Source organism: Manis javanica, chromosome 11, assembly GCF_040802235.1.
Source record: "Manis javanica isolate MJ-LG chromosome 11, MJ_LKY, whole genome shotgun sequence".
NCBI classification, from domain to species: Eukaryota; Metazoa; Chordata; class Mammalia; order Pholidota; family Manidae; genus Manis; species Manis javanica.
The window spans coordinates 74,885,128-76,038,560 of NC_133166.1; the positions used below are offsets into that span (position 1 = coordinate 74,885,128).

Sequence of the window (1,153,433 nt, forward strand, 5' to 3'; positions counted from 1 at the left end):
AGGCCTCTAGAGATGGGCCCAGTAGCCTGCACCTTTCAAAGAATCTCATTTACCCATTCCTTCCTAGTCATGCCTTCCTGTCCTACCCCTCTGTTAGGATGGGATTTGCTCTGTAAGTTAAGAGCCTCTATTTCCCTCCCACCTTTTGAATGCTTACAGGATGCCAGAAGTTCCCTCATTGCTTTGGTCGGTGAAGGGTGGTTAGACGACAGGGACCTGAGTCTCCCAACTCCCTGGACTCCTGTCAATTCAGTCATATGAGACATCTCCACCCCTGTAGTAGCAACCCACCAACCCCAGTTTTAATATGCCTTAAGGACCCATCCTGCTTCCCTTCTCGGCCTCAATTTCCTATTTCACAGGCTCACCTAAGGAGACTACAGCCTATTGTTAACTGTCTGCTCTCGCAGGGTCTTTTAGTACCCACTAACTCTCCATGCAATACTCCCATCTTGCTGGTAAAAAAGCCTTCTGGAGCATATCGCCTCATTCAAGACCTCCGAATAATTAACAAGAATGTTATTCCCTTACACCCAGTGGTACCTAACCCATATACTCTTCTGTCTCAGGTCCCTTCCGGTACCTCTCATTTTACTGGGCTAGACCTTAAAGATACCTTTTTCACTATACCTCTCCACTCAGACTCACAGTCACTATTTGCCTTCACGTGCAAAGACCCTGACACCCATCGGTCTAGACAATTAACCTGGACAGTTCTACCTCAATGTTTTAGAGACATCTCCCATTTTTTTGAACAGGCCCTGGCGGAGGACCTCTCATGACACTCAATCGGCAAGAGTACTCTCCTCCAATATGTAGATGATCTTTTACTTTGCAGTCCCTCAAAAGAGACCTTGGTTCTAGACACCACATCCCTTCTTAATTTCCTGGCAGACATGGAATACAGGGTATCCCCTGCCAAAGCAGAGTTGTCTCTATCCCAAGTTACATACCTCTGGATAGCTCTAACTCCCACCACTAGAGCCCCAGTCTGCTGCAATTAAAGCTCTCTTGCCACCTACTTCAGGAGCTGAGATACTATCCTTTCTAGGATTAGTAGGATTTTTCAGACACTGAGTACCTAACTTTGCCCTTCTGGCCAGACCACTTTATGCGACTGCCACAGAGACTACTACTGGGCCACTAACTTCACCCACCAAAGTAGCTTCTGCTTTCAATCAGTTGCGGGATGTGTTACTCTCATCCCCCCATTGATGCTCCCTGACTTAACTAAGCCCTTTACCCTATATACAGCAGAGAAGGCAGGGGTGGCAACTGGGGTGCTAGTACAGCCAGTAGGGCCGGGGTACCATCCCACTGCCTTTCTCTCCAAACAGTTAGATACCACCACCTGGGGGTGGCAGCCTTGCTTCCAAGCCCTGGCAGCTGCAGGAAGTCTAGCCCAAGAAGCCCTGAAATTAACTCTCCAACAGCCCTTCACTGTACATTCCCCACACTGGATACAAGATCTTTTGAGTCATAAATCCCAGCCTCCTGAGTCCCTCAAGAGTACAGGAATTCATCTTCTGCTCATTGAATGTCCACAGGTAACCCTACAAGTTTCTCCACCCCTTAACCTAGCCTCCTTGCTTCCCATCAGTGATCAGGTGGATCAGCCCACTCATTCCTGTGTAGAGATTGTAGAGGCTCTTAGAAAACCTAGAGAGGGCCTACAAGACACGCCCCTTGAAGACCCTGACTTGACTTTTTTCTTGCATCTCATCTCAAGGTGCTCTGATAACCCAGATGGCCCTCTACCAGATGAGGGGAGCGATCCCTGGACAAGACTGGCAGGTCGATTTCACCCATATGCCTAGGCATAAAAAATCTGGTGTTTACTAGTTCTGGTTGATACCTTTCAGGGTGGATCAAGGCCTTCTTCACCTACCAAGAGACTGCATCAGTGGTGGCATAGGTGCTGGTGGAACACATCATTCCATGTTTTGGGCTCCCCACTTACCTCCAATCCAATAACAGACCTGCCTTCATCTCCTGGGTCACTCAGCTAACAGCTGAGGCTTTCAATATCACCTGGAAGCTCCATATACCTTATCATCCCCAATCGCCAGGTAAAGTTGAAAGGAATAACGGTCTCTAAAAAGACCAACTAACTAAGCTGTCTCTAGAGGGAAAGCTCTCGTGGCCTGATCTCCCTATCACTCTCGCTTAGCTGTGTGCTGCCCCCTGGGGACCGGCTGGACTAAGCGCATTTTAGCTTATGTATGGCAGGCCCTTCTTACTGAACACAGGCCTGCCTGCTACCTCTCCTCCTTTGGCCTCCTACCTTCCTTACTTTTCACTGTTGAGACATCTTCTCAGGGAACACACAGACCAGCTCCTACCCCAATCTACGTCGTCCAACAACCCAGAAGATGCAGCGATCCTTCAGCCAGGAGATGAGGTACTTTAAAGAAAACTCCAGCCTTGATTGCTCCAGCCTCACTGGACAGGACCATACACTGTAATCCTCACAAGCTCCCACTGCTGCCAAACTATCAGGACACCCTGTGTGGTACCATATTTCCCAACTAAAAAGAGCCCCACCCCTGATGATGTTTGGCAAGTGGAATGAGTTGGATCTCTATGGATCCAACTCCAATGGCCTCCTCATCCTACTCCTCCTCCTACATAGTGGAGTGGCCTCACCTCCTCCTGTCAAGTATCGATTTGAGGCGACCCAAAGATACATCATAAAAAATGGAAAGGTGGAGGAGACGATTGGGACAGCCTTCTGTGAGGTTAACAATTGTCAGTCCATAATTGCCCTCCCTCTCAACCAAGATTGGTGTCCTGATGCGGAGACACCTACCCACATGGCCCTCTGCTTCACCTTTCAACAAACAGGAAAGTGCAGAACACAGTGGGTCAAGGAAAATTTTGGGTGCCCCTGGGCCTCCTGTGTCATGAACTGGATGGTAGAGGGCCACCCGGGTGATAGCCACCATATGCTTAATTTTCAATGCTGCACACCCCAGGCAAAGAGGTATTTGAACACCAAAGACCCCTTACGTAATCGCTGGAATGAGGGCATTACAGGGGGTCTCTACTTAAATAATTTTCAAGCATACCCCTGCCAGACCATCACGATTCACCCATTCCTGGAGGTAAACACCCTGAACATCTTAAAGAAGTGCAACAGGCCATTAAAACCCAGGAATCCCACCTACAGTCTCACATACAACAAAATGCTAGGACCCTTCCCTTTTCTTGGTTAAGTCTCCTACAGGAGGGGCTGGATTTATTCCGGCACACCCTCCCCAATATTTCCTTGACTCAATGCTTCCTCTGCACTTCCCTTATAGATGCCCCTGTGGTAGCAGTTCAGGCACCACCAAGACAGAACCTACCTTGCCCTCCAGACCCTCCCTCAAAGCCCGAACTTATTGGGGAGATACCATTATTTGAGACACCTGAAGCAAATGTGGCCTTGAGACATCACTATAAGCAGCCTTCCCTTCTCTGCTCCCCACCAGGCACCTTTCTGTGGTGCAATGGGACCTTATACAAAACCAACTTTGCAAACACCTCCTGCCTGCTCATCAGCCTAGTCCCTAGGCTGACTCTATACGGGGGAGCTGAGTTCTCCAACTCCTGAGCCTTGGATTCCCATCACAAGAGAGCAGTCCTCCTGCCTTTGGTGGCAGGGATCTCCCTCACTTCCTCCATTCTGGCCATGGGAGTGAGTGCCAGTGCTCTGGGTTACAGTATTATGGCCCTAGAAAAACTGGAACGGCGGCTTGAGGCATATGTCCAGGCATCTGCAGCCTCACTGGCATCCCTCCAGAGGCAAGTCACCTCCTTGGTCCCAGTAACTCTCCAAAACTGCCAGTCTTTAGACCTCTTTACTGCAGAGAAGGGAGGGACCTGTCTATTCCTCTGGGAACAATGTTGTTACTATATCAGTGAGTCAGGAGTTGTGGAGCAAAATGTTCAAAAACTACAAAAACTAAAAAAGGAACTCCAGAGAACCAGCATATCAGATAGTAATCCATACAGCTGGTTTCAATCCCCTATTATGGCCTGGTTGGTGCCTCTCCTAGGCCCTGTTGCAGCAATCTGTTTTATACTCCTTCTTGGCCCATGTGTTTTCAGGTTCCTTCAACATCACATACAGGAAATATTACACATAAAGGTCAGTCAACTATTGCTGCACAATTACTCACCCCTCCCAACTGAGCCTCCTCCAGCCATCATCCAGCCTTAATCACCCCCTCTACAATGCCCTTTGTCAGCCAGAAGCAGCCAGATTGAGTCATCACCCATTATGACCAAAAGGCTGGAATGTAAGGTTGGAGGTACTGGAGGGAAGAAAGCGAGGACAGTGCAAGCAGAACAAAGACAGCACCAAATAGCTCTGTGCCATATAAGGAAAGAACGGACAGCTCTTCCTGGATTCCAGTCCCATGACCTGCCGACAAACCGCAGATGCAGACCCCCTCCATCCGGAAGGAGGAGACCTCTGGCTGTCCATCACCTGACCCTGAGCCAATAAAAATTCCCCACATACCCCTAGTGTGGTCCACTTCCCTCTCCCTTCCCTGTGCTTATAAAAACTCCCCACCTGTCTGGTTGGGCGTGACTTCTCTGGCCTGTGTCTGTGCAGACTGGTGAACCTCGCCCGAGACTGTGCTCAAATAAACTGCCTGGCCTTTTGTTGCCTCTTGCCACCTGCTCATTTCGGTTAGAATTTATCTTACAACAGTTACCAAAGGGAAAGGGACTGGGGAAGATGGGTGGGAAGGGAGTGATAAGGGTGGGGAAAAAGAAAGGGAGCATTATGATTAGCATGTATAATGTGTGTGAGGGTGGACACGGGGAGGGTTGTACAACACAAAGAAGACAAGTAGTGATTCTACAGCATCTCACTACACTGATGGACAGTGACTGTAATGGGGTTTGTGGCGGGGACTTGGTGAAGGGGGAACCTAGTAAACATAATGTTCTTTATGTAATTGTAGATTAATGATACCAAAATTAAAATTTAAATTAAATTAAATTTAAAAAGCTAAGAGAAGTTGACATGGAGTCAGAACTCTGACTTGAGTTATTTGCCCTCAAGCTCCATGGAGTTACCTTGGGGAAAGTTGAAAACAACATACCATTCACTGTGAAATTTTTATTTTTATTTTTAAATATTATAATTTTGTATATATCTTTAATTTACAGTGAATATTTTTCTAAATGTTTACCTAAATTTGTGGTCTGTGTTTGCTTTAAATGGGTTTGTGAAAGCCAGATACTTGAGAGCCACTACTGAAGGTGATTCTAAAAGTGACACAAAGGCAGCTACCTTACAAAGGGCCAACCCTGGCCAAGAATAAAAGCCATAACAACTCCATTCCCTTCCCACATGAGTTTGGTTACATAAAGTCCTAAGGATAGTGCTTGGCACATAGTAGGGGCTAAAAAGAAAATCTGTGTTTGCCACTTCCTCTCATTCCTGGCACCAACTATTTATCTGATTTCATTATAAGTGAGATAGAGAACATTTTGTTCCTTATTCTAAGGAGATACTTTGCATGGAGCCAGAAACGCATGGATCCATAAAATTCAGCAAACACATCACATCAATAGGAAGATTACAGACTGTAGGTACTAAAATATCCAGTTTTAATTTCCTGCTTGGATATATGGAGACTATACTCCCCAGCCCTGAAGTTAGACAGAGCTGGACAATAAGAGGTGAACAAATGTGTTGTGATCAGAGGCCTTGCCTTCATCAGTCTCTAGCCTTTTCTGTCCTCTTTTGTTTGCTCTTCTCATACTTACTAAGGCCATTTGTTGAGGTTTCAATGGATCCATTAGCCTGGATCCCTGAACCGCGAAAAGTAAATTACCTTTTGCTCTCTTCAGAAACTGAGATTCCTATGACAATACCGGATGGACATAGAGGAGACTATACTAAGTGAAATACCATATGATCTCACTTATATGTACAGTCAGAGAAAAACTGAATTCATGGAAACAGAAAATGGATTGGTGGTTTCTGGAAGTGGAGGTTGGGTGGTGGGTGAAATGGGTGAAGGAGGTCAAAAGGTACAAACTTTCAGTTGTAAGAGACGTAATTCCTAGGGATGTAATGTACAGCATGGTGACCATAGTTAACAATATTGTATTCCATATTTGAAAGTTGCTAAGAAAGTAGATCCTAAAAGTTCTCATAAGAAATAAATATATGTAAGTATGTGCTGTGATGGATATTAACTAAACTTACTATAGTAGTTGATTTCAGCATATATATATATATATCTATATCAACTTTTTATGCTGCACACCTAAAACTAATACAATGTTATATGTCAGTTACATCTCAGTTTTAAATAAATAAATAAAAGTTACCACTACCCAAAAAGAAAAGAAGCTGTGATTGGGAGTTCATTTTATTACTACAGCATATTCTAGCCTACCCTGATAATATGCAACTCATGGTTACCATTTCAAAAGATGCTTCATAAACATACTGGATCAAAACAAACACTAACTAGTAATAGTCCTCCAACTTCCTCTAGATCCCAAAATTAAAATCAGCCTCTAAAACCAAGGGTCAACATTTTATTTCTTTGAGGAAAAAAAAATTGTTGTTTTATACTTTTACTACATTATAAATCCTACAGGTATGGTGAGAGCCTATCATTCCCAAATTATCTCCTGTTTAATCTGCCAGGAAGTCACTTTTTCCCTTATCTAGGTTTGAAATTCCTTGAATTTCAATTTCCTCATCTATAATATAGAGATAGAAATATTACAGAAAGACTACCTGAAATGCCATGACAGAAAGGAAAGAATTTGAATCTTGGTATCAGACAGACTGGTCTTAAATACCAGTGGCCAGTCTGTGCCACATATACCCAGGAAGCAAATGAAAACTGGATTTGGGATGGTCCAGGCACTAGGCTAGATGGTGGTGTGGAGAACACAATGCTGAAGGGCATAGCCCCTGCTGCTCTTTAGATGTTCACAGACTGATATCTGAGGCTTTCTAACTTCAATCTTCTTACCCTACTCCTACTTCCTGTTGAAAGACCCATCCTTATTTATGTGTCAGGTCTCGGAGTAAACTCATTTCCAAAAGGAACCTTTACATGATCTCATAAGACAGAGTAGACACCCATCCTTTCTTCTCTCTCATAAGAGCAATGGAAAGTCCCATTATCTTACCACCTATACCTGCCCACTTCCCTGTACCTCTCATCAGCTTTTTAGTCCACATGATGTCCATCTCGTGCCTGGACTCTGCAGTAGTTTTCTGATTATTCTCCCCATATCTTCTCTTGCTCTTCAAATATACTTACTACCCTATAGCCAGAGAGACCTTTTCAAAAATCAAATCTGATCAAATTCCTGTTATTCAATATTGTACAGCCCTCATTCACCCATTAAACTTCTCACCATCTTCCAAGTGCTCCTGGGATGGAGACGAGACCAAAAGCCTTCACATGACCAAATGCATGGCTTCGTACACTTTCTCTCCCAATGCACACCAGCCACACTGAATTTTTTTTTCTTCTACAAGTGTTTCTCCCTCATGCAAGGGGCCTTTTTATGTAGTAGTCAGTCTGCCTAGAAGGCTCACATATCTTCTACCCCTTTACCTGGGTTAATTACCATCTTTCAATCATTACTTCCTGGAGGAAAACTTCCTTGATAGGATCAGTTCCCCTGATATAAATTTTCATAGCCCACGTACCTCTCCTTAGCAGGTTTCACTGTTGTGACTTATCCTTTATAAAAATTTACATAATTCTTTGATTAGTGGCTTTCCTCCTCCACCACCCCAGCTTCCCCTCCAAGCATAGCTCTAGGAGAGCAAGGACTATGTCTTTTGCTTTGTTCACTTCAACTCTTGACGGTGTAGGAGCTCAATAGATATTTGTTCACTAAATCAACAGAAGCAATTGAAGCAATTTAAGTGTCATTGGGGTCTGGAGGTAGGTAGAATGTAATCAAACATATCCAGACTAGGGCATATTGGAGGGTTTGGCTTGGTATAGAGCAAGAAGGGATGAAGGAACACCAGTTAGGATGTTATACAATCCTGCAGGTAAGAGGTTAAGACAACTTGTTTGGAGGATGGTGGTGGAAGTTAGAGGAAGGGTATGGAGTTTATAGCTATTAGGAATGACCAAAAATGGCATCACTTGGAATGGCTTGGCTATGAAAGCTTGAGAGGGAGATATCAAGGATGAACCATAGGAATCGGAGCAAATCAGTGGGTAAGATGTCAGTCATGAAGCAGAAAATCTCAAAAGAGGTCCAACGTGGAGACCTTTGGTTTGTGGGGAAGGGGACCCAGCAGATGATTCCTGGGTTTATTTATGAACTCACTGCAGTACTTTGAGAGTCAATAGTCTTTAAGCCCCAGCATTAGTGGGCTAAAAATTCTTTGCAAGGTGACTATCTGTTGTTTTTAAACTTCTGATGACTTGAAAAACTGCCAAGTCTTAGAAAACAATGCAAATAAGCCTCTAGCTGAGGGTACTAGCATTTTTTGCCTTAACTACTTTTGAATGGAAATTGGTAATTAGAAAGATATTAATCTTGCACCAAGTTATTTGAACTGTTTGTTTCAAGGTCGGTTTTCCCAACTTATTCCCCAATTTAAGGTCACCAATTTCAGATAATTAAGATGTTTCTAATCCTCCTATTCCTTTAATGTTTGGCAATAAATAGTAATACTTCTGAATAATAATAATTCTGAAAAGAAATATGCTTATCTGTATTAATATGACCTTATAGTATCAGTCCACTATAGCACACCTCTTTTTTCTAATAAGGTCTGAGAGTGTCTCACTTGACTTTTTCATTGGTTCTCTCAGTTCTGCATTTTAGAGACCAAAGAAACCTGCTATATAGTATTTTATTGGTAGAAGGAAGAATTTATGAGACCTGTGCCCCATACTCTTAAAATTATTTGGAATTAAGTCTGCCAACTTAGAGGGAGATTAATAAAAAGGCATTACTGCATAGTTGGGCATTTCCCATGGAGCTTTAATCCTGTGAGGAGTTTCATCTTGTCCACCAAATAGTAAATAATCCCTGAGAAGTGTTCAACGTTTTTACCTAGGAGCTTGCTTTTGTTTTTTAGACTCCATATATAAGTGAGACCATATGGTATTTGCCTTTCTCTGTATGACTTACTTCATTTAAGTATAATGGTTCATCCATATTGTTGCAAATAGCAAATTTCCATTTTTTATGGCTGAATATGGCAATTGTAAATAATGCTGAAATGAACATGGGAGTGCAGATATATGTTCAAATTAGTGTTTTCATTTTTATCATACAAATACCCAGAAGTGGAGTTGCTGGACATTTGTTAATTCTATTTTTAATTTTTTGAGGAACCTCTATACTGTTTTCTATAGTGGTTGTACAGGTTTAAATTCCCACCAACAGTGCATAAGGATTCTTTTTTCTCACCAACACGTTATTTCTTGTCTTTTTAATGATATTCATTCTGACTGGTGTGGTGACAGTGGTTTTGATTTGCACTTCCTTGATAATAAGTGATATTAAGCATCTTCTCATGTGCTTACTGGCCATATGTATGTCCTCCTCTTTGGAAACATGTCTCTTTAGATCCTCTACCCATGTTTTAATCGGATCAGTTTTTTTTGCTATTAAGTTGTATGAGTTTATGTATTTTAGATATTGACGTCCTATTAAATATATAATTTGAAAATATTTTGGCCCATTTAGTAGGTTGCCTTTTGTTGATGATTTCCTTGCTGTACAGAAGCTTTTCAGGTTGATATAGTCCAACTTGTTCATTTTTGCTTTTGTTTCCCTTGCCTGGGAGATATTTTCATGAAGAAGTTGCTCATGTTTATGTCCAAGAGATTACTGCCTACATTTTTTCCTAAGAGTTTTATGGTTTCATGACTTACATACATGTTTTTGATCCATTTCAAATTTACTTTTGTGTATAGGGTTAGACAATGACCCAGTTTCATTCTCTTACATGTAGCTGTCCAGTTTTGCCAACTCCAACTGTTGACGAGGCTGTCATTTCCCCATTGTATGTCCATGGCTCCTTTATCATATATTAATTGACCATATATGTTTGGGTTAATGTTTGGAGTCTCTATTCTGTTCCACTGATCTGTGGCTCTGTTCTTGTACCAGTACCAAATTGTCTTGATTACTTTGGCTTTGTAGTACAGCTTGAAGTTGAGGAGCGAAATTACCCCCAACTTTACTCTTCCTTCTCAGGATTGCTTTGGCTATTCGCAGTCTTTGGTGGTCCCATGTGAATTTTTGAACTATTTGTTCCAGTTTGTTGAAGAATGCTGTTGGTAATTTGATAGAGATTGCATTGAACCTGTAGATTGCTCTGGCAGGGTGGCCATTTTTACAATATTAATTCTTCCTAGCCAAGAGCATGGATGAGTTTCCATTTGTTAGTGTCCTCTTTAATTTATCTTGAGTGTCTTATAGTTTTTCAGGGTATAGGTCTTTCACTTCCTTGGTTAGGGTTATTCCTAGGTATTTTATTCTTTTTGATGCTGTTGTGAATGGAATTGTTTTCCTGATTTCTCTTTCTGCTAGTTCATCATAAGTGTATAGGAAAGCAACAGACTTCTGTGTATTAATTATGTATCCTGCAACTTTGCTGAATTCCAATATTAGTTCTAGTAGTTTCGCAGTGAAGTCTTTAGGGGTTTTTTTTGTACAATATCATGTCATCTGCAAATAGTGACAGTTTGACTTCTTCTTTACAAATCTGAATTCCTTATATTTCTTTATTTTGTCTAATTGCCATGCCTAGGACCTCCATTATTACATTGAATAACAGTGGGGAGAGTGGGCATCCCTGTCTTCTTCCTGATCTTGGAGGAAAAGCTTTCAACTTCTCGCTGTTAAATATGATGTTGCCTGTGGGTTTAGCATATATGGCCTTTATTATGTTGAGGTACTTGCCCTCTCTGCCCATTTTGTTGAGAGTTTTTATCATGAATGCATGTTGAATTTTGTTGAATGTTTTTCAGCATCTATGGAGATGTTCATGTGGTTTTTGTCCTTCTTTTTGTTTATTTGGTGGATGATGTTGATGGCTTTTCGAATGCTGTATCATCCTTGCATTCCTGGGATGAATCCCACTTGGTCATGGTGTATGATCCTCTTGATATATTTTTGAATTCAGTTTCCTAATATTTTATTGAGTATTTTTGCATCTACATTCATCAGGGATATTGGTCTGTAATTTTCTTTTTTGGTGGGGTCTTTGCCTGGTTTTGGTATTAGGGTGATGTTGGCTTCATAGAATGAGTTTGGGAGTATTCCCTCCTCTTCTTTTTTTTTTTGAAAACTTTAAGGGAATGGGTATTATGTCTTCTCTGTATGTCTGATAAAATTCCGAGGTAAATCCGTCCAGCCCCGGGGTTTTGTTCTTGGGTAGTTTTTTGATTACCATTTCCATTTCTTTGCTCGTAATTGGTTTGTTTAACTTTTGTGTTTCTTCCTTGGTCAGTCTTGGAAGGTTGTATTTTTCTAGGAAGTTATCCATTTCTTCTAGGTTTTCCAGCTTGTTAGCATATAGGTTTTCATAGTAGTCTTTAATAATTCTTTGTATTTCTGTGGAGTCTGTCGTGATATTTCCATTCTCATTTCTGATTCTGTTCATGTGTGTTAATTCTCTTTTTCTCTTAATAAGTCTGGCTAGAGGCTTATCTATTTTGTTTATTATCTCAGAGAAGAAGCTCTTTGTTTCATTTATTTTTTCTATTGTTTTATTCTTGTCAATTTTATTTATTTCTTCTCTGATCTTTTTATGTCCTTTCTTCTGTTGACTTTAGGCCTCATTTGTTCTTCTTTTTCCAATTTGAATAATTGTGACTTTAGACTATTCATTTGGGATTGTTCTTCCTTCTTTAAATAGGCCTGGACTGCTATATACTTTCCTCTTAAAACTGCTTTCACTGCATCCCAGAGAATTTGGGGCTTTGGGATGTTGTTGTCATTTGTCTCCATATATTGCTTGGTCTCTATTTTAATTTGGAGATTTATCCATTGATTACTTAGGAGCATGTTGTTAAGCCTCCATGTGTTTGTGAGCCTTTTTGCTTTCTTTGTACAATTTATTTCTAATTTTATACCTTTGTGCTCTGAAAAGTTCTTTGGTAGAATTTTAATCTTTTGGAATTTACTGAGGCTCTTTTTGTGGCTTAGTACATGGTCTATTCTGAAAAATGTTCCATGTGCACTTGAGAAGAATGTATATCCTGCTGCTTTTGTGTGTAGGGTTCTATAGATGTCTATTAGGTCCATCTGTTCTAGTGTGTTGTTCAGTGCCTCTGTCCTTACTTATTTTCTGTCTGTTGGATCTACCCTTTGGAGTGAGTAGTATGTTGAAGTCTCCTAAAATGAATGCATTGCATTCTATTTCCTCCTTTAATTCTGTTAGTATTTGTTTCACATATGTTGGTGCTCCTGTATTGGGTGCATATATATTTATAATGGTTATATCTTCTTGTTGGACTGACTCCTTTATCATTATGTAGTATCCTTCTTTATCTCTTGTTACTTTCTTTGTTTTGAAGTCTATTGTGTCTGATACTAGTACTACAACAACTGCTTTTTTCTCCTTGTTGTTTGCATGAAATATCTTTTTCCATCCCTTGACTTTTAGTCTGTGCATATCTTTGGGTGTGAGGTGAGTCTCTTGTAAGCAGCATATAGATGGGTCTTGCTTCTTTATCCATTCTCTTACTCTGTGTCTTTTGATTGGTGCATTCAGTCCATTTACATTTTGGGTGATTATTGAAAGATATGTACTTACTGCCATTGCAGGCTTTAGATTTGTGGTTACCAAAGGTTCAAGGTTAGCTTCTTTAGTATCTTACTGTCTAACTTAACTCACTTATTGAGCTACTATAAACACAGTCTAATGATTCTTTATCTCCTTTCTTTTCCTCCTCCTCCATTCTTTATATGTTAGGTTTTTTATTTTGTGCTCTTTTGTGTTTCCTTTGACTGCTTTTGTGGGTAGTTGATTTTATTTTTTGCCTTTTGTTAGTTTTTGGTTGGTATGCTTTCTTTGGTGTGATTTTATTTTCTCTGGTGACATCTATTTAGCCTTAGGAGTGCTCCCATCTAGAGCAGTCCCTCTCAAATACCCTGTAGAGGTGGTTTGTGGGAGGCAAATTCCCTCAACTTTTGCTTGTCTGGGAATTGTTTAATCCCTCCTTCATATTTAAATGATAATAGTACTAGATACAGTATTCTTGGTTCAAGGCCCTTCTGTTTCATTGCATTAAATGTATCATTCCATTCTCTTCTGGCTTGTAAAGTTTTTGTTGAGAAGTCTGATGATAACCTGATGGGTTTTCCTTTGTAGGTGAGCTTTTTTCTCTCTCTGGCTGCCTTTAATACTCTGTCCTTGTCCTTGATCTTTGCCATTTTAATTATTTTGTGTCTTGGTGTTGTCCTCCTTCGGTCTCTTCTGTTGGAAGTTCTGTGTGCTTCCATGGTTTGAGTGACTATTTCCTCCCCCAGTTTGGGGAAGTTTTCAGCCATTATTTTCAAATACACTTTCTATCCCTTTTTCTCTCTCTTCTTCTTCTGGTACCCCTATAATGGGGATATTGTTCCATTTCAATTGGTCACACAGCTCTCTTAATATTCTAAATTCCTGGAGATCCTTTTATCTCTCTCTGCATCAGCTTCTCTGCATTCCTGTTCTCTGATTTCTATTTCATTAATGGCCTCTTGAACCTCATCCATTCTGCTTTTAAGTCCTTCCAGAGATTGTTTTATTTCTGTATTCTCCTTCCCAACTTTATCCGTTAGGTCTTGCATTTTTCTCTGCAACTCCATCACCATGGTTATAACCTTTATTTTGAACTCTTTTTCCGGAAGATTGGCTAAATCTATCTCCCCAGGTTCCCTCTCAGGGGATGTCTGTGTGATTCTGGTCTGGATCAAATTCTTCTGCCTTTTCATGGTGATAGAGGTAGTCGTGGGCAGTTGGCACATGGATTAGCTGGGAGAACAAAGTCCTTTCCTGCTTCTTTGTCGCCTTCCTCTCCTGCGAGAAGGGTGACCCCTAGCGACTTGTGCTGGGCAGTTGCGTGCTGACAGGGCCTCTGAGTCTAGCCTGGAAGGCTGCAGGGGTCTGGGGGGAGGCTCTGAGCAGCTGCCATGGGTGACGCTTGTCTCAGGCTGCTGCTCCCCTATGGCAGGTCTGCGCCGGCAGGGGAATGGGCAGGAGGCTGTTTATCGCCATGAGGGACTTCAAAGCTGCACTGCTGTCCAGGGAGTTAGGGCACCCGGAGTTCCCTGGGATTCCCAGCTGCTGGACTGAGTGTGCCAGGATGCTTTTGTCCAGCTGTGAGGCCCCTGTCCCTTTAGGACTTTCAAAAAGCACTCGCTTTTCTTTTTACCCTTGGGCACCAGCCTTGGGAACCCACTTGCAGGTTTTACTCTTCTGTTTCCCTAGGATCCCGCACACCACACACTGTGTCTGTGCTCCTGGTGCGGATGGCTAGGGCTGGCTATTTAGCAGTCCTGGGCTCCCTCTCCCTTCCTGCTTTGGTTCCTCTCTTCCCACTGGGGAGCTGGGGTGGAGGGCGTGCTCGGGTCCCGCTGGGCCGCAGCTTGTATCTTACCCCTTTTGTGAGGTACTGGGTTCTCACAGGTGTAGATGCCACCTGGCTGTTGTACTGTATCTTCTGGTCTCTCTTTTAGGAATAGTTGTATTTGTTGTATTTTCAAAAATATATGTGATTTTGGGAGGAGATTTCCACTGCCCTACTCATGCCTCCATCTTAGCTCCTCCTCTCCCAGAATATCTTTTTATTTATGTGTGTCTTTTATTTATGTGTGTCTTACAGTTTTCAATGTAGAGATCTTTCACCTCTCTGCTTCAATTTATTTCTATGTATTTTATTCTTTTTGATGTGATTATAAATGGGTTTGTCTTAACTATTCTTTCTGATAGCTCATTGTTAGGGCAACAGATTTTTGTGTATTGATTGTATATTCTATAGCTTCACCAAATTCGTTTATTAGTTCTAACAGTTTTTTGGTGGAGTCTTTAGGATTTTCTATATATAAAATCATATCATCCACAAATAATGACAGTTTTACCTCTTCCTTTCCAATTTGGATGCCTTTTATTTCTTTTTACTGACAAATTGCACTGGTGAAGACTTCCAATACTATGTTGAATAAAAGTTTCAGGAGTGGGCACCCTTGCCTTGTTCCTGATCTTAGCTTTCAGCTTTTCACCATTAAGTATGATGTTACCTATGGGCTTGCTGTACATAGCCTTTAATATGTTGAGGAACATCCTATATATGCCCTATATATGATTTGTTGAGAGTTTCTATCATAAATGGATGTTCAGTTTTGTCAAATGCTTTTTCTACTTCTATGGAGATGATATATGATTTTTCTCTTTCATTTTGTTAATGTGGTGTATCATGTTGACTGATTTGCTAGTGCTGAGCCATCCTTGCATCCATGGAATAAATCTCACTTGATCATGGCAAATGATCCTTTCTATGCATTGTTGAATTTGGTTTCCTGCTATTTTGTTGAGGATTTCTGCACCTATGTTCTTCAGGGATATTGGCCTGAAATTTTCTTTTTGTGGTGTCCTTGTCTTTCTTGTTTTGGTATCAGGCTCATAAAATGAAAGGAGTAGCAGCAATAACAATGAAAGTGCCCCCTCTTCTTCAGTTTTTTGGAAAAGCTTGAGAAGGACTGGTATTAATTCTCCTTGGCATGTCTGGTGGAATTCACCAGTGAATCTGTTTGGTCCTGAACTTTTGTTTGTTGGAAAGTTCTTGATCACTGATTCAGTAATTGGTCTATTAGAAACTATTGCCTGTTAAAAAGTACCCTTCTATACATGGAGCTTGTAGACTCCATGTCTACATGGAGGTGTAGACTTTCCAAAGGAAGTTACTTCTGAACTGGGTTTTGAAGTATGAAAAGGAGTTTTCCAGGCAGTCAATATAGAAGAAGGGACTACAAGTAAAAAGAAGAGCTAGTATAAAATATGAGGACCTGAATTTTAATTACTTATGAAGACAATTAGATGACTTCTGCTAAATTCAAACAAATTAGTAAATTATCTTTTTTCAAAATGGAATTAATAAACTGGTTCTTCTAAAACTGTAGGTCCCATCAGCCCCACATTTTTTCTACACAAAACAGGAAAGGAGATTACAAATGAAAGGCACTATTGAGGCAGTGGCTGTAAGCACCAACTCATCTCCACAGATGAGAGTTGTAATATTATTGCTGCTATTTCTTGGTACTTTTTTAATAGCTTTATTAAGGAACATTTTTAATAGCTTTATTAAAACTAAGTATTCTTCCCTAATCTAACTAGCCTTCCTGCTTATTAGAAGTATGTTATGATCCTAGTACAGTATAAAGAAACATCATTACCATTTGTAATAAAAATCTTAGCAGTAAATGAGTTTTACTCTACATTTTCAATAAGATAGAAAAAATGGCTGTTTTATGCAGTAATGTACGCTTGGGAAGATGGCAATCAAAATGGGACTCCACATACTGACTACAACAAGGACTATATTGTAGTATATATAGTATAGCTGGTAATACTGCACATGAGCCGTCCTATCATACGTTTTCTGCAAACAACTGGTGCTTCTCAGGACTCCAGCTCCAGAGCGCACACTGGAAACAATAAAGTAAAAATCTCAGAAGTTGGTGTGGTAACTCAGTGCTTGCTTATCCTTCACTGCTAATGGCCCTTTGCTGCCAAACATCCACAAAGCAGGATTCGACTCCATGGACTTAATACCAGTTCAGAGAGCTAGGATTAAATACCTTCTTTGAGCTGGTCTACTGTGAGTCTGTATGAGTGGGGCCCTTTTTAACCTTCAGGATGGAGAAGCATAGGCAGCACAGATGTCTAAGAACCAAACAGCTGTCATGAAATTTATTTTTTGTTGCCATATTACATATAAGCAAGAAGGGTGAGAGACTGAAGGACACATTTATTTAAGCAACCAGGGCTTTTAAGCACATCATGGCTTGTGAACTTCATACATACACTCCTAAATTTCCTGGCTCAACTTTTCTGGGAACGAAGAGAACCCAAATGCCACAGTTGTGTGCTCAAAAGGATTAGTTTCTTTAACTCTATGTCTAAGCTTAATAGTAACACACTCTGTCAGCTCCATGTCTATCATAAAATAACTAATGTCTAATTTAGCTAAAATTAAAGAAAAACCATAATACTCATTTTTGGTATTATTTAGTGAAAACCTTAAAAGAAAAATGTTGACCCAATGTTGATACAACAATGAAGCAGTCATAACTTTTTCTCATGCACATTAAGGGAGAAGGTTGGAGAGTTCCTCCCAGTCTGAACAACGGTGTGTGTGGGAGCTCTGCATCAGTCTGAGGGAGGAACCCGGCCCCCGTTTCCACATAGGATTCGGAGTGCCATGTATGCTGAGGCACACGCTGTGTTACATCTACCCAGCACCAACACACCAATTAATTTAGACAACATATTGAAAATAAAAGTCAAATAGATTGTTTCATTCCTTGCAGACAAAAAAAAAAAAAACTAGCTCACAGAATTTTTCCTATTAGCTAGTGGCAGGGACAGTGTTCTCTGCTTGGATCTTCAACAGATTTGCTGATAATCATGATGTCACCTAGTGTACCTTCTTTTGTCCCCTTTGGGTTCTTCTCCAATGATAAAGACTTCTCTGACATTCAGCACCTGACAAATTGCTTTCCAGTTCCAAATTCAGGACACAACACATCCTGCTTTGAATCCCACTGTGCATCCAAATGGCCCATTCAGTGAATGTGCATCTCACTTCTACTAAAAATTTAATTAATCCAGATGCTCAGACTATTTGGGCCAATTTAACATTCTGATTAACTCTAAATTAAATAGAGAATCCCTTTTGTTTCAGTTTGTATTGTTAAAAATATTGCTAAACAATGTTAGTTCCCATTCTTACTTAAATACCAATACTTACAAAAGCTCTGGAAATAATCTTTGTGTTTGGTATCCCAGAAAGAGAAAGTTCGGATTTAGGCTTCAGCAGAGTAACTCATTTTCTGAAGTGCTATTTTTGAGTAGGGGTGCAGTCTGGTACTAAAATTTTGAAAGCTGTCACCCAAAACATTATCCACTTTAAAATATGAATCTAAAGTTTATTAATTCAACTTCCCCACCCCTATCCCAGCATTATACTCTTGTCCACCTTCTTGTTCCTGTCTTTCCTGGATCTATTTATGCAGTGGCCTGGCCTGAAATAATATCTATAAAGAAAGATCAAGTCAGACAAATTTGGCCTTCAGAGGTATTTTGTCCTATCCATAAACCTAGGTTTAGATTTATCAGACTACTTATTAGGCTTGGGATTCTGGACAGGTTATTTATCCTCAGTCTCTAAGTTTCCTGATTTATAAAAAGGAAGTGGTTTATGATTATCTTTAAGGTGCTTTCTTGCAATACCCTTTCACGAGCCCATGGCCTTCCTCAGCGGCATTCAATCGAGGGGAAAATATTGATTGCTGACTAAGACAGATTTCGATTCATTTAAACCAGTGTCTGATCTGACACACAGAGCACATTATGACTTTTATTCTTCTCTTAAAATCTTACATCAACCAGTGGTAACTTGTCAACTAAGCTTTATGGGGGACAACTCTGCAAATCCTAGTGAGCAGAGAGAATTTTTCTATTAAGTAAAAGTTGATCATTTCATCCTTCATCCTTCATGTATGAAACATTCTATAAATTTGACCAAAACATAATTGCATTTGAAAGAAGCCTATTTGGCAGACTTCATTGGGTGCTAAACTGAGAATCTGAAATTATTTATACCCCTATCTGCTGTCAGAATTTGGAAGAATCAATAGACAATGGAAGATCCATTTGCTACTGATAAGCAAAGACCATTGGGAATTATTCTGGAACAAAGATAAGAAGTTGTTATTTTTCAGTCCAACCCACAAGTTTAGAAAAACCCTAAATCAGAAGAAAATAAGAAATAGCATTATTACATACTTGAGGCATGTAATAATTTGGTGTCATGACCATTTCATTCCCTGGAAAATTTTTACATTTGCTTTCATCTTCTATATTCTTGGATCTCAATCCAAATTGGTGGATTTGTTCCTAGTTAATTACAATAATAAAGATAGCAACAGACTAGCTATACTATATAGTAAAAGTTTATAATACATATATAAAAAGAGTATAATACATAAGGCTAGACAGTCCCAAGTCTTCGCAATTGATCATGATTTTTCTGGTTAGTATTTTGGGTCTTTCTGATCTCAGTACTCAAATTTAATAATGTTTTTGGGTGTGGTTATGTTCACGATGTTACAAAATGATCTGTTGGCAAGAATTCAATATCATACTCCTCCTAAGGGTATTAACACTTTTTTCAAAGATAGCTAAAAATAAAATCTCACCCCAATTCTCAGTCTCACACTCGCACACACACACACACACACACACACACACACACACAATTAATCACTCTTATATCCAGCCTTCCATATCTTAGTAAAGATGACATTTACCTCAAGGAAAATGTTACTAGACCATGAATTCAAGTCAATCCAGCATGCCCGAGCAAGGACAGGAAAAGCATGAAATGCCCTTCAGGTGACTTTGTGTTCAGCTTTCTTTAGAATTCTACACAACCTCTTGTTTTGTTTTGCAATTCCCTCAGTACACCTTAAAATGAGGAAGCTCAAATCTCCTTTTTCCATTAGTAGCTATTTCTTCATTTAGATACCTGTTTCTTTTTTCACCTTCAAACATGATCGTTTATATAAAAGTGGGTCACAGAAAAGTGTTAATGTCAAGCCATTCAAGATCTATTAATCTGCCTTCCAGGATTTAAGAGCAGTATCTGACAATATCAGGAAGCAATTTCAGGTAGACTACACTAGTACTTCCAGCATAATTCCCCAGGAAATGTCTTTGTCAGAAGAAAATGGGTAGTTTTCAATGTCACACTTGTTTTCCATGTCTTAAAAATCTGAAATTTTAGGCTCTTGAAATTAAATAGAAATAAAACATTTTCATATTACATTTTATCTGATTAACAATTTTGCAAACTATTTTTAAAACAAAATTTTCAGTCCCAAATCAGTGTGAAGAAAACCCATTGTTGTGATCTTGGAGTCAGAAAAATCTAGGTTTGCAATCTGATCTGCCACCGACAAGCTGTTGGTGGATCACATTCTCTCTATTAGCTACACTCTGTTCTCTGCAAATATGGATTTAAACCGGATGATCTTTTAGGTCCCATCTGACTCTATGACATTTCTACAATTCTTACCAGTTTATTCAGTCTGTGCACATTTACTGAATTCTGAGCCTGTAACTGGAGGCTGGAGAAATAACAGATGACAAGATACACCCGGCCACTCAAAAGCCAATGGGCAGAGCAGCAGGTGAGTGAACAGGAGTGCCCCCGAAGTACACCTGCACCTGCCAGGGATCCATCACACCCGGCGACCGACTCCTCACCTTCTTGCCACACACATATGCACCTCCATCCACACACACATATACCTACTCATTCAAGTTGCCTCCCCACCACAAAAAGATAGGTATTTTCCCAGTTCAGTGATCCCGTATCCACTGTATTCTAATTTACATGCTAAAACCCATCTTTTTGGATGGCTGACAATCAGTAGATTGGTTGTTAGAAATAGGAGTGGGAAGCTGGAAACTCTCCATCACGACATACAAAAGAAAGCAAGGTTAAAATTATATCCAGCTGTATAAGAAAAAGGAAAGACATTTCATTTCAGTTGTGACCAGCACTCGAAGAATGTAACTGCACTAAAATATCCCCTCATTAGTTACTCATATTTTATGAAATCTAACCATCCTATATATATTGTGTTGGTTTAAAGCACTAGCCCCTGTTAAAAGTTGTGTCTTCATGAAAGAGATTATATGTGGTGTCTTCCTAATCCTTAACTGGTTGGTGTGAATTAATTTATCTGCTTCAATTTTCTAGTGAATTGAGAGTCAAGTGTAGCTGGCATTGTATAGGTGGGGCTCTGGTATAGGTGGGGCTTTGGGGGCTGACCTAGGCAGGGGTTCTGAGGGGGCTGGGCTTGGGCCCAGACTAGGCTGAGGGCTATGGTAAATGCAGCCAAGAGCAGCCCACAGATGAGATCTAGAGGCAAAGTCACAGCCAAGATCAAGAAAACAGCCCCAGTGAAACATTAATCTGGACTGTCTGGTGAAACAGAACTGTAAGGCCAGCAAAAGGGCCCATGACACTCTGACTCAGGGGGAGCAGGTTCAGATGGAGGCTGAATGCAGCATTCTATGAACTTCTGAAGACTTTGGAATATAAAGTCACAGGAAATTTTTATAGAAAGCAATAAAGAAAGCCAAGTCCACAAAGAAATGTGGCACAGGAGAAGAAAGTTAAAATAGGGGGAGGAAGGAGACACTGGCCTAAAACTTAAGAGAATGTCTTGAGGATGAGTTAGAATAAACTGTAATGTGTTCTTTTGAAGGTGATGAAAAGGAAGAAATGTATCAGCAGTCTTGTTTTTAGCCGTCAGCTGGTTTAGTGCCAAAAGCGTATCACCTGCTATTGAGAGGTGCAAAGGACACCTGGCATCTCCATTTCCACTGGTCTCATTTCTCACCAGTGCTAGGTCCCCACCTTCCACGTGTGTCCCCAGAGGAAACAGCCAGGATGGGGACATGGAGTTTAGAGATGAGCAGAGCAACTTAAATTCATAAAATGGCATTTTCTTACCACTAGTTTACCCCCAAACATGTGGGAAGCAGCTGAGTCATGCCTTCCCATGCTTGACCCCCACTTTGCTCTGCCAGATTGCCCCTTAAACACAGGCACCACATTCATCACATGTCATCTCTGGGGCTGTTTGTCTGTCTTCACCTCCAGAAAAACGTTCCATAATGGCAAGGCTCTTTCTCTGTGATCCAGTGAGTCCCTTGTGCCTTTTAGAATCTGGGATATAGTAGATCCTCAATACACATTTGTTGAATAAATTAATGGAAGAATCAATTAATCCAGCTCGTCACATAGATCAACCACCCAGATTTGAAAATATTCCTTTTTTGCTCTATAATAAATAATCACCCCAGTCTCTCCAAATGGCAGCCTGGCCCTGAAGTTGCTTTGCCCTGATTATATCCAAGTTCAAGAATAAGGCATCTGCTTAATAACAGCTCTTTGGGAGTAGAGATACGCATGCAGTTTGGGGGCCCTGCAGCATGAGCCAGGGGTTTTCTTTGCCAGAGGGGGGTTCCATTTTGCCTTAGAGTCACTTTCTGTTCATGCCCCTTTTTACCTTCCAGTGGGGTTTTATAAAGGTGGGAAAGATAAGGAGACAGATATCTGAAGAGATATGAGAAAGCCGTTTTGTCTTGATTTTAACCGCTCAGATGGAAATCGACACATGGATGAATGCTGCTTGGAAAGCAGCTCATTAGTGTCCCAGAAGCCGCAGAACCAACAAGGAGATGATGAAAAACAGGGCTGGTAAAAATGGGTCACAGAGGAAAGAGAATACTACTTTGTTTTCTCTGAAGAACTTGGGGTCAGATGTAGATATGTTCTAATACGATCCAGCAAGAGTCCAATAAAAACGTTTTTAAATTGTTTTAAGGTTTGGAAGTATATGGCTTTCATTTTTCAGCCATCTTGGATAACTCACCATTCCGAAAAATCTAACCTCCAGGGGCTACAGACAGGGAGCTCTCCAATTAATTCTGCTGGTTTCTCCTCTTTCTTTCAGATGAACACTGGCATCAGCCACACCAAGCAGACATGTGCATGGAGGGAAGGAAATACAGCCCTTGTTAGGTAGAAATTGTGTAGCCCTAGTGAGCTAGAACCAGAATTTCCAGTACTTGGTTCTGTGCATACTGTGGCCAAGGAGTGAGTAGGTAGGTTCCAGTCATCTGGGAGAGGAACAGGTGTGGAAGGCTAACCTGCAATGCTCTTCATGCAAGAGTGGTTCCTCCAGGGCTTGAGTCTCCCCACAAAGGACCTCTCCTGTTGGATACAGCATCTTCTCTGACCCCCACTAGGAAACCCCAAGAGCCATCCAGGTCCCCAGGTTGCTGTGGATGTCTGTAGAGGGCAGATGATGAGTGGGGTCCTGGCTCAGGGCCATCCACAACAGTAATGTCCCCAGTTTCCACATGCACAGCAATGCAAAGGATGGACACACTTTGCATAAGGCAGAACCCTCACATCAGTTCCTTGACCTGTGAAATAAGAGCTACAATTGGAAAAGCTGAGAAGCATCCCCTGAAACTGTTCCTCCGCCTCCCTGACCAAGACTGTGGATATTAAGCAGTGCTCTCTCCTGGGGAGCATGGCAGAGATCAGTGCCACCCTCCAACACTGACCACTCGCCATGCTGAGGGACCACATCTTATTCCTCACCTACCTCCATAGTTTGGCCACTTAGGTAAACATGTAGATCACAGTGGGCGGTGCTGAGCTACCACAAAGCAAACCTAGCAGTGGCCTAACAGTAGCCACTGGGCAGTGTTGTCTTTACTCGGACAGGTCAGCACAGCATCGTGCATAGAACGTGGCTGCGGATCTGATAATTTCATTCTTTTGAATACCCTTGAGGAAGGAAGGCTAGAAACAGTCACATTCTTCTGGAATGGACAACAACATACATTCTGTTTTGTCTCAGGACTGCTAGTGCTCCTGTCCTCTTTACAATATTGTCTAAAGGGAAGTTTCTTATTCAGACATTCCAAAAAGCTGCATACTGGCCCATGATGTTGATGACAGTGTTAACTGGACCTGATAGGCAGGAAGTGGTGGGTACTCTGAATGTCCTGACAAAAACACATGCAATCCAGAGAGTGGTAGAAAACCCTACAAGATTCAGGGAACTACCACACTGGTGAAGTTTGGAGAGTCGAGTGGTCTGTGGCATGCCAGGATATCTCTCTATCAGATAAAGAGTAAGTGCTACATCTTGCACCTTCCCTCACTAAGAAAGAAGCACTGCTCAAAGCAGGCCTTCAGATTTTGAGGTAGTAACTACCAAACTTAAAGATACCATCCTAACTCATTGACCTTAGACTCAGAAATCTGATAGCTTTGAATGGAGCCCAGAGCAACAGATTGCTCTGCAATAGGCCAGCAGATCCCATGGTGCCAGGGGATAAAGACACTGAATTGGGTATTTGGCAAGCTCCAATAGGAGAATTTCTGTGCAAGCTCCTAGGATTCTGGAGAAAGACCACTTAAAAAGCATCTCTGAAGACTACTGGGTCCTCACGGGGACTGAGCTCTGATGATTCATCAAATGACCATGTGACCAGAGCTTCCCATCATCATCTGTGTGCTGAGAGTGACTAAGTCATAAAATCACATGGGCACAGCAACACTCCATCGTCCAGTGGAAGAGGCGCCTCCTGGATAGGGCACAGGCAGGATCGCCAAGCCCAGATAAACTGCGTGACCAGGCAGCCAGGCTCCAGCACGACTCACCCTCTCGCACCAAGGCCTTTCCCTCAGCTCACATCTGTGGCCTACTGCTGGAATTCTGTATGACCAGAGGTAGAAACACCCTGGGGCTGGTTTACAGAAGGGTCAACTTGATATGTTCATGTTAGCTGATTAAAGGATTGTCACAGTACTATGGTTTCATTCAAGCATGGGCCTGAAACGTGGTGGGAAGAGCAAGCCCTTCCAGTGAGCAGAGCTTTAGGGAAGGCATCTGGGCATCCATTTCATTGAGAAAAAGAAAGGATACATACACAGAGACTATTGCCTATTGGTGAAATGCTTATCTGGTTTGTCATAGGTTTATAATGAGCACAATTGCAAGATTAGAGAGATGTGGGGGTCTGGAGAAGAGGCTATGTGGATAGAATTATGGGAGTGAGCACAGGTAAGGGACTCTTTGTCCTCACATTAGGTGCACATTAACACCCTCCAGGAGGGGCACTAAACTTCCAGGGGACAGGCTGACTCGCCCAGCAAACCTCAAGCCTCAGTCTTTGGAAACCCCAATGCTTGCAAAATGGACAATGTAGAGTGTGGCCACAGTGCACAGACAGAGGCTGTGCATGGGCCTGACACCAGGAACCCCCTCACCAAAACTGATCTGTCCACCACAACTGCTACATATCCAACCTGGAGCAGTTCAAGTCAATATTCATCTGGTACCACAATGTCCACCTACCAGAATGGCTCTCACATAACATCAGACCAAGGGATGGGATGGCCAGCAAAGAACACAGCAGCGGCCACTGCGTATGGCAGTCAGTGGCCCTACACCATATGGAACTGACCACACGGAAGCCAATGGCATGGCAGAGCAATGACACAGCCCCTAGAAGTGAGCTAAGCCACTAGCCCAGAGATAGCATCCTGCAACATGGATGCACTGCCCTGCAGAAGGTGACACATACCTTGAGCCAGTGGTCCTTATATGGTTCCATGTCCTCAAGAAGAAGAATATAAAAGTCTAGCAACAAAGGGGTGGAAACAGAAGTGGCCCCACTCATCATCACTGCTAAAGTCCCACTAGAGACACATTTAGGTTCTGAAGAGTTAGCCTACCTTGTTTCCAGAAAGGAACACCTCTATCAGGGGGCACAGGAAGAGTCCCGCTATACCTGAAGTTATGGCTGCTACCTGGTCATTGCAGTTTTTTTTACACTGGCAGACCAGCCACAAAGAAGTTATATCAGCAGGCTGTTGTGACATAATGGGGCAGAGAGAAATATGCAGGGAACACAGGTATTCACTAGAAAATATCTTGGGGTTTTCAAGCCCAGTTTTAACTCTGAAGAGGCATTTAAAGCAACTGTGGCCTGACAAGACTGTGATAACCAGGGGCTCAGATCTCCCAGGGATGAAACTCTGGGTCAGCCAACCAGGCCAGCAGTCTAGGTTAACTCCAAGTGTCAGCCATGGTGAGAGGAACCTGGGGTTATAGACAGGGGAAATGGCTCATATCACTTATGGTACTGTGAACGCCTGTGTGCACTGGGAGAGCAACTGCAGTAGCTTGTTGCACAGTTATAGGCTGGACTGTGTCCCCCTCAAATTCATCTGTTGAAATCCCGACCACCAGTATCGTGAAATGTGACTGTATTAGGGGACAGAGTCTTTAAGAGGTAAGGAAGTTAAAATGAGGCCTTTGTGGTGGGCCCTCAGTCAATATGACTGGTGGTGTTATAAGAAAAAGAGATGAGGACACACAGAGGGGCCCCAGGGGCATGTGCACAAAAGACCACATGGGCGACTGTCTGCAAGCCAAGGAGGGAGGCCTCAGAACCAAGTAAGCCAACACTCTGATCTCAGGCTTCCAGCCTCCAGACTGTGAGAAAATACATTTCTGTTGGTGAAGCCACCCAGTCTGGTACTTTGTTATGGCTGCCCAGTGACACCCACTAGCCTTTCACTTGCAAAATCTTCCCCCAGAAGTTGTATCCAAATGCCACCTTAGAGAATCTGTGGCAGCATGGAGTGATTTACTGCTGTGTGAGTAGCTCTGACAGTCAGAGGGGTAGGCATCAGTGGAGGGGGGTCCCCTTGGGTCCCTGTCACTTGGTCCCCTTGGCACCCTGCCCACTCTGGCTTCAGAGAACCTCTGCTTTAGACAACACACACCTTCAGTCATCTTTGGAGGACTGGCCTCAGGCTCAAATCTCCCAGGGATGTCTCCCTGCTCACACAGGAGGAAAACTGGGAATTTCCTCCGCACTCTCCATCCCCTGTCATTTACAGGATGGTGACTTGGGACTAGAAGTGAGCTCCATGACCATGGAACAGAACAGGGAGACCCTGGTTCAGAAGCTTCCATCCCACATGTGGAAACAAGCTGAACTGATGGCCCCCTTAGCCCTGGTTTTCACCGAAATACGTATCACAAGCCAAGGAAGGGAAATGCACATTTTCACATCCTTTGAAAATTAAATGCCTAAAAAAGAGAAGCTTTCACCAGGGAAAATGTATATATTCATATAACTCCAATTTCTGACAAATGGTATCATTGGCCAAAAAATATTTCTTTTTCAGAGATTTAACTGTCAGAGACAATGAGGTGAATGCTAAGTATACACTGACAGACCTTTTGCTCAACAGATTTAAAAAAGATGAGGGAGAGACATTGATACCCCTTTATGTCAGGTGGAGGTGGCAGCTCCTATATGTCCCAGGGGCAGCTCTGGTGAAGGCTGTGTGTCTGGAACCCCTCTGAGGTGCTGGGAGCCTACACACAACCTGTAAGCACTGATCTCGTCCTGTGGAGGCCAAGCAATTACCTTCAATGTGGTCACTTCTCTCTCATCTGAACCTTTCAGTTTCCTTATCTCTAAAATAAACCACTGTGGCTATTTTCAGTTTTGGAGGTAGCAGGAGGAAAGAAGGCTTATCGTTATTTATTTAATGGTTTATATAACTGTGTGCCTCCAGAAGGACCAGGGCCAGCTCAGTTTTGACAGGTAGCAGAAAGACACCACAGGACATTTAAACACAGAGCAAAGAGGAGCCCGTGGGAGGGAAAGGAGAGTGCTGGCATCAGCAGATATTACAGCTCAACAAATTTTCTACACGTGAGAGATCATTATGGATCTCACTTTTGTAGTCACTAAAGGCAAAAAGAGAAATACGTCTTGGTTACCTGGCTTTGGTTTCATGACATCACACAGCTCATAAATTTATCTTCAGAAACACAGTTATTTTTAAAACAACAGAGAGCCCTCTGGAAATGATACTTTGCTCCCTCTAAGTTACCTGGATACAGAGGGCCCGAGGTTCTCAGAATCATCTCTGCAGTGAGAGCTAAGGTGGGGTGACAGTGGCCATAGCCACCCTCCATGTAGGGACCCAGAACACCCTGGCTTCTCAGAGACAGAGGAAGAAAAGCCCAGCCCTCCACAATGTGTGACCACTAGGTCACTGGGAAGGATACTGTCTCTAGGCATCAAAGAGCCAGAGAACTGTAGCCCCACTCACTAAAACCAAGAAAGAAGAGAGTGACTGGCACTTTGAGCTATGGTAGAGAAGAGAAGCCAAAACACAGGTTCAGGCTGCCTGTATTTTTCCAACTCTGCAAACAAAGTTTCAGATAACCTAGTATATTGTTTAAACTCATCTCCTCTACACACTGGTTTATTTACCCAAAGCAATAAATGCCACTTGGAATGGCTGGCACAGAGATTTCCATGTGCAGGGAGCAGCTCCTTTCCAGCTACAGGAATCTAATGAGCCCTCTGCATTCCCTACACTGAAGCAGACCCACAGGCTGCTCAGTCACATTTCCTCCTTCATGAACATGAAAGTTGGAATGGAAAATCATAGCGGTGGAAACGGTACTGATGGCAGCTCTTGGGGTAAAAGAGGCCTGTGAACTCTTGTTCCTAAACACTGGGAGTTCTCACAGGCTCACTCCTCCCCTGGATCCAGATGGATCACCTTTTTCTTGGATTCTGTGGCCTGCACCACAGTCTTTGGAATGTTCATCTCCTTTTATCTTTTTCCTTTAGTTGGCCAAAATTGATTTCTATTTCTTAACTTATAATACACATATGAATCTTGAACAGGATTCTTGCAAGTGACACTGAGAGACACAGGAGCAAAAAATATAGCCAATGATTATTATGAGTAAGAAACACAAGCATGCACAATAAAATTAGAAAGGATAGCACAAAACTGTAGGGCAGGTCAGGTACAGCATTAACCAGTGTCAAGGCTCCATATTGAAACAGGTGCTGTCCCAGGTTGAGTTATATAAAAGCAAATGCTGTAAAGTTTGGGCACAAGATGCTTACAAAGGATTAACATCTGTAACTGGAAGAGAGAGGAACCAAGACAGTGCAAAACAAGAAATCAAAATGTGATGCCCAGTCAAAATATCTTGTCGGTTAGCACTGGAGCAATAGTGTGCTGAGGCAGACCTCAGAATGAGCAGATATCTGGAGGCTACCTTCTGGTCATCCCCACAGTTGGGTAGCAAGTCCTCCCTGGAAGGGAAATGTAGACAGCTCATCTCTATGTCCATCAGAGTCCACTCTTGGTGCCACTTAAATCCTCTTCTCCATCTTTGTTCAGGGAGCATCTCCTCCTGATTTCCAGTAGGCTTCTATTCCTCAGGAGAGAAATTAAAGGGAGGTTGTCTGGTCGGGAGAATTACTCCCCCTCCACTACAGATCATGCCAGGGGCTGTGGCTGATACCATTGTCTCCCCCACCAACTATCCATTCCCAATTACCACTCTGTTAGCTCCCAGCTCTGCTGGTCTCTTCTGCTTACCTGGAGCCATGAGGCAGACCATCACCTCTGACACGTGTCCTTCTCAGGCTAGGGGAGCCATCTCTGTCCATTTACACTCACAATTGTGAAAGTCCGTAGCAAGAAGCACCCACATGGATCATCTGGGTTCTATGCATATTCCTCCATACCCCAAATGTATATAGCAGCCATACCTTCTCCAGATGCTTAGGGCCAAGACCATGACCTCTTCTTGCCTGTTCTCATCACAAGTTGCCTAAACTGCTCAGGTGGCAGCCATTCCTTATAAGTCAAAGGGAATCTTACTGTGGCCCTTGGCAAAAACATTTCCCCTTTGGGACAAGGATCTCTTACCCCTATAATCCAGAGTGGCAGGGATAGAAAAACCAAGCCATTCTGTTGATTTCTGGGAGTGATGTAAATCTCATTTCAAACAACTGCTAGAATTATTGCAACATATACAGAATCAGCAGCACCATTCATTGGGCACCTGTTATGAACCAGGTCAAATTTCATTTGACCCTCCTGTCACATGATGAAGTAAGTACCCTGCTTATCTCAGGCTATACCTGAGGAGAGCAAGGCTTATAAAAGGGAAATTTCTGCCTCCAGGTCACACAGCTAATAAAGATAGAGCCAGGACAGCCTTGTTCTTGCTATTTTGTAGCATCATATAAAATAATTAAAATTTAGCCACAAAGCCAAAAATAAAAAGAGCAAATGCATGTTGATGTAAGAAATGACTTCATAGTACTTTGTATTTGCTTGCAGATTGGTAAGTGAAGAACTAGTTTGGCTTTATCATGTTCATTATCAGTTAATTATTCTTCATACTTTCATGTTTCAGAATGGCCCTGAATCTTTTCTTATTATCATTCAATTAGAAACTATGCCCAGTTTATCTTTTCTTATTATCATTCAATTAGAAACTATGCCCCAGTTTCCATCCTTCAATAAAATTTGGAGTGGTGTTGCTGAGTATGTGTATATGTAAAAGAATGATAAGACAGCCTCTTATTCTAAAAATACATTGAAGCAGGAGAAATAGGCTGTACATTATTTTTTCTAAAGAAGCTCAAAATGGCATCTCTCTCAGCTCATTAATTCCAGAAATATCTCTATGAAGATGGCCACCAAGGAGCTTTCCTATGTTTCAGAATGAAGGGGAAGTAAGTGGATGGAAAGAAGATGTCTCAAGACTCCAGGAGAAGCCATCATATTAGAGCCTAAGAGGAGCTAAAATCAGCTCTTAATTCAAAGCCATGGTCAGGAGAAGATTTCTCTCTTGGGAGCAGGTGGAAAAGGGCATGAAAAAGTATTTTTAGAAATAACTTGTTTTTAATGTAGAAAATAGAATTTGTAGATGCATGGGTTATTGCATTATTATTCCTACTTTCCTGTATGTTTTCAAACTTCTAAATATTAGAAACCTTTTTAGAGAATTCTAGAAAGAAAGATAAAAAGAGAGAGAAAGGAAGGAATAGACAATATTTTTCTACACACAGATATCTCTTATTCCAAAAAGAAAAAATAATCTTCAGAATCAATTAATAAAAACCATCCCCAGCTTTTCTTGTTCTACTACCTTCCAAATATAAAAACAAATATGAGAAGCAATGTCTATGGGCTCCAAAATGACCTGTATGGAATGTGGGGCTCTATCATTTACTAGGGATGTGGCTTGGGGTCAGTGAATCTCTCAGTGCCTTGCTTTTCTTATCTGCATTATGGGGATAAGAAAACCTATCTCCCAGAGTTTTTGTAAGACTAAATGAGATGATTTACATATAATGCCTAGCATAAAGTTACAGCCATTAGTGAGCCCTCCCCGCTTCTCACTCCTTTAGCTTAAAAACCAAGATCTGTCTACCCAAGTAGCTGAGCACTTCAGGTCATTTTCTGAGACAGCACTGCACATGAGCCCTCTCTGCAAGTGAGCCAGAAGGGTGCACTCCTGGAGTCTTACAACGGGTCCTGTGCTCATAACCAGGTGTCTCTCTTCAGGGTAGTGTTGGGAGAAGCAAGTACACATGGTGACCTGACTCTCTCCTAAGCCTCTATTTGCCTGGCTCTGGATCCAGTATTTTCTGTGATCTAACGGTCCCTGAACCTGCTCTGAGGCTTCCTCACCCTCCAGATTCCCAGGGTTTGCAGTGCTACTGCAGGTAAACAAGGGCTGGGGCAGGGAGGGGCAGGCAGAGAGAGGAAGGTGGGGAGGTGGAAGGCCTATTTAGAGAGAGAGAAAGAAGAGGAAGCAATCTGCCAATGTGATCAACAACACCTTCCCCAGGGACTGACTCAGCACAGAGTGGGGTTTCCTCCATTTTGCATAAGGCTTGCCAAGAAAGAGCAGAATCGGAGAGAATAAGCCCCACCCAAAAGGAGGGTAGAAAGACGAATTTTACATATGGTTCAGAGGCTCAGAAGTACTCCTGGAAAAGAAGATAAAAGCTTTGTAAAGTGCTGCCTTGGTAGACCTCCTGGGCTCCTCCATGGAAAGGAGAAAAGCAACTTCATCTAAAGCCAATTCCTATCAAATGGCGCTAGTGTGCCTCACTGGCCAAGCAGAGCACAGATGGCTCAAACTGGTGGCTAAATCCTTGTCTGCTATGAGCCATTTCAACTTGGTCTACAATCAAGATGCTCTTCCCAAGACTAGAGTGCCAACATTATGTACCTCTAAGGCACCTGTGTTTTTTTTCATAGAAATTATGCAATTCCTTATGCACCTACTTCTTTAAAGTGTGTCTAGCCAAAATGCTGATCAGGCAGACTTATTTTTATTTCCCACTCATGGTCATTTTCTTCTACACCTCTGAATGAAAATTCAGGCAGCACCATTTCTTAACTGACTACTTTAGGAAACAAAAGTTCCTCTGGAAAGCAACTAAAATGCTCTACCTGGAAGGTCAGTCTTAAAGCTGAGGTCCTGCCCCCTCCCGCTTCCCCTTCCTCATCTATGTCCACTGCCAGCAGGAAGGCTGCCTTGGGGGAGGGAGCTGTGGTGGGTGCTGCCCTTTGCCCTTCCTCTGTCCCTCCTCCACACTGATTCGCTGTTTCCAACCCTCCCATGGTTGGAGCTTAAGCAGAGAGAAGAGGTAATTCTTGGGTTTGAGTTTGTTCTCCTCAGTCCTTGTCTCCATTGCAACAAAGAATTGAAGGGCAGAGACACCGTAGTGAAGCAGAGTTAAGGTTTTATTGAATACACTCCAAGAGAGGAGTGGGTCAGAGTCAAGGTAAACAAAGGCAGGCTTACTTGAATAAAGCAGAGAGGAGGGAAAAACAGAGGGAAGAAAGGGAAGCTCATTGATCTCCTGCTCAGCATAGAGCACAATCTCTTGCTAACTCCTAAAGCCAGTGTCACCTGGTGTCCAGTGTCTGCTAGAACCTGCACAGCATGGGAACTGAGTCCCTACCACCCCAGGAGTTGAGGGAGCCACAGAGGATGGACGGAGTGAGATTATGTTCTGAGAACTTCCCAAAGGCAAAGAAAGGAGATTTTCAGGCAGGCTACTGATGAACATTACTTCACAGCTGCAGTTCCATCCAGGTCACCCAGGTGACGGAACTTGCCCAACAGTAAGGACAACAGAAAAGTCAGAAGGTGTTTTCTGGACTTGGTCTGTGTCTTCACAGATGCCCATTATCATCACCCAGAGCCTCTCCGTGGAGAGCAAATACACCTCTTCTCCGGCCGAGTGGTCCTTCCTTCCACGAGCTCACCTCTTCTTAATCAGGGTCCTGGGATTCCTGAGGATTCTTGAGACTCTTGCAGGGAGTCCACAGATCAAAACCATTTTCATCATAATACTAAGAGGAGCTTTTCCTTTTTCTCTTGCTTACTCTTACAGTGCACAGTGGAGGTTTAAAGAAGCCATACACTGTACTCATAGTTGCCTGAAAAGGCCATTCAAATGCTCCTCCCTTTTGCAAGTACATACCTGAAGAGACTGACTTTCTTTCCATACTTCAGCCAAACAGTATACACAGTGATTGGATGCAGGCACAGGGTCCATTGGGCTTCTATTAAGCCAGACATAAAAGAGATTTGCAAAAATATGAAACAATGCCACTCTTCTCTACGAGTCATCTTTTTCATTTGGGAAAATTAGTTATTTTCATTTAAAAATGTCACTTATGTTAAATTAATATATAATAAGACTATTGCTGCTTTTTAAAATGAAATCATAAATGAATATTTACATTTTTTCAGATTTAATTTCTAATATATTAAAAATTGATAGCTATAACCCATATAAACAAAAACTCCTCAAGGCCTACATTATTTTCAAAGTGTAAAAGATCCTGGGATCATAAAAATTGAGAACTATTTCTATAGCCCTGAATATCCAGAAACAATTTTTTTTCTGCTGAAATAGACCTGCAGCCCTTTTTTACAGGACATAAAATGTCATGCTGACTCCTTGCATAACCATGTCTGACCCATTAATAAAACTTCCTCAACCAACTGGTAATACAGATCACATTCACACAATTCCTTCTCTGCAGACACAAAGGAGCTGGCCTGCCTCGGTTTCTGCTCCTTTAAACTTCTCAGGGTGAGTCAGCACAGGTTCACTGGCCCTCAGACTGCCTGGGACATACATCAAATGCACAGCTCAAAGGAGAAAGCACCATCGCAACTGTCCTTGTACATGAGGGGTGGAACTTAATCCAAAGCCTCTCTCTAAAACTTCTCACCCCCTCCTCAACTCTAGTCTTTCATCTAAGGAGTATTATTTAAGAACACTGAACTCTCAACCCTAACATTTCCCTCTTCTGAGCCCTGTAATACACTGCTTATATTCCTTTTATAGGCTTTTAAGGTCTGATTTGCTTACAGCTGGTTTCAGTAAGCAATGTAAGTTGCTTGAGGGTCTGGCTTCCTCAATTTTCAATCCTTGTACTTAAAAGAGTAGTGCTGACTACCTGTCAGTGGACATGAGAAAGGCTAATTCTAATCTCTGGAAAGCAGATTGTCTGAAGGAGGCTTGCTCTTAGGCTGAATTCTCACTCATTTTTCAGGCATCTGTTCTTTCAGATTCCTTCCATATTATTGGTAAGGAAGGTGATGCAATAGCACAGGAAGGATACCGTGGGGACTACCTGAGATGAAAGCCAATCTTTATAGCCTCATATGGCTCTCAAATGAGGCTGTGGTTATCATCAGGAGCTTTCGAGGGAAGGCAAACACAAGTGCAAGACAAACTATTGGCTGTAGCCATTTCTGTCACCCTTCAAAGTACCCCAAACAGTGACACCATTATCTCCCATTTTGCACACAGATGTGGGAAGTTGATAGAATCATAGAGATTTCATGCAAATAGGAACTTCAGACATTTTCTGGTCTAACCCCTCATTTGCAAATGAGTTATGTACATTGCTCAAGTCTGTTGGGCTAACTAATGGGGGCTCTCTATCTCTCCTCTGTGATTCTGTTGACCCCACTAATTCTAAAAGTATATGGCTATAATACCATAATGTATCATGGCAGAAGCAGGGATATAGTTTGGCTAGGAAGAGAAGCTTCTGAGGAAGACTCATAAAGGGAGAGAAAGAAGAGGAATAAAGGGAAAGGAGGAGAGTAAAAGGGGGCAGAGGAAATAGAATGTAGCTCTGGACACAAAACGTAAAAACTCTGTGTGCTGTTTTACAAGAAATAAAACAGGACAAAGCAAATCAAAATTCCCACTGTTTCCACTCTTCTTCCATCATAAGGCCATGTATTTCGTTTACTATTGCTGCAGAGCAATTTACTGCAACAGCAGCTTAAAACAATTCTCATCCATTATTTCTCAGTGCTGTAGGTTACAAGTCCCAACACGACTCAGCCAGCCCCTCAGCTCAGGTGCCACGAAGCTATAATCTGGGTGAAGGTATTAGCTGGGCTTTGCTGTCTGGAGTTGAGTCCTTTCTCAAGTTTATTCACATTGCTGGTAAAATCCAGTTCATTATGGTTGTAGGCTTGTAACTCTGGGGGGAAAATCCTGGGGCAAAATATCTCTAAAACTGAAATCAGTCAAAGGGAGAAGTAAAGTTAAAACACCTGTTTATTTCTTACAAGCAGTTATCTGGTCTCTCTCTCTTGAACAGGCTGCAGCAGAAGAGAGCTCCACCCAACCTCTCTGGTCCAGACAAATCCTCACATGCCCTTGTAATTACCTATTGATATGCAGGTGAACTAAAACTCTCCACCCCTTGGAAACACCTATTTATATGCAGATGCACTGAAGTCAGATGAGAGATTCTGGCAATACTGCAATTTTACCCACAAGGACTCATAGCAACTTGTCTTTCTAAGGCCAGTAAGAGAATGTCTCTACTGCTTTGACTGTCACTGCATTTTGGAGGTGCCCAGTTCCACCTCTTTAAGAATTCACCTGATTAGGTCAGGCCAACCCAGGATGATCTTCTTTTGTTAATTCCTTCAACTGACTAGAACCAAATCATGGGAATGATATCACATCATAGTCACTGGCTCCACCCACACTAAAGGAGAGGGACAATGCAAGGTGTGCACATCAGGAGCAGGAGTTTAAGGGGCCATAATAAAATTCTGCCTACTGTAGTCCATCCTTTGCCAGGGATTCTCCCTGGGATACAGGCATCTTGGTCTAGGAGCATATCAAAGGGTTGCCTGCCCAGCCCCCAAGGTGGGCTGAGGTATTGTCTGTTTGTTAAAGAGTAAGTTAAGAATCTTACTTCTTAAACGTCCTGGGTATTAAAATGCAATCTTATCTTTAAGGTGGAATCCTTCCTGTCTTTTACTATGTTGTTTACAGCTGGGTCTGCATGTAAATTAGTTGCCCAGTTTGCAAAATAACCTCATCAGATCTGAAGGAGGAAAGACTGCATGCACATAGGCCTGGGCCTTTAGCATGCTTAAGTGAATCTTACACATGATTATAAATGATTAGCATAATAAAAACATGTGCTACTTTTCTTTATCTGGAGAATATTAATTGATCTCACTGAAGAATGACCCTAGAGTTTAATGTTTAACACAGAGTTTTGGTAGGGGGTTTCCTTGCATGTAGTTACATTGCTCTTATGGCAAATATCCTGCCTTGCTTTTTCCAGAGGCCCTCACCCTACTTTGACTACACCCACAGTCCCTGTCTCACTCTCTTAGCAACTTGCAAATATGTAATACAGTATTGTTAACTATAGTTCCCATGCTGTACATCATATTCCCAGGACTTACTTATTTGTAACTGGAAGTTTGTACCTTTGGACCCATTTGTACCCATGGGTCCTGTCCCCCTTCCCCTACTCTGGCAATCACCAATCTGTTCTCTGTATCTATGAGCTTGGTGCTTTGATTTGTTTTGATTCATTTGTTTTTAGTTTCCAATATAAGTGAAATCATATTATTTGGCTTTCTCTGTCTGACTTACTTCACTTAGCGTATTGCCCTCTAGGTCCACCCATATCATCACAAATGGCAAGATTTCCATCTTTTCTGTGGCTGAGTAGTATATCACTGTATAGATGTACCACATCTTTTATCTATCCATCCATCCATCAATGGACACTTAGGTTGTTTCCACATCTTGGCTATTATAAATAATGCTATAGTGAACAAGGAGATGCAGATAGCTTTTCAAATTGAAGTTTTCATTTTCTTAAGATAAATACCCAGAAATTGAACTACTGGATCACATAATAGTTCTATTTTTAATTTTTTGAGGAACCTCCATACTTTTTTCCATAGTGACTACACCAAGTCACATTCCCACCAACAGTGTCCGAAGGCTCTCTGTTCTCCACATCCTCACCAACATTCGTTGTTCCTTGTCTTGTTGATACTAGTCATTCTAGCATCTTTACAACCATTACTTTGAGCTCTTTTTCAGCTAAATTAGTCTTCTTTGTGTCATTAAGGGTTTTTCCTGAGGTTTTTATCTTGTTCTTTCATTTGCAGTATTTCTCTACTTTTCTCCTTTTGCTTGATTTCTGTGTTGTATCTACGAATCGGTGAAAACAGGCTCCTCTCCCAGTCTTGATGGAGTGGCCTCACACAGGAGATGAACCTTCTCATTCAAGCCTGCCCTTGCTCATAGATGCATCCCCACTCTTTGTGACTGTCTAAGCTGCCTGATCTATTTTAACTAGCTCCAGTTCCTGAGGGTGTGCCAAGAGGGAGGATCTTCGTCACCACCTAGTTTCAGGCTGATTGGAAGCCACAGCCTTGGGCAGCAACCTTTAAAATCTGCAGATGTACACAGTTCCATGGGACAACAGGCATAAATCCTGTTGGCCTCCAGATCAGCAGCACTATCACCTGTACCAGGGAGACTATACAAGCTCCTTTCTGGAAGGTACCCCAGCCTCTTAGATAAATGGCTTTAGCAGATTACAAAAGCTTAAAATTGTTAGCAAACTTGCACTTAAGAAAGTAATGCTAGGAGCAGATTAAAGATGGTGGTGTGAGAGGTGAGACAGGCTTCCTCCTAAAACCACATATAATATGAAAATATAATTAATACAACTAATCCTGAAAAAGCAACAGGAAAGAGGACTGCGCCAGACAGCATACACCTGGAGAAAAGAGCAACCTCACAGAACAGGGTAACATACCAAAGCCAAGCCCTTCCCCCACCCCAGCTCACCAGTGGGAGGAAGAGAAACAGAATGGGAAGGGAGTAGAGGCCTGGGACTGCTGAATACCTAACTCCAAAGATCTGCTCTGGGAGCTCAAACCTACATTTCATGTTGCTTACATGGTACTCTCATGATTTGGGGGTTGGAAAGCTAAGAGAGGCAGAATTCCTGGAGAGACTGAGATTACAGCTGCTTGTGGAAAGCAGGGATCCATATCCAGCTGATCTGGACAAAAGAAAGGTGGGCAGTCTAAGATAATTCCTAACAAGGAAGCCCTTAGCAAGAGGGTTGCTAAACGGGCAAGGATTGCAAAGAGCTTACTGCTCAGGAGAAAGGGCAGGTAGACAAAAATTGTCTGGGTGCACTCTGCCCAGCAGATTGGGAGATTTCATGATCTTAGAGTGCTCTAGCTCCCTGGCTGGCTGCACAGCTCCAAGGAACCCCTCTGTGATAGGCAGTCTACTGTGCCTTTCTCCCAGCCAACCCCACCCGGCTTGCAGACTGGCAAACCCTACCCTGGTGTTAGGCCATCCAGAGGGAAGATCTGTCTACAACTACAAACGCAAAGCATAGAGGCTTATACATGTGTGCTCAACCCATTGGATCAGGCAGTGGAGACAGGCTTAGCAGCTGGGAAGCAGGAACCACCTGTTTCTTCCCCCCAGACACCAATATCACTCCCCTGTGACCCCCCGACATTGCTTCAGGGGCTGAGCAGCTCCAGAGAGAAGCGCTTCTGGGCACTAGAGGGCGCCATATATAAATATGAAATGCTAAGGGAACCTCATTCAAAATAAAATTATTAATACAACTCCTGAGAAAGATTTAAATGACATTAACTTCATGAGTCATCCTGAAAGGGAGTTCAAAATAAAAATCATTAACATACTCATGGAGGTACGGAAAGATATTCAAGAACTCAGGAATGAATTCTGGTCAGAGATCCAATCATTGAAGAGCATGATGGAGGGTATTAAAAGCAGATTAGATACGGTGGAGGTGATGATAAATGAAATAGAAACTAGAGAAGAGGAATACAAAGAAGCTGAGGAACAGAGAGAATGAAAGAATATTGAGAGAATTGTGTGACCAATACAAACAGAACAATATTTGCATAATAGGGCTACCAAAAGAAGAGAGAGAAAAATTGATAGAAAGCATCATTGAGGAGGTAATTGCTGAAAACTTCCCAAATCTGGGGAAGGAGATAGTCTCTCAGGCTATGGAGGTGCACAGATCGCCCAACAAAAGGGACCCAAGGAAGACAACCCCAAGACATATAGTAATTAAAATGGCAAAGATCAAGGATAAGGAAAAACTATTCAAAGCAGCCAGGGAGAGAAATAAGACCACATACAAAGGAAAACCCATCAGGCTATCATCAGACTTGTCAGCAGAAGCAGTACAAGCCAGAGGGAGTGGCATGATATATTTAATGCAATGAAGCAGAAGGGCCTCGAACCAAGATTACTTTATCCAGCAAGACTATAATTTAATTTGAAGGAGGGATTAAAGAATTTCCAGATAAGCAAAAGCTGAGAGAATTTACCTCCCACAAACCATTTCTATACTGTATTCTGGAGGGACTGCAATAGATGGAAGTGTTCCTAAGGTTTAATAGCTGTCACCACAGGTAATAAAACCACAGTAAAGAAAGTAGGACAGCTAATTACCAAGCAAATGCAAAATTAAATTAACAATCCCCAAAGTCAATCAAGGGATAAACAAAGAGTACAGCATATGATATCAAATATACAAAGAATGGAGGAGGAATAAAAGGGGGGAAAAAAAGAACCTTTAGACTATGCTTGTAATAGCATATTAAGTGAGTCAAGTTAGACTCTTAGATAGTAAGGAAGTTAACCTTGAATCTTTGGTAACCACAAATCTAAAGCCTGCAATGGCAATAAGTACATACTATTGATAATCATCCTAAATGTAAATGGTCTCACTGCACCAATCAAAAGACATAGTGTCACTGAATGGATTAAAAAACAAGACCCATCTATATGCTGCCTACAAGAGACTCACTTTAAACCCAAAGACATACACAGACTAAAAGTAAAGGAACGGAAAAAGATATTTCATGCAACTAATAGTGAGGAAAAAAGCAGGCATTGCAGTACTTTTATCAGACAAAATGGACTTCAAAACAAAGAAAGTCACAAGAGACAAAGAAGGACATTACATAATGATAAAGGGGTCAATCCAACAAGAAGATATAAGATTATAAATATCTATGCACCCACCACAGGAGCACCTGCATATGTGAAACAAATACTAACAGAATTAAAGGGGGAAATAGAATGCAATGCATTCATTCTAGGAGACTTCAACACTCCACTCACTCTGAAGGACAGATCAACTAGACAGAAAATAAGAAGACAGACGCACTGAAGAACACATTAGAACAGATGGACCTACAGATGGACCTAACAGACATCTACAGAACTCTATACCCAAAAGCATTCTTCTCAATTTTACCTGTAACATTCTTCTCAAGTGCACCTGTAACATTTCAAGAATAGATCATATACTAGGCAACAAAAAGAGCCTCAGTAAATTCAGAAAGATTGAAATTATATCAACCAGCTTTACAGACCACAAAGGTATGAAACTAGAAATAAATTATGCAAAGAAAATAAAAAGGCCTACACACACATGGAGGTTCCACAACATGCTCCTAAATAACCAGTGGATCAATGACCAAATAAAAACGGAGATCAACAATATATGGAAACAAATGACAACAATAATTCAACACTGCAAAATCTGTGGGATGCAGTGAAGGCTGTGCTAAGAGGGAAGTATACTGCAATACAGGCCTACCTCAGGAAAGAAGAACAATCCAATATGAGCAGTCTAAACTCACAATTAATGAAACTAGAAAAAGAAGAACAATAGAGGTCCAAAGTCATTAGAAGGAAAGACGTAATAAAGATTAGAGCAGAACTAAATAAACTCGAGAAAAGTAAAACAACAGGAAGAATCAATGAAAGCAAGAGCTGGTTCTTTGAGAAAATAAACAAAATAGATAAACCCCTAGCCTGACTTATCAAGAAAAAAAGAGTCTACGCACATAAAAAGAATCAGAAATGAGAAAGGAAAAATCACTACGGACACCACAGAAATACAAAGAATTATTAGAGAATACTACCAAAGATCATATGCTAACAAACTGGATAACCTAGAAGAAATGGACAACTTTCTAGAAAAATACAACCTTCCAAGGCTGACCCAGAAATAAACAGAAAATCTGAACAGACCAATTACTAGCAATGAAATTGAACTGGTAATCAAAAACCTACCTAAGAACAAAACTCCTGGACCAGATGGTTTCACCACTGAATTTTATCAAACACCTAATGAAGACCTAATATCCATCCTCCTTAAAGTTTTCCAAAAAGTAGAAGAAAAGGGAATACTTCCAAACTCATTATATGTAGCTAGCATCACCCTAATACCAAAACCAGGCAAAGACACCACAAAAATAGAAAAGTACAGAACAATATCCCAGATGAACATAGATGCAAAAATACTCAACAAAATATAAGCAAACCAAATTAAAAAATACATCAAAAAGATCATCCATTATGATCAAGTAGAATTTATTCCAGGAATGCAAGGATGGTACAATATTTGAAAATCCATCAACATCATCCACCACATCAACAAAAAGAAGGACAAAAACCACATGATCATCTCCATAGATGCTGGAAAAGCATCTGACAAAATTCAACATCCATTCATGATAAAAACTCTGAACAAAATGGGTATAGAGGGCAAGTACCTCAATATAATAAAGGCCATATATGACAAACCCAGAGCCAACATAATACTTAACAGTGAGAAGCTGAAAGCTTTTCCTTTAAGATTGGGAAGAAGACAAGGATGCCCACTCTCCCCACTTTTATTCAACATAGTATTGGAGGTCCTAGCCATGGCAATCAAACAGCACAAAGAAATAAAAGGCATCCAGATTGGCAAGAAAGAAGTTAAACTGTCCCTGTTTGCAGATGACATGATATTGTACATAAAAAAATCCTAAAGAATCCACTCCAAAACTACTAGATCTAATATCTGAATTCAGCAAAGTTGCAGGATACAAAATTATTACACAGAAATCTGTGGCATTCCTATACACTAACAATGAATCAGGAAAACAATTCCATTCACAATTGCATCAAAAGAATAAAATACCTAGGAATAAACCTAACCAAGGAAGTGAAAGACCTATACTATGAAAACTACAAGACACTCATGAGAGAAATTAAAGAAGATACCAATAAATGGAAACACATCCCATGCTCATGGATAGGAAGAATTAATATTGTCAAAATGGCCATCCTGCCTAAAACAATCTACAGATTCAATGCAATTCCTATCAAAATACCAACAGCATTTTTCAACAAACTAGAGAAAATTGTTCTAAAATTCATATGGAACAACAAAAGACCTCAAATAGCCAAAGCAATTCTGAGAAGGAAGAATGAAGCTGAGGGCATTATGCTTACTAACATTAAGCTCTACTACAAAGCCTCAGTAATCAAGACAACTTGGTACTGGCACAAGAACAGAACCATAGACCAATGGAACAAACTAGAGAGCCCTGATATAAACCCAAGCATGTATGGTCAATTAATATACAATAAAGGAGCCATGGATATACAATAGGGAAATGACAGCCCCTTCAACAGCTGGTGTTGGCAAAACTGAACAGCTACCTGCAAGAGAATGAAACTGGATTATTGTTTAACCACATACACAAAAGCAAACTCAAAATGAATTAAAGACTTGAATGTAAGTCATGAAACCATAAAACTCTTAGAAGACAACATAGGCAAACATCTCCTGAATATTAGCATGAGCGGCTTCTTTCTGAACACATCTCCTCAAGCAAGGGAAACAAAAGCAGAAATGAACTCATGGGACTACATCAGACTAAAAAGTTCTGTATGGCAAAGGACACCATCAACAGAACAAAAAGGCAACCTACAGTATGGGAGAATGTATTTGTAAATGACATATCCGACAAGAGGTTAACATCCAAAATATATAAAGAACTCACATGCCTCAACACCCAAAAAGCAACTAATCCAATTAACAAATGGGCAGAGGATATGAAGAGACAGTTCTCCAAAGAAGAAATTCAGATGGCCAACAGACACATGAAAAGAGGCTCCACATCACTAATCATCAGGGAAATGCAAATTAAAACCACAATGAGATATCACCTCTCCCCAGAAAAGACAGCCAGCATCGAAAAGACTAAGAACAACAAATGCTGGCGAGGATGCAGAGAAAGGGGAACCTTCCTACACTGCTGGTGGGAATGCAAGGTAGTTCAACGATTGTGGAAAGCACAAAAAACTAAAAATAGAAATACCATTTGACCCGGGAATCTCACTCCTTGGAATTTACCCAAATAATTTAATTTCTCAGATTCAAAAAGACACTCCTATGTTTATCACAGCACTTTTTACTATAGCCAAGATATGGAAGCAACCTAAGTGTTCATCAGTAGATGAATGGATAAAGAAGAGGTACATATACACAATGCAATACTATTTGACTATAAGAAAGAAACAAATCCTACTATTTACAACAACATGGATGAAGCTGGAGGACATTATGGTCAGTGAAATAAGCCAGGCAGAGAAAGACAAATGCCAAATGATTTCCCTCCTTTGTGGAGTATAGCAATGAAGCAAAACTGAAAGAACAAAATAGTAGCAGACCCAGAGACTCCAAGAATGAACTAGTGATTATCAAAGGGGAGAGGTGTAGGAGGGCAGGTTGGGAGTGGGAGAGAAGGGGATTGAGGGGTATTATGTTTAGTACACATGGTGTGGGGTATCACGGGGAGAACAGTGTAGCACAGAGAAGGCACCTGGTAGATCTTTGGCATCTTGCTGCACTGATGGACAGTGACTGCATTGGGGTATGGGTGGGGACTTGATAATATGGGTAAATGTAGTAACCACATTGTTTTTTCTTGTGAAACCTTCATAGGAGTGTCTATCAATGAGACCTTAATAAAAAATTTAAGAAATGAAATAAAGGAAAGTAATGCTAATCAGTTATTGAAACGTATGGAAGACAGTGAAGTGTGGGAAAGGAACAGAGAATTCAGGGCTGTCTGCATAGTAACACCACCTCGGAACACAGACTCCCTCAGGGCGGGGCAATTAGCGCTCCCTTATCTCTGCACAGAACAAAAGCAGAAAATACTCTGAGGTCTTTGTCCCCATAGTATGGAAAACCCCATGTTCAAAAGAGCTTATCTAGCAAAGAAATTTCCTTTTTTAAATTAGCTCATGGTTTACCAATCCACTTAAAATTACCATAAACTTATCCCTATCTAGATGGATCTAATTCCAGTCTACAGTAAAAAACTCCTGACATTTTAATTAGCCTGAGCAGCCTGTCTTGGGTAAACACATAAGTTCCTTTAGGATTTTTGAGACAAGAGAAACTGCCCTAGACCCCAGAGTGCAAGGTTGGAACCAGAGCTGAAGGTGGACTTTGCACATCAAACTTCCATCAGTCACAGCAAATATTACACAGACCTTCACACCCTGGGGAAAGCTGAGGGCATACAGCTGGCAATATGTTACCTGAACCCTCCTCACTGGTGGGAGCCATGCTACTCAAGCTGTGTTGCAAAGCTCAGGCTGGAGGAAGACCCCCACAAAGCAGGGGCCTTCACAGCTGGCTCCCCCTATTACCTACCTTGGTTTTGTTTTTCTCCATTATACTATTGGCTTTGCTTTTGCTTGCATTTTTGCCAAAGACTAAGCTAACCTTTGACAAGCAGCACGGGAAGAAGGAGAACATAAACTTCCCAGAAACTTTTCAGGACAGTGCTCCTGAAGAATAGAACACGCAGGAGCCAGATGGCGATCTTGGCATAGAATACCAAAACCTAGAGTCAGTTAGCCAAACATTGACTACCCCATCTCCACCTAAGTGGGAATGCCCCCCTTGTTTGCAATGCTAGTGAGATTAGTGATGAAGAGTTTTATAGAAAAATTAGAGAAATAGAGTTATGGGAGATTACTGAATGGAATAACCCTGTCTGACACTTAATCAATCTTCTCATGTTTTCTTTCCTCTGCTACTTCTATAGTTTTTCTTTTTCCTTCCTAATTACAGCCGTTTACTAGAATTTGTGCCTCATACGTGAAATTACCAAGTGATAAAAAAATACCTCAAGATAAGTGCTGGGCATAGAAGCCACAGGGCATAAATCTGCAAAGAAGTGAAAAGCTAACATTTTCCAAGAACATTACTTCTCTCTCATTTACCAGCTTTACATCTCCCTGTATGGCCCCGGAAGATGGCTGGTTAGCCAGAGATGGGTAAAATTCCTCAAGGGAGGAACAACCTAAGACAGGCACAGTCGCACGGGGGCCATCAGGTGAGAAAATGGGGGCCAACAGAGGTAAGGCTTAGAACCTCACCCCCGCCCCAGTTTTGAGAGAAATCTTCTACACCCATGGATGTTTTGTTGCCCTTGTCTAACTTGGATTAATACCTAGTCTATAGGCACAGACCTGATCATCTACACTTGCCTTCTTACAGCACTAAATAATGCTTTCTATCTTTATCTTGCATCTACCTACGATATAATAAATATTATGAGGAGATAAAATGTACCCATTGCATTAGAAATATAGATAATGATACCTGCCTAGCTAACTGTAGTAGTGAGTGACCTATATTTCACCCTGAGCTGATTCACTCCATAGTCACTATTACATGCTGTGGTCACATGCATTACTTAGAAACTGCTTTACATAGAAATGGGAGACACGATAGAGTACATGCTGCTAGGAAAAGTTTCGGTTAAGGAACAGAAAAAGATCACCTGTCTAACACTTGACTAACCATGTATAGATTAGAAGGAAACAAAAAGAAAAAAGCTTGCCTGTGTTTGTTAATCAAAAGAACAAATAAAAAATAATCATATCCTTGTGCAAAATGGTATAAATAAAGCTGTCATCTGCACTTTGTCGAGAGACCACCTCCATCTGACTCTGTGTCCTGTCTCTCCGTGCACCGACTCCGTTTCATCCTTTTGGGTTTCACAACCCCCCGCTGGAGCTGGACTCCAGCACCTCTCCAAATACCATTGACTCTCTGGGGGATGCCCAGATAACTTCAATGCTTTGTTTACAAAGAGCTAAGGTTGTTCTCATCGAAGTGTTCAATGAAAGATGTAGACCTCTCCATCCTGCTGGCTTTCTCTTGAGACTCAGGGTCTCATTTCTTCTCTTCCCCAATTAACTGCATTCCAGAACAGGGTAGAATGGAGCCGGACGTCAGGACCTCTATGGCTCTCCTTCTGACATCTTCTTCTCCCTCCTAAAGGGCAGGAGTGTGCCAAAGCCCTAAAGTTTCTAGTGTGGCTGTTGACTCAGCACCTTTTCTTCCATGCCTGAGTGTCCTGCTCCATCTGTGCTGCACCGAGTGTCCCAGGGGGCCTCCCCAGCACCAGAACCCACGCATATTTAAGCATTCTCTCAAATATGGCACCTGCTGGACACAGCCCCTGTGTGAGGCACAGCCAGGGGATGTGAGGGGCATGATGTACAAAACGGAAATAATCTCCATGGAAGTAGATAATCAGGAGAGGGTTGAAGGAAGTGCTCTAAGCTTACAGAAGTAGGAAGAGATCACTTCATAGGAAACCAGGGAAGCTCCATGAAGGAAACTTTATTTTAGAGCCAGAAGGACTCAGAGAAATAGAATATGAATGCACATTTTCTAAGGAGAGGCAACCATATGGGTTTAAAAACACAGAAATGAGAATGCTCAGGAGATGACTGGGAAAGGAATAGCCCCACTTAGCTACAGTGTAGGGAACTCACTGGGAAAAATGAAAAGGGGTGTAAGACCAATAATGCAATGACCAGTGTTTTCTACACCTTCCAAAGAATACATTGGTCGCATGGAAACTGAAAGCAACTTTTCCCCTTTATCTCAACAGTGCCCCTCTGCGAGGGTCTGATTTTATTGTCCTCTCTGAAAGAAATGACAGCAGTGGAAATGATTGGCCACCTCGTAGAGGCACTGCATGGCTTTCTCTTTCTTTCAAAAGAGGCCTAATTTGGTTCAGAACTCTTTTCTTTGGTCATTCGTCAGCCTGATGGATTCAATTGACCCTTTATAGGAGGTAATGCAATGTGCAGGCTATGCTCCAGTTTGATTGTATTATTAACTGCCGTAACAACCAAAATCAAAGACTGCCCAGTCAGTAGGAAGAGCAATGGTGCATGGTGACCTGGGGAAACAGCCAACAGGCAGGTGAATAGAACAGCATTCAGCGTGGTAGCATTCATGTGCACAGAGCTCCCCTGGTCTGGATCAACAGTGAGGCCTCCTGCAGGAAAGGCAAGCTATCCTGCTGCTTTGGAGTCTGCGCTGCATAACAGGGGCTCCAGAGGTAACGTGAAAATGCAAAACTATAAAAGTGGTTGCTTGAGAAATGATAGGAACTAAAAGGATCATTTAATATGAGTTGTGTGAATGAGCCACAGATCTACAAGCATCTAATTGACTAAGAGAAAAATACAGTTTGTTTTTATTAGCTTATAGAAATCAAAGAATAGAATTTTTACAACATAAAAAAGTGTCCTCAAAGAATCTACTTCTAGTACTTTAATTCCATTTCTTTCTCCTGAAAGATATTATTGAGACTAGCCAAACTCTACCCAAGTATTCATCTATTGGATATTTATAAGGTATTAATAATTTTACAACTTACTTTTCATTTTCTCTAAAGAGAGATAAGAGAAATCCTGATCATTTTTAAAAAATGCCTTCCTATAATAAGGATGGTGGTTACTCATTTATATATTCATTCTGCAAGGATTTTAATGCCACATTTTGCTGGGCATTAAAAACATAAAACTATATAAGAATGCCCTTTCCCTACTGTATAGTGGGAAAAGACTTTCATAAACAAAAGATCATGGTAGGACTACAAACAAAATGCCCTGGGAGCATGGAAATATTTAAGCTGGGGTGGAGAGAAAAATGGTGTGATAAGGCCTCCAAATGGAGTATGTCCTAGGCCAGGTGTTCAGTGGTGCATAGAAATTATCCTAGGAAAGGTCTAAAGAGCCCTTTTCAGGCAAGCAGTTACAGAAGATACCGCAACACTATCATGAAACTGTCAGTAGTTGAGCAACCAGAGAAAAGTGGGCAAAGAGAGAGGGAAGAGGGGTGGCTGGCCCCTGTGCTAACAGACCTAATAGGTCACAGCCAGGAGTCTGGACTTTGCAAAGGCAATGAGGACCCAATGAGCACCTTTGAAAAGGTGAACATTATGTTCGTAACTGCTTCAGATCTGTCCAACTCACGGGCCACGGAGAATGTGTTAGAGGAAGTCAAAAGCACAAAGAAAGCAAATAGTACCCCGAACAAGACAATGAACTGAGTCTGTGGGCAGTGAGGACAGCGAGAAAAGGAAACATTCCAGAAATAAGGGGGTGGATCAGAAGCACTTGGTTTGAATGTGGAGAGTAGAAGGAAGGGTTTGGGATTAGGGCAATGGTGGAGGTTGGGGCACCTCATCATGTACAAGGATTCTCAATAAGATTAGCAGGCGTTTTCCCAGCAGAAGTCAAGCAGGCAGGGGGGTGGATATACTTAAGTGTTGCAAGAAGAAAACTGTCAAACAAGAATTCTCTATCTGTTAAACTGAATGAAGACCTTCCCAGTGGAGCAAAAGCTGAGGGAGTTACCTGTGGACCCACCCTACAAGGGAGGCATGAGGCCTTCAGGTCAGCATGGATGGTAAGTTACAGTGGGCAGTTCCAGAGCTTCTCTTTCATATAATGAATGAGACCTGCAAGTGGATGGTGGTAGTAGCTGCACAGCAGTGTGAACATGCCACTAAACTATACATTGAAAGATGGTTAAAATGGCATGTTTTATGTTACATCTATTTTTCCACAATAAAAAATAAGAATAATAACCTGAAGTGGTGTTTATCATCTGAACCCAAACCATGATTGGCATATAAATCAACCAGTTGATTTCCTTAATTCAATCAAATAAACCATTATTCATTTCATTTTTTAAAAACCTATCAGTGGCCTGAATAATGAGACTTTTCAAAGTACTTAACCCAGGATTTCTGTGTGTGCAAAATCTGAGTGTGGCAATAAGATGCCACCAATATCGAGGAACAAAAGTCTTCAAATAAGACTATTTTCAATACACTATAGCCCTGTAGGACTTAAATCTCCAAACAGGCCACATCCTATTTTTTAGCAGTTTCTACAGACCATTGACAAAGTACAGCCCAGCTGTAAGAGCTACAAATGCCAATTCTTTATGACATGATTTTTAGGAGTCTCCCATAGAGCCAACCCCTCCTGACTGCCTCAGGGTCTGCACTTTGTATCCCTGAGGTAATCTGAGGGCCTCATGCTCCCTTGGTGTACATAAACTGTTTTATTAAGGCATGAATATACATTATCACATGGTATCACTCAGGTACCTAAGAACTTAGACAAATACCCTGTTTCCTAGAGGTAGGAATATGGAAGACCCAAGAAGCCCCACTGGAGGGCCCCAGAGGGGAGGTCACCAGTTGGAAAGGACATGAGAAAGTACCTATGATAAATTTGGCCAGAGACACTGAATAAAGAACTGGGTGCAAATGTGGGTTCTGCTGCTTAGTGCTGTGAACATGAGAGCAATGTCTCCAACTCTGGAGACAAAAATAACCTCAGAGTCTCACTTGGTTCAGCCCCAGGTTCATGTGAATATGTCCACGCAGCATTCCTAGCAGGAGCAAATCCATTCTCAAACAAACATTGGAACCTCCTGAAGCACACCCTGCTTCAGGGCCTGAGGATTCAGCCATGAACAAGAGAGAGGCCCTCCTCCTGTGGGGCACAGAGCAGTACAGCAGCAACAGAAACTCGCAGGTAAGTACAAAACGGGTCAGGTGGTGATGAGCACAGGGAGGAAGGACATAAAGTGACAGAGAACAATAGGAAGTGATAAACTGAGCAAAGACTGGAAAAGCACTGAGCCACATGGGTGCACTGAGACAGTTCTTAAGGAGTCTGGTGGAAGCAGGCACAATCCTAAATTCTTTACAGGGACTGACTCTTTAAACCCCATATACCATATGGTACAGAAGGTTAGCCTTGTTTTGCAGAGGAGAAACTATAGAGCAGGTAGGAGCTAAGTGACTTGCAATGCTGCCTATCTATTCAAGCAAACATCAGGTGCGGGTGGGGTTTGAACCCAGGCAAGCTGGCCCAAGCCCATGGCTTCCCCACCATCTCACAATGACTCAAAGGGTCAGGGATTTCAGATAGAGGAAGCTGAGTCAAGGCAAAGGTCCTGTGGTGAGGAGAGGGCTTGCCATACCTCAGGAACAGCCACAGATCAAGAGAGGATTTCTAGAGCGAGGACCAGGGAGGTGCAGGGCCAGATCCTGCAGGGTGCTGGGAACAACTGTTGGACTTGAGTGCTCAGAGTGAGACCGACCCACAGGAGGGATTTGAGCAGAAAACTAACATGATCTGTCCAAGGTTTTCAGAACTTCCCTCTGGCTATCAGGTGGAGAATAATACAGTGAGGTATGAGTTTCCTATTGCTGCTATAACAAAAACTTAGTGCCTTAAGACAACATGAATTATCTTATTACAGTTGTGTAGGTTAAAATTTCAACATGGATCTCAGAGAGCTTCAATCAGGGTGTAGGCAGTGCTGTCTTCCTTAATGAAAGGGGGTGGGAACAATCCATGTTCTTGCCTTTTCTGGCTTCTACAGGCTGAAATCCTTAGCTGCCAGCACCTTCCCACCACCCTCAGAGATGGCAGGGCAGGTGGAGCCTCACCTCTCCACTTCCACCCTTCCTCTGCTCTCCTTTTCACTGTGAAGGACACATAAGATTCCATTGGGTACAACCTAACAATCCAGGGAAACGTCCCAACTCAAGTCCTCACCTGCAAGATCTCTGCTGCCATGTAAGGCACCATAGTCACAAGTTCTAGGATTCTAAGAGCTCAGGTGACTGACGCTTGCTTGAATAATGAGCATGGAAACTTATTGTTGAATAATGCACATTCCGCATGTCACATGTATTACTTCATTTAAATCTTCTAACAACAGTTCTATGTACTACCATCATCTCAGCTGGAGAAACTAAGAGTTACAGCTTGCCCAAGATCACATAGTTAATAGTCAAGAAAGCTGGACTTTCTTACAGCCTGCTTGATGCCATGTCCCTGTGTCTTTTCTACTGCACTTTAGCACTATATTAAGAGGCACAACAACCAAAGGTAAAAATAACTTTAAAAGGTTTTTTTAAAGCCGTTACCATATGGGAGGTATGTGTGCATGGTGAGAGACCAGAAAGCCTAGAAGTCTACACAGGGGAGTAATTTTTTAGCAAGGAATTGAAGTGTAATGTAAGGTTTCCTGTGAAGAAATCAGCCTGATTTCAAGCACACTACACTTCCAGTCAATCCCTTCACATTGAAAGTTATTATCTACCAACATCATTGTTATTTGCACTAATTCTCCAATGGTGAAGCAGCAAGCCGGACACAAAGGATAGAGGAGAGTGACTATATAAATAGATATTTTCCCTTGTCCTTTTTCTAACAAGCCATTTACTGGTTATTTCAATGGAAAACTCATAAAGGATTTTCTTCCCCATTAGACTTTTTGCTTTTCTTTCTGCTTAGCCTGCCCTGTTATTCTAATTCATGGCTGTTTAACGTGTTCAGGCTTTAGGCTGTAATGATACCCAAATCAGGTCAAATAATGCCTCAATCAACTATTTTCGGAGGCTTCCTAATTAAGACACTTATCTCCTCTCCAGAGAAATGCAAGATTAGTGGGCTTGCTTCTTTCCCATCAAGGAAGCCACACAGGTGTTTGTGGGCTAGAGCTCCTGGAGGCAGCAGGCAGAGCAGTGGCCTGTGTGTTTTTGTAGAGGACTGGGGGGCAGGGGCATTTAATTGTTTTGTTTTTGCTTTGTTGTATGGCACTGCTTAAGCTGTGGGCCCAGAGCAAAGTGCATATGAAGCTCCACCTGATATTTCTTCCATTTAAGAATTTCCACCCTGAAAAAAGAGAACAAGGGCCTGCCTGAATGTTGGGCAGGGTTCTGTGGTCTGATGAACTAGGAGAACCCTCCATCCACGCCAGAGTGATCACCGTTCTTGAGTGGGAAGCTGACATGACTGAATTCCTGAGGACAGGCTCTGTGAGGGTTTCTTTGGATCAGGGAGGGTCATAACTCAATGCCCTCACTTGTGTTTTCTCAGGACTACCTGCCCAGCTTCCCAGTCTCAGCCAGCAAGGTAAACAAAGGGGTCCCAGGGCTGGCACGGAGAAGCCAAGCAGAATGGGCTGCTCTATGCCCTGGCAGCCTTCTTCCTTGGCCATAGAAGACATTGAAGCTCCAGTGGGCTGGGCATGTTGCCCCACTATCTTCTCCCTACAGTAAACTCAATGTCAGGAGAGAGTTCAGTCTTCCAAGTTTGCCTCAAACCAAACTACACACAAACCTTCCCCAAGATGTCGGCTTTCAGTCCTAAGAGAATCTAGAACTACAGCCTAACAGAGAGCCAGCAGACAGGGGCCCTGAGCTCCCACTCAGGAGTACAAGGCAGAGGTTCCACTTTTATCTTGTTCACTGGACTGAAAGAGCGATAACGAAAGGTAATTGCTTCATGGAAACCTGTGCTCAAAAGGACAGAACTCTGTCACCTTAGGTCAGGCAGGAGCCAGTATTTATTACCATATTTTAGCCAAAAGAGATTCCTGCCTGGAGGGAGAGCCAGCGGAAAGACGTTGTAACTTTTCATTTCTAATACAGGACCAGTTTCCATGGAGACCAGTGTGAAGCTGCTGCACAGATTCTTCTTGTAGAAGCCAGAGTGGCATCATAGGAGGGACTGGTGCCTCTGTCTTCCTGCCTTTTCATCCCACTGCCCTTCACTGTGCTCCTGCCAGGGAACCAGTGGGCACTGCATTGGAAGCTTGTAATTCCTGACTCCCCATGGGAGTGGGAGTCAGGTCAGGGCCAGCTATGAATTCGCAGGACCGGTGCAAAATAAAAATGCAGGCTCCTTGTTCAAGAAAAAATAGTTGAAGTTGCTAAAATAGAAAGCTTAATCCCTCCTTCCATGGTCCCTCTCAACTTGTCATAGTGCTTTTCATTTGCAATTTAATGTTTCCAAGTCAAGCAAAATTAAGATCCTAAATCAATAGGACAAATTTCACTGTTCACCTTTGTACTGCTTATTTTTAGAACGCCCATTTCAAAGGCAAACATGACAGCATTTAACTAATGCAGAATCACAGAAATGATGCAATTCCTACTTCATAGCTCATGGATGCCTGTGTATTTTGTCTTACCCAAATTACAGAAATGATGCACAAAACTATTCAGCTGTCTTTTTTTTTTTCACCTCTTGGTATGTACTTTCTACCAACACACCCCACCTTCAGCTTTCTGATAAGGGAGAAAACTGAGAGGAAGGGGTGCTATGCATCACCTCTCTTTGCTTTCTCTTCTGTCATTATTGTCAGTGCAAATGGTCGGCCACCCTAGGGAAGTAACACAAGTAAGGCAGAACATGGTAGAATCTCTACCTTGTATGAGTACTTAAATGCTAATTCTTTTCTATGTTGGGGACAAATTATGGTTCAAATGGAGAGCATGGCTTTGGGGCTCTCAGGGCCCTGTCCATGACCTGAATACCTACTTGTGTACTCATTTGGAGACTCCTGTGCATTGTGTGTCCACCAGCATGCTGTACTCATGCTAACATGACATGCAAATAGTGTGGCATAGAACAATGGACATGCATGGTGTACATCTCTTCTCTGGACATTCCCTTGCTCCATCAGCCTGTCAGGTGTTGCTTACAAAGCATATATTCAGTTATGAAGTTATTCAGATAAAGCTATTAAGAATTTCAAAATGGTGCCAGTAGAGCACTGAACCCCACATGCAGAACCCATTAGAGAGGGCCTCACGTGACTACACAAGCCCATGAAGCTGGCCCTGAGCTGGTGATCTGGGCTCCTCCTCTGATGCTTTATATGGTAAGTAAAGTGCCTACTGAAGCTTCAGTTTATTCCCTGTGAATTGAAGGCAGAACATTAGCTCCAAGATGGCTTCCAGTATAAAAATTGTTATGCTTCTCGGAATTTACATGAACAAAATCAAATCACTAATTCAAAAAGATATATGCCCTCCTGTGTTTATTGCAGCATTACTTACAATAGCCAAGACATGGAAGCAACCTAAGTGTCCATCAATAGATGAATGGATGAAAAGATGTGGTACATATACACAATGGAATGTTACTTGTTCATAAAAAAAGAATGAAATCTTGCTGTTTGGGACAACAGGGATGGCCCTATAGGGTGTTATGTGAAGTAAAATAAGACAGAGAAAGACATATCTTATGATTTCACTTATATGTGGAATCTAAAAAACAAAACAAATGGACAAACAGAAATAGACTCATAAGCACAGAGAAAAATTGGTGGTTGTCATACAGGGTAGGGTTGGGGAGATCAATGAAATAGGTGAAGGGGATCACAAGGTAGTACAAAATTCCCATTATAAAATAAATAAGTCATGGGATGAAAAGTACAGCCTAGGGAATATAGTCAGTAATATCCTAACAACTTTGGTGACAGATGTAGCTACACTTAGCATGGTGAGCATTTCATAAGGTATGTAATTGTGGAATCACTATGTTGCACACCTGAAACCAATATAACACTGTATATCAACTATATTTCAATAAAAAAATGTTTAAACTTTGTGCTTCTGGACTTAGGACTGACCTGAGTCCTCAATGTGGGTTTGGAAGACCCAGCACAGGAGATCCGGGGCCACTACCCAGAACAGCCTTGAGCAGTTTTACCAGCTAGACCTCAAAGCACTTCACTGGCCACTGTGCTTTCCTCCCCACCATCCAACACCCACCAAAGGTCCCTCTGACAGATTTGCCTGGCAAAGGAACCCTATAGGATACCGGTTTAAAATAGGATCTTGAGTCCCCACTCCCATCCCATCCAGTCCCCTGGAACCTTCAAGTAAATTTGAGAAACCTGGTATCTCCCCTGAGGGCTTCAGCCCCCAGGCAAGTTCACTCTGTATTTGGTGAAAACAAAAAAAGACAATGGAATGTTGTGGGTAAAGAGGGGTTCATACCAAGCTTTATTCGCAGGGTGGTTGGTCAAGTGTTAGAACCCCGTCTGCACCTCACAGTCTATAGTAGCAAGCCCGGCTCAGCCTCTGCCCCTGCTCCCAGCTTCTGCTCTCTTGCTGCCCAGTCTCTTGCTCACTTCTCTAGGATCTCTTGGTCTCCCTGCCTCTGCTCTGCTCTCCTCTCCTCCATTCAGCTCCACTCTAGCACTGGGCGGAGCTCTTTATATAGCAATACTGGCAGTAATGGCTTATTGCCAACAGGTATGCAAACATATACCTAGAGGTAGGCTAAGTATTATCTCATCACTGGTGTCAGGTGAGCATCCTGGCCATGGAATTTCCATTTTCCCTACACCTGGTCCTCTAATGAAAATAACTTGTGCAGTAAGTAATAGAAAATTCTGTAAAAGATGCCCATCTTAAACAAAGGTGACCTCTCATCTAACCGAAAGACTGATGATTCCGTTTAACGTTCACAAGGCCCCCATAATCTGGCCGCACACAGTACAAAGGGAGGCAAGCTCTGGGCAGGCAAAGGCACAGTGGCAGAAGTGGGGGTAGCTTATCAGCAGGACAGCAAGAGGACTGGCTGCCCAACGGGGAGGTCAGGGCAAAGGATGGCCTCACTGTGGATCACGAAAAAAAAATCAAACCAGCTATCGCCCAAACTAGCCTATGGCATTAGCGGTATCAGAGCCTGAAAGGTGTTTTACTTCCCATCAAAACAAAACTCAAGCGAAGCTTCCTACAAGTGAATGTAATTGCTCAATTTCTTTTCCTTCTGATTCACTGTGTAGGCAAATCTGCTCTGTCTTAAACCGACCAGTCAATTCTGGCAAAATTTTAAGTTCTTCAGTGGATCAAAGTCTATTGGATGAGTTGTTTGGTTCCCCCGTCTAAAGATGAAGGCTTATTTACTAAATGTTTCACTTTGAATCCAACTGTAGAGACCTCATACAGACACAGCTTAAGTTGTTATTTGCTTATGTCCCTTCTTAGCTGGTAATGCCTCCAGAATACAGAAACCTGTTGCCAAGAAATCAATATTGGAAAATGAGAAGAACAGTGATAAGAGTAGAATGTATTCCCCTTGCACGCTCCCCATGGATGTACAAGTAGACTTGAAACTTGATCAGTACCTTAAACAGGATCTTTGGCCACCCAGCTTTCCCAGTTAATGATTCTTTCTGAAGTCATAGGGCAGAAATCACTATAAGAATATTTCTTAGCAATTTGGCCAGAGAGATTGTGTTTGCCCCTTAAATCAAACAGAGCTCTGCTGTCTGCCTAAGTGTATGTTATAGGAGTTAAGGAAGGGGTGGGTGGGTCACAGGAAATTTTGTAGATGGGAGAAAAAGCAACCTCCTCCAAGGTAGATTTTTTTGTGTGCATATTGATGATAAAGCTTCTGTAGTAAACTGAAGGTAAATTTTATCCACAAAACCCTATTATGTTATTATTAGCACAGCTTTACTTTTTATGTGGAATGGTAACTACCTATGCAGCTCTGTGCTTTTTTTGGGGGGAAGAAAAAAATCAGTAGTTAGCTGTCAAACTTAAAGCCATAATTTTACTCATTCATGCTTTAAGGTTTGACCTTCATTCACCTGTTTACTGACTTAGAGTTGAAATTGATGGGAAGCAGAAACTTCCAATAAAAAGAGAAGCTTATTTACAGCTTGATTTTACTATATTCCCCAAAAAATGAAAGTTATTATCTCAGTAAATTTTCTGCAGTTTGGTTTTAGTATTAAATATTAAATAAATATTGTGAATTTACAAATACTGATTTTGGCAGAAACCTCTACAGCCTCCTATTTAGCTTATGTTCAAATCTGCTGATTTTGCTGTGAGTTTGTTCTTTTGGTGAATAATGTTACATAATTGCATTTATTCTATTTCTGGGCTTATGGTAGCAGCTTCAATCTCCAAAATAATTAAGGTTTAAGGTACCATGTCAACAGCTATTTCACCTCAAATCCTAACCCAGTTTCCTATCTTTGTCACTGCCTTCCAGACAATAAAGAGGGCTCATTCTTTAAACAAATAAATAGTGAGCACCTATTTTGTGGCAGGTGCTGTTTTAAACATTGCAGGATGTACAAGGATGAGCAAATACAGATTAAAGCCTATTACACTGCAGTGAAGGGAGGTGAAATGAGCAAGTAAACAAAGTTGTTAATTTCAGATAGTCATAAATACTCTGAAAAAAACATGCAGGGCGCTGCCAGCAGTAATTCCCAAATGTGTTCACTTTATAATATGTATAAAGCTGGATGGCATCACTGAGCAGAGGTGTGAGGCTGTGAGTAGCAAAGGCAACCAGCCCTGGACTTCAGCCACCCCAGATCTTCCCTAGAGCTGAGCCTGCTTTTCAACCGCTAGCAACACACCAATGTACTGAGGTACACAGGCAAGGAGGCTCTGCTACAGCAGATGACTAAGATGGGCAGGGGGTGCCTTGTTAGGATCATCAAGGAAGGTCTTTCTGAGCAGGTGACATTTGAGTTGAGGGGATCCCAAGGTAGCCAGAGTCAGCCCACCCAGAGGCCTGTAAGCCACTGAAAGAGCTAACCCTTCCATTTATCAGCTAGCTGTCTCACTAAGCATTCTGCAGGGACCTTCCATGTGACAGACACTGGATAGCCCCTCAGCTATGCAGACAAATCAATCCTCCCCCAGAAGCCCAGAGTCTCAATGGGGAGACAGACATGAAACTGATAAATAACACACTATCGAGTGAGAGAGGGAGGTGCCACGGGCATGTGCCGAAGGAGAAATCAAGTTGGCCTGCATAAGTCAAGAAAGGACCCTCAGAGAAGATGGAAAGAGATGGTATTTATAATGCGACTGAGGAAAGCACAGATATGTCCCAGGTGAAAATTGGAAGCAGGGGAGGAACCAGTGTTGACTGTAGGTGTCAAGAATAGGCCATTCTTGCTGCCTCGGTTCCAGCATCACCAGACTCCAGGTGGTCCCCACCCATTGTCTGCACTTGGCTTGGTGTCTGCATGTGGAGAACCACAGACCTGCCCTTCCAGGAATCCCTCATTTATGCAGGAAAGGACTGCTTTGCCTGTAAGGCCACCAGCACACTGGGGTGTGATTCTCCCCCATTCTACCTCAAAACAAAACAAGCCCTTCTGAGAGAATCCTGATTCCTCACTTCAAAGTTTCCCTTGCTGAAAAGACAAGCACCTAAACATCAAAGATTTATAGGAAACAGTGGAAACATCATGTCAGCCAGGAACGTGTGAGAGCTATTATTAATCCTCATAGCAACGCTCATACCAGCATGAGCAGAAACAAGTGAACATTAAATGTAATACATACAATGGCTCAGGGTATTTTCCAAATCACTAGTCCACGTTCAGTAGACAACTGATATCATTTAAGAACCCCAACATAGAATCTCCACCCATGGGCAGAGTCAAGTTCAAGGGCACAAGTTCTCAACACTGAGTCTACATTAAAACCCCCTGAGGGCTTTATATAAAAGAACCAATGCTGCCAAGCATGAAACCAGGACCTGCAGGTTGGGCCAATGATCCCCAGGGAAGGCTGGCCCCAGGCAAGTGGCCTCTGGTCTCAGAGAATGTGAGCCCAGGAGGGGAGAGAGTGACATGCTACCTATGGCCTTATATGAGTAAACTGCCCCTGTCTTCTGGACACTGGTTTCCAGATCTGTAAAATAGGAAAAAACCTGGTGGTTTACAGAATTATTTCTAAGTCATGGGAGGTAATTTGGGTAGAAATGCTTCATAACTGTCAAGAATCCTTCATAGAAATGGGAACGCAATTAATCAGTAGCAATATGAAAAGTACCCTTTTCATTTATGCATTGGGTTTGGGGGATGTGAATTGTCAAGGGCTATTTCTAGCAGTTGTTTGCCCCAAATATCTTGAAAGGAAATGGTTCATTCATAAAATGACTAATGCAGAGGGGCATGTTTGTGGGGCAGAGTTGCTAACCTCGCTTCATCTGTTCATTTTGAGGTACAGGTAGAGAAGCTAACCAGGCAGTTAGGCAGGCAGACTGCAGTTTGAGCAAGATGAGGGCTAAAAATATAGATTGGGTCAATAGCTGTGGGGACCTTGGATAAGACTGATACTTACAACCCACAGGTTTGCTGTCTATATGTCTTCTAGGCCTGCCTTTAATCATTCAGAAAAATGGCTCAAGTGTCCACCTCATATGCTGTGGGAACCCCTGGCTGCTCACCAAGATTTCTCTGGCTCCGAAAGGATGAGGGTGGCAGGTGCACATTACATCTGTGTTACACCTTTCCCTTCTGGTTAATTTTCAATGACACTCATAATTGGTTCATTTTCAGTCCCCAAAGGACTCAAATGAAGGTGGAAAATAAAGCCAACACCAGGAACAACTTCTTCACCTTGAAAGTTGGGCATCCCACTCCACCCCCATCACAGAGCATTTCTCCCTGGATGGACTGTTCTTCAGGCACTGTGTGGTTCCCTACTGCCAGTCTGCTTTCTGTCTCCAACTGCAGACTCAGACCTAAAAATTCTTTGCACATCCTATGGTCAATTCACTCCTCCTTTCCAGATTGCCCACTGAATCTCAGAATTCTTCTGCCTTTACAATGAGACGAATTTCATTCTCTCTTGTACTTAATGTTTCCCAAACAGGCTGTGACAAAAGGGGATTTGTTTTTGCACCCATAAAAGGTCCCTTAGAGGTGGAGTGAAAATGGCAGCATGAGTAGGGCAATGGAAATCTCCTCCCAAAACCATATATACTTTTGAAAATACAATGAATGCAACTATCCTAAAAGAGAGACCAGAGGATATAGTACAATAGTCAGGCTACATCTACATCTGTGAGAACTCAGCACCTCGCGAAGACGGTAAGATAGAAGCCGTGACCCGGTGGGATCTGAGTGCTCCCCTCACTCCAGCCCACTGGCTGGAGGAGAGGAGTCAGAGTGGGGAGGGAGAGGGAGCCCAGGACTGCTAAATACCCAGCCCTAGTCATTTGCACCAGGAGCACAGACACACGTTGTATGGTGTGCTGGATATTAGGGAAAGGGAACAGTAAAATCTGCAGCGCCCCTGAAACAAAAGAAAAGCATGTGCTTTTTGAAAGTCTTAAAGGGGCAGAGGCCTCACAGCTGGACAGAAGCATCCCGACACACTCACCCCAGCAGCTGGGAATCCCAGGGAAATTCAGATGCTCCAGCCCCCTGGGAGGCAGTGCAGCTCTGAAGCCCCTCACAGCAATAAACAGCTTCCCATCTATTCCCCCTCCCACTCCCACATGGCCCCGCCATAGCAGGGGAGCAGCCGGAGAGCAGCTGTGCCAACAGCAACCACCCAGAGCCTCCTCTACAGCCACCTGGGCCAGACTCAGAGGCCCTGCCAGTGGGCACAGACAGAGGAAGCCAGGACAAGGCGCTAAGGATCGCCGTTCTCACAGGAGAGCACGCCAGGCACACCTGCCCCTCCCCATGGGGCTCTGGGTGCCCCAATGGCTGCACCACTTGTGGCGGCTCAGAAAATAAAACTGGAAGCTGCTCCCTATGTGCAGGTAACCAGCAGAGGCAGCCCACCTAACACACGCACAAACTGCCCACCAACTTTGTTCTAGGAGGGCAAGGTGAACAGCAAGCACGACCTCTATAGCAATGAAAAGGCAGAAGAATCTGATACAGTCCAGAATCACCCAGACAACCCCAAGAGGGAGCCTGGGGAGATACATTTAACCAATCTTCCTGAAAAGGTATTCAAAATAAAGGTCATAACCATGCTGATGGACCTGCAGAGAAATACGTAAGAGCTAAAGGATCAAGTTATGAGGGAGCATACAGAAATAAAACAATCTCTGGAAGGACTTAAGAGAAGACTGGATGAGGTGCAAGAGGCTGTTAATGGAATAGAAAAAAGAGAAAAGGAGCACAGAGAAGCTGATGCAGAGAGAGATAAAAGGAACTCCAGGAAAGAAAGAATATTAAGAGAACTGTGTGACCAATCCAAATGGAACAATATCCACATTATAGGGGTACCAGAAGAAGAAGAGAGAGAAAAGGGGATACAAAGTGTCTGTGAAGAAATAATTGCTGAAAACTTACCCAAACTGGGGTAAGAAATAGTCTCTCAGATCATGGAAGCCCACAGAACTCCCAACACAAGGGACCCAAGGAAGACAACACCAAGACACCTAATAATTAAATACCAATGATCAAGGACAAGGACAGAGTATAAAAGGCAGACAGAGAGAGAAAATGGTCACCTACAAAGGAAAACCCATTAGGCTATCATCAGATTTCTCAACAGAAACCTACGGGCCAGAAGAGAATGGCATGATATATTTAATGCAATGAAACAGAAGGGCCTTGAACCAAGAATACTGTATCCAGCACAATTATCATTTAAATATGAAGTAGGGATTAAACAATTCCCAGACAAGGAAAACTTGAGGGAATTTGCCTCCCACACACCACCTCTACAGGATATTTTAAAGGGACTGCTCTAGATGGAAGTACTCCTAAGGCTAAATAGATGTCACCAGAGAAAACAAAATCACAGCAAAGAAAGCAGACCAACCAAATATTAACTAAAGGCAAAAATAAAATCAACTACTCACAAAAAAGTCAAAGGAAACACAAAAGAGTACAGAATAAAACACCTAACATAAAAGAATGGAGGAGGAATAATAAGAAGGGAGATAAATAAAGAGTCATCAGACTGTGTTTATAATAGCTTAATAAGCAAGTTAAGTTAGACAGTTACATCATAAATAAGGTACCCTTAAACCTTGGTAACCCCGAATCTAAAGCCTTCAATGGCAATAAGTACATATCTTTCAATAATCACCCTAAATGTAAATGGACTGAATGCACCAATCAAAAGACACAGAGTAATAGAATGGATAAAAAAGCAACACCCATCTATATGCTGCTTACAGGAGACTCACTTTAAACCCAAAGACATACACAGACTAAAAGTCAAGGGATGGAAAAAGATATTTCATGAAAACAATAGAGAGAAAAAAGCAGGTGTTGAAGACTTGTATCAGACCAAATAGACTTCAAAACAAAGAAAGTAACAAGAGATAAAGAAAGACATTACATAATGATAAAGGGCTCAATCCAACAAGAGGATATAGCCATTATAAATATATATACACCCAACATAAGAGCACCAACATATGTGAAACAAATACTAACAGAATTAAAGAAGAAAATAGAATGCAATGCATTCATTTTAGGAGACTCCAAAACATCACTCACTCCAAACGACTGATCCACCAGACAGAAAATAAGTAAGGACACAGAGGCACTGAACAACACACTAGAAAGGATGGGCCTAATAGACATCTACAGAACTCTACACCCAAAAGTACCACGATACATATTGTTCTCAAGTGCACATGGAACATTTTCCAGAATAGACCACATACTAGGCCACAAAAAGAGCCTCAGTAAATTCCAAAAGATTAAAATTCTACCAACCAACTTCCCAGAGCACAAAAAACTAAAAACTAGAAATTAATTCTACAAAGAAAGCAAAAAGGCTCACAAATACATGGAGGCTTAACAACATGCTCCTAAATAATCAATGACCAAATTAAAATAGAGATTAAGCAATACATGGAGACAAATGACAACAACACAAAGCCTCAACTAATGTGGGACGCAGCAAAAGTAGTCTTAAGAGGAAAGTATATAGCAATCCAGGCATATTTAAAGAAGGAAGAACAATCCCAAATGAATAGTCTAATGGCACAATTATCAAAATTGAAAAAAGAAGAACAAATGAGGCCTAAGGTCAGCAGATGGGGGGACATAATAAAGATCAGAGGAGAAATAAATAAAATTGAGAAGAATAAAACAATAGAAAAAATAAATGAAACCAAGAGCTGGTTCATTGAGAAAATAAACAAAATAATAAGCCTCTAGCCAGACTTATTAAGAGAAAAAGAGAGTCAATACACATCAACAGAATCAGAAATGAGCAAGGAAAAATCACAACGGACCTCACAGAAATACAAAGAATTATTAGAGAATACTATGAAAATCTATATGCTAACAGGCTGGAAAACCTAGTAGAAATGGACAACTTCCTGGAAAAATACAACCTTCCAAGACTGACCCAGAAAGAAACAGAAAATCTAAACAGAACAATTACCAGCAAAGAAATTGAATCGGTAATCAAAAAACTATCCAAGAACAAAACCCCTGGGCCAGACGGATTTACCTCGGAATTGTATCAGACATACAGAGAAGACATAACACCCATTCTCCTTAAAGTTTTCCAAAAAATAGAAGAGAAGGGAATACTCCCAAACTCATTCTATGAAGCCAATATCACCCTAATACCAAAACCAGGCAAAGACCCCACCAAAAAGAAAATTACAGACCAGTATCCCTGATGAATATAGATGCAAAAATTCTCCACAAAATATTACCAAACCGAATTCAAAAATACATCAAGAGGATCACACACCATGACCAAGTGGGATTCATCCCAGGGATGAAAGAATGTTACAACATTCAAAAGTCCATCAACACCATCCACCACATAAACAAAAAGAAGGACAAAACCCACATGATCATCTCCATAGACTCTGAAAATGCATCCGACAAAATTCAACATCTATTCATGATAAAAACTCTCAACAAAATGGGTATATAGGGCAAGTACCTCAACATAATAAAGGCCATGTATGATAAACCCACGGCCAACATCATACTGAACAGCAAGAGGCTGAAACCTTTTCCTCTGAGATCAGGAACAAGACACAGATGCCCACTCTCCCCAGTGTTATTCAACATGGTACTGGAGGTCCTAGCCATGGCTATTAGACAAAACAAAGAAATACAAGAAATCCAGATTGGTAAAGAAGAGGTCAAACTGTCAGTATTTGCAGATGACATGATATTGTACATAAAAAACCCTAAAGACTCCACTCCAAAACTACTAGAACTAATATCGGAATTCAGCAAAGTTGCAGGATACAAAATTAACACATAGAAATCTGTAGCTTTCCTATACACTAACAATGAACAAATAGAAAGAGAAATCAGGAAAACAATTCCATTCACAATAGCATCAAAAAGAATAAAATACCTCGGAATAAACGTAACCAAGGAAGGGAAAGACCTATACCCTGAAAACTACAAGACACTCTTAAGAGAAATTAAAGCGGTCACTAACAAATGGAAACTCATCCCATGCTCCTGGCTAGGAAGAGTTAATATCGTCAAAATGGCCATCCTGCCCAAAGCAATATACAGATTCAGTGCAATCCCTATCAAATTACCAACAGCATTCTTCAATGAACTGGAACAAATAGTTCAAAAATTCATATGGAACCGTCACAGACCCTGAATAGCCAAAGCAATCCTGAGAAGCAAGAATAAAGTGGGGGGGGATCTAGCTCCCCAACTTCAATCTCTACTACAAAGCCATAGTAATCAAGACAATTTGGTACTGGCACAAGAACAGAGCCACAGACCAGTGAAACAGAATAGAGACTCCAGACATCAACCCAAACATATATGGTCAATTGATATACGATAAAGGATCCACGGACATACAATGGGGAAATGACAGTCTCTTCAACAGATGGTGCTGGCCAAACTGGACTGCTACATGTAAGAGAATGAAACTGGATCACTTTCTAACCCCATACACAAAAGTAAACTCCAAATGGATCAAAGACCTGAATGAAAGTCATGAAACCATAAAACTCTTAGAAAAAAACATAGGTAAAAATCTCATGGACATAAACATGAGTGACTTCTTCATGAACATATCTCCCCAGGCAAGGGAAACAAAAGCAAAAATGAAAAAGTGGGACTATATCAAGCTAAAAAGCTTCTGTACAGCAAAGGACACCATCAATAGAACAAAAAGGTATACTACAGTAAGGGAGAACATATTCATAAATGGCAGATCCAATAAAGGATTGACATCCAAAATAGATAAAGAGCTCACACACCTTAACAAACAAAAAGCAAATAACCCAATTAAACAATGGGCAGTGGAGCTGAATAGACAGTTCTCTAAAGAAGAAATCCACATGACCAACAGGCACATGAAAAGATGCTCCACATCGCTAATCATCAGAGAAATGCAAATTAAAACCACAATGAGATGTCACCTCACATCGGTAAGGATCGCCATCATTGAAAAGAGAAACAACAACAAATGTTGGCGAGGTTGTGGAGAAAGGGGAACCCTCCTACACTGCTGGTGGGAATGTAAATTAGTTCAACCATTGTGGAAAGCAGTATGGAGGTTCCTCAACAAGCTCAAAATAGAAATACCATTTGACCCAGGAATTCCACTTCTAGGAAATTACCCTAAGAATGCAGCACTCCAGTTTGAAAAAGACAGATGCACCCCTATGTTTATCGCTGCACTATTTACAATAGCCAAGAAATGGAAGCAACCTAAATGTCCATCAGTAGATGAATGGATAAAGAAGATGTGGTACATATACACAATGGAATATTACTCAGCCATAAGAAAAAAACAGATCCTACCATTCACAACAACATGGATGGAGCTAGAGGGTATTACGCTCAGTGAAATAAGCCAGGCGGAGAAAGACAAGTACCAAATGATTTCACTCATATGTGGAGTATAAGAACAAAGGAAAACTGAAGGAACAAAACAGCAGCAGAATCACAGAACTCAAGAATGGACTAATAGTTACCAAAGGGAGAGAGACTGTGGAGTATGGGAGGGAAGGGAGGGATAAAGGTGGGGAAAAAGAAAGGGGGCATTATTACAATTAGCGTGTATAGTGCATGGGGGTATGGGGAGGGCTGTGCAACACAGAGAAGACAAGTAGTGATTTTACATCATCTTACTACGCAGATGGACAGTGACTGTGAAGGGGTATGTGGGGGGGACTTGGTGAAGGGGGGAGCCTAGTAAACATAATGTTCTTCATGTAATTGTAGATTAATGATACCAAAATAAAAAAAATACCAAGAACATTCTTCAAAGAACCAAATCAAATAATTCTAGAACTCATATGGACCACCAAAGACCACGAATAGCCAAAGCAATCCTGAGAAGGAAGAATAAAGCAGGGGGGATGTTGCTTCCCAACTTGAAGCTCTACTACAAAGCAACAGTAATCAAGACAACTTGGTACTCGCACAAGAACAGAACCAGAGACTAGTGGAAGAGGATAGAGAGTCCAGATATTAACACAAACATATATAGTCAATTAATATTCTATAAAGGAGCCATGGACATACAATGGAGAAATGACAGCCTCTTCAACAGCTGGTGTTGGCAAAACTGGAGAGCTACATATAAGAGAATGAAACTGGATCATTATCTAACCCCATACACAAAAGTAAATTCAAAATGGATTAAAGACCTGAATGTAAGTCATGAAACCATAAAACTTTTAGAAAAAACATAAGAAAAAATCTCTTGGACATAAAAATGAGTGACTTCTTCATGAACATATCTCTTCAGGCAAGGGAAACAAAAGCAAAAATGAACAAGTGGAACTATATCAAGCTGAAAAGCTTCTGTACAGCGAAGGACACCATCAATAGAACAAAAAGACATCCTACAGTATGGGAGAATATATTCATAAATGACAGATCTGATAAAGGTTTGACATCCAAAATATATAAAGAGCTCAGGCACGTCAATAAACAAAAAGCAAATAAGCCAATTAAAAAATGGGCAGAGGAGCCAAGCAGACAGTTCTCCAAAGAAGAAATTCAGATGGCCAACAGACACATGAGAAGATGCTCTACACCACTAACCATCAGAGAAATGCAAATTAAAACTACAATGAGGTATCACCTCACACCAGTTATGGTGGCCACCCTCCAAAAGACAAGAAATATGGAGGTTCCTCAAAAAACTAAAAATAGAAATACCATTTGACCCAGAAATCCCACTCATTGGAATTTACCCAAATAATTTAATTTCTCAGATTCAAAAAGACATATGCACCCCTATGTTTATTGCAGCACTTTTTACAATAGCCAAGATATGGAAGCAACCTAAGTGTCCATCAGTAGATGAATGGATAAAGAAGATGTGGCACATATACACAATGGAATACGACCCGGCCATAAGAAAGAAACAAATCCTACCATTTGCAACAACATGGATGGAGCTGGAGGACATTGTGCTCCATGAAATAAGCCAGGTGGAGAAAGACAAACCCCACGACTTTCCTCCTTTGTGGAGTATAACAATGAAGCAAAACTGAAAGAACAAAATAGCAACAGACTCAGAGACTCCAAGAATGAACTAGTGGTTACCAAAGGGGAGGGGTGTGGGAGGGCAGGTTGGGATGGAGGAAGAAGGGGATTGAGAGGTATTATGTTTAGTACACATGGGGTTGGGGATCACGGGAGAACAGTGTAGCACAGAGAAGGCAAATAGTGGATCTTTGGCATCTTGCTGTACTGATGGACAGTGACTGCATTGGGGTATGGGTGGGGACTTGATAATATGGGTAAATGTAGTAACCACATTGTTTTTTCATGTGAAATCTTCATAAGAGTGTATATCAATCATACCTTAATAAAAAAAATTTTTAAATAAAGAAAGAAAGGGACAGAGTGACACTGAAATAGTGATTTTTGTAATAAAAAGATCCACTATTAGTACCAGGTCCAAAGCCAAGACAACTTTTCTTCTTGACAGTTTTTTTTTAATTTTAAGAAACTAGATGGTTTCATTACAAATAGGAAGCATAGAAAAGATAATTATGTGTTGAGAAAAACTCAAGATAAATGCCTGAAAGCCTTTTCCATCCTCTCCTGCATGACTGAGGTTAGCAACAAGGTTAGCTTACGTTGGACTTGTGGCATTTAACCTTGAATGTCTGATTTTCATTTGTCTAACAGTAAATTCTGGCCTTGTACACTCTGTCCAAATATCTAAAAATCTATTATTACTTGGCTTAATGGCCTGTGTAACCTAATTTAAAAATGGGAAAGTGAACTTCAAGTTTTCTCTCTCCAGTTTACTATGAAGTCAGGATGAGCATATTACTGTCTGCTTGCTATCATTTATCATTTATGACTTCTTCCAGCAAGAAGACCCTGCCATATCATGGTGCTTTGTGCAAATGTAGCTGGTTGTTCCTGTCCAGAAGGACACTGGCTGGGCACAGGAGACTACAGATGGAGAAGTTGTGGGCTTTAAAAGGCACAGAAATTTACATTCCAATCTAAGCTCTACATCTCACTGATGATTAAGTGTGACCTTGAACCTGACATATCTTTCAGTTACCTCATCTATAAAATGGGTACAGCGCCTACAGTGGACAGCTACTGAGGGGGCTGCCTTCTCTGCAGACACAGTGATATGGGTCCCACGGGCTGTGTCTACACCAAGTAATCTTTCCACCTCTGCCACAGGAACTCATCCCAAGGCGACAACTGGCTCGATATAAGGCAACCAGTTCTCTTTCTTGGAGATTCATGTTTGCACAGAGACAGAAACTTCAAAGTCTCTGGTGATAATAATAATAATAAACACAGATAGCATTTAATGTGTACTGACACTGTTCTAAGCTCTGTTTATTGGATACATCCTCAGAACCAATATATGTACATATACTATTACCACTACCACTTCCATTTAACAGATGAGGTAATTGAGACCCAGAGAAGTGACCCTACAGGAGGAAAATGAACAAAGTCCTACCTCTCAAACCCCTGGGGCTGCCCAGGCCCTGACCTTTTCCAAGTCTTCGAGGTCCAATAATTTGGATCCCACTGAGACCTCAATGCTCCTTTAAAAAATTCCCATTTTTGCTACAACTGCACATTCTGGTTGTTTGCAAACAGAAAGGATTGTTTGCAAACAAAAAAAATCTTAATGAATGAGAAGCTTACCATCAGGACTGCTGGTTACAAATCAGACTCTACAAGAATTTAATCACTGAAGCATCTCAACTATTCAAGGCCCTCTCACTCCCAGGATAGAGCTACAACACTGGTACTACTACATGTATTGACAGCTTATTCTGTGCCTGGCACCATGCTATAGACTTTGCTTGCTTTATTTCCCTTTGAATTTGGGGACTTGCCTGTGAGGCAGGTACTTCCACTGTCTCTCTTTAACTTGCAAAAGAACACAGCCAGCTTCCTTTCGGCCCTCCCCTTTCCTGCTCTCCCTCCTCCCTGAATGGAAGGGAGGTCTGACTAAGACAGTGTAAATAGCCAGAGATTCTGTGCATGTTAATGTCTCTGAGGACCTGACCAACATCAGCAAGAGAAGGTAGCTTTTATTGCAGACACTACAATTTACAGAATGTGAAAGCCCAAAGGTCACTCATACACCTCGAGTATCTGAAGTTTAAACCACCACTCATGGAGACTGGAGGCACCCAATAAAGGAGACAGAGTGGACTGAGGAGGAGAGGAGATCAGAGGTGGGGCCAGAGAGAGAAGGGGCTCCCCAACACTGCCTAAGTCCACCCAGGACTTGATGAGGAGAAGGGACCTCATCAGGGTGCTGGAGGACCACCATGGGCCACAGCTGGATGGTTTCCTAGCTGGTCATGAGTGGCAGGACCTCTGAGACACTGGGCAGCACTGAGGGTCGCCATACAGATGAGGACCCTTGGGCTAAGAGAGGAGAAATGCTTTTCTCAGCATCATAGGGCTGGAGTGGGAGAGGCATAAGTAGGACCCTGCTGTTTGATGCTGGGGTCTATGCTCTTAACCCACCACCATATTGTGTCCTCTTTGGCTGTAGAAGACTACTGATTGTTCCAGGTCTAATACCCTGGAGCTTTTCTTGGCCTGCATTTTTCACATCAATTCCCAAAACTCTTCCAAATCTGGCTCAGCCCTCAAGCTAGGCCCAAATGCCCCTTTGTCCATGCTCAGCCTTCCTGAGTCCCTTGAGCCTCAGCACGCCCTCTCTTGCTGCCCACGTGGCATTTTACCTCTGCAGCATGCAAAGGGATTCTGCTTGGCATGCAGCTGGGTGGGCATGTCCAGTCTCCTGTACCAGCTGACGTCCTCAAGGACAGAGCCATTGTACATGTCTTCTGATCTCCCTCACCCCAATACACACCACCACCAAGACATTACCTTGCAGTTGACCCTCAAGAAATATGAATTTTGAGTAAGTCCTGGTGATCTAAGGTACAGCATGGTGATTAGAGGTAATAATACCACATTGCATACTTGAAATCTGCTGAGTAAATGTTTAGTGTGTTCACCCACACGCCCCCCCACACACACAGTTTAACTGCGTGATGGATATGTTAGTTAACTTCACTGTGGTAGTCTTTTCACAATGTAAAATGTATCTTAAATCATCACATTGTACACCTGAAATATATACAATTTTTATTTGTCAGTTATGCCTCAGTGAAGGGGGGTTGGGGAGGGAGGAAATAAGTATTGAAGCAGGTAGACATCCAGAGGCTTCAAACAACCACAAACACACCCAACCTCAGAAAACATCAGAATTAAGTACCCGCTGCAGCCCCATCCCTCACGCAGAAGGCCAGCAGGTGTCCTTCGGGCCAACCCGTTTGAGAAAGTGTCTCCACATCAGGGATGTGGCAGTCGAGGAGTAAGCCATCTGTTGACTCGCTTTAGAGAATGGTGATTTGTTGTCTAACTTAAATAAACAGAAAAGAAATCGGAAGACAGGATCTGTGTTCCCCTGGTGGAACCGACAGGATTTACCCGGTTCAGTTTGCGGTAACGTCCCCGGTGCCGGTTTGCTGCCCGACCTTGCCCCGCTGGCAGCGCCCAGCGCCCCCTCGTGGCCGCCCCTCATACTGCTGCAGGATTCACCACAGATTTGCTACCTGTGCCACCGTCTACCTAGTTTGGGAGGCAAAATATTTTTAAAGACGAGCGTGGGAGAAGAGAAGACATCATGAGTACAGGACACATTATAACTGTTAACTCAAAACACCCCAGATTGTATCCCTGGGCTGTGCAGATGGTGCCTCTGGTGGGATCTGCCCCCACAGAGCCCAAGTGCAAACAGTCTGGAGAAGCTAACTCAGCTGCAGGCGAGGTTAGCTGTGCCGCTGTTAAATGCATGTACCCATTTGTGTGGGGGGGGTGGGGGGGATTGCAAACTTACACAATGATAGAGAAGGGAAGAAATGGTGTGCGCTGCCTCCCTGGTGGACAGATCTGTCTTTGCACAAGGGTAGAGGTGTCCAGGGGAAGTCAGCATTTGGTCTGACAAAGGGTAAGTTCATTGTTCTTGCTCTGCCAACCTCCCTGGCCCACAGACTAAATTTGAACCATCTGCTGCTGTGGCGTTGTTTCCTGAGAGCTTAATAAACCCTTTCTGTGCCCAAAATTATTCATATGGGCTGTTATCTCACTTTCCTCCCACTTACTCTACATCTGGCAGATGCAAGCTTACTGCAGGCAGAGAGAAGATTCCTCCTTTTAGGTGCTCTGAGATTTCAGGATGCAAGCTGCTCTCTTGAGCTCACACAGTTGCTAGTCTTTGGCTACACACAGTTGCCAAATAAACCAGCTCTTGATGTCACATCACTTTTGAGCTCTATCCAAAATATCACCTCAAAGCCCAGTAGACGGATTTCTGTTTCTTTGAAAGAGCATTTTTTTTGTAGTCCACTCTCAGCAACATTCAGAAATAAACCAAGGATTAGCTCTTTGCAGTGGTTCTGAGTAATCACTCTAAAATACACACTGTAGGGAAAAGAGACTTTCCTATGGCCAAAATCCTCACCTGACCCTGATGTACTTGCCCACTGTGCATGTGCAGTGCTCACAGGCACAGGCTTGCACACATGTTGGCAGTCAGCTATTACTGACTCTATATGAAGAGCTCCACCCAGGCAGGGAGAGGCCCAGAGGGCCAAGATCAAGTTGCTATATGCAGACTGCCCCCAGGCAGATGGGATTCTAGCACTTGACCTGCCACCATGAGAATAAAGCTGGGTATAAACCTTTTTTACCCCCAAAACATTTCATTGTCATTTTTCAGTCTCACCGAATTCAGAGTGAACTTACCCAGGTCTGAAACCCTCAGGCAAGACACACATGTAACTTTATTGCATCTCTGCCTGTGTCTAGTCCTCTGCTAAAGAGAAGATGGAACCCAGATGCAATTATGGTATAGGGTTCAAGTCAGGCACCTGGACAGAGGAGAAAGGGAAGTAAATGATGGTGAGGGGTGAGGGACGACATGTGGAGGGCATTCTGGACTTGAGCAGGAGCTAGAATAGGTGGTTATAGAGCACAGGGGGGGAGCATTCTAGACGAGGGGAAACATCAAGACGGGAACAAGCCCAGGGAGCTCATGGGCCATGAGAACAGTGCAGTGAGAGCTGAGTGTTACCCCATCATGGGAACAAGATTTGGAAAAGAGGCAAGATTGTGGAGGATCTTGGTAGAATCTGGGCTATTTAAAGTTGGCATAAAGATGTTTCAAACACTCCTCACCTCTCTGTCCCAGTGGACCAGCCACCTTTTACATTTCAAATATATTTTTTACTTGAATACCAGAGGCCTAACTACTGAGTATCAGCTGTGCCAGGTGAGCTGCCTGGGGCTGGAGATTCAAGATCAGAGTCTCAATGGCACTGTCACACTGACTTTCACTTGCCACGCTGGACATGCACCCTGCTTTTGCTTTGTGTCATCTGTTCTCTCAGACCAGCCTGCTATTTCCTCCCCTCTTTGCCTGGCTAACTCCTATCTAACCTTCAGATCTCAACTCAAGTGTCCCTTTCTGAAGAAAAAGCTTACTTGACTTCTCCGAAATGATCAAATCCCCATATGGTATAACATCACTCTATCTTTTGCTAAGTAATTGTCCCCATTGCAGTTTTACATTTGTTTGTGTTTGATTAATGTTTCTGTCTCCCATTAGCATGTGGCCTACCTAAGGACAGAGTTTATCTAATGTGCTTATTTGGCTCACTGTTTAATCCCAAGGCCCAATGTGATGCCCGGAGCAGAGTTTCCATTCAACAATAAAGGCTGAATGAATAAATGATAACTTCAAGCTCCAAGCAGTGGTTCTCTTTAGGCAATGGAATTATGGGTGGCTTTTTTTTCTTATTTGTAATGTTCTCATTGTTTTCTGATTTTTTGCAAGGAGAAAAGATTGTATTGTGATTATATAAGCAACAACATCTGTGTAAAATATCTGATGCAATAAATGATATGACAGAAGTGAGAAACAGAGTTTGGGAAAAAGGGATGAGATTTCCCTTGTGCCAAGAAAATATGAAAAGCTGAAAAACCTTAACTGACTTTGGGGACTTATTTTCAAAGGCATGTAGAAATACTACACAGGAAGGATCTGCAGTTACCCAAGAGGAAATGCCTGGTGGGTATTCTCAGTACACAGGCTGCTGCGAGTTGAGACAGCACCCCAGGAATCAGCCACCTGGCATGAGCAGCTGGAGCCAGGGACTCAGTCCTGGCCCCCTTTCTCCTCGTGATAGCGCTGGGCATGGCTCGGTCCCTTCGCCTACCCTCCTGTGTAGTCCGGGAACAGCTCCTTAGATCACATGGCCACCATGTCCCCTGGGACGTGCCTTCAGAGGACATCCCACCAGCTACAGCCTGCTGCCCATTCCCTCTGCTCTTTGTTCTCACTTGCTCTTCTAGAAGCAGCAGGAAAGAGTAAGGAGCTTGGCTTTTACAGTCAGACTGCCTTTGTCCCTCTGCTGGCCCTGTGACCTGGGGCTACTTACTAACCAATCTGAGCTTCCTAAGCCTCACTTTTTCACCTACTGTAAAATGGGTATATGGATAGATGGAGAGACAGAAAGACAGACATATTCCAAACTTATTCCTAACTAGTCTCTGTGTTTCCACCACTACCCTTAATTTCATTTTATATTTAATCAAAATTCTGATCAACAAATTTAGTCAATTTTCTGGGAGCTCAATGGTGTCCCAACCTGTAATTTAAGCCCTCTCTTTCATTCTGATATCTGTACCACAACTGTACTGAGTAACTCTAGTCCAGAAACCATCTGTTCTACCTTCTCCAAAGTGTGGACTGCCAGTGTTGGTAGGAGGCAGGAGCAGCAATCACGAGTATCATGGAATAAGATAACTAATATAAAGGTCTGTTTGCTTCTAAAATTGACCTTCAGCCAATGATGTTTTTACATTTACTCTGACCCCACTTCCAGGGGTTCCTGATCCTGGGGCTTCCTACACCTTTGATGGGAATTTGGGTGGGAGACTGCATTGTAAATCAGGGGGTTCTCTGCTTCCCCCATCACCACCTTATCCCTGACAAATCGGATGCTTTCTTGTACCTGACCAATTCAAGACCACTCATCTGTTTTTTGGCTCCCAAATTAGTGTTGCTGTCACATCCTCTTCCATTCTCATCATACTTGTGAGTTTTTGCCTTTTTTATTTAAATTTCTTTAGAGTCATTTTAGTGGGGCACCTGGGAGAAAGCAGAAATTAATGGGTAAATGAACCCACTATCATTTTGGAAGTCCTATGAATCATTTGTTACACAGGAGCCAGAGAGATTTTTTAAAAATCCAAATCAGATCCTATTACTACTAGGAACCCAAACTTTCAATGGCTTTTCATGATTATTACAATAAAATTCAAACAGTCTCCAAGTCACACTTTCAAAACCCTACATTACCTGGACTGTGATAAATCCTTGACCTCATTTCTACCCCCTTGCCTCTTATTTACTAGGTCCAAGTCATGTCGGCCTTTTTGCCACACATGCCACCCTTGTTTCCACCTCAGGGCCTTTGCACTTACTGTTCTCTGTTGGGAAGGCTTTTCTCCCAGGTCTGTCAAGCTGCTAATTGACATTCAAATGTGTTTAAATTTCACCACCTATGAAAGACCTTCCATGATCCAATCTAAAAGAGCCATCCAATCACTTTCACACCACCTTGTCTGACGGCTTCTGTAGGGTTCACAGCCTTAGTATTATTTGGTATCTTCCATGTTGACTTGTTTGTTTCCTTTATTATCTGTCTCACCCAACAAGAATGTAAGATCAGTGAGACCAGGGGCCTTCTTTTCTTGTTTCCACCGTATATCTGGGCACTGAGAACCATAGCTGCAGTGGGGTTCTCCAGAGAAACAGACCCAGTAGGAAATTCTAATCATGAGGAATCAGCTCACACTATCACAGAGGTTAAAAAGTCTCCTCCCAAGTAACAGAGTGGAAATGTCTCTTTCTCCTTTGCTGCCTTATCTTTGGGTCAGAAAGCTTCTGCTCAGCCCTCCAGCCCTGCACATAGGCTTGTTAATCATCAAAAGGAATTTTGCTCATGACTTAAGTTGGATGCAACCAGCCCCTAACCTGAAACTCTCCTACCCCAAGGATATAAAGCAGTATGTATAGAAATGACGACTGGATTGTCACAGACTTACAGGAACATCAGGGCCAGACCTATGTCAATGCAAAGACTGGAGTCAATTAAGCAAGGATGAGGAATTTCACAACCTTCCTCATATCCTTGCTGACGTCCAGATGTCTGAGGTCAACCATCACCTCCTGATCTCAGCCCCCTCTTGCTCCTCCTTCCCTGATATAAAAGAAGCTTGAACTCACCCCTGAATTAAGATGGGGCTTTAGGACCTGAGTCTGCCATCCTCTTGGTCTGCTGGCTTTCTGAATAAAGTCACTTTCCTTGCCCCAACACCTTTTCTCTCACTTACTGGCATGTTGTGTGGCGAGTGACCCAAGCTGGGCTGAGGTCCAGTCCAAATCATCCACTGCAGAAGCAAGATAACATACGGGGTAACTTCCACTTTAAGTCTGAGTCCAAAAGTGAAGGAGACCAAATTACCAACTCACCATCAAGTAGAGGGAGAATTCTTTTCTACTCAGCCTTTTATTCTGCCAGGCTCTTAATGGATTGGATGAGGCCCATCCCCCGCGGGGAGGACACCCTGCTTTACTCAGTCTACCTATCCAAGTGTTAATCTCATCCAGACACACTCAGAAATAAAGTTTAACCAACCCATGGCCCGGTCAGGTTGACACACAAAACTAACCCTCACAAGGCATGACATTGTTCAAATATCTATTGAAAGTAGACCCTGTCAGATTCACCTGAAAGTGGGCAGAGACTTTCTCTTTGTGCTCTCAGACCTACCCACTGACACAACACCAGCACCAAGTAGCCCAGTTGCTTGCAAAGGCAGCTCCAGGCCTCTGATTGGTGTCAGAGCTGAGCTTACTCTTCTCCCAGGCTCATAGCCTCTGCCTGGCACTGCTACCCTGGTAAGATCTTGTGAACCTGCACCAGAGCCTGGCTTAGTTAGGGGCCCCAATTTCAGCTCAGCAGTCCCCTGCCCATGCTTGGCATAGCCCAGAGCACTGGAGAAGAGCATGAGGAAGGAGAGCCTGGTGCCCCTAGCCCGGCACCTCTGAGTTTCAGAAGGAGCCTTCTGCAGGGGTGGAAGGAAAGCCTCTGTGCACAGCAGATTTAGTGTGGTTGAAAGGCTGCCTCCATACTCCTATGGGCCAGAGTATGGCCTTGGACAGCCCACCCCCACAGCCCTTCCCCAGCAGACCACTTCCATTACTGATGAGCGAGGGTGCCTCAAGGGGAGCCCCTGATTGACAGGGCAACTCTATCATAATGCTTCCAACTCATGAACCACATACAGGCTCCTTTCTCCAGCACCTGTTTGTGGAACTCCAGCTCCAAGGCTGTGTCGCCACCAATCAAAGCAGCTCCAGTTATAGTGACACATGGAAGAAATAAAACATCCTCTCCAGTTGTGAGATCTTAACTCTTCCATTTGTCAGGATCCAATCCATCGCTAAGGCAGTGGTAGGTTATGCGCCTAGTATTTAACTTGTTAGCCCACAGTTGCTGGGGGTGGGAGGAATGGAGGATTCTGGACTAGGGAGAGAACTTCATGCATGTGGTTAGTACACCTAACAGACATGTATCTAAATAACTGGTAGTTTCAAAATCCTCCAGGATCTCAAGGCTGATCATTAAGGTAGTTCTTTGCGAGGAAGCTAGCATGCTAGCATTATATTCCCTGATATGGAAACCATCTTCCCTGATGACCGGTGTTCCCGTGACTGATTTTTATGGAGGGTACCAGTCCTTCTGGTCTCCTAGGAAAAAGATCACAGGAGAGCGGCTGCTCTGTGCCTTTTCCCTTCAATCGTCTTTCTCCACCCCCAGCGTCCAGCATTTACGCTGGTGCTTTATGGTTAGCTGTCTGTTTATTTGCCTCCCCCACTAGACTGTGAGCTCCTGAGAATACAGGCTGTGCCTTATTCACTGTAATATCCCAAATAAATGTTTAAGAATTCATTAATAAGTGATTGCTACCATGAATCCAGGCAATGACCATAATGAAACTGTGAATAATAAAATTTTTGGTGGTCTAGAAATAAATGGTAGTATACAGAGCCCGTTATCTTATTCATTCTTTGCAGTAACTATTACGCAACTTTAGCAGTTGCATGCTAAGCACAGAATGGAAAACTGAAAAAGAATTTGTCAGAAACAGTTCTTCTGCTTTAGAACATTAGGGAACTACAGTGATTGTGGGAAGCGGAAATACCTTGGGGCAGTCATGAGTACAGTGGGCTTTGCTCTGCTAGATCCACCTCCCAAAGGCCACTGCACACACATGGAAACCACAGTCAGCAGCTACTCCCTGGGAAGGCCTGCAGTCATTTCATTATCTCTTCCTCCCTCCCCACCGCCCCCAATGCGCAGATGAATGAGAAGGGACAGTCCTCACCCTGGCAACATCAGATATTGTGCCACGAATGCCGTGAACTTCCTGGTTTCTGTGTTGCTCAGTTCCCAGCAGGTGTAGAACGAATTAGTGTGCAACCTCTCCCTGATAATTCCTAATTTGGAGCATACTTTGTTCAGTTGCCGGAAATAAACGTGCTTTTCATTTTAAACATTTAAGAAGTGTCTTCTTTTAGAATCATCACGTTGCTGATGCCATTCAAATAGAATGGCCTATTTCCCCAGCTATTTCTTAGGGCATCTACTTTTTAGGATGTGAAGACTCCATGCCATTCATTATTAGATGCATATCCAATCAAGCTCACAACTGAAGAAGACTTCTCAGTCCATTGCTTGTTACTGCTCTTCGTTATCCACACATAGAAGACAAGGATACTTTTTGAAAGCTCTGGCATTTGTTTTAAATCATACCTTCCCAGATCCTTTCACCTGAGTACGACTAAGCAAGAGTTGCTGTTCTTCTCCTCTCCCTTAACCTTTATTCATTGGTGCCAACAAATTCAAAAATAGCCAAAAGGTGGGCTGGGAGAAGAAAATAGAGGGAAAAGAAAGTTCAAATGAGAGTAGCTGATTCCTTGCCCCTCTACAAAGCTGTTCACTCAATGAGATATCACATTTGGTAAATGCCAAATGACGTTAGACTCATTCACTCACTGCCTGGCATCTTCCCTTCGAGAACTCAATTGACATTTCCAATGGGGAAGTGCACGGGGCTGTACAGAACTCCTGTGACTGCCCTTGCTCAGAGAAAGATACCAAGATGAAGAGTTCAATAGGAGAGAGACAGCAGATTAGAACATTATCTTCAAGCAAGTGAACCTTCTCAAGTCAGCCTGGGATTCCCCAGTGTGAATTTCAACTTTGAAATTTCCTTATACACACAGAGAATAAGCTGGGGAGCCAGGCAGAGAGTCTGCCTCCTCTGTTCATGTGAAATTAGAGCACAAACCTCTAACTCTTGTGCAGAGGCACCCAGAATACCAGGGACTCCCAGGAGTTCGTTTGTAGAGAATGATATACTTACGTTGGCGGAGGGGTGAGAGAGCATTCTCTTTGCAGAACTTGCAATTTAAAGGCTAACTTGACACTTGATACACAGAGGACAATCACTCAATAAATGATATTGACTGGCAAATAGCTTGAAAAGCAGCCCGGATGACCCTGGAATTGATGATTTCTTACCCTGTCTTCAGATTGGCATTTGAAACATCATCCTTAGGGTCTCTGCTTTAAAGAATAGAGTCATTGTGGATTCTTTTAGATCCTTACAATGGCTTGTCATTTCATTGACCTTAAAAGTTGGGGTCTGTACACATAAGATGACAAATGTGAAGTTATAAATTCAAGCAGGAGTCATGCCTGCTAAGATTCCAGACAATTCTCTTTTGATTGGGTTTGTAGCCACTGAGCCACCACAGAAGACTAAACCCTCTTTCTAATTTCAGCTAATGCTCCAGCTGCCCTGGTAAATAGAAGGTTCCAGAAAGCACTGAGGGGCACCCCCTTTCTCTTCCCACAGGTCTTAACCTGTCACATCTAATTTTTAGATGTCTTGGGTGATGTGAGCAGAAAATTAACATTCCAGTCTCTTCCCCATGTTTGCCTGTTAAAGTGAATTCTGTCTTTGTGACCTTTCCTGCCCAGAAATGGGGTAATGAGTGACAAAGGGAAATAAAAGGCACCAAAAAGGGCTGAATTGAATTAATTCTCTGGATACACCAGAGAATTATCAACCAATGAATACAGACCACACACAGAAGATGAGATGGAAGGGGAGAAAAGAAAGCCATGAGGGCAGTATTGGCGGGAGACAAGAGCGATGGGTTCAGATAAGGAAGGAAAGGTATTAAAGTCATTGCCACGTTCAGGAGCTGCTGAGAAAGAGGGTCAGGCAGGAAACGATTTCAGTAAGCTTGCTTTGTATGATAATTTGGAATTACTCATAATATTGAAGCATGTAGATACATGAAACATGTATCTACATAAAAACACATACATGAATGTTTGTAGCGGCATTATTCATAAGAGCTCAAACAGCCAAAAGTGAAGACAACCTAAATGTCCACCAGGTGATGAATGAATAGACACAATGTGGTGTATTCATAAGGTGGCATATTGGCCAAAAGAGGTACATAAAACCTACTGGAATATAGTTTTCAAATGTTGTTGTTGGATGTCTGCTTGCTGTTCCTGTGAATACCACACCGAGCTAAGCTTGAACCACTAGGGAGCCCAGCTTTATGGGACGAGGAGGTTTTGTCCAACTCTACTCTGCAGCTGGAAATGTCTTTAAATGCATTATACTGTTTTATTTGTCTCAACATTGGCTAATAAGAGGCTTCTCCTTAAAAATTATTTTTGTAGAATTTGAGTATTGGGCAGGACTTTAGAGTAAATCTAATCCAATCCTAATAGACTTTATATTTTTTAATAGAAGAGAAATCTGTGATTTCCAAAGGTTTTATTGATTAATTTTAAAACTTGGCTATGTACTTTGTATATTTATTTATTTATATACTAGGCTCTATGCAAATCTAAAACCCTCACATTATTAATTCGTTTTCTTGTATTAGCTTTATTAAGATATAATTCACTTAGCACACAACTCACCCATTTAGAGTACACAATTAAGTGGTTTGGGGTACAGAGTTGTGCAACCATCACCACAATTTTTGAACATTTCATCACTCCAAAAAGAAACCCATACCCTTAAGATATCATTCCACCCCCCTCCATTGCACTTACCCTATGCAACCACTATCTGATTTCCATCTTCTAGATTTACCTATTCAAGACATTTCACATAAACTGAATCAGAGTAAGTGGTCCTTTGCAACTGATGTGTTTCATTTAACATACTGTTTTCAATGTTCATTCATGTTGTAGCATACATCAGTAGTTTTTATGTACCTCTTTTGGCCAATATGCCACCTTATGAATATACCACATTGTGTCTATTCATTCATCACCTGGTGGACATTTAGGTTGTCTTCACTCTTGGCTGTTTGAGCTCTTTTGAATAATGCCGCCACAAACATTAATGTATGTGTTTTTGTGTAGATACATGTTTCATTTCTCTTGGGCATATACCCAGAACTGGAATTGCAGGAATCGTATGGTAATTATGATAACTTCTTAGCAACTGTCAGAATGCTTTCCAAAGTGCCTGCATTGTTTCACACTCCCACCAGCAGCAGATGAGGGTTTCAATTTCTCCCCATCTTCACCAACACTTGTTTTTATCTGACTTTTTGATTATAGTCATCCTTGCTCATTGGTGATTGTGATTTACAGTTCCAGGACGATGGTGTCAAGCATCTTTTCATATGCTATCGGCCATTTGTATATCTTCTTCGGAGAAATGTCTACATGGATTTTTGGCCATTTTTAATTTGGGTTATTTTTTTTTTATTCTTGAGTTGCAAGAGCTTTTTTAAATATATTCTAGATACAACCCCCTTAGTAAATAAATGATTTGCAAAAAGATTTTCTCATTCTATGGGTTGTCTTCACTTTCTTGATAGCATTCTCTGGAACACTAAAGTTTTTAATTTTGATAAAGCCCAATTTATCTATTTTTTCTTTGGTTGCTTGTGCTTTTTGTCTAATTATTGCCAAAGCCCGGGTCAGGAAGATTTACCTCTGTATCTAAGAGTTTTGTAGGATTAGCTCTTCAATTTAAGGTTTTGATCCATTTTGATCATTAATGCTATATATGGTGTAAGGCAGGGTGGGAGTGGGGATCCAACTTCATTCTGTAGCATGTGGATATCCAATTGTCCCAGCACCATTTGTTGAAGACTGTTTATCCTCATAGAATGGTCTTGATATCCCTGTTGAAAATCCGCTCACCATACATACATGGGTTCATTTCTGGACTTTCACTTCTACTCTATTGATCTATTTGCCTATATTATACCAGTACTCTCTTGGTTAGCATTGGTTTATAGTAAGTTTTGAAATCAGAAAGTGTAAATTCTCCTACTTTGTTCTTCTTTTCAAGACTGTTTTGGTAGTTCTGAGTCCCTTGAAATTCCACATGAAGTTTTACAAAGAAGCCAAATGAATTCTAATGGGAACTGTGTTGAATCTGTACATCAGTTTGGAGAGGTTTGCCATCTTAATAATATTCCAATCCATGAAATGAAATATCTTTCAGTGTATTGAGATCTTCTTTGATTTTTTTTATTTTACTTTTTTATTGAAGTATCACTGGTAAACAATCTTACTCTCATTTCAAGTATACAATACAATGGTTCAACAGTTACCCATATTATTAAACCCTCAACCCAACTAGTGCAGTTACTGTCAACACAGGGAAATGTTACAGAATCGAGATCTTCTTTTTTTTTAACAATGCTTTAGTTTCCAGAATATAAGCTTTGTACTTCTTCTGTTAAATTTATTCCTAGACATTTTATATATTTTAAATGTAATTGTTTTCAATTCATTTCATTTTCAAATCATTGCAAATATTTAAGACTATGATGAGTATTTACATATTGATCTTGTATTCCCAAACATTGCTGAACTCCTTTATTAGTTCTGATAGATTTTTAGTAAATTCCTTAGAATTTTCCTTATACAAAATCAGATCGTCTCTGACTAGAAACAGTTTTACTTTTTTTCCAGTCTAGATGCTTTTTATGTCACTTTCTTATCAAGTTATCCTGGGTGGAACCTGAAGTACAATGTTGAATACAAATGGTGAGAGCAGACCAGACATCCTTGGGTTTTTTCCTGATAGGAGGGGAAGGCGTCCAGTCTTTCACCAATTAAGTATGATTCTAGCTATGGGGTTTTTCACACATGCCCTATATCAGTTTGAAAAAGTTTCCTTCTATTCCTTGTTTGTTAAGTGTTTTTATCATGAAAGGTGTTATATTTTGTCAAATGCTTTCTCTATTGAGATGATCGTGTGCATTTTGTTTTTTATTATATTGATAAGGTATATTACAGCAATTGATTTAAAGTTTAAACCAACCTTATATTTCTAGGGTAAATCCCATGTCTTCCTGGCATATCATCCTTTGTACATATCACTGGATTTTTTTGTACATATTGCTGGATTCAGTTTGCTGGTATTTTGTTGGGAATTTTTGCACCTATATTCATAAGACATGCTGGTTTGTAGTTTTCTTTTGATGTCTTTGGTTTGGGTATCAGGATGATACTGGCCTCATTAAAAGAATTGGGAAGTATTTCCCCCTATTTCTTAGAAGAGTTTGTAAAAACTTGGTGACCATTCATCTGTAAATATTTGGTAGTGTTTAATTCATTTTTTTATTCATCAATATTTGTCCAAGGCCTACTAAGTATAAGGCTCTGTCCTGGGCACAGGAGTTAGAGTGGGAAATTAGTTTTTGCCCTCAAAATGTTATCATTTCTGCCAATTTTTTGTTTAGCTAACTGAAATGTGAATATTCATATTTTTTGTGCTCTGCCTTACTAAATTAACTTTAGATTTATCAACAAAAGAGGAGAGGTAAGGGCACAATTAAGTTTAGTATTCTAACTCCATTTAGCAATTAGCATAAAATGAAGTTTCCCTCTTCCCCCTCCCCAACACACACACTCATTTTCTTCTTCCCTCTCTTTCCTTTTTTCTCTTCCTCCCTCCTCCTTAATTCTAAGCTCGTCCCCTGACCCCTACCCTACCTCCCTAATGACACCCATTTTCTCAGTCTAATACAGGATTCTAAGAAATGTGGTACATTACCTACAACAACCCTTGCTACTGTGTCAATGAGAAAATGTGTCATCTTCCTTAGACTTCTCGGTCTTTGAGAAATGGGCTCTGTGGCCCAGGGAAGGTGTTCTTGGCTGTGTGGAGAAAGTCAAGGGCCTTCTTTACCACTCTAATCACAGCATTTTGACAGCTCCTGCTACAAACATGACTTGTTCTGGCCTTGCCTATAAAGATTTCCCCTGGGGTTGTCAGAACTTATTTGCATTCAAAGTCAGACAGTTGGTTCTCTGCCCCAGATTCTGGGGGTGGCCAAGGCTACCTGAGGTCACCGAGGCAGTTAGGAACCTTTCAAGCTGCATCCCCCAGCAAAGGAACATGGTTTCTCCCCTTCTAAGAAGGAGAAGAGAGTTCTACCCTGGACAGCCACATGTTCCCCTTTGACAGACTGATACAATGTTTTAAGTTGAGATTCTTCCAGACAATTTATCATCAGTATCTATCAACAGTACCGATAACTGAATCTTTAGAAGCTGACTCTGAGCAAGAAGCCAATCTCTACAGAGCTGACCACTCACTGGTCTAGTGATCGGTCATGGAAGCTCCATGGATGGTACAATTCTTTCCCTGGTAATGCATCCATTCACTGCCATCAACAAACGTATGTTGACCATTTACCATGTACAGGGACTGTGCCAAATAATTACTACAGTAAGTAGGGAGAGATTCTCTTCTTCAAGAGTCCAGATTTAGTGAAGAATTCCCAATCCAGTGGAGTGTGCAGAACAGAATTATCTACTCGCAGGTCAAACTCCACATGCCCCCAGTGGATCTAAAGACCTTGTGATGGCCTGAAGTAAGAACATGTATTTAAAGCTTTGATACAATGTAGCCAACATAAGAGTATAAATAGAAACATTTCTAGGAAGCCTCTACATGCCCTAGAACTCCATAAAAATCTGAATAAATTTCTGTGAGTATCTCTGTGTGCAGACTCTGTGCCAAGCATTTGAATACAATGCTGAGTAAGACACCATCCCTTTCTTCAGCATGGACTAAATGTAATTCAGTAATATAGTTAAGACTGCAATTCTGTAGAAAGGTATACATTTCTAAAAGAGCCAAAGAAAACCATAAACCAAAACAATCACTGTTATAAAGCACACTAAACCCAGTGCAATATACACCCTACTAACTAACAATGTTCTATAAAGATTCATGGTCTGCAGCATACCCCAGACCAAGTGTCAGCTTCCTCCTTGAATGATCTGTTTCTTTTTGAACCAAAAGCATGACTAGAAAGGTACCTTCTCCAGATCCCTGTAGCACAAGCCATTCATTAGTTTATAATAAAGCAGAAAATAATGTAGAACGAAATCTCTCGAGGCCAAAACACATACTTAACATAGCTGGGAATTTTTCTGATGCAGACCAAAATTGTACAGCCACACTGGGAGCTTGGGAAGAGCAAGAGAACAGCTAAGTGTTCTCAGCTTGAGATCATAGTCATGGAACCAGTATATATGTATCAGTTTGGATTAATAACAAGGGTTGAGCAAAATTACTAGGTAAATTTATTTATTTTTAATCCAAGTGTTCCTTCCAGTACCAGACTTTGGGCTCAGGAGAATAAAGAGGTCAAAGAGGTAAAGGGAATATATGTGGCTGAGTTATATAATGCCATTTTAATAAGGTAATAAAACAGTGTGATAAACTCCCTGGCATTTAATATTCAGAAGGGCAACCAGCAATCTCAAGGATTAAACAAACAGCTTAGAAATTACCATTGGAGATGATGAGCATGTCTGTGGACTCAAGCACTTATTTGCATTTTATTATGACATAGGAAGATTTGTTTATAAATTGAAAAATAAAGTGAATCCATATGTGCTGGCTGCAAGGTAAAACTAGAAAAATTAATCTACTTGTATTTGCCTTTTTGAGTGAAATGGAAGCTTTCAGTAGAGTTGCTGATTGGTTTGGGGATTTTGTTTTGTTTCTGCTTCTTTGTTTTAATCACAAAGAAAAGAGAGAGGGAAAGAAAATAAGAAAAGCAAAGCCCACTTCTCTTTGAGAGACAGACCACAAGACCCTGGGTACCATCTGTCTCTTGGATACATTCATTTTTATGCAACTGAGCCCTCCCAGGCTTGGGCTTTAGGAGAAAATGTGTCCAGCAACCTGGTCACTAACCAGAAAGCCGAGAATGAAAGGTGTAAGAAACCCATATACTATAAAGATACCTGTGAAGAAATCTCTTTAAAGATACCCAGTTCTCACTGTAATTCACCTAAGGGGGCAGTGGTCCAATTTAGCTGTCTAATCTCTTTTTCCATGAACCATCTCTCAGCAGCTGTCAGAGGACAGCATTCAGCAATGTTAGAGGAGGAATCTTCTGAGGACTTCCACTCTGGCTTAGTATGGGAAAAGTTGCAAGACCACGCCACTCTCACCCCAATAAACACAACAAGCCATACAGTCCACAAAAGAAAAACATTTCTCAGGGAGCAGAGCTTGCAAAGTAGCCTAGTGAACTAACGTCATGCTGCTCTGTGAACAGAGGGACATACAACTGTTCCACTGGGCCTGGCAGGCTGGAAGGAGATAGTGTCAGAAGAACACAGAAGATGAAAACCAGTCCCATCTAGCTAAGTCACTTTTTAAAAATTCTCTTAGTCATTTGGCAATTGTTCATTGATGATAATAATGGCTGATGGTTAGCACATGTACCAACCTTTGCACACTTTGCACCCTTCAGGCCTTGAATCAACCCCTGCAGTAGGTACAACTATTTTATAGGTAAGGAAATCAAAGCCTAGCAAAACTGAAATAATTTTCTCAGTGGAATCCAGGTCTCTTTTCTACAGAACCTTTGGTCTTTGGATCATACCACTCTTCTCCTGCTGCTTATGATCAGAATGAAAATCAGGGGGTGCTTATATTGCTAAAATTTTCTGACTGTGTGGAGCATATTTTAAACCTTAAGAAATTACTGTGACAATCTCAGGGGAGTGCAAAAGCATGACTCTTTTTACTGTATGTATGCTTCAACTGTCTAAAATCACCTGAGCTGATTATTTAAATTCTTGAAGGAATTGTGAGGGAAATTAAAGATCTATGAAAACTAAATGTTCCTTGAAAAGAAAATTGGGTGCCTGAGCTCCTCATTGCATAATGATTTTGACTTTTTTCCTGAGGTGATATATTTCTTAAACTATAATAAAAGTTATTATTAAAGTTAGTAGTTTTCAAAATGTAACTGTTCACTCTACACATGCCTTTTTCAGGAATGTAACAAACATTTAAAACAAGAATAATCTATGTTCCCTATGGTATGTAACACATCACCAAGCAAGTCTTAATATTTTAGAACTTAATCCAACTTCTATTTCAATGAGCTAGATCAGGGTGGCACTGCCTGCCCTCCTCACTGAAATGCATTGTAATAAAGACTGTGCAAAAAAGAAAATGTATTTCCTAATGTAGATACGAAAGTAAGAATTTTGTGCCTCTTTTAAACCACTGGGATTTTCTGGCAGCTGCACATTTCTATTCATTTCATAACTGCTGCCTGTTCTTCGGACATGAGGGATCCGAGGTCCCAGGTAATCTATCCCAGCCACTGACTAGCGAGAAAGATGGTGTTGATGGTGATGATAATGATAACAGATCATCACTGTATATTCACTAAGTGCTTCATGTTAGGTTATCTAACTTAACAGTCACAATGGCTATAGGAAAGAAGATATTGTTATTCCAATTTTACAGGTGAAGAAACAAAGCAAAAGAACCTGTGCAGGTGGCCCTTAAGATCTCACAGCTGGAGAGGAATGCTCTGGAGAGCAGCCCTGGTGCCCCAGGGCAGTGTGTTTCCTCCACTGCACCACTGAGCCACTGGATCTCACCATGATGAACAGAGTCTCTGGAACTCTTGGTCACAGCTTGTTAAGCAAGAGCTGTGGGCTACCAACTTAAGATTCTGGGACCCCAGCAAGTCCCAAGTGTGTGGATAAGTGAAATGCATTGAAATGAGGATACCACCGACTCCCCCACCAAGTCAATCCACTGGTCACCAAGTGCTTATTGCACAGTGGCGTGCCTGAGTGAGGTGCTGGGGAATGCCTAGAAGGCTCCTTGGCATCTGCCATTTCACGACTGTTCTTAGAAGTTACTGGACATGCTTTCTAAAGCAGCTTATGCCATCAAAACAACAATCAGGCACTCAGATATGTTAGAATAGAATTTTTAAGAACATGACCATGTTGTTTTAAAAAAACAAAGCTTGAACAGTTTCAACTGATATGGATTTGTGGAAACACCTAGCCGAGCTCCTGGATCATTTTGAAGCAAAACTCAGATACAAAATCATTTCATTTGTAAATATTTTAACATGTGATTAGGAGTCAAGAAAAAACAGAGCTTATAACACTTGTTAATAGCTCATTAATGTCATTAAGTATTCAATCAGCCCTCAAACTTCTCTAATTATCTAATTATTTTTATAGTTTGAATACTATGCTCTTTATCATAAATATAAGTCATTCTTTTCCAAAGTGTCTTCCCTGAGATATGAACTGACATTATGCAATTTTTAAACAACATCTTGTGGGTCAATAAATTTAGCAAACACTTGAGTTAAACAAAGTTAAGCTGATTGCTCGACTGCAAGTCTCTCCTAAGCCTTCAATATGTTAATGTGCATTAAAACCCTCCAAATCCTTGGGAACATGGATTTCTTCCTCTGATATGCACCTAAGGAAATACTAATGGAGCAAGTCACCTAATTTTTGTGTCGGTTTTCTTTCCCCTGTGTAAAATATAATGTGGTTGATTTAGGCCTCCCAGGAGTCTTAATGAGAACCATTACGGTCTCTACAAAGCCTGAATTCAGTTAGCTGAATTCCAGAACTACAGTGACTAATAAAGGTTACATGTGAGCAGAACAACACATGATGGTAAGCAAAAGCTTAATATGTGTTGGACTGATACAGGGTCTGAATACATGGTTAGCAAAGGTGCAGAGTATTTAAACCAGCACAGCTCTTGGAGCTCCGAGCACAAGGTCAGACTCTCTAATGAAACGAAGCTGTTCTCTATGAGGAAAACAGTCCATTTCCCCACAAAACATTCACGGTAACACCACTTCCCAAAAACTGATACAACCCAGTGTATTAAAAAGTAGTTTTGTATCACAAGGGATTGGAGATAAGCCATCCGAGAAATATAGATTCAATTCTGAAACAAAGGAACAGCCAAGACATTTTATCAGTTTACAGGAGTAATAAGGCAGACATTCGAAGCGAGGAGACTCCAAGAGATTTGAGATGTGCTATCTCTGAATGAGGAAAGGCCATAGAGACGTATATCACATTCAAATACTTCCTTTTCCTTTCCGGTCTCTCGCGAGGTACATGCTGTAAGTCCAGCACTCACCCATAATCCTAAAACCTGTACTGCAGGGGAAAATGGACTCAGCTTGTGCTCTCACAATGAAGAAAACTGCTTCAGCAGAGAGAATTTTTTTCCATCCCTTGACATTGGGAACAGGGAGAGAATATAAGCCTGAAAATAGTATTAGATTAAGATTCTCTTAGTTGGCCCAGGTGACCGTGATGCTTTGTGAAATCCCCAGGTACACCGTTTCCAGCAGGGCTAGCTTCGGAAATGCCCCCTATGTAATGGAATAGTGCGTATCTGCCAAGAACCTTTCCAAAGGTCTCCATCGTTCAGCACAGTAAGAGTTCAGAACCTCAGAGATCACATTTGGTTTCAGGGTTCTGCTTAGCTGATTTGCTTCAGCTTGGACAGAAGCAGCTATCAACTGAGGGATGCGAACTGGGGTGCTGGCTGTTTTCTGTTTTCTTCTGTATTAATGGCTCTGGGAGCAAAGTTAGAAGTTTGTTCTCGCTGGCAAGCATCGGGAACATGACTGCAATTACCACCCACTCACTTTCCAAGCTAGGGCTATAAAGAGTGAAGGATGTCCGCGTCACCTTCCACTCCAGTGACACTTTCAGAATTGCTTATCTGTGCAACTTTCTCTATTGCCTCCTGGTTAATGACTAGCCATTGTATTGAGGCATTATCACCAGAAACCTTTGTGGTGCTGGGCGCTGGGCTTGGTACAGGAGCTGGGTGGGTGCAGAAGGGATCCAAGACCCTCAGGGTTTGCAATGTCATTGGGAAGACAGAGCTAAAGTTATATATCACAGCACTGGTTAGCTTATTTCTTTCCAACTTTTTATTATGAGAAATGTCAACCATCACAAAAGCTAAAGGAATAATATACACTGAGCACTCACATGTTCCATAACCTCTATTAAAAAGTTAACCCATTACTTGCTTTGTCATTATGTGTGGGTCAGAGAGATTGCTCTACATGAAAATCAACTGCAAATCCTAGGACACCTAAAGCCCCCTAAATAATTCAGCTGCATCTCTTAAAAATAAGAACATTCTCTTCCCATTTAACCACAATATTAATATATCTAAGAAATTTTATTATAATTCCATAAACCATCTAAACCTAATGTAAATTCAAATATCCCAACCTGTCCCAAAAATGTTTTTTTGGAGCTGTTTTTTTTTGCTCTAACCAGGATCCTACTAGGGTTTACACATTAGATTTAGTTGTAATTTCCTTTTTTAGCATCTTTTAATCACCACCTCTCTTTTTTTCAGCATATTGGCTCATTGACTGTTTTAAGAGATCTGGTCAGTTATAGAATAGCCCACCTTATGATTTTCTGACTTTTTTGATTGCTTCCTTATGGTGTCCATTAACTTTTTCTCTGTCAATATTTCCTATAAACTTAAAGTTAGGCTTAAAGGCCTGATTAAACATGTGTGACAAGACAATGAGGTAATCACCTCACACCAGTCACGATGGCTAGTATCAAGAAGACAAAAAAAAGCAAGTGTTGGTGAAGGATGTGCAAAAAAGGAACCCTCGTGAACTGTTGGTGGAAATGTAAACTGGTGCAACCACTATAGAAAACAGAATGGAGGCACCTCAAAAAATTAAAAAAAGAAATAACATCTGACCCAGCAGTTTCACAGCTGGATATTTACCCAAGGAAAACAAAACCACTGATTCAAAAATATACATGTTCATTGCAGCATTATTTACAATAGCCAAATACAGAAGCAACACAAGGGCCCATCAAAAGATGAATACATTGCTGGTGAGAATGTAAGATGGTACAACCATTTTGGAAATTAGCAGTTCCTCAAAATACTAGACATATTAGGAACAAAGCAAGATGTCCTTTCTCACCACTTCTTTTCAACATCACACTGGAGGTACTAGCCAGTACAGTAAGACAAGAAATGCAAATAAAAAGTATGCATATTGGGAAGAAGATAGAGAACTGTCTTTGTTTGCAGAAGACATGACCAACACTACCAAATGTTGGTGAGGAGGTGGAGCAACAGGAATACCCATTCACTAGTGGTGGGAGTGTAAAATGGGACAGATACTTTGTAAGACAGTTTGACTGTTTCTTAAAAAAGTAAACATACTCTTAATATACAATCCAGCCATTCATGTTCTTTATATTCACCCAAAGGAATTGAAAACTTATGTCCACACAAAAACCTGTAAATGGATGTTGATAGCAGCTCTAATCACAATTTTCAAAACTTGGAAGTAACGAAGATGTCCTTCAGCTGAGGAATGGATAAATAAACTGTGGTATATCCAGACAATGAACTATTACTCAGCCCTAAAGAAAAATGATCTATCAAGCCATGAAAAGACACAAAAGAACTTTAAAAAACATCTTACAAAGTGAAAGCAGCCTATCTGAAAAGGCTCCATACTGCATGATTCTAAATATAAGACATTTTGGAAAAGACAAAACTATGGAGACAGTAAAATGATCAGTGGGTGCAGGGATTGGGGGGAAAAAGGGATGAAAACATGGAATACAGAGGATTTTTAGGGCAGTGAAATACTATGTATGATACCATAATAATGGACACACATCACTGTTGATTGTACAAAATCAAGGGTGGACCATAATATAACCTATGGATTTTAGGTAATTATGATATGTCAGTAGGTTCATCAGTTACAACAAATGACTGCTCTGGTGGGGGATGTTGATAATGTCCCCACTACACATGTGAGGGGGCAGAGGCTCTGTGGGAAATCTGTGTATTTCCCTCTCAATTTTGCTGTGAACTGCTCTTTTAAACAATCTTAGGAAAACATTATAATTTATGGAAAAAAGAAAAGGAATCTATCACAAAAGACCATATATTACATGATTCTATATACATGAAATGCCCAGAATAAGCAAATCTATAGGAGCATAAAGTAGATTAGTATATTAGGGTTGGGAGCAGGGGGATAGGATTGGAGTGACTGCTAATGAATACTGAACTTCTTTGTGGAGTGATGAAAACAAATTTAAATTAGATTCTCAAAATTATTGTACAATTCTCTGTTCACCATGTAAGAACTTATTCACTATGTAAGAATTCGTTCACCATGTAAGAACTTGTTCGTTATGCTTCAGAAGATTGGAGGCTGAAGAGAACTAGGCTTGAGATGGATTAATGACTGTGCATTGAGCATTGACCCCCCTATACAGAATTTTATTGTTGTTAACAACCATTTGATCAATAAATATGAGAGATGCCCTCTCAAAATAAAAAATTATTGTACAATTCTATGAATATAAAAAAAAACACTGAATAGTACACTTTAAGTGGGTAAATTATATGCCATGTGAATTATATCTCAGTAAAACTGTTAGGAAAAAAAGAGAACTTCATAGATGGTGTTCACCACATCAAGATGCCCATAATTTCAAGTTGTCCCATCTTTAACGATGCTCAATTTGACCTCTGGTTTAAATGGTGACCCCTGAATCTCTGTGGGGGAAAAGGTGCTTTCCCTTTGCAAACCCTAATTGGTAGGGTGACAGACTAAAGCCCACAAACACCTGCTCCCCAACACCTTCTCACCTGCTATTCAGTGACTCACACTGACAAGCTTTGTATGAGTCAATAATTTCACTGGGGATTGTGGAATAACCAGCATTGCTTTCCACCGATTTAGAAACTCAGGTGGCCTGACAGACCTTCCAGGGTCACTAGGCAAACTGGTAGTACAACAGGAACTAGAACCCAAGCCTTCCTTTTCTAGCCCACTGCTCATGCCACTGTCTTAGCCTATCATTCACCTGCATATAAAGAAAGCTTCTTCTGCAATGAAGGTTAAAAAAAGTGCCGCAAGGAACCAGGAGCAAAAATTATCAACTAACAACTAAGAAGGAATCCAGGAAGGCTTCTTGTAAGAGGTTGGACTTCTTGTGGGTCTTAAAGGAGCTCCTTAAGAGTAGGCAGGAGGATTCCAGTCTGGGGCATAGCACAAGCAAAGAAACCTACCCCAAACCAGGAACAACTTAAGCACCAAGAAAGAATATACTGATGAGCAGAATTACAATTAGTGACAGCCTAAACCTAAAGGGCATAATCTCTACAGCCAAACTGCTAGGATTTGAACACCAGCTCTGTCACTTACTGCCTATGCTACCTTGGGCAAGTTGCATAACCTCTCTGTGCCTGGATTCCTTGGCTGTGAAAAGAGTATCATGGTAATAACAACCTCCTCATTAGGTTTTTGTGAAAATTAAATGAGTCTTGGCAATAGTGAGTCCTCAAAAATATTGTCTGTTGTTACACTCCACAGAATGTTTGGATAGCAATTTACAAAGAACAGGAGTACTGCAGAGGCTAACAAGAACTACTGCTTTTCCCTCTGAAAACATGGTACTGCTCCTGCTCAGTAGGCGTACGTGGGGACTACTACACCAAGAAACGAAGTGGACTCCAGAGAAAGAAGTCAGGATTAGAATCAGGAAATCTGGATTGTAATTTCACATCTGCTACCAACTCCTGGATGATCAGGGGGAGTCCCCTCTCTTCTCTAAGCCTGTCTCTACAATGACAGTATGAAGAGGTTGGACTAGTTTGCATCCCAGGGCCCTTTCCACCTGTGTGTGATTCTAGGAGTATTTAGTAGCTGCCACCAACAGTCTGTTCTGCTCAGGATGATGTAGAATTGGCTCTTAAAATCACTAACGCGTTGCTTCCCTGAAGTGCGAGTTGGCACATGTCAGAGCACTCAAGGTGTCACCTTCATTTATCCATTTGTCAGAGGGAGAAGTTTAAAAGCATCCACCTGAATTTTAATCAGTCCCACAGTTAGTATGTTATTTTTTAGGTACTTACTACTATTTTGAGTATATGTGGCTTGCTGTGTTGATGTCACAAAAGTTACGCTAATTTTATTTAGCTTATTTTCTGCTTCTTATTCTATCTCAAACTTAGTAACAAGAATGTTTAACCAGAAAACATAATGTGTAGGGGAAAGCTGTAAATTTTTTATTCTATGAAAGTCCCTTTGATGCTCATCAGTACACAATATGAATCATATCTAAATATGTTATATTAATGATTAAGAACATCAGGCTAAGGTGGAGAAAGACAAGTACCAAATGATTTCCCTCATTTGTGGAGTATAACAAAGCAAAACTGAAGGAACAAAAGACCAGCACACTCACAGACTCCAAGAAAGGATTAGCGGTTACCAAAGGGGAGGGGTGAGGGAGGGTGAAGGGGATTCAGGGATACTATGATCGGCACACATGGTGTGTGGGGGTGGTCATGAGGAACACAGTGTAGCAAAGAGAAGACAAGTAGTGACTCTGTGGCATCTCACTACACTGATGGATGGTGACTACAATGGGATGTGGGGGGGACTTGATAATATGGGTGAATGTAGTAACCACAATGCTGCTCATGTGAAACCTTCATAAGAGTGTATACCAATGATAGCTTAATATAAACAAACAAACAAACAAATAAATAAATAAAGGAATTATTTTAAAATTCAGAAAAATAGTTCTCTAAAAAAAGGGACTTGGGATTAAGATAAGGTACACAGTACACAAATAAAAGGTACATAAAGTATGATTCCATTCATACAATGCTTGAGAACAGAAAAAAATCATCTATAGTGATAGAAACCCAAGCCCTGATTGCCTCTGGGCAGTGGGGAGGAGGGGCTGACTGCAAAGGGACTGAGGAAATTTTCTTGGGTGAGAAAATGTTCTACATTTTCATAGGTTTGTGGTTTAACAGGTATACACCTTTGCCAAAATTATAAATGTACACTTAAGATATGTGAATTTTATGATGTACAAATTATCCTCAATAAAAGATTTTACAATGTAAAAATCACTAACAAAATAAAAGAACACCAGAATAAATTTGGTCTGTACTCAAGTAGACATTCCATATAGAATATTTTCCTTCTTTGCTCTGTCCAAGACATAGTAGGCACCCAATAAACAAAGATAACTCTTTGACTGACTGATATTAAAGCCAATAGTGGGACAAAGAGACTAGAAAATGTCTTCAAGTTGATCCTTTTGCATTAGCTGCTAGTTTATGACAGATATTCTGTTGAAGTGTACATTATTTTTCCACTCCTGGATCTCCAATGCCTCAAACAGTGCTGGGTACCAAGAAGTCACTATATAAATATCACTTTAGACAAATAGATGCCATGATGGTTTTAAAATATATCCACAAATTCCTTGATGCTCTTCCTTACAAGAGATGGAACTTAATTCTTCACCCTCTGAGTGTGCACTGGATTTAGTGACTTATTGCTAATGAAAAGAATAAAGCAGAAGTGATGGTGTATGATTTCAGGGCCAAGGTCATATAAGACACTGTGACCTCATTCTCTCTTGAACTGTTCATGCTAGGTGAACTGAGATGACATGTCATGAGCAGTCCTATGGTAAGACTGACATAATGAGAAACTGAGACCTCCAACCATGTGTGGATAATATCTTGGAATCAGATCCTGCAGCCACAGTCAAGCCTTCAGATGATAGCAGCCCCAGCCAACATCTTGACTACAACCTCATGAAACACCCTGATCCAGAAGTATCCAGCTAAGCCACTCCCAGATTCCTGACCTTTGTAAACCTTGTGAGATAATGAAGGACCGATGTTGTCAGCCACCCAGTTTCAGAATAATTTGTTACTTAACAATAAGTAACTAATACAGATACATAAATGAATGAATAGAAAACATGTTGCATAAACCAGAGAAATGTTAATATCCTGACATCTTTAATTTTTTTCTTTTAAATTGAATTTATTCCTCATTCAATTGTGTCCTTATTTTATTGAAGTCCCTCAGTTATTTTATGGCAGAACTATCAAAAGGGACAATAAAATTATAAAGATACATGATGTGATCTGATTAAGATCAAGTTAGAGATGTGGAAAGCCTAGGTAACTGGAGGAAAAGCCCTGAGAAATCACACTGACAAGAGACAAAATTCTTTTCCTTCTTTGTTTTTTCCATACTTATACATAAGCTATTAGTCTTCTTTCCCATCTCTTTTTAGGGGATAAAGTTTCTTCCTGCTCTTTCCTTTTTTGCTTAGAAAAAAAAAGAGTAAGCTGTAGATTTTTAGCAGCAGTTGCAACCAGCTGTAGATTAGGCCATGTTATCTATGAAAAACAGGAACATTGCAATCACTGCCAAAATGATTTCCTCAAGAATAAGGGGCGAAATCCATCCCAAATGGAATTTTCCAGGAGGAGAACATATTGTGAGTCTGGCTCCCACGTTAGCTCAGTGTCTAGTAGACTAAGAAGCTAGGGTTACTAGTTGCATGTTTTTCCAATTGGCTTAGCTAGTTTGGTTGGTTGCAACATAGCATAAACATATTCCAACTTAAGAGTTTAGAAATTGCTGTAGTAGAGGGAATGCTGATTGCTTGAACATAAAAAAATGAACCCTAAAATATAATGGGCCAAATACAATACAAGTTTAGTTCTCACATCCATAAAACCCAAAGCACATGTTCCTGATCTGCAGGAGGCTCTCTTCTGAGCCAGGCACCCAGCCCCTTCCCTCCTGTGGCTCCACCATCTGCAATACGTGGCTTCCAGTTCAGTGCCTTGCCTGCATCTACCCAATAGATGGAGAAAGCACCTGGGGAACTGCATGTTAGAGAATCTGTGGGCCCAGGCTGGAAGTAGCAATCATCACTTCTGCTCATATCTTATTGGCTAAAACTCCGTTATGTGGCCCTCTGACCACAAGGCAGGCTGTTATGCCAAAGAGGAAGGGGAGAGAGATTCTTGAAGAACTAGCCAGTACCTGTCACAGGAATGGCACCACTTACCTCTGTATAGCCACAGACCAGTTCCTCAGCTGACTCTCTTCCTGGGTCCACCCACACTACTTGCACTCCCAACCCTCCTTCCTGTAGCTTCTACAGAACCATGCCCCTGTCTCCATTGTATTAATTATTGTCCAGTTACCATCATTTCTGCATCTGTCCTTCTACTTCTCCATTAACACTGCAGAGCAGAGAGCATGTCTTTTTATTTGTATATCCACAGTATCTGGTGAAGAGTAGAGAGTTTTGAGCAACAAATGGAGAGACTAAAGGATCAATAAACTGTTACTCATAAAACCAGATAAGAGAGTATGGATAGTTGTGTGTCAAGACTTCTCTTTAACAGGATGTAAAAAGGAAATATAAGTAAGGGCTCAGCCATGCCATGTGTATAAAGGGCAGCTTTTCTGGTTCTGTAACCTATCCATGGAGTACTTAGAAGTGCCAAAAAAAAGATAAGAATTCTAGTATTTTATAAAGTCCAATAATGGACCATGTGAAATCTCACTTCAATACTCATGTTTTAAAAGGATCCAGTATTTATTGCCAGGGGCCCAACAGGTAGAAAGTTGGGCTCATAGGAAAAAGGAATCACACAGAAACAGCTTTGACACAGTTTAAGAAAGGAAAGGACAGCAGAGAAGATACCAGGAGTTCAGAAGTTCTAGTGTTAATTCTGCCCTTGACTAGTCATGTGTCCTTGGATCACTTTTTAATCCTTCTGTGCCTCTGCTTCTTGCCTGTGGACTAATGACACTGAACTAATTGGTGTCTCATATTTTGAATTCTAAGATTCCTTGAACTAGAGCTTTCACAGGCTGCCTCATGAAGTAGTTAGCCCTCATCACTGAAAGAACTTGAGCAAAGTGCAATGACCTTAGTAACAGTACCAGGCACATTTGTTGAGCAGTTACTATGTTTCTGGCAGTGTCCTCAGCACTCCTTCACATATTTCCTCTTAAGACTACTAAGAGGTAGTTACTAATATTATCCCCCACTTTACAGTTTATTTATAAACTGATACTTAAAGAAGTGAATAACTTCCTAAAAGTCATCCTGCTGTTGAGCAGTAGAGCCAGAATCTGGGGCCAAGCAAGCACTCTAGTTCTGTGGGCTGGTTTCCATGCTCGAGTTAGAAACCTGACGGGATGGCCCTGTGGGCGTGCTTCCTACTTAAAGATTCTATACAGTAAGGACATGACAGCCCTGGGAAGGAGGGAGGAGAAACCCCTTACCAAACTCACCCTCGCATTTTTTTAGGATCTGAGTCTATAACTGTATCTCAGTTATCAGGAGGGCTGTTATGGGTCTAGCAAAGCTTTCGGAGCTGGAAGAGAGGTTGTCTTTCAACCAAAGTTAACCCCAAGTGCTTGGGAAAGTTCTCTGCTCAGCAGCAGTGCATGGAGCAACCAAGGTTTCAGTTTAACTGATGTGAAACAAATAGAGGGCTTCAGAAGGCTCTAGCTCAGGGGTTTACTTCTTGACTCTTTTTTCTGTGTGTGTTTGTTTGTTTTTGAATAAACGAAATTGCCTTTTGAGGGAGCAACAGAAAGGCATGTCACAGACTAACCTAACAAGCACCTTGGTCCTGTACCTATGAAGGTCCCAGCTCACAAAAGTAACTGTTCATAAGGGAGGCAGCAGCAGGGGCCTGTGAGGAACACAGGATCTGGGAAACTGCCTGCATTCTTGTCTTGCCCATGTGTTTTGGGCATATGACTGTCCCCTCAGTACCTCACCTTCCTCACATGCAGAGATGTAATAGTGACAGGCCCTACCTTAATGGGGTCGCTATGAGGATGACACGGTTGAAACATGTAACAACCGACAGCAGTGGCTGGTGCCTAATGAGTATTAAATACCACCATTCCCTTCAGGTTCCAGTTGGCATTGGGTCTTTTATATTTTTCTCAGTTTGGGAAAAAGATCACCTCAAAGTAATAAGTAAAAGAGTGACAATGCCAGGATTATTCCAGAGTCATGGGGACTTGGCCCTTCTAAACAGCCTCTACCGTGTGAAACAGTTCATGACTTAGCAGGAAGTGTCCTGTTTTTCAGAGATATGTCCAACTGGATATTCAGCACTGCTATTGAAACTATTCTTACTGCTTTATGGAACTTAAGAAAGCCTAGGGATGTATTAATAAACATAGGGTTGACAGGTACATCACTCTAAAGTAGCATCAGGCATTATCCATATATATTCATGGAAGCAGGATTCCACTGACAGACAATGTCCCCAGAGGGAGCTGGCCCACTTTATTATTTATACATAGGTTCAGAAGTTATTTATTTCTCAAGTACGGTATAAAATGACACTTTACTTCAACAACCATAACCCAGGCATACTGAGTTATCCCAATTCCCACAGCAAATAAAGCTGTAGGCCACAAATGGAAATGCATTCTCTCTTCTCTCCCGGCCTTCTTTTGTGAAACAGAATTAGCAGATTTTTCCTACGAGTAGGCTCTGCTCCTTCAGAACACATACTCACTCCCCAATGGGATCACCATAAGATCGAGTCCCCCAGATATCTCAATTATTTAACTAATAAAAGCAGTGCTGACATGATAGTAAACGGCTCAATTATTTGAAGTGTGGTGGAGATGGGTCTTTTGCATGATGTAAACCAAACGTCTTGATGGTTGAATTAATTACTCAAATGGTAACCTGTGTGCTTTTGATACTATAGGTACAAAGCCTAAAACAGTTACATTGAAGCCCAGGGGCTAGTTCATTTCTGAGTAATACTATTTGAGTAGGCAAGGGCCCCTGAGGATAGCCTGAACTAGTGGAGGGACAGAACACCAATGCCCTGACATTTATGGAAACCTCCCTGTGGACTGGCCTCAGGAAAGAAATGTTTTCAGTTTCTTTTATAAACTGCATTTGATTCTATTGATTGAAAACAAAGAAAGTCATATGATTGACTCAGGAAAAGAAATTATTTCCCAGATGGAAAGTGTAGGTCAGGACTGGAAGCAAGCATGGAATTTCAACCCCTTGCTCACCTCATTATCCAAACAAAAACAAAAACAAACCAAAAAATAACACTGATAACATTGTGGGCCCATGTCACGCACTGCACTCACGCAAGGTGCAAGAGGTTTAACATATGCTCCCTCATGAGCTCTTCTCCCTGGATCAGATGCTCAGATCTTGGAACCCGATAGGTATCCTCTGCTGTTGCACTTCAAATGACTGAATTAGTACTTTGATATTCTGCTTCCTGTAAGACTACAAGACACTCTTTGAAACACTATTAAAAAATTCGTATTTCTGCACACCAGATGTGGCCCTATTATTCACAACCAATATTGATTCTCTAGCAAGAGGACCAAAGACTCCCCATAAGACATTCGTCATTGGTATTCTTACATATTTCAGCAGCTAGAGAGATGGGAGTGAAGCAAATCTGTGACCCGGTGCCCAAGACCTGGTGCTGTCAAAGGCCACCACCAGTGGCTTCCTGGGCACCATCAGACCAACCCTATGTGGGATAGAGGCTGGTGAGCCAAAACCGTGGCCTCCATCTCCTCCTCTCTGCCCACGCTTCTGTCTGTGCTGAACTGGCCTCTCAGCTGGGGCTGGATGCTCAATCCTGGGGCGAAAGTCCCCTTCCCCACTGCTCATGCTGCTGTCACTCCACAAGTTGCTGGGCAAAACCTTCCAGGCCTTGAGGGGTTCCAATCCAGCTTCAGTCACCTCCCAACCTCCTGCATTCTGGAGTAAGGGTAGAAAAGCCGTCAACTGTTGGTGACAACTCCCTTTAGGTCTTAACACTTAATGTCCCTATTTTGTCTTCACTGTCATCCTGGCACATCAGTTCCTGAAACAATCCAGTTTCAAGCACCCACAAGCCTTCCTCCTTGGACACAACAAAAAATAAAAGCGAATTCCAGATTGGGGGTTCCACAGCCACTGAGCAGAAGGGGTAAACAGCCAGCCATGGGGTCAGGGGCATGGGACCCAGTCCCAGCACTAGCCCTGCCCAGACCTGGAGAGAAGATCCCGCCAGCCAACCTTAGCCCCATCAGCTGGCTGTTCAGATGCACAAAGCCTGATCACCAGCCAGGGGTTTGTACCTGATTAGGGTTTCAGAGCTTTTTCTTTGGTCCATTAAAATTACATCTGTGCTGGGGGGCCTATCCTGGTCCAGTGGGTGCGCTCTCTGGAAATGTGTCTCGACCCACAAAGGTGAGAGAGGGTGAGCACCTGATCTCTCTCCCACTCAGTGAAGCGAACCCTGCTGGATCCCCCTCTGGAAGCAGAAGAGAACATAGCCTTCCTCTGCCCTATCTGCTCGACTCCAGCGTGGGGCCCAGAGAACAAGCCTCACCCTGGCCAGGCCTCCTTTGCTTGCTCCTTTCCATTGTCTATCTCTAGGGCCCGCCCTTGGGCTGCCCACTGCTTTGCGCCCCCAGCAGGGTGGGGAACAGACTCAGCCCCAGTTTTCTCCTGCTGGTGAGGCAGGCTGCTTCTCTTTGTATCAATCAGCTCCTGTGCCTCAGGCCCCTGGCCTTTCCCTTCCAGTGCAGCCTGGTGGGGGTGCCTTATCCTGAGTTTAAGAGCTTGAATGAAATCACCTCTGACAGAGGAAAGGGCTTTAATAAAAGAGATGCCCAAACCCTTCTGAGGTCGGAATTCAGCCAGTCACTTTCCACTCTGGGTTTCAAAAGAAATGTCTGTTTTGCTTCTGGGTTTGGAGATGAGTAAATCATGAAAGGTATGTAGGCCTGCTGAAGCAGCTGGACCCTCCGAGGGCAGGGTTAACATGACTAGAGCTGGGCAGGGCATGGGGGTGAGGCCCAGTGACAGGAGCCTACACAGAGGGTCAGAACAGGATACATGCTGCAGGCCTCAGTCACAGCACCTCTGGGAAGAGTCCAGACACAGCTCACAGAAGGGATAAATGAGCATGTGCACTCTATGGGCACTTAGCATCCATTTACCTGTTAAGGAACAAAAACTCAGCTGAGTAAATCTAAATTTCTAACTGGCTATATTCACAAAGTCATGGCTCAAGCAGCATCCCACCTACCAAACAGAAAGGAGCTCCTAGGAGCATACAAAATGGGAGGATTTTATTGGCAGAAGGATGTCTGGACAAAGTTAGAAGAGCAGATTATTTCAGGCAAGCTCACCTTCCCTAAGGAAGGGCAGGGGGTCTCACCAGGCAGATCACCTCACTAGCCAGCAGGAAATTCCAGACTGACTGACTTAAAATTCCTCTCCTGGGAGAGGCAAAAACTGTGATTAGGTTAGCAAAAGTGACCCCATTTGGGCCATTGTTTCTATTTCATCTGCCCTACTTCTGAGAAGAGCCCCCAGTTTTCATTTGGGAATGCATCAAAACCACCCCTTCCTCAGTCCGAATGTTGGTGAAAGCTAACCATCACCCCACCCTGGTCAGAGTCACATCCTCCTGAGCTCCTTGACTGGCTTGGGGATGCACAGGTGACCCTATCAGAGCCAAACACAGTCTATAAAACTTTGATGAGAACTCCAGACTTGATGATATGTGTATAAGATCTAGAGCCCCTGCAGCCTTTCAGTAATCACAGAGTCATTCAATTCTGAGAATGAAACCAACATGGAGGAAAGTACAACCAAGAGAGAAGGCAGAGAAAAACTGCCTCCCGGTAATAAAGTGTGTCCCTGGATCAAGCCATGCCTGAAAGCAGAAATGTTCTTGAACTTTTACGATGAACTGTCTTTTTGCTTACATCATTTTGGATTAGGTTTCTGTTCACTGGTAGGTGAAAGTGCACTATCGGTACAAGAAGTGCAAGATGAGTCTCTGCAACCCGGAAGCAAGCAGTGTCCAGAGCAGAGTCCAGGCCACCCAGGGAAGCATGGAGGCAGGCAGCACCTTAGAGGCCTCTGCTTGGGACCAGAGCTCTGGATCCGTGGTGGTCAGACTTTAATGTGCAGAAGAAACATGTGGAGAATTTAATAACAGCACAGATCCCAGCCATTACCACAGCCAACTCTCAGGTTTCCCATCCTGGGGTGGGGCCCAGGCAAGAGCCACATAGGAGAGAAGAGCTTAGAACAGGATAGTAGAGAGAGCATGGCAGCAGGAGCTCAGCTGGAGACCTGCGGCTCTCAGAGTGCCTGTGGGTCACAAGGGACCATTTTAGAGCTGGAATATCACACAGTAGCTTGGAGAAGCAGGACACAGCCTGGGTCAGAAGCACCATGTGCACACGTTCAAGTCTGCAGATGCTTCCACATCTAAGCTATTTCTATCAATCTGTCTGACAACTCAAGATTAGAAACCAAAACTCAGTTCATTTAGACCACAAGCACAAAGCCACACAGTTAACTAGTCCAGCAGCCTAGACGGGGTCCCAGCCACCTCATGCCAACCCCCAGACTTCTACATAATTCTGCACCCAGCTGAGAGAAGATCAGCTGCCAAACAGTGCCAAAGCGAAGGGCGAGAGAGTGGCCATCAGTGGGAAGACCCTGTTCCCAGCGGGGCCCCGCTGCAGAGGGGCGGCTCCCCCTGACTCTGCAGGAACACAGGACCGTTTCCATGTTGGAAGTTTCATCAACTTGTATTTCTCAGAATATCCTGGCCCAGCTTGGGGGTGAATGGTTGGGGAGGGCAGATGGCCAGCCCTGGGAAGAAATAGAGATAATTCCCCACTCTGAGTCAGTGTCTGGCATGGGATGAGCACCACTTGTGCTCCTGGCTATCCCCCTGGAATGGGAGAAATGGGTTCTGTTCTCCACAGGGTGGAAGTCACTCCAGGCCTCACTAAGACAATACTTCTCTTAGACTTACCTGATATTAAAAAGTTAATACAGATTCAACATAAGAAAAAATAATATTTCCCAAACTTTTATCACATGAAGTTAACATTGTCACTATTTTAGTGTATGACCTTCTAGGAGTTTTTTTTTTTTCAAGTATAAACACATTATAAATACCATTTTTATAAACTGCCTTTTATACCACTTACTGTAAATGTCTTCCCATGTCAAATATTTAACCTCAATACTTAATGCCATCTGACATCTCCTGAAACAATCTGTCATTGTTAAATATTTAGGTTGTTTCCTTAATTAAATCCTTAAGAGGAATACCTTGGACTCAAACAGCTTGGGTATTTTTTACTCTCCTTACATATATATTGGGAAATTGCCTTCCAGATAGTTTGTGATAATTTTACCTGGTCCCAGCCACATCAGAAGACTAGAAAGTGCACAGTCCCTAATATTTAACTCTGATCTACCTTTTCACTCAAAAGGACATGTCCCACCCACTTATAGTTTCTCTTCACGCTGGTAAGACAATCAGCAAATGCTGACACTTCACAGTTTGCAGAGCACTTTGACATACATTTAATACTCCAAACAGCTATGAGATAGGATTTACTAGTATTATCCCTCTTTGCAAGTGAGGCCCAGAGAAGCTGAGTGATTCCTCTAGGGTCTCAAGGCCAAGAGACACGGGTAATGAGATTAAGAACCATTATCACTTATATTTTAAGACCAGTGTTTCTTGCACATCAGCGGTTCTCCAGGTTCCCCATTGACTCTGATTTAACCCAACTGGTGTGGATGTCTGTGACGGGTGAACACTCTTGAGACCCTTTTGAGAATCTAATGAAAATGGTGGAATTCTTTCCAAAAAAAAAAAGACACACATATGCACTCACACAAAAATTGTAAATACAATTTCAAGAGGTAACAAAAAAGACCTGCACCCATAAACAGACCCAGAGTACAATGACCCAAAGATGAGATTCAGTTAATATATTACTAACACTTGGATGGTAGACAGTTCTGAGATGACCCACAGGACCCTCACCTTATACAGACCCTTCTGGAACCTATGTATCAATTCCAGGATCATTTGTGGCAAAAGAGAGATTATCAAGGGAGGGTCTGACTGGATCATGAGTCCTTTAAATCTGGGCCTAGGAATCAGAGACCAAGGAATTCAGCCACTCAAAGCATGGAAGAAATTACATGCAAAGGAAATTCTCTTGCTGGTTTTGAGGAAGGATGAGACCTGTGGCAAGAGCCGGAATGTGGTCTTCAGGAGCTGAGGATTGCTGCAGACAGCCAGTAAGAACATGGACCTCAGTTCTGCAGCCACAAGAAATGAATTCTGCGAACACCACAGGAAATGTGCTTGAAAAGAGGACTTGGAGCCCCAGATGCGATCACAAACCCTAGCTAACACCTGATTCTAGTCCTGGGAGATCCTCAGCAGAGAACCAGCCACATTGTGCCCAAGCTTCTGACACACAGAAACTATGAGATAATGGATCTTGTTTAAGCCACTACCTTGTGCAGATTTGTTATGCAGCAGCAGAAATTAATCCAACCTGATATAGCTAAGCACCTGCTAGGTTATATAAGATCCTATATAAGGGAAAAGGGAATTTTTTTAATACTTCTGTCCTGCCTTCCATGAGCATCTAGTGATGGATGGACACACATACACCCTCCAGAAGGCAGACTGCTACGTGGAGTTCCATAAGCAAGGCTCACCTCTCTGACTGTGGAGCCCTGGAGGGGAGACCTGCTGTGAGCCCACTGATGAGCAGCAGGAGAACTGTGAACCAGGTTTTGGGGGAAGTATGATTTGGCCAGTTATGAGATGGGGATGTTCTGGGATGCAGGATATGCACAGCCTCTTCCTAAAGGGAAATGGCCAGCAGCAGGGGCACCTCTGCAGGAAACAGCAATTAGACCCAACTTGTTGAAGCCCAGTGTAGGTAGTGGGTATGGGGGAAGTAACACCAGAAATGAAAGGGTCAAACTGAGGGGTACTGGACCTTTGAACAAGGGGTCTGGACATTGCTCTGTGCAGTGGGAAGGTGTAGCAGGTTCTCCCACTGGAGTGGCTCTTTCAGAGGTGAGATTGAGGAAGCCTGCAGCCATGAAGAGGGTAGGAAACACCATTCCAGAATCAGGGCACATAGCAGACCAACTGAATAGCCTCTTGATGGTTGTCCTGTGGTTTTCTTTACCTGAGGGAGTGGGGCGGTGTGCTGAGCGAGACAGCTCTGTGGGTCCGTTCTCCTTCCCTGCCTAATGCATCACCAGCACAGACCTGTCTGCCATCTGTGTTGCTGTCCCTGGAAGAAACACTGTCCCTACCACACGCCCCACCAGGGCGCATCCCTCCTCCCCCTCCCAGTGGAGCCATGTCTGAGCACAGCACTTGGTTACTGCACTTCGGTGCTAGTGGGTCAACGTTGTGAGTGCCACACTGTCCCACCACCACCACCAGCCTGAGGTACACATCCCCACCACTGGCACAGCCTGTGTGACACCCTCTTGTCTTTTTCCCCAGGGCCCCCAGCTTTGCCACATGAGAAGGACATCTTCTCGAGGCAGGACAGATCATTTAACCTTCACAACTGCATTTGCTGCGGGCTGCACTCAGCCAAAGACCCTTGACTTCTGGGCCAAATCACCCCTGGTGACTTCTTAAAAGGCCACTGCTGCCTTGAGTATCCATCTGTCTCCCCCAGACCCATGGGAGGTCAGATAAAAGAGGATACGTAAGAGGGAAAGATTCACTATCAACAGAGGCTGTATAACTAACATTCACCAGTTTCAGAGCTGTTAAAACCAATGTAATTGGATTTAAGTTGGCTTAAATTGTAATTGGAGTTGGCTCTTTGCAATGGAAATCTGATGGGAAACTCTAATTTCTTGACCCTAAGGGCTGGAGTCGGCAAGCGCCCCACTCACACAGTTGAAATGTGTGACTGCTCCCTGCTCCACTCTAATAGCAGAGTCCTCTGCAGGCACCAGACTCTGCACCCCTTCCAGCCCTCGGGGATTTTTCCAGTCCTCCCTGAACCTCAGCTTCCTCCTCTGTAAGATGGAAATAAGAGCAAGATTCAGAACCTGGCTGCCCTGTGTTCCCCAAGCATGCTGGAGGAAGAGTGCAGCCTGTGATCACACAGAAACACAGGCACATGTCTGCCACACGGCCCGCTTAGGTTGTCATCTGTATTCATGGATTTGTGAGACCAGCTCACTCTCATGACCCTCAAGACAGTGGGTCCAACTGGTCTGGGCACTGGAATCACCTGCAGAGATTTTTCAGGTTACTGACACCTGGTCCCACACAGCCCCCAGGATTGTTTCTTTGGTCTGGGGTGCAGCCCAGCTGTCGGGTGTTCCTGAATCTCTCCAGACAATGCTACTGTGCAGGCACATCTGGGAACACATAGAGCTGGGCTCAGCAGTGCTGTCAGGAGCTATCAGTCAGCCTGTGGGTAACTGGCTGCACAGAGTCCCTCACTTTGGCCTCCTCAGCACCTACTGTGTCCCCTCACACAGGAGGAGTGGATCAGGGGAGGCCACTGTGAGGAAGGAGGAAATTCATAGCCAGAGGCTGGGCCCTAGTGTCCCAGACACCAGCACACAGCCCACAGCATTGGCGATCCTGCCGAGGGGCCTGAGCCCGGGCTTTCAGGGTTGGGGGTGGAGGGGAGGGCCTGAGTGAGGCCTAGGGAGGCTCCCTGCCCCTCACTTCCTTTTCTCTTCCTGCCCCCTCTGAGGCAGCCTTTGACTGAAAACACCAGGCCTTTGGTTGACAAGCCCAGCCTTTTCCCTCCTTCACACTAAGAATCAGCGGGAGTCCCTGAAATAGTTAAAATACAAAGGTGCTATTTAGACATCTCATTAATAAAGCAATAAACAAACAAACAAACAAACAGAAAAAGTCCTGAACAACTTTTAAAAGAAAACAGCAGGTACTTTCCAGGCAAAGCCTCCCAAGAGCCAGGCTCCCCAAAGTCTCTGGAAACCTATCATCTCTTCTCTGAGATGTCAGGATCCTCAGGTCTTTTTGAACATTGAAAATTAAAGAGGACACTAACAAGTGGAAACTCATCTCATGCTCTTGGCTAGGAAGAATTAATATCATCAAAATGGCCATCCTGCCCAAAGCAATATACAGATTCGATGCAATCTCTATCAAATTAACAACAGCACTCTTCAATGAACTGGAACAAATAGTTCAAAAATTCATATGAAACCACCAAAGACCCCGAATAGCCAAAGCAATCCTGAGAAGGAAGAATAAAGTTGGAGGGAATCTCTCTCCCCAACTTAAAGCTCTACTACAAAGCCACAGTAATCAAGACAATTTGGTATTGGCACAAGAACAGAGCCACAGTTCTGTGGAACAGAATAGAGACTCCAAACATAAACCCAAACATATATTGCCAATTAATATACGATAAAGGAGCCATGGACATACAATGGGGAAATGACAGTCTCTTCAACAGATGGTGTTGGCAACACTGGACAGCTACATGTAGGAGAATGAAACTGGACCATTGTCTAACCCCATACACAAAAGTAAATTCAAAATGGATCAAAGACCTGAATGTAAGTCATGAAAGCATAAAACTCTTAGAAAAAAACATAGGAAAAAATCTCATGGACATAAACATGAGTGACTTCTTCATGAACATATCTCCCTGGGCAAGGGAAACAAAAGCAAAAATGAACAAGTGGGACTATATCAAGCTAAAAAACTTCTGTACAGCAAAGGACACCATCAACAGAACAAAAAGGTCCTACAGTATGGGACAATATTTCATAAATGACAGATCCAATAAAGGGCTGACATTCAAAATATATAAAGAGCTCACACACCTCAACAAACAAAAAGCAAATAATCCAATTAAAAAATGGGCAGAGGAACTGAACAGACAGTTCTCTAAAGAAGAAATTCAGATGGCCAACAGACACATGAAAAGATGCTCCACATCGCTAATCATCAGAGAAATGCAAATTAAAACCACAATGAGATATCACCTCACACCAGTAAGGATCACCATCATTGAAAAGACAAACAGCAACAAATGTTGGTGAGGTTGTGGAGAAAGGGGAACCCTCCTACACTGCTGGTGGGAATGTAAATTAGTTCAACCATTGTGGAAAGCAGTATGGAGGTTCCTCAAAATGCTCAAAATAGAAATACCATTTGAACTTCTAGGAATTTACCCTAAGAATGCAGCACTCCAGTTTGAAAAAGACAGATGCACCCCTATGTTTATCACTGCACTATTTACAATAGCTAAGATATGGAAGCAACCTAAATGTCCATCAGTAGATGAATGGATAAAGAAGATGTGGTACATATACACAATGGAATATTACTCAGCCATAAGAAAAAAACAGAGCCTACCATTTGCAACAACATAGATAGAGCTAGAGGGTATTGTGCTCAGTGAAATAAGCCAGGCAGAGAAAGACAAGTACCAAATGATTTTACTCATCTGTGGAGTATAAGAACAAAGAAAAAACTGAAGGAACAAAACAGCAGCAGACCCACAGAAACCAAGATGGACTAACAGTTAACAAAGGGAAAGGGACTGGGGAAGATGGGTGAGAAGGGAGGGATAAAGGGGAAAAAGGAGTGTTACGATTAGCACACATAATGTAGCAGTGGGGATACAGGGAAGGCAGTATAACACAGAGAAGACAAGTAGTGATTCTATAGCATCTTACTACACTGACAGACAGTGACTGTAAGGGGGTATGTGGTACGGACTTGATAATAGGGGAAGTCTAGTAACCATAATGTTATTCATGTAATTGTACATTAATGATAGCAAAATTTTTAAAAATTAAAAAAGAAAAGAATAGACAGAGGGGGCTTGGCCTTCCTCTGCCTCTCTGGTCTATTTGGGCCCTCAGTGGACTGGGCAATGCCCACCCACATAGAAAAGGCCTATCTGCTTTACTCAGTGTTGAGCTGATTCAAATGCTCATATCTTCCAGAAACATCCTCACAGACACACTCAGAAATAATGCTTTACCAGCGCTCTGGGCCTCCATGAGCCCAGTTAGGTTGTCACATAAAATGAATTTTCACTAAACATAAAAGTTTAGGGTCGGACAACTCTGAGCTCACATCCAAATTCTGCCATTTACTACGTGTGTGAGGAAATTTCTCAAATACTCTTAGTCTCCCCTTTCCTTATTTGTAAAAATTATCTGTGTTGGAGGAACCAAGATGGTGTTATGAGTAGGGAAGTGGAAATCTCCCAAAACCATATGTATTTTTGAAAATACAACAAATACACCTATTCCTAAAAGAGAGATGAGAAAATACAGGACAACAGCCAGACTACATCCACACGTGTGAGAGCCCAGTGCCTGGTGAAAGGGGTAAGATACAAGCCCCGGCCCAGTGGGACCTGAGCACACCTCACCCCAGCTCCCGGCAGGAGGAGAGGAGTCGGAGCGGGGAGGGAGAGGGAGCCCAGGACTGCTAAACACCCAGCCTTGGCCATTCTTACCAAGAGCACAGAGGTGCATGAGGTGCTGGATACTAGGGAATCAGAAATGTAAAACCTGTGAGTGGGTCCCCACAGCTGGCACCCCTTGGACAAAAGAAAAGCGAGTGCCCTTCAAAATACTTAAAGGGACAGGGACCCCACAGCTGGACGGAAGCGCCCCTGCACACTCAGCCCAGCAGCTAGGAAGCCAGGGAACTATGGGTGCCCTAACCCCCAGGGTGGCAGCACAGCTCAGAGGCCCTCACCGTGATAAACAGCCTCCCGCCCACTCCCCCTCCGGTTTGGCTTCACCATAGCCGGGCAACAGCATGAGGCTGGCCACGCCCACAGCAGCCAGGCAGAGCTTCTTTCACAGCAGCTGAAAAAGAATCAGAGACCCCATCTGCATGCAGCTCGTAGAACAAGCCACTAGGGGTTGCTGTTCTCCCAGGAGAGGAAGGCCACAAACTAGCAAGAAGCGTTCTCCCAGCCGACACACACGCACCAGCTCCCCACAACTAACTCTATTACCATGAAAAGGCAGAAGAATTTGATCCAGAACAAAATCAAAGAGACAACCTCTGAGAAGGAGCTTAGAGAGATAGACCTAACCAATCTTACTGAAAAAGAATTCAAAATAAAGGTCATAACCATGCTGATGGAGCTGCAGACAAAAATACAAGAGCTAACTGACAAAGTAGGGAGGGAGCTACAGAAATACAACCACCTCTAGAAGGAATTAAAAGCAGAATGGATGAAATGCAAGAGGCCATAGATGGAATAGAAACCAGAGCACAAGAACGCAGAGAGGCTGATGCAGAGAGATAGAAGGATCTCCAGGAATGAAACAATATTAAGTGAACTGTGTGACCAATCCAAAAGGAACAATATCTGCATTATAGGGGTACCAGAAGAAGAGGAGAAAGAAAAAGGGATAGAAAGTGTATTTGAAGAAATAATTGCTGAAAACTTCCCCAAACTGGGGGAGGAAATAATCGTTCAGACCATGGAAATACATAGAACTCCCAACAGATGGGACCCAAGGAGGACAACACCAAGACACATAATAATTAAAATGGCAAAGATCAAGGACAAGGACAGAGTTCTTAAGGCAGCTAGAAAGAGGAAAAAGGTCACCTAAAAAGGAAAACTCCTCAGGCTGTCATCAGACTTCTGAACAGAAACCTTAAAGACCAGAATAGAATGGCATGATATATTAATTGCAATGAAACAGAAGGGCCTTGAACCAAGAATACTGTATCCAGCACAATTATCATTTAAATATGAAGAAGGGATTAAACAATTCCCAGACAAGCAAAAGTTGAGGGAATTGCCTCCCACAAACCACCTCTACAGGGTATTTTGGAGGGACTGCTCTAGATGGAAGCACTACTGAGGCTAAACAGATGTCACCAGAGAAAATAAAACACAGCAAAGAAAGCAGACCAACCAAATACTAACTAAAGGCAAAAAATAACATCAACTACCCACAAAAGCAGTTAAAGGAAATACAAAAGAGCACAGAATAAAACACCCAACATATAAAGGACGGAGGAGGAGGAATAAGAAGGGAGAGAAATAAAGAATCACCAGACAGGGTCTATAATAGCTCAATATCAAGTAAAGTTAGACAGTAAGATACTAAAGAAGCTAACCTTGAACCTTTGGTAAACATGAATCTAAAACCTGCAATGGCAATAAGTAGATATCTTTCAATAATCACGCTAAATGTAAATGGATTGAATGCACAAATCAAAAGACACAGAGTAATAGAATGGATAAAAAAGCAACACCCATCCATATGCTGCTTACAAGAGACTTACCTCAAACCCAAAGACATGCACAGACTAAAAGTTAAGGGATGGAAAAGATATTCCATGCAAACAACAGGGAGAAAAAAGGAGGTGTTGCAGTACTAGTATCAGACAAAATAGACTTCAAAACAAAGAAAGTAACAAGAGATATAGAAGGACAGTACATACTGATAAAGGTATCAGTCCAACAAGAAGATATAACCATTATAAATTTATATGCACCTAACATAGGAGCACCAGCATATGTGAAACAAATAGTTACAAAACTGAAGGAGGAAACAGAATGCAGTGCATTCATTTTAGGAGACTTCAAGACACCACTCACTCCAAAGGACAGATCTACCAGACAGAAAATAAGTAAGGACACAGAGGCACTGAACAACACACTGGAACAGATGGACCTAATAGACATCTATAGAACTCTACATCAAAAGCACCGGGATAGACATTCTTCTCAAGTGCACATGGAACATTCTCCAGAATAGACCACATACTAGGCCACAAAAAGAGCCTCAGTAAATTCAAAAAGATTGAAATCCTACCAACCAACTTTTCAGACCACAAAGGTATAAAACTAGAAAAAAATTGTACAAAGAAATCAAAAGGCCCACAAACACATGGAGGCTTAACAACATGCTCCTTAATAATCAATGGATCAATGACCAAATTAAAATAGAGATCAAGCAATATATGGAAACAAATGACAACGACAACACAAAGCCCCAACTTCTGTGGGACACAGTGAAAGCAGTCTTAAGAGGAAAGTATATAGCAATCCAGGCATATTTAAAGAAGGAAGAACAATCCCAAATGAATAGTCTAACATCACAGTTATTGAAAGTGGAAAAAGAAGAATAAATGAGGCCTAAAGTTAGCAGAAGGATCAGAGAATAAATAAATAAATAAATAAATAAATAAATAAATAAATAAATAAATAAATAAATAAATATCAGAGAAGAAATAAATAAAATTGAGGAGAATAAAACAATAGAAAAAATCAATGAAACCAAGAGCTGGTTCTTTGAGAAAATAAAATAGATAAGCCTTTAGCCAGACTTATTAAGAGAAAAAGAGAATCATCACACATCAATTGAATCAGAAACGAGATACGAAAAATCACAACAGACCCTACAGAAATACAAAGAATTATTAGAGAACACTATGCTAACAAGCTGGAAAACCTAGAAGAAATGGACAACTTCCTAGAAAAATACAACCTTACAAGACTGACCAAGGAAGAAACACAAAATCAAAACAAACCAATTACCAGCAACAAAATTGAAGCGGTAATCAAAACACTACCCAGTAACAAAATAATTTTATCAGACGTACAGAGAAGACATAATACCCATTCTCCTTAAAGTTTTCCAAAAAATAGAAGAGGAGGGAATACTCCCAAACTCATTCTATGAAGCCAACATCACCCTAATACCAAAACCATGCAAAGACCCCACCAAAAAAGAAAATTACAAACCTGATGAACATAGATGCAAAAATACTCAACAAAATATTAGCAAAATGTATTCAAAAATACATCAAAAGGATCATACGCCATGACCAAGTGGGATTCATCCCAGGGATGCAAGGATGGTACAACATTCAAAAATCCATCAACATCATCCACCACATAAACAAAAAGAAAGGCAAAAACCATATGATCATCTCCATAGATGCTGAAAAACATTCGACAAAATTCAACATCCATTCATGATAAAAACTCTCAACAAAATGGGTATAGAGGGCAAGTACCTCATCATAATAAAGGCCATATATGATAAACCCACAGTTAACATCATACTGAACAGCAAAAAGCTGAAAGCTTTTCCTCTGAGATGGCGAACAAGACAGGGATGCCCACTCTCCCCACTGTTATTTAACATAGTACTGGAGGTCGTAGCCACAGCAATTATACAAAACAAAGAAATAGAAGGAATCCAAATTGATAAAGAGGAAGTTAAACTGTCACTATTTGCAGATGACATGATATTGTACATAGAAAACCCTAAAGACTTCACTCCAAAAGTACTAGAACTGATATTGGAATACATCAAAATTGCAGGATACAAAATTAATACACAGAAATCTGTGGCTTTCCTATACACTAACAATGAACCAAAAGAAAGAGAAATCAGGAAAACAATTCTATTCACAATAGCATCAAAAAGACAAAAATACCTAGGAATAAACCTAACCAAGGAAGTGAAAGACCTATATCCTGAAAAATATAAGACACACTTAAGAGAAATTAAGAAGACACTAACAAATGGAAACTCATCCCATGCTCTTGGGTAGGAAGAATTAATATCGTCAAAATGGTCATCCTGCCCAAAGCAATATACAGATTTGATGCAATCTCTTATCAAATTACCAACAACATTCTTCAACAAACTGGAACAAATAGTTCAAAAATTCATATGGATACACCAAAGACCCCAAATAGCCAAAGCAATCCTAAGAAGGAAGAATAAAGTGGAGTGGATCTCACTCCCCAACTTCAAGCTCTACTACAAAGCCACAGTAATCAAGACAATTTGGTACTGGCACAAGAACAGAGCCACAGACCGGTGGAACAGAATAGAGAATCCAGACATTAACCCAAACATATATGGTAATTTAATATACGATAAAGGAGCCATGGACATACAATGGGGAAATGAAAGTCTCTTCAACAGATGGTGCTGGCAAACTGGACAGCTACATGTAAGAGAGTGAAACTAGATCACTGTATAACCCCATATACAAAAGTAAATTCGAAATGGACCAAAGACCTGAATGTAAGTTATGAAACCATAAAACTCTTAGAAAAAACATAGGCAAATATCTCTTGGACATAAACATGAGTGACTTCTACATGAACATATCTCCCCGGGGAAGGGAAACAAAAGCAAAAATGAACAAGTGGGGCTATATCAAGCTGAAGTACAGCAAAGGACACCATCAATAGAACAAAAAGGTACCCTACAGTATGGGAGAATATATTTATAAATGGCAGATCTGATAACTCACACACCTCAACAAACAAAAAGCAAATAATCCAATTAAAAAATGGGTAGAGGAGCTGAACAGACAGTTCTCCAAAGAAGAAATTCAGATGGCCAACAGACACGTGAAAAGATGCTCCACATCGCTAGTCATCAGAAAAATGCAAATTAAAACCACAATGAGATATCACCTCACACCAGTAAGGATCACCACCATCCAAAAGACAAACAATGACAAATGTTGGCAAGGTTGTGGAGAAAGGGGAACCCTCCTACATTGCTGATGGGAATGTAAATTAGTTGAACCATTGTGGAAAGCAGTATGGAGGTTCCTCAAAAAGCTCAAAATAGACATACCATTTGACCCAGGAATTCCACTTCTAGGAATTTACCCTAAGAATGCAGGAGCCCAGTTTGAAAAAGACAGATGCACCCCTCTGTTTATCACAGCACTATTTACAATAGCCAAGAAATTGAAGTAACCTAAGTGTCTATCAGTAGATGAATGGATAAAGAAGATGTGGTACACATACACAATGGAATATTATTCAGCCATAACAAGGAAACAAATCCTACCATTTGCAGCAACATGGGTGGAGCTAGAGGGTATTATGCTCAGTGAAATAAGCCAGGCAGAGAAAGACAAGTACCAAATGATTTCACTCATATGTGGGATATAAGAACAAAGAAGAACTGAAGGAACAAAACAGCAGCAGAATCACAGAACCCAAGAATGGATTAACAGTTACCAAAGGGAAGGGGACTGGGGAGGATGGGTGGGAAGAGAGGGATAAGAATGGGAAAAAGAAAGGGGGCATTACGATTAGCATGTATAATGTGGGGGGGGGCATGGGGAGGGCTGTGCAACACAGAGAAGACAAGTAGTGATTCTACAGCATCTTACTCCACTGATGGACAGTGACTGTAATGGAGTGGGTGCGGGGGTCTTGATGGAGGGGGGAGCCTAGTAAACATAATGTTCTTCATGTAATTGTAGATTAATGATAACAAAAGCAATCAATCAATCAATCAATAATAAGTAAATAAATAAATAAGAAACAGCCTGGGACAGGAAAGACCATGAAAGAAAAGGCTGGAAAATTTGCCAACATAAAAATATTTATAATGTTGTTCATCAAAACACATCACAAGCAAAAGAAAAGGTTAATGATTAAAAAAATTATCTTTTTTGAAGGGTCACGACATTAAATGACATAATACACCTAAAGGACCGAGCAAGGGCCCAGTGGATTGAAGGCAGTTGCTAAAGAGTAGCTGTCACTATGATCAGCCCCCAACAGGAGAGCGAATGTTCATTCTCAAGGGGAGTCTTGCCAAAATTCCACTTGCAGTCTTCCCAAGTCCCTTGACAGTGACCTGAGAGAAGGGTCATACAGAGGACAAGAAAAAAAAAGACAGCAAGCATGAAATACTGTAGACCTGGTAACAGTAGAGCTCTGTGATTGCTCATGCCAATCATTCAACTTGGACCACTTGTCCTCTCTGCCATCACCTAGCACGTACCATTTGCCACATCCATGAGATGAGACTTTAGAGAGTAACCGGCTTAGTATCCAGATAACACTTACAACTGGATAATAAACACCTGTCGAATGAATGGATGACGAAAGGTAGGAAATGCATATAGGAGGAGATGTGGGTCTCAGACAGTAGGAATCGCAGTCATTGTGCCTGGGCACCATGCCATCTCCCTGCCATTAAGGCCCCTTGCTGTGTCCACTCAAACTTCTACCAAATGCCACAGTTCCCCTGGGCTCTCCAGGCTGGACACCACAGATGGCCAGACAGCTCTTCTGGGCCTGCATGAACTGGTCCTGGGCAAAGCAGAACAGAGCTCTGCAGGAACAGGCCGAGCAGCTGCTGGCCCAGCTGCCAGAATCTCCTTACTTCCAAGAGTGGTCAGCACCTGCCCCAAAACATCATTTGATTTTCAGACGTGAGTTGTGAGGACTGTGGTTCTCAAATACTGCTTCAAAGAGGTTTAAGTCCTGTGAGCGGCAGTGGAGGCTGGGATCTGAATTCTCCCCCAACTCCCAGTCCATCCCCCAATCTCCACTTCTTCGGCCACAGCAACTCCTACCTTATGCCTTATAAATTCCGGTCACCCCCAAAGATTTCATTAGGAAGAGTGCTGGTATTTTCCTTGTATATGAATCATTGCACTGAAAGAATGTCACCTCCTACTCTCTCTGGAGGACAAGCGGCCACAACAAGGATGATCAGAACAACAGGAGCTATTCACTGGCCGTTCGCTGCACTTTGTCGTCCAGCCTTACACCAGCCTCCAAGGCAGGCACAGCCTGCTTTTCAGGTGAGAAAACCCAGGTGGAAGAGGTTAAGGGCATTTCAAGCTCAAGTGTGCTTCCACTAGATGATGGCCTCTGGAACTGGTTTTTGAACCCACATCTGAAACAAACAGGAAGGAGGGGGAAAAAGCAGCACAACAGAAGTTCTGGTCTGAAGAGCTTCAGTGAAAACCAGGAGGTGATTTTTGACTAACCATGCATGTACTTCTAAGCCAAATAGATACGCAAATAAGAACATTAGAGAGACATGGCTTAAGGAAAGTTCAGACCTCACCAGCTATCTGATGATCTCTGTGAAATTTCAACAATGGTTTCCAATATTTCACTCAAAATCAGTGAGGCTTAAGTATGAAAATGGCCTTCCCGAAAGCTTCCCTGAGGCCTTAACAGTAGTTGTTACCATAACTGTGACAGAGAGATTCCTGAATTCAAAATACATTGACCATTCACAACATGCATTACAAACCCGTCTCAGGATTTCTCAGCAACAGAGGTGCACTAGATTACCACATGCTTCCACTCCCCATCTGCGAGACATGACTTGAAGCTGCCCTGAACGCTCAGTATGAATGATTCAGATCAGTCCTTTTTCATTTGACCTCCCTTTCTAACCTAGTCTATGAACAATGAGATTATTTTCTTGGATGGGGCTTGGTTGCTGAATATAATAGGACGACAGGTGTTTTTCTCATTGCAGAGCTTAGTCGTCTTCTCTTTGAAGCAATATTTCTAAAAATACTTTCCATGGAACACAAGTTCTATCAAGCACTCCACTAAAAAAAATTTTTTTAAATCTGTGATCCGATGAATTGGAGCAGTTGGGAACTACTCTTCTCAGATAGTTACAATAGCCACTCAGCTTATTACAGACTGCATGAACACTGCAATATGTGCCTGTCTTTGAGTGTATCTATTAACATCCCTGCAAGGAGTGTTCTATGGAATGTACTTTGGGAAACCTAATGTTAGAGGAAATTCTGGAGCATGAAAGCTATTTACAATAAACTCACACACTAAATCACAAAAAATATCTGATATCATACCAAAAAGCTCCTGGAAAAATGTTGAGTTGCCCACTTCAGAAATAAGGAGATTCTTTTGTAACAATGACTTACCAGTCGAGTGCATCATGTTATCTCCGTCCTTGTTTTCTCCAAGGAAAAATCCAATCAAGAGACAGACAGAGAACAGTCTTAAGCAGCAGGAGTTTATTAAGCAAAGTGAAGGTACACTCTCGAGAGGAGTGAGGAGCGGGCTATCTGGAAACCATAAACAGTCATGTTTGAGTATTAGGGCTGGTTTTGAAAATGGTGGAAAGTCCAACCCCCTGCCCCCCGCCCACCCCTGGAGTCTTAACATCATTCAGTTGACATGTTGATTGACAGCTCAGGCCACATAACCTTCTTCCTAGTGTGCAGGCTCTTACCCATAGGTACCTACGGGAAACTCAGGAGGCCAAAACCGCTATGTGAGTTTATTATAATTAGAGTATGATGAACTCCTGACATAGCTCTGGGTCACCTTCTGGGCTTTAATGTGCCTGTGGCCAACCTGTGTTGGGGTCTGAGAGCCCAGTTGGGCTTTTTGCCTCTTATTTGGCCCTGATAGGGCTGCAGACTTAGCCATAAACAGGAGGAGTTTGGACGTGTTCTGCCGTCTGGTGACAAGGGGGTAGGTGAGAGGGGGTGGTGGAGGGAAATGGAGCAGGATAAGAAGGTGGGGTGTACGGTGGTGCTCTGGGCAGAACTTTGGAAAAAGGCTTGCTATCTGGCAGAGACCAGCATAGAGGGTGCAGCGGCCAACCAGCGTCTGAAGGGGGAAGACCTTCCCAATCCTGGCCTGCTGCTGGCTTGTAGATGACTTGAGCTGCCCTCTGGGCGCTGGCCTGTGCAGGGCGCTGGGCTGGAGGTGCAGAGAGGAGATGGCCCCGGATTGCTTCCCAGTCTGCTCTTTGTTTGCTGGGAAGGAAATCTTATGGTGGAATTCAGATGCTGAGCCTCACTTGATCCCTCACTGCGGGTTGTCAGCATCTACCCTCTGCTGGATGGGTTGGTCGCAGGGCCAGATTGCCTCATTTGAGCTCCAGCCTGGCAAACTTGAGCAAGTTACCTACACTCTCTGTACCTCAGTCCCCTCCTCCATAAAATGGCAAGGATTAGTAACAGCATCTACTCTATGGGGTTTTGAGGATTAAACCAGCTAGTAGATGTGAAACATTTAGAAGTACCTGATGCATAAGAAATTCTCAACAAATACTAGCTTTTATTAAGATCCTTTGTGTCTGCATCTGAGTGTGTGAGTGTGCATGGCAGGGAGTGACAATGAGAGGGAAGGAAACAGGAGAACAATCTCTGAAGTCACTTCTGGCACTAAAGGTTTTTCTTACGTATTTTCTCTGACACTTCTCATTGGCAGTTGTCCCACAGGCTATCAGTAGGACCTATTAGCAGGTCTTATTCCCATTTTCTTTCCAATCATAGGAGAGAAACTGAGGCAAATTATGGACGTTCTATTCAGGAAATTAATAACTAGGTTGGTAATAGTTCTATTAGAATGGCAGCATCAGGATAAATTTGAAGTCACTTGAAGTACAAAAGAGTAATTTCCCAGAGTTAAAATGAAACTCTCTTTGTTTGCTTCTGCTAATTAAAAAATCAGAGCTGGAGATACTTAACACTACAGTTAAAATGGCATGGCTCTCTACTGGCTTAATGAATTCCCTTACGAAATCAAATCTAAGTGTTACTCTTCAGCCAGAAACCATGAAATCCAATCTTCCTTGTTCTCTTATGAGTTTTACAATTAATTTTTAAGATCAGTGTTTATATCCTGTTCTATAGATTGTGCAGTAATTTTGGCCTGAAAAATAAAATTCTGGCCTTCTGACATATATAGACTCCCTTCAGCCAGAAAAGAAAATACCACTTATTTAAAATTGACAATATTTGGCTTCAATTTTATTGTATGTTCCCTCTGACCTCTTTAGATGTAATTCTCTGTATAAAACTGCCCATCGTAATTCTCTTATCTGAATGCCTCCTCCACAAACTCTTAAAAAAACTGAATTCATACATCTTCTTGCCTTCCGCATTTACTCTTTTCTGCTCCCAGGTCTCTCCATCTCTGGGGCTGATACCTTCTCCACCCAGTTTCCTCACCCAATCAACAAGTCCCACCAATTTTGCATTTTTAATATCTCTCAAATCTTTAGACCCATTTTCTTTTCTCCAACACCTGCCCTGTTCCTCAGCCTACCATCAACTCTTAAATAGATTACTACAATAGCTTCTTGAATGGTCTTCCCATCTCCAGCCTTGATACCTTCAAATCCATACTCTCTATGGGTGGATTTGTAATACAGTAACTTTCTAATATAAAAATCTGACCATGTTACTCTCTTGCCTAAACTCTTCTATCACTGCTTTTAGGATTAAGTATAAAGGCTTGGTGCTTCTGTCATCCACCTCACTTGCAATCAACACTGTTGTGCCTGTAAGTTGCGAATCCCAGGAGACCACCAGGGAGCCAACAGGGATGCAAAAGCAAAGAGCCTTTATTCCAGCCAACTGGAACTCAATCTCACACCCATGCCAATGCAGTGGCCAGGTGCCAGAGAGAGAGAGAGTTTCCAAAGAACAAAGGTTTTATAGGTTTCTGGGGTGGTTTGTGGGGTGATGGCCATGGCCCTGGCTGATTGGCTGGGCCTAGGGGTAGTTGGTGGGGTGATAGGTCGTGGCTTTGGTCAATTGGGAGAGTCTAGGGGTGGTGGGTGCACTTTTTGCTGACTGGAGGAGGGAGAGAGAGACCAAGCTCTGATTGGCTGAAATAGGATCCGGATCCCGATTGGCTGAAATAGGATCCAGGTTCCGATTGGCTGAAGTAGAACCCAGTCCTGATTGGCTGAGGTAGAGTCCAGGAGCTGAAGTAGAACCTGGTCCTGATTGGCTGAGGTAGAGTCCAAGAGCTGAAGTAGAACCTGGTCCTGATTGGCTGAGGTAGAGTCCAGGAGCTTGCCCTTTCAAACACCACACTCACATCCCTACTGTGCTACCAAGTATCTACATGAACAGTAGTTAGCGGTTTCCATCTATTAAAGGCATTGGGCATTTCAATTATTTATTACTGAGTAATAATCACCCCCAAACTAACCACATGCTTTATTTTTTTCATGGGCTCCCTCGTTTGACTGGGTTTACTGGGCTGGCAGGTTCAAAATAGACTGACTCTCATGACGGTGGTTGACTGACTCTTGCATTGACCTGTCATCTTCCAGTAGGCTAGACCATCCTACTTACAGTGGTCTCAGGAGGGCATTTGAGGACCATAAAAGCAGAAGCTCCAAGGCCCCTTGCAGGCTGACCTTGAAAGTCACATAAGATTACTTCCTCCACATTTTATTGGCAAAACAAGTTGCAAATCCTGCCCAGATTCCATAAAATAGCCTCCTCTTCTTCATGGGAAGAGTGACAAAGTCACATATGCATGCCCACGCAAAGGGACATGCAGGCCAAATTAGAAGGAATACACTACTGTATTTTGCAATCTGTGACATTATGGGTAAATTGTAGTATTTCCAGAATATCTCGCATGGCTTTAGTGCATCTGTATATCAACAGTCATTCCTCACAGGTGGAGAGGAGAGAAGTTCATCTCCCTATCAATGGGCAATTACCTGGGCAACCAAGGGCTTATCTGAACCTGAGACGTTAGGGGAGTGCTGCTCTGATTCTGCCAGAGCAGGGAAGAGAGACGGCCCCAGACTGTAGTTTGTGAGCTATAAATGGATTTTAAATTTTATTTCTCCCTTTGACTGATTTCAGTTTTTAGAGGTATTTTGCCCCAGGATTTCCTTTCCCTGGACTAACAATACTCATCAAAGTCAACATCATTTATGTTGCTTACAGTGTCTGGCATAGATTTCTAGCCATCAAAAACAATGACAACCCCAATAGTAACTGCAACATGACAATGCAGCAATTTGTACATGAACAGCATCATGTATTTTATTGATGCTCACCCCATTGCAGAAAGTGCTCCACAAATAAGCCACCATCAAATCAGAAAGTTTAATAAACAATGGAAGATTTATAAGCCCCAGGAAAATGTAAACTTTCAGTGAGGTGATAAAACCTCACAATGGTCTTATCTTTCTGTGAATCCTTTGCTGCTTAGAAATTGGTATTTTCTTTGCAATAATATGATAGGTTTGACTAGGCAAAGGAGATGCAGCCCCTGAAGGTGGTCCTCTGCTCACCCTGACACAGGGAGGGCAAGGCAAGTGTCTGTGCTGGGAGGTAGGTGCTGGGCTTCAAAGTGTTTCCAGTTTGTCCTCATTAGGAAATAATGAATGAGTGATTTGCCAAGTCAGCATTAGCACAAGAAATCTACCAAAATAATTTCTCAACACCCTTTACAGGACAGCTGGAGAAACACACAAGGTACAACCACAGTGAGCTATACACAGTGGCTTTTCAAGATGAACAATAAGTTAGTTCAGGCAGCCATTCTGAAGGGAAAATAGGAGCTCCATACTTCAGAGGTGGCCAGCACTTCTGTACCACTGGGTGGAAAAAAACTCACCAACCCCTCTGGTGGTCACTGTAAGAATAGAAATAGGTTAGCATAAGAGTAGCCATCTTAAAGGCCTAGAAGCCATTTTCTGAGTGTGTGTGACTTAGAAAAAACTGGAACTGGGTAAGGCCTTGAAAAACAAGTTAATCAATCATGAACACCGGGTGGTGGGCAGCGGTGACCCTTGGTCAGCTAACCTTGGTCAGTTAATCATACATACCAAGCTTATCATGCGGAACCACCCTAACAATTGAAGAGTGGTCTTATCTTGCCCTTGCCTAACCCCAGGATGTATGTCTTGCAAGAATAATGTATAGCTGTGGAAAATTACTATAAGTTGAGTGCTTTGAAAATGCTATATAAACCCTTGGCTTTGAGTGCTCAGGGTCCTTTTTGAACCCAGCTGTGTGGGGCAGACACTTGGACCCCAGCTAGCTGGAACAATAAACCTCTTGCTTGTTGCATCGATCTGCCGTGGCCTTCGTCTCCTCACTGGGGGGAAGCACAGACCGGAATAAGGCCATTGGATCTTACAGTCACCACACTGGGCTCAAGGTATACTTTTCAAAATACTAACAGCAAACAACTTAGGGAGTCAATGAGCTTGTTTCAGTAAGTAAAATTACCTCTTTGATAATAATTTTTTAACATTACAGTAGCAGTTCCAGTGGGCTAAGTGGGTGGAAATGAGTTTGCTTTTATTTAGTCTCCCTAAAGAGAAAATGGGTTTGTAGACTAATCCTTCATAAAAGGAGAGTTGCCAACAGGAATGCAATTGCATGAGTAGGAGTGTGTGTGTGTGCCTGTGTGTTTCAGGTGGTAAAAAAAATGGGAAATAAAAAGTAAGAATGTTCAGTCCAAGGCCTCCCATTTGACATATGGTAAGGTTTAAGATTTTAGTGCCATCTTTATCCAAAACTGTTTCAGCCCAAGGTTATATTTTCTAAATGACACCCTGTGCTTGCTTTATGCTACCTTTTAGGTTCTTCCTAGATGGCCTGAGAACCCAGTAGAGTTATCTATATGCTCCAAATTTCAGTAATAATGCTTCAGGAAATTTTGTTTTCTGAAGGAACATTGGCCATGTTTATATAATACTTAACTGCTGCTTTATTTTGTCAGTTCAGCAAAAAATCAGACCAAATGCTGGTTTAGTGATGTATTGACTTGGCTATCAATTTGTCTTCACTTTTCTGCAAATTATTTAATACATAATTAAATTAAATTGCATTGATACCACAGTTGTTAATGTCTCAATAATCTTAAAAGGTCACTGAAATTTTTCCTTCAATCTGCATTACTCAGACTTTGACCTCTGTTCCTAATATTCTTTTTTTTTTTGAAGAGATTGAGCCCGTTAGTAAGAACTTCACATGCCCACCATGCCAGAGTTGCAAAGACCATCTTTTAAAAGAAACTTACAATTCTTTCTTTCCATTTAAGAGCTTCCTACTGTTGGATTCCCCTGAGGAAGGCGCCGCCCCAAATCACTCACCAAAGACGTTTCTTGATGCAACAAGCAAGAGGAATTTATTCAGAAGCCAACTAGCTGGGGTCCACGTCAGCCCGTCGCAGCGGGTCTCAACGAGGACCCAGAGCACACAAAGCCAGAAGGTTTTATAGCATTTTCAAAAGGGGTAAAATTTTCCATAATTACAATACAGGGTTTTTTCTATAGGCTCATAAATCTTTTGCTGGCGCCACATCCTGGGGTCTGGTTAGATGAGATCACCTTCGGAATGTCTAGGGTGGTTCTAGCAAGATAAGCTAGGCATGTATGATTAACTGATTTACGGTTGGCTAACTAAAGGTCACTACAATTGACACAGGCTAACTAACTTGTTTTTCAAGATTCTAATGATTTTCCTTCTTCTGGGTTAGGGGGTGGTATTTAGGCCTTAAGATGGCTGTACTTATGCTAACTTTTGATTCTTCAGATCCTACATTTCCCCACTTCTCTTTTTGGGGCATTCCAATCATGGAATGTTTGTATCTTCTTGTGAGGTGAGTGAGTGGTATTGTTGCTTCAACATTAGTACATGAACAGCACTCACTCTTTCTCTAACAAAAGTTATCAACCGGTTTAATATGCAGGGTCTCAAAGTTAGGAGCAACACAAGGATGAGTAGGGGCCTAGCCAGAGTGGATATCAGGGTTGTAAACCACGGGGACCTAGTGAACTAAGATTCAAACAGTCCTTGGCCTGCTTCTCGCTCTCTCTTCCTCTGATCTAGCCTTTCTCTAAGTTTTGACATTGAATCTCTTACTATCCCGGAATGATCTGCATAAAAGCAGCATTCTTCTCTTAAAGCTGCACACAGTCCTCCTCCTTTTAGGAACAGCAGATCTAGCCCTCGTCTATTCTGTAAGACTACCTCAGAGAGGGAAGTCAGAGATTCTTCAAGTTTTGTAATGGATTGCTCTATGGTTTTTAGGTCTTCATCAATAGCAGTCCTTAGTCTTTCATAATGCTGGTTCCCTTGAACAATAGCGGCTGCCCCCGTTCCCACTCCAGCTGCGACTCTTATCTCTAACAACAGGGCTAAGGTCAGCGAGACCGGCTCTCTCTTATATCTATGCTTAGGTTCAAATTCAGCTACGAATGAGAGATCATCATGATACATCAACCTGGGCACCAGCTGGACCATGATACAGAAATCACGGGAGGAGTTGAAGGCAGAAGTAGAGACACATGGGGTCACTCCAGTGTTACAAGCCCACTATCCCTCGGGAGGAGGGATTAAATACCTGTTTTTACCAGGGAAGGCTATGGGTATGGTCTCATTCTTTCTTCTACAGATAGAGACTCTAGCTGCTGCTAGGGAAGAGGGGGTGATGACCGCTCTGGCTGCTTCATGCTGAGAAGGGGGCGCAGTAAAGGGTGCAGCTAGGTCTCCATCACTGGTCAGTTGAGAGGGCTTCAGAAGGCTGGCGCTTTTATTCTGGGTTTCATTTTTATTACTATTTGCAGTTTTGTGGCTTCTAGGCAAGATAAAACAAATTGTGTTATTAGGTTATGTAGCAACATCTGGAGTTGGATTTTTTATTCTGGAAGGAGGCTGCATTATTGAAACGATACTTCTCTCTAAAATCACTCTCATTTTTACTAGAAGTAACTAGGTTAAGAAAATAATTAACAGCTGGCTTGATTATTTGCACAGGTGCAGCAAGAAGAGCAATTGATTACACAGGCTCTTTTAAATATGCTTTGCTGGAACTTTTTGTAAGGAATTTCAGATTGAACTTTTAAAGGCCTCTTGAGGCCAGACAGCCAAGCCAGACTTGCCATCAGGCTTTGCCTGCAGTACCTGTAGATTTGGATGAATTCTTCTCTTCTCGAGGTCTCTGCACCTGCCAGGAAGTGACCTTCTTTACTCACCTGGTAAGGCTGCTGGGAACTCTGTAGGCAAGGTACCAGGCCAGTTCTTCCAAGGGGCTTTGTTGGCTTTATAAAGTCAATCTTAGTTCTTTAAAGTTGTTCACATCTGAGTTTATACACATGTCTCTCAGGTACGACATTCCAGTCAAAGCCCTGGTAGTATAACCAGTGTTCTTAAGTAGTCTTCTCACAAGGAAAGCAGATTCTTATTGAACTCGTGCAAATAAACATACTGCCATGGAATACAAAAACAGTCACTGAAAGTTTTTAAACTCTGGAGGGATCAAGTAGAGAGAAGGATGTTTCAATTCTGCTCATAAAGATAGTCATTTACTAAACTGTTGTCAGTTTAAGAGAACAAGGTTAAAACACTTTACCAGCAACATTTGAAACAAAAAGACACAAAATCATTTTCTTTAGTTTATGTAATCTTATGCAACTAATACCTGTTCTGCTGAAATCTAGTTCTTTACCAGTTTAGGGATAATACTATAAATGACAAAAGACTTACAAATGACAATGGTTAAAGATATGATGAGAGCTTACTGTAAGACAGTTGACATAAGGAAATTCTGATATTTCTGTAATACAAAACATTCAGTAACAAAGTTTAGCATCATTCTCTTTGACAGTGCTTTCTTGGTAAATAAATATATATATATCAGATAAATAAGCTAAATTAGTCAAATACTTTGTCTAGTGAGAAAAAATTCTTCTGACATGTTCCAGGGGCCCTCTGGAAAATATCAGAGTTAACTAGAGGTAAAAGCACCTTTTTGCATTTAATTTTTTAGAACTATCATTACACATTTATTGTCTATATACTCAGCACAGTAAATGAGATATCTTAAAAAGTGGGGCAGCAGGGGAGACTGCTGCTGTCAATTTTTAAAGACAACATACAGAAAGTCAAACTAATTCTAGGTTACTAAGCATTCTTGAGAGAATGGTAGCAGATGGTAGATTCTTCTGCTTTCATCTTCAGGAGGGGAAAAAAGCTACAATAAGAATTCATATTTAGCTGAAAGAACTGTCTAAACTCAAGGCAGAGTATAATATTACCAGGCATACAAAAGACCTGTTAGAGATACATACAAAGAATGAATATGGCTATAGTCAAATTCAACTTAAAAGTTTAAGCAGAATCTCAAATTTAAATGTCTCTTTCTTTCACACAGATATTCAGATATGACCAGAAATATGCTTTGAGATGAAAGAGATCAGGCATTTTACTTTTTCATTTAGGGACTGAGAAATGATGACCTTTGGCTTACAATCAATAGCTTACAAACAGTGAAAATAATAAGAACATAACTCAGCATAAGTGTCTAAGACCAGATACAAAAAACAGAGAAAGTGCTTAAGTTTACAGGTCTTCCCTGAAAGCTTCAAGAATGTTTTACTCTTTAATAGTAGATTCCCCCATGTTTTTTTTTTTTTTAAAAACATACAGCATATAAATTAAACAAGAAGACCTGGTGGTTCTCAAAAAATCTATTACAACTTTTTTCAAAAGTGGTCACACGTTCGTCTATCTAAACCTTCACAGTGAAACCTGTTTTTCTGGGAGAAACATAATCTTGTCCAGATTCTACAGTTTAATAAATTTTGGTTTGTTAACTAAGTGCATTTAATCAGCTGAAAAAAGCTTTGTTACTATTCTGCTTAGGAATTCAATTTTTCAGGCCATGCAATCATTTTTAATAACAAAATATTTCAAAGGCAAATAAAGGTTATGCAGTTGTTAACAAACTTTAGCTTTTAGTCCCTTTAACATTACGATTTCATGGCAACTCACTGAGACTTTAAGCATGAGAAACTGCTGTGATCTTTCAACATTAAGAGCAGACTAACAGTTAAAGAAAACTGTTTAACTGGAAACGAGATTTTAATTTTGCTGTGCACTTGATATCAAGACTCACTTGCTTTAATTTCACTAGGCATGACTATATCTGTAAGAATATAGTAATTTATTCTTCATTTGCCCCATGGTCCCAAGCACATAAGCCGGTGAGAATTATGCCTGGGCTTGCCTGCAGCTTGACTTGGTTTATCTCACTTTATCTCCAAACATCCTAACCCTCCCCCCAAAGCAACAGGCTGAGCGGATCTTCTACAACAAAAGGCACCACGCTGTTTTCTCTCTTTGTCTCTCTTTAAATAAATAGCTGTACTTTAGAACAAAGTTACTTTCTTTTATCACAAAACACATTCTTTAGCATGCAGAAGAGTTTTCATTTTTTATACTTTTTCTTATTAAAACATACATCTTTTAGCATAGAGAAATGTTTTTCTTTATTACTTTAAGTGGTTTTAATTAGAACTTAAAACCATTAGAAACTTTAACTTCTAGTGAACACTGAGAAGCAGGACACTGCAAACTGTCAAACTAACATTTTCTAGACCAACAAACTCACGAACACATTCTACAATTTCTGCAACCATGAGCTTCACAGCACAATCTCCCATCAAACACAGAGCACATCTTCTCAACTTAACAAAACTCTAAGGCTTTAAGTTACTACAAAGATTCTCAGGCTGCAGGTAGGCATACACACTGCAACACACAATTTAAAAGGTGTTCACTTGCCACACTTATCCAGTTCACCTACCTGCAACAACTATGCTAGCCTACTCACAAGACCCCCACTGAACACTAGACAAAGCCAAGCTTCTAAGCATTCTATTCTTAAAAGATTTAGCAGATAACATGACTCAAATGACTCTAGGTAAACTCAGGCAGCCGACAACTACCAGGACATGCCCGCCTCAGGCAAACTCAAATTAGCATTAATGCTTAACACTTTTTTACCAGGTTTTCTGGAAGTTTTAGAACACTCAATTTTCACAAGCGCTTGTCTTTAAATCAATTTCATTAATACCATCCGGAGGTAGAAAGATATATTCATTTACACACTTAGGGGGTTGTCTGAGTCTGTCCCCTTGTCAGTATAACAATTATTAGGCACATGAAAGACACAAAAAACAGAGACACACACAGATTAGACACACAGCGGCCGCTTTTTGTTTTTTCTCAGATTTTCAAACAGAAACCGAAAGGAATCAGAGGGTTGATATTCCTGGCACCTGAAAATCAACCCTATCTCATCAGATTCACCTTGCCGGAAAAACAGACGGGAGGCTACCAGGCGTCCCTGGCCTCCCAACCTCCCCGAGGCGTCCCCCAGGGTTGCAGCCTGCGGTGCTCCTAGTACGTCTACCGACCGCAGTCTCGACCCCTTTACGGGATCGGGACAGCTGCCAGACAGTGGGTACCCCCTTTCAGAATTCTGACCGGTCTCACTGAAAAACAGAAAACAGAACACAGACAAACCAAGGCGCCACTAATCTTACCTCTTCCTCCAAGAGCGACTTCGGGAGTGAAGCGGGGTGAGCGCATGATCCCGGACGAGCCCCCAAATGTTGGATTCCCCTGAGGAAGGCGCCGCCCCAAATCACTCACCAAAGACGTTTCTTGATGCAACAAGCAAGAGGAATTTATTCAGAAGCCAACTAGCTGGGGTCCACGTCAGCCCGTCGCAGCGGGTCTCAACGAGGACCCAGAGCACACAAAGCCAGAAGGTTTTATAGCATTTTCAAAAGGGGTAAAATTTTCCATAATTACAATACAGGGTTTTTTCTATAGGCTCATAAATCTTTTGCTGGCGCCACATCCTGGGGTCTGGTTAGATGAGATCACCTTCAGAATGTCTAGGGTGGTTCTAGCAAGATAAGCTAGGCATGTATGATTAACTGATTTACGGTTGGCTAACTAAAGGTCACTACAATTGACACAGGCTAACTAACTTGTTTTTCAAGATTCTAATGATTTTCCTTCTTCTGGGTTAGGGGGTGGTATTTAGGCCTTAAGATGGCTGTACTTATGCTAACTTTTGATTCTTCAGATCCTAGTCTACCTGCTTGCACATAGAGGAAAATCACAGAAAGAGAACACAGTAAATTCAGTAAGATAAGCTATAAATGTGTACTGTGGCTGTGATTAGGACTGGTTCTCCTTCCAGAAACATGGCATGATTGCACTACCATGCCATCCTTGAAGTTAGGCAGGACTATGTGATTTTTTTTTAAGTCAATAAAATATGACAGAAGTGATGTGGTTTTTCTCCAGTAGAAGCCTTAAGAGCCAAGAACGATTTATGCATTTTCTACCTAGAGTAGCCTGGCACTCAGAAGCTGGTCCCAAGTGACTGTAATAAGCAGAGCTCCCTAGGGGATATCTATCAAATACAGCATAACCTAGGCATCCTGACTTACTCAGCACAAAAATGTGTGATAAAGAAGTCTATCAATGCTGAGAGAGGACACATTAGTCAAGGTCTTAGGTTGCAAGTATCAAAATTTAATCTGAGTATTCTGGATAGATTTTAAAACAAGGCATTTATTTGGAAGTATGGGTGGAGAAACTCACAGAAGTAATGGAGAGCTTGAGAACAAGGATAGTTGAGAACAAGGAGAGTCAAAACAAAGGGATCCCCATCTCCTCTTCAGGGCTGGACAGCAGAAAACATACACTGACACAAGAACATTCTAGTCTATGTGCATTTATATAGTAAGATTGCCCATTTCTCAGTCACTGTTCAGAATCCCATTAAGAATGTCCAAGCTGCCCAAACTAAGTCACGTGCCTTCACCCATGCCAACAAAACTGCCCATGGAAAAGATTTCTGATGAAGGGGGAGCTGTGCTTGTAGGAATTGTGTGGATGCTTCAGGGCCAAAAGGTGACAAATACCCTTTTGTGGGTAAAATTGTAATATCTCCAGAATCTCTTGCCTGTTTTTAGTGCATCTGCATATCAACAGGTGTTTCCAAGGGATGGAGAATGGTAGTGCATCTACATATCAATAGGTAATTACAATGGCTTGCAAGGGTTTATCTGGACCAGAGAGGTTGGGTGGAGGGCTCTTTCTCTTCTGCTGCTGCTGGGTCAAGAGAGAAATGCAGATGACTGCTTGTAAGAAATAAAAGGGTTTCTTAACTTTACTTCTCCCTTTGACTGATCTCAGTTTTAGAGGTATTTTGCCCTGAGATTTTCCTCCCAGAATTACACTTTACAGTGACATAGCATAAGTCCTTGAAGTACTGTTCATCATTTGATGATGAAGCAGAGATGAGGCAAGAAACTAGGTGACTAATTCCCAGGATTCCCAGTCTCCTGCCATCTCATGCTCATACAACAGAAGTAACTCCTGAGCTGCATCTTACACCAGGAGTCTCCCTCAGAATCCTTAGCTGCCAGATGGCTTCTTGGAGAGACCATATTCATTTTTTTCAGTCTGCTTTTCTGCTGCTGACTCATTCCAGCTTTTAAAAATTCCTCATTATCCAAGAGCCTCCCTTCTAGAAAGGTCATTCAAGTGCTCTCAGGAGATGACATGGGCATCTGTATTCCTCCAGCCACAATCAGACCAACCACCAGAGAGAGGAGAAGCCTTACAACTATTAGGACATGGCAGACAGGATACAGAGGTAAAGGTCTTTGCAGAATGTGATATTCTTTTGGTGTTCACTTCTGCTCCAGTGGTATTCAGTAAGTACCATCAACTGAAACTGACTAAATGTAGCTGTTTGACTTCATAAAGAAAGAATATCCATAGAAACTGAGGAATGCCCTTTTTTCTGGCATTTAATACCTAAAAAAATGCCTTAGAAGGAAAGGAGCGCTGCTTTTTTATAAGCCAAATATAAATGAACTTCAGTGTACTTACATGAATGGGATAAATTAGAACCAAGTTTATTGTACTGGATTCAGGCAAAAATGCTTGCAAGCCCCAGACAAAAGAGTTAAGTGCCACTGTGACAGCCTCAGTAGCCTCAGGATCACTTTTATAGCCGTCCTTCAGGCACTCATTGTAGGCATAATGTCAGTTAGTCCTTGGAAGCATTCTGTGCAAAATCTGGAAAATAATGATAAATATATAACACTGATGTTCTTGTTTGAGAAGATCAATTTCCAAATTCATAAATTAGTTTGCTTGCTTTTTGTTAGTCAAATAAAAGCATTTGTTAAAAAAGACTTGTCTTTTACTAAATGTTTTCTTCCAGGAAATACATAGATATTTGAATATCTGCTTGAACCTCACACCATTTCATTGTGCCAGGCACCTAGATTCAGTTACAGTTTCATGTGATAGTGAGTGTTTGTTAATAAGTCAATATGAACATAGCGGGGGGATTCAGTGATGTGGCAGAAGGCTCTCTCCTTGATCACACACAGTCCATGCTTTATTAGAAAGTGTACAGTGATGTGTAAGTGTCCCCAAGATGAGGCTAGTTGGCAGATTACCATCACAGGTAGTATCTTAGACAATTCATAAAGCTGTAAGTTCTGACTCTCAACCTTGCAGATGCCAAAGCTGATCTATCCACATCTGAGAAAGTATGAGTATTTCTCAAAGCAAAGTCATCATGCTAACTAAACGCACAGAGAATAATGTATAGAACCAAGGTGTCAAGTTATCAACTGATACTGAGATTTTTGCAGTGACAGACTGAAATGTTAGCATCATCGTGCCTAGTGCATTCTCTCCCTGTAGATGGAATTATATGGGATGCTGAATTATAAACAGAATAATGTTTTGTGCAAGGAACCACAGCTATGAAAATTAATTGGGCAAACTTCTAGAAAGATACCTCAGCCAAAACAACTTAAGGCAGTGTCACCCACAATAGGAATAATCTTGCCCAAGGGGATAGTAATACTGAAGACACTAGATATGACCCCTCAACTTTGGACAGTTTCTGGACTTGTGCAGCCCATTAGCCTTCTATTAAGTTTTATACAAGAAGAGAAGTCAGTTTGTCATTTTAAGGTGACTCTCCGTATCTCTTTAACAGTGTTTCACAATGTTCAAGATACTGAAGTAGGGTGAAGAGATGTTTCCTGGGGTGGGGAGCTGTCCGTGGTTCTGAATCACTTACTAGCAACCCAGAGATCCCGTGGACTCCTAATCAAATTTCTCCCTGGAAATTTAAACCTGTGCTGTTAAGACAAGGACTGGTCAGATTCAAGGGAAAGAGGGACAAAATTCCTTTATAAGGATAAAATCCAAATATTATACACAAAACTGCATGCATGATTTTTATGCTTAAAAATTTCTTGAAGATAAAAATTCAGGAAATGCAAAGAAATATAGAAAGAAAAATTATGGCAAGTGAGACTTTAGCCTACCCTCTAATCTCATGATAAAGATAGCAACAAAAAAAAATACAGAAACCAAAGTACACATACATAAAATTATACAGCAAAGCCTATAACCAGAAAATGAAAACATTGCATTTTTATATGTACCTGATATATTTACAAAATTGAGCACACTAGAGCTGAACAAGTTAGATTGGGGTAAACCCAAAAATCTGAGCAAAGGAGAGAATGTAGAAATGCTAGCAGATGACATTCTTTTATCATAATGTAATAAAGCTACAAATTACAGCATGGAAATTTAAAGCTCTTTCAAATAATTCTGTCAAAAAGAAATAAAAATAAAAATTTCAAAAAATCTAAAAAGCAGTGACAGTAAAAATGCTACCTATGAAAAGTAGTTATAGAAGACTGAAAATAAATATATTAAGCATTCAAAAAATTAGTAAAAGGTGAACAACTACTCCCAGGAAAGCAGAAATAATGAATCAATAAACATGAAAATAGAAACTAAAACATAGAACTAATTAATAAATAAAAGTACTATGTCTTAGCTGGAGGGAGGAAAATTTTTTAATTAGGGGATGGAGGAAATAGTTGGGGCAGAGAAGACAGAAGGCAGAGACAGCCCAGTGAACAAAGACAGCTGGAGGAGCAAAGCCAGAGGCCAGAAAGAAATGTTCAAACTGCCATCTTTTCAAATGACTGTGGTTCCTAGTGGAATAAGTTCCCATAGAGTTCTGCTCTATGGGAAGTTTGAGGGGCAGTTCTATTATCTACTCCCCTCCCCCACCAACAGAGAGAGAGAGAGGGAATGAGAGAGAGATTGTACCCTTTTTGTTCGATATTTGTATCTCAAATGGTATTCTTTTATTATTGAAAGTTAGTGGGCATACATGACAATATTGTTTCAGGCATATACGACAGTGATTCAACTTTTATGTACATTATGAAGTGATCACCATGATATATCTAGTTACCATCTGTGACCATACAAAGTGTTACATATTATTAACTGTATTCTCTAGACTATACATTGCATCCCCATGTCTTACTGATTTTATTTTATAACTGGTATAAATGGTATTATTTTCTTTATTTCTTTTTGGGATAGCTCACATTTCTCTCCTATGCACAAAGCTACCAATTACTGAGTGCCCATCATGACCAATTGGGATTTAGGGGCTTTACAAACATTTTTGCTAAACTCACACCAATTTTTTCAGGCACTATGCCGTATCTTACAGATGAAGTAATTGAAGTTCATTGGGTTTAGGTAATTTTTCCAAAGCCACACGGTTAATAATTCAAACCTAACTTTTCCAAAGCCGATTTTTCTTCATGAGGCTATACTGCCTCTCCATGGACAGAGACAGAGATCACATATCACGTATTAATTAAATTTGTGCAGTTGGCAAACTGTTAAGAAGGTAGGCTAAGATGGTTCATAAAATCAAGATCCATATGACCCCGATGGTATGAAATGATTGGCTAACACCCAACATAAAAACTCCCTGAGGGCTAAACTCAAAGTGCTATATTTGGGAGTTGGAAAAAAAAAAACAGTTCTACACATACAGAATTGTAAATCTCTGTTCTGGGGCAGTTCATTTGAAAAACTGCACAGCATTTTAGTGCCTGTATGCTTCTAATATGAGTCCATGTTCCAGTAGGAAATAGTGGCACTGTCAATGAATTTTAACTAAGAATAAAGTTGAATGAAGGGATTGCTTACAGGGTGAAGGCAACTAGTAATAGTGAATCACTCAGGAACTTCTCACTATGGCTTCCCAACAGGAGCTGATGCCATACATAGGATATGCCCATATTTTTAGTGGTTCAATAACTTTTTGCTCTTACCTTTAAAACTCTCACTGGGGCCTCCCATTGGCCAAACTCAATGGGAAGCTAGAGAGCAAGGCAAACTGAAAGGTGCATTCAATAGAGATCCCACCTCCAAGGGTATCTTTCAGGGAGTATAAAGGTGAAGCCCCTACCTGGCAGGGAAGCAAATAGCCCATAATCAGTACATTCTTTCTCATGCAATAGGGAGGCTCTGATGCTAAAAATAGACAAAGCTAATCCAGTCTCAGGTCTATTAATATATGTTCTACATCTTTATCATCAAAGATCTCAGTCCTAGTGGCCTCTGCACAGACCAGGATATACTGAATATCAGGCTCAATCTGAATACCTTGCAGAGAAGGAAATTACACAAGAAGTACACCCCAGAAAGCCAGCTGGTGTGTCAACCTGTTCAAAAACTAGGGAGTTTCCTCTAGGGTAGAAAAGACTTAGGAAAGACAAGTATGAAGGCTGATGCAGAAGTAGATTAATCTGTTATGGTCCAATGTGAAAAGCAGATTTAGAGATACTGCATGTTCAGTCCAGACCACTGCAATACAGTGAATATTGCAATAAAGTGAGTCAAATGAATTTTTTGTTTTCCCAGTGCATGTAAAATTATGTTTACATCATACTGCTATTAAGTGTGCAATAGCAATGTCTAAAAAAAGTACATACCTTAATATAAAATTCTTTATTGCTAAAAGTGCTAACCATCATCTGAGCTTTCAGTGAGTTGCCACTTTCAGCAAATCTTTTTGCTGATGGACGGTCTTGCCTCCATGTTGATGGCTGCTGATTGATTAGGGTGGTGGTTGCTGAAGGTTGGAGTGTGGCTGTGGCAATTTCTTAAAGTAAGATAACAATGAAGTTTGCCACATCAATGGTCTTTTCCTTTTACAAACTATATCTCTGTGCCATGCAACGCTGTTTGATAGCATTTTACCCATAGTAGAACTTCTTTACAAATTGGAGTTAGTCTTCTCAAACCCTGCCACTGTTTTATCAATTAAGTTTATAGAATATTCTAAATCCTTTGTCATTTCCACAAACTTCACAGCATCTTCACCAGGATTAGATTCCATCTCAAGAAATGACTGTCTTTGCCCACCCATAAGAAGCAACTCCCTATCCATTCAAGTTTGATCATGAGATGCAGCAATTCTGTCATAGCTTCACTTTGAATTCTAGTTCTCTTGCTGTTTCCCCCACATCTGCAGTTAGTTCTTCCACTGAAGTGTTGAACACCTCAAAGTCATCCATAAAGACTGAGTCAGCTTCTTCCAAACTCCTGTTAATGTTAATGTTTTGGCCTCTTCTCATGGATTAAAAGTGTTATTAATGACATCTAAGATGTACATCCTTTACAGAATTTTTTCACTTTACTTTGTCCACATACAGCAGAGAAATCACTATCTATGGCAGCTATAGCCTTACAAAATGTTTTTCTAAAATAACAAGACTTAAAAGTCAAAATGACTCCTTGATCCATGGGCTGCAAAATGTATATTGTGTTAGCAGGCAAGAAAACGGCATTAATCTCCTTGTCTATCTCTATTAGAGCTCATGGCTGACCAGGTGCTTTGTCAGTGAGCAGTAATATTTCGAAAGGAATCTTTGTTCAGAGAAGTAGGTCTGAACGGTGGATTTAAAATATTCAGTAAACCATGTTGTAAATAGAAGCGCTGTCATCCAGACTTTGTGATTCCATTTCTAGTGCACAGGCAGAGTAGTTTCAGCTTAATTCTTAAGAGCCTTAGAATTTTCAGAATGGTCAGTGAACATTGGCTTCAACTTAAAGTCCCCAGCTGCATTAGCCCCTGACAAAGGAGTCAGCTGGTCCTTGAAGCTTTGCTGCCACGCATTGAATTCTCTCTAGCTACAAAAGCCCAAGATGGCATCTTCTTCCAATAAAAGGCTGCTTCTTCTACATGGGGAATCTGTTGTTCAGTGTAGCCCCCTATATTAAACCTCTTAGCCAGATCTTCTGGGTAACTTGCCATAGCTTCTCCATCAGCACTTGCTGCTTCACCTGCACTTTATGTTACAGAGGCGGCTTCCTTCCCTAAACCTCTGCTAGCTTCCAGCACTGCTTCCACAGCTGCCTCACCTCTGTCAGCAGCCTTTATAGAATTAAAGAGGGTCAGGGCCTTGCTCTGGGTCAGGCTTTGGCTGAAGGGAATGTTGTGGCTGGTTTGACCTCTGTCCAGACCACTAAACCTTTCTCCATATCAGCAGTAAGGCTGCTTCCCTTTCTTAGCATGTGTGTGTTCGCTGGAGGAGCACTTTTAATTGCCTTTAAGAACTTTTCCTTTGTGTCCACTGCTTGGCTGACTGGCACAAGAGGCCCAGCTTTCAACCTGTCTTGGGTCTCAGCACACCCTCTTGCTAAGCTTGATCATTTCTAGATTTCAGTTTCAGGTGAGACGTGTGACTCTTCCTCCCACTTCGAGGCCATTGGAACGTTTTCAAGTGGCTCGATTTCAATATTGTTGTGTTTCAGGCAGTAGGGAGGCCTGAGAAGAGGGAGAGAGACAAGGGAACAACTGGTCTATAGAGCTGTCAGAACACTCACAGCATTCATCAACTAAATTCTCTGTCTTCTGTGGGTACAGTTTGAAGTGCCCAGGAACAATTCTACTAGTCATCAAAGACTACCAATCACAGATCACCCTAACAAATGAAGTAGTAATGAAAAAGTTTGGAATATTGTGAGAATTACCAAAACAAGACACAGATGCCCGAAGTGAGCAAATGCTGTTGCAGCAATAGACTTGCTCAATGCAGAGTTGCCACAGACCTTCAGTTTGTAAAAAATGCAGAAATACCTGAGATGTGCAATAAAGTGAAGTGTGACAAAAATGAGGTATGCCTGTATTAGATACATGCAAAAGAGTTACTGGGAAGCAGAAATTAGCTCAACATAAGCAGTCAGTTCCTGATCTCTAGAACCATCCATCACTGGCATGAGTCACATCAGTGACTTCTGGAGTTCCGTCAGAGGCTAGGCCACCACTGCTGCGGGGCTTCTGTGGAAGACAGTCCTGAACTTGGCAGGCTGTTCCCTCACAGCTCTAAGATCTACCCGGCAGCCTGGTGTGAGTGCTGACACACTTGCCCATCCTACTTAAGTAAATGACTGTCCTTCAGACAAAGCACCATATAGGCAAGACCCAAGGTTTCCAATTTGTTCTGATGTCTGCCCTGCTGCTGACACATAGGCATTAAACTATCAATCCCTCCATGAACAATCTTTGAGCTTTACCACTTCTGAGAGAAGCTAATGGGTGGTGACCAAAGAGCCTGAAGCTCAGAATGCTTCTAAATCCTTTCAAAACAACAAAATAGCCATCAAACCAGAGCACCCAGCACTTAACTGTGGGTCTCATCTTACACATCCTTTCCTGGCTGTAACTACAGTGAGAAAAGCTCTTTCCAACATAGTAAAGGCCTGTTGATAGTATGAGGCCTCCAGATACAGGGGCAAATGCTGATTCTACAAGGTCTTCAAGAAAAAATGCTATGGTAATAACACAGATAACTGTTCATAATCTATTCAGTGAGAAAAGGTTGTGAATTAGTTTACCTAAATGTGTGTAGATACACATATATAGACAATGTGTATGTTCAGTCTACATAGAGAAAAGAAAATATGCATATATACAAAGAGATATTAGTTATCTGTAAGTAGTGGAATTATAATTGTCTTGTTTTCTTCTTTTTGTTTACTCTATTTTCTATAGTAAATGTACTTTTAACTAGAGAAAAATCTCTTCTGTTCAAATTTTAAATTTTCTTTGTTTCACAGAGAAGAGGACTCCACAACTACATGCTAGGTAGAATTTTGGAAAGCTGGATGACTTTGGAAGGTTGGCATATCCTTATTTCTTCCATAGTTTGGATTCTGACCTAGAAGGGACATAAAAACTTGCTTTGACCCTGGCTTGGGTGTGCCAATTCACTGCTAAAGCAGTTTCATGGATCATGAATTGCAGGAGCCATTTCAGCGATATAGAACCAGAAAAACAGACAACACAAGTGATCCAAGACAGACAAGGAGAACAGAGCCAGGCAGAGAAGCAGTGGCCTTTAAAACACACAATTACCTCTGAGATTAAGCTGCTTTCCACTCTGCTCCCCAAACTCCCTTATGTGATTATAACTTAAAATGGCTTATTTTATAAAACCCAAAGGTCCTGCAGTAACATATCAAGGGTAGTGCAGAGGGAATGGGCAGCCCCCATGGAATTAAGGAGGCATAGTCTGTAGAGAATTTAAAGACAATAATAAAACTAAGGAATAATGTGTCTGCTTTTTAAAAATCACTACGCATCAGCAACACCATCCTGCCCATTGTGCACTGCCGAGGACTTTCTAAGTTCCCTCAGGAAAAATCCACTGATGGGAGGGGAGACTTTGCCCTCCCACCTTGAAGAAAATAACCTTTTGTTATCTTTAATATGCGTCTGCATTCCTTCTTTTTCCATTTCCCTCTCTCTTCTCCTCTCTTCTCTATTTGAGGGGTGGGGAGGAGATTTGCAGGCAGTGTTGCAAGGCTGGTATGTATTCCTTTAAGTAGAAAGGGTCCTGTGTCCCAAAACCCTGGCAAAGGACAGATTTCAGGGTAATTTTCATTTATTTATTTCATTAGAACAACCTTCTGCCTTAACTGGATTGTAGAGTCATATTGATCTTTCTTTATTTAGTGGCACATTTGGCCTCAAAATTCCCATTCCTTGAAGAACTATTTTTTTCTTTTATTTATTACTATAGTTATGTGCATCTTTTCTGCAAAAGTTAGGATTTGATCACCTAAGGACAAACACTTCTTAGATAAATGTTATTTCATATATGTTGTATATTCTTTCTCAGGTGTGTTGTGATATTTTTATGCCATTATGCTGTTAGAATTATCACCTGGTATTGCAATGCTCAGCACTTAGCAGTCGTGTAAGGTTAATATGTGTACAAACCTCACAGGGATTGAAATACTTTAAAAATCTGTGATTTTTTTTATCCATACGATATTTTTACATTCAAAATTCTTTTCAATTAAGGTTAAATCCCGGGTACTGAAGACACACCCAAAAGAGCCACTCTATTATTTTTATCTTACAATTCTAGTTCAACTGGATTTTTCTCATTTTAACCACAATGAAATCAAGACAGAAAAGAGAATTTTTTTTTATTTTTAGACTTTTACCAGCTCCAGAATCCCAACACTACACAAATAGCAGTGGGAAAGACTGAGGCATTGAAAATGCTAGAACATGAGTTCCACTTTAAGCCAGTTCTAACTCATTTTAAAAGCAAAGTTTTTTGGGACATTTTCTTCCAATATTCCTTGTGCATAATGAGCTGGAATCCCCCAGCACCAGTGCATTGGCATGAGGCAAAGGAAAGTGTTGCAGGTAGCACAGAGGCCTGGGCTCCTCAGCCTGGTCATGCCTCATTCCTTAGCTGATTTATGAAAGCTCAAAGTACAGTGGGACCACTTGTTTCAACAAAGTTAGTATAGTTTCATTTTTTTGAATTTCCATCAGAGTAGTGAATTACAACATAAATAGCCAAAGCCTCAAAATGATGGCACAGAATCTAAGAGATTTCCAAAATCAATCTCCCTTTTGATCCACTATATTCCTTTTTTATTTTCTGTCCCTAATTCTACAATCTTTCCATGAGTTCCATGAGCTACTTGGTGGTCTTCTAATTCTTTTCTTCTGATGCTCACAAACCTTGGTTTCTACCATTTATAAACCAGAAGTGACTATATCCAGCTTATGACACTAAACAAAACATACCATTTTTTAGAAGGAAGTATGTCTCAAAGGTGAATCAAATTCTCCCGTTTTTGTTCAGAACACGGGTAGAAACTTTTAAATGGTGGTCACCTGGATTAAAAAAAATTCTCAAGCAAGTGCCTGATTTCACAAACATAATGTTCTGAGAACTGCTGGTGGTTGCAGTCACTCAGCACACAGGGATGTCTGCATGAGACAGAATTGGTTTGCACTGTTATTGATTTCACATGTTGTATGTTGCTTGAGTGAGTCTTTACTAAAACAGAGATTTTTGCCTATGTTTTTTCTAAGAGTTTTATGGTTTCATGACTTACATTCAGGTCTTTGATCCATTTCAAATTTACTTTTGTGTATGGGGTTAGACAATGATCGAGTTTCATTCTCTTACATGTACCTGTCCAGTTTAGCAAACACCAGCTGTTGAAGAGCTGTCATTTCCCCATTGTATATACATGGATCCTTTATTGTATATTAATTGACCATATATGTTTGGATTAATATCTGGACTTTCTCTATTCTGTTCCACTGGTCTGTGGGTCTGTTCTTGTGCCAGGACCAAATTATCTTGATTACTATAGCTTTGTAGTAGAGCTTGAAGTTGGGAAGCAAGATACCGCCTGCTTTATTGTTCCTTCTCAGTATTGCTTGGCTATTCAGGGTCTTTTGTAGTTCCATATGAATTTTAGGACCATTTGTTCCAGTTCGTTAAAAAATGCTGTTGGTAATTTGATGGGGATTGCATTGAATCTGTAGATTGCTTTGGGCAGAATGGCCATTTTGAAAATAATAATTCTTCCTAGCCAAGGGCATGGGATGAGTTTCCACTTGTTGGTGTCTTCTTTAATTTCTCTTAAGAGTGTCTTGTAGTTTTCAGGGTACAGGTTTTTTACTCCCTTGGTTAGGTTTATTCCAAGGTATTTTATTCTTTTTGATGCAAATGTGAATGGAATTGTTTTCCTGATTTATTTTTCTGTTAGTTCATTGTTAGTGTATAGGAAAGCCACAGATTTCTGTGTGTTAATTTTTGTATCCTGCAACTTTGCTGATTCTGATGTTAGACCTAGTAGTTTTGGAGTGGAGTCTTTAGGGTTTTTTATGTACAGTATAATATCATCTGCAAATAGTGAGAGTTTAACTTCTTCTTTACCAATATGGATTTCTTCTATTTCTTTGTTTTGTATAATTGCTGTAGCTACAACCTCCATTACTATGTTGAATAACAGTGGGGAGAGTGGGCATCCCTGTCTTGTTCCCCATCTCAGAGGAAAAGCTTTCAGCTTCTCGCTGTTCAGTGTGATGTTAGTTGTGGGTTTATCATATATGGCCTTTATTATGTGGAGGTACTTGCCCTCTTTACCCATTTTGTTGAGAGTTTTTATCATGAATGGATGTTGAATTTTGTCAGATGCTTTTCCAGCGTCTATGGAGATGATCATGTGGTTTTTGTCCTTCTTTTTGTTGATGTGGTGGATGATGTTGATGGATTTTTTCATGTTGTACCATCCTTGCATCCCTGAGATGAATCCCACTTGATCATGGTGTATGATCCTCTAGATTTATTTTTTAATTCAGTTTGCTAATATTTTGTTGAGAATTTTTGCAACAATGTTCATCAGGGATATTGGTCTGTAGTTTTCTTTTTTGGTGGAGTCTTAGCCTGGTTTTGGTTTTAGGGTGATGTTGGCTTCATAGAATGAGTTTGGGGGTATTCACTCTTCTATTTTTTGGAAAACTTTAAGGAGAATGGGTATTATGTCTTCTCTGTATGTCTGATAAAATTCTGCGGTAAATCCATCTTGCCTGGGGGTTTTGCTATTAGGTAGTTTTTCGATTACCACTTCAGTTTTATTGCTGGTAATTAGTCTTAGGTTTTGTGTTTAGATTTTGTGTTTCTTCCTTGGTCAGTGTTGGAAGGTTGTATTTTTCTAGAAAGTTGTCCATTTCTTCTAGGTTTTTCATCTTGTTAGCATATAGGTTTTCATAGTATTCTCTAATAATCCTTTGTATTTCTGTGGGGTCTGTCGTGATATTTCCTTTCTCATTTCTGATTCTGTTTATGTGTGTTGATTCTCTTCTTCTCTTAGTGAGTCTGGCTATGGGTTTATCTATTCTGTTTATTTTCTCAAAGAACCAGATCTTGGTTTCATTCATTTTTTCTATTGTTTTAATCTTCTGAATTTTATTTACTTCTTCTCTGATCTTTATTATGTCCTTCCTTCTGCTAACTTTAGGCCTCATTTGTTCTTCTTTTTCCAATTTCAATAATTGTAACATTAGACTATTCATTTGGGATTGTTCTTCCTTCTTTGAATAGGCCTGGATTGCTATATACTTTCCTATTAGAACTGCCTTTGCTGCATCCCACAGAAGTTGGGGCTTTGTGTTGTTGTTGTCGTTTGTCTCCATATATTGCTTGATCTCTATTTTAATTTGGTCATTTATCCATTGATTATTTAGAAGCATGTTGTTAAGCCTCCATGTGTTTGTGAGCCTTTTTGCTTTCTTTGTACAATTTATTTCTAGTTTTATACCTTTGTGGTCTGAACAGTTGGTTGGTAGAATTTCAACCTTTTTGAATTTACTGAGGCTCTTTTTGTGGCCTAGTATGTGGTCTATTCTGGAGAATGTTCCTTGTGCACTTGAGAAGAATGTGTGTCCTGTTGCTTTTGGAGGTAGAGTTCTTAGATGTCCATTAGGTCCATCTGTTCTAGTGTGTTTTTCAGTGCCTTTGTGTCCTTACTTATTTTCTGTCTGGTGGATCTGTCCTTTAGAGTGATTGGTGTGTTCAAGTCTCCCAAAATGAATGCATTGCATTCTATTTCCTCCTTTAATTCTGTTAATATTTATTTCAGATATGTTAGTGCTCCTGTATTGGGTGCATATATATTTATAATGGTTATATCCTCTTGTTGGACTGAGCCATTTATCATTATGTAATGTCCTTCTTTGTCTCTTGTTACTTTCTTTGTTTTGAAGTCTATTTTGTCTGATACTAGTATTGCAACACCTGGTTTTTTCTCCCTGTTGTTTGCATGAAATATCTTTTTCCATCCCTTGACTTTTAATCTGTGTATGTCTTTGGGTTTGAGGTGAGTCTCTTGTAAGTAACATATAGATGGGTGTTGCTTTTTTATCCATTCTATTACTCTCTGTCTTTTGATTGGTGCATTCAGTCCATTTACATTTAGGGTAATTATTGAAAGATATGTACTCATTGCCATTGCAGGCTTTAGATTCGTGGTTACCAAAGATTCAAGGTTAGCTTCTTTACCATCTAACTGTCTAACTTAACTTGCTTATTGAGCTCTTATAAACACAGTCTGATGTTTGTTTATTTCTCTCCCTTCTTATTCAACCTCCTCTGTTCTTTATATGCTAGGTGTTTTATTCTGTGCTCTTTTTTGTTTCCTTTGAGTGCTTTTGTGAGTCGTTGATTTTATTTTTTGCCTTTAGTTAGTATTTGGTTGGTTTGCTTTCTTTGCTGTGATTTTATTTTCTCTGGTGACATCTATTTAGCCTTTGGAGTGCTTCCATCTAGAGCAGTCCCTTTAAGGTACCCTGTAGAGGTGGTTTATGGGAGACAAATTTCCTTAACTTTTGCTTGTCTGGGAATTGTTTAATCCCTCCTTCATATTTAAATGATAATTGTGCTAGATACAGTATCCTTGGCTCAAGGCCCTTCTGTTTCACTGCAATAAATATATCATGCCATTCTCTTCTGGCCTGTAAGGTTTCTGTTGAGAAGTCTGATGATAGCCTGAGAGGTTTTCCTTTGTAGGTGATCTTTTTTCTCTCTCTGGCTGCCTTTAATACTCTGTCCTTGTCCTTGATCTTTGCCATTTTAATTATTATGTGTGTTTGTGTTGTCCTCCTTGGGTACATTCTGTTGGGAGTTCTGTGAACTTCTCTGGGAGACTATTTCCTCCCCCAGCTTGGGGATGTTTTCAGTAATTATTTCTTCAAATATACTTTCTATCCCTTTTTTCTCTCTTCTTCTTCTGGTACCCCTGTAATGCAGATATTGTTCGATTTGGATTGGTCACACAATTCTCTTAATATTCTTTCATTCCTGGAGATCCTTTTATCTCTCTCTGCCTCAGCTTCTCTGTGTTCCTGTTCTCTGATTTCTATTCCATTAATGGCATCTTGCATCTCATCCATTCTGCTCTTAAGTCCTTCCAGAGATTGTTTTATTTCTGTATTCTACCTCCCAATTTTATCTGTTAGGTCTTGCATATTTCTCTGCAGCTCCATCAGCATGGTTATGACCTTTATTTTGAATTCTTTTTCATGAAGATTGGTTAAATCTATCTCCCTAGGCTCCTTCTCAGGGGTTGTCTGTGTTATATTTGTCTGAATCAAATTTTTCTGTCTTTTCATGGTGATAGAGGTAGTCGTGGGCAGTTGGCGTGTGTGTCAGCTGTGAGAACAAAGTCCCTTCTTGCTTTGTGGTCACCTTCCTCTCCTGCGAGTATGGCGACACCTAGTGTCTTGTGCTTGGCAGTTGCATTTGGATGTGGCCTCTGAGTCCAGTCCAGGCGGCTGTGGAGGGAATTCTGTGTGGCTGCTGTGAGTGTGGCTGCTCAGGCTGCTCCTCTGCATGATGAGGCCATACTGGAAGGGGAAGGACTTGGAGGCTGCTTATTGCTGTGAGGGGCTTCAGAGCTGCACTGCCCCCCAGGTGATTAGGGCTCCTGGAGTTCCCCGGGATTCCCAGCTGCTGAGCTGTGTGTGCCAGGATGCTTCCATCCAGCTGTGAGACCCCTGTCCATTTAAGACTTTCAAAAGGCACTCACTTTTCTTTTGTCCCAGGGGCACCAGCTGTGGGGACCTGCTCACAGGTTTTACTATTCTGTTTCCCTAATATCCAGCACACCACGCATTGTGTGTCTGTGCTCCCAGTGTGGATGACTAGGGATGGGTATTTAGCAGTCCTGGGCTCCCTCTCCCTCCCTGCTCTGACTCCTTTCTTCCTGCTGGGGAGCTGGAGTTGGGGGGTGCTTGGGGTCTTGCTGGGCCTTGGCTTGTATCTTACCCACTTTGTGAGGTGCTGAGTTCTTGCAGATGTAGATGTGGCCTGGCTGTTGTACTGTATCTTCTGGTCTCTCTTTTAGGAATAGTTGTATTTGTTGTATTTTCAAAAATATATATGGTTTTGGGAGGAGATTTCCGCTGCCCTACTCATGCCACCATCTTGGCTCCTCCCTCTCTCTTTGAATTTTTATATTCATTTACTTTGTCCTTTATTTTTCCTCCTTCCAATTCTGAAATAACCGGCTTTAAGACAAAATCACTTTCATTTAATTCAACAAAAAAATGCACCTCCATATGTCATACCTTTTCTAACTAAACAAAAACATCCTACTTTCCTTCCATACATAGTTGTTGCCCTTATTTTTCCTAGTAGCTTTTATTCTTAGCCCCTAGAAATGTTAATTCCTAATGAAAATTAACAAGTAAACAATTGTGAACTGTCACACTAGCATTCTTCAGGTTGGCAAATTATTAACATATTTCATAATTTCTAGAAGCATATGCTTCCTCATAATGCAGTTTTTCAATGTGGCACAGGTATATTTTCAAAGTCAGCCATCATCCCAACATATTTTTTCTTGCTGACAAATTTTTTAACAGAAATAACAAATTTGATTACTAAACCAGGTAGAATAGAAGTTGTTTATCAGCATTCTATTTAATGCTGGTAACTCTGAAGACATGTCTATTTTAATTAAACCAACAAACTTCAATGAGCTTTTATTTACTGAAGATTATCCTAGATCACATGAATTTGAAAAACATTTGGGTTATTTTCTATATTTCACAGAGTTTTAGAACAGCCAACCCTTAGAAGCAATTGCTCTTCAACACAAATAAATAGAACTCTTTTACATGGTATATTGGCAATACCTGGAAGTAGAAAAATATCACATATCTACAACATATAAACATACATGGATAAACATCTATATATAGGCAAACACAGAAATGTCTAACAGATATTGTTCAAAATTTTAACCCTAAGTCAGGTACAATAGTACAAAAGTCACTAGATTATTAAAGAACAGTTGGATCCAAATTTTGTTTTGACAGTTGGAATAGGCTTACCTGGTCAGGTGGCTAAAGCTTTTTACTAATACATGTGGGAAGGACATTTAAGATTTTCATTTGCCCAGTTTCCAAATTTTTCCTTTCTTATCCCTTTGATGAAAGTTCTCCCTAAAGTTTGTTTTTCAAAGAATGGCTCTTGGGGGGCAGAGCCAGGATGGTGGGGTGAGTAGAGCAGTGGAAATCTCCTCCCAAAAACACATAGAGCTATGAAAATATAACAAAGAAAAATCTTCCTAAAATAGAGACTACAGGACACAGGACAACATCCAGACCACATCCACACCTGCAAGAACCCAGCGCCGTGCGAATGGGGTAAGATACAAGCCTCGGCCTGGCAGGACCCGAGAGCCCCTCCCCCCAGCTCCCGGCAGGTGGAAAGAAACCGGAGCGGTTTTTTTTTGGCGAGTGCTTTTTGGAAGCTTTAAAGGGACAGGCCCCCGTTGCTAGGGAGGCAGGGTGGCGGGACCGGTGAGCAGGTGCCTGGGACCGGCACCTGAGGACAAAGAATATCCCGCGTTTCTCCCTGCAGGACCGGCGGGTGGGTGCCTGAGACCAGCACCTGAGGATGGAGGAAATCGTGCGTTTTTCCCCCTTTTTTTTTTTCTCTTTTTGGCGAGAGCTTTTTGGAAGCCAAAAAGGGACAGGGACCCCGGTGCTAGGGAGGCAGGGTGGCGGGACTGGTGAGCGGGTGCCTGGGACCGGCACCTGAGGACAAAGAATATCCCACGTTTTTCCCTGTGGGACCGGTGGGCGGGTGCCTGAGACCGGCACCTGAGAACAGAGGAAATCGCACGTTTTTCCCCTTTTTTCCCCTCTTTTTGGCCAGTGCTTTTTGGAAGACTTAAAGGGACAGGGACCCCGGTGCTAGGGAGGCAGGGCGGCGGGACTGCTGAGCGGGTGCCTGGGTACAGCACCTGAGGACAAAGAATATCGAGCGTTCTTTCCCTGCGGGACCGGTGGGTGGGTGCTTTTTGGAAGACTTGAAAGGACAGGGACCCTGGTGCTAGGGAGACAGGGCAGCAGGACCAGTGAGCGGGTGCCTGGGACCAGCACCTGAGGACAAAAAAAAAAAATCGCGTATTTTTTCCTTTTTTTTTCTTTCGGTTCCCTCTCTCATTGTTGCTGTTGTTGTTTTGGTTTGGAGAGTGCTTTTTGGAAGTCTTAAAGGGGCAGGACAGGTCACTTAGACCAAAGGCAGGGAATCTGGGGATCTCTGGGCACTCTAACCCCCTGGGCAGCAGGGAGCACAGAGGCCCCTTATGGAGATAAATAGCGACCCAGCCGCTCCCCTTCCAACGGGGCGCCACCATTTTGGAGGAAGAGCCCCATCCAGGCCAAGCCCAAAGCAACAGCGGAGATAAACCCCAAAGCAACTGGGCAGGAAGCAGAAGCCCTGTCTGCGCACAGCTGCCCAGCACAAGCCACTAGAGGTCGCTATTCTTCCAGGAGAAGGCCACAAACCAACAAGAAGGGAAGCTCTTCCAGCAGTCACTTGTACCACCTCTGCAAACTATCGCTATCACCATGAAAAGGCAAAACTACAGGGAGAAAAAGATCACAGAGACAACACCTGAGAGGGAGACAGACCTAACTAGTCCTCCTGAAAAAGAATTCAAAATAAAAATCATGAACATGCTGACAGGGATGCAGAGAAAAAAGCAAGAGCAATGGGATGAGATGCAGAGAAAAATGCAAGAGCAGTGGGATGAGATGCAGAGAAAAATGCAACAGCAGTGGGATGAAGTCCGGAAGGAGATCACAGATGTCAGGAAGGAGATCACAGAAGTGAAACAATCCCTGGAAGGATTAATAAGCAGAATGGATAAGATGCAAGAGGCCATTGAAGGAATAGAAGCCAGAGAACAGGAACGTATAGAAGCTGACATAGAGAGAGATAAAAGGATCTCCAGGAATGAAACAACACTAAGAGAACTATGTGACCAAGCCAAAAGGAATAATATTCCTATTATAGGTATACCAGAAGAAGAAGAAAGAGGAAAAGGGATAGAAAGTCTCTTTTAAGAAATAATTGCTGAAAACTTCCCCAAACTGGGGGAGGAAATAATCGAACAGACCATGGAATTACACAGAACTCCCAACAGAAAGGATCCAAGGAGGACAACACCAAGACACATAGTAAGTAAAATGGCAAGGATCAAGGACAAGGAAAGAGTTTTAAAGGCAGCTAGAGGGAAAAAGGTCACCTATAAAGGAAAACCCATCAGGCTAACATCAGACTTCTCGACAGAAACCCTACAGGCCAGAAGAGAATGGCATGATATACTTAATGCAATGAAACAGAAGGGCCTTGAACCAAGGGTACTGTATCCAGCACAACTATCATTTAAATATGATGGCGGGATTAAACAATTCCCAGAAAAGCAAAAGCTGAGGTAATTTACTTCCCACAAACCACCTCTACAGGGCATCCTACAAGGACTGCTCTAGATGGGAGCACCCCTAAAAAGAGCACAGAACAAAACAAACAACATATGAAGAATGGAGGAGGAGGAATAAGAAGGGAGAGAAGAAAAGAATCTCCAGACAGTGTATATAACAGCTCAATAAGCGAGCTAAGTTAGGCAGTAAGATACTAAAGAAGCTAACCTTGAACCTTTGGTAACCACGAATCTAAAGCCTGCAATGGCAATAGGTACATATCTCTCAACAGTCACCCTAAATGGAAACGGACTTAATGCACCAATCAAACGACATAGAGTAATAGAATGAATAAAAAAGCAAGACCCATCTGTATGCTGCTTACAAGAAACTCACCTTAAACCCAAAGATAAGCATAGACTAAAAGTCAAGAGATGGAAAAACATATTTCAGGCAAACAACAGTGAGAAGAAAGCAGGGGTTGCAGTACTAATATCAGACAAAATAGACTTCAAAACAAAGAAAGTAACAAGAGATAAAGAAAGATACTACATAATGATAAAGGGCTCAGTCCAACAGGAGGATATAACCATTCTAAATATATATGCACCCAATACAGGAGCACGAGCATATGTGAAGCAAATACTAACAGAACTAAAGAGGGAAATAGACTGCAATGCATTCATTGTAGGAGACTTCAACACACCACTCACCCCAAAGGATAGATCCACTGGGCAGAAAATAATTAAAGACACACAGGCACTAAACAACACACTAGAACAGATGGAACTAATAGACATCTATAGAACTCTACATCCAAAAGCAACAGGATATACATTCTTCTCAAGTGCACATGGAACATTCTCCAGAATAGACCACATACTAGCTCACAAAAAGAGCCTCAGTAAATTCCAAAATATTGAAATTCTACCAACCAATTTTTCAGACCACAAAGGTATGAAAGTAGAAATAAATTCTACAAAGAAAACAAAAAGGCTCACAAACACATGGAGGCTTAACAACATGCTACTAAATAATCAATGGATCAATGAACAAATCAAAATAGAGATCAAGGAATATATAGAAACAAATGACGACAACAACACTAAGCCCCAACTTCTGTGGGATGCAGCGAAAGCAGTCTTAAGAGGAAAATATATAGCAATCCAGGCACACTTGAAGAAGGAAGAACAATCCCAAATGAACAGTCTCACATCACAATTATCGAAAGTGGAAAAAGAAGAACAAATGAGGCCTAAAGTCAGCAGAAGGAGGGACATAATAAAGATCAGAGAAGAAATAAACAAAATTGAGAAGAATAAAACAATAGCAAAAATCAATGAAACCAAGAGCTGGTTCTTTGAGAAAATAAACAAAATAGATAAGCCTCTAGCCCAACTTATTAAGAAAAAAAGAGAGTCAACACAAATCAACATAATCAGAAATGAGAATGGAAAAATCATGACAGACTCCACAGAAATACAAAGAATTATTAAAGACTACTATGAAAACCTATATGCCAATAAGCTGGAAAACCTAGAAGAAATGGACAACTTCCTAGAAAAATACAACGTCCCAAGACTGACCAAGGAAGAAACACAAAAGTTAAACAAACCAATTACGAGCAAAGAAATTGAAACAGTAATCAAAAAACTACCCAAGAACAAAACCCCAGGGCCGGACGGATTTACCTCGGAATTTTATCAGACACACAGAGAAGACATAATACCCATTCTCCTTAAAGTGTTCCACAAAATAGAAGAAGAGGGAATACTCCCAAACTCATTCTATGAGGCCAACATCACCCTAATACAAAAACCAGGCAAAGACCCCACCAAAAAAGAAAATTACAGACCAATATCCCTGATGAATGTAGATGCAAAAACACTCAATAAAATATTAGCAAACAGAATTCAACAGTATATCAAAAGGATCATACACCATGACCAAGTGGGGTTCATCCCAGGGATGCAAGGATGGTACAACATTCGAAAATCCATCAACATCATCCACCACATCAACAAAAAGAGAGACAAAAACCACATGATCATCTCCATAGATGCTGAAAAAGCATTTGACAAAATTCAACATCCATTCATGATAAAAACTCTCAGCAAAATGGGAATAGAGGGCAAGTACCTCAACATAATAAAGGCCATATATGATAAACCCACAGCCAGCATTATACTGAACAGCGAGAAGCTGAAAGCATTTTCTCTGAGATCGGGAACCAGACAGGGATGCCCACTCTCCCCACTGTTATTTAACATGCTACTGGAGGTCCTAGCCACGGCAATCAGACAAAACAAAGAAATACAAGGAATCCAGATTGGTAAAGAAGAAGTTTCATTGGTAAAGAAGAATATCATCACTATTTGCAGATGATATGATACTGTACATAAAAAACCCTAAAGACTCCACTCCAAAACTACTAGAACTGATATCGGAATACAGCAAAGTTGCAGGATACAAAATTAACACACAGAAATTTGTAGCTTTCCTATACACTAACAATGAATCAATAGAAAGAGAAATCAGGAAAACAATTCCATTCACCATTGCATCAAAAAGAATAAAATACCTAGGAATAAACCTAACCAAAGAAGTGAAAGACTTATACTCTGAAAACTACAAGTCACTCTTAAGAGAAATTAAAGGGGACACTAATAAATGGAAACTCATCCCACGCTCATGGCTAGGAAGAATTAATATCATCAAAATGGCCATCCTGCCCAAAGCAATATACAGATTTGATGCAATCCCTCTCAAATTTCCAGCAACATTCTTCAATGAATTGGAACAAATAATTCAAAAATTCATATGGAAACACCAAAGACCCCAAATAGCCAAAGCAATCCTGAAAAAGAAGAATAAAGTAGGGGGGATCTCACTCCCCAACTTCAAGCTCTACTACAAAGCCATAGTAATCAAGACAATTTGGTACTGGCACAAGAACAGAGCCACAGACCAGTGGAACAGATTAGAGACTGCAGAAATTAACCCAAAAATATATGGTCAATTAATATTTGATAAAGGAGCCATGGACATACAATGGCAAAATGACAGTCTCTTCAACAGATGGTGCTGGCAAAACTGGACAGCTACATGTAGGAGAATGAAACTGGACCATTGTCTAACCCCATATACAAAGGTAAACTCAAAATGGATCAAAGACCTGAATGTAAGTCATGAAACCATTAAACTCTTGGAAAAAAACATAGGCAAAAACCTCTTAGACATAAACATGAGTGACCTCTTCTTGAACATATCTCCCCAGGCAAGGAAAACAACAGCAAAAATGAACAAGTGGGACTACATTAAGCTGAAAAGCTTCTGTACAGCGAAAGACACCATCAATAGGACAAAAAGGAACCCTACAGTATGGGAGAATATATTTTAAAATGACAGATCCGATAAAGGCTTGACGTCCAGAATATATAAAGAGCTCACAAGCCTCAACAAACAAAAAACAAATAACCCAATTAAAAAATGGGCAGAGGAACTGAACAGACAGTTCTCCGAAAAAGAAATACAGATGGCCAACAGACACATGAAAAGATGCTCCACATCGCTAATTATCAGAGAAATGCAAATTAAAACTACAATGAGGTATCACCTCACACCAGTAAGGATAGCTGCCATCCAAAAGACAAACAACAACAAATGTTGGCGAGGCTGTGGAGAAAGGGGAACCCTCCTACACTGCTGGTGGGAATGTAAATTAGTTCAGCCATTGTGGAAAGGAGCATGGAGGTTCATCAAAATGCTCAAAACAGACCTACCATTTGACCCAGCAATTCCACTCCTAGGAATTTACCCTAAGAATGCAGCAATCAAGTTTGAGAAACACAGATGCACCCCTATGTTTATCGCAGCACAATTTCAATAGCCAAGAATTGGAAGCAACCTTAATGTCCATCGGTAGATGAATGGATAAAGAAGATGTGGTACATATACACAATGGAATACTACTCAGCCATAAGAAGTGGAAAAATCCAACCATTTGCAGCAACATGGATGGAGCTGAAGAGTATTATGCTCAGTGAAATAAGCCAAGCGGAGAAAGAGAAATACCAAATGATTTCTCTCATCTGAGGAGTATAGGAACAAAGGAAAAACTGAAGGAACAAAACAGCAGCAGAATTACAGAACCCAAAAATGGACTAACAGGTACCAAGGGGAAAGGAACTGGGGAGGATGGGTGGGCAGGGAGGGATGGGGGGGAAGAAGAAGGGGGTATTAAGATTAGCATGCATGGAGGGGAGGGAGAAAGGGGAGCGTGGGCTGCACAACACAGAGAGGACAATTAGTGACTCTACAACATTTTGCTATGCTGATGGACAGTAACTGTAATGTGGTTGTTAGGGGGAACCTGATATAGGGGAGAGCATAGTAAACATATTACTCTTCATGTAAGTGTAAATTAAAAATTAAAAAAAAAAAAGAAAGAAAGAAAGAAAAGGGGGATTACTCCTTGACAGGATAAAACTATTGGTAAATCAAAGATCAACGCATGCTTTAAATATCCTTAACGTTGATCACTTAAAGGGTGTCAGATGATCAGCTATGGAGGTACTCTTTTCTGATAATATTCCTTTCTCTTAATTAAAAAAAAAAAAGCAGTTACTGTGTGCGGACCTCCAATGAGTTCTGCACAGTGGTATAGAGGGCATGTCAAAGTGTGGGCAAAGGGTCTGTTTGTTTCTATGCAGAAGATCAAGTCCTAGCTTGGATACCCAGAAAATGATCTAAGATATGATATGAGGAGAAGCTTCTGGCATCAGCACTCTCTGGAGGACTTGTGCCAGGGGATGATCATCAAAAAACCTCCACAGGTATCAGGACGATGCTGCGGTTGTGGCTGCATCCAGCCCACCGTCTCCTGGACTTACCATAGGAATGAGGAGGGAGATGTCTAGGCTGGCATGTGCATACAGTGAGACAACAAATTTGACCGGATCTGTACTGTTGGAACTCAACCAGGAGTTGGGAGGGGTGCAAGTTGTAGCACTCCAAAATCTCATGACTATAGACTATCTATCGTTAAAAGAACATATGGGATGTGAACAGATCCCAGAAATGGGCTGCTTTAGTTTGTCTGATGGTTCAAGTACAGTTGGACAATATCCATCATATCATAGATAAATTTTCACAAATGCCTAGGGTGCCTAAATGGTTTTCTTGGCTTCACTGGAGATGGATGGTAATTATAGATTTGCTTTGTTTATGTCACCGTATTCCTATTATGTTAATGTGTGTGCAAATTAGTTAGTAGTTTAAAACCTATACATACTTAAGGTACTATACAAGAAGATATGTCAAAGAAATAATCAATCCTCCCATATTTCCTTCATATGCTACATCTATAGCTTTTCTTCTTCCTTCCTAATTACAACCCTTAAATAGAATTCGTGCCTCATATCGAATTTACCGAGTATCATAATTCCTCCAGGTGGTAAAGATACCTCGAGATAAGTGCTGGGCATAGAAGCCACAGGGCATAAATCTGCAAAGAAGTAAAAAGCTAACCTTTGCAAACAATATGGCTTCTCTCTCACTTACCAACTTTACATTTCCCTGTATGGCCCCGGAAGATGACTGGTTAGCCAGAGACGGGTAAGATTCCTCAAGGGAGGAACAACCTAAGACAGGCACAGTCGCAGGGGGCCCATCAGGTGAGAACTTGGGGATCAACAGAGGTGAGGCTCAGAACCTCACCCTCCCTGCTTTGAGAGAAATCTTCTGCATCCGTGGATGTCTTGCTGCCCTTGTCTAGCCTAGATTAATACTTAGTCCATAGGTACACACCTGATCATCTGATCATCTACATTTGCCCTCTTACAGCACTAAACTATGTTTTCTACCTTTATCTTGCATCTACCTACCACTTCAGCATTTTATTAAAAATAAAAATAATAATAATAATAGGAGAAATGTGGGATCCACATATAAATCAAGTACAAAACTCAAACGAATATTCATATTTGACCTGATTGTTTATAGGTCATAATGTATGATCAAAACCGAAAGTTTCTGTGATGAATGCCCTTGTACTGTTCACCATGTAAGAATTTATTCACTATGTAAGAATTCGTTCACCATGTAAGAACTTGTTGGTTATGCTTCAGAAGATTGGAGACTGATGAGAATTAGGCTTGAGATGGATTAATGATTGTACATTGAGCATTGACCCCCCTATACTGAATTTTATTGTTGTTAACAACCATTTGATCAATAAATATGAGAGATGCCCTGTCAAAATAAATAAATAAATAAAATAAAAATAAAAAAATTAAAAAAAAAGTAATAATAATAAGGGAGAAATGTGGGATTCACATATAAATCAAGTATAAAAATCAAATGAATATTCATATTTGACCTGATTGTCTGTAGTTCATAATGCGTGATCAAAACCGAAAGTTTCTGTGATGACTGCCCTTGTACTGTTCACCATGTAAGAACTTATTCACTATGTAAGAATTTGTTCACCATGTAAGAACTTGTTTGTTATGTTTCAGAAAAAAAAAAAAAAAAAGATTACCCCTTACTTATTAAGCAATCTCCCATTCCTCTTTTCTCCCAGCCTCTGGAAACCACTATCTGTGTATGTTTTCTATCTGTATGGATTAATGTATTATGGGTATTTCAACTAGTGGGATCATAAGTGGAAAAAAAAAAAAAAGAATGGCTCTAAAGTCTCAGAGAAGATGGGGTTAGAAAATCTCTATCACTAAGACACAAAGAAAGTATCCAAGTTTTCTTCAAGGAATGTAATTGCTATTTAATTTTTTTACTTCATTTTTTTAGCATAGAACAATTCTATTTCCAATGTTTCATTATCTACAAGCATTTTGAAATGAATAAGGGAGGTTTGGGGCTTGATGAAAAGGATAGATAGACTATGAATTGCTTCTAGAGACACATTTGATTTTGTAGAGATTCTCCAGACAAAGACAGTTGTTTTAATTGCTCAAAGAGTTGGACTGTAGCCTTAATATCAAGATACTGACCCACTTATTAACGGGGGGATTTTTGAGAAGATGGAAATCAAAATATTTCTACATTCTAGAGCTTCAGGATTTAAGACAGTGTGCCTCTAAAAAGTGTAAAGTAGGGGGGTGGAGCCAGGATGGCAGCGTGAGTAAAGCAGTGGAAATCTCCTCCCAAAACCACACAGATCTATGAAAATATAACAAAGAAAACTCTTCCTAAAATAGAGACCAGAGGACACAGGACAACATCCAGACCACATCCACACCTGCAAGAGCCCAGCGCCTCACTAAGGGGGTAAGATACAAGCCCCGGCCCGGCAGGACCCAAGCGCCCCTCCCCCCAGCTCCCAGTGGGTGGAAAGAAACCGGAGTGGTTTTTTTTGTTTTTTTTTTTTTGGCGAGTGCTTTTTGGAAGCCTTAAAGGGACAGGGACCCCAATACCACTGAAACAGGGCAGCAAGACCGGAAGACCAGTGAGCAGGTGCCTGAGACCGGCGGCTGAGGACAAAGAAAATCGCGCGTTTTTCCCAGTACTGGGGAGGCAGGGCGGCAGGACCGGTGAGCGGGTGCCTGAGACCCGCACCAGGGGACAGGGAAAATTGCGTTTTTCCCTTTTTTTTCTTTTTGGCAAGTGCTTTTTGGAGGCCTTAGGGGGACAGGGACCCCAGTGCCAGAGAGGCAGGGCGGCAGGGCTGGTGGGCGGGTGCCTGGGACCGGCGCCTGGGGACAGAGAGGGTCGCGCATTTTTCCCTTTTTCTTTTGGCGAGTGTTTTTTAGAGGCCTTGGAGGGACTGGGGCCCCAGTGCTAGGGAGGCTGGGTGGCAGGACCGGAGGGCGGGTGCCTGGGACCGGCGCCTGAGGATAAAACAATATCGTGTGTATTCCCCCCTTTTTTTTTTTTGGCGGGTGCTTTTTGGAAGCCTTGAAGGGACAGGGACCCCAGTGCTAGGGAGGCAGGGCAGCAGGACCAGTGAGCTAGTGCCTGGGAATGGCACCTGAGTACAAAGAAAATCGTGCATTTTTTCCTTTTTTTTTCTTTTTTTTTTTTTCCTCTTTCATTGTTGCTGTTGTTGTTTTGGTTTGGAGACTGCTTTTTGGAAGTCTTAAAGGGGAAGGACAGGACACTTACACCAGAGGCAGGGAATCTGGGGATCTCTGGGCACTCTAACTCCCTGGGCAACAGGGAACCAGTGGCCCCTTACAGAGATAAATAGCCTCCTGGCCGCTCCCCCTCCAACAGGGCTCCACCATTTTGGAGGAGCAGCCCCAGCCAAGCCACGCCCACTTCAACAGCCGAGATAAACTCCATAGCAGGCATGCAGGTAGCAGAAGCCCTGTCTACACACAGCTGCCAAGCATAGGCCACTAGAGGTCGCTATTCTCCCAGGAGAGGAAGGCCACAAACCAACAAGAAGGGAAGCTCTTCCAGCCGTCACTCGTACCAGCTCTGCAAACTATCTCTATCACCATGAAAAGGCAAAAACTACAGGCAGACAAAGATCACACAGACAACACCTGAGAAGGAGACAGACCTAACCAGTCCTCCTAAAAAAGAATTCAAAATAAAAATCATGAACATGCTGACAGAGATGCAGAGAAAAATGCAAGAGCAATGGGATGAGATGCAGAGAAAAATGCAAGAACAATGGGATGAAGTCCGGAGGGAGATCACAGAAGTGAAACAATCCCTGGAAGGATTTATAAGCAGAATGGATAAGATGCAAGAGGCCATTGAAGGAACAGAAACCAGAGAACAGGAACGTATAGAGGCTGACATAGAAAGAGATAAAAGGATCTCCAGGAATGAAACAACACTAAGAGAAATATGTGACCAAGCCAAAAGGAATAATATACATATTATAGGGGTACCAGAAGAAGAAGAAAGAGGAAAAGGGATAGAAAATCTCTTTGAAGAAATAATTGCTGAAAACTTCCCCAAACTGGGGGAGGAAATAATCGAACAGACCATGGAAATACACAGAAACCCCAACAGAAAGGATCTAAGGAAGACAACACCAAGACACATAATAATTAAAATGGCAAGGATCAAGGACAAGGAAAGAGTTTTAAAGGCAACTAGAGAGAAAAAGGTCACCTATAAAGGAAAACCCATCAGGCTAACATCAGACTTCTCGACAGAAACCCTACAGGCCAGAAGAGAATGGCATGATATATTAAATGCAATGAAACAGAAGGGCCTGGAACCAAGGATACTGTATCCAGCACGACTATCATTTAAATATGATGGCAGGATTAAACAATTTTCAGACAAGCAAAAGCTGAGGTAATTTGCTTCCCACAAACCACCTCTACAGGGCATCCTACAGGGACTGCTCTAGATGGGAGCACTCCTAAAAAGAGCACAGAACAAAATACACAACATATGAAGCATGGAGGAGGAGGAATAAGAAGGGAGAGAAGAAAAGAATCTCCAGACAGTGTATATAACAGCTCAATAAGCGAGCTAAGTTAGGCAGAAAGATACTAAAGAAGCTAACCTTGAACCTTTGGTAACCACGAATCTAAAGCCTGCAATGGCAATAAGTACATATCTCTCAATAGTCACCCTAAATGTAAATGGACTTAATGCACCAATCAAAAGACATAGAGTAATAGAATGGATAAAAAAGCAAGACCCATCTATATGCTGCTTACAAGAAACTCACCTTAAACCCAAAGATAAGCATAGACTAAAAGTCAAGGGATGGAAAAACATATTTCAGGCAAACAACAGTGAGAAGAAAGCAGGGGTTGCAGTACTAATATCAGACAAAATAGACTTCAAAACAAAGAAAGTAACAAGAGATAAAGAAGGCCACTACATAATGATAAAGGGCTCAGTCCAACAAGAGGATATAACCATTCTAAATATATATGCACCCAATACAGGAGCACCAGCATATGTGAAGCAAATACTAACAGAACTAAAGAGGGAAATAGACTGCAATGCATTCATTGTAGGAGACTTCAACACACCACTCACCCCAAAGGATAGATCCACCGGGCAGAAAATAAGTAAAGACACACAGGTACTGAACAACACACTAGAACAGATGAACCTAATAGACATCTATAGAAGTCTACATCCAAAAGCAACAGGATATACATTCTTCTCAAGTGCACATGGAACATTCTCCAGAATAGACCACATACTAGCTCACAAAAAGAGCCTCAGTAAATTCCAAAATATTGAAATTCTACCAACCAATTTTTCAGACCACAATGGTATGAAAGTAGAAATAAATTCTACAAAGAAAACAAAAAGGCTCACAAACACATGGAGGCTTAACAACATGCTACTAAATAATCAATGGATCAATGAACAAATCAAAATAGAGATCAGGGAATATATAGAAACAAATGACGACAACAACACTAAGCCCCAACTTCTGTGGGATGCAGCGAAAGCAGTCTTAAGAGGAAAGTATATAGCAATCCAGGCACACTTGAAGAAGGAAGAACAATCCCAAATGAATAGTCTAACATCACAATTATCAAAACTGGAAAAAGAAGAACAAATGAGGCCTAAAGTCAGCAGAAGGAGGGACATAATAAAGATCAGAGAAGAAATAAACAAAATTGAGAAGAATAAAACAATAGCAAAAATCAACGAAACCAAGAGCTGGTTCTTTGAGAGAATAAACAAAATAGATAAGCCTCTAGCCAAACTTATTAAGAGAAAAAGAGAATCAACACAAATCAACATAATCAGAAATGAGAACGGAAAAATCACGACAGACTCCACAGAAATACAAAGAATTATTAAACTGACATCGGAATATAGCAAAGTTGCAGGATACAAAATTAACACACAGAAATCTGTGGTTTTCCTGTACACTAACAATGAACCACCAGAAAAAGAAATCAGGAAAACAACTCCACTCACAATTGCATCAAAAAGAATAAAATACCTAGGAATAAACCTAACCAAAGAAGTGAAAGACTTATACTCTGAAAACTACAAATCACTCTTAAGAGAAATTAAAGGGGACACTAATAAATGGAAACTCACCCCATGCTCATGGCTAGGAAGAATTAATATCGTCAAAATGGCTATCCTGCCCAAAGCAATATACAGATTTGATGCAATCCCTATCAAATTACCAGCAACATTCTTCAATGAATTGGAACAAATAATTCAAAAATTCATATGGAAACACCAAAGACCCCGAATAGCCAAAGCAATCCTGAAAAAGAAGAAAAAAGTAGGGGGGATCTAACTCCCCAACTTCAAGCTCTACTACAACGCCATAGTAATCAAGACAATTTGGTACTGGCACAAGAACAGAGCCACAGACCAGTGGAACAGATTAGAGACTCCAGAAATTAACCCAAACATATATGGTCAATTAATATTTGATAAAGGAGCCATGGACATACAATGGCAAAATGACAGTCTCTTCAACAGATGGTGCTGGCAAAACTGGACAGCTACATGTAGGAGAATGAAACTGGACCATTGTCTAACCCCATATACAAAGGTAAACTCAAAATGGATCAAAGACCTGAATGTAAGTCATGAAACCATTAAACTCTTGGAAAAAAACATAGGCAAAAACCTCTTAGACATAAACATGAGTGACCTCTTCTTGAACATATCTCCCCAGGCAAGGAAAACAACAGCAAAAATGAACAAGTGGGACTACATTAAGCTGAAAAGCTTCTGTACAGCGAAAGACACCATCAATAGGACAAAAAGGAACCCTACAGTATGGGAGAATATATTTTAAAATGACAGATCCGATAAAGGCTTGACGTCCAGAATATATAAAGAGCTCACAAGCCTCAACAAACAAAAAACAAATAACCCAATTAAAAAATGGGCAGAGGAACTGAACAGACAGTTCTCCGAAAAAGAAATACAGATGGCCAACAGACACATGAAAAGATGCTCCACATCGCTAATTATCAGAGAAATGCAAATTAAAACTACAATGAGGTATCACCTCACACCAGTAAGGATAGCTGCCATCCAAAAGACAAACAACAACAAATGTTGGCGAGGCTGTGGAGAAAGGGGAACCCTCCTACACTGCTGGTGGGAATGTAAATTAGTTCAGCCATTGTGGAAAGCAGTATGGAGGTTCATTAAAATGCTAAAAACAGACCTACCATTTGTCCCAGGAATTCCACTCCTAGGAATTTACCCTAAGAACGCAGCAATCAAGTTTGAGAAAGACAGATGCACCCCTATGTTTATCGCAGCACTATTTACAATAGCCAAGAATTGGAAGCAACCTTAATGTCCATCGGTAGATGAATGGATAAAGAAGATGTGGTACATATACACAATGGAATACTACTCAGCCATAAGAAGTGGAAAAATCCAACCATTTGCAGCAACATGGATGGAGCTGGAGAGTATTATGCTCAGTGAAATAAGCCAAGCGGAGAAAGAGAAATACCAAATATTTTCACTCATCTGAGGAGTATAAGAACAAAGGAAAAAGTGAAGGAACAAAACAGCAGTGGAATTACAGAACCCAAAAATGGACTTACAGGTACCAAAGGGAAAGGAACTGGGGAGGATGGGTGGGCAGGGAGGGATAAGGGGAGGGAAGAAGAAGGGGGATATTAAGATTAGCATGCACGGGGGGGAGGGAGAAAGGGGAGGGAGGGCTATACAACACAGAGAGGACAAGTAGTGATTCTACAACATTTTGCTATGCTGATGAACAGTAACCATAATGTGGTTTTTAGGGGGAACCTGATATAGGGGAGAGCATAGTAAACATAGTATTCTTCATGTAAGTGTAGATTAAATATTTAAAAAAAAAGAAAGAAAGAAAGAAAAGCGGGATTACTCCTTGATAGGATAAAACCATTGGTAAATCAAAGATTAACACATGCTTTAAATATCCTTAATGTTTATCACTTAAAGGGTGTCAGATGATCAACTATGGAGGTACTCTTTTCTGATAATATGCCTTTCTCTTAATAAAAAAAAAAAAAAAAGGCAGTTCCTGTGTGCTGACCTACAACGAGTTCTACACAGTGGTATAGAGGGCATGTCAAAGTGTGGGCAAAGGGTCTGTTTGTTTCTATGCAGAAGATCAAGGCCTACCTTGGCTACCCAGAAAATGAACTAAGATACGATATGAGGATGAGCTTCCGGCATCAGCACTCTCTGGAGGACTCGTGCCGGGGGATGAGCATCAAAAAGCCTCCACAGGGATCCGTGCGATGCTGCAGTTGTGGCTGCGTCCACCCCACCGTTTCCTGGACTTGCCATAGGAATGAGGAGGGAGATTTACAGGTTGGCATGTGCATACAGTGAGACAACGAATTTGACCGGATCTGTACTGTTGGAACTCAACCAGGAGTTGGGAGGTTTGCAAGTTGTAGCACTCCAAAATCTTACGACTATTGACTATCTACGGTTAAAAGAACATATGGGATGTGAACAGATCCCAGAAATGGGTTGCTTTAATTTGTCTGATTTCTCTCAGACTGTTCAAGTACAGTTGGACAATATCCATCATATCATAGATAAATTTTCACAAATTCCTAGTGTGCCTAAATGGTTTTCTTGGCTTCACTGGAGATGGCTGGTAATTACAGATTTGCTTTGTTTATGTCACCATGTTCCTATTATGTTAATATGTGTGCACAAGTTAGTTAGTAATTTAAAACCTATACATGCTTAAGGTACTCTACAAGAAGATATGTCAAAGAAATAATCAATCCTCCCATGTTTTCTTCCATATGCTACATCTATAGCTTTTCTTCTTCCTTCCTAATTACAAACCTTAAATAGAATTCGTGCCTCATATCGAATTTACCGAGTATCATAATTCCTCCAGGTGGTAAAGATACCTCGAGACAAGTGCTAGGCATAGAAGCCACAGGGCATAAATCTGCAAAGAAGTGTAAAGCTAACCTTTTCAAACAATATGGCTTCTCTCTCACTTACCAACTTTACATTTCCCTGTATGGCCCCAGAAGATGACTGGTTAGCCAGAGACAGGTAAGATTCCTCAAGGGAGGAACAACCTAAGACAGGCACAGTCGCAGGGGGGGCCATCAGGTGAGAAACTGGGGAACAACAGTGGTGAAGCTTAGAACCTCACCCCCCCATGTTTTGAGAGAAAGCTTCTGCATCCGTGGATGTTTTATTGCCCTTGTCTAGCTTGGATTAGCGCATAGTCTACAGGCACACACCTGATCATCTACAATTGCTCTCTTACAACACTAAACTGTTTTCTAACTTTATCTTGCATCTACCTACCACTTCAGCATTTTATTAAAAATAAAAATAATAATAATAATAAAGGGAGAAATGTGGGATCCACATATAAATCAAGTATAAAAATCAAACGAATATTCATATTTGACCTGATTGTTTATAGTTCATAATGCGTGATCAAAACCGAAAGTTTCTGTGATGACTGCCCTTGTACTGTTCACCATGTAAGAACTTATTCACTATGTAAGAATTCGTTCACCATGTAAGAACTTGTTCATTATGCTTCAGAAGATTGGAGACTGACGAGAATTAGGCTTGAGATGGATTAATGACTGTGCATTGAGCATTGACCCCCCTATACAGAATTTTAATGATGTTAACAACCATTTGATCAATAAATATGAGATGCCCTCTCAAAAAAAATAATAAAAAATAAAAAATAAATTAAAAAAAAAAAGTCTAAAGCACTTAACAAAGGCCTTCTTTCTGAGTGTACAATTCAACCTTTGACCAATTTGCTTTGTTTATATCAGCCCTTGAACATCAGCTTTCAGTTCATCATTTGTAGGAGGAGGACCTGGGAGAAATTCTGCTCACCCATTTCCTCCATGAGTGGGTTTTCCCCATGGGCCCATTAGCTTTTCTGATAACTACAGTATAATCATGGGTGGAAGGACCCCTCAGCAACCAATGGAGGCCCTGTGAGTGGAGTTGTGAATGTCCACTGAGCTTTCTAACTCTTCTTTAATTTGGTAGGATCTTCTCAAAGTGGAGGCAAAAAGGCTTTGTAATTTCATCTGTTAAAGAAGTCCTTAAGGCAGCACCCACCCAAAACTGTTTTTGAAATGAGCCTATATCCTAACACATCATTAGGGCTTGATGCTATTTATTATCTTAGGTGGATTCCCTTTTTCTAGACTTACCTGGTTCCTTATCTCTCAATTGCCCGACCCTGAATTCTTTCACAACTGCCTTTATGAAAGTTTCTATTCAAAGCCTAAAACAGTTGTTTTTTTAACTTTTTCTGAGCAGTGGAGCACACTTTAAAGATTAATTCTTACAGAAAATGCTACAATCTTTATAAATATCACAGAAAAAAATAAAATCTCATTACCATATATGTACATTGACATTGTCAGGATAATGATAGTAAAAGTAAAAACAGAAATTTCAAACTGGAGCTATGGATATTACATCATTCTTGACATGTAGTTTATTTTTGTGTCTTGTTTGGTTTACAAATGTATTAAAAATCATGACTCACACATATGAGTAATTGTATGTGGTAACAAAGCTTTGTGAATGTATTGTTTACTCATTTTTTAGTAGCTGATCTACAATTACAGGATACTCTTAGGTTACAGACTTAGCAGAAAAAACTTTATCTCATAATCAGTTTACATAAACTGAGATTTCCACTTCCAATCAAGATGTGGTAAAACAATCAGACTTTATCCTTCTTAAACAGCTAAAAAAAAACAGACAAAATACATGAAACAAGGGGTTTCAGACATTGGCCATCAGGCAGTACAGCAGAACGACTTAATCCCTCTGTACAGCATGCAACTTAAATCCTACAATTGCCTCAACCTGCTGCCTGGAGACTGATTTCAGGCTGCATCTCAGAGAAAGGGATCCCAGGTGGATTCTAGCAGTCTTCCAGACATGAGAAGACAGCCTTGGGAGTCTAGGTAAGTCAAGACAGCTAACGTTCACAGGGCAAAATACTAAAGAAGAGAGCTGAAGAAATTGTTTATGAATTTGCAGAGGGTTCCCCTTGGATTCTTTAGCTAAATACTGATCAGCATGATTGTGGGAGACAGCACTTTAGCAATTCATATAAGGCTGGAAATAGAGAAGAAAGACCTACTTCATGGGACATTGGGGGCATCAATAGAAGGGTTTACCTCTATAGAGCAGCAAAATTACCTTATACTGCTCTGACAAAAGCAAGCCTTAAAAGAGTCAATCTGTTTCCAAGTAACTAACTGCAACCCAGAACAAAGATCAAGAATATTTGTAGGAATAAAAAAAAATCCAGGACTCAAAAAGGTAAAATTTTAAATGTCTAGTATCTAGTCAAAAATTACAGGCATGCAAAGAAGCAGGCAATTATGACACATAATGAGAAAAATGAATCAACAGAATAGACCCCAAAATGGCAGAGGACTGCCTTATGTTTGAGAAGGTGGAGGAGAGTTGGAGCATGTTAACTAGTCATTAAAGATATAAAAATATGTTTTTCAAAAGACCCAGATCAACTTCTAAATTTCCAAAAATAAAAGCCAAGATGAAAAATACAATGGAAGGATTAATGGCAGCTTAGATACTGCAGAAGGAAAGATTAATCCACCTAAAGACAGCACTAGAAACTAAAATGAAGCAAAGGAAAAAATACATCAAAGAAGAATGAACAGAGTATCAGGACAACTTTAAGCAACCTAACGTCCATGTAGTTAGAATCCCTGAATAAGAAATGACAGAGCTAGAGTAACAGAATAAACATTTGAATAAATAATAACCAAAATTTTTTCAAATTTGATGAAAACTATAAACCCACAGATCTAAGAAGATCAAGACCCCCAAACACCAGAAAAAGGAAGAAAATAACACCAAGGCATATCCTAATCAAATAGTTTAAAAGCTGTTTAAAAGGGAAAACTCTTAAAAAGCCACCTAAGAGCCAGAAGTAGGAGAAGGTCCAGCCCAAACTCAGGAAAGTGCAGTTAGCATTACACCATTGCCAAGGCCCCTCACTCTTATCCAGACCTTATTACACACAGAATATGACCCTTTGCTTTTCCTCCTTCTCAATACTTCTCCTCAACGACTGTGGTTTGCTTGGGAGATATTTGACCGTAGCCGCTGTGTCAGTCAAGGTCAATCAGAGAAGCAAAGTCACTGGAGAGTTTATAGAAGATATAGATACATAAGGCAGGCAGTTGGGAAAGGAAGATGGATATAAAGTGGGGGAGAGCAGGAACAAGGTGAAATCCACAAACATGAGCTAGAGCCCACAAGAGTGGACAGGAGTCCTTGGCAGCTCTTGTTGCATCTGACCATGATGGTCTGGATGTCCTGAAGAAGCCAAGACCCTTCATCACCGAGCTAAACACACCCAGGAGTTGAAGGAGGATCCAGGGGGTGCTGGTACAATTTCAGGCCCAACCCCTGCCTCATGCTAACAAGGGGAGGCGGGAGAGAAGAAATAAGGTGTGCAACTTCACTTGCTCCCCAGAAATCTCCCATAAGAATCGGTCTAGTGATCCATCCTTACCAGAAACCAACAGGAAAGAGATTTCCAGGAAATGTAATTCAACCACACTGACACATTTAAAACTCCTGCAGCAAGTAAAATGGCATTTGTGGATAACAGAGAATTTCAAGTGTCCAGGCTCTTTCTCGTCCCAATTAGCACTGATACCTAAAAACGGGTCTGTGGGTGGTCTAAGTTTATTGCATAATGAATTGTTCTCGAACCATGTTTCTCTGTATTTAGAAATCCTGCCCGAATGCTCTGAATTCACCAGGTACAAGTGGCTCAAGCTGCCTTTTTAATGGAGAGTCCACACACTGGATAAAAAGATTTACAAGAACACAAGCCCACTAAATAATGCTAAAGAAAGATTCCACCTCTAGAGAACTTCCCCTTGATGCCTGAGGTCACAGGAAAAGAGGAGAGAGTATCTGCTCTCAGAAAGGAAGACGTTGGCAAATGCAGAAAGAGCCAGAAAGGAATTAAGTAGTTAATAAATCCTGGCTGCCTCCGAGGAATGATTTTCCAAGCATTAGCTCTTGAGGTTAATTAGTGGGATACAGAAAAGAGTTCAATAATAACAAAATAAGAGGCAACAAAATCTTTCCTGGGGGTGACCCAGAGGTCATTTGCCCTGGTGAGAGGAAGATCTAGAAATGGTTTAATTAGGACTCAAAGTGTTTCCTTGGTCCTAAAAACTGGTGAAAATGGCAGCCAGAGTTCTTCACAGACATAGAGGCAAAGATGGCTCCATTTTTGAAAGCCAGACAGGATTCAAATCATCCCCCAGGAATATGACTTTACAGTGATTCTTGGAGGTCTAAAGGAAGGAATATAGAACCCAGTAAGGAATACCTGATAGAAAGGCCCAGGGTAGAGAGCAACAGAAGCAAGTGGGGAACTTCTCTTTAGACGGAGTTTCTGGGAACCAAGTAGGAAACACACACACACACACAACACCACAACCACCATCACCAACATGATCACCATTATCACCACCACCTTCATCATCACCATCACCCATATCACCACCCATACCACTATATTTCTGTTCAAGGGGGAAGGGACAAGTAACAACAGAGACTTCAAGTTCTAAGTGTTGATAATACTTAGTGCTTCTCTTTCAATTTTGATTCCCCTCATTAAGAAGATTTTTAAAAGTCTTAAAGATAGAGCAAAACCTGTATTAGGTCATTCAAGGGCCATTTGAATCCACAAGAGATGCGAGGAATCTTGAGGAGTTTTTGTGCTACTGGGCTGAAGTGGAGTTATATCTTCTATACTGCAAACTCTAAATATATGTCCATCTTCAATTTCTTATCTCTGGGAGATCTGGGGACTCAGGTTTCTGCCCCAACCTCCTGTTTCCCTGTAGTAATGATAGACATACCCTCTTCATCCTTGTAACATTTCTCTGGAGCAATCAGGAAGTGGAATTTCCAGAATGCTCAAGCTGATGCAAGCAGCCATGGAGACATGCTAAGGGTCACTGCATGGTGGAATTGTCCCAGGTCATCAGCCAGCATCAATAAAGGAGCACGGGCACTCTGCCTCTTAAACACAACTATGGACTGGAGACCCACACTTAAGATGTGCAGTGAGTTTTGCTTCTTAACATAATTGCCTTTGTCCAGAAAGAACTGTTTCTCAGGATGAGGAAGCCGTAGTAAGAAGTGAGATGACTGTTTATGGCTAATAGAAGATTAATGAGGTTTTAGTGACTTCATCAAGTGTTAAATCAGAAATGGGTCATTTGTAGGCATAACTACATCTGTACCTGGATTTCACTTCAATTCTCCAGGGGTAAATTATGATTATAGGCAGCCATTGCTTTCACTGCTCAGACAAATCTCAGCGAGTTGCAAAATGTGTGGACTAAGAATATTTGTTTTTCCCTCTATACTTCAAACTATGATTGGCCCTTATATTCTTATATTTGTTAAAGAATGTCAAACATTATGAATTATCAGTAACAGTCTTCATCAAGCACAAGCACATAGAGTTTATAAATTAGGCTTCCTAATGAATCTATGATGCAAATAATTCATTGCCACACTGAAACTGTCTTGCTTCCCCGTGTCCCCAATTCTGTACTGCAGCAACTATAAAAAATTTGGTTTTCTCATGTTCATTAACTGTGGTAGCTTAAATTATTGGTCCCAATTGTTCATCCCTCCCTCAATGTACACTTTTTGCCATGTAAAATTGTAGGTCTTTCCACTAAAAATGTAAACTTCCCCAATCCAAACTTTGGGTTTGCCCAGGTAACTTCCTTTGCCTAATTGAATGGAAGCAAAGTTATAGTTTGGTATTTCTATGTAAAACTTCAAAAGGTTATATGTTTTTCTTTTTTTGCTCTTGGAATTCTGCCATTGCCGTGAGGAAAACAGGCCCCAGGTAGCCTGATGGTCCAAGGAAGAGGAGAGACATGTGAAGGAGTGCCAGACCCAGCCTGCAGCTTACAGCCAAACTCAGCTGAGCCAGGTGTAGGTTAACCCACCCCCAAGCCAGTCCCCAGATCCTGATGAAAACAGATGTTTTAAGCCACTGAATTTGGGGGTGCTTTATGAAGCAGAAAAAGCTAACTGATGAATAATTTATTGTGTCCCCACAGCGCTGGTGTGCAGAGTGACTGCCACATGCCAATAGAGATCTAGAGAGTCATGGAATTTGTATTAAAGAGCGAGCTTTAGTTCAAACTTTAGCAGGCACTTTTTCAAAGAACATCTTGATTTATATATCTTTTTTTCATTTACAAAAAACATTCGCCATAAGACCTCTTTAAATCTGTGGTTCTTGAAAAGCTGCATAAGATTCACGATTAATAAAAGGAGTGATTTCATTTTTCCTTAAATACAGAACCCTCAGGGATTCTGATTCAGTATGTCTGGGATGAGGCACCTAAATCTGCATTTTTCATGCCCCCTTTCTCGTTTTTACCCCTCAAAATTATGCTAAAAGTCTATAGACCACTATTTCAGAATCTCTGCCAAAGATGGCAAGGTTTGGGGGACATTTAAAACATACTTTAACATGAATTTACATGGATCCTGTCTTAGGTTTCTTATTAGCAGAGCTTTGGCCAGATTCTAAACTTCTGGCAGCCTCCCTGCTCCATTCTTCCTGTCATCGCACCTTGTTTCCTGATCCTTGCCTTTTGACCTGATCAACCTGGACTCTGCATGCTGCTTTGTACTTAATACATGCTCAACCAATACTTTCTGAATGAACCTAGCCTTGTCACCTGCCTGGCAGACCCCCGCCAGCTCCTCCTTGCCCATCTGACTGCAGATCTGAGCACCAGACCGATGTGATCGGTCCTGTCCCTCACCTCTTGGTTCTAATCCTTCTTAGTTCTTCACCCTCTACCTTCCGCCCATTTGTCCTTCTTGGTCCACTAGTTCTCAGGGCTGACAGTCTCTGAGCTTTATGTTAATTGGGACCTATCACAATTGAAGATCAGACTGCAGACAGATCTTTTGCTGTTATTATGAGTGTTCTGAACTCTCATAGCTTCCACACAGCTTAAGGAAGAAGAAAGGTGGAGGAAGCTGAAAACTGGTTTATATCTGTAAATAATGACTGGTTTTCTGTGAATAGGCCAAGGCAAAAGAGAAGCAATTGCCATTCCAGAAATGTCAACTGTCACAGTGAGGAAGGCATGTTTACAATGCAGATTAGTCATCAGAATTATTGATGTGCAGTTCAGAATATGGAGCTGCGGCTGTTTAATAAGGATCACTAATTTCAGCACACAGCAAAAATTAAAACTGTGCTGTTTTCTGGAACTTAGTGTTCATGAGCTGTTGAGAAACCAGCTACCTGATGTAATTATATTTCCCCTTGCCTATTTTAAAAGAATTTCACAATATTCCAGAGCATACAAGAAGTGAAAAAAACATGTAAGAAAAACTGAGGTTCAAGTTTGCTCTTCATGTTTAGGAGTTTCTCTTGGACATAAAACAGGCATTGGTTTGGTTTTGTGTAAATGGAATTCTTTAGTGACCTTCCAATCCTGGGATATTGTCTTTTCAACGGCTGCTTAACATTAATTATTAAACTTAATGCAACTTGAGGACAAAAGGAGGTTATTTGGTGACATCTTTTACCCAGTGACTACATGACCAAAGAGTTGCACATTAATTCAGTTGCCATAGATCAAAGGACAGTTTTAATTCAAGCAGGAGTGCTGCCCTTTAAATGAATCCTATGGCAAATTCTTTTGTAAAACCAAAAACCCTCTTAAAATATATAAATGGTAATTATCCTTATATATAAAATATACAAATGATTTTTTTTTGACAAATACAAATTTCCTATGAAGTCACAGAACACGTTCCTGTAATTCTGTATAGGCGCCTGTTTCTATTTGCTCTAGCACTTTCATGTAGCACTGCTATACTCTGGCTAGTTTATTCACTATTCTATTCATGGCTTCCTGGTATTTGAATTAACAGCACTTTATCTCATGTCATAAGCAAAGTAGGCACTTGCATTTGTTGAATGAGTATCTTGAGAATATAATGAATATTGTTTACTACAGCAGCCCCCACCCGCACACACACACGCGCGCGCGCGCACACACACACACACACACACACACACACACACACGCCTTGCTTTGCTACCAAGAAGCAACAACTGGAAACATGTATCAGTCTTGGAAAGGTTTTCCTGGGTTGGAGGATGACAGACCTAATGATGATATTATCAGAATGCCACTGCCCTGAATCTTTGAGGACTGCAAACATTTTTTCTCATGAAATGTCCCTCAGTGTCATTGAAAAAGCAATCTGATGCAATGCAGAGCAAAGGTTTAATCAAGTGTAGTATTCTTAATGTTATTGGATCCTCAAATCATTTTCTGTTTCATTAGCTGTAAGCACAAATATGCTGTAGTTACTTCCTGCAGTCTGGGAAGCCTGCTTTTCTTACTCACAAACCTTCATTGTCCTGTCACCTGATAGCATATCATGAAGTGTGAAACTCCTTTATGGAATTTCAATCTTTCTTTTTTTAACTCCTTGAAATCAGGAACTGTCTTTGTTTGGGAGTTTTGTTTTTTTATTACACAGTTTATCATGGTTCTGTGTGAAAAATAGGCACTCAAGGAATAATTTATGGGGTTTATATACAATATGAAAATAGACTATGAAGAAAATACTCCACAGAGATATTTTTAATTTAATTGTTCCAAGCCATCTAGATGACTTTTTCATCACCATAGACAGCAGACACACACTCTAGTTCTTGGTCATTTAACACACCCCTAAAATATATTTGCATAGTAAGAAGATACATTATGTAGCACCTCACAAGGAGCATCATCGTGAAGCTGATGTTTGAGTCAAGATACCAGTGATACAGTCATGAGGCAGTTAGTGATGGGAAACGACTGTCCATGGGTCCTGCACATTTTGCATGCTTTTTAAGTAACCCCACATACCATTCTTCTGGACTATCTTTTAAGTGTTTGTGTGGTAAACAGCCTTAGAAGAGACACAGTGTCTCCTTCTGGAACAAAGGATGGGTTTTCTCACAGCCTGGGAGGAGGATGGCGACAGGTGCCACCTCCAGAGCAGGGGGCGGCCATGGGCAGTACAGGGCTCCTCTCCCATCTCCCCCTCAGCTCACCTCCATGGTATACACAGGTGCCTTGTTCTGTGTGCGGAGCCCTGTGGGGATGGGGGCTTGGAGAGCCAGCTTAAGACACTGCTGGTACTCTGGTTACTCCTCTTAGTGAGAGTAATGTAGTCCTTTGTCTCTGCCCCAGTCTCTTATACTCCCTGCCAGCCTTCCTGAAACTGTGGCAGACTAACCTCTTAACTTACAAGTAGAGTAAAATCTCAGATTCTTCACAGTTCTTGATATGTAATGGTTCAAATCCTGGTTCTGTCACTTTATAATTGAGTGACATCAATGAAGTCAATTCAAGTCCCTGAGCCTCAGTTTTCTCATTCATGGAGATGGCAATCATAATAGCTGCCTTACAGGTAAATCTCATACAATCTCTTTGGTATGTGGGGTTACTTAAAAAGTAGTAACAATTCCTACCTGTCTGAGCCAACCTAGAGATGTAGAAAAATACAGAGAACAAGATAATATTTACATCAGTTGGTATTTGTCACAAACATTGAAAACCATGGCAGAATCCCAGAGATCCATCGGGCACATTCCTGGGGAACTCATGGATACCCTCTGTGGTTGTCACTTTTTCCTAGGTGGAAGGGCAGGTGAGAGGACAGGCAGTGCCCTGACCCAGCTGATGGGCTGGGCAGGTGGGAACTGATCATTCAGCATTCCTAAGTATGTCCAAAGCTAGACTGGAAGTCTGTGCGGTACCAGGTGTTGGTAGCACAGGGGTGAGAATTATAGACAACGAGTAAATGATAGTGATTCCGACTAGAGCTGTTACCTCTGTGAACTTATTACTCCTTTGAAAATAAAAGCATTGTGAGAATTTAAAAACAAAAGAATTAGGATGTATGTGCCCTTAATCTTGTATTTTAAGAACATTCATGAACATAATTCATGCCTTTGGTATACCTCTGAGCACCAACTGCAGACTAGACTTTATGAGCTAAACTGATGCATAAACAAAAGTCACTCACAATCTCTACCTTTGTGAAGCTCACAGCCTAGAAAGAAAATTAAACATTCTAAGTGAGATGCAAGGTAATACGTCTGTACTGTATGTGTAGCAGTGCAAGGGCGCCTAGGGGAATTAAGCATGCCTCGTGGGATCAGGGAGAAAGAGGAAGGAGGCAGTAGCCGATGCAGGCCTAGGTGAATGTGCCATGCTCCACCTCCTGCCTCAGACAGCTCTGCTGTGCCCCTTCCTGACTTCCATATTTCTGCCCTAACCTCACAACTCTGGCCCTTTTTCAGGGTCCTGCCCCTCAGTTCCTGGAGCCTCTCACTTGCACACACAGGAGCTGCTAGGGCCCAGAATTATAATCAGGCAGCCTTTGGCCAGTGGCTGCTAGAGCATGCAGGGGTAAGTCAGATCCTGCCCCAGTGTAGGGCAACTCCAAGCTGCTGCTTACACTATGGTCCCTGTAAGATCAGGCTGATGCTACCCACCATGGGCCTTCACCTGAAAGCCCTCTAGCTTGGCCCTTCCACCCGCCCTGACTCGTGCACACTATTAACTCCAGCACATGAATTCTCACCTGAACGTGTGCTCTGGGACACTAGCCTCAGGTCTGTTCTAGGGCTTTGTCAGGGTAACACAGAGGAAGTCAGGGTGCTCCAGCCAGAAGGAGCAGCAAGCGCAAGCTCAAAGGCAAGAAAGGAAAGGCTGGGAGGATGGCAGGCCACAACCCAGGCATGGGCTGAGCTGGGGCACTTGAGAACAAGAGCACAGAGCCTGGCTGTGAAGGACCCGAGCTCAGGAGTTTGCAGCCCAGCCCCCAGGAAGTGTGAAGTCCAGGAGGATGAAAGCAGGACACAGAGGTAAGAAGTGGTAAGTTCAGACCTCCGTGTTAGAAAGATGCCTTTGGTCTTTGTTTCGGACTGAATGCCTCCCACCCCCAAATTCCTATGTAGGAGCTCCAACTCCCAATGTAATGGTATTGAAAGGAGGGAGGTGATGAGGGTTAGATGTCCTTAGGGTGGGCCCCTGCAATGGGATGTGGGCCTCCTAAAGCTCTCTCTCTGTGTGTGAAGACATAGGGAGCAGACAGTTACCTATCTGCAAGCCAGGAAAAGCCCTTACTGGAACCTGACTGCGCTGGCGCCTGATCTTCGACTTCCAGCCTTCAGAACTGAGACACGAACATCTGTTGTGTAAGCCCCCAGGCTATGGCATTCTGTTATGCCAGCCCAAGCTGACTCATACAGGCTCCTTATCTAAATTTGTTTTAATGAGGTATTTTTTCACACCTACATTTTGAGCTTTAACTACAGTAACAATCATGAGAGTAAACCTCATATTTCTTCAAATCTAAGATATACTTCTCTTCAAAGTTAGTGTTTAATGTGTAATGTGATGTTCAATGTCATATCCAAGTATGCAATTTATGTTGTTTTTTTTTTTCAAAGAAACAATTATTATATTGATGATGACTTAGGAGTAGTCAGACATAAACCGCATACAATGTTTGTATGGCTCTGTTTGGATAGCATTTAGGCAGTCATTCCAAAGGCTAGTTCTGTGTGACGTGCAGTACTTTTCAGTCCTCAGAGTGGGTGGATAACATGCATATGTCTTTCTAGAGCCTGGTAACTAGAGAATCTTTTTTGTTGAGATTATTAAAATTCACATGTTGGACAACTAACCCAACTAAATTTTGAGTCTGTTGGGATATACATTTCCACCCTGGGTGAGGCAGGTCTCACTCTTCTGTTGCCCAGTGTCTTAGATGCCAATGGGCCAGAGTCAACAGACCCAGATGGAAATGTTGGCCTTCCCATGTAAAATCTCTTTGACCTTGAGTCAGTCACTAGACTATCGCGTCCCGCCACCTAGGGCGACGGCAGGAGAATGATCACCGAAGGCCTGGTTCATTAGGAATCTTTATTATGGGCGTCCGAGCATCCATCTAGCGAAAGGCAAAGGAAAAAAACAACAACAACCACTTCCTCCAGGGCAGCAGCTCATATAGCATATCCCAACCAATCAGCTGACTGATCACACGCCAGGTTCAGTCTTATTGGAAGCATGTGAAAAGGTCTATGAGCACGAGCATGGAAATGGGGACAAGCCAATCATGGAGACTTCCTTATGCGCTGAGCTGTAGGGCCAGGAAGGGTGGTATCTAGGAAGCAGGCACCATCTTTAGGGCATTGTCCAGCTAGAGTGGGGCTCAGCCTCGGCTGTAGGCCGGGACCCCACATCTCCCCCTTTATTGTTTTATAACCAAAGGGCTGTCGGGATCATGCCTGTTTTAGGTCGTCCGGAGTCTGCGGCATTCTTACCCGTCCTCAGGCAACAGACAACTTAGGTCTGCGCCCTGTCTTAGGTTGATATGTGCAGCTCCCGATCTTACTCGTCCTTGACTACTGATTCAGCATATTAAGCCATACTCTAGGGGAGATGCCTTCCTCTAGTGCTGCCATGGTCTGCAACAGGACCTTCCGTTTTCCCCATTGCTGTTTTTGTATGGAACAGACTTTCCTCCCAAGCAGGAGGAGGCCCACAATTAGCAATATTCCTATGACACCGACACCTGACCAGGCTTTGGTGGCGTTTAACACAGCTTCAGCTATTTGAGCTACGGAGAGCATCTCTACCTTCTTGGAGCTAACATTCAAAATTTCTAACCGTAGCTGAGTGGTGAGCTCGTCAAGCTCACTGGACCAATTTGTGGTTAACATCTTGCCTAACTGTCTGGACAAGTTGGCAGCTTTAGAATAATTATGAAAAGGAATACCAGTAATACACCCTTGTATAAGAATGGACGCAGCCCACAGACAAAACCTCCCTCAAGAGGTCCAATTGTTCTTGAAGAAGGTTCATGCATTGGTTGACCAAGGCCATCCCATTCTTAAAATGGCCGTTGATGATGTTCTGCGTTGTCATTGCCGAGGCAGTGGCCTGGGACAGACCATTCAGTGTCTCTGCCGTAGGAATGGTGATAGTCAGCGTGGCGGTGGCTGCAGCTGCAGCGGCCACCGAGGTGGCAATGGCCAAGGCAATGGCTGCAAAGATGCCGAAGTCTCTCTTGTACCGGGAGTGGCAGAGGCCATGCCTTCACCACTCCCCACAGCATTCTCGGCTCCGCCGTCATCTGCTGTAGGATCCACAGCAGGAGCAGAAGCAGTGCAATCATCTTGTACCTCCGCTCCGGGGTTTTCCACTCTGCATATCAGACATTCAGGCACCCAAACGGGGTTCTGCTGGTCCTGTGGAAAAACACAAACCGAGCCTTGGGTCCAGATTATCACTGGGTCCGGGCCTTTCCATGTTCCTTCCAACACATCCTTCCACAAAACTTTAGGCATGTGTTTTGGATTGGATTGTTGGCCGTGCCGCTCTGCTGCACTGCAGCCATTTTTGTCCAGTGTTAAAAAGTTTAAAATGAATAATATGATATTTAATTTGTCTCTGGGGGATCTAAAGTCTTCTCCTATTCCCCCTTTTTGTTTATATAAGGCATTCTTGAGGGTGAGGTGGGTGCGTTCCACCATACCCTGACCCTGAGGGTTGTAGGGAATGCCGGTAGTATGTTTGATGTCTAGAGTTTTGACAAAGGTAAGGAATGGTTTGGATGAATACGCTGGCCCATTGTCCATTTTCAGATGCTTGGGCTTTCCCCAGGCTGAAAATGCTTGCAAACAATGGGAAATGACATCCCAAGATTTCTCCCCCATGTGGCAGGATGCAAAGATAACACCTGAGCAGGTGTCCACAGACACATGAACATATTTCATCCTGCCAAATTCGGGGATGTGAGTGATATCCATTTGCCAAATGTGGTTGGGAAGCAATCCTTTTGGGTTAAACCCTATGGGGGTAGGGGGAAGAAGCGATACACACCACTTGCAGCTGACCACTATGGCTCTCGCCTGTTCTCTAGTGATCTGGAACTTCAGGCAGAGGGTGGTGGCATTAGCGTGAAATTTCTTGTGAAATAGATTTGCCTGTTCTGCAGGGTCTGTTACCACAAACATAGTAGATTCCCTAGTCAGGGAATCTGCGCGATGGTTTCCCTCGGCGAGGGGCCCCGGAAGGGAGGTATGAGCTCTTATATGTCCAATGAAAAAGGGGTCTGAACGGTCCCAAATTATCTGCTGTAGGCATCTAAGAATATTTAAGACAGATGAGGAGGGGTTAATGTGACCTGTGCACTCTATTACAGAGACGGCATTCACTACATACTGGCTGTCTGATAGAAGGTTAAAGGGTTCCTTTGGAAAGAGCTCAAATGCTCACATCACTGCCAATAGTTCTGTCTGTTGGGCCGAGGTAGTCGCGAACTTGAAGGTCCATGAGCCATCATCAGTGACTATGGCCCCAATGCCAGTTTTAGAACCATCAGTGAACAGTACTCTTACTTTAGGTATGGGTTTATGTCTGGTGTTTCTCGGGGAAACAACTGGGTTGGACAAGCAAAATTGTAGCCACGGATGCTTTGGGTAATGATTGTCAAAGGAGGCTTGAGAGAAGGTGTGTACAATGGCCCATGTGTCACAAGAGGCAAGGCACTCTAACTGTGTCGCTGAGTATGGAGTTACGATAATAGAGGGCACTATTCCAAAGGTTTTGACTGCCACCTTGATTCCCTTGAGGATTGTCCGCTATAGACTGTGGGTACCAAATCAACGTCTTTCCTGGTGAATGAGCTAAAACACCCACAGAAGGGGTCCCTCTTGCCAGAGCATGCCTGTGGGGCTATGATTGCTGGGAAGCATAATAAAGGAAAGAGGTTTCTGATAATTTATTCTATCCACTTGAGCAAGTTCTAAACGGGATTGGACGAGTTCCAATGCCCTTCTTCCCTGATCAGTGAGTGAGCGGGATGATGTTAGATCTGGGTCACCTCTCAGTATAGCATAGAGAGGTCGGAGCTCTTCATCAGTAAACTTTAGGTAGGGTCGCACCCAATTTATATCATCAAGCAGTTTCTGGAAATCATTAAGATTTTTTAGGTGATCTGTCCTTATAACTATTTTCAAGGGTCTGGCCAGGGTGCTTTCTAATCTCATTCCTAAATAACTCTTGGCACTAGTCTTCTGGATTTTTTCTGGGGCTATAGCCAGGCCCCATTTTTGGAAGTGCGACTGCAAGAAACAGAGACCTTGCTCTAGCTCCCTGCTGCTCTCATGACACAAAAGGATGTCATCCATATAATGATAGATGATCATGTTAGGAAACTTTCCTCTGACAACTGACAAAGCCTTACTCACATATAGTTGACACATAGTGGGGCTATTGGCCATTCCCTGCGGTAATACTCTCCATTCATAGCGCTCATCTGGGCGGTCATGGTTAATGGCAGGTATGGTAAAGGCAAATTTGGCACAATCTTCAGGGTGAAGGGGGATAGAAAAGAAACAGTCTTTGATATGCACAACTATCGTTTCCCAATCCTTAGTCAGGGCCATGGGCAGTGGCAAACCCAGCTGTATTGAGCCCATAAGCACCATCTGCTTATTTACAGCGCTAAGGTCATGTAAAAGCCTCCACTTCCCTGTTTTCTTTCTTATCACAAAAATAGGTGTGTTCCAGGGGGAGGTAGAGGCCTGAATATGCTTGGCAGCAAACTGCTCCTGTACTAAAGTGTGGGCTGCTTCCTTCTTCTCTTTAGTAAGGGGCCACTGAGGAACCCACACAGGATTCTCAGATCACCACTGAATCTTTATTTGCTGTTCTCCTTCAGTGCCCCCGAGGAAAAACCCAGCCCGGGCCCTCCAAATTGACTGGGCATAATGTTAGACAAAGGAATGGGCTTTTCTTGACCCGACAAGTTCTTCCCAAGTTCACCTGTCCCGGGGTAGCCCTGTCTTTTCATAATGCAGTTAGACTGTTTGCTGTAGAAAGTTTCCGTGGTCAATTTGAGATTCATTTGGGTTAGTACATCTCTTCCCAAGAGGGACACGGGTATGTTTAGCACGAAGGGTTGAATTATCCCCTCGTGCCCTTCTTGGTCCATTCAAGACAGTGAAGCAGCACTACATAGGGGCACTTGGGCTATCCCGAGTCCTCTTAAGGTTTGTGCAGCTCGATTTAAAGGCCATTCCTTCGGCCATTCATCTTCCTTTATGATACTACGGTCTGCTCCTGTGTCCAGCAATCCTGAGAAATGCCTACCTCTGATCTCTAAGGTGTGCATGGGCCTGGTTCCCAAATCCAATGTAAGACAAGCCAGCTGAGCCCCAGAAGACCCAAACCCTTGCTGTCCTCGAACAGCATTTTTATGAGCATACAAATCATGTTTGCTAGGAAGCATAAGAATTTGAGCAATGCGATCTCCTGGGCTAATAGCCATGATTCCTTGTGGGGAGGAGACCATAATTTTAACTATTCCTTCATAGTCTGGATCTATAACTCCTGGGTGTACTATTAACCCTGCTATAGTAGTGGAGCTCCAGCCCAATAAGAGACCCACTACTCCTTTTGCCAAAGGTCCCTTAAAATCTGACTCTACAACTTGAACTCCCATCTCGGGGGTCAATACGAGTCTGGTGGCAGCACAGATGTCCACTCCTGCGCTTCCTGCTGTTGCTCTCCGTGATCCCTCGGTGCTGGGTGAACTCCCTGATCTGTCAAAGGGTGGTGAGTTCTGGGTATCTGTTGAACCACCCCATACATTTGCGGGCCCTGAGGTGGAGGGCCCCTCCTCCCGTTTTTTGGCTCTTGAGGGGGCAGCGGTCGGCCTTCCACATCCACCACTGACCTATACTCACTGGCCCAGTGATTTCCTTTTCTACGTCTCGGGCATAATCTTGGTTTGGGCCTGCTAGCAGGTTCGTTGGCTTCCTTCAACTTGGGACAATCTTTTCAAATGACCCATTTGTTTGCAGTAGAAACAGGCCCCAGGAGGGGTTGACCTGCCACGAGCATCTCTCAATCCCTGAGTTATGGTTGCGGCCATAACCTGTCCTTGCACCACGCTGTCATTAATGTCCCTACAAACCTTAATATAAGTACTCAGATCTTTGTTCTTCCAGGGTTTTATGGCCTCCCTACACCATTTGTTGGTCTGCTCATAGGCCAGCTGCTTCACAAGGGGCATAGCAGTATCAACATCACCAAATATGCGACTGGCTGTTTGCATCAGTCTGGCTAGAAAGTCTGCATATGGCTCATTAGATCCTTGCAACACCTTTGACAGCTGACCCTGTAGGTCACCTGTGCCTTGCAGCGTCTTCCAGGCCCTCACTGCTGCCACAGCTATTTGCATATATACCACTGGGGGGAATCCTACCTGATTCTGTTGACCCAAATATGGACCCATGCCCATCAACATGTCTAAGTTCCATTGATGATTACCTGCTGCGGCATTACGCTGAGCCGTGTCCTGTGAAAATTCTTGCCAGGCTGTCTTAAATGTCAGGTACTGACCTCCAAAGAGGGCTGCTCTTGCTACATTGGCCCAATCATCCGGCGTCAGATTAAGAGAAGCTACTGACTCCACTAAAGAAACAGTGAAAGCTGCCTGGGGGCCATACGTTGTGGATGCTTCCTTCAGACTTTTAATGACCTTGAAATCTAGGGCTTGATGATTCCTCTGTTGTGTATTAGGGTCTTCAAATACAGGGAAAGCGGCACTTCCTTGTTCTCTCAGCCACTCCCTCCACCCCCCTCTTTCTAGTCCTTGATTGCAATCACATGTACGACGACAGGGCTGTACGTGATACGGGGGCGGTTCTGCAAATGAAGCCGGAGGAAGAGGGGGGGCTGATGGCACCATTTTCAAGGACGGTTTCAGGGTTGTTGAGAGGGTGGTGTCCTCCGACTCCTCTTCCTCTTTCTGTTGCCTCAGCTGCGTTAGGGAGGGATAACTGCAGGGGATAGGGCGTTCCTTCCTCTGGGCGATTCTAAGTCTCCTTATATGCTTTTCTAATTCCTCCCCTGATAGCTCCCCTTCCTCATCTCTGGATCCTCCTCGCTCAGACCCCCTCTCTGAGGTCCTAGCGGAGGATCTTTCCTCCCGGACATCTTCCAGGACTTCCTCCCCCTCTCTTATAGCCTCTCTGCAGCTTGGCTTATCCTCCTTAAGGCACCCCCTGACTAGACTCCATATAGGAATCGTCCCTACTGGGAGCGGTTCCACTTGATCTGCTTTGTGCAGATCGTTCCCTAGTCTTTCCCACAAGGGGGCAGTGATCCTTCCCTCATCCAAAAACCACTGCGCATGCTTCTCAACAGTATGTAAGAAAGCCCTTGTGGTTTTAGCCTTTAATGGAGTTCCAATAGCCCTTAGGAGTGCCCGGAGTGGTTCCTCCGCCCGCATCCTAGATACCTCTGAACCCATAGTGTGGAAGAAAGGAGGTTGACTCTATTCTAAGTTGAGGTTACGTGCGCCCGCGCTCATACCCCTGAATTGAGTCTCCTTACAGCCTGAGAGTCCTCGCTAACTGGTTTTCGTCACTTCCCGCAAACTTTAGTCTATGTCGCTTTACCTGTGAACTTTCCACAGCGCTCTTATTCTTTCGTGAGGAAACGCAGAAACATATACAGACTAAGACAGAACAAGACAAGGAACACAAAGGCTAAACACACACACCACAATTGCTTGCATTTGCACGACCTGATGTTGCTTTCACTTTGTCCCTGACCATACTCACCACTCTCCAAAATGTCAGTCGCTCGTGTAACTCTTCCAAAGGGTGTCCACTCGGATCGCCGCAGGGTGAGAAGTTCTACTCCGTCCTCAGATGCCAGGTTTTCATCCCGGGTTTCAGCACCAGCTATCGCGTCCCGCCACCTAGGGCGACGGCAGGAGAACGATCACCGAAGGCCTGGTTCATTAGGAATCTTTATTATGGGCATCCGAGCATCCATCTAGCAAAAGGCAAAAGCAAAAAACAACCACCACAACCACTTCCTCCAGGGCAGCAGCTTATATAGCATATCCCAACCAATCAGCTGACTGATCACGCGCCAGGTTCAGTCTTATTGGAAACATGTGAAAAGCATGCTATGAGCACGAGCACGGAAATGGGGACAAGCCAATCATGGAGACTTCCTTATGCGCTGAGCTGTAGGACCAGGAAGGGTGGTGTCTAGGAATCAGGCGCCATCTTTAGGGCGTTGTCCAGCTAGAGTGGGGCTCAGCCTCGGCCATAGGCCGGGCCCCCACACTAGACCATTCCTCTCTCCTCACCTTGCAGTAGAGCAATCAAACATGCCCCAGGACTTACTAGCTTTCAGCAACTCAGGACAATGGTGGGACTCACAAACCCAAACGTGGTGCAGAAAATGGCCTTGTCCCTGCTACTCTGAGGTGATTCAATGCAGGGGGTCCCAACAAAGGAGTTGGCTGGCTACTTTGGGATGAAACACACCAAATAAATTACAGCAGAGTCTCAAGATCCCAGTTATCTAAAACCACAATTTGGAAACACTGAAATTTTTGTTTTCTTCCTTTGACAGGCTAATTTTTTATTTCAACATACTCTAATCCCTATAGAATTCCTTGAGCAACATAAAATCTTTTGGTGACTCATCCAATCAGAAATTACATAGTAATTACCTAACACCCTGTGACTTGCCTGGAAGCTGTCCCACAGCGGCTGTCCGACCCTCAGGAGTAGGTCCCCCTGAGGTTGTCTACCACTGAGCTCCTTACTGCATGCCCTGGAAAGCAGCAGCCGAGCACAGGTGGGGAGCTGGCCCAGGTGTGGTCTGGGGGCAGTGGGGACACTTTGAGATGGACAGGCCTGGAGGTGAGAAACAACTCTCCGTGAAGCCATGTGACCAAGTGGGCTGCTCACCTTTGGGAAACTGAGCTCCTCTGTAAAATGGCAATGTTAGGCCATCTTACAAGTGTGGGGAGGATGAAAGGGACATTGTGTGAGCAAGTGCATGGCACACTGTGAGTGCTGCACAGATTTCAGTCTGCTCTCTTCTCCTGTCCCCGCCCCCTGGCTAGGGAGCATGGTCTGCTCAGTTCTGTCTCTGTCTTTGGGATCGTGAGCGCATACTGTGGGAGCAGCATATAATTATCTTCCAGGTGTCAACTCAACATGCCACATAGCATCTTCCTTTCTCCTGAAAACACATTATGATGTGGTCATCCATGGATTCTTTTTTAAGCTATAATCAGGTTTTATCTCCATTTCATATATCTGCTTGGTGGAATGAGTCCCCAACATTTCCTACTGAAGCATAAAAATTTCACCAGTTTTGTTTGAAAGCTACCTCATTGAAGGTTCCTGGAATTTCTCTCACTTAGTAACCTGGGGTTTGGCGAACTCACCCATGCTCCTTGCCTTCTGGAAGATGAACTTTGCAAAGTATCCTTCCTCGCTCTTTTCCAAAGAGTCAACAGTTATGCAAGTGTGCAGGTGCACACGCCCAGTGTATTGACACTTCCAGTAGGCTATCTCAGCTATTTGTAAGGCAGACTTAATTATAAATTCTTCGTTAGGATCTTGGAGTCTAGGGGAAAAAAATATATTTCCAGATATTTTTTTTTTCTCCAAACCCAATAAGGGTGAATCTTGGCTACTTAGAAAAGCTGAAGTTGAATATGGAGATAAATAATGCAGTCTAAGCCATATAATTCCCTAAGGAAGGCCTGTGTCATTATTGTCCTTATAACATACCCTTATAACCTAAAATGTGAAGGGGAAGAACACTTTTTTTTGTTATTACTTTAAGAATAACTGTAATGGCCTTTAATAAATGTCATCTTCTCCAAACACACTGTATCTATCTACACTCTCCTGAGGGATTCTGGAATGGATTTACCACTTTCTGTGAAAGCCAGAGCATGACCTATTGCATACAATATTCTTTCAATTCAAATGCATAGGGGTGAAAACTAGTAAGTTTCCAATGCTAAAAGTCACCAAACCCTGACATAGTTTTGCTGCCTGAGTGTTGAGATGGCAATCACACATGCATTTGACCAGTATTATCTCTTGTGATTGAAAAAGGGCAATCATAAAGCATGCTGTCAGTCCAATGCAGCATGCTTTTGCTTGGTCCCTGCTGTGTCAGGAATTCGCTCTTTTCTATTGATCAATAGAATCTCATGTTATCAATGTGTCAGTACTGTGTATTTATTCACCTACGAGTGAACATCAGTGTTTCGTTTCGGCTATTACAAATACAGCTTCTGTGGTCATTGGATACAAATGTTTTTGTGGACATCCAACTTTCTTTTGGGTAAACACCTTGAAGTAGGAATGCCTGAGACATATGGGAGGTGTGTACTTTACTTTTTAAGCTATTTCCACAGTTTTCCACAGTGGTGGTACCATTTTTTCTTTGCTTTTTCTATGCTGTTCTCAATATAATCTTCTGTGCTGATTTATAATTCAGGATAATTTTCTCTTGAAGGGAAGACTCTAGGATACAACCATGACACAAATTTGTAACAGACATGGCAAAGATCACATATTATACAGGTGATGGGCATTATCAGTCTGAAAAACTGACAGGAATCTTGGCTGTGAAAGGTCATCACTGCAGAGACACTATTAGAAAAATCAAGGGGGAAGTAGGCAGAGCCAGAGCTTCAGACTTGGGCACAAAAGGACAATATAATATTTAAATTATATAAACATATTTTAAAAATATAATTTATATAAATGTGTTCATATATATATATTAAATTTTTTTAACATCATTTCCAATTTGCAGAAACTACTCTCATTCAAGGACAGTCCAACTGCCCCACTCTCATTCATCATTGCACATTGGCATAGGAGGCCCTCTTGTATTTACTATTTTATACAGTGTCTGGTTAAGGCTGTGCTGTTAACCCCTAACACAGTAGCTTGTTGCACTCCATCCAGTTTGTCTTGAAAAAGCTCCAGCTTATTTTCTTTTCTCCAGTTTGCCTGACCTGATGCAAGTCATTGTGACAAATAGCTTGGAAGACAGCTATCTGGTCAGCTCTGATAGGGACTCACTAGTCGGACAGCCATTTTGTATTTGCAGCCCTGGGTTTTCATGTCTTTGAAACACAGGTAGCCAGCTCATGGTTCTTGATTGTATTTTTCCAATATCCAGATTCCCTGGAGAGAGTTCATGGTGTCTTTCAAGTGATGTGTTCTATGTAAAGGAAGATATCCTTGATGTTAATCATTGCTTGGTATCACTGGAGAAGCTTCTTAGGAGAAACGGGGAGAATCCAGGTGAAGAAGCTTTCTACAAAGGCAGAGAAAGGACCTGATAACTTTTTCAGGTCTGTGGTCATGGCCTCAAGACAGAGAATTGAAGAGACAGAGAATGGGCACTGGCTTGTCAGGCTGTACTGGAGGTCTGCTGGGAGACCCCCAAATGACAAAGGACTTGGACTTCCAAGTTAAATAGATCTTGAATAAAATGCTTGTTGGGCCAATGAACATGTTCCTTGTCCTCAGTAGTTGCATGAGCAACAGATTATCATGGTTCTTGTGAGCATTAAGATAATGCATATAACAAAAGACTGCCTGGCAAAAAATAATCCCTCACTCAGCAGAAGTCACTGTATTTATTTATGCCTCAAATACCTCAAATATGGATGAGGTGGTTGAACTACATGATTATTCTGAGATCTAATATGCCATACCTCAAAATTAAAAGAATTGTCACCCTTCAAAGGTTAGACCTCACAGAAGTAGTAGTAATAAATTTATAGTAGTATTAAGTCTAAAAGATTTTAACCAACATGTTGAACATTTCAGTATGTACAAAAATACTAAATGAGTACAAAATATCTAAAAAAGATTAGTTTCAGGTAGTGAAATGTACTAGACAAATTAAGTGGGGCCAGCACGAAGCCTGTCCTTATGGACAAGGTCCAAGGAAAGCAGCAACAAGTGGAAGTATGAGGCTGACAGACCATACTTGGAGAAGGAGGGAGTAGGAACTTTTTAGGCCAGGAGGATATTAGACAGGCTTTGAATTGAGAGCTGTAGTTCAGATACCCCTCAGCTGGACTCCTGTTGTACTGGTCAGTCCAACACCTGAATAAATCAAACATGGTTTTCTCCAAGCTTAGAAAGCTTCTCGGTGTAATTGGTTGGAGAACTTGCATGCAACTTGGGCTAGAACTTGGCAGTCCAGCTGGGCCCTCAGGGATCTGGCAGCAGCAGCACAGCTTGGGCAAAGGTCCTCATACTTTGTCTATACTCCAGTGTTTAATCATGTGATACAATGAAGGTGACTTTCAGGAGCATCAAGAGACCATGGTCCTAAACACAGCAAAGAGGGGAGCCAAGGAGACAGGGGAGGTCGGAAGTCAGACCACAGGAAGTTCTTTGAAACTGGAATAAAAATGTATCCGATTGAATCATTGAGTGCTATGTGCTTTTAGGAAACTATTGGGAGGTGGCTATGTAAACAATTCATGGAGGTGAGGCAGAATGTAATCTCTCCATCTGACTATCAATTTATTTATCCAATTTTTAGTTTCTATCATGTTTCCCTACTCTGGAATATGAGAGAGAACATGTCTGTGAGGGCAGTAGTTTGTTTCTATTCACTGCCAGGAATCTCAGTGCCTGGGTATGTGGTAGGCACTCTGCCAAGGACTTGTTGAATAGATAAAATCTGGCCTGTAACTGGGTACAGGGTGGCAGGAGAACACAATGAAAAGGTCTTTATATGACCAAAAATCAAAGGAGGCTTCCTGAAGGAAAAAAGAGAGGCTAACCGCTTCACAGTCCTGGACCATTTGGGTCAGAACGGACCTGGGTAAATAGGATGATGCTCTTATTTTGCAGATCAGAAGATGGAGAAACACATTTCACCTAGCAAGGACTGGGTCTGGATCCCAACTTCTAAGTATAGTTTCCTTTCAAAAGATAGGGTCCTGTCAGGCAGGGGTATGGCAAGCAAACCCTAGGACAGATGAAGGAAGCAAAATGGCACTGACCTTTGAAAGTACAGGGTCTAACCAGGAAATAAAAGATGATTTCAGTGATTGAGAAGGAAGAAACATGTGCATATGTTGTGGGGGAAGGGAAGAGTAAAATACAAGTACGTGGCACAGCCCTTTCTTGTGGCCCAGTCGAGGACATGGGTGGCACTCTGCAGAATGAAAGGGGCAGGGGAAGCAGGAAAGAAGTGGGAAGCAGCAAGTGTGCAGAGTGAAGATGACGCTCAAGGTGGTCAGAAATGTGTGGCCGACTCTGTATCAGGTGTACACAGACACATGAGAAAAGAGCCAGGTTTGGAAGGCCCCAAAAGGTCAAGCTGAGAACAGAAGTTGAGTGGCAACAGGGTGATACTCAGATTCTTAGGTATGAATGATATGAAACCAAGTGGGTCCAAACTGACAGCTTGCAAATTTAAGATGTGCAAGTTGTTATAAATTTCTTCTTTGTTCCCTACATATATCACTGTCATAAAGCTTTCTGATGATCCCAGGCCAGCTAAAAATAAAGGTTTTGTATGTGCATATCACATTAGAGTATTAAGCTAAGAGAATTACATTTACTCTAATTTGCTAAGAAAACATTTTCTTCTTTAGTTAAAATAGTTATGAAGTTTTACAATTATCACATATTACTTAGAATTGGAAGGATTCTTTCATTAAGCCTTGGAAAATGGTATGTATATATATATATATATATATATATATATATATATATATATATATATATATATATACACACATATAGTTACTTAGTATTTTAGCAATCCAGATGGCAGAACAAATAAAAAGTACAATCACTGTATAAAGTTCCAGAAACACTTTATTTAAAAATGGAGTTGTAAATGCATAACAAAATAACATAAGTAATAAATGTAACAAAAATAAATAAGGAGAATAATGTATTCATACAAAATAAAAATAACATAGTAAAAGGCCAAATGTTTATAATTGAACAAAACTGTGTAAACACTTAAACGATAATGTTAAGTAGAGTTGATGCTAATATTTTCCTAAACAACTCCTTACCTTCTACTTCCATGTGGATGTGATCAGTACCCAGAAGTTAAATTAAAAGAGGGAACAATGGTGATTATTTTGTTTGACTTTTTCTTCAAATGGATTGACCCTGTTTTAATGTTTATTTATTCCTTCAAAGCATTTGTATCTTTAAAATCTTTTCAATCTTCCTTTATTAGCTATAATGGGGAAGAGAAGAGCTCATGTCCCTTTTTTAAAAAAAGAAATATAATGTGATCCATTATACAACAGGCTTCTGTTTTTACATCTCTACAAGAAGGTTTTTTTGCATCTTTATTAACTGGCCAACAGTACAGGATTTTAAAAATTCCTGTACAGTTTTGAAGTACATAGAGTCTCTTAAAAGAACTGTAGCACAGGATTATTGCTGAACTATTAAAGACCATTTCATAAAAGTTGCAAAAGTTGTAATTTTAACTATTACAGACTGATGGGGTAAAGGGAAAACTCCAAGTCTACTAACAACATTCAACTGAATTAAGATTCACTCAAATTATAGTGTTCTGGAAACACAAAGATAATTACTTTCTTTTTAAACTTATCCAAATGTGAACTTAAAAGAAAGAGAAGAAACAAGTTTACAGAAGGTATTCTTCATAGGCTTTCTGTTTAGTTGCCATCTTGCAGGGTCCTTATAAGTGTGTCAGACTGAGACAGGATTTACTATTGGGTCCTACAGGGAAACACAGAAGCAAGTTATTGCTCGGGAGTGAAACTAGCAACTAATCTTACAACTACTGGTTCTCCAAGACACCTAATGAAGACAATTTTAACTTCATGATCATTTCAAGGGAAATTTTTTTCAACTTGCACATATAAACTTGGTAACACAGGACCAATATACATGTTCTTAGTTTTAAAAATATACTCCACCTAAACTATCTCTCTAGTTTAATCTTTCTAGTTATCATTTGCCCTAAAAATGAGACCGTCTTACTTTCAGTAAAAAAAAAAAAGAAATTGAAAAAAGTGCCAAATTGATCTTTTCCAAAGTGGAGTAGAACACTGTGGGATTAAAACAGAGTATTATCAATCTCCTACATACAAAAAAAGACAGGTAGTCCTTACTGATATATAGTTCTGTTCATCTACCACTCCCAGCAAATTTTAGTGCAAACATAATAGTTCATCTCTGTAAACCCCAAGATAAGTTACGTAGCAACAAAGTCATATAAATCACATAGATGTTGGAAAATTTGAAAACATAAGAACAACTGTTTTGAAAGGTCAGTTTGACTATGGAGAGTGATATGTTGTTATATCCAATAGTAGTGATGTTGATACAAATCCTATTATTAAGAAGCAAATATGTGTTTAACAAATCTGTACAGATGAAGAGGAAGTCCATTTCAGGAAGCAGCTTGGCACAGCAGACATGGAGTCAGAAATGCTGGGTATGTAGTTTGCTTGTAGGTCACAGCATGGCTTAAAGAAAAAAACAAAGATCTATGAAGGGAAAGGATGCAATTGTACAATTCCATTTGAAAATCATAAAGCCACAAAAGGTGAGACGGCCACAATCTGCTTTCTCCTATCTGTGCATCAAGTGGTTGGTTAAGTGGCTTAAAGGGGTTAATATGACACCACATTATCAATAGAAAATAAATAATACAATTAAGAAGAGAGAACAAGATTGCAGTTGACCAAGCTGTCTTGTTTGATGTCAACACTATGCTGTTTTCACTATCCCTAGTCATTACACAGGTAACTTATTTTTATGAAGAGAAAGTCATTCATGTACGGTAACATCCTCCTCTTCCCCATCAGGGTTGAACCTATTGAAATGTATACTGAAATCAGCCTCAGATTCGGCATTCTCAAACTCAGCTGAGACTGAGAGAGCAGCAGGATGAAGAACCCTAGCTCCTGGTTGGCAAAGTGTCGGTGTCTGACCCGGGCTGCTGTGGTTTTTCACAGGACTGGACTTCTGTTTTGGTGGAGATGGCAAGATAGCACTGGGAAATCCCATGTTGTTCAGGGCCTCCAAAGTTCCATCCGGGTCAATCATAGTATTGATGGCTGAAGGAAATAAAAGGATTGCACAGAAAAGATCATTGTGGATGCAGTTAAACTTGGATGTGAACATTGCTTATGATTTGTATTTCAACTATGGATGCTTATATGAGTTTAAGTTTGGCTAATTTCAATGCTGTATTTAAAACCCCACTTTCAATAGTCCTGGGGCTGATCTCTCTTGTACAGACCTAAACACTTTCTCTGGTGCCTTAAGTAAGCTCACTTAGGGGCAACCTGCTGCAAGACTGGATTTGGAAATGTGGATTCAGAAAGATCCTTTTGAAACCTGTTTTTGTCATCCTGAGAGGATAGTGAAAATGTTGGTTATGATTTTAACGAATACTCCTAGCTGTAAGTACCACTCAGATAATCGGGGATTAGTTGCTAACATGAGGTTCAGAGTAAACCTGGAAGGCTGTGGAGGCTAGAAAAACATCAAATATCAATACTCTGAGGGCTACCACAGCTTGTTGCGCATCCCGGTGAGATGCTTGCATATATGCTGTGTTCAAGGGTATATGTACCACTGAGCCATAGGGATCCACCAGTAGCCTAGATACTAATATCCCATGGCAGTCCCTGCAGGACAAATACACCTTGCTACCTCTATGGGAGGGGCCAGTTAAAGAGCAGTTTTCAATTCAAAATGTAGACTGAATCCTTGAGTAGAAGAGCCAAAATCTTAGGCAGTGACTCAACTTGGCACTGGTGGGGGTAGCTGAGAGACAGAAGCACCACTGGGGAAAGAATCATGTTACGTGGTCCAACTTTTAAAAGTATACCCCCATTCAACCAGCTACCAACCGTTCTGTGAGCATGCCCGTTTTACTCATGGGTAAGTCATAACCCGTAGATGTGCTGAGGCTGAATCAAGGTTAAGCCCATGATAATTCAAGCAATGAAGATTGAAGAGAATTAGCAGTTGACTCTGGAAGCTTCTTGTTATACCACTGGAGACTTCCAGGTCAAGATACACATAGACATTAATGTATGATTAAGATCTGACACACACTAAAACAATGTGCCTGCCAAAGTTTAGGAGGCAAAGAGTTCCTTTTTCTTCTCTCTCTCCTCTTCTGTTACATATAGCCAATATGTACTCATTTCTTGTGGGCTATTCAAACAACCATTATTTGTATTAGAATACAAGTTCATTTCAATTACAACACAAATTGAGGAATTGTTAAATGAGATAAATAATGCTAATTGTTAATAAGCATTTTCAGCTGTAGACATATTTAACACATTATTTTAGAGTGTGTGTGTGTGTGTGCATATATATATGTAGACAGATAGGTAATAGATAATATAAATTTGTGAATTAGTTTATATTTGGGGCTGTATGCCCGAGTTTTAACATTATTATCTTTTTAATTATTTACATTAGGTTTCACAACTTCCTTTTTATAAGTAATTTGGACATGCAGAACTCTTTATTTTTATCCATATATCATTACATTTAAATTAAATAACATTCTAATAATATTTTAAGAAATACCACTTGGAACACATTGTCCTAAATTGTTAGCTGTTTCTATACTTAACACAGTAGTAAATTTACCTTGAAGCTGTTTTTCTACTCTTTTCAGCTCCTGTAAGATAGAAGAAATCTCCTGTAGGGAAAGCAATGACAGAATTTAGCTTAAGAAAAATACTTTTGTTTGCTAAACAATGAATCTCACACTCATCTTTTTTGGAATACTTAACATTATCTAAATGGCACTACATCTGTAGCAACAATATATTAAATAATTATGATACCCAGTAAACAAAATTCAAACTTTAAAATCTTTCAATTAATGTTGAAACAGAATTATTTTTTTCAATGAGATAATGATAGAAGATGCAAAGTTCAAGATAATAGTATGTATAAACAAAGATTTTGAAAAACTTGTATTGATCAACCTTCTATGAACTTTGTAAAAGTGCCTAAAGATTTCTTTGGAAAATATATACATTGCAATCTCAGTTTTACAAATTTATGAGGAAGAGACAAGCAATATATTAAGTAAATGGAAATGACTGCTGTCAACTAATATTTGAGCATGGCTTTTATTTCAAAATTATCTATAATATATAATTATTATAAGAACAAGAATGTATAATAGAAACATAAAAGGTTCCTCCTTCATACCCTCTGCAACTTTGAAGCAATCAACATTTTAAACTCCTGTGAGAGAGCTGAAGGAATACAATTTCCCAAATTTGTGCATTTAGTTTCTTTTAGAAATGTAAATCAACAGTTCAAAAATAAGCATATCATTCCCTTAAAATAAGACCTATTAAAATGTTTTAATATTCAAGAAAAACTACCATACCATGCTTGAGGTTTTCACAATAGGGACTTCACTTTCAGCTCTTAACTGGCTTTCTATTTCATCCCAATTCCGATCTTTGTCTTTAAACAAGATTCTATAAATCAAAAAACATTAAGCATTTTACTTTTCATATTTAAAAAACCTATCACATTTTAAACAATAATACAACAACACTCTATCTTTCCAAAGCTACAAAGGATAAAGAAACCACTAACCATTACATGAAATGTAAATTAAACAGAGTCAGTATCATCATAAACTAATTTACTTGAGAGATCTATATGACAAAAGCAACTGAGTAAACCCTTTCATATTTATCTCATTCTTTATTGAAAACCAAGTACAAAACAAACGTTAAATGAAATAACCCTCCCAAATTTCATCTAATATTTATAAATTAACCATATAACCGCCACTTATAATGAAAACAGCCTGAATTGGGAATGAGCAATTGAGTGTTTTAAGACCTCTTACAAAAAAAGAAAAGGAATCTCATTGATTGAGCTAAATGTGAACATTATTTTAAAGGCTGAAAACTGGAGTACTTACTGTACTTTTCTTTAAAAATATTAATTCATATTAATATATTTGTATATAATAACCTAGTAGGAGTTAAGACTCTGATAAAAATAACTGCCAATAAAGGTAACTCTTATGTTAGAAACTAAAGTATCTTTTAACTCATAAAGTGCCACAAAATTTTTATTTGTCTTTCAAATGTGGTGGTCTTCTGTCCCTTATATTTTGGAATCTATGAGACTTGAGTCAGTGTAGTTTTACAAGAAGTAAATATCACATACTTTTTCTAAACTTCTTCATTGAGCCTGAAAATGTACTTTAACTGCCATATATAAGCATCAACGCTGTACAAATAAACTATTACTGTTGAAAACTGATCACTATTTAAGTGGTAAACTAACTCACATTCTTATTTGTATTTCTTTAGAGATCAATATGCAGGATTTAACTTATTTAAATACGTGGAATTCATCAACAAATCAAGTCTGGAATATCTCCAATTACACACCACCATGGTTAAAAAGGCAATAAGGGTGTTAAGTTTTCTAAACCCAAAAGACTGAACATCCTTGCTAGCCATCTAAGAGCTGTTATCCTAGTTACTACGGTATTAAAGCATTTAAGTAATTACTATGTGCTTTGTAAGATACCTTACAGCATTAGTATTGGTGGGAAGTAAAAACACAATGACTATTTTGAGGGCAACTTAAAACTACAATGGACTCTTACAATACAGGAAGTCTGTGCTTAGCCACAGAGTGCTGAAAACAGTGAATTCTGCCAGCCAATAGTTACTGGGTATAATGTTTGTGCTTCCCCAGCTGTTAAATTATGCACACTTCACCTCTGGTGAAAATGCTCAGAATGGTCAGCAGGGTTCCCGAACCTCCTGAATGTTTCTCTCTCTCTCTCTCTCTTTCTCAAGCACGCGTGCACACACAAACACACAGCCCCAGAAATTCTAAGCCACTAAAAAGACACAAAAAATCTTGTTTTAAGGATGATCTGTACATACTGTGGTACAGATTTAAAGTCAAACTTACCATTTTGGCTTTATGAAGTGAACCCTAATATAATACTTAAAACTAAGGGAGCAGAAAATTAGACCAAGAAACTTTAGACTAGGCCTTTGTGGTTTAGAAGTTACCTGTTTTTGTTCAAAAATCATACATCTTTCAGAAAAAGCCAAAGCTCTCAAGTGATCATGTGACATTATGGATTCAAAATAATGGTCAGATTAAATGCCAGCATGAAAACACATTAAATTCCAAAGCTAGTTTCATTCAATAATTTAACTATTAAGCTAAAAATTCTTTTTGATAAAGCAGTTGGTTTTATGGAAAAAGTCAGGCTCATATTCTGAGTTGTCCACAATCTATTCTCTAGCATGGTCCCCCAAAGAGGCAAATTTGGGGTTGCAAACTGGTGATCTACCAACTCAGGGTCATGTTGCACAACCGGAGAGGGTCACTTTCACATGGAATACAATGAGAAGGCTGCAACATAGTTCCCGTATAAATACTTTTCTGTGCCTAGAAAGTATTCCAACAATTCAAATAGGCTTATCTTTAGACAGGTCTGGGTAGGCATTTGCATTTATAGCTCCTGGCACAAAACCTAAAGACCAGTCATTCCTCAATCCACCCTGGCATCTTCCATACAAAAAGCTCAGGCCTCTACCCTGAGATTTGCTTACCAAGAATTATACCTATCTTTGACTACTACCTCTCCACCAAGCCTTCCCTGACTGTCCTAGGTATAAATGATTCTTCCTCTGCTTTTACCTCTCCCTGGGCATTCAACTATCACATGCTATTTGTATAACAGTTAATTATATATATGCTTCACCTTGCCAACCAGATTGTAAACTCAATAATAGGGATGATGTTTTATCTTCCTATTATCTTCCACAATAAGAGCCAACCACAGTGCTTTTCACAAGTAAAGCTCAATGCTCAGACTGAAGGAAACAAAATCACTTCAAACAAATTAATTCAGGCAACTTTACTTATCTACTTTTTTTTTACTTTTCTAAATTCTAATTTCTGAGACAGTAAAATCAATCAATCAGTCATGTTCTTTGTTTTTAATTTTAATGTCAAAACTGCAAAAAATTTTTTTATTTGGAGGAAACTAGGGATGAGTTTAGTGTGGACTGGAAGACACTTTGCAGGAACGAATAGTCAACAGGATGAGAGAATGGCACAAGGCAGACACTCTACAAAAATATGCTGAATGAATGAATGACTGGGTGTATGAGGCAGAGGACATGTATTCTGGTAGGAGCTTGAATTAACCAGGATGCCCATTCATAGGTGACAGGACCTTGAGGTTTTCTAGTTGGTAGGTCATACAAACACATGAGGCTTACATGGTATTTTTATGGATTAACACTGGTATATCAAAAGTACCCATATTTAATGTATTCATTTCTATGACTCTTTCAGGATAAAGGCCAAACTCCTTAACAAATTCATTCTAACTAGGTCTGTCCTCATCTCCCCAGCGCCATCTCTCATCATCCCATAAGCCCTCTCACCTCACCCAGTTTTTGACTAAACCATGTAAAAATGTAGCTATATGAGTCATCCTTCTAAATTTACTAGAAGATAAAAGCAACCCAATTTATAGTAACTTAAAACATATTATAAAAAATTTTTTTAAGAACACCTTAAACACAGTATTTTTAAAAGATACTTTTGAATAGTTTTTGAAATAAATTATCTCAATGACTTCTCTTAAACTAGACAGTTAACCTTATAATTAAATGAAAATGATGTTCAATATGTATTTACAGTGGTTGTTGATACTCATTAGACACTGAGGAAATGTATTATTTCAACATAATGTAAAATTATATTTGCATACAACATGGATGGAGCTAGAGGGTATTATACTCAGTGAAATAAGCCAGGCGGAGACAGACAAATACCAAATGATTTCACTCATATGTGGAGTATAAGAACAAAGGAAAACTGAAGGAACAAAACAGCAGCAGAATCACAGAACCCAAGAATGGACTAATAGTTACCAAAGGGAAAGGGACTGGGGAGGATGGGTGGGAAGGGAGGGAAAAGGGCAGGGAAAAAGAAAGGGGGCATTACGATTAGCCTGTATAATGGGGGGGGCATGGAGAGGGCTAGGCTACACAGAGAAGACAAGCAGTGATTCTACAACATTTTACTATGCTGATGGACAGTGACTGTAATGGGGTTTGTGGGGGGCACATAATGTTCTTCATTTAATTGTAGATTAATAACAAAAACAAAATTATATTTGCATGGAATATTACAATGGACAAACCATGTCTAGACATGGTTTCACTGTATTTTAAAATTCTAATTATAAAAATTAGGAATGTTATAGCATGAATGACCTTCTGAAGTATTTTTACATAAAGTTGCCTTGAGCCTTCTTTTATACTCTTGAGCCCATATTGATATTCCTTAAAATGTACTAGACTCTCTTCACTTTGTCTTCTAGAAAAATATTAAGTTTTCATTTAAAAATGAGTAATGTAATCTGTACTATCTTGTTCTTTTACTTTTAAATTTAATTTCTTAACAAAACACAGAACAAGGTTAAAAAATACAAATATTTCAGAAAATATACAATATCTATTATGTGTATATACATGCATGTATATATACATACATTTCTTCCTTCCAGGTTCATTTCTCAAAGATTTATACAAATGAGCTCATAATATAGTTCTTTTTCTACTCCTTGGTCTTTTCATTTAGTATCTTTACTTTTTCAAAAGATTATCAGTGAAGTTTATCAACAGGCCCTCTAAATTTGATTGGAATATGAGGCGTACTGCCTTAACACTTAAAAAGCAAATGAAACGTCTGGCTTTTTAAAGGAGCACTTTGTACATGTAACTACTCGTAAAAATTATGTTAACGACTACCATTATGTTGCCATCCCCTGTTTTTTCAAGATAATTTACTCTTATCAATTTTCACATATCCCTATTAATTTTAAATAAACTTAATTTTCTACCCAATAATGATTTAATATTCATTCATTAACAAATAGTTATATAGCATATTCTAGGCACTTATAATTAAAGACACCCCCACCCACCCTACTGCTCTCATAGAATTTACATTCTACCTCATTCATCTAAGTGTATTAAATTAGCTGTTTCTGCTACATATATGTGATTTGTCTTAATTTCATTATTTTGCTTTAATGTTATCTATAATTTACTGTTCACAACTTATATTTCATCTAAGCCCACTCATTCTTATCGAAATCTCTAGTTATATAAAATAAGGGGTCTAATAACAATATAATTTCCTTGGATTCTTTCTAAATTAAAAAATGTGCACATTTTAAGGTTCAAATTGCTTTCAAACAAATTAAATTTGTTGCATGCTATTTATAAATACACGTTTTATAATTTCTGATTGGGCTTATGAGTGTATTGTTTCATTTTAATCATACTCAGTGATTAACTGCCTAGAGCTCTACTACCAAATCAGGTGAGGTATATGTGTTCTACATGTGCTGATTTCTGTTGCTTTCACAAGAGAGCTTTCCTTCACCCGTTTCTTCTATGAACTGCTAATACAGCATGTAGCCAGAGATAAATGCAGTCCACTCTTCCCCTGTGGTAAAGCCCAAGTGAAAATTTATAGAAAAACACTTATGCTTAACCAATCAGTCTTACACATGAATTAACAAACCTGCAGGGCCCACTCACATGCTTAGTTATGAGCAGGAGTCATGTCTAAAGTTTGGCTCAAGTACTCATCCCTTTAAGGTGACATAGTTGCTACAATTTGGAATTTAATTACACTAAAATTATATTCTAAAATTAGGGCATACTGGGAGGATTATTAGCCCAAGGAATAAATAAATGAAATAAACACTGATTAAAAGAGTTTTACATGGAACAGAATGGATAAAAAAGCAAGACCCATCTATATGCTGCTTACAAGAGACTCACCTCAAACCCAAAGACATACACAGACTAAAAGTCAAGGGATGGAAAAAGATATTTCATGCAAACAGTAGGGAGAAAAAAGCAGGTGTAGCAGTACTGGTATCAGACAGATGTCAAAACAAAGAAAGTAACAAGAGATACAGAAGGACATGACATAATGATAAAGGGGTCAGCCCAACAAGAGGATATAACCATTATAAATATAAATGCACCCAATACAGGAGCACCAACATATGTGAAACAAATACTAAAAGAATTAAAGGAGGAAACAGAATGCAATGCATTTGTTCTAGGAGACTTCAACACACAACTCACTCCAAAGGACAGATCCACCAGACAGAAAATTAGTAAGGACACAGAGGCAACACACTAGTGAACAACAAACTAGAACAGATGGACCTAACAGACATCTACAGAACTCTACACCCAAAAGCAGCAGGATACACATTCTTCCCAAGTGCACATAGAACATTCTCCAGAATAGACTACATACTAGGCCACAAAAAGAGCCTCAGTAAATTCAAAAAGATTGAAATTCTACCAACCAACTTCTCAGACCACAAAGGCATAAAACTAGAAATAAATTGTACAAATAAAACAAAAAGGCTCCCAAGCACATGGAGGCTTAACAACATGCTTCTAAATAATCAACGGATCAGTGACCAAATTAAAACAGAGACCAAGCAATATATAGTGACAAATGACACTGACAGCATAAAGCCCCAACTTCGGTGGAACGCAGTGAAGGCAGTTCTAAGAGGAAAGTATATAGCAATTCAGGCCTATCTAAAGAAGGAAGAACATACCCAAATGAATAGTCTAAAGTCACAATTATTGAAACTGGAAAAAGAAGAAATGAGACCCAAAGTCAGCAGAAGGAGGGACATAATAAAGATCAGAGAATAAATAAATAAAATTGAGAACAATAAAATAATACAAAAAAATCAATGAAACAAAGAGCTGGTTCTTTGAAAAAATAAACAAAATAGATAAGGCCCTAGCCAAACTTACTAAGAGAAAAAGAGAAATCTACACACATCAACAGAATCAGAAATGAGAAAGAAAAAATCATGACGGACACCACAGAAATACAAAAAATTATTAGAGAATACTATGAAAATCTATATGCTAACAAGCTGCAAAACCTAGAAGAAATGGATAACTTCCTAGAAAAATACAACCTTCCAAGACTGATCAAGGAAGAAACAGAAAATCTAAACAGACTAATTACCAGCAAAGAAATTGACTCGGTAATCAAAAAACTACCCAAGAACAAAATCCTCCGGCCAGACGAATTTATCTCGGAATTTTATCAGACATACAGAGAAGACATAATACCCATTCTCCTTAAAGTTTTCCAAAAAATAGAAGAGGAGGGAATACTCCCCAACTCATTCTATGAAGCCAGCATCACTCCAATACCAAAACCAGGCAAAGACCCCATGAAAAAAGAAAATTACAGACCAAAATCACTGATGAACATAGATGCAGAAATACTCAACAAAATATTAGCAAACAGAATTCAAAAATAAATTAAGAGGATCATACACCATGAGCAAGTGGAATTCATCTCAGAGATGCAAGGATGGTACAACAATCGAAAGTCCATCAACATCACCCACCACACCAACAAAAAGGACAGAAACCACATGATCATTTCCATAGATGCTGAAAAAGCATTCAACAAAATTCAACATCCATTCATGATAAAAACTCTCAACAAAATGGGTATACAGGGGAAGTACCCCAACATAATAAAGGCCATATATGACAAACCCACAGGCAACATCATACTTAACAGTGAGAAGTTGAAAAATTTTCCTCTAAGATCAGGAACAAGACAGGTATGCCCACTCTCCCTACTCTTATTCAACATAGTACTGGAGGTCCTAGCCACAGCAATCAGACAAAACAAAGAAAAATACAAGGCATTCAGATTGGTAAAGAGGAAGTCAAACAGTCACTATTTGCAGATCACATGATATTGTACAAAAAAACCCTAAAGACTCCACTCCAAAACTACTAGAACCAAAACTACTAGAACAAAGTTGCAGGATACAAAATTAATACACAGAAATCTGCTTCTTTCCTACACACTGATGATGAATTAGCAGAAAGAGAAATCAGGAAAAAAATTCCATTCACAATTGCATCATAAATACAATACCTAGGAATAAACCTAACCAAGGAAGTCAAAGATCTATACCCTGAAAACTACAAGACACTCTTAAGAGAAATTAAAGAGGACACTAATAAATGGAAACTCATTCCATGCTCTTGGGTATGAAGAATTAATATTCTCAAAATGGCCATCCTGCCTGAAGCAATGTACAGATTCAGTGCAATGCCTATTAAAATACCAACAACATTCTTCAACGAACTGGAACAAATAGTTTTAAAATTCATATGGAACCAAAAAAGACCTCGAATAGCCAAAGCAATCCTGAGAAGGAAGAATAAAGCAGGGGAAATCTCACTTCCCAACTTCAAGCTGTACTACAAAGCCACAGTAATCAAGACAATGTGGTACTGGCACAAGAACAGAGACACAGACCAGTGGAACAGAATAGAGACTCCAAACATTAACACAAACATATATGGCCAATTAATATACAATAAAGGAGCCATGGACATACAATGGGGAAATGAGTCTCTTCAACAGATGGTGTTGGCAAAACTGGACAGCTACATGTAAGAGAATGAAACTAGATCACTGTCGAACCCCATACACAAAAGTGAATTTGAAATGGATCAAAGACCTGAATGTAAGTCATGAAACCATAAAACTCTTAGGAAAAAACATAGGTAAAAATCTCTTGGACATAAACATGAGTGACTTCTTCATGAACATATCTCCCCAGACAAGGGAAACAAAAGCAAAAATGAATAAGTGGGACTATACCAAGCTGAAAAGCTTCTGTACAGCGAAGGACACCACCAAGAGAACAAAAAGGCATCCTACAGTATGGGAGAATATATTCATCAATGACAGACTCGATAAAAGGCTGACATCCAAAATATATAAACAACCCACATGCCTCAACAAACAAAAAACAGAAAATCCAATTAAAAAATGGGCAGAGGAGCTGAATAGACAGTTCTCCAAAGAAGAAATTCAGGTGGCCAAAAGACACATGAAAAGATGTTCCACATCACTAGTCATCAGAGAAATGCAAATTAAACCCACAATGAGACATCACCTCACACCAGTAAGGATCGCCACCATCCAAAAGACAAACAACAACAAATGTTGGCGACATTGTGGAGAAAGGGGAACCCTCCTACACTGCTGGTGGGAATGTAAACTAGTTCAAGCACTGTGGAAAGCAGTATGGAGATTCCTCAAAATGTTTAAAATAGAAATACCATTTGACCCAGGAGTTCCACTCCTAGGAATTTACCCTAAGAATGCAGCAGCCCAGTTTGAAAAAGACATATGCACCCCTATGTTTATTGCAGCACTATTTACAATAGCCGAGAAATGAAAGCAACCTAAGTGTCCATCAGCAGATGAATGGATAAAGAGGATGTGGTACATACACACAATGGAATATTATTCAGCCATAAGAAGAAAACAAATCCTACCATTTGCAACAACATGGATGGAGCTAGAGGGTATTATGTTCAGTAAAATAAGCCAGGCAGATAAAGACAAGTACCAAATGATTTCACTCATCTGTGGAGTATAAGAACAAAGAAAAAACTGAAGGAACAAAACAAGAGCAGAAACACAGAACCCAAGAATGGACTAACAGTTACCAAGTGAAAAGGACTGGGGAGGATGGGTGGGAAGGGAGAGATATGGGGGTGAAAAAAAAGGGGGGATTACGAATAGCATGTAAAATGTGTGGGTGGGGCACGGGGAGGGCTGTGCAACACAGAGAAGAAAAGTAGTGATTCTACAGCATCTTACTACACTGATAGATAGTGAATGTAATGGGGTTTGTTGGGGGGACTTGGTGATGGGAGGAGTCTAGTAAACATAATGTTCCTCATGTAGATTACTTATACCAAAAAAAAAAAAAGAGGCACACACACACACACACACAAAAGGAGTCTAACATGGGAATAATGTCTCCAAATACAATCACTGAATTATTTTTAGCTGCATATTACTTGTGCAGCCCCTTTCTGATGCCTCACAACTGACCACACAAAGTAGCAGGTAAGCAGTCGTTGAGTGTTGTAGGAGTGTATAAGCTGTCTCCTCTACTGTAGAGGGATGAACTGAAGTTTGAGATCTTAGGAAAGAAGCCCCAATCATTTAAAACATTCACTATTGTTTTGTGAAAGGGTAAACTGTTTCTGATTATTGATGAAACCAATATAAGTGATTGTAATTGTTAACTCTCAGTTATAAGGGGGCTGATTATCCAGGACAATTGTTTCTCTTTTTGTTCCCTTCATGCTATCTGGTTTACAGTTATTGTTTATACCTACAAGGAAGGAACATGGAGTTGGCAGCAGTAAGACTGAGCACCACTGCCTTCACCAGCTCCTGCCAGCTGTGACAGCAGGTGTGCAAAAAGTGGAACAGGCAGCTGTTAACAGCAGCAGCAAGGATGTTAGAGTAATAGAGTAGTACCTGATCTTTCCTGCCGTTTTATCTATTGACTGTCTTATCTTCTTAGAGAACTGAAAGACAGACGACAGCAGCAGATTATCTCCCATGACCTGAAACAGGCAAAGAAAAAACTACATTAAAATATTACCACTGTATTGTGTAACCACCAAGAACACTAGTCATCGCTCGCCATATTTAGGGGCACGTAGTATTTATGCTAATTTTAGTAAAGATCAAGAAAGTATGTAATTAATGTATAACTAAATTAAGAAACAAATAAATATTAACAAAGGAGTTCCTTTTTATTAAATAGCTTGTCAAGTTTCCAGATTATTTTGGTCACATTGCTTTCCAAAATCAATCCATATTATCCTATCTTCAATTACTATCATAATCCTGCCCAACTCAAATGATCATAAAAGGAAAAATGAGAATTAATTTAGGATACTAAAATTTATCTGTTCTTTCATCAAATAATATGACTATAAAGACCAAGAATATAAGCCTTGCTTTACAGAGCAAAGTCTAGTGGGAGAGAGAATTTTTGAAAATTTACTCTAAATAGTAAGTTTTTATGATGGAGGTTGGTTCCACACAGTTGAAATTTAAGGGCAAAACTAGGGGTTAGCAAACTTTTGGAAGGGCAAGTCAGTGAAGGTTTTTGGCCATATGATCTCTGTCACAACTACTCAAGTTTCTCATTGTAGCAAAAGCAGCTGTAGACAATGTGCAAACAAGGAGGAACAGCTGTGTTGAAATAAAACTTTATTTATAAAAACAAGCAGTAGCCTGATTTTGCCTGCAAACTGTAGTTTGCCAAGGACTAAATTATAAAAGGCACAGTTAGCACAGAACATGAAAAAGGATTGAACTTGGGATGAGATGTGGGTTCCAAAAATCAGCTCCTTATATCCGAACTGTATCTAGACCCTGCAAGAAAAGCCAGGAAATGAAGAAATGGCCTTGGATATTAGGAAGTTTTAAAGACCAGTAGGGATGATAATACTCATATATAGGAAATACTATTAAGTATTTTATAAGAAATAATGTAAGTAAGTGCTCAATTTCATGATTTGGTGCTGTAATAATTCCAGTGTAAGGGCATTCAGTGAGTGTGACATCAAAAAAGCATCATGGAAAACTAGAACTTCAGAATGACAAGGATTTGAAGTTAGAAGGGGACAAAGGTTACTTTGGATATGAGAAGCAGCTAAAGGCAATGAAAGGCTAAATAAGCAAAATGGTATTTTGTGGCCTTGAGGGACAAGAGTGGAAGACACATATTAATTAGGAAGGAGTGAGAAACAGCACAGTAGTCTAAGGAAAAATGGAAAGATGGTAACATAGAACAGGATCTCTCTCTTTTCTACCCTATAAAGTGCAATTCAGAGTCACAATGTACTAAATTTTTTTTTCTTATGACAACCTTGAGATAGCTAACAATCTAGAAGTTTCCATTCTCTTTAAAAATGTAACTTTTCCCACATAGCTTTAATACATGTAGAAGAATTTATCTTCCTAGACATCTGAACAGAATGAATATGGAAAAGATAAGAGAGTAGACCCTGGCCAAGAACAACAAATCAACTATCAGGCCAGGAGAGAGAAAGTGTGTTTTAAAAATACCTAGTATACTGCAATTGCCAACTCTGGAGCTAGCTACATGCTTTTACATTAGGTGTATTTTTTTCTACCTGGTACTACTGCAAACAGACATATTCTTACATACTGAATTTCATCTCCTAGTCCTTAAATCCAGGGATCCACAGGTATATATATATATCCACAGGTAAACAGAATTAATCATAATTCTTGATTCGTGACATACATCATTGGTTCAACACAGACCACTGTTTTCTTTCTCTTTAATAATAAAACAAGGACTTAAGAATCTACCACCCAAAACAAAGACCAGGACCTAACAATAACCAATGTGATTGAATAAATATTGTTCAAAAATATTCACTTCCTCCACCGTCTCCATTACCAAGGGAGGAGGATGCTTGCCTTGACCTTGGCCATGAGACTCACTTTCACCAATGGGATGTTAGCAGAGACGACAGTAAAGACTTGATATGGGCTTGCATGGTGGGGATTTCTCTTATGTTTCTGATAAAACAATGGCAAGAACAAGCCCGAGCTAGTCCACTGGTCCAAACAATATGAGACACATGGATTTAACCTGGACCCAACCTACAACTTTTAACTGTCCAGCTGAGCAGTGCCAGTTACCCCACAAGTGTGTGATAAATAAATGCTTATTGCTCTATGACACTGAGATCTTTATGGTTTGTTATGAATAAATAGATGATTGATATAACCTATCTCTAGTCATACAGTTTCCTCCATTCCATCTCCCTGTTCCCTCCACCCAAGGTAAACAATATCCTGAGTCCTTTCGTCATTGCCTTGCTTTCCTTTTTGTATAACTTGTTTGATCTATTTCTGTCCTAAGTGTGTATTTTCATTTTTAAAAATTTATGACAAAGAATCACATTATATATAATCTTTTCAGAATTACCTATTTCATTTAATGTTATATTATTAAAATCATCCATACTGTGGTATATTGCTCTAGTTCATTTGTTTTCATTACTTTATAAGTGTTCAATTATGAACATACCAGTTTATACCTTCATTTTTCTGTTGACATAAAGTTAGATTGTTACTAAGTGTTTGTTACTGACCACAGTGCATTATAAATATCCTTTTGCATGACTTCCATTGTCAAAGGGAAAGGGTTTCTTTTGGGCATGTACTAGCAAGAAATGGCTAGATGATGTGATATGTTTATGATCAGCTTTGGGAAATAATGCATAACTGTTTTCCAAAGCGATTGCACCAATTAAACTTCCACCAGCAACTTATAAGAAAGCCTATTTATCCACATCTTCTCCAACACTAACATTTTAAGACCTTTTAATTTACTGCCAACTAAATGAATGAGTATAAAACTGTCTCTTTCTAGTCTTGAAATGTATTTCTCTAAATACTCATGAGGTTGAACATTTCTTTGTATTCTGTAGGCCTTAGGTATTTTCTTTTCAGTGAAAGGCTGCTTATGCCTTTTGCAGATTTTTCTGTTGTTTTTTTTTGCCTTTATTTAAATTGATTGGTAGGAGTTCTTTATGTATTCTGTATATTAATCTTTTGTTGGCTGCATATTTCACAAAAGCCCTTTAGTATATTCTAATTTATCAATCTTTTATTTTAAAGTCAAAGCTTTTTGTGCCTTTTAAGAAATTGTTACCTATTATAATGTTGGAAGATTTACTTATAGTTTTTACTAAAGAAAGGTTTTAAGGTTTTGCTTTCATTCTTTAAAAACTTAATTCATTTGATATCAGTTATTTGTATATAGTTCTTCCTTTTCCCTCCAATTGGACATGCCTCCTTTGCTGTTATGTTAAGGTTTATTGTTTACTTACCTCATCCCTACTCCAGGTTCTCCGCCTCGTAATTGTTAAGTGGTCAGGTGGCTCTGCTGGTTGAGGTCTTGGATCACTGGACTGACAGTTGTTTCCTTCTGGTGTTTTAGAATGAATTAATGGAGGGATCTTTCGGAAGTTGAGGCTTTCATCAAAAACACGATCAACCAACTAAGAAGACAAAAGTAAACCCTTATGAGAATAATTTGGAAAAGACAGACACTGGCATTATAATTTTTATGATTAGACAGAAGTTATCCCATTCTTTGGTAGTAATAGAAGCATGACATCTTCAATAAACCAATTACTTTGTTTTTTAAGTAAGTACTTCAAAGGTGCCTATATTTTATAAAATAGATGTTCATCCACATAGATTTTACTTTCAAAATCAAAAATATGTAACTATATTAAATTTGACTCTTTTTTAATATTTCTCCAAACTGGAAAACAGATGGTAAATAGAAAAAAAATCTGAGCCATGTAGATGGACAAGGAGTTACTCACATTGCCCTACCAGTGTAAAATAATGTATTTCTTTTAGTTTCCTATTTTCCCTTTTTTCCCCAAATCCAGATCCCAGATTTCTTCATAGATAATATAAATTGCCAATTCCAATTAAGTTTACAAAAGGAAAAAAATTTTAAATCCACAAAATGAGTATTTTGGTCTTAGATCACTTTTATTAGTGCTACAGGAATGAAATAATCTAGCAAAAATGATATACTGCCATCTACAGTGCAAATTTTACACATATAATATTAAGTAAGTCAGGTTTACTGAAGAAGGAATAAACTAGTACAATATTCAGAAATAAAAAGGAAAAATGAAAGTCTATTCAATGAAATGTCTAAATAATTTTACTGGGTCTGAGTGAATGTATAATCATATTAGATAAAATTTAGATAGCTGAGAAAATAATGTCTTTACCATTTTAAATGTACCAGAATTGTGTATGTCTTGCCACCAAGAAGATCCTTTTGTTTTTCACCAATAAGGATGATTTATATAGATTTACAATTGACCAATGTGGTAACAAAACTCTACACAGATTGATGAAACATTGTTTGCCAAAGTAGACAATACATGAAGGTGAAAAAACCAACTAAAAAATGACCACTAAAGAACTAGATCATAAAAGGAAGTGACAAAAAGCAAATGAAGAAAATATTATTAGTTTGCCAGAATCAAATCTGTCAAAAAGGCTAGTTATTTGTGGTTACTATTGAGAGCACTGCTTTATTTCAGGCTCTGCAGCCCATATAGTCTCTGTCCAACTACTTGATTCTGACATTACAGCACCACGCAGTCAAACAGTAATTAAAATGAATGTGGCTTTGTCCTAATAAAACTTTGATTCATTCTTTCAAATGTCAATCTTTTGCTTATATTTCTGTACCAGATCTAGAGAGCCAACATGGTAGAGCACCATTAATTTAATATCATATGTTAAAGGCATCTTTCAGAGTAATATTATGCAAACAGTGCTCCTGGACTAGAGAGCAGGAGGCCCTGGTTTTAGAAGGGCAACAGTCCACATGTAATAACGTACATTCCAGAATTTACAAGAATATTTTTAAAGTGAATATATGTGTACTGTGTGAGTATATACACATTTCAATTTCTAAATATCCTTGTGTATATGTGTGTGTGTGTGTAGTCATCAACAGAATTACTTCAAGTAGTGAAAACTGTAGGATTTTTTTCCTTTGCTATTAGAGATATCCTAGCTAACTAGCTATGAAAATACATTTTTAACTGGATTATTTTCATAGCCAAGCTCTGTGTAAACTTTACAAAATATATCTGCTTTTGAGATTTCATTTATACTCTTATTTTAAAGTGAAAATATGGACCAATAATTAGCAAAGTGCTTATTTTAAATTATTTTATAGCTTCATGTTAATAGTAGAACAAATGTTAGCCTTTACTAGTTTTATTACAAAAACATGAAGGAAATTGGGTAAAGCAAAGTTGGAAAATGCAGAGCTTCATGCAAACAGGAAGGGTAGACGTAACTAAAATAAACTAAGCAAAAAGCTAAAAGCAAAAGAAATAAAGAAAAGGAAGAACCTTATGCATTTCTCCATGAAGATCTCCTACCTCTTCTCTAGTGTCTATGGCAGAACCAGGGGTGGTGGCGGCAGTGCTTACTGTGGTACTAGGGGCAGTGCCTGACGAAGTCACTGAATCTATCTCTCCTGCTACATCGTTGATTTCCCGAGCAATGAGAGCAAGATCTTGGCTGATCCTGGTAATAATTTTAAAAAAGAAGTTTAATCCTTTTAAAGTAACATGACTAGAAACAATCATTAGGATAGAATCAGTTATGTAAGTTGTATATCTAATTAAAGACTTGTACCCCAAACTTAAGAGTCTTTGGAAATGCTATTAACTGTTTGGATATTGAAAATATTGAACTCCAAAAATTAATAGAACTAAATTTCACATAAACTGCAAGTTGTCAATACCCTGAGGTACTGGTATGCTTTTAAGATACATTGTTCATGTTGGTGACCAGCTTTAACCTATCACTGGAGTTCTTAAACTTGGGGCTGGTGGGCAGAGTGGGCAGATTTCTAGGAGTCTATACACTTGGATGAGAAAAAGCAATTACAACTTTATTTTAACTAATCTCTAGCAGAAACTTAGCACTTTTTTTTCCATTATAAATACAAGCAACAAACAATACTGGTAATAGCAATACTGGTGATTTTTGTCACCAACAGAATCACACTCTGCTGCTATAGGCATCTCTAAACATTTACAGTCATCACTACTTCAAAACCACAGCAGTCATTAAACCCACAGCAGTAATGTTCTATTTAGTATGTAACAAAGAGCCATATATTACCGTATCACTTTTAAAATATTTTGATAGCTGTATTGCAATATAACTGCATTTCTCTGAAACGTTAACTTTTTATATTTATGCCTTTAGAAACATTCTGAGAAGAGCTCAAGAAGCTTCCCCAGACGGCCAAAAGGGGTGTGTGGTACCAAGAGGTTAGGAACACCAACACAGCACTTCACAGCACACATTAAGCCACCTGAGAGTCAGTGTTCTTGGGAGGTGGTACTTCTCTGATATGAATAAGGACATTCAGAGGTGAGTGGTCTGCTCATGGCCACACTGGCTGCAGATCCAGGCGCAGAACTCACTGCCATAATGACATTCATTTGTGTTTCAGCCACATGGACTGAAGAACTAAATTACTGTTATTAGTGCTAATCAAAGGGGAAAACTGACTTTTTTCCTTTACTGTTATTTTTTTAAGAAGGAGAAATTTATAATATCTACCAATGATATTCCTGTTCTTCTCAACAGGATGTTCTTAAGAGTACATGTTGAGAGCTTTCTGCAACTCAGAATTCAAAGCAAGTGGCAAGCAGCTCTCTTACACAAAATGTGAGCCTGAAAGACTTCAGGGAATGTGTAAATTGCACAAAAGTTTAACTACAGATTTAAAAAGAGAAGCTAAATTGAAACTTATGGACCAATAGTAGCAATCTGTGGTCAATTCTTCTTTTATTTACCAATACAAAAAGGTAGAAAGAACACCAGTCAATATTTACTGATCTCTTGTTATGTGCCAAGCACTGTGATAGCCCCGTGAAGAAGTAGATAGTGAAGAAGTAGAGTCCCTTTCCTCATAAGCTTAAATGTAATAAGCATCATTATAATATAATAAGCATCATTATACAGAAGCTTTATATTCAACAAGTCACTTAATTCTCACAACCACCTGGGAGGAGAGAATGGTTAATCATGTCACACAGATGAGCAAAGTGAGGATTAGGAGAAATTCTATGACTGCGTATTGGCTGGGATCACAAAAAGTAAGTGCTATAACTAGGTCTTTTTATTATGTCATGCTTTATTTCACATTATCATTCCATATATAATTTTTAAAAACTTATTAACTGATGATACAATTCTTTTGAGAAGAGGTTTAAAGTGTTCCCCTACACAATATGTTAAATTCTTGCAGTCTTGAAATAAATGCACTAGGATAAGAAGCAGAATAACCAACTCAATGAGGTAAAACATAGACAAGCATTGGCTTATCCCAAAATCTATTTTTCCTTGTAAATACTTTTATGCAGACATTTGTATAAAATATGTTAAATTCTTGCAGTCTTGAAATAAATGCACTAGGATAAGAAGCAGAATAACCAACTCAATGAGGTAAAACATAGACAAGCATTGGCTTATCCCAAAATCTATTTTTCCTTGTAAATACTTTTATGCAGACATTTGTACAATGAAACTTCTAATATTTATAGAAAGCAGTGGGAATTAGAAAAAACATAGACAATAGCAATCTCAACATGTGGTAAAAATTGTGCTACTCTTAATTAAGGAACTCTTAATGTATAGATAACATACATTGTTAAGTCAGTAAATATCCAACAAGAAGTTTTTAAATTTTCAAGTATGTAATGTATATGCCAGCCGTTTCTCAGCATGGCAAGTCCACCTTAAAGCTGACTTAATAATATAGACCAATGAATTAATTTATATCGACAATGCTTAAAAAATCTTAGCTCCTACTAAAACCAGATTTAGGAATTTAAAAATGATAAATTATCAAGAAAGAAAGCACAAAGTTGTGAGTATCTTGAAGTAGAAATGGAAGATTTATTATTGATTCAATATATAGTATGGATCTATTCATACAGTTGTTAAATCTAAGCTTCCTAATTAAATTCCATCATGCTTCTAGATTACACTTCCTGGAATATTTTATGATAATGTTATTTCTTTATATCTTTATATCTCTTAAATTCCAAGTCTGTAATCCTCATTTTAGTCTTACTCTCCACTCCTATCAAATCTACTAGAGGAAGAACTTCAAAAATGATGCAATATTTTATCTGGAGTTTTGCAAGCCATCCTTCTTATGCAACACCAATAAAACCTCAAGTTTCCAATTTGAAAACTAGTAACTAATTTTCATATTTAATTTCATATTGATACAAAATATGGTGGGACAACAGACCCAAATGAAGAAAATACAGATTAAGGGTTAGGTTCTATGACATCAGTGTTAATTTTCTTTCTTTCTGAGTAGGAGAATCAATGATCCAATTTCAAAAATTTTGTAGAAATAAACATGCATTATTTGTAAGAAGACGGGACAGCACAGAGGACATACTTTATTTAGTTTTTGATTTTCTTATGTAAACTACCTCAGTGTTATCACTCTTAATTAAATCAACTAAAAGTTGTTTTTTGCTGAAGGGTAGAATATGGGGGAAAAATACATTAATGATAGGCTTTGGGTAAACCAGAAGTTTAAAAAATATTGAAAATTAGAGCTCTTATGAAATACATGTCCTTTTAAACATGCTGTATTTGCAAGTGTAATCTAACAGCCATAACTGAAACACATTACCAGACTAAATTATTTAGACTACCAACATAAACACTGTTTTAGGTTTTAAATTAATAAAACAATAAAGGATAAAATCTGCTTTATATTTTAAAAACATATTAAGTTTCAGAAGTTTTTATATGTAAGCTTCCAAAGGACATACATAGAAACCATTAGAATGAGTTTACCTTCAACATTACTGGAAAAAAGGAACTGCGGAGCTATGAATGAAGTGTACTAGCTTAGAATCCCAACACTGAAGCTAATGACACAAATCTACCTCCTGCTAACTTTGAATAAGAGCTTGTAACTATAATTCTAATTACTTAACTTTTAAGAAATAATTTAGTCTAATTTTTAAATGACAAAGAGTGCTAAAATAATTAGTGATAAAGTAACTAAAAAGATTGTTTAAGAAGGAGAGACACTTGGGAGTCAATTCCAAGAAAAGCTTACACTGAGTCTGACACTACATAAAGAATCAGAAAAAGTCCAGGTCTCAAGAGGCTTAAAGATTAACACATATATTTGATCTGTGTATAGACTATAGGGACAGTTCACAGAAAAGTTTTCTACTGATAAGGAAAGAACTTTCTCTTTTGTTTAAAACTGTCAGTTACATTTATTTTATGTTGGTGGTATTTTGATGTAATATTGCCAAACCTTAGGGAACATTCAGTGAAAGCATGGAGGATTGGGAGAAATAGTAATCTGAGCCACAAAAGAGTGGTTTAGGGTGTGAGAGCAATGAGTTGAAACTGGAGGCTTCTCGTGGGTAGCCAGAGAAATTTAATTAGTGGTCCACAGACAGGAATAAATAGAGTCTGTTCCCAGAAATCAAAAGAGGTACAGATTTAATAAAAAAAAAAAAAAGATATCTCCCATTATTGTCAGTGGCACCACGTTGAATGCTAGCTTAGCACCACAGACATGCTATATTTGGCAAAACTCAGAAAGTCTTAAAACTAGACTTATGAAATGCTTCAAATAAATTGAGCAATTCACAAATCAAGAGGTAAAGGTAAGAAGATAACTTTGAAGGTCTTATAGCATACTGTTGGTCATCAATAAACATTTCCTAAATGAATGAGAAAAACCAAAAACCGTGCCATTTCCACCAGACACAAAATCTGCAAGTTAAAAGAAGACGGCCTGAAGTCACCTAACAGGAGAGTACTGTCTTTATTCAATGAGCAAGATTTGAGACAGGCAAGTACATGCAGAGAGGTAGTATAGACCAGGCTGGAGGATATGATGAAGGCAGAGTAAAGTTCTAGGAAATGGTAAAAAACTATACAGAAATGGAAGAAGAATGGCCATTTGAACTTTGTGAGCAGATGTTTTATTCCAACTCCTGCTATACGGATCTGGCCTAACCCAAAAGAATAACAGAAACAGGTTGAACCTAGATGTTAGTTATTTTGAACCAGTAAATCAGGTCTTAAAAGTCACTCAGCAGATTTCCTGATAAAGTAATTTTTATCTCTCAGTTTTTTTCTCCAAAATGAAAAATACTTTAGTATTATCAAAGCTCACATCCACCCACTCCTGCAAATGCAGTATATCCTATAACAATAATGCATTTGGAAGACTTTTTTTTGCTGAAATAGATTACAGTGTATGTATAAATATGTTTTATTACATTACAGACTCTAAGGAAACGCACACCACTTCATTCTGGCCACTCAACTAAACTGGCTCTTACCAAAAACAAAAAAAACAAGCACAGGGCTTTTAGTAATGTATTAAAATTACAGTAATTTAGTTTTTTACTGTAATTTATCAAAGTAATAATTCTAATTGCAAATACTCTAGGCTTAAAAAATGTAAACAACAGTTATATTTTTAAATATGTTTGATTAGTGTTTTTTTCACTTGAAGTTCACTTATAATAGTCTTATGTGTAAAAGATTTAATAACAATAAAAGCCTTTTTCCTCTCATCTTGAAATGTCAGATGATTTTACCTTGGGGTCAATTAAATCATGGAATAACACTGGTGGGTGTTCTGTGACACATTTGTTTTAACAATCATTCCAATATTTGAAAAAGCAGAGACCACTTATTTATCACTATTATTATTGCAGAACAAAAGAACATTTCAAAATAATTGTGTTTGGACTGACAATTTGAACAAAACTTGGTTGAGATTCTTAGGTATGAATAGGATAAGCCTAAGAGATTATTTTACAAATTACAGGAATTTAATGTTAATTCTGAAACTCCACTTAAACCTGGGGTCTCATAAATTTAAATTATGAGATAGAAAACTGAAAGCTCACAACAAAGTTCTAAATATAATCATATATGCATCAATCTGTCAACTGCCTCTAGTTGGCACTACTGCTCTGTCCATTTTTCTTGAGATCACTAAAAGTTATTAACCTTGTGCAGGGTTACACAGACCTGGCAGCAGAACTGGGTTTGGATCTAGAAGGTCTGATTCCAGAGCCATGCTCTTGACCATGCAGCTCTGCTGCGTCCTTATAATTTAGGTGATGCCTCAGAGTTCAGCAGAATCCTCAGCTCATTTACCATTTCCTGGTAATACCATCTATTACCACCACTCTCTGTACTTCATTAACCTCAATCTGACTTTCAATAGCTTCCTCTGTTTCAGAGCCATAGTTCTGCCTGCCAGACTTTTCCACATGTCTGTCCCATAAGTACCTTAATGTCAGGACACCTAAAACAGAAGTCCCCCTTTTCCCCCCTGCCTTTTATGCTCCTCACTATTTCCAATATTCCATTTGAACAACACAGACTGAATCTAAATTCTGCTTACCTTTCTGGCTACCATCAAATACTGTTGATTGTTACATGTCCGTGTCTCTTGTTCCTTCCTTCTTGTGTCCCCTCACTAATACTGTCTTGTCTCAGCTCATCTACACCTGGCACATTAACTTTCCAAATTGATCCCCATCCTGTCTCTAGGCTCTTGTCTCAAACAATTCTATGCAATGCCTTCAGTTAGGTTCCTTTAATACAGATCAGAAGTGACCTTCCTGTTCAAAACTCTTCAAAGTTTCAAAGCACGTTAAGTAATATGCACACTCAGAGCTGACACCTGAAGTCCCCTGTTACTTAGCTGGTTTCGCACGACTTCAGTTTGGTCATCCATTAACAATACACCTTCACATCTCATACTTGAGTGAAACCTCACACTTTTTCAAACCTCCGTATCACTCTGCCTTCTATCAGTTACCACACCTTTGCTTTACTTCCTCCCTTCTATTCCAAACTCTAAGGACACCCACATCTAAGTCATTTTCACAGTCCACCCAACCTAAACACAATGTTATATGTGTGGGAGTTGCTTAAGAATTCTTTGAGTGGATGGGGACTATATATATATTCACAATATATGTGAAGAAGTTATATAAATATGATCCAAAACAGAACTGTTATAGGATATACCACCTTTGCAAATAATACCCTCAATCAACATTAGGGTGGAATATGACATTGCCTTTACCATTTCACCCTCTTGTGCAACACATCTTATAAGGAACTGGTTGTTAAGCCTTGAAATTAAATATTGTTAACTAGAACTTTCTCCTAAAAAACTTTTAATTTTACAGTGTTATGTGCAGTGATGAATCTAAAACATTCAACTATCTTTAAATACCTTCTGATTCAAATGGAAATTATATAATCTTCTGGCATAATTTTAGGCCAAATGTATTTTACTTAGTCACTTGGAAAGGTGGTTATCATAGCTTTGCTTATCCTAAAAGTCATAAAACCTATAATCTATCAAATTCCTACTGAAAAGAAATCTGTATCTGTATTGTTAATAGAGAAACTGAGGCAGGAACTACAATATGTACATGTATCAAAGACAACCATGGGAAAAAAGTTTCCTCATCATATTGAGAGACCAAACATACTATATTTTGCTTCTACTGTTTATATCCTGAATGCACCTTGGTTTTGTGCTTTAAGTTTAAATGCACATAATTACTATGGACAGATTTACAATGTGCTGGTTAAGTGACATAGTCCTAAACTTTAAACAAGAGTAGATCAAAGCAAAACCCTTTTGTAATAAATTAAAATCACTATCATGCTTTTCAAATAAAGGGTCTTTACTTATTACTATTCGGTAGGTTTTGCTCTTGGCCTGTGAGTTTTCAGACAGCAGGAACTCGTTTAAAGACATGAAACTATTTCTCACATTCTATTTAGCTCATGATTCATAGTTATTTGAAAATAAGTTTTCTTGTGGTAAACAAACTTATCAGTGTGCCATAGCAACACCAAATATCAACATTAACATTTTTTCCTTCCATCTGTCCTTTTTTAAAAAACAAAACCAAAAAATTTGAACTTTAAAATTAAAAAAAAAATTTTTAGAAATTTAAAAATTAAAAAAAACAAAACAAAAAAATTATCTGGCTTTTGAGGTATATAGCTGAGAAATATACCTTTAAAGATTAAAATCCCAAAGGCAAGTTTTATTAGCACAGTGCTCCTGACAAGCTAGGGGAAAAGACATAAAATCATCTGGCCTTAAGAGTCCTGGTGTTGACAATAATAAAATGCCCATAGACAGTATCAAATGCACATAATAAAATGGAGCCAAGTGAAAACAGAAAACACAGTTCCTATTTACTTTCTCCTTTGGATTTTAACTCCTTTTTGTTTGGGGGCAAGGAAGTGGGTTTGGTCCAAAAGGTGTCTACTCGTCCCAGTCTGGAGCAGAGAGCTTGAGAGGGAGTCCCCAAGAGGGAGCAGATATACAGACTAGCTCCAGCAGGCGGACACCTCCAAGAGAAGGGGGCAATGATGAGGCAAGAGCTGTGCCCGCAGAACAGAATGTATGGCAATTTGTGGGCACATAGTCACTCATGGATTCCAAAGCACACATAAACCCTTCCTCTAACAGGACCTGGCCTATAATGTTCTGACAATTATTCTCACCACAAACTATTCACATGGTGAAACAAAAATGTTTAAGCAGCACGAGATTAGAAGGGCATGTTCTCTAAAGAATTACAAGCAATTAAAAGCAATTACAAGTAGATAGTCATTAAAGACAAAAAAAAACCCCTAAACATTACCTTATAAACTAATGAGCTAGGAAAAAAAAGCAATTCACAGATGTCAACAACAACAAAAAAGTAAAACAACATTAAGCTATGATAAAAGTTCATAGTTTTTTTAAAAGCATTTATGGACTGCTATATGTAAGTTTTTTCATTATGTTGCCCAGTGTAAAACTTGAACGTTAGGGTATTAAAATGAAGGCAGAAATAATTTTAGCATGTATATGAAGAAAATGTTTAAGTAACATATGGTATACCACAATAAAAGTATCTTACAAACAAAACCTCGTATTTTAACTACAATAGCATGTTTGAGTATAGCCTTTCTTCAGTGTTCAACCACAGTATGTTATCAACTAAAAATCACATCTGCAGCATGTATTTTACTTATTATATAATCTAAAGGTTATATTTAATATTCAAAGTAATCATACTTTGATCTAATTATTAAAGGGTGAGCTAACTGTACTTAATGAACTCCCAAGTATGAGTAAAAGTCTGCCTACTCTAATTCTCCCCCAGACAACATTAGCAACCTACTCTAACAAGTACACTATCACCTCTTTGGAAAGTAAAAGTAATAGAACATTTAGCCACATGATTCTTAATTATGTAGAGCTGATACACCTTTCCAAAGTTATATTAACTTGCCAACTAGAAATAAGAAAGTGGGGTGTAACCAAAATAAATACTTCAATATAGGATTCAGTATACTTCAAGTTAGTATTACTAGCAGTAAAAACAGAACAAAACAGATAGAGAGTAACACTACCAACAAAACTAAGTTCATAATATGTGACTTTCATTTCTTGGACTTAAGTAAAAACTAAACTATGTGCATGTTACACTGTTAAGGAAAAACTTCAATTCTCAAAGACGATCCATTAAAACCAACCTGGCTATCTCTTCTCGATGAGCAGTCCAATCTCGGATATAGTCTTCCTGTTCTTTTATCCGGTGCTTGAATGAAGAACTAGTAGGCATTGCTGACCCAGAGCTCTGCAGCCGAGTTGTTTTCAGGGCTGGAGAAGTACGTAGACGAGTATGTTTAGGGGAATTACGGTTTGATCCAAATTCATCTTCTGAGGTGGAAGCATAATCAGTAGGAAAGCGCCTCCATCTTGAATTTACTAAATTAGTTTAATTATTGAAAAAAGAATTATTATGTTAACTTTTAAAGGCGGTAAAAAGTCATGATTTCAAAAACACCCATGAGACACACACAGCACAGTTTTCAGTAACTGACATACACATACCTCACAAAAAACATAAGTCTAACACTCCTTAAAGCTAGAAACACTACACTTTGGTGAATTAGAAACAATGAATAATTAAAAACAATCACAAGACTGTGTTTTCCATAGTATGGTGAATAAACATTCAAATGAAAAATTCACTAATGATAAACAACTGAGCAAGCTCTATTTGTAAATATTTAACTCAGGTACTTTTTAATGCAAGTATTTCTCATTTGAGTGAAGACATGGAATTTTTTAAAAATGACAGTAACAACAACAAAAATGAAAATAAGGGAAAAGATTTCCTCATGCCACATGGACTTTCAACACAGAGATGGTTAAAAACCCTCTTCCCAACAGACAGATGTGCATAATTCCTGCTGTGGAAATTATGCCTTTATGGCAGAAAAAAAACATTACCTCTGTCATTCAACATCCTGTTATGCTATGATTGGAAAAAGTCTTTTTACATGGTAAAGACACAACAAAGCATCTTCAGTACAACTCTCTGGTACTTTGACACTGAAAGCATATGATGAAAACAGACAATGGCAAACTCCACAAGCTGTTCTCACCACCACTGCCATTTAAGGCACAGGAGATAACTGAAGAGTCACATTAAAGAAAATGGCAATCACTTTACAATTTAGGGTTAGTGAAGACACTTAGAAAATGGTATTGCTGACACTTGAAAAATCAGAAGACCAATTAACTCCATTACTAACTACTGTTAAAATGAGAATCAATCATGCAAATAATATGAAGCACAGAGGTAAAAAACAGGGAGATAATGGCTAATTCATGGTAAATTTCACAAGGGCAGCAACCATGCCTGTTTAGTCCACTAATGTATATGTAGGCACTTGGCAGAGTGTCTGGCTAGCAAATGTTTTCGAGTAAGTGAATGAATTTCTAGATACTGACCATTTGCTCTTCTCAAATTAAGAAAAACCAAGCAAAAAGCATGAGATATTTTTGGTCACCAAAGTGACAAAACTTTAGCACCTGCTGTAAATTCCAAAATCACTGTTAATATTAGAATAGTTTTCTTTATCTTTCTCTTATCTTTTTTAAAACAGACACTGACCCTAGGCTGTGTAGGCTGGTAAAATCTAGAATTCCTTCATCCTATTCCACTAGAATTTTATACCTCTCCTGTCTTTTTCTCCCCAAACTACATTTTTGCCTGGGGCTCTATAAGGTTGAGTTGGCTCTAGGATAAAACTGCCCCGAGAGTTGGTTTAAGAAACAGAAAATTTATAATCAGGAATATGCCACACATCAGAGCCCACCTATCTGTCCTGATTCATAATCTTGTATGAAGCTCAGAGAGCTTGGAACTAGATTCATGTGTATGAAAAAATGAATATATGCAGAAACTTCATAGCTTTCTGTAAAAGTGTATGCAAACATATAGGCAGATTTCTAGGTAATTTACCATAGATTTTTTTGAAGGGTTAATACTTTTAATTTCTAATTTTATAATTCATTAACATAAATATGTTTACCATGGTGGAAATTTACTCATTTCTAGAAATTTGAAAACTCTTACGAACTGAACTGTCCCTGAGACTTGAAAATAATTTTAGGAAAAGTTTAGGAATAAGAACAAAGAGGTTTTAGAAAAAAAATTAGAAACATGGTAAACTGATTGGAAATACGGCAAACCAGTCTGTACTTTCCAATAAAGGCATTTCATTAAACACTGTCTTGTTTATTTTGCTGCTTTAGAATATTATTCATAAAAGTAAATTCATAAATAAGAAAAATACTGTTAACTTAAATTTCCTGAATTTTGATTTGGAAACTGTGGTAACCATACATATAACTGAAAATTGGAGAGAAAACAAAACCAATAACAAAGAGTTTTAATAAACTTCAGAAAATGTGAAAACATAAGCAAGTATAATAGAACTAAAGTAGTAAATTTAGAGGTAAGTTAGAAAGAATGGCATCAAGGCTAATGTATTATTCCATGAGTGGCAGAACCCGTGACAGCAGAGTGAGAAACTAAGAACCAAGTTCTAAATGCCAGGTGACAATGTATAAGCAGAATCACATTAGAATTAGCTCTTCTTAGTCTAAGTCTCAAGATCAGAAAATAATCACAGTTTGGAGAAAAAAGAAAAACCTTTCCAGACAAAATTCATAAACTTTCCACATATTTTTATAGGTCGATCTAGAAGCCAGTAAGAATAGTGAATTATCTAATATTACTTTTAAAAAGAAAAGCAACAGAACATATTTAAAAAACCTCAAGGTAACATTTTTAGGTCTGTTCTCTTAAAATTGAGGGTAAAATAAGAGATAAAATAAGTAGGGGACAACAGAGGCATGAAAATATTATTAATAAATCTTCAAGTAATTAAGGGTTACTTTTATTAGTGGAAAACACACACACAGTGTTCCTGTGGACACCACTTAGCTTGTGTTAACACCAGCGTGGACAAATGAGTGAATTGAGGGCCTTCGAAGGAGATGGGACTGGGTAAGGGAGTTTAATGCCAAGACCTTTGACTGGCTATTTCTCAAAGAAATTCTTTGAATACCTTTTGCTTTCTTGATTTTTGCTTCCAAACTATAGTGGTTATATATGTTAACCGAAGAAAATCCCTACAATCTGCTAGTTATTGCAGAGGATATGTTTTTAACTTCCCAATGCTAACTTATTTCACAGACTTTTATAATAGAATGGTCTTAGTCATTAGATAGTCTAAATTCCTCAATTCAGAGAGAGGAAACAAGCCCAGAAAGGTCCTGTCTTGCTTAAATCAAAGTTTAAGCCAGTTCTACTGATTGCCAGATCTCAAAACTCATTCCTTGCTATTCCAAGTATTTTACAATTACATGTCAGAAAATGTTTATTTTTGGTTTTTACATGTCCAGTGAGACTAAATTTTTTAAAAAGGCATTCTGAACTTCTGACAGAATGATTTATGATTTCTACCTGTGATGAAGAAAAATTTTACTTCTTTCTCTTGGTCTTTATTCTGCTTAACAGAATTAAGTTTACTTTTATATCATTAGGCTTATTTGATATACTGGTACTAGTAAGGAACTTCATGTAAGCCATTATATTGAAATTTTGTATTTAAGGTATTTGACATACCGATCTCTAAGAGGCATCTTGGCTTGTAAAGTGCTAGGTAGCACATATAATAAAATGAGACAAAGTTCTAAGATGGGCTTAATTTTGTAGCTAACCTGAAAATTAATTTAATTACATTAACTATAAAATTTATGTTATGAAATTATGCAACACTCCGTCTTTGTTAAATTATGTTCACTATAAAAATACACTATCCATGATGTCTAACAAATTAAAAAAGGAGAAAAGTTATCAGGACCATTTATCTGTGAATGCTCTGATTTCTTTTATCATTAAGCAAAATTTGTTGTCATTAAAACACATCCACATCTACAGATGTAACAAATACATCTCAGAAAACAAACACTGCAGCTGTGCACTTATATCAGGAGTATTTTTGTGGGAAATTAAACCACAAGCACAGTTTACATGTATACTTGTGAGCAAGTACCACATAAGATCATTTGGGGGAAAAAAAAATCCCTGACAACATTCTGTACTGGGGCTTGACCTGCAGGAAGAATTAAGTCAAGCCATGCACACCTAACATCCATGTATAAATTTTGAGGGTCAGATTAGATATGGGAAAAAAAACAATCAAATAGAAACTGTAAAGATATTAACATCATGCTTTTATTTTCTAGAATGTGTACTTAAAACATAATGAAAACCAACTGCTTTGATAATTCAGGATCCTTAGTTTTAATGTATCTTATCAAAATATATCTGGATATTTTAATATAACTTGATATTGAAGGATCACTGAAGGAAGTCTGGCAGGGGACTAAAGTCCTAAAGGCAAATTACATCAGAATTAAAGAAGCACAAAAGAACCCTAACTCTTAATTTTGCTAAATCAGAGATTTCTATTCTCCTATTTTTATCATATAAATTTCTTTAAAAAACTTTTTTTATATAGCCTAAAATAGAGAATTTGAAAGATTATAGAATTATATTTATATATGCCAATTGGGAAACATCAAGGCTTCAGGTTCAGACATTTCTAAGTACTTTATAGTATACAATGTACACAGCCAGTACGGTTTCATGTTCTTTTAAATCATTTCAAAAGCTAAGGAATTTTATTTTCTTTTTCCATTCAAGAGATTATAATTATCTTAACTAGAAATGTCATAATAGCAAAGATAGCTCAATTAGCAAAGCTGGAAAGGTATGTTTGTTTTTGTGTTTTCTTTTGTTACTACCTACCCCATGTAATTATTTTAGTATGTTACAAACACTGAGTAAAAAGATCCTGGCAATTGTTCTTCTAGATAAAGTACGGTACTGTAAATGGGCATCTTGAGAAAATCTGAGAGTACAATCCCAGATCACATATGACTTTATGCACATAAAGTGGAAAAGAGAACATGAACTTGGTAAAATAACAGAATTACAAAGATTGTAGTGAACAATACCAAAACCTTTGTATTGTACACTGGATTTGTATATACTACTGATAATAATCTAAAAGATTCTATCTGGCCTCTACAAGTTTTCAAACAAGTACACAGAGACTATTTCCCAAAGCTAGCCTAGATTGAGTAGAGACAACGACAGGCTAGGAATGAACAGCCTTGGGTTCTTATTGCACCCCTGCCATAGCCATGTGATTGGGGCAGGTTATTTCATCTCTTGGCCTTAGTTCCCTAAACTGAATATAACACTTCTAGCTTTTGAATTTCATGATTCTAATTATTTAATATAATACTATTAAGTTTGAAGAAGGCCAAAATCATGTACCTCAATTTACCCTAAGGAATTTTATTCAGCAATTCAAGGTACTTTTTGGACATAAAAAACTGCATGTTTATCAAGTTCTTGTTTATCAAGTATTCAAAGAGGCTGTAAACAAAATTAATTTTTAAAGGCATATATATGGCACCTTATAGTTGTTTCTTAGACTTGCTGAAGTAATCATACCTGGCTTCCACCTCAAATAAGCTCTTCATGTTAAACACTCAGGAATAAAACCAGATCATTCATGTGTTAAAAGCTAGGCAAGCAGTACAGGAGGAATTGTTCCATGCCACCTGGTATATATACCTGTTGTGCAGCTTCTAAGACAGGAAAATACTTAAGACATTTTTATGTACTTAATAGAGATGAGATGACAAAATAAGCAGAAGAAAATTTCTCAGGGTACACACCAGAGAAAGCAGCACAAAAGAAATGTGAGCTGAAGAGGTAGAGCCATAAGGTACAACAGAGTAACACTGGGTAGACATAAATCAAACACAGTAGTTAGTTTTAAATACTTGGCAATATATCCACAAACCACCAACCAATGCTGGAAGGGTAGAAATGAGGATGAGGGTTAGCAGGAAAATGCCACCTATTCTTTGTAATCATGATTATGTGTTACCTACATTCAGCCTACATCCATTCCTACCACAGATGTGACCATCATTACCACAGCCATTGACCAGGACAGAGAGGGAAATGCAAAAGGGGCAGGGGACGACTTGAAAGGGAAAGATAATGAATACAAAGTGCCACTCCTTTGGGGTCTTGTAGGCTGTACTGTGGTAGATGACAAACAAGGTAAGTTTGTACACCAACTTTCCCTTCACTCTTCACTCAACACTTAGGGCGTCCTTAGGTGCCTGACAAGGATAAACCTTCAAGTCCTTAATGCTGGTTTCCCACCAACTGGTCTTTTCAGTTAGACCCACACGTGGGGATGATTAGGAACTAATGAGACCAGGTTTTCAGGCTGCACACAGGCATCTTGTCTCAGTAAGCTTGGTCACATATGTATTCTCACTGGCTACAGCTCTGAATATGAAGTATATAAACTGATAAATACATCAGAAGTAGTTAATTTCTGGAGGGTAGTTAAGTCGCTTTTGAAATTATTACATTCAATGACAGCTAATTACTATGAAATGACATAACAGCACTTCATGAGACAATGCTCGTAAGTTAAATTTCTGTAACCCAGCTTGACCCATATGTACTTTGTGATTGTCTCATGAATCCATCTTCTTCCACTGAAATAAATTAAGAGTTAGTTTTCATGTGCCCCAACCATAGATTTAACTTTAAAAATTATATGAGACATTTAAAAATAGGAAAAAAGGGTAAAATATCAATTACTTCACTTAGTTCTGAAAGGGGTAATAAAGGCATTACTGCTTTTCTTCAGGTTCATGAGAGCTTTGAATTATGTGAGGATATTTAAAAATTAAACATACACTTTTAGAAGCACAATGCTCATTTCTACTATTTGCACCAGATAATTCCTAATCGAATTTTGACAAATCCAGATATCTTACCAACTACACAATTAAAATTCAGAAACTAGTTTACCATACTTCTAACTCTGAGATCACTATTTTGCTCCAGGACATTCACTGGAAGTGTGTCTAATTTCTGAATTTCCTTTTCTCTAAGCTAAGTAAAATAATTTTTATAGGGAAAAAACTCTCTATAGCATAACCTGTCTGTTGAATATTTTGGGAAGCAACATTAGACATTTAATTTAAAAAAAAAGAGGAGTCCAAAACCATAAAAGAAATGTTCTAACATTACAAAAAGTCTGGGTCCAATTTACCTGACGGAGAGCCGTGTGTTGAGGTCATACTTTTGACCTTGGAGTCTGATAGCCGAGAGATACTGTTGGCTCTAATTCTAGGAGAAAATTTATCTGTAGGTACTAATCTGGCTCCACTTCTAATGATGGCTTCTGCAGTCCGTGAAGAGGCACTACTTCTGGAGATTGTTGCTTCCGAGTCACTGCGAGCTGACAGCGAGCCAAGCCTTGTTCTCCGAGGCTGAGCCAGGAGGTCAATCCTAGAGATGCTGCGCCTTCCGGTGGGGGGTTTTGATGTTGAGCTTGTTGTGGACACTTCAGAAGCAACCGATGCTTTGTCTGCATCTGCTAGTTCACTGTCTGAAGCTTCCCCGAGTCGTGCTCTGCGGAGGAGGGAAGTCCTGGTAGGTCGTGGCCTTGGGAGAGTGGTCGATTTACTGGATGAACCTGGTGCTACAGGAGAAGTCTTAGATTTCATTACTTTACTTCCTTCCAGTTTGGAATGTGCATGCTCATCAGTAGAGGTAAGTGGAGTCCTTCCATGAGATTTACAAGAGTAAGTTTCCTGGTCAGATGACATTATATCAGAGATGGCAGAGTGAGGTACACTCGAGGTCTGGTCATCATCTGTTACATCTACTGAAGGCTGTCTTATTCTTCCACTGGACTGTACAAATTTACGACCATCTGCTCTCGAACCTGTATCTGCAGAACGACTTTTTGTTTTCTTTTCAATTTTCTCCCTAGGACCAGAAGATGACGACTTTGTAACATCTTTGGAAGGAGAACCTGAGGAACACCTATCTTTATAGAGACTGGTGAAACTCTTCCGCTTCTGGGTTGACTTTCTTTCAGTCTCTCCAGTGACCAGACTGACTGTACTCGCTGTGTCGACATCAGATTCTGGGGAAATAGAGTTGTCTCTGTTGTAACTGGGAGTGTCTGGGCCTTCATCAGTTTTATTATCTTCACGCAGTTTAGCTTCTAGAAAAGCCATTACTGCTTCTGTGTCTTTTAGAATGAGAGTTGTGTCCATACTAGAATCGGTCTCCACAGAGTCACTTCTGTCTCGTATTCTACTGGTAGCTGTCAGTGCCAAAGAAGGGGGCACAGAGGAAGTCTGTTTGTTGATATGGGGAATGAGCTCTATGGGTATGTTTGGGCTAGGCTTTTCTATAGTGAAGCTTCCTTGCCGCACTAGTGGCTTGGAGGACTCCTTCTTGTCAACCCCCTTTGAAGTTTGACATTTCAGAATTTCCTCGGCTTTCCTTCGCTTGCCCTCGTTTTGTATCAGCCTTTCTCCTTTGCTTGTATAATGTCCTGGAATTTTTTCTTGAGGTTGTGACTCTTGCTTAAAAGACTCCTCCCTACATCTATCTATCTGGCCTGAAACAGTCTTTGAAGACAACTTAGTAGGGGTCCATTGTGCTTGCTCCTTTTGTTCTTGTTGCTGAATTTTAGCTAATGTTTGCTTCACCAAAGAATCTTCCTTAACAGTTTCACTTTTCTCCCTTCCGGAAGAAGAGCTGCCTAAGTGAAGCAGGGCTTTATTCTCTCCAGCAGTTTTAAGGGTCTCACCATTTACTGCCCTGCTCATTTTATTCAGGGCTCTGTCCACATCTTGTTTATCTTTTTGATACACCTGTGCAGGTGCTTCTTTCTCCTGAAGTTCTGTGTCTTGTTTTTCTCCTATCTCTGACCTTGGCGTTATAGCCTTTGCTCGGGAGCTCTCCACAGACTTTTCTTCATTTGGAAGCTGGGGCAGAGTTCGTCTCCTTCTCTCTACCTGACCAACCATGGAAGTGGCTAGTCCAGTAGTTCTCACTGAAACACCAGACTCACCGGTATCTGTATCTATAAAGTAAAACCACAGGAAGGAGTTTATTAGGGCAAAAAAGGAAAAATAAAAGAGTATCATGTTATATGAGATTCTGAAGTGTAAGTTAAGAAATGGCTTAAGTATAAATCTTTGAGTGAATAAGCCAGCATTTTGATACAGTGGTTTAAAAGGCAAGGCAGATTACTAATAGGGGAGTTGAGAAGGCGAGTTGTATGAGATGAAAATTTGAGGCTTCTGATTTTAAGCCTACATCTCTTCCTCTTTTTATCTTTTAATGCATTCTATGGCAGGGAAGTTCACTGTGTTCATTCTTGCTTTTGTATCCAGCCACAAAGTTTAGCTCAAGAAAATGTATTACAGAATTGCATAGAGAATGTCTAATAAACACTTCCAGTTACATAGTATAGAAGAAAATACCTGGTTTTTAATAACTATTATCATCATGTATCTACCTGAAAGAATGACAAACTTGGATTTCCTAAGTAAAAAGAACTTTAACAAAGTTTTCTAAAAAAAGAAAAAAGAAACCCTCAAAGATGGTTTTCATCCAACCACACAATCAATGGATGAGTCTTTAACAAGAACATTTTAAGATTTATGTGGATCTATCAGCTTATCTAACTAAATTCATTTAGAATATGATAAAACAGGGATGAAAATGAAGGCCAAGTGGTCTATTCCTCTTTAAATAGCAAGAGTAGAATTTTGCCTTCTGCATCTAACACCTAATAATTATATAATGGATTTGTGGTAAGTCTCCTAGCCCCTGGCCCCTCTACTTGGTTTGTTTCCAAGTGACCAGTTTATGTTAACTGATCTGCAAATCACTCTGTCTTTCCAAAGATTTTTGGTAGTACTATCAATTACTTCTAATTTCTATGGTAAATAAATGATATACCTTTTCTAGTAAACTGCTATATGTATTGCTCAAATACTTGCTGACTAATGTTTATGAACTTCCTAAACCAGACTTCTGGGGTGCCTCAAGCCAGAAACAAAATAAATTCCCATTTCCATTTCCAATTACAACAAAATTAAGAATATAGATAAAAAGTTGCAAATAAATTTTCTTTGAGAGTCTTATTTTTAATTAAGAATGTAATTAACTGAATCTAACAAAATCATTAGCAGCATATAATTTCATTTGCGGTTTTTAAAAGAAACTATTTCAATTCATAAATATAATTAAAAGGTAATAAATGTATTAGATTTGCAAAAGATACATTAAGTAAACTGAGTATATATTAAGTTAATTCTTTTTCACTGAATATATGGAGCAAAGTGATGTTTAAGTAATATTTGTATTAATGAGTGGGATAATGTGGAGTATTTAAACATGTCATATAAATAAATTCATATATATATGTGCTCCATCTAAAAATTATCTTTTCACCTTCGTTAGGGCTATATTTTAACAGTAGGTACATTATTAGTGAAAATGAAATCATATATGTAGGTAAGTATGAGAATGTATGAATAGGTTTATTTAGGTTTAATGTACTTCTCACTATATAGATGCAGCTTGTTTTTTAAAAACTGATATTAGAATACTGATATACAAGAAAGAAAAGAAGAAAGGGAAGGGAGGGAGGAAGGGAATACCATTCTCTAAAGGAGCAGGTATAGACAATTCCATTATCCTTTCTCCTTGATCATGCCTTGTATGATTAGCAGCCAAACTAGCCCACTGTGAAACCCAGCGTTTGTTTCCAGATGAAGACGGGCTTTCCTAAGGGAGAAAAGTAGAGAAATCAGACAGTCTGGTCAAATCTGATTCTCATGAAGGTAAATTCCACTTAGGCACATTAGCCTGTCATATAAGGCAATATTTAAACTTCACAATGCTGTATTATCACTTATTAAACTTCCTCATATATAAAATGAAGATTCTAGAGGTAACCTCTTTAACTAAATTTTATTGTTACTGTGAATGTAGTATAATTTTCTCTACTTATTAAATATTAACAATGATACTAAAACTCTTGGAGCTTAAAATTTATTGCTGTTGGATAAACTTAGGTGTATTATCAAAGCTTTGCGGCTACAACAGCACAGTTAGTCCTACTCCATTCTATGGAACAGGGAGTCTAAAGGTCTATTTCTAAATTGTTCTCTGGTCCTCCATGTTGATTCTGGGAATCAGCTGGTTCCAGAGTCTCAAGGAGTATTAAATTTGCCAGGTCGTGTCTTCAGAGATTTCAAAGAAAAACCCAAAGCTTTACACTTCTTTTTATAACAATTTAAATTTTCCAGAAGGAGTTAGATATCACTCAACCTTTAAGAATTTTCTATAATCAGTCTGAACCTAGACCTGCCCATGTCCAGATCTGTCTTTAAGGTAAGTGCTCTTTGAGTCCTTACAATCAAGTGTGAAATGGAATTTAATTCATGATATGGCTCTACAGACTTATGGACACACTGGTAATTCTTAAGAGCAGGGCAATCTAGGCATTGAATACGGAAGATCCAGGTAGGATAGAACAAATTAGGTTCTCTCACTAAAAATCTAAGCCAAGGCTTAGTATGATAACTGGCATGACAAATAAGGAATGGAAAGCTATGACCAAAATTTTATTATGAATTATCCAAAACAGTGTTTTCTTAGAAGTGTCAAATTTACTGTATTAATGAAGACAGGCTAGAAACTGATGAGGTAAATAGTTCATACAGATCTGCTACATACCATATGACTTCAAAAATAATAGGTTAAAATAGTAAGTGTATATGATGACATACATACAATGAAGCCTAAGGATAGCAAAGTCTGCTGAATCCTTGGGTTCCCTTTCAAGGTTCTGTGATACCTGCCCACAGCTCTCAGTACTGAAGGAGCCATCTCAGTACTGAAGCATCAGAGCCATTCACACCATGTTAGCAACATCTACAACAGGACAGAAGAACCACTGGAGAAGACTGACCTAGCAGCCTCTTTCGGAGACTCTATCAAAGGCAGGTTCATAAGGGGCTAGAGATAAATCTCACTTGGCATGGGTTGAGGAACAGAAAAAAGAGGAAATAGTCTTATAAATTCACATTCACCAGAACCCTTCCTTGAGCAGTCAGTATACCAAAACATTGCCTCAAATGTTTACTTGCTTTCAGTAAGAAAATTAATAAGCATCTTAGAAAAAGAGACCAGAATCAATATTCTGTAAGATCATGGTGGAAAAAGAACACTTAAAATACAGTTGACCCTTGAACAACACAGGTTTGAAATATACAGGTCTATTTATACACAGATATTTTTCAATAAATAGATAGGAAATTTTTTTTGGAGATTAGGACAACTTAAAAGAACATTTTCTTTTCTCTAGCTAACTTAATTTTAATAATACAGTATATAATACATATAACATACAAAACCTGTGTTAACTGACTTTATGTTATCAGTAAAGCTTCTTCCAGTCAACAGAAGACTACTAGTAGTTAAGTTTTGGGGAGTCAAAAGTTTTATGCAGATTTTCAGCTGTGTGGGAGATGGATCCTCCAATCCCCATGTTGTTCAAGGGTCAGCTGTACAGTAACTGCTTTGACAGTTCTCAGGCCCAGAGCATAAAGGACAATTTTAACATTACTAAACAAACATGTAGGTGTATTTACCAGTCTGTAAAAGTAGTTTATTTACACTTTATACAAATGTAGTACTTTATTTATAATTTTGTTTTATATATATTTTAAGATTTTATTTTATTTATGTTTTATACTTATTTACCATCTGCATATTTTAAATTAACTTGGTTCCTGAGAGGCAGTAGAACATAACGAGGAAGAGAATGAGTTCAGAAATCAAGGCTGCTTAAGGTGTAAATTCTAGCTCTATAAGGTGCTAGTTTCAAGACTGTGGCCAAGGTAGTTTCAACATATTTCAGTTTCCTTATTTGTCAAATGGCACACACAAACCTGCCACTGAATGAGAGCTCTTAGTATCTGAGTAACTAGAATTAATCAACTCTTCTCAGTTTAATGCATTTTTTTACACTTCATCTTGATGTATCTGTGTGTAATGAAATTCTAACACTGTTTCCAATGAGGGAAAGAAACATTTGTTCACTGCATAAATCTTAGACAATTACCATGCTGGATGCTTTACATACTTGGTTAAACTCCTTGTAAATTGGTTTTATCAAAAACACCATCTGTATAGATAGGACAACTGAAGATACGAGAGGGGGAAGGACCTAACTCAAAGGCCCTCTAGATGAGGGTTACATGTGGCAGTTCGGGGGCTTGCCCTCAAGTCCTTCTAGCTCTCCTATCCCAGATTCCCTAAGTAGGTTAACCAGCCATCCTTAATCAATCTCACACCCTGTGTTATACTGCACTGACATTTATTTAGGTATGTGAGTTGCATCTAACAGGCACTACTTTGCCCAGGCTTCCTGGCACACCAGACACATCTTTCCATTCCAAATACACTGCCTCCTAGAAAGTTTAAGCAGTGCATATGTTTGTTTTATCTCATAATGCCATTAGAGCAGTGACCATGCAACTCAGTGACTCCTTATTGATACCCAACATTTTCCCTCACTGACAAAAGAATGTTAATTTAAAAGAACATAATAATAATAACTGAAATGGAATTATTGCAAAAGAGTTTTAGGCTTTTATTAGAAATAATTTAGGAGAACTTGTTTCAGAAATATTTTTCAAAGGGATATATCAACTACTTAAAATAATTGTAAATGATAAAAATTTCCATTTCATGAGTGTAGAAGTATGAGATGTGTGTACCTCTGAGCTGTGAAATCCAGGTATACTCAGTGGTTTTCTTTCTTCCATTACTACTGCAGCTGAATTGAGAGCCCAATCTTTTATCAGATCTTTATGTTTTTCATTGATAATAGGCCTATTATAATCCTGATTGTCATCTACTCCAAACACCTAGGAGGAGAAAATTATTTTATAAATGAAAAGTCTGAGCACCAGATTAGTATGTGACTATTGTCAATAACTTCAGAGGCAAGTCAAAATATTCTAAATTAATTTCAAAAGGTAATGTTCCAATGGGAGAGGAAAACAGGGCAGTGGCAGCTTATATAAATATCCTTTTTAATACTTAGCAAATGTACTGTTTGATAATAAGAAATATTCAGGATATCACATTTGATTTGTTAAAAGATACTGATAATGTTAAAATTATAATGCAAAGAGGAAACACTTCAGCTTGTCTCTTTGCTCTTTTATTTTTTGAGAAGCATGATGAAAACTGTAGCATATGGCTGATATTATCTGTTCCTACCCTAGTAAATGTTTAACATTTACATGTATGACATATTCATACATATAATTTTCTAAGGTCTGAAGTAACAGATTTTTTTGTGTGATCTTTGTATAGAATACAGTGTATTTCTTAAGCTTTGCCTAAATATCACTCAAAGGCCTTTGAAATGCAGATTCCTGGGTCTATTCACACAGATAGGCATTTTCAATAAGCAGGTTGTCCATAGTCAACACTTATGAAATTATTTCAAATACAGAGATCAATAATCATGTGCTTTGAAGGGCAGGACCTGAGTCTTAAAATTTCCTGGCACATAACAGGACCTGATGGTGTCGAATAGACTGGAGAAAGGTTTAACTCCATAAACTTATTAACACTGCATTATACCATTAAGTTTTTTGTTCCCAATGCTTATTATTTACAGGTAATATGTATTGTTCTATTTGTTACAATCAAGAAAAATATGCGTTTGAATTAGCTCTGTAGTAAGGATCTTTAGAACATAAGCAAAGAGCCTTATTTGCTGTAAAAAGAGAAAAATGCTTTAGGTTTAAACTATTCTCTTAATGATCATACATAGGTTTCTTAATGATCATACAGTACACCTATCTGATAAATTCTCAAGTTCACATTTAGTAAAGCAGGGATTAGATTTTCAAAGTCACTGAAACTTGGAAATTTTATCACTAGATGGCCCTATTACTTAATATTTAATTCAAATATAACAATAATTTTTAAGAATTATGATTTAATATTCTATTGAACCACTCAGTATTCAAATTTTCTTTACTTTTTTAAGAGCATACTGTATATCAGTAACTTTGAGTCAAATATGAATTAATACACAGAAACATGATGTACAAAGGAAAAAAGCCTGCTTCATTTTGCTAAACATAAGAGATTTTAATAAAACAAGCAGTAAAAAACACTGCATGTACTTTTCTGTGTGCTCTGTCTTTAGCCCTATTTGTAAAGAAACAAATGAGAGATACTTAAGCTACTTGTGACTGTTGTAAATGATTTCTAAATCATTCTAAATTAAGTCACTGAACTCTACATTTATTTAAATTTATGTCCTTATTTTCATAATAACTAGGGAAAAAACCTAATTCAAGTTTGGAGGTAAAAGATAAAAATAACCACATGTGATGCCAGCATGCTGTATCTTTTGGCATGTTAATTTACAAATGATCTTAATTGATTTTCCAATTTGGTGATACCTCATTCTAATCCATACTCAAAATGGAATTCAATTTCCTCAAACATCTAAGCACCAGCAGTTTCAAATAAAATACAATAAATCTCTCCAAATTACTCTGACACTATTTTGAAATGATAACAAAGACATACATACAAAGAAGCAATGCTTTTAGGAAGGGAGCTGCAGTTATACAGTAAAGAGTACTCAGCTGACTTCCTGCAGATTCCTTTTAGAGCATTAGAGACAGTAGACATGTTATCTGTCAGAGAAGTAACAATTACTTATTTTCCAAATAAGTGATAGGACCTGAAGTACTACTTATGGGAAAAGAAGCCTTCAAGTTCTGTTTTGAAAAATTTGTGATGGCAATGACTACCCCAACTTCAATTCCACATTGTCTCTTTCGTGTTGTAGGTACAAAAACATCTACTTGTGACAACTTTCATGTGAAAACAAAGAGGACATAAACCGCTTATACTGTCCATGTACTTCAAAGCTAATATACTTTTCACATTTTAAAAAGTACGTATAATCTGACTACAGTCTAAGAGTTGGGCGGAACTTGAGGTGAGAGCACCTCAGAGCAGAGATCAAGTTTGCCAGACTTTCTTTACATTACAAATTTTGTCCCTACGTGATTTCATCTACATCCCAAGCTTCACTTCAGTTTTCCAAGTATAGGTAGCCACTCACCCGACTGTCCTCTCTCCCCAGATGACTCAAAAGTATTTCAAATGCTGTATGTTTAACCCAGGCTCATGATTTCTTTTCTTCTCTACTTTGACCTGGGCTCAATCAATTCCCCAACTTCACACAGGACAAAATTGGGGTCTCTCATTCAGCTGGCAACTTCTTTAGGCTAGAAGTCTAAAGTGGAGTAAGGACAGAGGCCAGAGACTTGTCTAACCTTTACGCTCCCTCTCTAATAGAACCCTCCATCCCAGGTTTGCCAGTCGGTTTCTAATTCTTCCAGGAGAGAGCAAAAGGAAGGAGTGATACGGGACAGAACTTTTATTTTTGAATTTGTACTACCTGAACTCTCTGGGCCTGGCAGACTTTTAAAGATAACTCATTTATTTTAGGGATGGGGAGTGGCTTTCAAATGCTCTCTCCTATAGCTCCTTTCATTCAGGTGGCACATCTCTATTCTGGGGAGCGATAGGATTAGGATAAGAAGATAGCACCTCCCTCACCATCCCACTCCAAGAATTTTGGGACATCTTCTCAATCTTTCTTTTGAATATGTGCATGTGTTATCTGGTACCTCACTTTGGGATTTAATGTCTATACTCAGTGGCAATCTAAACAATTTTAACAATCAATCTGATCCTGAGGTATGGTACTTAATGTCTCTGGCTACTGTACTAACCACCACAGGCCTCAAAAATATACCTGACTTTAGTCCTTGCTGTCAGGGAGCTTAGGTCTAATACAGGAAGCTTACCAAAAAAAAAAAAACATCACCACCTGACCCATCCAGAGGGGTAGTTAAACTATCCATAAGAACCAGACTGTATTTTTAGATCTTAGTTTAAAATTGAAAGAAATGAAATTGTTCAGATGATAAAGGACTAGTATATATAATACAAAAAAATCTCTGAGACGTCTGACCTTGCTTTTTTCCACTAGCATATTGTTGTTATTATTTAAAAGCTCAGACTACACAAAAAATGTCCATAGTTCCTAATTCTGAAATTGGAGGGCTGGGGAAGGGAGAATCATCGTATATCAAACCAAAGAACACTGGGTCAATTTTCATGGGGGTAAATATCCCGCCTACTGAATATTTGTAAAAAGAGGTCCAATTCTATTTGGTAACGTCAGATACAGGTAGTTTGCAAATTGTGACAAAAGAGAGACCAGTGTGAAAAGGGGAAGGGGGCGGACTGAGGCATATAAATACAGTAATATAAAAGTAGAGCAAAATGGTAATTCAACAGCCAGCAGTCTGTAAGTAATTATTTAAAAAATTTTTCAATTCAGTTGAAATTCAGAATTCATCTTCCCACAGAATGAGAAACAAAATGGTAGGTTAAATAGCTTTTGTGGGCTTGCTTTAAAATAACAACTGAAGAATACTACTGCATTGGTTTATCAGTCATATCAAAGTGTCTCAGTAGAAACGCACTCAAGTTTCAATCTCAGAGGACCAGAACATGTCTTCCATCAGTGAGCAAGACCCTCCTGGGGAAGGAAAGCAGGATCTTTACCAGTTCAAATCAAAAGTAATGGTTCCCACTAGCCATTTCCTTTCTGTGAAAATCACTTGACACAAATACGTTAAGAACTACACAGAATTCTAGCCACTGACAGGGAACAAAATCAGGATGATTTAATATAGGAGAATTTTTAAAAACTTGTAGTAATTTCTATAAAAATGTAGTTTCATTTTTAAAAAGAAAACTCCTGTAAAATTCAGTGGAATAAATTGTTCTGAATGTTTAACATTGCGATCTTTATAATTGACTTTAAATTTAAAATTTAGACAAAATTGTTAGAAAAAGGAGCTCAGAATGGTAGTAGAAGAGACATAATTTATCATGGTATACCAATAAACAAAAATACATGCAGATTCATAGCAGCATTATATACAATAGCCAAAAGGTGGAAATAACGCAGATGTCCACCAACAGATGAATGGATAAGTAAAATGTGGCATATCCACACAGTGGTAAGTTATCCAGTCATAAAAAGCAATGAAGTACTGACACCTGTCCCATCATGGATGAACCCTGAAAACATACTAGTTGAAAGAAGTTAGTCATAAAAGGACACATAATATATAATTCCACTGATTATGTCTCCAAAGCAGCAAATCCATAGCCATAGGCAGTAGACTGATGGTTGCTGGGGGCTGGGGGAGAGAGGAAGGGGAAGTGACTACTTAATGGGTATGGAGTTTCTTTTGGGGTTGGGGGGATGAAAATTGTCTTGGGCTTTGATACTGTTAATGGCCACACAACTCTGTGAATATACTGAACTGTCTACTTTAAAGGGTTAAAATGGTGAATGTTTCGTGAATTTTACTTCAAAAAATTCTTAAAGGTACCATCTAGCTTTTATCTTTTTCCTTTTTATCTCTCTCTGGGTGAAAACACTGTCAACTCTTTGCCCTCTCCCTGAATCTTTTCCACGTCCTGGATTCCTTCCATTCCTTAGGAGAATTATGTCTACAATCCCTTCCTTTCCACCACTGGTCACCGTTCCTACTCTTTTAGCACCTTCTGTCATACCTTCACATTATACTCAGGTCTAATCTCATGCTTCTACAGTTAAAATGTCCAATTTATCTCCTCTTTGTGGCTCATTTCTTTGCCATGTATTCCTTCTTTTCATCCCTAAAATCTGCCTGCTCACTGACGCCCATCTTACCTGTTCCTGGCCGAGCAGGTGTTTCAGGAGCTCAGCTGTTAGCTAGGTACTGCTAAACACTCACAGATATCTCTAGGAATACAATGAATTTAGGCACAAAATAGAAAAGGCACTCAGTGCTTATCTTCCTTAACATCAGTGTATCATGTGATACTGTGGCTTATTCACTTCTTTTTAATTCTGTTTTTGGTTCCAAGATGATCTTTTATCTAGGTTTTTTCCTCCTTTGTTTAATCCCTTTCAGCCTCCTCTTTTCACTCATTCCTTTGTCCACCAATGTTAGTGCCACTAGGAATTTCATACTTTGTCTCCTCTCACTCTGTTCCTTCTTTCTAACAGATTTCATCTATTATTTTGCATTCAGCTACTCTCTAATAATTCCCAAATTAGTATTTTAGCTCAGACCTCTTACCTAAGATCCAGACATTTAACATCCAACAGACTACTGGACATGTGGTAGCTTTCTAACTGACTTCTCTGCTTCCAGCCTTTCCAAATGTCAAGTCATTCTTCACACTTATGACAGTGGATATTAGATTGCCACTGCTTTACTTAAAAGTTTTCAATTATTCTCCACTGCCTTCAGCATGTATTAAAAACCCCAGACTCCTTCATATATGATACACAAGGGCATTCAACATCAAGACCAATCTTTCTAAAGTAACTGGTCCTGTAACAAGTCCTCTACCTCCCATGCTTTTGAACAGGTTGCTCTGTATTTCAGGAAAATCCTACTTTACCATGCCTGTTGTGGAATTAATTTTACCTGTTTCAAAATGAACGCAGTTGGCAACTAAATTCAATTTTTATGGAGGACACCCAAAACACCACGGCATTATGTTTCCTGTTGTCATGGAGTTTACATTCATGTGTATGTGTCTGTGTATGTATGTGTGTGATGGGGGAGTAAGGTGGTGAAAAATAGAAAACTATCAAGTTGTGATAAAGCTTGTGATTAAAATGAAACAAGAAGTGACTGGGGAAGTTCTTTTAAGATCACACAGCCAAATACTTCTTTGAGGAAAGGATATTTAATCTAACATCTCCTCTTGGAAGCTACTAGTACCTTCTTCCAACAGTTTATGTCTATCAAAGCATTCATCAGACTACTTTTTATTCATTTGTTTTTACTTGTGTATTTCCATCCCTCTACCTACTCATTTCTTGAAAGGAAGATTGTCTTTGAATCTGAATTTCTCTCTCCTAAGACAAACCCTGGCACACACTAATGTTGTTGACTCAGTAAATCAGTGAAATAAGCCAGCTCTCAAATGGTGCAGTGCAAGAGAAACCATATGCAAGTTTTCAAGACTCAACAACAATAAATTCAGATAGTCAGCACCAATGACCCCAGGTGTATACCACACCCCTAACTTCAAAAGGGAGAACAAGATGACAGAACCATCCTAGCAGTTTTATGGGATGCCTGCATTACTCCAATCCTCCCAGAGTGCTTCTCCTGCCTTGAGTTGGGCTATTTTTGGTCTATTTTCTCCATGCCCTCAGGTTACTTCATTTTGACATTTGACTCCTGTCTCCGTGCTTGTTTCCCCAAAGCCTGACTACAGTTGGCCTGAATTTGGCTTCTAGCTTTAACCACAGCTTAATAGAATCTTAGAATCTCAGCTTTTTTTGGTATTCACAAGGTAATGAAGAGACCTTTGTTTTTCCCTGCAGTTATGGTCAGTTTTATTTTCTGGTTTATACAAACTAAGAATGACTCTGAATTATCTACTTAGTCACATGCTGTCATTATTCCCTTTAATGAATCCTGCTTTAAAATCTTGGTTTTTCTTTATCCACAGTGTGACCATAATTTGTCACTGAAACTGAGACTCTTTTGGATGTGAAAATAAGATGTTTATGGTAATTACAGACAGCAGGTGTACATCAGGTTTTGCAGTCGCCCTCTCTACCCAGCAGTTTCCTAAAGAATCTCATCTACAACAATGACTTCTTTCTTGGCTTCTGCTGCTCTGGCCAGGCTGTGCTCTAGGGCTGTAACTTCCACTTGGGCTTCAAACTGACCATTTCAGTGCTGAAAGAACGTTCCAGGATTTATTAGTACTCTGTCTAGAGACTCATATGTGGAAACTCCTTGCAAAGGCAATAACATAGCTAATATTTATAGACCTCTAATTATAATATAGGCATTGTAACAAGCACTTTATTTTACCAAATTCTTTTTATAATCTAATGAATTTCTAACCAAATTCTTCCACTTTAGAGAAGAAACAGAAGATTAAAGGGTTTAGTTTACTAAAGGGCACACATATAGCATATGCAGTTTTTACTTAATCCCAGATCTGTCTACCTGTAAGCATTCACATTCTTAAATACTATAAACTCTCACCGTAAAATACTGTTTTTACTAGAGAAAACACTGATAACTATAAGCATCCATAAACCAAACAAAAGATTAGGACAAAATTAATGTTAATCTGAATTTTAAAACTTTTTACCGTTTTTATCAAAACCTAATTTCTACTTGACAGTATTTTAAATAACAATATATTTGTTCTTAATAACCAGAAGGAAAACTACAGACTTTAAAATAATCTGAAAGAAATGTCATTATTAATTCCCAATAATGAAAATTATACAAAATTCCCAAGAGTCATTTTCTATGCTAACACTATATCCTTAGACTTCCTTTAATATAGTCAGATAACTTGCTTTATTCATTTGTTTCTTACGTGCTATATTTCTCTTCATAACTATCATAAAATTGCTCACATAATATTTCCTAGACTACTGGGTCTCCAAAAGTTTGGAGTTATACCCAACAACAGCACATACATTTGAACATGTGCTCCTCAATAAATGTATGTTTAGAAATTTTAAGTGTATACCAATAGAAGAACAGATTACATACACTATAGAGCTCACTTCAAAGTGGAAATAAAACCTATGAAATTAATAGTAAACAGAAGTCCAAGTCATTTTCCTGCATCCCAAAGGGCTACTTTGTCTACTCCCTGAAAGACTACTTCTAATTAACTCACCGTCTGTACCAGTGTATCTCCAGTGTTACTGTGCATATGAATCACGTGGAGACTGTGCTTTTAAAGCAGACTGATCCAGTGTTTAGGCCTGAAATTCTTCAGTATTTCTAATGAATTCCTAAGTGATGCTAATGCCTCAGATGCTAAATCAAAAGAAGTAAGCAAGAGATTTATGTTTATCCAAACTTATGCTGCTAGTTTCCACTGAGTAAACAAACAGCTGATTCTAAAGTCAACTTTCCATTTCCATGGGCAAAACTGAAAAATTACTTCCTCAACCATACAACAAGCATTATATACATGAACTAGTAACATCAAAGAACAAATCTGAAATGGAAAATATCAGCATGACTGGGCACACACTTGTCTGAATTCAAAGTATCATAAACTCATTTGGTTCTCATACACTTTTTCCTTCTTAAACTTTATACACCAAAGACAGCAGTAAATAGAAATCAAGAGAAGAACATAAGGACAAAGAACAAAATTGATTAAAACAGATGTACTTTGCATGGAGAAGACAATTAATGACTCTATAGCATCTTACTACGCTGATAGTGACTGCAATAGAGTGGGTGAGGACTTGATAATATGGGTCAATATTGAAACCACTGTGTTGTTTGTGTGAAACCATCATAAGATTGTACATCAATGATACCTTAATAAAAAAAACCATGCATTTTCATTTACTTCGAGCATGACATTAGTAGGCAGGAAACCTGTGGTTAACTATTAACAGCTAACATTTATGTTTCTATTAAGAGTCATAGCAATCTGGCTCTCTTTTAGTTTTTAGTTTTAAAAATAAGTGGAGTCAGAATGGCCAAAGTATTGTTTTACAATCCTAACTTAAATTTATACAACTTAAAAAAGGCCCAAATAGCTTAAATATACAGGACTGTACATATGAATACCAGGCCAACTCAGAATGTAAACAGAATAAACTCAGAAAGCATTTCAGTCTTATCATTAGTCTTGCAGTTCCGTAGTGAAATCCTAAAGTCCCAGCACTGACTGCATGAGAACATTACATGCTGACCCTCCAATAATTTCCAAAAGTCCAATACACCAAATGAAAACACTGTACCCCAATTTTTTATTATTTACCTTGTCAATCATTTTTCTTGCTTCCACCTCCTCACTGTTGGGATTCTCTAACTCAATAGTGTAAGTGCCCTTGTCACTTTGCTCATCATCATTATCCTTTTCAGAAGTAGCAGAAGTAGCTTGATTTTTTAACATTTTATCCATCTCCTGGCTTGGTCTGTGCCCAAGACTCCCTGAACTTCTTAATAATGCAGTTTGTAGGAAGGGAATTGACGCTGATGGCTCCTCTGATTTCTGTTTTAACAGTTTCCCATGTGGAACACCACGCCCCCCTCTGTGATGCGTAGAGCTAGTCTGTAAAGACAAAGAAACCACTTTGGCAGCTGCTGTTGGAGATTTTGTTTTTTCAAGTTTTGTATGGGGTGTTGAAAAAGTAGTTTCCTGACACATATTCCCCTACTCTGAGTAAAAGAACAAGACCTTCTTTTTCTGGGATTGTCTTCATTAAAGAATGCAATCATAAAAGCAGTTTGACTTACAACATCGTGGTCTTGATGCTTTTCAGCAGCCGGGGCCTTCTGTAGCTTCTTCTGCTCTGAATGCTGACGCCTTAAGTGTTCCTCTAGAGTGGCACGTTTGCTACAGCGCCTGTGAGCCCCAGCATTTTCTGAATCGCTTTGTGTACCATCATCATGTTTATTCCCTGGACACAAAAAAAGAATCCACATAATAGAGCAGGAATAAAATCCCATGTAGAAAATCAGAAGCATATACAAAAGTGCTATTTGTTTTGTACTTTCCCCCCTTACAATCCAAAGTCCTATGTTCTTGTCAGTAACAGGCTCGTGAACTTCCCTCAAATTTTAATTCAACCAACAATGAAGGCCTTTGTGAACAACTGAATGCATTTGCTTTTCCTTCTACAAATTTTAACTTTATAATGACTCATCAATGCCTTAATAGATAAGCAATGCTATATCATTTGTGATAGTGTGTATTTATAACATTAACAAACATTGATCCTTTGATTGCCTATTTAAGAATCAAAAACTTGTCTCTAGCGTTAGAGAGGAAAAGGGACAACAGAAAAAAGGGTAATTACACAGGAAAAGAGAATACAAATGCCATAAAAATCTGATGAATCTTAACTTTCAATGATGTTCAATACTTCCAAAAGTATTTTAATAAAAAGATGCATGTTTGTAGCTTCCACCAATGACTGTACAATTCCTTACAAATGCCTTTCTAACTGTAAGAAATTTTTTGAAAATTTGCATTTGTGCTCTAAATTTATGGCTTCAAAGAGTTAAATAAAGCATGCTAAAAGGTCTACCATGGAAAAGTATAGTCTCTGAAATCTTACATACATGTATGCATCTACTGGGCAAATGGTTTGGTGTTAAATATAAACAGATAAAAATTGTTTTCTCCATAAAGCATACAGTCATTTTAGAATATATTTAAATTCTGAAATATCAACTTCCTAACAGAGGTTTTTGTTACCCTACCTAGTTCTATAAGGATTAAATGAAACTTCATTGAAACTACTTGATTTTTCACTAATTCATAATTCTACTACCTAAATAGTAAGTATCAGAAGAAATAAATAATTATTATATTATAGCATAAATTCATCAGGAAGGCAAAAATTTATTCTATTCATGCTTTAGACTGAATAAAAAATGAGGGCTTAAATGATGGCATCTTCAGAGGAAAACTACAAATTTATCTAGTCAACCAGGTACACTCCAATGCATCCAGGACTAAACTCGAGTTTTACATTTTCAGAGGCTACAGACTTTAATCTAAATAGCTGCTGAATAACGTGGCATCACACAAGACAATGATCAGACCTGAAAGATGTGGGGACTGTGAGGCTCAAGGACACCTGTGCAAAGAAAAGATTGAGCTAACAGTCATAGGCTTGTTTCTAATGAATTTAGGATTTACACAACTGATGCTAATGATTTAATACAAGAGGACTGGCTGTAAAAATGTGGTATATAAAAGGCGTGAGAAGACTCAGAAGAGAGAAGCACTGAGTACGCAGAAAAGGGTGACAGTTGGAAAAGTAGCAGGTGAGTGGGGGAAGGAGACCAAATGAAGGGGTTTGGGGACCTCCCAGCAGAGTGACAGTGACTGCTATTATTGACATCAGACATGACAACAAAGCTTAAAATCTTTCTTCAAATTAGCAACTATTCAAAATGCAATCTGAAAAGAAAAAAAGAAGGTGTTTAATTCATGCCTACCCCAGGTAATTAAGCTAGGAATCAGGGATGACAGATGGAATGCCAAAACAGACAAAAACCATCAGTTCAAATACAAAACTTGTTAAAAACATGACATTTTCAAATCTATTTCACTGTTGCACTGGATATATTGAAAAGGAATCCAGCTTGTAAGAGATGGAAATAACTGAACTCAAATTATTTCCTGTATAATAAGACCAAATAAACCACATCCCAGTCATACACAAAATGAATACACCATCTTCACAGAATTTAGTTCTTGTCCCAACATACAAAATTGGGCACTTATGTGGTATCAGGTTTTTCAGTATCTTTTCTTTAAGCTGTAGTTTAAAACTTGCCCTTTTTAATTAGCTGTTTTCTTTTCTGTAAGAAAACTATTATTCCTTCTTGTATTTCTCAGTGTTATACAAGTGAGACATCTGGTCCAAACTGCAATTTCTGTTTTTACTGAACAAAAATATCACTAGGAAACTCTCCTCACCAAGTTCCTGTCTTCCTGTTTTGTCTATTATTAGCCATGCCTAAATATGCTGAAGTTCTTTTAGTGTTTTCAGGGTAGGGAGGGAAACCAAATGAAGGGGCTAGTGATACTATGTCAGTAGCTGTGGTCAAAAGAAGCTGCACCTCTCCTAAAGGGTAAAAGTGTATGGGCTTTGTGAACATTATTTTCTCCACTGTCCCAAAGCGCGTGCACTTTACTCTTGTAGAAGCCACATTTTTTGCTTTTGTTTTGTTTTGCCTACTTTCAAGTTTTTGATCTAAACACTTGCTGAAAGACCTATTATTGTAGAATTGCTACTATTTGCTATAATGACATTTATTTAGAGTATAGGTATATACCTTTGATGGCCTAAATTGTGGGAAATCTTTATCTAATGATGGCAGTTCTGACTTTGGGGAAAAGTTTGATGTCATCCACAAATATGTCTGGAGAAATAAAATGGATTCGTCTTGAACCAAAAATGAGTTATATTCACGAAGACATTTTCTTGGATGGTCTGTAAAATGGTCTGATGGCAAAACAAAAAACTAAAAGAAGGGTTCTGAACAATGGCAACATACTGGAATATTCTCTACCTATAAATCAACTTTGAGGGAAACAGTAATTTGATTGCATAATTTCTGGTAAAGTTTTCAAAATATCTAATCATTAATGCCTCTATTTGGAAAAAGGCTTACAAATGGGCCTTGTTCAAGAACAAAGAATGTCTAGAAATGATGGCTGAACAGAAATAGCTAATACAAAAAATAGTTATGAATACTAAAATAACAATAAAATGGTTTAATAAAGATATTTTTTAACTGGTAGCTTTAAAAAGAATCTTCTGGCTCATTTTTGGTACATTTATTAAAGAGTGGTTTAAAAAGTACTGTTTCTCTAAATTTTCAAGGATTATGCCACCTTTTATATTATATTAAGATATCAGTATCACTTATTGAGTTCATATAAATGGTCAATTTACAAATGGGTAGGTTTTATTTGTGCATTTTAACCTATAGGTACATAATAGGTCTCAAATGTGCTCTTAATATTATCTAATAGAAGTAAAAGATGATAATCACATGTCAAAAATACATATGCCAGATAACTGCTTATGATTATAATCAAATATAGTAATAGATCCCAATAAAGAATCAGGTAATCTCGCTATCTCACTATCCTGAAATGTCTTAGAAAACGTCTTAGCAAATCAGAAATAGGTTATTCCTTCATTACTTGATCAGAATCCCAGGGCAAAAGGTATGGGTTAAGCCAGGGTCAGTCTTGTCATCAGTAGTGAAGTCATTCATTCATTATTCAAATTACTGAGTAGCTCTCACATACTCAAGTTTCAGGTGAAGAATTAGAGATAAAAGGTAGTAGTCTCTGCCTCATGAGTATTTTTTTTTAAAGCTTATTAACTCCCTGTATAGTAACAGAATAATCAGTCATTTCCCTTATAGAGAACCTGTTAAATAAAAGATAAAATAACACAAATCTGCATTTAATAAATTCGAAAATAAATTTAATAAGCAAATCCAATGGAAAAAAACTGATTAGCTGTTCCCTCAATGCACAGGTATAGAGAACTACCAATTCTGACCAAGTGTTACACTAATAAAGCATATATACAATTATTTCACAAATAAACATTCAATTGTGATTTTCATTATAATCTCAATATTGAGAAAATGTTTAATTTGATTGATTACCAGTATTTCTAAACCAAAAATTTTTGCTGAGGACAGTTTGAAACACTTTATCAAAAATGTGACTATATTACCAAGGTAGACTTTTTGGCCCATTATCAAATGGCTTAGAATTTCTTTCAAAATCTAGACATTGCCATTTTACTGGAAGTATCACAATAAAAAACAGCATTGAATATAACTTTCTCTTAAGTCAAGAAAATGATGAAATTATCTTCCAAGGAATTTCACTGTGAAACTGAATGTATCTTTTATTTCCATAGGAAAAAGAAACATATTTAATGGATAAAAGGAAAATTCATGAGGCCAATTTGGTTCTGGCAAGAAAATGAAGGCAGACTATTTTGATGACTAAGTGAGACATGGGCAGTATGTTTTGCTACTGCATGTAGAATCAAATGTAAAGCTTTGAAAAAGCCCAAGTTTTCCTCCATATAATTAGTTATCTAATAATAGTTTGGTAATTGTGAAGACGGAATTTTCTTTATCACAAAATAGGAAGTTCTGAAATGATATTCACTTTACCTTTCAACCTTTTCAAGTAAACTGGAACATCACTTTTAATACTTTTGGAATCTTCTTCTGTTCTTTCCCATATTATCTGAGGAGGGTTGTTCTGTGCTAGCCAGTCAGCTACTTTGTTTTCTGGTGCCATCATTCCTGTTTGAATCCCAGGAAGGTCTTGAGTTCCAGGAGAAGACTTCTTCGACTTGTGGCGCTGATCAGAAGTAAATTTTGTCACATGGTCTCTAATAGTTACCTTCCCTGGGGTACTGTCATCAAATTCGATGGTAAATGAAGCATGCCCTGCACCTGCTGTGTGGGAACTTGGTGTGTCTTTTGTTGGGATTTCATGAATAGTGCTCTCTGTTATTTGTGAAGGTTGCTGAAATTCTTTTGTAGGGATTTCAAAATAACTCGGTTCCCTACAGAAAGGAAAAAGCACTTCTTCAGTTGCAGCTGCAGATTGTTCCTCAACTTGCTTGCCATCTATGCTGCACCCTAATGAGAGAAATGAGAGAAAATTCACAGTATTTGGGAGCTTTCAGCACTTGAGGAAGTGCAGTAATGGCCTTTTGTATTATGCCATGAGAACCAGAAGGCAGTTCACAGACTGGACAGAAAACAATGGCAAGTATCAGAGAAGAAATAATTTTGATTATAAACATGGCATTCAGTTACTAAGAGGAGATGCAAAGTAAGTAACAGCTATGGCAAAGGAGAGCAAAGAAGTCAAGAGAGATGAACCTTGGATGTTAGGTCCATTATTTTTTCCAATTGGACCTAGAATTCATAAAGGGGCAAAAGAACTGAGATCAAATGTAGCTAGAGATGGGTGCTCAACGTATATATATCTGGAGTGATAGAAAAAAACATGAATTTTCTCATCGTCATGAAGATGAAATACCTGAAATAGCTGTCAACACAACAGATCTCCAAAGGGGAAGAGGTGCTTAAGTGAGGAAATCAACATGAAGTCAGCATGTAAGTAATGTTCTAGAAGTAATGATTCCACTTACCACTCTTCACCATCATTACACTAGAGACAATACTTTTAGAATGAGAAAAATTACATTACTGATGTATGATCCTTGCAAGAAGATACATTTTTATAAATAAAAGAATGATTAAAGATAAAACATGTGGTTTGCTTGCAGCATTGCAATCCAAGCAGCAGTGTGACAGAAATAATGCAAAAATAGAAAATTCAGTTGCCAGCCAGTATCCACAAGAAAATTCAAGTATATTGCTATGTAGGAGAATAAGTGTCAAAAATCCCTGGGGGGAAAGCTGAATTATAAATATCAAATCATCAACGACAAGAGTTGGTAGAAACAAGCAACTCTGGAGCACTACCACTATTCTGTTGCCTCAGAAACAAATATACAGGTATTTTTTAAAATGTACTTATACATAAAATATGCAAATCAAATAAACAAAATACATAAATGAAAATGATAGTTGAAATGTTTTAAGTATGTGTTATGAGATAGTACAAATGCAAATAAATGAAGATGAAAATGCCCTGCTTTTCAGTAAGAAAACAACCATGTTATCAACATGGTGAAGAGTAGTTCAAATGAAAAATATTGCCCTAAAGCTCAAAAAAGCATTCTACTTTTAAAGAGTGTAGTAGTAAAGAACAGATAATTTATTAGGAAGGAAAGGCCAAACAAGGAGACTAGGTTGTGTCCAGTCATTTTCTAATTAAGTCAATTACTTGGTCTTTTGAAACCTTTTCAAATATTAAATCTTGATGGGATTCTTTAAGTGCTGTAATTGACTTCTTGGCAGAACTCTGACTATGGAACAAACACAGAACTGTTTGCTTGTAGGTTATAGAAGTGGGACAGCAACATCTCTGTGATCAAATGCATGGGACAGGATATAAAAGACATCAAGCTCCAGTTCCAAAAAGAGTAAAAACGTAAAAGATCTACACAGAAATTAAAAAACATATCTAATAAAATCAACTTTCAAAGTCAAAATTACGCTTTTTAAAATCCATTTTTCCTACCACTAAAAATAAGGAAAACTCTGTATTATTAAAATAAAACTTTCACATGCTAATTGAAGAAGAGGTTATACAATACTCAATAATCTGAAGTCACAGTTTAAAAATTTTATTAAAAAGTTAATTTATCTTTTTCTTGATAATTAAATATCCACTTGAACTTTGGATGTTTATTCTGAGGGCCTGTCACTTAAAATTGCCATGAAAATAAAATATATTTACCACTCTACATGTATTAGTAAAGTCATGAATAAATGTTATTTTAAATTTTGTCATATACTGACTTATTTATTATGGAAAATGTACTGTACTTAATTCCATGTAACACAACTGACTTATAAACCTATCCTATTAATATAGACATATACATACATACAGATATATTCACCGACCCACCCATCCATCCATCCATCCATCCATCCATCCATCCATCCATCCATCCATCCATCCATCCATTTTGCTTTTCTCATCTTCTGGTGAGAAGAGTGCTGGGCACAAGGGGCAGTGGTTCCTGCTGCCACCACCTAATACCCAAATAAAATGCTGCTGCTGAACTACAAAGCAAAAGCCACAAAAAGCTGGTCCAGGGGTGTAACATTTATCATCCACTTGTCACTCACAAGATTCCAAGGAATATTTTCCTGGTTTTCCTTCCTTGTGAAAGGAAAGTTCACAGTTAATATACTGGCATACTTTTTACACGTTTTCACATTATATAACACATTAAAACAGCAGAGTTCAACAACCACACACCACTGTTTCTAAGGTTATCTTTTCCTTAGTCCTACTTCAAAACTGCCTTTACTCCAAGGACAAAAGATCTGAGACTTACACAAATTAACACCTAATTTACCTAGAAACAAGTTGTCTAAGAATGTCAAATAGCACAACAGAGTGGAAAGGCAGCTTGTTATATGCAGATGATTACTACCAAGGTCAGTGGAAAATAGGGATGAGATCTGACCTCAGATAAATCCTGTCCCTGTCTTTAATTCTCATTCTCCCCATGGTAAAATGGGGAAATAATATTATCTATCCATAAGATTGCTGTGAATATTTAGCAAGGTAAGTATTAAGTGAGATCATATAAGTTATCCAGACCACCACCTGGCACAAAGTAAGCAGTCAAATAAATGTTTCTCTCTCTCCCCGGACTCTGCAACATACCTAAGGCTTAGGGAAACAAAAAACTAAAACCAAAAATCTTACTCTAAAAAACCAAAGACAGATACGACAACAACTGCACTTCCTTATTCATGAATGTTACTGCAGAAGTCCATCACTGAGAGCCTTTTGACTTTCACTCAGACACATATGGCAAATCTGGAGGGGGTGTAGAAGTGAGGATTACTCAGACTTATTACAGTATGGGGTCAAAGGGTAGAGATAACACAAAAAGCAATCAAGAGCAGACACCTGGCTCAAAAACACAGTAGCCCCAAACCATTCAGTCATACACAGTTCAGTCTCCCAAGGACATCACTGTATGTATCATAGCTCAATGACTGATAGTCATAATGGTGACTCTGAATCATAAACCAAAATTTTAAATTATATTCAGCCTTCTCTGTCTAAGAAGGCAGTGATAAGGGTAATTCATTTAAAAGAAATTTAGGAATTGGTCAAACTTTAAAAAAAATTGTCATTTGTAAAAGTTCAGTCATCTGGGAAACTCATTGTGTGGAGGAATTTATTTCTCTAAAGATGATCAAAACAGATCAAGTGTGGGTCTACTGCACTTGGGAAATGTAGGCCTACTAGAAAAATTCCTAGGGATCTTCCAAATTAATATAGTAAAATAAAACAGCTTTCCTCTTGGGACACAACAGAACATATCCTAGAATTGATGAATTTAACATTTATTTCTTCAAAAACTATTTTATTTATACTAAATTAAATAATATACTAAATATCCTAGTATTTTGTTTATACTAATATTTATACTGATACTTTATTTATACTAATATTTTGTGATTGCTAGATATTTAAAACTAATAATGGATTATACTAGAATTATGTTTATCTAAATCAGAAGAGCAATTGTTGATAATATTTCTTCAGTTTTTAAAGTATTTTGTGATTATATGGATCTTTCAGGGAAACTTATAATACACATAATCCAGAAAAAAATGTTCCTTTCACTCTTCTGTACTAAATTAAATGAAATGTTAAATTCACTTGAGATGACAAAGACTATTAATTAAGAAGGTTTAGCCTGCTTAAGATATCCAACCAACCTGGTGTATTCAAGTTCTTCAAGTAACAAAGACTAGAAAACACCTTATGCTAAAAGGGAGTCACAACTTTAGTTTCCAAATTGAGTCTGAGTAGATTAAAAGGCAATGTAAAGAAGCCAAAAATCTACTCCCCATAGTTGCAGAGACTTTTTCAAAATGTATGCAACTCTTGAAGGCCTTCACCTGCGATCTAAATAAATATTTAAACCAAGTTAGCAGGTAGGAGAACAAAGCTGATAGTAAAATGAGGACAAATTCTCCTTTTTAATAGGACTAAACATTCACACAGTTTCAGGAGAACTTGACTGCTTCAACGTACATATTTGCTTGTAGGGTTTTTTAGACTACACGGTAAGTCTCTAGGAGATTCTGGATGGACCCACAGAGAGGGACATAAAAAATTACTAGGTAGTAGATACGTTGCTATCTTTTCTGGAATGTTTACTTTTCATAGTAAGTACTAAGATTTTCGGTTCTAAAAACTGGTAACCAAGAAGCAAACCACTTTGTTTTTAGCAAAAGAGTCTAGTTAGTGCATAAATAATTAAATCCATCATCTATATTCCATCATTTGGGACATTAAAAAAACATTTTCAAAATGATCAAATAAAATAACATTTAGTATACATTTTCAAATTTGATTTTACAAACTCTGCTGGTATCATAAATTATTTCATGTCAGTAAACTGTTTCCTTCACCCTGTATTTTAAAAACCTACAAATGATAAATCTGAAACATAACACCTTCATATTAACATAAGAAAACAAATGAGACGCTCACAAGCTGTTAATCAGCTGAATCTGGTAAGATGCTGTAAGCTACTTAACATAAGACATAAATCAGTTAATTCCTTCTTAGTCAAAAATAACCCCAAGATTATGAGACAGCTTTTGTCATCTGGCAGAAATGACACTCAGTGAGACAGGCCACAAAGGCTGATAATCATTTAAGAACTCAATTTCATTCACATAGATGAAATTATTGCTGGATACACCACAGTTTTAAGTTTAGTTTACTGTGCTGAAGTATGAGGGATAAATTTTTTATGCCAATTTGTTTTTGGCGTATTTGTTCAAATCTTTGCATTCTACAAAATATGTCCTTTTGGAAAGACTGTGTATGCATATGTGTGTGTATCTGTCTGTATAATGATCACTGAAATGTTAACTGCTTGTGATAAAGAGCATGGACTCTGCTGTCAGGCTGCCTGGGTTCGAATCTCAGCTACACTTATTTGCTAGCTGGGTGACTGTAGTAATAAGTAAATTCACACTGCTGGACCCCAGTTTCCTTCCCGGTAAAGTGGAGAAAATAACAGTAGCTATCTTTAGGTATTGCTGTAAGGATGAAATAATTAAACATATGCAGAGCACTTTAGAAAATTATGTCTGGATAGGGTAAGCATCACTATCAATAAATCATTGTTCTGTCTCTAGTACAAAAATCACATTTATACTTCACTGTATTCTAGAAGTTATGTACTTCAGATTTTAAGTTGTTCTGTATGTGAGAAGGGAGGAACAGATTTTTAATGGCTAGATAAAATCATTAACAGTTATTTTTGGAATCTAGCAGTAGTGACATTCTGCTGTATTTTCTGTTAAATTAACCACTTATAATTAGTACATTTTCTTTCTCTCTGCTAGGTGACTCTAGTGCACAATAATAATGTGATCCTTGAAGTAAGGAACTTATAGTTTAGATGAGAAGGCATGAACACACAAGAGTGAAGGCAACTGTGTTACATATTAGCAATATATATATATATATATATATATACAGACATATCATTTAGAATTTTCTATCACCTGATGAGTGTGTGTATATGTCTGTGGGAGAAGAGCAGGATCAGCATCATTTGTGTGAGAATGCATTAGGAAAGAGTACTAAAAACAACTGGTAATAGCTTATAAGGCTCTAAGTGGGACAAAAGAACTCTGACATAAATCTATTTGGCTGATAAAAGGCAGCCACTGTACTTTCTTGGAAAAAAAGCAAAGGATAGCTGAGATTTATTATGCAAAATGAACTGCAGGAGGGTTGACAAGCTGCAAGCAGGAAGTTCAATTATGACTCAATGAAAAGAAAAGGCAACAGAGGCAGGTAAAACATTAGAGAGGAGAAGGGGAAGGAAGACACAAACATTTTCAAATACAGTAGACATTCTTGATCAACTCCAAATCCCATTTCCCATTCCTCCTTCCTAAAAGGACTCCAGCTCTTCCCTGACATGGCTCCTGTGCCATTAGGGAAAACTTTCCCACACTCAGCTTCAGGATGTGCAAGACTGGCTTAAGGATAACCTCATAACCCTTGCTGGAGACCTACTCCTGAACCTGTGAAAGGACAATGAGGTGAGAGATATGCTCCAACTTCTGGGGGCTTTCTGGAAACAGCCTTTGCTATTTGCTGTTAGATGTGATCTAAGTGGCAGGTACCCCCAACTACTGCTGGTAGGCAGCCTATGAGAATGAGGGGATGCTCCCTCAGTACATATCTACTGCGGACAGAGGGACTGAGAAACAGAGAAGCTAGCTAGTCGATGATGCCATTCTGATGGTGCATTAACCAACCCACAAGATGCTGCTATTTAAGCCTGTAAATTTCCTTCCTGTTTAGTCTCAGGTATCATTTCTGTTACTTGCATTCAAGGGAATCCTAAATCACATAGTTTCTGAGCTTGGGTGTGAAGAAAACTGTTAGTGGACAGAAGCAAGGAAGCTGCAATGGGAATTCACTTGCAAAGTTGACGGTTTCAGTTGGAACACTGTAAGATTGAGTTGGTAAGTCCAGCTTTCTTAGACTTGTATCCTGGTAAAATTAGAGCATTTTTAATGAACTATTTATTCTCCAGGTAAGAAAATTTATCTTGCAGAACTAGGGGTCAAAAGTAGAAAATTGAGAATAGTTCTAATGGAATCTATTCCTGACTCAGTCAGAGTTGGTTTTCCACACTGCTCCTGATGCCTGTATTCAATTCCTCCAGTCCTGGATCCTTATCTGCCATTATCAAAGAAACTGGCTACTCCATCCTTTGGTGCTGATGTCTTTGCCAAGTCCTTACATGACAGAAAATCGATACTTCATTTATTTCCTGGAAATCTTTATTTTCTGGCTTATGGACACCTAGTTTATTACTAAACCCCTCCAGCAACAAAATAATGTTTCTTGACTATTAATCTAAGAATGTGATCCAGAACATTTTTATTCTGACTACCAAATTCAGCTTATCTTGTTGCTATCATAGCCCAACAAATTAGGCACATGGAGGTTTTAAAGAAGTTTTCATTTCATATCACATTCTTGAACATAATAGAAACTGTGGATTTAAAAAGTATGATTACATGCTTGCAAATCTAATGAAAACAAAATTGGTTTTTACCTACTATTTTGGTCTAACAAGCATTTTAATAATTATTTTAAAATACTTAAAAGCCCAATCATATTTTCTAATCTATTTTCCAAGTTAAAACAATCTCATATGCTGGAAAAAAAATTTTAAGTCAAAGTAATATCAGAATTAACACTTTATGTTAATTGACATTAAATGACAATGTCATTAAAACATTCACCATTTTTAATCAAATACTTCTTTTCAGGGTAGATGGACTTTTGATTAAATTATAAATTCAACCCCCAAATATTCATATCATGTCATAATCTGAGATTATTTTTACCTGATGTTCCAGTTTCATGATTTTTTTCTTCAGGTTTGCCATTTGACTTGAAAGCTCTTTGTTCTTCCACCTCATCGTCCCCCCACCATGATGGCTGCCCATATAACGGAGTGCCACGGGGCATCGCAGAAATATCTGACAAGAGGTGGGAAAAATCTGTCTAAAGCACTTGAAACAGAAAAAAATATACTTTTGCAGAATGCTAGAATTGTCTGCTTGAGTCTTGACAGCTAAAGAGTACTCTGTTGAAAAACATAAAACATTCATATTTATGTAAGACCTTATTCAACACTGGAAATAATTAAATGAATGAAACCCTGCACTGGCTGGGATTCAAATGCAAACTGCTATAGCCCCATATCTTTGTGTTAAAATGTAATCAGTTCTCTGTATTTAGAAGTGGTTCACTAAGTCTAAATAAGAGACAAAACTAAACTTTAGTATAGAGGCAGGAGTGACTATTATAAAATTTTTTTAAAGCTATTGCACAATAACTAAATTTAAACTAATTAGTAACACAGCTAATAGACTGATATTAGGACAAATTTGGTAATTTCCATCAATTAAAAAAAATCACTTTTACATGAATGGAATTATTTATGTACAGCATATTTTTATAGATCCTGGAACATGAAAATATGGTAACAATTATGATGATACAACATTACTGGATATTGCCTTTTAATTCATTTCAGTTTTATTTTAGGGAGAGAAAAGCAGACAAACATGAAAAAATAAAATTAGTAAGGTGAACTATATTTATTCCCTTCAAATATTTAAACATACTAAACACACATACATATAAATGCCATATGTAATTACATGTTATATAATACTCTCTGAAACTGTCATTATTAATTATTTTTATATGGATCTTGCCAAGTTTTTAGAACAAAGCATGCAATTTTTTCATGATCAAGTAGAACTACGGTATTTCAAAGAGGCTTACTTACCCATAGCTTTTTCCTCAGATTTTAGTGCTTCTGTAGCTTTGTGCTGCACTTCTGCTGCAGTATCTGCTACCTTCGAATCTGTGCTTTTGGCACATTTCGTAGATTTTGGTGATTCTGCTTCTGAAGATTTTTGGGACAACTGAAGCTGAATAGTAAACTTCTCATGCTATAAAACATTTTAAAATAGAAGTAAAACATGAATGAAATCAACCCTAGTAAATGGTAGGTTTAAAAAAGAAGTAAAAAACTTTACCTTTAGAGCTTCTTCAGGGACCCTCATTTCTCCTCGTACTACAGTGAAAAGATTTGTATGTAAATGGGGCTAAGGAAGAATATAATTTCATTATTTTGATAATCTTAAAATGATCAAAAATAATTTAGAAATTATCCTATTTTCAATGGGTAATTACAGCAGGATTATATTCCTCTTCAATGCTAAAATATGATCACAAATATAAAATTTTTATTTTTAAATACTATACAAAATCTTAAAATTTAGCAGGTATTCTAAATTTAGGTAATAATGGTCTTCAAGAAGGAAATAACTGAGTAGTTGGAACACAAGAGACATTTTCAGTTTTCACCAACAATATGACTACAAAGAAGAAAAGCACCTGGATCAAATTATATTGATAGCTAATCACAAAATTGCAAAAGGAAGTATCTCATTAGTGATTATCCAACACCAAATCCTGAGGAATTCGATTACTCAGATTTCACAAGCATTGATAAAATTGATAAAAATGAAGTTCATTTTGAAAGTGCCAAAGAAATGCTATAATAATTAAGGTCCTTAGAGTAACCACAACCTCCCCTTTCCTCCACAAACTGCAATCAGGGTCACATTTCATTATCAAGCAACTGATTCTATACAGATTAGAACAAAGTGCTGGATATAATGAATGCTTTCATTATTATGCCAAAAAGAACAATGCCTCTGTATATTAAACAGCTTTTACCACTGAACAGCAGAGGTCACATTTCCCACCATTACTTAACCCTGCAATGAAAGGACTTTTATAACCCTGTACTAAATTCTATTCTTTACCAATTCAGAGCACCCTATAACTTCAAGGGTAGAAAGCTGTAACTACCACAGCCAGTTGGGGGTAAAAATAGACTTCCCATGCAAAAGGAGCAGTAAGCTTGTTAATGAGAATTTAGGGTCCTACATTTCTACTCAGTTAAGTAATAAAACTCAGAATTTTTAAGAATTTTAGAGGGCTTTTGAGAAACATCCTGTTCAATACCATTAACCCACCTTCCAATTCTGTAAACAAGAACCTGAGGACTGGAAGGGCAGAAGCCAAAGCAACAATATAGTCAACTGAAGCCCAATCCAGGGGTTCCCAATAATTTTACATTGATTCTTATAGCTGTGAAATACTAAAAATTTCCTTTTCTGTTATGTACATATGCTGGTACATATTTGCTGGCATACATGGAAATGTAAATTTCCTTTAAGTTAGCCAAAAACTTTCCTTTTTGGATCTTTTTTGTTAAAAATATGGAAATTTCCTTTATTTGGTTATATTTGATAAAGAAATATACTATTACACTAAATTAGATTCCAAACTATTAAAAAGGCAGGTCTTAGGAGATGTCAAAGTTTTAAAAGAAAGTTTATGACAGAAAACTTTCAAAAAGGAAAATTGTTTTTACAGCGATTTTCTATTAGCTTAATTTTGTCTGTACCTTGAGAAAGATATTTCAGCAGATGACTACATTGTCTAACTTGTAGAAGATCCTCTTCTACAGCAAGATAGTTTTTAAACAACTGCTTTTAACTTTTCTTCTGACTTAATTTTTTTAACTATTAACTCATCTCAATTTCTTAAATTTAGTTCTTTCAAGCTTTGAAAAATGTCCTTTATTTTTGAGATTTGGAAGGTGTGTTCATGTTTTGTTGTGGGTATTAACCACATTAATCATGAAAAATATTCTCTGAAAGAAGAGTCCTTCATTTTTAATTATGTTTATCCTCCTCTTAATCATTTTAGTAGTGATTATCTGGACTGCCAAACCAACAGTGCTACCAGTAGCATTCCAGATAAATCATGATTTTAGAAGCTATGAGAATGATTTCTACTTTGTTTTTAATATGATTAACCTAATTATTTTGTGGGCCATTATGACAGGAACAGAAACAGACAATTTCTTTGGGGAAAAAATAATAATTCATTCTAAAATATTAATGTGCTAAGTTGCTAAGTTCTTATAATGACTCCTGACTGGGATGGGGAGGAGGGGGGAAATACTGAGATTTAAGGTATTTAAGTAATGTTTAAATCACTTGCCACTAAACATGGAAACCTATCATACTCCTCCTCCCAGCATACTAGTAGTTCTACCTTAATCGATTTTACTGGTTCCTTTTTTCTCCCACCTCTTAATATTGGGCCCAGGTTTCAGATCTTGGGCCTCTTACTAATCTATACTCACTCCCTTGATGATCCCATTTAGTCTCAAGGTTTTAAATATTATTTATGCAATGAAAATTTCCAATTTTTTTGTCTTTAGCCTGTACTTTTTCCCTGGATTCAACTTATAAATCCAAGATGTCTGAAATCACCTTCTCAGACTTTTGCCTCTGGCCAAGATGGGAGTAAAAGGAGCCAGTCTTTTTTTTTTTTTTTAATTTATTTAAGATTTCTTTTTTTTTTTTTTTAATTTTTCACTAAGGTATGATCGATATACACTCTTATGAAGGTTTTCACATGAAAAAACAATATGGTTACTACATTTATCTATATTATCAAGTTCTTACTCATACCCAAATGCAAGTTGCCAGAGATTAAAAGGAGCCAGTTTTACTCTCTCATCTGAAACAACCAAAAAAAAAAGGTCAAAATACATGAAACAATGGTTTTCAAAAAAAATCAACATTAGGCAACAAACAAGAGCGACTCCTGAGTGAAAAGAAACTAATCGAGGTGAGTCCAATCACTATTCCAGCTCACTACCTTAAAAGAGCTTCCAGGCCACACTGTAAGGAGAGGTCATCCAGGCAGTGCCTGGCAGACCATCTATGCTAGGGAGAAAGCAGGACTGAGAGTGTGGGGACACCGAAGTGTATAGAGCTCATGGGACTGAGTACTGATGAGAAGAGATTAGAAGGTATTGCTCAAGTACTCAGCCGAGTAATGATCAGCACACAGATGTGAGAGCTACTACCTAGGCCTGGAGTAAGAACCACCTGCAAACATTAGAGGAACGGTGTCCAGTGCTCACACAGGGCCAGGAACAGCATGTACTCTCAATAGCTAGGCTGGAAAACATCATGAATGAGGCACTGGATAATGCAGAGGACAGCAAATTTTTCTGTAAATGGCCAGACAGTAAATATTTTAGATTTGAGGGGCCATGTAATTTCTGATGCAACAACTCAACTTTGCTGTGGAAGTGCAATAGCAGCCAGAAAAACATGCAAATGAGTGGTCATGGCTGTGTTTCAATAAAACTTTATTTACAAATACAGGCTGAGAGCCAGATTTGCCAATCGGTTTGCTGGTCCCTCTAGTAAGGTACACAGAAAGCTCTTCCCTCTGTGATGGGGAATAATTAGCCCCAGACCAATTTTAGAAGCCTACCAAATTTTAAATGCAAGACACAAAGTGATAAAACTGAAACAATTTCACCAAGTAACTTGTATCCTAGAACGAAGCTCAAAAATATTTGAACACAAAACTATGTATACAATATTCAATGAGTTGAACTTCACAATGTCTGCCATCCAATCAAAAATTACTATCCATGCAAAAATCAACTGAAACTGATGCAGCAATGATATAGATATTAACAAAGATGTTAAAATAGTTATAATCAATTTTTGTATGTTCAAAAGTTAAGTAGAATTTTGGAAAATATAAAAAATAAAATCCAAATTGAACTTTTAGAGATGAAAGCTATATGGGAAAGGTCAATGACAGATTAGACATTGCCAAAGAAAAGATTAGGAAACTTAAAGACACAGCAATAACAACAATCCAAACTGGAAAACAGAGAGAACAGATAATTAAAAATATTAAAAATTAACATAGCATCAGTGAGCTGGAAGACTTCAAGTAGCTTAATACACATTTAATTGCAGTCTCTGAAGGAAAAGTATGTAAGTATGTGACACACAAAAAAATGTGAAGAAATAATGGCTGAAAAATTTCTAAATTTGATTAAAATTATACACCCACAGATCCAAGAAGCTCAACCAACCCCAAACATAAGAAACAGGAGAAAAAGCTACACCAATATCATAATCAAACTGCTCAAAACCAGAAACAATGGGAAACAATGCAAGTGAGAATACACTGGAGCAACATCTTTAAAGTACTGAAAAAAAAAAAAAGACACCACTTAGAATTCTATACCCAGCTATGGTAACTTTCAATAACTAAGGTGAAATTTCAGACACATAAAAGGTGACAGAATTCATCACAAGTAAAGCCATACGAGATGAAATGTTGAAAGAAGGCTTTAGGCAGAAAGAAAATGATACTACATGAAAATACAGATCTAAAAAGGAATGAAGAGCATAAGGAATGAAGGGCATTAGAAATGGTATCTACATGGTTTGGTTTAAGATGTAAGAGTACAACAGACAAAAATATTTTTAAAAATTTAAATCTCTTTAAAAGATAATTGACCTTTTACTACGACAATAAATTACAAGGTTTGTAACATATCTAAAAATAAAATGTGTGACAACCACAGCATAAAAATCAGTACAGAAGAACACATATATCAAGATTATAAATCAAAACTTAATCACATTAAAGGTGAATGACCTAAATTCCCAAATGACTGAATAAAAAAGTAAGATTAACTATATGCTGCCTAATTTAAGTATAAAGACATACTTAGGTTAAAAGTAAAAGAATATAAAACAGTCTATGCTAACACTAATCAAAAAAAGCTGGAACAACTACCAATGTCAAGACAAACCATATTGTGGAGCAAACAATATTATCATGAATAAATCACATCATTTTATAATCATAAAAGGGCTTAATTCATCAAGAGGACCCAATGATCTAAATGTTTATATACCTAACAACAGAGTTTCAAATTACATGAAGCAAAAACTGCTGCAAAGAAAAAACAGACAAATCCACAGTTACAGCCTGAGATTTCAATGCCTGTGTCTCAGTAACTGGTAGAACAAGTAGACAATAAATCAGTAAAACACAGAAGATGTGAAGCAACTTGGCTTAACTGACATTAATAGAATACTCCACCCCAAAACAACAGAATGCACATTCTTTTCAAATATATCTGGAACAATTACCAAGATAGACCAGATGTATTTCAGTGCCACAAGAGAAGTCTCAATAGATTTAAAAGGATTTGAAACATACAAAGTTATGTTTTCTAACCACTATAGAATTAAATTAGAATTAAAAAAAAATCTCTGGTGGGATCTCCAAGTATTTGGAAACTAAATAACAAAATTATAAATAATCTGTAACTCAAAGGAAAATCAAGAGAAATTAGGAAGAAATGTGAATATTAAAGTAGTACTTGGGGAAAATTTATAGCACTAAATGTCTATATAAGAAAATAAAGGTCTCGAATGTCTTCAGCTTTCACCTAGAAGACAGAAATTAGTAAGACAGCAGAACTCAAGTAGAGAACTGTAACCATAGAGAAAATTTAATTAAACCAAAAGTTCATTTTTTTTTTGAGAATAGTATTCCCATTTTCTCCGTGAATTCTCTAACCACATAATTTTCTGCCAGTTCAGGGTGACTGTGTTTCTCCAGTTGCTTAAATGATTGCAAAATCTTGGATTCATCCTTTTCTTTTTCTCACTCTACATCCAATCTAATCAATAATATTACTGATTCCATCTTCAAAAGATATCCTGAATCCTATCATTTCTTACCACTCTACTTCCATCAGCCTGGTCCAATCTCCATTCTTGCTCACTTGGGACTATTGCAATAACCTCCTCACTGGTCTCCCTCTTTTTAACCCTGCCCACCTCAAACTTAAGTCTTCTTTGAACAAGAGTAGCCAGAGAATCTTTTTAAACATGAGTTATTGTCATGTCACTCTCCTGATCAAAACCCTCTAATGGCTCCCCATTTCACTTAGAATAATAGTCAAAGCCTCTTATGGCTGACATGTCCTGGCCCCCCATATCCTCCTACTCTTCACTGGCTTCAGCCACAGACTTTTCATGCTGTTCCTCAAACAAGCCAAACACAGTCCTGCTTTCAAGTCCTTTGCACTTAACTCTTCCATGTGCCTGACAAGCAATTTCTCAATATCCATACAGCCAGTTTCTTCACTTTCTCCATTTCCTTGCTCCAATGTTGGCTTCTCAGTAAGGTTTTAATGAATATCTTTTTCAAAGTTGTAACTTATCCTTCACCATCCTAGCATTCTGTGTCTCCCATGCACACCTCTTCTCCATAGAGCTTAATGCCCTCGTCTCCTTTTTGTGTGTGCTGTCAGCTCTCTCCAACACCATTAACATGTATGCATGTTCCAGAGGACAGGCTGTGGTCCATTTTCTTTTCTACTATATCCTCAGACCATGGGAGCTATGTGTGGCACACAGAAAACACTTATAACTGTTAAATGGATAAACTCAGGCTTGCTTAACTCCTACATTTGAAGACTTAGAGATTTATAAGCTCTTTCTGAGGTTTATTTTGATTACTCTAAGATTTTACTAGCCCTCATAAATTCAATCATTTCCTAGATATTTCTCTGCTTGCTTTTCCAAATCAACTTCTTTGGTTAGACAAAATGCTTTTAGAAGATGAATTGTTTCCTAGTTATAGTCTCAATTCATAGTAAAATGTTCTTTCTATTGCTGTGGCATTTTAATTAAATGAAATAGTTTTCCACTCCAAGGTACAGCAGTTGTAGACTGGCTAAATAGTCAGCTTAATTTAAATATGTATAATGCACAACAATTACTTTAAATCCAATATAGGTAAAATATAAAACAAGTTAAGTGTAATACATAAAATGTTCTTAAAATTTCATACCATATGATAAAATTTCTGCCACTGTTACAGCTCAATTTATGTAGAGTCCTAAAATATCATAAGCAATATAAGATGTTATTTTAAAATAATAAAATTGACTAAGGATTCAAATAGTTCTGGCTCAACGCTGACTTGCAACACTAAAAAAGTCCTTTGGGAGAAAACTTGACAGGTATATAATAACTGGCATATAAGAATGAAGTATTAGTTAATTACTAAGAAAACACTGTACAAACTAAGAAATCATTGTACAAATTGTAAAAGTATGAGTTATTTCTTAATGGTTTCTTCTTAATTTAAAATTTAAAGTAGGGAAATTGAGGACTCAAGATGGCGGCATGAGAGGTGAGACAGAGAACTCCTGCCAAAACCACAAATAGTTCAAAAATATAGTTAATACAACTAACCCTAAAACAGCAACAGGAAAGAAGGCTGAACCAGACTGCATACAGATCTCACGAACAGAGCAGACCTCACAAAAGAGGGTAATGTATGAAAGCCTTGAATGGCTGGGACCCGAGCCCTTCCTCGATCCCAGCTCACCAGCAGGGAGAAGAGAAACAGACCGGGGAGGGGGGTGGAAGCCTGGTACTGTTGAACACCTAGCCCTGGAGATCTGCTCTGTGTGCAGAAATCTACATTGTGTGGTGCTCTAGAGGTTCAGGAGCTGGGACAGGTGGAGTGGTTGAGAGACTGAGAGTCCGGCTGTTTGTGGAGGACAGGATCCACATATAGCCGCACTGGGAACAAAGCAAAGGCGAGTGGTCTGAGAGGCTTCCTAGCAGCAAGACGGCTGCTGAAGGGGTTGGGGGCGGGTGTTTGCAGAGAGCTTGCTGCACGGGAGAAGGGAGCAGTGGACAAGGTTGTCTGGCCATGCACTGCTCAACAGGTTGGGAACTTTCAGGAGCTTCAGACACTCCACCCCCCTGGCTAGCTACTCAGCTGTGACACGCAGCCTGCTGAGGGTTCCTCCTGGACTGACAGGGCACTGGCTCGCAAACTGCCAGTCACTGTGCTGGCGTCAGACCAGCTAGAGGGAGGCCCCACCTACAATAGTTAGAGACGCAACCATAGAGGTTTACATCTGTGTGCTCCACCCACTGGCTCTGATACTGGAGACAGGCACCGCCTATGGGAATCAGGAAACAGATCTTTCCTTCCCCCAGGCACCAGCTCTGTTCCCGTACAACCCCCAACATCACTCTAGGGGCTGAGCAGCTCCAGAAACAGGAACTTCTGGGCACTAGAGGGCACCACATAGAAATACGAAACATTAAAAGAACCTGGTTCAGAACAAAATCTCACAAACCCCAGAAAAAGGGCCAAATGAAAGTGAAATCACCCATCTTCCTGAAAGAGAGTTCAAAATAAAAATCATTAACATGGTTATGGAGGCACAGAAAAATATTCAAGAACTCAGGAATGAATTTAAGATGGAGATTCAATCATTAAGAAATTCCATATCTGAAATGAAACATACAATAGAGGGATTTAAAAGCAGATTAGATGTAGAAGAGATAGTAAATGGAATAGAAATTAGAGAACAGGAATACAAAGAAGCTGAGACACAGAGAGAAAAAGAATCTCTAAAAATGAAAGAATATTGAGAGAACTGTGTGACCAATCCAAATGAAACAGTATTCACATTACAGGGGTATCAGAAAAAGAGAGAGAAAAAGGGATAAAAAGTGTGATTGGGGGGTAATTGCTGAAAACTTCCCCAATCTGGGGGAGGAGATAGTCTCTCAAGCCATGGAGGTGCACAGATCTCCCAACACAGGGGACCCAAGGAAGACAACATCAAGACATATAATAATTAAAATGGCAAAAATCAAGGAAAAAGACAAACTTTTAAAAGCAGCTAGAGACAGAAAAAAGATCACATACAAAGGAAAACCCATCTGCTATCATCAGATTTCTCAACAGAAACTTTACAGGCCAGAAGGGAGTGGCATGATATATTTAATGCAATGAAGCAGAAGGGCCTTGAACCAAGAAATACTCTACTCGGCAAGGTTATCATTTAAATTTGAAGGAGGAATTAAAGAATTTCCAGATAAGCAAAAGCTGAGAGAAGTTACCTCCCACAAACCACCTCTACAGAGCATTTGGGAGGGACTCCTATAGACAGAAGTATTCCTAAGGCTAACAAATGTCACCCAAGGGATAGACAAAGATTACAGAATATGATTCAGAACATACAAAGAACGAAGAAGGAAAAAAAAAAAGAACCTTTAGGTTGTGTTTGTAATAGTACAGGAAATGAGTTAAATTAGACTCTTAGATAGTAAGGGAATTACCCTTGAACATTTGGTAACCACAAATCTAAAGCTGCAATGGCAATAAGTACATACCTATCGATAATCACCCTAAATGCAAATGATCTGAATGCACCAATCAAAAGACACAGTCACTAAATGGATAAAAACACAAGACTTGTCTATACGCTGCCTACAAGAGACTCACTTTAAACACAAAGACATATACAGACTGAAAGTAAAGGGATGAAAAAAGATATTTCATGCAATAGGGAGAAAAAAGTAGACAAAATAAACTCCAAAACAAAGAAAGTAACAAGAGACAAAGGACATTACATAATGATAAAGGGGTCAATCCAACAAGAGGATATAACTATTATATCTATGCACCCAACACAGGATCACCTACATATGTGAAACAAATACTAACAGAATTAAAGGGGGAAACAGAATGCAATGCATTCATTTTAGGAGACTTCAACACACAACTCACTCCAAAAGACAGATCAATCAGACAGAAAATAAATAAAGAGACAGAGGCACTGAACAACATATTAGAACAGACAGACCTAACAGTTAACTACAGAACACTCCATCCAAAAGCAACAGGATACACATTCCTCACAAGTGCACATGGAACATTTTCAAGAATAGATCATATACTAGGCCACAAAAAGAACCTCAGTAAATTCAAAAAGATGGAAATTGTACCAACCAGCTTCTCAGATCACAAAAGTATGAAACTAGAAATAAATTACACAAAGAAAATGAAAAAGCCTACAAACACATGGAGGCTTAATAACATGCTCCTAAATAATCAATGGATCAATGACCAAATAAAAACAGAGATCATGCAGTACATGGAGACAAATGACAACAATAACTCACTGGAAAATCTGTGGGACACAGCGAAGGCCGTGCTAAGAGGGAAATATATGGCAATACTGGCTTACCTCACGAAAGAAGAACAATCCCAAATGGACAGTCTAAACTCACAATTAATGAAACTAGAAAAGGAAGGACAAATGAGGCCCAAAGTCAGTAGAAGGAGGGACATAATAAAGATTAAAGCAGAAATAAATAAAATTGAGAAGACTAAAACAATAGAAAGAATCAATGAAACCAAGAGCTGGTTCTTCAAGAAAATGAAATAGATCAACCCCTAGCCAGACTTAGCAAGAAAAAAATAGAATCTACACACATAAACAGAATCAGAAATGAGAAAGGAAAAATCACTATGGACACCACATGACCATCTCCATAGATGCTGAAAAGCATTCGACAAAATTCAGCATCCATTCATGATAAAAACTCTCAACAAAATGGGTATAGAGGGCAAGCACCTCAACTTAATAAAGCCATATATGACAAACCCAGAGCCAACATTATACTTAATAGCGAGAAGCGGAAAGCCTTTCCTTTAAGATTCGAAACAAGACAAGGTTGCCCATTCTCTCCCCTAGCCACGGCAATCAGACAACACAAACAAAAGGCATCCAGATTGGCAAGGAAGAAGTCAAACTGTCCTTGTTTGCAGATGACATATTGTACATAAAAAAACCCTAAAGAATCCAGTCCAAAATTACTAGATCTAATATCTGAATTCAGCAAAGTTGCAGGAAACAAAATTAATACACAGAAACCTGTTGCATTTCTATACACTAAAGATGAATTAGCTGAAAGAGAAATCAGGAAAACAATTTCATTCACAACTGTATCAAAAAAAATAAAATACCTAGGAATAAACCTAATCAAGGAAGTGAAAGGCTTATACTCTCAAAACTACAAGACACTCATGAGAGAAATTAAAGATGAAACCAATAAATGCAAACACATCCCGTGCTCATGGATAGGAAGAATTAATTTGTCAGAATGGCCATCCTGCCTAAAGCAATGTACAGATTGAATGCAATCCCTATCAAAATACCAAAAGCATTCTTCAATGACTAGAGCAAATAGTTCTAAAATTCATATGGAACCACAAAACACCCCGAATAGCCAAAGCAATCCTGAGAAGGAAGAATAAAGCAGGGGGACTTACGCTCCCTGACTTCAAGCTCTACTACAAAGCCACAGTAATCAAGACAATTTGGTTCGGGCCTAAGAGACCCATAGACCAATGGAACAGACTGGAGAGCCTAGATATAATCCCAAGCATATATGGTCAATTAATATACGATAGAGGAGCCATGGATATGCAATGGGGAAATGACATCTTTTTCAAGAGCTGGTGTTGGCAAAACTGGACAGCTACATGTAAGGGAATGAAACTGGACCACTGTCTAACCCCATATACAAAAGTAAATTCAAAACTGATCAAAAGACCTGAATGTAAGTCATGAAACCATAAAACTCTTAGAAAAATATACAGGCAAAAATCTATTGGATATAAACATGAGCAACTTCTTCATGAACATATCTCCCTGGGGAAGGGAAAAAAAGCAGAAATGAAGAAATGGGACTATATATGGGAGAATGTATTCATAAATGACATATCTGATAAGGGGTTGACATCCAAATTATTTAAAGAGCTCACACACCTCAACAAACAAAAAGCAAATAAGCCAATTAAAAAATGGGCAGAGGAGTTAACAGACACTTCTCCAAAGAAGAAAATCAGATGGCCAACAGGGACATGTAAAGATGCTCCACATCGCTAATCATCAGAGAAATACAAATTAAAACCACAGTGAGATATCACCTCACACCAGTTAGAATGGCCATCATCCAAAAGACAAACAACAACAAATGTTGGCGAGGATCTGGAGAAAGGGGAACCCTCCTACACTGTTGGTGGGAATGTAAATTAGTTCAACCATTGTGGAAAGCAGTATGGAGGTTCCTCAAAAAAGCTCAAAATAGAAATACCATGACGCAGGAATTCCACTCCTAGGAATGTACCCTAAGAATTCAGGAGCCCAGTTTCAAAAAGACATATGCACCCCTATGTTTATCACAGCACTATTTACAATAGCCAAGATATGGAAGCAACCTATGCATCCATCAGTAGATGAATGGATAAATAAAATGTGGTACATATACACAATGGAATATTATTCAACCATAAGAAGAAAACCAATCCTACCATTTGCGACAACATGGATGGAGCTAGAGGGTATTATGCTCAGTGAAATAAGCCAGGCGGAGAAAGACAAATATCAAATGACCTCACTCATGTGTGGAGTATAAGAACAAAGAAAAAACTGAAGGAACAAAGCAGCAGCAGACTCACAGAACCCAAGAATGGACGAACAGTTACCAAAGGGAAAGGGACAGGGGAAGATGGGTGGGAAGGGAAGGAAAAGGGGGAAAAAAAGGGCATTACAATTAGCACACATAATGTAGCAGGGGGTCGGGGAGACACAGGAAAAAGCAGTATAACAAAGAGAAGTCAAGTAATGACTCTATAACATCTTACTACGCTGATGGACAGTGACTATAATGGCATATGTGGTGGGGACTTGATAATAGGAGGAGTCTAGTAACCAAAATATTGTTCAAGTAATTGTATATTAATGATAACAAAAAAAAATTGATAGTAAACTTCATAGTTACATTGAAACTCAAATTTCCTATCATGTTCTTATGTTTTAAAAGAGCTGGTATCAAATTGATTAAAAAGATACTTAAATCCAACATGTATTTGTATTTATTTTTTATGAAACTTACACTGGTGGAAAATGACCCACGAATCAAAGCACTGATGCTAATTCTTTATCATTTTATGTGATACGTATATATTAAAAAGTATTTAAAACATGTAACTCAAAATATTCATAAGTTTAGTGGTCTCACTTTCATGTTCCTTTGGCTCTCCAAGTATAATTTTTTTTCCAAGTATAATTTTTATAAATTCTAAAAAAGTTAAATCTAAAAGATTAGTTATAGTGTAAGATTAATTTTTCAATGTTAGTACACTTACTTTAAGCATCAACTCTTCTTAGCTCAGACCACATTTTTCCCACTAGAGTGAAAAAATTTCATCCAAGTTGCCAATTCATTTAACATCAATTCCTTCTTAATGAAGTCCAGATAAATGGAACTGAAAAAATTAAAACTCAAAGTAAGCATTCAGCATAATGTGGAATATCTGTATTTTAATTAAATAAAAGTCCATTTTACAAAGCTTTTGCCTTGTATGAGTAGAAGTGTTTTTCATCAACCGTGTCCCTTCTCTTCAACAGTGATTCTTTACCCACCCTACGTACTAGGACACAGTCATGTCCCTGTTTAGTCCTCAGAATTTTAAACAAAAGAATTTCAAATCCATATTAAATGCATAATACTTAAGGGAGTATCAGTCTCTGAGACATAGGACATTGAAAATTTTCAATTAAATAGGCAATAGCAATGAACTGCATTAAGAGGAGTAAAAGTAGGGATGGAAGAAAAAAATAGGAGGGAGGGAAGGAAACAAAGCGTTAAATTCTTCCTAGGAGTTTGATCTGTGCCATTATCATCCAACCCTAAAAAAAAAAAAGAAAAATCCCTGGGCTGGACTAATATTAAATACTTTCTGGTCCTCTCCCCAGTTACATTCTTTGATCACCAAATTACAGATGCAACAGCACTGCAGGGAGACTTCTGATGATACTGTATATGGGTGTGGGGGGCTTACAGGGGAAGCTGAGTCCATTAACTTTTCGAGGACTGCTTTTAGGAACAAGCACAATAACCAAATATATATATGTGTGCATATGTACATAGATATTTTTATATATATTATTTTTAAACATGTATTTTAATATAGGAGCACACAGACTACTATTACGCCTATATTGTGAATTCTTATGTCTCAATAAATGTTACTTTATACCAGAGAACAGATTTTTGAAAAAATTTAATAAATGCACAAAATCACAGAAGGATATCATATCCAAATCTCAGCTTATCTTCAAGTTTCAAGGTGATATAAGTCTGTTCTGGAATCCTTATGTCATTCACAAAAGTCTACAAGGGAAGGAAAAAGATGTTATGTTATTACGTGAAGTAATATCAACTATTACATTTCAGACAAATATATATAATACGTGGTAAATACAGCTTGTCTATTAAAAAATGTGCCAGGCATCTTATAGGCTGATAAGTTATTTCACGCAAAGCCCTTTACCACTATTAGCAGTACCACACAAAAACCCACTTGCAGTGCCTCTAAGTTCGCCATGCTGCCAAGACAAACTGAGGCACCTAAAGGTGATTCCAAGAAGAGCTCCTCATTTGATGATGGCAAACTGTAAAGGGTAAAAATACCTTACTCTCAACATATCATCAGGGTCCACTGGACTCAGTTTCAGCTTTTCTGGACAATTCTAACTATTTGTGAGGTTTGAAATTTCATTACTTTTATTCTTAGAATTCATCCAAAGAATAAAAAAAAACTTACTTTTTAAAATATGGAATAAAACTCGTTCTATTTTACAATTACGATATGAGTCTTTAGGACTTCATGACCTTTTATGACTCTGAGATACATCATAGGGTCTGAGTGATTTTATTTTTTCTGTATCTTGAAACATTCTGCTGTTTTAACATCCCATGATTATTTCTTCATTACTAATTATTTCTAAACTGCCAAAAATGACCAAAATAATAATAGAATAAAGAAATTACCTACTTAGAACATCACTATCCAACAGAAATACATTGCAAGCCACAAATCCAAGCTATACATACACTATTAAATTTCCTAGTAGGCAAATTAAAAAAGTAAAAAGAAAGCAGTGAAATTAATTCTAATAATATGCTTTTAATTTAATCCATATGTCCAAAATAGTACCATTTCAACAAATAATAAATATAAAATGCAACAGGATATTTCACATTCTTTTTCTGGATTCTTTTTAGACTAATCACATCTCAAGTACTCAAAAACCACACATGGCTAATGGCTACTGTAGTGAAATGCAGAGGTAGGAGGATGATGCAATCATGAAATAAATCACCACTATTGCATCAACCTTTAGTTTTCTTACTGCATTGCCCAAAATACTGCACCATCTTTCCAAGAAGATATAAAAGATACCTGGTGACATTATCTTGGTCCTTTTTTTTTTAGCTATCAAATAGTATGACTTAAGAATTCAGAATTTTTCACTTAACATCCATAAAGGCAAGGAGAAGAAAACAGGAGGACATTTCACCATTATGAGATGAATAGAAAAGACAGCAGCATTCTAGTCTCTAATAGTAATGATAAAACTGTAACAATGTAAGAAAATTCAACAAGAACTTGAACCATTCTGTATTTTAAAAGAAATTTTGACAGTATTCTTTCATTTTCTGATGTTTGTATTTCAATTCATAAGTTAACTTCTGTATCATCTTTCCATTTAGTTACCTTTGTATAGATAACATGTCTTGAGCTTTTGTCTACTTACAAAACTAAGTGGAAAGATGATAGAGAAGTTAACTTTTGAATTGATCTTCTGTTGCCCATAAATCTAAAAATAAGGAATGTTTTGCAATTATGAAAGAAAGATGGCTATCCTCTTAGTAAAATTTTAAGCTGCCAAAGTCCTAAAAATAATGCATTTTGACCATGGAAGAGCAAGAGGTAGAAACCATGATCAGCTAGAACCAGCTAGAGAATGTACTTGAAATCTGGAATCAACATTTATAAAATGGATATATTTTCCAGGTGAATGTATGACAACTGATGAGAAATACCCATTTTGTGTATTATATGTCTTTTGAAACCAGGAAAATATGGAATAAAAATTTGAGTATAGTGTATTTAATTTTATTAAAATTGCAAGCTTTTTTATTATCCTTTTATCCTTACTTCTGCAAATTATTTGTAAAAAGACTTAGGGGTCCATCGGACATAGATGGTCAATGTTGATAACGATTTTTCCTGGCATACTGTAATTTAAAGACCTAGAATTTGCTATATTTATAGAACATAGAACAGTAATATACTTAACTGCCCAGAATGCAGGCATCATATAAATACGCAATAAGTTTTTGTCTGAAATTTTCCATTTTTTCCTACTTGGAAAGCCTCCCTCCTTGGTGAGGATGTTTAGAAGGGTCCTGAATGACATACAGAAAAGTACATAAGAAGATTATGATGTAATAATGATATAATTTTCCCAAAAAATTTTCCGTTTTTTTTGTACTTGGAAAACTTCCCTCCATGGTGAGGCTGTTTAGAAGGGTCCTGAATGACATACAGAAAAGTACATAAGGTGATTATGATATAATGGTCATACTCTCAAATTCCTATGCAAAACTGGCACTTTATAGTATGTCACGGAATACCAGTTTTTAAGTCTACCAAAAAAATTAGAAGAAATTACAATCTTAATTACAAGCATGGATATATAGAGACACTTGAGAGCACACCATAGAATGACTTAATGAGTCATCCTAAATCACAAGCTTCCAACATGCTTCACAGAAAGGTTGAAACGTTAATGTAAAGAAAATTCGAAGGCTTCAGGCATTTATAAACTCCAATGTCAGGGTCATTTCTAAAATGAACATTTTAGAGTGTTTTAAAACTGGTATCTTATGTTCACCAAAATATTCTTTGTATGATTACAAAACAGAAAAGCTAAGGAAAATGATGGAAAAGAAAATATTAATTCACTCATGTGTGGTATGCAGAAGATAAAGTTAATACACCACATAACAGGAATACCACAGTTCTAAGTCAATTTTATTTAAATGTTTCTCAATCTAAAACACCACAATTCCTCAAAAGGCCTAAGATGACTTGTAAGATCCACTTAAAGCTTAAGATTGCTTAACTCTTTTAAAACATTAAGCACCTACTGTGTGTCTAACATGTGTACTAGATACTTTCAGAGATAAAGAAACATTATTTTAACATACTGGCATTTATGATAGAAATATCCCCTAAGATCTAAAAAGGCTTAGGAAATATGAGCCAGACACAAAGTTTCACCTCACATAAACTCAAGTGAAAATATCTGGGTGGATAAAGTCTCCGATAAGTCAAAAATTCGAAAAGGAGAGAAAATTTTCAAAAGTAACAGGAAAAAAATCATTTTAATAAATCAATTATGAAGCATTTTAATAAATTAAATGTGTAAAGAAAAAGTTTTGTTTCTTATGTTAACACATTTGATTTGCTCACACTTCTACCTGGTAGGTAGACATGTAGACAACGAGACAGAGAGTGACTAACAATCTCAGAGTTCAGAAATGGAACTGATGGGTTTCAAATTCAGGTCTCTGAATGATGTATCACATTTTCTTCCACATCAAGGAAGCTTGTGTGCTGAAACCGGGCCAGCTCGTCAAACTCCCCCATGCCAACCAGTAATCTCACTATCAGCAAACTGAACTAAATAAATACTTATTTTATTTATGTACAACTGAATTACATAGTTGATAGCATAATACCATATAGCCACCATGTATTATGTTAATGCTCTGGGCAATCTGAACTGACTGGCCAGGCACACAACCATCTTAATCCCACTGCCAGTGACAGAGGTCACCTCTTCCTTCCTAACCATTCATTTCATACCTTCTCCCTTCTATCCCACACTAGTCTGATGCTGGCAGGAACTCCTGTGTGAAAAGGGGACACAGCAGGAGCTGGAACACAGGAGGCCCAAGGGGCAGTCTAGTAACAAAAGGCAGAATTGGAATGGTATGGGGGTGACATGGAAGAGGCCATGGTGACTCCCAGAGGGACAAGTGTTCCAGTAGAGGGAGGAGACAGGACCAACTGAAAGTAAACAAAGGTTCTCACAAAAAGAGAGGCTTCTAGGGGCTTACAGGGAAATGGCCTATAGAGTATCAGCTACAAAACCAGTCCCAGCTTTCCCAGGCAGTACACAACCTCATTTCTGGCAGCAATAGCATCATGTGTAGATCTAGGTCCCTGGGGAGTGTATTTTAGGGTAGGATGAAAGGAAGTAGGAGTGGAAGTGGTCACAGGTAGAGTTACTTATAAGTTTAGCTGGTAAGTGCTTTTTAAAAAAACAGCACTGTACTCACTGAAAAGTATGCAGGCTATGGGATGCTAAACCTGTCTTCACAAATGCTTTTCTTACCACTTTGACAATGATAACTAATACTTACTGAATGCTTACAAGGCATGTTCTAAGCATTTACAATTATTAACTTCTTTACAGCTTTGTAACAACCTGAAAGGACTACCATTTTACTATTTTTCTTAAAAAAAAAAACCTGAGGAACAGAAAAATTAAGTAACCAGTTCAAGGTTACATCACAGTAAGAATTCCAAGCTGGGCTCATAACCAGTACATTGTGCTCCCTTACTTCTGAAATTACTACTTTTAACCTGATGCTCAAATTTCTGGAATGCTATAAATACTAAGGGTAAATAGGCTGTGAATAATAGTCCACAAGTTCTCTTATGAATGAAATGCATGACAGTTGGTAATTCATAGATTGGCTACCAAACCATTCCAGCAGATTTCCTAGGCTGTCATTTGGGTAACAGTATACTTATCATTTGTATAATGCTTGTTAAAGTTCTATTATTGGCACACACTCTCATGTATTGTCACATTTATTCCTTGAAACAATACTACAGAGGGTTACCATTTCACTATTTTAAAGCTAAAACAAGGTAGCCAGATTTTGCATTGAGTCTTCATACTCATAAACTCATTACATGTTCACACAACTTTGGGAATCAATATGAATAAAATTTAAGGAAACTGCGTTCCAGAGAGGTTAAGTAATTTGACCCAGGTGATTCCACTGGTAAATTAGACTGAAATTTAAATCCAGGTCCTGATTTGAAGTTCAAAATGCACACATTGCTGAGTTATTTCACAAAGTTATTGCATACAAACAAGTTATGAGAAAGGCTGGCCTGGAGAAATATAGAAGTTAATAATCGTTCACCTGAGTTTTTTTTTTTTTCAACCAACACCGAATAATTTTTATATTTGATTAGTCATTTAAAGGATGAAAGTATTGTGATGTAATTCTCACTTATTATCTTCCAAGTTAATAATATAAAGACAGCTATGAACAGCATATGGCCAAGATGAACTTTCGAGGCTTAAAACCAAATGTAACATTGTTAAAATATTTCACATATAGAGGTAATTAAAATTTTTCCTATAAAGTCCTTCATATAGAAAATTAATACAATTACATATAAAAATGATTTACCATGTCTATGCACTGTGCAGAGTCCTGAGCTAGGCCCTGCGGTATATTTATAGAAGCAAAAGGCTCCTGCAGGAGCTCAGAATCCAGTATAGTGACAGACATATAAAAGAAGTTTTAATATAAGGCTGATAAAGTACCCAAAATAAGAGATTAAAACAAAGGTTTTTAGGTATGGAGAAGGAAGAAAGAATTCTGTGAACAAGAAAAGAGTATGAAACCAGCTCATGTTCCCAAGAAACTGTATAGACAATAATACAGCAATTCAGAAGATTGTTGGTTGCTTTTACCTGTAATGGTTAAAAAAGTCTTCTTTAAGGAGATGAGATGAAAGCTTGACCTCACTGAATGGCTTGACTTTATATTTGAGAAGCATGGAAGGCCATGACCTAAAAATGTAGAAATACACTCTTGGGAGACAACAAAGTATGAGTTAACTTTAGAAAATATAGGTGGAAATGTGGTTTGATGCCAGGTGGAGGACTTTCTACACCAGAGTGAAACTAAGTGAAGCACAGCCATTGTGCCTTAACAAATACGGAATGTGACCTAAACGCCAGTGTTCACTGTCGCTTCTTCACACTGCCACTTTGAAGGTACTTTTGTGCTGCTGCAGTGAATTGTTTCCTAATCCTTCATCTGAGTTTCTACCTTGTCTGCCTATCTCCTACTGATTTAATCCAGACACTCAACATATTAACAACATCAGCCAGTAAATATTCCTAAATACCTTCTCTTTGCTCCCTTCAGGAAGAAGTAGAATTTGGGTTTGTTTTTAAAAGTAAATACAATGTTTATAAATGACAAGGCAGATGGGAGAACTACTAGACTAAGAAAATCTAACAAATTATTTATATAGTCAATATCGTAGGAAAACTAGTGTTTTGGAGGTACAACAAGGGAAAGTGGAGCATGAATCTGGGAAAGTGGGTGATGCCAAATGTGAGGTGTTTCAGTTCAAATTTGAAGAGTTTGGTCTTAATTCTATGTTTTATGAGAAACAAATACAGGCTTGAATAAAACCAACAGAAAAACATGCCCACAAAGAAAGTATCTCAACAAATAAACACAGAAGTCCTTCAATAGCAGGCCAATTCAGATAGGAAAAAAAATGTTTTACTGTATTCACCAAATTTCTACATGTTCTTTCATATAATGCTTAATGTATATTTGAAAAGTAGCAACAGACAGAAGCAGCTGGGATACATTTAGTTTCTATAAAATTCATTTTAAGAATTTCAACAAGCACAGACATAGAAAAATACTATATTTGTTTATGTTAGCTAAGCCATAAGAAAACTGAAAAAACTATGATAAATAATTCAGTACTTTAGCATTTTCTTATTCTGTAGGTACGTATATTCTGTCAGTGTGGAAAGATCAAATGAAGAATTAGGAAACAATTCACTGCAGCAGCACAAAAGTACCTTCAAAGTGGCAGTGTGAAGAAGCGACAGTGAACACTGGCGTTTAGGTCACATTCCGTATTTGTTAAGGTACAATGGCTGTGCTTCACTTAGTTTCACTCTGGTGTAGAAGGTCCTTCACCTGGCATCAAACCACATTTCCACCTACATTTTCTAAAGTTAACCCATACTTGGCTATCTCCCAAGTAACTCCCAAGAGTGCTTTCCTGCATTCTTAGGTCACAGCCTTCCATGCTTCTCACATATAGTCAAGCCATTCAGTGAGGTCAGGCTTTCATCTCATCTCCTTAAAGAAGACTTTTTTAACCATTACAGGTAATAACAACCAACAATCTTCTGAATTGCTATATTACTGCCTATACAGTTTCTTGGAACATGGGCTAGTTGCATATTCTATTGCACAGTCCCCAAAGTACTATGTACCTACTGAGCATTTAATGTAAAATGTGAACTAAAGAAAAGCAAATATAAGACAAACAGGAAGTGTAATCTGATTTGCCATCTTACAATATTGTCTGCCTATCTATCTCCTTCTGCTTTAATCCAGTCACTCGACATGTACATCAAAAACAAATATTCAAATAAGACAAAACATGTATTCTTAACTTACCCCATTCAGGCTGCCCAAATCCTTCACCAAATGTTCATCTGTAGAGGCATCGTAATTGATTACAGCATGCTGTTTATCCACACTACGAGACTGAAATGAATTTTTCTAAGTTAATGAAGTCAAGAAAATAGTAAATAGCATACACAAAGATTTTGGGCTATCTACTTATATTAATAGCATAGTAGGTGATTATAAGGCAACATCAAATAAAAGTGGAGTAAGTATTGTGTTTTTACACAACACAAATTTGGCACTACTCCCCAAAGAGGAAAGTAGCCAAAACTTAACGACATTCTTTCCTACCAAAGTCATACATTCTACTTTTGAGAGAATTTTAACCAGCTAACTTTGTTAAACGTATCAAGTGATAATTTTTATAATTCAAAACCATCAAGTGGAAATCATGTGAATTTTAATTTTACAATGTTTATTATGTCTTATTGTAAAAAAAAAGATTTTATAGGATTCTTCTTTCAATACAGAAAACTGTAACAAATTATATGAGAAGTCCAAAGACTTAGAGAGAAGGGACATAATGTGATACACTCCTGAATAAAACTATCCTCACTTAAAACACGGGTCCTAAAACTGGAATTAATGGGACAACTCTAAGAGGGAAAGGGAGACAAAGTCAAAGAAAAAAGGAATTAAAACTGCAAAAAGACTTTTGCAAACTGCTTTTCAGTCTCTTCTGAAGTAGACACACACACATACTCCACAGTTCAGTGAGTTGTCTGTAGATGGAAAACACCTGAAGGATGTACTTTTTACTGAAAGGAAATAGCAGTATATCCATTGGAAAAAATACTCAGAACCAGTGAACCTAACTCAATAACCATTTATTACAGGTTACCATGTGAACGTTGGATACTAAAAGCAAATGAAGCATCCATAAAAGGGAGATGTGACTTCCAGTTTCCAGTCGAACACGTTAAGACCTTGGAAGTCATCACTCCCATCCTTACACAAAGAAAAAAGTTGAACAAACTGAAAATAAAAAAGTTATCTTAGTTTCATCAGGGAATTGATAAAACATAACATCAACTGCCACCCTGCAAAATGGAGAGAGAGGCAAATGCAGGGAATCATAGCTTCCTGGGAGCAGAAACCTCTCCAAAAGCCAGCAACCAGTCGGAAAATGTGGAGGTAAAGTGACTAACTGCTGGGGACCTGAGTGTGAACTAGCTTGAAAGATGAAAACTAGGGCACAGCCTTGGGGGAACATAGCTCTTCCGTGAGTTTAACTCCAGAAGCCCCACGGGGACCTCAGGTGATGACTAGACAAAAAACTTCCTGTGCTTCCCACAGGGTGAGGGGAAAGTAGGTATTCTGAAATACACCCTAAGCGTTCAGTTCTCTTCACCTGCCTGCCCTCGGGGAAAACTATTTTAGCAGTGCCTAGATGACATGGGAAAAAGGAAACACCCATGCCAGCCTCCTCTAGCTTCCTGTCATCTAAAGAGGGGGCCAGGACAGAAAAATGATGCTGAGATGCACTCAGGAAAGTCATGGCCCCACTGAGAGACTGAGAACTCATCCTAGCATTACAGAATGCTTCTCTTCCCCTACCTTACCATCACATCAACAGGGATTTACATGTATTCTTAAGAACAACAAGGCATTAAAATGGAAATATATACAAAGCACAGATTATTTAAGAAAGGGGCTCTAGGGAAACAGGGAAGACAAAAACAAGGGCACTCGAGGACACATTAACCTCTGACATTTTCAGCTACTGCAAACGGTACTCAAGGTCTGACTCCCAGCCACATCAACAAAATGGCAAGGTTGGCAATTACTGATATAACAATACATTTGTAAATTCTAGTTGAATTGACCCTTTCCAAATAAACAGTACTGAAATTAAGTCTTCTTCCCAATTAACTTAAATTCCATGTTGAAAAAGTTTTGGCCTTTCCTTTCAGAATACAATATTAAAGGACCTGACATTAGAAAGAAATAGTAGGTGACTTAAAACAATCTTCCAAGAAAACCTAAAGATTCATCACTTCCATACTCCTGTTCTTCTTGAAGGTTTTAAGAGTTGTTTTTTGGCTTTGTTTTATTTTCTTTGAAATCCCAATTTTTCTAGGACAAACTGCAAATCTCAGAATTAAGTGTAACTTCATAAAAGCAGTATTACCACTGCTTCTTTACCGCTTACCTGAAAAACCAGTTGTTATGGCAAATTACAACTATAACCACTGCAAAACATCTGCATTAAATCTAAAACTTACTAAAACTTCATTTTAGTCTTTACAGTTGTGTTTTATTAAACTGTTGTTCTGTTTAAAATAATGAAGAACTAAGTTCAGTTATTAGGGTGATAGGAAACAAATGTAGCACCACTAGAAAATAATTTCTCCTTATTATCAAGTTGAATTAGTCTTAAGGGTAAAAAATCTTTCCATGTTGTAAGGGAAGTGAGATTTCAAGTATACGTAGGTTCTCAATAAATACTGGATGGAGCATCATAAATAATCTTTCTGTGAGGAAAAACAATATGGAGAAAAAGCAAAAAACCTGAGAACAGTGTACTGAAATTCAACAGGAAAAAAAAAATTCAAGGAGAAAAATCTAAAATGAGAGCTGAGAAAAGGAAAATCATAAAGGAAAGTTAAAAGTTACTATTAGATACAGGAAATAAGTTAGAGAGCTGCTCAAGGAGCCAGGAATGGCAACTTTTGAGGGAAGCGGTCAACATGGATCAGACGTAAGGAGAAAAAAGTGGTTTGAAGAGGAAATAATTAGGAGAGCCACTTAACTAAGTTTACAACTTGCTAGAAACCTAGAATATCTGAAGTCTGATATGCATCCTGCCCTCAAAATGTTTATGGAAGTAGATAAGTACAACACCTACTACAAAATGAGGAGCACACTTAAGGCATAAGAAGATGACAGAGTCCAGCGAATCGAGATGCTATTCCAACTCTGGGGATTTAGGAGTGAAGGAATGAGGATGTTGTGTCAGGTAGGAAAAGCATCTTTTTGTTTATTTTTTAATAAAGAGGGTAATAACTTTTTGAGAAGGCTAGTCTTATGAACTCAAGGCAACTTATTTACTATATCCTCAGTAAGTTTACAACTCAGAACAAGTCATTCCCAATTGGGTAACTCTTCAAAAAAAATAACAGTGGAAACAAATCAATGTTTTTGGTTATCAAACGTTTTCAAGGTGTCAATGTTTATTAAGCACCATAGAAATTAAGCAGAAAATCCAGATCATATAACATAACACATCACGAGTGGTCAAGAAAAACTGAGTAAATTAGGAAGATTCGTTACTTACATCTAACCAGATAAGCCTTAATTAATCCATCTTCATTTCCAGATAATCAAATGCACATTTCCTCCAGATCAAACTGAGCCAAGAGAAAATGCACTGCAACTGAATTTTCACAACCCATTTGGGTATTTCAATGAAAACTTAATAATCTCTTGAAACCTGTAATTTAACCCCGATGAAGACTCTTCACTTTATCAAAGTTTCTGATACTGATGGGAAAACCTTAGCTGACCCAGGCTTAACTGCAAAGATAGCAGGTGCCCTATCTTGTTACCTTAAGCTTCTGGCAAAAATACAAGACTCCAGAAGTCCTTACCACAAGAAAAAAGATATTCTTTTTTAACTACATATGGGAAGTAGATGTTAACTAGACTTACTGTGATCATCTGTCAATAGATATAAATAGCCAATCATTGTTTTGTACAGCTGAAACTAATATAATGCTAATTCTATCTCAGTAATAAAAAAATGTTAAGAGTTTAATCATTGTCTCTTTATTGTCTACTTCCCCATAAGAGTATACCTCCTCCCTTTATGTTCTTTCTTTCCATAAAGCCCTCTTTCCAGGGCTTTGCATTGCCCTCTTGAGAATCCACTTCACTTGAAACTCTTCTTCATTCTCAAGCTCTCTGGAGTGGCTACCTCTGACTTTTTACCTTTAACTGAAATAATGGCTTTTTCTGAGAACACTATTTCCACTGCATTCCTTTAACATGTATGCTGTCCTTCTAAAGCCAACATGCTGTTGAGTTCAGAGATGCAGTCTGAATTCTTCCAGTTTACTACTCTCACCACTCCACCTTGCTGAGGAATCCAGAAAATCTCTGTAATACTCTATTTCTCTCATTGAATTTGTTTGAGGTGTCCTTGTATATGCAAGTGACTCATGTAGCTGTACAGTGGCTTTACTTTTGTTGTCTCAAAACTATAAAGTAAGTTCTTTAATTTTACAGTAAGAGTATATCTATACATATGCAAATCTGATTTTTCTAGGGATAAAGCAGGGTTCTCAATCTCAATGCTATTGATATTTGGGGCCCGAGAATTCTTTGTTGTGTGTGTTGTGGGGGTGGGGAGAAGTATGCCATCTACTTGGGATGTTTAGCAGCTCCCCTGACCTCTTAGCCTCTACCTACTAGATATTGCTACCTACTACTGCCTCCTGCCCTTGTAATAATCCATGTTTCTCCAGATACTGCCAAATGTCCCTTGTTGGGGGAAAGAGAAGCAGGATGGCCCCTACTGAGAACCACTGAGCTAACAGAATAAACATTTCTTCTCTAAGTACTTGTTTACAGTTTTTAACAACAAAAAAAGGGAATGAGATTTTTTTATTAAATTAAAATTATTCTAGATTGCCAGAACCTACTAAAATAACTAAATCCTCAAAAATCTGGAAGTCTACTTGTTTGCTAATTACATCACTAAATGATAACTTAAAAGTATCTTTTAAAAGTAACTCCTTTCTACATAGTTCAATAAATACCAATAATCTTTAGTTATGCTCAAAATACTGGAAGGTGTCATAATGAATATCTCTAAAAGAAGCAAAAAAACTAATTTCAGTATCACTGAAGTATCCATGATTAAAATTCAGTTGTATTTCATGCTATGCTAATTTTATGAATTAGTTACAGGTCTTATTTTTAAAGTATGTAATGCGATGCTTCTTCCTTAAGAATAAACTTCTGTACTCTGTTATCATTTTTCAAAATATACTCAAGACTCAGAACTTATTTTTAGATGATTCAAGGAGAAAAAATTAATTAAACTGGTAGGTAGAGCTACCAAAGGGAGAGTCAGAAAAGTTCAAATCTAAGAGGTGGTGTTCTCCAAAAGAGTAGAGTAGTATTTTATACAATTTCAGGTTTTGAGTGACAGATAGAAGGCTGATCCAATTACCTGCAACATGAGCTCACAGTCATCTCTTCCAACAAAAATCATTTCCCGTGGCAGCCTGTGGCGAGTGCCTCCACTGCTCACCAAAAACCAGGATGTTAAGCTCATTTTCTGCTTAGCTGCTAAGTCTTTGGCAAAGCTACGTCATCCTGCAGAGAGATATTCAGAAAAAAACATACATTTAGATGTTTTATGTTTTGTTTCTATCCACTAAATCCTCTAAGTAAGCCTAAGAATGGAACTGCAGTTGACATCTACCTCTGACTAAATAAACAGTCCAAAGGTCCCAAGAAATGACATATCTACCAAATTCTCATCAGCACAGTAATCCACAGACTCCACTAAGAGCGCAATTAAAAAGAAAGACATCAGTCATTTAAGTAGGTAGTCAAGTAATAAATGTTTATCATATTCCTGAGAGGCTCTGAGCATAAGCTTAAAAGGTCTATAACCCTAAACAAATGGTCACATTAGCATCATGTTAACTTCAGTAAACACTAGCAATATTATACAAATAAATGTCTAACTTACAAATGACTTAAGACTAAATTCAAATGAATATATATGATGTCTGATTAAGAATGACACAAACCAAAGAAATTGCTTCTTTGTCTACCAAGTGTAAATCGCTGAATGTACTTCCAAAAATGTGCAATTTCAATTTCTCTGTCCCCACATGTACTTTACTTTCTTAATGCATTTTCCTATAGCAGTGAATCTACTGACTTTTTGTTTTGGGGACCATTTTACATTCCTTTAAAAAAAAAGCACCCCAAAGAACATTTTGTTTACATGGGTTATACATATTAATATTTATATTACGAATGAAAACTAAAAAACCAGTGTTTATAATGTTTAAAACAATAAATCACTTTCATGCAAAAAATAACATTTTAATGAAAAAGAACTATTTCCAGAACAGATTAATGAGAAGAGTAGCACTATTTAACATTTTAAAAACCTCCTTAATATAAGACTTTGTACCTGCTCTGTGTTCAATCTTTTGTCAGATACTGTTTAACTTGAAATATTTAAAGAAGACCTGGCTTCACTCAGATAAATAGTTGGAAAAAGGAAATTTACTTTAATTGTCTTTTCCAATAATTGTAGTTTTCTTTGATACTATCTCAAAACTTCACAAGTGGTAGTTTCTTGAAAGTTATTTGCAACACAGAATAAAACTTTTCATACTATGTTACATGAAAATCTATCTCTGAAGGGGTTTTACAGCATCATGCAGTGATCATTTGGAAAAGACTGGTTCCCTGAGTTACACAGATCTTCCAGATGATGGCACACTTCATTGTCATTAATATCATCAACCACCTCACCGGAAAAATCTTTAAGTACTGGGGGGGCTGTTAAGTTTACGGTGGTAGAATCAACTTTTCTAAAATTCAAATTTTCTCTTGAAAACTACATTTTTACTGGCAAAAAATACTGTCAATTTTTTTCCTTAAGGTGACTGGTTCACTTTGTTTGCCAAATAGTCAAGTCTACAAAACCATTTCTGTGTGTCAATCATTGTTTGAAGTAAACACAGTGCTTGTGAAACAAGTGCCTAGGTTCAGCTCACAGTCCAGATAATGAAAAATGCTCTTCCTTGTGCACGTGGGTATACAGCATAGTGCTTTATGTGTGCCTCTCATTACTTACACAGAATATTAGACGTGACTCAGAGGTCAAGATTTAATAAAATTAATCACTTTTACCACTTCATGAAGGACATTCTTATGTGAAACTGGCTTTTTTTCTTAGCTGTAAGTGCATGGCAGTGAGGAATACATTTACTGTTCACAGTCTGGTACCAATGCCTCAATCTATGCTGAGGAGCCAGCTGTTTTACCAACCACTGTTTCTTTACTATCAATTCAAACATCAATACAGTAAGAAGGGCAAATAATATTTTGATATTACTATGAAAAAAGTTTTGACCTTGCGACCACTGAAATGCTTTCAGGGACTCCCAGAGGCATATGGACTGCACTTTGAGAATTACTGTCCTGGAGGATACAACTGTGTCATTAAGAGCATAAACACTGGAGTAGAAAGACTGACAGAAGAGTCTGACTCCTGGTCCCACCACTTTTTATACTGCCTGATCTTGGCAACCTTAGTTTCCTCCTCTGTAAAATGAGGAAAACAACAGTGTTTACTTAATGGTTTTTCTTATGAATCAAAAGAAAACTTCTTGTAAATTTTTTTGCCATGAAATGGCATATTCTCAGACAGTTTAATTAGAAGCAACTCTATTACAATGAAATGAAATATTCTGCAGTAAGAAACGTACCTATACATTAAAGCAAAATCCCATAAAATGTAGAATTTAATGTTAAGGTAAAAATTCTATACATTATAAATTTATCTACACATACATAAAACAAGTCTCACTAAACAGGCAAATACTTGTCTGTAAAGCTAAAACAATTAAGCCTTACTTCCTTCAGCTTATCTAGTCAGGTCAATTTATATGGATTCTTAAGTTTTCCATCCACCTAACTCCTTGATGCAGATGTTGTTTTAGTCTTCCATCTGTCTATCTTCTGTCAAATTGGTTTTGAGCATTTCATGGGTATGTCCTGGCCAAGTCAAAAAAAAAAAAATCAAAAAAGAATTTTACCCAAGAAAAACCCTCCAATCTAAATATTGTGTATAATTTGCATACTGTCTTTTCAATGAAGGACATAACATTTTAAAACATGACATTATTTTTTTTTTTTTTTTTTGAGAGGGCATCTCTCATATTTATTGATCAAATGGTTGTTAACAACAATAAAATTCAGTATAGGGGGGTCAATGCTCAATGTACAATCATTAATCCATCTCAAGCCTAATTCTCGTCAGTCTCCAATCTTCTGAAGCATAACGAACAAGTTCTTACATGGTGAACGAATTCTTACAGAGTGAATAAATTCTTACATGGTGAACAGTACAAGGGCATTCATCACAGAAACTTTCGGTTTTGATCATGCAATATGACCTATAAACCATCAGGTCAAATATGAATATTCATTTGATTTTTGTACTTGATTTATATGTTGATCCCACATTTCTCCTATTATTATTATTATTTTTATTTTTAATAAAATGCTGAAGTGGTAGGTAGATGCAAGATAAAGGTAGAAAACATAGTTTAGTGCTGTAAGAAGGCAAATATAGATGATCAGATGATCAGGTGTGTGCCTATGGACTAAGTATTAATCCAGGCTAGACAAGGGCAGCAAGACATCCACGGATGCAGAAGATTTCTCTCAAAGCAGGGGGGGTGAGGTTCTGAGCCTCACCTCTGTTGATCCCCAAATTCTCACCTGATGGCCCCCCTGCGACTGTGCCTGTCTTAGGTTGTTCCTCCCTTGAGGAATCTTACCCGTCTCTGGCTAACCAGTCATCTTCCGGGGCCATACAGGGAAATGTAAAGTTGGTAAGTGAGAGAGAAGCCATATTGTTTGCAAAGGTTAGCTTTTTACTTCTTTGCAGATTTATGCCCTGTGGCTTCTATGCCCAGCACTTGTCTCGAGGTATCTTTACCACCTGGAGGAATTATGATACTCGGTAAATTCGATATGAGGCACGAATTCTATTTAAGGTTTGTAATTAGGAAGGAAGAAGAAAAGCTATAGATGTAGCATATGAAGGAAACTTGGGAGGATTGATTATTTCTTTGACATATCTTCTTGTATAGTACCTTAATTAAAAACATGACACTATTAAGTAGGTCAATAGTCATATACTTATTTAAGCTAACTTAAAAGACTACAGAAAGCCATGTTGAAAATAAATCAAATTTGTCTAAATCCAGTAAACTAAAATGCAGAGCCAAACTCAGGCAACAGGAAGTTTCTTAACATTTTCAAAATCAAAAAATTTTATGTTATTCATATGCTATAAAACTGTTGTTTTAAGTATTAAGACAATATCAAGCATAATTATATAATATTCAAATATAATTCCACAAAATAAACATTTAATAATATAAAGTAATATACAAATAATGGCTTTTGATTTTTTGTGTTGACTTTCAATGAGGTTAAAAAGATAACTAAAAGAAAACATTTTCTGAAAAACAAAAATGAAACATATACTCCTCAAGACGAGTATTTACTGATTTGTTGGGGTGGGACAATGACCTAAAGTCTTCTTGTAGCTTCTCGGCAATGGGAAGGAATAAGACATAACACGAAGCTAAGGCCTCTCTCCTATCTAAGCCAGCTTTCTCACTGGTCCTTCAGTTTCAGTGCTTTTCTTACTGAGTAATACTGACGCTCACACATGGAGCAAACGGAAAACTGGCTGGGGGCTTCACCAATAACCAAGACATAGGTTTCAGCTCAGGGCCCTTTAAAGGGAGGGAAAAAGGGCTTTTGGGTTTGCTAATTGTACAAATATGCCCAAAGTCTTTACTGGATATGACAGCAGTTACTTTTCTTTGCAGTTCCTGAATTAACTAAGATGACATGCTTTGGAGGAGACTTTCTTAGTTAAAGCTTTAGTCCCTCATGCTTTCTGAGTGACTTCCAAAAACACCCCCACATGTTCTTGAACTTCAGGTATCTTATCTGTAAAAATAAAGAAATAAAAAAAAGAGATGAGAGTATCTAAAGGCAAAATGAAATACAGATATAGTATCTTACAGGACCTGGCACACAGGAGACACTCAATTAAGGTTCCTTTTCTCCCTCTACTCCTCATCTTTTCTGCCGAATAATACCCTAAGGTCGTAATTTGAAACTGGGAAGGTATCAAGCCAATAATGAACATATACTAAATATATGTCAGTGCTCTAACAATATTCACTTAAAGGAATATTTTAGAGTAAAAATTATGACAATATAATATGGCTTACGGCTTACTAATAAAATTTAAAATGTTATAGTCTTTATTCCAAATGTATTTCAATTCTAAAGTGGTAAATTTAATGGATCACTGATTAAAATTCCTAAAACACCTTCTCAAAACATGAAGATTTTTCAGGTCATTTTATGGATCTAAAGTCTTAGTAGCATACAAGCATCATTAATCTTTGTGTGGATTAGAGCCCTGGGCCCTCATACTATGACCTTTGCCCTGTGACTTTGCAATTCCTTCCATAGAGGTGGGGTGGAGGCTAAAATATGTTCAAGTAATTGGGCCTGCCCTCTTACACCTCTGCCAACACCAAAACAAAAACAAGCTCTTGCTAGCCTATTGGTTCAAGGTAAATAACAGAATGTGGAACAGACATTAGACAATATCAAGCATAATTATATAATATACAAATACGTACTATGTAACTCTCCAATAAACATGATACAAACCAAATATGGAAAGCCACAGTTAACATCATATTCAATGATAAAAAACTGAAATCTTAGCCCCTAAAATCAAGAACAAGGTAAAAATGCCTGTTTTCATCATTTTTAATCAACATAGTAACCAGAAGTTCTAGCCAGAGTAATTAGGTAAGCCAGAGAAATTAAAGCCATCAAAATTGGAATGGAAGAAGTAGAATTATCTTTGCCCAAAGGTGACATGATTTTACATGCAGAAAGCTTAAGATTCCACAAAAAACAAAGCAAAAAGGGAAAACAACAGCAACTGTTAAAGCTAATAGAGGAATTCAAAAAAGTTGCAGTCAAAAATGAATTGCATTCCTATTTACCAGCAATGAACAATCTTAAAAGGAAATTAAGAAAAAAGTCCATTTATAACAGCATCAAAAATTGTAAAATACTTAGGAATAAATATAACCAAGATGGCCCAAGAGTTACACATTGAAAAATACAAAGCATTGCTGAAATAAATTAAAGGAGACCTAAGTAAGTGGAAAGAAACCATCTTCATGTATATTAAGACTCATTAAGATGATAAGACAATCCAAAGAAACTACAGATTCAGTACAATCCCTATCAAATCCCAACAGCAATGTTTGAAGAAATAGAAAAACCTATCCTAAAATTCATATGGAATCTCAGGAACCCCAGAAAACCAAAGCAATCCTGAAAAAGAAAAGCAAAGTCAAAGGACTCCTACTTCCTGATTTCACAACTTCTGCAAAGCTACAATAATTAAAAAGGTATGGTGATGGCATAAAGACAGATTTATATACCAAAGGAATATAATACAGAGGTCAGAAATAAACCTTCACATATAGGGACTATTGATTTTTGACAAGGATGCCAAGACCACTTGTGGGGAAGAAGACAAGTCTTTTCAACAAATAATGCTGGGGAAAGTGAATACCTACATGCAAAAGAATGAAGTGAGACTCCTATCAAACAGCATATACAAAAGTTAATTCAAAATGGATCAAAGACTTAAATTTAAGAGCTAAAATTATATAAAATTCCTAGGAAAAAAAATAGGGAAAATTTGCATGACTTGGGGAATGACCTTTATTTAGGTAAGCATTTCTTAAAGATGATACCAAAGCACTGGCAACAGAAGAAAAAACAGATAAAGTGGACTTCATCAAAATCAACAATTTTTGTGCATCAAAGGACACTATCATCAAAAGACTGAAAAGAACAGGAGAAAATATCTGCAAATCATTTATCTGATTTATCTGATAGAGGATTTAATATCTAGAATATTAATCATGAGGGAAATGCAAATCAGAACCATAATGACATGCTACTTAACACCCATCAGGGTGTCTACTATCAACATCTGAAAAGAACAAGTGTTGGAAAGGAAATGGAGAAACTGGAGCCCTTATGCACTGCTGGTGGGGATACAACAATGTATAGGCCACTGCAGTTTCTCAAAAAGCTAAAAGAGAATTTCCATATCATCCAGCAATTCCAATTCTAAGTACACACTCAAAAGAACTGAAAAGTATAGACTCAAACAGATCCTGTATGCCAAAGTTCATTTCAGCATTATTTACAATAGTCAAATGGTAGAGACTACTGAAGTGTTGTCCATCAACAGATGGGTAAACAAAATATAGTATGTATTCAATGGGATATTATAAATATAAGTAAATATAAATAAAAAATATAAATATATATATATATAGTAAATATATAAATATAAATAAATGAAATTCTGATACACGTTACAACATGGATGAACCTTGAATATATTTTGCTAAGTGAAATACGCCAGTCATAAAAGGGCAAATATATGATCCACTTATATGAGATACCTAAAATAGGCAAATTTATAGAGACAGAAAAGTAGAACAGAGGTTACAAGGGCCTGTCAGAAGAGGAGAATGGGGAGTTTCTGTTTAATAGTTACAGAGTTTCTGTTTAAGATAATGAAAAAGTTCTAGAAATAATGATGTCAGTTATACACTGTGAATGTAATTAATGTTACTGAACTGTATGCCTAAAAATGGTTAAGATACTAAATGATATGTTATATATATTTTACCACAGTTTTAAAAAAAAGGAATTGTGAACAAAAGTCACTCAAGCCCTCCTCCCCCTGCCTTGTCTCTCCTTTTAATTTGGATATATAGCAAAACCTTGCTTTGTTCAATTTTGTATTTGTTTTTGTCTGTCTTAAAACAAGATATTTTGGACATTCAAGATTTCCACAGAACTGAGTTTTCCCTTAAAGCAGGAATTGGCTAACTTTGGCCTTCTGCCTGTTTTTGTGAATAAAGTTTTATAGGAACACAGAATAGCTTTTGCATTAAAACCACCAAGTTGAGTAGACGTGACAGAGATCATATAGCCTACAAAGTGTAAAATATTTACTTTTTGGCCCTTTACAGAAGAGGTTTGCCACCCCTATCTTAAAGTATCAATACCAGTTTTTAGTTGTACCATTTTGGATGCAACTACTTTAAAGTAGATTTCACATCTACCTACCGTTTACAATCCAAAGTACTGGACATTGTATTAGTGGCTCATGATTATCACTATTATCAACAATTATTAAACTGTGCTGTAAAGTAATGATTTCCTCAGATTTTATTAAGGATTATGGATGTATCTGCCCTAATACTATATAGTTCTACTTTTCTGAGACTATGTACTCACATTATTTTCTTTTTCTGCCTTCTCCAGCTTGTCAGTAGTCATTTTTCATTGTAATAGTCCCACTCTTTCTCAGTTAAGAATTACAAATATGAAAGCATACTATTGAGAAATGATTAAAATTTTCTTTGCTTCATTTAAAATGATTAACAATAAAACCAAACACAACTCAAAACTCTTCCATTCCTCAAACTAGCAATCCTCACTGTCTTTTCTAACACTGTGGTACACTTAATCTTAAAAGCCAACAACCTTAGATATGCAGTCTAGGCAAAATACAAAATTACCACATTAGGCTCAACTTCTGTGCTTAACTTCAGCATTTACAAAATCCCAGAGTATGAGAAAGTACAAAACAGATGGTGGTTGTCTTTCTATTAAGTCTTTCCCCATGACAGAGTAAACTGTTCTCTTTTCTATAACACTACAATACTAACACCCATTATGCTATAATTTAAGCTATAATTACATTTGCATAATGATATCACACCACTTCTGTATGATTTTGTCTCTAGTTGGTGAGCTCTCTGAAAGCAAGAAAAGTCTATCTTCCTCCAACCCCACTTCTTTCAGTACCAAATCCAGGCACTCTGAGCATTTAGGGTGCATAAAGACAAAGCAAGCAAACCAAAATCCTTGCCTCAAGGAACTCAGTCCTCAGGGAAGGCTGGTCAGTAGATGCCATGACAAAGAAGCCTAAGGTAATCCCAAACAGGAAGTTTTCATTACATCAGACTGGGGTGGGGACACGGGGTAGTGGATGGGGACCCTGAAGGAAGTATCACTCTAAGTCAGTGGAGAGCTGAAATAGAGACATTTTATCTCTGCATCCCCGGAGCCCAGCCCCAGTGTTTCACTTCTAGTGAGCATTTGACAAGTTATTTTTAATGAATGAAGAGTGGCTCTGGAGACGGTACAAGTCTTCTTGAGGTGGATAATCTGTATAAATCTCCAGGGATAGTAGGTGAAAAATTAGTCATCTAACCTTTGCTACAATTAAATCTAGCCATTAAATCCTTTTCACCCTCCCTGGTTCAGTTGTCTGTCTCATATTCTTTATCTCCTTGTCACACTAGCTTCTTTTCTGACAGAACTTTAAAGCTCTGACATTTGGAGGTCAGATGGAGGTAAACACTGCCCCCAGAAGCTTCGTCCCCAAATCTGTGTTCCTAGTCTCTTTAATTAGCTTTAAAAACCGACTCTTCTGTTAGGTAAGAGCTCTTTTCAGGATCTTCTGGCCAAAAACTTAATATTTAAGCTTTAAATTCAACAAAAGCAAACCAAAAACTCATGTTCAGCAGAGCACAAGCTTCAACTGCAATTTTAAGTTTCAACATTATGTACATTTTACTGCTTTTGTTTATTTACATTTAAAAATGTTGATTCCAGTCACATAAAATTCATACTGAGGGCTGATGGCAAGAAGAGTCTGAGTTATCTTAATTACTCTAATGCTAGAACTGTGAGGGAGGTGACAAGAGTACAGTTGATATGTAACATCACAATAGAACTGTGAAATAATGCATCACATAACCTACAGCAAAGTACAGTTTACTCAGGTACTAAATGATAAGTTATATATATTTTACCACAATTAAAAAAAAAGGTTTGAGGAAGGAAAACTATGATATGAAGGACCATCAGTGTGTGCAATTACTTGAGCTAAAACACATGTTAAGGGCAGTCTATCCTTATGCTTCTGGCAATCGGCTGGCTGATTCATCACCAAATGGCTTTACAGAAAATGAACCTCCTCTTATCCCACAACTCCTGCTATTGCAGACAGAGTAAGAAGTAAGTGGCCTCACAGTGGGACTATCAATCTATACATCTGAAAATGCTTTCCTCTAAGCTGTGCAATTCTTATTCTAATAAAATGTTATCTATTTACGTATCCATGTGATAACTTTTATTCTGGTACCAAGAGGCATGAAAGGTGACAATGTTCTCCATGGGGCTGGCCCAATGCTTAGCTCTGTTTGCTGGATGAATAAATAGTAGGAGAAAGATGTGATTTTCATAACAATTAAAACAACTTATAAGGAGAAAAATGATAAACTTTACCTCCTGAAATTGTCATTTGAATCAGGAATAAAGCGTATAAATTAAAATGAACTAAGCTGCTATATCAACTGACATATAGGGCTTATAACTTATGTCTTTAAAACATTTTAAGATTTTGCTTTTTTAATAGCAGCTTAAGGTTCACAACAAAGTTGAGGAGAAAGTTACAAAGATTTCACAATATCCTCTGTCTGTACACATGTACAGCCTCCCCCATTATCAGCATCCCCCCAAGAGTGATTCACTTTTTACAGTTGATGAACCTACACTGACACATCATTACCATCCAAAGTTCACAGCCAACATTAGGGTTGTCTCTTGTGGATGTACATTCAATGAGTCTGGAAAATGTATGGTGACATGTATCCATTCTTATTGTATCATGGAGTATTTTCACCTCCCTAAAAATCCTCTGTGCTCTGCCTATACATCTATCCCAAAACCAACCCCTCATCATTTTTTTGCCTCCATTGTTTTGCCTTTCCCAGAATGTCATACTTGGAATCTTACAGTACGTAGCCTTTTCAGATTGGTTTCTTTCATTTAGTGATAAGCATTTAATGTTCCTCCATGTCTTTTCATGGCTTGATAGCTTATTTCCTTTTAGTACTGAATAATAATATTCCATAGTCTGTTGCCTGCTGAAGCACATCTTGGTTGCTCCCAAGTTTTGGCGGTTATGAATACCAGGTCTTTTAATCCCATTATACCAAGTACCCAAAAGAGAAGTGAACACATTTTAAAAGAAATATATAAATTAAGGATTCATATTTCATATATTTTCCCTGTACTAACTCCTTAATAGCAAATACCCTCAACACCAAAGTCTCTGCCTTCTAACACCATATATTTCTGAAAATGAAGAGAAGAATTAGGGTTGCATTTCATCTAAGGACTCAGAATCAAATAAGATGCAGGTATGATTGATCCTGTTATAAAAGCAAATAGACATAATTTTCTGTGATATTTATAATAGGTAGCATTTATTGATCATGTACTATGTGCTAGATACTGTCAAGAAGTTCACACAAACCCACACACAATACAACTGTTTTTAACTGTAAAAAGTATGTTTTAGAAAATAGAAACACACACACCAATTACATAAAAGGATTCCATCTTATAGAGTACTATAAAATGAATCTATTTCTTCACTGACAAGTACTTAAGTACTAAGCATTACAGATAACAGGGAGAGAGAGTAAGGACCAAAACTGAAAAGGTTCCTGATCTTATAAGCAAAAACAGACAAAAAAAAGAGCTAAACAAATGAGTAAGACTTCAATAACAATGGGAAGACAGAAACATGAAAAAACAAAGAGAACAGCATGATGTAACAGTTTTAGGGCCGTGTTTAGACTAAGTGGTCCCCGGAAAAGAGCTCTCTGATAAAGTGACATACATTTAAAACACATTAAAAAATTTAGTACTGCTGTATAAGTAACTTGACCCAGGACAGATAAGGAAATACACTTTTGGAAAAAATTTATTTATTTTAAATTCCCACCCCCCACTTGGAACTGTACAGTCAATCCAAAACAATAACTCCACAGCTGTGCTTTTCTTGGATACTTACCAAGATACTTGTTCAAATATAACATGTGAACAAACTCTGTACTGAAAATTTCTGCTTTCACATACTCATGGTCATTTTGGAATGAGTTCTCCAAATTATACCTCTATCATCTGCCACATACATAATTAATAAAATCTTTTAAAAAATAATTAAAGCATATATGTATTGAAAAAAATTTAACTGAATGAAACTTTCACTTTAAAAAGTTCATAAAAAATGATATTCCAAATATTGAGTCATATATTCCATATCTGCATGTATTATATCTTTTCAAAGGAAGACTTAGATTTGATGGAAAAAGCCAGTGATTTAATAAAACATAATTTCTTCAAAAATGAAGACATTTCTTAAAAAAAATGCTTGAGAAAACAAGTTAAACTTTTCCATATATTATCTAGGAATTAGAAGTTCTTGCCAAGTTTCCTCTGCCAGTTTATGAAAAATGTAAACTCTGACTTATCTTTGGTAGAACTGTACAACTTTGTTAAAACATACTTTTGTTTTATACCAACAAATCATTAAGACTGAGATTCAAACATTTATCAAGTACCTCCTCTATGCCTGTAACTGTATTAATTGCTTATACCTTCATGCTTTCATTTAACTCCCAAAACAAGCATGAAAAAAAAACATTTTTCCTTTCAGAAAAGCTCAAGTTAAATGACTTACCTGAGATCACAAATCTACTAGTATTAAGTGACAGCTATCTGATTTCAAACCTGGGCTTTAAAATTACCAAATTCTGGGCTTTTTACACAACCACCACTGTCTCCTTTGTATTTTTTTCAAGAACACTTTAAGATGGTAGTGATACCAATTCCTACAGACTTGGATTTGGCTAAAGAGTTTGAACATGACTGAAATGAAATATGTTTTTACCTAGGGACATATTCAATGATACTATCTTTTTGAACAAATAAACACTGAAATTTCATGAAAAATACAGTCTAATTTCCATCTACGTCTTACTCTCCCACTTGGCCACCAATCAGCTGCAAGATCCTCTCTCTGATTTTAAGCCCACAGACAAGTAAGAGTCAGTTTATATTAAAACTAGAGGCCAAAAATCAGCTGACCCATCTAGAGGAATGACTTAAATTTAGAAAATCAGGGTACAGCATGGATCAGAAATCTAGAATTTGAAAGAAGAGTAAACTACCTCTAAGCTCACTGAACAACTATGAATCTGACAGGTCATATATTACTAGGAGAGGAAAAAGTACACAAAGCTGTCTCAAAGAACCAAAAATAGCATCTATAGGATGAAGTGACAGTGAGAAGAAAGCAATCTGAGGTAAGGATCTATAGGACCCTCCAAGCCAAATGTTTCTGATTCGTTCTATGACAGTTTCTCATTTCCGTCATTTGTCGGTAATGAATTTTAGTGTATCACACTGCCTAATGTGCCCTGTAAAACTACCTTCCTCCTTTAATTCACTATATATTAATTATTTGGGAGGTGAGCATATATATCATTTGAACCAGTATGAGCACAACACATGAAAACTGACATAAAAAAACTTCCAAGTACAGAAAAACTCAAAAGTCTCAGAATGTTTAAACAAGGATATATTTTATAAATAAATCACACATGTAGTTTTCATTGCCTAATAACAAGTTGTTAATCATTAGCCTAAATTATGAAGTATTTCTTCTTACCTTCATGTTAAATTATATAATTAAGGATGGCTTTAGTTTAATACTTCAACTACACACACACAGAAAATAAATTCACAGAAAATGCTGACAGGAAAATAATTTATGTTGGAAAGCAAAAAAAGCATAAAAGAGCTTTATATTTTCACTCATGAAGTCATACAGCATTCACACAAGTCAGTAAATTACATAAGTAATCAAGCCTTTCTTTTGACCAGAATTTTTCAGTAATCATTTCAACTGTTACTATATCTGTAAGTCTACCTTTCACATATTATAACTTATTACAGTACTGATGCTTAAAGTGATTAAGTTCATCATTACCATAATACCATGAGGTATGTAAGAGTTTGCTGGAAATAATTATGGGGTAAATTCCACTGTAAAACAAATTTTCAAAATGCAAAAACTTACATTTAAAGCAGAAATCATCTAATCAGAAAGTCATTTTGTAACAGAACTCAGTATCCATTATTAGTAAATTTGAATTTTCGAAGCCAAAGCAGCTTTTGGGTTTGAACATGATACCCATAGATACCAACTAATTTTGAAAAGCTGCTTTACTATTTTTAAGAAATGTTATTTCCTGCTTTTAACCCAGCTCTTGTTACTAGCTCCTTATACATGCAGCAAAGCTGGAATCTTTAAGAATGTCCTAAAACTAATGAACTTTCAGAAAAAGGGATTAATGTATTGTCATAATGTTTAAGACATAATGTCATAATTGTCATAATGTCATAAACGTTCTGCATTTTGAAAATGTTTCACAATACAACAGTTTAAAATGTGTTTTAAAATAATTAGAAAGCGTGAAAAAAACATTAAAAACTTTGAAAAAGAAAATGAAATACAAACAGCACATAGTTTGCTGATGGGGGCTTTCCCTCCTCTCCAATAGAGGCAGGCTTTCAAGAGTGGACTGTGTTGCTAATTCTAATTCTTTACCTTTCAACTATTCTTGAATTAATTTTATGTACTTAAGATTTACTGAGTTTCTGTCCTCTTCCTTCCTCACCTACCTTTAGTGAACTATAGTAAAAAATGTCCTCCTAATTGCTAACTCCAATGATTTTTAACATCCTTATCTTACATCATCACCTCTCAGTATCTTTGACCATTCTTGCCTTCTAGAGACATAACTTTGGTTCCTCTCCCTTCTGTGGACACTTCTCAATCTCTCTGAAAGTCTTTCTCTTTAAACCCTTTTTTTTAAGGGATTACTTCCCAGTACATGATTGCTTTAAGATTTCTTTGAAATGACTGGAGTTCAAATACTGCTTATTACATTAAGTCACATTTCTAAACTTCCAGTCAAAGCCCCTTTTGAGATACAAACCTCAGCTTTAATTGCTCTCAAATTATTTTCAGTTCAATGTCCTCACTAACCCTTCAGAAAGAATTAAAAAAGAAAACTGAATTTTTCCATCTCCTGAACAAAATCTGCCTTTTCTCCTGTTTTCCCTATCGTGGTGAATGGCATTACCAACCACCCAAGTACTCTCCCAGTTTCCCTTTATTTAGATAAGTCACTGATATTTATCATGAAAATGTGTATTTTCTAATTCTTCAAAAAGACCCTTTTGGATTGGACTGACTGGGTTGACAACATGGGGGAACATGGATGGGGGAATAGCTGTTAATTTTGAAGAGTTACAAGTAAGAAAGAAAAGAAGATACTAGGGCACAGGAAATATATAATTCCTGATATAGAATCCTGAGACTAGAGGAGGAAACTACAAATTGGAACCAAGAAAAAGAGAGAAAGGAAAGAACAAGTCAGACATTAGAAACCCTAGTGCAAAAATAAACACCTGAGTAGATGAAAGAAATGGTTGTCCAAACAGCTTTCTTTGATGAAATACTCATCTTATTATCTTTGGGGGCAGGGGTATTAACTTAAAAAAAAATACATTAGCAAAAAGGTGCCAGATTCTATTAACAAATTAGGTTTTGAATGTTATTTTCAGTAATTATTAGACATGCTTCTGCTGGACACCAGACAGACGCACCTTTTCCCCAGGAGAGCCTCCCCAAATTTCTAAATTTTACTTCATTTACCCTTCATTTAACTGCATTCTATTTATTCCCACCTCTCCAATTTATAAATTTAAAATTCCTGTTTCCATACAGTAAGTGGATCTTTAGCGTTTTTGAACTTGTTGCCTTCTACTTATAATCACAGAGTCAAACTGTGCCATGCTCTCTCACCTCAAGCAAAGGCTCTGGTTTTTACTGAATAGCTCAATAGAGAATTCCTCACAAAGCTGACAGGTAGGGGAACAGTAAAGTGGATGTAATGAGAACATCTCTTTCACTCCTCGATTTGCTACTGAAGGAAATGGTAAAATCACTAGATTAAAGACACAGAGTATGTTTCCTTCAACAGTTCTTCAGGTGCAACAAAAACCAAAAACCGAATTCTATTTACCATTCCTCTTTAAAAGTACACACACACACACTCTCTCAATGCCTCTGCCCCTCAAAAGACAGATAGCTCAGTGTCATCAATGTCAATTTTGTAAGCTAGCTATTTACAGAAAAATTGAGTTCAATAACACTACTGGAATAGAAAACTGTGATTTCATTTTTCAACTGTTTAATATGACAGTGACTGTTAGAAAATGTTTCAATAGCACATTTAGAAAACTTAAAACTGAAACATTTAATTTCAAATGTTTTAAGAGTCCTTTTATTACAAGTACACAAACTCAACGTCTGCAGTTCGCTTTGAAATGTATCAAAATATAAGATGAAATGATGAACAGACAATGGATGCATGGCCAGATACGTGACAAAACATATTATACAATGTTAAAGGTAGAATCAAGATGGTGGGTGTATGAGTGGTCACTAGGAAATCCTTTCAACTGCCCTCTGTGTTTGACTTTTCATTAGAAATATTAAAAAGAATCTAGAAGAATAATAAAGTACATACACAAAGCTCTGTGTTTAAAAAAAAAAAGCTTATCTCATTAATTAACTCTAGAGAAAAGAGGGAATAAAAAGTAAAAACTCTTTGAATGCTATATAAAATGTAAGGAATGCACCCAAAGCTGTATTGAGAAAACCTGTTCAAACCTCAGTAGCACAGCCACCCAAGAAAAGCAGGGGCCTGTTATGTTAATGAGTAAAACTTCATCCAGGGCTTTCGATTTAGAAGATTCTAGGGGAGAATAACTGAACATCCCCATCTATAAAGTAGATATTACCTGATTTCTTGTGAAGTGTTAGGGTGATTAAAGGTTTTGTAGTTGACTGATTATTCTTTATCTCTTAATAATACATTCTTGGCTTCCGGGATAATATATTCTTGGCTTCCGGGACACCCACTCATTAACCTCACTGACCACTTCTTTTCAATCCTTCTTGATAGCTCTTTCTCTCTTGCTAAGCTTTTAATATTGGACTTAGACCTCTTCTCAAGCTAATTAATGATCTCTCAACCTCAGCAGTATCTTCCAGTCCTACAATGTTAAATATGGTCTACTGGTGATACTTAAAATTTGAATATTTCATCCAAATGTCTCCTCTGGATTCCAGATGTATATCCGACTGCCTAACTGTTATCTCCACTTCTTAATAGTTTGGTAGGTATTTCATACTTAACATGCCCAAAATTCATTTTTTAAAAACCAGAAACTGGTAACTTCCACTGTCTCCACTATTATCACTCTAGTCTAAACCACCAGTTTGTTAATCTGGAGATTACTGCCATTTGTTTCTTATTGCAGCTCAGTTCCCATTCTTTTCTCTATTATCCACAAATCAGGCAAAGCCATACCAATTCTTCTGTTATTCTAAAACCCTCCAATGTAACTCCTAAGGTACTTTAAATAAAACCAACCAATACAATCTCTAATCAACCTCATTGGTTCTTCCTTCTTCTTGCTCACTTCACCTCCAGCCACTGGCCTCCTTGTTCTCTGAATTCACTCATTCCATTCCTGTCTCAGGCCCACTGTACTCTCCCAACCAGATACCTACAGGGCTTACTTACTTCCTTAACTAACACAAGTCTCTGCTAAGTGTCATCTTCTCAGAGAGCAGTATTCCCTAATCACTCTAAAGTAGAGGCTATCTTTTGTGTAAAAGGGGGAAGCAGGTTAAGAATATACACTGTATTTCCTAAAATTGAAAAAATCAATGGACGGATATAGAAAGGATAATAAAGTTACCAACTGGGTTTGGGAATGTGGTAACTCTGCAGGTAAGGTAGAAAAGTGGTAAGATTCTTCACATTGTTTTTAAAATAGTGCTTCATTTTTTAAAATCATTTGAATATTCTGCTATTTGAATGACTAATTAAATTTAAAAAAGAAGTTCTCCATTAATCTCTATCCTTTGATTTATTTTTCTTAGGAGCACCTATGCTTATTTGACTTTGTATCAAGGAATTATTTAATTATCCATAGCCCCCACCAGACTGGAAGCTTCAGCCAACTCCTTAATAGTAGAGGACACAATGGTTTTCTCCTTAATTAAAAACAAAGCAAACAAATAATACTCAAAATGTTTTTCATTATCTTTGTGTCATCTTTTTCCTTCAACATATTTTATTTATATATAAATTTATTCTATTTATAAATATGCATGGCTTTGTCCCTGGCTATATCCAGTACATACATGGCCAGGATGAAGATATAAGAGGACTGGCTTGTTGCATTTATAAATGTTCAAAAGCCAGGAAGAGAAGCTAATCTCTTGGATGAAAGAACCACGACTTAAGAAGATCTCAAGTTATAACTATTGCTGCATTCAAGGAAATGATATATTTAAAAGGGTTAAAGATAAATACTGCTTCAAAAACACTATAGTATATACAGGACAGGAGTGGTCTTAACTTAAAAAAGATGCTGGTTTATACTGACTACATTAGTGGTTTCCAGACAAATTTTTCAAAAAACCCAATGAAGAACAATAGAAAGCTGCAACTTCTTTATTGTTCATTTAAGAACACTGGGAAACAAAAAACAAAACCCATAACCAATATCAAAAGAAGCTTATCACATACTAACACTGTAATTTCATAAAGAAAGGTCATTTTAAGATTAAACAAATAGAATAATCTCAAAAAATCATCTCTTAAACTGCAATAAATCTAACTTGGAAGGCCATATAACATTTTTTTTTCTTTGAACTGGCAAAGATGTACTGTTACTAAAGAGTTTACACAATTTTAGATGCAAACTCAAGTGTATGGCTTGAATTAAGGAAAGGTATCACTTCACTACACTGCATTTGAACTGCAGAAATACGGAAACCAGTTCAGAAGAAAAAAGAACAGCACTTACTTACAAAACTGAATCTAGCTGACAGAGATGTGAAAGGTAAAGGAAACCATGTATGAAATTGTAGGGGTTGTAGTATTTAATTTGGAAAAGAGAAAACCTAGTATACTGAGAAAAACCTTACTGTATCTTACTCTTAAATAGAGAACTGCAACCAGTGGGAGGAAGTTACACAGTAAAGCAGACACAAGTTCAATTTAAGGAGTATCTATCCCACTTTCCCAAAGCTAGCTGAGCCATTCTATGCCCATTTGTTCATGGAAGTGTCATTCATGGATAAGCTGGACAAAATCTTAGAGATGTTAGGAGTGGATGGCAGATCGTATGAGATGACTTCTAGAGTCTACTCTAAAATTTTGTGAATCAGAAGGAATAAATGTAGCTTTTCATAAAGAAGATGAGTGGAAAGAATTCTGGGCCACTTAATAATGTTTGACAGGTAAAATTATTCACTAACTCTGGGTCAAATATTTACAACTTTAAATGTGTAAAATAATAACTTGTAAGACTGTGGCATGAATTACACAAACACACACAACTTGTACTTAGTAGGTGCTTAATACATGTTGGATATTTATTCACTTAATAAAAATTATGTTCAATTTTCTGTATTATGTAGTAATTATTGATATTTTTAACAACTTATCCTCTGCCACATTTCATTTTCTCAAGGCATGCTCAGGATCCTTCCTCACTTCTATGTTTTCTACAATTTCTCTTTTAAGTAATTTTCAGAAGCTTTTCTTTAATTTTGTTGGTTTCCTTTCTACTTTGTTTGACAGAAAAGTGGGCCTTACTTTCAGAACATACTGGCTATGTCTTTTTTTTTGGACCAAAAAAAAAGGAACTATATATATGTCAAATATACTGTTGCACCATCAATTCAACTAAACTGGACTATATATCCAGTCTAATCAACCCTACTACCAGACAGATGTTTTCCTATTCTTCTGTATTGTCCATACTGGCTAACTCATTACTGAGCACTGCTCTCAAGAAATGTTTGGGTAAATAAACTAAGTCCCATCTCATCAAGGTTAGCTGATTATTAGAAATCTTGGTTATTAACAATGGTTTATGAAATAAAGATGGTCTGAGGTTTCTTGCCCTAAGAAATGCATTTCTTACTGAAACACATCAATATTTATTGCTCAAGCCAATATTATCTATATACCAAGGATTTTTTCAGACAGTATATCTAATTGCTCTTTTGTTATACTTTCAGAATAATTTGCAACTGTACAGATATTTTCATTGACACTTAATATCATGCTGTCTGTTAGATATTCATTAGACTAGCACACTGCTTAACACCCCAATGCTCATGCTAGATAACACAAAAATCATTACACACATTTTTTTTTTTTTTAGAGAGAGAATTTTGTTAAAAAAACAAGTTTAAACACATTTAGTATTGGGTGAGTAATACCTCATTACTAAGAGGACAATAAAACCAGTCTTTTTCCTTCAGTGATGAAAGGAACAAGGAACTGACACTTGGAACAAATAAATCACCAAGCATAAAATTTTTTGCAGCACTTTGATATCTGCATGAGATGACATAATGTAGGATAATTTTACAGTGTCAGTTTCACTATTCCAATGCTAAGATAGAAAATATGCAGATGGGTATTTCCATACAAAGTAATTTTAGAAGACTATGAAATTTACCAGTAAAATTCATTTAAAGTATGATTTAAAATAATTCTACATGCTGAATTTAATTAGATTATTTTAAGTTGAAATTTGAGTATTAACAAATTCTTTTTTTAAAGTCTATTAAAATGCAATGTAGAATTAAAGGATAAAGAGTTATAGACCTGATCATACTATAAAATGCTACTGAATATCAGGAAATAGTAAATATGGTTGTAGTAAGCAGTAGGGAAAAAATTCCAACAGTCTCTGATTTTATGAAAAGCCCGTTAGGGCATCATTCCCTTTATCAGCAAGTTAATCTGCAAAACTGAAGTTCTACTTGGTAGAATTATTATTTTTACAACACAAAGAAAAGGCCAAGATCAATGGAACTGGGGTATCAATGAACTCAATTGTTAAACAACTCAAAGCGTGTATGGAGAAGCCTTCCATAATTTTCACAGAGTAGAACAACTGGGGTGCACAGCTGGAGAGCACTCTGCAGAACAGACCTCAGCTTTATTTGGCTCTGCCTTTCACAAGCAATTTGACTGAGACAGTTAACTTTGGAAAGTCAATCAACTTTCCAAGTTTTTGTGTCTTCCTCTGTCTCTGTCAAGTGCATTTGACTCTTCAGTTTTAAAACACCAAAATGCTACAGTATCTACAAAGTTAGAACTAAAAGCAGACCTGGTTTCATTTTTTTTTTTTTTTTTTTTAATTAATGGACTTTATTTTTTGGACAGTTTTAGGTTTGTGGAAACATTGAGCAGTCGGTACAGAGTTCCCATAAACTCCTCCTACCACCCTGAACGCGCCCGATCTCGCCTGGTTTCATTTTTAAAAAAATAATGACAGAGGGCGGAGCCAAGATGGCGTGAGTAGTTCAGTGGAAATCCCCTCCCAAAAACATATATATTTATGAAAATACAATAAATACAACTATTCCTAAAAGAGACACCAGTGGATACAGTATAACAGCCAGGCTACATCTACATCTGCGAGAACTCAACATCACACGAAGGGGGTAAGATACAAGCGGCGGCTTGGTGGGACCCAAACGCCTCCCCACCCCAGAATCTGGTGGGAAGAAAGGAGTCAGAATGGGGAGGGAGTGAAAGCCTAGGACTGCTAAACAACTAGCTCTAGAAATCTGTACCTGGAGCGCAGACACAAGGGGCATGGGGTGCTGGATATTAGAGAAATGGAAAAGCAAAACCTGAGGGAAGGTCCCTGCATCCAGTGCCCCTGAGACAAAAGAAAAGCGAGTGCTTTCTGCAAGTCTTCAAGAGACAGGGACCCCACAGCTAGATGAAGTCGTCCCAGCACACAAAGCAAGCAGCTGGGAATCCTGGGGAACATTATGTGTCCTAAACCCCTGGATGGTAGCGCAGCTCTGAAGCCCCTCATGGCACTAAGCAGCCTGCCAGTCGTTCCCACAACTGGCGCAGACCCTGACACACCGGCCCAGAAGTGTGAGCGCGGCAGCACACTCCAGGGGCGGCAGCGCCAGAGGGGACCAGAAGCGGCCCATGTGCACCGCTGGCTGAGGTGCCAGAGGGGCCTGGGAGAAGCCGGTGTGAGCCCGTGGCAGTGGTGACTGAGCGGCCCAGGAGCGTTTCACACGCGCAGGCAGCCGCAGCGCCAAAGGGGCCCAGGAGAGAGCAGTGCGAACCCAAGGCAGCGGCGACCAAGCGGCCCGGAAGCAGCCCGCGTGTACCAGTGGCAGTGGCGCCAGGAACATAGGAGAGGCCCACGCGCACCTGCAGTGGTGCCAGAGGGGCCCGAGTGCGGCCCGTGCACACCATCCGAGGCGGCGCAAAAGGGGCCTAGGATCGGCCTGCGGGAGCTGATGGCGGCAGCGGAGGAGAAGCCCTGGAGCAGCTGCGCTCCCAGCAGCCGAATGGAATCCCAGCCCGACGCACAGACGCCAAGGCCAGACCCAAAGGCCACTGCTGGCACACAGCTGACAGGCTGGTGCGCAGCTATCGCGGAGGAGCACACCCTGCGCGCCTGCCACTCCCCGCAGGGCTCTGCACTGCTCTGATGGAGACCCCACCAATAGCAGCTTAGGAGATTAACCCGGTGGCTGCTCCAGGACTGCGGGTAACCGACACAGACAGCGGAGAAGGGCAAGGCGTCCAGCAAGCAGAAAAGGACTTTCTTCCCCCAGCTGACACACCTGCAACCCAACTACAGCCACTGCTATCACCATGAAAAGGCAGAAAAATTCAGTCCAGTCCAAAATAGTCCAGACAACCCCTGAGAAAGGATCTGCAGAGACAGACCTAACCAGTCTCCCTGAAAAAGAATTCAAAATAAAAATCATAAACATGCTGATGGATCTGCAGAGAAATATGCAAGAGCTAAAGGATCAAGTACAGATGGAGACTACAGAAATAAAACAATCTTTGGAAAGACTTAAAAGCAGAATGGACAGGATGCAAGAGGCCATTAATGGACTAGAAAAAAGAGAACAGGAATGCATAGAAGCTGATGCAAAGAGAGATAAAAGGATGTCTAGAAATGAAACAATATTAAGAGAACTGTGTGACCAATCCAAAAGGAACAATATCTGCATTATAGGGGTACCGGAAGAAGAAGAGAGAGAAAAAGGGATAGAAAGTATCTCTGAAGAAATAATTGCTGAGAACTTCCCCAAACTTGGGGAGGAAATAGTTGCTCAGACCACGGAAGCACACAGAACTCCCAACAAAAGGGACCCAAGAAGGACAACAGCAAGACACATAATAATTAAAATGGCAAAGACCAAGGACAAGAACAGAGTATTAAAGGCAGCCAGAGAGAGAAAAAAGGTCACCTACAAAGGAAAACCCATGAGGCTATCATCAGACTTCTCAACAGAAACTTTACAGGCCAGAAGATAATGGCATGATATATTTAATGCAATGAAACAGAAGGGCCTTGAACCAAGGATACTGTATCCAGCATGATTATCATTTAAATAGGAAAGAGGGATTAAACAATTCCCAGACAGCAAAAGTTGAGGGAATTTGCCTCCCAAAAACCACCTCTACAGGGTATTTTAGAGGGACTGCTCTAGATGGGAGCACTCCTAAAAAGAGCACAGAACAAAACACCCAATATATGAAGAATGGAGGAGAAGTAATAAGAAGGGAGAGAAATAAAGAATCATAAGACAGTGTTTATAATAGCTCAATAAGTGAGTTAAGTTAGACAATAAGGTAGAAGAAGCTAACCTTGAACCTTTGATAATCACAAACTTAAAGCCTGCAATGGCAGTAAGTACATATCTTTCAATAAAAACCCTAAATGTAAATGGACTGAATGCACCAATCAAAAGACACAGAGTAATAGAACGGATAAAAAAGCAACACCCATCTATATGCTGCTTACAGGAGACTCACCTCAAACCCAAAGACATACACAGATTAAAAGTCAAGGGATGGAAAAAGATATTTCATGCAAACAAAAGGGAGAAAAAAGCAGGTGTTGCAATACTAGTATCAGACAAAATAGACTTCAAAACAAAGAAAGTCACAAGAGACAAAGAAGGACATTACATAATGATAAAGGGCTCAGTCCAACAAGAGGATATAACCATTATAAATAAATACGCACCCAATACAGGAGCACCAGTATATGTGAAACAAATACTAACAGAATTAAAGGAGGAAATAGAATGCAATGCATTCATTTTGGAGGACTTTAACACACCACTCACTCCAAAGGACAGATCCACCAGACAGAAAATAATAAGTAAGGACACAAAGGCACTGAAAAACACACTAGAACAGATGGACCTAATGGACATCTACAGAACACTACATCCAAAAGCAACAGGATACACATTCTTCTCAAGTGCACATGAACATTCTCCAGAATAGACCACATACTAGGCCACAAAAAGAGCCTCAGTAAGTTCAAAAAGATTGAAATCCTACCAACCAACTTTTCAGACCACAAAGGTATAAAACAAGAAATGAATTGTACAAAGAAAGCAAAAAGGCTCACACACACATGGAGGCTTAACAACATGCTCCTAAATAATCAATGAATCAACGACCAAATCAAAATGGAGATCCAGCAATATATGGAAACAAATGACAACAACAACACAAAGCCACAACTTCTGTGGGACGCAGCAAAAGCAATTTTAAGAGGAAAGTATATAGCAGTCCAGGCATATTTAAAGAAGGAAGAACAATCCCAAATGAATAGTCTAATGTCACAATTATCGAAATTGGAAAAAGAAGAACAAATAAGGCCTAACGTCAGCAGAAGGAGGGATATAATAAAGATCAGAGAAGAAATAAATAAAATTGAGAAAATAAAACAATAGAAAAAAATCAATGAAACCAAGAGCTGGTTCTTTGAGAAAATAAACAAAATAGATAAGCCCCTAGCCAGACTTATTAAGAGAAAAAGAGGATCAACACACGTCAACAGAATCAGAAACGAGAAAAGAAAAATCACGAAGGACCCCACAGAAATACAAAGAATTATTAAAAAATACTATGAAAACCTACATGCTAACAAGCTGGAAATCCTAGGACAAATGGACAACTTTCTAGAAACATACAACCTTCCAAGACTGACCCAGAAAGAAACAGAAAATCTAAACAGACCAATTACCAGCAATGAAATTGAAGCGGTATTTAAAAAATATACCCAAGAACAAAACCCCCATGCCAGATGGATTTACCTTGGAATTTTATCAGACATACAGAGAAGACATAATACCCATTCTCCTAAAAGTTTTCCACAAAAACAGAAGAGGAGGGAATACTCCCAAACTCATTCTATGAAGCCAACATCACCCTAATACCAAAACCAGGCAAACACTCGACCAAAAAAGATAACTATGTACCAATATCCCTGATGAACGTAGATGCAAAAATACTCAACAAAATATTAGCAAACAGAATTCAAAAATACATCAAAAGGATCATACACCATGACCAAGTGCAATTGATCCCAGGGATGCAAGGATGGAATAACATAAAAAAAACTCATCAATATCATCCACCACAGCAACAAAGGACAAAAACCACATGATTATCTCCAAAGATGCTGAAAAAGCATTCGACAAAATTCAACATCTATTCATTATAAAAACTCTCCACAAAATGGGTATAGAAGGCAAGTACCTCAAGATAATAAAGGCCATGTATGATAAACCCACAGCCAACATCATACTGAACAGCAAGAAGCTGAAAGCTTTTCCTCTGAGATCAGGAACAAGACAGGGATGCCCACTCTCCCCACTGTTATTCAACATAGTATGGGAGGTCCTAGCCAGGGCAATCAGACAAAACAAAGAAATACAAGGAATCCAGACTGGTGAAGAAGAAGTGAAACTGTCACTATTTGCAGATGACATGATATTGTACATAGAAAAACCCTAAAGACTCCACTCCAAAACTACTAGAACTAATACTGGAATTCAGCAAAGTTGCAGGATACAATATTAACACACAGAAATCTGTGGCTTTCCTATACACTAACAATGAACTAATAGAAAGAGAAATCAGGAAAACAATTCCATTCACAATAGCATCAAAAATAACAAAATACCTAGGAATAAACCTAACCAAAGAAGGGAAAGACCTATACCCTGAAAACTACAAGACACTCTTAAGAGAAATTAAAGAGGACACTAACAAATGAAAACTCATCCCATGCTCCTGGCTAGGAAGAATTAATATCGTCAAAATGGCCATTCTGCCCAAAGCAATATACAGATTCAATGCAATCCCTATCAAATTACTAACAGCATTTTTCAATGAACTGGAACAAATAGTTCAAAAATTCATATGGAAACACCAAAGACCCCGAATAGCCAAAGCAATCCTCAGAAGGAAGAATAAACTGGGAGGGATCTCACTCCCCAACTTCAAGCTCTACTACAAAGCCACAGTAATCAAGACAATTTGGTACTGGCACAAGAACAGATCCACAGACCAGTGGAACAGAATAGAGACTCCAAACATTAACCCAAAGTTATATGGTCAATTAATATTCGATAAAGTAGCCATGGACATACAATGGGGAAATGACAGTCCCTTCAACAGATGGTGATGGCAAAACTGGACAGCTACATGTAAGAGAATGAAACTGGATCACTGTCTAACCCCATACACGAAAGTAAATTCGAAATGGACCAATGACCTGAATGTAAGTCATGAAACCATAAAACTCTTAGAAAAAAACACAGGCAAAAATTTCTTAGACATATACATGAGTGAATTCTTCATGAACATCTCTCTCCAGGCAAGGGAAACAAAAGCAAAAATGAACAGGTGGGACTATATCAAGCTGAAAAGCTTCTGTATAGCAAAGGACACCATCAATAGAACAAAAAGGTACCCTATGCTATGGGAGAATATATTCATAAATGAGAGATCTGATAAAGGGCTGACATCCAAAATATATAAAAAGCTCCCACACCTCAACAAACAAAAAGCAAATAATCCAATTAAAAAATGGGCAGAGGAGGTGAATAGACAGTTCTCTAAAGAAGAAATCCAGATGGCTAACAGGCACATGAAAAGATGCTCCACATTGCTAGTTATCAGAGAAATGCAAATTAAAACCACAATGAGATATCACCTCACACCAGTAAGGATTGCCATCATCAAAAAGACAAACAACAACAAATGTTGGCGAGGTTGTGGAGGAAGGGGAACCCTCCTACACTGCTGGTGGGAATGTAAATTAGTTCAACCATTGTGGAAAGCAGTATGGAGGTTCCTCAAAATGCTTAAAATAGAAATACCATGACCCAGGAATTCCACTTCTAGGAATTTAACCTAAGAATGCAGCAGACCAGTTTGAAAAAGACAGATGAACCCCTATGTTTATCGCAACACTATTTACAATAGGCAAGAAATGGAAGCAACCTAAATGTCTATCAGTAGATGAACAGATAAAGAAGATGTGGTACATATACACAATGGAATATTACTCAGCCATAAGAAAACAAATCCTACCATTCGCAACAACGTGGATGGAGCTAGAGGGTATTATGCTCATGAGATAAGCCAGGCAGAGAAAGACAAGTACCAAATGATTTCACTCACATGTGGAGTATTAAGAACAAAGAAAACTGAAGGAACAAAACAGCAGCAGAATCACAGAACCCACGAATGGACCAACAGTTACCAAAGGGAAAGGGACTGGGGAGGATGGGTGGGAAGGGAGGGATAAGGATGGGGAAAAAGAAAGGGGGCATTACAATTATCTTGTATAATTTGGGGGGGGGTTTACGGGGCAGGCTCTACAACACAGAGAAGACAAGTAGTGATTTTACAGCATCTTACTACACTGATGGACAGTGACTGTGAAGGGGGGAGCCTAGTCAACATAATGTTCTTCATGTAATTGTACATTAATGATTCCCAAAAAATAAAAAAAGACATCACCAAAAAAAAAATAATAATGACATAAAAATACAAAATGGCTTGTAACTTGCAATGCAGCATTTCCAGAGCTGAATTCCTAAATCGCTGCAGCATACCCAGCTCAGTTTTATCAATGAAGACCCAGATACAGTATTAAGAATGTAAATCTCTCCTCCCCATCATTCTTCCACCTGCTCCTCCTCATTCGGCTTTATTCTCTCTCCTGCTTGTTTTAATACCAACAAGCGGTTGTAAGCATTGGAAACTTAAGGATCAAATCATTTAAAAAATACTTTCAATCAAATGTATCATCTGCTTCTACACGTTTCTCTCAAATGGGTGAATTTTCATTAAGATAAAGAAGTATAAACAAATTCAGAAACATAAATGTACCCGGCCTATTTTTTGTTTGTTCTTACTGTTTAAAAAACAAAACGGAAAGATGTATCCTAATCTGTCCCCTTAGGAACATGAAATGCGTTACCCACCCAGTGAAAATACATTCTGCTGGTTCATATCCGTGGTGCATAACAGCTTAGTCGTCGGCCTTCCTAGGCCAATCTTCACGGTCATCTAATTTTATATCGATCATCTTGGCAATGCTTTGGCAGGCACTGCCCCTGCTTACATTCTTCAAATAAATAAGCTGCAGTGATCATCAAAAACGCGGAGATATATGGCTGAGACTACAAATCTCACATCTTCCCGCCCTGTGTCAAACAGCTGCCAGTATTTTTTTTCCCCTTGCATAAAATGAAGGGAATCACAACGGAAGGACAATGAAGCCGAGAGGAAGCCGCTCTCCTCCCCAGGGCTCATTACAGAGCGGGAGCCGAGACTCAGTAGGGTGCAGTCGCCCGGCAGAGTGCGCGCTCCACGACGTCCACGCCCTCCAGCCGCGACCCTCAGGCGCCTCGCCTGACCTCCCCGCATCCGCCCCACAGCCCAAAACCCACAGCTGGGAAGGGCTCGGCGCTGCCAGGAGCTGCGACCCGGGTAGACCCTCCACAGAGGCCGCACCTCCGCACCCTAGCCAACAGCCACGGCGGAGGCGGGGGTGGGCAGGGGGTGGCGCTGCACAAAGCCCGCAGAGCTAGAAACGACTCGACGCATTTAGAGGAAGAGGCGTCGGCTGCCGGACGAGCCCGGGCCGCAGGAGTGGGACCAGCAGTGGGGGTGGGGCGTGGGGCGAGAGACGCCCCCCGGCCCGGTTGGCAGCATAGGGGCGGTGGCTCCGCGCGGGGCCTGCATGGAGCGCCCTTAGGTCGCTGGCCCAGCCCCGTGCTCCCCGCGGGCGGCGCCCCGCCGGACGCCCGGAGGCCATGTGGAAGGGCAGCGGCGGCCAAACGGGCAGCGCCCACCGCGAACGCCTAGCGCATCACTTACCCCTCACCGCGGAGAGGGACCGGACGGGGGAGGCGGGGCGCGTTGCGTCCCGTGAGTCTCTCGTACGCCGTCCTCCCCCCACCCCGTCGTCGTCGCCGCCGCTGCGGTCGAGCTTCGGCCCCTCCGCTCCGTTGGGCAGTAACGTTATTCCACACACGCCCCACACATAGCGGTAATGGCAAAGAGCGGTACCAGTGCGCAGGCGCTCGGGGCAAGGGTGACGAGCCTGGCCCGCTCCCCTCCTACTGCCCAGGCCCAGCGATCTCGCATTGCGCAGGCGCCAAACACAGACAATGAAAGGGGGTTGTGCGGAGGGTCTCACCCACAAGCTTTTTTCAGTTGTCACTGCGCAGGCGTGCCCCAAAGACCGGCCTGAACAATGGAGGAGGATTCTGGGCGTTAGCGGACCGCCACCAACAGGGACTACAGTTCCCAGCGGGCAGTGCGCCAGCTCCCAGGGCCGTTCGGGCTACTGGGCATACTAGGATTTGTAGTGCCAGCCGCCTTCGCTAGCTAAGCTGCTTGTAAGATGTAGAGCTTCATTTTCTTGAGAATTGGTCTGGCCGTTTTGGCAATGGCGCGGCTGAAGGGTGGAGAGATTGTTATTTGCGTTCTTGAGAAGCCTGGAGGGTAAACCGCATAGTCGCAAATTTAGACAGGTCAAAGCCTTTAGGGAGCCCTTGCTGTCAGTTGGGTGGTCCGAACAGCAGGACGGGATAAAGGCAGGACTCAACCGAGCTAGGCTACAGTTTTTAAAAAGGGCGGAACCTCCAGGCTGTCTCTTGGCAACCAGATAGGGCAGCCAAACAGCTCAAGCTGGCGCTGGCACCGCGGGATACTCTGGAACTTGTAGTGTAGAGGAAGTGCTTCGCTAGCCTCCAGGCCTCGGTCCTGGAGTTTGTGGACTACAACTCCCGACGTGCACCGTGAGGGCAAGTAGATGGAAGGAGCCCCCGCGAACTCCGTCTTGGGTTCCGTGCTCCCCAATGACAGCAGCAGCAGGAAACAGGCGGGCGCGTTTCGGGCTCTGCTATAAGGCCTCGTGTTCTCGGAGGAGAGAACACAGGACACTTCCCTTCGTAACTCCCACCTCTAGGCCCCGACTGTATGCATGGCGAAGTCCCCGGAGAACTCTACCCTGGAGGACATTCTGGGGCAATATCAACGGAGTCTCCGGGGTGAGTGACTCCTAACCTCTGTGCCCTAACTCCTTGGTACCAGGGCCTCGTTGGCGGGAGCTAACCAGGTGCGTTTCCTAACACCCTGGTTTGGCCCCAGCCAGGATGTGGAGGAAGAAAATGGATGTTAACTGTGAGGAAGGCTGAAGTTGTTTGTTTTAATGGTGAAGTAGTGTGGTTTCCCTGGATTCCCATAGTTAATCTACACCAACTCCCTGATCTTGACTAGGGCATCTTTCTTACCCAACAGCAGCGTTTGCTTTTTAATCCAGTAAATTCCTGATTCACACTTTTACACATTCAAATCATGGTGCAGTGGATTGAATGTGTTTTATTGGGCCAGGAAAAAAAGACAATAATAGTATTTTAATCACAGTAACTTTTACTAGCCCACTAGGTCTACGCTGTTTACATACATTAAATAATTTAAAACTGACAACTGCTTTATGAATTTCCTTTCACATAATTTAAAGAAATTATTTTTTTGAATTTATTATTTATGACTATCCCTCTTTTATCCATCAATGGGGAAATCGAGGTGCAAAGAGGGTAAGTTAGGCCAAAGTCCACACAGCTGGCTAGTGGCAGAGCCAGGTATTAAATTCAAACAAGCCTGTGTGCCTTAGATGTCTATTTTTTTTTCCTTATTAATCATGTCACAGTCACTATCACTGAAACCTTATTTAGTTAATTCAGATTTTCTTAATATAGTACCATGCTAGTGAGCATCTATAGAAGTGATGTCTGTATTTGTAGATAACTGTCATCTTGGACATCATATATAACATCCAGAAATCTCAGTTCTGTTATTTTAAAGTAGAACTTACGGTATTGTCTTTAGCATTATTTGTGAGGAGCAGTGATTTTCACACTTTCTTCTTAGTATTACCTATAAGTAAGAAATATATTTTATATAGGATATATACATACAAACTAAAAGTTTCACTAAAGAATATTCTATTAGATGTAATTTATTACATCTATTAGATGTAAACAGTCTATTTTCTTTTCTTTTTCATTTTCTTAGCCCCCCAGATCATGCCCAAAAGTTAAAAAAAATTATTTAAAACTTTTAGAACACTGACTCATTTATTTAGTGCCTACTCCTATGTGTTAGGCATATTGTATGCTAAGCAACAATATGGAATTAGATAAAGTCCCTTTCTCCGTGGAGCCTCTAGATTAGTGGAGGAGAAAGACAAAAAAATAATTTAGGAAATAAGGTTACAATGATAGGAAATAAGGTTAAAGATCAGTGCTTGGCACATAAGAAGCACTCATTAAATGTTAGCAGCTAGCTATAAGTGGTACTTGGAACAAAGTGAAGATTTTTCAAGGAGATTAGAAAGTTAATCTTCTAGTGACTAGACTTTGTAAGGGTTATTATTTATTTCCATCTGTCTTCAGTGTTAAAAACTGTCGACATTCTCAGTATTCAAACTAAAAGAGTACAATAATTGGTCTTGATGAGCACCTTCATCAGCCTGCTGATGTTTCAAGAGCTGTTAGATAACAGAAATAACCAATTGATAACTTTTAAAAGCAAGAAAACTCCTGTGCACAATGGTAATATATTAGAATGATTTTGTTCAAGTTTTGAGGTTGGTAAAAAAAATTTTGTTGTCCATTATAAGTTTCTCCTAAATGCTTCTCCTCTTTTGACCTTATTTTGAACCTTCATGTAAGCATTAGAGGCTTTTTAATATTAGATATGTTATTCAGTAGAGTGGTTCATTTCAAACTAATGTTATGGTACTATGTTTAATATCCATGATACTGCTTTTAGTAATTGTAGTGAAGAGTTTTCACTGAAAGATAGTACATGTTAAGATAAATTTTAAATTTAGTGTGATAACAATTTAAGAAAGTAAAAAAATTTATAATCAAGAGCACCCATAAAGCAGAGAAAAATAAAGTTTTTTTATTTTTATTTTTTTCAGTTCTTAGGGATTGTTTTAACAGTGAATCAAGAAATGGAACCTGAAATTTTTCATGGGTTTTCAGGACATATTGTTTGTTTAGTAGCATTTTAATTTTTATATTTGTTTAGTTTATGTAACAGCTTATGGAGTGAAATGAAACAGAACTAATTCTGAAGTAAAGCATGATCAGTTCTTCACTTCATACAAATTACTACTTTTAAGTAGGATAATTCCCTTTAAAGTCAAAATTTGCATTTCTGAATAAACAAAGTAGAGTAGCACCATTTTACCTGTGGAACTTCATTATTTTAAGTGTTTGTGCCTATTAACTTGAGAATTATGTTACTATGCAATCAGATACAATGCAATTTAAAGTTATTTGTCCTGGTTTAGTTGGTTTTGTCTATCTGCCATTTCTTCCCCAAAAGTTTTACCTTGTACATGCTTAAAGAGTCTTAATGAGCATTCTTAGTGCTTCCTCACAAGTTTTTCCTCTGGTTTTGAAACAACTGTACATGTAATCATTACTAATATCCCTTCATTTATATTCAGGCAGAAAGTCACTGTATAAAAATGCAAAATGCTTTCACAGTTTTTCACAATAATCCCTCATTTGGTATAGCTTGACCTCATTAATTTAAAGATACTTTTTGGTACTAGTAGAGTACATTAAGAATTTTTAGTTCTGATGTGAAAGGCAGAATCAAAGTTGTTTTCTTGCTTTTGAAACTTGATGGAATTTCTGCCTCTCCTTGACTCCAATGGTCCTACAATAGCCACGGAAATAGGTAGCCCATTTGCAGACCCCACACTCACCTCTCATCCTTTCCCTTATGTTTTCAGATGTACTCAGTGTTTGTCCCCTAAGGATATCTTCTGCTTTGGGTTGTCTGTGCCCCTACTGCAAGAAATTGAAGAGCTTTAGTGACTCTCCTTCAAAGTAAGAGTTCTAAGAGAAAAAACTAAAAGCTTCATTGCCCCACAGACCTGTACTGTTATTCATCTCTATAGATGATTTGAAGTTTTCCAGTTTGGTAAAAAGGGGCATAATCAAGGGATCCTGGAAGGCATGGAGTTTAATCTAGAACTAGAAGTGACTTAGGAGTACGGTTAGGTGTTCATTCACTTTATAGGCAGCTAGAATCCAGACCCACAGAATGGTTAAGAACTATACTGGTAAGTGGGAAGAATAGCAAATACCCCTCCTCTAATTTAAATTCAACACATCATTGTACAAGGCTATGCAGTGTAAAATAAACTAGTTTACAGCTAAGAAAGGGTCAGAAAAAAACAGAACACCAGGAGATATCCAGGTTGTGTCAAGTTCTGCACACTTGAATGTAGGGATATGGTATTAGGAGAGAACTTGTTAGAAATGCAGTGTCTTGGCCTTAATACCAGTGCAGTGTTAACTATGGATATGTTGTTTCATCAACAACTCCTGTACCCATGACTCACCTATTCATGTAGTTCCTAGCCACCTTTGGTTGGGTTGGCATAAATATGGAAAAAACCTGTACTGTGACAAAAACACATAATTATTTTCTGTATACATTTTGTATGCTGGTTCCCCCTTTTTCTTTCAACATGTTGGTGTTTCAGGCTCTGGACTGAATTTGTGGAAGAGTATGATAGAGTCAGAGGGGAGATGTAGAACTAGGTCACTGTACTCTTACTGAGGCTTTACTGATAACCCACCCTCTATGTTATTTATTAAGACAAATTAATTGTTCTTGAATTCTTGTTTCCTTATCTGTAAAATAAGGAAGCAAGGAGAAGAAGAAAATTCTTTCAGACTAGATGGGGGAGTTAATAGCCTTTAGGAGGAAAGCAGATGAAAAAATGTGTGGTGGAGTCAGTGGAAGGCACTAGGAGATGATGAGGCTCTTCTTCTCTTTCCTCCTACACTGTGTTGAACAAGTAAAACACACCTGAGAGCCTGGTTCCCCTCCAGGCACCACTCTCAGACCCTGGATTTCTAATTTCCCTTCTGTCAATACTGGGTGGGAGCACATAAATGGTAACAGTTAAGTTTCTGTTTTATAAAAATGAGAGTAAGAAGTGGAACTAGGTTCGTGGTTATACAAAGTAAGAATATGGGAAGAAGAGAGATAACTTTGGGGGTGATCCTTATCTTTGTAAATTGAACTAGTTTGAGAAAACTGAATATAAAGCTGATGTTCTGTGTTTTACTTATATACTATTGGCACATCCCTCCAGATCGTACAAAGTGTTTTTCTTCATTTCAAGGAAGGGCTCACATCTGAAGAAGGCCTGTGTTAATCTTTCTAGCCAATAATCTGGTCCCTGAATTAGCCAGCAGTGATATCATCTGGACTTTTGGCAAACTTAATAAAACATATGTGTAACAAGTAAAATAAAAGTTCTTTTTCTCAGTTTTATTCATCAAACTTGTATTTCTTCTTCTTTTTGTTTTTGTTTTTCTTAGATGTTTTCTGAATATTTTTTATATTCTTTGCCATATGCTACACATATATATGTAGTATGTGTGTGTGTATGTATAGTTATTGAGGCAAGACAGGCAACAATGTAATAAAGTCTCTGGAAGCATTCCTTATGAAATGAGGAAATTATTTTGGTATTTCAGTGCAGACCGAAACATCTCTCTTTTCTAAAAATTAAAGAAGTGGAATGGTTTGGCTATTATTAAATAAGGATTGGTAATGAAATAATATTTGTAAACATTTGAGTTTATTTTTTGCTGATAAAATTTAAATTACATATACTCATTTTTTGTTTTATATACTCATATGGCTTTTCTTAGTAATTTTAACTTTTGTGACCATTTCTTTTACAAGAATAACAAAAAGCTAGTAGAATTCCATTTTTCCTTCCCTACCATTGAGGAGGTAAAATAGGCAAAGGACAAGATTTAGTAGCCAGAAAGTCGTGCCAAATAAGCAAAGAGTCATCCTTAGAATAATCTAATACAAAACATTGGTTTGGTATTATGAAATTGGAGGGGCATTTTCACATGTTCCTGGACAGAAAAAGAACTAAATTAAGTTCTCCTTAAACTATTGAGATACTGAGAATAGTTATATTCTCTCTTGGGATGTTTACAAGACTTGTCCTCTGATCACTTCCTAATGTTTTCTACCTTTTCACATAGTGATCCTCTTCTCTGGGTCAAAAGATAGAGAATGTAGCTTGGAATGCACTTGTGCACTTGGCAAAGCCTGCTCGATCATGGGGGAGCATCAGCAAAGCCTGCTGGAATACTTAAAGGAATGGCCCTGGAGGGTAGCTCTGAGAAATGGCCTTAGAGTCTAACTATTGCTTCATGTGTTAGGCCTTGAAACAAAATGGAGCTTGATATGAATTCCAAGTTCCTGAGTACAGTAGATACAACACCTTCTCCTGCTGCTTGAATCAGAAGTGCCCCATCACTGAAGTGATGATCATGGGTTGGGTACTGCCAAGCACCACTGCTTCAGCAGAATAGCTCCCTGTCCCGCTCATTTTCACTAAAGAGGCAATTGCTGTTACAGTGTAGCAATGTGGAAACTCTCTCCTCAAGACTGAACACAAGCTGTCAATGTTTTATTGATCTAAACTGATGGTTTTCAAGCGCAGGTGATTTTTCTACCCAGGGACATTTTTGGTAGTCAAACTGGAGGCCGGGGAGGGAGATATTTAACTGGCATCTATTGGGTGGAGGCCAGGGATGTTGCTAGACGCACACAACAACTCCCCTTTCAACAAAAATTATCAGATCCAAGTGTCAATAGTGCTGAGGTTGAGAAACCATGATCTCGAAGTAACAAGGCTCTACTCAGCCCCAGCTCTGCAAGAATCATACTTAGGAGTAATCAAAAGTAAAGATACAGATTGTAGTGGCTGGTGAGTTTACCTTTGTTCTGCCAGTCTGGCTGGGATTACTTCTTGATCAATGAAAAGTGACAGGTGCATAAGTCCTCTCAGTTGGTGCCAAAGAAATACCAGGTGTATCCCTCATAGTGCATATAGCCAATCTCCTTGATTTGTCAACATCCATGCATCATTAATGGTCTTCTAGAAGTTGCTGTCTTAGGCTGTTTATATTCTTGTTCATAGTATCTTTCACTCCTGGTGCCAGGAGTCTTTTGGCTGAGTCTTATGGTAGTATTTTCAATGAGACTTTTTAGTTTTGGCACTTTTAATCTCTGTCAGTGTAGTAATTGCTTTTACAAAGCTAGTTTTGTCTGATTTTTGGCTGTTTTTATCTTGGTCATACTACCTGTCAGTCCCCTAGTAAACTATCTCAGCAGTCTTCTGAACTAGCTGAGGCTCAGTCAAGTGTGGACAGACACATGTATCTCTTATCTCTCTGTGGTTTCCTTTTTCTACTTGCCTGCTCTGGGCTAAGCTTGTTTTGAGAATCACAGTGCATCTGGCGTCTTGGCCTAGGGAAGTATGGTTCACTGCGTATTTTCTCAGAGACAGCTGGGTGCTTCACAGGGCATGGTTCCCCCTCCCTGTCACCGAGAGAATTCTTGTTCACATCTTCCAGTACAGAGGAGAATGTAGACATTAATAATTCACTGTACATATATAAGTAATGAGCCTTCTAGGCTGAAAAAAACAATATTTCCCTTTTGTTCAAAAACACCTTGATGAAGAGAGGACCGGTGGTGAGCCAGGACTTAGAAAGTAGGGAAACTGGATTACGAAAATGAGTAAGACAGACAGCAGCTCAGTAACCTTCCCAGTGCTTATTGGTTAGTGATTGATATTTGGATGGTGGACTGCCAGAAATATCATTTACTTGCATTTATGTTATGTGATCTGTAGGACTCAGAGGTCCTGTTTGTGTTTGTATTCATAATTAGGTTTATTTTCAGCCCATAGTTGGTACTGGGGAGAGGAAATAAGGATGCATTCATTGTTAAATGCCCTTACTATCCTCTCAGGAGAGAAGAGGAAATGAGTATTCTGTCTCTTGGGTAGAGACAGAAAGATGTGTCCATTAGCAGGGCGATAGGAAACCATAACTCCAGTCTAATCTGGTTTCCTTACATGTAAGCAGCAGATAACTGCATCTGGGTAATAGTATTCTTAATAAGAATTGTGGGGCCTTGAGTTGCAGTGGCTCCAGTTGAAGAGCAATGGGGCTTCATCTGTCTTGAATCATCAAAGCACTATTATTCCTCAGGATTAACCTTCGTTACAGTGTATAATTACGTTGCTATGTATATATTTGAAAAGCATTTATCATGCTTTTGCAATGTCATAATGAAATGACTTAAAAGTATCACTTGCCTCTTTAGTTTCAGTTTTAGGACACAGTTTTTGCAAATTCCTTCTCTTCCTCTCTGATCCTAGTAACTAAAGTCAGTAATTGCAAAAAATCCCCAAGCCTTGTGTTCCACTTTTCTTTTGGATAGTTGTTGAGTGCAATATCTCAGTAGTTCACATAATGCTATTTTCATAGAGTCTTAAAATGCTATTTTATGTTGAGTTCAGTATCTCAGTAGTTCACATAATGCTATTTTCATACCTGGTCTTAAAATGTTTCAAATTCTAAAAGATTAAACAAGAATATCGGGAAAAGGATTAAGTGGATTCATGAAACTGCCATCATTGTAATCTGATGAGAAATTCCTATAGATATTATGCAATTTTTTTTCCAGATTTTCTTTCTTTTTCCTAATAGCTTTATTAGCTTTTAGATTAGGTATAAATAATTATTCTCTGTCTTAGAGGTGAAGTCATTTGGTAACTACACAGAGCACACTCTCAATGTTAGCCAAACCTCTATTTTCTCTCTAATAGATGCAGTAAAGATAAGTGCTGTATTCATAGATGTAAGTGCATAAACCTGAAGCTCTATGAACTAAATTGCTTATCATGTAAGCTTTGATTTTCCTTTTCCATTAACAAGTCTCTTTAGAAAATACAAAGTTATTGGAAAACTATTGCTGGGTCTTTGCTAAAACCAAGAATGCATCTTATCTGACTTTTCTTAAACTCATGATCAGTGAGAGGAGGTCAGGCTTAGTTAGTAGTCAGCACCAAATTCCTGTCAGAAAAAGGCCTTTGTGGAAATAGGGTTGGTGTGCATAAAAGTGTAGGGATAAATTTACTGGGTCTGTTATGTAGTTAGTAATAATAGAATTTCACAGTTGAACCCTGACCTGAAAGACCTGTTCTCTTTAGTTTAATCAATATAGAAAATGAGTTGCTGTAGGTAAAAAACCTATAATAGACATTTTATAACATCGAGTATATTTTTTTTCTGTTTCAAACATTGAAATTAAGTTTGGAGAAAATGTAACCTGTTTTTCAAGGTTGTGTAGAATATATGTGTATAAATATATTTCCATCCATGACTGGTATTGAAAAGGTAGTTGACTTGTAGCTTTCTTAGGGTTCCCATGTCAGGAGCAAGGAATAGGAGCTGTTTCTCCTGAGAACACAAGAAGAAAGATCTAAATTGTCAAAAAAGGGAATTCAAAGAACTTTATTGACCATCATTGTTATGAGTTTCTCTTACCTGGTGTCTTGCCAATGGTTCAGCCCTGGGCAAGTTCACTCTGGATTCAGTGAGACTGAGGAATGGCAATGGAAGGTTCTTGGGGTAAAAGGGTTTATTAGCCAGCTTTGTTCTCCTGGGGATAAGCAGAGCACTAGATTTATGTCTAAATCCAACAGTCTACGGGTCTGTAGTCCTCCTTTGTCCTGTAAAGAGCACTGAGCAGAGCTTTTTATACAGTGACTCAGTCAATAATAGCTTGCCTACGGGTGTGGAAGCAGTAGCCTAGCAGTAGGCCAGTTCCATCATCAGGTAGTTTGGGGTCAGCTGAGGATCCTGACAGAGGAACTTAAATTTTCCTCACACCTGGGTAAAGTATCATCCTCTCTGAAGATCTCAAGAATTGTTTAGATGGAATAGATTTGAAGTGGATGATAGCTGTACATGAACTTATATGGGAATTAGGCTTTTTCTAACATAAATTTCTATTAGATATATGTAAATGTTTGGCAATTAATTAATTTAAAAATTACTTTCAAATATAGATGTCAAAATATGAAAATAGTCTGAAATCTGGGTCCCAGTTCTAAAGTGCAAGGAGCATTTTTTGATACAGTTCATGTTTTCTTGATTGGAACTAGTGAATTTAATCATAAGAGATCAGCAATAACAATAAGTTTAAACCTGAAAAAGTAGTTGGACCTTGATTAATGAAATTACCAATTGAGTGCCTAGTCCTCCAGTTGTTATACATGTTAAAATATCCTTAAAGTAGTGGAGAATTATTACTAATGTCATCACAAGTGTCACTAGTATAGTTCTGTTGTTAATGTTGTAAGACCTGGATCCTCTGATGAAAATGTGTTTGGGTGAGTGTTTCACTGAATAATGAGTCCAATTATCTATTGCTGCATAATAAACCACTTTTAAGCTTGGTGGCTGCCAGTGACAACTGAAAGCATTTTAGTGTCTCCTAGACCTGTGGGTTGATTGGGGTCAGCAGAGCAGCACTTCAGATCTCTTCATGCCATTGAAGTCAGATGGCCTTGGCATCATCTGGCGGCTACACTGGGCTGTTAGCAGGACGGGGCTTCTCCTCCATGTAGTCTCAAGGCCTCTACTTTCCAGAGGACCCTTCACAATCTCTCGGACAGGACAGCCAGACTTTCTACTTAGGGACTTAGGCCTCACAAAAATAAGTATTCCAAAAGGGAGGAAGCAGAAGGTATCAGACGTTTTAAGGATGAGGCCTGGTCTGATTTGATGTAACTTTCACTGCATTCTGTTGGCTTGTGCAAGTTACAGGCCTGCTCAGCTTCAGCCTGGGAGGGGAAAAGGGCATGAGGCTGGGTTCCTTATGGGCTATTTTAGATGTTTATGTTAAGTATGTGCTAGTGACTTTAAACTTCAATTCTAGGGGTAGTTAGGTACACTAGCAAGAATGACATGAGTTGTAGTCAGCCAGCAGTACAGAAGAAGCAATTTACTAAGGAGGCTGCCATTATAAGCATTAAAACTATTCAGTGCTTATAATCAGTGCTTGATCACTACACCAGGCAGTTAGCTGTCTCTTGGTTCGGGAGAGACATCTAGCCCACAGAGACAGGGAGGCTTTCCTGGGTGGGAACTTGGTGTGCTGGAGTCCCTCTTGATAGTTCTGCCCACCCACCCCAGCATCTCCCAGGGAGGGGCAGGGGACTTTTAGGCACTGAGGAGAAGGAAAGAGCATCCCTGGGCCATGTTACTGCTGTGGGGGCAGAGAAGGAGCTCTTCCATTCAGCCCTCCTTGGTGGTAGAGTTATTACAGATAGTGAATAGCAACCACTGAGGTGTCAGGGACCTGAGACATCATTAGGTTTAACCCCTACCCAAGGAACTTGATTGCTGGCTCCCTTTATCAGCATGTTCCTCAGCAAGCTAGAAACAAAACTGCTTTTTTCAATATCTTATCAGAATAACTTGCTTTCCCTGTAGAAACTGTCTTCTTTAATAAGTGTGCATGTGGTCGCCCAGGTCTCACTGGCCTGAATTTTCATCATGTTGTTGTTCCAGAACGTGCGAATAGAAGCATTCATCAACTGAAATGTGTCCTGAGAGAAGGCGAGGCCACTGTTGAGGAAGATGTGCTGGATCCTTCTTTTAGTGCCAGTGTAGGAAATGAGGACACTGGGACTGCCTGGCATGAACTGCAGCACAGCCATGCCGGTGAGTGTGAATGTTGGTCCTGCCCCGAATCACCCAGGGAATTCTTTAAACTCCATACAGTAATAACTCCCGGCCATCCTCCATTCTACTACTAGGATTTTATTCCTGAAATATGGGTCAGCTCATAGATTTCCCTTGCTGATTATCCTTTCTTTGACTTTCCAATGCCAATAGGCTGATCCGAAATTCTTTGTATGTCACAGCAATGTTTTTTAAGATGGCTCCAAGCTATCTCTCCAGCCTCATTTTTCTGTCCCCTTCCCCATCCTCCCTCTCACAAGCCATTCTCCAGCCACACCAACCCACTGCCATGCTTCTGTGCTTTTGCATGTATCATACCTTCTCCCTGGACATTTCCTCACCCTTTTCTGCTTGGTGATCTCCTGCTTGGCCCTCACAGTGCTCCATCTTCTCTGAACACAGGCACAATTAGGTTCTTCTTCTCACAGTACTACAGATAGCTCTAGGTCTGTATGTGAACTTGTATTCTTTTATTCTGTTAGTTTATCTCTGTTGCTAGATGAATTCTTAGCTTCTTAGTGGTAGAGGTTTCCTCATCTTTGTCTTTGAACCCCCAGTCAATAGCATGGTTTCCAATGCCTAGTATATGTTTGAACAGTGTTTGTTGGATGAGTGGAAGGATGGATGGGTGTTGATAAGCCATGGTCTCAAAAAGGTTAATAAAACCCATTGCTTTTGCTCTGTAGTCAATCAACTCAAAGCTTTGTTGCGCCAACAAGCAGCTAACGAAGGTGAGGTATCTCCCTCCAGAAGACAAAAAATGTCCCCTTTGGTAAGTATCAACTTTTGTACCCTGACAAAAGCATTAGTTTTGTATGTATTCATTTTATGGGGTCATTTTGGTAGTGCACATTGTAGACAAATTCTGAGCAGGGCATTGTTAGTGTCAAGCATTAAAAGAAACGATCTTTCCACTGTTTTTTTCTGGTTGAAGAAGAGACTTCCATGGCAGAGGGGATCTGTTGTTTCTAAGTAATTATTCACTTGAACAATGTGAGTGAGGAAATAGTTTGGTGAATTTACTTTGTCACTGTTAGAAAATATAGAAAAGGAACAATATTTGGAAAAGATTAGCCATTCCTTTTTTAGAGGACCATAGCTATATTTTACCATTTTTAGAATTTAATTATAATTCTAGCTGTCCTTTATAATACTTTTCTATTTTTAATGCCAAAACCAAAATATGTTATCTTATTCTATATTTAAAGATACATGGTTATAAAATCATGTTCTCTAAGAAGCTATACTCTGTTTCTTCTGAAATTGTTTTTAACTGCTTTGGCAGAGTGAATGTGATATTGTAAAGCCTGAGAGGAGTGTGAAGGAAAGAGAGGTGTGAGTGAAGAGGAGGGAAGGATCTGGTCAGGTGCAAATGACCAAAATAATAGTCTAGGCCTTTGGTCTATCTAGGGTCTACCACGTACTCTCAAGAAGGATATTATGCCTCTCACAGGGCTTTGGTATTAATAAAATTATGTATTTAAAATTCTTCAGAAACCTATGTTGTATGACACAAATATAACATGTCATAACAGCTGTAACCACCTTGCATTTTCAATGTGTGTGATGGTTGGATACCTGGGCTGCATGCTGGAAACCATGGAGACGTGTCAGTTTCCTTTACTCAAGGCTGTAATGTCATAACAGTGTCTTCATATTAATACTTCATTCCAGCCTGACACATACTTTCATGCTTAAGTCCCACTTGAAAGAAATGTACTGCATACTCCTATTCAATATTTATAGGTATAAATTATAATTTTGATAACATTTCATAATTCAGTGAATTTATTACTGTTGACACCTAGTTTCTAGAACACTTTTAAGCACACACAGTGGGTAGAGTAATTTTAAGTCAAATAGGTGAAGTTGCTGTTGAATGTTCAAACATGCTTATTAGCGTTTTAAAGGTAAAATGGAGCAGTGATGTTACAGCTGATTGAATCTGTATAAGTAGGAGGAGTCTCATGAAGGACATGATTTACATATGCATAGTATATGTTTTGCAAATACACCAGTCTGCTTATATGAAGCTTGTGAAAGTGTGGAACTTAGACTCTGAATGTGTACAGAATACATGTAATAATTACAAGCCATAACAATGATAAGTAGCTTTTGAAAATTGTACCTTTTAGAATTCACTTTCATAGCCAGTATGACCTATCAGAAATATGTGGCTCAATTGAGAGTGAAACTGAGGCACTGTTGAGATGGAAAATACACCTAGGTATTATTACTTACATTTTTAACATGTAGACATCCAAACTATAATAAACCCTTCAAAGTACATACATATGACTTCATTGTCCACATCGTATTAGCTTGAGTTTTAACTTTATACATAGGCTGTTGCCTATATATACATAGTAATGCCTAATTCATATGTGCATATGTTCTGGACCCACTTCTATTAATATAAAATTATTATAGTTAGTTGCTTTCTACTTAGCATATAATTCATTTAATTAAAGTTTCTGTTTTTTACATGTCCTAAATATGACAAAAAGCAAAGCTCTACTTAATTATTTTGCCGTGAGAGCTACCACTTCATCACTCTTAGGAATTTCTGGGGGATTGAGAAACAAAATCCTTGTGTTTCTCATCTCAGGCTTTCTTTGGGTTCCACTCACTGATTGATGCTCATTTTCCCTTTTTCTTGATTTTGTTTTTTCTTTAAAAAAATAATCATGTTCAGATCATCTTAGGATAAGATATACATTAAAAGTCAATTCCAGGAATGCTGCAGAAGGAAACAGAATTAACCCTTCTGAAGGCTCATCACTGGCCTCCTTAATGCAGTGTACCTCTCAGCTTTGTGGGAATCTGCTTTAGTGCTCTAGTCAGGGGCTCTGTGCTCCAGAACAACATAGTCGCAAATTGCCTTGAGTGCTAGGGTCAAAAATCAAAAACCATGTTTTGCTAGTGTATTCCTTTGTAGGTAAAATTTTACCTCATTGACACACCCTTGCCATAAAACATTTGTCTGAAGAATCCCTCTTCAGGCAGCTGTCCCACTGTTCTAGCTAGCAGTGCTTTTCTGTGGTGAGGAGAGCTGCCCCTTTATCCCAGCATTACTGGATGGGACACACGTTCTCAGATGGCTGAAATAGGCTGTTCATCTGCTGTCCAAACTACCCCGGCATTTTCCCATTTGCCATATGCTTTTTACAACCACTTTAAATTTCCATATTTAAAAAAAAGATACTCATATCCCTGAATCTTACCTATCTGTGGAGTTTATAGCATAGATAAATAAGTATTATTAGCCACTAGTCTATGTTTATATGACATCAGTGCTAAATTGAATATGGACATGGTATTAGCTCATTCTTTGGTAAGTCCAATCATGCTTTATTTGTTTTGTTGCTTTTTCCTTAGAGGTCATCAGATCATGAGGAAATCAGTGTGCCTGCTGTACACAATCTTGTTCCTATCATCAATGACCAGTCTCAATACATTCATCATTTAGAGGCAGAAGTCAAGTTCTGCAAAGTAAGTTCTCATTAAAAATTTGATCATTTAAATTAAAGTTTATATTAATGATACCTTGTATGAAAATGTGCCATTACTCACCTTCATGTTTATAGCAATACATTGACCATTGCTATCCTTATATGGTTGGAAAGACTGATGTGTTACAGGAGCTTCTTGGGCTTGGGAATGATCCTCCTGACCATGACATTTCTGAGTGTTGAATTCCCAGTGGCCCATATCTGTGGCTACTATTTTGATATTATGCTCTCAGAATTTTTCCTTTCTACCCCATTTACTTTAGCCCAGTGGATGGAAAATGCTTTGGAACAGTAATTCCAGTCATTTTCCCACACTTGTCAACCTGTTGAAACTGTGGTTCAGCTAGCAGGGGTTCTAAGCTGGGAGACTAAATCTACTCCGTTGTCAGGTTCTTACCTTGACTGTGAATAGAATGGCTTGTGGGGGTCCTGATAATAATAGTCAGAAACCGAATGTGCCACCTGTTGTCTATTATGCTAGATGGTTATGTGGCTTGACTATATACAGTTCAGTAATGTCATTAATGCCATTGGAGCCTTCCTGCCTTCTCAAATGTTACTGGTTTATTTTTCTTTCCTTTTTTGCATTATCAATGCATCAGATCATGTGATATTTTTTAAAAGAATTACTGATACTTTTTGTTTAATGTACATATTGTGTTTTTAACATTTTGGCCCCTCTTCCAAGGTACAGGTCTGTGTGTCTTGACTTTTCAAGGGAGTTTCTGATATTAGCATGTTGTTTTCTCTTTGTTCTTGGAGGATATAATCATTATTATACAAGTATTCTTGGATTACCACAGAAACTGAATTACTATCCTAGGACTCATTCCATTAACAAGCTTCTATTAATCCCTAAGATGCTGTGGGTAAGACCTGAAAGATATTGTAGGAGAGACAAAACTACCTCTACCTCTACCTTCTTAGGATCTTTGGCTGGGCCTGAGGATTAAATTGATACAAGACAGATTAATAGTGGAAAAGCATACACATTTATTCAATATAAGCTTTATGTGACACAAGAGCCTTCATAAGGAAGATAGGACCAAAGAGCTGGCAAAACCTAAATGCTTTTATAGTAGGTTGGACAAAAGGAGGCAGTTGTGGAAACCAACTAAAATAATGGGAAGTCTAAAAGAAGATGAGTTATTTTAACAAGTCTGTGCTTATGGATTCCTCTCAGCCTCCACTCCCTGTTTCTCATAATAAGAATGTCTTTCCTTCTGATATAGGGAGGACATCCTTCACATGGAGTTTTATCTTCTGCAAGAAACTGGGGGAGGTCAGAGCACTCTCCTTGTATCTGCTGTTGTTTAAGTGCATTTAGCTCAAATAATTCTAATTCCAAAGTCACACATTTTGGAGTGGCAGATTCTACCACTCTTCGATATGAATGATAATAAACTTACCATTTAGTTGAGAAGAGAATACTATTACCTATGAACACCAGAGTAGCTCAATATAGCATAAGCCTTTATTCCATAGTATAAACTGTAATCATAATGAGAAGAAGGTTACTAAAAGTTAGCATCTTTGGGAATGTTTTACAGGAAAATCTTAAAGGAGTAGGATCATTTACATCAACAGAAGGGAGATGAGGGAGTTTCATAGAGAAAATGGCAACAATGAAAGGATATATTCAGTATGAATATGGTTTATTTGTAGAAGCCATGAAGCATCTATTCTAAATTTCTACAATCAAGGATATGTCTTAGGAATAATTAAAATAATGTTGAACTGATAAAATGGAAGATTTCAAAAGCCTTGGAAGTTAGTATGAGTTCAATATATTTTTTTTTTTTTTTTTTTTTTTTTTGAGAGGGCATCTCTCATATTTATTGATCAAATGGTTGTTAACAACAATAAAATTCAGTATAGGGGGGTCAATGCTCAATGTACAATCATTAATCCATCTCAAGCCTAATTCTCGTCAGTCTCCAATCTTCTGAAGCATAACGAACAAGTTCTTACATGGTGAACGAATTCTTACAGAGTGAATAAATTCTTACATGGTGAACAGTACAAGGGCAGTCATCACAGAAACTTTCGGTTTTGATCATGCAATATGACCTATAAACCATCAGGTCAAATATGAATATTCATTTGATTTTTGTACTTGATTTATATGTTGATCCCACATTTCTCCTATTATTATTATTATTTTTATTTTTAATAAAATGCTGAAGTGGTAGGTAGATGCAAGATAAAGGTAGAAAACATAGTTTAGTGCTGTAAGAAGGCAAATGTAGATGATCAGATGATCAGGTGTGTGCCTATGGACTAAGTATTAATCCAGGCTAGACAAGGGCAGCAAGACATCCACGGATGCAGAAGATTTCTCTCAAAGCAGGGGGGGTGAGGTTCTGAGCCTCACCTCTGTTGACCCCCAAATTCTCACCTGATGGCCCCCCTGCGACTGTGCCTGTCTTAGGTTGTTCCTCCCTTGAGGAATCTTACCCGTCTCTGGCTAACCAGTCATCTTCCGGGGCCATACAGGGAAATGTAAAGTTGGTAAGTGAGAGAGAAGCCATATTGTTTGCAAAGGTTAGCTTTTTACTTCTTTGCAGATTTATGCCCTGTGGCTTCTATGCCCAGCACTTGTCTCGAGGTATCTTTACCACCTGGAGGAATTATGATACTCGGTAAATTCGATATGAGGCACGAATTCTATTTAAAGTTTGTAATTAGGAAGGAAGAAGAAAAGCTATAGATGTAGCATATGAAGGAAACTTGGGAGGATTGATTATTTCTTTGACATATCTTCTTGTATAGTACCTTAAGTATGTATAGGTTTTAAACTACTAACTAATTTGCACACACATATTGACATAATAGGAATACGGTGACATAAACAAAGCAAATCTATAATTACCAGCCATCTCCAGTGAAGCCAAGAAAACCATTTAGGCACCCTAGGCATTTGTGAAAATTTATCTATGATATGATGGATATTTTCCAACTGTACTTGAACCATCAGACAAATTAAAGCAGCCCATTTCTGGGATCTGTTCACATCCCATATGTTCTTTTAACCATAGATAGTCTATAGTCATGAGATTTTGGGGTGCTACAACTTGCACCCCTCCCAACTCCTGGTTGAGTTCCAACAGTACAGATCCAGTCAAATTCGTTGTCTCACTGTATGCACATGCCAGCCTAGACATCTCCCTCCTCCTTCTTATGGCAAGTCCAGGAGACGGTGGGCTGGATGCAGCCACAACCGCAGCATCGTCCGGATCCCTGTGGAGGCTTTTTGATGATCATCCCCCGGCACGAGTCCTCCAGAGAGTGCTGATGCCGGAAGCTCCTCCTCATATCGTATCTTAGTTCATTTTCTGGGTATCCAAGCTAGGCCTTGATCTTCTGCGTAGAGACAAACAGACCCTTTGCCCACACTTTGACATGCCCTCTATACCACTGTGCAGAACTCATTGGAGGTCAGCACACAGTAACTGCTTTTTTTTTTTTTTTTTTAATTAAGAGAAAGGAATATTATCAGAAAAGAGTACCTCCATAGCTGATCATCTGACACCCTTTAAGTGATCAACATTAAGGATATTTAAAGCATGCGTTGATCTTTGATTTACCAATAGTTTTATCCTGTTAAGGAGTAATCCCCCTTTTCTTTCTTTCTTTCTTTTTTTTTTTTTTTTTTTTTAAATTTTTAATCTACACTTACCTGAAGAATACTATGTTTACTATGCTCTCCCCTATATCAGGTCCCCCCTAACAACCACATTACGGTTACTGTCCCTCAGCTTAGCAAAATGTTGTAGAGTCACTACTTGTCCTCTCTGTGTTGTGCAGCCCACCCTCCCCTTTCTCCCTCCCCCCCATGCATGCTAATCTTAATACCCCCCTTCTTCTTCCCCCCCCTTATCCCTCCCTGCCCACCCATCCTCCCCAGTTCCTTTCCCTTTGGTACCTGTTAGTCCATTTTTGGGTTCTGTAATTCTGCTGCTGTTTTGTTCCTTCAGTTTTTCCTTTGTTCCTATACTCCTCAGATGAGTGAAATCATTTGGTATTTCTCTTTCTCCGCTTGGCTTATTTCACTGAGCATAATACTCTCCAGCTCCATCCATGTTGCTGCAAATGGTTGGATTTTTCCACTTCTTATGGCTGAGTAGTATTCCATTGTGTATATGTACCACATCTTCTTTATCCATTCATCTACAGATGGACATTTAGGTTGCTTCCAATTCTTGGCTATTGTAAATAGTGCTGCGATAAACATAGGAGTGCATCTGTCTTTCTCAAACTTGATTGCTGCGTTCTTAGGGTAAATTCCTAGGAGTGGAATTCCTGGGTCAAATGGTAGGTCTGTTTTGAGCATTTTGATGCACCTCCATACTGCTTTCCACAATGGTTGAACTAATTTACATTCCCACCAGCAGTGTAGGAGGGTTCCCCTTTCTCCACAGCCTCGCCAACATTTGTTGTTGTTTGTCTTTTGGATGGCAGCTATCCTTACTGGTGTGAGGTGATACCTCATTGTAGTTTTAATTTGCATTTCTCTGATAATTAGCGATGTGGAGCATCTTTTCATGTGTCTCTTGGCCATCTGTATTTCTTTTTTGGAGAACTTTCTGTTCAGTTCCTCTGCCCATTTTTTAATTGGGTTATTTGTTTTTTGTTTGTTGAGGCGTGTGAGCTCTTTATATATTCTGGACGTCAAGCCTTTATCAGATCTGTCATTTTCAAATATATTCTCCCATACTGTAGGGTTCCTTTTTGTTCTATTGATGGTGTCTTTCGCTGTACAGAAGCTTTTCAGCTTAATGTAGTCCCACTTGCTCATTTTTGCTGTTGTTTTCCTTGCCCGGGGAGATATGTTCAAGAAGAGATCACTCATGTTTATGTCTAAGAGGTTTTTGCCTATGTTTTTTTCCAAGAGTTTAATGGTTTCGTGACTTACATTCAGGTCTTTGATCCATTTTGAGTTTACCTTTGTATATGGGGTTAGACAATGGTCCAGTTTCATTCTCCTACATGTAGCTGTCCAGTTTTGCCAGCACCATCTGTTGAAGAGACTGTCATTTTGCCATTGTATGTCCATGGCTCCTTTATCAAATATTAATTGACCATATATGTTTGGGTTAATTTCTGGGGTCTCTAATCTGTTCCACTGGTCTGTGGCTCTGTTCTTGTGCCAGTACCAAATTGTCTTGATTACTATGGCTTTGTAGTAGAGCTTGAAGTTGGGGAGTGAGATCCCCCCTACTTTATTCTTCTTTTTCAGGATTGCTTTGGCTATTCGGGGTCTTTGGTGTTTCCATATGAATTTTTGAATTATTTGTTCCAATTCATTGAAGAATGTTGCTGGTAATTTGAGAGGGATTGCATCAAATTTGTATATTGCTTTCGGCAGGATGGCCATTTTGACGATATTAATTCTTCCTAGCCATGAGCATGGGATGAGTTTCCATTTATTAGTGTCCCCTTTAATTTCTCTTAAGAGTGACTTGTAGTTTTCAGAGTATAAGTCTTTCACTTCCTTGGTTAGGTTTATTCCTAGGTATTTTATTCTTTTTGATGCAATGGTGAATGGAATTGTTTTCCTGATTTCTCTTTCTATTGATTCGTTGTTAGTGTATAGGAAAGCTACAGATTTCTGTGTGTTGATTTTGTATCCTGCAACTTTGCTGTATTCCGATATCAGTTCTAGTAGTTTTGGAGTGGAGTCTTTAGGGTTTTTTATGTACAGTATCATATCATCTGCAAATAGTGACAGTTTAACTTCTTCTTTGCCAATCTGGATTCCTTGTATTTCTTTGTTTTGTCTGATTGCCGTGGCTAGGACCTCCAGTACTATGTTAAATAACAGTGGGGAGAGTGGGCATCCCTGTCTGGTTCCCGATCTCAGTGGAAATGCTTTCAGCTTCTCGCTGTTCAGTATAATGCTGGCTGTGGGTTTATCATATATGGCCTTTATTATGTTGAGGTACTTGCCCTCTATTCCCATTTTGCTGAGAGTTTTTATCATGAATGGATGTTGAATTTTGTCAAATGCTTTTTCAGCATCTATGGAGATGATCATGTGGTTTTTGTCTTTCTTTTTGTTGATGTGGTGGATGATGTTGATGGATTTTCGAATGTTGTACCATCCTTGCATCCCTGGGATGAACCCCACTTGGTCATGGTGTATGATCCTTTTGATATACTGTTGAATTCTGTTTGCTAATATTTTATTGAGTATTTTTGCATCTACGTTCATCAGGGATATTGGTCTGTAATTTTCTTTTTTGGTGGGGTCTTTTCCTGGTTTTGGTATTAGGGTGATGTTGGCTTCATAGAATGAGTTTGGGAGTATTCCCTCTTCTTCTATTTTGTGGAACACTTTAAGGAGAATGGGTATTATGTCTTCTCTGTGTGTCTGATAAAATTCCAAGGTAAATCCGTCCGGCCCCGGGGTTTTGTTCTTGGGTAGTTTTTTGATTACTGTTTCAATTTCTTTGCTTGTAATTGGTTTGTTTAACTTTTGTGTTTCTTCCTTGGTCAGTCTTGGGAGGTTGTATTTTTCTAGGAAGTTGTCCATTTCTTCTAGGTTTTCCAGCTTGTTGGCATATAGGTTTTCATAGTAGTCTTTAATAATTCTTTGTATTTCTGTGGAGTCTGTCGTGATTTTTCCATTCTCATTTCTGATTATGTTGATTTGTGTTGACTCTCTTTTTCTCTTAATAAGTTGGGCTAGAGGCTTATCTATTTTGTTTATTTTCTCAAAGAACCAGCTCTTGGTTTCGTTGATTTTTGCTATTGTTTTATTCTTCTCAATTTTGTTTATTTCTTCTCTGATCTTTATTATGTCCCTCCTTCTGCTGACTTTAGGCCTCATTTGTTCTTCTTTTTCCAGTTTTAATAATTGTGATGTTAGACTATTCATTTGGGATTGTTCTTCCTTCTTCAAGTGTGCCTGGATTGCTATATACTTTCCTCTTAAGACTGCTTTCGCTGCATCCCACAGAAGTTGGGGCTTAGTGTTGTTGTTGTCATTTGTTTCTATATATTCCTTGATCTCTATTTTGATTTGTTCATTGATCCATTGATTATTTAGTAGCATGTTGTTAAGCCTCCATGTGTTTGTGAGCCTTTTTGTTTTCTTTGTAGAATTTATTTCTACTTTCATACCTTTGTGGTCTGAAAAATTGGTTGGTAGAATTTCAATATTGTGGAATTTACTGAGGCTCTTTTTGTGAGCTAGTATGTGGTCTATTCTGGAGAATGTTCCATGTGCACTTGAGAAGAATGTATATCCTGTTGCTTTTGGATGTAAAGTTCTATAGATGTCTATTAGGTCCATCTGTTCTAGTGTGTTGTTCAGTGCCTGTGTGTCTTTACTTATTTTCTGCCCGGTGGATCTATCCTTTGGGGTGAGTGGTGTGTTGAAGTCTCCTACAATGAATGCATTGCAGTCTATTTCCCTCTTTAGTTCTGTTAGTATTTGCTTCACATATGCTGGTGCTCCTGTATTGGGTGCATATATATTTAGAATGGTTATATCCTCTTGTTGGACTAAGCCCTTTATCATTATGTAGTGGCCTTCTTTATCTCTTGTTACTTTCTTTGTTTTGAAGTCTATTTTGTCTGATATTAGTACTGCAACCCCTGCTTTCTTCTCACTGTTGTTTGCCTGAAATATGTTTTTCCATCCCTTGACTTTTAGTCTATGCTTATCTTTGGGTTTAAGGTGAGTTTCTTGTAAGCAGCATATAGATGGGTCTTGCTTTTTTATCCATTCTATTACTCTATGTCTTTTGATTGGTGCATTAAGTCCATTTACATTTAGGGTGACTATTGAAAGATATGTACTTATTGCCATTGCAGGCTTTAGATTCGTGGTTACCAAAGGTTCAAGGTTAGCTTCTTTAGTATCTTACTGCCTAACTTAGCTCGCTTATTGAGCTGTTGTATACACTGTCTGGAGAGTCTTTTCTTCTCTCCCTTCTTATTCCTCCTCCTCCCTTCTTCATATGTTGTGTGTTTTGTTCTGTGCTCTTTTTAGGGGTGCTCCCATCTAGAGCAGTCCCTGTAGGATGCCCTGTAGAGGTGGTTTGTGGGAAGCAAATTCCCTCAGCTTTTGCTTATCTGGGAATTGTTTGATCCCACCATCATATTTAAATGATAGTCGTGCTGGATACAGTATCCTTGGTTCAAGGCCCTTCTGTTTCATTGCATTAAGTATATCATGCCATTCTCTTCTGGCCTGTAGGGTTTCTGTTGAGAAGTCTGATGTTAGCCTGATTGGTTTTCCTTTATAGGTGACCTTTTTCTCTCTAGCTGCCTTTAAAACTCTTTCCTTGTCCTTGATCCTTGCCATTTTAATTATTATGTGTCTTGGTGTTGTCCTCCTTGGATCCTTTCTGTTGGGGGTTCTGTATAATTCCATGGTCTGTTCGATTATTTCCTCCCCCAGTTTGGGGAAGTTTTCAGCAATTATTTCTTCAAAGACACTTTCTATCCCTTTTCCTCTTTCTTCCTCTTCTGGTATCCCTATAATACGAATGTTTTTCCTTTTGTATTGGTCACATATTTCTCTTAGTGTTGTTTCATTCCTGGAGATCCTTTTATCTCTCTCTATGTCAGCTTCTATACGTTCCTGTTCTCTGGCTTCTATTCCTTCAATGGCCTCTTGCATCTTATCCATTCTGCTTATAAATCCTTCCAGGGATTGTTTCACTTCTGTGATCTCTTTCCTGACATCTGTGATCTCCTTCCGGACTTCATCCCACTGCTCTTGCATTTTTCTCTGCATCTCATCCCACTGCTCTTGCATTTTTCTCTGCATCTCATCCCATTGCTCTTGCATTTTTTTCTGCATCTCTGTCAGCATGTTCATGATTTTTATTTTGAATTCTTTTTCAGGAGGACTAGTTAGGTCTGTCTCCTTCTCAGGTGTTGTCTCTGTGATCTTTGTCTGCCTGTAGTTTTGCCTTTTCATGGTGATAGAGATAGTCTGCAGAGCTGTTACAAGTGACCGCTGGAAGAGCTTCCCTTCTTGTTGGTTTGTAGCCTTTTCCTGGGAGAATAGCGACCTCTAGTGGCTTGTGCTGGGCAGCTGTGCGCAGACAGGGCTTCTGCTTCCTGCCCAGTTGCTTTGGGGTTTATCTCCACTGTTGCTGTGGGCTTGGCCTGGCTGGGGCTGTTCCTCCAAAATGGTGGAGCCCCGTTAGAGGGGGAGCAGCCAGGAGACTATTTATCTCCGTAAGGGGCCTCTGTGCTCCCTGCTGCCCAGGGGGTTAGAGTGCCCAGAGATCCCCAGATTCCCTGCTTCTGGTTTAAGTGACCTGTCCTGCCCCTTTAAGATTTCCAAAAAGCACTCTCCAAACCAAAACAACAACAGCAACAATGAGAGAGGGAACAGAAAGGAAAAAAAAAAGAAAAAACACGCGATTTTTTTTTTTTTTTTCCTCAGGTGCCGGTCCCAGGCACCCGCGCACTGGTCCTGCTGCCCTGTCTCCCTAGCACCAGGGTCCCTGTCCTTTCAAGGCTTCCAAAAAGCACCCACCCACCGGTCCCGCAGGGAAGGAACGCTCAATATTCTTGGTCCTCAGGCACTGGTCCCACGCACCCGCTCACCAGTCCTGCCGCCCTGCCTCCCTAGCACCGGGGTCCCTGTCCCTTCAAGGCTTCCAAAAAGCACTTGGCAAAAAGAGAGAAAAAAAAAAGGGGAAAAACGCGCGATTTCTTCCGTCCTCAGGTGCTGGTCTCAGGCACCCACCCACCGGTCCCACAGGGAAAAATGCGGGATATTCTTTGTCCTCAGGTGCCGGTCCCAGGCACCCGCTCACCAGTCCCGCCGCCCTGCCTCCCTAGCACCGGGGTCCCTGTCCCTTTTAGGCTTCCAAAAAGCACTCGCAGAAAAGAGAAAAAAAAAAGGGGAAAAACGCGCGATTTCCTCTGTCCTCAAGTGCCGGTCTCAGGCACCCGCCCACCGGTCCCGCAGGGAAAAACGGGGGATATTCTTTGTCCTCAGGCGCCGGTCCCAGCCACCCGATCACCAGTCCCGCCACCGTGCCTCCCTAGCACTGGGGTCCCCGTCCCTTCAAGGCTTCCAAAAAGCGCTTGCCAAAAAGAGAAAAAAAAAAAAAAAGGGGAAAAACGCGCGACCTCCTCCGTCCTCAGGCACTGGTCTCAGGCACCCGCCCCCAGGTCTCGCAGGGAGAAACGCGGGATATTCTTTGTCCTCCGGCGCCGTTCCCAGGCACCTCCTCACCGGTCCCGCCACCCTGCCTCCCCAGCAACGGGGGCCCGTCCCTCTAAGGCTTCCAAAAAGCGCTCTCCAAAAAAAAAAAAACTGCTCCAGTTTCTCTCCACCCGCCGGGAGCCGGGGGGAGGGGCGCTCGGGTCCCGCCGGGCTGGGGCTTGTATCTTACCCCCTTCACAAGGCACTGGGTTCTTGCAGGTGTGGATGTGGTCTGGATGTTGTCCCGTGTCCTGTGGTCTCTATTTTAGGAAGATTTTTCTTTGTTATATTTTCATAGCTCTATGTGTTTTTGGGAGGAGATTTCCACTGCTCTACTCACGCCGCCATCTTGGCTCCCTCCCCGAGTTCAATATATTTTAACAAGGAATAACAGAATGGATGTATGTTAAGTGCTTAGAAATACTTTGTTAGTTTGTTTAATTTATAGACTTTGTTTTTTAGATCATTTTTAGGTTTAGAGAAAAATCAGATGGAAAGTACATAAAGGTCCCACATACTCCCCTTAATCCCTTCCGAACAGATTCTCCTGTTATTAACATCATCTGCCAGTGTGGTGCATTTGTATAATTGATGAACCAATATTATTACACTATTATTTACTAAATTCCATAGTTTATATTGGTGTTTACTCTGTCATACATTCTGTAGGTTTTGAAAAATATATAATGAATGGCATGTGTCCACTATTACAGTAGCATACAGGAATAGTTTCACTTCCCTAAAAATCATCTGTGCTCCATTTATTCATGCCCTCTCCTTACCTGCCAACCCCAGGCAACTGCTGATGTTTTACTGTCTCCAGTTTTGCCTTCTCCAGAATGTCATATAGTTGGAATCATACAATTGGTAGCCTTTTCATGTTGGCTTCATTGACTTAGTAGTATGCATGTAAGGTTCCTCCATGTCTTTTCATGGCTTGATGGTTCATTTCCTATTATCACTGAATAATATTCCATTGTGTAGATATAACATAGTTTATTTATCTATTCATCCATTGAAGGATATCTTGCTTGATACCAAGTTTTAGCAAGTATGAATAAAGCTGCTGTAAACATTCACATGTAGGCTTTTGTATGGACATAAATTTTTAACTTGGATAAATAAAAGTGCAATTGCTAACACATGGTAGGGTAGGAGTATGTTTAGTTTTGTAAGAAACTGCCAAACTGTCTTCCAAAGTGACTATACCATTTTAACTTTCCCATCAGCAATGAATAAGAGTTCCTGATGCTCCACATCCTTGCCAGCATTTGGTGGTGTCAGTGTATTGTATTTTAGTATATTAGAAGTGTATATGGTATCTCATGGTTGTTTTAATTTTAATTCATTGATGACTTATAATATTGAACACTATTTTCATATGCTTATTTTACATGTATATACTTTCTTTGATAAAGTATCTGTTCAGGTCTTTTGACCATTTTATAATCAGGTTGTTCATTTTCTTATTGTTAGGATTCTTGGATACCCGTCATTTATCAGCTATGTCTTTTGCAATTCTTTTTTCCCAGTCTGTGGCTTGTCTTTTGATTATCTTAACAGTGTCTTTCACAAAGCAGAAGGTTTTAATTTTAATGAAGTTCAATTTATCATTTTTTCTTTCACTAATTATGCTTTTGATGTTGTATCTATAAAATCATTACTAAATCCAAGGTTACCAATATTTTTTCCTTTCTTCTTTTAGGTAGTTTATAATTTTGTTTTACATTTAGATCTGTGCTCCATTTTGAGTTAATTTTTGTATAAGATGTAAGATCTGTGTCTGGATTCTTTTTTTTTTCTTCGCATGTGGGTATCCAGTTGTTTCAGCACCATTTGTTCAAAAGATTATTTCCATTGAATTGCCTTTACCCCTTTGTCAAGAGTTGACTATGATTGTGTGAGTCTCCTTCTGTGCTAACTATTCTGCTCTATTGACCTATTGGTTTATTCTTTGACAAGTACCATGCTGTCTTGATTATTGGAACTTTAGAGTAAGTCTTGAAGTCTGGTAGTATTAATCCTCCAACTTTGTTCTTCTCATTTGATATTGTGTTACTATTCTAGGACTTTTGCCTCTCTGTAAATCATATGTAAATATTCACAAAATAACATGCTGCGATTTTGATTGGGATTATGTTGAATCCATAGGTCTAGTTTGGAAAAACTGACATTTTGACAATATTACTTTTCCTGTTCATGTACCTGGAATTTCTCTCTCTTTATTTAGGTATTCCTTGATTCATTCTTCATAGTTTTTTGGTTTTCCTCACACAGGTCTTGAATATATTTTGTGAGATTTATACCTACATATTTCATTATTTTGGTGTTAATGTAATGACTGATAATATTGAACACTATTTTCATATGCTTATTTTACATGTATATACTTTCTTTGATAAAGTATCTGTTCAGGTCTTTTGACCATTTTATAATCAGGTTGTTCATTTTCTTATTGTTAGGATAAGATAACGGTTTTCCTCATACAGGTCTTGAATATATTTTGTGAGATTTATACCTACATATTTCATTATTTTGGTGTTAATGTAAATGGCATTGTGTTTTTAGTTTCAAATACCAATTATTCATTATAATATATAAGAAAACAATTGACTTGTTTATTAGCTTGGTAATCTGCTTGTAACTCATTCTAGCAGCGTTTTTGATTCTTTGAGATTTTATTCATAGACAGTCATGTCATCTGTGAATAAAGACAGATGTCTTTTTAAAACATTTCTTCCTTCCCAATATGTATAGCTTTTATTTCCTTTTCTTGTCTTGTTTCATTAACTAGGACTTGTAGTAGGATGTTGAATAGGAGTGATGAAAGGGAAAATCCATTTCTTATTCTTATTCTTAGTGGAAAGCCATCTATTGTTTCACCATTAAGTATGATGTTAGTTGTATATTATTTGAGGATGTTTCCCACTATTCCTAGTTTTTTCAGAGTTTTTATCTACTGGATTTTATCACTTGCTTTTTCTGTATCTATGATCTGCATATGACCGTATGATTTTTCCTTTCTGACTTGTTGATGTGGTGGATTACATTAATTGATTTTTAATTATTAAACAAACCTTGTATACCTAGAATAAATCCCGTTTGGTCCTATTGTATTATTCTTTTTACACCTTATTGTGTTTGATTTGCTAATATTTTGATGAGGAATTTTATATCTGTGTTCATGAGGTATATTGGTCTGTTGTTTTCTCCTCCTGTAGTATCTTCACCTGGTTTGGATATTAGGGTAATGGTGGCCTCATAGAATGAGTTACAAGGTATTACCTCTGGTATTTATGGAAGATATTATAGAGAGTTAGTATAATTGTTTCTTAAATGCTTGGTAGAATTCACCAGTGAACCAATGGTGGGCCTGGTGCTTTGTGTTTTAAAAAATTATTGATTATTCATTCAATTTATTTAATAGATGTAGGCCTGATTATATGTTTCTCCTGTGCGTTTTCGTATATTGGTTTTCAAGGAATTGGTCCATTTTATCTAGGTTATCAAATTTATAGGCATAGAGTTATTGATAGTATTGCTTTATTATCCTTTTAATGTCCATAGGATCTGTAGTGGTGACCCCTTTTTCATTTCTAATTTTAGTAATTTGTGTCTTTTCTTTTTTTTTCTTAAGTTAGCCTGGCTAGCGTCATATAAATAACCCCAGTTATTTAGGCTCTGGTAAAATAGTTTCGCTTGAGGCAGTTCTTGTTAAGAACAGAATGCTTTGGGCCTATTTTAGAATGGCTTCTTGCCCTCTCCCATTAGAAGCTGCATGAGCGGATTCTTCTCCATTTTCCCTGTGACCTCAGTTCTCTTTGATGGATCTTAGGAGAGTGGTTGATTTTTCAGTTTGTTTGGCCTTTTTTCTGTTGTGAAGATGGGAGTGATGTCTTCCAAGCTCATAGTATGCCATGCGCCAAATTGAAAGTTTGCAGTATTCTTTTAAATTACAGCTTGTTTTTTTTTCTGAATAAAGTAACTGAAAGGAATTTGCATATACTGATAATAGTTTTTTATTACACTGGTAATGAAGTTGAAATATTATACCATTTGTATATGGATATTTCTTACATTGTTTCAGAGAGTGAGATGCCACTCACGAGCTAGTCTACTTATTGTATATTTGTAATTCTTTATACTATATCCTGCAAGGCTGAGGAAACACTCCAGTAAACTATTTCACTCATAATTTCCCTCCATCTGCCAACCAGTTCATTGATAATTGTTGTTAACTTTCCATGCCTTCTATCTCAGAGTGTTCTATTAATTAATCCTCTGTCAGTTTACAACAAGTTATTGGCATTTGAGAATGAGTACAATATATCTTACCTTATTTTCCAGCAGTTGAGATTTTATCATAGACAATAGTCACCTGTGATTAGTCTTTTTTTATTTATTTAATTTATTTTCTAATTTTTATTTTTTATTTTGGTATCATTAATCTACAATTACATGAGGAACATTATGTTTACTAGACTCCCCTCATCACCAAGCACCACCCCCAAAAACCCCATAGCAGTCACTATCCATCAGCACAGTAAGATGCTGTAGAACCACTACTTGTCTTCTCTGTGTTGTACAGCCCTCCCTGTGCCCCCCACCTACATTATACATGCTAATCATAATATACCATTTCTTTTTTTCCCCCCCTTATCCATTCCTTCCCACCCATCCTCCACAGTACCTTTCCCTTTAGTAACTCTTAGTCCTTTCTTGGGTGCTGTGAGTCTGCTGCTGTTTGGTTCCTTTGTTGTTACACTCCACATATGAGTGAAATAATTTGATACTTGTCTTTCTCTGCCTGGCTTATTTCACTGAGCATAATACCCTCTAGCTCCATCCATGTTGTTGCAAATGGTAGGATTGGTTTTCTTCTTATGGCTGAATAATATTCCATTGTGTATATGTACCACATCTTCTTTATCTGTTCATCTACTGATGAACACTTAGGTTGCTTCCATTTCTTGGCTTTGTAAATAGTACTGTGATAAACATAGGGGTGCATATGTCTTCTTGAAACTGGGCTCCTTCATTCTTAGGGTAAATTCCTAGGAGTGGAATTCCTGGGTCAAATGGTAAGTCTATTTTGAGCATTTTGAGGAAACTCCATACTGCTTTCCACAATGGTTGAATTAGTTTACATTCCCACCAGCCGTGTAGGAGGGTTCCCCTTTCTCCACATCCTTGCCAACATTTGTTGTTGTTTGTCTTCTGGATGATGGCCATCCTAACTGGTGTGAGGAGATATCTCATTGTGGTTTTAATATGCATGTCTCTGATGAGTAGCAATGTGGAGCACCTTTTCATGTCTCTTTTGGCCATCTGAATTTCTTCTTTGGTGAACTATCTGTTCAGCTGCTCTGCCCATTTTTTAATTGGATTATTTGCTTTTTGTTTGTTGAGGTGTGTGAGCTCTTTATATATTCTGGATGTGAACCCTTTATCAGATCTGACATTTATGAATATATTCTCCCATACTGTAGGATGCCTTTTTGTTCTATTGGTGATGTCCTTTGCTGTACAGAAGCTTTTCAGCTTGATATTGTCCCACTTGTTCATTTTTTACTTTTGTTTCCCTTGCCCAGGGAGATATGTTCATGAAGAGGTCGCTCATGTTTATGTCCAAGAGAATTTTTTGCCTATGCTTTTTTCTAAGAGATTTATGGTTTCATGACTTACATTCAGATCTTTGATCCATTTTGAATTTACTTTTGTGTATGGGGTTAGACAGTGATCCTGTTTCATTCTCTTACATGTAGCTGTCCAGGTTTGCCAGCACCATCTGTTGAAGAGACTGTCTTTTCCCCATTGTATGTCCATGACTCCTTTAACATATATTAGTTGACCATATATGTCTGGGTTAATATTTGGACTCTTTATTCAGTTCCACTGGTCTGTGGCTCTGTTCTTTTTCCAGTACCAAATTGTCTTGATTACTGTGGCTTTGTAGTAGAGCATGAAGTTGGGGAGCAAGATCCCCCCCCAGTTTATTCTTCCTTCTGAGGATTGCTTTGGCTATTCGGGGTCTTTGGTGTTTCCATATGAATTTTTGAACTATTTGTTCCAGTTCATTGAAGAATGCTGTTAGTAATTTGATAGGGATTGCATTGAATCTGTATATTGCTTTGGGCAGAGTGGCCATTTTGACAATATTAATTCTTCCTAGCCAGGAGCATGGGATGAGTTTCCATTTGTTAGTGTCTTCTTTAATTTCTCTTAAAGTGTCTTGTAGTTTTCAGGGTATAGGCCTTTCACTTCCTTGGTTAGGTTTATTCCTAGGTATTTTATTCTTTTTCATGCTATTGTGAATGGAATTGTTTTCCTGATTTCTCTTTCTATTAGTTCATTGTTAGTGTATAGGAAAGCCACAGATTTCTGTGTGTTAATTTTGTATCCTGTAACTTTGCTGAATTCCGATATTAGTTCTAGTAGTTTTGGAGTGGAGTCTTTAGGGTTTTTTATGTACAATATCATGTCATCTGCAAATAGTGAAAGTTTGACTTCTTCTTTACCAATTTGGATTCCTTGTATTTCTTTATTTTGTCTGATTGTTGTGGCTAAGACCTCCAGTACTGTAAGTTGTTGAATAACAGTGGGGAGAGTGGGCATCCCTGTCTTGTTCCCGATCTTAGAGGAAAAGGTTTCAGCTTCTCACATGTTAAGTGTGATGTTAGCTGTGGGTTTGTCATATATGGCCTTTATTATGTTGAGGTACTTCCCCTCTATATGCATTTTGTTGAGAGTTTTTACCATGAATCATTGTTGAATTTTGTCCAATTCTTTTTCAGCATCTATAGAAACGATCATGTGGTTTTTGTCCTTCTTTTTGTTGATGTGGTAGATGATGTTGATGGATTTTTTAATGTTGTACCATCCTTGCATCCCTGAGATGAATTCCACTTGGTCATGGTGTATGATCCTCCTGATGTATTTTTGAATTCAGTTTGCTAATATTTTGTTGAGTATTTTTGCATCTATTTTCATCACGCATATTGGTCTGTAATTTTCTGTTTTTGTTGTGTCTTTTACTGGTTTTGGTATTAGAGTGATACTGGCTTCATACAATGAGTTTGGAAGTATTCCCTCCTCTAAGTTTTTTGGAAAACGTTAAGGAGAATGGATATTATGTCTCTTCTATATGTCTGATAAAATTCAGCGGTGAATCCATCTGGACCAGGGGTTTTGTTCTTGGGTAGATTTTTTTATTACCGAGTCAATTTCTTTGCTGGTAATTGGTCTGTTTAGATTCTCTGTTTCTTCCTTGGTCAGTCTTGGAAGGTTGTATTTTTCAAAGAAGTTGTCCATTTCTTCTAGGTTTTCCAGCTTGTTAGCATGTAATTTTTTGTAGTATTCTCTAATGATTCTTTGTATTTCTGTGGTGTCCGTCGTGATTTTTCCTTTCTCATTTCTGATTGTTGATGTATGTAGATTCTCTTTTCCTCTTAATATGTCTGGCTAGGGGCTTATGTATTTTGTTTATTTTCTCAAAGAACTAGCTCCTGGTTTCATTGATTTTTTTTCTATTGTTTTATTCTTCTCAATTTTATTTATTTCTTCTCTGATCTTTATTATGTCCCTCCTTCTGCTGACATTGGTCCTCATTTGTTCTTCTTTTTCAATCTCAATAACTGTGACTTTAGACTATTCATTTGGTATTGTTCTTCCTTCTTTAAATGTGCCTGAATTGGTATATACTTTCCTCTTAGAACTCCCTTCACTGCGTCCCATAGAAGGTGGGGCTTTGTGTTGTTGTTGTCATTTGTCTCATATATTGCTTCATCTCTATTTTAATTTGGTCATTGATCCATTGATTATGTAGGAGCATGTTGCTGAGCCTCCATGTGTTTGTGAGCCTTTTTGTTTTCTTTGTAAAATTTATTTTTAGTTTTATACCTTTGTAGTCTGAGAGGTTGGTTGGTAGAATTTCAATCTTTTTGAATTTACTGAGGCTCTTTTTGTGGCCTAGTATGTTGTCTATTCTGGAAAATATTCCATGTGCACTTGAGAAGCATGTGTATCCTGCTCTTTTGGGCGTAGAGTTCTTAGATGTCTATTAGGTCCATCTGTTCTAGTGTGTTTTTCAGTGCCTCTGTGTCCTTACTTATTTTCTGTCTGGTGGATCTGTCCTTTGGAGTGAGTGGTGTTTTGAAGTCTCCTAAAATGAATGCATTGCATTCTATTTCCTCCTTTAATTGTGTTAGTATCTGTTTCACATATGTTGGTGCTCCTGTATTGGGTGCATATATATTTATAATGGTTATATCCTCTTTTTGGACTGACTCCTTTATCATTATGTAATGTCCTTTATCTCTTGTTACTTTCTTTATTTTGAAGTCTATTTTGTCTGATACTAGTACTGCAACAGCTGCTTTTTTCTTCCTGTTGTTTGCATGAAATATCTTTTTCCATCCCTTAACTGTCTGTGTGTGTCTTTGGGTTTGAGATGAGTCTCTTGTAAGCAGCCCATAGATGGGTCTTGCTTTTTTATCCATTCTATTACTCTGTGTCTTTTGATTGGTGCATTCAGGCCATTTACATTTAGGGTGATTATTGAAAGATATGTACTCATTGCCATTGCAGGCTTTATATTTGTGGTTACCAAAGGTTCAAGGTTAGCTTCTTTAGTATCTTACTGCCTAACTTAACTCACTTATTGAGCTATTATAGACAGTGTCTTGTGGTTCTTTATTTCTCTCATTTCTTATTCCTCCTCCTCCATTCTTTATATGTTAGGTGTTTTATTCTGTACTCTTTTGTGTTTCTTTTGACTGCTTTTGTGAGTAGTTGATTTTATCTTTTGCCTTTAGTTAGTATTTTGTTGGTCTTCTTTCTTTGCTGTGATTTTATTTTCTCTGGTGACAGCTATTTAGCCTTAGGAGTGCTTCTGTTTACAGCAGTCCCTTTAAAATACCCTGTAGAGGTGGTTTGTGAGAGGCAAATTCCCTCAACTTTTGCTTGTCTGGGAATTATTTAATCCCTTCTTCATATTTAAATGATAATCATGCTGGATACAGTATTCTTAGTTCAAGGCTGTTCTGTTTCATTGCATTAAATATATCATGCCATTCTCTTCTGGGCTATAAGGTTTCTGTTGAGAAGTCTGATAGCCTGATGGGTTTTCCTTTGTAGGTGACCTTTTTTCTCTCTCTGGCTGCCTTTAATACTCTGTTCTTGTCCTTGCTCTTTGCCATTTTAATTATTATGTGTCTTGGTGTTGTCCTCCTTTGGTCCCTTCTGTTGGGAGATCTGTGGGCTTCTGTGATCTGAGAGACTTTTTCCTCCCCCAGTTTGGGGAAGTTTTCAGCTATTATTTCTTCAAAGAGACTTTCTATCCCTTTTTCTCTCTCTTCTTCTTCCGGTACCCCTATAATGCAGATATTGTTCCATTTGGATGGTCACACACTTCTGTTAATATTCTTTCATTCCTGTGCATCATTTTATCTCTGTGTGCCTCAGCTTCTCAGTGTCCCTGTTCTCTGATTTTTATTCCATTAACGGCCTCTTGCACCTCATCCAGTCTGCTCTTAAGTCCCTCCAGAGATTGTTTTATTTCTGTATTCTCCTTCCTAACTTGATCCTTTAGCTCTTGCATATTTCTCTGCAGGTCCATCAGCATGGTTATGACCTTTATTTTGAATTGTTTTTCAGGAAGATTGGTTAAATCTATCTCCCCAGGCTCCCTCTTGGGGGTTGTCTGGGTAATTCTGTACTGGATCCAATTCTTCCGCCTTTTCATGGTGAAAGAAGTATTTGTAGGCAGTTGGCGTGTGTGTCAGCTGGGAGAACAACGTCCTTTCCTGTGCCTTGCCCTTCTCCACTGCCTGTGCTGGTTACCGCACATGGGGAGCAGCTTCCAGTTTTATTTCCTGAGCCACCACGGGCAGTGCTGCTGTCAGGGCAGCCCAGTGCCCTATGGGGAGTGTCAGGCGCTCCAGGTGTGCTCTCATGCAAGAATGGTGACCCTTTGTGCCCTGTCCCAGCTTCCTCTGTGTGTGCTGTGTTTCTGCACGCCACTGGGGCCTCTGAGTCTGGCCCAGGTGGGTGTGGAGGAGGCTCTGGGTGGCCGCTGTGGGCGCGGCTGCTCTCAGGCCACTCCCCTGCTGTGACAGGGCTGCGCGGGAGGGGGAATGGACAGGAGGCTGTGTATCACCATGAGGGCCTTCAGAGCTGCGTTTCCTCCCAGGGGGCTGGGGCGCCTGAAATTCCCTGGGATTCTCAGCTGCTGGACTGACTGTGCCGGGACAGTTCCATCCAGCTGTGGAGTCCCTGTCTCTTTAAGACTTGCAAAAAGCACTCGTTTTTTTTTTCCTTGGGGGTGCCGGCTGCGGGTACCCACTTGCAGGTTTTACTGTCTGTTTCCCTGATACCAGCACACCACGCACTGTGTGTCTGTGCTCCCGGTGTGGATGGCTAGGGCTGGGTGTTTAGAATTCCTGGGTTTCCTCTCCCTCCCCACTCCAACTCCTCTCCTCCCGCTGGGGATCTAGGGTAGGGGTAATGCTTGGATCCTGCTGGGCTGGGGCTTGTATCTTACCCCCTTCATGAGGTGCTGAGTTCTCGCAGATGTACATGTAGCTTGACTGTTGTACTGTATCTTCTAGCCTCTCTTTTAGGAATAGTTGTACTTTTATTTTCAAAAATATATATGGTTTTGGGAGGAGATTTCCACTGCCCTACTCGTGCCACCATCTTGGCTCCTCCTCTCTGTGATCAGTCTTTTTTAAATATTCTTTTAGATAACCTCTTTAATAAGGCTTTTCTTTAAGCCTACAAAAAAATTGTCATAAACCACACACTTCTGTGATAAGGCCCTCTCCTACATTCTCCCATCCTTCTCTTTGTTAGCTAATGTTTCAATTACTTTGTCTAAATATAACTATAATATTTCAGAAGATATAGACATAAGTCTTCCACACTTTATGTCATGTTGTTCGTCTAGTAATCAACAAATAAAAGCATTACTTAAAAATGTTTAATTTATTTGGTATTTGTTTCTGCTTTTTAAAGGAGGAACTCTCTGGAATGAAAAACCGGGTACAAGTTGTCGTGCTTGAAAATGAAAGGCTCCAACAAGAGCTGAAATCTCAAGGACAAGAGGGAGCAATGAGGGAGCAAACACTTCTGGATGCATCTGTGAGCATTTTTTAAAACTATATATTTTAGTTTGAATGTTCCCTTCTTACATCCCCCTACTCCCCACCCTCAAACCTTTTCTAAACAACTGAGATTCTCTCTCTGAAGTTTGGCAAAAGTATTTTTCTGGTACTTGTGTGGGGCCTCAAAAATTAAAATTCACAGTGGTGCAAGGAATCTTCAAATGAAATGCTATAGTCATGTCTAATATTTACTCCAGTTTCCTCTCTGAGAATACTGTTGCAACATAATGAGTTACAAGAAATAGATATTTGATCATTCAGGTGGCCAAAATACATCACTCAGATACATCTGGTCTTCATCCACCGTCCCTGAAAAATGGCTTCAGGATCATAAAGGTGAAATGGGTGTCTTGTGAAGTTAATGAGAGACTTTTTTATCCCACTTGAGGGTGTGGGCTGGAGGTTGAATCAGCCAGTGGCCAGTGATTTAGTCATTAATGACTATGTAATGAAACCTTCATAAAAAACCAGGAGAAGAGCATTTTGCTCCCTCTCTCTTTTACATCCTGCTTCTCTGTTAAAGAGAGCTCCAATGCTTGGGGAATCAGAATGTTTCTGCATGTGCCACCCAGCCAAGCCCCAAGTTCCATGATAGAAGAATAGGAGTCCTTTATTTGGGACCTTCTCCTATGTATATCTTCATCTAGCTGTTAAATTGTATCCTTTATTAAACTGGTATTCCTAAGTGTTTTCCTGAGTTCTGTGAGCTGCTCTAGCAAATTAATTGAACCTAAGTGAAAGGACATGGAACCTCCATTCTGTAGTGAGTAGGTCAGAAGTACAGGCAATAGTCTGGGGCTTGGCATGGGTGTCTGGATGGGGAGGTTGGGATTGGGGAGGGCAGTCTTGAAGGTCAGAGCCCTTAACCTGGAGAACTTTATCTGCTGTCTCCAGACAGACAGCATCAGAACTGAGTTGAGTTCTCAGACACCATTCTGAGTTCTCAGACACCATGCTGGTGTTTGAGAATTGCTTGGTGTTGTGAGTGGGGACACCTTCTCTCTTCTCTGTTCCCCTCCACACACCCAGCACAACACAGACACATTGAATCTGTCCAGAAACCGTAAAGGAACCATTTGTGTTTTTCTGTATGTAAAGAGCAGGTTTAAGAGCAGGAAGTATGTTAGAGGAAGGACTATATTAAATCCAGAAATTATTCAGAACTTTAGCTTAGATTTCAGTTATATTTCTATAAATTTTCCTTGAGTTTTGAGTTCCTAAGCCAAACTAGCAACACTGTGTAGCAGAAAGAACACTGGGCTGAGGATCCAAGAATCAAAACGTCAGTCTTCCCATTGTTCCTAACAAGCTGGGTGTTTAGCGTGGATTATAGAGCTTTCAAACAAGGCTTAACATTATGGGTCCTCTGTTTGCTTATTGGCTATTTGGGAAGATTCACCCAGTTCTCAGTCTTTAACGTGAATAACAGTCACTTTGGATACTTGTCAATGCAGATTTCTGAGCTCTATATCCTCCTAGTCTAACTGATTTGGTCTGCGTTGACTTCTTGAGTCAATAGTGTGAATTTTTAACCAGTTGCATACATAATTTCAATATCAGTGGACCACATATTGAAGAACAGTGGATTAGCTGATCCCTATAATTCTGACACAAAATTCTTGTGATCATATTTAAATAGTGTTTGAACTTAACATCTCCTTTTGACTTGTCAGAGATGCTTCTGCCTTCAAAATGTTTGTCATTCCTTTGCTACAGGACACAGTTAATTGCCACTTGTTCTGCTTTTTGAGATAAACTCAACATTCCATGGGGAAGTTTTCATATTTGTCTGTTGCAGCTTTACTTTGCAATGGATTTTAGTGATTTTTCTGTTAAGAAAAAATATGAGTGTCTTCATGCTTTGTTCCTGAAGTGCTTTTATTTCTCCTACCTGATGTTTCATTTGTAATCCTTGAGTTCTGTGTTATAATTAGAAGTAGCTCATTGTGTTAACTCTGAATAATAAAGTGGGCTGATTAGTATTGCAGTTTATTTTTCTGCAGTTACATTTCAGTTTGTGATCAGCTATTTTCCCTTCACAATATGACTTTTTCTGAATACTTCTGTTATTATATTATGAATATTAGTTGTTAAAATTCCATCTTAGTGGTTTATTAGTTATTCTTTTGATGTCAACTCAAAGATGATATGGCCATATGAAAAGTACTTACAAGTAGCTCATTTTAAAAAATAAACATATCCTTTTGCTTTCCTTCCAACTATGTAGTCACTTAGCCAACAGTGACACAGTTATTCATAGTCTTCAATATTTATACAGTGGCAAGGAAGCAGAGGAAAGAGAAATGAAGTGAGAAAGGAAATTGGGAGATGTTAAGTTCAAACACTATTTAAATATGATCACAAGAATTTTGTGTCAGAATTATAGGGATCAGCTAATCCACTGTTCTTTAATGTGTGGTCCAATGATATTGAAATGATGTGTCCAGCTGGTTAAAAATTCACACTATTGACTCAAGAACTCAAGTGAATCAGAGGGCAAGAGAAGTGAGTAATGCAGAAGGGGAAGGAAATGATGATAAAAAACACACATGCTTTGCCACATGAGCAAAGGAAACTTACTAAAGAAAACTGCAGCCATAATAATAGCAAAAGCAAAGTCATAGAAAGGATTTTGTTTCAGACATGTACCTGAGCTAAAATATGATGCAAATAATCAAGTGATGATTGCAGATGAGTCAGGTGACCCTGATAACAATTTTAATGTTAGTCTTATTTGTTATAAAATCACCCCCAGTTCTTGTGTAGGTGAATTGAGGGATTTCAGCAACCTATGCTGAAATATTACAATAAATATTTCATAATATTAACATAAATTTATGTTAACATAATATTAACATAAGTTAAACTTTTAAAAATATTTTAAACAGAACAAAGATATGATCTTCCTTTTCTGAATTATTTTAAATGAATCTGTTAGAATGTTAATGGTAGATCTTGCCAAAGCCATTGGCAGATTTTTTTTTCTACTTCTGTTTTTTTTTCTTATTTATTTATTTATTCATTCATTTATTTGTTTATTTATTTATTTATTTTTTAGTTTAAAAAAAATTTTGTTATCATTAATCTACAATTACATGAAGAACATTATGTTTACTAGGCTCTCCCCTACCCCAAGTTCCCCCCATAAACCCCATTACAGTCACTGTCCATCAGCATAATAAGATGTTGTAGAATCACTACTTGTCTTCTCTGTGTTGCACAGAACTCACCATGCCCTCCCCCACTTTAAACATGTTAATCATAATACCCCCTTTCTTCTTCCCCACCCTTATCCCTCCCTACCCTCCCATTCTCCCCAGCCTCTTTCCCTTTGGTAACTGTTAGTCCATTCTTGGGTTCTGTGATTCTGCTGCTGTTTTGTTCCTTCGGTTTTTCCTGGTTCTTATACTCCACATGTGAGTGAAATCATTTGGTACCTGTCTTTCTCTGCCTGGCTTATTTCACTGAGCATAATACCCTCTAGCTCCATCCATGTTGTTGCAAATGGTATAATTTGTTTTCTTCTTATGGCTGAGTAATATTCCATTGTGTATATGTACCACATCTTCTTTATCCATTCATCTACTGATGGACACTTAGGTTGCTTCCATTTCTTGGCTATTGTAAATAGTGCTGCAATAAACATAGGGGTGCATCTGTCTTTTTCAAACTGAAGTGCTGCATTCTAAGGGTAAATTCCTAGAAGTGGAATTTCTGGGTCAAATGGTAAGTCTATTTTGAGCATTTTGAGGAACCTCCATACTGCTTTCCACAATGGATGAACTAATATACATTCCCACCAACAGTGTAGGAGGGTTCCCCTTCCTCCACAACCTCGCCAACATTTGTTGTTGTTTGTCTTTTCGATGATGGCGATCTTTACTGGTGTGAGGTGATATCTCATTGTGGTTTTAATTTTTAATTTGCATTTCTCTGATAACTAGCGATGTGGAGCATCTTTTCATGTGTCTGTTGGCCATCTGAATTTCTTCTTCAGAGAACTGTCTGTTCAGCTCCTCTGCCCATTTTTTAATTGGGTTGTTTGTTTTTTGTTTGTTGAGGTGTGTGAGCTCTTGATATATTTTGGATGTCAATCCTTTATTGGATCTGTCATTAATGAATATATTCTTCCATACTGTAGGATACCTTTTTGTTCTATTGATGGTGTCCTTTGCTGTACAGAAGCTTTTCAGCTTGATATAGTCCCACTGGTTCATTTTTGCTTTTGTTTCCCTTGCCTGGGGAGATATGTTCATGAAGAAGTCACTCATGTTTATGTCCATGAGTTTTTTGCCTATGTTTTTTTCTAAGAGTTTTATGGTTTCATGACTTACATTCAGATCTTTGATCCATTTTGAATTTACTTTTATGTATGGGGTTAGACAGTGATCCTGTTTCATTCTCTTACATGTAGCTGTCCAGGTTTGCCAGCACCATCTGTTGAAGAGACTGTCTTTTCCCCATTGTATGTCCATGGCTCCTTTATCATATATTAACTGGCCATATATGTTTGGGTTAATGTCTAGAATCTCTGTTCTGTTCCACTGGTCTGTGGGTCTGTTCTTGTTCTAGTACCAAATTGTCTTGATTACTGTGGCTTTGTAGTAGAGCTTGAAGTTGGGGAGCGAGATCCCCCCCAGTTTATTCTTCCTTCTCAGGATTCCTTTGGCTATTCGGAGTCTTTGGCGGTTCCATATGAATTTTTGAACTATTTGTTCCAGTTCATTGAAGAATGCTGTTGGTAATTTGATAGGGATTGCATCGAATCTGTATATTGCTTTGGGCAGGATGGCCATTTTGACAATATTAATTCTTCCTAGCCAGGAGCATGGGATGTGTTTCCATTTGTTAGTGTCCTCTTTAATTTCTCTTAAGAGTGTCTTGTAGTTTTCAGGGTATAGGTCTTTCCCTTCCTTGGTTAGGTTTATTCCTAGGTATTTTATTATTTTTATTGCTCTTGTGAATGGAACTGTTTTCCTGATTTCTCTTTCTATTAGTTCATTGTTAGTGTATAGGAAAGCCACAGATTTCTGTGTGTTAATTTTGTATCCTGCAACTTTGCTGAATTCCAATATTAGTTCTAGTAGTTTTGGAGTAGAGTCTTTTTTATGTACAATATCATGTCATCTGCAAATAGTGACAGTTTCACTTCTTCTTCACCAATCTGGATTCCTTGTATTTCTTTGTTTTGTCTGATTGCCCTGGCTAGGACCTCCCGTACTACGTTGAATAACAGTGGGGAGAGTGGGCATCCCTGTCTTGTTCCCGATATCAGAGGAAAAGCTTTCAGCCTCCCGCTGTTCAGTATGATGTTAGCTGTGGGTTCATCATATATGTCCTTTATTATGATGAGGTACTTGCCCTCTATACCCATTTTGTTGAGAGTTTTTATCATGAATGAATGTTGAATTTTGTTGAATGTTTTTCAGCATCTATGGACATTATCATATGGTTTTTGCCTTTCATTTTGTTGATGTGGTGGATGATGTTGATGGATTTTTGAATGTTGTACCATCCTTGCATCCCTGGGATGAATCCCACTTGGTCATGGTGTATGATCCTCTTGATGTATTTTGAATTTGGTTTGCTAATATTTTGTTGAGTATTTTTGCATCTACGTTCATCAGTGATATTGGTCTGTTGTTTTCTTTTCTGGTGAGGTCTTTGCCTGGTTTTTGTATTAGGGTGTTGTTGCCTTCATAGAATGAGTTTGGGAGTATTCCCTCCTCTTCTATTTTTTGGAAAACTTTAAGGAGAATGGGTATTATATCTTCTCTGTATGTCTGATAAAATTCCGAGGTAAATCCGTCCAGCCCCGGGGTTTTGTTCTTGGGTAGTTTTTTGATTACCGTTTCAATTTCGTTGCTGGTAATTGGTCTGTTTAGATTTTCTGTTTCTTCCTTGGTCAGTCTTGGGAGGTTGTATTTTTCTAGGAAGTTGTCCATTTCTTCTAGGTTTTCCAGCTTGTTGGCATATAGGTTTTCATAGTAGTCTTTAATAATTCTTTGTATTTCTGTGGAGTCTGTTGTGATTTTTCCATTCTCATTTCTGATTTTGTTGATTTGTGTTGATTCTCTTTTTCTCTTAATAAGTTTGGCTAGAGGCTTATCTATTTTGTTTATTTTCTCAAAGAACCAGCTCTTGGTTTCATTGATTTTTGCTATTGTTTTATTCTTCTCAATTTTATTTATTTCTTCTCTGATCTTTATTATGTCCCTCCTTCTGCTGACGTTAGGCCTCATTTGTTCTTCTTTTTCCTATTTTGATAATTGTGACGTTAGACTATTCAGTTGGGTTTGTTCTTCCTTCTTTAAATATGCCTGGGGTGGTATATACTTTCCTCTTAACACTGCTGTCGCTGCGTCCCACAGAAGCTCGGGCTTTGTGTTGTTGTCATTTATTTCTATATATTGCTGGATCTCCATTTTAATTTGGTCATTGATCCATTGACTATTTAGAAGCCTGTTGTTATGCCTCCATGTGTTCGTGAGCCTTTTTGCTTTCTTTTTACAATTTATTTCTAGTTTTATACCTTTGTGGTCTGAAAAGTTGGTTGGTGGAATTTCAATCTTTTGGAATTTACTGAGGCTCTTTTTATGGTTAGTATGTGGTCTATTCTGAAGAATGTTCCATGTGCACTTGAGAAGAATGTATATCCTCTTGCTTTTGGATGTAGAGTTCTATACATGTCTATTAGGTCCATCTGTTCTAGTGTGTTATTCAGTGCCTCTCTGTCCTTACTTATTTTCTGTCTGGTGGATCTGTCCTTTGGAGTGAATGGTGTGTTGAAGTCTCCTAAAATGAATGCATTGTATTCTATTTCCTCCTTTAGTTCTGCTAGTATTTGTTTCACAAATGCTGGTGCTCCTGTGTTTGGTGCATATATATTTATAATGGTTATATCCTCTTGTTGGACTGTGCCCTTTATCATTATGTAATGTCCTTCTTTATCTCTTGTTGCTTTCTTTGTATTGAAGTCTATTTTGTCTGATACTAGTACTGCAACACCTGCTTTTTTCTCCCTATTGTTTGCATGAAATATCTTTTTCCTTCCTTTGACTTTCAGTCTGTGCATGTCTTTGGATTTGGGGTGAGTCTCTTGTAAGCAGCATATAGATGTGTCTTGTTTTTTTATCCATTCAGTGACTCTGTGTCTTTTTATTTGTACATTTAATCCATTCACATTTAGGGTGATTATCGATAGGTATGTATTTATTGCCATTTCAGGCTTTAGATTTGTGGTTACCTAAGGTTACTTTCCTTACTGTCTAAGAGTCTAACAACTCACTTAGTATGCTGTTACAAACACAATCTAAAGGTTCTTTTCTTTCTCCTCCTTTTTCTTCCTCTTTCATTCTTTATATATTAGGTATCAAATTCTGTACTTTTTGTCTATCCCTTGATTGACTTCGGGGATAGTCAATTTAATTTTGCATTTGCCTAGCAATCAGCTGCTCCACCCTCCCTACTGTGGTTTTACTACCTCTGGTGACAGCTATCCAACCCTAGGAACACTTCCAGCTATAGCAGTCCTTCCCAAATAGACTACAGAGATGGTTTGTGGGAGGTAAACTCTCTCAGCTTTTGCTTATCTGGAAATTGTTTAATCCCTCCTTCAATTTTAAATGATAATCTTGCCGGATAATGTAATCTTGGTTCCAGGCCCTTCTGCTTCATGGCATTAAGTACATCATGCCACTCCCTTCTGGCCTGTAAGGTTTCTGCTGAGAAGTCTAATGTTAGCCTGATGGGCTTTCCTTTGTATGTGATCTAATTTCTGTCTCTGGCTGCTTTTAATAGTCTGTCCTTATCCTTGATCTTTCCCATTTTAATTACTATGTGTCTTGGTGTTGTCTTCCTTGGGTCCCTTGTGTTGGCATATCTGTGGATCTCCATGGCCTGGCCTGAGAGACTATCTCCTTCCCCTGACTGGGGAAGTTTTCAGCAACTACCTCCTCAAAAACACTTTCTATCCCTTTCTCTCTCACTTCTTCTGGTATCCCTATAATGCAAGTATTGTTACGCTTGGATTGGTTACACAGTTCTCTCAATATTCTTTCATTTTTTAGAGATCCTTTTTTCTCTCTGTGCCTCAGCTTCTTTGTATTCCTCTTCTCTAGTTTCTATTTCATTTATTGTCTTCTCCACCGTATCCAACTGCTTTTAATACCCTCCATCATGCTCTTTAACTATTGGATCTCTGACCTGAATTCATTCCTGAGTTCTTCGATGTCTTTCTGTACCTCTATTAGAAAGTTAATGATTTTTATTTTGAACTCCCTTTCAGGAAGAGTCACGAGGTCCATATCATTTAAATCTTTATCGAGAGTTGTATTAATAATTTTGCTCTGGACACGGTTCCTTTGGCTTTTCGTATTTTTATATGGTACCCTCTAGTGTCCAGAAGCTCTATTCTGGAGCTGCTGAGCCCCTGAAGCAATGTCGGGGGTCACAGGGGAGGAGTACTGGTGCCTGTGGGGAGGAAAGAGCTGTTCCCCACCTCCTGGCTGCTGTGCCTGTCTCCACTGCCTGAGCCAGTGGAACGGTCACACAGGTATGTTTATGTCCCAGAGCAGCCAGATATGGATCCCTGCTTTCCACAAGCAGCCAGAATCCCAGTCTCCCCAGGAACTCTGCCAGTATTAACTTTCCAACCCTGTAGTCTTGCGAGTCTCATGAAAACACCATGAAATGTAGGTTTGTGCTCCCAGCGCAGATCTCTGGAGCTAGGTATTCAGCAGTCCCAAGCCTTCCACTCCCTCCCTGCTTGGTTTCTCTTCCTCCCACTGGTGAGCTGGGGTGGGAGAGGGCCTCAGGTCCCGTAGAGCCACAGCTTTAGTATGTCACCCCATTCAGTGAGGTCTGCTCTTTTCTCCAGGTGTGTGCAGTCTGATGCTGTTTTCTTTCTTGTTGCTCTCTCAGGATTAGTTGCGCCAATTAAATTTTCTAATTGTATCCAGTTTTAGGAGGAAACCATCTTTATTGGCAGACTTGAATATAGATTTCTTTCATTATTCCTTAATATTTTCTTTGAAAAATAATTAAAATAGTTTATAGCAGTAATTAAAATTTTTGGTGACTACATGGCTACGATGTGCCAGGAATGGTATCGGAACTTTATTTATGTTATTTCAGCTTTACAATAGCCACACAAGGCAGTTGTTGTTATGTTTATTTTCAGATGAGTAAATGAAGGTACACAGCAGTTAAGTAACTGAAGTAAATGGTCTAAAGTCACAAAGTTAGAAAATGACAAAGCTAGGACTCAAACATGGCACTGTCAGATTCCCTCAGTCCTTCCACCTAGCTTTGAATTGTACATAAGTTACGAATAGCTTGTCAATATTGAACCAAACCGTCTTTGCCATGGGATAGAAGATTCCCCTGAGAAGAGAAGAGGCTCTGTGTTATTGTTTCTGAGTTTTGGCCTTGTACTTGGATGGTGGTAGCTTACGTGGGTTTTATCTTTTAGCCTGGTTTATGACAAGCATTGAACAAGCAAGATAATTTTTTAAAAACTAAAACCATTCAATGAAGATTTCATTTCCATCTTCATTTTCCATCACTTTGCCTTCTTACAAAATTTCTCTTCATGGAGGACTTTCCTTAAGAGTTCAAAAAATTATAATAAAATTAAAATATGCTTTTTATTGGAAATTTTAGCACGTGTATTCATTCAGAAATGTAAGAGATTTTAAAAGTCGAAAATTTCTGAGCCATTTCTTTCTTTATCTACTCCCATCCCTTCTGCTACCAACCCCTTCCCTTAATTAAGAAAGCTAAGATTTTTCAGTGATCTTTAGGGATGTGGAAATGTAATTGAATTTTTTAAATTGGTCAAATACCATTCATATTTTTAAAAGCCATCTGTAAAAGAACAAAGTGTCAATTAGACTAGCACTTCTTTCCCAAGAATGCCACTATTTTATATCATAAGCCAGTGCTCTACATGCCTTCTCCAATTTCTTTTTAAGAAATTAGTGCCACCCTCCATTGCTCTCGAAGGCAACTTTGAGTGCAATCAGATCTTGAGAGATTTGTCCTTACCCACAGAACCAAGTTCATGCTTCTTATGCCACATTTTCCTGATCCATGTTTAATTCTCTGGCTTCACCTTCTGATATCCATTGATTGCCTTGTGTTCAACCTCTAGTAATGCAGAAGTACCCTAGTGCCCTGCAATCACCAGGTCTTTCACACCTCTGGGACTTTTCTCATAATGTTCTCTCCTCCTGGCATGCCCTTCCAATCTAACTTACACTTATTCTCCTTAAAATATGACACCAGTGTCAAAACTTCTCCAGAAAACCATGAATCTCTGGTTTCTCTTAAGTGTCCCTCCTCTGTTCTGGCATAGTCCCCCATGCAAACCTCTGCCCTAGCACTTACCTGATTAAATTGAAATTTGATTGTCTTTTATTAAACTCTTTGAGGATAAGATTGGTCTTGCTCATTTTTACCCTCCAAGCTATTAGCATAATGTCCTGAACATAGTAGGTATTATACCTAATGTTTGTATTAATTGTACTTCTGGAAAAATGTGGAATAGAATCTCAATACTAATTTGGATGAATGCAGTTTTCCCCATTCTAGCATGATATGACACTGCAGTATAGTTCTGTATCTGGGGGCCTGTCCTCTCTTGTAAGTACTACCATAACCCGTGGCCCTTAGCAAGAATTCAGTAATTATTTCTTTAATTAAATTAATATAAGTATTTAAACATCTAAGTATTGCCTTGCTGGGAATATAAATTATCTAGATCTTTGGGCTGTGTATTTCATTGAATGTTGAAAGTTTGCCAAAGGTGGCAAACCATCAACAGATATACTAGATTTGCTCTGTAGATATTTTTTGTTTGTTTGATGAACTTTGAACTTTCTGATATTTAATGGTACTTCAAATGAAGAGCCAGATATCTGGCTTATCTTTTTGGAAAAAGTTGTAATATATGAGTTTGCCTTCACACATGGCAGCAATTGACTAGATTTGAGTAGTGGTTGCTACTTTTGGATGGTTTGCCATGGTCCCTTCCACTCCTTTCTGAATCCCTGCCATTCAGGCTGCATGTCAGTATTGTCTATTTATCACCATGCACTTCTTCTTACTGAAGGCAAACCATTTTCTGGAAAGGCAGAAGAACACAGTGGTTTCAGGCATGACTCTGAAACCAGATGGGCAGGAATTCAGATCCTAGCTCTATCACTGATTAGCTACTTCCTCCCTCTGTGACTCTTAGCAAGTTACTCTGTGTGAGTCAGTTTCCTCACCTATAAAATGGAGATAATGAAACTAAAGAGTTGTCATAATGATTAAATGAGTTAATATATGTAAAGCACATTAACAGTGTCTGGCACATAGTAAACACATTATGTGTTAACAGTTGTTATTGTTAGTCATGCCTTTATGCAATGTGGGAAATGAAAGACAAACCAGGACAGGGCTATGTGTTTCAAGAGTATATGTCTTCCAACACAATAAAAGAAAATTACAGACCAGTATCCATGAACATAGATGTAAAAATCCTCAACAAAATATTAGCAAACTGAATCCAAAAATACATCAAAGAGATCATCCATCATGACCAAGTGAGAATTATTCCAGAGATGCAAAGATGGTACAATATTAAAAAATCCATCAATATCACACACCACATTAACAAAAAGAAGAATTAAAACCAAATGATCATTTCAATAGATGCTGAAAAAGCATTTGACAAAATTCAACTTCCATTTATGATAAAAACTCTCAACAAAATGGTTATAGAGGGTACATACCTCAACATAATAAGGGCCACATATGACAGACCCACAGCCAACATCATACTTAACAGTGAAAAGCTGAAAGCTGTTTCTCTAAGATTGGGAACAAGACAAGGATGCCCACTCTCCCCACTTTTATTGAACATAGTACTGGAGGTCTTAGCCACAGCAATTAGACAACACAAAGAGATGAAAGGCATCCAAATTGGTAAGTAAGAAGTTAAACTCATACTGTTTGGGGATGACATGTTATTATACATAGAAAACCCTAAGGAATCCACCAGAAAACTACTAGATCTAATAACTGAATTAAGCAGAGTTTCAGGTTATAAAATTAATACACAGAAATCTGTTGCATTCCTGTATACTAATGATGAACTAGAAGAAAGAGATATCGGGAAAACAATTCCATTCACAATTGCATGAAAAAAAGAATAAACTACCTAGGAATAAACCTTACCAATAAGGTGAAAGACCTATACTCTGAAAACTACAAGACACTCATGAGAGAAATTAAAGAAGACATCAATAAATGGAAATACATCCCATGCTCATGAATAGGAAGAATTAATATTGTCAAAATGGCCATCCTGCCTAACACAATCTACAGATTCAGTGGAATCCCTATCAAAATACTGATGGCATTCTTCAATGAACTAGAACAAACATTTCTAAAATTCATATGAAAGTACAACAGCCCCCACCCAAATAGCCAAAGCAATCTTGAGAAGGAAGAATAAAGCTGAGGGGATTACACTCCCTGACTTCAAGCTCTACTACAAAGCCACAGTAATCAAGACAATTTGGTACTAGCACAAGAATAGAACCATAGATGAATAGATCAGAATAGAGAGCCCAGATATAAACCCAAGCATATATGGTCAATTCATATACGATAAAGGAGCCATGAATATACAATGGGAAAATGACAGCCTCTTCAACAGCTGGTGTTGGCAAAACTTGACAGCTACATGTAAGGAAATGAAACTGGATTATTGTTTAACTCCATACACAAAAATAACCTAAAAATGGGTCAAAGACCTGAATATAAGTTATGAAACCATAAAACTCTTAGAAGAAAACATAGGCAAAAATCTCTTGAATATAAACATGAGCAGTTTTTTCTGGAATACATCTACTTGGGCAAGGGAAACCAAATAAGAGATGAACAAATGGGACTATGTCATACTAAAAAGCTTCTGTACAGCAAAGGTCACCATCAGCAGAACAAAAAGGCATCCTACAGCATGGGAGAATATATTCATAAATGACTCATCTGATAAGGTATTAACATCTAAAATATATAGAGAACTCATATATCTCAACACCCAAAAAAACAAATAACCCAATCAAATAATGGACAGAGTACTTGAAGAGACAGTTCTCCAAAGAAGAAATATAAGTGGCCAACAGGCACATGAAAAGATGCTCCACATTGCTAATTATCAGGAAAATGCAAATTAAAACCACAATGAGATAACACCTCACACCATTTAGGATGGCCACTATCCAAAAGACAAGAAATAACTAATGCTGGAAGGATGCAGAGGAATAGGAACCCTTCAACACCATTAGTGACACTGCAAATTGGTGCAACCACTGTGGAAAGCAGTATGGAGGTTCCTCAAAAAAATAAAAATAGAAATACTATTTGACCCAGTAATTCCACTCCTAGGAATTTACCTGAAGAAACAAAATCCCTGACTCAAAAAGATATATGCACCCCTATGTTTAGCACTGCACTGTTTGCAATAGACAAAATATGGAAGCAATCTAAGTGTCCATCAGTAGATGAATGGACAAAGAGAGGGTACATATACATGGTGGAATATTATTCAGCCATGAAAAGAAAAGAAATCCTACCATTTGCAGCAACATGGGTGGATCTAGAGGGTATTATGCTCAGTGAAATAAGTCAGGCGGAGAAAGACAAATACCATATGATTTCACTTATTTGTGGAATAAAAACAAAGTGAAACAGAAGGTACAAAAGAGCAATAGACTCACAGACACTGAGAAGTGACTAGTGGTTACCAAGAGGGGAGTGGGCTGGGGTGGGGGGAGAAGGACAGTTGAACCACTGTGCTGTACATTTGATAAAAAAAAAAAAGTATATGTCTTCAGAGAAGTAAGAGACAATTTGTTGAGTACAACATCCGCCCTCTTTGCTCATTTACTTTATTGCCTGTTCCTGAAGGAATTTGACTTTATAACACTTGTTGTGGAATATGACCCTAATAGCCTGAGCATGTGAAATTATTCTTGATTTGTAGTTTAAAATCATCTGCTTTTTTATTCCTTTCCTCACAGAATTGGTATTCCATTGTAAAACATGCATGCTGACTTAAAAGTTAAATCTTGATTGAAATTACTGGTGCGCTTCATTTCAGGGAAACATGCAGAATTCTTGGATTACAACAGGTGAAGACTCTGGGGTGGATGAAGCTGCCAAGAGACCACTTTCCCATGGCAATGCAGATACTATCAAAGCTGCATCTGCTGAGGAGGGTGATAAATGGAAGCTTGAACTCGTGCGTATTTGGGTGCTTTTCTCTTATTCATCAACTTTTTTTGTACTTTCTTATTATGGTAAATATACATACCAAATTTAACTTTTTTATTCTTTTCATCACAGAATTTTAATTTTAAAATCTTTTAAAATTAAAAAATTTAAATCTGAAAAATTTAAAAATTGAAATTTTTTTAACTGAACACATTTCCTTGGGCAAGGGAAACAAATTTCCCTTTTAGCTGTTTAAAAATTTGCCAGTTAACTGTTTTAAGTTATAACTCATTTGCATTAAGTACATTCACAGTGTTGTACAACCATCAGCATTATCCATTTCTAGTTTTTTCATCATCCCAAAAAGGCTCTATACCCATTGAACAATAACTCCTATACCCTTTTCTCTCTAATACGTAGTAACCTCCTCTTTCTGTCTCTATGAATTTGTCTACTCCAGGTACTAGACATAAGTAGAATTAAACAATATTTCTCCTTTTGTGTTCTGGCATATTTAATTTAGCATAATGTTTCTGTGTTGTAACATGTATCATAATTTCATCCCTTTTTAAATATTCATATTTCATTTTTTGTTGATGGACTTTGAGCTGTTTCTATCTTTCGGCTCTTATGAATAAGGCAGCTATGACCATCTATGCACAGGTATCTGTTTGAGTCCCTGCTTTTAATTCTTATGGGTGTATACCCAGATATGGAATTATTGGATCATATGGTAATTCTTCGTTCTTTTTTCTTTCTGCTTCTTAGCCTCAGTAATTTCAGTTATCCTATCTTCAAGTTCGTTGATTCTTTGTTCTGCTGTTCAAATCTGCTTGTGAATCCCTTTAGTGAATTTTTCATTTCCATTATTTCACTTTTCAGCTCCAAAATTTCTGTCTAGCTCCTTTTTATAATTTGTTTTCCTGGTTTCTGTTAGTTCTTTATTCATGTTTCTCTTAGCACTTCGAATATATTTAAGATAATTGTTTTAAGTTTTGTCTAGTAAGTCTGATGTCTGTGGATTCTTTTTTCTTATTTTTTATTAAGGTATTGATATACACTCTTTAGGTTTCACAAGAAAAACAATGTGGTTACTACATTTACCCATATTATCAAGGCCCCACCCATACCCCAATGCAGTCACTGTCCATCAGTGTAGTAAGATGCCACAGATCCACTATGTGCCTTCTCTGTACTAAACTGTTCTCCCTGTGATCCCCACACCATGTGTACTAACCATAATACCCCTCAGTCCCCTTCTCCCTCCCTTCCCCCTCCCACACCCCTCTCTTTGGTAACCACTAGTTCCTTCTTGGAGTCTCTGAGTCTGCTGCTATTCTGTTCCTTCAGTTTTGCTTCATTGTTATACTTCACAAATGAGGGAAATCATTTGGCATTTGTCTTTCTCCACCTGGCTTATTTCACTGAGCATAATGTCCTCCAGCTCCATCCATGTTGTTGCAAATGGTAGGATTTGTTTCTTTCTTATGGCCAAATAGTATTCCATTGTGTATATATATATGTACCACATCTTCTTTATCCATTCATCTACTGATGGACACTTAGGTCACTTCCATATCTTGGCTATTGTAAAAAGTGCTGTGATAAACATAGGGGTGCATATGTCTTTTTGAATCTGAGAAATTAAATTCTTTGGGTAAATTCCAAGAAGTGGTATTCCCGAGTCAAATGGTATTTCTATTTTTAGTTTTTTGAAGAACCTCCAAATTGCTTTCCACAGTGGTTGAACTAGCTTACATTTCCACTAACAGTGTAGGAGGGTTCCCCTTTCTCTGCATCCTTGTCAGCATTTTCTGTTCTTAGTCTTTTCTATGCTGGCCATACTTACTGGTGTGAGGTGATATCTCATTGTGGTTTTAATTTGCATTTCCCTGATGATTAGTGATGTGGAGCATCTTTTCATGTGTCTGTTGGCCATCTGAATTTCTTCTTTGGAAAACTGTCTCTTCATATCCTCTGCCCATTTGTTTACCAGGTTATTTGCTTTTTGGGTGTTGATGTGTGTAAGTTCTTTATATATTTTGGATGTTAACCCCTTGTCGGATATGTCATTTACAGATATATTCTCCTGTACTGTAGGATGCCTTTTTGTTCTGTTGATGGTGTCCTTTGCCGTACAGAAACTTTAATTTGATGTAGTCCCATGAGTTCATTTTTGCTTCTTTTTCCCTTGCTCGAGGAGATGCATTCAGGAAGAAGTTGCTCGTGCTTATATTCAAGAGATGTTTGCCTATGTTGTCCTCTAAGGGTTTTATGGTTTCATGATTTACATTCAAGTCTTAATCCATTTCGAGTTTACTTTTGTGTCTGGGGTTAAACAATAATCCAGTTTCATTCTCTTGCATGTACCTGTCCAGTTTTGCCAACACCAGCTGTTGAAGAGGCTGTCATTTCTGCATTGTATATCCATGGCTCCTTTATCGTATATTAATTGACTATATGTGGGATGTCTATGGACTCTTAAGATGGTTTCTGTCATCCTGTTCCTTTGTGAGCCATGCTTTCCTGTTTCTTTGTATGCTTTGTGATTTTTGTTGTTGAGAATTGGACATTGAACTGAACTACTACACCATGGTAATTGTAGAAATCAGATATCCCATTTACCCCAAGGTTTTCTATCTTTTTTATTGTTGAAGGCTTTATTGTCCTTTTGTTTGAGACCTTTCCAAACTATTTTGTAATGACTGTTGTTTGCCTTGTGTGATCACAGGTCTCTGTTTCATTAGCTCATGTTCACCTGTGTTTGACAGAGATTTGCTTAAATGTCAAGAGCTCAAACACACACACACACACACACGAAACAAAACAAAACAAAACAAAACAAAAAAAACAGAACAACCACCTCTCCCAGTCTTGGTAGACTGGCTCTGTGATGTGGCATTTCTCCACCATTTAGCTAGATTTTCTCTGAGCCTGGAGATTAGCCGTGAGTGAAAGCGTAAAGTCTTCTGCTCAGGACTGTTCTGAGCATGTGTCTTCTCTAGGCATGATTGTGGCTTTCTAAATTGCCCTTATACATAGCTGCTTTTGAATGTCTACATCTCCCAAAAGAGTAAAATAATTTTAAGATCAAGTGATACTTTTAAGTCTTTTGATCTGTGTAACAGACCTTTTTTTCCTTCCTTTCGCTTAAGTCTTCTTTGCATTAAATTTGACATAGCAGAATTGATAAACAATGATGTAAATGTAAAAATAACGGAAATGGAGTGTTCTGGGGGAAGGTGAAATGACTCACGCAGTTCAGCTGTCGTTATCATCTCTAGGTGTTAATTGTTATTGTTTCCTAAAGGCTCTTTCTGGCCCCAGTTTCCTTCCCCTTTCTCAGTCCCTAATCTAAGCTTTATCCCTACTATTTAGGAGAGTTACTTTTCTTTAAAAAAATCTGAAAGACTAAAAATTGTGTAGTTTTTTTCCAGCTGAATAATCTTTGCCAGCTGCCTGCTGCCTGTTGGAAAATGCCAATCTAATGAGCTTTCTACCATTTGCCTCAAACCACCTTTCCAGACTCACCTCTCAGTCCATCACTCTTACAAGCATTGGCCATTAGGCACACGTGCTGTTCACTACTTACTGCTGCACAAACTTACTACCCACTTCAATTTCTGTTTGAATAACTAGCTTTGTTTTTTGCAGTCATCCCCTACCTAAAATGTTTCCATTTTATCATCCACCTACCAAAATGTTTCTAGCCCACAAGCCTTAGTTCAAATGCCCCCTCACATTCTATCTGCCCTCATTATATGCATCCAGTCTTCTTTTTCCCATGTGAGAATGAATTTCTCTCTTTTGTCAGAGAAGTTTGCAAAACAAAAATTTACAGCTTAATCATATATCTCCAAATGAACACCCAGATGATGTCACCCTTGAAATGTGTAATACTGCCATGTCCCAGAAGCCCTCTTCATACTCAGCCCCCAATCACTGCCCCTAATTCTCCTACTTAGTGGTAGCTAATCACCATCAGGATGTCCATGAAAATTGCCTAAGCAAGATCCCTGAACACTCTTGTTGGTATCTGCTGATTTTTTAAACATTATATAAATAGTGCCACATAGAATGTATTTTTCATGTCTGGCTCATTTTGTTAGACATTGTATTTGTTAGATTCCTACACATTGTTGCATGTGGCAGAAGTTTGTTTACTTTATCATTGGTAGATCTACTGTATGAATATACTACAACTCATTTATTTGTTCTGTTGATGGATGTTTGTGTTGTTTCTACTTGGTCCTGTCGTGAATATGGTTGCTGTGAACCATATCTCTATTGGTGTACATTACATACATTTATGTTCGGATGTACCTTGGAGTGCGATTGTTCATCTGAGGCTTATGTTTATGTATATGTTAGGGGAAACTTTTCCAAGATGGTTTTATCAGTTTTCATTTCTACCAGCAGCATGAGTGATACCATTGCTCCATATCCTTCCAACATTGTGTTATCAGTTTTACTGGTGGGCTTGCTGTGCTGTCTCACTGTGATTTTCATTTTGTTTCTCTGACTACCCATGTGGAGTATCTTCTCATAAACTTATTGGTCATTTGATGTTCTCTTTTGTGAGGTGCTTGTTCAAATATACTACTCATTATTTGGAATTATCTGACATTGTTTTTTGAACTTCCTTATGTATTCTGGGTAAAAGCCCTTTGTTGGTTGTATCTGTTGTATCTGGTTGTATTTTCCCAGTCTGGGGCTTACCTTCTAACTCTCTTGATAGTTTTTTTCCTTTCTTTCTTTCATAACTAGAATTTCTTAATTTTAAGGTGGTCCAATTTTTCAGTTTTCCTCCTTATTGTTAGTGTTTTTGGTGTCCTATATAAAAAGTGTCTCCCTACCCCAGGTCTACCTGGCATTTATTTTTGTATATGATGTGAAGTGTAGGGGTTCACATTTTGTTCTTTTCCCATACAGTTATATATCCCAGCACCAATTTGTTGAAAAGACAGCCCTTTGTCTGCCACCTTTATCATAAATCAGGTGTATATATATATAGGATGGGCTCTGTGTTTTATTCCCTTGGTTTTTGTGCTACTGCTATCCTTTCTTGATTGGTATGGCACTATGTACAACATTGTTCTTTGTCCTCAAGAGCGTCCTGAATATTTCTGGCTTTTGCATTTCCAGATGCATTTTAGAATTAATTTGTCAAGTTCCAAAAAGCCATTATGGAGTTTTGAGTGAGATTGTCTTTAAGCTATAGGTTATTTGGGGGAGAACAGATATCTTTATGGTATTATATCATCTAATCCTTTAAACTTACATATCAGTCCATTTATTTAGGTCATCTTTAATTTTTGTCAATTTTTTACAGTTTTGCATAAAGGTCTTGTGCATTTTTATGTAGAGTTATTCCTAGATTATTTTTGCTGTTATCATAAGTTATATTATATTTATATATATATATAAAGTGTTCTTTTTTCTAAGTCCTCATTGCTGGTATAGAGAAAAACACATGGTTTTCATATTTTGACTGACTCCCACTTTCTTTTGATTAGTGTTAGCATGGTATATTTTTTCCTATCCTTTTACTTTTAATATATTTGTACCTGTAGCTGTAATATGGGTTTCTTGTAGACAACATATAACTGAGTTTTGCTTTTTTTTTCAATCTAATACTATCTGCCTTTTAATGTGATTATTTATACACTTGGGTTTAAATCTACTGTTTTGCTATTTGACTTCTTTTTTTTCCAATCTATTATTCTGTCCCTCTTTTCCTTTTTTCCTGCCTTCCTTTGAATTTCCTGAATTTTTTTTTTTTTGTTAAAAGTTTTTTTTAATCACAGTGTTAAATTTTTTTTTTTTTGAGAGGGCATCCCTCATATTTATTGATCAAATGGTTGTTAACAACAATAAAATTCTGTATAGGGGGGGTCAATGCTCAATGCATAATCATTAATCCATCTCAAGCCTAATTCTCATCAGTCTCTTCTGAAGCATAACGAACAAGTTCTTACATGGTGAACGAATTCTTACATAGTGAATAAGTTCTTATATGGTGAACAGTACAAGGGCATTCATCACAGAAACTTTTGGTTTTGATCACGCATTATGAACTATAAACAATCAGGTCAAATATTAATTCATTTGATTTTTATACTTGATTTATATGTGGATCCCACATTTCTCCCTTTATTATTATTATTATTATTTTTATTTTTAATAAAATGCTGAAGTGGTAGGTAGATGCAAGATAAAGTTAGAAAAAATAGTTTAGTGTTGTAAGAGAGCAATTGTAGATGATCAGGTGTGTGCCTGTAGACTATGTGCTAATCCGAGCTAGACAAGGGCAATAAAACATCCACAGATGCAGAAGCTTTCTCTCAAAACAGCGGGGGGTTGGGATGAGGTTCTAATCTTCACCACTGTTGTTCCCCGATTTCTCACCTGATGGCCCCCCTGCTACTGTGCCTGTCTTAGGTTGTTTCTCCCTTGAGGAATCTTACCCGTCTCTGGCTAACCAGTCATCTTCCGGGGCCATACAGGGAAATGTAAAGTTGGTAAGTGAGAGAGAAGCCATATTGTTTGAAAAGGTTAGCTTTTTACTTCTTTACAGATTTATGCCCTGTGGCTTCTATGCCCAGCACTTGTCTCGAGGTATCTTTACCACCTGGAGGAATTATGATACTCGGTAAATTCGATATGAGGCACGAATTCTATTTAAGGGTTGTAATTAGGAAGGAAGAAGAAAAGCTATAGAAGTAGCATATGGAAGAAAACTTGGGAGGATTGATTATTTCTTTACATATCTTCTTGTAGAGTACCTTAAGCATGTATAGGTTTTAAACTACTAACTAAATTGTGCACACATATTAACATAATAGGAATACAGTGACATAAACAAAGCAAATCTATAATTACCAGCCATCTCCAGTGAAGCCAAGAAAACCATCTAGGCACCCTAGGCATCTGTGAAAATTTGTCTATGATATGATGGATATTGTCCAGCTGTACTTGAACAGTCTGAGAGAAATAAGACAAATTAAAGCAACCCATTTCTGGGATCTGTTCACATCCCATATGTTCTTTTAACCGTAGATAGTCTATAGTTGTAAGATTTTGGAGTGCTACACCTTGCACCCCTCCCAACTCCTGGTTGAGTTCCAACAGTACAGATCCGGTCAAATTCGTTGTCTCACTGTATGCACATGACAGCCTAGACATCTCCCTCCTCATTCCTATGGCAAGTCCAGGAAACGGTGGGGTGGACACAGCCACAACCGCTGCATCGCCAGGATCCCTGTGTAGACTTTTTGATGATCATCCCCCGGCACGAGTCCTCCAGAGAGTGCTGATGCCGGAAGCTCCTCCTCATATCATATCTTAGTTAATTTTCTGGGTAGCCAAGCTAGGCCTTGATCTTCTGCATAGAAACAAACAGACCCTTTGCCCACACTTTGACATGCCCTCTATACCACTGTGTAGAACTCGTTGGAGGTCAGCACACAGGAACTGCTTTTTTTTTTTTAATTAAGAGAAAGGCATATTATCAGAAAAGAGTACCTCCATAGCTGATCATCTGACACCCTTTAAGTGATCAACATTAAGGATATTTAAAGCATGCATTGATCTTTGATTTACCAATAGTTTTATCCTATCAAGGAGTAATCCCCCTTTTCTTTCTTTCTTTCTTTTATTTTTTAATCTTTAATCTACACTTACATGAAGAATACTATGTTTACTATGCTCTGCCCTGTATCAGGTTTCCCCTAAAAACCACATTACGGTTACTGTCCATCAGCATAGCAAAATGTTGTAGAATCACTACTTGTCCTCTCTGTGTTGTATAGCCCTCCCTCCCCTTTCTCCCTGCCTCCCCATGCATGCTAATCTTAAAACCCCTCTTCTTCTTCCCCCCGCTTATCCCTCCCTGCCCACCCATCCTCCCCAGTTCCTTTCCCTTTGGTACCTGTTAGTCCATTTTTGGGTTCTGTAATTCTGCTGCTGTTTTGTTCCTTCAGTTTTTCCTTTGTTCTTGTACTCCTCAGATGAGTGAAATCATTTGGTATTTCTCTTTCACCACTTGGCTTATTTCACTGAGCATAATACTCTCCAGCTCCATCCATGTTGCTGCAAATGGTAGGATTTTTCCTCTTCTTATGGCTGAGTAGTATTCCATTGTGTATACGTACCACATCTTCTTTATCCATTCATCTACCGATGGACATTTAGATTGCTTTCAATTCTTGGCTATTGTAAATAGTGCTGCGATAAACATAGGGGTGCATCTGTCTTTCTCAAACTTGATTGCTGCGTTGTTAGGGTAAATTCCTAGGAGTGGAATTCCTGGGTCAAATGGTAGGTCTGTTTTGAGCATTGTGATGAACCTCCATACTGCTTTCCACAATGGTTAATTAATTTACATTCCCACCAGCAGTGTGGGAGGGTTCCCCTTTCTCCACAGCCTCGCTAAACATTTGTTGTTGTTTGTCTTTTAGATGGCAGCTATCCTTACTGGTGTGAGGTGATACCTCATTGTAGTTTTAATTTGCATTTCTCTGATAATTAGCAATGTGGAGCATCTTTTCATGTGTCTGTTGGCCATCTGTATTTCTTTTTTAGAGAACTGTCTGTTCAGTTCCTCTGCCCATTTTTTAGTTATGTTATTTGTTTTTTGTTTGTTGAGGCGTGTGAACTCTTTATATATTCTGGATGTCAGGCCTTTATCGAATCTGTCATTTTCAAATATATTCTCCTATACTGTAGGGTTCCTTTTTGTTCTATTGATGGTGTCCTTCGCTGTACAGAAGCTTTTTAGCTTAATGTAGTCCAACTTGCTCATTTTTGCTGTGGTTTTCCATGCCCGGGGAGATATGTTCAAGAAGAGGTCTGTATATTGCTTTGGGCAGGATGGCCATTTTGACGATACTAATTCTTCCTAGCCATGGGCATGGGATGAGTTTCCATTTATTAGTGTCCCCTTTAATTTCTCTGAAGAGTGACGTGTAGTTTTCAGAGTATAAGTCTTTCACTTCTTTGGTTAGGTTTATTCCTAGGTATTTTATTCTTTTTGATGCAATGGTGAATGGAATTGTTTTCCTGATTTCTCTTTCTATTGGTTCATTGTTAGTGTATAGGAAAGCTACAGATTTCTGTGTGTTAATTTTGTATCCTGCAACTTTGCTGTATTCCGGTATCAGTTCTAGTAGTTTTGAGGTGGAATCTTTAGGGTTTTTTATGTACAGTATCATATCATCTGCAAATAGTGACAGTTTAACTTCTTCTTTACCAATCTGGATTCCTTGTATTTCTTTGTTTTGTCTGATTGCCATGGCTAGGACCTCCAGTACTATGTTAAATAACAGTGGGGAGAGTGGGCATCCCTGTCTGGTTCCCGATCTCAGAGGAAATGCTTTCAGCTTCTCACTGTTCAGTATAATACTGGCTGTGGGTTTATCATATATGGCCTTTATTATGTTGAGGTACTTGCCCTCTATTCCCATTTTGCTGAGAGTTTTTATCATGAATGGATGTTGAATTTTGTCAAATGCTTTTTCAGCATGTATGGAGATGATCATGTGGTTTTTGTCTTTCTTTTTGTTGATGTGGTGGATGATGTTGATGGATTTTCGAATGTTGTACCATCCTTGCATCTCTGGGATGAATCCCACTTGGTCATGGTGTATGATCCTTTTGATATACTGTTGAATTCTGTTTGCTAATATTTTATTGAGTATTTTTGCATCTACATTCATCAGGGATATTGGTCTGTAGTTTTCTTTTTTGGTGGGGTCTTTGCCTGGTTTTGGTATTAGGGTGATGTTGGCTTCAGAGAATGAGTTTGGGAGTATTCCCTCTTCTTCTATTTTTTGGAACACTTTAAGGGGAATGGGTATTATGTCTTCTCTGTGTGTCTGATAAAATTCCGAGGTAAATCCGTCCGGCCCTGGGGTTTTGTTCTTGGGTAGTTTTTTGATTACCATTTCAATTTCTTTGCTCGTAATTGATTTGTTTAACTTTTGTATTTCTTCCTTGGTCAGTCTTGGGAGGTTGTATTTTTCTAGGAAGTTGTCCATTTCTTCTAGGTTTTCCAGCTTGTTGACATATAGGTTTTCATAGTAGTCTTTAATAATTCTTTGTATTTCTGTGCAGTCTGTTGTGATTTTTCCATTCTCATTTCTGATTTTGTTGATTTGTGTTGATTCTCTTTTTCTCTTAATAAGTTTGGCTAGAGGCTTATCTATTTTGTTTATTCTCTCAAAGAACCAGCTCTTGGTTTAGTTGATTTTTGCTATTGTTTTGTTCTTCTCAATTTTGTTTATTTCTTCTCTGATCTTTATGTCCCTCCTTCTGCTGACTTTAGGCCTCATTTGTTCTTCTTTTTCCAGTTTCGATAATTGTGATGTTAGACTATTCATTTGGGATTGTTCTTCCTTCTTCAAGTGTGCCTGGATTGCTATATACTTTCCTCTTCAGACTGCTTTCACTCTGTCCCACAGAAGTTGGGGCTTAGTGTTGTTGTTGTCATTTGTTTCTATATATTCCTTGATCTCTATTTTGATTTGTTCATTGATCCATTGATTATTTAGAAGCATGTTGTTAAGCCTCCATGTGTTTGTGAGCCTTTTTGTTTTCTTTGTAGAATTTATTTCTAGTTTTATACCTTTGTGGTCTGAAAAATTGGTTGGTAGAATTTCAGTATTTTGGAATTACTGAGGCTCTTTTTGTGAGCTAGTATGTGGTCTATTCTGGAGAATGTTCCATGTGCACTTGAGAAGAATGTATATCCTGTTGTTTTTGGATGTAGACTTCTATAGATGTCTATTAGGTCCATCTGTTCTAGTGTGTTGTTCAGTTCCTGTGTATCCTTACTTATTTTCTGCCCGCTGGATCTATCCTTTGGGGCGAGTGGTGTATTGAAGTTTCCTAAAATGAATGCATTGCAGTCTATTTCCCTCTTTAGTTCTGTTAGTATTTGTTTCACAAATGCTGGTGCTCCTGTGTTGGGTGATATCCTCTTGTTGGACTGAGCCCTTTATCATTATGTAGTGTCCTTTATCTCTTGTTACTTTCTTTGTTTTGAAGTCTATTTTGTCTGATATTAATACTGCAACCCCTGCTTTCTTCTCACTGTTGTTTGCCTGAAATATATTTTTCCATCCCTTGACTTTTAGTCTGTGCTTGTCTTTGGGTTTGAGGTGAGTTTCTTGTGAGTAGTATATAGATGCATCTTGCTTTTTTATCTATCTGAATATTTTTATGATTCCATTTCACCTCCTTTTATCAGTCTCAAAAAATCTTTAGCATCAGCATTTACCTGGTTGCTCAAGTCAGAAGCCCAGGATTATTTTTAATGTCTTTTTCCCTCATGTGTTTTATATATATATATACTAAATGTTTAGTATATATATATATACTAAATTCTTTATTTCCGATTCTCACATCTTGGTTGTTTGTATTCATGTGCTTGTCCCTCACCTATATATTTGTGGTCACTTCTTTATTGGTCTTCTGTTTCCATACTTCAGAGTGATTTAAGATTCAAGTCAGATATAAAGTTTTCAGTGTTCACCCAGTGCCTCTGCTATATGGAAACTATGTAAGTTGTCTAGATAAAGGTCTTAATATTTTTATTATTTTCATCACCCAGCCTTACCTATTCAACCCATCTCTTTTCAACATTCCACCTAGTATTTTACATTCTAGCAATACAGATCTACTTACTGGCCAAATATATAGTGTGCCTTCTCCAGCCTATGTGCCTTTCGATCAATTGGAAATTGTCCTTTAAGTCTTAACACCTCCTCTATGAAGCCTTCTTTAGTTATCTTTGGTTGAATTACAATTTCCTTCCTCCCTGATTTCATTTAACTTTCTGTATTCCTCACTAGAGTGAATTATACATAATTGAAATTGTTCATCTGTTTCTCCATTCCTTCCTAATAATAGTAGCTCCTAAGGTTAAAGGCATCTTCATCCTTGATAACAATAAACATTTGTTGAATGAAAGAATAATCAGATACTAACAGAGGCTTGTAGATGGTATTCAGTTTGGTCTATCATCATGTGATTTATAACTTTCCTTTTGTTATTCATTCAGCACATATTTACTGTATGTCAAATATGCAGCAGTCACAATGGGGGAGTCCAGTACGATTTGACCCTTGCCCTCGTGGACCATACACTTTTAACAGTAAGACCTGATGTATACAATTTCAAAAAATATTTTTTCAGTAATCGCCTTTTTATGACTTAGTAGTCCTTTGCAGGCATACACTCAATAAAAATGGAAAATTTGGTGTGGACTAGGGAAAGTGTTTTCTGAGATGACACATTTCCTTTTGGATAAAAAGAAAAAATTGAGTTTTATATTATTAAAATTTGATTTTAAAGCATAGGACATGGAGAAAATGTACATATTTTTTCTTTTCTAAAGGAGAGAATAAAACTTACTTACCAAGAAAAGAGTGAAATCCTGGAATCCCAGTTGAAGTTTTTGAGGTAAAGTATTATCATCCTTTTAAAGTCATAGCAAAAGCATAATGATCTTAAAATATATTTGAATGTTTGCTGAAATGCCAGTTTTAGTCAATGTAAGAATTACCTGATGACACTTTTTAGGCAATATATGAAATTTCCTATAGGTAAAGGGGATAAAATGGCCCAAACATCCAGTTATAAAATAAATTAGCCATGGAGATGAAAGTACAGCATAGAAAATATCAGTAGTAATACTGTAATATCTTTTTATGTTGACAGATGGCAACTACACTTGTGGTGAGCCTTTAGAAATGCATATAATCATTGAATCACTATGTTGTATACCTGAAACCAATATAATATTATAAATCAACTATATTTCAATTAAAAAAATACCAACGTTATGGGCACTTAATAAATTAAATCACATATGTAATATTATTTTTACAATGTCTGGTACTCAATGCTCAGTGTCAACTGATTGCTAACTAAAAATAAAAAGAGATGTCCTCAGATTATTAAAGGATAAGGGGGCATAAAATTGTGAAGTCCTTTTCCAAATCCCATTTCAAAGACTTGAGATAAATTATAAGTTTTATGCCTTATCAGTTGTACATATTTGTGTTTTCTTATATACGTAAGAATCACTGGCTGCTCTTAGAGAAATTATACTGTTAAAATAAGTAGTGAAAATAAAGCACTCTAGTTTTCATATTATAAGCAAATATTTTTTCTCTTTAGGTATTACCCATCTAATTATAAAATTGCAACAATCATATAAGTTGGAGTATTTTTGCAAACATGATAAATTTAAGTACAGTCATCCTCCCTTATCTGCAGGGGACATGTTTCAAGACTCCCAGTGGCTGCCTGAAACTGGTGATAGTACTGAGCCCTATATAAACCGCTTTTTCCTATATATACATACCTGTGATAAAGTTTAATTTATAAATTTGGCATACTGAGAGATTAACAATAACTAAAGTAAAATAGAACAATCATAACCATACACTGTAATAAAAGTTATGTGAATGTGGTATTTATGGTACTGCATTCATGCCTCATCTTGTGATGATGTGAGATGATAAAGTGCATGCGTGCTGAGATGAAGTGAAGTGAATGATGTAGGCATTAGGATGTCTTGTAAGGCCGCCATGGGCCTTCTGAAGATCCACCAGAAAGGAGCATCATCTGCTTCGGAACCACAGTCCCCTGTGGGTAATTGAAATCAGGGAATGAAATTGCAGATAAGAGGGGACTGCTATATACATATAGTGTGTTTTCATATACTTTTTGATATATTTTTTTTAATTCCCATGAAACCTTTCTATTATAGATTAGCCATTAGTGATTTATTATGTATTATGAATAGGAAAAGATGACAGGAATTAATTCTTTGTTTATTAAACATCATTTTAGATAGTAGTAATGAAATACTTTCAAATCAAATAAACTTTAAAATAGTTTTTACAACTTTAGTTAGTCCAACTTGAAATAAAATTTAAATAGTTAAGGCCATATATTGTGTAGAGACATAACTAGAATAATACAAAGTACCAGAACTTGTGGCTTTCACTGAACATGTTATTGTTCATTTACTTCACATTGCTCTATGCTTTTCATACTTCATCCTGATGAGTGAAAGAAAATTACTACTCTCAGAAACTCTGGCTTTATGGCACCCCTTTCTTTTATATTTTCTTTTTTGCCACTTCAAGTAACCAAATTTACCTGAGCATTTTGAATTTGAAGCTGACAAAAATTGTAATGGAGACTCTTTGACTCTTTTTCAAAGTCCTTGAAAGTCAGGTTTTTCTATATATGATACTTAAAAGAAACTTTATTATGTTAGAGATACTATCTTAGGAATGGAGCAAAAATAGCTCCTTTTTTTTCAACTTCATTAGATTAGCTCTTTTTTTAACCCTTAGGTTACCTGTTGACCTTTTCCACCTCTTCTGGGCTCCTGAAAATCCCCCAAATACCAAGAATTCAAGTAATCTGGGTCAGCCCAGTGTCTTGACTATTGACTTCTTCTCTGTGACAGTGGGCAAGTTAGGATAGTGTTAGATCTCTGAGTATAGTAGCAGCTGACAACAAGAGTAGACTGAACTAGAGGTAATATGCCTGCCTTCAGTAGTCCAAAAATTTAAAAGCAATTTTCTATTTTTAAAGTTAGGTCTTTATATATGTATGTATGTGTGTGTGTGTATAAATATATACACAGTAGGAAAGGTATGTCTATGCAAGGAAGCTCATTTTCCCAAGTTGACTTTACCAAAGCTTTACTGGGGAGAGGTGGAAAACCCAGTCCATACAATGGTCATTTTATCCTTACAAAGTCAAGTTGGAGAAAAACCTCAAGCAGGGACTATCCTATAAATAAAAACAAAGTATGCACACACACATACACACACACACACAAATACACAAATTCCCAGCCCTTTCTTTAGCAAACTGTGTATTTCCAGCCCATAGCTGCTACATACAAAATCCTATGATTGGCAGATTCTGTATGACTTATTTTTGTAGCCCATGCTTTTTTGAAAAAGCTCCTTATAGAACTTTGCGGTTAGATCATTTTTTAATGTTTTTTTCCTCCTGAAGAAAAATGGGTAAAATGAATTACTCATGGGTAAAATCCATGTCCTTTACATAATCTTTTAAGATACTCTACAAATTTTAAGGAGTTAACACTTGAAATAAGGTCTTTCCCTCAATTCAAAGATGTTGTGTTTTGCCACCCCACCTCTTTGTTAATAAATAGAAACTGTTCTTCGGCAATCCAATCTGGAGAGATCTCCCTGCATGCTAGGTGAGACCTCAAGCTGGGAGAGGGTTCTTGACTCTGGTCAAGAAAGAATTTGCAAACAGGTTGAATGAGTATAAGTAAGGAAGGAATTCATAGCAAATGGCAGCAGCTATGCAGACAGTAGAGAGCAAGAAGAAACAGGGAAGTTTAGTTCATTGACTCCTGCTCAGCATAGGGCAAATCCCTTGCCAACTCCAAAAGCCATGGTCATTGGGCATCCAGTGTCCACTTGAATCTGCATGGCATGGGAACTAAGTCCCCACCATCCCAGAATTTGGCGGAGCCACTGAGCACTAGATGGAGTGAGATTATGTTCTGAGAACTTCCCAAAGCAAAGAAAGATTTTTTTTGTTCAGACTGCTAAAGAACATGATCACATAGCCACAGTCCCATCTGAGTCACCCAGATGACAGGAACTTGCAAGCCCAAATCAGAGATGCCAGTAGCCCTTCCCTGCTTGTCTGAAGTAGAACAGAAAGAGAGAAGACTTGTGCTTAATTGAATGAATGAGCAAAGGGACAAACACAGTTACCAGTGGAGGTGGAGATCAGTGAGTTCTTGTCTTTATCATGAAAAAACAGTTCAGAGATGAAGTGAAATAGGCTTATGTGACAAGAAAGTTTACTTGGTAAGACAGTACATAGACAGGAGTGCAGGAGACCTCAGAGGGGAGGTGCACTTAAAAGTTTAGAATTTAGGTTCTTAAGGATTTCAAGAATGGGAAAAAGGGCCAGGGGAAAGTAGGCTGATGTGTGGTCTCATGATGTCTGTCTTCAGTTAGAGACATTATGTCACCATCCACAGTTAGTCCTCTAGATATTCTGTAAGGTAAACTTTACACAAGGCATCTGTTGATCCTGTTCTTCTCCATGATAGTGATTATCCTCAAGCAGTGGAAACATATCATTTAGAACTTGCCTGCTCTGCCTTAAGATTGGCTAATCACCATAAAATGTTCGGAATCTTGCCTCCTAACTCCATTTTTTAAAATGGAATTTTAGTCTTAAGATGGAGTCTCTCCTGTTCTTACCTTACTTTTATAACTTGGCATTTTTTCATTGTGGTGCTTTTCCATGTCCCTGCTCTATCTCAAAACAACTTAAGATTTGTGTTTGGAGTTTTAGTTTTGTTTTGTGAGTAATAATGTAATGGAGATTGGACCCTGTGAAAAGAGAGCCAGTATCAGAGGCAAACCAATCTGTGTTAAAATGTCACATGAGGCTTAACAGAGGCGGAGCCAAGATGGCGGCGTGAGTAGAGCAGTGGAAATCTCCTCCCAAAAACACATAGAGCTATGAAAATATAACAAACAAAACTCTTCCTAAAATAGAGACCAGAGGACACAGGACAACATCCAGACCACATCCACACCTGCAAGAACCCAGCGCCTTGCAAAGGGGGTAAGATACAAGCCCCAGCCCGGCGGGACCCGAGCGCCCCTCCCCCCGGCTCCCGGCGGGTGGAAAGAAACCAGAGTGGTTTTTTTTTTTTTTTTTTTTTTTGGCTAGTGCTTTTTGGAAGCCTTAGAGGGACAGGGAACCTGTTGCTAGGGAGGCAGGGCGGTGGGACCGGTGAGTGGTGCCTGGGACCGGCGCCTGAGGACAAAGATCGCGCGTTTTTCCCTACGGAACCGGTGGGCGGGTGCCTGAGACCGGCGCCTGAGGACGGAGGAAATCGCGCGTTTTTCCCCTTTTTTTTTTTTTTTTCTCTTTTTGGCGAGTGCTTTTTGGAAGCCTTAAAGGGACAGGGACCCCGTTGCTAGGGGGGCAGGGTGGCAGGACCAGTGAGGGGGTGCCTGGGACCGGCGCCTGAGGACAAAGATTACCGCGTGTTTTTCCCTATGGGACCGGTGGGCGGGTGCCTGAGACCGGCGCCTGAAGATGGAGGAAATCGTGCGCTTTTCCCCTTTTTTTTTTTCTCTTTTTGGCGAGTGCTTTTTGGAAGCCTTAAAGGGACAGGGACCCCGGTGCTAGGGAGGCAGGGCGGCGGGACTGGTGAGTAGGTGCCTGGGACCGGTGCCTGAGGACAAAGACTATCCTGTGTTTTTCCCTGTGGGACCGGAGGGCAGGTGCCTGAGACCGGCGCCTGAGGACAGAGGAAATCGCGCGTTTTTCCACTTTTTTTTTCTCTTTTTGGCGAGTGCTTTTCGGAAGCCTTAAAGGGACAGGGACCCTGGTGCTAGGGAGGCAGAGCAGCAGGACCGGTGAGCGGGTGCCTGGGACCGGCACCTGAAGACAAAGAATATCACGCATTTTTCCCTGTGGGACCGGTGGGTGGGTGCTTTTTGGAAGCCTTGAAGGGACAGGTACCCCGGTGCTAGGGAGGCAGGGCAGCAGGACCAGTGAGCAGGTGCCTGGGACTGGCGCCTGAGAGAAAAAAAAAAAAAATCGCATGTTTTTCCTTTTTTTTTCTTTTTTTTTTTCTCTTCCCTCTCTCATTGTTGCTGTTGTTTTGGTTTGGAGAGTGCTTTTTGAAAGTCTTAAAGGGGCAGGACAGGACACTTAGACCAGAGGCAGGGAATCTGGGGATCTCTGGGCACTCTAACCCCCTGGGCAACAGGGAGCACAGTGGCCCCTTACGGAGAAAAATAGGCTCCCGGCCGCTCGCCCTCCAATGGGGCTCCACCACTTTGGAGGAGCAGCCCCAGCCAGGCCACGCCCACAGCAACAGCGGAGATAAACTCCATAGCAAACGGGCAGGTAGCAGAAGCCCTGTCTGCGCACAGCTGAAAAGCATAAGCCACTAGAGGTCGCTATTCTCCCAGGAGAGGAAGGCCACAAACCAACAAGAAGGGAAGCTCTTCCAGCGGTCACTCGTACCAGGTCTGCAAACTATCTCTGTCACCATGAAAAGGCAAAACTACAGGCAGACAAAGATCACAGAGACAACACCTGAGAAGGAGACAGACCTAACCAGTCCTTCTGAAAAAGAATTCAAAATAAAAATCATGAACATGCTGACACAGATGCAGAGAAAAATGCAAGAGCAATGGGATGAGATGCAGAGAAAAATGCAAGAGCAATGGGATGAAGTCCAGAGGGAGATCACAGATATCAGGAAGGAGATCACAGAAGTGAAACAATCCCTGGAAGGATTTATAAGCAGAATGGATAAGATGCAAGAGGCCATTGAAGGAATAGAAGCCAGAGAGCAGGAACGTATAGAAGCTGACATAGAGAGAGATAAAAGGATCTCCAGGAATGAAACAACACTAAGAGAACTATGTGACCAAACCAAAAGGAATAAAATTCGTATTATAGGGGTACCAGAGGAAGAAGAAAGAGGAAAAGGGATAGAAAGTCTCTTTGAAGAAATAATTGCTGAAAAATTCCCCAAACTGGGGAAGGAAATAATCGAACAGACCATGGAATTACACAGAACCCCCAACAGAAAGGATCCAAGGAGGATAACACCAAGACACATAGTAATTAAAATGGCAAGGATCAAGGACAAGGGAAGAGTTTTAAAGGCAGCTAGAGAGAAAAAGGTCATCTATAAAGGAAAACCCATCAGGCTAACATCAGATTTCTCAACAGAAACCCTACAGGCCAGAAGAGAATGGCATGATATACTTAATGCAATGAAACAGAAGGGCCTTGAACCAAGGATACTGTATCCAGCACGACTATCATTTAAATATGATGGCGGGATTAAACAACTCCCGGACAAGCAAAAGCTGAGGGATTTTGCTTCCCACACCCACCTCTACAGGGCATCCTACAGGGACTGCTCTAGATGGGAGCACTCCTAAAAAGAGCACAGAACAAAACACACAACATATGAAGAATGGAGGAGGAGGAATAAGAAGGGAGAGAAGAAAAGAATCTCCAGACAGTGTATATAACAGCGCAGTAAGCGAGCTAAGTTAGGCAGTAAGATACTAAAGAAGCTAACCTTGAACTTTTGGTAACCATGAATCTAAAGCCTGCAATGGCAATAAGTACATATCTCTCAATAGTCACCCTAAATGTAAATGGACTTAATGAACCAATCAAAAGACACAGAGTAATAGAATGGATAAAAAAGCAAGACCTATCTATATGCTGCTTACAAGAAACTCACCTTAAACCCAAAGACAAGCATAGACTAAAAGCCAAGGGATGGAAAAACGTATTTCAGGTAAACAACAGTGAGAAGAAAGCAGGGGTTGCAGTATTAATATCAGACAAAATAGACTTCAAAACAAAGAAAGTAACAAGAGATAAAGAAGGCCACTACATAATGATAAAGGGCTCAGTCCAACAAGAGGATATAACCATTCTAAATATATATGCACCCAATACAGGAGCACCAGCATATGTGAAGCAAATACTAACAGAACTAAAGAGGGAAATAGACTGCAATGCATTCATTTTAGGAGACTTCAACACACCACTCACCCCAAAGGACAGATGCACCGGGCAGAAAATAAGTAAGGATACACAGGCACTGAACAACACACTAGAACAGATGGACCTAATAGACATCTATAGAAGTCTACATCCAAAAGCAACAGGATATACATTCTTCTCAAGTGCACATGGAACATTCTCCAGAATAGACCACATACTAGCTCACAAAAAGAGCCTCAGTAAATTCCAAAATATTGAAATTCTACCAACCAATTTTTCAGACCACAAAGGTATAAAACTAGAAATAAATTCTACAAAGAAAACAAAAAGGCTCACAAACACATGGAGGCTTAACAACATGCTACTAAATAATCAGTGGATCAATGAACAAATCAAAATAGAGATCAAGGAATATATAGAAACAAATGACAACAACAACACTAAGCCCCAACTTCTGTGGGACGCAGCTAAAGCAGTCTTAAGAGGAAAGTATATAGCAATCCAGGCACACTTGAAGAAGGAAGAACAATCCCAAATGAACAGTCTAACATCACAATTTTTGAAACTGGAAAAAGAAGAACAAAGGAGGCCTAAAGTCAGCAGAAGGAGGGACATAATAAAGATCAGAGAAGAAATAAACAAAATTGAGAAGAATAAAACAATAGCAAAAATCAACGAAACCAAGAGCTGGTTCTTTGAGAGAATAAACAAAATAGATAAGCCTCTAGCCAAACTTCTTAAGAGAAAAAGAGAATCAACACAAATCAACATAATCAGAAATGAGAATTGAAGAATCACGACAGACTCCACAGAAATACAAAGAATTATTAAAGACTACTATGAAAACCTATATGCCAACAAGCTGGAAAACCTAGAAGAAATGGACAACTTCCTAGAAAAATACAACCTCCCAAGACTGACCAAGGAAGAAACAGAAAAGTTAAACAAACCAATTACGAGCAAAGAAATTGAAATGGTAATCAAAAAAACTACCCAAGAACAAAACCCCGGGGCCAGACAGATTTACCTCGGAATTTTATCAGACACACAGAGAAGACATAATACCCATTCTCCTTAAAGTGTTCCAAAAAATAGAAGAAGAGGGAATACTCCCAAACTCATTCTCTGAAGCCAACATCACCCTAATACCAAAACCAGGCAAAGACCCCACCAAAAAAGAAAACTACAGACCAATATCCCTGATGAATGTAGATGCAAAAATACTCAATAAAATATTAGCAAACCGAATTCAACAGTATATCAAAAGGATCATACACCATGACCAAGTGGGATTCATCCCAGGGATGCAAGGATGGTACAACATTCAAAAATCCATCAACATCATCCACCACATCAATAAAAAGAAAGACAAAAACCACATGATCATCTCCATACATGCTGAAAAAGCATTTGACAAAATTCAACATCCATTCATGATAAAAACTCTCAGCAAAATGGGAATAGAGGGCAAGTACCTCAACATAATAAAGGCCATATATGATAAACCCACAGCCAGTATTATACTGAACAGTGAGAAGCTGAAAGCATTTCCTCTGAGATCGGGAACCAGACAGGGATGCCCACTCTCCCCACTGTTATTCAACATAGTACTGGAGGTCCTAGCCACGGCAATCAGACAAAACAAAGAAATACAAGGAATCCAGATTGGTAAAGAAGAAGTTAAACTGTCACTATTTGCAGATTATATGATATTGTACATAAAACACCCTAAAGACTCCACTACAAAACTACTAGAACTGATATCGGAATACAGCAAAGTTGCAGGATACAAAATTAACACACAGAAATCTGTAGCTTTCCTGTACACTAAAAATGAATCAATAGAAAGGGAAATCAGGAAAACAATTCCATTCACCATTGCATCAAAAAGAATAAAATACGTAGGAATAAACCTAACCAAAGAAGGGAAAGACTTATACTCTGAAAACTACAAGTCACTCTTCAGAGAAATTAAAGGGGACACTAATAAATGGAAACTCATCCCATGCTCATGGCTAGGAAAAATTAATATCGTCAAAATGGCCATCCTGCCCAAAGCAATATACAGCTTTGATGCAATCCCTCTCAAATTACCAGCAACATTCTTCAATGAATTGAAACAAGTAATTCAAAAATTCATATGGAAACACCAAAGACCCCGAATAGCCAAAGCAATCCTGAAAAAGAAGAATAAAGTAGGGGGGATCTCACTCCCCAACTTCAAGCTCTACTACAAAACCATAGTAATTAAGACAATTTGGTACTGGCACAAGAACAGAGCCACAGACCAGTGGAACAGATTAGAGACTTCAGACATTAACCCAAACAAATATGGTCAATTAATATTTGATAAAGGAGCCATGGACATACAATGGCAAAATGACAGTCTCTTCAACAGATGGTGTTGGCAAAACTGGACAGCTACATGTAGGAGAATGAAACTGGACCATTGTCTAACCCCATATACAAAGGTAAACTCAAAATGGATCAAAGACCTGAATGTAAGTCACGAAACCATTAAACTCTTGGAAAAAAACATAGGCAAAAACCTCTTAGACATAAACATGAGTGACCTCTTCTTGAACATATCTCCCCGGGCAAGGAAAACAACAGCAAAAATGAGCAAGTGGGACTACATTAAGCTGAAAAGCTTCTGTACAGCAAAAGACACCATCAATAGAACAAAAAGTAACCCTTCAGTATGGGAGAATATATTTGAAAATGACAGATCTGATAACGGCTTGACGTCCAGAATATATAAAGAGCTCACACGCCTCAACAAACAAAAAACAAATAACCCAAAAAATGGGCAGAGGAACTGAACAGACAGTTCACTAAAAAAGAAATACAGATGGCAAAGAGACAGATGAAAAGATGCTCCACATCGCTAATTATCAGAGAAATGCAAATTAAAACTACAATGAGGTATCACCTCTCACTAGTAAGGATAGCTGCCATCCAAAAGACAAACAACAACACATGTTGGCAAGGCTGTGGAGAAAGGGGAATCCTCCAACACTGCTGGTGGGAATGTGAATTAGTTCACCCATTGTGGAAAGCAGTTTGGAGGTTCATCAAAATGCTCAAAACAGACCTAGAATTTGACCCAGGAATTCCACTCCTAGGAATTTACCCTAAGAACGCAGCAATCAAGTTTGAGAAAGACAGATCCACCCCTATGTTTATCGCAGCACTATTTACAATAGCCAAGAATTGGAAGCAACTTAAATGTCCATCGGTAGATTAATGGATAAAGATGATGTGGTATATATACACAATGGAATACTACTCATCCATAAGAAGTGGAAAAATCCTACCATTTGCAGCAACATGGATGGAGTTGGAGAGTATTATGCTCAGTGAAATACGCGAAGCAGAGAAAGAGAAATACCAAATGATTTCACTCATTTGAGGAGTATAAGAACAAAGGAAAAACTGAAGGAACAAAACAGCAGCGGAATTACAGAACCCAAAAATGGACTAACAGGTACCAAAGGGAAAGGAACTGGGGAGGATGGGTGGGCATGGAGGGATAAGGGGGGGCGGAGAGAAGAAGGGAGTATTAAGATTAGAATGCATGGGGGGAGGGAGAAAGGGGCTGCACAACACAGAGAGGACAAGTAGGGATTCTACAACATTTAGCTAAGCTGATGGACAGTAACCATAATGTGCTTGTTAGGGGGGACCTGATATAGGGGAGAGCATAGTAAACATAGTACTCTTCATGTAAGTGTAGATTAAAGATTAAGAAAAAAAAGAGAAAGAAAGAAAGAAAAGGGGATTACTCCTTGATAGGATAAAACTATTGGTAAATCAAAGATCAATGCATGCTTTAAATATCCTTAATGTTGATCACTTAAAGGGTGTCAGATGATCAGCTATGGAGGTACTCTTTTCTGATAATATTCCTTTCTCTTAATAAAAAAAAAAAAATAGCAGTCCCTGTGTGCTGACCTCCAATGAGTTCTGCACAGTGGTATAAAGGGCATGTCAAAGTGTGGGCAAAGGGTCTGTTTGTTTCTATGCAGAAGATCAAGGCCTAGCTTGGATACCCAGAAAATGAACTAAGATACGATATGAGGAGGAGCTTCCGGCATCAGCACTGTCTGGAGGACTCGTGCCGGGGAATGATCATCAAAAAGCCTCCACAGGGATCCGGGCGATGCTGCGGTTGTGGCTGCGTCCACCCCACTGTTTCCTGGACTTGCCATTGGAATGAGGAGGGAGATGTCTAGGCTGGCATGTGCATACAGTGAGACAACGAATTTGACCGGATCTGTACTGTTGGAACTCAACCAGGAGTTGGGAGGGGTGCAAGGTGTAGCACTCCAAAATCTTACGACTATAGACTGTCTACAGTTAAAAGGACATATGGGACGTGAACATATCCCAGAAATGGGCTGCTTTAATTTGTCTAATTTTTCTCAGACTGTTCAAGTACAGTTGGACAATATCCATCATATCATAGACAAATTTTCACAAATGCCTAGGGTGCCTAAATGGTTTTCTTGGCTTCACTGGAGATGGATGTTAATTATAGATTTGCTCTGTTTATGTCACCATATTCCTATTATGTTAATATGTGTGTACAAATTAGTTAGTAGTTTAAAACCTATACATACTTAAGGTACTCTACAAGAAGGTATGTCAAAGAAATAATCAATCCTCCCATGTTTTCTTCCATATACTACCTCTATAGCTTTTCTTCTTCCTTCCTAATTACAACCCTTAAATAGAATTCGTGCCTCATATCGAAGTTACCGAGTATCATAATTCCTCCAGGTGGTAACGATACCTCGAGACAAGTGCTGGGCATAGAAGTCACAGGGCATAAATCTGCAAAGAAGTAAAAAGCTAACCTTTTCAAACAATATGGCTTCTCTCTCACTTACCAACTTTACATTTCCCTGTATGGCCCCGGAAGATGACTGGTTAGCCAGAGACGGGTAAGATTCCTCAAGGGAGGAACAACCTAAGACAGGCACAGTCGCAGGGGGGCCATCAGGTGAGAAATTGGCGATCAACAGAGGTGAGGCTCAGAACCTCATCCCCCCTGCTTTGAGAGAAATCTTCTGCATCCGTGGATGGTTTATTGCCCTTGTCTAGCTTGGATTAACACATAGTCTACAGGCACACACCTGATCATCTGCAATTTCTCTCCTACAACACTAAACTGTGTTTTCTACCTTTATCTTGCATCTACCTACCACTTCAGCATTTTATTAAAAATAATAATAATAATAATAATAAAGGGAGAAATGTGGGATCAACATATAAATCAAGTATAAAAATCAAATGAATATTCATATTTGACCTGATTGTTTAAAGTTCATAATGCGTGATCAAAACCGAAAGTTTCTGTGATGAATGCCCTTGTACTGTTCACCATGTAAGAATTTATTCACTATGTAAGAATTCGTTCACCATGTAAGAACTTGTTCGTTATGCTTCAGAAGATTGGAGACTGATGAGAGTTAGGCTTGAGATGGATTAATGATTGTACATTGAGCATTGACCCCCCTATACTGAATTTTATTGTTGTTAACAACCATTTGATCAATAAATATGAGGGATGCCCTCTCAAAAAAAAAAAAAAAGTAAAAAAAAAAAATTGCTTAACAGTATTTTCATTCTGTCACAAATGCGGCTTCTCGTTCACCGAAGAGCTAAGTATGTCCGCTGTCATACTATTGATGTTTTGGGCAGCATAATTCATTGTCGGGAGGTGTCCTACCTGTTTGCTTACAACATCCCCAGCCTCTTTGCACTAGATGTCAGTAGCATCCTCCGGCTGTGACAACCCAAAATATCTCCAGACATTGCCAAATGTCCCCTGGGGGTCAAAGTCACTCCTGGAGAGAGGGAAAGAGAGAGAGATAGAGATAGAGGGAGACAGAGAGAGAAATGGAACCAGGGAAGCAAAACCGAACACTTTGTCATCGTTCCATTTCTGCCTTAGTTCTGGTCTCTGTTAGTCTGTTATGTAAAATAGTCCCCAGGGTCCGCTGGGAACACTGTGCCTGTGTTTTAGCGTCAGCTGTACTTCCGGTGTGCCTTTCGTGGGATGGTAGAGGTTGGAAGTGAGGGGCCTGATCTTTCACGGACACAGAAAGATTCCTGGAAACTACTGAGGTCACTCATTTCTTCCTTTCTTTCCTCTTTTCTCAGTTGTTTCTGTAATCTTTGTTTTCTTGCCTGCTACCTCTCACTGAGTGGCACTGTGCCTAGATCATTCTTTGCTAAGGACTATGGTATGAATCAAGTCCAAATTCTTCATTCCCCTTTGAACATTGTAATTTGTCAAAGAATAATGAAAAAATAGTATTGCAGGGGAGTGAGTAGGGTTTGGAATGGCTAGTAGAGGGAGAAGTGGCAAATCAGCTGGTAGATTGGTGGTTAGATTGTATTCTTGAAAAAGAATTGGTAGTTTCTTTTAAATAATTATGTGAAAATCATAATAATGACAGTAGTTGCAAAATAAACTCTTGGTTCATGCTCAAAAAAAATGTCACATGAGAACTTGGGCTAATTATTTAATATAATTAAGTCATTTTATTCAAACTGTCAGGTAATCACATCTATGTTTCAGGATTGTGGCAAGAATTACTTAGATATTGTACCTAAAACACCTCATAAGGTAAACACCCGTAAACGATGGTAGTCATTATCACTATGATGAGACATTTGGAAGTAGTGTGCTTTTGCCTGGCCATTTGTTGAAACTGTTTTTCCCTTCTTTTTAGGAAAGAGTTAGCTGACTATCAGAAAAACTGTGAAGATCTTAAAGAGCAACTAAAACACAAAGAGTCTCTTCTTGCTGCTAATATTTCTAACCGTGTTGGTGGTCTGTGTTTGAAATGTGCTCAGCATGAAGCTGTGCTTTCCCAAACCCATATTGATGTCCACAAGCAGACTATTGAAAGGCTGACGAAGTAAGTATGTTTCTACTTGTAGAGCCTTTGGCACATGGAAAATGATGTCTTTAAAGAGGCATTGTGTTCTTTAGCTCCATGCTAGTCACATGTGACTAATGTTAAGTTTCAAATAAAATGTTTTAAAAGGTTTTTTTCATTGTAGCTTTCTTGAGGACATAATAGGTGGGTTTTGCCAACTGTGTGCATTCATGTCATTTTTGACAAGTATAATTTGATCTCTCTTGGTTTCTGTCTTATCTTGAAGTGAGAGAATTGAAGTAGATAATTTTTACAATTCTGTTCATTTTTATCACTGTAACTACAAATCCAGCACTATTCCTACTGAATTTGAGAGGAATTCTTTTGATTTTACTGTATCTTGGATTGCCCTGCTGTTTAGGTACACTATATTGTAATGTATTCATTGTGTACCTGTTGTACATTGGCAGAAGAACCCACCATATGCCAGTGTTGATGTTTGAGGATCACCTAAGGACAGGTTAGAAATGAACATTTATTTGGACAAAGTTTCATCTAGGCTGAAGACCACAGTACTGTGCACATCTTTTTTGTTCTCTTTTCACTGTTACAGATGAAGCCTTTTCATTGTTTCCAGAGAATTTTTATTTAATATACTTTTAATAAATTTATTTGTAATACCGGAAGTTCAGTAGAGAACTTCACTGCAAAAAAAAAAAAGAAAAAATGGGACAGTTTGCAAACTGGGAGGCGTAGGTTCGCTGTGAACCTCAAGTATGCTAGAGAACCAGAGAGGGGTCGTTTTCATAGAAAAAGTTACCACCCACATTCCCACTCAGGTCCTTTTCTTCTTTTTCTTTTTCTTTTTTTTTTTTTTTCACTAAGGTATCATTAATGTACAATCTTATGAAGGTCTCACATGAGCAACATTGTAGTTGCTACATTCACCCATATTATCCAGTCCCCCTCACACACCCACCAGCAGTTATTGTCCATTAGCATAGTAAGATCCTACAGTCACTAATTCTCTTCTGTGTACTATATCACCTTCACTGTGACCCCCCTATATTATGTGTGTTAATCATAATGCCCCTTAATCGCCTTCTCCCTCCTTCCCCATCAACCCTTCCTATCCCTTCCCTTTGGTAACTGCTAGTCACTTCTTAGAGTCTGTAAGTATGCTGCTGTTTTCTTCCTTCCGATTTGCTTTGTTGATACATTCCACAAATGAGTGAAATCATTTGGTACTTCTCTTTCTCCGCCTAACTTATTTCACTGAGCAGAATGCCCTCTAGCTTCATCCATGGTGTTGCAAATGGTACAATTTGTTTCCTCTCATGGCTGAATTATATTCCACTGTGTATATGTACCACATCTTCTTTATCCATTCATCTACTGATGGATAAATTTCTTGGCTATTGTAAATAGTGCTGCAATAAACATAGGGGTGCATATGTCTTTTTGAATCTGTGATCTTGTTTTCTTTGGGTAAATTCCTAGGAGTGGAATTCCTGGGTCAAATGGTATTTCTATTTTTAGTTTTTGAGGAACCTCCATGTTGCTTCCCACAATGGCTGAACTAATTTACATTCCCACCAGCAGTGAAGGAGGTTCTCCTTTCTCCACATCCTTGTCAGCATTTGTTGTTCCTAGTTTTTTCAATCTTGGCCATCTAACTGGTATGAAGTGGTATCTCATTGTGGCTTTAATTTGCATTTCCCTGATGGTTAGCCATGTGGAGCATCTTTTCATGTGCCTCTTGGCCATCTGAATTTCTTCTTTGGAGAAGTGTCTGTTCCTATCCTCCTCCCATTTTTTAATCAGGTTATTTGCATTTTGGGTGTTGAGGCATGTGAGTTCTTTATATATCTTGGATGTTAACCACTTATTGGATATGTCATTACAAATATATTGTCCCATACGATCGGGTGGCTATTTGTTCTAGTTTGTTGATGAATGCCGTCAGTATTTTGGTAGGGATTGCATTAGGCAGGATGGCCATTTTGACAATATTAATTCTTCCTACCCATGAGCATGGGATGTATTTCCGTTTATTGGTGTCTTCTTTAATTTCTCTCATGAGTGTCTTGTAGTTTTCAGGATATAGGTCTTTCACTTCCTTGGTTAGGTTTATTCCTAGGTATTGTATTCTTTTTGATGCAATTGTGAATGGAATTGTTTTCCTGATTTCTGTTTCTTCTAGTTCATCATTAGTATATAGGATTGCCACAGATTTCTGTGTATTGATTTTGTATCCTGCAGCTTTGTTGAACTTAGATATTCTAATAGTTTTGGGGTGGATTCTTTAGGATTTTTTATGTACAACATCATGTCGTCAGCAAATAGTGACAGTTTAACTTCTTCTTTACCAGTCTGGATGCCTTTTATTTATTTGTGTTGTCTGATTGCCGTGGCTAAGCACTGCAGTATTATGTTCAGTAAAAGTGGTGTGAGTGGGCATTCTTGTCTGTTCCTCATCTAAGAGGGAAAAGCTTTCAATTTTTCACTGTTAAGTATGATGTTGGCTGTGGATTTGTCGTATGTGGCCCTTATTATGTTGAGGTACATACCTCTATAACCATTTTGTTGAGAGTTTTTTATCATGAATGGATGTTGAATTTTGTCAAATGCTTTCTCAGCATGTATGGAGATAGTCATGTGATTTTTGTCCTTCTTTTGTTATGTGGTGGATGATGTTGATAGGTTTTTTAATATTGTACCATCCTTGCATCTCTGGAATAAATCCAACTTGATCATGATGGGTGATCTTTTTTTATATATTTTTGTATACAGTTTGCTAATATTTTGTTGAGTATTTTTACATCTGTGTTCATCAGGGTTATTGTTCTGTACTTTTCTTTTTTTGTGGTGTCTTTGCCTGGTTTTGGTATTATTAGAGTGATGCTGGCCTCATAGAATGAGTTTAGAAATATTGTCTCCTCTTCTACTTTTTGGAAAACCTTAAGGAGGATGGGTATTAGGTCTTCACTAAATGTTTGATAAAATTCATCAGTGAAGCCATCTGGTACAGGAGTTTTGTTCTTAGGGAGTTTTTGATTATCAATTCAATTTTGTTTCTGGTAATTGGTCTGGTCAGATTTTCTGTTTCTTCCTAGGTCAGTCTTGGAAAGGTATTTTTCTAGAAAGTTGTCCATTTGTTCTAGGTTATCCAATTTGTTACGATATAATTTTTCATAGTATTCTCTCATAATTCTTTGTGTTTCAGTGGTGTCCATAGTGATTTTTCCTTTCTCATTTCTGATTCTGTTTGTGTGTGTGTAGACTCTTTTTTTTGGTAAGACTGGCTAGGGGTTTATCTATTTTGTTTATTTTCTCAAAGAACAAGCTCCTGCTTTCATTGATTCTTTCTATTGTTTTATTCTTTTCAACTTTATTTATTTCTGCTCTGATCTTTATTATGTCCCTCTTTCTACTTACTTTGGGCCTCATTTGTTCTTTTTCTAGTTTCATTAATCGTTAGTTTTCAATGTTCATTTGGGTTTGTTCTTCTTTCTTGAGGTGAGCCTGTATTACAATATACTTTCCTCTTAGCATGGCCTTCACTGCATCCCACAGATTTTGCAGTGTTGAGTTATGGTTGTCATTTGTCTCCATATATTGCTTGATCTCTGTTTTTATTTGGTCTCTGATCCATTGAGGATTTAGGAGCATGTTGTTAAACCTCCATGTGTTTGTGGGCTGTTTTGTTTTCTTTGCTTAATTTATTTCTAGTTTCATACCTTTGTTGTCTGAAGAGCTGGTTGGTACAATTTCAATTCTTCTGAATTTACTGAGGCTCTTTCTGTGGCCTAGTATATGATGTATTCTTGCAAATATTCTATGTGCACTTGAGAAGAATGTGTATTCTACTGCTTTTCACTGGAGTGTTCTGTAGATGTCTGTTAGGTCCATGTGATGTGTTGTTCAGTGCCTCTGTCACCTTACTTATTTTCTGTCTGGTGGATCTGTCCTTTGGAGTGAGTGTTGTGTTGAAGTTTACTAAAATGAATGAATTGCATTCTGTTTCCACTTTAATTCTGTTAGTATTTGTTTTTCATATGTAGGTGCTCCTATGTTGTGTGCATAGATATTTATAATGGTTATATTGTCGTGTTGGACTGACCCCTTTATCATTATGTAGTGTCCTTCTTTGTCTCTTGTTACGTTCTTTGTTTTGAAGTCTGTTTTGTGTTATACAAGTACTGTAACTCCTGCTTTTTTTCTCCCTATTATTTGCATGAAATATCTTTTTGCATCCCTTCACTTTTCATCTGTTTATGTCTTTGGGTTTGAAGTGAGTCTCTTGCAGGCAACATATAGATGGGTCTTGTTTTTTTATCTATTCAGTGACTCTGTGTCTTTTGATTGGTACATTCAGACCATTCACATTTAAGGTGATTATCATTAGATAATGTACTTATTGCCATTGCAGGCTTTAAATTTGTGGTTACCAAAGGTTCAAGGCTAGCTTCTTTACTATCTAACAGTCTAACTTAACTCACTTAGAATCTTAGTTCAAACACAGTCTAAAGGTTCTTTTTTTTTCCCTCCCTTCTTGTTCTTCTTCCTCCACTCTATATATTAGATGTCATATTGTGTACTCTTTTGTTCCCCTTGACTTACTTTGTGGGTATTTCATTTAATTTTGCATTTGCTTAGTAATTAATTGGTCTACTTCCTTTACTATGGTTTTATTATCTCTGTTGACAGCTATTTAGCCTTAGAAGCACTTCCATCTATAACAGTCCCTCCAAAATACAGTGTAGAAATGGTTTGTGGGAGGTAAATTCCCTCAACTTTTGCTTATTTAGAAATTGTTTAATCCCTGCTTCAAATTTAAATGATAATCTTGCTCGATGGAATATTTATGGTTGGAGGCCCATCTGCTTCATTGCATTAAATACATCATGCCACTTCTTCTGGCCTGTAAGGTTTCTCTTGAGAAGTCTGATGATAGCCTGATGGGTTTTCCTTTGTATGTGATCTTTTTTCTTTCTCTGGCTGCTTTTGATAGTCTGTCCTTTTCCTCGATCTTTGTCATTTTAATTATTATATGTCTTGGTGTTGTCCTCCTTGGGTCCCTTGTGTTGGAAGATCTGTGAACCCCATGGCCTGAGAGACTTTTTCCTTCTCCACACCTGGGAAGTTTTAGCAATTATTTCCTCAAAGACACTTTCTATCCCTTTTTCTCTCCCTTCTTCTTCTGGTACGGCTATTATGCAATTATTGTCTGTTTGGATTGGTCACACAGTTCTCTTACTATTATTTCATTCCTAGAGATCCTTTTTTCTCTCTGTGCCTCAGTTTCTTTGTATTTGTGTTCTCTAATTTCTACTTCTTTTACCATCTCCTCTGCCTCATCTAATCTGCTTTTAAATCCCTCCATTGTATGTTTCATTTCAGATACTGTATTTTTCAAAGTTTCTGTCTCTTTCTTAACGTTTTCCCTGAGGTCTTGAATATTTTTCTGTTGGTCCATGTGCATGTTTATAATTTTTATTTTGAAATCTTTATCAGAAACATTGGTGATTTCAATTTCACTTAGACCTCTTTCTGTTTTTTGTTCAATTTTGGTTTGTACCAGTTTTTGTCATTTCATATTTCTACTGATTACTCTACAATAAAAATTTTGTGTAGGCAGTGCCCTCTATTGCCCAGAAGCTCTACTCTCTGGATCTGCCTACCACCTGGAGCAATGGTGGAGGTTGCAGTTGAGTGGCACTGGGTGTAGGAAAGACCTCTGCCTCCACTGCCAGGGCCAGTTGGTCAAGTGTTTAGGGAGGAGCCTCTGCACTATCTCCCCATAGCTGCTGTAGGCAGAGCCTCCCTCTACCTGGCCTGGCGCAGTGGCAGGGGCAGTAGGTTTGCGAACTGGTGCAGGCCGGATGGAAGGAGTAAAAGGCTGCATACACGGTGGGGAGCCTCAGCACATGTTGCCAGCCAGGCAGATGTAACACCTGAAGCTCCTGAAAGTTTCCAACCTGCTAGGCTAGTGTGCTAGGATGATTTTACCCCCCTCTCCTTTCTCCTGTGCAGCAAGTTCTGTGTAAGCCTTGCCCCTTTAACAGCCCTCTTGCTGTTGCCTGCCTTTCTTTTGTTCCTGAGCAGCTGGCTGTGAGTATCTGTTCACCATAAGCAGCTGCAATTCCAGTATCTATAAGTGTTCTGCCTGTCATTGCTTTCCAATCCCACTAAACTCTAGAGCACCATGTAATGTGGGTTCTTGCTCCTGAAGCAGATCTCCAGGGCTGGGTGTTCAAGAGTCCTAGGCTTCTACCCTGCTCCCCGCTTCCTTTCTCGTCCACCTGCTGGTGAGCTGGGTTAAGGGGAAGACGTGGGTCCTACCGGATCACGGCTTTGCTACTTTACCCTTTTCTGTGAGGTCTCCTCTTTTCCCCAGATGTAGGCAGTCTTTCACAGTTTTCTTTACAGTTGCTCTTTCAGGATTCATTGTATTTGCTGTTTTTTCATATTATATGTGGTTTTGGTGTAAGTTTCTGGCTCATTTCTTACACCACCACCTTTAAGCCTCCTCAGGTCCTTTTTTCAAATGAAAAGTGCAAGCTTTTTTAGTCCTGACTGACTGATGCAGGTTGTAGCTGATTGGTGGACTTCCAGCCATTGTCTATTTTGGCTGCAGCAGGAATCTAACAGGAACGGGTTCTGCTTTAGGGAACAGGGGGCAGTTTGTGGTTCTGAGAACACAGAATACCTGTGTGGCTTCCTGTCAGTACATGGCCATCTGACTTCATTTTACTTGGGCCTCAGACTGATGGACTCCATCTTGTTTTCTGGCATAGCTGGATTTGGGAGGAGGTGGGACTCACTTGGTTTGATCTTATTTTCACAGTACTATCCAGTAGTGATTTATGCAGTGTGTTCTCCATGCCCCTTACTTTTCTCTATGCTCAAGGTCACCTCTCTGTCTTTTTGGGTTCATTTAAAGGGCCAAAAATATCTTCCTTTTAGAAGTTTTCTCTTACCAGCCTCCCCACATTTTGTTCTCAAATGACTTAGTCTCCTTTGTTCTGTGATTTTATAATAAATCATATGTACTTGGATGCAACAGCTGTTATTTCTGTACCCTGGCTTGTATCAGAGTAGCTAGCCTATGGTAGTCCCTCAGTAAATGTTTGCTGTTTGCATGACGAGGCATTTGTCATTTACTGCTTAACAGTTAGAGATCAAGTTGGAATTGGTGTGGAAAATGGAAAGATTTGGTTATTAAAGTCAGACTGATTTTGTTCTATGTTTTGACCTTTGGACAAACTACTTCTCTGAATCTGGAGTCTCCTTTTGTTTGAGAAAATAATATCTACCTCTTGGGATTTTTACTGAGGCTGATAAGCCTGTGGTATAGCAACAGCCATGATTTATATTATGGTTCTACTGCTAACTTACTATATAACCTCACAAACATTACTTAACCTTCCATGCTTCAATTTTCCCATTTTTAAAATGGAGACACCTAATAAATAGTAAGTACCTAATAGGGCTATTTGAGTGGGTCATTGGAAAGAATACCTATATAGTATTTAAAACAATTATTGCCATGTAGTAAATTCTTGCTAAATATTAAAAATCACATAGTTGAAGAGCTATCAAAATGTCTAGTAGCCATGGTTTCCACACAATACTAACCTGTTGGTTAAAATTAAACTGAATTTCTTCACTATGGAGTAACTGGTAGTTTTTCTTTTTGCTATCATTAATGCACAATTACATGAACAACACTGTGGTTACTAGACTCCCCCTGTTATCAAGGCACCACCACATACCCCAGTACAGTCACTGTCTATCAGCATAGTAAGATGCTATAGAATCACTACTTGTCTTCTCTGTGTTATACTGCCTTCCCTGTGTCCCCCAAATGAAGTCAGATGGCCATGTACTGACAGGAAGCCACACAAGTATTCTGTGTTCTCAGAACCACAAACTGCCCCCTGTTCCCTAAAGCAGAACCTGTTCCTGTTAGATTCCTGATGCTGCAGCCAAAATGTCTGTTCAGATCCTCTGCCCAAGTACGATTATACATGCTAATTGTAATGACCCTTTTTCCCTCTTATTCCTCCCTTCCCACCCATCCTCCCCAGTCCCTTTCCCTTTGGTAACTGTTAGTCCATTCTTGGGTTCTGTGAGTCTGCTGCTGTTTTCTTCCTTCAGTTTTTGCTTTGTTCTTACACTCCACAGATGAGTGAAATCATTTGATACTTGTCTTTCTCCTCCTGGCTTATTTCACTGAGCATAATACCCTGTAGCTCCATCCATGGTGTGGCAAATGGTAGGATTTGTTTTCTTCTTATGGCTGAATAATATTCCATTGTGTATATGTACCACATCTTCTTTATCCATTCATCTACTGATGGACACTTAGGTTGCTTCCATTTCTTGGCTATTATAAATGTTGCGATAAACATAGGGGTGCATATGTCTTTTTGAAACTGGGCTCCTGCATTCTTAGGGTAAATTCATAGGAGTGGAATTCCTGGGTCAAATGGTATTTCTATTTTGAGTTTTTTGAGGAACCTCCATACTGCTTTCCACAATGGTTGAACTAATTTACATTAGTTCCCACCAGCAGTGTAGGAGGGTTCCCCTTTCTCCACATCCTCGCCAACATTTGTTGTTGTTTGTCTTTTGTATGTTGGCCATCCTAACTGATGTGAGGTGATATCTCATTGTGGTTTTAATTTGCATTTCTCTGATGTTTAGCAATGTGGAACATCTTTTCATGTGCCTGCTGACCATCTGAATTTCTTCTTTGGACATATGTCTGTTTAGCCCCTCTGCCCATTTTTTAATTGGCTTATTTGCTTTTTGTTTGTTGAGATGTGTGAGCTCTTTATATAATTTGGATGTCAATCCCTTATCGAACATGTCATTTATCAATATATTCTCCCATACTGTAAGATGTCTTTTTGTTCTACTGATGTTATCCTTAGCTGTACAGAAGCTTTTTAGTTTGATATAGTCCCAATTGTTCATTTTTGCTTTTGTTTCCCTTGCCCAGGGAGATACATGAAGAAGTTGCTTGTGATTATGTCCAAGAGATTTTTGCCTTTGCTTTCTAAGAGTTTTATGGTTTCATGACTTACATTCAGGTCTTTGATCCATTTTGAGTGTACTTTTGTATATGAGGTTAGACAATAATTCAGTTTCATTCCCTTACATGTAGCTGTCGAGTTTTGCCAACACCAGCTGTTGAAGAGGCTGTCATTTCTGTATTGTATATCCATGGCTCCTTTATCATATATTAATTGACCATATATGCTTGTGATTATATCTGGGCTCTCTAGTCTGTTCCATTGGTCTATGGGTCTGTTCTTGTGCCCATACCAAATTGTCTTGATTACTGTGACTTTGTAATAGAGCTTGAAGTCAGGGTGCATAATTCTCCCTGCTTTATTCTTCCTTCTCATGATTGCTTTGGCTATTTGGGGTCTTCTGTGGTTCCATATGAATTTTAGAACTATTTGCTCTAGTTCACTGAAGAATGCTGTTGGTATTTTAATAAGGATTGCATTGAATCTGTAGATTGCTTTAGGCAGGATGGCCATTTTGGAAATATTAATTCTTCCTATCCATGAGCATGGGATGTGTTTCCTTTTATTGGTTTAATCTTTAATTTCTCTCATGAGTATCTTATAGTTTTCAGGGTATAAGTCTTTCATTTCCTTGGTTAGGTTTATTCCTAGGTATTTTATTCTTTTGGATGCAATTGTAAATGGAATTGTTTTTCTGACTTCTCTTTCTGCTAGTTCATCGTCAGTGTATAGAAATGCACCAGATTTCTGTGTATTAATTTTGTATCCTGCAACTTTGCTGAATTCTGATACTAGATTTAGTAGTTTTGGAGTGGATTCTTTAGGGTTTTTTTATGTACAATATCATGTCATCTGCAAATAGGGATAGTTTGACTTCTTCCTTACCAATGTGGATGTCTTTTATTTCTTTGTGTTGTCTGATTGTCATGGCTAGGACCTCCAGAACTATGTTGAATAAAAGTGGGGAGAGTGGGCATCCTTGTCTTGTTCCCAATCTTAAAGGAAAAGCTTTCAGCTTCTGGCTGTTAGGTATAATGTTGGCTCTGGGTTTGTCTTATATGGCCTTTATTATGTTGAGTTACTTGTCCTCTATACCCATTTTGTTGAGAGTTTTTATCATGATTGGATGTTGAATTTTGTCGAATGCTTTTTCAGCATCTATGGAGATGATCGTGTGTTTTTTGTCCTTTTTGTTGATTTTGATGAATTTTCGAATGTTGTACCATCCTTGCATCCGTGGGATGAATCCCACTTGATCATTATGGATTATCTTTTTGATGTATTTTTGTAACTGGTAGTTTTTGTAATTTTTTCTGAGAAATTCTTTTATGTTAAATATTTATTTTGTGTTAAATATTATATTGTTGAATATATTATTAAATTATTAGTGTATTTAATGAGTTTATAAATTACTAAATATACATTAAGTATATTTTAAGATCCAGCTAATGTGTAGCCAACATTTATTATATTCTAAGGACTCTGCTAGGCAATATATAAACATAATCTTTTTAAATCTTAGTAAAGCATTTGTGAGGTAAATGTTATTATCCCCATTTTACAGCTAAGATAACTGAGTCTCAGAAAAGTTAAAAATTTGCCTGTTTTTATTTGAAGAAAAGAGTAGAACTGTACCTTGCAAAAATGAATTCAAGATGGTTTAAAGACCCAGAGACAATTCAGACTGTAAAATTAGTAGAAAATACAGAAAAATATCTTTATGGCCTTTAGCTAATGTCCTAAGCATGACATGAAAAGTGAAAGTCATAAAGAAAAAAAGCGATTCCTTTCACTTCATTAAAAAATACTTCCTTGCTTACAGTATTACAAATGAAATAAAAAGACTGGGAAAAATATTTACATCTTACATAAAAAACTGCTATCATGTAGAAGGAATTTCCTTTGAAACAAACGAGATGGACAAACTGCCCAGTTGCAAAGTATATAAAGAATAAAAATTGGTGAGTAATGAAAGAGGAAGATTTCAATATAAGAGAAGATATTCTTTTGTTATTATTCAGAGAAATCCAATACAATCCATCAAATTGGTGAAAATTTAAGGTTGATAATCATAAGAATTGGTAAAGCTACGAGTAACTGAATATTTTCATACCCAGCTGGTAGAAGTATAAATTGGTGTCACTTTGGAGCATAATTTAGCATTTTCCATTAATATTTAAATTGTGTATTACACATTTCAAAATCTGCCATAGAGAATGTATATATGTGCATAATGGGTCATTTATAAGGAATACTTTTGGCAGCATTACTTGTAACAGAATAGTGATATTGTGATATAATAAGAAATAAGTGTTTTAGTCAAATCTCTATTTCCCAGGACAGAGCTGCTAAGAGCCCTGTAATTTCCTAAGTGATAAGAGCAAAAGGAGCATCTTTTATTATAATATTTTGTTTTTGTCCTCTGCTCCTGCAATAGCTTTGGAGCATAAAGATTAGAGGAACATCTTTTGTTATTCTTAACAACTCCCTTTCAGCCACACCTGAGTTTTGGAAGTCCTTTAAGGATGGGGGCCTGGTCCCCAGGGCAACCATCCCTGTGATTAGAGGATTGGAACTTTCAGAGCCTACTTGGCGACCTCTGAGGAGGGAAAAGGGGCTAGAGATCGAGTTCAGTTACCAATGGCCAATGATTTCATTAATCATGTCTGTGGAACCTCCATAAAAACCCTAAACAATGGTATTTGGAGAGGTTCTGGGTTGGTGAACACCTCAAGGTGCTGGGAGAGTGGCATGCTTATTGAGGGTGTGGCAACTCTACACCCCTTCCCACATACCTGGACCTGTACATCTCTTTCCTTTAGCTCTTCTTGAGTTGTATCCTTTATAGCAAACAGGGAATAGCAAGTAAAGCACTCTCCTAAGTTCTATGAGCTGTTCTAGCAAATTATCAAACCCAAGGGAGGGGTCACTGGAACCCCCAGTTTATGGCCAGTTCATCAGAAGTATAGGTGACCATCTGGAACTTGCAATTAGCACTTAAGTTGGAGGAAAGTCTTGTGGGACTGAACCTTAACTGTGGGGTCTGTGCTGACTCCAGGCAATTAGTGTCAGAATTGAGTTAGTATTCACTGAGAATTGCTTAGTGTAGAAAATCAGACACATTTATTGTCCCAAGTATTGTGAGTATGTAAACTGAGCATAGAAGAAAACAAGACATTTTTCTTTTAAGTGTGAACAATCTAAATATCCTCCAAGAAGAATAACTATAGTTTAGATAACCTGTGACATTTTATGTACTGTAAAAAAAAAAAATGAAGTAGATCTATATGTAGTAGTGTGGGACTAAGTTCCAAAATATATTGTTGAAGGAAAAAAAACAAGATAAAAAAGACTGACACCTGGTATGATGTCACTTGTATTTGTATTTTTAAAAAGTCCATATACATCCATACTATATATTTTCTCTAGGTTCATACTTAACATAGAAAAAGATTTGAAAGAATAAACACCAAGTATTTAACAGTGATTACCACTGGACAGGTGGAAGAAGGCATTGAAATTAAAAGTATTTGTCAAATAGGACTTTTAATCATATTGGTAATTAATATCCATGGAAAATGTAATGAAAATTTAATGTAAAAGGGGGAAAAATCTTATTCAAAATCACACAGATAGGGGCAGAGTTTCAGTAGTCTAGCTGTCTCACCTGAGGGTTTCAGCCCTGGGCAAGTTCACTCTGGATTCTGTGAGACCAAATAACAACAACAGAATGTTGGGGGTGGAAAGGGGCTCATACCAAGCTTTATTCTCATGGTGGTAGGTCGTCACTAGAATCCTGTCTGCCTCCTGCTCAGCCTCTGCCCTAGGCCTCTGCCCTCTCCTCCAGCCCCTATTCACCTCTCTCCTGCTCTCTTGTACTCTTCTCTAGGCTCTGCTCTTAGCACCGAGGAATGTCTTGTCTTTTTATAGCAATTCTGGCAGTAATGGCTTATTGCCAATGTGTATACAAGCGTCCACCTGCACAGTGGGCTAAGTATTACCTCCTCGGACATATAAATGGGTATTGGATGAGGATCCTGTCCATGGAACTTCCATTTTCCCTACATTAGCAAACCAATCACAAATAAGAAAAACAGGGTTTTTCCCCCTTAGTATGTTGCATTTCATATTATCCTTGTAGGTCATCAGAAAATATTTTAAAAGGAAGCTACAATGTTTACATTGACTCCAAGTCTGGTAGTCATTTAGAAATTGGATTCTTTTTCAGTTATGTATTCTTTTGTCTTTATTCTTAATTTCAGCTCTTTGCCTTTTAAAATAAATGTCAACCTTCTCAATTAAATTGTATGCTTTGTCAGCCTATCGTTGGCTCCTGTTCTACTTTAATAACAGTATACAGTGGAAGGTTTCTGCTTTTGTCAATGAAAATCTTTGTCTATCTGATTTCTTTGGCCTAAAGCTTCTCTCAATTTGTTAATGCAGAATGCTGAATATTAAGTGCTATGCTGACTTTGAACAGTGGCCAATGCTTTCTAGGTTTTAATTTTTAGTTTTAAGCATAATTATTGACAGTCATGCAGTGAGCTGTATTATAGACTTTAATATGGAATTGTTAAAAATTATATCCCAGGTATGGTAAATCAAAAGAGTTTCCTGGCCTCTGTTTGCAAGGTGGTACTGTGACAGCAGCTTTAAGCTCCTCTGTTGATTTTGTAGCATGTAATGTATTGAAAGTACGACAGAAAGGACTTGGACACTTGAACGGAAGAGGGTCAGGCATGGCCCAGAGACCAGACCATCATCCATGTGTCTGGGTTTCGTCAGGACGTTAGGGACTATTTGAAGAGTATACTTAACAACTAGTGATGACACTTGTGTAAAAGTAGATTGAAAGTCCTCATAGTGTTTCTGAACTTCTGCCTTTTCCTTAGGCCTTATTATGCCATAAGGTAGATAAGAGCAACAGTAACCTTTCTTTCCTGCTGATCAAAATACTTCAAATGGGAGTCCAGATGGAACTGCTTTATATTAAATTCATTTCTGGTGACCAAGTGCCTTGGAGAAGTTTCAGTGTACTTTCAGAAAGCAGAGATGATCACCACTGTGCTGTCCTGGGATGTTAGTGCAGCCTTTGACTTTGGTATGGGTCATTGGCAATGTCGTTGGCTCTGAAAGACTATGGCAGGAACTTCCCAGAAATGAGGAACAAGGAAACATTGCAGTCAGCCTTTTGGACTTTTTAAAAACAGTGATATAATACATATTAGTGATGCTTAATAACGCTCAAAATTGGTAATAACTGGAATAACTTCAGAATTAATGGTATTTCTTGGGCACTCCATATTTCAAGATGAAGCTCTGATATATGTATCAGACCAACTCTCTCTTTTCCTTATCTTAAACATTTGGCCAAGATTATTCAAGGACTTTCTCAGTTCTTTTTGCTCTGACTATTGCACTAAGTTCCTTAAATATCACATGCTCAGTGGTTAGTTCAACCCAGAGCCAACACCCGTGTCCTTATCTCATCTGCTTGAGCTGCCCTTTCATCTGGGTCCCAGGAGGCTGCAGCATTGATGCTGTTACCTGCTTTGTTCAAAAGATTCCTTGATCTTTCATCAGAGCAATCACAGGGTGTTAAGCACTCACAGATCTTTTGCCCTGGAAGAGGGCATTTTGGAGCACTGTCCTCTCACTCTCACATTGATATATCAAGTGTATTTCTATGACTTTCACTGTGAGAGGCTGACTCAGGCCTGGCCCTGCAGACTGGGAGCTCTGCAGCAGGACTGCAACTGACAGGGCCGTCATGAGGCCTAGCATAGAAGCTGACTCCAGAGGGGACAGCCAGGTGACCATAGCAGCGGGACAGGAAGCAAGGCCGTATGTTGGCGACAGTGCCACCATGCCCATGCCCTGAGCTGCTCTTTTGAGTGCTTGCTGTTTGGTACAGGGACTGGCTGAGTTGAAACAAAACAAAGCAAAAAAATGTAGTGACTGAGTGGATAATCCTAAACTGCCGAAACGACTACCTACACCTGTAAGTGTACAGACAATTTAGGCATCTCTCCTGAGCTTCCCTGATGGTTGGAGCATGTAGTACATTTCTCTTAGAGAAAACTGGAGTGTGTCAGTCCAGTGGCTACCCAGGTTTTTAGTATAATCATTTTAAGGTCTCACCATTGAATGATGAGCTTAATAAGACATTGGTATTTGGGGATTTCAGTGATTTTCTGTGGTTTAATAGTCTGAAGATGGTGAGTTAATATTCTGCAAAAAATTTTGAACTAGAGTTTACAATTCTAAATGATATGGTGACTTTTTAAATTGAGGTTGCAAAATATTAGAACTGAGAGTTCTACTGCACCTCTTTTAATGACTCCCTATAGCAGAGTCATTCTTCATTCATTTGTTTTTTTTTGCCATTTATTTCACTGAATACTGTGAGGCAGACTACTCTTAGCAACAGGATATACTGAAAAGATGTTACATGTACTAAACCTAAGTCTCCTTTAAGAGGCAAATTTGGTAGACTTTGATGCTTTTGTGATCTGTCTGTTAACATAAACACTGAGCTTTTTTGTTAAGTATTGGGAACTTTCACTTTGGTGATGGGGAACAGGTAAGAATATCATTGAATATTAACTTTTGTTTTTTAGTAGGTCTTGGAACTCTAAATGATGCCCATTTTGACTTGCTGTCCTTAAAAAGTGAATTTTTATTTTCTTCTACAATTATAGTTTCCAGTTGGAGTGCCTATTCTTGATAAAGCTCATCCCCTTTTATTTAAGAACTGTTTTGAAATGCAAATAATTAATTCATTTTTTACTGAACTAGAATAATTTAATCTTGCTTTAATTCTACTTTTTTCCTATAACCATTATGTTTGATTATATTTAATCAAAATAATTAACTCTTTTTTTCATTAATTTTAGAACAAAAAATAAAAGTAAGTGATTTTTCTCAATTTAAAACAAATCAGGAAATTCTAAAAGGAAGACCACTATGCTCCCATGAATTTTGTATTTGCAGCAATTTATTCTTTTTTTAAACAAAAAGAGCTTTTATGAAAATGCTAATAATTGTAACTTTGTTCAGTATTACATATTTCTTTAAAAGTACCTTTTAAAGTACTGCTTTCCAAGTACCATGAATAGTTTAAATTATCTTAAGAGATTTTTTTCAATGGAGTCATTGGTTAATCCTGAAAACAATTCAAACCCAGAGATAAAATCTTTTAAATTATGGCTCCCCAAAGGTTGCTAAATTAAAAAAAAAAATCACAGTTGGATCTTTACTGGTAGTTTAGAACTTGGCAATGAAAAGGAAATGGCAAGCAGTTACTTCAGCTGAACTTGAAAAAACAGTTTAAAACTTGAGTTTCTTTAACAAAGTGTGGAACAACATACATAACAGTCCAACTTTTTTTTTTTTTGCTTTGCAGTGTGTAGTTTTCCACCTCACTTCCACTTTTGAGCACTGGTCTTTTTTTTTTTAATTTTTAATTTTGGTATCATTAATCTACAATTACATGAAGAACATCATGTTTACTGGGCTTCCCCTTTCACCAAGTCCCCCCCACATACCCCTTCACAGTCACTGTCCATAAACATAGTAAGATGCTGTAAAATCACTACTTGTCTTCTCTGTGTTGTAGAGCCTGCCCCGTACCCCCACCACATTATACATGCTAATTGTAATGCCCCCTTTCTTCTTCCCCACCCTTATCCCTCCCGTCCCATCCATCCTCCCTAGTCCCTTTCCCTTTGGTAACTGTTAGTCCATTCGTGGGTTCTGTGATTCTCCTGCTGTTTTGTTCCTTCAGTTTTTCTTTGCTCTTATACTCCACATATGAATGAAATCATTTGGTATTTGTCTTTCTCTGCCTGGCTTATTTCACTGAGCATAATACCCTCTAGCTCCATCCATGTTGTTGCAAATGGTAGGATTTGTTTTCATCTTATGGCTGAATAATATTCCACTGTGTATATGTACCACATCTTCATTATTAATTCATCTACTGATGGACACTTAGGTTACTTCCATTTCTTGGCAATTGTATATAGTGCTGCAATAAACATAGGGGTGCGTCTGTCTTTTTCAAACTGGTCTGCTGCATTCTTAGGGTAAATTCCTAGAAGTGGAATTCCTGGGTCAAATGGTATTTCTATTTAAAGCATTTTGAGGAAACTCCCTACTGCTTTCCACAATGGTTGAACTAATTTACATTCCCACCAACAGTGTAGGAGGGTTCCCCCTTCTCCACAACCTCACCAACATTTGTTGTTGTCTTTTGGATGGTAGTGATCCTTACTGGTGTGAGATGATATCTCGTTGTGGTTTTAATTTGCATTTCTCTGATAACTAGCGATGTGGAGCATCTTTTCATGTGTCTGTTGGCCATCTGAATTTCTTCTTTAGAGAACTGTCTGTTCAGCTCCTCTGCCCATTTTTTGATTGGGTTGTTTGTTTTTTGTTTGTTGAGGTGTGTGAGCTCTTTATATATTTTGGATGTCAATCCTTTATCGGATCTGTCATTAATGAATATATTCTCCCATACTGTAGGATACCTTTTTCTTCTATTGATGGTGTCCTTTGCTGTACAGAAGCTTTTTAGCTTGATATAGTCCCCCCTGTTCATTTTTGCTTTTGTTTCCCTTGCCTGGGGAGATACGTTCATGAAGAAGTCACTCATGTTTATGTCCAAGAGATTTTTGCCTATGTTTTTTTCTAAGAGTTTTATGGTTTCATGACATACATTCAGGTCTTTGATAAATTTCAAATTTACTTTTGTGTATAGGGTTAGCCAGTGATCCAGTTTCGCTCTCTTACATGTAGCTGTCCAGTTTTGCCAGCACTATCTGTTGAAGAGATGGTCATTTTCCCATTGTATGTCCATGGCTCCTTTATCGTATATTAACTGGCCATATATGTTTGGGTTAATGTCTGGAGTCTCTGTTCTGTTCCACTGGTCTGTGGGTCTGTTCTTGTTCTAGTACCAAATTGTCTTGATTACTGTGGCTTTGTAGTAGAGCTTGAAGTTGGGGAGCGAGATCCCCCCCCCCAGTTTATTCTTCCCTCTCTGGATTGCTTTGGCTATTCGGGGTCTTGGTGGTTCCATATGAATTTTTGAACTATTTGTTCCAGTTCATTGAAGAATGCTGTTGGTAATTTGATAGGGATTGCATCAAATCTGAATATTGCTTTGGGCAAAATGGCCATTTTGACAATATTAATTCTTCCTAGCCAGGAACATGGGATGAGTTTCCATTTGTTAGTGTCCTCTTTAATTTCTCTTAAGAGTGTCTTGTAGTTTTCAGGGTATAGGCCTTTCACTTCCTTGGTTAGGTTTATTCCTAGGTATTTTATTCTTTTTGATGCTATTGTGAATGGAATTGTCTTCCTGATTTCTCTTTCTATTAGATCATTGTTAGTGTATAGGAAAGCCACAGATATCTGTGTGTTAATTTTGTATCCTGCAACATTGCTGAATTCCAATATTAGTTCTAGTAGTTTTGGAGTGGAGTCTTTAGGGTTTTTTATGTGCAATATCATGTCATCTGCAAATAGTGACAGTTTGACTTCTTCTTTACCAATTTGGATTCTTTGTATTTCTTTGTTTTCTCTAATTGCCATGGCTAGGACCTCGAGCACTACGTTGAATAACAGTGGAGAGAGTGGGTATCCCTGTCTTGTTCCTGATCGGAAAAGCTTTCAGCCTTTTGCTGTTCAGTATGATGTTGGCTGTGGGTTTATCATATATGGCCTTTATTATGTTGAGGTACTTGCCCTCTATGCCCATTTTGTTGAGAGTTTTTATCATGAATGAATGTTGAATTTTGTCAAATGCTTTTTCAGCATCTATGGAAATTATCATGTGGTTTTTGTCCTTGTTTTTGTTGATGTGGTGGATGATGTTGATGGATTTTCAGATGTTGTACCATCCTTGCATCCCTGGGATGAATCCCACTTGGTCATGATATATGATCCTTTTGATGTATTTTTGAATTTGGCTTGCTAATATTTTGTTGAGTATTTTTGCATCTACATTTATCAGGGATATTGGTCTGTCATTTTATTTTTTGTTGGGGTCTTTGTGTGAATTTGGTATTAGGGTGATGTTGGCTTCATAGAATGAGTTTGGGAGTATTCCCTCCTCTTCTATTTTTTGGAAAACTTTAAGGAGAATGGGCATTATGTCTTCTCTGCATGTCTGATAAAATTCCGAGGTAAATCCATCTGGCCCCGGGGGTTTTGTTCTTGGGTAGTTTTTTGATTACCACTTCAATTTCGTTGCTGGTAATTGGTCTGTTTAGATTTTCTGTTTCTTCCTTGGTCAGTCTTGGAAGGTTGTATTTTTCTTGGAAGTTGTCCATTTCTCCTAAGTTTTCCAGCTTATTAGCATATAGGTTTTCATAGTATTCTCTAATAATTCTTTGTATTTCTGTGGGGTCTGTCATGATTTTTCCTTTCTTGTTTCTGATTCTGTTGATGTGTGTTGATTCTCTTTTTCTCTCAATAAGTCTGGCTAGAGGCTTATCTATTTTCTTTATTTTCTCGAAGAACCAGCTCTTGGTTCCATTGATTTTTTTCTATTGTTTTATTCTTCTCAATTTTATTTATTTCTTCTCTTATCTTTATTATGTCCCTCATTCTGCTGATCTTAGGCCTCATTTGTTCTTCTTTTTCCAATTTCGATAATTGTGACATTAGACTATTCATTTGGGATTGTTCTTCCTTCTTTAAATATGCCTGGATTGCTATATGCTTTCCTCTTAAGACTGCTTTCACTACATCCCACAGAAGTTTGGGCTTTTGTGTTGTTGTTGTGATTTGTTTCCATATATTGCTTGATCTCTATTTTGATATGGTCATTGATCCACTGATTATTTAGAAGCATGTTGTTAAGCCTCCATGTGTTTGTGAGCCTTTTTGCTTTCTTTGTACAATTTATTTCTAGTTTTGTACCTTTGTGGTCTGAAAAGTTGGTTGGTAGAATTTCAATCTTTTGGTATTTCCTGAGGCTCTTTTTGTGGCCTAGTATATGGTTTATTCTTGAGAATGTTCCATGTGCTCTTGAGAAGAATGTGTATCCTGTTGCTTTTGGATGTAGAGTTCTATAGATGTCTACTAGGTCCATCTGTTCTAGTGTGTTGTTCAGTGCCTCCGTGTCCTTACTTATTTTCTATCTGGTGGATCTGTCCTTTGGAGTGAGTGGTGTGTTAAAGTCTCCCAAAATGAATGCATTGCATTCTGTTTTCTCCTTTAATTCTGTTAGTATTTGTTTCACATATGTTGGTGCTCCTGTATTGAGTGCATATATGTTTATAATGGTTATATCCTCTTGTTGGACTGAGCCCTTTATCATTATGTAATGTCCTTCTTTATGTCTTGTGACTTTCTTTGTTTTGAAGTCTATTTTGTCTGATACTAGTACTGCAACAGCTGCATTTTTCTTCCTGTTGTTTGCATGAAATATCTTTTTTCATCCCTTGAATTTGAAGCTGTGCATGTCTTTGGGTTTGAGATGAGTCTCTTGTAAGGAGCATATAGATGGGTCTTGCTTTTTTATCCATTCTATTACTCTGTGTCTTTTGATTGGTGCATTCAGTCCATTTACATTTAGGGTGATTATTGAAAGATATGTACTTATTGCCATTGCATGCTTTAAGTTTGTGGTTACTGAAGGTTGAAGGTTAGCTTCTTCTACCTTACTGTGTAACTTAACTTGCTTATTGGGCTATTATAAACATAGTCTGATGCTTCTTTATTTCTCTCCCTTCTTATTCCTCCTTCAATTTTCATATGTTGGGTGTTTTGTTCTGTGCTCTTTTTAGGAGTGCTCGCATCTATAGCAGTCCCTCTAAAATACCCTGTAGAGGTGGTTTGTGGGAGGCAAATTCCCTCAACTTTTGCTTGTCTGGGAATTGTTTAATCCCTCCTTCCTATTTAAGTGATAATCGTGCTGGATACAGTACCCTTGGTTCAAGGCCCTTCTGTTTCATTGCATTAAATATATCATGCCATTCTCTTCTGGCCTGTAAGGTTTCTGTTGAGAAGTCTGATGATAGCCTGATGGGTTTTCCTTTGTAGGTGACCTTTTTTCTCTCTGGCTGCCTTTAATACTCTGTCCTTGTCCTTGATCTTTGACATTTTAATTATTATGTGTCTTGGTGTTGTCCTTCTTGGGTCTCTTCTGTTGAAAGTTCTGTGTGCTTCTGTGGTCTGAGCAACTATTTCCTCCCCCAGTTTGGGGAAGGTCTCAGCAATTATTTCTTCAAAGACACTTTCTATCCCTTTTTTTCTCTTTTCTTCTTCTGGTTCCCGTATAATGTGGATATTGTTCCTGTTGGATTTGTCACACAGTTCTCTTAATATTGTTTCATTTCTGGAGATCCTTTTATTTCTCTCTGTATCAGCTTCTATGCCTTCCTCTTCTCTGATTTCTAGTCCACTGATATACTCTTGCATCCCATCCATTCTGCTTTTAAGTCCTTCCAGAGATTGTTTTATTTCTGTAGTCTCTGTCTGTACTTGCTCCTTTAGCTCTTCCACATTTCTCTGAGATCCATCAGCATGTTTATGATTTTTATTTTGAATTCTTTTTCAGGGAGACTGGTTTGGTCTGTCTCTGCAGATCCTCTCTTAGGGGTTGTCTGGACTATTTTGGACTGGACTAAATGTTTTTGCCTTTTCATGGTGATAGCGGTGGCTGTAGGTGGGTTGCGGGTGTGTCAGCTGGGAGAAGAAAGTCCTTTCCTGCTTGCTGGATGCCTTGCCCTACTCCGCTGCCTGTGTCAGTTACCTGCACTCCTGGAGCAGCCACCGGGTTAATCCCCTAAGCTGCTGTGGGCCGGGTCTCCATCAGAGCAGCGCAGATCCCTGTGGGTAGTAGCAGGCATGCGAGGTGCTCTCCTCCACGATAGCGGTGCCCCTGCCAGGCAGCTGTGTGCCAGCAGCGGCCTTTCAGTCTGCCCCGGGTGGCTGTGCATTGGTCTGGGATTCCATTTGGCTGCTGGGAGCACAGCTGCTCCCTCTGGCACCTCTGCAGGTGCGCACGGACCTCTCCTGTGCCCCTCTGGCGCTGCTGCTGACAAGCGTGGTCCGCTCCCAGGCCGCTCAGTCACCACTGCTGCAGTCTCGCACTGGCCTCTTCCCGGGCCCCTCTCGTGCTGCCGTCACTGGTGCACACAGGCCGCTCCTGGGCTGCTCAGTCGCTGCCACCACGGGCTCACGTGGTCCTCTCTGGGCTCCTCTGGTGCTGCTGCCACTGGCGCACACAGGCCGATCCCAGGTTGCTTGGTCACTGCTGCGTTGGGCTCACACAGGCCGCTCCTGGTCCCCTCTGGGGCCTCCAGCACACGCGGGCCTCTCCCAGTTCCCTCTGGCGCTGCCGCCCTTGGCGCGCTCTGCCACTCTCCTACTACTGGGCCGGTGTGTCAGGGTCTGCGCCAGTTGAGGAAACAACTGGCAGGCTGCTTAGTGCCGTGAGGGGCTTCAGAGCTGCACTGCCGCCCAGGGGGTTAGGGAGCCTTAAATTCCCCAGGATTCCCAGCTGCTGACTAAGTGTGCCGGGACGACTTCGTCCAGCTGTGGGGTCCCTGTCTCTTTAAGACTTGCAAAAAGTACTCTCTTTTATTTTGTCTCAGGGGTGCCAGTTGCAGGGACCTGCCCGCAGGTTTTGCTTTTCCTTTTTTCTAATATCCAGCACCCCATGCACCTTGTGTCTGTGCTCTGGGTGCGGATTTCTAGAGCTGGTTGTTCAGCAGTCCTGGGGCTTTCACTCCCTCCCCATTCCAACTCCTTTCTTCCCCCCAGTTCTGGGGTGGGGGGCATTTGGATCCTACCTGGCCGTGGCTTGTATCTTACCCCCTTTGTGTGACGTTGAGTTCTCGCAGATGTAGACGTATCCTGGCTGTTGTACTGTATCCACTGGTGTCTCTTTTAGGAATAGTATTTATTATATTTTCATAAATATATATGTTTTTGAGAGGAGATTTCCACTGAACTACTCATGCCGCCATCTTGGCTTCACCCCACCCCCACCCCCACCCACTGGTCATTTTTATCCAGTGGATAAGTTCCAAATATCCTGGACTCTCTCACATGGAATTTATTTAACCCATGAGATTGGAACCTGCTTTTTTACATGCCAAAGCATTTGGGCATTCCATTCAATTCTGTCCCCCCAAAATAGGTTAGCTTAGGGCAGTTCTGACAATTGCTGGGGAGGGAGTGGGGTTAGGCAAGGCTCATCCCAGCTGGAGCAGGTTTGGATAAATTATGACCATTTTCTCATAACCAGGGCATTTGAGGGATTCAACAGGACTTCCCATTGAAAGAATAAATGTGTTCATAAGTCAGTGAAAGAATGTAGTGAAAAAGAAGAGTGAAAATGAGGATTGCGGAGGAAGAAAAGAAGGGAAGGATATATATTTGTTCAAGTAAATGCAAGGAGGGCTGCTAGTGTACTTGGAGCCATGGGAGCCCCGTCTTAACATGTTTACTTATACTTGGAGGGGTGATCCCCACTTCTCTGCTTTGCTGATTTCTTATTCCTTTTCCACTCCCCTCCCCCTTCTAATTTTAAGCTAATTTACTCTTCTCTGGGCTCTGCTCTGCAGCCTGCAGCCTGCAGTCCTCACAATCGGGTGTTGTCGCACCCAGATGCGTTGGACCATGAGTGCTCACAGCTCTGCTGGCCACTGCACCGGCTGCTGGCCAAGCGAGGACAGAGGGGCTTTCTCTGGGGGCTGCTTTCATATGCCCAGCACCAGTGCCCTGGCTCTTCTCAGGCTTATTAATGCTTTTTCCTTCCTGACTTACAAATACACGAGTGTTTGATCATTTCTTGCTTTGAATGTTCTTTTTGTGCTGACAGAGAAAGAGATGACTTAATGTCTGCACTACTTTCCGTAAAGGGCAGCTTGCCAGATGTGCAGCAGAGAGAAGCACGTGCTTATGAGCAGGTGAAGCAAGCGGTGCATATGACTGAGGAAGCCAATTTTGAAAAAACCAAGGTAAGTCTAACAAGATTAAAATACAGGCATGCCGTGATTGCCCTGTTTTCGTTGCTGAGTATTTCTTTGCTTATTCTTGTATAACTACACTCTTTTTTTCCAAACATCTGAAGTGAATGCCAATCTATTAATGTTGACTTTTCTATGAAACAGATTTACTATGTGGGAAATTCTTATTCCTCTGCAAATTTGCTTGTTACATCACTGTTCAGGGACTAGAGTACAATGTGGTAAAGTACTTTAAGAGACTCCTTTGCTTAATCTTTTTATTTGCTAATCATTTTTATGCTGTGAAAATCATAATACTCATAGTCTGCCATCTGTATGGGTTCTTGTATGACTAAGACTAAGGCTTTTCCTCTATACCTGGGAAATTTTGAGGACATCCAAATGCCACATCCAATGAGACATGTGTGTTTAGTAGAATCCTCAGCTATTACTGTGACTCCTTGTATGCTAAGTCAAACACATTAATAATGATAATGACAGTAATAGTTAACAGCAATCAGGCGGTGTTCTGAAGACATGGAATAATAGGAGGTTACTACTGATTCATTGCTATTTGGGGGCCACAGCATCCTCCATTAAAGCCTGTTATGTATTTTCCCTAGAAACACCAGCCACACTTCAAGGGCATGATAGGCACCTGCAGCGAGTGCCTACTGTTTGGGGCAGTGCAGATAAAGAACGTTTCCAACATCACAGAAAGCTCTTCTGGATAGCATTGGTCTAAATTATATAGTAATATCAGCATTTATTAATATATTAGACTATTCAACTGTGTATTAAGCTGCTTCTCAGTCATTGCCTTATCCATTTGCCTCTGGCCAGTGCATCTCTAAATCTCCCAGACTATTTGATTCTCACTGTTCACGTTGCTAATGCCTCTGCACCTGCTGAAACTCATGTTCATCCAAACTCCCTAGCACACTTTAATGTTTCCTCAGACACTTCTGTTTCATCATTTGTGCTGAATTTAGCTGTCCCTTGATGATATCATGACCTTCGAAACCTCCAGTGAAGGTCTTTTGCCACCCATTTCCTCTCATCTGGCCATGGCGGAGGAATCAGCTTTTCCTTCACTCCTCCCTGCCATTCCCAGGACTGTTTTGGCATCTACTTTCAGTTACCATTCCTCTCTGCAGTTAGGTTACCACTCCTCTTTGAAATGATTGTTGTCTCTTCTCTCCCATATTGTAATCAATATAAACTCTCAATCTATAAGTTACTAATTATACTTTTTTTAAAAAAGTAAAATCATCCATTTTATTACTTGGGTTTATAAAATACTTACAGGATCTTCAACACTTTTAAGATCTTTCATATCTGATCCTTTTTCCCCCTTGTCTTTATCCATTCAGGCTGCTGTGAGAAAAGTACCATAGGCTGGGTGGCTTGAAAGACATTTATTTCTCACAGTTCTGGAGGCTGGAAGTCCAAGATCAAGGCACCAGCAGATTGTGTGTCTGCTGAGAGCCTGCTCTCTGGTTCAGAGGTGGCTCTCTTCTTTCTGTTCTCACATGGAGGAAGGTACAGGGAAGCTCATGGAGCCTCTTTTATAAGGGCATAATCCCATCCATGAGACTCCACTCTATGACCTAAGCACCCCCAGAGGCCTCACCTCCAAACGCCATCACATTGGAGGTCTTTCAAGCTATGAACTTGGTGGCCACAGACAGTCTGTGGCACCCTGCACCTTATCTCCATTCACCTTTCTAAAAGATTTCTACATTCACGTTAAATGTAACACCTCAGCCCAACACACATTGGCCTCCTTAAAGCTAGCATTTTCCTGTATTCAGCTGTAACTGCACATGAATTGAAGTGTCTGTGAGATTCCTGACTCTGAAACCACTCTCTCTGACCAGGGCAGTTTTAGGTCTTTCCCCTTATTACAGGTAAATCTACTCAGTGTTCCCATGCCTACCTCTAGCCTCCTCTCCTGTCTCATTTATCTGTTGTCTCCGGGCTGGTCTTCTCTTTCCATTTAAATACGGATTTTACAGTCCCAGACTGAACTCATTGTATTCATTCCCCTGAACTTGTATGTTCTCTGCTTGTTGGATGGCACCTTTGTGCACTACCGTGCCCTGCCTGGGAGGCTAAATGTTGTCCTCTGCTTCATTTAGAAAAGCAACATTAACAGATTGGTATTTATGATATCCCCTTGACATCTGAAACTCTCTACAACCAAATTATTCTCTCTACCTTCCTCTGTACTCCTTTTTCTTCTGCCATTTTCAGGTAATGACATCATCATCTTACCAACAGCCCTGGTTTGCATCCTTTAAGATATCTTGGCTCATCCCCATCCCTCACCCTGGACATCCAGTCAGTTGCCCACCTCATTCTCTCTTTATAGCCCCTTGCTGAGCTGTGCCTGCCCTACCACCCCTTCCATTCCCATGCCCCTGCCCTGGTTCGTCTTCATGTCCTCTTCTGAAACCTGTGCAGATCGCAGAAGCCTTCTGGTTGTCTCCTTCAGATCTCTTCCAGTTCCAGCCCCTTCCAGTATCTCTCACATTGTGGCCAAAGTCTACTTGAATTGTAAATCTCCCTGTTCAGGTAGCTCCCCTCTTGTAGTAGAATAAAAGACCAAGTCCTTAGTGTGACCTTCCAGATCTTTCACATTATGGCCCCACTCTAACTTTTCCAACTGTATCTTCCACTACATTCCTTTCATGTAACCTGTGCTGTTTACTGAATGTAACCTACAATTGACAGTTTCCGTGAATTGGGAAAGCATGCTGTAGGCTTTTCTGCACTGTACCCTTTTGTGAAATATGTCTTCAGCCTAGGAGGCTCAACTTAGGTGGCAGTCTATACCCAAACATTTCCCTAGCCCCTTATTGTTTGAATTACTCTCTTCCTCCTTTATATTCCTTTTCAGCTGTGTATATTTGTGCTATTTACAGAGCTCTCTCCACTAAAACACCCTAAAAGACAAGACAGGTCTATGACATCTTATTATTGTATTCCTCACATTGCCACTTATGATTCATTGCATGATAAATGTTTGTTAAATTGAAACCAATTATTAGCTTTAAATATTAATAGGAATTTTGTAATTAGTGCATTTAAAAATTTAACAGTTAAGAACTAGAGAGATGATTATGTATTGTAAATCTATTGCATTTTTCACTCAATTAGTAATAAAACAGTGACTGATTTTTAAGCAGTGTACAAAATGCAGTGCAGTTCTAGTATGTACATTAAAACACATTTGGAATTTTGCTTTCTGAAAGTAAAAAGTGAAACAGCATTATGTTTTAATTTTAAAGCCACTTTATATATTCCTGACATGTGAAAAGGTTACTTTGTTCTTACAGTTCCTTGACATTTGTTGCCATCTAGTGTTCCATTTTGCATACTGCATGCTAAGCAAATAGGAATTAAATATTTACATTTATAGTGGCAGTGAAAACATATGAGGATTTCATAAGAAAGTATATCTATAACGTGAGAAAATTTTAATGCCATGCATAGACTGAGTCATACAACTGCCTTGGATCCAGTCCCTCTACAGCCGCTTTCTGGATCTGGGATCTTGGGCAAGTTTCTTAATGTCTCAAAGCCTCAGACTTTTCAGCTGAGTGATAAGAACCACTTAAAACTTAGTGAAGGAGGAAGAGCCAAGATGGCGGTGTGAGCAAGACAGTGGAAATATCCTCTCAAAAACATATATATTTTTGAAAAGACAACAAATACAACTATTCCTAAAAGAGAGACCAGAAGATACAATACAACAGCCAGGCTACATCTACACCTGCAAGAACCCAGCGCCTCACGAAGGGGGTAAGATACAAGCCACGGCCCAGCGGGACCTGAGTGCGCCCTCCACCCCAGCTCCCCAGTGGGAGGAGAGGAGTCCGAGTGGGGAGGGAGAGGGAGCCGAGGACTGCTAAATACCCAGCCCTAGTCATCCACACTGGGAGCGCAGACACACAGTGCATGGTGTGCTGGATACAAGGGAAACGGAACAGTAAAACCTGCGAGCAGGTCCCCACAGCCAGAGCCCCTGGGACAAAAGAAAAGCGAGTGCTTTTTGAAAGTCTTAAATGGACAGGGGCCTCACAGCTGGATGGAAGCATCCTGGCACACTCAGCCCAGCAACTGGGGGTCCCAGAAAACTCCAGGCGCCCTAACCCTCTGGGCAGCAGGGCAGCTTGGAGGCCCCTCACGGTGATAAACAGCCTACCGCCTGTTCTCCCACTGGTGCAGCCCTGCCATAGCAGAGCAACAGCCTGAAAGTGGCCACACCCACAGCAACCACGCAGAGCTTACTCCACAGTGGCCTGGGCAAGAATCAAAGACCCCGTCTGCATGCAACTGCCCAGCTCAACATGCTAGGGGTCGCTGTTTTCCCAGGAAAAGAAGGCCAGGAGCAAGTGGAAAGGGACTTGTTTCTCCCAGCTGACACATGCACCAACTGCCTACGACTACCTCTATCAACATGAAAAGGCAGAAGAATTTGATACAGATCAGACTAACCCAGACATCCTCCCCTGAGAGAGAATCTGGGAAGATAGATTTAACAAATCTACCTGAAAAAGAATTCAACATAAAGGTCATAACCATGCTGATGGACTTGCAGAGAAATATGCAAGAGCTAAGGAGAGAGAATACAGAAATAATACAATCTCAGGAAGGACTTAAAAGCAGAATGGACGAGATCCAAGAGGCCAATGATGGAATAGAAATCAGAGAACAGGAACGCAGAGAAGCTGACGCAGAGAGAGATAAAAGGATCTCCAGGAATGAAAGAATATTAAGAGAACTGTGTGACCAATAGAAACAGAACAATATCCATATCGTAGGGGTACCATAAGAAGAAGAGAGAGAGAAAGGGATAGAAAGTCTCTTTGAAGAAATAATTGCTGGAAACTTCCCCAAACTGGGGGAGGAAATAGCCTCTCAGAACACAGAAGCAAACAGAACTCCTAACACAAGGGACCCAAGGAGGACAACACCAACACACATAATAATTAAAATGGCAAAGATTAGACAAGGACAGAGTATTAAAGGCAGCCAGAGAGAGAAAAAAGGTCACCTACAAAGGAAAACCCATCAGGCTATCATCAGACTTCTCAACAGAAACCTTACAGGCCAGAAGAGAATGGCATGATATACTTAATGCAATGAAACAGAAGGGCCTTGACTCAAGGATACTGTATCCAGCATGATTATCATTTAAATAGGAAGGAGGGATTAAACAATTCCCAGCCAAGCAAAAGTTGAGGGAATTTGCCTCCTACAAACCACCTCCACAGGGTATTCTAGAGGGACTGCTCTAGATGGAAGCACTCCTTTGGCTAAATAGATGTCACCAGAGAAAATAAAATCACAGCAAAGAAAGCAGAACAATCAAATACTAACTGAAGACAAAAAATAAAATCAACTACCCACAAAAGCAGTAAAAGGAAACACAGAAGAGCATAAAACAACAACAACAACAACAAAATTCCTAACATACAAAGAATGGAGGAGGAGGAATAAGAAGGGAGAGAAATAAAGAATCATTAGACTGTGTTTATAATAGCTCAATAAGTGAGTTAAGTCAGACAGTAAGACAGTAAAGAAGCTAACCTTGAACCTTTGGAAACCACGAACCTAAAGCCTTCAATGGCAATAAGTACATATCTTTCAATAATCACCCTAAATGTAAATGGACTGAATGCACCAATCAAAAGACACAGAGTAATAGAATGGATAAAAAAGCAAGACCTATCTATATGCTGCTCACAAGAGACAAGCCTCAAACCCAAAGACATGCACAGACTAAAAGTGAAGGAATGGAAGAAGATATTTCATGCAAACAATGAGAAAAAAGCAGGTGTTTCAGTATTAGTATCAGACAAAGTAGACTTCCAAACAAAGAAAGTCACAAGACATAAAGAAGGACATTATATAATGATAAAGGGGTCAATCCAACATGAGGATATAACCATTATAAATAAATATGCACCCAATACAGGAGCACCAACATATGTGAAACAAATACTAACAGAATTAAAGGAGGAAATAGAATGCAATGCATTCGTTTTAGGAGACTTCAACACACCACTCACTCCAAAGGACAGATGCACCAGACAGAAAATAAGTAAGGACACAGAGGCACTGAACAACACACTAGAACAGATGGACCTAATAGACATCTAAGAACTCTACACCCAAAAGCAACAGGATACACATTCTTCTCAAGTGCACATGGAACATTCTCCAAAATAGACCACATACTAGGCCACAAAAAGAGCCTCAGTAAATTCAAAAAGATTGAAATCCTACCAACCAACTTCTCAGACCACAAAGGTATAAAACTAAAAATAAATTGTACAAAGAAAGCAAAAAGGTTCACAAACACATGGAGGCTTAACAACATGCTCCTAAATAATCAGTGGATCAATGACCATATCAAAATAGAGATCAAGCAATATATGGAAACAAATGACAACAACAGCACTAAGCCCCAACTTCTGTGGGACGCAGCGAAAGCAGTCTTAAGAGGAAAGTATATAGCAATCCAGGCACACTTGAAGAAGGAAGAACAATCCCAAATGAATAGTCTAACATCACAATTATTGAAACTGGAAAAAGAAGAACAAATGAGGCCTAAAGTCAGCAGAAGGAGGCACATAATAAGAATCAGAGAAGAAATAAATAAAATTGAGAAGAATAAAACAATAGAAAAAATCAATGAAACCAAGAGCTGGTTCTTTGAGAAAATAAACAAAATAGATCAGCCCCTAGCCAGACTTATGAAAAGAAAAAGAGAATCTACACACATCAACAGAATCAGAAATGAGAAAGAAAAAATCACGACAGACCCCACAGAAATACAAAGAAATACAAAGAGAATACTACAAAAAACTAAATGCTAACAAGCTGGAAAACCTAGAAGAAATGGAAAACTTCCTAGAAAAATACAACCTTCCAAGACTGACCAAGGAAGAAACAGAAAATCTAAATAGACCAGTTACCAGCAAAGAAATTGAATCAGTAATCAAAAAACTACACAGCAGCAAAACCCCCGGGCCAGATGTATTTACTGCAGAGTTTTATCAGACATACAGAGAAGACATAATACCCATTCTCCTTAAAGTTTTCCAAAAAACAGAAGAAGAGGGAATACTTCCAGACTCATTCTATGAAGGCAACATCACCCTAATATCAAAACCAGGCAAAGACCCCAATAAAAAAGAAAATTACAGACCAATATCCCTGATGAACATAGCTGCAAAAATACTCAACAAAATATTAGCAAACCGAATTCAAAAGTACATCAAGAGGATCATGCACCATGATCAAGTGGGATTCATCTCAGGGCTGCAAGGATGGTACAACATTCAAAAATCCATCAACATCATCCACCACATCAACAAAAACAAGGACAAAAATCACATGATCATCTCCATAGATGCTGAAAAAGCATTCGACAAAATTCAACATCCATTCATGATAAAAGCTCTCAGCAAAATGAGTATAGAGGGCAAGTACCTCAACGTAATAAAGGCCATATATGAAAAACCCACAGCCGACATCATACTGAACAGTGAGAGGCTGAAAGCATTTCCTCTAAGATTGGTAACAGGACAGGGACGTCCACTCTCCCCACTGTTATTCAACATAGTACTGGAGGTCCTAGCCTTGGCAATTAGACAAAACAAAGAAATACAGGGAATCCAGATCGGTAAAGAAGAAGTTAAACTGTCACTATTTGCAGATGACATTATATTTTACATAAAAAACCCTAAAGAGTCCACTCCAAAACTACTAGAACTGATATCGGAATACAGCAAAGTTGCAGGATACAAAATTAATACACAGAAATCTGTAGCTTTCCTATACACTAACAATGAACTAATAGAAGGAGAAACCAGGAAAACAATTCCATTCACAACTGTATCAAAAAAAATAAAATAACCAAGGAAGTGAAAGACCTATACCCCGAAAACTACAAGACATTTTTAAGAGAAATTAAAGAGGACACTAACAAATGGAAACTCATCCCATGCTCTTGGCTAGGAAGAATTAATATCATCAAAATGGCCCTGCCCAAAGCTATCTACAGATTTAATGCAATCCCTATCAAATTAACAACAGCATTCTTCAACGAACTGGAACAAATAGTTCAAAAATTCATGTGGAACCGCCAAAGACCCCGAAAAGCCAAAGCAATCCTGAGAAGGAAGAATAAAGTGGGAGGGATCTCGCTCCCGAGCTTCAAGCTTTACTACAAAGCCACATTAATCAAGACAATTTGGTACTGGCACAAGAACAGAGCCACAGACCAGTGGAACAGAATAGAGTCTCCAGACATTAACCCAAAGGTCAATTAATATACTGTACAGGAGCCATGGACATACAATGGGGAAATGACAGCTTCTTCAACAGCTGGTGTTGACAAAACTGGACAGCTACATGTAAGAGAATGAAACTGAATCATTGTCTAATCCCGTACACAGAAGTAAATTCGAAATGGATCAAAGACCTAAATGTAAGTCATGAAACCATAAAACTCAGAAAAAACATAGGCAAAAATCTCTTGGACATAAACATGAGTGACTTCTTCATGAACATATCTCCCCGGGCAAGGGAAACAAAAGCAAAAATGAATGAGTGGGACAATATCAAGCTGAAAAGCTTCTGTACAGCAAAGGACACCATCAATAGAACAAAAAGTTCTACAGTATGGGAAAATATATTCATAAATGACAGATCTGATAAAGGGTTGACATCCGAAATATAAAAGAGCTCACACACCTCAACAAACAAAAAGTGAACAATCCAATTAAGAAATGGGCAGAGTAGATGAACAGACAGTTCTCCAAAGAAGAAATTCAGATGGCCAACAGACACATGAAAGGATGCTCCACATTGCTAGTCATCAGAGAAATGTGAATTAAAACCACAGTGAGATATCACCTCACACCAGTAAGGATCGCCACCATCCAAAAAACAAACAACACATGTTGGAGAGGTTGTGGAGAAAAGGGAATACACTGCTGGTGGGAATGTAATTTAGTTCAACCATTGTGGAAAGCAGTATGGAGGTTCCTCAAAAAGCTCAAAATAGAGATACTGTTTGACCGAGGAATCCCACTTCTAGGAATTTACCCTAAGAATGCAGCAGCCCAATTTGAAGAAGACAGATGCACCCCTATGTTTATCGCAGCACTATTTACAATAGCCAATAAATGGAAGCAACCTAAGTGTCCGTCAGTAGATGAATGGATAAAGAAGATGTGGTACATATACACAATGGAATACTATTCAGCCATAAGCAGAAAACAAATCCTACCATTTGCAACAACATGGATGGAGCTAGAGGGTATTATGCTCAGTGAAATAAGCCAGGCGGAGAAAATCGAGTACCAAATGATTTCACTCATATGTGGAATATAAGAACAAAGGAAAAACTGAAGGAACAAAACAGCAGCAGAATCACAGAACCCAAGAATGGACTAACAGTTACCAAAGGGTAAGGGAGTGGGGAGGATGGGTGGGAAGGGAGGGAGAAGGGGGGAAGAAGAAAAGGGGCCTAACGATTAGCATGTATAATGTGGGGGGGGGGGCACAGGGAGGGCTGTGCAACACAGAGAAGACAAATAGTGATTTGATAGCATCTTACTACACTGATGGACAGTGACTAATGGGGTATGTGTTGGGGACTTGGTGAAAGGGGGAGTCTAGTAAACATAATGTTCCTCATATAATTGTAGATCAATGATACCAAAAAAAAAAATTTAGTGAGGGAGTTAATTAAAGCAATTTAAGCAAAAAAATATCTGGCACATAGTAAGTGATCAATAAATCTTTGTTTTTCTTTGAAAATTGTAAGTCATTACAACTGGGGATAATTTTAAAAAAGAGTAATAAATTAACCCGGGAGTAAATAAGGGTGGAAAAGCAGAGGCTTTTGCATCAATGCCTTGGTAAAGCTACAAGATGAAAAGGTTAACCAGACCTTAAACCTTCTTTTATCTGTTCAAAGGGAAATTGTTAGCTTTGGCATGAAGTTATATGAGCATGTTTATGAGATAACCCTCTGAAGAAAGATTTTTTGTAATGCCAAGTAGGTTGAATAAATAGCCCTAAAACCTTTTTTTCCTTTTCAAGTACCCAAATTATTATTTTTCTTGGATAATAGCAGAATCAGAAGCCAAGAAATAGAAATGCAAAGTATAAAGAAAATCAGGAAAGCATTGGGCATTTGATTGTAAGTACAGAGTTAGAAAATAACACTTCTTCATATGTACATTTCTGCCACAAAAGAAACACAAAGTATAAAACCTTGAAAATGGGAGATAGAGATAGACTGAGTGTTAGGTTTCTAGTGAGCAAAAAATAATAAATTACAAATCAATAGTTTGCATTATTCATAAGTTAAATGCTTAAAACATGTTGACAATCATTTGTATTTTGTGGGCCATATTTCATAAGAATGAAAACAATTTAAGAAATTTTAAGCTTATGCTTGTGAGTGTGAACACTATTATTTCTCATAAGATCTTTAATTCTTTAGTCATGAATTCTTTGACCACAAGGATTTCTAGGAACCTAACCCTGGCACTTGGGAAGGATTTTTATGTGTACTAAAATAGGTTTCCTATTTTAAAAATTGGCTCAGCTCTTTGGCTCAATAACACCAGAACCAGGAATATCAAATCCAATAAGTTATCTTTTGAAGAGTATTTTAATGTGGCCAACAGAATAACCACAAATAAAGAAATTTCCCAGAAGAGAAGACGTTTCTTAACGATTGAGCGTACTGTATGGGAGGAATAATGTGGTTTCCCAGCTTCTGGGACATACAGCCATTTCTACCGAGAAAGGGGCTGTGCTCAGAGAAAGGAAGAAGAAAGGAACTACTGAGAGAAATGGCAGCTTAGGCTTCAAATGAACTCTGTCACCCATGAGGAACTATCAGTTCATTGTAATTGACTGTTTACTAACCTAGCCTTTCAGAATTCAGTTATTATGACTTTACTGAGGGGTTAGATGAATATAATGAGGAAGTTCTAAATCAGCCAAGATTCTGGCCACCAGGAGAGGGGCCCTAGAATAAAAGACAAAACTTTAATGGAAATAGTGTATAAATATTTGTTTAGTAGACTCTCATATTCTAGTATGTAAGGTCACATTGTAATAGAGAGATTGTTGGAAAGATTAAATCATTTTCCCAATTCCAAGTGTTACTAATCCTTAATATTTTCTTCATTGTGACCAGATGTATCTATTAAAATCAAAACAAAAGAAGTTATTTTCTGTGCAATCATTGGTTATACACAAGAGTCAGCAATAACCAGTTCTTAAACTAATATTTTTATTCAGTGTTTCATTACTGTTCTCATATTTACTCATTATCATCAATGAGTAGTGGCTAGTCCTGAGATAAGGCCATTCACAAAGCCAAGGCTTCAGCACTGGTTCTGTTTAAGTGATTTACAGCTTCTTGCTTTGTGCTTTTATGTGATCTTATCTTGGCATTATCCTGTTAGGATCATTTACTGTTAGCCTCTTAGTCCTGTCAGGAACATTTACTATTCCCTGTTCCTGAATTTATTGAGTTCTTGAATTGTTTCTTTAGTTGCTTTTTATGTTGACCTGATCTTTAGATCTTCAGCTGTCCCTTTCACTATTACTGCCCTTAATAATGTTGATTCTTGAGTTCTCGTTCAATGAAAAACCTACTGATTGGATTTATTGGTTTATAGTTGGCAATCACTTTATTACTTTATGCTAATAGTATTCACTGTGTCAGCAAAAATTATGAACATTTTTACTGGATTTATATAAGTTATTTTTCACAAGAGCAGTTGTGTTCTTGTTAGGCAGAAAGGTATGAGCAGGCTGAAAAGAGGGTGGGGCCCACCAAACACTCAGGGAGTTAGTCAGATAAAGCTAGAGAGCCGGAAAGGACTTGCAGAGTTAACTCCCTTTGCAATGTGAGTTCATTCCACATGCTGTGAATCTGAGCTAACCTTGAGACTTGCTAATGCAGGTGACATAGAGCAGAGACATGGGAAAGCATCATGACAATTTTCCTAAAAATGCCAAGATATGAATAGCATAGTGAGGACAAGAGGGACTCCAGCTTAAGGCTAAGATTCCATTTTAAAAGCAGAGTTGAGAAGTTAGATTCCTAACATTATTTGTTAATCAGACAACAACCCACTCAATCTTAAGGCAGGGCAAGCAGTTTTTTAAAAAAAATTTTTTATTAAGGTATGATTGATATACACTCTTATGAAGGTTTCACATGAAAAAACAATGTGGTTACTGCATTTACCCATATTATCAAGTCCCCACCCATACCCCAATGCAGTCACTGTCCATCAGTGCAGCCAGATGCCACAGATCCACTATGTGCCTTCTCTGCGCTACACTGTTCTCCCCGGGATCCCCCACACCATGTGTACTAAACATAATACCCCTTAGTCCCCTTCTCCCTCCCTCCCCACCCACCCTCTCACACCCCTCTCTTTGGTAACCACTAGTTCATTCTTGGAGTCTCTGAGTCTGCTACCATTTTGTTCCTTCGGTTTTGCCTCATTGTTATACTCCACAAATTAAGGAAATCATTTGGCATTTGTCTTTCTCTGCCTGGCTTATTTCACTGAAAGGGCAAGCAGTCTTAACTGATATATTCCCAGTGGTTGAGGGAAACCACTATCTTGGAAAGGAGCCAGATCAGTAAATTCCTTGTGTTAAGTTTATTGTACAGAATTATCTAGAGGACTGGCTGTAGATAGTAACATAATGTCACTCACCAGAGAGAGACATCATAAGACCACAAGTCAAGCTTACACCCAACAACCCCCACCCCTGCCCTTTGCCCCATTCTTGAAAGCCTTAAAAGACAGGATCCTAAGCCCTTAAGTGTGCCTCCTTTCTGAGGTTCCCTGCACTCAGCTTTCTTCAAGTGTGTTACTCTGTCCTACTTCAGATAAGTAGGGAGGGGCTCCTGAGAGCTCTGATTTGGTCTTGCAAGTTCCTGTCGCCTGGATGACCTGGACAGAACTACAGCTATATGACCATGCTCTTTAGTAGCTTGCCTAAAAATCCCCTTTCTTTGCCTTTGGGAAGGTCTAAGAACATAATCTCACTCCATCCAGTGCTCTGTGGCTCCCCCATTTCCTGGGGTGGTAGGGACTTAGTTCCCACACCATGCAGATTCAAATGGACACTGGACACCAGGTGACACTGGCTTTAGGAGTTAGCAGGGGATGTGCCCTATGCAAAGCAGCAGTTCAGGGAACTTCCCCTTCCTCTCTGCTCTATTCAAGTAAACCTGCCTTTGTCTGCCTTAACTCTGGCCCGCTCCTCCCTTGGAGTGTATTCAGTAAAACCTTAACTCTGCTTCACCACTAAGTCTCTGCCCTTCAGTTCTTTGTTGTGGTGGTGACAAGACCTGAGAAGAACAAACTTAACCTGCCCTCTGAAATTCTGAAGCACAAAAATCTCAAATTCATAACATTTCAAGCTCCAAGGGCTTAAATTATAACAATATCGTTTTTCACATCTTTTAAAATCTAATGTAAAATTTTATTTTCCAGACATTCTCAACTAGAATTGGACTTGGGACTAACTCTCTAGGAAAATCATTTTTCAGTCATATATGCTTATCAGTTAATCTGAGACAATTGAACTTTATGCTCATATTATATGCCCATGAGTATAGAAACTTTCCAGAAGAGTTTGAAAGAAATTAGGGTTTAATGCTTTCCTGATGAAGAGAAGAAAATTCACATATCCTAGATATTAATAAATGTTTTTATTATAGCTTTCACCAGAGGGAAACATAGCTATGCATAAGATTGCAGTGTTTAACTGAGACCACTTCCATCTACATTAACAACAAATGTGACTGTCAAATTTGTAATTATACACATGTAAGACATATGAGACTTGGGTTTCTTTCTGCCAATTCAGGGAAACATAGAGGTTGAAGGATATGGATATTATAGATAAGGGCCCCTAGGATGAGACTAAGACATCACAGAATGATCAGATTTTCTGTGTTAAGCATTTTAACTTTATTAGGATTTTTTAGTTGGAATTTTGAAGTTAGCTTATTGTTTTGGGTGTTATGCATGAAGATATTGTGCATGCAGCCAAAAGGAAGTTGGAGAGTTTTTTCACTTCTGGAAATTGAGAGTTGGAGATTTTGTGTAAAAGACAGTCGTGGACTTTTAAATTGCCAGAAGTGAAAGATGGTACTTTCATTTATAAAACTAAGTAGTAAATGCTGTTTTAAGTCTTACTTTATCTAAACTTTTGATTATTATCTATTTTTTACTTTAGTTATGTCTGTAAGAAATGTGAGCTAAATCATATCTTAGTTATATTTAAGTAAGCAGTTATTATGTAATGTTAAACAATAAATTCCTGTATGTAATCACAGTTATAACACCTCATTTAAAATTATTGATCTATTTATCATTTAAAGTATTCAAATAATTGTTAATCATGTGCAAATGAAAAATCAATTAAATTGGATACTTACATATTTCATGTGATATAAACATGATATATAATTGAAAATACTGGAACACTTGGTTTTTCTGACCTCTTTTTCAAAATTCAGGCTCATCTGTGACCTTCTTTAAATCTGTTACCTGAATTTTCTTAGTTGATTAGTTAATATAGCCATAATTATGAGAATTGAAATAGGTGAATAATGTAACATTTGAATATTATTTTAGGTCAATAAGTGGTATCATTAAATATAAAATTACTATAATAAACTTTATAGTGAGTTGCAACTATGTTAAATAAGATGAAAGCTTGTTTCATTTTCTCCTTATTTTTTCTAATTCTATGGTCCATTTTCACTTTGTCTTGTTCTGACAGGCTTTAATCCGGTGTGAGCAGTTGAAGAATGAACTGGAGAGGCAGACAGAGCGACTTGAAAAAGAACTTGCATCTCAGCAAGAAAAAAGAGCCTTTGAGAAAGAAATGATGAAGAAAGAAATGACAAAAGAAAAGGAAGAAATGGAATCAAAGGTACCTGCAGATTAAATTTGTTACCTACATTGCAGAGGAAATGTTTTTGGTAATTGGTAATGTCACTGATGATTCTGTAGGCTGCAATGTTGAATGAACCCTTGTAAGCAGTTGAGTTGCTTATAATTTAGAGTTCCTAAAAATTTTCTGTTTTTCTATATATTGTCAATTAAAGTTGTATTCTCCAACCTTTCCAAATGAAATAACCAGTTAGATTCCATGAAATGAGATTGTGAAATGTACTTTAATCCTGCCGTTCTGTTTTGTCCTCTCTCATGTTTGTCAGAGGAGAGCAGATGCCCTGTGATACCCAGATTTTATTTCGATCTTGACTAAAATCAAGGAGAGAAGAGTCCCCCACCTAATTCCCCACTCCCTAATTAAACTCGCAGAAGGTAGGACACATGTAGGAAACCAAATAACCAAGAAAAGGTGATTATATACACTGTATAAAATGGATTCTAACAAATTACAGGATGAAAAATGATCATAACCAGGTAAATAAATGGGAAGGAGAAATTAAAAGGAACAGGTAACATGAAATGGGCAGTGTTTGAAAAGCAGTAACAAACTGGAATACAGAGTTGAGTGGAACCTAGTTTTAAAATTACAAAGTAACCAACACAACTGATTCATGTTTTGTTTTTGTTTTGTACCCTTAATGCTGAACTCACAGCCTGTATCCTTAATGCTGTGTTGTTCTAAGATTCCAACATGAAATAATTAACTCATTTAGCAAATATCTACTGAGTAGCTGCTGTGTGTGAGGCACTTTGCAAGCCTCGGAATACGTAAAGACAAAAATCATAAATTCTGCTCAGTGAGTTAAGTTTTATGGATATCTGAGGCATTTACATAAACTCCCTTATCTTAATCCTTTTTTAAAAATTGTGCTTGTCAAAACTCAACTGTAGTTCAGTCTAACCATCTACCTTTTCCAGCCTGGATTGGTGATCTCAGTGGTGAAAACCCTACGACCTTGCAGATGGCACTACCGCACACACTTGGACTTCAGTGTCTGGGTTTCCAGTGCTGTCTGGCATTCCTCCCACACATTCTAATCTCTTACATTCATTCAGCTTTCAACAGATATCATTTGGATGGCCTAGAAATGTGGTAGTCACAGGACCAGTGCAATTCCCTTATGAAGCTTGCAGCTTAGTGGAGAGGTAGACATTAAACACATACTTCCACAAGCAGGTTTTTATTACCTCTGTGATGAAGGCACAATGGTACACAGAGGGGACTGTGAGAATGTAGGACACTCAGGTATGACCCAGTCTAGGCAGTCGTGAAAGACTTTCTTTCCTAAGATGAGATTTTGAAAGTGAGACTCAAAAGAGTTGAGTAGGAGTGGTCAGGCGAAGGGGTGAGGGAAAGAGTTTCAGACCCAGAAAACAATGCCCCCAAGACTCTGAAGCCAGAAAGCATCATACTTTCTAGGAATTTAGAGAAGGCCCAGGTGGCTGAAGCATAGGAAGTGAGGGACAGAATTGTGGGAAATGAATTTGAAGAAGTATGCAGGGACCAAATCATGAATGGTCTTAAAATCCATGTGAAGGATTTTAAATTTTATCTAAAAAGAGATGGAAAGTCATTGAATAGTTTCAAATTGGGCAGTGCCATAATGCCATTTATATTTGAGAAAAGTCATCTGTCAATAGACTGGGAGGAGAAACAGAATAAATGCATGGAGGTCAGGTGGCCATTACAGTAGTCTGGGTGGGAAGTGATGGTATCCTGGACCCATTTTCAAGGACAATTTCAAATCACTTCTATTCTCTTTAAATTCTCTACCATACACCTTTCTACTCATTTTCAGCAGACAACCTTACTTACCTAACCAAAGGAAATTGAAGCCATTAGATGGTAACCACTTCAACTATTTATCTCCCCTCATCTCTGCCTTTAAGTAGAATTTCAAGAGGACATTCTATGTCTTCACCCTGTCAGGATGGGAGAGGCTTCACTGGGTCCTGGCCCCTGCCCTGGATCTCACCCTCTTCCACCACCTCAGGGACATTGTCCTGTTAGATTCCCCCTCTCTTCTGAGTCTTTGACCTTCACCATAGCCTCTTCCTTATCAGGAAGATACTTGTAAACTTCTCTCATCTGGAGAAAGAAAGAAACTTTCTTATGATTTTGTGGTTCTCATTGGCAGCATAGTAGTGTCAAAAATCTCATTGCTCAGTCTGCAACCCAGACCAGTCAGCTGAAAACACCTGAGGGTGGGATGCAGGTGTCAGCATCTGCTGAAGTTGTACACGTGATTCCCAGGTGTGGCCAAAAGTCGGAAGCCACCTCAGTGATTCCACAGCCCTCCTCACTCTCTCTTATTAGTCAAGCTCCATGAAGGATCTGCCCACACATGTTCTTATCTTCTCACCCCTGTTCACCCTTCTGCGTACTGCATTTCAGCTTTTGTTCCCACAGCCAGTGAAGTTACCATGGCCATAGTCACTGAGGACCTCCTTGTGCTATTTTTAGTGAATATTTTTTAGTTCATTCTGTGGTTTCTCTGAATTTATGTTCTTGGTCTGGGGGACTGATAATGAGTGCCTTTTAGGTTACCCTGAGTTTAAAGTGCCTCTGAGACAATGAAAGAGACACATCCAGAAAGCAGCTTGATAGAAGGTTCTAGAGTTTAGCAGAGAGCTTTAGATTTAGATATCTTTAGCACTATCGCTGTTCTAATTTCATATATAAGATATAGATTTCTAAATCTGTAGCTCTCAAGTGAGCCCCCAAACCAGTTCACGTCCCATCCCATCCGCCCTCTCAGTGTTGTGCGTCCAGTTGCCCAGACTCAGGCTCTTGCTGTCACCTTGTCTCTCCCTCTCCCTCATTCTCCCCTGCGTTGTCACCAAGTTCTAGAGATTCAGGCCCATAAGAGTTTCCCATTGCCTCTCCATTCCACGGCCATCCATGGCTCACCCTTGGATGATTCCTGCAGCCCCCAGTGGTCTCCTTGCTCCAAGCTCACCTCTGTCCCCTCTGTTCTGTAAAGCACATTCGGGGCAATCTTTCCAGAGTGAACATGTCATATGTCTGCCTCCTGCTTTAAAATCCTTTCCTGTCTCCTTGCAACCCCTTGGATAAAATTTACAGTCCTTTAGCATAGCAAAAGGACTCTACAGTTGTCTTCCTCTCTTTGGCTCTCCAGTGTCACCTTTCTTTCCTTTTCTTCCTTGCATTGCCACCCCACTGACTTATGTGCACCTTCTCAAAGTGTAAACATGCCAATCTGCCATACTACCTTTTCACTTCAAGGTTTTGTGTGTGCTTTGCTCCCTGCCTCGGGGAATCTTCCTCTGCCCCTTCTGACTTACTCTTCAGAGTGCTCTGTGGTAACACCTCCCTTCAAAGTCTCCCAAAATTGGACTGGGAGCCTCTCCAATGGGCTCCCGTAACTCAATTTATTGAAATGTCTTGTTAAATTGTTTGTTTCTCCTAATTTCCTGGGAGACCCTTGAATATATGGTCTGTTATCATCCTCATTGCTTGGCACATTCACACAAAATGTGCTCAATATGTTACAAATCCTAATTTCAATGACTTTTGCCTGGAATTATTTACTCCAATACAACCTCATCGGGTTTGGTATACAAGAGCAGAAACTTTATTCTTTGATCAAAGAATGGAGAAGGTAAGCTCATGCTGGGAATGGCACCCTCTCCCTGAGGGAGAAAGACAGCTATCTTTCCAGGGACTGGGGGACAGAGCCTCTGAGACAACCTCTCCATCCCAGGAAAAGGTCTGAGAGTTCCTGGGACCGCTGGAGCATGTGCAGTTTCTCTGATTTTGCAGATGGCTCAAAATGTGCCTAGCAAAGTGCATCTCCTTAGTGGGCATGATTTTTACTGTTATGAGGGTATAATGAGTTACAAGCAGGTTCAAGCTGAAGCTCAGCTGCCATCTTGGGTTTCCTGGTGTTCGCCAGTTCTGCAGTGTGGCCCTAAGAATCATCAGCATCCTGTCATTTCCTGTAAGTGAGCACAGCTGAAAAGGCACGCTAGCTTTTAAGTCTTTTGTTACCTCATTTATAAGCACCACTTCAATGACAAATACATATTTGTTGAATGAATGAATATAATACAATGGGAAGAAAAAAAGCCTGTAACTTTGGAAAAGTATGACTAAAATGCGAGGATTCAGAGGCTCAGAACGGGTCCCTCTCTTCAAGAGATCATGGAAGACTGTGGAGAAGCTCCACATGGAAGCCTTTTAGCTGAGCTTCAAAGAATAGGTAGGATTTAGGAAAGCAAATATGGGGGAAGGAACACTGGCTGTACCATTATAAATAAGGTGTGGAGGGAGGTAAAGTTGTAAACTGAGTGCTCTGTGTAAGAGAAGATATCAATAGCAAAGACTACTGTTAACACTTAGGAGACTTATTTTCTGTGTTGCTCAGTGGAAACCTTTGCTTTACTGATAAAAATAGATTGATAAGAATTCCCGATAAAAAAGGACAGAGGGAAGTGGAAATGCAGCAAGCGGCATTCCAGGGACTTTGGTGTGTAACAGAACCTCGTTCTTACACTGACAATTATTTCATGAAGAAAAGTGGCAATAGAAATACAATGTATTTCTGAGTCTGAGTCATTTGTTTTGCCCCCAGTAAACCTTGGCTGACATGTAATCTTAAGGTTCTGCCCTCAGTAAAGATGTATGGAGTGAAGAGCTGAAAGTGGTCCTGCCCTGAGGGAAGTTCTTTCACCAGCAGCAGGAAGTGGCTTTGGGTAAAAGGGTTTAGGGATGGAAACCAATTTGACCTTTCTGTGACCTGAAACATTTCATTTAACCTCTCCTAATTTCAGGGGAGTAAATAATGGAGTTGATCTACTCAAGGAATTGACAGGATTAAATAAGAACATGTTTTAAAAGTACCTAATATAATACCTGGCTTAGAGTAGACATGTTATAAATTTTAGCTTGTGGCTAGTATCATGCTTACTCTTGAGAAAGGGAGAAGTAGCCTTTTTGGACAGGTTTCTTGGACTTTTGTGTTAATAAAAGCAGACAGATTAATATAAAGCCTACCCTTCTACTTAATAGCTTGAATGAAGTGGGGAAAATTACTTCTCTGAAATTTTCTGAATCTCATTTTTTTCAACTGAAAATTAAACCGATGTAATTCCTCATCAAAGGGGATTAAAAGGCTGTAAATGGCACTGCCTAGCAGAAGAAGTTAATCTAATAAGGAGACTGAGCAGTTGATCCTAACACTTTGAGTGCTCTGTGGTTCCTGCTAGAGCAAGCCACCCTTGCTCTCCTAGGGGAGTAAGGAGTGCTTTCGAGACTTGTAGATTTTTCTATCTTTTCATTATTTTTCTTCTCTCCTTCCTTCTTACTCCTTCTTCTGAAATTTCATTTGTGCAGGATGCTCTAGGAGAGCAGATGCCTCCCACCTCTACAGATTCTGAATCATCCTCCATGAACAGTACTTGCTGTGAGGTGGTTTGTTGTGTTTGGTGATGGTCCTTGCCTGCCCTGTACTGCTAGGTTTGTTAGGTCAGCCATCATCATATATTTATTAAGTGCCCCCCATGGCTTGTGTGTTTTTTTCAGTTGGTTCCCTTGATAACAGCAAAATCCGTTGGCCCACATCCAGAACGCTTGTCCTTCTTATATAGGGAGTACTGCTTTATACCATGTTCAGCATGCTAGGGACTGCTTTAGTGTAGAGATTTCTATCACACTCTCCCTGCCTGCGTGTCCTTGTCTCTGACTTGCCCCTGTCAAAGTTTAAAGGACTCACCTGATGTCGATGCCCTGGACATCCAGCAGTGTTTCAGCTGGCTGTGTTACTTCTTTCTCTGCAACAGATGTGGATGGAGAAGCTCCTGCAGTGTAATGTTGACTTCCAGATGGTAGGCATGGGGAAAAAGAAGGTGTGACAACAGGAGCAGAGGCCTCAGGAAGTGGGTGACAGGAGGAAGCAGACAGGTAGCAGGAAGAGGAAAGAAGTGATGGGTGGCAGAGGGAGGGAATCATATGGAAAGAGTGTGATGTGTACATGCTTTACAGTAGGAACTGACTCAGAATTTACAGGCAGCAAAATAAATGTCTGCATATTTGCTTCCTAAACCACACAATGTTAATACATTTACCATAAGATATAGCTCCACCTAAATATTTTTAGTACCTGATAATTGAAGTTTGCTGTTGTATGGTTCCAGAAAAGCTATAATTACACATTCATAATATGGGTACTCATGGACTTGAATGTTTAAATTAAGGAAATTAAATTAATATTTTCTATTTGTTACATTTAACTTCTTTTAACCTTTAATTTTAGATTCAGCTTATAATATGCATTAAGATAGCTCATAGCTTGGTATTAGTAAAACTAATTTTATGTGCAAACTAGATTTCTAGCTGATCTTTTGATGACAAGAAGGACATGTAAACAACTATTAGTCAAATAAACTATTCTTCACGATCCCCAGAAAGTTAATGAGTACGTCTGCCATCTAATCAGCAAATGGCTACCAGGGCTCATTATTTCAGTTATTGATTTCAGCTGTACAACTGAATTTACACCCATATCAGTGCAAAACAGTAGGCTTCAAATATTATTTCAAATTTGTTACTTGTTCTTGTTTTAGCAGATTAAAAACTGATAGATATTGTTATCTGTTTTGCTCTGGAGGAGGGTAGCATTTTTCTTCATCTTAAAACTGATAATATAAGTGAGGAATTAAGAGCCTAGAGAATTGTGACTTACTGGAGCAGAGTAAAATGTAATTGCAAACAAAAATCTGAGATCTGAAAAGCATTTCTAACCCTGGGAGAAAAACTAAGGATCTGATATACAGAGTCTCTCAGAAAGCCGTTTATTCTTATCATTCATTCATTCACCAAATTTGGTGCTTCTCAAGAACATACCCTTGAGGAGCTTCTAGTCTGATGAGAAAAGCAAACAACTAAAAACAGTGTGATAACAGTGTGCTAAAGCTAGGTAGAGGTGGGGGTGTGATAGAAATTTACACAGGTTGCTGTAGAAGCACATGCCAGAGTGATAATCAAAATATTAACTCACCAGTACAGCAGGGGCTGCAGCCAGTGAGAGTGGATGCCAGCTGCAGACAGTAGGCATGACTCCCAGTCTACACTGGCTGAAAAGCAACTGGGACTCTTTCTTTGTGCTGGGAGGTAGAGGTCAAAGAGGCCTTCCTGGAGGAGAGGAGATGATGCTGAGAGGAACAGGGATAGCTGGATGATGGGAGGGCTGGTGAGGTTTTACCAACAAAGGGCATTGTATAGAACCTCCTCTTTGTTGATATTGGGGGAAGAGGGTTGGGATTCATAGACACCAGTGGCTCTCTCCAAAGACCTGTGCCTCTCCAGCTCTCCCAGTCAGTCCTTTTATGCCTTCCGTGTGGGAGAATGGCTCAAGAGTTGTCTGATTCCTTGACGTCTCTACTGAAATGTATTCATGTCAGTCTCTTCCATAGCTTACATGGCTGGCTGATACCTGTCACCCTAGAATTACAACTAAATCTCTGATTTCATCATCTTGTTATGTGTTTTCCGAAATGAGTGTGAAGACCAAAGAATGACTGGGGGGAAATACATATTTAAGTCATGGGGGATAATGAAGTTGAGAAGTAGAGAAGTGACTTTCAGAGACCAGTGGCCATGCTGAGACTCTCTTAATTCAAGATAGCTTTCATATTTTTATCATCAAGTGACATTATTGTTTAGGACTTTCATTTCCCTTTACAGATGTTGACCCTGTCTCAGAATATTGCCCAGCTGGAGGCCCAGGTGGAAAGGGTTACAAGGGAGAAGGTTTCAGTGACTCATCAACTAGAGGAAATTCAAAGCCAGCTCACTTCCCGGGAAATGGATATCACAAAGGTACAAAGAGAGATTTCAGTTTACTAAGGACTTAAATATTTTATTTGAAAAAAGTTTTCCTAATGTAGAAATCTCAGAAAGACATTTAGAATAGAAAAGTTTTGTTATTTCAAGTTAATAAGGGTGCCCATGATGACCATTTGGCAGACAACTGACTTCCTCTTGGTGGGCTCTGTGCCCAGCGCCCCCAATAAGAAGATGAATCGGACAGAGACAGTGTCCTTGAAGAGCTCAGGAGTTAAGTAGCCCAGACAGACTTGTAAATAAGCAAGTTTTATTACTTTAATTATCTAATCTTCGATAGAACTTGTATTTCTAGATTAGTCAGTTAGGAGTCATTTTTGCCAGAGATAGCATAGAGGTCTGGTCTTCACAATAATACTCTTAAGACATATGGTTACAACATGAAAAGTATGCTTAACAAAAAATTCTCCATTTCCCATTCCTTTTCAGACCTGGTCTCTAAAATCAGGATTCTTATACTAAACTTCTTATTTTATTATTGGTCCTTAAATTCATACTTTAAAATACCACAGAATCTGTGGTATCACAAATTTGTGAGCCAAGAACTAAAATGTTTCATGATCTTAACTGGCTAATGTAAGGTACATATTTAAGAAACACCAGAAACCCATGTAGATTTCAGCAATCAATTGCTTTGAAACTAAGAAACTGAAAACTGGCATGCATGATGCAGTAAGTTAAATCAATTTATTTTTCACCAATACATACATAGATAATGTATACCCCTCTCATACTCTATTTTACTTCTCAACATAGTTTCCTAAATGTTGACACAGTTTTAATGCCATTGTTGCTTTATAGTCTAGTAAGTAAAGTTAATATATTTTAGGAAAGAAAACTTATTTTGCCTTGAAATTCTGTAATTTTCCACTTGTTTTCTAGAATTCTGGCTAGCTAATGTAGACATTTAAAAATAGCATATTTGCCAATATAATTGATGAGTTTGTGTGGAGGTAGGGGTACAAGTTAGGTAATTGGTGCAAAGGAATGGAAATAGTTAACCCAAATTTATGGGTAACAGCTATGAGCATTTTCAGTTCATTACGAGGAGAGAACTTTCTGTTGAAATGTGACATAGTGAGGAAAGAGCACTTTGTTTATAGAATTGTCCAAAAGGCCTCAAGTATCAGAAGAATGTCTTGAGGTTGCTTCCAACCGTGGGATAATATAATTCTAGTACAATTTAATTTATTGACTTATGTTAGATGGAATTTAAGTGTTATGGCTAAGTGTAAGGCAAAGGAACTTTGAAGATAAAATTAAGGGATAAAACAATTTTAAATAGGACCTAATGCTTAGACCTTTATTATACATAATAACTTTGTTTTGGTGTTGGGTTTCAAATACTGTGGTTGTATAATTATTATTTTCTGGTTTTATCAATTTGGACTTCTAAATTTCTCAATATATGTAAATCAAATGGATTGGAATAGTGAAGAACTAAGAAAGAATGTAATTTGGGCACCTTATTTTTTTCTGTCACTCTTAATCTTTAAATTTTATTTAGTTTAAAAATTAATACCTTTTTATAACTTACTTTTTTTGAAATAGGAAGGATCAACTCACACTGAAGGTGTTTGAATTTCAAATCGAATTTTTAGGAATTTTATCCTTTTTGTAGCTTTTTAAGGGCCACTGGGGAGAAGCTTACTGACATTTTCTTCTGTCTTGTCACTGTAACTTTTAAACACAAACTAGTTTATTTTTTAAAGTATTTTTTATTTGAACATAGGAAATGCTTATAGGATTTATAGGTCTATCACTTCAATATGATGAAACTAATTTCTAAAGTTCTAATCATTACTTTTGGAGAAATACCAAAATTGAAAATTTTTAAGCAAGTATAACCGTTGGATGATGCATAATTTTTAAAAGCTTATATTTGCACATTAGAACCTGATTTAGCAGTCTCTTGTATTAATTGATCTCTCTGTAGGTTCTCAGTTATGTCATAGGCTCATATAATTTCATGATTTAGATTTATCTGCTAATTGAATTTTCTAACATACCTGCCTGTCTGTCTAAGCCCTGGATTGAAAAAACAAGTGTATAAAGGATGGTATACAACAGTTTAAAGATACTGTGTGTATTCTTCATTTTAACATTTTCCTATTGTGTTGAATGCTACAGTTATAGATGTAGATTTTGCTTAGATCCAGTCTGTGACTTTTGCCACACAATCTTTCTTAACTTAAGTACATAGTATTGTACATGATAAGATTGATTTTTATCTGCTGATATGTAAATACCATATATCTAAATATCAATGTATAGTATAGTTTAACAGAGAAAAATTACTTTATAAATTTATTTAAATAAAAACCTAACTGATAAAGTATTTAAAGGAGTTTTATGACTTACAATGTCTATTTAACCTTAGCAATTGTAATGAATGATAACATACCTTAATATTATAATTAATAATTTTACCTAGTTAAAATTGAGATAATAGTGCATTTTTGGATGGTAGTATGCAATTAAAACTTATTTTACATAAAAAATCTTGTACATGTTACTTAAATTCCTTAGAAATGCATTCTTTATCTGTAATTTAAAATTATTAGACTCAGTAATACCTGAGATTGCCTCCACATTTTAACAGAATGTATTGAATATTCTGATAGAAAATGCCATTCTTAGCAAAGTTCTGTTGTAGTTTATTCATATGACCTCCAGGGGGCACCAAAAGATCTCATTGCAGTCACTGCCTGGTAGATTCCAGCAGCTATTGATATAGTTTTTAATAATCTAACAGGTGTGTGGGGAAATGCGCTATCAATTGAATAAAACCACAATGGAGAAGGAGGAGGCAGAGAAGGAGCACAGAAAGTACAGAACAAAAACTATAATAGATCTTGACATTAAAGACCAGGTAAGAAATGATTCAAGTGTAACTGCAGCAATTAAAGCCATAACTAACATTCTTTCTGAAGTTGAGGTGATTTTATTTCCTGAGACATTAATTTGTATTATATTGTTTCTAACTAATGGAACGATCCAGTTTATACTATTAAAAGAATTTCATTTATAGTTGCCTAAAATTATCACCTTTCACATAAAATGGTGAGAATACAACTGCATGCATATAAAATTCCAATCTGACAGGTCATAAATATACATTTGGATATGTGTATCTATTACTTACAAAAGTAAAAAAAAAAACATTCTAATGCACAGTTTGAACCTAAAATATACGTACATAAAGTTCTTGAAAGATGCCAACTTGAATCCAATTTTAAGTGAAAAAGTTTAAAATTTGTAACATGAGATGAGTTGATATGTAAATATGTCAATCAAATTGATTGTTGGCAGAGTGAAACCAGTTCTAACTAAGATAACCATGAATATGTTTGCTCAGGAAGCCTAAATACAGTGAAGTTAGAAATGTTAGGGGAAAATGCTGCTTACTTCAATTTCATTTTGAGCAGATGTTTTATGTTATGTCTTTGTTGAGACCATGTAGATACTCCAATTTTAATTGACAATGTGGATAAAGTTTTTAGAGATGCAGTTCTAATAGGCTGGCTTTTGATTTTCTATTTTTACATTGCAGTACAGAACATTGAAGGCTTTTCCTTTATATTCAGTGAAAGCAGGTTGATAAATCTATTCAATTAAAATAAGACTGAGTTCTCAGTGACAATATTTTAAAGAACTCACCACAATTTCAAAATAGGTAGCCCCAAGTAAATTTTTTTTGAGATGTATTTCTAGTTCAAAGATTTTTATTGTATTTTCCCACGTTTTCCTTTCAACTCAACTCTATGCAGATGACACAAAGATAATTGTGATAAGTATTAAAAATGAATGATAATGAAATTTAGTACAGTTTTCCAAGTCATAACTGAAATCCCTGGCACTAAATTAAAATCTAAACAGCCATACTCAAATGCTGTTTCTGTATCACTATATTCCAAGTATTATGAGTTTCATGTTTTCAGAAGAATTTTCATTATTAACATGTTCAGAATATGAAGCTATTTTATTCTGTCCAGTTGGGGGCGTGCCTGATAGTGGAATTGAAAACGCTTTCTATCAGGTGTGGGACTGTCAAACCAAACTCAGAACTTTCCTTTCCTGATGTGTTATGATTTATTTTTTAAGGTATCATATCATAATTTTAAGGTATTATTTTTTAAGGCCCACTAGCATTATTATGCCTTTGTGTTATTCTACAGCATATGCCAGCATAACATTTTACACTAACTGGCAAAATATAGTGAAGAAGTCTCTGAGTTGTTGAAAATTACATTATAATGTTCTGGAGAAAAAAAAACAATCAGATTTTATCAAAACAGTAAGATTATAATATCACTTGTAAATTAATAGCATGGATAGAAAAGTATGTAATATTTGCTTTTATCACTTTATCTCATTTTAATTAATAAGTAATGATGTGGAGCCTGAAGTTGCTGGATTTTAAGAGGGGCAGTTTTCTTTTTAAACAGTTCCTGCAAAATAGTGAAGCATTAACAGTTTTCATAGTGATGTGTAATGTTGCTTTTAGATAGAGATGTGCGTTTTTACAAGGTCAGAGAGTTAGAAATAAAACCTATGAATGGTTACAAGATGTTTGTGATGTCAAATGCTTGTTACCATTTTTTCTTGTACAGAATGTAAGGAAATCTTATAGGTACTCTTTGTAATGGTTTTGTATTGCCCAGACAGTTTCAGAAAAGAAAGTAGTGGTGTCTCATTCCACGGATGATCTGGAGTAGCAAAGCAGCAATTGTTCTTTGGTCTTTCAGCCATGACCTGACCTTCTGTCTGGAAGACCCAAGAGCTACTTTGCTTGGCCGCCATCTGCACTCAAGAGAGAAATTTACATTTAACTTTTGAAAGCTGGGCATGTGCAGCACTTACCTGAAATATCCATAATAATATAAAGCATATTTAACTTTTAAAAAGTTACATATCATTCTATTTGGAATAATAAGAAGGGTATCTCTAGGTTTATAAACAAAGTGTTCCTTGTAATACAATCATTTGATTCATATTTTTGTTAATCTGACCTCTTGATAACATTTTAAAAGTAGGTGGGAAACTGAGAGATTGGAATGTGGGGAGAACATGAGCTTTTTGATGTATACAAATAGGGCAAATGGTTGACCACCCAAATTGTTTTTCTTGTGACCCGGGCCTTGACTCTGGCACAATTAGAAGGAAAGGTCAGGAGAGTGACAATGGCACTCTCTTCTTCCCACTTTCTCCTTTTCTTTTTTATATTGTGTTAGGTTTATCCTTTCCATCAGCTCCTTTGCATCACATCTTAAAGAGCTCTGGTCAGCCTCAGAGGATGCTTCTTGCACACACAAAAAAAAGACATTTGGTTCGGAGAAGAAGGAAAAATCTGAATTCTAATTTTTAGGCAGCACACACACACACACACACACACACACACACACACACACACACACTACATTATGGGGATTTAAAAACATATGTGAGAGGATAAAGAGAATATTTTAATTAATTCCCACTACACATTTCTATCACCTAGGTTCATCATTTTGGCAATTCTGTTTCATCTCACATTTTTTTCTCCTCCTTCGTCTTCATCATCTGTGTCATCTCTGTCCCATCTTTTTCTTCTCCATCTTCTCTTCTTCCTCATCCTCTTCTTCTGTCTTCTTTGTCCACTTGTTTTGCTGATATATTTAAAGGTCTCAGACATCATGTTATTTCAGGAAGGACTTTTTCCTAGTTATTATGTCATCATCACACTAACCATTTTAGCAGTAGTTCTTTAATGTCATATAATGCCCAACCCATACTTAGAGTTCTTGGACTATCTCAATAGTGTGTGTTTCACAGTTGCCTTATTCAAATCCGGGAAACAGGTATGTTTTTGTATGTTGGAATATGATGTCTTACCTTCTTTAATAGGAAATAGGAAATGAAGGGAAAGCTTAGAAAATGTTCAACTTTCTCTCTCTGTTGCTGTCTTCCTACATTTCATACATAATGTTCTGATTGTGCTTTATATTTATAAGATACCTTCTCATCATTCTAAAGAAAAAGTTATCAGTCCTGTATCACACTATCAGAGGGAAATGGCTATCCTGCAACACCCCCAATCTTCATGCCCTGAAAGGATCCCTGTACAATCTGAAACCCAAAACAATTTCAGAGCCTTCCACTTAAGGTTTAGGAATGCTGCGGGAAGCCCTGTCATTACCCTGGCATTACAGAGGTAGCTGACTCTGAACTGACTGATGCATACTTGGGATTTTCTTTGTCAACTTTCATTCTGGTAGATGAATCTCAGAAGGTGATTCTTTTTAGCTCCTAACCTTTGATCAGGCCCTAGTGCAAAAGGAAACTACAAGAAAAAAAGTGATACTAAAGGTACTAAAATATAAGATGTTTTCCTTTCTTCTGCACTCTGTCTGTCTCTTTAGCCTCCTTGCAGCGCAGGGATGCTCATGGGGGAGTGTAGACCCCCGCAAGTGCCCCATGACTGGGTGAGCACATGGGCCCTTGATATGTGGGTTCTCCTCGCCACGAGCGACAGGAATGACACGCTACACCCCTGTGGGGAGGGGAGGGAGTGAATCTTCTCCATCCCAAGGTGGTCAGGTGGATGACCCCCTAGAGGTTGCAGTGGAGGGGTGGCTACCTCCATTCCTGCCCTGACACACTCAACCCAGCCTTCCCCAGCTCACATCTGGACTCACATCCGAGGCAAAAGATAAGAACAGAATATGTGCCTCCCCCTGCCCCCACCCCGCCAGGACCTGGTCCCACCCAAGGCAGAGGCCAGCAGGGTTCCAAATTAGGGACAGGAAAGAGGAAGCTGGAGGGGTACAACTGTCTGAGAACTTCCCAGGGCTGCAAGTGAGAGGAAGACCATAGATGGGGGCAGGGCTTCCAGTGGCCCATCGGTTTCCCTCACAAAACACAAATTCTAACATAAAGGCATTAAGGATTCAAGAGATCAGCCACAGCATTAAACAGCAGCCAGGGCCCTTCTCAAATGGGGGCCCTGTGTGACTGCACTGGTCACATGCCCATGAGGCTACCTTGGCCGTGGAGATAGGCAGGCGGAAGTTCCTGTGCTGAGGTACACACCACTTCTCACTTACATACACCACATGCGTGTATGTTTAACACGCCCACGTGCCCCGTGTCTGCGGGAGCGTGGCCAGCTGCAGCCCTGGGCCAGATATGATCTGCCGCATTTTTTACCAAAGCTTAATGCACAGCCACACCCATTTGTGAAGGGGTCTGCAGCTGCCCCCCTGCTACAAAGGCAGAGTTGAAGAGTTCCCACAGATACCACAGAGCCCGCAAAAGCCAAAATATTAACTGAGTCTTTACAGAAAAAGTTTGACATCCCCTTCCCTAAGTACAGAAACACAACCGTGTGTTTTAAGAGAAACCCTCCTTACTATAATTTGAGCTTTGAGTCTGAAAACCCATCACCCTTAAATTATAACGTAATGGTTTTGGAGTATTTTGCATTACAGCAAATGTGCTTCATCTTCTGTCTCTTAGTTACCTCTTGATATTGTCAGGTCAGTGTCACAATGTCATTATCTTATTAGTGGCACATGGCTTAATAATGGCTTGGTTGGGAGCATAAATATAAACATAAAAACTGTTTTATAATTTTTTTAGGTTGGTACAGTTTTTTTCAGAGATAAGACTTTCTTACCCTTATTGTTTAAATTATTAACTTTGAACTAGAGACTACAATTGAGTACGAAGCATTGAAGTTCAAAATTACCTGACTGGGGTAATCCAAGCAAATCTGTAAGAGTGGAGCACATGCACAAAAGAAATAAGTTAGAAAATTTTGACTGGAAGAATTAGGGCAAAAAAAGAATTTGTGGGTTGCTCCTATGTCCAGCACTATGATTCAGCACTTGAATACTGACCTTAAATGTGGACTGTATCAAGATAGGAATTATTTCCTAAGTTCAGTGGAATTAATTAGGTTGTTGGAAGAAGCGCATCTATTTTGTAAGGTTTTGTTTAAAGATGAGAGGAAGCCCAGCAAGTCCTAAAAGTAAGTCCTACTTAAGGCCAGAAAAATAAAAGCAATAAGGAAAAGTTGAAGAATTGGCCTTTTCTCTTGGCAAAGACAAACATGGCTTCACCATCTTCAAGGACTTGCCAGATTCTTTCAAGGAGAATGTTAAACACCTGCTCTTGATCTTTAATATGGAAAGAATAAGAACAAAGCAATTAAATCACAGCAAACTGGAAATCACAATAGCCTGAAATAAGAACTTTCTGATTTCAGCAAAAAGATTGAAACAGATTGCTGCAACAGGCCATGGAACTTTCTCTTCTGAAATGTTTAGTTTTACACAGTAGCAGCAGTATGCTTTACCTGAAGACCCAGCTAATGGACCTCTGAGGTCCACTGTCTTTGTTTTGATTCTGGAAACATCCTGGGGTTATTTCATTGAATCTGTTAAAAGTGGCTCATGGTGGTATTAGTCTTTTCTACTTGTGATTTAGCACCTCCAGATTAAAATCCTGTCCAACTTTGTTCTCTGCTTTGTGTCTGTAAAGCTGTTTACTCTCTTCAGAAGGCTTTTGGGGAATATACTGAGATAACGGATGGCTTCTGGAGAACTAGTCTTCAGAGGTGTGTGTATCCAGCTACCACTGTGGTCTCACTTCTCTCTCTAAAGTATGACTGGGAGAGGGGCCACCTGGGCATGCCGGTAGCACATGTAATCACTCGGTCCTGGTGATGACAGAGTTGCTCTCTAGTGTTCTTCACACCCTCTTCCAGGGCTGGAGGCTTAGCACATTCCTTTCCTTACTTCTCACTCAGACAACAGCCATCCAGGAGGGCTTGGCCTACTCAGACCAGGATACTAGGCACAGAGGGGGTGGGAACTAGAAGACCCAGGTCCTGCCCTTAGGGAGTTTATATTCTAGTTGAGGAGACAGAGTACACATTCGAACATGCCTTAAAATACTTGCAAAGCAGCATATCGACAAGTGCAAATTAATGTAGTGTGAACTTCATGCTGGCTACAGCCCATGAGAAGGAGAATCTGGTTCCATGTGTGTGATGCAATAAAGTTTTTTTTATAGCATCTTCCCTAAGTATGCCCTAAAGCATTGTTCAGCATACTTAGATAAATTTGTGTTCTTATCACAGCCTAACCAAGAATTCTGAGAATATTCTTCAGCCTGGCATATGTCTAATAAATCAGCTTCTTTTGTTCCTGCTCTGTGTGATGCTTGAATGGGACAAATAGGATTATGTAAATAATTTAAAACATCTCCATTTAATAAGAGATTATTGAATTTATCCTGTTTCTAAAACACCATGTAAAGTTAATTTCTTCATTTTAAATCACAATTATGTTGGTAAAGTCACAAAATTAGCAGTAAAAATGTGAGTTTGATATTTTTTGCACAAAGGAACAGTTCCAAATCAGCCCAGTGAATAATACCAAGTTAGAAATCCTTGGTGCATTTAACATTTAGTAACTTGGTTAATGATTTGAGCAATGGTTTTAGGTGGTAGTATGTATGTACCTCATTCATAAAAACACTCAAATTCATATGCTCAAGAAAGTCATTTGATTCTCTAGCAAAGATGATGATACTATTCACTATAATACATATTTTTTAAATCAAACATCCAAGAAGAAACAGTATATGTGAAGATAGCAATTTAGGGCTATTTATAGATAAGGGCACAAATAGGAAACAAAACAAGACCATTTAGAAATAATATGCCTTGTAGGATAAGCATTTAGATATAAATCTTTGCTTTGAATAGGAATATGAAACTGTAAACTGAACTCAAGGAATATTTTTGTGTTTTAAGTAAGTCATAAGATTTATCAACTACTGGCCCACAAGAAATAATTTTTGCTACATTTTCAGTTACAGTGGATGATACCTATTTTGGTCCTTAAAAATTTTTCTGCATGCTTATTTTAACTTTAAAAGTTGGACTCACAAGGCCAGCCTGCCAGCCTTGCAGAATACCTTCTCAGGTACCACGTCTGCAATTCTGGGAAGTACCACAGGGCAGCAGTTCCTTGAGTGTATGTCCTTGCAGGCAGCCACCTGAGAGGCATCAGGCATAGGACAACCACATCCACTTTTTTTACAGTCCAGGCATATCAGTAGCAGTATAAATATTGCTACTTGCTACATATGTATATACTTTGAAACAATATTTATTGTATAAACATAAGCACATTCACAGAAGCCAATAATTCCGTCATCCAAAAGAGCAAATTGTTTTCATTTTTCTGTTTTACTTTCCACTTTTTGTCCATATGCATATATAATATTTGCAAGCAGGAAACAGAGCCTAGATAGAATTTTGGTTTTTAGTTTTTTCACTGAACAATAACTTAAGAACTTTTATGTCCCACTGCTTATTCTTCATGGTGGCCACTTTAACATGGCCATTTACAGTACTTCAGAAGGGAAAGGGTAGTCAGGTTTTGGACAGAACAGACACTGTTACAAGCTTAGAATCCTTTCACCCTAAACTTCATTTGTTGTTTTAATTCAGAGATCATATATTGTATACACTGTGCTGGCCTAGAAGTTCTTGAAGAAAGGAATATTTAAGACAGGTATGCAAATATATATTGTCAAAGAGATCATAGTAACTGTCACTTCCCAACTACAAAAGGGTATGGGAATTTAGAAGACAGAGAGATAACATCCTTGAAGGATGGTCAGGTCGTTGCCCAACGTAGATGGGAGAGAAGGCATTTTGGTTGGAAGGTCCAATGTGGCAGCTTAAGCGAAGGAATGGGGATAGTGTGGGGAGGAGCTGATTGGGGGAGAGGATGCATTCAGGAACATATCTGTATTTTGATTTCACAGCATATTGTAGAACTGACCCCAACATTGCAAGCACCCCATCTTTATTACAAAGGATTGCTCTTGGAAAATGAGCTTCTAGAAGGCTCCAAGTCCCAGTATAATTGCCTACATAAAACATACTGCATGCCTGAAGTCAGGCATAGAGTCCTGTTATATTTTGGCAACTTTTACATAGGTTTTTTTTTTATTTTGTTATCATTAATCTACAATTACATGAAGAACATTATGTTTACTAGGCTCCCTCCTTCACCAACTCCCCCTACACACCCCATTACAGTCACTTTCCATCAGCGTAGTAAGATGCTGTAGAATCACTAATTGTCTTCACTGTATTGCCCAGACCTCCCCATGCCCACCCACATTATACATGCTAATCGTAATGCCCCCTTTCCTTTACCCCACCCTTATCCCTCCCTTCCCACCCATCCTACCTAGTCCCTTTCCCTTTGGTAACTGTTAGTCCATTCTTGGGCTCTGTGATTTCTGCTGCTGTTTTGTTCCTTCCGTTATTATTTGTTCTTATACTCCACAAATGATTGAAATCATCTGATACTTGTCTTTCTCTGCCTGACTTAGTTCACTGAACATAATACCCTCTAGCTCCATCCATGTTGTTGCAAATTGTAGGATTTGTTTTCTTCTTATGGCTGACTAATATTCCACTGTGTATATGTACCACATCTTCTTTATCCATTCATCTACTGATGGACATTTAGGTTGCTTCCATTTCTTGGCAATTGCATATAATCCTGTGATAAACATAGGGGTGCATTTGTCTTTTTCAAACTGGGCTGCTGCATTCTTAGGGTAAATTCCTAGAAGTGGAATTCCTGGGTCAAATGGTATGTCTATTTTGAGCTTTTTGAGGAACCTCCATACTGCTTTCCACAATGGTTGAACTAATTTACATTCCCACCAGGAGTGTAGGAGGGTTCCCCATTCTCCACAACCTTGCCAACATCTGTTGTTATTTGTCTTTTGGGTGGTGGCGATCCTTACTGGTGTGAGATGATATCTCATTGTGGTTTTAATTTGCATTTCTCTGATGACTAGCGATGTGGAGCATCTTTTCATGTGTCTGTTGGCCGTCTGAATTTCTTCTTTGGAGAACTGTCTGTTCATCTCCTCTGCCCAATTTTTAATTGGATTATTTGCTTTTTGTTTGTTGAGGTGCATGAGCTCTTTATATATTTTGGATGTCCGCCGTTTATCAGATCTGTCATTTATGAATATATTTTCCCATACTGTAGGATACCTTTTTGTTCTATTGATGGTGTCCTTTGCTGTACAGAAGCTTTTCAGCTTGATGTAGTCCCACTTGTTCATTTTTGCTTTTGTTTCCCTTCCCCAGGGAGATATGTTCATGAAGAAGTTGCTCATGTTTATGTCCAAGAGATTTTTGCCTATGTTTTTTTCTAGGAGTTTTATGGTTTCATGACTCACATTCACGTCTTTGATCCATTTCGAATTTATTTTTGTGTATGGGGTTAGACAGTGATCCAGTTTCATTCTCTTACATGTAGCTGTCCAGTTTTGCCAGCACCATCTGTTGAGGAGACTGTCATTTCCCCATTGTATGTCCATGGCTTCTTTATCATATATTAATTGACCAAATATGTTTGGGTTAATGTCTGGAGTCTCTATTCTGTTCCACTGGTCTGTGGCTCTGTTCTTGTGCCAGTACGAAATTATCTTGATTACTGTGGCTTTGTAGTAGAGCTTGAAGTTGGGGAGCAAGATCCACCCCCCCATCCCCCCCATTTTATTATTCCTTCTCAGGATTACTTTGGCTGTTCTGGGTCTTTGGTGTTTCCATATGAATTTTTGAACTATTTGTTCCTGTTTGTTTAAGAATGTTGTTGATAATTTGATAGGGATTGCATCAAGTCTGTATATTGCTTTGGGCAGGATGGCCATTTTGATGATATTAATTCTTCCAAGCCAAGAGCATGGGATGAGTTTCCATTTGTTAGTGACCTCTTTAATTTCTCTTAAGAGTGTCTTATAGTTTTCAGGGTAGAGGTCTTTCACTTCCTTGGTTAGGTTTATTCCTAGGTATTTTACTCTTTTTGATGCAGTTGTGAATGGAATTGTTTTCCTGATTTCTCTATTAGTTCATTGTTAGTGTATAGGAAAGCCACAGATTTCTGTGTGTTAATTTTGTATCCTGCAACTTTGCTATATTCCGATATTAGTTCTAGTAGTTTTGGAGTGGAGTCTTTAGGGTTTTTTATGTACAATATGATGTCATCTGCAAATAGTGACAGTTTGACTTCTTCTTTACCAGTTTGGATTGGTTGTATTTCTTTGTTTTGTCTGATTGCCATGGCTAGGACCTCCAGTACTATTTTGGATAACAGTGGGGAGAGTGGACATCCCTGTCTTGTCCCGATCTCAGAGGAAAAGCTTTCAGTTTCTTGCTGTTCAGTATGATGTTGGCTGTGGGCTTAACTATATATGGCCTTTATTATGTTGAGGTACTTGCCCTGTATACCCATTTTGCTGAGAGTTTTTATCATGAACGGATGTTGGATTTGTCCAATGCTTTTTCAGCATCTATGGAGATGATCATGTGGTTTTAGTCTTTCTTTTTGTTTATGTGGTGGATGATGTTGGCAGATTTTTGTATGTTGTACCATCCTTGCATCCCTGGGATGAATCCCACTTGGTCATGGTGTATGATCCTTTTGATGTATTTTCGAATTCAGTTTGCTAATATTTTGTTGAGTATTTTTGCATGTATGTTCATCAGGGATATTGGTCTGTAATTTTCTGTTTTGGTGGGGTCTTTGCCTGGTTTTGGTATTAGGGTGATGTTGGCTTCATAGAATGAATTTGGGAGTATTCCCTCCTCTTCTATTTTTTGGAAGAGTTTAAGGAGAATGGGTATTATGTCTTCTCTGTATGTCTGATAAAATTCCAAGGTAAATCCATATGACCTTGTTTTGTTCCTGGGTAGCTTTTTGATTACCGCTTCAATTTCTTTGCTGGCAATTGGTTGGTTTAGATTTTGTGTTTCTTCCTTGGTCAGTCTTGGAAGGTTGTATTTTTCTAAGAGTTGTCCATTTCCCTAGGTTTTCCAGTTTGTTAGCATATAGGTTTTCATAGTATTCTCTAATAATTTTTGGTATTTCTGTGGGGTTCCATCGTGATTTTTCCTTTCTCGTTTCTGATTCTGTTGATGTATGTTGATTCTCTTTTTCTCTTAATAAGTGTGGCTTGAGGCTTACCTATTTGTTTATTTTCTCAAAGAACCAGCTCTTGGTTCCATTGATTTTTTTTCTATTGTTTTATTCTTCTCAATTTTATTTATTTCTTCTCTTATCTTTATTATGTCCCTCATTCTGCTGACTTTAGCCCTCATTTGTTCTTCTTTTTGAAATTTCGATAATTGTGACATTAGAGTATTCAGTTGGGATTGTTCTTCCTTCTTTAAATATGCCTGAATTGCTGTATACTTTCCTCTTAGGTCTGCTTTTGCTGCATCCCACAGAAGTTGGGGCTTTGTGTTGTTTTTGTCATTTATTTCCATGTATTGCTGGATCTCCATTTTAATTTGGTCATTGATCCATTGACCATTTAGAAGCATGTTGTTAAGCCTCCATGTGTTTGTGAGCCTTTTAGCTTTCTTTGTACAATTTATTTCTAGTTTTATGCCTTTGTGGTCTGAAAAGTTGGTTGGTAGAATTTCAATCTTTTAGAATTTACTGAGGCTCTTTTTGTGGGCTAGTATGTGGTCTATTCTGGAGAATGTTCAATGTGCACTTGAGAAGAATGCGTATCCTCTTGCTTTTGAATGTAGAGTTCTATAGATGTCTATTAGGTCCATCTGTTCTAGTGTGTTGTTTAGTGCGTCTGTGTCCTTACTTATTTTCTGTCTGGTGGATCTATCCTTTGGAGTGAGTGGTGTGTTAAAGTCTCCTAAAATGAATGCATTGCATTCTATTTCCTCCTTTAGTTCTGTTAGTATTTGTTTCACATATGGTGGTGCGCCTGTGTTGGGTGCATATATATTTATAATGGTTATATCATCTTGTTGGACTGAGCCCTTTTCATTATGTAGTGTCCTTCCTTATGTCTTGTGACTTTGTTTGAAATCTATTTTTCTGATACTTGTATGGCAACACCTGCTTTTTTCTCCTTGTTGTTTGCATGAAATATCTTTTTCCATCCCTTCACTTTTAGTCTGTGCATGTCTTTGGGTTTGAGATGGGTCTCTTATAAGCAGCATATAGATGGGTGTTGCTTTTTTTATCCATTCTATTACTCTGTGTCTTTTGATTGGTGCATTCAGTCCATTTACATTTTTGAAAGATATGTACTTATTGCCATTGCAGGCTTTAGATTCGTGGTTACCAAAGGTTCAAGGTTAGCTTCTTTAGTATCTTACTGCCTAACTTAACTCACTTATTGAGCTATTAAAGACAGTGTTTGGTGATTCTGTATTTCTCTCCCTTCTTATTCCTCCTCCTCCATTCTTTATATGTTGGGTGTTTTATTCTGTGCTCTTTCGTGTTTCCTTTAACTGCTTTTGTGGGTAGTTGATTTTATTTTTTGCCTTTAGTTAGTATGTGGTTGGTCTGCTTTCTTTGCTGTGATTTCATTTCCTCTGGTGACATCTGTTTAGCCTTAGGAGTGCTCCCATCTAGAGCAGTCCCTCTAAAATACCCTGTAGAGGTGGTTTGTGGGAGGCAAATTCCCTCAACTTTTGCTTGTCTGGAAATTGTTTAATCCCTCCTTCCTATTTAAATGATAATCGTGCTGGATACAGTATTCTTGGTTCAAGGCCCTTCTGTTTCATTGCATTAAATGTATCATGCCATTCTCTTCTGGCCTGTAAGGTTTCTGTTGAGAAGTCTGATGATAACCTGATGGGTTTTCCTTTGTAGGTGACCTTTTTCCTCTCTCTAGCTGCGTTTAAAACTCTGTCCTTGTCCTTGATCTTTGCCATTGTAATTATTACGTGTTTTGGTGCTGTCCTCCTTGAGTCCCTTCTGTTGAAAGTTCTGTGTACTTCCATGGTCTGAATGATTATTTCCTCCCCCAGTTTGGGGAAGTTCTCAGCAATTATTTCTTCAAATACACTTTCTATCCCTTTTTCTCTGTCTTCTTCTGGTACCCCTATAATGCAGATATTGTTCCTTTTGGACTGGTCACACAGTTCTCTTAATATTGTTTCATTCCTGGAGATACTTTTATCTCTCTCTGTGTTACCTTCTATGCGTTCCTGTTCTCTGGTTTCTATTACATCAATGGCCTCTTGCATCTTATCCATTCTGCTTATAAATACTTCCAGAGATTGTTTTATTTCTGTATTCTCCCTCATAACTTGATCCTTTAGCTCTTGTGTATTTCTCTGCAGGTCCATCAACATGGTTATGACCTTTATTTTGAATTCTTTTTCAGGGAAATTGGTTAGGTCTCTCTCCCCAGATTCCTTCTCTGGGGAAGATGTCTTGGTTAGTCTGGTCTGTATCAAATTCTTCTGCCTTTTCATGGTGATAGAGTTAGTTGTGGGGAGCTGGCGCATGTGTCATCTGGGAAAATGTCCCTTCTTGCTGGTTTGTGGCTTTCCTCTCCTGGGAGAACAGCGACCCCTAGCGGCTTGTGCTGGGCAGCTGTGCTCTGATGGGGTTCCTATTTCTTGCCTGGCCACTGTGAAAGAATCTCTGCCCTGCTGCTGTGGGCGTGGCCAGCCTCAGGCTGCTTCTTCATTATATTGGAGCCGCGTTGGAGGGGAAACGGGCGGGAGGCTGTTTGTCTCCATGAGGGTCCTCTGAGCTGCACTGCCGCCCAGGGCATTATGGTGCCCGGAGTTCCCTGGGATTTCCAGCAGCTGGGCTAAGTGTCCCGGGACGCTTCCATCCAGCTGTGGGGTCCCTGTCCCTTTAAGTCTTTCAAAAAGCACTCACTTGTCTTTGTCCCAGGGGCACTGGCTGCAGGGACCTGCTCACAGGTCTTACTGTCCTGTTTCCCTAGTATCCAGCACACCACGCACTGTGTGTCTGTGCTCCAGTGCAGATGGCTAGGGCTGGGTGTTCAGCACTCCTCGGCTCCCTCTCCCTCCCCACTCCGACTCCTCTCCTCCCTCCAGGAGCTGGGGTGAGGGGTGCTTGGGTCCTGCCGGGCCGCAGCTTATATCTTACCCCCTTCACGAGGCGCTGGGTTCTCGCAGGTGTAGATGTAGGCTGGCTATTGTCATATATCTTCTGGTCTCTCTTTTAGGGATAGTTGTATTTGTCATATTTTCAAAAATATACATGGTTTTGCTCTACTCACGCCACCATCTTGGCTCTGCCCCCTACATAGGTTTTTTTACATCCTTTGTACTATGTTCTATGTTCTATGAAATAGAATAATTTTAAGATTTTTAAATTCAGATAACATGCAGTAACATGTCATTTTATTAACAATGTTAGAATCTAGTAGGATTCATTTTCTAAAAAAAAAGAACTGAGCAGTACTTTAATGATGCGTACAAGATTTCTACATGACCAATGATGGAGCTGAAACACTCTGTGTGCAGGGCACTACTTATCTGTGGTCTGTGAGTCCAAAGATATACTGCTTGATTGGGCTTTTCAGCTAAATTCTGTGTGAACCTCTCAGATCCTTACCTTTCTCCCCAGTGAAGTGAAAAGCTTGAATAAGTGACAGCTGAGGTTTTGTTTAGCTCTAAATTCCTGTTTCCAGAAACATAGGAAATATTTCTCTGCCCTTCTTAATTATGAATTAACTATTAATAAAATCAATAAAAATTACATGGAGTCTCTAGTGTCATTCCAAATATTCCAGTTACTTACCCTGACTTTATAAAAACAGCACTTGTTGTTAAGATTATAAGAATGACATCTTATCACTGTCATCAATTTTATATCATGTTCTTTTCATTATGATCAGTAATAGAAAATAAAATGTCTAGCCTTTTAAACAGTTGAATTTAATTATAAGACAGATGTAATCTAATTTGCAATGATTAAACCCTACTCTGAATTAAGAATGAAGTTCTGTTGCGAAGATTTTAGGCAAACTGCCCAAGGTAGTATTTTAGGGGAGTAGCCAGCTTTCATGAAAACGTGTGGAATTAAATATCCTTGGTTCATTTCATATCTGCTTGAAGCCCTGATCCCCAGGAATACATATGCATGTGCCCATTGGAGAAATGCCACCCTGGTAGTTAATACTTTCCCTCTCCATTTTCATGAAGTACAGCCCTGGAGTGAAATGCTGTGGCAGTTCTGGACCCAGATGATCCAGAATATGATCAAATATTAAGTTTTTGTATTTTGATATATTTTTTAATGATCAGAATGAAAACAAACCACTTTTCATTTTTCTCAGAGATTTCACATATCCCTGGCACATTTCCCTCACCCTCACTGGGGTCTAGGAGAGGGATAGCCCTGGACAGAGCTCCCAGAGACAGCTGCAGGCTGCTCAGGGCTTGTGCTGAATTGCAAGGTGTTTAGGTGTTCACACTATTCTTCTTAACAAATGGTCAAGGTAACTTGTATCTTTTTGGTATGAACATCTGTATTTAAGTGGATCAGTTTACACTTACATTTAGTTTTTAGGGAAAAGACAGGAAAGCAGTAGTTCCTTATTCCTGGCCTGCCTTCTGCCTTCTCTGTGAGAGTTTCTGTGGAGTTCCCTATGAGGAATGGAAAATTCTTCTTTGAATAGAATCTCTACTTACAACTGAAGTTCTGATATTCATTCATTGCTCTTTCACTTACCGTGGTCTAAAACTATGCATGTAATAGCATTAGCCTGCCTTCAGAGATGATGACTCAAGCTGTGGTCGAAACTTTCTATTAAAGTGCAAGAGAGTGCTCAAGTCTTCTTAGAGAGAGTGGCAGCCATCGGAAGAGGGGAGGTAAAAACTTTCAGGGAGAGCTTAAAGAAGAGGTAGGGGACATAATTGTTCCACTTGAAAGATTGTCCCATCATTGCAAGAACTACCTTTTCTTTTGGACCCTTCCTTCTCTTGCTCAGAACTTTATGCATAGAAATGCGAGTTCACTCATACTGCAAGGTAATTGTTATATCCTAATTAGAAACTTCAGGGTGTCAGTGTCAACTAGTCTCCACACTTAAGTTTATGATAGAATAATAGGACTGGGGCAGGGTTTCTTACCTAATTTACTGAAGACCACTGTGTGTTGAGTGACTGAAGCCATGTAAGTGTTCGTATAACAAGAGCCAGATGTTTTAGTCCAAAGTGGGGGGTTAGACAATGAATGGGTCAAATGTCTATTTATTTAAAATTTATATATGATGTTTATTTTATACACATCTTACTAATATGTAATACAAGGGGTTTGACTAACTGATAATTATTCTTGAGCAGATCTTGAAGTCTAAAGTCTCTAAGTGCTGAATTTAGGATAACTTAGACTTGCTTCATTAGCCAGGAGAGAAAGAAGATCTTACAGTTGTCCCAGTTATAAAAACAAGAAGAGAAGAGCAGAGGAAAAGGAGAAAAAATAAGAGGAGAAAATAAGAAAGATTTTAGAAGACATTATAAGGACATTGACACTAAGAACAACTGAGATTTTGCCTTTGTTTATTCTGCTTCACATTAAACTATAACTCAGAAGAGGGAAACATGACTACAGATGCATCATTATATTTCATCAGTATTTTCAGGAGGGATCCACAATAATGGATTTTAAAAACTATAATTGCTATGATAACCTCCTTCTCCCCACCTCTCTACCCTTCAGCCATTGCTGGTTGTTGAAGTATCTTCATGTAGCTTGGCATTTTTCAGAAGATGCTTTTTAACCACATAGCAACAAAATTCATGAAGGTCATTTTTATCTTTAGTCTGCCTTGTTTCAGTGGCCCCAGATAAAGGAAAGGCCTCAGGTAGTTAAGAGCAGTGGCTTGATGGGCACTGAGAGCAAAAATACTAATGATTTAGTCTGTCCCCTTCATTCCTTAGATGATTAGACTGTGAGTGAGGTAAACATGACCGCCTCATTTTTATGCATTCATTTATTTAACAGTTACTGATAACCTATTATGTGTTACTCACAAGTAGGCACTGAGGGTTGCAATGAGAAATAAGAAAACAACTCTCCCAGTCTGGTGAGGAAGTTAAATATGAGAAGATGAGCACTCAGTGGAAGGGGTGACTTACTGTGATGAGAAAGGGTTCAAAAAGATTCCACTCATAATCAGTTTTCAACGAGGATAAAAGGAGAACTCAGTGGGGAAAGAATTGTTTTTGAAAAATGATGCTGGGAAAACTACATACCCACATATAAAAGAATGAAGTTGGGCTGCTACCTTACACCATATAAAAATTAACTCAGTGCATGGAAGACCTCAATGTAAGAACTAAACTTTCAAAACTCTTGGAAGACAATGAGAACAAACGTTCATGACCTTAGACTAGGCATTGGTTTCTTGGAGAAGACATAAAAAGCACAAGCAACAGAAGAAAACCATTATGTAAGTTGAACATCATCAGAATTAAAACCTTTTGTGCTTCAGAGTGCACCATCAAGAAGGTGTAAAGATAACCCACAGAATGGGAGAAAATTTTCATAAATCATATCTGATTGGTACATCAGAAATTTGCAAGTAGTATTTATAAAGCCATGCTTTCAATTTAATAGTAAAAAGACAATCCATTTTAAAAACAGGCAAAGATAGCCAGGGAAAAACAAATACTACATGATTCACTTTTTGTAGAATATAAAAAAACCCCAAATGAACAAAATAGCAGTAGATGCATAGACACTGAGAAGTGACTGGTGGTGACTGGGGGAGGGGATGGGATGAGTAGGTGGGGAGGGGAGGGTGTTAAAGGGGCACAAAAATTCTTAACTATAGTACAGGTTGGTCAAGGGGATGGTAGTGCAGCATGGAGAATACAGCCAATGATTATATAACATCTTCCTATGTTGACAGTAACTGTACTAGCAGCGGTGAGAATTTAATAACATGGACAACTGTTGAACCATTGTGTTGTATACTTGAAACCAATATAAGATTATATGTCAATGATACTTCAATTAAAAAAATATATAAAAAATATTTTTAAAACAATTTCATTTTATTTTCATAAAAAACAAAATAAATAAAAACAGGCAAAGGATCTTAATAGCTGTTTCTCCAAAGAAGATACACAAATCATGAAGAAGTAAGTAAAAAGATACTTGCCATCATTAGCTATCAGAGAAATGCAAATCAAAACCAAAGTGGGATACTGCTTCACACCTACTAGGATGGCTAAAATCAAAAAGAAAGATATTAATAGTTGTCAGTAAGGATATGGAGAAATTGGAGCCTCATCCATTGCTGATAGTATTGTAGAGCTGCTTTGGAAAACAGACTGGCAGTTTCTCAAAAGACTCAACATAGAGTTACACATGACCTGGCAAATTCTACTGCTATATATGTATGGAAGAGAAATGAAGCATACTCACACAAAGACATGTTCATGAATGTTCATAGCAGCATTATTCATAATAGCCCAAAACTGGCAGCAACCCAAATGTTCATCATTTAATGAATGGATAAACAAAGTGTGATCATGTATATCTGTATCTATATCTGTTGGCAATAAAAAGGAATGAAGTACTAATAAATTGTACAACATGGTTGAATGCCTAAGTACTCTAAATAATTAGTAATAGTGCCTAAACTAGATTATGCGTCCTCTAACTCTCAGTTCATCTTTGTTGTGCTATATCAGGCAGAAAGTTTTAGAATCAGAATGAAAATAACTTATTTTCTCATGATATTTATATTTTAGCAGTTATAGTTATTTAAAATGTTTGTCTAGTCTTTTTATATTTTGCCATTCTAATGAGAGTGTAATGGTATCTCATTGTTTTAATTTGCATTTCCCTAATGATTAATCATACTAAACATCTTTTCAGGTGCTTACTTACCATCCCTATATCTTCTGAATTTATATCTGCTGCTATACTCTGATTCAATATACTGTCATCTTCACCAGTATTATTGTGATAATGTCCTACTTAGCTTCCCTTCTCCCTGCTTCTCTTCACTTTAGTCCCTTCACAGCCAGAGGGATCCTGTTAAAACCTGTGTTAGATCTTGTCACTCTTCTTTCTAGAACCATCTAGTACTTCCCTGTCTCAGTCACATTGAAATGATCTACAAGGCGCTGTGGTTTGGCCCTCTGCTGCCTCTTTTCCCTCATCACCAGCTTCCTCCCCTGTCACTCTGCTCTAGCTGCACTGGCTCCTCTGCTACTCCTCAAACACATCACATGCCCACATCAGGGCCTCTGCTCTTGCTGTTCCCTTTGCCTGGAGCATTGTTCCCATGGTAGCCTGTGGCCTACCAGCTCAATGCCTTCAATCACTGCTGTGGTTCATCTCCTCTGTGAGGCCTGCCCTGGCCACCATATTCTACATTGGACCCCGTTCCCCTTGTACTTCTTACTCTCCTTTCTGCTTTACTTTACTCCCTATCATACTCTATTTTGTTGATGATCTGTCTTCCCCTTGCCACTGTGTTAGCTTCATGAAGTCATGTCCCTCAGTCCATACTCAGCAATTATTAAAAGCAACATGCGAATTGAGCCACATTGCTGTTCTATTTAATGACTTAGGGAGCCTTCGCATTTGCATTTAGAAGCATAAATCCAGATGCCTTCTGTAGCTTAGTTACAAGGCTCTGTGTAATCTGACCACTACCTGTCTCTTCACCCTCTGCTCGCCTACTATTCCTGTCTCCACTGCATCAAGCCTCGGTGGTTTTCCTTTAGCTTCTCAAACATGCCAGGGCCTTTGGGCAAATGTCTGCCTATGTGGTCCTCTACACTTGTCCTGTGCTTAACCAGGTCTTTCTCTTTGTTGGGTTTCCACTCCCCTAGTACCTTGTTTCCTTCCTTCATGGAACTTCCTATAATTGTTCATTATTTTACTATTTTTTTCCTTTAAAAAATCTGAATTTGTCATTGGAACACAAGTTATTCAAGGTCCAAGACTCTTTCCTTCAGGCTTGTGCATGGCCATGCTTCAGTGCTTCACAGCAACTGGAGGGTGGCTGGGCAGGGGGGATGCTGAGAGCTCAGGTCCTGAAGTCGGGTTCTCACTTCAGTACCTGCTACTTGGTGATCTTGGGAAAATTACTTAATATGTCCAAGACTCAGTAATATCTCTGAAATAAGAATAGATAAAATTACCAATTTTTACAGATTCTGTAAAATTTGAGATAATCTATGTTAACCTAATAGCACAGTACATGACATATAATAACTGATGTATAACTGTTAATAATTGCTATTTTTACATGTTGTTATGAGTATGATTTACATCCTCCATCCTTATCTCTCTCTCCTGACTGTGTTTTGTTTTACCTAGCTGCTTTCCAGAGTCATGATGATAACTGAATATGGTATTTTTGTATGACCCGACCAGAGCATAGAAGTGGCATTGTCATCCAAGCTTACATTAATCTACCTTGAGAGCCAGTTATCATTTGAGTTATGTTTTTATCAAACATGTCCCAGTGTGAACTCTATGGAGCTTAAATTCAATTAAAAAACCCCTAATGGCAAATGTCTGGTACCCTACAGTTGGGCAATAAATACAAGTATTTGCATTTTTCTCTCTGAAATTGCCATTTTAGTTTGGACCTTTTGTGTCAGCTTGTCTGAACCCTTCTGGATTCCATTTTTGACATCTCACCATAATAAATTAGTCCTCTCAGGTTTATGTCACAGTCAGATTTGACCAGCATAACACTAGTGTCGTCATTAAATTCAGTGGTTTAAACAGTGTAGCACAGATGACAGGGCAGAGCCCTGTGACCTGCAGCTGAACACCTCCTTATAGCCTGATACTTTCCATTCTGTTTTCCCTATGTTTTTTTTTAACTGATGTATTTCTTTTCCTGTTTAAGAACCAGACCATTTGTTTTATTCAAAGTAAATCTAGTCAAATCAAAAGACATTTACTTTTGTACCTACTATGTACACTTGTGCATAAGTATCATTGAACCATGTGACAGAAGCTTACACTGATGGCAAATAATGAAGAAATGAGGCATGGATGGCTAAGAAATCAAAGTGCCTTTGTCAACATGGAAGATTCATAGAGGGCAGGACTTAAAATTGTGTTGGGGATCTCCCAGTGGAGCAGGAACGGCCCTACCTGATATTCTAGCCTCTTCATCTGAGTAATCTAGTTAATTGGAGGAAACTGAAAAATTGAGAAATTAGAGCCTGTAAAATAGTTTTTTGAGGTTTCATCTATTCAGTCTGTTTATCTGCTTTCCTTTGAAAAGTGTTGTGTCCATATATGTATATCAAATCATTGCATCAGACACCTAAAAGTAATACAATGTTACATGATGATTATATCTCAATAAAAAGGTGTTCTGTCCTAATTATTACCCTATGTTTCTGTTCTATGCCTGTTTAATTTTTCTTTATGAAAATGAGAGAAGTCAAGAATTATGTTTGTTTTCTATTCATCCTCAGCATGTAAAGTCAGTATTGTATATAAAGCATTTTCCAAACTATGAGAAGGTATGCACATATGTAGAGCTTTCTGATAAAACAGGTGAATTTACTCCTCTGTATATGGATGCTGTTAATTTAAAAGAATTATCCTAAAAAAATTTAATTACTAAAGCATCTACTTTACATTGGAAGCTTCTTGCCAACATTAATTAGGAAATATAATTATTTTTGAGGTGAAGTACAATAAATTCTCAAGTTCTCCAAATAGGATTTTACAGAAATATTTATGTAATTCACAGCTAAAGTGAATTTTCCAAAAACTCCCCATAAGGTGAGATCACGTACACCATGTCTCAGTACAGAAGGATTTTTTTTTTCAATCAGTTATGTCTCTAAAAATAAACCTAGTTTTGTTGTTAAAATTTGCTGTTTCCTCTTCACATAAGAACATCTCCTTAATTTTGGTGAAAACCCTCCAACAAGATAAGGTTAAACAATCCAGTTTTCCAGTGGAAGAGAATCCTCTTTGCATCATCAGCAGATTAGCAGCTGAGAGGTGAGTTGAAGACAGAATGCTTTTTCAGTCATTAGGATATTTTGAAACCAATCCTAAGTAAGCATTCAGGGAAGGTTTGAATGCTCTAGGTATGCTTTAAGTAATACTCTACCTCTCTTACTCTTTGGAGTTTTACAGCCAGAGCACTGGTACTGATGTTCTCTGTCACCAGGTGTACCAAGGAGTAACAGAAACTGGGTAGGTAGAAAGAGACGTGACCTCTTGGAGGCCCGCTCTATTTGCATGGGGAGGCAGAGTTGCTCTAGTCCACCATCTGTACTTTAAAGTGGTCTAGACTCCTTAGATAGGGGTTTCTTTTTCTCAGTCATTTGCAACTGATTGTTAAAATATGATTTCATCTAAAATAAAATAATTCAAATTGAAGTGAAAGGCTGGGAAATTTTGAATGCATCTAAATGTTTAAGCTTTTCTTGGTTTGAGAGAAAAGAAATATTTTATTTTGCCCCAGCACCTGTGCTACATAGTAATGTTGATAAAAATAAAATCCAACAAAGTACATTTTTTCTCTAAATTAAGAAATGATGTATATATGTTCTTATGAAACAAGCTTTTATAAAAGGGGGTGTGAGTCTTAGATTTGTTCTGATCGTCAGAGATTGACAGAATTTAACTAATAAGAGAATACACAGAGCAGAAAGAAAAACTTCTTGTTGAATAGCAGTTGTCAGAGAAGAAACAGATGATGTATTTTCTTTATTGCATTTAAAAATTTATTATTGCCAATAGAAGCCTGTTTCTGCTCATAACTGAGTTAGCATTGTGGTTTGGCATTATTCCACATTTAAAGGGAAACAGGTATCGACAAATAGTGCGAAGCCTGGGTTCTAGTCCAGTTGATGGGCTTCTGTGGGTCTTTTAAGCTCCCTGTACTCCTGGGTAAAGGGGGGAGGGGATAGATAAAGATGACTGAGGTATCTTCTATCTCTAATTGTATCTTTTTTAAAGGCCTTTATTTTTATTAAACAAAGTCTTAGGATAATCAGGGGAGCCAGGGTCCAAATGTTTTAGGGTCCTTTTGGCAGGAGCACATTTTAAAAGAAACATAGTTAGCACAATATTTAAGGAAGAGGAATTTTGTGTGGTAAATTAAAAATGTACATGGAAATCATGAAAGTTAGGTGTAAAATAACCTAACCTTCTTTGTATTTTTCCTTTAGGAATCAGAATCTTTAACAGATATTTTTCTGACAACAACTAATAAAATAACATTGAATATAAGAGTTTTAATTTGATCTAGTTGGAGCATAATACACATTTGTGCATTATCTAAGACACAAAATAGTTTTGCCAGAATTGTTTGTTTTTCTGGCTAAGAATAAATGGGCCAATTTATTTTCACACAGTGTTTAATAGCCAATACGGTAACTGAAACCTTGCTTATTATTGGAATAGTAGCAGATTTATTAACTAGTTTTCTTTGGGAAATTGTGATTTTTGTATTTGTCAGTAGTTTTATGACTACTCTAAAAAATTCTTGACTTAGGAAAGCATACTTGATTATTATACTGGCATTCCTCTAATTATGGTATCTCAAAAAATGTTATATTTCAAGCATAACTGGAAAAATGTTACATTTGAAGCATAACTGGAAAATATAGGAAGTTGTTGAACTACCATATAGCAATGACTTCATTTAAGGTAATAGTTTTCAAAAACTATTTAATTTAGGTTTATAAATGATATCCTTGATGTCTTTTACATATTTTTAATCTTCTCCTGAGAACCTGAAGTTATTGTAAATACATTAAAGATTTTTTCTAAACCAAAAATACATAATAAACTTCACCTATTTAATTTATTTACAATAGGTGACAGAATACAAAATTTGATATGAAAAGGTCATAAGGATACAGAAACTGATACAAAAATACCATATTTCTATATCCTGGCAATGATAACCAAAAAAGATTAAAATTAAAAATTTCATTCATGACAGATTCAAAAATAATAAAATGCATGGGAATAAATTTAACAAAAAGTGTTGACTTATACACTAAAAAAAAAAATTTACTTGCAATGTTTTCCTGTAGCAAAATCAGATATGACTTTTGGAATAGCAATATTTTCAGTTCATTTCAGTTTATTTATCTTTATAGATAGTGAACGCATCTTTCTCTTACTTGAAAATGCCTTTCCTTCTCTTGTTTATTAAAATTGTTTTAGTGTGGTTTTATATTTAGTCTTATTTTCATATTTATGTTTAGTTATATTTCTTCCCATTGGGGAATGCTGCATTAGGAACAACACTATAATTAGTAGTAGGCAATATGACCAAAGTTATTTTAATCTTATATTTCAATTTCAATGTATTTTCAATTAAATAATCCTATTGGAAAATATTAATAGCTTTAACACATGGCAATCAAAAGAACGGCATATCAAAAAATATAATAATATAATGTGAAAGTTATGGTTAGGCTTCATTTAACATGAATCCTGGAGCCTTAGTATTAATGCTTATATGAAATTTTCTGCTATAAATGTTCACAAGAACCAAACAAAGTGGTTCAGTGTTTCTTTTATTTACTATAGCCCAGATGATTGTAAATTTGAGAAGGAAACGATATGATAAATTAGGTGTGTATCATTGAGTTTGCCTTTTTATCAAAATAAAAGGGAATCTGTTTATATTTTTATAGTTATAAAGGATGAAGGACAAAAAAGACAGTGAGGTAAAGAGTGGCAGATTGGTTATTTACGTATATATATAATTGAATAACAAGTTTATATATATATATATACACATAGATATATTGACTATCTAGATTGTATATATATATAATACATATAATCTAGATTGCATATGTAATACAATATGTAATATACATACTATACAATGTCTGGTACATAGTAGGCTCTCAAAAATAGATCATATTGCCCACTACTAATATGTGTTGAATTGAGGGCTTGGGAAGGAATTGCTTAAGGGAATAAATTAACTTTGTTTTCCTAAATTGGAATTATTTTATTTTTGCTTTGGGTGATTTTTTTCAATTGGTGATAAAACAACTTTCAAATCATCAACTATAATGAACATTTGAGTTTGGAGTAACTAATCAATTTTTTTCTTTAATAATTCTTTCAACTCCCGTATATAGTAGATAGTTTCTATTTCATATGAGGGAAAACCATATGAAACAAGTTTTTGGGTATTCCATCAGAAAAGAGGTCTTCCTGTTTTTATTATAGCTCATTTTGAGAGAAACAGCTCCAGGTTTATTTTTCTTCTGATTATTGTAGCAACCAAAATATGTTTGAAGTGCCATGAAAGGGATTGGGTTAGACTAGTCTGACATTTTTTTTTAACATGAATTAAATCTAGAGTTAATATAAAGGACAATTGTGTCAATTTGATAGGAAATACAGGTCAAAGACTCCTTTGCTTTGGTGACTTGCTCCTCAGAAGCAGTAGGGTTATCTGTTCCAACCACCCTCTGCTACCTCTCAGGGATCATTCTCAGGGAAGAATGCAAGAAGCCAGTTTTTTGTTGGCTTTTTTTTCTTACCAAGGTCCACTGTTAATTTTATTAAATAGCCTTAGAAGTTAATTTGAATATATATTATATATATGCAGATATACATAATATATGTACATATAGGTTATAATGTATAATATATACAGATTTAAAACATGTTTATATATAAATATATTTAAGTATATATAAATTTAATTTGATTTACTTTTTCTGGTTTTATTGAGATATAACTGGCACATAACCTTTTAGTAGCTATATGTGTGTGTGTATATATATATATATATATATATATATATAAATGATCACAATAAGTTCATTTAACATCCATCACCTCATGTAGTTACAATTTTTTTGTATTGTGATGTAAGAGCTCTTCAGATCTGCTTTCTTAGAAACTTTCAAATATACAATACACTATTGTTAACTTAAGTCACCATGCTGTACTTAATGTCTGTAGGACTTACTTGTATTACAACTGCAAGTTTGTACCTTTGACCACCTCCACCCATTTCACCCACCCCCCACCTCTGGCAGCTACCAGTCTGTTCTCTGTATCTATGAGGTCAGTGTTTATGTTCCATACGTAAGTGAGATCCTGTGGTAGTTGTCTTTGTCTGACTTACTTCCCTTGCGTATTGTCTCAAGGTCTAACCGTGTTGTCATAAATGGCAAGATTTCCCTCTTTTTTATGGCTGAATAATATCCCTATGTATGTACCATATTTTCTTTATTCATCTATTGATGGATACATAGGTTGTGTCCATGCCTGGCTATTGTACGTAAAGCTGCAGTGAATATGAATGAGGATGCAGATATCTTCTCAAGTTACTGATTTTGCTTCCTTCAGATAAATACCCAAAGTGGAATTGCTGGATCATATGGTAGTTCTATTTTTAATATTTTGAGGACTCTCCATACTATTTTCTATAGTGTTTGTAACAATTTACATTCCTATGAAGTTAATTTTATATATTAACAATTTAAATGTAAAATGGCCTCTCTTTTTATTAGATTGGAATGTTAAGTACATTGTTGTCATAAATTTCTTTCTAGAAAATAAGCTAAGCTGTTACCTTTTTAAATCCTTTTTGTTTTAAAAATTATAACATGGGGTAGTTACAGCATATTGAAGGATTTCCTTTATATATACCCAGGAATATACACCTACATTAGTGTTTTTTTTTTGTTTTGTTTTGTTTTTATTTTGGTATCATTAATCTACAGTTACATGAGGAACATTGTGTTTACTAGGCTCCCCCCTTCACCAAGTCCCCCCCACATACCCCCATTACAGTCACTGTCCATCAGCGTAGTAAGGTGCTGTAGAATCACTACTTGTCTTCTCTGTGTTGCACAACCCTCCCTGTGCCTCCCCTGAGATTATACATGCTAATCATAATGCCCTCTTTCTTTTTCCCCACCCTTATCCCTCCCTTCCCACCCATCCTCCCAAGTCCCTTTCCCTTTGGTAACTGTTAGTCCATTCTTGGGTTCTGTGATTCTGCGGCTGTTTTGTTCCTTCAGTTTTTTCTTTGTTCTTATACTCCACATATGAGTGAAATCATTTGGTACTTGTCTTTCTCCACCTGCCTGGCTTATTTCACTGAGCGTAATACCCTCTGGCTCCATCCATGTTGTTGCAAATTGTAGGATTTGTTTTCTTCTTATGGCTGCATAGTATTCCATTGTGTATATGTACCATATCTTCTTTATCCATTCATCTACTGATGGACACTTAGGTTGCTTCCATTTCTTGGCTATTGTAAATAGTGCTGCGATAAACATAGGAGTGCATCTGTCTTTTTCAAACTGAGCTGCTGTATTCTTAGGGTAATTTCCTAGAAGTGGAATTCCTGGGTCAAATGGTATTTCTGTTCTAAGCTTTTTGAGGAACCTCCATATTGCTTTCCACAATGGTTGAACTACTTTACATTCCCACCAGCAGTGTAGGAGGGTTCCCCTTTCTCCACAACCTCACCAACATTTGTTGTTATTTGTCTTTTGGATGGTGGCAATCCTTTCTGGTGTGAAGTGATATCTCATTGTGATTTTAATTTGCATTTTTCTGATGACTAGTGATGTGGAGCATCTTTTCATGTGTCTGTTGGCCATCTGAATTTCTTCTTTGGAGAACTGTCTGTTCATCTCCTCTGCCCAATTTTTAATTGGATTATTTGCTTTTTGTTGTTGACTCATATTGTGAGCTCTTTATATATTTTGGATGTCAACCCTTTATCGGATCTGTCATTCATGAATATATTCTCCCATGCTGTAGGGTATCTTTTTGTTCTACTGATGGTGTCCTTTGTTGTACAGAAGCTTTTCAGCTTGATATAGTCCCACTTGTTCATTTTTGCTTTTGTTTCCCTTGCCCGGGGAGATGTGTTCATGAAGAAGTCACTCATGTTTATGTCCAAGAGATTTTTGCCTATGTTTTTTTCTAAGAGTTTTATGGTATCATGACTTACATTCAGGCCTTTGATCCATTTCGATTTACTTTTGTGTATCGGGTTAGATAATGATCCAGTTTCATTCTCTTACATGTAGCTGTCCAGTTTTGCCAACACCAAACTGTTGAAGAGGCTGTCATTTCCCCATTGTATGTCCATGGTTCCTTTATTGTATATTAATTGACCATATATGCTTGGGTTAATTTCTAGAGTCTCTATTCTGTTCCACCCGTCTGTGGGTCTGTTCTTGTGCCAGTACCAAATTGTCTTGATTACTGTTGCTTTGTAGTAGAGCTTGAAGTTGGGGAGTGAGATACCCCCCATACATTAGTCTTTTTATTTATGTTCTCTCCATAAACAACCTTACAAGACTGCCATGTTTATGTTATAAATGTACATGCATTTTATGATATGTGCAGGAGAATAGATGCCTTAGGATTACCAGCTTTGTAAAACAAGGAACTGCCAATAATCTGAAGTGTTTTGAGCTTATTAACTCTGTTAACATATCTTTCATGATATAGCTGTGAATAGAACAATAGAACATAGAAATATTCTCTTGGATGATAATTCAAGTAGGTGGATTTATAAGTGATCAACAACTGTTCCTAGGACATTTTAACTTAAAGATACTTAAACTTTAGGTCTCTAGTAGTCTGCTTTGTTAACTCAGCAAACTCACAGCTGTGGGGCAGGGGATGGTATTAGGAAGCTGTTTCCAAATCTTTGAAGTCATAGGAGACCCTTGATACTTGTAGGGATAAATGCTAAGTTCTTTACCAATGATAGCAAAAGCAATTAATTTCCCCCATTAAATGCAGTAAGGTATAATTGATCCCTTCAACATCTAGAATGTTTATAAATATATAGCTAAAATTATTTGAAGTTATTGAAATAAATTCCACTACTAAAATAAACTCTGTATTTCATTATATAGGAGAGTGACATTTCAGGAGGGGGTTATGTTCTGAATTCAGTTTGAAAGGTAAATATTCCATATGGTCAAAACTACTTTTGAAAATCTCATAAATTGCTCTTAATTTACATCATCTGCATGGATTTGTCTGTGTTGATTTTGTGTGTGTTTTAGAGCCATATATTGCTACCCCTTTGGAGAAATTCATTCTCAAAAATTTTAATTCAGATAATTTTACTTCCATTATTGGGACAGATTGCTGTTTGTTCAGTTAGAGATGATATAAACAAGGTGGCTTGTTTTGTGGGCTCAAACCTGTTTCTGAGGTGCAATTGTACCTAGTGTGATGGGGTGCTCGTACCATGGGAGGTACACATGTACCGTGACCCACCAAGGGCTCCACAGATGCATGCCTTCTCCTCCCATTCATTCCAAGGTGTTCACTCACTGAGTTAAATGGTGGATAGTCACTTCCACTTACTTGTTTCTCTCTGCCATACTTACATCTCATCTGTTTTGAACACTTGTTTTGGCTGAGAGTTACTTTAGCTCTGAGGAAGTGCTTCTGAATATAAGTGATCAGTTGATGCTGCTTCTCTTAACACGTTGCAACTCCACTACATAGCCCTGTTGCAGTAATCTTAACTCTGAACTGTCTGATTCTGTGATCATGATGCATCAAGACAAGGGTGAAATGTGCCACACAGCAGGGTGACATGAAATTGCCTGTACTGAGGGCCTTTGGCATCAAACCATGGAGCAGAGACAGTGGACCTTCAAAGTAGAAAAGGAAGGATTCAGCCCTGATAGGAGGCAGGTGTGCCTCTGAAGTGGTAAATTCTTTCTTAACATGATGGATGGCTCTCTCTTTTCTCTGTAGCGCAGCTCTTGATACATTTTCTGGTATTGAAGCAATGCAGAATTTATTCTCAGACAACTTTAAAACTCCACGGCATTGATAGTGATAACTGGTGTGGTCAACAGTTCTCAAATTTGTGTATTTGACTCCATCATTAATTTAAGAATCTTCCATTTATTTCAACATTGTGTTCTTTAACTTCCCCTCTTTTTACCCAGCATTGGGTCTTTGTAGATTTCCATCTGCAACCTGTACCTGGCTCTCCCAATCACGCTTAGCCATGGTCATACAGCCTTAACAACACTTTTTCAATGCATCATTTGAAAAATATAACACTTCATTTCATATTTCACTTCCTGTAGGGTCATTGTAATCCTCCTTTATATTTCCAATAATACTGTACTCCTAACAGCAGTAGACATAAAAAGTCAAGATCTCTCCTTCCACGGCATTTATAGTATGAATGTAAAAGCATATGATAATTTGAACATTGTTAATATTTTACCCTTTTAGGACACTTGAAAAAGCATGATAGATTTGGCAAAAAAAAAGGGCACCTCAATATTTTAAAGAAAAATCATGGACTTTATGAATGACTGCTATTTTTTCTATGACAACAGAAACTTTCATGAGAGCACAAAGCAAGCCCTTCCTTTCTCTGCTTCTAGCAAGCATAAAGCATTCACTAAACCAGTCCAGCAAAGCAGAGGTGTCATCTGGGCTCCTTTTTGTGAACTGCCCATAGAGCTGCAATGATTCTTACTTTTGCCTTGAATCTCCTGGCTTCACCGAACAGCAGTATAAGCTTGGCTTAACCAAAAGTCTGCAGTATTGTTACGGTGTAACAGAATCAGCTCTCTATCAGATGTCTTAGATTCTTCTCTTCTTTAGATACATACTTTTGGAAAGGCACTCCTTTCTGCCATACTTCCATCTCATCTGTTTTGAACACTTGTTTTGGCTGAGAGTTACTTTAGCTCTGAGGAAGTGCTTCTGAATATAAGTGATCAGTTGATGTTGCTTCTCTTAACATGGAGAGAAAAAAACACCTTTTCTTAAAATTCTTTAAAGAACAGTTGCTTAAGTCAGGATTGGTTTAGCAGTCACATTAGAGACAATTAGAAAACAGAAAAATTCCACCAAAATGTTACACATTTTACTGGGAAGGCTAAAAGGTCAAGTGGCTGTTGATTCTTACATAGTGTAAAGTCATTGTGTTGTAAAAGCTGTAAAACACAGGACCTGAGGCTAAGCAAACACAAACGCCACTTCAAGTCACCACCCCTAAAGCCTCCTGGGGAAATGCTTCTTCAACAACGTGAATCTTGGCCAGGGCTTTGCAAATTAAGACCCTTGTGTTTGTTAGTGTGATATCTGATCCAGCCATCTGAGTTAAGTCTTTAACCAGTGTCTTTGTTATTTGTGTTCTCTACCCTGCCAGATTGTAGGCGGAGAGGTTTTATAAAGCACATTGTGTCATTTCCTCATCTTCTGCTACATTTAGAAGGTTTGTTTAGGGAGACAATATATGGTAGAGCGGAAAGATTTTAGAACTGAAATCAGACTAACCCAGTTTTGAATCCCAGCTCTGACACTATATAATCTTGAGTAAGTTACTAAACATTTGTGATTTTCAGTTTTCTCATCTATAAAACAGGGATAGGATACCTATTTTTTACAAAATTGTCCTGAACATAAAATAAAATAAAAAATAAAAAATTTAATTTTCAAAAGCTTCTTTTGGCTGGTCTTGTCTTTTTATCACAAAAAGGAAAAAAGAAAAACTTAAGGTGCATTTTGCAACCCTAATTTACATGTAACTTTGTTTCTGGTGTTCATTTCTAAATACTCTAAATACTGTTTTGGAGGCAAAACCCCTTAGGCAGGTTTACCAGTCCTTGAGATTTACTTCTCAGTTTGGGGCTCAGCTCCTGAAATCATTCTTCTTATTGCTTCCCTTCAAACCAAAGGCATGCCAGTAATATTGTAATAACTGTGGTGGCAGATGGTAATTACACTTACCTTGGTGAGTGTTTCATAATGTTGTAAATGTCAGATCACTATGTTGTATACCTGAAACTAATGTAATATTATATGTCAACTACATGTCAATAAACATTTAAAAAAAAATTAAAAAATACAAAATGCTAAGACAATGCCTGGCATATGGTATACACTCAGAAATGATAGATGGTATGCATCAGTGTTAGTTTAGACTTGCAGTATAAACATACTAAATCAATGTTGTGTGCCTTCAATAATGATAACCATGAACAAAACTTCTAGAATGGTATCATCAGCCTTCCACATCTATAGTAAAGAGGACAACCATTTTTGTCTGTTTCTAAAATGACATTTTTGCTTCTTATAATAACCTTTTATTCACCTTTTATTCTTTATAACCTTTTATTCTTGGTTTTCCAAGAGTCTGGTTTGGAGAGTGAGTATTAGAAATAAATTTTGCTATATTCTAGAGCAACACTGTCCAATATAGCTTTCAGTGGTGATGAAGATATTTTACCCCAGCACTGTCCAGTATGGCAGCCATGATCTGCAAGTAGCTATTGATCACTTATGTGATTAATGCAACTGAGAAACCAAATATTTTATTTTAATTAACTTAAATTTAAATAGCCACAGGTAGCTAGTGTAATTACAAACAAAACCTTATTAATTAATAATTTGGTAAAATTGTTCTTAATGTTGGTGGGGGAAGGTTGAGTTTATTTTCCTCAGTTTTTGACCCTGCCTCAACAAAGAATTGAAGGGCAGAGACACAGTAGTGAAGCAGAATTAAGGTTTTATTGAATACAGTCCAAGGGAGGAGCAGGCCAGAGTCAAAGGAGACCAAGGCAGGTTTAATTGAATAAAGCAGAGAGGAAGGAAAAATGGAGGAAGGGAAGCTCATTCAACTGCTGCTTAGCATAAGGCAAGTCTCCTGCCAACTCCTAAAGCCAGTGTCACCTTTTTAAGTCACATAATGTTTAGTAGCAGGGATAAATTACTACCACTGGATTAAAATAATCCCTGTATGCTATGTTTTCTTTCCAGATAAAGTTTTCCTTTAATATTAAAATAACATACACTTTTCAGAAGGATTTTTTATTCATTTATTCAGATATTCTTCCTAGGAAATCAGGAGAAATATATTAATAAAACTTGTCTTACTGAAACTCTTTATTTGATTCTACTTAATTTATGTTAAAATATACATTATTAATTACCAGAAATGCATCCAAACTGCAGGATTGTGAAACCAATATTATGGGTTGAAACCAGAAGTTTTTAAAAAGAAGTAGAATAGAATAAGAAAGAATAAGACATATCTGAGGGCTTCACAGGTAGTAAAGATCGATATTATTTTATGAAATGCTAGTTACATTTATACACATGTGTGTGAGTGTGTATGTTTCTGAATTGTGATGTAAAATGCATTTATTACTATAGGTCTTGCTTAAAAAGAATAAGATTAAAAGCCATTGTCTAATTTATAGTGTGGTGTGGAGTCAGTAATTTCAGAAGATCTGGTTCACAGCTTAGATTTACTTCTTTGGGCAGTCATTCCATGTCTTTGACCCTCAACTTCTTTTTTGTATAAACAGGGATACCTGCCCTACATGCTTCATGTAGTTGTTCCAAAAGTCAAATAAAATTTTAAGGTGATGTAGAGTCGTAGCACTCCTTATTCCTTTAAAGTGGTTTATCATTCATTTTATATTGGTAAAACTCACAATCACAATAATTTCTGCTCATGTTTAGGAATCTGCAAGTCAACCAAGATTGTCTGATCTAGGCTGCATTTGACTGTGGCTCTGATTCCAGTTGTAGGGTGTCTGGGCTGTGGTTTGAGTTTGGTTCTGTATCACATGTATTTATTCTGTGGTACAGGCAAAAGGAGCAGCAGCTATCCAGGGCATGCTTTTCTTATGGAGAATCACCAGAATACAAACCTGAAGCCAAATCACACAAATATGTTGATGACTTCTGCTTTTATTATAGCCATGAAAATTCCATTGGCAAAGTTAAATCATATGGCCAAGTCCAAAGTCACTGGGGAAATGTAGTGTATTCCATTCCCAGTGTATAATTGCTAAACAATAATCTAAACTATCACATTATCCAATAACCATTTTTGTTAGCTACTTCATTCTTGAATATGAAAGGGCAGCCAAGTATTGCCATGTATTTGAGGAAAGCTTCTAACATGAGGAAATGTCTAAAAACAGATAAACAGGAAAAGGGAAATTGAGGCAATATGTAATAAACCAGGGAGAAATATTTATAATACTATAATATTCTAATAGATAAGGTACCATATCCATAAGATAAAAATAGCATGCTATGTAAAACAGTTAAAACAAGAAATAGCTTCTGGAAATGAAAAATGTGATAGAAATCTTTTTTTAAATTCACTAGAAATTTTGGAAAATGAAGTCAAGGGAATTTTCCATTACTTAGAATCAGAAGATAAAGAGATAGAAAATGTAAGAAAATTAGATGATCAATCCAACAGAGCCAAAAACCAATGTCCAGGAGTTCCAGGAAAAGCAAATATTAAAATGTATGGCATCAAAATATACTAAATATAAGAAAACCTCCCCATGCTAAAGAATGCAAACCTCCAGAGTGAAAAGGGCCCACTGAAAACCCAGCACAAAGGAAAAAAAGGCCCATTCCAAAGTCCAGAAATTTATTTCAGAAACAAAAGGGCAAAGCATAGACTAAGTATTAGGAATCAGAATGGTATAGGGCTTTTTGATTATAAGAATCTTGAAGACAGCAGAGTAGCCCCCTCAACATAGATTTTTATACCTAGCCAAACTGTTGAATGTATGCATAGAATAACAGCATTTTCAGGCATACAAACACTTTTTAAAAATGTATTATTCATGTAGCCTTTCTTTTGAAAGCTACCTAGAGAATGTGCTTCAATGAAAAAAATGTATTTAATAAAATTATGCATGTCTATATTGAAGGGATGTGAAAAATGAAAATGGTGTTGGTGTGTGTTGGAAGTTCAAAGAGAGCTGAAGTTATCTTCTCTGAATGCTACCTAGAAAGGAAAAATCAAGAAGATACCAAATAAGCATGCTATTTTGAGATACAGAATTAGATTTCAAGACTCAGCTAAAAAAGTTAAAGATGGTTGCCTCTCTCATTGGGAATGGGGACTGCTGCTTCAGGGCTCTGCTGACCTCTTTAAACCATGTGCATTATAAAATTGACAAAAAATAAGTAAACATTGAAAGAAAATTTAAAAATTTAAAAAGGGGAGTAAACTGAAAACCAGGATGACTTAAAACCCAGAAAACAGGGAACTCCAATAGGAGCATGGGGAGGGCTTAACCCAAGAAAGGTATCAACCAGGCCAGACCTAAGGAACCAAGAAGGATATATCTAGGAAAAATATTTAAAAGGAACTGATCATTTGTCTGATGTGTTTCACTATTTGGAAAAGTATTATTGGTGGTTATTTGACAGATCTGTTTAAACATTTGGGTAAAATGTCAGTTACTAGAAAAATAAACTATTAAAAACTAGGCAGTTAATTCCAGAAATAATAAAATGCTGTACACAAAAATTAAAACAATGCTTGTCTGAGTAGTGAACAATATTTCCATAGTCATCATAATGTAAAAGACTTACTAATGATTTAACCAAAATTGTTATATGGAGAGTGATATAAGAGGCCTAAATTGTTACTTTTTTTTAACATAAGAAGTCAAAGATAATGCCTAATATTACAAAATCAAACAATAGCATTATAAGTTATGTCATATAAAAATATGAAGATAAGTATCAGAAGAGTGGATAGTGTGTACCATTGAAACTTAAGCTTGAAGATGGATGAGGTGTAGAATGGGCCCTGCCCTTCTTCATTATGAGCAGTTAAGTACTATTTAACTCAAGTACATTACTTTGATAAGAATATTTAATAGAAATAAAGTTACATATGTCCATGATTAGGACAAAAAAAATTTTCTGTTGTGTAGAAGATTATAAATGAACAGTAACAAGTCTCCCTTTCTCTATTCCATCTTTTTTATAAAGTGTAAAACTATCTGGACTTGTCTTTGTCCAGTTAGCCAAAAGATGGCTACATCAACTGCATTGTAGACATTGCAGGTTAATAATGTACTTGGAGAATAATGTACAATTGGCCTATGATTCTTGGTCTTTCATCCTGAACCACTATATACAGCCAGCAAAGCAGCCCTGACCTAGTTGGGTGAGGCATGGGGTTATCATGCCAGTGGGAGCGTGGCATTTCTGGCACGAGATTCCTCTTCTAACTGTTGGAGTTGGTGCTGTGGCAGATTTTCCTGACTCAGGGAGTCAGTGTTGAGGCCTGGTCCAGCTGGTTAGATTATTTGTTGGTTTTGATTTATCTGCACCAGTAAGCCCTTTTTTTTTCTGGCGAAATAATCATAAGTGGAAAGTAATTTTCCATCTTCCTAACAAAAACACTTTTTGCATGTTTAAATTATGTAAGGTTTTGTTCTGTTTTCACCAAAACAGTGCTTTGTGGGGGAATTTCATTGGATTAAATCAAGAACTCTTTAGTTCTCAGGGACAGCCAGCCATATATCCTTTGGCCATTTTTCCTACTTGTCACTTGGTGTTCTTGAAAGACAAGTAGAGAAAAATATCAGTAGTAATAATGATACTAGGTGTCTTACTCAGCACAATGTGGAAGACATTGCTAAGTACTCATCTCATTCAATCTTCACAATCACGTTAGGGACTGACTACAGTTATCACTCCCACAGTGCAGACATTGCATAACATTGAGTGACTTGTCCAAAGTCACAGAGCCAGAAAGTACCAGAACTGTGCCTGAAATGGATTTGTGTTGACGCTTGGACCCATGTTCTTTATCTCTATGCTTGACTGGCTTTCAGTGCAGCCTCTGACTTTATTACATGAAAGTAAGAAAGCAACTGATTTATATTTAAAGCCTAACTACCAATGTAAGGTTACATACATTGTTATTGTTGTACAATGCTTATAAAAAGTGTTGAAAATATATAAAAGAAAATCTTTTCTTTTTAAGAAAGTTCGAATTTTTTTACATTTTCTACATCTGTCATTCTTTTGTATGCTCTCAATTCAAAGTTCTGTAGTTCATCTTTGATGTCTCCCTAAAGCTCTCCTTTTATTTCCATATATTTACTATGTTCTCTTTGTATTTCTATCTTAAGTGTCTCTACTCATGTTTGGAAAATTACAACTATCTCTTCATGCTCTTCCTTCCACCACTCTCTGCCATCTTAAATTGGTCATACATGTTGATTCGGTTGTTTTTAGCTCAGCTTCTCTCATATTTCATTTATGAGAGATAACCCATTACAATGAGAAAAATACAACTTTATCAATCTGGAGTTCAATACCTTTCATAATATGGTCTAATCTATTATTGTTTGAGTTTATGTACCCTTATCATCCTTCCCGCTTTTCATGCCCATGTTACTATATCCTCCCTCTGGCCTACTGAGGCACAGACTTTATCTACTACTCATTTGTTGTTTTTATATGCTTCATATTTTGATAGTCTCTTTGTGTGTTTATATTCATTTACCCAATTTAATTATTAACTCTGGAGTGTAGAGATGGAAACTCTGAGTCCCCCATAATATTTACTATAGTTTTTTGCATATAGCATGTCTAAAAAAATTAATGAATATATTTTTGAAATTTTAAGGTCAACATACACTTTCAATTCTCTACTTCTTTGCTTTTGTTAATTTCATAAATGTCAAACAAAACAACAGATTTTCTATTGTGTTCTTCCATCTTTTTAGTTACATTTAAGAGATTAGAAATATATTGGTATAACTTTAACAATTTAAAATACTTTGAAGAAATAAATCAGTTTCATTGACTATTCTAATCTGAAAGATAATAGGAAATCTACTCGTGATGAAAGTGATATACTCATTATTATGTAAGGTTTTAAAAATAAAATAATATTTTAGAATTTGCAATAAGTTGTCTTACTATATTATTGGTAATGCAGTTTGGATGAGGATAAACTGAATATTTGTAGCATAATAAATTTTAACAAAATGAACTATTTAGTTTATCTTGCCTGATGTATTACATATAGTTGGAGATTGTTCAGAATATTGAGTAATGATGTGAGGAAATTTGAAATATACTTAAATACTAAGTTTAGATGTGATTTTGCTTTCCAAAAGGAGACTGTATTTTTGTGTATTAAAATTGCTTCTTTCTTTATGTTGAATTTGAAATGTTTCTATCTTTTATTTTCCCTTTCCTCTTTTTCTTGTTTTAATAGCCTGATATCTATTTTTTTTTAATTTTTTATAGATGTCCTATGATAAATAAATATTACTACCTTAATATATAAATTTTACTATGTTCTATATAAGGTTCTTTGCTTTGAAATAGTTTGAGTAAATAAGATAAGAATAATTTCACCCTGACACCAAAGAATAAACTACCATAAATTTTCATATTTTAGATTCATATTTATTAATTAGAGTGCTTTTGTTGCCTTTTTAAAATGCAATTTTCAGGTAATAATATTTTAGCTCAGAAATCTCATTCACTCTAAATGCTTAAAGGTTCTCATGCTATATTTTTCTTAAATTATTTTTTCCAAATGTTTGGATAACAATGCCTTCTTTTATGTCACATTTTTCTAAAGGATGTCTTAAATTATTTTACCCTTTAATTTGGTTTTCAAAACATCCAAATAAAACCATAAATATACCTTTTAGGATAAAGACTCACATATTTGATGTGAGTCACTGCATGTGTCTGATCAGATCTCACAGACAAAATGTTATATTTTCAAAGTAGTGACATTTTGAGTTAATTTTTATTTTTAAGAGATTGAGCCTTAAGAATGAAAGTACAAATTATCCATTTTGAGTACTCTTATTAACTCACTTCATTTTTAAAATCAGTCTTCATCTCACGATCCAAGAAAACCTCACTAATGTGCATTTTTGGCTGTGTTAACTCCCTTTGTCATAAAATGGATGCTAGCCTAAATTTTCTAATAATGTCTCATTTCATTTAAAGTCATGGCAAAAATAAAAACAAGATAATAAGTTAAGTGGATATGTTTTTTCTCTCTTCTCTCTATCTAAGGAAATAGAGAAATTGAAATTAGAACTGAGTGAAAGCAAGCAGCGTTTGGAACAGGAGCTGCAGAAGGCAGCCCGGGCCAGAGAGGAGAGCCTGACACTGACAGAGCTGCTGGGTGAATCTGAGCACCGACTACACCTCACCAGGTACTCCCTAGTCCCTTACATGCCACAGCTCTGATTTCACCCCCCTGGTGTTTGCCACCGGCTTTCAAACTGTTGTTAGAGTTAGTCTTACTCATTCAATTCACACACAGCTTTCAGGCATATTAAGAAAAGTGGAGATGTGGTAAGCAAAACACCCAGACATGTGAATGATAAGTGAGGCAGGGAATTACTGATATATTACAAAACCTTTCAACTACAGTGCTCAAATATTTAGTTGACTCTCTATCAATATAAGCCAAGTGACATATTTACCCTACCACCACCCTACCTCTCCTGTTAATTCTATGTCTGATAAAAATGTTGAACTGAAAGATCTGAGGAATATATTTAGGAAAAGAATCAGATGCTGTTAGTGATGAAAGAGACAAAGTAGAAACATCCTAAGAAGCAAATTGAGTGGAACTGGTACTCAGTAAGGAACGGAGTCCCCAGGAGGGGTGAAACTTGGACATGAAGCCGACTGACACTGCTTGTGTTCAAACTATTATAACCATGCTTGGACCACCGTGCTTTCAAATTGTATTGTTTCTGTCATGAGATACTGGGATGTGGTCATCATTTATGTAAAACTAGGCTCAGCCCTAAATTACAATAAGGCATTTTAGGTAGCAAGGTTGTGTAATTTGCTGTATTGAAAATATACACACACATACACATAAATACACATAAATCAAGAAAAATTCAAATAGAGATTGTACATATTTCACATTACCATATAAGTGGTTTTTTCTCACTCTGTGTTTTAGTACAGTTCTTCATTTTTCAGATTAAGTCTTTGGGTTTGTTCAGTTCTTAGAGTTTTTCCAATTTTCATGGAGAACTTTGTATAAATACACACATAAGTTTATGAGATTTGGTTTGGTTCAAAAATTAGAAAAACATGGTCTTCTAATCATAGTAATACGTCGAATTTAAACTATGAAAGGGGACTGATCCCTCTTACATTAAATATGACAATGTAATTCTGAGCACGGTGTGACAACAGATGGAGAAAAGCACCACTTGAACAGCCTGCGTTTGGAGAAAAAAATATTCTAGAGGTTGGTGAACCTCCCAAAGTTTTGGGTTAGTGTTAAGATGCCTCTAGTTCTGTTAAAATCAAACTTTGTCAAAAACATTTTGTTATGATAATATTCCAAATGGTTTGCCAACTTTTTCCTTTTAAACAATGAAAGAAAAACAGAAGGAAGAAAAAGAGAAAGAGAAAGGAAGAAAGAAAATAGGTCATTTATACATGTGTGTTATCTGGAAAAATCTCAATAGATAAAACACTTTGATGAGAAACAACTGCTTAATACTGCAAAGTAACTGTTCTTTTAATGCCCACTTAAAGTACTGTCCTTGTATAACTGAGGATGTAATGTGAAAGTAGCTCCTATGGTTTTTTAATCTTAGAAGTTCCAGAATTTAACTTCATCATTGTTCATAGTTGTTCTTCTGTCAGATTTCCATAGAGAACCAGCCATTTGTGTGCTAAGCACCACTAAACCGCAGAAATAGGACAGCTTTCAAAGTCTCAGTGTGGCTGAGCTTCAGTAAATAAATATTAATGCTGCTTTGCCCCTTTGCCATTCTGTCTCATCCAGAGAGTTAATTTCTGAAGTCAAAGTCCTGTAGAGAGTTTTCCTGTGCAGTATCAATTTGTACTGTCTGACAAGATCAATTTCTTGCAAGTAGAGCTTATTAAGATTCAGCAACTGCTGAAAATGGGCCAGTGGTAACTAATTCCTTTGTTCTTAAGAGGAACAGTTTTGTGTGGTTCCATAGCTTTTTCTATTGAGCTCTATTTACACCAAGTCTATAAAAATTTAAACCTAGTTTTATAGAAAACAAAACTTAATTACCTATTTTTTAAGTGCAGTACTCTTTTGTAAGCATTTTATACTTAGTTTATGCTTATGTTTTATAAAATCTACATTTAGAAATTTAAAGATGACAATTTAAAATGAAATAAAGGGACTATGCATCTCTCTTTTGCACTGGAAGTGTGACGTGGTTGTTGGGCTAAATATTTCTGATTTACTTTTTTGGGGTTTTTTAGAGTTTGCTTCCCCTGACCATTCTTTATTAATTCAGTATATTCAGGTGTGGCCGAGAAACGTTATGTCTTTTTTTTTTTGGTGTAGGCCAGCTGAAATAAATAAATCTCACATAGGTAGCTCTTCATGTAGTCTTAAACATTTCGAATGGCATATGCTAAACAAAGTTTGCAAATGAATATGAAAAACATGTAAAATAATGATGAAATAAAGATTCAGATCTTCCAAGGCAAAGGAAATTTAAAGGCCAGAATATCGATCTGTAGACTAATCTGAAAGAAAAATAACCTATCACTTTTTGGGCTCCCCTTTATTGTCTAATTGGACTTAAAAGTAGAAATAGAAACTCAGCATCTATTGAAGGACCCAGTTAGTAAGTATAGCATTCACTTAGTCAACTAATATTTATGGAGCACCTACTATCTTTTAAGTGTATTGCTTGGCCCTGAGCAGAGAAAAAATATAGGACTCAGTTCCTGTTGCTCACCTCCTGCCAAGGAGCCAGATCTATATATGCAGTTATGACAGAGTGTGAGGTAATGGTGCAATGATAAAAACAAAGATTACTGCAGGAGCACGTAGGAAGGAGAACTGGCTCTTTCTGCATTGAAGGTGAGGATGACTGTCAGGGAAAGTTTTCTGGAGGAGGAGATATTTGGTAGCTATTCTGATTAATGAGTTCATGAGTAGGAGTTCTCAAAGCGGAAAAAGGTGTGGTGGTACCCTAGGTAAAGAGAACAACATAAGAAAAGACATGAAGATGAGTGAGAATATAAACTCTACAATCAGGTTAGGTATTTGGAGGGAGATCCTGGAAAGGGAAGCAGGGACCAGAGGAAGGACCTTGTGGGCATTTTCTGGAGTGTTGGCCATTCTGGGAGTAATGAGTTACTACTGATGTGTTAAAAGCAGGCTGTTAACATGATTAACTTTTTGAACTGGGAACCTAAATCAGCAGTGGGGAGAACGAACTTGGAGAGGCGATGGCAGAGACAGGAAGACCAGTTAGGGCAGAGTCTGCAGTTGCAGCCTGTTGGCCAGATAGGGCCTGTTGTCTGTTTTTATATGATGCATGAGCTAAAAGTGGTTTTTATGTTTTTAAATGGTTGGGGGAAAAAAAAGAAAAATAATATTTTGTGACACATAAAAATTACACTTTAATAAAATTTTATCAGAGACAGCCACGATTACCCTTTATGTATTATGTATGGGACTCTCATGGCAGAGTTGAATGTGGTCCTCAAAGCCTAAAATATTTACTGCGTGGCCCTTTACAGAAAAAGTTTACCAACATTTCAGCTAGGAGGCTGTTTAATCCAGGTAAGAAGTCCAGAGAGCTTGAACTATGAGGGGTTCAAATTTGTATTTAAGGAAGATAATTGAAAATAGATTCGTTGAGGGGGACGAGATGATTGGCAGGGACTCCCACTACAGTATAAGCTCACTCGTCTAGGTGGGTATAATAATGATGTCCTGGGCCGTGGCTACGCCAATAAAACAGAAAGGAAATAGCATCTTCAAGAGGCACTTAGGGTAGTGAGTAAGTGGCCAGAATTAAAGGTGACTCTTAGGTTTCTAGTCTATGTTAACTGGATGATCCATTAATCCAACTTGGGAACTTAAAAGGAGGGATAGAGAAAAATAATATGCTTTATTTTGCAACTCCAGTGGAGATGTCCAGGGCAGGTCTGATGTGAGAAGGGTTCTGACTAGATCTGGGTGCTTTTACATGAAGGTTTAGTTGTGGCCAAGGAAGTGGGTGAAAGTGCATGGAAAGGACTTGTTACTAAAATCCATGGAAGGTGAGCCACCAGCCTAAGATGCTGAGATGGACCTTCAGTGTGTAAGAAAGAGGAAAGGATAACTCAGTGGATGCCTTGGTGACATAACAATTTAAACCATATTCTTTTTCTTAGGGGAGGCCCTGAGGCATCCTAGGGCTGAGGAAACTAGGTTTTAGTATCTTCCCCAGACATTCACTTTTGACAAGTTACTTATGTTTTTAACCTGTTTACCTACCTGTGAAATGAGGTTAAACTAGATGATTTCTAAGCTTCCTTCTAGCTCTGATAGTCAGGGATTCTAGCAATGATTTAACACATCCCATTATTAAGTTCCTATTGCCAGATGTTAGGCATTTAAATTGCTTAGAATATTTGTTTCAGATGAATCCTTAGTTTGAACCTCAGAGACATTCACAGAAATGTCCCTCATACGATCATTTACCTGCATCATAATTTAGGCTCTACTGACCTCTGTCAAGGTTTATGAAAACAGTCTCCTAGGATCCTTCCAATTTCTTTTGCCAACTATTGCCAAGTAGCTCTGTCACCTGCCCTTGAAACCTTCCCTGGTGCCATGCTATTATAGAAGGCCCCAACTACTCAACATTTAAGGTTCCCCAACAGGGTCCCAACCTTCCCAGTTTATTTCATTGCTCCAATTTTGTCCTCTCACTTTTTAATGTCCAGCCAAATTTAAACAGATGCAGCCGCCTTTTCACTTTTGGACTTTTCACCCCCTTTACTGTTCTCTACACTTAGAATACTCCTTGGACCTTCTCTAGCTCTGTTATACATAACCTTACCTTCTTTTCCAGGTTTCCCTGAAGTCCTGATTTTTTCTACTATAAGTCCTCCCTGATCACCCCTGCCAGAGGGGAGCATACCTCCCTCTGAATCCTCCTTCCCACTTACAGCTGAAGGCACTGCATACTGGATGGATTCCTTAAAACAGGAGAAATGAAAATCTGAAAAAACAAATTAATACTCTTAGGATTTTTATCTACTTGCTTTTCTTCCCTTGTGGAATGTATTATTCTTCAAGGGGTGTGGGAGAGGTCTTACAAATGTTATATTTCTCAGAGCACCTAGCTTAGCTCTTTGCAAAGAGTTGGAGCTCACTAAGTCATTATATAGAAATGGTTCTTGTATTGAAAGTTTATGACTGTTCTTTGAAAGCCCAGTATTGATAGGTCCATGGGTAGGTAGGTAGATAGATATCTTCTCAGATATATCAGGGTAAAAAGTATGAGATGGAGATAAGACAGAAGTTTTTGATTGGGAACTTTGCTTGTCCATATGATACTATATTATCATTTTATAATAGTTTAGCCTTTTTCCTTTTTAACTTTGTATGCAATATATATTTAAGCATAGCAGAATCAAATGATAATCTCAACAATTCAAGTAAGGTTGGTAAAGTGTACCACATCTCTCACTTAAATATGCTCACTTAAAAACCTCAGACACACACACATACACACAATTTTAAACTGGAGCTCTCTGTAATTAAAAGGTGGCCTCTCTCACCATGTTTGAATCTAGTGCCCAACAGCCACACAGGAAAGGAACATCAAGGTTTCTTTCTTCTAGTTGTATTTATTAGTGGTATTCAAATGACTTCTCCCTTTTCTTTTTCAAGTATATTTCAAAATACCCATTCATTCCTTTGCTCATTCCACATGGAGCCTTTCCTGTTGAAAGACACTGGGCTGAGGATGCTGGGAGATAGAAATATCAAATAGCCTCTGGTGCTGCCCTTCAGGAGCTGACAGGTTAGTGGAGAAGAAGAAAACGTCATAAAGAGTTGGTAAGATAACAAGGGAGATGCCAGATAAAGTATTGGAGGGACAGATAACTTGTTGCTGATCTTGTAGCATTTGGATATAGGAAATGGGAACAATAGGTACAACAATGGCATTTGGGAGGTATACATGAGAGTAAGTTTAATACACACAACCTATCATTTAAATGTCTAAAAGCATCAGTCTTGGAGATTCAGAAGGTATTCATCTTAGGATCTGCCTGGTACCATACTACATGTAGTAGCTCTTTAGAAAGTAATAGCCATAGGAGCCAACGACAGAGGCCTGTCATTCACCAAAGCCCTGTTGTGTTCCGGGAACTGGGCTGAGTGCTTTTCATTTAGTCCTCCCAATAGCTCTGTGAGGCAGACTGCCATCCTCCCGGATTTACAGCTGAGGCAACTAAGGCACAGAGAAGTAAAATGATTTCATCTAAGGTCTCACAGTTGATATCTTATGGAAGGAGGTCGTGAACCCCAGTAGTTTGCCTATAAAGCCTGTACCACTGCCCATCAGGCTATAAATCTATGTAAATTACTAGGAAAATGGAGTAACGCAACTGTTCCCAAAAATTGGGAAACAACTGAGAAGTCAGTAACATAAGTTTATAATAGAAGTGAGTGTTAGCTTCTCTCTCACACACCAACACAAACACATGCCAGTGAATTTTTGTCATGGCTGGGGCTTTTCCTAAGAAAACCTGTGGCTCATCATTTGCCTTAGTCACTAACATATTATGATACAACTGTCATTCTCCTTTACTTCCCATGTCACTGTGACCCAAGAGGAAAGAGAGGCTTTCATTAAAAAAATGGAAATTCCTTCACGTGTATTTAACACATCCAAACCGCTACAGGTTTCAAATCCCTATCACAAATGTACTGTTGACACATGTGTGGGCAGATCACTTTATGATATGACATATTAAAATAACCATTCCTGCATGATTGCATGATTGTTGATAAGTACTTATCCAGGCAAACGCTTCTCCATACCTGTTTGCATGTAGAAACGCACTCTTTGGAATCCTGCACCTTTCCCCCAGAGCTGACCTAGATGAAAGGTACCTAAAGCAAAGCCCTGCTCACTGCCCAGAGCATTTAGCTTGCATTGCCCTGTGTGCAAAACCAACAGGAGACTGACCTGCCCTTAAGCCTGCAGAGTCTGCTTCGTTTTAGCAGGACCACCTCTCACGTGTTCATGACCTGTTTACATGAATGATGTTCCCGATGACAATGTTATGTCGAGGGTTTCTCAGAGTAGGAATTTTAGTGAAGCCCATAGGTGGGTACTATGCTCTGACCTGCTTCTGTGATCCAAGTGGGAAGATCTCTCCTATCACCTAGAAAGACAGCAACTTGAGCTATGCTATTGGTATCTTTCTGGCAGTGAGAGAGATCTGCCGACCATAGGAGCACCCAGTTACCCTGTCACAGTGGTAGTGTACTTGGGGAGAGATGGTTAAGACTTCCTTTCCAGAGCACTGTGGAGCATTTAGCTTCCACATACTTAACTATATGGATATGCTGTCTTGAATTTAGTTGTTTGACCACTTAGATTACTAGCATAAGTTAGTACTCTGTGGTTGAAGTAACAGAAACCCCCAGAAGGGGTAGTGATCAGTTTGCTAACCAGATCACGTAAAATCCAGGTGCAGCTGGCTGTGGGGCTTCTCGGAGTGGGGACTCGCAGAAGCACCAGGGTGCTCTCCTTGGGAGAAGTCCATCTCAGGACTTGACTTCTGCCTGAACACTGGGTCTTTCCTGCAGGTGCTTCTGTACCATGAAGTCACATCCTGCACTCTGACCTGAGGATGAAGGGGAGGCCCTTGCTTTCAGGCTGTGAACACGACTTCCTAGCTTCTCCACTTTCAATTCCAACACCTTAAGCTCCACAGCCACCCTTTGAGCATCAGCTGAGTCACGGGTACGCCGGCACGCAGTAGCCTTGGCAGACACAGAGTAGGCGGGGAGAGCTGCAAGGAGCCAGGGGCAGTGCTCTTCCTCCAGGAGGGAGTCAGGGACCCTGGGTAAATAAAACAGCAGGTATCCCCTCTATTGCCTTTTGAAAAATACAATCCCTGATTTTTCCTTGGACTGAGGAGTGGTTTTAAGTGTAAAGAAGGGAAAGAAGAGTACATCTCTCTTCCTGTTGGTTTGAGTGACATCCTCCACTTGTCAGCATGTCATAGGTTCAAAGAGGCATGCTCCATTCTTCAGAGTTCCTTCATGGTCTTCCTTACAGAACTCTCAAGATGTAAAGAGAGATGTAAAGGATGCTTATATGAGCATCTGGCACTCTACAGTTCCCTACAGCCATGCTAACATGAAATGTGGGCAGTGGTGGGGTGCATGTTACCAGCTTTCAATGAGAAAAAGTATAAAAATTGAGAGTGTTTGGACACATACATCAATTTTAAATTGCCACAATATCCATGTGCATGATCAGTGGGCTTTTTTTTTCTGTAGCTCTTAAAGATTTCATTTTTTTCTAGTAATTCATTTTTAGTCCATGTTACAAAGCTAATGCTTTGCTAAGGGTCAGAAATTTTTTTAAAATTATCTTTTACACAAGAAGTTTGAACACCTTGCCTTCTCAGTCCTGACAGCAAGCCCAAGGAAGCTGACTTCTTAGAAAACTGAAGCATGAAATCACACAGCTGGGAGGAGGAAGGCACGGGAGAGGGGGCAGGGTTTGAACTAAGTCCGTCAGCCTCCAGACCTGTGCTCTGGAAGTTACATTCCACAAATCAGTGACAACACAGATTTCAAAGCTGAACAGAAATGCCTTCTGGATTGTACAATCCCCGTTCCTAGGCCAGGGAGCAGGTCTCCCTCATCTCTGTGTGTCCTGTATAGTTTGGCATCAGGCTAAGTTGGGCAGGTTCTCTCTGAACATTGAAGAAATTTGCCTCTGTTCTTTATTGTTAAGGAAGATTAAGGAACTGTACTCATCTTCAGGTGACACTTAGCCTAGGTCAAATGACAAACGACCTCTCTCTCTTCATTTGAAGTGGATAGTATAACACTGACATGTTTTTTTGCTATTCCGTGGTGAACTTTATCTTTTTCTCCTCCTGAGTTTTATTGAAGAATTTTTAGCCTAAAGTTTCCATTTAAAAGTTAAGCTCATTTTTTTCTTGTATTCCTTTCATGAATAAATTAAGCAGAGAACGTGTCAAAAATAATTTTAAATGGATATATGTGCAACCAACATCTTCAAGTCCTGAAATAGATGGCCTTGGTACTGTTTTAAATTGCGTCCTCTTTTCCTTCCCCCACCCAGTATCAGACAGAACAAACTGTCAGAGAGCCAGAAAGGAAAACACGCTCCATTTTGCTTGGTGGACCCCACATTGCCTGAGCTGCTCTGCTCCACCTGTTTGGTGGGCCAGGACCCTGGTCTCGGCATGCCCTGGGGTGGGAGAGGGTAGAGCCAGAGCTGCCAGGGAATGTGCCTCTGCGAGTTGTGCCTAATGTTCCCTGGCTCGCTCCTTGCAGTTCTGTGAAGCCCAAATGTGTGTGCAATGGAAATCTATGTTGGGACGGCTCTTCTCTGCCACACAGGCCCATAGCCTGGAGCATGGTGGTGGTGACTGCCAATTCATTTCTGCGGAAACCCAGAGGAAACCCAGACAGTATTGCCCACACCACTTGCCTGACTCAACAACGATGAATGTCAAGTTCAATGAAAATAGGAGGAGAAAAAATAAAAACATAGAATTGTCGTTCTAGTAACCCTAAGTAGGAATACTTTTCTAAAAGAAAGCTCTGCTCTCCAGTATTAACTTAGGGTAAAAGAAGCAGGAAAAAAATCCCCAACTTAATGATGTTTAAATTCTTCATAAGCACCTCTTCCTCATTAGATGTGTTAGACCAATTATTAGGCATTACTCACTTGTTTAACGTTTCCCTGATACCACAAGTAGGTTTTACAGTGTTTCATTGATTGATAAATCCTGGAATCAAAGCTTCTTTCAAGGACTCCAAGAAAAAAAGAGGCTTGGAGAATAGCCTGTCTCTCAGTGCCTATCCAGGCCATGTCTCCTGGGGGCCCAGGGCCCACACTGCGCAGGAACACATCTGTGTTAGGCTCTGCCTTGGTTATACTAGCTGAGCAGAGGACATGGTTACCCAAATGCAGGAACTCAGAATGGACACCAGATGGGCTGGAAAACATTCAGAAGGAGCCTGTAAAGCTGATGTCCAGCTGAGGGGAAGCCTGCACTGCCTTGGCTCCGCGGGACCTCCCCCAGCAGGCCCAGCTCACCTGCGGGAAGGCTGGGCATCTCCTGCTCTGACCAAGTCAGGGAGGGTTGGGAGAAACAGGTTGAGTGTGAGGAGGCTTGCTGGAGGGCACCAGTGTCCAACTAATAGATTCCCTCTGACACCTAGGTTGTGTCTACCTCCATGAAGCCTGTTTCTAACCAGGAGATTCACCAAAAGAATGCCCCCAGTGCTGAGGAAGTTATTATTATAAATGTGACTATACCGGGAAAAGAAGTATGTAAATTAAAGTCACAAGTCACTGTTGGAATATATGTAAAGGGTGGAGGTAGCAGTGTTCAAGGTGGGGCATTAGAAGTGGGTTTTAACAGCATTTGACATCTGCTTTCTTTCCAGGAGCTGACCTTAAGTGTGGTTCACTGAGGTGGGCATAGCCTGATTTTGACATTAGTCCTAGTTACATTTCTGATGATCGTCTGTCACCTTGGGAAAATCTCTGACTGCACTTTATTTCCTACAGATCTTAACTGTAATTTATGAGGAGGTATATGAGTAAAAAAATCCTTGAGACTCACTCAGGTTTCTGTAAATCTGAGGTGGCGCTCATCTATTCAGGGACTCTAATGCTATTAACATGAATTCATGTAAAGTAAATAACAAGCAATCATAATGCATTGTTCAATCTAGAACACATTAGAGCAATGGAGGAATGATCAAATTATGGAAGTCCTTTTTGGCAAGGTGGTGGTGTTGACACAGAATATACGTTAAATATATAATTTGTCAAATTCTTAAATGACCTTCTTTGTCTTTAGAGGAAAAGCCACTTTACCATTCCTGATACTGTTTGCCCAACAAGATCTAAGGGAAGCAGCTCTGCACCAGAGGGCTCTTTAAGCTCTGCTCTGTTCCATTGATGACAGTTCTCTGTTCTGAACCTATTTCTGAAATAAGGCATTTATTCAGAATCCTTTGCTTTTGAATTGGTCAACAATGTTTAGATTGAGGAAAGATGATAGTGATATTAGGGAATAACAAATAACATTCATCTGCAGTGAAAAAGAGCCTATGTCAGACCTGTAGAGGAACCCAAATTCAGATCCTATGCTCAGAATGATTTGCACAAAGAATTGTCTGTTAAAAGTAGAAGAAAGAATGACAGCCTGAGACAACTCATGTAACTAATAAACTTTTTAGATGCTGTTTCATATGTTTGCTTTTCATTAAATTCAGGAATGGTTTCGACTGTGTTGTGATTCAGTCAACATTTATTCCTATCTGTTTTTCATATACAAAGGCTTAGGGATGCCAGAAAATAAACTGTTAACGGAGAATTAACTTCTTTGGCATGCTTTCATACTTATCTTCCAAATTAAAGAAAATGAAATGGGCAGAAACAGAGTGTAGATTACCTCCTTTTTGTCAAAAATGGTGGGAATTTGAAAATTAATAATAAAAAAGGGAACAGATGCAGTAACATGCCAGAGGGAGATTAATGTGGAGAGTAAAATCTGTGAGCAACAAAACTGAAGCAAACTGAATCAGTGGGAGGTGGTTGTACAATCAAAATCAGGATAAAAGAGAAATTACAAACAACCCTGCACTTGTCAAAGTAGTGGTAATGAAATCCTGACTTTGCCAGCAGTGAGAACCTGTGTTAGCACTTTGGGGTAAGGATGGTAGCCGGGTGCCAGGTAGGAGGGCAGTGTGAGGTTGCTGGGCAGCAGCCATCTTGTGTAGAACAGATGGCACCGAAAGCTGGCAGGGGAGGGGCTCCTTAGCAGAACTAATCAGACAGTAACAGATAGGGCAGCTGGGAAGACTGACCACAGAGAGGGAGTCTGCGGGGTAGCTGAGTGCCATGATGTTTGCAGTGGTGTGCCCATTGGTCTGAGATAAGACCTTGCAATGTCTTTCCCATCTACAAGAACTGAAACTTTTGTTCAAAAAGAAAAATTGAGTTGAATTATATCACAGTTGGGGGGCAGGGTGGGAATCAGGGTAGAGATCAAGAAAGGAAGAGTTGTCCATCTCGGTATTTATGGTGTGAGTGTTCAGTCCCATCTTCCATGGGACTCTGATTTTTGCTGTTTTTGTGGCTCTGCCATCCTAATGTGTATAGTGTGGTACATGGAGTGATCACTGTATCTATTTTATACATCAAAGAGTGTACAGTATCAAGGCTATTGTTTGAATCAGAAAAGACTTTTCGATAGGATTTCTACCACATGTGTCTTTCACAAATGAAAACCAAAAACAGCCCATACACTATGTGCATTAATGCTTAGTAATTTCTCATAACCTAATTTAAGCCACATTTGATTCAGAGCCACTTGTCCTTCTTTTTTCCACTGTGTAAATGTGGATTGAACATCAAAATGTTTAAGCATAATTCAGCCCCAAACCTTAAAACAAAAATCAAATTGTCATTCTGAAAGAAATATAAGGGAAAACTAATCTATTACATTTAATACCTTACTAAGGAGACATATTTTTTAAAATAGAAAGTTGGGACATTCATGCTAAAATTACTACTTTAACAAAGAAATCCAGATCTCCTACATCTGTTTTTGAACTAGTATATTTCTCTTTTTGCAGAAGGTTTGTAGCTTGGCTCAATTTATTCATTTTGAAAGGGGGTGGGAGAAGCATTACCAGGATTTGAAATAGGTGGTATAACATAGCCATATGCTATTTATGCAGCAGTTTCTGCAATAAATCTAATTTGGTGCTGTCAAAAAATTAGACTTATTTGATACAGCAGCACATTAGTAAATGATTGTGGCAGATTTAAAGTTGTCATTTAGTCTCTTACTCTTACAGAATCTCGCAAATCTGTCTTTCCCCCTTGATCAACTCTATGAAAATGTCCCAGTTCTTTGTCCTGCAGTGCTGCAAATATTTCCACATCTGAAAGAAGGTCTTGCCTTAAGGTAATTGAGGAAGGGGGTGGAAGAATGAATATCCTGTTGTTAAAAGACTTCATGAATATACAGGCAGGAAAATGAACAAACCAGAGAACAGTAGTATTTTCACCATTTTCAGTTCTTAGGAAAGCAAAACTGTTTGTCTCATTCCGAACATAGAAATATTAAGGTCAGTTCTTTATTAAGGAATTTAAGTATTTTACCTTCCATCCTATGTCCACAGGCTATTTTAGGAAAACTGATACTAAAGAATGTGAACGACGTCAGCTCTAGCCGCACACTTAAAAACGGCTTTGCTGTTCGATGGGGCAACCTGGCAACATTGCTTCACTGCCTCTGGATTTTTTTCTGTAAAATTTGTTTCAGATGTTGATATCAAGCTATCTAAAACTTTTTTCCTAGTTTTTCTATTTAAAAGATAAAATAAGCATTTTACACCTTTGGCAGATGAATATTAACAGTGTTCTCTGAATTCTTTAAATTAGTCCATTTGTAAAAGTAATCAGATATTACTTCCCTTTTCTTTTTCTTACGTATTTATGGAGGGGGAGAGTGTGTGTGTGTGTGTGTGTGTGTGTGTGTGCGTGCGTGTGCACATTCATGCATCTGTGTGTGAGTATAAGTGATGTGAAATTGAATGTTTTTTTCATTTGTTGATGTTCGTATACAAATTTTCCCAAACAAGCCTACTAGTGTGTTTTTGAAACACAATTTGCTGAGAATGAAGAGCTCCTTCACGGAGATTTAAGCAGCTTCTATTAATCTGGCATTTGCTAATACTTGTTTCTTTGATGTAACAAATCAGACTGGGGAAGTGATGGAATTACCATGCCATTTCCATGTGATTCATACTAGGGATCTGGGTGACCAAACTACAATCAAGCACAGGTTGCACTAAAGGGAAAAGAATTTCTAGAAAAGTATGAACAAACCTGCAGGGTAAATGAGATACAAGTTCTGACATTTCCTCTACATGAAAAGAAATTATTTAGAAATTATGTTTTAGGAAGATGAAAGAGAAAACCCTCTTAGAATATGCCTATTTTGTGTTCCAAATCCATATACTAAATTATATTACATACATTACATAAGAATGATTTATAGGATTTGGGGTATTTTGGAGATTAGTGAGAAAATTGAAATTAGAGCTAAAAAATGTCTGCACTTGGATTTTTAGCTTTTTCATTTTTTGTTTTTGCTTTTGTATTAGCATCATAATTATTTAAGACATCTGAAAAACTGTTCTGACAAAGACTTTGTTATAAATTATACATTTTTAATCAACTAAAACCTTAAGATTTAAATTTTATGTTACACAAGGTTAGACTGCTTTTATTAAGAAAACCTGCTTTCAGTTTTATGTCATTGAAAAAATCTTTAATTTTAATTTTTTCTTTAAAAAAAATTAGAAACATAGAGTAGATTAATTTTCAAACCTTGGGGTAATTCTTCCAAATGTAAAAGCAGCATTATAAATGAAAAAAAAGTGCCACTTAGCTTGACATTTATAACAGTGCCTTGGTTAGAATTTTTGTCATGTATTTTCTCCTAAAAAATGACTTCCCTTTTCCTTATGAGAAATTTCAATTGAGTTATTGGTTTGCCTTTCCTAAAGAATATGCTTGTCCCAAACACTGGTAGATAACTCAATATACAGTGATTTCATGTCCAATTTATGAAGGGAGGTAAGTACTCGGTAACTGTAGATGGCACAGTAAATTCAGAAGAGAGTATAATTTTCACCTAATTTCTCTGAGTTTATTTTTTCACAGAACTGCCCTATTGAAACAACTTATATTTCTTTAGATTGATTATGCATTTGCTTGGCAACATAGCCATGAGTAGTCCTGAAGCAGAACCGTTTATTTTCTAAATGATGGAATTTAAAATACACTCAAATTGCTGTGTATATTATGGGTTAAATTTTTCAAAGCAGCACTGGAGCTATGTGTTAATCTATAGCTTATAATTGAAATGGTACATACTTGTACATTTTAGGCATTTCAGTGTAAAATTTCTTAATTGGAATACTCTTTCCCTTGGCTAATTCATTAGTGAAAATATTTATTCCTCAAGTTAATGCCGTCTAGTATGAAGCAATTTTTACATAGTGTAAACTTGTTTGTGATATTTTGGTTTCACTTTAAAACTTTTATTTTGCTCCTTATACATATAGTGCCTACTCGATATAATAAGAAGTGCAGACACACATGAAGGAAATACATATCAGCTGTCTGGTTTTACAAATGATCATTAAAACACCATGTCTTACTACTTTGACTCCAAATTATTGTCTTCCCGAACCCAGAAGTAATTTTCACAAGTACATTGCACAACAGAACTCCATGTTCTGCTAGTTAGCTGCAGAGGATTTAAATCCATGCCGACAGTTCATTTGACAATGACCTTGAGGGGCTTTGCTTCTTGAAGAAGAAAGCAGAAGCTTGCGGTAAACAAAGTTCACTTCTGACAGATGGATTGAATGACAGAAAGGTTGCGAGTGCCAGAATAGCCCTGGCAGAGGAGGAAATGTTCAGTGGAATCCAACAGGAGAGGAGGTGTGAACAGGTGCAGGGTTGCTGACGGAAGGGGAACCAGATGGAAGGAGCCAGAGCCAGTTTATTTAAAGGAAAAGGCAGAAAACATTGAAAGGCTGTGCGATCAGTGGCTAAAAGTGTGCATAGAGGAAGGTAAAAATTCACAAAGCAAAACTGCACAGTGGGGTAGCTGACGCTTAGCATAATGGTAGTAATTTGTGAGTTTAGTTTGGAAGTTGCAATTGAAATACATTCATCTTGGCTCTTGACATGATCAAGTATAGATATTTGAAAGTTGTTTATTTTTTTTAAGTTTCTAAGCTTTTTTTTATCCATCCATTAATTTATTTTTTTTCCAGCCAGAAGCTCTGTTGTGATAATGCTAAAATTGTATCGTCAGCTACGAAAAGAAAAATTTTAAAGAGAAGGTTAACATTCCATTCAGATTTATCTTGTGATGCCTCAGTTTTATTCACATATGGGAAGCAAATGCATGCACTGTTGGGTGACATCTGTAATATCTAAGAAATTTGCAATGTTAGAATGGATGCTGTTGGTTGCTTTTGTTGTTTTGAGTCTCTGTTCATTTTATGAAGTCCAGTTTGATTGTTTTTGTTGAGGTTACGCTCTGTAAAATACACATTTGCCTGCCACAATCTGCAGGTTAATTGCTGTGGCTGAGGTTGCCCTGATTTTCATTGACTTTCACTGACCTGCCTTCTGGCAGACACCGGCAAACTTAAGTATCATTTATAATAGGAACAAAATACAGTGGGGCAAAGAAGGAGGACTTTCATACTTTCTTACACCTATTAATATTAAACTTTCTGCAAACCAAGATGGCCTTGCTAGTCATCTGTCTGGTCACATCGAGCACACCATTTACGTGGGCCCTTGTCTACTGTTGTTCTTGAAAAGCTTCCTTCTTTACGTTACTGATAAAGAGATGCCACTAGAGGAGGAGCTGATATGAAGCAGTCACTAGGAAAAATGATGAAAATGCACAGTTATTTTGAGATTTCAAAGATCTAGTAATTTATCCACAGAGTTTCTGCACATCTGTCACAAAAATTAAATGCTCAGAATCAATTCAGTGAGCACCGTGTTCACATTCCCCATCTCAGAGCAGCCTGGATCAAATAGATTGTACTTGATTAGGGCAGGGCATTTTGGGAAATTTTGATTTTAGAGATAATGTCTGTGACACGTGACTCGCTTTTATCAGTGAAAAAGAAAGAATTGAAATGTGATGAGCAATTATAGAAGTTTATTTACACCCATGTTGTTTATGGAGATCAACACTTCTGGTCATTCTAAGACTGGATGAGGCTATGTACAACTATATATTTGAAGGAAAAATATTAAGTGGTTTCTTCTAATTAAAGAAATTAGTAACCTGTATTTTAAAATCAGATCCCAGTGTGCCTCTTTTCCCCTACTCGTTAAGAAGTTTTCATGTATTAGATATTCCTATTAATCTAAAATTTTATACAAAATTGATTAGAGCATACTTGCTTTAATTGTAATGTATTGATTTAGCCATCTTTTCCATCATAGTTACTGAAAAACTTCATATAATAATGTTACTTACTAGCATGGTGCTACTGTGTACAATAATACCATAAAACTCACCTGAATTATGGGATTCAAGCTGAAATTAGTAAAAAGAAACAGCAACGATTGGTGACATCATTTGATACACATAACCACAAATTAAACTGGAAGCTCTTCTAGATGGAACTAATTGCTTTCCAGCAATATGTTTTTAGTTGTACCTAACATAGTGGCTTAGATCATAGGGGTCTGGAACTTTTTTTTTGAATGGATGGGTAACGGGTTGATTGCTCTTAAACAGGCATTCATTCAACATTTACTGAGTGGGTGTTCTATCCAGCTGCCACAGGCACTAAATTTTTTTAAATGAAGAGGGCATGATCCTTCTTTACAGGTATTCTACAACCTAGTGGTCAAGTTTTACATAACTACAACATGTGCAAGTGTGCATATGTGCGTGCTTGTGTGGGTGTGTGAACTCTAGAAAACAATAATCTAGATTTGTAAATTTTCTTTAACTCAAGATCATCTTAATGAATGAATTAATGAAACTACCCATCTAGTCCAACATTCATTACAATATGCAGGAACTAAGATTCAGAGAAGCTAGGTGACTTGCCCAAGGTCAGCAGTCATTTAGTGGAAGCTAGAGGTAGAATCTCCATCTTGCTCTCAGCCTGGTGCTCTTCTCTGTGATATGCATTAAACTCCTTTGTAGTCAGTGATAATATGACTTGTTGGAGAAAGCCCATTAAAATCTCTCTTTAGAAGCCTTGTACAACCTGTTGCTGAGAGGGAAAATAATTTTCTTCCTGAACTTTGGCACCTGGTTACTAGTTCTTGAAGAAAAAAAAAAAAGAGCTTTAGCTTATAGATAGCAATTAGCCCTCCTTGGATACTCCTCCAGGGCTGGTCGTAAAGACAGCTTTCTGGACACACTGTTTACGCTCTGATGAGGGCATTACTCACATTAACTTAATCTCTACACACCCTTCCAGGTAGATTCTGCCATTTTATAGAGAAGAGAGAGATGCTGCTAGAGGCATCTCTATGTGAATAATAGGGAGATTAATACCTTGACAGAGGTCTCAGCCCTACCAAGTGGGAGAGTTAGGATCCAAGCCTAGGCAGTTCGGCTCCAGAATGCAGTTTTCTCCCTTTGCTTCTGATAGTGGTTGCTATGAGAAAATGGATTCTGTGGTCAGTTACTTTTGGAAAGTTGAATTAAATAGGGCTCTAGACAGAGGGGCTTTTCAGAGCCTCTAATATGCTAACACACATTGTGACTCTCTTAGGAAGGAATTTAGTTTTCAATGTTTCCCAAATTTAAATGCTTATGAAAACTTTTCTATTAAATCTCCACATACCTCCCTGAAATCAGGTTTTCTGGAATGCACTTTAGAAAAAACTAATCTCAACTAATTTGTGATAAGACATCTTAGAACACTCCTGTAGTAATTACTTACTTTCTTTTCTCGTCAGTGACTCTGGAACTTCTCTCCCTGCCTAGGTCCCCACTTGACTTTCATTTCTGAGGAGAGCCGGTAGGTAGGTGACTTTCCACTTAGATTAGGTCAGTTCTATAAAGTGGTGAGAATGGGGGAGCAACTTTGACCATCAATTGAAGTTAATGTGTCAGAGTCGCATTACAATGAATTCTCCCATATCTACTGTTCCAACTTTGCCTTTATATGTTAAGAGTTCTTAAAAATAAATTTGATAATTAAATAACTAGGTGCCAGTTAGCTAATTGAATTTAGGACCACTCAAAGCTTGACTCTCAGAATTAAGATTTCATAGAGCAAATGATTGTGGATACTTTTGGATATAAATCCTTTTAGACAATCTTTTGCCAGGAATTATTAGCACAGATTTAAAGTCTGGGCCCCAACACTGGACTCTACAATAGCTTTTACTGTCCTCCAACCTTTAGTATGCTGGCAATCCTCCCTTCAAGTGTATCCTTTCCTATATTCTGAAGCAATAGAACAACTCACGGACAGTTAGCCCTGGAGGCCAAGAAGTTCAGCACTCATAATGTATGTACTTTTCTGTAAATACACGTGGAGGTGCCTATAATTATAATTATTTTGAGCAGCTTCTGTTGGTGAGCTTCTCTATAAATCATGATTTTGTAATGATTATGATGACTGGAAATGTGATTCACACCAGGGCTGACTATGTGTGGTTCTGGCTTTCCTGCCTACCCACTTTCTGAGTTCTTGAATTATTTTTCTTCCAACAAATAAACTCCAATAATTTTTGTAGGGTCTTGACACCATTCATTGATTGATTTGTATTCCACAAAGTGCAAATAATGTTTTACAGTAAGTGAAAACTACCAAGGCAACAGATTAACTTACCAGGCAGTGGGGTAGTTTATTAAATTGGCTGACAGATTAATTGGCTAACTAATAAGACTACATGGTTCTCTTGATAAACCTCTCAAGTGTTCATTTTTTACTAGAAACAAGTGGTAGATGACACGAGGTTGATTACTGGAAATTCAAGAAAGAAATCTGTGGGGAAAAAGTTGCTTAGAGAATCTGCATTTCCCATTTAGTAATTATAGAAAGACTATTAAATGATGAAGATTATCTAATTGTATATACACTAATTTGTTAGGAATCTGTAATCCATTTACATAACTGCACATTTTTCTATAATCTGCCAGCTTGGCTGTGTGGAATAATCTTTTTAGCCTGCTTTATAATTAAATTTTAAATGTGAACATGTATTTTTCGGAGTTGCTCCAAACCAGATCTGATACACAAAAAATTTTTTTAAAAGGTTGTGTTCCCTACATTTGAATAATATGGCAGCTGCTTCAGCATCAGCTCTTCTTAGTTTTCTATCAGAATACTTCTCCTGTGCTTCTCCTTTCAAGTAATGGTGACTGTCTGACTCAAGTGAGAAATTTATCAAGGTCAAAAAATGTTGTCTTAATGTTCTTGGTCTCCCTAAAAATTATGGGATTTGATATCTTCCTGAGGCATTTACAATTAGAGTCTGTGGCCACATGGTGATCTTGATTTGTGGAACATCGGGATTAAAGATGTCAGCTTTGCTGCAGGGAAGTAGACAAAGATCAGACCGGGGGAAACATTGTGAGAGCCACACAATGCAAACCACATATTTGATACATTTTTCAAATAAGCTGTATTTTAAAAGGTAAAAAGAAACAGGTCTAATTAATTTTAATAGCATAGTTTATTTAACCCAGTATCTAGAAAATAGTATCGATTTCAACATGTAATCCATAAAAATTAGACATTTTTACTCTTTTTTTCTTAATTAATACAAATAAGGTATTTTACTCTTTTTTTTTTCTTATTCTTCACAACCCAGTGCATATTACTTACACTTACAGCTCATCTTGCGTGAGTCTAGCCACATCTCAAGTGCTCAGGAGCCACATATGGCCGGTGGCTGCTGGGCAAGCCATCATAGCCCTCCACCTTTCATTCCTGCGTTTCCACCTTTCCCACAAAGGCCAGTGTAGGTGCAGTTAGTGTCTCTTGAGCCTAAACCCTGCATTCTGTTTCTACAAAAATTGGAATTGTTCTATTAAAAACAAGAAAATCATATCAGCTCTTTACTTTGGAGCCAGCAGGCAGGATTGTCTTTGATTAGTCCTTTTCTGAAGAGCTGTCACTGAGGAAGAGGAGGAGGAGGACAGAGGAGGCTGCCACTTACTCCTGGTGACTTGAAGAGCAGCTGGTGACATTGAAGAGCAGTGTCCCAGCAGCGCATTACAATGAGATCTTCAGAGCTTACTGTCCTGTCACTGTCTTTACACCTTAAGAGTTGTTAAAAATAAATTGGACAATTAAATAACTAGATGCCAGTCTATTTGTTGAATTTAAGATGCCTTTGAAATGGTGATCTGGGCTGGACATTGCTGGTTGCTTTATGTAGAACATCTCAGGGATCCTAGTAATATCATTTATTAGATGAGAAAATGAACCTTAGCCTGAAGTTGCAGTCTAGTGTCACACAGCCAGTGCATGGTGGGGCCGGGTGGCAGATCCAGGCCTTTGTGTGCCCGAAGCCCAGGCTCCCCTCCACTGTTAGGTAATAGCACCTCCCCACGTAGCTTTCATCAGTAAATTGAGGAAACTTTATTCTTTCCTCAAGGTTGTTTGTCTGTTATAATTATATGATTGTTATACTTTGAGTGGTCATCCTCCAGAAAAAAATAATGATAACAATAATAATGGTCTAATTAGTATTTTGGACACTGAACACTTACAATGTGCCCTTGCTGTACAAAGTACATTTGACATAGTATCCTTCTAGTACTACATGGACAGGTACTATTATTAACTCCATCATATTTGAGAAAACTGAGTCATAGGGTAAGTGACACCTGCTTAGGGTAAAGGCTGAGAGCACAACATTGTTTTAGATGTGTTGTAGTCTTTGTCAAGGCGTGATTTCCCTTAATTGGGTAGACTGAGGCCAGGCTACCTTGTAGAAATGAGTTTGAACATAGACTTAGGATAAAGGTGGATGCTGGTCCTCAGGAGCAAAAAGGGCAGCCTCCTCTGTCCTCCTCCCCCTCTTCCTCAGTGACAGCTCTTCAGAAAAGAACTAATCAAAGACAATCCTGCCTGCTGGCTCCAAAGTAAAGAGCTGATATGATTTTCTTGTTTTTAATAGAACAATTCCAATTTTTGTAGAAACAGAATGCAGGGTTTAGGCTCAAGAGACACTAACTGCACCTACACTGGCCTTTGTGGATTACAGATCATAATATGGAGTGTATCTCCACTCCCTCACTCCTACCTTCTGGGAGGATAAGGTTTCTGAGAGGAAGAGGAAAGATACTTAAATTTTTTCTGTGCCTGTTGATGAATTTTATTTTCCGATCCTTCCTACATGTATTTCCAAGACAGAATATATTATCTCTGCTCTGCTGGGCCTTATTTTTTGAAGTCAGAGTATTAATTATATGATATTTATGAGTAAGACATAGCAAGCCAGCAGTTCCTTTGAAATGCTGTATCTAGATTAAAAGATTGTAATTCATTTCCATTTCCAAAGGTGGAAACGGAGGAATAAAAGGTGGAGGGCTATGATGGCTTGCCCAGCAGCCACCGACCATATGTGGCTCCTGAGCACTTGAGATGTGGCTAGACTCACGCGAGATGAGCTGTAAGTGTAAGTAATATGCACTGGGTTGTGAAATATAAGAAAAAAAAAAGTAAAATACCTAATTTGTATTAATTAAGAAAAAAAGAGTAGAAATGTCTAATTTTTATGAGGTTTGACACCATTGACACTGTGGTGAACACGGTGGCTCAGAAATGACTAGAGGAAAAGGAAGATCCAACACACACTGAAGTTACTGAAGTGGAGGAAACAGCCAAGAATGTAGATAAAAATAATGGCAAGCATTACAAGCCAATAGAACTATTGTTAAATCATAAAATGACTGGAAGGAAAAATGTTTTGTTGAAGAAAATCACCTCATTATTGTGGTGAGGACAATGTCTTACTTGGGAGATTGAGAATAATTGTAGAGTGGGAATCTGAGAACATGAGCTCAGATCAGTTTTGTCTTCTGTAAATGGAATTGTGTGCAAGATGGAGAGATCTCCATCAAGCTTTAAAAATGAACTAATTGTGTACAAATTGGAGAGATCTCAATCAAGCTTTTAAAGTGAACTGTGTTTGTATTATCAAGCGAATCAAAATGAAATAAAAAACATGGCTGCAGATCAGTATGCTTCTGTATGCTGTCAGATTCTTTAGCACCTCAGGTCTTTCATGCAGCAAATATTATGTAGTGTTTCTGCTTCCAAGTCTCTGTGTTAGGCCCCTGACGATACAACAATGAACAATGGTCCCTAGCAGGGATCTACCAGTGGAGCCCCAGCAGCGGGGCCTCTGTCCTTTGAAATTATGAACCTTGATTATCAAGAAGAGTTGTTATATTTGGTGCAGTTTGCTTAAGGAGCAAACACATAGCTAATACATATTTTAGACATGTTTCTACTGTAAATGGCCATATTTCTACAGGTCTAACACCTACCTGGAAAATTCTCTCATCTGGAAAACTTCATCCTAACATTCCAGATACAGATAAAGGAAACATTACTCTGTCATGCTTAAGAAGTTTTATACAGTGAGTGTATTTAATCATTGTAATTCTTACTATTAAAGAGCATATTTTTTAATATATTTAATAACTGCAAAGTGTAACCAACATGTTCCCCACTTAATAATGGATCCTAGATATTAATTTAAAAAGCATTTTAATAATAGAATAGAAACTTTATCAGTTGTACTGAAGTTTGGCAGTGCTGTATATCCATTGACAAGTTACAGAAATGCCTTTATAATATATATTGAGCCTACTGATGTCTGATTTGAAGTTACTCATCAGAGGGATTATTGGGAATGCATAGATAAGGGATTCTTTCAGAGAGGAGAGGCAAGAATGGACCAAAGTGATAGTTTACACAGAAAAGTTAGAAATGGAAAATAAAAATATTTTGACAATATAAAGTTGCAAAGGCAAAATCGTGATCTATTGTATTTTATGTGGTACCATATTCGTCTTTTTCTTTAGTCTGGTGAATTGTAAAATCTAATATAGGAGGGCCTTCCTATCCCACAGGAACTCAGCTTTACACCATCACTTGATGCATCAGAGACCTCTGAGCCATCAAAAATATTTTAAGGCTAAAAATTACTGAAATGTGCACTTGATGGTTGTTCAGTCTCAGTATCTACCTACGGTACCTACTATATCTAAGAAGCAATCACAGAAATTGCTTTTGCTCTTGCTATAGTAATAAGTGCTCTCCCTGCTTCTAATGTTGTCCCTTCCCCATCTGTTCTCCACGCTGCAGCCAGAGTGATCTTTCTAAGGCATGAGCGTGATCACAACACACTCCCCTGCTTAAAATCCTACATTGGCTCCCTATTTCCCTCAGAATGAAGTCCTTAAAAATAGCTTCATGTTCTGGCTCCTGCCTACATCTCCAGTCTCATCTTTCTTCAATCTCCCCTACACCAACTGCTCGCTTTTACCCCATGACATATATATTCCACCTGCCAAGCATGCCAAAATTGTTTGCAATTTTCCAAAGGCACCTGCTTATCTCTCTTCCTTGGATCTCTGTACACATTGTCCACTTCACTCATAGCAATGTTCTTCTCATAGTTTGCATGGGTAATTACAACTCATTTTAAACAAATAATTTTTAAGCTTCCTGAAATCCCCCATCACTGTACCTAGCCACTCTCCAGCTCCTGCCCTGTCTACCTGAGTGATAGCAGGAATTCTTCCCTATTCTAATATTTACTATACTATTTAGTTGTTCTTCCTTGTCCCATGGTTTGTGTCTTATATAATGATGCATCCCTATACTTTTGTGCTTGTCACAGAGAAGGTGTTTAAGTATTTGTTGGGTGGATAAGCAGTATGAGTTTGATGGAACCCCTTGTGTGAAACAATGCCATGGAGAGCAAAGGACTGGCAATTGGTGTGAGAAGACTGGTCCTGGCACTGCCACTGCCACTTACTATCAGCTGGATGGAGTTAGACAAATCTCTTAATTCCCTGAACTTGCGATCATCGTCTGTCACATTGGGTGGGATATCCGCTCCATCTCCCTGCCTGACAGATTTGTCATGAGGAATAGAGAGGTCAGTGCATTTGAACGTGCTTTGTAAAACCAAAAGCACAGACACGTGGAGCATGATGAGATGGTCAGAGTCTACGGTTTTGTCTCAAGTAAATGTGAGATGTGCAAAAGGTGTAATAGAAGCAGGCATTATCCAGTCAAGCATACCCTCCTTTGCCTTGAAGGTTAGTTTTCAAATCATTTTGAAGATATTATACAAGAACATTTTTGGAGGGAAAATTATTTCTAAGGATGTTTCTGTTCGTTATTTCCTTTCTCTTAGGTATTCCTTTGAAAGAAGTTGACCCCCTTTCTGTTTCTGCTCCCTTTCCTGAAGTGACTCATGCTTTGATCTGACAACTCATCTTTCAACAGTATACTTAAAATATTCTGACATACTTTGCAGTGAAGAAAATAGAAATAATTTCTTCTAGGGACTATGTATGATGCCATTAATGTTCTGCATACTTGAGGAAATAGAAGTTACTGAATCCTAATTCTCTTGTGTTTTCCTTTCCCTGTTTGTCCCATCCCAGTATTTCTGCATCTGCCCAAATACTAGAACATAGCCCCTGTTAGCAGTAAACAAGTATAGGATTTTTGGTTCTCAGACATGGAAGGCATCATGCTGTCTACTAATTTTACTATTGTTTTTCTTTTATTATTATATCAATAACAAGAATAAAACTTAAATTATTGGCCAAAATCTAATGCCATTCTCTTCTAATCAGTAGATAAGAAGATCCTTAAACCTGAGTTGATACTTAGTACTTTCTATGTCTTAACAGTTATTCATTCATTCAATATTTGTTAACCACATAACTGGTTAGGCACCACCATTCAAGCCTCTTGAAATAAATTAGTGAACAAACAAAGGTCTCTATTCTTCAGGAATTTACATACCAGATAAGATGTGCATGTTTCATTTTCCCTAGGAAACTGATCAGTTTGAGGCAGGAGATACATTTGTGTTCCTTACAATATTCTCATAAAGGTCAGTATATTTCTTTAAGAAGGATACAACAACTGATAGAGTCGTTGTAGGAGGAGTGATCCAGTAACGTCTGGGGCAAATGGGAAAGGGGTAGGAGAACTAGCTTGGTATTTGCCTGTCCAAATGGATAATATAGGCATTAAATGACACACATATGTGGATAGTTGAAGTAAGATTCTTGTTATCCTTTTATCCTTCTCTCATTTCTCTGCACCCACCCCTGATAAAGTAAGAGACTGAAGTATATTCATACCATGGACTTTACAGTCAGGTAGCCTAGATTTCCTAGCTATGCCCCTTAAGAACTAGATTTTGAACAAATTATATAACCTTCTAGGCCTCAGTTTCCTCATTTATAAAGATAATAAGAGAAAGGATCGGTGTGAGGATTCAATGGACAGTTACATGTAAAAAAGCTTAGCTTATTGTACACATTAATGAAAAGTAGCTTACATAAATTATTAATCCGTTAAGGTAGGATTGTTTTTTCTGCTCTGTTCAAATAAAGAACCCCAGGATTAAAAGAATCAAGTTACTCGACCATGACCAATAAGTAAAAAGGAGGTAAATGCCATACATGGACCCTCTAGCTCTGTGGGTTTTCTGCAGTACTCCAGTGCCTCTTAAGACGTAACTTTCCCAGAACACAAAGAGAATCAACTGAAAATGGTATGTATGCATTTGTAAAATAATGAAGCAAACAAAACTGTAAGCAAGTATTTAATTAGTTACTATTAGATTTGCTTTCCATAGTATTAGCAATTTTGAAAGTACTTTCTATGTACACTAAGTTTGGGCAAATGAGTAAATATATTGAAGATAATGGGAGCCAAGTTTCTTTCTCACTGTTGAGGAAGGAAAGTTACAGTTATGAAAAGACAGGAGACAAGGTTCTATCTATATTATGGATTATAATTAGAAACATCAGTATGAATGTATGTGTATATAATTCATATAAACATATAGAAAAATACTTATATGTATGTTTATATATCTATATGTATGTTCATATCCTGACTCTGTCTACTAAGGTGACCTAGAAGCAAAGACTTCTCAGTAGCAATAAGCACCACCTGGTGACAGACCTTGGTTTCTAGATACCATTCTCCACTAAAAGACTAGAGTTCCTTGGACAAATTCTGATTCTAAGACTGGCAGAAGGACAGTACAGGATGAGCCTGGAACATCGTGTGGGAATAGAAAGCCAAGAAGTACATAAGAGTAACAGAGATGTATCATATAGGAGCCAGCTTGAAGCAGTTCCCACTGGCCAAATCTAGGATGAGTTGAACATAAAAATAAATAATGATCATAATAAGATTATAACCTACTGAATAAAATAAGAATACATGATTCTATGCTAAATCAATAAATTAATAAATTGGAAAAGAAAGGGAAGCTCTTCCTTACAGCACAATGTTAACTAATAAATAAGAAAGAATGTAACAGAAGAAAAGTTACCATTGGATATAAAACTAGTAGATGAGTGTTTGATGGGAAATAGAATATTTGCATTGTCTTAGCATCTCCCAACAAATTACCTATAAATTACAAAGAGAAAATAGTAATCTTACAGTGGAGAAGCTTGGGAGAGACCATCTAACCAGTAGTGTGACACAGCTGGCATATTCCACCCATGAAAAACAGCTGTATGCATTTCTTCCCAACTCTGTGCAAAGAGATGTCACTTTGGTAGCTTGAAAGAGCCCCTGGTAGAAATATTTACATTGAAAATTGGTAAACACTACAAAGGAGCAAATTTTTCCCCCTGGAGGCCAGTTATTAAACATTTTCCAGCACACCAATAACATTAACCAAGTGATCAAAGATAATATTACTGATATTGGGACAAATGGACATCATGCATCTCAACTCACAGGAGCACCCAGCACTTCTCTGCTTCTCCGCTATTTAATTCCATCAAGAATGGCTCTCAGCTAGTAAGCATGTTACAAATGGTCTCATAAGTTTGTCATACCAATGTTCTGTCACAAAGCTCTTTATACTGTACTTCAAAAGGGAAACACCTCTTAACCAAAAGGGTTTAATGCTTAATACTAGAACTTCAGTCATCAGTAAAAAGTTATGAATAGAAATGTGGCAGATGGCATGGTGCCTCAAATCACTGCCACTCCTAGGTCCTCACTCTCAAGTTAGACTTGAGGTTTTCATCATTTTTGTCCCAGACTCATTGATGAATTTTAGCATCATCAGAAAGTTTTAGTTCTTCAATGTAACATGCTTAAAAATAATACTTAAATCTTTTTAGTAAGTCCTTTTTGCTGTGTGACAAGGATTTTTTAATAGCATTTAAAATAATAAATGACATGGAAAAACTGAGAGTCAGAAATGTGAAGTTAATTTCTTCAGTCCCATTTTTTAATGGGATGGTAAATATTGTTCCAGACATTTGTACAAAATATAATCAACCAGCACTATTGTTGGAAAACAGGAGTAACTAACCTGTACATGTACTAGTCCATGTTCGAGGTCTGTCCAGTCCTTGTTCACTCCTTCCAACTACACTGTTATCAGGAAAATATCAACATGGTCCACACATGCATGTGTGGTCACAGGTGATGTGGATATTGGAGGAAAAGGCAGATGTTCCTATTCTAGTGCATTTGCTCCTTTTAAAAATCAGTGCCATTGAATGTATTTTGACAATGTACACAGTTGTGGAACCATCATAATTATAAATAGAACATTTCCACCAACCCAGAAAGTTCCCTCATGCCCCTTGGTTCCCTCATGCATGTTCCCTACCTTCAGGTCCTGGCAACACTGATCTGCCACAGTCTAAACTTTTCTAGAATGTCATGTAAATGAAATCATATGGTATGTCTTTGTTGTCTGGCTTCTGTAGCTAAGTGCACTGCTTTTGAGGTTCAGCCATGTGTCCTATGTAACAGCAGCTTGTTCCTTTTTATTGCTTCTATTCCCAGTAGTCCCTTGTAAAGCTATACCACAATTTGTTCATCCACTTAGCAGTTTATGGGCATTTTGGTTATTTACAGTTTTTAGCTATTGTGAATAAATCTTTCAGCCTCACTATAAAACAACCAAGAAATTCTACTTTACTGTCATTGCTCTTATTCCAGTTTGGCCGTCTACAAGTTTGATTGAGTGAGATCATCAATGTGTTGAGTATAAACTGAAAGAAAAACCAGTGGGGCAGACTGTCTCAGCTCCCCTCCGTGAGGCTCACAAACCAGCCAGAACTGACCTTTCACTTTTCTATGCTTGTATCTTTCGTATGCTGTATTTCACTGTCTGCCTTCTATTTGGCCATTTTGAATTCACTATCAGATGCCATGTTTAACTTTTTTGACTCAGTGCTTAGCAGAGTGTCTTTCATGTAATAGAGTTAGAATAAATACTAAATGGATTGATTTCGATTCATCCCTCACCCTTTCCCTTGGATATAAGAGTTTTTATTAGTTCTTTCATTCTATTATTTCCTTACCTCTTCAATGTTTTAAAATGTGTTTCCCTAAATCAAAATACTTCAGATACCACCTCTGCCTTTACATCACTTACAGTACAGCCTTTGAGCAGATTTCTAATTATTTATGGCCCTAATTTTTTTTTTCTCAACTGTAGTGTGAGAAGGTTTGATTAAACCAATTTGAGATTCCCTCAAAGTTCTAACATCCTAAGGTTTAATACAAAGCCTGCTAAGTCAGAAAGAATCTGCAAGGGGAGAAGGCACCAGAGGAGGAAAGGGGGCTGATAGGGAGGAGGTAGGAAAGTAAAAATATGCCACATTTTTATGCCATGAAAAATACAACAACTGTTAACTAGATTTATTGTGGGGATGATTAGCAGTATGAACATATATCGAACCATTATGTGGTTGGTACATCTGAAACTAATTATATCTCAGTTAAAAAATAAAATGTATAGTTTCTTAAATACAGTTAAAATTGGGAAAGAATTTCAAGAAACTGAGGTCAGTGGGTAACAGCATTTGTTGGTAGAGCATTCTTTTAAATTGTTGTATTTTATAAGGAAAACTACAATAATAGTAGTTCTTTTTTTATAGTAAATCTGAGATATCAGTAATTAGGCAGCTTCTCACTCTAAAACTTGAGGGTGAGCCTGGCAACCCTTTTATGTAGGGGACCCATAAGCTCCAGTTTGCAAAGGGCAGTCCCAATTATGACTGTTGTTTCAGTATACTTATTAGTAGTGCCCCTTTTCACTATTAAATGGGTATTGGTTTTGAGCAATGCACTTAATGTTCACCCAGTTTTTAGGGATGTCAGAACTCCAGGTCTTCCTCTCTGTATCTCCTGCTCTACCTAGGGGTCTGATTTGGAGTTGGTTACTGGGAGAAAATGTCTGAAGTTTTTGTCTCTTCATAAGAGACTTGAGAAAATTCTCCAGCTTCACTTAAAGATTGCTGCCTTCCTTCCTCTATGGCAAGGGTGTCAGAACATCTATTCATTAAGAATTCATTGTCCACTTCTACGTGCCAAGTACTGAGCTGGGCTCAGAAATAGAGACAAAGATGACAAAAAGAGACAGACGTGTAACCCAGTAACTGAAGTGTGATAAACGTACCCATATACAACATATATTGAGATCACTGATGAAAGAATAGTTGATTTAGGGGAGACTGGAAGAAGAGGAGGAGAATTTGAGCAGAGGGACAGGCGTTGGGATGTAGCTAGGGGGCAACATCCTAGGAAAACAGGCAAGAGCAGTGATCCATGGCCAGAAAGTACCTGGTATGACTGGCCTAGAGTGACTATCTATTTGTTGCAATGTACCAGTTTGGAACTGAGTGTGAGGCAAGGTCTTAGAGCAAATCCAAGGGGTGTTATTAGAAGTATCAGAAGGGACCTTATTTCACATTTAGTGTGGACCCCTGATGATTCCATTGAGGTATGGGTGTATTTTCATTCTGGAATTTTACAGTATAACATTACCTCATGAATTGACCAGTTTCAAAACAGACTTTCCTTATGTTGCTTTATAATTAGAAGCCAGTGGATTGAAGTTCCACAGTGGTACCTAGACCAGTAGTGATAGCTTTATGGAAATGTTTATTTTTAGTTTGGCAAAGGCAAGGCAGTAAATATCTCAATTAGTAAACTGAGCAGCATGGAGGAGAAATGCCCACAGGAGACGAAAAGTTAGAAATAACTAAGTCAGTTAATTGAAGGAAGCTCTCTTCACTTACCCATATTTAGAGGATGAAAAACAAAGTCTGTGTGTGTGTGTATGTGCACTGTGTGCATGTGCAGTGTTGGTAATATCCACAGTACTGCCAGCAACAAGGTCCTTTGCATTGTTCAGGTTCTAATAATTTAGCAAGTTTCTCTCTCGTGGAGCCACCCAGTGGGTCGATATCCAATCACAGTGAGATGGGATATTGTCCTTGATAATGGAAGCTTCTCATCCTGCAGCTTCTTTCAACGTGAACCCAAAGGGATTTGATTCTGAAGTACTGGGGGAAGTCATTCTTTTTCCTATTCCTATTTATATTCACATTACATGGTCTAATGTGTGAAACTGTTTAACGAAAACATGCATGTAGCATTGCAGAGTCATTTACTTGCCTCTAGATGAATCTCCTATGTTGTATTTGAGATTCCATTGTAAGTTTGGGAGGAAAAGCAGAGGTGGTCTACAAAGCTTAGTTTCAAGAATTTAAGTTTTGGTGTATTGAGTTATGCTGCTTTTATTACTCCAGGATCTTTAGGAGATAATGGCCATTCAGAAGATAAAAGATTAAGTGGTAGAACGAAACACTGAGAATCTTAACGAGAAAGGTGTTTGTGTTTTAAAGTATGAAATACCATTACCAGTTGTCAGGATCTTTTTATTTTTAAAGTTGCATACTTTTGTCCCTTTGGATTTATGGTGTGTATTTAACATTGTATGGAAGGTCCTTTGGATTTTCCCCCTAAAAGGGGGTTGTCTGTAGAAAGATTGTTGTCTTCTTATGCTTAACAATTTACTACGTATCAGCCCTCTGTGGTCTGTGGGGGAAATGATAGGGGTTTGTGCATCTGTAGATTAAATTTCTGTCTGTCTCCTCTCTGCTTTGTAGACTGGAAAAAGATAGCATTCAGCAGAGCTTTAGCAACGAAGCAAAGGCCCAAACCCTTCAGGCCCAGCAAAGAGAGCAGGAGCTGACACAGAAGATACAGCAAATGGAGGCCCAGCATGACAAGACGGGTAGGTGGTAGGACAGATTAGAGCCCGGGCGCTTGCTCACAAGCCAGGCCCACGCCTTACTGTGAAATGGCATCAGGAACACCTGTAACCTTTGGCTGGCCGAAGGGAGCAGATGCTAACTACACCGGAGCTTCCGAATTACATATTAGTTAGCGTTTAAAAGAGAAAATGGAAAGTATTGCCCACTGTCTGTTGATTTCAGAGTGCTGCTCTCACATCTGTTGCACCATCTGGATTATGAGTTTATTTACCTGTGTTCAAGAAATGTAAAGCTGAGAGAGACCACAACAAAGTAGAAAAACAAAGGGCTTGTTTTTGGCTGGGTTTTCCAGCACACATGTTATATAAAGAAAATAGCATCAGAAGCTCTGCGGGAAATGCTCTGAGCTTACAGTTAGAGTCTCCTGAATAGCACTGAACAGTTCCCACAGTACACACATTATAGCTACTCTAAAAGCCTAATGAGTTTGCTTCAGCATCCAAACTGGAGAAAAGCTTTAGCCATTAATCGGTTCTTAATTCACTGTCGCAGCTGGATGTAATTCAGTGGCTCCAAATTGATATGTTCCTTTATTTAATCTTTGCAGCTTCGAACATTTTTAGCATTTGTATGATTTCCCCACCTCCCCAGCCCAATCTAGAGTGATGTTTAATCCTTTGCATTCTTCAAGTTCTCACAACTGCTGTTAAAATTCACTAATACAAGGCATTGACCACAGCTGGCAGCTTGGCTAAAAATTGTCATCTTTCATCACATTGGCACTGTTCTGCTGACTGAGTTGGCCAGTAATTCTTTACCTTTAATTTGAAAGTAAAATGCACTCTGAAAATAGGCAGTTTGATGCGTTCAGTCGGAGCATTATGTAGTTCCTTTCACTCTTGAGTTGTGTGTTCACAGACAGTGTGAGTCAAAACAAGACAGTGCCAGTCATTATAATTCCACACCACATATTCCAAGCTGATGGTACTATTACAACAAAAGTTTAATTGATCCTCTCTCTTCCAGAAAAATGTTGCTTAATTTTTAGTGCCTTGATCTGTTTTGCTTTGTATGCTATATGCTTTCGGACAATCATTAGCTAAAATTGAAGAGAAATAAAGGGCCTTACTAAACTTTACTAGCTTTCATGTGACTTAACATATACTATATTTGATGGCATGGCAAAACATTACTGCTTGTCCTATAGGTGAAAAATGGCTAATGTAAAATTCTTTAAATAATCTGTTTACTTGTAAAGAGGCAAATCTCATATTGACTCACAGAATTCCCTCCCGCACTTTCAGTAGAGATTTTTTTTCTAACAGCACTTGACCAGGGGAAATGAAAGTCCACCAGACTTAGGAGATGTTTTTCAACTAACAGCAAAAGGAGCATATTTTGGGGTATTATCTTTTGCCCCACTGCTAGCAGAATTCTAATGATCAGGGAATCTTGGGCAGAATCTCTGAATGCTAGATAAGAGTATTTAACTGTCAGAGCTACTTAAAGAACACTTCCTTTTATTTTGCGCAGAAGTATCACACTCTCTTCAATTTCTTTGATCAGATCTTCACTGAAGCTCACACTGTTGACAATGAAATCAAAATTCTAAGGAAAATTACAAATTTCACCTTCATAATTAGAGAAGTGTATACAGGAAGCAGGGAGGGTGGTTAGTGAAATATGTGAGCAAATAGGAAACATAAAGTATGAGTAAATGTAGAAAAGAGTCCCTCAGTTTTTTTAGTTTTGAATTATGTGGTTGTGATCATTTTTGACACTCTGTTTATAGTAAAATTGTCAAAATAAAAATGGAAAATCTTGCATAATACAAAGATATAAGCATCTATGACTCCACTTGAGGTATTTGAAAATTTATTAGCATCTTGAGATATTACACCAAGCTGGTATGATCAAAAATATTTCTGGTATGTAATTATGAGAAAAATAAATGTCTCACATGATCTAGTGTCTTGTCAGGTGAGCAGTCCTTTGACTTAAGACATTGGAAGTGACCTACTGGCTTACAGGGAATGTGTAAGGGTCTTAGTAATTTTCCCACTCTGCATACGGAAGTACTGCTGTGTCATAGCCATAAACATCTTATGTTGGGGGATTTATTGTTATTTCTAGAAAATGAACAGTATTCATTGCTGACCTCCCAGAATACATTTTTGACAAAGTTAAAGGAAGAGTGCTGCACATTAGCCAAGAAACTGGAACAGATCTCTCAAAAAAGCAGGTAGGTAATATTGTATAATAGTTCCAGAGCACTGTTTGTGTGAGTACTGTAATTTTTTCCTTTAAAAATGACATTTCATCTATTTTATAGTCTAATGTCAAATTTTGACATGTTGACATATTTCCTATGAAAATATTTTCTTTGTAGGAACATTGTCTTAATTGTCTTTACACTTTGGTGTTTTTCCATGATTTTGTAGGCATACTTTTATTTGGCTTCTTTAATGTTTAGAATTGGAAACTGTGAAATTTAAGAACACAGAGGTCAAGATGGCAATTATTCTAATAAAGGATGCAAATAAATCAAGCTGTTTTTAAGTCTTATGTTGATACAGTTAAAATATTTTAACCTATTATCACAGTTCTCTATGAACACACAAAAGCTATCTTAGATCAAATGATAATAGATGAAATGTGTATATGTAAAATGATACTTTGAAACAAACCAAAACCATCCTTTGTTTCTCCTAAAGTTGTTTTATCTTAATAAAACAGCCATCATTAGTTTATAGGTGCACTGCTTTTTCATAAATCCACTGATTAGGATCTTAATGAATTTTTTTGTACATTTTCTAATCACATTATCTCAATGAATGAATTATTTTATATTCTAAATTGCAAAAAGCCTGTGTTCATATCTCAGCTCTGACAGTACCTGTGTAATCTCTTGACCTGTGGTCTCCTCTTGTAAGTGAATGGTATTGGACAGAATCACCTTGAATTGAATATAAAAAGCATCATCATATAACTAGTTAGACACCAAACATCATATTGCAATTAACCTAATGGAAAAATAACCTATATATCTTCTCTGCATTTTCTGAAACTCACTTAGATCTACACAGGAAGCAATAAAGCTCAGCAAACAAACTACCAACGAAGGTATCTCATTCAGAAAGAATTTCCAGGAGGATCAGAGCACATCTGATCACGCTGAGTCCTATCAATAAACTGGCTTAGTTGATGGAATCCCCAACCCTGAATCTTATAGGGAATCAGAGGGCTTATGAATCCAGTTCTTTCTGCTCACAGGAAGGCAGAGACTCCTATAGCCATCCAGAATGTACTCTGACATGTGCACTTAGCAAACACTGATTAAATATCTTGTTTGGGTAGGGAAAAAGCTCAAGTTGCCAAAATACCAGGTATTTTCAGGAAATTTGCAAAGACACCTAGATTTTGTCAAGGAAGAGACCCTCACAATATATCAACAGCAGCTATTCCTGACTATAAACTTTATTTTGCCTCACATAGATCCAAAAGTAAGTAATTTCTTAAGAGAAAAATTGGATTATGTAATTTAAGAAAAAAATTTTATTGATCTGGGGCTTCAAACATTGTGTTCTCTTAACATTGCTTTATGGTTGCTTATTAATTATCCTGCTTTCTAAGGAAACATAATGCAGGAATTTCAGTGTCTAAAAGAGAAGGAGGTGCTATATGCTGGTATATACTATTTAATTCTCACAACATCTTGACACAGGAATTATTATTTTTATGATTCTCTTCCTTTTCAGATGAGAAACCGGTACTCATGTTTCCATAGCTAAGTGGGAGAGCTATACTTCTAACTTAGCTATTTCTGCTTCCAAAGCTTAATGGTCTTCCTTACAATAAGTCTAATATTTTATATCTACTACTTACTAAAGAAAATCCAGACCAAAGTAGTTACGAGAAAGTTTGGGATAGAAAAAGTAATCTTTAAATTCCCACGGAGAAATAGGCACATTTGGCATGTGAGAGTTAATCTGTGCCCTTTGCAATCCTTGGTTAACCTGTGCCCTGTGCCCAGAGGCCCCTTCTTTCCTCCTCTAGATCAGTCAATACACCGTGTACTGATGTGGTGAACTTGAACCTCAGTCCCTTTCTGGCTCCTCTTGCTTCTGATTCATCTAGCTCTTGACCACTGCTTTGTAAACTGAATATGTTCCTTTATGTCTGACACACAGATGGCACTCAATACATATTTATCGAATGAATGAATGAAACAAACAGGTGTGGTGCTGCCTCCTATATCCTGGTCTGTCTCTGGTACCAGCCTGTTCCTTTGTTGATGGCAGACAGTGTGCAGTAAAAAGCACTTGAGATTCAGAAGGAACTGGGTTTGAACTTCATTCTGCCACTTAGCTTGGTAACCTTGGGTGCATTGCCTAATCTCTGCACACCTCAGCTTCTCCATCTGTAGAAACATTTCTAAAATCAAATTTTCAGGATTATTATGGAAATTAGAAATACATATTGAGAGAGGTAGCTACACATCCAGTCATGCATGAATAAAGAACATAGCATGATGCTTGACACGCAGAAGTAGAGCAGTGGCTATGGCTGGCATTGATGGCATTGTTTCAGTGGGTCTTGACTGGCGTTTTGGCTATCACTTCACCTGGCTGGTATTGTCTTTGCCAAGGAGGCTCTGAGTGCCATTTTCTGGCAGACATAAAGTCTGTACCACAGTGAAAATCCTTTTAAAGGCAAAGCAGGATCAGGAAAATGTGGCTCTGCTCGAGTTTCAGGTCTGGCTCTGGTATCTTGTTTTGTAATTCTGAAGAATTAAAATAGGTATCTCCTGTAACTTTACAAGTTGATCCAAAACTAAGGCCTGGCAAATAGGAATCTCTCAATGAATTGTTATTTAGTATGGTTAAAACTTTTAAGAGCCCCGAAAGTTTATAAAGTATGCATTTTATGTGTCTTGCAAGTAGTTAGGATAAATTATTATTTTAAGGCTGTTTGTTTGTTTACTCTTCATTTCTTGTCAATCCGTGTATTTCCTTGTCTCCCTACATGAAGACTACGAAATTTTCAAAATTCATGCAAAATTTAACATTCCATTTGATATAATCTTTTGCTTTGAAACTGCCTATATAACTGGAAGGGCTCAGAGTATCTCTTTTTAATAAAAATTAGAAACTTACTATTAAGCCCTGTAGAAGCTTCTACACATCTTGTCCTGAACTTTTTGGAGAAATCATTTCCTCTGTGCTTTGAGGTGAGGAAAATCTTGGAGGTTTTGCACTTTTTGAGTGTCACTGTGGCACAGCTCAGTCTTCAGAATGATTGTTTACACCACATGGTGATGGCGATCCTGGCTTTCCTCAGAGTACTACAGTAAACATTTTCCTGAAAGTAGTTTTATTTATTTTGTATTGATCAACAGCTTAAAACAATTTTGCTCTCCTTTTCATACATCTCGTGACATTTCTCTGAGAGTGTTGTGTTATTCAAACCCCATACTATACAAGTGGATTCATACTATTTAAAATAAGCTTTCTTTACTCACAGATCTAGTCATCTGACTAGAGCCCAGGCAGCCCGGCCGGGACGCTGACAGCCTGGGCTCCCAAGCGCGTTCTCTCTTGCTCTTACCCCAGCCTCGTGCTAGGCTGCTCCGTGCGTGTGTTTAGAAACGGCTCCTCCGCACGTGTGTGTGGCGCATTTCTTCCCAAGTGAACGGGAGGCGCCGTCCCTCCCGCAGGGCCTCTGGCTGCTGCTCTCTGGAAGCCCTCCACAGTGATTAGCACAGTACTTCCCGCCTTCCCTTGGGCTGGAGTGGCGTCTGTAACCCCAGGGTTTGTGAGTGGCACATCCCACTGACAGACTAAAAATGCACTGCTGGTTCTGTGCAATTTATGTAGCTGGTTTCTGACCATCAGACAAGATAATTCATTCGCTTTTGCTTTGGCACCAGGCGCACATTCTGGCCGGTTTTAGTTGAAGCGCGCATAAACTTTAGCTACCCTTTCGTCTTTATTCCCCAGGACTCTGAGAGCTTATTAGTTATGGGGTGGTTTTTGAGGCTGGTGAACAGAGATATTTAAATATCTTTGGTGCCACTGTGATTTTCCTTATGGAAGTGAAGGAAGTGCTCCCTCTCCCCAGGCATTTAGATGAATCAGCAGCAAAATGTTTGCAGTACAGTTTGCAGGAGATCTAAAGTGTGGTCTGGGAGGAGCTCAGGAGGTTGCCTCCTGGCTAGCAGGGAGCCTCTGCCAGCTGTGGAGTGGGGATCAAGCTGTGCCAGGCTTCAGCCTTGTAACACTCGCGTGTTGAAAAGAATAGGATGCAGAGCACAGAAGCTGGGTGTCTCTGTCCATGGTTTTGCTTCTCTTCTTTCTTTGTCATTGTCACTTTCTGGGTTGCTAGGCTTGTGGATTGATGTCTAACACTGCCCATTGTGTATTTGTGATTCGCATTTTGTAATTAAGAGGAACAATGGGAGTCCAATGGGTCTCGTTATATATAATGGTTGGTTTAATTTGTTTCACTTCTATCTTGTTAATTGTAAATTGATCATTAAGATTTGAATTCTAATCTGTCACCAGGGTTGTGGATATTGAGGGTAGAGCAATGATCCTGGTTTTAATCACTGATGATGAGAAACAAATTTTATAATTTTGGTACATATTGCAGTTCATATATTTTAACACTGTATTTTATGGTGTTATAAATACTGTTAAATGACTTTTAGTGTAGTTTTACTGTGTGGACTATAATGTATAAATTATATTACTGTTTTGGCAACAGTAGGTATCCAACTGTGTCAGTTTAATTGAAGTAAAGAACATACACCCGGCTGAACTATTTTTTTTTCCTTGCATATTTAGATGATGTTAGGTTGGGATGCTACAAAAGTTATGTACTACAAAAACAGACTGATATTGGGCTCTGCTAATTGTTACCAAAAGTCAAAGGAGAATATCAAAGAATAAAAAAATTAAGGGGTCATGTTTTCCCTTAAAAAGCAATTATCACTGTAATTCTAATTTTAGCAGTAAAATATTACACTTCATGCAAATGTGATTACACAATATAACTGGTATATAAAAATGTAGGGGAAAGTTCATGCTTCTGTGAAGCCATCCAGAAATTACCTAAATTTTCTCTGAACATTGATTAGAGTCAATTACTTTTTTATACCACATCAGGATGATCATGCCACAAATGTAATCTCAAAATTACACAGCAACTTTTAAGTTTGAACTTCTCAATTTATCATGGGCTCTACTACAGACAAAAGATGATGTCCATGTACATTTACCAAATTTTTATTGAATATTGGAAGTTGGTAGGCAAATTACCATTGTAAACAGAGAAGAAAAATATATGCAGAGCAGACAAAAACATTGTAGCAATAAAATACCTGATTGAAATACATACTTTACAAATAACATATTTTTATGGTTATTCAAGTAAGACATCCTCAATAAAGGGCATATAAATACAAAGAAGAATTAAGGAAAATTTTTCTGTGGCATTACCATCTAGCTCTTGTTAACTTTTGGCATATTTCCTTTCAGTCATTTTCCATGTGTATGCATACATACTCTTACAGTGTGAGGGAGGTGATGCCAAAAGTACACCTTTGCATCCTGCTTTTTTGCTTATTATTATCCGAGGAACATTTTTCTATATCACTAAGTACTCTGGAAATAAATTTAATTGCATCATTTGTATGAACAACAGTTCATTAGATGTTTAAGATATTTCCAAGATATTTAACTGTTAATGAATAACATAATAATAATTTTGCACATAAATCTGGATCTTTTATGATTCTCTTAGGTGAGATGCCTGAAAGGAGATTGCTGGTCCAGAGTCTCTGAACCCTTTTAAGCCTATTAATGTGTATTACTTTGCTCAAGTACTACACTAAATTGTGCTTCGTTTGTATGTACACATTTCAGTAAGTGACAAAAAGAAGTGAGAGGTTTAAGAACAAAAAAAAAAATGAGTGAGAGGCACTGTTGCACAGTGGGTAGAACACCCTGAGGGCGTTGGTCAGAGGTGTTTGTATCTGTGGATAATCATCATTGGGAGATCTTAGGCAAATCATTAAACCTCATATTTACCTCACAGAGAAAAGGAAATACACATTTATTTGTAGCATTTCACACCATTAATATAAAGGATGGATTTCACTCTCTGGCATAGAGAAGGCATGCAATAAAGATTTGACTATAATCTGGTTTTATTGTGCCTTTTTTTGAATAAAAAAATGAAATTGATTATTTTATAAGTGTATATTGACCATTTATGTTTCTTCCTCTGTGAATATTTTTCATGTTGCTTGTACTTACCTTATTGGGAATTTGATGGAGATTGAGGATGGCCTTTTATAAATGATGCTTCTAACTTCATTTGTCTCATTGTTTTATGTGTTCCCAGTTCTTCTAAACTTTGAAAAAAATTTTCCCAGTTCTTTTTGTTTTTCTTGAATTTTTAAAAATCAAGAAGACTTTAATGAAATTTTTTCCAGTGTTATTGAGAAATAATTCACATACATTACTATAAATTTCAGGCATATGGCATGATGGTTTGATTTACATATATTGTAAAATGATTACCACAGTAGTTTCAGCGAAAGTCATCATTGTCTATTTTAAATACAATATATGCCCATTGTAAATACCCAGAAAATATGTTAAAAGAAGTTTTTTTTTAAAATTCCTAATCCTGACACCTAGAGATAATCAGTGTTAATATGTGGTATATATGTCAAAATATTTTTAATTCTAAAATTGTATCTCTATATCAGCTGATTTTTAATATCTTCCTTTCTTACCAGTATGTCATGTTTTTAGTTCAATAAATAACCCCAGAGTAGCATCTTGGTGCTCTTTTGTATTTACTAACATTGACAAATTTTTGGGTTAAGTTTCCAGATACTGGGTTGCAGAGCAAGTTTGCTTCTAGAAACAGTGCCACAATGAACATTATTATTTTTTTCTGCAAATGTTTTACATTTTTTTATTGTAAAATCTGTTTCCTTTGTGATTTCTATTTTAAAAACTGACAGTTTCCTGGAGAAGTACCTGAGAACAGAGAGAGATCCTGAATTTTTTCCTAATCTGCTACAAGGATATTTTTGTCCCTTTGGAATTTCTTTTAGTGCACAGTGCATATTGTGATAGGAGATACTAATCTTGAAAGAATACTAAATTAACAATTTCTTACAACAGACTCTAAATTCTTTTATATTGTATTTGATTTTGAAAGTAGAAATGCAGTCATTATTAACTGATGTAGACTATTTCAAATATAGGTAAATTCTTATTAGTAAAAGCAAATGTAGACTGAGTGCTTGATCTGAGCTTAAAATGAGATGATCTGTGTCCTCGTGTATAATTGAGCAAGAAAGATGAGGCATGAAACACAATTCAGAAGAATAAATTATAAGCTAATATATGTATAAAAGCTAGAGGTAATACCAAAAAAAATGTGCTGACATATTGGGAACTGCAGGATACTAATCGGAGCAAGTTTTCTTTGAGATGAACTTGAACCAAAATGGAAACACAGTGAGGAATGGGGTGACCTGAAAGTGAGAGATAGCTTCATGTATGTGGCACGGCTTGGTCCTCGGGATGAATTCCCCCAGCAAATCCAAATATTTTCTTGACAAGAAAAAAAGCCTGTCCCGTCGGCTATCCCATCTATTGGAGGAATCCTTTCTTCAGAAAGAAATAATTTTACATCAAGAGTGTTACTTAAAATTCAGGAAAGAAACCAATTGTTAGCTACTTGTATTTTATTATGCAAGAGTTTTGAGCTCTCAGTTCTAACCTCTGAGACAGTGGAGTATGAGGAGCTGGCGGCAGTAGGAGCAATGTTGAATCACAACAAGGACAGGGATACAGTGTTTGTTGGATAGAGATTTTTCTGATCTTCAAATTTGGAGACTTGAGATTGTCATCCAAGACACTGAAGAAGAGGTGTTTTCCTGAGGGACATCAACCATCACCAAAGTTAACATCTGTGATCCCAGATGATATGTGAAGAGGGAATGCAGGGGGCATGGCACCTGACTTGGCAAAGTGAAGGAAGGTGAATCTTAAGTGTGTACAGAGGGAGATACTTACATGTGAAGCAAGCTGATCTACTCTCAGGATTCCAAAAAAGCTTGGAAGGCAGGTGTGGAACATAGGATTGAAACCAAATTGATAGCTCTGCTCTGACCCCATGCACCCTATGTCCTTCCTCCACTCAGAGACCTCACAGCTTCCTCACTGAAGAGATTAAACCAGCAGGCTCTGGGTAACATGGGGGCTCTGAAGTTAGGATACAGGATAAATAAAAAGTGTGCAGTCCTAAAGGTGAGATCCCGACTCCTCTGTTTCAAGCCAGCTCCTAGGCCATTAGTGGTTGTACACAACAAGCAGGAAACTGGAGGATCCTTCTCTTGAGAAACAGAATTGCCACAGCGGGAAGAATTATACCATTTTGGGGAATCTGCCATTGGAATAGTTGGCTTGCTGCTCAGTCACTCTATTCTGCTCAGTCACTCAGTCACTGCTAAAGCCACTTGTTTGGGAAAATAAATGTACACATGTGCACAAGTAATCATAATATACTACTTAGCAAGGACCAATGTTTAGGGAGTCATAATGTAAATATTGATTCTGTTTTAACTACAAACTGAAATGCTGGTAATTACATTGACAAGCTGAAGATGAGGTCAGGGAGCAGAGGACTGCCATTTTTCATTATTATGCCTTTTGTAACTGTATGGTTTTAATCATGTGTCATTAAATTAGCTATGTTAATTAAAGAATTAATTAAAGAACCAACTCTCTGTCATAGAGATTAGGCCTGGGTTGCTCCTTTAACAGCATGGTGGCTGGCCTATATTAGGCGCTCAGTAAATATTTGGTAAATAAATGATAGTCTTTTTAAAATGGGATCTGATCATTATCATTTTTGTCTCCTTCCTTGGAGAAGTCATCTCTCTTCAAGTTGTTATTCCTTTATCTTTCTACCACCTGAGTCTCTGCAATGCCCTATCTCTGTACTGGACATTTCTGTAATATTTTGTGCAATTTCTGAAATATTTTACATAAAATAATTTTTATTTACACTGTTACATTTAACTGTGGATTTTAAGATAATGATAAGGTTATACAATAAAAACGTGCTTGGGTAATAGGCACCTGTAACATCTGTCATTTCTGTATTTCTACCTCCCTAGATCTGAAATAGCTCAGCTCAGTCAAGAAAAAAGGTATATGTATGACAAACTGGAAAAGTTACAGAGAAGAAATGATGAATTGGAGGAACAGTGTGTCCGACATGGGAGACTACATGAGATAATGAAGCAACGGTAATAAAGGTTTAATAAGCAACTAAAGCGACCTATATAGAATATTTGTTTAAAACCTTCTGGTAGAGATGGTTTTCTTTGCCTCCAGCTATCCAGACACTCTATGCCTTCTCTCTTTCAAAAACAATTGTTGATATAATTGAGGGAAAAATGAAAATGTTTCTACACTCCTTTTACGTTTTTTAAAATTTGAAGTCCTGGTTGGGGGAGAGGGACGCATTAATCTTATAACTTTGACCACTCGCTCTACTGAAGAGAAGAAAGGCAGTCAGAAAACGGCATTGCTTTTCAGTCACCAAAATATTAAAATATGGCAATATTTGTAAAGTATTAACCATTCATTTATTTACTCATTAAAATTTTATTTATGTCAGAGTAAAATTACTGTTCTAAGCCAGAGGTCAGCAAACTTCTGTGAAGGGCCAGGGAGTAAAATATTTTAGGCTTTGTGGGCCACACATAGTCTCTGTTGTGGTTTTAGTTTTGGTTTTTACAATGCCTTAGAAATGCAAAACTATTCTTAACTAGAAGGACAACAAAACAAGCCTGAGGATTTGGCCTTTGGGCTGTAATTTGCCCCCTTCTAGGCAAATAAGACATTTTTCTATTATTTCTTTTATTTTTCTAATATTTCTTTTCTTACATTTGTATATTGCTTAAGAATTCACAAAATGCACTCACCCCAGATTATCTTACCATAAAACAAACGTGGGAAATAACTGTTATACTCCATTCTCAGATAGAGAACTAAGGCTCATAAAGGTAAAGCTGCCAACTGAAGGTCAGGTAGAAATTTAATCATTCACTCATTCAGTGGACACTATTGACAGCTACTATGTGTCATGTTCTCCACCACATGCCGGGAATAAAATAGCCAAGTAAATATAGTTCCCAGCCTAATAAGAGTTTATAGCCTTATAGAAAAGATGGATTTTGGCAAAAATATTTCACAGATACCTAATTAATTACAGTAATAATTAGTTCAATGAAAGAGAAATATACTGTGTGGTATAAGCACATTTAATAAGGGGAGTTAACGTGAGTAGGTAAGTTTGAATGAGAAATGACACTTGAACTGAATCTGTAGGCCACTGGGCAGGGATTACTATCCTTGGGGCAGGAGCTGGCAAACTGCCCCTGCCCGCAGCCCTTTTTGCATGGCTGGGAACAGAGGCTCATTCATCTGCACATTGTCTGCGACTGCTGCTGTGCACTTGTGCTGCAGTGCTCATTGAGTAGTTGAGTCAGAGATTGTGACCTGTTTGTCCACAAAGCCTAAAATACTTACTATCTGGCCCTCTCTCCTAAGAAGCTTGCCAGTTCCTGTTCTAAAGAAAGGATAAGTGTAAAATTGAAGGTCCTGAGGTAGGACTTTTGAGGAAGGAAAGAAACCATGTGTGTTTAACACAAAGAGCAAGGGAAAGAGTGGCACATGATGCTGTTGGAGAGGCAGGAGAGAGCCAGACCTAAAGGCAGAGTCTTTACATTTTATTGCAGACCTTTTACTAAAGGGAAGAAATCCAAAGGTTTTTATAAAAACAAGGAAAATCGTGGGATCAAATTTGCATTTTAAAAATAACATCCCAGCTCCAGAGTAAATAAGGGATTAGTCAAGCGATGATGGTTGTGGTGGCTTGGACCTGAAGTGATAATAATGTTGACAGAGGTATGTGAACAGATTGGTGAAATTTATAGGATGTGAAATAAGCAGGACTTAATAATTGATTTGCTCTATTGGGTTGAGTAGGAGGACATGTCAAGGATAACACCCATACTTCTGAAATGAGCAGTGTGTACTTGGTGGTGCCACTTACTGAGAACTAGAGATGGAGCAAAAGAAGCAGGTGTGTGGCGGAGATGGCCTGGGTTTGGAATGAAACCAAGCGTTAAGTTTCAGCCTCATTGAATTTAATGTTCAAATACATCATACAGTGGATATGTTTAAGGTAGACATCAGGGACAAAGCTCAGGAGACTTTCTAGGAGACTCTCCAGTATAAAGCTCAGGAGACTCTCTCATTGGAGATAGAAACTTTCATTGACCTATAGAGGATATTTGAAACTTTAATTGAAGTTGCCTAGAGAAAAAATAAAGAAGGAAGAAGGGCTTCTGAATCCTGAACATCAACATTTTTAAAGGTAAGGTTGGCAAAAGAGATTGAGACCAGTAACCTGAGAAACAAGTGGAAACTGGAAGAGCATGTTATCATACATGCGGAGGGTGTGAAATGCTTCAGGAATCAACCAGATGCTGCCGAGTGATTAAATAAGACTGAAAAGTATCCATTTCACTTAGTGATATGGACATCACTGGTTATGTTAACAAAAATGTTTTTAGTAGAAGAGTGGGTACAGAAAACATAGTGGAGTAGATTGAAAAGCCAAAATAGTAAATTTAAACAACATTTTCATGAGAATTGTCTGCAAGGGAAAGTGGGAAGCAAGAAGACAGAACAACCAAGTGCTGGTGGGGGGATGTATTAGGAGGGACACTCTGGAACAGATGATTTTTTGTTTGAAGTTGAATTAGATTTGAATATTAAATTCTGGTTGTCAAGATCATTCAAGTTGTAAAGTCAGGAAAGTTACATTTTTTAACTGGTAGTTTGAAACTCCTGGTATCCACAAAGACAGTCCAGAAAACTTATATTAAAGATAGTGAGTGGTGGCACTTTTTTTCTAGTTATATTTTTAAATGAGTATTGATTTATATATTTCTCTCTAGAAAATAGAACCATGTGAAAACTCTGCAATGTGTACAGAAGGAATAAGCTCTAGAGCTAGTGGAGACCCATTGAGCTCTCAGGTAGTCAAGTATTATGTCACCAAGCCGTAGAAATCCTGCTTGTCACTCAGTTACATATTATACTTTTTTGCTATCTTTATTTATTTAAATTACATACATAAAAATATTGACTGAAGACATGAATCTGCTGATTGAAATGTAGCAAACTAATGAGTTTTAAATTGGTAATTCTATAAACTACTTCAGAGTGATTGTTATCTCAAATCTATAGGTTGTATTTTTCTAATATAAATTTTAATCCTTCAATACCAGTATAAAAATAGGAAATAGAGAATTGATTTTTATCTAATTTGACATTTCATTTTGGGAGAATCTTAGGAATTAAGGCAATTCACTATTTTCAGAGAAGTGCTTGATAGAAGCCTAAAATCTTAACCTTTGTTTCATCATTTAAAAACAAAATAAGAGAAAATATTGCAGATAGAATCCAACAATGTTTAAAAAGAATTATACACCACACCAAGTAGGATTTATCCCAGGTATGCAAGGCTGTTAACACATTAAAAAATTAATTTAATCCATCACATTGATAGGCTAAAATAGAAAAATCACATGAGCATATCAATAGATGCAGCAAAAGCTTTTGATAAAATCCAAAACCTATTCATGATAAAAGCTCTCAGTAAACTAGAAATAAAAGGGAACTTCCTCAGCTTGATAAAGAATATCTACAGCTAACATCATACTTAATGGTGAGAAATTCAAAGCTTTTCCTATAAAGATTAAGTATAAGGCAAAGATGTTCCCTGTCTTTACTCCTTTCATCATCATACTGGAAGTTCTAACTAATGCAGTAAGACAAGAAAAAGAAATAAAAGATATAAAGATTGGGAAGGAAGTTATAAAACTGTCTTTGTTTACAGATGATATGATCATCTATGTAGAAAATCTGAAAGAATCAACAACAAAAAAACTGGAATTAATAAGCAATTAGAGCAAGGTTGTAGGATACAAGGCTAATATGTGAAATTCAATCCCTTTCCTAGTCTCCCTGGCAACCTGGCAGGAGGTGGTTACTGTGGAATTTTGTGGGGGTTTTGTTTTTGTTTTAATCTCATCTCTCTGTTTTGTATAAACCAAAAGTCTGTTTATGTTAGATTTGAAATATATAGTCATAAAACTTTCCCTATCCCTAAGGAAATTTCTTGAGTTGATTATGCCTCATTTAGAAGAGCAATCAAAGTATAGACCAAAGCTCCCTGGCTTGTTGATGACCAGAAAACTGACCCCAAATCACAGCTGCTTTCTGCAGTTCTTATGGACAGTTTTAAAATCTATTAAATAAATGTTTTTAAAGTACTAAAATTTGGATTTTATAGGCTAAAACAATTTACTGAGAAAGGAAGTGCAGTATCCCACTGGGCTCCATGCCTTGCAGAGCTCCTGTGATACTGTACAAGCTCCAGTCACTTGACTTCTGATGACTTGGGGGAAGGACATTTAATTATTATTGCATTATCAGTGTTGTACTGAGGTCACCTTGGTTTTTCAGAAGCTACTATTCCTGCTTTTAATTATAACATGCTCTTAATTTAGCTTCATGATAATTAATTTCATTTGTTGGGATCTGTTTTGTTAACCTCCTACAGTGCAATATTGCATACTTTCACCAGCAGTGTATTGGTTTCTCAATAACAGTGTTTCAAGTCCTGCATGAATCGTAATTCAGAAGTAAGTTATCTGCATCTTTTGCTAAAGCAAATGTATGCATAATCCCCACTTTCCATGTCCTCCTGCCCCCACCAGTTTACTTTAGAAAGGCACTCCTTATGTGATGGGTTGCTTGGGAATCTATGTTTTCAAATAACTGACAGTATAACCATTAAACATAAATTAACATCATTGCTATGTTATTTTAGATTTATATGCCTTTATTTTATAATGTCAATTTGTAGAAAAATGTTAAACAATCCATATGTTCCTAATTAAGAAGTTCATTGCAACTTGTTTGCTTTGAAATGTTTGTTTGTTATCACTAGCTTTCCTTTCATGGAAATGGGTGGATTAGGTAGGGTGCCTCCTGGAAGGACAAACAATCTGAGAATATTGTGTAGAGGATAGGAGGAAGTAGTGAAAACCACATTATTCCAAAATTATAAGCCAATTGGGGTTAACAAACAATCTCTTTAAAATTCAGTTATTCTACTGACAAATTCCTAAGAGGACTGGAAGCCATGTTCCATTATACTTTATTGGGAAGACCTGAATTCAGATCATTTTCTTCCCAATAACAGGAGATTCTGTTGAGTGTTGAGTTTGTTCCCCTCGGCTCTTGTCCCCACCACAACAAAGAACTGTAGGGCAGAGACACAGTAGTGAAGCAGAATGAAAGTTTTATTTGAATACACTCCGAGGAGGAGCAAGCTAGAGTCAGGGTAGAAAAAAAAGGCAAGTTTACTTGAATAAAGCAGAGAGGAAGGAAAAACGGAGGAAAGGGAAGCCCACTGAATTGCTGTTCAGCATAATCCCTTGCCAACTCTTAAAGCCAGTATCACCCAGTGTCCAGTGTCTGCTTGAATCTGCATGGCATGAGAACCAATTTCCTACCACCGCAGGATTTGGGGGAGCCACAGACTACTGGATGGAGTGAGATTATGTTCTGGTAACTTCCTAAAGCAAAGAAAAGAGATTTTCAGGCAGACAACTAAGAAGCATGACTGTATAGCTACAGTTCCATCCAAGTCACTCAAGTGATGGGAACTTGCAAGCCCAAATCAGAGCTCTCAGCAGCTCCTCCCTACTAATCTGAAATAGGACAGAGACAGCGACACACTCAAAGAAAGGTGAGTGCAGGCAACCTCAGAGAGGGGAGGCACACCCAAAAGCTGGGATTCTATCTTTTAAGGAGTTTAAAGAATGGGATAAAGGTAAAGGGTTGGGGGTGGGAGGCAGGGGGTGTAGACTTGTCAGGCAGTCCCATGATGTCTATCTCTGGTGAGAGACAATATGTCATTGTCTATAGCCAGTCCTCTAGATAATTCTGTAGGACAAACCTTTTGTTCCTCTCTAAGGTATTGGGGTTCTTTAAGAATCTTGCCTTAAAATAAGTCATTGGCTGATTACCAAAGAATGTTAGGAATCTAACTTATGAATTCTCTTTCAAAAGTGAAATCTTAGCCTTAATATAACCTCCTGTTCTTATTATGCTACTCTTGGCATTTTTTTAGGAAAATTAATCAAAGTGCTTGTCCCTTGTCTCTGCTCTATCTCACCTGCATTAGCTAGAGCAAGTCTCAAGGTCAGCCCAGATTCAGAGCATGTAGAATGAACTCACATTGCAAAGGACATGCATCCTTTCCAGCTCTCTGGCTTAATCTGATTAACTCCCTGAGTTCTTGGTGGTCTCCAGCCTCTTTTCATCCTACTCATATCTGCCTTTCTGCCTAACAGTTCTGACTACAGGTGTTAGAATTCTGATCTGGGTGTGGATTATAAATCATTTAAAGAAGCCTGTGCAGTTAGTGTTGTTGGGACAAGGCAGGCGCTATCATAACTGAACACTTGGGAGATTAAATGGGAAAGATATCCAACATAAGAGAGTGAGGAAAATGCCTAAGACATTCCTAGAGTTGGCCCAGTACCCAGCACAAGACTCCATTTCACTTATTCATCAATATTTTTTGAGTGCTTATTATGTGACACTGATGTGCTTGGGATAAATCACTGGACAAATGGACATCCCTGCCCTTATGGAACATACATTCTCTAAGCTACCTTCAGGTTCCAGGCCTCGGCCTTTAGAATCTAAAACTGAAAGTAGAGAGAGATAGTATGTATAGTAGTTAAGAACATGCACCCCAGAACCAGGCTTTTTGGTTTTTTTCTAGTTTACTGCTTCCTAGCCATGTGGCCTTGAGCATAATCCTTTAATTTTAAGTTTCATGTCCCTCACTTTCTTTATCTGAAAAATGCTACCTTATAGAGTTGTGATAATTACCTAAAATAATCCTTAGAATATGCCTGTGATACTCTGTTTTTGAGCATGTGAGTGTATGTGTGTGCTTTTTTGTGTCCTCTATTCAGTAGTGAAAGTTTTCAATATGAGCCCCAAATACAATTTCAGAAGAGTTTCATTTACTTCGTTGTTTAAGAAGTCTTATTTTCAGCATAATGAGAAGTGAGAATCACTCTTCTAATTCCTAACTGTTACTTTACCTATAAGGTCTTTTTGTTAGGAAAAAAAAAAATGCCTAACAGATTTTAACTTCTGTTCCTAGGAGGGAAAATGTTACACTATTTAAAAATTAAAGAAGAAAAACCTCTTAAGAACATAAAGTACTAGGAAATAGCTAATGCCTTTTTGGAGGCAAATATTCTAGCAAGCCAAATAACCAGCCAGCTTAAATATTTTTACAGTGTTTATTAATTTTGATTTTTCCATAGTTAAGTCTGGATAATAAAAAATATTCAGTTAAAAAGAAGTGCTAAAGACATGTTAGAATTGTACAAAGAGCCATGAGATGTTATGAGCATTTGTAACTCCAGGGGAAGATACATTCCCAACCTGGGACAAATTACCTTTGAAACCCAGATCAGTCAAAGGGAGAAATAAAGTGGGAGAAACCCATTTGTTGCTTATAAGCAGTTGTCCACTTCTGCTTGCCTATGTCTCTCTTGCCCAGGCTGCAAAAAGGGAACCCACCCAACCTCTCTGGATAGTTAGGGATATGCCCTCCCTATGCTATATAATCACCTATTGATAGGGAGATGGGGGCCTCTCTCCACCCCTTGGAGACACCTATTGATATGCAGATACACCAAGGCCAGGTGAGAGATTCTGGAAATAACTGCTGTTTAACCCACAGCATTTGAATATCATTCCATGGATAGAATTTTTGATAAAAAGACAGAGCAGGTAAATTTCTTTTCTTATATTATAGGACAAAAGGTGTATTTCCAGGCTTAAAATCCTAAAAATTTATTTTATATCTAAAGTTGTCCTTTATCCTCTTTGAGAGTTCACTCTTTAAAGCTAAATTTCTTTCTGGTTTTATCATTCAGGTAGATTGAGAATTTATGATTAGCATTTTCATTATCCTAAACCTTATGACTTAAAATTTAATATAGTGCTTTTAAGTTAAATAGGGTCTGTTTTTCATTTCTGTGACATTGTTTGTTGTTTTGCTGTAGATGCTCCATAATTTTAAAGATTGCATATTAAGTATGAAAACCTAAAGTAGATGGCCTGACTTGTGTTCTGTTTTCTAGCTTATTAATGTAACTCTGAACTTATTAATGTTTATTGAGCATTGAGCATTCTAAAGCAAAAATTATTATCTCTACCCTTAGGGATCATCCAATCCCAATGGTGGGGCACACAGTAATCACACAGGAATAATATGAGATTAACCCAGAATGCTCTGGGAACAGCTCAGACTGGCACCTTACGCAGGTTTGGAGGAACAGGTACAATTTCTTAGAGGAATAATTCATAACTGAATCCTGCAAATAAGTAAGTAATCTTAACAGAGAAAAAGAATCCATGTCTGAAGGTCACAGGTCAAGGTGAACATGGTCTCTTAAAGAACCGACACTATGGTTTTAAAACACAAACAGAAATTGGCAGTAGATGAGGAAGAGGAAGTAAGCAAGAGTTCTGTCTCCCCATTTGCTTCCTTTTTCTCCTGGGACTCCAGTCACACATTCATCAGATCATCCAGTGTTGTCCCACAGCTCTTAGATTCACTGTTCTAGTCTCTTCCCTCCCCCACCCCCAACTTTCTCTCTTTGTATTTTAGCTTGGGTGATTCCTATGAGCCAATCTTCAGATTTACTCATCTTCCCACCTCTGTTTAATCCATTCTGATGATAGGCCCTTTAAAGGAATTCTTTATTTCTAATGCTATGCTTTGTTTTTTATTTCTAACCTTTTCATTTGACTCTCATCATGGCTCATGATGGGGCTGAAGATGGGGATGGACTTTCCTGCTGCTTCCTCAGGGTCAGGTGCCATGTTGGAGCTGATTGTTAGATGTTTAGAAATGCGCAGACCATTTGACATCATGTTGGCAGATTTAAAATGGCCATTGTAGAAGTATTCATATCACAGAAATTGGCAGATACTATGAAACAGGACCTCTTTTCCCCCAGAAAGCTGGATTTCAAACATTTGCCGTCACACCACTGAGAAATTTTACTTCCACCTCCCTCAGTGAAAGTTTCCCTATTCTAGAGCCAGTGCAAGAGGTTTCTACCCACCTTCCAGAGGAAAAGAGCTTTTGCTTCTAACCAGTCCCCAGAAGAGGTGAACCTTTTCCTGGAAAGGTTTCTTTTCCCTCCTCCATAAGTTTAAGGTCTTTTCTTCATATGGAAAAATACAACCTAGTGAGTAGATGGGGTATTGTGTTTATGCCCCTGAGAAGGCGGCAGGAGGGGCTCTCAGGTCGCCTCTCCTGGCCCCAGGCTTTCTCGACAGCAGCCAGTGAAGGAAACTAGTGAGAAGTGCTTGAGAACAAGTGCGGACTTCTCTTGTCCTCTTAGGTCTGGAGCTCCTGGTGGTTCTAGGCTGTCAAACCCACACTCCGAGAATCCCTAAAATGTTACCTGCTTTCCTCTACCTACTTTTATACTGGCCATTTCTCTTTCCCAAGCTCTGCCAAAGATCACAGCCAACATGTTTCTGTCTGTCCTCCCAGGGGCATATTGCCTTTTAGAATTTAGTTTACCTGCTCATTTAGCTCTCTTATAGTGCAAGAAAAATGATTCCTTTGTTGATTATATTTGTTTCTTATTATTAGGGTAGGAGTAATTAATGTTTTTTTTGTGGCTTCCTACATCCTATGAGGAGGTGAGCCCCTCAGAAGTAAAATGTAGTAGCGTCTTCCAAAGTCTTCCAAATCACATAAAAGTGTTTGGAATTTATTCTGAGCACTATGAGAAAGATTTTAAGCAGAGGGAGACATTTCTGTGATGTTTGCCTTTTAAACACTGTGATGTTTACCTCATACTTGATAAGCCAGAGTTGCCCTCTGATAGCTTTCTGCTTATCATTTCCTCTAATTTTGTAAATTGTTTCTAATTCCTGAGTTTATTGACTTTTTCACCATTTTACTTGTATTATCAGATGACTTCCATTTCTATGGCATATTCCTTTGCTGTGTATCTTTCTACACCAAGCCAGTGATTTCAATGAAGAGTTTGCCAGTTCCTTCATTTCTATTGTCTGAGAACTTGAGCAAGGATTAAGTGCTAATGTTCATATGGCCTCAGTGTCAGGACAGCAAGAGTGAGGGTCAGGAAGGTGAGGCATGGAAAAATGGAATACAAAGGAAAACAATGTGTCATCATACTTGATGATAAACCACAGAGGCATAACCGTACGGATGTTTCTGGGCAGGCTAAACAGAGAAACTGCCTGCAGATAGCTTACTGGAGGGAGGAAAAAAGGGAATTTTTCTTCCCAGCTTCCATCTCATGTCTCCTAAATTCTCCAAAACTTTCCCCATGGGAGATAATTCCTCTGCATTTTAAATTAAATTAACCAATAGCAGCCACTTCAGAAGCCAAATCCTAAATTGTAGGGTTTGGCATGTCACTGGACTCCAAGTGGCAGGAGGAGCACCAGCCCTGAGGTGTGTGCAGGGAGCCTTGGGTGGCGGACCAAGAGGGGCTACAGTGGCATTGGTGAGCTCGGAGCTGCAGCAACAGGGGACTTAGCGCTGAGAGAAGCTGATACACCTGCCATGGGTAATAAGAGTAAGTGATGTCGGCCTCCAGGCCAGCAGTTGAGAGAGACTTCCTCACATGCATCCTTACCCTCTCTACTGCTTGGCTTCCCTTCCCTTCCAGAGCCATTGTTTACCATACTTGAGCATTTGTGGAAATGCACCATTCTCTCATTTTTCTTTTCTTTGTATTCCTCCTGGAGTCCCTCCTGGCATCTTTTCCTCTGCCAGCTAGCCTGGGTGCTCTCTGCTCTTTGGATGCTGTAAACTCCCCCCACCCCACCCCTGTACAGCTACATGACAGACCCCAACCGGAGACAGATACTCCATTCTCTCCAGGATCTTAGAGCAATTAGTATTTATTTCTATTTTTTCATATTCTCTTTCTCTACTTATAATGTAGCTTACTGCAAGCAAGTATCATGTCTTCTGTGGAAGCCTAGCAAATTATAACAAGGAGAGAACACTGTAAGGGGGAAAATGTTCACGGTTTGTGGGCCATGTCACCTGCCAACATACGATTTTGGAGCCCAAGTAAGCTTTTTCAGCCTCAACTTCCTTATCCATATGAGCATTAAATACCATGCAGGACAGTTATGAGGATGAAATCAGATCATAGGTATGAACAGTTTTGGAAAAACCTGAGCACTGTGTCAATACGGCAGAGTAGTAGGATTAGAGTCAGCTGCCTTGTAGTCGCAGCATCATGGACTCACAGAACAGCGGAACTTTGTGATCTCTAGCAGAAGACTGCAGTTTGATAATTCAAGAATCTGCAGCAGAGAAGCCATATTAAATTTACCCATCGGATCAACTCTGTTGAGAGTATTCTTGTGTCCTACTTTTAAGAGGGGAAAATTGAGGCTCTGAGAGGTCATGTGACTTACCCACAGCCACTTAGCTGATATGTGGCATTGCCTGTCTAGGAATGTAGGGTGTTCTGATGCGGGAGCTCACCCCTTAACCAATGTGCTGTGGGGCCTCTCCAAGTTTTCCCAGAAAGCCAGCCCCAGAGCTGCTTCTGGACTCCAGGCCCCCAGAACCCCAGCCCACAAAGCTCCCTGGCAGATTTCCTTGTTCCAACTTGTGAGTGACAGTGTGGCATTTTAGACTCAAATTCTGTGCTAGGGACCTTACAGGCTAATGTGGCTTGGAGATCTCCCCAGGTTATAGAAACTCTAAATGAGCTTTTAAAAAGATTTTTAAATCACTAATAGAGCATATGGTGCATAGTGGTTAAGAACATGCAGTTTCTGGAGCCCTCTGCCCGGGTTCTAATCCCAGCACCGCCACTGAACAGGCCATGGGGCCTTGGACAAGTCACTTCACTGGGTGACCCTGCCTGCTCACCTGTGAAAGGGAAGGAGTGGTTCCCAGCGCCAAGGCCCATCCTGAGACTGGAAGAGGCTTCAAGTTGGCCTAGCACACAGGAAACAGTATATGCTTTTGTTAAATAAAGTAACAAGTTCTTGGGTTTTATTTTGCAATTCAAATTTAATAGTATGTCATCATTAAATAAAATCTGAAGGAAAAGAAAAACACAGAATAACAAGTCTCCCTTTAAAACTAAATAAACTGCACTGATAGGACAGCAAACAACTAACTTTTCTCTCAGGAAATACCATCTTAGGCTGCTTTTGTGGGGGTTTATTCCAAGGCAGACCTTTCTCCTCACAGGGTGAGAACTGGCCATTCCGTTTGCCTGGTGAAGAGCCTGTGGGTCCATTCAGGGAGGGATGCAGGGCTCTCCCGCCTGGCTGGCAGGTGCCTGGAGGTGAACCTGCTGTAGGCTTTATGCTGTTTGGGTGCTTTTTTAGCTCTTTGATGTTGGACAAAAGATTGAAATCTAGAATCAATCAAGTATAGTGAATGGACTCCTTTGTTGGATTCCATGTTGTTTTTGAATTTCTTTAGTGATTTTAACAAAATAACTTCTGAGGTGATTACATAAGGAGAGCAATACCTTCAGTCCTTCTTAGAAGGGCTTCCCTTTGTTTAATTGGACATGTATGTTTAGGGGAATAAAAGCAATTTCATGCATTGTTTTCACCATGTGTAACATGCAGACTGCTGGTGATGGAAATTTAACAGATTAAAGAAAGTGTTTGGTTTTGTGATCATATCTTGATGATGTTTCCTGGGCATTTGTTCTCTAGAAATTGATTGGTTTTTAAAATGGCTGCCATCCATGAAATACATTTTTCTGTATGTACATGAGCATGGGCAGAACCATTTTCTCCTTATCGTCCATGGAAGATATGCAACAGTTTAAACAGCATTCAAAGGTATTTTGAAAGCATTTTCTAGAAATATGGAAAAGCAACATTAAAGTGGCTTTTGAGTCATTCTTTTCCACTCAATGCAAATTTTAATGTTTATGTGCTAGGCAAATGGGTCATTCAGAGAAAGTAGACATTGATCTAGCTGGTGCATTGCTGACTCTGACTGCTAAGTGAAGCTCAGTAGTCCTCTGCAGATGTAAGGGTAGGGGATGGGCAGGGTGGAGATGCCACACGGGGTGTCCCTGTGGACTTGCTTTCTGGCTGGCGCTGTTTATCTTCTACTTCTTCACCTCCTGCTTTGTCTGCCCCTCCACCCACTTTTATTTTACTTTCCCTCTCTTTTTATGATTCTCTTGCTTTGCTTTGGCTCTTTATTTCTAAATACCCACGTGTGGCCAGATTTCATTCTCTTATTCAGTGAACCAGTGTACCTTAGGTGTGCATTTTATTAGAATTCACAGTTAGGCTTGTTATTATCCAAAAGTTGAGACTCACTATTTGTGAAACATGAAATTTTAACCAAGCACCTAGTTGCCAAGAAACCCTGGTTTTTAAAAAAAGTTATAGCGCAGGTAGACATTGAGCTATCTTAACATTGAGATTGTTTTGTGCAAGGAAAGAAATCAATCAAAATTATAGTTGGTCATAATTTATCACCCTTTCTGGACTTCTTATAAAAGGAAATGCCTTGCCTTCAGCTTGATTTTTTGAGCATGATAGATATTCATTCAGGAGAGCTGATAAATAGAAGAAATCCTTATTCACCGGCCCAAATCTTATTGTATGCTCTGTACATGACATCTGTATATATGTCTGGATTAATACCACCACGTCCCCATTGCAAAAAGAGGCTCTTTCAAGACTGAAGTGATAAAACTGTGTTTTAAATATCTCAAATAGATAGCAGTTAAAATAAGTTCATGATGGTGTATAGCTGAGGTATAAATCTGGCTGTGTAGTAAATTGTTCATCCTATTATACCTGGAGGTGATTTTTATACTTCCATCAGCAGTGCTTTCTTGAGGCTGAGTGCTTGAGGAAAAAAATCTTAGAAAGCTGGCAATTGCAGGCAGATGTGGATCTATACCTTCGGCATCACTGGTTGTAATTTAACTATAAAAATGTTGCAACCATCTGGGTTGCAAAACGGCTGAGCGCTGCTCTAGCCCGTGAGTGTAAATATGGAGATTTGTCTGGCTTTACAGACACTGGATTGCTAAGAAGATTTGTCGAGCATCAACTCTGTGACAGGCTGCTGGATGTGTCTGCAGCCACCTTCCTGGGGCGACCTTCCCTCAGACGTCAAGTGTGACACAGTGCTGCTGATTTTATGTTGTCTCCACCTTCAAGGGGGAGCCCTGATCTTTACAGATGATCTAAACTGAAGAAAAAAAACAAACGGTAGCCTCAAAAGTCCTTTCTACTAATATGTGGGTATCGCCCTTTTTTTCAGAGAGCAAAACCAAATTACAGCCTCACTGTCACAACTTCCTTCAACACTGGAAGTTAATGGCTGATTTCTTCTTCATGGAGAAAAGCTTACTAACCATTCTGGGCCACTTGAGCATCAGTCCTTGAGACCATGCCACCCTTTCTGGTTTCCCTAAATGTCTGGCTGTGCACCTCCACGTTAGAGCTATTAGAGGCTTTGCTGATTTGCTTGGCACATCTCCCACCAAGTAGTCCATTAAAATTCAAATCCTTTCCCAATAATTGAGACAATCAATTTACATTAAACAAGGCACAATTATACTTTCATGTACAATTTAGGTTCTATAGAAAATAATCAGTGTGCAATAAAGAGGGACACTTATTTTGATGCAAAGGCATGTTTTTATAGTCTGCACAAACAAATCTTCCCTATTTTCAAAATAGTCCCCTCGTTATCTTTGGTGAAGGGGAACTCAGTTGTGTTTCATTTTGATGTAGGGACAAGTGTGTGTCCATGGCTGCATGTTGAATGAGCAGTGTGACTTTCTCTCGATGCCAGTTAAATTGAAAGGGTTGAGATAGAATAAGGTAAGTACTTACTTGCTATGTAACAAGAAATCACGCTTTTAAAAAGAGCAAAGAGGATGCGTGTTGACTGAGGTTGTTACCATTGTGCCAGCATTAGTGACACAGGCATCTTTCCCTTTGCGCGATAGACCAAGTACCTGCTGCTCTGCCGGGGATCGATCTTGTATTAGGTCCCAAGAATTCAGAGGGATTTGGGGAGGCTGCCTAGGACGGGGGAGGAAGTTGCCTTGGTCGTGTGCCTTTGCGCTGAAGGGTTCCAGGGAAAGCTTCAAATCCCCGGCAAGTAGGCTCCACGCGTATGCCCAAATCCTCCACAGCTCGTGAGTTCTTCAGAAGACAGGCATTGTCGATCGGGAACTCTAGAACAGTGCGCAAGTATTATTAGGAAGAATATAGTAAAAATAATGACAACATAGAAAACAGATCTTGTCAGAGCCCGAGAATATATCTGGCTCCTGCTTGCTGTGTCTGTCTGTTTCTATAAACGGTCCAGAATAGAAACCGGATGTTTAAAATCTCTCTCCCTTGCACATGCTCTCCTCCCTCTCCTGTCTTCCTTCCTCTTCAGTATTAGTAGACTTACTATTTTTATTATTTTTTATTTATATTCCTATTTTGCAATATTTGTCATTTGTGTGGATAACACATTAATTTTTAATGAAATATTTTCAGACTCTTGGAATAGCTGAATCGTAAAGAAAAGCTGAAATTGATACGGACTCCAAGGCAGCATGTAAACTGAACACCACAGGTGCCTTTCCCTGTCACAAATGGCAGATGATGTGTATTTAGATTTAAATCTCTTACCTTCATCTCTGAGTCTAGTTTGTATAATTTTTGTGCCATAAAGAGTAATTCAGGCACCTTTCTAACTAAAATGAAAATATATGAAAACAATGTGATAGGCAATGCTGTCTAATAATTTTCATTTTATCTAGAATCACACATTTTTGACAAGCCTCCTTGCTGCTGATGAGATTCACTTGTGACTTAAACTGAGACTTGAGCTTGATTTTTCATTTTAGCTCTGATGCAAAACTAAAGACTTTAAAGAAGGCAGTGTGTGTTTCTTTGAGCAGTTTATTTTCTCAATCATTAATTGTGGTTTCATATTTGTAAAATTAAAATTGATACTGGAAATTATTTAAGCAATTTGATATTACATGTTATTTATAGAACTTCAGCTTTATAATCCACTTTGGAACTGTAAATTGGCAAGGATAGTTTCTTCCAAAAGTTTTTATTATAGAAAGGGTGGACATTTGAGATGTAACCTCTTGAGGCTTTTTTCCCATTCTCAAATTATAAGGATATCAATGATCAATTTTATGTTTGTAACATATCTTTTTTTAATCATTTTACATAAATGGAGTGCCACATCATTTTTCCTGGATAAACCACACCAATATTGCATATTTTCATGTGCCCAATTTTGGTTTCTAAATCAGCTGAGGACACAAAGGCACTTGGAAGCAGCCTTTATGTAGAATTTGCTATTTTAATGACCCTCTCTCACCAAGTCTTTTATAGTTATTTCATGCACACCTAATTTGACCCTTTTTTTTAACCTCAGTTTTGTTGATTCTTTCTAAATTATTCTACTTTGTTTTCATACAATCAGCAAACTATCAGTCGTATTTCAGAGTTCACTGAACATTAGGTTATGCTTATGTAGGCGGCACAAACAGGCTGTGGGAGAAACACAACTGCCTGGGAAGTATGATGCGACCAGGGGGAGCAGTCAGTGGCCGTAAGTACTGAGTTTGCCCTGAACGTCATTCCACAGAGAGAAAAGAAAAGTGGTGGTTTCCTAGGTGGCCAGGGAAGGTGACTGTCCATCCAGGAAGCTTCTGTTGTTCACTGGAAGGAAGAAGCATATGCATTACATTGGCCACATACCAGGGAGGAGGCAGACAACCTGAGCAGGAGAAAGAGAACTTTCTTTGTTTCCTCTTTGCTTTCTCTTCCCCCATATAGAGAAGGCCAGCCTCATGCCACCCAGAAGCCAGGCCAAGGGGGCTTTCTTACACCAAAGAAACTGTCCCAGCTGCTTGGCAGTGAAGCAGCACCACTGCTTAACCTGGAGAACCATCTCACATACACACTGAATAAAGTGACCTGCTACTTATTTGGGGATGCTCGGGGCTGCAGCCCTGCTTTCTTAAGGGAGCTGATCTGCTCCTGGCATAAAGTCTGCAAGGATTGTTTTCTTAGGAGGTTGCACTGCTAAAAATGCATGTGGTTTCAAAATGGGTTAGATGAATTCTTGGATTAAGAAGCCATGCCTGGTTTTTAAAGGGTCCTGGGCATGCATTAAGTCTCATTCCTAAATAATGAACAAACAAACCAACAAGCAATGAACAACTATCCTCTCTCTAAATTGGGTGAATATAATCCTTTTCACTTCTCCTTTTACCATTTTTTTTTTGGCCCAAGCATCCATTCTGTTTTCCTTTCTTGATTAGATGGTTATTATAGCACACAGCTGCTTCACACAAAAAAAAAAGAAAGAAAAAAGTGCTGCATAACTGCCTCCTCACTCCCTTGCTAATTTGTTGTGGCCCAGAGGGGTGGGGCAGCATTTTTCATATGTATTCAATGGACAATCAGTCCTACAAAAGGGTCTTTGAAAAAAGAAATGCAGGATGTTTTAGTTTGGGACATGCTGCATAAACTATTCACTCTTTGGAGAGTCAAAATGCACAGTAGTATACTAAAAGCCTTGATAAATCTTAGAAATTATTAATCATTTTTTAAAGTTTAAGTTGACTTTAATTAAATTAACATAAAATATTTGAAAAAAATGAAAAATGTAATGGATAAGGGTATGAGGATATGGCATGAAGGGCACCACCACCCTGAAGGGCTGGTTTATGAGACACGTCACCAGTCTAAGTACAGAAATGACCAACTGGCACTTCACAGAGGACCTGCAGAGTTTCTCCGTGGCTCTGTGATCCTCTAGTAGTCCCTTCACCCCGCTTGTTCCAACCTGGTTTATATTTGCACTTTATTTCCTTTATACTCTAGTGTGTGGCACAATTACCAAGTCTTGCTTTCTAACTCCTAGGCAGGAATTGCTGCTCATGGCTGTTGCATACACCCACAGCGCCAAACAACAGGAGTCAGTTATCTGCAGGGGGAGTTTGTGGGATGATTTCCCGGACCTTGAAACTGTGTCAAGGAATGGATTTAAAGAGAAAATTGTCCTGGAGAACTCTGCCATCTCTATTACCATCTGTCTGGCCATGAAGGACAAAGAAAGTAAACATCTACTTTTTCTTAGTTCATGGGCTCTCAAAGAGATTTTTTTTTGTCATATTCTTCCTTCTTCTCGATCAAGTGACTCTTAATCTAGAATCATTCTTTATCTAGAATCATGAATATGTACCTAGAAGAAAGATCCATGTTCATTCACTGTTTATACCTACACTCTTCAGGTATTTAGTGAGTGCCAACTATGGTAACGGGACCGGTAGTTGGCATAGGTGTTTAAAAGACTTAATCCCTGACTTTGAGAATTCAGTCTGCACACTTTGTTCTTACCTGTACCTCCTGAAGCCTGGCATGCCTTGGGTGAAGTGCTCTTTCCCCCACTTTCTGCATTGCTCAACACATTGTTCAAACAGTACTTTGGTCAAGACTCAGGACATCATAACCATCCTCTGAATGTCTGACTCTCAGACTAGGAGTCCCTCTAGAGTAGAAACGACTCCCCAGTCATCTGTTTCTCTAGCATGTAGCCAGTGCCAGGCACTTAGATGGCACTCACTACATGAATTTGCAGTCATTTTTATCTTCGAGCTCATCTTTTTCAGTCTCCCAAACTGTAGAAGGGAAAAAATAGTAAGACAAAAGAACAGTTTGATGTGTACATACAACTTTTAAGAAATATTTTATAACCTTGTCTCTATATCCTCACATTTGGAGAAACTAATAAATATATGCATGTCTAATTACTGTCATTGAATAATGTAAATCTACATTTTTATTGTATAACGATGTCCACTCAGTAAGTATTATTCACAACTATTAACAATGTTTTGATCTCATTAAAACTAGAATGGCCCCCTTACTCTGTTTAGGCCATTTTTCATCATGTTATTAGTTTGTCCTTATTTTGCAAGGTTTGTGGGTCATGTTTAATGAAGCTGCTTGTTAAGGTTGTTAGCAGTCATGTAAATGACTTTGACTTTACAAATTTTGGGACAGTCATTTGGAATGAATTACATATTTTCCAAGCTTTTGGTTTCCCCAGTGGCCTGATATATTAACAAATGACTGTTAAATGGCATATCTGGTGAGAAGTTTTTTTAATCAGTGAAATTTGACATTTTATATAACACTAGTGATTTCTGTATCATAGACAAAGGAGATAATATAAAATTGAGACTGGGAAACATTTTTCTTCTCTTACATGGCCAAGCAGAACAGCCCATGGAAAATGACCCTTGGGAAGAGATTATCATTTCCTACTCATACCAAATATGTACTTCTATATCTCTCCCATTTAAAAGCATCATTTTTGTGCCCTACATCTGGATGTGCTCAAGTTTCTCCACATGGCTCTTAAAACATAGTGTTGGTGTGGCACTTCATATTTTGTATTTTGAGTGCTAGCACTGTGCTCACCTGCCAGGTTACCTCCTTCGGGGGCCTGGCTGGATTGTAGAGTCCTGGACTCCTTTTGGCATATTGGAAGCTCCAGAATGGGGCGGCCTAAGCAACTGCCTATGAGAAGCCCAGGCAGCCCCTGGCCCTTTTCCCTTTGGTCCACACCCCCCACTAGGGGTTCTAGATCTCCCCCACTTCATTATGGGAGTAAAATGACCCCAGTGAAAGGCTGGGAAATGTATCTGGGCCGGACTCCAGATACTCCACAAGCTAATCTCGGGGTAGGATTGGGGGCTGTGTTGGGGTGAGACTGAAAGAAAATTTGCACTCTCACCAGGAGCCAGCATTCCTCAGTTCTGGTCAGTTAGTCTCCCTCTTGTCGCTCTAGTCAATGTTTTTATTTTCTAGCACTTAGAGCCCCATGTTCATGGCATTTTATGTCATTCTCTCATGGACTGTGAAGTCTTCAGTGTGAAATGTGTGTTACCAGTCTCTGAAGTCCCAGTGTATAAAACTATGTTGAATTAATAAATAATTCTCTAGGAACTGAAATAGTTTTAACTTACAAGCTGTTAGCTAATGGTGAGGATTAATATATGCTGATTCCATACGTATCCTATTTCTTACCACCAAGTCCATTAGGATTGGAACTCACTTGGCTTTATTAGCTATTTTTCAACTCTTTTAAACTACAGTAGGGTTTGGCCCACCCAAAACATAAAAAACCAAACAGAAGTGAATGGGTGCCTGTGTCATGATAGCAGCAGCAGGTCATGGAGACAGAGAAGATAGATTTCAGCACTGGCCTCTTTTTCTCTGCAGAAAGTGGTACAAAGCCCTTTCGCCACCACACCAGCCTGTGTGGTAAGTAAGGACTTCAGTAGAGATACCCATGTGCCAGCATAGAGTCAATGAAGAGAGGCACAGTTCAGCCTGGGAGATGGGGAACTTTTTGGAGGAAGGGAGGCCAAAATTTCACTTTAGAGGCTGCACAAGGCTGCATGCCAGGTGGAGAGGGAAACTGGAGAAAGCTCTGGAGAGAGAAGTGAAGTATGTGGAGTGGGAGCCACCCTAGGGCCGTGCTGCTGGAGTGGAAGAGGAGGAGCCCACTGAAGATCCAGGCCAGGGGTCTGTCTCTCTGTCCTGGGGCTATGAGAGGCTGGTGAAGGGTTTTAAACAGGGCACCATGGCAGACCTGCGCTCCAATACTCACTCTGGTGGCAGCATGAAGGAAGGATGTAATGAAGAAGGCAGGGAAACCAGATAGGAAATGATTAGCACCTGAAATAATGATGAAGAGGAGGGGATGGATTAGAGAAGTATTTAGGAGGTAAAATTGGCTAACAATTGATAGGACATGAGAAGTGAGAAAAAAGGTAGAAATCAAGTAATTTGTGTCTCTATTCTTGTTAGTACCTGTTTCTTTGGTCTAAATTCCAATGACATTTTTTTCTGTCTCTGGGAATGAACCTACAGAATGCCTTAAAAGTCAATGATTTTTAAATGATCTTTTTTAGTCATATCTTCATTTGGTTTACATTTTCCCTAAAGCAAGTCTACATTTTTATCTTTAGTGTCCCTTATTTCTGTGATAATTCAAACTAGATTTATAGTTTTTACAATAAGTATTTTAAATCCCAAGAAATGGGTTTCAAGAATTGTATCAGAAGAGAGATTGTCACTGAAATACCAATTCCTAACATTGCCAATATATAACCTCCCTTCACCTTCTGGCCAGGCTGAGCCCTCCTCCCTGAAGTACACTTGCCATGCCCCTAGCATTGACCTTGGCACTGACCTTGGAGCTATGTAAATGAGTCTTCCCTTACAGCAGAGACTGAATAGATAATAAAATACAGTAAATAGGTATAACAATACTTCTTTTTGGCCAGTCCTACTATTTACAACTCTATTATTTCTAATAGAAGACACTGAAAATAAACAAATCATAATATTAAATGATCAGAATGTTAGTTGTAACAACAGGTTACATAAATTTCCCACAATGGAATTCTGAAATTCCAATAAAATCACTTGTTGAAAGAAAAGTGTTTATTGACATGACAGATGTTCAAAATATAGTTCCCCAAGGGTAAATACAATAAAAGAGTATATATGATTCTATTTTTGGCAAAAAAAAAAAATACAGAGATGTACCCAACATATCATGTCTTCTTCACACTCTAGCTTTTGTATCCCACACATGTGGACTCAGATTTTCACCATGCCAGCTTGTTCGGGGAACCCAGCCTCCTTGAGGTCCCAAAAGACTTCTGTGCACAAAGCAGTGCTGGTCAGCATGGCTGTGCTGAGGATGTGTAAGGAAGATGGAGAGCACTGACCCCATGCGGTCCTTGGAACAGTGGCACAGTCCTCGAAGTAGTGCTCTCATTGAAAGTACTTTCTAGGCTGTATTTCCACTCTGGAAATGTTTCCTCTCTCCTGCTTCCCTTCTCCCCACACCTTTCAAATTCTTTGCTTTCTCATGTTCTGGGGCCCCAAATTCCTTACCCTTCTGTGTACAGAAAAATCTGATCTGCCCCAGCTCCTGCCTAGAATGCACATACACCCAAACTAGCCTGGATCTCAAGAAAAAAGTAAATTTAACTTTGCAGCCTCGTTCACTCGCACACCCCCTCACACCACCAACTGCAAGGAATGTAATGTATGAACCATTTATAGGCAGTGGGGCTCTTGGTATATTTTCTTCCTTCACCTTTTCTGATAATTTGTAAGTTTTCTGCACTGTGCCTGTGTTACCTTTGTAAAAGGAAATGTAAACAGTAAGAAAAAGGCTCAGCTCAGGTTTAACATCTCTGAAAACCTTCCCTCACTAACCCCTTCCAAGCAGGGTTAGATCCATCTGTCCGTTTTTCCATTTGGCCCTTTTGATTTCTCCTGCCCAGCATTTGTATTATTGCGTTATAATCTGTTTCTGTCATGTTTTCCTCCTAGTTCTCAGGCCTTTCCTCCTGTCTTCGGTTCATCATCACCACAGACCCCTTCTCCTGTCTTTCTACAAAAAAGATACTTAAGTTGAAATCCATAGATGGGCTGTGACTCTCCAGAAAATGTATACAAAATGTAATGATCATTATAGTCTTGCCACAGAACTGGTCTTGGAGCAGGGCTTAACCTGGCACCCAATGGGTGTTTGTCTCCTTTCCTCTCAGGCAGGATGCTGACTCTGTGGGTCACTCCTCTCGGCTGCCCGGAGGACTCTCCCGGCTCCACGGGGCCACACAGTGCCAAGCCCAGGCGGCCAGCCTCACACTGTAGAAATGCGGTACTCAGGACTCTCACTCTCATGCCCCCATGGCTTCATTTAATGCAGTTCATTTTGTTTGTGAAGGTAGTTTGTTCCATAGAAACCAGACAGGGTGTTGTTTAAATAGGAGGCTGATGTCTCAGTGTAACATATCGGCCCACTGAGATCTCTAGGAGTGTGAATCGCGCACCGCCTCTACATTGCTGTTACAGCGTGAGTGTTCTGAACATAAGAAAGGCCTGGTAAGAATGATCAGGCTGCCTCATTCTGCCATCGGTCGTATCTTCAAATGTTAACTTGGTAGAATAACTGCTGTTCCTGGCTGAGAAGACTCTCTCAGCTACAAGAAAATACTTTAAAAATCAGGTAATTCAGCCTCTAATGCAAAGTGTATTTGGTTTATTTTCCTCAGACTATATGTATGGCGGGAACTGTGTGTTTAAAGTTCAGCTTTCTGTGTGGTATTCCTGTGATAATTTCAGCACTTAAAATAAGATGTTTACAAAAGCCAACCTGAGACCTATATTATACAGCAGTTTAGCAGCAAATCTCTACTCTGGGTATTTAACAATAATTGGGATCTTCCTATTGGCTTTACATAAACTCAGATCAGTAGTAAAACCTAAGTACCAGCCCATTTGGCAAACTCGCACACTTCAAGCAGTCACAAATTTGCTTCTGATTGTGCTTTTCATTCGCACCTAGCTCAGATTTTTGCCTGATGCTTTTTTTAAATCCTCTAATTTACATACTGTGGTAAATTTAAAATGAGAACAGATGAATGCTGCTAAACTTTTTTATTTCACTGATGAATATGGTATTTTGCTTTAACTATCTAGCTGTTATATATTCAATGACCTTTAAAATATGAAACAGATATTTCTTTTCATATATACCTTACAGAATGGATTATTAGTATTGTCTTCCCTTTGACACCATGAATCTGAGACATAGAGGCCAAGCAAAGCATCTGGGAAATAGTGACGCAGCTAAAATTCATAGTTTCCTGTTGACGGCCTCCTGCCCCATGGCTGTCTGGAGCTGTGAAGTGAAGCCTCCACTCCAAATGCCTTTCTCCTTGCCCTGCCGTCCCAAGCGGACGACTGCCTGTATCATTGTGCCCTCTGGGGGGTGTTAAGACATATATTTTAAGTATGAGTAAAAAATGGCATGTTTTTTAGTAACTAGAATGCATTTGGCTCTAGCTGAGCATAACACATTATCCCACTTCTTATCATTCATTCTCTGAAGGAGCAAAGTGAGGCTCAGGAGATGTCTAAGAGAAAACGGAGCCTGACAAGAGTTAAAGCGGTAAAGGGATTTTATTCAGGAACCATTGCCAGTAGGGGGAGAGAGACTTCAAGCTAGAACTGGGCTCAAGTTCAGATAAAACAGGGAAAAGTGGGGGGTTATAGCCAGGTAGCAGGGTGTGGGAATCAGTGGGTGGAAAATTACCGAGAAGACCTCCCGCGGTAAGGGGCATTCTAGCTAAACAGACCAAACAGGATTCTTCCTGAGGGCAGGCTGAGATCAGATGTTGCCTGGGGAACAGGTGAAGGATGAAGAATTGTGATCAGGTACCAAGGCGGATCAGATATGGAGGGTGGGAGATTCTCTCTAAACTGACAAGACTCTTCCTAATCAGCAGACACTGAAGCCCAAGGTCAAAGCCTGCTGCAGAAGAGCACGTGGACAAAAGTTTGGTCAAGGAGAAAGTCTCTGTCAGAGGTTAAACTATTAGCGAACTGAGATTTCTAAAGCCCATGTTCTTTCTGTAACCCTCAGTTTCCCAGGTACACGGTCCTGGGTTCCCCACTAGATGGTGAGCCACTGGAGAGAAGAGTGTGTTTGTTCCTGAATCTTGTTGAGCAACCCACAGCTGGCAACCCAAGGGGGCTTTGTCTGGTCAGGATTTCAGTAAACATGACAAATGTGCCATCCACCATGCTGGGCATCTGGGTGGTCAGAGAAAACTCCCAAAAGAGGGAGAAATAAATGCCTGATGAGGTAAGCTGAATCCATCATCACATAATTTTGTAATAGTGTTCATTTTAGTTTCAATAACCCAAATCAATGTAAGTTTAAACTTACATGAAGTTATATAAAGCTTCTTATGATAAAAATGCCATAATGCTAAGATAAGAAAAATCTCAGGCACATTCTTAAAGAAAAGTACAATTTTTCAAAGAAGAGAAACTTTCAGAATAAAAGAATGAAAGGTTTTAAAGCTATAACAAAAAATTCCTAGGGAATTTTGAAGTTTTTATTTTCCCCTAACATGAAAAAGTAGGCAAATCGCTAAACACGTAATTGCTTTATGTCTGTCTTGTTCCCCTGCTCAATTGCACTGACTGGAGGCTCTGAAATTTAATGACCCTAATTCAAAATATCTAATTCCAAATTCAGCTTGATAGAAATCAAAGCTATTGTCACTATATCTCACTTTAGACAAACCCAACATATTAAATCCAAATTTACAAAATGGATTAGTTAAGTGGTCATTCTTTACTTAGCAACATAATCTGTTGTGGTGAGATCCCTTTGTAGTGCTTGTAAAATGTGATTCTGTTTATAAGAACCCTCTGTTTGTGCCACATTTCAAGGGCAAAGGACATTTAAAAGCATCACCCAACAAACCAGCGGTCTCATATGGTCACTGTGCTTGGCCTGGCACCGTCCTGGCCCTGAAAGGCCTCTGCACAGGCAGGCATGCTCAGACCACTGGTTCCCTTCTTCAGCTGTCATCTTTCTGCTTTTTTGTCTCCTCCAACTCATTATCCACTGGATAGACCAGGGAAAGCCTGACTGCTCAGGGCTGAGGAGAGTGGTCAGCTTCTGTTCTCATCCTTGATCCTGCCCTGCCCTTTGGGACATTCCCTGATTAACTCTGTGGCCATGCAGGTGACCTAGGTCACTGGGCCAGTCAGGTTATCAAAAGCTAAGTGTGCACCTATCAGGATAGTTTAACAAACATGCAGAAATATAGTCAGATGACAGATTTGGGGAGATGGAGGCAAAATAAATAGTATCCATTTAAAAAAATGAATGCCTCCAGTTGTAATGAAACTGACATGGGAAAATCTGCTTAAAGAAAATGATTTCTTAGAAGAAATTAAAGGGAACTGTGAGCTGTGTCTTTAATTATTTTCATGCAAATGTATAAGGAAAACCAGTCTTGTAGCTTTTATTTTTGAACCAATATACCTAGGTCAAACTAGATCATTCCCAGCATTTTTTAAAAAGGCAGGGAAGTAGTTTACTTTTTTGTTTTTGGTGAGGTGGGAAGTTATTGCTTTCTTTTCTTTTTATTTTGGGAGGCAGTCTTCCATCTTTATCCCTCTCTTTCCTATTGTGCTTTTCCTAGACCTTTCCCTGTCTTACTGAACTTTTCATTGTAGAATTGGACTGAAAGAGCTAGGGTTCAGCTTGAAGATCTTTTTGGTAGGTGCTGTATTTTTAATAAATGTTAAATACACTCCTCACACTGTCTTTTAAAGAACGTTTGTTTTTTGAGGGTCTGTGTGCATTCATGGGCATGGGGGGTGGGGGCAACCAAGTGTTCTTTAGTCAAATTCCATATTCTAAGGGAGCAGACTGTCACAGAATATACCGTGATGAACTTCCAAAAAGGAAAACAGGTGGAGGAATCAGAGGCATTTATCACACAAGCCAGAAACACTGCTGCTTAAATGGACTTTCTATTTGGTCAGATCCATTCTGCCTTGTAACAGTTAGTTTATTGATCATTTCATAATTTTTCTGTATGGAAAGAACCTTGTAACTATTCAAGCTAAGCCTGTGTCCTGAAGACATGAAAGAAATGCCACCCTCAGTGGCAGGTCAACAGTGAGAATTATCACAAAACTGAAGATAATTCACTTAAAGGCCCACATTGCTTACTAGTTGGTTTTGGATCCAAGGCATAGTCTTTTCCTTTTAAATTGATCATTTATAGCTGATAATTTTTTTTTTGTCTGTACTAGGATTTTATTTTATTTATTTATTTTGTCATAAAAATTTTTTTATTTTGGTATCATTAATATACAATCGCATGAGCAGCATTGTGGTTACTAGATTCCCCCCATTATCAAGTCCCCACCACAACACCATTGCAGTCACTGTCCATCGGCATAGTAAGATGCTATGGAGTCACTACTTGTCTTCTCTGTGTTGTACCTCCTTCCCCACGCACCCCCCATGTTATGTGTGCTAATTATAATGCCCCTTATTCCCCTTCTCCCTCCCTTTCCACTCATCCTGCCCAGCCCCTTTCCCTTTGGTAACTGTTTAGTCCATTCTTGGGTTCTGTGAGTCTGCTGCTGTTTTGTTTCTTCAGTTTTTGCTTTGTTCTTATGTTTCACAGATGAGTGAAATCATCTGGTACTTGTCTTTTTCTGCCTGGTATAGCTGATAATTTTAAATGTAATATAGGAATCCTGTAGAAAATATGGGGAAAGTAAAAATGTATTTGCTTTGCTTGGCCTACCAGTTTCCACATTTACAATGGCTCTGCATTGCTTACTGGCGTCGTGCATTGAGAAATAGTGTTTCAAATACAGTGTATTTATTTCTGAACATTCTGTTGGTAGCAGTCCTTGTGCAGACATGACATTTGTAATGCTGATGGGTGGTGTTCAAAGTACAGTATCTATATCCAGTTTTTCTTTCATTTTATAAAGCTTCTGTCCTTAACACATTGATTTAAGTCACTCAAAACTGATCTTTAAAAGAGAGTTCATTTCCGTGCTTACATAGCTGCAAGCCCAGGAGTGTGTTCTGAAGGTCCGTTAGCACTCTCCAGGCCCTCTGGGAAGTGTGGGTGGTTATTGTTGACAGCAGGAGGAGACAGAGAGGCAGGGCTTTTATTGGCAATGCCGAGGGGCAGCATTGCTACTAGAAGGCTGTGCTGTGCATTCTCCTCTTTTTGGCTGCCATACCCAAGGTCTCCCTCTCTGTCAGAAATACAATGGCCAAGCGTCCTGGTGTGGATTGAGGACTCCCAGTAGGAACCTTCAGGTCCTGTCATGAAATAAGGGCCCAGGAGACTCAAGACAAAGTTCTATATGATCTTGGCCTTTGTGTGAGTCTGAGCAAGTTACTGATTTTAGGAGAGTACTTCTTATGAAGAAGTCTAACTATTCAAAAAGATGATCTTTGCTATAAGAGAAGTTCATTGCAGTGTATTTATTTCTCCTTGGCCCAGGACTCTGTCTTCTCTCATTTTGTGCTGTAAGGCTTCTTGTCTCCTGGCTTGTCTCTTGGTTCCCCAGTTTCTATAGTTTGAGAGGCACCGAACATTGTAGTACACCTTTGCTTCCATGTGCAAAATTCCTGACACCTCTTAACAATAGTGATAATCTTATGGCATATAATTATACAACATATAGTCAATACATAATAACAGTTATCCTTATAATTATTATCGTTATTGTAGCAGCAGCTAACCTTAGGTATTCTTCCTACACACTAGCCACTGTTCTTGTTCTAAGCACTTACCTTTAGTAACACATTTAATCCTTGTAACATCCTTTTGAGGCAAGGACTAGCAGTTTCTCCATTTTACGAATGTGCAGACTGAGGGGCTGAGCTTAAGTAACTGGCTCAAGGTCACACAGCTGCTTTGTGACAGCCAGAACTTAATCCAGACAGTGTTGCCTGCAAGTCTGTGAAGAAGGGATGCTGATAGGAAGAATCTTAGGATTATGTTAGCTCCCATAATAGCAATTTTTTTGTTAAAATTCCTGCTCTAGTTCCAGTCAGGTATGGCATTAGTTTATGTTCCTAGTCTTTGTTCTCTGACCTGTTTTCCTGCCACTAAACCACTGTTGACCCACAAGGAGCACCTGGCCAGTTTAGAAACTGAGTCCCAGCAGGCACACCTTCAGCTGTTGCTGCCAATCTTACCTTGAGTATCCTCTGTCTGTGTGTGAAAAGCCGATATTCTGATAGATGGGATAAAATGTGGTAGAGAGAATAAAGTATTAACACTCTCAAGTATGTTCATATTACCTTAAATTTAAGGTGGATTGATGAATAATCAGAAGAAAAAGAAGGGAAGCAATAATTTGAAATAAAAGAATGGCAGAAAGGGCAATTCAGCAAAATATTTTTTTCCCAAAATAAAAAAAAAGTCATTTCTCACTGTTGACAGTTTGCTCTGACATTACACTGGGTGCCCTACAACAGCCCTCCAAGGGTTACCACAATTTACATATGAGGAAACTGAGGCTCGAAGGGAAGGAAGAATTGTGAGTGGGGTTGCAGAGCCCAGGAGGGGTGAAGGTAGATTGTAAACAGGGTTGCCTGCCTCCAAAGCCTGGGCTCTCTCTGCAGTATCTCACCATCTTGCTGCCTCTAAAGAGCAGGTGGTCTTAATGGACCCAGGAAACCAGTGCCTGTCAGGGAGCTCTTAAAGATGCAGGCAGGTGAAGGCCTGAGGCATGCTGCCAGGAGCAAAAGTCACCAGAAAAGCAGAGGAGCTTCACAAGAAAGCTAGAGGGGGCTAGTAGCTGTACATAAAAAGGAATAAGATGCACAGCCTTTAGTAAGAGTGGGAAGGGAAGGTGTTGGTAAAGTACTTTGGTGGGAATGGAAGGGGTCGGTAAAATACTTGGGAAGTAAATAAGCTTCTTGAGTTTGCACATGCTTTTGAGAATGCTAATACTTTCCATTTAATATCACTCAATGGTGACATGGTAATTCCAAGGATTTTAGGAAAACTTAATGCCACCAAGTGTCACTGTCACACCAGGGTTTACTGCATAGACGCCACGTGTTGTTGCTCCCCTTTTAGGCTTTCTCTGCCTTTCTCCTGTCACCGTGGCAATATTCATGTTACTGACCTGGGTGGAGCATGGTGCTGGTCACCAGTGTGGCATAAATTAGATTCATAAAAAAAAATCTGTTTCATTGAGTAATTTATCAGGTGTTGATAATGTGCATGTATTATACATACACATATTTGGTCACTAGATATAGAGGCCTCTACTTCAGGTAATTAATAAAAGGCACAGTTTTTTTGGCAAAATGCATGGTTTCTTACTTTAAGCCCAAAGTTCGTACAGGGAGCACCACTGTGTGCAGAAGGTTCTGTAGGGTTAGCAGTGACGCCTTCGTCAGTGTTGCTGAGGCCATGGCGAGAATGGATGGGCGCCAACGAGGAAAGTCATGCTGAGTGAGGTCACTTGCAAAGTGACAGACCACCAACTCATCCCTGTAAAAACAGGAAAGTTGAAGCACATCAGTCTTGAAGGACATCTCATGTTGTCCTTTGTTAACACAGACAAAGATGATTCAGGAGGTAACTGGCCCAACTCTCCATTTTCACCAGCTGAAGAAATACCAGGTCCCAGGCCTCAGTTGACTGGGGCCAAGTGTGAATGTTGCATGTTCATTATTCAGAAATGGGTGAAAGGCAGAGGTAAATGCTTACTTAACTTTCTTTTGGTCATGTCATGGCCACACAAATCAGCACCCAGATCCCAGTCTTTTTCACTATTGGGATCCCCCCTTTTCACTATTGTTGAGCTCTCCTCCCAGCAACTTCTTGGGCTGTTTCTTAGATGGTGAAGCCAGTGTCCTTTTAGCCTGTGCCTCCCAGCATACTTGGGGGAACCATAATTCCCAGCAAGGCACTGCCTTGTTGTATGTTACTGCTTAATTATTATACCTATTTAATGCCACTTAGAACATTGTCAGCTACTGAGAACAGGTAATTATCACTAGTCAAATGAAAAACACTTTTTTGGCTGCCTTATGGATACACATTTTACTGGTACCTTGATACATAATGAAGCCTGATAGCAAAACTTTTGCTTGTCTCTTCTTCAAGCCACAGCTGTTTCCCTGCTAAATTCATCCCATCTGTCTTCCCTTCCGTAGAGCTGTAGGCAGTATAGCATAAGTACAGAAGCAGTTCAGTGCTATTTTGGATAAACATAGCTGAAATTTGAATCTTTGCCATTTGCGATGCACACATTTTGTTTTACTGCTGTAAAGAGAGCTGTCAAAATACAACTACATGGATAATTTACTAAAATACAGTCAAATATAAGGTTGATCAAAGAGAAAGTACATTGGGTCACTCTGACTATTCCCGTATGTGCTCTGAAAGGTGTCCCTGACCTTGTGATCCCATGAATTCTGGCTGGGGAGAGTAGCAAGGTTTGTTTTAATCCTGCACATGGTTTTTAGGAGTTACCAGTTCCTTATAACTGTGGCATGACTTGCAGAATCTTTAAGAGGCTGTACAAGTCCACTTCCTTAATCTCCAAAAAAAATTTGCATCAACGGGAAACATTTTCTTTCTTGGCGTACCAGTCAGATTGAGCCCCATTACATTCCACTGGGTTTTGAAATTTATTGCTTTGAAACATTTGTTACCCATGAGACAGTTTCATTTCCATCCAACTCCTTATTTCAGGTTTATTGGTGCATATAAATGTACTGTTGCATTTCTTATCAATAATACACAACTGAGAAGTTTTCTTGAATGAATTTCTCTTACAAATTCTAAGACCACTCACCAGGCCACTCCTCTCATATAACTTTACTGCTTAATTTTTCCCATGTGCAAGGTTCTTCTCCACTCCCAAATGGGTTGTGACTGCTTTGAGGGGAGGGGCTAGTATCTAATATATTCAGGTAGGCACTGTGGCCAGAGCTCATAAAATGTATTTGAACTCCTGTTTAAACAAAGGTCACTGAAAGGCACCATCTTTGAGATGAGATCATTGAGTCCTTAATCTGAAGTTTTAATTTAACTTGCCTTCTTTCCACCAGCAAGGTTTCCCCATTAGTAATTCCCTAGAAGTATCTCTGCAAAACCCCCACAAATGTGGATCTTGTTAACAATTACACAACTTCTTGGGAGTAAAATTTTATCTGCCTTATTCTCCAGTTTCCCTATACACAATAGAGAAGACATTGTAGGTGACTGATAAATATTTATTGAACAAATGAATGAGTGAGTAATAGGACAAATGAATATTGTGGAAGTTTATTCACATTGTGTTATGGTCCTGCATCTTGATCAGCTACAAAACCAGCATTTATAGTGTAGATGGCATTTAAACAGCTTTAACAAGATCACAGTGGTGCTGTGTCCCTAGCTGCTGCCAATGAAACTGTTTTCCCAGAAAGTCCCCAAGGCCTTTCCTGCACCAAAGCATTGCCTTCTTTCATCTAATCTTTTTGCAAATAAGTAAGTAAATAGCTCAGGCTTTTTGTAAGTCAAAAGCAGCATGACTGCCACAAATGTAACTAGTACTCTACTTCAACCAAGGGTAGACATGGCAGCATTTACCAGTGGTTCTCGGAAAGCCATCTATATAAAAAGGGTAAACAGACCCTTAAATTTATACTGTGCTGCCATCTGATCCCAAGCCAACAGGTGCTTTAGAAGCACAATCTATGATGCTGTCATTTCAGTTCCTTCTTCCATTCAGCACCTACTTGTGCCAGGCCCTCTGCTGGAACCTATGGGTTCCTGTAAGATTCAGCCCCTGCTCGCAAGGAGCTAATATTTTTGTGCAGGAGTCGACAGACAGTCGTGATGCAGTGGTAAGGGTGCCATAATGTGGAACACAGAAGAGGAGCAGGTATGAGGGGCCAGAAAAGGCTCTGTAGGGGAGTGACACTTGACCCCCCAGGAGAGACAGGGTGTGTGCAGAGAGCAGAATAAGGCACTTTAATAATGTTCTTTGGGTTCCACAGCTTAGAAGACCATTGTAGACATAAGACCCCAGATTAGAAGCAGCCGTTGACTTCTGGCTGGCTGCCCTCACATTCCCAATGTTACATCATGGTTCTGTACCTTGTTGGACCTCCAGACGGCCCAGCCAGCTGGCCTGCAGCCTTCCTATGGCTGTGCAACCCCAGGGCTACACTGGCTCAAGTCATGTCTTATAAAGCCTGTGCAGCACAATCTAATCACAGTATGGACCTCTGAGCAGATTTTTTATCTTGAGAGGGAGAAGGTACTACACACAACAAAAAATGTTATCTATGGAAACATTACTCATTTAACTCACCATATGATGAGTTTTGTGAGTTTTTCAGTAATCCATTTACACCTTCTCCCCAACTTTAATTCTAGAGCCCATGCTTGTGATTCTACTGCATGGGAGGTGGTGTCTGCTGTCTGTGATGGGGAGGATAGCGAGACCACGCTGCCAGTGGCACGTGCCCACACAGGCTATCCAAAGGGAGAGCTCCTCGAGAGGCCTGTCCATGTGGTGACGTGAGCCCTCGGCACTCCTGTGAGAGCCAGCAGGTGTAGGTGACTTGTCTGGAGAGAAGGCTGGACATAACCCTTTATTCCGAACCTAATGAAGAAAGCTGGTTGCCATGGTCAGATCCCCTCAGCCCTGGATGGCCAACATGGTACTTACAGAAGGGAAGAAATGTGGCTGTCAAGAGGTCACATGGCTTTTACCCTCAGAGTAATATTTTTGGAAATTCCAAATTAAAGCATATGGTGGTGCTTTAAAAATTTTTTCTGAATGTTCTACACTTAGACTTCTCAGTGATGCTAATTGTTTACAGGGAACTTACCCACCTGTTCCCATCCTCTGGAATGGGCTACTTACTATACTGTGAACTTCAGCCTTTGCTTCTGTTTACTTTCATGGGAGGTCACAATTTCCTGTCTAGTATTCAAGTAAATGACTGTAAGCTCTTAGAGGACTCATCTGGCTAACATTTGATTTGAAGGGACAAAGACCAATGGATAGTTGTCTGAAACTGTAGTTAATATTTGGTCGTGCAAGTAAGCCTGCTGCCATTTGGTTAACTGGGGCGCCAGGAAGTGCTAAAAAAATCCAATTAATACACATTATTCAACATATTTACACACACCAAACTATTTCAAACCAGTATTGCTGGAATAAAGACAAAATAATACTGTGTATTTACATAACACCATAACACCTTTCATTAGAAAAATTTCAAGCCTTCACTAACTTCCAAGCTTCACAACACCCCATGAGGTGTGTCAGAAGTAAGGTAGAACAATAAACAAGAAGTTAATGAAGGGAGGAAGGCAGGGGTGCCTGCATAGGGAAGCAAGCCTCTGTTGGGTAGCCCCTCAGTCAAGTTCAGGTCCCCCCCCCCCACCCCTGTAAGGAAACATGGACTGCAGTGATCTTGGATTTTAGCATGCTTTTGGTGCTGGTTTTTTTGTACATCTTACCAATCTAGACTGAAGCCTGTATTTTACTTGAGTTGAGTTGACAGGAGTGATGAGCTGAAGAGATGCAGAGTTAAATCTACACTGCATCTGGCCACCTGACCCATTGTTTAACTTTCCTAGGTCCAACCAAATGTCATTTCCTTTTTTCTCCTTAGCCAGGGTTTTTACTAGAGAGTGACAATACATTCTCTAGAAATGTCTAAAGGCAGTGACACATGTGCTAGTCAGTGGGAAAGACAGTGCAAGCCATCTGGGAGGGTCAGAGTTGATGGGAACAAATTGGCAGCCGTTATCCAGCATCTCCAAACTCAGAGAACTTCCCAGAACTTCCGTGGAGCACCCAGCCTGGCCTGGGGCTTGGTGCAGTGGAAGGACAAGAGAACAAATGTGAACATGGAACAGACCAACGGGAGCTGTGAACCATGCATTTAGATTTTAAAATTGCATGTATTAGCATCTCTGAATGAATTTTGCATGTAATATTCTATTGGGTTTCCAGAAAGTTTAGTGCTGGAACTTAGTATTCATTGGGTTATGTATGCTACATAGTGAATTCAGTCACCTGGTCCTTTGAGGAAAATGAAGAGCTTTCTCCCTGTAAGCCTTTCTTAGCAGTAAAGTCTGTATGTTGGCCTGACCTCCCTGATTTTTGTATAATTTAGGTGTCAGAGATACCCACAAAACTACCCATGGAAGATAGTTTTCAGACACTGTAATTTAGGTGTCTCTGAAATGTAATAAATAGAGCTTTGTCTGGGTTTTGGAAATACACTGTTTTCTTCCCAAACAGCTGTTCATTTGTATTAACGATTTTCTCTCCCTAGAGAGGCAGCATTTCTTTTTTGATAAAATCTTGTCCTCCTTTTCATTCTGTCAGCTGTGCTTAGTCAGTGGTTGGGGTGTTACTTTCAGAGTCCCTGTGCACGTGGGCCTCCAGAAGCGGGCTAGCACTCTCTTTGCCCCAGCTTTTGCCAGACCGTCACTTCATGGCTTCGTGGGGCTGGCCCACCCTGCTGCCCTTTCAGTGCAGCTAAGACCACTTCGGAAAAGGTATGTCGGCACCATGTGCAGGATGTGCAGGTCTTTGCCCCGTCTCTCACTGGCAAAGTGGAGGACACTTGGGTTTTCATCTTGGGGGCCCCAGTTAGCACCCAAAGTGGCAATTTATGAGGTGATGATGACAGTGGTGGTAACTATGAGGTCTGGCCACAGCAGCTACCAAGTAGATACCGGCCCCTCCCCTCCAAGAGGGCACAACCCACTTGGGCCTAGAAAAGACCTTTGCACATGAGAAAAAGAAAGCAGTAAACATGTATATAAACACATACACATAAAATTTCCTACCTGAGACAGGTAGGTGGGACAAGTATTGTTAAAATGACATTTTAGTTTGAATTCTGTCTCAGAGGGGCTAAATGTCACCGAATTCCCATGGCCGGTAGCCTGCACATCATACCCTTTCCTACTTAATATCTCTGAGAGTCATGGAGGAGAAAGGTCATTAAGAGTGGCATGGCTCTACCACTTCTGTGCTGTGCGATTTGGGGCATGCTACTTAAGTGGGCCTAACCTTATTCATGTCTAGATGATAACACTGTGTTATCACCTCCCAGGGTTCTTAAGAGGATTCAGTGAATTACTACACAGAACGTTCAAAACAGTGCCTGGCATGTACTTAGTGCTCAAAAAAAACACATGAACTATGTGATTGCTAAAGTGCTCAGCACAGGGAACCTGTGCAATAGGAAGTTAGAGCTGTATGAGATGCTCTGGGAGGTGAGTATTCAGTAGGTCCAATTCAGAGCAGATAAGGCAAGCACACTCAGTCTGATAAGGGAAGCCCAGCTTACCCATGCCTTTAGCAAAGTTAGAATGAAACAGTATTTTTGTTCTGCTACAATGGAGGACTGCTCCAGCTATGAAATTAACAAAGGACAAATAACTTACAATGTCAGCCTCTGGGGAACCTAGTCTTAATTCTCAGTGGGACGGTTAATATGCGCCATAGTTAATGCAGGTCTCCACTCTGGGTAGATCAGAGGCTGCCTCATAATGACACATTCCAGAATACTGCTGTGCAGCCTTTGAGATTTATATCCTTTAATTTTGAAACCCATGGGACACCTCGTGTTTACACATCAGTACATTCCAAGTAACACACCTCCATTCACAATCTGTGGTGCTCAGACCTCCCAAAAACTGCTCTTGACCGTTGATGGAGACTGTGATCAAAGACTTATAAATTTGGAAGCGTGGGAGTGATCGCAAAGGCTTTGTTTTGAATCCTGTTCCTCTTTGAACTGGGTTGAAGTCAGCAATGAAATCAGGAACCTGGAAGCCGTGGTGGTACAGAGAGAACCAGTGGGGGAACTTCACTTCCAGGTCCAGTCAGATAAATGAGACACAGGAAGGACTGGGCAGAGGGATGGAAAAGACTACCTGAGACTATGGCTCCCCTCTCCTGCTGCAGCAGAAGTGAGAGGGGAGTTCACGAGAGCAGTTCAGGGGCTTTATCTGAAGAGCACTGTGTGGTTCAGCACATATGTGCACCATAAATCCAGATTTTAGTTGCTGCTGCTCCCATTTCCTCATGTCAGCATCTGATCAGCAGCCTCCAAATGCTCTAGCATTCCTAGCAAATAATTTTGATTTGGAAGCCTTCTGTTGATAACTAATTTTTATTGAAAGACTATTCTCTTGATAAGAAATCTCTTGACAGTTTCAGTGATGTTACATTAGATTCCAAATATATGATGACAGCTTTGTTGGTGTGTGTTATGTGTGCAGTGCATTGAAATGCATGGAGCAGGTCCTGCCATCTTATAATGACACTGCTTTAAGTTTTCAGTGTGTAGGGAGCACCCAGCATTCGTGCTCTGTATGAATGTGTATAAACACATGTGATGCTTGAACCATGAGCCCTATATATAGCATTTGGTATCATACATGGAGATTATTGAGGGCAGGGGTTTTTATGCTAGAAACTTCCTTGTCAAATGTCCAGTAGCTTTTGATAAGTTCCACTTGAGGACAGTGTGGTGTAGACAAAAAGGCACCGGATTTTAAACAGAAAAATCTGGCTTCTGGTCCCATCTTCACTGTTTTATTGGATCTATTTGTTAGGATAATGGGTTTGAAAGACAGACCTAGGATTGTGGTTCTAGCTCTGCCACTTACTTAGGCAAGATATTGATAGCATCTCAGCTTCAGTTACCAGTCTATAAAATGAGGATCATGATAATATCAATAATATCTTTTTCACAGTGTTGCTGTTATAATTTTAAAATGCTGGAAAAGCACTTATCACAACAACTGCATGCAGAAAGGGCTTAATAAGTAATAATAGTAATGACACTAATAATAATGGCTCATATGGTTTATTATTTGAGCTGTTTTATTATTGAATCTCAATTAAATCATTCATTAGATGGAAGAAACATGTCCTACCTTCTGGGGCTATTTTTGGAGTTGAATGAGCTAGTGTACGTGAACACACTCTGTATATGCGCTGAAGCATTCTGTTAGAAATAATAACAATAATGCTTGTGTTTTCATTTATTGAGAATCTACTAAATGCCAGACATTTGCATATTATTGCTAAATCTCCACAGCAATGCTCTAAGGTAGGTGGTGGTATTTTTTACGGGAAATGAAACAGGCTTAGAAGAATTTGCCTGGGATCATGCTTAGATTTCAACCTAGATCTTTTTTTTTTTTAATTCAATTTACCATTCTACATAGCCACATCTCAATGATAATACCAGAACTGTTGATACTAGGTTGTTGTTCCTGTGGATAATAGAATCAAGCTCCTTCCTGTCTCCTAGTCTGGGCTGTCGTGTCATCACTAAGTAAGCTAGCATACACTGCATGTATTTGATGTTAAGACATGATTTTGATGAAATGCATTTACTGTGTACTCATTCACAAACTTGCATGTGTATCCACGCACTAAGCTTGGGGCTGTGAAGGAAGTTCCAAAAAAGAAGGAACATGTCAGCAAGTCCTCGGCAATGGCAGTGTGGTTGATACACGGACTGTATCCCCAAGGGGGATAATTTGAAGGGCATGCTTTTTGAATGGGTGAGTTCCTATATTTTTATTATAATGTTTGATGCTTTTTTAGTCACTCCTCATGCTTTTATATTTCAGTTACATGAATTTTCATTCATATTGTGGATTACAAGTAAATGGAATTTACAACTGGTGCCCCTGCCTGCATACTAATGGTAATTCATTCCATGCTCACCAGCTAACTGGATCTGCCTGGCTGGCACATTGGGCCCCGGGAGGACCCCTGGGGAAGTGGGTCAGTGTGCATGCCTGCCTGCACACAGGGAGCCTCCTGCTCCGTGGTGAGCTAGGCATGGCCTTTTGAGTTCAGCATTCCTAGCTCATAGGTTTTCTAACGTTTGGGGCAAGGAGGTCCTTTTATTTGTCCTTTCTAAGCCCCAGTCTCCTCATCAGTTAAATTGGAATGATAATACTTCTCTTTTAGAGTTTCTGGGCAAGTAAAGGGATCTCATTTAATATTCCCAGCACCCAAAAGATACAGCTACCTTTCCTACCCTTCTTTACTTACAAAATAAAATAAAGAAGGTCTACTGTGCAGCAGTGGAATATTTGCTTTGCTTTTTGCTATCATATTTCTGTAGACTTGGAAGACCAAAGTCACCCAACACATGGTTCAAACAAATTTACAAGAAGATCAGAAACTTAGCTTTTCAGCTGTAACTGAGATGGGGCTGTCCCATCTGCAGAATGCCCTCCACCCAGGCATGGAGCAAAAGTCTCACAGAGGCCGCAATAACCGCCCCTCACGTCTGCTTTTCAGGTTTTGCTCCTGAAGCTAGCATTCTTGATCACTTACATGTGGCTACAGGTTTAGCTTCTGGTTTGGAAGAAACCCATAATTTTCACCTGTGTCTTTTTGAGTCCTGGCCTGATAGAATATTTTAGAATATTTTTCTAATGTGCCACTATCCCGTCTCCCACCCCCGCAACTGCTGTAAGTTACAAATGGCCAGATTTCAGTCATCAGGAGAGTAGAATGTATTATTTTTTTGCAGCCTGTCTTTCTGGGGGCCAGATTCCAAGGAGGCAGCCCATGTGCTCACAGGCCAGGAGAGCCAGGATTTCAACAGTGTCAACAATCTTTGCTCATCATACCAAAAAAACAGTGTGTTGGTGCCCGCTCATTAGCATACAGCCGCGCCGTGCTTGCTAACAAAGCAGGCTCTGGGTATCTGATGGTTTCTCAGCTTGTCTGTCTTCCTTGACCAGAAAGAAAAGGAGAAATAGCTTCAGACGAGGGTGCTGTCCGTCTCCTGTGGCAAGAAAGCCTTCCAAGGATTCGCAGAGGGAGAGCTTTTCAGTAGGTTTCAAGTAATAATCCTTTGGAGAGAGGAGACCATCCATCCTTTGTTTTTCTCATCTTGTTTTAAATCACTGGAAAGCAGATATTATCACCGTGGTCTAGTTAAAAATGGTGGAGCCCTGAATAATTTGCAGTCACCCCTTTAATAGTTCGGTTCAGTTAGAGCCTTATAAAGAAGCACGGTCCGCGCAGAGGTGCCCTGCCTGCCCTCCTCGCGGTCTGTCTCCCCCTTTGTTGGGGGGGTGGCGGGAAGGGGAAGCGAACAAGCAGCTGTGCTGTTACGTCTGCAGGCTTCTGCCAACCATATGGCATCTTAAAGAAAGATGGTCGGAGCGTCTGGATTAGCAAAGAGTCGGGATGGGAAGCCATGTGTCGTGTTGGTACAGGCAGTTGTTTGAGCTCTCTCTAAATGGCTTCAGGAGATTGTGTAATGGAACAAATGGTCCTGCGAGCCCAGGAACAGCCTTGCCGCTGCTGGGGAGGCAATTGGCCCTCGGGCGGGTACTGCTCCCCTCCCCCAGTATTATGCACTCTTAATGTTCATCAAACTCTGAGAACTGACTCAGAACTTTTCAACTTCTAATTAGGCTGGCAGGCTTTCCCTGCTCTGTGTCTGCCTGAACTGCCTTGCTCTCTGATCTTGTAATTAATGACTCCCGGTAGCACCTCATGAGCTCCCCAGCCCTCTGCAGGGGGCCAGGCTCAGCCCACCCACACTCCAGTGCATTTCTCTGGGAGGTTGCCCAGCTATTGGGGAATGTGCCCTCCCACCAGAATCTCCCAAAACCCCCTAGGATGGAAAATCGTTCATTCCTTAGTAAGTCGGCTGAGGTTTTGTACAGTCCCACGTGTTGAGCACATGAGAGATGTGTCCCTTCACTATTTTGGACCTTATGTGTGGCATTAAAAAAAATTACACTAATTCCTAGCAGCGACGTCTTTGGATCTTTGGATCTCACGTGCCGTTTACTCGGCAGTTTGAGACGTTGGGATTCAACTCCCTAACACAAAATGTAAAATGTAAGTTTAAGAGTTGAGACACAATGATACTACTGGCAGTATTTCAGCTGTGGTCAAGTTCCTGGACCATTCTTGTTTTGAGAGGCTAAAAGGCAGAAGGAACCTTGCAAACTTCCAGCAAGAGCAGATCTTTCAAGTTTGTTGTCTTAGTCAAACTCTTTGGACATTTCAGCTACTTTTTAGGCAAAGAGATCTCTGTTGTCATTGTAGGTAGGGTCACTGTATATGCAATGCAATATCTTTACTGCTAGAAAAGTTAGGTCCACCCCCTCAATGGGATGGATGACTAACTCTGAGGCTATGGGGTATCATAACTGTGGTTAATGGAAGGTAAAATTAGTAGATTCAGTGAAAGAACTGGACAATTTATCTGACCAAACCACCAATCAGTTTGATGAAGTAAGTGGTCAGTCAGGGCAGTGGGAGTCACTGGGGGGTGCCTCGTTTATACTGCCCCCCATGGGAGCAGAACAGCTTGAACAGAAACACCTCCTTAGGGGTCGAGCTGCTCCCTCCCTTCTCACAGGCAGTAAGGCCCCGGAAAACAGTTAAGTAAGAAATGTAGCGCCCATGCTGAGTGAGTTAGCTATGGTCCACTGTAGGACAGAGGAGGCTCGTGTACAACCTCTGCCAAAGGTACTTTGAGCAATGACAATGCATCCGAGTTCATTCTGCTGTGCAGTGAGGCAGAGGCTTCCCCGCCAAAGAGAAACGAGACCAGAGCATGTGTGGTGAGGCTCCCATGCGAGGAGAGGACACAGAATCTGGAAATCTGAATGTGCCTTCAGACTGTAATCATTTTTATGTACTTGGGTAAGGAAGATGATTTTTACTTTCTTAAGGTCATCTGAGAATCATTTGAAGATTGTTACCAATTTCTTTCATAAATAAATATTTTCTTCAAGGATAATGATGTCATCCAGAAGTGTCAGATAAAGTGCTATTTTATTTTGCGAATTCTTTGTACCAAAAAATTATGCCTATCTCACATACATAGGTTTAAAACACGTTCCTTTTTCCTTTTTTTTTTTTTTTCAGAGCTCGTTTCAAGCCAAACGAGTTAAGTGTTAGGCTATTCTTACTTTGTCTTCTGAATTCAGGATGGGGGGTGGGGGGGAATGTCAGTGGAAAGCATGATTTTGATTGTTTTCCACCAATTGGAAGGAATTATCACTTTAATCCCTTTTGCCATCCGAAAGTGTACATGGTCCCAAATTTGTCAGCATTTGAATTTCTTGAAACAATGCAATTAAACTGCAACATATTTCCTAACATTCTTAATTAAGACAGTAACTGAAAAATGTAGATTAACAGAAGTTACTGTTTTTATCAACATATTTTCTCTTTCCTTCCCACCACCATCACATCCCCCTCCCCCCACCCCTTTTTTGCTTTAAATGTCTGATGTCAGTTTCATCCACATGTACATTATGCACATGGCACCGAAGAAACAAAGTAAAAAATTCTCTTTTAATTCTGAGCTGCATGCTCAGCGCCACATGCACTGTCTGTTACATGTCGCTTAGGAGGTTCATGCTGGGAGTTTCTTTTTAAAGGCAAAGTGTTTCTGAGGGAAAGAGTTCAGGTTGGGCAGATTGTGTTACAAGAATTTCACTGTCTCCGAGTGGAATTAATATACTGATTATTCTGTGCGGGCTCAAACTGGCAGCGTGTGCAAACGTTCAAGAGTATCTGGGAATGGAAATATGGAGGGGAATTCGGGAGAGTGAGCAGAGACAAAGAATTGGAAGTATTGTTTAGAAGTGAAACTAATGGTAACTTGTAAGGAGGGAGAGGGAATTCAAGTACGAACAATGAGTCATGAACAGTATTCACTCAAAATATGGAATCAGAGACTCCTGTTTTCCATGGCACATTTTAGAAATCAGTTTAGTCATTGGACGAGAAGTGGGGCTGGATAAATGTCCTGCCCAGCACCGTTTAATTTTCATCCCGTTGCGTTCTTAAGACATTTGCCAGTTTCAGTAAGTCACGTGAGAAGCTGAATCACAAACATAGAAATTAAAACGGATTGTAGTATTTCTTCGTCCTCTTTATTAGCCAAGATTTTTTTTCCTGTTTAATTAAAATTTGAGTCCTCCATGATCTTCAACAAACAATGATTAATTTTATTTACAAATAAGGAATGAGAAGGCAAGACAAGCAGTTGCAGTCACGCAGCACCTTTTCCAAAAAAGGAACGCGAATTTTTGCCACATTACTTCTCAGGGGAAAGAAATGAGGACTTGAGCCTGCAGTTGATGACGCTTTCGCCTCTCGCCGCCCTCCAGCTGCCATCCCGGTTCAGCCCGGCGTCCTGCCAGAGACCGAAGCTCTGCGGGCCCGCGGAGCCTCCCCGCCCGCTCCCGCAGCGCCAGGCCGGTGGGGGCCGGTGGGGGCTGCCGCGGCCCGGGAGGCACCTGCCGCCGCGGGAGAGGGCGCCCGGGCGGCCCGGCGGGGCGGGGCGCAGAGGCGCGGTGCGGCCGGGCTGGGGGCCCCGTCAACGGCACTGAAACTCCAGGATGACGCCTCTTACTGGCAGCACCTAGGATGGGGGAGACACACAACTACCTTCTTTGAGGCGTTGCTCTTTTCTACAGCAGAAAATTATCCTGGGGGTGACTTAGCATACAGGGCACTCCCTGTGTGTGGGCCGGGGGTGGGAGGATGGGCGTCCCTCGTCCCCTCTCAAAATGTCCTGCAGCCTGCAGGACGGGCACCCGCACTTCCCCCTACAGGCCAGGTAGCTCCCACCCTGATTGTAATCGGCTGTCAGGGCAGCTGTTCCTATGCCCTGAGTCTTCTCCCATCACAACCATGAACAGACACACATACAGACATTAAATGCTACATGGATGATGTAGCATATCTGGGGGGGTGGGGGTTGGGGAGGTTGTTCCTAAAATCTGACACTGTGACTGAAGGGGATTCCTAGTTTACACAGCAGGTGATCGCCAGGAGTTGGGACATGAGTGGATGCAATGGCCTGGCCTCTGAGGGGTTCAGGGACAGCATGGAGCCACTGCTGGAGGCTAGCAATGTGCTGCTTGTAGTCACCCAGAACAGCTGCAGGGAAGGCGTCTCTTGCTTTTCTCTTCCACCCCTCTTATTCAGGAAATCTTACTAGGAACACCTACCAACTCCTGTGGAAAGAGAGCCCCTGACCCTCAGAGACCAACCTGCCATGGTCCCCCCGGCCCTGAGTTGAACCCCTGTCCCCTGTGGCCTCAGGGGCTGCATGTCTTGTGCACATAGGTAGTTTCTGCTTGGAGCACCTAGAAGTTGACTAATGGCAGAGTTGGTGCCTTTCTTATTGCAAAGCACTCCTGATATGTGCTTTTTCTACCACCTTCCTCAGGGCCACAGTGGTTTCCTGGGCTACATGGGGCATTTTGTTTACTTGTGCTACTTTACAAGCATTACAAGCCTGGACTGGTCTCTTGGTACCTCTGAAAATTCAAACTTTCCTAGCTCAGACATTAAACATTTGATTTATCTGGTTCCTTCTCCCACACAATGGCATGTAGCAGGGCAGGATCTGGCTCTCCTGCCTTGGAGGTCCTCCAGCAGGCCTCATCACCGCTCTGCCGTGGGCCTTCTAGCTGGAGAAATCATGCCATCATATTATCCCCACACTCCGCACTGTGTGAGGACCCCCTTTTACGAAATGATTTATTACTCTTAGCAGAATTCCTTTGACTGCAAATTTTATTTGAGTCACTGTGTTCAACTCAATTGGTTGCCTTCAGTTACCGTGGCAACCAGCAGATGGGGTTCTTTGACAAGGGTCAGCAGGGACACTGCCTTGGTATAGACAGAAGAGGAGCAAAATTAAAAGCTTTCAGTATTGACTGTTCTGTAGTGGATGGCCAGGAGTAGTTATCAAATTACTTGCATTAAAATCTAATTAAGATGTGTGCCAATAAGTGCACTGTTGTGACTGATGACTGAATCTAGTTACTTAGTTGCTGTGGGCTTGCTGCTCTCCTATCACCCCTCTATGACCAATCTGACCAGCTTGCGGATGGTCAACATGACAGAAATAGAGGGGAGCCTCACTACAGTGGGGACTCCAGGCCACTCAGGAGGGTTGTGCCCTCTGGCAGCACCAGGAGGACCTCATTTGAACAGACTTGTCCGGAAACCACCACACTGTGTGCAAACCCCAGAGGGCAACAAGGCAGGAGCCTCAGGTTCTAAGAGTCTGTGTCCCCCTTGAAGACTATGGTGCTCGAAGTGTGGGTAGCACTCACCAAAATAAACCCATCTTTTACTTGTTCCAGAGTAAAGGGGGCTAAACAGACATGCACCTAAGTGCAAAAGATCTTTTCTAGAGGGGAAAAGGTACATTACTGGTCCAGCAACAAAACTGGAATTCAGTAGGTTAGATAAAAGGGTTGTGTCAATGTGAAGTTACTGTAGTTGGTAGTAGGGGAAATTATGTGAGTATCATTAGGAAATAAACATTGAGGTAGCTAGGAGAAAGGACAACAGTGTTGGCAACTTAGTGTCAAATGGTTCAGAAAAAGTACATTATACATGTACATACATATATACACATGTGTATCTGTGTGAGTGTGTGTATGTATATACATACAGAAAGACATATATATATAGAGAGAGAATAGGAAACCAAATGCAGTACAATGGTTAACTGGTGAATTTGGATAAATGGCATGTGGGTATTCTTTGTACTATTCTTGCAACTTGTTTTAAGTATGAAATTCTTTCCAAATGAACACTCTTTTGGAAGAGGGTGCTTCCATGTAGGCTCAGGCAGGGATGCTCTGAGAGGCAGTGGGGGTTTTTCTGCCCGTGCGCCCAGATGACCCAGAGCCAGACGGATTCTACTCTACAGTGGCCATCAGTGCTCTCCATTCCTCTGCCTTGCTTTTCTTCATTCAGGGGGGCTGTGCTCACCACCACTCTGCTTTGCTTTAGAAAAAGCAGGTCCCAGGTAACTGAGGCTTTAGGTGGTAATCTCCTAGGTCCTTCAGAGCCTAAGACTCTGACATGCTGACTCCTGCCCCTGCTGCATCTCATGCCAGGACCCTTTCTTCAGGCTCAGCAGCCCCTGGCTCAGGCTGCACTTGAATCTTGATGCTGTGGATGATGCTGATCTCATGTCTGGGAACTCTGTTTTAAGCCGCTGGTCTGTGAGGAGCCTGGGTGACCTTGGCAGGGGCTTCGGGTGCCACCTGGCCCTTGGGCCTTCTCTGAGCCCTCGCAGAGAGTGCCGCCGGTGGCCAGTTCCCAGGCTGATCTTCGGCGCGTCTGGCCTCCCGTTTCTGCATGCTTTCTGCCAGCAGCAGTCTGTGGGCTAGTCCAGTGTGGTTCTCAGTTGGAGGAGTCCTCAGACTGCTTGGTGACAGGATAAGGACAGAAATTGAGACTGTTTAGAAACGTTCATAGCACTTAGGAGTGCAACAGCATTTTTATTGTACTTCACAGAACTCTCCGTCTGCAACAGAGTGACAGTTAAAAAGAACAAAAAACAAAACCCAGACTGGTTCTCTTCCCTGAATTCAGTGGAGAAACGCCAGTCTGGGGCTCCCTCCTCGCCCCCAGGCCTCACTGTGTTACCCACCTCAAAGTCCTTGCCTAAAAATCCTTATGTTTTTTTTAGTGTGGAACAGAAGTCAGGCCTTTTAAAAAAGGAGTTTGAAATGCACTGGATTTGAAGTTGAGAGAGACAATCCTCCATTTCCTACAGGTTGTGTGACCCAGGGGCAAGTCCATGGTAGTCTCTGGGTCCGGTTCACCACAATGGACTGGGATGAACAGCCTCCAAGCCCCTTTCAGCTCTTTCATGGCTTGATCCCTTGAAGAGAAGAGCAGGGATCTTTGCCCCAGTCACTGCCCCTAAGCTGCCACGTGCTCTTCTTCTACAGACAGCCAGAGCTGATTGGAAATTTGGGGTAATGGAAATTCTCTTTATTGGACATGTCAGTTCCCCGCAGAACTGCACGCTCCTTTGAATGAATTACTCTATTGAAACCACTATGGAAGAGGGTGGATTCAGGCAAACGAAATTTAAGTGGCAAATCAGCCATTGAAACTGTCTTAATTTCCTAAGTGAGGATAACCACTTAGAATGTATTCCAGATTCCCAGACACATGGCTTATCCTCGCTGATTCTGTAAAACCTCAGTAATGAGATGGAATTCTGTAAACGCAGCAAACCATTTTCAAGTACTGGAACAAAGTGTACAACTTAAATGGATATGGCATGTTCACCAAAGTTAATTACCTAGAGCAGTAATTAGGGTAAATGGGTTTTTAAGACCTCACCTCGGACAACCTAGGTGAATTGTTAGGACTAGGGAGCTGAAGTGCTTGAACACACAGGAGCACAGCTAATTCTGTGAAGTCAGAGTACATGGAAGGTAGGGGCTGGAAGAGAACTTGGATGTCTTCTAGCCCAGAGGCTGCAAACTTTTTCTCTAAAGGGTCAAGTAGTAAATATTTTAGGCTTTGTGGTCCTGTGGTCTCTGTGGCAGGCTACTCAGCTCTGCAGAGTGCAAAAGCCATCACAGACAAATGTTGAATGAATGAGCATAGCTGTGTCTCAAAGTTTATCTGAGGCACTGAGTTGAGTTCTACACAATGTTTATGTCACAAAACATTCTTCTTTTGATCTTTTCTTTGATCATTTAAAAATATAAAACCATTCTTAACTAACAGATGGTTCAGTACCAGGCAGGGGACCAGGCTGGGGGTTTAGCCTGTGGTGTCCAGTTTGCTGACCCCTATGCCTGCCTGTCCTCTCTTTTCACATGTGAACTGCACTTCAGAGTGGTCACATGATCTGATTAGCCTTTCGTGACTGACACCAGAACTTAGAAGTAGACTAAGATAGTTTTCAGTTAGACTCAAAATTGGAGCCACACAAAAAATGTATTCTCCAGAAGAATGATTTTCTGTGTGTGATTAATACTGTCGACGACAGCTTACCAGTGGTTCTTGGACATGAATTCCTCATGCACACCCAGAAGGCCTATTAAAGCAAAGATGGCTGGGCCCCACTCCTAGAGCTTCTGATTCCGGAGGTCTGGAGGTATTTTTCCTCAGGTTTAGCAATGGAGAGCCTGAGATTGAGAGAGATCAAGCCTCTTGCCCAAGTAAAGTAGGAAGTTTGTGGTCAGACTGAAGCCATGTCTCCAGTTTCCAAGTCCAGCACGCCTTTATCTAGGATTCTTTCAACTATGTAGCAAATTTAAGCAGCGTACTTAAAATTATTTAATTTGATGTTATGCTCTTTCAGGAGCGAAGGTATTACATACAAAAGCATACTTGTATACAGAGGAAATTACAGGCCCTACATTTGGTACAGGCATTGTCCATTGTAAATAGTTCCCTCCCTCGTTCCTACATGTTTCTCAAGCATAGTTTAAATGTCAGGCTTTTTCTTCCTAAGTGCTGGGGATGGAGAGCTAAACAATTCACATTTCTGGCCTTAAGAATGTCATCGTCCTGTGGGAGAGGCAGACAAGCAATGGCTGTAGTGAGGCTGGGAGGGCTGGTGGAATGTGAAGGGGTAGCACAGAGGTGAGAAACTTGGAGGCCTATCTACAGAAGCGGGGGTGCCAGCCACGTGGACATGGAGGGAGGTGGGAAGTCAAGGAGGACTGACTTGGAGACAGAGGACCAGGGGTGGTCCCACCCATTCAAGAGCAACTCAGAGGGAAGAGCATGCCCCTGTGGTTTGGGAACCCTGGCCTGCTGCTTCTGGCTGCGTGAGTTTGGGCAAATGACTGACTCCTCTGTGCCTTACTTTTCTCATGCAGGAAATGATGATACTACCACTCACTGTTCAGTATTGTTATGAGGATTATTAAGTTGGTCAATGTATGTAAAATGCTCACTACTTACTAGGAATAGTAGAGAACTGAGTGCAGATTTTATAGTAAAAATATTTGTACCTTTTAGATCTACGTTTTGAAAAATGTTTGTCCTTTCCATGGGGAGGCCCTCTCTCCCAGGAACTTCATGGGTCCGAGCTTCTTGAGAACACTTAACTAGGAAGGGAAAGGGAAACCTGTACTGTAGCCATAGGGGCCCCAGTTGGAAAGCATTTCAGGACAGAAGACATTTTATCACCAAAAAAGCACAAAACAAAAACCCACACAGCAGTGTGTAAAAACCCACACAGTAGTGTGTAAGAAGTCCCAGGTAAAACTGCTGAGTATTAACCTAAAACTTCTAATCAAAAAACATCTTGTGAGGATACTGGCCACCTCTAGGGGAACAAGGGGCTAGCCTAGGGGAAATACGTAGGGGTGGCCCCACGGTACTGGTACTGGGTTCATAAGTGTTCATTTGATGATTATACCTCATAACTTATTTATAACTGCATATAATTTGTATGTATCACATACAACAGAAAAAAAATTTAAATATATATATTCACTTGCTTTCACAGTATTCATAGCAAATGAGTGTCTGAAGCATAGGACCAGAGCTGGCAGCTTGCACCGCTTCTGTTTTGCATAAGATATTTTACCCAGCCCACTCAGCTCTATAAAGTTGTTTTGTATTTCAGCACTTGCTCCATCTTATCTTGAAGTCTTGCATATTTAAAGAAAAAATGTTGGTTCTGATCATGCAGGCGGGGTGTGGCGGAGAGGCTCACTTGTTGGATCAATAGAGATGTGCTGGGCCCAGCACACAGGCGAGTCTCCTGTACTTTTATCTGCAGCCTGGGCTTCGGAAACCTGGGCCTGCTTGTTCCCATGCTAACTGCCGCTCTCCCCACCCGCAGCTTCTGCGGGGCCTTGGCCCAGGCTCTTTCCCAGCGTGGGCAGCTGCTCTGGCCGCAAGAGGCCCCAGGCCTCCCAGCGGCAGCCTTAGGAAGAGGCCAAGCCTTAAGGAAATGGGCCCTGTGCCACCTTCAGGATGGTGACCCCAACAGGGGGTGCAGAGCAGCCTGGCAGTGACCTTCTTTGTGGCCCAGCTGACCCTGGGCACCATGACGGTTCGGGCAGATTCTCACTAGTTTGGAGGCTCTGGGAAGGAACAGAATACCTGCCTGTGGTGGGGACGAGATACAGGTCATGGGGAAGGCAGGTCCAAATTAGGGACGGAGCTCTGGAATCTGATGACTCCTTCTCTTGTGCTTCTCTTGGAACATGTGTGCGGTTTGGAAGCTGCAGGCTCCCCCTCGCAGAGGGGATGCTCCCTACTTGGAGAGGGGATGGCATCCCCCTCTCTCCTTTGCTTACCTCATGCCTTGTAGAGGAAAGGGCTCAAAACAAGGAATGCAAATAGAATAAGAAATTGCAACCTCTCAGTATGGCAATTTTGCTGAGACCTGAACATTGAAAACCAGTTTCCAGCCCTGTGAAAACCAACAGGAGTCCCAGTTCAGGTGGAGGGAACCACCAGTGGGGGGTCATGGGCAAGAGGGGCAGAAGGCCACCTGGGTGACTAAAGAGCAGGAGGCCCTGCTGAATCTGAGAAGGGGTGCTCCTCAGCATGGCCCCTATATCCCTGCCACTGGCCAGTGCCCTCACCCTTCATGGCAGCCCCCAGGCCACCACCCTGTCACCTTGCCTCTTTTCTTGGCACACATTTTCCCTCTACCTGGGCAGAAAATGGAGGCTGCAGAGCAGGACTCCTTCCTGCTCCAGGGAGGCTCCTGCCTGCCCAGGCACCTGCTGCCCTGGGACCCTTTGCCTTGAGGCTTTCCCCTCCCTCCTCCAGGGCCTCCTGCCCATCTGCTCAAGTCTCTGCCGCCCTCTGCCCCTCCTTTTGCTCTGCTGACCTCAGCAAGCTCCTCTCCAGAACAGTTCCCTTTCATCCCTCTCGCCAGGCTTCTGCCGCACCTCCCACAGCGGCAGGCGTCCGCAGCCAGGCGCAGCGCCCTTGTCCACAGCCAGCCGGCTCAGCTCGCCGACTGCCTGCCCCTCCTCTTCGGGGGCCTCATTTCCCTCACACGCCAGGGTTTGCTCTCCCGGCTTTCCTCCTGCCTCCTGGTCATCAGCTTCAGTGTCTTGCTGGCTCTGCGTCCTCTGTCAGCCTTCACATGTGACTGTTCCCCAAGGCCCCGTCCTTGTGTCCTCTCACTGCGGGGGACATTCTTTGCCAGTAGGCTGTGGGGGGGCTTGGATATCTGCAGCCTTAATAAACTGGAAAATCTCCACTGGCTTCCTGGGTAAATCTTGCCCCACGTTCACAGCCTCACCTTTCAGCAGGAGAGGAGGTTCATACAGCTGGAGACCCAGCCAGACCCTTTGTACGCCCAAGCTGAGTAAAACTGCTCAGTGAGTGGGTGTCTCAACCTGACCCAGAACTCCACCCCAACTCCGTCCCTCCTCCTTTCCTCTCTTGCTTGGTAAATGGCACCACCATTGTCTGAAGGACAGTGTCCATACTGGTTATTTTGGCTGTACGGCTGTCCTGGGTCCAGCATTACTGCCTTCTGAACAGCCCACTCCCTCTGTTAGAGCCACACTGCCCAGCTCCTGCCTCCAGGTGCCAGGGCCTTAGCAGCGCTGTTTCCCCACACAGGAAAGCCCTGCCTCCTGCCCAGAACAACATCCAGTCACCTCTTCCCAATCCACCTTGCCAGCCTGGTGACTGGAGGCTAGTCATTTATCCTAGCTGTGCCTCAGTCTCCTCACCCTTAAAGTAGGGATAAGAATAGGTCCTGCCTCATGGGACTGTCATGAGCACTAAAGAGTTAATAAAAAACGAGCACTTGCACAGTGCCTGTCACTAGCAAGTAGACCACTAGCAAGCAGACGAGTAGGAAGAGGCCTGGTTTCCTAGGCAGGCTCCGCCCCGCCGGACTGCGTCTCGTCTCGGGAAGTCGCAGGAAGCTGCTTCAGTGCAGCGCCTTCCTGTTCCCAAGTTGCACTCTCCTCACATGGCTGGGAAGCCCCTGGGGGCACGGACCATTTGTGATTTTTGGTGTAGTCCCAGTATCTGCCTTGGTACCTGAGCCATGAGACGTGTTTACCAAGGATTGGTTGGTTTGCTGACAACTCAGTGAAGTAACCAACCGTGTATAACAGGGTTAGGAACATCTGGGCACTTCCTGGATTCGCCCCCACACTCTGTCACTTCTTGTGTGACTTTGTTCAAGTTAGTCCAGCATCTCAGCTTCAGTTTTCTCATCCATAAAATGGAACACTAATACCTGCCTCATGGGATTGTAATAAACTTTTAACTGGGTAATCAGTGTGGAGGAAAAGCCCAGCGCTCAGTAAATGTCAGCTGGGCTTGGCTGATACCCTGACGGTAGAAAGATAACATAAATGGCAGGAATAACCACCATGGAAAATGAAGACAGCTCACGTGTTAGCAGACCCGCCTGGAGAAATCTCTTCTAACTGATGGTAATGAGACCCCCAGGGTGCCAGCTGCTGGTGATCCAAGGTCCGTGGCTTGCAGAGCCAGCTGGGCCCCATAGGAGGAGAGTGCAGGGCACCAAGTGAGCCAGCTTTCTGGGCCGTGAGAGCAGACACCGGCCTGGCCCAGAGCTCTGGGACTGGGCAGCCGCCCCGTTCCGGAGCCCAGAACATGCTGTGGACCCACCAGTCCACAGGGCCACTGTCCCGTGTGATCAAAGCACAGGGGCCACATGGAGAGTGGCCACTCCTCGCGCCCTTCTGCCATGGAGCCTTAATGCTGTCCTCTTTTTATCACATTTTTGCTCCATTTGTTTGGAGCAAGCATGAAGCCAGAGGGCTATTGCCTCAGTAGGTCTTAGCCTGTGGCTCCACACCGAGAACTTGATTGGAGGGGGAAAGCCACTCACGGGGTTCAGAGAGCTCAATTACTAATGATGCTTTTTTTGCCATCTGATTTAAGTATGGAAGCCTTAGATTGTCCGCTTCTTAAGGAAAAAGGCTGTTCTCGTCATCTCTGCTTCTGAATGGGGCCCCAGTCCAGTGCTGGAGGGCAAGATAACTGCTCTAACAGTGGTGGCTACCTGTGTCTGTCGGTGGTCAGCTGGGACAGAATGCCCGTGACTCCCCCACTCCCAGGCAGCCTGCCCGGCTTCTCTGCTGCCCGCCAGAGATGTCCTTGCTTCTCCCAGCTGCTCCCCGCTTGGGAGGCAGTGGGGCAGGACTTCTGTTTGGTCTGATGAGTGGGATGGAGACTGTGTTCTCAGGAAGATTGTACCCACGTGACAGTGTGTGGATGCTGGTGGGGGCACACGGGGCTCCCCAAAGCTGCAGTGCCTTGGCTTCACCTGAGGAAACGTATTTTCTCCAAGATCAGAGGAAGGGTAGTGGGGGAAGGAAGGCATCACCATCATTTCTACAGTACAGAAACGGGGCGGCACCCACGCCGACATGGAAGACCCTTACTGAGGGGTTCACCCTGGCCTGATCCAGGGGCTGGGAGGCTGGGCAAGGCCTCCCCTAACAGTTGCAGGCAAGGTGGGGAGGGCCGAGTGGATCCGTGGTCCGTTCTCTGGTCCTACAGAACCCCCGAAGGCAGGGGCCGGAGGGCGTGGCCTGGGCGGGCGGGGCCACCTCTTCTATTTCCTCCCTACCTGCCCTTCAAGCGTGGCAAGAGTAACCCAAGGCTGGGTGTGATGGGAAACCAGGGGCCACTGAGTTCTTGGAGGAGGAGACAGGGTGGGCACCGGGGCGGCAGCAGGTGTGCTTCTGGGGCACCTTGAATGAAGATGCCTACAAAATCCAACCGAGGGTGAGAGGGCCAGAGGGGTAAGTGGCAGGTGCCGTCAGGTTGCACTTGGCAGAGGGATCTGGGAAAAGCATGAGTGAAGTACTAGACTACTGTTAGTTTTCCTGGAATGCAGCTGTACCTGTCTCCAGATAATGCATCACTTTTAGTAAATGAGTCTGCCCACCTTTAATGGCCAGAACCTCTATCCTTGTAAAATGGGCAGTTGTGCTCAGAGTCCACACAAAATGCAGCCACAGGAGCTGGAACGGAGGGCAGCCCAAGGCCAGAGTCTGCAGAACAGTCTTCAAGGTCTTTGACTCAGTGTTGGACACATAGCTTGGGGTCTAAAATACATGTTGAGCTTTCAAAACCCTTTTCCAGTGAAAATACAAGTTAATTTCACCACTGGTGTTTTTGGTGGGTGAGGACTGAGGAAAGGCATCTATGACATGTCCAGCTTCTTTCCAGAACAGTTCTGGGTAGTTGTTCAGCTCTAAATTTAATCTCAAGCCTACATTTCTATGGGTGAGTGTGGTACTGGCTGTAGGAAGCTGTCTGTGGACAAAAGAGGATAATAGTTTGAATTAGCAAGTCTGGAGATGAGAGCACATCAGCCGAATGACAAATTTAGGATCTTTAAAGACATCTGGTCAGTGATGCCAGACCTCGTGATTGACTGGAAAGCCCTAGTTCAGTGTTTCCGCCCTCCAGCCCTTACCTGCTTCCCCTGCAGGGCCACCTTCTGCTCCAGCCAGCCAGAGACATTTCCAGCTAAACAAAGGAGGCATTTAGGCCACTCACCTTTGACCTCTGTGAGATTAGGTTTCAGATTTTCCTCTAGTACTCAGTTTATCTGAGTGTTTTCTAATTGGCAACTCATTGAGAATGCTCCTAATTCCCTTTCACATTTGATACAATTCCGTTCAGCTTAACAAGTGAGTTCCCCAGCCCACTGCTAGCTGAAGCCACACACCACACTCCAGGGTCGCCCCGTGCTCTTGGCCCACGGCTCACTGTCAGGCCTCCCCTTGTAGAGCACACAGCAGTGAGCATGTTGAGAGGGCTCAGGTGGGCGTTGCCCCTGCTCTCTGAAGCCAGTTGTTCCCAGCTCTCACGACCCATCTCTAACACTGCAGTGGATTTTCTCCAGGCTCAAACAGCTGGACAAGCACAGCCAGGCCACAGCCCAGCAGCTGGTGCAGCTCCTCAACAAGCAGAACGAGCTCCTGCTGGAGAGACAGAGCCTGTCGGAGGAAGTAGGCCATCTGAGATCCCAGGTACTGTGCAGACCGGTGCGGTAGGGGCCTCAGGGCGGCCTCACCCACCAGAGAACACCCTGGGGTCAGCACATGGGGCTTTTTCTCATTCCTTTTTCAGAGCTGCATCTCAACAGGCTGCCAGTCCCAGTGAACACACTGGTCAGCTAGGAGGCAGGGCAGGAGATCCTGCAGACTGCAGGCAGAGTGGGAACACAGAGCAGTGCGGGCTATTGGCCCGCCCTCTTTAAGGAGCTACAGTCAGTGGGGAGAAGAGACTCGTGAATCAACAAAGCACATCAAATGCAGGCCCAGCTGCAGAGGGCTTCAGGTGGTGGAAGAAGGGGAGGCTCTCAGGAGGGGCTAGGCTTTGCCTGCCCCTAGAAGATATGTTCTGTTTGAATGGGTGGAAAAAAGAGGTGCCCCAGTTACAGGGGTCACTCTGACTGGAAAGCGGGAGTCTTGTCCTCGATTAGCCCGCTGCTAATTGAGCTCCATCACGCATGCTTGCAGAGGGCCTGTTACAGAATGTGCATTAACTCTCTCTACCCTTGAACAAGCTGCAAGATTGATTATTGTCTCCAATTTACAGATGGGAACTGAGGCTCAAACAAGTGTATACAGCTAGCAAGTACGGACACTGCAAATGGAACTTAAGTCTGACCCCACAGTCCGATTTCCCTGTTCAGGTCAGATCTGGGGCCACTAGCAGGGATAACAAGGGGAAGGAGAGTCAGGGTGAGTCTGGAGTATGGAATGCAACCTTTTCTTCCTAACTTGCTCCTTTTCCTGTTGCCGAGGCTGAGATTGCTACCCCATCAGGCAGTTTGTTAGGATACTGTGGTGGTCCACGGGTTGGCCCTGGCCTCAGCCTCTAATTAGGGTCACACTCAGGTGCTCCAGAAGTACCCTGGAGATGTCGCATAGTAAGTGCTTGGAATGATTAATGGGAAAAAAATGCATCTGGAAATGAAAATGATGAGAAATTGTCTCTTGTTCGTCTTTCAGAATGAACATTTCCTCTGAGTGATTTTTCCCACTCAGCCCACCAGATCCCTAAGCTGTCCCCACCACACCCCTGTGACGGTTCACCGGGAGTGGGTGGGGACGCTGCTCATAGTCTGAACCACACGCCACATGCTGCAGTCACCTGGGATGCTCGTAAACAATAAATACAAGGAAGCTGATTCCAGGGCCTCTCCTCACATGCACCAAGGCAGCATCTCTGGGCCAGGGCCCAGGAATTTGCATTTTAACAAGCTGGGTAGTTCTGAAGGACACTGTGTTTGAGAACCTCAGCAATATTTGCAAGCAGAACATGCCCTCAGAGTGAGTGTGGACTGTCCTTATCCTGAGCCCCTGAACAGGGCACGTCACTGATGCCTCCCTGAGCCTCAGCTGCTGCCTCTGCACAGGAGACCAGGCCCCCCAGCAGAGTGGTGCTGGGAGCATAACTGCGTGAGGTGCTTGGCATCAGGGTTTCTCCTCCCGAACTGGAGAAGGCTGACAGCAGCCCAGGGAGGCATGCCGCCTGCCCACCTGCCCATCTCCCGCCCCTGCGTTGTGGAGCCCATGGGGCTGACCCAGGCCAGAGCCCACCATGGGCAGGTCCTATGGGAGGCCCAGGCGGCACCAGCCAGCCAAAGGGCAGGGCCGCTGGGGACCAGGCAGGTGACGGGCTCTTGCCACCAGTGGCAGACTGCAACTTGAAGTGTGAGGGAATGTTTTGGTTTCTGAGAGCCAGGAATTGCTTGTGAACATGGCTTGCAGGGAGTCTTCTGTGCACACCATGGCTGTGCAGCTTCTCTCTGTTAGGGGCCACAGCATCTTGTGGGTTTGCCTTCTAACTCCCCATCTGCCTGCCTTACTGCCCACTCAGATCTTAATGTGGACCACTGGTGCTTAGAAAGCTCTTCCAGAGCTTAAAAAATCTGATAACTGCCCAATGGATGCAAAATTTTCATAAAATGTGTCTAAAAATCCCCAAAGCCTCAAAATCCTCAGAAGAATAAGCAGGTCTTTCTTCCATTGCCTGAAGCAACAGAAATGACTTGACCATTTTATGCTATCTGATCCTGGCCCATCTGGCTCATCTCTAAAGGGAGCTCTCAGATTCAAATATTATATTTGGAGTTATTTTAATATGAATACAACAAAAGAAATTTGGTAGAGGAGATGTTGGCTTTTAGTAGAAAATACTAGTGTTCAAAGAAGAGGCAAGGATCCAGTTTTACAAGCTCTCTCCTGATATCTAAACTGGAGGCCCTTTCCTTCCGCCTAAGTGTGGCATTAGACCTATTTTGGCCATGGAATAAACTTGAACTGTGAGTTTAGCTTACAGTGGGCCCTTGAGTGAGGCTGCTGTCGGCCCCTGGGAGGATTTTGGGGACACCACCTCCTGAGGGCTCCAGAGCTATCAGCCACATGCCATGTTTCCCTAGGGGACACTCTGCTCATGTCAGGTTTAGGGGCAGTTTAGCTAAAAGGCTTCTATTCTCTCAGCCTGGATCAATCAGGTATAATGACTTCATTTTGCATGTCAAACTCTAAGAATCTTAATTCACCCAATACCTGGAAGAGAGTGGATGTTTTCTGGCCTGGGCAGATGCTCTGAAGCGCTGTCACATCCCTCCAATTCGCTCCCAGGTACCCAGCCCTGTGCCCTGAAACAGGTAGCAGGGCTTGGGGCCAGCCTGTGGCCTCTGACAGGAAACATAGCCTGTTTAGAAGCTGTCTTACTCCGACCTGGTTCTCCTGGTCGTGGGGGGACACTGTGCCATGACATAGTGTGGGTGTGATGGTGCATGGGGAGCCATAGGGCCATGGCGTGGCAGGGGCTGTGGCTTGGAGCACTGCCCACAGAGCCCAATACTTCTTTTTGACTTGTTCTCCAGTTAAGAATGACTAAAAACAATGGCCTTATGAATCCCTGCCTCCCTCTGGTTGGGGTAGGAGGCAGAAGGACGTGTATAAATGCCTTTTAAAACATGAACTGGCTGTGCCGGTCCCTGTGGAGACACAGAGACCTCCAGCACCAGCCTCATCCCTCCGCCACCTCCCGGGAGGCAGACCCCAAGGGAGGACCCACCCGTGGCAGTGGTGGCGGGGGTGACCTCGAGGGTGGGAACTTCAGACAAGGCCCGGCAGCTGGGAGCGAGCTCAGGGGTCTGTGACCCACCACCTGCTGTCTAACATCTGGCCAGGAAGGGGGCACCAAGATAGTGAAGAAAGTAGTCTTGTCTTGGGAAGAATGGAAACTCCACCACTAGAGGATTATCTCCTATATCAAGGTGATCTTACGGGCTTATGCATGGATTCGGTGATGAATGTGGTACCAGGACGTGTGTTCTGGTAGCCACTCACCCAACTAACGGGCTGTCTGGTTCCGTCTCAGAATTGAGCCTAGGAGGGATTCCTTTTTAGACCCTTTGGATGTTACAGCTTAGAAAACAGCCTCTGAAACTGACTTATCAGTGATTAATCAGTTGGCCCTGTGACATTTGAGCATTCTTGGCAATGAATTTACTTTCTAATTTGATTTAAACTTTTGCATGGATCCAGCAGCCATATGTGATTATATTAAAGATGGGAGACATTATCCCATCACACCAAAGGCCCCACGGAGGAGGTGAAAGCAAGCACAAGAAACAGACCCAGAAATGAGGTGGAGGCAGGCCTGTTTGTGGCCTGAAGCGAGTGGATGTGAGCCGGAGTGAGGGCTGGCTGGGGAGCCGTGTGGGCAGGGGACCAAGGGCTGCCCTCGCTGGGACCTGAGGTGTGCACAGGTCACGGTGGTCCTTCCCAGCCCTGGGGGCTTGGCCCAGCTGACGGGGGAGCCTCCATGAAGTTAGCTACCTGCAAGACAGATGGTGCTTGAATAGAACAGCATATACACTGAATAAAGTAAATTAAAAAGCCTCCTCCTGAACGAGGATTTTTTGGAAAGAATTCTAAATAGATGAAAACAAACAATTTGATTTCAACCAAATTGTTGTTTTTTTGTTTTTATCCTGATTTTCACCCGAATTGTCAGTCTCAAAAATAAACACTGATACATTCCCAGAAAATATTTTTCAAATAAAAACTGACTCTGTTAAAGTTTGCCCTGATTCTTTCAAAACTGTGTACAAGACACTGTCAACCAAAGTGACTTGCATATTTTTTTAAATAAACTTGAACATATGCAGCTAAAATGTCATTAACTCCCTGCTGCCTGAGTGTTTGTAAAGAATGACATAAGACCCCTGGTGCTGCTTGTCTAACATAAGGATCATACGGCTCTCAGAGAAACTTCCCCAAGCAACTCAAATAGTATAGTTTAACTTTTTTTTTTTAAACTAGTGGCCCTGTGTGGAATTAATATTGAAACATACATACAGCTTCATTTAAGCCAAACTTGCTCTTCCTTAACAGTTCACTTTGTCCAAGAGTGAATAATTTCAAAATAAGACTCATGGAAGAAAAATAAATTGAATTTTATATCACTCCAGAGACATTTGCTCCTCTTATTGCTTTCCGAGTCAGACATTACATTTTGCAATATAAATTCACAATCAAGATTTTAAAGGGAGCTAAATATTTTAATCCAATTAGACAAGTGAACAAAACACTGAATATTACATGTAGTGCAGATAAGTGGTTCTTGCCTTTAAAAGACTGTAATTCCGTCACATTACAACCCCAAATGTCAATGTTGTCTTTATTTTTAACGCTTTCAAACATGAGGCAGCCAGAGGCTCCACTCTCTGCTGTTGGTGACACTGTCTGTCCTTTGGGAATTCGTAAAATCTATTTACCATGGAAACATGGTTCATATAAAACGCAGACACCTGCCCATGTGCAGAGGACGTTCCATGACTTAAGGGAGTCAAGAACACTGGAAGGTGACACACTCAGGACGCCATGACTTGTGGGAGGCCTCTTGTGTCTGAGTGTGCTCTGGGGAACAGAGCCTGGGGCCGAGCCTGGCACGTGTCCTCTACACCAGACCCTGTCCGTGCACAGGGCTCCTGCTCCCTGCGTCCCGAGGCCCAAGTGCAGCTTGAGATGCTGCTGCCCAGAGCTGAGGAATTGTGTCCCCACCTCCTTCCTGTGGGGAGGCTCTCCTGCCTCTTCCTTTCCATTTCTCTGGCTTCTGCAGTGTCTGTCTTCTTGGGGCCCAGAGGCAGAACCAGGCAGGCCCCAGAGTCCAGGGTTGTGGGCTTTGCCCTCAACTGCGTGGTATCGCTGTCAGAGGCCCAGCTGGCCAGCCAGCAGGGAAGAACGAATGGTGGGGCCTTCCGGTGACCCTGCCGTGAACTCCTACCCTGCTCTGTAGCTGGTGACAGCCAGAAAGATTCTGTGAAGGGCTGCACCAGAGCTGGGTGGGGCGCTGGAGCTGGGGAAACACAGGACTCTGTACTGCATGCCCTGTGGCTTGGTGGAGCAATGACTGCCTTCCCCGAGGCCAGCATTCCCATCCTAAGGCCACATTTCCATAAAGCTCTGCAGAGGCCTGAATAGACTGGTGACCACCCAGAGGTGGTTCCTGGCTCACTCATTCCAGGCTGCCTTCCAGATTGACATGCACTCAGTCCCACAAATACCACTTGATTGCTTTTCTGCTGCAGGTCAGGGCAGCACGGAAGAGCCTGGACTTTGAGGCCTCTTTAGGAAATCTCTCTGTCCCTCTTTGGGAAATCTGTCAGCTTGTCACTCCAGTTTCTGGTAAAAAGTAAAGATAAAAATGCAAAAAAAATATACAACTTAACAAGAAACCGGTTGCCTTTTAAAAGGAAGCTCTGTGCATTACCTGGAGCCGGACGGAGATGCCAGGAGCTCCATACCGAGATTGCCGCAGGCTCGGAAGGGCCACTTGGGTACATTATTCAATATCCTTTTCATACAGAAGGAAATTAAGGCCTGGACGAATGAAGTAGATAGAACTAGGAAGTGAACTTCAAGAGACTGGTGTTCATTCCTGGGCTGGAGGAGCCAGCATGTCCCGATGGGTGAGGAGGCCCTGGGCCCGGTCTCCCAAAGCCGCAAGTATCAGTGGCTTCCCAGAGCTGTCAACCCAGGGCCAGCTCCAAAATACCCGTGCAGATGGGGCCAGGGATTCTGCCCTCTCTGGTTAAAAAACAGACTCTTTCTTGCCAGAGGCACAGGAAGAAAGACCATATTTTGACCTGGCCACACAGGGAGAAAATGTGCAAATGATCATGGTAGAGAGCAGGGAGGGGTTCTGTTTGGGGCAAGCTGCTGAGCGAAGCTGGGTCAGGGTGAGGCTGTGGGCACCTTCTGCAAGCAGGGCGAGGTGCCACTCTGCTGTCCCTGGGCTGGGCTTGGGAACAAAGCCACAGAGGGCTCCATGTGACCCCACAGTGTGGTTGCCTGGGGAACAACTCAGGTCACCCAGAGAGACTCATTTATAAACTCTGAATTTAAAGACAAACTTCAGAAATAAATTAGACACAAAATTCAGGGTTTGTGGCTCGAAGGCTCTGTTAGGATTTATGTGAGAACAAAGACAATGGGCAGGGGTAGTGGCTTGCAGATGGGGAGCACTTCTCTCATTGGGGACAGTGTTCAGAGCAGCTGTCAGGGTGCCATTGGCCCGCTTCTAGTCTGGAGAGCAGTCAGACAGCTGCACATGTGGCCACGCCACCAGGAGGCCACTGCAAGGGGCCTTGGTGACAGGCTGAAAAGCAGAAGACAGAAAGGTGGTGGGTGAGGGCTGGAGCCTGAGCTCAAACCAGCTGATGTCCCACTGCACAGGCGTCCCCGTCTCTTCTGACCCCATGACCACTGCAGTGCGATGACAGATCCACGGTCCTGGAATAAGCCTGGTGTGTCCTTAAGAAGCCAGGCAAATGAATGAGGCAGACACAGGCAGCAACAGAATCTTCTGTCTCTGGATGGGCTGCAGGATGTGGCTGGGAGAGCTCTAAGATGTGTTCTTTACTACAGACGGGCAACAAAGGGCAATGCTGAGCACTTTCTGAGCAAGGAGACCATGCCTGTCACAGCCATTCACACGGCAGCAGTGTGCATGGGCTCAGCAGTGCATGGAGGAACCTTGAGAGGAGAGCGGGGACAAATGCAGGCAGGGCTCGGTGCTGAAACCAAGTAGAACATGAAAGCGATGGACTGTCAACACAGGTTGCCCACAGCGGGAGAAACTGGGTCCATCTGCTCACAGTGGGCACCTTGCAGCTGCGCCGCTCCCAAGTGTCCGAGGTCCTGGCTTCGGCACTGAGGTCTGCATGCCACCCACGTGGGGCGGGCAGAGGTAAATCGCGGGTCACCCTGCAGATGCTCCTCCTGAGAAAGGCCACTTTCCTGCAGCTGCATTTAAACACAAGCCTCAGCATATCCTCAGGTCCTGCAGGGCTGACCACTGTCTGCCTCCTGCGCATTCCAGGGATGTGTTTTCTTACATCCAGGTAGATCGTCTTTTTGAAAAATGTTTGTTGTAGTTTGTGCTTGTCCTCACATTCAGACATCCTTGAATCTCTAATGTTAGCCAGTAAGCTTGTCTCCAGAGCCTCTGGGCACCAGCAAGCCCACCAGGCCGTGGAAGCGGGCAGTCGTTCCCCTCAGCCACTGCGTCAGTTCCATTGAGACTAGAAGGCAAAACAGATCTAGGTGGAGATGCCGTTTTGAGGGCCAGGCCCAGCTGGTGGCAGCTATGCAGTATTGATCGAGGACAGAAGGGAGCCCTTTCTGCATCAGCTGGCCCTGGGGCACAGTGCCCTCCCTGCAGCCCACTCCAATGGGTGCAGAGAACAGAAGCCCTGGGGGCCGAGGAAGAGGGTCCCCCCTGTGCAGTGCCTCCTGCTGCACCCCAGCTGGGGTCCCTGGAAGACAGGCCACACACAATGCTCTTCCTTAAAGTCATGATCAGTGTCTCACAGAAATGTAAACATTACCTTTTCTTCTAAAAAAGGCAACAGACTGGTTCTCCTATTTCCTTTGTGTGGATTCTGATGTTTCACTTGCGGTCCTGTCTTGGAAATTGTGGCTTAAACAGGGTTGAGAGGAGCCCTTCCTGACTCTAGCTCAGGAGACCCACACTGTGCGGCACAAAGGCCCAGCTGAAGGCAGACCAGAGTGGGCCAGTGGCTCTGGCCCACGGCCCCACCACTGTGAACAGGGGACTGGGAAGTCTCATCTTGCTGTCTAGGCCCCCATCATTTTAGGGACTTCACACTCCTAGAGCTCAAGGACTGCGTCCTAGTCATGTTCCCAGGTAAGCACAGTAGGTACTCAAGAAGTGTTTTATGGACTGTTAAGTATTCCAGGGCTTCCGGAAACCACTTCCCGACATAGTTTATACCACCCAGACCAGCTGCGGCAGCCAGTGGTGCCAGCACTTTCCTAACTGGTGATGCCCTCAACCCTGCTTTCATGAGCTAGTTTTGAGACATTTATTCCTGTTTGAAACTGAGAGACCACACCTGCAAACTCCCTCTTCCAGCATGTGGGAGGTGGTTTCCACGTGAAAATGCTTTTATATATATGTGTTACAGTAAATTATCTGCACCTACAAATGTGGAGGTTTTCGCTGGTATCAGGTCACCAAGAACTCCTTAGGGACATGGCTGGCCTCCTGTCTCACAAGCTTTCCCTGTGGTGATAGCCTTGCATCAGTGAACAGGCTCAGGCACGAGTCAGTATCTCCTTCCCTGGGCAGGGGAGGTGATGGCCCCCCGCCACACCCTCTCACCAGAACTCCCTTGTCTGAGAGACACACAAACATCTGGAATATAGTTGTTTTCAGATTTAGAGCATTAAAACAAAAGAGTTCACCTTATATTCCTCTTCAACAAGGCCTCTGACCTATGATCAAGTTGAAGCACAAAATTTTCGAAGAATTGGTAACCAATTCTTACATTTTTACAATTTTTAGTGAAATTTTTTTCCACAAACTTAGAAGAGGTAACTAAACTAAACCAGTTAGAAGAGAAATGACATTGAAGAACATGATCTATTCAAACTTACTTTTTATTATAATTTTTTTCCAGTTACCCAGCATGCTACAATCTGATTGCTGACCTGGGTGAAACAGAGTGGAAAAAATGATTTACAGAGATATTTACATTCATCTGATTTGTACGTAGTGTGCCTCAATGCAGCATGACCCTCCAGCGGACGCCCCACGTTCACTGCCAAGTGGCCCCTGCAAGGTGGATGGACTGGAGCTGACATCTGACACTATGTAGGACACCCCTGGTGTGTTTTCAGAAATGGCTTGAAGTCACTATGTTTTTAAATCTGCTCATCTGATGCTGTACTACACACGGGTTTCAATAAATGAACTTTGTGAAGAGTAGAGTTATCATGTCCCCTTTTTACCTTGTAGCAATGAACAAAATACACCAAAAAGGCACATATTTTAACTCAGCCAAAGGATATTAAGGACGAAACTTTTTTCCTGCCATTCATGTTTTGTCTCTTCATGATCTTTATCATACTTCAACTTTATTTGCTCTTACTCAACACCCTGTAAGACTCCATAATTTATCATCCTTTATTTTGTGCACAATCGGGAGACACCAGGAAGCACTAAGCATTACCTTCTCCTCTAACAACAAAAACAGACAAAAAAGCATCTTTGGCTCTGTGGTGTCAGGTTCTTCTTCAGGATACAGGGTTTGGGAGGAGCCTAAAAACACACGTGCTGAATGAAATAGCAAAATTTACTTATGAGTTCTATCAAATACCTGTACACAGATGGTTATTTTAGTTTAAAATAGTATTTCTACTGTACACAGTTAAGCCCTCAAATGCTTTAAAGTAATGAGCACAGGCATGGAGGCGTGCGCTGCCTTTGAGGGTGACAGTACAACCCCGGAGGCGAGGCTGCCACTGGGATGTGCCCCTGCCCCTTGGCCATCCTTCCCACCTTTGCCTCTCAGTGTGGCTGTGGTTGGGCTCTGGAGGCAGCAGGATGATACCCATGCAAAGACCATTTGAGTCTCGAGGGTGGAAAAGGTTCAAGCCTGAAAAAGTACAACTATCCAGAGGCATAGGTTTTGGATTGTGCTAGACATCAAAGTTGTCCCCTAAGATATGTTAATTGTCCCTAATTGTTTCAGGAATACAGTAAATAGATCATACAATATTCTAAAAATAGCACCTTTAAAGAACTACAGAGGTCACTTTGTCTCAGACTCCTGGGTCTGTCAGCCTGTGGTTGTGAGGAAGAGCACGGATAAGAATGCCCTTGATCTGAGTGCGTCACATGCGCACGCACACTTCACTGACTTTGGTCCCAAAGCCATTCACTCCTTATCCAGCTTAGTCACAGGAGCAAAGCCAAGTTTCTATGATAGTAGAATTATGAGGTAAAATCAGAAAAAGGCCCCATCCAGAACAATGCTAGGTAACTCAGACTGTAGTCCAATCTTACCCATCTACTACTCACGTCTAAGTTTGTTCATTTGCCAGAACAGACTTTAAGGAGGAGGTATGCAGAGCAACACGTCATCAGGAAGACATCGCTGATGTGCTACACTCCCTAGGGATTCTGGGTCCAAACCATCTGGTGCTTGGTGTGAAGATTATTAGGGTCTTAACAAATCTCCACAGAGACTTGTTCCATCCCTGGCTTCACAGATCTGTCCTAACTGGTGCTCAGAGGTCAGCATCTCCCCTTCGGAGGCAGACCATCATCAAAGTTTGCATGACTGGGCAATTGCCATTGTACTGCAGCAATAAAATAACCCCATGCGTGTTCTGAGCTGTAAGAAATTCACATATTTTCCTGTCACATTTTGTATAGGTCAGGTTTAATATAAGGTGGAGCTACTGAAAACCTCTTTTTCAGAAAAGAGTAAGATGTAATTTTCTGAGGTTACAGAACCACATCCAACAACAATAAGCAGAGAAGTAGCAGATTGACATAGTGCTTTATTTAAGCTGTCTGTACGAAGGAAAATAATGTGCATCCCTATCATATACGTGTAAAAATACTAAGGATGTACAGTGTACAAAAACAGTTTCTTGTAGTTATTTCACACCCTTGTGGGTCAAATACTTAAGGAGATCAACAGTTTCAGGATGACCGACAGTGACAGTAATACAGTCTCTTGGGTTCGTAGTTGCATCTGCTTGAAATCCTTAACCAGATGACTAGATCTTGTGCAAGATCTAATGAAAGAACTAGCAAGGTCAAGAAATGTCACAAACTATAAAGCTACAGGGAGGTAATTCGATTACCAATTTAGAGGTTTTCTTTTTATTTAAATAAATACTTTACATTTCATGCTTGCCTGTAATGCACTACGAGGAGCAAGATAAGGAAGTTCTGCTGTGGACAGCGCAGTAGCAGCAAAGTGCGGACACTGAGGGGGGAAATACAGGCCCTGCGGTAGTGAGGGAGGCCCTGATGCTCGTACTCGTGGAGAAGCAAGTGGCCCCGGCGAGAACAGTCAGCTTTAGGAAGCCAGAAGCCAGGGACGGGAAATGGAAACAATACTGCAGTAATGCTGTGTGATTAGTGCAGAAAGCAAAGCGGTGAGCAACCCTGCCCAAATCCAAGCAGAAATGGCCCATTTCCTCCATGACAGCTGCACCGGGACAAGACGGCAGGCCCCACGAGGTAGTGGAGGACGGAGCCCGCCAGGCCACACTGCACTCTAGTGGGACGATTCCAGGGCTCAGGCCTCCCCAACTGCCAGAACCCAACACCACCGCTATGGGCAGACACAAGGGAAGCTTTAGCAATCTGTACACACACTGCTGTTCTTCTGTTACTCCTCCATGCCAGCTAACTGAGATCTGGGACCGGAAGTGAGGGATTCCCACAACTGATGCCAAGAAAACACTACCGGAATCTTGGAGGTGGTGGTGACAGCTCCTGGGCACTGGCTGGGGCCTAAGGGCCAGATGTGAGGCATGGCTGGCCCAGGGTACTTCCAACAATGTCCTTAGCTTTCAGGAACCATCCTTGGCCAAGGCCATGGAAATCACCTTAAAATTTTTTTAAAAAAGGCCATTACTGTGCTTAGCGTGCGGTAACACTCCTTCCTTCTGAAGGAGTGATGCTCTGAGCATCTGCCAGCTCAGCGGCCTTCTCTTCCTCCTGTTTCTCTCTTATATAATGGATCCAAGACAACTTACAAGACATACTTCTACTTTCTTGTCAAAGTGAAATGTTCAACATAATTCCAAGTGAAAAAAAAGTTGAGCTATGTAAGAGAATGAACTACCAATTCCTGTAACTTACTATTTGATGCTAATGATGAACTTCACTCAGGTAGAAATGGAAGTGAAGGTAAGATCTACATCTGAATATGTCTTAGCTGCCTTAGTAAATGCCCTTTAGCCCTGTCCGTCCCAGTGGCCCCTCCAGCCAGCAGGGGCACCATGTCTGTAAAGCCACACTTCTAGCATCAAGAGGTTGAGACACCTGCCCTCAAACATCATTCATCCCACCTAGAAAGTCACTTGCTGTTTCATTTAATGCAGGGCTGACACTACATCCTGCTGTGGTCTTCCATTTGGGAGCTGTCAGTTAAGTCTAACTGAAACCCATCTCCACAATCACTCCACGGGATCAGATGCCTCCTGCATGCCGGGACAAGGGTCCTCTGCCCCCTGGACTTCTTAGGCTGCTTTGGAAAATGTCAGCTCCTAGCACCAAAGGGTTTAATCTGAAGATCATCATTAATGAAGGAGAAAGATGAGGTTTGCATACACGTCCCCTTTCAGTGAGAAATGTTGGAATTTGGGACATGAATATATACAGAAAAAGAAAAGTTGGAGGTGTTCTTTTTTGTTTGAGTTTTTTTTCCCCTGATAGCTAATTCAGTGATAAATGTACCATGATCAAAATAAACACACCAGGTTCTTATCCTTTACTACCTACTTTGTAAATACTCTCGATGTGTTCATTTTGCCAAGTAAAGTTCATTTCTTATCATTTCATCAGGTCTCAATTTTCTTCATTCCACTATGTTGCCAGGCCATCACAACATTTCAATTCTCAAATGAGCAAACAGCAACATTAATTTTTCACTAACCCCTTGGCATGGATAGTTGGGGATTTTCTTATTAGTAGCACCAAGGGGTTAAATGACAGCATCTCTTCTCCAAAAGCCAAATTCTAAGCAGCATGTACAATTTCAGAGCCTCATCAAACATTTTTTTACATAGGAGAAAAAGTGCATGGTTCTCACTGGTGTGCGCATTTCTTGCACATGGGTCAAAATTAAACTGCAGTAAGTCTATTTTAGGTAAGTTGGAGCTGCATTTGCTAACAGGACATACAATTCTCATCACTAAAAAATAAATACTACTGCAATATAAACAGAATCATAAAAGGACAAAGTTTTAACATCTGAGAAAAACTAATTCATGTAGAACTGAAAGTAAAAAATTGAAACAAGTAAGGCAAACACCTGTTCACCTTGGTGTACAAATTTTGGTGAAAACCAGGATCATTACACCTGTCTACATTCTTCAGCCATCAGAGGTGATAAATACCAAGAAAAGAAAAAGGCTTCCAAGCACAGGGGGAAAAATGCTCTCTGGTGCAAATCATATCAGAGACCCTTCAAGTGACCTGGACTCTGTTGATATCAGAGACCCTTCAAGTGACCTGGACTCTGTTGTGCATATGCCTCTTTCCTTGGAAGAATAATGTTCATTTGCCATTGCCAATGTTCATTGCCAAATGTGTTCATTTGCCAACACGGCCCATGGACGTCCACATGTACCACGGGCTTCCTTTGCAGTACCCAACAGGAATTTAATACGCATGTGTCTCTCTCTACCTCACCAGGTGTTTGGTCCTTCTCTCCAACGCCTCCTGATAAATTCCAGCAGGGCCTAGGGACAGATGCCTACTTCATGCACTGAGCTGACAGGCTTTGCTAAAATTTTGCATATGCACATCACCACCCTCCCACAACTGCTTGTTCTGAATTATCAACTAAATCTTCTTAGTCTAATTCATTTTTTATTTATCTTCTAGAAAGTTAGAAAATGTACCTAGAATCAGTGTATCTCATTTCGCCTTCACTGTTAGGGACAAACAAAAACTAAAGTCCAGAAGGTGACAGTTGGTGCACACATGAACAACAGTGGGCTCATGACTTCCGAAGACTGTGAATCACGTCTTACAGTCGCTATGAGAGAAGGACAGCAGCAGTAACAGCGTGAGACCTTAGACAGAGACAGTTCCATGCAGAAACAAGAGTGTGGGAGTGTGTGTGTTCTTGGTGGGTGGGAGGCGACGAGGGTGAGGGCAGGCCGGGCCACCGTGTGGAGGCACTCCTGCGGCTGTGAGAGTGTGGGCTGCTGGGATGGCCAGGAATCGTGTCCGGTGACAGCTCTGAGGTGACAGCGGCGGGCAGGCCGTGGAGGCTTACTCCCGCCCGCTCGCAGAGTAGGAGAACTGGGGGAAGTGCGGCCGCCGCTCGTTGTCCACGCAGTCCATGCCGTCCTCATCGTCTGTAGGCAGGAATTGACTATTTTAAGTTTACATTTATTTTTGGTAACCTTATCTCTGGCCTACATAGTTCTAACTTCTAACATCATAAAGATTAACTGAGGCAACAGCACCCAGAAACTTGTGCTTATCAACAAAACATACAGCAATTAAACTTACTTTAAAAACTATTTTCATTTTCAAACATATCTATGAAGAATACTATCAAATCATTTCCTTTAAGATACTAAAATTTCAAGACTCAACAAACTTGGAAAAATACTGTTGAAGAAACAAACACTTTCTAAGTAAGAAGGAACAAAAGGCCTTCAATATCCTTTAATTTCATGAAACTATGCATGGCAAAAGCACAGAAGGCAGGGAGTCCTAAGGCAGTGCCTGAAACCCAGCACCCACTGTCTTCAAATGCTTTTATATTTTCCTCATGGTGCTTCAGATGTGATTGCAAAATAAAGCTTCACATGATTCCATTTCACTTAAGACCTTGAGTCCATGTTTAAGGTTTTCACATTACATATTTATTCTACATCTAATATTGGCCTTACTGCAGCATTCCTGCTTTCCCTATGACAGAGCTGCGGACTGCAGTGAAGAGACAAAGACAGGGAAGGTGGGACAGACGGGCACATCCAAGTACGGGCCCCTCAGCAAACAACAGGGGGAAGCGGCATGACAGGGTGGACAGGGCTGCTCCCCATCATCACCCATTTTCCTGTGTTTGAAAGACTCCAAATGGCCACCCAGCCTGTCCCCACACTGATCAGATGACTGAAACCCTGCAAGTCAGGATGCTCTTCCTCAGGTCTGGACGGACGTTCAGCCACTCAGCCCGTGGGCTCTGGGCAAAGTCCCCGCACTCTCTGGGGGGCACCGTGTGTGTGGGGTGCCCCCGGCTCTCTGCTCTACTCGAACCACACTGGGTTGTGTGCTGTCCTATGGTGAGGTAAGTCAGTCTTTCAAATACCCATCCTTCTTTTCTACAAGCAAAATAATCCCATTTCCTCAGATACACACAGGAAGCACACCACGAGTTCTTACTAGCTTCCCAGCCTCTCCAGAGCGTCAGCCTCACGCAGTGGGAGCAGGAACACAGGCCAGTTCAGTGGATCATGGGCATGGACCCCGTCACTCACAAAGGAGGATGCTCTGCACATCTCTGAAGAATAACAAACATTTCTGTGCTTCCCTTTCCTCACTGCTCTTCGCAGTATTCTGCTCTTAATACAGAAGATTGTAGAAATGGGGTCATGCCGCTAATCAAAATTTGTGGCCTTACGTGTACTAGAAAATGTCACTGTATTAGGTAGGGTTCTATCCATTGCCTTTGTGGCTCCCTGCTCCGTGTGAACCACTGGCCTCTTGAGGGTCTCTCTCCTTTGTAAACACACCTCTTTGGCTATAATCAGCATTTCAGATAGTAGGGTGATTCTGGGAAATTTCTGCCTCCTTATCAGAAAATAGTGGTTAGGCACCAAGCTAGCCTCATGCATGGTTCAGGTCAAATACCTTCCACACTGTTTTTAGCTGTACTTCATAAAGGGGAAGCTTCTGATGGCCTCTCTGCTGTTGAGTCACAAAATATAAAAACTCTCTAGAGAAAAGTTAGCTGAGATAAATGCTTAGATTCGGATGTGCCAATCACATTTCAAAGAGACAGTTTTCCCCAGTGACAGCTTCAGTTTGCTGAGAGTGTTACTGCACAGCAAATACTGTTTTGTGCAGAGCCTCAGACAGCACACGTGGGAAGCCTGTGCTAGTCTGGCCTCAGTTAGAGGGGCAGAGGCTGCCTGCTGCCAGGGCCACAGCCTGGCCAGCAAGAAGGTGTGGAGTCCCGCTCAGCCAGGCCCTCTGAAGGAGGAGTATTTACTGCTATGAGGCTGCATGTCAGCCGAGAATGAAGAGTCTTCATTCTGTCACTTTAGAAACAAATCAATCACATTGCTGGATATACAGGTGAGCTAACTCTCAGGGGTGACATGTGTGGGCCCCACCCCTTGACAGCCCTGAAAGCCAATCCTATGGCTCTCGCTCTGGCTCCCTCCTGTCCTCTCATGCTGGGTAACAATGGGGCCAAGGGTCTGACCATGGCCCCAAAACTGCAAGCAGGTCAGCAGTGGGGCAGGAACGCGGGCTCCCCTGGCTCTCTGGGCCGCACCGCCAGGTGGGGCCAAGGACAGAGGGGAGCTAGACGCCACCGTGGGCTGGCAGCTGACTGCCCCAGCTGGAGGCTGTCATCGCCTGTCAGAGGGTGAACGCATGCTCCTGCTCTGAAAGGAGCTTCACAGGGACTATGAGGGCAATGAACGCAACTATGCTAAAAACCAGGCAACAAGCTTCTGAACAGAGAAAAGTAGAACGATCAGCTCTGCATTCTTCATCTGAACCCTGGACCAAGTAGTATCAGTTGTCTAATTTTCTTAGAATGTGTAACAAATATAATCATACAGCAGCAAAAGTTCCTAGATCCCAAAGAAATCCTCTTTTTCTGTAAGGAGGCAGAAGACCACTAATGGGTATAATGCAAGATGACACATTCCAAAATCTGTTCCATTAGTTAACATCAGTGAGGACACTCTGGCCTGTCACTGCAACTGTTTGCAGGAAAGGGACTCTTTACCTTTCTGCTGCTGACTTATTCTAAAGAATAACTCCACTCTGTTTTACAGAAGCAGGGTGGCAACTGGGAAGACTTGCTAACTGATGGTGCTCTGTGGGCTTTTATGAACAAAACGTCTGTCAGAACAGCTAGAGAGCTGCACTGGTTTCTCACCTGCAACATTGCTCGAGGCTGCAGGAAGAGGAGATTGTGTTAGATGTAATCACAGTTCAAGGCTCCACTGATCTCCCCTTTGATCTGCCTCTTCAAGGAATCTAGGATATCCAAGGGCCATCGAGCTAAACACACGGCCCCGTGCCCTGCAAGAACCCAGGAGCTGCAGCTCCAAGTGCTGTAGGCCTGCCTGGTGGCAGGAGCCCAGGCCCACAGCCTTGTCTGGGAGCCATGTGGAACGGCTGCACAGGCCAGGCTGCTGGGTCTGCCTTAATCTCGGCCCTTCTGCTGAGTGTTCCACCTGTTTGTTCTGCAGACCCTGAGTCGGGAAAGAAGGTGGCAAGTCCACAGCATCCTGCCCCCCGCTGTGGGGCTCTGCGTGGGCACTGACGCTGCAGCACTCACGTCCCAGGGCCATCCAGGGCCCTGCCCACTTCTGACACCCACAAAAGCCAGACTCTCACAGGCTAACAGTTGTAGGGAGATACTGATACCCGCCTCTGTAAGTTACTACAATGTATGGGCTTCCTATTGTCCCTGTCTCAATCTAGAAACATACTTACTATCCTTTAAAGACACCAAGTCACTGGGCCTAGACAGTGCTTCCCACATCTAAAAATGCCATCTCTTCTTTCAGGAACAGAGTTGCCTTTAGTGATGACATGTGACATACCAGGAGAGACATTCTATTAAAACATTTAATTCTTTCATATTCTTGATCAATAACTTGAGATACTAGGTTCATATTATATTCTAGAAACTGACTTGGACACCTGACAACATTTCAGTCTCAGTTCAGAAGTTCTGTAAATTGAGCAATAAGATGACTATCAATGACATGTTCTCATCAGGACAACTGCCATGTGAGTCAGGGAAAAGGCAGGTAAGACGAATTTAACAGAGGTTCTGCTTCTTGACAGTTAGGGCTTTGAAATTCTAGTCCATCATGTAAAAGAAACTGATGGTTACGGAGGCATGTATTAGAAAGCTTTTCATTTAATTTATAATCAAATATATCTTAAAACTTTGCTGTGCTATTTAGTCTTCTATTTGCTGCCATCACACCCCGTCCATGTCCATTCTTTTTTGCTAGGTATTTACTGTACTGGGCCTATCACCACCCTTCCTGTAGTGGATCAAGGGACAAAGAACACTATGAATTTGTTAAACTGATGCATAAATAAAATGAAACAAAGGGATATTCAAGCCTGTAGAGCTCTTGGTGCCTTTCCTAAAGAGGTGGTTTCTCAGCCCACAGCATGGGGGAAGATGGGGCTCCTCCAGATTACTCAGACTTGTCTTCTCCTTTTCTAGAGGGCAGAGGGACCTCCCACGTCCCAGAGCTAGTGCAGGACACCAAGCAGGATCTGAGCCCTGTGTTTTTTCAATCTTACCACTCTCTTCCCTGCTAGGATTTTGCTTTTTAACTTCCTAAAGTAAAGTATGTACTTGTGGCATTGCATTTATAGAGCCTACCTATTTCTATGACTTATAAAATGACATATTTAATTATCCTAAAAAGAGCCCACAACGCCAAACTCCATTTAACAAAGGAAACTGTCCCTAAGAGGCTAAGGCTGAGACAGAGACATGTTAGGGCCTCACCCCTCCAATGTCCACTGTAGTGGATGTCATGTGGGAAGGGAAGTAAAACATACAGAATTAAGGGTGGTGATGGTCAACGGCACTGTCTGCAAAGAGCTTCCAGTCCAGAAACTACCTGGCCTTCACCATAACTTGTTTATTCACTTATGTAATATTTATTGAATTCCTACACTGGGTCTTGTACCTAACCAGGAGCTAGGGCTAGTAGTAAGAGAGACCAAACTCTTCTCAGAGCTACTGCATTCTGGTTGGAGAAACAGCGAACAAAGAGACAAACAAATTACCCAGAAGAGTATCAGCAAGTAAAGGTATCAATATAAAGAATTGACAGGTGAGGGATGGTGTCCAACAGGCTGCACTGTTCTTTAGTTCTGGAGGTTAAAGAAAGCTCTCTGATGAAGTGACATTTAAGCTGAGATCTGAAGACCAAGCAGCCGTTCACACAAATGTTGGGGGAAAGAGCAATTCTAGGCAAGAGAACAGTAAATACAACAGTCCCAAGGTACTGTGAAACATGGTGTGATCATGGTGTGATTGGAACCCAGGGACAGTGGGGAAAGATGGAACAGGCCAAGGTCAGAGAGGCCAACAGGACCCAGTGCAGATGAGCGTGTGGGCCAGTGTGAGTGGTTTGGATTTAAAGTGCAGAGAGAAACCACTGGAGTGTTTTAAGCAGGGGCATGACATAGTCTGATTACAATTAAGGTTCTTAAATGCTCTGTGGTGGAAAGTACCCATGGGCCAATCTGACAACCCACTGGTGTTGCCCAGATTTCCAGACAATTGTATCCCCACAGTCAGTCCAAGCTGGGGTCAGGAGAAACTGCATCATGGCTTGTGCCCACTGACTCTACACAGACAGGCCTTAGTCACTTGCCCCCAATTCCACAGGAATTCTGGCACTGTGTTCTACTCTTTGAGATGCTAAGATTCAAGCAATGTCACGTGAAGCAGAATGGAAGCCCATCATCCCACCACTGCTAATACTCAACAACCAGCATTTTAACATCCTATTTCACATTGAACACACGCATTGCCTGGGTGGTGAGTCCTGCTCCTCGCGGGGGGCTGACGCTAACTGGAGAACTCTGGGAAGCTCAATTTCTCTCTTAGTTTCAATTTCTTCCCTTACAAAATGAAAGTTAAACAGTTCTTAAAGCTTCTTGCAAATTTAAAGGAAGAAAGGTACTTATATGCCTACACAATTATATTCTACATTTCTGGATGTTCCAAGTCCCCCACTGTCAGGCCAAGGGCCCAGCTTGGATGACTCCTCGTTTGGCTGTCAATGCCACAGTCAGCTGACTATGGCCACAGATGGACCAGCACTTCCCCACACCTTCCCTCTCAGGGTACTTGGAGCCTTATCATTCTCAACGTCTGCCCCGAGAAGGCAGAGAAGGAGATAAAGGAGCAGCAAAGAAAAACTAACAAGGTGTTGCTGCGTGAGCCAGAAGATGTGTGACTTGCAGCAGTGTTGCAGCTGACCAAGTCTGTCCCTGAAACACCAGGATCCTCACTGCTAAACTGATGACAGGCACAGACTGAGCCAGCACTAGAGAACTGTGACACATTCGACCTATGGCCTGTTCTTACATTAAAGCCCACTTACTCAGGACATCTATCAAAGCAGGGGTGTGGTCATAAGTGTATGTGGTGTGGTCTTAAGTGGTACACAAAAACAGGAGGTATGTAATTTAACTTGTATGTATCAATAATTTACTACCAAATTCAGTTATGTCTTCACAGATATTACTGCTTAAGACAATGCTAAGTAAAAAAGAGTGATTGAATTTAAAGTGAATTTAAAAAATACTAAGTATGAGGAGACCAGAATTAGCAAAATTCTGAAGCTGATATGTGATGCAGCAAGTCTGGGAAACAAGGAGGCTCTTTTCAGAATTCTTTCAGCTGATGTCAAAAGAATCTACTGGAGAACAGTAAGGAAGGGCTCATTAGTCTGTAATTTGACCTATAATTTCTCTGCATGTGAGTTTTTATACCCCAAAACACTGTTCTCTCAGCTATATGTCTTTAGCTATCTCCACACTGGGAACTTCAGAGCCTTAACTGGAATGGAATAAGGTCATGTGGAATTTGGTCTTGAAAATTTCCAAATAAAAAAAGGCTGTTTCTTCAATGATATATTAGAATGTTATTAATCACCTTCTAAATTTACTCACATTTTTCAGGTGGTGTTATTGTAATAGTTTGAGCTGTAAATTCTTCATCAAAATATCTGGTGTCTGTCTCAGATGTTACTTGAGGCTTAAAAGGAGGCACAAGCTGAAGAAGAAAGAAAAAGAATGCTATTAACAGATTTCAATTTAGGAAAATTTATTTCTAGGATAAAATTGGAGAGCAAATAACTAAATGACAGTGTGAGAGACCAGACTGCTAAGTCACTGTAAGGGAGATGTGACATTTGGCTTGCGAGCCAATGGTCTAAACACAGAACAGTCGGTACTTAGTTGTTCTACATAAAATTTGAGGGATTATGTGAAACAGAACAAATGAGAAACCAAAGAATAGGATGAGGAGGGGATACTGAAAAGCCTGTCCTCATTTTTTCCCCCATAAAAACCCTACCTAGAGAACTATGCACCCAGCTGCACAGAAGTGCAGGCTCTTCCCAGTGCAGCATAGGTACCACCTGCTGGCTCCCCACAACCTCCCTCCCAGTGCCCGGCTGACCACACTATTATTAGAAACACAACTTAATATGCAAGAATACCCTAGGCCACAGACAGAGTTCTGCCTTTGTACCTGGCAAAAAATTAAAACTGTGCTTACTTGAGAGGGTCACTCATGGTTGTCCCTGCTCTGAACAGGGGTTCCTGACAGCTGTCCATAGCTTTCGTGAGATCTCAAAGGGGACCATGACCCAAAAGAGGTGAACAGTAATTGCTCTAGGACTGACAGATTGGACTCATTTGCTTCAAACTTGCAGCAGCCACGGGATGGGGGAAGTCTTGGGTTGCTGAAGGTCACAGGAGCCTGAGCTGTGTGACCTCACAGGACTGGGAGGGACCAGGAGGCAACATGGGCCCCTGCTTCTCAGAGCTCGGGTGGCACAGCGCAAGTGCAAGCTTTCCTTTTAACACAAAAGCCAGGTCCCAGCCTGGAGCTAGAGTACATAACTCTGCTGAGTACAATTCAAAAAAAAGGATGTTGCTTTTAGGATAAAATTCCCATGTGGATAGAAAAGTAGAAAACAGAATGACAGAAATCAGGACATTTTATAAAAAGATCACAGAAACAAATATGCAATTGGTTTTAGATCAATCTATTTTCCCACTCCTACTGTTACCAAATTTATGGTAAATAATAAGGCAAGAAATATTTATTCTCTGGACAGTCTATGTTTTTAAAAACCAGGGAATGAGGACGGCAGAAAAAGATGGCAGCATGAGAAGTGAGGCAGAAACCTCTTCCCAAAACCACATAAATACATCAAACACAACTAATCCTGAAAGAGTGACCCAAAAGAAGACTGCAACAGACTGCCTACATCTGTGGAAAAGAGAAGACATCACAGAAAAAGGTGAAGTAGCAAAACCATGATCTGGCAGGACCCAAGCTTTCCCCCAATCCCAGCTCACAGGCAGGAGGAAGAAAAATGGAGCAGGGAGGGAGTAGAAGACCAGGACTGCTAAACATCAAACCTGGAGATGTGCTTTAGGAGCACGAACCCACATTACATGGTGATCTGGAGATTAGAGGGGCTGGAAAGCAAAGAGAGGCGGAATACTGGGAGAGAATGAGATTCCAGCCATTTGTGGAGAACAGGTATCCACAACCAGCCATTCTGGGACAAAAAAGAAGTGGACACATTGAGAGACTTCCCAACAGAGAGAGGGCTTCAGAAAGAGCAAGGCCTGCACAGAGCTTACTGTTCAGGAGAAAGGACAGGTGGACAAAATTATCCCTGGCACTCAGCCCAGCAGGTTGGGAACTTTCAGGAGCTTCAGGAACTCCATCCCCCTGGCTAGCAACAGAGTGCCAGGGCTGCCCACCGTGATACCAGCCTGCAGCTCCTTCCTTCCAGCCAGCACCAGCTCACAAACCTGCTGCCCCTGCCATTATGCCAGCACAGCCAGAGGGAGGCCCCACCTATGGCAACTACAGAGACTCAACACAAAGGCTCCTCCCTGCATGTTAGGCCCACTGGCCCTGACAGTGGAAGCAGACACTGCAGCTGAGAAGCAGGAAGGAGGTCCTTCCTCTCACTGCACACCTGTAACCTCCCACTGGGCAGTTCCAGACAGTAGAACTTCTGAGCACTAGAGGGCACCACCTACACTAAGTTACTATTCCACAGCAATCATTAGAAATACGAAACAGCAAAAGAATATTGGACAAACCCAAATCCCTCAAATACCAGAAAGAGGGCTAAGGGAAACTGAAATCACTAATCTTCCTGATAAAGATTTCAAAATAAAAATCAAACATGATCATGGAGCTACAGAAAAATGTTCAAGTTCTCAAAGATGACTTCAAGAAAGAAATAGAAAATTTGAAAAATAAAGTATCTGAAATGAAACATACAATGGAGGAATTTAAAACTGATTAGCTGAGATAGAGGAGACAGTAAATGAAATAGAAATTAGAGAAGAGAAATACAAAGAAGCTGAGGCACAGAGAGAAAAAAAGGATCTCTAGGAAAGAAAGAATATTGAGAGAACTGTGTAACCAATTCAAATGGAACAATATTCGTGTTATAGGGGTATCAGAAGAAGAGAGAAAGGGATAGAAAGTGTGTTTGAGGAGGTAATTCCTGAAAAATTCCCCAATCTGGGGAAGGAAATAGTCTCTCAGGCCATGGAAGTGCACAGATCTACCAACACAAGGGACCCTCGGAAGACAACACCAAGACATATAAAAATTAAAATGGCAAAGATCAAGGACAAGGACAGAGTATTAAAAGCAGCCAGAGAAAGAAAAAAGATCACCTAAGAAGGAAAACCCATCAGGGTGTCACCAGACTTCTCAGCAGAAACCTTACAGGCCATAAGGGAGTGGCATGACATATTTAACACAATGAAAGAGAAAGGCCTTGAAATAAGAATATACTACATGGAAAGATTATCATTTAAATTTGAAGGAGGGATTAAAGAATTTCCCGATAAGCAAAAGTTTGAGAGAATTTATCTTCTAAAACATCTCTACAGTGTGTTTTAAAGGGACTGCTATAGACAGAAGTGCTTCTAAGGCTACATAGCTGTCACCAGAGAAAATAAAACCACAGCAAAGGAAGCAGACCAATTAATTACTAAGCAAATGCAAACTTAAATCAACTACCTAAAAAATCAGTCAAAGGATACACAGAGTACAGAATATGACACCTAACATATAAAGAGTGGAGGAGGAAGAAAAGAAGGAAGAAAAAAAACCCCTTAAATTGTGTGTGAAATAGTGTAATAAGTGAGTTAAGGTAGACTATTAGTAAAGAAGCTACCATTAAACCATCGGTAACCACAAATCTAAAGCCTGCAATGGCAATAAGTACATAGCAATCGATAATCACCCAAAAATGCAAATGGACGGAATGCACCGATCTAAAGACAGAGTTACAGAATAGATAAAAAACAAGACACATCTATATGCTGCCTACAAGAGACTCAATTCAAATCCGAAGACATTTACAGACTAAAAGTGAAGGGATGGAAAAAGATATTTCATGCAAATAGGGAGAAAAAAGCAGGTGCCTTGTATCAGACAAAATAGACTTCAAAACAACAAAAGTAACAAGAGATAAGAAGGACATTACATAATGATAAAGGGGTCAGTCCAACAAGAGGATATAACCATTATAAATATCTATGCAGCAAACACAGGAGCGCCTACATTTGTGAAACAAATACTAAAAGAATTAAAGGGGGAAACAGAAAGCAATGCATTCATTCTAGGAGACTTCAACACACCACTCACTCCAAAGGACAGATCAACCAGACAGAAAATAAGAAAGGAGTCAGAGGCACTGAACAACCCATTAGAACAGATGGACCTAACAGAAATCCACAGAACACTCCACTCAAAAGCAGCAGGGTACACATTCTTCTTAAGTGCACATGGAACACTTTCCAGATAGAGCACTAGTATGTGGCCTACTATGGCTACAAAAACAGCCTCAGTAAATTCAGGATTAAAATTGTATCAGCTACCTTCTAAGACCACAAAGGTATGAAACTAGAAATAAATTATGCAGAGAAAACAAAAAAGCCGGGGTGGGAGGGAGCCAAGATGGCGGCATGAAGCAGTGGGAATCTCCTCCCAAAAACATACATATTTTTCAAAATACAACAAATACAACTAATCCTAAAAGAGAGACCAGAAGACACAGGACAACAGCTAGACTACATCCACACCTGCGAGAACCCAGCGCCTGGTGAAAGGGGTAAGATACAAGCCCGGGCCCAGCGGGACCCGAGCGCCCCTCACCCCAGCTCCCGGCGGAAGGAGAGGAGTTGGAGCGGGGAGGGAGAGGGAGCCCAGGACTGCTAAACACCCAGCCCTAGCCATCCGCACCAGAGCGCAGACACAGTGAATGCGTGGGGTGCTGGAAACTAGGGAAACAGGACAGCAAGACCTTTGAGCGGGTCCCAAAGCCGGCACCCCTGTGACAAAGAAAAGCGAGTGCTTTTTGAAAGTCTCAAAGGGACAGGAACGCCACAGCTGGACGGAAGCTTCCCGGGTCACAGTCCAGCAGCTGGAAATTCCAGGGAACACCGGGTACACTAACCACCTGGGCAACAGCTCTGAGACACCTCACAGAGGTAAACAGCCAAACAGCCCCCCTTCCATTACTCCTCCGGGCCCCGCCATAGCAGAGCAGAAGCCTGAGGCTGGCCACGCCCACAGCAAGGGAACTTCCTCCAAACCCGCAGGGCAAGATACAGCGACCCAGTCTACACGCATTTGCCCAACACAAGCCACTAGGGGTCGCAGTTGTCCCAGTAAAGAAAGGCCAGGAGCAAGTGGAAAGATTTGGCCGTCGCAGCTGACAGAAAGTCAATAGCTCACCATTGCACCTATCAACATGAAAAGGCAAAAATATGTGATCCAGACAAGACTAACCCAGACAACTTTGACATCTGCTACATCTTCCCCTGAGAAGGAACCTGGGGAGATAGATTTAACGAGTCTTCCTGCAAAAGAATTCAAAACAAAAGTCATAACCATGCTGATGGACTTGCAGAGAAATATGCAAGAACTAAGGAGGGAGAATACAGAAATAAAACAAGCTCTGGAAGGACTTCAAAACAGAATGGACAGGATGCAAGAGACCATTAATGGAATAGAAAACAGAGAACAGGAACGCAGAGAAGCTGACGCAGAGAGAGAAAAAAGGATCTCCAGGAATGAAAGAATTTTAAGAGAACTGAGTGACCAATCAAAACAGAACAATATCCACATTATAGGGGTACCAGAAGAAGAAGAGAGAGAAAAAGGGATACAAAGTCTCTTTGAAGAAATAATTGCTGAAAACTTCCCCAAACTAGGGGAGGAAATGGCCTCTCAGACACAGAGGTACACAGAACTCCCATGACAAGGGATCCAAGGAGGGCAACACAAAGACACATAATAATTAAAATGGCAAAGATCAAAGACAAGGACAAAGTATTAAAGGCAGCCAGAGAGAAAAAAAAGGTCACCTACAAAGGAAAACCCATCAGGTTATCATCAGACTTCTCAACAGAAACCCTACAGGCCAGAAGAGAATGGCATGATATACTTAATGCAATGAAACAGAAGGGCCTCGAACCAAGATTACTGTATCCAGCAAAATAATCATTTAAATATGAAGGAGGGATTAAACAATTCCCAGCCAAGCAAAAGTTGAGGGAATTTGCCTCCCACAAACCACCTCTACAGGGCATCTTAAAGGGACTGCTCTAGATGGGAGCACTCCTAAAAAGAGCAAAGAACAAAACACCCAACATATGAAGAAGGGAGGAGGAGGAATAAGAAGAGAGAGAAATAAAGAATCATCAGACCGTGTTTATAATAACTCAAGAAGCGAGTTAAGTTAGACAGTAAGATAGTAAGAAGCTAACCTTGAACCTTTGGTAACCACAAATCTAAAGCCTGTAATGGCAATAAGTACATACCTTTCAATCATCACCCTAAATGTAAATGGACTGAATGCACCAATCAAAAGACACAGAGTAATAGAATGGATAAAAAAGCAAGACCCATCCATATGCTGCTTACAAGAGCCCCACCTCAAACCCAAGGACATGCACAGACTTAAAGTCAAGGGATGGAAAAAGATATCTCATGCAAACAACAGAGAGAAAAAAGCAGGTGTTGCAATACTAGTATCAGACAAAATAGACTTCAAAATAAAGTAACAAAAGATAAAGAAGGACATTACATAATGATAAAGGGCTCAGTCCAACAAGAGGATATAACCATTGTAAATATATATGCACCCAATACAGGAGTACCAACATATGTGAAACAAATACTAACAGAATTAAAGGAGGAAATAGAATGCAATGCATTCATTCTGGGAGACTTCAACACACCACTCACTCCACAGGACAGATGCAACAGACAGAAAATAAGTAAGGACACAGAGGCACGGAACAACACACTAGAACAGATGGACCTAATAGACATCTACAGAACTCTACATCCAAAAGCAACAGGATACACATTCTTCTCAAGTGCACATGGAACATTCTCCAGAATAGACCACATACTAGGCCACAAAAAGAGCCTCAGTAAATTCCAAAAGATTGAAATCCTACCAACCAACTTTTCAGACCACAAAGGTATAAAACTAGAAATAAACTGTACAAAGAAAGCAAAAAGGCTCACAAACACATGGAGGCTTAACAACACGCTCCTAAATAATCAATGGATCAATGACCAAATCAAAATGGAGATCCAGCAATATATGGAAACAAATGACAACAACAACACAAAGACCCAACTACTGTGGGATACAGCAAAAGCAGTCTTAAGAGGAAAGCATATAGCAATCCAGGCATAATTAAAGAAGGAAGAACAATCCCAAATGAATGGTCTAATGTCACAATTATCGAAATTGGAAAAAGAAGAACAAATGAGGCCTAAGGTCAGCAGAAGGAGGGACATAATAAAGATCAGAGAAGAAATAAATAAAATTGAAAGAATAAAACAATAGCAAAAATCAATGAAACCAAGAGCTGGTTCTTCGAGAATATAAACAAAATAGATAAGCTTCTAGCCAGACTTATTAAGAGGAAAAGGGAGTCAACACAAATCAATAGAATCAGAAATGAGAAAGTAAAAATCAAGACAGACCTCACAGAAATACAAAGAATTATTAGAGAGTACTATGAAAACCTATATGCTAACAAGCTAGGAAACCTAGAAGAAATGGACAACTTCCTAGAAAAATACAACCTTCCAAGACTGACCCAGAAAGAAACAGAAAATCTAAACAGACCAATTACCAGCAATGAAATCGAAGTGGTAATCAAAAAACTACCGAAGAACAAAACCCCCGGGCCAGATGGATTTACCTCGGAATTTTATCAGACATACAGAGAGGACATAATACCCATTCTCCTTAAAGTTTTCTAAAAAACAGAAGAGGAGGGAATACTCCAAACTCATCCTATGAAGCCAGCATCACCCTAATACCAAAACCAGGCAAAGACTCCACCAAAAAAGAAAATTACAGACGAATATCCCTGAGGAATGTAGGTGCAAAAATACTCAATAAAATATTAGAAAACTGAATTCAAAAATACATCAAAAGGATCGTACACCATGACCAAGTGGGATTCATCCCAGGGATGCAAGGATGGTACAATATTCGAAAATCCATCAATATCATCCACCACATCAACAAAAAGAAATACAGAAACCACATGATCATCTCCGTAGATGCTGAAAAAGCATTTGACTAAATTCAACATCCATTCATGATAAAACTCTCAACAAAATGGGTATAGAGGGCAAGTACTTCAACATAATAAAGGCCATATATGATAAACCCATAGCCAGCATCATACTGAACAGTGAGAAACTGAAAGCTTTTCCTCTGTGATCGGGAACAAGACAGGGATGCTCACTATCCCCACTGTTATTCAACATAGTACTGGAAGTCCTAGCCACAGCAATTAGACAAAACAAAGAAATACAAGGAATCCAGATTGGTAAAGAAGAAGTCAAACTGTCACTATTTGCAGATTATATGAAATTATACATAAAAAACCCTAAAGAATACACTCTGAAACTACTAGAGCTATTATCAGAATTCAGCAAAGTTGCAGGATACAAAATTAACACACTGTGAAATATGTGGCTTTCCTATACACTAAGAATAAACTAATAGAAAGAGAAATCAGAAAGACAATTCCATTCACAATAGCATCAAAAATAATAAAATACCTAGGAATAAACCTAACCAAGAAAGTGAAAGACCTATACCCTGAAAACTATAAGACACTCTTAAGAGAAATTAAAGAGGTCACTAACAAATGGAAACTCATCCCATGCTCTTGGCTAGGAAGAATTAATATCGTCAAAATGGCCATCCTGCCCAAAGCAATATACAGATTCGATGCAATCCCTATCAATTTACCAACAGCATTCTTCAATGAACTGGAACAAATAGTTCAAAAATTCATATGGAAACACCAAAGACCCCGAATAGCCAAAGCAATCCTCAGAAGGAAGAATAAACTGGGAGGGATCTCACTCCCCAACTCCAAGCTCTACTACAAAGCCACAGTAATCAAGACAATTTGGTACTGGCACAAGAACAGAGCCACAGACCAATGGAACAGAATAGAGACTCCAAACATTAACCCAAATATATATGGTCAACTAAAATTTGATAAAGGGGCCACGGACATACAATGGGGAAATGACAGTCTCTTCAACAGATGATGCTGGCAAAACTGGACAGCTACATGTAAGAGAATGAAACTGGATCACTGTCAAACCCCATACACAAAAGTAAACTCCAAATGGATCAAAGACCTGAATGTAAGTCATGAAACCATCAAACTCTTAGAAAAAAATATAGGCAAAAATCTCTTGGACATAAACATGAGTGACCTCTTCTTGAACATATCTCCCCGGACAAGGCAAACAAATGCAAAAATGAACAAATGGGACTATATCAAGCTGAAAAGCTTCTGTACAGCAAAGGACACCATCTATAGAACAAAAAGGTACCCTACAGTATGGGAGAATATATTTGAAAATGACAGATCTGATAAAGAGTTGACATCCAAAATATATAAAGAGCTCATGCACCTCAACAAACAAAAAGCAAATAATCCAATTAAAAAATGGGCAGAGGAGCTGAATAGACAGTTCTCTAAAAAAGAAATTCAGATGGCCAACAGACATATGAAAAGATGCTCCACATCGCTTGTCATCAGAGAAATGCAAATTAAATCCACAATGAGATATCACCTCACACCAGTAAGGATTGCCATCATCAAAAAGACAAACAACAAATGTTGGCGAGGTTGTGGAGAAAGAGGAACCTTCCTACACTGCTGGTGGGAATGTAAATTAGTTCAACCATTGTGGAAAGCAGTATGGAGGTTCCTCAAAATGCTCAAAATAGAAATACCATTTGACCCAGGAATTCCACTTCTAGGAATTTACCCTAAGAATGCAGTACTCCAGTTTGAAAAAGACAGATGCACCCCTATGTTTATCACTGCACTATTTACAATAGCCAAGATATGGAAGCAACCTAAATGTCCATCAGTAGATGAATGGATAAAGAAGATGTGGTACATATACACAATGGAATATTACTCAGCCATAAGAAAAAAACAAATCGTACCATTCGCAACAACATGGATGGAGCTAGAGAGTATTACGCTCAGTGAAATAAGCCAGGTGGAGAAAGACAAGTACCAAATGATTTCACTCATATGTGGAGTATAAGAACAAAATAAAACTGAAGGAACGAAATAGCAGCAGAAGCACAGAACCCAAGAATGGACTAACAGTTACCAAAGGGAAAGGGAGTGGGGAGAATGGGTGGGAAGGGAGGAATAAGGGTGGGAAGAAAAGAAAGTGGGCATTACGATTAGCATGTATAGTGTTGGGGGGCACAGGGAGGGCTGTGCAACACAGAGAAGACAAGTAGTGATTTTACAGCATCTTACTATGTTGAAGGACAGTGAATGAGAACTTGGTGACAAGTAGTGATTTTATAGCATCTTATTATTTTGATGGACAGTGACTGTGATCGTGGATGTGGGGGGGACTTGGTGAAGGGGGGAGCCTAGTAAACATAATGTCCTTCATGTAATTATAGATTAATGATACCAAAAAAAATAATGATCATAATAATAATAATAATAATAAAAAAAAGAAAACAAAAAAGCCCACAAACACATGGAGGCTTAACAACATGCTCCTAAATAATTAACAGATCAATGACCAAATAAAATCAGAGATCAAACAAATTATGAAGACAAATAAGAATAACAACTAAACACCCCAAAATCTGTGGGACAAGGTAACGAGGAACGTACATTGCAGTACAAGCTGACCTCAAGAAAACAGAACAATCCCAGTAAACAGTCTAAACTCACAATTAAGGAAATTAGAAAGGGAAGAACAAATGATGCTCAAAGTCAGTAGAAGGAGGGACATAATAAAGAACAGAAATAAATAAAATTGAGAAGAATAAAACAATAGAATCAATGAAACTAGGAGCTGGTTCTTTAAGAACATCAACAAAATAGCTAAATCCCTAGCCAGTTTTATCAAGAAAAAAAAGAGACTATACACATAAACAGAATCAGAAATGAGAAAGGAAAAATCACTACAGACACCAAAGAAATACAAAGAATTATGAGAGAATACTATGAAAAATAATATGCTAACAAATGGTTTTATCATGTTGAAGGTCCTTCCAAAAATGACCCAGTAAAAAACAGAAAATCTGAACAGGCCAATTACCAACAATGAAGTTGAACTGGTAATCAAAAACTACCTAAGAACAAAAACCCCTGGAGCAGATGGCTTCAATGCTGAATTTTATCAAACATTTAGAGAAGACCCATCCTCCTTAGAGTCTTCCAAAAAGTAGAAGAGGAGGGAATACTTTCAAACTCACTCTATAAGGACAGCATCACTATAATACCAAAAACCAGACAAAGGCACCACAAAAGAAAGAAGATTATAGACCTGTATCCCTGAAGAATATAGATGCAAAAATACTCAATAAAATATTAGTAAACTGAATTAAAAAATACATCAAAAAGTTCATCCATCATGACCAAGTGGGATTTATTCCATAGATGCAAACATGGTACAATATTAGAAAATCCATCAACATCATACACCACATTGAAAAAAGGACAAAAATCACATGATCATCTCCAAAGATGTGGAAAAAGCATGACAAAATTCAACATCCATTCATGATAAAAACTCTCAAATAAAATGGGTACAGAGGGCAAGTACCTCAACATAATAAAGGCCATAAATGACAAACCCACAGCCAACATCATACTTTAATAGTGAAAAGCTTTTCCTCTAGATTGGGAACAAGACAAGGATGCCCACTCTCCCAACTTTTATTCAACATAGTACTGGAGGTCCTAGCCATGGCAATCAGACAACAGAAAGAAATAAAAGGCATCCAGATTGGTAAGGAAGAAGTTAAACTGTCATTGTTTGCAGATGACATGATATTGCTCATAAAAAACCCTAAGGAATCCACTCCAAAACTACTAGAATAACTGAATTCAGCAAAGTGGCAGGATACAAAATTAAGACACAGATATCTGTTGCATTCCTATAAACTAATGATGAACTAGCAGAAAGAGAAATCAGGAAAATAATTCCATTCACAATTGCATCAAAAAGAATAAAATACCTAGGAATAAACCTAACCAAGGAAGTGAAAGACCTATACCCCGAAAACTACAAGACATTTTTAAGAGAAATTAAAGAGGACACTAACAAATGGAAACTCATCCCATGCTCTTGGCTAGGAAGAATTAATATTGTCAAAATGGCCATCCTGCCTAAAGCAATCTACAGATTCAATGCAATCCCTATCAAAATATCAACAGCATTCTTCAACAAACTACAGCAGATAGTTCTAAAATTCATATGGAACCCAAAATACCCCAAATAGCCAAAGCAATCCTGAGAAGGAAGAATAAAGCTGGGGGGATTATGCTCCCCAATTTCAAGCTCTACTACAAAGCCACAGTAATCAAGACAATTTGGTACTGGCACAAGAACAGACCCATATATCAATGAAACAGAATAGAGAGTCCAGATATAAATCTGAGCATATATGGTCAATTAATTTTTGATAAAGGAGCCATGGAAATACAATGGGGAAATGACTCCCTCTTCAACAACTGGTGTTGGCAAAACTTGACAGCTACATGTAAGAATGAAGTTGGATTACTGTCTGACGTCATACACAAAAGTAAACTCGAAATGGATGAAAGAACTGAATGTAAGTCATGAAACCATAAAACTCTTAGAAGAAAATACAGACAAAAATTCCTTGAATATAAACATGAGCAACTTTTTCCTGAATGCATCTCCTCAGGCAAGGGAAACAAAAGCAAAAATGAACAAATGGGACTACATAAAGCTAAATAAAAGCTTCTGCATAGCAAAGGACACCATCAACAGAACAAAAAGGCATCCTACAGTATGGGAGAATATATTTGTAAACAACTTATCTGACAATGGTTAATATCGAAAATATATAAAGAACTCTCACTTCTCAAACCCAAAAAGTAAATAACCCAATTAAAAAATGGGTGCAAGACCTGAAAAGACACTCTCCAGTGAAGAAATTCAGATGGCCAACAGGCACATGAAAAGATCCTCCACACTGCTAATCATCAGGGAAGTGGAAAATAAAACCACAATGAAATATCACCTCACACCAGAGGCCAACATCCAAAAGACAAGGAACAACAAATGCTGGTGAGGATGAGGAGAAAGGGGAACCCTCCTAACACTGTTGGTGGGAATGTAAATTAGTTCAACCATTGTGGAAAGCAATATGGAGGTTCCTCAAAAAACACAAAATAGAAATACCATTTGACCCAGTAATTCGACTACTACTTGGAATTTATCCAAAGAAAACAAGATACCGGATTCAAAGACATATGCACCCCTATGTTTATCGCAGCACTATTTACAATAGCCAAAAAATGGAAGCAACCTAAGTGTCCACGAGCAGATGAATGGATAAAGAAGATGTGGTACATATACACAATGGAGTATTATTCAGCCATAAGAAGAAAACAATTCCTACTGTTTGCAACAACACGGATGGAGCTAGAGGGTATTATGCTCAGTGAAATAAGCCAGGCGGAGAAAGACAAGTACCAAACGATTTTACTCATTTGTAGAGTATGACAACAAAACAAAACTGAAGGAACCAAACAGCAGCAGACTCACAGACTCCAAGGCACTAGCAGTTACCAAAGGGAAGGGGTTGGGGGGGTGGGGAGGAAGAGAGAAGGGGATTGAGGGGTATTATGATTAGCACACATAATGAAGGGGGGGTCATGGGGAAGACAGTATAGCACAGAGAAGACATGTAGTGGCTCTATAGTATCTTACTACATTGATGCAGTGACTACAGTGGGGTGTTGGGGAGAGACTTGATAATATGAGTGAATGTAGTAACCACAATGTTCCTCATATGAAACCTTCATTAAGATAGTATATCAATGATATCTTGATAAAAATAAATAAACAAAAGGGAATGAGCAGAATTAAAAGCATGTTTTCAAAATAAAAGGCCAAATTTCAGTTTATGCACATTACAGAGCATTTTTCACCCCTTTTATTTTTCTGTTCTCCTTGCCCCCAGGACACAGATACTCTGAAGTCTCTAGTTTTGGCAAGTACTCTTTTGGGGATGGCACCAAGTCAGTTTCCATTCATCATCTGGTAATGGCTCCTGGGGAGACCACGGCTCATCTCAGGGCCCTTTAACCCACCTGGAACAAGCACCTCCATGGGCAGGAAGGAGAAGCTTGCCGCTTTGGCTGTTTTCTTACAGGCCTGAGCAGGCAAGCAGTCTGCTCCACAGCTGGAAACCTGCCTTCTTCCATCAGATACAGGATTCGCTCCACCAGCATCACGTGTGTGCTCATGAGCACAGCACAGGAGAGAGGCGCTGAAAACTGCTGAGCTGCCTTTTATGAAACTAAGGGTAATTGCCTCCACCTGGCAGGAAACAGGGAGACTGGGATTCTGATTGTCATCTCCCTTCTGACACAGCATTCTACAAAGGTCACAAATAGGTTCCATCTTCCCAATCTAAAATTAACCCCAAGTAACTTCTCTGGCAGAAGTGGGCTTCTACTGGGCATATGGGGTAGGTTGTGCCTACCTCTGCCCACCTTTCCCATCTGCTTCTTTCTGACAGCCAACACTTAAATGTGCCTTCAAGTTAGGGGAAAGCTGCTGCCCTTTTAGATGGGAGAGAGAATGGTAATTGACACTTCAAAAAACTGAAACAGATCCTACAACCGTTTTCAAATGACTACAGGGGAGCTTGAACTAGTCAGTTTAAGTGTCATGATTCTACAGAGGCCCACCTGTGATCACTCCCTCAAACAGCTGCCCTCTATTACTTTCCATCCTCACCCTGCTTTATTCTTCTTCAAAAGACTTTTAAACACCTGACACACATACACACATACACACACGAACATGCAAAACTTGTGTATTGTCAATGTTATATCTCCTCCTAACAAAATGTAAATTCCATGAGGTAAGGATTTTAAGAAACAGTTTCACTGAGGTGTGACTGACATATGATGAACTGCAAATATTAAGAATGTACAATTTGGCAAGTTTTGATGTAGGTATATACCCATGAAGCTGTCACCATGATCAAGATGGTGACTGTGCCCCTCACTCGACGGCAAGTGCTAACCCACTGAGGCAATGGCTGACATGTTTTCTGCCATGATCGATTTGTTTCTATTTTCTAGACTTCTATGTCAATGGAATCATACCGTACACATTGTCTGATTTCTTTCACCTAGCATGATTATTTTGATATCCATCCATGTCATATCATGTATCAGTAGCTCATCCATTTTATTGCTGGGTAACATTCCATCCTACAGTTGAACCACAACTTGTTTATCTATTCACCTGCCAATGGACATCTGGGCAGCTCCTGGTTTGAGGCTATTACAAATAAAGCTGCTAGGAATCTTTATGTTCATGACTTTGAGACCTAAGATTTCATTCATTTTGGACAAATACCAAGACCAGAAGGGTTGGGTCATATGGTCCCCTACCCCCCCCCCCCCACACACAGAAGCAGAAGACAAGAAAAACTCATAGAACTGCAAAGAAAAATAGACAAATTTACAATTATAGTTGGACATTTCAATACTTTCCTTCAAATAACTGAAGACAGGTATTGCAAGTAGAGAGAAGATCATTAAGGTGATAGAAAACTTTAACAATATCATCAACCAACTTAATCTGAGATTTATAGAAGAAACTCATTCTTTTCAAGGTCACACTGTAAGTAATATTTACTGTGATATACACCATATTTTGGGCAAAACAACTCTTTAAACTTAAAAAGATTTGGAATAATTTAAAGCATGTTCTATTTGAATGAAAAGGAATGAAGTCAGAAATCAAAACAAAGACCCATAGAAAATCCCCAAGTGTTTGGAAACTATATATAATTTTAAATAATCCATGGATCAAAGAAAAAATCAAAAAGAAAATTGGAAAGTATTTTGAACTGACTACAACTGAAAATAAAACATGATTAGCTGTAGGACATTTCTAGTGCCAAGTAACTATATTCGAAAAGAAGGTCTACATCAGTGACCTTAGTGTCCATCTTAAGAAACTAGAAAATGAAAAACAAATTAAACCCAATGTAAGCAGAAGAAAGGAAATAATAAATGTTGGGGCAGCAGGCTATGAAATAGGAAAAAAGAAAAAGGAATAGGGAAAACTTATGGAAAAAAGACTGGTTCTTTGAGAAGATTAATAAAATAGATACATTTCGAACCAAACTGAACAGAAATGCAGGAAGAAAAACTGTTAACAGCTTGAATGACAGCAGTTACACCACTAGAGATTTTATGGGTATTAAACAGACAATAAGGAAATATTATGAAAATCTTTACATCAATAAACTGAACAATTCTGCTGACATGGACAAATGCCTTTAACGTCACAACCATTTTCTCATGAGGGGCAGTTACTAGAAGCAAGGAAACTACGGGGAGAGAACTTGGATTTTGGGGGAGCTCCTGTGCCCAGGTGCTGTGTTAGATCACTGACCTCTAGACACTAACCAGAATTCAATGAAGGAATCAGAAGTTGTGAAGCTCCAGCTCCAGAAAGGCGTAAAAAACTGCAAGGGGCATAAGAGGTTCTAAACACACACATATCTTTCTTCCCTAAGCTGACTATGCGTCCAAGGGTCCCTGTACAGATGTATGCTGGGCAGTTCAAGAGCAGAATCACAGAACGCAGAGGAACAGCAAAGGAATACTACCTGCTAACTGGGGAAACTCTCAGTTAAACTGGACTTTAAATGATCTGAAATACGTAATTACTAAAGAAGAATGAAGTGGATTTTTGAGGATGGTCCCTTTTCAATGCATTTTTAATTGTACTATAAAATATTTTCATTGAAAAGAATCTTGTAGATCTAATCCAATCCCCTAATTTTAAAATGAAAACCGGGCCTAAGATTTTCATACTAGTCAAAGTTATCCAAAAGCATCATAATACAAATTAACTTCCAATTAATTTTACTCCAACTATGAAGTACAGGCTTCACAACAGGTCCTTTATTTATTTTAAATTTCTAATTAATTAATTTCATTAATATAAAATCACATGGGCAACACTGTGGTTACTACATTCCCCCATTATCAAGCTCCCCCCATATCCCATTATAGTCACTGTCCATCAGCATAGTAAGATGCTATAGAGTCACTACTTGTCTTCTCTGTGCTATACTGAACAGGTCCTTTATTCTTAAAGCCTGGGTGAAACAACCTTTGAAATACTCCTACCACCTCTGAAACAAAGCACTAATCACATAGAAATGTGAGTCGTCTCCTCTACTAAACTGTGAGCAACTTGAGGACAGGGATCTTGTCTTACTTATCTTCACATGCCCGGCATATAGCTTAATACCCAATACAAAGCAGATAAGCAGTAAATGTGACTATACAGAAAATATTCATATGCAGTTCTTTGGTCTTTCAGCTCTTGGTGTCTTCTTGGCACTGAAAGGCAATGAAAATCACACAATTTCTAGAAGAGTCTGTGTTTATTACTGAGACTTGGGAGAAGAGGGAAGGGACCAGCCTTGAATTGTCTTGTTGGAATGCACTGAACTAACAAGAGTGGCTGGGAATTTAGAGCTCAAATAAGGTCTTTCACTTACACCAACTCTTTCAAATGTTGCACAAATGTGAATTTGTGGGGTACTTCTTTGCATGAACAGAAAACATTACTGTGTTCCCAGAAGAAAAGATTTCTATTTGGCATGCAATAATGCATAATTAAGAACAAATACAAAGTTTTGTTTCTGTTAATGGCCAACCAGCTCCTACTGGGTCAACACTCCTGTAGATAATTATAAACACTGGAAAAAACATGAAAAACTGGAGACTGGAAAAATAGGAAGGTTATGGGAAGCAGCTAGAAACAGGTATATACTGAATGGGAGTTGGACACTAAGAAGAAGGGAATGGCACTGTGTGAACTTCCCATTTTTGTGGCTTTTAGCCTGAAGGTTGGCCCCACTCAACCACGCAGGGTTTAAACTTGGATTAGAAACTTAAGGCAGTCTTCCTAACATGAAGAACCAGAAGACAGAGTATGGAATAAGTACAGCAGCTTTAAAGTGAGGAAGGAGATATACCAGAAAATAGAGAACTAAAGAGAAGGGAACCCAAATTCTGTGGCTGACTCCTGAGCCCATGAATGCACAGGGCAGGCTCCAAGTTCCCTAGTGAAGTCTAAACAAACTGACCTGAAATACAACTGCCACCCACTGGAGAGGAGACAGAGTTTGCAGTTTGAGTTTAGCCATTAAAAATTACCTACTAAAACAAACAAATGAAAATCAATATTCCTTGTTATAATCAAACAGAATTCAGAGTCACTACTATCTATTATTCACAATGTCTAGGACATACTCCAAAATGACTCAACATAAAAAGAAATAGGAAAAGATGGCCCATACACTAGAAAAAGATAATCAAGGAGAGTGATGCTGAGACCATCTGGATGTTTGGAATTAGCAGAGAATTTTAGAGCAGCTTTTTTAACTAGGCTCATTGAAGTGAAGTAAAATATGTTCCTAATAAATGGATAGGAAATGAAAGCAGAGAAATGGGAACTATTAAAAAAGATAATCAAATGGAAAATTTTAAATGGAAAAATACAGAATTTGAAATAAATTCACTGTAAGCATTTAGAGATTAAAGATTACATAAGAGTCAGTAAACTTGAATGTTTATCAATAGAAATCATCCAATCTGAAGAGTATAGGAAAAAATTAGAAAAAAATGAACAGAACTTCAAAGACCCACGAGACCATACCAAAAGATCTACTGTGAGTGTAACTGGAATTACAAAAGACGGGAGACAGACAAGGCAGAAAATACATCTCAAGAAGTAATGGCTAAAACCCTTTCAAAGTAAGGGAAAACTAAGAGGCTCACAAAGAAAGCCTCACCCAGATACATCATAGTCAAAAGGCTGGAAACCAAAGTATTAGGGTGCAGACGCCGAGGCAGAACTAGTGTGTCTTGTCTTTGTGTCCATGTGTGTGTGTGTGTGCGCACGTGCGCAGACGCCGAGCTAGTGTGTCTTGTCTGTGTGTCTGTGTGTGTGTGTGTCCATGTGTGTGTGTCCGTGTGTGTGTGTGTGTCTCCGTGTTTGTGCGTGCGCGTCTGGGAGGCCCTCCCCTCCGGGGACGGGTGGGGCAGGGCAGGGCCAGAGGGTGGGAAGGAGAAGGACGAAGTGGCATAGACGGGCACGCACGGCATTTCTATCGCCCCTGATGCACTCTCGTGGGCTAAACACACACTGAAGCCGGGAGTGGGTAAAGCTAAACAAGGCCCAGAGGAGATGGCGCAGTGCAACCTGATCCAGCCTCGGGCCAACGCGCTGAGCGAGCCTAGTGCTACCTGTGCGATGCCGGAGCTCAGTCAGACCAGAGGTTCTGGTGGAATGAAACACATCATTTACAAGGGAGCAAATAATTGAATATGTAATCACTAGGCGGTGAGTTCACATTTTAAATTCATTGAAAATATAATTCAAGAACGAAGGCAAAACAGAAACATCGGATAAATTCCATGCCAGCCAACTTGCACTGTAAGACATAAGGGACTTTCTGTAGGCCAAAGGGGAATGATTCGAGAGGATCCGGGTCTTCAGCAGGAACTACAGATCAAAGCGTTCTGCAATCAGACCGTAGTGATGGCTGCATCGTATTAACCCACTCAAGTGTATACTTTATAGGATGAATTGTATCTCAGTTTAAAAATAACTTAAAAAAAGAATGAAGAGCATCTGAAATGGTAAACACGTAGAAACATAAATTCTAAAAGTTTTATTAGAATCTGGGACAAAGATGAAAGCTAATCTTCAAACAGGGACACGGACGTTTAATGAATGTACTGAAAGCCTTAAATTTAATGCAGTTAGATGTGGAAGATTCACTTCGGCCCTTTCAGAAGACACGTTATTTTAGGCTTCTCTGTGTTCCTTAACAGAATTTTGTTTAATAGTTGCCATTCCACTGAAATGAGTATCAACCAAAACAAACTATTAAGTACCTAAATTACTCTCCAAAAGCAAGTTTTCTCTTTTCTGAAGGAAATTGTAGTAACGTAATAAGTAGAAATGTAATAAGCGTAAGATTGATCAAAGTGAGGTAAGATCTCAAAAGATCTTAGTAAGATCAAAATGAGCCAGATTCCAAATCAATTTTCTGTAAATACCTGTTAGTCTCCACTGCTTTATAGTAAGTTTGCTTTTTACAAAGAATAAAGCTTTTTTCAACAGCATAAAATTGGGCTCTGAAATCTCAGCTTCAGCTGGGCCTCCAGGCATTTGCTCCTCTTTTCTGTCCTTAGTTGGGTTTCTCTCCCAGTCCCTCTCCTCTCCCTGCATAACATGATTTTGGTTCTCAAGCTTCCAATATTGACCACACACATTCGGCTCACAAGAAGTCAGGACTCCTGAGATAAAGCAGTGCCTGCAAGCAGGAACTTCCCCAACTTCCTAACCAAATATTTTTTTAACACATTTGCTTCAGTGGCCATTTCTACTTCCTTCTAACTGATGTTACTACAAAGGTGCCCAACCTCTTTTATAAAGCTAATAACCCCTTTAGCTATACTTTACAGATCTTGCTTTTTCTTATCTCTTACTTTTTTCTGTATTAATCTTACTATCTATTGTACATCTTAATTGTGCATATATTTTAAACTCAAATCTTACTTTTTTCTATATATCTCAACTTTCAGAGTCCTTACTGGATTTTACCTCAATTATATAAACAAAACAAAAACAAAAACAAAAGTAATCCATTCTATAGGCAGTGTTCCATTTAGACATCCCTCACTCTTTCTTTATTCTTCAATTCTGAATAGTCTGTGCTTGTTGTTTGTTTCTTTCACCTTCCACTTGACTTACAGAATTAAGAGAACTATTAAAAGCATAAAGGAAAGAGTAGAAAATAATATAAGAAGCCAACCAGGCCTAACATATGTCAACATTTTGTCATATGTGCTTTCAAATCTTTGTTAAGATATAAAACCTATACATGCAGATACATACCTATCCCTTTCCCCTCACTAATATTCAACCACTTGTAACCTAAGATTTACAATTAATTATACATGATCCCAACAATATTATTGTGGAGTTACTCCCCACCATTTGCACTCACATTTTTATATTTTTCTCCCATACAAAGGTGCTCATTTTCAGTTTTTTGTCCATTTTCAGCTTTTGTAATCAGGGTATTGCTCCTAAATATTTTTTGTAACTTAGTTTTTAATTTTTATATATTTTTGAGATTTGGTAAGTCTGAGTTATTCGCTTTTTATTGCGTATAGTATTCTACTATAAGAACAAAATTATGATATATTCCCCCTTAAAGATCTTTTATGTTTTTTTCCTCTTAAAGTCATATAGACCCTTCTTCCTTTTCTCTTACCTCATTGCACCTGGCTAAACTCCAGGATAAAAATGCCTAGAATGTTATACCAATGGATATCTTCAACTTGTTCTTACATTTAAAGAAAATATTTGTAATATCCAACCAATAAGTATGATGTTTATAGAAAAGTTTTGATTAAAAAAATCTACTTAAAGAAGATTCCTTTACTTTTAGGTAACTAAAAGTGTTTTAAGTATTTTTTAATAATAATGGTTTCTAATTTTATTTTCATAGACATTTTTCTGTAAAGATTGAGTTGATCATGTAGATATCTCCCTTAATCTGTAAATGTGATGTTTAATTGTTAACACATTTTCTAATCTAATCACATTTCTAGGAATAAATTCTACAGGGATATAAGATAAATATTTTTATGGATTGTGAAATAACTGCTTAATACTTTATTTAGAATATTTAAATCAATATTCATAAATGGCCTGTAATTTTTCTTTGTTATAGTAAGTCTTGACAGGGTTTGGTATCAAGGTTATAACATAAATTTGAGAAGGATATAGGCTTTCTTTCTTTTTTTCCAGAACAGCTTATATAACATATTTTTAATGATAAGGATTACCTTTTCTTTGAATGTTTCATGGAGATTACCTAAAAAACTCACCTGGGCTTGAACTGTTTTTGTAATGGGGTGGGAACACTGGAGTTGGAGAGATGACAGATTTTACACTGATTTAATGATTAGATGAAAAAGTCCATGTTTTTCTTTGGTCAGGTGGTAATTTATCGTTTTCTTAAAATTATCCATTAACTCTTTTTCAAAAACAGTATAAAATTCCTCAATGTTGTTACATCATGCTTTAATTTCTGTATGTGTACTTGTGTCCCATTTTCACTCCTGATGTTTTTACGCTTTTATTGGGTAATTTTGAGATTTGTCTGTTTTAGTACTCTTCTATATTACTGTATTTTCTTGATTCTTTCAAATGGCTGCTTTCTATTACAATCTTTTTATGTTTATTTTGTAGGATGCCTTTCCATTTATTTATGTCTTCTTTAATTTATTTCAGCAATGTTTTGCAGTCTGCAGTGTAAAAGTCCTGCACCTCCTTGGTTAAATTTATTCCTAAATATTTTATTCTTTTGATACTATTTTAAATGAAACTACTTTGTTTTTTCAGATTGTTCATAGCTAATATATAGAACTATAATGTGTTTTATGGTTGATTTTGTGTTCTGCAACTTTGCTGAATCTGTTTGTTAGCTTTAAAAGTTTCTTTGTGTGTGGATTCCTTAGGGTTTTCTGCATATACATATAGCATGTCATCTGTGAATAGAGATAGTTTTACTACTTCTTTTCTAATCTGATTGCTTTTTATTTCCGGTTCTAATTGCTTTGACTACAACTGCCAGTATTATGTTGAACAGAAGTGTCAAAAGTGGGCATTCTTGTCTTCTTTCTTATCTTAGGGGAAAAGCTTTTCAGCCTTTAACCACCGAGTATAGTATTAGCTGCAGGTTCATATATGGCCTTACCATGTTTAAGAAGTTTCCTTCTAGTACTCGTTTACTGAAAGGGTGTTGAATTTGTCCAGTGTTTTTTCTGCATCAATTGAGATGATCATGTGGGTTTTTCTTTATTCTATATTTCACATGGAATATTACATTTTTGTATGTTGAACTGTCTTTGCATTCCTGGAGTAAAACTCACTTGATTATGGTGTATAATCCTTTAAATATGCTAGTGATTTAGTCTGCTAGTATCTTGTTGAGGAATTTTCTATTTATATTAAATAGGAATATTGGTATGTAATTATCTTTTCTTTGAATGTCTTTCTGTGGCTTTGGAATCAGGTAATGCTGGCCTCAGAACAAGTTGGTAAGTATTCCCTCTCCAATTTCTTGGAAGAATGTGAGGAAGATTGGCATCATTTCTTTAAATATCTGATAGAATTCTCTAGTGAGGCATCTGGTTGGAGTTTTTTGATTATTGATTCAATCTATAACCTAGTCAGTAGGTTATAATGAATAAGCTATTCATTATAGGCCTATTGATTTTCTGATTCTTCTTGAGTCATTTTGGTAGTTTGCATATGCTTCTAGTAACTCATCCATTTCACTTTTTAAGTGTACAGCTGTTCAGAGTGGTCTCTAATAATCTTTTTTATTTCTGTAAATAGTAATATTCCTCTTTCATTTATGATTTTAGTATTTGATTTTTCTCTTTTTCTCCCCTCAGTTATATTTAATCTAGCTAAAAGTTTGTTGAATATGTTGATCTTTCCAAACAATCAACTTTTGGTTTTTACTGATCGTATCTATTGTTTTCTATTCTCTATTTCATTTATTTCCACTCTACACAAAAATTGGCTAACCTAGATGAAATTATAAAGAGGTAAATTCATGAAGAAGATAAAATAATCTTAAGTTTGGGAACAGCAAAAAACAGAACTTTAAAGTAAACCAAAGTGACAGAACTAAAAGAGAAATAGCCAAAGCCATAATTATAGTTGAGGACTTTATTTCTCTTCTTTAGGAATTGATAAAAGCAAGCAATAAGTAAGGATGTAAAAGACTTAACACCATTAACTCACTTGGCTTAACTGACATTTATACAACACTATATACAACAGGAGAAGAATACACATTCTTTTCAGATGCATATAAACATTCATCACTATAAACCAAATTTCATTAAACAAATGTCAATAAATTTAAAGGATTTAAAATTATAAAAAAATATGTTAACAACAGAATTAAACTACAGCCCTAAACAGAAAGACAGCTGAAAAATCTCCAAATACTGTAAATCAAACAACACAGTTCAATAACCCATAAAGCCAAAGAAGAAATCACAAGGGAATCAGAATGCATTTTCAAATGAAAATTAAATCACAATATGACATAACAATATTTACATTATGTAGCTAGAGGAGTACTTAGAAGTAAATATATAGCAATACAAACCTCTATTAGAAAAGAAGAAAGGATTCAAATCTAAGTTTTCAACTTAATTTACCAGAAAAAGAGCTTATTTTAAAAACAAGTTGAAAGGAATATTAAAAAAATCAAGACAAAAATTGAGCAACTTATTGCCAATGAATTAAATTAGATAAAACTTTTACAAATTCCCTTAAACACATCTAAACTACCAAAGTCTTCCATTAAAATAGAAGGGAACACCACTCATTTTTGGTGTCCAGCATTATCCTAATGCTAAAACTAGACAGAGAGTGCATGAAAAGAAAAGTCTAGCCTAATATTTCTTATAAATATAGATACAAAATCCTTAACACAATACCAACAAAAATAATCTAGCAATATATAAAAGATAATACACCACACTGTTTTAAATTTATTTTACATATGCAAGATGGATGTAATATTTGAAAAATCAATCAATGTGATTCACCATAATAACAAACCAAAATAGAAACACTACATGATTATCCTAGTAAAGGAAAAAGCATTTGACAAAATCTAACATTCATTCATAATAAAAATGTTTAAAAAAATAGGAATAGTAGAAAATTTTGTCAAGCTGAGAGATGGCATGTATAAAAAAACCTACAGCTAGTATCAATGTCAGTAGAGGAAATGTGAATGCTATTTTCCAAGGTTATTAATAATTAAATGTCTGTTCTCACCATTTCTATATTTTCTGGTGATTTTACTAGCCAAGGCAAGAAAAAAGAAATTAAAGGCATGCAAACTGGAAAGAGATGACATGATCATGTATACAGAGTATCTCCTAAAGAAAAGGCAGGGTACTAGAAGTAGTAGGTCAGCCTGATAAATTAGTGAGATACATATAAACCTCCCCAAAGACCTACTTATCTCAGTTTCTTTTACCTAGTACATAACATCTGGCATTCAACAAAAAATTACAAGGCATACTGAAAGATAAACAACATAGTTTCAAGATACAGAGAAAGCATCAGAACCAGCCTCAGATACGGCAGAAATACTGGAATGATCAGACCAGCAATTTAAAGCAGCAACAATTAATATACTATGGGATTTAATGGAAAAAGTGGACTACATGCAAGAACATATGGGTAACATAAATGAAGAAATGGTATCTCTAAGAAATAATCAAAAGGAAATGCTATCATCACATTTCTCCCATCACAGAACTCCCATCACAGAAATTAAGGGAGTAGATGGGAAAGAAGGAGCACGTTAGGGAGGGGGGAGGTGTGAACACAGCTGGGATTGAGTATTGGAAAATATTCATGGTTAGGAATGGATATCAAAAACTCCCATCACAGAAATTAAGAATGCCTTCAATGGGCTTATCAATAATTAGGAGATGGCCAAAGAAAGAATCAGTGAGCTTGAATAAATGTTAACAGAAACTTCTAAAACTGAAATGCAATGAGAAAAAAGAATATAAAAGACAGAACAGGATATCCAAGAATTGTGGGACAATTATAAAAGGTGTAAGGTATTTGTAATGGGAATCCAAGAGAGAAAGGAAAAGAAGAAATATCTGAAGCAATAATGATTGATGATGTTCCAAAACTAGTGCTAGGCTCCCAACCACAGATTCAGGAAGTTCAGAGACTATCAATAGAGATAAACACTCAAAAATCAACACCTAGCCGTATTTTATTAAAACTGTAGAAAATCAAAGACAGGACAAAATTCTGAGCCAGACACACACACACACACACACACACACACACACACACACACACCCTTATCTATAGGGATTCAAAGATAAATTACATTGGACCTCTCTTCAATAACCACACAAGAAGAAAAAAATGGAGTAAAATACTTGGTTTTGAAAGACAAAACTATCAACCTAATATTTTGTATCCAGCAAGATTATCTTTCAAAAATAATGAAAATAAATATTTTTCCAGACAAACAAAAACTGAGGCAATGTGTCACCAGCAGATTTGCCTTGTAATAAATGTTGAAAGTTAATCAGAAAAAAGGAAAATTAAATAGGTCAGGAAAAAAGGAAGAGTGTTAGAGAAGGAATAAACACAGGTAAACTTTCTTTCTCTTAATTGATCTAATAGATAACAGTTTGTTCAAAATAATAATGTAAGAATATGTACAGCAGTTATGGCTTATAGATAAGTGAAACTAGTGACAGCAATATTACATCTAGTTATATATTTTTTACATCAATTTTAGGAACTTTAATTCTTAAACTCTGCATTTCATGCCATAATTACATTTTGACAGCTGTCTGAGTTCTTGTATATCCTCAGTACAATGACATGATCAATAGAAGACAGTAATTTTAATGTTAAACCATAAGAATGTTTGGTAGATATATGGAGCTTATATTTCTCTAACCTGAAGTTTAAAAATGAACCATTATTTGAGTGTGATAAGGAGAATATCAATGTGAAGCTACCTAGAAGCATGTTTTAAGCCTATTATCTCTCTTTTCTGTTAATGTTCATGCTTCACTTATGAAAACAGTAATCAATAACATCTGCATAAGTGCCATCAATCACCAAACTCCCTGAGGTGAATTTTTCAGCCAGAGAATAGGCACAATTTGGAGAAAAGTACACTGGAATTTGCATACTTCACAAAGGTTTTGAAACACCTTTCAAAAATGTGTCCTCAAACCAACATCCATTCCTAACCATGAATATTTTCCAATACTCAATCCCAGCTGTGTTCACACCTCCCCCCTCCCTAACATGCTCCTTCTTTCCCATCTACTTCCTTACCTCTCTCCTCCTTATAGAGCACACCCATTACCACAACTCTAATGTAACTGAATTTCCAGATATCCATTTTTCTATTTCTGCTTCCAAATGTTAGCTGTGTTTCTATAACCTTTTGATAATTCTGCATGGAATTTAATATTACCAAAACTGCTATAATCCTCCTCTATTTCCTTGTTATTGTCAGATTAGATTACCAGTTCTCATTTCTTTATAATCATCTATGGAATTCATACTTCCTTTCCTTGCTCATTGCCTTACTCTGCTTTACTGGGGCCTCCATCACGGAACAGTTCAATCATTGCAACAGTCTCTTAATGAGATTCTTTTATCCAAACTCTTCTGCCTACAAGTCTATACTAATAAGACCTGGAAATGTCCAATTATCTAACATCATTTCCCTATTTCAGGATCTAAAATTCACAAACCTGAGCTAAACTTGCAAGAAACTATGCTGACTTAAGGCACACTTCTCCATTTTTTGCTTCCAGTTTCTATCCACCATGAATTGTTAGCTCTTGCCAGTTACTCCATTCAATACTACTTTTTTTCCATATAGGTCTCCCCTTCTGACATATTACATTCTTATCACTTTAAATGTACTCTTTTTCCATGAACCTTTCCAAGCCTAAGGAGATTATATTTCAGAATTGGGCTAAATGAGCCTTAGAATAAAGGCTAAAGAAAAAACAATGAAGAAAAAAACAGATGCCAGATGGAAGCATGGCTCTACATAAAAGAATGGAGAGTGTTGACAGTAGCAAATATACAGCATTTTTAGTCACATTAAAATATAATTGTCTAAAGCAAAATAAAATTACCATGTGCTGTGATGTTTGTAACACGTGCGAGTAAATGTATGAAAATGAGAGCATACAGAAGGGATGGGAAATAGACTTATGCCTCTGGATGTGATGTGGCTATATTAACTGAAGGCAGACTGCATTAAGTTAAACATATATACAGCAAACTCTATAAATAACCTCAATACTATAAAAAGAGATGTACAGCTAATAAGACAATAGATGAGATAAAAACAGAACCATGAATACATTCAATAAATCGAAAAAGGAGGCAAAGATAAAGGAATAAAAAATGGAACAACTGAAAATAAAATGGAAGATGGTAGACTGAAACCCAACTATGTCAATAATTGCATTAAATGAAAATGTGCTATACATTCCATTTAAAAGTCATATATTATCTAATGAGTAGGACAAAAGTAATGATTGGTATGGCAGCTACTGTGGCCTGTGTCTTCCTTCTCCTCCTCTGTGGGGTCCCCTGATCCCCTGACAAGTATCTACCTAGCTCCACAATGTCCCCCCAAAATAGGCTCTGGTTGGGGCAGCACAAAGTTAAAACAGAAAGAGAAGATTATTGAAGATAAAACTTTTGGTCTAAAGAATTTAAAAGGACCAAAGCAACTAAGTTTATCAAGGCTGTTACTCATCAAATTCAATTTGGTCAACAAAATCCACATCAGATAACATAAAGTGAAGCTGAGAAGAAATTGAAGAAAGATCACAAGTTAGAATTACAAGAGCTAAATGCACTATTCAAACCTGTAGTTGTTGCTCAAAAAATTAGTAAAAGTGCAGATCACAAATCTGTGGAATGTGCATTCTTCAAACAAGGGCAGTGTGTTGACAGATAAAGATAACTACGTTCTCTCATGACTTGACTCTGGAAGAAAATGTGATGCAAGAGGTGAAGAACTTAAAAAAAGATACTATGGGTAACTGGGATAAGGAAAAGCTGGGAGAAGTAGTGAACAATATCAGGAATAAAAGAGAAGCCATCCATACATATACAACAATTGCTATAAAAATAGTAAGGGAATATTACAAATATTTTTAAGCCAACATTAGAAAACTTAGATGACAAATTATTTGAAAGCCATAAAGATACAAAACTTCAATGAAGATGAAACAGATAACCAAAATAGTCCTATAATTATTGCAGATATTGAGTTCATAGTTAAAAACTTCCCCAAAAAAACAAAACTCTAAGCCTGAGTGGCTTCACTGGTAAACTCTATCAAAGATTTAAGGAACAGTTAATACAAATTCTGCACAAACAAATCCATACAACTGAGAGAAGGGAGTACTTCCCACCTTGTTTTTAAAAGGCAAACATGATCCTGAAATGAAAATTACACAAAGATATTTTAGGAGAAGACGACTCTCCAGTATCACTCATGATTTAAGGATGCGAAAATCCTTAAAAATACATAATATCATATCTAGCAATAACACAAAAGGAATAGGTGGGTTTTCCCCTAGGAATATAAGGTTTGTTTAACATGAGAAAACCAATCACATAATTTCCCATTCTAATAGAATATAAAGGAGAAAAACTGTATGTGCATCATATTGATGCAGAAAACCTCTAATAAAATTCAGCACCTATTCATGATAAAAATTAGTAGCATCCTAGGAATAGAAGGGAACTTACTCAAGCTAATAAAGGAGGTATAAAAAACCTACACTAACATCGAATTTTCATAACTTGTTATGCTGAAATAATTTCAGGCTAACAGAAGACTTAACAAAAGTAATACTAACAGTTCCCATATACCCTTCACACATACAACTCCCTCATGTTAACACCTATATAGCCATAGTGCAATTGCCAAAACTAAGAAGCTATTACCTACCAACTTTATTTAGGTGTCACCATTTTTCCACTACCTCCCTTTCTTGTTCTACAATCCAGTCCAGAATCCTACACTGCATTTAGTCTCTTCCAGTCTAAGTTCCACATCATTCCTTGCATCTCATGAAATTGACACTTTTGAAACTGTCTGGCCAGTTACTTTGAGGAATGTCCCTACACATGGGTCGTTCAGGTTTCCTCACGACTATACTGAGGTTATGCATGCTGAGGATAACTTTACTTCAAGAGCGGTAAATCCTTCTCGGGGCTTCGTCTCATGGGCAACATGATGTTGGTATGCCTTACTACCGGTGATGTTAATCTTCATCACCTGGTTTAAAGACAGTGTCTGCTAGATTACTCCACTATTGATCTTTGTAAATAATGTTTCAGGAGAAATATATTGAGACTATGCCAATAACCTCAATCTTAAACTTTTGCCCACTAATTTTAATGTTCGTTGGTGCAGTAATATTTGCATGTTCTTGCATGCAGCAATTTTTACTCCAGGGCTCTCATGCTGATTCTCTAGTTCCCTCATCCTTTCTACATTCTTTTGTATATTTCTACATTACTTCCTTATTTGGAACATAATATAATACTATGTTTATTTTGCTACTGAAGTTGTTCTAGCTTTCACTACTGGGAATTATTTAAGGTTGGCTTCAGTGTCCTATTAACATGTCCCTTCCTATCTATCTGTTTTTGTTTTTTACTTTGTGGCACCACAATAATGCTCAGGCTCATCTTTTATTTCCCCTTCCCAGCTCTGGAATCAACTACTTCTCCAAATAACCTTGGTTCTTTTTGTTGGAGAACAACAGTTAGAAACCACGATCTTGGTACTAGATGTGGTTATTAACATCATATTCATGATAAAAGATGTTTTCTCCGTAAGATCAGGAACAAAGTCATGATGTCTATTCTGGTCACTTGTGTTTAACACTGTAGTGAGGTCTCAGCCAACAAAAAAAGGCAAAAAAAGAAATACAATGCATACAGATTGAAGATGGAGTAAAACTATTTGTTTACAGAAGATATGATCATCTATTCAAAGCATCCTAAATAATCTGCAGAAAGGGCTACTAAAACTAGTGAGTTTTGCAAGCTTGCTGGATACAAGGCCCATACACAAAAATCAATCATATTTCTATAAATTGTCAGCAAAAAAAGGTGAAAATGAAATTTAGAAATACCATTTACATCAAAAGACATGAAACACGGATAAATCTAACAAAATATGGGTAAGACTTCAAACACTGAAAATCATGAAACATTATAGGAAAAATCAGAAAAGACATTAATAATGGAGACACATTGTGTTCATGGATCTCAAGGCTCAATACTTTCAAATGCCAACTCTCCCCAAAATGTATCTACAGATTCAACACAGTATCACACAAAACCCCAGCAGACTTTTTTGTAGACATTGACAAACTGAGTGTAAAACCTATATAGAGATTTGTCTGGATAAATTAATATAAAACATCCTGCCAGAGATGTTAAAGCTTGAAGGCACTTCAGACATCCTAATTTCATTTGTGAGTAAACTGACCTGTCCATTTCCACACAGGAAGGAAGAAGCAAATCCAGGATGAGAATTTCCACATTTCACCACTGTGCTCTTTACAGTGGTATATCATGATAGTCATAATTAACATTAATTTATTTCTTACTTTGCCTAGGGAGGAATCTAGATTTCCCCTAAAGATACTAGATCTCTACATGTGTCTTTACCTCTAGATTTGTCACAAAACACAGAGAAATGGTCAGTAATCAGGTAAAAATAAACCTCCAAAAAAATAGTGTAGTGCCCAAAGCATATTAATTATTAAACTGTAATTAGAAATACCTGACTTTAGAGATGAATTAACCTCTTATGAATATTACATGTTTTAAAGATTTAAGTGCCCCATAAAAGTATTTCATAAATTATTTCATAAATAAAGACACTGCTGAATATAAGCATGAACAACTTCTTCCTGAACACATCTCCTCGAGCAAGGGAAACAAAAGCAAAAATGAACTCATGGGACTACATCATGCTAAAAAGCTTCTGTACGGCAAAGGACACCATCAACAGAACAAAAAGGCATCCTATAGTATGGGAGAATATATTTGTAAATGACATATCTGACAAGGGGGTTAACATCCGAAATATATAAAGAACTTACACGCCTCAACTCCCAGAAAGCAAATAGCCCGATTAACAAATGGGCAGAGGATAAGAGACAGTTCTCCAAAGAAGAAATTCAGATGGCCAACAGACACATGAAAAGATGCTCCACATCACTAATCATCAGGGAAATGCAAATTAAAACCACAATGAGATATCACTTCACACCATGAAGGATGGCCAGCATCGAAAAGACTAAGAACAACAAATGCTGGTGAGGATGCAGGGAAAGGGGAACCCTCCTACACTGCTGGTGGGAATGTAAGCTAGTTCAACCACTGTGGAAAGCAATATGGAAGTTCCTCAAAAAACTAAAAATAGAAATACCATTTGACCCTGGAATCCCACTCCTTGGAATTTACCCAAAGAATACAGGTTCTCAGATTCAAAAAGACATATGCAACTCTATGTTTATCACAGCACTTTTTACGATAGCCAAGATATGGAAGCAGCCTAAGTGTCCAGCAGTAGATAAATGAATAAAGAAGATGTGGTACATATACACAATGGAATACTACCCGGTCATAAGAAAGAAACAAATCCTACCATTTGCAACAACATGGATTGAGCTGGAGGACATTATGCTCCGTGAAATAAGACAGGTGGAGAAAGACAAATGCCAAATGATTTCCCTCATTTGTGGAGTATAACAATGAAGCAAAACTGAAGGAACAAAATAGCAGCAGACTCAGAGACTCCAAAAATGAACTAGTGGTTACCAAAGGGGAGGAGCGTGGGAGGACAGGTGGGGAGGGAGGGAGAAGGGGATTGAGGGGTATTATGTTTAGTATACAAGGTGTGAGGGATCATGGGGAGAACAGTGTAGCACAGAGAAGGCAAATAGTAAATCTGTGGCATCTTGCGGCACTGATGGACAGTGACTGCATTGGGGTATGGGTGGGGACTTGGTAATATGGGTAAATGTAATAACCACATTGTTTTTTCATGCAAAGCCTTCACAAGAGTGTGTATCAATCATACCTTAATAAAAAAATTTTTTAAATAAAAAATAAAGATACTGGTGTGTTTATTTTTAATTATTTCATAATTTATACTGTCCAAGGCACTAGAATTGTAAGGGTGTTCACCAAAATAGACACTGGCATCAGCATTCCCATAATTCCTTTTTTATTAGTGATAAGATAATAACCTAAATGGACCCAATCCCATCTTCACAGCCTTTTAGAAAGAGACTCAAAAGTTAAGGGTGCTGCTGTAACACTGTTGCAGTCTCCTCATGTACGTAAGGATGCTGTCAGCCACCCCCAGGTAAGCCACACTGTCATCTGATTCACTGCACAGAGCTGCACACTCATCTTTTCAGCATGTCTTAGTCCCTAGAAGGACTGAAGAAAAATTTATGCTTTGCCTCATTTTTAAATCAGAAGTACCACACTGGTGCTCCAAAACTGTTTCTCCAAGAAATTTTCTCCTTCTTTCAAATGGAGTCCTCTTTGTCAGGGTGTATCAAAGGGACATTTAGTGGTGGCTTATAGCTTTGTGCACTAAAGAAAACCTCTGACCATATTTCTGGGAGACATAACAAGTCCTTGATCTTTTTCAGGGTCTTCTCTGGCGTACTGACGTGATAAAAACAGTACACAGCTCATTAAGGGCTATACATGGATGCATCTCATAAGGAGCATCAGCCTGTTATAAAGTGGATGTATAACTGTCTGCATGAAGTTAATAAACACTGAGGAGTATTAAGAATGGTGACATGCTTCTAAGAATGGTCACATCCCTTCTTCACAAGAGAAGAACCCAATACATAACCCATGTGCTACATGGTAGAAACTCAAGTGATGTGAGAGTTTAATTGAGCTTAAGTTTGAGCGAGGTATTTCATACAGTGCAACTATTTTAAACACATACTTAGAAGAAATGCTTAGAAAATCACCAAACTCCCTATAACCATATGTAATACAGAAATGAAATACTTGTCTTAATTCCTGATACGTCATATGATAAAAGTCATTTTATCTTTACTTCAGGGATTAATAGAGAAGAATACCTGGCAGAAAACAGATACCCATAAATGTTGACTGATACACATTTTAGAGAAAAATATGAAAAGTTGTAATAAATTGAAATGGAAGGACTAACTACATACAAATTATAAGCAAATACTTATATAAAAATTTCATAGAATTTTTATGACTATTTGAAAATTAAAAAATCAAAATCAGTGTCTATACTACAAACTGATAGTAAAATAAAATAAAAACTACAATGATGGAACAGACAAAAGAATTTCCTCTTCCTGAACTTAAGCAGAAACTACAGTATTAAAAACAAGGAATAATCATACTGCAATAAAAATAAAGTTATATAACTAGTAGCAACCATTTTGTGGGCATTAAAGCTCTGTTTCAAAAAATGGAGAAGTCCCAAATAAGAAAAAAATTTATTGTTCTGTTAAATATTAAAACTAAATTGTTTCAAATATTTTCAAAATAAGGATTTGTATAAATCTGAACAGTTCACTTTAAAATTAAAGGCTTAGGACAAATAAAAAAATTGTTTTTGCTCATGAGTTCTTCTAAAAAATAACATACTATATATGTCTTTATTTTTTCCATATTAAGGAAACAATGAACAGCAAACTGAGAAATTATTGTGATTTAAAAAAAGAAAAATCAACTAGATCATATTGAATCAAATTTCAAGATGAATTTGAAAGTCAAAATTATCAATAAAATTTTGTGCTAAGAAATTCAATATTCAATTAAATGAGAGTAAAAATGAAAAATATTGCATTATTAACTTCTATTCATTTAAAACATTTTTTGCTGTGAATTCATTTTAACCAAAATATATAAAGAGTATGCCATGAAGATAACTTACCTTTTTATCATATACATCTTGCCAGTTTACTCCAGAAAAGAAACTGTGTCTCATAATTTCTTTTGCATCATCTGGTCCTCCACCAAGACTATGAGGACAGAAATAAAATTAAATGAGTATGAAACATTTACATCAGTCTAATGCATGACAAGAAAGTTTCTGTGAAGTGCAATTTTCTGCATGTTAAATAGTTCTTGAGATAAACAGCCATTAAGAATAAAAAGTTTTTGCTGTAAGATCTAATTTCTGTAATGTACTATTAATAAGAACTAACCTAAGGTAGTCTGGTATTTGAAAAAAGCGCAGGCTTTGGAGACAGACCTGAAACAGGCTACCAGCTCTAGAACTTAGGAGATGTGTGACAATTACAAAGTTGCTCAATCTCTGCTTTCTCATCTGTAGAATAAGAATAACAACACCAGCCTCATGGATTATTGCAAGGGTTAGAAACAGAACAGGAAAGCACCTAGCACATTAAGTGGTAGCTATTATCTTTGTCAATCCTATAAACCAAATTCACTTCACAATGACTCAAGTCAAAATGTACCCTTGAGACATAAATTCTGAAATGACTAAGTAACTGGTTAGAAAAGAAAAATTGGTTTTAGAGCATTGCTAACAGATAGAAACTCACTATATTCATATCTTAAATGAATTTCCACAGAAATGATTTTGTTAATGTATGAAATATAATTTGATATGCAAACTGCAATATAGAATACAAATTTAAAAATGCTCCTCCAATCTTGGAAGATACTCTTATATAACTGACACCTGACAAAATAGGAAATTCAGGTGTTTTCTGGCTTCCTTGGTTTCATACAGTGTGTAACAAGTCACTGTGGAGGAAGAATGAGAGAAACAGAAAAAACAGGAAGGGATGTAAGAAAGGAGGGAAAGAGAAAAAAGAACAGGGAAAGAATGAGGGAAAGAAAGAAAAGGAAATCTATGCAAATCTGAATTTGATATAGTAAGCTATATTTAGTCTTGTTCATGGTTCAGAATGATGTGTGCTGGTAAATCACCAGTTCTCTGGGGAAAATTATGCACATATAACAAACACATACATGCTAATATATACATTTAAAATGAATATATTACTTCAATATGTTTATTCATATTTATAACAAGTTTATTACAAATTTTACTGATATAAAGGATGTGAAGCACAAAATTTACTAAGAACAATAAAATACATAATGTTCTTTACTGCAATTTAACCAACTGATGCTCAACTTTGCTGAACTTCAAAGCCACCAATGACATCTGAGTAGTTCCAACAGGAACAATGGCAGATATTTTTGTTTATGGTAAAAACTGAGACCAAAGTGATACATGTTAGAGCTTTGCTTGTTTGTCAGTTGTGTGAGTGACTTCTCTGCTGAATGATTAATGGTTCTGAAACAGTGGAAGAATATTTCTTCATTTTTTTGTGCTATTCACAATGTAATGGACACAGATATAATGAACTTTGAATTTTTATCTGTATTATTAATATTTTCTCTATCATTTCCTTAAAAACAGTAAATCAGGCCTGACTTACAGCATTTGCCAATTTTAGTGATGTCAGTACTCTCACTGTGGCCCAATTCGAGTTAGCAAACTGATGTCACCCAGCACCAAACTGGGAAGGGTAAGCAGAAACAAACACTCATGTGGTATTTCTATAGAGACACAACAGACACAAGTAACCTCCAGAGCACAGGGAGCACTGAAGTGTAACATCATCACTAAGAAGTGGTGAGTTTTGAGTACTTGCTACCTTTTATTTTAATGTTCTTGATTTAAAGTTTATATAATTTAATTTTAATAAGGACGGTATGAAACAACCAGTTCACAAAATTCTTTAAATATAACAATTGGCACTTTATGAGTTGGTACGTGTCAACTCCAACAAACCACTGGGAAGGGAGAAAAACAAATATGTCACAGAAAACAATTATACAATTGAATTCTGGTTATTATTAGGTATAAAAAATACATGACTGGAAGGAATCCAGGATTCTCTCACACTTTCAGAACAAAATACGAACACTTAACTGGTATCTGAGTATGTATAGTGGTGATCCATGGTTCCCACAATCTACATGTCCTATCCCCAGATCCTACAGAATGAAACACAACACTGATATACAGAACTCTTTTTATTAAGGTATCATTGAAATACACTTTTATGAAGGTTTCACAAGAAAAACAATTTGGTTACTACATTCACCCATATTATCGAGTGTCCCTCCATAACCCACTGCAGTCACTGTCCATCAGTGTAGAAAGATGCCACAGAACCACTATTTGTCTTCTCTGTGCTACACTGTCTTCCTCATGAACACCCAACACCATGTGAACTAATCATAATACCCCTCCATTCCTCTCTCTCCCTCTGCACCTGTCCCTTTGATAACCACTGGTCCCTTCTTGGAGTCTGCAAGTTGGCTGCTGTTGTGTTCCTTCAGTTTTGCTTCATTGTTATACTCCACAAATGAGGGAAATCATTCGGTATTTGTCTTTTCCTGCCTAACTTATTTCACTGAGCATAATACCCTCTAGCTCCATCCATGTTGTTGCAAATGGTACGATTTGTTTCATTCTTATGGCTGAATAGTATTTCACTGTATATGTACCACGTCTTCTGTAACCATTCATCTACTGATGAACACTTACGCTGCTTCCACATCTTGGTGACTGTAAATAGTGCTGCAATAAACATAGGAGTGCAGATGTCTTTTTGAATCCAAGAACTTGTTTTCTTTGGGTAAATTCCTAGGAGTGGAATTTCCAGGTCAAATGGCATTTTTATTTTTAGATTTTTAAGGAACTTCCGTATTGCTTTCCACAATAGTTGAACTAGTTTACATTCCCACCAACAGTGCAGGAGGGATCTCCTTTCTCCGCATCCTCAATAGCATTTGTTGTTTCTAATCTTTTCAATGTTGGCCATCCTAACTGGTGTGAGGTGATATCACATTGTGGTTTTAATTTGCATTTCCCTCATAATTAGCAATGTGCAGAATCTTTTCATTTGCCTGTTGGCCATCTGAATTTCTTCTATGGAGAAGTGTCTGTTCATATCCTCTGACCATATTTTAATCGGGTTATTTGCTTTTTTTGTTTGTTGAGACGTTTGAGTTCTTTATATATTTTGGATGTTAACCCTTATCAGATAAGTTGTTTACAAATATATTCTCCCATACTATAGGATGCATTTTTGTCCTGCTGATGGTGTCCTTTGCTATACAGAAGCTTTTTAGCATGATGTAGTACCATTTGTTCATTTTTGCTTTTGTTTCCCTTGCCTGAGGAGATGAATACAGGAAAAAGTTGCTCATGTTTATATTCAAGAGATATTTGCCTATGTTTTCTTCTAAGAGTTTGATGCTTTTGTTTCTGAAAAGTATGCCTTTGAAGTATGCATCAAAGTAGTCTATATAATAAAAATCAGAAGTTGACTGTATTTTCTTACACTTACATTATTGCTTATTTCAGTATTGTTTTCATTTCGAATTATATATGAGCTGGTGGGTGAACTGGGAGCTGGAGTGGTGAACCATAATCATTTTGTAAATAAAAGGTTTTAATCTAGTTTTGATTATTCCTTTTATGTCACTCAGTTATCCAACAAGTTTGGCTCCGGACATAGCCAGCATTTAATCTATATTTATCAAATACATATAAAACAAAGCTTGAATATTATGTAAAGTCTGAGAATCTAATTTTAGACTGCCATTTTAGAAGCTGGGAGAGATTCTTTAACACAAGCTTCTCAAAGTGTGAAACTCAAAAATTTCAATGTAAATAACTCCCAGATATAAAATTTTAAATTTCAACATAATATCAAAGTATGATTTGCACTAAACTATTTGTGTTAAGAACACTAAATTCCAATATCAGAACCCAAATGAAATCCCCAAGTATGGATGCTTCATTATGAGGAACATACTAGAAGTCACATTTTCTTTGTGTTGTTGGATGCTTTTCCTATAAACTGCAGAGAACAATGGAGACAGAATGATCATAAAGTAATGGAAAATAAGCAATAAATAAAGAATAAAAGAGGGGGCTCAAGATGGCAGTATGAGTAGGGCCGTGGAAATCTCCCAAAATCATATGTATTTTTGAAAATACAAACAAATACAACTATTCCTAAAGGACAGACCAGAAGATACAGTACAACAGACAGGCTACATCTACATCTTCAAGAACTCAGCATCTCACAAACTGGGTAAGATACAAAGCCGTGACCCGGTAGGACCCGAGCACTCCCTGGACCCCAGCTCAATAGTGGAGGAAAAGAGTCAGAGTAAGGAAGGAGTGGAAGCACAGGACCCTAAATAACCAGCCCTAGTAATCTGCACCGGGAGCACAGAAACACATTGCACGGTGCACTGGATAGTAGAGAAACGGAAAGGTAAAATCCGAGATGGAGACTGCGAGCAGGTCCCCACAGCCGGCTTCCTGGGACAAAAGAAAAGCGGGTGCTTTTTTAGAAGTCTTAAAAAGGACAAGGGCTCAACAACTGGACAAAATCGTGCCAGCACACTCAGTCCAGCAGGCGGGAATCTTGAGGAACTTCAGGCCCCCTGATCCCCTGGGGGGTAAAGTAGCCCCGAAGCCCCTCCTGGTGATAAGCAACCTGCCATTCATTCCCCCTGGCTGGTGCTGCAAGGAGACCGACTGACCCATCACAGCTGTGGAGCAGCCAGGGAACAGCTGCACCCACAGCAACCACACAGTCTCCTCCAAGTGCGCAGCTGACCAGGACATACAGAGGAAGCCAGAGCAAGGTCTGGAAGGCACAAAGAGGTACCGTTCTCACACACCTGGCATAGCTGTGAGCCCCCACAGTGCTCTAGGCTAGCCCAAGTGTGGCCCTGCCCATAGCAGCTCAGGAGATTGTCCCAGAGACTGCCTCCCGGTGTGTGGGTAACTGGCACAGGCAGCGGAAGCCTGAACAAGGTCCGGAAGGCACGAAGGGGAGCCATTCTTGCAGGAAAAAACACCAAGTGTGTCTGCGACCCACCAGAAGTGCTCTAGGTTAGCGCGAGGGCAGGTCTGCCCATGGCACCACAGGAGATTGTCCCAGCAACTGCCTCCTGGTGTGTGGGTAATAGGCACAGGCAATAGAAGCTGGAGTAAGGTCCAGAAGGCATGAAGGGGCACTGGCTGTTCTTACAGAGGAACACACCCGGTGTGGCTGGGACCCCCCGCAGTGCTCTAGACTAGCTCAAGGGTGGCCCGGCCCACATCATCAGCTCAGGAGATTTTTCAAGTGACTGCCTTCTGGTGTGCGGGTGACCGACAGGCAGTGGAAGACAGAACAAGGTCCAGAAGGCCAGAAGGGGTGCCGTTCTCACAAGAGAACACACCCAGGGCAGCTGCAACTCCCCACAGTGCACTAGGCTAGTCCGAGGGTGGCCCCGCCCACAGCAGCTCAGGAGACTGTCCCAGAGTCTGGTCCAGGTGTATGGGTAGATGGCACAGGCAGCAGAGAAGGGCAAGGCAATGAAAAAGCAGGAAGGGACGTTGTTCTCCCAGCTGACACCCATGCCACCAGCCTGAGACCACTTCTATCACCATGAAAAGGCAGAAGAATCTGGCCAGGTCAAAAATCACTCAGACAACCACAGAAAGAGGGCCTGGTGAGATGGATATAACCAATCTTCCTGAAAAAGAGTTCAAAATAAAAGTCATAACTGTGCTAATGGGCCTGCAGAGAAATATGCAAGAGCTAAGGAATTAAGTCTGGAGGGAGATAACAGAAATGAAACAATCAATAGAAGGTCTTAAGAGCAGACTTGATGAGGTGCAAGAGACTGTTAATGCAACATAAATCAGAGAACAGGAATACAGAAAAACTGAGGCAGAGAGAGATAAAAGGATCTCTAGGAATGAAAGAATATTAAGAGAACTGTGTGACCAATCCAAACAGAACAATATTTGCATTATATGGGTACCAGAAGAAGAAGAGAAAGAAAAAGGGATAGAAAGTGTCTTTGAAGAAATCATTGCTGAACACTTCCCAAGCTGGGGAAGGAAATAGTCTCTCAGACCATGGAAGCCCACAGATCTCCCAAAACAAGGGACCCAAAGAAGACAGGACCAACACAAATAATATTTAAAATGGCAAAGACCAAAGACAAGGACAGAGTATTACAGGCAGCCAGAGAGAGAAAATAGATCACCTACAAAGGAAAACCCATCAGGCTTATCACCAGACTTCTCAACAGAAACCTTATAGGCCAGAAGAGAATGGCATGATATTTAATGCAATGAAACAGAATGGCCTTGACCCAAGCATACCATATCCAGCAAGATTATCATTTAAATTTGAAGGAGGGATTAAACAATTTTCAGACAAGCAAAAGTTGAGGGTATTTGCCTCCCACAAACCACCTCTACAAGGTATTTTAAAGGGACTGCTCTAGATGGAAGTACCCCTAAGTCTAAACAGATGTCACCAGAGAAAATAAAATCCCAGCAAACAAAGTAGAACAACCAAATACTAACTAAAGACAAAAAATAAAATCATCTACTCACAAAAGCAGTCAAAGGAAACACAAAAGAGTACAGAATAAAACACCTAACATATAAAGAATGGAGGAGGAGGAATAAGAAGGGAGAGAAAGAAAGAATCATCAGACTGTGTTTATAATAGCTTAATAAGTGAGTTAAGGTAGATGGTTAGATAGTAAAGAAGCTACACTTGAACCTTTGGTAACCATGAATCAAAGCCTGCAATGGCAATAAGTACATATCTATCAATAATCACCCTAAATTAAATGGTCTGAATGTACCAATCTAAAGACACAGAGTACTAGAATGGATAAGAAAGCAAAACCCACTTATATGTTGCTTACAAGAGACTCACCTCAAACCCAAAGACATATCCAGACTAAAAGTGAAGGGATGGAAAAAGATATCTCATGCAAACAATAGGGAGAAAAAAGCAGGTTTTGCAGTACCAGTATCAGACAAAATAGACTTCAAAACAAAGAAAGTAACAAGAGATAAAGAAGGACATTACGTAATGATATAGGGGTCTGTCCAACAAGAGGATATAACCATTATAAATATACATGCACCCAACACAGGAGCACTAACATATGTGAAACAAATACTAACAGAATTAAAGCAGGAAATAGAATGCAATGCATTCATTTTAGGAGACTTCACCACAACACTCACTACAAAGGACAGATCCACCAGACAGAAAATAAGTAAGGACACCGAGGCACTGAACAACACACTAGAACAGGTGGACCTAATAGACATCTACAGAACTCTACACCCAAAAGCAGAAGGATATACATTCTTCTCAAGTGCACATGGAACATTTTCCAGAATTGACCACATACTAGGCCACAAAAAGAGCTCAGTAAATTCAAAAAGATTGAAATTCTACCAACCAATATCTCAGATCACAAAGTATAAAACTAGAAATAAACTGTACAAAGAAAACAAAAGGCTCACAAATACATGGAGGCTTAACAACATGCTCCTAAATAATCAATGGATCAATGACCAAATTAAAGCAGAGATCAATCAATATATGGAGACAAATGAAAACAACAGCACAAAGCCCCAACTTCTGTGGGATGCAGTGAAGGCAGTCCTAAGAGGGAAGTATTTAGCAATCTACGCCTATTTAAAGAAGGAAGAACAACCCCAAACGAATAGTCTACCATCACAATTACTGAAACTGGAAAAAGAAGAACAAATGAGGCCCAAAGTCAGCAGAAGGAGGAATGTAATAAAGATAAGAGAAGAAATAAATAAAATTGAGAAGAATAAAACAATAGAAAAAAAATCAATGAAACCAAGAGCTGGCTCTTTGAGAAAATAAAAAAAGCAGATAAGCCCCTAGACAGACTTATTAAGAGAAAAAGAGAATCTAAACACATAAACAGAATCAGAAATAAGAAAGGAAAAATCACAACGGACCCTACAGAAACACAAAGAATTATTAGAGAATGCTGAGAAAATCTATATACTAACAAGCTAGAAAACCTAGAAGAAATGGACAATTTCCTATAAAAATACAACCTTCCAAGACTGACTAAGGAAGAAACAGAAAATCTAAACAGACCAATTATCAGCAATGAAATTGAATCAGTAATCAAAAAACTACCCAAGAACAAAATCCCAGGGCCAGAAGGATTGACCACTGAATTTTATCAGACATACAGAGAAGACATAATACCCATTCTCCTTAAAGTTTTCTAAAAAACAGAAGAGGAGAGAATACTTCCAAACTCATTCTATGAAGCCAGCATAACTCTAATACCAAAACCAGGCAAAGACACCACCAAAAAAGAAAATTACAGACCAATATCCCTGATGAACATATTTTCAAAAATACTCAACAAAATATTAGCAAACCAAATTCAAAAATATATCAAGACCATCATACACCATGCTCAAGTGGGATTCATTACAGGGATGCAAGGATGGTACAACATTCGAAAATCCATCAACATCATCCACTACATCAACAAAAAGAAGGGCAAAACCATATGAACATCTCCATAAATACTTGACAAAATTCAACATCCATTCATGATAAAAACTCTCAACAAAATGAGTAGAGAGGGTAAGTACCTCAAAATAATAAAGGTCATATATGACAAACCCACAGCCAACACCATCCTAAACAGCGAGTAGCCAAAAGCTTTTCACCTAAGATCAGAAACAAGACAGAGATGCCCTCTCTCCCCACTTTTATTCAACATAGTTCTGGAGGTCCTAACCACAGCAATCAGACAAAACAAAGAAATACAAGGCATCCAGACAGGTAAAGAAGAAGTCAAACTGTCACTATTTGCAGATAACATGATATTGTACATAAAAAACCCTAAAGAATACACTCCAAAACTACTAGAACTAATATCTGAATGCATCAAAGTTGGGGGATACAAAATTAATACACAGAAGTCAGTTGCTTTCCTATACACTAATGATGAGCTAGTAGAAAGAGAAATCAGGAAAACAATTCCATTCACAATTGCATCAAAAAGAATAAAATACCTAGGAATAAACCTAACCAAGGAAGTGAAAGACCTATACATTGAAGACTACAAGACACTCCTAAGAGAAATTAAAGAGGACACTAACAAATGGAAACTCATCCCATGCTCTTGGCTAGGAAGAATTAAATATTGTCAAAATGGCCATCCTGCCTAAAGCAGTCTACAGATTCAATGCAATCCCTATCAAAATACCAAGAGCATTCTTCAATTAACAGGAACAAATAGTCCTAAAATTCATACGGAACCATGAAAGACCCTGAATAGCCAAGCAATACTGAGAAGGAACAATAAAGCAGGGGGGATCTCACTTCCCAACTTCAAGCTTTACTACAAAGCCATAGTAATCAAGATAATTTGGTCCTGGCACCAGAACAGACCCACAGACCAGTGGAAGAGAATAGAGAAAGTCCAGATATTAATCCAAACATATATTGTGAGTTAATATACAATAAAGGATCCATGGATATACAATGGGGAAATGACAGCTCTTCAACAGCTGGTGTTTGCTAAACTGGACAGGTACATGTAAGAGAATGAAACTGAATTATTGTCTAATCCCATACACAAAAGTAAATTCAAAATGGATCAAAGACCTGAATGTAAGTCATGAAACCATAAAACTCTTAAAAAAAAAACATAGGCAATAATCTCTTGGACATAAACATGAGCAACTTCTTCATGAACATACTTGCCTCTGTTCTGATCCATGAATGACAAAGCTGCCAGTTTCGTTTTTATATCACAAACCCAATTATAACCATCCTTTACTTTTAATCATTCAGTGGCTTCTAATACCCTTCTGGATAAAGAGAAAATATTTTCTAAGAAACATAGGTCTTACAATCTAACACACCGGCTTTGTCTCCTAATGTTACTCAACTCATATTCTACACTCTACTCCAGGCAGTATTTAAAATAGGAATAATAACAAGGTCTACTCACTCAGCTTCTCAAACGCCATGTGCATCTGCAACTCTAGCTGTTTTTTACATGTCAATTCTCTGCAAGAATAGCAATGCAAACTTCTTGAGGAGCTACCTCAAGTCTTCGAAGCTCTTAGACAGAACTGGTAATTTCAACAGCAATGTACATGTGGCCAAACCTGAGCAGAAGTGAGTATGTTTTGTGCCTCACATTATTCTATGAGCATCTAGAGCAGAGGTTATTTGTCTTGTTCATCCTTCACTTCCAGTATTTTAATGCAGCAATGGAGAGATTTGACACATCTACCTTAGATGGAACTAGCAGATAACTGAAAATAGCACATCTTCTCTCTAGACAATACCAACCTCTGCGTGGACAAGCCTTTAATACTTGTCCTACATACCAAGCCACTAACACTCTAGAAGTTTACCTCACATTTATTCAATTATTAAGCACCTACTATGTGCTATCCTCCCCTGCTTGAGGGGGGTGGTGGTACAGGGAGCAATAAAAAAAGAGTAAGAGCTTTTCTAGAAAGATGGCGGCGTGAGAGGACAGAGGCTTCCTCCTACAACTGGATACAATTAGAAAATTTAATTGGCGCAACTAATCCTGAGAGAGCAACAGGAAAGAGGACGGCATCAGACTGCACACACCTGGAGAAAAGAGCAGACCTCAGGAAACGGGGAAACGTCCCAGAGTTGTGGCTCCCCGGGACCGGAGGCCCTCCCCCACCGCAGCTGACTGGCGGGAGGAAGACAAATGGAGCAGGGAGGGAGTGGAAGGCTTGGGACTGCTGAATACCTAGCTCCACAGATCTGCTCTGGGAGCACAAACCTATATTTCATGGTGCTTTCTTGAGACTCGCATGATTACTGGGTTGGAAAGTTAATACAGGCAGAGTTCCTGGGGAGACTGGGATTCTGGATGCTTGTGAAAAGCAGGGATCCATATCTGGTTGCTCTGGGACAAAAAATTATACCTGTGTGCCCAGCCCACTGGCTCAGGCAGTGGAGACAGGCACAGCAGCCGGAAGGTGGGGAACAGCTCTTTCCTACCCCAAGTACCGCTCCTCTGCGACCCCTGACATTGCTTCAGGGGCTCAGCAGCTCCAGAATAGAGCTTCTGGACACTAGAGGGCGCCATATACAAACATGAAATGCCAAAGGAACCTTGTCCAGAGTAAAATTGTTAATACAACTCCCGAGGAGGATTTAAATGATATGAACCTCGTGACTCTTCCTGAAAGGGAGTTCGAAATACAAATCATCAACATCCTAATGGAGGTACGGAAAGACATCCAAGAACTCAGGAATGAATTCAGGGCAGAGATCCAATCGTTAAAGAACACGATGGAGGGTATTAAAAGCAGGTTGGATATAGTGGAGGAGACTATAAATGAAATAGAAACTAGAGAAGAAGAATACAAAGAAGTTGAGACACAGAGAGAAAAAGTGATCTCTAAAAATGAAAGAATATAGAGAGAACTGTGTGACCAATCCAGGCGGAACAATATTCGCATTATACGGATACCAGAAGAAGAAGAAGAGAGAGAGAGAGAAAGGGATAGAAAGTGTCTTTGAGGAGGTAGTTGCTGAAAACTTCCCCAATCTGGGGAAGGAGATAGTCTCTTAGGCCATGGAGATCCACAGATCTCCCATCACAAGGGACCCAAGGAAGACAACACCAAGAAACATAGTAATTAAAATGAGAAAAATCAAGGATAAGGACAGACTGTTAAAAGCAGCCAGAGGCAGAAATAAGATCACATACAAAGGAAAGCCCATCAGACTAACATCAGACTTCTCAGCAGAAACCTTACAGGCCAGAAGGGAGTGGCATGATGTACTTAATGCCATGAAGCAGAAGGGCCGGGAACCAAGATTACTTTATCCAGCAAGATTATCATTTAAATTTGAAGGAGGGATTAAACAATTTCCAGATAATCAAAAGCTGAGAGAGTTTACCTCCCACAAACCATCTCTGCAGTCTATTTTGGAGGGAATGCTATATATGGAAGTGTTCCTAGGGTTGGATAGCTGTCACCAGAGGTAGTAAAATCAGGGTATGGAGCGTGGAGCAGCTGATTGTGAGGCAAATGCAAAATTAAATTGACTATCCCCAATGTCAATGAAGGGATAGAGAAAAAGTATAGAATTTGATACCTAATATACAAAGAATGAAGGAGGAGAAATAGAAAAGAACCTTTAGATTGTGTTTGTAAGTGAGTTAAGTTAGACTCTTAGACAGTAAGGAAAGTAAACTGGAACCTTTGGTAACCACGAATCTAAAGCCTGAAATGGCAGTAAGTACATACCTATCAATAATCACCCTAAATGTAAATGAACTGAATGCACCAATCAAAAGACATAGAGTCACTGAATGGATAAAAAAACAAGACCCATCTATATGCTGCTTACAAGAGACTCACCTCAAACCCAAAGACATGCACAGACTAAAAGTCAAAGGATGGAAAAAGTTATTTCATGCAAACAATAGGAAGAAAAAAGCAGGTGTTGCAGTACCAGTATCAGACAAAATAGACTTCAAAACAAAGAAAGTAAGAAGAGATAAAGAAGGACATTACATAATGACAAAGGGCTCAGTCCAACAAGAGGATATAACCATTATAAATATATATGCAACCAACACAGGAGCACCAGCATATGTGAAACAAATACTAAGAACTAAAGGAGGAAACAGAGTGCAATGCATTCATTTTAGGAGACTTCAACACGCCACTCACTCCAAAGGACCGATCCACCAGACAGAAAATAAGTAACGACAGAGAGGCACTGAAAAACACACTAGAACAGATGGACCTAATAGAAATCTATAGAACTCCACACCCAAAAGCAACAGGATACACATTCTTCTCAAGTGCACATGGAACGTTCTCCAGAATAGACCACATACTAGGCCACAAAAAGAGCCTCAGTAAATTTAAAAAGACTGAAATCCTACCAACCAACTTTTCAGACCACAAAGGTATAAAACTAGAAATAAATTGTACCAAAAAAGCAAAAAGGCTCACAAATACATGGAGGCTTAACAACACCCTTCTAAATAGTCAATGGATCAACGACCAAATTAAAATGGAGATCCAGCAATACATGGAAATAAATGACAACAACAACACAAAGCCCCAACTCCTGTGGGACGCAGTGAAAGCAGTCTTAAGAGGAAAGTATACAGCAATCCAGGCATAATTAAAGAAGGAAGAACAAACCCAAATGAATAGTCTAATGTCACAATTATCAAAATTGGAAAAAGAAGAACAAAGGAGGCCTAAAGTCAGCAGAAGGAGGGACATAATAAAGATCAGAGAAGATATAAACAAAATTGAGAAGAATAAAACAATAGAAAAAATCAATGAAACCAAGAGCTGGTTCTTTGAGAAAATAAACAAAATAGACAAGCCTTTAGCCAAACTTATTAAGAGAAAAAGAGAATCAACACACATCAACAGAATCAGAAATGAGAAAGAAAACATCACGACGGACCCAACAGAAATACAAAGAATTATTAGAGAATACTATGAAAACCTATATGCTAAGAAGCTGGAAAGCCTAGAAGAAATGGACAACTTCCTAGAAAAATACAACCTTCCAAGACTGACCAAGGAAGAAACACAAAATCTAAACAAACCAATTACCAGCAAAGAGATTGAAGCGGTAATCAAAAAACTACCCAAGAACAAAACCGCTGGGCCAGATGGATTTACCTCGGAATTTTATCAGACATACAGGGAAGACATAATACCTATTATCCTTAAAGTTTTCCAAAAAATAGAAGAGGAGGGAATACTCCCAAACTCATTCTATGAAGCCAACATCACCCTAACACCAAAACCAGGCAAAGACCCTACCAAAGAAGAAAATTACACACCAATATCCCTGATGAACGTAGATGCAAAAATACTCAATAAAATATTAGCAAACCGAATTCAAAAATATATCAAAAGAATCATACACCATGACCAAGTGGGATTCATCCCAGGGATGCAAGGATGGTACAACATTCGAAAATCCATCAACATCATCCACCACATCAACAAAAAGAAGGACAAAAACCACATGATCATCTCCATAGATGCTGAAAAAGCGTTCGACAAAATTTAACATCCATTCATGATAAAAACTCTCAACAAAATGGGTATAGAGGGCAAGACCTCAACATAAAAAAGGCCATATATGATAAACCCACAGCCAACATCATAGTGAACAGCGAGACGCTGAAAGCTTTTCCTCTGAGATCGGGAACAAGACAGGGATGCCCACTCTCTCCACTGTTATTTATTAACATAGTACTGGAGGTCCTAGCCATGGCAATTAGACAAAACAAAGAAATACAAGGAATCCAGATTGGTAAAGAAGAAGTTAAACTGTCACTATTTGCAGACGACATGATATTGTACATAAAAAAGCCTAAAGACTCCACTCCAAAACTACTGGAGCTGATATCGGAATACAGCAATGCTGCAGGATACAAAATTAACACACAGAAATATGAAGCTTTCCAATACACTAACAATGAGCCAATAGAAAGAGAAATCAGGAAAACAATTCCATTCACAATTGCATCAAAAATAAGAAACTACCTAGGAATAAACTTAACCAAAGAAGTGAAAGACCTATACCCTGAAAACTATAAGACACTCTTAAAAGAATTTAAAGAGGACACTAACAAATGGAAACTCATCCCATGCTCTTGGCTAGGAAGAATTAATATCGTCAAAATGGCCACCCTGCCCAAAGCAATACACAGATTTGACGCAATCCCTATCAAATTACCAACAACATTGTTCAATGAACTGGAACAAATAGTTCAAAAATTCACATGGAAACACCAAAGACCCCGAATAGCCAAAGCAATCCTGAGAAAGAAGAATAAAGTGATGGGGATCTCACTCCCCAACTTCAATCTCTACTACAAAGCAATAGTAATCAAGAAAATTTGGTACTGGCACAAGAACAGAGTCACAGACCAGTGGAACAGATTAGAGACTCCAGACATTAACCCAAACATATATGGTCAATTAATATTCGATAAAGGGGCCATGGACATACAATGGGGAAATGACAGTCTCTTCAACAGATGGTGCTGGCAAAACTGGACAGCTACATGTAAGAGAATGAAACTGGACCACTGTCTAACCCCATACACAAAAGTAAATTCAAAATGGATCAAAGATCTGAATGTAAGTCATGAAACCATAAAGCTCTTAGAAAAAAACATAGGCAAAAATCTGTTGGACATGAACATTAGCAACTTCTTCATGAATATATCTCCCTGGGCAAGGAAAACAAAAGCAAAAATGAACAAGTGGGACTATATCAAGCTGAAAAGCTTCTGTACAACAAAGGACGCCATCAATAGAACAAAAAGGTACCCTACAGTATGGGAGAATATTTTCGTAAATGACAGATCCGATAAAGGCTTGACATCCAAAATATGTAAAGAGCTCATGCACCTCAACAAACAAAAAGCAAATAATCCAATTAAAAAATGGGCAGAGGAGCTGAATAGACAGTTTTCCAAAGAAGAAACTTAGATGGCCAACAGGCACATGAAAATATGCTCCACATCGCTAGTTATCAGAGGAATGCAAATTAAAACCACAATGAGATATCACCTCACACCAGTAAGGATAGCTACCATCCAAAAGACAACCAACTACAAATGTTGGCAAGGTTGTGGAGAAAGGGGAACCCTCCTACACTGCTGGTGGGAATTTAAATTAGTTCAATCATTGTGGAAAGCAATATGGAGGTTCCTCAAAATGCTCAAAATAGACTTACCATTTGACCCAGGAATTCCATTTCTAGGAATTTACCCTAAGGATGCAGCACTCCAGTTTGAAAAAGACAGATGCAGCCCTATGTTTATTGAAGCACTATTTACAATAGCCAGGAAATGGAAGCAACCTAAGTGTCCATCAGTAGATGAATGGATAAAGAAGATGTGGTACATATACACAATGGAATATTACTTAGCCATAAGAAAAAAACAGATCCTACCATTTGCAACAACATGGATGGAGCTAGAGCGTAATATGCTCAGTGAAATAAGCCAGGCAGAGAAAGACAAGTCCCAAATGATTTCACTCTTATGTGGAGTATAAGAACAAAGAAAAACTGAAGTTACAAAACAGCAGCAGAATCACAGAACCCAGGAATGGACTAACAGTTACCAAAGGGAAAGGAACTGGGGAGAATGGGAGGGTAGGGAGGGTTAAGGACGGGAAAGAAGAAAGGGGGTATAATGATTGGTATGTATAATGTGGGGGGTGGGGGAAAGGGGAGGGCTTTGCAACACAGAGAAGACAAGTAGTGATTCTACAACATCTTACTATGCTGATGGTCAGTAACTGTAATGGGGTGTGTGTGGGGGACTTGGGGTAGTGGAAAGCCTAATAAATATAATGTTCTTCATGTAATTGTAGATTTATGATAAAATAAAAAAATTAAAAAAAAGAATAAGACACAGACATGAAAACTACAAGTATAATTTTATTCTAATAGACACTTAAGTTTAAAGAGAAGGTCACAAAGGAAAAGGTTCTCAAAGTTACCTGGAGGAGTCAGGAAAGGATGGGGTGAAAATTTACTCTCCTTGAAACCCAAGCCAAATATTGCATCTCAAAAAGTAGTAGATAAAATGGAAATCCTAGCTCTGTTCAAAGATTACCTATCACTAAACGCTTTTTACATTAATTGTGAAATAATCACGTTAAATGGAACATAGTTCAAAGCCCGAACCAATTGAGAAGTTGATGCACTGCAATTAAGATACTAGAGAAATATCAAATAGGCACCAAGAGCTTGATTTCTATTCTTGTTCCATGTAAATTTTCTGTAAGAACTATGAAAAAACACTTAATCGTCTCTGGACTTCTGTGTTCTCTTCAATCAAATAGAAATGAGAATAATATCCAGTCTATCTACCTACTCCCCAATGCTACTGAAGAAGCAAGGGAACAACAGACGTGCAAATGGCCTGAAAAAGGAAACAAACCACTTCACAAATACAGGGTGAGACCTCAGTTACTAGGATTATAAAACACACTTTTGAATGGTTCTTCACAAAGCAAAAAGATGGTACCTCTTTCATTATGTTTGTTTATTTTTGCTGAAGGTAAATCATGTTCCTCATAAATTTAAAAGCTATGAGTATGTACAAGAAAACATCTCTGAGGTAGACAACATCCAAAGTTTAGGATGCATTTATTCCTTCACTCATTAATTCAGTCTGTCAACAGATACATATTGAGCCATAAACAAAATGTTGTAAAAATAAATTATGTGAGGTGTTATGGAAGATTCAACCATATATGAAATGATCTATCCTTAAGATGCTTACAATCTAAGACATTTTCAGAGAAATACTGTACATGTATAGCTAGAGGGAAGGATGGATATATATATGTGTACACAAACACACAGATTAGGGGACATTTTTGAATTAATAGTCATTTCACATATGACTTACAAAATATATATGTAAATGAATATATAAACATGAACAAAAAATACTATAGCTCATTAAACAAAGGGCTGTAGGACTCTTGAGGTCAAAGCTATAGCTACAAAAGAAAAAGTAGGTGAAGAATTTTCTTGCCATTAGTCTTTTTAGCTATGCACAGAAAACAGTATCTTCAAATGCCAAACAAAAGTAGTAGATATGTGAGCACAGGTTAGGGTAGGAGAAGACTATGGAGAAGTCCCATCCTTCTTACAATGTAAGTCGGCAGAAATATTAAGGTCAGAGATGGAAAGGAAAAAAAGAGATCCTTCCATCCCCAAAAGAACAAACACCAAGGCAATTAGCAAGAAATTGTTAGCTCATAATATGGATAATAATATTCTCAAAATCTTCATGTAGTAAAATATGTAAAATTTCCAAGTTAGGAAAGAGATGAGGACATTCTTTAAAGTTCTGTTATGCAGTTAAGATAAGTCAGTATCTCATTAGGAAGATTCTACACCAAACATTTGCTTCTTGGAATTAGTCATTTTTGAATTAATTCCCATGTCACAATTTCTAATCACATTCATCAGCAGCTCATTGAGTGTCATATGTGGCTTACCGTTTATTTGGATCCTTTATCAAGAGCCCTGAAAGCAATGATTTTGCATCTGAAGAGAGGGTTCGAGGAAATTTAATGTCTTCCATTAGTATTAGTTCAAAAAGTTTCTCATGATCCTGGTTGTAGAAAGGTAATCTCCCACACATCATTTCGTACATGACAACCCCGAGGCCCCACCAATCCACAGCTCGGCCATAGTCATTATCTTCTAACACCTAGAAGTGAAACCAGTAGGCAATTAATTACTACACATTGACTTATAAAGCATTATTTATAAAACATAAAATTTCAACATAAAAAGTAAATCCTAACTTTCAAAGCCTAGATAGGCTACTCTGAGATTGTGACATTTAAACTATGAAGTATCCTACAAAAGATATAAATTATACCAAATATGTGAAATGTTCCATTTAGACCCAGAAATGGTCAGTGTACAAAAAAGGGGATAGGCCATCCAACAAATCCCAAGTGAATGAGTATATGAGAGTACTAGGGTCAATGAAAACTGCCAGCCTATTTGCCTGTTTTCTCTGACGCAGACTTTATTTTTCATTTTGGTTCCACTAATGTGGATTCTAAGTGACTCAGAGCTACACCATGCTGATTACAGAGCAGCATATCATGTGCTTTACTCATTCTGTATGGAGAAGAACTAAGTCACACAGATCAAACAAGGAAAGAGAGTAGTAAACAAAGACAGCGTAACTGAGAAGTGTACTGGGCATGGCAATCATGGCAATGAATTTGAAATTTTTTGTTGGAGGCCCCCACAAGTTTACACTTTTTTATGAAATATGTAGTTAACAAAGCAAATACGAAGGTTTATTATTTGGGTTGTAGTAAACTTAAGCGGCCAAAGCTTTAGTAACTACAAGAATTTCTGGTAAATGCAAACAGTAATAATCACGGATTCAATATCTAGGTAGTACGTCCTTGACGTTATTTCCCAAAATACATTATGTGCAAAATAAATTTACTAAGAAATTATATGAAAGTATCAGGCTATGTTAGAGCAACCTGTCCAAACTGGAACATGACAACCTTCCATTTGTCCCAGGAAAAATTTAATTTTACTTTTATATTAGGTATGCATCTTATCCCATAGAATTTTCTTCATCTGTTTGGATCTTTCAATATTTTATTTTAAATCACTATATTTGAATAATCCTAAAGCTTATTTTATCTGATAATGATACCTTTGGTATAACATATCAAAAACCATAAACATGAAATTTATCAATTAAAAAATATCTTATAACTGATTGCATAAGACAATTTGATAAGAAAAAAGAAGTCTTCATGTTCCAAACTTTCTTAGTTTCAATTAAGTAAACATACTATTGAAGATTGCTTACCCCTTTGTGATTTTGATTTAACATTTACCAGTAATTTCATAGAATTGCATATATTTTTGATAGTCAATGATTACTATAAATACCATGAAAGGCACTATGGTAGACAGGGTATTTAAAGTTGGAGAACAGAAGTGCAAGAAAAAACACTGTTACTTACAAGTTAATTTAGTAGTGTTTTTCAAATGTTATGAAAAGACTTTTAATTTAGTTGTACCACTGTTTGTTTTGTACCTAAGGACAACGAGGGACAGTACTGGCACGACAGGAACACAAGTCCAGTTCCTATGTTTTTCCAAAAATGTTTTTTAAATAACAAACTTAAAATATTGTTGGGAAGAACAACAAATTTTAGTTTCCATCTTTTGCCAAAAATATTTCAAATTTCTACTTGTTTGAAATGAGTACTGTGAGAACATCCAGAAAACAAGAAGAAGGAATTCGACATGTGCACTGAAGTTAAAGGAAATGCTATACATGTAAATTTAAAAATATCAGTTATTTTGATTATTCAGAAATCTATCTCATGTCTAATTATTAGTAGTATGTGCTTGCTGTTTGTGAGCTTTTATCTAAGTAGATCCAGGATATTACTCAGTAACAAAAAATTTTTAAATGTTACTACATTTTACAACATCAACAAAACAGTGGCACATGAAAAAGAGCCAATGCGGTTTTTAACATCTTTTTTCATAAAAACATAAAAAGCATAAAAGCTGGATTAACTGCCTCCCGGACCCACGTTTCACCAGCCGGGTTCTCATCCCCAGCTGGCAAAACTGGCAACCCTTTATTTTTGTTTAAATACCTGGTTTGCAGCCAGAAGGGATAGTGAGTACATTAAAAAAAAAAAGGGTTTTATTTTTGAAGAGAAATAAGCAACTGAAAAATAAGACCGCATTGTAAAAAAACCTGTTTGATAAAATAAAATATATTTTATTTAGCTTTGTAAAATGAATACTGATTCTCAAAATAAGTGGTTTTGCCTTTAAACATACGTGCTTTAATTGATACATAGATACATAATGCTACAATTAGAACTGTTTGCTGTATTACTGTGTGCTGAACAATTCTGATGTATTATCTTATTGACATGTAAACTTCAGCAATGTTGAGGAGAAAATACCCTAACAACTCTGCCAACCCTGTTTGTCTAAAACTCTTTGCTATCAATTAAACAGAAAGATTTCTATTCAACTCCTATCTCCAAACAGGATGAAATACACAAGAAATAAAAATATAAAAATGATTATAATATTCTACATGTAGATATATAAAACATGTTACCACTGTTCATACAACAGCATTTCTCTCCTTAAATCTATTTCAAAATACTTTTTTTTGTATTTAATGTACACAATATAATATTTTTGAAATACCTTAAACCAGAGTGAAATGAAAATTCACAGCCTTTGACATTACTTTTGGAATATAATTTTCCTCCCTTACTGAAAGCATTTTTTTCTCCAAATCACAGTAACAAATAAAATTTATACTCTTTAAGCTAAGAGTTGTTATATTTTCCTGGCTATATCTGATGATTTTTTTCCCCAATAAAAAGGTTAATAATGACTTCATGGTTATCATGAAGGTTAATCCAAAGGGTAGGATAATTGATAATATAGAGGTACAACAATGGTAAAGTATATTTCAATTCTATTACAATGCTACTTATTATATAATTTGGATATAAATATAGACCAAAACCTGCTCCTAGAGAAATAATCCACTGAAAGGCTTATCTTGAATTAATCTTAAGCAAGTGTATCTTTTCCATAAAAATTGATGCTCTAAACTAACTCAGTGTTTAGGTATGATTGCAGACATGTGGTATTTCCTTCTATCCGTACTGCCCTCTGTAACCAAAGGTGGAGCTTTCCTTCATACCTCCATTTAACATTAATGCCCAAACAGAGATAAAGGACAGAAGGTGGTTTGGAACACTAAAAGAAATGTAAATGTTAAAAGTGATGAGAGATCACATCAAACCGACACTCAAAGAGAGCATAACATCTAAGAAATAAGGCTTAGTTTCACTTTGTCTATCAGGAGCCAGACATTTCTTCAGTTTCTGATATAATAAAATCTAAGATTTAAGGAGATCACAGCAAGTACCATTAATATTAATTTGGTAGTATCTGATGTAGACACTTCCATTGGTAAAACCACCAGATGAGTTAAGAAATCACCATGAATAGCCCTCGAATGGTTACTAATGTCAAAGAATGATTTTAAATTATAAACTATTTTAAAAATGATACTATTAATTAAAGTTCCCAATGTAAATATTTGGGTATTGGGCACTTTTAAAGAACATATTCACTTCAATATTCTTTTTACCAGTTAGGATTTACTGGGAGGCTGAAGGAATACCCCTCTCAGCTTGTTCTCTCAGCCAGGCCACACAGTCATGCACCCAAGGCAGGCAAGTATAAGGAGGCTATGTATGCCCTGGAGTGGCGTAGTGCTCAATCAATAATCCTGACAGAACAGATGGGGGAAAAAATTAAACATCTAAACAAACTGTCTGCACACCTATGTTGTGAAAGTAAACTGCGAACTTGGATGAACCAATTTACCACTAATTCAAAAAAAATTTCTTTTCTGGTAACCTTGTATTTCAGGTAACTGATAATGTTTGTATTTTATATATAAACACACATTTATATACTTTATCTTTTATGGAAATCCTTTATATATTCTTAACATCACAAGAATTTTTTAAAAAAATAGAAAAAAAGAGAGAGAGAGAGAGGTCTATAAATAAAACCTTGAATTCAGATTCTAAAATGTATCTCCACTTTGGGAGAAGTACGTATTTCATAAGAATTTCGAGTTCCATGGTTTCTTAATATTTTCTTCAGAAACATATATTTTATATCCAGTTCTTGGATGCTTTAATAATTAAGAGACAAAACTGTAAATATCACTTGCTCTGAATTAAAAAGCTGTAAGCGTTATGGCTATTTTCCTACCATGCACACATAAGTATTTCATACAGCTAACATCGTATTTTCAGAAACCATCTCTGGCTAGAATTGGCAGTAGTTCCAAACAAGAAAAAAGCTAAGTGGATACAATACTGGTGATTAAATCATACTTATTACATCTTCCCAGAGATTTCTCTCTTTCCTTTTTATCCTGACATTATGGGATTCCAAGCAACTAGATCTTTGTAATCCAAGGAAAAATAGCCATTGTAAAATACTATAGGTAATCACTTGTGTTCCCAGTTAGGGTGAGTTTTGTCTATATTCTTATGCTTCAGAACATTAAAAATTATTATATTATTATAACATTTAAATTTTAAAATAAAATCTGTGCTTAAACTAGGCTCATTCCAAAGCACCGAATGCAAATATTCTGACTATTAAAGCTGTAAGACCCTAGACCCTATAGCACTGAAAAGAAGTTAAGGTGGAAAATAGCTACTGTAAGAACTGACAGATGTCTGAGAAAGTAAAAGCCACTACTTAACAACCTTTGAGAGACCTTAACATTGAACTAAAAAATGCCGTTTTAGTTCATACTTAAACACTACTGAATTTGGGGATAAAATGGGATGGTTTTTAATATCCAGAAATAGTACTAATAGTAAGCCAACTCACATGACAGAAGTTCTTAAATATAAATTCTAACTCTAAAGCAGACAACTTCTATCTGAATTAATCACTATGCTCCTTTACTGAATATTCCCTTAATACTGGTGATGAGACCTTTTCAGAACCGTTCAGGAAGATGATAGTTTTCAAAAACACCTTAAAAGCATAAGTGTTACATGAATTATTAATAATTAAACATTGGGGATGTGCACAACTTTAGAAAGTCTAATAAGGCAACATTTTTGTTTTAACAAAAAGCTGGAAGTTTTAAGACTCAGTTTCATAATCTGTAGCAGCAGAATTTCATCTAAGGGATAAGCAAAATATAACCATGTACAGGATTAAATGTGCAAGCATATGTAACTTTAGCCTCATTCATCTCTCCTAAGATCTCCTAAAGATAATTTTGACACAGCCCATAAATGATGTCTTTTACATTTATTCTTTGTTCCATTTAAAATCATAAGTGAAATTCCAATAAAGGAACTTAAATCAACATAGGTTCTAACTACTCTTCCCACCTACACTACTCCATGCTAGCTATTGCCTTTTACCCTTAATTTATATGATTCTCTCAATTCATTCCAAAGAAGTTAATGTACATCTTTGACTTTAAATTTATATGAAATTTAATTTCCATTTATGCTATTACCTATCCAGTATATCTTTGTATCAAAATATTCTAGTCTTTTCAGGTATTTTCAGAATATATGTTGTCTAAAAATATTAACTATAGTAGGCATCAAAAAAAGGTGACCAAAATGACCAGCAAGTGAATGTTTCCTAAAAATGAGGGTTCTGGACACTAAGAATGCATCAAAACTTCATCTTAGCCACTGAAAGAAATAATATTTTATGCTATATGAAATAAAATGATATACTTTCTTTTCCTGAATAGCGACCACAACTAGATTCTATGAATTTACAACAATAAAGTCATTTTTTGCAATATTTTTGTTAGTTCTAACTTGATTATCAAATAATTTTTATTTTTACACTATTACAGAAGTGCATTTCTCTAGGTTTCCAAAACCACCTTATTCAACCTTCCCCATCTGTCACCATCTGCTTCTTTTTAGCATGTACTTTTTGTGTGATCACATAAGCATGTGAAAAATAACTAACATTCAGATGATTATCTGCTGGTACATTTGAGGACTGGGCATAATAAAAGTGAACTGCCAAAACGTACTTAACACTTTTAATTTTGTTGGGTCTTGCATGTAAGCTACATTTGATTTTCAAACTGTTTTACAGTTGGAAAGTTGATCAGGTACTGCTAACTCAAGAGCAAAGCTGAGACTCTAAATAATTAGCACTGCATAAAATGGTTTGGATTCAATGAGAGCCAAATCAAATAATAAAATTTAACAGTAAGATTTTATATGTGATTTCTAATTTCTTTTATAATTTCTAGGTGTGAAAATATAAATTACGAAAACAAAATCCCCTCAAAATATCTATGGTCCATTATGTATGTCAAGTCAAGTATATTTCCTTCTAATGTAAGAACAAAAATCATTCATTTAAAATTATATATACTAATGCATTTTTAGAGCTGCAGAATACTAAACACAAGATTCAGATGCCTGCTAGAACTGTATTTCTGCAACCTTTAAAAAAAAAAGACATGGTTTTTTTCCTGTTAACAATGAAGATCTATAATTCTTCATCAAAAGAAGAGAGCAAATCCTTGTAAAAAATTTTTTTTTTCAAAAAATGTCATTTCTGTACTGTAAGAGTTACCTTCTCTGATATCTTTGCCACAAAAGAAACTTAAATTCATTTAAAACTTTATTTAAAAATCATCTATGAATCTGATACATAGGACAGTAAACCTGTTTTAAACTGTTCCTAACAGTCTTTCCGAAGTCTCTTTTAAATCCCTTCATCTATCATTAAATAGGAAAGCATTTCTACCAGAGTAAAACAACTTAAAAGGTAAAGAATGACCACTGCTTGATGAGCACAGACAACAGTAAGAGCTCACCATAATGGGTAAACAGCTTTCTATAAGGAGAGAAGGGACAATCCTGACCATGAGCCACTCACAGCAGAAGCAGCACTCAGCAACGTATTCCAAGTCTGATAAACAACCACTGCTCACATACTGTCAAGAGAAGTTTAGTATTATAATAGAATGTACTAGACATTTCAAGATTTGAGAAAGTGAGAGATACCCTCTGAAGTCACACCCTCTTAAGTCACAGGAGGAGGCTGGTTTCAGCACTGCTTCTCTAACTCCAACCATGGATGTCTGCTCATGTTACTGCCTTGCTCTCAACTGAGAAGTGACTTTCTCTCAACCATAAGATCAAATCTAAACTTTACATCTGGACCCCATATCTGGCTTTCGGCTGCTGTCCACTGCCCCACAGGCTGACACACCTTTACTTTTCCTTCCTCTGCTCTGTACGTAACTCCAGTAAAGCAATCATTTCCTGGCAGAATAATGATTGTTTGCCACATCTTACCACCTTGGTAAATGGCAGCCTACTTTAGGACAAAAACCATTTCGTACTAGCTGTGTATGCCCAGCATCTAACATAACACATGACAGCTTATAAGTGTTCAATAAATATTTCTTTAATGAATGTATTTGTGTTCTTCAATGAAATGACCCATATCAGAGACCAGGAAAAAAAGACTTAAAATCTTGTTTTTCATAAGCAAGAGTAAACACTCCAAGTTATCCTAATTTAACAAAAATGCAGTTTGACACAAATACTTAAAATATAAGAATTAAACCGCATGATAGAGTTAGTTGTTTCAAGATTTGTCATCCTTAAATAGTAATTTCAATGATCATTCTTCCTATAAAATAAGGTGTTAAGATTTTAATTATTAATCAACATACATCAGTCACAGGCATATAAACTGCTTTTTAACCAGACCTCTCCAACATTTCAAAAAAAGGTATAAGGAAATGTTTTCTTTCTTGTTTTAAATGGGACATCATCATCCATGGAAAATATATAGTGGAGGTAACTGAACTCCAAGAGAAACAAAGAATGTTTTTTCATGACATTCACAGAAACAACCCTACTCTAGAAAATATGGTCTTGTGTTTGACTAAACAAGAAAAGCATTTCTAAAATTTTACCTAATAGAACCACAAAAAGAGAGAATTTTAAACTCCAGATTTTCTAAGAGATAAAATGGTAATTTTGTCAGCCTTAAAGAAAATATTTAGAAATCTCATGTATTTCAAATGATTAGCACTTATTTACAATAACTCAATATTTTTAAAACATAAATTTAATCCCTAATTGAAAAAAACTATTACAATAAACTGGCATGAGTTATTATTATATGTATAAGGAATAAAAGCATCATTCTGAATCCATTCCTCCTTCATAATTTCTTTTCATCACCTTTTCCTGTTGAGCATATATAAAACATCCAAGTTAAAAATAACAATTATTTACATTTATACATCTATTAGTGTCATTGAAACTGTGACTTTCTCGGGACATAATGTGTGTAGCTAGAAGAGTAAAACTGGGCTTTATGAGATGAACTTAGAACTGATTCTTTCCCCACCACCTCCTAACTGTGTACAGAAACGTTAAAAAAAATTGTGATTCTCAGGTCCTTCACCTTTAAAAAAACAGATTTGCTATCACAAAAGGTCACTCCTTATATGTAATGCACTTATGTAGCATGTGGTACATAGCAGATGCTCAATAAAAAGCAATCTTCATCCATCAAAGATAAACCTTCTTGGAATTTGAGGGAAGAACCAAGCTTGTTCCAGTCTCAAGGCTTCTACACTAGCTGCTCTCTGTGTGTGGAAAGTTCTTTTCCCCTATTTTTACAATAGCTGCCTCCTTATCATTCAGTTCTCTAGCCAAGCATCACTTTCCCTGAATGTCCACCCTACTGGCAAAATATTTTATTTTCTAAAGACAGGCAACAGTATCTCCCACATTCTCTTCTGCAATGGAGGTGGAAATCTGTGTTGCTACACCTTTAATCTGCATAGGCTTAGGGCTGCTTAACCAACAATCACATGACAGAAATTATGTGTGATTTATGAAACTAGGCCATAAGGGAGATGCATTCATGAATGTTAATCACGGCTTTATAGCCAAAAACTGGAAGCAATCCAAGTGTTTATCAACTGCTGAGTGGATAAACAAAGTAGTATATCCATACAATGGAATATTATTTGGCCATAAAAAGTAATAAAGTACTAATAATATGCTAAAACATGGATGAATCTTGAAAAGGTACTAAGTGAAGAAGCCAGACACAACTGGTCACATACTGTATGATTCCATTTATATGAAATGTTCAGAATAGGCAGCTCTATAGAGACTTAGGTAGAGTAGTGGTTTCCTGGGGAGGAGGGAAGACAGGGGAGGAGATAATGGGTATGGAGTTTCTTTGGTGGAGGCATGAAAATATTCTGGAGTTAGTGGTAGGTTGCACAACTTTGTGCATTTACTAAAAACCACTACTGCATACTTTATTTATGGTACATGACTTGCATCCTAATAAAATTTAAAATACTGTGAATAAATTTTCAAAAACCTAATAAAGCATTTCTTGATGGTTTCTTGGGTAGGAAAAAAAAAAAGGAAGCAGTTTCTGCCTTGCTCCCTAGGATATTCACTTTAGAACCTAGAGCCAAAGAAGTCTGACTACCTTAGGCCATGAGATTATGAGGAAGCCCAGGTCACAATCAGAGGCTGAGGCTATCTATAAATGCTTCTGTTGACAGCTCTGTTAAGGCACCAGTTGATAACAGCACCAAACTTTAGACATATGAATGAAGATGCTTCCAGACTCTGACTCCAGCCAGTCACTCCCCTACTCTAAGTCTTTCTGGCTAAGGCCTCATTTACTGTGGAGCAGAAATAAGCCACCCCTGCTGTCCCTTGACTATATTCCCAACTCAGGATGTGCAATCACATAAAACAGATGTTTTTCAGCATTAGATTTTGGAGTGATTTGTTACTCAGCAATAGCAATTTGAACACTATTGAAAATAGCTGGCATACCACACCCTTCTTCCCTTTCTTTAGGTTTTTCCCTTTCTGGCATTTATTCATGACATTATGTTATTTACTAATTGTTATTCTGTCTTCCTCCACCAGAAGTAAGTTTCCTAAGTGCAGGGTACTTTCTGTCTTGTTCTATAACCACATCACTAGGAAAAATACCCAATATATGGTAGATGCATGAAATATATTTATTGAGTAAACAAATTAATGAATTATTATGGAACCCTCAGTACGGGGATGTCATTGGTTGGAGCTTGCTTTGGCATGAATTCCAAAATGCAGCTACTGTCATTTCATTAACTTTCCCAATGAACTACTTTCTGATAATTAAGTATGAAAAGCCACAATACCACAAATCCAAATTATCATTATTTCTGTTCCTAAGGAAAATCCAAGATGGTTTATAAAACTTAAACATTCTTGCTGAAGTCATTCAATTATTTCATTGTAATAAATGAATCAAAGTGGGAATAACCAAGAAATGTATATGGCCAAGAAATAAAAATGCACTTACTCTATTGAGTTAGTACATTTGTACTCATAAAGTTCATAAAATTTAATATCTATATATTCTTGCCCTGTAAAACTATGTTAAACAACTGGGAGCAAAATAGGTTTGATTCATGTTAAAATCCAAGTAAAAATAGGAGGTACTGTTACTTTGCACAACATTATGTTAATGCTGTGAGCCGCAGCCTACCTCTGGTGCCAGGTATTCTGGTGTTCCACAGAACGTCTTCATGGTAGCTGCATCTGTGATCCCTTCTTTGCAAAGTCCAAAATCTGTAATTTTTATGTGGCCATCTTTATCCAGCATCAAATTTTCCAACTGTGAGGTAAGAAAAATGACATAATTTGTTCTATGGTCTTCAAAAATAGGAAAATACTGCTTCAAAAAATTAATGACTGCTAAGTACCGTATTTTGGAAAGAGGATATAGTTGTAGTTAATGTAACTTTCAGTAATTACAAACATATTTTATCGAATACTTCACAATGATAAAATTACTGAATTTTAAACCAATGGGAATCAAAGCCATTACTGTGTAAGTTCTGAAGACTGAAGTTTGATTGACTTCTCAAAGCAAACATCAATCCTTTTTTAAAAAAAACTAATTATAATGTAAACAATCCCAAAGAAATGAACTTCTGTTCTACATACATATAGATGGTTTTCAACAATTTCTCTTGGGAATCTATTGCTATTATAAAATGTTCACTTACAGAAATGTTTTTTTGGTGGTGGTTGTAAATCAAACCTAAATCTTATTTTGTAAGGTAAGGCGATATCCTCTTTTGCACTTCTTTGTAATAAAGAAATACCAACCCTTTTAAACATAAAAAGAAAAAATATCAAAGTCAAACATTCAACAGGTAATGAAAATATATACCATAAATAGTATAAAGTTGGAATCTCTTTGAAACCTTTAATTCAAAAACACGAAAGAGAATATTAAAGGTTTAACCCAGTAGCAAGATCATCTGCCTCAAGTGAAAATTATGAAACGCAAGGGGGGAAGGAAGTTGTGCAAAGCCAGTGCAAATAAAAATAGCAACAAAAATTGCTCTTTTTCCTCCTAACTGGAACCAAAGTTATGATTATCATCAAAGACATACATAAGCTATGAGTTGTGATCCTATAACCTTAAGTAGATGGGGCCCCTAACCTTTCCCAGTCATGCAGATACAACCTAAAGGTGCACATAAGAAATAAACAAGAAACAGGTGAAAAACATGTTTGCAGGATAAATGAAAATTAATTTACTTAAGGAGTAGATATTTATTCTACTCCTTAATGTGATAGTGTATCAAAGTGCTTACCTGAACTCTGATGCCAATACCAAATTCAACACAGAACTCCGTAAGAGCATAAACAAGATACCAATCAAATCAAGTATGATGATAGACTTGTTATATTATCCATATGATCTTGTTTATAATGTCTTACAGACCAGAAACTAAGTACAATTAAGCAAGTTGTGCTCACAGCAGGAAAGGTCACAAGAGACCTCAGAACTCAGGTAGAGTGTTTACATGTGCTGCCCCACTGGACTTCATGCTCAATGCACATTTCACCTATTGTATTTACTTCTGAGAAGTGAGTCTGCCCTTTACTTGTCTGGAGAAAGCTGAATGAACCCTAAACATACTGTTGAAACTTTCAAAAAGCAAAGTTCTGTTACTTTGTCTGAAGTCATACCTGCATCTTCCTTCTACTTCCTTCTAACTGGAAGCTAAACTTAAGCCCACTTTACACAGATGGCAGTAAGTCCTAAGTACTGAATTCAGTCAGAAGCATCAAGAGAGAATCTCACTGTCTACTTATCTTTCTTGCCATTATCTTTCTCTCTACCTTGGACTTTTTGTTCTTCCTGCTTTATTTTCTCTTCTTCTCTCTCCCTCCCCTATCAGAGAAGTTTATACTGGAGACTGTTGTTTTGTTGAATAAAAACGTATTATGCCCTGCTCTTTTTGAAAAATATGCTTATTGTTTTAATATATGAATATATGATACTACATAAAAACAAGAGCAAATCAGTTCTTAATGTATAAAAATTCCTAAAAAACTTCAATACATAATCATATTGAATAAAATGTGAATGTCCTACCTACTCCATTTCATTCCAACTCCCATCCCTGTTTGCTGTATATTATGCTGATTCCTCTTTCTATGCACTGGGAAGTATTCGTGGAAACATGATAGCATGCACTATTTCTCCACATTTTGACAAGGTCATTTTGAAATGGATAGATTCGTAAGTATCAAATGCATAACATTGTTTTTAATACTAAGAAGTACATATATTTTTAAAAAGTCCTGATTTGCAACTATTTCTCTAATCTCCTACCTCATCTCTAGGACACCAACGGTTCAGGGAGGAGGACTGAGACAAGATGCAGGGATAGAGGTGGCGAAAGGCGCAGTCTGAAGTGGACCAAAAGTCCTAGTTTCCCAAAACTGGGAGGGTTTTCAAGATACAGGGCTTAACAGGGCAAGTCTTCAAGAGACCAGGACAACTGGTCATCCTACTTCTTTTATAAATCAACTTAAAAATCTAATGATACAGTAAGAACTAAGGTCAGCTTAAGGTACGGCCTGATGAGATAGGGTAAGGGCCATGGTGAAGGGGGCAAGGCATGTGTCACATGGGAGGGGTAGAGCCACATGGGTACAATCATGGAGCACAGCCGGGCTTCTGTATGAGCTCGGGCTGTGCCCTGCCAACCTGGGCAGCTCACTGTGGATGTGCCATTGACTCCTGAGCATATCTTTGACTCCTGAGATATGTATGTTACATTCTAATATCTGTCTGTCATGTATGTATATATCTTTAAGGTCATTTTATTTAAATGGCTGACTTGTGATTTAAAAAGGAATGAGAACAGCAGTTCCTAAGAGCAGCAATGTAAACAAACCATTCCTGTCATTCACTCTTACATCCCAGGGTAGCAAGCACGGTGACATCAAACTGTGCTTGGTACCAAGATGGCCTCAGATACAAGAATGCAGTGAGGAAATCCTCCTGTGTACAATGCACTGGATAGGTTTATGGATATCAATGTACCAAACGTCTTGCAAGCTGACCTATGACCAGGGAAGTAAGAGGGTGTGCTTAAATACTGAAAGGAAGACACTTCTTCACTTTCAATGTTCTTAAGCTAGGAACAGAGTCATAACGTATAATAGCAGACACCCCAGCAAGCTCTTTAAGTATTTACCATAAATAAGGAACCTTGACCAATAGTACAACTTAATTTTAGAGCTACTTAAATTTCTGTAAAATAGGGAATCCAGAGTGACTGCCTTGTTAGAAGTGGGTGCTGGGGGCTGTGTCTCGAGACTCAGCATGTAAGGCATGCTGATTTCATTTAGACTGTCGGTTTATTTGGGGTTAACACCAGGGAGATGAGGAAGACTGGGAGGGCTGTGGCAAAAGACTCTTTGAAACCATCACTCTGTGCCATCACCGAGTCTTAGAAATTAAATCTATTTGGCGGTTTCTCCTAATGTAATGGAATTTATTAATAATTTAAAGAGCTAACTTAAGCATTAAACTCTGATTAGGTAGAAAGCAAGATTAGGTTTTCCACAAAGAGAGTAGCAACCTATGTATTACTTTCTATCCCCTGGCCTGTCATAAACTCCTGGTGAATTAATTCTTAGTAAGTTTCAGTATCATTATATGTACCTTTGCTAATGTCCCGATCCAGCCTATTCTGTACTTGCATGGCCATGGTCTTTGAAAAGAAAGGTAATACTTGCAAAATAAGAACTAAGCAGAAAAGAAGTTTTTAATCTAATCTGTGCTATTGACAAAGCCTTAGATGCTATCATGAAGCAACATTAGTTTTTCCCAAGTAATCACAAGGAATCTGGGTCTTTATGAAACAAAATTTCATATCATGATATATATTAATAGACCAATAAGCAAACTGACTTTTTAAAGTACAACGAAGGTTGCAATAATTTATCTGTTGCTATGAACACTAAGTTATTAAGTCCTCTGAGCTGATAAAATTAATTAACTTGCACATGAAATAATAGGGCAGCAGCAAATAGGTACTGCTACACTTGAGAGGTGCAGCTACCATAGGCACCTCCAATGGATTTGCATTTGAATAAACACAAAGTCATTAGTAAGAAGACGATCAAGATCAATCTGTGATCAGTCAAAGCAGATAATAAATCAGTTTTTGATGATGCTGTTACATCTGGTATAAGGATATTTAAAACACTCATTCTCTTATCTTCACCAGCTTTACTCAGATTTTAGACTTAACAAATATCTTCCAATATTAATCCAATGCATTCATTCTCCCATCTAGATTTCATTTTAACTCTAGAAAGGCAAAATGATATAATGAAAGTAACATTAGGCCTGGAGATAGGATTCATGGGTTCCAATAATCTTGACTACATCACCAACTTAGTCCACTACTTTGAATAAATCACTTACTAGACTTCTATTCTCGGCTTCAATGACCTCACCTGTAAGCCCTATTTTATGATCATTCAATTATGCATAACCCTGTGCACTATGATACAAATAACACTTGTGTACGTTTTGAATGCTTGGCTTTTTACATTATGTGTATTCTTTTGGAGTACATTCATATTATTTCTGTCCTATGCTATGTATTTACTTAGACCTTTAAGTTAATGCTCTATTTTTAAAAACCTTAAAGACACCACTTAATTGTCTAGTATATTTAGTGATCTGCATATGGTGACTACATGGCTGGTATTAAGCAGGAACTTTATATTGCAGTTTAATAAATTTAGTCTAATTCCATCATCAGAAAGGATGGGACAATAAAACTCATGTTAAATGAATGTCAGTACACCAATATGTTCGTTCATTTAATGGAGAATACTGACCTAGACTATCTCAATTATATTTCTTAATCAATGCTGATAATCCAATGTGCATTCTTTCCTTTGTTTCTCTAGGCTAATAATTCTACCTTCAGCTTCAAGAATTTTGAGTATGTTACTCAGTACTTCAAAATGATTTTCATTTCCTTAAATTCAGGAAATTCCCCCCTTTCTCCCTACAAATAGGAATCACAAAATACAAAGTGGCTGGAGAGTAGACACAGGCAGAGAACAGCTAACTATCTCTAAGTAAATTTGGAAATGCCAAAAAACTCAATTTGTAAGTTCTTTCATGCCATATAACTAACTTATTAAAAAAAAATCTAGTTTCAAGATATTGAAACATTATAGGATTATTTGGCCATACAGACATCAAGATACAGGGATGCTGAATTCTGTTACATTCCTGGTTATAAAAAGTTTCAGGATAAACACCATTACCTGCTGATTTATATTCACCTTTGTTCCATTCAGCAATCAGACAGCTGGTCATTTCTGATCAAGATGTTTGTTACATAGTTCATTTTTCCTAACTACAGCATTTTATACCTTTTTAAAAGCTTTTTTTCAGTTATGTTATGTGAACATACGTACTATATTTCATTGTCCTTGTGTAAATGAAACTTTCTGAGACAGTTACTCCTTAGGGTCATTCATAACATAAAGGCACATGATAGGAACATCGTGAAATAACCTAGAAAACAGCTTAAATAATTAGGTCACTTAAGAAATCACAGGTGTTTAGAAAGGAGTGAGATGGGAGGGGCTAAACTGTGATTTCTTGCACATGCCATAATACGTAGATAAATTCCTCATTTCATACAAACAGAATTTCATAAGACTCATGTAACTTCGATTTCTACAAATCATAGTTTAAATGAACTAGTACTTGATAAAGAAGCAATCCTGTGCAAATTTTAATTTAAAAAATTAGTATATGATTTACTTGAAAGAAAAGGAAGATTGTCACATTTACAATTTGTTTCAAATGAGTCATGGGTACAAATTTCCTTAGTGTGTATCTAATTCAGAACAGTGTCATGAAAATTCCTACTACCTTTTATGAGATACTCCAGAGGTCAACAAACTATGGCCTGTGGGTGAAATGTAGTGTGGTCCCCCTTTTTGTAAATAAATTTTACTGGAACACAGCCAGACAGACTCATTTATGAGTTTCCTGGGGCTGTTTCCACCCTACACTGGCCGAGTGGAGAAGGTGACAGACACTCTATGGGCAGCAAAGCCGAAAATACTATCTGGCCTTTATGTAAAGTTTGCCAACCCTGACCATTCTGAGGGTCTCATCAGAAAGGAGTTTAAAGAAGTCAAGTCACTATTGCCCATAAAACAATACAGTACTTTTTAAAATTGAAACTAAACACATTTTTAAAAGGCTCTATTAAAATGCTTCAGGTATTTAAACCTACCAAAACCAAAACAAGTCTTTCCCTCCCAACAAATAATCTTACTTATTATTAAAGTTTCTTCATAATACATCAAATGATGTTAGAACATAATGAAATTTATTTTAAAATTCACTTGAAAAGTTACTTAACTTTTAATCAGATGTTTAACATTATTTCTAACTTTTACAGAAAAATGGAATAGGATTGGTAGACTGTTCAAAACAGTCAAGCATAAGTAATTTTGCTCATCAAAAACTTGGGCCTAAAGGACTACTTATATATCAGTGAATGAAATTTTCTGTCAAATGCAGTGAACTACATTCTTAAACAGGGTGCTTTCTTTCCCAGCTAAATCTGCTTTCTCCAAACTGTAACTTTGTAATTACTTTGTGTTTGTCCCTCTAGTCCCTGCAAAAAAAAATTTTGATACTCCTTTTTTTACCTTGAGATCGCGGTACACAATCTTTCCAGAATGTAGATAGTCCAAGGCAGAGACAATTTCTGCACCATAGAAACGTGTGCGGTCCTCAGAGAACACCCGCTCTCTCGACAAATGGAAAAACAGCTGCAGGGTAAACAGCAGGGACAGGATTGTAATAATTACTGATTTAGTGGGGGAAATTAACACAAACATAAAACACCTCTCATCACCATATTGTGATGATAGATAGTATACTCTCAGTGGACACTGAGCACTCTTAGACAGCAGCTGGCTTATCTTTTCCAGGTTTCCAAGGGGAGACTGCGAGCTGTTAAATCAGCGTTTTAATCAATATCCCAATCTTGTTTAAGGCATTCTGCTTGCTACCCATTTAACCTTCAGTTAGCAGAGGAAAGAAGTATGCATCCTCAGATTGCTTTTCCCCCTCACTATACTGTTGCTTTGCTCTTTCATGGATTAGGTATTGAGACATTATTAAAATAAATGAACACAGCAGAGGTAATACTTCTACTTAATTACTTCATTTACATTTGATTTAAAGAAAGGACTGATAATTCACTGCAACTGACTTATGTGAACTTGTATTCCATAATTGGTATTTCTAGAAATGTTTTCAAAGTTTGAATCTATGTTTTCTACAGTAAGAAACTATAAGGATTTAATTCATTTTAGTAATGTCCAAGATGGACTGAGAAGCTCCCCTTATTCCCTTTACTGTGTTCTCATTGTATATTCCTTCTCTTTCAATAATAAATTCCAGCACCAACTTTTCCTCATATAATCACTTAATACTGTAAGCCTGCACATTTCCTGTTAGTCCTCTAATACACCATTCAGCAGTTGGCAAGTTTTTACAGGGTGCTCCCTGTACCCAAGCACCCCGCTCTCCATGTAGGCCAGCCTCTTTAGTTAAGAAACCCCAACTCATCTCTCAGTTCAACAAGGTAGATGAGGTAGGAATAGGTTTCTGGCACTGTGAATTGACTATTGACGTCTGTTGTACCCTTTCAATGTCTTAAGAAATCTTTCAGGAACAGTAAAGTATTGTTGACAGTGCTGAGTACACTGCCATGTATCATGGTAGGTACTCAATATATATGTCTGTGATGAAAGAAATGAACTAATCAGTATATGTATCTTTAACTATAAGATCAGAAATTAACTAACCTTCACATGGACTGACACTGAGTCCTTCTATAAACTGTAAGAATTACAGTTAACTAAGATTTCTTCCTTACACACCAAATCACAACTTAGGTAACATAAAAAAGGTTCCTTACAGATTCCTTCTTCCTTTTTCCCACTATACCTTTACTTAAGAGTCTATCGTTATTTTAAGATAAACTTCATGCATAACCCCTTGTCATAATAAAGAGAAGGGGGTAATATCATGTAACTATTTCCAAAACAAGGGTGGTTCAACATCAGTTATAGCAAAATTAAAATATCTGACAGATAGTCTCTAGGTGTTAGTACTCTCTATTACATTGTCCTATTTTACCAAATCTAAAATGCTATTGGCTGCAACTGCATCATCCTTTTTTATTAACACCAAGAAAGAAAAAGAAAATGTTGCCAAATGAAATTATGACACATCAAAAAGGCATTCTGACTACAGAAATGTTAAACGTGTCTTACAAATGATCACATACAGTATCCAAAAGTCAAACCAATATATACAATTATTCAGAGATACTTCCCAAAATTCATTCATTTTACATTGTCATATATATATTATTAATGCATTACCATTCAAACAAGTACAGTAAATAGAAAGAAGCATGATGGATCATTAGTAAAACTATTCTGAAAAATTTCTGGGACAAAGTAATTTCTGCCATGTTTTACACAAAATATCACTAACTTTGATGAAAGAATCCCTGTGACTTCTATGTAGGTTTATGGTAGTCTTCCAATGGGATGAAAACTTGAAAACTGGTATACAAAAAATATAGATCTTCCCTAAATCAATATAATAAATGCAGGCTTCTAGATTTTATTTAGATCATATATTTTCAATTTGTCTTCCAGCCAATTTCTGTGAAAATATCAGCTAAAAAAAAAAGATATTTAACAAGAAGAATTCTATTTATTTCTCAATCTGCTGGCCTCTGATGTCTACCCTTGTTGCTTAATGGAACTTATTCTTGTTATGATAACCAAGAACCTCTTACTTGCCAAATCCAATGATCTATTTACAGTCTATACTCTTTCTTCCTGTTCTGGGGCTTGGAGCACTGCCCATCACTCCATTCTTCTTGAAAACCTCCCTTGGTTTTGGTAATACAACTCTCTCCTGATTTCCAACCCAACTCTCTAGATATTCTTTCTGTTTCTACCTTGGCTTTTAACCATCTTTCCATTTATTTGGCATCAACTCTTTTATTAAAGTCACTGTGTAGGGCACCAGAAATAAGAAAAGAGGCATACAATGATGATTAAGACATAATCCCTGACAATAATCTCCCAAGGAAGGAGATACATGAATAGATTAAAAAACAAGAGGGCTGTGATAAATTTTGTAATTCTGATATTAAAAATGCTTTGGGGGCACAGGGTGATTAATCTTTATTGGAATGATCTGAGTAGAATTCACAGATAAGGTACTACCTCACTTAGGTTTTTGAAGAGTAGGATTTTTCACAAGTGGAGGATATGAGGGAAGCCTACAAAAGACTGATATGCAAGTTTTAGCCATCTTTATGTTTCTAATATAACAGCCTAGTATATTAACTGCACACAGCAGACAATTAATAAATGTTTGTAGAAAGAATTTATTTTATAGAGAAAAAAGCAATGGTGAGGAAACACACAAGGAACACGTGTAGCTGAAGAATAATACACAGGGCAATGACAGAATTTCAGCAAAAAAAAAAAAAGGTGGGGCCAGATTTTTTAGGACCTTGACTGACATGATATAGGTTTGAGATTTATCCTATAAATACAGAATGTCAAAAGATTGGGGTTTAAAAAGTCAGCATAATTTTAAGAAGAACTCTGACAGTGATTAGAGAAACAATTAAAAAGATCTGAGACTACAGTCAGGTGAATGACACATAAAGTGCCACTGAGCACCTATGTATTCCAACTGTTGTGAGCAGCTGAAGACACAATAATAAGAAAACTTCTGCCTTAAGACTTTGAGAGACACCATAATGTTGAAAATCATGTACAGAATGCACACCAATTAAAAAGAAAAATCAGTGATGTCAGTCAGCCAGAAACAAGTTATTTAATAAGATTTTAATAGATGATAAAGTTGATGACAAAATACATGGGGAAAAAAACACTTAATAAATGGTGCCACAGTATTTGCTTTACTTTGGAGAAAAATTAAATTCCATTTTCATCTGACACTGTAACAAAATAAATTTCAGATTAAATTTCAAACATAAAATATGAAACTTATTTTTTCAAAAGCTAGAAAATAGGAATCAATAACTATTTGATCTCAGGATGACGAAGGATTTCCAACCAGAAAGGAATCACAGACAGAATTTGGATATATTGCAGTTTCAGTTCTGGATGACCACAATAAAGCAAATGTTACAATAAAGTGAGTCAAATGAATTTTTTCCTTTCCCAGTGCATATAAAAGTCATGTTTATGCTATTCTGTAATCTAATTAAGTATGCTACAGTATTATGTCTAAAAAAATATAATATACTAAAAAATATTTTATTACTAAAAATGTCAACCATCATCTGAGCTTTCAGCAAGTTGTGACCCCTGATCACAGATCACCATCACAAACACAGTGATAATGAAAAAGTTTTAAATATTGTTGAGAATCACCAAAATATGACACAGAGACATAAGGTGAGCAAATGCTATTTAAAAAAATGGTGCCAACAGACTTGCTCAATACTGGGCTGCCATAAGCCTTCAATATGTAAAAAATGCAGTATCTGTGAAGCTCAAAAAGTGAAGCACAATAAAACAATGTATGCCTATAGAATAAATCATAAAAGGAGAAACTTGTAGAATTAACTATATCCAATAGCAAAAATATAAATAAAGTTGGATATTTTACAACAAATGTGTTAAGGTTCATATCATTACTCTATAAAGAAATCATATGAAAAGTAAAAAGATTAAAACAAAAAGAAAAACAGGGGAAAGGACACAATTAAAATAGGAGGCATACAAACAATTAAAGCATATGACAACATGGCATCTCAAGATATATTGCATTGTCAGCGAAAGTAAGGTGAGACGACTATCATTAGGCACTAATGGCTGTTATATAAACAGAAACTTTTCACAGAACAGTTGGCAATAGGTATCATGATAATTTTTAAAGTATAGTAGTTAATCTTTTAGAAATCTCCTTTGAAAAAAAGGGAATTTAGAAGTCTTCTACACAAGGATATTCTCTGCAACAGTATAGACAATGATGTAAATGTGTAAAAAGCCTTTTAACTATGATGAAAAACAAAATTAGATATTCATCTAATGCCATAACAAAATAAATTTCAGATGTAACTAATATGAAATATGAAACAAATTAAAGAACTAGATAGTAAGAATAAAAAACTCATGAGACTAAGGTTACCCTCTTTCCCTAAAGAACTGGACAGACACATATAAAACAAGAAATGAAAACTGTAAAGATATATAACAGAACTCTTTTTATATATCAGACAATAGCAATGCATGACCATGATCTTTGTGTAAATAGAAGCAAATGAGATAAGCCCTAAAATCACCACCTTCTGCCTGAGGGCACTTTCTGGAATATTATGCAGCAAAAGAAATCTCAAGCACAACTCAGAGGTCTTACTGTTGGAGAGTTAATTATCTAATTATTAGATACTGAGGAAGGCAAGCTAGATGGCATTTGCAAGACTAAACACCAGTGAGAAAGAAGTTTATAAAACATGCACAGTGAGTCTGCTGCTGAATACTGTAATGTTAAACTCTGAGAACAAGCAGAGAGGAATGAAGATCTGTATGCCAAATAATTTCCAGAGCTCACACAGTGCTCGGAGATATTCAATTTGTAACCAGTCAGAGAAGCATCATTACTGAACACCCAAGCATTCAGTAGATATTACGAAAAAAGAAGAAAAGCTAAACCTCTATTAACAATGTTAACAAATAAGACTATAGAATATCAACCATATTTACAAAAAAAATTCATTCAAGAACAAGGTGTAACACTTTTTGAAGGAGATAACAAAATCCAGACACTCATATAAAATCCAGACTAGGTAGTATCCAATCAACAATTACTAGATATAAGATATATGCACCAAATAACCAAGAGAAAAATCAGTCATTAGACACAGACCTTAAAAAATCAGAGATGATGGAATTAATAGACAAGTCACTTTAAAACAGTACATGGACATAAGAAGAGATTAGAAGAAATAGATACAGAAATAAATCGGACTTCTAAAGATAAAGCATACAATATCTGAAATAGAAAAATCCTCTAAATGGGATTAATAACAGATTAGACAGTACAGGGGAAAAGACCAATAACATGAAATCATGAAAAGTATATGAACTGCAACTGGAAAAGAAAAAAGAGAGAGACTCAGTACTTTTTGGATAATATCAAGGAGCCTAATATTTGTGTAACAGCACTTCCTGAGAGGAGGAGGTAAATATTTACAAAATAATGCTTGAAATTCTCCAAACTTGGATAAAACCAATATATGCACAGAAGTATCTCAATGAACCCCAATAAAATGAAAATTATGCAAACATGCATAAACACTCAGAATATAACAAGTCAGAGCAAATTCAAATTTCTGAATAACCAGTGAAATGTAAAGAGAAAATCTTTTCAAAATTACGATGGGAAAAAAACACTAGATAAAGGGGAAAAATTAGGAGAATAATTTCAGACTTCTCCTCAGAGACTATAATAATCAAGGAGGCAAAGAAATAATACATACAAATTGCTAAAGGAAATACAAAAAGGTACCCTAAAACTCTGGATCCAGTGGAAATATCGGTAAAATGTAAGGATAAGAGGCTTTTATTTTGATCATGATTGAGTGACAGATATATTTATAATCCCTTCATCAGTAACTGGAAAATCATATACAATAAGTAAAATGAGGATTTTCATAATTAAACATCAGGTTTCTGAGTATAGTGAATCCACAGAAAAGGAAACAAAGGAATAATTAAGATTGTCCAAGTTTGCCGCCTCAAGACACTATCCAGGATGTAACATAATGAAGGGAAAACGACAACAGAACCTGGTGGATCCTTGAGTTAAGGATGGAGCTGAGATTGAGGATATTAAAGTAGCTATAATTCATGAGGCAGGGAACACAGCGAGAAGAGACCCAGGGATCTGAAATGTAGTGCCCTCAAGTCTTAAGTGATTAACACATGTATGTGAGGAGATTCTGAGGCTGGGGAAAGAGTCACTGGAAAGGATCAGGGGGAAAAACCATAGCCTCACACAGAACCCCAAATACTTTTTATCCTCACCAGGCAAAATAGAAAGACTTCCTAAGAAATGTGGCACCCAACAGAGTCCTTAGGCATACTGCCCCTGTAGTGCAGCAATATTACCATGAGAGCAAAGGCTAACCAGGCCAGTCTAAGCTTCATAGCAAACCTGGAAAAGATCACACTGCTTTTAAGTAAGAAGAGTGTGTGTATGTGTGTGTGTGTGATTCCAAAAAACACAAATTCAAACAATGTAAAATTCACAATGTCAGCCATCCAAGAAAAATTTTTCAGGGTTAAAAAGAACCAGGAAAATACGGCCCATAACTAGGAGAAAATGAATGAATAGAAAAAGATTCAGAAAAATAATAGATGACAGAAATAAAAGGATATCGGCATAAAATAGTTATTAAAATATAGTCTAAATGTTCAAAAGGTAGAGAAGGAAGCATAATATGGAAATAAATGGGATATTTAAAAAAAGTCCCAAATTAAACATCAATTAATGAAGTCTGAAATGTCTCAGATGAAAAATACACTGTATTGAATTGGAGAAAACAAATGTTAATAAACTTTAAGACACAGGAAAAAATCTAAAATTAAAGACAAAAAAAAAAGAAAAGAAAAATGAACAGACCTGTGGGTTGACATCAAGCAGTTTAACATATGTGTAAGTACACTCTCGGGATAGGAGAAGAGAAATGAGGGAGAACAGAAAAATATACTTAAACAATAATGTCTAAAAAGTTTCTAAATTTCATGAAAACTATAAGCCTATAGATTTATAAAGGCTTAAAAAAAGAACTGAAGCAGAAGAAATGTGAAGAAAATCATCAGAGCAAAGGCTAACCAGGCCATGATAATGATATCAAGGCACATCATTATCAAATAGCTGAAAGCAAGTGATAAGAGGAAAACTTAAAAGTAACTAGGGTGGAGGCATGGAGAGACACAGTAAGCATAAAGAATAAGGATAAGAATGCAGTCACACTTCTGGTCAGAAACTGCAAAGGGAGGCATCTTTATAGTAATTAAACATAGAACTGGCAAACTAGAATTTTATACACAGCAAAATATCTTTCTAAAAATGACTGCAAAATAAAGCCTTTTCCAGAAAAGCAAAAGGTTAGAGAAATCATCACCAAAAACACTGCACTATAAATGTTCAAGGTAATACTTTAATGAAGGAAAATGATACCAAGTGGAAAACTGGATATACACAAAATAAAGAAGAGACTTTGAATGGTTAATTTTATGGGTAAATATAGATTTGTTTTTTCTTGTTTTTAATCTCTTTTATATTATAGCAATACAGACCTAATTCAAGAAATACAAAAAATCTGAAATAAACAATATAACCTTACACCTAAAGGACTCAGAAAAAGATTAACAAAGACCAAAGTTAGTACAAGGAAGAAAATAATAAAGATCAGAGCAGAAAAAATTTAACAGAAACTAAAAAACAATAAGAAAGATCAATGAAACTGAGAGCTGGTTCTTTGAAAAGACAGACAATATTCATAAATCTCTCCCAGACTCATCAAGAAAAAAAGAAAGAGGGCTTAAATAAATAAAAACAGGGATGAAAACTTTAACTGGTACCACAGAAATATAAAGAACCATTAAGAGACTACTATGAACCATTATCTGCCAACAAATGGAGCAACCTTAAAGAAACAGATAAATTCCTAGAAACATACAATCTTCCAAGACTGAATTAAGAAGAAATAGGAAATCTTGAATAGACTCATTACTAAGAATGAGGCTGAATCAGTAACCAAAAAACTCCCAACAAAAAAAAAATGCAGGGCCAGACAGCTTCATAGGTCAATTCTAACAAACATATAAAGAAAAATTAATACATATCCTCAAACTTTTCCAAAACCTTAAAGAAAGAATGCTTTCTTTAATAATGAAATAAATGGAAAATAAATGGAAAGATAGATTGTGCTGATGAACTAGAAGAATATTGTTAAATTTCCATACTACCCAAAGAAATCTACAGATTCAATGCAATCCCTATCAATACCAATGGCATTTTCATGGCATTTTCACACGACTAGAACAGATATCCTAAAATTTGTATGGAACCACAAAAGACCCCAAACAGTCAAGGCAATTTGGAGAAAGAAGAACAAATCTGATGGTATCACAATCCCTGATTTAAAACTACACTACAAAGCTACAGTAATCAAAACAGGGTGGTACTGGCACAAAAACAGACACAGAGATCAATCGAACAGAATAGAGTCCAGAAATAAACTCACAATTTATCTATTCAAAGGGGGCAAGAACATACAATGGGGGAAATACAGTATCTTCAATAAATGTGTTGGGAAAGCTTTACAGATGCATGCAAAGGAATGGAACTGGACCACTTTTATATATATCAAAACTAAACAAACTGGAAAAAAAATTTAAATGTAAGATCAGAAACCATAAAACTCCTAGAAATAAGCTCTTGGACATCAGTCTGAGTAATATCTTTTGTCATCTTCTCAGGCAAGAGCAACAAAAACAAAAATAAACAAATGGGACCACATCAAACTAACAAGCTTTTGCAAAACAAAGAAAAACATCAACAAAACAAAAGGGGAACCTACTGAATGGGAGAAGATATTTGCAAATCATGCACCTGATAAGGGCTTAATAACCAAAATATATAAAGGATTCACACAACTCTATTAAAAACACAATCCACTTAAAATGTTGACAGAGGATCTGAATAGGCATTTCTCCAATGAAGACACAGATGGTCAACAGACACATAAAAATATGCTCAACACAACTAATCATCAGGTAGATGCCTATCAAGACCACAATGAGATACCACCTCACATCTATCAGAATAGCTATTATCAAAAAGACAAGAAATAACAAGTGTTGGCGAGGATGTGGGTAAAAGGAAAACCTCATGTACTGCTGGTGGAAATACAAAATGGTGCAGCTACTATGGAAAACAGTCGAAGGGTTCCTCAAAATATTAAAAATAGAAATACCATATGATCCATCAATTCCACTTCTGGGTATTTATACTAAGAAAACAAAAATACTAATTAAAAAAGATATATGCACCCTTATTTACAACAGCCAAAATACAGTAATAACCTAAGAGTCCATCAGTAGTAGGTAAGTAGATAAAGGTGTGGTATACAAAAACAATAAATTACTCAGCCATATAAAAGAACCAAATCTTGCCATCTGTGACAATATGGTTGGCCTGGAGTATATTATGCTAAGTGAAATAAGTTAGATAGATAAAAACAAATGCCTTCTGATTTCACTCATGTGTAATCTAAAAAACAAAAACAAAAACAAAGCAGAAACAGACTCATAGATACAGAGAACAATCTGGTGGTTGCCAGGATGCGTGAAATAGAGGAAGGGGATTAAAAGGTACAAACTTCCAATTATAAAATAAATTAAGAAATGAGGATACAATGTACAACACAGGAAACATATGCAACAATTTTGTAACAATTTTGTACTGTATAGATGGTAGCTATATTTATGTTGGTGGTCACTTCCCAATGTATATAAATCTTCAACTTTAGTGTGGTACACCTGAAATTAATATAATATTGTATGTCAACTACACTTACATGAAAAATAAATTTTAAAAAAAAGAAAACATAGGAGAAAATATTTGTGACAAAGAGTAGACAAACATTTCTTAGTAAATATAAAAAAAAGGATAAAAATTGGATAAATTGAACTTCAAAATTAAACACTTACGTCACTCAAAAAAATGTCCAAGAAAATGAAAAGACAAGTTATACGAAGTGAGACACTATTGTTTCTCAGAAGACATAAAAGAAAACCTCTTATAATTCAATAATAAGAAAACAACTAACTAATAAACAGGCATACTATTTGAACAGAGATGTTACAAAAATGTATGCAAATGGCCAGTAAATGTGTGAAAAGATACTTAATATCATTAATCAGCAGAGAAATGCAACTTAAAACCACAATATACTTCTATATACTCACTGGGATGACTAAAAATAAAAGACTGACCACACCTCATGTTAGTGAGGAATAGAACAAGAATTCTCCTAACAGTGATAACGGGAATGTAATGGAACACAACTACTCTGGAAAACAGGTTTGGAATTTCTTAAAAATGTAAACATTTGCTTACTATAAACTCAAAAATGATACTCCTCAGTATTTATCCAACAGAAATGAAAACTTGGATGTGAACATGCCTGTCAGCTTTATTTATATTTGGCAATAACTGGAAACAATTCAGATGCACCCCAAGAACAGGGTAGATTAACAAACCTTGGTATAGCCATGCAATGGAGCATGGTTCAGCAGTAATAGGAGCAAACTACTGAGAGAGGTAATGAAATAATCTCCAAAACGTTAGTCTGTGGAAAACAGACACAAAAGAGTAAATGTTGTGTGATTTCATTTCTATATTGTAGAAAAGATAAGTCAAGTTTTTAGTGTCAGAAAGTAGATCAATTTTTGCCTAGGGCCAGTTGTGAGTGCAGGATGAGGTGACACTATGATACAGGGAAAAATAACTGCAAAGAGGTAAGCCAGAGCTCTTAAAGGCAGTGGAAATGTTCTACATCTTTACTGTACATGCATTTATATGTTTATGCAAAGTCATTTACCTGTATGTGTACAATACATTATCACATATAGATCATACCCAAGCAAAATTGATTAAGTAATGGAAACTATCTAAAAGCTCAAAAATTTGGTAAGAATTTAATAAGTTATAGTGTATCTACATAATTAGTCACTAGCCTAGTAGTATGTATCTTACTATAGTAACTAAAGTGGAAAATGTGTACAGTACAAAAATAGCAATTATTGCTAGGTGAGATTTACAGTGGCTTTATCTTCTGCTTTATATCTTAAAAATTTCTTGTATTTATTTGTTTAATATTCACTCCCTAGAACAGTATGCTTTCCTTAAAGGTGGAGAAAATCTGTCATGTTCATGTTATACAGTAAGTACATGGCACAATGATTAGATTGTAGGAAGCAGTCAGTAAATTTTTTTTTCAATTTAATTGAAGTAACTGGCTTTTTTGATGTTCTGCAATGACCATGCACTGTTGTTAAATTTATAATTTGAAAAAAAAATTATATAAATGTTTTAAATAAATGTCCTGTTGACCCTGTGCTGACTTATTAGGCTTGTGACCAATTAAATGCTGTTTTTCTTTTCTTGGCAGAGACACAGACAAAAAAGAGTCTGTGATATTACTCTATAGCTTTGTATCCTCAGCACCAAGGCTAGTATGTAATATAAACTATAATAAAAAGCTATTGCAAAGAATAAAGTTAAATTCAAAAATACTCTGCAGAGAAGGGTTTTGAAGATAGAGCAGTTTTATTAGAAGCATAAAAAAATCATAGAGTAACTGAGTAACTTTGTTTTTCTTCAAGAAGAGTAAGTTACATGCTGCTCATGCAAGGAGAATATCTTTAGAAATTAAGTACCTTTAGGCAAAGACTACATATTATTTTGTGTTGTGCTTACTCATGTTATAGGAAAACAGTAATGTAAATTATGTTAATATAGATTACATTAACATGCTAAACATAAAAATCTGTATTATATCACAAACCCATAATGCTTATTTTGAAAATAAATGGCTGCATTTTCAAAAATAGTTATATTCTTTTTAAAAAATTATACAATTGGCATTTAATATCCTATTAGTTTCAGGTATACATCATAGTGATTCAGTATTTTTTGTACATGATGAAATGATCCCCAAAGTAACGTTAGTTATTGCCATCATACAAAGCTACTACAATATTATTAACTACATTCCCTATGCTGTACATTACATACCTATAACTTATTTATTTTAAAACTGGAAGTCTGTATCCATCACCTATTTTGTCTACCCCCGCAAAGTCTCCCTACCCTGGTAACAAATGGTTTGTTTCCAATATCAATGAGTCTGTTTCGTTTGCTCATTTGTTTTGTTTTTTAGATTCCACATATGAGCAAAATCACACAGTATGTTTTCCTTTGTCTGACTTAGTTGCTGCTAGGTCCAGTCATGTTTTCACGAATGTCAAAAAGTCATTCCTTGTTATGGCTGAGTAATATTCCATTAAATATATGTAGCACATCTCTTTTATCCATTCATGCATCAATGGACACTTAGGTTGCTTCCATATCTTGGCTATAATAAATAATGTTGCAATGAACATATGGATACTTACATTGTTTTGAATTAGTATTTTCATTTTCTTGGGATAAACACCCAGAACTGAAATTTTTTGGATCACTGGCATTTCTATTTTTGACTATTTGAGGAACCTCCATGTTTTCCACAGTGGTTGCACCTGTTTATTCCCACAAGGGTTCCCTTTTCTCTTTGCCAACTCCTGTTATTTTTGTCTTCTGATAATAGCCAATTTGACAGGTGTGAAATTGTATCTCATTGTGACTTTGATTTGCACTTTCCTAATGATTAGTGATTCTCAGCACCTTTTCAAAGGCCTGTTGGCCGTATCTGTATGTCTCCTTTGGAGAAATGTCTATTTAAGTCCTCTGCCTATTTTTTAATTGGGTTCTTTGTTTCTTTGATACTAATTTGTGTAAGCTCTTTATATATTTTGGATATTAACCATCAGACGTATGATTTGCAAGTATCTTTTCCCTTTCAGTAGGTTGCCTTTTTGTTTTGTTGATTGTGTCCTTTGCTGTGCAAACGCTTTTTAGTTTTTCGTGCAACAAACTTTCCCAAAAAAATGAGAATCTGGACTTAAAAAATATCCTGAAAATTATCACTACAATCCAAGATTTTAAACCTAATCATCTTTTTCTTCTTGCAAATAGTGTCTATACAATTTTTAGTCATTCCTTTGTAATGGTAAAAGATTGGTTAACTAGAGAATAACAATACATGATCAATATACATCTCATTAATTTCAGTGATTACTTTAATTTTCATAATATTGACCTCGGAATCTGATTATCCTAAAGAGAACTAATTAATTAAACAAAAAGACATGGCAGTTTGTGCAATAATGCTGATGAACACATCCCTTGAGTTCACCAAAAGAGTCAAGATGAAAAGAATGGCTCTAACTCACGTACAGGGAAATTAATAAACAATATTGTCTTAGTCCTTTTGGACTGCTAAAACAAAATACCATAGATTGAGTGGCTTATAAAAACAGAAATTTATTACTGTCCATACATAAAAGTAACCTTGAAATGGATCACAGACCTGAATGTAGTCATGAAACCATAAAACTCTTAGAAAAAAGCATAGGGAAAAAATCTCTTGATTATAAGCATGAACAATTTTTTCCTAGACATCTCCTTGGGAAAGGGAAACAAAATGAAAAATGAACAAGTGGGACTACATCAAAATAAAAAGTTTCTGTAAAGCAAAGGATAGCATCCAGCAGAAAAAAAAAGGCATCCTACAGTATGGAAGACTGTATTCATGAATGACTCATCTGATAAAGGATTAACATCCAAAACATATAAAGAACTCATATGCCTCAACACCCAAAAAACAAATAACCTGATTAAAATATGGGCAGAGGACCTTCAAAGAAGAAAGAGAAATGGCCAACAATCATATGAAAAGATGCTCCACATCACTAATCATCAGGGAAATGCAAATAAAAACTATAATGAGATATTACCTCACAGCAGTCAGAACAGCCACTATCCACAAGACAGGAAATAACAAGTGCCAGACAAAAAGGAACCATCCTACTCTGTTGGTGGGAATGTAAATTGTTGTAGCTGCTGTGGAAAGCAGTATGGAGGTTCCTCAAAAAACTAAAAACAGAAATACCACACAACCCAGTCATTCCACATCTAGCAATTTACCCAAAGAAAACAAAATCTCTGATTCGTAAAGATATGTGCACCCTTATGTTTACTGCTGCATTATTTACAATACCTAAGATATGGAAGCAACCAAAATGTCCATCAATAGATGAATGGATAAAGATGATGTGGTACATATACACAATGGAATATTATTTAGCCATAAAAAAGAAAGAAATCCAGCCATTTGCAATGTGTATGGACCTAAAGGGTATTATGCTAAGTGAAATAAGCCAGGCAGAAAAAGACAAATATCATATGATTTCACTTAAGTGTAGAATCTAAAAACAAAACAGAACAAAATGAATAAAACAGCAAAAGACTCGTAAACACTGAGAAGTGACTGGTAGTTATGATGGGGGAGGGCTTGGGATGCGTGGGTGTAATAGGTGATAGGGATAAAGAGGCACAAAATCTCAATCATAATATAAATTAGCTATAGGGATGAGCATACAGCACAGAGAATATAGTCAATAGTTCTGTAACATGTTCCTATGTTGAAAGCCATGACACTAGTTGGGTCAGTAACTGTCAACTTACTATGCTATATACTTGAAACCAACATATGTTAACCATATTTCAATAAAAAATGTCACCTAATGAAAATACTTAATAATGTGCTAAGTATAAAAATTGTTCTTTTAAAAAATAATTTTTAAATTCCCAAATTATTTGTATAATTAAAATAATTTATATTAAATATTATATTAAAACAGTATTAACAAGATTAAAGAAGGGATTGCTTAGTTGTATCACATTAAATATTAATAGATTCTTCATTTGGAGAATAAAATAAACCTTTAGAAGAGTAAAAATTCTCAAGGAATTATTTTTAAGTATTTAAATCTATTAGAATACATATGAGAAAGCTGGACTATTTATAAAGTATATCCAATACCAATACAATAAAAATAATAAATACTGTCATTTTGAGCATTAAGGGTATCATATTCTAAAAATCATAAAAGCTACATAATGCTATCTCCACATAATAGATGATTAAATATAGTAAATGTTAAGTTATTACTACTATTACTACTACAATAGGTACTATTTTTGAGTACTGATTCTTGTTTGGCATGGTGCTAACTTACCTGCATAATTGTCAAAACAACTTTATAAAATAGGCACAATTATTTTCTCCATCATAAGATGTGAAAACTAAGATTTCAGAGATGTTTTTAAACTTAGCATCACGTAGCTATTCAATGATAGAGTTGGAATCCAAACTTAGGTCATTTATCTCTAAAGCATATCATCCTATTTATTATACTAAGTATAATTCTTTTTAATGTAGTACATTAAATATATAAATTATTCCATTAAGTAGAAATTTCATTCATAAGTTCCCTTTGTAATTATATATTATGAACTGCTTAAGAGAAAGAACCTTGTGCAGGGTACAGCTGCCTTCTTGAGGTCTAGAACTAGATAGGAATTCACCTAATGTTTGTTAAAAAACATCAATGCATCTGTAACTATGTGCTACAGTCTCATTCTTAAAAAGTTTCTCTTATCATAGCCTTTGCACAGGAAGTTCCTTCCCCAGTACCCTCTTCCCCATACTTTTTGCTATTAAGTATCTAAATGCTACTTCCTCAAAGAAAGAACTCAGTTTAGAGTAGGTTCTCCATTATTCTCTCTTATGTCATAGTACTCATTTCATCTCTATTACAAGAATACATTTACTAGGCTTATTTTATAATACATTTACTAGGCTATTCACTCTCTGACTGGAATATAGTAAGTTATTCAGTAAAGATTTCTGAATGAATAAATAAACCTTATTTGGAGAACATACACCTTGAAATAGCCCATTAGTTAAAGAAAACATGGCAAGAGAAATTAGAAAATTTGGGGAAAGTATTAACAGATACAAAATAACATGAAAAAAGATGTATCAGTAAAAATGTTACAAATATTTACATATATAAGAATTGGTGCCTACAGGAAAGTTTATAATATTAAATGCTTATAGTAGAAAAGATAAAAGATTTAAGTAAATGCTTTAAGTTTCCACATTAAGAAACAAAGAAAAGAAAAGCAAATTAATCCCAAAGCAACCAATATGAATGCATTAGTAGAGATATAAGTAAAAATAATGAAATAGATCACTCAAAATTGATAGAAGAAAAATTAATAAAACCTAAAGCTGCAATTATGAATAAAAATTATTAGCCTTTAGGAAGACTGAAAACACAAACTGCAGTATTAGGGGGAAAAAAGAGAATTTAATTACAAATAGATATTAATACAACAATAAGGAAATGACAGTAGCAGTTTAAGCAAATATATTTAAAAACTTAGATGAAATTCTGGGAAATACACAACTACCAAAGCTTATTCATCAAGAAGAGACAGATAAAAAGTATGACTACATACACACATACACACACACACACACACACACATACATATTTTAAAAATTTCAATTCATTGTTAAAAATCTACAAAGAAAACTCTTGGTCCCAAAATACCACTGATGCACTCTATCAGAAAACAGAAGATGAAGCAATGTTTCTCAATTCATTTGAAGAAGTCAGCATTACCCTGAATCCAAACCCAGAAACATTACTTGGGGTAGGGAAGAGGAGGCACCTACATGATATATCTAATGAATGAAGATTTAAAACACTTAACAAAATTTCAGCAAACTGGATCAGGCAACATAATCAAAAGGATAACACATCATAACCAAGTTGGGTTTATCTAAGACATGCAATGTTCACTTAACTTTAAAAAAATCCAACAATGAAAGGAACTTCAACTTGATAAAGGACATCTATGAAAGTGCACCTATGGCTAACAACACACTTTGTGGTGAAAATATGAATGCTTCTGCACTCAGATCAGTATAAGGCAAGGATGTCTGCTCTCACCATGCTATTTAACATTGTTCTTAAAAGTCCTAGATGGTCTCCCCAATTTTATTCAACAGGTCCTAGCCACAGCAATCAGACAACACAAAGAAATAAAAGGCATACAGATTGAAAAGAAAGAAGTTAAACTGTCCCTGTCTGCAGATGACATGATATTGTACATACAAAACCCTAAAGAATCTGCTTCAAAACTACTAGATCTAATATCAGAATTCAGCAAAAGTTGTACACAGACATCTGTGGCATTCCTATATACTAATGATGAATTAGCAAAAAGAAGAATCAGGAAAACAACTCCATTCACAATTGCATCAAAAAGAATAAAATACCTAGGAATAACCTAACCAAGGAAGTGAAAGACCCATACTCTGAAAACTACAAGACACTCATGAGAGAAATTAAAGGAGATACCAATAAATGGAAACACATCCCGTGCTCACTGATAGGAAGAATTAATATTGTCAAAATGGCCATCCTGCCTAATGCAATCTACAGATTCAAAGCAATCCCTTATCAAAATACCAACAGCATTTCAATGAACTAGAGCAAATAGTTCATAATTCATATGGAACCACAAAAGATCCCAAATAGCCAAAGCAATCCTGAGAAGGAAGAATAAATCAGGGGGGGGATTACGCTCCCCAACTTCAAGCTCTACTACAAAGCCACAGTAATCAAGACAATTTGGTACTGGCACAAGAACGGACCCATAGACCAATGGAGCAGACTAGAGAACCCAGATATAAACCCAAGCATATATGGTTAATTAATATAGGATAAAGGAGCCATGGACATACAATGGGGAAATGACAGCCTCTTCAACAGCTGGTGTTGGCAAAACAGGACAGCTACATGCAAGAGAATGAAACTGGATTATTGTTTTATCCCATACACAAAAGTAAACTCAAAATGGATCAAAAACCTGAATATAAGTCATGAAAACATAAAACTCTTAGAAGAAAACATAGGCAAAAATCTCTTGAATATAGACATGAGCAACTTTTTCCTGAACTTTTGCCTGCATCTCCTCAGGCAAGGGAAACAAAATAAAAAATGAACTAATGGGACTACATCATGGTAAAAAGCTTCTGTACAGCAAAGGACACCATCAGCAGAACAAAAAGGCAACCTACAGTATGGGAGAATATATTTGTAAATGACATATCCGACAAGAGGATAACATCCAAAATATATTAAGAACTCACACACCTCAACACCCAAAGAGCAAATAACCTGATTAAAAAATGGGTGGAGGATATGAACAGACACTTCTCCAAAGAAGATATTCAGATGGCCAACAGGCACATGAAAAGATGCTCCACACTGCTGATTATCAGGGAAATGCAAATTAAAACCACAATGAGATATCACCTCACACCAATTAGGATGGCTAATATGGAAAAGACTAGGAACAACAAATGCTGGTGAGGATGTGGAGAAAGAGGAACCCTCCTACACTGCTGATGGGAATGTAAACTAGTTCAACCATTGTGGAAAGCAATATGAAGTTTCTTCAAAACACTAAAAAGAGATATACCATATGACCTGGGAATTTCACTCTTAGGAATTTACCTAAAGAAAGCAACTTCTCAGATTCAAAAAAACATATGCAACCCTATGTTTATTGCAGCACTATTTACAATAGCCAAGAAATGGAAGCAACCTAAGTGTCCATCAGTAGATGAATGGATAAAGAAGAGGTGGTACATATACACAATGGAATACTATTCAGCCATCAGAAAGAAACAAATCCTACTATTTGCAACAACATGGATGGAGCTTGAGAGTATTACACCCAGTCAAATAAGTCAGGTAGAGAAAGACAAATAGGAAATGATTTCCCTCATTTGTGGAGCATAACAATGAAGTAAAACTAAAGGAACAAAATTGCAGCAGACTCACAGACTCCAAGAAGGGACTACTGGTTACCAAACAGGAGGGGTGAGGGAGGGAGAGTGGGGAGGGATGGAGAAGGGGATTGTGGGGTATCATAACTGGTGCATGTGGTGTGTGTGGGGTCACAGGTAAGACAGTGTAGCTCAGAGAAGACAAACAGGGACTCTGTGGCATCTTACTACACTGATGGACAGTTACTACAATGAGATATGGGGAGGGACTCAATAATAAGGGTGAATGTAATAACCACATTGTTTTTCTTGCAAAACCTTCATAAGAGTGTATATCAATGATACCTTAGTAAAAAAAAAATGTCCTAGACAGGTTGATAAAGAAAAAGAACGAAAATGAATGAGACTGAACAGTGGAGTAAAACTGTTTGTACTCACATGATGTGATCATCTATACCGAGAATCCCAATATATTTACAAAAAACTTTTAGCAAGGATGCATAATTCAAGGCTAATCATAAGTAAATATCAACTGCTTCTCTACACAATAGCAACAAACAATTCAAACTTGAATTTTTAAACAATTCACTTATAATATTAAAAACATACAATAATTAAGGATAAATTTAACAAAAGCTATTCAAGACTTGTACACTAAAAACTATATAATATTGTTGAAAACCTTGAAGACCTAGACAATGGGAAAATATACTATATTCATGGATCAGAACACAGTATTTCCTGACATGTCAATTCACTCCAAATTCAATAGATTTTACACCATCCCAATTTAAATCGAAATCTTTATGTAGAAATCAACCATCTTAGCTTATAAATTATATTTAAATATTAAGGAAATAGGAATGCCAATGACAATTTTTAGAAAGAAAAGCAAAACTGGAAGACTCAAACTACCTAATTTTGACACTTACTCTAAAGCAAAACTGCTAAATATAGTGTGGTACAGGCATAAAAATGGACAGATACAGATCAACAGCAGAATAAGAATCCGGAAATTGGCCCACACATTCTCGGTCAACTGATTTTTGCCAAAGGTGCCAAATTAATTTAATGGGGGAAAGACAGCTTTTTCAACAATATGCTGGTACAATTAGATATCCAATTACAAAAAAAAATCTTGACTCTTATATATAGCACCATATACAAAAATTAACTTGAAGTGGATCACAGACTTAGATGTAAGTGATAAAACTATTAACACTTTGAGAAGTAAACACGGGAGAAAAATCTGAAACTTGGGCTAGGAAAAAGACATTTTATATTAAACACAGAATGCATAAATCATAAAAAAATTGATAAATTGTATTTCATTTAATTTAAAAGTTGATTCCTTCAAAAGACACTTGTAACAAAGCATACCAGTGGACAAGGGCAAAGTGATAAAACATTTTATACTATGACTGTGAGAATGGTAAACTACTTCATACATTTTCAAAACTCACTGAACTGTACCCTTAAAATTGATTAGTTTTACTGAATGTAAATTACACATGAAGATATGAAAACAGGTTTAAACAAATAATGCACAGGAAAAACTTTCCTAGAAAAAAAGTGAAAAGGCAGAGCACTGACTGAGAGAATGTATCTGCAAAACATATATGTGGTAAAGCACTTGTATCTACAATATGTAAAGAAGTCTGACTACTCACTATTAAAAGGAGAGACAACCCAGTTAGACAATGGACAAAAGATTTTAACAGATACTTCAACAAAAATAATACAAGTGGCCAGTATCACAGAAAAAGATGGTCAATATCAGAATTGTTCAGAAAACACAAATCAAAACTACAAGATATCTCTATATACTTACTAGAATGTAAAATTTAAAAATATTGACTGTGTTAAGTGTGGTAATGTTTAGTAACATCCAGAAATACAAAACTATACAGACAATTTCTTATGAAGCTGAACACACCAAATGACACAGAAATTTAATTCCTAGGTATTTATCCAAGGTAACTGAACATTTACATCCACACAAAGATTTGTATTTCAACCATCACAAGTGTTTTTCATAATAGTTCCAAACAACAAAGAACCCAAATGTCTATCTACTAGTGACTGTATAAACACACTATGATACATCTGTATAATCAAGTGAAGCCATAAAAAAAACAAACTACTGATACATGCAACAGTATTGATAAATTTTAAAAGTATTATACAAGTCAAAGATGCAGAACACAAATCACTTCATACTGTTGTCAGAGGATTTTAATTTTTAATATTCAAATATAGCTTTATTCTAATATCCTATTTTAGTTCTTCAGGGTCTCCAATTATATATATATTGTGCCTTCTGTTTTCATTCTCTTGAAATGCTCACTCTGGGGTAATCCAACTTTTGTGTAAGAAGTTTGACTAATTGAAATTGTCATGCTGTGCCATAACCATTTGCAGACGAAGTGTGGAAAGACAAATGTCTGGTCAGCTCCTGTAGTTTCAGTCACTTTGTCTGAGAGTCTACATATCAAAGTGAGCATCATAGATGTTGAGGCTAATCAAGTCTTTGGATTATTACTTTAGATATAGTGATATACTGATTAATGATTTATTTTCGGAAACTAGCCATGAAATATTATAAAAGTATGTATATTAAAAATATTCCCAAATTTATTTTATCTTGAACTTCATACACATCCTTGAGTATGCATCCTTTTGGGGTTGGGAATTTCTGGAAAAGCTTTGGATGAAAGCAATAGAATTCTGATATAAACTATGTACAATATTAATAACTAAAATAGCAAAGAAATTAGCTCATCAGACTCCTGACAATAAACATATTTACATACATATAAATTTACTTGAATTATTAAAATCATCAGTATGAATATGAAATGATACTTTTAATTTAAAAATCACCCAAATTGCACCTCCATAAATTAGTAAGTAGAACTCGAAAGCTGCCTGCCGGCACTTCTGTCTTATGTGAATTTGAAATGAGATGATTTTGGTTCAATGAAGACAAAAATGCCAGCCAAATAATGGGAATCTGAAATAAGTATGAGAGAATCTCAAGATTGGCATGAAACTAAAAGTCATATGCAGAAAATAAAATGAGTTTTATCAAAGAAATTAATCTAGAGTGTACAAATAATTAAATAAGGACAAGGATAGTAAATAACTGAAAGTGTTAGATTCCTTTGTACCTACATGTAAAATATAGAGGAATGTGAAGAATTTATCAGATGAATAGCACTTCTACATAATGGTTTTCCTTTATCCCCTAATGAATCTCTTAACCTCCAGACAGGGGATTTACAGAGGTCCAATTTATAGGCCTGAAAGAAATGCAGTTTTAAGAAAGAATTTGGGGAAGAATCCTAAATAGCAACATTCTGAACCAAACTAATCACCACCATCAACTTAGTCACTTTTGAGTTTACTTTTCTTTCCTCATGTAAAACTTGGTAATAACCTCAGCTACAAAAAGAGCAGTTTGGGTGTTAGCTGCAGTGTGACTGATCACAGTATTAGCATGCTTCTATAATTAGTTCTCCAGCTGTGGAGTCATTGTGCACCAAAGGCTGCACTGAACTCACTTTCCTGACTTTGCCCTACTAAACTCTAAACCAACCCTTGTACATTCTGTACTACAAGCCAAGGTGCACACCCTGCATCAATCCAGAAAGAAGGCAGAATCCATGGTTCTGCTTAGGAACTAGTAAGCGTCAAATCCAATGGACATTTTTCAAGTGTTTTCTTGTAGGATTTACTACATTCTGTTCTCCACTTCACTTTTAAGGTTTCTCAAGTCTGCTCCTCTGCCCAGGACCCTCCTGAGGCTTCTCATCACCAAACATGTCTGCCAGTATTATCTCCAGGCACCATTCCTGGCCAAGAATGTTCTCATTCTATACAGTTTTCCCACACTTGACATTTTTCTACTTCCTTGGTTTTAGCAGTGCTGATGAGGCCTATTTGTTATCTCTGACGTGATAGCCTCACTAGGTACCTCAAATACAGGATGATCACCCCAGAACTCATTCCTCTTCCCACGTTTCCTGTCTTTAACAGCAGCCCAGTATCCATACGATTCCCCAAGCAGCATGTAGGAAACTGTGATATTTCTCTTTCCATTTAGTCATTACATCCTGGAAATTCCAGTACATAAACATTGTTAGAATTTAATTCCTTCTCACTGATACTGTCTCAATTGATGACTTTATCATTTTTATAACTGGATTACTGAAAACCTTCAAACTGCAACAAGCCTCCCAAATAGTTTCCTTGCTTCCAGTTTTGTCTTCTCCAGTCCAAGCTTCACACTGCTACAAAGTATTCTTTCTAACGCATTTTCTTATAAAATCCTTTGATGACACTCCGCTGCCTCTAGGATAAAACCTAAATTAAGTGGGAGAGGTGATCTGCCCTGAGATGACCCTGACTGCTTCTCAGACTCCTCTGGCTTTCCTGTCAGGACTTTCAGGATCATCCATCCTGTGCTGCACCTAGGGAGGTGGGGGGAGAATTTGCATGTTCCTGCACATTCTACACATTCTATTTCCTCTGTGTAGAAATGCCCTCCTTCACATCCTTACTGATCTAACTTGCAGTTATACTTAAGTTTTAGTTAGTAACCACTCTGAGTGTTTCCTACCCTGGTGTTCTCCCCCTTCCTCTTCTTTCTTCCTTCTGGATTGATTCAAGTGCCCATTTGCTAAATCCCAAAGTAACCAGTGTTACCACAGCAATAATTACACTACAAAGTAAATGCATACTCCTATCTATCTCTACAATTAGACACTCATCTTCTACAGGAAATATCACTTTTTTCTCATTTCTACAACCTCTTAAGTTCAGCCCATAGTAGCTGCTCATTAAATTTTAATAGGCAAATGGACTATAATGGAGTGGGTTCTAAAGTTAATACATAAACTATGAAGTGTAATCAAAATCACTCTGGAAAATTGCTTAGGAGGTACTAGACTGGAAACGCAACATACTGTCTCAATATAGTGAAGGTAGGCAGCTTTTCCTCCAGCACTGAAATAATAGTTTCTTTAAATGAACACCTGTAGTTGCAATGAATTAAATGACAGTATCTTATGAAAGCTATGTATTTTTGAGCACCTGAGTTTATATCCAATGAAACTCTAAGGATGGCAAGTAGGAACTCACAAGGAATAAAACAGCAGCAAATTACTCTCTCTCATCTTGTGGTCACTCAGTGAATACATTCACCAAAATGGCACAATCACCATATTACATCCATCCACCATACATGCTCTCTCTTGCTGAGCCTACTATTTCTTTGGATTCATATTAAGTAAAATGCAGTTATGCTGTGATTCCATAAGCATCTACTATTGATTTTTCATAGTCAGTATTTCTCTCATAACCCACTTCCATCAAGAATATTTAGCAGCAAGCATAGCCATGAGCATGCTAAACTCCTGTAGGGCCTATTAGGCTGAAAGAAGTTCAGGTATTCACAAAAAAGTGAAGAAAGTCTAAATACAGGGAAGTGTCAACTGTTATATTTATATTTCAAGATAACATTTCAGAACATAGGCTAAAAGGATGTTATTGCTAATTAAAAATCAACAGACAATAAGTATAAATTAAATAAAAATATCACTCAGTATGAATTAAATAAAAATTGGGCTACTATAATTACTTCAATGAGTCCACTAGAGAAGCCCATCTCTAGGCAAAAGCTGAACAGAAAGAGGTTTGAGGATGTTGTTATTTGTGTGAGTCCCATTAATTCACCTGAGCTTAGTTTTCAACAGGCCATCATTCTGCTCAAGTCTCCTAGATATCACAGATATCCCCCATTGTGTAACTCAAGGTGTATCTATAAGAGTTGGTGTAGATTGTCTGTGTGAGTTTACAGCTTCCCTTATTTTACTTCTATTTCAGTCTTTAAAAAAATCAGTACTGTGTTTATACTCTATAACAATTGAATTTTCTGCATTTCTAAGAAGTGTCCCTTGGCAAAGTAAATGGCTTGGTGAACCTAAGGCAAAATTAAAATTAAGTTAGTCACCACAAGGATATACTGAACATAGATTTCCTTCCCAGAAATAATAAATTTAAGAATTGAAATAACCCCAGTAAGTTCCAAGAACTAAGTAACTATTTGTATTTATAAAGTACATTTAAAATATGTTTAAAAGTATTTTTAATAAAGAATAAAAAGATGGGAGATTACATACACAAATGTTTCACTTTTACTAAAATTGTGTAACTATAAATAATGAAATTTTCATTTTTCTATATATGTATCTCAATTACTTTTCATGTACTTTAATTACTTTTTCATGCTATAATTGCTTTTCTTTTCATGCACTTTTAAACTATGTTAGATCCAGAATTAATTCACCTGCTTCAATATATTAATTTAGTCTTTATCTATAACATATTCCCAAAACAGAAATTCTAAAAAAGAGAAGAAATGCCAAACAAGAGAAATGATGTAGGAGCTTCAATGCTAAAGAAAACCATCTGCCTAGAATGAAAATCTGTTTTTGTGTGTAAAATTTTTTCAACAACCATCAATTAATTAATCTCTTAAGTACTCTAGGTTTACAGGTTCCAGGTAGCTCCTATCATACAAAATTCTTCTTTCTCTCCAGAGAAGCCCCATGGTACTTAATCTGATACGAATGATAATTATCACTCCACACTTAGTGCAAATTTGGTATTTTTTCTTCCCCACTAGAATATAAACTCTTTGAGCATAAGGTTTATATTTAATTCAGATTCGTATGGCCCACAATATCTACCAGAACATTTTGCACAAAGACTCAGTAAATACATATTTCATAAATGTATTCAAAGATACTCCCTCCTGAAAAAACATTTTCCACTTTCTTTCTAAATAAACTATGTAGTATATTACTTTCTATTTTTCTTCCTACTTCTCAGCAGTTCCTAGTTTACCACTTTTGTTAACTTCTTTTATTCCGTTTTTTGAGGGAATTTGTTCATCTATTCATTTATTCATTCATTCAAATCATGAAATAAATATTTGTCAACATCCTACTTGTGCCAGGTGGTGTATAGGTTATACCAGTAAACAAAGCCCTCAGGGAGCTCACAGTCTAGTAGGAAAGACAGACAGGTATAAGGGCCATTATAAAACAATGTGATAATTCTAACAGATGTAAATATATGATACTGTGTAAGAATATTTTTCCAATTTAAGAGTGTTTCTTCAAGTTTTTGTCATTGTTTATCACTCTCCCAATATTATTCTTTCTTTTGATCATCCATCCATCCACCTACCTAACTTCCTTCCATTTTTAGAACAGATAATATACATGTCTCGTACAAAATACAAAAGCTGCTCAAGAATACGTAAGTGAAGAGCTAGTTTTCATTCCATACTGTTCCCAGCCACTCAAAGAATCTGCCCAAAGATAAGCACTAATGCCCAGCACATAATTCCAGAGATATTTAGGGCACATAGAAACACAGATCACACACATATGGTCCGGTTTCAGTACAGAGCTAGCATGTGTTACACTCTGTACCTTGTTGTTTTCTTTTTTTCATTTCATAACATATCTTAACATGATTTATTTAAGCAGTCTCCTTACTGGATGCTCATTTAAGGTGCCACATGCTGCAATGAATATATTTATCCACGTATCATTCTGTGACATACTTATGAGTATGTCTGTAGGGTAAATTCCTCCAAGGAGGAATCTAAAAGTAGCCATAAAAAATTGCTAGGTCCAAGAATTTGATGCATTTTTTTATTTTGATAGATACTAACATAGAGGCTTCATCAATTTAATTTCAGGCTTTATGGGAATGGCTCCCAAATCTATATTCATAGTTTTGACCCTTTGTTTATTTTGAGATATCCCTAAATATGCATTTTCTTGGAGACTTAGGAAAAACCTTTTCCAAACCAAATTTATAACCTTATCTGCAACATATTCATCACAAGTTCACTCTATCTATTAATTCTCCCTGGTTCCAACCCAAAACCACTTCTGATACTTCTTTCTACCCACATCCAATTAATTGGTCATTAAGACCTATCAATCCTATACAATTCATGATGTCTATCTCCCTTGCATTTTCTCAGTTCTGAGAAAGCCCAATGCTGAATATTGGGCTATTATCTAACTGCTAAAGTCCCTCTTACTCTACACTCACCCACCACCTATGGGTGATGACTATGCACACATCATCCTCTCTGCCTGTAGTATCTTCTCAAATCAGATCCTTCTTGAAAACTCATTTGGCGTTTAAGGCCTAACCTAAATTCTAGATCATCCAGAAAGCATTTTCCCTAATGAATTTATTAGCACTTAGTTCTTCACTATCCACTGCAGTTTATGATACAAACTAAATTATAAACTGCTCCATAGAAAGGATGTCTTAACATATTTTGGCAATCCTACACTGCCTCAGCAGTTAAAATGTGTTTGTCAAATAAATGAATGAATTTTGCAGCAAAGTAATTCTTGCAAGTCAAATAACTCTATAGGAGAAAATTCTTTAGAAGATATTTAATTTATTCTTTTAGTTTGAAAAGGAGAGGACCATTTTAAGGTCTGTGAGACATAAGCCTCTACTTAATAATTATGTTTATTTTGGAAAGCCCAATATAAAATATTTCCATTAACTATTCCAGTAACTTAAAATTTTCCCTCACATTGATTTTGATTAAAAATAGGGGGGGAAAAAGGACAAGAAATGAAGGAATAGGTGAAATTACCTACTAAACTGATTGAGTTTCTCCTGAAAACTTTATAAGATCCCTTACAATCTCTTAAATGTAGTCAATGTTACTCTAACTACTTTGTAGAAGAAGAAAAAACTCAGCCATAGTATGCCTATGTACTATTATTCAAAAGTTTAAAATAGGTTAAAACATCTTTTACAAGTTTCACAAAAACTTGAGGAAGAATTTTGTAAAGCATCACAAATCCTGTATTTCTGATCTTCAAAATTAAATAACATGACTTCAAAAATCACACGTGTGGTAAAATTTTGTAAATTGAAAAAAAAAAGGAAGAAACAGAACATGATTATGTTTTCTAGTATCTAAAAGTAGCCATAAAAAATAAACAAGCACTACATTTCATTAAAAATTATTTAGTTCCCACCTAACTCAACAGTAGAAAAAGCTACACAAGCCCCTACAAGGAACAGTTATGTTATCATATTTTATTTTTTAAACAATGAAAATACCACCATGCAAACACAAGTGCTGGGTTTGCTTCTAGACTCACCTCTCCCCCATTAACATATTCCATCACAAAACATAATCGGTCTTTTGTCTGGAAGGAATATTTCAAGGACTTGAAATGAAAAAGAAAAATGTTATATTGTAATCCTACATTCTTATAATGGCACAAAAACAGAACACTTAGAAACAGTAAGCATCACTGATGAAATAAATTGTTCTTACTCCTCAAGAGTCTATTTACTTCTTAAAAGAACTTAAATAAGAGTTTATGAGAAACACACAACAAATTTTATTTAGATTAGCATTGGATATTTTTAGGGGAAAAATTCAAATAAATAAACTTTTAAGTAATCATAAACTTAGTAATTGTGATGAGCACTTCTCAATCTATTTGAAAGTGTATTTGTCCCCAAGGCTTTTATGCACGCAACCTTAAAGTGAGGACTACACATTACTCTAGTCAAGTCTTGGGAATGTAGTTACAATAGTTACATTTGGATTTCTAATATCCTTTCAACATCATTTTTTGCATACTGCCTGCATAACTGACCCAATCCAACAGAGTTGGCTTATGTAATTTTATAGGTTATAAAGATACCATAACTTTAGAACTATCTTATGACACTGGACAAACACAACAAAGGAACAAAGTCTAGGTATCTGGTGACACCTGAAAATTCCTACTTTAGATAATCCTGAATCTTTAAAAGGTTCCCACTTTTGAAAGTCTAGCTGTTTAATTTTCATCTTAATATACTTCACTGGAGCCAGGAAAATACAGAAACTCTACAAATTACGCCTCTATTAAAAGCAATCTAAGAGCAGGACTAAAAAAAAAAAAAAAAATTTTTTTTTTAAACAACTAAGTAATATGCATGTAAGTCACAGTTTACACTTTGTCTAGTGAAGAAAACATGACTTATCCTATCTTTAATGTACTCCATTCTTGTATTTCTTAAGGTATGAAGTCTCAATTCTATAAAAAATAGATCTCTTTTTTATCTATTTATCTCGGCAAAGATCTCTGCCTTTCATATTTAAAAACAATGCTGTCTGATCCCTTAACTATTTATCAGAATCCAATAAACAGGAGAAACATAAAAAATCCTTACATTTAATATTGAGAATCTTTTTTAAGTCTACCAGTTTCTCAGTGGTCTCCTTAAAATGTCAAAGGTGATTAATTTGGTGGGGTTTTTTTAAGGCAGTGAAATTCATAGGAGAAAAAAAAAGTCTCAAGAAAATAATGGGTGCATAAGGGGAGGGATTACAAATGCATGCACATTGTACACTTAATTCATAGACTCCTGTAATTTCAAGGAAATCTGACTGAAAGTCTTTCCACAAAGAAAATGGCATATTTAAATGCACATCTTGTAAAATATTATTTTTCATGGCTTAGTTTCTGCAATAAAACTTCCTTAAATTTAAAATGTTATGATTATAACATGTCCTCTAGTCACTTACTGTTAAAAAGGGATGTCTAGTGTTCTTTAACACTCTGCTTTCAGTTAGAGTGTGTGCCACTTCATCCTACAAAAGAAAAAGGCAAGACTTTAACATATGTACTAAGCACTAATAATATAAAAATTTCTATATTTCTCTAAGACAAAGAAAGGTTAAGCCCAGAAACAGAAAAAGATTTAAAAACACAGTGCCATGTTCCTTTTACTGCTATGCTTCTCCACCACACACAAAAAAATTTTTTAATCCAAGTAATGATTTATATCAGATGGCTATAAGTTAAAAACTCTTGCAACTTGGTCATACTTTAAGTACATCAATAATGATACAAAAACCACAAAAAGGGTGATCAGGGACACAGGAAATTAGATAGTTAGGCTTTTCCCTTGCAGGGAATGCCTTCTCAGCTAACATTTAGGCACAGAGTAGGTAGTATTTCCATGTTTGTATAACACTGTATTCAAGGGGATAAAAAGGATATATTTCAGTAAGGATCACAGAATTTGTAAGTCTCTTACTTAAAAGAAAAACCAGTTACTGAAAATGGGAACACAAAATACACATGTAAGATTTAATTCTGCATTATACAATCTAAAAATAGGAATAAAGTATAAAAATTGTATCTTTTTGTTAGTGGCTTTTTAACATGCTTCTTAAAATAAAAGTCACAACCACTTGAGGTGACAATTTTAAAATCTGGGTGTATTACAAACCAACAATAAGAGTATTTCCCCAATTCTGTACATAAATCTCATCTTGACATCAAAAGTGAACCAGGAGAAATTTTATTCAACATATATAGAGAACTGGAAAAATGTTCCATGCTTCAAAAATAACACCACCTTAAAGAAAAAGGAAGATCACTGCTGAAACTAACAGCGTCTCTAGTCTCTGCTTCTGGCAAGATCCCAAATAAAGCCCTTGCTGGATCAATGTCTTGATAATGTCAGCAAATCACAATTAAATTATAAGCTGTGGAGAGCAAAATATTACGGTACTGCATTACACTTATTATCTTTACAAAAGCATCTGACTGTAGGCCCAGAAGATAAATGAGAAAGAGATTGATCAAAGATGCTAAGATCCAAAAACCATTCCAAGAGGGTAAGACCAATTATGTTTGAACAGAAAGTAAAGTGTAATTAACACAGTATTTAAAATGAGTGAAACAAAGCCTGAGTATGTAACCACTCCAGTTTTATTTGTTTAATAAGAGCCAGGCTTAAGTGCTCAAACAATTTGAAAGCCCCTGTCATAGCATACTATAATTTCTAAATTAATTAGAAAAGCAAACATCTTAATACAAAATAAATCAGAAGCAGGAATAACTTACTGATCTCTATATCCATGGTGTCTAGCATGATTGGCATGTAGTAGATACTGAATAAATGTTTGTTGAACTGAATTGCTTATCATAGGAATGAAACCCAAGATGTCAAGTGTGTGGGACTTAATTTATTCAATCACTCATTCCTTCAACAAATATATTCTGGGCATCATTCTACACACTGAAGACAGGGCACTGAACAACACAGGCAGAGTCCCTGCCCTCCCGGAAACTTTCAGTCTGGTGGCTGGTGATCAGTGTCAATGGAAAAACAGAGCAGAAGCAGAGAAGGGGACAGTGCAATTCATGAGCATCAGATAATGAGTATGAAATTCATAACTAAATTTTATGTAAGTGGCTTTTTTGTGATAAACAGAACCAAACCGATTTATTAAAAAACAAAATCTTGATATGTACTTGCTAAATGCTAAGAACAATGCAGGTACAAATTGGTTTAAAAAAAGACATGATCCCCTCGCTCACGGAATCACAGGCTGGTGGAGAAGACATAACAAACAAGTTAAGTATCCAATTTAATAAATAATTACTAATTATGGTAAGTAGTATCAAGAAAAAATGGAGGTATCTACGATTGTAAATGGAGTAATTAAGGAAAACTAATGCTCTTGGCATAATATAAATTCAGTAATATGGTGGGAGTTAGAAGGAGGGTGAGAAGTTTCTGTTTTTAAATGTTAACCTCCGAGAAGATCAGCATAAATAGGAGGGATCAGTTAGGAGACAATAACAGGACTTCAGGAGAGAAATGACGATGACTTGGACCGCTGTGATGGTGGCAGGAACAGGAAAGTTATGAACAATTTTGAAATATTTTTGAGATTAAAAAATTGACAGTAACAATCTAAAAGTTACATGCCTCCAAAATGAGGGTGAATCAAAAGAAACATTTCTTCATAGTCCATCAGAAAGAGAACCACAGAAGAGGCAACATTTGCCTGTTATGTTTTAAGATGTCAAATGACTTAAGGCAGTGAATACTACAAAGAAAGGTAAGTATGAAATCCATGTGGAACCAGAAAAGATATTCTGGAGCTTCAGAAAATATTTCTGTAGGGTGTTTCACTTTACTTTGTTAAAACAAGCCCATCACCTATAATAGCTATTTTTCTAAACACTAGGTAAGTTTCATGAAAGAAGACCAGTTTTTTTTCTAAATTCCATAATCTGTTTAACCACACTGAACGAGCCAAGTACAGGCGCATGGCAACAAATGCTAAAATGGTATTTCTTAGTTATAAGAATGGACCAGAATTAATACCACATACTTATCTTTCATATATTAAAATGTATTTCTACCATATTTTACATATGATCAGATTAGAATTTTTCCCCTTTAATGCAAATTTACAGTACTGTATTTCACATACTAATTAGTTTCTGCTGTAGAGATAAGGTATGCATGAGCTAAAAAGTAAACACAGATGCCAATAATTTTTAATTACAGTTAAAAGCAACATGTCAAAACAAAAAGTTAAAAATAACAGTGATAAAGCTTAGAGGCTAAAACAATGTGAAGTTTTTTATAAAATACATTCGTTGATCATGATTATAAATGAGTTCTAAGAATGCTTGGGTATACAAGTATAATGTTTTCATGAAAAAGCTTTTGAAATACAATTTCATATATATTCATCCACTGTAAAATACTAAAAAATGCATTATTAAATCTAGTTTCTTTCAAAGAAGCGACTTTGGGGAAATGGAACTTCTTTTCTAATGACAGGAGGCACTAGAGCAGTCACCCCTCCATCCCCCCAATGCTTACTTTTCCAGTCCCCTCTGATCCACCACTCTTCCCCTACTACACGTGGTCTCAAGTTCTTCTTTCATCTCCCCACTTACTGTTCAGTGGTAGTGGGTTTTCGTGGGGGACAAAGAGTCGGAAATGGCAGAGAAGCCGAGAAAGAGAATATCTCCACTCCACTACTGGGGACACCAAGGGTGTCATCTCTCCACTCCCTGTAGTAGTAGCTCAGCAAGGTAGGTTTTATAATTCCCATTTTATTTGAGAAAATGAAGTCACAGAAGTTAAATTGCTTGTGCTGCAAGTGAAAGGTCAGTATCAACTCCATGTCTGAGTCCAACATTAATGGTCATTTCTACTTCACAACACCACTTCCCACTTCAAACAGCTTAGTATCTACTCAACTAGGCACTTTAACTCTATCCCATTATTTTCTTCATCTTGAACAAGACTGTAATAACTGACTCTCTCAGAAGATAGCTGAAATAAAAAATCATCAAGTCTAACGCATGCCCTTCATTCACCCAGAGCAGTAATTGAGACCGAGAGGGGAAGACGGAGCAGGTGGGAAAGCAGAGAGGTGGTCTTCTCATGGCACACTGATTCTCAGCTCCTTTCTGTTATCTCATACCCTACATAAGACGTACTCCACAACTACCAGTGATCATTATTTACTTGTTCTCTGTCCTGACAAGCCATGCTAGCAATCTACTTTTATCTTCATAGAAAAGATGTCACAGTTACCAAGCTCTGAGTTTTTGGATTCTAACTTCCTCTTTTGAAACCTGAGCATTGACCCAGAGCCAGCCTTCTACTTCTCCCATTCTGCAGGTGCCACACTGTCCTCACTGTTCCTTGATTCTAGTTTCCTTCTGAAGATTCTTCACCTGATAGAGAAAATGAAAACACCACTGTTCTCTGTTGTCTGTGAATACTGTACCTTTCTCAAGTGTTTTCTTGTGATGCTTTGTGCTTGATGCTCCTGTTACAAACATTACTTGGATGGAGGGCTTCCTCACCAGGATATAATCACTTTGGAACCTAGTCTCTGAAATTGTGGAGACGCTGGTTCTCTAAATGCCCTTCATGTTTCCTTCTTTCCTTCTGTCATTTCCAATTCCCAATATTGGTATAAGTCAGTCTACTTCCTCACCTTTCTATTCCACATCTATAGGGGAGAGATCCCCTTGAGATCTCTCTACATACTGACTAGCACTAAACAATTCCCTCTCCATCTCAGCTGAATCTTCTGAGGGTCTTTTTTAACCACCTTTACTGTGTCACTTTTATATTCCTCACTATTTTCACCATGTTTGGTGTGTGTGAAAATGTACACACCCAACAAGGTTTCCTTACTTAGCTAAGCTACTCAGCAGGCACTGGGACCCAGGTCCATCAGACTTTTGCATCCAGGCGCTTTTCATTAAGTTGTCTCTTTTTCTCAAGTTCACTCCTTCACACTTTCAAAATGTGATCTTACTTCCTACTCAGAATAGAAGCCATTAATAATAGCTGAGACTTTTGATCACTCTGTCCTGAAAACATGTTCTCTCGGTATCTAGGATACCATAATCTCTTTGATCTCCTCCCCTTCAGTGGTTACCTTCTCTCAGTCTTTTCGCTGGTTCTTCATCTCTGAGCTCCTATTCCAGGGGTGCCCCAGGACTCAGTCCTCCAACTGCTCCTGTTCACTGTATATACCTGTACCCTTGGTAACTTCATTCAGATGATAGCTGTACATACAGTCTACATGGTGATGGACTTCCAAATTTGTATCTCAAATCCAGGCTTCTTCCCTAAATTCCAGAAATTCCTATTTGACATGGATGTCTATTAGATGACTTAAACTTGGGTGTCTAACAAAAATATCAAATTTGACATGGCCAAACTTGATTTCTAATGTGCCATCAAAAAGCTTGTTCCTCTAGCAAAAAAAATAAACAACAACACAAATCAATCCCAATGCAGTGAATGGCAACACTATCCTTCCAGGAGCTCAGGTTGAAAACCTCACAATTGCCCTCAACTCCCTTCTGTTATCTCATACCCTACATTCAATCTGTCAGGTAGCCCTGCTGGCTCTTTTGTCAACATACAACTGGGATCCGATGACCCCTTGTCACCTCCTCTGCCAGTACCCTGGTATAAGCCAGCAACACCAATTACCTGAGTTACAGCAACTAACTCCTAACAAGCCCCTGCTTCCACCCAGTCTATTCTCAATGTGCAGCTAAAGTGCTACAATTAAAATGAAAAGCAGATCATGTTGCTGTACTGCTTAAAATCTTCCAATGGCTTTCCACTTCTTTCAGAATAAAAACCAACATTCTTATAACATCTATAAGTACCTAAATAATTGTACATTATTCTTATTCTGTATAAGTCATGCTAGACCTCTTGCTATTCTGAGAACATGCTAAGTATGCTGTTTCTTTGAGGCCTTTTCAATTGTGATTCCCTCTGTCTGGAATATTTTCCCTCCCAAATATCCACATGGCTTGCTTACTTACCTCTTTGAAATGTTCAGCTGAAATTTCATCTCAGTGAGGCCCTCTATGATCATTCTATTTAAAAATGCACAGACCACAGAAATCACTACCACCATTACTCCTTGTTTCCCTTTCCTACTTTATTTTTCCCATCGTATGTATTAGTTTCTTATATACCATATAATTTACTCACTTATGTGTATTGCTTATCATCTGTCTCCTGACTAGGATGTAATTTCTAATAAGTGAGGAATTTTGGTCAGTTTTATGCATTCACACAGTCCTAATGCCTAGAGTCACAGCAAGCAAATAATAAGGAGTACAGTTGATATTTACTGAAAGAATGAGTGAATTAATCAGTAAAAAAAATGAGTGATAACCACAGCATATTGCTGAAGAATGATGGAAGCTTCATGAACTGCAAAAAGCAACTTCCCAACACAAACCACCAACAGCACAATGACAGCTGATGAGGAAACAGCAGATCAAAATGAACACATTCACTATGTGCTTCTACAGAAAACCACTGTCAGTGTACACTGTTTAACACAGAGGTTCAAGAGAATCTGAAGAATGAAACAAAGATGCTGGCAGATGATGTTAAGAACTTCTCGTTAGGTCCATCAGTAGGAACTTAAGAGTCCGGGGAGACGGAGATGTCAGTGGGCAAGCCAAAGAACTGGGTTGGTACTGAATTAGGCGCACATGTAGGAAAGGATTAACTCAGCAGGCCTGTATTGCTCAAACCCTGCACATTCACAAGAAAAGCCAGTATTCAGGATTGGCCATTGGCCAGCATTAAGTCCTGATCCCCTGGAACAGTCTGCCTGATAACAGTGTTTGCCAGAGATCTTGGGCTACATACCAGTCTGACTAGACAGCTCATGCGAACAACAGTAAGAATGATATATGCTGTGTGCCTAATTTTACTTAGGGTGGCTAGAATCTGAGCAGCCAAGCAAAGTCATGCAGGTACTGCCTGCCCAAATAACTGATTTACAATAAAAATCCTGGACAAGGCTCAGGTGAGCTTTGCACTTGTCACAATGTTGCCAGGAAAATTAAGCATGTCCACATGACTCCATGAAAGAGGATACCTGGAAGCCTGCACTTGGTTTCTTCTGGACTCTCCCATATGCCTTTCCCCTTGCTGATTTCAATCTGGTTCTTTTTGCTATAATAAACCATAACAATGAGTATTAACAGCTTTTCTGAATCCTGTGAGTCCTAATGAAATACTGAGCCTGGGAGGCACTGACACAGTTAGTAGCAGAAGTAGAATTTGTTAGGCAAAAGGTCAACAAGATGGAGGGTTGGGAGGTCCTCATGCTAGTCTCTGCCACAGAAACAACAAAACAATAAACTACAAACTGATAAAAATAGTTTGGGAAAGCTCTAGACTACAGTGAAGTCAGCAGGCAGCAATGAAACAGCAGAAGGAGCAGAGATAAACCAAGGATGGAAGAGCACAGGAAGCTTTACCTGCAATACTCCATCCCCCAGTCCAGAGTGGCCAAGCACCAAGAGGGATCCCATCAAAGGGATTTCACCTCATGGGAAAAATAAGAGGAGAGATCCAGCAAGCCTTATCACCACTCTGGATGTCTGTGGCCTTTGCTACCAAGGATTTTCACAGTCTTCACTAACACTGATCTTGACTGACAGCTGCCCAGAGTCCTTGATGCTGCATCTCCTTCTGGGGACTGGAGTGTCGTTGCAGTGAGACTGGCCCAGGGTTACTGTGCCCTGCACTCTGGTACTGGGATACCACACAGCTTTGCCATCCATGGGGCTGAACTGCCACCGCTCTGCACCTCAGCCGTGGGCCCTAAGCCAAGACTTTGACTCATGATAACCAGGGCCATACTGCTGCTGCTCTGCACCCCGCCACAGTCCTACGTCTCCTATGTCAGAACTGTGACCTATCATCACACGGACCGCGCCATTGTAGCTCATGTGCACCCAGCTCCAGGTTTTAAGTCAGAGCTTTGATCCATCATCACCAGATTGGGAGCCACAGATCCATGACCCACCCCTAGAAGCTTTGACCCAGTATCACTGGGGCCAAGATGCTCCTGTTATGCAACTCCTGGGGCCAGAGTAGGGTCTTTGACAGACCATCCACAAGGTGTGCACGACTGCTCCTGCCCTCAAGTCCCAAGCCCCTGCTATGTCCCCCTCTACCTGGAATCCTCAGTCACTAAGCTGATCCCCAGAGAATTAAGCCCACCCCTTCTCAAATTCTTCAAAATAAGAGGAAGAAATACTTCCAAACTGTTTTTACAAGGCCAGCATTTCCTTTACTGAAACCAGACAAGGGCTCTGACATGGTTTGTAACATTTCCAGTCTGTTCTGTAACTATAATTCTATCTTCACTGCTTTATCTATTGACTGATTCTGAAAACTGAACAACAATTTAGCATTTGCAGAATTATAAGCAAATATCATTTACAGTGGAATCAAATAGTATGGTTAGACAGGTAATGGAAGAAAGGTTACTCTACATGAATAATCCTGGGCTCCCCAAAGGACAGGGCTTCATATGATGCCAAATTGTCTCTTTCGTTTACTACACCCATTGTTTAAAATCATTCCATAGTCATTTTGCTTCACATTTGAACTTTCTTAAATAAATACTTGTTTCTTTTAACTTCTTAAGTCCCTTTTCCTCCTTTTTTTTTTTTAATTCTACCATTAGGATCAATGATGTCAAATAATCTAATATGGACTGAGTGGCTATTTATACATACGTGATCTTGAGATTTCTTATCATTACAATGAATTTTAGTTCTTTTTTTTTATGGATTCTATCTCTGATTCTTCAGTATCCTTCTAAGTTTTGCTGAGAAGCATGACAAAATTTTTTCAACATTCTTTTGCTTGGAAGAAATCTGTTTCTTGCTTTCTGAAAACATTTAAGATTATCCTTCTAGCCTTAAAATAAAAAACTTCTTGAAGATGTAAAAGAGCCTGTATAGAGTCTGCTGTTCTTTTCTTCTGCTCAGAATTTAGAAGACCCTTCCAATCTGAAGACTTGTTCAGCTCTGATAAATTTTATTTTCTCCTATTAGACCTAATCTTTTCTCCCCCTTAAATTCTTATAGATGTTGAGTTTCCTTTTTTGGGGCTTCACTGAGTCCTAACTACTCTCTCAGGATTTTTACATTTCTGTAGTTTTGGTTCTTCATTCTCAGATATTCCCCCAAATTCATTTCCAATCCCACTTAACAGACTACAGGATAGTGTTAAGCAACTTTTATATGTACTGGAAAACCAAAACATTCATTTGACTCTCTTTGTTGTATTATTTGTCTTACTGTGGTAGTCTGGACCAAACCTGCAATATACCTCTGAGGTGTGCCTGTATGCTGCTTCATTATCTACTTCTACTCTCATGAGTTGCATTAAAAATAAATAAATAAAGGGAGGTGGGGGGATCATGGGTATTTCTGTGGGACTTTCCCAGACAGGAAGACTCCCACCTAACCTACATTCTCTTCTTTGGTCTATTCCAGATAGTGGTATCTTCTACTCAATTTATGTTACTACTAGACCAAGTACTTGCAATATCTATAACATCATGAAATTTTCTACACCTGTAAAAAATAAGGGACTCAAAGTAGAGATCCCTGGAGAAATGGCGAGCCCAAGGCTGGAGCAGGGAAATACAACAGAAACATGGAGAATCTTGTGGTGCCAAAGGTAAAGAAATGCTAAAATGAAGATGAGGGTATATAAAAAGAGAAATAACCTGATGGAGTCCAAATACCTAAAACTAGAAAAATTTCAACAATAAACTAAATGATAGTATAGGATTATAATCTGTACAATGAAACAAGTATTCATGAATATCCATAACTCTGTACTAATACAAATTACTGAATAAATAAATAAATGGAGGACAAAGAACACTCTTTGTATGAGTAGGAAACACTAAGAATCTGATTCTCTACCTAGACAACTCACTTGTAGAATCCAAGTAATCTATTTGGGAACTCTGGAGTATATCGAAGGCTTTGAAATTCCAGAGCAAGGCTTGGATAGTAAACTGTGATTAATTTCGGTAAACCTCAGCTCTTAGCAGGGTTGCAGTACCCATCTACACATTTCAACTGTATAATAGGCAACTGTGCATGCACGCCTTATGCAGCTTAAACACAGTTTATGGAGGGAGCCAGAATGGACAAATGTCAGGAATCTGTGCTGTAAGGACTGATCGCTGCTTCTAATCACAGAGGCAGGCATATAGGCACCCACCCCAGCTAAAGCAACTTCCAATGGCACTTTCCCCCTTTTCTTTTTCTTGTCCCTCTTTTTGGAGCCAGACAATTAAGAACTAAGACATTCAAAAGCAGCCATATATATAAGGGAATTTATAAAGTTAGCCTGTCCCAGGAAAGGCACAGACTCAAAAAGACATGAGAAAACCAAAAGTTGGTACCTCAGGCTGATTCCTAGGAAAGGGAGGAGAATCTGATCTCCAGAATTATGACATTGTAAGATGCAAATGTCCAGTTTTCAACAAGAAATAACAAGGCATACAAAGAAACAGGAGAGCATGGCCCATTAAAAGGGTCAAAAAGCAATTGAAAGTTCCTGAGAAAAATCAGATGACTTACTAGACAAAGACATTACTAACAACTGTCTTAAAGATGCTCAGGAACTACAGGAGATGTGGAAAAGTTAAGAAAATGATGTCCACACAAAATGGAAATATCAATAAGGACATCAAAACCTGCCAGTAATCAAAAACTCCCCACCTAACAAAACTGCAGGACCTGATGCCTTCACGGAATTCTATCAAACCTTTAAAAAAGAATTAATACCAATACTGCTCAAACTCTCCCAAAATGGAAGAAGGAACACTTCCAAACTTATCTTACAAGACCAGCATTACACTGATATCAAAAACAAGCAAGGATGCTATAAGAAGACAAAATTACAGTACAATATCCCTGACAAACACAGATGCAAAAATTCTCAACAAAATATTGTCAAAATGAATTCAACAATACATTAAAAGGATCATACACCATGATCAAGTGGAATTTATTGAAGGCATGCAAAGACATTTTAAAATCCACAAATCAATCAATATCATACACCACATTATTAAGGATAAAAATCATGATCATTTCAAAAGATGCAAGAACAGCATTTAACAAAATTCCACATTCGCTTGTTATAAAAACTCTCAGTAAAGTGGGTAAAGAGGTACTGCACCTCCACATAATCAAACCATATATAGCAAGCCCACAGCTAACATCATACTTAATAGAGAAAAGCTAAAAGCTTTTCCTTTAAGATCAGGAATAAGACAAGGATGCCTATTCTTACCACTTTTGTTCAACACAGTATTGGAAGTCCTAGCCAAAGTAATTAGGCAAGAAAAAGAAATTAAAGGCATCCAAATGGGAAAGGAAAAAGTAAAACTGTATTTGCAGATGTTATGATCTTATATAGAGAAAACCCTAAAAATGCCACCAAAAAACAATACCAAAAAATTCAATAAAGTTGGAGGATACAAAATCAATATACAAAAATCAGTTGCACCTCTATACACTAATGATGAACTATCAGGAAGAGAATTTAGGAAAGTAATTCCACTTAAACTTGCATCAGAAGGAATAAAATACCTAGGAATAAATTTCACTAAGGAGGTGAAAGAACTCTACATGAAATCTATAAGACACTGCTGTAAGAAACTGAAGATGACACAAATAAATGGAAAGATATGCTATGCTCATGGATTGGAAGAATTAACACAATTAAAAAGTCCATACTACCCAAAGCTATCTACAAATTCAAAGTACCCCTATCAAAATTCCAATGGCACTTCCAACAGCCAAGTAAGCTCCTTAACATTTGGTCTTGGCAATTATTTCTTTGATTTGATACCAAAAGCAACAGCAACAAAAGCAAAAATAAATAAACAGGACTATAGAAACCTAAGAAGTTTCTGCACAACAAAAGAAACCATCAACAAAATGAAAAGGCAACCCACTGAATGGGAGAATAATTTGCAAATCATATATTTGATAAGGGATTATTATCAGAAGCACATAAAGAACATGTACAGCTCAAAACAACATCAACAACAATCTGACTGAAAAAATTGGAATATGATCTGAACAGACACTTTCCGAAGGAAGATATACAAATAGTTAATAGGTACATGAAAAGGTGCTCAACATCACTGATCATCAGAGAGACGTAAATCAAAACCACAATGAGATATCACCTCACACCTGTTGAAATGGCTGTTATAAAAAAGACAGAAAAGTAAAAGTGCTGGCAGGGATATGGAGAAAAGAGAAGCCTTTTGCCTTCTTGGTGGGAATGTAAATTGATGCAACCACTACAGAAAATAGTATGGGGGTTCCTCAAAAAATTAAAAGTATCACTATCATATGAACCTCCAATTTCCCTTCTGGGGGGACTGAATTGAAATGGGGGGTTAAAGAAATGAAAATAGTAACTCAAAAAAGATATCTGTGACCCCCATGTTCACAGGAGCACTACTTATAATAGCCAAGACATGGGAACAACCTAAGTTCATCCATTCAAGAATTATGAATGAATAAAGAAAATGTAGTATAAAAATACAATGGAATATTATTCAGCCATAAAAAAGATGGAAATGCTGCCATTTCCAAAAACACAGATGGACTTTGAGGGCATTATGCCAAGTGAAATAAGTTAGATAGAGAAAGACAAATATCATATGATCTCACTTACATGTGGAATCTTGAAAAAAGAAAGTGCAAAAGAACCCAAACTCATAGACATAGGTAATAGATTGGTGGTTGGCAGAGGTCAGGGGCAGGCAGGCAAAACAGCAAAACAGGTGAAGGTGGTCAAAAGGTACAAACTTCCAGTTATAAAATAAGTAAGTTCTGGGAGGTAATAGACAGCATGGTGACCACAGTTAGTAATACTCTAGTGTATATTTGAAAGTTGTAAGAGATTAAGTAAAAGTTATCAAAGAAAAAAAGATTCATAACTATGTGTGTTTGTGATGCATTTCAACTAGATTTATTACAATGATCATTTTATAATATATACATATATATAGAATCACTATACTGTACACCTGAAACTAATGCAATATTATGTCAACTACATCTCAATTTTTTTAAAAACCACTTAAGATCAAACCACCTCTTCCAGGAAGTCTCTGACCCACCATCAGTTACCTTTGTCTCTCCTCTTTTATACCATCATATTCTTGCATAGCTCTATCATAGTACCACAATGATCTATTCAGGGGTTGGTCATCCCACCAGACTGTTAGCTTTCTTTCAGGTTGAGGATGGAGTCTTACTGGTAAGTACAGTGCCTGCAGAAAGCAGGTGCTCCACAGATGTTTGCTAAATGTGACAGTGAGTGAGCAAGGCAATCAGACAGCATCTGTAGCTCTTGGATATTCAGGACTGTCAGAATTGAAGGTTAATCTAATGACAAAATATCTACATTTTAAACAAGACAGACAGGAAATGTGAAAAGGAACCAGAAAGATATTATGGAGCTGAAAAGTATAATTACTGAAATGAAAAATTGACTAGCAGGATTCAAAACAGATTTGAGGAAGAAGAAGCAAGAATCAGCAAACTGGAAGATAGCATAATAGAAATTACACAGTCTGAGAGAATAAGAAAGAAGACTGAAGAACAGTGAACAGAGTTTAAGGGATCTATAGGATACCATCAAGTGTACCAACACTGTGGGAGTTCAAGAAGGAGAAGAGAGATAGAAGCAGAGAGATTATTTGAAGAAATAATGGAACTTCCCCAAATTTGATCAAAAACATATCTAAGCTCTGTGAACTCCAAGCAGGTTAACCTCACAGAGACCCATATCAAAGCACCACATTATAAGCAAACTGTCAAAACTAAACACAAAGTATGCTGTAAAGGCAAGAGAGAAGCAACTCATCACACATAAGAACTCTTCAGTAAGGTTATCAGTAGCTTTGCCAGAGGGCAGTGGGTGATATATTCAAAGTGCGAAGGGAATAAAGAAAGGTAACCAAGAATCCTCTATCTGGCAAAACAATCCTTCTAAATGTTAAGGGAGAAATTAGGATATTTGCAGATAGACAAAAACTGAGAGAGTTCATTACTACTGGAGCTGCACAGCAAGAAATGCTAAAGAGAGTCCCTCAGGTTAAACTGAAAGGACACTAGACAGAAACTTGAAACTGTATGAATAAATAAAGATCTCTAGTAAAGGCAAATACATGGGCAATATTAAAAACTGGTATTATTGCAAATCTGGTTTGTAATTCCACTTTTTATATCCTACATGTTTTAAGGGACTAATGCATAAAAGTTTTATAATGTATGTTTTGGACAGAGAAGCATAAAGATATAATTTTACAACATAAATCACTTAGGAGGAGTGGGGCAGAGACAAAGAAAAACAATTTTTTGTGTGTTCTCAAAATTAATGTGGTATAAATTCGAATTAGAATACTGTAACTTTAGGACATTAAATGTAATCTCCACAGCAGCCACAAAGAAAATAGCTATGGTATATATAAAAAAAGGAAATGAGAAGAAATTAAAATGTCTCATTACAAAAAAACAACTAAATACAAAAGAAGACAGTGATGCAGACATTGAGGGATATATAAACTATAAACCATATGGAAAATAAATAGCAAAGAGACAGAAGTAAGTCTCTCCTTATTAGTATTTATTTTATTCTACATGGATTAAACATCAATCAAAAGATAAAAACTGACAATGCGAATTAACAAAACAAAACATGATCCAACTGTACACCATCTACAAGAGAGTCTTTAAATTCAAAGACACAAATATGTTGAAAGTGCAAAAATGGAAAAATATATTCCAAGTGGATAATAACCAAGAGAGAACAGAGATGGCTATACCATCATCAAACAAAACTTTTAAAAAAAGTTGCAAGAGATGAAAAAGCACATTATATATTAATAAAAGGTTCAATACAGCAAGCAAAAATAATAATTACAAACATTCATGTACCCAATAATAAATCATCAAAATATATGAAGCAAAAATGGACAGAACTGAAGTGAGAAACAGACAGTTGTACGATAACGGCAGGAGACTTCATTATCCTGCTCTTAATAATGGGATAGAACAACCAGACAAACAAAAAAACTAAGTCTCAGCTGGGCTGTCAACATGTCATAGGATATTTAGCATGCCTTTCAGTTTCCCTTCTCCGATTCATTGTGATAGGCAAATACGCTCCCCCATAAAGACTTTCAAATGTCCCTAAGGGAGCAGTACTCTCCAAAAAACTGCTGCTAAATGTCAGTAGGTAGTAAGATGCAAAGTTGGTATAGGTATCTAGGTAACTCCAAGGTCAATGTTATTTCTAGTACCAGACACTGACTTGTGAAGGAGCTGAAATTGAAACAAAGGTACAAAGACAGGGAGCACCGCTTCACAAAACATGTGGAACCACATACTTCTGATGAGGAAACCACATAAATAACTGTGGAAAGTAGTCTATACAGCATAACAATAAATCATACATCATTTGTGAATTAAGCAAGATATAAAGCATAGACCAGTTTGTAAAGTATATCAAATTTGTCTATTGAGGAAACTGGGATTCAATTCAGAACTCTGAATGCAAATTGGCACCATTAACATGTTAATTACTGTGTAGGTCTAAGCTGAATAAAGTTACCAGGGTGGGGGTTAAGGCCTCCTGGAAGAATTTCAAAGACTATCATTTCTTCTAGTTTCATTATTCAAGTATTTTCAAATCTATTAAGGATGTTTTTCCATTAAATGTTGTTTATACCAAAGCTGTAAAAATTTATGTGTGTAAATCATCTATACTACTTTAATTACCATTTATTTAATACGAAATTCAGATGTTGGGGGAAGTATTAAAGAGCAACACTAGTTTAATTTAGTGATATAAGTTACAAATATAACAGTAAAAACATTCTCCCTAACATACAAACATAGAATAAATATTTCTATATCCTCAAGGGAATAGTTCTGGTATATGATATTCAGATAGTATTATATACTTCTGAAAATTTTAACATTATAAATAAATCTTAATATACAGCTATTACTGTAGCAGTAGCCTTCAATCAGCATCTTGGTTATTTAATGGTAGTTCTATGAGACATGGGCATGCATGCATAAGCACACCACGTGTGCACACCACAAACAAAAATCTAGTAACCAGCTCTAGTAATCGGTTACCTTTGCAATAATAACTTCTTTCTTCAGAATTTTCATAGCATAGTATTTCCCACTTGCCTTCTCTCGAACCAAAATAACTTTTCCAAAAGTTCCTTTACCTAGTAGTTTCAAATAGTCAAAATCATTCATTGTCTGAAAAATACAAATTAAAAAATACAATTTGAAAAATTGGTGCAATTTATTTGTACACACATATGCATATATTTGCAATATCTACTCAAAAGCAAATTTTATCAATTTCTAAGCACTCTTAAATGAGCAGAAATTATACTGGCATTGTCTGTTTCATTAGCGATCATGGAAATGATTTAAGCATCTTAGTGGAATCTGTAATTCCTCAGCTAGTCAAATTATCAGTCAAGTGTAAGAGCAAAGGGGAAATAAAATCATTTTCACTCACTTTCAAGGACTCAAATTTTTAAGGATTTAGGAGTGCCAACATCCCCAGACAATGTTCCCCACAAACATTTCCAAATATATTTAAGGGAGAAGTACTTTTGAAGAGAGTTGTTTGAGAATGTGCTCTAGCAAAGTAAGGATCCATGAAAGTGAAAAATCTGTGTATAAGAAAAGCTGAAAGCAACCTTGGAACCCAGTGAGGAGAAATCTGAGACAGCAGTATAACTTCTAAGAAAGCAATCGGTGCAGTTCAGAACAGAAAATCAGGGAGCTCAAGGATGCCTTTAATTAATCTGCTTATTTTCAGTTTCATTTCTCACCCCCATTTCTAATTTAAGTGATTCTCAGGATTTTTCCAAACAGATCTGTTTGTATAGCCCTTTCTATGTGTGCTTTTCCTGCACTGCTTTATATATGAACACTCTTTCACAAACTTTCAAAATTCCAATATTGCTTGTCCACTAATTCCCTTTCCACACCCAGCTTTGCACTTTGGTGGACTTGCTCCTTTTAAATCCTTTACTACCATTTTAATGGGCTTTAAATGGAAGAGGAGGTAATGGTATCCTCAGTTTACCATCTTAAGTTTAAATTCAATTTACATGGGTTTATGAATAATAAATTAGGGATTTTATCTCACTGCCAATCAGAAATTATTTAAGATTTTTATGCTTTTTTTCTAACTTTTTTTTTCCTTTTTACCACCCATCTTAAGTAAATGTCAGGAATGTCTCAAAGCAATGATCTCAATTTCCAGCGTAAGAAACCAGAAAAAGAACAAATTAAATCCAAAAGAATTATAAGAAAGGAAATAATAAAGATCAGAGCAAAATCAATTAAATTTTAAAAAGAAAGAAAAACAGCAGAGAAAATGAGTGAAACCAAAATCTGGTTTTCTGAGATCAATACAACTGATAAACCTCTAGCCAGACTGATCAGGAAAATAAAGGGGCAAGAAACAAATTACCAGTATCAGGAATGAGAGAAGTGACATCACTATAGATTCTGCAGATATTAAAAGGATCACAAGGGAATTTTATAAACAGCTTACATTTTTATGCCCATAAATCAACATAAACATTAAACTTACATAAGATGAATGAAATCCTTCAAAGTCTCAAACTATCAAAGCTCACTCAAAAATAAATAAGGTAAGCTGAATAGCCCTATATCTATTTAAGGAAACTGATGCTCAAAAACCTTTCAACAAAGAAAACCCAATGAATTTTAGAAACATTGAGAAATACCAATTCATAAACTCCTACAGAAAACTGGAAATAAATACCAATTTTATAAACTCCTACAGAAAATTGCATTTCATTTTATGAATCCATTTAACTCTGATACAAAAACTAGCCAAAAACATTACAAGAAAACTGCAGACCAAATCCTTCAAGTAGATATATGTAAAAAATCCTAAAAATTTTAGAAATGAATGTCTACATTCATTTTCAACACTCTCTGCTGCCTATAATTTTGATATCTTTTCCAAATGTCAAGTTATAATGTCTTAACCACTCAATAATATGCTCTAGTTAAAAGAAAAGTAGCAAAAGATACTGGGGAAAATAAAGTGCATTTTTTAATTCAACTAAAAATCAAACATGTGGCACCAAATATACAGAATATAGTTAACAGGTAACACTAAGTAATTTCATTTCCATTAACAGCTTTTTAAAAATCAAGGAACTCCATATAACTACAAAGCTATTTGTACTATGTAATCTCCAAAAATGGCTGCCACTAATCCCCCCCACTCCCTGTGTGCACATGCCATTCTTCCCATGAAGAGGTGGAGTCAACTTTCCCTCTCCTTGGGCTGGCCTTGTGTCCTGCTTTTTACATGGAACATGATCAAAGTGATGCTGTATCAGTTCCAAACCCCACCTTTACGCCTAGAAAGTTTTGCTTTCTATCTCTGTAAAAGTCATTCTTGAAAGCCAGCAGTCATGTATAAGAAGTCCAGGCTCTCTGCTAGGGAGAGAAAGGCCATGTAAAGGCCCTGGAAGAAGAGATACCATATGCAGGGAGATCACGTGGAGCAGAACCAAAAATCCAGACATGTAAGAAAGCCTTTCTTGGATTTCCAACCCAGCCTGTGCACCAGCTAACAGCAGCTGCTTCAGAGATCCGTGTGAGACCAGCAGAACTGCCCCAACCACAAAACCATCAGAAATAGCATACTGCTACTGTTTTAAGACATTAAACTTGGGTGGTTCATTTAGTGGCAATAAAGAGCTTCATTTGAGCAGTACCCTCCCTCAATTTTCATCTAAAAACACTGGAAAATGGTACTTGCTGTGCCCTGTTCCTAAATACCATATAAACTGAAACTGCACTCTGGGGGATAAAAATTAGAAAGGAATTTATAAATTACATGATGACATTTTCATATGAAAATTAATATATAATTATACAATATTATTATTTCCTTAAGGACTGCAATTCTTAGGGACAAGGAAGTTTAAAAAAAGTGACAGTTTTAACTCAAAATTTCAGTTTCTGTCAGTTTGACTGTCAATCTTAAAAAGACAAAAAAACCCAAAAAACAAAAAACAAACAAATGTGATGGAAATTAATGTAAGTAAAAAGACACTGTGATTAAAATCAGAATATTTCACATCTATTTTGACAAAATTTCAAAAAATTTAAAAAGTATCTTTGGTACCAATGCTTATTTTCAGGGTGGTACACACAATAATTATCTAGTTTTTACAAATGAAATATAAGTTATTGCGAAGTGTTTTCCTCTTCTGGGTGATTTTGGGCAAAGAGATATAATAAGATTTATTTTAAAAATGAGAGCATGAATATTCTCCAGAAAAATTAATCTACCAAAACCCAATCCTAAACATTTATTAAGGAAATATTTTACATAGTTATATTCTTCCTCTTACAAAATCTCTAAAGTGTCAGCATGGCTGTTTTAGGTTAAGAGGTTAGTGTGCATACATAACAAATGCTTAAAAAACATTCATGTCACTCATGTTAGAATATAAGAAAAAGACTGGTTGTCTAGTCCAAAACTTAGATTAAAAGACAGGAATAGATGATTGAAGAGAACCTTTCAGAAAATAATATTGAGGTTTTAGCATATTTGGTCAGTAAAGATAAATTCCATATACATTTACAAATGTAAGAGCCACATGGGGCACCAAGTAAAAAGGGAGGCTCCAAGGAAGTTGCCTTTCTGCCCACATATTCCTCACTTCCTCTGGCTCTTTCTAAGCTCTAATCTGATTGGTGCACTTCCGGAACTATGACTTTGCTGCCCGCCATCTCTGAGCAGGCAGTAAGAGATCACATGATTTCAGCAGGGCCCACCATCTCTTCTTTCTGCATTCTATCTCCACATACTGCCACTGCTTCGGGTTAGTGTAGCCATACATTAGGTAATCAAATGCGAAGAACTGGAGTAAGAACTTCCCACCTTAAGATTAAATTTAGTTTACTATAATAAATACATTCTAACATGATAAATGGCATGTTCATCTTTTCGGAACATCTATATCTTTAGGTGAATTTTAAAATACCATTTTTCATATAAGGAAGCTGCTTTTCAATTTTCTATAGCAATGTAAAACATAATTTACAATTCCCATAAATACATAAATTGGCACTGAGGGAAGGAAAAGTCTGTTTCCCTCATTGGCACAGGAGCAGCCATTAAAATAAAAAAAACTATTATTTCCAAGACTTCACTTTTCAGGTGATATTAGTGAGGCTGGGGCACCAAGCAGGAAGTACACCAGAGCCATTTCTGCTTTTGCTATCCGGAGCACACAGAATGCCAAATGGAAAAGGACCAACTAATTCAGAAGCACATTTTATTTCCAAGTTTCTAAAACGACATTAAAAACAATATGAGAAAAATGCAAATTATGAGTAGTATGATGGTACATCAGTCAACACCTACCTAACAAACCCTAGCAGCATTCAGGGCCAAATGCTGAACCAGTGAAATGAAGTGATGTTTTGATTATCTGGTTTTAAACAATGATAAGTGTTTCAGATTCACACCTGAATAAAAATCACCCACACCCATATATTTGCATATCATAAGATAATCAGACATAGTAATTCTTGTCCATAATTTGAACATAGTAATTTTTAGCACGTTTCTTCCATACATAAATGTCATGCTGAGTAGAGGGATAAGTGATTATTTTCTACCTTTCTTTTATGATGGGTAGTAGAAGCATCCATCTCTTCTTCCCCTATGTTATCTATTTGTGAAGTTGGACTACAATTCATTCTCTCCTCTTCTTGCCTCTGAAGTCTATCTGCCACAGCCTGGATAGCTTCTGTCCATTCTTCCCTATAAAAACAAGTATGAATTTCCATTCATAGAGGACAGTAAATGATTCAAGTATTTCTCTTTTATAAAATATGAGATCAATACAAATAAAGCCTATTCCAGAATAACACACACATATACATAAACATATTCTCCCACTACTACTCCCACTTGAAATTAATCCTAAAAGCATTTTACATTATAGGCCTAAAGTCTGTAGCACTATTTATTTGGAGGTATGTTAAATTTAAATAAGGATGAAAGGATTATAAGAAAATTCAGTTACAATCTTTTAAAAGTACAGTTAAGTTTTGATTATCTCTACACATCTTACATATAAAGTAAATTTACTCAACTGCACCTTTTAAAACATTTTGCTTAGACATTGTAAGTTCATCATTGGCATACTCAAGAACTTTACCATGGTCCAATAGAAGTTCTAAGAAAAAGTTTTCAAAGCCGAAGCTTTTTATTGTTCCCAGATCATAGATACGTTTCTTTAAAAAAAGAAAGTAATAATAATAGGCATAGTTTGTAGCTAAAATAAATGTCAGGAGCACCAGTATCAAGCTTTTATTTTTTGACAGTTGTGCTACCAGAACAAGGATCATTTATTTCCATATGAACTTTAAAACTCGGCTTCTCAATTTCTTAAAAGTTTGTTAGGATTTTGAGTTAAACTGCACTAAATTACTAAAGGTCAATTTGTGGGAAATTACCATCTTAATAAATAAAACTTCCAATCCATGAATATGGTATAGCTCTCAATTTATTTAGGTCTTTAATTTCCCAATGCAATGTTTTCTAATGTTCAATGAAAAGGTCTTGTACATCTTTAATTGAACTTACTTTAAATGAACAATTACATCTTTAATTGAACTTCTATTATACTATTGTGGAGTTATTTTTATTTCATTTTGTAATTTTTCTTGCTAGTATTTAGAAAAACAGTTGCTTTTTATATGTTGGCCTTGTATCCTGCAGCCTTACTAAACTGATTTATTCATTCTAGTAGTTTTTCTTTTTCTGGGTTTTTCTATACATACAACTACGTTGTCCACAAATAAAGGCAGTTTTACTTCTTTTTTTCCAATCTATTTGCCTTTTGATTCTTTTTCTTGCCCTAAATCAGACCACCAGCAATATGTTAAAGAGATGAGAGTAGACATTCTTAACATGGTTCTAGATCTTAAAGAGAAAATGTTGAGCATTTTATCTCTGAGTATTATGTGAGCTGTAGATTTTTTAGAGATACCCTTAACCAGGTTGAGTTAAGTTCCCTTCTATGATTCATGGTCAGTTGAGTGTTTTTGTTATGAAAGGGTGCTGAATTTTGTCAAATGCTTTTTCTGCATCTGTTGAAATGACCCTGCAGTTTTTCTCTTTTGTCCTATTAATATAATAAATTTAGTTGAATAATATCAGATGTTAATGCAACTGAATTCTTGGGGTAAACTCCATTTGGTCATGATGAATTGCCCATTTTCCATATTTCTGAATTTTTCAAAATTTGTTAACGTATTTTTTTTTATCCATGTTCACAAGTATTTCAGTCTATAGTTCTCTCTTCTTATGGCGGCTTTTGCTTGGTTTTTGTAATAAGGGTGACAATGGCATTACAAAATGAGCTAGTAAGTGTTGTCTCTATTATTTTCTGAAACTGTGTAGGATTAGCAATATTTCTTCTTTCAGTGTTTGACAGAACTCACCAGTGAAGCCATCTGCATTTGGGAATTTTCTTTGAGGAAAGGCTTTTTAATTACTGATTCAGTTCTGTTCATTGATGCTGCTGTTTGAGTTTTCTTGTTTTTTTCGGGGTCAGTATTGATAATTTGTGCCTTTCCTTTTTTTTTTCTTTAACAACCTCCGATTGTTTTTCATTTCTATTAACCTTTTCTCCAGAAAAAAGAACTAACTAGCTTTGGTTTAATGAACAGTCTCCATTATTTTTCTGTTTGCTATTTCATTGATTTCAATCTCTATTGTTTCCTTCTTTGCATTGGCTTTGGATTAATTTATTTTTCTAATTTCTTAAAATGGAATTTAGGTTACTGACTTCAGAACTTTCTTCTTTTCAAATATAGGCATTTAAGGTTATAAATTTTCCTCTAATCACTCATTCAGCCACATCCATAAATTTTGATACACTTAATTTTCATTATCATTCACTTAAAACTATTTTCTAATGGCTCTTGTGAAATTTGCTTTTGACCCAACAATTGTTAACAGGGATGTTAATTTCCAAACAGTTGGAGGTTTCTGGTTCTTATTCTTACTGATTTCTAATCAAATCTACTGAGGCCAGAGGCCATATTTTGTATAATTTCAATCTTTCTAAATACATTAAGAATTGTTTTATGATTCAGAATATTATCTTTTCTGGTGAATGTACCATATCCATTTGAAAACAATGTGTATTCTGCCACTTTGGGGTTGCAGTATTATTCCATAAGTATCAATTTTATCAAAGTGGTTGATCTATGTCTTTTTATTTTTCATTCTGTCTTTGCTGATTTTTTGTCTAGCTGCTCTATTAATTGCTGAAAGGAATTTAAAAATCTCTACATATAGTTTTGAGGTTGCAATTTTTCTCTTTCCAATTTTGTTATTGCATGAATATTCATGATTGTTATATCATCCAGTTCAATAAACCCTGGTACTCTCTAGAAATATGTTTTATTTTGAAACCTGATATAATATAGCAAATCTCCTCCTTACATTTATTGTTGCATGATATATCTTTTCAACCCATTTATTTTCACCTAGCTGTGTCTTTATATTTAGAATGCACATTTCTTACAGATGGTACACATGTGGGCCTTGTACTTTCATCAGCTCTGAAACTCTCTGCCTTTTAACTTCAGTGTTTAATCCATTACTTTTTAATGCAATTAATCATATGGTTACACATAAGTCTACCATTTTACTTTTTCTACTTTCTCCTCTTCCTGGTCCCTTTTTCTCCTGCCTGTTCTTGTTCTAAATTTTTTTCATAAAAAATTTTAAATTTTTAGCAATACTTTCTTCTGCATTATTTTTACCTACATTCTTACCTTTACATTGTCTACTATGTAATGTACTGTGGATGATAAATTTTTCATGATTCTAATTCTCTTTATTATTAGTTATCATACTCTTGCTCTCCATTCAGTAGTTATCCTTGAAATTATAGCATTCATCCTCAACTTAGCAAAGTCTAATATAGGTCCATATTTTTAACTTCCCAGAAAATGCATCAACATCGTAAGAACTCCATTTTTCCTTCAGTATCAATTTATATATTATTTCAGATATTTTCATTCTTTATATAATTAAATCACAAGATGTTATTATTATTCATGAGATAAATACTCATTTAGCTTTTTCAACTTATTTACCATTTTAATTGTTTTTCTTTCTTTCCAGCATCTCTTTTCCCATCTGAGATCATTTTGATTCTGTCTGAAGGACACTCTTAGTATTTCTTTAACTGTAAATTTGCTGTGACAAACTATCAGTTCTTCCTGAAATTACTGAAATATTTGATTAAACTATTTTCATTTTACTTTCACTGTTGGAAAGTATTTTTGTTCATTAGCAATTATTTTCTTTCAGCACTTTGGGGATATCATTCTATTACCTCCAATTATCATGCCATCCATATATTTCATGCCAATTGTTTCATAGATCTTTTGGTCTAATTATTGCACCTTTGAAGGTAAAGTATCTTTTTTCTCTATCTGCTTTGAGGATTTTTCCATTGCCTTTTGTTTTGAAAAGTCAGATGGAACTATGTCAGTTTTCTTTGTAATTTTTCCTGGGATTTATAGAACTTCCTGAATATGTAGTTTCGTATCTTCAGTCATTTTTGAAAATTCCCAGCCATTATCTCTTCAATTACTTTTTGCCCCGTTCTTTCATTCTTCCATACCAAGACTCCAATTATGTGTAATAACTCACTGCATTTCCTTTGTCTTACATTCTGCTCTGATTCTTATTTTCTATCCTTTCAACTCTTTATGTTGCATTCTGGATATTTTGTTAAACCTACCTTTGAGTTTACTAGCTTTCCCTAATGTTAGGCCTAATTTAATGCTAAAAAACATCCACTAGCACTCATAATTTTTTAATTTTTTGTTTTTCAATTTTAGAATTCCATTTTATTCTTTTTTTATGACTTCTAGCTCTGTGTATTTCCCAATCTTAACTTCTATACCCTTGAACACATTAATTCACAGTTCTTTTAACCTCTATCAGTTAACTCCATTATCTGGAGCCCCTATGAATACAATTCTGTTGTATGTTTTGCCTCTGTGGTTTGATCACATTGTCTTGACTCTCTGTGTACCTGTTTATTTTTTTAATGAGTACTGTACAATACACACAAAAAAGTAAAAAGATACTGAGGCCTAGGAAGATTTAATCTTCTTTTAAAGATTATTTATATTTGCTTTTAATTGGCTCTAAGGAGACAAGCAAAAGTAGATCATGTTAACTAAATAATTACAGTTAACTAATAATTAACTATAAAAATTATAATAACTAAATAACTAAATAACTGAATAACAATAAAAAATAATAACCTGAAATAAAGCTAGACTTCAGTCTGCAGATGCTATGTCCATAAGAGAATAAATGTTTTGAGTTACAAAATAAACAGAAACCAACAGCTAAAACAAGAAATAAAAGATGATGAAAAAGCATCATGATCACAACAGCAGTAAAAATATGAAATAGCTACTAATAAGCTTACTATCAACTACTTCAAATAAAGAGGGAAAACCTACTAAAGGAATTAAGTAAGTATAAGCAACATGTACTATAGTGGAATGCTAAATATTATAAATGTATCAGAGTGTTCCAAATTAATTTGTAAGTTTTAAGGTAACTCATTAAAAATACTCACAGGAATTTTCTTTAGAACTTAAAAAAATAACCTTAAGTTCTCCTAGAAGAATGCACTAGAGACAGCAGCAAGATGGCAGAATAGGAAGCTCCAGACCCTCCTTCCTCTCATGGAGACATTGACTCAACAACAATACACAGACTAATTAGCTTTGCGACAAATCCAGAATCCAGTTGAGATGCTCCTGCATCCCAAGCAAACATGAAACCAGCAGTATCAAAGCTAGTAGGGAAATGTGTGGCACTCAATCACCATAGTCCCCTCCTCCAGGCTCCCTGGCAGGGACAACAGGTAACTCACAGCTTTTCCCAGGGGAGGCAAAAAAGAAGACTGGGCCATATGTCCAATATTCTCAATTTCAAGAAAGCTATTTGAGAGATTGGTTTCTGTCTTGCCAGAGTCTTAAGCATGGATAGTAAAGGGCACCAGGTCAGAGGCCACTGAGAACAAAGGTGGCAGTCTGCATTAGCATGCACTAACTCACCATTTCCCCTCCTCCTGGCTCAGCATAGAATAAGCAGGAGCAAATCTTTTAACTCTTGGCTTCTCCCCAGGAAGGGAAGAGTCGGAACATGTATCCAATGTCCCAGCACTTAAAGGGGCTGCCCAAGGAACTGGTTTCTTTTTTGCCTATCTGAAGGCTGCTAAAAACAAAAGGGAGTTGTGTGGCTTACTGCTGCTGCACAAGTCACAACTATAACAGAGAGAGGATAATACCACTCAGTAGTCTCTCCCTCAGGGAGGAAAGACAAGACTGGAGTGTGCATCCAATATCCTGACTTTTCAGAGAACTGCCTATGGAACTGGTTTCTGTCTGCTTGCCTCAGAGTATCGATAGGACCTGACATAATCTAGAAGCCTAGGGGGTACTGAGAAGCTAAGGGCTTGTGGTAGCTCCAGAGAAACTTAAATGCTAAAGACAGGCATTACAGAGAACAAGAGATTATGAGCTTCAGAAGAAAGAAACTCACAAGTCTCTCTAATTGGAAATTTATGTTAAGAAATCCAAAGAAGTGACATTCACAGAAAAGGTATGAGAGGTCCCCAGAATCTCTAGCTGGGCTGAGTGCCGAAGGTCATTCCATATACAAAGCCAGTTTGTAAAGACAGGAGAGGTGGCTGTTTTTTCCAATGTGTAGAATCCAGCACAAACTTACAAGGCAAACAAAGAAATAGGGAACATGGCCCAGTAAAAGAATGAAATAAAGCTCTGATAACTAACCATAAAGAAAGAGACGTATATCAATTATCTGACAAAGAATTCAAAATAACCATTAGACAGATGCTCAACAACCTCAGTACAATAATCATGAACAAGATGAGAAAATCAACAGAGAGAGAGAATATATATATTTTTTAATTTGGAACTTAAGAACGCAATAACTGAATAGAAAAAATTAACCAGAGGGGTTCAATAGCAGCCTTGATCAAGGAGAAGAAATAATTGGCAAACTCAAAAACATGTCACTTTGAAATTATCCAGGAAAAGCAGCAAAAAGAGAAAAGAATGGAAACAAAAGCCTAAGGAATGTACAGGATACCATCAAATAGGCCATTAAACACCCTATAGCACTGCCACAAAGAAAAGAGAGGGAGAAAGGAGAAGAAAGCTATACATTAACAAGAGAAGGAAATTAAGAAAATAATCCCACTTACATTCTTTTCCATCAAAAATTATGAAATACTTAAGAATAAACTTAAACAAGGCACAAGTTGAGGGGAAAGACGTATATGCTAAAAAAAACCAAAAAACAGAGAATTAGAGATTCAAGATGGCAGCGTGAGAGGTGAGACAGAGAACTCCTCCCCAAACCACATATAATATGAAAATATAGTTATTACAACTAATCCTAAAAGAGTAATGGGAAAGAAGGATGCACCAGACTGCATATATCTGGAGAACAGAGAAGACTTCACGAAACAGGGTAACGTACCAAAGATTTGATCCCACAGGATCGAAGCCCTTCCCCGACCCCAGCTCACTGGCTGGAGGAAGAGAAACAGAGTGGGGAGTGGGTGGAAAAGTAGGATTGCTGAACACCCAGCCCTGGAAATGTGCTTTGGGAGGACAAACCTACATTGCATGGTGCTCTGGAGATTAATGGGGTTGGAAAGCTAAAACAGGCGAAATACTTGGAGAGACTGAGATTCCAGCCGTTTGTGGGGGGCAGGGATCCACATGGTCTGGGCGCGCTCTCCCAGGCAGGTTGGGAACTTTCAGGAACTTCAGGTGCTTCATGCCCCTGGCTGACTACTCAGCTCCGAGGCTCCCACTGTGATACGCAGCCTACTATGCCTTTCTCCTGCCCTGCAGGCACCGGCTCACAAACAGGCAGTCTCGCCAGTGGGAGCCCCACCTACTGCAGCTACAGATACAAAGTACAGAGGCTTACACCTGTGTGCTCAGCCCACTGGTTCTGACAGCAAGAAAGATGCATCAGCCGGGAAGCAGAAAACAGCTCTTCCCTCTGCACCCTAGGCACTCCTCTGAGACCCCAGACATCACTCCAGGGGCTGAGCAGCTCCAGAGACTAGAGCTTCTTGGCACTAGAGGATGCCACATACAAATATGAAACACCAAAGGAACCTGGGTCAAACAAAAATCTCAGAAACACCAGAAAAAGGGCCAAATGAAACTGAACTCACCATTCTTCCTGAAAGAGAGTTCAAAATAAAAATCATAAACATGATCATGGAGGCACAGAAAAATATTCAAGAACTCAGGGAAGAATTTAGGACAGAGATTCAATCATTAAGAAATTCCATACCTGAAATGAAACATACAATGGAGGGTTTTAAAAGCAGACTAGATGTAGTAGAAGACATAGTAAATGGAATAGAAATTAGAGAAGAGGAATACAAAGAAGCTGAGGCACAGAGAGAAAAAAGAATCTCTAAGAATGAAAGAATACTGAGAGAACTGTGTGACCAATCCCAACAGAACAATATTTGCATTATAGGGGTACCAGAAGAAGAGGAAAAGGGACAGAAGTGTCTTTGATGAGGTAATTGCTGAAAACTTCCCCAATCTGGGGGAGGAGATAGTCTCTCAGGCCATGGAGGTGCACAGATCTCCCAACACAAGGGACCCCAGGAAGACAACACCAAAATATATACTAACTAAATGGCAAAGATTAACACTTTTAAAAGCAGCTACAGAGAGAAAAAATCACAAACAAAGGAAAACCCATCAGGCTATCATCAGTCTTCTCAACAGAAACCTTACAGGCAAGAAGGGAAGGGCATGATATATTTAATACAATGAAGCAGAAGGGCCTTGAACCAAAAATACTCTTATCTTGTAATATTATTTAAATTTGAAGAATGGATTAAAGAATTTTCAGATAAGTAAAAGCTGAGAGAATTTACAGATTCTATCACTACAGTGCATTTTGGAGAGACTGCTACAGACGAAAGTATTCCTAAGGATAAACAGATGTCACCAAGGGAAATAAAACCACAGCAAAGACAGTAGAACAATTAATTACTAAGCAGATGCAAAATCAAATCAACTACCCCCTAGGTCAATCAAGGAATAGACAAAGAGTACAGAATATGATACCTAATACAAAAAGAATGGAGGAGAAAGAAAAAGGAGGAAAAAAACCCCAAAGAATCTATAGGTTGTGTTTATAATAGCATACTAAGTGACTTAAATTAGATTGTTGGATACTAAGAAAACTACCCTTGAACCTTTGGTAACCACAAATCTAAAGCCTGCAATGGCAATAAGTACATACCTATCAATAATCACCCTAAATGTAAATGGTCTGAATGCATCAATCAAAGGACACAGAGTCACTGAATGGATAAAAAAAAAAAGACCCGTCTATATGCCGCCCACAAGAGACTTGTTTCAAATCCAAAGACATACACAGAATAAAAGTGAAGGGATGGAAAAAGATATTTCATGCAACTATAATAGGGAGAGAAAAGCAGGAGTTGCAGTACTTGTATCAAACAAAACAGACTTCAAAACAAATAAAGTAACAAGAGACAAAGAAGAGTCAGTCCAACAAAAGGATATAACTATTATAAATATCTATGCACCCAACACAGGATCACTTACACATGTGAAAGAAATACTAATAGAATTAAAGGGGGAAATAGAATGCAATGCAATCATTTTAGGAGACTTGAAAACATCACTCACTCCAAAGGAGAGATCAACCAGACAAAAAATAAGTAAGGAGACAGAGGCACTGAACAATGTATTAGAACAGATGGACCTAACAGACAGAACACTGCATCCAAAACCAACAGAATACACATTCTTCTCAAGTACACATGGAACATTTTCAAAAATAGATCATATCATAGGCGACAAAAAGAGCCTCAGTAAATTTTAAAAGATTGAAATTGTACCAACCAGCTTCTCAGATCAAAAAGGTATGAAACTAGAAATAAATTACACAAAGAAAATGAAAAAGCCCACAAACACATGGAGGCTTAACAACATGCTCCTAAATAATCAATGGATCAATGACCAAATAAAAACAGAGATCTAGCAATATATGGAGACAAATGACAACAATAATTCAACACTGCAAAATCTCTGGAACGCAGTAAAGAGGGAAGTATATCGCAATACAGGCCTATGTCAGGAAAGAAGAACCCACCCATATAAGCAGTCTAAACTCACAATTAATGAAACTAGAAAAAGAAGAACAAATGAGGCCCAAAGTCAGTAGAAGTAGGGACATTATATAAAGATTAGACCAGAATTAAATAAAATCAAGAAGAATAAAACAATAGAAAGAATCAATGAAAGCAGGAGCTGGTTCTTTGAGAAAATGAACAAAATAGATAAACCGCTAGCCAGACTTATCAAGAAAAAAAAGAGGGTCTACACACATAAACAGAATCAAAATATGAGAAAAGAAAAAAAACTACTGACACCACAGACATACAAAGAATTATGAGAGAATACTATGAAAAATTATATGCTAACAAACTGGATAACCTAGAAGAAATGGACAACTTTCTAAAAAAATACAACTTACAAAGACTGACCCAGGAAGAAATAGAAAATCTGAATTGACCAATTACAAGCAAACAAATTGAATTGGTAATCAAGAAACTACTTAAGAAGAAAACACTGGAACAGATAGTTTGACTGCTGAATTTTATCAAATATCTGGTGAAGACCTAATACCCATTCTCCTTAAAGTTTTTCAAAAAGTAGAAGAGGAGGGAATACTCCCAAACTCATTCCAAGGCCAACATCACTCTAACACCAAAACCAGGCAAAGACACCACAAAAAAAGAAAATTACAGACCAATATCCCTGATGAACAGATGCAAAAATACTCAACAAAATATTAGCAGAACGAATTAAAAAATACATAAAGAACATCATCCATCATGATCACGTAGGAATTATTCCAGAGATGCAAGGATGGTACAATATTTGAAAATCTATCAACATCATCCACCACATCAACAAAAAGTAGGACAAAAACCACATAATCATCTCGATAGATGCTGAAAAAGCATTTGACAAAATTCAACATCCATTCATGATAAAAACTCTCAACAAAATGGATTAGAGGGCAAGTACCTCAACGTAATAAAGGCCATATATGACAAACTCACAGCCAACATTATACTTAACAGCGAGAAGCTGAAAGCTTTTCCTTTAAGATGAGGAACATGACAAGGATGCCCACTCTCCCCACTTTTATTCAACATAGTTCTGGAGGTCCTAGCCACAGCAATCAGACAACACAAAGAAATAAAAGGCATCTAGACTGGTTAGGAAGAAGTTAAACTGTCCCTGTTTGCAGATGACATGATACTGTACATGAAAAATAACTAAAGAATCCACTAGATCTAATATCTGAATTCAGCAAAGTTGCGGGATACAAAATTAATACACAGAAATCTGTTGTGCTCCCATACACTAATGATGAACTAGCCAAAAGAGAAATTAGGAAAACAATTCCACTCACAATTGCATCAAAAAGAATAAAATACCTAGGAATAAACCTAACCAAGGAAGTGAAAGATCTATACTTGGAAAACCACAAGACACTCACGAGAGAAATTAAAGAAGATACCAATAAATGGAAACATATCCCATGCTCATGGATAGGAAGAATTAATATTGTCAAAATGGCCATCCTGCCTAATGCTATCTACAGATTCAATGCAATCCCTATCAAAATACCAACAGCATTTTTCAACGAACAGCAGAAAATAGTTCTAAAATTCATATAGAACCACAAAAGACCCGGAAAAGCCAAAGCATTCCTGAGAAGGAAGAATAAAGTGGGGGGAATTACGCTCCCTGACTTCAAGCTCTACTACTTATATGACTGCTTATATGGGTGGGTTCTTCTTTCCTGACATAGGCCTGTATTGCGATATACTTCCCTCTTTACTGCGTTCCAGAGATTTTGCAGTGTTGAATTATTGTTGTCATTTGTCTCCATATATTGCTAGATCTCTGTTTTTATTTGGTCATTGATCCATTGATTATTTAGGAGCATGTTGTTAAGCCTCCATGTGTTTGTGGGCTTTTTCATTTTCTTTGTGTAATTTATTTCTAGTTTCATACCTTTTTGATCTGAGAAGCTGGTTGGTACAATTTCAATCTTTTAAAATTTACTGAGGCTCTTTTTGTCGCCTATGATATGATCTATTTTTGAAAATGTTCCATGTGTACTTGAGAAGAATGTGTATTCTGTTGGTTTTGGATGCAGTGTTCTGTCTGTTAGGTCCATCTGTTCTAATACATTGTTCAGTGCCTCTGTCTCCTTACTTATTTTTTGTCTGGTTGATCTCTCCTTTGGAGTGAGTGATGTTTTCAAGTCTCCTAAAATGATTGCATTGCATTCTATTTCCCCCTTTAATTCTATTAGTATTTCTTTCACATGTGTAAGTGATCCTGTGTTGGGTGCATAGATATTTATAATAGTTATATCCTTTTGTTGGACTGACTCTACAGTATAAAGACAATTTGGTACTGGCCCAAGAACAAACCCATAGACCAATGACTAGAGTGCCCAGATATAAACTCAAGCATATATGGTCAATTAATATATGATAAAAGGAGCCAGGGATATAAAATGGGGAAATGACAGCCTCTTCAACAACTCGTGTTGGCAAAACTGGACAGCTACATGCAAAATAATGAAACTGTATTATTGCCTACCCCATACACAGAAGTAAACTCAAAATGGATTAAAGCCCTGAATGATAGTCATGAAACCATAAAACTCTTAGAAGACAACGTAGGCAAAAATCTCTTGAATGTAAAACATGAGCAACTTTTTCCTAAACGCATCTCCTTAGGCAAGGGAAACAAAATAAAAAATGAACAAATGGGACTACATCATTCTAAAAAGCTTCTGTACAGCAAAGGACACCATCAGTAGAACAAAAAGACATCCTATAGTATGGGACAATATATTTGTAAATGACATATCCAACAAGGGGTTAATATCCCAAATATATAAAGAACTCACATGCCCAAAAAGCAAATAACCCGATTAAAAAATGGGCAGAGGATATGAACAGACACTTCTCCAAAGAAGATAATCAGATGGCCAACGGGCACATGAAAAGATGCTCCACATTGCTTATTATGAGGGAAATGCAAATTAAAATCACAATGAGATATCACCTCACACCAAGTTAGGATGGCCAACATAGAAAAGACTAGGAACAACAAATGCTGGTGAGGATGTGGAGAAAGGGGAACCCTCCTACACTGCTGGTAGAAATGTAAACTAGTTCAACCATTGTGGAAAGCAGTCTGGAGGTTCCTCAAAAAACTAAAAATAGAAATACCGTTTGACCCAGAAATTCCTCTCCTAGGAATTTATGGTCCCAGTTTGAAGAAGACCTATGCATCCCTATGTTTACTGTAGCACTGTTTACAACAGCCAAGAAACGGAAGCAACCTAAGTGTCCATCAGTAGATGAATGGATAAAGAAGATGTGGTACATATACACAATGGAATATTATTCAGCTGTAAGAAGAAAACAAATCCTACTATTTGCAACAACATGGAAGGAGCTAGAGGGTATTATGCTCAGTGAAATAATACAGGTGGAGAAAGACAAGTACCAAATGATTTCGCTCATCTGTGGAGCATAAGAACAAAGCAAAACCTGAAGGAACAAAACAGCAGCAGACTCACAGAACCCAAGAATGGACTAACAGTTACCAAAGGGAAAGGGACTGGGGAGGGTGGGTCAGAAGGGAGGGAGAAGGGGAATAAGGGGCATTACAATTAGCACACATAACACAGAGGGGGGTACAGGGAAGGCAGTATAGCACAGAGAAGACAAGTAGTGACTCTACAGCATCTTACTACAGTGATGGACAGTGACTGTAATGGGGTATGTGGTGGGGACTTGATAATGGGGGAATCTAGTAACCACAATGTTGCCCATGTGATTTTATATTAATGATACCAAAAAAATAAATAAACCCCACAAAACAATGATGAAAGAAATTAAAGAAAGAAAGATATGGAAAGACAGTCTGTGCTCATGGATTAAAAGGTTAATATATTGTTAAAATGTCCATACTATCCACAAATTCAATGCAATCCCTATCAAAATTCAAATGGCATTTTTGGAGAAATGTAAAACAATCCTAAAATTCACATGGAACCAAAAACAGCAAAAACAATCTCAAGAAAGAACAGAACTGGAAGTTTCACTGTTTCTTTCTACAAAACCTATCACAAAACTACAATAAAGAAAATAGTGTGGTACTGGCATTAAGACATATATAGACCGAAAGAAACAGTCAAAAATAAAACCACGCATATATATGGTCAAATGATCTTCAGCAAGGATGCCAAATCTATACAATAGAGAAAGGGCTGTCTCTTGAATAAGTGATGCTGGGAACACTGAATATCCACATGCAAAATAATGAAATTGCACCCTTATCTTATGCCATACACAACTTAAACCTAAGATGTGTAACTGTAACACTCAATAGAATAAAATAAAGGAGCTAAGCTTCTTAACACTGGTTTTGGCAAAGGTTTCTTAGGAACAAAAGCAAAAACAGACAAGTGGAACTACATCAAGCTAAAAAGCTTCTGCACAGCAAAGAAAATCAACAGAGTGAAAAGGCAAGCTCTGGGATGGGAAAAACCATGTATTTGATGAGAGGTTAATATCAAAAATATGTAAGGGACTCCTACAACAACTCAGTAGCAAATAAATAAACCATTCAAAAATGGCAAGAAGACATGAACAGTAATTTTTCCAAAGAAGACATACAAACAATCAACAGGAACATGAATAGATGCTCAGCATCACTAATCATCAGGGGAATTAATCAAACAACCACATGAGATATCACCTCACACCTGTTCAGATGGTCATTATGAAAGGAAGGAAGGAAAGAAGGGAGGAGAAGAGGGAAGCAGACAGGGAGGAAGCACCAACTGTTGGCAAGAACAAGAAGAAGCTGGAATCCTTGTGCACTGCTGGTGGGAATGTAAAATGTTATAGTCACTATGGAAACACTACAGAGGTTCTTCAAACAAATAGAACTATTATATGATCCAGCAGTCCTACTTCTGGCTATTTATTAGTAAGAAGTGAGCTCAGGGTCTCCAAGAGGTATCTGTACTTTCATGTTCACTGCAACATCATTCAAAACAGCCATGAGGCAGAAACAGCTAAAACATCTACTGACAGATGAATGGATTAAGAAAAAAGGTATAAAAATACAATGGAATATTTATTCAGCCTTAAAAAAGAAGGAACTCCTAACCCATGCTATGACATGGATGAACCTTGAGGACATTAAGTGAAATAAACCAGTCATAGAAAGACAAACACTGTGTGTTTCCTCTTGTGTGAGATATCTAAAGTAGACAAACTCATAGAAGGAGAAAGCAGAATGGTAACTGACAGAGGCTAGGAGAGAGGGAAATGGGGAGTTACTGTTCAAGGGCCCAGAGTTTCAGTCATGCAAGGTAAGAAATTCTAGACATCTGCTATGCAGTGATGTGTATATAGTTAGCAATACTGTACACTTTAAAATGTGTTATGAGGGTAGATTTCATGTTATATATATAACAAGTAAAAATGAATATACTAGAAAAGCTAAGAACATTTCAAAATAATAGTAGTAATTGTTTTATTAAAATTAAAAGTCTTATAAGGCTCTCTAATTAAAATCACATGATCCTAGTACTAGAATGACAGAAAAATCAACAGGAAAAAATTTAAAGAACTAAAAATACAAATATTTATGTATATGTGCCATCCATAATCAGTGAGAAAAGAATGAATTACTCAATAAATGAGGTTGTGACAATGGTCTCATATTTTGGAAAAAAGATCGACTCCAAACTTGCATCATGCACTGAAATAACTACAAGATTTCTTAAGACAGAAATATACATTTAGTTTACATCAGGTAAGGATTTTAGACCAGCAGGCAGAATATAGAAAAAAAATTAAGTTTCTCTAGCTTTCACAATATCTTTCTAAATCTTAACATGAAAGTTATGTAAGAGCTCTAAACACAAGATTCTAGGTGTATATAGAAAAAATACACTCTAATGGTAAATAAAAATGTGCTGTTATCCATTTTTATTAAGACTGCTTTCTTCTAGTCATAAAGGCAAATGAAAACTGTCAGAAAATAGTGTGATATTATTACAGGAACAGAAAACTAACCTAAAGCCTTAAGATATGGTTTAAGTCATGCTTTTGCAAACCTCAATGGTAAAATGAATCATGCTTCAATAGGATGTTACAAATCCAGCAAGAATAGTATTTTCAAAGAATATATTCTGGCATGGGGAAAGTTCCATTCACTCAGCTCATCAACAAATACCATGTCAGCCCTTGGACAATGTGCTAAAGATAAAATAATGAACAAGGGAGATATGATTCTTGATGACCAAGAATTTTCTAGTCTGCTGAGAAAGGCATATAAAAATTACAGTGGTGATATACTTGATATAAAAGGGACAAGGAGATAGTAAGTATATAGAAGGGAGGCCTACCTGTCTATAAGAGTCAGGGAAGGTTTTGTAGGAAATGTGACAATTTAAACTCAGATCTTAATAGGAATTAATTAGCCCAACCACGATTATGAATGGAGATAGAAGTAAAATGAGGACTCGGCATATATAAATACCCAAGGGAAGATGGTGGTAGAGAGGGAGGAAAGACATCCAAATTGTACTCAAGACCTAAATACAGCTGCACAGAATAAGATTGGTGTGTATACAAGAAAATACTGTTAGTCCTTAACTCTGGTTATAAAACCAGAACCGAGAATAATTTCTAGTTCTCTCTGTTTTTCTTTCTTTGCTCTATTTCCTAAAGGCGCCATACATTACCATTTACTGTCTATTGATCAAAAAAATGAATGTTACTATTTACTAGATTTTTGTTTCCTTTTAAATCTTACAGAAGTCTCATCTTATTTATTCATTTGCAAAACAATGCTAGTAACATTTAACTTCACAAAGTTGATCTGGATCAAAATATGGCAACAAATGTGCAGGGAAATGATTTTGTAATTATGGTTTTTGAACCTAACTCAGGATCAGAGCCACCAGATAAAATGGTATTAAGACAGGTGGGACGGTGGTAGCACAAATTGATAGTTGACCAAGAGGATGAAAATGTGTCCTTGATGAAGTTGGTGAGCTTATTACCAATGTGGTGCCACTCCCCATCCCTTTAGTAATGATGACAGTCAATGCCAATCAACCCTGATACAGTTTATCTCACTGAGCATAGACCCAGTCACAGAATCCTTCTCAACATAAAACTCCTGGAAGCCACTTACATCATGGCCTGCTACTTGTAATCTTTCTTTTATCTCTAGCCTCAGAATTTCAAATATACACACAATTAATTCTGTTTTTTTAAAAAAGTTACAAAAATGTTTTCTTCATATTTTAACTTTCAAATGTTCTGTTTTCTTTTAAGAAGTTTACCTTTTAGCACTTCTAGAGGTTTTGATTTAATATTCTAAAGCTTCTGTTATTCATCTGTTATACCAGAAACAGAATAATTAAGGGGCTATTTGTAGAGCATTTTACAAATGTACTTACATATACTTACAAATGGTGAAGTCAGATACACCCATATCTTTAGGTTGATTGTTGCTTTTTCACAAAATAGAAAAAATGAGGTTCTTACCTTTCTTCTGGAGTGTCTACATGAAATGTTCTTTCTATAACAGTGGTCCACTGGAGACATCTGATAATAAATGTGTTTGGCTTTGGTCGTTCTGTTTTCATTAACTGGCATTCTAGAAATAAAATAAAATATGTCTCTTTGAGTATATATTTAAACCAAGAAGTAAGTAGTTGAGAATAGCACAGCTGTATTCAAACAAAGCCCCTGCAATCTCCCAACTTTCTGTGGGTCTGCACTCAAGCTGGTCATGGCCTAACCTCAGAGTACCTTCTGACCCATTGCCCATTCTGGCCACCTGCTCTACTAACTAGCCACACTGGACTACTTACCTTTCCCCAAATATATCTAGTTCTTTCCTGTATCTATACCTTTATTCCAGCTGTTCTTACTATCTGGAAAGCTTTCCAATTATCTTACCCTCACCCATAATGCAATCACAAACAGGCAAAAGAGTATCTGTCCTTTAAGGTCAGATCAAATCCTACTCCTTCCACAAAGCCTTTTTGTAACAACCTGGTCCTCTCCTGACCATCCCCCTTCTACATTCTATTATTGTATCCTTCATTTCACTTAACATTACTATTAATCACTTTAAGAAGGTATATTTATCCCTTAGATATTTTTAGTATATACTGCCTAAAATTCTTGGTAATCACAGCCTCTACAGCCAGTCAGCAAAAAGATAAATTCTGTCAGGAAATATCCAGGAAGACTTCAAAGAAAATGAGCACAGTGTAATGGCTAAAAGTATGCATTGTAACACCAGTGTGCCTGGATTCAGTTTTTTTCCTACCATTAACTTCATGTTAGTTCATCCCTCTGGTCTTCATGCATTAAATGGGAAACAACAGAGTACCTACATCTTAAAACCATAAAAAGAGTACCAATTATCATTAAGCAATCAATGATAAATCTATGTAATATTCAGCACGATACAAAGTTAAGTTTAAAATATCTTTTAGCTATTATCATTAAGTGTACACCTGAGCTGGACTTTAAAGGATACGTGGTGTTGGACAACAAGAAGGTTAGGGTTGTCTATAGACACTGCTCTTTTCAAAGAAACTAATTTTCCCCTACTAAACTAATTCAACAGGGTTTTCTCAGTGCTTATCTATTTTGTCCTATCTCCATCAGTAGCAACTATCAACTACCATCTCTGTGTCTTTATAGGACCAAGTCATTAGTCACCTGGACTAATTCTTCATTGTCTCTTTACGTTAAGATTATTCACCCAATGGTCTCCACTTACTTTTTTTTATCTTTTTAAAGAGCTTTCATGGTTACAGCCATCATCTCTCAGCTTAACAACATCAAAATCCAAACTTCTTTCCATCTTGGACCTCTAATTTATGATACAGATATCTAACTATACAGTGGATATATTTTTACATGGTTGAATCACTGCTACCACACCTAAATCCAAACCCACTAGCTCTCCCCCCAAATTGGTTCCTCCTGGCTTTTCTTCTTTTTTCTGTCATCTAGACTAAAAACATGGGGTGACCTTCTTTGTGATATCAGTAGTATTTGACATCACCTAGCTATTCCACTAACACAATCCTACTTCTTACTCTCGCCATCCAATGCCTAAAACTCCCCATGTATGTAAAACCAGACCTTTTCCTACTCAGAGATGTGTAGACAAGTTACTCAAAGATAGAGAATTCTAAAAATCATCACAACTTGTCCAGAACTGAACTCCTAATTTCTCTCACTCCCGCTGCCCTGCCAAGTCAAAAACCTTGCAATCATCCTAAGTCCTCTCATTTTTCACATCTCATCTTGGAAATTCTGTTGGCTCTGCTTTCAAAATACATCCAGGATCGCTTCTCACCTCTTCCACTACCTTGGAACAAGCCACCATTACCACTCACATGAACACTCCAACAACCTTAGAACAGCTCTCCCCTGCCCCTCACTGCAGTCTGTTCTCAACACATGCAGACAAAAATCTTACAATGAATGACTGCAAAGAAATTCTGTAATTTCTGAATCACTTAGAAGACAAAGGTCTTTAAGTGATCAACAAAGGTCCTGCATAATCTGGGCTTCCCACCAACCCCACTAAATTTCTGACCTCCCTCTCCTTTCCTAAGGGTCTCCCTTCAGGTCACTCTGCCAGCCACCATGGCTTCCCTGCATTTTCTCAGCATGGCACCACACTCTCTCTCCTTCAGGCCTTTTGGTCTAGCTGTGCTCTCTGCCTGGCATTCTTTCCCATTACACATCGCCATAGCTAATTCCCTCACCTCCCTCAAGTCTTAGATCACATCTAACCTTCACACTGAAGCCTACCTTGATCATGCTACTTACTGAAATCTGTACCCCTTACTCAGGACTCCCGAACACCAACTGGCAGCTCTACTTTTTATTTTCCTCAGCATGTTATTATCTTAGAACACATGAGATGATTAACTTAGTATCTTTCTTGTTTATTGTCTGTCTTCTCAACAAGAATGTAAGTTTCACATACATTGTTAGCACCTAAACTTGTGCCTAAAACATAGCAGCAATAGTATTTCCAAATGAATGACTTCTCAGAGTAATAATACAATAAGAAGGTAATTCTGCTGATACAGGAAGGAGAAAATTTCTGGAACAACTTCCTTACATGGTCAGGAAAGGTTGGGATTTACTGGACAAGTAGAGGGCTGGTTCTACTTAGGACAGGCAATTTAGTGATGGTTGTAGTGAACATAAAAAGGCCCAAATGCAGTTAGGTGTATAGATACAAGTAGGAGCTGGTAGAAATAATTTTCTCAATGCTTCCATTTTTTCCAATGAATGAGGATGTAAAACCATCCTGAAGAATAAGGTTGGAAGAGGATGCATTAGGGCTTACAGAAGAGAGCAGACAGCCTGCCCAGAGAATGTAAGACTCAGAGATTCTAACATGACAGCTGAGAAGCATTAATTTAGTGCCCAAGAATTCAAAGTAATACCAGGGATTATGCTTGTATACTTTCCCCCAGATACATTCAGCTGAATGGGTACAGGTAGGGAGCACAGAGGACTGGATTTAAGCAAAGCTGTAATTTAACCAAGTAAGTTTGACAAAGCAAGGAAATGAAACACAAGTGAGGATACAAGACAAGGGAGTGGTTTAGATAATCAACAAAGGAATTTAAGATGGGTAAGGGGGGAAGTGAGAACCTGGTGGTATGTAAGATCATGAAAAGTTGGTAGAATGGAGAGACCAATAAAATCTACCGTTTCACAGTTAAGTGTTTTATAGCAATGTTGCATACTTTTTGAAATATGAATGTTAAAAATACCACATACGGTATGCCAATTTATATTCTTGTTCAAAATATTAAAATTTTAAAATATCAAAGATATTATACCAACTTATACCAATAAAGAACCACATAATTTCCTGACTTACTCTGCCTATAAGAGAGAAGATGAATTTGATTCTGTTTGAAGCCCACTGTTCACCATTTCCTTTTTCACAAAACTCCTGTTAGGTTTCCAGCCAGTAGTTCACTACATTGTCTCACAGGTGTGTAATGTATGTTAGTTTGATGCCCTAGCTATATAAATTACGTGCATGACTTCCTTACAGCACCTACAACAGTAACAGCACATATGACACATAGTAAATACTGGACAACTGAGCAACTGACTACCTGGCTTTTAAGGTAAGGAATGGAGGACAGACACTAAAAATTAGGCAGGTCTGACAAATACTCAAAAATGATGGACTAGAGTGAACAGAAAGGGAGAGTAATGGGTGATGACTACATGAGTGTATACACATATCAAAAATCCATCAAGTTCTACACTAAGGTTTGTGCATTTTATGTACTTCAATATAAAAACTTTAAAAATAAAAAAATGAGACCATAACACATGGAATATATTACGTAAGTGCTTTGTTTATCTAATATGTTGTGACTCTTTCATTTCAATAAAGATCTATATAATCTTATTTAATAGTGGCATAGAACTTTACTATACACATATACCAGAGTAAGCAGTTTATGTATGAACATAATCCACAAAACAAATAGAAAAGAATTATCTGGATGTAAACAGGATGGTATCTAACCATTTTAACATAGCTTGCTTTGGGCATTGTGCTAAAATCTAAAAAAATAATCATAAGCACTGTTTTTGTTTTAACTCAGTAAGAAAAACTAATTTATATTTGAAGTATGATGAAAGTAGGATTTAATAACAAAATTTTAAAGAAAGCCGACAAGAATGTATGTTAGATTGCAAATTCCCTGAGGGCAAGATCCACACAATTTGATTATGTAACTGTGACTAAACATAGAGAACATGAGAATATTTGAGATCTTGATCTGGGCAATGGTTACATTAGTGTATACATGTATCAAAACTCACTAAGCTATAGATTTGTGCAGTTCATTGTATGTACCTCAATAAAACAATAATAGAAGAATATGTGACTAACACTAGTCAAATTCAGTAATGAATTTGTGCCTTGGCTAACTACATTTTTTAAAAGTTAAAACATAATTTACATGTAAATGGACTGAATGCACCAATCAAAAGACATAGAGTCACTGAATGCATAAAAAAACAAGACCCATCTATATGCTGCCTGCAAGAGACTCACTTTAAACGAAAAGACATACACAGACTAAAAGTGAAGGGATGGAAAAAGATATTTCATGCAACTAACAGAGAGAAAAAAGCAGGAGTTACAGTACTTGTATCAGACAAAATAGACTTCAAAACACAGAAAGTAAAAGAGACAAAGAAGGACATTACATAATGATAAAGGGGTCAATCCAACAAGAAGATAAAACTATTATAAATATCTATGCTCCCAACACAGGAGCACCCACATATGTGAAACAAATACTAACAGAATTAAAAGGGGAAATAGAATGTAATGCATTCATTCTAGGAGACTTCAACACTCCACTCACTCTGAAGGACAGATCAACCAGACAGAAGATAAGTAAGGAGACAGATGCACTGAACAACACAATAAAACAGATGGACCTACCAGACGTCTACAGAACTCTACACCCAAAAGCAACAGAACACACATTCTTCTCAAGTGCACATGGAACATTTTCAAGAATAGATCATATACAAGTCCACAAAAAGAGCCTCAGTAAATTAAAAAATATTGAAATTGTACCAACCAGTTTCTCAGATCACAAAGCTATGAAACTAGAAATAAATTATGCAAAGAAAATGAAAAATTCCACAAACACATGGAGGCTTTACAACATGCTCCTAAATAACCAATGGATCAATGACCAAATAAAAACAGAGATCAAGCAATATATGGAGACAAATACCAACAATAATTCAACACTGCAAAATCTGTGGGACACAGCCAAGGCTGTGCTAAGAGGAAAGTATATTGCAATACAGGCCTACCTCAAGAAAGAAGAAAAATCCCATATAAGCAGTCTAAACTCACAATTAATGAAACTAGAAAAAGAACAACAAATAAGGCCCAAAGTCAGCAAAAGGAGGGACATAAAAAGATTAGAGCAGAAATAAACAAAACTGAGAAGAATAAAACAACAGAGAGAATCAATGAAAGCAGGAGCTGGTTCTTCAAGAAAATAAACAAAATAGATAAACCCCTAGCCAGACTTATCAAGAAAAAAAGAGAGTCTACACACATAAACAGAATCAGAAATGAGAAAGGAAAAATCACTATGGACACCACAGAAATACAAAGAATTATTAGAGAATATCATGAAAACTTATATGGTAACAAACTGGATAACCTAGAAGAAACTGACAACTTTCTAGAAAAATACAACCTTCCAAGGATGAAGAAACCAAGGAAGAAACAGAAAATCTGAACAGACCAATTACCAGCAACAAAATTGAACTGGTAATCAAAAACCTACCTAAGAACAAAACTCATGGACCAGATGGCTTCAACACTGAATTTTATCAAACATTTAGTGAAGACCTACTACCCATCCTTCTTAAAGTTTTTCCAAAAATAGAAGAGGAGGGAATACTTCCAAACTCATTCTATGAGGCCAGCATTACTCTAATACCAAAACCAGGCAAAGACACCACCAAAAAAGAAAATTACAGACCAATATCCCTCATGAACATAGATGCAAAAATACTCAACAAAATATTAGCAGACCAAATTCAAAAATACATCAAAAAGATAATCCATCATGATCAAGTTGGATTTATGCCAGGGATGCAAGGATGGTACAACCAACATTCAAAAATCCATCAACATCATCCACCACATCAACAAAAAGGACAAAAACCATATAATCATCTCCATAGATGCTGAAAAAGCATTTGACAAAATTCAACATCCATTCATGATAAAAAACTCTCAACAAAATGAGTATAGAAGGCAAGTACCTCAACATAATAAAGGCCATACATGACAAACCCACAGCCAACATTATACTTAACAGCGAGAAGGTGAAAGCTTTTCCTTTAAGATCAGGAACAAGACAAGGATGCCCACTCTCCCCACTTCTATTCAACATAATACTGGAGGTCCTAGCCACGGCAATCAGACAACACAAAGAAATAAAAGGCATCCAGATTGGCAAGGAAGAAGTTAAACTGTGCCTATTTGCAGATGACGTGATATTGCACATACAAAACCCTAAAGAATCCACTCCAAAACTACTAGATCTAATATGTGAATTCAGCAAAGTTGCAGGATACAAAATTAATACACAGAAATCTGTGGCATTCCTATACACTAATGATGAACTAGCAGAAAGAAAAATCAGGAACACAATTTCAATCACAATTGCATTAAAAAGAATAAAATACATAGAAATAAACCTAACCAAGGAAGTGAAAGACCCATACTCTGAAAACTACAAGATACTCATGAGAGAAATTAAGAAGATACCAATAAATGGAAACACATCCTATGCTCATGGATAGGAAGAACTAATATTGATAAAATTGCTATCCTGCCTAAAGCAATCTATAGATTCAATGCAATTCCTATCAAAATACCAACACCATTCTTCAACGAACTAGAGAAAATCATCCTAAAATTCATATGGAACCACAAAAGACCCTGAATAGCCAAAGCAATCCTGAGAAGGAAGAATAAAGCAGGGGGAATTACACTCCCCAACTTCAAGCTCTACTACAAAGCCACACTAATCAAGACAATTTGGTACTGGCATAAGAACAGACCCATAGACCAATGGAACAGACTAGAGAGCCCTGTTATAAACCCAACCATATATGGTCAATTCATATAGGATAAAGGAGCCATGGACATAAAATGGGGAAATGACAGCCTCTTCAACAGCTGGTGTTGGCAAAACTGGACAGCTACATGCAAGAGAATGAAATTGGATTATTGTTTAACCCCATACACAAAAGTAAACTCGAAATGGATTAAAGACTTGAATGTAAGGCATGAAACCATAGAACTCTTAGAAGACAACATAGGCAAACATATCCTGAATATAAGCATGAGCAACTTCTTCCTGAACCCATCTCCTCGAGAAAGGGAAACAAAAGCAAAAATGTAACTCATGGGACTACATCAAGCTAAAAAGTTTTTGTATGGTAAAGGACATCATCAACAAAACAAAAAGGCATCCTACAAAATGGGGGAATATGTTTGTAAATGACATATCCGACAATGGGTTACCATCCAAAATATATAATGAACTTACACACCTCAACACCCAAAAAGCAAAAGCAAATAACCCGATTAACAAATGAGCAGAGGATATGAAGAGACGGTTCTCCAAAGAAGAAATTCAGATGGCCAACAGACACATGAAAAGATGCTCCACATCACTAATCATCAGGGAAATGCAAATTAAAACCACAATGAGATATCACCTCACACCAGGAAGGATGGCCAGCATCAAAAAGACTTAGAACAACAAATGTTGGCAAGGATACAGAGAAAGGGGAAACCTCCTACACTGCTGTTGGGAATGTAAGTTAGTTCAACCATTGTGGAAAGTAATATGGAGGTTCCTCAAAAAACTAAAAATAGAAATACCATTTGACCCTGGAATCCCACTTCTTGGAATATACCCAAAGAATACAACTTCTCAGATTCAAAAAGACATATGCACCCGTATGTTCATCGTGGTACTTTTTACAATAGCCAAGATACGGAAGCAACCTAAGTGTCCATCTGTAGATGAATGGATAAAGAAGATGTGGTACATACATACAATGGAATACTATTCAGCCATAAGAAAGAAACAAATCCTACCATTTGCAACAACCTGGATGGAGCTGGAGGACATCATGCTCAGTGAAATAAGCCAGGCGGAGAAAGACAAATGCCAAATGATTTCCCTCATTTGTGGGGTGTAACAATGAAGCAAAACTGAAGGAACAAAATGGCAGCAGACTCAGAGACTCCAAGAATGAACTAGTGGTTACCAAAAGGGAGGGGTGTGAGAAGGTGGGTGGGGAAGGAGGGAGAAGGGGACTGAGGGGTATTATGCTTAGTACACATGGTGTGGGGGATCATGGGGAGAACAGTGTAGCACAGAGAAGGCGCATAATGGATCTCTGGCAACTTGCTGCACTGATGGATAGTGACTGCATTGGGGTATGGGTGAGGACTTGATAATATGGGTAAGTGTAGTAACCACATTGTTTTTTCATGTGAAACCTTCATAAGAGTGTATATCAATCAGACCTTAATAAAAAATTTTTTAAAAAATTAAAGTCAGATTATGTTGCTGCTCAAAAAAAATAGAAATATGTTGCTGCTCTTAAAGAAAAAATAAAAATAAAAAATAAAATAAAATTAAGTGGGTCAAAGGAACTTTTTGGTTTCCAGTTCAAATAACAGTTGTTTACACTATACTGTAGTCTATTGTGCAATAGGACTATGTCTAAAAAAACATGTATGTACCTTAATTAGAAAATAGTGCATCCTAAAAAATACTAGCCATCTGAGCTTTCACCAAGTCATAGTCACTGATCATAGATCACCATAACAAATATAATAATAATGAGAAAGTTTGAAATACTGTTAAGAATTATGAAAATATGACACAGAGACACCAAGTGAGCAGGTACTGTTGGAAAAATGGCACTGATAGGCCTGCTTGATGCAGGGCTGCCACAAAACCTTCAATTTTTGAAAAATGCAATATCTGAAAAGTACAATAAAATGAGGTATGCCTGTATATAATTGAATATTATTCAGTCATGAAAAGGACTTAAGTACTGATATATGCTACATAATAGAGGGACCTTGAAAAACCACTATGCCAAATGAAGAAGCCAGGTGCACAAGGCCACATATGATTGCATTCATATGAAATGTCCAGAATAGGCAAATCCATAAATACAGAAAGTAGATTAGTAGTTGCCTGGGGTTTAGAGGAAGGAGGAAATTGGACTGCTGGGGATGGATGGGGTTTCTTGTTGGGGTGATGAAAATGTCCGGGAATTGAAAAATTGTAATGGCAGCACAATCTTGTGAATATACTAAAAACAACTGAGCTGTACACTTTAAATGGTGAGTTTTATGTGGAATTTTATCATAGGAATAATATTTCAATTTAAAAAATAAAGCAAACATTTTAAAAATAATAATAATAATAATTTACATACAATAAAATAATAGACTCAGGCGAGGATCATCAGAAGAGGCCAAAGTCATTAGGTGAATATTGCATGGTGCTAAGGTGTCAACCTACAGATTATATGCCAGCCACAAAGGGAGAAACAACTTTATAATGAAGAAATCAAGGTGTCACCGCCTTAAACTGGTGAACAATGACAGCACTGCTAACATTGGCTAACCAAGTATTGCATACTTTCTGACATGACTTAATATGAGCTGCACAGAATCACCAAGGAACTTGTTTTCACACAAATGCTGAATTTGAATTTAATGGACTCTTTAGCTCTACCTTCCATTTTGCAGGAAACATAGAGATAAAGAAAACAGTTAAATGACACTTCATAGAAACAATCATCAGAGAATTCAGGAAGAGGGGCTATAGGGCAAATACCCTAGTCTCCTTATCAAATGGAACTGAAATGGGTTGGTGATACAGGACAGAGGAACCTTCCAGACTCAGAGGTTTCAGAGACGGACCCATCAAATGCAATGTGTGCTCCTTCACGTATTCTAGTTTAAACAAGCCAGTTGTAAAAGATATTTTAGGCAAGAACTGGGGAAACCTGAGTATGAACTGTATTAGATGATACTAAAAATTTCTAAATTTTATTAGGTGTGATAGTGGTACTATAACAATGTAGGAAAATGTCATTGTTTATAGAGATTCATGATCAAGAATTAAGGGATAATATGTCATGATAACATAATTTACTTCAAGTATTTTTTTAAATGATGTAAATATGGTAAAATTTTAATTGTTAAGTTAGGTAATGGATATATGCAAGTTCAATGGGCTATTTTCTCTACCTATCTGTATGTTTGAAAATTTCCATGATAAAAAGTCAAAAATAGAAAACCCCTCCAAAATAGTATTAGATCCTTTCCCCAAAGTATCACTGAAATAACTAGGGAAAGCTTAACCAGTTGAATGTTGAAAAGGAAATCATTAATATATGTATATATGTAAAGATGAATATCTAAAATAAATACCTTCTAGTTAATGAAATTCATTTAAACTTCAGGATGTGTCATTGGGCATCGAAGTTTAAGGTATCACTGCAGGAATAATCAGGTTATTTTGTATCAACTCTATGTACAATTCAAATGCTTCTATTTGTTTCAGTGGGACACTTCCCACTCATACATCTTCATAGTCGATTATCAATGCACAGCAGGTGAATAAACCATAAATATATAGACAGACAAGATAGATGTGCACTGAATGCTGCCTTCTGTCCCCAATGGACTGCTACTAAAATACATTATCTAAAGAGTGGCCTTTGTTCGTTACCTATTTCTGAGCCAATTAGCTAAGTTAATGGTTTCTCAATCACTCTCCTGAAATCTCCTCATCAGATGTCTTCCCCTTATTCTCATTTTCATTGCTGTGTTGCATGTGATATTCCTGGCTCCCAACCTTTGAGTCACTCCCCCTTGGCCTCCCTGACATTAACTTGCCTGGGTTTACTTCCACCTCTCTGACCACTCATTAGTCTTCTTTCCTCTAAACTGAACTACTCCCTTAGGCTTAGCCCTTGTGTTATGTGTCTCTTTTATACTAATTTCATCTTTAATAAATTCAGACGTTCATTGAACAAATATTTATTGTGTGTCCACCATATGCCAGGCAAGAGCCTAGGCAGTGAACTACAGTAGTGAGCAAAACTAAGTCCCCTTTTTCATGAAGCTCGTATCTTACTGAAGGGATGAGTGGTCATGCAATAAACAAGTAAAACTACTGATTTGTGACAAAGTAGGTGCTTATTAGTAACTATGAAGAAAGCTTAAAATGACAGGGAGGCGGTAGTACTTTAGAAAGAGTAGTTTGAACGGTGTCTTTTGATGAAATGAGGGCCCAGTGCGGCTCTCCGGGAAGAGTGACATGGTGGAAGGCATACAGTTGCAAAGCCTCTGGCTGGCAGGAGTGCACACAGGTGGTGAGAAACAGAAAGGAGTCCAGTGAGCCTGGAGCAAATAGCATTAGGGAAATGGTAGGAGATGAGGTCAGAGATCTTGAGTGGCCTGGTAAGGACTTGGATATAATTCTGGAGAGGCACCATCATGGCTTTGCCTCAATTATCACCCGATGTCTGATGACTCTCAGACCCGCACCTCCAAGACCAGCCCTTCCATTGAGCACACTTTCCATGTGGCACAACAGGCATCTCTCTTTTAAGGCCCTATTATTACCTCATTCCCTACCTATCTAAAAAGGGCTTTTTTTCTTTTGGTTTTTGTTTTATCTTCCAAACTGAAAATCACCACATCAGCAGTGTTTCTGTTTATTTTATTTCTGTACCATTGTCCTGACACCAAAGAAATGGATCCTCAGTCACCTGAGTCTCCTCCATCTAACAGTCCTTTCATAATGTCTCTTGAACCAACCCTTCTTATCACTGCTGACACCCAACTAGAGAACTCATTACCCAAATCTGGATCCACATTAGGCCTCAGAGGATCTCCCCTTCTCCAGCCTTCTCCTTATCCAAGCCCATCCCCCAGACCACAGCTGATTAGTCTCACTCAAATTCTCATCCCATATGTCTTTCTTCTCCTCAAAAATATACTCTTCTGTGCAGGACAAAGTTCGAATTCCTTGGTCTACTTTCAAAGTTATTAATAAGCAAGGCCAAATCTTTATCAAACTTTATTCCTTACCATAAAAACAATGAGCACTTTCTGCTGATGTGTATATCTCTCCACTGTCCCCTAAATATTCCTGATTATCCTTAACTTCAGGATCTAACTCACACAGCACCCTCACCTAAAACAGAGTCCTTACCGTCTACCAGATTCTAGTCATTCAAAATTATCTTGAATGGCTCCAATCCTTCCTCTCTACTTCTCAAGGTCTATTGTACTTAATTTTTATAACCCATATGCTAGTATACTTGATTATAAAGTGCTATTTAACTGTTTCCAGTGTATCTCCTTAACTATATTATAAGCTTCAGGGAATTTATAATACTTCTTACAGTTCTTTTTTAATTCATGACAGTTTATGTACACAGACTGAATCCAAACAAAAATGCTTCAGGAACATTCCCGACTCCACAGAGTTTATTATAATGTTCTCCTTTTCTTGTAAAATAATCGCAATATTTTAAAGTTCACACTCCTTTAGCAACAAAATTTCCTTCATGATCTCCTTCCCCCCAAGACCTAAGTTGCTTATTTCTTCAAAGTCTAAATTGTCCAGTTTAGACCACCTCTGAGAACCCTAGTAATAAGTATACTAGGAGAGAAACACTTTAAGCATATATGTATTTATTTATTTATGTATGTATAAAGAAATCCAATTAACATTAAAAAAATATTTAAAGCCTACTCAAACTCTTGATTGCACAGCTACAGCTCTAAGACTTAAGAGATATCTTTCTTTCTTTCCCTAGGAATGTGATAGAAGGATTCAATTTATATAAAGGACTTTTTCCTTGGATTAAAAAAAATGTAGGCCTATCCAAAGTAAAGTACAGAATTATTCAAAAAAGCAATGGATTTTGGAGGACTGTAAACAAACAATCCTAATAAGTTCATTATAAAGATAACCAGAATCATTATTAGAATTTGACCTCTCTGGAAAACACTCTAACTTCTTGAAACATTAAGAAGATACAGATGTCTCTCTTTCTATTCAGGATTTCTCACTCCAAATAAGCAACTTTAAAAGGTTTCAATCATAGCCATAAAGAGATCTCTGGGTCTCTACTATAGCAGAAGAACAGTTCATTTAAAAATCTAATTTAACTGATGCATTGCAAGCTAAATGAAGAGCATACTTTGGAATAATCAGCTCACACTTCTCCAGCAGAATAGAAAAAATAAAATCTCATCTTAAATCTTCTGCCAATTTACGTCAGCAGGTAAACTTTGCTTTCCATTGTATCTTTCTCCAAAATTTATTCTTTTCAAACAATTAACTGCTAAATCATTATTTTAGCCTATTATCAGTTGCTTCTCCACAACATTAAGATTTTTATATGCATTATTTCTCACTTAATCCTTCCAATAAAGTTCCAAAGTATTTTCATCATTTCCATTTCATAAATAAGAAAATGGAAGCTGTCTAATTTTTAAGTCATTTGTTCAAAATCAAGTCATTAAGGTTGTAAAACTGTATCTCTAATGCAGGTTTTCTAGGTCTAAATTCTTAGTATATCATATACTGTTTTAGGAGTGTTAGCTGCTTACAAGAGAGGGAAAACAAGCTTTATATACTCTGCTTTCTAGTTTCTGCAATTACACTGATAGAAAGAGGTGACATGTAGAGTATTGAAACCATTTTCCCTAGAAGAAATTTTATCAAACTTGCTGTTGAGAATTCATGCACTAAAAATAATTGCCACCTACTGTGAGGGTATTACAATTAAAAGAACCAGTGAACTCTGAGCATATGAGGATAAGATGGGAAAGTTCTAGGTGACAGAAAAGCTGTCAGGGAATAACAGTATTTCAGGGTTTCTTTATAGAAATCACATTTGAGAAATGTCTTTCTGCCAATATTAGATTATTGGTACAAGGCTGAGGGCACATTTGAAAGACTTACTGGCCAAAATATAAAAAAATCTAACATGAATTAACCTGTAACCAGAGTTGCCTTGAGTGGGATGTTGGAATTTGTTCAGGTTTGTCAAATCTAAGCCAACACTGGTGATTCCTTAGTCATAATAAAAAAGTCTACCTATAAGAATAAAGAGTCACTAATAGGAAAACAATCAAATGTAACTTAAAGTCACAGAAATTCCAAAGAATGCAAAAGGTAAACAGTCAATCTGTAAATAATACAGTGTAACAAAATGTCCTATTTCGATAGGACAATTGTGAAGCTCAAAGGAAACAATGCATATTAAGTAATCTTATGTAAAAAGAGTATTCTGTTTATTTTTAATTACAAGAATATCTTATAGAAACAAACTTTATCAGTGTGCTTTGGAAGCCATAACTGTTGCTGGTCAGATGATTCAATTATCACAAACTATCTGGCATGTTTGAAAAGCATTGCCATTTTAAAACATAAAAAATGTCTAAAAATGCAGAGCCATAGTAATAGATTCTGAGTGCATGGGTTGGGGTTGAGGGACAAAGACAATGACAAATTGGTCCAAAAGGACACTGAGACTTCATAGTTGGAAGAACCATTGTGCTGACAATTAGTAACAGGAAGTGGAGCACAAAACAAATGAATGAAAAAAGCTGAACTTGCAATGAAAGGCCTTATTATAGTGCAGAAACATCATTGTAATAAAGGGGCAATGTACTCTCCTCCATAAAACTTTCAAACAGGCACCCTAATCTCTTTTCTCTTTCCCTGCATTTCATTTTTTCATTAGCATCTGCTTGATTGTGTATTATTTCCAACCCAAAAGAATGCTTCTGTATCTTTCCTAAATTTCAAAGCTTATAGGCCCTTCTCCCCACTAAGGCCTTGGGCCTCATTTAGCTTTATTCAAGCATAATTAATAAATGCTTCTAAATTAACAGAAAGATATAGAGGGAGAATCAGAAAAGCAGTGATTTAGCATATATACTGAAGAAAGACAAGAATTGATCTGTGGTAATGGCACAAAAACTGGTCTAGAGGCATGGGCACAGAAAACCCACACCTTCTGAACTGCCCATGTTAGAAAACCTCTGATCTCAAGACTCTAAGGCAGCCAGAGATGCTTTAGGTAAGCAGTGGGGTGGAAAAAACACTGACCCAGAAACCTTAAAGCTCTGGTCTGGTTTCCAGCTCCATCACCTAAGAGACCACTGGCAACTCAAGGAGCCTAGTTTTCCCAGCTATAAAGAAGAGATTATTTTGGATCCTGCAAAAATGTTAGCAGGATCAACATCTCTCTGTAAATTACATAGCACACACAGGTGCTTAACAAGTGGTAATTATTATTTCTTCTCCACAGACTGTTTCAAGAAACTATATATTGCTGATAGGCAAATCATTTAATTTTTAGAAGAGAATACTTTAGAGATCCTTCATTCTACCTCCTTCACACCAAAGATGATGAAACTCTTGAGTCCAGCATGATTAAGTGACCAGTCCAATTACTGCATAATAAGTTTCTATACAATAATCAGCCACCTAGCTACCACCTCCAGGCTTGTCCCTCTACTATACCATAAATTCTCATCACTGTTAACATAAAATACATCTCTCAAAACAATGACAGTCTATTAACCTACGGTGTACAATACTTGCATACCACAAACTTTCTGTCGATGCTGATAAACATTACTTTAAAAAAGCTGTCATCTCTCAGCTCCATATATGACTAAATGCATTCAAGTCAGGTGTTAGGTGGACCAGAGTCTAAATCACAATCCTGCCATGTACTTGCCTTTGAAGCTATGGGAGAGTATCTTAATCTCTCGAGGTCTTAGTTTAACTGTCTAGGTTTTTTTTAAGGTGTTATTTATTTCATGTTGTTCTTGTCATGACAAAATGTGGTCATATAAATAAAGCACCTTGTACATAGTAGGCTCTTATAAAATGTCAATTCTCTTCCCCCCACCAAGTCCCTCAATATCTTGTGTATTAATTACAAGTCAGATGTCATTAAAGCACCAAATATGATGAGCATAAATCATTTTTAATTCAATTTCAAAAACTAATTGCACACAAACCTCTACTTTCTAGAAAATAAAAATTTAAGTTAAAAAGTTAACATTAAACAAATCAGGTATGATCTACATTTAACTTAATCAAAAATGATCTATAAATGTAATCAGTTTATAAATGAGTATAGTCAGAAAGGTGTGCAAACAATTATTTTTACCCTTCGGATATGGAAGGGTATCATGGAGGAAAATGTGGGAATCAGTAATAAAGACAAACAAGGATCCTTGGCATCAAAGGCTTGCTGGTGTTGGGTGATGTTATACACTCAGCAAATTTTTATGGAAAAACTGAAATAAGTTACCTGTTGATTAACTTAATATAAAAAAACTATACAATAAATCCACCACAGATTCTTATCACAAACAGGCTGTAGGGGTGACCCTCCCATGCCCACTGTCCACTTCCCACCTCTCCTACATGTTAACAAGTTAGGTTTGTTTTCTAATAAACAGATAACATACCCTTTTCCAAGCTAAAATCAGTACAACTGTTTTGTATTCTACTAGGCAAGAAGGTGAACAGCAATGTACAGGAACTGCACATATAACACTAGGTAAGTTAACAGGGGACCAGGTGCCTGAATCTGACCTTGAGAAACAGAGTGCTGGACATGATTGTGGCAATCCACTAAGAAATTCCAGTGCCACATTTAATCTTATCATTTATCATTTTTCCTTTTATATTTTTTACTTTTGTTCAGGGATAAAGAAAGTAACATACCATCTGGAGCTTTCATTCATATCTGAGGATTTCATATTCATTTAAAATTAACAATAAGAGATTCAGCTGAAGTTTCTCAGAAATAAATTTTCAAATTAATGCTATTTCTGTTACCTGGTTTATACTCCATCTTTTGAAATCTCACCATTTCTCCAAACAACCTCAATTTCCAAGAAGCTTTTCTTGATGATCCAGTCCTCAATGATCCTTCTTTTGCTAAATTCTTACTGAATGTTAGTTGTGAAACTTACTTCAAAACTGAATCATATCAAAAATACAAATAAGGGTTTGTGGCAGATTTTTGCCACTAGATTATAAATTCTCCAAAACCAAAGGCTCTATCATACGTCTGTGAATTAATGAAATGGACACGGGCTTCAAGGTTAGCATTCTGCTTGACATGGGCTGAAATTCTGGTTCATTTGCCAGGTAAGTCACATCACCTCTCTCAGTCTCTTTAAATAGAGAACATAATACTTATCTCAGAATGTTGTTGTGAAGATTAAATGAGATAACATGTGAAAGTGCCTGGCACATAGTAACACTCAAAGAAAAGTTGGTTTCCTTATTTCCCTCTTATTTCCCTCAGTACCTGGTACAATGGTGAGAACACAATAAACCCTCAATAAAAGCTTTCTATTCATTAGAACTTAGATTTTTAAAAATATGTTTAAATATTAATTGTGATAACTCCTATGTTTCTAAATTGTGTTTAAATCATATGCACACAAGGTAGGATTTCAAAAATAGAAATTAAGGGTGTGAGGTTGTTATCTGGGACGACTAGGAAATGAAGTAAGGAAGGAGTCAGGAGTGACATATTTAAGAATAATTCAGTGAAACAACTACATGTAGAACATTCTTTTACTTCAGCAGCATCTTTGGATGATGATGGTTAACTGCTGACCTTAGGTGAAGCTGCAAGAGACAGAGGAAGAAGGAGGCAGGTGGGGAGAGAAGGAGGAAAAGAAGGAAGAGAAGGGAGAAAGGGGAAAAGGAAAGAAGGAAAAAGGAAAAGAGGCTGGTTTGCTTGAATCTTCCATGTTCTCCCATCACTTAATGTAAGCTACCAAACAAAGATTATCACTCCTTACCTGCCTTCCCCTAAGAACAACCCCTATTGCACCCTCCATCTTACAGAAGAGTAATCATCAAAAGAACCAAATTAATCCCCCCCCCAATGGATGGTAACCAAGGGCTCCTCTTAGAACCAATCCCAAAGATATTAGAGGATTTTATTACTTTTACTAAAAAACAAAACAACTTATGACTAAAAAGAGGGTAACAAAAGTTACATGGACTTGCATCCACCTGTAGAAGCTTTCCCTTCCAAAGGCCAAAGAATTTGGTCTGCACCTGGTCCCTCCAAGGCCAGTCCAGTGGTGCTGCCTTTCAGCTGCAGTGACATCTTCTTCATTGGCCAGAGGAGGCCAGACACATGGATGGGGGTGGTCTAGCTCATGGTGTTTAGTTACAAGAAGGGCAAGTCCCTACAGACTGGCATTAAAGCAAATGAGGATATTTCCCCCAATCAAGTAATAATAGCTGGCCTCAACTACAAGAGATTATTGTGAACAGGTTCTACGTAGGACTTGTCATGTTCTTTATATAAAACTCAACAAAGTAGTTTCCTCCCTACTCCCATGTAATTTAGCTGGAGAGGAAAGAATGCATTTCACTCAACTGAGCAAATATTACTGAGTATCTTATATCAATACTTTTATTTGTATAGCATTTTCCAATTTACAAAGTGTTTTCACATATATCATCTCATTTAATCCTCATCATAACCCTGAGGTGTGGATATTATTAACCTCATGTTTAATGATGAGAGAAATGAAGATCAAAGAACTTACGTGATCTGCTCAAGGTCACACAGCTAGTAAAGTAGCAGAACCAAGGCTCAAACTCAGGTCTCCAGATTCCAAGTCCAATAACCTTCTAGTATAGCAACTCTTACAATAACCGTTATAGAAAATTTTTAAATGAATAGAATAGACACAGTCACTGGGCTCTAGAAGCTTATCATTCCTCTTGATGCTATATACATGCCATACCAATTTATATTTCGATGAATGGTACTTAGAAGGTAAAGACTGATACTAAATAAATTAGCTTTGAAGCTAATCAGGAAAGAGAGTAAGAAATCATTAAAGCTACAAGGAAGACACAGGATCTAAGAGAAATCTGAGATCACCTCTAGTGCTGTAATGATGGAACTATTAAAATCGTGAGGTTATCTAATGCTCAAATGATAAACACATATATTCATGTTCATAAAGTACATACAACTGAGGAAGTCTTCAGAGATGTGGAGGACTGCTAGGAGCTAGATTTGAAACTCTAGACTGTCACAGTCACATCCATCGAAATGAGACTTCACCTTTTCTTTTTTGCACAGTTTTTGTCTAACATAGAAACAATGAGGGAGGGAAGAGTAGAAATTCTGTGGGAATTTTTTCTTGTCAAAATGGTGTGTGATTTGAATGAGAGGAAGAAAATATGTGACTAAACATGGTATTATTACTCTTAAGAATTTTCTAAAAACTATCTCCTTTTAAGGTAATTTTTAAAAAGGTATTCCCTATTCCCCATTCCAAACTTGACTGAAATTTTGCAAATACATGAATATAGTACCACCTATAAAAACGAAGGACAGGAGGAAAGGAGGATTCAATTCATAGTTATTCACTTGATAAATTTTTAAGGAAGGCATCAATTCCTTACAGTGAGATTCACCTATTACCCCCAAATACAACTTTCTGTTTGCCTAAAAATCTGATCATAATCAGGGGAAAAAAGACCAAATCTTCAACTGGTCAAGTACATACAATGATCTAAAAAAATCACTCAGAACAAAAACAGGGTTAGGTTTCCAACTGGTTTCCATTAAAAACAAACTGGTATCCAAGAGCTTTGACAATCTAATCTTAACTTTTCTTTTCTCCGACATAAATCCTCTGTTTACCCAGGACATTGCCTAAACTCTGCACAACACAAGCAACTCCCTAATTCCAGGCTTCAAGTTTGCTCATGTTGTGAAACTCACAGAGAATGCCCTCCTTCTTCCAAAAACTGAAACGTCACCCATCCTTAAGGACCCACGTTAATCTCAGCTCATGAATAAATCCTTATCTAGTCACCCTCGCTTTCCTTTACCTATTCTTTCAACTTGTACAACATTTATTTTCTATGAAATTCATTTTGGCTATTAATCTCGTTCTTCTTCATGTTACTATGTGTTCTATGTGCCTGTCTTCCAGGGTCAATGACAAATTCCTACACACAAAAATTGTATTTTACACTACTTTTAATATCTAGTCTGGCTTGATAACTAAACTCTTTAAAAGTGAGCTATTCTGACCTCTCATAATCCTTGTCTCATAATCCTTGTATACTTACATACTACAGGGATATTCTACATTTATAGGATTGTTATTCTCAGTTGTATTATGTGTTACATAAGACTAAGAATCAAGTCAAAGGTAATTTATCCCCATGAACAACCAGTGGTAGCATTAATGGACTCAACTGATTTTTATACATATTGAAAATCTCAGTCAACCCCCATGATTACTTTCGAAGAAAAGAAAAATAGGTAAGTAAATATTTCATTTTGCTTTTAAAACTGGCCTAAAAACTGCACACCAACCTATTTTTTTTTTTAAAGGGATGGAAGAAAGGTTTCAGAGAAGAAAGGGATGCTGTCAGAGTGGACCAGAAGTGGTAACAGAATAAGGCAGAATTTTAGGTGCTTCTGGGGACAGGCCGGCACTTCTCCCTCCCCACCACTAAGAGTAACAACGAACAGATGAAAGTAGGATGAGCACCAACACATTTAGACAAATGCTCAAGTTCTCTACTGAGAACTGTTTCACTTCTGAGTTGGGCTGAAAATTATCAAAATGTCAGAGACCATGACAACTGGGCAGACAGCTTTTGTGCTCAAAGAAGTGCCTTTGAACAAAGCTCTATAATAATGCTTGGGTGTATCCTGCATTATTTTTCACTCAAAATGTAATGTCCCTAGGCAAAGATAATCTCAATCTATAATTAGCAATTTACCAAACCATAATTTTGATTAGAGATGTACTTTGCTTGAAAATAATTCTTTTACTTACATTTCTACAACACTACATTTAGAAAGCACTTTCACATGTAGTTCATATTTGATCCACCAAAGAAGGGTGAGGATGAAAGTCAAATATTGTTACCCACAATTTATAGGGCTTGGTAAATTTACATTCTGCATGCCAAAGGATATCTACAAATTTGAGCGCTAGAAGACTCAAAATCAGATCTTAAAGCTCTTAATCTAGGGAAAATGTCACAGTATGGGGGTGGGGCAGGGAAATAACATTTAAATGACAGTAGACAAATAAGAGCTTTAATCTTGATACTTAACTGCAATTAACAAGTAAAGCAACCTCAGATCACTGAATTGCTAAAGGCTTCATTTTTCTCATCTTAAAAAGGAGAAATCTGGACTAGATGTTTTCAGCATTCACTCAAAAATAGTTATTAAGCCCTAACAACAGGTAGGCACTAGGTGATATAAGATAATAAAGGTAGGGTCTTCCTCCTAAAATAATTCACAGATTAGTAGAAAGACCTAACACATGAAGAAGATAACCAAGGAATAATGTGATAACAACAAAAGATAACAGCTCTATGAAGGGCAGAGGAATAATTTAGCAAAGAATGAGGTTGGGAATTTAAATCTGAATTACGTCTTAAAGGATGGGAAAAAAAACCCTATCCAGACAAAAAGAGGACAGAAGAACATTCCAATCAGTCGGAAAAGCACAAACAAAGGCTCAGAGTAGAAAGGCAATATAGTTCGTACAGGGAATTATGAACAGTTCAATCTGCTGAAGTATAACTCCCCAAGAGAGGTGAAGTGAGAGCTGAAGGCAGAGGCCAGGTTGAGCAGATTCTTCTATGATACATTCGGGAAGCTGGACTTCATCCAGTAGGCAACAAAGAACCAGGGCAGGGCTTTCAAAGGGGAACGCATCATTAGGATTTAATTTTAGAAAGATCACTTTGACAGTCACATGAAGGAAGAAAGAATGTGAGTGGTAGAAAGCAGAGGCAGAGCTTCTGTTAGGAATCTGTAGCAGAGAAAGGCTTTAAGTTCAAGAAATAAGAAGGAAAATCAGCAAGATTAGAAATGAATTGATTTCTTTGAGGAGTGAAGATTATAGAGAAAAAGGCATAGAATGAAATGGATCCAGGTTTCTGCTCAAAACAGAACTGGGATACTGAATATAAGGGAAACCAAGCCAGATTATCTTCAGTTCAGTTTAGGACCTGTTGAATCCAAAAATTATCTAGGTAAAGACGCCCTGAAGTCAGTTGACTACAGTAACCTAATGCTCATGAGAGAGGCCTGTCCTGAAGGTACCTAAGCTGCATACTACCTTTACATGGCTTACTTCACGGGAATGTGACAACTGCACGGACAGGGGACCAAGTGAGAGGAGTGCTTGGCCAGGACCCAGTTAGATACCAAAATGCATGTAAAAGGCAAAGGAAGAAAGCCAGGAGAGAGGAGCATTCCAGAACACAGTGGGAGATTATCCCAGGACAAAACTGGTGATCAACAGGACAAAATGCAGCCTGGATCTGAATCCAGGAAAAGATCTGAAAACCACCTACCAGGCCTGGCAATTGAGGAGTCACTGGAGAATTATCTGAAGTGTGTTTCAATCAAGTGAGTAACAGAAAGCTAGATGGCAGTGGACTGACAATTACAGTCTACTGTTTCAGAAACTTTCAGTCAGAAGGAAAGGAACTTGAAACTTAATGAGATTGGAAAGATCAATTCCAAGCGCCTCCAAGTTCTCATACTTTATTTTTTCATATGGATAAAAAACCCATTTTTGGTAAAATTCCATTAAAACTCACATCAAATAAATCTGAAGTACCATTTTTAATTACCAGGAAAAACTGGAGACTCATAGGTAGCTATCTGTGGAAATAGGTATTTATAACATTTCCCAAAATACCTTGAAAAAGTCTCTTTTATCATATATTAAACAGGGGAAAGCACTGGTAAAGTGACCCTCTCCTGCTCCAACTATTCCTTCTCTTAATGCCCCATAAAAACGTCCTTTGTCCCCCTCTGCCTGGAATGTCCTTCATTTCTATTATGATTGCTTAACTCCTTATTCACTTTGAGGGCCTGCTCAAACTCCCTCTCAGAATCACAGAATTTTGAGATAATCTGGTAAGTCAAAATGTTTACACTATACCGATGAAGGAACTAAACACCAGAGAGTTTCAGAGAATGCGGGGCCTAAGGTCATACCCAGGGCTTGCGGCAAAGCTGAAATTTGAACTATTTGTCCATCCAGTGTCCATTTCACTACTCATTATTTCCTCAGGTAATTATTAGGTAGACTGTTTAAGAATGCAAAAAGTTTACCTTCAAGAATAATTAACTAAAAATCATTTATTTAGTTTGTGATCCATGTGAGTACACTTCTAAACACTAAGCAGCTGGTCTTTACTTTATTTGCTAGTTTGAGTGAACTGCCTACAACTACCTGGTTAGACAAGTAAAGATTACAGATGTCAGCTATTATTTATTTCATGGATAAGCTGGCTGTCAGTCACTAAAGAGGATCTCTCCCCAAGAGTGCAGCATTGATTTCAGCCTCTGCCAGTGGAAGTGTTGGAGCAGATGTTGGCAGACTCTGACATACAGTATGTCTTTAAAACTTGTTGGGGTGTGAAATTTCATAAGGTCAAAAAATGCTGCATTTTGATCAGCATATACAGGAGTTCTGTACTTTTATAAATTATTTCAGACAAACCAATAGCATTTGCTCATAAAATAGAGAAACTAAGAAACCATACTGGCTTTACGTAGGATATGATAATGTATGTTGCTAGGGTTTTAAAAGCCAATTTCTATCACTTTAAAGCAAATGCTTGCCCAAAAGACCTTTAGAATGAAAATGTGTTCTTAAGTCAATACAAAATACAAGATATTATTCCAATTGACAATAGGGTTTAAAAAATAATTTTCTGTTGAAAGGAAGTCATAAATATCCAAAGAGCATTTCAATGGGAGAAAAATCATTTCCTTAACTAATATATACATATCACAGTGTTCTTTTTAAAAAATGAAATCCCTACATATGAATCCATCTATATAAATAGAAAGGTTCTTTTTTTAAAGTTAGTATCTTTATCATTTAAATAATTTCACAAACCTTTTATTGTTTTATTCTTTAAGAAAATTAAAGATACTATCCATAAGAAAGGCGGGGGCTCTACAGAATGACAAAATGACTTTTATAACATTCAAGACTTTGATTATCTTGAATTTCTTGTTGTTGCTATTTTATTGTATTTTTTGCTTCAATTTTCCCTCATATTGAAGCTAACAGAAAACAACATACAACCAAAATCAAAATTAAGAATGGTATCCAATTAAAGATTTTATCTCAATAATATAGATGTTAGCTCTTATATAAATTTATTTGAACCTAGCATAATGTTTAAATGCTTTACTTCTGAATTAACACAGAAAGACCCTTTTATTGATTCATCAGAATTTGAACAGTCTCAAGAGCCTGGTCAGAGCAATAATAAACCTTGTCATCATCATCTCTCAGTTCATTCTGTGCTATGTTTAAGCAAATACGTAGTTTCTCAATTACAAACACTTTTATTAAATATCAATAAGAAAAACTTAACTATAAACATAAAATCTCCCCAGAAAATAATTTCTAATGTAAATTACTTGTTTTTCATCATACAATTAATCAAAAGACCTACGATTATAACAGGAAACTTTGATTAGAAACGCACCAAGTACGGCATCTTACAACCAAGTTCAAAGGTGTCTGTCTACATTTTATAAAGAAAAATTTCAGGGACATATTCAGGAAACTGTGTATCATATTCATTAATTGTAAAAAATATAGAACTATACTGCATGAAAGATCATATTACTGATCATCTGTATACTAAGGAATTTGAAATTCTAAGTTGAAAATTTCTCTGCCCTTAACTATAAACCTAAACTTTTTCATGGGCTTCTCATGTATCTCAAGATATCTAACACATGAGGTCATAACATAAATACAAGGTGAGTAAACAATTACAATTAACTTACTTGCCACTGAAAAGTTGTTGAGGGGATAAGGTAAATCCACATCTTGAGGTTTCTCTTTATATCCTATGAATGAGCCATCTGTCTTCAAAAGGAAATATCTTGGCCTCCAGTTTTTTATATATTCTCCTACATGAGGAAAGCATGCATGTTAATGCTGGAGAAACAAATGAACAGCGGCCTTTATGTGAAAAATAAATTAGGGTACAATATCTGTCCTACAACACTGGACTCCAAAAATTTGTCTAGGCAATTTTCTTTTAACGTAGCTCACAAAAGAAAATATATAAGCCTGCAATTAAGATTCAATAAAAACCCAAACATGTTTTGTTTTTAGTGATTTCACACTTTGATAATTCATTTGCACCATTATTTCTTCAGAAAATCATTCGTCTGAGTACACATTTTGTTCAGTTTTTCATTTTATCAGATGGTTGTTAGAGCATATTTTTCAACTGTTTTAAAAAGCTTTGGTAAATCATCTACACACTATCAAGGAATTTCGATGAAAATCACTTATCATAAAGAGGGATATGAAATAGATGTCTCTGTTCTATTAAACATTCACTGTGTCATTTTTTAAAAAGAAATGGAAAAAAGTCTATTTTCATCATTAAATCTTCATAACTTATTTAAACAATATTTTGCTATTTTGTATAGGAAAATAATCTTCTGCATAAGCCTGTAACTAATTCAAAGGAATGAAAGAACATAGGTTAACAGAGCTTAAAAGTCATGCACACACACACACACACACACACAGTCTGTAATATCTGTAATAACACATGGTATGGTGCCAAGCACATAATAGTCAATAAATGTGTATTTTAGCCAATTTTGATATAAACTATTACCTAGCTACCAAAATATAAATTTTTAGCAACGAGATCACCATTTGCTTACCTCATAATGGATTCTTCTTAATTTTAAGCACAGAGGTGCTCCACTGATAACACAAAAGCTGGAAGGCTACCTGGTCCCAACATTTCTTGTTCCTTACTGGGTATTTCTACCCGGTTATTCGATCTCAAATCCTTAATCGAAGAACTACAAAAACTTGAAAATGTTCAACTTTCCCTGCAAATCAACTTCACTTGACCTGTTACCCAAGCTCAAACCAACACTGGACAGCCCCCTCTCCTTCCCCTGGCAATAGCCAGGTCAATGTTGCCTTCACAAGGCTCTCTCATTTGGCCCTGCCAGCGCTGGGCCCACACCATGCACCTGCCCTTCTGCTCCTGCTCTGTGACTGCCTTCCTATCCTAATGCATCCGTCTGTCAGCTCCAGGTCACCTATGTCTGTGTGAGCCACTTTGATTTCATCATTTTTCTGCCCCCAAACATTCTGATTCCTTACTGGTCACTTTTAAGTACATGTCTCTGAGCATAAAACATAAGCAACTCCATAATCTCACCCCAACAAATACTTTAGATGTAGAATCATCCTCTGAATCAGCAATTCTTAAACTTCCTATCTCAGACCTCTTTACACCCTTAAATATTACTGAGAATACCAACAAATTTCTATTATGTAGATTATATCTATAACCTGTACTGCATGCAAAGATGAAAATTTAAATTCTTTTTTATTACCTCCTTTAAAAATAATAAACTCATTACATAAATACCTAACAAATAACATCTTTTTATGAAAATAACTGTATTTTCTAAAACAAAAAAAATTGTGAGAATTGCTTTACATTTTTGCAAATCTCTTTAACATTTGGCTTAATAGAAGATAGCCAGATTTTCATACCTGCTTCAGCATTCCATCTGTTGCAGTGTGTTGTGTTGGTTGAAATACAGGGAAAAAACCTTACTCAAACAGATACATAGCTGGAAAAGGGGAGAGTATTCAGATACTTATGGACATCTTTCTTTGATACTACACCAGCATTTGGCAGTGGTAGTTTTCTAAAAAGGCTCACTGCAGTGTGGAATTTAAAACCATGTCAATGAACTTTCTGTACTCTTACATGAAAATTCATTGGTCTATACTGTATATTGAGTGAATCTATTACACTATGCATAACTTTGTAACCACACATTGGTTGTTTAAAAACCACTGGTTCACTGAATTATACTACTAATCTTCCAAATACTGACATAGTTCATTATGCAATCACACTCATTATCCCTACAGATCTCATCAGAAAAGGAAGCTGGAAGAAGATGCCCAGCTCACGATTGGCAGAGAGATTCTCTAAAATTCTAATTTTGGCAGTAAATACAGTCAGTTCCTTTTCCTCGCAGTAATACACTCAAAGTGCTGCACCTAGTGCTTTCCACTGGATGGAGGCTCAGTAAAATTTACTAAATGAATAAATGAAGGATGTGTGTATGAACATCATCTCAGCACATAAAAGGAACTCGAAGGAAAAGGAAAAGAAAACCTCAGGCTCCTCCTCACTTTTGTTTTACTGAAAAAAATATAGCCCTACTGTTAAAAAATCTGAAAATTGAGAACGTTAGACACGGTTTCCTTTAACAAAGAAATAGTTTCTTCCTTCTTGTACTTCTCTTATTTTTCCACTTAAATGTATTCCACATAAAATGTTAAATTATTAGATACTAATTCTCTAATTAGTAATATAACATTTAGGTTTCAAATGCTACTATAAAACAGTAACATATTTATGTGGGAATAAGATGTTTTATCTGTCAAGCTAAATAATAAGTAGTACTTTAATAAGTATTCCAAAGAGAAAATGAAACAAATTCATTTAAAAGATTTAATGACATGGTAACACATATAAAACTAGGATAACACATTATACAAAAGTATTGAATACCCTTATTCAAGAAATAGGAATTAAATAAACATCAAGTTTTGATTTCTAAGAATAACTTCCTGTCAGTCAGTTAAGTATTTACATGCTCAGATGAAAGCCACGCAACATCACCACATAAATCTCAGGACATTTAAAACATTTGTGTCCTACAGCAGGACTTGGGATTGCCAAAAGGTTCTCTGAGAGTAAATCTATTGTGCATTCCTGACACACGATAGAACAAGGCAGTGCCACAGTCATTCATACAGGAGAACAACTGAAAAGTCAGTGTCCCTTCCTGACAAGAGAAAAATAAGTATTACTTCTCACATATATATCGGTATAATTTTGAACCAATTCAGTTAAATTAATCAACAATTACACAGACATAGTAAGCTAACAGTAGATCTCAAATTTTCAGTGGAAGACTCCTGATTTTTGTTTTCTTGTCATTTTCCATCTGTAATATGAACGGGCTTTCTGAAAAGATGCTTAGAGTGTGTTTACTTATATGTTCATTCATTCATTTATTCATTCTGGACACTAGAGACATAGGAGTTGATAAAAAAGAAAGAAAGACAAGATCTTTAACACATAGAACTTATATTCCAGTATTATACCAGATTTGAGGTACCCAATAAAATTTGGAGAATGGTTCTGAATATTTTCTGAAAGCAGATCCTTTATTATAGGTTCCCATTAACATTCTCAAGTAAAGTTCACATAACAGCATGATGTGTTAGTCTATTTATTTATTTTCTAGTTCCAAAAGAGAAACTGAAGATGAGGTTCTTTATCCTCCAGAGGACACAAACTCACAAGGTTTAAATAAAACAGAAAAATACACTTTATTGCCACCTATTAGACACAGAACATATGAAGCAGATGATTCCTAGTTCAGGGAGTATGAAAGTTATACCTTTTATGTGCACAGTGCTGGCAAAGTAGAGTTGTTTCTTTAGCCTTGGGGTTTCTGAGAAAACCAGCTCTTGTCCAGCTGGCCATAGAAAAGGACCTCAGTACCTTCCTCACTGACTCAGTAGCTTAGGCAGTGCAAGTGCAGGTGAGGTACTTTCTCAGGCTCTTCAAAAAATGCAGCCACAAAGTCTTGGCATTTATGGGGCTAAGAACCAAAAACAAAGGTACCCTCTGTGCTGTCAATCCTTTTAAGACAGACTACTAAAAGTCCGCCACATCTTTGATTTTAAACATAGAATTTACACTGAAGTTTATACTTGCTACATTAAAACCAAATGTGTCATACTTCTAGTCCACAGGTTTCAACTTTTTAAAGAGACAGCCTGGATATAATGAGAAACTTCTGTTAAAAAGAGCAGCGGCATTTATGGGGTGCCAAGTCCTGTGAAAAGATTGTTCTATGACTCCCACCAATATACATTCACAACGTGCATGCACTGTCTTGAGAGAGCTTCAGTAAGCACCACAGTCACACTGGGCATTTCTGACACAACCTCTTCCCACCTTTCTATCTACATTAAGGGTGCTTCCAATTCCTTCTCATACACCTTGGCTGGAGGCTTCATATATTTTTTGAACTATGCTGGTGCCAGTATAAAAACACATATTTATTTCCCAAAAAGAATTGATACTTTGGATTTTTTGGAGACTGAATGGCAAACCCCAGAAGGTACATATATAACCTAATCCCCGGAACCAGGGAATAATACCTAATGTGACAAAAGATGTGATTAAGTTAAGGATTTTGAGAAGAGGTGTTTATCCTGGATTATCGAGTGAGCCCTAAATCCAATTACAATATCCTTACAAGAGTAAGGCCGAGAGAGAGATTTGACACACAAAGAGGAGGAGAAGGCAATGAGCTCACGGAGACAGAGATTGGAGGGATGGAGCCAAGGATCACCTGAGGACACTATACTGAAAAGGACAGGAATGCATTTTCCTCTAAAGCTTCCAAAGAGAGTGTGACCTGCCTGACTCCTTGACCTCTAACTTCTGGCCCCTACAACAGTGACAGAATAAGTGTCCAGTGTTTTAAGCCATGCAATTTATTGCAATTTGTTACAGCAGCCTTAGAATACAATTGTAGGAAGAGGCACTCAGGATGGTGGCACAGGCAGGGTGGTGGAAATCTCCCCCCAAAACCATACACATTTTTGAAAATACAGTAAATACAACTATTCCTAAAAGAGAGACCAGAAGATACAGTAAAACAGCCAGGCTACATCTACATCTGCAAGAACTCGGCATCTCACGAAAAGGGTAAGATACAAAGCCGGACCTGGCAGGACCTGAGCACTCAGCCCACCCCAGCTCACTGGCAGGAGGAAAGGAGTCAGAGTGGGGAGGGAGTGGAAGCACAGGACTGCTAAATAACCAGGTCTAGTAATCTGCACCCACATGACAGACACACATGGCACAGTGTACTGGATATTAGAGAAACAGAAAAGTAAACTCAGAGGAGACTGTGGGCAGGTACCCACAGCCAGCTCCCCTGGGACAAAAGAAAAGCCGGCTCTTTAAAAGTCTTAAAGGGACAAGGGGTTAACAGGTAGACAAAATCATCCGGGAGTGCTCAACCCAGCAGGCTGGAAATCTTAAGGAATTTCAAGCACCCTAACCCCCTGGGTGGCAATGCAGCTCTGAAGCTCCTCACAGTGATAAGCAACCTGCCATTCACTCACCCATGCTGGCACTGCAAGCAAACCAGATGACCCGCCACTGCTGTGGACCAGCTGGGGAGCAGCCCCGACCACAGCAACCACAAAGAGTCTTCTCCCAGCATGCAGCTAACCAGGACAGACCCAGAGCCTGCCACAAGCATGGAGCTGCCCGGCACTGGCAGAGGAAGCCGGTGCAAGGACTGGAAGGCATGAAGAGGCACAGTTCTCACAGGAGAACATACCCAGCACATCTTCAACCCATGTCAGTGTCCAAGGTTATCCTGAGGGCTGCCCCACTCAGGGAAGCTCAGAGGATTAACCCAGAGACTACTCCCTGTGTGTGGGTAACCAGCACAGGCAGAGGAGAACAGCAAGGTGACCAGAAAACAGGAAGGGACTTTGTTCTCCCAGCTGACACATGCAACAATGGTGAGGGATCACTTCCATCGCCATGAAAAGGCAGAAGAATTTGGTACAGTCCAAAATCACTCAAACAACCCTAGAGAGAGGGCCTGGCAAGATAGATATAACCAATCTTCCTGAAAAAGAATTCAAAATAAAAGTTATAACCATGTGAGTGGACCTGCAGAAAAATAAGCAAGAGCTAAGGGATGAACTATGGAGGGAGATAACAGAAATGAAACAATCAATAGGAGGACTTAAGAGCAGACTGGATGAGATGCAAGAGGCTGTTAATGGAATAGAAATCAGAAAACAGGAATACAGAGAAGTGAGGCAGAGAGAGATAAAAGGATCTCTAGGAATGAAAGAATATTAAGAGAACTGTGACCAATCCAAACCAAAACAATATTCACATTATAGGGGTACCAGAAGAAGAAGAGAGACAAAAAAGGATAGAAAATGTCTTTGAAGAAATAACTGCTGAAAACTTCCCCAAGCTGGGGAAGAAAATAGTCAAGAGAATGGCATGACACAGTTAATGCAATGAAACAAAAGGGCCTTGAACCAAGAATACTGTATCCAGCAAGATTATCATTTAAATTTGAAGGAGAGATTAAACAATTTCCAGATAAGCAAAAGTTGAGGGTATTTGCCTCCCACAAACCACCTCTACAAGGTATTTTAAAGGGACTGCTCTAGATGGAAGTAGTTAAAAGTCTAAATAGATGTCACCAGAGAAAATAAAATTCCAGCAAAGAAAGCAGAACAACCAAATACTAACTAAAGGCAAAAAATAAACTACCCACAAAAGCAGTCAAGGAAAAACACAAAAAAGTACAGAATAAAACACCTAACATATACAGAGTGGAGGAGTATAAATAAGGGAGAGAAATAAAGAATCATCAGACTGTGTTTATAATAGTGTAATAAGTGAGTGAAAGTTAGACGGTTAGATAGTAAAGAAGCTACCCTTGAACCTTTGGTAACCAGTAATCCAAAGCTTGCAATGGCAATAAGTGCCTTATCTATCAATAATCACTCTAAATGTAAATGGACTTAATCCACCAATCAAAGACACAGAGTATTAGAATGGATAAAAAAGCAAGACCCATCTATATGCTGCTTACAAGAGATTCAACTCAAACCCAAAGACATACAGAGACTAAAAGTGAAGGGATGGAAAAAGATATTTAATGCAAACAATAGGAAGAAAAAAGCAGGTATTGCATTACTTGTATCAGACAAAATAGACTTCAAAACAAAGAAAGTAACGAGATAAAGAAGGACATTACATAATGATAAAGGGGGCAGTCCAACAACAGGATATAAACAATATAAATATATATGTACCCAATACAGGAGCACTAACATATGTGAAACGAATACTAACAGAACTAAAGCAGGAAATAGAATGCAATGCATTCATTTTAGGAGACTTCAACACACCACTCACTCCAAAGGACAGATCCACCAGACAGAAAATAAGTAAGGACACAGAGGCACTGAACAACACACTATAACAGATGGACCTAACAGACATCTACAGAACTCTACACCCAAAAGCAGCAGGATACACATTCATCTCAAGTGCACATGGAACATTTTCCAGAATAGACCACATACTAGGCCACAAAAAGAGCCTCAGTAAATTCAGAAAGAATGAAATTGTACCAACCAACTTCTCAGATCACAAAGGTAATAAAACTAGAAATAAATTGTACAAAGAAAACAAAAAGGCTCACAAACACATGGAGGCTTAACAACATGCTCTTAAATAATCAATGGATCAATGACCACATTAAAACAGAGATCAAGCAATATATGGAGACAAATGACAGCAACAACACAAAGCCCCAACTTCGGTGGGACGCAGCAAAGGCAGTTCTAAGAGGGAAGTATTTAGCAATCCAGGCCTATTTAAAGAAGGAAGTACAATCCCAAATGAATAGTCTAAAGTCGCAACTGTTGAAACTGAAAAAAGAAAAGAAGAACAAATGAGACCCAAAGTCAGCAGAAGGAGGGACATAATAAAGATCAGAGAAGAAATAAAATTGAGAAAAAACAATAGAAAAAAATCAGTTATACTAAGAGCTAGCTCTTTGAGAAAATAAACAAAATAGATAAACCTCTAGCCAGACTTCCTAAGAGAAAAAGAGAATCTACACACATGAACAGAATCAGAAATGAGAAAGGAAAAAATGACAAAGGACCCCACAGAAATACAAAGATTTATTAGAGAATACTATGAAAATCTATATGCTAACAAGCTGGATAACCTAGAAGAAATGGACAACTTCCTAGAAAAATACAACCTTCTAAGACTGACCAAGGAAGAAACAGAAAATCTAAACAGACCAATTAACAGCAACAAAATTGAGGTGGTAATAAAAAAAAACTACTCAAAAATAAAATTTCCGGGCCAGATGGATTCACCGCTGAACTTTATCAAGCATATAGAGAAAACACAATATCCATTCTCCTTAAAGTTTTCCAAAAAATAGAAGAGGAGGGGATACTTCCAAACTCATTCTATGAAGCCAGCATCATTCTAATATGAAAACCAGGTAAAGACCCCACCGAAAAAGAAAATTACAGACCAATATCCCTGATGAACATAGATGGAAAAATACTCAACAAAATATTAGCAAACCGAATTCAAAAATACATCAAGAGGATCATACACCATGATCAAGTGGGATTCATCTCAGGGAGGATGCAAGGATAGTACAACATTCAAAAGTCCATCAACTTCATCCGCTACATCAACAAGAAGGACAAAAACCATATGATCATCTCCATAGATGCTCAAAAGGATTCAACAAAATTCAACATCCATTCCTGATAAAAACTCTGAACAAAATGGGTATAGAGGGCAAGTACCTCAACATAATGAATGCCATATATGACAAACCCACAGCCAACATCATAATTAACAACAAGAAGTTGAAAGCTTTTCACCTAAGATTGGGAACAAGACAGAGATGTCCACTCTCCCCACTTTTATTCAACATAGTACTGGAGGTCCTAGCCATGGCAACCAGACAAAACAAAGAAATACAAGGCAACCAGATTGGTAAAGAAGAAGTCAAACCGTCACTACTTGCAGATGACATGGTATTTATATAAAAAACCCTAAAGACTCCACTCCAAAACTACTAGAACTAATATCTGAATTCAGCAAAGTGGCAGGATACAAAATTAATACAGAGAAATTGGTTGCTTTCCTATACAGTAATGAGGAACTAGCAGAAAGAGAAATCAGGACCACAATTTCATTCACAATTGCAACAAAAATAAGAAAATACCTAGGAATAAACCTAACCAAGAAAGTGAAAGACCTAAACCCTGAAAACTACAAGACACTCCTAAGAGAAATTAAAGAGGACACTAACAAATGGAAATTCATCCCATGCTCTTGGCTAGGAAGAATTAATATTGTCAAAATGGCCATCCTGCCTAAAGCAGTCTACAGATTCAATGCAATCCCTTTCAAAATAGCAACAGCATTCTTCAACAAACTGGAACAAATAGTTCAAAAATTCATATGGAACCACAAAAGACCCCAAATAGCCAAAGCAATCATGAGAAGGAAGAACAAAGCAGGGGGGATCTCACTTCCCAACTTCAAGCTCTACTACAAAGCCACAGTAATCAAGACAGTTTGGTACTGGCACAAGAACAGACCCAGAGACCAGTGGAACAGAATCGAGAGTCCAGATATTAACCCAAAATATCTGGTCAATTAATATACAATAAAGGAGCCATGGATATACAATGGGGAAATGACAGCCTCTTCAAAAGCTGGTGTTGGCAAAACTGGACAGCTACATGCAAGAGAATGAACCTGGATCATTGTCTAACGCCATATACCAAAGTAAATTCAAAATGGATCACAGACCTGAATGTAAGTCATGAAACCATAAAACTCTTAGAAAAAAACATAGGCAAAAATCTCTTGGACATAAACATGAACAACTTCTTCATGAACATATCTCCCCAGGCAAAGGAAACAAAAGCAAAAATGAACAAGTGGGACTATATCAAGCTGAAAAGCTTCTGTACAGCAAAGGACACCATCAATAGAACAAAAAGGCATCCTACAGTATGGACGAATATATTCATAAATGACATATCCGATAAAGGGTTGACATCTAAAATATATAAAGAGCCCACAACACCTCAACAAACAAAAAGGATGTAACTCAATTTAAAAATGGGCTGGGATCTGAACAGTCACTTCTCTAAAGAAGAAATTCAGATGGCCAACAGACACATGAAAACATGTTCCACATCACTAGTCATCAGAGAAATGCAAATTAAAACCACAATGAGATATCACCTCACACCAGTTAGGATGGCCACCATCCAAAAGACAAACAACAACAAATGCTGGTGAGGATATGGAGAAAGAGGAACCCTCCTACACTGCTGGTGGGAATGTAAACTAGTTCAACCATTGCGGAAAGCTGTATGGAGATTCCTCAAAAAACTAAAAGGAGAAATACCATTTGACCCAGGAATTCCACTCCTAGGAATTTACCCTAAGAATGCAGCAGCCCAGTTTGAAAAAGACATATGCACCCCAATGTTTATCACAGCAGTATTTACAATAGCCAAGAAATGGAAGCAACCTAAGTGTCCATCAGTAGATGAATGGATAAAGAAGATGTGGTACATATACACAATGGAATATGATTCAACCATAAGAAGAAAACAAATCCTACCATTTGCAACAGCATGGATGGAGCTAGAGGGTATATGCTCAGTGTAATAAGCCACGCGAAGAAAGACAAGTATCAAATGATTTTACTCATCTGTGGAGTATAAGAACAAAGAGAAAACTGAAGGAACAAAACATCAGCATCCTCACAGAACCCAAAAATGGACTAACAGTTACCAAAGGGAAAGGGACTAGGGAGGCTGGAAGGGAAGGGAAGGATTAGGGGGAAAAAGGGGCATTACAACTAGCACACATAATGTAGGGGGGCAGGGCATGGGGAAGACTGTACAACACAGAGAAGACAAGTAGTGATTCCATATCATCTTACTATGCTGATGGACAGTGACTGTAATGGGGTATGTAGTGGGGACTTGATAATGGGGGGAGTCTAGTAATCATAATATTGTTCATGTAATTGTAGGTTTATGATACCAAAATTTAAAAATTAAAAAAAGAATATAATTGTAGCTTCTCAGCACTATAACCAGAGGCTTGTTTATAGAACCATAAAAAGCCCTACTGACTGTGTTCTTGGCATGAAATGTATAGACTCATATTAATACCTTCTGAAAGTAAAAGGGAAAACCCATATCACTCCTGTAAATAGCAGAGAATTCTCTTTATGAAAATGTGGGGGTTAGAAGAGATGCTTAATAGAATTTACAATTTTACTTAGTTACAATGACTTCAGATTCTGGACTTTTGCCAACTTTTACTGAATAACATATTTCCTGTAATATTTTAGTTTTTTTTTTTAATGATTGCAATTCTGTGCCTCTGTATCCCCTTCACCTGTAATGCTATAATCTCTTAAAACAAATAAAACATCTTAATGTTTTTGAGTGAATGTTGGCCATGCAAAACAGTCTTGATTTTCCCAGCTAAGTACAAATAGTATTTTGTCTCTCAGGCTTCATCTTTAGTAACAACCTCAGTTGAGAGATGGTATGAGTTTAAATTCATATTCTCCTCCTAAACTATTTTGATAGAATACTCAAATGGATCATCTTTATTAGGGATGATATATATGCCATTCAACTCAGTGTTATCCAAAAAAGTTGACTGCTCATTTCCTACTGCTCACTTAATTTCAAATACCACTTTACTGAGAATCACATCTTCACTTTTTAAAAGCTGAAATCATCAGAATATGTCAAAGTAGGAGCAGGGAACGTATACGTCTAAGGACTAAAAATGCAGATTTTAATGTTCAAATGGTCTTACGTTTAGGATAACTAGGGAGTATCTAGGTCTGTTTAGACATACAAATGGTAAAAAGACTCTGAAGTAATTCAGCTTGTGTCCTCACAAATGAAATCATGTTGATGAATATGTGGTTCTATTTTAAGGCTAGGCTGTGCTCCAGAACCTGATTGTAACTCTGACTTCACAAGAAACAGAACATTAGGTGTACAGTGAAGTATATACTAGCTGAGATGAGCTCAGAGATACTCCTCTACCGGAAGCCTAGCCTCAACTGTCACATACTAAAAACACAATTAGGCCGATTAACCGAAATGTTATTGAAATGGATACAGATCCAATCCAGAAATCTATACAACTACTGCACTGTTCTTACAAATCCCATTAAACCATGATCATTTACAATTTAATGAAACAAAATACTTAAGTATCATTTTTAAAATATGCTACTTCCTTAAGTAAAATACAAAGAAAATAAAAGAGAGCAGTTACCACAGTTGTACTACAAAGTGAAATTCTAATTTGTATAACCGATACAGTTGATACACTTTCCTAAATTCCCAACAGCCACTCCTATTGCTATAACCCAGGCTTCAAAAACTAATCACCTCCTAAGAAGGGAAAGCATTCTCACAAGTATGTCAGGAAAGATGCACTATTGTTTTGACTTATCATAAAGATAAAACAATTACAAGCTTGGCTTTCCTGAGAATATTTGTTATGTTTGATTTCCATGTTTAATTGCAATCCAAGTCTTTAAGATGTATTATTTGTCTTTGTCATCTGTGAGGGAAAAAAATGAATACTTAATGCATCTTAATAAAACATAACCTCTTTATAACCTTCATTATTTACAGAGGTAAAGAGCCAATAATTTTTATGCCAAAAAAGAAAGTTGACCATGTCACTGTGATAAGGCATGTGGCAAAATTTCCAGAACAAAAGAAATTTTACTTAAAACTAATGCTATGTTGGGTAATAAAAGTTAAAAGAAATTGTCATGGTCAAAATAAGGTCAATAAGCATCTCAAAGCACCTCAGTTCTTTTCCTAGGCTGTCTCTCACTGAAATCCCCCAGGTAAGATGTGACGCCCTTGGGCAAGGCCTCCGAGGCCGCACAGCCTGGGTCTGGATCCGACTCTCCCACTCATCAGCTACAAAACCTTTACCTCTCTATTCCGCAGGATCCTCATCGGAAAAGTGAGAACCGTAACAGTACCTACTGAAGGATTTTGGTAAAGACATACTGTAAATATCTGGTATGTAGTACGAAAGGGCATTATTATTTATGGTAATATCATTATAATTCATCTCCAGGCTCCCTGTTCTATAATCAGTATCACACTTGCTCAGGAGTACTTACATAAACAAGCCAATGGGGCAATATCAGTAATAAATTTATTCCATCTGCAAAAACAAAGTCTCTAATTTAGCTAGTGTCAGGTTATAAAACTTGAATCCTCCCTAAATAAATGAAAAGGCTATCCAATATCAAAACACTGCATTAATGTAACACTTTCACTTCCTTTTTAAGATAGGGGTATAGAATATCAGAGGGGTAATTGGTTTTTCAAAGAGAAGAGCTTAAGTCCTAGACCTCTCTGAATTATTCTAATAAATGACATACCCAGGGTACAGTACCATGAAAAAACAAATACTGTAAGAATTTCCAAAGAGCTTTAAACCAGTAAGTGGCAGCTTTCAGTAAAAGTAAATTTACGTGACTTTAAGAAAGCATTACTCTTAAATAAAAGTTTAAATGGGTCAACTGTTACCTAACACAAAAAGAGGTTTAATGTTAACTTCCGTATTAAAATCTACTTAAATTTCATGGCTCAGAATATATCAAGTATTTAGTTTCTTGTTGAGAGATGCCAATCAAATTCACACATATGAATTACTACAAGAAAAATACAGAACAACCTTTTTTCCACTAGTGGATTTTCATAAATATTAGCACCATAAGCAATACTGAGTATGTAATTCATAATAGTGTGCTACATCTTAAATATCTTAAAACCAAATATAGTTACTGAAGAAATGCATGATGATAAATGTAATAAAAAATTTGAAGTCTTTGAAATTGTCAGTTACATTTTTATATAGTGGGTTGCAAATATCATACTCTAATTGGTTCCAAGTAAAAGCCCTATTAATGTCTCTCAGGGGGAAGAAATTTCTCACTGAAATCATCATCCTCTTTTACAGATGTCATGAAAATAATCATAAGGATTTTTTTTGTATTATCTACACTGCAGTGGGCAAGAATAACAGTTTTCAACTACACAGAGACAATGTGAAATGCAACTCTTAAAAAAATGAAGTCCTTCTGCGTATTGTGGGTGAATACTAAATATATGTTATTAGGTTTTCCAGCTCCTACATACCTAAAGTTTTAGGTTATCATTCTCCTTACTGTGAAGTCCTTTCAAGTGTGCTCTTTTCCTTGCTCTTGGGCAAATTAAAAGTGTTAAAGTCCATGGTGCCATGTATGCAATCCCTTTGACCAACTATCCTCAACCAGCTTTGGATGTGTGTTGATAGTCTCTGAAAATTGGGTGATGTCTACAAAATATTCCAAAAGCATTACGGACTCATGCTCAGCTCACTCACTTTGAGGTACTGCTCAATGAGCACCACTGTTCAAAGAATAAGGTACTTTAAAGATTTTTATTTAGAATTGGAAAAATTGGGCTTCTAATTCATTCAAAGGTACTTAGTGAGTGCCAGAATAAGCACAAGAACTGAGAATGCAAGGATGCATGCCTTCCCTACCCTCAGGAAGCTCTAAGTGTAGACAATGCTGAGAGTAGAGAACTGTAGAAAAGTGGATGATGTATGAAAATTTCTCCCACTTCTCTAATCATTCTTAGTGATCTAAGAAGTCACACAAAGGGATGGCATTATCTTCTATGCCTTGGCATTTTCAAACAGCATCCTACATGCCTTGTGAAAAAGTGTTCAATGATAGTTGGTGTTTGATGCATTGCTCCAAGGGAGGGGCTGGGAGACATGGCAGACCATCTAATATTTCATGGAAGAACTGCTCTGCTGCTGTGTTGATTCCAAGATGAGACACTGCACCCGCTTCTCTTTGAAGCTTTCTGACAATACAAGCAGAAGCACAGAAATACGGTCTATGATGCTATTTCCATCTAGCATAACATTTAACACACCTGAGACTTTCAAGTGTCAAGATATTGTCCATGCTTGTCTTTTTGTCTCATGGGTTTCTGCATAGTATTGATTAATGAGGTCATATTGCAAAACATTCAAATCTTTATGATGATCTCATCTAGGTTGTCTGGCTATCACCTAAGGTCACTGAGAGATTTGTCTGCTCTTGTACTGGTCAATGTCATCACAGCAACTGACCAGATGGAAGGTGTTTACGATTTTGGTGATTTTGCATCCTGCTTCCAGGATGCCTTAAGAGTTTTCCAGATGTACCACAATCCTCTGCTTTACCTCACATGCTCTTTCATGATTATTTTGAAAAGTATTTTACAGTCAAGATATTTTGCTTCCACTGCATAATGTATGAACGTGTCATCTTTTGTATCATACATAATTTTCATATCTACTTCCTAAAGAAGGCTGGAATCCATGTTTGGGTTTGAAGCTGATGCAATGATGAGAAAAGCACCTATGCACTGAATACCACAGATGTTAGAATGCCAACTTCTCTCAGATCTCAGAGTGGCTGGTATGCCAGTACTTTATCTACTTAATAATTTTCTTTTGTTATCCAAAAATTTACACAATTACCATCTATCTTTAAGCATTCTGGTGTTTGTTCCACGATATTCTGTAAATTAGTTAATCAAATCTTGGTCCCCTTTGTTTTAAGAAACATGAAACTTTAAACCAAAAATGTGATGCTGAATGTAAATTAGTTCAACCATTGTGGAAAGCCATATGGAGGTTCCTCAAAAAGCTCAAAATAGAAATACCATTTGACCCAGGAATTCCACTTCTAGGAATTTACCCTAAGAATGCAGCAGCCCAGTTTGAAAAAGACAGATGCACCCCTATGTTTACTGCAGTACTATTTACAATAGCCAAGAAATGGAAGCAACCTAAGTGTCCATCAGTAGATGAATGGATAAAGAAGATGTGGTACATATACACAATGGAATATTATTTAGTCATAAGAAGAAAACAAATCCTACAATTTGCGACAACATGGATGGAGCTGGAGGGTATTATGCTCAGTGAAATAAGCCAGGCGGAGAAAGACAAGTACGAAATGATTTCACTCATATGTGGAGTATAAGAACAAAGAAAAACTGAAGGAAGAAAACAGTAGCAGAATCACAGAACCCAAGAATGGACTAACAGTTACCAAAGGGAAAAGAACTGGGGAGGATGGGTGGGAAGGGAAGGATAAGGGCGGGGAAAAAAGAAAGGGGACCTTACGATTAGCATGTATAATGTGGGGGGGGTGTATAGGGAGGGATGTGCAACACAGAGAAGACAAGTAGTGATTCTACAGCATCTTACTACACTGATGAACAGTGACTGTAATGGGGTTTGTGGGGGGGAACTGGTGAAGGGGGGAGTCTAGTAAACAATGTTCTCCAGGTAATTGTAGATTAATGATAACAAAATGAATAATAAAAAAGTGAAAAATAACTAACATAGATTCCCACATAGCTGGTTTTTTTAGATAAATGAAAATGGAATGTTTTGAATGAAAATGTAGGGTAAAACTAAGCGTTTCATAATCACAGGGAGTTTGAATAGGAGTGTAGTGATGTGGCTGCATTGTGAAACCCATTTTGTTCATTGTGTTTTTTATGTTTTTCCTAATATTTTACCTTGAACATTTACGTAATTACAAATAAAATTGGAATGGTAAAAAAAAAAAAAGTGTACAATACAGTGGGTTTTAGCATATTTACAAAGTGGTGCAATTATCACCACTGTGTAATTCCAGAACCTTTCATCATCCCCAAAGGAAGCCCTGTATCCATTAACAGTCGTTCCCCATGTCCCCAGCCCCCAACCCCTGGCAAGTACTATTCTACTTTCTGTCTCTATAGATTTGCCTATTCTAGACATTTCATAAAAGCACAATTATATAATATGTAGTATTTTGTGCCTAATATCTTTCACTTGGCATAATGTTTTCAAAGTTCATCTATATTGTAACACGTATCGGTATATCATTCTTTTTCATAGCCAGATAAAATTGTATTGTATGGATATACCACATTTTGTTTATCCATTTGTCAGTTGATGGGACATTGAGATGTTCTCACTTTTTGGTTACTATGAATAATTCTGCCATAAGCATTTGTGTAAAAGTTTTGTTTATGTGTTTTCAATTTTCTTGAGTATACACCAAGGAGCGGAATTGCCGAATCATATGGTAACTCTGTGTTTATCATTCTGAGGATCTTCCAGTTTTCCAAAATGAGTGCAACATTCTACATTCCAATCAATAATATATGATGGTTCCAATTCCATCCCTATTCTCACCAACACTTGTTATTCTATTTTTTATTTTAGTCATTCTAGTGGGTATGAAGTGGTATTTCATTGTTGTTTTGATTTGCTTTTCCCTATTGGCTAACAGTGTTGAACATGTTTTCATAATGCTTATTGGCCATTTGTATATATTCTAGGGTGAAATGTCTATGCAAACTCTTCACTAATTTTTAAATAGGGTTACTTATCTTTTTGTTTCTGTGTTGTATGAATTCTTTTTATATTCTGAATATTGGACCTGTGTGAAATATATGACTTGAAAATAGAAAAAAATTAAATAAATAAAATGTGATGCTTATTAATTATTCTTAAACATAGGATATCTTAATAGAATTATGGTATTAAGTTTTACTTTGAGAGAAAAGTAAGGTGGCTGGAGAGAGAGGAAGGAAGGAGAAAGACATAGAACAAAGCATCCATACAAACTAGCCAACAGAAAAATAGCATCTTGGCAATTTAATGAAGAATATACCATGAGATTAGTTTACACAGCAGTAGATATGTTGTAGAGAATTACTCAATCTGTACTCAGCTTCCTGCTGGGTTAAATTTGAACTAAATTATTATTTTGCTTACATGTACACCCTTGTAGACTGTGAAAGCAGAGTTTTTTTGTTAGTTTGCTTTTTGCATTACAGCAAAAAGTCTCCAATTCCACACACTGCACAAACATAGCCATTCCTGCACTATTTAACAAAGTAGCTAGGGCCACAGAAATTTAAACTATTTCAAAGAAATGGACCGATTTTAATTTCATTAGAAATTTTACAGCTTCCTCATTGTAAATTGTGGTCCATTTCACACACATTCTCTAAATATTTAAGTCCACGTAACAGTGCACAGTACATGTACACTGCAGTAAACAGCCTTAATGCACATCAAATATGGAGGCAGTGAGTCCACAAAGCAAAGTTATTCACCAGGTATTCCTAGCATCTACCACAGAGTAGGTTGGCATTTATCCATTACTTAAATGGATAAATAAACTTACCACTATACAAAATAAGGACTATACTCAGGTCAGAAAAGCTCTCTCAAACAGATTTCTCACTATTTAACTACACTACAACCCTGTGTAGCTCAATCTATCTTCTGTTCTAACACGCCTGATGGGTGGGCAGCTACAATAACTGTTTCCCTCTGGCAGTAATGTGGACTTGGCAGAGAAGTGTGGAGGGGGGGGAGTGGGAAGTGTTTGCTCATCAGGGGGCCTGTGCTTTCTGAAAAAGCCCTCAGGTGATTCAACCCTCTGACCCTGTATTAAAATCATTGCCTTACAGAATAAAACTCAACAAAATAGAATAGGGTTTTACCTTAGATTCTCACCAACAGAGTGTCCCCTATAATAAATTTCTGTAGCATGGGACCCAAAAGTGATACTGCAGCAAACCCCAAATTCTATTGTTCTGAGGATGGACCCAGGCCTTCACAGCTCCTTTCTTCTCTCCTTTGTTTTCCTAGGCATATGCTTCTGAGACTTGTATTATGGGACATATTGGCATAAAGGAAGATGGGATGAAAGCAAAGAAGAAAAGGACCCTTGAGTGGGTGTACTCAGCCAGCCACTGGGCTTCAGCTTCCCCCAAAGAGACCCGTCTCAGCAGCTTGGAGAGATGGGTGCTACAAGGTATCACTTTGCACAGACAATCCACTGAGGCTCTGAGACACCAGGAACAAGTAAAGGACAAAGTTGAGATCTGAACAGATGTCACTGAAATAAACAAAATCCACTCTGCCACACTACTCAAGCTCAAAATGAGGCATTATATTACAGTCGGGGGTATATTACACTGTATCTAACCATACACTAATGTTGGGCTCTTATAAATGCACACACTCTGAAGTCCAGAGTTCAAAATGTCAGCTCTGCCACTCATTGGCCATGTGCCTTCAGGCATGTCACTTAATCTCTGTGCCTCAGCTTCTTCTTCTAGAAAATGGGAACAATAATAGTGAAAAAGAAATAAATTAGCATTTGTAAAGCTCACAGAACAACATCTGGCTCATAGTAAGCATTATACAAGCATTTGTTAAATGAATAAAAATCTTAAAGTATGTCTAATCAAAAAAGATTGAGTACCTAATACATATGACATATTTAGCTACACAAAAGTAAATCAAGTATTTAAAATAAAATGTAATCGTTAATTTCATTTGTCCAGACTATCACTGTCCCACATCAGTTGTGCAAAGTAGATGGGTTTTTGTGGCTATAGTTTCAGTTTTTGTCATTCACTATTTTCATCTCCCATTATACTGATAATAATGAATTATGTATCATTTAATGCTTGACAAGTTGAAATCTTTCATTTAAAAAAATACTGTCACAGAAACAGTTTTTCTTAATTCAATATCAAGCAACTCTAGGGGCAAAAAAAGTCAAGCACTCCGCTAAATTACAACTAAACATCTCAAAGATTCTTTCAAATTATCTCATAAGAAAGTTACTATATAAAAACAGCAAAAGTAAAATTATACAATTCATTATTTTGACATCAGGACTTTCCCACATGTTAAACCATACAAATGCTAGGCTCTTATAAATGTTTAGAAATAATAGTATATATCAAATACTAGTGTATTTATATTTACATATATTAAATATAACAATTACATATACAGTGAAGTCAATTATTCTTGATTTATATTGCATTTTAAAGATGTGATTATGCTTACATTTATACAACTGAAGGGAATAATATAATGCTTCCAATTCAATGAATACTGCTGTACATTTAAAACTGTTGTTCAAATAATTTTAAATACCAGAATATCTGTTACCAGAGACAAAGAATAAAACACACCCAGGTAAAATCATCTTAACTCTCATAATTTTCTTATCCTCTTTGTAAATCGATCTAATTTGGCAATTTGTGATCAGTCATCTGTTATCATTTTCTTAGAAAAGAACTAAATGTGCTTAAATATCGTCATCAAATTGAAGTGCACAGATATACCTAATATTTTTTAAAGAACACAACAAATCAAAGAAATGTAACCACACATCAACTACTATTCAGTTATTCAAAGAAGTCCCATTTCTCCTCCTCAAAGCAAGCATATCAATCAGATAAATAGCAGAAAAGCTGCTTCTCAATTTAAAAAATGAATTTACTTACCTTGGCCCTCTGAGGGCAGTATTACCTAACACAAAGACAGAAATTTCAGAAAACAATCTTTATCTACGATACTAATAAAAAATTAATTGGAAGAAAAACCCTGAAATGGGTATATCTGTTTATTATATCATTATCCATACCTTTCCTCATCATTATCCATACCTCTACAAGCATAATAATGCTTGTTTTCAAATGTGTTCAGTAAGTTTGAAAGGAAAGATTTTCTTAAAAACAAGCATCATAAAGGAAAATGACTTGAAGCCTCACTATCATGGAAATCACTCAAAATACAATAAAATGAAAAATTATATATATGATTCTATATTATGTAAATACTCTATTATGTTCTTATAATGGTCTCTGTAGAATAATTTGTTTTTTAAAAATTGCAGGATATCAGAACATACAAATCTTTCAGTAAAGATAAAGTCAAAGAGATTGACATTAAGTCGCAAACTTAAGGTGACTGATTATGTTTCTTCTTATAAGCAGCCAACAGCCAATAGGCACATTTGTTACAAATTCCTCATTTATTAATAAAATATAATACAAATGCAAGTGGGTCAAAGAACCCACTTAATTTTCATACAGATTCTGAAAGTAAAATTTTTATATAGCATAGGATTATTAATTTACTTTCCAGAATCTAATATAACGTGCATTTATTCCTCTTCCTCTGAAGGTACCTATTCCCAGAGTAAGAAAAAAGTTTCCTGACATTATCTTGTCAAAGATTTTTTAGGATGTACAAAACACTGAATAACCAGCTCTATATATTAACAGTGGCATGACAGACTTTTAAGTTAAGAATTTATAAAGAGTGCTAATCTTTCTATCAGTCTTACATGTAAGTTAATTAGTGACTATCCAAGCCTAAGCTGCACGCCACTACCACCTCCCTTGAAAATAAACCCAGCCTAAAAACAAAGAACTATCTTGCAGTGAGTGACCTACTGAAGGAAGATAAAAATTATTCCAAGCATATGAATTACCAAATCAATTTTTATACAGTAAGATCTCCTGACACAATCGTTTCTATTTAGTAGAAATGCATTTTTATTTAAATGTGTATTTACTTTGAAGAAAAGTCCTTGCTTAAGGTCTAACTCTCTACTCAGGAACTATGCCATTACCTGGCAAACTATGAATGAATTAGGTTTTTAAAATCTGTACTGCTGGAACTAAATTAAAATATATCATGGCAATTTTTAAGGTCAAAGAAAAAGTTTTTTTAATTAAGCTCGAAAGCCTATTTTACTAAAACAGAAAGTACAAGGAATTATCTTAGGAGAGTCAATTGAATATAATGCAAATGCAGAGAAGGGAGAGGTCATTTCATAAAATTCTTCTCTATAATAAATATACATATACTTAACTTTAAATATCTTTTCTGAAAGATGCCAGGAAATAACAGCTGCTGCTCTATGTGCTTCCACTTAAAAGTATAAAATTATGAACTTTGATGCTGTGTTCCAGTCTCAGGCAAATAAGTGACTTGCCTAGCCAAAAAATATATGAACTTCACGGTTTCTATCTTTCTGCCTTTGTATCTTAATCATCTTCTGTTCTAAAAAGTGCTACCAAGTTTAGCAACATCTTTAATCAGATTTTCTTGAAACTAAAACACATTAAAAATTTTAAGCCAAAACATTTAGCAAGATGCCTTAAAGAATATGTCAGACAGTGAAATACTCTTCTGTTTTCAACATACTGGCCAATATTTTTTAAAATTACTATTCATGCAGGATTTTTCTGAGGCATGATTCAAATACATCTATATACCATTAAAGCTAGAAGTTCCCTAAGTTTTTAAAAATTATCCTGAAAATAGACCAAGAACAGCTTCATTTATAAATGAAAATGTCCTCATTGTTAAGGATGGTTTCATTGTTAGGATGCATTCATCCTAATCTGTGATACAGCATTTCATAGACTATAGGTATTTCCACTTATTTGGTATTGTAAGTTTGTTTTTGGTAAACACAGCATTATTTTTAAAAAAGCATTAGATGATAACACTATTTGTATATGAATACTAGTATCCATCACATGTGCTATTAAACATTAAAATGTCCTTGTATGAAGTTAGCACAGCATTCAAATTGAGGTTTATTTCCTTTAGGATAACCAATTTACTCTTCAAAACCAAAACAGAAGTCCTTAGTCACTACACCCACCCAGTCCTATTAAATACTTTCAGAAACTGGATCAGGAAGCTCTCTCCCAGCTGCAACATTCCCTGACTCTTCATCTCAAATTACTGAATATTTAGTAAAGAGAAAATGCCTGACAGAAACTACAATTTTAAAAGAAAAACCTGAAGTGCCACCTTACATGTGGGTGGGAAGTCAGTATACACTGAATTTACTGAGCCCCTCTTGCCTGTCAAAGCCATTTCCTTTTTACACCTCTAAGAAAATACCTCTGCTTATACCAGCACTTCCATCCCTATATGAGTTTGATCAGTTTCTTCATCTGCAAAATAAAGAGTTGTGACAATCAAATAATGCTTTAAAACTCCACAAGGAGATACATTTATTTTTAGTGTTGTTTATTCAATTACTGTATTTATTAACTTTAATGTGTTCCAAAATCTTATCTTAAAAATATTTATGGCTCAAATACATCTTAAGTATTTAGGTTATAGCAGGAAAACAAAATGTAGCTCTGAAATAATGAGATTAATACTGCATTAAAATAAATACAATTTTCAGCAATCTCATGCTGGATTTTTAAGTAGACACATTATTTTATAGGTTGTAATATAAAACCATCATTACTGAAAAACCACTCATATCACACCCCAAAAATAGCTTCATTCAACAGTTTTCTTTTATTTTTTTTAAGTAATTGATTTCCCTTCAGATTTATGAAACAATCATAAATCAGTAAATAAACAAAAGGAAAACAACCTGACATCTCTAAAATGGCCTCTAGGACTTTGTATGCTCATTTTGCAAAAATGAGGACATCATATAAGGGCTTCAATTACAAGAATTACAGACCTGTAGACTTACACATCACACCTAACAAAAATATTACTAGCAGTTACTGTTGCATATGATCCAGACATTCAAAATAAATTATCATCTCATTTAGTCCTCACAAGATTCTTGCACAGCAGTTAGTTTCCATCTTTTAAGGGATGAAAAAACCAACAATTAAATAGGTTAAGGGACTTTCATAAAGTCACTCATCTAAGTCAAGTGATAATTAAATCTGGTCTGTGTAAATTCAAAGACACCCTGCCTCTAATATTTCAATCAACCTAGTAGGTATACTTCCCTGTACTACTAAGTTTCGCCAATGGCGCTAAATAAAGAAGTAATATGATCTGCTTTCACACAAACTTGCTTTTCTTTAACCCTTTGTGAGCAGGCTGCTGTCAAACTCACTCTCATTTTAGTAATACCTCTACCTGGAAAATGGCATGTTGCTTGCTCCCAAACTTAGCAGAGATATCAGAACCGATTAAAAAATTAGAAACATACATGTACATAATTCCATGTACAAACATACAGACACATGGCCTCCTAAATAAAAGAAAAAAATAAACAGACAAGACAAAGGAAGGGCCCAGTGTCACTGATGATTCTCTATGCCTTTTCAGCAAATAACAGATAAAAGTCAGTTGAGGAAAAACTGGCAGTGAGACAGAAAGTTTTTCTAAACAGATCAGAAAGTTTTTCTAAACAGATCTGATCCCTATTTCTTTACAAAGACTAAAAGGTAACAGACAACCTTCCTTTAGTCCTTTCAGAAGGACATTACCCTGGGCACAAAGCTCTGCCAGTATACTTGCCTTTCAGTCACAGTTTGGGCATTTTTGCTTAATAATTATGTATACACATATTTTCTGGTAACATAAATCCACATAGGAAAAAAAAGTTAGTGTTTCCTTTACGTTACCTAATAATAATTTCACTCATACTGTGAATACTTTGAAATCTTACAAAAATTTTGTTTTAGAATATAAGTACCTTTGAAAATATTACCTAACAACACTGTTTCTTCTCAGTTATTTAAAGTGAAAGTAATTAAACAGACATTTAAACATTCACTTCACCCTAAATGTGTTATCATAGCATTTTAAAACAGATATATAAAATTTCTAATACTTAATGACAAGATTGGATATGAAAATACACATCCAAATCATTACTCCATGATGAATTTGCATGCCTGTCATTTATAGAATCAAAGGACAACCAAGAGAAATAGTATTAACCAAGAAGGCCAGGCTCCCTTATAACTTTCACAATTAGCAACATCTAAGTTCAAAGCATGAAGGAATGACTTAGTAAAAAACTTGGTAATCTTCATCTCACCCCTAGTGGTAGGCTATAAAACAAATCAATTCAGTTTCAAATAATACTCTACATGCCGACTAGTGTTAAACTGTGAATGTATGCATTACACGCATGGCAATTCACCTGACTTCCTGGTACAGGACAGCAATTCACACCTAATATTAACCAAATAAATGATCTATTCTCTACTTTGAGAAATTAAGAAAGTTTGTGTTGTCATTTAAAGAAGAAGTTGCTTTCTAAAACTAGATGTGAATAAGAGAGGGAAGAGAAGTATTAAGCCCCTAACTAATTAACAAAATAAGGGGGAGGGGGAGCTTGCAGGAAAACAATGATAATTAGTATGTACCCTTGGTTAACCAAATCCACACATACATCCATTCTGTATGTGCACAAACATCAGCAGCATCATAAACCGTCTCAAGTTCTAGCCATTATTCAGTTCGACATCTGCACATGTTTATGCGTCTCTCCAAACAACCTCTTGAACACCCTCCTGGAGCTGTCATTTTTCCTTCTCCCTATCTGGCAGATGGCAAGTCAACAATCGGCATCAACAGCAGCCGAATATCTCCCCCTCCATCACACCCCCCTAAACAGACACAATAATAACTTCTTTGTGCTTCCCTACAATGCAGCTGCTTAAACCATTTCGCTACAAGGCTGCTTTGCCTTAATAAAAAAAAAAAATCCCTTCTGTCAAGTCTAAAAAGCAGCATAATGTTAAGCAAGCTAAAGCCACAGCACAGCTGCAAACGGGCAGACACATTGACAGCTCCTCCCTTAACAAAGCCCTGTGAATTGAAGGGGGTTCATCTGAGGCTCACACAGTAATTAGTATAAAAAAGTCCGACAGCCTCTATTATGCTAAGGGGGAAAAAAAACTGGACAGAACTGGGCTGCTGTTTTGCGTCAAGAGTTCTGCTGCAGAGTAGATAAATCATGTTGGGTTTTTTCCTCTCTTTTTAAAGACAGTAATAAGGAGGATGAGAGAAGCTAATTTGAAAACTTGGACACAGTAATTGTACCATATGGTGAGCATTTATCCTTTCTGAAATGCACGCTAACAGTCACTTAGATGCACACTGCTTTGTTTTACAGTTGTTATTCTCTGTACCATATTCATAAAATGGATTTGAATATCTGATGCTCAAGAGAAGTTGTGTGTAATTAGCAACAGAACTGCCCGGGTTTAATTTATTGGCCTTGCATTGCAATCTAGTAAATAAAAAACAAAATTAAACAATGTGTCCACTTTGTAAAATGTTTTTTCTTTAATTCAATAAAAAAGAATGAATACAGGTTCAATGGAGTTTTCCTAAGTTAAGGTACAGTGTATTTTGAAAATTCCCAAACAATAAGCTATGGCTGTTGGAAAGATTTTTACTGACCCATTTCAAAGATACCAAATCACCAAGAGAGTAACCTTTCATTAAGACCATCTGGCTCAATTTTATATTTCACTGAAGCAGATGTAACCCTTCTCCATATATACCAGCTAAACCCAGACTTAACAGAATTTCCTTGTATGTACCCAAAATTTTTTCAAGAAAATCTGTCAGCTATTACCTAGCTATTAAATAGTATGTGCCAAGCATCATTCTAGGCACCAGGAGGAGGCTATAATGTCAAAAAGTTTTTAAATTTCTAAAACAAAAGTTGAACATAAACTCATTTAATATTTTGTTTATCCACTTCAAAATTATATGAAAATTTGCCTACTATTTGAAAAAAATCTTCAATAACATTAGGGTATTGCTTCTCAAGGCCCAATATATACCAGTGATAATTTTTTGAAAAAAAAAATTGTGCAGAAAAAAATTGTAAGATTAGTTTTTCTCTAATCAGAAGTAAATTGATTTTAATGCCAGTTGTGTACCTCTTTAGATAAAAATGTGAACTGTTTATCATCTGTAAACTTTTTTCTAAACATTCTGACATACTCATCAGAACTCACATGAATCATTAAAACTTCAACTGCAGTGAAATAAAATAGCTCTGAATTTCTAGTTTACTTGTATCTACAAGTACTGTTCTGATGAGTATTTTGTGGACATGAAAAAGTAAAATATTTTAACAAATTACTAGAGCTCAACACAGAACTCAAGAGTCCCTACTTAAGCTTGAAATAGTCTGTGACTTTTAAAAATATATATACCAAATGTAATAATATCCCAATAGTGTACAGTAACACTATAATCCCACCAAGACAGGCAGGCATGATTACACTCAGAAGGAACAGCAACATTCAACAAGCTCCACCATTAATTTTCTATGATAAATTTCTATCTTGGATTAGAAGATATAAACTTTATCATCCACTAATCATTCACTACTGGTATAGCGATTTCTCTTATGCTACTAGTATTAGCTTATCGGGCCAATTTACCTGAAAATAAAGAAAATTTCCTTTTTGTATTCTGCTTTACACTTTACATTTTCAAATATTATATTTGATTAAAAAAATTAAAATGGGTCTGAAAAGTCCATTATGCTAGATCAGAATTGGTTTGACATACACTGATGTTTTGTTTGGGGACCAACTGACCAGCAAGACATGTCTGAGTCTGTGTACTTTCAACCTAGGTGAATCCTAATATATTAACAAAGTCATGACACTATCTGGTTTAAACAAGGACTCATTCAGCAGAAGGGGAAAAAATCAAACTTTTTCTAAAACTGTGCAGAATTATATAGCAATCATCCTGGTTAATTAGCAAAAGAAATAAGAATTGTATTTTGGGAAAACAGGTTCAGTGAAACCATCAAAAGACTGATCTCTTAATCACACAACAATAACAAGCCATTCTTTGTGGAGAAATGTGATCTTGATTCTCTTTTGGAAAATCAAGCTGAGGAAATGTTTGTAAGCTAAAAGCCCATTTAATTATACTTAGGATGTTGGATATGAACATATGATCTGAAAATTTAATGGGATGGTGCGCTGACTTCAGAAAAAGTGTTGTTATAGCATTTGAGCCTAGGTTTTCTTAGTTAAATCTACCAATAATTCTAGACTACCTGAAACCATTTAAAAAATCTAACTGTCCCCAAGAATTAAGACTATTTTAAAAGCCTCTTCTAGTAAGAGGCATTTGTCAAGAGTACAAATAGTAGTAACAAATGCTTTTTTTGTGTAATCACAACTCTGAAGACTACCCTTTACCCAACTGGGGATGGCAATGGAAGAAGTTCACTGAGACAAAACTAAGCTGTTAAGAAAAATGCTCATAAAGTAGAATTACAGAACCAAATGATACTAGTGTGTCCGGTAAGCACCTCATTTTGATGTGACGTACCTACAACATGTCTTTTTAAGAGCTCATGTATGCCAAAGAAGTAAAAAGTTGATGTTTTCTTGTTAAATGTGAAAGAATAACTGAAGTCCTCATAACAGATTAACAGGTAGGTACCAAATACAATTTATAATGTATGGGGTCCTCTTGAATACTTGCAAATATTTGATCACAGTTTGTGATACACCAAGAAAACCATACAGTGTGGTCTACTAATGCCCTAACATTGCTGGTAAACCAGATCCAAGACTTCAAGAGTCAAGAAGCTACCATAACTCATACAGACTTCCTCAGCGGAAGTTAACGCACCAGTTCAAACAAACTTGTCATTTCTCTAATAAAAGCAAATCAAGCAATAAGAATGTCTACCATACAATCTCAAATTAAGAGGGCCTCAAAGTAACAAATGAATGATTACTTAATATTTTATCATGAAAACTATCAGAAAACAATGAGAAGAGGTTATTTCCAGAATAGTATTCAGAAGCAAGCCTCAGCCAAAGATATTTCATCTTTAACCTTAGTGCTCTTTTAGGTCTCTTTCCGTTGCAAAACCCACTGACACTAATATAAGCAAAGAGTTATTTATTACAAGAATACAAACACCTCATCCAACGATGGGAGCTGTGTACGTAGAACTTGAGCAGATCAGACAAACACCATGTCCATTGGTTTTATTCAGGCACTGTGCATGGTCTGCCTCTGTCTCCATCTGTCCCTCATCTCTCTCCCTTATACCCTATTCTCCACCACTCCTCTCTGCATCTCTCACAATACATCTGCTGCATTTTTCACACTCCCCACCCACTAGCCCCTTGGCTTGCTCAGAGGTTTTGTTTCCTTATAAGTTCAGCTTGCCATTGGCCCTTCACGGCAATTCTAATCTCGTGTCATGGTTTCACCTCTCCATCTCTTAGCTTCTCTAGTCTCTCACCTCTCCAACTCCTTGAAGAAGCTCTTGGATCAGATGTCCAATGATCAGCTGGACTGGGCGGGGAGGTGTCTTCCCCAAATAATAGCAGGTGAGGGTAGAGCAGCTTCCTTGGAAAGGGCTACGGACAGAACAGTAAATTATGGCCATCTCTAGTACACTTAGCCATGCCAGCTGTGTGTGTAAAGAAAAAGATTTCTAGTTTACTAAACTAGTTTTAGCAACTGGAAAAGTCTAATGACTTTGTGGATTAAGTTATTGGAAATGTTAAAAAACAAACTTACCCCAAAACTGTTTTATGTTTTATATGACTGACTACTAGACAGAACTATTGAGGTATTTGGGCAGAATTCAACATGAGTCTGTTACTCACTGTTAGTACTTAAAATACAGTCATGTTTTTATACTAGTGAACTGTTGTTACATAATATAGTCAACAGCACTAATCCTGAAGCAGAAGTATACAGTATCTCCACTTAGTGGATGCCTGGGACACAGTACTGAGCTCTGTAGATACTATGCTTTTTTCATATACATACATACCTGATACCACTTATCAATCACAGTAAAAGATTAATAACTGATAATAAAATAGAATAACAATATACTGTAATAAAATTTATGTGAATATGGTCTCTCTCTATCCCTCTCTCAAGATATCTTCCCACACTGCATTCTCCCTTCTTGTAATGATGTGAGATAAAATGCCTATGGGTTGAGATGAAGTGAGGTGAATGACATAGTCATCATGATGCAGCATTAGACTACCACTGGCCTGACAATACATTAGAAGGAGGATCATCTCTTTCCAGACCGTAGTTGACTGTGGATAACTGAAACCACAAAGAGCAAAACCTTGGATAAAGGGGGGCTACAGTATAAGTGACTTCTATACAACTGTGATGTAAGTTCAGATTGCATTATAGTCTTTTATTTCTAGTAAGTACACTAGCAGTCTAAATGTCTCCCCAAGAAGTGTCTTGTCCAGTAGTTTTTAAACTGTGGGTCAAGATCTTAATTTTCAAAGACTAGGTAGTATAAAAAATATTGGAAGCACTGGCAGACTCCATCTGACAAACAGGCAAGGTTCCAAAGGTAATTTCATTCATCAGAGAGTTAAAGCTTAGTTTATCACAGAAAAACTTTTACTAATACAAATGGTAGTTGTTTTCTACATAAATCATTAGTTGAAAAAGCACTACCCAATAGTAATTATGACATGGCATTTTCATAAATCACACTGTTTTCACCCCATTATTTCATGTGACTCTCCCCTCAACTTGTGAGATAAAGAGACGTCAGGTATTAATATTCCCATTAGTAGTCTCTACTCCTACAGATGGCACACAATGAATGGGGAGACGTTCTGCTCAAGAGTTTCCAAACTCTAAGCACTGGATGAGAGAAGAAGATGAGATACTGAGCTGCCTGTCAATGGATGGTCATATATCTAAGATATTACAAAAGAAATTGTGTGTAAGCGTGAGCCAAATTGTTCTTTAGGTCACTTTTAACACTCAGACTCTGCTATATTATGATTTTATAGATCAGGAAACCATGATTTAGAGCTGTTAAGAGACATGGCCACGGGTTCATTCTTTTGACTTCAAGTCTACTGCAGTTCCAGCTGATGGGCAGAGCACACATTCTACATTTCTACCTGTAAAAAAAATCCTAGAGACTCAAATTGCCTTTAATAGCACATCTAATTTTGAAATGCACTGTATTGAATACAGGACACTGAATATACAACCCATCTATCATCTTTTATATGGATAGTAGTAGTATGAGGTAAAAGAAGAGAGCTCTGTTCTGTTTATGTTGGACTCTATGCATGCACAGGAAGAAAGAGAACCTACCCTTCAATGAGAAGTCACCACTGCATCCACAAGAACACCCAAGGCCCAGGTCACACAGTCTCTTAGCATTTGGTAAAAATATAATTTCATCTGCAGCTGAAGCAGCCATGAGCAGTAGGTAAGAAAATCCCCATATCTTAACAGCCATTGCTACCACATATGAGACTTGGGACGTGGGTATTCCTAAGTCAGTGACAGCCCATGTTCTCTGTTATATAAAAACTGAAATCAGGTCAGTCATGTATTATAGTTTTAACTTATATGTATTACTAACTCTTCATTTTTGAAGCTTTAAAAAAAAACTACCTAAGCCACAAATATTTAACCTTTAAGCTTTTTAGTTTTTATTGGCTGATAATATCCTGTTTTGCAGCACAATGGTTAAATGGTATCAATAAACTTAAAATATTAAGAATAAAAAAATGAATGTTTTTCTTTTTAAATATTCTACCTAATATTTTATATGTCTAAAACTCAGAGCAAATTTCATCAGTATTCAGCCAGTGTAAAAATGATACATTTTTTATATATATGCATAAAACATAGCCATAATTCAATTATTTTCATGTACCTAAGAGACTGACTCATTCAGGAAATAATTCAAGTAATGAATCTAAACCACAGCACACAAGACATGTAGATTTGCAACTGTGCTCATTTCAACATGCCACCTTTTTCTGAATAACATGCTTTTGTCAAGATATTCATTAATAAACCTGCAATAAGCAAAACAACCCCACATTTGTAAACTGCATATGGAACAAGGCAAAAATTCCTCTTTTTTAAAACCAATAGTGTTTAAAATCCTACCCAACTCTCAAAGATTTGATTTTCTTATTTCCGGGCCCCTCCTCCTCTAACTCCGAAGGACTGCTCTCCTAATTGGCTTGTACTGTAAATCTCTGCCCCACAGTCTTCTATTTTTTTCCTTAACATTCCAAATTTCTCTCACTATCCTTTATTCGTCGCCCTTCTTTGGGACATTCCTCCTGCTAATTGGAGTCATACTCATTTCGCAATCCCAATTTCCAGGTTTTGTATTCCTGACTCCCACTTCTAATTCCAAACAACTGAAAATTAAATACTGAGTACACTAAATCATTCACTCTTAACAAATTCTGAGTGTATTAGTGAGCTGCTGAGAGAAACCATGAGCAACTGGTGGCTTAACACAACCAAAATTTTATTCTGGGCTCATGTAAAGTCAAACAAATACTCATCATCAGTAAGGGGCTCTTCTCCAGACAGTAATTCAAGGACCTAGACTCCTTCCTTCTAGAAGTTCCATCATCTCCTGTTTCATGACTGCCATTAGGAGGGACAAAAGAAAGAAGACTGAGCACAGGAGATGCTTCTGAGCCACACCTAGAAGTGCAATACCTTCATGCTGCGCTATTTCAGTGGCCAGAAGTTAGTCCTATGGCCACACCTGACACCAAGACAGCTGGGAAACACAGTCTAGCTGTATGCTGGGGTAGGGGTGAGAGAGGTGTACAAATGGATTTATTAGACAAGCAGCCAATCACTGCTATACTGCACATCTGCTGTGTATTCTAAATAAATTTTGACTTAACTATCTTGTACTGTGAGGAACACATAAGAAACAAAAGCAACTACACAACTTAAAATGGTTAACCTGCTAAATCTTATGTATATTTTATGAAAAAAAGAAAAGGAAGGGAAAGGAAAGAAGTAACCTCTGCCCTAAGGATCTTAAAATCTTCTAAGTAAGATACACAAACGTATACACAATTATAGTCAAAAAAACATTTAATTATAAAAAATACTACATCAAATATGAGCAAGTATCAAATATAAGTAAAAACTAGTAAGTACACTCTTCATGTGATTTACAATATTTCATAGTGTCTTATGACATTATCCTAGGTAGAGCCTCAACCTGACTTGGCCTAGTTGCTCTGTGCTAAAAGATGTGAGAAGAAAAACACACTTGGTACGTTTAACCAGTTAAAGACATACTTTCTTCAAATATGAGTATCTCTGAAAATTACAAATTAATAAATATTAAGACAATGCAATTAGGGGCAAATCAAAATGCAATCACAACCTTTTTTTTTTTTTACTATCTTCTTCACTCACAGTATATTTCTCAGAAAAAAATAATCATATAAACCATTCTTTTAAAATATATGTTGCAACACAATCCATTGGCAAACAGGGCTACCAAAGATAAACAGTAGTACTCTAAATTCTTTTATTTTTCTTACCATTTTTTATATCATGGAGAGAAAAAGGAATTCACAACCCTGGCAAATTTATTATTCCAGTAAAATCTTGTCTATCTGATACCTTTAAGAAGGTCTCAGTATAGCATATTCATAGAATCAAAGAATGTCAGTGCTAAAAGGAAACAGATATTAGTGTAGTAACAAACAACCCTTTCTGCTGCTCCTGAAGAAAAAACTTCAGAGGTGAGATTAGCGTACAGATAACTTTTTGAAAAAGGTAAGATTTTAAAGATATCTTGGCATTATGATACATTTCATTTTTATACCAGATTTAATCTCTTCAGTTTACATAATAAAATCTCAAAAAGAGCCAAGCATAAAACAGTCCAAATAATTTCCCAACGCATTTCGGAAACAAATGCATTTTAGTTTTATAGTCACTAAAATTTACATAGCTTAAAAGGTCACAGCAAGTATTACATTGTTCTTGCAAACAAAATGTTTAACATTAAGAACAATTCATATATTTGACACATCTGCTAAATTCATATTGTAACTATGCTTACATATGAACTTATTATTATGAATGAGGAACACTATATAACAAAACTTTAGAGAAAAAGATATATAAATTGAAACAGAAACAAATTTATCACATAAACTCATAATTCCATCAAAGCAGTTCCATCTAATTTTTTACATTTCTAAAACATATTCTATGCAATCTTTTGAGTTCATGCATATGAAGAAAATGCTAAAGAAAAGATATAATTACCAAAAATTTGTTTTACAAGGGGTATTCCTCAATCACAAAACTTCATCGTTTCCAGTGACCATCACACCCCCCAGGTCAAAGCCTTTAAATAAACTTAGAGGGCCCTTACATTGTACAGAGTCAACAAATTCTTTCAAAGCAGCAAAAACAAATTCCAAACTTCAGAACCCTGGATGACAAATGCCCTGCTCAAATCCCACTAGAAAAGGAGAATTTCTTCTTAAATGTCAATAAATGAAGTAAAGATACATGTCTTCAATAAAATATCCAGTAACTGAGAACAAGAAATATCCTGTCAAATCACACTTCAAATATTAGACATGAGTAATATAAAAGAAATCACTTTAGATACCTTGTTAAGAAGTAATTAATCTTTCTCAAGGAATGGATGAAATAAATCTGGACACGCTTTTTTTGAAATTATCAAAGCTACTTTTCATTTATCATTTCCATACAAAATATTCAAAGTGAAATTGTTGATATGCATACATTGCCTTTTTTTCTTATACATCAGTATAAAGTAATAACAAGGTCTGAAAGACAATTTATAAATATGACTAGATGTTGTTATATTCAAAATAAACAAATTATGAATATCTGACCATGCTCTTACCAGGTTCTTTATCAAGAACCTTTATTACAAAGCAGCTAAAAACTCAATCCCAGTATAAGGAAATAGTTAGCTGGCCTGAGTGTTTTGAAGTACTTTCTGAATACCTCAGTCTCACACTCAAATCAGGAGCATCTGTCTGCCAACTGTCAAGATAATGTCTAGCCTGGGAGTTTTCCTGATTTCATCACTATTCATAGATGCCTGACACTGTTCAAAAAAAGAAGAAAAAGGAAGAAAAAACCCATACTTTCAAAGCCATTTCTTTTTCTGTATGTGATAGTAGAACTAAACAGAATTCATCACTTTGAACTCAGTTGACTCTGACTCAACTCACTGCCCCTCCATCTCTAGATCTCAGAGTTTCTAGAATTCTAGATAATTCACTAGGTCACACTACCTTCTCACTTTATGTTGTGACGGATTCAAGGATCTGATCCCTATGCTCAAAGCCTCTACTTTGCCATTATTTTCACAACTAAGATACAAAAGTACAATCCAGCCATCAACTCCTAAGGAAAACGGCACAACAAAAACTAGATTATTTTCAATGGCTTCTTTTTAGATGACACTACGAAATTCAAGTTAAATAAGGTTGTCTCTCTCAAGAAATTTCATTTAAAATTCATTCCTATGAAATGTACATCCTTATTTTTTATAAGTGAGATACAACAAATTCCATTTTATAACAAATTGATAATTCTCAAATTATTCAGAAATACTTGTACCAATGTCCTGTGAGAAAGGTGGGAAGACAGAGCCCTTTCCCTGATGTCCTCAAAGGAAAAAGTTTACCCCCAGGAGATGAGACAATTAGGCAGGACAAAATCAAGAAAAAGCAAGGAAAAAGAATGCTAAGAATTCAGAGAAAGGTTAAGACTACTCATTACTAAATGTACTGTAGCCCTATTTTCTCCTTTACATAGTAACAGAATCAGTGGGTTTTATCTCCATTTTTTTGTTATATAAACCCTATATGTATTAGAGAACTAATATGTGAACAAATCAATAATCAAGATCAAATATTGAAAATCAGTAAGACAGTTAGTTTCCAAAGACTTTTTTTCATATACAAAAATAAGGAAAAATTTTCTACATTATAAAACTTACTGCAATTTAAAATTATATCTGACAAAATTATGTATTAAACATTTCTAAGCTGAAATACATTTTCTTACTGATTTCCATCACAATTTAAGAGAAAGAGTCCTATAGTTAAGTGTAAATATGAATTACCATGGTACTTAATGCAAACATACCCATCTTGCAGGATCTCAAAGCTAGAAATTCTAATTCTAGTTTCTGGATAATTGCATTTTTAATAAGCATTCCAAGGGATTCTAATATAGGTATGCTATAGTCTAACATTATGAAATTCTACCTTAAATGCTATATTTCTACTGGGAGAAGACACTTGAATTTTCAATTACAATCCATATTTCATTCATCAAATCACTGGTCAACAAAAAGTTACAAGGTGTTGGGAAAAAAAAGAATAAAAGGCAACTACTATTCTGAAATATAAAAAGGTACACAAGTAATAAAACTAAAGTTCCCACAAAGTGCCGGCAGAGTTCCAAAGGGAGAATTCATTTTTGCATGGGACAAGGGAAAACTGGATGAAAGTGATGACATTTGAACAACATCTTGAAGGAATGATGGGCAGGATGTCACCATCTGACTGTCGTGAAGAACCTGTAGGTGTCTCCCCTAATCAGCAAGGGAAATGTTCCTAGATCCCCAGTAGGTGCCTGAAGCCACAGATAATAGCGAGCCCTATAGGTACTACATTTTTCCTGTACATACACAGTTCTGATAAAGTTTAATTTATAAATTAGAGGCAGTAAGAGATTGACAGCAATAACTAATAATAAAGTAGAACAATTATAGTAGACTACAACAAAAGTTATGTGAATGTGATCTCTCTCTCTCTCTCTCTCTCTCTCTCTCTCTCTCTCAGAGTATCTTCCTGTACTGCACTCACCCTTCTTGTGATGATATAAGGTAATAAAGTGCTACATGATGGGATGAAGTGGGGTGAATAACACAGGCATTGTGACACAATGTCAGGCTACCATTGATCTGATGATGATACATCAGAAGGAGGATCATTTGCTTCCAGACCGTGATTGACCACAGGTAACTGAAACCACAGACAAGGGGGACTACTGTACTCCAGGAGGGGAAAGGGCTGTCTGCAAAGATGCAGGAAGATGAATTATATGCCACTCTCCAGGAAAAGGCCACCAACATGGCTGGATAACAGAGCAATACATGTCAGCCTCTTTTCTGTGTCTACTTCAAAGACAACAGCAGTGTGCTCCAGCATTAACTCTGCTCACTGAACAAAGTGATTTGCAAGAACTAGGGGGTGGGGACATGAACCATGGAAAAAGATTAGCTCTTTAATGGCAACTAAATGAAATAATGTGTGTAAGAGAATCATCTATCTTTACATTGCTTTCGAAGGCCACTTTGGCTTTTTAATTATGCAGCTCATATATACCCAATTCTTCCAAAACATCACTGACAAGAAAAATGAGTGAAAATGGTAACAGTCTTATAGAGTATATATGCCACATATATGTGGCTATAAGATGTCATAATCAGTTCAGAATGAATAAGCAAGACACTATTACAATTTTCAACAGAGAAGCTAAAACCACATAGAAGTCTGAGTATGTGCATTCACTCATTTATCAAGTGCTTGGTAGAAGAGAGGAAAGGCTACTGCCCTTTTTAGAGGGTTAGTACTAATACTCATAAAGCTTACTACAGGGCAGATCTGGAGTTTTAACACCCCACCAACAATAATGTATCTATTAGGCTAATGGTCTTTTCAAGTCTGTTTTGATAACTCTGTTGCTGGACCATTATAATGGATCTTAAGTTTAATCAATTTGGAGTTCCAAAGGGGAGATGACCTACTCCCCAACATGTAAGCCTAATCTACTTCAATTATTTACAAAAGGTAGATAATAAAAGAACAAGATTGATTACATATGCATTAGAGGGCACTTAAGTAAACTCTAGTGGTAACACCTGGAAAACTACCCTGGAAGAAGAGTCAGTTTTTTAAAATCTACCAAAAAATGGGGTTAATATCATTTGACCTACCTACCAGATGTAAAAATATTTTATGCACATAAAATGATTTCAACTAGTGGAAATAACAACCAAAAATGTTGCAAACATTTAATATGGTGTTAATAATACCTAAATTCAATTTCTATAATAACTTACAAAAGTAGTTTCTCAAAACAGGCAACAATTTCCCTTAAAATTGTTTCCTTTTTAGTTACTCTACTTAAGGATCAACACTCTCCCAACTAACAGGAAGTTCTTTATCTGTGGACAAGGGCTCAGTCCCACATCCACAGAGGTAGTCAGAAGAACATAAGAAAAAAATGGACCAAAGGTTTAAGATACAAGGTTCAAAATGGGTCAGAATGCTCAAATTAACAGTCCAGTTTTTCTTCTTTAGTTTTTGTATGGTTCTTAAAGCCCTTGAAAGCCACAGCATCCTCATGAAAAAGCAGGTAATTGGGGAGGAATGCAGACAGAGAGAAAAAAGGAATCCGTTTTACCAAAGCAGCTGGCATCCTTCAGTGAATCTATCCATATAAAATCAGAGCAAGGCAGGTAAGATTCTGCCAATCCCATCCCATTTGGGCAGTTGCATGGGTGGCCCAGCCAACACTCCTGCCTGAACAGAGGACAGAGATGTCAGCACTGCTGTAAAACTTGCCTCCTGGGCCCCACTCAGTGAGCAACAGATTCCTTCCACACCTCCTGGTTATGACAGAAAATAAGCAATTCGCAGGAGTGTAAATGTTTTTGGTTAATGTGAACACATTAACATTTAAAAGGAGCCCAACCTATGTAATACATACTGAGGCTGAATACACACTGCTGGTCAAAATAAGGACAAGGCCGCTCAACCTGACATCTGTTAAGAGAGGAAGCATAAAGAGCAGACAACAGGCAACATTTAATTCTGGGTCAGTCTTCATAAATCAGCCTACCAGAAGATTTATTATTACAAGGATTCTTGCTCTTCACGGCAATTTATAGGTTGAAAAGTTGAAAACTATTCTTGAAACAATACTTTAGGGGTAATTAGAATTCATGAAACTAAGTTTCATATCCTCTTAATCAACAGAAAAGGAACCTCCACCCTCATATTTCAAAGCATTTCTAATAAAAAAAAGTAAAAGCAAGAAAGTGAAGCATCATGAATATTTTATATAAACACCAACTCAAAAATTTAATAGATCTAATCCTGATCTGAGTTTAAAAAAATAAGGGAATTACAATACTGATTTGTGTTACCCATAGTGAAATGTTGATATTTTATAAAAATTGACTTGTGTGGCACTCAGCTACTTCTCTCTAAAATAGGTGAAAAAAAATCACCATTTCAACAGCTTAAAGTAGAATGTTGTAATCCTATAACACTAATAGGTTAACAGAAACTACATACAACTTGTATACTGAAGACGGAAACTATCAACTCCCTAAACAACTATCTACATTAATAGACCTTTACTACTCCAGCAGACCCTAGCCAAGGCAAATGGTCTGGTCTGTTCATTACAGCCACTTCCCAAAACACCCATCATCTATTCAAAGGGAAGTGTCAACAGAGAATCTGCTCTCTCAGATTCTTTGAATCCCTTACTGTTGTATCAAAACTTTATATAATCCTAATCAAACACACACACACACACACACACACACACACACACACACACACTCACTCTGTATCAACTAAATCTGTCAACTTAAACTAAACTCTGGTCCTCAATAAATGCTGACTTTATTCTGTCCAGGTGGTGTTCTCCCCGACTTTTCAATCAACAATAACACAGCTTTGTACTATCAACACATTGTGAAGGAGCTACTTGGAAAGCCAGCATTTGACACTAAGCCAGTTATAAATTTTAATTATTTCAGGAAAAAAATGCAAAGAGTTTCTTTGGAACTTTCAGCTTGCTAATCCATCATACTGATAATTGTAAATTTGGATTACAAAACTTCTTATTTTAGCTAAAACTATATGAGAACAATTAAGGCTAGACAGACGATCACAATGCTCTTTTAGAAAAACTACGTTGTCATGTTAGTCATATGTTGTCAATTCTTCAAGGTTTCAAAGGATAATCAACCTAAAGAAAACATCAAAACAACCAAAAATCTTAAAGCTTTCTAAGATACTGAGTTTAAAGTACACATCCTTAAAATTACAAACCCATTTCCAATATAGACTTTAAGGCAGGAGTCAAATATCAGACTTCCCAGGAGAGGGAGGAAATTACTAGGGGATAAAAGCACCTAAGGAACCTAGTTCTTTAAAGAAAAGAGCCCTAGATTGAGTCACAAGGCTCTCCATTATTTAGACAGCAGGTAGAGTTTCAAGGGCCAACAAAAGTTCAGAAGGGAATGGCCAATAATTTAGGAGAAGCCAAAATAAGAAAATGTTTAAGAAAGGACTAGTACTAATTGTGCTGAATGGTATTAAGAAATAGAAGAAAAATATTAGCACAAAAAATGTTTGGTGGATTGGGAAACATGGAGATCGTCATGAACCAGACATAAGCCTTTTCAGTGGCATGATAAAAAAGGCAACTGGCTAGAGTGGTGTGGAGAAAACTGAAGTTGCTATGGCCAGGATCCTGACGTGAACTTAAACTACTTGATGATGTAACTGGCCTGCTGCTAGGCTAATACTTCCACACCCATAAACAATGAGCTATTATTAATTAAATCACTATATAAAGAGGTCTGCCCAGTGTGCTGGGCAGAGGCAGGGACAGAGGTGAATTACGGACCAGGAGACTGTTAGATGCAGATGTAATTCTATTGCTCGACCTATCGCCAAGAGAACAAGCTGCATAATAAACCCTTTTACCCCAAGAATGCTCCATTGTCAATCCTCAGTCTCACTGAATCCATGATGAACTTGCCAAGGGCTGAAACTCATTGGCAAGACAAAAGGTTTAAGAAATAGAAAGGTAACTAGAAGATGAGAAGGTGTAATCTGGCAATGCAGACAACATTCAAGAAATTTTATTGAAAGAGAAAGTAGAAATAGAGGCAGTAATTGCAATGGGATGCAAGCTGTCCAGGAAGGCTTTTCTCTTTAGGATAGAAGATACTAGTGCATGTTTATAAGCTGATGTGAATGATTAAAGTGGTGAATGTGGATACAGTGAAGATTCCAATGGCCAGGATCCTCATCTGAACCTAAACTACTTGATGATGTAACTGGCTTGCTGCTAGACTACTGCTTCCACACCCGTAGGCAATAAGCTACTACTGACTGAGTCACTACATAAAGAGCTCTGCCCAGTGCTCTGGGCAAAGGCAGAGGCCAAGGAGGTTTACAGACCTGCAGACTGTCAGATGAAAACAATTCAAGTGCTTGACCTACTGCCAGAAGAACAAGCCAGGTAATAAACCCTGTCACCCCAAAAATGATCCATTGTCATTCCTTGTTCTCACTGAATCCATAGTGAACTTGCCCAGGGCTGGAACCTATTGGAAAAAACAACTGGTGATGTTGGCAGGATTCACTGTTGACCAAAGAACAGGCTGCCCTTGTGGGAGGGGTGCTTCAGTGGCTGCCCCTATGAATGGAAAGACAATTGACTGTCCCCCCCAGTGGGTATGTGGTCTGAGGTAGCTTGCCTCCTAGAGGGCTGGGCCCCACCCCAGGACTGGAGGCAGGTGGAGGTCACACCTGAGGCAGCAGGGGTGGCCTTTGGTATAGTAAGTAGGTCCCATGAGGCAGCGGGGACTGTGGGTTGGCTGCTTCTCATAAAAAAGTCCACAGATGAGAACATGCTCCTGAAAGAGATACAAGAAATGGCAGCATGAGAATGAGCTGCAAACTGCTGTGGATTCATTGAAGAATGAAATGGCATTTTTATGAGAGGAGGCAGCACAAAACACTGGCTGCAAGGCGCCATTGAGGACGTAAAAAATTTGTTGTTTACTGAAATGGCATCACTATGAGGTATTGTGGAAGAGGTAAAGGCCGTGAAGGAAAAGGACGGATGCCTGCAAAAAGCACAAGAAGAGGCAGTGTGAGAACGTGAGCTGTGAGGTCCAGTGGAGGAGGTAAAAGATTCCTTACAGAATGAGACAGCAGCGCTGTCAGGTGCTCTGAAGGAGGAAAAGGCAATGGAAGAGAAGGATGTACTCCTGAAGGAAGCACAGGATGAGGTGGCACTGTAGAAAAGATAAAGGATGTAGCAGAGGAGGCACTCAGGGGAGTGGAGAGAAAGGTGCCATCAGCCTCAGAAATGGAGAAGCTGGGGAAAGAATCTCTACTGAAAGTATGCCCAGTGATTGTAAAGAAAATAAAGACACAGCAATGAAGGGTTCCCCTAAGAGAGGTGTAGCCACCTTCCCACGTCGTGGAGTACTCTATGCTCCACCCCTATACTCAGGCTGAGCTGGCAGATTTGGGCTCCCGGTTCCAGCACAAGCCTTCAGAGTCAATATCAGCTTGGCTCCTGCATCTGAGGGATTTAGAGGTAGATGGAATTGTTCTGTCAGGATCAGAGATGGGAAAGCTGGCTTCCCTGACAGTTCAGCCTGCCTTGAGACAGCTATTACAAAATGCACATCAGACCCCAGGAAATCACTACCTCCTCAATTGGCTTATGGCTGGACTTCATGCTGTGTGGCCAAATCAGGGTGATTTACCATCCTCCCACAGCAGACAAATGCTGAGCTCCAACAGGTGTTACCGGAACTAGGCATGAAAAATGCCATCTATAGTCCAGAGAATTATGGCCCAGACAAGGAGCCTTTTACTGCAGGGATGAGAAATGCTGTACTTCAAATGGCTCCCACATCCCTCTTTGGGCCTCTAGTGGCCATTCTTGCCCCTCACTTAGGGAAGCCCATAAGTGAGGTTACCAATACAGTAGCAGACTTAGGAGAGGCTGAAGCAGTGAGAGCATAGAAAGAAAGAAGGTCTGCTACTCAGAGGAAGAATTTAAAGGGCCCCATGAAGGTTACAAGGACCCAGATGTGGGTTGATTTAATATGGGAAGGAGCAGACAGATGGGAATTAGATGGGAAGTCAAATAGAATCTTACTGGAGCTGTGGCAATAAGTGAAACCTGAGTAGTAGTTCCAGCCATTAAAAACAAAGAGGCAGAGGCCAGAGACAGAGCCACAAGTCCAGCCTGTGTGTTTGCAAGGCTTCCTGCTGGAGAATGAGCCAACCTCAACTTTCCCCACAATAGGATACAAAATTTCAAAAGTTGGATTTCAAATACATACAATGATGGAAACACAAAACAATAATAACATTTCTAGACAATAAAATTTTATAAAAGACTATAATTTTTCTTCTTCAGAAATACTTTTAATTTCCCCCCAGTGAAAATGGGTCATTTTTAATACCAGAATAATTTGTTTTCATTTTGCCTGTATTGTAAATGTTTCCCTCTCAACTTACTTCTTCCAAAGATCATTAAATATTTATGTTTTTCAAAAATGTCTTTGGATCATTTTGTTTATAACATCAAAATTTACACGTAAATATCTGGGACATTAAAAGCAATCTACTACAAGCCAAAGCAAAAGCAAAAGAATGCAACAACCTGCTGTAGCTAATCTCATGTTGCAGCAGTTTATTTCCATAGCTACTACACTTTCAAGTTAAGCTCATGATTAAGATCACCAATAATAAGGCCACAGAGGACAGTCTATAAGAATTTAGAGAACATTTGCATATAGCAAGAAAAAGAGGTAATGGGAAGGACCCACATTAGCAACATGGATGAATCCAGTTTCTTCTGTGCACAAAGAACGCCAGCTTCACACAAGAAGTATATAGCCACAGACCTAGAAACTAACAGCCACAAATATTTAAAAGTCAATAGGGAAATTATTGTGTAGGCCCCTTTGTCCAAAAAGTAGTGTTCTGTGACAAAAGAGAGACAAAAGAATGCACTAGAAGTGAAATGCTGAGATAATACAGCCCAGTATCTCAGCTCATGGAATGATCACATTTGTAAACTAAGACGTCATGCCTCACTTTAATGTCTTCCAAATTAGTAAGCTCTGGGTTAGAATCCTAGACCTCCTGTTTAATGGCTGTACAGCCTTAGACCATTTACTTCACTAACTCTTAGGATCCTCATTTTTAATTTCAGGATTGTAATATTCTACCTGGAGCACTCTTAAGTGAATGAAATGAAATACAGATAATATTTAGTGAAAAACCTGATACGTAATTATAACTTAATAATTTTTAGTTTGTTCATAATTTTTGTCATCTCCACATGCCATCTGCATTACCTATTTAATATGTTTCTTTATATAGGTGTACATATATTTTTCCTAAATAGATGTAGTCACCTTAACAATACTACCTACTGAGAGGCTGAGTATGAAAACATATGATGATCAGACCATATACGACAACAGACTCTGGTCCACCACCTCTGCAGCCAGCTCGGGGAGCCAAATTGCTCTGCAGCTAGAACACTCAGGCCCTGGGCAAGGACCACCACTTCCCAAATTTTGCTTCTGCTTCCAACTCTGACCAACCAGAGAGAGCTAAATCCACTCCCCTAACCAATCACATATGATGCCCACCTCCCCATGCCACAGCCTCCCACAGGAAGCCTTCTGTGTTTACTCTAAAGCTTTCCCTGCCTGACGAGTATCAGCCACATGGAAGTTGAGGTGGCTGACTCCCTTGCCATGAAAACTGAGTAAATCTCTGTTCTCATTTGTGGATAGTCTGGGTTGATTTCCACACCATGAAAGGACAGATCTGATAGGCTAGTCACATTTTTCTAGATATATAGAAAAAAGTAATTAATAAAAGGTACAATGTCTCTCCCCGTGTACTACCTGAAACAATCATCAAATGTCACATTTTGGGAAGTGATGCATGGCACCTGGGGTACAGATGGGACTGCTAACCACTTGCAGGATTCTCAACGAAACAGGCCAACCCTATAGCCTCTTATGGAGATAAAGTTAACAAGCTTCCCTTCTAATCTCTATAAAAAGTATCTTCTTTATTTATACTTCTAATTCAGAATTCCTGAAGTCTGATGGTACTGTCAGAGTATTTTATGGCGTGAGGAAAACAGACTCTAGAATGCTAAGTCAGACCATCTGTCCACAGCTTAACAGGGACCAGGCCCAGAAGTCTGATTGAGTCTGAGTGTGGAAGAAGTGGAAACAATTGCCACAGACTAATGGTTATATGGATGGCCATTTGAAATGCCTGTGGCCCTCATCCGCACCCATATTTCAAGACGTAAAGTTTGAGGTGTAAATATTCCTACAGCAGAGCTATTCAACAATGTGATGCAAAGTTAGAACATTAAGAAATAAGATGAAGTATCTGCTTCTTTGCTTAAAAGATAGATCTATTATTCATTTAAACCTAGTTATTTTTTTTTAATTGGTCTAAAAATTTTCCAGTGTGGACTGAATTTAGCTAACCAATAAGCTTAGATATTTCACAATCTCTGTAATTCTTAAATTATGTCATATGTGTCTTTAAATAATAGCTGCAGACTCCGGTTGGTTTAGAAATTTGGTATACTACTGTTTAGTGCTGACTTCAAAGAGCTGCTGTATAACTGACACTGGTTCATTTTAAAAAGGACAAGTTTGTGTACTGATAAATACAAACCTAATTCAAGTTTGGAAAAATAAAGAACAAATACCAATGAAGAAACAACAAAGACCCTCAACAACTGTAGGTAACACATCATTGTCATGTGCTCTTGCCAACCAGCATTGTTGTGGTTCTACAAAGAATCCAGTGCACCAGACCGTAGCTAATTATGTATATTCAAGTGATTAGCAAGCACTTGTTGCCTCTTTCACACCACCCTCCAAACAGCAGCCTTTGAGAGGAGAATAGACTGCAAATTTATTGAGAGAACACTGTTAATCCTTTGGGGAGAATGTAAATGTAAACAGGACTACTCTACATCAAGGTGCTTTGACAGCAACAATCATCTGCATAAACACATGCTCAACAACAAACAGGTGTTCTATTTCACAACTAGCACCCATTTGATGCTTTCAAGTAAGCATTATGCACAAACTGTTAGGAGTACTTTGAAACCAGCTGCAATTACTATAATTAGCTGCCTTCCTACACTTTGTTTCCTTCTACCTGTTCATTACTGTGCTAGGCCTACGCATAACACTCTCTAAGTAAAATGACCATTTCAGGGCTTTCACTCTTACAGCACAAAAAGAGGACAGACTAGAGTCAATTTAAACTAATTTAATAGTAACCTTCTGTAAAACAGCCTAATCAGTACTAAAGACAAAACTCCAAACTTTTGTTTTAAAACATATGCTATTAAGACAAAGAAGTTCTTTTTCCAAAGTTGTTTAAGGTTTTGACTGAGGAAAGACCCAAATTACTGTAGTACTGACAAATAGGTGAGGAAAAGAGGAAGTATTTTAAAAGTCTATCAATCAAAGAATGAGTAAAATGTAGTGACATTTATTCAAATGGAATACTATGCAGCAGTTAAAAATGTATGCCACACTGTAGGGAGAATGGAGGCTACCATGGCCAGGATCCTCACCTGACCCTGGCCTGCTCGTCCAGGCCACTGTGCTTGTTCAGTGCTGGCAGGTGCAGGCTTGCACATGTGTTGGCAATGAGCTACTACTGACTCCATATAAAGAGCCCTACCTGGTGTTCTGGTGTTGCAGAGTGAGAAGGCCTGGTGGCAGAAATGGACTTGCTGCATGCTGACTGCCCTGGAGGCGGACGTGATTCTAACACTTGACCTGCCATCACAAGAATAAAGCTTGGTTGTTAAGACCTTTAACCCCAAAACATTTGTTGTTATTCAGTCTCCCCAAATCCAGAGCATACTTGCCCGGTGCTGAAACACTCAGGAGAGACACATACTAACAGGTATAGCTATAATTACAAAGCATAGGTAGAGCACAAAACATAATACTGAGTGAAAAAAAGGAAATTTCAGAATGCTAAGAAGTAAAGGCTAACCATCATAAAAAGTATGGAGTAACCAAATCAATACCTATTGGAGTAACCAAATCAATACCTGTATTACTATAAGCATAATTCTAAAAGTCAGGATTTTCAAATATATTAATACAAAGCACAAAAACAAAAAAGTCAAATTTGGCAGGGTGTCACAATTGGAAAAATTTGGCAGTACTGATCCTCCTAAACTCCAATCCAGTGATAGATACACTGTCAAGTCCATGGGCACAGGGTTGTGACAGCCCCTTGTGTCAGGGTATCTCCTGTACTAGCACCTCCAGTGAACAGGAAGTATGACCCAGAGAAGAACTCATGAATGAATGAGTATATGAGGGAGGGAGTGAATGAGAGAATAAGTGAAGTTCACTAACAAACTGAACTGCTAGAATAATGACTGATTTTTAAAATGTGAGCTAAAAAGGAAAAGTAAATATTATTACATTGCTTTAAAATATTTCTTAAAATACCATTTTAGCAAGATTTTTTAAAACTTTAACAGGCTACTCAAACAATAATGAGCAATATTATTTTATAGCCAGAAACGTATTTTGTCCTATATTCCCTCAAAGCATTTTTCTTCGTTATCTCTTTCACTGTAGAACTGGTTAAATACAATGCCCACCACATAAAGTTGTTACAAGGCTTAAGCGATATAATATACGTAAAGCAATCAGCATAGTGCCTGGCACATACTGTAGTGAGTGATCAATACACGTTAGAAATTACAATCACCAATCATTATCAACTATAAAAATCAACGTTCAAATTCCAAAAAACTGAGATCAAGGAAATAACAAAAGGCCTCAATGACTGGATCTGATGTCCAATGGTAATAAAATTTACTGAAAAGGGTACTGAAGAAACCATAGTTCTGGAAGAAAGCAAGAATTAGGAGGAAACTGGCTCTATAGATAAAAGTTAAGAAAGTTAGGAAAATAACAGCTGTACAGCAGTGTTGGTCTTCAAGATATTTCAAAGGCAAAACAAAACAAGAATGAAGAATAGTGTTAATAGGACAATCTTGGAGAAACGAGGAATCTTGCCAAGTGCCACATGCTAAGATGAAGCACTGGAGCCCAACGACAAGTGGGAAAGCAAGACATGTCCCAGAGGTGGATAGAGGCTTGCTCAAGATTCATCTATTTTCAACCTCACGCCCAACTGATTCCAGCAGATACTACCCGTTTGGCTGCTTTCTTACCACCCTCCCAGTGGGTAGTGCCTGTGATACTGGCACTTCGTGGACACTTAGAAAGGTTTGCTGAATGAATGTCTATGGTGCATCACTTCCACAGCATCAAAAATACACCACCTGCACACAGGAGTTTCTCTCCAGCATCACTCCTCACCCATCACCTCCTCACAGACCACCTCCAGCCCTGCAGATCTCCTTTCATTCCAGAAGGGTCCAGGTTCCATTCTTCACACTCTTGTTGGAGTCTCTTCCAGTAAATTGCTGCCTTTCCCACTCTAACAGTTAATTCTTCCTCTTCCTTTAGGTAAGAGCTTTACTTTCTTCACAACCTCTAGAAAGCCTCTTTTGACTCTCTCATGTGTAAGATGCAAAAGCTTGGGCAAGTCACTCTGTTTCTCCATGCCTCAGTATGCACCTGTAAATGGGGATATTAGTGCTTACCACATAAGACTGCTTTGAGAACTAAATGAGGTAATTCATGTGAAGTGCCTAAAATAGTACTTGGCAAGTAGTAACAGCTCAGTAAGGCATACCTACCTTTGTTAAGAGTTTCTTTTAGACATTATTACTATTACATCTCTGTACCTACTATGGCATTTGCCATGTATGGATTCCACTGTATGTGCCAAGAAAGATGAAAAGTAGAAAGAGAAAAATAAAAATGAAGAGGTAAGCAGAAGGCAAAAGGAAAAGTGAGCACTCAAGACAGGGATGAACAGAGTGAAAGAGACAAGAGAAAGGGTAGACTTCCTTAATCAGAGATTACTGAAATGATACTAATCTCCTGTTTCAAGGATATGACTTTCCTCTTGAGCCCGTAAAGATTCTACACTAAATAAGACAACAATTAAGAGTGCACTAAAGGAAGTTACTGGGTGTCAGTGATGAGAAAAATATTTTGCTATAAATCAGATGAAATGAAATCAAGGGTCAAAAGGATTTCTCATCCTAATCTGGAAATAAAAATCACACATAGAAACTGATCTAAGCTAAAGTAGGACACACTCATAAATTATGAAAAGATTCCAAAACACTGAAGTACTTCAGTCTTTTTATCCAAATTAGCTGTTCATTCTAAAATAATATAGTGTAGCATTATAACCAGAGATTAAGATAAACTAATACACTCAAATTGCACCAACTACATCTACAGCCCAGAGAAGTTAAACAGCAGAAAGCAACAATGAATAGACTCTTCACCAAAGAAGAAATGTTTGTTTTTGCAGGTTAGCTCAACCATTTTTTTCACATTTGCATTCTAATAGTTCTACTTGGTCTCCCCATTATGCAACAGTTCTTTACAATACAGCCAGCTACCCTGACAACTGGGTTCCTCTGCCAGAGTGGCTTTGTCTAAATCCTAAAGCTGGGCTTGGCTTTGCACTGAGCCCAGCGGCTGCCTGTGATCTGAATGCCAATGAAGAGTACAGACCCTGTTGTCTAACCAGCCAGAGACTAAAAGGTCTCTTTGGGGTCAACAAACTGTCTCGACTACTTTCATAAGCTTAAGAGACTGGAAAATGAGACGAGAAATGCATCCTATTTCTTAGGAGGACAATAGAAAAAAGTATTAAACATTTAGACTTCATCAGATACTTCATGGCTTCAACTTTGGAGAAGGGGCTAGTAAACCTTCACGTGTAAATACAGTGTTTATTCTTTAAACTGGAATAAACTTAATCTCAAAGAAAAAGTGTAAATAAATTGGAATTACCATATCAAATTTGAGGTTGTTTAGACAATTCATATATTCAAAATGATATAAAAACCTTGTGTCCTATTTCCCACTTGGTAATAATTGATTGAAGGAGATAAATGACAAGGATATCAAGATGGCAAACCATTACATTACACTGTAAAATTTAGTCTTCAGCTACAATCTAAGAAATGCAAAATTATGTCATTCTAAGTAATTCCTAGGTAGCATCTACTGAACAATCTACTGACATTAAACATTTAAAATGCTAAAAAATCCATAGTAAAAGCACAAATATACTGCTTTAACTACATAGTTTTAGTTCAAGTATCAATGAAAAATAGGATGCATTGTTTTTTGTTTTCTTTATTTATATTTTAGTTTTGGAGGCTCCCTTTTTCTCTCTTGCAACTAATTCACCACCTCTCTTCTGTAATCAAATGCCAAATCCTCTGTTTTACCTCCTAGACAGCTCTGCAACTTCTCCATCTAACCCCACTCCCACAACCCTAACTCAGATTAGCACGTCACCTCTGCTTTGCTTCAAGAGCCTCCAAACTACTGTCTGGCCAGAGTCCAACAGATACATAATGCCAGCCACGTATGTAATTTTACATTTTCTAAAAACCATATTTATAAAGGAAAAAACAGGTAAAATTATTTTAAATAATATATTTTACTTAGCCAAGTATATCCAAGATATTGTATCTTCTAACAAGTAATCAGTTAAAAACTTGAGATATTTTACCTTCTTTTCTTCCCCAAAGCATGAATTCAAAAATCCAGCATGTATTTTACACCTATAGCAAATCTCAAAATCGAAAGCTACATTTTTGACAAGTTAACAATCTACCATGAATTCAAAAATCCAGCATGTATTTTACACCTATAGCAAATCTCAAAATCGAAAGCTACATTTTTGACAAGTTAACAATCTACCAAAACAATAAAGTTAAAGGAAAAATATTTTATATTGCTTCAGGTTTTAATTAAAATTAAATGAAACTTAAAATTCAGTTCTTCAGCTACATAGGCCACCTCCCAAGTGCTTGGCAGCCACCTGCAGTGCAGGGCAACTGTGTTGGGACAACTATAGCACATCACCCTCTGCCTCTTCTAACCAGACTCAAGATATTTAAAAATTCAACTGTTTGCATTAAAATGTGAGCTAAAAAGGAAAAGTAAATATTATTACATTGCTTTAAAATATTTCTTAAAATACCATTTCTTAAAATACCTAAAGCTTAGGGTCCTCCGACCCCCTTCTCAGGGGTCTGACACAACCCAACTTTTACAGAGGCCCTGCAATTTCAACCTCTTCCTTTCCAGCCTCATTTCTCCATGTTCCCCTTTACACTGCACTCCAGTCACACGAGGCTTTTAGAGGGAGCACACAGAGCTCTCTCTCTCCCTTTGGCCTGTGTGGTTACCCTGAGCCCCCTTATACCTTCCCCACTGCTGTGGCCCGGCCATCAACTTTAGAGATCACTTCTCCAATCCCTGCCTGTTCAAGCCTCTGTGGGGAAGGCACCGTGTCCATGTCATTCACTCTTGTTTCTCTAGTACTTACCAAAATACCTGACACTTATTATGCACTCAATAAGTATGAACCAATCAGCAGAATAATAGAGCCGTATTACATGCCTCATGTCAACACATATGGCAGTTAAGTTCTCCTGTGAGTGCATTAACGTGGCTTTACTACCACTAGCCAAGAATAGACTGACCAGTAAGAAACTATACCAAAATTAACCCTGACACACCCGAAGACTCTCGGAGTTGGAATATTCACCATGAGTAACACTTCGTGCCTAACAGATTCTGGTGTGTCCACTGGAAAGGTGGTACACCTGAAGATCAGGGGAAAACCTTCCACACTGCTGCTAATGGCATTCATTAGTTACTGTTAAGTCCAGGCTTCTTTCTCTCCCTTTACTCACTCTTTTAATTCTGGTGAGAAAGAGTAACTTATCTGGTAGATAAATTTGGGGGGGGGAAACCTTCATACTCAGAATTAAGCTCTGCTGTTTTTCTTTTTTTAGAGCTAGTGGCTCAGAAAATTCAAATTTGCCTTTGTTCCTATATGCAAGAGATCAGCAAACTACACAAAGTCTGCAGCCCATTTTTCTAATTAAAGTTTTCTTGGACCACAGCCACACCCGCACGTACTCTCTATGGCTCCTTTCCTGCACTACAGGCACAGAGTTGAGTAGCAGAATTGTAACAGAAACCTTATGGCCTACAGTTGTATTTACTAACTGGCCCTTTACAAAAAAAACCTAGGCTCTACAGCACTGTCTTTCTTGTTCTACCAGAAATGCACTTGGGAAAGTCTGCCTAATTCTGCAATTCAATCAGCAAGTCATTTGGCGCTCATACAAAGACCTCCAATTTTATCAGGAGTGTGTTTTGGCCTCCACCTTTATTTTTCATTTAATAGCTAATATTGTAGAGAGGACCAGGAAGGAAAGAGTGATTGCTTACTGTGTCCTTGGAAACCTCAACCCTTCATCCATATGAATTTTCCAGATGTATTTATAAACTTCTAGGGTATGAAATTTGAGGGGAAGGGTCTTAGTGAAGTACTTTTTCAAAGAATTACCTAGAAATCAGTTTTCTCTCCATCTGGGAAATTTGTATCATTAATCTTAACCTCATTACACTCATAATTGTACATTACTTATACTGTCAGTAAAAGAAGACTAGCACTCTAAACTCCAGCCTCATTCTTCAAAGTCTTACAGTGTTAAGTTTTCATGTTATGCCCTATGTTTTATGAAAGCATGTACTTGTGCTTTCTATAAAAGTTTTTAGTCTCTGGACATTACTGATTTTTGTTTCCTTGTGCTTCTCTCTCAAAAACATATTAATATTACACAAAAAGTGGCACTTGATTACCTATTTCCAGTAATACTAGTAAGGAACTATTCTGAAGCATTTGTCTTTTTTTCTCATGTTGATGTTGTTAAAACTAAAACCTTTTAGCCAGTGACAATTCTATCACGATACTTGTAAAAATTTACATGTAAGAATATTGACCTTCACTAAAAACAAGTTGAAGAGAGGAAATTAAGGTTTTACTTTTACAAGTTTATAGAACACAGTCCAATAATAATCTTACATAAAATATTTAAACAGGTCAATGAGAATGTTGCATATTGTTATCACACTTTTTATTTATTTCAATTTTTTAATGAATCTTGTCCTATTTAAGATCATTTCCCTGGTGCTAGATATCTCACATTTCCAAAGTTTTCCACTAAAGTTGCTTAAGAAATTTAATACAAGAAGATTAGCGGACATATGATAGCATATAAAATACTTCCTACCTCAGGATTATTTTTGGTTGCTGGAAATTCTTTCTAGAACAAAGCCAGTAATAAGAAATAAGTAAATTAGAGCTTTTCAAAGAAATCACTTTTGTGCAAAAAAAAAAAAAAAACCTTAAATGATAGATAAGGGCCTTTATTTTTCTAAAAAATGTATTTTTCATCTCAAGTTATAAATTCTTTTTATTCACAATATTTAGCAAATCCTTGTGGACTACAATACTTTCTTCAATATATTCTGTGACATATGCCTTCTGTGAAAGTTGCTACCTTATTAAGTTGAAAATTAAAACACAAAACAAAACTTAGAAAGTTAAACAATGGAACTCTACGTAAATGATAAATATGGCTCTTGAATAATCCCCATCCTCACACATTTGTTTTTCTGTTTTCTTCTTATTTAATAGTACAGTAAAACAAGCTTTCTGATTTTTTTTTCCTATCATAAACCTACTTTTTGTAAACATATCCTCTGCACTCTACTAAATAAAAACAGCACTCTGCTCACAAGAATCATGGACATGAAAATATTTCAGAGGTTTCAGGGTATCTTTTCTTTTTCAAATGTGTAGACTAATATGAAGCGGTATTATGTTATTAGCGCTGACTGCCACAGCACACAGCACTGGCAGGCTTAATACCTAAACTTGGAGTACAGGGCCTCCAAGGTCACCATGGCAAGAGCAAATATCAAGGAAGGAGGAACACTGCAACAGCCCAGAAGTGACACATAATATTTTCATTCACAGTCCACTGGCCAGAAACTACTCCTTTGGATCCAACAGAACTGCAGAGGAAGCTGGAAAATAAAAGTTACTCTCTATCTCAGAAAAATAGCTCTAAAATACTGCTCAAGTTAATTGCATACTCAAAGTGTTAAAAGGTAAGGTTGTAACTGACCATTAAAACTAAAACCAGTTAAAGAGATCAACTTTAAATTACATTCTCTACAATGTCTAGCATTTTTTTTCCCAGTGGCAAAAATTGTATGCTATCTTTTTAAACTAACTTCATTTTGAAAGGTTTTTTTGTTCAAAATTGCTATCAATAGGCTAAGAATACTTAAAGACAAGTATCTGAAATTAACTTTGTGGTCTGAAATACAAAGAGTAGATTCAATAAGTTAGAAAATACTTTCAAAGAATTTCACAATTTATCCAGTACAGAGAAAAGCAAGTGATTATGCCAAATGTTTTAGATAACATCTAATTTGTAATGTCTCTTCTTCACGTATGTTTTCTCTTAAATGTAATGTCATAGAATTATTTTAGTACTCCAAATAAACAGCAAACATATTTTTTAAAAGTGTTCAACAGCAGTAGCCATCAGGAACATCCAAATTAAAATCACAATGCTATATCACTGCACACCCACCAGAATGACTAAAATAAGAAAGATAATCTTAAGTGTTGATGAAGATGCAGAACCAGTGGAACTCTCATAAACTGCTGATGGGAATGTAAAGAACCAATGTTTCAGGGAAGTATCTAACAGTATCTACAAAAGTTGAATGTATGCATATCCTGTGATCCAGCGGTCCCACTTCTAGGTGTATAACCCAAAGAAATCGGTATGCGGCACATCAAAAGACAAAGCCAAAAAGTAAAAACAATGCAGGTATCCTACAGAACAAATAGTCATACAATGGGAACATTACAGGACAACAGCATGAATGAAACAGTTACACGCAGTACCATGGATGATTCTCACAAATACAATGTTAGAAGAGAGAACCCAGACAATTCTATATTCAAAAGCGTGTAAAACTAATCTAAGGCGTAAAAGTCCTTCCATTAGCTTGGCGGAGGATAGTGACTGGAGAGTAACTAAGTGGTAATGTTTTGTTTTTTTCTGTGGGTGTTAGTTGCATGGTATGCTCACTTTGTGAAAATTCATATGGGGTATTCTGATTTTTTTACTTTTCTGTAGGTATCTCATATTTTAAGAAAAAACTTTATCTTAAAAAATAACTACTGGTAACAAAAATAATCTCTTCGTTTGTTACATATTTATAACATTATCTAAAAAGCTTCAATATTCCTTACTATGTTCAATGGTAATTCTTGAAATGACTATTCTCATCACTATGTGGAAATCTCATTTGTGATAACTATACTTTTACTTATTCATTAAAAATGTTTTTTCAGTGCTCGCTTCGGCAGCACATATACTAAAATTGGAACGATACAGAGAAGATTAGCATGGCCCCTGCGTAAGGATGACACGCAAATTCGTGAAGCGTTCCATATTTTTCGTGCCTCATATCAAATTTACTGAGTATCATAATTCCTCCAGGTGGTAAAGATACCTCGAGACAAGTGCTGGGCATAGAAGCCACAGGGCATAAATCTGCAAAGAAGTAAAAAGCTAACCTTTTCAAACAATATGGCTTCTCTCTCACTTACCAACTTTACATTTCCCTGTATGGCCCCGGAAGATGACTGGTTAGCCAGAGACGGGTAAAATTCCTCAAGGGAGGAACAACCTAAGACAGGCACAGTCGCAGGGGGGCCATCAGGTGAGAATTTGGGGATCAACAGAGGTGAGGCTCAGAACCTCACCCCCCCTGCTTTGAGAGAAATCTTCTGCATCCGTGGATGTTTTGCTGCCCTTGTCTAGCCTGGATTAATACTTAGTCCATAGGCACACACCTGATCATCTGATCATCTACATTTGCCCTCTTACAGCACTAAACTATGTTTTCTACCTTTATCTTGCATCTACCTACCACTTCAGCATTTTATTAGAAATAAAAATAATAATAATAATAAAGGGAGAAATGTGGGATCAACATATAAATCAAGTACAAAAATCAAACGAATATTCATATTTGACCTGATTGTTTATAGGTCATAATGCGTGATCAAAACCGAAAGTTTCTGTGATGAATGCCCTTGTAGTGTTCACCATGTAAGAATTTATTCACTATGTAAGAATTCGTTCACCATGTAAGAACTTGTTCGTTATGCTTCAGAAGATTGGAGACTGACGAGAATTAGACTTGAGATGGATTAATGATTGTACATTGAGCATTGACCCCCCTATACTGAATTTTATTGTTGTTAACAACCATTTGATCAATAAATATGAGAGAAGCCCTCAAAAAAAAAATGTTCTTTCATTAATTTCTCAAAAAGATGTTTCTTTTGCAAGTAGCAGAGGTTTAAAAATTTTTTGTAATGATTATGTGGAAGATCTCAGTACTAATATAGATGTATGGGGCATAACTATATAAGAAACTGAAATACAGCACCAAAAACATTCATTTTAAAATACACCATGCTAAAACACTTAGGGATTTTAGAGATAATTTAGGTCAATCCTTCTTATTTTACAAAAAAAAAAAAACAGGTAAAATGATTGTCCAAGGTCATGAAAATAGACAGATGATATTAGTACTCAGCTCTCCAGATGAGAGTCTATTATTCTTAACTCTGGTCTATCCTCCTGCTTATTTAGTCACTGGTACTAGGAATGGAGGTTTTAGTATGCAAAGGGATTTCCTTTAAGATGTCTCTGAAGTTGAATTTAGTGATTTAAGACATAATAATTATACAAAGTGAGTACCTGTACTAACAGTAGCATTCATCATGAAACAACTTTCAAAACATAATACATTATATCTACTGTGGTGATCATTTCACAATATATACAAATATCAATTGATGTGTACACCTGAAGTAATATAATGGTTATATGTCAATTGTATCAACTTTAAAAAAATCAGTGCATTGGGTAGACCTCTAAAAAATTAATTTAGCAAAATCTGCATTGACTCAATAATACAACCTTATTGCAACCAAAATGAAAAGACCTTTCAGATTCACTGGCTGATTTTTCATTTTGCTTTGTTCTGTTTCCAGTTAGCCCTAATTTAATAGTTATTTTACTAAATTCAAAATATAGGTAGTACTTTACATTGAAACATATTTCTCTGTATATTTTTTCAGTAGTATAACACCCATCTCTAACTGGGCCTATTAGTCACTTGTCTTTTTAGATCATCTCAGTTATATATTTTCATAGTATCTAAATCATACCCTATTTAATTATTCAATTAAAATGCATTCCATTTTTACATGTCAATGAGCTAATCATTAGTTATCTTGAGTAATACTTTTCTCTTTAAATATTCCAATATAAGCTGGTATTAGATAAAGCTAGTTAAAAATAAAGCAAGACAAAAAAAAAACTTTAGAGGCAATGTCTTGTTAACTAGTATGTCACTGAGTTAGTAAGTCACTAACTACCACTTTCTTGGGTTATTTATAGCCCCATTTTCTCAACAGAGAACAACATTTTAAGAGGTGAGGAAACTTCAAAGTTTGATAAATAGTCAGAACTTCAGAATGAACCTTTGTTCCCTGCTCTGTCTCAAACCTAACACTCTAAAGAGAATAGGAGTCCCATAACCTCTGGATATTTACTGCCACTGATAATTTCTTTAAAAATCTTTTAAGAAATTAATTTATTAAAGACAGTGAGGCATCAGAGAAGATAGAGACAGAGACAGAGAGAAGAGAAAAGATGGGTCTTTCCCTTGAAAATCTCCAGTAAACTTTATGAATGTGCATATGGAAAAGAATTAGAAAGAACAAATGATGAAGAAGGCATCAGAAATTTTCAGCCCTGTACTTTACATCTGGAGAATTCTTATTGTCTTAAAGAGCATGAGCATGGGGGTAGGGAGGGGGTACCAGGATAGGAAAGGAATAACTGCAAGCTGCCATGCTGAGCTTAAAAACAATCGTCAAAAGGAGCTTTGGGAGCTCACCAGCTGCAAAGTTTTGTATTAGGTTGTGATCCCAGTGGGAGGATGGGCACCCCTAAATAATGATGTCAAAAGAGTTTTTACATGCCCAGGAAGCTATTTCAAGCAAACAAAACTCTACATTTGTTCCTAACAGAGGTTAAGGCCTTTGGGGATTGGTGATAGAGTACAGATGCCATTATCTAGATAAACTTATTGTTCCTAGCATAACAAAGGAATATATTCCTAAAAAGGACTATACAATATTTTCAATGTTCAAACAAATGAATTGAACACTTCATGACCCAACAAAAATGTCAGAAGTTTCCTTTTGAAAATTACATGGCAAAGTGAATTTAAGAATAAAAACTTGCAGAAGAACTTCCAGTGGAATTTCGTTAATGGAGCACTTTTGCATCATATTCTAATGCTTTTTTTATCATAGAGGCAGTAATTTAGAATGACTGGTTCAACACAGTTTTGAGAAAGCAGAATCATGATGGCCCTACTGGGATGTTTTCATGGCCTCCTGTTTTTGCATTCTATCCAATACTCCCAGTAATGATGACATGTTCATGTGCACTTGTCCAAAAAAACAAAATGACATTTTTTTTCGTGACATGAAGACATTAAAGGAAGATATCTGCAACTAATATGACAAAATAATACCTAATATTGATCTCAAAAACAAGTGAAAAAGTACATTATTTTTCCACTCAGGGGAAAACCTTACATACATTTCTCAAAGCAAGTTACAGTGGCATCTTTTGCCAATTTTCAGTTACTCCAAACAATGTATTTGTTCATCCTTTGTAGCTTTTCAAGTCTGTGCCACAGTTTCTGTTCCTGGACACTTGATGCTAACAACTTTTCTAATTAATATTGATTTTTATAGAGATTACAAGGATGCTAGCAAACAGATGTCTTTCCAAATGTGTCAATATTATATTGGGAAGTACCACAGAAAACCACATTAATACATAAATTGACTTTGTCCATAAACACAAAATTCAAAGGGGATAAATTTAAGACAGTTTACTTAGGACATAGTGTAGGTTTTTTGTAAATATGGCAAGAAATTTTTTAAGACCATACTGAATCACAAGCTAACTAAAGTTCAGCAATGAAATGAGGTTTGTAAAAAGGACTGGGATATATGTGCTTAGCCATCACATGCAGTATGACATTATGTTTTTTCTACTATAATAACCTCCCCACTGTTTTCTATTGAGACCTCAATAGTTCCAGCACTCTCTCCTCAGTCAAATGAAGAAAAATTAATGTAAAGAAAAGCAGAACATACACAGATCTTATAAAATAACAAGTCTTAGAAAATATACTGGGTATTGTTTCCATGTATTTCTGAGGACAACAACATGGTTTGTCAGTTTGTCTGTTTTTTGCAGGTTTGTTTAATAATAACACTGAATAGCTGTCCAAAATTGTTCAGAGGTTTTAAGAGGACAAAGTTGGAAAACCTTACGGGTAAACAGGAAGTCCAACAAGCTTTCTAAACATGACTCCTTTATTTGAACATGGATGCAAAGAAAATGGCACTTGGTGATTCTACCTGGTTGAGACAGGAAATGCTAATGGAATTAAAAGGAGCTGGATAGATACTTTGTTTTTCCTTATAGCTGAAAACTACCCTAACAGCTCTAGTGTAGACATGTACAACCTTGGCCATTTAGAAATAAGCAGCTTCATTAATGCTTATAAAAATTCATTAGTCCCGCTAAAACCAAAACCAGTCTAGCAGACGAATAACTAAGACAGTATTAAGGAAAGAAAACAGCTTCACAAACTTTGATGTAGAATTTCAGAAAATTTTGAAGTTCACTGGATAAAGACTACTATTTAGTGTAATCAATACTGTAAAAGTAAATCAACAGTGCAAAGTGGTATTAATCACATGAACTTTTCAGGACTTGGTTTTGTTCTAAAGGCGGTATTCCCTCTACAAATAAGATGCCTGTATAATCAGTCTGCACAACTTCTTAAAGACTGCCCATGTATGTATGTTTGACTTTCAAAGCCCTGTAGCTTGAAGATGTCAAGACTAGCCTTGCCATATGAGTCAGAGTGACATCTAGTGGCAACTCTGTAGAACAGTATGCATTTGATATATCTCTTGCAACTATAGATGAATGGTACCAAGCACACAGTATGTACCCAAATACTCTAGCATTAATAAACGACTCTACCATTAATATTTAAAGCTAACATTACAATTTTTCCACTCCTAATGGACTTCCTCCTCCTTTTTCCTTTCCACTGCTTCTCCTTCATTCCCTCCCTGTTTTCTCAGTCTGTAAGTTCCCCTTCCATCCTCATACATCTCATTCTCTAAGGACTCTTTTTGTTGGTCTATATTTTTCTCATCTACTTTTTCTTCCTTTGTACCCATCTCAACCCTCTGTTTATTATACAATCCATTTTCTGTGTTAACTTTTCTGAGTATGACTACATTAAATCATGAAACTAAGCCAAATGAATCTACCATAATTCATGCAAACTTATGAAATGGTTTAATTCACCTCTAGTTGGCTTGATCATCTATCCATCAAGTCAAATCGACAGATCATGTACCAAAAGCAATCATGCCACATGTTCTCCACCATACCCAAATCCCACCTCTCTCATCTTATAATATAAACTTACTTCCTAGACAGCATGTAAACTACTGAATGTAAATAACCTCAACTTCTCAACTCTCAATTTGAAAGTCCCTTTATTTGGAATACTCTCTTTCCCTATTTCAATGGAGGAGATATATCCTCTTTTTCAAGAGCTAGCCCCCATTCTTGTGTCCCATTTTTATTGTTATCTATCTTTAAGATTTGGTTATGTCAATGATTATCTCTCTTAAATCTTCACAATTTCCCTATGCATTTTGACTCCTTCCCTACAATCTATAAACATGTTTACCCCATCCAAGTATCATCTTTCTTTGACCGGCTACAGTTGATTTTCTTTTTGTCAAAAACAACTCAAAAGAAAAATCTACAATGACTTTCTCCATTTCTTCAATATCTGTTCATCAACTCCTTGCAATTTGCTTTTTATCATCACTACTCTATTGAAATTGATCTCTAGGAGGTCACTAATGAGGCCATCAGTAGCCTCTTTTCAGGCCTCCTCCTAACATCCTTACACGGCACTATGATAGCTGCTCTCACTTGGATTCTATGGTTTTGCAATCTTTTCTTTTCCTGTCTCCTTCCTGACTCTTTTCCTGACTACTACTTCTCATGCTGCCTAAATGCAGAATGATCTCCTCTGTACTTCAAAATAAAGACATAAGTATTGTTTCTATGAAAAAAGTGGTTCAGTGAGTGGAAATTAATTTGCCTATGAACTTACTCCAAATTTACATTCTGCTAGCCTGCCCTCCATTCCTTCAAACCACTGCTTTAAACCTATTTCATTTAAACCTTCCCTGATTATTCCAATCATGATTCATTGTCTCCATTGAGCCAAATTTTATACTGTATTAAAATACATTTATGTCATCTTTAGACATGTCCTAAGGTCTTTTACACCATGTTTACTTGGAACTGCTATAAGCATTCCCCTCCCCATCCCTCCCCTTCCTCTCATCCTCCTCCCCTTTATAACTCCCATCACCCCCATTTTTTTTACAAGGGTAGCAATCTCAAGGTCTTTGTCCTCCAACTGTGATTATTTCTTTAAAAGGCTTTGAATCTAAACATATTACTACCCTTTACACACTAGCTTCTTAGTAAACATTTCTTGATTAAAATTGTCTAATATTTAAATAACTAGCCAATTCATTGAAAAACAATAAAATCATATTTTTAAAAAAAGAAAAAACTGACTTCCTTTTGTTTTAGCTGCTGGTACTCACACTATTAAGTTATAAATATAAGAAGTGACATAATGCATCAGAAAGAAGATTATTAATTCTGAGGTATCTGACCCAATTTTACTTTGAAAATGGCTTTATGCCACAACTCTTAATTTACATCAAACCAGATATACATTTTTAAAGTGTTTCTGAAAAAGACTACTAAAGGGAAGAAAGTTATCAGTACAGAATCTAATTTCTAGAAAATTATCAGTACAGAACCATGAAGAACACATTTTAAGCATCTATCCAACTTCACTAATGTGAAGACATTTGCCACAAAGCAAGTTTTACTGTGTACAAAGAATCACTCATAGACCAACTGTGATGGACTGTTTAAAATATATCCAAGGCAATGATAAGTAGACATTCTTGCCTAATGCTTAATTTGTATTTAAGTATCTAGAAAGCTTAAATGAGTAATATTCTTAAACTTAATGTACATAATATTTTCTCATCCCCCCCCTTTTTTTGGAGGGGGAGTGCTGTATTCATCTTTAAAATGGGACATTATTTGTTTTTGTTTTTTTGTTTTGTTGTTTATTTTCCCCCTTAATCTAGTGAAGAGGGAGTCAGGATAGTCTGCTATGTGGCCATGTTCTAAAGGGCCTTGGCAAATCTAGTCCACAGTTGAAGGAAAAGAAGTACTTTGATCTGGGAGGTACATCATGACTCCAATTCAGAATATTAAAATAAAGAAGGAAGAAACACTTACTCCTGAGCGAACTTTAGTCTACAGGAATAGGCCTGAGATATGCAAGGAAGAGCTGAAACAGGATCCAACCCACTGGAGAACAGACTAGGAAGGGTAGGGCCAGGAAAGCAGGATTTAGACAGGTATTCAAGGCATCAAGGGGTTTCAGAAGGTTGGCTGACAGTCAAGAACTTCAGCTCTGGGCCTACACCCACCTGAGACTACTTTGATTAGCCAATCTCCTATTCATATGGGTATCACCCAAGGAAATTTCTTCTGGCTCCAGGGAAAAGTAGGAGAACCTACCTACACAAGGCTGGCTGGTTAATCAGAGACAGCTGCTGAACCAGAGCCAATGCTATGTACATGATCTGAAACAGTGCTCATGGGGAAGCCTCTGTTTTATGATTTAATGTGACTGTAAATTTATTTACTTTTGATAAGAAAACAAAATCACTGGAAGAGAACAGTTTTAACTAAGATAAAAATCTACTTAACACTGGAAGTACAAAAATATGTGACACTTACACAGTTCAAGCATGTAAGCACCTAAAAGGTGCATCTATTAAAGTGACATGGCACAGCATTTCCAACAGCCCTGAAAAGCTTAATTAATTATAGTAACCACAAGCAGTGCATTCCAAACAGCTTTGATTCTGAAATGAACACTCTTTGTATTGGATGACACTAATTCTGCCTTTTTTGTGATGCTATGTTACAGAAATTATGTACTGCCCATGTTCACTACCTAAATATCACATAATAGGTTTGTTAAATTAATTTATCCTTAAAATAGATAGAATATTATTCTTTATTAAGGATTAATCTATTGCCAAATTTAATTTTCAAAAAAACCCACCTCATTTCAATTACATTCAAGTCTTAGATTTGGTGTTTTCAACTTATTTTATTTTCTCAAACTTTCCAGGTAGTTCCCTGCTTTATAAGTGGTCTGTACTCTAGTAAGTTTTGGGTACTCTCAATGCTTTGTTCCAGAAAATAATACTGTAAATAGTGGTTAAATTTGAGGATGTCATCACAAAAGTCTACTTAACTTAGTTAAATAGTACTAATCAGTACCAGCTAAGTCAGCCTTAAATCAAGGTCCTTGGAATAGAAGGGTGGGGAAAAGAAAATTAAAGTTTTTATCCCTCTTTACAGGAACAGAATTGGCCATAAACAAATATTGAAATTGGCAAGTGTACCTTGGGCATAATTCCCACATCCTTTCCCAATACATACTTTTCTCCCACATTGTCTTGCCAATGGGTTTCAGCCCCGGGCAAGTGCAGCATGGATTCAATGTGACCAAAGAAAATGACAGCAAAACGTTCTTGGGGTGAAACGGTTATACCCAACTTTATTTCCAGGTGGCAGGTCAGTCACTAGAATCCCGTTCATTCAGAGCGAGTCTGCATGCAGCAAGCTGGTCTCTGCCTCTGGCTCCTCTGTCTGCACAGCCGTTCCACACAGCCGTCCTCTGGGCCTCTGTCCTCTGCACTGCCACCACTCCAGCCTCTGCTCTGCTCTCCTGCAGCCTTGAATCCCTGCCACCATGTCGCACCCAGAACACTGGGCAGAGCTCTTTTTATAGAGTCAACAGCCATGTATTGCCCACAGGTGTGCAGTGAGCTAGTCAACCAGGGCCAGGTAAGAATCCTGGCCACAGGTACTCCCATTTTATCCACACACATCCTATTGTTATTTCTACAAATTTCAAGGTCTTCACATCTCTTCCATTGTGTCCTATCATCCTCATCTCCCTTAACTTCCCCAAATGCCCTGAATTTCAAAATTTATGATCTTCCCCCCACCAACATCTGATCTCAGGAGGCAACAAGAATGTAAGCTGACTCAAAGGAATAGGTGAAAAAACATGCCTAAATCTCTTAAAAGGCAGTTTTACAAAATGATACTAACTAAAGGGGAAAGAGCACCTTTACAGTGTAACTAGAAGTCACTATTTTAATCAGGTGATCAGTTAACATCACTAGCAATGGGGAAAAGTAAAGTTGAACACCACCTCAGAGGATATAACAAGAACACAGTCAAAATGTACAACCTGAGTCTAATAGTGAAGAAACATCAAGACAACCCCAAATTGAGCAGCATTCTACAAAACAACTAGGACATGATGTTCAAAAGCATCAAGATCTAAAGGTGAAGACTGTGGAGCCACTCCAGACTAAAGGAGACTAACAGACCTTACCTTACTAACAAATGCAGTGCAAGATCCTGGATTACAATCTTCCAATAAAAAACATTCTTGGAAGAAATAGCAAAATCTGAACAGGGCCTGCCAATTGTAGTGACTGATGGATCTATATTAATTTCTTGATTGAGTAGTTTATTCTTGCCATATAGAAGAACATCCTTGTTTGTAAGAAATGTACCAAAGTATTCAGGGACAATGAGGCATCTTACATTCAAGTGGATCAGGGAAAAATTTTTGTCAGTTTGAAATTAGTTCAAAAATAAATAAAAATATATAAAATGTGAAGACTTTTACACTTTCATTCTCTATTTGCATTTGAAAAAGACTTATCTAACAATTAGAGCTCTAAATAGGTTCTAGCAATACATTTCATCCGTTCATTACTCATTCAACAAATACTGAATGTCCTACTCAATGGTAGGCCCTAGGAACAGAGTAGGAAAAAGTGGATAAAGTTACAGCTTTCACAGAGTTTATACTTTGATGGAGGAGAAATAAGTAAGAGTGTGTATCAGATATTGACAAGTGCTAAGGAGAAAAACACAAAACAAGGAGGGAGGAAATATAGACTGTGGGAGAAGACTGATATTTTAGATAATGTAACCTAGGATGCCATCATGGAGAAAGTGACTTTTAAGAAAAAATTGAAAAGATGTGAGGAAGCTAGATGCAGTAACTAGAGGAGGAAACTTTCTTCACATAGAGAACAGCAAGGATTTGAGATGGGAACATGCTTCACACGTCCCCAGAACACAAAATGCTGGAATGGTTAGAGCATAACAAACGAGGGAACAAGGAGGAAACAGGGTCAGCCAGGTAATGAGGAGCCACAGACCATCTAGAGCCTTGCAGATCCGACAGAGGACACTGAGTGAGACGGCAAGCTACAGGAAGTTTCTGGGCGGAGATGCCACATCATCTGACCTAAGGTTTAATAGGATCACTGGGGCTCCTGCTGGAAAAGAGAGTAAAAGGGGACAAGAACAGTTTTGGTCAGAGGGTAACATTAATCAAATTTAACTTCTCTACAATAGCCAGTCCAAAATTATAAAATATAATAAAACTTTATGTGAAAGCTAAAATAAGTCATGCTTTATACTTTCCAAAATAATACGAAACCTGAAGTTTAACTTTATTAAAAAACAAGAAAAATAACAAAGAAATTCAGGATCTTGTACCAACTCCCAGTCTTCTTAAAATCAGCGTATTTATTTCTGATATTACAAAAGTAAGCTGAAGGCCATTTCTTAGTGTAACTCTAAGAAATGTACTTAATATATGTACGTTAAATAAGCTTCATTCAGGCATGAGTTACAGTGACTTTGACCATGAGTTCTAATGTTAATAAATCAAAAATATATATAAATAATGTGTCTTTAAACAAAAAACACATAAAACAAGGTCATGTATCAATCAGGTAATAAAAATGTTTCAACCAGAAGTTTGCAGGAACCCAACCCTGTATTATTTCCCCTAGATACAATAACTTAGTATTTGGATTCTCTGTAATACTTTATAACACAGAGCTACCATGAATAATGAGAATTGACAGTATTTACAATGAGCACATCATGATCTACAAAACCAGAAGCAAAAACAACCAACTACACAGACCTACAGGGGATTCAGATAATGAAAGTACCACAGAGGGAAAATAAAACAACTAAGCTTATTATGTTCAAGGAGATAAAAGTCAAACTTGAAATTTTCAGCAGTGAAATATAAAATTATACAACTTGACACAGCTAATCTGAAAGACATAAAAATAAATTCCAGAGCTGAAAAGTACAAAAAAAAAAAGAAGAACTCAATGGGCAAGTTTAATATCACAATAGATACCACTGAGGATTAATAGTGGGAACTGGGAAACTGTCAGAAGAAACTATCTAGAATGAAGAACAATAAGAAAAAAGGTAGAAAACACGGGAAGAGATAAGATACATACAGCACACACAGAGAAAATTTTACAACTTTTTAACTGGTATCCTACAACAGAGAGAGAATGGGTCGGAGGAAGTCCTTAAGAGTGAATGGCTAATAATTTTTCTGAAAGACATTAATCTATACATTCAAGATAGCTATGAGTACTGAGTCAGGATAAAAAAGAAACCTACATCTAGACACAAAGAGAAAAATCTTACTACTATCCAGAGAAGAAAGAGTTTATTTTCCAATTCTAACAGTTATACACTAACAGCTAACATTTCAACACTAATAGTGGAAACTCAAAAAAACAGAGGAATGATATCTTCGGTGAGAAAAAGAAAGTAAATCCCAAACTAGAACTTTCTTCTCAGTAAAATTATCTTTCAAGAATATAGTCAAAATAGATTTTCACACAACTAAAATGGAAAGGACATAGATGAATGAATAAATCAATGAGGTATACACATGCAACAGGGTATTATTTAGCCTTAAAAAGTAAATTCTGACATATGCAATGACATGGATGAACCTTGAGGACATTTGCTGAATGAAAAAAGCCAGGCACAAAGGACAAATATTGTATGAACCCCACTTGTATGATGTCCCTAGAGTATTCAAATTCATAGAGATAAAAAGTAGAATGGTGGTTGCAAACGGATGGGGGGCAGATTAAGAGTTGCTCTTTAATGGGTAGAGTTTCACTTTCACAAGATGAAAGGTATTCTGGAGATGGATGGTGGTGATGGTTGCACAACAATGTGAATGCACTTAATGTCACTGAATGATTCACTTAATGTCACTGAACAGCACACTTAAGAATTACTAAAATGATAACTTCTATGCTATATATATTTTACTATGATGAAAAAACTGAAAAAATAAAAAAAATGCCAAAAGATGAAAAAAATCCCTACCAGCCAATTACACACAAGGAGTACCTTTAAGGTGGAAAACAAACAATCCCAGATAAGAGATCATAGATACAAGAAGAAATGAAAGAAAGATAAATGTGAAAAAAATGTTCAACCTCAGTAGCAATCATGGAATTACAAATAAAAATAATCATAAGACATTGCTATAGACACACAGCACACTGGAAAAAATTAGAAGTATAATGCCAAAGGCTGGAGACAATACAGAGCAAATACTGTCAACAAACATGAACAATGGCAGAAGAGTTCGTCATGACCTAGTGAAGCTGAGGCTATGCATACCCTAGGCCTCACTAATTCTACTTCTGAATATAAATCCTAAGAGAAATCTGTGCATATTTTCAACAGGAGACATGTAAAAGAATATTCAGAGGAACTGTTTGTAATAATAAGAAATGAAACAACTCAAATATCCATCTACAGCAGAATGGATAAATAAATAGTACACACCTTTAAGATCGGAAACAAGAAAGGATGCCCACTCTCTCCACTTTCATTCAACATAGTTCTAGAGGTACTCGCCACAGCAATCAAACAATTCTAAGAAATAAAAGGCATACAGATTGGTAAAGAAGTTAAACTGTCACTGTTGCAGATGACATGATATTGTACATAAAAACCCTAAAGAATCCACTCCAAAACTACTATATCTAATATATGAATTCAGCAAAGCTGCAGGATACAAAATTAATACACAGAAATCTGTGGCATTCCTATACACTAACAATGAAGTACAAGAGAGAGAAATCAGGAAAACAATTCCATTCATAATTGCATCAAAAAAAATAAAATCCCTAGGAATAAACCTAACCAAGGAAGTGAAAGACCAATACTCTGAAAACTACAAGAAACTCACAAGAGAAATTAAAGAAGATACCAATAAATGGAAACACATCCCGTGATCAAGGATAGGAAGAATTAATATTGTCAAAATGGCCATCCTGCCAAAAGCAATCTACACATTCAATGCAATCCCTATCAAAATACCAACAGCATTCTTCAATGAACTAGAGCAAATAGTTCTAAACTAGAGCAAATAGTTCTAAAATTCACATGGAACCACAAAAGACCCCAAGTAGCCAAAGCAATCCAGAGAAGGAAGAATAAAGCTGGGGGATTATGCTGCGTGACTTCAAGCTCTACTACAAAGCCGCAATAATCAAGACAATTTGGTACTGGCACAAGAACAGACCAATAGACCAATGGAACAGACTAGAGAACCCTGATATAAACCCAACTATATATGGTCAATTAATATATGATAAAGGAGCCATGGACATACAATGGGAAAATGACAGCAGCCTCTTCAACAACTGGTATTGGCAAAACTGGACAGCTACATGCAAGAGAATGAAACTGGGCTACTGTCTAACCACATACACAAAAGTAAACTCGAAATGGATCAAAAACCTGAACATAAGTCATGAAACCATAAAACTCTTAGAAGACAACATAGGTAAAAATCTCCTGAATAAAAACATTAGCAAATTTTTCCTGAACGCATTGTCCTTGTGCAAGGGAAACAAAAGCAAAAATGAACACATGGGACTACATCAAACTAAAAAGCTTCTGTACAGCAAAGGACACCATCAATAGAACAAAAAGGTATCCTACAGTATGGGAGAATATATTTGTAAATGACATATCTGACAAGGGGTTAACATCCAAAATATATAAATAACTCAGATGCCTCAACACCCAAAAGGAAAACACCCTGATTAAAAAATGGGTGGAGGTTATGAACAGACAATTCTCTAAAGAAGAAACTCAGATGGCCAACAGGCACATGAAAAGATGCTCCACATCACTGATTATCAGGGAAATGCACAATGAGATATCACCTCACACCAGTTAGGATGGCCAGCATTGAACAGACTAAGAACAACAAAGACTGGCAAGGATGTGGAGAAAGGGGAACCCTCCTACACTGCTGGTGGGAATATAAGTTAGTTCAACCATTGTGAAAAGCAACATGGAGGTTCCTCAAAAAACTAAAAAGAGAAATAACATTTGATCCTGGACTTCCACTCCTAGGAATTTACCCAGAGAATACAAGTTCACAGATTCAAAAAGACATACGCACCACTATATTGATTGAAGCACTATTTACAATAGCCAAGATATGGAAGCAACCTAAGTGTCCATCAGTAGATGAATGGATAAAGAAGTTGTGGTCCATACACACAATAGAATACTATCCAGCCACAAGAAAAAAACAAATCCTAACATTTGCAATAACATGGATGGAGCTGGAGGATATTATGCTCAGTGAAATAAGCCAGGAAGAAAAAGACAGGTACCAAATGATTTCCCTCATTTGTGGAGTATAACAACAAAGCAAAACTGAAGGAACAAAACAGCAGCAGACGCACAGACTCCAACAAGGTACTAGTGATTACCAAAGGGGAGGGGTTGGGGAAGGTGGATGGGGAGGGAGGGTGAAGGGGATTGAGGGGTATTATGATTGGCACACATGGTGTGGTGGGGACCATGGGGAAGACAGTGTAGCACAAAGAAGGCAAACAGTGACTCTGTGGCATCTTACTACACTGATGGACAGTGACTGCAATGGGGTTTGGGGGGGACTCGATAATATGGGTGAATGTAGTAACCACATTGTTTTTTCATGTGAAATCTGCATAAGATTGTATATCAGTAATACCTTAATAAAAAAATACAGCAGAGAGCAAAACAGGCAGGGTCCTCATGGTCTTGGAGGTTATATCTATTAGAGGAGACTGGCTGTCAGTTAATAAATAAGTTTGTGTTATTGATAACAATAAAACAGGGTAGGAGGGTAAAAAATAAAAATAAATAAAAAATAAATTGTAGCACAGTCACACAGTGGAATACTATACAGCAAAGAAAATCAATGGACAAAATATGGATGGCTCTTACAATATAATATATAAGAAAAAGTTAAGATACAAAGAATGCAAGAAGTACTATTCCAAGGTATATTAACTTGAAGCATACAAAACATTAGCTGAGGGAGACATATACAGATACTAAAGCTGTAATAAAACTAGGTAAGTTAACACAATGAAAAGTCAGGAGAACAAATACTTGTAGGTTTACCTCCAGATGTAAAACAAGGAGTGATCAAGAAAGGATTTGTGGATGGCTCCAAGGGTGATGTTCTACCTCTTCCTTTGCATGGTGACCAAATGGAAGTTCACTTTATAATCTTTCATCCTGGTGTAAATCTATGTTAGAGGCACACTGCTAACCTGAATGTATTGCACTTTTAAACATATTATATTTTCTTAAAGAAGAAAGAGACTATTAAGAGATGGTGGGTGAGGAATAAAGCCAGACTGACAGCCATAAGTAGCAATAACAATACTGATTTAATTTTATGTGTATCTTCAGAACATCAGTCTCTCTTTTACAATCACTCAGACCACGCCATACTTCTGTGATGTTAAGGAATATACTTCTATGGATAAAATATTATTTCTTTCGATAATGAAAAGTAAGCATAGACTGCATCCTCTATATGAAGGAAAGCACCTGGCTTTTATTCCACAGGACCCTCTGCATTCATGATGGTACTCCCAAACTGTCCTATAGGCGCGTGATGTGGTTCCACACTTTAGGTGGCCCATCCAGTCAGCTGAGAAAATCCGTGGCTTCTGCCTAGGAATAAGCATCCCCGATATGAAGAGGCCAGGGTTATGCTTACTCCTGCCCAACCACCTGCACAAATCAAACTAGCCCAGCAACCAGGCATAGGAGGACTTGACTTTGCTCACTGATACGGTCACCAGCACAGTAGGTGCACCTCACCAAATTGGACTCCTCCCCTTGCCGAGGTCCCCGACAAACATTTCTTCACTGAATGGATAAATGAATGGATGAAGAACATCTGGCTGAAGCCAGACCCACTCCCATTCTGGTAAGCTTTTTTACTTCAGTAAGCCCTTCCATGTTAAGCCCTTGCTCCAGTACTTACTGAATCCCAAATTTTCAGCCTAAAGCTTAGGAGTTGAAAGAACATCTTCCCTGGCTCCTGAAAACCCAGTCGGGCAAGGAACAAAAGTTTACAAAAATTTCCCAAATCTCTGGGATCATCCTACAGTCAGCTGAAGCATCAGCGAAAAGCCTAGCCCTGCTACATAGATGCCTGGACACAAATACAACAAGAAGCATCCCCATGACTACAACCACAGCTCTAAAGATCTTTCTCTACTTTATCTCTCTCTCTCTTTCTCTCTCTCTCTCTCTCTCTACCTACCTACCTATTTAATTATTTTTATTAAGGTACCATTGATACACAATCTCATGCTCAGGCTTCACATGAGCAACATTGTGGTTAATACATTCCCCCTATTATCAAGTCCCCACCAAATACATTACAGTCACTGTCCATCAGCATAGTAAGATGCTGTAGAGTCACTATTTGTCTTTGTGTTTTAATTCCTTCCCTGTGACCCCCTACATTGTGTGTGCTAATTGTAATGCCCCTAAATCCCCTTCTCCCTCACTCCCCACCAACCCTCCCCAGTCCCTTTCCGTTTGGTAACCATTAGCCCATTCTTGGGATCCCGCTGCTGTTTTGTTCCTTCAGTTTTTGTTTTGGTCTTATACTCCACAGATGAGGGAAATCTTTTCATACTTCTGTCTCCACCTGGTTTATTTCACTGGGCATAATACCCTCTAGTTCCATCCATGTTGTTGCAAATGGTAGGATATGTTTTCTTCTTATGGCTGAATAATATTCCATTGTGTATATGTACCATATCTTCTTTATCCATTCACCTACAGATGGACACTTTGGTTGATTCCTATCTTGGCTATTGTAAATAGTGCTGTGATAAAGTTAGGGGAGCGTATGTCTTTCTGAATCTGTGATCCTCTTTCTTTGGGTAAATTCCTAGGAGTGGAATTCCTGGATCAAATGGTATTTCTATTTTGAGTTTTTTGAGGAACCTCTATACTGTTTTCCACAATGGTTCAACTAATATTTCCACCAGCAGTGTAGGAGGGTTCCCCTTTCTCCAAATCCTCACCAGCATTTGTTGTTATTTGTCTTTCAGATGTTGGCTATCCCAACTGGTATGAGGTGATATCTCATTGTGGTTTTAATTTGCATTTCTCTAATGATTAGCAATGTGTAACATCTTTCCATGTGCCTGTTGGCCATCTGAATTTTTTCTTTGGAAAAGTGTCTGTTCATATCTTCTGCCCATTTTTAAATCAGATTATTTGCTTTTTGGTTGTTGAGGCATGAAAGCTCTTTATATATTTTGGATGTTAACCCCTTATCAGACAGGATATTTATGAATATATTCTCCCATACTGTAGGATGCCTTTTTGTTCTATTGATGATGTCCTTTGCTGTACAGCAGCTTTTTAGTTTGATATAGCCCCACTTGTTCATTTTTGCTTTTGTTTCCCTTGCTCGATGAGGTATGTTCATAAAAAGATGCTCATATTTATATTCAAGAGATTTTTGCCTATGTTTTCTTCCAGAAGTTTTATGGTTTCATGACTTAGATTGAGGTCTTTGATCCATTGCGAGTTTACTTTTGTGTATGGAGTTGGACAGTAATCCAGTTTCACTCTCTTGAAGGTAACTGTCCAGTTTTGCCAACAACAGTTGTTGAAGTGGCTGTCTTTTCCCCATTGTACGTCTATGGCTCCTTTATCATATATTAATTGGCTATATATGTGTGGGTTTATATCTGGGCTCTGTATTCTGTTCCATTGATATATGAGTCTGTTCTTGTGCCAGTACCAAATTGTCTTGATTACTGTGGCTTTGTAGTAGAGCCTGAAGTTGGGGAGCGTAATCCCCACAGCTTTATTCTTCCTTCTCTGGATTGTTTTGGCTATTCAGGGTCTTTTCTGTTTCCATATGAATTTTAAAACTATTTCCTCCAGTTCTTTGAAGAATGCTGTTGGTATTTTGATAGGGATTGTACTGAATCTGTACACTGCTTTAAGAAGGATGGCCATTTTGATAATATTAATTATTCCTACCAAGAGCATGGGATGAATTTCCATTTATTAGTGCCCTTTTTAATTTCTCTCATGTCTTGTAGTTTTCAGGGTATAGATATTTCACTTCCTTGGTTAAGTTTATACCTAGATATTTTATTCTTTTTGATGCAATTGTGAATGGAATTGTTTCCTGATTTCTCTTTCTGCGCGTTCATCATCAGTGTATAGGAATGCAACAGATTTATTTGTATTAATTTTGTATCCCGCAGCTTTGCTGAATTCAGATATTAGTTCTAGTAGTTCTGGAGTGGATTCTTCAGTGTTTTTTATGTACAATTTCAATCTTTTTGAATTTGCTGAAGCTATTTTTGTGGCCTAGCATGTGATCTATTCTGGAAAATGTTCCATGTGCACTTGAGAAGAAAGTGTATCTTGTTGCTTTTGGGTGGAGTGTTCTATACATGTGTTAGGTCCATCTGTTCTAATGTGTTGTTGAGTGCCTCTGCCTCCTTACTTATTTTCTGTCTGATTGATCTGTTCTTTGGAGTAAATGCTGTGCTAAGGTCTCCTAAAGTGAATGCATTGCATTATATTTCCCCCTTTAATTGTGTTAGTGTTTATTGTACATATTCGGGTGCTCCTATGTCGGGTGTATAGATATTTATAATGGTTATATCTTTTTGTTGGACTGACCTCTTTATCATAAAAGAATGTCCATCTTTGTCTCATCAGTTTCATTGTTTTGAAGTCTTTTTATCTGATACAGGTACTGCAACACCTGCTTTTTCCTCCCTATTGTTTGCATAAAATATCTTTTTCCATCCCTTCACTTTTAGTCTGTATATGTCTTTGGGTTTGAAGGAAGTCTCTTGTAGGGCAGCATATAGATGGATCTTGCTTTTTTATGCATTCTGTAACTCTATGTTTTTTGATTGCTGCATTTAGTCCATTTACATTTAGGGTGATTATCAATACATACGTACTTATTACCATTGCAGGCTTTGGATTTGTGGTTACCAAAGGTTCAAGGGAGCTTCTTTACTATCTAGCAATCTACCTTACCTCACTTATTACGCTATTATAAGCACAATCTGAAGATTCTTTCCCCTGCCCCCTTCTTTTTCTTCTTCCTCCTCTCTTTATATGTTAGGTGTTATATTCTGTACTCTTTGTGTATCCCTTAACTGACTTTGTGGGTAGCTGGTTTAATTTTTCATTTGGTTAGTATTTAATTGGTGTACTTCCTCTGCTGTGGTTTTATTTTCCCTGGTGACAGCTGTTTAGCCTTAGGCGCACTTCCATCTAGAGCAGTCCCTCCAAAATACACTGTTGAGATGGTTTGTGGGAGGTAAATTCTCTCAACTTTTGCATATCTGACAATTGTTTAATCCTTCCTTCAAATTTAAAGGGTAATCTTGCTGGGTAGAGAAAGTATTTTTGGTTCAAGGCCCTTCTGTTTCACTGCATTGAATATATCATGCCACTCCTTTCTGGACTGTAAGATTTCCGATCAGAAGTGTGATCATAGCCTGATGGGTTTTTCTTTGTAGGTGATCTTTTTTCTCTCTCTGGCTTTTTAATACTCTGGCTTTATCACTGATCTTTGTCATTTTAATTATTATATGTTTTGGTGTTGTCCTCCTTGGGTCCCTTGTGTTGGGAGATCTGTGGGCTTCCATGTCCTGAGAGACTATTTCCTTCCCCAGATCAGGGAAGTTTCCAGCAATTATTTCTCCAAAGACACTTTCTATCCCTTTTACTCTCTCTTCTTCTGGTACCCATACAATGTGAATATTGTTCCATTTTGATTGGTTACACAGTTCTCTTAATATTCTTTCACTCCTAGAGATCCTTTTTTCTATCTGCCTCAGCTTCTTTGTATTCCTGTTCTCTAATTTCTATTCCATTTACTATCTCCTCTACCTCATCTAATCTGCTTTTAAATCCCTGCATTTTTTGTTCCATTTCAGTTACTGTATTTTTTAAGGTGTCTATGTCCCTCCTGAATTCATCCCTTGGCTCTTGAATATTATTCCGTAACTCCGTTAGCATGCTTATTTTATGACTTCTACTTTGAATTCTTTTTCAGGAAGATTGGTGATTTCAGTTTCACCAAGCCCTCTTTCTGGTGTTTGAGGGATTTTGGATTGAACAAGGTTCTTCTGCCTTTTCATAGTCCTGGAGCAATGGGAGTGGTCACAGGTGAGTGGCGCAGGTGTCTGCCACAAGGACTAGGCCCTTTCATGCTTCCCAGTCGCAGTGCCTGTCTCTGCTGTCTGGGCTGGTTAGTCGCATGCAGGGAGCAGCCTCTGGGTTAATCCCCTAAGGTGTCATGAGTGGGGCGGCCATCAGGGTGGCCTAGGGCAATGGCAGGGGTTATAAGTGAGCAGCGCAGGTGTCTGCCGCAAGGACAAAGCCTTCTTATGCTTCCCAGTCTCTGTGTCTATCTCTGTTGTCAGGGCCAGTTAGCCACGCACAGGGAGAAGCCTCTGCATTAAGCTGTGTAGTTGCTGTAGGCGAGTCTGCCCTCCAGCTGATCTGCAGCAATGGCAAGGACAGCGGGTTTGTGTGCAGGTACTGGCAGGGAGGAAGGAGCAGCAGGCTGCTGATCACAGTGAGGTACCTCAGGGCTGCATTGCCAACCAGGGGGATGGAGCACCTGAAGCTCCTCAAAGTTCCCAACCTGCTGGGCTGAGTATGCAGGATGATTTTGTCCACCTTTTACTTCTCCTAAACCCTTGCTCCTTAGCAGCCCTCTGACTGTTGAGAAGTCTTTCAAAGCACCTGCCTCTTTTGTCCCAGTGTAGCCGTTTGTGGGAACCTGTTGGCAGTCTTAGTCTCTGACTTTGGTTTTCAGTCCCTCATCTCCAGAGCACCATGCAATGTGGGTCTGTGCTCCCAGAGTAGATTTCTAGGGCTTGGCATTTAGCAGTCCTGTGCTTCCACTCCCTTCCTGCTCTCATTCTCTTCCTCCCAGCAGTGAGCTGGGGTGGGAGGAGTGGTTGGGTCCCACTGCGTTGCAGCTTTGTACTTTAATCCTTTTCTGTGAGATATTCACTTCTCCCAGATGTAGACTGGCTGGTGTACTGTTACTTCTGGTAACCCTTACAGGAATAGTGGTTTCTGCTGTACTTTCAAAATAAATGTGGTTTTGGGAGGAAATTTCCACCTGTCACACTTCTTACGCCGCCATCTTTTTTCCTCTCTCTAATCATTTGAATACATAAGTATCACACTAATGCAAAGCACAGAGCACTATGCCTGATATATAGTAAGAACTTAACATTAGCTAAGAATAGATACCAGTTAACTTAAAGACAATGTTTTCAAGGAAAATAATATGAATGTATTTTAAGGAATATAATAAAGATGCATTTAAGAAATAAAATAAAAATTACTAAAGCCAAAATGCACAGAATTTTGCTTCCTTTACCCAGGAATCCTTCTTGCTGGCTGAACTACTGACACTAATCCAAATGCCCAGTATCGCATAAGAAATGATGACCTTAGGACAATTTGAATGTCAAAATAACATATTATTGTCAGCATGTATATCTACTAATTGTAAATGAATAAACCATCTACGGTATCCCTCCCCCAATTTCTGAAGAGTAAGTTTAATTTCTTCACAGTAATTGTTAGTTTCTGAGAAGTTCTGGCAATGTATGTTTAGTGACTAAATTATGTGAAATGAATAAATGTAAAATATGTTTATTAAAATTAATCCTTCATCCCTAGAAGCAAAAAATAATCATTTATTCTCAGGCTAGATTGCTGATTACCTGTTCTTAAACTTTTTCATGTCAACAAAAAAAATACTAAAGTAAGATCATAAATAATGAATTTACTGTATTTTTTTAATTGCCAACTTTGACACTCCTATATGATGATTTGATCATGCCATTCACAGAAGCAAGGTATTTAGGAAAGGAAAGATAAATTCAAAATTATCTTTTTTATCTGACTTACGTATAATCAATGATCCACCCTCTACAGACAGCTATGAAAGTATCCAAAAAAATGTTTCTATGTGACAGAATGAATCATGCTCACAAAATGGACTGTTTCCCATAAGACTGTTAACATACTTTGTCTCAAACCCTTCTTTCAATCATAAGTCTCTTTAAGACATACTAAAGTCATTTCAGGAAATAGTAAGATACATGAATGAGTGAAATACTGACCTCAGCATATCTGGCAACACAAATTACACACAGCAGGGTAAGGGTTGTTGATGGTGTTTTAAAACGTGAACCTTCTGATCTTCCAGAATCATTCATTCACTGTTCCAGAAACATTTCTAGAATTAACCACACCTTTTAGGACTGGGGCCAAGCATTTTATAGTGAATTTTAATGTTGGCTAATCGATCTGGTATCTGTCATTTGCTTACTTTAAGCAAGCAAATATGTCGACCAAGATAGACATTTCTGAATAGAAAATTTGAACTTATGAAAGCAAAAAAAAATAAAAATAAAAATACCTTTTCTAAGTATAATTAATTACTTAACTCTGAGATCAACTCCAATATCAAATTTCTGAATGAAAAAATTGTCACCTCTCCATTATTCATTAAACACTTTCTACTATCTACACAGGATTACGTGGATTTTAATAAAGAAAAGTGATCCAATTTAAAATTTACATTATTATTGTTGATAATTAATAAAACCAATAAGTTATTTTCTCGATCATGATTTTACTCTACTGAAACTCATGTAAGTTTTAAGAAGTGAATAGGCTATCCACTATTGTTGGATTTTGTTTCTGGAGACTGTAATCACTGTAATAATCTTACCAATTAAATTTAAGTTTACAGTCCCAGAATAAATCCCTAAAGCCATCTTTCATACTCTCAAGCCATATTTCATGGAATTCTGCTATCTTTAAAACTGAGTGTTCACAGATAATTAAGTAATAATCCAAATTTTACAGGTTTTATTAAACGAAGGAGAAACTAATGCTTTACTGTGAATCATCTGAATGTTCACCTTGATTACTTAATTTAAGAGTTGAGTTCAGAGCTCACCTTGAACAAAATATTCCAGCAGTTTCCTCATGGATATTTGACTTCATTGTCATTGGCCAAAAACATGTCAACTGACAATGAAAATTGGCAACATATTTAGAACAAGGAAGAATTCATAGAACAGAAGTCCATACCAAAACTTTTCATAAGATAGTCAAATTTAAGTGAAAACAATGATGGTAACAGCACACTTAGTAAATCAATTTAGGAGGTTTCTAGACATGTTAGATCCTCTAACTATAGGCCAATTTTTAAAGTAAGTATATTCAAAAATATAGCAACATTATGAATAGTATCTAGAGTAGAAACCATAGGAATGTTACAGTTATATCCTTAACAATTCCACAATTTAAGGTTTAAAATTTTATTTCCTTTCAATTTCTCTCATTTTGGATATAAATATTACTTTTGCTTTTATATCAGAAGACTTGGAAAGGCACAGCCTTATTTTTCATTTCACCAATCTAATCACCAGTTATTAAGAAATGGGAAGTTGATCTGAACACCCCTCCAGTGGCTGGCTCTGCAGAAGCATCTGCACCCTGGACTCTTGTTATACTGTGGATAGTATCGATCGACAGATTACAATCATATAAATTTTCACAAAAACCCAACCTTTAAATGGAAAAAACTGTGAATCACTCCTTAAACTGACTCTTTTCACTCAATTCTTAACTCAAAACTTCCCCTACCAAGATGTTACATACTATTTTAATAACAGAATGGCTAAGTCATTTCATCTGTTGTCATAATCAAGCAATATTTGGAAAGAAAAACTGGAAAAGAAATTAGTTAAAATGCAAATACTGAATCCTTGTGAGAGAAAAATACAGCTCCATTTTAAAAATAAAAAAAAACAACTTGTGCTGCATGTCAAAGGTAACCACGTAACATTGTTTGAATCTCATTCAAGGGTATTCTGAGTTAAACAATGTGTACTGAGAATATAATTCCCTATACATGGTTGATTTAATCATATAAACACATGTATACACTGTGAGAAAACTGGTTGAATTTTTAAGAAAACTTTAATGTCAAAATTTATGGCAATTTACAATAGAATTACATGTTCACGTCATCATTTTTAAGTATAAATCTTTAAATCCTGAGGACTGCCCTCTAGAAAACAAGATTAGTTTAAAAATACACAGTAACAAAGAAGGATAATGAAAGAAAAACACCAAAAAGTCTGTATTTAACTGGCTGCTAAGTCATTAGAAAGGTGCCCCCTTGCCTACCATATGTTACTCAAATATGTTATCACACCTACAGTTTCATCATATGTCTCCCAAGAAATTAATTAGTTCTAACTTTTTCAACTTTGACAAAAACGTCTGCATCAGTCAGATTACTAGCTGTTGCAAACATTTCAAAATTCAAAGCTTTCTTCAGCTTATATTTAACCTTTTAATTATTATTAATCACTTAGCAACATTTAGAATAGCATTCACTAGACAGATGTCTAATTCTAGAATTCTGAATAATGTAAAGTCATTTACACATATATTTACTTTTGCTGCACGTTTGCTTAGTATTTAAAAGAAAATTAAATTAGGACCTAAAACCATTTTCTGATACATCATTTCAAAGCTGAATTTAGGCTGAAGAAGAAAATACCAGTCATTTTCTCTAAAAATCTAAAGTCTTAAGAAGTTGCGATCATATGACCTACAGTAATAAATTTAATGACTATAAAACTTATATAAATTACAAAAAAGGAACCTAAGAGGGCATGTTAATTTAAAAGACATTTTATAAACTGTCAGTCGTAAAAAGAAAAGAAAAGTGACTAAGGAGAGAATTTTCATAAATATTCTCTTTACCAAAGTTTTTTAAAGGGGGGAGAAGAAGAAACCATTCCTGTTTGATTCTAAATCACCAGCCATCAATCATGTAGACCAGCTTCTATCTCCACTATTTTACTTAAGCTATTTTATTAAGGCTACAAATGTCCTAACTATTCATTTCACAAGTATTTATTGAACAATGAGGGAAACAGGACAGAAATCCTGCTCTCATAGAACTTACATTCCAACGAGAATGAAAAGAAAATAAACATAAGAAGTAAATTAGCAGTATAAATAAGTATAAGTAAATAATGTATCAGTAGAGCTAAGCTCCGTGTTTCCTGATTCCCCTGTTAACCAAACAGAAACCCAACCAATCACAGACAACAAACACTTACTCTAGCCTCAGGGAAGCCATACAGTACCTAGTGAATTCCCCTTTCAGGTACCACATTGGGTGATTAAGAACACTCCCTATTTTAGCAAGGAATTGAGTTTGAATTCCAGTTACCCCTTACGCTGGTAAATGTTCAAGTGAGTCCGAGTGAGGGCGGCCACAGGAGCAGCGGGAGACACCTGCTGGCGGCCAGCAGTCTTTGCTTTGCAACTACCCAGGTTTTTGCCAGCTGCAAAAAAACAGCACCTGTGAATTATGCTTTTTGAGTTGGAAAAAACCCTCAGAGAGACCAGAAGTGCTGTAGGGAGCTTTCTTTAACCTCCTCAAGAAGATTTAAGTATTTCTTCCTCTTTCTTCCTAGATTCCATAAAAAGCAGGAATGATGTTCTTATGTACCTTTGCATTCCCAGAATCTATCTGAAGGCTGGCATAGGAGTCTGACTGGACTTTTCACTAATAAAATACTGCTTTAGGAAGATGAGTCTGATAACAATAAAGCAAAGACTCAAAGTCTAAGGTTTGTTAACTTCTGTGAAATTACCTATGTTACATATATGTGTATTGCTGGCAATCGGGGAGGAGGGAGATTACACATTCACATTCAGTATTTACTAATGTCCTATCCTGTGTAAGTTTATACAAAGGACACAAAAATGTGTAAGACTGACATGGTCCCTAAGTCACAGAGTGTTTTTCCAGAGGGAGAATCCATAAGAAAAAAGAAAATAAATAATAGTTACAGATTGCAATAAATTCTACAATGGAATTTACAGAGTACGTTAAAAGAGACTCCACTTCTTTCATTAGATTCTCAAACAGCTAAGGTGACTTTATATGGAATATTCTTGCAAAGAAAAGACAAGACCTTAGGTAGATATTACAAGAATATAGGTAAAGAGATTAGGAGTTCAACTCAAATCAATTAACTTTTAATGAATATTACAATGTCTCATGTACTATGGTGTAGGCATGAATAAAATCCATCTTAGGCCCTGAAGAGCTTAGTTCTGATGAGGGACAGACATGTAAATGGATCATCTGGACTATGGAGAGCACAAATTTGTAGATCACAGAAAAGAGCACTAAGCTGCCCTAAAAACTGTTAGGAAGTTTACTAAATGAAAAAATGGCTAGAATACACAATAATAATGAAATTGCAAGTAAGTTATATATTTTGAAGGAAGAATTAACAAATAAAGTAACAGCATATAAGAAATAAAGGGCATCCAGACTGGTAAAGAAGAAGTTAAACTTTCTCTGTTTGCAGATGACATGATATTGTACATAAATAAAACCCCTAAAGAATCCACTCCAAAACTTCTAGATCTAATATCTGAATTAAGTAAAGTTGCAGGATGCAAAATTAATACACAGAAATCTGTTGCATTCCTATACACTAATAATGAAATAGCAGAAAGACAAATCAGGAGAACAACTGCATTAACAATTGCATCAAAAAGAATAAAATACCTAGGAATAAACCTAAACAATGAAGTGAAAGACCTATACCTTCAAAACTATAAGACACTCAGAGAAATTAAAGAAGATACCAATAAATGGAAAAACACCCTGTGCTCATGGTTAGGAAGAATTAATATTGTTAAAATGGCCATCCTGCCTAAAGCAATCTACACATTCAGTGTAATTCCTTTCAAAATACCAACAGCATTCTTCAGTGAACTACAGTAAATCGTCCTAAAATTCACATGGAATCACAAAAGACACCAAATAACCAAAGCAATTCAGAGTAGGAAGAATAAAGCTGAGGGGCTCCCCAACTTCAAGCTCTATTACAAAGCCACAGTAATTGAGACAATTTGGTACTGGCACAAGAACAGACCCATGGACCAATGGAACAAACTAGAAAGCTCTGATATAAACCCAACCATATACGGTCAATTAATATAGGATAAAGGAGCCATGGACATATAATGGGGAAATGACAGCCTCTTTAACAGCTGGTGTTGGCAAAACTGGACAGACATGTAAGAGAATGAAACTCGATTATTATCTAATCCCATACACAAAAGTAAACTCGAAATGGATCAAAGACCTGAATGTAAGTCATGAAACCATAAAACTCTTAGAAGACAACATAGGTAAAATTCTTCTAAATATAAACATGAGCAACTTTTTCCTGAACGCATCTCCTCAAGCAAGGGAAACAAAAGCAAAAATGAATATGTGGAACTACATCAACCTAAAAAGCTTCTGTACAGCAAAGGACACTATCAACAGAACAAAAAGGCATCCTACAGTATGGGAGAATATATTTGTAAATGACACATCCAAAATATATAAAGGGGTTAACATTCAAAACATATAAAGAATTCACACGCCTCAACACCCAAAAAGCAAATAATCTGATTAAAAAATGGGCAGAGGATATGAAGAGACAATTCTTCAAAGAAGAAATGCAGATGGCCAACAGACACATGAAAAGATGCTCCACATCACTAACCATCAGGGAAATGCAAATTAAAACCGCAATGAGATACCACCTCACACCAGTAAGGATGGCCAGCATCAAAAAGACTAAGAACAACAAATGCTGACGAGGATGCAGAGAAAGGGAAACCCTCCTACACTGCTGGTGGGGAATGTAAGCTAGTTCAGCCATTACGGAAAGCAATATGGAGGTTCCTCAAAAAGCTCAAAATAGAAATACCATTTGACCCAGGAATCCCACTCCTTGGAATTTACCCAAAGAATACAACTTCTCAGATTCAAAAAGACATATGCACTCCTATGTTTATCGCAGCACTTTTTACAATAGCCAAGATATGGAAGCAACCTAAGTGTCCATCAGTAGATGAATGGATAAAGAAGATGTGGTACATATACACAATGGAATACTATTCAGCCATAAGAAACAAACAAATTCTACCATTTGCAACAACATGGATGGAGTGGAGGACATTATGCTCAGTGAAATAAGCCAGGTGGAGAAAGACAAGTGCCAAATGATTTCCCTCAATTGTGGAGTATAACAATGAAGCAAAACTGAAGGAACAAAATGGCAGTGGACTCAAGAGACTCTAAGAATGAACTGGTGGTTATGAAAGGGGAGGGGTGCAGGAGGGCCAGTGCGGAGGGAGGGAGAACAGGATTGAGGGGTATTATGTTTAGCGCACATGGTGTGGGGGATCACAGGGAGAACAGTGTAGCACAGAGAAGGCACATAGTGAATCTGTGGCATCTTGCTGCACTGATGGACAGTGACTGCATTGGGGTATGGGTGGGGACTTGATAATATGGGTAAATGTAGTAACCACATTGTTTTTTCATGTGAAACCTTCATAAGAGTGTATATCAATCAAACCTAATTTTTAAAAAAAATAGACATATGCACCCCTATGTTTATCACAGCACTATTTACAATAGTCAAGATATGGAAGCAACCTAAGTGTCCATCAGTAGATGAATGGATAAAGATGTGGTACATATACACAATGGAATACTATTCAGCCATAAGAAAAAAACAAATTCTACCATTTGAAACAACATGGATGGAGCTGGAGGATATTATTCTCAGTGAAATAAGCCAGGCGGAGAAAGACAAGTGCCAAATGATTTCCCTCATTTGTGGAGTGTAACAACGAAGCAAGACTGAAGGAACAAAACAGACTCACAGACTCTAAGAAGGCACTAGTGGTTACCAAAGGGGAGGGGTGTGGGAGGTGGGGTGGGAAGGGAGGAAGAAGGGGATTGAGGGGTATTATGTTTAGTACACATGGTATGAGAGGTCACTGGGAGGAGAGTGTAGTACAGAGAAGGCAAATAGTGACTCTGTGGCACTTTACTACACTGATGGACAATAACTGCATTGGGGTATAGGTGGGGACTTGATAATATGGGTAAATGTAGTAACCAGATTGTTTTTTCATGTGAAACCTTCATAAGAGTGTATATCAATAATATCTTAAAATAAAATAAAATAAAAATAAAAATAAAAGAGTAACACATGCAAAGCAAATGAAGGAAGAGAGAGGTATCAGTATTTCAAACCAGGGATTTGAAAACATAACCTAGAGGAAAGCTGAAGGGGAATCAGCATTAGTAAAACAGAAGGACTCAGTTTTGAAGACCTGAATTTATAATGACTGTGGGATATCCATGGGGACATTTTAAATGCTCAACCTGACCTCTGAAGAGAGGTCCTTTCATTCATTACTAACAAATACTTGGGATTCACTAATACATGGATGATGTATCCCACAGCCATTACAGCAGAACTAAGAGTATACACAGAGGGCAGAAGAGGCTCAAGAAGACACTAAGGATGCATATGATAACATTTTGTGAGTATCAAAAGAAAATGTCAGTACAATGTTCCAACACAGGGCTGAATCAAGAAATCTGGCTTCAGGGAAGCCAGAAAGAGATATGTGTTCAATAAGGAGTGGGTAGTCCAAAATATTTCTAAATTATACGGACACTCCTGGAAAGTAAAACAGTAAAGGCCATTGAATATGATAAAAGAAGTTAATTACTAGTTATAAAGAAGAGTTTTGTCATGTGTAAGTCCTGGTTAATCATAATTAATCACAAGAGGCATAAAGACTAATATAGGAACCAAATTCTCATAACATCAATTTTACTATTTTATAGGCATACCTAATATTTATTAGAAAAGAATATGCAAGCACATTTTTAAATTGTATAAAATAGTAACACAGTAACCATTTCCAGTAATAGTTAACTTAATTTCTTTCCAAAAGAAAAAATTTTCAAGTTAAAAAACTACTCAATATGTTTTTAAAAATAGAATTCTTGTCATTTAAAGAGAAACAAAACATATATATGAAATGATGTGACCTCTGAAATTTGCTTCCAAATAATCCAGGAGGTAAAGGAATAGGTAGATATATAAATAAAATGGGTGATGAGCTGAAAATTTTTTAAGCTGGAGTGGATTACATGGGTGCTGATCATACTATTCTACTTTGCACCTGTTTGAAATTTATTAATATTTTATCACCTAAGAGCAAACAGAAATAAATATCTGTATTTATCCTAACTCTATAGTAAATAGTGTATACAAGGATCTGAAATTAACCTCAAACTCTCAAAAGGAATGAGAAAAGTAGAATTTCTATAGGAAGGGCAGTTGGGAACTTGGCTTATAAAACATATAAACAGGAGAAAAACACCCTATCATAAACAAATTCTGGAATCTAACTCTGGTTTCAAGAAAATTTTAAATTATAAAGTGCCACAGACTACAATTTTAAATGTTTGGAATTAAATGATTAAAAATAAATGTTTTGTTTCCCCCAGAAGGTGAGATATATTTTTTTCATAATAAACATTATACAATTATTAATCTACTTAAGGCAAAAGGTCTTCACAATCTTACAGGGAGACAGAGATAGGAACTTAACCTGTTAACAGCAGGAACTGGCTTTAAAATGTTAATTCTAACTGATACATTCTTCCCTGTCTTCTCATTTCCATAACTACTATTCTTTCCACCTGAGTAACTTGAATTCATTCTTCAGCTTCCATTTAAATATTACTTTTTCTAGGAGTCTGAACACACATAGAATGCCATAAGTGTCCGTCTCCCAGAAAGCTTTTCTATCCCTACATACCAACCATTCATTTTAGCACCAAAGAGGAAAGGGCCAAGTCTTCTTAAACATTTTATTGAGCTGTAACTCACTTAGCATAAAAATCACCAGTTTAAAGTGTACAATTTGTGAGTTTTTCTATATTGACAATATTGTGCAACCATCACCATTACCAAATTCCAGCACTTTGCATCACCCCATAAAGAAACGGAGAGCCCATTAGCAGTCACTCCCCATTGCCCCCTCCACATCGTCCGCTACATCAACATAAAGGACAAAAACCACATGATCATCTCCATAGATGCTGAAAAAGCATTCGACAAAATTCAACATCCATTCATGATAAAAACTCTCAACAAAATGGTCATAGAGGGCAAGTAACTCAACATAATAAAGGCCATATATGACAAACCCACAGCCAACATTAAACTTAACAGCAAGAAGCTAAAAGCTTTTCACCTAAGATCGGGAACAAGACAAGGATGCCCACTCTCCCCACTTTTATTCAACATAGTTCTGGAGGTCCTAGCCACGGCAATCAGACAACACAAAGAAATAAAAGGCATCCAGATTGGCAAGGAAGAAATCAAACTATCCGTTTGCATATGACATGATATTATACATAAAAAACCCTAAAGAATCCATTCTAAAACTACTATATCTAATATATGAATTCAGCAAAGTTGCAGGATACAAAATTAATACACAGAAATCTGTTGCATTCCTATACACTAATGATGAACGAGCAGAAAGAGAAATCAGGAAAACAATTCCATTCACAATTGCATCAAAAAGAATAAAATACCTAGGAATAAACCTAACCAAGGAACTACAAGACACTCATGAGAGAAATTAAAGAAGAAACCAATAAATGGAAACACATCCTGTGATCAAGGATAGGAAGAATTAATATTGTCAAAATGGCCATCCTGCCTAAAGCAATATACACATTCAATGCAATCCCTATCAAAATACCAACAGCATTCTTCAATGAACTAGGGCAAATAGTTCTGAAATTCATATGGAACAAGAAAAGACACCGAAAAGCCAAAGCAATCCTGAGAAGGAAGAATAAACCAGGGGGAATTACGTTCCCTGACTTCAAGCTCTAGTACAAAGCCACATTAATTAAGACAATTTGGTACTGGCACAAGAACAGACCCATACCAATGGAACAGAATAGATATCCCAAATATAAACCCAAGCATATATGGTCAATTAATATATGATAAAGGAACCATGGATATACAATGGGGAAATGACAGCCTCTTCAACAGCTGGTATTGGCAAAACTGGATAGCTACATGTAAGAGAACGAAACTGGATCATTTTCTAACCCCATACACAAAAGTAAACTTGAAATGGATCAAAGACCTGAATGTAAGTCATGAAACCATAAAACTTAGAAAAAAAACATAGGCAAAAATCTCTTGGACATAAACATGAGCAACTTCTTCATGAACGTATCTCCCCCGGGCAAGGAAAGAAAAGCAAAAATGAACAATTGAGACTGCATCAAACTAAAAAGCTGCTGTACAGCAAAGGACACCCTCAGTAGAACAAAAAGACATCCTACAGTATGGGAGAATATATTCATAAATGTCCTATCCAATAAGGGGTTAACATCCAAATTATATAAAGAGCTCACACACCTCAAAAAACAAAAAGCAAATAAGCCAATTAAAAAATGGGCAGAGGAGCTGAAGAGACACTTCTCCAAAGAAGAAATTCAGATGGCCAATAGGCACATGAAAAGATGCTCCACAGTCATCAGAGAAATGCAAATTAAAACCACAATGAGATATCACCTCACACCAGTTAGGATGGCCAACATCCAAAAGACAAACAACAACAAATGTTGGCAAGGATGTGGAGAAAGGGGAACCCTCCTACACTGTTGGTGGGAATGTAAATTAGTTCAACCATTGTGGAAAGCAGTATGGAGGTTCCTCAAAAAACTCATAATAGAAATACCATTTTACCCAGGAATTCCGCTCCTAGGAATTTACCCTAAGAATGCAGGAGCCCAGTTTGAAAAAGACATATGCACCCTGTTTATCACAGCACTATTTACAACAGCTAAGATATGGAAGCAACCTAAGTGTCCATCAGTAGATGAATGCTAAAGAAGATGTGGTACATATACACAATGTAGTATTATTCAGCCATAAGAAGAAAACAAATCCTACCATTTCCAACAACATGGATGGAGCTAGAGGGTATTATGCTCAGAGAAATAAGCCAGGTGGAGAAAGACAAGTATCAAATGATTTTACTCATCTGTGGAGTATAAGAACAAAGAAAAAACTGAAGGAACAAAACAGCAGCAGACCCACAGAAACCAAGATGGACTAACAGTTAACAAAGGGAAAGGGACTGGGGAAGATGGGTGGGAAGGGAGGGATAAAGGGGAAAAAGGGGTGTTATGATTAGCACACATAATGTAGCAGTGGGGATACAGGGAAGGCAGTATAACACAGAGAAGACAAGTAGTGATTCTATAGCATCTTACTACGCTGACAGACAGTGACTGTAAGGGGGTATGTGGTAGGGACTTGATAATAGGGGGAGTCTAGTAACCATAATGTTGCTCATGTAATTGTACATTAATAATACCAAAAAAAAAAAAAGAATAGCTTAGGGAGCCTTATCATACCCCATTATTTTAAAAACAGGAAACTGAGGCCTAAGAGAGGTTAACTGACTATCTCAAAGGCAGAGAACAAATTGATTAGAGCAGAGGTAGGACCAAAATTCTTCCAATGCTGGAAGAAAACCATTTATGTGACTGTAAAAATGATAAAGCAGTTGGGATGCCTAGTTGTACTGACCCTTTGCTTCACCATTTCCCACCACCACCACAATCCTGCACTCACTACTAAGTGCTGCAAAAAATGCAGAATAAACAATCAACATTAATTTGACTTTTCTTTACTACCCAGAAATTAGCCTGCCTGCTTCCAAACACCAGAGAAATGTAAGAGCTGGAAAGTAGAAAAATAAAGGGAAATGAATGAGCAGCTACATAAAAAGCCTTCTTAAATATACAGCGGGTGGGTACATGATTAAGTATGACTCAGGGGAACAGGGAAGACACCAAGGGTTCAAGCTCACTACTGCATTTGTGTGTGCATGTGAGGGAAATGTGGTGTGTGCAGGATGCACAAGCAGATCATGGATTTTCTCGTAGTCAAGTATAAATTCACACTTCAGGTTAAACTACGACCTCTCCTCTGCATCCTTCCCTAGCACAGTTAGCCACCTCTTCCAAAGGACCTGCTCTTCCTTCTGCACACCTCTGCTACCATAATGATTACAGTGTATCCTAATCAGCACCTCATACTGTTCCCTTCCGAGCTACCATCTCATCAAGGGCAGCAATCCTGTGTGTTCAGTATACAATCTAGCAAAGCCCTGACATACACTAAGCACTTTATAGCTCTTTGTTGAATGAGCATTCTCAAACAGTAGTACTGAATATATCTGTTCAAAAGTGTCCATAACAAGAAATTTATTAATTCTCACTGTGATCATTTCCAAACATTATAATTCACACATAACTAATCCATATGTCCTTACTCTTAAGTACAAACTTCAGACTTAGCCAATCTGCTAAAAAACAAACCAACTTGAGCATGCTTAGAACTGTATGTTGGAGTTGTCAACCACCTCTGCCAGTAAAACGTTCCTAGGCAAAAACACAACAAAAGTTTTGAATAAGACTAATCAACCACAAGCCACATGGTCTGGTGTGGTAATTCACCAAGTGGCAGGGGAAACAACTCTATAGAAGCCTGTAAAGAAATTCCTGAGGGCAAGATACTTCATGTTCACCAAAAAGAAATGTGTAAAACAGAAGAACAAATGACCGAAATACTGGTCCAGTGGGAAAGGTAAAATCTTTGGAGTCTGAAAGCCCTGATTTAAGATGTGCCTTCACTGTGACCTCTGCAGAAAGGCCATCTCACCTCTCTGTAACTCTTGCAGTTCCTCTGGCAAAGTGTGAATGAAAATGCCCATCTCGCGAGCTCACAGGGGCTGCACAGACACCCAGACACCAGCACATAACGGACCTGTAATAGTGTCATTTCCTACTTGGCAACAGGTTGTGATTTAAGGGGCAGAGTCAAAAATCTCTTCTCTAAAAATGTATCCCCCAATACGCGAATAGATGACAATGTTGGGAGTTACACCGTAAGGAACTTTACACATGAACACTTAGTTACACATAAATCTGTTTGGATTTTCAAAATGTAAAACAGTGAATCATTTAGTGTATGTATTCATCTTTCAAAGCTAACCTGTCAAGGCTCAAACGTACAGTGAAGCTCTGCTAGTGTGAACCAGGGAAAGCGCTATGGAGAGTGACTAAGTGAGGAGCTTGAAGGACCAAGAGAAAAAGGGCCCCAAAGACAAACTTTTTCTACTTCATCTTATTACTCATAACCAGTTTCATCCAACTATATACATTCATAGAAGACCCATAAATTCAACAGGAAACCATATACCAATTTAAGGTTTTTTTTATATTGAGAAATAAAAGCACTTGCCATAGATACCGACCCAGAGACTCTTCCTTTTTTCACATGGTTCCACTTTTACAAACTCTATTCCTTTTATCACTTCAATTTACTGCCTTTATGTCTTTGCTGCAATAATAATTCTGTTGTATCAAATCACAGCTTTGAGTTTATATAATATGTACTATAATAAGGTGGATCTTGGGCACACATCATTTTTCTTAATGAAAATGTTTATCACTTGATGATTATTTTATATTAATTATATACCATCTCCTTGCAAGCTTTCTTATTTTTTGTCTCTCAAGTTTGATTTCTGTGGTTCCAGAATATTTGTCTGTTTATTATAATTAAAATAGTACTTACTGTTAAGTTAAAATGTTTGTTTTAAAATGAAAAAGGGAAGTCCCAAACTGCATTTTAATGATGTATCTTTGACCACTATCACTAAAAAAAGGATGTACTCTAGGATAAGCTATTTGCCCTGTGTTTCCCCAAACTGTCAACTGTGTGCCCAGTCACTATATGAATTTTGATAAAATCAGAGTACAGATGGCATGACAGCTATACAATGTAAAATATTAATCAAGCTTACACAAAGAAAAACTCAAAGCCATCAAACTGTCTTTATGGACCTCACCAAGACAAGCTAATGTCCAAACTTACACTTCTACTTCTACTACTGTTTTTAGGGGCAACAAAACTACCCATTTTTTATCCAAGTTCCAGCCCCAATTCTTAGTCACTCACCCGCCCGCCATCTTATGAATCCTGTGCTTCCTCTCCGCCTGTGGGCTCCATCAAAGAGGACTCTATAAAGTAAATGTGGAGACAATTATTGCCAAAAGTGAAGAACTGGAGACTCTTACAGTTCTAGAAAATCTAATAAAATAAGTTCTTGATGTATTTACCTAGAAAGAACAAAGTCTATTTCTAAATACTAGAGAGTAGGAATAGATTCTACTCCATTTTAAAATATCAACATATGTCTAAGATTCAAAATGTTTGAAACAGAACTTTTTGAAATCCAGCAAAATTAAGTTGATGTAATTTGTGATAAAGATCTAAGTGGCACTTCTTTCCCAGGCTCACAGAAAAACTCAACCTACCAATAAAATCAGAGAAAAGAAAATCAAGATTTGAATAAAAACAAATTAAGAACTACATTTTAAAGGACACACACACATACAGAACCTTAAGGGTTCTCTTTTTTCCAACTGTTGGCATAGTTATGTTCTGCCTATAACCCTGATATCTGCAACTGTTTTCTCCATCTCTCGATAAAGAAAGCATCTCACATCAGCATGCGCAATCCTGCTCTTCTTCCTACATTTTCTTTCTTAATGTTATCACCTATTCTCCATCAATGAAGAGCAATATCACCAAATCACTTCTAATTTTACTCCATTACCCCATACGCAAAATTCATGTCAAGTCAAAGTAATGATAATAGTGATAATGATAGGTTAAATAAACACAGCACTTTTTATGTTAGAAGCACAGTGCTAAATATTTTCCACACAGTATCTAATTTTCATAACTACTGCATAAGATAGTGTTATAGACTGATCCATTGTGTCCTCCCCCACAAATTCGTATGTGGAAGCCCTAACCCCCAATGTGATGGTATCTGGAGGTAGGGCCTTTGGGAGATGATTAGGTTTAGATGAGGTCACAAGGCTGGGGCCTTCATGATGGGATTAGTGCCCTTTTTAAGAGGGACACCAGAGTGTGTGCTTGCTCTCTACCATGTGAGGGCACAGCAAGGAGGTGTTGTCTATAAGCCAGGAAGAGAGTCCTTCCCAGAACCCAATTGTGCTGGCACCATGATCTCAGGCTTCCCAGCCTCCAGAACTATGGAAAATAACTTTCTGTTGTTTAAACCTCCCAATCTATGGTATTTTATTATGGCAGCCCACATTAATTCCCAGTTTTACAAGTAACAAAATTCTGGCTTAAACAGGCTAAATGACTTCCCGAGAGTGAACTGAGGCTGGAGTGGTAGACCAGATTCGAGCCTGGTTTTTACCCACCACTGTTCCACTATGGCTCTACATCACTGAGTGCCTAATAGTATCGTTGACCGTGCTAAGTGCAATGGTGAAAATGAGGGTGCCCTGAAGGAGCTCATACATCTAATACCATGTTACAGACAAGCATATGGACTCCAAAGTATCAATTCCTCCAGATTTGCTACCCAAGAAATGTTTACTGACATAAACAGAAAAACAAACAATACAATATGATTAAGTGTTATATGAGTGGGTCAACTGTAAAGCTGAGGTTTCCAGGAGGAAGCAAATAATTTGGGGGGTGATAAGACAAGGTTCTATTAAGACAAGTAAAGTATGAAAAGAGTTACAAAAGAAATAAATCACATGCAGTCACTACAGGACACAATTAATTATATTTGGAGGGAATTTATCAAGGATCACTAATAGAAGAACAGGTAGCTATCTCTTCAAAGGTGAACAGATTTTCACTGGTGGAAGGAAAGCGAATTCCAGACTGAATGGACTGCAAAAACAAACAAAGCATGGTATTTAAAATGTGGCTGGCTGTTCTTTTTTCTGATCCCATATTTAACCTGTAGTTTACAATATGAAACATGTTAACAGGTGCCTGTCTCTCACCCCTTCCTTTTTCAAACTGCCCTATGCAAAGAATAAGAGTAATCATCCTAAAACACAGATTAGATTGACTCCTTGTTCAAAAACATTCAATATACTACAAGATACTATCTAAATTCCTTAGACTAGAATGTTACCTCTCACAACCTGTCTCTGCTTTTCCTTTCCTTCGCAGTTCACCTTGAATCATGATTGCTCTACACTAAAGCTACCAGATTATTTGCTTCTCCTTTATAGGCGCTGTTAAAATGCCTCCATCTGGATTCTGGCCCATCTCAAGACCCATGTGAAAAACCTGCTTTGGAAGTTTAATAGTGCCTAGTATCTCACTTACTACACCCTTTCTTATGTTAATACATTCCTGCATGTCTGTCTCCATTAAAGATTATAAACTATGTGACAAATGGCTCCTACCTGACAAGCAAAGCTATTGAAAAAAAATCAAAGCAAATCTTTCAGCATCTATGTCTTGGTAATATAAGGGAACTGATCATTACAGTGCAGTATGATAAGAGCAGTAACAAACTGAATGTTGTAAGAATCACTCAACTCAGCCCACAGAGGTGCATGATGGCTTCCCAGAGCAGATGACAAACTGATCCTTAAAAGATGAGTATGTAGAAAATACGAAGACATGAAGAGAAAAAGGGGTTTAAATAGTATGTTAAGGAACATTATACTGTGGGCCAGTGGTTTACAACTATAAAGCATAAATTCAGGCTCTGCCAAAACTAGGTTTAAGTTATACTGGTAGCATTTTTAAATGGAATTAAACAGGTAGTATCTCACATGTCAAAAATCAAATAGATTAAAAAAGTATATAGTAAAGAGCCTCATCACACTGCTTCCTGGGGTAAAAGGTTAGTTTCTTGTTTTTCCTTCCAAGAGTTCCTGTATGCCAATATATATGCAAATATAACTAAATAATCTTATTTCCTCTCCTTTATACAAAAAGTAATGTTTAATATGTTCTGTACCTTGTTCTTTTACTTTTTACTTGCAGTGGTTTTTGAAGGGTCCCCACCAGTAAGATGGCAAACTTTCAGCTTCTCTTCGGGGTCCTCAGTTCCCGCCGGCGCCACCTGAAGCCCAATCACCTCTCGCCCCCCTCCCAATCCCAGCACCTAGCCAACAGCCAACAGCCCCGTAGAAGTGACACCTCAATCAATTCATGCCCCTTCCTATATAACCCAGCACCTTTCACTAATAAAGCAGAACTCTCCGGTGAATTGCTGCTATGTGTCGCTCCTTTCCTTTCATTGGTGCCGAAACCCAGGAGACGGGACACCCCAACTGGGCCCCGTCTTCCCCCGACACCAGCAGCAGCTTGCCCTCGTCCTCTTTTTCCGGTGCTGGCTCATCACACTCACCACTCCTCTCTGGCCTTTAGGTAAGTTTTCCCCCCCGGAGTGGGCCACTCTGCCCCGAGCTATCGCAGTGCCATTGACCATGATCGTCCGGCAAGGCCCTGATGCTCAGGGATGAGGAGGGAACGCTCCCCGCCTCAGGCCTTCACGGCTGCGGCGGACCCTCAGGCCTCTCCTCCAAAAGCCATAAATCCCCGCCTCAAGCCTTTACAGCAGCGGAGGACGCTCAGGCCCCTCCTCCGACAGTCAAACGCATTCACCATCCCTTCCATCAGTGCTGAAAGTTCTTAAGCAAAATTTCCCCGGGGTGGGCCACTCTTCCCCGAGCTATCGCAGTGCCATTGACCATCATCGTCCGGCAAGGCTCTGACGCTCGGGGATGAGGAGGGAACTCTCCCCGCCTCAGGCCTTCATGGCTGCGGCAGACCCTCAGGCCCCTCCCCAAACAGCCATAAATCCCCGCCTCAAGCCTTTACAGCTGCAGCGGACGCTCAAACCCCTCCTCCGACAGTCATAAATCCCCACCTCAGGCCTTCACAGCTGCGGCTGACTCTCAGGCACCCCCCTCCAACAGCCATAAACAAGGTGACTCCTTTGTGGATGAGAACGCTCCCTTTTCCCCCCCTCCTCCTTCTGCTCCATCCGCCGAAAACGCCTAGCGCTAGGTACCTCGTGACTCCGGCACTCTGCCTTCTTAGGGAAGTCTGGGTGACGACCCACACTTCCCAAGAAATTCCGACTCGTATACGAGTTTCCGCAGACCACCAAGGATCATCGGGGACGCCCTTTGTCTCCTTGTGGTCTGCTTCCAGTCCGAGGATCTCCGTTCGTCTTCCCGTTTGTCTCCTTCTCTGTCCTTTAGCCATGGGAGCCTCCTCATCCCTCCCTGAAAGTTCACCTCTTGAATGCCTGCTTAAGCATCTGGCTACCCTCTCCCTGACGCCTGATATAAAACCAAAACTTCTCCGTAAATATTGCTCCCAAGATTGGCCGACATACCCCCCTAGACAATAACAAGCAATGCCCTGCAGGGGGAACTCTTGATCCTAACATCACTTGCCATCTTTTTAACTACTGCCAGCGCCTGAAAAAATGGAAGGAGATTCCCTATATGGAAGCTTTCTGCCTCCTCCTCTCCCCGCCCACTCCCAAGTTCTCCTAGCCTGCAAGCCGCCGCCCCCGCAGAAGCCTCCTGTTCACTCCCTTCCACTTCTTCTCCTACAACAGCCCTTCTCTCTTCCTCCCCAACCATCTCCTCCCCCATCTCACCTCCTCCACCTTCATTCCCTACAGATTAAGCCTGAGCCTTTCAGCCCCCCTTTAACTAGGTCCCAGGGGCCTCCTCCATCTTTGCCCTCATCACCTGTTTCTCCCCTGTTAGGGACTGCCTTTGTCTTCTCACATGTTTGTAGGGAGAATGGGAAAGCACCTTCCCCCATGTCTGAACGCAGCATGGGAAAGCACAAGCTAGAGAACAACCGGTGCAGTCCTTGGAAGTTATCTGTCCACAAAAACATATCTTGCCAAGACTCCTCACTCTGAAAATAGGGAGACCTTGAAGATGTGTAGAAACACCGCCCCTGCTTCTAGCTATGCCCTTCCCCCACTTGCCAATGGGGCAGGAATAGAAAACAACGCATTCCATAAGCAATTAACTGGAGCCCTGCTGTAGCTCAGTTAGTAGAGCATGGGACTCTTAACCTCAGAGTCATGAGTTCAAGCCCAACTAAAGCAGCAGAGGCAAGCAACTGGGCTGCTAGGTGGCGACATGTGGGTCCGATTCTATCTTTATTTTCTTTGTCCCCCTTCTGCACTTCAGGACCTGCTCGACTAGGCACGGCTAGACCGCGTCACTCCCCCACAGACTGAGCCAGAACCCTTCAGTCCCCCTCAGACTCAGTCCCGAGAGCCTCCCAAAATTATCGCCCCCCTCCGGGAGGTAGCAGGATCCAAAGGCATCGTGCGCGTTCACGTCCCTTTCTCCCTAAGAGATTTAGCCTAACTAGAGAAATGCCTAAGTTCCTTTTCCACTGATCCCATGACATACATCAGGGAGTTTCAATAGACCCTCCAGTCTTACGGCCTCACACATCATGACATTTTCATGCTCCTGGCCAATACTCTCCTCCCTGAAGAGCGTAGACGAGTTTAGGACTTCGCCCAAATGCAGGCTACTGAAACCCACAGGACTGACCCCACCTATCCCCCTAGCCCCACTGCTGTCCCCGAACAAGACCCACACTGAAATTATAACACCGCCATGAGTCTCCGCTCTCGAGATATTTTTGCCTCCTGCTTAATAGCAGCTCTGAAAAAGGGCAGCTTGTAAAGTAGTCAATTTTCAAAAGCTCCAAGACATAATTCAAAAGAGAGATGAAATCCCCTCCGAGTTCTTAGACAGACTCACTCAAGCCCTATTACAGTATACCAGCCTGGACCCAGAAACACCTGAAGGAAGACATGTCCTTATGACATACTTCCTAGCTCAAGGCTACCCCGACATTAAAGCTAAACTCAAAAAGTTAGAACAGGGCCCCGCTACCCCACAGACTGAGATCCTAACAGTGGCCTTTAAAGTCTTCCATAAGCGGGAGGAGGAGAAAGAATGCCGTAAACAAAAGGCTGATTAGGCCAATTTCCAGATGTTGGCCCAGCTGATAAAACCACAACCTGGGCGCCCCTCTACAAACAAGCCCCCCCAAGAGCTTGTTTCAAGTGCAGAAAAGAGGGACATTGGTCAAGGGCATGCCCCTCCCCCAGATCTCCTACCACCCCATGCCCCAGATGCCACAAAAAGGGCCACTGGGGGTCTGATTGCCCAACCACCCGAAGGGGAGGCTGGACGAACAACCCCCATCCTAAGCCCGCCGTAGTGGGGCTGGCAGAAGAAGATTGATGGGGCCCGGGGGCTTCTCGCCCGACCATTTCCATCACCAAACAGGAGCCCAGGGTTATTTTAACAGTAGACAGTCACCCCATCTCCTTCCTCCTAGATACAGGAGCCACCTTCTCAGTCTTGTGAGAATACCGGGGCCCTACCACGCCAGCCATTACTCCTATAGTCAGAGTAGGAGGTAAACAGAGTTTCCCATTAAACCCCCCACCCACCCTTTTATGCACAATCCAAGACAATCCCATACCTTTCTCCCACTCCTTCCTGGTTATGCCCGAGTGTCCCATCCCTTTACTAGGACGAGACATCCTTTCCCTCCTCCACGTTTCCATAACTATATCCACTCCCACAGACCCCAGTACTCCCTTTCTGATGGCCCTCATAGCTGACGACCCCCCTCTACCCAATGAAAGCTCCGGTTCTGCCCTCATACACCCTGTAAATCCCAAAGTTTGGGACATTACAAGCCCCTCCGTGGCCCTATGTCTCCCTGCCTCTATCAAATTATGTGACCCCTCTCAGTATATCTGTCAGGCCCAATACCCCCTAACCACTTCAGCCCTCATAGGCCTCCAACCCATCATTCAAGCAGACCCACTCACTCCCCATTTAATACCCCCATATTAGCTGTTAAAAAAACAAACGGATCTTGCCGCCTTGTCCAAGACCTTCGCCTCCTCAACATAGCCATTGTCCCTATCCATCCCTTAGTTCCAAATCCATACAGCCTCGGCATCCCACTTCTCAGTCCTAGATCTCAAGGACCCATTTTTCTATCCCTCTAGACCCCCGCTCCCAAGATTTTTTCATCTTCACCTGGAAGGACCCATACACAAGACATTCTGAACAACTCACCTGGACAGTTTTGCCACAAAGCTTCCGAGATAGTCCCCATATTTTTAGACAGGTCCTAGCTCAAGACCTCAAACAGTTTCATCATGATCACTCCAAGTCCACCTTATTACAATACATGGACAATCTTCTACTCTGCAGTCTCTCATGAGAACAGTCTCAACTTGACACTGCCTCCCTACTTAACCTTCTAGCTTCCAGAAGTTATCGAGTATCCCCCGTCAAAGCTCAAATCTCTTCCCCTCCTGTCACTTACCTCAGATTCCTTCTATCTCAACAAAGAAAGTCCATTACCTTAGACAGAAAATGGCTCCTCTCTGACCTGCCCATTCCCAAAACCAAGACAGAAATCCTTTCCTTTCTAAGCCTGGCTAGATATTTTAGACCGTAAATCCCTAACTTCTCCCTGCTCCATGTTGGCAAAACCCCTATACGACCTCAGCAAGAGACCCCCCCTAAAAAACCATTATCCTCCTCACCCCAACACTCCTTCATTAAGCTCCGTCAAGCCCTTGTGGAAGCCCCAGCTCTCCATCTTCCTGATTTGTCGAAGCCCTTCTCATTATACATTCATGAGAGGTCCAGTCAAGCTCTAGGAGTCCTAGGCCAATATTATGGCCCATCCTTTGCCCCAGTAGCTTATCTCTCCAAGCAATTAGACCCCACAGTTCAGAGATGGGCCCCCTGCCTACGGGCATTAGCCGCTGGGCAGCTCTTGCAGAAGGCAGCTCATAAACTGACATTCAGGGCGCCCCTTACCATTCTGTCCCCACATCACCTAAAAGATCTCTTAACCTACAAAAGTTTATAAACTCTCCCTCCCTCCAGACTCCTGACCTTATTGTCCTCTTTCCTCCAAAATCCCATTCACCCCCTTTGCCATCCATACCCAAATCATGACTTTTTCCTCCTTTACTGCTCTCTCGCTTTTTTTCCTCATTCCTATTGTCTTCCTCACCACCCCAGCCTCCTTTGTATGGCGATTCAAAGTCAGACAGACTTACACACAGCATCAAACAAAAGTTACTGCCCTCATTGCCACACCAGACTGCCCTCTGAAAAGCTGCTCTGAGCCTTTATACCTCCACTTTCCTCCCTCCACTGAAGTGTTCACTAGCAGCTACCCTTATTCTCCCTACCTCTGCTTCCTCTGTGACCAAAAACAAGCCTATTGCAGGCGATGGCCAGATACCTACAGGAGATGTCCCTACTAGTCTTGCACAATTCACTACATAGGTAACTTCCAGTACCCACAGTATTACTCCTCAACCGTTTCATGAAATATCCCAATGGCTCATTCTCCTTATCAATCCCAGATCCCTGGGACTCTCGATGGGCTGCCAGACGCACAGCCTCAGTTTACTACGGGGGGTCCTTGACCCCCCACAGTACCCTTCATATCTCTCGAAAGTATGTTCCCTCTCATTCCCAGATCTCTCAAGTTGCATCAGATATCAGACATTCCGAAAAAGTCATTATCCAAACTCTTGACGGCGCCTCTTCATCTTCTTATCCCCGCCCCTCTTCTCATTTCTCCTACTCTTCATTACAGCTCATTCAGGACACCACCATCTTTCTCAACCACACCCTTAACACCGCCAATTGTTTCTTGTGCACATCACTACAGCGCCCACTGCTGGCCGCCGTGCCCCTTAATATTTCCAACTACTCCTTCCATGCAGAAAGACAACCCCTCTGCCCCCTGGCAGACATACCCCTATGGGAACCAGAATACTCAGATAATCTCACCATTCACCACTGTGTAGGCCCAACTCCACCCCCCTCCAGCACACTTCACTGCCTCTCTATCTACACCCCTACCTCCGGCTCTAAGACTTTTACGCAACCGGGACACTTCTTTTAGTGTAATAGCAGTCTTTTCAACTCACTGCCTCTCAACTCCGATACACCCTGCATTCTCGTCACCCTAATCCCACAGTTAACACTTTACAGCATGACAGAATTCCTTGAGCTCCAACCTCCCTTGCCCTCGCGCACAAAAAGGGCTGCTTTCCTTCCCATCATGGTCAGTAGCTCTTGGACCACCTCAGCCATTGGGGCAGGGTTTTCGGGAGAAGCCTTGGGTCACTCTCTATGGGCAGTTAGAGATCTCAACGCCAAACTTGAGGGAGCCCTGACATCCACTGCCGATTCCCTAGCCTCTCTCCAAAGACAGGTCACTTCGCTAGCTAAAGTCACCCTTCAAAACCGGCGGGCCCTAGATCTGCTTACAGCCGAGTAGGGCGGCACCTGCGTCTTTCTCTGGGAAGAGTGCTGCTATTACATCAACGAATCTGGCATTGTAGAAACTGACATTACCAAACTCACCGACCTTGCCTCCAGCCTCCACTCTGCTTCCAATTCCAACCCATTCTCGTCAATACTAAGAAACCTCCTCCTCACCTGGCTCTGGCCCATTGCAGGCCCCATAATAATCATTCTTCTCGCCTGTCTCTTCTTACCCTGTATAATAAAATTCATCAAATCCCAAGTTGGAAAAATCTCTAATCAAGCTTTCAACCAGCTTTTACTCAGGAACTACCAGCTTCTGGCCACAGAAGATCCCTCACCCTCACGTGACCTCCTTACCACACGCTGAGATGGACCCCTCTCTCCACTGGAAACTGTTCCTGGAAACAATAGCCACAGACGCCTGGCTCCTGACACCCAAATCCTCTTGGCCAACCTATGGTTACAGGGAACCTTCATTGATTTCCAAACCTGAAGAAGTCCACATCTACTCGTCCTTACTGCGGGGAGTCCTATCAACCCTTTCCTCCCAATCCTCAAGCCCTCACTCCCTTCTCCGCCCCTGTTCAGCAGGAAGCAGCCAGAGAGAAAGCAACGTCCACAAACCCATAGAGGAAAAAGGGGGGAATGAAGGGTCCCCACCAGTAAGATGGCAAACTTTCAGCTTCTCTTCGGGGTCCTCAGTTCCCGCCGGCGCCACCTGAAGCCCAATCACCTCTCGCCCCCCTCCCAATCCCAGCACCTAGCCAACAGCCACCAGCCCCGTAGAAGTGACACCTCAATCAATTCATGCCCCTTCCTATATAACCCAGCACCTTTCCCTAATAAAGCGGAACTCTCCGGTGAATTGCTGCTATGTGTCGCTCCTTTCCTTTCAGTTTTTCCTTGATTTCTCATATAAATACCACTCTTCCTACTCCTCTTCAACTGTATATATATTCCATTGTAGTGCTGTATCATAACTAACTCAACCAATCCACTATAATGGATACTTGGGCTCTGTTTCCACTTTGTTGCAGTATTTTGTTTTGGTTGACATGTATAAGAAAATCTATCGTCATGCAGGTCTGAGTAGCAGAACATTAATAGACTTTGTAGATTACTGTGGATAATCTCCAAATCTTATTACACATAATATTCATACAAATAAACCTCTACATACATCATTATGAAATATGTAACTATACCTGAAGGATACATTCTGAGAAGTGGGAATACACATTTGTAATTTTTCTAAATATTACTAAATTGTCACCAGACTGATGAAACCAGTGTAAATGTCCCACCAACAATGAGTAGTGAGAAATGCCCGGTTCCCCATAGGAAAAGCAGAATCTACCTCTACCCTTTAAAAACCTATTCAAGGAGGGGGAATCCAAAAAGAGAATGAGATAAACAAGGAGGTTAAGAAAAAACAAGAATCACGGGGTTCTAGAGGATAGGCAATATATATCAGAGAGATCTAATAAGATAATTAAATAATTAAAATAATCAAAGCAGTATGGTACTCATGCAAAAACAGAATGGATCAGGATAGCATAAAAAAAATGAGTACTGAAGAATAAAGGTAATTAAGAATAAAAATATAGTAAAAGAAAGATAATATTATTCTCCACTAAAAGGAACCAGAGCTCCCTCGAGAAATGGCTGATTCTAGAGCAGAGAAGGGAAAGTATATGATGAGCCTAGAATACTGTATTGTATCAGAATGTCTGAAAGTCTTCACACATTGATGGGAACATCAAAAGAATATATAGGAGCTAGCTTGAAAGAACTTCCATGACCAAATTTAGGATAATTTGAGCATTTCAAAATCAGTAATTATGGTGAAAGATTAGAATCCACTGAGTAAAGTGGCATTAATAAGGGAGAAAGAAATTTATTTAGTAAAAACTCAACTAAAATGAGAAAGCAACAATGAAGAAAATCACCAAAAATCATTAATAACGGGTTCAAACAAGAACCATAAAGGAAAGCTGAAACTGGTGGGCCAAAGTCTGAAAAGTAACCAAATATTTATGTAGTCATGAAATATCATAAGATTCTTGCTAATTACAAAAAGAAAATAACTTTACAATGGAGGAGCTTAGCAGACACCACCGGAATCAGTGGTCAAAGTTACCATCACCAGGGTTGGGTCACATCAACCACGTACCTCCTGATTAAACAAGATTAAAGAGACGTGAAAAACATGTCTCAGCAGCATGATGAAACTTCATGATGTCGCATAACGAGACCTGCATGAACAGCCAAGATGTTTTTGGAAGGGAAGGGTTATAAAGGCTATATTGGCACCATCTGGATACCAGTATTGTATCCGTGTTAATTTCTTCATTTTGTAACTTCAATTATATTTTTAAAAGTCCTTATTTTAGGAAACAGACTTAAGAATGTATCACATTCTAAAAGGCTAAAAGGGGCATCACATGTCAAATTTACTCTCAAATGGTTCAGAAAAAAGTTTTATGTATTTAAACATAAGTATATTTAAGTATGTTCAAATATAGTTAAAATATCTGTATGTAAATATATTTAAAATACCATGTATAGAGAGGGGCAGCAGGGATTAAAACATGGGAACAGAGAGGAAGGGAGCAGAAAGAAAAACGTAATGCAAATGTGAAACTACGTTAACACCTGAGGAGACATATGGACTTCTTTGTATATCCTCCTCTGTAGTTAAGGAACATTATACTGTGGGCCAGTGGTTACAACTACAAAGCATAAATTCAGGCTGTGCCAAAACTAGGTTTAAGTTATACTGCAAACATTTTAAAATGGAATTAAACAGATTTGTTGCCCATTTTTCTACTTGGTCATTTATCTTTTTCTTAACAATTTATGGAAGCACACTATATAATAAGAATCTTAATCCTTTTTTTTCCCCTACCATATGATACCTTTTGTTATAGAGAAGATTTAATTCTTACAAAATCAAATCCTTGATTTCTAATGGTATATAACAATGATGATGTTTGGGTGATGGGGTTATGGATGATTTTTTTTTTTATTAAGGTTTTTTTCAGTAATCTTTACAGAGCACTTTTTAAATGAAAAAAAAACGGTCATATTTTTATATTCCTTAAAATAAGCAAAATCCCAACAGGACTTTTCATGGAACCTGGAAAACTGATTCTAGAAATCAAATGGATTTATTTAACAATTTCTCTTAATGGCCCTTGAGAGACAAGAAGAGCTAAGCCAGCCATGAAGAACAAAGAGCTTAAGACTCACCTTAGATCAATACTTGTTGTAAAGTTGTGTTGGCACAGGGATATAAAAATCGGCTGAAGAAGTACAGAGAGCCCAGAAATAAATCCATATACAAAAAGAACAATGATGGTGAATTATTCAGTAAATGGGGTTGGGACAATCATTACGCATTTGTTGGAAGACCAGATCCTCTTCCTGACACCCTACACACACACACATACACACACAAACTACAGTGTCCTCAAGGTAGAGTGAAGACCTAAATGTGACAGAACTTTCAGGTATCTTATAAGAAAATGTAAGACTCTCTGGTAGCTAGCCTCCAAGATCCTCCCATGACCCTTACACCCCACTGTTCCAGCCCAGAATAGCCTCCTCTCACAATGAAGAGAGCAGAGCAACAGTCTGCAAGTTCAAAGGCTGGATCATAAAAGATATTCATTTCCACCTCATTCTCTTTCCCTGCTTACAGCCTCCATTACTACGGTGACACTCGAGTGGCCCTAGTAAAGGACCATATGAACAGGTCCTAAGGCTTCCCACCACCAACCCACACCAACTCACCCACCACACAAGTGTGCTATCTTTAAAAGCAAGTCCTCCAGCCCTAGTTATACCTTCAGATGACCACAAACTTATGAGAGACCAAGACCAGTACCACAGCAGCCTCACTGCTCCCAGAGATGGGGAGAAATAATGAATGTTTACTGTTTGTTTTAAACAAATAGGTTTTGATGATAATCTGCTATGCAGCAATAGATAATTATGAAGAGACTACTGTTATAACTGCAATATAGGGAAGTTCTTATATATGGTATCAGAAACAAAGTTATGAAGAAAACGTTAATAAATGTATCTGTACTGAAATGAAAATTTGGGGTACAACAATAGTACAAATAAAACTAAAAGGACAAGCATAAACTGAAAGATATTTGCAATTCAAATAACAAATAATAGCAGTACCTGAAGAATTTCTACGAATCAATAAAAAAAAGGATAAATCATCCAATACAAAAATGGGGGTGGAGACAAAGGATAGGAAAAGCAATTTACAAAAGAAATTAAATAGCAATAAACATATCAAAAGAACTTGGAACCTCATTATAACCAGAGAAATGCAAATATAAGACACCAAATACCATTCCTCACACATGAGATTAACAAAATTATGTTTGAGAAAGTGATGGCAAGGGCATAAAAAGCTGACACTCCTCATCAATTGCTGGTGGAGGTAAACTGGTAACAGCCACTTTTGAACACAACACACAGAATCTGGTAAAGGTCAAGATGAGCTCACCCTGTGACCTGCAATTGCCTACTTGCAATAATATGTCCCAGAAACAAACTTCACATATACACATGGGACATGTATAAAAACGCCCAATTGCACCATTGTTTGTAATAGGGGAAAAAACCGGCAACCACTTCAAGCCCCTCAACAGAACAGTTAAAGTATGGTTTATTCATGAAACACAACAGAGTAGTGAAAAACTAAGAAATTAAAATTCTGTGAATCAAAACAAATATATCTGTAAAACATAATGTTTAAAAAAGGTTGCATAAGATACATACAGTATGGTTCCATTTATATAAAGCTTGAAAAACACATGTTCTATTGTTCATATGCACAATTTATATATAAAAAATTTTAAATATAAATGCATGAGAATGATAAATCCTGAACTAAGTATACCTCTGAATAAGGAGAATAAAAGCAGAGAGTAACATTAGGAAGGATTGCATGAACTTGAAGGTATCTATAATGCTTGGTATGAATAAATGAAGGAAGGGCCTGATACTAACAGATGACAGAGCTAGGATATGGGCACTTGAGCCCTCATTTTATTACTTTCCATACTTTGTGTCTATGTTTGAATATTCTGAAACAGAATATTCTGAACCAAAATACAATGGCAGAAAATAGGCTTAAGCAGTATTTTCAGCAGAAAAGATCAAATGAGAGTTTATACAAATTGGTAAGACAACCCAGCACCACATACAGTGAGTACACAAATGATATGAAAAAATAACAAAATGTAAGAAATTGTACTAGCAAATAAATATACAGCCAAATGTACAAACTGGGGCTCATTAACTCATTCAACAAATACCCAATGGGTGCACTATAAGTTCCAGACACTATTCTAGGCACTATGAATATAGCCCTGACCAACAGAGCTCTCATACACTGAGCTTCTACTCAGAAAGGTGGGGGCAGTCAATAAAAACGTAAACCAACAAAAATCAGACGCTGGTAAACGATATGAAAATAAAACAGGTGATGTGGTAAAGATGAGGAAGGAAGGAAAGGACACTTTCGATTGGGCAATCAAAGACTCTCTGAGAAGATACCTGTGAATTAAAAGTAAATATTGTTCATAAATAATAGTAAGAAGTAAATAATGAAAAGTCCTTTTAAAGGGAGTGTGACAGGCAAGTACATAAGGCTGACATGACAACAGACAAAATAATTTGAAGACAACAACCTGCTGGACGGAGACTGTGAGGGTGTATACAAGGTGGGGGTAAACAGGCAGACAAAGGGGATCCTGGGGAAATTCAGGTGTCAAGGGAGCTTGCAGCATATGCACCTGGGGGAAGGGCTTTCTAAAGAAAAGGCACACAAAGCTATGAAAAAAAAAATGAGGCCCTAAATTGAGCATTTCTTTAGACTGACAAAGGAAACTACATCAAATTACAAATTTTCAAAAGTTGTCAACCCCATCAAAAAATCCTAAATAATGACACACTATTTTTAATAATTAACTCCCTGGCATCTGTTTATAATAAATTTTCCTACACATCTTGGCAGGACAGTACTTGACTGCCTCTTCCTATGACAATGATTTAGTGGTATCATTTTCTATAGAGATACCAGAGAATAGTTCAGTCTCTAACCTAGAAAAGTTTCTTTCAGCTTCAAAACTGACTACTGGTGATGATGTAAATATTTCAAATTACCAAATTTGTGAAAACATCTTTTACATTTCTTATACATATAAGCTGTAACATTAAAATAATATTCAACAAACTTGCAGATGGCCAATTTTGGCTTCTTCGCCATTACTCACATTCTCCAGTGTCGGCTGGGTACCACAGGACAAGTTCAGATCACCTCTCTGGCCCTGTGCCTTCATGCGAGGACCCAGTTGGGAGGCGTTCTTACACTACATGAAAAGAACTGCAAACCATACAAATGCAGCCCATACATCTCTCCTTAGGATTCCAATACTGCCTGTGTCCACTCCCACATAACCTTAAAGGATGGAAGTGTGACAGGGAGCAGGTGGAAAACGATGGTGACCTTGCTCCTCAAGTCCAGCCTGGTAAACAGCCCCATCCCAGCAAAAGGCCTTAAACTCTAATTAGCTTTGTGGAAAATCCACCTCTGTCCACATCATTCTGAGCCTTAAAGATTATCAGTTTGGATTCTGAAGAAACTAATCAGGAGGATTTTAATCAAGGAATCTGAATTATGTCTTAACCAGAATACACTGGGAAATGTGCTGACCTAAGGCTACCTTCTGACCCTGCTCAAATAGGGGTATTCAAAGTAGACCAAAATGATGCTTTCATTTCCTGAATATTTGTGTTGCCTCTTTATCCCCATCTCTGGATTTTAAATCTCAGGAAGTACAAATGCAGGCATGCCATCATTTCCCCCACAATGACTTCTACTTGAAAAGAAAAATGATGATTTCTTAACTTACAAGTTTATCATTAAAGAGTACAATAGTTATATTAATGTAATAAAGAATGGCAACCTTCCAAAGCCAGATAATCAGTCATTGAGTGCAACTATTTTAGGGGTGGAGGCACTGTTAACAGCTGTGTAGCCCAAATCCTGATAGTCTGACCATCCGAGGCTTCAGGGAAATCTCCGATATCCTTAATAAATCCTCTTCCCACTTAAATTAGCAAAATTTACCCAGTAACTTAGCTTTTACAAACAATTAAGAATTCTGAATTTAATAGGTCAGTATGCAATAAGCAAGAAATAGTAAACCAGCCAATAACAAACTCTGGTGTTATTAAAAGCACTGGGGGTAGAGATAGCAAGATGATTAGAAACTGCTGAACCAGAAGAGCTGAGGATGATGGTGATGGCTTACCTCACCCTCGCGACTCACGCACAGGTCTCCCTTCCACCCTTCAATCCCTGCTTCAAGGAGAGGTATCAAGCGAGAGCACACCAGCTTCTAACTCCCAAAGCAGCCCTGCTACTAAGATGCTAACGAAAGAGAAGCTGCAGAAGAGTTAATTAGGGAAGGCAAAAATGGGCAGGCTGGGGTGGTCTAAGAGCTGATTTGAGAACACAATGGAATTTACACACACAAAACAGCACAGCACAGATGGATGACAAATGTAGAAGTGGGAGAAGAGAATACCAGCACTGCAGGATCAGGTTCATCTGGGAAGCCCTGGTCCTAGAGTAGTCACTGCAGAAGAACCACCAGCCATCCCCTCCCCCATAAGGAGGGTCTTTTGGAGCAAAACAATGAGGACAATAGCAAGATAGATCTACGTGCTGCAAATCCAGTTACACACTACAGAAACTTTAGCCTAACTAAGGTAACATTTCAGGGAAAAGCTGAAACAACTGAAAAAATTCTAATCTAGAAAAAAATTGCTAAAGTTAATGGATTCTCCAAAATCTAGATTTTCACAAATAAATGTTGCACACCAATATTTTTTTTAAATCAACTAGATCTACAAAATTTGTTAAGAAAAACTAGTCTCCAGTGCCCCTCTCCAATGTTCCCTTTCCCCCAAAACTTTCTTCAGTTAGCTGTTTTGGAATTTATCTCAGGATCTCTAAGTAATATATGTGTTTATATACCTGCTTCTTAAAGGGTCAGTCTTGGGTATTTCCTAGCAATTGCCTGTTGATGAAGTTCAAAATTTAGTTGTTTCCTAGTCCTGCCACACTCCATACTTCCCACCCCCACCATGTCAATACTTTGGTTAAATCAATATTTAAGGCTCATAACATCATGACTACACAGGGTGTTCCAAGCTGAGCCAAGCAGTAAAAATAATTACCTTTCTTTTCCTGACAATGTTTGTCATCCTTAGAATTAATATTTGTCTGGTTTCTCATTTACTTCATTTTCTACATACTTATCCCTATATACTAATCGGCTATATATTTATCCCTAATTAACCCAGAATCTCCAGTCTGACAAATCTCCTTTGACATACTCATCCACATTAGCCTTCTACACATTTCAACTTCTTGAAGAAGACTCTCCGTGTCCTTTGATGTGCTCTTTCACCCTCTCCCAGGTCCGAATGCCTCTTTCCCTGCCTCAGGCATCACCTTTCTTGATATATGCCCTCATTTTGACGGTACATTCCTCAGCCTCCTGAGGGTTTTTGAGAGATGGATTTTTTTGAGACCTTGTCTTTCGGAAAATAGATTTTACCTTCAAACTTCATTAATAGTTTGTTAGACTAGTTACACTAGTTTGGGTATCGCTTTTCCTCAGAATTTTAAAGGCACTGTGCTCCACTGTCTTCCTGCTACTATAGCTGAGAGTTCCAAAAACAGATTCCTCATCTATTATATGTGGGTCTAGTTCCCAAATTTCACAATAAAGGCTGTTATTGTGGGTCTATGATCAACCATGTATGGTCATTCAATGGGCCCTTTCAATCAGAAGAAACAGAGGAGGGAAGTCATTAATGAAATAAATCAAGAAAATATTCTAGAACCAAAGGTCATGATTTTTCAGATTTCTTTCTGAAAGTGTATGTTCTGATGTTGGAAACTTCTGGACCAGTCTTCTAATTATCCTAGCTTTTTCTTTTGTATTTTCTCTTTCACTACTTTATCTTCTTAACTTTCCAAAAAATACTGTTTATTCTTCTTTTCAAAGTATATTTATGAAATACTCAATTTAGCAAGAATAATGTAATTTAATACTGTATAATTTATAGGTTCTGGTAAAGACATATCTCTTGATAATTCTTACCATAATACAATTTACTAAAGAAAAGGGATTGTGACACAAGAAACTCCTTACACTAGCCATGTTTAAAGTCATTTAATATCTACTTAATAAGCATGTATGTAACAAAGGCACAAGATATGTCACTGAAGATGACAATGACAATTAAAATTTACTGAGTAATTACTACATGCCAAGTACTTCACCTGCATTACTAGTTTAGTCTCACATATGAAAAGATAACAACTTGTCCAAGATCACATAGCTGGTAAATGATACAGCCAGAATTAAAGTCCAGGTTTGTATGACTTCAGAGACCAAGCCTTTGAGCACTTTGGCAAACTGCCCAGTGTTCCCAAAAACCTCTCTACCTAGACACATGTTTCCCAGTCTCCCTTGCATTCAAATATGGCCATTTGGCTGAGTTCTAGCTAATTACATATGAGAAATGAAGAGTGCCACTTTCAGGCTTGGCCCACTAAAACTCTCCCAGATGATCTTTCCCTTTCCAACTCATGCAGATAAGCACAAGTCAAACCATTTGCTAAAAACGATGGAACCACAAAGACAGAGGAACCTACCAACCAGTAATACTATATCTGTTCTGGACTTTACTGAGCAAGAAACAAAACCCAAATTACCTTAATCCACTGAGATTTGCAAGTTTATTTATTTAAGCAGTCAAACTCTATACCGTATTGCCTCAAACTTAAGTTAGAGGATATAAGCCAGATACACTAATATCTATTATAATATAATACAACTAGCACCAAAAGAGTAGTAAAAAGTTCTATTTACAGAAAGATATATATTCAGAGAAAAACAACTGTACTCTTAGCTGAGAGACTGTGGAGGTATCAACATGAGTTCTATTGATGGGAAAGATTTAGGTAATTAAATATGTGGCCCGAAAAAATGCATTCCACGTAGAAAAAATGAAAAAGTGATCAGACAGAAGCTGTAAAAGAAAGAAATTCATGGGAGATGGTAAACAGTTGTATTAGTAGAAAGATCATATGGTATAAATCATCAAGTACTGAGGTTGAGGCTGGAATGATGGTAGACAACGTTTGGGTCATTTTCTACGCAACAGTGAGCTACTGAGGGCTTAAGAAGAAACACACATAAATTGCACAGTGCCACATCACAAAGGGGTACGGGACTGAAAAGAGTAGCATGAGTCTAGGAGCACATCTGTCCTTGGAGGATACTACAGTACTCCATATTCTATCATTTGACACATAGTTACTGATCACTTACTTCATGTGAATCTGAGCAAGATGATAGCAGTGGTAATGGGAAAAAACTGATGAACACAAACGAAAAATTAGGCAGGATTTGGTTATAGGCATTGGCACCATGCTTGGGTAAGAACAAGGAAAAAGTCACTAATGACTGTGGTCTCATGCCTAAGTGCCTAGAAAAGGGGTAAAACAGTATAACCAAACAGAAAAGATGGGAGGTGTAACTGCTTTGGGAGAAATGGGTAATCTGCTTTGAAACAAGCTGAGTTTGAGATAAGCACATACCATTTTTCATATTAATTACTAACCTTCATGTCTTGCCAATAGGTTTCAGCCCCAGAAAGTTTGCTATGAATTCAATGTGACCAAAAAAATTGACAGCAAAACGTTCTTTGGGGTGAAAGGCTTTATTACTCAGCTTGTTCTCCCAGCAGTAGGTCAAGCAATAGCGTCTCTACCTCCGCCCAGAGTACTGAGCCAAGCTCTCTATATAGTGCAATAATAGCTTATTGCCTAAAGGTGTGGAAGTGGTAGCCTAGCAACAGACCAGTTATATCATCAGGTGGTTTAAGTTCAGTGAGGATCCTGGCCACAGGAACCCCAACTTCCCCACACTCCACCCCTCCAGGATTCTCACCTTACAATCTATACACTTTCAATCTTCCACAATGGTCCATGTGCGAGAAAGCTGGAGCACTGTAACCACATTCCACAATAGCAACAGAGGATAACAACAACCTAAAGATAATAAAAATTAAGATACAGCAAGATTTTGATACAGGTAACAAAAATTATAATAATCCTCAGGCGAGAAGAGGTTCCTAATAACAAAAAATTATAATCCTCAAGCCAGAGGAAGTTCCCAATCCACAAAGACTTCAGGGGACATAAGACACATGTTTTAATGACACCAACATAGGCAAATCTTGCCCATCAGGTAGGATGCATGCAAAAGAGTGGTCCTGTGATAGGACTGTAGCAGGAAGGGGGTCCCTTCTAGGTCTAGTATACCATACTTTTGCTTCTTTCCCTGTGGGGGTTACTGAAGGGTCTACATATAGTGCTACTGGAGGTGCATGCACTGGCCATAATGATAAAACAAAACTCCCTGGTAAGATGCTCCTACTTTCTGGCTGTTCATGATATACTACTGTGACCTTTGGCGGCCAATCTGCTGTTATTCCAGGAAAACACAGGAGGCCAGCTTCCAGGCCTTGTCCCCAAGGTGCCAGGAGAGCCAGCCATCACTGACCATGCGTTGAAAGGTCCAAGGCCACATCCACTCAATGGAGTCTCCAGGGTTCAGTGCAGTTGCTGCTGGCAGCAAGATGTTATTCTGGTGGCCAAACCTTGGCTTCAGTGATTCTTCCTTGGTTTGTACTTGCAGTTGAAAAGGGGAGGCAGCCAGATGTGTTAACATGTCTACGGGGCTCAGGGCTCCCTTTCGGGGTCTCTTGTTCAAACGCCATAGCACAGTCCATAAGCGGACTGACCATTCCTGCAGACTATTGGTATCTGACTTTAGTCCGGATTTTAACAAGCCATTGTGCCTCTCTATCATGCCTGCAACAGTAGGATTGTATGGCACATGGAACTTCCATTTGATTCCCAGCTGTCGCACCCATTCCTGCCAGTAAAATGGGTGCCCTGATCACTCTCAATTACCCGTGATCGGCCATAGGCAGCAAAGAGACATTCCAGGCCTCTTTTGGTCATCCGCTGGTCTACACAACGGGTAGGAAAAGCAACCAAAAGTCTAGTAGCTGTGTCCACACAGGTCATAGCATACCAATATCCTTCTGACACAGGTAGAGGCCCATTATAGTCTATCTGCCACCTGATGAGGAGTATAGGCCCCTTAGCTATTGTCCCATGTTGCTGTGGAACTCGGTGTAAGTCCCTTTTAGAGCACACGACACACTCCTGCCAGGCTCTGCTGACTCCTTCAAAGGTCAAAGGCAAACCTCACTGATGGGCTACAGCCCACATTGTCTTTTGCCCCGCACGCAACGCATGCTGATGTATCCATTGGGTTACATCAGAGCAGGCTTTCCTTCTAACCAACGTATCTGGGCCAATTTATCTGCTTCATCATTTCCTGAGATGCCAGTGGCAAATGACCTGTCACATGGTATACTGTAATTATTTTAGTCTGACCACAGGCGCATAAGTCTTGCCACAATTCTTGCCCCCAAAGGGGTCAGTGACCAACCAGCCAGTTGGCATGGTACTAGGTTGGTAGCCATGGAGTCAAGCCTGATAGACAGCCCAACTGTCAGTGCAGACGATAGGGGAGGGCTCCTGGCTGATCACAAGCCACACAGTCCACAACTCTGACCATTGGCTGCTCTTCCCCTCACCATCTTCCATCCATATTGTCTCAGTCTTAGGATGAAAAGCTATGGACCTCCATTTTGGGGGCTGCCCATGGCTGGAGCCATCTGTGTACCATGCATCTTCAGGTATAGGGGCTCTTCCCTCCCGATAGGGACTCTCTGCTACGAATGGTTCAAAAGCAGGTTCTTCCTGCTTTTCACTAGTATATGTCACTGGCCCCCATAAGCATTGGAGTTCGTCTATCAAGAGGCTACTAGAGAGGGCACTACACTCTCTGTCAAGAATTTGACAGACAAACCAGGTCCCTGAACCTTGGTGCTGTTCACAGTCCATCCTTTCTCCTGTAAATGTTGCAGAAGTCTAGGGGCTGCACCTTCAACATCTGAAAGAGAATCGGACGTGAGCATGACATCATCAACATAATGGTAAAGCTGCACCATTGGTGGTTTCTCCTATGTAGCCAAGTCCTGGGCTACAAGTCAATGAAAGATGGTGGGGCTGTGGAGGTATCCCTGTGGAAGGACGGTGAAAGTCCATTGCCGTCCTTCCCACATGAAGGTAAATTGTTCCCGACTTTCCTGCTCAATGTCAATGGAAAAGAAGGCATTAGCAGATCTACCACATAATGGTATGTTCCTGAGGCTATACATCAAGCCTGCAATAGAGGGGACAGCAGCAAGCATAGTTCTCTGTAATCCATAGTCATATGCTAGGAGCCATCTGGCTTTTTTACTGGCCACACTGGGGAATTGAAAGGACTATGGGTGGGCTTTATAATACCCACCTTTTCCAGCTCCTGGAAAGTTTCTCCAATCTCTTTATGCCCTCCAGGCAGTTGGTATTGTTTGGTATTAGACACCCCCTCCCCGCCACCACCCCAAGGCACAAAGTTATGGGTGGGTGCCCAGCATGTTCCCTCAGAACTGCCTTCACCACAAGTACTCTCAGTGTGAACTCACCTGCAGTGTTCTGCAACCACAGACCCTGCAGGATATGAATCCCCAAAATACACTCAGAGATAGGAGATATACACACAGTATACTCTTTTGGGGGTAGATGCCCTATCCCCAAAGGGATTTGGGCTTTTTTCACTCTGATAGCCTTACCCCCATATCCATCTATGACAGTGGGGTCACCTCTACCTGTGCTTCCCTCAGGGTTACCATGAATCAGTGAACATTCAGCCCCGATGTCCACCAGAGCCAGGACACGTATGCTCACTGGGGACCAATAGATAGCTATTTCAACATGTGGCCTCCTGTCCCCCCTGGTCCCTCAGGGCAGATACCTTGACCTTCCCCTCAGTCAAACCATGTTCCCCAATCACTTTCCTGTGTGGGCTCAAGTGAGGTTGGTTCGCTCTCCAGCAGTATGTTTTGCAAACACACAGGCCGGACTCATGGCTCTGTCTCTGACCTCTGCCTTTTTGGTCTTCGTGGCTGGAACTGCTGCTCTGGTTTCAGCTGTTGCCATAGTTCTAGTAAGATCCTACTTGACTTCCCATCAAATTTTCTTCCATCTGCTCCTGCCCATATTAAATTAACCCACATCTGGGTCCTCGTAACCTTCATGGGGCCCTGTAAATTCTTCCTGTGAGTAACAGATCTTACTTCTTTTGGGTTCTCATTGCTTCAGCCTCTCCTAAGTCTGTTACTGCACATGTCACCTTGCTTATGGGCTGCCCTAAGTGAAGGGAAAGAATGGCCACTAGAGACCCAAAGAGGGATGTGGGAGCCATCTGAAGTACAATATTTCTCATCCCAGTAGTGAAAATCTCTTCATCTGGGCCATAATTTTCTGGACTATAGATGGCATTTCTTATGCTGAGCTCTTATAACACCTGTTGGGGCTCAGCATATGTCTGCAATCTAACAGATGAGGATGGTAGATCACCCAGATTGGGCCACACAGCACAAAGTGCAGCCATAAGCCAATTGACGAGGGAGTGACTCCCTGGGGTCTGATGTGCATTTTTGTAATTGCTGCCCCAAGGCAGGCTGACTGTCAGGTAAGACAGCTTTCCCATCTCTGATCCCAACAGAACAATTCCATCCACCCCTAAGTCCCACAGATGCAGGAGCCAAGCTGATATGGACTCCAAGGGCTTCTGCCTAAACTGGGAGTTCAGCCTGAGTATAGGGGTGGACCATAGAGTGCTCCACGACCTGGGGAGGGGGCTGCTCCTCTCCTTGGGGAACTTTCAGCTGCTGGGTCTTTATTTTCTTTACAACCACTGGGTGTGCTTTCAATACAGGAGGGGCCAGTGCCTCTGGCACCACCCCTTCATCTTTCCCCAGCTCCTCCATTTCTGGAGCTGATGGCACCTTTCTCTCCCCTCTCCCAGGTGCCTCCTCTGCTACAACCTTTACCTTTTCTACTGTGCCTCGCAGCAATGCTACCTCAGTCTTCAGAAGCTCTCTTACCTTCACCTCAATGCTTCACAGCTGACATTCTTGTGCCACCTCGCCTGTGCTTCCCCCAGGAGTTCATCTTTTTCCTTGATGGCCTCTTCCTCCTTCAGAACACCTAGCAGTGCTGCCATCTCGTTCTGTAAGGAATTTTTTACTTCTTCAATGGCACCTTGCTGCCGGTATTCTCGTGACGCCTCCTCTCACATCAATGCCATTTCCTTCTTCAGGGAATCCACAGAAGTTTGCAGTTCACATTCTCGTGCCACCATTTCTTGGGTCTCTTCTGTAGACCTTTTCAATACTCTGAGAAGCAGCCAAGCCACAGTCCCCGCTGCCTCACAGGCACTCTGTTTCTCAAAAAACCTACTTACTATACCAAGGGGCCACCCCTACAGCCTCAGGTGTCACCTCCACTTGGCTCCAGTCCTGGGGTGGGGCCCAGTCCTCTAGGAGGCAAGCCACCTCAGACCTCATACCCATTGTTCATAGGGGCAGCCCACTGAAGCTCCCCTCCCATAAGGGCAGCCTGTCTTTTTCCTTGGTCAACAATGAACCATGCTGACTTTTGCCAATTGTCTTGCCAATGGATTCCAGCCCCCGGCAAGTTAGCTATGGATCAATGTGACCAAAGAAATTGACAGCAAAACGTTCTTTGGGGTGAAAGGGTTTATTACCCAGCTTGTTCTCCTGGCGGTAGGTCAAGCACTAGCATCTCTGCCTCCTCCCAGAGCACTAGGCCAAGCTCTCTATATAGAGCAATAATAGCTTATTGCCAAAAGGTGTGGAAGCAGTAGCCTAGCAACAGGCCAGTTACATCATCAGGTGGTTTAAGTTCAGTGAGGATCCTGGTCATAGGAACCCCAACTTCACCACACTCCACTTCCATTTTACTAGTTCAATTGAAAAGATCCAAGCCCCTCAGCCAACCTATAAAAGATTACAAGGCATAAATAGATTCTGCAGTAAATGCTGGACTTTTGAGGCAGCACTCAAAAGCATAGGCTAGGTAACATTCAGTCTTAGTTTAACATTTAGTAAATTTAGTACCTTAGTCTAACATTTCCCAGAGCATTCTGTGACACACAGCACCCTCTTCCTGAGCATGCTCACTCTCAGATCCCACTCCAGAAGTTTTATGAGCAAAAAATTTGTGTCAAGGAATTTTGGAAAATCTTACAAAGTTTAATTACCCTCTGGAACACCACAATGTACACTTCTGAGAACCTTGTACTAAAGAAACCTTCTGTTTAGTCCAGTTATTTCCAAAACTTACTCAAGGACAGTAATCTATTTTTGAAGAACACCTACCTACCTTTGGGAAATGGTACACAGATGGTAAGCTACTTCAGGGCAGAGAAAATTTCTTATTAACATCATCGGAAACATGTAAGAAACAATGTATGCTGAAACAATTATCTGCAGGATTTATGTAATAGTAAAAGTCACATATTTTGGTCACTTCCTAAAAACTATTCCAAAATACCAAGGATTACCCTAAGTTTCTGAGTTGTTTATGTTTCAGAAAATCTGTACTACAATATCATTATTTGTGAGTCTATCTATTATCCTAACCCAACACCACTAGATACAGCATACTTTGCATTCAAAATTAAGTCCATCCTCAAAATGAAACACACCTGAAGACACTTCTGACTCAATAATAAGTTAATTACTCAGACTATTAAGTAAAATGGCTTTTTTAAAAACTGTGAGGTAATAATGACAGTAAGTTACTATGCAACATACCTTGGCAGTATGACATTGGACAGGAAACATATGCCTTATGTTAATGGTAAAAATTAAAATAACAGAGAGGAGAAGTACATGGTGAAGTAATCTTTTTCCCTTCCCTCCTAAAATGATTCAGGTGAACTTAAATAAAGAGAGTCACTTATTCCTGTCCCCTTCCTTCAACAGAGAGGAAAGGAAGAAAAACATTCTGCCACTGGGTGGGGAAAGAACAAACTGTGCCCCTCCAGGCTTCATTCAGTAGTTTGGGGCCAAATGAATCAACATGTTTATCTGGTAATACAGCTGAGCTCATTTTAAAGTGTTATGCACTTGAAAGGAAACGAACATTTTAAAAATGGAACTAGTCAAGAATTAGAAAGTTGTTTTCTGTTTTAGCAAATGTAGTTAAACTCTTTGTTCATGAACAGCAAAAAAAATGCAGAATAATCTTTCATTGTGTCAAAATGTTTATTCCAAACTGAAGAAGATTTAAGGAAACTCAGGCTCTAAAACATCTGATCTAAGGGTCAAGGACAGTCTGACTTCTTAGTTTTGCCAGCAGTTTTTAAAAGTTGCTTCCTGTACTAGGGAATGTTCACTGTTCTTGCACAAACAATAATAAAAGTCATTTATTCAACCACCTTGACTATTCTTTCCTTTCCTTTTAAATTCGCTCTGTGGTAATAGCAAAGGCTATCATAGTTAATTCTAGTAAATCTTTTGAGCTTTTATTTACCATTATATTTCTACTCATTTAGTATTTGTTGGGAGACAAGTTTAATTGATTCATTTATTTAAAAAGGTATGTTCTGGATGTCAATTATGTACCAGATATTATAGATGAAAATAAGCAAGAGAGTTTCTGTCACTGCCTTCCAAGAGCTTTCAATCTAGCTGGGAAGACTATTATGAAATCTGACATATATATTCCAAATTATGAAAACGGAAAAATACCAAGTAAACAAACAACATGATCTACCCAGGGGTCAGAGGAAGATTTCTTTATTAGTGAAAACTGAGCTGAGATCAGCATAACAAACATATGACTGAACACACACACACCCCAAATCATCCTAAGAATAAGAAAGTCCATAACCACTGCCAGGAAAAAGGTTTACAGGAGCAATGGTAAAAATCCATGTGACTTTGAAAATAATGGTAACAGCTTCATGCAAACAGCACCAAATATCACTTATCTCTGTAGGAAGAAAAGCAATGGCCACTCCTGGTATATTTCCACTCAAAAATAAGTTTCATAGCTAGAATTATTTTCCAATGAAAAAGCTAAATATCAGCTATTAGTCTAGTAATGTCCAATTACCTCAAGTGCTCCAAACAAATTAAACCTGAGTTTATAATAAAAAGTGTATCTTAAGCTTAACACCCCATAAAACCCAAGTCACAAAAAGACACCTTCAGCTCACAGGTTCACATAATGTTAAAGAAGAAACAAACTTTTAGAAATCATCTGGTAATAAAACACTTTGCATTTTGCAAACCAAGAACAGGGTCCAAAGTGGGGAAGTAACATATACAACATAATTCATCTAGTTCATAGCAGAAAAGGAGGCTAACTGGACCCTGGATCTCCTGAGTCCCATTCCTATGTTCTTTCTACAATGTAGCAGTAAATACATCAAATGACAAGGAACATATGTGTTGCAAATAAATAAAGCAAATTTTGAAAACACAGGAACTTCATTTCAAAAATATAAAATACCTTCAATTGACCTGCACTTCCCATAAGTCATAGAAAAATAATATACCTTCTTACAGTTTACCACACACAAGCCAAGGAGGAGACTACATCTGTTGACCTACGGGGTTTAGGGGCTAGGCTGAGCTCTTTATCCATTTTAATGTCACTTAACCAGCACAGATATCCTCTGAGTTTGATATTTTTAATCTTCTTTTCTTAGAAACATTAAATGATTTACCCATGATTAGACAGCAGAAAAATGGCAGAAGCAGAATTTGAATTCAAGTCTGTCTGACTTGAAATCAACATAGGAAAATACTGCACGAACAGTTAAGTCTCTCACAGAACTTATCAATGCCATTTACTTGCTGATGAAAAAAGTCTTTTAATGTTTAGTCTGGGAATCTAAGTCATTTTTTTATGTTTTTTCAAAAGAAAGTACCAAGTTTTAAACAACTGCTTTACAAACAAAATTTAGAATACATTGTTAGGTTGAATATTGCTTGTATTTTCTTTGCAGCATCCTTTTCAACTCCATTGGCACTGCCACCCAGAAAGGCATTAGCTACCCACTTCTCTGCAATGTTGGCTCACAAACTATTAGAAGGATATAAGGCTTAACCATGTAAGAGAACCCTAAGAAAACAAGAGCTACATCTTAATTCTGATTTCTCCATTGGTGGATAGCACATTAACCACTTCAGTTGGGAGCAAGCATACTACTGAAAAAATAAGAACTGGCGTCCAAATAAAGCAAAAGCACACCTTAATTAAAGGGAGGACAATTTCTGATTGCACAAAACTACCCATGCCACAGGACTACATTCTGCTCTTCTTCTAGATCAGCTACCACTCGTGCATGATGTTCTCCACTTCCCGTATTTATTTGATATTTTTTGTCTGCTGTCTACAGCCTCTCATCCAGTTCTCTTAACCTTCATGAATCCATCAATGCTTTTGTTTTCTCTATCATTTTAGTGGAAAGAGAAATATGCATCTTCTCTGAAAATATTATTAGAGGTTGTTTTTTCTAGGTTTTCCTTTTATCCCCACAGTGTCCGTTCTCTCCTAGTACTCCAAGTATCACTCCCTCCTCCAACCTCAATTTCTATATGCATATTTTGATCTCTCTTTTTCTAGAGGCTTTCCCCAAATGTACAATAATCTTGGATATTAGTTCATATTTAAGAATTGGATTCTGAAAAGAATTGACTGACAGATCTGTGTATGGGAACAGGGCTCGTGAACTGATAGAATTCACTTAGGGTGCACTGCTGGCGAGCCTATCAGTATCTGAATATCTTTCAGTATTCTACAGGAGATGAGCAGACAGGCTGGACTGGGAAGTTCTAGAAGGAGAGCAGAAGAAATAAGCTTAGAGTGCCACAGTTCAGATGTTGATTTCTCTTAATCTTCCAGTTTTAAATCAATCAGCTGCCCACTGCCCCTTGTTTCTGAATGCAGGCACCACTTCTTTAATTTTATGAATAATAAACCTCGGTCTCTTGAAGCCAGGGGTTGGTGGTGGAGGGCACCTATCTACAAGGGTATGTGGGCAGAGAACCTAAGGACTACACCTGTTAAGTATACAGACTTTCCAACTAATCCCCCATTTTCAGCTCCACTTCTGACCTCTATCCTCCTCAGCATCTGGTGCCTCCCACTGCTGATCCTCTTGGGAACTTCAGAAGAACACAGTATTATACTTCCTATAGGCATCCTCACAGTATTTTTAAAAAGCAAGATTTTTTTAAAAGTTACCTCTTCAAAGACTCCTTCCAAGATACCATATGCAAAGTCATTTCTCTCCCTGGCCAGGGTAACTCTCTAGGATACCCCATGGTTTATTTTCTTCCTAGCACCCATCGCTGTATGAAATTATCCTTGTTTACTTAATTACTTGTTTATTACCTCTGTCCTCCAATTACAGAGTAGGCACCTGGGCCACCTTCCAGGATCACCTACACATCATAGTAATAGGAATATGGTAGGAAAGTACTCAATAGGCATTCAGCAGACAAATGAGTTAATTGGTTTAGGTCCGAACCCAGACCTATTGAATGAGAATCCTGGGATTCTTGGACACTGATTTATAAAAACAGAAAACTTGTTATGTATGAGTCAAATAGCACCCCTCCCCTCAGCTAGTCAGAACAATCTGACACATCTGACCCTTAAAATAGATCCTTTCTTTTCTTACATATGAAGGCCCATTTGCTTTAGACTAGAGGATTGAACAAAGGGGAAGGTGTGGATAAAAGAGGACTTTTTTATTATTTTCATATAGGAATACCTGATAACATGACAATATAGTGCACCTAATTTATTTTTAAATGATTGTAGCACATATGGTTATTATAAGAGTTTCCACATTATAAAGCTGTGTGATCTATTTTGTTCTGTAATTCAAATGTTAGGTAGCAAAAAACAAGAACAAACAAAATCTTTTCTATTTATGTTCCTGATACTATCTTTCTAATTTCCTACAGGACTTTGTTTCATTATCTTCTCTCGTGACCTTAAGTCTCACCTTGCCAGTTCTATAGTAGCAAAGGTATTTATCTCATTATAAAAAACATTCACTTGATCTTACTACACACTCAACCTGTAATCTTTTCTAGTCCCCTTCACCACATGCAACTTCTTGGAAGACTACTTTCTCATTTTCCTTAAAACTTAAGGCTTAATGAGTAACTGTGCCTCCATTTACTCGTCTCTTAAAAAAAAAGGCTAAAACACTTGCAACCCACAGTGTCGTTGAGCGGACTGACTTAGTACATACCAAGTGTTTAGGGTGTCGCCTGCAACACACTAGTGATCCGCGAGTGTTAGCTATAGGGAGACCATCTAATTCACCATCGAACTAGGGCACTTCCAAGATATAAAGAGACTACTAATAATCACACTGGAGCAATAGGCAAAAACCAGAATTGTCTTAGACAAACTAGGTCAGTGTCATCCAATGAGATGAACCATAAAATACTTTGATATGCAACCATTTCTGCCCTATAAATATTATAGTTAAACTAATATTGTTCACTTCCAATTAGAGAAACTTACTCATATACTATTATTTCTGAAAGTGGGTTCAGTCATGGGGGTTAGAGGTGGAATAGGTAAAAAAAGTTTCAGGAACACCAAAATAAAGTTGAACAAGCTTTCTTTACCATCTAGCCTACCCAAAAGTCACTAGTATACTATAGTGCCTTAACTGACTTTATAGTTTCAATTTTTATTTTGTACCTACAAGGTTATCTTAAATGAAATCTAAGTGAACCACTGGCTTTTTTAAAATATAAATATGTTACCTATCTATGTTCACTGCTCTCTCAGTACCTAGCCCATACTGAGTACTAAATAAGTATTTGTTGAATGAGTAATACTAAAAAAATTTCTCATCAAAAATGATTTCAGTAATTAAGGCTAGATCATAAAGAAAATAAAATTCTAATATGGGGTTTTGGTTGAGCTTCTTCATTTTTTTGTTGTGTTTTGTTTTTTGATGTAAGATTCTAGTACAATCCTTGGGTAAAAACTGCATTGGATTTTCCACTGGATTTGCTCTTGACTAAATGTGGCTTTATGAAGAAGAAAAACATTCTTAAAGACAAAAATAGTAATAGTATTAGCCAAACTATATGGAAAACACTGTGGTAAAGGACCTGCATACTTTATCCTTTGATCTTCACAATAATCTTAACTCTGGCTTGACTGTGGGAATCTTAGTACATTCCAAGTCTACAGCTTATTTCCAAATGCCTGGTTGGGATTTTCTTTTTGGTAAGTTTATACACATCTCTTTTGCTGGCACGACTTACCTTTCATCAGGAATATTCATTCCAACACAATCCATATTAAGCCTAACTATTGGTAAGGTAGCTAACCATTAAGTCCTCAAATCCTGTTATGAAAAGGTCCATATGAACATTCTACACTACAAGGTCTCAAAGTTCCAGAGGCATGTTACAGGCATAACATTAACTGTGACAAGTCACATTTGTTAACTACATACACTTGTGACTTTTACTAATCTTCCTAGCTACAATCTACCAGAAAAGAAATGATATAGAAGAAACAAATATTCATGTAGCAAAAATAATTTCAAATGTCAAATTTTAGAGCTGGAAGGGACTTTACATATACTAATCAAAGTAAGATTTTATTGAGGATAAATCAAATGCATTTCTATCCTTAAACTTCATCGCAGGTACTATTATTATTACATGAGGAGACAAGGTTTAGCAATCTGTCCAAGTTGACACAAACTGGTGTGTATAGGAGTTGGAATTCAAACCCAAATCTAACACCAAAACTAAGATAATTCATTTTCTTTATAGTATACTGATTCCTCCTACTTTACATTTCTCTGTAACCCAAATTACTCTATTAAAAATAGGAGAAGCTTAGACAAAAATCTCTAATCCACCTACCTATTTTACAGCCCCAGTGATGTCAAGTAGTTTTATGTGTTGTTTACAGTTAGTAACAGATTTATGATTAAAAAGAACTTCTGCTAGATCCACATACAGTTATACCCAGCATCACAGAAGATCAATGCTTATTGGTAAGAATTATAATAGCTATCACTTATCAAGCACCTACTGATACCTGACACCATGTAAAGTACCCTATGTAATTATCCTGAGCCCTTCCAAGAATCTTCAAAATCCAGATCTGCCTGACTCCAAAGCCAGCTATACTTCACTTCCATCATACTGCTCTCATAATCCCAAGCAGAAACCCAGGTTGCATGTGTATGCTATGTTGTTTTGTTTCTTTTTGTTTATTTTTGCTACTACTGAAATTAACCCATATACAGCTGCTGTTTATGTAAGGAGCATGGAAAATATTTTTACTTAAAAAAAGAAAAGGCTTCTACAGTATATTTATGAAATCATAAACTTAAAAAGCTCTTAAGACTCATTTATATAAGTCATCAAAGGCTTATTATTTCCTAAGGAATTTAACTTCAACACAAGGCTTTCATTAGACTCCTTGGTTTTTTACAAAACAAACCATACACTATACTCACCTTACAAACACACATACATATACTTAAGACTGGAAGAAAATACACCAAAATTTTAGAGCACCACTTCTCCAACTCACAATCAGGGTGACCTCCTTCAAGAAATCATCACGTACCCAAGGCCCTGGACTACCAGAGTATGCTATACCCCTGGCTACCGTAATAATTAGGAATAGAAAAATGATGCAAACAGAATCTACTCTGGGATGTACTATATGGCTTGTACGAAAGAATCTATTTCTTCTGGATAGTGAGCCATGATGATGTTGCCATGGGGCTGCTAGTAACCACATGCCTGCTACAGAGTAGAGGTTTACTTAAAAATGAGACCATCACAGACAGAATCAGAGCAGAATAGAGAAGAATGCCTGAAATCATCATCAGGGCTCCTGGACTCAGGCATACCTAAAATCAGCCTATCTTGGATTCCTTACTTACATAATCTAACAAATCCATTCCCTTTTAATTTTCCCTTCAATGCTTAAGCTTGTGCTGGGTTCTTGTTTAAAATCTTGAGTCCTAATTATCCTTATAGAGAAAAGTTCTCAGTTTTAAAAAAAACTGCTGCAAAAGTTTAAACATCAAAAAATCAGATTAACAATTTTATCTACATAAAATAAACCTTTAAATTTACATATCAACATGACTTTTAAAATTAAATCCAGTAATATTTAGTGTTCCTAAATAAGGTAATTTTAAATCTTTATGTATGAACAACAGTTGCATTTTTAAACCTTAGAGTACTTTGGTGTTCAGTATTTTCTTCATACTAAAGTAGAAAATACCATTTGTCTACTCCCTTGCTCTTCAGTCCTCTGTCATGGTACTCTCCAACTTCAGACTATACTGGGCGGGTGGGGACTTCTTCCATTTATGCTTCTGGGATACATAAATGGAAGAGGAAGTTCTAAAGCCAAGATGATTGTGCCTTCACCAAATTCAGACAATATAATGTCACCACATATAGGTTCCTGTTATCCTTTCTCTTCCTTAATAATCCTTCCTGCTCTACTCTTCCTCCATGCTCACTTCCTTCCCCTGCACTAACTGACCTCTCCTGCATTCCAGGACTAGCCTTTTTCCCATATTTTCCCCCACCCTTGACTCCATCAATTCTGACAACTGTAACCTGCCCCACCAGCATGTTCCCCTCTACCACTAGCTACACACAAGTTTTTCTCCAACCTATAAATTAAATCTCACTTGACCTAGCTGTCCTCTTTCTGTCGTTACCCTACTTTCACAGCCAATGTTTTCACACAAATGGTTTAAATCTGATATTTAAGCATCTAATCATTCTCTCCTTATTCCCCCAGAAATCTGGCTTCCCCTCTCCCTGCCCCACCAAAGCACTGAAACAGAATTCACAACATTCTTCTATCATCAAATCCAATGGCCTTTTAGTTTCCGTTTCCTTTGGACACTGTTGCATGTGATATAAACCATCCTCTGTAAAACTTCCTGCCCATTGATTCCAATGACATTATTCCTTTAGCTCCCTTCCTTCCTAAATAAAGGCTCATTTTGCACTTTCCTAAATAGGTCTCCTTTGCTTCCCACTCCCCGTTGTAACATGTTCCTCACGTTTATTCTTCAGTCCATTGTTCATCTTTCCATGTACTTTTTTTGAAAAACTGTACCACCATTAAAATTCCAACTGTGTTGTTCTATTGTATGAGAAAAAAATTAAACACACACACACTCACACACACAGGAAAGGCTGAATAACCACTCCTATCATCTCACCCAAATCAGGACCACTCCTCAAGTTCCTGAAAGTGGCATCTAAACCATGGCATGTGCAATCACACCTCTGGGCATTTTGGTCCATCTTCTATTGCCTAGAACTCTTCCATTCACAATTTAAAAACCTCCCAAGAGAAGCAAATACCATTTCCTCCATGAAGCCTTTCTAGTCACATACTCATCTCCTAAGCAACATGAGTTCCCAGTTCTCTCTCCTATACAGTCATGGCACTAAGTAGATAACTTTTCATGACGTTTTATAATTTTATATAATATACATTCCTGTGTTTCTCATCTCAGTAAGTGTTTCAGGGGCAAGGGACATGTTTTATTCTTTCCCTTTGGTTTCTGTAACATGGTAATCACTTGATATTTATTGAAAAGTACACTTGAAAGACCCAGGTTCAGAATGTCATGGACATCCGAAAACACTTCATATACTTACACTAGTTTGCACATGTCAAAGTTCAAAGTAATAGCTTTCTGAACACTGAAAGCATTTATTGACTACACCAGTCATTTGGCATTTACAGTTTCCTGCTGTGATTAATCTGCTATTTTTATATGCATATGTCTCTTATCTTCCAACTGGATAAGTACCTGAGGGCTACAATTTTTAATGTTAAGTGCATTATACTGTCTGGTGTGATTCCTTGCACTTTAGCAGACATTCAATAGTAATGCATGACTGTTCCATGAGCCTCAATGTTAAGAATTCTAAAAAACTGATTGATCTGTTATTAACTTAACATTTTAAATTAAATCAAAAATTTTCAAAATTACTCATTAAGGGAAACAAACATACATCAAACTCAGACAATAAATCCATGATCCAAATAATATATTTATTTTTAAAAAGAAAAGGCAACAATGGGTTCTTTCAGTGATGGTAGGGCATCTTTCCTTGCAAATATGGTTCTACTACATACGGCCATTAAAAAGCAATTTCCCTATAATTCACAGTGTAAAAATTGATTCAGGCAAGTATTATCAATGTAAGTTTAAATCTAAGGGAAAGAACTGCTGGAACTATGACCCCATAAATAAATTAATGGGAAAAATATATCTTCATAATGAAGAGACGCACAAGTCACCTTCTTGATCACGTGAACATCACCTATGCAGTATTCTCAATGAAAAAGTTTCAACCTGAATCTAATAATGAGGAAAACTTAGACAAATTCAGAATGTGGGACATTCTGCAAAGCAACCTGAGGCATAAAATCCTCAAAAAAAAATTAGAAGAAATGTCGTAGAAAGAAATATAACGTCAAAGTGTTATTATGGAAGAATAAAATGGGCTAAAGACATAACCAAATATATAGTATGGATCCTGGATTGTTAAATGTGTTTAAAGCTTCTTTGGACTGCCATATTAGATGTGATTAGTGAACACAGTAATTTTCTTAGCTGCGTTAGTTGTGTTGAAGTTATGAATAACTTATTCTTAGGGATTCAGGCTAAAAGAATTTAGGGATGGAGCCACATCTACAACTTTCCTTCAAGTGGTTCAATCAAAAATAAAATTAAATTGTGACTCTATGAGGTGATGGATATATTAGCCTGATTATGGTAATCATCTCCAAACATACACAAATATCAAAACATCACATTGCACACCTTAAATATAAACTATTTTTATTTGTCAACTAAACCTCAACAAAGCTGTGGAGAAAAATATACACAAAGCAAATGTGGCAAAACATTAGATGCTTATGTGCTCGTTAACATTATACACACACATTTAGCTGTTCTGTGTATTTAAAATTTTCAAAATAAAAAGTTAGGAGTGAAAGTGATTTCTTCTTCTTTCCATTCACTTCAAGGATAAGTAAATAGGAAGGGCTGAGTATAGAGCCCTAGTGTACCTAATATTTATTTCAAACACTTTTACGAAATAAGTTAACCTCTGAGAAAAACACTATGTAAAGCACAATTTCACTTACTAACAAACAAGCTTAAATGGTAAAACTAAATGTAAAAGAAGTAGAAAAAGTTATTCCCCATTTTACACACAAAACTCTGTAGTTCTTAACAATAAATACTGGTCAGATAACTCCTTTGTCCAATGTTTAGGATGATATGCACTTATGAATATACTTGAGATTGCATCTTTTCCAACAAAATACAGTCATTCCATTTTAAGAGCTCAGGACCTTTGAAATTGGGTGTCTTATTCTTCCTTTGCATTAATGTCCTCCCCCACTCCCACTGCCTACCGTCTTTTCAGGATTGTCATCTCAGCCTTCCAATTTCGACTTGTCATTGCATTAGTTATCTATCACTGCATAGCACAAAACTTAGTATGTTAAAAATAATAATAAGCCTTTATTATCTCACCTTTTCTGTGGCTCAGGAACTCAGAACCAATGGTGAGAAAGGCATAGGGAAACTACCATAAGGAGTAAACAGGAGGTGAATGTGAGCCACTGGCTCATAGCAATTCTGAAATCCAGTGGGACACAGGCAATTCTTGACAAAAACTCAAGGCCTGGTTCTGCCCTCTATGCTCTTGGCTCTGCTTTTGGGGCTCATCCTTTCTTTTCTATAAAGGGTAGACCACATTTGAAGCTATATAGTTTCTCAGCATACTTCCTGCCAGTTGAGGTTCAAGGATCCAAAGACTGCTTATCATTTGTACTGTCTCTGTCTCTTTCAGTCCAAGCTGACAATATTTCTACCAATTCAATTATCCTTCAAAGAAAAAGGAAGGAAGCAGGGAGGAAGGGAGAAACTTTGTAGATATCCTGTGGATTTTATTATGGTTTCCTCCATTATGAGACAAAGGCCACAGCTGTCTGAGAGAAGCCCCACTGTTCTTGAGGATCCCTCAGCCCACTGAGCACCAACTCTCCAAATGTTCGTGAACCCCTCCTGCTTGACTAAAGAGTTCTTTGAGTTAACACATTGGGTCTTCCTGAGATCTTGGAGGATTTCAAAGTCACATCCTCAGCTTCATTTTTAGACCAAGTTTTCCTGAGTGTGTCCTCGATTTGATCTTTCCCAGAGTCTACGTCCTAATTGTAGTAACACTGATCATATGAGGAAGCTATGAGTTTTCAAAAGCAGCAGTTCCTTGCTCCTTTTTGTTTAAAAATACTTCCTTTAATTTATTTCTTTCTAAAGAACCTCAGCTTGTTTCAGAAGACTAGTTTAAAGTTACAGCTTTTCTATTTCTTAAATTATTTTCTAATATTTACTTAGTTGAAAAAATACTCTAAATTCTATCCTAGGATTACATCAGGCATGGAAGACTGGGCAATAAATTTTAATAACACACCTTCAAATTTTACCAACATCTACTTTCAAGATGTTTTAAGAAAATTCCACTCATCTAAGTGTTTCTCATTCTGAGTCACTTATCAACAGATTTTGAGGACTTACTATACACTGGGTCTTAAAGTGGCAAAGATGAAGAAGGAAACTATGAAGCAGAATTGAAGACAGATAAAAATTTTTATCACTCCCCTATCTTTTCCAGAAAGTTAATCCCTGCCTAGTCTGCACTCCCAAGGCATTGTAAAAAATCTCTATTTTGCAATTACAGTAGTAATAGCAGTTAACATTTATGAAGCACTTTCTATGTCCTGGCATAATTCTAAGCCTGTCACATGATTGAATTCACTCACTCTTCACAATCTTCACGACATAGGTTAAGAACTCCCATTACCCCCACCCTCACAGATGGCTAAAGTGACTCACCTTAAAGAGTCTTTTCCCCCACTGGACTCCAGGGTCCATGAGGCCAACTTCTTTATCACCTTATTCTCCCCAGTCTTCTGCACATAGTTCTCTGTCTATTATTAAGGAAATTAGTTTACCCAAGTATTAAAAGTGACTATGCTCATTCACTTTACAAGGACAATTTTTTCACTCCTCAAAAGCATAAGGCAATGACACCTTTTGAAATAAGAACAAAATAACTTAGGGCCAAATAAATATCTCCAGGTTAACTGGTAAGAAAAAGTTATGTAAAAGTTTATCAATTCACTGATAGACACTATTAAGTCCTAAACTTTTATCAACAAGTCTAATTTGATAATGTTTTATTCAACACAATTTAAATGTGGAAACCCATCAACAGCACAATGATAACTATGTAAGTCTGCATGTTAAAAAAGTTTTTTCAAGCAAGTCAGTGAAAGAGGAATAAGAAAATAAAGAATAATACCTATTAAGCTATGTGGATTAAAAAGTCCCAAGTAAATGTAAGACCTAATTCTCTGAATGATCTAATTGGGTATTTTCAGCTAACCCAGTAGTATTTGAGTTGAAGAGCTGGAGTCATCAGCTTTAAAACTTGTGACTACCAGTTTCATTGCAGGCTCTGACTTAAAAATAAAAACAAGAACCTTTACATAATTTATTTGATACACTAAAAATTCACAATCCTCATATTACTGGCTAGAAACTGAAATTTGGATTCTGTAAGGAAAACAAAAACAAACTGGAAATCATTTCACAAACATGCCCCCTAATTCACTCTCACTTTAGGATCCAAACTACCATTTTTTAAGACAGGAACACAAGCCAGTACTCCTAAGACCAGACAAAATGGTTACATTTTAGAAGAATCTCCACAGGGGTAAATTTTAGAGAATGCTTGTGTGCAAAATTTTCAATCCGACCTTCGAAAGGCTGTTGTTTCTCCTGGAAATCCTGCAGTACAAACACTGCAGTTACGCACATCAAAATTTTCTGTGGTGGACACTGTTGGTTGGCTAACACATTATCAATTCCCAGGCCCTTTTACCCTTGCAACCCCTCACTACAGAGACTGAAAGACACAGGCATTCCTCATTTAACTGTGCTTCACTTTATGGCACTATGCAGATACTTTTTCACAAATTTTGGTTTGTGGCAACCCTGCAACAAGCAAGTCCATCAGTGCCATTTTCCAATAGCATCTGCTCACACTTCCTATCACTGTGTCACATTTTGGTAATTCTCACAATATTTCACACTTTGTCAATGTTGTATTTTTTTATGGTGATCTGCAATCAGTGATCTTTGATGTTGTATTATAGCTGCCTTGGGGCACCACACTGCCTATAAATGAGAACAAACTGAATGAATAAATGTGTGGGTTCTGGGTGCTTCACTAACCAGCCATTCCTGTCTCTCTCCCTCTCCTTGGGCCTCCCTATTTCCCTGAGACACAACAATATTGAAACTAGGCCAATTAATAACCCTCTGATGACCTCTGAGTTTTCAAATGAAAAGAGTCACACATTTCTCACTTTAAATCAAAAGCTAGAAATGATTAAGATTAGTGAGGAAGGCATGTTCAAAGCCAAGAGAGGCCAAAACCTAGGCCCCTTGAAGGAAATTAAAGTGCTCCTCCAGTGAAGACACGAATGATAAGAAAGCAAAAACAGCCATATTGCTGACATAGGGAAATATTTAGTGGTCTGGATAGGTCAAACCAGCTATAAGATTCCCTTAAGCCAAAACCTAATCCAGGGCAAGGCCCTAACTCTCTTCAATTCTATAATGGCTGAGAGGTGAGGAAGCTGCAGGAGAAAAGCTTGAAGCTGGCAGAGGCTGTTCATGAGGTTTAAGGAAGGAAGTCATCTCCAGAACATAAAAATGCAGGTGAAGCAGGAAGTGCTGACGGAGAAACTACAGCAGTAATTCAGGAAGGTGGATTACCGAACACTGAACAACACACTTTAATGCAGATGAAACAGCCTTCTATTGAAAAAAGATGTCATCTAGGACCTTCACTGCTAGGGAGGAGGAGTCAATGTCTGAGTTCATAGATTCAAAGGACTGACCCTCTTGTTAAGAGCTGATGCAGCAGGTGACTTTAAGCTGAAGCCAGTGCTCAATGACCATTCTGAAAATATTAATGCCCTTAAGAATTATGCTAAATCTACTCTGCCTATGTTCTAGGAATGGCACAAAAAAACCTGGATGACAGCATATCTGTTTACAATATATCTGGTTTCCTGATTAGTTTAAGACCACTGTTGAGACCTACTGCTCAGAAAGATTCCTTTCAAAACACTAGCACTAACTTGGCACAAGAACAGACCCATACACCAGTGGAACAGAATAGAGAGCCCAGATATATAAACCCAACCATATATGGTCAATTAATATAGGATAAAGGAGCCATGGACATAAAATGGGGAAATGACAGCCTCTTCAACAGCTGGTGTTGGCAAAACTGGACAGCTACATGTAAGAGAATTAAACTGGATTGCTGTTTAACCGCATACACAAAAGTAAACTGGAAATGGATCAAAGACCTGAATGTAAGTCATGAAACCATAAAACTGTTAGAAGAAAACATAAGTAAAAATCTCCTGAATATAAGCATGAGCAACTTCTTCCTGAACCCATCTCCTCGAGCAAGGGAAACAAAAGCAAAAATGAACTCATGGGACTACATCAAACTAAAAAGCTTCTGTACAGCAAAGGACACCATCAATAGAACAAAAAGGCATTCTACAGTACAGGAGAATATATTTGTAAACGACATATCTGACAAGGGGTTAACATCCAAAATACATAAAGAACTCACACACCTCAACACCCAAAGGGAAAATAACCTGATTAAAAAATGGGTGGAGGTTATGAACAGACATTTCTCCAAAGAAGAAATTCAGATGGCCAACAGGCACATGAAAAGATGCTCCACATCACTGATTATCAGGGAAATGCAAATTAAAACCACAATGAGATATCACCTCACACCAGGAAGGATGGCCAGCATCGAAAAGACTAAGAACAAATGCTGGAGAGGATGTGGAGAAAGGGGAACCCTCCTACACTGCTGGTGGGAATGTAAGCTAGTTCAACCATTGTGGAAAGCAATATGGAGGCTCCTCAAAAAACTAAAAATAGAAATACCATTTGACCCGGGAATCCCACTCCTTGGAATGGATTGAGCCCAGTTTAGAAAAGATATATGCACCCCTATGTTTATCGCAGCACTATTTACAATAGCCAAGATATGGAAGCAACACAAGTGTCCATCAGTAGATGAATGGATAAAGAAGATGTGGTACATATATACAATGGAATATTATTCAGCCATAAGAAGAAAACAAATCCTACCATTTGCAACAACATAGATGGAGCTAGAAGGTATTATGCTCAATGAAATAAGCCAGGTAAGAATCAAATGATTTCACTCATCTGTGGAGGATAACAACACAGAAAAAACTGAAGGAACGAAACAGCAGCAGACTCACAGAACCCAAGAATGGACTAACAGTTACCAAAGGGAAAGGGACTCGGGAGGTTGGGTGGAAAGGGAGGGATAAGGGGGAAATGGGGGCATTATGATTAGCAGACATAATGTAGCTGGGTGGGGGGGGACAAGGGAAAGGTAGTATATACAGAAAAGACAAGTAATGATTCTAGCATCTTACTACACTGATGGACAGTGACTGTAATGGGGTATGTGGGGGGGACTTGATAATAGGGGGAGTCTAGTAACCATAATGTTGTTTAAGTAATTGTACATTAATGATATCAAAATTTAAAAAAATAATAATAATACCAAGCACACACCTGAAAGTTACTGAGAGTATATCTTAAAAGGTATCATTGCAAGGAGAAAATTCTGTGACTAAGTTTGGCAACAGACATTAACTAGACTTACTGCGGTGATCACTTTGCAATATATACAAATATTGACTTATTATGTTGTATACTGAAAACTAATGTATGTCAACTATGCCTCAATAAAAAAGGATAAAATCAAAAAAAAAAAACACTACTGCTCACTGACAATGCATCTGGTCACCCAAGAGCTCTGACAGAGATGGACAAGGAGATGAATGTTGTTTTCATGCCCACTAACACAGCATCCATTCTGCAAACTAAGGGGGTCAAGGAGTAATTTCAGCTTTCAAGTCTTATTTAAGAAATACATACCATAAGGCTATAGTTGCCATAAACAATGATTCCTCTGATGGCTCTGGGCAAAGTAAACAAAAACCCTCTGGAAAAGACTCACCATCTTAGATGCCATTAAGGACATTCATAATTCATAGGCAGAGGTCAAAATAACATTCACAGGAGTTTGGAGGAAGTTGATTCCAACCCTCATGGATGACTTCAAGGGGTTCAAGACCTCGGTGGAGGAAGTAATTACAGGAGTTGAAAGAGCAAGAGAACTAGAATCAGAAGTGGAGCCTGTAAATGTGACTGAAGTGCTGCATCTCATGATCAAACCTGAACAGATGAGGAGTTGCTCCTTATGGGTGAGCAAAGAGAGTGATTTCCCTAATATGACTTGAAATGAAACAAAAGATTTACAATATTCTAAGTTTGTTTATAAATAACCTTAGTTGAAAAAGCAGCAGCAGGGTCTGAGTCTCCAATTTTGAAACTAGTTCTACTGTGGATAAAATGCTGTCAAACAGCACCACATGCCACAGAGAAATCTTCATGAAATAAAGAATCAATCGATGTGGCAAACTTCATTGTAGTCTTATTTTAAGGAATTGCCACAGCCTTCAGCAACCACCACCCTGATCGTCAGCAGCCATTAACATCAAGGCAAGACCTTCCCCCAGCAGAAAAGATTATAACTTGCTGAAAGCTCAGATAGTGGTGAGCCTTTTTAGCAATAAAGATTGTTTAAGGTCTGTAAATTTTTTAGACCTAAGGCTATTGCACACTTAATAGACTACATCGTAGCATGAACATAAGTTTAGTATGCACTGAGAAACCCAAAAATCGATTTGATTTGCTTTACTACAATATTCACTTTACTGCAGTGGTCTGGAACCAAACAATATCTCTGAGGTGTGCCTGTTCTTGCTTTTTCACAACTAAGGAGACATATAACCCAGTTATGGACAATAGAGAAGGAAGTCTGGTGGTGAGCTTCGGAGAAAGCTGCTAGTTTCTTAATAAAAGTGACAGAGAGAGACTGACACTAAATAGCCCTCTACCATTTGTGTGACCTGAACAGGAATGTAATGCCTGATAGTACACCTTGCAGAACAAGTATTAGAACAAAAAGTCAACAAGCTAAAAGTGAAGAGGCAAAAGAGAGTTTGAATCTTTGATAATTTTATCCTTATCTGCTAAACAACCAGTAACTGCCCACCTTTATCCTTCTTAAGTGAAAACAATAAACCGGTCTGTTTTTGTTACGGTTGACTGGGTTTTCCGTCATTGTAGCAGAATGCCTACCTTACTAATGCATTTACAAAGTTAGAGAATAAGGTGTTCAATTTTAATTTTTAAAAATTATAGTACTTGTATAAATAAAAAAGTCATGTTGGTGCCAAATAAGCATGACAAATTAAGTCCAGGAGGTACCACTTTCCCTTAATATATTTTTTCTGACTATAAAAGTAATATATTCACTTAAGAAATTTTATAAAATACAGAAAAATATGAGGGAAAAAAGTCACTACTAGAAATAACCAGTCTTAATATTTTAGTGTATTTCCTTCCAATCAATTTTTATACATCTATCAATATAAAAACTGTTTTCCTATTTTCATAAGTTGAGACCATGCAGAACATAGTTTCTTACTGTTATTAATATATGTATAAAGTAATTAGCATATGAAAAGAATGTACGACTTAAAAATAAAAGTATCTCTTCCACCATTCACATACACACACACACGCACCACTTCAGTTTCAAATTCACTTCTCAAAAATAACCACTTTTAGTATTTTTGGCATTATGCCTGTCTTTTGATTTATTGCCTGTAACCACATCAACTGATTTCCCACTATAAAGGTGAAAAATTCAGTTTCTCTTTACCCTTCTTCCCAATTTTATGAATTTTATTTTCACTTTTAGTTTTTCTAATATTGATGTAACTTTAAAAAATATGCTTAAGCCTCTATTTCTTGACCCACAAATTTGAAATATTAGAATCTTAGCTTCCAACTGTGTAAAATAAAGAAATTAGTGTTCTTAAATGGCAAGCATTTTTAGTCATAAAGCTCAACCACAGGATTAAAATGTGAACATCATGTGGCCTTACCCAGTCCTGAGTGAGCAAGAAAAATATGTATGTACTTGTATTAGCACTGATTCATTTAAGAAAAAGTGTTGAGAAAGAAAGGAAAGTATCAAAACAAAGAACATATACAGAAAACATCTAAAAGAACTTGTAAATCCTATAATGAACTGAAAAAAAATAGTTACAAACATGAATTTTTTTAATTGTGAAAGATGAAGCCTAAGGATGGGAGCATGAGATTCAGTCAAGCAAACAGGAAAGGAATACTGGTAACTCCTCTTTTACTTCTGTCTTCTCAAAAGAGAACCATCACAATGCAAACACTGATGTCCAAAGGTACTGCAGAGACAGTAACATCACTCTGAGCTCCAGTTAACACCAGTTAGCACCAATAATCTTTGAGAAACGCAAAGCATCAAAAGGGTATTAAAAAAAAAACCTGAAAAGGTCAAGTATCCTTACTGTTTTTACAGAAGAAACAATGGGTGAGCCTAAATATTATGTTATCAAATTTTATTTCAAATTTAGCAATATCCTATAACAAGGACAATTTTATTATAAAATAATAGCAGCTGTTATTTATTTAGTATGCCCCATGCACTGTGATAAGAGCTAATCAAGCATTATGATCTTTGAGTCTTACAATCATATTAAATAGACACTATTACCATCACTATTTTACAGATCACAAATTTAAGGCATATGAAGATTAAGTATTTTGGCGACAGTCATTACTAAATGGCAAGGCCAAGACTTGAAATTAAGTTCTATCCTCTTAACCACTGGACTAAACTGGACAGAATATGAGTACCTAAAAATGAAAAAAGTAGATGGATGAGAAGAGATTCAGTAAAAGCAAGTTACACCAAACTAACCATTTTTTCTTTTCTGAGTTACCATCTTGCAGTGACACAGACAACTCCCTGTGACATACTGTTATGTGATCACAATGCCATTAATGTAAAGTGAGACAAAATAACAAGATCCAAATACTTACATAAAGTGTAAAAGTCTCAATTATTTAATTTAATGTCCCTTTTCTCCTCCTGGCCTAATCTCTGAATCCCAATCTCTTAACAAGAGGCAAATACTACTTTTAGTTTGATGTCTATCTTTCTGACTCTTATGTATTTAAGAAAAATTTTGGCTTTACATAGGCACATCACACTTAACTGTGGTTATTTCTGAGAAGAAAATGGGAGTGGATCAATCAAATCATACTCTATTTACTTATTTACTGCTTGAATCTTTTACAAGAGGAATTAATATATTACTTAGATAACGCAAACTTTTAAAATCAGAATCTTGCTTAAAGAAAACAGGGCAAGAGTTTCTAAGTATGACCTCTACAGCCTCCTCGGAAGGCAAAAGTTTGATATATTAGACTATGTAACAAAAACTTTCATATGACAAAAATATAACAAAGTTAACAGGTATATTCAAAATATTTACAACAAAAATAAAAATGGTATACTGAATATATAAAAAGGTCTTACATTAGTAAGAACATAAAATTTATAAACTTGACTGAAGACACACGCCTCTATAAAAATTGACTAAGGACAAGAACAAGCAATTCATTCGTAGAAAAAAAATGACTAAGAGCATTAACAAAGTTAAACCTCAATAACAAAGAAATGTAATACAAAATAACAACATAATAGCAAAAATTATAAAGACAGTGACAGCTATCATATGAGAAAGTAAAAACTTTTACATACCAGTGATAGGAATATAAATTGGTAACATCTGGATAACAAATTGACATATGTAAATGGTTTGTACAAATAAAACATAATAAAACTTCCTTTAAAAGGTAAAACTGAAATAAATGACTGCAGCCTTAGATTGTAGTGACAGACCTGCTGAGAAAGACTGTGGGAGCTAGTGGGCCTGCTCGGCTCTTCCCCCACTGACACCTTTGCAGTTTGGGGTTGACTTCTGTACACCAAATTTTAAAAGAAACATTGACAAAGTGAGATATTTCCATAGCAGGACACCAAGATCATGAGAGGCTCAAAACCATGTCATATGATAAACAAATGTAAAGAGAGCATTTTGCTTTAAAAAAACATTTTAGAGAAGACATTATAGTGATCTTGAAATACCTGAAGGCCTATCTCATGGAGAACAGAACTTGTTTTATGCTGCTTAGGAAGGCAAAACAAAGACCACCAGTGCTAAGAGCTCTTAATGAAAATAGTTGTGCCTTATATATTGAGATTTTAGCTACCCACAATATCTGGGATGATATCCCTCAAAACATAGTACAAAAGATTCTTCTTATAAGCTTGAAAAGTTAGGTTTCATGAACATAGAAAGTTCTAAGAGTAAAACAAAAATTATCTTTAAAATATGGATAAATCTTCCAGAAATATGACTACTATTATATTCTCACTACAGTATCCCACTTAATTTAGATACTATATTTACTAATCCATTCTGGGACTATCAGGATTCTTTCTGTCCAGCCACCTCAGTCAGAAATAAGCATTCAATCAGCTCTATCAATTCCTACCCTATTAGTTCCATTTTCCTACACACAAAGTGTGAGTTATCCAAACTGACCTAGAAACCCAGCACTGCCCTTACCAAAACCCTGCCCCAGACACAGGCTGTTTTCAGACCTGTGATCTATTCTGTGTTTCCTGCTTTGCCTCAACTGTCCTAATTCTGGTTCCTTGCCCTGAAATCTGTGACATATTACTATTTCAACTTCTTGAACTGTTTTCTTCCTCTTTTTCCTCATTCATTCATCAAAGACTGATTAAGAACCTACTATGTTCAAGGTATGTAGACCGCACATGGGAAAGAAATATTCTTGTATTGTCACAGTCCTTGCCCTCAGGGATTTTACAAAAGAAGAAGAATGGATCTATGTAATAACTGGTCAATATAAAGCCACAAGAAAGCAAAGGCATGAAGTGATGTAATACTAGACAAGAGAAATCATTCCGACTGTGGCAGACTGCAATCTGGGAAAATACTGAAGAGGTGATACTAGAATTTGACCTTGAAAGACGTAGAACATTTTCATTGACAAAGACAGAAGGACATAATATATATGCCAAATAGAAAAACTGACATAAACAAAAACATACATAGTAGAAAATACAGTGGAGGATGCACGGTTATCACATCAGCAAGATAATGTAATTGATTACAGAATGCCAATAGAATATTAAAGACAGTTTCTCTATGTCAAAGGATATAGAAACTATAGAGACAGTTTCTCCAAAGGAGATAACACAAAAAGGTCAAAATGTACAGCTTCCCTGCATTCCCCCTCTGGGACACAGAGCAGTGAATGATACTATTCAAACAGCTCAAGGATTCTATCAGATGCAAGATACTCCCCATTTTCCATTCTAAGAGGGTTTTAAACCTTCCTGTCCAAAAGTTCTGAGCCTCTCCTTCACCAGGTACTAATAAATGATTTTCAAAAACTCTGATACATACCCAAATGTCATGGAAAAATAACATGTGAAATATCACAAAACTGGTGATAAAGAATCTCAGGTATTAGGCCTGGCTCTGCCCCTAACTCAAAAAATGACCTATTTTCCAATCTGTAAGATAAATGGGTATAACATCAGACAACTCCAAAGTCTCTGTTTAAAATTCTATAATCTCACCTGGAAAAAAGTTTCAGCTATGTTTCCAGGTGATGGGAACTCAGTTGGTTAAACCCATTAGTTACCTCAGCTATAAATTTAGGTGTAATTACTACTCTGCATAACTTGTTATAAGTAATTAAATAATAAAAAACAAAATTAAGTGAATTATAAACATTAAAAAATTTTTGTATCTGTACATTATAACATATATACCTAGCAAGAGTTCCACTCCGAAGTAGGTGTAGGTGACTACTTGTATTAGACTAACCTTCCCCTACATAAAATTATGAACCATGTATAAAATATAAAAAACAGTTATTTGAAGGCAGTGGAAAGCATCAAAAGCAAACAGAAACTGGAGGGAAGTTGGCACCTGAAAGAAGGGACCTGCATACATTGGGTGAGATTTGCATTTATGTGGCTTTTTGACTGGGAGGTTCCCCATTCTTTGAGATTAGGATGGATAAAACTCAGACAGAAAACTATAGTCTTGCTGGCTTAGACAATCAGATGATGGTGTTCAGCGGTATCAAAATGGCTGGCAAGTGAGAGGGATATTCCTCAAGAGAGAGAGACAGAGGGGAGCCCCAAAACGTACATGTAAACTCTGCCCAAATCCTGGCTAACCACTGAATGATGTAAGCTTAGGAAAGACTCCACTGAGCCTGAAAGCAGGAAGTAAAAAGTGAAGAACAAAGCAGAGATTTTAGCTGCTTTTCACAACAGAGGTAGTAAGTTCGGAGTGTGAACAGAATCAAGGTAAGAACAAAAACCAACAGTTTTCAGAGAAAATAAAAGATCACAGGGCTGTACAATATATCATCACAATGAATAGTATACAGCTGAAAATTACCAGACATGATGAAACGAGAAAATAGGCAAAAAAAAAAATACAATCAACAGTAGCCAACACCAAGAAAATCCTAATGCTGTAATTAGCAGACAAGGACTTTACAGCAGTTATTATAAAAATATTTAAGGACTTAACAAAAAATATGGTCATAATAAGTGAAGAGAGATGGCAGAAGAGTTAGTGAACTCAATAGTACAATAGAAATTATCTAGTCTGAAGAACTGAGGGGGGAAAAAAGGTTTGAAAAAAACTAAGAATCTAATTGACCTGTGAGACATTATCACATGGTCTTCATAGGTGTAACCAGAGGCCCAGAAGCAGAGAAAATGTTCTTTAGAAATTATGGCCAACAACTTCCCAAGTTTGGTAGAAAACATAAATTCATAGATCCAAAATAATTTCAGTAAATCCAAGACGGGATAAATACAAAGAAAACAATACCTAGTCACATCACAGTCAAACTACTGAAAATCAAAGACAGAAAGATACTGAAAGCAGTGACGGAAAAATAACAGGTTATACATAGGGAACAACACAAAAATAAAAGCTGACTTCTCATCAGAAACAACAGAGAGCAGAAGAAAATCAAATGACATCTTTAAAGTGATAAAAGAAATAAAACTATCTAATCAGAATTCTGACAATGAAAAAGATCCTTCAAAAATAAAGATGAAATTAAAACGTTTTAAGATTAAACAAAAAAAGGGTGTACTGCTTGCCAAAAGATCTATTCTAAAAATGCTAAAGAAAACTCTTCAAGCTGAAGGAAAATATCAGACAGAAGCTCAAATCTATAGGAAGAAATAAAGAAATCAAAAGACTACAAACAAGTATATATCAAATACTGTATTTCCTGTTCTTCTTTAAAAGACATATAAAAAGACAAAACAAAAATTAAAATGTTGGATAATGGGGTTTATAAAATATTTCTAATATATATGAAAATAGTAGCACAAGGCACTCAGGGGAAGGGTAAATGTAATTAGGGCATTACAAGGGTCTTTTATTTTACATGAAGTAGTAAAGTATTAATATAGCACAGACTGTGATCAATGAGGGATGTGCAATGTAATGCTAACAGCGGGGCTTCTCAACCTCAGCATTACTGACATTCTGGAGTGGATAACTTTTTTGTTTGGGGGAAACTGTCCTCTGGGTTATATAATGTTTAGCAGCATCTCTGGCCTCCACCCACTGTATGCCAGGAGCACACAACCCTAAGTCATAACAATCAAAAATGTCTCCAGACATTGCCAAATGTGTCCTGGGGAATAAAATAACCCAGGCTGAAAAACCACTGGCCTACAACAACCACTACAGAAGTAATACAAGCTAAATGATGATAAAGCGATGCTACTCAAAAGTTTTTTCCTTCTTGGCCACCTACAGAGACTTTTCATACTTTTTTTCCTAGCCTCCCACATGAAACTTTAATGCCATAGACACACTCTTTATCTGTTTATATTGTGCCCTACTTAGGCACAAATGATTGTAAGGGAAGTTTTTTTGCACCCCCACCCCAAGAACCAATTGTTGTCCCCTTCAGGGAGATTTCCCGCCCACTGAGAATGCATACTAAAAGAGGAATTCAGGCGAAATATTTTAGAAATGTAATTAACCCAACAGAAAGCCAAAAAATATAGAAAGGAATTTTTTTCAGTGAGACAAATAGAAATTTTAACATAAATAGTAGACCTAAACTCAACCTATCAACAGTAACATTTACTATAGACTTTTTTTAATGTTTAAAGATGAGGCATAACTAACAAGCTAACAGCAGAGATTAAATGGAAGAGTTAAAAAAAATGCACGAATATAGGAAGAAAGAACGAAGAACACACGGGACAAATAGAAAACCCAACCATATCAATAATTACATTAATAAATATGAATGGTCAGAATACCTCCAATTAAAAAAGTAAAAGACTGTTAAATGAGATTTAAAAGCCAAAAACAGAAGTAGACCCACACATATGCTGGCTACAAGAAAGGTAGTTTAAATATAAACACAGACAGTCTAAATATAAAAGGACTTTGAAAAAGATATAAGATGCAAACATTTATCACAAAAAATCTGGAGTGGTTATACCAATATCAGGCACACTGAATTTTAAGACCAAAGATAAAGATGGACATTTTGTAAGGATAAGATACCATACACCAAAAAGATACAATCATAAATGTGGATGCATCTCAGAGCAGAGCTCTAAAATATATATATCAAAACAGGAAGAATAAAAAAATAGATAAATTCACAATCATAGTTGGAGATTTTACTCTTGTCTCAGTAACTGATAAAACTAAAGAAAAATATCACTAAATATATAGAAGATAAGACTATCAGCCATCTTGACCAGACATTTATAAAACACAACTCACAATAGCAGAAAATCAATGTAAACCGTTAAAAAAAAAAACAAAATAAAATTCAGAACAGAGTATGTTCAGTAATTACAATTTTCAAAACATTATATATTTTGAAATTAAACAACACTCATCTAAATAACCTATGGCTCAAAGAAGATACAAGGGAAGTTAGAAAACATTTTACACTAAATGTTAGTAAGAACACAATATATCAAAACTTGTTTTATATAGTTAAGCAATAAAGTAAGTTACATCCAGAGCTCTAAATGCTTATACTTTAAGAAAGGTTTTAAAATCAATGTAGTATTTTACCTTAAGAAGCCAGCTAAAGATAAGCAAATTAAAATAATAAAGAGCAAAAGCAGTAAATAAAAAACAAAGGACAAAGAAAACCAACAAAGAAAAAACTTGGCTCTTTACAAATACTAATAAAATGTAAAAATCCGTAGCAAGATTGATAAAAGAAATGAAAGAGACAATTTACCAATACCAGAATTTAACAAGGGGATTATCATTATACATCCTGCAGGATAAGTGAATATTAAGAACTTTATGCCCAATAAATCAATACCTTAAATAGAAAGGACAAATTCCTTAAAAAATCACTATTTACCCAAACTGACACAAAATTAAACAGAAAATCTGAACAGTCCTTTATTAAAGAAACTGAGTTTATTTTTAAAAACCTTATAAAAAACTTCAACCTAGATGGCTTCATTGATGCATTTTTACCAAACATGGAAGTTAGAAATAAAACCCATCTTAAGCAATTCCTTCAAAAGTTAAGGAGGGATACGTTTCAACTTATTTTATGAGTCAGCATAACTATTATATCAAAACCTGAAATGAAAACTATACATAAATATTCTGATAGAAAAAAAAATTTAAAAAAAAAGGAACCTTAACAAAATATCAGTAATTCAAAACTGGTACACCATGACCAAATAGGATTTATTCTAACAATGAAGGTAATATACTATATTAACATATTAACAAAATAAAGTGAAAAATCAAATGGTCATTTAAATAGATGTAGGATATCTTTTGAAAAACCTGAACAACCACTCATGGAAAACTCTCACGAAATAGGAAAGAGGAACTTTCTAAATCTGATAAAGGGAAGCAATGGAAAACCTACAGCTAATACTGAAAGGAAAGGAACGACAATTCACCAGAGAGTTCCGCTTTATTAGGGAAAGGTGCTGGGTTATATAGAAAGGGGCATGAGCTGATTGAGGTGTCACTTCTACGGGGCTGTTGGCTGTTGGCTAGGTGCTGGGATTGGGAGGGGAGCGAGAGGTGATTGGGCTTCAGGTGGCGCCGGCGGGAACCGAGGACCCCCCCCCCCCGAAGAGAAGCCGGAAGTTTGCCATCTTACTGGTGGGGGCCCTTCATTCCCCCCTTTCTCCTCTATAGGGTTGTGGCCGTTGCTTTCTCTCTGGCTGCTTCCTGCTGAACAGGGGCGGAGAAGGGAGTGAGGGCTTGAGGATTGGGAGGAAAGGGTTGATAGGACTCCCCGCAGTAAGGATGAGTAGATGTGGACTTCTTCAGGTTGGAAATCAATGAAGGTTCCCTGTAACCATAGGTGGAGGACCTGTTGATTCCAATGGTGCCAAGAGGATATGGGTGTCAGGAGCCTGGCATCTGCGGCCATTGTTTCCAGGAACAGTTTCCAGTGGAGAGAAGGGTGCATCTCAGCGTGTGGTGAGGAGGTCACGTGAGGGTGAGGGATCTTCTGTGGCCAGAAGCTGGTAGTTCCTGAGTAAAACCTGGTTGAAAGATTGATTAGAGATTTTTCTGACTTGGGATTTGATGAACTTTATTATACAGGGTAAGAAGAGACAGGTGAGAAGAATGATTATTATGGGGCCTGCAATGGGCCACAGCCAGGTGAGGAGGGGTTTTGTTAGTATTGAAGAGAATGGGTTGGAATTGGAAGCAGAGTGGAGGCTGGAGGCAAGGTCGGTGAGTTTGATAATGTTAGTTTCTACAATGCCAGAATAGCAGCACTCTTCCCAGAGGAAGACGCAGGTGCCGCCCTTCTCAGCTGTAAGCAGATCTAGGGCCCACCGGTTTTGAAGGGTGACCTTAGCTAGCGAAGTGACCTGTCTTTGGAGAGAGGCTAGGGAATCGGCAGTGGATGTCAGGGCTCCCTCAAGTTTGGCGTTGAGATCTCTAACTGCCCATAGAGAGTGACCCAAGGCTTCTCCCGAAAACCCTGCCCCAATGGCTGAGGTGATCAAAGAGCTACTGACCATGATGGGAAGGAAAGCAGCTCTTTTTGTGCGCAAGGACATGGGAGGTTGGAGCTCAAGAAATTCTGCCCTGCTGTAAAGTGTTAACTGTGGGATTAGGGGGACGAGAATGCAGGGTATATCGGACTTGAGAGGCACTGAGTTGAAAAGACTGCCATTACACCAAAAGAAGTGTCCCGGTTGCATAAAAGTCTTAGAGCCAGAGGTAGGGGTATAGATAGAGAGGCAGTGAAGTGTGCTGGAGGGGGGTGGAGTTGGGCCTACACAGTGGTGGATGGTGAGATTATCTGCGTATTCTGGTTCCCATAGGGGTATGTCTGCCAGGGGGCAGAGGGGTTGTCTTTCTGCATGGAAGGAGTAGTTGGAAATATTAAGGGGCACGGCGGCCAGCAGTGGGCGCTGTAGTGATGCACACAAGAAACAATTGGCTGTGTTAAGGGTGTGGTTGAGAAAGATGGTGGTGTCCTGAATGAGCTGTAACGAAGAGTAGGAGAAATGGGAAGAGGGGCGGGGATAAGATGAAGAGGTGCAGTCAAGAGTTTGGATAATGACTTTCTCGGAATGTCTGATATCTGATGCAACTTGAGAGATCTGGGAATGAGAGGGAACATACTTTTGAGAGATATGAAGGGTACCGTGGGGGGTCGACGACCCATCCGTAGTAAACTGAGGCTGTGACTCCGGCGGCCCATCGAGAGTCCCAGGGATCTGGGATTGATAAGGAGAATGAGCCGTTGGGATATTTCATGAAACGGTTGGAGGAGTAATACTGTGGGTACTGGAAGTTACTCATGTAGTGAATGGCACAAGACCAGTAGGGACATCTCCTGTAGGTGTCTTGCCATCGCCTGCAATAGGCTTGTCTTTGGTCACAGAGGAAGCAGAGGTAGGGAGAATAAGGGTAGCTGCTAGTGAACACTTCGGTGGAGGGAGGAAAGTGGAGGTATAAAGGCTCAGAGCAGCTTTTCAGAGGGCAGTCTGGTGTGGCAATGAGGGCAGTAACTTTTGTTTGATGCTGTGTGTAAGTCTGTCTGACTTTGAATCGCCATACAAAGGCTGGGGTGGTGGGGAAGACAATAGGAATGAAGAAAAAAAAGTGAGAGCGCAGTAAAGGAGGAAAAAGTCATGATTTGGGTATGGATGGCAAAGAGGGTGAACGGGATTTTGGAGGAAAGAGGACAGTGAGGTCAGGAGTCTGGAGGGAGGGAGAGTCTGTAAACTTTTGTAGGTTAAGAGATCTTTTAGGTAATGTGGGGACAGAATGGTAAGGGGCGCCCTGAATGTCAGTTTATGAGCTGCCTTCTGCAAGAGCCTGCCTAGCGGCTAATGCTCGTAGGCAGGGGGCCCATCTCTGAACTGTGGGGTCTAATTGCTTGGAGAGATAAGCTACTGGGGCAAAGGATGGGCCATAATATTGGCCTAGGACTCCTAGAGCTTGACTGGACCTCTCATGAATGTATAATGAGAAGGGCTTCGGCAAATCAGGAAGATGGAGAGCTGGGGCTTCCACAAGGGCTTGACGGAGCTTAATGAAGGAGTGTCGGGGTGAGGAGGATAATGGTTTTTTAGGGGGGGTCTCTTGCTGAGGTCGTATAGGGGTCTTGCCAACGGGGAGAAGTTAGGGATCTACGCTTTAAAATATCTAACCAGGCCTAGAAAGGAAAGGATTTCTGTCTTGGTTTTGGAAACGGGCAGGTCAGAGAGGAGCCATTTTCTGTCTAAGGTAATGGACTTTCTTTGTTGAGATAGAAGGAATCTGAGGTAAGTGACAGGAGGGGAAGAGATTTGAGCTTGGATGGGGGATACTCGGTAACTTCTGGAAGCTAGAAGGTTAAGTAGGGAGGCAGTGTCAAGTTGAGACTGTTCCCACGAGGGACTGCAGAGTAGAAGATTGTCCATGTATTGTAATAAGGTGGACGTGGAGTGATCATCATGAAACTGTTTGAGGTCCTGAGCTAGGACCTGTCTAAAAATATGGGGACTATCTCAGAAGCTTTGTGGCAAAACTGTCCAAGTAAGTTGTTTAGAATGTATTGTGTATGGGTCTGTCCAGGTGAAGATGAAAAAATCTTGGGAGCATGGGTTTAGAGGGATAGAAAAATGGGTCCTTGAGATCTAGGACTGAGAAGTGGGATGCCGAGGCAGGGATCTGCGATAAAAGGCTGTATGGATTTGGAACTAAGGGATGGATAGGGATAACGGCTATGTTGATGAGGCGTAGGTCTTGGACTAGGCGGAAAGATCCATTGGTTTTTTTAACAGCTAATATGGGGGTATTAAATGGGGAGTGAGTGGGTCTGAGGTAATTTTTGTTTAAGAGATCTTGAACAATGGGTTGGAAGCCTATGAGAGCTGAAGTGGTTAGGGGGTATTGGGCCTGACAGATATACTGAGAGGGATCACGTAATTTGATAGAGGCAGGGGGACATAGGGCTACGGAGGGGCTTGTAATTTCCCAAACTTTGGGATTTACAGGGTGTATGAGGGTAGAACCGGAGCTTTCATTGGGTAGAGGGGGGTCGTCGGCTATGAGGGCCATCAGAAAGGGGGTACTGGGGTCTGTGGGAGTGGATATAGTTATGGAAACGTGGAGAGAAAGGATGTCCCGTCCTAGTAAAGGGATGGGACACTGGGGCATAACCAGGAAGGAGTGGGAGAAAGGTATGGTATTGTCTAGGATTGTGCATAAAAGGGGGGAGTGGGGGGTTTAATGGGAAAATCTGTTTACCTCCTATCCCGACTATAGGAGTAATGGCTGGTGTGGTAGGGCCCCGGTATTCTCGCAAGACTGAGAAGGTGGCTCCTGTATCTAGGAGGAAAGAGATGGGGCGACTGTCTACTGTTAAAGTAACCCTGGGCTCCTGTTTGGTGATGGAAATGGTAGGGCGAGAAGCCCCCGGGCCCCATCAATCTTCTTCTGCCAGCCCCACTACGGCGGGCTTAGGATGGGGGTTGTTCGTCCAGCCTCCCCTTCCGGTGGTTGGCAATCAGACACCCAGTGGCCCTTTTTGTAGCATCTGGGACATGGGGTGGTAGGAGATCTGGGGGAGGGGCATGCCCTTGACTAATATCCCTCTTTTCACACTTGAAACAAGCTCCTGGGGAGGGGGCTTGTTTGTAGAGGGGCGCCCAGGTTGTGGTTTTATCATCTGAGCCAACATGTGGAATTTGGCCTGATCAGCCTTTAGTTTACGGCGTTCTTTCTTCTCCTCCCGCTTATGGAAGACTTTAAAGGCCACTGTTAGGATCTCAGTCTGTGGGGTAGCGGGGCCCTGTTCTAACTTTTTGAGTTTAGCTTTAATGTCGGGGTAGCTTTGAGCTAGGAAGTATGTCATAAGGACATGTTTTCCTTCAGGTGTTTCTGGGTCTAGGCTGGTATACTGTAATAGGGCTGGAGTGAGTCTGTCTAAGACCTTGGAGGCGTTTCATCTCTCTTTTGAATTATGTCTTGGAGCTTTTGAAAATTGACTACTTTACAAGCTACCTTTTTCAGACCTGCTATTAAGAAGGAGGCAAAAATATCTCGAGAGCGGAGACCTACGGCGGTGTTCTAATCCCAGTGTGGGTCTTGTTCAGGTACAGCAGTGGGACCAGGGGGATAGGTGGGGTCAGTCCTGTGGGTTTTGGTAGCATGCGTTTGGGCCAAGTCCCAAACTCGTCTATGCTCTTCAGGGAGGAGAGTATTGGCCAGGAGCATGAAAATGTCATGATGCGTGAGGCTGTAAGACTGGAGGGTCCATTGAAACTCCCTGATGTATGTCGTGGGATCAGTGGAAAAGGAACTTAGGTGTTTCTCTAGTTGGGCTAAATCTCCTAAATGCCTTTGGATCTTGCTACTCCAGGAGGGGGGCGATAATTTTGGGAGGCTCTCGGACCAAGACTGAGGGGGACTGAAGGGTTCTGGCTCAGTCTGTGGGGGAGTGACGTGGTCTAGGTGCGCCTATTCAAGCAGGTCCTGACGTGCGGAAGGGGGGCAAAGAAAATAAAGAAAGATAGAATCGGATCCACATGTCGCCAGCTAGCAGCCCAGCTGCTTGCCTCTGCCGCTTTAGTTGGGCTTGAACTCATGACTCTGAGGTTAAGAGTCCCATGCTCTACTAACTGAGCTACAGCAGGGCTCCAGTTAATTGCTTATGGAATGCGTACACAGAATGTTCTTCGTTCTCCATTCCTGCCACATCAGCAAGTGGGGGAAGGGTATAGCTAGAAGCAGGGGCGGTGTTTCTATACATCTTCAAGGTCTCCCTATTTTCAGAGTGAGGAGTCTTGGCTCGTCTTCGAGGACAAGTTATGTTTTTGTGGACAGATAACTTCTAAGGACTGCACCGGTTGTTCTCTAGCTTGTGCTTTCCCATGCTGCGTTCAGACATGGGGGAAGGTGCTTGCCCATTCTCTCTACAAACCTGTGAGAAGACAAAGGCGGTCCCTAACAGGGGAGAAATAGGTGATGAGGGCAAAGATGGAGGAGGCACCCGGGACCTAGTTAAAGGGGGGGCTGAAAGGCTCAGGCTTAATCTGCGGGGGACGAAGGCAGAGGAGGTGAGATGGGGGAGGAGATGGGGAGCAAGGAAGGGAGAAGGGCCGTTGTAGGAGAAGAAGGGGAAGGGAGTGAACGGGAGGCTTCTGCGAGGGCGGCAGCTTGCAGGCTAGGAGAACTTGGGAGGGGGCGGTGGGGGGGAGGAGGAGGAGGAAAGCTTCCATATAGGGAATCTCCTTCCATTTTTTCAGGCGCTGGCAGTAGTTAAAGAGATCGCGAGTGATGTTAGGATCAAGAGTTCCCCCTGCGGGCCATTGGTTGTTATTGTCTAGGGGGTATGTCGGCCAATCTTGGGAGCAATATTTACGGAGAAGTTTTGGTTTTATATCAGGCGTCAGGGAGAGGGTAGCCAGATGCTTAAGCAGGCATTCAAGAGGTGAACTTTCAGGGAGGGATGAGGAGGCTCCCATGGCTAAAGGACAGAGAAGGAGACAAACAGGGGAAGATGAACGGAGATCCTCGGACTGGAAGCAGACCGCAAGGAGACAAAGGGCGTCCCCGATGATGGTCTGCGGAAACTCGTATACGAGTCGGAATTTCTTAGGAAGTGTGGGTCGTCACCCAGACTTCCCTAAGAAGGCAGAGTGCCGGAGTCACGAGGTACCTAGCGCTAGGCGTTTTCGGCAGACAGAACAGATTTCGGTGGATGGAACAGAAGGAGGAGGGAGCGGGAAAAGGGAGTGTTCTCATCCGCAAAGGAGTCACCTCATTTATGGCTGTTGGAGGGGGGGGCCTGAGGGTCCGCCGCAGCCGTGAAGGCCTGAGGCACGGAGAGTTCCCTCCTCATCCACTAGCGTCAGGGCCTTGCCAGACGATCACGGTCAATGGCACTGAGATAGCTCGGAGAAGAGTTGCCCACCCCGGGGAAATTTTGCTTAAAAAGTTTCAGCACTGATGGAAGGGACAGTGAATGCGTTTATGACTGTCGGAGGAGGGGCCTGAGCGTCCGCCGCAGCCGTAAAGGCTTGAGGCAGGGATTTATGGCTGTTGCAGGAGGGGCCTGAGGGTCCGCCGCAGCCGTGAAGGCCTGAGGCGGGGAGAGTTCCCTCCTCATCCCCGAGCGTCAGGGCCTTGCCGGACGATCACGGTCAATGGCACTGCGATAGCTCGGGGCAGAGTGGCCCACTCCGGGGGGAAAACTTACCTAAAGGGCAGAGAGGAGTGGTGAGTGTGATGAGCCAGCGCCGGAAAAAGAGGACGAGGGCAAGCTGCTGCTGGTGTTGGGGGAAGACGGGGCCCAGTTGGGGTGTCCCGTCTCCCGGGTTTCGGCACCAGTGAAAAGAAAGGAGCAACACACAGCAGCAATTCACCGGAGAGTTCCGCTTTATTAGGGAAAGGTGCTGGGTTATATAGGAAGGGGCATGAATTGATTGAGGTGTCACTTCTACGGGGCTGGTGGCTGTTGGCTAGGTGCTGGGATTGGGAGGGGGGCGAGAGGTGATTGGGCTTCAGGTGGCGCCGTCGGGAACTTAGGACCCCCGAAGAGAAGCCAGAAGTTTGCCATCTTAGTGGTGGGGGCCCTTCATTTTAGTGGAAAAATAAATGCTTTCCCAGTAAGATGAGAAATAAAGCCAAATGTCCACTTTTACTCAGCTTTGTACTGGAGGTCATAACCAATGACATAAGACCAGAAAAACTAATTAAAGGCATAAAGGTTGGAAAGGAGGAAGGAGAACTGTGGCTCTTTGCAGATGACTTGACCATCTCCACAGAAAATCTTAAAAGTAATTAACATTAATAAGTGACTTTAACAAAGCTGCAGGATACAGTGTCAATACATAAAATGCAATTGTTGATTTGGAAGGGACTGTGTGTGTGTGTGCCTAACAGCAACTTTACAATTCTGTAACTCTAATATGCATATGTGAAAGCTTATCCTTTGATAGCTCTCTCCATTTGGTTTACTTGATTAAAATTTTCAAAACAAATAGATTGAAAGTACAAGAAAAGCAAATTTCACATTATTGTAAATACATGAAATCGGAGAGTTTCAGTGCCATTAGAAAATAAATTTAATTCTTCCATGTTTATCTCCATCTGCAATGTCAACAGTCAAAGTGAGCTTTTGAATCTATCATGTGGTTTATACAGTCACTACCACAGCCCTTTAACCTATGGAAAATGCTTTCTGCCGAATGGTAAACAGGAAATGATACTGTCATTTTCTTTTTCTTTAATCATTTTATAATTTATTCAAAAGTCACTTTGTGAATAAAATACAAACAAAAGGTTCACAAGTATGTACAAAGTAAAGAAAAAAAGGCCCTTCAACTTAGGTGAACACCCAAAAACTGTGCATTTTGTTTCTACAAAAGCTTACAATTGGCTAGATCACAACAATCACACATTAAAACATAACCTAGCTTACAATCCTCAATTTATTAAAATATATTCTGAATAGTAGGACTAAGCCCTTTTGTGAGAAAATTCACAGATTTATGAAGTTTTATCTTAGAATTATCAAATAATAACTTTCTAGTTCATTTAAACAGACCACTACTTAGAATATAACACAAACATCATTCAAAGGACACAGTTTATGGATATCCCTGAATTGGAATCTAAGAGAAAAAGTTCTTTGAAACCACAAACTGGTTACATATGCAGAACACAACAGGAAAGTTCAATTTTGTTAGATACTAATACAATAAAAAGTGTAAAATATTAACACATGAAGCATTATTATCAATCAAAATGTTTTTAATGATAAAACTACCTCTTAGATTTATACTAGTTTCAAAACAAAACAACTTTGAGCTGCCAGAGACATACATTACAGAGTTTAACTTGTTATCAGGGAACTGGCTCTCTACATTTGTAAGAGACTACTTAAGTTTTTAAGAAACAGTACTATTAAGCAAATGGAATGTCATAAATTACAATAAACCCTTTGATGGTTATTGAAGGGCCCCCACCAGTAACATGGCAAACTTCCGGCTTCTCTTCGGGGATCCTAAGTTCCCGCCGGCGCCACCTGAAGCCCAATCACCTCTCGCCCCCCTCCCAATCCCAGCACCTAGCCAATAGCCAACAGCCCCATAGAAGTGACACCTCAATCAATTCATACCCCTTCCTATATAACCCAGCACCTTTCCCTAATAAAACAGAATTCTCCGGTGAATTGCCGCTGTGTGTCGCTCCTTTCCTTTCACTGGTGCCGAAACCCGGGAGACGGGACACCCCAACTGGGCCCCGTCTTCCCCCCGACACCAGCAGCAGCTTGCCCTCATCCTCTTTTTCCGGCGCTGGCTCATCACACTCACCACTCCTCTCTGGCCTTTAGGTAAGTTTTCCCCCCGGAGTGGGCCACTCTGCCCCGAGCTATCGCAGTGCCATTGACCGTGATCGTCCGGCAAGGCCCTGACGCTCGGGAATGAGGAGGGAACTCTCCCCGCCTCAGGCCTTCCTGGACCCTCAGGCCCCTCCTGCAACAGCCATAAATCCCTGCCTCAAGCCTTTACGGCTGCAGTGGACCCTCAGGCCCCTCCTCCGACAGTCATAAATGCATTCACCGTCCCTTCCATCAGTGCTGAAACTTTTTAAGCAAAATTTCCCCGGGGTGGGCAACTCTTCTCCGAGCTATCACAGTGCCATTGACTGTGATCGTCCGGCAAGGCCCTGACGCTCGGGAACGAGGAGGGAACTCTCCGCGCCTCAGGCCTTCACAGCTGCAGCGGACCCTCAGGCCCCTCCTCCGAGAGCCATAAATCCCCGCCTCAGGCCTTCACGGCTGCAGCAGACTCTCAGGCACCCCCCTCCAACAGCCATAAACACGGTGACTCCTTTGCGGATGAGAACGCTCCCTTTCCCCCACCCTCCTCCTTCTGCTCCATCCGCCGAAATCTGTTCTGTCTGCCGAAAACGCCTAGTGCTAGGTACCTCGTGATTCCGGCACTCTGCCTTCTTAGGGAAGTCTGGGTGACGACCCACACTTCCTAAGAAATTCCGACTCGTATACGAGTTTCCGCAGACCATCATCGGGGACGCCCTTTGTCTCCTTGCGGTCTGCTTCCAGTCCGAGGATCTCCGTTCGTCTTCCCCTGTTTGTCTCCTTCTCTGTCCTTTAGCCATGGGAGCCTCCTCATCCCTCCCTGAAAGTTCACCTCTTGAATGCCTGCTCAAGCATCTGGCTACCCTCTCCCTGACGCCTGATATAAAAAAACTTCTCCGTAAATATTGCTCCCAAGATTGGCTGACATACCCCCTAGACAATAACAACCAATGGCCCACAGGGGGAACTCTTGATCCTAACATCACTCGCGATCTTTTTCACTACTGCCAGCGCCTGAAAAAATGGAAGGAGATTCCCTATATCAAAGCTTTCACCTCCTCCTCCCCCCGCCCACTCCCAAGTTCTCGTAGCCTGCAAGCCGCTGCCCCTGCAGAAGCCTCCCGTTCGCTCCCTTCCCCTTCTTCTCTTACAACAGCCCTTGTCCCTTCCTCCCCCACCATCTGCTCCCCCATCTCACCTTCTCTGCCTTCATCCCCCGCAGATTAAGCCTTAGCCTTTTCAGCCCCCCCTTTAACTAGGTCCCAGGGGCCTCATCCATCTTTGCCCTCATCACCTGTTTCTCCCCTGTTAGGGACCGCCTTTGTCTTCTCACATGTTTGTAGGGACAATGGGAAAGCACCTTCCCCCATGTCAGAACACAGCATGGGAAAGCACAAGCTAGAGAACAACCGGTGCAGTGCTTAGAAGTTATCTGTCCACAAAAAGATATTTTGCCAAGACTCCTCACTCTGAAAATAGGGAGACCTTGAAGATGTGTAGAAACACCACCCCTGCTTCTAGATATGCCCTTCCCCCACCTGCCATGTGGCAGGAATGGAGAACAAAGAACATTCTGTTTACGCATTCCATAAGCAATTAACTGGAGCCCTGCTGTAGCTCAATTAGAAGAGCATGGGACTCTTAACCTCAGAGTCATGAGTTCAATCCCAACTAGAGCTGCAGGGGCAAGCAGCTGGGCTGCTAGCTGGAGACACATGGGTCCGATTCTATCTTTCTTTATTTTCTTTGCCCCCCTTCCGCACTTCAGGACCTGCTCGACTAGGCGCGGCTAGACCGTGTCACTCCCCCAAAGACTGAGCCAGAACCCTTCAGTCCCCCTCAGACTCGGTCCCGAGGGCCTCCCAAAATTATCGCCCCAATCCGGGAGGTAGCAGGATCCGAAGGCATCGTGCACATTCACGTCCCTTTCTCCTTACGAGATTTAGCCCAACTAGAGAAACACCTAAGTTCCTTTTCCACTGATCCCACGACATACATCAGGGAGTTTCAATGGACCCTCCAGTCTTACAGCCTCACACATCATGACATTTTCATGCTCCTGGCCAATACTCTCCTCCCTGAAGAGCGTAGACGAGTTTGGGACTTCGCCCAAACGCACACTACCGACACCCACAGGACTGACCCTACCTATCCCCCTGGCCCCACTGCTGTCCCCGAACAAGACCCACACTGAGATTATAACACCGTTATGAGTCTCCGCTCTCGAGATATTTTTGCCTCCTGCTTAATAGCAGGTCTGAAAAAGGTAGCTCGTAAAGTAGTCAATTTTCAAAAGCTCCAAGACATAATTCAAAAGGGAGACGAAACCCCTTCCGAGTTCTTAGACAGACTCACTCAAGCCCTATTACAGTATACCAGCCTAGACCCAGAAACACCTGAAGGAAAACATGTCCTTATGACATACTTCCTAGCTCAAAGCTACCCCGACATTAAAGCTAAACTCAAAAAGTTAGAACAGGGTCCCGCTACCCCACAGACTGAGATCCTAACAGTGGCCTTTAAAGTCTTCCATAACCGGGAGGAGGAGAAAGAATGCCGTGAACAAAAGGCTGATCAGGCCAATTTCCACATGTTGGCCCAGCTGATAAAACCACAATCTGGGCGCCCCTCTACAAACAAGCCCCCTCCCCATGATCTTGTTTCAAGTGTGGAAAAGAGGGACATTGGTCAAGGGCGTGCCCCTCCCCCAGATCTCCTACCACTCCATGCCCCAGATGCCACAAAAAAGGCCACTGGGGGTCTGATTGCCCAACCACCCGAAGGGGAGGCTGGACGAACAACCCCCATCCTAAGCCCGCCGTAGTGGGGCTGGCAGAAGAAGATTGATGGGGCCCGGGGGCTTCTCGCCCGACCATTTCCATCACCAAACAGGAGCCCAGGGTTACTTTAACAGTAGACGGTCGCCCCATCTCCTTCCTCCTAGATACAGGAGCCACCTTCTCAGTCTTGCAAGAATACCGGGGCCCTACCATGCCTGGCATTACTCCTATAGTCGGGGTAGGAGGTAAACAGATTTTCCCATTAAACCCCCCCCCTTTTATGCACAATCCTAGACAATCCCATACCTTTCTCCCACTCCTTCCTGGTTATGCCCCAGTGTCCCATCCCTTTACTAGGACGAGACATCCTTTCCCTCCTCCACGTTTCCATAACTATATTCACTCCCACAGCCCCCAGTACTCCCTTTCCGATGGCCCTCATAGCCGACAACCCCCCTCTACCCAATGAAAGCTCCAGTTCCGCCCTCATACACCCTGTAAATCCCAAAGTTTGGGACATTACAAGCCCTCCGTGGTCCTATGTCCCCCTGCCTCTATCAAATTACGTGACCCCTCTCAGTACATCTGTCAGGCCCAATACCCCCTAATCACTTCAGCCCTCATAGGCCTCCAACCCATCATTCAATATCTCTTAAACAAAAATTACCTCAGACCCACTCACTCCCCATTTAATACCCCCATATTAGCTGTTAAAAAAACCAATGGATCTTTCCGCCTAGTCCAAGACCTACGCCTCATCAACATAGCCGTTGTCCCTATCCATCCCTTAGTTCCAAATCCATACAGCCTTTTATCGCAGATCCCTGCCTCGGCATCCCACTTCTCAGTCCTAGATCTCAAGGACCCATTTTTCTATCCCTCTAAACCCATGCTCCCAAGATTTTTTCATCTTCACCTGGACAGACCCATACACAATACATTCTAAACAACTTACTTGGACAGTTTTGCCACAAAGCTTCTGAGATAGTCCCCATATTTTTAGACAGGTCCTAGCTCAGGACCTCAAACAGTTTCATGATGATCACTCCACGTCCACCTTATTACAATACATGGACAATCTTCTACTCTGCAGTCCCTCGTGGGAACAGTCTCAACTTGACACTGCCTCCCTACTTAACCTTCTAGCTTCCAGAAGTTACCGAGTATCCCCCATCCAAGCTCAAATCTCTTCCCCTCCTGTCACTTACCTCAGATTCCTTCTATCTCAACAAAGAAAGTCCATTACCTTAGACAGAAAATGGCTCCTCTCTGACCTGCCCGTTTCCAAAACCAAGACAGAAATCCTTTCCTTTCTAGGCCTGGTTAGATATTTTAGAGCGTAGATCCCTAACTTCTCCCCGTTGGCAAGACCCCTATACGACCTCAGCAAGAGACCCCCCCTAAAAAACCATTATCCTCCTCACCCCGACACTCCTTCATTAAGCTCCGTCAAGCCCTTGTGGAAGCCCCAGCTCTCCATCTTCCTGATTTGCCGAAGCCCTTCTCATTATACATTCATGAGAGGTCCAGTCAAGCTCTAAGAGTCCTAAGCCAATATTATGGCCCATCCTTTGCCCCAGTAGCTTATCTCTCCAAGCAATTAGACCCCACAGTTCAGAGATGGGCCCCCTGCCTACGAGCATTAGCCGCTAGGCAGGCTCTTGCAGAAGGCAGGCAGCTCATAAACTGACATTCAGGGCGCCCCTTACCATTCTGTCCCCACATTACCTAAAAGATCCCTTAACCTACAAAAGTTTACAGACTCTCCCTCCCTCCAGACTCCTGACCTCACTGTCCTCTTTCCTCCAAAATCCCGTTCACCCTCTTTGCCATCCATACCCGAATCATGACTTTTTCCTCCTTTACTGCTCTCACTTTTTTTTCTTCATTCCTATTGTCTTCCCCACCACCCCAGCCTTTGTATGGCGATTCAAAGTCAGACAGACTTACACACAGCATCAAACAAAAGTTACTGCCCTCATTGCCACACCAGACTGCCCTCTGAAAAGCTGCTCTGAGCCTTTATACCTCCACTTTCCTCCCTCCACCGAAGTGTTCACTAGCAGCTACCCTTATTCTCCCTACCTCTGCTTCCTCTGTGACCAAAGACAAGCCTATTGCAGGCGATGGCAAGACACCTACAGGAGATGTCCCTACTGGTCTTGTGCCATTCACTACATAAGTAACTTCCAGTACCCACAGTATTACTCCTCCAACCGTTTCATGAAATATCCCAACGGCTCATTCTCCTTATCAATCCCAGATCCCTGGGACTCTCGATGGGCTGCCGGAGTCACAGCCTCAGTTTACTACGGATGGGTCGTCGACCCCCCACGGTACCCTTCATATCTCTCAAAAGTATGTTCCCTCTCATTCCCAGATCTCTCAAGTTGCATCAGATAGCAGACATTCCGAAAAAGTCATTATCCAAACTCTTGATGGTGCCTCTTCATCTTATCCCCGCCCCTCTTCCCATTTCTCCTACTCTTCGTTACAGCTCATTCAGGACACCACCATCTTTCTCAACCACACCCTTAACACAGCCAATTGTTTCTTGTGTGCATCACTACAGCGCCCACTGCTGGCCGCCGTGCCCCTTAATATTTCCAACTACTCCTTCCATGCAGAAAGACAACCCCTCTGCCCCCTGGCAGACATACCCCTATGGGAACCAGAATACGCAGATAATCTCACCATCCACCACTGTGTAGGCCCAACTCCACCCCCCTCCAGCACACTTCACTGCCTCTCTATCTACACCCCTACCTCTGGCTCTAAGACTTTTATGCAACTGGGACACTTCTTTTGGTGTAATGGCAGTCTTTTCAACTCACTGCCTCTCAAGTCCGATATACCCTGCATTCTCGTCCCCCTAATCCCACAGTTAACACTTTACAGCAGGGCAGAATTTCTTGAGCTCCAACCTCCCATGTCCTCGCGCACAAAAAGAGCTGCTTTCCTTCCCATCATGGTCAGTAGCTCTTTGATCACCTCAGCCATTGGGGCAGGGTTTTCGGGAGAAGCCTTGAGTCACTCTCTATGGGCAGTTAGAGATCTCGACGCCAAACTTGAGGGAGCCCTGACATCCACTGCCGATTCCCTAGCCTCTCTCCAAAGACAGGTCACTTCGCTAGCTAAGGTCACCCTTCAAAACCGGCGGGCCCTAGATCTGCTTACAGCCGAGAAGAGCGGCACCCGTGTCTTCCTCTGGGTAGAGTGCTGCTATTACATCAACGAATCCGGCATTGTAGAAACTGACATTACCAAACTCACCGACCTTGCCTCCAGCCTCCACTCTGCTTCCAATTCCAACCCATTCTCTTCAATACTAACAACCCCCTCCTCACCTGGCTGTGGCCCATTGCAGGCCCCATAATAATCATTCTTCTTGCCTGTCTCTTCTTACCCTGTATAATAAAGTTCATCAAATCCCAAGTCAGAAAAATCTCTAATCAAGCTTTCAACCAGCTTTTACTCAGGAACTACCAGCTTCTGGCCACAGAAGATCCCTCACCCTCATGCGACCTCCTTACCACACGCTGAGATGGACCCCTCTACCCGCTGGAAACTGTTCCTGGAAACAATGGCTTCAGACGCCTGGCTCCTGACACCCATATCCTCTTGGCACCATTGGAATCAACAGGTCCTCCACCTATGGTTACAGGTTACCTTCATTGATTTCCAACCTGAAGAAGTCCACATCTACTCATCCTTACTGTGGGGAGTCCTATCAACCCTTTCCTTCCAGTCCTCAACCCCTCACTCCCTTCTCCGCCCCCGTTCAGCAGGAAGCAGTCAGAGAGAAAGCAACGTCCACAACCCCATAGAGGAGAAAGGGGGGAATGAAGGGCCCCCACCAGTAAGATGGCAAACTTCCGTCTTCTCTTCGGGGTCCTCATTCCCGCCAGCGCCACCTGAAGCCCAATCACCTCTCGCCCCCCTCCCAATCCCAGCACCTAGCCAACAGCTAACAGCCCCGTAGAAGTGACACCTCAATCAATTCATGCCCCTTCCTATATAACCCAGCACCTTTCCCTAATAAAGCGGAATTCTCTGGTGAATTGCTGCTGTGTGTCGCTCCTTTCCTTTCAGTTATTATTAAAATCTACTTAAAATTCCACAATTAGACCTCTTAAGTTGATTAAATTTCCCACTTTATTAATGCAGTTAAGTTTCTTCACCACTAGGCTTTAGTGGAACAAAGACAGCAAAACATTTTTTGTGCTTTTTAGGGGTTTTTTAGACATCTTTTCTAGTTTTTTTTTTTAATACATCTGGTTTAGAGATTTTGAGTCACCTAACATACATATACCTATAGGCCAGTCACTGAAGGAGGTAATTTAACCAGTGTTATGTGGCTGTCTGCTATGCTGACGTACAGAAGACTGTGAGATGCTCTCCCAGAAGCATCAGGAGGAAAATGTAGGCAGTACTTTACTCCAGGTTTGCCATATGATGTCTCCTAACACCAACAATACTGTGTTACTGTGTTATCTCAATTAATATTCACCTTTGTAACTGCTCCAGAAAAGTACAGAAGAAAAGGTTTCATTACTGATACATCACTAGTAACCAAAGTAAGAAAAGCATTTATCCTACATATCATTAATTGTCTTTTTCCCTTTTCCAGGAAGAAAAGCACTGAGGAGCAAAGTGCTCACATTAAAAGTACAAGTAAAATGATATTATATCTAGATAGGAGCTAATAACTGATTGATAAATACAGGTTTGAGAAAAAGGACTGATAAGTACTATAACTTCTTTATGTCAATAGCTTTTATTAAGTTGAAAAATACTCTTTTACACATATTACAACCACACTGTGAGATAAAGAGGCAAATATTATTACCATATTTATTTTCAAGCAGGTGTATCAAAGTCCAGATGATGATAATCTGCCCAGAGTAAACAGGCAGCAAATATTATGCTCTCTTAGAAGAAATCCTTTGAACCAAAATATAGACAAATAACAAGAGACTGTATAATGAAATTTGCTTGACTAAATCACAAAATTATTATTAATACTGAAAATTAACAAAGAACTAAATTAAGAATGGTGGAGGGGAAAAAAATGCCCATGTTGGTTTCCCCTAATTTTCCCACCAGTGCTTTCAAGGTACAGTTAAACACTACTCACTCAGTAGACTGAATTTGTCATAAGCATAGGGGAAATACATAGGCTCTAAAGTAGGTAGAAGATGTTACCAGTAACCCAAGTCTTTCATACACAAATATAAACAGACAAACAGGGATCACCAGACATGTGAAGAAAACTAACACCACCAAAAAAATACCAAAATAACCAAACTGAAAAAGTTACTCAAATGGAAGAAAGAACCTGGAAAACAAAATCTATTTAGTATTCTAAGATTAAAGATGATATATCTGTAAAATAAAACCAAGTAGTTATACACAGAAAGAATTCCCAGAAACATAAAATAATAGCTGAAATAAAAAATTCAATAAATGGCTGGAAGAAAAAGTCAAGGATGTCTCCCAGAGCAAAGAGAAAAAATAAAGACATGGAAATGAAACTTCTAAAACAGAACATTGACATAGGAAGCTCTAGAGAAAAAGCGATGAGAGAATACAGAGACTTTTACAAGGGAAGAAATTATGAAAGTACATATTTCCTAGAACTGAAGAAGACCTAACCTGCATATTCAAAGGGTAAACCAAATGCTTTACAGGATGAACTGAAAAGGACTGTTAACTTATTCTCCTTCAATTTCATGGCAAGAATAGAGAGGCAGGAACAAAAAATGCTTCCAGAACAAAATCAGGTTACCTACAAGGAATTACTCATACTGGCATTAAACCTTGTAACAGTAAAACTGGTTACTGAAAGGTAATGGAATGCAACCTTCCAAATTCTGAAGGAAAGTGACTTTAAAACTGAATTCTATACCCAGCCAAGGTATGTACCAGCTGTGAAAGTGAAAAGGACATTTTCACACATTGTGTTGACAAGCACCCACACACATTCTTTTTGAAAAATTTCCTTCAGGAAGTACTCCAGAAAAGTGTAAAATAAGTGCAAAACGAAAAGATGAAAGATATGAGATCTAAGAAAGCATAGAATTTGTCTAAGAATTCAATTAAATAATATATTAGCATCACACCCAGAAAAAAGCCAGTTCATATTAGAATTTCAACAAACAGTATTATTTAAAAAGTTGGATAACCAAGTGATATGATGAAGGTGGGTTATGTTCTTCTACAAATTGGAAAACATGCAAGTAGAAAATCTAGGAAAAACAGTACAACCAAACTAAAGTATGGCATGACCTTGAATACCAACAGAGTATAAGAAACTCATCTGTTCTCTATGGATCCCACAACACTTCTCTGTTAGCATTACCTATATAATCCTCATGTTGATTATAGCTTTCCAGAATCAACAAATGTTACTACTACAAACTTTGACAACAGAAAGTAATTAACATAAACTGGGAAGGAAATGTGAGGAAGTCAAGGGAAAGATTCTGAGAGGTACTAATTTCTCTCAACTCAGAAAGTGGCAAGTTTAGATATGATGTCTAAATTCTTTCTAGAATTAATAGTGCAAAAACCAGAAGTTTAACCATAAAGACCGAAAAAAAAGAGAGGGGGGAGAATAGAGAACAGGTATTAAAAGTTATATTCTTCATTTTCACAATAGGAATATACTAGTCACTGAAGATTAGCCAAAACTAAAGCTTAGCATATTATATATAAAATTGGGATGATAATTATAAAAGAATTAAAAGCAGAAAAAGTCTAAAACAGTTATCTTCTGAGGGGAGAAACTAGTTGGAAGAGGTAGAGTAGAAAGATTTTTACTTTTTTTCTTATACCTTTGTAAACTATCTTATGTTTGTATGACTATTACTTCCCAAAATAAATACACCCACACAAACAAACAAAAAAAACACACACACACAAATTATTAGACTCCACCTTCCCTAACCAAAGCAGGAAAAATACGAATTTTTTTTCATTTTTTCTTTCTTCTGTAACCCATGCACTATGTACAAGCCTTCTGTTATGGTATTTCAGATGAGACACAGTTAATTAAATAGACTCAAGAACCACCCTAAATCCTTTATAAAATGTGGTGACAGCAATAGCTTACATTTGTGTCTGAAATGTCAAAACACATCCTTTTCTATTATCTCATTTAATCCTCAAAATAATCCTGTGAGAGCAGATTTTAGAATTTAATAAGGTGAAACTCTAAAAGGTTTAAGTGATTTGCTGCCCCAAAGGAAGGAGGGAAGGTAACATTAATATAATAGACAAGTTAAAAAAATAAACCAAAAAATGTTCACACAACACTGAAATCTGAAAATGCCTTACAAATGTATACAATTTACAATATATATTTATAATACAAATAAGTATTTGGAAAGCAGCTATGCTCACCACTATACCACCAACACATTATTATAGCATTTTTAATAACATGAAAGAAATTCAATGTAACAATACAACGTCAACCAGTTTGGAAAACAGCTTGGCAGTTTTATAGTTAAACATGCACTTACCATGTAACCCAGCAATCTCATTCCTAGGTCACTGTCCAAGAAAAATAAAACATATCACACAAAGATGTGTGCAAGAACTCGAATATTTAGAGCAGCTTTATTCATAACAGCCCAAAGCTGGAAACAACCCAAATGTTCATCAAACTAACTGGTAAACAGATAAAACTGTGGTATGTCCAGACTCTGAAATAGTACTCAACAATGAAAGAAACATACTAATGATAAGAATCTTTGAAGTACTATGCTATGTGAAAGGAACCAGATACAAAGGACTGTACATTGTATGACTCTACTTATATGAAATTCTAGAATAGCAAAATTATGGTAACACCAGATGAGTGGCTGCCAGGGCTGAGAGGAGGAGAGGTCCAACTTCAGAGGAAGGAGGGGGCCTTTGGATCTGATACAGTGATCCACAGGACAATAGTACTCTTTGTTACACTACTGGATAAAGGCAGCAAAAGTTATCACAGGGCACACTCACAATTGGTGAATTTTATTGTATGTAAATTATAACTCAATGAGACTATTCTTAAAAACTCTATAATACATAATCACATTTAACTACTGACAATCACTTTTCATCACAGGTATTAACTACAAACCTTCAAAGAATACTAAAATCACTATTTGAGAGGTAACTTCTAACCAGAAAATAGATGTACAGGAACTTAGAGAAGACCTGAGAATGGAACAGTCCTCATCCTACTGAACTTAGCCATGTGGATAAACAGCAGTTGCCTAGCAACTAGTCTAAACTCTAGATTTCTAATAAACACATTGACCACACTAGCAAGTGATTTCACAGAAGATAAACTATGCTTTACATTGAAGAGTTCTTCATTTAGTATTAAAAAAGAAGAATGCACATGAATTGTATCTAAAGTCAGAGTGAACAAGAAATGCTGAAAGTAGATCATGAAAAATAAAAATATGGAAGTAAGCATAAACACACACACAAAAATCCTTTCCTCATTTGGTCTTTTACTTCAGGATTTTCTCACTGAATTTATGGGGTTGCTGAATCCCTGAGTTTGTGGGTGAACCCTTCCTTCTTGGCTACTTTAAGTCCATCCCCCACCACCACCCAAATTGGCTTACTGTAACTGAGTACTTTTATTATATATTTACACATCTTCAAATGCATACAAGTTAGACACTTTTCTAGATATTAAATCATTCAAAGGCATCTCTCTGGACTGTAAAACCTGTGGACAACAGAAAAATACGACGCAGACTTTCTGTAACATGCACACACACAACATACCAAAAAGCCAAACCTTCATAACTTTAATGACAAGTGATCAAAATCATGTATTATAAAGAATTCCTACATAACAAGCAAATTTCTAACACACATGGGAATCATTTCTCTCTGACTGGACATAGTATGTCACAGTTTACTTTGTTAACAGCATCAAAAATATATCAACTTCCCTAACAGCACTGTTAGCACACTTACCAACCATATTATTTTCGGCTTGTTGAACACTTACCCCTCTTCTGAACCCAGCCTTCTTTCACAATGGTAACATCGCTCATGATGACTCCCCTCTGAGCCCCCAACCTGGAGAAAGGTTACTCTGTGATACCAGTTCTGGGGTCCGACTTCACTGCGGCTGCCCTTCCCACTCGCTAGTGATGACTCAGCCTGGAAGGAAGTATTGAAGAAAAGAATTTCTTTTTTTTCCATTCTTGCAACTCACATAGCAATAACAAACAACTAATTCTTTGTAAATGTCTTCAACAGGCCTGACCTCACATAAAAGTCTAGCTCTTTAAACTGGGGAACTTATTTATTATATAGTTCCATAATGAATGCACTTCCCTGGTCTTGTGACATTTCAAATGATAGTGAAACTTTTTATCTAAGAGCTTGCAACAAAAAATGTCTTAAGGAAACCACCATCACACCTACAGAAATAATCCAGAAAAACTATTCGGGCTCTGTGTTACAGATAAAAAGGGAAGGGAATGAAAGTGAACTAAATCTTCATGCACCTCTAGTTTCAAAATCCTTGTAAATTCAGAAATAGTTATGGCAAAGCAATTGTGAATGTTTTTAATTGCTTATTTTATGTAAAATACAATGTGCTATAAAAATGACATTTATGTATGCATACTCTGCCTCATTACAAGAAATACTTTAGATTACCATAACATGATTGCAACAAAATTTTAGATACAGTAAATAAAATACTATAAATAATGTATAACCAAGTAGACAAACTGAAACAAAGTGAACATGAAAGTGGAAAAAAGTATGGAGTATTCAAGATGTGTCAAGAACTATTAAACTATTATAGGTGCTTACATCTATTATTCTCAGGTAATCTTCACAACAATCCTATGAGGGTATTATGAACACCATTTCACAGATGGGGAAACTGATGCTTGGAGAGATTAAACTGCCTGATTTCAACACAGCTAATAAATGATAGAGCCAAGATCTGAACCCAGGATGTCTGATTCCACAGCCTGCATCCTTAACCCTAAAACTGTACTGCCTTAATTAAGTAAAGATAAATGGAAACCTGAGTAAAAGTCTATGTATTAGTGAAAGATGGACCAAAAATTTAGCACCAAGCTTGCAGGAAGCAATGCCAAGAAGGAAACACAATTAGTTTTAGTATTTACAGTATCCATAAATATTTTTTAAAAAAGAAGTTGCTCAGAAAAAATACAGTTCTTCCTGGGACAAAATCTGAAATTTGTCCCATGGATCTTTATAAAATACCTTGTTGTATAATAAACAAGGTCCTTAAAAATATCCTTACATATACATAGCAATGACAGGGCTACTTCTTATTGTCCCTCTCAATCTAAAAAGGAAAATGCCAAGATAAAATTGAGTTAACAGCACTTCCACAAAAAAGGGACCCAAAAACGTCCAGGTACATCAGCATTACACGGTCCAGGAACACAGGCATAATTTTATGACCAGAAAAATGGGTGGATGGAATATATACTGTTTCCTCAAATTGGGTTTTGAAAAATAGTTCATAGCAGTTAAGTTCAAGATTAGACTCCGCAGGTAGCACTGAACTGAATTACAGCTCTTTTTCCAATGCATATTAAGTGCAGAGCCTAATCATTTAGCAGTCAGGAATCAAGACTAACAATCTCTTACACTGACAAAGTTTGTATGGCCGAAGAGAGGATCACAGCATGCAGTGCCCTGGGGATGAGGGCAGCACCTTCAGGTGAGGCCAAGGCTGTCAAAATCCTCAGTGTCTGTTACTGATTCAAAAGGGATATTAGAATCTGGAGGTATTTTCCCAAACTATGCTTGACACAGTACTAACAGAATTCCAGAAAAATACAAAGAAAAAGGAAGCTGGAAAAAAAATTATTTGGCTAAGTAAGCTTGGGAAATTCTACAAACCATGTCTTTCTCTTGAAACATCATTATTAACATATCAAAGGTGCAAAATATTATCTTACTTATCTCAGCAAATCCTAAGCTTATTTGAACACACAGGGCTCTTTTTTTTCCTTTAGTAAATGTACTGATGTTCAGAGAAACATACTTTGAGAAATGACCACAGGAAATGACCACATAATTCAAGACCCATTTCACCATTAAAAGCAGGCAAAAAAAAAAAAAAACCTTAAGAATCCAAACATCTTTTTAAGTTGATTTATGTAACTTCCTGAAGACCTCAATAGGGTCAACAAGCTACATAATATACAGCTAAGGAACTGAAAGGGTTAACTCTTTATATAATGTAAATAATTATAAGTCATAAACACTGGGAATACTAGTGCAAAATATCGTCTTTAGAAGAGGTGCACTGCAGACCTTCTCTTTGGTAATACTTGCAGTCTGTGTAAGGGGCCTCACATCTATTAAAGCCATTCTTGATTTCTGACTATAAAATTGTATAATCTGAATAAAAAGAAAATTTGTATATTAAAATTCATTTTCTTGATATTGGAAATGGAAGAAATCAGGGATCAACACTTAGTAATAGTCAAAAAATAATACATATCAATTAACATTATAAAATACATACTTTCCTATTAAGATAATTTGCATCACAATACCCTTAAAAAGAACACTAGAAAAACAAGAGTATTTTCAAAATTGATTCTGTACTTTTAAGTGGACACTTGATTGTTAGAATCTTAAGCTGGAAGGGGACTTTTCCAGTTGAGGACAAAGGTCAAGACAGGTAAGTGACTTGCCCAAAGTCATAGTGATTTTATGAGAATCAAGACCAGAGAACCAGACACATGCTTTTTCTACTAGCATTGCCTCTTCAGTACAGAACAATATACTGAAATATCTAGATCAGCCCAAAATCGATGAACTGTTATAAAACGAAACTCTTTCAAAAACTAGTTGAGATTAGAATAGTCACCAGTGCTTAAATAATTTACACTGTAAAATGTATGTTAAATCTAAGGACAAATTGATAATCTTCATCAGGGCCAGTGAACCCAGAAATGGTTCTATCAATTTACATCTTAAAATGTCACAAAATTCTACCCCTAATCATAATGTTCAGTTTTAAAATTGCTCCTGAGTCTCTACTGGCTAAAATAATATATTCTTTGGATATAAAGAAGATGTTCAAAGGTACAGCACTCTACAATTATGATTAATAAGCTAGAAATAAATGCCATCTTCAGTGTATAAAGCCAATGCTGACTCTTAAGTAGTAAATCATATTATTCAATTTACTTTTTCTACAGCAGCAACACTCTAAACCAAATCATCTACACTCTCCCACTCAGTGTTATAGAAAACCTAATCTCCAAAATGATGTCCTGAACTTGGGATCTGTAATCTGTTTCCTAAGGTAGAGTGAACCTTACCTCCTCCTACCATCCTATGTGTTCTATGCAATGGTCTATGAAAGACAAAATTTAGTTCATTATTCTTTTAAGCCTATTGCATTAAACATTTCATTGCTAGATAATCTAATTCAGCAGTCAGGAATCAAGAAATGAGGGCATTTCTTGAAAATTAGAAAAATCTAATTTTTCCTGTTCTTATAAAAAATTCACACAAAATTCTTGTCAGATACAATTTAGAATTTACACAAAGCAGTTATACTAAAGGAACTTCCATTCAGAACGATCTGAAAATTTGATAACAATAATTGCATTTGAATGTCACTTCACTAATCACAAAATTTACCTCACTCAATAGCACTACTATTTAGTAAAGCAGTTTGGCAGTACTTGGCACAGAAGATAGGCTCAGCAACTAGGGTACAAATAAATTGAGTGGATGAATGAAAGAATGAAGATGCAGCTTTAGATGACTAATGAAGAAGAGACTAGAAAGCAAACTAATAGTATAAGCAAACTAAAACTAAGTATCATTCACTCAAGAAAACATATAATACACACACATTAATACATCCAATAAGTATGTATTGATTGTCTACTCCGTGACAAGGACTAAATAACTATACGGGAGGAAAGCAAAGTATTTAAAAATCTTTTTCAAATCTACAATAATTTATAATCACAGTGCTTTCACATATATCACCTCATATGACTCTAAAAACGGAATCTGTGCAGTAGCCATTGCAGCTACAATTCTGAACCTAGGAAAACTGTGACCAACCAATAATGCCATTATTTCCCCAGTTACCATAACAAGTTAGTAACAAGTAACAAGAGTACCTGCAGTTCATTTCTTCTAACAGTTTGGTATGCTGATACACAATATGAACTCTCAAAAATATGTATAATATTTGCTAATATCTAATTATTTTTCAGAAGTCCAGGAAAGCACAATGTTTTCAAACGAATTCAAAATTAAGTGATGCTGTGGCATCACAAAATTATAATGGAAAACTAAAAGTAGGTTAACATAAAGTTGTAAGGCACCCCAGCAACTCTTTCTTACAAGTACGAACAAAATGCTTAGGTCAATGATTCCCTTTGTGTTAATTTCTAAGTGAAAAGTCAGCAATACAATTCTACAGTACAACTTTCTGTAAACTATAAAATTGGCTATGATTAATACACTATGTACAATATACTTGCTCTGCACCACAATTTTTCATAGATTTTAGATACAGTAGCCAATCTGAATTAATAAAAGATCACTGATGTCCAAATATAACAGAATGCTGCTACTTGAAAATACAAATTATGGTCAAGGGTAACTAATATCATTCTTTGGTATTTAGTCATTTCAAGAAAGAGATGAAACTAAAACATGCCACAATAAATGCATAAGGCTATAAAAAACTTTTTTAAAGATTTGAGGGAAAGGAAAAATACTGAAGTGCAAGGGAAATTCAAGGCAACTTGCTCTGCACTTCTAAGCCAATCTCTCCCTTTTCAGAGTTGTTATCCTGTTAAAAAACATATCACACAGGGAAGTGAGCCAAACAAACTATTTCTATTTTGGTATACCTTTCCTTTCTTCAGAGTATAATAATTCACTTGTGGATTTTCTTTAAATTCCTTCTGTCATATCTTCACAGTTTCACACTATGTATGGGAAGATACCTGAATAAACATAAAAGATTTCTAACTTTCACACAAAATATTGGTTTTCTCAAAGTTCCAAGAATTTTCTAAAAACTCATAAAAGTCAACTTTAAAAACTTTGAAATATATACAGAAAAACAGAGCATTTCCCCTGATTCCCTCCCCCTGTTTAAGACATTTCAGTGCTATTTCAACTGACACATCCATCATTAATCAAATAAAGCAACTCGTGCTAGGGTGATACATTTAATACTCTAATTTGAAATGACTAGAAAAATGCATATTGGATTCCTCTGGCTTCCCTAAACCACTGAACAAGCTGTGGGCAAATTATCCCCTACATTTCTCGGGTGAAGTGTGTCCTGTCTCTGTGTGAAGGCACCAGTAACAATAGACAGGGGGAATTTCAGTTGCACAGTTGGCCATTACTTTCCATTACATATGTAAAATCCTCCTCCTAAAATCTGCCTTGGGGAATGAAAAAAATCCACACATATACACAAAGTACAATTGGTACATGGAACATTACATGTCAAGAATCAGTCTGACAGATTCCACCCCCAATTAAACTAAAGTTTACCAGTAGACATGGAATCCTATGACAAAGTACACCACAGTGGTGCATTAGAAAGAGCACTGGATGGGTGAAGAAGTTGGGTCCCTGTTCCCAACTGTGCCCCTCCCCAAGTGATGCTATATAAGGTCCTGCAATTCACTGTGTCTGTTTCCTTAGCCATAAAAATGAAACCATAGCATTACATGAACTCTGTATAGCTCCACAGCTCTTCAAGAGCTAATATTTATGATTCTTCAAGTTCAAATCTACTGAGTATCCACTTCACTTATAGATGGCATCTTAGATGACAGTATCATGATTATACAAAGTTCCTGTCGTCATTAAATTTAATATATAGTTGGGAAGATAAAACATTCAAACAATAATTCCACTTAAGGCAAAATCTGGACTAAACTTCAATAATGGCAAAATACCATGTTCCCCCTCTTTCCATTCCCCCAACTCCCCAAATTCTGATCTGAAAGCCTTTGAGTCATTTCTTTTATTAAATCATCTTACTTTCCCTCTGAATTTTAGCAAAATATGCCCATTTAGAAATGTGGAATGCTTGCAGTTGGTAATGAATTAAATATAAAAAAAGTACTGAAAAGAAAAAGAACTAGGAAGCAAATCTACAGGTCAAGAGCTACCTATAGACTACATGACTACCTGGCAAAGGAAATGTGTTTACATCTAATATGCTGAGAGAGTATGGTGCTACAATAAAATATGTAAACATCTGAGGCATTTAATTTGGCACTTTCAAACAACTAAAATGAAAAAGAATGTTATCGATCAGTCAATATACTCTTTATTCAGTTGATTTCTGTGGAAATACTACATTATGGAAATTTAGCATTGTCGCTGTGAATTCTAATAATAGGTACCAACAAGTTAGGAAAAACGCTAATAAGAGAAAAGGTGTTTCAGAATTAGGAAAGTTAAAATGAAACGGATGCCAAGGTGTTTTCTCATACGAAAATCATTTTCAAAAATGGAGCAGGGACTGTTTTAAAGGTTAAATCAATGTATACCTGTTAAGCACATACAACAGTGCCTGGCACACGGCAAGTGCCCACCAGGCATTGGCTAGCATTAACTCTAACCTGAATCTAGCTCTATCATGGGAAAAAGACCATGATAAAATATTGAGTTAACATCAGACAATTCAGGTCTAGCTTTCCAGGCAACCAGAGAAAAGTGCATACTGTACGAAACCAGGATTTAGAACAGATACAAACTCTGAAACCTGTAGTTGAAAACAGAGCAATTTTATATGATTTCAACAGGCTAACACAAATGTATAAAAATTATGTGCATTAACTTATATTAATTTAAGAAAAATAAAAATGCATGTCAAATTATAAGTCTGATTTAGTCAAAGCAAAGTGAAATGGTTTATTTTTCTATCTTGGATCTTATGTTATTGAATCTAAATGGTTTTAAATTAAGTATTTTTCAATGCTTGAAACTTAATCACACTATAAAGACAAGATACTATCAAATCATTCTAAAAATCCAATTAACACATCACTAACATAATTGCCTTTTCCTCCCAAGGGTGAATTCCTGAACTAACAAGTGTAACAACAAAAGAAAGTACAGCTATCTCTTCACAAAAACATGCAGTTTAAGTAAATTCTAAACTTCCACAAAATCAATTTCTAAAACAGGTTCCTCTTTTAAAAAAATACCAAATGTTGTAAATTTCCATTGAATTTTTGTAAGAAAATCTGTCGTTTAAAACAAAAGCTAGAATTTTTTAAAATCTTAAATCTACTTTGTACAAAACTGTGCTAGATACACTTCTCATATGTTTAACCAACATGTTTAGATTTGCAGTGATTCTGAAAACAAATTCTCTTTCTAGTGGTAGTGATCTTCTGGATATTATAAAATATAAATAAGAAAAGTTTTTCATTAAACCAGCCCGTGGCACACAGTTCACTCAGTATTTGTTGAATGAATGAATGAAATCTTACTTAAAACATTTTACAGCTCTAGAATCACATGAAATAAGTCCAAAGCAGAACCCTTCAGTACACTGACATAAGCAATTTAAATTCAGCGTCAAAGTCAAACTAAAAATTAAGTTGGAAAACAATTCACTGAAGTAATCATTATGGGAACGAAGGATGTAGGAGACAAAATACAAATAACGGTTTCAAAAATTTTTTCAGAGAATCACTTTAGATAAGAAAACATACTCCTTACAAATACATAGTGCAAACATTCAACTGAAAATTAAAACGTCTACAATCATCTGAATCCCAATGCTGTCTCATTCATGTGCTATACATGCACTCCCTCACTTTAAAATTAGAAGCTCAAGCCAATCAAAGACACTGGGGTCAACACTAAACAGAAAAACAAACAATCTTCAGTCTCCTTGGGTAAACTTTCCAAGTCAAGATTATGTATTGGCAAAAGAAAAAAAAAACTACAGTCCTGATAAGTATCTTGCAAATAATAGGGCATTCATTTGCTTTGGAAAATTACTCATTTACTAACAGGTACATATTTTAATAAAAAGTATTTTCATATTTTAGACAATTTCCTCCTGAATATGTATGTTTGTGTTTTGGACAACCACCTCCTGGAATATTCACATTCATTTATACATTCTTTGCAATGATACTCAAGTTCTCAGGACAAACTTTCCTAAACCATCTTTATTGGATTCTTCTACCTTTTGCTTTTACAGTTATTTCCTAACAATGTATAACCTAATTCAATGAGTTTCCACCAAAAACAAAACCCAGTGGTTGTCTAGTGATTTATAGTCAACCAAACGATACTGTCACAACCATGCTTTAATAAATATGGAGCACATACCTAAATTAAGGATTTGGGGCAACTGGCAACGTACTAACTGCAATAAGTCATTATTTCATATCCCGTTTTACCAATACTAGTAATTAATCAATACAGATGTCCCTGTTGAATTTCTATTTGGAAATGTCATCCACTACAAGCTACTGGGCTTTCAACCAGTCACCACACTGGCGAAATGGGTTGGTTTTATTTTCATAGCCGTATTTTGATGGAAGAAATATGAGCACCCTATCCTGGACTACAGGTCAGCATTTCCTCTGCTTTCAGCGTATAAACAATAAATATCAGGATTGAAAACCTGGCCCCAAGGAGAGTCAGTCTAGCCTAATTGTACAGTCCCGGGAAATCCCGAACGAGTGGTGACCCACGCCTAGGTGTCACGGTGGACACAGACACCCGCCAGGCTTCAACTTTGCGCTCCGAGGGCCCAATCGGCATCATGGCTGATGCAGACCGATGCGCAGGAGGCGGAGGTGGACGAGGAAGAGGCTGGTTTGTTTACTTGCAGCCTGAGCGGCCGCCGCCAGTAGCGACAGCATCGCTGATCGCCAAACCCAGCATCTTCCGCACATTTCTATTCTTAGCACACACTCCCAAGAGGATTAAAACCCCACTACTATTAAAAACACAGACTAGCACGTTACCCACATCCCCTACCGCAGCACCGTCTTTTCCTGCGCGCCGGCGGCAGGGCGCTGCGGGAGGACGGGGACCCCGGGGACGCCGGCGCATCCTCGCCGCACCCCACCCCGCGCGCGCAGACGGCCCCCTCCCCCCACACCCAAACACACGGACACGCTCCGCGCGTTATGTAACCTCGCCACCACCCGCGGGCGCGCGGCGCCCCCTCCCCACGCCCTGCGGCCCGGGGAGGAGGGCGCGGGAGTGGCGCAAAGACCGGAGGCGCTAGGGCCAGGGTAGCCCCGACGCGGGCTGGACCGCTAGGCCGGGAACACCCTCCTCGGCCCCCGCTCCCCGCCGCCCCCCAGCTTCCCCCGGAAAGAGCGGGTGCCGAGTCGTCCGCGCCGGGCATCCCCCGGACTCCCCACCCACAGCCACAGCCGCCGGGACCCAGCCCCCGCCCACGCCCCCGGCGCGGTGACAAGCCAGACGCCCCCGCCCCACCCCACCCCGCGCCAGCCCGCCGGGAGGGCGCGAGGGCGGACGGGGCCGGGGGCCCAGGGGAGTGGAGGCTAGGCGGGGAGGGGGCGAGAGTGGGGGCGGTGTCTGTTACCTGCAAAGGCGGCGGCGGCGGCGGCGGCGGCGGCCCCACAGCTGCTCGGGCGGCGGCGGCGATGGAGTCGGGGGGGCGGGGGGAGGAGAGGGGGCGACTCGGGGGTCCCCCCTCCCTCCTCCTCCCCTCCTGTCCTCCCCCCACCCCGCAGAGCCTAAGGCCCCCCTGAGCCCGGAGCGGCCGGCGGGAGGGCAGGCGAAGGCTGCAGGGAGGAGGGAGGGAGCGAGCCGGCCGTGCCTGGCCGCGGAGCTGGAGCGGGAGGCGGCGGCGGCGGCGGCGGCGGGAGGGCGGAGGGAGGCGGCGGAGGGCGGAGGAGGCGGAGACTCTACGTGGGAATCGGATATCGGCTACAAATTCAATTCATCGCCAGAAAACACGCTCGGGCGGGGGCCGCAGTTTGGCGGCGCGGATCCTAGGGCGCCCGGCGCAGATCGGGGGCTGCGGCCTCGTCGCCCGGCCGCGCCTCGCCGGGAGGATCCCACTGCCTCGCCGCCCCCTCTTCCTCCCTCTCGGGGCTGCCGCCGCCGGTCTGTTCTCGCCGCCGCCGCCGCCGCCGCCGCTGCCGCGGGGCTTGTTGTTGACTTTGAGGAAAACTCCTGACGTCAGGGGCTGGCTCTCGGCGACTGGCGGCAGCGGCTTCCCCGCGTTCCGGCCCTGCCCGCCGCCTTAGCTCCCCTCCCGACCGCGCCCTCGTCCTCAGGCTTCCCCGCGCCCCCCAAACCCGCGGCGCCCTGCGCCCCCTCTCCTCTCGCGAGAACATCCCCCAGCCAGCCGAGCCGCGAACGGGTGCCGCCGTTCCTGGGCGGGAAGTCCTGGGTTTCCCTGCGCCCTCGTGGCCGCGGCGGGCGCCCGAGGCTCGGAGCGGAGGTGCCTTCCCGGGGAGGAGCCCGCCACCCCCTCCGCGCCCCCGCGGCTCTGGGACCGCGCGGGCCCGCACCTGGGCACCCGGGGTGCGGAGGTGACCCGAGAGCGCGGGCCCGGCGGGGACGCGCCCGCCTCTCTGCGCCTTGGGGTCGGTTGGCGACGTGCGGCCTGTCCCCACCAGCCTGACCTCGCCGTCCAGGCCGGGACTCACTCGGCAGAGCCTGCCTCCGAGCTCCTGTGTTCAGTCATCGCCATACACCGCACACCAGTTGCGGAGGCATCGTAACTCACTCAAAATCACCCCCTTTTTCGGAATATCTGTTTCCATCGACTTTGGGGAGGCCATGATGTATTGCTTTCACCACAAGACGACACACCGTTTTTTTCTTTTGAAGTTCATGGCTCCTGAGAATACTTGTATATGGACTACTGTTTTTGCAAAATGGCCGTATTTTCTCTTACAGCGTACTCCATAAAGTTACGAAAGTTTATTTTTTCTGACTCTGTCGTTTTGTCGCTTCTGGAACACTTTGAAGAAACTATTGTTTTGCCACATGATTCTAGACTTGTTGGTGTACCTGCTATTTCTCCCATTGCAAGATTCTTACTAATGCTTTTGACAACTTTCTGTAGAAGAGTTTCTCCTGACGTGGATTTCCCTCTGCTTTTCCATTTCCCGACCATATTTGTCATAGTTTTCATTCATTTATACTATATCCCTGAAACTTACATATTGAATTCTATTTATACATCTATGTCCACATCTTTTCTCTTATGAAATGCACATCTGTTGGGACTGTGAACAGAAGTATGAAACCTAGTAAAAAAGAAAGGCTTTTTTTTTTAAGTCAGTATTCTCCATTTGTAAGAGAAACGGTTCCCTGATCACTCTAGATCAAATTTTGCCATTTTAAGATACACAATCCATCTAAGAGAAAAGTCCTCAATTGCTGCTCTTCCCTTTTCTCCTATTTCCCAGCAGGTCATGAAGTGATTAATATACATAGACTACCCTAATTGTATTTAGTTTATCTGTGTATAAAATATACCTAATTTATTCCCATAATTATCAGACCTCTAACAGTCTCTACTGGCAAAATGATTCAGTTACAGATTTCTTGCTGTAAACACAAAAATGGGTCATATTTTTATTCTGCAGTAACCCAACCCACTTTTTATTTTTAAGGAAGAACTCCCCTATGACACCAGCACTAAGAGTGTCTTGAAAGCTCTTTTAAATATTTAACTCTGGAAGCTGTGGCATTCTGAATTACTAGGTATCTCATCAATTTTCATTTGTTTCCAGTTTTAACAAACATTTGTGAAAAACAAATTGGTCTTTTGAGCATACTGACTCGAAATAGTTCTGTTAGTCTCATCAGTTTACTTTGAATCTTAACTGGATTAAATCCTAAAATTAAGTGTCGTATAAAGTACAATGGATTATGTTCTGTGTTTCACGTATTTGAAAAATTACCAACTTTTATTTCTGCTCTACTTTGCTCTTCTGCAGGAGTTTCAAAAATTTCCATAATAAAAGCGTGTCAGCTTTAGAAGTATTATTTGTTATAGAACTATTTATGTATACTAAGCTATTAAATAGCATTGTTCTTTCTCCTAGACTGCCATCACTAATTTGGCAGAATCTGCCAATTGTGGCATGTTGGTCCTCCAAACAGAGTGCATGTCACACTTCTCTTATTTGTCATCACATCCCACTAATACTGGGAGCAGTATCATGTTCATCCATGGGAATATATCCCTTCTAAGTTTAGGAGAGAAAGAAAGCTGTCATGAAGCCAGAAATTCTTAAGGCTAAGATCTCTTATTAGTAATTTATGCATCTTAAGAAAAGTATTCACTCTTCTTGCCTACCAGTGAGTAAATTAAATACTGAGAGCTATTTCTTAGTACTTCCACCATTTCTTGGGAGCAAACTTAAACAACATGGTACATTTTGAATTTCAAGACATCAGTTACTGCTTCTCTGTTGTAAAGAAAAAGGCATCTTGTCTCTAGTGTCTAGGATAGGAGATGGCACGAAGGATACACAGATTAAGTGTTTGTTAAATAAGTTCAGAGAATGAGCAAATAGACAAATCTGTGTCTTATGTGTAATTCATACATACTCATCTCTTAGGATGGCTTAATGAACACATGAACAGATTTGTAGACCTGCATTCAAGTCCTTCTTAGCAGAATTTATGTCTCAGGCAAGTTGCTCCACTTTTCTAAACCTTAATTTCCTCATTTGTGAAATGTTATGACCACTTAAACAGCTTATGAGAATTAAATGTGGTGAAATAGTAGATAGTATCTAAAACATAGCGAGTAGTCAGCAAACTAAAATTCTTTTACCATAAATGGGAATATAGTGTTAACACCAACTACTACAACAAATACAAAAAGCTATCCTGGCACACAACAATGGAAGTATATTTCTCATCCAGGTAAAGTTCTGAATGGCAGGCATCCCTCCTCTAAGCACTTATCCTTATAAATGCTTAGAGAGTTTTCTCCACGTTAGAGTTCTGCCATGTTCAACACATAATAAAGCTGGCAGAAAAGGGGACATTTCATGCACATCACTTCCATTCACATTCCACTGATTAGAACTCTCCTGAGCCACCCAACTACAAGGCAGGCCATGAAATGTAGTCTAGCCCAGGAAGAAATAAAATACATATGATGAACAGCCAGCCAGACTCTGCCATGGTGGGTTTCTGAAATAATAATGTTAAGTCTACAGTTGGAATTAATGAACGTCCTAGACAATAGAGCAGCTTCCATAAAAGCATACTTTAAATCCAGACATAAGTAGCAGAAGAGTCCTTTGCAATAGTGGAAACACTAAATGTCTTTTTCTCTTCTTCACAGATGTCTTTCTTATGGTACAGGTCAAATGTGTGTATTAGTAATACATGAAAATACCTGAGGAACAGGTATGTCACTGATCTGATGCCCTGTGAAACAGGGGTACTTAGAACTCTCTGGAACTCCCTCTTATTTCACTGTTGGATTTTTTTTCCTGCTACATTACCAGAGTATGAAGGAAAATTTTTTCATTTATATTGTCACTCTCTTTCTATTAGCTGTGTCTGTTAAGCAATCTCTGGACATTACGGTTAGTATTTCAGGACACTTGGGTCACAGAAAGTTATTGACTACAATTAAATAACTGCCCATGGGGCATTGAACTAGAATTCATGTTCTAATTCCAAAGCAACAAGCATGCATAACTACTATTCTTGGCTGTGTCAGAAAATCAAGGCATGCAATGAAACTAATACATCCATATTGCAATCCCAGAGCTTCATTAGGATATAATTTTAACTTCCTGAGGTGATGTGCATTTCTTAGCTGTTTCTGAACTGCTCTGTGGGGACTGAACTTTTCAGTACAACAGCTAGCAGGGAAATAATGACAGTAAATTTCCAGCCCTTGCCTATATAATTACCTCAACTTCTTTCTGAGAATAGTTATCACATGTAAATACAGTTCGGTTCCAGAAAGTTTCCCCATTCATTTTAAAACACAATTTCTTCTGCTAATGAAAATACTTTCAGAATTAACTGGCAAGTTTCAAATCTATAACTGACTTCTTTTTTACTTAACCCACTAAGAAGTCCTTCAACTGTTGAATGTGCAATGTTTCATTGCATAATACTGGTTTGCTTTTTCATGGAAGAAATTCAGTGTCAGAATTTTTCTATTGGACCTTATTTACTAGACAGAACTACGGCCACTTTAAGCTGCAAACACTATCTCAATTCAGAAATTGGATTTTAATCAAAACACTGAGTTCGATTTAGAATTCAAGCCTCCTGTGGGCTGAAAGCCTGCAGCCAGGAAAGCAGGCTCAGCTTCTCTGTCTCTCTATCCCTTTTCCTCTTCCACTCCACAAATCTGACTCTGCCAAAGGACTAACAGTTTTTATCCAGCTGGAACTACTACTGTAAGCTGGCTTTACACTCTCTTGGCCTAACACTCAAAACCAGCTATAGGATATGCAGGGCCCAGGGCAAAATGAAAATGCTGGACTCCTTGTCAAAAAGGAATTGAAAATTCTAAGATGGTGAAAAAAAAATATCAAGGTTAACAGGTGTTCAGGGCACAAAATTAATTAAAATAGTATCTTCTCCACATTTTTCTGCATTTCTGTTTGACAAATAGGTGACAACAAATTGCCTTTTTCATACATTGTTACCTACATTAGTGGTATCAAATATTTAGACTCTTGATGTTGGTTAATTTCTCATAATTCTTTCTTTAAAAAGTTTTGACTTTTTAAAGTCCAAAAAGTTGGACACTATGAAATTTTCTCACTTAAGAGCTCATGATATGTAAGTATTGATGTGTAAATATGCCATCAAAATAAAGCCAAAAATAAAAATACAGAAGTATAATTCATACCAAACTTTGGTCACTTGGACAAAGATTACATTGAGCCTTGAAAACCCCTGGACACAGGCATGAATCTCAAAACACAGGGTTTTTTTAAAAAATAGTTTTAGATGGCCTTGATTTTACTTGAATGCCGGTGATTCCCAAAGAGGAGTTGCCTTCCTTTGTTCTTTTAGTATAACATAGTCAGAAAATGATTGGACTTTGGTGTCGAGTTTAAACTCAACTTTGTCTCACTTGGTTCAAAGTGCTGCTGTGATCCTGAGACTGAAAGTCCTAGAGTGACAGTGTACTAACCCACACTGCACCTACCACAGAAGTCCTCCATCCACCTCTTATCTTCTGGCAGATTACTTCCGTATAGATGTCTTCTTCCAAATATCTGGCAAAGCCCTCAAGTTACATGACATGCAGAAATCTTATTTATTAACAAAAGCTTATTTAGAAGATCCATGAGGGAAAACTTATGAAGAATGAGGAAAAGGGCAAAGTCCCCATGGTTGTTACTCTTCACACACTTTCTCCTTCATGATGGGTTACCACTACCTCTTTTTCTTAAATCTTCAGTCAGGGTTTCATAAAACTTATTTGCATATCTACCTTTGGGCAAAGTCCCATTGTCCTGCCTGATAAAATACTTTATACCTCAGATCGTAAGTCCACATTTTAACACACTTCAACAATTTAATTCCATAAATACTTGCGGACCTTTCAGACAGACAAAAGTCTGGAGACAGATATGAGCACAACACAGGCTACTGTGAAGTTGTTTCATCCACTGGGAGACCAACAGAAATAAAACAACTTTAATTCAAAGGAGTATGACAATAGAAATACATATGAAGGGATAAAAGGACACACTGGGGAACAGTTCACAGTGGGGAGAGAGGGAATAAGTCAGGTCCACCTAAGGAGAGGTTAAGGACAATTTGGCAGAGCTTTAAAATGAGATCAGAGACTAATCAGACAGGAGAAACTCCCAGCAGCAAAAGGAATACAGAGAAAAACAAGAGAGGGTAATATCAAGGACTCCAGGAAAAGAAGATGGGCGCAGGGAAGGTTTTAGTGACATGAAGACATTTGAGCTAGGCTGGAAGAATAATCATGAGGGGAAATAACCATCTCTATTGAAGCAAGTGTGGTGGAGAGGGAGAAGAAGACAGACTCTCCAGAGAAGCATTTTGCTGTAGAATAATCAGGACTCAGTGATCAGACGGTGGGCAGAGGGTAAAGGAAAGAGGAATGAAGGTTGGTGCCCAGAATTCTGCCCTCCTACTAGCACTGAAAGAAGGAATGGTGTGTGTGTGTGTGTGTGTGTGTGTGTGTGTGTGTGTGTGTGTGTGTGTGTGTGTGTGTGAGCATGCACATACTATTGCTTTTGTAAGGAGGAGGGTGTCAGGAGGCTGGATTATGAGGAAGGAAGGAAAGAGAAAATGAGCACTTTTGAACATATTAAAAACAACTTACACCTGTGAGACTTTCAGGTAGACACAGTCATAAACACAGTAACTAAAGTGATTTAGTGCCCACTCTGTGCCACACACTGAGCTAAACACTCTACAGGAATCAACTCAACAGGCATTTGGGGATATGAAAACACGGAGATCTGACTAAAAGACTTGATCCGAATATACAGGTCTGCATCAGAGCAGGGGCACATGACACCAGGCAGTCATGTGGCATAGGAACTGAGCCTTGGGGAACACTAACATTTGAAGGAGGTGGAGAAAAAATAGCCAACTGACTTAAGAAGGGAGACAGAAGAAGTTATGAAAGCCGAGGTAAGAGAGTTTCAAAAAGGGGACATGTACCAGGGGAAATGCTGAAAAGGAGATCGAATAAAAGAGAATATCTAGTCCCTGTAGATTTTTACAACTGGGGAGTCATTGGTTACCTTTGTGGAAGTAATTTCATGGTATAATGGGGCTGAAGCTTCACTGAACTGAGTTAAAGAGACACCGGCCAATTGAGGAAGGAGGTGGTGCAGTAACGGGAATGGGAACTAATATTGATTGAAACCTACTACGAGCTAAGTTCCATGCTGGCACTTTGCTTACAGGTGGCAGGAGGCCAGCTTGAAATATTGACCGTTGTTTTCTGGTTTCTGATTCCTCTAGCTCTCCCTGCCAGTAAGACAGCTAGGAAATCATTGCTTCGGGAAAGAGATGGCAGAGCAGCTGATGAGGAAAGGAGTCCTTTCCTGGCTTTTGTTTCAAAAGCCTAGCCCTCAGGGGAAATGGAAGTGACCCTAGGGCTTGAAACAGCTGACTTGAGAGAGTATGCAATACCAAGAACAGGCTTCACACACTTGTACACCACCATCACCGCCAGAAAGCTCCTTGGGCTAGCAGAGAGCGGGAGTACAGCAGTTAATGGCTGGGGTTCTGGGGAAGGGACGGCCCTATGCCCTGCCTTTTGGCACCAGCCCTAGTAGGAAAACAAGTATATAACCTGACCGTCTTCAGGATTCCAAAAAAGGCAGAAGTTATGTTTCTGCCCTTATGAGAGCCAGGATGAAGGGAAGGACCCGTGGTTGACTTGTCCCGATGGTTTAATGTAGGCATTCGGAGAGCTTCCTGGGACCCAGCATGACATGGGCAGCAACACACTGATTCCTGTGGGATCAGAATTTCTGATGTTGCACAGGGCTACAGGCAGACACTCAAGATCCCTATGCTCAGCAGGGGTGCAGTCCCAGCATTGCAGTCCCAGCATCAGCAAATGACACTTAGTGAACTGAGCAATGGCACAGCAGTAACTGAAGGATGACCAACCAAGGGACCCTGGAGATGCCTGACGTCTCAGAGGACGCTAGTGCACGCAGCCAGCCAAGACCCACAGCCCTTTCTCTTCCCATGAACTGGTGCTGTGGAAGCCATCCTCCCCACTGCCCTCATTCCAGGACTTCATCATATCCCAGGCAGAAAGGAAGCTTCTGACCAAACATAGACTCAAAATAGAAATAAAGTTGAGTTTTAGAAATAAAGTTACACTTCCTAGACACTTGAATTTGGGAAGTTAAAGGCATACCCACCATTTATATCTTCTGACACTTAATCCTCATGACAACTTCACTGAATAGGAGTTGCCATTCCCACATTACAGATAATGAAACAGGTTCAGAGAGATGAAAGAACATTCCCAGGCTAACGGGAGAAAGCCAGGGCTCCCACCAAGGCCTTAACACTGAAGCCAGTGTTCTTCCCATCAGTACACTTCGATTTTTCAAAAAGTTTGGCAGAGAAGAGGAGTGCTAATCAGAAGCAGATCCAAGGTGGTGAGGCTTTGTTTTATTTTTATTTTTATTTTTATTTTTATTTTTATTTTTATGAGTGAGAGAAATTAAGCAATGTAACTGGGTAAAGGGAAAAGGAGAGGTTGAGAGGCTGAGACTGAAAATGAAGGACAAAGGGGATTATTTATGGAGGAACCTTCTAAAGGATACATGGGAGGAGAACAAAGATAAAGGAATAAGCCTGAACTGGAAGGCAGGCACTTCTCCCAGACAAGAGTGACCATGGGGAGGGTTTGCATAGGTAGAAAGAATTTGGGGGTGAGGGGACCTGACTGTGCTGGTGCTTCATGGCGTGAAGGTGGCTGGGCCAAGTGTCAGTGAGTGTAGCACATGTAGGATGAAGCCTGAGTCCTAACATCCTGCATTTTAGTGCCTTGAACACCAGTGGTACAGGTCATTCATTCAGTTGAGTTCCTTCCACACTGTAGTGGCGCTATGCCCAGATCTGCAGCCCCTCCTTCCAGGACTGAAGCAGACATTTCTGCAGCTGCTAGGATTGTTGCTCAGTGATACTTCTTACGTAAGTCCCTTTCCCAGGAATGCCCTCAACTGAGAGCCACTTTACCCCTGCTTCACCCCTTCCCAGTGATTGTTCAGTCTTACATATAAGGTCTGCTTCTGCTTCAGTTGAGAATAAGTCTACAGGCCCCCCAGTCTGTGCACCTCCATGCCCCCATCCAGGACAGATGAACACAGGTCTTCCTGGAGATGGGGCTTGTCCAGTCCTGCTCTCTTCCCCTGATAGGCCCTCATCCTGAGGGAGCTCCCCAAACCCTTGCTGCAGACCAGTCTCCACCCAGATGCACTGGGAACCCAATCTCAGCAAAAACAGCAGCAGGCCTCAGGAACATGAGCTCCCCAGAGGAGCAGCTTTGTGGTGGAAGACAACCTCCTCTCCTGCCCTCATTTCCATGAGGATTAAAGTGACACTCCTGACCTCTCTCCTCCCCAAGGGAACTATCTGATGGAGAAGTTTGGGGGGGAAGTAACTGGGCACTCAGCCCATCCTGGGGTCCCCAGGTTTGGAGACAAGTCTGCTCCCCCATGCCAAAAGAGGCCTGCTCTACATGCACAGCCTGTGGTTTCCTGTTTCTGGGGTGAAGTGTTAGCAAAGTTGCTTGTCTGTGGACCCAAGTGCACAGTCTTAAACCCAACTTCCACAGTATAAAGCTCCCTTCCTTTTCCAATGTCTGTCTTTTGTGTTGTATTTCTCAATTAGCACCCAAATTTACAAGGAGGAAAGGGGGAATTATTTTACTCTCTGAAGCTTTTGTTACTTTTGGAAGGGAACCACCCTTTAGTTTGGGTGGCTTTTTGGGGTGAGGAAAGGAAAGGGTGACATAGAATGTGAAAAATTAACATAATGTAGAATAGAAAGAAAAATTTAGCAGTCCCAACATTTAGAAAATATCCATGAACTCTAGTCCTGTGTGCAAAGCAGTTCTACCAGAGAGAGTTAATCACAAACAGAATCTACCCAAGTTCCCAGTCATTAGATTTAAATCATTGTTCTTTATTCTCCAAGTTTTTGGCTTAATTCAAAAGATTCATAAAGAACCAAGAGCATTGGCTCTGCTACAAAGAACTGCATCAGCTTTTTGCTAAGATCCTTTTTACCATTAACTTAATTACATTTTATTACCAAAAGATAAGTATGCTAAGTGGATCCACATATCAAAACATCTATTATAGGTTTGCAGAAGTGATGGTAAGCATGACACTATTTTTATTAATGTCTATTTTTAAATTACTTTAATTTAACCTCATTTTACCCCAAATTACTTCTCGAGATAATTTTTCAGGCTTAGTCCCAAGTTAAGGATGACTCTGAAACTTTTTCTATTCTAAGAAATTAGGTAGGATTTTGTCTGTTGTGAGAATAAACAAGATTCAGACACATTTACATCTTAGTCTGTTGAGTGTTCCCAGTGTCAAATTTTGCAGATATCACATTTTATATAAATCAGCTTCCAAAATTCGTTTTTATTATTCCACAAACTAACCAGAAACAATAAGGTTGCAGGAGTTGGAAAGCATGTGTTTGGCTTTTCTCATCTGTTTGTGTCAATGTTAGGATTTCTAGGGTACCATTAAGTATTGATGAAGTGAATCAATAAATCACTTGTTGCTGGCACATTGCATGGCTTATCAATGATGCCATTATCAGTTTCCTCTAAAGCACCCAGGTTTCCTACAGAAATGGTAGTTCTGCAGTTGTAATTTTTCACCTTTTATAATAAGATGACAGGGTGCAGGAACTAGGGGAATGGAGAGGCCTTCACCTTGTCCATCTTACTGTAGCTTTCCTTGCCATCTATGAGATGAAGAATGTGCAAGATAGCAGAATGACTGCTCCCAGAGGTGACGATAGCTTTGCTCTGAGCTATTGACACTCATACCAGGGCCTCTTATGATCAATGACAAGCAATTTGGAGCCAGCTGACTGGGGTTAATGGTGCAATCTGTGGCTTTGGGACAGAGTTCTTCTCTATGTGAAACTAATTGGCCCATATGGGGATTAAACTGATAACAGTGTCCTCATTTGTCAACCCATCTACTCAGCGTTTGAGTCTGGTTGTGTTTGAGTACTGCCCCAAATTCAGCCAATGTAGTCTCAGATTATAACATCTTAACTTTAGAAAGAGATAGAGAGAATTTTTTAAATATACAAGTTGTTTATCAACCCAAATCACTGTAAGAAAATCATTAAAAATTAAATAAAATTATACTTAAATGAATCTCTCTGAACTAGGGGAAACAGAACAGGAGGCAAGGTTGCTTCCCTTTAGGTATCTTATTCCATTGCAAATTCCAGAATTATTTTCCCAGTTGTCAAGACACGCCTTCAGAGCACCCTCCTGACTGTCCCAAGACTGCTTAGAGGGCTACCCACTGCAACAATTGCTGCTCTTCCCTGGGACATCTGGCTTAAAACTGGAACCTGACCTTCTCTCCTCACCTTATTCTTCTTTGTTTCCATGCTTATCAGAAGGGCTTCTTTACTCCTGAGCCCAGAGTATTTTTTCAAATCTATTTACCAATCACATGATTCCTGTCCCGACTTTGAAAGAGAAAACACTCTTTGCCACAAAAAAAAGGTCCCTCCTTCAGTGCAGACTTCAACTCAGTCATCAGTTCAATCGAGGACTTGTCTCAACCATTCAGAATATTTAAATTCAAAACTTCTTTTCTGGTCAACTTAGATTTTTCTCTCAATTTTTTCTTGATTAACCTGATACCTTTCTCCAAATCAACTGATGCTTTATATTTGACGGATACACATAAGAACAAGCCCCGAGTTGTTAATTAAGTGTGCTATGGCAGAGCCTACAGCATAGTGGGAATGAAAAAGTCAGACTCGAAAAAAGAGTGAAATGGTAATTAACAGGCGAAGGGGCTGGGGAGGTAAGATTGATGTTGTTTAAGAGTACAAACTTGCAGTGAATCATAAATAAGCCATAGCGACCTAATGACCAGTGTAAGGCATATAGAGAACAATATGTACTACAATGATGTGATGTGATAAATATCACTACAACAGCAATCTTATTACAGCATCATAATACAGTAACACGTTGTACACCTTAAATTTACACAATGTTACATGTCAAATTTATTCAATTAAAAACAAAGAGGTGGGGGACTCAAAAAATTTAAAGAAAGGAAAATAAAGAGTAAACAGGAAGCCTGGAGGGGATGGATAATGATGAGCTAGAATGTCAAGGTGACCACATTTATGTACAATAAGAAAGCATTTCTTTTCTCAAACCCTCAGATGGAAGCTATTTTTTTCCTGCCAAAAAGATTTTTAAAGTAAGTGAACTCTGAGTAGTTACAGAAATCGTTTCCCACAAACAATAATAAAGACCCAAGTATAAGAAAGTGTCAGAGCAGTATAGACCAATAAGAGTGTGGGACACAGAAGAGCATCAGCAGAACCTTGACAAAGAGAAAAGGGTTATGAGGGCTGAAACCTTGAATAAGGATCTTATTTTACCCCTACTGGCTAAGAGTTCTCACCAGTTTGGTGAAGAGAAACTGAAATTTAGCATAGAAACTCTCATGTTTGTAATTTATAGGGATATTTAAATTTGCTTAATTAATATTCAATTCTCTTGCTTTCATAATTCTTAATTAAAAGGACTGCTTTCCATAAATATGTGTATAGGGAATACAGGTTCTAATTCTAAGAAGAGACATAATCAGCTCAACTGTTTTCCTTAGAAAAGGGTGTCTTATTTAGTTAGTGTGCAACATACTATATTTGCATGAGAGGGAGAAAGATTGAGCTAATATGTGTGAAATAAAGAATTCACATAGGACTTTCTTTTTAGTCCTATATTGATTATTCATCTTCACTTTTTAATTGTGAAAAATAATATTTATGCAGAAAGTACATAAAACATATATAGAGATTGACCAATGATTTTAAGGCAAATACCTATGTAACTACCATCCAGGTAAAAAAAACTAGAGCATAGGCAGTACTTTGAATGCAATATATTCTTCCCAACTCAGCCCTTCTCCCCTCAAGACTAACTGCTACCCTGCCTTTTGGAATAATAATTTCTTTGGTTTTCATTACAGTATTTCTTCTAACTTAGCAGTCTATAAATAATAAGTCTGCTTCTGTTCAACTTTCTCCTTGTTATCAAAATTATGTATTTAAGATTCATTCATATTGTTTTGAGTAGCTGTATGGTTTCCATTTTGCTGCTGTATAATATTCCACTATGTGACTATATAATAATTTTTAAGTTTATTTCATCTAAACTCTCAAATTTAGTGACAAAGCTTTAAAGAATAATATCTCCTTATTTTCCTTTTAATGTCTGAAGATTCTGTAATGTTCTCTTTTTCATTCCTGATATTGCTCATTTATTCTCTCTCTCCTTCTCTCCTGGTTGGTTCTCACCAGAGGTTTGTCAATTTTACCAATGTTTTAAGAAATACAACTTTGAGGTTAGATGACTATTGATTTTATGCTTGTTATATAATTCATTAATTGCATATGTTTATTATACATGCATACACACACATATACATATACATTGTACATACATGTGTATGTTATATGTTTGTATATATAAAGCTATACCAGCTTTCTTTTGTTAGTGTGTACATTTTTTCAACCTTTTATTTAAATCTTTCTTTAAACCTTTCTGTATACTTATGTTTCGTATGAAGTTTTTAAAATAAAATCTAACAACTTTGTTTTTTAACCAGAACATTTAGTTCATTTACATTTCATACAACAATTGACAAAAATTGGGTTTAAAAAATCTACCAGCCTATTTGATGGTTTCTACTTATTCTGCTTTCTGTATCTTACTAAGAAGTACCCTCAGCAGATCCTAGCTCATTGGAAGGACATAATGCAGCTGAGGTCCAGGGGCTCCCCTTTTAACAAGGCCGTTTTCTTGACCAGCAAGTCCCCCACTGTTACAGAGCTGAATTGGTGTCCCCTGCCTCCTTTCAGGTCCCTCATAAAGCTAGAATTTCATAGGACAAGGTCCTTTTATTGGAGCTTCTGCTCCTCAAAGTTACCTCACTATGGGAAATGTTCTGGGTGGTATTTTCAGCTGCTCTGTGCGTTCAAGTTTCCCTAATAAACCTGACTTCATGCTGATGTCCTGGCATGCTAGTGATATGTGTGCATACTCCTTTGCCCAACATCTTTCTCACCACCTTGACTGATTACTTTTTATCTTTTTCTTGATCCTCTATTGATCTGGCAATTACTTTCTTTGTCTATTATTTTAGTAATTGCTTTAGAAATTACAATATGCAAAATTAACATATCAATGTCTAAAGTTAATCTATACCTTTACCCTCCTCCTGGAGTGATAGAGAGCACAAAAAAGAAAATGCTTGAACTTACTTCCCTCCCCACGTACTAAGTTAATATATTTTTGCAGTTATGCATCTTAATTAAATACATGTATTTTTAAAATCCATGAAAGACATTTTTATGAATTCTTATGTAATCAGTGATTGTTTTATTTATCCAAATATTTACTATTTTCTTTTCTCCCCATTCCTGGTGCATCTTAAACTGTCCTTCATCCAAAAACATGTTCTTTAACATAATGCTCCTTGAATTATCTGTGGTGAAAGACATGGGGCTTTATTTTTGTTAATCATCACAGACTAATTTTTTTTAATGTACAATAACACGAATTACTAGAAAATTTTAATGGAAAAACCGAAGACATACCAACTACAAGCACCAGATTTTGTTATTAGATTCAATATACACAAATATACTCTGTCAAACTGCTATAAATTTTCCAAATGCTTATTCCTAGCTCCTGGACTTCTCTCATCTGGACTGGTGGAAAACACTCACACACTGACATTAGTCCATGGACCTTGCTTTGAACAATACTACTTTAACATTTTCCTTAGTAAGGACCCACCTGCTAGTAATATACTCTCAATTTTTATGTGTCTGAAAATATCTTTTGAAAACCTTCATTTTAAAAATTGAACTTTTTTATGTAGTACAACATACATATAGAAAACTGTACATATCATGAGTGTACTGCTCAATAAATTTTGACAAAGCAGATCCACCCATGTAAAAGCCAACTGAGTCAAAATATAAGACATTGCCAGCATTCATGGAGCCCCTTGTACCCCTCCAAGCCGTTACCTCTACCTAACAACCCCAAAGGTAACTGTTATCCTAATGACTAGTCATCAGTTAGTTTTGCCTGGTTTTCAAGGTTATATAAGTGAAATCATACTGTATTTTAAGCCTTTGGCTCATTTCTCTCAATATCATGTTGTTGAAACTCACATGTTGCTGCCTGTAGCAATATTTTGCCCATTGTCATCAGTATATGGTATTCCATTATATAAAAAGGTCACACTGAAAAATAAAATCCTTTCCATTGTTTATGGACATTTATATTATTTTCAATTTGCAGGTGTTATCAATAATGCTTCTATGAACATTCTTGTATGTCCTTTGCTACATATATGTATGATTTCATTTCTATTTCACCCAGGAGTGTAAGTGTTGGGTCCTAAGATATGTTTGTACTAGGCTATGCTGTCAAAGAGTTTCTTCATGTGGAAAACCACCGTTATAGGAAACTGTAACTTGTTACTGCTTTTATATGTTGTATCAAAGGAGTCTTTCTCTTTTTCTAGGTTGATTAATAGTGCTTACTCAGAAATATGTTCAGAATTTCAATATAAATTTTATTAAGTTCCAAATTTGTTTTGAGTGCAGTAACTGTAGCACATATGTGTATGCATATTTATGAGCATAACAATTTACAGATTGTATTTGTCTAATTAATGAATAGTATATTGTATTATTTTTGCCATTTGATAAATAACTCCTTTTCCAGTGACCCACCTTCATTGGTGTACTGTGGAGAAGAAGTGGTTTTTCTAATGATAAAATTTGTATAACATTTTATGCTTCTTTTTTCTTAGTTAGATCATGGAGGTTAGAACGGTGGCTGCCATGTAAATGGGTTAAAGAACCGTAATCCTGTGAGTACAAAAGGAGGGAAATCACTAAGAAAATTCCCCACGATGGAAATTTGGACTGGGGAGGCACTTAGTGCAAGGAACAATTACAAATTCAGTAAATTAAAAAGAACTCAAGGGAGGTATGCTGACACCAAGTACAATTTTGAGACTATTCCTGTTGAACAAAAGAAAAAAGGAAATAAATGTAGCTTGAGGTCATTTGCTTATTAAGTTCTTCACAGCACTGAGGAAGGAGAGGCTTAGGATTATTAATATGTTCTCTAGAAAAGCCTGCAAATAAACATGATAGAGTGAAAAGGATAAAGGATTGAAGACTGGGATTTTGGTTTGGGCCCCAGCTTTGATATGCACTAGCTATGTGAAACTGGGTAAAATATGTAATATGTAATATGTAGTAAAACTTCAGTTTTGTCATCTTATAAATGGATATAATAATAGTACTTAGGTCCATGGTTGTTGTAAAGTTAGCATGAGAGACTTGTCAGAGCTTGGTAAACTATAGAGCAGAATTCTGACTTACAGATGTATTACCCTGTCTCATGTAGATATTTTTCTAAGAGACTTCATTAGGTGTCACATTTTTAAAATTTGGATTTCTAGTTTCTTTTGTTTAAAATCAACTTTATTCAGTCATTATTTACATAGAATACAAATGTCTATTTTAAATGCACAACTCCAAGAGATGTATTCAAATGTATAGATTTCTGTAGCCACCACCATAGTCAAAATAAAAAACATTTGCATGGCGGCACAGATTCCCCTTGGGCCTCTTGGCAGCCAGGCCCCATGCCCCACTTCCACATCCCAGGTGACTATTTTCTGCTTTCAGGTACTGCTTTGTTTTGCCCTTTCTAGAATTTCATATAAATGGAATCATGCAATATGTACTCTTTTGTATCTGGCGTCTTTTTCTCACCACACTGTTTTCGAGTCACCTATGTTGTGTGTACCAGCTGTTTATTCTATAACACAGCTGGTTAGATACCCATTGTGTGGATCTGTTTCTTCAACTGCTGATGAATTGTAATGGTTTCCAGCTTTTGGCCATTATGAATGAAACTGCTGTGTACATTCCTGTTTAAGTCTTTGGGTGAACATACTCTTCTCATTTCTCTCTCGTAAATACCTAAGAGTGAAATAGTGAGGTCAAATGCATCATATGCTTACTTTGTAAGAAAGTCCAAAACTTTTCCAAAGTGATGTACCATTTCATATTTCCGCCAGCAGTGTATGAAACTTTCAGTTACTTCACATGCTCACCAGCACTTAGTGCTATCAGTCACATTAACTTTCACCATTCTAATGGGTATGCTGTGTGATCTCATTGAGGTTTTAATTTAATTTTAATTATGTTGAGCATCTTTTCATGTATCTGTTGGCTGTGCTTTTACCTTCTTTTATGAAATGTCTTCTTAAGTCATTTGCCCATTGCTTATTAGAATGTTTTTGTCATTAAGTTGTAAGGCTCATAACATGTTCTGGATGCAAATCCTTGGTTAGATATATGAATTGTTAAATTGCCTCCCAGTTGGTAGTGCCTTTATTTTCTTAATGGTGTTTTTTGAAGAGCAGAAGTTCTTAATTTTAATGAAATCCAATTTATTAATATTTTCTTTATGCTTTTTTGTGTCATGCCTTAGAAATTTTTTGCATGAATATTTTCCCCAAAACATTTTATAATTATGCTTATTGCAGCTAGGTTTATGAGCCATTCTGGGCTAAATTTTTGTGTGTAGTGTGAGGCAAGGATTGAGGTTTCTTTTTTCTCTATATAGTTATCTAGTTATTCCAGTATCTTTTGTTGAAAAGACTATTATCTCTACACCTTTGTCAAAATGAAGTGTCCATATATGTGGGACTATTTCTAGATTCCCTATTCTATTCTATTCCATTGATTAATACATCTGTACTAAAGCCAATACCATGCTCAACTGATTATAGCAGTTTAAGAGTAAATTTCAAAATAAATGTCAACTAGGTCACGTTTGTTGCTAATATTTAAGTTTTTCGTGTTCTCACAGATTTTCTGTCTACTTGCTTTATTAATGTATTCTCAAGCTCAGAGACTCTTTAGTCATGTCTAGTCTACTAAAAAGCCCATCAAAAGCATTTATTTCTACTACAGCATCTTTTTTTATTTTTTAAACTCCAGATTTCTTTTTGGCTATTTTTTAGGATTTCCATCTCTCTATTTGCATTGCCCATCTGTTTCTGCATGCTGTCTACTTTATCATAGGTAATCTATATGTTATGTATCTATATCTATATATCTATCACATTAATCACAGTTGTTTTAAATTTCTGGCCTGATAGTTTTGAGATTCCTGCCATGTTTGGTTTTGATACTTGCTCTGTCTCTGCAAACTGTGTTTTTTTGCCTTTTGGCACGTGTTGTAATTTTTTTCTTGATAGCTGGGCCTTAGATATTGGGTAGAAGGAACTGCTGTAAAGAGGTCTTTGGTAATGGGGTAAAAATGAGGATAGAGGAAGTATTCTATAGTCCTAAAATTAGGTACCATAAGAGTCTTTTACTGAGTTTATGCCTTCAGACTGAGAACTTCACATATGTTCTTCACTAGTTTTTCTCTCCCTCCTTGGGGTGGGGCAGGATGGCTGGAGTGAGCTGGAGTTTTAAGCCTGCAAACTTGCTGAATTCACAAATTCTGTAAGTTATTTTTTTATTGAGATATAATCGACATATGACATTTTATTAGTTTCAGGTGTACAACATAATTCTCTGTTTGTATATATTGTGAAAAGGTCACCACAACAAATTTAGTTAACATCTTTCACTACGTATGGTTACAAAGATTTGTTTTCCTGTCATAAGAACTTTTAAGATTCACTCTCTTGGCAAATTTCATATATACAATATGGTATTATTGACTAACATCATGATGTACATTACATCCCCATGACTTACTTATTTTATAACTGGTAGCTTGTGCCTTTTGACGACAGTCATTCACTGAGGGATACTTAAGTTGCTTCCATGTCCTGGATATTGTAAGTAATGCTGCAGTGAACATGGGGTGCAGATATTTTTCCAAGTAGTGTTTTTGTTTCCTTCAGATAAGTTCCCAGCAGTGGAACTTCTGGAATCCTATGATAATTCTATTTTAAATTTTTTTAGGAACCTCCATACTGTTTTCCACAGTGGCTGCACCAAGTTACATTCCCACCAAGAGTACTCAAGGGTTTCCTTTTCTCCACATCCAACACTTGTTATTTCTTGTCTTCTTGATAATAGCCAGAGTTCTGTATGGTTTTTTGTTGTTGTAATCCTTGAGAACTTCTATGTATATTTTCATTTCATCTGCACATGGAAAGTTTTTCTTTCTTTCCAATTGTATGCCTTTTATTTCCTTTCTTGTCTTACTTTGCTGCCTAGAACTTCCAGTATTATGTTGAACAGCAATAGTGAAAGTGGACATCTTTACTTCATTCCTGATCTTAGGGGCAAAGCATTCAGTCTTTCACCATTAGGTATAGCTGTGGGTTTCATGTAGATATCCTTTATCGAGTTGAGAAGATTCCTTCTATTCCTAATTTTCTGAGAGTTTTTACCATGAATGGTTGTTGAATTTTATCAAATGCTTTTTTTACATCATTTACTTAGTGCCATGATTTTTCTTCTTTGACCTATTAACAAGGATTACATTTATTGATTTTAAGTGTTGAACCAACTTTTCATCTCTGGAATAAAGCTTCCTTGGTCATGGTGTATAGTTCTTTGTCTATCTATCTAGCTGAATTGTATTTGGTAACATTTTTAAACAATTTTTGTATCTATATTTATGAGAGATATTGGTCTGTAGTTCTCTTTTTTTGTACTGTCCTTGTCTGGTTTTGGTATGAGTGTTATACTGACTTCATAAAATGATTTGAGAAGTGTTCACTCCTTTTCCATTTCATGGAAGAGATTGTGTAAAATAGGTGTTAATAGGAGTTAAACATTTAGTAGAATTCACCAGTGAAACAATATGGACCTGGATATGTCTCTTATCAGAGTTTTAAAATTACAAATTCAATTTCCTTACTAGTTATAGGACTACTAAGTATCTACCCCACGTTGGGTTAGTCATGAGAGTTATGTGCTTTTCAAGGAATTGATTCATTTCATCTTAAGTTGCCAAAGTTATGTGCGTAGACTTATCCTTTTGGTGTCTGTCTGCAGAGACTCTCGTTATATTCCATTTTTCATTAATGATATTAGCAAGTTATATCTACTCTCTCTTTTTCTTCATTAGTTTTGTTAGAGGTTTGTTGACTTTATTAATCTTTTTCAAGAGCCAGCTCATTGTTTCCTTGTTTTTCTTTCACCATTAAGCATGGGAAATATGCTATTGTTTTTCTGCTTTGGATATCACCGATTTCTGCTACCATGTTTATAATTTCCTTTCTTCTGTTTTCTTGGGTTTATTTGGCTCTTTTTCTATTTTTCTTAAGGTAGGAAATTAGATTATTAATTTGAGACATAACCCCTTGTCTATAAAATAAGCATTTTTTTTGCTAGAAATTTCCCTTCCAACCCTGCTGTAGCTGCATCCCATGTATTTTGATATGTTGTATTTTCTTTCAGTTATGTGTACTTTTAAAATTTTCCTTGAGACTTCCTCATTGGCCCATGGATTATTAGATGCACATTGTTTAGTTTACAAGTGTTTGGCAATTTTCCTGTTGCCTTTCTGTTAGTGATATCTACTTTGATTCCATTGCAGTCAGAAAACATACTGTGTATAATTTCAATTCTTTTAAATTTTTGAGGCTTGTCTTATAGTTCAGAATAAGATCCATTTTGGTACTTGTGTTACAGGTGCTTGAAAAGAATGTGTTTTTTCCATCATTGGGTGGAATGTTCCATAAATGTCAACTAGATCCTGTTGGTTGATAGTATTGTTGAGTTCTTTTATATTTTTGCTGATAATTCTCTCTAGTTGTTCTCTCACTTCTTAAAAGAGATGTGTTAATGTCTCCAACTACAATTGTGGCTTTATCTTTATCTTATTTAAGTTTTATCAGTTTTTGTTTCAAATATTTTGCAGTTTTGTTGTTTGGTAAACATACATATTTAAGGTTACTATGTGTTCTTGGTGGATTGACTCTTTTATCATTATGTAATGTCCTTCTCTGTCCCTGGTAATTCCCTTTGCTTCATAGGTAATTATTTCTCATCTACTTTAATAGACTCTAATAGTTAATTTGCTTGGAAGTCTACTTAGTCTGATATTAACATAGCCATTCCTGCCTTCTTTTAATTAACATTTGCACAGCATATCTTTTCTCATCATTTCACTTTCTATCTACCTGCATTATTATATTTGAGGTGATCTTCTTGTAGGCAGCATATAGGTTGTTATGCTTTTTTATCCAAGCTCTGTTTTTAATTGGTATATTTGGACAGTTTACATACAAGGTAATTGCTGATATTTTCAGGCATAAGTCTACAATTTACTTTTACTTTTATGTTTGTTCTGTCTTTTGTTTTACCACTTTCTTTTTCCTGCCTTCATATGAGCTACTTGAACACTTTGAGAATTCTATTTTGATGTATCTACGGCATATTTAAGTGTATCTCTTTGTATAGCTCTTCTGGTGGCTGCTCTGTGTATTACATTATATGCACTTCAGCACAGTCTACTGATTTTGACATTTTACTGGTTTGAGTGAAGTGTAGAAATCTTACCTCCCTTTCCATCCCTGGTATAATAATAATCTTAAGTATTTTCTCTACATACACTGAGAACAAAGTCAGACAGTGTTATAATTTTTGCTTTAACCATCAACCACAATTTAGAAAACTCAAAAGGAAGAGGAACATCTACCTGATTTGCCATATTTTTACTCTTTCCATTGTTCTTCCTCTCCGATATTCCCTAGTCTATTCTTTTATCTTTTCTGTTTAAAGAGTTGCCTTCAGTCAGCCATTCTTTTAGGACAGGACTGCAGGTAACAAATTCCTTTATTTTCCTTGTTATAAAAATATCTCAATTTTCCTTTAAGTTTTGAAGGATATTTTTGCCAAGTATAGGATTTGGGGTTGACAGTTCTTTTCTTTAAGTGCTTAAAAAAAATGTGCCACTTCCCTGTAGTTCCTATGATTTCTGATGAGAAATCTCTGTCTGTGAAATGTTGTTCTCCTATACAGAAGGTGATATTTCTCTCTGGCTGCTTTCAAGAGTTTTTCTTTCTTTTAGTTTTCTTTCTTCTTAGAACCTTGACTATGATGTGTCTTGACAATGATTTCTTTAGGTTTGTTATGTTTGGTGCTTGCTCAGCTTCTTGAATCTGTAGATGTATGTCTTTTGCCAAATTTTGGACATTTTCTAGCATTATTGCTTTGAATATTTTTCCGCCTCAGTTTCTTTCTCTCTTTCAAATGCTAGTGACATGAATACTAAGTCTTTTGTTATTGTCCCACAGATTGCTGAGGCTCTATTCATTTAAAAAAATTTTTTAGTATATTTTCTCTTAATTTCAGATTGGTTGTTTATATTGTTCTGCATTCAAGTTCACTAATTCTTTCATCTGTCCTCTCTGTTTTGTGGCTGAGCCCATCAAGTGACTCTTTTCTTTCAGTTATTGTCCTTTTAATTTGAAAATGTCCATATCTTTCTTCTTTATATTTTCAGGTTTTTTTGCTGACAAATTCTATTTTTTATTCCATTTATGGGGGAGGGTTCCTCATTGCTGTTGAGTTGGGGTGGAGTTCTGGCTCCCTACAAAGCCTGCTCTGATACATTCGGGCTGAGTAGGGTAGGGGTTTCCTTCTTGCTCCCCAGAAGGCCTCCACTGACACTGGGGTGGGGAAAAGCTTGGTCTTGTTACCAATGTGTCTTAATCTGCCCTAATAGAATAGCATAGACTGGTTGGTTTAAACAACAGAATTCATTTCTTTGCAGTCTGTGTTCAAGGTTCTGGCAGTGTTTGCCTCCTGGTGAGAGCTCTCTCCTGGCCTTCAGGTGGCCACCTTCTTACTGTGTCCTCAGATGGGAAAGAGAGAGAAAGAGAGAGGGTGGGCACCAACCTCTCTTGTATTGTATCAGGACCCCACGTTCATGACCTCATTTAACCTTAATTACCTCTTTATAGGCCCTAAATCTGAATACAGTCACATTCGGGGGTTAGGGCTTCAACGTAAGAATTTGGGGACATAATTCAGTAGAGTGTGAAGGATTGTCATGGAAGTCCGGTACCTCTATGGGCTTACTCCAACAGGACCCCAGAGGGGAGAGGGCAGAACAGTACCACCAAGGGGGCCAGTCTCCACTGACACAGCAGTGTCACCAGGTTTTGGGGTAGATACTCTATGATTTCTTTGGGCTATCTACAGAGTGAGAGTCTGCTGTCCTGGAAGGTGAGCTGTGGTGTGGGTGACCTGTGAGGGCATACATGGCTGCCAGGAACCGAGGGTGGCCCTGCTGACAGCCAGCAAGAGAATGAGGACCTCAGTCCTATAGGCTGCAAGGAGTGGGACTCTGCCAACAAGCACAGGAGCTCAGAGGAGAACCCTGCGCTCCAGGGAGGGAGAGCCTGGCGGACACATTGACTGCACCCTTGTGAGACCCTGAGGAGAAGGTCCGCTGAGCTGAGCCGAGACTTCTAACCTGCACAAACTGAGATAACGCATGGGTGTTGTTTCCTGCTAAGCATGTGATGATTTGTTCTAGGGCAATAGGTAATGAATACAGCACTCTGATTTTCAGATCTTTCCTCCATTTTTGTGATGTCCTCGCCCTCACCCCACGCAGCATCAGAGATATGAACAAGTAGTATGTGTAAACATTTTGGAATGAGTTTAAAGATTTGCCTGTGGCAAAAGCTGATAAAAACTTGATATATTTCTTGTCATATGAAGTAAATGGGCTTATTGGAGAATTAGTCTCTTCTGCCAAAAGTTGGAGGAAACAACAAAGGGTAACAAAATGTAGTGTCAGAAGAGATGGTAACAGATGGACCATAGGCTTTAACAAAATGAATGTTGGAAATCTCTAAGGTGAATGAATCCTTTATGACTAAAAGTGGAACACAGGTTTTATGAGCATACAACAAAAAGGATCACTAAGCAAAGCTGAACTATTATAAAAATCTATCATTAACTATCATAAAATACTGTTTTCAATCTGTGATTGAAACAAATCTATAATTAGCATCAAAAAGTACCTCCATGCCAACAAATTAATCAAAGAATAAAACAAAACAGCTTTGATAAGGAACATAGTAGTAACAAATGTCTCATGCTAAGAAACATGAAAGTCAGGATGAAATCACTATGGAAAAACAATGATAACGCTGGCGTGGGTGCTAAAACACCACCGAAGAAACAAGCTCTCATTTCAGAAGCACATGTATGTCAGTCATTTCTTGCCCACTTCAAAATTCCAAAAGAAGTTGGGTCCAAGACAGAGCATGCATCTCATACTAGCCAAACATCGTATTATTTTCTCTTCAATTAAAATCTTCTTGGTGAGCTGCAAATGTGTCTTTTGTTGCTAACCACCCCAGGTGGGCCTTGTTAGCTCCCAGTTTATTGCCAGATTGTTAAGCCCACTGCTCAACTGAGTGCTGTCATTTCCTCCTCTTCCCACGTTTGCTACCTCCACTGTCTTAAATCACAACTGCTTACCACCCCCACTCTGCCCTTATACTTCCACCTCCTCATGTGCTTCCACATGGCCCTACATGGTGGAAACAAAACTCTTACCCATCTGACATCACCTTTCTCCTACGTACTCCTCCAGCAAAGCTCACCTCTTCTGGAAAGGCAATTCTAAAACTATTTTAACGACAAATGTAAGTAGCACAGAATCTACTAATCAAAATAATCTATCTTTGATCTCAAGGAGGACCATACATCTGCCCTGAAACACAATTCCCTCCTTTCCGTATATCTCTGAGTCCTGACTGCTGAACGAACATAAATTCCCAGCCAGGGAGGCAGAGACAAGGCTGTGAGATGTTCTGTGTAGTGTCTCTCCTGTTGTTGGAAAAGGGCAGATGCAATTCTTAGCTGGCTGGTGAAACACGTGATTGGGAAATTAGCCTCCAGTTCTGGAAATTATACTATTTGATTGATTGATTTAATCATTAATTCAACAAATGATTCTTGCTTGCTGATCATGTGCAAGGCAGTGCTCTGTACTATAAGAACATTGGAGGAAAAACATATCTAGAGTGGGAGGTAATCAAGATTAAAAATAAAAGAAAAATAAGGATTGTGGCAAGTGTTTTGAGGGAAAGGAAGAGTTTGGGGCTGGGGAATCAGGTGAGAAGGGAGTGTGGTGTTTAGGAAACCCTTACAAACCTTGTTTTCAGTGATGACGTTTTTGCTGTTTCTTCTTTTGGGTTCGTCTGTCTCTGTTCTTCGCGGCTTTCGTTCCAGCTCCACTTTCTCAGTTGCTCTTCCCCCATTTCAGTTTCCTCTCTTTTCACTTAGAAGCCAGGACCCACCTGCTACTTATACCTCAAAAAATGAGATAAGTTTGCACTGTGTGGGTTCTGGAGTCAGATCTCCTCTGGCCTGGAATTCTGGCTTCTCCACTTGCCAGCTGTGCAAACTTGTGCAAATTTATTCTCAGTTTCTTCATGTATAAGATGATGATAATTATGGTTCCTAGATTCTAAGGTACTTGAGATAATTAATTAAAAATACAACATGCAAAATAATTGATATATGCCTGGCATAGAGCAAACATTGGCAAATATTAATTATTCCTATTACTTCATCTTGCCTGCATTTAAGATAAACTGCCTTTATAGGTGTATGTGTGTGTAAGAGGTGCTGATTTTTGGTACTATGGCTCCCAAAGATCCAAACAACCATAAGCATAATTAACTGAGTTGAAAGATTATTGATTTCAATCACATGTATTTTATACAGATATATTTCTTTATTGCAATGGCTTTGTACACATGTTGAAGAACAGTGCAGTCAGTTGGCCTATACTGTAGTAAAACTTAAAGAAATACAAGTATAAATTTATAAAATAACTAAGTATATTTATAAAATTAATACAAATTTAGGCAACTGAAGCACCTTTATAATTAACCTATTTGTGATTGCAAAATTAATTTGTAATTGTAATTTATTCCAGCCCAATTTTCCTTTAGAATTCAATAATAACCAATAGAAGGAAGCAAATCAAACTCATCCTAAATCTCTTTTGGAGTGAGACCACTTTTATAAGATTCTGAGACTTTAGGCCAGGTCTGCATTAAAAAACTTTTGGACTACAATACTCAGCTGCCCTAATTAACAGGTGACTTTATTCTCTCTGATTCCACTGCACTCATTGGCTCAGGTTTGGGTTGAATATATTTGGGCTTCCAGCAGCTCTTGAACTTTGGTGGTAAAGTCCCTGTAAGACTCCTTCATAGCCCCTGGTATATGCTCTCAGCCTCTACTCCCTTTGCTACTGATGTGAGGCCCTGAGGTTTTTTAGCCTCTTTCCGTTTGGAACTCAACTTTCTCTTCCAGAAAAGATGTGGCCACACTGTTAAGCTCTGTATGCTGATCATTTGGTGTTATTATTTTTTTTAATAAATGCCGCTCATTATCAGTCTGTTTCCCTTGATCTTAACTCATTACCCTTTGAAACTAGAGCCTTATAATTTCTAATCTGTGCACAATTCACTCAGTAGCCATTTCCATATACATTTGGGAAGCCTACCATGATATTCCTGTCTTATCTGTTTACATGGTCACCTCTATGCTGGGTGCAGCTCCTTGAACTCAGAGATTGCTTTTCTTTTGCTCACCACAGCACCTGGAATAGTGCCAGACACATGGTAGGTGCTCAAGAATGTTTGCTTAATAAATAAGCAAAGCTTGAATATATTCAGACACTTACTTCAGTCTATAAGAGGATGATTTCCCTTACATTGAGCAAGACCTGCTACACAAATCTAATTAAATGCAAAACTTGACAAGACCTAAAAAGTAGACATATAAAGGTTTTCATCACTATTTTTATGTTGTAGGTGGTATTTAGATTAGCAGAACAGAACTATTTTCCTGCCTTGAAGGTGGTGTTAAATATTGCAATGGTTCTCCAGTGGGGCAACAGAATAGGGTGACCTGTCAGTACTTCTGAGTGAATTAGAGTATTCTGTACTATCTATCTTTCTTCATTACCAGTCAAGGTCCATGTCTGACTCAATATTAGATTGTGCCTGTATAAACACTATAACATACTGAAGAGTTGAAACACATATGGAGACAGACTATTAACAAAATTTAGGCACAAAATGAATAAGCCTTAATAAATATTTAAAAAAATAAAATACGGTCCATCTGGGAGAAGCATAAATTTTATTTTCATTCATTAGGTTGGTCTACTCACTGACTCATAGTTCTAACTTCCTTTACTAATTTGAAAAATTAGTCACTCTGTGTGGTGATGTGACATTGCAACTAAAGGTCTATTATATTTTCAATTTGCATGATTGTGAATATTATCTATAAATACTAGTATTTTCCTCAAACTTGGAAATTATGTAATGACAAAAGACAACTCAAACCAATTGTTATTGTGATGTGTGTAAATTTACTTTCAAAGATCCTAAACAGAGACCTTTATTTGAAATGAATTCAAGAAGCAGTAGCAACTTTTTGAGTAAGCAACATTTTCGTTAACAATGTTTTGTATCAACATCCACTCTTCTGGTAAAACATTCACCTTTCCCCATGTCTTACTTGCTTTCCCCAAAATACACTTAATAGGGAAAAGGGTATTGTAGAAATACCCTGCCTTTTCATCCCAGGGTTTGCTGTCTTCCTCTGACAGCTATAATCTTATTCAAAAGGCTAGTGATTATTCCAGAACAAAAACAGGAGCTTTCAGTAAACTTATTTTTCTTCTGAACAGATATTCCTCCTTAACGTAGTCTGACTTGAAGCAGGTTGGTGGAGTCTAGTGAAGCTCCTCATATAAGAAGTTTGAATGGTTGAAATAGTCTTTCCTAAACTTTCTATCACAAAGTTTCCAGAATATTCATCTTGAAAAATTTACTGAAGCTCTTCAATGCTAATGCCCCTCAGAAGCATGTACTATCCAGACTATCATATGGAAGGGAACAGTGGGAGAAAGGACGGATGGGCAAGTTTCACTGGGGACCAGGAGCAATTGGGGACCAGGAGATTGGGTTTCCTGTAGAAAAAGGAACAGATAGAAATCGTGGGCTCATCATTGCATTGGGTCTGAGGATTTGGTTCAACATGTAAAGGACTGCCTGATTCGTACTCATTTCTCTCTATCTGGCCTGACAGCATAATGCATTTTTTCCACTCTGTGCCTGTGGAGTGCCAGTATTGTGGAATCTGCAGCAAAGGACTTGTTTGCAAATCTTCTTTTGATGGCACTCTGGGTTTGCAGTGAGCTGCATTGTAATTTTCCTCTGAGGGACTTTAAGGATGTGGAAGTGAACTCCTGAGCTCATTCATTAATGCTAACTGCCTCCCTCTGCCAGGAGAGAACACAGACCACAGAGCCAGGGTGAGTTACAGTAGCTAAGACTCAATTGCCAAAAGGCAACATGCTCCAAATTCCCTGGTTTCGGGTTTTCGAATGGAGAGGAATACTTGAGAATGTATGAGTCATGATGTTCTCTTAGTAATTCACTGGAACGTCAGGGATGAGGTGCCTGGTATTACATGCTCCTTGCATCTGGATGGAATTAGAGCTCTCACTGTTTCCTCAAGAAGGCTTATTAATAGCAGAGGAACTGGAGTAACAAGTGTGTGCCATGTATAGCGTTTGAGGAAATGAGCGATGCCAGAGGAGGTTTATCAGGACTTGTTTGTTCTTTCTCTAACCCTGGGGAAACAGATGTATTGATCAGATTTTTAGAGAAAAACAGCCCACAGTGGGTTTACTCTGTAGAGATAGGATAGACCAGAAGTGTTTTTTTATGATAGCCCAGGAAATATCCTGCCAGACTCAAAGAACTGCTAATCTGAGAGGCAAAGGGAAGGCTGTAACACATGGAGAAGGTAAAAGATGTCATGGTTGACTTCCGGTTTAAAGTCTCTTAGTCCTTTAACGTAACATGGCAGACCAAATATATCTTACTCGAAATCAGTATATTCCAAAGTTAAGGAATCATTGATGAAAACACCTTAAACATTAACCACATTTTCCTTCCCATTCCATCACTAGATATCCAGCACTGTCAAATACATCAGAAATTAAAAATACTTTGTGTAGCTGTGAACTTAAAAAATAAAATATGCCTCATTAAAGATGTCAAACTACCAGTAAATGACAAGATAAGGGGGCCCAACCTTAGCCACATTATACTTATGTATGTATAAGTTGTATATTTTCCTTGTCTTTTCTTGACTGAACCCATTATGTAGGAAATACACTTAAGTGGGTATAAATTTTAAGAATGAATTTTTCGGCTCATATAACTGAGAAGATGAGGGACTGGCTGCAGATAGAGCTGGACTAGCTACTCAAATGAAGTCATTAGGGTTCTCTTTCTCCATCTTTCGGCTCTGCTTCACTCAGTGCTGGCATCATCCTCAGGAAGGTCTCCCCATATGATGGTTTTTAGCAGTCACAGATTCATATTTTTAAATTGGTAATTCCAAAAGAAAGCAAGTTTCCTTCTCCCAAAGACCTTTCAGCCAAAGTCCTGGAATTGAATCTCATGCTGGGCCCATCCCTGAACCAATGGCTGTAGCCTTTGGCATTAGTTGGTTGGTCAGGTATGAGCTGTCCCCCATCTCAAGTAGTTAAATGGATGGAAAATGGGTATGAGACTCCTTTCCAAAGGAAATCTGTATACTGTCAACAGAAGAGGGAAGGGTAGGTGCCAAGGAGACAAAGCAACAGGATTACACTTTAATCATGTGGTCTTATTTAAGGATGTGAGACTTAAAAAAATAAGTCCTTTATACCCAAACACAAGTAGCCCCTTAGGAAGCTATATGCTTGTTCAAATCATGTTGCTTTTTACTAAAAAATTTTTTGGTTTTTTTGCTTTGGAACTCCATTTTTGAATTGCCACCTGAGTCAGTTTACAAACTATGGAACAAAGTTTATGATTACATAACATTTTTACATGAAATATCTGGTAAATAGATTAGGATTATTTCCCAGTGTTTGAGAATGAATATGCAGAACAATGCAAAATTCCAAAAATGGAATTTAAAAAGTGATCTGAGTAGAATTATTGGTTAAGACTAGAACCTCCTTGGATACCTGTTTTGAAAGGGACAATCCTTATCTGGGTAGATAAGTCATTTTTTAACCAGGCCCTTGCCCTTAAAGAAAGGTGGTGGTTCTCACCATAAGTGTAAAAGGAGGCAGAACTTTTATGAGTGTATCCCTGAGACCGAGTGTCTTCATAAATATTTGAAGATGAAATCAGTGAACACTCAGGAACAAGTTGTCCACCAGCAACAGCACTGAAATAGTGAGTGCCCCCATCATCAATAATACCAAGATTTGAGATGGGTGCTTCTGAGCAGATGGTTAGACAGACTAAAAGCATTAGTTTGCTGAGCCTACATGCTTGCTAATTAATTCTTCAGTTTACTAGGATTTAAAATGATTGTTCAAAACAAGACATCCCTTAAAATAAATGCTAGGTGAAAGTCTCAACATGGTATTGATTTTTAAGATGGTTATTTCAAACAGCTGAGGCTTGTCACTAAATAACAAAATTGCCTTACCTGCCCTGTTGGTTTGATTAAACTTTTCAATTTATAAAAAAGATTATCTACAGGTTTAATATTCATGTTCTCCTGGATTGTATTTTCCAATTTTCTAGTTAAAATGGTAAATCGAATTCTATAGCAGATTTCATTTTACAATTCAGATATATAATAAAGTTGGCATTTATTACAGGGAAAGCAGAATTTGTACGACTGTGGCTTGAATATCTTGGGTATTGAGTATTAAAAGTTGTAAATTCTGGTTTTTGCACAGCTGCTTACTATGTTACCACACATCATGCAACTTCTTGGTACTCCTTCCTTCCTGGAAAATATGAGAACCACATACCAACCTATCTCATGCAGAGCAGGGAGAGTGAGCTCAGTATCTATTATGACAGATATTGATATCATGTATTATTTTCATTCTGCAGAAAAGATCTTCACCTAAGGCTGAAGATCTTTACTGTGTAGAATTCTTTGAATTTATTGAATGAATTTCCCAGCGGTTTCTTTTATATTGGAATTCTGATACTGACAGTGGGTGTGTGCAAATGAGAACCATGCAGCTCTTTATTTAGAGCAGTAAAGGAAATCTCAAGAGCATTTTTGTAATAAGACAGGTTCTCTAAGTATATATTATTCTCTTAGAATAACAAGCACATTTTGAAACATCTAGTAATTTGGACAGGTGGCTAGGTTATCATTGTCATTTGAAAAAGGAGCACTATCACCTGAAAACCTGAGATCTAAACTAATTCAGGGCACAATCTTTTTTTAAAAATATGACACCAGACACACATGATGAAAACATGTTAATGGGTGTAAATGAAGTTGAGATATATACTCTCCTTCCCTCCTTACTCTGCTTCTTCATTGTCATGTCCATCTCTCTTTGTCAGGGAGCTTTAGAAGACATTTGTAAAAGCAGATTCTTGTATTCTCTTAATCTGGTGAATGTGATGGGAATATCAAAGGTCTGAGTGAGACTAGAGAGGAGGATATTATCTTTATTAGTTATGACAGTTGATGTAATTTTTGTAGGTGTAATAAAACTTGTGTGTTCTAGTAAGTTATAAAGTTATTAGCAAATTGGGTTATTGATAAGCAACTAGGAAACCACATGCTCTTCTGCTCTAAACACTAAACTAGCTTCCCAGCTATTCCCCATTTTAAATGATCACTACATACTAAATAAGAAGAAAGATTAATGCTTCAGATTGTTATTATACAGAATTGTTAACATTAATTGAGGAGATTTTGGTTGAGTTCTTCTTGTTTTTAAATTTGGTCATTGCAACTGATGCTATTTGCCTAAACCTCAAGCTCAGACTTGCCCTGTCTGACTACCTGTTGCGCTTATGTCTTACATGTGATGCAAATTCAACGTGTCCACAATGGAATTTTCATCTTCTCCTCAACCCTGTTCTTTGCCCAGGGGTCTATTTCTATACATTACCATCCATCCAGTTGTCCAAGTCTGAAACCTAGAAGTAATTCTTGATTCCCACCTCTCTCTCCCACCTCTAACCATACTGGGTCATCAGAGTCCAATCAGAGAGAGTAAGCCCTGGAAGATATCTGCACCTTACATGTCTGTGTATCTACAGACAGATATGAGTAAGTAGACACATGCACGCACACACACATCAAGGGATTTATTTCAGGGATTTGATCTCACACAATGTGGGCTCTGGTTATGAGTCTCTGAAAGGCTATTCTCTTTGCATCTGATGTTGGAGCTTAAAGGCCACAGGATGGGCAGTCAGGAAGGAAAGAGGAGTCTGGAGTTCATAAGCACAAGCTGGAACCCCAAGGACAGACTGAACCCCAAGTGAGGTCTTGCTCCCTCTGACCTGGATAGTGTGGTGTCCTGCCCAAGCCAGAGTATGGGCCCCTCAGCTGGACCGGGAGCTGGGGAGGTGGTAGGGTGGAGATGCTGCACGGGGTCCAGGGCAGGGTGGGGTGGGGCAGGCTGGCCTGGCCGCTGCCCCCACAGCGAGGTGTGGGAGCCTGCAGACAAGTGACCACATGTGTGAGCAACAAAATAGTTGTTGCTTCACTGTTAAAAGATGAAATGGGGCATATTAACAATTTTAAGCATTTATTTGAGGATTTATCAATTCATTCAGGCAGTGCCAAACCAGAAGTGGTTAGGAGCCCTCCAGTGACAGGAGCCTGGGGAAAGACAATATAGAGACAGTGGCTAAGCAAAGAGAGGAAATTATTAATTGCCTATAGCTTTGTGATTGCCTGTTGTTAGCGTGCTGATTTTGAAAGCTTGAGGCATTTAAGGGCTTAGATTTTGAGTTGCTTATGTGGGCCACCAGGGCATTAGAGCCACCTCAGTCTAATGGTCTCCTTGTTTAATTAACTTAACTCTGTCCTCCAGATCACCCACAAGAATCTCTCTTATGACTCACCTTAATGGAAAATATACAGAACAGGGAATCCCAGGAAGGGTAGTTCTGCCCAGCCAAGTGGACACATTAGGAAGCCACCTCACCTGCATCGCCAAGTCCTGATCGTTCAACCTCTTGGTCTCCTAGCTGTACCAGAGCATCCCTAAGTTACTCTAATGGTCCTCTAACTCCCCTCCTTTCCTCTCCCTCAAATTCATACTCAAACTAGCTGATAATTAAAAATAAAATCTGCTTAAAAGTGATCACTGCCCTCAGAAAAAAATGCTGTGTCAATGGCATGGCCGATAAGCCCAGGGTGAGCTGACCACTGCCCCTCTCCTCCCCCACCCACCTGCCATGCGCATTTGGGTGCTCTAAGTTGCAGGGAACTTACAACGCTGCTCCTACCTTAATGGTTTTGCAGATACTACATCCTTCCTGCTAATGTCTTCCTTCATTTTTTCACATTTTCTCCTTCCCTCAAAACTCTTGTCTGCTGAGCTGTGCTCCTTACTAAGGTGACATGTGAATGTCACTGGGTCACCAAGGCCTTCCTCAACTGTGCAGTTACCTCCCACGGCACCCTGTTTTACCCACAACATAACACATGTCACATTGTATTGTTTAACGTTAATCTTCCCTGCCCAGCTCTGGGAGGCAGAGATGATGTCCACCTTATGTATTGTTGTATTTTTAGATGCTGGTGCATAGTAGGTGTTGAATAATTATTTGTTTAATAAAGGAAGGACCACTAGACATTACAAAGCAAAGCCCTGACTTCCCATCCTAGCTGGAAATGGGACACAGACTGAATGTTTACAATGCGCAAGGAGATATCTTCCATAGGATGTTATAGAAGGCACTGTTTGGGAGACAGGAAAGGTGTTACTAAGGGAAAAGTATGTAAACTGTGAGTTGACAAATGAATAAGTCAGGGAGATAAGCAGGCAGAATGGAAGCCCAAGGAAGAGGCCTATAGAGTTAAGCATGTGAGAGGTCGCAGCATAGGGTAGAGTTCATCTGCCTGGGAGGTGGGGGCTGAGGCCCAGGGGAAAGAGCGAGACTGGACGTCATGACCTGGCCAGGACCTGTCAGGGAAGGGCAGCCTTAGAGAACTGTGAGGCAGGAATGGGCCTCCAGGGTTGTATTTTGGAGAAACATTTGCAGCCATGCAGGAAATGGGCTGGAAAAGGTGAGCAGTGTTGGGCTCTTCCGAGTGTGCAGGATAGAGGCTTGCTTAGCTCATGGGGGACTATGGGTGGGTCCGTGGAGAACACAGGGAAGACATGTATCATGTCAACCACCACACACCCAGATCACATGGAAACCAGAACAGTGTTATTCCTGGTCCTACACAGCCTGGGTCCCTGTGCCTCTTATTACCCACCAGGCTCAGGCAGACGTGCCTCCACACAGAGATGCAGCTGCACCCCGCAGCTTCTTGCTGTGTCTCAGCAACCCAGGAGGGAGGATCTGCCAGCAGCCAGTTCTAATCCAGGGTGGAGCGTCTGCTCCTGCCTCATCCAGGCTGGTCTCTGATGCTGGACCTCCTCCTTAGCCTGTACCTGACTGTCTTCGGGTCAGATGCTCTGGCCATTTAGGGCTTCTGGTATACTGTAGAAGCACTTTGGCTTGGAACCCCCAAGGAAGGGGGTTGTAGGCCTGGCAGACACACTGAGCTCCTCAGAGATGAGCATGGAGCCACCCTGCCTGGGCCTGTGCATCGTAAGGCAAGGCCAGAGGCAGGAGAGCAGCTGGAGGGCCTTGGTACTGGTAAGAGGTGGAGAGAGGTGATGAGAGGAGGTGAGGGCCCAAGCAAAACAGTCACTGGATATGAAGGAGAAGCAGAGATTTAAACACATATTGAGGAAGTAAAATTGGCAGAACTTTGTGACTTGATTGCTTGAGTCTGGGACATGAGAAAGCGTGACTCTCAGGTGGGAAGGGTGTGGTTCTATGTGGTGACACAGTGTGTTAGGAGGCACAGGAAAAGAAGCAGGTTTGTCCTGGGGGGGTGGGAGTTCGGCATTTTCAGCATCTATAGGCCCCCAGGCAGCCGCCTGATGTGTCTGGAGGAAACCTAGGATGGCTACACAGTCAATACCTTCGGGAGAAAGTCCAAAACAAGAAAATGGGTGGATCACCAAAGGAGGATATGCTGAGCAAGACAGGCATTCTGGGGAGCAGCCTAAGTAGACAATTCAAGGGAAACCGAAATGAAGTAACAGGGCACTTACACCCTGAGAAAACACGATGCAGTTTTAGACTACTATTTTAGACAATTTATCAATTAACCTTTGAGTGTATTTAATACTAATTAAATTTACAGCTCAGCTTCCTCTCTGCTGCTTGTTACAAATTTGGATGTATGTCTGAAAACTATATCAGATCTTCGCATCACCTTCCTCTCTTTAGACTGTAAAAGATGTAGTGTGCAAATGTGTTGAGCAGATGTAGAACAGGAGATTAAATTCAGGCAATTTTTAGCTATTCATTTTTTTCCATATTTACCACCACTTGCAGTATAATCAGGGCCTAAAATTCTCTACTCGTTAGTTAATAAGTTGTGAAGCGGTACTTATTGTATTAGATCTAAGCTTGTCAACTGCCATGGCAAAGAATGTCCCGTCTTTTCCTGTGGTTAATATCTTTCTTATTGTAAATCAGCCTAAATATGCTAATATAATTTTAGTACTGTATTTTGGTTTTATATCCAATGTACTTCTTGACTGTTTTCTTGATATTTTTAGCTGCCTACTGACCCTCTTCAGATTGCCTGTTGTGGCAGTGGGCTCTGAAATCAATTTAGTCATGCATGTGAGCCTTTAAAAAAATTAAAGGAAATAGAACAGAAAATATTACAGTGTATCATATGTGAAAGGAGAAGTTTGATTTGTGAAAATTTCATTCTGGTTGGTTGTATGAGGTGTTTGCACATGTGCTCATCACGGTGTACGTGAGTGCCAAATTGGGTTATAAAAGTTACTTCTTACTGTGGATTGGAGTTAAAAAAAAAAAGTTTTGATTTTGAGAAATACTGTCCTGACCACTTCAGGGTTTATGCATGCTAACTCAGATCCCATCATACCATGAACTCTTGATTCAGTGTGGTAAACCCAGAATTTAGCACAATTGCTTGCATGGCATAAACAAATACTCAGAGAATAAGGGAGTGAGCAGATTAATGTATGGACATTAGTGTAGCGTGGGTTAATTCTCCCTGAACTCATCATCCTGCATTTGCTAATGTTCAGGAAAGGCTATGATACAGGGAGAAAATAAGGACAAGAAATCAACTCAGTCCCTTCAGGAGCTTTAAAAAAGGAAACCTGATTTTGACAAACTATTATGCATTGCAGCCACTCCACTGGGCAGAGAATGCCTAAAACACTAAATGCAAGTGCTATGTATAGCACATTTATCAAGTTTTGAAATATTATCGCACAGCCACGATCTTGTTCATTCCATTTATAGGAAATACATTACTTGTTTTAAAAAATTCTTTGTTCTGTAAAGAAACAATTTATCCTGATTCATGAGCTCCCATATAAAATGGCCCATCCTAGTGAATATCTGATTATGGCTAGGAAAAATAATGACAGAGATTTTAACATATTTTTTCTCTCTTATGATGAACAAAATTGTGGGGCTTTGTATTTCTCAGGTACCTAGGTTGTGAGACTTTATCCAGTGACACCTCCCTAGTGGGAGCTGTTCTTTCTGGAATGAGCTAAGATTAGTCAGTTTCTCAGATGACACTTGAATGCAGAGAAACTCACAGCTAATAGAAATAGAAAACAGCAGATGAATCCCATACTCTTGGCAAAGAGCAGCTGAAAAATCACTGGTGCAACATCCTGAGAAATTGAACTGTCCACCTCCTTTCACCTGGGGGAGAATGTCGGTGTCCACTTTCACAATATCTGAACAGCTTGTGCACTTTTATCAGTAGAGAAATGCCACAGTAGATATTTTCTCATTTATTTTTCTCTTCCCATTTTTCTGTTAGCCACTTAAGGGAATTCATGGTATGATGGTGAGTGACCAGAAATTCAGTGATGAAAGTGGCAAATCATTTTTCATCAAAACTTGAAATGATGGCAGAGGCTCTCAAAATTTGAAATTATCCATAACCTGAGAAATAGTTGCTCACATACTCTAACCAAAATGTATTATTTTGTACTTGAAGAATAATAAAGAATTTTGTCTTGACACATTTTTATGATCGTGCTGTCTCAAGATTGAAAGGCCTCCCAGGCTACTACCAAATATTGGCCCAATGACTGGTGCTGGCTTCTGAGGAAGCTTTTCTGGTTTGAGATAAAAAAGAAAATCTAGACACCATGTAGTGATTTTTTTCAATAACCTAAATGATTCTGTTTTCAGGACTGCTCTTTATTCTGTGGTTTGATAGCTTTACTACTTTTTTTGTACGAAGATAGCCCTTTGTTTAAAATATGAAATTATGGAGAAAGTTGATTTTTTTTACCTTGAGGGGAAAAGGTTGGTGACCCTAAACTAGGTCCTACTGATTTAGCCCAAATCTCTATGTAGCATATGAATCCCCTCTTCAATTATTCTGTGACACTTGAACTTAGGCTTTGCCAGATTGTTGCCAGAAATTGTACCTTACCCAGAGAACACGCATCTGAAGAGAATATTCTTAGAATGCTCTCTAGTGCCTCTTAGAACTGCCTTCATTGAGGATGTATCTTTCTGAAAGTCCCTCCATGGTCCTGTTCCACATTTGGTGCCTGGAAGGAGGTACCTAATCAGAAAATGTGTGTAATTGCTTCATTTTTTGGTGGGACACATTCAGATATATTCTAGATTCTTTTAATGATCCTTCTTACAGTATATACATTATAAAGAATATTGTTAAAGTGAAAAGAGCTTTGTTGAACCAAATTACTTCCAGCCACTACTAGTGATTTTTCAGTTTTAATTTGTCCAGTGGAATGGAACCCCAGGAGAAAATCAAAGCATATTTTGAATTTATTATAATAGTATCAGCTTGTACTTATACTGAAAAATAGGCTGACAATTTAAAGTGGCCATCCTCTGTACTGTGATCCTAAATCCTGATAGTTTGCACATTTCACAGTCACTGTGTTAATTTATGATCATAGTTTCTAATCCCTTACATTATGGGGTATTTCACGGTTTGCAAAACTGATTCACATCATGGTCTCACTTAATCCTTATGATAATCCTGTGATATAGTCAGGCCTGGGTTTTTACCTCTCTTTTAGAGATGGAAAACTAGAGCTCAAAAATAGTAAGGTAACTTGTAAGTAACAAGGCCAGGGGTTTGATCCTAGGTCCCCCAGACTCCAAATCCATAGCTGTCCCACCAAGCCAGGAAAACTTCCATCCAGTCACAGGGATTTTCCTCTTATCTTCAAGTTTGTTAACCTCTGATGTTAAATCCACTGAAGAGAAGGGACATCAAAGAATTCATGATCAACAGTGAAACTCTGGTAAACAGACTTTTAGGTCAATTTGTTCTATCTAAATGGAGTCAAACAAACAGTAAGATCAACCTTCTTCTGTTCTGTGTACACAAAAGACCTCAGTACATATTGTTGACAGACTTCTGTGACAAAGCTAGCACACAAAACTTATATGACAACTAAAAAATTATGACACTTCTGACTTGGTACAAACCAAAGGCATTTCAGCAAATATTCTGGAGATATATGTATTTGGTACATAAAATTTCTTCCCATACAAGCTTATAATTTTGGAGTGACCAACCCCAAATAAGATTTTCTCTCATATTTTTTCTTTCACAAGAGAGATCAGTTCAGAATAGTAATAGCAATTAGTATTCTGTGAGCAGCAACCCATTTTCAGCTGCAATGGCAGGGTCCAAACAGCCTAAGCCAGAATCCATATGACAGGAGTTCAGTTCTTTTTATTTATTTATTCAAAACATGTGGTCTCTGTAACTCGTGGCTTGAGATTGTGATTATAAGGGCAGGATGACAGTTTCTGCAAAGGAAAATGGTTATTTGCTTAGCTACCATTTAAGGAAGCTAAACAGACTACTGTGAAACAAAATGAGCTTATACTTTTACCTGCTAGTTCTAGCAAGTCAGCTACATTCAACAGCTTCCCAAGGACAAGGGAGAATTCATGCTGGCTTCATATCAAGATCCTGACTCCAAATAGACAAGAGAAACAAAAGCAAGAGCAGGACCAATTGATAAAAGAGCCCTTGTTAGTGGACTAAAGCGGTTGCTACAAATAGGCCAGCGGAAGGAGTGTGGGGAGGGGGCAGAGTGAAGCAAGGTCAAAGAAGGATGCTATCAATAGAACATCTCCAAATAGCACAGAATGCAGCAAGAAGCAGCAGCAGATGTCAGTCCAGCCCAATGCCGACCCCTGCGGAGCCGTGTAGAAAGACTTGGAAAGAGACAGCATCACTGCAGTTGGTGTTAGAGCAAGGAGGGAGCAGATGATACCTTTCTCCCCACGAAGTGAAAGCCACGACGCACCGCTGCCCGCAGCCTTATCTCCTTCCTGACTGGCCGCATTCATGCATTTAGTTTTTCTCATTCTTTATTTCAGATCTTTTCTCCCCTCCTTTCCTTTTGATTTACTTTCTTCTTCCAGACTCTTGCTGCCAAGTCTAACTCTGAACCTGCCCCCACTGGCTGTTTCTTGCCTTTGCCACCAGGTACCTTGGTTCCAGATGCTTCCTCCGGGCTCAGCAACGTTCCAGGACTGATGATGCATAACCACGAGGGTTCATTTAATGCAGTGCTCTGAAAATTCCCATCGTGATTTTAGACATTACTGGCATGGACTGACTTTCATAGCCATGGAGGGAAGCCAAAAATGTAGAAAGGAAGTCTGTTCTCAGAGTTCATATCCCTTAATTTTAGTGAATGGATGTGGGTGTGTTGAAAACTTTGGTTTCTTAAGAACTGCCTAAATTTCATAATTATTTCACTTTCATCGCTCACAGATGGCCTTGCCACGGGTGTAAAAATTGAAGAGTCAATATAAAATAATATTACCTTTACTCTGGCAGTTACATTTTTAATTTCGAACATTGGTTTTTCAGAACCTAGGAGAGCATCAAGCCCAGCCCTCCATTTTCCTCACTGGAGCCAGCTCAAGTGGAGGCTGATTTCCTTTGAAAAATGTGAAATAGGAAATAATGGGATAAATTGACATTGAAACTAGTAAGTTTTGTAATAGAAATGTCTTCCACAAAAACTGTTTTCACAGTTTAAGTTTATGTTGTATACTGTTGCACAGTTCTTAAGACTGTGGCTTTGAATCAATAAGACTTGGTTTCAAAGCCAGACTCTGCCATTCTTAGTTATGCAACTTTAGACAATCTAAGACTTAGCTCTTCTCTTCTGTAAAATGGAGCTACATATGGTAGCTACTTCACAGGGTTGTTCTGATGACTACATGTTATAATGCCATTAAAACCATCAGCACAGAGCAAGCACTCAGGGCTCTCTCCATAATTCTGGATGAGATGCTTCTGACCTGCTTAACAGCAGCTATAGTGACCAGAACTGAGGGCTCGAGACCCTTCCAAGGCATTCGCTTCCAGGACGATGACATGCCCGGGACGTAAGGCAGCAGCCCAGGCCCAGCCTTGGCAGTTCCAACTTCATGTTCTGGAGTGCGGGTTCCAGTTTAACTCATTGGCTACCCAGAACTTTCCACTAGTACAGCTTCCCATTTGTCCGTTTCAATCGTGTTATCCATTCTTCATAGTGTGTTCTTGCTTTTCCTTGTGCCAAGCCCCCAGAGACAACTGGGTCATACATTAATTTGTTCGTTTCATGTATATTTATTGAACATCTACTTAGTATCAGTATTATGCTTAAGTGTTTGAAGTGTGATGATGAACAAAAGGAAATGATCCTTTTCCTCTTTGGGGGAAATTTTTCCTCATAGGAGTCATGGTACACCTGAGAGCCCATCTCTGGCGCTGAAGCACAAAGGGCTGCCTACTCATTTCTCAGTCTTCCTCCCAGCTAGAGTTCAGGTGTGTGACCTATACTCAGTCAATTAGACTCATCTGCTTCTCATCAGGATCTGGTGATCTGAAAAAAGCAGGTAGAGTGAAAGATGCTCTCTGGAGGTGGAAGTCATAGGTGCAACATCCAATTTCCAGGTCTCCAAGAACAGCTGTACCATCATCCACTCCCAGTGCCTGGTACTGGTACTGCTGGGGCTGCAAGTTACTATGGTACAGGTTGAGGTGACTACTTCTGAATGAAATGCCATTAGAGAGCCCAGCCCGACTAATTTGGTGGCATGGTTTGGGCTGTGTTCTGCCTGCAAGGCCTCCCTGTGTTCCTAGCTATTTTTCCATGGTTTTTTCTATAGCTCTCCTGGAAATGCTGTAAGTGCTCTACTGTCCTTTCAATAGTTGTTTTTTCTTTTAGCTAAAACTACCTAGTCAGTTTCTATTTTTGCTGCTAAGAATCCAGATAGCACTACCAGAGAGACTCAAATCCCAGGTCCATACTTGAGAGCTGAGTGATCTTGGTAAGTGACTGATCCAGTATAAGCCTCCAGCTTCTTATCCATGCAGATGAAAGAATATACATCAAGTGCTTATCATAGCATAACTAGAACAGAGTAGATGCACAATATATGTTAGCTCCTATTAACATATGTGAACAAGAAAGAAAAGGAGCAAAACTTGTGAGTGAAACTCTTGACTGTAGCACGTGCTATTCAAACAGGAGAAAAAGTGACCAAATATAAATTCTGTCACTGAGAATATGATTGAGCTAGAAGAAGGCAGGTAAGCTTTAGGCCAGTAAACTTTCATTTTTTTCTTTGTTCAGAGCACTAAATGAGGTTTCCAGATACCTACACGTTTTTTTTTTTCGGATTTTTTTTTATCATTAATCTACAATTACATGAGGAACATTATGCTTACTAGGCTCCCCCCTTCACCAAGTCCCCCCCACAAACTCCATTACAGTCACTGTCCATCAGCGTAGTAAGATGCTGTGGAGTCACTACTTGTCTTCTCTGTGTTGCACAGCCCTCCCCGTGCCCCCCCCCAACATTATACATGCTAATCGTAATGCCCCCTTTCCTTTCCGCCCCCCCCCCTTATCCCTCCTTTCCCACCCATCCTCCCCAGTCCCTTTCCCTTCGGTAACTGTTAGTCCATTCTTGGGTTCTGTGATTCTGCTGCTGTTTTGTTCCTTCAGTTTTTCCTTTGTTCTTTTATTTCACATATGAGTGAAATCATTTGGTACTTGTTTTTCTCCGCCTGGCTTATTTCACTGAGCATAATACCCTCTAGCTCCATCCATGTTGTTGCAAATGGTAGGATTTGTTTTATTCTTATGGCTGAATAATATTCCATCATGTATATGTACCACATCTTCTCTATCCATTCATCTACTGATGGACATTAAGTTGCTTCCATTTCTTGGCTATTGTAAATAGTGCTGAGATAAACATAGGGGTGCATCTGTCTTTTTCAAACTGGGCTCCTGCATTCTTAAGGTAAATTCCTAGGAGTGGAATTTCTGGGTCAAATGGTATTTCTACTTTTAGTTCTTTGAAGAACCTCCATACTGCTTTCCACAATGGGTGAACTAGTTTACATTCCCACCAGCAGTGTAGGAGGGTTTCCCTTTCTCCACATCCTCATCAACATTTGTTGTTGTTTGTCTTTTGGATGGTGGCTATCCTAACTGGTGTGAGGTGATATCTCATTGTGGTTTTCATTTGCATTTTTCTGATGACTAGCCATATGGAGCATCTTTTCATGTACCTGTTGGCCATCTGAATTTCTTGGAGAAGTGTTTGTTCAGCTCCTCTGCCCATTTTTTAATTGGCTTATTTGATTTTTGTTTGTTGAAGTGTGTGACCACTTTATATATTTTGGATGTCAACCCCTTATTCAATATTCTTTTTTAAAAATTCAAAATTTCAGTGCAAATTATTGCTTTACAGTTTGATATGGCTGTGTTTTTTTCTGTATTATTTAATGCCACAATGTGTATGGCGATTACAAATTGTACATAATTATTGGTTATCTAAGTAGTTCTGCTAAAACATTTTGGAAGTTCTACAGATGCCTTGACTTTAGCCAAATAACTGAAGTGTTACTTATCCTGGAAGTATCCAAAAGGATAGCATACTTAGTGGGCACCCACTAGTTTTCATTCAAATTAACCTCCTTTCTGTAACTAGCTACCAAACCAAAAGAGCTTGATTTGTAAAAATCTTAATAGGTATAAACAAAACTTAGGGCATGAAGATTTAAACAGCTGCAAGAATGGGTTTCTTGGAATGAAAATTCTAGCCTATTGCTCATGTAAATTCATGTTTTGAATAGGAAAGATAATCTATTTTTTAGGACAGGGAGATGAAATGTGGAGCAGTATTAACAAACAAACACTAAAGAGTAGAATGGCAAGTGATTAAAGAAATAAAGAAATTTAAGGATAGATTTACATGAACTATAAAGGGTTGCTAAGAAATAAATTCTTGGAGAATAAAGTTTCCATTTAATGAAGAAACTGTTTTTCAGGACTTTGATCAATAAAAACTGCCTTCTAAAGTCCACATCTGTTTTGGAGTCTTTTAAATAAATCTTATCATGAAAATAAACAAACAAATGAAACAAAGGCTGTAGGTAAAAATTGAGTAGGACTAATTGTGGTGGGGCTTAGAGAATATACCTCTGGGCACCGGCAAAGTGTTTAGTATTTCATTGAACAGAATGGCTCAATGATTCATATTTTGTGTAGCTGGAGTTAGACTATGACTTAATTTCTTATCTCTGTTTGAAGTTCTAAATTTTATTAAAATTACTAATGGAAAATCACCAACAATGAACACTTGTGTGTGTGTATGAGCACCAGCAATTTGTTCTAATTATCCTGAAATCCTAAACAAAAAGAGACACTTTTTCAAAGGGTAAAGCCCTTGGTTTGAAATATCACTTTTCCTGTTTGGCCAACACTGACACATCATTTCAAGCTCTCACAACCGGATAAGAATGTACCTACATTTTCATTTCCTACTTTGAATGAATGTTTACATTCCTATTTCCCTTTTGATGCTCTCTCCTGATCTTTCCAGTTCAGGTGCTCTTTTACTCCAAAGCTTATCTTTTCCTTTATTCCTCTTATTTGACATTTTTTTAAAAGTATGGTTTGAAAGTACCCTCTTCCTTTAGACAAATTACTTTTCTTAAACACAAAAACTTCTTCAGGGTAGTGATCTGTCAAAATACTATGCAGGAGGTAAAAGCACAGAGTCTGTTATTTATCAATGGGAGCTTCATGTTGACTTGTGCAGAAAGATTTGAAAATTACCCCTGAAGAACAGTGGGAGGCTAAGCTGAATACAGATATGATTCCATGTCAGCATGATTACTGGGGAAAGGATTCATTCAGATGCAGTGGTGGCAAGAAAGAAAAAGAAAATTTTATGCCATAAAGAAATACTTGATAAATTCTTCTTGCTTATGACAGTGTATTCTGTGAAGTATGTAGATTTAAAAAACAAAAAACTTCATTACATCTGACATTAAATTATCAAAATGATAAATGAGACATAACAGGAGCTCTTCCAGGCTCCTTGCAAGTTTAAGTGCTTGCTCTTTTATGGAGACTTGCTATAGTGGCAAATGAGATGGTACCATGGAGAGGGGCTGCAATGAATGGAGTACACTTAGTCTGCTATGACCCATGGCTCTCAGAGCCTGTAACGTAGCTATTGTTATCTTTTTGTATAGCTAAGAACACTGAGGCTCAGAGACCTTGAAGAAATTGCAATATGCAAATCTGGGAAGAAAAGACACAAGGAATTGAAAGCAGGACTACTTCTTTCCAAAATCCATACTGTTTCTGGCGAGTCTATTTATTTATTTATTTATTTATTTATTTATTTATTTATTTATTTATTTATTTATTTGTATTTTGGGGCATTTATTTATTTATGAGACTGATGTGCTACCCACTGCACCAAGAGGACTGCTGGCATGCATTTATTTAAATAAATCAACCTTGCATCTATTTCAGTTGGCCCAAAGGCATTCTGTGTGGGCAGTGTCCTCTTCTGTGATTTAATTGAAGTCCAGCTTTATGTCTGTGTCATCAGGAGAATGCATTTGTCAGACCAACCTTAGATCATGCCCGTGGAGCTGTTGCTAGGAGGAAATGAGGGCTTGGTAGGGAATGTGATTTTGCACTGCCCAGGTGGGAACCATGCAGAGAGACAAACACACTATTTTATTTAATCCTCAAAATTGCCACATATTAATTAATTGATGAAGCATTTATTCACCTGATACAGTTGTAGTGGTCTGTTAAGTGGTCCATATGCAGGCTCTGGGGAAGCACAAGACTTATACGACATACAGGACCCTTGCCCCTCACAAAGTTCCTATTCTAGAAAAGAGGCAGGAAACAGGCAAGGCACCTAGAAGCCTGAGGTACAGGTTGTAAAACATGTTCATGGCATTTGAGCTGAGGTGCGAAGGATAAGGAAGTGAGAGCCATGTGAGGATCTGGAGATGTACACAGAGGCACAGTGAATGCAAAGACCTGGAGAAGAGAGCAAGCCTTGAATGTTCCTGGACAGAAAGAAGTTCTGTGAGGCTGAGTGTAGTGATCAGGAGAGCAGAGGCCAGGGAGTGAGCTCGGAGGTTTGGCAGGTGTGCCTGCAGAGTGTGGCGATGGGGACTGAGAGAAAGGGAGAATGAGGAAGGACTCCTAGGCTTTGGTGTAAACAACTGGGAGGAGGGCAGAGCTGTCCACTGAAGTGTGAGTGACTAAGGGAGCCACAGGGTTAGGGAGGAAAATCAGAGCTCTGTTTTGGATATATTAACTTTGAGGTATTTGCTAGACACTCAACTAGAGATGATAGGAAGTAGCTGGCTCTATAAATCTGGAGACTGGGGAAGGGTTTGTTAGTAAATATAGTTAAAAAAGGCAAGTTTACTATGTAGTAACGTGTGTTTTCTTAGTAATGTACTACATTACAAAATATAACAGTGCGTGTAAGACCTACTGTAGTTTTGTAGTCATGATGAAGCATAAATGCTATTTGGAGATATCTGCAAAACTGCAGTTCATATCAAAACATCTGTGATTTCCACTGCTCATAAAGATAGTTCTTGCTATCAAAAGAGAGCTGTAAGTTCCATCTAAGTTCACAAAACTCCTAAATTATCTCCATGGACTCCTGTGGGTCTGTGAGCACTTCCTCCTTTATAACCCAGGAGATATATTAGCACAGATGGGTACTGCTGAATGCCACTTTGTGGATTTGGTGGCATCCATTTTCTCAAGGAAAGCAAGGTCATCAGCTGAGAGTGAGGAGGGAGGACAGGGGTAGGGGGGTCTGAGGAATACTACTCAGCTCTGAGAGAAGAAGCCAACTTTCATGGCAGAGTAGCAGGCTCCCTGGGCTGTGGAGGGTGTCATAAAGCATGTGGGCTCAGAAGACAGTCTTCTGTGGTTTGAATCCAAGCTCTGTTACTTGCTTACTGTGTGACCTTGAGAATATTATGTAGTTATCTGTGTGCCTCCTTCCCTCAACTCTAAAATCAGGATAGTAACTGTACCTATCACATAGAGGTGTAGTTGGAATTAGAAGTCAGTGCAAACAAAAGGTTTACATGTGCCTAAGATAAATTAAGTGCTCAATAATACTAATCTTTATTTTTAATACTAAGGTTCTGTCAGTGGCTATGGAAGTATGTGTGTGGATTCAAAACGTATTTATGAGGTAGAATTGCCAAGTCTTGGAGATTAATTCAATAGTAGTCATGATAGGAGTGATGAGAAGGAGGATTCAAGATTGATTTGCATGTCTGAGTAACCTAGTAGAGAGTGGTGCCATTTTCTGTCACGGACACAGTGGAAGAACAGGTTGTGGCTGTGGATGGGAAGAAGATGAGAAAAGATGATCAGTTTGCCCAGTGAGTGGTCAGGTAGGCAGACCGTGGACTCTGGGCCTGGAACAAGGAGGTTCACAGTCTGGGAGTCTGCTCTATCCCTTGGGCCATAGTCATGGCTTGGGAGTTTGTTTTAGCGGATTGGTTGAAAGCACACTACTTTTTCTTTTATTTGTAGTCCATCTTTGCCCAGCCTAGATACGGGGATATGGATCATTGATTTCTAAAGATTAACAGTTTGGGAACACCAAATATTGTTCACCTATAACCCCTTATTAAATCATCCTTTTTCTTCAGAATCTCTTATTGTCCTTTAAGTGTTCATTTATCTACTTCTAAACAGAATTCAAAGCAATTTCCAATATAAATGATGGATACGCCATAGGAGCAGGAAGCACATCTGTTTAATTCACTGCTATTTCCCCTTTGTCTAGCAAGTATTTTTATATATATAATAGGCACCCATTAATAGTGTTCCTAAAAAAAAGCTTAAAAAGTAAAAATCAGATAGAAAAGGAAGAAATTATACAGTCGGATCCTAAGCCAAGAGTCCAGGATTATTCTTATATTTATAAAGAAAAATTGGAATTCTTTCAAAATAAAATATTACCAGGAAACTCAGTGTATATTATATATTAAGGGATCGTGAGTCTGTAAAATAGAATATTAATTTAGAATGTGTGCTTTTTCAACTCCCAACTGTTAAGAATAATTTTATTCAAATTCTTTAAATGAATGTTTCATGTCAGTGTGTATTAGGGCTCTCCAGAAAACAGAACCAACAGGATATTTATAGATATTTAAATAATGTATATATTTATGATATATATATTATATACATACATATATTTACTTACACTAGATAGATGTATTATGAGGAACTGGCTCATGATTATAGAGGCTGAGAAGTCCCATGATCCACAGTCTGCAGGACAGCTAGTGGTTTAATTTAGTTCAAGTCTAAAGCCTTGAAAACCAGGGGATTCAATGGGGTAAAATCCCAGTCTGAAGGTAGGAAGAGATGAAATGTCTCAGCTCAAGCAGGGAGGCAGAAAAAAGGGGCAAATTCTCTCTTTCTCTGCTTTTTATTCTATTTAGGTCCTCAGTGGACTGAATGATGCACACTCAGGTAGGTAAGGACAATCTACTTTTTACTGAGTCCATCCATTCAAATATTAATCTCATCCAGAAACACCCTCAGACACACCCAGAATTAATATTTCATCTAGGCACCCCACGGCAGTCGAGCTGACACATAATACTAACTTTTACACAGCGTCGTCATCAAAAAAAGCTTTTTGAGCCACTTACAGAATTTTTTAGAGAATATCATCTTTTCATCTCATTTATTTGGGATACAGCAATTTTTGATGTAATCATTGAAATTTTATCTCAAGACACAAATCAAGACTAGTTGGTTTTAAAAATTTTGTTCTGTAGGTATATGTAATGGGTTGAATTGTGCCCTTCAGAAAGATATGTTGAAATACTAACTCCTAGGGCCTCAGAATATGACTTTGGGAAATAGGATCTTTGTAGACATATTTAGTTGAAAGGAGGTCATACTGGAATAAGATGGGCCCCTAAGCTGATACCCAGTAAGACGCACAGGGAAAAGACAGCCATGTGATAAAAGAGGCAGAGAATGGAATAATGCATCCCCAAGCCAAGGAGTGCCAAAGATGGCCACCAAACACAGAAGCCAGAAGAGGCAAGGAAGGATTTTCCTCTGTAGGTTTCAGGGGAGTATGTTCCTGCCCATGCCTTAATTTTAGACTTCTAGCCTCCAGAATTGTGAGACAATTAATTTTTGTTTCTTTAAGCTACCCAGTCTGGGATACTTTGTTATGACAGTCTTAGGAAACAATTACAGTACAGTTGACCCCTGAACAACGAAGGGTTTAGGGGCACTGACCCCCGTGAAGTCAAACATCCATAATAACTTTTGACTCCCCCAAAACCTAGCTACTAATAGCCTACTCATTAGCCAGAAGACTTACTGATAACATACACAGGCAATTAATACATATTCTGTTATGTTTTACATATACAATAAAATACATAGAGAAAAAAAGTGTTTTTTAAATTGTCCCAAATACCCCCCAAATTTTACAATATACTGTTTGAAAAAAATCCAGCATGGGTGGACTCACTCAGTTCAAACCCATGTTGTTCAAGAGTCAGCTGTATGTATTTGTGATCTTTACAACATAATCACTTCTTTATTTTTGTATAAAATTATCTTTAAGTAGATAAATAAGTCCTGGAGGACTTAAAATCACACATAGAACAGTGATTATAGACAACAAGAATGTATTATAAATATTCAACTTGCTAAGTGACTAGATCTTAATTGTTCCTAACACTAGAAGAAATGATAATTATGTGACATGACAGAGGTGTTAGCTAATGCTACAATAGCAATCATATTGCCATGTAAATATATCAAATCAATACCTTGTACACCCTAAACTTACAAATGTTGCATATTAAATATATTTCATTCTTAAAAAATGCTCATATTAGTTGGTAGACCAAAAAAATTAAAAATCTTTAACAGGCTAGTTTTAGTGGTATCTAGAAACTTCCAATCATGAGGTCTTACCTCCATAAAGAGCAACTTAAATCTGTTCAATTTCTTAGCCTTCTTGTAAAGCATTCAAGACGGTTGACTGAGATGGTATCAGGCTATGTCTTTCGTAAGTAATACTCTGTGGTTAAAAAATAATTGGTTCATTGTAATATGAGAAAGATTTCAAGCTAGTGATCTTACTGGTGATAAGCTACCTACAGAAGCTGTGGACAGTAGGCCCCTTAGACTATCCACTTTTAATCTTACTTCTCTTGGATAGGTACCTACCAAGCATTGGACAATACTTGCCAGTTAAATTCCCTGGTGAGAGCCGAAGGCCTGTGTATGCACTCTGTGCTGTTGACATTCTATGCTTGGGTATACGAGACACCCAAGTGACAAGAATCATATTCCACTATGAAAGTGGTAGAACCTGACAAGTCTTGTCACCCACTTACAGAACTGTCCCACCTTTAACTCAGAGGCTGCTCTCCTTTTGCCATTTACACTATGAGTGAGACAGACGAGACGTGCTTTCCTTAAAAATAAATGTTTTATTTTTCTTTGTTACTCATGTCTTTCCAGGTATATTCCTATAGACATTTCTTTTTCTTTTCAAAAAAGGCACCGTGAATATGCATACTCTTCTCAATCTTTTTTCCTGTCAATATATTATAGCAGTTTTCCTTTGTATAGATTACCATCACTTACTTATGCATTCCCCTATTGATGGGTGTCTAGATTTGTTTCATTCTGTTGGTATTAAGAAAAGTGTTGTGTTCACTCTTCTTCTAGCCAAATTATTTGGCATATTTAAAATTATTGCCTTGGGATAAAACTCTGCAAGTAGAACTGCTGGGTCAAAAATGTACCTTTTTGGGCTTTTAGTAAGTATTTCCACATCGTCTCCTACAAGCTTGCTTCAATTTGCACTCTAGCCAGCTATATATGAAATGTCAAACTCTACCAAATTGTGTTTTGTTTTTATTTTTTTATGTTTTGGCCAGGTAAAAAATTTGGTATCTGTTGTTTAATTTCGTGTCTTTAATCACTAATGAAGAAGACCCCCCACCCCTATCCCACCACCTCCATATTCAGTAGAGTTTTCTGTTTAATTTGCCTGTAAACCTTAACAAATCTGCTTAGACTTTCTGGATGTGGTTCACTGTCTTGCTGTTTTCTGAATTATCAAATTATTCCCAGGTTCAGGGCCTAGAATTTTGGGCATTTTCCAGGATACCAGAGAGATATTGGTCCTCAGTTAAGAAGCCCCTATAGACCACCTGCTTTCCAGCCATCTAACTGATGCCCAGGACAGCTTGGTTTTAAATGCGGTTCTCAGGGTGAAGACTCTTTATCAGTCACTTTAATGGGGAAACTGGAGCTGGTGGAGATGTGGGCTGTCACTGACCCTGAGCCCTGACAGAAGCAAGGGAACCTGCATGTGGCCACGCTTTCCTGGTGAACCGCTGTGAATGTTCCTCCTGCCCTTCCGGCCGGTCTTCTCCATTTGACTGGTGTATGAACTCTCCATCTCTCCAAAGAAGGCTGTTGGGATGGAAACATAGATGCATGGATGTCAGAGCGACTCTGGGTGCAGATTACAGAAAAGCTCTGTGCTGGTGGCAGTCGCGGCAACACTGGCTGAGCGGTACAGAGCTGCGTCTGGAAGCGCCGTGCCCCGCTGGTTGGTTCCTCAGGGTCCTCATCAGTGAAATATACCTGCCTTGCCGGTTGTTAGCATGATTACATCAGTTACGCCTGTAAGGCTTAGGACAGAGCCTGGAGCCAGAGCTCGCTCACGGAACCAAGAGAAGGGAATCTGAGAGTGGCCCGGAGGCGGGAGGGGGCGGGGGGGGGGGTAGTTAAGAAGTGGGGTGACTCTCAGGTGGAACAGAGAAACTACTGTTCGAGGGAAAAGACCAGGCTGACTAGGCTTGTCTCCAAAGCCGGGGGTGAGGGCGTGGATCAGCCGAGCTTTCCCACCAACCACAAAGGGCGCGGGTCCCCTACAGCCGTCACCAAGGCCAGCTGCTCAGGACGCGAGGTAACCAGGGCTTTCCCTGCAGGCTTCAGGCTCCGCGCCTGGGTCACTCTAATCCTTTCTGTTTACGGGACGACCGCTAGTGCTGTGCAGAGAAGGAGCGCGCCTCGGGCGCTCTCACCGGGGCGTCCTGGGCTCGCTGTCTCAATCTCTGCAAAGGACTCTGCCCCGCCGCGTCCCGCCTGGAGAGGGCAGTTCGCGTGTCTGCACACTCATTGCTGTGTTTCGTTCCCTACCGATTCATGTGAGGATTTCAGAAGACGGTTAGTAGGCAATTGCCCACAGGCATCTCATTTAGCACTTGGTCCCCAGAGAATGGCACTGTGTTCTGGTGTTGGAAGCCAGTGATACCCTATCAAATTTACCCCCACGTCTCCCCGTGTTTTTCTTTCACTCAAATCTGATCTATTTCAGTACCTGGAGTCTCAAGTTTGCAATTTTGCAGTTAGACGTCCGTTTTTGGTGAAGCTTATATATTGCCACCCTGCTCCTGGTCAAAAGGAAAGGAAAACATCCTGGGAGTTAAACTAAAAGTCAGGGCTCCTGGAAGAAGGGCCATCTGGGTGGGGCTGGGGAGAAGGCACCTGTTGCTGGCCAGGCGAGCCCAACTGAAAAGACCACAGAGGGTCTCAGCAGACACACCTGAGGACCCCAGGACCAGACCGCATCTTAACCTCTGCATCTTCAAAAAAGAGTGAATGGTGTTTCCCAGTTTGTCCAGATACTAATTCATTCCACAAACGTGTTCAAGTAATTACAATATTCTGAGCCTTGCGGTAGGACTAGGAAGAGTACTATGATAGAAATCCTGCTTTAAACATAGAAATACAAATACATTGCTTGGGAGAACAGAGGCAGAGCTGAGAGGATGAGGCAAGACTTCTAAGAGAAAGTGCCACTTGAGGAGGGTGTTGGCAATGGTTCCCCAATCTGCCCATGCTTTGGAATGACTTAGGAGGTGACCAAAATTCATATTCCCTGGCTTCAGCCCCCACCTGAGTGAGGATTTCTGAGGCTGGGGCTGGGAACCTGTATTTAACAAGCCACTTAGCTGATTCTGTGGCAGTCAGAGGAGGCTTTGGCCCCACTTAAATCAGAGTGACAGTGGTAGTGTGAGGGAGAATGTTGAAATACAAGAACGGAAAGATTTATTTTCTCCACTAAGGAGATAGTCAAGCTTGATTTTCTGTTTCACAGTTAAAGCTTGAAGTCTTCTGACGAATACTATGGTAACACATGTCACCTCTGGCTTTTTTCTCTCTTTACCCTAAATTCATTGCTGAAGGGCTTCCAAAGCCATTCCTTCCATCTGCATTAACATTTTACTCCACACCCGCATGCAGAGGTTTCCTTAAGCCTAACCTTCCGGTGGAAATTTTTCTAATTAAATTAAGGGAACTTGTTCTCCCTTTCAGCTCTTAGGTTAAGTAGCCCTTCCTCAGAGAAGCCTTTTTGGCCTTGGAACAATTGGGTTCCCTTAGATCCTGGCCTCCATTAGCATCTGCAGTTCTTCTCTTGAATTACCCACCAAAATAGCTTTGATTTGTTCAATGTGTTTTTCACTTCCTTATTCACCTTGAGGACACAGTCCATACATATCAAGTTCACCAATGCCAGATTCTAGCACATAGTAATTGTCCAATAATATTTGTCAAATTAGTGAATAAATATGGATTTTCATAAATTGAAAATACCATCCTTCCACTGACCTATAACTTTTGGCATTAAGATTTCTAAATTTCTTCATGTGGGAGCTACAGAAAATGATCCAGTCATATTATTATTTCCTATGACAGAGCATCTTTCTCAATGCCAAGAGACATGCTTTTGTGTGTTTTACCAAAGCAGCCATTTGCTATCTGTGATTAGCAAGCAGGGATATATCTGAGCCTTTTAAGTCTTTTATACCAACATCTGTTGCTTTTGTTTTTAGTCTGCACATGGCAATTTCAACAGAGCAGTTGTCTATTGAGTGTATATTAAACGCTTGTCAAAAAATGCAGCATTAGATTTGATCCCTGCCCTCAAGGAACTTAATGATTTACCTGCAGAAATGACACACAGACATGAAACAAGCAGTAGAAGATACAAGAATGAAATGAATAGCACAGACAATACATTTAGGAGGACTTCAGAGGAAAGGTGAAAATTAAGATGTGAAATGGAGCAGACAGAAAAGACATCTTAGGGATTGGGCCTTAAAAGAGCCTTTGAAGAATAGATAGGACCTGGTTAGTCTGAAAGAAAGGAATAGGATATTAAAACGCTCCAAATGAGGAATGATGGTTCATCAGCGAAGCTGCCACTTGCCCAGATGGAGAATCCATGCTCTGGAATCTGACTGGGAGGCCTGGGCTTCAGGCATTTTGCTTCAAAAAGGCCTGAAGGAAGAAAGCAAGGGAGACTTGTTCAAAATAACCTGGCCCCAGAACTATGGTTATTGAGCAAAGTGCAAATATAAAATTTGACAAAATAAAAATAATATCACTAAGGGATGGGAGGAGGCTAATTACCTCATCTACCAGTCCTTACTGTCAAAAGTTAAACTTGTATTTAAAAAAATAAAAATACTCAAACATTTTATTCTCCTCTTTTTCAAAGCTTAGATATTTTAGGGAACAGTCTATCTTATGGTCAAGAAATATTTGTGTCTAAAATATCATGATACCTTCAGTTTCACTTCAAGTTATTTTTCCTGCTGATTAAAATCGAGTAAAATTAAATTTAATACTTTTAATTATTAAGAGAATAAATAGCATTTCCTTATTAAATTATTTATCTTATCTAGGTCTCCGTTTCCATATCCATCTCACACATACAATGATGTCTTCAATTATGTGCATCAAATGTTAACATTGGTTAATTCTGGGCAGTGGGATTTGGGGTGATTTGTTACTTTTTTTCTTATATTTTCTGCAGTTCTCATTTAAAAAAATAATAAGTAGATATCATTTTGATAAAAACAATTTAATCAATACATTTGAAAAATGAATATCTGGTCAAACAAGACAGAAACTTGGGGAGAAAGACTATTCAAGAAGAGACAAAGGAAACTAACTTTTCTAATGCCCAATTTGCTGGTAGAAACTCCAAGCTCAAGTCTCCCCACCCTTTGTGCTAGATATTTATTTATCGCATGTGGGGGATGAAATTCATGGGGCTCTCACAATGTATTTGCCTGGAGATATTCTGAATGGTGTAACAACCACAGTTGCTTGTCTACTCCTTCTCCTGTCCTTATGCTTGGGGAAGACCTGGCCTTGCTGCTGGGGTGAGTCTTGATTGGCTCAAGCCATTCCTGCTGGCCTCATCTCCCATTGCCAGTGATGGGTAGAGCATAAGCATGTGATACAATTCTGGCCAACTGGGTGTGAAAGGAAGATTGCTGAGTAGTGATCCTCTGTAAAAGGGTTTTCTGCTTTTCAAAAGAAAACACTAGAGCATGTCCTCATTTTCCTACCTCTTTATGCCATCATGTAAGGATAAACTGCAGCCATCCTAAGACCCTGAGTCAATCAATAAGCCCCCAAACAACAAACTCCAGGGAGAGTGGAAAGATTCTTGATTACAAAGACTTGGCTGCCAGGTGACCCTAGAACTGTTCCACTTATAGATGTTATGTGTGATAATAAATGCTCTGTTGGTTTAACTTAGTTTTTGTTTTCTGTTCTTGCAAGTGGAAGCAGAGGACACCTCTCTGGGCCTCAAGATCCCTCTGCTCTTCCCACAGGAGACTCTCCCTTCACTATCAGCCTCTCTAGGCAGATACGGCTGCCTTTCTTTCTTTTTTTTAAGGAAACCAACAGTTTTCTGATGACGTTCAGTCAGGACTGGACATGCAAGAAGAGCCACAGAGCAGGGGGGTGCTACAGACTGAGTGTGTCCTGCCTCAACCAGGCTTGCCCAGGAGACCAGGACCTGGGCCCTGCCGTTGGGGAGAGGTGGACAGCAGCCAGTGGTGAGCCAGCAATCTGGAGGAGCCCTTTCTTCTCAAGAGGATTGGGTTGTCCAAGGAAATGCATCTAATGCTCATGGAAGATAAATAACAAGAGCCTTGAGGGAACCCTTCTCCTGTCCTTCTGTCTGCATCTGTGTTGTCACTGAAGAACCCTTCCATTATCAGCTCTGACTGCGGGTGACTTTGCTCCCCAGAGACACCTGGCCCTGTCTGGTGACACTGTCTGTTGTCACACCTGGAATGGTGTTGCAGACATCTAGTAAGTAGAGGCCAGGGGTGCCATGAACATCCTGCAGTGCACAGGCCAGGTGCCAACAAGAACCGCCTGGCTCCAAATTCCAGTAGTGCTGTGGTTGAGAAAACCTGCCCCAGCAGAGACTATGTCACAGCACTGACAACACAAACCTGATTATAGAAACTATAAGCAGACTCACCTGAATTTTTGAATTTTTAATGGAAAAGAAGTAGATCAGCAGACATAGAAAGGCAAGGTTGTTTAAAGAAGGGAGGCAATAGGAATGAATGCTCAGAGACAGTTGTGAGACTCAGGCTACCAGAAGTAAAATTCCAAAGCTAGAACAACAGAAGAATGAAAAATGGCAGGAAAACACCTGGAAAGACAGAAAGGAAACAGATTTTGAATATAATACCCTATCCGGTGTGCAGCTGTTGTACATGGGCTATTCTTGACAAGAGCCAAGGAAATTCTATGTGATGGCAGAGTTTTTGCGGAATGTGGAGGAGGCTGGGACCTGGCCCAGTGGGATGGACCATGTTCTTTGCCTTCACAACAGCCATTGGCCAATATCTTTCCCTGGCAATTCTCAGGAGATTCTTTCAGGGAGTGAATCATGATTGGCCTAAACATGTTTTCATTGTCACTAGTGATTGGTCTACAGACAGTCAAAAGATCCAGTTCTGCTGATAAGATGCCAGGAGAGATCTACAGAGGGCTTCCCTTCCCGAATACAGAGGGAGCCCAGCAAGGACAAAATGTGGGTCTCAGTCCTTTCTTGCTGCTATGCCATGGAGGAGATATGATACCTGAACCTTTGTTACCCAACTCTGGACTCTGAGCTGACAAATAGTAGAATGAAAAGCCGATCCACAGAAGATGGTGGAACAGCAGGATGGAGACTAAGGGCCCTCAAGGGCAGAGCTGCTGAATGACCCGAGGCCACCCAACCCGCCAGACTCCTGTGAGGCCGATCGTGAACAGTCTGTATGGCGTAAGCCATGGCCAGTAGTTTTTCCCTCATGCTCTAATTCATGCTAAGAGATACACTAACAACTCTGTGTGTGTTTACTATTTCTTTAAATATTTCTATTAAAACAAGTTGTTGGGAAAGCACTTACTCTTCTTTTTTTAAATCCTGAGAGCTAAGTAAAAGGTTATGGAAAAATGGGATTCTTTACAAAAATAACACACGATGTACATATTTGCTTGATATTGTGAGAACCACTCAAGCTTGAAGAAACATTTTATAATGTCTGGTTTTGTTGATCTTGGACATGGTTATTTTACTCTCTGTCAAATGATGGATTCCCACTGAGAAGCAGACACTTACCTTTTTTTGCCCCTTTTTGTTCTGATCATGCTCACAATTCCTTGCATGACAGACACAGAAAAGAATGCGGGAGACAAATGGGGGGATGCATTCAATTCACATAAGGATTTAATGAGTCAATCTAGATTACAAACCCTTCACTGGAAAAGTTGTATCTTTGTAGTGATTTGTTCTCACCTACCTCTATTATTGTTTACTTTCTCTACGCCAACAATAGTAGCCACAGAATGTAGAGCAATTTGATGTTTATCAACAGAAATTTAGAGGTCTAGGTTTTGAGCTGTGGCTTTTGTTCCAGCTAGATATTTTCATGTAGCTTAGATTAATAAAACATGAAGGAATTCCTGGTTTAATGCATGTACTCTGCTTTGCTCTTTGATTGCATATTAATTACATGCATACATCTCCCTTCTAAGGAAATGGAATTGCACATCTCTAAGCTTTAACTTGCTGTCCAGGTTCCTGTTGACTCTTTGTCTACCTTTTTTTTTTCTTTAAGGAGAAAATACGTAATAAAAATAGAGGCAAACACTTTGGTTTTGTTATTGCTAATAACAGAAAATCATTAGAGCAGCTCCATCTCTCATCCCTCATCCTGGGAAAGGGCAAAGAGCGATGCTAGCAACGTCTGGAACTGAAGGTCATGCTGCCTGGCTTTTTGGGGACAGATGGCCATTGTTCATGTTAGCAAGGAGCTTGATGCTGGCTTCTGGACATTGGCTGCTCACTATGTATAGTAAGTGATAATTTAGCTTCAGGTGGCACCAGCCCTTGCGGTGTCTGATCTCCTGCCACCTTAATTGAAACTATTTGGACAGCAGTACTTTACTCTCCTGTAGTTCATTATGAGACAAAAGCAGATATTTTAATGTATCTAATCATGATAATAAACAATATTGCTCTGTTCATTTGGATTTGGCTTTGCCAACTAGGTATTCTGCATTTAGGATCCCAAGGGGCAATTTTGTAAGTTATGGCAGGGAAGGCAAACACCAGAAAACCATTTGTGAAAATAAAGCAACAGTGCTGGCACTGGAGGGGGAGGGGGGCAAGGAGCAAGGAGGGGCAGGATTTGCAGAAGACATCAACAGCTGAGCTGTTACTTGGTTTCAGAAGACTATTAACTTCCTTGGTGGTTGTGGTTTTATTGATAAATTCACTGCTTCTGAAGTAGCTTAAAGTTCGCTAGAGCTGCTATATCATTAATTCTTATTGAATTCCTGTTAGTGTCTTCACATGTATATGGAGGAGTCAGGCACACAGCACAGGCAACTTTTCCTTAGATGATGTTTATTATTGGTCCCAGTTAGAGGGATGTAGAAAAATTAATTTATTTTACAAGTTTATATTACTTCCCATGTTCCACAAGGGGGTGCATATCGTATCTAGAAGATCTATTGCATAATAATGAGAAAATATAAATATAGAATCAGGGCTAGAGAAAATATGGGTAGGATTGGAAAACCATGATCCAAGATGGTGTGGAGATGCACGGGTCACAGAATCTTCTATGGCCACCAAGACTGGCTGACAAATTTGGATCTGAGTTTCCTGGTTATCAGAGCAAAAAAGGAAATATGGTATGTAAAATTTGAAATCTCAATTTCTGAGTTCACATTTTCATGGAAAAATGCATACCACTTAACAAATTTTTCCTGCCTCTCAGGCCTTAACAAAAATTCTGGTATGCATCTTCTTCCGCCACAGATTCTTGTACTAGGCCACAAGCGGCAATCTTATCTAATAGTGACTACTACAACAGGCTTCCTACCGTGGGTGGAGCAATGTCAACATGCAACTGAAAGATACCTCTGCACCCAGGCCACAGCAGGCCTTGCAAAAGGCATTTCTTCCAGCAACAGTCTATTGTATAGAGTCAGCACTTTATGTGCTGGTTCTAGTGAAGCATTTACTTTCAGCTGTGTTGCAGAGGATATACCCTGTTTCCTTGCCAGCTTTATGGGCTGAAATGTGTCCCCCCATATTCATGTATCTGAGTCTTAACCCCCAGTACCTTAAAATGTGACTATAATTAGGGGTGGGGGAAACATCTTTAAAGAGGTAGTTAAGTTAAAATGAGGTCATTAGGGTGGTAGCAGATAATCCATTATCACTGGTGTCCTTAGAAGAAGAGATTAGGACGTAGACATATATGGAGAGAAGACCTTATCCACAGGAGAAGGAGACCTTCTACAAGCCAAGGAGAGAGGCCTTTAACAGAGCCTTTTCTCAAAACCTTTGGAAGGAACCAATCCTGCTAAAACCTTGACCTTGGACTTCCAGCCTCCAGAACTATGAGAAAGTAAATTTCTATTGTTGAAGTCTCCCAGTGTGTGGCCCACTGTTGCAGCAGCCTTAGTGGACTAATAATATACCAGCTTGTGCAGGGCCTTGCATGCCTCTTTTTCCTTTCCTGGAGGACCTCCACTGAGTTTATCTGACTGATTTTCTCAGACAGTCCCCCATGCAGCATTTGAAAAGCAGGGGTGGGCCTGAGACAGCCCTCTGCCCCTCAACCACAGCTGTGGAGGCTGACCTGGGCAGTGGATGAAGAGGTAATTGGTGCCTTCCCAAGCTCAGCCCCAAGGCTTCAAAAGGAAACTGGACTTGGACTCCCCTTACTCTCCTCCAAGACCAGGCTTTTAACCACAGAACCAACACGATGTCTAGTACTTTGTTTCTAGTTATAAGGAAATACCTGTGGGAAGCAACCTAAATTCAGTAGTACATTCAAATATTGAACAAAGAAGTCTGTTCAAGGGGAAGGAGGCCCATCTGGAATAGGGGCTTTTTCCATGTCTGTACAACAAATGGTGGTGGTGAAGGAGAAGTGTCTCTGAGGGTAGATGAATGCCCTTCTCAGGAGATATTTTTAAGACCTCTGCCCCAGGGCTGGACTAGGACAATGTGACAGTATTTTATATTTGGTAAGTGCCTTCTACTTTGCAAACTACATGTAAATACATGATCTCATTTGATTTGTACAACATTCCTGAAAAGTCAACAATTATCGACCTCATTCCTCATAAAGAAACTGGGACTCAGATTAAGTGATTTATCTAAGCACTGGCGCTAGAGTTGACGTGAAACCAGGTAAATTCCCAAGGGCCTGCCAACTAGCCTCGTTTTGAGAAACAAAAAAGGAACAGTACTAAGGGGAGTTCCGTCCAGCCCTGGAGCTGGACTTCTGACTCAAACCTCCATTCCGTCCCAAATTCGTTTAATACTGCTGTGCTTCGTGTCCTCTTCTGGAACATGGGAGTGATAGCATTATCTGCATCAGACTATCCAACCGGGGCGAGATTAAAGCCGACCTGGCATTTGAGCCGTTTAGGAGGTTCCGGGCATATACACAGTGTGCAGGGAACTTTCTCATTTTTACTGACTAGTTAGTTTTCCCCACCCTTCTCTGAATCTCTGTTTTTCCTTCTCTCTTAAAGGCCTTTCTTATTCTACATTTTACCCTGCAGCGTCCTACAGAACACTGCAGCCCAGTAATCATCTCGGGGTATGTGGATCTAAGTTCAGCCGAGCTCCGTTTCTAGTCCTACCCCTGGAATTTTGGCCCGCTTCGAAGTAGCTCTGCGAGAGAGAGCCAATTCCGACCCCCGGGGCCTCAGCAAGGATTCAGTCGTCGCTGCGGCTTTCTTTCCTTTGAGCGGAGCCGCTTTCGCTTTCCAGGGGCCCAAGCGCGTCTCCTCTGGGGGCGGAGCGGGGCGGCGGGCGGCGGGAGCGGCTCCGAGGCCGGGCCCCCGGCGGGGCGCGTGGGAAGCGCCGCCACCCCGGGCGCCCGGGGGCTCGGGGGCTTCACAGCCGGCTGGGGCCGGGCGCCTGGGACCTGGAAGAGGGACAGGAATGACAACCGGCTGGGCCTGGGGAGGCACAAAGAGGAGATTATGGTCCTGCTGGGGAGGGGGCGGCTGATGGCGACCTCGGCTCATTCCTCTCATTCCTTCCGAGGAGCGACGCGCGCTGGGGAGGCGCGGAACAGCCCGCGTCGCCGCCCCGCTCTCCGCGGGTACCCCGCCCTCGTTCGCCCTCCCGCCCCCCACTCGGTTTCCGCGTCCCCGCCCGCCCTCCGGCCCCCGGCCCCCTCGGGCTCCCCTCACCTCGCCCTCCTGTGCCCCCACGGCTGCCCCCCTTCCCTCTTTCCGCTCCTGGGTCTCCCAGCACCCACCCGCCCCGCCCGCGGGTCCCGCCCCTTCCCCCTGGGTCCCCCCCACACCCCGGCTTCCCCGTCCCCTCTCCCCGCCCTCCGGCCCCGTTCCACCCACCACCCCCGCCACCCGGTCCCCAGCGCGCCCCGCTCCGGCCCCGGCCCGGCCGGACCCTGACTTCGGCACCGGGCGTATAAAGACTGAAGTATCAGAACAGGCGGACGGAGTCAGGCACAGCAAGAAACTCCAGGCATGTCTCACTTGTCAGAAAACGCAGATCCAGGCCCGACGGACCGTGGCTCGGCGCTTCTGCCGCCCTCGCAATGCAACCTTGTCGGGTCTTCCGAGGAGAGGCCCGAGGGAGAGGAAACGGGCAGAACTAGGGCTCTGGCTTTCTACTGCGCCCGCTCAAGTCCAACTAACTTCGTTGTTGGTTGCTAGGAGCGCAAGGGCTCAGGTCACCTGTTGCCTCTGTCTGTGTAGCCTTCGGTCCTGCAGAATGTTTGAGATGGGTTGTGGTCCCAGAGCGGGGGTCGGGGGAGAGAGACAAGAGTTTGTGTGTGTCTCAAGAATGAGGAGCTAGCTAGCTTAACATTTTCAACGTTATGCAGAAGGATAGATTTATAGTTACCGATTGGTAACTCCCAGCCATTGCTGCCTTCCAGTGGGTCCTCTGACTTTCAAAGTCCCTTTAGCTTGAGAGTCTGGAGCAGGAGACTGGGCTGTAGGCAGTAGGGGTGGCTCCCAGGGAGGGACTGAGGCTGCACCGCTGGGGCTGGGCATGTGACCTCCTCCCCCAGGCTGTGGGATGTTCCCAGGCCCCTCCCACCTGCTCTGCTGCCAAATTTTGTTACAAACTTGCAGTTTAGGAGTAGAGCAATCCTACAAAGGTGGAGTTCTAACTGTCACTTCTAACAAATGAGGTGAATAAGAGCTTTTACAATCACTAACTCTGGCTGCCCATTACTTACCAAACATACTCTTATAAATTATTGCAGTGGAAAGGTAAATCAGCTAAATTGGTTGTTTCCATTTAATTCTTTTCAAAAAATCATGTATGGATTGCCCAGTGTGTCAGGCAATTCCTCTAACTTCTTTTAGGAAGGCATTTTGGAGTTGACCATTGATTGCCCTGTACTTTGAGATTAGGAGGGTAAAATTCTAAGATGCTGGTCATTCTCATATGTGTATCGTACTATAATCTCTTGCTTTATTTACTAATTGTCTTTTTAGGGTTACTTCTAAGGAGTGCCATGTTTAGGAATCAGTTGAGAATATCTCAGTCTTTGGTACTGTTGCTATAAGCTAAGATCAGTATGTGAAAAAAATTCAGTCCATCAGGTAGAAGACTTATGGGCCACTTACCTACCTACTGCCTTGTGCCAAGCTTCGAACAACAGAGACTGAATGAATGAACCTCACAGAAGAGAATGGAGGGAGTGGTGCTGCTGCTATTTCTTAACAGAGCCTTTCTTAGCACTTATTTTACACTTCACAATAACATCATCACCTATTTAACCCTAAATTTTATTTAATTGATCACTTACCATAATTCTTACATAGTTTGCTTCCCTCTTCCTAAAAATTTTATTGCAATCTAATTTTTGTTTTGCTAGAGTCCGTCCTTGAATTAGTTGTCCACAAAGAATAAAGTGGGATACATTTAGAACCCTTGCATAACAAAAATATTTTTAGTTTGCCCTTACATATGAATAGTTCATTGTCAGGTATAGAAATCTTGTATCACACAACTTTTTTCTAGGAAGTAAGAAAACATTGCTCATTTTCATCTGGTTTTAGGATTGAGTATGAGATGGTGTCAGAATGATTTTTTAAATTTTCTCTAAAAGAAATTAAAGGAAAGAAAGTTGCTTTGCAAGATTGCTGCCTGAAAGGAAAATTTTCCTAAACCTGGTCTGTATAGAACTTTTTGCATGAAGTATTTCTTAACTTCCTTCTGGGAAGAAATTAACATTCCTGATAAAATGCTTAAGTAATTTTTAAATAAACTTTAATGAGCTTAAAGAGAGCCTGCCTCTGGGAGATGAGTGTCCCATCCATTCAGTGGACTGTCCGTCAAGAATCTAATGATTTTTTTTATTCCTTCTGTTTTTTTTTATTAAGGTATCGTTGATATACACTCTTATGAAGGTTTCACAAGAAAAACAATGTAGTTATTACATTCACCCTTATTGTCGAGTTCTCCCCCACCCATACCCCATTGCAGTCACTGTCCATCAGGGAAGAATCTAATGATTTTTAACAGGAGTTTCTTCTCAAGCCCATCCTTTTTCCCTACAAATGTGTCCAACAAGAGAGAAATCTTCATATCAGTTTGTTTTGGGGCTCTTCTTTTGAAGCAAGTGATCATAACTCAATTTTCTGAAAAGTTCTTTTTTTCTTTTAAATTTTCTTGTTAGAGTTCAGAAATCTCCCTGGGACACATCTAAGTGTAAAGGATGACACTAAGACAGTTGATGAATCATAAGAAAGGAAGGCATAAGAAAGCCGTTAATGTATTCCAGGATTTTTAACTTGCAGGTAATGGGGAGCCTTAAAGTAGTGGAGGAGAAGTCTTTGGGAAGACAGTTCTGGTGGTGGTGAGCAGAGACAAAAGAATGGACACATTCAACCATAAAAAGCACCCTGCCAGCTGTCTGTCAAAACCCCATGGACTTGAAACCAGTGTTAGAGTTGGTTTGAACCATGCTTTTTCATCCCTGCCCAGTGGGTCCAAACTAATCCTGATCTGGACCAGATGAATCTAAATTCCTTGAGATGTGGTTCAAGCATCATGATTGTTATTTTTTAATCTAAGTACAATCAGGGTTGAGAACAAGTAGTACAAATGTTTTTCTTCTACACTGGATCCCTATCCATTATTCTTTCCAGTCACAATCCCCAACTACTCCTGCCTTTGTTCCATGTCCCCTGTACCTTGTTGCCATAAAGTATCTTAATTGCCTTAGGTGTATTTTTACCCACTTCAGTCATCAATGCAGCAAAACTGCCTTGCATGCCAGGACCATGCTAAATGTTGGAGTGTCCCTGCTGTAGAGATCCCAGCTGGTATAAACAAGCATCCTCTTCCCTTCTTGACTTGGGTCCCAAGGGCACTGCTCCCAAGCTTTCACTGCCATCGCAGCAAGCCTTCCTGTGCAGTCCTTTCCTGGGCAAAACTACTCTGAGCTCAGACAGTCTTTGGTCTTGGCAGTACACTGGAGACTGAACATAAACAAATGTCCACGAGAATGTAGAAGGAAAAAAAGCTGCTGCTATTGATTCTCAGAGCCTCCTGGCCTGTATAACACTCCTTCTTTCTCCAGTCATTCCAGTGCTTTCTCTTCTCCTTTTCTCATGAATCAGGTATCTGGTCCCTTCCTCCTTATCTTCTTGGGGTAGCCAGAGCCAGGAGGCACAATCACAACAGAGTGACTGGGAGGATAGTGTCTGTTTGGCTGAGTATAAAAGGGAACATATGATTTTGTGGTCAATTTATTTTTACCTCGTTCATTCTCAGGGGTCCACAGTTTTCGCCTCATTGATTTTTTGTGTTCATTGACTTGAAGCCCGCTGTGTATGGGAGGCTGCTTCATGTCTTCTCAAGCTTTCTTTTTTTATTGCGTTGGCAACTCTGTGTCTTAAGCTTGAACCAGTTTGAACTAATATCAGTGGTTTACTTATTTAATATGACACTTGCCTTCTTAGTAGAAGTATTATACTATTTAATCCTTGTACCATAAATGTTAGCCTTGGAGGGGGCTTACAGATCATTCTAGTCCAGCTCCTTCATTCAATATGAGGACATTGAAGACCAGGGAGGTTGAAAGATTTGCCTAATTTTGCACAGCTAGGAAAGCCAGAGCATTGGAGTCCTCCTCAGAAAGGGTGGAAGGAAAGAACAAGAAAGAGAATTACAGGAAGAACTGGACCCTTAAGCACAGTGCTCTCATGCTCTCACCCCCAAACTGATGTATCAGTAAAGATGCACTTAGTAGTAAGTAATAGAACACTTGACTCAAACTGGCTGAATTATGATGAGGGCATCAATCATCTCACTTACCAGCAAATCTTGAGGCAGGGGAGGTTCCAGGCGTAGCATGATTAGGGCCCTGGTTCCACTGCTCACTGATCCCTTACCAAGCCCATCTCCATGCCAGCTTGGTTCTCAGAATGGCCTCCCGCGTGGTTGACTACCAGCAGGAGCAGGGGCTGTTGGCTCCCTTGCTCACACCCAGATGAGGAGAGACAGAGACATAGGGAGCGAGGGAAGGAGGTAGAGAGAGCAAGAAATCATCCATCAGAAGTCCTTTCCTTTAGGCTGAGTGGGTCAACCTAGGTCATATGCCCACCCCTAGACAGTTGCTAGAGGAAGGCCGTAAGCTTGTCTGCATTCCTGAGCCAATTTCTGGCAAGAAGAATGGGCTCACTATAATTCATGTCAACCCATCAGCGTCTACCTCCAGAGATGGGGTTGGGGTCCATTTCTCCAGTGTTGCTGGAGCTTCATGGGAGAGAGGTTGATCAGGGTTCCCTTAGGAAGAAGGGAGGGAGGAGTGGAGGGGCTGGGATGACCAGATGTGTCTCCTACACCAGAAACCATTGGGCAGTGCCTTTCATATGGACAGCATGTGGCAAAGAGCCCCCATTTGGGAGACAGTAAGTGACCAGCTCTTGGTGCTGTTCTTTTTGCTGATTATTAAAGCCTGGTGACTTTAGGAGATGCACTATACATTTCAAACTTCACATATGATGGGGAGGGAGATAATAAAGTCAGAAGAGGATCAGCCGTGCCTACTCCTGCCATGGAAACTCTCCTATGATGTGATTAGCCAGAAGGAAAGAAAATAGGCTCTGAGGAAGCCACCTGATCTGAGCTGTAGACGGGGAGGCTGGGTCAGCTCTATCCTAGTGTGCCTTCCTTCATACGTTGGTGTGTGGAAACCTCAGGCTGAGTAGGGATCCTTACTGCCACTGAGGGATTTGAGCTAGCACAGAGTAGAAAGACTTCACCTGAAAATTTCCTGAATTAACTATAATCCTCTCTTCCCCAAAAGCTTCAGGTGGAGCTGGCTGTGTGTGTCCCCCAGCAGAACCCTAAGGAAGCTCCCATCAGCCCTGTGCTTGTACTTTTCCTGACTTGAGCTTTCTCCTTCTTTCTGAAGTTTTATTTATTACCATCCATGAATGCTACTCTCAGGGCAGAATTTCCTCCTCACCACGATGCATTGTTTTGACTTTCAGCCATTCCTAGAACTTTTTACTATTCTAAACACTACTCTTCTCAATTTATTGTCCTGGCCTTTCGAGGCTGCTCCATTGGGTGTGTTTGATGGAGAGTTCTTTGAGGTTTATGAAAAGGGTTTTTGAGACACTTGCAGTTAGATAACATCCCTGGGTCTCAGGGATGCTTTTTTAAGCATCTGCCACCATCTACATTAATCATCCTGTTTCTGATGCATAGACAAAGGATGTGGAGCTGTTTCTGTAGGGCTTAGGAGGGGCTGTTTCTAGGAGCTGTTTCTTCCAGTCTGGAAAGGCAGCTTCAGTCTGAGTTGCGGGGGCGCGGTGTGGAAAGCTTTTGGCTCCTGAATTACAATAAGGATTTGAATCAAGAGAGCCCACAAAGATTCTGCCCGGGAAGCTGTTTCACTCTCATTTTCTTTTTTGGGAGTGAGGCCCCGGGTATTAATGTCTCCCCCACTGAGTGCAGTTATACATGTGGAGTGCAGAAAGACGGGTCTCAGAAATTATCCCATGGCACTCTCTCCTTTTTCCTAAATAGCTCACTGAGTTCTCAGCATCTTGGGGAGTGCAAGCTGATGTGCTCCTAGGCCGCTGGGTGACATTGTTTTACCAGGCTGGGCTGTCCCGTCCCTCTCTCAGGCTTGTCAGCAGGGGCTTGCTGCCTTGGAACTCCCTGTCTTCAGTCCCTCCAGCTGAATGTTCTGCTGCCCCGCCAGTGGCGAGCTGGTCTGGCCCTGGGTCCTGAGTCAATCCTGATGATAGAAAGATGCCTGCAATCTTAGCCTTATCCACCATCCAGTAGCTCTGAAAATTAAATCAAATGCCCTGCAGACTCGGGGTCACAGCTGTACCACTTCCCATGCCTGCCAATGTCCTTTGCTGCTGGCCAGCCCTGAGAGTAAACCCTGAGCTCTTTATGCCCCTCCGTGTGTTGTATTGCACCGCCCCGGGGCGGCCAGTCCATCAGATATCTCCCTGGCTCTAGCACTCCTACCTCTAGTAGCTCCTAGTAAATAGAGGCCTGCCCTAGCCTGCTGGATGCATTTCTTCAGACCAGTTGTGGCTTTTGCTCACCTTCCTCCTTGGGGCTGGTTCATGCCCTACACCTCCTTCACTGGGTTGGAAATCCCAGGATCTACCTGGTTTCTGGTTCCAGGAGGCAGGACACTGCTTGGGTTTGCCACCCTTTGAACAAACCCTACTGATGCCTGTCTGTGTCGTGTCTGAAGAGCTGTATCTGAGACTGCTGGTTGGAAAATGAGGGCAATAATGCCTAGACAGTGCTGAAATGTTGCAAGGGGTCCAAGCATCCCGTGTCTATTATAGACTGATTGTGCACTGAATGTGGAACAGCTGCTATAAATACACACATCATGTTTTGGAAATGTGGATAGATGCTTCTGTATCTAATTAAATATAAATCCATTAAAGGCACCAATGAATGCAGAGCATCTTTTTGTCATTACCTATTTTCTCAATCAATGGGTAGCAAAAATACAGTGCAGCACAATACAATGTTCAAGTCCAAGAAAGGCTTCTTTTGCAGTTACTTTCTGTACTAACCTGTTCTCACTGATCTGCTAACTCCCTTGGGTTGCAGTGCTCTGACTGGAATACACAACTCCTAAGAAACAGTCCACTCTACATCCAATGAGAACCTTTTCTGGTGGTTTTTAGAGCTATAGGTGGGGTCATCAGGGCTGGTGCCTTCTGAGCTATCTCCACAGCTACCTCAAGGCACGCCAGCAAGAGCTGTCCTGCCCTCAGAACCACTAAACATGTTGCAACTGCCTTGGGGCCGGTGTTCCTGGGAGAACAGTCCATGTTTCTGACCCTTGTTTTGATTCCAAGTCTCTAAGGAAGTCTGTATCCTTAAAAGCTAGTGGAAGACTTGGGTCCTAGAAATTCCAAGATATTGGAGGACCCTACTTTGTTTTCCATTTGTCTTAGAGGCAAGCTCTAGCTTCAAAGGTATTCTGATCCAGCATCCATATATATAGGAATGAACAAAGGAAAAGGCAGCCAGAACAAATAACTGCCAAGTTAATATTTTGCCAAGACTAACCCGACTTGACCAGACTGCAAATTCCTGATGGAAGGAGCTAAAATTCTGTATCTCCCCCCAGCTCCTGGCCATACTACATTCCCAATGTGCCAGGTGTAAGTCTGAGGTACTAGACTCAGGGGAAAGTCCTTGAGCTCTGCAGCCGAGTGAAGCCTGGCCTTCAACCCGATAGGCCCTTTTAATGGTTCTTTGAACCTCTGATGTTAGTACACAGGGAGCGTGGCTCAAAGTTGTGACAAAGTAACGATGGGGCAGGGGCTGCACCCCAGGAATCTGTACAGCACCAGAGCACAAGAAGTCCCCTGGCCCCTCAGGCCCAGGAGCTGTTGTGGGTGTTGAAGTGGACCATCGGCCCTGTTCCTGTTTCTGCTGTGGGGGAGAGTTAAGTAAATAGGCCGTGTCTCTTGGAACTCTATTGTCCCAAGCGGAGGGAAGCCCTACCTGGAACTTGGTTATAGCAGTCAGCCCTGTGTGGTGTCCATTGCCCTCTCTGAGTCAGTAAGCCAGCACAGGGGGGGCTAGCCTGTTGGGAAAGTCATGGGCAGGAGAGAAAATGGAGGCCCTGGAGATGCCACACCATTACCAGTGACAAGTCAAAGGACAGCTCCTGAGCTCCAAAAAAGATGACACTGATAACAAAGTTTCCTGCCCATTTGGGAAGAGCCCTCCCAGGAGACTAGGACAATGTTCTATGCCTCTGTTGTCTGGACTGTAAGGTGATCTTATAGGACGATCTTTCCTCAGATAGCGCTTTGTGCTGCAGATACAATGGAGAAAAGATGGATGTGGCCCTTGCCTTCAGGGAGGCACAGAAAGAAAACAGAAAGAAGTAAACAAACAAATAAATACATAATTACATATTCTGATAAGGAAACAAAATGTGCAAAGAGAGAATGACAGCAGACATTTAGGTAGTCAGGGAAATCTCTTTTAAGAAGTCTTATTTATTACTGAGATCTGAGGGATGAGAAGGAGTTAGCCTATTTGAGTGTGGGATGAGAGCACTTTGGGCTGAGAGAAAGTGGGTTCAAATGTCTTGGGGCAGGAAAAAGGTTGCTCCTTTCATGAGCTTACTTATGAGAAGGTCATAAGAACTGCTTGCTTGACATCACTCAGAGACAGGGAGAAATGCCCAAGTGAAGATGAACTGAGTAGCTAGAGTTAACTAGTGATCTAGAATTTAATTCATCATTTCTGAGAGAGGCACAAAAGCTCAGGAATCTGTCTTAACAAACTGACTTTGAATTCTGCTGCCTAGTTTTACCCTATGACTTTCAGGTGTGCTGTGATTTCTGTCACCAATCAGAATTCGATTTTGTACCATGACATGTGCCTTTAAAAGCAGTAAAGAACTATAGTCTCAGTGGGGGGAAAATGACTAAAAAGGGGAAGCCTTAGAAAAAACAAAGAAGCAAGCCAAGGCAGAGACAAAGCTCTTATCTGAACAACCCCAGATTCTGGTCAAGAAGAGCTTAGAGATCAGAGACAAGTAGTAATCTGTGATAAACAAATGGGAGGCATAGAAGGCTGTTGTCAGTGGAGGGGCCTGGGGAGAGCCTCAGAGATTGGATGTGGGGGATGGAATTTTCTAGGCCAGGTCAGGCTGCCTGATGGTGCAGTTAACTGAGAAGCCATAGTCAGTGGTTGTGCAAGCCTTTTATGTGAGGTCAGAAATGGCTCCGGGTGTGGGGCCAGGTTTATGGAATGCAGTCCATGTGTGTGTGTGCGCATGCACACTTGAAGAACATGTCATTGGGACAAATGCAATATTGCCAAGGACCCTCCCTCAGAAGACTCCTGGGCAAGAGAAGGCTCCTGAATCTTAAACTTCATTCACTTCATGGACCCTCTGACTGTGCAAATCCCCCATTCAAGTAATGAGTTAACTTTACTCAACGTAGACAAAAGACACCCAACTTGACCACACGTTGAGTCCCTGCTATGGGAGAGGAGGGGGAGAAAGCACCAGACAAGCTGGAGTCTATGGCCACAGAGGCCAGCAGGGTGCTTGGAATCTGGTTGCTTCTGCCGGAAAGGGTGAAAGGAGAGTGCAAAGCCAGTCACAGGGAGGGTCTCGGCATCTCTGTGGCATGGCAGCAAGAAGCTGTCTTGACTCAAGGCACTGTTTAACTTCACCCATAAAAAGGGGCTTGTCCTCACTGCTGATAATTAGCCTGAGATAGGTATTCCTTAGGCTACTCAAAGTACAATGTGTGTTAAATGTCTTCCTTCTTGAACTAGCCTGACCTGCCAAGAGTAATAGCAGGAACAGCCTTATGTCACTTTGGAAAGCGGAAAAATGCTTGTTCCCAGGCCCCTGACTTCTTCATGTTGAAGACTTTGCCCACTTTTCAAGGGCCCCAGTGCCTTTGGCCAGCCCTAGTGGTCAGCCACCCCTATCCCAACCCTTCCTCCTACCCTGTTGATGATTGGAATTTGCTGTTAAACCTATAATTTTCCTAAATAGATCTTTGAATTCTACCTCCATTCTTCCTGCTGTCCCTATGAAAACATGCACCAGAACCACATCTCATTCCCTTCATAATGTTGTGTGAAGTAGCTACTTTGGTAAACTTCAATGCAACAAATTTATCCTTACTGTCCTTTCTAGGAGCAGTTTTTCATTGAGCAAAAACTTCTGAGTATCCCTATGTGTCAGGCACTGAGCTAGGCCTAGGGGTGTAGAGATGACTGAGAGAAGCTCCCTGCTTGGAGGAGTCTGTAGCAGGGAGCAGATGAGCAGTGTGGTTGATGCTGCATTAGATAAGCTAAGGCCTTTGGGAGGAGGGTGGAGAGAAAGCAAGGAGAATCTCAAATGTTGGTTCTATGGCAAAGGAAATACTACAGGGCAGAGGACTTGCAGCCTGCCCTTCACATAACAGCCTGTGAAAGATCTCCTGTGTGCCTTGACCACCAAGGTGATAACCCAGGGCTTGGGAGGCTTGGCTGACAGGTTTGAGTGTTTATTGTCCTGGATCAGGTGACCTCTGAAGCCTTTGCCTGCTTTCAGTTTGGTAGAACCTCTGTTGGAACTATTTCACAGGAGCTCAGGGGGATGACAGGAAAAGTGACAGCTGGTTTATTCTTGAGTCCCACCGTGGAGGGCAGGGGACAGCGACGTTGACAGTGAGAAAGCCAATGCTAGAGTGATTTACTGCCACAGTTTCACTTTTCTGACACTGCTGTTGCCCTTCATAATTGCAGCGACTGGTAGGGAGTGGCTGGTGGGCTGGCGCGTACCTGCTGTTCTGGAGTGACTGCAAATCCGTTTGTTGAAACTTCCAGTATTCTGGAGCTGATCCTTGCCCTTTAATCTCCATGAGAAAGTGATGGTGGTAAGAGTGACTGTCCAGGCAGGGTATGGTCTCAAGAAGCAAAATGCTACAAATGGCTTTGGAAGCACTTTAAAATGATGATCTGGATTGAAAGGTGGTAGAGCAATTTGGTTCTGCTGGAAGAGATAGTTGTATAAAAGCCTAACACATACGGCGATTCCTTTCCAGCAGCGTGGACTGCTATCTTTGCTGATTTAAATCAGTGGTCTTCTCTGGACACCCACGTCCAGTGTTTGGTTTTGTGCGGCCCTACTGTGCTTCTCATGCTGGACGTGAGGATGGTTTGCTAGATTGAAAGTATGTGTATAGCCACGGTGTTCTGGCTCTGTGTGCCATGTTTCTGCAATGGGAGTCTTAAACATTTGATATGACCAATAGTCTCTGGAGGTGCTGACGGCATCATTGCCAAAATTGAATCTTTGGGGGCCAAGAAATTGTTTTCATTTCCACTGCCATTTCTACCAAACTACTGCCATGTAGCATTTCTGTCTCTGAGTCTCCATCAGTCCTATTAGCATGCTTGAGTCATGTGTTAAAAGTTCAAATTACAATCCAGTGAGGTTAATAACATTTTCAGATGTTTATATCTTTTAATTTGTAAGGTGTATCTTATAATTATAATAAAAATCTCTATTTTATAACTTTAAAACTTCTTAATTAAAACTTGCAGCATCCTGGACTTATTCAAAAAGATTTCTATGTTTCTTTTTGTTACAAAGAACAAAGGCCGAAAAACTGCAGTTTCCTTCTGTTGTGGGTTGAATCATGTCCTCTGGAAGGATGTGTTCAAGAGCTAACCCATTACCTGTGAAGTGACCTTATTTAGAAATTAGGTCTTTGCAAAGGTAATAAAGTTAAAATTCAGTCCTGCTAGATTGGGGTAGGTTCTAGTCCAGTGACTGTGTCCTTAAGAGGAGAGGGGAGTTTGGACTTACACACAGCAATGAGGAAAATGCCATGTGACAATTAAGATGGGTGCCAAGGATTACTGGCCACCACCAGAAGCTAAAGGCATGGAAGGGGCCTCCCCGAGAGACTTCTGAGGGAAAGGGGCCCTTGAATTTGAACTTTGAGCTTCTGGAACTGTGAGAGAATAAATTTCTGTTGTTAGCCACTGAGTTTGTGGTCCTTTGCTGCAGCAGCCCTGGGAAATGGACATACCTCCCTTCCCCTAAACTCGTTTACATGGTGTTTGTCTTTTGAAGGTTTAATGAGCAACAATGCTGATTTCTGAGACAGGCAAGCTGGATTGTACCAACGACTTTTTATCTCATGGGATGTACAGAGTTTCCAGAGGAATATCAGCAGCCAAAAGTCAAAGTCTCAGTTTACTGGGCCCAGTGGAACAGCTTCAAGGATGGGCCAGAGAGGATTACAATGGTGTTTGTTACCAGAGGCTGGGAACTCAGTCTCACACAGTGCACTGCTGTGTTCTTAATAAGGTGGAAATTTCCAGTGCAAGGGAAGGATCACCTTGGGATACCAGTGAAGGATGTGAGTTCAGTTAAGTGAGGCCAACAAAGGTAGCATGACTTATCTTGAACAAATGAATCTCCTTGACTTGATGAATGGTTTGTTGAGTTCTCTGAAGGAGGTGGTGACACTGGATATAATTGTATTGTTTTACATTTGTGCTTTGCAGATGGGAAGTTAGGATAGGCTATCACCATGTGGCTGGTGGTGTCTGATCCCACAGGTGAAATCTTCAACCATGTGGTCTGTCCAAGATCTAGATAATAACCACATTTTACAGTTTCTTTTTAATTTTTGCAAAATTAACCATTTTTAAAACAGGTAAACATACTGGCCATAAAATGGCAGAGTGAATAATCTTAGAGTGTTATGAGATGAGAAACAAGCTCCTCTATAAAGTTGATCATTTTATGTAATAGATTCTGGGTGTTAGATCTTTTTCAAGTTTTGACCTTGTACACATACTCTCTTTTTGTCTTGTTTTTAACCTGTAATGAATTACTGGCTAGGAAACAATAGGGTGGGATAGTAGGTTGACTCTAGAACTCAGAACATAATTTAATCAATTGCAATTTAAAAATACAGATCTTTGCCAGGTGTGCAGAACAGGGGCCAGACAGTTACTAAATATCCTGAATAAACACATAACCCTGCTAAACAGACAATGTGTGCAGAGAAGGGATATAGTCAAAAGAGAAAATAGGATTTGAAGAAGCAGAATTTATTCTGAGACCAACACTGATGTTTCTGAATGGATATCTCCATCTTCAGTTGCTCATTGGGGTTTGATTCATGTTTAAAATTAGTTAAATTAACATTTCCTTTAGTTATGCTGATGGCACATCAAAATCAATATATCCCAAACTAGCAGAGTTCCCAGCACCTAGTAGGTGCTAATGAAATATTTTTGGAAGATAAATGAGTAAATGACTCATTTGCCCCACTCCAAACATAATCACTCAGAATTTCTTTTACTAGCGAATGGCCCTTATGTACAGGTTGTCAGGCTAGAAACCTCTAAGTCAAGGGATTCTTTCCTTTGACTCTGCCATACCTGATTGATCGCCATATGAAGCCTACCTATCTTATCTACCTACCATTCCCTGAAAAAAGCGCATGCCATCTGGCTGGCTTCAAGTGCAAAGGCCCTGTGGTTCCTAACCACATGTCCTGGCACTACTGCAGGTAGTTGGAACCCTCCCTCTAGTAAGACCCTCATGACCTTCTTTGTTGTTTTATTTTATCCCTTTTTCCAGTCCAGCAAAGCCTTCTCAACCAGAAGCCCTTTCTTGCTCCTCTTTGAATATCTGGTGCCCAGCCTCTGTCCTGTTGAGACAGAGTGGATGACGAGAACATGGAAGGGCCCTGTGAGGCAGTGTGCAGGGCCCATGGGAGTGCCAACTGCACACTCTGCCGTCTCTGGCTGAACCGGGTCTGAGAAGCAGCAGTGCAGGCCTTGCGAGGCAGAGAGTTCAGGAACCGCCTGAAGCAGACGTGGAGAATGGGCCGGGAGTAGAGTAACCCACATGAAAAGTGTCTGTTACTGTAAGCCTCCGGCAAATCCTAGATGAGTGTCCATTTTAAATAAGTTGATGTCTGCCTTGTGACCCTTGAGAGCGCATTTCCCTTGTCTGGCGCTCTGGACTGCACACCCTTCACTGGGTGGAGGGGCAGACTCAGGAGTGGGGCAGACCTGCCAGCCTGAGAGGCAGCTGCAGTTCTTCCTTCTTGCCTCACCCCTAAATGCACCTTGTGGGGGTAGGGAAAGGCCTTGATGGAGTGAAGGGCAGCACCTGAGGCCACAGTCCTCCTCACAGGAGACAACTGGTACCCCACAAAGACCAGCCCTCTACCCCAGGGAGGAGACAGTGGCCCTGCCCAGGGTCTGTCCCAAGCCTGGATTCTGGGGTCATGCACTGTAATCTGAATCAGTGTAACTAAGGAAGTCCTTTGATGCAAGTCAGGGTTTCATGAGAGAACATTTTGTTCATGTGTGAATGTGTTTCTCTTTTATTGGTCATGACTGGAAATCTTTGCAGTAAACAGGGCCCATGGTAATTAGGACATTCCAGGCACTGAGCAAGTTCTTGAAGCAGGTAGGTGGGCCTCTCCATCCTGCTTCCTCTGCAGGCCCTGCTCCAGCCCTCCCTAGTACCTGGAGTGCTGCCCACAGAAGTCTAGCATGGGCTCCTTGGCAAGTAGTGGTGCTGAATTCAAGTCCTTTTTGTTAACTGTTCAGTAGACCTTGGGCCCCAGCATATTTACTCTGACCATCGACAGTATCCAGGGAAGATAAAGCCATGCCAGCCTAATAAATGGATTGCAATGAATAACTGCCCCAGTGCCTGTAAGTGAGCCCGGCAGAACCTTAGGCTGGTGCTCTGAAGACCTGGTGTCTTTCCAGGGATACCATCTGTTGGCTGGTGGTCTTGGCGGAATCATTTTTGTCTTGTACATAGCGGTTAATGTTGGCCCGTGAAAAGTGCCATTTTGTGACTGATTTATGGGCACTCCGTGGGGAGTAAGATAGCGACTCTGGAGAGGGTTCTCAACTAAGTTCAATGCATTCACTTAGTTTAGATTTTGTCTTTCCTCTATATTAAGAAAGTAATGCCCTTCCTGCCTACATCTAAGCATGAGTAAATAGATGGATTCAGAAGGTGGAACATTCCATAAGACAGCTTGCCTGGGTTCTTCAGAAGAGTCAGCGTCATGAAAAACAAACAATGCTTTAAAAACACAATCTGAAATGTTTGCTTGAAAAAAGCTGCCTCGTGTACATCCAACGTACTGTGGAATCACGCTTAGGAGCGAGGTTTGGGTACCCCTGTGCATTTGCGACAGTCCTAAATGTCAGCGTGATGACGTCTTTCGCTAACGTGTTTCCATCTGCATCACCACTCATCCCACTTGTTATGATGGATCTTGAGTTGTAACAAGGTTAACTACAAGGCAAACTCCTATAAGAGCATAGGTGGCAAATTCAGGAGCTCACGTGTCATCCCCGGCTTTGTGATTCAATCCAACCTGAATGTATTGGGATGAGGCAAGAAATCACTCTGAGAACAGAAGCCTAGAAAGGAAAGTTACCCCAGTTTAATCCAAATTTTTGTAATGAAGTAACATTTCAGGGTTAAAGCTCAAAGTTCTGAAGTTCCAAAAAATTAATTTTAAGGTCTTTAAGTTTTTTTTACTAGGAGGCTGCTTTAATGAAGAAGAAAGAATACTGGCCAGGCTTACCAAAGTGGTTTCTTAACTATCCTGGTGCATGGGAATAGCCTGGTGAGCCTCTTAAAATCACAGCTGTCTGGTCTCCATCTCTAAGTGATTCTACTCAGTTGGTCTAGCACCCTGTTTGCAGCCTCCCCCACCCTCCACCCTGTCCATCTGCATGATTCTAATGTGCCACCACATGCTGAAGCCTGGAATCAGAAGATTATAAAAAACTGAGAAGTTTAAAGTGCTTTACAAATATGAAACATGACTTTTATTATGTAACTGTAGTAATTTCCTTTCTGTCTTCTCCTCCTAATTTCCCAATATGGGTTACTCATTCCATTTGGAGTGGAGTTTTTTCTTCAGAAATCCCTGTGGCTTTATTCTTTCTATTACTTGGCAGGACCCACATACCTGTGGTTAGCACAAAACAGGTAGCTGAAAAGTATCTGCATGAGTACATGTGTGTGCATGCTACTGATTTGTGGATGTGCTTTCTTTCTACTGCCAAATGCTCCTGTTTTTGTGTCCTCTGTAGGCCTAGATTAATCATGCCTTTCTTCCTTCTGTGAACATGGGCACCTCAGAGTTCCCTGCATTGACTGAATGTCTTCACTGGGTGCTGGGTAGGATACAGAAAATCAAGTAGTTGGGTCATTGCTTAATTCTGGACTCACATCCCAACTTCTTTTTTCACAATACAAATTTGATGGTCAAAGTACAAACATGGAAATAAGATGATATATAGCCAAGGATAAAAGTATGACTTAAAGTGATGCTGAGATCTGCAAGATTCAGCTAGTATGGTCCTAGAAAAGCACACAAATTCAAGTATTTCATTAATTATGATGATGGCTAACATGCAGTGTTTATTATCTGCCAAACCCTGTTCTGCATGCTTTACATCCATTAACTCCATTAATCTTCACAATAACTCTATGGGTTAGATACTGTCCTTATCTTCGTCCTTGTACTGAAGAGGAGCCTGAAGATAGGATAATCATAGACTTGATTCTGCCATTAATAAGCTGTGTAAGCCAGGATATGTCATTTAACCTCTGAGGACCTGTTCTTTGATTGGATTAGAGTCTCTAAGGCTCCTTTCTACCTGGTGGTTTCAGTAAATTTGTGAATTATTAATCCCTAACAATCTGCTCTTCCTGTTCCTTAGCCAAGCCATAGCCTGTTTTCTTATGGATTTGGTGCAGTAATTTATTCTTTTCTGTCCTTTTTCATCTATTTTTTTTCTGTCCTACTTTGATCTTAACCTCTTTTCCTACTCTAAAACTCTTCCACCTTTGGACAGTCTTCACTTTTCAGTGTAGACTGCTTACTTACATAATCAACACTGGAGTCTGGAGGCTGCCATTTAAAAGCTGGATATAAGTCTGGGAACATTAGTGAATCAAGCAATATTACTTTCCTGAAGACAATATAGTGTAGGAATGAGTGAGAAAATGATGAAAATGATAACAGTGGTACCAGTTAAAGTATGAATAGTGAGAATGGGGAAGTAGATAGAAAAATGTCTAAGAAACTTAAGAGGACTGAGGTACTACCTCTATTCCAAATGGCCAGGGGATCTTTGGAAAGTTCTTCTCCATGGCGATCTACTCATTCTAGAGAAACAATTGGCTAAAGGGGAAGTGAAATATAACAATAGCAGATTTCAAAATCATTTGGGTCTTTGCTTTGCTATGGGAACCTTGAGATAGGTGTTTTACTATTCTCTTTTTGAAAGTGGTTTTACGTCTTTATTGACAATGGTTTTCTATTCTTTATCTCTGAATCTGAATGTTCTCCTGGTCACTGTATTAAGAATTTATGTAAAAGAGGCAGGTAATTCATGGAAAATATCCTCAGCTGTAGATGCCTACCTGGCACTTCTAACACTCAATTCTCTATTTAACATGAAACCATAAAGTTTATGGATTTCTCCAACTATTCAAGTGACTCACATCAATGAAGGCGGTAAATATGTTGGACCAGAACATCATAGGAAACGTCTTTGTCAGCAGGGAGCAGAAGTTGTATTAATTAAAATGTTCTTAGAAGAGACAGGGTGCACTCCCAATGAGTCATAAATCTATTTTAATTCTAATTAAGGATGTTCCCTCTTGGCATCTATCAATGTAGAGACTTAGCATCAAGAAGTCTATGGCATTTCTAGAAGTAGGGTCTGCAGACTCAGACTGCATCCCTCAAAGCTAAGAACTGGGCATATTTTGATAGAAAGACACCATTTTAATTAATTGATATTTATTCAATCTCCTCTCCATGTTAAGAGCAGATTAAGAAACGATACAGAGGAAAAGATCAGAAACACATCAAATCTGGGTTAGAGAGTGAAGGACTTGGGATATTGAGAAATAATCACTGACCCTATAAGGAAAAAGTGAGAATGAGTGGAGGGTGTTCTGTATTCCATACGGGAATCCTGGCATGTGCTGAGACCATTGACTACATAAGGCTGGAGTGTCACACACAGACCCCTGTCTGGGAAGAAATGACGTTAGCAGGATTTTTAACCTAAGACCCAGATAAATTCATTCGTGTTAGGGCAATTTGGTGAGTCACTGTGGAAGCTTAGTGTTTTCTGTGTGGATTTTGAAAACCTAGTAAGGCTATTGAGATAATTCCTCACTGTACCTTGTAACATGTATAGACTCAGTACAAATCTTTGGATGTAATTGTGAGCTGACATTTTATCCACTGTCAAGAACTTTCAAGCACTGGTGAATAGATGCAACTCTTATCATTAGAAAGAACAAGTTGAATAATCCAGGCTGAATAAACAGGAGTAAGCTCATGTCCTCTGGACCTCACGTTTCTGGTAAAGCACCAGTTTTCAAATGACAAACTCTGGGCTCATCTTGCACATCGAAAAATGATTTGACAGAAAGGAATCTGGGTTAGAATTCAAAGACTAAGTGCCAATGCTCAAAACAGTCTTTCCTGAATGAGGGAAGAAATGAAAAGAGGAAAACACCACTTTCTATGGTGTAGTGATATAGAATGTCGAAGACGCTGAGTATGAAAATACTTTTTTCTCAGCTTTGAAGCTGAAAGAGCACTCTTATTTGGAGAATGGTTTGTGTTGGCACTTGTAGAATTGACATTTGAGAGAGGAGAGAGAAGCTAGCTTCTGGCTGGAGGACCAGGTCCTGAGCTTGCTTACTTCTACCAGCTAGTGCATGGGATCTGGCCCCAACCTGTGTTCGCACCTTTGGTTAATACTCCCCAGAGCCCAGCCCAGAAAATGGGAATGTATGACATATGCATTAATATGCATGTGTAAGCATCAGTTAAAAGACCAATAAACAGGCAACTTAGTAGAACATAATACCATCAATGACTCTAATTGGCTTGACGTATTGATTTTTGAGCATTCTCAATTTATCAGAACAAAGTTTATTCTCTCATAATAATAAATTTGAAAATGAATGAGTAAATAAATAACAAATTTGTAATAATAAAATTGACTTTGCCAATTTATTGTTGTGCTCTATGGCTTCTGCAATATTTGTTTCTCTATAGTTCCATGTTGTGGGAAATGCCCTGCCACAGTTAATGCTGAACTGGTTATCAAGAACTGGTTTAATATGATCAAGATGACATCAACTTTGTGTTGTCAAGAAAGTTGGGGTGGCAAAAAGAGAGATAGAGAGATGTACAATTGTTGTAAGGGGAATTTTTGCCTGGATTCAATCTAAATACATCTCAAAAAATTGTAAAATAGAATCTACCAGCTAAAACTAATGAGCACAGAACTGCATTGATTTGGCCCGGGGTGGACAAATAGAACATCTGGCATATTTGGCACCAATGACACAGCTGGCATTGTTGGAAACGTTTCTGCAGAAGGTACAGATGCAGAAATGGGAGAATTGGTACAAACAGTGCAGATGGAACAGTTGGAACAGATGACAGTGGGCAGAGCTGGCGATGCTGGCACAGGTGTCATAACCTCAACAGCTGGCACAAGTTGTGACAATCCTGGGATTTCTTAGTACAAGGCACATGTTCATTTTGGCTTTTGCTGCAGAGAGATAAGAGCATTTTATAATTAGTAAATGTGCCATTTAAAAAAGAACTTTTTTTCCCCTCCATCCTTAAGGACATCTACCTCCAACTGTTAAAGCTTGGAATATAGAGCATTTTTGCAAATTAGAATTTCCCAGAGAAAGCCATAATTGATAAATGCAGACTTCAGAGACGAAGCGATTAGATATTTTTGTTCTGATTGAGATAAAATTCGTGAATGGAGTGTCTTCATAGGAGTTTTGTGGGAAATGAAGGTCAGCTTTTGGGAAATAAAGGTCCCCTTTGCATTTAACCCGAAATTTCTTATCAAATTAGATGGCTGTTTGTTTCTGAAATACAGTGGATACTTCCCAATAATGTGAAATTTCCTGGAGAATCACACTTGAAGACATGATTCAGAATTGGAAACCTGTCTACAGAACAGGTTGGGAGAAGAGAGAGAAAAAAAACGCTGGAATACATAAGATGGAGAAATCATGATATTGCCACCTTCAAATACCAATGGGACTTGGCTCTAATTTCATCTAAAATGCTATAATTTGGGCTTGATTTAAAAATACAATATAGGAAAATCTTTTGGGCAACAACATTTAATGCCAGATGAAAAGTTGAGAGAACGAAGCAACTTGTTTGTTAGTGGCTAGAAATCACTGTTTTCTTCTAATATTTTTATTGTAACCAAAGTCTGTTCATATTATGGGGAAAAAAATGATTACCTCATTATAACATAATAGAAACATAGTAAAGGATTAAAAATAATAGGTTGTAAACCATATGGACATTCTTTTAAACATAGTAGATGCTCCAATTCTTGTTGAATGCATGAACTATGAAATACCAGTATTCAGAATTTTTAAAAATCAAGAATCACCCTCCATGTTAATGATGAATCTTCTGTTAGGAAGAAACAAAGCAAAGGTTTTTGTCCTCCTTAAAGCCCCAGACTTGACACATATATTTTAGCCAACTTCCTTTCCTCAAGGGAAATCATAGATGAGAAAAATTAGTTGGATGTCATCTACTCTCTGTCCTCAAGTAAATCCGGAATTCTTTAGTTTATCTTGAACTAAAATCAGCATAATAAACCAGCTTCTATTCATAATCAAAGCAACACAGTGAATGCTGTCTATGTGCTTTGAGACTTTTGGGAAACCTCTACGATAAGGGTTAATTATTTCTCATTGGATGTCAAATTCTTGACCATTAAAAACATGCTGCCTTTGTTTCCAGATGGCCCTGCATATTGTTACCTATATTTAATCATTAAAAAAAACTGTTTAAAGTAATTTAAACATATTTGATTTCAATTTCTTCATTACTTCTATTTTGTTATAACCTCACACTGAACCCAATTAAACTATTCTTATTATTCAGAACTTAATTCTATCGCTTAACTTTAGCTCATTTCTTGATTGAGATGACAAAAATGTTTCTGCTTAAAACAGGTAGAATACCTTAAATTTTAACTGTCCTTGTGTGACGGAGCAACTGAGAGACAGAAGAGAAGGTCAGTCAGTCCAGCTGAACAGGATGGAAAGGTCCACCTTGTACCTCTTCACCTGGTCTGAAACTGCGTCATGGCTGAACCTCAGATGAACATTGCTTTTAATTGACAAATGCCATATGAAAAATGATCAGTGTGGGGGAGTAACAAATAGGGGTTTTTCCAGGCTTTGGCATTTGAAGGGCCGGCAAAAGTTCTCCTGGAGGATGAAGATGAGAGTGAGTCATTCCTCTCAGCCTCTGCCTTCCTCAGAAATTAAATGGAAATTAAAGATGAAAGATGCAATCTGCTGCAGCTACATGATTCCTTTAGTTTGTCCCAGCCACTATCTATTTCTATGCACATTGAACTTTCCAATTTATTGGTGTCTCATCTTATGTAAATATCCTTTTCCTTCTCTTAGCTCCAAGACATCAGGATGTGCTTTCATTCCACCCTTCAAACAGTTGCTCTACATTATGTCTCCCCACTGTCCCTGGGGCAGCTTCTCTCCTCTGCACATGGTAATCAGGAGGCATGCTTTTCCTAGGCTTAAAAAAAAAATCTGTTATGTTGGAGAGGTGAGGAACAAAAATAAAGTATATCCATTTAAAATAAAACACTTAAAATGTGAAACAAAAAAAAATCCAAGGGAAATTTACGTATGAATTTCCAGAATTGGGGAAATTTTATATTCGGATGTCATCTCCTTCTACATTCCCTTTGCTCTCCTGAGGCGTGGGCTATAAGCTTGAACTTAGACCCCAGCCCCAGCTCTTCTCTGGGGTGATGAGTGTCAACTCATGCATTAGGTACAGCTCTCAGCTTGCTTATGTGAAGGCAGCCCACTGCAGAAGGCTGTGCCTGATTATAAAGATGCAGTGGCACAGCTATAAAATGAGCCACTCATGTTAATCTACTGGAAGTGGGAAAGGAGGGAAGGAGAAATAGGCAAGACTTTTTTTTTTAATGGAAACCAGAGTAGTCCTGTAAGGAGACCATTGACTATTATTTCATTGCAGCTTAGAATTGAGTTTATTATTGATGATTTGTAGTTTAGAACTTGCAGCAAATCAAGATTTAATCTACAATCTGTTTCCCCAAACCATTATGCTGATATGTATCATTGTGTTATGTGAATAAATAATTAAGTGAAATGTAGATACAGTTACTCTTTTGAACATGTTTTAGTTTGAAAACATTTAAAACTTACAAAATAAGTAGGTAGAACTGAATAATAAACTCTTAGGTATCTATTACCTAGATTTAATAATTATTAACTCTTTGCCAATTTTATTTCATTTTTCCCTCTGCCATCCACTTACACACTTGCTTGCTCCCTTTTCTGGAGTATTTTAAAGCAAATTCAAATTGTCATTTCATCCCTAACAGACAAGGGAAACTTAAAAAAACACAATGCCCCAAAATAATATTTCTTCAATATCATCTAATTCCTAGCCCGCCTTCAGAATCTCAGAAGGGGGTTTTATACCGTTCATTTGTTCAAATCAAAACAAGGTCCTGATTATGCCTCCTTTAGTATATTTTATTCTCTGCCTTTTAATTTCATTTAGTAGTTGCCTAGACCAGGTCATTTGTTCTTAGAATGTCCTACGTTCTGAGTTTCGCCAGTTGCTTCCTTGTAAAGACATTTACCCTGGCCCTTCGACCCTGTATTTTCTGTACACTGGTATTTAGAGCTCTAGATGTGATTAGTTTCAGCCTCAAGTTGTAGGCAGGAGCATTTCACAGTTGGGGCTCTCATTACCTCCTGTTGCATCATGTTATGGAGCATGCACTGTCCTGCTGTCCCACTCATAGTGATGCTAAGACTGATTGGTAAATTCAGATGTATATATTCTTGATCCTTAGGGCTATTTTCATCTATTCTTAATCTTCCTCTCACACATGGATATCTCAATATCTTCGTATAATCACCAGGAAGTCCTTTAATTGTTAACACAACATCTCTGACATTTGTATTATTAGAGAATTGCCAGTAGATATTATCAAGTTTACACACACACACACACAAATACACCTGAAATTCTTCCTTTGCACACTTTACATGTATTTTTCTTGCCTATACACTGCTGGAGGCTATGTCAGAACTATGCTCTGTGTATATGAATGCACAGACCGTTTGCAGGCTGACCAATGCATAATGGATTAGGTCACTGATTAGTGAGCAATTGCAGTAATCTGAGTGAACATTAGTAGTCTGGTTAATTTCAGCCATATTTGCAACCAAATCAACTATTCATTGATACAACCAGTCTACAAGTGATAGGTCTGATTATCTCAGGAATGCTAATGGCTAAGTGAATTTAAGTACCTCTACCATATTATTAATTGCTTGAAAATTCAACATTGTGATTGTCAAATATTTGATAACTTAAATGTGGTACACAGTACATGACTGGCTTTTTACATAACATCATTGATAAAGAAATAAAATAAATGAAAATAAAGCAAAATACTTAAATGATAGAATAATTCCAAAATATAAACATCCAGATTGAAAGCCTATGAAAAACTGCATACCAAATTGGATTGTTTAAAATAGAGAGTAAGTACAATTGGAAGTGTAGGTACTTACATATTTAACAGACATTTCCAATGTTTTAATATTTTCAAATCTTATCTGTTTCCTGGTCTTGAAAATGAAAGCAAGTATTAATATCACTGGTCTAGGTCTAGGATTCATGAATATAAAATTGAGTGCTTTTCCAGTGGGGATTAATAGTGAACTATGAATACTCTCAGTAACAATAAAACATTTCAGGTTTTTGTGCAGTCTTACCTATGAAAAATGTCTTATTTCTGTATGAAGTTTGAGGTTTCACTTCCATTATTTCATTTGATCATTACTACAACCCTGTGGGAGGGGTTAATAGAACAGATGGGAAAGCTGAGCTGAGGAGAGATCAAATGTCTGAGGCAAGACCCCACAACCAGAAGAGGATAAAGCCAGCAACAAGATCACCACTAAATCCAGTGTGGACTGACTGTCCTCTGTGCCACAGAGATGTTTGACTTGCTTTCACCTTGAGAGCTTTAGTTACTCTGCAGCCCAACCCTATCCAAAGTGTGTATAGCTTCCAGGGTAAGCATGTTCCACCCGCTTCAGGTTCCTATGTGCTTTTGTATCAAAAGCTTCCCACAATCTGTTTTCTATTTACCTGATGGAGGACATGTGGTCTCCTTCACAGTTCTCATCTTTTGAAGGCATCTCCCACCTAAAATATTTTCCTCCTTTTAATGCTTACAGGGAAGCTGGATTTTTATGTGGCTTCCCCTTCCTTTTCCTTCTTTTATGAGAACAGAGAAAAAGTTGGAGAGAAATAAGGTACAAGACTTTTGTAAAATATTCAAAAGCTCCTCTAATAAGATTTCTCTCCCCCTCAATGTGACAAAATTCTCCCTGGCAACCATCCTTTTGGTTTGTCTTGCTACCCCTCCTAATACATGTCCAGTCTACATTGGGAAGAATTTCTTTATTAGGCTCCACGAGTTTTCAACATAACTTCTGCTATTGATTCAATCTTTTTTTTAAAATTGTCTTTCTTGTTCTCCTGCTCCTGTATTACAAAAAAATACATTTAATTAGAAATTGTCCTCATTAAATACACATTTAAATAGAGATGCATATTGTCTTTCTTATGATATCTAATTGTATGGTAAGACTATGACCAATTGAGAAATAATATTTTTCTCATTGATTAGTATCCTATTTTTTTGTCTTTTCACTGAATATGGAGAAAGTATATATGGGGGCTTGCTGGAAAACTAGGTCTGCATCATCACCACCCCAAACCTAGGAGTCTTTGCTTTTCAAAGGCCCCCCTGTTTATGCTGACTTCCTAATAGGGCTGAGATCTTTTTCACCTTCTGTCTCCAAACTTGGGCCATTTCTTCTTTTTTCTTCCTCCTTTCAACCCCCATCTTCACAAAGACAGACTGCATTCAGTAATTGCTGTCTTTTGTAATTGTTCTATCTCCAAATTGGCTGATCAGGGGAGAGACCAGCTGTCCATCAAAATAGTATAAAGTGGCTGAAGCAGCCATCCCCTGAGCTGGAGAAAGTTAATTGCACTTTCAGAGGCTGTCCTGGTAGGAGAGGGGCTGAGAAGGGCCCCGGCAATCTCTGTTAGTGCTATTTTCTTTTCTGAGCATGTCCATTCGTAGCTGGGGAAAAAATGTAGTAAACAGCATGTTAATTAGATTTACAGATGAAATTAAATCAAGAAGCATTGGAAACACAACAGTGAATAAAGAAAAATGCTACACAGGGCTTCTGAGGTTGAAAATGTGGAAAGGATCAAACAAAATGAGAATTAAGGGAGACAGGTGTAATCCCAATGCTTTGGAGGGGAAAAAACAAGCTATAAAAGTAAGCAGCAAGAGGGAAAAATCCAGAAAACAGTAATGCCGGAGAGACTAGGGGAGAGTGGACAGCAAATTAGACGTGTTTGCAATATTCCATGGAAGCTAATGTAATTTGGGGCTCTATGTGTAGAGACACCACGTCATGAGGGAGAGGTGGAGTAACTTAGTGCATTTGGCAGAAGTGCACCTGGAACACTGTGTTCAGGTCTGTATATCTTGGGAGCAGACAGATATAGAGGAACGAGAGGGAAATCAGCATAAAGCAACAGAGTGATTAATAAATGTTGGGTGGATTGATGAGAAAAATGGGCTGTGTGATTAGGTTTATAAGAGTAGCAAGAATGGAGCATTTAAATTTAAGTGTGTTTTCCTGGTCTTTTACCTATGAGTCAAGAATTATTAAAGTGTCATTAGCGTAAAAGTACATACTGTGGTTTAAAATGGAGGACTGAAATTTACAAGGAGAAAAACTTGTGAGTAAAAGCTATGAGTTTATTTAAGTATCTTTTTAGGGGAGTAAAGGGATAGCCATGGCTGAAAAAATACAAATTTACATCATTATCACAGTTTCTATTCCAAAGCTAGTAGATTTACCCTGGTCATGACCTTCAATCCTGAAGAATTACGTGGAACTGCTCATCTGTCAGACCCCAGAAATCTGCCTGGGTGCATGTTCCTCTACAAAAGTTGCACTCAGAGATGACTGTTTCAAAATTTGGTTTCAATATGTTTCCCATATAAGGGCTTGTGGCAGATGGCTTATCTTCTCCATCTTTTTGGGTGCTCCTGATAACTGCGAAGGCAGTGACCGAAGCAATGATCGATCTGCCATTTTATCTCTCTGTATGGCTGGAGGCTGTCATTTAATCTGAGGGTTGTCTTCTGACGGCAAAGGAAAGATCAATCTAATTTTTAAAAAATCTCAAAGTGATAGCTGGGGGGGGGGGGCGGCAGCATTTTGTACTAGCTAATGAGGCTAATTGGTTCTTAAAATACAAGTTGCTGTGCTTCCTAAATTAAAATTCACTCTGATGTAAATACAGAAGATATAAATATGGACAGGAGATGTATGCTGTATTTTTTATTTTGCAATGCAGAGCCTGTTCTAAAAGAAAATGTTAGAAAAATGATCTATTCTTTAAATTCAGGGAGATCTTTATTTCCTGGCTTCAAATACATGTAAAGACAATGATCAGCATTAGTTTTACAGGAAAGAGAATAAGGTGAGATGATTTCTTCTTGGCTGGAGATTGTAAAGTGCATTGTCCTGGAGATTATTTCCTAAATGGTTGTGATTCTCAGATTTCTCATCTGGAAAATGAACATGGGGGAGTGGATTGCTTTCAGTGCAATTAAATAGTCCACTGACAAGTGCTTTATTAACATTTAGATATTTAATTAAATCTGCCAGAGAGAAAGTTATTACTAAATCAAGGGGTTTCTCTTCTATTCACTGTGGTTGGGAAAGTGATCATTGTTATGCGGTCTCACTATAGGCTTTCTTATTTTTTTCATTTTGAATGTTACAAAAAGCACAGCAGTCTTTAGATAAATTAAGGCAAACAATAAAATAAAAGACCTTAAAAAATAAGTGGTATTAATATTCTAAAACTATTTGAGTGGCTATTTAAAATAACACTTTGGACCACATTCTAGAAGAAATAGATACTCTCTTAGTGGAGCAATAACATTTAATAGGTAAGTTAGCAAATCATACAGAGCAATTATCTAAAGTATCATTTAATATCTAGTTTATCAAAGGGATTTATGCTACCCTCTTCCACAGGATTTGTTTCTGAATACTGAGCTCTGATTTTTTTGACACATAACAGAAATTAGCTTCTCAGCTTTGTTTCATTATAAGTTCAGATCCAGGAACCAGGAGAAAGTTATGTTATGCACACAAATTAATTGATGAGTTACATCTGGGATTTTGAATGCATCTGTAACTGATAAATCTTGCCTTTTCTGATATCAATAATTCACTTTAAAGCCACCAAAACTGTTATTTAAAAGAACTTAAATTGCTGTTCCCTGACCAGTCTTTGTTCTCATGACAGACCAGATTAGAGCCACTGCAATTTTAAAACTATGAGCACTCCAGATTTTGCAAAATTTCTCTAAAACTTGCTTCCTTCCTATTCTTTTTCCTCCTCTGCTTGAGCACTGTTGAAAAACTTGGTGTAGCAAATGGTTGTTAAAGTTGGAGGAAGAGTGTGCCAGACCGAGGAAGGAAAGATCTTTGTGTGGAGCCTGCATGCTGTACAAGCTGCTAACATGCCAGACACATTTTCACCATCAAATGCAAACTACTTGCCATTGCCCCCAAGGCCCCGGGTGATCTGGTTGCATCTATGCCTCTGGTCTCGCACTGTACCCCTCTCCCACTTCAGCCACACTGGCATGCTCTCTTGGGCATGAATACCATGCTTCTTTCTGCCGCTGAGGTTTTGCACTTGATGTTTCTTCTGCCCAGAAAGTTCATCCCCTAACTCTGTTAAGTGTCTGGCTCCCTCCCCTTTAGGCCTCAACTTAAATGTCACTGCTTCAGAAAGGACTTTCCCACAGACTCAAATCACAAATAGCCCTGGTGTTGCCACTGTTCATATAACTTACGCTTTATCGTATCACCCTGTTCTCCCTGCCTTCCGTCCTTCCTCCTCCTCTGCCTCTTCCTCCTTTTTTTCCATAGTACTTAACATAAATGATCCTGCTTGTCTGGTTGCCTTGTTTATTGGCGGTTTCCTCCTGGGAATGCATGTTCTCTGAGAGCAGAGACTTGCTTGCTTTCTTCTTTGTATTTTCTCCAGTGCTGAGAACAATACTTGGCTCATAAAGGTGGGCCAATATTTCTAAAATGTTGGGCAAGATCTTACAGAAATATCTCATTACACATTTTTCAAACGTTTCTACTTGTAGAAATGGAGGAGGAAGGAGACATGAAAAATACTTGTGTGAGCATACACACAGGCATGGTCCTTAACTACAGCTGCATCAAGTTATCAGGATATAGCAAATGTTGCTAACTTCAGCAATCTCATCTGAATATGTACATGGATCCCAGGCTACCACCATCAGAAGGGCAACAAATCCATAGGTTGGATTCTTGTAGATGCAAAGGAAATTGGAGGATGAACAAAAGGATACAGGCTGGAAGGTCCTTGAGGTCAAGGGCCTCCTTTTCAATAATTCTTTTGGATACTCTAAAACAATTGTAGGACACAGGGCACACCCCCGGCCTATTACATGAGCTGAAATGGAATGGAGTATTGTCATGATGGACACCAGGGAAGGGCCAGGGGGAAGGACGTGAGGTAGGTCCCATTCTCAGTGGAAGAGCATTACCAACACAAAATATCTATCCCTGCCCCCTTGCCTTTCCCAAGTAACAGAAGTCTGAAATGAGGAGTAAACCCATGCACACAAAGGCAAGAACCTAGGCCTGCTGCAAGGGCATATCAAACAGAAAACAAAAACTTCATTTCCCCAGCCCTGGTGAGTCTAAGTCCTCATCAAGACTCCTGGTCAGCAATGCTGTGGTTCCAGAGGGAGCAAGGAAATCTCCCAGGGTCATTGTCCCAAGTGCAAAGGGAAAACCTGCCTACATGGAAGCAAGAGCCAAAAGCCCTTTTTAAGGGTCAGATATCATGTAGGTGCTATGTGTGCATTAGCTCATCAAACCCCCACCAAAACCCTGTGAGTGTGGACTGTTATTATTTCCATTTTTACAGATGAGGAGACCAAGATGCAGAAAAGGGAAGCAATTTGCCCAAGAACCAATCAGCCAGTAAGTGGCAAAGCCATATCTGAACGTAGTCAGGCTGGTCCCAGAACCTGTGGAGACTGACAGCTCTCATGCTCTTTGCCCTGAGGTCTTGGTTTTGAGGAGGGATTTTCTTGCAGCCCTTTCAGGTATATCCTCTTATCTAGAAGCGAGCATGCCAGAGTCAGATATTTGGGAGCAATTTAAGACTAACAATGCCTTACAATGCTTTTGAAATGTGATAGAAAGAATGTGTAGTAATCCAGCTGTACTCAGCTTCCTCCAAAGGGGCTTGATGGAAGGGAGGCCTGCTTCTTCTCGTGAGCACCACAGCATCATACATCAGGCAGAAGGAGGGCATTTATTACTTCCTGATCAGGATCTGCTTGGCTTTCTCTTTTGTTGTACTCCAAATGATACTTGATGGCAGTGTTGGCCCCCAGGTCCTGTACTCAGTAAGAGAGACAGCACAGTGCCCAGAAAGGACATAGATCCTGCAAGGAAGCAGTCCTGGATCTACATCCAGGCTCTGCCACTTACTGGCTGCATGGCTGCTGGCAAATTATTTAACCTCTTTATGCCTCAGTTTTCTCATCCACAAGATAAGGTTAGTTATACTCAATTTCCAGAATGATATGAGCATAATTAATGAAATAAGACCTGTGAAAATGTCTCACACATGGAAGGCACTCAATACATGTTTTCTCTGTCTCCTGAAAGCAGACCAAATCCTTACCTGCAGGTGATTGAAATCATGTTTAAGATCTTACATGGTGGCCAGACTAAGTTTCTCAGCAGGGATACAGGCCATATCAAATTAGTTCACCAATTTGCATTTCTGTGATAGGAATGGAGGGCATTGAGCACAACTCAAATTCGAAGTCACTGAAATCCACACCAGTTTTATTACTGAAGGTATAGACCCAGGTTTGGTGATGTAGGCATTTGGTGAGGAGAGTGGAGAGCAATTTTTACCCCGATGGCAACAAAAGAGTTAAGGCAATTAAAGTGGATTTTACCCCCTGAGAATGAACACTTATTTCTCCAAGTACAGTGAGTTACAGAGATAGCAACATCATGTACCAATAATGAAAATAACTCTGTGAACAGCGCGGAAGTAAGTTGGGGCTACTTCCACCCACACAGAGATAAATTTTATGTTCAGAAGCCCAGTGGAATATAAATGAACTTCTGTAAATGGGAAATAAGAAACAAAGGCTGAGAGTCTGGGCTATATCTCAAGAAGAAACCTGCATACGGTTTCCTCTACTTCCCCAAAGTAAGATTATGGATGCAGGATTCCCTTCCTGGAGGGGTATAGCTGGTGGTAGGAAAAGGTCACACATGGTTTAAGTGAGAGCTTGCGTTTGGAGGCACTCTGTCTCAGGAGCCTCTGGTTTTCATCACAAACTATAGCTGCTCTTCTATGTGCCCTTGTTCAGGGCATGCTTGACTGGCAGCAGGTGCTTGTTCATTTTGATAAATGTCAGCTTCTTAACATTCACTTTGGAGAGGGAAGGGTGACAGACTCCATCCTGCCCTTGCTGCACTGACAGCCCTCCCATGGTGAGTGCTGGAGGGCAGGCAGTGTGCACACTCAGAGCCATAAGGCTGGAGCTAGACAAGCCTCCTCTCCCCTTGTCAACGTAGAGCGACTCAGCATCGGCAGACATGCTCCAGATGTCCTGCCATCATCTGACTGATGTAGACTCTGGGGAGCCCATGATATACAAGGAGACAGGAAGCCCAAGACTTCCAAGTAGTGCCCTTGGGGTTTCTGAAGTGCACTAATGCACTAATTGAGTATCACTGTTCTGCTGTCTCTCATGCTGCTTCCATCCCCACCCATCCCTTTTTTCTTAGCTGTTTGTTTGCTTTCCGAAAGCTCACTTGATCAAATATCCCAGTCAGTCCATGGAATGAGTGTTGAAATCAAGCAACACACCAAGGTGCTGTCCAAGGTACCGACCCTACAGTTATTTACTGCAAATTGCTATTTACTGCCAGAGCATATGCTCCATTTTTGCTTCTGTGAAATCTCTTCCTCACAAATGTGAAGGGTAATTATGGATAAGGCATAAAGTGATGAAATAATATTAATTAACTTACTTTCCATGTGGCTGTCTTTCCAATATTTATCTAAAACTCTAAGGGAATCATCAAATTGAGCTGTGTACAACTAAATCCTTCCTAATCAATCAATAATTATTGTTTTGTTATCTGTTGTGCCACAGCACTGTTTTAAATTCTGAGAGGGACTTAGAAATGTTTAGACATGGTTCAAGCTTTTAGGAAGTTTACAATAAATCTAGTTACTTAATAAATAATGTACATTTATGAAACTATCCAAGTGATATGCAATTAAGTGGTAAATATTTTTAAGGGGACAATTACATAAATGTTTTATTTTTAAGCTGTTTAGATCTAAACATGTCTTTTGTGAAAATAAGCTCATGTTTTTTTCTGAAGTTTTTGTTTTGATAAATTTATAAACAAAATATACCATAAAGATTTACCATTTGTAAGGGTACAGTTCTGGGACATAGTGGTACATTTTGTAGTGCAGGCTAGAATGGTTGGAGAAACTGGGAAAAGCAGAAGGTCAGAGAGGTTCTCAGAGGTGGTATGACTTGGGCTCAAAGAAGATGGCTAGGACTGGGATAGATAGTGGGGAAAGTGGAGGTGTGTCTGTCTGTGACACACCAACAAGATTTACCTGAGTCCATGTCTAGATTAGAATTTATGAAAAATATTTACATTTATCTTTTGTGGCTACTTGAATGGGAAATAATGAATTAAAAAATAATTCTGATCAATGTTGAGTTTTAAAATAAAAAATTTTATTTTCAACATATAAAGAACTTGAGAATAATTTTGCAAGCTGGTTACAGCTTTTGTTTGAATACATTCAATAAAATAACTTCCCATAGGCTAAGTCTCAAAGAATAACTCATTAAATATTACTATCAATCAAAAATAGTTTCAGTCTTTCTGTAAAATAAGTGACCCATTTCCATAAAGATGACAATTTCTTTATCATCTATTTACAACTGGCATGGGTATTGGAAACTTCTGATCTTTTCAAAACTAAAAATTTCTACAGGGGTCATCTTTCTAACAGCAGAGATGAGCTGAGAATATGTAAGACACTTCAAAGAGTACTCAGATATCATTATACTGAGGAAAATGCAAAGCAAAACAAAATAGAACAGAAATAAAAACAAATTCCATGACCACATTTGGAACTTCTGATCAGAGTTTATTATAAAGAGTGCTGTGGTAAAACCCCAAAAAGAGTCAAAACACCTGAGTTTTGGTTCTGGTACATAATAGGCAAAGAAGCCCTAGTGAGTTTTGATGTTCTTATCTAGGCCAGCCATTAGAGGGACACACCTTCTTCTGCATTAAATGTGATGAACTTACATAAATTGGAGATAATGTCTGTTCTTTCTAATTTGCATGACTTTATTAAGTATCAGAATGGATAATGGTATACGATGTAAGGTGTTGTTATTAATACAGAAGCCATTCAGCTTACATGGCACAGAAGGATCAACAAGAAAAGTTTTAAGAGTTATTCTTGAGGCAACATGTAGTTTGCAGAGGTGAAGATTGGACTCACAGTGTTAATTCTTGGCATGATTTAAAGACTTCCATCCATATGACTTTGGACTTATTTTTATATCCGCTAGAAAGCTTGTTTATATGTATGTTTCAACCATGCTTCCCTATTATCTTTGACCGTGCAAAGCCCCTTAGGTGGCATTCGCATTGAGGGTATGATTTTTGTTTTCAAAGAGGGAAACATTACAAATTGTGCTTCACTTTTATTTCAGCTTGAGCTGTTTTCTCCTGGGAAAACAGCTTTTTTGCTTGGCAAAAATGGATGTGAAGCATTGGCGAAAATGAAAGGCCGTTTTTATTGCAAAGAAAACTGCCTTTTGCTTTTGCCAAAAAAAGCAAAACATATGAGACAAAACCACAAATATTTCCCTGTTTGCAAACCCTGTGAAAACGTGATTCTTCACCAGTGGTGAGAATACTCTCCTGTACTTCTCTTCCCATTTCTAAAAATTATGGTTTCAATGGTAAAAGTCAATTTATACCTGTAACTCCTCATTACTATAATCAAAACATCATGAATGTTGTTATTAAGCATGTTGAATATATTTTCCATTGAATGTAATGTTGGAGGGGATACAGCCCTTACCAGGCATGACTATGACTCCAGCCAAGTGAAATGAGGAAGGTGATGAGGAGGGGGTAGCATCTACACTGACCGGGAAAGCAAGAGAAGGAGACCGGTTGGGGGATCTAACTTGGATTTAATATAGAGGATAGAGCTGAGTGAATTAAGACTTGAGAGGACAGCAGTGAAAGAGGATAAATGGGTGGTAATAATATAATATAGTAGAAAGAGCACCAAAATGGTGTTTGAGAGAACTGGGCTCCAGTCCTGAGTGCACAGTTTACTGGCTGTGCAAACTTTGGGAAATCAGCTCCACCTCCTGGATCTCAGATTACACTTGTGAAAATGTTAAGATTCAATTAAATGACTATTCAGATTCCTTTTACAGATAAAAAAATTTGCAATAACCAGATTGCAAGTGCATTTGTAAAATGGAAACATAGAAATGGTAAATATTGAGGGATCTCCATTAACTGGCTTTCTTAATTCCAAAATCGCCTGCTAAAGGCCAAGGACTGCTGGGTGTTTTTAATAATTCACATAACAAATGCAATTGGGAATTTCTATGTGTTCACTGTTGCCCTTAATAACGATGTGCTTTTTCCTCATGTCTACACTAAGCCCTTCTTATGTAATTAAGCTAATTTCTTTTCAGTTTCCCCAGTAAAATAAGAAGCATTCATTCACCATTTTTTATATTATTAAAATATTAATACAGATGTGATTGAGTCAAAGCAATAGATTTTCTCAGGAAAGTGGGGTGTAAATATGTTTGTGATATGTGGAATGCTATTTTGAAAAAGATTTAGTTTTTAAAACAAACCTATGGTGAATGTTTTATCAAGCAAGGAACCACTATCAAATGAAGACATCTCCCCAAATGAACTACATTGTAGAGAACCTCCAGAAGTTCTGTGCAGTTTTTGCCCTTCCCTCAAACCTGGGTCTCTGTTTTTCTCTCTAGGCCTAAGTAAGTGCTGCCTTTGATTGAAGGACAAGCCAGGAGTCAGACCCTGGGCCAGGCACAGTCATTCTCCATGCAGACATCAGTGGGCTGTCAGTTGCTGACAGCACATCGGACACCAGTAGGCCCTTGCACTGTTTTTTCATTCCTCCTACAGCAAACCCTGAGGAAGCAGTTGCCATCCTATGTCCTCAGGTGGCCTCCACATGGCCAGCAGTTGCCATGAAGCACTGCCACGAAGCTACAGGGGCTGTACTGTTTCTGAGCCCCTCTGCTCTACCTGACCCTCTTTGTCTCCAAGGCTCCAAACCCTCTGAGTAGGGGTTTGATGGAATTTTTGGTATAGGATGAGGTGGGCTGCACTCCATGTACTCCTCTGCAGAGGCACTATACTTACTGAGAAGGGGCTCCTCTGGGAATCATATCCAAAGTGCAAGCCTGGGAAGCCCATTTCTCCTGTAACACCTGCTGTTACCAAAGTGATTTCCTCCACCAAAGTGAGCTGCCCCTTCTTGTTACAGCTGGTGGAGGGACTCCAGGGCTTTTGAATTAAAGCACTTTCAATCCCTCATCTTTCTTTGGGGGCGCTCAGAGCTGAACTGCCTGGCTCCACTCTATTGGGCACAGTGTGGGGGATGGACAGGATTCACTGGGGCCATGCACCCACCTTCCAGGCAGTGGGGATGCGGTACATCACAGGCTGTCATGGTCCCTGCTCACATGGGGCCTGCATTCCAGCGCTTTGAAACAAAGACATAAATAAGGAAAATATCAGCTAGTGAGGCAGTACTCCAGGATGGTTTAAATCAGTTGATCCCTCTCCATCAAACACAAGGCCCTAAAAAAGAAAGTTTGTAGTGCTCCATTTACTACCCTGATACGAAATTCATGGAAAATATAACATATCTACAAATATAATTATAAAAGTGCATAATATAATGCACTTTAAGTATGAAGTGCATTTATAAATACATTTTATATAAATATATAAGAAATAAATATAAAATGCCTTAATTTATATATGACAAATATGAAATATATTTTATTTATATATAATATATAAATATATATAGGACATATTTACTAAATATAAAAAGGAAATAAATAAGAGGGAAGTAATTTGGCAAAAATTGTATTGCAATATATAAATGCTTGAACTCAATTACACTAGATACTGCTATTTCTCTGGTGGTAGCTCCCAGATCTATTTAGATCTCTGCTTACGTTTATTTTTCCCTATCAATGCTTAAAGCTTATGCATATTTATGTCTGCTCCTTTTCTGGTCTCTTCTTCCTCCACGCTCTCCTCCTGGCACATTGCTATTGTCTGGAGTTTTAAATCTGAAATGTTATAGTTATTTTTGGCAGAGGAGGGAGCAGATCATTGCTCTTTTTTTTAAATTGACTTTTCTAATTTTTTTTTAGTTTATTTAAAACTTGCTTTTGAAGTATACAATTTAGTAGATTTTAGCATATTCACAAAGTTGTGCAACCATCACCACTATCTAATTCCAGAGCACCTCCATCACACCAAAGAAGAAACCTCATGCCCACTAATGGAGCACTCCTCACTGTGCCTAGCGATCATTAATCTGCCTTCTGTCTCTGAATTTTCCTCTTCTGGACATTTCATATAATATGTAACCTTTTAGATTACCTTCTTTCACTTAGAGTAATATTTTCAAGGTTCATTCACAAAGAGGCATAAATCTGTGGCATAAATTTTCCTTAGACCCAGTAAGTTTCATAATACCTTCATTTTGTCCTCACATTTAAATAAAAAATTGGCTGAAGAGCAATGCTTTGCATCTGATTCTTTAGTGTTGTCAAGAAGCCTGGTGTCTGTCTGGTTCCTATTCCTTTTAAGGCGACCTGCCCTTTCCTCTCTGTAAGCTTTTAGTGTGTTCTCTTTAGCCTCGATGTTCCTAAATTTCATCATGATATATCTAATTAATTACGTTTTTTTTCTCACCCCTTTTCTTGTTTCCACTGGATGAGAACTTTTAATCTAAACATTCTATCTTTCTTTAATTCTGGGAAATTCTTTCTTCAAATATATTTCTCCTTATTTATTATTTTTGCTCCATTTGAGACCTCTATGATGCAAATAGAGATGATTTTATTTGTGTTTATCATATCTTCTTGCTTTTCTCTCATTGTTTCCTTTCCTAATGCTTTATTTGATACTTCTTTGCCCTGGCCTTCCAGTTCATAAAAAACTTACTTCAGCTGTACCCATTGTGACATTTAATCTACCCATTAAAACCTTTACTTGGAAAATCATGTTTTCCTATACACAATATTTCTAGTCCCTTTATTTTCAGCCACTTGTTCCTCCTGCAGGGGTCCCATAGCCTCCATTTTAAATCCTTGTTCTGTCTTTCTCATTATTTTTGCTTCCTCTGAAGCAGTTGTCTTCTTATTTTTCCTTATGAGTTCATCTTTTCATCTGTTGAGACTTTCAGCTCCATTGACTACCAGCACTTGCCTTGGACAAGGGGAGAAAAGCTTGCTTGTGCTTTCCAGGCTGGTTTAGGTTTGGAAGGTGGGACTGCCCGTCAAGGTGAACAAACCCATGAATATTACACCTTATCAACCATCCCCTGGTTTTATACTTTAGAATCTGTACCCCAGGGATCTCCCAAGGAAAGATGATTACAGGTAGATGACAGGGAGAAAACACTCTGACTCTTGCTAGCCCAATGGCCTCTCTGCCATGTGCCCCATTCTGACAAACACTGGTGTTACCCTCATTTTACCTTTCCAGCTCCACCTTTCTTAGGAGCTAGGCTAATGCTGCTGCACAAAATGATCTCCCCAGGCAATTGTAAGGGAGGGAAACGAAACAGGAGAGAAGGAACCCAGGGGCTCTGGCCCTCTCTAACTCCAAACCACTCCTTCCCATGTTGGCTGCTGAGCTCAGCCCTGTTGTCCCAGCCTCAGTCTCTCCATCTGTTCTGTGGCATCTCCAACCAGGAGTAGATTCAGGGGAGGAGCCAACACACCATGCTACTCTTCTATTTTTCAGTCTTAGCATATTATCATTTGTCTTTTCAAATATGAAAGAAACACCAATTTGACTTCAACTAATATTTTGTTGGTAAGACATTCAGAGTAAAATGTGCAAGCCATTGGATTTTAAGTGTACTTTAATAGCTTTTATATACAAAAGAGACCATTTCAAAACTCAGTCAATAGTCTGATTAATATTTTATCTCAGTATCCCAGACACTGAGGACAATCAGTAACTCTGCATTCAGTCAGATAGGGTTCAACTGCCTGGTGTTTGGACCAAATACAGAAAATGGGAACATGCTTGTGAGGATGTCTGTTGGTACAGTTGCCAGCCCTGATTTCAAAGGCAATCCATTAATGCAACAATTTGAGAGGGTGATTTTTGGTGGGGGAGAGAGTATGTTTGAATCATTTCTCATTCAAAAAGCATTTATTGAGCACCTATTCTGTGCCAGACTCTATGTTAAGATCTTCATAAGACATTCTTTTACATGAGTGAAAACCAGAGCTTTAGAGTATAAACTGATCATGGATTCCATGTCAATGGACACACAGTTTGAAGTAAGAGTCCTGTTTTCTCCCTGTTCAATTAAAATTCTGACCTATACTAAAATTTGAACTATGTTATCCATCAAACTATTCAGTAACACTTTGATGGCTTAAAAAATACTCTATTGGAGGGACGGATGCTTCCTTAGGCCATCCCTTGAGACTCTTGTATAGAAAAAGTTGACATCTTAGCCTGCAGACACAGGGCTGAGTGCAGAGAGTCAGCAGAAGGATTCCTAGGCAACTACTGGGATAGGTGTTGTGACCCGAATGCAGAACAGTAACTTATCTGACCAGCTAGTAAAAAAGTCAGATTCTTGGATCCTTTCAAGAGCTACTAAACCAGAGTCCCCAGGGTTGGTGGCCCTGACACCTGAGAACTTCAGGGCCTTGGCTCTGTGTGGTCTCTCCTGTGATCCTAGGACAGACCAGATGGGAGATGCCCATCTGGGAAGAAGGAAAGGAAGGCCACAAAGGACTGGCAGCACTGGAGGGGCACAGGATCCATAAGAAAGAATTCAAACATATTCAGAAGACAGCTGAGTTACTAAGTTTGAGTTACTAAGTTGTGAAAAATAAGATTATGCATCAAGAATTAAATGCATGAGATGATGAAATCGTTGCCAGGATGGGTTGTGAAAAGGAAGCCAAGAGTTAGGTATGGGGTGAGTGAAGCAAATTGAGATTCAGAACATTGGACCACAGTTGAATCTAACTTTCCATAAGAGCCTTGTGTCTGCTACCATGGAGCCTCCTTCAAGAGTCTACTGGTGGATAGAGATTATTTTGCAAAGTCCTAAGGGGATGGTGGCATGCCCATTTATCTATTCATTCATATTCATTACTCAACAAACATGGAGAAGCTCCCTATATACCAGGCACTGTGCAAATGGTAAGATTGAAAAGGTAGGCAGAGACCAGACCACTGGGGCCAGTGAAGTGAAGTTCTGTATTCATCCTAAAAGCAAATGGAAATCATTGAATGAGTCTGAGAAGAGCTGTAATCTGACCAGATTGCACATGGAAAGACGGCTCTGCCATTGTGCTGAGGAGAGAGAGATTGGAGGGGGCGGGCACAGCTGCAGGTGAGCCAGATGGGAGAGCATCTCAGGCTCCAGATGAGAGGCAATTATTTGGACTGGGGTGGTGCAGAAGTAACAGAAAGTGGACAGACGTGATAGAAAGTTAAGTGGGAAATTGCTTTGGGAGGACATGGTGCTGGATTGAGTATGGGGAAGGTTCAAGGGAGAGGGAGGTGCCAGGAATCACTTCTGGATTTCTGGCTTGACCAACTAGGCGAATGAGGGTGTTATTCACTGAGAGGGACCTGGAAGAAGGTAAGGTGTGAACTGTGATGCTTACAGGGAGTCTATGTCCTACTTCTGCTCTTCCATTGCCCCTAATATACCACCTTGGTTACCTCCATAGAACATTGACTCATTGCTTAAGGCCCTCCTCTAGAAAAAAAGTATTTTCCAAACCAGTTGGTGAACAGTATAGAAAGGCCATTGGGTAACATAACTGGGAGGGGATGTGAAAGTACCAGGAAATGGTATTTCAAGCCCCCACCTCAGTTATGAATTGTGTGACAGTGGAAAGAGAAGAACCCAGAAGGTTAAGTCTTAGAAATTCTCCAATATGGTGACTAAGCCACAGGCACCCAAATTCCTGGCTTTTGTAAGCCCCCACCCCACATTTCCCTGAGTTGGCTAACAAATTCTACCTGCATTGAGTGTCCTTTCCTTTATTTTTTTCTGACTCCTCTGGAACTTATGAACAGAGAAATGTCAAAAAGGCAGGCAGAAGACATCATTCAGCCACACAATGATATTTATTGAGTCCACTGTGTACAAAACACTCAATTCATTTTTTAAGAGGTAAAAGAGAAATTGTTCCCAAGACAAGAAAATGTAGAAGCAAAACATCTAGGTAGTACACAAACTGTATGATCAACTCTTAAGAAATGAAATAAAGCATGGCTGATGATCAGAAGGTCCCATGGACAGAAGCTGGGAGCTTGCCAGGGCAGGTGACTGAGCCCCTTGCTTTCCTCTTTGGGAAGGAGGGGCTGGAGGGCCCAGAGGAGCTTCAGGGGAGTGCTGGGGCTGGGGCAGGCTTTGCACTTCTTGCCCTCTCACTTGTCTCTTGGAAAGGACCTCGGAAACTCCCAACCAGGAAAGTGAGCCACTGATGTGAATCACAGCAGTTGTAAGGCCATCTTCCTGGAAAACATACCCTTTGTGTGTAATTTTAGAGAAAATGGAATTAATTCCCTCATCTCGTGTGTGACTTGATCACATAAAACTATTAAAGTGGAGGATAATGTTTGCAGATGTTATGGGTAAACTTCCTTCACTTTGAGACTCAGAAATGAGAAAGACTTCATCCATAAATGGTGTTTAGTCTTGGAAATTCGTCAGTATGGTGCCTTCAGATTTTCTGAATGATCTCATAAAGTATATGGGGAACAATTGTGGGAAACTGAGGTGGGGGCTTGAAATATTTCCTGGCCACCTACTTGAGTCAGTCACTCAGGAGTTTCCTAGACATTACCTAACTTAATCTTCTAAGTGATCCTATTAAATGGGTATTATATCCCCATTTTTACAGAAAAGGAAATGAAGGTTCAGAGACATTGGTCACACAGCCAGTACAGGACATAACTAGACCCCAGAGAGTTCTGTCGGACTCCACAGCCTGTGATCTTGTGTTGTCTTCTGTTCTTGGTTCCCTCCCTCCCTTTTGCTCTCTCTCTTCTCTTACCTATAGAGAATCACTCAGCCTAAACCACCTGAGCCGCATAGGGAAGTTCCCATAGCTGCCGCCTCCTAAGGCTTAGATGCTTATGGCAGTGGTTCTGAGTGGGGTCCCTGGACCAGCAGCCTCAGCATCACCTGGAACTTGCTAGCCTTGCACCATCTCAGGCCCCACCCCAGAACTGCTGAATGTGAAACTCTGGGGTGGGGCCAGTGATCTCTGCCATAATAAGCCCTCCAGGGGATTCTGAGGAAACCAGTGACTTGGAGGGATTCACTGGGGATCTTTACCAGCACATCTCCCTGAAGTACCTGGAGTGATTCAAGGAAGTGACTGAGAACTCTCCAGGGCTCACCTACACAGGGGGACAAATCACTTCCTGGGGGACTGCACAGGGCTCCATGCTCCAGGTACTTCTGCATGAATAGAGGAGGCCATGCCTGCAATCTTTGCCTGGAACATGGGAAAGCTAGAGGCCTTCCCTTCACAGGCCACCTGGCCGTGGCTCTCTTGGGGGTCATGGAATAGGCCGGCCTGGTAGACCCTCCCCATCACAGGATGCAGCTTGGGTGGGGCTGTGTTTGTCACATCTGCTGGGTTCCAGTCCCCTTCCTGGCAGGGAGGTGGGTGCTGTGCTGGACAGTGAGCTGCTCCTCCAGGCTGCAGGGGTGGCATGAGGACCTCGTCTTTGAAGATGTTGTGACCCCACAGCTGGGGGGTGAGCCTTGTTGAGCAGCAGGGAGGAAGCCAAAGGAGATCAGAGGAGAGTTGGAGGAGGCATGCACACAGAGCACAGGGTAGCAGGGCACTGGAGCAGAGGGACAAACACTGGGCGAGCAGTCTGGCCCAAGAGCTTCACATCAGAACTGTCTGGGTCAAATGATCGTTTCTAGAGCCCTTTCAAGTCTTTAAAAAGCTCCTCGACAGGTTGATTCTGACGTATCCAATCCATAGACCATTACATAGAAACCGTGACCGACTTCTACAATACAATGACAACCCGTTCTGTATAAAGGCCAGAAATAGGGTGGGTTACCTGGGACCTGTGTGCACTTTTGTTATAGTTACAGCTCGAAATTGTTTTTTACTAGTATATTGGCTTGGCTGTTTTCACAGAGATGAAAAACAGAGGGTCAAACCAGGTAGATTCATTTCTCTTATATAAATGTCTGAACTGATAGGGTGTCCAGTCCAGCCCCACTGGCTCTGCTCCACAGTGTTATCCCCTGAGCCCAGAGCCCTTCTCTCTGGCCACCTGCCATCCCCCAGGGTGCTGTCCTCATTCATGTGATCAAATCCTGCTCACAAGCCCTCAGACAGAAGGGAAAAGGCAGTGGAGTGCACTGGTCAGTGTCTTGCCAATGGGTTTCAGCCTGGGCAAGTTCACTAGGGATTTAGTGAGACCAAAAAAAATGACCGTGGAATTTCTTGGGGTGAGAGGGTTTATACCCAACTTTATTCCCACAGTGGCAGGTCAATCACTAGAATCCCATCCCTTCAGCCAGTCTGCATGCAGCAAGCTGGTCTCTGCCTCTGGGCCTCTCTGCCCAGGCAGCTGTCTCAGTCTCTGTCCTTGGTACTGCCACCACTCCAGCTTCTGTTCTCCTGCAGCTGTGCAGCCCCAAGCCCTGGGTGCAGCTCTTCATATAGAGTCAGTAACAGCGTATTGCCCACATGTGTGTAGTGAGCAAGCTGACCAGGGCCGGGTGAAAATCCTGGCCATAGAAACCTTCAGTTTCTCAACAGTCAGCTTGGTCTGCTATGACAAAATATCAGAGCCTAGGGGGCTCAAGTGACAGGCATTTATTTCTCATAGTTATGGAGGCTAGAGTGTGAGGATGGGGTGTCAGCAGAATTGGGTTCTGGTGAGGGCCCTCTTCCTGGCTGTAGATGGCCACCTTTTTGCATGTCTTCACACTGCAGAGAGAGACGGCACTGGTCTCCTCTTCTGAAAAGGGTCTTGTGGATAAAGTGAAGGTTCCTATGGTCAGGATCCTCACCTGAACCTAAACTACTTAATGATGTAACTGGCCTGCTACTAGGCTACTGCTTCCACACCTATAGGCAATAAGCCATTATTGACTGAGTCACTATACAAAGAGCTCTGCCCAGTGCTCTGGGCAGAGGCAGAGACAAAGGAGGATTACAGACCTGCAGACTGTTGGATGCAGATGTAATTCTAGTGCTTGACCCATTGCCGGGAGAACAAGCTGGGTAATAAACCATTTCACGCCAAGAACATTCCATTGTCATTCCTCGGTCTCACTGAATCCACAGTGAACTTTCCCAGATATGGATAAAATGAAAGTTCCTGTGGTCAGGATTCTCACCTGGCCCTGGTTGGCTCACTCACTACACATGTGTGGGCAATACATTGCTAATGACTCTATATAAAGAGCTCTGCCCAGAGCTCTGGGTAACACGGTGGCATGGCTGCAAGACTGCTGGAGAGCAGAGATGAGACTGGAATGGTAGCAGTGCTGAGGACAGAGGGCCAGAGGACGACTGTGCAGGCAGAGGGGCCCACAGGACAGCTGTGCGGGTACAAAGGCCCAGAGGCAGAGACCAGCTTGTTGCATGAAGACTTGGTCTAAATGAATAGATTTTAGTGATTGACCTGCCGATTGGCAAGACAGGCCTTAAACCCACCCCAGGGTTCCCACAAATGTGATTTCACCTGAGCCCTAAGGGACTGCCTGGTTGGGCATCTGGGCTGCGTGCTGCCCTCCGGGTTCCAGACCTTGACTTTGATGGTGTGCTTCTATCAGGCACCCTCTTTTTTCCTTTCCACCTCAAGCTCCCACAACCAACCCTCCACTCACTCAACATCCCTCAAGTTTTTTATACACTGTCCCCAACCCATATGCCTAGAGTTTCAAGAGTGGCCACCTGTCTTGCCAATGGGTTTCAGCCCTGAAGGAGTTTGTTATGGATTCAATGTAACAAAGAAATTGACAGCAAAACGTTCATGGGGTGAAAGAGTTATACCCAACTTTATTTCCAGGTGACAGGTCAGTCACTAGAATCCCATTCACTCAGAGCAAGTCTGCAAGCAGCAAGCCAGTCTCTGCCTCTGGACCCCTCTATTCACACAGCCATCCTCTGGGCCTCTGTTCTCAGCACTACCACCACTCCAGCCTCTGCTCTCCTGCAGCCTTGCAGCCCTGTCACCGTGTCACGCCCAGAGCACTGGGCGGAGCTCTTTATATGGAGTCAACAGCCATGTATTGCCCACAGGTGTGCAGTGAGCTACTCAACCAGGGCCAGGTGAGAATCCTGGCCAGAGGAACTATCATTTCATCCACACTCCACTCCTCCAGGATTCTCTTCTCTCAATCTATGTGCCCTTAGTCCTCTGCAATGCTCCCTGTGCAAGGAAGCTTGAACATTATTCTCCAGCCTCTCCAGCAAAAAGTCTTGCAGACACACAGGCCAGACTCGTGGCTCTGTCTCTGACCTCTGCCTCTTTGGTCTGAGAACTGCTGCACTGGTTTCAGTTCTTGCCATAGCTCCAGTAAGATCCTATTTGGCTTCCCGTCTAATTTCCTTCCATCTACTCCTGCCCGTATCAAATCAACCCACATCTGGGTCCTCATAACCTTGACGGGGCCCCTTAAATTCTTCTTGTGAGTCCCAACTCTGATCCCAACAGAACAATTCCATCCACCCCTGAGTCCCACAGCCACCGGCTCAGCCTGAGTATAGGGGCAGACCATAGAGTGCTCCCCAACCTGGGGAGGGGGCTGCTCCTCTCCTTGGGGAACTTTCAGCTGCTGGGTCTTTATTTTCTTTACAACCACTGGGCATGCTTTCAATACAGGGGGACCAGTGCCTCTGGCAGCAGCCGTTCATCCTTCCCCAGATCCTCCATTTCTGGGGCTGATGGCACCTTTCTCTCCACAGCCCCAAGTGCCTCCTCTGCTACAGTGCCTTGCAACAATGCCAGCTCAGTCTTCAGAAGGTCTCTTACCTTCAGCTCAATGCTCTGCAGCTGACTCTCTTGTGCCACCTCCGCCTGTGCTTCCCTCAGGAGCTCATCTTTTTCCTTGATGGCCTCTTCCTCCTTCAGAACACCTGGCAGGGCTGCCATCTTGCCTCCAATGGCACCTTGCTGCTGGCGCTCTTGTGCTGCCTCCTCTTGTATCAATGCCATCTCCTTCCTCAGGGAATCCACAGAAGTTTGCAGCTTGTGTTCTCATGCCGCCATTTCTTGGGTCTCCTCTGTAGACATTTTTAATGCTGTGAGAAGCAGCCAACCCACAGTCCCTGCTGCCTCACGGGCACTCTGCTTCTCAAAGGATCTGCTTTCTGTACCAAGAGCCACCCCTACTGCCTCAGGTGTCACCTCCACTTGCCTCCAGTCCTGGGGTGGGGCCCAGCCCTGTAGGAGGCAAGCCACCTCAGACCACATACCCATTGGGGGATGATCCACTGTCTCCCCATTTACAGGGGCAGCCCGCTGAAGCACCCCTCCCATAAGGGCAGACTGTCTTTTTCCTTAGTCAACAATGAACCATGCCAACTTACGCCAATTGTTCTTGCCAATGGATTTCAGCCCTGGGCAAGCTTGCTATGGACTCAATGTAACCAAAGAAATTGACAGCAAAACGTTCTTTGGGGTGAAAGGGTTATACCCAACTTTATTTCCAGGTGGCAGATCAGTCACTTGAATCCCATTCACTCAGAGCAAGTCTGCAAGCAGTAAGCCAGTCTCTGCCTCTGGGCCCCTCTGTCCGCACAGTCATCCTCTGGGCCTCTCTGCACAGTTGTCCCACACAGCCATCCTCTAGGCCTCTGTCCTCTGCTCTGCTCTCCTGCAGCCTTGCAGCCCTACCACTGTATCACACCCAGAGCACTGGGTGGAGCTCTTTATATAGAGTCAACAGCCATGTATTGCCCACAGGTGTGCAGTGAGCTACTCAACCAGGGCCAGGTGAGAATCCTAGCCACAGGAACTCTCATTTCATCCACACCACCCAACCCTTGTGCTGACAGTGTAGAATATATGAAATCTGGACACTCCTCTGCTGCTATCCAGATGTCCTCCTCTGGATTCATTAAATGTCACCACATATCTCCATGTAGAGAAATAAGACCAAGGCAGAGACCTGGAGGTTCCAGGAGAGCTATATCTGCTCGCCCCTCTCCCTTTAGGCTCATAGTCAGTACATCTGGCCTCTGCAGGGCTATCATGAGAAGTGTTGTCTCAGCAGCCATGATGTTCCATAATTTTTAAGTAGCTGTAGCCCAACAACAGACAGATTAAAACTTTCTCTCCTTAACATTGAAAAAATTAATGGCATGTCATATGATAATTCATTAAAGAATTCTCATTCATCAAAACAATTCATTTTTTGTTTGAAGAGGCTAAATAAGCAGTTTCTTGCTAATTTCTGATCACATGTAGCTCCAGTTCATTGACAGTAATTTTATTCCTAAATATCAAGAATTTGGGGGGCATTTGTGGAATATTTTTAATCAAATTGGGATATTTTACTTAGTGTCTTGCCTGAGGGTTTCATCACTATGGATTCAGTGAGACCAAGAAATGACAACAGAATTCTTGGGGTTAAAGGGTTTATATCTGGCTTTATTCTCCCTGTGGTAGGTTAAGCACTCAAATCACATCTGCATGCAGCAGTCTGTAGGTCTGTAATCCATCCCTGTCTCTGTCTCTGTCCCAAGCACTGGGCGGAGCTCTTTATATAGTGACTCAGTCAATAATAGCTCATTGCCTACAGGTGTGGAAGCAGTAGCCTAGTGGTAAGCCAGTTACACCATCAAGTAGTTTAGGTTCCGGTGAGAATCCTGGCCTTAGGAACTCCCATTTTCTTCACACTTAGTGTGGATAAAGTGAAGGTTCCTTTGGCCAGGATCTCACCTGGCCCTGGTTGGCTAGCTCACTACACATGTGTGGGCAATACATTGTATTGACTCTATATAAAGAGCTCTGCCCAGTGGTCTGGGAGACACAGTGGCAGGGCTGCAAGGCTGCAGGAGAGCAGAGATGAGACTGGAATGGTGGCAGCACCAAGGACAGAGACTGAGATGGCTGCATGGGTAGAGAGGCCCAGAGACAGAAACTGGCTTGCTGCATGTGAACTCACTCTGAGGGGATGGGATTCTGAGTAGCCGGGATTTTAGTGATTGACCTGCCACCATGAGAATAAAGTTGGGTATAAACCCTTTCATCCCAAGAACATTCTACTGTCATTCCTTTGGTCACATTGAATCCACAGCGAACTTGCCCAGGGCTGAAATCCTTTGCCAAGACACTTTTTTCAGAAATGGAAATATACCCAATTGATGTGACTCCACCCCTGAAGTGAGCACAGGAACTGTCTCAGGGTAATTTTAAAAGATTTCCCTGTGGAGAAATGGAAGTTCCTAGGGCCAGCATATCCTCACCTGACCCTACTTGATGATGTAATTGGCCTACTGCTAGGCTACTGCTTCCACACCTGTTAGCAGTGAGCTGTTATTGACTGAGTCACTATATAAAGAGCTCTGCCCAGCAGTCTGAGGAGAGGCAGAGATGGAGGTGGACTACATACCTGCAGACTGCTGGATGCAGATGTGATTCTAGTGCTCAACCTACCACTGTGAGAATAAAACCAGGTATAAACCCTTCTACCCCAAGAACATTCTGTTGTGCTTAGTTGGTCTCACTGAATCCAAGTAAACTTGCCCAGGTATGAAACCCTTATGTGAGACAATCCCCAACTAGGAGGAACTGTTGTTTCAGAGCTTCTAAGATCCTGAGCCCTAACTAAACTTTGCAGACATGTGCTTTACAAAATCCTTCATTATAAAGCACATCTAGCTCCTTATCTATGTGTAGCTACATATAATTACCACAGAAATATAGCTGTTGGATTTCCCCCAAATTTTTTCTTAAAAATCTCTAGTCAGGAATGTTTCCCAATATCTAATTGATATTATTCATCCAATAGAGTTTATCCTTGAAAAGATTCTTTCCCTCTTTTCAGCCTGCCAGCTGATTAAGCCCAGACCCAGAATCAGCACCTCCTTCTCCCACCTCTCCTTACTGTTTCTGTCCCTCCTGCACAGGGCAGGGCTTGAATGCTCAAAGTGCTGACTGAAGTCACACAGGTATTTTAATGGCGAGCAGGTGGTAACAAAGGAGGGGTGTATGGGGACTCCCTGGCTAAGGAGAAGGCTGCCACCATTCAGCTCCAGTTGGGTCCCCCTGAAAGAATTTAGCACCAGATTTGCCAGATCTCACACTTTCAAGAGAAGCCAGAGATCTAGGTTTTATGGGAAATGTTTCAATTTTAGAAATGGACAGCTACTTTGGAATTTTAAGATCACTCCTCCCCAAAGTCTATAAATGTCCCAAAGGCTACTAGAAATTATTTTATTCATGCTGTAACCAAATTTGCTTCCATCAAAATCTGATTATGCCATGCTGATTTTTGTCCTTCAGCACCTGGCAGAGGTCTGTGGAAACTTAGTAAGTATCCAGTAGGAAGAGCCCTTGTCTTCCCTAATGGTTCTTTCAGGCAGTGGGACCAAGATCCTTCTGTGACACAGTGGATTCCCCTTGACCCTGCACTTTGCCACCAGCCTCCAGACAGTGACTTAGATGTAGCTGTTAGGAAAGAGGTGGCTTTGCCCATCAATGCTGGGAAAAGAAGGAGCAGCTGGATTCTAGTCTCCTCCTGTCCACCCTCCCTTCCCGTCTCTGGTCACTGTGCCCTGTCTCTATCAGTCCAACAGCCCCCCTGCCACCATACAACATCAGGGAGAGCTGGATATGGGCTCCTCCCCATCACACACACACACACACACACACACACACACACATTGATGTGCATAAGCGCACACACAGATACATAGATACACACACACATCCACAACACACAGACACACACACATGCAGACTACACATCCACACAGCCACATACATACACACTGCTGCCATTTTGTGACTTGTTTTCTCCTCACCTGCTCCTGATGTTCACTGACTTGATTTTACCTGTACAAAAAATGTGCGTCTGAGATTTCCAGTGCTGCACAGGACTAAAGAGGTGGTATGTGCTTAATTATGTCAGTACCCTAATTAGTCCCCACGTTTGGAGAACTTTATTATAATAATTACACCTTGGATTTATATTAGTATTTACATTTTTAAAAGCAGTTTTTCAGTTATCACATCATTTTTATCTCTACAAGCATATCCTGTGGCTGTAGGAGCGAGATACTGTCATCCCTTTTAAATAGGACACTCCTGGCAGAAAGGCTCAGAGGCTTGCCTGGTGCTGGGGTTCAGACGTGTGAGGTCTCCAAAGAACTTCTGATGTCAAAGATTACAATATGATATGAGTTGACATGTATTTTTACTGAATTGTATTGCTATTCCTGTGATTTCTGCCTTTGTAACAAAAGTAATTCATTACCAATAGTATCTCTATGTATGACTGAATAGTTCCAGTGGAGTTGATTACAGCATCCCAATTTTTAGTCTGATTAATCTGACTATATTTATGATACCCTTCAGTAGGAGGTCAAGGACCAGTTTTAATTTCTGGAGTGGGGTGATCTGTTTGTTTGTTTTCTAATTAGATCAGGCCATGCAGTACAGAAAGAGGGTAAACAGCTGTTTTCTGGCCAACACTGGGACAATCCAAGCAACAAAATAAAGTAATATTGGATTACAAGCCAAAATATAAAATAAATATCCATGAGTCCATACTGATATAAATAATTGAATAAATATCTAAATGATGGAGAAGAGACAAATCTCCTCCACAAAAGAATTCTAAATAATTACTACAACTACTCTAGCCTCAGGCAGGAAGTAGAGATCCTCACTGCTTTAAGGCTAGGGCTGCTGTAGTGATGTCCTTCCAAAGAGGACAGCATGGAAAGAGGAGAAGAGTAAATTGCAGTTGAGAAACTTGACAAGTGCTACCTCAGGCAGGCAGTCAGGGTAGTAGCTACAGTGATAAGCCATGTTGCTAGGACACACCCTTTGCAGTGCTGAAATAGCACTTTCCCACTGTGGTTTACATCCTCCAGGACTCACAACCCCACTGTATTCATATCCCCACAGAGGTGCATCCTACAAAATGTTTTACCAGTAACCCTCAAAACTGTGATCAAAACACAGAGTTTGAGAAACTGTCCCACCAAGAGGAGCCTAAAGGGACATGTGATGGCGTGTGATCATGTGACATATCTGGGGCGGGATTCTGGAGCAGAAAAAGGACATTAGATGAAAACTGAGGACATCAGAATTAAACTGTGGCCTTTAGTTAGTAATAGCATATCAATATATGTTCCTTGATTGTAGTGAATGTACCATGCTAATGTAAGTCACCAAAAATGGAGGAAACTGGGGGGCCAGGGGTGATGTAATAGGAGCTATGCTGTCTTCTCAAAATTTTTTTGTTAATCTAAAACTATTTCTAACAAATATTTACAAAGATCATCTCACCTGAAAGAGAGGACAGGTAGGACAGTCCAGAACTGGTTAATTCAGCCACATCAGCAATTTGGGCTTGTCCCGCCTTCCTGCTCAGCTCTCCGGGCATGGCTAACCTCAGCTAGGCTGTCTCAGGGATATACTGGCTGCTGCTGTGCCCATGACACAGGCAAGACACGGCAGCATCGGACAAAAGGAGCTACTTTTATTATGTTTCTTCACTGGCATTAAGATCCTTGCCCCAGAAGCCACCATGAGATCTGCCCTGGAGACCAAGGGCCAGAATGAGTGGCATGTCTGCTCCGGAGCCAGTCACTGACAAGGACCACAAGGGTCCACAGAAACCAGGACGTCCCCTGAGTCTTATGGTGGGTCATCCAAACAACAGGGCTCCTCCAGCCCTTAAGAAGTGGGTGAGCAACTGGCTGAGCTGGTGTACGAACCAGAGCAAAGCTGATGACCCTCCTGCTGTACTGTGCTATGTTGGCTTTCCAGCTTGAATATACCCACTGGCCTTGTTCAATACCATCCTCTCTGTGGGTCCATTTCTCCACCTTGTGCAAGTCATCACGAAGGTTCACCCTTATGGATTCCATATTAAGCAACGGGTGTATTTTCTTTTTCCTTTTCAGTGGCTGCTGAATGGCTTTACCACTCACTCCAATGACTTGTCTCTCAAACAGACTAGGGAAATCTGCTTGGTTCTGTTCCCTGCACTGGGCTAGTTTGGAGGCACTTACTTGCAGTGTTTTCCTGATAAGTTCTGATAAGGCAAAAGTATTTCCCCCTGCTTTTCATCAGGAACATGTAGATGACATGTGCATGTAACAGATTCTTCATCAGAATCCCTAAACCTCTTTCCAATACCTTAATCCTATTATGCCACTGCAACCTGTCAGTTTCCGTTTCTCCAAGTGGTATAAATGTTGTTAATATGCTAGACTTCCTGCTTGGAGTAACATGGTTTCTAATAGCTTATGGAATAATTCTTTGTGCAGAAAGCAACTAGTAACCTGGGTCACAGTCTTTTCTCATGTGAGGTAGGATAAAATCCTTTAAAATAAAATAGGTAAAATGTTTCCATATTCAAGTGAAGACAAACAACAGAAACCACAATTGCCATCTCTTCTTCAACCAAGAAAAGGCAAGAAATCAGAGTGAGAATAGGAGCAAATTGAAGATCTGGATCCTGTAAGTGTGCTCGGCAGAGTGGTGAGTTGCATGGTGATGTGAACCCACCAGCGTTGGGAGCCAGGTTACACTCCTGAGAAGATACTCTCTCTATGGGAGACTTTGCTCAAGATGCAAACAAAACAACAAAAACCCCCACAGAGGAAGATGCTGAGAAAGCATATTATTTTTTGGTAAAGAGTGTAAGCTGCATATGGTGAATGAATATGAATTCAAGGAAATCACAAGGGTAAAGTTGCTGCTTCTCCCCACCCCTACCACCTTTTCCTCCTCCCCTTTCTTCACCAGTGTAGACAATAAAGAGTAAAACAAATGAACGGTTGTCTAATGATCACTGGTTAGCCCCCCATGCTCAGTCTCTTACCCAGATCCCTGGGGAGTCAGTGGTGTGGACACACGTCTTATGATAGCTGAACGGACTGGTTCTGGGAGGTGTGTGTGCATGTGAATCTGTGTGTCTGTCTGTCTGTCTGCATGTGGACTGAATGGGGGAGTGAGAGACAAAGGAAAACTACAGAGACACCTGAAATTACCTGAGGAGAATGTTTTGAGCAAAACATTGATGGTGGGGGTGATCTGATCCTTACCTCATCTAGAATCTATTTCAAAACTGTGGAATCCTGGACCACCTTTAGGAAGGGTACAAGATGAAGATTTTAGGGTTGTTTAAAGAGGTGGGAAATGCTAGGTACCTGATTGCCAAGGAGCAGGTGAGACTGAGAGAATCCTGCTTCTCTCAGTCCCCCAGGCATTGTGCCCTGGGCACTTCCCTGGTAAACTTCAGGCACACAGACCTCTCTCAGAGCTCATTACCTGACCTAAGACGGTCAGTGCCAGGGTGTGGGTCTAAGTGGGATTTGGAATCAGATCACAACCCCCTGGCATCATGTCGTGGGGCAGCTGCTGGAATTTGTACCAGCGGTGGCCTGGGATGCTTGCGAGTGTCTGACAAGGTCACAGGGTGGGTGAGAATAGTATTGAAAGGTGCCGCAGCATCCGCTTGAGCTTGCTGCATGCTGCCAGCACCTGGAGAAAGACAGTGAGAGGCTGTGAGTGACTAATCCCCAAACTAAGGCAAACTGGGAGTTAGAGGATCTCCTTAGCAGCCCATGAAGTGTGCTCAGCTCTCTCAGAAGCCAAAAGAAAAAAGATGGGGGGAAAGGGTCTGAAGATCAAACCCAGAACTTAGTTATGAGGTTAGTGTATCTCCAGAGAAGGTGGACTCCCACACACACCATGGCCAGCCCCACTAAGACCACGGATGAGTGCCCAGTCGGCTGTCAGCGTATACCGCTCTGAGCCCTCACTGTGGCATCGTTAGTGGGGTGATCAGCCAGGTACCTGGTGGCAGGTTGATTACATTAACTGCTTCCATCAAAGAAGGGGCAGTGTTTTGTCCTTCCTGCAATAGACACTCTGGGGGCAGTTTTGTCTCCCCTGCACACATCGTTCTGCCCAAACTGCCATCCGTGGCTTACAGAATGCCTTATCCCTAGTCATGGCATTCCACACAGCATTGCTTCTGATCAGGGAACTCACACTGCTGTGGAAGGGTGGCAATGGGCACATGCTCAGGGTATTCATTGGTCTCACTATGTTTGCCACCATCCTGAAGCAGCTGGCTTGACTGAAGGTTAGAAAGGCTTTTTAAAGTTCAGTTGCAGCACCAGCTAAGTAGCAGTACCTTGCAGGTCTCGGGGGCAAGGTTCTCCAGAAAGCTGGGTACACTCTGAAGTGGCATCTAATATGTGGTGCTGTTTCTCTAATAGCCAGGATTCACAGGTCTGGGAATCAAGGGGTAGAAATGGCAGAGGCACCTTCATTAGTACTCCTAATGACCCACTAACAAAACTTTTGCTTCCTGTGCCCATGCCTATGCTCTACTGGCCTAGAGGTCTTAGCTGCAGAGGAAAGAATGCTTCCCCCAGAAGACACAACAATGATTCCATTGGGCTGGAAGTTCAAACTGCTGGCTGGCACTTTGAGCTCTTCAGTGTTCTGGATCAACAGGCAAAGAAGGGAGTTACAATGCTGGCTGGGTGATTGGTCCTGACTCCAAGGGCAAATTCAACTGGAACTCCACAACAGAGGTAAGAAGAGTACGCTGGGAGTACAGGAGATCCTTCAGGGCGTTTCTTGGTACTACCATGTCCTGTGATTAAGGTTGAAGGAAAACTACACTCATCCCAATGTAGGCAGGATTAGTAATGACCCAGACCTTTCAGGAAAGAAGATCTGGGCCACTCTGCCAGGTAAAGAAACATGACCAGCTCACCTGCTTGCTGAAGGCTCAGAGAATACAGAATGGGTAGTAGAATATGGTAGTTACAAAGAACAGCTACCATGATGTGACCAGTTACAGACATGAATGCTGTAATTGTCATGAGCATTTCCTCCTTCTTTTGTTACAAATATATTTGCATTTATATAAACATAATTATTGGCCACAGGGTCTGAGTTCACATTCATACCTGAGTCTCTGAAGTGTCAGCATGCTTCTTGTTAGAATAGAGCATATGGGGGTCAGGGAACAAACAGAAATCTGGACCTGGACTGATTCATGTGGGCCCCTGGGTCTATGGACTCACCGAATGGTCATTCCTCAGGCTCTGGAATGGGCACACTGGATCACTGGCAAAACCTCATGATGACTCCACAGTTTTGAGTTTGTGAAGTAATAACTAGTATAGCAGAGAAACCCAGACAAGAGCTCTCTGAAACTGGCTCCTTCTTCCCAGCCACAGTCCTAAATGAAAACAATACTGCATCTTAGGGAGAGTAATAGAGATTATTGGCACCATAAAATCCTCAAGTATCTGGGTGCAGTGGTTCTAATCATAAACCCCATTTAATTCACCAGTCTTGGCCTTAAAAAAATCAGACAGATTCTGGAGGATATAAACTACTGAAAAGTCACCCAGGTAACAGTCCCAATTCCTACTGTTATTCCAGATATTTATTTATTTCCTCCCTCCCTCCCTCCTTTTCTCTCTCTCTCTCTTTTCCTTTGCTAGAGCAGAAAAACACAACCTCAGGTACATGGTATGTGGCCTTGATCTGGCAAATGTGTTCTTTTTCATTTCTACCATAGAGGATACCAGGAGCAGATAGGTAGAACTATTAACTCTTCTGCTCTCTGCAACAACATAATGTTTAAAATTTACAAATTACAGGGAATATGGACTGTTGACATTTGAAGAACATCACATTTGTCCACTGGTTTGATGACACCAAATTAATAGGTCTATATGAGCAAGACATGGCAAGTGATTAGAGACCTTGATGTCACATGTGCTGCAGAGGGTAGGTGATAAGCCCTACAAGGACTGAAGTGCCCCTAGTAACTGCGGACGTCAGGTAAAGGGCACATTGTTGCCTGCACAGCTCCTCTCACTAGGAAGGAGGACACCACCTGGTAAGCCGCCTCAGGTTCTGGAGGCAGCATTTCTCCCCTTGGAAATACTATTTGGGCACATTCACCACGTGACATGAAAGACTGTCAACTTTGCGTGGGGACCATGTTAGCAAGAGTTCTGCATCAGGTCTAGACCATGATGCAAGCTGTTCCACTGCTTGAACCATATGACCAGCAGACCCTCTGTTATTAGAGGTGTCTGTGGTGGGAAAAGATGCCGTGTGGAGTTTATGGCAAGCCCAATGGGAGATTCACAATGTAGAAACCTAGGCTTCTGGAGCAAGGCCATGCCATCTGCAGCAGAGAATTACGTACCATTTGAAAAAATAGCTCCTGGCATGCAATGGGCCCTGGTTGAGCTGGAGTGCCCAACCATGGGGCATGAGTGCCCATGGACTAGAACCGCCCATGATAATCTGGGTTCTGTTCACCCCACCGTCATGATGTCAGGCAGGCCTGCAAGCAATCCATCTTAAGTCCCTGGGGAAGAGGCACAGAGTGAGGACCTTCATATCACCTTTAATGCCCCCCAGAGAGCATCTACTACAGAAGAGGCACTCAACCACCAAAACACAAAATGATGTACCAGTCAATGCCAGTCAGCCTCTGTCCCTGCCACCCAGGGGCTGATACAGTTGGTGACAAACAGTAGTTACCCCTTCAAGGATAGAGGCTATGTATGGGCTCATCAGCATAGGCTCCCCACTCAACATAGCTGGCTTGATTGTGATCACCACTGAATGTCCAACCTGCATGCCGCAGAGACAAATCCCACAAACCGCCACTTAGTGGGAACTTAATTACATTGCACCCTTCCACCCCAGAAAGGACGGTGATGTTCCTTGATTTAGAGCTGACACGTATCCTAGGTATAGGTTCAGTTTTCCTGCCCAAGGGCCTAAGCTACTATCTGAAGGCCTGCAGAATGTCTGTTGCACTGACAGAGGAGCCCACACAACATTGCACTGGACCAAGCAACCTGCTTCACAGCAAAGAAAATTCAGTGGGAAGCCTGTGATCATGGGCTCTACTAGTTCCCTCACATATTGTACCACCTAGAAGCTTATGGCCTGACAGAGAGATGTAGGAGGCTTATAACATGGAAGTTAAGTCTCTGGCCTGAAGATGAGTCCCTGTAAGTATGGGACACCACCCTGTAGGACCTTAAGTCAGTGACCATTATACTGTGCTGCCAGCAGGTAGAATACACAGGTCTGGGAACCAGAGAGGGAAAGGAGGCAGAGCTCCACTTGCTAGCACTTCAGGGACCCACATAGGGAACTGGCGCTTCCCAGCCCTTCCACCCGGGATTTGCCTGGTTAGTGTTTTGGTTCCAGCAAAGGGGATGCTTCCACTAGGGGGCAGAACAAGAGTCGCACTGAACTTGAAGTCACAGCTGCCACTGGTTCTTCCAGGATGTTTGTGCCCAGAGACAGAGGCCAGGGAGGAATCGCCATCCTGGCGGAGTAACTGATTATTGAAGGAGGAAGGGCTGCTGTTAGGCAACGGGGCAGTTAATCTATGCTGGCTGCTACTGGTGCTCCCTGGGCAAATTTGGGAGCGACAGACAAGTCTAGCATGCCCAGCCTGAGCGTGCAGGGTGACCAGAGGCTAAGGAGTGTGGCTCAGGGTACCACCAGTACGCCATCTGTACCAGCGGAGGTGCAGGGACTGGGGGGAATCAGAATGGGTGAGGGGGTGGAGGGGCGCGTGGGGATGACAGCGGTTGCGGTGAAGACCAGCTACAGCCACAGGGGCTATCATTCCTCCCATTAACCTTGCTCTCGAAGTTTCTCCAGGAAAGAAAACCAATGAAAATCCTGGAGGCACGACTCCCAGATGGGATGAAGTTATTACACGAAATTATTGGGCCCGAGTGTGCAAGAATTGGACCAGAGTGGGTGCATCGCCAACCCCCTCCCCCACCACCAGGACCAGGCGCTCATTGTCCAGCCTCAGCCGCTGCCCCAGCGGGGCCAAAGCCCAGCTCCCGCAGGTCAGTCCAACTCTGGACGCTGGGCTCTGGAGCTGCCTGTGGGCAGCTGCGGCCTTCGCGGTGACCGCAGCGAGACCCGCCCGCTTGCGCCGGATCCTGCCCCGCCCTCCTGCCTCCAGCTCAGGTGCGCGGCCCGCAGCCCTGGTGGGCCTCCTCCAAGGCTGTTTCCCAGGGGCCCTGACCCTGACACTCTGAGACTGGATCTGTGATAGAAACTCCACAGAAACAGAACACGTGAGGTTCCCAGGATTGTTGCAGCCCAGACTGGAGCATTCAGGTGAGTGATGAACAATGGTATCTGTAGTTTATCATTTTACAAGAATGTTCTAACTTGGGCCCAAGCGCCACTATACGGGCCCATCCTCAAGCCCCCCAGCCCCTCACCCCACAACACCCCGCCTATACCGGGGGTCATTTAACACAACAGCTTTGGCCCAGCAGTTCCTTGGGGCTGCACCACAAATAAAGGCTGAAGCGAAAACAGAAAAAAAAAAAAAAAAGAAAACACTGAGAAGTGTTACCTTTCCAGGCAATCATGTAAATATCCATGATGAACTCATCTCGTGCGAAGTTACAGATTTTTATATTTAAGTGCTGATCACAAAAAAGCGACTAGTAAAATCTCTGAAAAGTGAAAGGTTCAAATTACATTTCCATCACACTTGTGTCCAATTCAATCTTTTGTGATTTTTAATAGAAATTAAATGTTTGGAAGAAAAGAGAAAAGGGCTATCATCTGGCTAACATGGTGGGCTCAACATGAACAGGTGTTTAAATTCACTGCGAGGTAAACTAGACTCAGATTCAAAACTTTACTTTTGTTCGGTGATGCATATTTCAAACTTTTGCTCTTTTTTTTTTGCTGACAGGACCTTATTTTTTTCCCCCTCTCGCTCTTTTTTTTTTTCTAGCAGGAAGGCACAATCATTCTACAATACTGCCAAATATAACAAACATCTACAGATGGGTTGGTCTGCAGCTGGAGCCTTTAACTTTGTAGTATTTATTTGAAATATCCAAGCCAGCAGAGCAGGGCTAACACACAGTGGGCACAATTCACAATGTTTTGGCTCTGGAGCAAATAGCAGTTGAACTCAGTTTTTTCAGCTAAAATGGAATTTATGCAGATGTGCTTTGCACTAAATTCATTAAACAATTACATCCTGGTGCAGTTTTCACATTTTTGTAAAGGATCTGCATAAGCACTAATTAGATCTAAAACAATGTTACTGGGCAAATTACAGCGCCGATTGTTTGCCTAGTCCGCGTTCTGCATCTGCTTTGCAATGATGATGATAATTTAGGTGCAAGCAATACAAATGCTGGTTTTTGTTACATTAAATAGAAATATTTATTTAAAACATACTATAGATTAATTGATAATGTAACCAGCTTTAAAGAGCCTCCAAATGTTTTCTCACGGACGTTTACTGGTAAAATTGAATATGTGAAAATACAGTAGCTGAAAGTTCTCACAATTACTAACTGGCATTTCCTCAGTGAGGTTTGCTATTGAAAGGCAACTTTGCATTTCATTTGGCTTCAAGTGCAAGCTGGGTTAGCTGAATTACAGCAGTGCCTTTCAGAGTGCGGCATTTGACGTAAAGGCATAAAGACTCTCCTAAACAGCTCCCAGTGTCAGCTACTCACGCTACCTCTTCCCAGGTCATTGGTTTAAAAGAATGACTTAGCTTTGGAAAAATGTTCCATGCTTAAGCATTTCAGACATTAGAGTATGTTTTCTTCCATATTCATCTACTCTGTATTTCATATATCATTAAATGTAAGAAGGCATATTCACATGTAAACATCAAATCAGTTCTGCAGAAGTGAGGACATTCAGACAGGGTTTCTATGGCAACATTGAATGTACCAACTTAATTCAAGCCCTGCTCAGCCCAGGCCCCTCCATTATCACTCTCATCCTAGACATTCTTTAACTCGCCTGACCAGGCCATGCAGTTGGGAATCCTGAATGTAACCATTCTGCTCTCACCCAGGATAACCGCTACTACAACTACCTAGCTTTATTTTATACCTGGGAAGGAGGCCAACGCGGTGAATGCGTTTGACTGCAGTTTTCCTAAAAACCACTCCTGTTATTTGACTTTACAAACGGTTACTTTGATTGTTCAATGGAGCCAGCCGCAGAAGAGCAAGCTCAGGCACAAGAAAGATGGGAGGCAAAATTAAACTCCAAGTTTAATCAATGCCAAAGTCCAAGTTTAGAAATACCTCCTCTCTAAAGCAGGAACACTAATATTAATGCCAAGCACAACAGTTATTAGTGGTGCTCTTAGAATTTAGCATCCAGGTTCCTCCACTTTACCGGATTGCTTCCCTAACCTTTATATGTGCCTTTCCAGTTCATTCTGAGTTTTTGCTAAGTAAGAGGGATAGTAACTGAAGGGTGAGAATCCCTTCTGCAGACCTAGTTGGTAAGCCTGAAAAATGCTGTGCTTGTTCAATGTGAAATCACATCCTCCTTGAAGGAAAACATAATTTAGCTTTGGGTTGTTGAAAGATAAAATGTCCTTATGACTGTGTAAAAAATGGTAAAGTGAACTTTGTAACTAAATTTTATTTTTGAACATTCAGAAAAAGAGAATTTGTATTTCCTAACTTGAACCGCAAATTCTTGTAGTTTTACCTTGGGTATATATTATTTGGCTCTATATTTTATTTTGTGTTTTATTATAAGGGGGAAATAATGAGGGTTTAATTTTTGTCAAATTAAAAATAATTTAAGTTATTTCTCAAATTTCCAAAAGTTGCTTTTGGGCTAGTAGCAAATGGAGAAAACTTTAGCCAAAATGCTGAAATTTTCTAATGTTATGAACAATTGGAAAAGAGTTATTATGACAACTTTCCAGTTATAACAGTGTTAATTGCTTCTATAGCTAACAAAATGTACAGTAATCTATGCAACTTTTGAAGACAAAATTAAATTAAACAACAGAGCTTTTGGTAAAACTGATTTAATTCAATTGTCTTACCTTTTAGCCAAAGGGAATTCCATTTATAGTTGGTTAGCGTAAATGATACCACTATCCTTACCACCTTAACTGTCCATCTAAGTCCCTGGAGTGCAGCCATCTATGGCCCTATGGGGCCTAAGATAATTCTTAGTTTCATTTTCTCTTTCTTTCCTGGCCTTCTTCCTTCTACCATTCAGCAGGAAGTTCTGGGTTTTTTCTCCACCATTATAGATCCAGAAATGAATGAGCCCAAGGCTCTGCCTTCATGGAATTCACGGTGTGGTGGGTAAGAGTCACACGTCTTTATCCAATACAGCACACACTCATCCTTCCTGACTATCTGAGACTGTGTATTGGGAAAATCCCAGAGGTTGGGTATCACCATAGTCATATCAGCCATAGTCATTGTGAAGTAACCTTAACTATCTGTGGGACTAAACTGAATTGTACCAGTCAGAACATATTATCCAATATAATATGAAATATTATTACTTATCTGATATAATATTACATATCTAAACTGACCCACTAATGCCCATCCAGGAAAAATAATTGTAATTCAGGATGTTGAACGTTTCCACTGGCACCTGGAATGTGTCTTCATCCAACAGTGTCTTCCTATATGGCTGGCAATTTCTACTGCCAGCATTAACATTTCCTCTTAAATGAGTCATCTTTAGGAACCTTATTTCTTTAGCCAGTTTCACTTTATATTAACCATATTAATTTGAAATCCTCAGGACTCTCAAGTACTTCTGGTAGAATTTTCCCATAGTCTAGACTGTGCCTCTTCAAGGGCAGGGGCTAATTCTCTACTTGCAGTAATGTCATCTTTGAATCTCAGACAGCAAGAGCTCTTTACCCTGTATATAAGAGAATTTTACATTATATTTCCATATCAAAAAGGCCGATGCTATAGGAAAAGGATATAGGCTAAATTTTAGGCTCTAAAGTGGTAAGTGAGTTTTTGTTTAACCTGAAAGAAATTGATTTATTTAATAAAACCAGTTCTATTCATTGTTCTGCAAGAGAAGGGAGGAAATATTGTGATGGACAAGTAGTCAGGACCCCACAGATAGCTAAGACAATGCTGGGTCTGGTATCTAAGGACTGGTGGCCTCACAAAGTGCTAGACAAAACTTAAAGCATGGAAGTGTGCCTGAGAGGTGCCACACATTTTACCTGAAATTTATCCTACTCCTTAGCTCCAGTTCTTCCAGTAAAACACTCAATAAAATACACGTTAAGAGGAAGTTTGGTACCAGGCTAGGTTGTCCTTCTCTACAGATGAGATTCTGGCTGGCTCAACAACATTAAGTACCTACTATATGCCAAACATGCGCTTTGCTTCAAGGACATAAACAGGCAACCAGAGATGCAGTCCCTTTTTATTTCCAAACTCTGCTCAGTGGGGACCATATTTGTCATTCCTCCTTACACCCTTAAAGTATAAAACTTTACTGGCACATGGTAAGTGTTTTCTACTTGGTGGGGACAGACACCTAAACAGACAGTTTCAATATAAAAGGGTAGGTAAGGAAGCAATGAAAGTCCATGGGAGAGGCCCCTAGCCCAATCTCTTTGAGTCCTAAAGGCTCAGTGCATGTTAACTGGGCCAAGACAGTGGCGAGCAAGTTGTGGAAATATAAACAACATGGTGTTTGGAAAAATGACAAGTTCTGTGGTGTTAATAAAGCTGAGAGTTCAAGGTGGATTGCTGAGAGAGAAAACTTGAGTGGTAAATACAGACCAGATTCTGCCCATTGGGCCATACTGAGGACCTTGGGTTTCACTCTGCAGACAATGAGAAGTGATTTGATGAGTTGTAAACACAGATCATGCTTACGTAGGATATCTCACCCTCTAGTAGTAACAATAGTTAATATGTATTTATTGCTTACCATTGGCTAGATGCACATCTAAGTGCTTTGCATGCCTTTTCTCATTTTGCAGAAGAGAAAACCTCAGCACAGAGAGATTGAGTAACTTGCCCCAGGTCACACTTGTAAGTGCAGCGTTTAGACTCAACATGAATCTTAGTCACTGCAGTGGAGGCAGAGAGAGTCTGCAGAATTTCACAGAGAATCATAACTTCATGGTTTTTCACTTTTCTTTTTTTCGTAAAAACTAACACTAGGTTTTCAAAATCACGATTTTCTGGAACATATAACTCTAGAACTAATATCTGAATTCAGCAAAGTTGCAGTATACAAAATTAATACACAGATATCTCTTGCATTCCTATATACTAACAATGAACTAGAAGAAAGAGAAATCAGGAAAGCAATTCAATTCACAATTGCATCAAAAAGAATAAAATACCTAGGAATAAACTGAACCAAGGGAGTGAAAGATGTATACTGTGAAAACTATGAGACACTCATGAGAGAAATTAAAGGAGACACCAATAAATGGAAATGCATCCTGTGCTCATGGATAGGAAGATATTGTCCAAATGGCCATCCTGCCTAAAGCAATCTACAGATTCAATGCAACCTATCAAAATACCAACGACATTCTTCAACAAACTAAAACAAATAGTTCTAAAGTTCATGTGGAACCACAAAAGACTCTGAATAGCCAATGCAATCCTGAGAAGAAAGAATAAAGCTGGGGGGATTACATTCCCCAACTTCAAGCTCTACTACAAAGCCACAGTGATCAAGACAATTTGGTACTGGCAGAAAACAGACCCATAGATCAATGGAACCAAATAGGGAGCCCTGATATAAACCCAAACATATATGACCAGTTAATATATGATAAAGGAGCCATGAATATACAATGGGAAAATGACAGCCTCTTCAACAACTGATGTTGGCAAAACTGGACAGCTACATGTAAGAGACTGAATTACTGTCTAACTCCATACACAAAAGTAAACTTGAAATAGATCAAAGACCTGAATATAAGTTATAAAACCATAAAACTCTTAGAAGAAAACACAAGTAACAATCTCTTGAATATAAACATGAGCAACTTTTTCCTGAACACATATCGTCGGACAAGGGAAGCAAAAGCAAAAATGAACAAATGAAACTACATTAAACTAAAAAGCTTCTATACAGCAAAGGACACCATCAGTAGAACAAAAAGGCATCCTATAGTATGGGAGAATATATTTGTAAATGACATATCCAACAAGGGGTTAACATCCAAAATATATAAAGAGCTTACATACCTCAACACCCAAAAAACAAGTAACTTGATTAAAAAACGGGCAGAGGATATGAACAGACAGTTGTCCAAAGAAGAAATTCAGATGGCCAACAGGCATATGCAAAGATGCTCCACATTGCTAATTATCAGTGATATGCAAATTAAAACCATAATGAGATATCACCTCCTACCAGTTAAGATGACCAACATTGAAAAGACAAGGAACCACAGATGCTGGTGAGGATGTGGAGAAAAGGGGAACCCTCGTACATTGCTGGTGGGAATGTAAATTAGTTCAACCATTGTGGAAAGCAATATGGAGGTTCCTAAAAAAAAAACTAAAAATAGAAATATCACTTGACCCAGGAATTCCACTCCTAGGAATTTACCCAAAGAAAACAAGTTCTCAGATTCAGAAAGACATATGCATCCGTATGTTTATTGCAGCACTATTTACAATAGCCAAGATAAGGAAGCAACTGAAGTGTCTGTCAGGAGATGAATGGATAAAGAAGGAGTGGTACATATGCATAGTGGAATACTATTCAGTCATAAGAAGAAAAAAAATCCTACCATTTGCAACAACATGGATGAAGCTAGAGAGTATTATGCTCAGTGAAATAAGCCAGGTGGAGAAAGACAAGTACCAAATGATTTCACTCATTTGTAGAGTATAACAATGAAACAAAACTGAAGAACAAAACTGAAGAAACAAAATAGCAGCAGACTCACAGACTCCAAGAAGGGACTAGTGGTTACCAAAGTTAAGGGGGTTGGGAGGATGGGTGTGGATGGAGGGAGAAAGGGATTAAGGAACATTATGATTAGAACACATAATGTAGGGGCGTCATGGGGAAGATAGTATAGCACAGAGAAGACAAGTATTGACTCTATAGCATCTTACTATGCTGATGGACAGTGAGTTTGATGAGGTGTGTGTTGGGGGAGTTGATAATATGGGTGAATGTAATAACCACAATGTTGCTCATGTGAAACCTTTGTAAAATTGTATATCAATGATACCTTAATAAAAAACAATAAGTAAACTCTTTGGAGAAATATTCATGACCTTGGATTTGGCAATGGATTCTTTGATATGACAGCAAAAGCACAAGCAACAAAATTAAAAAATAGGTAAGCTGGACTTTATCAAAATGAAAAACTTTTATGCATCAAGGGACACCATCAAGAACATGAAAAACAACCCACAGAATGGAAGAAAAATATATGAAAATCATACATCTGGTAAGGGATTTTTCTCTAGAATATATAAATAACTTGTTCAAGTGAATAATAATAAAAAGGCAAATAACTCAGTTTTATAATGGGCCAAAGATCTGAACAGACATTTCTCCAAGGAACTTACGCAAATGGCCAGTGGCCAGTAAGCACATGAAAAGATGCTCACCATCATTAGTCATCAGGGAAATGCAAATCATAACCATGAGATTCCACTTCACACCAAATAGGATAGCTAGAATAAAAAAGATAAGAACAAGTTTTGGAAAAGATGTGGAAAAATCAGAACCCTCATATTTCTAGTGGGAATATAAAATGGTGCAGCTGCTTTGGAAATCAGTTCTTCATGTGGTTAAACATGGAGTTACCATATGATTCAGCAATTCCACTCCTAGGTATATATCCAAGAGAAATGAAAACATTTGACCACACAAAAATCTGTATATGAATGTAGTAACCTTATTCATAACATCCCAAAGGTGGATGTATATCAGCAGACAAGTAGATAAACAAAATGTGGAGTATTCATCTGGAATTTTATTTGGCCATAAAAAATGAAGCATTGATACATGCTGCAACATAGATGAACCTTGAAAACATTATTCTAAGTGCAAGCATCCAGTTATAAAAGGCCATATGCTATATGATCCCATTCGTATGAAGGTCCAGAATAGTAAAGTCAACAGAAGCAGAAACCTAGGTTAGTGGTTGCTTAGGGCTGGGTGTGGGGAATGGGGGATAAGGGGTGATAACTAAAGGATACACATATTCTTTTAATTTTTTAAATTATATTATTGACATACAATATCCTATTAACTTCAGGATAACATAATAGTAATTCATTATTTTTATATATTGTGAAATGATCCCTACCATCATGATGATCCCCTAGCCATCAAAAGTCTAGTTACCATCTGTCATCCTACAAAGTTATTACAATATTATTGACTATATTCCCTATGCTGCACATTACATCCCTATGACTTCATTAATTGATTAATTAAACTGAAGTGTAGTTGACATACATTATTATATTAATTTCAGGTGTACAGCATAGTGATTCAATATTTATACACATACAAAATGATCACCATGATAAATCTAGCTACCATCTGTCACCATACAAAGCTGTTACAATATTATTAACTATATTCCTTATGCTGTACATTGTATCCATGTGTCTTATTTATTTTATAACTGGAAGTTTGTACCTTTTAATCCCCTTCCCCTATTTTACCCATTCCCCATCACCCTCCTCCCTTTTTGGCAACAACCAGATTGTTTTATTAGTCTATTTCTATTTTGCACTGTGTTTTTTTTAGATTCCAAATATGAATGAGCTCATAAGGTATTTGGTTTTCTCTGTCTGACTTAACTTTATTTAGCATCATACCCTATAGGTCTATCCATATTGTCACAAATGGCAAGATTTCATTATTTTTATGGCTAAGTAACAATCCATTGTATTATACCACATCTTCTTTATCCATTCATCTACTGATGGACACTTAGGTTGCTTCCTTATCTTGGCTATTATAAATAATGCTGTAGTGAAAATAGGGGAGCATATATCTCTTTGAATTTGTGTTTTTGTTTTCTTCAGACAAACACCCAGCAGTGGAATTGCTGGATCATATGGTATTTCTATTTTTAATTTTTTGAGGAACCACCACACTTTTTCCACAGTGGCTGCACAAGTTTATATTCCCACCAACAGTGTATGAGGGTTCCCTTTTCTCCTTGCCAACACTAGTTATTTTTAGTCTTTTTTAGAATAGCAATCTGACAGGTGTGAGGTAATATCTCACTGTGGCTTTTCATGTTCCTCTTGGTCATCTGTTATGTCTTCTTTGGAAAAATGGGTATTCAAGTCCTCTGCCCATTTCTTAATCAGGTTTTATTTATTTGGATATTAAGTTCTGTAAATTCTTTATATATTTTGGATATTAACCTCTTATCAGATGTACAATTTCCAAGTGTCTTCTCCCATTCAGTAGCTTGCCTTTTCATTTTGTTGATAGTTTCCTTTGTTGTGCAAAAGTTTTCAGTTCGATGTAGTCCCATTTGTTTATTTTAACTTTTGTTTCCCTTGCCAGAAGAGACTGATCCAAAAAATATACCTAGTTCCTTTGCTATAAAGTTGGATTGTTTACTTGGGATTTTTCTTGTTTCTTGAAGTAGGGTTGTATCACTTTGAGCCTCTCTCTAAGACCTGCTTTTGCTGTGTCCCATAGATTTTGGAAAGTTGGGTTTCCATTTTCATTTGTCTTCTTTGATTTCTTTGTTGACCTTTTGGTTGTTTAGTAGCATGTTGTTTAATTTCAACATGTTTGTGTTTTTCCAGTTTTATTCTTATAACTGACTTAGTTTCATACTGTTGTGGTCAGAAAAGATGAAAAGATGCTTGATATGATTTCAATCTTGAATTTATTGAGACCAGTTTGTTCCATGTACACTTGAAAAGAATGTGTGTTCTGCTGCTTTTGGGTGAAATGTTCTGTATGTATCTGTCTATTAAGTCCATCTGGTCTAATAGATTATTTCAAGCCACTGTTTCCTTATTGATTTTCCATCTGGATGATCTATCATTGAAGTAAGTGGGGTATATGTCCCCTACTATTATTGTATTACTGTCAATTTATTCCTTTATATCTGTTAAAATTTGTTTTATATATTTAAGTGCTCCTACATTGGGTACATAAATATTTATGAATGTTATATCCTCTTGTTGGATTAATTGCCTTATCATGAATTAATTCCCTTCTTTGTGTCTTGTTACACTCTTTGTTTTAAAGTCTATTTATCTGAGTATTGCTACTCCAGCATTCTTTTCATTCCATTTGTGTGGAAAAAGTCTCTTTGTGTCTTTAGGTCTGAAGAGAGTCTCTTGTAGGCAGCATATAGATGGGTCCTGGTTTTGTTTTTGTTTTCTTATCCATTCCACCATCACATTTCTTTTGAATGGAACATTTACTCCATTTACATATTTAAAATAATTATTGATAGGTATGTACTTATTGCCATCTTGTTAATGTTTTTTTGGTTGTTTTTGTAGTTCTCTGTTCCTTTCTTCTTCTCTTGCTCTCTTGCCTTGTGATTTGATGACTTTCTTTAGTGTTATACTTGGATTCCTTTTTCTTTATTTTTTGTATATCTTTATAGGATTTTTGTTTGTGGTTACTATGAGGTTCATATATAACACCCTATATATAAAACAGTATACAAAGTTGATGTTCACTTAAGTTTGAATACATTCTAAAAGCAGCATTTTAATTCCCCTTCCACAAATTATGTATATGATGTCATATTTTACATCTTTTTATTTTTTGTATCCCTTAACTGCTTATTGTAGATATAGTTGAGTTTACATTTGTCTTTTAATTCTTTAGCTTTTTAAGTGGATGATCTACTGTCTTTGCTATATATTTGCCTTTATCAATGAGAACTTTTCTTTCAGATATTTTCTCATCTAGTTGTGGCCCTTTCTTTTCCACTTAGATAAGATCCCAGGAGGCCAGTTTCATGGTGATGAGCTCCTTTAGTTTTTGCTTGTCTGGGAAACTCTTTACTCTGCCTTCAAATCTGAATGATAATCTTGCTGGATAGAATAATCTGATTTGTAAATTTTATCCTTTTCAGCACTTAATATATATCCTGCCACTCCCTTCTGGACTGCAACATTTCTGCTGAAAGGTCAGCTGATAGCATACAAGTTTTCCCTTGTCTGTGATGAATTGTTTTCTACTTGCTGCCTTTAAGATTTTCTCTTTATCTTTAACTTTTTGCCATTTTAATAATAATTTGCCTTTGTGTGGATGTTTAGGTTCATCTTATATGGAAATCTCTGTGCTTCCTAGACCTGGATATTTGTTTCCTTTCCTCGGTTATTTGGTTAAGGAAGTTTTCAGCTATTATTTCTTCATGTAAGTTTTCCACTGCTTTCTTTCTCTCTTCTCCTTGTGGGACCCCTATAATGTGAATGTGAGTATGCTTGATGTTGCCCCAGATGTTCTTAAACTATTCTCATTTTTTAAAATTCTTTATTCTTTTTGATGTTCCAATGGGAGTAATTTCACTGATCTGTTCTTCTGTATCATCTAATTTACTATTGATTCCCTCTAGTGTATTTTTCATTTCAGTTATTGTATTCTTCGGCTCTGATTGGTTCTTTCTTATATTTTCTCTTTGCTGAAGTTCTTACTGCATTCCTCCACTCTTTGTCCATTTTGGCGAGCATCTTTATGATCATTACTTTGAATTCTTTGTCAGGTAAATTACTTATCTGTGTTTCATTAGGGTTTTTTTTTCTGGGGTTTTACCTTATTCTTTTGTTTGGACCATATTCCTCTGTCACCACATTTTTTGTTTTTTTTTTTTTTACTTTTTACTTTCTTTTTTTGTTTCTATGAATTAAGTGGAACAGCTACTTCTCCAAGTCTTGAAGGTCGCAGCATCCCGTGTGTAGATTGCATGTGCCTGGATGCTTTGGCAGGCCAGCTGGAGTAGGCATAGGCCCAGGAGAGGGTCCCAGTGCATGCTGCTTCGGGACCACCTTAGTGAGTCAGCTGAAGTTGGTGTGTACTTGGTCTGAAAGGATTCCACGGTATGCTGTGCCAGAGCCACCTAGTGGGATGGCTGGAGTGGGTGTGGGCCAGGGGATCCTGAGGCATTTTATACCAGGGCCACCCCAGTGGGATGACTGGAACTGAAATAGGTACAGTCCTGGGGGTCCAGGGTGTGGCAGGCTGTACCAAGGTCACTGTGTGGGTCTGGTATGGGCCAGGGGTACAGGGCATGCTGGGGTGGCCCCAGCAGGCTTGGTAGAGCACCTGGACCCTGATCCTGCCTATGCTACCAAAATGGAGCAGGAGTATAAACAATGGTGCTCACCTGTGCCTCTGACCTGAGAGCATTCCAGCAGTTCCCCACCCATTTGACAGTCACTGTAGGGTTAGTAAATAGATTTCCTTCATTTATAGTCAAATTTTCTTTAAAATGCTGTTCTTTTGCTATGCCCCAGGGTGGGTGAGCCTGTGCAGGGTGTCTCAGCGATATCCCTCCCTACCTCAGGTTGCCTTATTGGAGTGTGACTCCTATTATTACTGTGTCTCCATCTCTCCTACCTTCTCTATGTGGCCCATTTATTGTTTGTTGTGTAGAAGGAGTTCAATTGGCGCTCAGTGTTTCTTCAGGAGCAATTGCTGAGCAGGTGGGTGTAGACTTGGTGTGTGTGGGAGGAGGTGAGTTCAGGGTCTTCTCTGCTGATATCTTGGACCACTTCCCTCAAAGTTTCTTTCTTGAGGTGAAAAAATGTCCTAAAGTTAACTGTGATGGTTGCACATATCTGCGAACATACTAAACATTTTTGAGTTGTACACTTTAAATGGGTGAATTTATGGTAAGTGAATGATATCTCAATAAAACTTTTTTTAAGGAACTTTAATGTTTTCTTAAAGGGTTCATATTCCAAAGATCTCATGATATAGCAAAGTTTAATTTCCTTCAAATGGATGAGTTAGATTCAGAAGATGTTTGTCTTATCAAGATCCACCAAAATGAAGGGTCATGTGTGGGACTCAGATTACTTGGATATAAATCCCAGCTTTACAAGCTTTGTAACATTGGACAAGATGCTTAGCCTCTCTGTAAGCATCTTTCTTCTCAGCTGTCAAGTGGAAACAATAATAGTAAAAACAATAATAGTTGTTTTACTACTATGAAGTAGAATAGTATCTACTTCATAAGATTGTTGTGAGGCCTCAACTAGGGCACAGTTGCAGAGCACTCAGCACGATGCCTGGCCTCCAGCAGGTGCTCAGTGCACACTGGTCATTATTATTAATAATAACTGATGTTAGTTATAATTGCAAATATAGCGTGAACCAGTCTCTTCAGATTCCAACAAAACAAATAGCTAGATCAGTATAAAAACCATCAAACTATGATGGTTTTTATTTGATATTGGTCACAGAGGCTAAACAATGTTTCTTCACATACACTGTGATGGCATCAGAAACAAACAAAAGTCCAGGAACTAACAAGTGATGCTGAGAATGTGGAGAAATTGGAACTCTTTTGCACTATTGATGGGAATGTAAAGTGGTATAACCACTGTGGAAAACACTATGGCAATGCCTCAAAAACTTAAAATAGAATTACTGTATTATTCAGCAGTCTCACTGCTGAGTATACACACAGAAGAATTGAAAACAGGATCTCAAACAGAGATTGACACACCCATGTTCACAGCAGGATTATTCACAGTATCCAAAAGATGGAAGCGACCTAAGTGTCCATCAACCAGTGAATGGATGAACAAAATGTGGTCACACTGAGATATCATACAGCCTTCAAAAAGAAGGAAATTCTTAACACCTGCTACAACATGAATGAACTCTGGAGACACACTGAATGCAGTAAGCCAGTCATAAAAAGATAAATATGTATGATTTTACTTTATGAAATACCTAGAGTAGTCAAATTCAGAGACACAAAGTAGAATGGTAGTTGCCAGGAGCTGGGGGAGGGGGAATGGGCAATTGTTTAATGAGTACAAAATTTTAGTTTTGCAAGATGAAGAGTTCTGATGATTGGTTGCACAACAATGTGAACGTGCTCAGCCCTACTGAACTGCTTACTTAAAGGTAGTTAAGATGATAAATTTTATGTTACAAGTATTTTACCAGAATAAAAAATAAATAAGAGGGGTTGTTAACTACATTATTAACTCAATATCTGAGAGATGGTGCAGGGTCATGGTGAAGAACAGGCTTTGGACTCCCACAGACCTAGGTCTGTATCTTGGCTCCCTTGCATATTAACTGGGGGACCCTGGGAAAGTTCCTCCACACCCCGTTTCTCTAGGATGGAAACTCTCTAAGGTTAGGAGTGATCTCTTTGTCCAACCATGAGACAGTAACTAAAGAAGAGAGTGCAAGTGCTATATGCTGGCTTGTTTTTTCTATTAATGTTAATTCAAAATAATATATGTTAGGCATACATGAGCCTGATGACCATACATGAGGATCACCAGATAAAATACAGGACCCCCAGTTAAATATGAATTTAACCTAAACAGTGAAAAATCTTTTGTAATAATTCTTTAGTATAAGGATGTCCTAAGTAGTGTATTGTTTCCCTGGCAACATTTGGGATACACTTAACAGTAAAAAGCTATTTTTTTTAAATCTGAAATTCAAATGAAACTGATTGTCCTGTATTTTATTTGCTAAATCTAACAGCTCTACATATAAATCATTGTTTTTATCACTCAGAGAAGTGACAAAGGTTAGCTCTACTGGGCAGGAGAAACTGTTTTTCCCAGTACCATGACAATTTGTCGTTCTCCTCCCAATTCCTGTGTTCAGCTACTATCAAAGAGGATGGTGGGCATATGGTTTGATGACTAAAATGACAACTGATGATGGGTCACATTTATTAACTTCTATTTTGCCTCTTAATTACAATTGATTTGAAACAAACAAAAAATATGAATGGGTTAGCTGCTTTCCTGCTTCGTTGTCTTTTCCACCTTTTATTCCATTAAGCATCTGTGAAATACCTATTACTCTGTGCTGTGCCCCCCCTTCTCCTCAAAAGCAGAGTTTCATCTGTGAAGGTTGTGGCCCTGAACCACTCTATAGAAGACCTGCTTTGATAAAAAATTCATAATAGTTAAGGCATCCATCTAGCAAAACTTTAATTAGGGCATTCTCCTTCGTCTTGGAGAGTCTGTGATGTGTAATGTGATGTAAATACTGTTGGCCCTCTTTGCACTCACCAGACAGTTTCCTGCTGGGGACAGTGCTGTGTCATTAAAATGCGATCCGCTGAGAGAGACAATAGGCACATTCACTGAATAGGAACACCAAGGCCACGACAAATATTTTCAGGCCTTATCTCAGGACGTCCATGTAATATATGCTTGTGGGTTGGTTCAGTTTGCTAGACAGGACCCTTGTGCTTCCCGTTAAAGTTTGTGTCTTATCTCTACCAACAATGGGATGTGAGAATCAGGGGCCACATCTCAGATTAGGTTCTGCTGGCCCTGTTCTGGGACTGGAATGTGTGCTACAGACTGAATGTTTGTGAACTCCCAAAATTCTTATGTGGAAACCTAATCCCCAGTGTGATGATTTTGGAGGTGGGCCTTTCATAGGCACTTAGATCATGCAGGTAGAGTCCTGACATGAGGATACAGTTTGTGAACCATTAAGTGGATTCTCACCAGACACCAAATCTGCTTGTGCCATGATCTTGGACATCCCCCCTCCAGAACTGTGAAAAATACATGTCTGTCGTTTAAGCCTCCCAGGCTATGATGTTTTTTTTGTAGCAGCTCAAATGGACAAAGATAGCACATCCCTACACCTCACCTCACAGAACTTCTGTTCCTGCAGCCGGACAGCTGGAGCTAACCCGCTTGCTCGTGAGCGGATGAGAAGGCTGCCACAAAGCGGCTTGGAGGACGAGGCCAGCCCTGAGCATGTGGAGGAAGGACACTGCTGATGAAAGCCTCTTTCCATCCTCTGGAATCCAGCCCCTTAAGGTTGAGGAGGTTCAGGATTGGGTATCCGACTTTGCTCTTGTCCACCGGCTCCTGCCTGCCCCCAGATCCCTCTCCCTGCCTTCCTGTGGCATCACCAAGCCCTCATCCACACACATGGAACTTCCTGAACATGGTTTTCCTCGGCCAACTCAGCTGTGTGGAGGGCCAGTGGGGGACTGTCACGGAAGCTGCCCCCCAGTGCAAGGAACCCAAGAGACCAGGGGCCTAACTTAATATTCAGCTTACTAAAATTTCACATTTAAGAGCCCAGTTACCAAAATATATATAATAAGAGGAAACACCTTTGATTCATTTTCAAGTGACTCAAATTAAAAAGAAAAAATCCCCTTCAACCACTAGTGCCATTTACATGAACTATTAACTTCCCTTAAACCGCAGTGATGAATGTAGCACACTTAACTTTCTTTCAAATGCCTGATCTGGCAAGTTAATGACTCTGACAAGCAAAGCCTCCCCATATTAAAGTTTGCTAAATTTGGTAAATTGGGAGTTATAAATATAGTGGCTCTTAAGTTCTACCAGACATTTGAATCGTGTTTACAAACTTAGTAAAATTACCTAGTAACCTTCAACTTCTGATGATAAATCTTGAGATTACTTTTTAAAATCTGTAGTCAGCAGGGCATGGAGATGGGCAGCATGTGGGCTGTCTGGGTTAATAGAGACAAAGGCCTCAGAGGAGCTGGAGTATGTGCAGGGTGAGAGAGAGGCAGGCTGGGGAGGGGAACTCTAGCAGACAGCCAAGGATGCAGGCTGATGGATCAAAGGCTCAGCAGCCCCTGACTTTGGAGGCCCTGCATAGGCTAATGACAGGCCCAGAGGGGTCATGAGCTCACTGTGCTCACCGTGTGTTCCAGAGTCTTATTGTGTGTCTGTGATAAATCCTTAACCTTGGGACATAAGTTTCCCTGTCTGCCAGATCATGCTGCTGATGATCATTTCTATTGAAAAAAGGAAAAAAAGAAATTGCTATTGAATGCCCAACTTATTCTAAGGAAAGTGGCTCTCTTAAGATAGCAGTTGATTAAGGAGAAATAGGTTACTGATACAAGAACAGAAACTGGGGAAGGGCTTCATATGATCAAGAGGGATTCAGAATTTCCTGGGACTATTCATGAGGAGTGGGCAGGAAGAGAGGTAGTGTGTAGGAAGGCCAGGCTAGCCCTGGTTGGCACAGGGTGGCAGTGACAGACACGTGAGCCACTGAGCACTTGAAATGTGGCCAAGTCAGAATTAAGGTGTGCTGAGAGTAATAGGCACATGTGTTGGAAGAGTTTAAGAAAAAGAATGCAAAAGATCTCACTAATACTTCTAAATATTGATTATGTGTTGAAATTCTAATATTCCCCAAAATAATATTGGGTTAAATAAAATATGTGAAAACTAATAAATAACTTCTTAAATGAGGCCACTGGAAAATACTGAGGTGTGTATATGGCTTTTTCTGTTGGATGGTGCTGTTAGTCAGTGGTAAGATGAGGAGGACCAGCTAAATATGCCCCTACAATACGGTGGATGGTTTTATTTTTAATGCACAGTGGTGCCTAATGATCAATTGAACGTGTTTGAGTTGCAGCAGTGTTAAAACCCTTCTGGACTCCCTCCAGATCTTTGCAGAAGTACTATATACTTAACTTGCTCTATGCTGAGTGTGTTTTCTGTGAATGGAAATTAAGTTTCATGGTGGGGCACTGGTACAGGGAGAGACAGCTCATGTAGGAAGAGGGTATTATGAGGAAGACAGGCCTCCCAGAAATTCGTAGATGCCTGGGGAGGGAAGGGGTTGGACCTCTACGGGCTGTGGATTTGGGGCTCAGAGTCTTAATCATCTAGTTTCAAGAGGTAGCAGTGCCCCTGGGGTTGTCTGGGTTACATCGTTTTGTAGGGATTGTGAGTTTGTAAGTGACAAACTTAGAGGCCATCTAGTCCAACCTCTAAAAATGATAAGTGATGACTGCATGCAAATCCCTCTGATGAGCAAGAAGAATAGGCTGTGTATCACTTTACCTACTTGGTTGCCTTCTGGGATGTTTGTAGTCAACGCGGTGGATGAGATGGAACACATTAGTTATCACTTGCAAACCCAAACATGGTTTGTAGGCAGTGGAGCCTTTCTGCTGGGGCTCTGTGTGGTCCGTGCCAAGCTGACGCTCTCTTTACACTCTTCCTGGGAATGGCCCTCTCACTCTCTGGGGCTAAGTCCCAGCCCAGGGCTTCCTGAGGAGGAATTACATTACTGTTGCTGAGCCCCTCAGGCTTGATCAGCCGAGCCTTCTGTCCTGGGCTTCATGCAGCCACCCTTTGTAAATCTTTACAGCAGACCTCCTGGCAGCAGTCCCTGGGATAAATGACTTCCACAATGATTATAAAATTTTGAAAAGACTCCTCTCTTGCTGGAGGCTCCATTCTTTTTCCCACCTTCTGGCCTGGAGGAGGTAAGAGAAAAGATTCCATGGAGCTCACATCTCAACACTGGAGACAGCACAGAGCTGTCAATGACCTCCCCATTTGCAAATGAAAGCATTGCACATTGGGTGTTTATCCATAATCCCTATGTGAAATCCTCTGAACCAGATGGGACTTGGCCCTCAGGATTTTTCAGATTTTTGGGAAAGTAACATGGCACCTAACATCCCGGTGAGGTCTGGGGAAGCACCAAAACAGAGGCAGTATTTTGCCCTTAGTGAAATGTATCAAGAGTCACACTAAAAGAGAGAGATTAAAGGGCCTCACCTTCATTCAGGATGAGTTTTGATGCCTTTGTTCAGGATGAGTTTGCTCTTCACTTACAAAAAAACAACCAACCAACCAACCTTTGGTGTCTGGCTTCTGTGATTGCATATGCGCACCTGTGCTCCCAAAGCAGGTCTTGTGGGCACTGTGCTGGGCTTGCTGGTGGGGTGTTCCCTTTCACCATCAGGGCCCCAGGAGACCATATAGCCCTAGAAAATCTTCAATCCATGTTTGGCATATTTGAAGGACTAATTCACCACTATGTAATTACCCACAGTTAGAGAGTCCTCTGAATTTGAGTTCCCCAAACTACCAGCTTCTGTACCCGTTGCTTTTGGACGTTGGCGTGGGAAAATATCTTGTCTGCATGCAACTTTGGAGTTTTGTGGAGAATCAAGGATTGGTATTTTTTCACCTTTCTATTTCACAACTAGGTTATGAATTAATTTTTATTCAACAAACACTTTAACTTTTTTATATTAAAGCAGTACTTCAAGTAGGTACAACTACAGTCTTCATTTTACAGGTAAATGAGACCCAGGAGGGTTAAGAAATTGGTCAAGATCACAACCAGTTAAGTGGCAGAGGAGGAATAAAACCCACACATCTACCTTCAGAGTAGATGCTCTGAGCCCCCTGTTACACATTGGGTGTACAGTAAATTAAAACATAATACATGAAGAACAGGGCTTACATTTTTTAAACAGGAAGTAAATGTGATTTCCTTCTTCTAGGGAGCTAAACCGTGTCCTGAAAGCGTTAACTTACCATCTGCGGTCACTTTTCTCTCACCCAAAGTAAGATTCAATATAGTTTTATATATTGAAAGAATTGGCAATTAAATATGGAGCTTGTTGCCCCAACAATTAAATATTTTAATAGGAGAATTTGAAATTAAGTAATGTTTGTAAGGATAAACTGAATTTCTAGGGCTTAGGAACAATTTACATTATAAAGAACTTCCTTACTCTTTTCTGTGCATGAATGGGCTTAAAATATGGTGATGACTATTATTGTTCTCAGTTCTATCGTTATTCCTTTGAACATACAAAGTGCTGTAAAATCACAAATTAATTATTAAGGAGAAGATTGCTCTTGAAGAGTTGTAGTGTTCATATGGAGTATGACTGTCCTATGGAAAGGAGTGTGGTTTATATGTCATCGTAATTGTGGGTGAATAAACATCTGGCCGTCAATTGAGGTGTCCTGAGCTCCCCTGCTGCTTGAGGCATGACTTAACTCAATGGATTCAGAATCCAAGGATCAGAAAATATCCTGCCAATGTTCTGGAAGAGGAGGCTCAAATATACGTTGATTAGAAGTCTACACTCGGCAAACCCCTACGTTTCTATACGTTGGTACTTCCTTTATCTTCATTTCTCACTAATAAGGCTCCACTTGGCAAATCCCAATACTGCCTCCACTGCACTGAGGATAAAGGAGATCCGGTCACCCTGAGGCTGGAATACCTGCAGGTGTCTGGGTGCCCCAGGGAGCCAGGTATGAGGCAGCAGCAGCTGTCAGAGCCCAGCATCCTGGCAAGAGTCAGTGAGGGTGCAATCCACTGAGAGATAAAGACACGGGGAGAGAGTTGGGTTTTCTACTGGGAATTTTATATGCACTGGGTGAGTCTGTGATTGATCCGTAAAGTTCCTTCCATCAATGGAAGTGATTCCTTGTCTCCTGTAGAAGTCCTAAGTGATGCAAGCATTAGTAATGGTATTGGGCAGGATAAGTATGTTATCCTGCAGTAAAGAACAGCCCCTGAGTCTCGGTAACCTACCACCACAGAGGACGACTACTCACTCAAGTCCACTGTGGGTGGCATCCATCCCCCACGTTGGAACTCAACAGTCAAGGCTGATGCTGCAGCCCTGCCCGTCATCAGGCCTTGTTGACTGTCCTGGCAAGGAGAGAGACAGCTGGAGGGCGGAGCCTGCCTCTTCTGAGTTTCGACCTGTGAGATTCAGAGTCACAGCCCATTGCACACAACTAGTCAAGTGGCTCCACCTAAGGGGAAGTGTGGCTGGCAAACCTGTTCCTGCTGTACTAGTTGAAATGAGAATCAGTATCCAAAAATGAGTATCAATGGCAAGGGCAGATAGATGTTTCAGTCCCTTTCTCTTAGGGGAAACTCTAGGAGCTGTACTTGTTGTGTGGAGGATTTGTTTACATTATGGTATGATGAAGACGATGGTGGTGACCCATCAATCAAAGTGTGGATGAAGGGGCCTAGAAGGCAGAGGCAGCGCTGTGTGTCTTGGTATCCCTCCCTCCTAAAGTGTACCTGCCGCGTGGAAAGAGTTCAACAAAGTCTTCTTGAGCAAATGAATGAAGGCGTCATCTGTTTCTGTAACTCCACAAGTCGTTGCTTATTGCTGTCCTTTCCCAACAGACCGCAGTTATACCACATCAAAAAAGGCGTTCTGCAAGCCTGAAATAACTTCTGACTTGCCATAACTCGTCTTGATGAGAACTGGAAGCATGGTCTTGCTGCTCTGGCTGCAGTTAGGCAAAATAGGAACCAAGTAAATTATGTTTCAGTATTAAATGTAATTGCTGCTATTGTTCATCCCTCACCTTAATCTCTTTCCTAGGAAGCAAATTAGTCTTCAGATGAATTTTGCACATTAGACCCCTTGGCCAGGTCTTTAGCCAAACTAATCCATTGGCCATTCTTTGAATACAAAATGCTGTGACCACCATCAGCATTTATGCTTGTAGTTGTTTTTCTTGTAATAGTAATGGGCCTGTGTTAACCACACGTTGTCTCTCATCTAGTTTCCTGTGTGGCCGACGGCACTCCCCTTGTGAGTATATCCACTGCTCAGATAATGGCCTGGCCTGTCTTGATATTTCGGCTTTGGCCTTCTTAGAACCCACTCATGAATGAGCAAATGGTCCTTGGCTAGACTCCAAAAAATAACTTGTTTTGCTTGCTGCCTCGACATCTGACTGCAAAGTTTGTCATGTATTATTAACTAAATGTAAATTTTAAAAAAAGTGTGTGGTGGTTTGTGTACTATTAATCTTATGCTGTGGTCTGAAACAATGTCAGGATTTCTAGTGAATTTTTTGAGTTCATATATGAGTTTGTATATATCCCAGCACTGTTCTTTTACTTCTCTGAGTGAAATCTTTTATGCAGGCTTTCCATGTGTCCTCTAGGCCTGGTGTCATGCAATAAATACTGTGTACATGCATGGTCATATTTTCATCTGTGTGCAGGCTGCCCCCTTGGGGTTCAAACATTAGTATTTGCTGATTTTTCCTGCCATATATACTTGAATGCAAAGAGTTTCATTTAGATGAAGAAAGGCCTGGAGGTTGAGGGGGTGTAATTTTTCAATAATGAGCTTAGTATGTATAAAAAGATAGTGGGCAGTTTTATATGGACCATTTATAAACTACTGAGGGGGAAAAAAAGCACACTCCATTGTAGTTGTTAGAATAAAGCAAACTAGTCTAGAAGACTCTGTTCATTAAAGTTTAACTGATCTATATCAAAAGTCTTGGAATAGCTGGAAATCAGTATTTCAAAAAGACAGCAGACCAAATAAAAAAATACTGTACTATATTAATCCCAAGCAGTCCTTTGTTTCTTTCTGTCTGCAATTTGTTAAAGTGCTGGCAATAATAAAAAGAACCTGAAAAATGGTGATGGATGATCCAATTTTTTAGTTATTTGATCGTCTCATAACAGCAACCCAGTATTTGACTTTGGGATCTTGTTTGAAAGTCTTTGGTTGTAGACCAAATTGTTCTAACTGGATGTAATCTACTTTCTGGACTTTCTCAGTGGAAAAAAAGTTATTGTATTGCATCTATGCAACCTTGCTATTTACTAAGAAATGCCATTAATTCCTTTCATGGTATTAAATGAGTAGCCAGGCTGTGAGTTCTGGTTTCCTGTTTGTTAACTAGTCCACCTGCACTCATGCAGTCTTTCCTTTCTGTGTGCTCCTGTGTTCACAGGAACTCAATCCAAAAGTCAGGTGCTAGGTACGTCGTAAGCATTTAAGGCAATGGCACATTGTAAAGATGCCTAGGCTATGCTCTGCCTCTTCAAGATGGGGGTGGAAGCTGCAGTTAGGTGAAATGTTTTACTCTTGGTCACTGAGTCACTGAAAGGTGAGAACATGGATTTAGTCCTTTTATAGCAAGTGGGTGACCGAAAGCTGTGACAACTGCATTCAAAGCTCTGATTTGCTGAACTGAATTTCACTCAACTGCAGAGCAGAGGTGGGTCAGAATTTTTCAATCTTTGGCAAGTAACAGATTCAACAGGGAGGCTTTTAAGGCACAATTCCAGATGCCACGTCCCAACTCATGTTACCAAACGCTTTGGATTCAGTAAGTCTGAGCTACCCAGGCTTAGTATTTTGGGAAAAGCCCCCAGGTGATTCTAATGAGCACTAAAGGGTATGAATTAGTGATCTCTGCCCAGAATTTGAGGGTCTGGAGGGATTAGCCCAGTTCTGACCTCACACCAAAAGCATAGGGAGGCTGCAGAATCCCTGATGTTTCTCCTAAACTTCAGAGCCACAGTCAGGCAGCCAAAAAAAATCTCTCCTTATGCTACAAAACTCTGGCAGATGCATGGCAATTCCCTGTGGCTGATCAGAGGGGAGGAATCTCTTCCAGGTTGGGAACTTTATTTACTAGTCTTTTGAGAGATGTAGAATCCCTTTTGTCCAGGTGTTGATCCTGCCGGGCTCGCAGCCTTGGGTCTCCTTGTCTTTCTCACTGAAGGTAAAGAACACAGCAACTCTTGTCTCTAACCACACTCCTCTTCTCTCAGTCCTCTGGGGTCCTGGTCATTCACATATACTCACTCAAAAACTACCTGAGGCCCACTACATGGCAGAATTTTTAGATATGTAGCAAGTAATCCTAATTTGTGGCCCAGTGAGCCTAAATCAGGGCTTCCTTGATACATACAGAAAAATCAAAAGGCTTTTCATTTTGAAGTTAAAATTCTTCTGGTTCTACAAAAGCATTTTTGTACAGTTTCTTCTTTTGTTCTATATGAACGTCAATACTTCAGATTTCATTCATTAATACAAAAATATAAAATCCACTCATCTTTCCAGTGGACAATCCAAAACATTAAAACTTGCTTTATATTTCACTTGGGAAATAGATAAATACTCTAAAATTTGCCTTCTGCCTATCATATGCCTCAAACCTCTGGAAGAGGGTGGACCTTCAAAATCAAACTATGAAAGGAAATAATAGTTAATAGTAACAACATCTGGACAGTTCTGAATATGGAGGTTGCAAACTTATAAAAATGAAGAAAGGATTCTTAAGATAAAATGTGATGGATAATAACTTCTCCTAGTATGCAAACTACAAAGTAGTAATTTGGTTGAACTCTTGGACTTTATTCCTCTTGCACTTATTATTCTTTCTCTCAGTCACATTTCCTCAAGTGGGTTGTCTTTAGTAAGTGCCTAGAATTGAGGGAAACGGCTCAATAAAACAATAAGGATGGATTTTCAGAGGAAAAATGATGTTTTATCTATGTATCCACCCATCCACCCACCCACCTATTTATCTATCATCTCTTTCCCCTACCCCTCTCTCTTCCTCTCTCAATCTGTTTTTGGAGGGTCTGACCCTATTAAAAATACCCTAAATGATCTTAATTTTTCACAAGTGTCAAATAGCACATAAGCACAAAATAGTATAAGAAGAAATGGAAAAGCTCTGTTGGTCTTAACAGTCCGTTATTATTTCCAACAATCCATTCCCAGACCACCACTTTGATGTGGTTTAACTGTTTTTCTCAGCAATACAAAGCCCTATGGAAAATTTTGCTATGTCCTCCATAGATGTTAAAGAATTACCCCTCCTCTATGGGAAAAGCACATGAATAGGGAGAAGGGGAAATAGTAGAAGTCAAAAGAATAGTAGATGGCAGAAAAGGATGAAACCTTGCTATTTGTGACAACATGGATGGGTGAACCTCAAGGGCATTTGCTTAAAGAAGTAAGTCAGACAGAGCAAGATAAATATTATACGATCTCTCTTACTTGTGAATCTAAACAGAACAAAACAAAAAGCCAACCAAACAGACAACAAAACGAGCTCATAGATCCAGAGAACAGATGAGTGGTTCCACTGGGTGTGAGATTGAAGAGATGGGCGAAAGGGGTCAAAAGTCAAAAAGAAAAAACAAAAACAAAGCAAAAACATCATGTTAAATATATACAATTTTTATTTGTCAAGTATACCTCAATAAAGCTGAAAAGAAACTAAAAAGAAGTCTTCATGTTGGACAAATATTTTGTTTGACCTCTGAAGTAATCTAGCTATGAAATTATTTTGGAGTTTCTATTTAAAATATTGATTTTAAAAAAAGCATATTGAACTAAGTATATTACAGGGAAGGCTTTCATATACTAGTTTTAAAAAATAAAAGAATCAGACTTGATCCTTTCTATCCATAACCAATCTATAATGCTTTGTTATAACCCCTATATAGAATGATTTAAAGATGTCCAGTATCTCTCTCTCTCTCTCTCTACAATAAATTTTTTTTAAAAAGAACAGTATTTGGCCTGAACTTATGATTGAAGCCACACTGTTGGGGAGCTCCTCTTTCATGGTCAGAAATGTTGAGTTTTAGATGTTGCAATATTAAAATGCCATAAAAAGAATATTTTCCTACACAGTTATTTATATCCTTGAGCATGTACTCCTCATTCAATTTGGCCTTTAGAACAGAAGTTAGGAATAGGGATATTGGGAGTTACATTTTCTGTGTGTTTATTAGGTAAGAGAACTAGCTCTCTTGTCCCTTCTCTTCTTCCTGGGAACACAGCTCAACTACATTTCCCACCTCTCTTTCAGTTGGTTTAGGCCATCTGACTGAGTTCTGGCTAAAGCAATGTGGGTAGAGCATCAAATGCCATTCCAGGCCTGGGCCATTAAAAATCTCCCATGTCTTATCCTATACACTTACTGTCTATTCTGCTCAAACTTATGAAGCCATTTATGGAAAATGGCCTGAGTCTCTGATGATTGAGATAGAAAAGGCCTTGATCTCTGAATAACCCCATGGAACAGAGGCTCCCTCATTCTTCCTCCATCCCGAACAGTCCACAGTAGTCTATTACATCATACATAGTCTTTGTTTACTATGCCACTGGGATTGGGGTTAGGAGTGAAATTGACTGTTCTAACAGCTAGCATTACTTTTCCCTAACTAATATTTTTACATTTATTAAGTATGTGTTTTTCTAAATATCTTAAAATCTATTATTTAAATATAGCCTTTGTTATGTTGCTGTGTTTACATGATACATTCAACTTAAAGGTGCACGCCTTAGTGGCAACATAGACCTTACTTGCCACTGGGTGTTAGAAAACTGCAGATATAAAGCATCAGTTAGAAGAGTGTGGCTTACCTACATGTGAAGTAACTCTAAATGGCCAGACGTTAAACAAGATATACATGATTTCTTTCATAGAAACAAAGCTGAGAGGTAGGTAGTCCTGGTCTGGTGTGGTTACTCTAGGAAGACATTAAATCCAGAAGTTTCTTTCAGCTTACTGCTCCAGTCTCCCTACAGTGTAGTTTTCATTCTCGTGGTCCATCATATGAGACCAAGCTCCAGCCATCCCATCCGTATTCCAGGCAGGAGAAAGGGACAGAGAAGAAAGGGGTCAAAAGGCCCATTAACTATTTTTTAGAGGTAGCTTCCTACATACTGCCACAAAACACTTCCACTTCTGTCATTTTTCAAAACTTATCATATGGATAAACCTAGCTGCAAAGGAAGCTGGGAACTATAGTTTTTATTTGGGGCAGCAATGTGCTTAGTAAAAACTGAGAGTTTTATTACTAAAGAAGAAAGGGAAAGCAGATGCAGAGGTTGATTTCCAGAAGCCCTTTCTACAGTTACTACATACAAACCTCTTTTTGTGAAGGAAAAATTGACTTAAACAGAATGCAATTTAGACATACATCTATGTAATATGTACAAATATTTGTTTCTATTTAAAAATACGTAATGCATATAGCTTACCATTCCCACCCTTGTCAGCCCATCAGAATTCCTCTGAAGTTAGTGAATTAACCTTTCTTCAGTGTTTTGGGCATGAACATAACTGCATCAGACAACAAAGGAAGAGTAAGGATACTTTACATTTTATGTTTCAGGATGCATAGAAATAAGTAATTACATGTGAGTATGCATATAAACAACAGGGTCTGAAATTGTTTCAATTTAAGTAAAGCTAGTCTTTGTGGTGTTGATTTATGGATAGATGTTCTCTGTTCTGAGTTGGCTTATGTCTTTGCATGTGTTTGAGTGAATGGCAAGAATTTGCTGTACTCCATTTCTAGAATGCCTACTAGTATATTGAATCATGGAGAAATTCTGGTGAAACTAATAAATACCAAAGGTCTAACTCTCTTTAAAGCAGATGTGTGGTAGACACCTTTCTTCTCATGTTTCCTTTCTGTGTACATGATTTTACAGGCATGTAATATGTATACTGTTTGTCCCCCAACTACCTATGACATCAGCACCCCCCATGTTATACTGTGTATTTGGTTCTAAAATTGTACCTATCTTTCTCTCTCATTGGCTATCCAACTGTGTGCATTCCAACACTGTCTCTGCATGCCACCCTAGTGAAATAGAAGATTTGGGGTGTTGAGTACGTTTGGGCATCAGGTGTTGGGAAAGCCCAAAAAGTGACTCTTAGGAAGTGGGCTGGTTACCTACCGGCAGGCACTGTTTTCATGCTTTATAAACCACTCTCTGTCATTCCCCAGAAACTCTCTGGTGAAGTCCATGCTTATACAGAAGTGGAAACTAAGACTGAGACATGATAACAGAATGTGCTGACATTTACACAGGCAGGGGCAACCTGCTGGCCAGTACAAAGAGTCCGCCTCCAAAGCCCATGCTCGCCACCACCCTCCCACGCTGCCTCCTTCCTGGCCCCTTGTGGGTCCATCCCCTGTGCTGCTGTGCTAACTGAGCACATTCAGGGAGCACTGCCCTCTGTGGAGCATTGGCCCTCTGAGAAAGCCTACGGTCTAGTTAGGAAAGTACACAAAAATATAAAATGACTGGTATCCTGGATGCCCCATCCACCAGATCACCCTGATCTCAAGGCTAAGTCAGCCTTGTGACCACAGAAGAATTTTGTGTTCTGTTCAGTGGCTGTGAACATCCCTCTGTGGTCACCCTGCCTTCCTAAGCAGGAGCACCAGTTGGAGGCAAGGCTCTATGAACAAGTTGCTTCAGGCAAAGCTTGTGTTGCCATGAATTCACCACCAACCATTTCCTGTGCCATCACTGACTCACCCGTCCTTGTTCCCAAATCCTGTCTTTGGAGTCTGGTTTAGCTAATGAGGAAGAGGGAAACGGAGATACTCTTCATGGATCCCTTTGTGCAGAAAAAGGAACTTGCATCTTCCCTCCCACATGGTGTCCTGAATTCCCCTTTTCCGTCTTCTCAAAGTTTTACTTTTTCCTGGAATGTCTGTGTGTGCCATATGACAGCAATTTTCTGGTGTATGCCTTTAGTTTTCAGTAAGAACCTTTACAATAGCAAACTCCTCCAATACTTATGTGTAAATCAGGGCTGTTCCAAGGCAGAAAGCAAATGTTTGAATATAAACCTGCCCCATGTCCCCCTTCTCTGGAATGTGAATAGAATTTTTGACCAGTGTGGGAAAAAAAAAACACAAAATTCCCTCCTTGAAAAGAATCCATTCCTTTTTGCATCTATGGTTTCATGTGTTTAGGTTTACAATGCAGGATCTCGGAGAGAAGAGATCTTAATTCATTTCCAAAACAGTCAGCTCACCCAGAAAGAACACATTCCATTCTGTTGTATACGAAGTGGATTCTACATAGACGCAATTTTAAAATTCAAGTGCTCTCAGGCTGACTAACAGTGCTCGTGAGTGGGTTGGTCAGAGGGTAGAGAGTGGCAGTGTCCCCATGCGTAGGGCCTGGCATGAAGACAAGCAACTCACCTTATCTGAGGGGCCCCCCAAAAAATGATTGCAATAGCAGTAGCTTTATTTTGCTCACTTGCAACGGCAACAAAAAGATGATGCCACAGACGAAAACTGTCATGTCCCACCCATGCCATCTGTCCTGTGCTGTGCACCCACAGCTCCCTTCATTCTACAAATTAATCTTTCACACATTTTTTAACAAAAAAAGTGTTAATGTTATAAAAGAAAAAAAAACAAGGAAAACAGAAAGGGCTGTGTAGAAAATAAATTAAATTTAAATTTGATGGCAGTTATGACTTTTTTTATTGACTATTAGAGCAAACAGTCACATCAAATTGGTGCCCCTGGCATATCATTAAAACTACAGGGCATCCCTAATGATCTCTGACAATGATCGCGTGTGTGTTTTTTTTTTAAATATAGCATGCACATTTTGTCCAATTTGGGCTCTTTTTTTCCTGTTGCTTTTGTCCTCTTTCTGAGTGGATATTATTCATGAACTGAGTCTTTATTATCTATTTGGCCATCTGCATAGCATTGGCCATAGTCCCCTGTATTGTAATTTTGAGTGAAAATAAGGACTATTGGAGATTGCAATACTAAAAGTGATAATAATAATATACTTTAAGAACTCAAAAGTAAGAAAAAGTAAAGAAAAGAGTTTGTGATGGAGATGAGGTTTGAAGGCACATAGCACGGAGGTGGGAAAAACATAAATTACTCCATTCACTCACTGCAGATACTAGAATCGAGATGTTCACACTGACCAAACTGTCAATACTTGCCTTGCGAACAGGCAGTTCAGAGAATGATGATGCTTCATGCTAGCATGTCTCTGAAAGAAAATTTTTTGTTTATTTTCTTACTCGCTTCTCTCATTGCAGAAATCCACACAGCCCTCAGGGAATGACAGTCCAAAAGAGTGGCCTCACCCCTTTAGCTATGAAGATTTTAGAATTTGAATATTCATGTTTACAAGGCATCAGATGCCTTTAGTTTAATGAAGGAGATTTGCTTTTAAATTAAAAAATTAGGGCGTATTGTCTCCAATTTTGAAAAAGCATATGTTGGGGAAAAAATGAATTAACTAAAAATTTGTAAAGCTGTTTTGTTCCTAAAAACTTTGCCTAATTCTATTTGGCTCCCTCCATTCTCCTTTCTTCCTTTTTTCCCCTTTTGCTTTTCTTTTCTTCTCTTTTTCTCTTTTCTTCTCCTTACCAGTCTTAGCTTACCTTTTTTTTTCCTTTCCACTTGACAGATTTTTCCCTGCAACTACTGCAAGGACATCAAATCAGCTGATTGAAGGATAAATACGGATTTGCAATGAAACATCTTCTTGACGAGTAAATACACAAGGCTGTAATCCATTTCTAACAGTAAGTTTTCATTTGAAATGAAAATATATAGTAGCCTACTTGTTCCTTGATTTACTTATTTTCTTTGTATGTTTCCTATTAAACATGAGAAATGTGTGATGAAAGCTATGCTTTCTCTCACACACACACACACACACACACACACACACACACATCATGGTTACTATCAAAGCAAGATGAAGTCTGTCAATTATCTTATCTCATTATTTAGAAGAGATGAATTATTTACTTGCACTTAGCTGTGGTTTAAAATGGTTTTTTGCAAAAAATTTATCTTTCCCCTCCAAATTGGTTCATGTATGTATATAGCAACAACCTAAATGGCATATAATCTAAAGATTTGGAAAGTTAGAGCTAATCACTTTAATACCATATTGATTTACCTAAAAATAATGAAGAATGTCTAAAATGAAGAGGGATAACCCAGTTTCAAAAATAGCTACTTGCTCATGGTAGGTAAAATTTAGGCCATGTATTTATATTTACTTTCATACTTATTTAGCTTGTGTAGAGAGGATATGCTGGTCATTTTAAAAATGATTAAGAGTTAATACATTCTTTTATTTTCAAGACTATTTTAATTACAAATATTACAATAGCCCAGAAATACTAAACCTTTATATCTCATTGAAGGGTATGCAATTTTAATTAACATTATAAAATATATGTTCATATTATCAGTATTATATATGTTGCTGTATGAGATCTGCAGAAAATAAAACTTTAATGTTATTTTGCACATCTGTTTTAAGCCATATAGTTTCCATTTTCACTAAATTGGTGTGATCATCACTGATATTTTTAAACTTTATCCAGATTTGATAATATGGTATAGTCTTCTTTTTAACAAATGATATTTCAGATTTGAATCTTAAAAATAAGAAAAAAAATCTTCCTGCAAAACAGCAAAATCTACTGTCTTGAGCATTCAAAATTGAGAGCCAAAGTTTTCACTCTTGCTACATAACAAGAACAAAGTGATTTAAAATAATAAATTTAAAACTCTTCTTTTAGAAATATGATATAAAAGAAATACATATAGCACTATTAGAAGAAACTATACTTGTGTGAAATGGTTGGGGCCAATATCACATGACTCAACCCTGCTTTTGTACACCCCCTTCCTAGTGATCCTCCTGTCCAGATATTATTTCATATTAAACATCATCTGAATGTTAAACAGTATCTCTTAACCATGGCTTAAATTGCTCCGACTCTTCTGTGTGTCTAACTAGGAATTCTGAGTCAGACTCATGACCAAGGCCTGTCTTCACTCACTCTCATTCTGCGGGAATTATAGAGTTGTTTAGGGAACCAGAACTGGAGAAATGAAGTACTAATGTGCTGAGGTAAGGCATGCTTACTCTTGTAATTTCTGTAGCTCTTTTTAAGTGTTGCAGATTGATATTCTCAGAAGCTGTGTAAGAAGAAAGGATCTCAGACAAATTTCTGACCAGATTCCTCCTTATGGCTCTGAGAGCTTGATTTTCATTTAAACAACAATAAATATAGGCATAAAGGTTTGTGATGAATTATGTAAGTCCGTGAGCCATAAACCATTACATTCTGCCACCAAATGAGCTGCTGTTCTCACTTTGTTTTATGGGCTCTGCGTAGCCTGTATTATTGTATCTGCCAAATAAAACCCAGCAAACCATGCAAATGAAAACACAATCTTTTATCTTTCATAGACACAGGATGCAGGATGCACCCATACATACAGTCTTATGGATTCCTCTGTGCCAGATTTACTGCTGCTAGGACCCTACTGTCTTAATAGGATCTCCAGAAAGGGAAGACATCGTTTGTTTGGGGGCATCTTCATTTACATCCACCAATGGCATCTGTCTTTAGTTGAAGCTACACTTGAAAAGTCAGGAATAATTCCTTTCATTCTATTTTTAGCTCAACTGTGTGGTTTAGTTGAGATCATGAACTTTTTCCTTAAGGACAAAAACCCAATAGACTGTAGTTTTTTGAAGCACAGCAGATTTTAATCGGTATAAAAACAATGCAGTTTTTCTTTCAATTTTGGTGTGGCCTAAAAATCTGAAGGGTAACGATGCAATGAACTGGTGACGAACTAGTTCTGCGACTCACCAGTTTTACTTTGGGCCCTTGGATAAGCCACTTAGCCATTCCCTATCAACATTCTCCCCCAAGTAACAAATATAGCAACACATTCCGTGCCTTTGAGATACTTTGAGGAATAACTCAGTTCTAAAATGCTTCCAAGGTGAACTACTCTTTACATAGGCTAGATAATTGCTATGATTCTAGCAGGAGTAAAGTCTCTACCAATTCATCCCTGTTTTTCTCTACTGAGTCAGAGGACCCCCAAGAAAGGCAATTTTCTGGTAGCCTACTGCACAAGCTGTACCTCTCACTTTTTCCCGAGTTTGAAGGGAGCTGTTGAACATATAAGTCTGTGCTGCTCTTCCTTCCAGCTCTGGAAGAATGCAGTGGTTTGAGTTCTCTCTTCCGTCCCCCTTTTCCTCCTTGCCTTACTCTGTCCTTCCTTCCTCCCTTCTGTCCATCCTCCTTCTGAGGGAGCTTATATCCTATCAAGAATAACAATAAACCAAAAATAGTATCTTAGATCATGGGAATTTTCCTCATCAACTTTATTGAAGTGGTTCAACCCTTTCTTTCCAATGTCAATTCATCCATCTGGTCATGATCCAGGCCAGTAGTTTGATATGGAGGCCAACATGCCTACCACCAGGCATGGTGTTAGATGTTTCAGGACTGTTGGATGAATGAATTTCTGAAATGTGATTAGTTAGGCAGATAAATAGTTCATACTCCTCAAAGAAATGTCAATACACCTCTACAATTTCTCTGTAAGGTCAACTGAAAACTATGTAATGAGTGTGCTCAGTGAAGCTCTGACTTTATATTAAGAAAATCTAGTTTACATCAAATGGTCTTATGAGAAAAGCCAGTCAAACTAATGACATAGGAGCATGCATGTGCCCACACATGCACACACACATGCACACACACATAATTGTCCTGAGTGTGGCAACTTAATATCTGGGAAGAGTTAAATACCGAGTATAGTCTAATCCTCTTTACTTTGGGCTAGCTATTTCATAAAGCATCATTTAAGGATAATGAGCAAGATGTGATTTGACAACAAATAGTATAACAGGATCAGCAGAGCCCAGAAAGGAATATGTATATCTGCTTGATTTCCCTTGCCCCCCATATCCCCCAGCACAGTCTCCTCCACCAAGACCTCGCTCACAGCCCAGTTCCCTTTGGGGTCTTTCCTTCTCTCCACCTCTCCTCAATGATCCATCTATCCTGTCCCCACCTCCCCACTCTTCTTTAGAGCCCTCCTTTCTGCTGTAAAGCTGCTGTGTCTTGTATTGCCCTTCTCTGTCATTCATCTGTGTCTAAAATGCTCTGTTGTACCTATGTCTTTGTTACAAAGACTCTTGATGCTGTTCTGGCTTAGTGAGCCTGTATTCCTGCTTCTGTCCCATATTCCAAGTGCTAAGGCAGGGCTTGGCAATGTAGACCAGTTGTCAGTTTTTTGCTTTTGTTTCTACTTTTGACTCCACCTTTTTTTTTGGCTATGACCTTGAAGAATAGCCTCAGATTTGTAGAACAACTTCAAAGCCATGGGCTCTCAGTTAAGCATATGCCCATTCATTAAGGCACAGAGCTGGGAAACAAAGAAAGCTTCAAGACACCTAGAAGGAATTTGAAATCTGTTTTCCCTGTGTTCACATTCAAGAACCACTTTTCCTATTGTCTTGCATAAAATCATTACTGCAGCTTCAATTTAAAATGCTTATTTTTACTGAGTTTAATTTAGATACACATTTGCATTGTAAAATGGGTACTTTAAAAATAATCATTTTAGTCTTAAGCATAAATGCTAGTTCTTTGTAAGAGAAGTAACTTCCTGAGTTCCATGTTATCGCTAAGGATGAAGTAAATTTCTGGAGTGAAATTTAACCTTCTGTCTGCCTTTACTACCAGGAATAGTTTGAATTTGGTATGTATTAAGACTTTTGCATTACATTTATAGAATTTCTTTATAAGAAAAGATTTTTATTAAGAGAATTTTATGTTCAATAGTTAGGGTTGGTATGCATTTATTAGCCACTGAGCAAAAAACCAAAATGTTGTCTTTGTCCAGTGGGATTACAGTGACATTTGTGCATAATGAAAGTCCTAAATATAAGAGAGAATGATATTATTTCATGCATTGTAGGCACCTAGCACATGGTGGAAATTTTACAGGAACCATGAGAATGCAGTTGCCTATTTCTCTAGTGTATTCTAAGTTCCCAGTAAATAAGTATGGGATGTATCATTTTCATTTCTGCCAGTTTAAAGTCCAAGAAGGTGCAGTATTTGAGGGTGGGACAAGCATAAAAGGAAGGAAAAACTTCTCCCTGCAGTAGAGTGCAGGAGACAAGATAGATGTTTCCACCTTTTGGTCAGAAGCACAACACCTAATTGATACATAGTAGGTACACAGTGTCAATACATACTGGTAATCTCTCTTGTTCTTTTTATTCCACCTTTTATAGCCAAGTTCATTTGCCCCTGAATGTCTACAAGCTCCAGTTTAAGCAATGGAATATAATTAAGAATATTTGCATTTAAATATTTGGAAGTTATATTCTTTCATTTTGAACACAAAGTTTTATTCTTTCATTTTGAATGACCTCTATTATATATCTTACAGAATTTTAGAACAGTCAACACTCTGAAAGATTTACATTATTAAAAAATGGAGCATGAATATTATAGATTCATATTAAATCTTTCTTTAGCAGAACATATTCATCTGGAAAGGTCTTATGTTTCATCATATTTAAAAAAAAAATTCAATCTAAAAAAACCCACAGATGAAATGAATGCATCCAAATTAATGCCGCCTCCAAAACAACAATTTCAACACCTGGATTTTGGAGGTACCATGTGATTTTCAAGTATGTAGACTTGTCTATACAAACTTATGGTGTTTAGGATAGTATTGAAATAATTTCTAACTGAATGAACTCACATTAGTGGATGGCAGGAAGGCTTTCTGTGTGGCAAGGAAGAGAGCCAACCTGGGATTTGAAAGTTTGCCTATGATCATATACAAAGCAAATAATGTGTGTATTAAGGCACAAAGGTAACTAAAAAGCATCACTGTATGTCTTTTTTCCTTCCATATGCCATAGGCATAATACATTTATGGAGGGGATAAGGGGAGAGGGAGAGGAAAAAAAAAAGAGAGGAGAGAGTGGAGAGAGAAACAGAGAGAAGAGAGAGAGAGAGAGAGAAAGAGAAACTGAGCAGGAGGAAAGAGGTGTGGGTTGAGAGGCTCTGTGCTATCTTTCTAAATTCTCTAAAGTGGCCAGTCTTGGTCTCAACCAAGTCTGAACTATCAGCCTCCTCCAGCCATTATGCTGTCTCTGGATTTATGATGGTCGTGTAAAAGCACTGATTTACAGTAAGCAACTGAAAATTGGCTACACAAACAGTTCTGGGAAGACTGTGTCTTTTGCTCCTCTCTGCCCTTAACCTTGAGACAGGTTTGAATTACCAGTGTGGGCTCATTCTGCTTTCAGTATAAGGGGTATATCCCCCATGCCCCTTGTAAATCTGCTAAGGACCTTTCCTCAGGAGTTTATGGTAATGTGATTTGTCTTCATAGCTGAGAATTAGGATGAGTTATCTCCTATTTATGGCTTATCACAGTTCAGGAATTTAATAAATAGATTCAAGTATTACAGAATTTATAACTCAAGGAGTAATTTGGTATAGAATGTGTTTTGGGGAATTATAAATATTTTTTTATATAAATATTTTTTAAAACCATGCTTTAGGAAATATGCTCCCTGTTCATTTCATTATTGTGGTGTGCGCTCTAGTTTGTTCATTTACTTTTTAAATTATTGTCTCACCTATGTTTCTGTGTCTCCTCCTCCCTTTAGGCTATTTCAACCTGTTCATTTCTAACACAGAAGAGAAGGAGGAAAGAGAGAGAATCTAAATAAATGAACAGTTTTACATACATGCTGTGACATGGAAATTGAGTAGGTTTACTAGAAGCTTGAACAAATTATCATCTTTCTGTATTTCATCTCTCTAGATTCAAAACCAGGCTGATTTCTACTTACATTTCATTACATTTGTTACATTTTATAGTTACTGTATTTAAAATACTACACGTTGGACTCTGGTCTTTTATTATTAATGATTGCCTCCCTAGTGTTTTAAGAAAAAATTTCAATTACATATGAAGTTTATAAAAAGTCAATATTTAAAAATTAATTTCCTAGATAACTTTTGCAACATGACCTATTGCACAAAGTGTAATAAAAACACTGATTTTTTTTTCCAGAGACTTGACCTGTGGTTTACATTTAAAAGTCAGACATTCACTTTATGGAGTTGCTCATCAAATTTAAGTTGATTTGGTCCTTCAATATTTTACACTGTTAAATTGTTATTGGTCAACATGCATGTGTTATTAGAATACAAAACTTTTTCTATGGCAGAAAATCTGACCATAGATGGTTAGGTTGACTTGAATCATTTTTAATTCCCAGAAAAGGATGGATTAGTTTGAACTGTACAGAATTGGGATTCCTCCAGAGGGAAGCAATGGTGTATTTTTCTAATAGTTTAGAGACTGTACATTTTTTCCCACTGAGAGAGAAAAAACAGAAAGATTATTGGCTCTCAAATTCTGTCAAGTAGTTTTGTGTCTTGGAAATTTGCTAAGCCTATAGTGTAGAGGTAACCACACCCTACTTTGAGGAGCTTACTTGAGGGGGGCTATTTAAAGTCTGACTTACTACCTTCTCTGGTGCCAAAGGGTGCTCAATAAAAAGTTTTATTTATTTATTTACAATTTGTATGTTGAAGATTTTCCAGAGACAACTAAAAGTACCATCTATCTATACAGTAAGAGTGGTGACACTTTTAAAGAACTCAAAAGAGTAAAAAAGAAAAATTTTTTTAAGTGAAAAAAGGGCACAGAAAATATAACTACACCGGGAACCAGGGGTAAGAGGGTTGTAACAACTAATATTATATTTAGCTCTGACATTCACATTCTATATTGTTACTTAGCTTCTCTGTTGTTTCAGGTTTGTATATATTTACACCATTTTTTTCACAACTAAGTTTAAACCCCAGGAAGGAGAGAAAATGTCTCAAACTTTTTTGGTTGTCTTCCATATTCCATTAAGGTACCTTCCTTGAGCACAATAAATACTCCAGAAATGTTTTTATTAATGCTGACAATCTATGAATATTCCATGCATTTCCATAAATTTATAAAATCTTTTACATAACTGAGGGACAATGTACTTGCTTCCTTAAATACCCATTTAATCTGTACTTCCTGGCTACACCACTCAGCTCTCAAAATGGATTCTAGTAATGATTGTTGCATCCAGAAAATAATACAACTTTTGATGCATCAAAGCCTCCCCAACACATCTATTATTGTACCTGTAGGTACGTTCTGTAAATATCTTTTGTTGGAGCTGTGACTTTGCTCTACATGCCACAGAGTTTCTAAACGTTTTTAGGTAATCTGAATGTTCTAATTTTTGGTGAATTTATTATTCAGTATCTTGACACTATCAATTACTTTATGTCCATTCATTCAGAGATCTGTTTCTTTCTCTTTAACTTTTAGTAGGTGAGAAACAGCTTTGAGAATGGGAACATTTCTTTTTCCTTTTTTCTCCTGAACTTATTGGCATAGCATGGACTCCTTTTCACATCTTTTTTTTTTTTTTTTGGTGTGTTTCATCCATCAAGAACATTTATAAATTTCCCAAACTTGTAACAGGTCAGGTTGAAATCTGGCCTTCTACCAACAGACTAAAAGACCTAGAATTCATCAAAAGCACGGATACAACAAAATTTCATGGAATAAAAATCTCTAGCTATCACAGGATGGCAGTGACCTCAGCGATCACTCATAAGGGCATCTGTAAAGGTTGAGGGAAGAGTAGAGATATCACTAGCGCTTAACAGGATATTTCAATAGTATTTCAGTTCCAGGAATTTGTGTGCTCCTCTTTTCACTTCATTAGTAATTCAACATGTCTGATTTGCCCACACAATACTTTCAACTTAGTTTACCCATTTGACCTGGAACAAAGTGAAACCACATTTTGCCCAGTTGAAAGGTCTCCTGGCAAGTTGGCTAGCAACAGGCTTGCCAGTCCCAGTTCACTTAGCGAAGAATAAACACATTTCATTTGACAATTACTAGTGTACTGACTCCTTCACTCTGCAGTTTCCTATTTTATGTTCTTGAACCTTTTTTTTGAACTCGTTATTCAACTTTTTACTCGTAGTTCTTGCGTCCTCAACAAGATCTCCAATTCCTTGAGGGTAAAAGTTTCCACGCTCTTCGTGGCCGTGACTAACACAGTTAAATTGAAAGAAGGGGAATCGCATAAAAGTTTACTTGAAGGGCAGGACGGCCACACAGCGGTTTGACGTCTTCCCTCGGTCGGTGAGCGCGGTGGCTTGATACGTACCAATTAAGGAATGAGGCTAAGGCTTCTAACAAGTATCAATTTCACTGTGGTTCCCTAAAATCTGGTCACTTGGGAATGTCCACTGGGACCAGGGAAGCACCGAAGTGACAGGAGGCTCTGCCTGCCCAGCCGCCTTCGGGCCGCGCGGCCGCCGCACCCCGACCACCTGGGGACGGGCTGCGGTCGGGTGAACCGTCCCCGCGCCCGGCGAGCCACACCTGGGCGGTGGCGCCGCAGTGGGGGGCGGGGAGCCGCCGTCCGGGCCCGCGGCGTCCGGCGTCCCCTGGTGCCCTGCGTGCCTAGAGCACCTGCGTACTCGGAGCAGCCCGCTCCACTAGGTTTCAAAGTGTGCTTCTGGTTGTCACGATGCGCACCGAAACGCTCGCGCCGCGCCCCCGGGGCGCGCGAGGACACAGGCCTGGAAACAGGCCCCTCCCAGCCCAGCTGTCGCCGCCGCCTGCGGGCTCCTTTCACTTTCTCACGGCCAAGTCACCAGAGGGGCGCCGCTGCCGCCACCGCCGCCGCGCCGCCGACTCCGCCCCGCGCGCTCCCACCCCGGCTCCGCCCACCCCAACAATTTCTGCCGGTGATTGGCGCGCGCGAGCGGCAGCTCCCGTTCACCTCGCCCACTGGCCAGGACAACCCGTCAGTCCGACGATTGCCCGCCTCTTTCCCCGCCCCCTGAAAAGCCGCCCTTCTATTGGAGGAGCCTGCGGGCTGGGGGCGGGCGGGAGCGCGGGGTCCGCCGCTCTCGGTCAATAGCAGGAGCCCGGCACCGGGAGGGAGGGAGGGAGGCGGTGGGTAGAGGGGCCAGGCGGGCGGGGAGGCAACATCTGGCCGGCGCCGCCGCGTGCGTGCGTGTGCGTCCTCCGCCCCCGCCCCTCCCCCGCGGCCCGTCCCCCGCCCCCCGCCGGTCCGCGCTCGCTCCGAGCTCGCTCCCTCGCTGTGTTTGGCAGGCTGCGGCCGCCGCTGGGCTGCTGCCATGGGGAGCCGTTGAGAGTGGGGCCCTCTGCGCTCCGCCGCGCTCCTCCGGCTGCCAGCGGGGTGGGCGGGCGGGGCAGGGAGCGGGCGACGGGGCCGGGGGGCGGGGGGGCCGGGAGGGAGGGGGGCCGCAGGAGGAGGAAGCCCACCAAGTCCGGCGGCGGCAGCGGCGGCGGCGGCGGCGGCCGGGAGGCGGAGGCGGAGGAGGAGGAGGAGGCGGAGGACGCGGCGGCGGGGACGCGGTGACTTAGGGCCGCTCCGTGTGAGTCCCGGCGCCGGCCCGGCCGACCCGCGCCCTCCGCGCCGGCCCGCGGGCGGGGGCGCCAGCTGCGCGGCGGCCGGGGGCTAGGGCGGCGGGGGCGCCCCCGAGCGGAGTTAGTTGGGGGGGGGGGGGGCGGGGGCGCAGCTGCGGGAGGCCGCGCGCCGGGCCGCCGCAGCTGCGGGTCGCGTTGCGGGCTCGGCGCGGCGCCCCGGCCGGCGCAGCTGCGGCGGGCGGCCGGTCGGTGCAGCTGCGGCGCCTCGGAGCGGGGGGGCGCGCGGGGGGAGGGGGCCTGGGCGCCGCAGCTGCACCGGGACGCTGCGCTCGGGGCCGGTGCAGCGCGCGGGCGGGGCCGGGCGCGGGCCGCCACCCGGCCGTTTCTTTCGACTTTTCTTTTGTTGCCGTGACCCGGCTCTGCGCTCGCGGTAGTGCCGAAGGTGTTTTCCTGCTGCACCGGCTCTACGCCCGCCGCCTCCTTCCCTGTGGTTTAACCTTCCTCTTTCCCGTGCGTTTTGTGCACAGCCAGCTACGTTAAGATTTGCATCCCCACCCCTCCGCACCCTCGCCCCCACCTCCCCGAAAACCGGAACCCCCGGCCCACGGAACCTCCAGGTCCCGGCGCTGCTTGGGACTCACACGCCGCCGCCCGCCGCGCCGCGGCCAGTGCGGACTCGAAGTCCGATCTGTGAGGACGGACTAGGGTTGGCAGGGCGTCGGTGCTGTGGCCGAGGGAAATTTATTTCCGAAGTAGGCACTCGTGGTGGTGGTATTCGTCGCGAAGTTAGAGAAAGTTAGGTTTGTACTTAAGAGAAGCGAGGAGGACAGGATGGGGCCGTGGGTCTCTAATGAGAACAGAGTGCTTGTTACCAGGGCTGCGACCTATGCCCAGGCCCCGGCTCCTCTCCTGCTCCTCACCCTCCCGAGAGTCTGTTCAGATGCATGTGACATTCACAGATGTCGCAGCACCTTGCCGAACACCGGTCACCTTGCCCGGGTTGCGTTACAATTTAATCAGCCCTTGGGGAAGACCCAAAAATCTGGCTAAAAAGTTCCCAAACTTACTAAACCTGGCTTCCCACCACCCCCTTTCCCTCTGAAAGGTTTTCTTGTGATCGTGAACATTACAGAGTGACCCAAAAAAAGATGGTTACGGGACACAGATCAAGGGGAAGACAGAGTTCTGCTTTTTCTGAGCAGAAAGTCATTTGTGCAGGGCAGCATTCATTTTAAGTGGCGGTAGCAGGTTGTGTCAGTTCATTAACTGTCTCACTGAACTGAAGGCGCACTTTCCTGGATTTCAGAAAGTGCAGTTTCAGCTTGTTGATACTGAGAATTGAAATTTGCATTAACGGGCAGTGTGAGAAATTTTACTGAGAAGGTAGTTAAATAAGAATGAAATAATAAGGTGAACCAGGCTGAAGTAATAGTTTGGAACGGTCTTGAAACATTCTAAGACATGTATACCATTATCTCAGGAGAAAAAAAAATGAAAGTACTCTAATAATGTTGAAATGGGACTGGAGATGTGGAATGGGTTGGTTTAAAAATACCCTAAGCTGCCTTTGAAACTAAACGTTGGAGTTGAATAAAAGTGAATCTGGATTTCCTGAATAGCACCGTGGCTTGAGTGTGCTGTCAGTATGTAAGCCAGTCCACCAACTTCAGACAGAAGTGTTGCTATTCCATAAATACAGTAGAACTCCATATGCTGAGTTTTTCAATTTCTTCTGTTAGAAAGTTTGGGGAAAAAGGGAGACTTTGAAGTATTTTGTTTATACTAACAGAAGAGAAAAGTTCTCCTAAGAAAAAGCTGGTGGCAGGAGTGTAGAGGAGTAGCATATGGCATTAAAAGGAGCACAGCTGGAGGTAGCATTTCCATCTGAACATGATGTCAGAGCAGCTGACAGCCTGCCATCCCTCAGCCTTTTATTCTAACACACAGACAGGGAGTTAGTGTGTGCGGATCTGCGGTGGAGAAGGTGTCTCATTCCTCTCTAACATCTCCACTTTGCATCTGTCTCTCTTAGTCTGCTTTTTTTCCACCGATGTAACAGACCTGGAGCCAGCAAGACTCAGAGGAAAGGACTTAATCAGGTTTATGTGTCCTAAAGGTAGGAGTAGCAAGAGATTAGATTGAGCATATTTCTGTTTTGGTGTTTTGTTTATTTAATTTTAAAAAATCACATTACTTTTTTAACCCAGTTTAGGAATAATATATGAAATTGAGTATTAAATGAACATCTTACTGGAGTTCAAAGTCTTGGGTTTTTTTAGTTTTAATTTACCTATCCCTTTTGCTTGAGCAAGTAAATAATACACAGAAAAATTTCAAGTTTTGAAATGTTAAGCAAGGCTTTGAACTATTGGTTTTTGAGATCACTTCGGATTAAAATGCTTTTTGTTGTTCACTGCTTTTTAGATTCCTTTTGCTTTGGGGTGGGGGGTGGGGATGGGAGGGAGAAATAGTAAACTGGAATCCAGCATTCAAAACTTATATGAGAAGATTATTCAAGTTAAGAAGCTAGATTGTTGTGTAATTAATTCCACTGTGAAACTTTATTCTTCAAAACATTCAGCACTACTGAAACATACAGCTGTAGTGCTTTTGAAACCGAAGGTTTTTTTCAAAAGAAGAAAAAAAACTTTTGTCCCCAGGAGAATAGTTTGACTGGTTTCCTCATTTCTCTTTCAAATATATGTTTAAGAGATCTTTTATTTCAGCATAACAATAATTATTTGCAGGAGTTTTTGTGTTAGTGACTAATTTAGAACTTGTAGATTTGAGCCGCCTGAATTGGCCAGACAGCTGTAATGGCAGTCCTCTATTCTTAATCTCTTTATCTGGGCAGCAGCTGCCATATGGCCACAGTCAGCTGGATCAGATGTTTATAAGCTTCCTTCTTCGTCCCTCTCTGTCCTCTCAGCCTCCTAATTTGATCACGGCTACCTTGTGAGCTGCCCTCCAATCTTTATTTTTAGACCTCTCAGGATTAGGATTGATGTTAGCTGTGGGGCACTTAAAGTGATTGTATTGTAAATCTTGGTTTATTCTAGCAGTGGCATCTTGCTTTATTCTAGCAATGTATTTGGGATTAGGGTGAAAGTTTCAGTCCATCTTGGGCAAAGTAGAAAAAGTAGGTAAGTAATTCTGAGTATTTATGTATCCATTCCCAAAAAGCACTTTCTGAGACGCTTGGTGTGGCACCTTCCTTGCTTCTGGTTACAGGAAAGGGGAAGTCGGGTTTTCATTATTTTTAAGGAGTTGAATTTTGCAGTTGAATTCTGACCCTTTGTACATCTTCACCTTTCCTCTCCCACCACTAGACGCTCCTTCCCCAGAAAACAAGGGCGACAATGCAATTGGGAGAATAGAAGCTAGTGGGAAAACAAAATATATCAAGTTATGTTGAAACAAAGTATATTCTGTTGAATGAGGTAAGGCAGAGTCAGAAGGAAAAAAAAAGTTTTTCTTTTTCTAGCAAGGCTTTTGGGGTTGGTGAACCGTAAAGCTTTTAAGTTTCATCTGAACATAACATGCCTTTATTTAAAAGTTTGAATTAATTTTAATATGGAACTCATTTTGCCTTGCCATTGATCAAAGTTTAGATGAGAATTTTCAGAGTTAAATAAAACCCTTTTGTTTCCTAATATCCTAGATATACAGATTTTAGAAAGAAATGTAACCATTTTTTTTCTCAATTCATTGAAAAAAATTTGGATTTGTTCATAGTAAAGATGATCTTTTCCATCTGTTGGTGTCGTTCTTTCTGATCTCGTACATGTGTGCTGTACCTGCAGATCTTAAGGCATTAACATCTGTTTTTATACACAGGGCCTTTGTTGTTGTTAACACTCTGACTTTAAAAGTAAGTTGTTTGCTAATTTCTGGACTAATTATGCAGTTTTCTTTTTTTTTTCTTGATTCAGCCAAATGTGTGTTTAAATTGTGCTTTCTAAGTGCAGTCGAGTACCAAAAGTAATAGTATAAAAAGGGTGGCTGAACAAGTTTTATGAAATCTCCCAGACTGTGTTTGGGACTTTTCTTTGTTCCTTATAGGAGTTGTTCCCATTGAAATTAAAGCTGTTCTGTAGGGTTTGCAGGACATAATTTGGTGGGTAGAGTTGATTTCTCCTTCTGAAAGAGATCTTAAATTCTTGCCAGTTTAGAGACTGTTCTGAAATTAAGGCTTTTAAAAACTTGACCGAAAAAGTTCAAGGCACATGGAGATGCATCAGAGTCTGTTTGGCTGGCATAAGGAAGTTTGGAAGGTGTACATCATTGTTTTCGCGTTTAGGTTTCGTGCGTGTGATCTGGTAGCCTTTGGGTCATAATCCTGATTAAAATTCAGGGACGTGTACTTCGGCGGCCCAAGCTGATTGTTTTTTTTTTAAGTGGGGACCAGAGTGTTGCAAAGTTGTTCCTGACCAGGCTTTCATGAGAAATTTCTCTCTTCCCAGGTTATGAAGACAGTATGGAGTTTCCAGACCACAGCAGACATTTGCTGCAATGTCTGAGCGAGCAGAGACATCAGGGTTTTCTTTGTGACTGCACTGTTCTGGTGGGAGATGCCCAGTTCCGAGCGCACCGAGCTGTACTGGCTTCATGCAGCATGTATTTCCACCTCTTTTACAAGGACCAGCTGGACAAAAGAGACATTGTTCATCTGAACAGCGACATTGTTACAGCCCCAGCTTTCGCTCTCCTGCTTGAATTCATGTATGAAGGGAAACTCCAGTTCAAAGACTTGCCCATTGAAGACGTGCTAGCAGCTGCCAGTTATCTCCACATGTATGACATTGTCAAAGTCTGCAAAAAGAAGCTGAAAGAGAAAGCCACCACGGAGGCAGACAGCACCAAGAAGGAGGAAGATGCTTCAAGTTGTTCAGACAAAGTCGAGAGCCTCTCGGATGGCAGCAGCCACATGGCCGGCGATTTGCCCAGTGATGAGGATGAAGGAGAAGATGAAAAATTGAACATCTTGCCCAGCAAAAGGGACTTGGCTGCCGAGCCTGGGAACATGTGGATGCGATTGCCCTCAGACTCCACAGGCCTCCCCCAGGCCGGCGGAGAGGCTGAGCCACACGCCACGGCAGCTGGAAAAACAGTAGCCAGCCCCTGCAGCTCCACAGAGTCTTTGTCCCAGAGGTCTGTCACCTCCGTGAGGGATTCAGCAGATGCTGACTGTGTGCTGGACCTGTCTGTCAAGTCCAGCCTTTCAGGAGTTGAAAATCTGAACAGCTCTTATTTCTCTTCACAGGACGTGCTGAGAAGCAACCTGGTGCAGGTGAAGGTGGAGAAAGAAGCGTCCTGTGATGAGAGTGATGTTGGCACTAATGAGTATGACATGGAACATAGCGCTGTGAAAGAGAGTGCGAGCGCTAATAGCAGGGTACAGTATGAGCCGGCCCATCTGGCTCCGCTGAGGGAGGACTCGGTCCTGAGGGAGCTCGAGCGGGAGGACAAAGCCAGTGATGATGAGATGATGAGCCCGGAGACCGAGCGCGTGCCGGTGGAGGGCGGCATGGAGAGCAGCCTGCTGCCCTACGTCTCCAACATCCTGAGCCCGGCCGGCCAGATCTTCATGTGCCCGCTGTGCAACAAGGTCTTCCCCAGCCCGCACATCCTGCAGATCCACCTGAGCACGCACTTCCGTGAGCAGGACGGCCTGCGCAGCAAGCCTGCCGCCGACGTCAACGTGCCCACCTGCTCGCTGTGCGGCAAGACTTTCTCTTGCATGTACACACTCAAGCGCCACGAGAGGACTCACTCGGGCGAGAAGCCCTACACGTGTACCCAGTGCGGCAAGAGCTTCCAGTACTCGCACAACCTGAGCCGCCATGCCGTGGTGCACACACGCGAGAAGCCACACGCCTGCAAGTGGTGCGAGCGCAGGTTCACGCAGTCCGGGGACCTGTACAGGCACATCCGCAAGTTCCACTGTGAGCTGGTGAGCTCCTTGTCTGTCAAAAGCGAAGCGCTGAGCTTGCCCACTGTCAGAGACTGGACCTTAGAAGATAGCTCTCAAGAACTTTGGAAATAATTTTATATATATATAAATAATATATATATACACATATATATACATAGATCTCTATATAGTCGTGGTACGGTCTAAAAGCAGTCTTGTTTCCTGGAACTCAAAAGTTGGGGTATTAACTTGTTTTTGCACTTTAGAGTAGCATGAGAATCTCACTAATTTAGCATTCTGAGAACAGAAACTTTAGAGCAAGTCAGAGAATAGAGAGGTGTTTTTCTTTCCAGGGGTTAGGGGTTAGTGGAAGTAAGCCAGTAAGAACCTTTGAAACAAATCGTCCTATCACAAAATGCTTCCATAGGGCTTAATTCTGTCGACACTGCATTGTCTTGAGCGCTCTTTTCTTTCTCCTTTCTTTGTTTTTTTAAAGTAGAAATACCCTCCAGTTTTATTAGCCTCTTTATATGTCTCAAATTGCATGAATCCTTTCTGGCTGTTGGAAACCTGAATGCTTTTAGACCCAAATGGAAAATTTCTGAAATGCTGGATTATCTATTTTTAAACAAGCAGTTGACTTAAAAACTTTCTGTGGCAACTTCTGGTTTTCTGACGGTTCCCAATGAGAGAAGCTCTGCAAGTACACTGGGGTCACTGGGACGCTGTCTTTGTGAAGGTTTGCTTGGGATGAAAAAGGATATTGCAGCTTCAGCAGTGTTGAACTGTGTGTTAAAAAATGTGAATTACTGTTACTGTATACTGTAATTGATTACATGGGCTGGGGGGGTGTCAAAGAACTTGACAGGTTGTGTTGATGCTCTTAGTTGAGTCTTGAAAAGTAAATATTAACGCTACAGAAATGCATGAGTTTCAATATATTTTTTGTCTTTGTTTGCCTTGTATAACTTTAACAAGTGAGTTTAAAATTATTTAATTTCCTTAGAAAAATAGCACCATTTGGGGAAAAACTGGTGTTATGAAGAACATAAATGCACTGTTTTTATTTTTATTTTATATAATTTAAATTGACTTTCCCACTGTCTTTAAGTTGAAACTGTTAAGCTGAATAAAAACTTAAGCTGCAAATTGATAACTTCGCTACATAACAAGGAAAATATAAATGTTTACAAACGGCTTAAAGATTTGCATGTGCAGTGTGCATTCATAACAAACTTCTAATTGCACAAAACCCATGCCAGCTCAAAGTTTAGGTGTACACATTTACCCAGTTGAGCATTTTTAGAATAACTACTGCACAAATTGACAATAGGTCATTCTTTCTTTTTTTTGCTCCCCTTTTCTTTTTTCCCCTTCTCTTCCTAACCCTCCCTCCCCGCCTCCAACACCCATCCCCCCCAACTCATGAAAAGATTCTATGGACTGAAAAAGCCCCAGGCTGAAAGGACTGGATGCCTTGATTGACATGGGGAAGGGGGTTAGTGGACTATGTGTATCACGGCAGCAGAGGCTGCAGCCCTACGTGTGGTTTAATGACCGGCACCAGGGCAAAAGCATTTTGCACAGTGTTTGTTTTCCTGTCTTGCACTTACAAATAAGGTCTATGGGAGTAGCATGGAAAACGTTTGCTGTTTTTCCCTTTTTTTTTTTTAATTGCTTTTGTTTAAAATTTGATCGCCTTAACTACTGTAAACATAGCCTATTTTTGTGCTTAAGATACTGAATGGAAAACTCCATTGTGTGTTGCTGGACTGTTTTGGAAATATTTGGTCAAATGTGTGTTAATTTGGCTGTAATGGCATTTAAAGCAAACAAACAAACAAAAAAAAAGCTGTGAAAATGGCCTTGGAGCATTATCTTTAGTTACTTGAAAAGTTTCTAGTTTTTTTTTTAAATACAGTTTATGTTAAAATAATTTTTATTAATTTAGAGAAGACAATCAATGTCTGAGAAAATGGACTTTCTTTTGGATTTTCTTTTTGTGGTCATTGTGAGTGGTTGCTTTTTCCTTTTATTAGTTTCACATTCTTCCTTCGTTCTAAAACTTAGACTGACATCTAGCTTTGACAATCATAGTATGTTTTATTTTCCTGAGGGGGGAATAACTTATAATGCTGTTTAGTTTTGTACTATTGGTGTGTTGGTGAATTTTTAAACTGTGTGCTAACTGCAATAAATTATATGAACTGAGAATTTCTTGAGTTTTAATTGTGATTATGTACTCTATATATCCTAAATATGTATCCTACATGGCATCTTTCATATTATAGTCAAAGGTTATGAAGTTAGTACACAATACCTTAGACACTCAAAGGGAAATGTGCAAAAATTTTGCTTCTAGTCATTTAAGAAGAAACCAAATGCACATTTAAAATTTGTGACCCATTTTCAACAACCTAGATCAGGAGAGTTAAGGTAATTCCCTGAGAATCTGAGTCCATGAAACTTCCATGAAGTAGCAGCATTGGTTTTTCATGGCACACTGTATGACTACCTAGCCATACACCCGAAATCATTTTCATGGGTAATTTATCCCAAGTTGACTGGTCAAGTCTATTCTTCTGTGTTCTGGTTTAAGTGGAAAATTGAAGGAGACCGGATGTCTTAATTTGGAAGACTGCTTGGCTAATGACTGGAAATCTAGGCAATCAAATTAGCAGGCATTCGATTATTCAAGATTGACCTCTATACATCCTTGTTGTTGCTGGGAGAACTCAAAAAGTTCCCAGATTTTAATTCTGGAGTTCTAATTTAAGAATAATTGTAATTAAGTATATGTGACCATAAAAGATCCCTGTTCCCTGATATTTATGATCATTTACAACTTCATGATTGTCTTGTTGGGCATGCCAGGGTGGGACACCTTGCTAGTTGACTTAAGCAATTGATGGAACACTCACATGTGCAGGACACTTAACTGTAGAGGAGTTGTCACCCACAGTCCCGACTGTGAGCCGGGCCAGCATGAACATACAGAGAGTTGTAGAGCTTGAAATCTGTAATTGCTCATAACTTCCATCCTTAAAGGTACATTTGAAAACAGTTTCACATTACTACTGTCAAAATACATTTATACTAAATGGCCTATTGTAAGGTTAGTATTCTTAACTTCTGTAGAAAAAGTGGGATTTAAAGTCTGAAGCTTAAAAATGTGTCATTTGTGAGCTTTCTGATAGCTTTGGATGAGAATCCAAGATTTCATCATGGCGCACAACAATTTACAATTTGGAATCCTGTATTTTTCTTTTTGTTGTTGAAACAGGATTTCTATTACATGCAATTCACTTGGCATTAACTACTTAAGCATTGTTTCAGAAGAAAGGGGAATGTGCATTTGAGCTCCATAAAATAATTTCTTGAGCAATTATAAGCTCATAAAAAAAGAACAGGGCAGGGGGGAGAGGAGGAAAATTTTATATTTTCAGTTTCTGTCAACTGGTCACAGTACCTCAAAAGATTTCTGAAGATGCTGAGAGCTACAATTTACTTTCACTGACTAACAACTAATCTTAAATGGGGAGTACTGACAAACTTAATTGGATATACTTACAAAAGCAGTATTTTGACATGTAATATGGAACAAATAATTTCTTAAAACATTCCTTGCAAAGCTAGAACAGGATATTAATTACACAAATCACTACATTTGATAAGTAATCGGTCATTTATTCACTACATTTTTTAAAAGGAAGTTAATTTGTGATGTAACGTTGGAAACCATGCAAATTGATCCCCCTTTGATATCTGGCTGATACCTAATAGATTTTAAATACGTGATTTCACTTGCTTTTGGTATCTTCTTTTTTTAAAAATAATCGATTGTGCCCTAGATTCCTGTGGGCCCAGCATTGTGTGCTAGTTGTGCCCTACGGAATGTCCAAGAAGTATAAAATGTTAAGGTCAGTGGTTTTGGATTTTCTTTCTAGTAAATTATGTTGTCACATGAATAGGTGACTGGAGTTTTTCTTTAAGAGACTTGCCATGATTATCTACAAACAGGTTATTGGAAGATTAGAAAAAGGTGAACACTATTATTCAAGTTATATAATAGCACACACTAAAATGGCTGAAATACTCATTTTCCAAGTAAATCTTTTGAACTATCATCAAAGAAAACATTTGGCTTTTTACCCAAGAAGTAACACTACTTTAAAAAATGCTTGACTCTCCCAAGTTTTATCAATGAAACACAAAGTACATAAAAACTAGACTTTAAAAATCCATTAAAGATAATAAAGTCTAAAGATCTCCAAATTTCCTATGTCGTAGGACTACATTTTACTCTGAAACACTTGAAACATTCTTTGATTTCTGATATAACGAGGGAAACTTTTACATACTCCTGCATAGAAAACTCAGATAATTCTGGATTTAATTTGTAGATATTGACCCATATTTTGTCATAATTGTTTGATTAGAATGTTTGAAATTGCTGGTAAGGTACAATGAATTGTGTATGTATGAATTTTGAAATCCAGGACAGAAGAGTTCAATGGTTGTCATTCAAGTCATTTGACATTAAAATGTTAGAGATAATTGCCCATTTTGAAAAATAAAACAATAGTTCTATTTTTTTAAAGCAAATAGCTGTTAGGAGTTGCATTTTGGCTGTAGTCCAAATTTATTAAGCTGACAGAATTTTGTCCCTTATGTTAAATTTTTTTTTACCTTTTGCCTCCAGAATATGGCAAAACAATCCTTGTATGCAATCCTTTGGTCTGAAATGTACAGCCACTTATCTTTTGACCTTAAGTTTGATTTAGTTACATTCAATGTTTCTAGCCTTCCCACTCCTTAGATTTTCTTAATATCATAAAATGATAGCTAAAGCAGTGAAGTCTTACTGATGTCACTGGAGGTTTTTAGAGATACTAATTTATTTTCAGAGACATTTTAGAGATTAAACTTTTAGTATTTTTGCAAACTGACCCCTTAAAAGTCTTTACTAGTTAATTTTTGTAATTTCTTGTGAAAGAAGCTGAACTCTTCAAATTTAAAACATTGTAACCAGAAAGGTAAGGTCATAAAAATAACACAGTAGCTTGAAGTTTTTCTTTGAAGCTCAAATACCACATCAGATCTGCTTACTCTGAATGGGTGACTTAGTTATCCAGATAACTCAGGCTCATAGAATAGCTTTTTCCTAAAGTATTCAAACAATTGAAAGAAATCAGATTTTTTTTTTAAGAAGGATGAATTATCCAGTTAACTTGCCTGATTCTATTCTAACATTTACTAATTTATTCTTAGTCAATCCCTAGGTTTATGTGAGTGTGGTACTTTCCTTGGGCTGAAGGTTAGTTTACAAAGCAATTCTTTCAAAACTAAAATTTTTCTTGAATTTTCAGGCACTTACCCACCTTTTCTAATCTTCCTTAGGAACAGGCTTGAGTTAAAGCTTGCATTTTGCTATAGGAGGCATTCTCTCTAGTTTGGCAGGAGGAGTAAAAACCTAATTTGGCTTTAAAGTGTAGCACATTAGTAACAGTTTTAGTGAGGATATTTAGAGTGGCTTTGAGAGGCCGTGACACCCATAGAGAGTCCATTCACGGAAATGACTTATTTAAAGTTTGTTATTATCTCTGTAGTTAATCATTAAATCAAATTGTTTTAATAACGTCAGTGTGCATGCTTAATATGACTACATAGGAATTTTTAAAAGTCACATTGGCCTAAATATTGAAGTTTATAAAAAGTATATGTATGGTTAATATGAAATGGTATGTGGAAAAATGTATTTGAATATTAGTAAACATTTGAAAGATAGATGAAATGTTTCAAAACATAATGCATATATAATGACACTGAACTTGAGAGAATAGCATAACCTTATTTATGGTGCTCTGCCAAACCAAAGCTAGCTTTTGTTGTGTGACAGAGCTTAAAAGAATGTATCTTAACCACATATGATTTAAAAATATATGCTAGTTAAAACGATTTGTAAATAAGGACAGATTCATTTCATTAAAAATCATACTTAATGCTGTGTGCACTTCAACTTTGAGTTATGAAAGACCCTGACGTGTTTGTATGTCTAATGCTCTGAAATGATCTTTGATCAAAGTAAGGACATTAAGGTTTTTCATCTGAATCTTTAAAATTTGTTTTAAAAGCAGGCTAAAGCATACATATACCTTTTCTGTGGACCATTTCTTTGGAACTGTATGGTGTAAGTGAGCTGTTCGGCCTCATTGACAAACAGCTGTTTGGTAATGCTTACTAAACACACATAGTGCTGCCCAAGGATATCTGTTTGGACAATTTTTAGAAAAGAACAATGGTACAAAAATAGGTAATTAAAACATTTAAGAAAAATACTTATTATTTGTGAGCCATAGCCATAGAAGTTAGTGGTATCTACTTGTATTTAGTGTAAAAACCCTACTTCTAATTTATAACTGTTCTGTCACTTAAAGTCCTCACTGAATACAAGAAATCTGAGCATAGAACCATATTCCAAGAAAATCCAATTTATAAAGTTATTTCTATAACTAACTGCCTTTGAGAAAGAGGGTCTCTGAAGGATGTGGCAGAAGGGAAAAATATTACATGTTTGTATTCAAAGTATGGACATTATATACTAGCCCTGAGTGTAAAATTTGTTTGGGATCTCTTCAGCATCCCCAAGATTTTTTAACCAAATAAACTGAAAGAAACTGAAGGCTGGCAAATGGAATATTCCTTCAGGTTCTTACTTTTGCTGAGACTGAAAGTAAGATTCATATTTTATACTCTGCTGTTTCTCTCAGTGTCCTTTTCTTAATTCTAGGAGGGTAAATTCTATGCATTGAGTGATTTTGATGCTATTGCACGACTGGATTTTCCAACCAAGTTGTTTTCTGTGTCTGGATTTTTACCGTTTTGGAAAAACTGGAACAGATTTGAAATGTAAACTACACTGGAAATTGGCCTTATGTACCAGTCTGCATCAACGAACTGCATATACCAAGTGGGAGTGGGAAGAGGGAGCAGAGCATGTGGACCAAGGCGCTAAGGCATTTATTTCCAAAGTCTTATTATAATAAACCACATCAAACTGGATGAAAACCTTAGGTGAAGAAAAAAAAATTAGAGGATCTGCTGGGGCACAATGAAGTTTTGTTTTTCATACTAAGTGCGAAGTCTAGAAAATGTGGTGATTTCTCACATTCTATTTATATGTTATTTTACTTGAGGGATGCCTCAAAGCAGTACTAGAATCACTTCTATGCAAAAGGAGGAGGGAGGGTTTATCATCGTTTATTCAATTTGCTTTGTAAAGGTGCTTATCTAGCAGTAAAAATAGTACTTTAGTCAAAATACAGGCGGTTTGTAGGCTTGACCAGCATGGAAAGATTTTTAAATGATTGAAGTGTTTCTGTTAGAAAGCCAGTCAGATAACACCCTCGAGGAATGAGGCAATCAATCCTCATATTGTTATTCTTATTTAATAATACATATGTAATTTTATCTCTCTCCTAAAATAATGTAACTTTTAATGACATTACAAAGAAAAACAATTCCAAGCTTACATCTGTATCCTGAATTTTAAGATTTGCATTCTGGACTGGTTGCTTTTGAAATAATGAGTTAATTATGTTATTCAAATTGCAAAAATCTAATGGCCAGAATTTGATAATAATCTAATAGCCTAATTACTCCCCATTATTTGAAGCTCTGTGTTGTGAGTCTGAGATTAGCCCCTTACAGATTGTTGTATCACATGATCCTCCACAGAGACTAATCCACTATCATGAAAACTTAGAGCTGGAAGGGGCAAAGTGTCATCCAGTTTTTTCATTTTAAAAGTGAGAGAACAGGTGCAGGGCTAGGTGTCCGGGAAGGGAGGGGGTTTGAAGGACTTTGCAAACGTATTATATATTCCCCAAGCCATTTTAGACATGAGATTTTCCTCTCTTTAGACATACATGAAGGTTGAGTTCCTTGCTCTGGGAACATCTTGATTGATTCTGAATCTGAAATCAACATTCTCGTTATGCCCCAAGTAATAAAATTTGCATTATGTAAACATATATTTACCATCATTGCTCTTACCATTGTCTGCAATGTATACTTACAAGTTGAACCCAAGATTGGAATGATACTATTTCTCTTCCTGACTTGGATCCTATCAACTACGTAAAAAACACTAGAGCAGAACATGCTCTCCTAATGTCCGAGGAGGACATGCTTTGTTTGGCCCTTCTTCTTCCAGCCTCCCTGAGAACTGAAACCCTGGCAGGACTCTACCAACGGATTCGCTCCCTTCACTGCTCCCAGCCATGAAAGGGTTGCTTGGGCTTCCAAAACACGGCATTTATTCAACCACAACGGGGCACTGCTACTTGCAGGCTAGTAACTGTAGGGCTGCTGGAACCAGTGCGGGACATGCGGGAAGGAGAGAGGAGACACTGCAGAGGGTGACAGGCAGATAGGAACCCAAAACGTGTTTGCTGCTGGAATGGGAGGATTGAATATTTTTTCACTTAATCTGAAAATTGGCCTAGGTTTCTTGGAATGTTTTTCCCTGCCTTCTCTCAGCATCATCTGCTGGAAAGACTCAAGAGAAAGTTAGGGAGGGTTTACCAATGTGAGCAGGAGGAACCCCAGCGTGACACCTTCATTTCTCCATTTGTAAGACCAGAATAATAACACTCACCTCACCCACCTCACCTTCTTTCTTAGAGTAATGTGGAAGCAAATATGCAAAAGCATGAAACTCTCAGAAAAAAGGTGCTGTGTATCTTAGAGGTGACATCACTATTAGAATCATTATTTTTTACACTACGATGAAGTATCTCCTTATCAAAAAGCCTTCTTACCAATGCAGGCTTTTTCAATGTCGATTTTTATTATTTAAATTCACTGAGCACTAATAGTTTCAACTTTCTCTCCATTTTAAGCAGGACCCAAGGAAAGCAATGTGTACACAAAATGTGAGTTAAAGTGCCGTAGTCCACGTTTTCATCTGGGCTTGTGGGCTGTACAGTCAGGTATGCAGATCTCACGGGGCTTCCATCATACTGGTGGCTCTTTTGACAAATCTCTTAAAGCCCTTTCAACTCTCTCTGATTAATCTAATTTAAAAGCCTAAATTGGATAGAGATATTATTTCTCTTAGGGCTGAAGAAACAAAGACCAGAAGCTTAGGTGTATTTTGACCCTTGCATCATTAATATAAACACCAGAGTGATGAACATATATAATGGTTGTGACCAGGCATAGCTTCCGAGGGAGACACACGTATTAAAGTGATTTACCCAGAGATTTAAATGAGTTCCTCTGATCTCACCAGGAGGAGGTGGCCCATGCCAGATCAGAGCTCAGAGTGTCTCAGTCTCAGGACTCAGGTCACCAATGTGCTATTTTACGAGTTGTCAGAGCGTCTTTGTGGTATAATGCACATCTGTGGTCTTATTGTGTAATAGTGGATAAATCCATTTGGAGGAAGATACACCTGGGGGAAAGTCCACAGCTCAATGGAATGCAATGCTGCTGTGTTCCAAGTGGGAGATTGGGAGGAAATATTGCCCGGATCAAACTTGCTACCCAACTTTTCCGCAAAACAGCCCTCCAGTCCCAATTCAGCGTGTCCACTTCACTCTTTGATACAATGCCACTTTACAAAAGTGTTCACGCCCGTCATCTATTTCTCTCTTCCTTCTTTCTCCCCTTTATCGGATGGCACAAATCTCCCTTTTTATTTTATAATTTTCAGACATTTTTCAAAGGCAATGACTTTAACAATACACATTTGGTGAAACAGTCCTTGTGGTTGATACATTTAAGGGTTTGGTATAAAAAGCAGTTAAAAAAAAACACAACAAGAACCAAAAACAAACAAGCACTTCCCCCCACCCCCTGCCCCTGCTTGGTGCCATAGACAAGAGTCCAAAGGACATTAGCTGCTCCATTGCACACATTGGAAGGGAGAGTTTGCTGTGAGCTTAGTCCTTCTAATAGACTGGCAATTTTGTAAAAGGTTTAGAGGGTTTTGTTTAACCATTTCTGCATGTGTTGTTAATGAGCTCATGACGGTTTGTAACAAAGACCAGGTTGTATATTCTGCAGCATTTTCTGAACTGATTCCTCCCTGCTGACTCAGGGAATGGGCACCTGTGCTCCTCTCCTGGCTCACCTATGGGAGTCAAGGTGGTGGGGCCATCTCCGGGCCTGTCTTCATGCCAGGGATGAATCATGCAGTAGGCAGAGCGGAAGGAGTCTCTTTGTTGACAGCTTTCCATCTGGACTTTGGATACGGCTGAAGGTTCATGTAGAGCATCGGTTAGCTGGAAGGGGCTACGAGAGTCAGCTCCTCCGTAAGAAATCAGGAGTGTGCAAGTCTTCGGTAAAGAACGGCCTGGGATTTCATTTGCAAAGCTCAGAGAAGCCTTTCACTCCCTGAGCTCCAGGTATCTGGGTTCGTGAATGTGTATGACTGCAGCTTTGACAAGTCGGCATTTAATAGTCAATAGGATCATTTAGAGCCTCGTTCAGATAATCCGACTGGAGTACACCTGAATAAATACATCAAGCTCAGGTGGCTAAAAGTAACCCCTTTTGAGTTCAATAATTAAAATAAACAGAGCTATTAAGATGAATTTCAGTTTGTCATGTATAAATGTAAGAGGCTCCATAAAGGATGGTGTTTTGTGATTCATATAGGAATATGATGGATGTATGATACGTTTTCCACAGTTATTTAAGAAAAAAGATGATCTGAGTCATGGGGTAAAGTTATGTGATGCATTGCGCCATCCAGGCTGTGTCTGGGCCAGTACAGATTTTTTTTTTTTTTGTGAAAGATTACTTCTTGGCACACTAGATATGCAAACGCCAGAATACAGTAAAACCACATTTAATTGGACCTACTTGCCAACTTCTTGAACACAGCTTGGATTATTCCACTGGAGGCTGCTTCTGTTATAAGCTGGGGGTGGAGGAAGTGGCATATTGACAAGGCTTCAGATAATTTTTTTTGCTCAAAGTACAATTATGCAATGAGCCAAGTTTGGAAGTATTTTACTATGTTTAATAATTATTATTAAAGATATTGTAAAACATATGCATTTGTTAAGTGGAATGTAATGGGAGTGAAAGCATGTCATAAATTTCACTTCGGATTTATTTTCCTATTTTGTTTTTTATTTGACAGCCTTCCAGATTGATTCTTGCCAAAACCATGCACTCTAATACATATCATACTTGATATTAAAGTGAGAATATGAGTAATATATAGAGCCCGAGTGAGAACAGTTTTCTTCTCTTAGCCAGCCTATATGGAATTGCCACCTCTGTTCAGGTAGCAGCTGACACATAAACCATGCAAAGCGAGTGGCATGATAGGAACTGAGACATCCATGTAGAGAAATCCTCCACATAGAGATCTTCTCCCCAATGGAAGCTCCAAAACCCACGTCTCCTGGGCATGTCTATTGTTCAATAGAAGATGAGGGGCCCCGAGAAGGACATTTTCTCCGCGGGTATGGAATTCGTAATTGTACTGCAGGCTATGCTAAATTATACCATCATCCCTAACTCAGAAAGCAGAGAAGGCATGACATCAGTTTCACATCTTGAGCTTAAACGAATGTATATTGTCTTCACAGTCCCTTTCTCAAGGAAGAAAAAATGCCCCTGGAGGCCGTTGTCGAACCCGAACAAAGATGTCATTTCCAAAGATCAGCAGGACACTGGGGTTTGCACTGAACTCCACCTGCCCTGCTAAACGCGCCCCTCCACCGTCTGCTCACAGCCCCACGCGAGCTGCTGAGCAGTGGGGCCCTCCCTCCGGGGTGCTTCTGCTTCGGCGTGGCCTCCTCTTGCCCTGCAGTTTCACTGCTTGCTTTGCGCGGCCCCTGCAACCGACGGGGGCAGGAGGATGCAGGAGAGGAGGACAGGCTTCTGCAGCCTTTCCCCTCAGCGGGGACTCGGGGCGGCATCCCAGGTGCCTGCTGAATGTGCGCCGGGGCTCGGGTTGCTTGGTGCAGCTCTGCTGATAGGTGGGGTGCCCCGCAGCATTGTGAGCCTTGCGCCTGCGGGAGGTGGGGGGACCTGAGGACATCTGGACCGCAGCCTTGCTCACAGGGCGTCTGCCGCAGGCCTTTGAAAACCCTGCCGCACAGGCACCCCGCTCCTCGGAGCTTTCTCCCCAGAGAAGGAAGACGAGCCCGTGGCCTCTATTCCTTGGACGTCCGCAGCTTCCACACGTGCAGGGAAGGGAGATTCCCAAGGCTCAGGAGGCTTGCTGCAAAGCGGTTGTTTCTAAGAGTCTGTAAGGAATTGGCTTTGCTAACTGGCTGTGCAGTCTTGAACGAGTGACTTCATCCCCTGGGCTTCTCTTCCTTCATCTTTAAAATAAACCTATTGGGCCAAATGACTCTGAGGTTCTTTCCAGCTCTAAATTCTTGGGTATTTTTTGACCTATGTAACCGCAATGCTGATTGAACTTGGGCTGATAACAAGAAAATATTTAACGATTAGAGCAGGAATGGTGACTAATTTGCTGCTCAGGCTTCTGAGGTGCATTGTGATCAAAGGCACACTTAGATAAGGGAGGGCTGGGTGGGGCTGGAAAGCATTTCCACTGGCCTTTGGATTTTTAACGTCTAACTATACATGTGCACATGCTAGACATGTGCTAGACACTTGCTTTCTTACCTTTGGTCAATTAACCCAAGGGTTTTGGGTTAATTTCTGTTTTTTTTTTTTTTTAACAGGAGGAACCTGAGAGATCCTAAAAAGATATCAGGCAAGAACTTATCTAGTTCCTTGGTGTTTTTACACTACACGTATACTTTTGGGAACGTGGATGGGGACAGTGTCACTTTTGTTGCTGTGACTCATTATTTTAACTAGCAATGAACATGTGGCGAGGGCCCCTGGCTGAGGAGTCCTTTCTGTGGGTACTGCAGAATGATTTTTTCTGCTTCTTCAGCTCGTCTAGAGAGGCTTGGTTGGACAGCTCCCTGCCGCCTTCTAGGATAGGACAAGGCCCTGCCCAGGATAGGGCTGGTTCTGGTGGCCGAGTGGCTTCTGTAGGAAAAGACATAGTAAAACCATTGCTGTAGGTACGTTTCTTGGAATCTGGAGTGTCCAGGGAGATTGGTGGTAGGTCTACCGATCAAAGATCATTTGAGTTAGGTGGTTCACCAAAAGAGAACACACCACATGCACAAAAGGACTGCAAATTAGGGACAACCACATTCTTAGTGATTATCATAAAAATCCCATGACAACCAGACTACTGACCTCATCATTCCCTGCATTTCCAGCACATATTTAATCCATTCTGGTATGGAGGAAGACCCTATCAGAGTGTTGTGTGAAAAAAACAGTCCAAGAGAATGATTGTGGGCTAATTTGTACAAGAATCTAACTTAAATATTTTCATTTTTATTTTTTTCATTCTGAAGTCACAAAGTAAAATGGTTGAGGGATTTAAGATTGGCATGTATGTAAGACTGAAATAGGACTACATTCTCATATTCATTAAAACTCTTTCGGGTGTAAGAACAGAAATCCAACTTAGGCTAGTTTAAGCCAAAAAAGAATATTATTATAAGGCTACTTGGATTCAATGGGATCTAAAAGAGGAATATGGGTAGGACTGAGGAGCAGCTAGAAGGAGGAACTCAAAGGCTGTTAGAATTTGTTCTTTCCTTGCCTCTGATTATCTTTCTGCTGATTGGCATTTTCTATTCCTCAGTCCACATGGTGGAACAGGGCTGCCAACTGCTTCTGCATTTACATGTCTTCATTTTCAGACACCCCGGAGAGGGTGACTTCTCTTGTTGGTTGCAGTTCCCAAATCCTGGGTGAGCACTCTGATTGGCCTGTTTGGAGCGGGTGCCCACCTCTTGACCAATGGGCTGTGCCAAGGGTGTAGCCCACTGTGTCAACTGGTAGTCCCTGTGGTGACCACATGCGTGGGAGGGCATGGGCACAGCCCCACGGGATAAGGACACAGTTCCCTGAAATGAGGGTGGTGCTGAGCTGATGAGACAATAGGGGCCCATTACATTTCTCTACTGAAATTAAAGGCAAATGGAAAAAATGCTATTTATCTGGAAAGGAGAATCATATATTCTCCCTGTGGTCTAAGAGCAGTTATTAATTTCTAACCCATGGCCAAATAGTTAAGTGAAAGAATGTATGGTTTTTAAAGTATAAAATACTAATTTTAATTCAATTTAAGGAAGATTAGCTTATCTAATCTCCTTTAAATTACGTATTGTTTTGTAATCTCAGAGCTGGCTCTTCCTGGGGAGGCCATGGAATTTGGTTCTGACCCTAGTTTCAACTATGTAATAATGACCTGTGTGCCCATGGGCAAGGAGAGGGTGATCACACAATAGAACAGGGGGAATAGAATGGGGAAGGAGACAGTGCAATATACAGCTGTGCATCACAGCAGGCGAGAAACGTATGCTGTCTGCTGGGGACTCAGGTATCCATAAGGGCAGAATGCAGAGCCACACCAAGGGCCAGTGTTGGTTAATGTGAAGGAGGCCCTCAAAGCCAGGGGCTTGGCTCCTAGCAAACCTACACTAACCTCTCATGTGCCAGGGTCACAGCTGGGAAATGCACCTGCTGTTGGAAGAAGAGACTGGCCCCCAGGGAGACTGGCCTCCTTGGCTGAGGGAAGAAGAACACTCAAAGTGCCTCAAATGCAGACCCAGGCTGTTTGGGCTCATTGCTCCTTAGATTCTAACTGTCCCATTGCTAAACAGGCAAAATAATCAGAGTTTGAAGGAAGAACCTGGTTAACACTAGGTCCTCAAGGCCAAGGAGAAGGATAAGGCTCATTGAGTTGGAGCACACAGACTGTAGGAAACCAGTAAGAGGCTTTAAGGCACTGTGGATTTCATTGTTGCTGTTTTTACTCAGATTAGCTCAGTCTACCTTGGAGACCTTTAGGGCTGACAGAGGATGCTGCCTCTTTCCCAACCACTGTCTTGCCCTCCTTCTGCAAGGAGGCTGTGGGGCGCCAGGGCAGGAGAGGCCATGCTTGGGCAGTGGGCAGAAGTGGGTACAGGTCAGGCACCAGTACCATGGCTGTGCACTTGGCAGGCATCCTCACTAAAACAGAGATGTCCCCATCCCCTTGGCTGGGCCAGGATCACTGGCAAGGCACTGCATCTGCCAGGAGCCTTTTGGTCACAGGTGACAGAAAGTGGCCTGGGACTACCTTGGAAAAGGCCAGAAGGTCTTTTACTAACTCACATTCCAAGAAGTCCAGGGGTTGCAAAGGTCTCTGGGATGGCTGGGCCCTGGGACTCAGAGAGTGTAACACCAACGTCTCTCTTTCTGTCTGCCCCCTCCCACCTGTTTTCTTGGACTTATTTCTGTGTTTGCAGCTGAAAGTGGGCTTTCCTCACACGATGGGGGAACTGGGTATGGACAAAGATGGTGCCAGCTGCCCCGTTCCAGCTAGCGACCCCAGGAGGAAGAGCATGGCACCTCTGAACAGGTGTGTTTAAGTCCCAAGGGAAGAGCTCTAACCTGACCCAGTGTGCTTCTCCACAGCTGGTCACCATGACCAGGAAATGGGGTTCATGCCTGGGCAAGCGTGAGGCTGCATAATAGGATCTTAACAGCATCATTAGCAGAAGCCTTAATTCAAACCTCCCAGAGGTGGAAGGAGGGGCCAAACATAAGAAACCAAGGACAAGGAGAGTTTTATTCAGGGGACCCTGCCTAGAGGAGGCAGATTTGAGTTGGGTGTGGGGAGGGGGAAAGAGATACGATGCAGGGCAAATATTTCTTAAGTGACTACGGTACCTTTGGCCCTGGGGGTGCAGCAGCCCTGCCTCATGAACAAACTTCCTGTTAATGAAACAATTAAACAAAGAACTAAAGCATCAAAAGTGTTATGAAAAGGGATATATATTGCAAGCAGGAACATGCAATAAGGGGAGTCCAACCTGGCTGATGGGTCATAGAGGACTTTTCAGTGGAAGTGACAAGAGAGCAGGAGTTAGTCACAACAGAGGGGGTGGAAGAGTATTTTGGGGAAAGGGGATCAGTATGTGCAAAGGCCAAGACTGAAAACAGGCAGCTCTGGGAAGGCTGTTAGTTCTTTCTCAGGCCATTAAGTATGGCTGGAGCCCTGGAGGGTGTTAGTTTCCCAAGGCCACCATAACAAGCACCACAAACTTGGTGGCTCAAAACAGAAGTTTATTCTCTCACCATTCTGGAGGCTGGAACTCCAAGGTCAAAATGTCCTTGCTTCTTAAATCCTTCCAAGAATCCTTCCTTGCCTCCTAAATTCCAGCTCCTGGTGGCTGTATACTCTTGGTTTCTGCCTCCATCTTCTACTGTATGCCTGTGTTTTTTCCTCTTTTGCTTCTTCTAGGGACACTTGTTCTTGGATTTAGGGCCCACCTGGGTAATCCTTGGTGATCTCCTCATCTCAATAACCTTAATTAATTATATCTGCAAAGACCCTTTTACTAAAGAAGGTCACATTCAGAGGGTCTGGGTATTAAGATGTGACATATCTTTTTGGGACCCCTGTCTAATTGCATATAATATGAAAGTTCCTGTGGCTGGGATTCTCACTTGGCCCTGGTTGACTAGCTCACTGCAACCAGGGCCAGGTGGGCAATTTGACTCTATAAAAAGAGCTCTGCCCAGTGCTCTGGGCACGATATGGTGGCAGGGCTGCAAGGCTGCAGGAGAGCAGAGCAGAGGCTGGAGTGGTGGCAGCACCGAGGACAGAGGCCCAGAGGACAGCTGAGAGGACAGAGGGGCCCAGAGGCAGAGACTGGCTTGCTGCATGCAGACTCGCTCTGAGTGAATGGGATTCTAGTGACTGACCTGCTACTGTGAGAATAAAGTTGGGTATAACCCTTTCACCCCAAAGAGCATTTTTCTGTCATTTTCTTGGGTCACACTGAATCCATAGTGAACTTGCCCAGGGCTCAAACCCATTGGCAAGACACTAATCCACAACAGAAGGGTGAGCAGTGAGAGTGGCTCTGGACAGACAGGTAAGGCCAGGACCTGGGGGATCTGGACCTCATCCTAGAGCAGGCCAGTGACATCTTAGTTTGCATTCTAGAAAGAATGCACTGCTTTGTGGAAGTGGACTATCAGTGGGCAGTGAGAGGGAAACAGGGCTGAGGTCTGGCAGGAGAGCATTGCTGTGGCTCCAGTGAGGGTGAGGGGATGGGGCTGATGTCAGGCTGAGTGAAGAGACCATAGATCTACTCAGGAAAGTGGGTCAACAGGACGTGGAGTTGACTGGCTGTGGAGTGACAGAGGTAGGATCTAGATGGTCAGGGCTGCTGTGTGGTCCCCACACTAATTTTCCCCAGGACTCAGCACTGGGAGAGGGAAAGAATGTGGACTTTGGAATTAGCTAGACCTGGGTTTGACTTTCTAGCTTCTTGGCCTTGATTATTTTTCCTATTTCCCCTGAGCCTCAGTTTTCTCCTCAGTAAAGTGGAGATGATAATACTGACTTCTGGGCTCTTGGAAAAATTAGATGGTGACATGTGCAGGGTGTTTGGCTAAGGCCTAGCACTGTGTAGGCACCCGCAGTGGGCTAGCTGTCTCTCCTTCCCTTGCCTGACCAACCCCCTCTCCTGCCTGGACTTCCCCCTGCCTCATCTGCGCCCACCTCCTACTCATCTCCCATCTGCTTCCAGGGCAGCTGGCCCCCACCTGCCCCCTTTCTCTCATGAGACCTGCCCACAATTACCATTCCCACCATCCCAGAACCTTCCACAAATATTCTCTCACTTGTTACTCCTAAACCACACAAGCTGTGAGATGGATGGTCCCAGCCCCTTGATGAGGGGCCTGAAGTACTTGTGTACTTTGGTCCCTGCTGCCATTCATTCACCCATTGACTCCTTCCTGCATTTGCATGTCCACTCACAGCAGCCATTCGGAGTGGCTGGGAACACAAAGCTTAGTTCCACCAGGTAGCTCGGACTTTCCTGAGGCACTGGGTTCACAGCTTCACTCTCTGGCTTTGAAATCTCCACAAGCAGAGTAAAGAGGAGTGTGAGAAAGCATCTGCAGTCTAACCTGGGCAGTGAGTTCCAGGAGTTGGAATGGCAGTAGCCTGGTCTTGCCTCAGAAAGCACACCCTCCCTTCCCTGCCTCTTGGGCGTATCTCCAGTCTCCTTTGCAACATTTACCTGGCTGTCTCTTGCCACCTCCCTCCCATTCATATCCACTGTTCTTAGTCTGGCAAGCCCAGAGGGCCGGACTAAAATCTTATATCTTACTTTCTTGTAACTATGTTTCAGGAGTGGCCATAAATATCTGCGTGGTTTCCTGGGACTGGGCATGCACAAAGAGGAGGGCCTCCCACATTTCACCCCACTGCAGGGGCGTGGCTGGCTCTCAGGGGTGGTGGCAGGGCCTCTGCCTTCCACCTTCAGGCTGCCTGGAACCTCATGGCTCTCAGGGACATTACACCCATGCATGTGCTCTGCTGGGAGATGCAAGCGTCAGGAGTCCTCTTCATAAGGGACAGTCTCTAGGACTTGTAATGAAAGTTAGGAGAGTTGGATTAAACCCACCACCTCGAAGAGATTGTGGCTGTGAGAAAGGGAGAAATGGGGTGAGCTCTGGGAAAGCAGAAACTTAGGGAAGAACGAAAGAATAATTTCATTAATTGGTGAATTCATTTATTCCACTCAGCATTGTGAGGTTGGCCAAGGAGAATAAGAAAGGGCTCTATTCTGGAGGGTCAAGAGAGAAAAAGGCAAGTGTAGATGCACATACATTTGGCTTTAAGACTATCACAAAAATGCTGACATTTAATGAGCATCTTAGGTTTAACGCATTCTGTGTCACTCAATTCAAATTCCTGCTAATCTTTCCAACACTGTTTCAAGGTAGGTATAAATACCCATTTCACAGGTGAGGAAACAGGTTCAGGGAGTAACTTCTCCAGAAACCAGGGTTCCAACCAGTTCTGTTGACTCCAAAGTCTATTAAATCTGCTTGTGAAAATTCAAGTTAAAAAAAAACAGTAAAAGGGGCATTACAAAAGTATTCTTTCCATGGCAAAAGAATTCAGGTCTTTAAACCTTTAAGTTCTGAGTGATTCTAGAACTTTCATGTACAGTTTTCACTCATTTGACTTAAAACCCACAATTTCAGGAAGTCCCTCACTTGGCTGCAAAAGGCTTTGCTGGCTGAGGTGTTTGGGGCTCATTCTAGAAGAGTATATACAGCTCATTTTGGCCTCATTTGCTGATTCTCAAAGTCAATGTGAGAAGTCCCAAAAAAGGATTTTAGAGCCAGAAGGAAATTTAGATTCTCTCAGCCAAGTCCCTTGTTATGGAAGGTATGGAAACTGAGACCCACAGAGGTTCAGTGACTGGCCTAAGGATGCACAGCTGGACAGTGGTTGGGAGATGAGACTTGGTTTTGCCCAGTGTGACATCTGCATCTGGAGTTACTCAACATGGTAAAAGAGATGGCATTACCCCTCATCATCCGTGGCCCATGGAGGCGCTTAGCATGATTACATCACCTCTTAACTGGTGGAGCAAATGGCAGTGCAGTTATTCCCAACATCAATGCGCTGTGGGGTGCTCGTAGCCAATCTGTGCCCTTTGCCAGGAGTCAGGCCTCCCTGGTGCTGTGTCAGCTAAACCCAGTGAGCAAGCTTAGCCCTGTGTCAGCTCTGCTGTGCACGACGACATCCACTCACATTTAATGATGTCTGGAGTATTCTGAGCTGAGGTGGCCTTTCTTTGGCTCTGGCCTGGGGGTTGGAGTAGAGTAGGTTCCAATACCTGAAGGGAACTGGCCTATTACTTTCTAGTCTTCCTGAATTGAATATAAAGTCTGTGTTTGCCCTCTCTGTTGTTCCTTCTCAGAGACGGCTCCTTGACTCTGAAGAGGTGAGGCCTGTGGAGACCCTCCACGCCCGTCCTCAGGGGCTTGTGACAGCAGAAGGTCCACTTTGGGGTTGAAGGGGAAGGGGAAGGGGACAGGGTGCACAGCAGCCCTCCACACACATGCCACCCTCACTGTGGTGGTTCTCATTCTCCTGGTTTCCTGGTCTTCCACATCCTCACAGAGCACTTTCCTGAGGCTACAGCGACCTGGAGAAGAGCCAATGGGATGGCGAAAGTGCAGAGGGTGAAGGTCACCTGGGGAAACAAGAGGCCCACAGCTTCCATGCTCCGCACATTCTCTCCACCTGCAAAGTCCTTCCTCGCCTAGCCCTGGAAATGCTGGCTGCCTCCAGTCCCCCACTCTTCCCAGCTCTGCACAGCCACCAGTTTGTGCCTGTGACTGAATGGCTGTTCTCAGTGTACCCTCCTTGGGCCCAGTGCCCTGGGTGGCTGAGACCCTCCTAGGAGTCACACACTTGACAGCAGGCATCAATTCTTATTCTCACATTGGGGCAGTTATTTTCCCCTGTGACAGATGAGAAAATGGTTCACAGGAGGTAGGTGACTTGTCCAAGGCCACCCAGGGGATGACAGGGCAGTGAGGCAGGTTCAGGGCACATATCCCCAGCCTGCTACTGAAGCTGCTGCTAGCACCAAGGTAAGACGCGGGCACCGACTTCAGCCAGCAGTGCAACTGGGGGATGTGGGTGGATTCCTTGTCTTCTGTATACATTTCTGTTTCCCAAATCATTTTCAATGCCTGCTTTACTGTGTCATTGGAAAGAATATCTTGACCATTGCCAGCACACAGGTGCTTCTTGCGCCATGGGCATGTGCCATGTTATGAGTTTCTCCCACGGCTGTGGGTGAGGGGTCTAGGACCCTCATGCTTGCTTTCTAGAGGAAACCAAACTGTAGAAAGGTTTGATAATTCCCACACTCCCCTATTGGCCTGGCAGAGCCGAGCTCAGGCCCAGGGGGGCCTGACTGAGCTTATGGCTTCCAGGTGGAAATGAAGCTTTCCCTTAGGAATAAAAGAAGCATTCCATTGAGTATGAAATGTCCAGAAAAGGCCATGCAGGCAGAAAGCAGATTAGTGGTTGCTAGGGGCTGGGGTGAGGGCTGACTGCCCCCGGGGAGAGAGTGTCGTTCAGGTGATGAAATGTTCTGGAATTAGATGGTGGTGATGGTTGCTGAACATTGTGAATGCACTAACTGTCACTAATGGGACAGTTCATGTCTGTATTTTACCACAATTTTTAAAATATAAAAAAAAGGCAAGGAAGAAAAAGGTATTGCTCACCATGTCCAAGGGCAGTCAACATTGTGGAAGCTCTCTTCAAGAAGGAATATAATTTCATGAATTAAAAACAAAACAATAAGAATAAGAAGCCCATGGGATGGGGAACCCTAAGGCCTGGAGTGCGAATCAGATGGCCAGTTGGGTGATCTCAGGTCTGCAGGGTGAAAACTCACACGCTCTAAGGGTCCCAGTGTACTGACTAAGTGCTTTAGGTGGTTCATTTCATCTAATGCTCATAATAATCCCCTGGCATAGTTGCTTTGATCACACCCACTTCACCGATGGGAAAACTGGGGTGTAGAGAAGTTAAATGACTTGCCCAAGTCATGATGCCATAAATGGCAAATCTGGCTTTGAGTCTGGGTGTCTGGCCTCCAGGTCCACACACTTCACTGCACAGATCTGTGTTACCTGTGAGGACAGCCTGGCTGATGCAGCTCAGGGAAAACATTCTCATCTCTCCTTCCTCCTCCCATGAGAACAGCTGGTCCAACAGGGATAAAGGCTCCAGATACTGAGCCTGGTGCAACTGCAGGGCCCACGGAGCCTGGAGAGGCCCTGCGGGGACAACAAATCAAATGGAAGGTGTCCTTGTGTCCTGAAGGTTGAGCTTGGGGGGAAGTAGAGGAGAAGAAGTGAGCTCCTTGCCAGTTCCACTCAGTGGGAGCCTATGGCCTCCTGACCGTGGTCCCCGTGTCCAGTGGGCACAGTGGCTGCTGCCCCCACAGCTGTGACACAGTGGCCCACACTGATGGTGGCCACAGCTGCCCAGCAAAGTGAGGGAGACAGCTCCACTGAGATGCGGTGAGAAGCACATTTAAAGATTGAAAATCAAAGTACAAAGCCAAACCCATGATCTCTGCCCTAGATAGTCTTTAAAGTCCTGGTGGTGGGGGGAGGCTGACTGTGTGCAGAGATCCCAGTGCAAGTCATTGGCAATTTTGTGATTAAAGTTCTCTTTGGATAAATAGCAAAAACAGCAATAATAACCCAGTGCTGCGCAAATATCTGCTCTATGTGTAAAGTTTGGGGCAGAAGCACAAAGTCTCAAGTGCTGGAGCTGCAGAGGAAAGGCCAGTCAATTTCATCCCATCCCCTGGTCATTGCTGATGTCAGTTCCAGGGCCACCCATGACCATTTCCTCTGTGCTGCTCATGCCCCACTTCCCCACCCTCAATCTAATCAACTGGGACTTTCAGTGTGCTCCCCAGCAGCGCCCACCCCTGCCTGTGCCCCAGGCGGGGCTTGGTCACCTCCTGCCTGGACCTTTTGAACAGCCTCCTAAGTGGGTTTCCTGCTTTACCAAGCCATCAACTGCAGCACTGGCAGAGTGAATGCTCTAAAGCAGAGGTTGGATGTCCTCTCTCCCTTGTTCCAAATCCGACAGTGGCTCCCCTCCACTCAAAGAATGAAACACAAGCTCTCCAGCCTGTCATTCAGGACACAGGCATCTAGTCTCCTCCAAACCTCTGTTCACTACTTATTCAACACATGCTCCTCCATGTGTCAGGCATTGAGATCGCCACTGTGCATACAAAATGACAGAGTCCTGGTAGCTTCCAAGGATCTTACAGTGCAGTGGGGAACTACATAGCCGGAGCCCCTACACCAGTCCTGGGAGGTCAGTGACGCTTCCTGGGAAAAGTGACTCATCTAAGTCAGTTGAAGTCTCCAGAAGGTGTAGGAGGGGGCCTGATGAGACAGGCAGGTGTGGGTGGGCAGGGAGACAGAGAGGGTGCAGGGGAGCAAGGAGCTCAGAGGCAAAAGAATCTGCCTGTGAGAGGAAAGTGACCCCAGAAGCAAGTAGGCCCAGATCACAAAGGCTTGACAAACCTGTGGGGGAGCTCAGACTTACTCCTGAGAGCAACGGGAGGCCAGGAGAGGTCTGGTTCAGAAGAGCAGTCTGAACAGATGTGCACAGTAGGAAAGTCATTCTGCCTGCACTTGGAGCAATGGCTGAAGAGGAGGCAGAAGAGAGGCTGGGAGAGTGGTTGGCAAGCTCTTCCCAGAATCCGGGCAGAAGTGACCATGGAGGGTGACACAAGGTGGGCCTCACTGGATGGATGTGGGTGATGTTGGAGCACTGAATGGGCAGGTCGTGGCAGTTATTTGAGGTGGGTGGTAGAGCAAGGGAGGTGACAAGCCCCTGTCCTAGGGTACTGGTGTGGACACCCGTGTGGACACTGTGCCATTTCTGGGATGGGAGCATAGACCTGGGATGGCTGTGTGGGGTGGTGACTCCACTAGGGACAGTACCAGCCTTGGTGCCTATGACTCTCACCAGGAGGAATGGTCACTGGGATTGAGGAAAAGCAGAGACCCTAGGACAGAACCTGAGGAGCCAGAGTTTGAGGAGCACCTGCAGCAGAGACAGAGTGGGGGCTGGAGGGGAGAGGGTCCTGAGGGTCAGGACGCTGAGGAAGGGCAGACAAAGGGCGCTGTAGGTTGTCCTGGGCAGGGAGGTGTGAACGACCTTGGCAGAAGCTCCTGAGGAGTCGGTGCTGGCAGGGTTGAAGCCAGACTGCAGGACTGAGAACTCATCCAAGGTGAGCAATGGAAACACGAGTGAGGGTGACTTCTCTCCAGAACCCCGGCCAAGGATGGGGAGGAGGAGAAAACAGGGTCTGGAGAAAAAATACCTTCAGAAGAGGTTTTCTGTCTTTCCTTCCTGCCTGCCCCTCCTGCCTCTCCCTGGGGAGGGGAATAATGGTGTGTACTGGGAAGGGGCCAGGGGAGGAGGAGCAGGTGAAGGAGGGGAAGGGAAGGAGCTGTAGGGAAGGCTGGGGAGGGAGTCTGAGTTGGGAGGGGACGTGGCCATGGGGAAGGCAGGGCCCACTTCCACTATTGCCAAGAAGATAGAAGGGGCAGATGTAGATTAGCCTGGGGTGTGGAGCCAGGACTTGGGGCCGCCTTTGCCTCAAATCCCACAGCACATGTGCCCGGCTTCCCCTCAACCCACCTTGCTGCATCTGCTCAGAGGTTTCCTCTTTTTCACATGCCCTTCATTCTACCTTTAAATGCAGAGGCAAATCCAGATTTTGTGGGACCTGAAAGTGTGCAATTAAGAAAAAAGACTGCTAAAATATATTACTTTGTCAAATTTTACAAAAACATCTTAGAATGTGAGCACATTTGCAAGGATCCTCCCAGGACCTTAGGAACCCTTGTTAAGTAAGCGAAGGTCCATGCCCTTCAAGCTTCTTCAGTTTCCCATTGGTCCTCAGCTCAAATGTTAAAATCTTGTACCAGCTTCATGTTTTTTTTTTCTTTTGGTATCATTAATCTACAATTACATGAAGAACATTATGTTTACTAGGCTCCCCCCTTCACCAAGTCCCCCCCACATACCCCTTCACAGTCACTGTCCATCTGTGTAGTAAGATGCTGTAAAATCACTACTTGTCTTCTCTGTGTTGCACAGCTCTCCCCATGCCTGCCACGCACTATACATGCTAATCGTAATGCCTTCTTTCTTTTTCCCCACCCTTATCCCTCCCTTCCCACCCATCGTCCCCAGTCCCTTTCCCTTTGGTAACTGTTAGTCCATTCTTGGGTTCTGTGATTCTGCTGCTGTTTTGTTCCTTCAGTTTTCCTTTGTTCTTATACTACACATATGAGTGAAATCATTTGGTACTTGTCCTTCTCCGCTTGGCTTATTTCACTGAGCATAATATCCTCTAGCTCCATCCATGTTGTTGTGAATGGTAGGATCTGTTTTTTTCTTATGGCTGAATAATATTCCATTGTGTATATGTACTACATCTTCTTTATCCATTCATCTACTAATGGACATTTAGGTTGCTTCCATATCTTGGCTATTGTAAATAGTGCAGAGATAAACATAGGGGTGCATCTGTCTTTTTCAAACTGGAGTGCTGCATTCTTAGGGTAAACTCCTAGAAGTGAAATTCCTGGGTCAAATGGTATTTCTATTTTGAGCCTTCTGAGGAACCTCCATACTGCTTTCCACAATGGTTGAACTAATTTACATTCCCACCAGCAGTGTAGGAGGGTTCCCCTTTCTCCACAACCTCGCAAACATTTGTTGTTGTTTGTCTTTTTGATGATGGCAATCCTTACTGGTGTGAGGTGATATCTCATTGTGGTTTTAATTTGCATTTCTCTGATGATTAGTGATGTGGAGCATCTTTTCATGTGCCTGTTGGCCATCTGGATTTCTTCTTTAGAGAACTGTCTATTCAGCTCCTCTGCCCATTTTCTAATTGGATTATTTGCTTTTTGTTTGTTGAGGCATGTGAGCTCTTTATATATTTTGGATGTCAATTCTTTATTGGATCTGTCATTTGTGAATATATTCTCCCATACTGTAGGATACCTTTTTGTTCTATTGATGGTGTCCTTTGCTGTACAGAAGCTTTTTAGCTTGATATAGTCCCACTTGTTCATTTTTGCCTTTGTTTCCCTTGCCCAGGGAGATATGTTCATGAAGAAGTCACTCATGTTTATGTCTATGAGATTTTTGCCTATATTTTTTTCTAAGAGTTTGATGGTTTCATGACTTACATTCAGGTCTTTGATCCATTTGGAGTTTACTTTGTGTATGGGGTTAGACAGTGATCCAGTTTCATTCTCTTACATGTAGCTGTCCAGTTTTGCCAGCACCATCTGTTGAAGAGACTGTCATTTCCCCATTGTATGTCCATGGCTCCTTTATCAAATATTAATTGGTCATATATGTTTGGGTTAATGTCTGGGGTCTCTATTCTGTTCCACTGGTCTGCAGCTCTGTTCTTGTGCCAGTACCAAATTGTCTTGATTACTGTGGCTTTGTAGTAGAGCTTGAAGTTGGGAAGCAAGATCCCCCCAACTTTATTCTTCCTTCTTGGGATTGCTTTGGCTATTCAGGGTCTTCGGCGATTCCATATGAATTTTTGAACTCTTTGTTCCAGTTCATTGAAGAATGCTGTTGGTAATTTGATAGGGATTGCATTGAATCTGTATATTGCTTTGGGCAGGATGGCCATTTTGACACTATTAATTCTTCCTAGCCTGGAGCATGGGATGAGTTTCCGTTTGTTAGTGTCCTCTTTAATTTCTCGTAAGAGTGTCTTGTAGTTTTCAGGGTATAGGTCTTTCACTTCCTTGGTTAAGTTTATTCCTAGATATTTTATTCTTTTTGATGCTATTGTGAATGGAATTGTTTCCCTGATTTCTCTTTCTATTAGTTCATTATTAGTGTATAGGAAAGCAACAGATTTCTATGTGTTAATTTTGTATCCTGCAACTTTGCTGAATTCTGATATTAGTTCTAGTAGTTTTGCAGTGGAGTCTTTAGGGTTTTTTATGTACAATATCATGTCATCTGCAAATAGTGACAGTTTGACTTCTTCTTTACCAATCTGGATTCCTTGTATTTCTTTGTTTTGTCTGATTGCCGTGGCTAGGACCTCCAGTACTATGTTGAATAACAGTGGGGAGAGTGGGCATCCCTGTCTTGTTCCCGATCTCAGAGGAAAAGCTTTCAGCTTCTCGCTGTTCAGTATGATGTTGGCTGTGGGTTTGTCATATATGGCCTTTATTATGTTGAGGTACTGGCCCTGTATACCCATTTTGTTGAGAGTTTTTATCATGAATGGATGTTGAATTTTGTCAAATGCTTTTTCAGCGTCGATGGAGATGATCATGTAGTTTTTGTCTTTCTTTTTGTTGATGTGGTGGATGATGTTGATGGATTTTCGAATGTTGTACCATCCTTGCATCCCTGGGATGAATCCCACTTGGTCATGGTGTATGATCCTCTTGATGTATTTTTGAATTCAGTTTACTAATATTTTGTTGAGTATTTTTGCATCTATGTTCATCAGGGATATTGGTCTGTAGTTTTCTTTTTTGGTGGGGTCTTTGCCTGGTTTTGGTATTAGGGTGATGTTGGCTTCATAGAATGAGTTTGGGAGTGTTCCCTCCTCTTCTATTTTTTGGAAAACTTTAAGGAGAATGGATATTATGTCTTCTGTGTATGTCTGATAAAATTCCGAGGTAAATCCATCTGGCCCAGGGGTTTTGTTCTTGGGTAGTGTTTTGATTACTGATTCAATTTCATTGCTGGTAATTCATCTGTTGAGATTTTCTGTTTCTTCCTTGGTCAGTCTTGGAAGGTTGTATTTTTCTAGGAAGTTGTCTATTTCTCCTAGGTTTTCCAGCTTCTTAGCATATAGGTTTTCATAGTATTCTCTAATAATTCTTTGTATTTCTGTGGGGTCCATCATGATTTTTCCTTTCTCATTTCTGATTCTGTTGATGTGTGTTGACTCTCTTTTTCCCTTAATAAGTCTGGCTAGAGGCTTATCTATTTTGTTTATTTTCTCGAAGAACCAGCTCTGTTTTCATTGATTTTTTCTATTGTTTTATTCTTCTCAATTTTATTTATTTCTTCTCTGATCTTCATTATGTCCCTCCATCTGCTGACCTTAGGCCTCATTTATTCTTCTTTTTCCAATTTTGTAATTGTGACATTAAACTATTCATTTGGGATTGTTCTTCCTTCTTTAAATATGCCTGGATTGCTATATACTTTCCTCTTAAGACTGCTTTTGCTGCATCCCACTGAAGTTGGGGCTTTGTGTTGTTGTTGTCATTTGTTTCCCTATATTGCTGGATCTCCATTTTAATTTGGTCATTGATCCATTGATTATTTAGGATCATGTTGTTAAGCCTCCATGTGTTTGTGAGCCTTTTTGCTTTCTTTGTACAATTTATTTCTACTTTATACCTTTGTGGTCTGAAAAGTTGGTTGGTAGGATTTCAATCTTTTGGAATTTACTGAGGCTCTTTTTGTAGCCTAGTATGTGGTCTATTCTGGAGAATGTTCCATGTGCACTCGAGAAGAATGTGTATCCTGTTGCTTTTGGATGTAGAATTCTATAGATGTCTATTAGGTCCATCTTTTCTAGTGTGTTGTTCAGTGCCTCTGTGTCCTTACTTGTTTTCTGTCTGGTAGATCTGTCCTTTGGAGTGAGTGGTGTGTTAAAGTCTCCCAAAATGAATGCATTGCAGTCTATTTCCTCCTTTAGTTCTGTTAGTATTTGTTTCACATATGCTGGTGCTCCTGTGTTGGGTGCATATATATTTATAATGGTTATATACTCTTGTTGGACTGAGCCCTTTATCATTACATAATGTCCTTCTTTATCTCTTGTTACTTTCTTTATTTTGAAGTCTATTTTGTCTGATACTAGTATTGCAACACCTGCTTTTTTCTCTCTGTTGTTTGCATGAAATATCTTTTTCCATCCCTTGACTTTTAATCTCCGCATGTCTTCGGATTTGAGGTGAGTCTCTTGTAAGCAGCATATAGATGGGTCTTGCTTTTTTATCCATTCTATTACTCTGTGTCTTTTGATTGGTGCATTCGGTCCATTTACATTTAGGGTGATTATTGAAAGATATGTACTTATTGCCATTACAGGCTTTAGATTTGTGATTACCAAAGGTTCAAGGTTAGCTTGTTTACTACCTTACTGTCTAACTTAACTCGCTTATTGAGCTATTATAAACACAGTCTGGTGATTATTTCTCTCCCTTCTTATTCTTCCTCCTCCATTCTTCATATGTTGGGTGTTTTGTTCTGAGCTCTTTTTAGGAGTACTCCCATCTAGAGCAGTCCCTCTAAGATACCCTGTAGAGGTGGTTTGTGGGAGGCAAATTCCCTCAATTTTTGCTTGTCTGGGAATTATTTAATCCCTCCTTCATATTTAAATGATAATCGTGCTGGATACAGTATCTTTGGTTCAAGGCCCTTATGTTTCATTGCATTAAATATATCATGCCATTCTCTTCTGGCCTGTAAAGTTTCTGTTGAGAAGTCTGATGCTAGCTAGCCTGATGGGTTTTCCTTTGTAGGTGACCTTTTTTCTCTCTCTGGCTGCCTTTAATACTCTGTCCTTGTCCTTGATCTTTACCATTTTAATCATTATGTGTCTTGGTGTTGTCCTCTTTGGGTCCCATCTCTTGGGAGTTCTGTGTGCCTCTGTAGTCTGAGCAACTATTTCCTCCCCCAGTTTGGGGAAGTTCTCAGCAATTATTTCTTCAAAGACAGTTTCTATCCCTTTTTCTCTCTCTTCTTCTTCTGGTACCCCTATAATGCAGATATTGTTCCTTTTGGATTGGTCATACAGTTCTCTTAATATTGTTTCATTTCTGGAGATCCTTTTATCTCTCTGCATCAGCTTCTATGTGTTCCTGTTCTCTGGTTTCTATTCCATCAATGGCCTCTTGCATCTAATCCATTCTGCTTATAAATCCTTCCAGAGTTTGTTTCATTTCTGTAATCTCCCTCCAGACATCATCCCTTAGCTCTTGCATATTTCTCTGCAGCTCTGTCAGCATGTTTATGATTTTTATTTTGAATTATTTTTCACGGAGACTGGTTAGGTCTGTCTCTGCAGATCCTCTCTCAGGTGTTGTCTGAACTATTTTGGACTGGACTAAATGTTTTTGCCTTTTCATGGTGATAGCGGTGGCTGTAGGCGGGTTGCGGGTGTGTCAGCTGGGAGAAGAAAGTCCTTTCCTGCTTGCTGGATACCTTGCCCTTCTCCGCTGCCTGTGTTGGTTACCTGCACTCCTGGAGCAGCCACTGGGTTAGTTCCCTAAGCTGCTGTGGGTGGGGTCTCTGTCAGAGCAGCACGGAGCCCTGCGGGGAATGGGAGGCATGCCAGGTGCACTCCTCCATGATAGCGGCACCCCTGCTGGGCAGCTGTATGCCAGCAGTGGCCTTTGGGTCTGGCCTGGGCGGCTGTGTGTTGGGCTGGGATTCCTGTCAGCTGCTGGGAGCACGCCTGCTACCTCTGGCACCTCTGCAGGTGCGCGCGGGACTCTCCCGCGAGGGCCTCTACTGGGCTTCTCTGGCTCCATTGCCACTGGTGTGCGTGAGCCACACCCGGGCTGTTCGGTTGCAGCCGCTGTGTGCTTGCACAAACCTCTCGTGGTCCTCTCTGGCACCATTGGCACATGCAATCTGCTCCCGGTCCCTTCCAGTGCTGCTACCCCTAGTGCGTGCTGCCACTCTCCTGCTACTGGGCCGGTGTGTCGGGGTCCGCGCCAGTTGGAGGAACGACTGGCAGGCTTCTTAGTGCCATGAGGGGCTTCAAGCTGCACTGCTTTCCCGGGGTTTAGGGCGCCTAAGGTTCCCTGGGATTCCCAGCTGCTGGCTAAGTGTGCCAGGATGACTTCGTCCAACTTTGTCCAGCTATGGGGTCCCTGTCTCTTTAAGAGTTGCAGAAAGCACTCACTTTTCTTTTGTCTCAGGGGCGCCAGTTGCAGGGACCTGCCCACAGGTTTTGCTTTTCCATTTCTCTAATATCCAGCACCCCGTGCACCTTGTGTCTGCGCTCTGGGTGTGAATTTCTAGAGCTGGTTGTTTAGCAGTCCTGGGCTTTCACTCCCTCCCTGTTTCAACTCCTTTCTTCCCCCCAGGTTCTGGGGTGGGGTGCGTTTGGATCCCGCCTGGCCGTGGCTGGTATCTTACCCCCTTCGTGTGATCTTGAGTTCTCGCAGATGTAGATGTATCCTGGCTGTTGTACTGCATCCATTGGTGTCTCTTTTAGGAGTAGTTGTATTTATTGTATTTTCATAAATATATATGTTTTGGGGAGGAGATTTCCTCTGAACTACTCATGCTGCCATCTTCCCGTGATCTACCAGCTTCACATTTGAACAAAAGTTACAAAACAAAGAAACAAAAAAATTCTCCCCTGAAGTCCCCAAAATGGAAGTAAGTAAGGATGGCGTTGGCTTCAACATCTGTAAAACGAAGCTAAGAACATCCACTTCCTTGTTTCGAGGATTAAACACGGTAACATATGGGAAAGCCTGGCACAGTTCCTTTCTTATAATTGGTGCTTAATAAATGATTTCTGAAGAAATAAACTAATGTGTGACCCTAGCTCCCATTCTCATGTATCACTTTGACCTGCATATTGGTTATTTGCATGCACATCTTGTCCTGCCCAGTAGACTCCAAATACCTTTGTGCATCTCTTCTTATTTTGAGCCCTTTACAAAGTCTATCAGTGTGTCTTGCAGATCAGAGGCATTCGGTACAGTTATGGAATGAGTGGATTGACAAATGAATGGGGGTGTATGAATCTCTTCGTTAAGGAGGAAGTTCATCATTGGGAGACTTGCTTAGGACTCCACCTAAATGAGTTTTCCAGCTGACGCTGTCAATTCTTGTGCCCTCATTGCCAATGTGAACACAAGGACAGGAAGGGCTGCAGCCATGTAATGGCAGATACATATTTGGGTGAGGAAATGGAACGTGAGGAGGGCAGGGATGGAGATGTCAACCAACTTTCAGAGTTCAGTTGGCAGCATGAGGAACCTTTAAGACCAGACAGTGCGGAATGCTGCTCGGGATAAACATGACAAATTAGAGTATTCTGCACCCACCACCCCTCACACACACACCAGGCAAAAGCTGTCCAGTATAACTCAGAAAGACAAGTCTAATGAATATGTAGTATAATACAGGGAGAGTTCTTACTTCATCCACTCTGAATACACTGCTGCTTGGGGAAAGCTCATTTCCAGAGCTACCTGCGCAGGGAGAAAGGGCTTTACTGTTTATTTTTCAGAACGCTGTTGTAAAGATTAAATGAAACAAGGAATATAAAAGTGTTTGGTGAGCTGTAAATGCTATACAAACCTATTTTACTTTTGCTATTATGATTGCCTCCTGGGCCTGACGCCTCTTTTCCCCATAGGGCCCTGTGTTCTCCCCAGCCCCTTCCCGCAGACTCTGTCCCAACAATTCCCTTTAAGGATCATCATTCTCCAATCACAGGGGTATATTCCTAGGGCTCACGGTTCCACGTGACCATGGAGCCTGCCCACCCACATGCCTGCCTGTTCTGCAGATTCCGAGGTCCTTGAAAACGAAATGGCACCCAGCTCATTTTTATCCCAGATTTCCTAGGACTGTTCCTGGCACATGGTAGCAGCTCTGTAAATATTTGCTGACTATATGATGCTCTAAGATGATGGGCAGATAGTTTCTGTATAATTTCATCTGGATCATTTGGCTGTATGGTTTTCTTAAGGTAGGCACATTTAATTCTCAAGATACCAACCCCTTCCCTTATTCCTAGGAAAGCAAGGCCATAAATATTCTTGAGGGTCCCATTTCCTTTTGGAAGACATAATTTTCCTGCTCTAATGTAGTTTCTAAACCACACTTAATATTACATTGAGGGAGGTAGCTCTTTGCAGTGGAAAAAGCCCCAGCAAGATATCTAAGAATGTGGGTTTAAATCCAGGTGATCTTGTGTAAAACGTTGACTTCTTGGAGTCTCAGTTTCTTCTTGTGTAAAGTGAAGGTAATAATCCTGTCCTGCCTTTGTGTTGGGGCTGTTTCTGAGATCAATAGAGCAATGCATGCATCTACCAAAACCTTGTGCCCTATGCTCCCTCCTTCTGGGACAATCTTTTTAGACAGGGCCATGGCAGACACCTATTGATAAACATTGGTAAAGGGTCATAAATGAAAAGGAAATACTAGGAGCACGTGGAGCGACTGCTCTCCTTGCAGGGCAGGTTGGTTGGTAGTGTTACCATGTGTAGTGTTACCGTGTCAGTTCTCCTAAGACTGGCAAATGGAAAATGGGATCATTTGGTGGGAAGAACAAGGCCTAGCACACAGAGGAGATAATCCTGGCCCCTGTTTCCCCCTTCCTTTACAACAGAGAAGCCTGCTCCTGAGGACCCTTCCCCTCCCAGCTCCTCAGGGCCCTGCATGGTGCTGTCACCTCCATTCTCTGCAGCTCCTCAAACTGGGCCCTCCCTGCTGGCACACTCAGTCTCTGCCACCTTAGAAAATATCCCGTCAGCCCATAACTCCTTGCCTCCAACTCCCTGTTCTTCCCTTCTATGGCCCAGCATCTTGGTGCAGCTGAACTCCACTGTCCCCTGTCTGCACAGCTCCTCGCAGTTGCCATGCTGCCTGTCGCCACTGAACCAGCTCCTGTTTCTGACTCCAGGGAATGCTTCCAGGCCTCCTCCCACTGAGGTCGATCACCCTGTCTTCCTTGGAGCACTGCCTTCCCATTGGTGCCCTGGAGAGCTCACTCTCCTGACTTCCCTCCTCTGTGCTGTCTCAGTCTCTGCTGCTGTGGTTGGGTTGTGTCTCCCCCAAAGGGATGTTCAAGGCCTTACTTCTAGTACCTTATTTGGAAACAGGGCATTGGCCTCTGTAGTCAAGTTAAGATGAGGGTGACAAGGTGGTCCCCATTCAATGACCAGTGTCCCCATAAGAGGGGAATTTGGGCACAGAAAGAAACAGGGGGAAGAAGGCCATGTGATGACGGAGGCAGAGAGAGTCATACACCATGAAACAAGGAGTGCCACGGGAGTCACAGGAGCGAGGAAGAAGCAAGCAAGGACAGTCCCTACAGCCTGCAGAGGAAGCATGTCCTGTTGACACCTTGACCCTCACAGGCCTACAGAACTGGGAGAGAATAAATTTCTGTTGTTTTAAGCTGCCAAATATGCAGTACTTTGTTGTGGCAGCTCTAGGGAACTCACACAGTCTCTTCTCCAGCTAGATGTAGGCTTTTCTGAACACTTAGCTCTAGCCCTCTTCATTTCTGTACACATCCTCCTCCCCAGGTGACCTTCTGCATGGCAGCGCTTCAGTTGTGGTTTTTCCACCTGTAAATCCTGCCCACCTTTTAGAACTCAGCTCAGACCTGTCTCCCACAGGGAAGCCTTCTGTGGCAGCAGCTGTCGGTGCCCACCCACGTCCCTTGGCACATCTCACTACTGCTGGGCCTCTTATTGCAAGTGCTCCTCTCTGCCTGAGGTCTTCTTTTGGCTCTAGGAGCATGTGAGGGCAGGCCAGAACACAGGAGAAGGGGCGCCCTCCAGCAGTGACAGATGGGAGCTGGAGAATGCGCAGCCCAGCTTCCTCACCCCTGGGTGCACTGAGCATCCTCAGAGGCCCCGGCAGCCTATGCCTCACTTGCCCATGGGGTAACCTGCTCACTAACATACTTCCTGTCAGCCTTCTCCTTTGTCCCACGTCTCTACTCTCCTACTATGTTGCCTGAGGCCACCTCACAGACACGCTGCCTGCACTCACATCCTTATCTCAGGGTTTGCTTCTGGGGAAATCTAACCAAGATGCTGTCTGAATGACCAATGTGGGATAGGTTCTCCAATTATTCTTCCTCATAGCAAGAAAGGCCTTTGCTGTAGAGAGGCTCTTATTTATTAAGCTCTTATTATTAAGAAAAGATCTATTTCTTGTGCTAATCAAGGGTCAGCAGACAATAGCCCTCAGGCCAAATCACACAAGACTATTCATATTTCCATATTGTCTATGGCTCCTTGTAGGCTATCACAGCAGAGCTGAGTCATTTCAACAAAGACTTTATGGCTTGCAAAACCAAAATACTTACCATCAGACCCTTTGCAGAAAAAATATATTGACCCCCATGCTAGGCTGTAAGCTTGTATCAGTTAGCTTTAGCTGTGTAAGAAATCGCCCCAAAATGTAATTGTTTAAAACACCACAATTCTATGAGCTGGCTAGGTAGCTTTTCTGGTTTAGGCCTAATCAGCTGATTTCTGCTGGGCTCTCTCTTGTGTCTGTGGTCAGCTGGTGGGTCAACGGGAGACCATGATCCTAGGATAACCTAGGAGACAACAGCAACTGGGCCTCATGTCTCTCACCACCCAGCAGGCTAGCTGGGGCTTTTTCACATGATGGTGGTGGCAGGGCTCTAAGAGAAGCCACCTAGGACCTCTGTCCTCGACAAGACAAGCCACTCAGACCTCCGCTTGTATCATGTTGGCCAAAACCCCATTTGTCAAAACATGGCCAAGTTCAGAGTTAAAGAGGGAAAGCACTCAAGGGCACAGTGGGGGTGTGGATACAGGGAGAGGAAGAGACTGTGGCTGCATTTACAATTCACCATGAGGCTCTATGAGGACACACAGCCTGTATGTATGTGCTCACCATTCTATGTTAATTGGTAAAGCAGGTGCTGAATAAATATTTATTAAATGAATAAACTTTAACTGCTTGAATAACAGCTATCTTTTATCAAGCCTTTGCTGTATAATAGGTGCCTTTAAAAATATTTCACATGTATCACCTAATGCTTACCATATGAGGTAGACACTATCAGTACCATTTTATAGACGAGAAAACTGAGGCTCAGAATTGGTATCTTGCCCTATGTAACACAGGCAATAAGAGATGAACCAGAATTTGAAAACGTTAAATTCCAGTGACTATGCTTTTATCCACCACCCTAAAATGCTCTTATTATTATCTTTATTTTTCCTGAAAGTTTTATATTTTTTATAGTTCAAAATTTCTCCCATTGTTTTGCTGTGTTTATTTTAAAGTTTGGAACAAGGCGTCTTTTGTTTCTCCTGGCCACCCCTCCCCACCAGCTTGATGGTCCAGTGATCCTGTTAACACCTCATAACAGACCTCCCATCCCAGGGCCAAGCGGCACTTTTGACTTGGAAAGTAAGCTTGGCAGTCAACAGCACCACACCTAAAATCACTGCTTTTGACAGCTCAGCAAGGTTGAGGACCAGCACGTCACCCAAGAAGGCAATAAATCCAGCCCCAGAGGTAGCTGCTGAGAGGTGCTGAATTAGCCTTATCTTATCTCTCAGACCTTTCCATCTGCACATGAGGGAATCCATGGCTCAAAATCAAAATAGTCTATAGTAAACAGTCTTCTAAATGACCATCATTTATTCAGAAGTCAGTAATTAATCAACTCCACAAACATTTATTTAACATTTACTGTTTCCCAGGCACTACGCTATTCAAAATAAGGGAACTTAAGTGAACAAGTCCCTGGGGTCAAAATGCTCATCTGAGCAGAATTTTGACAATGTGCTGAGTGTACTAGCAGAGACAGATGCCCACAGAGTATGGAAGAGGGGTCCTGAGCTCAGTTAGTGTGGGGGGTTTGAATGGGTGTATAGGGAATTCTCTTATACAACATTAAGAATCCAATTCAGACTGAATCCAAGCAAGATTGGGCTTCCAAAACAGGAACATTGCCTGGTCAGGTTTATGGACTGAGGGTCAGACAGATTTGGGTTTAGTGTGCTCTTTCTGTCATTTGATAGGTATGCAAATTGGAAAAGATAACTTCACAAAGCCTTAGTTTCTTCATTTATCAAATGAGCTAAGAATGGCATCTGCTTTATAAGGTTTTTGTGAGAATTAACTAAATTGTATATATATATATATATATATATACAGCAAGTGTTTAGCACAATTTTGGGCACATACTCAATGCTCAAAAAGTGATAGGTGTTAGGAGCAGCTGAGGTAGTGGCTGTGGTGACAGTGACATTTTTCAACTGATCACTGTTGGAGATACAAAAATGACAAGGTACATATCATGCTCTCAAGAGGCTTACAGTTCAGTGTGGAGAAGACGCATGTATAAATAGCTGCCCTCCTGGGTAGATCCAGGCTGGCACCCAGGAAGAATGGCCTGGAATGCTTCTGCATGTCAGGAACAGTGGGTCCCCCTTAACACGCCCAGCATTCTCTCTCAGGAACCATTCTGAATCTTTTTGATTTCAGATGTATCTCACGTTTTCATTCATAATCTCACTTGGCTCCCTGTCTTAGTAGTTGGTGCAAATCTTTTTGTACCAATCTCTGGCTTTCATTTTTGGCTAGGGTTGGTTTGGATTATGTGATGTTCTCTTTTAGGATTATGTAGATTATTTGGGGGCCTCTCCAGGCAAGCATCTTACCTGACCTAGCCTGAGCAAGAGCCAGACCCACGCTTAGTCCTTCCAGGTTGACCAGATGGCAAACTGAAGGTAGTGCTTGACAAGAATCTTAAAGGAGGAATGTAGTAATACTATGGAGAGCCCAAGGGAAAGTCAGCCTGGCTAGGCTTCTTCACGTCAGCATGGCGGGCAGGAAGCGGCCAACCCCTATGATGTGATTCATTTTGTGCAACACAGAGCTCATTCTTGCAGCCTCTTTATTGACCTTATGTGCCTCTGTGTATTATATCCCTGAGCCTTCAGATGCTTGACTATAACTTGATGTTTTCTAAAAAATCCATCAGGTTATTTATTAATTTTAGCAAACTAGTTTTAGACAGAGGAAATTAGAATCTAATTTTTCAATAAGCTGTGTCTCCAGAGGTAGTTCACAAAATCAAAGAGGAACATACCTGGTCAATCTAATTCATTATCACAATCATATAATGTTAAAAAGTTATCTGTAGAACAAGCTTAAATTAAGGAATTGTATTAGCAGCTATAATCATTATTGATTACTTAATTACTAGCCATTCAAAAATGGCCTCCAGTTTTAAGAATTTAGATCAGATTGACATTTATAGCATCTTTCTTTAATTCACTCTACTTTGTGCCAAGATGTATTGAAATATTTTTGAATGAGCACCGGATTTACCTGGGTTCACTCCATGGCTCCTTCATTTCATGGCAACCCAGGGAAAGTCAGTTATTCTTTCTGAGTCTTGAGGTCCTCATTCATGAATGAAGTAAATAATACTAGTTTTGCAGAACTAATACAGTGATTAAATCAGATTGTATTTATGAAGGCATTGTCTAATATTGGTTAACATTTACTGTGGGCTTATCATTTGCTAGGCATTCCTAGCACATATGGTAGGTTTTATGAATTGACTTACTCAATCTTCATAAAACCCTGCAAAGTAATTATTGTTACTCCCATTTTACTTATAAAAATAGTGAGACAACAGGACCCTTAATAATTTGATTGAAGTTTTCTCAGTGAATGGGCAGTAGAGCAAGACTTTGAGCCTAGTGAATCTGGCTCCAGACCCCCACACCAGCTACTAAAATCCATGCTTAGCAACATTGCCTTAGGGCCTCCCACATCAGTGTTCAGTGCATGTTCAGTGCATAGCGGGTGCCCCTAACCATAGTGTAGCCAGCTATTGGAGTCCCCCCCAGATTATGAGCTCTATTCAAGATACCAATGTTGCCTTCCCTTTGGTACCTGTTCTTTACAGATGCTCCATGGGGCTTGGAACATTAAACTAAATATTGTGCATGTGTGTGTGTGTGTGTGTTTAACTGGAAGAATGAGATGGGGCAGAGGGGTAATAAAAAGGATGAGATAAAAATTTTAGTAATTCTGTAAGTAACCTGAGGTCTAAAGGTGTCAAAATCTCCACTCAGAGTCTTTGGGAGAAACTTCATCTCTAACACACACTGGTACATCAGAGTCAGGCTACACTCTGCCTAGACTGCCTCAGGTTGAAGAAATCAAGACTGGACATACTTCCTTGGAGAAATATTGGTAGGTAACAAAGAAACAAAGTCAGAACAGTTGGTGCACTATTATCTGAAATGTAATTCAGATGAAGTCATATCTAAATTCTGCCAATTTTCAATTGCTTCCAGCATCTTAAATACAATGTGCCAAAACCTTCTATCCACTTCACTCACCACACACCTCTGCTTCCCAGTCTCTGGGGCTCAAAATCCCCATCTTCAAAATCCCTGTGCACCCCCCACACTCAGTTCCCAAGGCCACAGACTAAGGCTTCGATATGTCGTTCCCTCTGGAACTGTGCTCCTCATCCTCCCTGATGTCTCCTGTTGCCAGAGCCTTGCCATTGCCCACCCCCCCATGTTCTTGTCTTTCTCCAGCCATTATGCCTGGCTGCTGCGTTCCTCTGCTACCTGCAGAGCTAAGTGTGTGACTCCCTGGCTGGAAGGGGCTGGCTCCTGGCTGCCTGGAGGAGGACATATCCCTTCTTGATTATTGGGCTTGTATCACATGACTCATTTGAGTCATTTAGGTTTTATTCCCCTCCCCTCATCATACTGTACACGCCCACCCTAGTGCCCTGTCTGCAGTCCCACAGCTTCCTTCCAGGCCCGTTAGACTGCTCTTCCCATTGACTGGAACCTCCTCTTCCTCACCTGCCTTCCAATTCAAGTAATTATTGCTGTTAACTAACCAAAGTCAGAGACATTGTCATCAAGGTGGCAAGGACTTTTTATTTTCTCTTCTCAGAAGACACATAGTCGAGCACCTTGTACTTAGGCTTAGGATGCAGCAGTAGTTTCTTCATTACCTGTTATATCTCATTAGTGGGTTGTTCATCAAAGCTGGACCTCATTTTCCCTGTGGACAAGCCTATCTTAGCCTTACTAGTTTACTTAGTGGTCTGGCTTCTCCGTCTAGCGATGGACACACTTTCATAGAAGGAAGACTGAGGGGCCAGAGCCAGCGGCCAGAGGCCAAGAGCTACAGGCATAGAGGGGATGGGGCAGTGAGGAGAGTAACTATCCTGGAGCCAGGCGCTGACTTCGTTGGACCTCTTTAGATACACCTTATTCCTCAAATGCATGAATGACTAAGTCTAATTATTTTCCTCCCAAGGAGGATCATGATAGATCTTCAGTAGAAGGTTTTGGACTCAGCCAATAGAAAATGCATGTTTCCGATTTGGAGACAGTCTCATCTATGATAGAATGGGCATGACCATCATCTTATTGCTGACAGGGGCAAGTTATTTCACCCACTTCTACATTTTGCAGACCCTCAGGCACTCCCAGTCTGGGATCCAGTAATCCTATTTGCTGTAAGCAGATGATAAGTGAGTTACTTATTCTACAAGTCTATAGCCCCTGTCCCAATAGTGGATGCCATTTATTGCCAGGCTCTTTATTGCAGCTAACCTCTTGGAAATGGTTCAGTTGAGAGGAACTCAAGATAGAAATTTCTCTGATATCCAAAATTGTTTATCTAAAAATACAGGCCTCTTTGCTTGCTATGTATCCTTCAGAACTCTATGACAACTTTCTTCTTACCAAATTTCTTCTTACCAAGTCTAGGGCGTCAACACTGTGTCAGAGATAATGAAGAATTTACATGCCTCAGTCCCTGACCAGCTGCTGGGCTCTTTTTCATTTCACCAAGGAAAGCACTGAGATCAACCTACAACTTTTGCTCTGTGGAGCAGTCTTTCCTATAACCACTATATTGTAAGGGGACTCTGGTTTCTTAGGGAACAAGCAGTAAAATATCAGAATTGACAAGCAACTATAAATGCTTGTTCAAGCCAGAATCATAACTTAGTTCAGTTAACTTTTTCTGAACCCAGGATGTTCATGGCACTCTTGTAGGCACTGGGGAAAGGAAAACAGGAAGATGGGAAAATTAGAATATAAATAAAACAGTCACTGCCCTTAAAACAATAACAGGCAGTGCTCATTAAAGTGGGGTTTTGTCCAGAAAACCACTGCAAACACTGCTAAGTGAATACTAAACTATTCCTCCTACAGGATGCCAAGGTTAGGTTCCTGGGAACCTCTGGCCACAACATTTTCATCAGTCAGTCAATACATAAACTTGTTTTATCTGCATTTCTGTTTAAAGACACCTTATTTAAGGTACAACATTGATTCACTAACATTGAACTCGTGGCCAGCTGTACTGTAATTCATGCCTGAACAAAGCTTTCCTCACACACCTATTTCCTCCATAAGGCACACCACAGCCTTCTTAGGAACACTGCATAGCATTTACCGACTTTGCTTGGAGGCCAGTTCAAACAGTGAAATCACCACCAAAAGGCGTAGTGAGGAATCCATGAAAAATGCAAATCAGCTGTATTCTAAAAGGCATGTTAAGAACAAATTATAAAACTTACAAGGCAGAGTTGAGGCAAAAACAAAGTATTTTAGCCAGGCCCAGCTATGTAATTTATAGGGCTCCATGCACAATGAAAATGCAGGTTCCTTGTTCAAAAAGACAACAATAGTCAAGGATTAAACCAAGTGTGGGGCCCTTTCCTGTTGCACAGGCCTTAGTCCATAAGGCTAACACTTAAATTAGTACAACCTGGGGAGCAGGGTTTGGGACTGTATCTATAAAGGTTTTATGGTGGTGGTAGCATTGAACTAAACCTTGAATGGTTTGAAAGAGTAGCTCAAATGAATGGCTGAACACTCCCATATCCCACAGCACCCATTGTATTTACAGATTTACAGACAAAACAGCCAGAATGTGTGCTCTGGACTCCACAGTATAATGATTGCATAGCATTTATTGATCCTGACCCTGTGCCAGGTCCTGGGCCGAATGCTTACCATGCATTCTCCCATTATTTAATAATCACCACCACCCAACAGCAGGCAATGCCATAATTGCTCCCATTTTCCAGTGGAGGAAATGGGGACTTGGCATGGTTAATTTGCCCAATGTTGCACAGCAAGTGGCAGAGAAAGGTTTTGAACACAGTCTCTTTGATCCCAAAACTACATTTAATCCTGACCATACTGCATTTCTACAGCACCTTTGAGTCCACGCAGTGCTCTGACTTTTGTTATCTTATGTATTCCTATGACAGGTGTGTGAATTCCTTAATCAAGTTTCACAGTCGGGGAAACTGAGCAAGAGGAGTAACTAGTCCAAGGGCTTGAAGGTGAGCGTGGAGGTAGGAACTGGAACCCAGATCTTCCGACCCAGCTCAGAGTCCTTCTGCTCAGCCTCTGTCCTCACCCATGACTGTCCTGTGACCAGTAGTTTAACTCAGACCGGTGCAGAGACACGGTGGCTCTCCCTCCCAGCTTCCCAAAGGCTCTCGCTGAGGAGCTTCGTGTGTTGAGGTTTGCTTAGCAAACTCATTCTCCTTTTGATTCTGGTTCTTCAACAGTAGGGCAGGATCAGAGAATGTTCAGTGGTATAATTAATACCCTGAGTGGTATACATGACAGGAAAATGCTGGCAGTTCAGGCTCATTCTGTGGACAATTCAGCTGAAGGGGGTTTTCTAACTTCTCAGGAAACCAGGATAATTAGGCAAAGCTGCTGAAGGGTGCTCCCTTTGGCATAGGAACTGGAGAGGGGGCTGGTGTTTGAAGACTTGGGCACCTCCTGGCACTGGAAGGCTCTCTGGGTCCCAAACAGGAGACTTTCCTGCTTCTTGCTGTCTTGGCTCCTGGGCCTTCCTCGTCTGGCAGTTGGTGCACTGCAGCCCTCCCAATCACTGGGTCTGCTGGGCCCTCTGTCCTGCAGCACGTGTCAGGGGACCCAGGGCTCCTTCCCTTCCAGTAGTGGCAGAAGGAGGAGAGCAGAGTCTTTCCCAGTCCCTGCTGAGCTGGGCCACATGGGGAGGGAGAGAATAAAAAGAGACTGGCTCTGTTTTCCAGAATTAATGGTTAGCGTCTGCCGAGGCTCTGTAAACAAAATTAAACAACAAAACTCAAGGATGCAGCACAACCACCCAAATGATCCCCAAATGTCGTGGGGACAGGTGTGCAACTTACTTCTCTGAGCGGCAGAGGCCCAGGCTCATGTCCCCACTGGAAAGACGACCCACTAGGAGCACAGCGTGGCTGTGGCTTTTCCTCAGGGACACATGCACGCACACACCTTTCAGATGCACACTCTGCAGCTCCTGGAAGTATCACCCCGGGCTACAGAAGCCATGCCTGTCAGCAGTCAATGAGGGGTCTGAGGTGCATGTGTAAGTCACTGGAAATTTGGGACAATTTTCAAAAGGGGTGGGTAGAAATTCAGCAAGTTTATTCTGTTAAGTAAGGAATAATTCTGCAGTAACTAATCATCCTTCTGTCTCATCAAGAAATTTTGTGGTAGACTCATTCTATGGAAAGTTTTGTCTACAGTTTTCCATCTGTTGTGATAATCGTTATTAATCAAGCTGCTGTCATACCATCTTGGGCTGTGATTTTTGTCAACTCCTCCATGCTAAGAAGGGTTGGTCCTGGGGAAGAATGTACTTGAAGAGCTCCAACGGTGCCTGCTCCTGCATTGTGTGGGGAGACTTTTCTAAAAAAGGCATCAAATTCTGACTGCAAATGTCTCTATATTCTAAGGCTCACCTGCAGGTCCCCTCAAGTCCTGTTTAGGCTGGGGAGTCAGCCTCCTGTCCCACAGGTATTTATGTGGGGTCTGCAGAAGCCCCTGGTTACATCAGAAAGGTTCCTCTTCACTGTCTGCCCCACCACTTGGTTATACGCCCTTGTGAATTTGCACACTCTGATCTCCACCCGCCGACGAGAGCAAGGCCCGAGTCCTTGAGAGCCAGCTTGTCTCCAGCTGCCCCTGAGTCGGTGGTCCACGAAAATTAGGCTGTGTGCTTCAGAGTTTTTTAGTGTGTATTTACTTTGTTTTCGTATTATTTTTAGAAAGGAATTTAGGCTAAACAATGTTTTAAAAATAGTTTGAGAATTTCATGCTCTGCTGGAGGTGACTGGCTGTATGTGGAGTTATTTTAAAAAACTGAAACCTCAGTATTGGGAGACATAAAACAAAGTGGGAGTGGATTTCCATTTTATGATGGGAACAAATTTACAAATATGATTTTGTGTCTAAATACACTATAATGCATCATAGTGGAAATATCAATGAAAATGAACTGTAGCCTACCTCCCTCTAGTCCTCAATTGATCAAATTCTCCCTCCCCTCCTGGCCTGTCTATCCCACTTCCCATGTATTCCGTGTTAAAGACAGACACAACTGAGCCTCCCAGGAAAATGTGTGTAATAGCTGTAAGTGATATGGTAACTGTATTTGGGCTAACAGGTAGATCTTTTATATCTCCTTGTACAGAGTGGAAATTGTTAAAATAAAACAGCAGCTAAGATGTGTGGAGCACTTATTGTGAGCTGACATTGTGCTAAGTGATTTCCATCCATTGCCTCACTTATCCTCACCACATCCTAAGACTGAGTTACTATTATTAGCCCCATTGTACAGTTGAGCTTTAAGCAACTTGTTTATAATTACAACTAGTTACATAAATAGTTCTGCAACTAGTAAGGAGAAGAGCTGGTATCCGAATGTAAACTCATGTGACTCAGGACCCAGGCTCTTCAGCCCTGCACTCAACCAGAGACAATGGGCTTCTAGTAAAACGTAAGAATGAAAGTTCACGATGGCTTGAAGTTACAAGAATTCCTCAGTCTTCAGGGCAATAGTTAGCTATGTTCACCTATCAGTGCTTACTGGCACAGTTAAGGTTTTCCAGGTTAACCTTGAATTATCCAGAAGTCTGGGTAACAGAAGATGACATTGACAAATAATTTACTTACATTAGCTGAAACTTAAATGCCTTTTGATTGCTTTTTCTATTGTTCTCTGACTTTCCTATTTACATATTTCTACACCTAGGCCACCCTTCCTGCAGTGTTTTCTGCCTTTTGGGTCAGACCTCACATTCTATCTTCATGCTATAGTCATTCTTTCCTTTGCCTGGAGGTTTTTTTTTTTCTTTGTACATCTTGATTTCCCCTTTCCATATTCTTTTTCTGAATAAGCAGCAAAACTCTCCTGAGGAGGGCAGGTGGAATTCTTGTTGCTGATCATATATTCCCTTGCTCGGCACTAAACTAACTTCAGTGTCTAATGTTCCCTCTCTTTTCATCTCTGCTGCCTGTATTGTTTTTATTCCTTTTTCCTCTTCCTCTCCTTTTCTGTACTAAATGTTAACACAGCTCTCCTCACTGAGGAAGGCAGCATCTCCCCGACAGAGGCAATTCGGCTTTCCAAGCTGCCCATTCAGCCTGTCAGTGGAGTAGCCAATAGACAAACATACATGTTAAATTGCTGATTGGTGTAGGGAAACCTTGTAGGATGGCTGAGAAGTGTGAAACCCATGAATTTACTCATGCAAGTTGAAGCCAGCTCACCTCTTCTGAAGGTTGACTGCTCCGGCTAATGGAATTCTTCTGTTTTTCCTGTGGCTCTGTTCTGTTATCTTTAGGCTCCGAGTCAACTGGCATGTGCCAGTGGGGGGTGGCAGCTGCCCCTGCTGCTCCTGTCCTGGCATGGTGATGACCCTTCCTTCTGTATCAGCATCAAGAGGATGCGTCATCCCGTGGTGCTCAGCTAAGCCCTGCACCCACCTCCCAGAACACCAGGTTGTCTCCAATCCTTTCCTTTCACCATTAACTGTGACCTACCCAGCACAGAAAAGAAAGGGGAAAGGCAAGTGGATGCATTTCTGCATCCTGGTGGAGACATTTCTTTCATTTGGGATTTTTCTTCTGCTGACTATAGTTCAAATTCTAATGTTACCATAACTAATTCCTGGCAGATGATGGATCTTTTTAAAAGCACAATTAAATTAAAGCAGACTTTGCTTTTGGTAAACTACTTTTAGTAAAATGTATAGAATTTAAAAAAAAACAACACTAGCAACATGCTCAATCTGGATGTGCAAACATGTTGCTCACTAAACACCCTTATACATAGAAATGAACTGGTTTATTAGTCTGATCTAAATCTAACCTTGTATAGATAAGTATGAATACGTGGCAAAGCATCTGAAAAATCTAATTTATATATACTCAAATGGAAGATTTTAAACTATTAAAAATGCTAATATGTCTGTAGACATACTATTTAACTTTCATAGAACAGTGTATAGGGAGTCACAATGTAGAAGATGTGAATATAGAATCTGAAATGTCTAGGCTCAGAATACATCAAAGGGAGAGCCTCTCCAATTTTAAAGTTGATTTTAAGTCATATAAACAACTGTACACCCATTATCTGGCATATATAGTATGGTTAGTAATTCAAGTGCCTAATTATATGCTTAGCAAAAAGGAAAAGGCAGAAGGTCCTTCATTCGAGGTCAGCTCTAAAGTGGGCAGTGTTTAATTTGATGTTTCCCCCGGTAGGCTCATCATATAAATGGTCCTGAAGCTTTCCTTTCTTTTTCCTCTTACACTGAGGAGAATTATGAGTGAGAAAATGCAACCCACCGAGAAGCAGACCCTTACTGCAAACGCAATGGTTGGGATTCCTGACTTGATTTATGGCGCTGACGCTTCCTCTCACCCCAACGGCAGGGGCGTCCTTGCTGCTGCCCAGGACCACAGAGCCGTCTCCTCGCAATGCTCACGGGACCAGCCACCCATTATCGCATCCGCCAAACAGCTGTTTCCTGCTTGCACTCCTTACAATGTTAGGTTTTTTAAAGCCTTTTTTTTAAAGATCTCTACAGAGCTTCCATGATTTCCTTTGGGGATCTAACTAAGTAACTGTTCATCTTCCCTCATCCCCAGTAACTATATTTGATGTCACAAAACAGGAGTCTGGCTGCCACAGGTGTAACATCTCCATAAACTGGACAGATAGACCCGAGCCACCAGGGCCACAGCCCTAGCAGTTTTTGCACCGTGCCAGCGCCATGGCCAACATCGCTGCTGAGGGCTCACGGCAGGACAGGATCACCGAGGCTGCGTGCTTCCCGGTGCTGTGAGTGCCTGAGACACACACAGACATCATGGGCTCCGGCTTGAAAATAAGCTGCCGCCTTCTTTTCATTATGGGGACTGAAGGATTCTTCAAAGAAAAATGAACAGCAGAAAAGCTGGTACCTTCGCTATTTCTAGCAGACCAGACAGTCCACACAGAGAATCGTCAGGATGGGCCAATGTACATGGCCAAAATGTAAAGTTTTCCACATCAGCAATGAAGTTTCCCTTATAAATAAAAGCAATGCTCATTATCTTGTAGCTAGACCTTTATATTTCATAAAGAGATTTTTCAAGGTTTAAAAAAATCTTTCTTTTCACAGTTTACCCAAAGGGTAAATAGCTGACTATTGTGATTCCTATCTTATTTCTGACAAAATTAGGAGACAGAGGCGTAAAATAATTTATACCAGGCACACAGTAAGTCGGGGTAAAATCTAAAAATCTAAATTAGACTCCGTATCTTTGGAGTTCCCAACTCTCATTTTGTTCATTGAGCCACACAAACTCATTGTCAGTAGACCAGGAAACACACACAACCCCACTGTAAATTCTGCAATCTTATAAATCTTTAAGGAAATTCTCAAAACATCACAAACCACAATTCATATTTTGAATAGTTTGTCACCAGATATTCCAGGTGAGATATTTTCTGCATTTTCTTGTGGCCTATGTTTGTCATGTTTTATAACCCAGAGTTATTATTTTGGTACTTTGGGAAATAAGTAATAATTTGTATTTGCCAAAAACCCTAGGATTATAGGATATGCAATATGTGTGGCTTTGGGACTGTGTACTTTTCTGTCTTTGGATGAGACCTGTCAAAAACCAAATCCTAACCCTGCCTCGTTGACAAATAAATTTTATAGCTGTCTAAAGGTTTAAAGCTGTACAGCTCGTCTGAGCCAATAAGTTGATTTGGTGAGAGCGGGATGCTAATGAATCTTTGATCCGTGCAGAGGCCACTGAGCTCTAGCACAGCCTCAGCCTGCACCCCTCACCCTGCCAGCTGTCTCACAAATGCCTGCCACTGGTCACAGGGGGATCAGGCAAGCTGGGAGTGGGGATGGATCAGTGCAAATCCATCATCTCTCCAAATGCATCATTCAAGTGCCAGTCCTCCACAAGCAAACAAGAGGCATTCTCTTCCTCCTCAGAGATGGGCACCATGCAATGGAGAAATGCTCTTTAACAATACCAGTGTTGTTTCTGAAGGAAGACTTTTTTTCTCTTGTGCTGAAAATAAATGTAGGCTGCTTTCTACCTCATCACTTGGACTCTTCAAAAGTATGGTGCAGGCAAAAGTCCCTAGGAGAAGCTTCAAGTCCCCAGGAATTCTTGTTGTTTGTTCGTGGGTGAGTGATGTCAGGCACGCGATGGCAGCCTGAGCAGCTGGGCTCCAGCAGGGAGGCTGAAACTACCAGCAGCAGCTGGACCACTGCATGAGTCAGGCCGTGTTTGTGGACACTGACTTCTCCCTAAGGGTCCCGGATGGTAGGAGACATCAAAGCTGATCAGCCAGGAATAACACCCAGTGCATTTTCTGTGTATAATCCCCTCCCAGGATGCTGACCCAGGAGAGACAGGTCTTCTGCTGGCCCCCTGCCTTCTGAAGCCAACTTCACATTCCTCCTGCATGTGCTATTTCTGGAATAGGTTGTATGATGGAGGAGGAAAGAGCTCACATTATCGTGTATTGAGAAGGTAAAATTACAAATAATTTTCCTTGGCTATCCACTTTCTTTTTCTGATGAAAATGCCTTTTAGCATTCAAGAGAGTTTTGCTAAGCACCCACAGCATCCGGGTATGGAGGATAAGGGGTGACAACTCAGATCCTCATTCAGGTGAGGCTTAAAGGCTCCATCTGGGATCCTTATTGTACTCTTCTTCTTGTTGCTCTTCAGGTTTGGGTGTATTTGAGGAGGTAGAATATACAAGAAATGTCAGAGATTATTTTAGTAGCCAAAGGCCTTTTGTGAGGAAAATTAAACAGACAAGAAAATAGTCTCTAAGGATTAAGAGCTAGGATGATGATGATTTTTATTTAAAATTGTCATCATTGAAATGGATGGAAGTGCCTGGGGAACACTGCTCTCTTCCTCCAGGGAGGCTTCCCTGACCACAGTACCCACCACACCCTGAGTCACCCCTGACCGCTGCATTTCTCTCCAGAGCCCTTTCACCTTCTAAAATACTACACCAGACACTTCTCCATCGTGTTTATCTCTGGTCTGTCCCACCAGGAGACAGGCTTCCATGGGCAGGGATTTCTGTCAATTTTATTCACTGCTTATTCTTAGCACCTAGAAAAGTGCCACAAAAGTAGGTGTCCAGTAAGTATGGGCTGAATGAATGTTATTACTGTGAAGCTACTTAATGACGACCTTGCCACAGTGGACTCGGAATTTTGTGTGGCCACAAACAAACAGCCCACCTGAGAAGCAGGCTTTTCAGCTCACCCCATAGTGTTGCCGGGATGAACACACCAAACTGCTTGCGAAGTGATCTGACATGCTCCCTCTGTAAGCCACAGGTTCTTTGTCTTAAAAATGAGAAGGTCGCACTTGCTATTCTTTAGAAGATCGTATTGCTCTCTTAACATCTGTGATATTGATGGAGACAAAATCCGATCCTCTTTGCTTGGTGCCTGCTGCGATGACATCTCAGGCCTGATGATATATGTGCTGACTGGCACTGCCATCCTGTAGCCTCCATCTGTGCCCAAAGGTGGCAGAATTCCGACCACTGTTTGTCTGGGGCTTCCTCCTCCTTGCAATCCGTGGTGTCCACTCTAGGGCTTCCTGTGTGAGCAGTGGGAATATGTTGAGTGTCTGCAATGCTCAGGTTCTGAGGACTTCCTTCTGCCCTGCTGGAATGTGACCGAGGAACCCTCTTGTACTACCACCCTTGCATCCACACCTACTTGAAAGCTTTTCCGCAGGGAGAGGCGGGGCTGCAGCTAGTGGGGCGGATGCTCCACGGGCTGTTACGAGAAGGCAGCTCCAGGCGGCTGAAGCGTCATCATCGTCCACCGCAGCCTCCCAGCAGAATTGTCCCCACAAACCTGAGCCCCAATACCCCCCTCGAATTCCTGCTGTGCAGTGGCTGGCCTGCCCTCAGAACGCCAGCCTCCCTTTCCCCTAGCCCAGCTTCACCTGCTCTCTAACTTGGGCGTGTCTTTCTGGTTCCTAGTCTGTGTTGTAGCCTCAAGCATATACAAAAACTTAAATTTCTAAGATTTATTTTAAATTTCCTTTTCATATGTCAAACAGACTTCCCTTAAGAAATCCTGAAATCACCTTTGAAATTGTAGACAAGGGCAGATGTCACTTCATGTGACGGACAAGTGTTCTGCACGCCATTTGTTGTGTGTGGTCATTGTTTGCCCTTTTGGTTCTTTTTTTTCCCCTCCTCCTTTTAAAAATATCACCATCACACCATAAAACCAATTAAAACAAACTTTTCAAAGACTCTTATTTCCTGGCTGAGATAGCCAACCTCTGACTTGTTCTGAAGCACAAGATAAGACTTTCTGATTAACTGGGGGTGGGATGTTTATTCAGTCTGTTCATTTTATACATTATGGATACCGCTTTGTAATTTTTATGCCATGTCAGTGGCGTATAATTTCTGAAATTAATAAATACAATATATACCATCAATATGCGAAATTTTTTTTATAAGTATTTCCATAGTTTGACATACAAAAATGTACTCACACACTTTTGAAATCTACTGTCAAATCATTTCACATCTGTACCTAAAGCAAACAGACATAATGCTAACAGCTTGTTAGAATTCAGAAATGCCACCCGCTAATCAGCCCACCTGTGGCATTCTCAGTCCATCTTGCAAGCTGCATAGCCTGCTGCCAAGAAGCTTGACAAGAAAATGTATATTAAATTATTGAATAAGATTGGAAATATTGTACAGTGTGGGATAAAGAGAATGCCCAACGTGTGGCCAATGACATGCCATACCTTTTCACTCTAATGCCTGCCTGGAGGTGACCTAGCTCCCGTCCCATTTGCCATAAATTATGAAGCTAGTGCTGTCTCTGGATGCAAAATCGGCAGTGAGGTTTTCATTGTTTCTATCAGGTTTTGGTATGTGCAGTTGGCACTGGCTAAAACAAAAACCAAGGGAAAAAAAGCAGAAAAATTTCGAACTGAGTTTGATAGAAACAACCCCATTTTCTTAGAATTCCATCCTGCAGTTCAGAGTAAAACAAAGGAGATTTTCTGACATTCCTCGTATTCTTTAGAAACCATAGTAGTGATATTAACTAAATCCATTCATTATTATCTAAAATCCCAGATAAAAAGATCTTTTGATCTTTCTTAGCAAAAAGTCAAATAAAATGCAAAGGTGAAATAAGACAACTAAAATGGGGCTGCAGATCAGGAAACAAACTGGGTGCCCATGCCTGGAAGCTCGTGAAATTGGAAGTAAGCGTGACATTGCACAACATGATTACATTTCTACCAATTATTAGTTTCTATAGAATATAAACCAACGTGCTCACTGAAGTATCTTCTCTGGGGGTCTGTGAGTAAGAAATGTGATTTTAGCATCTGTTCTTTTAAGGCTATTTGCTCTGGGAAAGCAGTATGTTTTGCTATAAATCTAGGTCATTAATTTGTATCTGTTCTTTGTTTATTTAAGAAACAGGACAAAAGGGCAGCTGCTGAAACATTTGGCTGTGCCGAGGGGTAGTGGGCTCAACATGCTGGAGTTCTGCACATGACCAGCTTGAGTTTGTATCCACAGCTACAGGACAGGACTTTATGGAAACACTTTGCCAAGCCATGTGGTGTTCAGCTTCCCTTTGCATCAGTACCTTTTTAATTATCTGATCCTGAGGGGGAGAAACTTAGAGAAAAGTGTCAGTGCAAGAGCCTAGTAACCTGCAGAGAATCAGATCTAAAAAAAAAAAAATTCATGATGATAGGATGTCTGGCAATTATTCTACAGAATATCAATATAAATCCTGCATCTGGCCTGCAAAGGTAACACTATGACCTATATAATTTGATATTTGTAAACTGAAGCACAGTGATAGCCAGGAAATTGATTGTTAACAACATTTAATGCTCTGAAATTGGCCATTAAGTGCAGAATCATTTGAAAGGCATTATTGTTACTATGCAGCATTGCAGAGGTTTTATTTATTATCATAAACCTAATGGACTCAATAAATTGGGTGTGTTTAAAAAGGTCATTTGCTGCTCTTGATACTGAATTCTAAGCACTTTAATTCAAATGCATCACAAAACACAGCAGTGTTTTCAAGGAAGATCCAGTTTAAGGTATTCCAAATAAACAGCATGTAGGCATAGTTCCTTGGATTTGGGAATAGCTGTGATGATGATGATGATGATATTATTATTTATTATTATTATGTGACAAGAAACATTAGGATTGCTTAAAGGCTGTATATTAGAAAATCATGACTTTTCTATTCAAAACTACTTATTAGAAATAAAAGAAAAAAGAAAAAATTATTGAAAGTGAATTTTAAGTGACAAAGAAAATTTTTTGCCTAGAATCTTGTTTCTTTCAGATGAAATATAATGACACATTTACATGTTTCTAGAAATCCCACCCTCTTAGAGGGTGTGGTCCCATTTAAAATTTCAGGGTTTGGTTTGCTTATCTCTGGGGGCCTGTTGGATGAGACAGGAATGGCTCAGGGGTCACAACAAGCCCCCTGTGGTGTTGATGAGTTTGTTGAAAGTATAATGGAAATTTAATACTTCTCTGGATAGAGATTTCATTTTTCATTCTGTTGACTATATTTTCATGTGAGTAGAAATGGTTTTGTTTTCTCAGATGCTCTCTTTTGAAGAAGTCATAACTGAAAATTTGGTCAGAGCTGGGAATCGCTCATTCATTGTAAAATTGCACTCAAGGCCCTTCCCATGAACCCTCTGAAATATCTAGGAGTGTGCAGGCACTTGCGTTTGCAGAGCTCCCTGGTTATAGACAGAAGGTAGTCCTCTGAGAGGGACCTGGACAGTCTGCATTCAGAGACAAGGATCTAAGACCCTTAGGGAAGACACTTAAGGAAGACCTGTCTCTTTTTTTTTCTCCATCTTACTAGGTCTTTGCATTCATCATTAGGGTATCACATAGATCTCAGAAAACTTGGTCTCAGAATTAACATGAACTTGGTCCAGAGAAAGAATATGGTCTTTCCCATCATTGCATTGTTTTGTGGTCAGATCATGCAGAGAAAAACCTAAGAAACATCAAGCTGCATTATTCCTGGCAATAGCTGAAAAGACTCGTCTCTCAGTATCAGTGAAAAAAGAAAAAAAATAAGATCAATTTGATATCTCAAATCACTTAGAGATCTCAAAAGATTTCTTGTACTCTTGAGACTGTTTAAAGAAGAAAATGCATGAAGCATGCTTCGTGAATATATACAAGCCAGTAATTTGGTATCAAACATGTACTACATCTAAAGTCCATTAACAAGCCACTGTATAGCTACTAAACCAGTGTCTACTCAACACCTACCACAGATGAAGAAATATGCTAGATATGGCAATATCTAATACTCTCTGGAAAAGAAAATAATTTTTAAAAGTCCTATCTGCAACTTTGATAGTTAATGTAGAATGCCTAGATTCATTCTGTAGGCTTAGATTAATGTAAACTAGCTTTTTGGTAAATAAAGGAAACCCAGTTGAGAGTATTCTGTGACAAAGTGGGAAATCCTCATGCTGTATCTGTCTTCAGGAAACTGATCACAGGTTTAAGGCTGAGCTGTGCACAACACTGTGCTTGTCTCACCCCCGTCCCCGCCCTTTAGGTTTCAGTTCTGTTCGTCTCTGGGTGTTTTTTTTTTCTTTCGGTCTGATTCCATCCAGACTCTTTTACTCTCCCACACTGTTCCTTACTCCTGAAGGGTTTAATGAATGAAAAAAAGCCACACACATAATAAGGTGCTGGATTCCCAGTTCCTCAGGATAGCCAAAGTGTCTCTATCCAGTTTGTTACTGGACTTTCAGCGTGTATGAAGAAAAGATATTTTATAGATGCATAAAGATAACATTGTATTTCCAGAAGGTAGAGATGATCTGAGCATCTCTCCTACTACCTAGAGCTCTTCCATTCTCTAGTCTTGCTCCCTTTCCAGTCCTACCCCAATACCTCTTGCCTGCTAAGTCACTCCACTTCTCTTGGGGTCCCTTCCTCCCGAGCCCAGTTTGGATGCTCTCCATCTGATCATCTTCCCCAGGGTGGTGTGGCCTTTGGGATGCAGCCTAGGTGTTAAAGGAATGATTATTCATTGTGAGCTCCAAGCATGAAGCCCTTTTCTCCTTATAGAGGCTCAGTCCCTAGAGAACAGTTTGGCAGCATTTTTTTCAAAGTGGAATAAAAAATTCATCACACTTAAAAAAAAAACCAACATGGCATCTCCCAGGGGACTTTTGATGCAGGTTCCATTTCTGTCAAGAGAAGATGCACGTTGTAATGGAAAAAGCATGAAACTGGCACTCAAGAGACCTCCTTTCCAGTCTGCTAATGACTAACTCAGACCTGGCACAAGCCACCTACCTCTCTGGGGTCCCCAGTGTAAAGTTAAAAAATGGGACCAGGAACATCCAAGGTCCTTCGAGCTCTAACATTTCCTGAAGCATTAAAAGGAGACTCTCATCAAAACTAGGATTTGACACTCCTGAGCAGGTGACTCAGGCTCCTACCTCGGGTGTTTTATCCTCACATCACAGAAGCTTTGGCCCCTTTTCTAAGACTTCTCTAGGAGTACATCTAATAATGATTTTTAAAAGTACTATTTACCTTCAGAAATGGATTTTTGGTAAGTTTGAGGCCAAAATTCCTTCTTTTTTGGGCAATACCTATAGGGTGAGATGCAACCAATTTTTAAAAAATGGTCAATCTCATAATTTTGTCTATTTTACTGGTGAATACTCCAAGTCTTATCCTAAGAAACCACCTTAAAAAAGAGAAGTTCTCTTTCTGATTCTATAGCTACAGTTAGGTCAACCCATAATTTTATTATCCATTGATCATCTATCCTGTACACACATATGCTGCTCTAAAAATACAATTAGGACATCTTCCTTTCGCTGTCTCAATAAATATTCCATATTAAGTACTAAGTGTTGATAAGATTTCCATTACTGGGATGCAATTCAGATATACTTGAAAACCTATAGAGGATCTATAACTAAAGAGTGAGCATAAGGGCTCCATATCTGCATGTGGAAAGGGGAGAAGAGAGGAAAGGAGGGAGGGAGGCAGAGAGGACGGAGAAGCAGGCAGGCACGGCTGAAGTTTTTAACTGTATTTGTGCAGGTATGAGGACAAGTGGCATCTCGAATGGAAACTGGCTCCCTCAACTCCCCCTGAGTTTAGATGCTACAAGGACAACATGGAGAACTAAGGTGCCTTCCCCACACACTTCAAGTATTGTACCCCAATCACATGAAGTAGCCTAGAGAGTCTTTAAAAAATATCTCTTGATAGTTGGCGCATTGGAGAGGAGAAGTGTGATTTAGGCTGTGTTGTCCCTCCCCATCCCAGCTCAGCACACATTTCACACCGTGAAGCCCTCTCTGAGACATGGGTTTAAGCCCAGTTTTCCCCAACCGAAAGGGGGCCTGTGACTATTCCTGAGGCTCTCCTCCTCCCACCTGTTCATCAGCCCACACTTGGATCAGGCCCTGCCCTTTGTCATGATGTTCACAGCAATCGTTTCCCGTTTTTCCCAGAGGGACATCATGGCATTGTAACCACCCTCCCTGCTGTTTCAACACTCTCCTTGCTCCTCGCATTTCGGATCACATCCTGGAAGTCTCACCTCTAAACATTGCTTTCCCCTCTTAGCCACAGGGGTTGGTCAGGGACACTGTCTCATCTCATTCTCCTCTAGATGGGTTAAAGAAAATGCTAATATTTTTCAGTAACTAACACAAACATTTGCAAAGCGCTGGACCATCCTCACATTTCGGATCACATCCTGGAAGTCTCACCTCTAAACATTGCTTTCCCCTCTTAGCCACAGGGGTTGGTCAGGGACACTGTCTCATCTCATTCTCCTCTAGATGGGTTAAAGAAAATGCTAATATTTTTCAGTAACTAACACAAACATTTGCAAAGCGCTGGACCATCCTTGAGAGCCCAAACCCATCTGCAAGAGAAACTCATGATTACGGGCCATCTCTTAACGTCATTTGAACGTTTGTCCACTCAAAACGTTCCAGGTACTAGAATACCTGGTGCTTGTGATGCTGTTAGAGGATGATTAAGGGTCCCTTGATGTGAACTGGTATTAAGGCTCAACCTGGATATCACACTGGTTTTGAAGTCACATAGGAGGCTAAACTTCCAACCCATGGTAATGCCCTAAATTTATAGCAACCCAAAGTCTGAATCTACAGATTTGATAACCAAGTTTATAAAGTTCTGAAGTGATGTTAACTCTTATTTATGGAGGACTGAGTGTGTACCAGGCAGTGTGCTAAGCCTTTTCTGGGCATGACCTCACTGCACCATCTCATCATGCTGTTGTAGAAGGTGGAAGTCCTCTCTAGTAAGCTGGCTAAAGATCATGCAGCTAATAAAATTACAGTCGGCATAGAGACCAAGGCCTCACAACTAAAACTGTTTTTTTTAATAATTATTGTAAACATGGAAATGTGTAGCTTAGATTTCTTAGAGTAGTTAGCCATGGCATACAAACTTCGAAGCAAATCATTCCTAATGGGAACACTTGAGCAGGACTAGGGGGAAGACCTCATTGCAGGCTGCAGGGCTATTTGAGTCTAGTCTTTATGAGAGCGCGTCTCACCCAGAGGATGGTAACACACCAGTCATAAACTGGAGGGGAATAAATGGATACTTGCTGGAATATGAAGGATTTAGGTTAAACATATAAAATATTTTCTTGAAGGAACACGACAGAGTCTGTTCCACTTCAACTTAAAACACGGGATAGATTTTTTTTTTCCCAACAGAAATGCAACAGAGCCAAAGGAGAAGTCCAGGCCTCTTGCAGTAGGATTCTGTAATCATCCTCCATTTCTAAAGAGCATCCTGGCACTACATTCTTTTAGTAACAACTTATTTGAGATCAGGATAGCCAAATGTAAGCAGGCCCTGGTAAGACCAGCATGAGAGTCAAAACTGGATGAGATTCCATCCCTCTGAACCTTAAAATGACACTTGACAAGAAAAAATTTATTGCTGAAACAAGGGAATGAATCAAACAAAAGGCTTTTATCCTGATTTAATATTTGTTAATTAAATACAATTTGACCTCTCTCTCTCTTTCTTATTCTGGAAGTACACGATTTAATACTATAAAGCCATTGACATGAGAAAAAATTTCCCCTTTTCATTGCTCCTAGGGGGGTGCATATTTTTCAACCATTGACTGGCCCTTAAATTTATAGTCCACTTCCATTCTGAAAGCTTAAGAAATAAAATAATAGCTTTTTGATAGAGTGAAGGTTTTTAATTTTTACTTCTTAAAGTAGTTAATCATTAATCATAGAAAAAAATATCTATGTATGCAGCACTTGAATCAGGAATTCACGATCAATAGATATTCAACAAACGTCCATGCAAAGTGTTGCTCATCCTAACATAGTAAGCAATCTGCTTTAATTTGTAAACACCATAGTTTGGGATATGTTGCTAGAGTTATGCAGGACATACATGCATATGTCATACCTGCATAGGCTCAATGATTTTGTATCTCCTACAGTGCCTAGCATGGGGTTTTGCTCAATAATTATGCATTTAACAGTGGAACAAATGAATAGATCTAGTTCAATGGACAGCCCAATGTGGACGTCTCTGGTCTGCATTCCTGCATAGAGGTATGTGAGATCATGTTAAAGATAAATCTGCCTAGGCGAAGTAAACATTTTAATAAAATTAAAAATTTTGATCCACAGAACTATTCTCTGATGACTTTGTAAGGCTCTGATGTTACCAGATGCATCATTATTTTGACACTAACAAATATGGGAAGGCCTGGCAAAATCTTGTGGGCATCAAATTGCTTGTGAACCAGTAGGTCTAGCCTTTAAAACTAATTTGTTCGCAAAGATAATCAGTCTTTTTTTCTCTCAATCATAGAAAATATTCCCTATGTGCCAGTAGTGTGTAGTCTGTTATTTTTAAGAAGTAACAACAACTTCCTAACAAACAGCCTAAATGCACTTCAATGTGCCGTGTCAAGGAAAATTTACATGAGTTACAGATTTGAGCAAAATCCATATTCAATCAAGATTCTAAATCACAGAGTGGTTTAAAAGTGTGTTTCGATTTCATTACTTGAATGGCCATAATGTAGCTTGTACTCTCTTTACAGTGTACCCTTCAATGGCTTTCTTTATTGATTTGATCTTCTAATTTGAGGTTTGAGAATGATAATCCAGGTTTTTATACAGCAGTACAATTTTTTTTTCTCTGTTTAACACATCGCAGAGAACTGAGTGTCAGGTTTCTGTCTCATATGTTCCACAATTCTGATTCTGGTGTGATGCCCGCATAACTGGGATAATTCGAGACAAATAGGGATCCTTCCAAGTTTCATAAAATAAATGCTTGTAATTTATAGGAATTAGAAATGCAAATATTGAAGTGCTTTAGAATACCACAGAGTTCCATTTTTAAAAATTTCAGAGGCATGGAGAATGAGATAAACTGACCCAACCTCCCCCCAGGTGACAGCCAACATTCTCGATTCAAGCATTTAGGAATAAGTAGATTGAGTGCTTAGAAAGGAGGAGGTACAAAAACACCCACCACCCTGTCGTGATGTCTGTTTCCAGTTTAGAAAGACAAACACTGTGCCCACGTGGTCATATATGGCCATGCACAGCCTGTTCATACATCCAGTTGATATTGAAAAATAAAGTAACATTTAGGTGGATATACGCATCACTCTGTCAGTTGCTGAAGTCTCCACTGTCAGTGCCAATTGTGTTTTCCCAAATGTCTTAAAAATCTGTTTCAATAAAAATGTCAAACACTCATATGATTTTAAAAGTTGTAGGGGGCATTTGAGGTGATCTGCCTCGCTGGCAACAATGGCTCAATGATCTTGTATCTCCTACAATGCCTAGCATGGGTTTTGCTCAATAATTATGCATTTAACAGTGAAATAAATGAACGGATCTAGTTCAATTGACAACTCAATGTGGATGTCTCTGCTCTGCATCGCTGAATATCTCACTGGTCCACCTTAGTCTATTGTTGCTTACCTCTAATGGTTACCAAGTTCCCCCTGGTGTTGAGCCAAAGCTTTCTGGGCTGTAATCACCCATTGGTCCTGGTCTGTTCTTGGAGGAGTGATCTACTTCCTTTACAATAGAACAATCTTCTAATATTCTAAGGCAGTTATCATGTCTCCCCTTAGATATGTCCCTAGTATTTCCCAGGTCCTTTGACCATTGCCTGTAAGAGAGGTAGTGTAATAAAGAGAAAATTGCTAGGTGAGTGCTCAGTAAACTTGCATTTGTGTCCCACCTTGGTTAATTGTGAGTGAAGTCACATCTGGTGGGCTACTCAGTCTCTCTGGGCATTTATAGGTTCATGTATAAAACATCATTTGACTGCTTACCTGATAGTATTGTTTGAGGAGTCAAACCTTCTGAAAATTCCCAGGTACTATGGGAAACATAAGATAGTATTACTACAATAAAGCACAGTTTCCAGCCACTTCCCCAGTCTGGTATCCTTCCTCAGGCTATACCTACTGATTGTCTTTGTGTTCCTTAAAATGTGGTGACCAGAATTAAACTTACTGTTCCACCCAGGAGGGGCCTTGTACAAAGCACAATAGAGAGACATTGAAGGAGGAGAAGGAAGAGGGGACTCACACTAAAGTCACCATGTGCTGGGCTCTTTGTTCTTTATTTGTTTTAATCTACATAATAACTCATTCAGGCATGTATTATGTAGGTGAATAAAGAAAACCTCAGAAATTTTAAGTAATTTGCTCACGTCCCCTAGGTCAACCTGAGTCATGTTCTTTCTCTGCAGCCGTGTTACCCACACTGTTATTCCCATAACTGGGACCCGGTCCTTCTGTGTTTGGAGCCTTGGATGTTGACGACACTTTCCTCCTGCCTGGAGCATAATGCTAACTCATCTTGGTAGGAGGCTGAGGCATTAGGTCTTCATTTCATTTTGTTTCACAGACATTCTCTTGGCTCTGTGCTCATGTAAAGGGTTTGGGGCAACCAGCATTTAGGCCTTTTTATGGATGCATCCTAAGCTTATTCAAACCCTGTCTGTGTTGAATAGTTCATTGCAGATTTTTGTTGGGCATACACATTGGGCTCACTAATTTTTAGTTTTCTATTTCTTGTTATCCCTCCTTTGGGAAATGCAGACCTACGTCAGTCCATCTTGTCTTCCCTCTCTTCTTGATCTCTCTCCTTCCTCCCCGTGTTCCCACCCTCCCTCTCTCCCTTCCTTGCTGAGTTCATACATACATATAAAGACTCAGAAAAGTGCTTGTCACATACAAAGTACTCAAAAATGTTAGCTGTTACCATTTACAAGTAGTGATCCAGCATTTCCCATGTACGAAGGGCCATGCCTGGGGCTGGGTATAACCATTCCTGTCCTGCAGAGTTCTCAGGCCACTGGGGGGACAGTCAGGGACACTGTGAAGAAGTGGCATTTAAGCTATGACCTGAAGAACAAGAAATCATGCAATGCCGAAGGGTCCTGGAAGTGGGATTCTGACCACAGCTGCTACTTCACCCTAAAGAGCTAAACATGCACTTCACAGGTCCTTCCTCAACTTGGGCTTTAACTGTTGGTGTGTTCATCATTTCAAATGTGAGAACTGTTCTCTCTTTTGGGAACACTAGAAGTAAAATGGAACTGAGTAGCCCCATTGTTTTCATCCCTACAGAATAAGCCTGTGCTTCTGAGGCCATCATCTCTCTCTGCAGGTGGCCCAGTAGCCATTCTGTCATTCTTGGTGTATTTCACCAGCACACATGGGCTTCAGCCTCCTAGAGTAGGCTGCTAATGGCCTGCAAAGGTATCAGGCCCTGATTCCTGGAATCTAAACATTACTTCATGTGGGGAAAGGGACTTTCCCAATGTGGTAACTTTAAGGATCTTGAGATGGTGAGA

General features: G+C 39.2%; 4 protein-coding genes, 5 long non-coding RNA genes and 1 other non-coding gene across 39 annotated transcripts; 6 read left to right on the forward strand and 4 right to left on the reverse strand.

The window, feature by feature from the left end:
- Positions 1-47,201: 47,201 nt before the first annotated feature.
- LOC108398299 (uncharacterized) lies at positions 47,202-53,304 on the forward strand. The gene is made up of 3 exons (XR_001853394.2): positions 47,202-47,292; positions 49,609-49,789; positions 52,151-53,304. It is a non-coding gene; the product is annotated as an uncharacterized lncRNA (long non-coding RNA).
- Positions 53,305-124,155: 70,851 nt separating this feature from the next.
- On the reverse strand, positions 124,156-129,936 carry LOC140844447 (uncharacterized). Its single transcript, XR_012122757.1, has 2 exons — positions 126,032-129,936; positions 124,156-125,634 (listed from the first exon to the last, which is right to left on the reverse strand). It is a non-coding gene; the product is annotated as an uncharacterized lncRNA (long non-coding RNA).
- Positions 129,937-188,044: 58,108 nt separating this feature from the next.
- On the reverse strand, positions 188,045-309,681 carry CEP170 (centrosomal protein 170). 14 transcript variants are annotated; one of them, XM_073216687.1, is made up of 21 exons: positions 309,434-309,679; positions 282,912-283,052; positions 280,477-280,622; positions 275,289-275,378; positions 267,998-268,079; positions 254,130-254,185; positions 253,877-254,042; positions 252,924-253,058; positions 245,019-245,495; positions 240,588-240,751; positions 240,109-240,402; positions 230,934-231,083; positions 227,805-227,931; positions 224,384-226,216; positions 217,397-217,631; positions 208,150-208,327; positions 206,080-206,250; positions 202,673-202,761; positions 192,615-192,708; positions 191,858-191,909; positions 188,045-190,299 (listed from the first exon to the last, which is right to left on the reverse strand). In XM_073216687.1, the coding sequence occupies exons 3-21, from the start codon at positions 280,579-280,581 to the stop codon at positions 190,010-190,012; spliced, it is 4,788 nt and encodes a 1,595-aa protein (XP_073072788.1). In that variant the 5' UTR covers positions 280,582-280,622; positions 282,912-283,052; positions 309,434-309,679; the 3' UTR covers positions 188,045-190,009. The 14 variants fall into 14 exon arrangements, with proteins under 14 accessions (XP_073072788.1, XP_073072793.1, XP_073072791.1 ...); XM_073216692.1 differs by lacking the exon at positions 282,912-283,052 and having other exon boundaries at positions 188,045-189,705; positions 190,174-190,299; positions 309,434-309,678; XM_073216690.1 differs by lacking the exon at positions 282,912-283,052 and having other exon boundaries at positions 217,397-217,523.
- Positions 309,682-310,400: 719 nt separating this feature from the next.
- Positions 310,401-582,042, forward strand: SDCCAG8 (SHH signaling and ciliogenesis regulator SDCCAG8). 8 transcript variants are annotated; one of them, XM_073216700.1, is made up of 19 exons: positions 310,401-310,611; positions 321,061-321,213; positions 321,921-322,006; positions 324,613-324,726; positions 345,940-346,065; positions 360,241-360,381; positions 372,415-372,507; positions 372,751-372,815; positions 386,681-386,869; positions 410,717-410,855; positions 425,709-425,861; positions 433,590-433,724; positions 436,504-436,620; positions 475,424-475,566; positions 507,149-507,276; positions 509,390-509,498; positions 518,463-518,594; positions 536,435-536,628; positions 581,738-582,042. In XM_073216700.1, exons 1-19 carry the CDS (start codon positions 310,545-310,547, stop codon positions 581,758-581,760), a joined length of 2,307 nt encoding a protein of 768 aa, XP_073072801.1. In that variant the 5' UTR covers positions 310,401-310,544; the 3' UTR covers positions 581,761-582,042. The 8 variants fall into 8 exon arrangements, with proteins under 8 accessions (XP_073072801.1, XP_073072803.1, XP_073072800.1 ...); XM_073216702.1 differs by lacking the exon at positions 536,435-536,628 and adding an exon at positions 572,627-572,753; XM_073216699.1 differs by lacking the exon at positions 581,738-582,042 and adding an exon at positions 540,166-545,736.
- Positions 545,853-559,744, forward strand: LOC118971585 (uncharacterized). Its single transcript, XR_005060089.2, has 2 exons — positions 545,853-556,666; positions 557,721-559,744. It is a non-coding gene; the product is annotated as an uncharacterized lncRNA (long non-coding RNA).
- Positions 582,043-583,595: 1,553 nt separating the features above from the next.
- AKT3 (AKT serine/threonine kinase 3) lies at positions 583,596-929,546 on the reverse strand. 5 transcript variants are annotated; one of them, XM_073216708.1, is made up of 15 exons: positions 929,270-929,546; positions 919,682-919,836; positions 846,427-846,488; positions 755,478-755,603; positions 730,449-730,560; positions 713,296-713,440; positions 708,724-708,855; positions 692,928-692,993; positions 691,504-691,572; positions 663,312-663,434; positions 656,788-656,916; positions 646,125-646,339; positions 628,089-628,176; positions 593,728-593,830; positions 583,596-587,171 (listed from the first exon to the last, which is right to left on the reverse strand). In XM_073216708.1, exons 5-15 carry the CDS (start codon positions 730,547-730,549, stop codon positions 587,086-587,088), a joined length of 1,257 nt encoding a protein of 418 aa, XP_073072809.1. In that variant the 5' UTR covers positions 730,550-730,560; positions 755,478-755,603; positions 846,427-846,488; positions 919,682-919,836; positions 929,270-929,546; the 3' UTR covers positions 583,596-587,085. The 5 variants fall into 5 exon arrangements, with proteins under 5 accessions (XP_073072809.1, XP_073072808.1, XP_036869563.1 ...); XM_073216707.1 differs by lacking the exon at positions 846,427-846,488 and adding an exon at positions 924,567-924,662 and having other exon boundaries at positions 929,270-929,321; XM_037013668.2 differs by lacking the exon at positions 846,427-846,488 and having other exon boundaries at positions 929,270-929,408.
- Positions 810,186-810,292, forward strand: LOC118971597 (U6 spliceosomal RNA). The gene has a single exon (XR_005060104.1). It is a non-coding gene; the product is annotated as a U6 spliceosomal RNA (small nuclear RNA).
- A 58,209-nt stretch (positions 929,547-987,755) lies between the features above and the next one.
- LOC140844287 (uncharacterized) lies at positions 987,756-991,361 on the reverse strand. The gene is made up of 3 exons (XR_012122445.1): positions 990,881-991,361; positions 990,014-990,300; positions 987,756-988,013 (listed from the first exon to the last, which is right to left on the reverse strand). It is a non-coding gene; the product is annotated as an uncharacterized lncRNA (long non-coding RNA).
- Positions 991,362-1,046,884: 55,523 nt separating this feature from the next.
- LOC140844288 (uncharacterized) lies at positions 1,046,885-1,083,816 on the forward strand. Its single transcript, XR_012122446.1, has 5 exons — positions 1,046,885-1,047,435; positions 1,077,086-1,077,203; positions 1,078,439-1,078,552; positions 1,082,000-1,082,140; positions 1,083,152-1,083,816. It is a non-coding gene; the product is annotated as an uncharacterized lncRNA (long non-coding RNA).
- A 2,932-nt stretch (positions 1,083,817-1,086,748) lies between these two features.
- On the forward strand, positions 1,086,749-1,095,088 carry ZBTB18 (zinc finger and BTB domain containing 18). 6 transcript variants are annotated; one of them, XM_037013680.2, is made up of 4 exons: positions 1,086,838-1,086,968; positions 1,087,488-1,087,650; positions 1,088,993-1,089,076; positions 1,091,424-1,095,088. In XM_037013680.2, the coding sequence occupies exons 3-4, from the start codon at positions 1,089,064-1,089,066 to the stop codon at positions 1,093,004-1,093,006; spliced, it is 1,596 nt and encodes a 531-aa protein (XP_036869575.1). In that variant the 5' UTR covers positions 1,086,838-1,086,968; positions 1,087,488-1,087,650; positions 1,088,993-1,089,063; the 3' UTR covers positions 1,093,007-1,095,088. The 6 variants fall into 6 exon arrangements, with proteins under 6 accessions (XP_073072812.1, XP_036869577.1, XP_036869575.1 ...); XM_037013683.2 differs by lacking the exon at positions 1,088,993-1,089,076; XM_073216712.1 differs by lacking the exons at positions 1,086,838-1,086,968; positions 1,087,488-1,087,650 and having other exon boundaries at positions 1,087,676-1,089,076; positions 1,091,424-1,092,111; positions 1,092,224-1,092,450.
- Positions 1,095,089-1,153,433: the final 58,345 nt, after the last annotated feature.

What these genes read in the sequence shown, in the direction of transcription:
- AKT3 (XM_073216706.1), bottom strand. Translation starts at nt 801,556, where the DNA reads ATGCAGCAAGTCCATTTCTGCCACCAGGCCTTCTCACTCTGCAACACC. An exon ending in CTGCAACACCAGAACACCAG is followed by an intron (nt 755,604 to 801,498) that starts GTAGGGCTCTTT and finishes TTCCTCATGTAG; the next exon opens with GAGAATATATAAAAAACTGG. An exon ending in TTGTGTACCGCGATCTCAAG is followed by an intron (nt 656,917 to 663,311) that starts GTAAAAAAAGGA and finishes CTTACCTCACAG; the next exon opens with TTGGAAAATTTGATGCTGGA.
- SDCCAG8 (XM_073216699.1), top strand. Translation starts at nt 310,545, where the DNA reads ATGGCGAAGTCCCCGGAGAACTCTACCCTGGAGGACATTCTGGGGCAA. An exon ending in ACTATTGAAAGGCTGACGAA is followed by an intron (nt 386,870 to 410,716) that starts GTAAGTATGTTT and finishes TTGTGCTGACAG; the next exon opens with AGAAAGAGATGACTTAATGT. An exon ending in GGCCATGAAGGACAAAGAAA is followed by an intron (nt 536,629 to 540,165) that starts GTAAACATCTAC and finishes TTCACACTCTAG; the next exon opens with CTTTTGTATCCCACACATGT.
- CEP170 (XM_073216687.1), bottom strand. Translation starts at nt 280,581, where the DNA reads ATGAGCTTAACATCCTGGTTTTTGGTGAGCAGTGGAGGCACTCGCCAC. An exon ending in TTACTTGAAAAGGTTGAAAG is followed by an intron (nt 240,752 to 245,018) that starts GTAAAGTGAATA and finishes TTTTGTGTCCAG; the next exon opens with GGAATAAACATGATGATGGT. An exon ending in GAACCTGGAGTAGGGATGAG is followed by an intron (nt 202,762 to 206,079) that starts GTAAGTAAACAA and finishes TGCCTGTTTCAG; the next exon opens with GTCATGGGAGATAATCTGCT.